The 1153433-nt window shown below is 43.4% G+C and overlaps 30 protein-coding genes, 1 non-coding gene and 13 pseudogenes across 89 annotated transcripts; 20 read left to right on the top strand and 24 right to left on the bottom strand.

Moving 5' to 3' along the window:
• Positions 1-10759: 10759 nt before the first annotated feature.
• On the bottom strand, positions 10760-11713 carry LOC107517320 (olfactory receptor 51L1-like). Its single transcript, XM_016157898.2, has one exon. The coding sequence runs from the start codon at positions 11711-11713 to the stop codon at positions 10760-10762; it is 954 nt and encodes a 317-aa protein (XP_016013384.1).
• A 10021-nt stretch (positions 11714-21734) lies between these two features.
• TRIM21 (tripartite motif containing 21) lies at positions 21735-29102 on the top strand. Its single transcript, XM_016157992.2, has 7 exons — positions 21735-21818; positions 22795-23250; positions 23732-23827; positions 25156-25386; positions 27202-27224; positions 27892-27992; positions 28275-29102. Exons 2-7 carry the CDS (start codon positions 22843-22845, stop codon positions 28823-28825), a joined length of 1410 nt encoding a protein of 469 aa, XP_016013478.2. The 5' UTR covers positions 21735-21818; positions 22795-22842; the 3' UTR covers positions 28826-29102.
• A 4981-nt stretch (positions 29103-34083) lies between these two features.
• Positions 34084-35028, bottom strand: LOC107517331 (olfactory receptor 52B4-like). Its single transcript, XM_016157909.2, has one exon. It carries the CDS (start codon positions 35026-35028, stop codon positions 34084-34086), a length of 945 nt encoding a protein of 314 aa, XP_016013395.2.
• Positions 35029-51095: 16067 nt separating this feature from the next.
• Positions 51096-52064, bottom strand: LOC107517321 (olfactory receptor 52B4). The gene has a single exon (XM_016157900.2). It carries the CDS (start codon positions 52062-52064, stop codon positions 51096-51098), a length of 969 nt encoding a protein of 322 aa, XP_016013386.2.
• A 51917-nt stretch (positions 52065-103981) lies between these two features.
• On the top strand, positions 103982-104998 carry LOC107517330 (olfactory receptor 52K1-like). The gene has a single exon (XM_016157908.2). It carries the CDS (start codon positions 103982-103984, stop codon positions 104984-104986), a length of 1005 nt encoding a protein of 334 aa, XP_016013394.2. The 3' UTR covers positions 104987-104998.
• Positions 104999-113978: 8980 nt separating this feature from the next.
• Positions 113979-154459, bottom strand: RRM1 (ribonucleotide reductase catalytic subunit M1). Of its 2 annotated transcripts, XM_016157943.2 has the most exons (20): positions 154169-154459; positions 152993-153072; positions 146986-147074; positions 144306-144483; positions 143138-143238; positions 141316-141375; positions 140452-140491; positions 140022-140184; positions 136091-136232; positions 134653-134736; positions 133447-133608; positions 132991-133070; positions 132072-132273; positions 129229-129378; positions 128797-129018; positions 120259-120335; positions 117921-118056; positions 116960-117055; positions 115689-115877; positions 113979-114600 (listed from the first exon to the last, which is right to left on the bottom strand). In XM_016157943.2, the coding sequence occupies exons 2-20, from the start codon at positions 152994-152996 to the stop codon at positions 114415-114417; spliced, it is 2361 nt and encodes a 786-aa protein (XP_016013429.2). In that variant the 5' UTR covers positions 152997-153072; positions 154169-154459; the 3' UTR covers positions 113979-114414. The 2 variants fall into 2 exon arrangements, with proteins under 2 accessions (XP_016013429.2, XP_016013427.2); XM_016157941.2 differs by lacking the exon at positions 152993-153072.
• Positions 154460-155691: 1232 nt separating this feature from the next.
• On the bottom strand, positions 155692-329366 carry STIM1 (stromal interaction molecule 1). 2 transcript variants are annotated; one of them, XM_016157946.2, is made up of 13 exons: positions 328606-329366; positions 241773-241903; positions 215336-215450; positions 190874-190985; positions 187505-187620; positions 177124-177301; positions 173445-173622; positions 166231-166398; positions 165594-165694; positions 165080-165315; positions 163748-163840; positions 162075-162141; positions 155692-157572 (listed from the first exon to the last, which is right to left on the bottom strand). In XM_016157946.2, exons 1-13 carry the CDS (start codon positions 328742-328744, stop codon positions 157056-157058), a joined length of 2151 nt encoding a protein of 716 aa, XP_016013432.1. In that variant the 5' UTR covers positions 328745-329366; the 3' UTR covers positions 155692-157055. The 2 variants fall into 2 exon arrangements, with proteins under 2 accessions (XP_016013432.1, XP_016013433.1); XM_016157947.2 differs by lacking the exon at positions 163748-163840 and having other exon boundaries at positions 328606-329365.
• On the top strand, positions 207357-207737 carry LOC118602865 (annotated as a pseudogene).
• On the bottom strand, positions 258460-258578 carry LOC118603681 (annotated as a pseudogene).
• On the top strand, positions 316474-316592 carry LOC118603147 (annotated as a pseudogene).
• Positions 329367-336419: 7053 nt separating the features above from the next.
• Positions 336420-337419, bottom strand: LOC107517322 (annotated as a pseudogene).
• Positions 337420-339027: 1608 nt separating this feature from the next.
• On the top strand, positions 339028-351050 carry RHOG (ras homolog family member G). Of its 2 annotated transcripts, none has more exons than XM_016157971.2 (2): positions 339028-339115; positions 349825-351050. In XM_016157971.2, the coding sequence occupies exon 2, from the start codon at positions 349893-349895 to the stop codon at positions 350466-350468; it is 576 nt and encodes a 191-aa protein (XP_016013457.1). In that variant the 5' UTR covers positions 339028-339115; positions 349825-349892; the 3' UTR covers positions 350469-351050. The 2 variants fall into 2 exon arrangements, with proteins under 2 accessions (XP_016013457.1, XP_016013459.1); XM_016157973.2 differs by lacking the exon at positions 339028-339115 and adding an exon at positions 339306-339465.
• A 624-nt stretch (positions 351051-351674) lies between these two features.
• PGAP2 (post-GPI attachment to proteins 2) lies at positions 351675-370658 on the bottom strand. Of its 8 annotated transcripts, none has more exons than XM_036221635.1 (7): positions 370477-370658; positions 364816-364971; positions 357658-357842; positions 353850-354102; positions 353603-353709; positions 352854-352962; positions 351675-352646 (listed from the first exon to the last, which is right to left on the bottom strand). In XM_036221635.1, exons 3-7 carry the CDS (start codon positions 357823-357825, stop codon positions 352516-352518), a joined length of 768 nt encoding a protein of 255 aa, XP_036077528.1. In that variant the 5' UTR covers positions 357826-357842; positions 364816-364971; positions 370477-370658; the 3' UTR covers positions 351675-352515. The 8 variants fall into 8 exon arrangements, with proteins under 8 accessions (XP_036077528.1, XP_036077530.1, XP_016013454.1 ...); XM_036221637.1 differs by having other exon boundaries at positions 353615-353709; XM_016157968.2 differs by lacking the exon at positions 357658-357842 and adding an exon at positions 361843-362017 and having other exon boundaries at positions 353615-353709; positions 370477-370655.
• A 255-nt stretch (positions 370659-370913) lies between these two features.
• Positions 370914-455507, top strand: NUP98 (nucleoporin 98 and 96 precursor). Of its 6 annotated transcripts, none has more exons than XM_016157963.2 (33): positions 370914-371074; positions 382638-382739; positions 384753-384854; positions 384964-385140; positions 386678-386817; positions 388085-388192; positions 389283-389463; positions 390469-390632; positions 393556-393693; positions 395154-395217; positions 400569-400661; positions 405478-405618; positions 410467-410600; positions 412949-413136; positions 418399-418515; positions 419639-419934; positions 421578-421691; positions 422348-422486; positions 425390-425567; positions 426354-426518; positions 432287-432469; positions 433154-433310; positions 434749-435178; positions 436433-436662; positions 437987-438253; positions 442665-442822; positions 443523-443666; positions 444443-444585; positions 448921-449142; positions 451897-452138; positions 452634-452788; positions 453959-454070; positions 454169-455507. In XM_016157963.2, the coding sequence occupies exons 2-33, from the start codon at positions 382664-382666 to the stop codon at positions 454384-454386; spliced, it is 5376 nt and encodes a 1791-aa protein (XP_016013449.1). In that variant the 5' UTR covers positions 370914-371074; positions 382638-382663; the 3' UTR covers positions 454387-455507. The 6 variants fall into 6 exon arrangements, with proteins under 6 accessions (XP_016013449.1, XP_016013447.1, XP_016013445.1 ...); XM_016157961.2 differs by having other exon boundaries at positions 395154-395241; XM_016157959.2 differs by having other exon boundaries at positions 395154-395292.
• On the bottom strand, positions 375668-375786 carry LOC118603228 (annotated as a pseudogene).
• On the bottom strand, positions 445165-445283 carry LOC118603066 (annotated as a pseudogene).
• A 1794-nt stretch (positions 455508-457301) lies between the features above and the next one.
• Positions 457302-458359, top strand: LOC118602986 (annotated as a pseudogene).
• A 4387-nt stretch (positions 458360-462746) lies between these two features.
• On the top strand, positions 462747-466288 carry CHRNA10 (cholinergic receptor nicotinic alpha 10 subunit). Of its 2 annotated transcripts, none has more exons than XM_016157910.2 (4): positions 462747-462952; positions 463301-463455; positions 464285-464817; positions 465548-466288. In XM_016157910.2, exons 3-4 carry the CDS (start codon positions 464541-464543, stop codon positions 466003-466005), a joined length of 735 nt encoding a protein of 244 aa, XP_016013396.1. In that variant the 5' UTR covers positions 462747-462952; positions 463301-463455; positions 464285-464540; the 3' UTR covers positions 466006-466288. The 2 variants fall into 2 exon arrangements, with proteins under 2 accessions (XP_016013396.1, XP_036077224.1); XM_036221331.1 differs by having other exon boundaries at positions 462753-462891.
• A 1094-nt stretch (positions 466289-467382) lies between these two features.
• ART1 (ADP-ribosyltransferase 1) lies at positions 467383-475823 on the bottom strand. The gene is made up of 5 exons (XM_016157913.2): positions 475786-475823; positions 471643-471760; positions 470552-471332; positions 469413-469454; positions 467383-467853 (listed from the first exon to the last, which is right to left on the bottom strand). The coding sequence occupies exons 2-5, from the start codon at positions 471703-471705 to the stop codon at positions 467756-467758; spliced, it is 984 nt and encodes a 327-aa protein (XP_016013399.2). The 5' UTR covers positions 471706-471760; positions 475786-475823; the 3' UTR covers positions 467383-467755.
• A 1266-nt stretch (positions 475824-477089) lies between these two features.
• ART5 (ADP-ribosyltransferase 5) lies at positions 477090-480922 on the top strand. Of its 3 annotated transcripts, none has more exons than XR_001598490.2 (6): positions 477090-477105; positions 477555-477715; positions 478003-478135; positions 479115-479844; positions 480071-480158; positions 480457-480490. XR_001598490.2 is itself a non-coding variant. In XM_016157903.2 (6 exons), the coding sequence occupies exons 3-6, from the start codon at positions 478076-478078 to the stop codon at positions 480676-480678; spliced, it is 927 nt and encodes a 308-aa protein (XP_016013389.2). In that variant the 5' UTR covers positions 477090-477105; positions 477555-477715; positions 478003-478075; the 3' UTR covers positions 480679-480922. The 3 variants fall into 3 exon arrangements, 2 of the variants coding, with proteins under 2 accessions (XP_016013389.2, XP_016013391.2); XM_016157903.2 differs by lacking the exon at positions 480071-480158 and adding an exon at positions 480575-480922 and having other exon boundaries at positions 480457-480489; XM_016157905.2 differs by lacking the exon at positions 480071-480158 and adding an exon at positions 480575-480922 and having other exon boundaries at positions 477981-478135; positions 480457-480489.
• Positions 480923-481467: 545 nt separating this feature from the next.
• On the bottom strand, positions 481468-489320 carry LOC118600335 (annotated as a pseudogene).
• Positions 488456-512748, bottom strand: LOC107517323 (short transient receptor potential channel 2). Its single transcript, XM_036220724.1, is given in 20 exon segments — positions 488456-489949; positions 491114-491278; positions 492251-492463; positions 494039-494184; positions 494187-494235; positions 494237-494281; positions 494283-494388; positions 494390-494672; positions 494675-494699; positions 495694-495739; positions 496643-496751; positions 497438-497565; positions 499004-499076; positions 500881-501053; positions 501301-501386; positions 504570-504748; positions 505831-505986; positions 506785-506926; positions 508437-508610; positions 512484-512748. Coding segments are annotated over 19 exon segments (2328 nt in total). The 5' UTR covers positions 508482-508610; positions 512484-512748; the 3' UTR covers positions 488456-489790.
• A 121-nt stretch (positions 512749-512869) lies between these two features.
• On the top strand, positions 512870-587220 carry RNF121 (ring finger protein 121). 3 transcript variants are annotated; one of them, XM_036220719.1, is made up of 9 exons: positions 512870-513001; positions 546421-546458; positions 549351-549492; positions 573217-573371; positions 576083-576190; positions 576771-576891; positions 583647-583780; positions 584365-584466; positions 585911-586258. In XM_036220719.1, exons 2-9 carry the CDS (start codon positions 546427-546429, stop codon positions 586029-586031), a joined length of 915 nt encoding a protein of 304 aa, XP_036076612.1. In that variant the 5' UTR covers positions 512870-513001; positions 546421-546426; the 3' UTR covers positions 586032-586258. The 3 variants fall into 3 exon arrangements, with proteins under 3 accessions (XP_036076612.1, XP_036076611.1, XP_036076610.1); XM_036220717.1 differs by lacking the exon at positions 512870-513001 and adding an exon at positions 513117-513225 and having other exon boundaries at positions 585911-587220; XM_036220718.1 differs by lacking the exons at positions 512870-513001; positions 585911-586258 and adding an exon at positions 513115-513225 and having other exon boundaries at positions 583647-583881; positions 584282-584466.
• A 136-nt stretch (positions 587221-587356) lies between these two features.
• LOC107517362 (interleukin 18 binding protein) lies at positions 587357-592160 on the top strand. Of its 2 annotated transcripts, none has more exons than XM_036220720.1 (5): positions 587357-589822; positions 590090-590404; positions 591078-591201; positions 591282-591429; positions 591673-592160. In XM_036220720.1, the coding sequence occupies exons 1-5, from the start codon at positions 589801-589803 to the stop codon at positions 591742-591744; spliced, it is 681 nt and encodes a 226-aa protein (XP_036076613.1). In that variant the 5' UTR covers positions 587357-589800; the 3' UTR covers positions 591745-592160. The 2 variants fall into 2 exon arrangements, with proteins under 2 accessions (XP_036076613.1, XP_016013443.2); XM_016157957.2 differs by having other exon boundaries at positions 589705-589822; positions 590198-590404.
• A 2397-nt stretch (positions 592161-594557) lies between these two features.
• Positions 594558-659593, bottom strand: NUMA1 (nuclear mitotic apparatus protein 1). Of its 8 annotated transcripts, none has more exons than XM_036220709.1 (26): positions 659387-659593; positions 624217-624290; positions 620424-620509; positions 615395-615474; positions 614233-614315; positions 613575-613655; positions 612181-612268; positions 610736-610856; positions 610105-610262; positions 609764-609881; positions 609561-609678; positions 609056-609196; positions 607999-608121; positions 604453-607845; positions 603951-603992; positions 602405-602473; positions 600910-601014; positions 600613-600831; positions 600338-600495; positions 598896-599142; positions 597746-597971; positions 596875-597017; positions 596323-596496; positions 595986-596102; positions 595680-595895; positions 594558-595291 (listed from the first exon to the last, which is right to left on the bottom strand). In XM_036220709.1, the coding sequence occupies exons 2-26, from the start codon at positions 624256-624258 to the stop codon at positions 595280-595282; spliced, it is 6360 nt and encodes a 2119-aa protein (XP_036076602.1). In that variant the 5' UTR covers positions 624259-624290; positions 659387-659593; the 3' UTR covers positions 594558-595279. The 8 variants fall into 8 exon arrangements, with proteins under 8 accessions (XP_036076602.1, XP_036076604.1, XP_016013435.2 ...); XM_036220711.1 differs by having other exon boundaries at positions 659392-659593; XM_016157949.2 differs by having other exon boundaries at positions 596875-597011; positions 597743-597971; positions 659387-659592.
• Positions 623024-623142, top strand: LOC118603522. Its single transcript, XR_004951221.1, has one exon. It is a non-coding gene; the product is annotated as a 5S ribosomal RNA (ribosomal RNA).
• A 97-nt stretch (positions 659594-659690) lies between the features above and the next one.
• LOC107517361 (leucine-rich repeat-containing protein 51) lies at positions 659691-684320 on the top strand. Of its 2 annotated transcripts, XM_016157955.2 has the most exons (8): positions 659691-659957; positions 665917-666000; positions 666625-666762; positions 671011-671216; positions 672150-672298; positions 681604-681878; positions 683072-683268; positions 683728-684320. In XM_016157955.2, exons 3-8 carry the CDS (start codon positions 666681-666683, stop codon positions 684046-684048), a joined length of 1230 nt encoding a protein of 409 aa, XP_016013441.2. In that variant the 5' UTR covers positions 659691-659957; positions 665917-666000; positions 666625-666680; the 3' UTR covers positions 684049-684320. The 2 variants fall into 2 exon arrangements, with proteins under 2 accessions (XP_016013441.2, XP_016013442.1); XM_016157956.2 differs by lacking the exons at positions 681604-681878; positions 683072-683268; positions 683728-684320 and adding an exon at positions 672554-672770 and having other exon boundaries at positions 659697-659957.
• On the bottom strand, positions 673537-679149 carry LAMTOR1 (late endosomal/lysosomal adaptor, MAPK and MTOR activator 1). Its single transcript, XM_016157958.2, has 5 exons — positions 678982-679149; positions 675298-675443; positions 674970-675047; positions 674501-674627; positions 673537-674144 (listed from the first exon to the last, which is right to left on the bottom strand). Exons 1-5 carry the CDS (start codon positions 679021-679023, stop codon positions 674052-674054), a joined length of 486 nt encoding a protein of 161 aa, XP_016013444.1. The 5' UTR covers positions 679024-679149; the 3' UTR covers positions 673537-674051.
• A 395-nt stretch (positions 684321-684715) lies between the features above and the next one.
• On the bottom strand, positions 684716-687899 carry ANAPC15 (anaphase promoting complex subunit 15). 6 transcript variants are annotated; one of them, XM_016158012.2, is made up of 7 exons: positions 687784-687899; positions 686489-686573; positions 686222-686346; positions 685646-685705; positions 685221-685358; positions 685007-685054; positions 684716-684930 (listed from the first exon to the last, which is right to left on the bottom strand). In XM_016158012.2, the coding sequence occupies exons 3-6, from the start codon at positions 686339-686341 to the stop codon at positions 685007-685009; spliced, it is 366 nt and encodes a 121-aa protein (XP_016013498.1). In that variant the 5' UTR covers positions 686342-686346; positions 686489-686573; positions 687784-687899; the 3' UTR covers positions 684716-684930. The 6 variants fall into 6 exon arrangements, with proteins under 6 accessions (XP_016013498.1, XP_016013495.1, XP_016013492.1 ...); XM_016158009.2 differs by having other exon boundaries at positions 686222-686351; positions 687784-687874; XM_016158006.2 differs by having other exon boundaries at positions 686222-686351; positions 686519-686573; positions 687784-687873.
• A 5947-nt stretch (positions 687900-693846) lies between these two features.
• On the top strand, positions 693847-693966 carry LOC118603576 (annotated as a pseudogene).
• Positions 693967-700660: 6694 nt separating this feature from the next.
• On the top strand, positions 700661-704679 carry LOC107517325 (folate receptor beta-like). Its single transcript, XM_036221573.1, is given in 6 exon segments — positions 700661-700753; positions 703454-703640; positions 703643-703662; positions 703775-703891; positions 704075-704117; positions 704546-704679. Coding segments are annotated over 6 exon segments (594 nt in total).
• LOC118603714 lies at positions 704169-704286 on the bottom strand (annotated as a pseudogene).
• A 3542-nt stretch (positions 704680-708221) lies between the features above and the next one.
• Positions 708222-714336, top strand: LOC107517376 (folate receptor alpha-like). Of its 2 annotated transcripts, XM_016158003.2 has the most exons (7): positions 708222-708372; positions 709425-709520; positions 710624-710755; positions 711914-712068; positions 713351-713539; positions 713667-713802; positions 713917-714336. In XM_016158003.2, exons 4-7 carry the CDS (start codon positions 711922-711924, stop codon positions 714195-714197), a joined length of 753 nt encoding a protein of 250 aa, XP_016013489.2. In that variant the 5' UTR covers positions 708222-708372; positions 709425-709520; positions 710624-710755; positions 711914-711921; the 3' UTR covers positions 714198-714336. The 2 variants fall into 2 exon arrangements, with proteins under 2 accessions (XP_016013489.2, XP_016013490.2); XM_016158004.2 differs by lacking the exons at positions 708222-708372; positions 710624-710755 and having other exon boundaries at positions 709289-709520.
• Positions 714337-731800: 17464 nt separating this feature from the next.
• Positions 731801-736117, top strand: FOLR2 (folate receptor beta). 2 transcript variants are annotated; one of them, XM_016157999.2, is made up of 5 exons: positions 731801-731927; positions 733085-733246; positions 735094-735282; positions 735395-735530; positions 735660-736117. In XM_016157999.2, the coding sequence occupies exons 2-5, from the start codon at positions 733097-733099 to the stop codon at positions 735944-735946; spliced, it is 762 nt and encodes a 253-aa protein (XP_016013485.2). In that variant the 5' UTR covers positions 731801-731927; positions 733085-733096; the 3' UTR covers positions 735947-736117. The 2 variants fall into 2 exon arrangements, with proteins under 2 accessions (XP_016013485.2, XP_016013487.2); XM_016158001.2 differs by having other exon boundaries at positions 731806-731976.
• Positions 736118-737942: 1825 nt separating this feature from the next.
• On the top strand, positions 737943-753176 carry INPPL1 (inositol polyphosphate phosphatase like 1). 4 transcript variants are annotated; one of them, XM_016157988.2, is made up of 29 exons: positions 737943-738050; positions 738925-739318; positions 742162-742225; positions 742317-742467; positions 742701-742821; positions 743058-743198; positions 743425-743518; positions 743616-743705; positions 743874-743972; positions 744082-744232; positions 744321-744427; positions 744760-744862; positions 744949-745145; positions 745462-745579; positions 746175-746271; positions 746527-746665; positions 746780-746879; positions 746964-747052; positions 747251-747332; positions 747463-747552; positions 748100-748213; positions 748372-748460; positions 748926-749013; positions 749106-749261; positions 749507-749585; positions 749681-749821; positions 750962-751634; positions 751902-752035; positions 752360-753176. In XM_016157988.2, the coding sequence occupies exons 2-29, from the start codon at positions 739122-739124 to the stop codon at positions 752448-752450; spliced, it is 3795 nt and encodes a 1264-aa protein (XP_016013474.1). In that variant the 5' UTR covers positions 737943-738050; positions 738925-739121; the 3' UTR covers positions 752451-753176. The 4 variants fall into 4 exon arrangements, with proteins under 4 accessions (XP_016013474.1, XP_036076949.1, XP_036076948.1 ...); XM_036221055.1 differs by lacking the exon at positions 737943-738050 and adding an exon at positions 738069-738183; XM_036221056.1 differs by lacking the exon at positions 738925-739318 and having other exon boundaries at positions 737985-738050; positions 742317-742477.
• Positions 753177-753398: 222 nt separating this feature from the next.
• Positions 753399-757949, bottom strand: PHOX2A (paired like homeobox 2A). Its single transcript, XM_016157990.2, has 3 exons — positions 757561-757949; positions 755188-755375; positions 753399-754285 (listed from the first exon to the last, which is right to left on the bottom strand). Exons 1-3 carry the CDS (start codon positions 757775-757777, stop codon positions 753836-753838), a joined length of 855 nt encoding a protein of 284 aa, XP_016013476.1. The 5' UTR covers positions 757778-757949; the 3' UTR covers positions 753399-753835.
• A 6632-nt stretch (positions 757950-764581) lies between these two features.
• On the bottom strand, positions 764582-764700 carry LOC118603409 (annotated as a pseudogene).
• Positions 764701-765824: 1124 nt separating this feature from the next.
• CLPB (caseinolytic mitochondrial matrix peptidase chaperone subunit B) lies at positions 765825-900231 on the bottom strand. 4 transcript variants are annotated; one of them, XM_036220367.1, is made up of 17 exons: positions 899759-900230; positions 896180-896231; positions 873083-873169; positions 857191-857294; positions 838391-838519; positions 810119-810216; positions 798751-798865; positions 789844-789921; positions 788527-788582; positions 783690-783734; positions 783165-783326; positions 777259-777415; positions 776421-776494; positions 776146-776265; positions 775865-775969; positions 775237-775467; positions 765825-766706 (listed from the first exon to the last, which is right to left on the bottom strand). In XM_036220367.1, exons 1-17 carry the CDS (start codon positions 900159-900161, stop codon positions 766692-766694), a joined length of 2031 nt encoding a protein of 676 aa, XP_036076260.1. In that variant the 5' UTR covers positions 900162-900230; the 3' UTR covers positions 765825-766691. The 4 variants fall into 4 exon arrangements, with proteins under 4 accessions (XP_036076260.1, XP_036076258.1, XP_036076259.1 ...); XM_036220365.1 differs by lacking the exon at positions 765825-766706 and adding an exon at positions 769213-774181 and having other exon boundaries at positions 899759-900231; XM_036220366.1 differs by lacking the exon at positions 765825-766706 and adding an exon at positions 773966-774137.
• A 26958-nt stretch (positions 900232-927189) lies between these two features.
• LOC107517326 (T-cell ecto-ADP-ribosyltransferase 2-like) lies at positions 927190-931776 on the top strand. The gene is given in 6 exon segments (XM_036221572.1): positions 927190-927228; positions 928231-928311; positions 928662-929161; positions 929163-929213; positions 929215-929396; positions 931709-931776. Coding segments are annotated over 6 exon segments (921 nt in total).
• Positions 931777-947038: 15262 nt separating this feature from the next.
• On the bottom strand, positions 947039-947157 carry LOC118603362 (annotated as a pseudogene).
• Positions 947158-956414: 9257 nt separating this feature from the next.
• On the bottom strand, positions 956415-1051497 carry PDE2A (phosphodiesterase 2A). 3 transcript variants are annotated; one of them, XM_016157976.2, is made up of 32 exons: positions 1042205-1051497; positions 1017082-1017148; positions 1006469-1006530; positions 986971-987060; positions 983385-983473; positions 976330-976439; positions 975441-975496; positions 970547-970606; positions 969773-969926; positions 969482-969534; positions 969223-969297; positions 969079-969120; positions 968575-968643; positions 968195-968325; positions 965751-965862; positions 965251-965290; positions 965047-965110; positions 964560-964632; positions 964234-964411; positions 963884-963996; positions 963149-963226; positions 962165-962287; positions 961597-961667; positions 961192-961314; positions 960758-960845; positions 960484-960531; positions 959356-959430; positions 959109-959208; positions 958739-958851; positions 958387-958425; positions 958148-958254; positions 956415-957810 (listed from the first exon to the last, which is right to left on the bottom strand). In XM_016157976.2, exons 2-32 carry the CDS (start codon positions 1017098-1017100, stop codon positions 957600-957602), a joined length of 2766 nt encoding a protein of 921 aa, XP_016013462.2. In that variant the 5' UTR covers positions 1017101-1017148; positions 1042205-1051497; the 3' UTR covers positions 956415-957599. The 3 variants fall into 3 exon arrangements, with proteins under 3 accessions (XP_016013462.2, XP_016013460.2, XP_016013461.2); XM_016157974.2 differs by lacking the exon at positions 1006469-1006530; XM_016157975.2 differs by lacking the exon at positions 1042205-1051497 and having other exon boundaries at positions 1017082-1017269.
• Positions 1051498-1053096: 1599 nt separating this feature from the next.
• On the bottom strand, positions 1053097-1114395 carry ARAP1 (ArfGAP with RhoGAP domain, ankyrin repeat and PH domain 1). 10 transcript variants are annotated; one of them, XM_036220797.1, is made up of 37 exons: positions 1114252-1114395; positions 1098232-1098313; positions 1097809-1097853; positions 1097193-1097228; positions 1092633-1093184; positions 1081574-1081737; positions 1080906-1080973; positions 1080174-1080301; positions 1079893-1080048; positions 1079452-1079521; positions 1079027-1079147; positions 1078432-1078634; positions 1077853-1077959; positions 1075254-1075453; positions 1073275-1073360; positions 1071668-1071850; positions 1070351-1070525; positions 1069047-1069181; positions 1067068-1067203; positions 1066656-1066758; positions 1065612-1065807; positions 1065287-1065338; positions 1065016-1065179; positions 1064604-1064816; positions 1064164-1064269; positions 1063612-1063759; positions 1063443-1063529; positions 1063287-1063355; positions 1062859-1062976; positions 1061296-1061409; positions 1060892-1061037; positions 1060343-1060375; positions 1056266-1056348; positions 1055480-1055530; positions 1055231-1055294; positions 1053922-1054071; positions 1053097-1053712 (listed from the first exon to the last, which is right to left on the bottom strand). In XM_036220797.1, the coding sequence occupies exons 5-37, from the start codon at positions 1093139-1093141 to the stop codon at positions 1053695-1053697; spliced, it is 4356 nt and encodes a 1451-aa protein (XP_036076690.1). In that variant the 5' UTR covers positions 1093142-1093184; positions 1097193-1097228; positions 1097809-1097853; positions 1098232-1098313; positions 1114252-1114395; the 3' UTR covers positions 1053097-1053694. The 10 variants fall into 10 exon arrangements, 9 of the variants coding, with proteins under 9 accessions (XP_036076690.1, XP_036076691.1, XP_036076692.1 ...); XM_036220798.1 differs by lacking the exon at positions 1060343-1060375; XM_036220799.1 differs by lacking the exon at positions 1097809-1097853.
• Positions 1075938-1076439, top strand: LOC107517303 (annotated as a pseudogene).
• A 1772-nt stretch (positions 1114396-1116167) lies between the features above and the next one.
• On the bottom strand, positions 1116168-1139775 carry STARD10 (StAR related lipid transfer domain containing 10). 6 transcript variants are annotated; one of them, XM_016161457.2, is made up of 7 exons: positions 1139639-1139775; positions 1138934-1139244; positions 1120123-1120270; positions 1119412-1119515; positions 1118618-1118735; positions 1116827-1116879; positions 1116168-1116588 (listed from the first exon to the last, which is right to left on the bottom strand). In XM_016161457.2, the coding sequence occupies exons 2-7, from the start codon at positions 1139138-1139140 to the stop codon at positions 1116343-1116345; spliced, it is 876 nt and encodes a 291-aa protein (XP_016016943.1). In that variant the 5' UTR covers positions 1139141-1139244; positions 1139639-1139775; the 3' UTR covers positions 1116168-1116342. The 6 variants fall into 6 exon arrangements, 5 of the variants coding, with proteins under 5 accessions (XP_016016943.1, XP_016016944.1, XP_036077134.1 ...); XM_016161458.2 differs by lacking the exon at positions 1139639-1139775 and adding an exon at positions 1139490-1139606; XM_036221241.1 differs by lacking the exon at positions 1139639-1139775 and adding an exon at positions 1139414-1139582.
• Positions 1139776-1153433: the final 13658 nt, after the last annotated feature.

Raw genomic sequence — 1153433 nt, 5'->3', positions numbered from 1 at the left:
TAAATCTAGGCCCCAAAATCTGATAAGTTTTAACCTTGAAATAAGGGAATAATTCTTTTCCTAACATCACTGACATTTCTGAGAACATGCAACATGAAAACACTATTCTAGGGGCTGGAAATATAATGGTGATTCAGAAAGATAAATGCCTGGTCATAAAACAAATGAGACTTCAGCAAAATCCCCCCATGTACCCTCAGAGACTCTCCATGTTCCCATAATAATTTTTCCTTCACTCCAGGGCTCAGCACACATGAAATTAATAGCCTTAATTTGCCTACGGACAAACCAGGTTTCCAGGCAATGAGAAACCTCAGATTGGCCAATAAATACTGATCCCTAGAATATTTACATTCAAAGTATAAGGGAAGTCAAGAGAAAAAGTTATATCCTAATTAGGACTGCATTGGTTATGGCTTTTTAATGATGTATGATTTATCTAAAATTAAATTCATATATTAACCATATAGTGTGATCACTGATTAATATAAACATCAGTATAATCACCACCTTAATGAAGATATAGATACAGATTTTCATAATTCCAGAAAGTTCCTTTTAGCTTCTTCCAGGCAATATCCTTGCTCTCCACTTTTTTCTTTCCTATATATCCAAACCTCTATGTAGTATTTCTCTTTAGTATTTTTGTAGTACAGGTTTGTTAATAAGAAATTATCTCAGCTTTTTCATAAAAGTATTTCCTTAAATATTATTTTTGATAAAAATTTTTTGTAAGCTATAGGATTTTAGATTGACAGGTTTATTTTTCCTTCAGCATTTAAAATAGGATGTTTCTCTTTTTTGACCTCATTTTTTTCTTATGAAAGTCATTCATTCTTATTCTTGTTCCCATATATGTATTTTTTTTTGACTGTCTTCTGTTACATTTTTTCTCTTTATCTTTGATTTTCATGAGTTTGCCTTTGATGTGTCAATGTAATTTTACTTGCATTCATTTGTTTGGGGCTTACTGAATTTCCTGGGTCAATGAATTAATTTTGTAAATTTGGAGAATTTTTTCAATTAGTTCACAAGGCATTTTTATGTTCTATTCTCTTTCCTCTCCTTCAGGAACTTCAATCACGTATGTCAGATTAACTGATAAAGACCCACATGTTACTCTATCCATTTATGTTATTTCTTTTCTCTCTTCTATTAACTTGGTCTTCAGGTTCACTGATACTTTTGTATTATCCAATCTGGTATTATTCTCAACTCTAATTTTTTTTTTTACTTCAGATGTATTTGCAGATTTGGAATTTTTATTTGATTCTTTTATACAGTTTATAAATTTCTGTTTAAATCCACAAACCATTATCCATTTATTCTTTTCCTGTAGAATCTTTAAACTGTTTTTATAGTTATGTTAACATGTTTGTCACTATTTCTACAATATGGGTTATCAAAAGTCTCTTTCTGTTGACCTTGTTGTCTTGATTATGCTTTTTTAATATGTACAGTAATTTTTCAGTGTATACTGGACACTGTAAATGATGCATTGAAAAATCTGTGGATTTTGTTATCTTTTTTGAGATGTTTTAGTTTTTTGTCTAGCAGATCCTATGAGATTTACCTTTAGGTTTTATTATTTCATTTTTATTCTTATTCCAAGATCATATCCCTTAGTACTTAGATGTATATATACTATTAAGGCACAGCCTTTCTGAAGTTTTAATCAAAGGCTGAGATATTACCTATCCCAAGTTAGTGAAACTTAAATGTCAAACTCTGTGTTCCTAACACAAGGAAATTGCTGATATCAGGGATGCTACTCTAAGTAAAGTTATTATTCAATCACTGAATAATAATTTTAGTTGCAGTCTCCATGACTTTGTAATACAGGAAGAATTACACCTCATGGCCAGGATTGCACTCTCTCCTCCTTTCATTCTGGTAAGCTGATCCATTATAACATGTAACACTCTGTTGGCTCATCTTCTCCTTAGGCCCATCTATTCTTTTCACTTGAGGCTCAATTTTAGATCCCTTTGATTTTTTGGTCCTTTCTAATACCCACTCTTTATTCTCCCAGATAAATTAGGGCTCTAAACCTTTCTCAGGATACCACTTTTCTCTATTGTGTAACTCAAATAGGCCGGGGGCCAACCCTGTATCCTATTCAGATGAGTGATTAGATGGGCTTAAAGTTACTGCTACTAATAATGCTTTGAAGCAATGAGTAGCATGAGTAGCAATGAATAAGATCACTGCCCTGGCCATCTCAAAAGTCAGAAAACAGATACTAGATGTTTTGGTGGCTAGAATCAGAAGGATGTTCTTATGAAGTAGATTAAGAAAACCTCCATTCAGTTTTTCCAAGAAAAGGAGACAGTTGCCAAAGTCATAAGATTGATATGAAGTGCCTGAGCCACCTCAGGATAAAGGTCATAAGAGGAAAAGAAGCAAAGGGAAGAGAGTGATGAAGTAAGAATCTTACAGAAATCTTATTATGTTGAAATGTTTCTCAAATGGGTTTCACAGACTTCTGGGTTTCTTTAGCCAGGGGGGCAGGGAGAGGGGAATAAGAAGTACACCACAATTATACATTCTACAATTTCGTTTGCAGGTAAGTTATTTTCTCTAGAAGCAGGTACTTTATTTCTCCAGTTGCACTGTTCTTGTATGTAACCTGGCTTGGAAGCAATGAAGAGTGATGAAGAATGATGAAATGGATCTTGAAGAGAATGAGAAAGTCCTTGCAGAGCTTCTGCTTTACATGAAGTTATATCATGATTCCCAGGCAAAGAGACACTGCTATCTTCTGGCGAGGGAAGGAAGGTGCTTTTGCCAGCCTGGAAAGTTCAGAAAACATTGAAGGTCCAGTAGTTTTAGGATTATTCACTGAAACACCTCATTTTTAGCCCTTAAGGACCCACGCTTTTTCTATCAGGGAATTTATTTTGATGTAGATGACCCACTGAGACTATACATTTAGTCATATTTCTATTTATTCCATTTTTAAAATCATATCCTAGGCTGATTTTCGGTAGCCTCTCCTCTTGATGGAGGAAATTAGAGTCTCCTTTAAAGCTACCATTGAGGACTTCTACCTTTTACATCGCATTTTAAGTTAAAGTTAGTTGGATGGCACAAACCTATTTTCTTTTTGCAAGGTTCCCAGTGCCATCAAAAATAAGTCAACCCACAACACAATCCTTAACATTACCATGCCCCCATGCCAATCAAGCATTCCAGCCTCCCTCTATTTAAGCATTTTCTTTCATCTTTACCTCATTCCAACTAACAATGGGAAATCTTTAGTAATCGTATTTCACAATTACTGTGTGACATGTATTTTCACCACTCTATTTGTCATCAGCAATGTGGTTTCTGTTTTCAGACTGGTATGCAATAAAAAGACAAAATATCAACCTGAGAATTTACTTTCAAGGGCCATTTCTTATATTGACTCTCTTAGCTTGGAAGTAAAACTACACATGCAAACGCTATATTGGAGAGTGTAATATCTTGCCAGGAATAAAAGAGGGCATAAAGAAGTGAGGCAGAGGAGTGTATTACTGTGCTGCCACCAACTTGCCACAAGCTGATTGCTCAGTAACCCAAAGATCTTTCAAAGGACTCTATTGAGCTAATTCATCTCAATACAGATCACAATTGGAGTTGGGGGAAGTGTGAGAGAGAAAGATAATTTATCTGATGACTCTTTATTTTCCATTGGTTAAAGTCACACCTCTGGTGAGTTAATTTCCTTGTACTTCCAGGTTGCAAATGTGTAATTATCTAAGCAAGTGCCATATATTTCATTTCTCAGAAGTAACGGGGAAGCCTCAGAGCCAGAGCTGAATGGTGTGTAACAATACCAGTGAAGGCATGGTGTGCAGTGATGTCAGGATGTGTCAGGAACAATATAAAAGACTGAGAACAGTCTCTTCAGCAGGCCCTGCAACCTGGGGCAAACAAGGTAGCAGCAACAGAAGTAACTTGTTTCTGCAACCTCAAGAACATCACAAGCAACTCCTAGGGCCCTCTGGCTGGCTGGCTAGATAGCCATTAAGGCAAACGTATGAATTCAGGTTGACACAAACTAAATTTGATACCGTGAGGAAATATCTAAGGAGTCTGAGAAGAAAAGACCAAGGATGGTAATGAAGAAAAGCAAGAAAGTATGGTATCTTGGAGGAAAAGTGAAAAAAATATTACTAGGTGAAGAGAGTGACCACCTGTGACAAATGTTGCCAATAAGGCAATGGATAGAAACAGATGGAGTTGGCAACGTAGAGTCAGTTCTTTGGAACTTCGATAAAAGCCATATTATTGGAGTTATGGAGGACAAAACCTAATTGGTATAAACACTCAAGAAAAATTTGGTGATAAGTATGGGAAGAACAATTTTTGAGTTTTTTTGAAAGTGAGCAGAAAAATTGGATAGCAGCAAGAGAAGGATGAAGCCTGAAAGACCAGTTGGAGGTTCTGCCTCTGAGTGGTTGTGTGCACCACACTTTCTCCCTTATGGGACGAAGATGAAGCTGGTGCCAACCATAGAATACAGTCATGTCTGAATGCAAGTGAGTGAACTGGACGTTTTCATTTGTTTCCTATTACATTTGACCTTTTAAGATGTTAGTATCTTCATTCTTATGTGGCTGGTTGTATAATCCAACCAGTAATATATACGAATCTGCTATTTCCTAATCTTAGCCACAATAAATCAAGCCATTTAGAGGTACGATTGTATGTTACACTACACAGAGGGGAAAAGATGACTAAAGGCCTCCGTCTGAGTAAAGGCCAAAAGCTAAAGTGGGCATTGCTGCAAATCTACTTATTTTCCTGTGATAGAAGTGCTATAGAAGTGATAGCAGTGCTATAACCATAATTTCAAATATTTGATTGCAGTTGGATTGATAGGGTGCACATCTTCCTAAAAAATATCAAGTAAATAATACCAACAAAATAAGGGATCTGTGAAACCTACCACCACAATTTCTGCCAATGAATATATTCATCATCTCCAAAAGTTTCCTCCTGCCTTTTTTTTTATTCTGTGTGTAATAGGGACAATGAACATAAGAGTTACATTCTTAGTAAAAAATTAAGTATATAATACAGTATTGTTAACTATAGGCACCATACTGTAGGGTAGATCTCTAAACTCATCAAGTTGTGTACAGTAAATGTACAGCTTTCTGTTTGTCAACCATACCTCAATAAAGTAGTTTCTTCTAAAAATCAATTTTAAAAAAACTACCCTGAGGAAGGAAGGAGAAAAAAACAATGAAGACCTGAAAGACAGAAGCTGTTAATGCTACAGGATTTCCTTTCATTATCTCATGCAATGAAAATGGCTCACCAACCATGCAGGTATTAAGTATTGACATCAGAATAAATACATGATTATTAATATTTATCTTTACAAATCATACCTGACAGGACTGGCAGTTTTAGAGAGATGGAAACTTAACCTAGCCTGGGTGAGATGCTTTATTAAAAGACAAACTCATGGAATCTAGCACTAAATGGGGACTTTTCCCTTATGTAGCCCCAAATGCAGATTCAACGTGATATAACCATAATTTTAAATATTTGATTGCAAGAAAATACAAATTGCTAGTGCTCTATCCATAACAAAAACATTATTAATTAATTCATTTAACAACTTTTTAAGTCTTTACACAGTGAAAGTATTTAGAATAAAGTTAAAAAACTAAGATGTCTCTCAACTAAAAATCCTAGCCTATGAAAAAACAGTATATTGTAATAAATGCTTTATAAATGCCTACATGAGGATATATAGACATATAAATGAAGGAATATGAACACTTCTTTTCATGAGAAGTCCCATATAAACCATGAAAAATAAATAGGAGCCTATTATCGATAGAAGCCTTTCAGGAAGAGTGTGTGTAGCAGTATGAGAGGTAAGCCTACCTAAATCTGGGACACAATCTTCAGAGTTTCTTCCTCTATAAAGACACAATAGCAGTAGCAGCCCTCTAAGGTATTAAATGATTAAATGTCAGTTTTGTAAAGCACTTAGTAATATAGATAGGTAGACAAATTGTGAAGTTGTGTTTGTTTAGAGCTGGAATGCTAGGGAATAAGATAACTCTCAAACCTGTACTTGAAGCTTGAGAGAGGTCTCCTGGAGTTCCTAGAGCTTTGATGAGGGGTGATTAAATTAGTACCTGGTCTAGGAGTATTGGCAGAGAACTATACAAGGTGACCGTTCCAGACGTTTGGGGTCTAAGGGACACCTAACTGTTTATATTAATAGTTGGACCTACATTGCATTTTGCTTATAGTAATAATTAGACGATCTATACATTATTAAGTTTTCTTGTATTTCTTGATGTTGTATATATATTGTCCCATTTAATCCTCAAAACAATTTTATGCAGCAAAGACTATAATTTCAATGATAGAGATATGGAAACTGAGCTTAAAGAGAAATGAAGCAATTGCCCAAGGTGAGAGAAGTAGTTGGAGTTAGAACTGGAGTTTGAAAATCAGACTATATTTCAGATGCCTGAAAATGGCTTGTATCTGTTTCTTGGCATAGCTCTAAAAACAAAACAGAAACTAGCAGCTTTTCTTAATATCAGAATAAGAGTAAGACAACTTTCCAGCAAGGCCCATCATATGGTAGTGAGATCCAGGAATGCAGTCATTTTCTGTGTCCTTTCTCCCTTCCATGCTCTTTCTTTTGCATGCTTTTTATGCAGTTGACCTCAATTTCTCTCTTGTCTCTCACAAATTATCTTCTTACACTGGTCCATGGGGGAAGGAAGAAGGAATTCAGAAGGATATCACTCAGAGGGCCATTTTCCTTTTATTGTTCTAATTCACAAAGCATTACAACATAGATAATTTTGCTTTAATCATAATTTCACATCACTCTGAATGAATTCAGAGCAATTTTTCTTTAGGTCAATCTCTATAGATGTCCTTTTCTTCCCCTGTAAAAGGCAAAAGCAACTCTTTGCCTTATAGAGGGCTATTAGGAAATCACTTTCCCATGGCCGAGCCATGAACAATGTAGATAATCTGAGTGGGAAGACTTGGCTTTGCAGAACTTGAGACATACATTCTGGTTTCTATAAGCCTTCTCCTCCTCCTCTTGTCTGGGACCATCCACCACCCAATTCCTTGAATGCTAGAAGTCAGGCCTAGCATAAAAGTGTGTACAAAATTTTTACTTGACCTAAAACTGTATGAGATTCATCAACTATTCATTGTCCAGCTACTAAGGACCCCATCCAGTTCTAGAGTGTCACAGATTTAGAGCATATTCTCCAGTTAATCCAGAACAAACCTTGGAGCCTAGCATTATATATCAGATATTTTAAACCAGATTTAGATCACTCCTTTGGAACTTAGAGTCCTATAGAGACTTATTTCCAATTAATAAACTCAGCGAGTTTATGGAGCAACGTGATCTTGCACAAAAATTCTGTATTTACAACAAACTATCACTTGCCATTTCCCTCCCAAAATCAAGGCTACTTGATATTAATATCTGATGCAAAGCTACCTGATACATAATGATAATAATAAATACTAGCATCTATTGAGTTCAATAAAAATTAAGTAATTAATTGCATTCACAACTTGCCAGAAATTTAGCCTTTCATTTATTCATTCATTTATTTTGTATATAAAAGGGCTTACAATATTCTGGGCCATGTGCAAAGTGCTAGGGTTAAACAAGTCAGAAAGAACAATGCCTTTATGATGCCTACGGTGAATAAGAAAGACAGGTATTGATCAAATAACCATATGAAGACACCTAAAACTGGTTCTGTGCTGCTGGATTTAGTGTTATGTACATTATATACTTGAATCTTTACAACATCTCTGTGAGATAGGTATCACACCCACTTTACAATGAGGAAATGGAGGTTCAGAGAGGTGAAATAACTAATTTAAGGTCACACAGCTAGTATAGGCTAGAGGTGAGGTTTTACTTAATTTTCTGCATAGGTGGGTGGCAGTCGAATCAGCCTAAAGGTTAAGAGCAGGCACTTTAAATTTATGTACACAGATTTTGTTAAAACTATCAGGATATGACATACAGATGCATTAATCTTTTTAAAAAAATTATCGAAGTGGCATCAGTTAATAAAATCAAATAGATTTTAAGTGTACAATTCAATAATATATCATATGTATATTGCATTGCGTATTCACCACCCACAGTTAAATTTCCTTCCATCACCAAATATTTGGCCTCCTTTACCCCTCTACCTACCTCCCCACTCTCCCATTTCCCTTTGGTAACTATTAATCTAAGCATTATAAGTCAGACAGAAAAAGTCGTGACCCATATAATTTCACTCATATGTGAGCTATAAAACTGAAAGCAACAAACAAACATGACAAACAAAAAGAGATTCATGGACATGGGCAGTGGATCACTGATAACCTTTTAACCTTTTAACTTTTTAACCTTTTAACTAGTAGCAAATCTTTTTAGAGACCATCTCAGAACTCTCCCTTATGTCAGCCTCAGGTAGTAGTTATTGGGTCTATGGAGTAGAGGAAGGTATTATGGGACATACTGAGGTGTCTGCATCCCAAAAGTAAAGTTGTAGAGACAGAGACCCCAGATCTCTTCCATGGGATGACTAGCAATTAGGTGACAGGGATTATGGGAGGGAGAAACCTCCAAGATCAGAGCAGCTGTTAAGAAAAGGCAAAAACAACAAAGTCAAATGATGCCCACAACCCTAGATTTAAGTCCAAGTTTAATTCTATTAACCCTCTGAAGAGAGATTTCCAGCTCCAAGGCCCATATACAATGTTTTTTGTTTTGCTTTAACTACTCAAGGCTGCTTGTGGTTTTGAGTACCATCACATCAGCTCAGGGTTTCTGATAGAGACAGGTGGAAACCTCTGCAAGAGAGAAGTGCTGACTTCTTGATCAGAACCTTCTCATTGTTGGGGTGAAGGGTGAGGTAGACAGAGTGGTCTGGATAACACAGTTTCTTGTTCAGTCCATGATTTGTGGTCCTGATAAAGAACTTTGTCATGGAGCATATGCTATCCATTCAAATGACCTCCTCTTTCAAAGTAGCCAAAATGGATTTACTGAAAAGTTCAGTTGACTACTATTAGACATGATATTCTAAAATGGTAACTCTGAACTTGTGATTTGTTATCTTTGCTTTTTGGGCTCTGTGGACAGGATCTGTAACTTTTAAGCACACGGTTTTGGCAATGACCTCCTTCTTACTGATAGACACAGGGTTCTGAGATCCTCAGAATTTATGCTAAGTGGCCAATGTAAATACATCTAATACAGGAAATAAGCTTTCCAACTAGAGCTGTATGTACAGGATTCCCAGCCCCCCACCCTGCCTTCTTACCTCTGAGTCCTTCATTCTCTCTTGTCTCAGTTTATGGAAATAACAGACAGAAATGCTTATGACCATTAAATTCCCAATTGTCTTAATGGCCATAGATATAGGCAAGACACTTTCTAAAATTTCTATGATGGCTTTTTCTATTAAATTTGAGTATTTTCCACCAGCAACACCCTATTTCAATTCTTCAAGGAATGTATAGCTGTTTTAAGACTGAGCAGGACAAGCAAGGCTAGTGATAGAGTGACACATCCTTTAATTTATGGGTAAAATTCCTCCTAGAAGTTTGGAAGAAGCTTTAGAAAAAGCTCTACAAAAAAAACTTAGCTCCTCTCTGAGCTGCACCCTGAGAAACAAACAGCCTTCTTGACCATATAGGATGGAGAGAATCACACCTTATTCCCAAGGTCTTTGGCATCCACCCTCACCTCATTCCGTTGCAGCTTATCAACTACTTGTTATCCCACAGGCCTCAGACATTCCAATACCACAGTCCTCTCCCTTCCTAGGGGTCAGCTGTAAGAATCTTTTGCCCTTTTGTCTTCTTGACTAATTTATTTAACAATATATGTTGAGTACCTACTATATGATAGATGCTATATGTTCTTGGAGCTGGAGATACATCAGTGAACAGAAGAGTCCTTGAATCTCAGGCCTCATGGAGCTTATATCCTAGCAGATCACCTGCATTGGGAGTGGCAGGCTATTCCACCTTTACAATTGATGCTTGAGAAACCAGCACTAGAAATTATACTGAACAGCCCTCCTGGGTTTGGCAATGCCAAATTTTCTCTCTAGTTCAAAGCAAAGACACACACGAAAAGAACCAAGAGAAAATTATCACTCCATGAGCTACAAATAAGTGCTAGATAAATTCAGCACACAGTGTTGTCTTATGAGTTTCCCACCACCTACTCCCCTTTCCACTTTTTGGTATATGAGTTGGTTAATATAAAATTCGAGAGAGGAGGGCCAGTGGTAAGGTGAATATAGTTTATTTATACATAATATTTTTACTTATAATAGGAATATAGTTTTTCCTTAGGTTTAGAAATGAAATGGGGCAGGGGTGGAGAGAGAAAATTCAGTGGGGAAAAAAAGATAGGTAACTGATAAATGGATATATACATGCATCCTCTCAGTTAGTGTGGTTAAGTCCCTAAGTAAGGAGATGTCACAGTATATATGAGTATGAAACAGTTTGACTCTAATCAGGTAGAGCAATTGAGGGGATTATCAAGGTGATACTTTGATATGCTTTCCAATAGTCTCAGTCCCAAAAACTTTAATTATAGAAGCTGATAGTGCCCCTCAAAGGGATCATAAATTAGAGCTGAATTATTTTTTAAAAATTAATTCTTCACCACTAATCCTCTTCGACTCTAAGCCCCAGGTTGACTCATAGGGGTCATGTGCCTCTGGGTCCTTCTGCTGTTCTAGGGAACATCAATCCTTTTCTGCTGGAAGCGCTTTAGGAGGCCCTGACGGATCTGCTTAGACTTGATGCAGTAAACAACGGGGTTCATAAAGGGTGGGACCAAGAAGTGCAAGTTGGCCATGAGCACTGCCAGAGCAGGGTAGCTGTGCTTCTCTACTCGGTGCAACACAGACAGCCCAAGTTTGGGCAAATAAAAAATAAGAACAATGCAGAGGTGTGAGACACACGTGTTGAGTGCTTTGAGCTGTTCCGCAGGTGATGCAATGCCCAGCACAGTCCGTAAGATCAGGGCATATGAAAGCATGATGAGAGAGGAGTCAAGGCCCAGTGAGAGGAGGATGGATATCAGGCCAACCAAGCTGTTGATCTGGGTGTCTGAGCAGGCCAGTCCCACAAGATCACAGTGTAGGCAGTAGCAGTGAGAAAGTACACTTATCTGGGGAAAAAACAGACGTCTCAGGAGGATGGGTCCTGGGAGGTTGAGCAGGATAGCCCTCACCAGGATGGCAATCCCTACTTTGGCCATGGTTGAATGAGTGAGAATAGTGGCATAGTGTAGAGGGTCCCGGATGGCAATAAAGCGATCAAAAGCCATGGCCAGCAGCACACCAGATTCCACATAGGTGAAGGCATGGATGAAGAACATCTGTGCTGCACAGAGATCAAAGGGTAGCTCACGAGCACCCAGCCAGAAAAGCCGCACCATAGTTGGGAAGGTGGAGGCACAGAGTCCCAGATCAGAGGCTGCCAACATGGACAGGAAGAGGTACATAGGTTCATGTAAGGCTGTATCCGTGCGGATCAGGAAGAGGATGATACTGTTTCCCAGGATAGAAACCACACAGATGAGGTTGATGGGGATGGAAACCCAATGATGAGCAGCTTCCAGGCCTGGAAAGCCAGTGAGAAGGAAAATAGAATGACCAGAAGTGCTGGTGTTGCAGGAGGACATAATGATTTCAGGATGTAGTTGTCTACCCTGAGAGTAAGAGGCATTTGTTCATTTGATCATCACCTATGAAGTCCCCACTAAGTGTGGGCTGAAAAGGAAGAATTGCCCCATAACCCTTTCTTGGGCCATAAAAGAAATCTCATTCTTCTTAGGAGCTCCATTCCTCTCTACATCCTGGCTAATTTAAACTTCTCTTTTAATAAGTAGTATTGAATAGATTTTATAAGTTGATCTCTGCTTATTGCTTTAGCAGCTCAGTATCTATCTTCTCTTTAGCCTAAACAACCTTTTTTCACTTAACCTATATCTAAAAGCCTATCTTTAGAATGTCTTTTCAGATGAAATAATGAAAAAAGGAGAATAATTTTCTGTCAAAACTTAGGATGATATTAAGAACAAGCAGTATAGACTCCATTTCTATTTATTCTTAGAGGCAGATTTTCCACAGTCTGACATACCTGTTGACAAATAAAACAAAAAGGACATGTTAAAACAAATGTATTTTCAAAATTATCCTCTGACGAGGCTGGTTGGTTTTCCCTCTGCTGCTATTATGCAGCCAACATTTTCTTTACTTTCTAGAAATGTTCAATGGTACCAATTTCTCTCCTGGGAATATTAGTTGGCTTAGAAGAAGTATTCAAGAGTTTTTCAAAGCCAAGTCCGATCAACAAAATGGTAACTTGGATACACTCATTTTTGTTAACCTCTTTCTTCTCCAACTCTACCTCTACTTCACTGTCTGCTTGAAATTTGCACATTTTTTTCCGACTCGGCCTTAAAGAGAGTCCTGTGGACATAGACTCAATTCGAAGGCTCTTTCCTCTTAATTATCTCTTTTTGTCCCTCTTACCATAAAAGCTATTTTGACAGCCCTGGGTACTTTGAGGTTCTCCTCAGTTATGGGCAGAAGGTGAGGGTGATAGGTCTTGAGGGACACCACCAAAAGAGAAGCATAAGCTTCCAGAGCCCCAGGGTTAATAATGCTCAGCAAGGAGCCCCGAGTGTAGTAGGTAAGCTCTTCTATTCTCACAACTTTATGTAGCACATTTATGCTACATACATAGTCTCCCTAATTTCTCTCCTCAACAACAGGATTGCATCTTCATTTGTCTACTACGTATCTTCACACTGGTTTGCATTATAAATTGAACATCCTGGAAAATCACAAAATGTAATTTCTCTACTTTCCCCCTTAAGCTAACCCTGCATTTCCTGTCAGGCCTTCCTCCCTTTCCTGGTTTCCATGAAATCTCTGGGGTATGGTGGGAGGGCGGGCACCATGAAAACCTAGTATCTCTTTTCACTCTGTAACATATTCCCCAGCTAAAACCATCTATATTTGAAATATCCCCTCCTCTCAGAGCCCAGTGAAACTAATCTAGACAAAATCGTCATCATTTGCCGAGATTTTATAACAGCCTCCTAACTATCCCACTTCCTCAATCTTTCTGTATTCTGATTTATCATCCAAATTTCCATTAGACTCATGATCAGAATACTTAAGAAAAGGCAAGCATGCACATTTAAGTGAATATGTGCATAGGAAGTAAACACAGTGATCAGATTTATTTTAGGATGATATCTCCTATTACAACTTTGTTTAGTGATACTCGCTGGTTCCTGGTGCTGCAAAATCAGGTCTAAGCAAGGTCTTTACAATGTGTCCAAAGGGGAAGAACCTTGTCCATTCACCATCTGTAGCTGATTCAGTCATCTCTCCCATAAACATCACAAACACTACTCATAAGATATCTTTCTACTCACCAAATTTACTATATTTAAAAATTCTTAAAATATCTTTATTATTGAAATTTCAAATACACATAGAAAAGCCTGTGTATTCTAAGTGTAAAGCTCGATGAATTTCCTCAAAGTGAACACACTCATGTAACAAGCACCTAGATCAAGAAACAGAATAATGTCAGCTCCCCAGGAACCCTCGTGACCCCTTCCAGTCACCCTCTCAACAACCTGTCCTGTCTCAATAACCTACCATCCTGTCTTCTAATACTACGGATTAATTTTGCCTGTTATAATAAAGCAGTATATGTTCTTTTCTATCTGCCTTCCGTTTTTTTTTCTATCTACCTTTCTTGATTCATCTTTGTGTCTGTTTGTTGAAGGAATGAATAAATGGTTTGATTTGTCCACAAGCACTATCTTACTAAACTAACTTTCTGTTATGTGTCAAGCACTGTGTTAGGAAATTACATATAGCAAAACAACGACAACAACAACAACAAAGAAAAACCTCACAAAAGGCAGGAATATCCTAAAGGAATGCGCTTATTTGTTCCAATATGAGTGTATACAATTCCACCAATCAACTTCTGATAATTCTTATTAATGATAAGAACAGTTGCTATCATTTATTGACCATGTGCAGACACTGAGAAAGAATGTTACCTAAACTCCTCACAATAAGGAGCTGAGTCTCAGGTTGAATAACTTGCTATAAGCCAAACATCTGGTAGGTAAAGGATCCTGATCTCAGCTCAGCACTGATTCTCAAGGCCTTGTGCTAGCAGACAGCTTGTGAAACATTCCCAAACTGTTAGACAAGACATGTATTATCTGATAGGCCAGAGCCCAAATGAAAAGTGTTTTTCTCTAGATATGACTTAGTCCAAACACAAAATAGCAGCTTGGTCCTCACCTGTGAGCAATGTTTTCACTGACTGTCATTCCACATAGCATCATATCATTTTGTACAAACCTTCTCTGAATGACAGCAAAGTGAAACAACAACCACATGCCACAATTCCACCTTTCTCTGTGGTTCCTGGAGATCCCTTCATCACTGTACTGGGTTAAATATGCCTTGACATACCCCATTTTCCCCCCTTTTTTTCCATGTCCCTTGTTTTTTGACACTTCAGAGTCTTGAGTTTATTTTCGTATAAAATAATAATAAAAGTCTGAAATTAACATGTTTGTCTTTTATAAATGCTCTCTACACATATTGCTTATTCAATCTTCTAACCCTATGGGATACTTTCCCATTTTCTGATGAGAAAGTTGGGACTCAGAGAGGCCAAGTAACTTTCATGAGGTCATGAAGCTAGATGGTAGATCTGAAATTTAAATCTGAGGTGGCCTAAAGACAAAGGCTATTTGCTTAATTGCTTCATATAAGAGCAAGTGATTCTGGCACTTCGTGCCTATTAGATTCTTGGTCATCAAGATAATTTGAAGGCCAGTTTTCCTGTCCCTTCCCCCTAACCTCATCTCCCTCTAAAGCAGATGCAGTGAGGTCACCCACTAAAAGTAGGAGTCCTCAAATCAATCCAGCCAGGCCTCTGCTTCCATCATCCCAGCTTTTCCAACCTTTTCACACAAGTTGTAGTTCATACTCCAGATGTGCAATGGACAAGTTACCTGTACCCCTGCACCCAAGACCCAAGAATGCTGCAGTGTCTGATACAAGGGAGGATGCATCCTCCTCCTCCTGTTCTAATGCTGCAGGGTGACAAGAAGTTCACCAAAATGTTGTGTCCTTGTCTTGTAAAAAACAAAAAAAAAAAAAAAAAAAACTGTAATACTAACCTCACAGAGTGGTGTGAACATGAGAAAGACTAAACCATTGAGCATATAGTAGGCATTTATGAAAACATAATAGTAAGCAGACATACCCTAGGATTTCCATCCATTATCTCATGAAGTTTCCCTCCTTCCAAAGCCTGTGAATGACATCATTCTCTTTCTATAGATGAGGAAATAGACCCTGAGAGGTAAGGAAAACTGTCAATGACCACATTAAGAGTAAGCAGAAGATGTTGACTTCAAGCACAATCAATTTGACTCCAAAGTTCATGCATCTGTCCATTCTTCATTCTCACTTCTAAACTCTTAAAAGATAATATTTATCTCTTATGATCATTATAAAGATTAAATGAGAATGCATGCAAAGCACTTAGGATAGTGCCTGGCACATAATAAGCACTTAATAAATATCAGCTATTTTTTGAGTATTTACTGCTTTATGAGGAGCTGTAATTATCATTTCCATTGCATATGCAAAAACTGAGGTACCAAGTTGTTGGATATCTTGCCTAAGATCATGAAGTAAAAAAGTGGATGAGCCAGTGTGTTCAATCTAAGCAGTCTGACTCCAGAGCCCAGTTTCTTCAGCACTGTGTTGTTACTTCTCTCTGCTAGCTTTGATAATTATTAATATTTTTAATGCTGCAAATTTTCATCCCCAAGGAAGAATTATAGATTTTATGTGATCTCTTCATTTCCCACCCTGCATCCTCGCTGACCACTTCTTTAGACATTAATCTTTGAACTTCCCCATAGAAATGTTCTAAGATTATATGGGGTCCATGTGCTTATTGAGCATCCCTATGTTGCATACTGTGAGTTTAATTATAGGCTCATGGCTTAAGAAGAACTTACTCCTAAAAGAAGTAATTTCTTGAAATAGCCGAGGAGAAATGTGATAAAACTACATCTGGAAAGAAAAACAATGAGAGAAAGAGAGAAACAGAGAGGAAGGGAGGGAGAGACAGAGGGACAGAGAAAATCACTGCCTCCCAAGGATGTGGGAAAAATTAAACCACACTCTCTGCCCCTGTACCATCTTACTCATCCAGGTTCCAGAAGACCGTGAATAGTGTAAAAACTATCTTTCTCTCATCATGGAATTCAGTCCCAAAATCATTCATGGACAAACTATGAGTCACCAAAAAGAAACGATCTAATTTAGTGAAGGTTGGTTACCCTATGGTAACCAGGCATCAGTCTCTACCACTCCAGGGGTTGTAAGGATTTCAGCCTCTAGATTTGCCAGCTGAGTCCTGAGACTGAAGAAGCCCAAGGCCTGGGGATAAGAGAGAGGTTACAGAAAAATAGACCCCAGCACTGCAGCTTTAACCTAACAAAGACTGGAGCTGGAGACTTGTGTTTTCCTTAAGTCCATGATGCTGTTATGCTTTAGCCGGGATTAGCTCTAATTCTATGCTGCTCAGAAATATAAGTTTAGCACAAAGCTATCTAGGCTGGATACCTATGACTGAGCCATCACGAACTGTCTGCAGTGTCTCCAGCTCCCTAAAAACAACTCAGACCCCTTCTACTTCCAGCTTCTTTCTAGCTGTTTGAAGCTTTAATTATGTTTTAGGGATGAGTGGGACATGTGTGGAGAAGTTAGGTGCTGCCCAGAGGTAGAAATGCTGATGTAGGCCAGTGGTGCATGGCCTCAGTGTGCAGTCTCTTCACTGTGGGCCCCAGCTTTGACATTCTAGTTCTAGCACTCACCACAATTCCAGAGCCTGTGTCTCCTCTCATCTATCCCTCTGTCTGTGAAAAGCATTTCTTGCTGTTTCAATAAAGACCAGTACTTTATAATCCTCCTGACAGAGGTAGGGAAATAACAGGTCTGCTGGGATCTGGGTGCAAATCCAGGAGATTTTCATAGTTAAACTTCTTGAACCCCCTGAGTGCTGAGCCAGGGAGCTCTGGGACTTGAAAGGAAGCATCGGGCAGTACATCCTGATAATTTTTCATAGAGGACACCAGAAGAATACTGAGGTGCCCTGTACTGAGCACTTGCTCTTCCCACAGAGCCAGCCCCATGAATTGCCTGGTGACAGATGGAGGCAGATGTGGACCAAGAGAATGGTTAGAGAATGGGATATACTCTGTCCTTCTAGAACAACAAAAGCAGTGTGGAATTTCCATTTCCAGAGAGATTGAGCCTAAGCTCTTTCTAAATTCAGCCAATGAGAAATCAGTAGCCAAAGAAGTGTGCGTGTGTGCTTTAACTATGGGGATTGTGTCAGAGAGGAGAAAAAAAGTTCTCTACCTAACTTATGCCTGTGCCTAGGGGATGAAGATGGTTGAAAATAAACATATAACTATGAAGCAATCTCTCTCTCTCTCTCTCTCTCTCTCTCTCTCTCTCTCTCTCTCTAGCATCTCTGAGCTAAAATCTATTTTAACCTTTTAATATTTCTCATTCCATCAAAATTGTTCTACGTAGAGATATTGCTTTAAGTGTGTATACTTACTTGTGTTTAAGAGACCAGGCATGAAAGCAAGTAATAAACCAAACCCCGAGTGTACATGTGTGGAGTATTTAAGGACTATAAACTAAAATGGTTCCAACAAGAAAAACAATCATCCCTCAGTATCTGTGGGGAGTTGGTTCCAGAATCCCACCAGATACTAAAATTCATTCAAGTACCTTATATTAAATAGTGCAGTATTTGCATGTATAATCTACACATATCCTTCTAGATACTTTAAATCATCTCTAGATTACTTATAATACTAATACAATGTAAATCCTAAAAAAAAAAAAAAAAATGAAAAGGAGAATAAATGCACCTACCCCATACCAGTTCCATCCATCAAGCACAATATAGTAAAAGAGCTGTGATCTATTTCTAGATATATCATATATCAACTGTGATAATGAGCAAATTATTTTAACTCCTTATGCTTTTTATGTTTCACTCGTAAACTGGGAATAATGGTTATTTCATGGAATCACTGTTATAATTATATTATAATACGAAGGCTTTCAGAAAATGACCTGGCATATCACAGAAGCCCCACACATACGCCCTTTCCTTTCCAATAGGAAATTGAGCCTTCAGTAATGTCTGGACTCCTCTACATTGCCATCCACATGTCACACTTTCCCCACCTTTCATAGTCAGAGTTTTGGGGGTGTTTTTTTGAATAAACTTTTTATTTTGGGATATATTTAGATGTACAGAAAAACTATGAAGATAGTATAAAGAGTTTCTGTATATATTTCACCTAGTGCCCTTAATGTAAACATCTTACATAAACATGGTACATTTGTCAAAACTAAGGGATTACTAATGGTACATTACTATTAACTAAAGTCCAGATTTTTTTTGTATTTCACAAGTTTTTCCACTAGTGTTTGTTTGCCATTCCAGGATCTAATGCAGGGTACCATACTGCAATTAGTTATCATGTGTCCTTAGTCTCTTCTGGTCACTATATATTCCTTCTTCCTCTTCATTGCCAGTGATTAATCCCTGAATACTAGGTTTCCCAAGCTCTCTTATGATCTGGTTTCTAACTGGGTTTAGGCATTGTAAATATTGGAGGAAGATTAACCAGGTCCTCTAGATGAGCCTGGGGTAAAATTAAATTAGTGACTTTTATTCAATAGGCAATGAGAATAAGAAAAATTGAAAAGAATGGCACTCAGAGTTGGGGCAAAGGGAAGTGAGGCAAGAAAAAATGTAAACAATGCAATGCATTATTACACTGATTTACAATGACTTTCAGAATGACATAGTAGATCCCTCAACCAATGTGTTTGCTCATCAGAACTGCAAGGAGGAATTTCATCTTGAGTTGTCCAGGGAAGAGAGAAGAGGGGATTTTATTTGTCACATTCTCTCCTATCTCTTATTTCTCCTTAGTCAATGTTCACCTTACTGAGAACTAATTCCCTGCACTTTTTGCTTATGTCATTTGCCTGTAATGGCTGCTCTAGATTGCACATCTACAGTGTGATGTTTTCTGAGTGTCTGCAAATTCACATACAGGTTTGGCCTTCCTTTGATTTTTTTCACTCAGTTTTCAATTTGCTTTCTGGGACTAGTTTCCTGAAATCAAATCCGAATACAGTGGCACAATCTGGACACTAGATGTCGCCTGATAGTCTTTCACTAAGCAAATCATCTTAAAAACGGGATTGGAAATTTCAAAAAAGATGAAGTGGTTTTGTTCCTGGAGAATGGGGATCCTCTCCCGGCATGTTGTCTAGGTTCTTAATGTCTTGAACAAAAAATTGAGCAAGACACCAAAATATAGCAAGAAAAGAAAAGCTTTATTAGAAGGGAAAGTACACTTCCAAACGTGGAAGCGGACCTGAGAAAAAGAAGCATGGCTCTAAAGACCTGGAAACAAAGCCTTTGGGGTTTTTATCCTTATTTGCTGTGGGTGGTTACTTTTCTTAGAGGGATAGGGTTCCTCAATTGACAATTAAGATTGACAGGACTCAGTGATTCATCATTTGCTTTCTGCACATGTTTGTTCCCAGAATTCAGTCTGTTATAATGATAGTAATGAACTTCCAGGCATATGCATCATATTATAATGATGGTGTATAATGAGGCTCAGGTAAGTTGAAGGTCATTGGGCTCTTCATTGCGCAGGTGCTAGTGACTGGCTTAAACTAGTACCTAATTCTCTGCTAACTTATTTCTTTGTATGAGTTACTTTTAGCCTAAAAATGCCTTGTGGCTTGCTTAACTGTGGGTGGATTAGGGCAGACCCTTTCTAGGATAGGATGACCTCAGTGTCTTTGCAGGCAGACCCAAAACCCCCTAACTTTCCTGCCTAACTCTTTTCTAAGAGCCATGACCCCCTTATTAGTACTATGGTTGTTGAAGGATGGAAGGTCTCTTTCTGTATCTGCTTCCTGCTGGGAAGGGTTGTTGTCCCTGACTATTGGGGTTTCATGGAGCTCTTTCCCTTTCCGCCTCAGTCAGGGTGTGGTCTTGGGTTTCCGGCTGAAGTGCCTAGACAAGGAAAAGAAGGAACAAACTTGTTATTTAAATATATATCTATTAATTTCCATTACTGATTTGCAAATTATTCAAGTAAAGGGAACAGGCTTTGTTAATATATTTCTTAAAGAGTAAAAAAGACCTTTGGCCTAAATTCCCCTCCCCTCTCAGATTCTAAGGGCTTTGTCTGGCCTAACACCATTTCTGCTAACAATAGACTGATGACCTTTATCAATAGCCAGAAGATCTGAGTTACCAGTTTCAGGGAAATTATCAGGATTTGAGGGAGAGGGTCTTTTTCCTAAAGAAAGGAAGGAAGAAAACTTAACTAGGTTTACTAAAAAGATTAAGACCTCTACAAGAGATATCCTATGTCATTTCCTACTAAAAGATTAAGAATTTCACAAGTGATGTCCCATATCAGTTTTAGGTTTCCTAAATCTATAGAAAACACCAAGCAAAGTTTAACTGACATTTTACTTTAAGTTATACAGAGACAAAAAAGAAAAAGAAAATCTGAGTTCGAAGGAACTGAGAATTCTTCTAGCCTTCCCCCATTTCTCCTTCTTCCTCTGCAGCCATGACCATATCCCAATCAGCTTCCCCTAAAGCCTCTGCTTGAACTGACAGGGCAGCCTCTTATGTTCTGGCTGCCCTTAAAATGAGGGCTTTCCCTGGCCCTTTAATTATCTATCAGGCAGCTATGCTTACTATATCTCGTCAAGCAAGTCACATTACTCCATTCTGTCTCAGTATCTTCTCCTGTAAAATGAGTTTAATAACCTCTAAATCACTAAATTGTTGTGTGGCTTAAACCTAACATAGCAGCATTATTCACAATAGCCAAAAGGTGGAAGCCACCCAAGTGTCACAATGTGAATGCATTTAACGCCACTGATAGATACACTTAAAAATGGTTAGGATGGTAAATTTTACGTCATGTGTATTATATCACAATTTTAAAATAATAATAATAAATAACCTGAGAAAATCTCAAGTTTGGTGACAAGAGCACAATTGGTACTCAGTAATTGTCAATTCTCTTCTTACCACACAACTGGTGTGACACCAGCCGTGGGGTCATGTAGAATAAATCTCTTACACCTTACTCCAGTCTTCAGAAAGGAATCTCTGTTGGAAGTAGGAAGCAGATGGTGGCATGTGAGAAAAGCCCCAGGCATTCTTCTCTCCATCCAAACCTCCTGAAGAGCAGCTCCCGCAAGTGGGCCCAGCATGCTGGTGTGGATAACGACCCGTCCATCTAGTAGATACGATACTTTACTATGTTAGATAATGATGACATGGGAGGGAGCACAAAGCAAAGACTACAGGCGGTGGAACTTTCACTCAGTCCCAGCCACAGAGCAGCACTAGCCCGGAGCAACATCAGCTTCAGAAACTTGCGGACCCCTCAACTCCGCCTTCTCTCCTCCCACTTTCTCCTCCCGAAGTCCTGTCCCACCCCGCCGCTTCAGTTTCCTCTCCTCCTCTTGCTCCTCCTACTCCCTCCCCTTTGCCCGCCTCCCTTTCAGACTTGCCTCTTATAGGAAATCGAAAGTGAAATAGAAAGCTGGCCGCCATCTGCTGAGGTCCCCGAAAAGGTGAGTGAACTTGGCTGGACCGAGATACCCCTGTCCCCGCTGACAAGCCTCTTCCCACAGTACCCACGCCTAGAGCCTTCAGTCTGTTTTCCTTTCTCCGCAGCCGGGCCCACTCAGCGTAAGCCCAGCAGTTCTCCCTGAGCTGGCGGGTCTGCCTAGGAGGAGGCTGGGCTGTGAACGTGACTTTCAAGTCACCTGGAAGGAGCTAGGGCTTCCCTACTGCTGGCACCTGAGCTGAGACCCGGGGCCAAGTGAAGCTGGTTGAACCAGAACAGAAACCTAGCAAGGAGGGTGGTTCGGAGGAGTCCGGTGTGGGGTAGATCTGCAATCTTTGAAACTCCCATCGCCACAAGTCCCATTCTAGAGGAGAGAGGGAGCAGAGTTGTTCAGGATGTTAGAGATTTATGGGTCTATGTCCTGGAAGAAATGAAGATAACAGGTTCAGGAGTAGCTGAGAGAAGAGCCCAGGGAATGCTGATTACTTGGTTACAGTGTGTGTGTGTCGTGTGTGAGAACATATACATACATAGACAGATATGTATACGTATATGCACCTACAAATATATGCACACAGGTATACATATATATTTATAAGGATATAAATATTCTTATGTATATATTCGTATTATAGTGAACCGATGGCCTGAGATGGGAGATGATGGACGGGAAAAGCCTTGGCACTGAGGGTTTAAGCAGAAATGGACATGATGAAAGTAGAATTCTAAACAGCTTCATCTCTGAGGTTCCCAACAATTTTCACTATCATTTTTGGGGATTCCGTTCCCCTTCCGTGTGACTGAATCGAGGGTCCAAGTTGTGGAGGAGAAGCTCTGGGTTTTTAGGTTAATGTCTTTGTCCTGTCATGTTTTAGCTCCCTCCAATTCATTCTCCCTCATGTTTCCCTTTGAATTATTCTGTTTTTCTCATACAACCCTTCTGTCTCTTCATTTCCTTTTCTCCTCTCTTCACTCACCAGGTCACCACAAGGTCTCCACAGTGCTGCCTAATAGGAACATTCTCCCTAATGGCTTCCTCAACGCCCTTGGCAATGATGTGGGAGGAGGTCACATGTCCTATCTGCCTGGATCCCATGGTGGAGCCTGTGAGCATCGAATGTGGCCACAGCTTCTGCCACGAGTGCATCTCTCAGGTTGGGAAAGATGGAGGCAGCTTCTGTCCTGTGTGCCGGAAGAAATTCCTGTGCAAGAACTTCCGGCCCAATCGCCAGCTAGCCAACCTGGTGAACAACCTAAAACAAATCAGCCAGAATGCCAAGGAGGGCACACAAAGGGAGCAATGTGAGGTGCATGGAGAGAAACTTCACTTATTCTGTGAGAAAGATGGGAAGGCCCTTTGTTGGGTATGTTCCCAGTCTCGGAAACACCGTGACCACCCCATGATCCCTATTGAGGAGGCAGCTCGGGAGTACCAGGTGAGGCCTTGGCACATAGGCATGAACAGGTAGAAAGGAGATGAGGCCCTGATAAGTACTTTGTTCCCTGTAGCTGGGGATGGGAGAGAGTTGGAGGTAAGGGATTGGAGAAAGGAAGAGTGTTCACCACCTTTTATGTCTAATTTAAGGTTCAATATAACCTTCTCATTCCCCAGGAGCAGGGGAGATACTATGGGAAAATGGTGCAAGGATCATGTTTCCTTATGGCTTCCTCATTGATTTGGAATGGGTAGTGCCCCTACTCCTGCCAACCCAACAGTGTGGCTCTATTTTATAAGAAACATGAGGCTTTTTCCAGAGTCTTCCCATCCACGGGATTCCTACCCCAATCAGACTCTAGTCCTCCCTCCTCCTCTGCACTCAGACTTTTCTAAGAACCAGTATGATCTTCTCCCACCTCACCCCACCCCGCCCCACTTCTTGGTCTGGTTGGGCATTAACCTGCTATCTTTCTCTGCAGGAGAAGCTCCAGATGACATTAGGGAAACTGAGAAAAGAGCAAGAGTTAGCTGAGAAGTTGGAAGTGGATGTTGCAATGAAGAGAACAGCCTGGAAGGCAAGAGTCACATCCCAATGGGAATTTTAGATCAGAAGCCTATGCAGGGTACAGGGTCCTGGCCCTAACATAGCTATGCCTGTCTGAGGAGTGATAGTATCAGCATATCTCACTCTTCAAAAATCAGTAGTCCCCTAAGGTCTCCTTATAAAGGGGAATAAAAACTATGGAGCTCAAAGAGTGCTCCCAATCAGACACGAAGATTGAGAATCTTGTGAGATGTAAACCTAAAAGCAACAAATGAACAGGACAAACAAGCAAAAACTTGTGGACATGGACAATAGACCAGAGGGGAGGAGGGATCTAGATGGAGTAAAAGGGGTCCAATATGTGGTGACAGAAAGAAATCTAACTATGGGCAGTGAACACACAATGCAATATATGTATATACCTTACTGTTGATTTCTACACCTGAAACTTACTGGATTTCATTAACCAGTGCCACCATAATAAATTAAAAAAGGGAGAGAGAGAAGTGCTGAGGGACAAGCCATGCCCTAAAGTTCCTGTTTCTTGAGCAGAGTCTTAGGACATCCCCACACCATGGTGTCTGGGATAGAGGTATCCCAGGAGAGATGGCCAGTGTCTAGGCCTGTCAGGAAGTGACCAAAGCTGTGAGGAACAGACATAAGGGAGCCACCAAAGCTTGAGGTAGGAAAACTAGTCTGCCTAGGTGGTTGCTTGACCATGTCCAGATCACTGGTTCAAAGTAGAATGAAGAACTAAAGCTTGTTCTGCACTGGAGATTTGGAGGCGAGACAGGTCTAGAATGGAGAGGAGCGGCAGGAACTCATGACCTATAGATCCCAGAAGAGGAAGATTTGGAACCAGAAAAGGGCGAACCAGTCTGTGGCAACAAAAGGGGTCATCCTGTGTCATTGTGTGACCTTCAAAACACTCACATGAGAGGGCAATCAAAGAGTTATCACAAAGACCTTCTTTCCCCAGAACTTAAGAATGGTGTTGTGAGCCTGTCTTTGTGAGGGTGTTCAGGTAGGGATAGGTGTTACCACCATCTCAGTAATTCACTGAAATATGAAGACAAAAGGATATATTGGGCGACTAGGTTTTGAAAGGGGTTGAAATTTTCTGGTAACGTGCTGATGCATCTGTGGTTATAGGGCAGTTACAATGCACACTCCTACCAATCCCATTCTCCTCTTAGTTCTAGAAGTCTTACCTACCATCCTCCCTAGTAAAATTGCATGTGTGTATTCCCAGAAAGAGCCAGAGTGTTGGGTCTACAAAGAATAGAAGTAGGTGTGCATACTTCCAAAGCTTGAGAGATTTTGATAAAAACCACCTCTCTCTTTTCATCGATACCAAAGAGGAAGGTTGAGACACAGAAATTGAGGATTCATGCAGAGTTTGAGCAGCAGAAAAACTTCCTGGCCGAAGAGGAACAGAGGCAACTGCAGAAGCTGGAGGAGGATGAGAGAGAACAGCTGAGACTCCTGGGGGAGACAGAGGTGGAGCTGGGCCAGCGCAACCAGGTCTTGCAGGAGCTGATCTCAGAGTTGGAGAGGAGGAGTCGAGGCTCAGAGCTGGAACTGCTGCAGGTGAGACAGGGAAGAGGCTCACACTCTGAATTCAAGGAGTAATTTTAAAAAGCCAGAGCGCTCTGGGGCTACCAGTCAGATCAAGCGGAAACCCAGTCCCTGGAATTTTCTTAAACTAGAATTTGGACCCATGAATGGTTTGCATTCAAGGCATGGAAAGGTACATATTTAAGAGACAATATTCCATGCAGCAGTTTTTTTTAAAATGAACACCTCCCAAAAGTGCCTACTCTAGTATGTACCAGGTTCAGGACCTTGAGAAAGGTCCTTAATCTTTCTGATCATCAAGTTTTTCATATGGTAAATGGATATCGTAATATTACATATCTCAAAGAATTTTTGTGAAGATTCAATGAGAGAATCCACTAAGGCTCTTCAATGATTGTCTAGCCATGGGAAGATTTTCATAAATAACTGAAAATACTTAACCGAAAATTAAGAGACAGTAACTCAGCCCAGCCCTGTAACCAAGTCTCTCATAACTCTAGGTGAAGTCATTTTTTCCTGTCCTAGATATAATTTCTCCATTTGTGAAACAAAGGGGAGGGAGTGGAGTCAGTGACAACAGTTTCCCCAAACTTTTGTCATAAATGTATCATCTTTATATTCTTTGCTACTTTTGTGAACTACTTAAGTGACGTAACATGTCATTTTTTCTTTAAATTCCCTCTTTTACCAGAATAAATTTAGCTTAAAAGGAAATTGGTTCTAACCAAGGTATCCAAGAAATCATGTGTCGATGTGTTACTGATATTTTTCCTAATTTATTTCATAACAATGATAATAATAACTACATATTCGGTAGCATGTACTACATGCCAAGCATTCAGTCCTTTGTTTCAGTGTGATGAGGTGGGTGCTACTATTATCCCCATTTCAAAGATGAGAAAACTAAGGTGCAGAGATGTTGAGAGACTTAGTGAGAGACTAAAGCTAAATAACTTGATGAAGTTCATCCAAATAGTAAGAGAGAGAAGTAAGATTAAAATAAGTATATAACTTCTTTTTCATTCACCAATGTATGTTCTACTTAAAATGATCTCACATCCACCAATGATATATTTGTCTCACTTTTGGACACTAGATTGTAGGTGGTAGTAGATGGTAGTAGATCTCAAAAGTCCCTTCTACTGTAACATTCTACAGTTCTAGTCCCACACCTTTCACTGTCTCATTCGGATATGGTCATGAAGCCATTTCTTTCTGGTTTGTGAAAAAATTTTTAAAAATTCACTTGGCAAGCTTCATCTTCCCGTTATCTTGCTTCAGCCCAACATTGAGCCAGGCATCTAATGCACTTTTGACTGGGCCTAGCTAGGAGCCTGCTGGTCCCCACATAAGTGCTCCCAACCCCTGCAACAGAATATTCTTGGGTGATTTTGTTTCACCTACATTAACTACAGCACAGGATAGAACTTTAAGCAGCCTTTTTTGTCCAAACAACTTAAGCCCACAAATGAGACAGAATAGTTTCTGTGCATCCTGACTTGTTAATTTCCCTGTGACTGTCTCTTGCCCCTTTCCACTCTTCCCAAGAATCTGGTCTTTCTAATTTGTTTTCTGAATCAGAGTATTTAAACTGATCGTCCTTCTCTTAGCTATAGGTCAAGCAGAGGCTTCTGGTTACCCTACAAGCATCCATATATCACTTCTGCTCCAGGATGGTCATAAATGTCTTTTGAGCCATAGCCCAAAGGAATGGCACAGAGCAGTGTGGACCTCAGGGTCCTGTGGACATTGCATCGCCCACAGGACTGAAGTCTCAGTGGTAAATCAGTGATTCTAGAAATTACTCTCTGTCTCTTTTCTCTTCAGGAGGTGAAAAGTGTCCTGAAAAGGTAAGGAGAGGTTTTCTTGTTTAGGGGAAAGGGTGGAAGGAAGCATATATACCTGTGAAAAAAAGTTATTGAGTTAGAAAAACATACACTTAAGTTTTCCCCATCCTCCTCTCTATTCTCAAAGACCCAGTCCTCCATAAAATATTTTCTGGTCTCAGAAGTCTAATCAATGGACATCTCAGTTGGTGAGTTGCCCAAAGTAACTAAACTGTAACATCACCAAATGAAGCCCTGACAAACAAGGAATTTCTGGGAAGTTCTGAATCTACAACCTGCTGGGACTCCTTTAAAAAAAAAAAAAAACTAACCAGTTATATTTTTCTCAGAAAGAGCCATGAATAAGACTCACAGCATGGGCAAGATTCCTGAGGTTCCTTAGGAAATGATTCAGTGTATATCAGTATGCTGCCTGTAAAATGAAACGGAATGTGCTTGTGTGATGACCTCAGGCTTGGAGAGGAGATACAGGTTATCCACATGCTGTAGAGGCCCATGTAACCAGGAAAGCCTGGATAGGAACTAAATCCTGCCTTCTTTTGCCTCCCACCCCCAGGGATCCTAACACGAGATTTTGTAAATTATCAACCATCCACAAGGAAGGTTTTAGCATGGGAGCAGGTGGGGGGACAGTAGTTGGAAATGGGGTCTCTAACTCTGTTTCTCCCAGGAGTGAGTCCTGGAACCTGAAAGAGCTGGACATCATCTCCCCAGACCTGAGGAGTGTGTGCCATGTGCCAGGGCTGAAGAGGATGCTGAGGACATGTGGAGGTGAGGAGAGCACCAGGAGTGCGGGACTGGGCTGCTGAGCAGCAGAATAGGATAACAAGATTGCAGAGTATGTCCCAGGGTCCAGGAGAGATGTCAGGTTGGAGTAGGTAGACAGGGATGGAGCTAGGGAGGGTGGTTCCCTCAAAGGTCAGGGCAAGGGCTGGAGGGTCACTTCCTCACACAGTGAGGCTCAGGGTCACCCCCTGGTCCTCACTCTGCCCCCTCCAGGAGCAGGGTTAGTGACTCCCCTCACCTCTCAGCCTGACTGTCCTTTCTCTGCAGTTAACATTACTCTGGATCCACACACAGCCAATCCGTGGCTCATCCTTTCAGAGGATCAGAGACAAGTGAAGCTTGGAGACACCCAGCAAGAGATGCCTGAAAATGAGGAGAGATTTGATGCTTATCCCATAGTCCTGGGTGCCCAGTGCTTTGAATCTGGAAAATTTTACTGGGAGGTAGATGTGACAGGAAAGGAAGCCTGGGACCTGGGGGTTTGCAGAGACTCTGTCACGAGAAAGGGGCATTTTTTGCTCAGCCCCAAGAATGGCTTCTGGACAATTTGGCTGTGGAACAAACAAAAATATGAGGCTGGCACCTGCCCCCAGACTCCCCTCTACCTTCCTGTGCCTCCATCCCAAATTGGGATCTTCCTGGACTGTGAGGCCCACACTGTCTCCTTCTATAATATCACTGACCATGGGTCCCTCATCTACACCTTCTCTGAATGTGCCTTCACTGGACCCCTCCGGCCCTTCTTCAATCTTGGATTCAATGATGGAGGAAGAAATGGCGCCCCTCTGACCCTCTGCCCACTGAGGATGGGATGGTAGGGTCTACTGACTGTTGATGTCTCTCTCTGGATACTCCTAACTCCCCTGCCCTCATTGGTACCTCTTCTCAGCCACTAACCCTGCTTTATTTTCCCATGAACTAAACTACCTCTGCCTCTGTAGAGGTGTCAGGATACCAATAAGCAGACGGGCAAGGAGGTCACTGAAAGTCTGTGTCAAATGACCTTTGACATCAATATTTTGACCCCAGATGGCTTTATGATTTCCTCCAAGAAATATACTATATTTGGCCCAGACTCTTCTGGATCAACCAAAACATGTTTCTGCCTCTTTATGTGACTCAAGTTTTATTTTTTTCTCTCCACACATAGGCCTTTGGTCAGATCTCTATTATATATCTTACATGGTTTATAAAAGATCTTCCTATGTAAATTAGTCCTCAATCTATCTTATTCATTCAGGCCTTGTTCTCATACACATCCGGGATAATTTTCCCAACATACACAGATCTGATTGTTAAGTGGCTCCACACTGCTGGTAGAAAAGAGCCAGACTCATTAGAGAAAGGCCGAATTATGCATGTTTTGGATTGCCAAGTTAAATACCCAGCCTGCTGTGCTTCTCCGTTCCTACCTTTATCTCCCAACCACATCTTCTTGATAATGGAGTTGGTTAAAGGGCATATCAACCTAAATAGAATGTATGATGGTTTCTTGATATATCAATTTAACTAGGCTATAAGCCCATAGTTTTTTTAATCAAACACTAAAGGTTGCTATGAAAGTATTTTGTAGATGTCGTTAAAGGCCATATTCATTTGACTTTAAGGAAGATTATCTTCGGTAAACTGGGTGGGCCTAATTCAATCAGGTGAAAGACCTTAAGGGTAGAATTAAGGCTTCCCTAAAGAAGATATTCCACCTATAAATAGCTTCAGTTTCTGCCAGAGAGTTCCAGCTTGCTCTTCCTGAGGACCTGCCCTGTGCATTAAGAACTTCCCTTACCAGCACCCATAAATGCCTAAGTGAATTCCTTGCAACAAATCTCAAAATTCATCTGTTACTAGCTCTGTTTCTCCAGTCGAACCCTGACTGGTATGAAAGCCAGGAGTGAGAAAACAGCACGCCTGTTGACAACAAACACTTTCTTGAGTTTAAGCTTTTAAGGTTGGAACGAATGAAGCTCTACACCTGAGCGATAGTAGGCTATGAGGAAAAGTTAAACATGGGACTATGGAAACATGGAGAGCTTCCTAGAAATTCGGAACAGATTTTCTAAAGGTGCCACCCTGAGTTGAACCATAAAGAAAAAGAGTTTGCCAAGTCAAGTCATCTGAGGAGGGAAAAAAAAACAAGAGCAAAATCACAGAGATCTTAAAGAATATAGTTTGGAGGAAAATTGTAATGATTCAGGGTTTACCATAGCAAAGAAGACATGATACAAAATGATAGGAAATAATGTCAGGCAGTGAGATAACAGCCAAACCATTAAGGGCTTTGAGTACTAGTCTAAGGAGTTTAGAATTTATGCTGAAGCAGTAAAAGCAACTGAAGGATTTGTAGTGAGAGGATGACATGATAAAGTTAGCATTTTAGCTACCTCTCTCTTGCCCTGTCATGTAAAATGAAAAGGGAGGAAGCAGGTTGGAGAAAGGAGACGGATCAGTTAGGAGTTTTCTGTGCAAGGGGCTACGTGTGCATTATCTCAGTCACCACGGTGTGAGATAACTATTTTTCTCATTTTACTAATAGTAGAGCTTAGAAGTTTAACTAGGTCCCCTGCTAAGGTCACCTGGCTAGTAAATGGTGGTGCTAGAATTTAGCTACAACGTTCTTCAAATCACCATGTTTCCCTACTCCACCTTGGTCCCCTTCATCAAGTGATTATAATGTGGTATGTGTCATGATTCCTGACTCCTGACTCAAAAACTAAAATAAAAAATCTGCTACTTTTTCCCTTAACCTCCCCACCTTCATTCTGCCACCTACAAAGTTATTTATATTCTAATCATCTTTTCCTTCTTCCTCCTATTCAAGGCTTAGCCCTCCATAAGTGCACTGGACCTCAATCTTCTCTAACCACCTCTCCCCATTAATCTGTCACTCTAGAATTTCAGACTCTCCCTCTCTATCGGCTCCTTCTTCTTAGCCTGTACATATGTTCAGGTGTCTCTTACCCCTTCATCTCTCCTTTTGCCACCCTCTTAATCTTTACCCCAAGCTATTTTACACTAAAACATCCTTCTCTAAAATATTCTATTATATCATGATTGCCAAATCTGTTACTTTTCATTTCTTATTATTAGTAATCTCCAATTTTTATTATTATACTTCTTTGTCTTGGTAATTGCATTAAATACTGTTATTAATTATTTCTAATCATTGTACCAAACCTATGAAACTGAAAGTGTCACTAGTTCATGCATGAAGAAACTGACTCAGATAAATAACTGCCCAAAGTCAAATAACCTGTTAGTAGCTAAGCTGATACTTGAATCCAAGATTATTAGTGTCAAAGCTTTAAAAACTTCATCTTGTTATATTGATTACCTAAACTGCCTTTCTTTGGCTTCCTTCCCACTCCTTTCTAATATTCCTATTAATTCTACAACATCTAAGACATGTAAGACAATATAATATAGGGGAAATAATATAGACTTTAGAATCAGACCTACCTGGATTCAATTCCAGCTCTGTCTACTACAAATTCGTATATACACAGACACACACAAACTTCCATTCAGATGTATATTTTCACACATTTATTTATAAAGATACCAAGCATATATTCATTCAGGCAAATTTCGATGACATTTATACACTAACATACATTTTCACAATTCACACAAACAGTGCTTCACTGTGAGCATACAAACACATATTTTAAACTTTCCCTCAGTTATATACCCACCCAACTCCACACACAGCCATTACCCCGGCAAACTCACTCTCACAGACATAAGACTTATCTAAGTCATAAATTTACCTATCTTCGTTCAGGGTACTGATACTCCTCTCGTTAAATCAGTTTCCTTGGGGAGGTAGAGTTTCCTAAGGTTATTCCACTCTTACCCCTGCCTCCAGCTTTACAGTCCCCTTACCTATGCCAGAAAAGGAGACTCTCATAGAAATAGTATTCATGAGATAATACCTCTGCTTCACCAGTTCCACTCTTGATTTGTTCAAACATAAGTCAGAGATATAAAATGTCAGTGCTGGTTGGCACTTCATACCAGGGGTCAACAGACTGAAGCCTGCGGGCCAAATCCTGACTACCACCTTCTTTTGTACATAAAATTTTATTGGAACACAGCAATTCCCAGTTATTTACATATTGTCTATGATGATCATTTTCATGGGACAGAGATGAGTAGTTGCAACAGAGACTGTGTTCAAAGCTTAAAATATTTACTTTTGCCCTATACAAAAAAAGATTTGCCAACTACTGCTTTAGAATAATCTCATCATATAACTTATTATGTACAAAGGCCACAGAAAGAAAAGCAATTTTCCCAATGTCACAGAGGAAGTGAATTAAAAAATTTCTTGCCTCTCATTCCTCTAATATTTCCACTATGCCACAAAGCTTCTGCAGAAACATTTGGTCTGTCCTCTCTGACTCCGAGCTCAGAAAATGGAGGATTCCAAATACAGCCTCAAATGGGTGACCAAATGATTGAGGCACTCCATCATTGTTCCCTATGTCTCTCATCAATAAACTTAGTGTTTCCTCTCTGTGCCTCAAATTACATGTCTAGGAAACGGAAATAATAGAAACAATAATGAGTCTGATGTAGAGATTAACTAAATTAGGTATGAAATAAGCTTCACACAAGTTCAATAAATGGCCTTTACTGTTAATCCACAAAGAAATACAATACCCAATAAGCACAATAAAAATTGTTCAATCTGTCTATTAACTAAATTAACTCAAAGGACAATAAGTTAATTTTATCCTATTATATAGCAAGTTTTTCTAAATAGACTACTTACTAAATGTTAGTAAGGATGCATATGTTTTGGCACTTTTATGTATTTATGACAAGTGTGAAAATTACTAATAACTTCTCTAGATAAAATTTTCCAGTGTGCCAGAGGAGCCTCAAATTTTCATTCCCCTGCCTTAGTAATTCTTCTTTGAAGTTAAAATCACACAAAGCTTAATGCATACACACACATGACAAATTTTATATATGAAAGTGTCTCTAGAATAACACATTAATGATTAGAAAAACATAAGTATTAAAAAATAAAAGTATTAACACTATCTCTACTAGTATAAAAGAAGTAATTTTAAGAATGCCTTCTTAGTAAATAATTTATAAAATATACTATTAAAATTATTATAGATTTCTAGATATATTGTCACATAAAATGGAACAGTAAATTTCTCTGAGTGGTGGAATTGTGTATAATTTTAATTTTAATTTTCTTCTTATTTTTCTATGAGTTACTTACATAAAAATGAATAAACGTTTTCCAAAGAAGTATCAACAATGTAGTATTACCTCACAGAGGAAGTAGCACTTAATCTTGAAATGAGGTGGTTAATAATGACTTCACGGAGTAGGTGACACCAACATAGGCACTGAGAGATGAATGATGGGAGCTCATCAGAAGGCCAAGGAGAGGAGAGGTTATTCCAGGCAAATGGACCACTTAGAGAAAATGCAGCAATACACCTAAAATCATGACTGAATATGGAGAAGTTAGAGATATACAGTTCCTTGAGACTGAAGCACAAATTACATGAAAGTGGTACAGAAATTGTTGCCAGAAGAAAGTTTTAATTTTTTTCTGTACCATGTTAGGAGGAATGACTTTTGAGAAACTCCCAAAAAGTCAATAGTTAGGAGCACAGCTCCCCTAACATCCTCTTAACACCCATCATATTTTGAGAAAGCATATAAAGGAATGAAGGTTTTACATGGGTGCCCAGGGATGTGGTGAGTTGGCTCAGGGCTTGCCATAGCTAAAGATGGAAAACTTACTATTTATCTAAACTAGACTTTTCCCTAAGTTGATTTTAATATTACAGAGTTAGCCATAACTACAAGAGAGCAACCTGTCTATTCTTCAAATAATAAGCTATAAGTTTCTCAGTCAACCCACATGTACTGCTTTCAGTTCGAATAGAGAGGCAAGTCTCCCAGTCTCAGGTGAGTTGCTCCAGAGACCCATAAGTCAATGAGCCATTTTTCCTAGTGACTTAGTTCTAGTTCTCTTGTTCACTGCTGCCAAAGGACATATAATAGAGGACCAAAATTTTTGAGAAGTCAATCTCTGCTATCCCCCAAGTCATTTCTGTTTTAGAGACAACACATAAACCACTTGGTCTCGTATCTGTTTTGTCTTAACCCCATAAATGATGGGATTCAGCATAGGTGGAGCAAGCATACTGATATTAGCCAGCAGGATATGGACATGTAGGGGGATGTGGCGTCCAAAGCGTTGAGTAAGGACTGAGAAGATCCCAGGCCCATAAAATAAGATGATGACGCAGACATGAGAGCCACATGTGTTGAGAGCTTTGTGACGAGCATCTTGAGAAGGGATGCGGAAGACAGCACGGAGAATCAGAACATAGGAAACAAAAATGAGGACAATATCTAGGATCACCGTTGACACTAAAACAAAAAATCCATACCAGATGTTTACTCGGATGTCATCACAGGCATATTTGGCTAACCCAATGTGTTCACAGAATGTATGTGGTAGGATGTTATTTCTGCAAAAAGTTAGCCTCTTCAGAAGGAATATCATGGGAAAAATTGTACAGTGTGCTCTCAAAAAAACAGCCACACCAATTTTTCCTATCAGAGAGTGGGTGAGTATCATGGTGTACCTCAGTGGGTAACATATTGCAATGTAGCGGTCAAGTGCCATAATCAGCAAGATGCCTGACTCAGAAATGAAGGAGGAATGCTGGAAGTAAAGCTGGGCGATGCAGCTATTAAGAGAGATTTCTCTACTATTGTACCAGAAAATGGCCAACGCCTTGGGTTCTGTTGTTGTGGCAAAGACAATGTCAACTCCAGCCAGCATACAGAGGAAAAGATACATAGGTTCGTGGAGGGTGCTCTTGTTGAGGATAATGACAATGAGAAGACCATTTCCAAGGAGGGCAAAGACATAGGAGATGAAGAAGGGGATGGAAATCCACATGTGTAGGTCTTCTTGGCCTGGAATGCCCAGCAGATAGAAGACTATGTGGTTAACACTAGTGTGATTGAAGCTAGCCATTCCTGAAGCAGGCTTATATGGACTCTAACTTCACCTAAAGAGATAAAGATTAAAAGATAATATATAAATGCTTTCTTTACGTTTTCTGATGAAATATATTAAATTAATATGTTAATTTACCACTGTTTCCTCCTAATGCCCTCTAAAATGTTGGTAGAATAACAAAAACGTCATAAACATAAAAAACAGAAAAGACAATAACAGGAGTGGTAACATTTTGAAAGCAGATGAATGACTATTGACTAAATAGATGGGATAAAACTATAGCTTCAAGCTGAAAACAAGAATCAAGATAATTTTCACTGTTAAACCCAGACAGTCTCAAGAATCAGAGGTATCAGGTACTTCTCTAAATAAAGATGAGTTTTTTAAAAAAAGATTATTGGCTTAGTTTGTATAAAGAGCAATTAGCCTATGGGATCCTCTTTCCCAAACTGTTCATCCGGGCACCACTTTCCTTACTAGCAGAATACTGGAGGTTTATCCTCTGGTAAGGGTGCCTGGAAAATTCTTGAGAATCAAAGCATAGCTGAGGTAGATGTACTATGCTACAAGTGGAGGATTAAATGAATGACTACATACTAAACAAAGTGAAACCTCAGTGAATTTCTATGTGTGCCTCGTAATGCTAGCTTACGTAACCCTATATCCAGATCTTACAATTCATTTTGATTTTAGAATGAGGCACTGAAAAGTGATTAGAGTTTCTCTATGTAGGCATGGAATTTGTTTAGGGAGAGAGAGAGACTTCATGTCAAATTACTTCAATCCAGAATTTCACACCAAAATAAGTCAAAAATTTTAAGAGTAGGAAAAGTTATTTAGCATCTTCAAAGACCTCAATAGATTTACCCTCCGTTAACCCTTTCACAGGAAGCTACTAGAAGATAAGCACCACCAATATGAGGAAATGAACCAAAAATAGGGAAACAGAGGCTCCAACAGCAAGAGCTAAAACAAAGTGATACAATACAGGAGAGGGTATAGGCTATGAGGAAATGAGGGAATTCCTTGGATAATTGTGAGGGCTGACAACTGTGAAGAGTCTTGGAAGGTTGTGAATTTAGACTGCATTAAGGGGGTAGAGGATACCTAAAGGAAGTCTTGGGTGGGGGGAAGTTTGTTTTGAAATAATTGATATTTCTAGTGGAAAATAAGGCACGTAAAAACTAAGCACAAAAAAAAAAATAGATAATTATTTATTCCAAGGAAGAAAAAAACTTTTGTAGAAGAAAAGAAATGTGATTATATGTTACTTATCTCTATTATTATAATCATAATAATGTAAACATAAATATGTGTCTTAAAAATTATGATGTAACTCTATTAATAAAATCAGGAAAAGGGAAGTCTGGATGTGTCTAAATGTTTGGGGACCAGAAGGGTTACATGTAAGAAAGCTAAAAACCTGTTTTCCATATAAGAAAGTTAGGGGATGACATATAAAAAATGATTAAAAATATATATAAATCAAGAAATAATGATATAAACATGCTATTTATCTATGCTGAGATAAATACTAAATAAACAACTATAAGTGTTAAAGTGTCTTTTCTGAGGAGCAGGAATCAAGTGGGATGAGGCGGGGAACCTCTGTTTTTTATTGTAAGTCTTATAGGAGAGTTTTTAAACTATGTATATGTATGATATTTACAATAATAAATTAAAAACAAATTATCTCAATAAACTGCCTAGCTCTTCACCAAAAACAAAATTTTAACAGCTCGAAACTGAAGTTTCTTCCTCTCCCTCTCCCTTATCCTCTCCCTCTCTCTCTCTGTCCATTTTAATTTCTGGAGCCAAAATTTCTATTCTCTTTGAGCACCAGATTACCCTTTAGAGAATACAGAGTGGCTTTACTAAATTGACTCTTCTCTCTTAAGAGGAAAGTCTAGGGAAGCTGGCATTGGAGCAAGCATAGACAATCTGTTGAAAACATTTCCTGCAGTGGATAATTGCCTCCTGTACATTGCATGGTCACAAAGATGCTGTTTAAAAAACAAAATAAAAAAAAAAAAACACTACCTTTTCCAAGGAATGCCATATTCCTAGAGAAAATGGAAAAGTGGCACCAAAAAGAATGCAGCACAGTAATAACCCATAGACCTAATAACAAAAGAACAGGTGAACGCAGGAAGAACAGAGGCAGAGATCAAGCATGATCAGAAGTTAGATGGAGAATAGCCTTCAGAAGCTGATGAAGGCTTTGAGAAAAGGAACAGCTAAGGGAATTGGATTTGGAACTATAGGAAAAAGTTGAAGACCTGGGGGATGGTCTTTGGAAATAGTTGCCTAGAACAACTGCTGCTCCAATTCTAATTTATCCTAAAAGACTCTTCCCCACTCCTCTTTCCAAAAGTTTTCCTGAGCCTGCCCCGGATATCCCTCCGCTTTGTGCTGCTGAGCACTTTCCCTATCCCCGTCACCTGGAACTTCTTAGAGTATGCCAGGGGTAGCAGTGCCTTGCCTACATAATCCATCCTCCCTAAGTCACAATTTTCTAAACATTAGAAACATACCTCACTTATCAGAACTATTTTTTTTTTTATCTATGAAGCATCTCTAACTAACTTTGAATTTTTTGATGGATTGGACACGTCCTTTCATCAGTGTGTGCCTAGAACATAGCACAGAGGGAAAAGTGATCAGGAGGTAGAAGGGAAAGAAGGCCAGGTGAGAGAGAAGATTTAAGTAAGATCAGTGGCCAAAGCAAGGTTTTCCTTTGAGGACTCAGGTGCCTGAATCCAAATAAAACTTTTAAAAATCCTCTATTTCTATTTCTTCCCTATGAGCCCAAATGTTGGCCACTGATCTTCTCTATGATCTGTTCACAATCTGTTCACAAGACTCCAAACAAAGAGCTTGCTATTCCAACATCCTAAATTAGTTTCATTAACTTGGGCCCGTGAGGAGATCTAGTTTCTCGCTCTACTCTCTTCTACTCCTAGAATCTTACCTCGCATAAGACAAAATTGGTCATCAGCCTTGGACCAAGACTTTTGAAGCAGAAATGGAACCAGTGACTGAAGGAAACCTAGAAAGTTACAGATTGGATGACAGAAGTGATGATCTTCATAAGTTCTCAGGAGGTTACTTTTATTCCACAACCCCACTTCCCTCAGGTCCTGACTCCACCTACTTGGCCACAGTCCCATGCGAGCCACCTCATTATGCCCGCTTCCTGCTACATTTTTCTCTTGACACCTGGTCTTTAGGCAACTCGTTATTACATCTCTACCTTTAAATTTTACCCATGCATTTTTGTGGCTTTCCGTACTCAAGAGTCTTTCACTCCTAACTTAATATTTTCTCCAGAGAAATTGGGAGGATGGTTGAGTATGAATCACCAGGAATCTGTCTCTATATGGAGACAAAAATTGCACTGGTAGAATCCGTATGATATAGCAGTTTGAGAACTCTGGAGTCTGTTGAAGCTTCAACTTCCACGGGAAGACATAGACAGTAAATTATAGTTAATTTTGGTCACTTTCATCTGGTATCACAGTAGCAGCTACTCATCCCCTACCCTTAGCTCTATGGCAGGCAGCTGTGCAGGTTTTCCTGGGGCAGCTTGTATGCAGCTGGCAGGAGCCAGAGTGGACAAAAAGAATCCTGTCCTCCAAATGTTGGAATCCGTATTCTGATTATCAACTGGTGCTTCTGATCTCCGAAGTGCAAAGAGGCAGACAGCCATTGTTGTTGCACCTCCCACCAAAGTGAATACCAGGGAATTTAAAGAGCTGGTACCCATTTTATTTCTTTCATTTTTCATTTTTTTCCCTTTTGGGAGCCAGATATTAAAGATTAAAAAATGTGAAAAGCAACTGCATAATAGGGGCATTTGAAAAGTGACCAAGCATACCCAGGAAAAGGTGCAGGCTCAAAAAAAGACCTTAAGATTACACATCTAGCTGATCTTTGGCACAGAAACAGCCTACAACAATCAAATAAACAAAAACAATATCCAAAAACAGCACTTCTTTTGCTGTATCCTAAAGATTTTGATACCTCGTTTTTTCATTTTAATATAGTTTAAAATGTTTCTAACTTCTTTGTAACTTCTTGACCAACAGGTTATTTTGAAGAATATTTTTACACAGTTGCAGATTTTTAAATAATCTCTGTGCAATTGATTTTTGTTTTAATTCTGCTATAGCCAAATGACATGCTCTGAATGATTTCATTTCTTTGAAGTTTGATAAAGATTGCTTTATAACCTAGCACGTGGATGTGATTATTTTTCCTTTTAGTACTATCAATCTTTACTTTATGTATTTTGGAGCTATGCTATTTGGTACATATAGATTCAGAATATTTATACCTTTGTAGTGAATTTATGCTTTAATTATTATGAAATATCCCTCTATATCTCTAGTTATAAGTCTTATCCTAAGGTTTACTTTCTTTTTTTTATTAATATAGCAATATTGGCTTTCATCTAGGCACTGTTTACATGGTAAATGTTTTTCTATCTTTTTATTTCTAACTTTTCTATGTCTCTATACTTAAGAAATTTCTTTGTAGGCAGCATATATTTCCTTTTGTCTGTTACCTAATCTAAATAAATAAAGTTCAGCTTGTTTACTATTTTTTAATACTTTGAGTTTTATGTCATATTTAAAAAATTCTTTGCCAAACCCAAGATTATGAAGAACTTCTTCTATAATTTACTCTTTTGTCAAAGAACAATTGATGCTACATGTGTGAGTCTGTTTCTGGGCTCTCTCTACTGTGTTCCATTGCCCTATATGTATATTCTTTCACCAATGCCATGCCGTTTTGACTACTGTCACTTTATAGAAAGTCTTGAAATCAGGTAATGTTAGCATTCCAATTTTCTTTTTCATCAATATTGAGTTGGCTATTTCACTTTTTGCTTTTCCAAATGTACTTTAGATTCATGTTTGTCAATAACTATAAAATACCTTTCTGAGATTCTGATTGGAATTCCACATACATAAAGTTAGGAACAATTAACATTTTAATATTGTTTTCCAATTCATGAACACTGACTATCTCTCCATTTGTTTATATTTTCTTTGATTTTTTTGTCATCAAAGTTTTGTGAGTTTTCATATATACAATATATTTGTGTGTATATATAGATATATACATATATCTTGCATGCATTTTGTTAGAATTATATCTAATCATTTCATATTTTTTCTAGTGTTATTTTAAATGATTTTTTATTTCAAATCCAGTTGTTTATGGCATGTATATAGAAAATTAATTCACTTTTGTATATTAAATTTGTATCTTATTATCTTGCTATACTTATACTTATTAATTCCAAAAGTTTTTTTGTTGATTTTTTTGTAATGTTCTACAGAGAACTAATCATCTGTGACCAGACGTAGTTTCAACTTCTTTCCAATTTGTGTATCTTATATTTCCTTTCTTGACTTCTTGTACTGAGTAAAACTTCTAGTAAGATGATGGATAAGAATGGCAAGAGAGTAAATCGTGGCCTTGTTCCCAGTCTTATAGGAAAAGCATTCAGTTTCTCACCACTAAATGTGTTAGCTGTAGATATCTTTACAAATGTTCTCTCTCAGGTTGAGGATGTTCCTCTTTATTCCTAGTTTCCTGTGAGTTTTTACCATAAATTGATGTTGAGTTTTTTCAAATGTTTTTTTTTTTTTTTGCATAAATTGGTAAGATTACATTTTTCTTATTTTCGCCTGTTAATGTGGTGGATCACACTAATCAGTTTTTGAATGTTTAACTACCTTTTCATACCTGGGAAAAATTTCACTTAATCATGCTGTATAATATTTTATAGATATTAACTACAGTTACCATGCTGAACATTAGTTCTCTAGAACTTCTTGTGATATCTTTATGGTTTGGGACTAGTTATAAAGTTAGGAAGTGTCCCCTCTGCTTTCATTTTCTGGAAGAGATCTGGAGACTCGGTATCTTAGTCCATTCAGGCTGCCATAACAAAATGATACTAGCTTATGAACAGCGGACATTTGATCTCACAGTTCTAAAGGCTGGACATCCAGGATCAGAGTGATACCATGGTTGGGTGAGGGCTGTCTTCCAGATCTCAGCTTCCTGTTTTATTCTCACGTGGTGGCATGAGCTCTGCGGGATCTCTTTATAAGAGCACTGATTTCATTTAAGAGAGTTCCTCCTTCATGACCTGATTATCTCCCAAAGGCCCCACCTACTAATACTACCACTTTAGGGGTTAAGCTCTCAACATATGAATTTTGTGGGGGCAAAACATTCAGACCATAACAATTGATACGATTTTATCCTTCAATGTTTGATAGAATTCACTAGTAAAATTATCTGAGTCTGGAGCTTACTTTTTGAAAGAAGGAGATTACTTTCTTATTCAATTTCTTTATTTGATATGGCTTATTCAGATTACCTATTTCTCCTCAGATGAATTTTGGTAGTTTGTGCCTTCCATGGAATTGGTCCCTTTTATCTTAGGTATCAAACAAGTATCATGTACTCGTTTCAGTATCATTTATTATTATTTTCATGTTCATGAGATTCATATTGATGACCCTTTTTACATGTCTGATACTGGGAATTTGTATCATTTCTTTTTTTTTTCTTGTTAGTTCATCTAAAGTTGTAACAATTTATTGATCTTTATAAACAAGCAGTTTTTGGTTTGTTGATATTCTATGTTGACTTCCTGTTCAGTTGCATTGATTTTTGCTCTCTTTTTTGTTATTTATTTTCTTCTCTTTGCTTTAGGCTTTAATTGCTCTTCTTTGCCTAGTTTCCTAAAGTGAGAGGTGTGCACTTAATGTTATTAATTTTCCTTTAAGCATTGCTTTTGCTACATCCCACGAATTTTGATAAGTTGTATTTTCATTTTTATTCACTTCAAAATAGCTATAAATATCTCTTAAAACTTCTCTTTTAACTCCTGTGTCATTTAGAAGTGTGTTGTTTAATCCTCAAGTATTTAGATAGTTTCAAGCTACCTTTTTGTTATTGAGTTCTAGTTTAATTTCATCATGGTCAGAGAACATACTTTATAATATTTAAAAATACTATATTTTAAAATTTTTGTTAAGATGCGTTTCATGGCCCAAAATGTTAACTGTTCCATATGAGCATGAAAATTACCTTTGTTCTGCCATGATGTGAAAGATTTAATTTAATTTGTCAATTAAATCAAGTTGGCTCATAGTATTGTCATGTCCACTATCTCTCTATAGATTTCCTGCCTTCCTAGTCTATCAATTATGAAAGAAGAGTAATAATGCCCCCAACTATAATAGAGGGTCAGTTTCTTTCACCATACAGTTTTATGTGGCTTTGGCTCTCATATTTTGACCTTCTGTTGTTAGGGGCACACACATTTAAATTATGTCTTCTTGGAGCATCGACCACTCTTTCATTTAAAGTACCTATTTATCCCTAATAATTTTCCTTACTCTGATGTATGGTTAATCTCAAATTAGTATAGCTACTTAAGCTTTCTTTTGATGTGTCAACATAGTATACCTTATTCCATTACTTTATTTTTAACCCATCAGAATCTTTAAAGGGAAAATAGATTTCTTGTGGACAACATATAGTTGGGGGTTTTATTGTGGGGAAAAGAAAATAACATGAGATCTATCTTCTTAACAAAATTTTAAAGTACACAGTACAGCATTGTTAACTTTGAGCACAATATAGTTCAGTAGATCTCTGGAATTTTTCATCTTGCATGACTAAAACTTTATAACCACTGAACATCAATTCCCTATTCCCCTCTCTCCCCAGCCTCAAGCAACTACCATTTGACTCTGTGCTTCTATAAGTTTGACTACTTTAGGTACCTTATGTAAGTGGAATCATGAAGTATTAGTTTTCTTATGACTGGCTTATTTCACTTAGCATAGTGTCCTCAAGAGTCATTCATATTTTCACAAATGTGAGGATTTTTTCCTATTAATGGATACATTTTGTATATAATATATACATATATTTAAATTATATATATATTTATATATTTATATATAGTTATATGTGATATATATGTGAGATTATATTTTTATTTATTTATCCATTCTATTTATCCATTCATCATATTCTATTTATCCATTCATTGTTTCATATCTTATTTATCCATTCATCAGCACACAGACAGGTTGTTTCCATATGTGGTTATTGTGAATAATGTTGCAGTAAATGTAGCAGTACAAATAGCTCTTCGAGATCCAGATTTCATTTCCTTTGGATATATATCCAGAAGAGGGTTTGCTGAGTCATGTGGTAGTTCTGTTCTTAACTTTCTCAGGAACTTTCACACTATTTTCTATAGTAGCTGAACCAATTTACATTCCACCAACAGTGCAGAGTATTTCCTTTATTTCCACATCCTCACCAATACTTGCTATCTCTTTTTCTTTGTTAATAGCCATTCAAACAATGTGAAGTGATTAATAATTGCAGTTTTGATTTCAATTCCCTGAAAATTAGTGATGTCGAGCATCTTTTTAAGTACCTGTTGTCATTTGTATTTTTTCTTTAAAAAAATGTTTATTCAGATCCTCCACCCATTTTTTAATCAGCTCGTTTGTTTGTTTTGCTCTTGAGTTGTATGAGTTCTTTATACATTTTGAGTATTAACCACTTATTAAATATATGTTTTGAAACTATTTTCCCTCAGTCCAAAGGTTTCTTTTAATTTTATTTGTTTGTTTTGTTTTTGCACAAACTCTTTGAGTTCGATGATATCCTGCTTGTTGATTTTGCTTGTGTTGATTGTGCTTTTGGTGCCATATTCAAAAAATCATTACAAAGATCAACTTCAAGGAGGTTTCTTTTCCTGTTTTTTAAAGAATTTTACAGTTTCAGGTTTTATGTTTAGGTCATTAATCCATTTTGTGATAATTTTTTGTGTGGTATTAGATAGGGGTCCACTTTCATTCTTCTGCTTGTGATTATCTACTTTTACCAACAATATCTATTTAAGAAACTATCCCTTCCTTATTGAGTATTTCTGGCTCCCTCATCAAATATTATTTGACCACATACATGAGAGTTTATTTCTCTTTCTCTGTTCTGTTCCACTGACCTATGTGACTTTTTGATTACTGTTCTGATTACTATATCTTAGTAATATGGTGTGAAATATTTATAGATTCGCAGGTAGTTATAAAAAAAAAGGGAGAAGGGATGTAAAGGGTGATGCCTTGTGCCATTCACCCAAATTTCCCCAAAAACATCTTGCATAACTATAGTAAAATATCTAAACCAAAATAAATTGCATTGGTAAAATCCACATATTTTTCATTTAAATATCAACAATTTTAAATGCACTTATTTGTGTATGTGTGTAATTCTGTGCAATTTTATCCTAAGTGTAGATTTGTGTAAACACCATTACAATCAATTTGAATGTCCTGCTGATGAGATTCATTGAAGACTATGGCTTGACAAAGAGATTGGGGCAATTTACCTTTCTCAGCCTTCTCCCAGTCCACACCTCCCTATTAGAAACCACTTATGTCTTTTCCCAGCACAGTGATCATCCTCAGGATTCTCAAGTGTCAATCCGTAACATAGGAATCATACAATTCGTTTCCAATCTCCTATAACAGACACACGTGATGATAAAATATGAATTACAATATCATAGAAATAACTGCAAAATCTAGGAATTCCTGATTCTAAGAATATCATTTAGCTAGAATAAAGGACACAAAGGACTGGAGATTTGTATGTGATTGTCCAGATATCACAAGATGTCTCAGAGATTGAGAAACTCAATGAGGAATAGTTGAGCAACTCCTAATCCAGAGCACTGTTCTTATTGAGCTATTTCCAATTATCAGGTTAGTGTTTAAAAGAATACAAGGTTCAGGAAAAGAATCCATGCTGTCTAACATTATATGCAGAATGTAGTTTTCCCAATCAAGCATGACAAAGCTCTCTAAGGTTGTTTTGCCATTGAAATATAAAAGTCTTGCAATTTCACTGATCAACTTCCTCCAGAAATGAGGTTTGCTGAGCTATTTTCAAGTGTTTCAATTGATCCCAGCCATGCATCATTTCCATTACACTTTCAGTGATAGTCAGACATGCTAAAAACTTTGATCGTCTTCCAAAGTTATTTGTGCTTTGGGAAAAAGAATATGAGTCACTTGCTCTCGTATTTGCTTGGTCCCGATTCCATAAATGATGAGATTCAGCATAGGAGGAACCAGAATGCAGGCACAAGACAAGATATGGATATGGGATAGAATGTAGAATCCAAACTGCTGAATAAAATTTGTGAAGATTGCAGGGCCATAAAAAAGGATGATGGGGCCACATACGTTGAGAGTTTTGCGATGAGCACTTTGGAAAGACATTTAGAAAACAGCATGGAGAACCAGCACATAGGAAACAAAAGTTGACAAAACGTCCAAGACTACTGTTGACATGTGCAATACAAAACTGAAAGCAACAAAGGAACAAGACCAAAAAAACCTCAAACACAGACAACAGTTTAGCTGTTACCAGAGGGTGAGGTGAGGGTGGAGGTAAATAAGGGTATAGGGGGTCAAATATATGGTGATGGAAGGAGATTTGACTTTGGGTGGTGAACACACAATGCAATATATAGATGATGTATTATTGAATTATATACTTAAAACCCATATAATTTCATTAACCAAAGTCACGCCAATAAATTTAACTTAAAAAAATCATCTACCACCTAAGCTAGCCTTGCTATAGATCTATTTTAATGTAACAAGAAGATAAGTGCTTACAATGAATATGGACTCATGGTTTTAAAGTTTTGTTCTTCATGAAAAAAATTACATGAACCTCACATGAGTTTCAAATTCCAGAGTCATGAATAATGATCTTTAACTCTATTGTCTAAGTGTATATCGTTGGACAAGCTTAACAATTAATAGATTATATCAGCCATGTTTCTATTTCACTTGCCTGACTCTTTTGGCTGCATTTAAGATTTTTCACATTATCTTAATTTTCAATTTGATTTGGATGGGCCTCGTCATAGCTTTCCATGCTTTTCTTCTTCTTAGAATTCACTGAGATTTCTGAATCTGTAAATTTGTTATTTTTACCTCCTTTGGATATATTCAGCAAGTATTGATTAGAAAGCATTTTTTCTGTCCCATTCCTTTATGGAATGTGGTTGATCCTCTGCTCAGTGGATCTAATGTGAAGTGAAAGCAGGAACAACGGTCAGAGGTGATTACATAATCAAGAGGCTGCATCAGTGAAGATTGGACTTGGAAAGTGAGGATGAAAATATTTTTAATTAGAAACAAATCTATTGACATATTTATAATGTTAGGTGTCGTCTCTTGGACTGCAAAGTTTTCTCTCATTTGAGGTTTTTTTAACCTGTTGTGGGTCCCAGGCCTGGCTGGTCTCAGGTCTGGCTATGATCCAGGCTCACAGCTAGAAATAGGACCCCAGATTTAGAATATTATATTAGTGCAGTAAGACACCTGCACCTAAAATATGTAAACATAATTCAGCTTATTGCATCACATATGTGTGACTGAATGCCACTATTGTATTCTGATATATATGGAGCCATGTGGTTCTCTGGGGAGCATAATGGGAGCAGAAGAAGAGCAACAGCAGAGGTACGCTCCACGCAATAAAGTTGGTGCCTGCTTTTTCATTCTCATTTCAGGCCCTTGTGCATTCTTTGAACTGGACATCTCACCATTGAAATATTCCCTTCTTTATCAGCTTGGTGCTGACATCTGTTGTTAAAAAAGAAAGAAAGAGAGAAAGAAATACACGAATATAGAAAACAAAACAGAACATGTGAATGGCTTAATGACTATTATAAGGTAAACATTACTCATGTCAAAAAATAAGTTTCTCAGACACACATATAAAGATGTGTCCATGTGTCCAGTCCATTGTAACATCCTCCTTCCTAGCATAGTAATTTTTTTTTTTTTTTGAGAGGAAAATGACTTTTTGGGGAAGCATGAGTAACTTTTGCAGTTATAATTATAGTCAAGCATTTTAGCAATTTGCATCCAAATGCTATTGTTTCATCTCCAAAAACATTGTGAACATTTCTCTTTTCTGTTTGCCTTAACTGAAATCTGGATATTTATTAAAGAAACCACTATAACTACAATACAGTAAATCTAAATCTTTATATCCCACCCTTTATAGTAGAGATATAGATATTAACAGTCATCACTACAACTGCCAATCATAACTTTCTCTCCCCTTGAGCAAAAATAGCAACACTAGGCATGTTCTTAAAACCTTGTGTTTTCTCACCATATTTATGTAAAACCTGATCCAGTCCCATTGTCCCATTCTCCCTACCCCATGATTTTTAATAATTTTAGCTCCAGGCTCGTGGGCTTCCTTATACCCAGCTACTTCCATCATTCTTAGCAGCTCCAGCAACCACCCAACACCTGTTTTGATCTTTTCTCCAATTCCCTTTGTCTACACCCTACCAGAGACACCAACTTCTATGGTTACCTCTAGAACTCTTCCACTAGAACAAAATCCGAAACAGGACATTCACCATCTTTAGAGTTCCAACTTACAAATCTATTTTTTTTAATATGATGGCTCTTATACTATGAGGGCTCTTAACCCACTGATTCCAGTCCCATTTCTTCTTTCCATCTTTTCTAATAAAGCTTAGATTTTGTATTCCATCACTGTAATTACTCTTTTTTGGCACCTACAGCATTTTGCATATTCATATATACATATATAATTTAATCCATTCATTCACTGATGGACACTTAGTTTATTTTCATAGCTTGGGTATTGTAAATAATGCTACGATTAATATAGGGTACATATATCTATTCAAATTAGTGTTTTCTTCCTCTTCAGACAAGTAATCAGAAGTGGAAATACAGGATCATATAGTAGCTCTATTTAAACCTCTATACTGCTTTCGATAGTGGCTATACCAATTCCCATCAAAAATGCACAAGGGTTTTCTTTTCTCTACATCCTTACCAGCCCTTTCATTTCCTGGCTTTTTGATAATAGCCATTCTAACAGAGATGAGATGACATCTTATTGTAGTCTGATTTGCATTTCTCTGATGAATACTGATGTCAAACACTTTTCCATGTATCTGTTGGTCATCTCTACATCTTCTTTGGAAATATGTTTATCCTGATCTTCTGCCTATTTTTAATGGATATTTTGCAGTGAAGGGGTTACTATTGAGTCATATGAGTTTTTTGTATATTTTGAATATAACCCCTTATCAGAGATATGATTGACAAATATTGTCTCCCTTTCAGTAGATTGTCTTTTCACTTTTGTTTTTGATGATTTCCTTTGCTGTGTAGAAGCTTTTTTGTTTGATGTAGTCCAATTTGTTTACTTTTGCTTTTCTTACCTTCGCTTTTGGAGTCAGAGTAAAAAAATTATTGCCGAGACCTATATCAAGGATCTTACAGCATAAGTTTTTTTCTAGAAGTTTTATTTGTTTCAAGTCTTACATTCAAGTCTTTAATCCATTTTGAGTTTTTTTCTAGAAGTTTTATTTGTTTCAGATCTTACATTCAAGTCTTTAATCCATTTTGAGTTGATATTTGTGTATGGCATAAGATAATGGTCTACTTTGAATCTTTTCCATGTGGCTATAGTCTTCCTACCACTACTTATTGAACAGACTGTTCTTTCCCTGTTGTGTATTCTTTTCTCTTTGTTGTTAATAAATTGACCATACATTCATGCATTTTCTATTCTGTTCCATTGATCTGTGTGTCTGTTTTTATGCCAGGACCACACTATTTAGATTACTATAGCTTTCTAATATAGTTGGAAATCGGGGAGCCTAATGCCTTAAATTATGCATTGTTTTTCTTTCTCAAGACTGCTTTGGCTTCAGAGTCTTTTGTGGTTCTACACAGATTTTAGGATTATTTTTACTATTTTCATGGAAAAAGCCATTGGAATTTGATAGGAATTGCATTGAATCTGTAGATCCTTTTGGGAAGTATGGACATTTGAACAATATTAATTTTTCTAATCTATGAGCACATTATATCTTTTCATTTGTTTGAGTTTTCCTCAATTACTTTCATCAATGTCTTACAGTTCAGAATTCAGGTCTTTTTCCTGCTTCATTAAATATATTTCTAGGTATTTTATTCTTCTGATGCAATTGTAAATGAGATAGTTTACATAATTTCTCTTTCTCATAGTTTATTATTAGTTTATAGAAACACAATGAATTTTTATAATATCATAACCTGAAATATTACTGAATTCATTTATTAGTTCTCAGTTTTGGGGTGGAGTTTAGAATTTTTATATATATAATGTTATGTTATTGGATTGCATTCAATTTTTGGAAAATACAAAGTATCCTAGAATTTGTAAGAGGTTCATTTGAAACATTTTTGTACACAAAAAAATACATACTCCATCTAGCCAAGACCAGTTACACATATATGCAGTAAAATTATTCAAGAATCTTTCCTATAGTGTACCACAAACATGCAAAATATAGAAAATGTGTATTGACACTTATGTTTATAACAATTTTATTTATACTTTTCAGTTACTTAGATGTAAATATTTAACAAGAATTGACTAGTTTGCTAAAATACAGTGTACCATATAATAGTATGTTATATACATCTTTAACTTAATATTTATGTAATGTTCTCAATGTCAAAAATAATGCTCATTCTATAACATTTAGTTTTTTTAAAAGTAAAGCAGAAGATACTCGCACAGCCCATATTCTCTGAAAATATGTTTAAATGATAAAAACATTTTGTAATTACAAAATCTTTTTTAATTATATAGTTAGTAGTCAATAAAACACTTTGCGTTATTTTACATTTCTGCTGAAAAAATCAAAATAGTTTTGAAATATTGACTATAATTATTCAAGTGCTAAATTAAGTAGAAGCAAGATTTTATATTAAAATCATGTAATTCTTGTTTAATTTTGAAATACTTCAGAGAAATACTAGGAAAGCAAAAGAGTATGCCTGGCTAAACTATATATGGCATACTTATCTACAAATACAATGAAAAAGTGATAAAAAAAAATCTGCAGACTTGTATAGTTTTGGCATGGAATTGGGTCAACATTACTTTGCTAAGTGAGAAAGCTGCATTCTAGAAGAGTAAGTATAATATAGTTTGATTAAAATTTCTATTATCTATATACATATACACAATAGAAAATATGTAGCTGTATTCTATAAAATATGAACATTGACTAGGTCTATGTTGAAAAAAATGGCCAATTTTGTACAGATTTTGTTTCTAATATACTGTCTAAAGTGAGTTCGAAGAACGAGAATATTCTTGACTGTATCAGATGCTGCTGATGTGCCATGTATGATGTAGACCGAATATTGACCGTTAGATTCTGCAGTGTGGAAGTTACTGTGATATTCAGTTCAATAGCATAGGAAAAAAGCCTGACTAGAGTTAGATCAAGAAAACTAAGAAAAAGTACTAAATCCTGAAAGTATAGACAACCCTTCTGAGGTATTTTGCTGTAATGGGGAGAAACAAGAAGAAAACCAGGAAGAGGAAGAATAGAAGAAAGAAAGAGGCAGAGGAAAGACTACAGGGAAATGTGGATGCCGGGGGTCATTGCCTGCTCTCCTCCCTCTCTCCTCTTTCCTTGAGATGGACAACAACATGTGTACAGATCAAGCTGAGCCTATGAAGAATAAAACTGTGTGATCAAGAGGACAGAGGTAATTATATGTAGAACAACATCCCAGTGTAGAGGAGAGATATGGGAAATGTTTCACCACAGCGAAGAGTCAAACAAACCAGGAAAGAATAGTCCAACAATTGCCCATGTTCATCTCTTTCCAAATACCTATCTAGGGTTAAAGAAGAGGGTGGTTTCTTTTTCAGGCTTTAGATGAGAAAGCCTACTGGGTAAGAAAAAAAAATCTATCTTTTATTATTGATCAGAGGCATTGAAAAGCATGTCTTTAGTTCCCCTGTGGACTTGCTCAAAACATATTCCAGTAAAATATTTGTCTAGTCTCAGCTGCCCCTCATCCACAAGAGCTTCTAAATCTCACCTCACATATTGGCAGAAATGTCAAGAAAACAGTAGTTTGTTTCTCATTCCCAAAGCCATGTCATATCTCTTTTGGAAACAACACATGAGTCACCTGCTCCCTGATCTGTTTGGTCTTGATCCCATAAATGAGGGGATTCAGCATAGGAGGAGCCACAATGCAGACATTAGCCAGCAGGATGTGGACGTGGGGTGAGATGTGGCGTCCAAACCGCTGAGTGAGGGTTGTAAAGATCCCAGGGACATAAAAGAGAATGAAGACACAGACATGGGAACCACACGTGTTGAGAGCTTTGTGGCGAGCATCTTGGGAAGAGATGCGGAAGACAGCACAAAGAATAAGCATATATGAAACAATAATTATGAAAACATCTAAAGAAATTGTTGATATTAGGACAAAAAGTCCATACCAGATGTTTACTCGTATGTCATTACAGGAAAATTTAGCCAACCCAATGTGTTCACAAGCAGTGTGTGGTAGAATGTTACTTTTACAAAAAGTCAGTCTTTTCAGGAGAAATGTCATGGGGAATACTGTACCAAAACTTCTCAGTAAGATGGTCACACCAATTTTCCCAATCAGCGTGTGTGTAAGAATAGTGGTATATCTCAGTGGGTAGCATATGGCAATGTAGCGGTCAAACGCCATCGCCAGCAGGATCCCTGACTCAGACATGAATGTGGAAGTGATAAAGAATACCTGAGTGATGCAGCGATCCAGGGAGATCTCTCCAGCATGGAACCAGAAGATGGCCAGGGCCTGAGGTACTGTGCACGTAGAGAGGACGACGTCTGTTCCTGCCAGCATGCAAAGGAAGAGATACATGGGTTCATGGAGACTGCTTTTTCTGAGTATGATGATGATGAGCAGGCTGTTCCCAAGCAGGGCCATAATGTAGGAAATGAAGAAGGGGATGGAAATCCACATGTGCTGTTTCTCAAGGCCGGGGATGCCCAGCAAGTAGAAGACTGTGTGGCTAACACCTGTGTGGTTTGAGGTAGTCATGTATGGGGAGACCACAAGAGACATCACTTCTTATTCACAGAGACAGAGGAAACTGCTGATTTTTCCGGAATAGCTTTTATGAAGGCACCAGCAGCTTTTGTCGTAAACCACATTTCTATCTTCTTTGAACATGTAAATAATAAGAAACATAAAAGATCTAGTGTCGGTGTTAATTCAAAGACATGCATAATTCCAGCTAATCAAATAAAACACAATATCGTATGTATATCTCCTACAAAAAGAGAATCATGTCTATGCAAAATAATCTTTCTATATATCTGGGAAGGCTATAACAAGTGTATCTTGCACTTGAAGAACTGGAATTTGACCTTGCAGTAGATACTTTATCATAAGTAGAGGAACAGAAAGAGAGAGAAGCCACTAAAGAAAACATGGATATTCAAATCAAAGTATAGCATGTTCATGAAATACTGTTCAATTCCTCATGGCTGCACATAGAGAATATGGATAAAGCAGGGTAGGTGGTTGTTCATTTGGTCTAAGTGATGGAAATGCGATTTGAAAACTCTCTGATTTCACCACATACAATTGCTCACTTCTGAAGAGAGTCAAGAGACCTTTAAGTGGTAATTTGGCTGGGCATGCATGCCTGAGGTGAAGCACTCACTACTTATGCTCATCCCTTAAGGAACTAAGTTTAGAAATTACTAAAATTGGAAGTAAGGTATTATTTCTGGAAGGAGATGTGCATGATATTTGGAAGCTTTTTGCACATGGAAATTTTATCATTTATTTCAGTGTGTACATTCATTTATTCATTCACTCAGTCATTCGAGAAGCAGTAACTATTTTTCAGGCACCATATAACAAACCAGGGATCTAAAAAATGGGGTCTAACCAATAGAGCGTATACTTGAAACTAATAATAAAAAAAAATGGGAACTTGACAGAGTCCTATAGGTTTACAGTTTGAGAGAAAACCAAATTTGTAGGCAGATAGGTTGAAAAATTGAGGAAAAATGTTAATTACCCCTAATGAAGGGGTCTTTTAAAATGTCTAGCTCACAGACAGAAAAAGTTGAAAATCACAAAATTTCACTTATATATGGGATATAAACCTAAAAGCAACAAATGAACAGGACAAACAAACAGAAACTCATGGTCACAGACAATAGACTAGTGGTTCCCAGTGAGTAGGGAGGAAGAGGGTGGGGAGTAGATGGAGTAAAGGGGGTCAAATATGTGGTGACAGAAAGAAATCTAACTATGGGAGGTGAACACACAATGTAAATATATATATGCCTTAATGTTAAAGTGTACAGCTGAAACTTATTGGATTTTGTTAACCAATGTCACCACAAAAATAAATAAATTAATTAAAATATATATATTACATATATACATACATATATACTCATATAAATATATAGCTCAATAACTAACTTATATCTCATGCTTATTAACATTACTTTTTCCAGTTACATTACTCCAGTTACCCACTTGGTGCCCATGATTTTTTTTTTCCTGAAGAAGAAAATCAGCTCCAATTAGCATTCTCCAAGAGCAGGGAAAACATGTTCTGCTATCAAAACCACCTATCAAAGGAGTCCAGTCAGCTGGGCTAGGTCAAGATACCATCTCCTGCCGAGTGTATGGCTGCTTGTGAAAAAAGTTCTCTCAGCAAGGGCTGCTGACATCCTGCAGGAAAACTCTTGGGATAGCACCAGAAGGATGTGAGGGCTCATGCATGCCCCACAGACTTGATTGAGAATTGAAAGGAGAAAAATGGCAAGAAAAAAGAGGCCATGGAGGACACGTATCGACAAATGAAGAGCTGGAGAGGGAGAAAGGATTGTGGAAGCTGATAATGGCCAGGTGTTTTGGGAAAGAGAGCGACAGAGGAAATTTTATTAATTAAAGCCAGAAAAGAAGCCAGGGAGCTCAGAGGCTGAGGATCTGCTATTTTTATTGGTCTCCTGACCAAGCTAGAATAACTTTGGTCTCACACAAGTTCTCCTAATCATTCCTCCTCCATGGTTCTGTTCTCACACCTGCCCAAGATGACCAGGTCCACTTCCCAAGCCCTGCTTTGCAAAGCCCAGCCCAGATCCTTGTCATTCTCAGGGCTCTGCCATCAAGTCAATATCTTTTCTGTTTTCTCACACTTGGTCTAATTATTAGGACACTAGTCATATATCAGATCATTTCTCTTTATTTGCCAGACTTCATTAACCTCAGCTACCCATAAGATAAGCAACTTATCTTTAACATTTTTCGTATATATGTATCAAGAACCTCCAAGAGTCCTGACTTCTCTGGCCTGTTGGGGACATAACACCAGCCTCATACTTACCGTGATCCTGGAACCACCCTACCCACAGATGTCTAGTTCACGCACCACCAGCTTTTTCTGAGTCTTCAGGAACAGACATGAGGTTCAAAATGAAATTCAGTTTGTTTGGGGCCAGGCATTTGGGCTATTTATGCTCTTGCATGAGAGCTCTTGAGGGATGCACCTATATTAGGGCCCCAAGGGCACAGCTGTCTCCACTGACCTCCCCCTTTACCCAGATGACTTTATCCCAGGTCTATGTCCCGCTCCCCTAGGGCTTCTCCTGACTATTTTATCTCCTGCTTCTCCTCAGATGCTCTGAAATCCATCTGACACCAAGTGTTCACATGTATGATGTTTCACGAAAAGAAAAAAAATCTCTCCCAGCTAAACCATCTTTGCTACAAGCCTGTCTTACTACTTACACTGGCATCAAATATTGAATTAAATCAATTAATATTAAAGTTATTTTCAATCTGCAGTATCAATGCATGCAATTAATATGTGAAGATAATTTGTAAAGTTTTGTTCTTCATGTAAACACTAATGTTGCAGTTATAGTCATCTCCAGAGTGGTCGTGGGATTCTTCGTCTTTTGGAGTTATAAATAATTGAGCTTCAATTCATTCCTAAGGGTACATACATGACTGTGCACAATTTGTAGCATACACGTGAATCTTGACATTTGCGACACATTTTTATTTTAATTGCCTGCCTCGTGTATCATTCTGTTTAGTGCTTAGTAACCAAAAGTCCACATTTGTGGTTGTTAGAGGAAAAAAAATTTGTTTTCCTTATATTCTTTTATGAGGAAATTTATCTAGATTTTACTCAATCTGAATTTATGGTGTGAATTTTTTTAAATCTGGAAATAACTATATTTTAATTATAAAAGTAGTCTCATACATTATTTTTAAAGAACAAGATCATAAAGACAAGAAGAAAGTAATCTTGCCTTCAGAAAAATAAAATGCATGTTTCGATATAGATACATACAAGTATATCATCTCAGCTAATCCTCTATACTCTATGGTCTTCTAAAACTCTTACTAGATTTTTATTAATTAATTAAATAATTATATAAAAGTAATGCATTTTATTTATGCATTACTTTGCATGTCTTTGTGGATAGAATTAACACATGTGTTCATTTCAGACTCAGTGCTTAGGGAGTTCAATGATCGTCTATCAAGACAGAAGCATGTACAGATTTCAAAAGTAATCAGATTCTGTGAGAAGCCAATCGTTGTGACAGTCTTAAGATGTCATTCTTCTTTTGTGCACTGTGTTATATTCAAAATAAGTGATATTTACTGAATTTTATATTTTCAAGAAATTCTAAGATGAATTTATAATATTTTCAAAATGACCAACAAATCCTCACAAATGCATTTCACTCTCTTATAAATTAAGCTGCCCTCTTTCTTCTTAGTACCAATAGATATACATTAACAGCTATAATTGTCATGAGACCTGTGGAATCGTTCAATGAAGCTAATATGTAAAAAAATGTCCACATATAAACCCTGCTAAAACAGATCTGAGCATTTTCCCTGACATGTAAATTAGTCTTTTTTAGACTCAGAATGGCACCAAATCTCATATAGTACTAATCCACTGGTATAAAATTTTAGTGATATGAAATGAGTAAGTTGTAGACATCTGCCGTATGCACTGTGCCTCTAAATAACAATAATAAATACTGTATTATGTACTTAAAAATCATATAAGAGGGAAGATATCAGGTTAAGTGCCTTACTACAATAAAATAAACTTTAAAAAAAAAATCATAAAAGTTTTCCAAGCCAATAACAGGATGGCAGAAGGAGGTGAAATAGAGTGGAGATTGGAGAAGCCTCATGGTCAGAACAGGGATTTTACAGTGTCAGGTAGAGACCAAAAACCTGAAGACTAGAATGGACAAGGTATGTGTCACGGAAAACCACAAGCATTAGTGCCAATTGTCAGAAGCCACTCTGAACTCCACCATCAAGCAGATGTCTGGGTAATTAATGAATTCCTTCCCACTAGTGCCTTGGCTAGAGTTAGAATCGGCCTTGAAAATAAAGGAGGAGGGGAGGTATCTTGAACAGACTGAGAAAATCTTATATTGACAAGGTTACCTTTTTAAAAAATGATTGGTTTAAGCTCTCAACATTAGGTAAGAAAAGGCCTAAATAAAAATACTATAGTTAATATGAATTATGTTTAGCCAAAAGTCTAAGCATGCAGTTTCTGAGGTCAACTGCCCAAGTTCACATCCAACCTCCACATTACTAGCTCTAGAGGTACATTATGTAATCCTTCTATGCTTTAGTTTCCCAATCTGGAAACTGAGATAATAGAGCCAGCTCCAGAGGATTGTTGTTAAGATTAAAAATTAATACATACAGCATGGTCAATCATATTAATTGCTTGACAAATATGAGGTGTGTGTGTGCGTATGTGTGTATATATATAATGCTCTGGGATATAAAAATATACTTTTTACTCTGAGGTTTTGTTATCTGAAAATATCATATGTGTTAGAGATGAGAATCTAGTCCACCTATTTAAAAAACATCCTGCAGTGCATCCTGCACCATAAACATTTTTGGACCATAATTTCATCATGTTTCTACAATTAAAGTATCTACAAAGATGAAGTACATTCACCAGGAAGGCCTACCCTTTACCCTATTATCAATGCATTAATCTGGGCACAGGTAGAAAGACTCCAGTTTGCAAGGGGATGCCAAGCTGCTTAGCCCCCAACAAGTGTTAGAATCCTCTGATTTGGGGCTTGCAAGAAAACCCAACCACCTGAAATAGACATTTATGCGGAAGCTAAGACAGGTTTGGGGGTAATGGGGATACTCGTGGTCAGCAACTGGTCCTTCAAGATCATAAGTTCAGTCACACCCTTGTCACTGGAGCCAAACGCTTGCAATGTAATTTCCATGAGGGCAGGGATTAGACTACGCTATTCACTGCTGCATCTCCAGTGGAGAGAACAGTGCCTAACACATGATGAGAGCTCAATAAACATTTGCAGAGTGAAAGTATGCAGCTTATGGATTTGAGGATCAATCCATTGGAGGGAGGATATAGGTTGTGATGGGTATTAAGTACCTCTGAGAAGAATTTTTGGAATTTATCCTAAAGACAAAGAGCAGGAATGGAAGATTTTAAAGCAATACATAATATGATCACATATTTATTTCAAAACATAATTTTGACAGCCATGTGAAAAAAAATATTGAAAGAGGGGAGAAGGGACAGAGAAAAAATAAGAAAGTCACTTACATGAAGTCAGTCTATACACAACATCTATCACCTCTTGTTTTAAAAAATGATTCTGAGTTATGACAGTCTTCCTTAAAGGTCATATGTGCTAGAATCTATAAAGTTTAAAGTAGCTGTGAAGAGATATATTAATAGGCACAAGAGGAAACATGGCAGAGTGAGAGACATCCCCATATCTCTCCCCTTGAAACAACAATAAGCTGAATATCAAAACACCCAAACTGCACACTAGCACATCTGAGCATGGGACCTGCGCATAAGAACTACCACAGATCAGAACCCTGGGCATCGAGCAGTGGACTGGAAGAAATAAAGAAGCTGCCTCTTGTGGCCACCAGAGCTCTCTGTAGGAGGAGGGAGAGGGGAGAAGATAAGTTTTCTGAAAAGCCTTGCCTGGGAGTGCTGTGAGCTCCACGCGGCTGGCACTAATGCTCAGTCATCAAAGCAGTAAGCAGGGAGGCTGGACAGCAGAGAAACAACAGTGAGTTCTGAAACAAGTCATATCGACAATTTCAAAAGTTAAAAAGACAACTAGATGAACAGAGCAAGGAGATTAAAACCCTCAAAAAGAACAGGCTAGATGTTCTGGAAATAAAAAACACACTGTGAGAGTTGAGAAATGAAATGGCAAGAATGGGAAATAGAGTTGACCAAATGGAGGAAAGGATCAGTGGTATCAAAGACAGAAATCTAGAAATAAATACTAAGGTAAAAGAAAGAAACTGAAGAACAAAAAATAATGAAAGAGAAATTCAAAAACTAGCTGATGCCATCGGGAAAGGAAACATAAGAATAACGGGCATTATTGAAGGCGAGGAAAAAGAGCAGGGACTAGAAAGCATTTTTGGACAGATAGTTGATGATAATTTCCCAAATCTACAGAATGAGCTGGAGTTTGGAATTCAAGGAGTCAACAGAACACCCAATTATCTCAAGCCAAAAAGGCCTTTACCAACTACAAAGAGAATTCTCAGGGCAGCAAGGGAGAAGAAAAAGGTAACTTATAAAGGAAAACCCATTAGATTTTCTCCTGACTTGTCAGCGCAAACATTACAAGCCAGAAAGGAATGGAACCACATTTTTAAACTATTAAGTGAAAGGAACTACCAGCCAAGAATAATGTATCTAGCTAAGCTCTCCTTAAATATGGAGAAATAAAGACCTGTGAGGCTTGAACTATAGGAAATACTGAAAGGGGTCAGCTCACCTAAAACAAAAGCACACACAAAAAAACACATAATTAGGAGTAAAGTGATTATCAGGCAAATAGAAGCAGAGGAGTACAACCTTATTAAGAACAGGACATTATAAGCTTAAACAATAAGAATAGAATTGCTATAGCAAGATAGTAATAAACGTTCAGCACACATATGGACAAATTGAGATAACAATGACTAAGAAGGGGATAATTCAAAGATCTAAACTTACAAACGGGAATGGAGATAAGTCACACATAAAAGAAAATGAAGGACTGTATATATATATATATATATATATGTATATATATATATATATATAACTATCCTTTGCATATTCGTAATGGCAACCACAACACCAAAGATTCAGAGCTGAAGTATGTAACATAAAACAAGAATAAGCATAGGCAAAACCCACAAAAGCCAACCAAAATAAAGAAAACAGGAACACAACAACAATGAAGCAATGGAAACACTGAGCTACCAGAAAGCAAAAGATAAAATGGCTTTAGGAAGACCTCATATTTAAAAAAATCACCCTAAATGTAAATGGACTGAACTCACCAATAAAAAGGCACAGAGTTGGAGAATGGATCAAAAAACAAAACCCATCAGTATGCTGCCTCCAGGAGACACATCCGGCTCCAAAGACAAATATAGACGCAAAGTGAAAAGGTGGAGGATGATATTCCAAGCAAATGGCATTCAGAAAAAAGTGAGAGTAGCAGTACTAATATCAGATGAAATAGACTTCAAAATGAAAAGGGTAAAGAAAGATACCGAGGGACACTTCAAAATGATAAAGGGAATCATGCACCAAGAAAACAAAACACTTATTAATATCTATGCTCCCAATCAGGGAGTGCTGAAATATATAAAGCAATTACTAACAGAACTAAAGGGAGAAACAGACCAAAACACTATCATAGTAGGGGACCTAAATACCCCTCTGTCAGACATGGGGAGTACTTCTAAACAGAAAATCAGTAAGAAAATAAAATTCTTAAATGACACATTAGACCAGCTGAACATAATTGACATTTACAGAGCCTTCCATCCCAAAACAGCTGCTTATACATTCTTCTCTTACAGAACATTCTCAAGGATTGACCACATACTGGGAAACAGACTTAGCCTCAGGAAATATAAGAGGATTAAAATCATGCCAACCATATTCTCTGATCATAATGCTTTGAAACTAGAGATCAACTGCATAAAGAAAGAAGGAAGAACCACTAATACATGGAGATTAAACAATATGCTACTGAAGAATAACTGGGTCAGAGAAGAAATAAAAAGAGAGATCAAGAAATACATAGAAACTAATGATAATGATAGTACAACATATCAAAACTTTGGGGACATGACAAAAGTGATCATAAGAGGAATGCGCATATCATTACAGGCCTATCTCCAAAACAAAAACGAGCCCAAATAAACAACCTAACACTTCATCTTAAAAAGCTAGAAAAGGAAGAACAAATGAAGCCTGAAGTCAGCAGACAGAAAGATATAATCAAAATTAGAGCAGAAATAAATGAAATTGAAAACAAACAAAAGAAATAGAAAAAATAATGCAACAAAGAGATGGTTCTTTGAAAAGGTTAACAAAATTGACAAACCCCTGGCCAGACTCACTAAAGAAAAAAGAGAAAGGACACAAATAAACAAAATCAGGGATGAAAGAGGGGAATTTATGACTGACATCACAGAAATACAAAGGTTCATACAAGAATACTATTAAAAGTATATCTCACCAAATTTAATAACCTAAAAGAAATGGACCAGTACTTTGAAAAATACAATTTTCCTAGACTGAAGCAAGAAGAACTGGAAAATCTAAATAGACCAATCAGCAGTATGGAAATTGAAACAATCATTAAAAACCTACCAAAAAGTAAAAGTCCGGGATTAGGGAAATGCAAATCAAAACCACAATGAGATACCATCTCACACCTGTTAGAACAGCTATAATCAACAAGACAAGTAATAACAAATGCTAGAGAGGACGCAGAGAAAAAGAAACCCTGATACGCTGATGGCTGGACTGCAAATTGGTACAGCCACTATGGAAAACAGTATGGAGCTTCCTCAAAAAACTAAAAATTGATCTACCATGTGATCCAGCAATCCCTCTACTGGGTATTTACCCCAAAGACTTGAAAACTCATATCTGAAAAGATATTTTCACACCAACGTTCATAGCAGCATTATTCACAGGACATGGTCAGGACATGGAAGCAAGCAAAGGGTCCTACGATAGATGACTGGCTAAAGAAGCTGTGGTCCATATATACAGTGGAATATTACTCAGCCACAAGAAGAGATGAAATAATGCCATTTGCGACAACATGGATGGACCTCAAGATAATCATGTGAAGCAAAATAAGCCATACAGAAAAGGTTGAAAATCATATATCACTTATATGTGGAATATAAACCTAAAAGCAACAAATGAACAAGACAAACAGAGACTCATAGACATGAACTCTAGACTAGTGGTTACCAGAGTGTAGGGAGTGGGTGGCGGGAAGAGTTAGAGTAAAAGGGATCAAATATGTGGTGACAGAAAGAAATCTAACTATGGGAAGTGAATACACGGTGTAAATATATGTAAGCCTTATTGTTGAAGTGTACAGCTGAAACTTAATGGATTTTGTTAACTAATGTCACCATAAAAAATAAATTTTTTAAAAAAATAGGCACAAGAGCCAAAATTGGGAATCAGAATCTGAATACATATGCTGGATTTAGGAGTCAGTGCTCCCCCAATCTCTCCCAATATTGGTGTATATTTTTCAAGAATTGATAAGCAGAAGGAAAAAGAGGTCTTCAGAGTTTAAGTGTGAGCTCCTGGAGCTTAAAATACAGAGAGAGGAAAAGGGCTAATAGTCGTCTGATCCCCAGACCAATTCCAAGGAAACAAAGAGAAATGAAGGCAGGAGATGACTTTGGGGTAGACTTGGTAAGATTTTGGAGCATTAACTTTGATGATATGGAACTATAGATATACAGCACATGGAAGAAGGGATATGCCTCCCCCATACAGTGCTGAGCACAGCCTGGCAGCATAGTAAATGCAGTGTCATTTGGCACATTCAGATGGAATTAGGAGGACCCTGAGTAGAGCATTGGGATATTCATGGAAGTCCCTGTTTTGTTGCAGTTAGAATCTCAAGGATCAGGAGTGGGGTCAGAAAGGTAAAGGAGCAGATGGACAGCCAATACAGAGATGTGTTATCAAGCTGACCAAGGTGGCAGAGGTGTCTAGAAGTTCAATCTGCAAAACTAAACCTTGAGAAACCATAAAAATTGTCTCAGTGTCATCCTGATTTAAAAAATAATTTATTCTCTGGCTGACGTTCCCCAGGAGGGTGTTAATGCCCATAGTTCTGAATCTCTGCACATGGACATGGCTCCAGAAGGAGTGCTAAGGCACTGTTAATGAAGAAAAGCAAAAGTGGGAAGTTTGATACCTATGGAAAAAATTACAAAGAGGATATTCAGATTGTGTCATATGACAACCACTGACAACCAGATAATCCAATTGGATAAACTAATAACCATTTTAAGTACAAGAACTATTGTGAAAAGAATTATTTATTCAGATTAATCAATAAAGCTTAAACTATTGTGGCTTAAGAGTTTGAAGATCAGCCGCCAAATATAAAATTAGTTATCATCAAAATTAAATTATATGTTTTTTTACTGGGTTTTTTCCCCCTTATTTTCAATCCCAAATCCTTAGCAATAACATAAAATTCATTTTTTTACTCAGGTCTTGAAGTCAGCATTAGAAAAGTATATGTAATCAATAAGCAAAGCTATCTACAAGTAAAAATATAATATATTCCTTTTTCATTAGGAAAAGGACATCTTATAATTAATATACCAATTAAAATGGCCAAAAGGAAATTGTTTTTAAAAGTGATGCTCTATACTTCTCATTTTAATTTACCACTTTATTGTGTGATTAATGAAATCGAAAGAGGTCTCAAAAATTTACGCCAATGACAAAGCATCCATGTTTACATGTCTAGGTACTTCTCAATGCTTCACTCCATTTTATTTCCAGAAGCAACACACTCAGATATTGTGAAGAATTCATTTCCTAATCCAGTGACCATGATTAGTGACATCAACCTGAATTATCTGGGTGGGCCCAATGTAATTACAAGGTTCTTAAATGTGGAAAAGGGAAGCAGAACTGGAAATAAAAGTGAAACGAGAACGCTTCACTGGGCATGGCTGACTTTTAAGGTAGAAGACAGAGGACATGAACCAAGGAATGTCCGGTTTCTAAAAGCTAGGAAAGTCAAGGAAACAAATGTTCCCCTACACTCTTCAGAAAGAAGATTGGGGATAAATAAGTAAGTAAGTAAGCAAGCAAGTAAGCAAGCAAATAAATAAATAGATAGATAGATAGATAGATAGATAGATAGATAGATAGATAGATAAATAAATAAATAGATAAATAAATAAATAAATAAATAAATAAATAAATAAATAAATAAATAAATAAATGATGGCCTCTGTAACATCCTCTACTCCCTAAATGTCCTTCAACAAATCATTTGTCACAAACTCTATCATGGGACACATGTAGTAAAAGACAGAACACTGAATATGATTTTAAATTTCTCATTCTCTCCTTCTCAGCAGTCCCGTCATTTCAACTCCAGCAGCTCCCTCTAATCCGTCCTCTACACCAGCTTTCCACAGCCATCACCCTTCTCCAAGCTCCAGTCTTCTCAGAAAATACTGTACTACTTGGCCCCTGCAGATCCATACTTGCTCCATCCTGCCTACACTCCATGGAGAAAGAGAGAATTGTTTTAACTGAAATCTACTTTAATAGATGACATGTAAATTAATTCACCTATATCCAACTACCCCCACTCTAATTTTATCCTATAAATCACACATGTGTTGGTGTCAGTGCTAATTTCGTTATCATGTTTCCAACAGGAAACATCCTTGGAATCATTCTCAGAGGATCCTGTGTTTGAAATAATGAACGCAATGAAATTTGTAATGAAATTCTCAGTATGAAAGAATGCTATTCTCCATGTAATTCATAAGGCTTGAACAATAAGAAACCAAGCAGCTTAGAATATATAATCCATCCCTCACCAGAAAAAAAAATACACTTATGTCATTTTATTTCATTTTATTTCTTTTCATTTCATTTGGTAAGGTATTAACTGAACAAATAATTCCTTGATTTGAGGAATTACATAGAGTCCATTATCTAATCTGGGTTTCTACAAAATCTTCATTATCAAAAGGGATACACCTAAAAGTAAAAACTTTATACACTAGATAATGTCATTTCTTCTGCTGAAAAATCCTTAAATCACTTATCCTGCACACTCCATTATGAACTTAGATTTGCTCACTGGAAGATGAGTCCGTGGTGGTAACTTCCTTACAGAGCAATGTAAGCACTAAATTACTTCTTCTCTGCAAAGTACCTAGACCAAAATCCCCGACACTTGCAGTGTTTTGAGATGCTAAAGGATTTTAAGATGTGAAGTGAAATGATTTGATGTACATTTTTAAAAAATTACTCTACCCACAATATAAAGAATCCGTTGGTGGGGCAAGAATGTTGTTCAGGGAGACAGGAGGCTGTTTTGGTAATGCAAATGGGGTAGGGAAAGTGGCTGAAGGCACAGAGAGAAGAAGGAGGTCTCAGGTGATTCGAGGAGCCATTTCTCTGGCCAAAGAGAAAGTAACTTGTCTATCAAATTCTTCTGCCCTTTCCTCTGTTCCATCTGTATGCACGAATGCTGCTACAGAACCTGGAGGAGTTGACAGAGGAGGAGAAGAAATTCAGGTTTCTCCTAAAGATCCTCATCTGTGGAGAGGTCCTCCCAGTTCCCCTGGGGTGAGGAGGTAAAAGTCTGGGACAAGACCCTCAGCCTCAGAGAGAAGATGGCCCTGAGGAAACTGGGGGAGCAAGTGAGGGGAAAGACCCCTGGGTCTGGTAAGAGTGGGGAGAAGTTGTCTAAGGATGAGACAACTATGCTCTTCTATTTCTCCTTTTCTTCCTCTCTTTTTTCAGTACTGTTCTCACCCTTATCCTTTCTTTCCTCTACAGTTATCATCCACACCTTTACTTCCCCTCCAGTTTGCCCACCACCACTTTCCTCCTGTCTCTCATCAGTTTTGTCTCCTCCATTATCCCCCTGTTCATCATTTCCACATTCTTATCTCACAGGTAGATTGCCCGACTCCCACAGTGGGAGATAATGTAGTTCCTGACTGGACAGAAATATGGCATATTTTCACATGTTCAATGACCTTACCTGGGAAGGAAGTAAAAGTCAGTGAACCCCCACAAACTACCACCCCAAGGCCAAAGTTCAGGGGCCATGTTCTTGGTCAATGACCCACTAGTATCACCAGAGGGAAACTAAGAGGTGCCAAGAAGATGTGCAAACTATTTTTAGAGACTCCGTGGTAGAGTTTTAGGAGGTCCATAAAGAATTTCTCCCTCCTCAGCCAGAGGCAGTACATTCCACAGAGTTCTGAGGTAAAGGTCTTCAGCACTGCTTTTCTGGGGAGCAAGCTGTGTATTTCACAACCATATCAGTCTTCTTGCCCCCTGTTTTCTGGATCAGATGTTAGTCTGTTGTGCAGTTTAATTAATAAGGGGGAAATGTTCCTTTGGCTGGCTGAAAGAGGCTACTCTTCTCCTTCCCAGGTGACATAAATCCAGATGTGACTCAAATGACTTATTTATTGTCACTGAGCCCCATAGTAAGGTGAAAAGAAGGCAGGACAGAATGGAGGTATCCAAGGACACCACTGAGCAACTTGGAAGGTCAAGAAATACCTAGAGCTGTGCTCTTCACAGCATGAGGTTGATGGCTTTCCCAAGGTTCTAAAAACAAGTTGACAGGCTTTTTTCTAGGTCATACCACAAAACCTAACAAACCCTAATGTCTCCCTATTGCCGTCTCCCTTGCATTTTTTCCAAGGGGAGCCATGTTGTCTCTGGAGAAAATTAGAGAACTGTGTTCATTACAGGAGCTTTTATGCTGGGGTGATTCCTCTAAGACCCTTCAACTCTTTTCAGGAGATTCCTAGGCTCCTGGTGGAACAAACCCTACACCCCTATGTTACAAGTTTTCTGAAGCCCCTGAACCAGGGAAGATAGCCCAGGAGAGAAAGGAAAGAACACAGAGGATAGAGAGGAGTCAGATTCATGTTGTCCATTCCAGGAATCCTCTTCTACCTGAATGAGAACTGAGAAACACAAGGAAGAATGAGGATGGAGGAAGGGAGGGGACTTTTGTTCCCAGGAGCCTTTGCCATCCATCACTGTCAATATTCTATGAGCCCCCATACATTTTTTCTCAGCCTTCATACCTCCCTTAAGGACTTGAATTCTCCTTCACACTAATAAGTACCCTAAAATTGAACATCCCATCAGAACACAAGGGCAGGAGGGGAGGTTTCTGATGTCTGCTCCTCTGAGGCCCCCATTTCTTTTGATGTCCCTTAGTTGCCAAATCCACCAATTAAATCATACTTTTCTGTATGTTTCTAACCCTTCCAGACTTTTTGGCATTTTGTACGTGTGCAAATCTTTATTGATTCTCCCTTTCACTAACATATATCTTCAAAGCCTATATTTCTGATAAACTGTAAAGTGAATGAGCATGTTCTCATTAAAAGGGAGACAGTCATGCAGAGAGGAGTACTAAAGAGAGCCAATCTGTAAACACTGGGCATTAAGCCACCTACAAGATAAAGCTTGTTTTCTGTAGAGTTATGCTAAGCCTTTGCACTTCATATCCATATTTTTACTGGGAGCCACTACACTTTCATTTAGCCCGGAGTATTTCTTCTGTCCTATCAACTCAAAATATCTGAACCAATTATTAACACTTTTTTGTTTGCTTTTTTCTTCTGTTATATCTTGTGTACAGAGAATTGAGATAGTAACAACCCTTGTTTTAGGACACATCATCATCAGTGTGTATGAAGTCCACCTATAGTGTTTTCCTGGTACCCATTCCCCTCCTTCTTATACAAAGTCACTCTAATGTATTCACCATATTAACTTAAGTTACATGTTACTCTTGTAAAATAGGCATATTTGTCGTCTGAATTTTAACTATAAAATGTGTTGTTTCATAGTGTCATTCTACTCCTTACTGTTTTTCGCTCAACCCTTTTTAAAATCTCTCTCTCTCTTGCTATATTTACATCTAGTTTATTGTTTTTACCTCTTGAATTCTCCCATTAACCCAAATTATCCATTCTCCCAATGCTGCAGACAACCGGTTCCCAGATGTCACTAAAAATCCTGGGACACACAACCTCACACATATCACCTTATGAACTCCTGTAAAAAATTTCTCTGTAGGCTGGCTTAAGTAGGGAGTCAGTGTGTAGCAGTAGGCAAGCTAGAAAGGAAGTCAGGCTCTTCTACCAGCTCTGACACCATTGGAGACAAAAGTCAGCTGTTGGAGACTCCTTCCTACTGGTTAAGAGTACATCAAAGATATTTAGCTTCCGCAAACCTCACTTCTTTCACTTGTAAAATGGCAAGGAGGAGAAATCCAGCACCTAATTCATAAGACTTCTGTGAGTTAAATGAACCAGTGTATATAGGCACTTGGTGGTATGCTTGGCACACAGCAACACAACTCTAAAGGCAGCTGGGATTATTTGTAGGAAAGGGTTAATTGGAGTAGCCTACCCGCACCCTCTATGTTACACATGATGGCAGAGGCAATGCCCTGGGCTAGAAGCTCCTGGTGTGGTCAACAATGACACCAAATGTCGCACAGTGAGGAGACGCACAGCTGGTGAGGAGTTGCACAGCTGGTCAGAGGATGCTACTGTTCCAGGCGTCACCCAGCCACCCCACCCTTTCCACAAAAATTTTACCTTTACAAGGCATTCTTTGTAGGAAGACTACACTCACATATAAGAGAATTTCTGAGCACTGAGTACCTTCCAGGTTCTAGGCCCTGGGCTAGCCACCGAGGAACAGCAGCAGGAGGAGGAACAGAGAGGGAAAATGTAACATTTATCTTTCAGGGGATTCTTACTCCACTGAGAAAAACAGATGAGGAAATAGATGAAGACAATAAGCTGCAGGGATGAAGGCTTGGACTAGGGGGAAGAGGGAATCTTTGAGAGCTATATCAAGGTAGCCAGTGATACGGCAGGACTATGGGGCTAGCTCCTGGATGAAGCTCATAGTCTCCTAGATTTGCTTTAGGGACCTGAGGCTAGACCTGGCTGGAGACCCATGCAACCAGGGCTCAGTAACCCATTTCTCAGCAGCAGCTATGTTCATGAGCTGTGCCTTGTAAGGTTTTTTAATTCATTTTTAACAAATAGTGACATAGTTCAGAACTCAAGTAATATTACATGGTTTACAAAGGAAAACAGCCACCCTGCCCCTTATCTCTCAGCCCTATTTCCTCTCTGGCTACTTTTACATCTTTTAGCAGTTTATTTGAATGATTGCAGTATATTTCTAAGTGACATGCTTATATTGTTAGTGACTGATTTTTCTATTTTGGACCTTATCTGTTCATTTTCTACTTTGATGAGGATTTAATCCTATTTTCCTGCCCCCGAATACATATGTAATTTTTACTTTTCCTCCACTTAATAATTACCCCCATTTGTTTCACTCATTTAGTTTCTATATGCCTATTATTAAATTATTACCAAACTTGTCATCAGAGCATTTTCAGCCTATGCAACTGGCAGGTACATCAGGTCTTTTTTTCCCCTTTGCAATGCCCTTCCTAGAGCTCTCAGATTCCTGCTCCACTCTGGACTGGCGGCTGCCTACGACTGCTGCCATACAGCTATTACCTGGGAGTTTTCTGCCTCACTCTGGGTGTCCAGATTACCTTCTGTCCCACGATAAATCCCCTGTTGCTGGAATCCATGCCTTCTGCTTCCTTTGCCGCCTTGTTTTTATGAATCACATCCTTTAGTAGCTTCCTGAGAAAGGTGGTAAACAAAGGGCAAATTTTTGCCCTTGTTGCACATCTAAAAATGTTATTCCACCTCTAATTTGATATGTTTTCTGAATTTTATAATTTCAGGTTGAAAATAATTTTCTTTCCAAATTTAGAAATTTTTTCTTCTATATTATTTTGAGTGTTGCTGTTAAGAATCCCATTCCATAGTGATTTGTCTTTTCTTTCTAAAAACTTTTTTTGTTTCTATCTATAGGTATCAAAATTCACAGGGGTATATCTTGGCATGGTCTTTTTTTTTTACCTACTATGCTGGATACTTTGTTGTGGGCCTTTTTAACTTGGAAATTCATGTTTCTGTTTGGGGAAATTTTTTTTATTATATCTAATAATTTAATTCCCTCTGTTTTCTGGATCTCCTATTAGTAGGAAATTTGATTGTCTAATAATATTTTTCTCATTTATTCTTCTATCTCTTAACATTTTGTTCTATCTTCTAAGAGATGTTCTCTACCTTTTAATTTTTTCTTTTTTTCTTTTTCTCTTTTTTTTTTTTGCTTTTTAAAAAATACCTTTTAATTCTATTGAATTTAGAATTTTTGTTCTTCCTTGTTCTCTGAATATTATTTTTCCCCAAGTATCTTAGTCTTATTTCATAGGTTTAGTGTATTCTCTGATCCTTGAGAGTATTTCATGATTTTTATTTGTCTTCTCTTTACATTAACTCTTCTAACCTTATCTTCCATTTGTTGTTTTCATTCATGTAAAAAGTTTATGTAAAAGAACTTTATCAAATAGTTAATGATCCTTGAATTTCTGTTCATACTTAATAATAAAGCATTAAACAACTGATTAGAATCTCTCTGTCGATAGACAGGAAGCCTCACTATAAGTAGCTTTCTAAACTTGTGGGACCATGAGTGTTTGTAATTTTTCTCATGATCTTGTCAGTGTCTCTAGAATATTTTTTCAATTGCTTCATCAGAGAGATGGAAACTATAAATAGTTAAATGGAAATGATAAAAATTTAAAACATGATGAACAATTTCTTTATCAGCAGGCTAGACATGCAGAAGAATACATCAGTGAACTTGACAGTATGTCAATAGATATCCAAATTGAAAAACAAAGTACATTCAAGAGCTGTGACACAATATCAAATTGTTTACCATACTTGTAATTGGTGTCCCAGGAGAAAAAGAACATGAGTCAGAAGTAATATCTTACACAATTAGCAAAAGATGACAAGTACAGATCCTTGAAGTTCAGGGAACACTAAGCTGGATGAAAAAAAGAAAACACACCTAAACACATTATAGTCAAATTGCTGCAAGCCAAACATAAAGAGAAAATCTTAAAGAAAGCCAGGAAAATAAACATTACATAAAGAGAAACAAAGAATGACAACAGGCATCTTATCAAAAACTGCAAGCCCAAAGATAATAGAATGAAATCTTTAAAGTGCTGAAAGAAAATATCTGTAAACCTAGAATTCTATTACTAGCAGAAATATCTTTCAAAAATGAAAGTGAAATAAAGACTTTCAGAGAAAAGTTAGGGAATTCATTGCCAGTGGATCCATACTACATGAAATATTAAAGGAGGTTTTTTAGGCCAAAGGAACAGGAAACCTGGTGAATATTTGGGTTGATACAAAGGCATAAAGAATACTGGAGATGTAAAATTTTTTTTTTTGTCTCTTTAAAAGATAATTCACTCTAAAACGAAAATGGTAGCAGTTTATTGTGGAGATACAATGGAATTGTAAAAATCATAAATTCAACCTTAAGCAATAAGAAAAAGTAACAAAGATTACATAGAACAAATTAAAAAGAAATAAGATGGTAGATGTAAACCCAACCTTAGTAATGATTACATTAAATGTAAGTGCAATAAATATTCCAATTAAAAAAACAAATAATGTCAGATTGAACTGTTTTGTTTTAACCAAGACTCAAATTACATGATATCTTTAAGAAACCAAATATAATTATGAATACATAGATTCATAGTAAAAGAATGGGAAAAGATATACCATTCGAACACTAATCAAAGGAAATCTGAAGTAGTTATAGTAATATGGAGCAAAGTAGTTTAGAACAAGGAATGTTTCTAAAGGTAAGATGAGATATCTCATAATGATAAATTGGTGGATTCATCAAGAAGAGAAAATAATACTAAAGTACGTGCTTACTAATGGTTTCAAAATACATGAAACAAAAACTGATAGAATTGAAAGTAGAAATAGATAAAATTATAGTTTGAAATTTGAGTATTTTTTTTCAGTACATGAAACATTCACTAATGTAGAGTGTATTCTGAGCCATAAAACAAATCTCGGTTTGAAAAGATTAAAATCATACAAACAGTTTTCTATCCTAAGCAGAATTGAACTAGAAATAAATAGAAAAATCCCAAAACATTTGGAAATTAAACATCCTTTTAAACAATCTAAGGGTCAAAGATAAAATCATAAGGGATATTTAGAAAATTGTTGAACTGAATGAAAACGAAAGCACAACATATCAAAATTTATGCTTTAAAAATAAAAGCTGTGCCTACAGAGATATCTGAAATATTAAATGCTTATATTAGAAAAGAATAGATAATAAAAATCGATGATCTGAGCTTCTAACTTAAGAAACTTGGAGTAGGGGAATAGAATAAGGTAAACCCAAATCAAGCAGAAAAAGGAAATAAAGTGCAAATCAATAAAATATATAACAAAAATAATGAGAAATAATTCGTAGGCTGTTTTGAAAAGATTAGTAAAATTGATAATGCTGTAGTCAAACTTAAAGGTAGAAAAAGACACAAATTACCAATGTTTCAAATAAAAGATAAAAATTATATAACTATCAATCTAAATAAAGATCATAATGGACTGATAAAAGATTATTATGAACAACTTTATTCCAATAAATTCTACAATTTAGATGAAATAGAGAAATATTTTGAAATACACAAAATATTGAAGCTCACATAACCTGAAGTCTATGAAAGAAATTGAAGTCATAGTTTAAAATCTTTCCACAAAAAAAGCTCCAGACCCAAGAGGCTTTACTTATGAATTTTACCAAGTATTTAAGAAAGTAATATTAATTCTACACGATTATTTGAGAAAATAAAAGCGAAGGAACATCTCCTACCTCATAGACCTAAAGAATTTACAAAAAAGCTACTATAACTAAAAAGTTGTAGTGAGGTATAGAGAGTTTAATGAAGTAACAGATACAAAGTCAATATAGAAAAATCAATTGTATTTCTATATCCTAGCAACAAGTAATTAGAAATTAAAATTAAAATATCTCATTTCAGCCAATTAACAACAAAATGGTAAAAATTTTATTATTAGATTATCTGGGTATAAATCAGAGCTTTACTTGTCACTTACTAGACATATGATCTTCAAAAAAAATTTTAAATTTTCTCATGGAAAAAAATTTCTCTGGGATATACACCTAGGAGAGATTTTTCTAGTATATCAACCATCAATATAATCAATTTCAAATAGCCAGATCATCAGTCTCTCTTCCAACCCTGGTACGCCTGTTTACTTTATGCCTTTTTGCTTGTCTTTCTTGAACATGTAACTTCTAACACACTTAATAATTTATTCATTTATTGTGCCTATTGCTTAGTGTCTGGCATTCCCTGCAAGAATGTAAGCTCGCAAGAGCAGGGATCTTTGCCACAGTGTTCGTTCACGTTTCCCAGACGCCTGGCGCCGAGTTGTTTCCTGAATGAGTGAATGGACACGGCATAGGATTCCTGTCTTTCTGCATCCTCATAAACATTTGGTCTGTACTTTTTTTTGCCATTCTTATAAAAATAAAACGATAACATATTTTGCTTTTATTTGAAGTTCTCATATTATTAGGGCATTCGAATATCTCTTCCCATACCATTTACCATTCAGGCTTCCCCTTCGAGGAATTGCCTGTCGATGTCCTTCTCCCTTTCTGGAAATTAAATCTTTGTGTCTTCTACCCATCTTTCATTATTTTTTTTCTGGATTTTTGTTAAGGATCTAGCAATTTACTTTGCTGCATCTAAATTTCCTGAATCCAGCTTGCCTCAGGGATCGCTTGAGCATGTAGGTGAACACATGCAGAGACGCCATCATCAGTCCACACTGCAGGGCACATGCGCTTAAGTAGATGAACTCTTTCCCCCAGGAAGGGGAGCTGTGCGGTGAGCTTCAAGTCATGGGATTAGCATCCATCTTTCTAGTGTTCCTTGGGAAGTAGCCCAGGGAGAGAGTCTTGATTCTCTATAATGAGGAGAACACCATTTCTCACAATTATAATAAGAGGGGCTGCTGGTTGTCGCTTAGTTTATGTTTCTCCTTGTCTATGTTTCTGATACAGAAAACAAAAGAAAGTACAGAAAGCATATGATGGAGAAGTTCCAGCTCATGAAGTTCAGGGATTCTCATCCTGAGGAGTGTAAAAATGTCAATAATATATTCATAAGTTGATTTCTTCTCCATGCATGTCATCACTAGAAGCACAAAGAACATGACCTCCTGGCCTCTCAAAGGAAACACATTAGGATCATGAAGGATTTAGGACAGCTGGTAAAGGTGCCTGTTAATTTGATCCTGATGAGGAGACTGGAATCCAGTCCTGGACTCTGGTGCTGCACAGGCTTCTGGAATTGGGAAGACCATTCTGAGCAGGAAGAACATTTTGGACTAGGTAGAGTGAACGCTCTTCCAGGACAGGTTCCACTAAGTTCTGTAAGCTGCAGAGAACTGTACCAACTAATAAAAATAGAGACATAACTTGCTGATTTGATTGTCCATGACTGGTCTGACTCTCAGGTCTCTATCCAGAGATCTTGGCCCAGTCTGAGAGACCCTTGTTCTTCCTTGATGGGGTTGATAAACTGAGATGACTCTGTGAGGAGCACATATAAGATCTATTAAGACTGAGTCGAGCAGTGGCCAGTATCTCTCCTACTGAGCAGTTTACTGCAGAGAACTCTGCTTCCCAAAACCTCTCACCTTGGCATCACTTGACTCACTGCTTTGAAAAGCTTTGCCTCTTGGAAGAATTCCCACCATCTGGAGAATGTGGGCTTCTCTAAGGACAGGTAGAAATACTTCTGTAAATATTTCAAAAACAAGGACTAAGGTTTGAGAGCCTTATTATTGACAAACAACTATGAGACCTGCCTCAAACAGCAGATGGAGAGAGGGTAGGACTTCCCAGCCACTGCCCCGACCACCACTACCCCTGCATGCATTCTCTCTGAAATTTATTCAATCCAGGTGTCTGGGGCCTGAGAACGTGCAAAGCCCATGATGTTGGACTGCTAAAGGAATCTGAGAACAGAAAATCCTACTTGTGATAAAGTTAATTTTCAGATGCATGGACTAGATGAACCTATTGGCTCTTATTTCCTGAATATAAGTATGAATGTGTTTAAGAAAGATGGTGACTATGAAGATTGCTGTAGTTTCATCCACTTGAATATTAAGGTGTTTGGCAACTATTTCTTATTCTGTCAGATGATATACAGGAATAAATTATATTTATATCTCTTCCTTTGGAGGTCTGACAAATCTACTTGAAAACTTTGAAAGGCACAATCCAATTTTTAAACATTGACAGTAATGTCTTGTTTGACCTGTTAAGTTGAAAAAGTTCTCATATAAGATATCATAGAATATACCGTTAGAATTACTGCAGTAAGTAGAAGTGCAAGGAAATCAACATTTTCATGCAAAAGAAACATTTTCTTACTTGTTTGAGATCCAAAATGAGGAATTTGTGAAACAAGCAGTGGCTGTAGCAATAGATGTACCAGTGTACCAATCCATTAATGTTTTTTCAAATTAAGTGTCCAGAATTTTCCTTTCCATGTTCAGCATTATCATTTTGTACAGGATATGTCTAAATTTACAGGTAATATTAGCATTAATATTTTTCTCTGTGCTTCCACCTCAGCTTCCTGAGCTCCCACTGCCTTATTCCCCAAGCAGATTCATGAGACACTCCTCAGGTGGGTTCTTGTCCATAGTTCAGATTTTAGCCTCAGAAATAGGTCCAGGCTTGACTGACAGATGGTCTTGGAACAGAGGAATAAGTAACAGTAGCATCTATATGTTACTTTTAATGCTACCTCCTATCTGTCTGATGGATGATCTCTCTCCTGAGAAAATCACATCCTGAGACAGAGGTGGCCTCAGTTTCCCCTGCCTGAAGCTAGGTTCCCCCTAGCCAGGCTTTTCTCACTCTCGCCATTCTCAGATTTCTATGATATCATAGTTTAGTGAAATAAACATTAAAATCCCCTGGGAGCCCAGAGACTGGAGTTATTTGCCTGAACCCTACTTTTTTTTCAGTTTGCTCTACTATGCAGCTAGGGTGTCAGTTGTCTGGGTTAGTCTGGAACCGAGAGGCTTCCCAGGATGCAGACTTGAATGCTATACCAGACAAGTCCCAGGCAAACTGGGACAAATTGGTCACCTCTTACAGTTAGTTTGTAAACTGAGGACTAATGCATATATAAGTTATTTTACCATTTAGGAAATTCTGGGCTGTTGACAATATATGTGGTAGGGTATATGAGGAAGTAGCTCTTGTAAAGAAATGATTGTTTCATATATGCCACTCTCCTCTGAAGACAGGGAGTACCTACGGCAAGAATTCTCTCAGAGCCATATCTCACCTAGATAGGACACAATTTTGTGTCATCGCTTTAATCCAGTATTTCTAGTTCCTATGTGTTTCTCTTCATTTATCTCTGAAGACATCTCATTAAAATGTGCCAGCACTGTGTCAGCTGACAGATGAGGCACTAGGTGCTAGAGGAAGTGGGAACATGTGGTTCCATAGACTTTCATGATGTCTGCCTTGCTTGTAGGGGAGATCTTGCAGAGCAGGTATGGCTTAAATTTATACCTTAGAGAGAGAAAAAAAATGGTATAGATGATAGAGGTTCTGTTCATCCCTCTGGCAACCAAATCAAAGCTGTGATGGAAACAAGGAGCAGCAGCAAAGAAAAATTGCCTGGGATCCAGATAAACAAGCCATACAAGTAGGGAGAAATCCAAGAAAGCACTCTGCAATGGCAGAAGGTAGAACGGGGTGAGGATGCGGGGCTGCCGGGTCTCCAACGGCTGAGTAAGCCTCTTAAAGGCGCCGTGTCTACGAGCAGATTTTCGCAGTGACGGTCCTACTTGCTCTGAGCACCAGTGCCCAATTGGCTGTGCACAGGGGACACGAGGAACTTACAGGGAGATGTTGTTGGTGTGAGGGTTGAGGTGAAACTCTCTAGGTACAGAAGTGCTGGAGATATCCATTGTTTCCTGTTGAGTCCTCCCCCCTCCCACTGTGCAGATAGAGTGCCACCATAGCTGTGACATCATCAAACTGGATAACAGAGGTCGCTCTGCCCAGAGGATTTCCTGAAACCCCGCCTCCTCCAACCCAGGCCCCACCCAAGCCACATCTAGGAATATCCTCAGCTAGTCAGATGCGCCTTGCAGAGCGGCGCTTAGACTCACACTGGAGGCAGCTGGCCTTGGTTTCCGATGTGGCCTTTTGAGGCAACTATAAGCATAGCATCTGTGGATTGCTTGCTGAATCTTGACAGGTGACCCCGGAAGGGTAGAGGCTTGTGCTAAATTTGGCCTGCAGCTGAACTCTTCTCATGACTGTGCCACTGAACACCTACTTCACAAATCCATACTAATAAGACTGGGAGACTTAGGAGCTTTGCTTAGTACATAGAAACAGACATGGGAAGGCAGCCAAAATGGGAAGACAAAGAAGCAGAAACCATATGACAGAACAGAACAGAGATCCAGATATAATGGACTCAAGTAATCTAATAGATGCAGAGTTCAAAACACTGGTTATAAAGATGATCAATGAACTTTTGGGCAATGTAGAGAACTCCAACAAAGAGATAAAAATGGAGATGGAGATTATAAGAAGGAACGAATCTGAAATGGAGAACACATTATTTGAGATAAGAAGTATATTAAATGAAATAAACAAAGGAATAAACAAAGTGAATAAAGAAGAGGATCACATGCCCTCTCTAGAGGACAGGAAAACTAATCAGGACAATCAAACAGAATGGCAAGAAACAAGAGGCAAAGACTATAAAGATGACTTAAGGAGGATATGGGACACTATTAAAGCTCCAAATATTCATCTGATTGGTTTAAGTGAAGAAAAAAGAAAATCAAATAGATGTTTGAAGAAATAATGATGGAAAACTTCCCTAACCTAGTGAAGAAAATGGACATAAAACCTCAGGAAGCTTCAGGAGGCTCAGAGGATTCCAAAAATCAGGGATCCAAAGAGGCTCACACCAAGACACATCATAATTAAAATGCCAAAGTTTAAATACATAGAAAAAAATTTTAAAACACCAAAAGGAAAACAAATAATTACATATAAGGGAACAGCTATACAACTGACAGCTGATTTCTCAAGAGAGACTATGCAGGACAGAAGGGCGTGGCAAAAAATATTTGACAGAATGAAGACACAGGATCTACAACCAAGAATAAGTTGTCCAGAAAAGCTATCATTTAGAGTTGAAGGACAGATAAAGAGCTTCTGAGACAAACATAAACTAGAGAAATTTATCACCACCAAGCCAGAATTACAGGAAATGTTGAAGGGGCTTCTTTAAGAAGAAAAAACATGTGTCAAAAACAGGAATAAAGAATGGTAACAACTACATTCCTATCAATAAGTACCTTAAATGGGAAATAATTAAGTGCCCCAACCAAAAGATAGAGTGGCTGAAAGGATAAAAAAACAAGATGCTTACATATGCTGCCTACAATAGACTCATTGCAGATTAAAAGACACACACAGACTAAAAGGAAGGGGATGGAAAAAGATATTGCTGTGATGAACCTAGAAGGTATTTAAGTCAGACAGAAAAAGATAAACACTATATGATTTCACTTAAATGTGGAATTTAAGGAATAAAAAGAACAAACTAATCAAAAACAGACTCACAAATATAGTGAACAAATCCAGCATCCATTTATGACAAAAACTGAGAATAGAGGGAACATACCTCAACATAATAAAGGCCACATATGACGAACCTACAGCTAACATTATACTCAATGAGGAAAGGCTAAAGCACTTTCCTTACGATCAGGAACAAGACAAGGATGCCCACTGTCACCACTCCTCTTCAACATTGTGTTAGAAATCTTAGCCACAGCAATAAGACAAGAAAGAGAAATAAAGACATCCGAATTGGAAATGACTCTTGTTATTCGCCAATAACATGAGACTATATAAAGAGAACCCTAAAGATTCCACCAAATAACTATTAGAACTGATCAATGAATTCGGTAAAGTAACAGGTTACAAAATAAATATTTAGAAGTCAGTGGTATTTTTATGCACCAATGATGAACTTTCAGAAAGAGAAATCAAGAAAACAATCCCATTTACAATTGCATAGAAAACTATAAAATACCTGGGAATCAAATTAACCAAGAAGGTAGAAGATCTGTTTTCAGCAAATTATGTCATTGAAAAAAGAAATTGAAGAAGATACAAATAACTAGAATCATATACAATGTTCTTGAGTAGGAAGAATCAATATCATTAAAATGTCCATACTACGCAAAGCAATTTATAGATTCAATGCAATCCTTATCAAAATGCCAATGGCATTTTTCAGAGAGCTAGAACAAATGATCCTAAAATTTATATGGAACCATAAAAAACCCCAATTAGCCAGGGCAATCTTGAGAAAGAAGAACAAAGTTGGAGGTATCACACTACCTGATATCAAACTATACTACAAGGCTACAGTAATCAAAACAGCATGATACTGGCATAAAAACATATACATTGATCAATGGGACAGAATAAAGAGCCCAGAAATAAACCCATGCCTATATGCTCACCTAATATATGACAAAGGAGGTAAGAATATACAACGGGGTAAAGAGAGTCTCTTCGATAAATGGTGTTGGGAAAATTGGATGGATACATGCAATAAAAAAAAAGAAGCTGGACCATCTTCTTACACCTATACAAGAATAGACTCAAAATGAATTAAAGATTTAAATGTAAGACCCAAAACCATAAAACTCTTAGAAAAAAAGACATAGGCATTAAACTCTCCGATATTACTAACAGGAATTTCTTTTCAGATATATCTCCTTGGACAAGGGAAACAAAAGAAAAAATAAACAAATAGGACTATATCAAACTAAAAAGTTTTTGTACAGCAAAGGAAATCATCAACAAAACAAAAAGACAACTGACTATTTGGGAAAAGACACATAATGATACATCTGATAAGGGGTTAATATCAAAAATCTATAAATAACTTATACAACTCAACAACAAACAAAACAAGCAATCCAATTAAAAAATGGGCAGAAGACCTGAACAGATACTTATTCAAAGGAGAAATACAGATGGCTAACAGACATATGAAAAGATGTTCAAAGTCACTAATCATCAGAGAAATGCAAATTAAAACCACAATGAGATACCACCTCACACCTGTCAGAATGACTATCATCAATAAAGCAAAAAACAGCAAGTGTTGGAGAGGATGCAGAGAAAAAGAGAACCCTCATTCACTGTTGGTGGGATTGCAACTTGGTACAGCCACTATAGAAAACAGTATGGAGGTTCTTCAAAACATTAAAAATGGATATACCTTTTGGCCCAGCAAGTACACTGCTGGGTATTTATCCAAAGAAAACCAAGACAATAAGTCATAAAGATCTGTGCACTCCAATATTCATTGCAGGACAATTTACAATAGCCAAGATATGGAAGCAACATAAATGCCCATCAACAGATGATTGGATAAAGAAATTATGGTTCATATATACAATGGAATATTACTCAACCATTAAAAAAATGAAATCCTACCACTTGCAATGACATGGATGGACCTAGAGGTTATTATGCTGAGTGAAATATGACAGAGAAAGACAGATACCCTTATATGATTTCGCTTATGTGCGGAATCTAAGGAGCAAAAAGAACAAACTAATCAAAAACAGACATAAATATTGTGGACAATTTGGTGACGGACAGAGGGGAGGGGAATTGGGAGGCTGGGAGAATGGGGTGAAGAGTTAAAGGAGTACAAATTAGTAGTCGATAGTTGCACACTGGGAACATGGAAGAGGGAATGCAGTTAGCATTAATATGATGGCTAAGTGGAGGTCCAGGGGAGGGAGGGAGAAATTGGGGGGGATCATTTTATGAACATTCTAGATGTCTAACCAATGTACTGTATACTTGAAACTAATTTAAATAAATAAATTTATTTTAAAAAATTAAATCTGACCATTATTTAGCTCTTCACCATCTCCGATTTTTCATTTGTAGCAATCCTGGAATATGTTAAATTTTAGATTTTATTAAGATGGGTTTTCCTTATAGTCAATATTTTTTATGTAATGAATGTCTTTTTTATTGTTACTACTTTTTTTCCATTTTTAAAAGTTTATCTTAAAAAAAAATCTGTTGCACTCTAAGTTATCTATGTCTTTCTGTAATTACCTCTATGAGAAGGTCACCAGATACTTTTTCACAAAATCAGTTGATCTTGTATTTCTGTGGCTGAACACATAAGTTTGTTTATTCATCCAAATTACTTAAAAAATCCAGGTGACAAGTGTAGTTTAGAACATCAGCGAACTCAGCTTTTTCTAAGCTACATGTAAATTCTTTGAGATTCTTATAGAAAGCTTTGCAGTGTGGCTGTTTGTCCTTTTTAAAGTCAAAGTTGATTCAGGGTAGGGTCTGATTTCATTCTTTTGGACATCCAGTTTTCCCAGCACCGTTCATTGAAGAGAGACTATCCTTTTTGTATTGCGTGTTATTGGTTCCTTTGTCAAAGATAAGTTGACAGTATGTGCATGGGGCTAGCAGACTACTTGAAGAAAGGCCATTGCTCGGGGCATCACAGGGGCTACAGGTTATGAAGACAAGGCAGTAAGAGGGTAAAGACGAGCCACTTTGTTTCTGTCCCCTTAGCTGGAGAAGGCCCATGTTAACCTCCTGCTGTCCTCTCTCTCTTCACAGCCAACAAAAAGCCCTTTCAACACTAACTCTGAACTCATCTTCACAGTCAGTTTAGAGGAAGCGCTCTTTGTGGAAAGAGTCCTGAGCTGAAATTTGAACTATCTAGATGATCTTGAAAAGAATAGGAGCTCCTTCCAGCACATGAGATGGATACAGTTTCTAAGAAGAGATGTTTATTGAGCTTTTAAATGTAGTAAGCACAGTGGCTTACATAGTTCTCACTAAGTTCTCTCGACATTGCAATGACGTATTAGCTCTCTTACCCCCATTTCATAGAGCAGGGGACTGAAGCTTATTAAGGTGAACTAAATTGCCCCAAATCACAGGGCTAATATGTGACCCAGCCATAGATTATGCTGCTCAGAGCTCTTGGGTAAAAGAGTTGAGAGTTCTTTCTTTCTCTCAACTCTGCTGCCTCTGTATCGGCTGCTGTCCTTCGCTCTGTGTCTTTATAGCTGCCCCTCTGTCCCTTTACTGTGTGCATTGTGTCCTTGTCCACTTCTCATAGAATCAAAGAATACCTTCTCAGCCTCATTTTCTAGTTAATAGTTTTCTGATTCTCTGGAACTATTTCCCATTCTTCATTGTATATGATAGCAAGTCCTTCTTTTCTTCTTCCCATATTTCATTGCAATGTCCCCAAATGGCATAAATGCAGGAACCCCTCCCCTCTTCCTGACCTGTGGACCAGCAACAGAGGACAACAATGATAAGGCTCCTTCGGCTCTCTCTTCTCACAAATGCAATACAGAGACCCATCTCTCCAGAAAGCAGCTTTGCAAGAGACCAACTGAATTTATGAAAGGAAAGTTTACCCTTACCAGTAATCCCAGAATTTCTAATAAGGCAGAAATATGACACCGTTTCTCACCTGTTGGACCTCCTCCTGATCCCACAAAGATGAAAAGGCATGCTAATTCCCAGGGTTGGCATAGGTATGAGCAAGGTGACACATGAGTATTTTGTTAAAAACTAATAAAATCTCACTAGATGACAGTTCAGCATTATAGATTTAAACAAATAATAATTTTTATAATCTTTAACACATATTTGTATTTCACCCATCAACCCAAATCTATCAGCTTATTCTCAAGAAATAAATAGACAAATTGTAAAATGTATGTAAAAAGATAATGACTATGTTAATGTTCATAATATGAAAATTTGGATGGAATGCATAAACACAAAATTCTTTTCAAAACGGGTTAAATTGGTTTTGGTGCATTCATCTAATGAACTGCTTGCATGTATTAGTGATATAGTTGACCTTTGAACAACACAGGGGTTGGGGTGCCAACCCCACGCATAGTCAAAAATCCAAGCATAACTTTCGACTCCCCAAAAGCTTAACTACAATATCTGGGGAAGGTGAGTATGTTCCAATACACCCTCCCCACACATATACTCAGGACTGAGGACGCTTAAGTCCCTTATTTAAAACAGTGTAGAACAATGCACACAGTCAGCCCTCCACATCTGCAGATTCCTCGGTTGGTTGATCCTCATTTGATCCTCGATTGGTTGAATCCACAGATTCAAAACCTGAGGATATAAGGTTGACTGCATTTATTGAAAGAAAAAAAAAAAAGACCACGTATAAGTAGACTCACGTTTCTGTGAAAGGTTTAAAGGTAAAATCGAGTCTGTGGTTGCATAACCTGCGTGTCAATTTTACTCTTCTTTTTCAAGTATGAACTATTCTTAAACAATTAACCCAGGGATATCCAAAGGCATATCTGAAAGATCTGCAAGGAGCATGGATAATTCCTTAACAGAGGTAAAGCAACCATGGGGTTCTCGTCCTTAGATAAAGGAAGGGGGTGATTGGGCTTAGAGTATTGCAGCAACGGACAGTGACGTGTGCAGGAGGTGGTGTCAGTGTATCATAGGAGGTGATAGGTAAAACTAGATTTCACTAGACAACTAGTGTAAGTGGTGAGAATTTTCTATCAGTAAAAAGCTGTACAGCATGGAGAACCTTGAAGTTTGGTGAAGACTTTAGAACTAAGTCAGTTGAGGCTTCCTCGAGCGTTGCTGCCGCCGCCATAGTCCTTGAGCATATGAGTTTGCCTTGTTACTGGACCTAATGTGAGACTAAAACAAGCAATACACCTCTGATCAGTGCTGTGCTGAGTCATGTTGCAGCCTGCGCCTTTATGTACATGTTTTTATAGGTTTGTTAAATGGTTAATTTTTTCCAGAACATTAAAAAAGTGAAAAAATATTTAAAAATTGAAAAGTAGGTTATTAAAACTCACATTAAGTTCAAATATTTTATTTATACCCAAAATGTTTATTATAATTTAACTTTCCTGGATTTAATGAAAGCAAACTCATCCAGAAGCAATAAAAGATTAACAAATTTCTTTATATGAAGATAAAATTACTTTATCATAAAAAAGTCAAGAAATAAATGACAAACTGAGAGAAAATATAGGAAACATGTAACATAAATAAATGTCTAATGTCTCTAATATACAACAACTTTTAAAAATGAAGGGAAAAGTTTTAAAAACCTGAGAGGAAAATGGTCAAAGATAATTCACCAAAAACAGTAATTGAAAATGTCCCTAAACATAGGAAAAAATATTCAATGTCACTTGAATAAGGGAAATGAAAATTAAAATAACATAGCTATTATTTCTCACCATCAGGTTGGCAAAATTAAAAAGTATAACAACACATTCCGTTGGCAAGCCTGAGGAAGCATAGGCATTCTCGTATATTGCTGGGCAGAATGCAGATTGGTACAATGCTAATCGGAGAGAATTTGGTAATATCTAACAAAATGACACATGCTTTTCTTATATATTTTAATTTACCTTGGTCACACATTTCCAACTGTACAAGAATATGTATGCCCAAGGTATTTTCATTGTAGCATTATTTATAATTGCAAAAGATTAGAAATGACCTAAATAACTTACATGGGCGAATGGCTGAATGAACTGCAGTATGTCCACCCAATGGAATACAATGCAGCTATGAAAATGAGATCAGAATCTATTAACTGATGTGGAATGGTTTTCAAAATATAATGTTAAACAAAAAGAGCAAAATGTGAGAAGGAGTATTTATAGTATGCCACCTTTGAAAAGAGAAGTAAGAATATGTTCTCTGCGTAACTGTACCAAAAGAAACAGGAAATGTGACCCAGAAACTAATGATATCAGTTACATACAGAGTGGGCAGAAATGGGGTAAAAAGTATAATAAGGTAGAGATAAGGTAGAAAAGGTGAAGTGAGTGGCAACTGGTAGAATTTATAATTTTGTACAGTTCTGGCCTTTAGAACTATGTTAACATTTTACATACTCAATTTTTTAATAAATAAAATCAAGGGTAAAATTTAAAAACCCTAACATAAAATACAAATGGAAGCAAATTAACCTGCATGTATTTCAGAGGAATGACATATCACAGTGACAGGGTGAAAGAGTAAGTTTTGGATGAATATTTGCCTCTATATCCTCAGGCTCTAACATATACTGAATTTTATGTAGTAGATTTGTTTCCCACAGTAAACTGAGTTAGCAATTCTGAAACTATATTTTATGCATTCTAGGATTAAGCAAATAAATAAATATAGTGTAGATAATTGAAGCATGGTTTTTCACTGTTGAAGGAAATTACATATATGGAAAGGGAGGAGGTTGAAATGAACCTTAGGTGTTTGATTGGACCTTGAGATATCAGTATGAACTCTTGATTTTTAAGATGGATAGACAGGAAGATACATAGGAAAAGAGATAAGAGGATGATAGATGTATGTGCAAGTTAGGAGATGCTCAAAGAATGATGAGGACATGTCAAAAGGACACAGGAGTCACCTTGGAGGAGCTCTCAGACTCAGGAATAAGAACTGGACAAATGGAGCAGGGACATGGTTTCCAGGAACCTATTAGAAGGGGCTTTAAGACCATGGCTAATCAAGTGTGACTATTTTTTATTAAAGTGTAGTTGGCATAAAATTTTATATTAGTTTTAAGTGTACAACATAGTGATTATACATTTATATGCCTTACAACATGATCACCACGATAAGTCTAGTAACCATCTGTCATTTTAAAAAACAATTATCCTCTCCCATCTCATTTTCCCACTATCAGTAGATACTTCTGCAAACAATTGCCTTTGAAGTACTTAGAGGGGAGGACACAGGGGAGAGCTACCTGCCTTCTCTGTCCACAGGTTGGCAGTGGTGGAAGGCAGCCCTGGACTCAAACTGGAGACGTCAATATTAGAAGGAGAAATGAGATTATAATCTCAGGAACAAAAACAAGCAGGAAGGGTTTGTTACCATCAGGAGGTTCTGAAGGACTTCCAACTCTGGGTCAGCTGGGCGGGTCTGTTTCCTTCCCCATCCTTTGACATAAGCTCATGACAGAGAAGCTCTCCCGCCCTGCCAATCGGTATCACTCTCCTTGTAGACTCTGGGGTGTGCTTGTGGAAGATGGCCTGCTTTCCTTCCATCCCTCCTGCTCCTACCTCGGGGCCTGCACACACGCACGCACGCACGCGCACACACACACACACACATAGATCTAAGAGCCCTCTGCATCATGGCCCTGAGATAAGATATTCTATTCCTTTGTAGTACACAGGCAGTACACAGACATCAAGTCCTCGAAAGGCAGAGTTTTAATTATGCTTCTCTGTGGAATAACAAGGGGGCACGTGTTTGGTATCAGAGAAATCACCAACTCTACCAGGTTTGGCTCTCACTTTCCCAGTGAGGCCTTAGACCCAGAAACGGCCAAGGCGCCATTGTGCCTGTCCCCCAGCTCAGGTCCCAACCCCCCATCATCTCATTGACCTGCCCAACAACTCTCCCTTAAAGACCTAACCTTTTACTAAAAGGTTTTAGGATTTCAGTATAAACAGAAACCCTTTGGCGTGACCAGAGTGAACCCAACGGCCTCATCTCTCTCTCTCTCTCCTCCGATGGCTGTGAGGCTCCCACAGACATGGGAAGAGAGAGAGAGACAGAAAACGGCCAGAAAAGGGGAACAGGAAACATTGGTGCTTGAGGACAACCCACACTGGCTGTAGGACTGCGGTGGCCGCAGCAGGACGACGACTCTGGCAGAAGCAAGTCTCTGAGCCAGACGAAGACAGACTCAGCCTCCCTCACCAGGAAGAAAAAAGGCACCAGAAGTCAGAAAGGTGGGTCCTCAGGGTGATGTCTTTGGGGGACCCAGGAAGGGAAGGGGTGGGGAGGCGGCACCTGGATTCTGCCCAAGGAGAGCCCCAAGGGCCTCACTTGGGCCCATGACCCCCATGGAAAGAAACTGTATACCAGCAAAGAACTGCACCCCAACAATCCCATCTTCTTCCCTGAGCTGTCACCAACCACACTGCTCTCAACATCCAGAGCATTGGAACGCTCTGGATTTTGGAGTCTTCTTCTCAGCCTGGGCATCAGCAACTGCCTGAGCCACAACCCTTGGCCTCTCAGTAGCTAACCTCGAGGCACACAGATGCTGTTCGTCTCTCCTCAGTGGAGAACACAGGCCCATCCCAGAATTCCTTCCCAGGCCCCGAGGTAGGAGCAGGAGGGATGGAAGGAAAGCAGGCCACCTTCCACAAGCACACCCCAGTGTCTACAAATTACTCCACTGGAACCCAGTGCCATCGTGGGAGACCCTGTGGAGGGGACAGCCAAAAGCTACAAGGGCACCCCAGGCTGCAGTGGCAGCCCTGAGGCCAGGCACTCCACTGAAGGAACAGGCAGGTGAGGTGAGGGAGCAGAAACAATCCCCAAGTTGTCACACAGTTGAAAGACCTAGTTTTCAGACTGCTGTGGCTAGTTCACCAGCTCTTGGAAACTTCGGTTTGCCTCCATTTTTGGAAAGCAGCATTTCCACAAATTTTGACCCAAGGTATGGTGCAGACCTAACTTACAAATCAGCTAGGTGATTCCAGGTCCACCCTATACCCATGCTTCTCCCTTCATCAGGTAGCTTCCTGTGCCTTCTCTAAGCCAAGAATGTCTCCACATGGCATGGTACTGCAGGAGACTCAACCTACCAATCCTTTGTCACTGCCCCTGGGGTTAAAAGAGCAATCCCAAAGCTGATGCTTTTGTAGAATTTCCCTATTGGTTTCGATTCGGGCAAGCAGGGAGCCACAGCAGGCCCAGATTCTCCCGACCCCTCTAACACCTTCCCCAAAAGAAGAGGGCTTCCAGCTGCCCTCTGTAGACTGCTCCACCCCTGGCCCATCTAGACCCTGAGGATGCGTTGTCCCACCAAGCCCTGTCACAGGGCACAGAGGCAGAGTCAGAGCAAATTATCCAGGAAACCTGCCCTCGGTCTTGCGAGCATCACTTGCTTTTTGAGGGCCTTCTGAGCATCTGATGAAATAAAATGCCGAAGTGCTTTGTGAATAGTAAAATACTCTGCAAACACCAAAAGAGTTTAAGAGGGAAAATCAAGGAATGCAATCAGGTGCTGAACTAGCAAGACAAGTATTTTGGAGGTTCCCAAGAGAATTCTGTGAGCGATAGTGCCACCAGGAAGGATTCCAAGGAAAGGGGGCCAGTGCCAGAGATGGGAGCAGGATTGCCTGAAAAGACACCCCACGGGCAGTCTGCTCTGCCTGGAAGGGCTCCTTGCCAGGAAGAGCCACAGGGAGGAGATTAGCAGTGGCAGGAACTGGCTGAGGGAAGCAGGGACTCAGCCCACCAACCCCAGCAGAGGGAACAGGCAGTAAGTGCTCCCGGCCCTCTGCCAGGCCCTGGCCTCCCAGCAGCACTCCGCTCCCAGGAGTGCATCGGGGGACTTGGCAAGGAGGGATGGTGAGTAACGTGGTCTGCTGTGCCAAACCAATGACCCTGCCTGAGGGAGGAGGCCCCGGAGTCTCTGGGAAGCCCTATGGGCTGGGTTTGGCACCAAGAACGCTCTTCCGCGCGGCCAAGGAAGATCGCAAGCCTGCCAGGTTTTGCCATCTGTCCCCACAATGGAGACACCTTACTCCCAGGACAGAATTTCTTACTCGAAGTAAACTTTTGGCTGTCCCCTCCACAGGGTCTCCCACGATGGCACTGGGTTCCAGTGGAGCAATTTGTAGACTCTGGGGTGTGCTTGTGGAAGGTGGCCTGCTTTCCTTCCATTCCTCCTGCTCCTGCCTTGGCTTAGAGTAGGCACAGTCACTCCTTCTAGGAGGAAACCTTCTAGGTTTCTCCCTTTAGGTGGGAGCATAGCCCTGCAGACCCAGGAGGGACCCTCTGCCCTCTCTTCTCAGCTCCTGCTGAGCGTGGGTCCTTACCAGGCATTCAGCCAGCTTAAGCCCTTGGAAAATAGCATAGGCTAAAGAAAGTTTCATCCTGGGCAGGCCTGAAGCCATAATAGGCTACCTGGCAGGGAGGGGTGTTTGCTTGCTTGATTCAGGAGGACAGGGAGGAGTTTTTAGAAGGTCAGTACCACCTAGTTGGGTCTCCGTAACCTCTAGACAGCAACCTGGCTCCAGTGCCACCTCTGTACCTTCAGAAACAGAATAGCCATGATTGCCACCCGCTATGCCCAAGTTAATTTCATTGCAATCGAGTCAAAAGTTACAATGATGATTGTAACCTGAGAGGGTAGGCCGGTGTAGAGCGGAAAAGAGGACATATAGAACTGCCTCCCCTCCTATATGCAAATTTCTGCCTGGGTGCCATACAAGTACCACTGCCCATCCTAACACACTGCATTCATTCATTCCCTAATTCCAAAATGGCCACCCTGGTCCCCATGGCAGGCCTTTTCTAAGAACTCTGCCCTTCAGAGTTATTACTCTAGTCACAAACTCAGAAAAGGTCCCCAAGCAGCCAATTTTGATTTTAGATGATGATGTCAGTATTTTAGAAGCAATTAAAGTTCCTTTGTAATCCAAGTAATCCATGCTTTAAAGTGGGCCTGCACATTTGAAAGGGAAACAGAAAACACTTTATAAAATACAGGATTTTGAAGAGCCAGAAGAAACAACTTCTAAGCCAGATTTCATTTTTAGCCAAGACCCAACTCCTTGACCTTTCCTACGTAGCAGCAGAATCTCCCCTATCCCACTCCAGTCAAACATGACGCTGACAAGAAGCACTGGCGGGGGGGCGGGGACACGCAGAGTAACGCGCACAGTGCGTGTGTCAACACTGTTAGGAAGCTATCATCAAATAGACATCATCGCCGTGATGCAATCTGACAGTGCAGACAGCAGGCGGCACAATATAAAGAGGTGAGGATTTAGGTGTGAAGACAGATTTGCCCCCTGCAGAGGGGTAGCATTATAGCTTTCTGGACCACGGGGATAATGATGCAACAAAAAGGAAAGACAGGTAGTGCTAGGTCCACACTCTGGACACCTGAGGCCAAACAGAGCATCACAGGCACAGTCTTGGCCTAGTAAACTATGAGCACATGCTCCTAGAGGCCTGCACCCTGGTTCTCCAGAAAGTCAGGGAACTCAGAGAGCTGATGTGCATCCTGAGAGCCCAAGCTACGTTTACCGATATGGCTAACAAGTGAAAGCTCGGACTTTCAGATGGGGCTGAGACATCCCAGGTTGATTTTGCTGTTATTTTTCCTTTGGTAGGGGAAAGAGAAAGACGAACTGGGTTTAAGGCTAGAACAGAAAATAGTCATTGAAAAAAATAGACTGTTGCCAGGTAATGCAGTGTAAAAAATTATAATGAGGCACGCAAAAAACTTAAAGCCAAGACCTTCTCCTACAGCTCTGCTAGCCTCAGGCCATGACTTCAAGCCTTCTTGTTGCTCTGGAAGGTAGCTTGAGTGAGCAAGCAGCAGGACCGGTGCCTCACCAAGCAGGGCAGCCCACCTTACGGCTTCCGTGCCCTCTAGCGAGCAAGCGCCTTCCCTGATGGCACCATTCAGGCGGCTCTAAGCCCAGGCAAAGGGCCCCGCAGGGTCGCGGCGCCGCGCTCGCTCCTGCCGGCCGCCCCGCTCATCCCGTGGACTCGGGCGCCCCCGCGCGGCCACGGAGCAGGCGGCGCTCCTGCCTCGGGTGTCCTGGGTCCCGGCGACGGGTCCCCTAGGCCTGGCGCCCGCGAGCACGCCGTCTTGCAGGTGGCCCTCGAAGCCGCCAGCCTCCCCGGAGCCTCGTCAGCGCGCGGCAGGGCCGCCGTCGGCCGGGTCGCCGGGCTCCCCGGGGCCGTGTCGACGGCGGCTGGTCGCAGCAAGCTAACGAGCCCCGCGGGGGTGCGGCGGCGGGAGGCCCAGCCATGGCAACCTCACCTCGCAACCTGCTCCCAGCGCCACACAGGCCGGCGGCCGCCCTTCTCCCGCCAGCCCTGCTCCGCCGGGAAGCGGCGGTCGAGGTCCGAGGTCCGCGCTGGAGAGAGAGGGGCCTTGGCCCAGGCCAGCCCCGGGCTTGTGGGCCAGCAGCGCGCCCTCCTCGCCGCCTCCCCCTTCTATCCCCCCACCCAAAACCCTAGTGACCAGAAGCCTTATCCACCTAAAGAAAAAGTCACCGGCCCCTCTGAGCCTGGCTGTGTGGGTGCTCTGCCCATACTCACAAAATTGACAGGGTTTGGGAGCTACTTACTGACCTCTGTGACCTTAGCTTATCTGGATGGGGACAATAATAGAGTAGTTGTAGAGATCATAATCTAACGTTTATTGCCCATTTGCCAGGAATTATGCTGTGTGCATTATTACACTGGTTACTTCATTTAGTCTTCATGACAACACTGATGAGACCTGTCATATGTGTATCATTATTCCCATTTTGTAGATAGGAAAACTGAGGCCTAAGATCACATGACCTGACCGGAGGCCACATACAGCCAGTGAGTGGCTCGAAACAGAAGCTCTTTACTCGAGTATTTTCATAAGTGTCTTCCACGGGGCACAACCAGCACAGATGCTCCTCAGAACAAGGTATTTATTCCGTGGCCCAATAATTTGGAGATCGGCTGGATATTTTATCTCCCTCTGCTTTTGCGGAGGCTGACAATGCATTTTAGTGAGTCTCTCAGAAAAGGAAACTTTACCTTGATCTAATTCGGTGTTTTCCAAACTTATTTGAACAGGGAACCTCTTTTTTTAAAACACTTTTATTAGCACGGAACTTTGTTCTACGAAATACACTTTGGGACTCACTTGCCTACTTAGTCTCAAATGAAAGAAAAAATGTGGAAGTCTCTGTAAACTGAAAAGTGCTATAGAGCTGTAAGGGCACGTTTTATTATTATTGCTATTGTTGTCATCATCATATTCTTAATTATTTTTTAGGGATCCTGTCCATGGCCTTCTAGTCACTCTGTACTGCTGAATAATAATAATTAACATTTACTGAGCACTTCCTATATGCCAAACACTATTCTAAGTGCTATGTGTGTATTAACCAATTTATACCTTACAACTACCCAGGTGTTATCCCCACTTGAAAAAAAATGACATTATATCATGATGATTAAATGAGTAATAGATGTAATATTCTTAGAAGAAAGCACTTAGGAATACTACAAGTGCTTGCTAGTATCATTATCCTCATTTTACAGAGAAGGAAACTGAGGCACAGAACGATTAACTTACTCTAGGTCACACTGATAGTAAATGGATTGGGAACCAGACAGTCTGGAGTCAGGGCCTATGCTGGTACCCACGGTACATTCTGCCTCTCAGCCAGAGATGGAGAGGAAACCCCAGATCTGGGCTCTCAGTAGCAAAGCCCAAATTCCTCTAAGCATCTCCTCATCCTTGGCCACCTCCCCCTAGCCTGCCTATCCCATCTGACTCTCATAACGACCACCACAAGCACCCTCCTGGGTAACAGGGGATAAGATTTAGGGTTAGACAACCCTGGGTTGGACCCCAGACCCACTGTTTACTGACTGGCTGATCTTAGACAAGTAGCTTAAACATCAATTTCCTCTTCAGTAAAGTGAGCATCATCTACCTAACAGGTTTGTGTGAAGATGGACTAAGATAATGGATATAAAGTACTTAGCACAGGGCCCAACTCATCTTAGGTGCTCAATAAACGATGGTCCTACACCTACCCCTCTCACCTCCTCTGAGAAGCCTTCCCTTATTGTGACCCCCCTTCACCCTCAGGCAGGTCAGGACCCCTCTGTTGTGTCCTTGGCTTAACCCCACCTCAGCCTGCCACAACCCTTAGTCTTGAAATTATGACTTTACGTATCTTTCTCCCCCACAAAATGGAGCTCCAAAGTTTGGGCTTATTCACTACTACATCTCCAGGGCCTATAACACCAAGCTCAGCACATAGTAAAAACCTAGTTAATGTTTGTTGAGTGAATGATTGAATTATCATAACACTTTACATGAATTTTAACTCATTTAATGCAACAAATATATGAGGTAAGTACTATTGTTAAGAGGTAAGGACCATTTGAGAAACTGAGGCATGGAAATGAGCTTGGTAAATAATAGAGAAAGGATTTGAAGCCAGTCTGGTTTTGGAGCCTGCAAGCTTCGCCACAACAAATGAGGAGGTGAACAGGTGGCTTCCTACCTACCCTCACAGGGTTGCTGAGGCCAAAAGATGCTAAAGCACCCACATGCACAAAGGTTTATTGTTACTAAACTCCAGTAAAAGAAGGAATCTGGGTTTAAGGCCTGCTTCCCCCAGGCCTCAATTTCCCCATCTGGGAAGTAAGGATTGGACTTGATAATATCAGGGTTCTTAGTGGTGCCTGACTGCAGACCTAGAAGGTGGGGAGGAGAAAAGGGAAGGGAGGTTTGGCCAAAGAGAAACCCAAAAACAGCCCAGCACGGTAGTTAGGTGGGGCCAGCCAGGGGCCAGCAGAGCAGGGAGAGGCCCCACTGTTGGGTCTGTGAACAACCAGGTCAAAGTTGGCTCTGATTCAGCTGGAAGTGAGGGTCAGGGGTGAGGTCCCGGGCAGGCTAGTGTGATACAGTAACTTAGGGCAATAATGACCATTCACAAGTAGCAAGCGCTTTACAATTTGTGTTATTTCACCTGAGCCTCAGCCAGCCCCTGACAACTAAGGCCTAGAGCGGCCTGAGGCTTGCCCAGGGTCACAGTGGGTCATCACCTAGACCCCAACCCACATGACCCCTTTGTTGTTGATCTATCAATTAAAACTGCAGCAAGTTATACTCTAGAAATTGTTCTGGCTCTTTAAGGAGGAGGCGAGCAGAACCCAGGTGGCCTGGGCCACAGTCAGGTGAGAGAAGTTGCCATTTCCACTCATTAAAAGTCTGGCCAGGTGAGCAAAGTGGGCGCCTGGGGGCAGGAGGATCTCCTTGGAGGTCAGGCCGCAGCTGGACCCGGTGTCAGGCCCAGGCTGCTGTAATTGGGTCCCAGGCGTCCCGCTGAGCCTTTGTCCCTCAGGGAGCCTGCCAGGCCACCAAGGTCCAGCTCATTATGGCCTAATTGGTGGCAAATCACTCAGCCAGCCTCAGGGATGGAGAGAGATGAGCTCAGAGTAAGAAAAGTTTGAGCTGCTACAACTTTCTCCCATGCGATCACAACTTTCTCTGCAGTGGCCAAAACTTTCCTAGCCCTGGGGGCTACCGAGGTCTCCACTGGTGCCCAGGTTTCTCCAGGTAGCCCGGGCCCAGGTGCGCATTGATACACTACTGTCACCACTGGGGCTGGTGTAACCCTCAGCCATAGCCTGGCAGTCTGAGGCGCCTCCGAGCTCCCCAGAGCCTCTAAGCTACTCTCAACCTGCCAAAGGGAGCCTAGCTCTTACGCCCTACCCCACACCCCATCCCGTGACACTTGGTGGGACAGCAGCCCCTCCACTCCCGGAAAACAGGACTTGGGCACTCCTGGGCCAAGCATGACTTCCCTGAAGGGAAAAAGAGGTCTGGTTGTCAACTGTCCTTGGGAAGTTCACAGAGGCCTCTCCCTGGCTAGCCCACTTCCTCCTCACACCAGCCACAGGAGGGAGGGAGGAAGGGTGACGCAAAGATGACGACAATAAGCAAACGGTTACTGTTTCAAAGCTAACCTTTCAAAGCTCTCCACGTGAGCCCATTTACTCTTCGGAGAAACCCCTTCGGGGGAGGTGGAATTCTTACCCCTGTTTCATAGATCAGTTAGCTAAGACTCAGACAGGAAGCTCACCCACCTCATACAAAACTTCCCCTGTAGAAAATATCAGCTTTGATGTGAGACTAATTTGGGCTCCAATCCCTGCCACTTAACTGCTGTGTCAACTTATGCACGTTATTTAACATCTCTGAGTCTTTGTTTCTTCATCCATAAATTGGGGACATGATCACATCTATCTCGTGTGATTGTCAGGTCAAAGACAGTGTATAGAAAGTACCTATCCTAGTCCTGGCACGGAGTAAACATTCATTAAAAAACTGTGGTTACTACACTCTTACAGCTTGTGTCATGAAAAAAAAAAAAAAGCACAGGATTTGGAGCCAGCAATTCAAAAAATTTGTTTGCTTCCATAATTCTTGCCAGTCTCCGTAACAAGCCCTGGAGTTTCCAGCATCGGTTAGATCCTCTCCCTGCCCTGCCCGAACATGAGAACGAGAAATAAGTGCAGTGGGCTGAAGGACAGGCCAGGGGTCAGTCTGGCCTCCAAGCCCACCTTTATCATTCATTAAACACCAGAGCAATTCCTGCCCCACAGAGTTTTCATGAGAACTGCATGTGACAATGCATGGTCTGCAAATTCCAGAGCTGCAGAGAAATATCCCTATCGTTTCACAGTTGAGGAAGCTGAAGTTCGGGGACCTCAGGTCACTGCTGAAGGTCACCCAGCTGGTGATGGCCAAGTCCTAGGGCTTTTCTGCCCAAAGAATACTTGACACCAAGCAGGAACCATAGCCTTCTTTGGCCCTCTACCCTCAGTCACTCACCCTACGGTGTCACTGACACATACTGGTGCTGGCTTGACCAGCAGACAAGACATATGTGGGCAGGCCCTGCCTCTTCCCAGGGAACTCACATCAGAGGGTCAGTAAGACAAACAGGAGATGCTCAAAATACATGCAGAAAGGACACACAGCCGGGGGCATGCAGAGGGATTGGGGGTGACAGACACCTTCCTGTGTTTCCCTGCTCACATGCTTAAACTGTGAGCTCCAGGACCTCTCTCTCCAGCTTCCTTCACCCCAAATAAACCCACAACTTATGCAGAAAAAGAAAGCTTGCTATGAACACACAGCGTCAAGACCACAGCCCTCTTCCAATCAGATGAGAAAATTCATGTGTGTGTGTGTGTGTGTGTGTGTGCGCGCGCGTGCGCACACATGTCTCCTCTGAGCTCCCCCTAAATCTTCCCCTTGGACCAACCTGGGTCACTTCCTTAGAACTCCCCATCCAGATCTTCAGCCTCCTTCCTCCCCCAGAGTCCCTGACTCCTCTTGCAGGTTTGGTTCTTTCTGGAAGGGAAAGTGGTGGCTGTCAATCATTCAGGGGCATAAGAAGGTCCCAGGCTCAGCTCCTTTCTGCTACCACCTGGGGTCAAGGCTTGCCAGGGAACAGAGATCAGAGCTGTTTGGCCCAGCACTGGCCCCATCATTATCACCCATCACATGGGGCTGGCACTACTGAGCTCCGACCCTTCCTAAGGGGCAGAGAGCAGAGAACGCCTGAGAGCAGCAGCAATGAAGTTTAGAATCTGACAACCCAAGTTTAAGTCCCAGCTTCGCCACTTTCTGGCTGTGTGGACAAGTGTGTGACCTCTGTTTCATCCTCCATAAAATGGGGATAATACTAAGGCCAACCACATAGGGTTGTCATGAGGATTAGAGAGAAAGTCTTAATGTTTATAGAGACCATTCTGTGTGTTACTAACTCTGCTAAATAAGGTGCAGACATTAACTCATTTGATCCTTAGAACATCCATGTGAGGCTTTGCTTGTTCACAGCTGTACATTATGCCTAGCCAACTGGGTGCTTAATAAATGTGTTGAGTGAATGAGTGAATGAAGATGGAGTTGGTGTTATTATTACGCGCACTTTTTCAGAATTGCACACTGAGGCTCACAGAGGGGAAGTAACTTGCCAGGACCACACAGAGCCAGGTCTCCTGCCCTCAGCCCTGACATCACCATGTTCTGACTGACTCTGGCTCACAGTCTGAGGGGGAGTCGTTGCGGCACCACACCAGGAATGTCCAAGGATGAGGAGTCTCAAACTAACTAGCCAGGCCAGACACAGACTGCCACTCTTCCCAGGCACTGTCCCTCTTGCAGAAGCCAGAGCCCTGACAGCCTCTGCCCAATGTGGTACTCGGGTGCCACCTTGTGGCTATTCTGGGAAATGCATGCTGCGCCTGGCCTGGCCAGGAGGCCTCAGGGTGCAGAGAGAGGAAGGTCAGCCCTGTAGCCAGAGAGCTGCCAGTCCACAGATCCTGGGTGAGGCCCCCAGCCTGGAGTGGCAAAGTGCAAGTAATTTGGCCGTGCAGGAGGGCAGCGGCCCCTCAGGGAAGGGAGGGAGATACAAATTCGAAGACCAGTGAGGGGGCCTAGCCTTTACTAGGTTGGCCATGGGGAGGGCTCTGCAGGGTTTCACTAGGGTTGATAAGGTCAGGTCTGCCATCCAAAAAAAATCCTCTGTCGGCAGAGATGGAGGGGGACCAGAGGGAGTGGTGGAGCACCTGGAGGTGACCCAGGACTAAGGCTTCAGGAGAGACTAGAGCCGGGACTGGCAGGACTCGGTGCCAGAGTAGATGACTGGTGTGAGGGATGAAGCCCTGTAACCTGGCTTGGGGCTAGGCTGGTCTCCTCAAGAAAGGGGATTAAGAGGTGGAAACCACAGGGTAGGTGCAGTCAGTGGCAGCCGTGTCACATTCGAGGTGTGTGTGCCCACCTCGTGTCCCACCTTCCCGGTTGCCCCTGGCGAGCAGTCCTGGTGGTGGTTTGCAAGGCCTCAGTGGCATCCCCAAGGCCCTCAGGACCTCCCCCATCTCCGTGTTCTGCAGCCACACATCTTGCCCTGTCACTGAACATTGTCCCCTATCCCAGGATGGTGCTCCAATCTGAGGGAGACCCATCTTGGCCCTAAGCCCCAAGCCTAAGGAGAAGCAGGGTCAGGAGTTCCAGTGTGAAAAGGGCCCTTGAATGGGTAACGCCTCGGCCTGTACTGCTCCTTCTGCTCACTCTGCTCCCCTCAGCTGGTATCTTTTCTAAGGCAAGCCTGGAAGCTCACCTCTCCCAGGAAGCTTTCCTGGCTTAGCTTTGCCCCACATGCAGGGCTGAGTTCCCACCATTGTGAGTGAACCCTGGAGTCAAGAACTTTAAGCCCCAAGCTGGACAGGCTCTCTGAGAGCAGCCCCTTGTCTCCCCCATCCTGTTTTCACACACTCTCTCTACCATACCCCTCTGTATCCAGAGCCTGCCCAGGTCAAGGAAACACTCACTGTTTCTCTCTCATTCTTTTGAACCCCACATATAGAGGCTGTAGTGGGTTGAATGGGGGTCCCCAGAAAGGTACGTCAAGGTCCTAACTCCTGGAACCTGAGAATGTAACCTATTTGGGGAAAAGTTCTTCTCAAATATAATTAAATTAAGGGTCTTTAAATGAGATCATCCCAGATTACCCAGGCAGGCATACATCCAGTGGCAAGTGTCTTTACAAGAAACAGACAAGCAGGCCACGTGAAGATGAAGGTAGAAATTGGAGTTATGCTGCAAAAGCCACCAGAAGCCACAAGAGGAGAGGGGGTGCATCCTCCCCCAGAGCCTTTGGGGGGAGCATAGCCCAGCCAATGCCTGGACTTCAGACTTCTAGCTTTCAGAACTGTAGGAGAATAAATTTCTGTCTTAAGGCACCCAGCTCCTGGTAGTTAGTATAGCAGCCTTAGAAAACAAATACAGAGGCTTAAGAACAGCAAGCAGTTTTCAGAGTTGGCCGGGGTGTCAGCTGACCAAACACTGTGTCCAGCAATAGATGCCCATGGTTCTGGAGGAGATGCCTTTGCCTGGGCTTCTGCCCATGGGCCCAGGCCCCACTCCACAGGAGGGTCATAGACAGACTAGAGGGGTCCAAGAAGCCCAGTGAGAAGAGCGCCAGCTGAGGGCACTGTCACTAGGGCTGCTTGGGGGCCCAGAGAATAGGGCACAGATGAGCTTGAGGGGTTAGGGGGACATGAGGTGCACTCAGCCTAGTGTGAGGAAGTTTTCCCCCTGGGCACACCTCACACTTGGGCTTGGGAGGTGAGCAGGGCTTGGAAAGCTCCTGATTCCTCTGAGACTCTCCAACCCTGGCTGTCCATTGGCCACCTCTGACCATCCTACTGCCATCTCAACCCATCAGGGCTGAAGGAAGCCCAAGTAGATGCCCTGGGGGTGAGGCAGGGGGTCCTGGGCTCCGAACCACACACTCGTGATTGGTTCCTGCCCTGCAATCCCCCACCTCCATTCTGAGCTTTGGGACCAACTACACAGTCCCACACCTGCCGTCATCACCATTCTTTCCCTTCATGTCAAGCCTCAGCCTCGGCCATCCCAGGCCCTTCTTCTCTCTGCTTCTGTGGCTCCTTCTGAACTGCTCAAGCCTGGCTCAAATGCTCCCTCCTCCATGAAGCCTTCCTTGACCCCCCACGGGCTCCTCCAGAGCAGCAAAGAGGGAGAGGGGAAATGGAGACAAGCAGGCCACGTGAAGATGAAGGTAGAAATTGGAGTTATGCTGCAAAAGCCACCAGAAGCCACAAGAGGAGAGGGGGTGCATCCTCCCCCAGAGCCTTTGGGGGGAGCATAGCCCAGCCAATGCCTGGACTTCAGATGACCCATCTCGGCATTGCCACAGATCTGCTGAGTGACCTTGGACAAGTCACCCAAAGTTTCTAACCCTAGATGGCTCACCTCTAAAACGGGGTGATGATATCCTCACCTCAACAGGCCCCCTCATACCCTCTTTCGCCTGCTTCTACTTCCTCCCTTCCTCCCAATAACATTATATAAATACCACTATCCTTCAAAAATCCCCCTATAGCAGCTGTGCAATAAAAGTTGTACTTCCTTGGAACACTTCATTCCCCATTCCTGATGTCTAGAGCCTGCTTGCTGGACTGACCAACACTCTGCTCCCTGACTCTGCTTTGGCAGAGCCACCCTGGGCTTGGCTGCAGTCTGAGCTTGGAATTCGAGGTCCGAATTCCCCTTTGTGTTGAATTATTCCGCTTTAGCTCCAGAGCAGAGACCTTGGGCAGCCCAGACCAGTAGGAAGGGCTTGGCCTGGATGTCGGGAGACTGGGCTCCGGGTTTTCCTGTGGGTGCCCTAGGAGACCAAGGAGTGGTCACAGGGCACTGCCCATTGGCTCAGCCAGAGCCTGGGCTCCCTGGGGGAGGAGTAGGGGTGTGTTTAACTGTACTGAGGGAGCCCCGCTGGTTCTCTCTGCTTCTGCCTGACTGTGAGTATCAGCTCTGGAGGGGCAGCCCAGGGAGGTGGAGGGGGCCGAGCAGAGGCTCTTGCCAGGGAGGTGATGGCGGGAGTGGGGCATGAGCAAGGCAGGAACAAGGAAGGAGGGCGACTTGGCCTCACACGCTGGGCATCAACCTCTCTCTGGACAATCATGCCACAAACCCCAGTTCATACCAATGTCCCCTTCTCCCCAGCTCTGTCTTTGCAGAAGGCTATCCTATTTTAAGCCTAAATTATTTCCCTTCTTTTTGAAACTGAGTCTCATCAGTGGTGGAATATTAGCAAAAGTTTAGTTCATCCTCTCGTTTCTACTCTCCCACCTTGTTTTTTCTTCTAATGTCCTTCCATGGGACTTTCATCAAGTCCGGGTGTCCCCTTTGAGGTGTGGTGACAGTGAGAATGACCTTGGAGTGCTAATCTCACCCCCATCCATTCTCGGCTTTATGTCATTAGGCTATTTGCAGCCTACCTTCTTTTGCTCTGGCTGACCTTGAACTTCGACTATCATATTAGACATCCTCCCCTCTGAGGAGCCTTTCCAGTCCCAGACGCTGGGTTAGATAGAGATCTCCCCTGGGCTCCACAGTACTCTGGTCCTCCCCATTGGACTCCACACATTTTGGACACCAAAACCACATCTAATGTACCCATGAAGTCCCAGTGCCTAGCAGAGTGACTAGTACATAAATGTGAAAAAAATATGTTGCATGAACAAATGAATGAACAAATACAAGGTGACTTCATATGTCTGACTCTCAGTTGTAATGCCTGCCTCATAGAAACACACGGCTAACAAAGAGAGAGAAACTATATATGAAATTACTTAACAGAGCCCAGACCATGGTAGGCCCTCCAAAAATTTAGTTTTCCTTCTGCTCCTTCCTATCAAAACAACCCCAAGAAGACAGTTATTTCTCAAGAGTAAACAGAGGACAGAGCTCGGACCACAGTGATGACACTACATAATGAGAGATGTCAGACCTAGGCAAAGCCACCCTCTCATGGAATTGATGGTCTAAGATGGAGCAGTGAGCAATTTGTAGAGCTGTGTAGAGTGAAGGCATTAGTAACAGGGAAGGAACCAAACAAGATGGCCTCCACAGTCCTCTGCTATACATGGCTTTGAGTTCGATGTTTTGCACAGTCACAGAAGGTGATAAAAGGAGGTGCCATCAGCCCTGGGGCTGGACATGTAAGGATTGTAAGGATCATGGCTACCACCACTCCAGATACTGGGAAGTTGGCAGTCCCCCTCTTTCTTTTAAGACCCTCGGTAGAAAGCAGAAAATCTTCCCTGATAGCCTACATTTCTGAGGCCCTAATCCTCTGTCTTCTGAGTTTTTAATGTCAGTGAGTCAACTGCCCAGCAGTGCGTGGGGTCTGAGCAGTGAGCCGAGGCACCATGTTTTGTTATGGGATTCAGTCTGTGGTGGAACCACTTCTCCAGAAGAGGGTGTGTTTCCGGATCCCAGTGTGTGTCACTTGATGTTTTAGTGAGTGTGTATATACAGTTTCACACATGGCCCAAAAGACTATGGTTCTTACTCCATAGAGTGAGTTGAGATGAGTAAATGCAACATGACTCAAAATACCACCAGCTTACAGATTCATACTTTAGGTTAAGGTATTTAATTGCTGTATCAAAATGCAAATTTCCCTGTAGGAGTCTATGCTAATGAAGTTAAAATTTTTTGTGAAATGGGCAAGTTACCAGATATATGTAATTTTCCAAGTTTACTTAAAATTTGAGTAGATTAATTGCCATGAGATATCAAAAAGTATTACCAAATAATTGCCCAACAAAGGTCTGTGTGCAGGTTGCTTTATTGGTGAGTTTTTCCCCAAACTTTCTAGGGATAAATAATTCCTGTGCTATAAAAACTATTAGAGAAAATAGATCGTAAAGAGGAAATTGAGTTAATTCATTATGAAACTAGCAAAGCTGTGATACCAAAATCTCATAAAGATAGTTCCAAAAGAGAAACCTATAGATCTATTCTTAAAAGATAGTAGCAAATCAATTTCAGCAGAATTTAAAAGTATAAACACTATGTAATATATCTACTTGTCAACAGGTGAAATTTTAAAAGTATTGGTTCATTATTGATGATGCCAAAAAGGCATTTTGAGACATTAAACAAGTTCCTGGTTTTTTCCTTATTAAAAACTAGAAATAGGAGAATACTTCATTAACATGAAAAGAATATCTATTTCAGTCCAACAAGTAACAAAAGTTCTAATAAAATTGAGGGAAAAAACTAAATATACATTTTCTTACTACTTTTTAACATTGTTTTAGAAGTTCTGGTTTATGAAATGAGATATAAGACAGAAATAAGAGTCCAGTTATTGTTTTTTAAAGAAAAAAAGAGATAGGGTAATAGGGTAATTCTCCCTTGAATACCCAATAAAATCAACTGAAAAGTCTTTTCTATTAATAAAGGAATTTTAAAAGTGTCATTATATAAGGGAAATGTACAAAATCAATAACTTTCCTATATAAGATTGTTGCCAATTCAAAATATTTACAAAATTATTGTATTTTCAATGATAACAAATAGAAAAACACCTAGGACTAAACAAGAAACGTGGGAGACATAGTCACTATTCAACAAATACTTACTGAGCGCCTCCTATGTGCCAGGTTTTGTACTAGGTTCCTGAAATATAAATGTAAGCGAAGTGGATATAGTGCCTGCTGTCACAGACCTAAACAAAGAAAATTAAGAAACTGCTGAAAGATATAAATCAAGACTTGAAAACTTAGAAAACTATACTTTGATACTGGATGGAAAGACTGAATATTGTCAAGATGTCAATCCTCCACAGATCAATTCATAGGTTTAATAAAATCCCTATGTTTAAAAATCACAATGGAATTATTTTTGAAAATTGTCAAAATTATTCTAAAGATTAGAAGAACACAACTTGAGCATAACAAAAATAATTTTAAGCAGTGTTTGTAGAGATGTTTCATTAGAATTAAAATACATGATAAAACTATACTCATTAAAATAGTTTCATAACTCAATAACAAAAGACAACTCAATTGAAAATGCATTATTCTACATGAACAGAAAATTCAGAGAACATGTAAATTAAAATGAGATAGTATTTTCAACCATAAAAGAACTAAAATGATAAAGGATTTGAATACACATTTCTCAAAAAAAAAAAAATACAAATTGCCAATACGCACATGAAAATATGCTCAACATCATGAGACCTCAGAAAAACACAAATCGAAACTACTAGAATGGCCAGAATTAAAAAGACAGACCATAAATGCTTGCAAGAATGTGGGGAAATTGGAGCCTCAAAAATCGCTGGTGGGAATGTGAAATGGTACAGCTGCTTTGGAAAATAATCTCATAGTTTCTCAAAAAGTTAAACATAGAATTCCTATACACCCAGCAAGTATATACTCAAGAATAATAAAAAGATATATTCACACAAAAACCTGCATATGAGTATTCAGAGCAGCATTATTCATAATAGCCAAAAACTGGAAACAACTCAAGTGTCCATCAGCTGATAAGTGGATCAATAAAATGTAGTATATCTATATAATGGAATAGTATTCAACCATTAAAAAGGAATGTCACACTGATTTATGCTATAGCATGAATGAATCTTAGAAACATTCTGCTAAGTGAAAGAAACCAGCCATGAAAGACCACATATTGCATGATTCCATTTATATGAAGTCTCCAAAGCAGGTAAATTCACTGACACAGTTTTATTTATATAGGGATTGAAGAGATGAGGAGTAAATATGAATGCAACAGGGTTTTTCTATTTGGGGTGATAACAATATTGATTGTGGTGATGGTTGTGTGACTCTGTAAATTTACTAAAACACCACTGAATTGTACACTTTAAATGGGTAAATGGTATGGTATGTGAATTATATCTCAATAGAGCATTTATTTTTAAAATAATGTTATATTGGCACAGGAACAAGAGAACATCATTACCTATAAAACAACTCCAATCACATATAAGCAGTGGAGAAAATGGAACAAGAACAATTATTTATCTATTTGGGAACAAAATATCAAGTTAGATTATCACCTCATGTCATATATCAAGTTGTATTTCATGTGGCTCAAAACTTAATATAAAATTAGGCCATATTTTAAAGAACAAAATATAATATACTATCTTTTTGATCTTTGAATAAGGGAAGACGTGCTAAGCTTGAAACCGAAAAAAGAACTCACGAAAAGAAATGTCAATAGATTTAATATTATAAATTTAAAACTCTTAGTCTTAATAACTTCATAAACAAAATAAAACTGCTAACAAAATTCTGAAAAATTTGATTAAATAAATAAAAAAGAGATAATGGCTTTAATATTTAAATTGCCAAGGGAACACTTAATCCCTAGTAGTACATGGGCAAAGTACATAAACAGCGAATTCAAAGAACAAGCAAATTAAAATGAAATTGTATTTTTCAACCATAAAATAACTAAAATAATTTTTTAAATTATGGCAGTTTAATACTAGCACCAGTGATTCAGGGACAAGATTGATATAACTTTCTTAGAAATCTACTGGGCACTCAAAAATGTTCATATCATCTGGCTCAAGAATTCTACATCCCAAATCTACCCTGAGGGATTTATTTGAAATGTAGAAAAAGATTTAGAGATGCATCTCTCATTAAATTATGAGCCTTAACTTCTCCTATTTTTTCTAGGAATCTTGGAGACTCATGAAGTTCGAAGCCTGATAAGGCAGGGGCAGGCCCTGATAGGGGCCAAGGTACAGAAACCAGGCCTCCTGCCCTGCATATCTTCCCAGAGCCACCCTGTTTCCCAGGGACAATGTCAGCGTGGAGCAATGGGAGCTCCAATGTGTCCTACACCAGCTTCTTCCTGGTAGGCTTCCCAGGGCTACAAGAGTCCCGCGGCCTCCTGGTGCTGCCCTTCCTCATTCTCTACCTAGTGATCATTTTCACCAATGGCATGGTCATCCGCACGGTGGTGGCCCATCGGAGCCTGCACCAGCCCATGTACCTGCTCATTGCCCTGCTCCTGGCTGTCAGCATCTGTGCTGCCACCACTGTTGTTCCCACCATGTTGTTCAGCTTCTCCACTCACTTCAACCGCATCTCCCTGGCTCGCTGCCTGGTCCAGATGTTCTGTATCTACTTCCTCATTGTCTTTGACTGCAACATCCTTCTGGTCATGGCTCTGGACCGCTATGTGGCCATCTGCTACCCACTCCGCTACCCGGAGGTAGTGACAGGCCAGTTGCTGGCTGGCCTTGTGGGAGTGGCAGTTGCCAGGAGCACAGGCATTGTTGTTCCAGTGGTGGGGCTGGCCTCCCGGGTTCATTTCTGTCGCTCAAACGTGACCCACCACTTTGCCTGTGAGCACATGGCCCTGATGAAGCTCTCGTGTGGGGACATCTCCCTAAATAAGACTGTGGGGCTCACTGTCCGCGTATTCAACAGAGTCCTGGACATGCTGCTACTTGGAGCCTCCTATTCCCGCATCATCCATGCTGCATTTCAAATTTCATCAGGCAGAGCACGTTCCAAGGCCCTGAACACCTGTGGCTCCCACCTGCTGGTCATCTTCACCATCCACTCCTCCACCATGTCCTCATCCATCATCTACCGTGTAGCCCGCACCGCCTCCCAGGATGTGCACAACTTGCTCAGCGCCTTCTACCTGCTGCTCCCGTGTCTGGTCAACCCCATCATCTACGGGGCCAGGACCAAGGAAATCAGGCAGCACCTGGCAATTCTGTTCCAACGAGCACAGCTGCAGATATCCACTGAGAAGGCCCAGTCTTTGCCCTCACACAGGGAAATTCCTGCCTGATTCTCTAGAACTCATAAGTCCTATAATCACTATTACTGTCAAGTGGGTAAATGTGCGGGCTAGTCATCCCTGCTATATTTTGGCTTTGGCTAACTGCATTCATCTTTGGGTCTTTTACCCATTTTCTAAAGAACAGCTATGCATCCAGAGTTACACAGTAACCAACTGCAATGTCAGCTTATGTCTCTGACATCTAAATTTCCTCTTCTTTCTGTATGTGATTTTCATTCATGCATTCATTCATCAAACATTATACATACAGCATGCTAAACCAATGATTGCAAAAAAAAGATTTGATCTCTACCCTGAAAGAAGTCCCAATCTAGCAAGCTGTATGGATGTATAATGCTCAATAATAGATTTAAGTACAAAATTCTGTGAGAACATAGGGAAGGGATAATCACTAACAGAACACTTCACGTAGAAGGTGAATTTGAGTTGTGTTTGAAGGATAAGATAAAGTGTTTACTGGAGAGGAAGAAGACAGAAGAAAAGCCATTCTAGGACAAAGAACAGCATGGGCAATAGGTGACACAGAAATTGGTACCAGGAGTGGGGTGCTGTATAATAAAAGTCTAAAATATGACATTGGCTTTGAGATTGACCTGGTCACCTGGTCTGTCTTCAGTAATGACTGTTAAGTTAGATTAGCCAGAATCCCCTTCCCCCTCATGTTCCTTCTTCATAATATTGCATTCATTGACCCCTATCCTGTTCCTTGGCTATAAATTCCCACTTGCCTATGCTGTTGGTGGAGTTGAGGCCAGTTCTATAGTGAGGTCGCTTTTCTCCTATTGCAACAGTCCTGAATAAAATCTGTTTTTACCACTTTATTGTCCAGCTCTGGTTTTGCTTTGGTATTGTTTCCACTTGTGCTCTTGCATTTCTACCATAACCCTGAGAACATGCTTGGGCTAGCCTGCTGGTGAAACAAAACATTTAGGAAAGTTGAGATGTCCCAGCCAGTACCATCAGATGTTAATCTAGATAAGCTGCTAGCTAGCCAACCCCTAAACATGTGAGCAAGCCCAACGCAGTCAGCAGAATCGCCTAGCTGACAAACTCAAATGTGTGAATACTTAAAATAAATGTATGCCAGAGTTTCTGCAGCTGTTTGCTATGCAGCAATTTTGTGACAAAAGAGGTAAATAACAAAATGACAAACCAATGGTTTATACACAGTACATCTTCCTTTATCACAATGCTTTAATATATATTAGATAAATGTCTTTTTTAACTGCTTGACAATGAATTCTATAATGGTAGAAACTGTATTTTAAAGATATCAGAGTAAGAGAGTGAGAAAACATTTTCTTAATAGTAAAGGTCATTGTTTATTAGAGAAAATGCACTGACAAGTGCTTGAAGGTAGAAGGTATTTACAGTGAGGGGATAATGCCCATTCTAATAAGTACCACTCTCCAGTAAGAGAAATCAGGGATGCTAGGGGAAATGGCTGATTCTAGGAATATGGTGTGAAAAATACCAGATGATCCTGGATTATCTTATAGTGCCAGAGAGTAAAAAAGGGCTCAAAAAATGATAGGGGATGAGATCTTTGGAAACACAGCAGAGTGAGAGATGTCCCCAGATCTCTCCCCTTGAAACAACCAATAAGCTGAACATCTAAAACTCAACAAAACACACCCAAACTGCACACCATCACGTCTGAGCGTGGGATTTGCCCATAAGAGCTACCACAGATCCGAACCCCAGGTGTCAGGCAGTGGACTAGGAGAAATAAAGCTGCCTCTCGCAACTACCAGAGCTACCTGTAGGAGGAGGGGGAAGGGAGAAGGAGCAGCGAGTTCCCTGAACAGCCTTGGCTGGGAAAACTGTGACTTCTCTGTGGCCTGTCAACAGGAGGGCTGTCATCAGGGCAGAAAGCAGAGAAGCGGGACGGCAGAAAAACAGTTGATTTTTACCAACCACAGTCGCAAAGCCAAGGCTGAGCGGCAGCCCCCAACTCCTAACCCAGAGGGCCCCTCCCCCTATACCCTCCGAGAATGATCATTGCGGAGCCCCATTATTAGAATGGGAATCTGAGCAAACATTACCAAAACTGTTGCTAACAATGACAGGGACTGAAACTGAGAGTAGTGAGTGGGATTAAATATCTATCAGAAAATAAAAAGGCATTTTTAAAGCTTTATATAAAGCAGGGATCCAAGGGGCTTAGATGCTTCCTATTGGAAACCAAAAGAAAAGTGCCTTCTTTGTAGCAGGCTGAAGAGACACTTTTATATAATAAATCTTCTTTCTGGAAAAAAAGCAGAATACATTTCCATTTATACCCAGGCAGAGAAATAGTCCACTAAACACCATGAACAAACAAGGTAACAAGGCATCTCAGAAAGAATGAAAAAAATCTCCAGAAAATAAGCTTATAGACATAGAAATATACAATTTAAATAACAGAGCATTCAGGATGGCGCTTCTGAAAAAACTCAGTGAATTCCAAAACAAGTCATATCAACAGTTTCAAGAATCGAAAAAACACCTAGATGAGCAGTGCAAGGAGCTTGAAACCCTCAAAAAGAACGAAATAGAACTTCTGGAGATGAAGAACATACTGCAAGAGTTGAAAAATGAAAAAGCAATCTTGGGAAATAGAGTTGACCAAATGGAGGAAAGGATCAGTGATATCAAAGACAGAAATCTAGAAATAAATCAAAAGGAAGAAGAAAGAAACCAAAGAATGAAAAATAATAAAAGAGAAATACAAGAACTAGCTGATACTATCAGGAGAGGAAACATAATAAGAATAATGGGCATTATCAAAGGCGAGGAAAATGAGCAGGGACTAGAAAGTATTTTCGGATAAATAGTTGGTGAGAATTTCCCAAATCTGAGCTGGAGCTTGGAATTCAAAAAGTCAAAGGAACAACCTATTGTCTCAACCCAAAAAGGCTTTCACCAAGACACATTTTATTAAAATTATCAAAAATCGACTTCAAAGACAGAAGTCTCAGGGCAGCCAGGGAGAAGAAAATGGTAACTTATAAAGGAAAATCCATTTGATTTTCAGACTTCTCAGCGCAAACATTACAAGCCACAAAGGAATAGAATCGAATGTTTAAACTATTAAGTGAAAGGAAATACCAACCAAGAATAATGTATTCAGCTAAACTCTCCTTTAAATATGAAGGAGAAATTAAGACCTTTCCAGACATACAAATATTGAGAGAATTCTCCACTATTAGGCCTGCATTATAGGAAAAACTGAAAGGGGTCAGCTCACCTAAAAACAAAATGCCAATCGATCAATCAATCAATCAATCGGAAGAAAGTGATTATCAGGCAAATAGAAGCAGAGGAGTGCAACCCTTACTAAGAAAAGGGCCTATAAGCTTAAACAATAAGAAAATTATTATAACAAGAGAGTAAAGAAAGTTCAGCATACACAGGGACAACTGAGGTAACAGTGACTGAAAAGGGGGGAATTCAAAGATACAAAGTCGCAAAGGGGAATGAAAATAAGGCATGTGCAGAAGAAAATGAACAACTGTATCCTTTACATATTTGTAATGGTAACCACATGCCAAAGATTCAGAACTGAAGTATACAACATAAAACAAGAATAATCAGAGGCAAAACCCACAAAAAACAACCAAAATAAAGAAAACAGAAACACATGGACAAAGAAGCAATGAAAACACCGACCTACCAGAAAGCAAAAGATAAAATGGCTTTAGGAAGACTTCATATTTCAATAATTACCCTAATTGTAAATGGACTGAACTCACCAATAAAAAGGTATCGTGTAACAGATTGGATCAAAAAAAAACAAAACCTAAACATATGTTGCCTCCAGGAAACACCTCTCAGCTCCAAAGACAAATACAGACTTAAAGTGAAAGAATGAAAAATGATATTTCAAGCAAATGGCATTCAGAGAAAAGCGGGAATACTGGTACTAATATCAGACAAAATAGACTTCACAATAAAAAAAGGTAAAGAAAGATGCTGAGGGACACTTCATAATAATAAAGGGAATCATGCACCAAGAAGACATAACACTTCTTAATATCAATCCTCTCAATCAGGGAGCCCTGAAATATGTAAAGCAATTACTAACAGAACTAAAGGGAGAAACAGACCAAAACACTATCGTAGTAGGGGACCTAAATACCCCACTGTCGGATATGGACAGATCATCCAAACATAATCAATAAGAATATCACATCCTTAAATGACACAGTAGACAAACTGGACATAATTGACATTTATTTACAGAGTTTTTCATCACAAGACAGGTGCTTATACATTCTTCTCTAGTGCACCTGGAACATTCTCAAGAATCGACCACATAGTGGGACACAGAGATAGCCTCAACAAATGAAAGAGGGTTGAAATCATACCAACCATATTCTATGATCATAATGCTTTGAAACTAGAGATCAACTGCAGAAAGAAATCAGGAAGAACCACAAATACATGGAGATTAAACAACATGCTATTGAAGAATAACCGGGTCAAAGAAGAAATAAAAAGAGAGATCAAGAGATACATAGAAACTAATGATAATGATAGTACAACATATTAAAACTTTTGGGTCTTAAGAGGAAACTTCGTATCATTACAGGCCTATCTCCAAAAACAAGAATGAGCCCAAATAAACCACCAAACGCTTCAACTTAAAAGACTAGAAAAGGAAGAACAAATGAGGCCTAAAGTCAGCAGAAAGAAATAATCAGAATTAGAGCAGAAATGAATTGAAAACAAAACAAAAATAAAATAAAATAAATAAATGCAAGAAAGAGACGGTTCTTTGAAAAGGGTAATAAAATTGACAAATCCCTGGCTAAACTCACTAAAGAAAAAAGAGATAGGACATAAATAAACAAAATCAGGGATGAAAAGGGGAAATTACAATTGATATTACAGAAATGCAAAGGATCATGCAAAACTACTATGAAAAAGTATATAACACCAAATTTAATAACCTAGAAGAAATGGACCAATACTTAGAAAAACAAAAAACCTTCCCTCTAAGATTAGGAAAAGGCGAGGCTGTCCACTATTACCACTCTTATTCAACATAACTTTGGAGGTCCTAGTGGGTGCAATCAGACAAGAGGAAGATATAAAAGGCATCCAAATTGGAAATGAAGAAGTCAAACTGCCACTATTTGCGGATGACGTGATTCTCTATATAGAAAACCCTAAAGACTCCACAAGAACACTACTAGAAACAATAAACAAATACAGTAAAGTCTCTGGATACAAAATCAATGTTCGAAAATCCATAGCTCAAAAATCCATAGCATTCCTATACTCTAATAATGATGTGTCAAAAAAGAAGTGGAAAAAATAATTCCTTTCACAATTGCAACAGAAAGAATATCTAGGAATAAATCTAACAAAACATGTGAAGGACCGATATAATGAAAACTACAAGACCCTATTAAAAGAAATTGAAGAAGATACAAAGAAATCCGTGTTCTTGAATTGGAAGAATCAACATAGTTAAAATAACCACATTACCCAAAGCATTATACAGATTTAATGCAATCCCCATCGGAATCATATTGGCATTTTTTTAAGAAATAGAACAAAAAAACATCAGATTTGTATGGAAGCACAAAAGACCCCCAATTGCCAAAGCCATGCTGAGTAAAAAGAACAAGGCTGGAGGCATCACTCTACCCGACTTCAAATAGTACTACAAAGCGACAGTAATCAAATTGGTATGGTATTGGCACCATTTGAGCAATAAAATATAGTAATGGATGATAAACTTTACAAAATGAATTCATAAGCCTATACTGATTTAAATAAATGACAGGTAGATGACAGATAAGGGAAAGTTCTTCTTACAGAATTCCAATTAATAAATATAGAAGGAATAATACAGAAAATCACCATTTGTAAAATATCACAGTAATAAATGTTTCAAGTAAAGATGATCAATGTATGCTAAAGTTAGTGGGCAAAGTATAATGAGATACAAGAGTCTCTAAGTATTCCCTTGCAAGGTACTTATTAATTACCGAGGCAAAATATCAACTTTACATTTGAGGAACCTGGCAGTCTCTTAAGCAAATAATGGATCACATCACCAGTAATGGCACAAAGTAATATAATGTGCCTTATGGAATGATGTTCTAAGAAGGGCCCAATATCACCTATGTGGTATTCTTACACACATACAAAAATGCATAACGTGAATTTAATCAAGAGAAAACATGAAACAGACCACAATGAGGGACACTCTACAAAGTGTCAAGATCATGAAAGACAAGGAAAAGCTGAAGAACTGTTGCAAACTAAAGAGAGATATGAAAACTAAATGCAAGCATTTAATCCTGGATTGGATCCTGGATCAGAAAAGGGACATTCGTTGGACATTTGGCAGAATTTGGATAACATCTATAAATTAGATAATAGCATTGTCAATATTAATTTCTTGATTTTGATCATTTTACTGTGGTTATATAAAATGCTAACATTGGTGAATGTGGGTGAAGGGTACACAGGATTTTGTACTGCTGTTGAAACATTTTTTTCAAATTAAAAGTTAAAAAATTTTTAAGAGTAGATGGAACTATTCTCTTTGGAAAACGGGGAAATGTTCAGTTACCAGCAAGAAGGAAGATGAGAAAGAGGACAACCTAGGAATTGGCAAAAGTGTGCCTACTCTATAGACACAGAAACCAAAGAACAGCAAACAGTTAAGAGCAAAAACAGAGCGAATGTGATATACTAAGTCAGAGGAACTTCCTGAAATCGTGATAAGGGCTCTATATTATCTATCATACCTCAGAAGAAACTATGTGCATGATATATTTGGTACACACTACATTTGTTAACTATCCGAAATATTAAAGAAGGTACATTTCAATGTTGAAGTCCAAACCAGAAAGCTTTTACAATAAAGGAATACATATTCATGACAGGGATGAGAACCTTTCTAAATAGAACACAAGAAGCGCTACACTTTTTATAAAAAAAAAAGAAAAAAAAAACAATGATATAAAATTTAACTACATAAAAGAAAAAATGTGATAAATTTGACTATTAAAATTCAGAGCATTAGGTAGTCAAAAGCAGAGCTGCCACTTTTATGTAGTAGATTATGTGGCAAATTGGCACAAAGGTATCTGACAAAAGCAAGTAAAAGATGAAATTCAGCCAACACTACACTTGCAAAGCCATCAGAGGGTGAACCTTTTTGTAATTTGTATAAAGGAACCCTATTTACTAGACACAGCTTCAGTCAAAAGATACCATAAGAGAGTAAAAAAGCAAACCAGAGATTTGGGAAAGATAATTGCGATAAATTTAACCAATGAAGAACTAGTACCCAACACCCATAAAGAAGAACTCAAATCAGTAAAAAACAGACAACTTAATAGTAAAATAGGCGAAAGACCTGAATGGTCACTTCAAAAAAATATGCATACGTATACAAATGCTCAGGTTGTACACTGCACAACCCTACATCTATCTTGTAGACAAAGAGGATTTGTATATGTATTTCAACAATTTCCCTAGCAGATGACAATGAAAACTGTCCTACTCTACTAATGAGGTTGTAGACTGGTACAACCGTTCTAGAAAACAATTTGCCATTATCTAGCAAAATTGAAGATATGCATACTTTTTGATCCCACAAACCTCCTCAGGTACATGGGCATCAAAATATATGTATAAGAATATTCATAGTGGCATTATTCCTATTTGTGAAAAAACGGAAACAACATAAATGTCCTTCAGCAATAAAATGTACAGATTATGGCACATTTATAAACTGGAATGCTATCAACAATAAAAGTCACATAGGACATGAATGAATTTTATAAACATAATATTGATTTCTTAATTTTTCTAAATCTCTTTAGAATATAATGGATTTTTTAAAGCCAACTATATATACCATGTATCGTGGAGTTTATAACTTGTGTAAAAATAAAACATGAGGACCATAATACAAACACTGGGAGAGGGGAAATGGAAGAAACCTATTGTAAGACTCTCATAACTATTTGTTAAAGTGACATAATATTATTTAAAAGTAGACTTTGGTTAAGTTAAAGATGTGTACTATAAATCCTGAGGCAACCATTAAAATGACAGAGGCATAGCCAATAAACCAACAAAGAATAAAATTATAAAAAATATTCAATATAAGGCAGAAAAAGAAAAAAAGAGGAGCTTTTCCGGTCCTGCTGTTTCTGTTTCCAAGTTCCAGAGGACAGACTGGTGACGCCTCCCTGGAGGAAGCAGCCCCTCTGCGGGTCTCAGCTATTCACAGCAGAGCCCATACTGAAGTCATCTCCTTCCTGAGCTCCTGAGCCACCTAGACATATATCCCAGCAGTTCCACTTCAAGGTATAGACCCAACAGAACTGAAAGCAAGAATTCAAAGATACTTATGGATCAATGTTCAAAGCAGTTATTATCATAACAGCCAAAAGGTAGAAATAACCCAAATGTCCATTAACAGATAAACAAAAAAGCAAAATGTGGTATACACATACAATCGAATGTTATTCAGCTTTAAAAAGGTAGAAATTTCTTACATGTCACAACATGGATGAAACTTGAAAACATACGAAGTGAAATAAGCCAGATGGAAAAGAATATATATTGTATAATTCCATTTAAATGAGGTACTTAGTATAGGCTAATTAAGAGACAGAAAGTAAAACAGAGATTACCAAGGACTGAGAGGAGAAGGGAATGGGAGGTTATTGTTTTTATATAAAGTTTCTGTTTGGGATTGATGAAAAAGTTCTGGAAATAGTGGTGACAGTTGTATATGTACTTAATGCCACTAAACCGTATGCTTTAAAATGGGTAAAATGGTAACATTTAATATGTACTTTATCACAATAAAGAGGAAAAAGGCAGATATTAAAATCATAATTCTATATAGTATCTAAGTGATTTGTCTTAAAATTTCCTCCCTGAACTCTCAGAGAACAGAAAATGTTCTTTCTAATCTAACCTTTGTATGAAAATAAATAACGAAATTAGCCTCACACAATCGCTTGGAAATGTTTATCTTTATTTCAGAACAATCTATAAAATTTTATCTAGATAAAGATCTTTTTAGCACTTCTCATGTGTTTTGACAGTTTTACATCTATGGACCCATAGTCAAAGCAGCAAAACTAAGTCTCCTTACCAAAACTGAGATCACCAAGAAATGGGGTACGAGATGGACGATGAAACCCTCTGTAATCACTGTAATTTGCAAGATGACCTCTTTTGCATTCCCAAAATGTCTACTTTGATTCCTAATATACCAATTTGAAAAAAGCATTCCTTTTATACTATAAACGATAGTTTAAATCAGTTGACCCTTCTGCTGCAATAAGGTCCAGCAAAACTGTACCACTTCCAGCAAACCTACCATGCCTATCTGTACTCAAGAAGTGGTCAGGTTATTGAAGAAGTGCTTGTCTCTTCTAAGTCTTTCCTCAGGATCCACACATCAGACATTCATCTCTGTTCTCCAAAGAGCACACCATAGCTGCTGTGTTCCTCTCTTTCTCTTCCTCTTTTGATGCCTTTTCCTTATCTTTCAGCTTCTCTTTATTTAGCGTGAACTGGATCGGATTAGCTGCTGGTCTTGTCCTTAAATAATACATTCCAGTCTTCAAACCCTACATGGGAAGTAAATACAACTATTAGGAGAAACTGTGAGAACATTAGACATTCAAGACCAATGTTTAAAATACATGTCCATAAACCAGGTAGAATTGTTTTCCAAACTTGGGAATTCTATCTCCTCTAGGAAGCCCTCTCAAAAATGCCTAAAGAATCAGTTATTTTTACTCCTAAAACAAGCTATGTCTTTGGATCTACCAAATGTTTTTATTCTCTAGACTTCTTTTAAATTATTATGTGTATGAATTCCAAGTTTGCCTAAGACAACATGTCTACTTTAGATTATAACTATTTAGAGGGCTAGACTATACCTCTGTATAAGAACAGACTGACTGCTTCAAGGATAAGAATCATCTTTTATTCAGAGTAATCAGGGGGAGCATTTCATTAACTATATAAATGTCTAACACCTGTACTGTATACTTGAAATTAATAATAATAATAAAAAAAGCATCTTTTATTCAGTTTCCCCAGTCCTTGCACACAGTATATGCTCAATAAATGTTTTTTAAAATTAAAAGAAATTTGCAATTCTATATAAACACATAGCACATTTCCAGGGAATAAGACTATAATCCAGAAGCATAAGACTTGGCAATGACTAGCTAAGTAACTGGGTTTTATACTGCAGATATATAAAGTAGGAGAAACAACAGATGCTTGAAGCTAGCTGAGGTGTGTAAAGTTTTACTGTAGAGATGGCTGCAGTGCACAAGATGGCTTAGGGAAGAGATACCAGAAGCCAAGAGATCAGTTAAGAAGTTAATAATAGTGGTGGAATAGGAAGATATTCAAGAAACGGTAGAAAGGAACAACCAACACAACTTGGTAACTGCATAGAGAGTAAAGGGAGGATCTTAGGTAACTCCAAGGATTCAAACCTATGAATTAAATAATCTTAAACAAAAAAAATCCAAGTAAGAGCTTAATCTAGTACAAAAACGATGGGCTGGTTTTAACATATTGGATTTGAAGGGAAAGAACTTCCAATTGCAATATTTAATAGGTAGCTGGAATACAAAACTGTATCAATTGTAAAATACCCCAAGATGGCAGTAAGCCCTCCTTCATATCCTCTACCAACCTGCTTCCAGCCGTAGAAGTGCATACTAGTGAGTTTGCCATAGTTAGGCTCAGCAATATGGATGTTCAAAGACTGGCTTTGATCAATGAAAGCACCTCTCTCAACTGCCATCTTGAGAACGGTTTTCTGAGAGATTTCCCACACAGTCTTATAAAGTTGCTTCAGGTCATCAGGAATTTCTGGAATGCTCTGAAGAACAAAACCCAAATGTTTATTGTGCTCCGGTTGAAGAAAGCAGTATGATTACAGAATAACGACCTAAGGGTCTGGCCTTGGTTCTAGTTCCTGCCAGATCTGACCCTATCATTCGGTATAATTAATATGATCCTTATCAACTTTCCTAAGACTGCTCACTTCTGGCTTAGAAAGTCCAACAAAATTCCATCTAAACAATAAAATATCAGGTAGTGATTTAAGATCCATTTTTAAACTGGTTTATGGCTAAAACATTGATTGTCTTAGAGGTATTTTTAAAGGCAGGAAAAGTCAGAGCTAACAAGCAATAAATGACCCTTGAGCTTTGCAGAAAACAAACAATCAGGGCTATTAACACTTAGGAACATGATCCAGGGAAGCACTGAGACAAAACCCTTGATATAAGTTAGGACCCCACAAACTCCACTTGAAGTCAATAGAAAATGTTTACTTAGATCCAGGGTTAGCTTGCATCAAAACATCCAGACTGGCTAATGCGACAGTTTCTATGAAAAAGTACTGAAATATTACAGCAATCTTTATCTGCTGCCAAACAAATGTTTAGCCAGGGACCTCTATTTAGAAATAAATGTTTCTTGATTCTCGGTTGCAAATATTTTATTGTTAAACACTAACTGTAGCTGTCTTTTGAACTATCCGTCCTTGATTACCATCATAATTTTTAATTAAATTTGACTCTAATTTCAGATTTTTTATCAGTGGTACCCAAACTCTGATGCACTTTGGAATTAACTAAGGAGTCTTTAAAAATACTAATGCCTGGCTCCCATTCCCAGACATTCTAATTTAATTGGTATGGGGTGTTACCTAAGCTACAGGATTTTAAAAGCTCCCCAACTAATTCTAATGTGCAGAGAACTTGGAAACTACTGCTCTGTATCATTGCATAAACAAAAGAATAAGGCCTAGCTATGTGCAAATGAACAGAAATGAACAGATCTATATAAACCTATATGACCACAATGAATAGTCATTCTTTTTCTCCATTGCCTGGGATAAGTGAGAAAGTAACAATATTCAGTTAGCTCCCTCCCCCCTTTTTTTTCATTCTGTACCTGGATAGAGCCATTGCATGCAATAATCTGATTTTTCATCTCTTCATTCCACAAGCCCCGCTCAGTAAGATCTTTCAGTAAGTGAGGGTTTACAATCTGAATGGAAAAGCAGAAAAGATATGAAGGAATAAATAAATAACAGTGACAGGGCCTAAACAGGATCATAGGCCTAGAGCTTAAAGTAAATAAAATCACTAAAGAATTATTTAACATTAAACTGCTTGGTAATTTCTATTTTTTATAAAACTGAGAGGCCCATTCCATCACAGGAAAGCTATACTCCTTTAAAATCTTGATAATTTTTATTAAAGAAACATAACATATAGTATTTGTGAAAGTGAAAAGAGCTAAGCTGAGTAAACCTAGTGGATTGATTCTTTTTTTTTCCCTAAGTAAGAATACAATACTTAAAATTAGAAATGTATTCACCCCAAACCTTACAGAAATTTATTTCAGGATATCAGCAAATTAGCAAATAAAAATCTTTTAAATTAGTGGTTCTCAACCCTTAGCTGCACATCAGAATTACCTAGGAACCTTAAAAACAAACAAACAAACAAACAAAAACACTGGTCCCACCCATGAAAAATTCTAATTTGTAACCAAAACTGAGAATGACTGTCTTAAATGATGCTTCTACACATATCGTAAGTATCACCAGCTTAAACATCTGAGGTTATAGCATACATCACTGTGACCACAGAATGTTTATATACCATGTGAACTTTAATATGAACAAGTTACTTTCCTACTCAATCCTCAACTGTTCATTCTTTTGGCATATTTAAAATGTCTATTATGTGCTTCAATAATGGAAAACAGTATTAAGGATGAAGATGACTCATTTTATCAAAGCTATGCCTCCACAGTAAGATAAAAAGGCATACCGAAAATAAGTTAGCAATTACTCTCAACAACAGGCTTTTGAAAGATTTCCCTGTAGGTCTGGTTGTGATCTCACCTGAAATTCTCCTGACAAGACTCTGCGAGTGTAGATGTTGCTGGTATATGGTTCAATGGACTCATTATTTCCAAGAATCTGAGCAGTTGAAGCAGTAGGCATAGGGGCAATAAGTAAACTATTTCTTATACCATACCTAAAGAAAAGGAGATTATTAAGTGCTGCTCCTAAAGCTACAATATGCCAGGGAGGCAGCTACTTTAAATCACTGTAGTAAATGTAGCTGCTTTGAGTAACATAATACAGGCATTAGACTCACGCACAAATTTTTTTAATTAAACCCCTACAGGGATGCAACACAGTTTGGGTAGCATAGCTCACCCCTCTCCTAAATGCCTGACTCCTAAACAGAATAATTTTTGCTGCTGGCAATCCTTACCATGCTATGACTTACCCAACTTGCATTGAGGCTCTCAGGAATTATAGCACTTGATACATTATCTTAACCAGGGAAACATGTCTGTTTAGAGAATCCTCACCTGTATCAGAGTATACTCATTCAACCTTCACTTTTCTAAGTACCTATGTAATCACTATGCTAGGCCCTTTCAGGAAACATAATGATGTGAAAGTGGTCAGAATCAGACATCTATCTACAAGGCGCCATTATCCCAAATAGGACAATGAATAGGGAAAATTGTGTTCAAAGTATATTCTTGACTTTCTCTGTTACCTCTTCAATTATAAGTTCCTAAAAGAATGTCAACATCTTTTGACTCTCTCTAGTCAATGTCAAAGGGAGTGGTTAAGAAAGAATATACTATCTGAACATAGAAATCTTCTAATGCTCTCAGGTCCTCTTTAAAAGCTCAGCATAAGAGATACCTAAACTGGGCATACAACACTTAAGTGTCAAATACAAATATTTGCAAACATTATGTACACTTTAACTATTTATGTACACTTTATGTACACTTTAACTATTTGAGTTACATGTCTTACTTAGTCTTGAGTTTCTCAAACCCAAAGAGCTTGTATTTTCTACATTCAATGTCTCTGGATTCATACAGTACTTAGCAGAGCCTAATATCCTAATGGATTCTGGGTTCTCACTGTCAATCTAGTTGTGAGGCATTGAGCAAGCCATAGCTATCTCCATGTCTTTACTTCCTCAGTCAATTGGACAGTGGTTTCCTGTCCACAGACAGAATGATCTCCAAAATAAGTCACTAAATAAAAACTCTCGGAATATATCGAGTTTGATCACATTTACAACAAAACTGTATGTATGCATCTGCAAACATACTGAAAAAAGTAGAAAAATACACACCATTAACAATGGTTATCTCTAGAAAAAGAAATAAGTTGATTTTTTGTTTTGTGAGATAAGTAGTTGGCAGAAGAGGTATGAAGGGTTTTTACTTATTTCTATATGTGAACTTTATTAACAATGAATGTGTATTCATGTATTAACTTTGAAATTTAATAAGGTTGTATATTTAAAAATACATAAACTAAAGTATTTTGAAAAAAACAAAATAAAATAGAGTACAAATCCATTTTTGCAAAAGTTGCATTTGCATGTAAATACATGCACACTTGCTCAGGAGAAAGTCTGAAGGATGACGGACAAAAACAGGCAAACAAGTTTTGGGGGGGAGGTGGTACTTGGGTAATTTTCATTTTATTCCCTTTCCACACGTTTTTCCAAAATTTTGAACAAATATTATTGGAATAATAAAACACTTTTAAGTGAAATAGATATTTTTAAAGAGCATTTTAAAACTATTGCTTCTTTTTGCAAATATGGAAACTTTGTACTTATCCAGAGATGGCAGACTCATGACAGAAAATAAAAACTTATTATTCACTTAGCAAACATTCTCTCTGCCCTAAATCTCTCACATTTATTAGCTTGAAATACCTACAAAGACTCAATTTTTACATTTTCTTTGATGCAATTTAATACATTATACCCTCCAAAAGCTCTTCCTAAATCCCTTATTCCTATGACGATCAATTAAACAAAAGCCATTTATGTGCCAAATGTAGTTAAGCAATAAATTAAAGTGAAACACATTTAAAAAGTAATCACACTTGGAAATAAGCAGTTTTAATGAGAAAAAGAATTACCTAATCCAGGTAGTTAAGCCTCTAAAACAAGATCAACTAATAATATCTACTATGTATTGAAATACTTACATTGCACCAAGCAATTTACAGATTACATGTATTATTTTATGAAGTATTTAAACAATAGTTCTGTAGATAGGTCATTTTAGCCCCATTTAAAGAAGGAAAATCAGTTTCAGAAGTTAAACATAACTAAATTCTGAAGAGCCAGGATGAAAACCTGAACCCTCCTTACTTAAAAGCTACTTTACATGTCTTTACTTACTTTGCAATCTTCTCCTTGAGAAGTTTCCAGTCCCATAAGTCTGTGGGAGTAACATTCCACATATCATACTGTAGAATCTAAGGAATAAACAACCCAAAATATCATTCTATGCGAATTTAAAACTATAACAAAAAGCAAATGACTAACTAACCGGTCATGCCCTCACATCCCAACAAACGCTGTCTTTTAGTAGAGGGATCCCCAACCCCCGAGTTGCGGACTGGGACTAGTCAGTGGCCTGTTAGGACCTGGCCACACAGCAAGAGGTGAGCAGCAGGCCAGCAAGCGAGCATTTGCAGCTGCTCCTCAGTGCTAGCATCACTGCCTCAGCTCCACCTCAGATCATCAGACATTAGATTCTCACAGAAGCACCACTCCCTGGTGCCAAAAGGTGTTCTAGAATAACTCTGTAAGGAATACAAAGTCTAGAGATTTTCATGGACTAATTTCCATGAAGTCATATTGAAAAGAAACAAGAAAATTGGTTAAGGCTTACTTCTTCCCCATGTCCCTGCTGAGCCCCCTCAGAGAACCTATACCATACCTACAAACCAGGAAATCCTAACATTCATGAAAGTGTGTTGCTGAAATGCACTTTTTCTACAGTAAAAGCCTTACTCTTATTTGCTTTCAAATATTAGCTATCTACTTAATTAACAAACACCTATTTCCAAACAATACCACATTAGATTTCTTAAATACCAGCAGAAAGGTCAGAACTAAAATTAACATCTCATTTTATGTGGAGGACAATCATAAAACTGGTAATATATGCAGTGTGAAAGGCAGAATTCTCATTCCAGATTCTCATTCCTGGTACAAAGGCCATGTATATATAATCTTCTCCTCTTGAATATATACAGGACCTGGAAATATGATGGATGCCTCACTAAATTATGGCAAAGTGAAGGGTTTATGCAGATATAATTAAAGTTGCAAATCAATCAATTTGAGTTAAATAAGAGAGATTATCATGGATGGACCTAACTTACCAAAGGAAAACTGTCAAAAGAATGCCTGGACTAGGCCCTTCTTGAAGTGAAGGAGACTGAAAAAGCAAGATGCCATGAGTTCTAGAGCTGCAAGAAAATGAATTCTGCCAGCAACCAGGTGAGCTTGGAGCAAGACCTTGAGCCTCAGATGAGACCACAGCTTATATCAACACCTTGACCCTGGCCTTGTGCGAACCAAAAAAGATGACCTCACTAAGCTGAGCCTAGACTCCTGACCTATGAAAACTAAGAAAATGAATGTTGAAAATTTTTTTAATTTTTCAATTATTTGACATATACCACTTTATTAGTTTTGATGTACAACATAGTAGACATTTATATATACACCTTACAAAGTGACCATCCCAGTAAGTCCAGTACCCATCTGACACTTTACACAGTTATTACAATATTGACTATATTTCCTCTGCTGTACTTTTCATCCCCGAACTAATTCTATAGTCGGCGATTTATACTTCTTAATCTCTAATCCCTTTTCATCCAACCCCACAACTCACTTCCCATCTGGCAACCATCATCAGTGTGTTCTTTGTATTTCTTCATTTGTTTTGTTTGCTTTTTTAAGATTCCATATATAAGCAAAATCATATGGTACGTATCTTTCTCTGACTTACTTCACTTAGCATAATACCCTCTAGGTCCATCCATGTTGTTGCAATTGAGAAGATTTCATTTTTATTCATGGTTAATATTCCATTGCATATATGTACCACATCTTTATCCATTCATCAGTTGATGGACACTGAGGTAGCTTCCATATATTGACTATTGTAAATAATGCTGCAGTAAACATAAGAATGTATATGTCCTTTCAAATTAGTGTTTTGGATTTCTTCAGATAAATATCCAGAAGTGGAATTGCTTGTTCATATGGTAGTCCTACTTTTTAATTTTTTGAGGAAACTGTATACTGTTTTCCATAGTGGCTGAACCAATTTACAAGCCCACCAGCACTGCATAATGGCTCCCTTTTCTGTACATTCTCCCCAACACTTGTTGATTTATTGATGATATCCATTCTGACAGGTGAGAGGTGATCTCACTGTGCTTTTGATTTGCATTTCCCATCTGTTGGCCATCTGTATGTCCTCTTTAGAGAACTGTTCAGATCCTCTGCCCATTTTCTACTTGGATTTTTTTTTTTTTGGTATTAAGTTTTATGACTTTTTTATATATTTTGGATATTAATCCCTTATCAGATATATGAGTGACAAATACCTTCTCCCATTGAGTAGGTTGTCTTTTCATTTTATTGGTTTCTTTTGCTGTGCAAAAACATTTTAGTTTGATGTAGTCCCATTTATTTTTCCTCTGTTTCCCTTGCCTGAAGAGATATACCCATTAAAATACTAAGAGCAATTTCAAAGAGTTTACTGTCCATGTTTAACCTAGTTTTATGGTTTCAAGTCTTACATTTAAGTCTTAAATCCATTTTGAGTTTTTTTTTTGTCATATGTAGTATAAGACAGTGATGTTTTTTAAAATGTAGCTTCCAGTTTTCCCAACATCATTTATTGAAAAGATAGTCTTTACCCCATTGTATGTTCTTGCCTCCTTTGTCATTGATTAAATGACCATATATGCGTGGATTTATTTCTGGGTTATTCTGTTCCATTGATCTACATGTGTTTTTATGCCAGTACCATGTGTTTTGATTACCATATACAGGCTTATATATAGTTTGATATCAGGTGGCATGATATCAAAAAGCCAACTTTTTCTCAAGCTTGCGTTGGCTATTTGGGGTCTTCTGTGGTTCCATACAAATTTTAGAATTATTTGTTCTACTTCTGTGAAAACTGTCATTGGTATTTTGATAGGGGTTGCACTGAATCTGTAGACTGCTCTGGGCAGTAAAGACATTTTAAAGTGTTAGTTCATCCTATCTATGAGCACAGTACAGCCTTCCATTTATTTGTATCTTCGATTCCTTTCTTGAATGTCTTATAATTTTCCAAGTACATGTCTTTCACCTCCTTGGTTAAATGTATTACTAGGTTTTTTTTGGGGGGTGGGGGGAATTGGTTTCTTAATTTTTTTTCTGATAGTTATTGGTGTATAAAAATGCGACCAACTTCTGAATATTAATTTTGTATTCTGCTACTTTACCGAATTCATTTATCAGTTCTAATAGTTTTTGATGAAATTTTTAGGGTTCTCTATATATAGTATCATGTCTTTTGCAAAAAATGATTTTTACTTCTTCCTTTCCAATTTGGATGACTTTTATTTCTTTTTCTTGTCTGACTGCTGTAGCCAGGACTTCCAACACTATGTTAAATAAAAGTAGTGAAACTGAACATTCTTGTCTTGTTCCTGATCTTAAGCAAAGTTTTCAGCTTCTCAGAGTTGAAGGTAATGTTACCTGTGGGTTTGCCATACATGGCCTTTATCATTTTGCTGAGAGTTTTTATCATAAACGAAAGCTGGATTCTGTCAAATACTTTTTCTGCATCTTTTGATATGATCATGTGACTTTTATCCTTCATTATGTGGTATATCATGTTAACTGATTTGCAGATATTAAACCAACCCTTCATCCCAGGAATAAATACCACTTGGTCATTGTGTATGATCCTTTTAACATACTGCTGAATATAGTTTATTAATATTTTGTTGAGGATTTTTGTGTATATTTTCATCAGGGATAGTAGACTATAATTTTTTTTTTTTTGTAGTCTTTGGTTTTGGTATCAGGGTAATGCTGGCCTCATAAATGAGTCTGGGACCCTTCCCTCCTCTTCAATTCTTTGGAATAGTTTGAGAAAAATAGGTACCAATTCTTCTTTTAAAATTTTGTATTTTAGTAAAACATACATAAAATTTAACATCTTAGCCGTTCAATGGTATTAAGTACATTCACACTGTTGTGCAACCGTCACACCATCCATCTCCAGAACTCTTTTCATCTTGCAAAACAGACACTCTATATCTATTAAACAATAACTCCCCATTTCCCCCACGCGGCCTCTGGCAACTACCATTCCACTTTCTGTCTCTATAAGTTTGACTACTCTAGGTACCTTGTATAAGTAGAATTATACACTATTTAGCTTCTTTCCCTGAGCATAACATCCTCAATGTTCATCCATGTCGTAGCACGGATCGAAATCCTGTCCTTTTACCTTAAATTTATTTTTCAATTACAGTTGACACACAATACTTTATTAGTTTCAGGTGTACAACACCTGAAGACATTTATATAGCTCACGAAATGATCACACCACTAAATCTAGTACTCTTCCAACACAATACAAAGTTATTACAATATTGATTATATCCCCTTTGCTGTACTTTTACATCCCTGCAATTACTTTTACAGCTGGCAGTATGTACTTCTTAACCTTTTACTTTTTCACCCATCCCACCAAGCCTCCTTCCACATGGTGACAATCGATATGTTCTCTGTATCTATTAGTTTGCTGGTTTCATTTGTTCATTTACTTTGTTTTTTAGATTCCATATATAAGCAAAATCACATGGCATTTCTCTTTATTTCACTTACTGTAATATCCTCCAAGTCCATCCATGCTGTAGCAAATGGTTAAGATTTCATTCTTATTCCATCGTATATATGTATGCACCACATCTTCTTTATCCGTTCAGCTATCGATGGACACTGAGGTGGCTTCCATATCTTAACTGTTGTCAATAGTGCTGCAATAAACATAGGGATGCATATATCTTTTTGAAATAGTGTTTTGGATTTCTTCAGATAAACATCCAGAAGTGGAATTGCTGGGTCATATGGTAGCTGTAATTTTAGGTTTTTGAGAAACCTCCATACTATTCTCCACAGTGGCTGCACCAATTTACAATCCCACCAATAGCGCATAAAGGTTCCCTTTTCTCCACATCCTCGCCGGAACTGGTTGTTTGTTGATTTATTGATAGCCATTCTGACAGGTGAGGTGACCTCATTGTGCTTTTGATTTGCATTTCCCTGATGATTAGTGATGTTGAGCATCTTTTCATGTCTACTGGCCATCTGTATGTCCTCTTTGGAGAAATGCCTGTTCAGGTCCTCTGCCAATTTTTAAATAGGATTGTTTGTTTGTTTGGTATTAAGTTCCTTATATATTTTGAATATCAACCCCTATCAGATGTTTCACTAGCAAATATCTTTTGCCATTGAATAGGTTGTTTTTTCGTTATGTTGTTTCCTTCACTGTGCAAAAACTTTTTAGTTTGATGTAGTCCCATTTGTGTATTTGTTTCCCTTGCCTGGGAAGACATATCTAAAAAAAATATTGCTAAGAGTAATGTGAGAGTGTACTGCCTACATTTTGATTTCAGGTCTTACATTTAAGTCTTTAAACCATTCGGAGTTTATTTTGGTATATGGTATAAGGAAGTGGTCTAGTTTCATTTTTGAACGTACCTATCTAGTTTCCCAACATCATTTATTGAAGAGATAGGCTTTACCCCATTGTAGATTCTTGCCTCCTTTGTCACAGATTAGTTGACCACTCAGGCATGGATTTATTTCTGGCCTCTCTTTTTTGTTCCAATGATCTACATGTCTCATTTTGTGCCCATACAATGCTGGTTTGAGTACTACAGCCTTGTAGTACAAGCATTTCTCAAATGCTTTTTCTGCATCTGTTGATATTTTCACCCTTCATTTTCTTTATGTGGTATGTCACATTAGTTGACTGTGGATACTGAACAAAAATTGTCATCCCAGTACGGTTTAGTACTTGTTCACAGTGTATAATCTATTACTGCATTCTTAAATTCAGTTTGCTAATATTTTCTTGAGGATTTCCTCATCCGTGTTCACCAGGGATATTGGCCTATAACTTTTTTTTGTAATGTCTTTGTCTAGTTTTGGAATCAGGGTATTGCTGGCCTCATAAAATGAGTATCCTACCCTCCTCTTGAAATTTTTGAAATAGTTTAGGAAGGAGAGGTGTTAAGTCTTATTTGAATGTTTGGTAAAATTCACCTGTGAAGCCATCTGGTTCAAGACTTTTGACTGTTGGGAGGTTTTGAATACTGATTCAATTTCATTAATAGTTCTTGGTCTGGTCAGATTTGCTTCTTCTTGATTCAGTGTTGGAAGGTTGCATGTTTCCAGGAAAGATTGTATGTTTCCAAGAAATTTATCCATTTCTTCCAGTTTGTCCAATTTGTTGCCACATTGTTCATAGTATTTTCTTCCAATCCTTTTGTATTTCTGTGATATCAATTGTTACTTATCTTCTATTTCTGATTTCATTTATTTGGATCCTCTTTTTTCTGGATGAGTCTGATTAAAGATTTAGCAATTTTGTTTATCTTTTTCAAAGAACCAGCTCTTGGTTTCATTGATCTCTTATAGTTTTTTTATTCTATTTTATTTCTACACTTTATTATTTCCTTCCATCTGCTCACTTTGGGTTTGTTTATTCTTCTTTCCCTAGTTCCTTTAAGTTTAAGTTTACATTATTTATGAGATTTTTGTTTCTTGAGGTAGGCTATAAATTTCCCTCTTAGGTGCTTCGGCTGTGTCCCACAGATTTTGAGGGTCGCTGTGTTTTCATTTTTCTTTGTCTCAGGGTACCTTTTGATTTCTCTTGATCTCATTGTTAACCTCTTCGTTGTTTAGCAGCTTTTTTTTAGCTTCCATGTTTTTGTTTTTCAGTTCTTCTTATAACTGATTTCTACTTTTATACCATTGTGTTTGTAGAAGATGCTTGATATTTCAATGTTCTTAATTTTACTGAGACTTGTTTTGTGGCCTAACATGTGGTCTACCCTGGAAAATGTTCCATGTGCACTTGAGAAAATAGTATATTATGCTTCTTTGGGGTAAAGTGTTCTAAAAGTATCAATTAAATCCATTTAGTCTAATGTGTCAAAGAAGGCTGCTCTTTCCTTGCTGAGTTTCTGTCAAGATGATTTTCTGTCCATAATGTCAATGGGTGTTAAAGTCCCCTACTATTACTGTATTACTGTAAATTTCTCCATTTTTGCCTGTATTTGCTTTGTATATTTAGGTGCTTCTACATTGGTTGTGTAAATGTTTACAAGTTATATCTTCTTGTTGGATTGAGCCCTTTATCATTATAAAATGCCATTCTCTGTCTCTTATTACAGCCTTTGTTTTAAAGTCTATTTTGTCTGATATAAGTATTGCTACCCTAGCTTTTTTATCATTTCCATTTGCATGAAATATTCTTCTATCCCTGTACTTTCAGTCTGTGTGTGTCTTTTGATCTGAAGTACATCAGTATAGGTGGCATATGGGTCTTGTTTTCTTATCCTTCAGCCATCCTATGTCTTTTGATTGGAGCATTTAATCCATTTACATTTAAGGTAATTATTGACAGGTACATGGTTATTGCCATTTTATTTATCAAATTTTCTATATTTTTTAAACTCTTCTTTTTAAGGAAGTCCTTTTAACATTCCTTTTAATTCTGGGTTTGGTTGTTATAGGAATTCTGTTCAGCTAGGCTTCAAGTGGATCTCAGTGATGGTTGTTCTAAAATTGTAATTTTGATGTGATCATGGAACAAGGTGAGCACATAGATTATCTACTCTTTCATTCTGATTCCGGGCACAGTCTTAAATATATGTTGCTTTAATTCGCAGTTTATCATTAGAAAACTAATACAGTTAACATTCTTCTTAAGTCATTTTAGCAATGACTTGCTTTAAATAAGAGATTAAAACAGAGTTCCTTTTCACTCCAGAAGACAAAAGTACTATATTGGTCTCCTATGGCTGGTTTAACAAATTACCACAAACTTGGCAGTTTAAAATGACAAAATTAATTTTCTCATAGTTCTGGCAGCCAGAGCCCAAAATCAACATGCTGGGAGAACCATGCTCCTTCCAGAGGCTCTAGAGGAGGTCATGTTCTTTGACTCTTTCAACTTCTAGCAGCTGTCAGCATTCCTGAGTTGTGGCTGCATCACTCCAATTTCTGTCTCTATGGTCATGTTACCTCTTCTTCCTCTCTGTCTCTTATAAGAACAACTGTCATTGGATTTAGGGCCCATCTGGATAACTCAGGATAATCTCATCTCTAAATCCTTAATTACATCTGCAAAGACCCTTTTTACACCAAATAAGGTAACATTCACAGGTTCTAGGAATTAGAATGTAAGCTTATCTTTTTGAGGGCTACCATTCAGCCTATTATAGGAACTTACAGGCAAAAAGACATTTTATTCAACATAACTGGCGTTTCTCCAGCCATGCACACAATGCACACACACTCCACACATGAGCAGGCTGCTCAGGCTACAGCAGAGCCCATGGTGCCCAGCAGCTCGGAGCTGACCTGCCTGCCTCCTCGTGACCAGCGGCAACCCCACAATGGCAAGGCTCACGCAAAAGGGGTTGCAGGTGCAGCGGGGAGAAGACTGCGCAGAAAGAGTACCATGGGCAAAGCAGACAGCGAATGAAGAGCGGACTGGGCAGAGACATTATAAACACACAGACCTCGTCCAGTGACCCCCAGGGAGGGAGGCGTGCGCACAGAATATTAAAACAAAACAAAACAAAAAAACATTTTTTTCACCCATATACTTACTCCTTTGCTGACTGGAGAGCCCTCGTAGGTTTCATATGGGCCATGCTCCTTGGCCAAATCACAGCTGGCTTCCAAGGCTCCATAATAAATGGTTTCAAAGATTTGCTTATTCAATAACTGGGCCTCTGGACTCTCAAAAGGATACCTCATCAGAATAAAAGCGTCTGCCAGACCTTGTACCCCAATTCCGATGGGGCGATGGCGTTTATTTGATAAGTATGCCTTTGTGGCAATAGATTTAGAGAAGAAAGAGACATTACTGAACAGAAAAAGCAAATGTTCTGTACCAAATAACATATACTCTTTTTATCTAAGTTTTCTCACACCATTCCAATGATGACCATTTAAATGATGACTGGCAGGCAAACTGTGATAAACTTTCTCCACCTTAGATTTCAATAATTACCAATAAGCAGAGATATTTATTCATACCTCCGGGATAGGGTAGAAGTTAATATCAATAATTTTATTCAAGTTTCGAACAATGACTTTGGTGACTTCAGCCAACTTCTTGAAGTCGTATGTGTGTTCTGGCGTGACATACATATTCAGGGCCAGGGAAGCCAAGTTACAAACTGCAACCTAGAAAGTAGAGAAAAAGGTCAAGAATCAATTTTTATTTCTTCCTTGTGTCTGTGACACTACCATATAGTCCTCTAATACTCTGATATTAAAATTTTTCATTTTTATCTTTGACTTCTCCCTCTTCATCATTCACCAGTTCATTCCTGAATCCCAGTACCTATTCACAGATGTGAGTTTTAACATGTTCCAGTGACATAGGTAGGATGAAGAGAACCCTATGTTCCATAGTACACAGCTCTATTACCAAACTTTTACTATGCTGTGATTGTTTATGTATATCTTAGTCAGTAATGTGTGCTGTCCAATACAATAACCATTAACCAAATGTAGCTATTTAAAATTAAATAAAATTTAAAATTCATTTTCTCAGCTGTAGTAATCACATTTCAAATGCTCATGAACCACCTGATACAGGACATTTCCATCACTGCAGAAAGCTCTTCCTAATTACACACGCCAACCTCACCCTCATTGAGATTCTGACTAGCCCTTAATAACAGAGTACCCAAAGTTTGTGATTTTTGAAAAAGCTCTTCAGGTGACTTTTCCTCTATCTGTGCTTTCTATTTACTAGGTGGTGACCTTTTTCAGATAGGAATCATATCTTATTTAATCCAATATTTTTAGTACTAGCAACACATCTGGCATGTACTAAATGCTCAATAATGATGAACACACCTTCTTTTTCCATTTTGATTATGACTATCCCAATTCAAACTCTCAACTCCTCTCACTTCATGCCCTTACCTACTCAATTCTATACTTGTTGCCAAAGAACCCATTTTTAAAACATAGCTCGGATCACATAAGTCTGATAAATGCCAGAGAGAAAAATAAGGCAGGAAAAGAAGACAGTTTCCTGGGGATAAGGATGGAAGGAGTGCCAATTTTAAAAAGAGCTGTCAAAGAAGGTCTCACTGAGAACATGACGTATGAACAAACAACTGAAGAGGTTAGAAAGCAAGCCATTTGGCTACCTGGGGGGAAGAGTGGTAAAAGAAAAATCCTGAGGCAGGAGCATGCATGCTAAGTTTGAGAAACAGCACAGAAATTAGTACAGCTAGAGTACAGTGAGCAAAGGGGAAAGTAACAGCAGGCGAAGTGGCGATACCAAGTTGTATAGGACCTTATAGGGCACTAATAAGATTACTGGATGGAAATGAAGTACTGACTGATGCTATAACATGCATAAAAAAACTTTAAAACAAGGTAAGTGAAAGAAGCCTGACACAAAAAGCCTAATATTATGAGATTCCATCTAAACAGAATGCCAACAATAGGCAAATCCAAAGACAGAAAATAAATTAGTGGTTACCAGAAAAGGAGAACAGGGTGTGACTGCTAAGAAGTATAAAGTTTCTTTCTGGGGTGATGAAAATGTCCTAGAATTAGATACTGGTGATAGTTGCACATCTTGTGGGAATACTAAAAAATAATGAATTACATACTTTACAAGGGTGGAGTTTATGGTATGTGAATTATATCTCAATTTAAAAAAGGACAGACTCTGGATAGGTTAGAAAGTCAAAGAGGAGAGCTGTGCAAGGTAATGATCTGATCTGATTTTTGTTTTTAAAAGGGTCACTCTAGTCTCTATAAAAAAAAAAAATCTATCTTGTATAATGGTTAGAGTATATGTCAATTTCTTCCAACTAAATTATAAGTTTCCAGAGGACAGAAACTGAGCCATATTCCTTTATATTTCCAGAGCACTTACTACAGTTGTATTACATATAGGTGGTGCTCAATAAATTTTGTTAAACTGCAACCTTAGCAGTATACTCAACTCACTATTTTCATCCTGATTTTTCATTTGTCATATTTTTTAGCCCCTAGAATTTGTAATCTGCTCCTTCTTCATTTCCATAGTTTGCATCCAATATCCAAGCAGCCTGTCATCCAACTACTACAACAATCTCCTTAAGCTGACCTCCATCCTCTTCTTACACCAAGCTACTCTATAACCATAAGTAAGAACTAGCTTTCTCATCCTAGCATTTTGCTATATTCCCCTTCAGAAACCTACAAGGGCTCTCTATTTCTGTGACATGCCAGCTTTCACCTACTAACTCCTTTCCCCTGGCCAAAGCCATCTCTCCATATACCAAACCTTAATGTATTTGCTCCATCGAAACAAACTTACTGGACAGTCACTGCACAGAACCTAACCCTATCCCTGATCTGTCATACAGGCTGTTCTTCCCAAATGGAAGTTTTTCCAGAAACTTAAAAACAAAACAAAACAAAAACAAAACAAAACAAAAAACCTAGGTCTCATTTCTAGCCTTGCCTCTTCTGTGAATCATTAAAAATTTGAGATTAGAATTTTCTCAACGTTCACTGAAAGGACTCTATGTGTTTACATACTTTAAACTGAATGAGCATCCTAACACATTTTTGTTTGTCCCAAACTACCATAACTGTATATTGCTACTTTTCTCAAGTAAAGATTATTATAACAATGTGTAAGAAAAAGTTGACAGTCTTCTACATGGCTTTCACTAAAAGATATTCAAAGACATAGATCACATCTCTTTCTCCCTTTCTATTTTAGTGCCCTTCTGTTTATCAACAAGCTATGAAAACTCCCTTCACTCATCTCAAGTGAAATAAAGTGAGGGATTCACAAACAATAACTTCCAAAGATTCTTCTCTCAGTACTAGACTCGGGCAGAAGTTTTTCTACCTACCTCATCTTTGCTGGTATACTCTACTATTTCTGTACACAGGTTGCTGCATTTGATTGTTCCCAGGTTTTGCTGGTTGCTCTTCCGATTACAGGAATCTTTGTAGAGCATGTATGGGGTACCTGTCTCGGTCTGAGACTCAATGATGGCGTACCAAAGCTGCTGAGCTTTTACAACTTTGCGGACACGACCCTGTTTCTCATAACTGAAGGGCAAAGGTAATATTATTTTATTTACCATTTAATATTATTGTAACATTTCATAAGAAAACCTTTATTGCAGATAACTTGAAGAGAGACATTAAAATATAATATCATAAAAACTTAAATTTTTTACTAAGTTTTGCAAAGGAAAAAAAAAACAAGGAATTTGATATTCATTTTACCCTCACTAAAACCAAAGGAAAATCAGGCAGCGTTAAATCCCTTCAAATACACCTGATCCCACTAAATCAATACCTTCCATAATTAAAAGAAACAAAAACCTAAAGTAGTCAAATTATGCTATTGTGCTAAAGTAGTACTATTGTTCTATTATTTAATGAACTATTCACATGTGTCCAAGTTGCTCGATTCCTGTAGCACAAAGCATAAATGATTTTATCAAATGTACAGTATGACAAAGCAAAAAAATAAAATAAAATAAACACTGCTAACTCTTTGTCTTCATTGTAAAAAGCATCAATTGAAAAACCTAAGCAAATATTTACATGTCCCAAGTTTTAAGAAAGAAGACGGAAACCAAAATTTTAATTAAGATTCAGAAAAAAAAAAGCTTACCAAAATAAAATTATTAATCATATTCTCTTCTAGATGCTCCCAAAGATTCCTAGAAACTGGCTAATGAGTGGTACCATTTTGAAATGTGGACCTCCAAATAAGAGAAAAATATGTAAAACACTATTTTCATATTTTACCCATACCTTTCATATAGCTTCTCAAATTCTTCTCCCCAAACCTCATCCAGACCAGGACACTCATTTGGACACATCAAAGACCATTCCTACAAAGGAAAAAATAGTACCACCTGTTAGAAACTTCAAATAATCAACTATACATAGTCCATTAGGAATACTATAAGGGAGAGAGTATCTTATATGGACTATCTTGGAAATCTGCTATAGAAATAATCATTTTAGGCTCAGACCCAAGCATCTAGTTCTGCCTATTTGTATACAACCTTTCAAGCATTTAGGTCAGACAGCATCTACTTTAGAGAATAAAAATTCAAGAAGGCAGGAATGACATCTAGTAACATGTTCAAAATGCCTTCCATAGCAAAACATATAAGTGGACTCTTCCTAAGCATGATTTATGACAACTGAAGAGAAGGCTTATATGAATCGAGTCATTATTACTAACAGGTACCTTTCTCTCACCTGATTAGTCTCCACTCGTTTCATGAAGAGATCCGGAATCCAAAGGGCAAAGAAAAGGTCCCTGGCGCGCTGTTCTTCTTTTCCTGTGTTCTTCTTTAAATCAAGAAACTCAAAGATATCTAAATGCCAAGGCTCCAGGTAAATAGCAAATGCCCCAGGTCGCTAATGGTAAATAAATCATCATTCTTTTCAGAATCAGAATGAAACAAAGAAACTTCATATTTTCCAAAACACTTTTATAATATCTCCTTGGATTATCAGTAAAATTAATAAATTAAATGAGGTAATACAAATAAAAGTACTACAAAAATATAAAGTAGTTATATTTTTCTTACAATTCTAGGAGTAAAAAAGAACATTTAACATAAAGGAAATGTGAAAAAAGAAAGATTAAATAACTTGTTCAAACTGATAAGTAAACTAGAGATGGAGCTTCCTCTTCGGTTGTCGTCTAGCTCACTTTACACAATGTGACATGTATGTAAAGCCCAAAGAAAATCACTTCGACTTAGACAATAGGTTGTGCTCTTTATTAAAGGTCAAAAAGGTGATCTGTCTTATCAAGGTCCCATAGATTTCTTTTTTGTAAGTACACCAGAGAAAAGTTCATAAACTAAGAAGTGATTAGTATGCCTACATATCCACAAGAGGCAGGCTCAAGTTAAAAACTAAAACACTATTCTGCTGGTAATACTAAATAAATGACCTCAATCCTCTCAACTTTGCTTTTTCCTCTATAAAATAGGCAAAGTTTTGTTTTGTTTTGTTTTAAGAAAAACCTAGAAGACATATTACAACCCCTTTGCAAAGTTAGGTATTAATATGAGTCACAACTTCAAAAATTCTTTGCCAACAAACTGTCATGTAAAAAAGCTATTGACTAGATCACTGGCTACCTGGAGTCATTATGCATGGGTGGGAGTAAAGGGGGTGATTAATATGAAAGCGCATGAGGAAATATTCTGGGGTAATGAAAATGTTCTATATTTTGAATGGTATGGGGAGTACAGTGTATACATCTGTCAAAACCCATCGAACTGTACATTCAAGTGTATGTACTCTAAAGTAAGTAAATTATACTCAGTAAATTGATTTTAAACATGAAAAAATAGGCAGTTGTTAGAAACATACATAATAAACCATCTTATTATAAGTAGACATGGCTAAAAACTTTTAGTTCTGATTTCCAATACTTTAACAGCATACCTTGTTTCCACCTTGATCCACATATCGTGCTGTATTGTTATATACTCTCAGCATTGGTACAAGCCCATTGGAATTGCCATTAGTCTGAAAGAGAGACTGAGACTATAGGTATCTGAAGTAGAAAGGGGACTCAACAAGAAAAAAGAACACAGGGCTCAAAAGTGAACAAATTACTCTTTCCCAGTCCATAAAGTTAAATCTGCTCTCCAGTTCTACCTCTGCTTTAAAAACATAATGAACGTTAAATAAACAAAACCTTGAATAAATTATAATTGTGTACAGTTACTTCATGGCATCTCTAATTTATAATGAGATATAACAATTACAAGTTGAAAGAATCTAAAATCAGGACACCATACCTTCTAAAGGTCATTATATAAATATATACTTTGGGTAAAGCAAAACACCACTAAAATGTCTTTTTTCACAAAATTTCAAGGCAATTTACAATTAGAATTATACACAATGGGCAAATAGAGATAATAAATAAGGTAAAAGGAGATTCTCAGCAATAAATGAATTCTAAAATGAAGATAAGAAAATAACAGACTCCTAAGACTAGACGAAACATCATCGAATTTCAAAATAATCCTTCTAACTCAAGGCAAGCCTCAAACAGTTTAGAAACATAAGTGAGCAATAGTTCACCCTACTATTGTGTGAAAGTGCTGTATATATCACATCTCCAGAACCCCATGTAATGGAATGGCTTCCTTCTGGACTCTCTAGCTTTATTCTAAAAGGTTAGATATTTTCTTCACATTACAGATGAAGAAACAAATTCAGAGATGTAAAATAACTTGCACTAAGCACTATTAGTAGGTAGTGTAGATAGGATTTAAATCCAGGTTTTACCTAAAACTCCTTATCTTAACTCCCAATTCAAGCAAGGCTTGAATTTACATCAAAGTGTCAATGTTTAAAACTTAAATCTTAGCTCTATCACATATTAAGTGACTGATCTCTGGAAGTAATTTTACTTTCTAAGCCTGTTTCCTCACTTAGAAAATGAAGACAATACTGTCTATACTCATCAAGTTACTATAGAACGTAAAATACCCACTATGTACCTCTAATGATATCTATTTCATAAAGTTGTAGTAAGGATTAAATGAGTAACTCATGTAAAACTTTTATAACAGATTTAGCACATAGTAAGCAATCAATAAATGAGTTGCTATTATTGTAAAATAAATCAGAATTCCAAAATCTGAGCTAAAAAGGATCCTACAGATCATCTAATCTAAACTTCTAAGATAGATGATAATGAAGCCAGAAGCAGTGAAATGACTCACTCCAAGTCACGCAGCCAGCTAGTAATTAACAGAGGACCAGGTCTCCCAAGTCCCACCATTGGCCCTCTCAACCATAACCTTGGTTGCTTATGGACTTGAATCCCTCCAGCCTAGACATTTTCAGCCATACAAAAGAATCTTACCCCAGCAATGTAGCTGCCAGTAGCTCGAATACAACTCACAGCAACACCAATTCCCCCAGCAGACTTGGAAATCAATGCACACTGCTTTAGAGTGTCATAAATGCCTTCAATGCTATCATCTTTCATGCTTAGAAGGAAACAGCTATGAGGAGAAAAATTACAAATCAGCAAAGATATAAAGCAAAGTGGAATCTCAAAAATAACTATACAATCCAAAGACAGTAAGTTAGACGAATAAAAGATCTGTATTTTATAAAATTCCTAGGTGTTTTAGAAAAAAAAAAATATATATATATATATACACTTTTACTGGCAAGGATACAGTAAGATACATCAACATATCATAATTTTAAAATCACCTTGCTGCCTACCCTAGATACTAAGCCTAGATGGAAGTCTTAGAGATAAGTCTAAAGTATTAGCTTACACATTCGCCAGGCTGCAAATGTGCCATGATTGCATTTTCTCACACAAATTCCTAAGCATATGTAACAGTCTTTCAACCTATTAGTAAGCCCAGAAAAATTAAACACTTATGAAAAAGAAACATCTATCCAATGGTCAATCAAATCTTTGATATGCCCACCAAAATTTATCTCCCTTAGTCTTTTTGAAGACAATCCCTCTACCTGTGCTCTGGATCTCTTCCTGTACCCTACTTCAAGAATCTTACTCTACCATGATCCCCTCACTACCTCGAATATTCAAGAAATCAAATGGATTCTACACATTGACGTTTTCTATTGAATACTCAGACATCCAGAATGATATAGAAAATAATATAACACATAACTTGTACTTATCGCCTATCTCAAGAAATTAAGACACTATAAATATAGCCTAATTACAATCTCATACTATTTCCATGTATTTCTACCTTCTTTAAGCATTTATATGTGTTCTACATTTTTTAAATTTCTGGTTGCATATTTATTTATCCTTGGCAACTTGCTTTTAACTCAATATTGTGTTAAAGATACACTTCTACTGATAATGTAGTTCTATTTGTTATTTTCAATGCTGTAAGGTATTCCACGGTATAAATATGCCAATATATTTGTCCATTTGCTTGCTGATGGGACATTTGGGTTCCTCACAATTTGTTTGCTATTCTAAAAAATGCTACTGTGAAAATTCTTGAACATATCTCCTTGTGATTATGTCTAAGGATTTCTGCAGGATATAAACCTAGGAGAGAATTGCTAGGTCAAATGATAAGCATATGTTCCACTTTACTGAAGGTTTTCCTAAGTAAATGGATAAGTATACTCTATCTAGCAATGTATGAGATTTCCTGTGTTCCACATTTTTACCAATACTTGGTATTATCAGCCTTTCATTTTTATCAAATTGATAGGTATATCTCATTATGTTAACTTTCATTTTTCGTATTACCAGCAAAGTTTATCATCATCTCATATATTTATTGGCTAATCAAATTTCTTCTAAGAATTATTATTTTTAATATCCCTTGCTCATGTTTCTATGTAGTTTTCTATCTTTTCCTTATAATTCCTTGATAGTTAACATACATTGCAAATAACTTCTCCTACTCTGAAACTTGTTTTTGGGTCATAGAAGTTTTCAATTTTAATGTAGTAGATTTTTCCTTTATGTTGTTTTGTTTATTATATCTATTTTAGGATATTCTTCATTATTGTCACATATATTCTCCTAACAAGGTTGAAGAGTCATGATATCTACAACTCACTTTCAAATGACTCAGAAAAAAAAAAAACTTTAAAGAAAAAATAAAATATAAACATATGGCAAAATACTATTATTACTTTGATCTAGACAGAGATGGGTATATGGGTGATAGTCTTTGTCCTCTCCTGAATGCTTGAAATTCATAGCAAAAAAAAACTGAAGAGGAAAGTAGACATTTTCTACATGCTCTTCTAAAAGATTTTACTTCCACATTCAGATTTTTTCTTAATTGACTTCTGTATAGGCATGAAGGGAAATCTAATAATATTTTTCTCCAAAGGATAACCAGTTTCCCTAGCATGGTTTCACTAATGGAAGGCAATGACACCTCAGCTATTCCTCAAGTTCCCATATAAGCCTGAATCTGTTTCTGGGTTGCTATGCTCCAGTGATTTATTTGTCTATCCCAGAGTAAACAGCACGGTGTCTTGATTACCATAGCTTTATAAGTCTTGGAATCTGTTAGGGCTTTTTCTTCAAAACTGTCTTGCTATTTAGTTTCCTAAAGCTGCCCTAACTAATTACCACTAATTTGGAAGCTAAAAATAGATATGTATTCTTTCGCAGTTCTAGAAGCCAGTAGTTCAACATCAGTTTCACTGAGCCAAAATCAAGAATATTCCCTGAAAAAGCTCTAGGAGAGAGCTTGCCTTTCCAGCTCTGGTGGCTCTTCTTCTTGCAGCCACATCACTCCAATTTCTGCCTCCATCTTCACATTACCTTTGCTTCTTCTGTATGTATCATATCTCTTTCAGCGTCTCCTATAAGTATACTTTTGACTGGATTTAGGGCTCACCTGGATAATTCAGGATAATCTCTCTCTGTCAAGATCTTTCTTAATTATACCTGTAAAGATCATTTTTCTTATAAGGTAACATTTACAGGTTTCAGGGATTAGGACCTGCTATCTTTGAGTAGCCTACTAGATTATTCTTCATCCTTTGCTCTTCCATATACGTTTTAGAATTCGTATGCTGAAATTTTGATTGGAATTAACACTGAATTTATAGATTAACTTGGGAAAAACTGACACCTTTAACAATATTAAATCCATGTTTTAATATAAAATCAATCTCCATTTATTTTTTAATATACTTCAACTATGTTTTAGAATTTTCTTCTTAAAAGCCTTACATATTTTTTATTAGATTTGTTCCTGGGTACCTTCCAGTATTATAAGTGAAGTATTTTAAAATTTTATCTTCCAACATCTAAAGTACAGAAATTCAACTAACTAATTTATATTAAGCTACTCTATACAAATATTTTGCTGAAATTTTTTAAATACTAATAATTTATAGATGCTCTTAATTCCCTATGTAAAAATTATATCATCTGTGAATCATTATAGTTTTGTTCCCTCATTTCCAATTTTTTCCTTATCTTATAATGCTGGCTTGGGCCTCCACTGTACTGCTGAAAACAGGCGATAGATCTAAGTTTTTAGTGGCTATCATTTACCAAATTAAGGAAGTTATTTTCTGTATTGATTTAACTAATTTGTTAATTATGAAAGAATATTAAATGGTATGTTAGTGCAATGAATTATATTGATATACTTTTTGATATTAGCATATTCTTGAATTCCTGGGATAAACCAATTTGCTAAAAGTGGTTTTTTATTTTTGTTTTTGTTTTTTATGTATTACCAGATTCTATTCCAGTGTTCCCTTTCTCAGAAAAGGTATCACCATTCTTCCTATTACTCTATCCATAAACTCAGGAACCATCCTTGGCTCATATTCAAAACATCATTAAATGCTGTCGATTTTACCTCCTAAATGTCTCTTGAATCTGTCCATTTCTCTCCAAAAATACCATAATCTCTCGTAGAGACTATAAGAGTCCCCCATTGATATTTACTATTTTCAAAAAATTTTATTAAAAAAAAAAAAAAACTTGATCGAGATATAATTCACATACCTAAAATTCCATTTTAAGTGTACAATTAATGGCTTTTAGTTTATTCATAGAATTGTGCAACCATCATTACAATCAAATTTAAAATTTCATTACCAGCATTTGCCTCTCTCCAATTCATTTACCACACTAAAGTGAGAGATCTTTCCAGAATACAAATCTCATTTAACCAGAGCAGGAGTGATTAGATGTTCATTAAATTAATTCTTCTGTGATGAATTGCTTAGTTTCTTCCAGCCAAAGTTTATTTTCCTAGTAAAACCATTTCAGAACTTTAAAAGCAACTACAGATGACACATACCTAGAAAGTTGTGGGCGGTTAGTGCCAGCATTGAAAAGAGTGGGAGAGGCATGGGTAAACCACCTCTCAGAAAGAAGGTTGTACGTTTCAATAGCGGCGTCAATATCTTCTGCATGAATCCCCACAGATACTCTCATCAACATATGTTGCGGTCTTTCAGCCACTGAAAACAACAAAAAAAGGAGTTTTCATATGATGGGAAATGACAGAAAAACTAGGCTGAGATATGTACTTCAATCAAAAAAGGAACGCCCAAAGACAATTTTAAAAATTTTCAAACAGTAAGCAAGACAATTATTCATTCATAAATTAAACCTAAAGTTAAATGTTATTTATAGTTTAAATAGAAATATTATGGTCAATAGCTCAAAGATCTGTAATTAATATAATGAAATAGAAAATAAAACACACAAACGTGTTCATTTCTTACCTTTTCCATTGATCTTCAACAAATAGGACCGCTCTAGAGTCTAAAAAAGCAAAGCAAAAACTTCCAGAGCAGTACAAGACACAGTGGACATATCATTCAAAATAAGGCAATCTATTTAAATCGTCTCAGTTTTTATATAATTTTAAATGAAAATAATATATTTACTCTTACTAGCTTCAATTTGGAACATTAATTGGCTGTCTGTTCTGGAAAAGACTGCATGAAAATTTCTGGAGAAAGCCAGCTCTAGATTAATGCATATAATATTAAGAGCCAAAGCTGTGGCATTCATCATGATCATCATAATGGTTAACACTTATAAGGTACTTATAATAGGAGGCTAGGCACTGACCAAAGCAACATAAACACTCTCACTTATCCGCAACAGAATTTGTTACTGAAATTTTATTATCTCCATTCTAAAGATGAAGAAACTGAAACAGAGAAATTAAGTAACTTGCTAATAAGAAATGGAGCAGAGATTTGAACCCAGGTGGTGTGATATCAAAACTGATGTTCTCAATCACTGTTTATCAACATAAAAGTACCGAGAAAGGCATTCGGTGCACAGTAGGGATTCAATAGTCACTGCATGAACAGTAGAACAACAGGGAATCATTATAACAAATTTTCTGTATAACTCCTCAGGTAATCTAGAAGCAATATTTGGAAATTTTTTAAACTGCAAATGGATAAGCTATCTTTCCTTAACTCAAACCACCACCATTACCTTAATTCCACTAATCCCCCAGGTCCATCACAACTCCCAACTCTGAACAACTTACTGCCTTTATAATTATATCGCTAAAACATAAACAAAAACCTGTATTTCCTGATGTAAGGAGAAATTCTCGTTTTATTTACCTTAAAGCCAAAGTAATTATAAGAGAAATCTCGGTCATAGATGATGGCAGAATTCAGGCGCTGGTGGACATGAAAAAAAGAACCCATAATTGAGATAATTAGACTTATTTTCACAAAATCTGACATCTTTCACCCCTGAGTCCAGAATTAAAATTGACAAAGATACAAAAGAGATAACACTAAGTATTATTGTTGTAGAATAGAAAACCATATCTAACGTTAAGAAAAAAACATAAATTCAGTATCCCAATTAGGTTTAAAAAAATTGTACATTATAAGAGAAGAAAACACATAAATCTAAGTTGTATATAAGTAAAAATATAAATGTGACTTTCCAAACTTTCTTCATTATATTTATAGTACATCTCTAATTAAAGGGGGAAAGAACATAAGCATACTGTCATCCTTAAACATGTTCTTAAATTAGCTGTCGATCTAAAAGAATTGGTACCACATACTTACTCATACTTTCATTATAAAAATTAGATGATTTTAAACTACACATAACCATATATATGATAAACAATGACAGAAAGTAGGATTACATTAATTCTAAGGCTCTTCAAAATTCATGGTCCTTTAATAGGTTTTATACAAACTACTGTTATGACAATAAGACTTTATAGAGGAACTAGCCATTATTATAGTTTTTGTATGCTATAAAGCTATTTGGAGGAAACAAAAAACATTTAGGTATAAAGATTCATTCTGGATACAGAAAAATGGAGCAAGTTTTTCAAAATACTATCAGTGTTGATGTATAATGATCCATGTCCCAACTGGAATAATTAAATGAAGCTCCTCCCTTTCTCTTAATTTTTTAAGGTATCTTTGCTGCCAAAGACAGAGGCCTTGCATGAATAATGGAGAACTGAAATACTTGATTATCTTTATTTATTTTTAGATATGGGTTTTTGCAGTAGCTATTTCATATTTTGTACATATTATACATATACAGATTATACAGATGAACAACACATACAAACAACTCGGTTTTCTTTCTCTCGGTCTTTTTAACACCGAATACATATTTAGAGAGACAACCAACTAATCATTCTATTACCTAAAGCTAAAACTGGCTTCTATCTGTGCAGATATCCATGATAGATAAATGCTGTGTGCAAAAGGGCTGACTGGACCTACACATCTTTTCTTTTCCATACTCTGGGATCTAGTTAAGAAAGGGGTTGGAACACAAGTAGATAATTTTTAAGTTGCTGAGCGAGATCTTTCAAAATTTTACCTGAGCAACATTTTTAGGAGTCAGTTTGGCAAGGTTTACTAAATTCTGAATGCACATACTCTTTGGCTCAGCAATTCCACTTACGGGATTTATCTTACCAATATACTCATCTACGAGCAAAACACTACCATACAAGAATATTTACTGCAATGAAAAATGGAAAACAAATATTCATCACAGGAGCAATTCTTACATATATGTACAATAACAACAAACCTATAAAATGGAATGCTATGCCACTGTTAGAAATAGGGTAAATTCATAAATCCTGATATAGAACTGTCTCTAGGATAAATTCTCAGTAAAAACAGTATGAACAGTACACTATCACTAAAAGGAAAAATATATATGTACACAGACATACACACACGTGCACACAGGTGTATTATAGAATAGTACTGGAAAAATACATTTTAAAATTATAAAATGTTGTTTCTAGAGATGTTGTTTCTAGGATTTAGGGAACAGAGATTTACTTTTTACCTGTATCTTTTGTAGTGTTTAAGTTTTTTAAAATGTGCTTATTTAAAAAAAAAGAATCTATTTAAAAAAATTTCACTGGAAAAGCATTATACATACATCTTTATTTGCCAAAACAATATCCAATGTTGACTTGGCCACCATGGGAGAGTGTTTGCTATTATGTGGATTTATATAGTTGTAGAGGTCTTCCATCACATCTAAAAATAAAAAAGTACAAGAAAAAATAAAAATGTCAAAATCACTTAAGAGCTAATTCACTTTTAATAGTTTAAAACAGTGGTTAGTGGTTCTCAAACATTTTTTCATACCAACCTACCTCAGTGCCTGGCATAGAAAGCGCTCAATAAAACTACACATGTTGACTAAATATATAATAATGCCTTGCTTATGAAACAAGTTCCCAGAGTTAAGAGCATAGAAAGCCTCTTGTAATTTTAAAAATATTCCTAGGTGACTGATAGCCAATCCCATTGAATATTACTGGTTGAAAATAAAGAAAAGCAAAAATTATAATATCTTCTCAATGTTTTTACCCTAACATAAAATTTCACTTAAAATTCAGAATCTATCATCCCAAGCATTTCATGTCTATAAATGCACATTTAATAAACCCTCTCATTTGCTCTCCTTAAAGATATCCCTTTGCATTTATGAATAATCCAATAATCACACACACACACACACACACACACACACAAAATGCTGGTGTTTTGATTGGAACTAACTTGAATATATAGATCAATTTTTGGAGAACTAATATCTTTATAATAAATCTACTAAAAAGAGAGGTATAATATATGAGGCCCCACATAAGAGATCCAGAATCAAGAGCCAAAGATTTCTCTCTCCATCTGACTTCTTATAAACCAAACAAATTATTTAACCTTCTTTTGCCCACACTCCCTGAGCTGTAAAATGGCAGTGATGGAATGAAGTGTCTGCTAATGGTGACAAAAGATTAAAGATAATATTTTGTTTAACCCAGAACTTGTCAATAAATATTACTCATTTTTCCAACCACAATACCACCAACTACTTAGAAGTAACGGAACAAAAAAATAAAGAAAAGGATCCACTAACCCGTTCAACAAATCAGCAGCATGGAGAAACAAGTTTTAGTGCCCCCTCTTCCACTAACTTGTATATTTTGCCTTTTTAAACAAGATATAACTTTTATTTTGACATTACAGGTTTCATTCTAGTACCTTTATACACCTTTATACATTTTCCAATACTAAATTCTAATTTTTTCCTCTAGACTCACCACTGAACACTTTCTTTGTTTCTTTGTGCAAGTTAGAGACAGCAACCCTTGCTGCCAGAATGGCATAGTCGGGGTGCTTAGTAGTCAAGGTTGCAGCTGTTTCAGCAGCCAAAGTATCTAGTTCCACAGTAGTGACCCCACTGTATAAGCCTTGGATTACTTTCATGGTGATCTGAGCCTATAAAAACAAAACCAAGAATTATTTGAGCTTTCCCAAGAACCAAGAGCTCCCTGAAAAGAGCAATGAAGAAAACAATCAAATTTACATCGAAATAAAACAATTTCCTTTTCTGAAAAATTATCTTTTAACATGGTGGGCTGCGGGAAACTTAGTAATAAGAGTTCATAAACCAACATGACTGCCAGAAAATGCATACTAATATTTACTACAAAGAGGGGTCACCAAAAAAATTAATTAATTTTTAAAAATCTAAGTATGGGTTTAACAAAGATCAACATTCTCACAGGGAAAGAGCTGAAAAATGACCAATGATTCTATAAGGGTTTCCTCATCTTTCATTCAAATTATCCCTATGTGATCAGGGTTCCAGCTACATAATTACCCATTTTTTCCCAATTTTTCCTTGTTCTTCTAAGGACAAGTAAAAGAAAGCAAATGAATCAAACTTCAATCATTCCAATTAGAGACGAAAGTATAAATTAAGGTTGGAGCTGATTCATCAAATAATTTAATGACTACTCTTTCTTTAGTACTTCACAAATTACGAAGTGTCTCAACTTTCATAATCTTCTCTGACATTTTACAATCACCTTGTGAGATGGACATGATTACTATCACCATTTTACATGAGGAACCTGAGGTCAGGTTACTCGGACTTGCTCAAGGTTATTGTCTCGGTCTTCTGGCTTCACATCCCACTCAACCTCACTGATTTTCACTGTTTTCAAGACCATGTTATAAGAAGTTCCCCTTTTAAAAATACACAATGTACAAGTTATTACCACACACTTTTAAGAAAAACAAATACTAAGTTGTGATTTGTGTTTACTGAATCTTTAAAAAAAAACTTAATCCAACAGAAAATAAATGTATTGCCCAGCTGACCAAAACATGCCCCCCTCAAAAAAAGAGTAATTACCAGTCTACAATCTATTCTAATTATATTTTACCTAAGACCAAATTGTTCCTGATCACTTTCTTCTCAGGTCTAGCAGATAAATTATGTTCAATAAAAGAATAGTGAAGTCTTCTAAATCAATGGTCCCCAACCTTTTTGGTACCAAGGACCAGTGCTCCTATGAGAATCTAATGCCTGATAATCTGAGGTGAAGCTGAGGCAATGAAGCTAGCACTGGGGAGCAGCTGCAAATACAGATGAAGCTTCGCTTGCTCTCCTGCCACTTACCTCCTGCTGTGTGGCCTGGTTCCTAATAGGCCACAGACTAGTACCGGTCCGTGGACTGGGGGTTGGGGACCCCTGTTCTAAATAGTTTCTGGTGCTATATGGCAAGTAATCAAAACTCAGGATAAATATGTGTGTTAACTGCGCCAGATCTAATAGCACACAGACTTTTTTAGCTGAATCTACCCTAGAAAGCTTGTGTCTACTATATAGTACCCTTGTACTGTGAAGTATAGTATCGCCTGAGGCAGAACATCTGAAAGTCAAGAGACCTAAGTTTTTCTCCCAACACTCCCACTAACTTGTACAAGTTACTCCCCTTCTCTCTTTGGACCTTCCTTGTCTAAAAGGAAGATGAAATAGGATGATCTCTCAGATTCATTCCAACTTAACATTCTACTGTTTTAATGTAAAAGAAAATTTATAATAAGTATATTTTAAAGTTGTATAAAATTATTTTCTTTTGACCATTTTGGTCAATTCACTATTTATATATCTATATATGTGCCAAACATTGTAGACATCGCAAGAATAAGATATAGCATGCCCTCAATCCTAGGGGAGGACAGACTTGTAATTAATTTCCATATTATGTGGTTAATTTAATGCTATGAGGCCAGCAAAAGTGCTACGGCAGTACAGGTAGAATACCTAAATAAGGCTAGGGCAATATGGGTGGGTTTGGAATAAAAGGTTCTTAGGTACTCTCATTTTAGGATGATCATTTTAGATGCCATGTGGAAGATGCATGTGAAGATGGCAAGATAAGAGGAAGGCTACTTTTGAGACCATTATAGACAACAGTCTAGATAAGGGATGATGAGAGTCTAGAGTAGAGAGGATTTATAGGAAATGAGAAAACAGAGCAACTGGCTTATGAATAGTCTGTTCTCCTTAATTTAAATGTTGTCGATGAAATCTACTTTATATTATTTAGATGTATTCATCTACATAGATAACAAAAAGCAAATTTCAAATCAGTTTCTACCCAAATGACCACAATTCCAAAACAAGCTTTACCATACATTTTTTCACTTATGAATAAAACAATTCATTCAACTAAGTCTCTAACATGAAATATCAATGTCAGGTTTTCCTCTTTGCTCATTTTTTAGTTTTCTGAAAAGTCAGAACTCACAGTACGGAACCAAAATTTTGAAAAAAGATTTTAAGCAATGAATTCACATTTTATATCCAAGGCCATAGGCAGAATACCAAACCAAAATATGTTAAGTAAGGGAAGAGCTAGAAATAAGAGATAAGTAAAAATTGTCACATAAAGCAAGGAACCCAAGATATAAACCATATTTACTTACAGGATCAACAAAGTCCATATTGAGTCCATAACAAAGTTTCTGGATTCGAGATGTAATTTTGTCAAACATGACTCGTTCTTGGCGGCCATCTGAAGAATCAAACCATAAAATTCATTATCACTCATTAAGATAGTAATGTCAAAGAATCAAATGTAATCAACACATGAATTTTTAAATTGTCCAACATGAAATGCTATTTCATAGATAAAAGATTCAGACACCCAGTAGTTTCATCAAGATATTATTTTTGTCTCTTCAAAAAGTAGGAATTCCAAAAATTTTCCCTTCTCTCCTTCAAAACTCCCAATAGTGGATGATCAGATCTTTTAAAATCAAAGTCAAAATCATTATAATAATGATTATAGACAACCTCCCATCTGCCCCTTTTCCCAACTTCACCTCCTCTTCTCCCATCCCCCTCATTTACTTTACCTTGGCAACCCTGGCCTCCTTGCTATCTACACCTATTTTAGGTGTTTGTTCAATGTCATCTTCTCAATGAGGCTTTTGCCGATCACCCTATTTTAAATTGCAATGCCCCCAAAATAGCCTTCCTCTTCTTATCTCCTCCTCCTTCTATGCTTTTCCTCCACAGCACCATCTGACATACCACATTTTACAGCAGTTCCCCCTTATCCATGGAGGAAATATTCTAAGAGCACTAAGTGAATGCCTGAAACCACAGATATTACCAAACCCTTTATGTTTTTTCCTATACATGCATACTTTTCTCATTTATCAACTTCTTCAACTTTGAGGGAAATGTGACAGCAGCTTCTTCAATCAGCAGACACAGCTTCTCCAGTAATCTTTATATTCTTCAGTTCAAACCTATTCTTGAATCTGGGATCAACCCTTAATTGCAATAAATGGCTGGGTACCACTCATTGCATAAGCTCCTTCACTGAAGTCTTCATAAAAGCTTAGTTAGTGCTTTCTGGAGCAACATACTGCATTGATCAGAATGTTTTCTGTTCATGTCTTTCATCCACAAATGTAATACCTTTTCCATCTTAATTAAGCACTCGTTATGTACTATGGTACTATGTACCATAACTTTTACAGTCTGAGGTGTGACAACAAAACTAGCACGAATTTCTTTTTCCTTCTCCACAATTTCACAGAGACTCATTTTTACCATAGATCCTGGCAATCTCAGTATAGAATTTTTTTTCTCTCCTTAATCCAAGAACTTTCACCTTTTCACTTAAAGGAAGCACTTTAGTTTCTCTTTGGCATATCTGAATCACCAACATCAATTCTCTTGTGCTTTGGTGCCATGATTAAGTAAAATAAAGGTTATTGGAACACAAGCACACTGATACCTCGACCGTCGATCTGATAACAGCTGGGCAGCATATACAGCACAGATATTCTGGACAAAGACATGATTCATATCTTGAGCAGGATGGTACCAGATGGCGCAAGATTTCATCACATTACACAGAAGAGCACACAATTTAATAAAATGTATTATTTCTGGAATTTCCCAATTAACATTTTTTATTTTTGGACCATGGATTGACTGCAGGCAACTGAAATCATGGAAATGAAAACCACAGATAAGGGGAAACATTATCATGTGATTCGCTCCACGCATCCACTTGAACTTGCAAAAGAGAAAAACATTTTTGCAAGATTACTTACATTTTATTTTATTTGCACATATTCCCCAGTGCCCTGACCGAGGACCAAGGCCTAGCACATAGCAGGTCCTCAAATATTTATTGAACGCTAAATGACTCATCAACCTGTCTCCATTCTAACAACCTTCATGATAAAGTTGGCTTATATACTCTCCTAGGGTAATTACTGATTTTGAATTTACTTCACACCATATAAAGAAGTACTTCATTTGTAATTCAAGACAATCTTCCAGAGACAACCTTTTAGTTTTAATATTCTGGGGATATGCAAATACATGGACCTTATCTAGTTAGCCCTTTTATGATTTTGGACTTCAATCATACTCCTCTTTGTCCTTCCTAACAAAAAGTCCTATTATTCTTAGTTTAATTTCAAATGGTAGCTCCTTCAACCTTTATTTACTCCTATCAGCAATAGCGGATATATCCAGTCACTATAGCTTTAACTAGAGGTAACCATGTAACATAAATCAGTCTATTAACCTAAAAATAAAAGGCCAAAACGAGAGTCAATAAATATTTATTTGAGATCCAAAAGAATAGCTATTCTGGGAGCACTGATTCAGGCAGAATCCCAAACAGTGTTCCCACACTGCCAAAAAGGAATCTCCGAATCAGAATCGTCAAAATCGTCGAGACGGAATCATCAGTGGAATCACTGAAACGGATCTCCGAAACGGAATTCACGAAGCAGAATACCGCAGCAGATTTCCAAAACAGACTCTCTGAAATGGAACCGACGAAGCAGAATCTCCGAAAAACGGAATCAACGAAGCGGAATCTCCGAAGCAGAATCCTCGAAGAGGATTTCCAAAACAGAATCTCTGAAATGGAACCGATGACGCAGAATCTCCGAAAAACAGAATATCCGAATCAGAATCGGAATCAGAATCGTAGAGGCCGAAGCATCAGTGGAATCACCAAAACGGAATCTCCGAAACGGAATCCACGATGCGGATTCCAGAACAGAATCTCTGAAATGGAACCGACGAAGCAGAATCTCCGAAACGGAATCAACGAAGCGGAATCTCCAAAACGGAATCTGCGATGGAATCATCGATGCGAAATCTCCGACATGGAATCTCCGAAACAGAACCCCAGAAATAGAAGCTCCAAACCGGAAAGCAACACTGGTCAGTTATTAAAAGTATTACTGGCTAGAGGACATACAAATAGCCAACAAATATTTGGAAAGATTCTCAACATCACGAGCTATTAGGGAAATGCAAATCAAAACCACAATGAGATACCATCTCACACCTGTTAGAATAGCTATAATCAACAGGACAAGTCATAACAAATGCTGGAGAGGATGCAGAGAAAAAGGAACCCTCATACACTGCTGGTGGGACTGCAAATTGGGACAGCCATTATGTAAAACAGTATTGAGGTTCCTCAAAAAACTAAGAATTGATCTACCATGTGATCCAGCAATCCCTCTGCTGGGTATTTACCCCAAAGACTTGAAAACCCATATCTGAAAAGATATTTGCACACCAACGTTCATAGCAGCGTTACTCACAGTGGTCAGGACATGGAAGCAACCGAAGTGTTCTATGATAGATGACTGACTAAAGAAGCTGTGGCACATATATACAATGGAATATCACTCGGCCATAAGAAGATTACGAAATACTGCCATTTGTGACAACCTGGATGGACCTCGAGATCATCACGCTAAGCGAAATAAGCCAGACAGAAAAAACTGAAAATCACATGATATCATTTATATATGAGATATAAACCTAAAAGCAACAAATTGAACAGGACAAACAAACAGAAATTCACACAGTCATGGACAACAGACTAGTGGTTACCATAGGGGGGAGTGGGGAGCAGACAGGTAGACGGGGAAAAGGCGGTAAAATAGGTGGTGAAAGAAAGAAATCTAACTATGAGAGGTGAACACATGGCGTAAATATATATGCCTTACTGTTAAAATTATAGCTAAAACTTACTGGATTTCGTTAACCAATGTCACTAGATAGATAGATAGATAGATAGATAGATAGATAGATAGATTTTTAGTTCCTCGTTGCCAGGAAGGCTCATTCCTGGTTGGTCCTGTCCCAAGTAAGAGGGAAAGAAGTTCCTTTTTCTTAGGAGCCTTAAACCGCTTTGGTGCAACAAGAACATCAGAATAGAGGAAATGTTTACTGTCATATTTAAGGGCAAACAACTTCCGGATTCCGCAGTTCCTGAGGTTTCTCCTATGAAGTCTCATAGGACTTAGTGATCATCTCAAAACACTGAGCAACCATAATCAGATGGTGTTTTTATAACATCGAGCTAGCCAAGACAAAGTTTTTTAACAGTAAAAATTCCTATAATAAACAAAATACTAAGTCCAGAATAGATCTGAACCAGGACACGACACCTGAGGGGGCAGTCAGCTGAAGGTATTAAAGAATCATGAAGTGTCAGGGGGCACTGTATTTAATCATTTGGTTTGTCCCCAGATTTTATCTAGTTCTATCAATATCTATTTCATCAGAGGTATTTTACCTAGGTACAACAAAAGCTATTAACCCCACCTTGTTTAGCTAGGATATGGTCAAGAGCAATTCTATTGTCCAATAAACTTGTACAAGGGAATTTAAAGTTCTTCCCTTGTGGGTTACTGTTTTGGAGGTAGCTCCAGCAATTTCCTCTAAGGTTTTTGATAACTGTCTAATCACAGTTTATTTATTTATTATAATACCTGTTCCCAAAAAAGTGTTTTTCTAAATCTAGTACTTTTCTGGGTTTGACATCGCCAGGTAGTAAATACCCTTGACTGTGTGTAACCAGTTACACATTTTGACCTGTAAACTAGGTTTAAAGATAATGCCTAACATTATCTTCCCAGACAGAAATTAAAGCAAAAGGGAAATATAATTATTAGAGTGAGTGTTTGGCCTCTGGTATTATTTGTGAGAAAGGAAGGAATCAAAGTAAGGAAAAAATGGAAAATGAAGGTATAAATTATATAGGCCTAGTCCAGAATCTTGGGTTAGATGTCCACAACAGATGTTGTCTGCTTCATTTCATAGTCATTTTAAATTTAAACTCCTCTGTTGGTTGAGCAGTCTAATTAAGTATAAGAGCTTTCTTTAAATGGGAAACATTAATCCAAGATATTTGAGAACAGGAACCACGTCTGTCTACTCACCACTGTAATCTCAGTGCCCAGCACAGTATCTATAGATTTGTGTGAGGGAGGATGAGGGAGGGAGAGAAAAGCAAGGGAGAGACAGAGAAAAAATCTGGAAAAGTGATTATCGGAGTGCAAATGGATGCTTTAGAAGATGTTATTTTGCAAACATGTTTGTTTTATGTATATACATACACATACATGCATGTGCACTGTGATGATGCAAAATATAATTTCCATTGTGGGTTACAATCCAAAATTTTGAAAACACTATATATACTACTAAATCCCTAAGCACACTTTACAACTCAGTCAGCTTCACTGCACTTATTCCAATGGTTCTCAACTTTTATTTAACCTTAGTCTCCTTAACCCATTTCGCATTTAGAAAAAAAAAAAAAAGTGCAGCTCACTGCCAGCGTTAAATTAAATTTACATAAACACAATCTTTGAGGGTGAAGCAAATCTGACTGGTTTTCAATGTGAAAATAAAATATAAAAACTGTTCTTGGAGTTATTTCTAAACAGAACTTGTCTCTAATCTTAATATAACAGAAATGTATATGTAAATAGGATTCGTCAAAAAATCTTTGGCTAATAACTGTTCAAGAATGATGTTAATATCATGCGTAGGAACACTACATTTTCTAGGATTTGACATTTTCAGCAATCGAAAATTACTACATTTTGTAAAAACAGAATGCTATAAATAATATTATGTCATTTGTTTCCAAAGACTATCAATACACTAGAGTGATGCAAAAATAATAATAAAAGCGAGATATTTCATGGCAATCTTTGGCGGTAAGGTCAGGACTAGAATCTACACGTTACCTCAGGGTAAATGCTGCAGCCACAAGCACCCCCAGTGAGTACTCTCAGGGCAAACCTACAAGTTGACAACCAGTTGCCCTCCTGAATAATTACATTAAAATTAACAAAAACTTTAGAAGTTAGTCTGCAACTGGCACACCAAACATATGGGGAGGGGGGGAACCCTGAGCACGTTAGAAATCAAAAATAAAATTTTTTGAAATAAGTAAAATAAATAAATCTAAGTACAGTTTTGTATATTAACAAGCCTTATTGAATGCTACACTGAAAGATTCTAAAAAATCATCTGGATCAAATTATGTTCTCTTAGCTATAGTTAAACCACCTGGCCACAACCAAATCAACTACCTGCCTACCCACAGCACTCATATATTATATTTTTAAATAATTATACTCATTCATTCTTGGAGCATTTAGTCACAGCAGGTCCAGTGTTACTTGTGGGCATAAAATCCCATCTTTGAAACGCACAGCCTAGTGGATAAAACAAATATCGTCAGTCAACCAGTATTTACCAAGCACCTACAATTATGAAATAACTTTATTGCTTTAACACAGGCAAGTGGGTTTGACTAAACATGTTCCTACCTGTCTCAGATCGTTCTGTTAAAAGTCCGTTTTTATCTTGTTTTTCCAACCTGATTAAACCCTTCCCCTAAGCGGAGGCTTGTCTCCTCTCATAATTTCACACAGCCACGAAAAAGGCTGGCAAAAGGAGGTACTCAGCAAGTCTAATGGGAATTAACTGTTGAGGAAGAATGCAAATCCCTGGCTCTTCCGGATCCCCACCTAGTCAGATGTCTTGGCCACCCTAGTCAGATTTAATATGTTTTCCCAAGATGGGTTAAGACAGCTAGTCACTGTCCCAAACTCTGGAACTACTGCTGGGACAAATGGCAACACGTGTCCAACAAAGGGCAAGCTACAGGAAGAATGTCTGCGTCTGAGATCTGGTTTTTTTCTCACCCCACTTCTACTCTCATCCCACAAAATAAGATCTGGAAGCTGATAGGTGCCCTTTTAGAGTGCAGAGACCCTTTTTTTTCTAACCCTCTTCCCTGTCGCAGGGCCTAGAACAAGTCACTAACCCCAAGGTTTTCAAATAAAACTCGTGTTGGCCATGGGTTCGAACCCTGAACTTACTTACCATCAACTAACCAGGTGACTTCCCAATAGTCACCCAACCTCTCTCTGCGCTTTTTCATATGTGAAGTGAAGTTGATAATCGCACCTCAGGGGCTCATGGGGAAAATACCGCCTGGGAAGTGCTCAGGACACACAGAAACTACTCGATGAAGGGGTAGTTCCTTTACTCTTTGGAAACGCGCCAGGATGACAAGGCGAAGGGGGCGCAGGCTGAAGGCCAGGCCGGGGTGGGGGTGGGGGTGGGGTGGGTATGGAAGGAGGACAGGGAAGCCAGCAGGCAGGGCAGGCTGACAAGGCGGGAAGCCGCGGCGGGCAGGGCGGGAAGCGGCGGAGGCGGGCGGGCGCGGTTAACTGCTCTGGCGGCGGCAGCCGCGTTCCCTTACCCGCTACTCACCACCCTGCCGTCCCCTTCCCTGCCTCTCACCTCGCTTGATCACATGCATCGCGGCTAGGTGCTGAGGCACTGAGGGATTCGAGACTGGGCTGCAGCGCTAAGGCACCGGCTGGATCGAGGTGCCTAGGTGCGCAGGTTTCGGGCTCCAGAGGCTGCTCAAGTGCAGGGAGTGGAGTTGGGCCGGAGAGGGTTGTCTCCGCCGAGAAGAAGCGGGACAATCTGAAACCCGTTCCGGCTCCCGCCACCCGGGACGCAAAAGCGGTCCGACTGAGCACCAATGACGTTACTCAACGCCGCCAGCGCCCCAACCCGTGGGCAGGACGGACTAGCATAGCGGAAAGCCGGATTCGCCCATTGGCCGCTGTGCGGAGTATGTGCAGAGCCCGGGAGACCGCACGTCTCTCGCGGCGGTGTTGGATGTGGGCGTGCCCAACGGGAAGTCTGCTCTCCCGCCGCCATGTTAAGTATGGGCAAGGTCCAGGAAACCACCCCTCTCCCACGGCCGCATTGGGTGCGGGCTAGCCTGGCGGGAACGCTGCTCTCTCGCCGCCATGTTGGGAGTGGGCAAAGCCAAAGCGTGGCCCTGGGCCGGATGTGGCTCGCGGAGCGGGCCAGGTCTGGCACCGCCCCTCTCGGCGGCTCGCCCCTGCAGAGGTCAAAACGGTTCATGTGTTTTTGAAGTAAGAACTAAAACGCAACCATCCGAAATACTTTTTCTTGTTTTGCCAAAGTTACATTATAATATTGTGAGACTGCGCTCCGATGTGCGTCTCGCCTGGGATCCATACCCAGAGGCATCCGGAGCCCCAGGACTCTTGGGTCAGCAGAAAGCCTAGCACTCGGTCGTGCTGGAAAAGAGCCTTGATAGACCAAGGGCGTTTGGATTTTATCCTGACGGAAATGGGAGCCCTGGAAGTTTTGAGAAGGACAAGACCAAAACTCACTTTCTTTTAGAGTTCTCCAGTGGATGGCGGCAGATATGATCAGCAATAAGGCCTCGTGGAAGTAAAATACCGCTAGGTGACTGAATGTGGGGAGCAAGAATAAATGAGATGTAAGACTCGGCTAATGTTAGAAGCTTCCGGTTTATGAAATCCCGTGTGGCATCCTTTTTCTAGGACTTTTCTTTTTTTAAGGATAAAGTAAGTTTTTATTTATAGTCTTATTATAAAGCGGGAAGCCTTAGCTTGCAAGACAATTCTTTGGCAGCATGTACCCTCCAGAGACGGCCCAATCTCCCCGTGAATTTTAAAAGTCATAGGTCATAGGTGAAGTTTTAGGATAGGTAGGTCAAAATGGCCCGGAGATAGTGTTGCCAGATTTACAAATAAAAATAATGTGTCCCAAATATCGCATGGGACATAATTATACTAAAAAAAGTTATTTTTTATCTGAAATTCAAATTTAATTGGGCATCCTGTATTTCGTCTGGTAACTCACCCAGAGAGCTTTTGCGAATGTGTATTAGTTTCATTTTCCCTTTGCAGAGCAGAAATAGTCTCTTTATCCTGTCTGCTACGCCACAGAGAACACAATGAGAGTCAAAGCCAGCAGGGGTTAAAATCTCCTACATGCTTTATTGGACTTCAAATAGTCTTATGAAATAACACAGAAAAACCCATGTGAGGGTGTCCTGGGTGTACAAGGCAGTCTGCAGCCTAGCCCCACCTCCTAAGACCAACCCCAGGTGCCCCCACCCCAGGCCCAAGTAAAGGGATGTCAGGGAGTGGGGCAGAGGACATTTTACAGCCATAGCAAAAAAGGGTAGAGAGTTGTCTAGAAGGTGGGAAGGGTGGGGGGAAGTGTCACACAGCCACCTTCACCTATACCATCTTCCTTAACCACCCCTTCCCTGTTATGAGCCTCTGGCCCAGGCTATGCAGTAACATAAAAACAGGGTCTGACAAGGGATGTATGTGGTGCAGGCACTTGGGAAATTCAGGAGATTTTTTTTTTACAATTTTAAACTGTCTTTTGGTTCAAATGCAACAACATCCTGCCCAACAGCTCCGGGGCCACATTAGAACCCTGTATCATGACAGGCTCCCATGTCCAGGGGAGCAGAGTGTCCTAAGCCCCAGGAATACTGATGCTTGGGGAGCATTTGGGCAGCACCTCTTTCTTATATACAAACCCTCCTGCAATGTGGGGGAACAGGGATAAGAGAGAGACACGTATGGGAGAGGGGAGAGAGAAAAGGTGACTGCCTTGTAACCCACAACTCTGGCATCTACTCAATTAACTAAGAGTAGTGGCTCCAAATTTATCCCCTAGCCTGGCCTCTCTTTAAAACTCTTAAGTGACTTGTTCTCACTCCCCCATGGACCCCCTGGAGGCCTGAGTGGGCTCCAGGCCCAGATTTCCTCTGGACCACCACACTCCCAAAGAACAAAGCTCAAATGTTAGGCCCTAGGACCCAGTTTGGGGCAAATGGAACTATCGTCTATAGATGGGGTGGAACTTATCTGAGGCACAGGTGTCAGAAGTTACTCCTCCCATCTTCCCCCGTAGCTGCTAGGGGAAGTTGGGGAGTGGTGGGAGGGAGGAGCCTGAAAGCAGGAGACAGAAAAACAAGAAACCAAACCTCAAAACTGGGATAGCAGAGACAGAAGCTGGACCCCAAAGGTTGAGCTGGTAGCTGAGGGGACAGCAACTAAGACATGCACTGAAGTGGAGAGGGAGTGACAGCAGCAGCCCGTGGTTGGGAGGGAGGCAGGGCAGGCAGGCCATGGTGGTCAGTTAATAAATAATGTTGAAGGACCCAAGGATGAGGGGGGCAGGTATGTACAGTGCCCAGGGCACTGGGAAAACCCCTCCCATGCCCCACTCTAGGGCCCAGGTATCTTGAAAGGCAGGGAAAAGGAGGCGGAAGAACAGAGAAGGACAAGTTGTCCTACCACTGCCATCCTCATCCTGCCTACTTCTTAAGAGGCTTCTTAAACATTTTGAGGGGAAACTTCTTCCGGCCTGGGCTGGAGTCTGTTTCCTCACCAATGGAGCCATTATCCTCCTCAGCCACGGCCTTCTTGCCAGCCAGGTGGGGAATGCGTGTATTTCGGCCAGCCTGCAGGGCTCGGCTGTCCCCAACTGGAGATGGCGTGTCTGGGTCTGGGGAACTGGGGCTGTGAGAACGGGAAGAATCCAAAGGTGGAGAACCACCAGGTGGGGCTGAGGGGCTCAGCTCCATCAGGCTGTGGGCCTTGTCTAGCCCATGGTTCAGCGCCAGTAGGGCCTTCTTGGCCTGGGCAGGGCTGTCAGGCAGTTTCTCCACCAGAGGTCCTGAGTGGACCCCCTCAATCAGCCGGTGGCTGCCGTTGGAAGTCATGGTATTGAGAGCCTCATCTGCAGCACGGACCATCTGAGGAGGCTTAGGGACCATACGCTGGCGGTCACTCATGTGGAGGGAGGACTCCGAATCGGAATGGGTCAAATCCCTGCAAAACAGAGAGGAAGAAAGGGACACACACAGGAAGGGGGAACAGGGAGGAAGTTGAAAGGAGAGAAGGACAACATGAGAAGACAGGGCAGGGTAGGAAAATGGGGATGGAGAAAGGGACAGGAGAGATAAAATAGGATGAACAGGCAGGTAGGAAAGAGAGTAGAATGAGGAACAAAAGGAAGATGAGTAGGCCATAAGTACAGGATGAGAGAGGAAGAAGGAATAGGAAATGAGGATAGATTGGAGAAGAGGGGAAAGAGAATAAAATTGGGGAGGAAGAAAAGCAGAAGGAGAAGCAGGTACAAAAAACGACCAGGGGGAGAAAAAAAATGTAAAAAGGGAAGAGTGATGGGGATAGAAGAGATAGACAACAAGAAGCAAAAACAAATGTTATTTTACCATCATCTGTCAGGCAAAGGGTTTTCTAACAGCTGGGCCCCACCCCTGATGAATGACCAGGCCCTAAACTAGGGCAGCCATAGGCTTCAATCCCATGGGCATCCTCCTCAATAACTTCTCTGCCTTTCCACAGCTGGCTACATTTCTTAGGACTCAGCCTCAAGCTAACATAAAACCCACATCTTGCTCTGGGTCACCATCTTCCATGCCTTTCTTCCCCACTTACTCTTGTCACACCCTTGGATACATCCAGTCTGGGCCAGGCCCCAAGAAACAGGGCACATGCAGTAAGTGGGCCTGACCCAGGCTGGGGAGGAGATAGTTAAAACAGCCTTGCAAACAATCCCTCACCCACCCGAAAAGACAAGATGAGGAGTCTGCCTCTTTCAAACGGTTTTATAAGATTCAAAGGGGGTTGCAGAAAAGTGTTTCAGAGTTCAAATCAAAGTCAGCTGGCAGCAGGAAGGGTGGGGTCTTTTCCAGAGCTCTGCTGACAGGTTGAATGGAGGGAGGTGCTAGAAAGACAGGATGTTGTCCTTTAAGGAGCAGTTGTTCAGAAGAGCTGTATACTAGAAGTCATAAGGTCTAATTCGATTTGAATTTCTGCCTGAGGCTTGGACAAGTCATCTAACCTTGCTGGTCTTCAATGTGGGCCAAATGAAGATAATACCAATTCAATTATCTTGCAAGACTCTTTGGAAGATCAAATAATGCTGGCAAAGCACTTGGAAATGTAGAAAGTATTGTGGGAATGAAGATGATAAGGCCAGGCAAGCTAGAAGACCCATATGTGGGCTAGTCACGAGAGGCTTCTTTGCAAGGCTGAGTTATGGGGACATGGCACTGCACACTGGACATGCACACACAGAGGCTAGTCCAGAAAGTGGAGACCCTTTTAGGGGCTGGCTACTCCTAAGAAGGCCATGAACCAATTCCGGATGCTACCCTTCCTCTCTCTATAGACAAAAGGGTGGATATGGGAGTCCCCTGCCAATCCAATAACCTTCCTTCTGCTTTCTCAGAGGCCTGAAAACCCACCGTAGAGGCAGAGGAGAGGGCTAAGGGAAATGCTTAAACATCCAAGTCAGGAAGCCAAAGGGAAAGAGTCAGGAGTGGGAGAGGAGAGCACCACAGGACCTGGAAAGAAGGAGGCTGTGGGTCAAAAATTAGGGTGGGCATCAGGCCCCTAAAACAGATAAAAGTGGGAGGTTGACTCACTGCTATTGTAGGTTTAATCCTCAGTAGAAAACAACTAAGCAGCCACCCGATGGGTCAGTACCTTCCTGGAGACAGAGGAGAGCAGAGAACAATTCCAGCTCCAACTCCCATTCTACAAACACTATTTCAGCTACACACTCTAGTGTTTACCAACATGTGGTCTGATATTTGGTTTCATAGTATCTGACGTTGTCCTTGTTTCTATCTAAATGTGCCCTGTTTCTCTAGGCCTCAAGAAGATCATCTCCATATCCTGCCTTCTCCACATACATAGGAACCACCAAGCATGGTGCAAAGGAAGTTCAAAAGAGAAAACACTAGGAAAGGGGACCTCTAGGCTGAGGATGTGAGGATCCTGGGAGCCTACCTTTCTAATGCCAAGGAAGAGAGGTTAAAGGGTCGTGGCCCTCCCAGACTTACTCCTCCAGGCCCACATCCCTATTTGGTCGTGTTTCCCATCTTTCTATGCCTTCTTCACCAACTAAAAGCTGAGACTCTCAAAGCAAGAAAAAAACCTGGGAGGTTGCCTGCGTAGATGTAGGAGAGAAAAGGCCCACTGAGGCAAGCTCACCTTCCCTCCCTGAATCTTTGAGACAATTCAGGCCAGGGGTGTCCCTCCCCAAAGGCTGGGCTGCCTTGGGCTCCCACCCCAAGCTACTAACCTTACTAGAGAGCCTGTTTGCCTTTAGAGACGATCCTCTGGTGCATGGTGCAAAAGAAAATTAAGTAGTGAACAGGCCAAGTGGATGCAGGTATCTCCCCACCTTCCCTCCCCACTGGCCTCAGCTTGGGCCTTGGAGATTCACAGTATCTCCTTGTGCCCCAAACCAACTCAGTCCTCTCCATCTGAATTGGAAGGGGCAATCTCCCTGCTGAGGCTTTTAGATGAAAATGAGGATGGAAATGAAGATGAGCAGCTCTACTGTGTGATAACCTGGTAAAGGCAGTCCCTTTACAAAAGAAAAAGGAACAGTCCTTGAGGATAACTATCCAGAGGTTCAAGGGTCAGAGCTAGAGCAATTGGTATCCAGAGTGAGGCAGGACCAAAAGGAGCAACTGAGTAAGTAGGCTGCAACCCAGAGGCCAGGACTAAGCTGTGGTAACAACCTCAGAGATGAGAGGTTCTTCCAGAGGAGAAGGACTTTCTGACAGTCCCGTAAGCTTGTTCCAGGCAAGGTCAAGGCTACTAACTCTGACCCTAGCCTATCATCTTGAGGTATCAGCAGGGGAAATCCCTACAGGTGCCAGGCCAAGCTGTGGGAGAAAGCCGTTCACCAGTTCTTACACAGGTCACTTATTGAGACCTGTAGAAGGACAAAATATCCAACAGAGTGTCCTGGAATGAAAAGCCAAGTTGTAATCTATGTTCCACCCCTAATTAGCTTTGAAACCTGAGGGAAAAACTACTTAACCTTTCAGAGCTTTAATTTCCTACTCTGAAAGTGAGAATTTTAATGCCTACCCCACCAACATAAACTTTTCTTGTCCAAAATTCCTAAACCTGTTTCCCTTCTTCTGTTCTTTAATTCCATGAAGGGTACTATATCCATTCAGTCGCCTAAGCTAGAAACCCAGGTGTCATCCTAGACATATCCCTCTTCTCAATCCTCAGAGCCAGTTACCAAATTAGTACTCTCCTTTCCATCCCAAGACCTTGTTGCCTCCCCTAGTGGTCTACTGCAATGACTTCCAAATTCCTGTTGTCTCTCCCTTTTTTCCTTTATATAGACCACTAACATGTTATTTCTAAAATGCAAATCTGACCAATTCCCTTCCTTGTAGAAACTCTTTTGCAGTTCGCCATCTTCTAAAGGGTAATAGACAAAGCCCCTAGCCATTCAGAGCCCTTCATCATTCTATCCTCATCTGCTACCCCTCCCCATTAATACATATCCAGTGTTCTAACCACAAATATATCAGGTTCTCTTGAACCTCCATGCCTCTGCACATAATGATTCCTCAGTCTAGAATACACTTTCTCCTTTTCCTGAACATACGATGTTAGCACAAATGTCATCTCTTTTGTGAAGTGTTCCACCCAAATACACACTGTTAGTCACTTCCTCCTCAACACCCCATAGCACTTAGCCAATTGTTCCATAATTATTTATGTACTTTCCCAGACCAGACTGTAATTCTTAATGGCTGGGATTATATCTTATCATTTATGAATCCCCATGCCCAGCAGAGCCTGGCACAGAGTAGGTATCAATAAATGTTTGTTGAAGGAGTAAAGGAAGTGAGGACTCCACTGAAATAACAAATGTGAAAGTGCATAGTCTAGGCAAAAGTGCTATGGTACCATGGGGAGGAGGAGGATGTTACTCATTTTTAGAGTCAGCAAACCCCAAACAGAGATAGGAAGAAAGGTATAGGGAGTTAGGCTGACCTTAAGAAGGAGTCTCAAGCTGGAAAAGGACAGGACAAGGAAAAGATGCCCCACTGCACACACCTGCACGGCTGACCAAGCAGCAGCCAGCAGGCAGAAGCCAAGGTAAAGGCAGCAGAAAGGGAAGGAAGGGAAGAAAGAAAGAGAAGAGAGACAGCTGATACCCCAAGCTCTCTGAATGCCCAGGCATCACAGCGGTGCTGTCAGAAGGGGGTGGGTCAGGGTAGGGCTCCGTCTGGAGGAAATAGGAAGTGCTGTGGTGGTAATAAACAGGGTGGACATGGACGGTGGTGGAGGAGGTGGTGGTGATGGTGGTGGTGGTGGTGGTGGTGGTGGTAGTAGTAGTGGAGGAGCAGGAAGAAGAAGCAGAGGCAGATGGAGAGCTGGTCCCGTGGCCTTCAGAACTGAAAGACTGTCCAGATGAAAGGCTGCGCATTCGCCGCAGAGATACCCGGCTTGTCAAGAAGTGGCCAGCCTCGCCCTCTACCAACCTCTGAGATCCCAGGCCATGCTGTGGCTCCGTCAGGCGTTGCCGGACACTGCTCTGAAGGCTGGGGGCTGCAACGAGAATGAAGACAGTGTCAGGAAGGAATAGCCTACTTTAGGCTGGTAGGCAAGCAGGTTCGCCCACGGAGAAATGCTTGCTGAAAACCACTCTGGACTTTTGATGCCCAATCTGAAGAATGGGGCACCTACTCCCAAAAAAACCTCCCACCAGAGGTCCTAAAACAAAGGGGAAATTGAAGATGAGATGCCCAGGTCAGTTTTAGTAATGCCAATGGAAGGAGACCTAGGGCTAGCATTACTATAAAGGGAGATGGCAAGGCAGTTAGTGGGAAGACATGGGCAAGACAGGGTAGGATTAGGGTTTGGGGCAAGGTTCGGGAGAGCACTAAGAACCAGCCATTTTAGAAAGCCAACCTTAGAAAATAATTCACAGTTTATACAAGAATTTATACACAAACACGTTCATCACATCACCATTAATAATTGCATTAAAACAAACAAAGATGGAACAATAGGAAAATAATAATATATCTAGTTACTAGAATATTATATAGCTATTAAAAATGCTGTTTATGAAAAGATTTGGAAAGCATAGCAAAATGCCTATTAAATGTTCAGGAAAAACAAAAGGATACGACATTTTATGTAAAAGAAATACCTTAAGCTATGGAATACGGAAGACTAGAGCTTGAAACCAGGCCTTTCCACATCTAGCTGTTACCTTGAGCAGCTTATCTCCCTATTTTAATGCCTAATTAAATCCTGAAAGATTGTCATGAGGCTTCAAGATAACGCAGTTCATGGCACTCAATAAATGACAGAAGGTGTTCAAATATAAGCGGGACTATAGATGTCTTTTTTATGCTCATATTTACTCTTTTTACTTGACAAATTTCCTCTAATAAGCACGTAAACAACAAAGAATGAGCTCTTAGATTAATACAGAAAATCAGGCTCTCGGAAAATGATGGCCACCAGGCCCAGTGAAGGGCTACATGGGCACCAGGTAACTGAGGAATGTGCTACTAGAGCATTGTTCTTGGGCTTACTTCAAGCCCCAGCTGAAAAGAGAATTCAAACCTTTGTCTGTTCTCCTCTTCCCTGATAGATGGGCCTCCCTGCCTTCTCCTTAAAAGTGGAAGAAGGGGCCAGGTTACAAAAGTGGCAGAAGCCCTGGCAGGGCCACTAGGGAGAGAGCACAGTCCCATGGTGACGGAGAGCTGGGGAAGTAGGGCTTCCATGGCTGGTGGCTTTCAAGGCATGAAAGCAAGGTGGAAGAGGAAGAGAAAGCATGGAATAGGGAGGGGAAAAGGGAAAAAGAAGGAAAAAACATGGGAAAGAAAAAAAGGGGGAGGACTTTTCCTCCCCTCTTTCCATCCTAGCCCATTGGAAGAAGGGCCACCAGGACATCTACCTATCTGGGCTGAAAGGAGAAGCCTAAGCCTTCCATTACCATGAGTGTTCTCCCTCCAGCGCTCAGCTAAGCAGGCTGATTCCTCTCCTCCCAAACCCTCCCTGCAGTTAGTAGGGACAGTGCTGAGGGAACAGAGGGCGCAGGCAGGGGAGTGAGGCAGGCAGGAGAAGGGGCCCGTGGGGTAGGAGTGTTGGTTTAGTCCCAAAAGTTGGAAAACAAAAGCCCCAAAGGGGCTCCTCAAACCCGGAAATTTCCAGAGGGACTGATCATCCGAGCCGGCGGATGTTGAGCAGAGAGAGCGGTCACTGAACCTACGCCCCATCAGCCAGGCAGCATCTAGGGTCCAACAGCCAGGCCAAAAGGAGAAGAGAATCTGATTTATGGAGGGCTTCAGCCTGCCCACCAATGGGATAAGGGAAGGACCAAGGAGCAAGGGGTGACTAGCTCAGAGCTAATGAAGGTCCTTCCCAACCCAAGGAGCACAAGAAGCTTTAGATCAGTGTGTCAGGATCAAGCTCTGCCTGCCAGTGATCCTAACCTTGTTGGGCCTTTGAGTAAAAGTCCTGACAGATATCAGACCTGGAAGACAAAAAGGCTTGGACAGAGGCAAAGTATCATTGAAGAAATTTACAAATCAGTTCTGTCTGGAGCTGGAATCCAGACTAATTAAAGAATCTGGCTTTCTGAAAGTGAGCCCCTAACTCAGCCCCAGCTTTTGCCATCCCTTCTGCACCCATGGGATATGGGCCCGCGACAATAGCTTTTCCATAAGGCTCTAGACTATTTATCCAAAACAGCCTCTGATCCAGAGAAAACTTCAACTAGGCCAGTAAGGGATAAGTCCCTTCATTCATTGAAGAATTCCCACAGAGTGTTGTCTCTTTCGACTTTGCTCTACTCAGCTCTTATCACTCACAGGGGAGGAAAAGGGGAGACCCAGGACAGAGTGTGGGGAGGTCCAAGAGTTCAGGTAGAAAGCCAGACAAGAGACCCCTCCTGGACAGGAACATCTTTCTGGCTTGGAGGATTGAGAGCTATATCACTTTAAGGGACTATTTTTTTCTGGGGTCTCTCACACATACACACACATACAAAAAAAACAAAAAAACAAAAAAACAAAGAGAAAGAGACATCATTCCATTCACCTACTTTAGCAATTAAGAATAAGGAATATAAAATTAAAAAATAAGTAAAAGCAATAAAATGAATCAAATCAGTCAAAATAAAGGCCATCTTTTACATCATGAACCACTAAAGAGATTTTTATAAAAGTAGACGGGGTGGGGGATGAGGTGGTGAATAAAGGGATTTAAAAAAACACAGAGTGAAGAAAGACACACTTAACACAATAGACCCAGAGGGGCAGACAGAGCATATAGCAAGGAAAACCACTGAAAGGACAACTATAAAGGAATATCCCGATGCAAATTTTGTGCTTTATTAATCGAAATCGTGAGTTGAGCTATCTTCCTTGGTATCTGCCCCATATGCTGTTGAAGCACAGCAGTGGCCAATGACTTCTTGACCTGCCCATCAAAGGTTCCTTCCCTCATCCCCACCCAAGAGGTCACCTACACTGTATGGACAAGGGTGACACAATCTCCTCATCCATGTCGTCCACGTCATCAGTCATGATGAAGTGAGCAGGGTTGGGGCGTGTACTGCCCATCCAGCTGGGGTCTATGTTGAGGGCAGCCACCAGTGAGTGGATGCCAGGGTTATTGACAATCTGGAAGCCACAGAGGATCTCAATCTGCTGCCAGCGGTGCAGGCGCTCCCGCAGTGCTGCCGTCACCTCGCTCAGAGCTTGCCTAAAGACAGATGAAAGAGAATTGCAGGCATGCGCTGGGTGTGAGTCCCAGCAGGAATGAGGCCTCTTAAAGGAACAACTTGGGGGATATGTGTAAATAAGAAACACGATTGAATCATAAACTTAAGAGCAAGGAGGGAGCTGAATAAGGGCTAGAGCGGGAAACCAGAGCTGTCCCTTTACCAGTGAAGAAGTAAATTAGGGTTGGAGGCCCTGCACACCCTTAGACTCTGAGGATGGGATGAACTCTGCCAGAGCTTGACAGCAGGTGCTACTTACTTAGCCGTTAAGATTTTGTGATCGACATCATCCAGGGAAGAGCTGTGGGCCACGTGGAAGGTGCCAAAGAGTGTGTTTCTCTTCTTTTTTATCTTCTCAGCCTGAAAAGATGAGGCCCTCAGCTTAAAAAGAGTAGGGATTAGAGGTTGGAAAAAGGAGGAATGCCTCTCTATGGCTGGGTTTCCCTACTCCTAACACAGCTTAGGCTGCACAAGAAAAAAGAAGAAAAGATAGGAAAGGGAAAAGGAAGGTAAGGGAAGGGAATAGAGTAGGGAAAGAAAGAAGATAGAGAAAACAAGAAAAGGGAAGGGATCCCCTGATAGTACCCTATCCCCAAGAGATTTCTGTCCCCGTGACAGTCTGGGGCTGGCAGAGCCTTCCTTCTACCTGCCTTCACTTGCTGCATCTTTCCCAAAAAGCAGGTGGGAGTGCCCCTGACCCTCCATCCCTGCTCCAGAAGCTTGAGGACATTATCGAGAGCTGTATATTAGGAAAAGAAACAGAACCCAGTGCTAGGATATCTCTTTGTCTAGCAGGAAGGATAGGGAGGGGCAGAAAGGAGGAAGAAAGGCAGTAAGAGGGAGGGAGGGAGGCAAGGAGGAGAAAAGAGGGTGGGCAGCAGGAGGGCACGTCTCACCCCTTCCTTGGCCACTAGCAGCTGCTTCTCGGCATTTTGCTTCTTGATGTTGTAGTACTGCACCTCCACCTCATGTGTCAACTGCAACCACTTTTGAAGGGCCTCTGGAGCATACCATGAGTTGTGTGATTCCAGTTCCTTCTCTGCTTTCCTTAAGGCCTCCCGAACCTGTGCACCCAAGAGGATATGAGTCCATTTTTTTACTAGCATGACGCTCTCCAATGCTTCTGTGTGATATTTCAGAATTCAGAGTTCTTATCTGCTATCTTATGTGAGCTTTACAACTCTTCCAAGAGGGAAAAACAGCAAGGATTAGTCTCTATATTTTATATACAAGGAAGCAAGCTCAGAGAAGGAAAGAATCTATTCAAGGGGCACACAGAAAGTACAGGAGTCCCCCCTTATCCACAGGGGATAAGTTTCAAGACCCCCAGTGGATGCCTGAAACTGTGGCTAGTACCAAACCCTATATTACTATGATTTTTCTTATACACGCAAACCTTGTTTTATTATGCTTCACATTATTGCGCTTCACAAATGTTGCATTTATTTACAAATAGAAGGCAAGAACTTCCACCGGCAAAAAGATTATACCTGGCTTTATTGAGATACTCCCATTCTTGCGGTGGTCTGGAACTGAACCCACGATATTTCCAAGGCATGTCTGCATGTACATACACTTTACAGCTTTTCTTTGGCATATGTGAATTGCCAGCATCACTACTCTTGCACTTTGGGGCCATTATTAAGTAAAATAAGGGTTACTTGAACATAAGCACTGCAATCTGATAACCAAAGTGGGTACTAAGCGACTAACTGGCGGGTGGTACATACAGCATAAATACACTGGACAAAGGGATGATGCACGTCCCTGTGGGACAGAGCGGGATGGCATGAGATTTCACCACACCACTCAGAACAGCACGTAATTTAAAACTTAGAATTATTTACTTCTGGAATTTTCCATTTAATGTTTTTGGATCACTGTCAATAGCAGATAACTGAAACTATGGAAAGCAAAACCTCAGGTAAAGGGGACTCCTGTAGTTTTGACCAGAACTCAAATTGAGATTTTTTTTTTTTTTTTTTTGCTGCCAGACAAGAATACTCTTTTCTCACATATTAGCTGTCTCCCCTTGTCATGCAGCCAATCTCAGCAATCTCTCCTGTTCTCTTGAGGCACAGGTCAGCTCAGTGATTCATCTTCGTTCTGAGAGTTGAGGTCTGTACTTGGACCTCAAGACATCACAATATGGGAGAAAAAGCACTTGATTCGGAATCTGGAAATCTGGATCTGGCCCTTGGTCTGTCACTCAACCAGCTGTGTGACTCTGCACTTCCTGTAGAATATATCAATTCAGTATGAGGAAAAGACTTTCTTGATCTCAAGAGAAAGTGAACTCTCCATCATAAGAGGTGTGGGAAGAGCACATATCAGAGAGACCTTAAAAATGATTACTACTCTAAAGGGGATTGTCCTGAATGCTGTCCAAAGTCCTCCCTAGCCTAGAGACTTTGCTTATGATTCTCCCATTGAGCAGGGCAGGTAGGCTTTGAAGGGCATGCTCCACAAGGCGAGAAGACATGAAGCATGTTTACACCTGATACGAGTATTTTCTAACAGAAGCCAAGACATGAAAGAACCAAAGTGCAAGCAGAAATCTCCTCACTGACTTCTCAGCAAGGATCACACAATGAAGCAGACAGTCACAAAGCATGCAAACAAGAAAGGTCTGATATCACATACATATACTACATACCCTGGATTCCTTGCTCTCTCACTCAGGTTACCAGTATAAGTGATCCCCAATACCCATCTGGACACTGACCCTTAACTGGTCAGAATCTCAGAGAAAAGGGATTGAGAGCCAGTTCACTATGCCGAAATTCAGCCAATGTGGCAAGTATCCCGAAGCAGGTCTAAAGTCCTCTCCACAGCCTAAGATAGACTGGAAGGGCCTTAGAGAAGGACAGAACACCTTTATTCCTTAAGAGCCAACGAGAGGGCCAATCTTCACTTTTTTTTTTTCCTTGAAAAAGAAACTATAAAATGGCCCATCCTTGGCTTTTTAAATTTAAAATGAAGAACAGATACCTTAGAGTTTAATATATCAGGTCTGAAAATGTATAATCAAGTTCTACATTAATAACAGTTAAAAGAATGGGATAAGCTAAGAAGGGGAGAATGGAGACATGAGAAAAAAAGAGCAACTAGAGGGAAGCGTGAAAGTTGGGGAGGCACACAAAAGGGCTGGACTACCAGGCTCAAAAACTGTTTAATGGGATAAACAATTACAAAATAGGAAACAGGGAATGGGGAGATAGGAGGCAAAGAGAAAGAGACAGACATATCTTACACACATAAGTAACAAATGCCTGAAGGAGACGAAGACAACAGATAAGGGCTGGAGCAAGTCAGAGTTCACCGGTCCTACTGTTTTATTCTATGGCTACGGTTCTCGACCTTGTCATATCCTGCAATCACCCAGAGAACTTTAAAATCTGAACCCTAACCCAGATGCTGATTTCATTCATCTGGGGTGCTGGTTTGGGCATCAAAAAAATTTTAATACTCTCCAAGTGATTCTAATATGCAGCAAAGTTAATAACTACTGATCTATGTGCTTTAAAGTATTATCATCTGACTTCCACTTCCCCACAGGATGCAGTAGGTCACAGCAAAAGAATAATTCTGCTCCGACACAACATCTGGAAAAAGCTGTGTAAGTTATGAAATTTTTGAAAGACAAATTATTATAATTAAGAAAAATTTCAAAGATATAAGAAAGCTACAGAAGCAATAAGGACTAGGTCTGTTGTTCTCAAAGTGTGATCCAGGGATCTTCGAGTGTCCCCTAACTCTTTTAGAGCATCTATAGAGTCAATGATAACTATAACGATAATATCAGTTTTATAATTATACTAAGAAATTATTTACCTTTTTTGTTCTTTCTCTCACAACTGAACTGCAGAGTTCTCCAGAGGCTATATGATGAGTGATATCATAACACATTAAATACAGACACTAACATAAGAATCCCTCATTCTGTTAAGCCAGACTTCAGAAATATTTACAAAATTATTTTTTTAAAAAATCACTCTTCTCATTAAATTATTTCTATTTTGGAAAATGTAGTGATTTTTCATAAAAATACATTATTTGTGTTAGCACGTAAGGGATTTAATATACTTATTTTAAATTCATAAATATTTTAAAATTTTTCTCAGTTTTAATTTCTAATAGGGTAAATAACAACATATTGCCTCCCCCACCCCCAAGATTATTCTTTGAGGTCCTCGATAATATTTAAGACCAAAAAGTCTGAGAGCCACTGGACTAGATAAACCAAAAATTCAGAGAGAGAAAGCCTTTCTAGGAGAAGTTGACAATTGTCATCCATTTTCTTCCCTGAAGGCATTTGCTAATTCCAGGACAAGGCTGAGAACTGGGCCTGGCCCAAGCAGAAGAACTCCACTGGTGCACAGTAAAACCAGCCTAGCTTTTGTTGGTAGCACAATACTGATGTAACAAATTGGAAACTGAAGGATCCCCAAAATACATCCAGATTTCTTTTGGGGAGCAGTTACTGAATCCTGGGGCTATGCTGGAGAATAGGCGGTTAGGCCATAGAGTTGAATAAAATCTCCCAAACTTTCAAAATGCTTAGGAGACAAAACATTTCAAGAAGGAGGGGACCTGCCTCAAACACATAGTTGTCTCCTCCAGACATCTGCAAAATTTTGAAGCTATGAGGATCAGGCGACTAAAGAGCTAAATGGAAAACCTCCGAGTCATAGAAATGAATCTCTCATGGTCTTTCAGGGTTGAGGAGAGACAAACCTACTGCTCACCATAAAAAGCCAGGAAGGAACATGCTTGAGAAACTGGGCCAAATGAGCGCTAGACCAAGTCTTGGTTACTTACTTACTCCAACATAGCTCAACCTGATTGGTTTGAGGTGATTAGGTCTTCAGTCTACATAGCTAAGAGAATAAAGGGGGAATCCTATATCTGGTGGAAGATGAAATCATTTAGATCCTCTATTATTTTTTGTATACACTGCCGGCATTTAATAAAAATAAATTACTAGACATGAGAAGAGACAAGAAAATACAACTGATAATCAAGAGGAAAAATAAGCAGCCCCATAAATGATCCAGATGTTAGAGTCACCAGTTGAGGACTTTAAAATAAGCATAATTGGAAAGTTAAAGAAAATATAAAAAAAGATGGACAATGTTAGAGGAAAACATGGAAATTTTAGACCGGGAACCATAACCTGTAAAAGAGTAAAATGGACATTCTAGAACTAAAAAATACATTATTTGAGAGTAGGATTCCACTGAATCCGTTAAATAGAGCAATGTTCACAGCAGAATACAGGATTAGGAAACTCAAAGACAGATCAATAGAAACTAAACCAAAGCTCAGAGAGAAAAAAAGAACAGAACTCAGCCCAAGAAACATATGGAATATAGTTAAAAGGTCTAACATAATATTGGATTCCCGAAAGGAGAGAAGAGAATGGAGCAGAAGCAATATTTGGACACCAAATAAAACATGCATTCTGTAATTGTTAGGTAAAATGCTCTATATGCTATCAATGAAGTCAAACTGATTAATCATATTTTAATTTCTTATATATTCTTACTGATGTTTTTGGCTACTTATTATTGAGAGAGGTGTGTTAACAACTCTAAACTTTGATTATAAATTTGTCTATTACTCTTTCAGTTTTTTTCAAGTTTTGCTTTGTATGCTTTTTAATTATTAGGTATATCCAAATTAAGGGTTGCTATATATTGCTGTTGAACTCATACATTTATCATTATGAAATGTCCATTTTTGTCTCTAATAATACTTCTTGCTCTTAAGCTTACTTTGCCTGATATTAATAGAGCTACCCCTGCTTTATTTGATTAGTGTTTGTATCATATACCTTTTCTCATCCTTTTACTTTTAACCTTTTTGCAACCTTATATGTAAAGTGTGTCTCCTGTAAACAGTATATAGTTGGGTTTTGTTCTGTAACCAGTCTGACACTCTTTGCCTTTTAATTATATTGTTTAGGCCATTTATATAAACTAAATCTCACACATATGAAAGGATTGAAACCATATAGCATGTTTTCTGACTACAGTGTAATTCAACTACGAATTGATGAGAAAGATAACCAGATAAGTTCAAAGGGTTTGAAAATTAAACAGTGCACTGCTAAATAACCATGGGTCAAAAAAGAAATTGCAAAAGAAATTAGAAAATCTTTTAAGCTGAATGATAATGAAAATATGAAATATCAAACTTGGTAAATACAGCTAAATTGGTGATAAGAGGGGAATTTATAGCTCTAAATGCATGTATTTGAAAAGATTAAAAGTTTAAAATCAATTACCTAATCCTCCACCTTAAGAAACTAGAAAAATAAGAGCAAGTTAAAAAAAATTTTTTTTTAAGTACAAGACTTATACAGTAAAAACTACAAAATGTTGCTGAGGGAACTTTTAAAAAACCTAAATAGGTGATAGGATAAACAATACTCATGGATTTGAAGAAAGTCATTTAGTTAAAATGCCGATTTTTCCCCTACATGAATCTATACATTTCACACCAACACAATAAAAATTTCAGCAGGGCTATTTGGGTGGGGGTGGGAGGACAGTGGAATGACAAGCTGATATGGAAACGCAAAGAACCTAGAACTGCCGAGGCCATCTTGAAGAAGAATAAAGCTGGAGAACTTATCACTACCAGCTATCGAGACTTAATTATAAGTCAATGCAGTGTAAGGCTAGACAAGTAGACCAAAGAACAGAACAGAGATTCTTGAATATCATGGAACTGAATATCTACCTGCAGAAAAAAGTGAACCTTAACCTCCTACCTCATATCATTCACAAAAATTACTTTAAAATAAACCATATCCCTAAATATGAAAAGTAAACAATAAAGCTTCTAGAAGAAAAGTTAGGAAAATATCTTGGGGGTAGAGAAAGATTTCTTAAATAAGACACAAAAGGCACCATTGGAAAAAAAAAAAGATTGATGAAACTGGAACTTATTAACATCAAGAACTTCTAATGTTAAGAGAGCAGAAAGGCAAGCCATGGGCTACAAGAAATAGTTGTAATATATATGTGTTATTACGTTGACAAAATGACTGATATCCAGAATATATAAAGAAATCTTACAAATCAATTAATAAAAAGACACACAACCGAACTTTAAAAATGAGAATAGATTACCAAATAAATGGTCAGTAAATTTAAGGAAAGGTATTCAATATTATTAGCCATTAGGGAAATGACTACATATATACCAGTATGTGTAAAATTAAATGCCCCAAAACACCAAGGTTATAGCTCAACTAGAACTCTCACATATTTGGGGGGGCAGTATAAATTAGTACAACTATTTTTGAAACTGTTTGGCAATTTCTAATAAAACTAAATATTTAATGCCTTATTATATATTTAAGAGAAATAAGTCCTTATGCCCACGAAGAAACATATGCAAGGTTCATAGTCATGTTATTCACAAAAGGAAAAAAAAAAAAAAAAAAAAACCCAAACAAACAAACAAACAAAAAACTGCAAACAACCCAAATGTCTATCAACAGGGAAATAAATAATTTATAGTATACAATAGATTACTACTCAGCAATGGAAATAAAATTAGCTATTACTTTATGCAACAACATAAATGACTCTTACAGACATAATGTTAAGTGAAAGAAACCAAACACAAAGAATATATACTGTAAAATGCCATGTATATGAAGTTTTAAATCAGGTGAAACAAGTCTGGTTTAGAAATTATGACCATTGTTATCTTTTAGATAGAATACTGAAAGTTGGCAGGGGAAGGCAAAAGTGAGCTTTCTAGAGTGCTTAAAAGATTCTGTATTTTGATCTGGGTGGCATATATGCATGTAAAGCTTGACAGCTTATAATTTCTACCCTTGACTCTATGTAAATATCTCAATAAAAAAAAAGGAAGAAAATAACTGTTATCACTCTTTTCCACTGTTCTTTGAAAATCACAGTGACCATTTTTTTGGCAACTTTTCCCCTACTCTTATTGGTAAGAGTCTAGTGACTCTTGAACATATTCTTTAAGCCGTATTTCAAAGTCCTCACACATAGAACATTCCAGCCAGACTTTTGGCCCTTGACCTTTACCCTTGGGGTGTCCAGGAATTGGTAAACCCTCCTACCTGCTCCAGCTCCTCCTCGGCATATTTTTGGCGGCTCCGCTCATTCTCAGTACCCTCCCGCAGCTCCTTCAGCCTCTGGGCTTCCTGCTTGGCAAGATTGATCTCATCACGCAGCTTCTTCTCCAGATGTACCTTCTCAACCTCGACGGTGCGATGCTCTTCCTGGGCCTTGTGCAGCCTGGGGGGCGATGTAGGGAGCTGGAGGAGGCCAGGCCAGGGGGTGCCAGCCAACACGCCATGAGTCATGGCATCGAAGAGGAAAATGAGGGCTCCAGTACACAGCACATACTCTCCCTAGTCTGCTGACTCACTGGTTCTGAGTTAGCTCAGCGCCAAAAGAAACCACAGTTGTTACCATAATTCTTGTGTTGGCTGTCATTTTGCAGCCAGTAATAAAGGCCATGAAGCTAGGTTCTCGGGTATCTGAACCCTTCCTCTAAGATATCTGACATACGAAAATTATAACTACTAGCTTACAAGATATTTCACATTTGTCCTCCCTGCAGATAATGATATATTGCATCATTATCAGCCTGGGACAGGTGTGGATATGAAGGCTTAGGGAAGGGAAGTGACTGCAGGTAGAACTGAGACTAGAACTCTATCTGTATGACTTCAGATCCCATAGTTATTCCCCTTTTACCAGGGTATTTGGAAGATTCAATATAAATGTAGGCTACCCTGCAAGATAGACTGAAGATCCAGAGAAATCCTGATGGTTGAGATATGACTGGGGTGGTAGTAGCGGGGAGATTTAAGGAAGATGAGAAAGGAACTATTGAGCTGTACCTCTTGGACTCCTGAGTATCTGTTCCTAGAAGCACAATAAAATGAAATTCATGTCAAAGGGCCCTGCTTCCCTCGGGCCTGAGTTCCCTTCCTAAGTATCTTCCATGGTGAGTAAGACTCAGGGGCATCAGTTTTAATGAAACTTTATCCTTGTACCCACCCACACATTCCTTCTATTCACTCACAAAACCTTCTATCCAACTAAGCCTCCTTCCTTCCACCCTAGATATATGGAGATGAATGAGAAAACTGTCCCTGCCATTGTGGAGCTCATGATCTGGTCCAATTTAGATAAGTAAACATAACTGTACACAGTGAGATAAATTCTACAATAGAAAGACATACAAAGTGTTGGATGATCCCGAAAAATGGAGTGATGGGACAAGTAAGAAGGGAAGAGTTAGAAACATCTAGACTGTACTCTCCTGCTAACAAATTGCAGTCTTCTACCCACTTTATCCTTAGTAGAAAAGGAACCGAACCTCCTCAAGGTACACACCAGGTGGCACTACATACATAGCTAAAAACAAATCAGAGGAGCCATTTCCTCCAGCCCCTATCTCCTTCCCTGGGTGAATACTCTCCTTTATTGTATTCCTCCATGACCCAACTGCCTGAAATTGCACCATCAAGGACTCAATTCTTTACTAAAATATTATCCTCTCTGAAAGCAGCCTCATGAGAAAAGCCTATGGTATATGTCTTCTCCATATAATAGGGAGATCCTTTAAAGGAGAATCAAAACTGATCCACTTCTATACTCCTAATAGGATCTAGTAGAGATGAGGATCAATAAGTACTATTGGAAGCAGAAATAAGCAAATAAATGTGCCATCAAGATTTGCCATATTCTATCTCCTCCAAAGAAGACTGGGCATCTGAAAGGCAGCAATTAACATTACAAGGAAGAAAAACAAGAGGCCGACTGCAAGTCCTGGCTCCAAATAGTTGTGTGACTGTGGACTAGACCAGTCCCTATACGGTTCTGTTTCTTCATTTTTAAATGCAAATTGAAATTCCTGCTTGCCTCAAAGAATTATGTTGAAACCCAATGAAATCCTAACTGGAATGTGCATGTAGCATTACATTTATTCATCCAAAATATCGGGAATTCTGCAAAAAAAAAAAAGCTCTATCATGGCTGGCACTACAGGCCTATTAAAATAAGGTAGGACAAGATGGTATGTGGCTCTGGACGCTGTCAGAGAAGGATGTGTGTGTGTGTGTGTACACATGTGTAAGCCTGTCTCTGATGTGCGTGTATATTTTTTTTCTCTAAGGGCCAGAGTGGTCATTTAGCTCTCAAGGCCTTGGGGAACAGGGAGGGCTGGGAGCTTAGTTTTATCCCCAGACTTGGAATGTCTCCTGCCTAGATTCTTTGCCTTTGGAATGAAAACAGCACATGTTTTTCAGACAAATGAAGAATGGGGACTGCCCAGACAGCAGCATTTAGCCCCCAGCTGGCAAAGGGCCCAGGAAAAAGAGGCCCAGCAAAGTAGCCAGGAATCAGCTTAGAGATAAAACTCTTCCTCTTGTCCCCTAGAAGCCAGGCCCATGGGAATGAATCTGATAGGGCTGCCTTTACTGAGGCAGCACCCTGCGGGCGTCAACATTCCTAGCTCACTACTTACTGATATGTGACCCTAAGCAAAGCACTCACCCTCTCTGAACCTTCATGTCAACACTAAAATAGGGATAATAATAGTACTTACCTAATAGCATTGTGATGATTAAAAACAATAATGCATTTAAGTACTTAACAATACCTAGCTCACAAGAAATCCTTTCCCCATCCCTCCAAAAAAAATAGTATCTATCATTTAAAAATAACAGAAAAAAGTCAGACTTCATTTGCTTTTATGTGGAGTCCTACAAAGACTTCTCAACTGGAGTTCCTGGGCTGCCAGAACAATTTTCTAAAAGACAGTCATAAAATAGACTTCTCAAAAACAAACAAAGCAAAAAACCAAATACCTGCATTGACTCTCTATTGCCTTTTGCATCCTACTAAACATGTGAGTTTTAAGGTGTCAGGGATCTGGCCTCACTCTATACATTCAACCTTTACTACAGGGACCTCCCTACCCTCTCTCTTTCAAAGTCACCTCCTCATGGTCCACAGCTACTCATCTCCTGCCTCTGTACCCTTCTAGTCCTTAGAGTTCTCATCCCATAAGCTGCAACTAAGTCACTGCACTAAGTTTGTGCTCACTGCTCCTTCTCACATGTGAGCTTTGTTGCCCCAGATGCAGTGAATTCCTTACAATTTCCAGAAGTACTTAGATTAACTGACTGGCACCTTCTTTTCACAACTAGGTCTTCTACAATAGTTTTTAAGCCATGTTTTATTTAAACAGAATCCCAGACTATCAGAGCTAGAAGGCCCTTGGTGTTCTCCCCGTTCCATACCTTCATATTACTGATGAGGAAACAAGTCCTAGAAGGGAAAGGAACTTACCCAAAGTCATACAAGTGAGTATTTATGAGATTTAGAAGGTATTAGGAAGACAGATTTGTGAAGTTTCTCTGGGGAATGGTGAAGAGCAGTTCGTTGTATCTTTTTCTACGGGAAGGAAAGCTGTTCAGAGGTAAGACAAAGGACAGAATGACCCCTAAGAAGTCATCCAACAAGGGAAGCTCAAGACTTCTGTAGATATACATTTTTCCCTCTGGAGCCCAGAGGGAAAAATGATAGAAATAAGCTTCTGTCCTGGTGAAGAAAACTTGCCATAGAACTGGAATGGACTCTCTACGCATTTTTGGAAGGATGACACAGCCTGGGCAGCCATGTCAGCATGGTCTCAGGAACCAGGTGGCTGACAACACAAGTGGAAACAGCTCACAAAAAGCTAGCAACTCCAGGGATGTAGGGGAGGGGACAGGGCCTTACCTTTCCTGAAGGTCATGCAGACTCTGCTCAGCTCGGTGTAACCCCTCTAGATCCTTCATCATCTTCTTCATGTGCTCCTTGGAGTAACGATTCTGGATATAGGCAAACCAGCAGCCACCCACACCAATAACGATAGACACCACCAGCATGAAGTCCTTGAGGTGATTATGGCGGGTCACTGTCAGAGAGGAAGGGCGTGGTGAGTCAGGTTGCCCACTGCACACTTAGCCTATTGCACCCCCTCCTCCATGAAGCCTAATTCCAGAAGGAATTAGTTTCTCCTCTTAGACATACGCTTGCCACACAGTATTATAGTAAGCTAAGTGCTTATTTCTCTGCTAAGACAAGGCCTAGTTTAGAAAAAATGAGAGGCCTTAGAGCAACCCGGGAAACTTATTAAATTATGTTACCCTAATATGCGGTGAAGAGGAGAGCCCTAGAGCTTCCTCAATACATCCCAGCCTTCTCAATATATCCCAGCCATCTCTGGTCTGGGATGAATCCGAGTGCCCAGATGCAGTGACTTCTACCCTACAGAATAAGAATGCTAGGGTGCTAGAGTAGGTAGAAAGGTATGGCTGATAAGGGCATAAATCAATGTCACAGAGCCTAAGGTCTGGCTGTGGGACTAAGGTTACTTCAGGATCTGGGTCTCCTGGACTACTAGGCTATTCTAGGTACAAGGCGCAAAGTCCAGATAAGTGAGGCTCTGTAAGTCTCATTCATGGAGAGTATTTCTAGGCTGTGGTTCAATCCAGAGAGCAAGTAGAACAGGCATAGCCTCTAGAGAGTGGTATACGTGAGACATCACACATGCCAGGAATAGAGGGGCAGATCTACCTGTAGAGAATGCCTGGCAGCAATTTGGTGGAGTGTGAGGGCCCCAATCACCAGCTGGGGTACAGAGTAATAATCAGTCTCTAGATCAAAACTGAAAAGCTAACCAGGGAATATCACCAGAGGTAAGAGAAAAGGCTATGTCCTAAGAACCAAGCTAACCAGAAGACAGACTCCTGGAGCCTAACATTGTTCCCTGTACACCAGATTAGGACTACAATGCAGACCTGAAAGAGGCATCATAAGGAAAGAGGGTTGCTGCTGTGGCCCTTGCCTGGGTTGTACTAAACTTGCTATAGAGTAGCTATGGCCTCCTGATGTGGGAGTCGGGGAAGGAAGAAAAGAGGGAATCACCTCCTGGTTACCCTCAGATTGGAGAGGGGGAGGTAGGAGTGACAGGATCTCAGTGCCTAGTAAGGACAAGGGGCTAACAGGAACCTAAAAGGACCCAGGTAGAGCCACCAAGGTGAGGCAAGTTCTAGACAATAGGTAAAGACACATGTAGCTGGAAATTGTATGAACATGAAGTCCAGTTTGAGGAAAAAGGGTTATATTCATAGCTCCTCATTGAAAGGCTGGGCAGCAGGACATGAGAACGGTGTGTGATCAAAGACAGATTAACACATTCTATTTCCATCCAAGGGAGAGGAGTTACTAGGTCTGAGGTGATAGCCATGTCCTTTACATGTTTATGCCAGAATCTCAGAAAAAAACTAAGGGTATTCTTGTGACCATCCTCTAGCCTCCATGCAGGCCTATACTTCCAGCCATACTCACGTCCTCACACTCCTACCCCTCAAGTCTCAAGAAGAGATACTTCTGCAGCACAGTGAGCTGCCTTTCTTTCTGGAATACACCTGTCTCCTACATAGTCTCTACCAGAGGCTAGGGTACTCTCTGTCTCTTGTATGTAAAGGACTTTTAATCTTGGCTTCCCAGGGTTTCTCAAATCCAACATCCCCTGTACATTCCTAAAAAAAATCAAAGGTGCTATTGTTCAAACAAGACCCTATTCGACCAGTACCCTCCCCCTTTTACCATCAGTGCTTCAAAGTTCTTAAGGTGGGCATGCAGATTGGGCGCCTATCTATTCTATCCAGTCCCTTATTCTGCCTTTTCCAGATTGATTTGGAACAAAATTTTATTACTGTTTCCAGATTCATAATCTCATCCAAGTCATAAATTAAAATACCGATTGACCAAGGCCAAGAATGAGATCTAAGGTAATACTGCTTCACCTATTGGTACCCTCTCAATCTCTTCAACCAGTTTGGACTCCTCTTAAATGTACAAGCATCCACCCTAAACATACATCCCTCTGCCTTATCAAATGCATAGCTGAAGCTCAGCTACACTTACAGCTATACCTATTTACGTCACATCCCATTAGTGATGAAGCTTGGTGGGAAGACAACTGATCTACTCTGGTTGATTTACTCAATGGCCCCTAGTGATCATCACTTGTCTGTATGCCAGTGTCCAGCATAGCATCAACCAACACACAGAAGGCACACAATAAATATTTGTGGGATTGAATTGTTACTGATAAGCCTGAAGTATGATCTCTCTCTCTCTCTCTCTCTCTCTCTCTCTCTCTCTCTCTGTCTCTCTTTAATCCACATAAGAAAGGAAGGGAAATAGTAAAAACATACAATGTACCAAGCATTTATATTCATCATGTCTAATTTTCACAACTACCCTCTAGGGTAGGGTATTAGTATTTCCATTCTATAGACTAGAAAACTAAGGCTCATATAGGGTACTGACTTGGTAGAATTCATAAAAAGTGACAGAGCTGGGATTCAAACCTGGATTTGCATGATTGCATGGTTTTTCTGCTACACTCTACTTTCTCACTATAACTTTCACACACTCATATACAATGGAATACTACTCAGCCATAAGAAAAGATGAAATACTGCCATTTGCAACATAGGTGGATCTGAAGATAATCATGCTAAGCAAAATAAGTCAGAAAAAGTTGAAAGCCATATTTTTCACTCATATGTGGGATATAAAACTGAAAGCAACAAACAAACAGGACAGAGACTCACGGACATGGACAGTGGATTAGTGGTTACCAGAAGAAAGGGGTAGACGGGACAGATAGGTAGGGGTTAGAGGGATCAAATATTTTATGATGGAAGGAAACCTAACTTTGGGTGGTGACCATACAATGCAATATATATACAACAAACTGTTAAATTGTACACTTGAAACTTATGTGATTTTATTAATCAATGTCACCCCAATAATTTTTAATTTAAAAAAACTTTCACACAATTGTAGCAGGTATGTTTCTGCTGTTACATGAAAACATCTCTCACCTTGAAGATGCCTATATCCCCTGATCTAGCCTGGATGTCACTGTAAGAGTTCCAATGTCTGAGTTTTCCCCTTAAACAACATCCTAGGAGCTGAGTGTGGCACTGTCATCAGGACAGGCCTTTAAGGTTAAATAAACATAAAGCCTATGTAGAGAAATTCTTGTGCCATCAAAGAAAGCATGCTCTGCTGAGTATTAGGAAGGGTGGGTTCTCTGTCACCCTCTGCCCCAATTTGTTATGAAATTTGCTTCCCCCATCTGGATCTCAACTTTCTCAGCTACAAAATGCGTTATCACAGAATTACTAAAAGATCCTTGTAAATTAAAGTGCTTAGAGATGTCTTACAAATCCCGTAGGTAATTAAGAATGCAGATGCGGAATTTGAGGAAGAGATAAGAGCTGGAGAAGCAGACATGAGAATTGCCAGGTCCCTTCAGTGGAGCTCCAGGCTAAACCCCAAAGTCCTAAAGGAACCTGTGATGGTTAATTTTATGTATCGAACTGACTGGACTAAAGGATTCCCTGATAGCTGGTAAAACATTATTTCTGGGTATGTCTATGAGGTCATCTTCATAAGAGATTAGTATTTGCATCGGAAAACTGAGTAAAGATCATCTTCACTAACGCAAGTGAGCATCATTCAATCATCCTGAGGTCCTGAATAGAATCAACGGGCAGAGGAAGGGCAGATTTGCTCTCTCAGCTTGAACTGAAACATCCATCTTCTGCTCTCTTATCAGTGCTTCTAATTCTCAGGTTTTCAGACACAGACAGAGACTTTACCAACTGCCCTCTGGTTCTCAAGCCTTTGGACTTGAACTGAATTACACCACCAGCTTTCCTGGTTCTCCAGCTTGCAGTTGTCAGCACATCATGGGACTTTTTGGCCTCCATAATTATGTGAGTCAATTCCTATAATAAATCTCCTCTTATACATATCTATATACATATCCTTGATTCTGTTTCTCTAGGGAACCTTGAATGATACAGAATCTATATAGTGTTAGAAAAAGAGAAGAAAATCAAGAGTCTAGTCTATGCCTAACCAGATGTACTTCTTCCCATCATAATTCTATTCCCACTCTTCAGTTCCTACTACCTTCCCATCTCACCACAGTCCACAGAGATCCTTCCATTCCTTCTCCTCCGAACTAGGATTCCCTGATTAACCCACTCTTTGGACAGGTAAACATGGATTATCTCTTGCTATCTCAAGGACTGCCTTATGTGTTTTTCAGCTTTCATGTCAGTCACCTTCTTTCTAATAGTCTGTGAGTTCCTCAGGGCTAGACACAAGACTTATTTCTATCTCTGTAGCACCATACTCAGCATAGAGCCTGACGAGAGCAAAAACTTAGCAAAGGCGGAAAGCAGAGAAAAGGGGAAAAAAGAAGGGAGATTTTAGCAGAAAAGAGAATGGTGTACCATACAAAGTGCACATGTAGGGCAAATACCAGCTCCTAGGGACAAGAAGAGTATGGCAAGCTGTCCTGCACAGCCCCCACACAATCTCAGCTCTCAGGAACCACTGTGCACCCAGGGAACATAGCCAGGGCAGATAGACGATGGAGGTTTCAGGAGAGCAGATGTGGCTGGCTAAGTGAACTGAGCTAACCCAGGAAAGCTGCCTGGGATCTGAGGAGCCAGAGGGTGGCAGAATTCCTAGTCTGAGTGCTGTGAATAGATTTCTTAGCAAAATGAGGTCAACTGTTAACAAAATCAGGCCTAAGACAGGGGAAAAGATGTAAATTTATGAGATGCTGATATGTTAACAGAGTCAGGGGTAATGGTGAGAATTTTCATGATACCAGTTAGCATTGAGAAAGTGAGCCTCTCCCAATCTTTTCTCTCCACCCGTTTTATTGCCCACAATACCCTGACCCTGGCAGATACAGATATTCATTCCTTACTGCCAAAATGTGTGCTAGGAATTTCTGCTGTCATTTACTTAGCCTTCTGTCCTGAGGTGTCTGTTTAACCTATAAGAGCTATTCCTGGGCCCTCTTTCCTTCTGGTTATAGCCCCCAAAGTACTTTCACTGCCTCGCACATCCAGAGATGCTCCATAGGTAGCAGTTCTCCCCAAAGCCAAGCTGGACCACATTTTTCTCCCATCCCCCCTCAGTACCATAGCTCTGGAGAAGCCGGCCTCCTTCTGTATAACTTCTAGCATACATCACCTGGCACCTACTCCTTGCTGGGCCATATGCTAAGTGCTAATGACAGCTAAACAAAGCTGTTTCTGCCCTCAAAAAGTTCCCAGTTTAAAGAGTAACAGACAGGAAAACAGAATGTTATTTTAAAAAGCAGGTACAGTGGGCTGTGGCTTCCTGGAGGAGAATAAGTAAGGGTTGAGAATGCCTTGGAAGAGGCTGGAAAAGCATCCTGGAGAAGGCCTGAAGGTTGAATTGGAACATAATAGAAAGGGCAAAGAAAGGATAAAGCTGACAGAGACCAGAGAAAGCTTTGCAGAGAGGCAGCCACTTGTGCTTACCAAGGATCTTTCTCTATTATCTGAGCCACAACTTTCCCAACCCAACGATTACTCATAGGTCTCTCTCTGCACCCTTCTTAATATTCCTGCTAAAAGAACAAAGGGCACGGTAGCCCCTAGCCCAGGACAAACCACAGTAGGCATACTGTACACTAAAAATAGTAGCTACCCTTTTTTTTTTTTAGGGGAAATTGGGGCATAGAAAACCTTAGGTATATGCTCAAAGTCACAAAACTTCTGAGTGATAGAGCAAGTTTGCTCGATTTCAAAGCTGGAACTCTTTATATTATACCTTGTGTCCTCTAACAGAAGTAGAGGGTAGAATAATAGAGTAGAAAAGAGCACTGAAATATAAGTCAAAGACTTGAGTTTGAGTCATGGCTCTGCCAATTAAAAGCTGAAAGACCTCTAAAAACTCATCTCATCTCTCTGAGTCTCAACTTCTATGAGAAATTATCTGCAGAGGAGAAAAAGCCCCTCCATGAATGATCTGCTGACAGAGTGAGACCTCAGCTTAGGCCTCAAATGGAACACTGCCTTTCGGCCGTTATTTCTCAGAGCACACCCAATACCTGACCACTGGCACTGTCAGGGGCGCTCTACAGGGGCCATTAAGCTTGGAGTCAACTTTGCAGGGTGGAAAAGACTGTAAACGGCTATGTGCCACTTCTCTGTGGTCACACAGGAGGACTGAGACCTCTTCTGTCAGAAAATGGACCCCGGGGTGGCCCTATGCTGAGCTGGTCTGATCCCATTTCCCTCTTCCCAAGCTCTGAGGCTGCTATAGGCAGATGGATCCTGCTCACTCAACAGACTCTGCTGGCTACTGCACAACAAACCTTTAATTTTGAGATTTCTCGCATCTCAGACCAATAGCAGGGTTTTTATTAAGACTGAGCAAGGTTGCCATGGCTGGCAGCTGTACCTGGCCCAGATTCTCTGGGGTGTTTATCTGTTACAGAGCCTGAGAACCGTAGCCCTAAGAACTCACCCAGGTATAGAACACAGGTCAGAGCCAGCACAGGCCCTTACTCTGAAGTACTGCATGGGTGTTGAACAGGGAACAGCACTGAACCAGGGACATTAGTCCATGCTCAGATGGGAAACAGAGTCTGGGGGAAAGCAGATTCTTTGCAGGTGGCCACCAGGCATGGTCCCATGGTCCCACCCTTGCAGAAGTCTCCTGGCAAAGAGATTCCTAGTATTATCTTCAGATTCTATCTGGCAATTTTCAAATTTTTTATTTAACAAGCATCAGTAGGAAAGTGTAAAAACAATATTTACCAGCAGGATAGCTGATGGATTCCAAAATCTTAGCTCCTAGGAGTACACCCAGTTCTATCTGAGTCCTTGAATAAGAGAACCTGTAAGAGTCTTAATGACCAGGCCTATCTTACAGATGAGGAAACCCAAGTCTAGGTAGGAGAATTGAATTGCCATAGGTCATTCGATAAGGCAAGGGCCAAACACAGAAATCCTAAAGATACAGGATACAGACAGCAGTAGGAAGAAATAGACCTCCTGTCTTTTACATAGTACCCTTATCAACCAAAGGCTTTTTTCCCCCAAATCACAGAAAATCTTAAGGATCTATTAGCTCAATTGTTTAAGAATGCAAATCAGAAAACACACCCTAAGAGAAGTGATCTATCTACACAAGGTCACACAATGAGTATCAATTTTTAAGAGACCAAATTTTATAAGTTCTCTATATGAAAGTCCAAGAGTTACAAAAACATGTAGATGTACATGATGATGATAATGATGATGCCGACAACTGGGATATAATTCACATACCTTAAAATTCACTCTTTTAAATGTATAATTCAGTGGTTTTAGCTTATTTACAAGGTTACACGACTATCAGCACAATTAATTTAAAAATATTATCATTATCCCAAAAAGAAATCCCATACCGACTACCAGTCACTTCCCATTTCCCACTCCCTCCAGCCAATTACCGTTTTGCATTGTCTACGGATTTATCTATTCTGCATATTTCCTATAATTGGAATCATACTGTATGTGACCTTTTGTGTCTGGCTTCTTTTACTTAGTGTAATGTTTTCTAGGTTCACACAAGTTTCAACCTATATCAGAACTTCATTCCTTTTCATGCCTAAATAATATTCCACTATATTTATATACCATCACTGTTTATCCATTCACCCACTGGTGGACACTGGGTTGTTTCTACCTTTTGGCTATTGCGAATAGTGCTGCTATGAACACCTGTACGTGTATTTGCTTCAGTACCTTTTTTCAATTACTTGGGTACATTCCTAGGCAAAGGATTGCTGGGTTACATGGTAACTCTATGTTTAACTCTTTGAGGAAAAACCAGATTGTTGTCGACAGCAGCAGAACCATTTTACATTATCACCGGAAATGCACAAGTGTTCTGATTTCTCCACACTTTTCCCAACACTTGTTATTTTCCATTTTTTGTTTCTTTGTTTTTGTTTTTATTATAGCTATCCTAGTGGGTGTAAAGTGTCTTCTTAGCTCTAATACGTCCCTGTCCTGCCTATCTCAGAAATGAGTTTTCTGCTGACTTCTGACCTCCCTTAGGTTAGGTCACATGCAACCTATAGGCTATATGAAACAAGCCTATGAGAAAATACCCTTGTCTTGGTCTCAGTCTAACCTGCTTCACTAGGGATTTTTTTGCTAGCTCTGACCTCCTGGACCAGAATACTAGGTACTCTGGTTCTCATGCTCCAGCCCTAGCTGGTTTTTCCTTGCTTACTTTAACCTCCAGTATCTAATGTACCCTTTCAGATATGGTAAATCTCATTTTGATACAGTCTGGTAATATATCTTTGAAGACTGATGAAGACTTTCAGGCTGCTGAAGGCCTCCCTTCCTGGGGAGAGACAGAGGAAAGCCTTTACAAAAGTAACCTTTACTGCTGGGTTCTGGTGTAAGTATTCTTGGTGGTGTATTATAAAGAGAGGGGTGTGAGTTGTTAATGGGGACAGTTTAATAAGACCACTATCATCTTTTAAGACTCAGCTCAAGAATTATTATCTCCATAAAGATTCCTGGACTCTGACTGAAAATTCCTCCCTACTTTGTGCTCCCAACTTAATTCTGGAAAGACCTACACAATAGCTATAATACTGGATTTGTTGACCATTTGCTCTATTTGTTGATATAGATGCACCTGTATCAAGACATCAGCTTGGACACTTGTTGAAGCCAAATGCACAGACAGGGAAATGCTATACAATAGCCCCCCCTTATCTGCAGTTTCACTTTCCAGTTTCAGTTACCCACAGTCAACCACAGTCCAAAAATATTAAATGGAAAAATTCCAGAAATACATAATTTATAAGTTTTAAATTGCACATCACTCTGATTAGCATGATGAAATCTCACGCTGTCCCATTCCATCCTGCCTGGGACATGAATCACCCCTTTGGCCAATATATCCTCACTGTATATGCTACCTGTCCATTGGTCACTTATTAGCCTTGCTGATTATTAGATCAGCTGCAGTGGTATTGCGGTGTTTGTGTTCAAGCAACCTTTATTATACTTAATGCCACATTTGTATAATTTTTATTACAGTGTATCGTTATAACTGTTCTACTATTGTTGTTGCTTCTCTTACTGCACCTAATTTATAAATTAAACTTTATCATATATATATGATTGATATATATATAAATACGTGTGTGTGTGTGTGTGTGTGTGTGTGTGTGTGTTTGTGTATCTAGTATACACAGGGTTCGGTACTATCTGCAGTTTCAAACATCCACTGTAGGTCTTAGAACATAGCTCCCATGGATAAGAGGGGACTATGGTACTGCCTCTGACCCTGCTTGCCAGCCACTTCTCTAGACTGCTTCTTGACACTATACCATTCTGCTGCTGGCACCCTCAACCCATGCCAATAGCTCCCAAAAGGCAGGGAGTGGACCTTAAGCGTCTGTTTGGTCAAAACTAATTTTCTAAGGAATCTTACTTCTTTTGTTCCCCATGAGTTCACTTAGAATAAGAAAAAGGATATCAGGGTTAGTTGTTGCCACGCTGCAGGTCTTCGGGAGCGAAATTCTCTCAACTAACTACTGGCTGAAGAGAACACCTTTCTTTGGGCCTGAGTTTGTCTCTATTGCTTTCATGAAAGCCTACTTAATCCTCTTTGGTTGTCCAAGGACTTAAGATGGTCAGTAATCAGATCATACAGCCTGCATACTCACAGTGAGAGCAAGGAAAAGCTAAATAGCATTCAGCCCCTTATGGGTTACTTTTATCCTTGAGTATACCTTACATATTTCAACCATTAGTTTCCGGCTCAAGTTGTTTCCTCCACCTAAAACGCCCTCTCCTACCATCTTCATGGAATAAAGCCCTACCTTAATGGCAGGGCTCACATGCCACCTCTTCAATAGTGAGCCTTCTCTACCCCTCCTGTGTACCTCAGGAGCACCGTTTACCTCTCTAGAACATTCATTTGATCCCTTTAAGGCAGAATATGACTCATCTGGGTCTTCCTACAAGGTCCAGCACGAAACAGATATTTTCTTAATATACTTAATGGATGGATATTGATATATGGCTGGACCAAAAAGTAAAACCATTTCATACATCAACATCAGTGGAAAAGGTGGAGGCATTGTCTTGCAGGTGTGCCAAGGAGACTCAGGGCCCCAGCCCAGCCACCCCAACAGCCTTGGGTTCCATTGCATATCATCAGCCCTTCTCTCCACATGACTCACAGAGAGGAGGCCCAAAGAGCACTGTGTCCAGAGCCTTCAGCTGCAGCTTCTGCCGATGGCTCCGGTCTGTCATCTTCAGCACAGTCCCTGTCATGGTGGTGTTGGTTACAGCGAGCCTGTTGAGGCAAAGAGTAGGCGCTCAAGTTTCTTGCCAGCAAAGCCAAGAAGGATCTTGGTTAAATTACCCACCTTCTCCAGGAACACTTCCATGACTTTGAGCTCTTGGTGACTGCTCCCCTCTGCCTTCTAGAATACAGAATCTACACAAGTAGATCTCAACGGGGACTATGCAGGGACACATAACATTTACCTAAAATTTGTTCACCCGTCTCTTCGTGTCTACCATTTCTTGAACATCCTACTCACTAAGGATTATCTATTTGTGACCATTCCCACACTCAACTGTAAATTTTCTATTGTGCTACCCCTTGTAGGGATTATCACTATATATCTGTCCCTACACTCCCACCATTTGTAAATGCAGCCTCCTGCCCAGCCCTAGTCAGAATGTCATGCCACATGACCCAGTGATTCTGGACCTCTGAATTACCCTAATCTAACCTAATTAAATATATTTAATAATGAATATATTTAATAATCATTAACTATAAACCTGCTGATGACGAACACTGCATCTGTCTTAGTAGATCATATCTGAGTCACTGTAATTTACTCCCAGATTGCTGTAATTTTTTATGACCTTCACCATACTGTTAATGATAACTCTTTAATAAGAGAGGGCCTATAAACAAGAAAATGACCTCTGAAAAACTGGATTTTATTTCCCTTCTGCTGGAACAAAGTGGGTATAGGAGGAAAAGGGTATAAGATATGAAAGATTGAAAACCACAGTGAGCATTTATGACTATACTACTCCAGATGGTCAATGTTCTTCTTAGAAGCATAGCTTTGTTTCCCCAGAGAGAAAGAAGCTTCTGACATCACAGTGTGTGCTTATACTCCTGCCTGGGCATGCAAGAGTAGCTACTTCCTTCTCTAGTTCTGGGAAGCAATTAAGCCCACTTACAAGAAAGGCAATGAGACACTGGTGGGAAGTGGAGGTGGGAGGGGTAGAGATCTAGTTTCTGGTTTCAGCTTTATCATTAAGTGACTCATTTGTCCAGTCATAAGCTGCTTGGTCTCCCCCCAACCCTACGTCCCCAACCAGGGGCATCAGTTTCCTTCTGCGTAAACTTATGTAAAGTCAGATGCTTCCTATAAGCCTGGGAATTCTTAGGGATGCTCTTTAGAGCAGTTTTACCAAGTGTACTGGCTTTCATCTGACTGACCAAAATAAGTGTCATCTTTTCTACACGGTCTATCTGTCAAAGAAACCTATGAACTTGAATACTATCTACTTCTAAGCAATGAGAGAAATGAGAAAGGAGCTAACATTTACTAAGCCGCTACTCTGTATCTCATACTATTCTGAAACCTTATATACGATAACTCATTTAGTTCTCATGACTTTAAGAACTCAGTTTTACTACTAGCTCCGCTTTACAGATACAAAAACTGAGACTTAGAGTTGAATCTTACCCAAAGTCACATAGCAAGTAAGTGGCAAAGACATGAAACAAACTTAAATCTGCTAGATTCTTTCCTTATACCATGCTGCCTAGTGATGGGCCTAGAATCACCCGCCACTTCATGCCCTAAAGGCTCCATGCTTCCTGCTGTCACTAAGGTGCCACAGTTTGGCTTTCTCCATTCCTGAACTCAGCCTAGCTGAGTCTGGTCTTAGATCTAATCCTAGCAACAGGATTAGATCTAACCCATGACCTGAGAACTGACTTCTTATCTTATGCTTTACAGTTTTAATTCAACCCATAGCCACTTCTCAAGATGAAATGGTCCAGTGATCCATAAGGCAATACTGTTTTTTCCACGGGTAATGAGAAAGAAACCTAAATCCTGGAATTTCATGGTCAATCATCTATGCAATTGCCTGTCTCTTCCATTAAACATGGAGTTCCTAGAGGCAGATGTGAGGTCTAATGCATGTCTTTGTCCTCAGGGCCCAGGAGAGAACATGGCATATGGTAGGCAGTTGGTAAGGTTTTGTTAAATAGAACTAAAGATTTCTAGGAAGTCCATCTTCAATTACATGGGGCAAGAAGAAGATGCAGTAAAAAAAAAAAAAAAAAAAAAAGCAAGGCACTTAGAATCAAGCAGACCTGGTTCAAATCCCAGCTCTGCCACTTACCAGTTTGGCTAAATCATAAAATATTTGAAATTCAGTTTGTTCATCCAAAAGTTGGGATAGTAATTCCTTCCTCCCAGAATTGAGAGAATTAACTTAAATAATAAGTGAGAAAGCACTCTATAAAGAGATGTACGAACATCAAGATTATTGCTCTCTCCAGAGTAGGGAGAAGCTGTGAAGAGGAGGCTACAGGCAGCACAGGAAGGAGCAGCCAACTCAGCTAGGGCTGGACAGCAGTGGCCGGTAGCTCTGTGGCTGGAGCCTGCAATGTACGGGCATTCCAACAGCTTCCCCTTTTCCCTTCCCCTTTGCTGAAGGTCATAACCAGATGCACATGCATGATAAGATGACATATTATACACAATCGGCATTTATCAGATAGTGAGCCCTTTGAGGGCAAGGGCAGATTGTTGTAATCTTTATGCCCAGCACAAGTACTTGGCACAAAACAGGCACCCAGTAAATATTTATTGAATGAATAAGTAAATGGATTAGTGACAGCATGACAGATGACACGAATATGACATAACAAGAAGTCCAAGTAGTACTCCATCCCCTTCCCACTCCCACCTCAAGCCCTAGCATACTGTGCCTATGAAGGGGGCAGAGTTAAGACACAACAGCTGTTGAAAGAGTCATTCCAGAGAGGAGGCTCAGCCCAAAGGTAGGGAGGCTAAAAAGAGCCCCCAAGGCTCCTGGGCAATAAAAGAGGCAACTTCTAGGAGGAGGACAGGAAAAGAAAAGAGAAATAGCACAGGCTTTGAAGTCTGCCCAGATCTAGTTTCAAATCACAGTTTTGCTCCAACTAGCCATGTGACCTTGGAAAAGTTATTTAGCCAGTTTCAGCATCTTTATAGAATGCCTACCTTATAGGAGTGATATAAGAATTAAATGAGATACTATACATAAAGTGTTGAAGTAGAGTTCCTGGCATATACTAAGCACACAATAAATGGCAGCTATTAGTACTATTTCCAGGACTGATAGAAATATAAAATAAGAGAATGGATGCTAAATACCCATCATGCTTTATAGCTAGTGCACAGTAGATGTCAGAAGAGGAGAGGTCTATAGATTACGCCCTAAAAAGGATAATCTGAAGGTAGGCTGATCCCAGCCCACTCCCTGTGCCCCCAAGTGAAAGAACCCAGTCTCCTCCTGACCTCGGCATGGCATGGCCACTGAGCTGCAGCTTCCTGAAGGTCTCCTCATACTGAGGCAGCTCCACATATGTGATCAGCCACTGCACCACCTCGTCCACGGTCCAGTTGTATACTGTAGGATGAGACAAACAAAACCATGACTCCAGAATGCCAAGCACTGCTTACACAGATGTGAAGTCTAATGCATGTCTTTGTCCTCACGACCCAGGAGAGAACATGGCATATGGTAAGTACTTGGCAAAGTTTTGTTAAATAGAACTGAATATTTCCATGAAGTCCATCTTCAGCTACATGGGACAAGAAGAAAATGGAGTGAAAAAAGCAGGACACTTAGAATCAGGCAGACCTGGTTCAAATTCCAGGTCTGTCACTTACCAGTTTGGCTAAATCATAAAACATTTGAAATTCAGTTTGTCCACCCAAAAGTTAGGATAGTAATTACTTCCTCCCAGAATTGTGAGAATCAACTAATAAGTTGGAAAGCATTGTATAAAGGAATGTACAAACATTAAGATTATTACTCTCTCCAGAATAAGAAGGGCCTATGAAGAGGACCACATCACCTCAGTCACACTGACCTTACATCTACCACATGTTTATCTGTTTAACATCTCTCTCTCTCCCACAAAATCCTATGTATGAAAGGAATACACACTCTGTTTTTTGTTTATATATGTATACATATATACACATGTACATGACATAACATACACATAATATAGGCTTATATAGAGAGATGGATCCAGATGACATCACTTAAGCTCTGAGTCAGAGCATACCCATAGATAGCCCTATTCATATATTTTTCAGTTTTGTGCAACATGGCAGATCACACCATCACCGTATGTGGACCACTATAACTAATCATTCTTCAATATTATAATGTTGTGATTTTTAAATGGATAATTATAAAAATAATCCTCAAAAAATAATTTTAATATTTGTGTGGTATTTAGACACATAGATAACAAATTTGTCTCCACATTTTGTCAAGAGTCAACAATAAAGAAAAAAGTAAACTTAAAACACAAGGCAGAAGTTCAAGGCAAGTGAAGGTCAAATGACATCATGATGTATTATATAAATCAAAGCTGCATTGTAGCTTGAATAGAGAAAGAGGGTAGGAGGACTGAGTCATCAGATGGCACCCAGCAATACAGGCATGCTTAACTTAAAGAGTCTGGGAGCAATTGAGTGTCAGCAAAAAGGTGTCATTTTATTGGATTAGAAGTTTGTTTTCATTTAATGTATAAATCTGTTTTGCTTATATTTGTATACAAATTTTATACAGCAACTGAAACCTCATTTTATGTTTATATACATTTAAACGACATTATAATAAAATAATTTATGTCAGCATCACAAGTCTGAGATAATTTCCCTTACAAAGAATGTGTACATTCAAGTTTGAAAACTACTGCTATGAGCAGTAAGAAGACTAAAAAGTTTTGAAGTCAAATGAGATGCTGAGATTCGTCACCCTCCTTTCTTAAGATTCATATTGAACACTTTTATCAGAATGCTGTCTAATTTTCCATTAATAATTAGGAAATATTAAGGTGTGGATCATGTCCTATTCATTTTTGCTCACCCTATCGTCTCTAAAATGGAGCTTCATATACAGTGGCATCAGTAAGAATTTACTCGAAGAATGACTACCCTAGATGAGGAGTTCTAGAAATGTTCTGACTGTGAGCCTCCAAACAATAATCTCCTTAAACTAATGTACAGCTCATGTACAGTTAACTTTTTAAATGCTTGTCAAAAAAAAAAACCAAAAAACAAAAAACAAAACACAGGCATTCCTCTGGTAGGCACACCTCAGGTCTTAGGTTGTTTCTGTCATTCTCACATAAGCTAGAGAAGTTGAAAGCCTGGCCCTGGCCCTTCATTTTCCTTCTTCCCCTACTATGGAGCCCAGCACTGGTTCAAAGCAGACACTCAGAAAGACATTCTGAATGAAATCAAAATGAAGGCAAAAATGCTCCAATCCCTTGATATCCTCAAGAAGCTTCTGGAGCTCAGGAGGAAAGTTCTGAAGCCAAGAGACTTTAGAGGTAGATTAAATTATCTGCAGAGGCACAGGAGGGAAAAAGGGAAAGGTCTAGCAGATGAAATGAAGCAGGTATACTGTCCTAAAACTGCATCCTAGACGGCAAAATCCCAGAGGTTTAGGTGAAAGGTGCCTAGTCATTGCTTGGTTAAATTTCTAATTCCAGACTAGAATACATTGGAGGGAAGACACAAATAAATTTCTAAGAGATATGTTCAAATCTTAGGGTTTGGGAAAGGAGGATGGCAGAGCTGAGGTTAAAAAAGCATTACAGAGAATAGAATGTATTATTAGTCATTATTCCTGAAAATGAATATATAGCTAAACGCATTACAAATGTGGTCATTTACTATGGTTTGAAATATCAGGTAATAAAGGCATAGTAGAGTGACACACAGACATGAGGCAGACAGACAAGTGCTAGCCTGTAAAGTACAGAGAACAACACACTCCTGCCACACTGCTGCCAAAGGAGCTCTGCCTCATCCAGGACAAAAGGAGCCTTTCTGCTGGGCATGTGGAATGGAAAGAAGGCCACTTTTTTATTGCTAGAAAGGCCTGAGGCCAGTGGTGTGACAAAAGCCTTTTGTCTACTGTTAGAACATCTTGATACAAGCCTGAGCATAGACCTTTGGCATGCAGGAACTCTTCTATCTGCACCCTACACTATAGTGGAGACAGGCAGGAGTCTTCTAGACCAGGGTTTCTCAATCCCTGCACCATTGACATTTTAGACGGTATGCTGCTTTGTTGTAGGGGGCTGTCCTGTGCATTGTAAGATGTTTAACGACATCTCTGGATCTACCCACGGGACGCCAGTAGCATGCTGTCAGTCATGACAATCAAATATATTTCCAGATACTGTCAAATGTTCCCTGAGGGACAAAATTGTCCCCAGCTGAGAACCACTGCTCTAAACACTACATTAGGTGAGGCAGAGGGTCTTATAAGGGAGGTCACTGTAATCCAGTGAGATGGACTCTGAACGTAGTAGGCCCTTATGTAGCTAAGCTATAAGGAAAAGAGATAATGGTTTCAGTATGCCAGGCCAAACCCCAAGGCAGTTGTTTTTTGTTTTTTTGTTTTTTTGTGCTCTACATATCATTCTGTTACCTAGGCAAATGCCCTACCTAGGTAGGGCTTGGCAGCATGGTGTTGTTCAACCAGAGTTACTACAATCTGAACAAAGTTAGCTTCATTCTTGTCAGACAGCAACTCTGTGTCCCAGCATGAAGAACTCACTTAACAGTCAAGTTGAAACATCAGAGTCCTTTGTCCCTAAGGTTCAAGTATCTAAAAGTTAAGTCTTCTTCTGCTCTCTCATTCCAAAAAAGAAAATGAACAGACTCCTAGGTCAAAGTCAGGAAGAAGGCAACTGCAGGTACAGAGTGCTGTGAAATGCTACAGCATTTGGCAAGGAGAGCTTGGTACAGATACAGGCTCCAAATGACTCCCAAATCCAAATCCTAGGTAGACAGTCAAACAAGAGATAGTCTTCAAAAGTCATCAGTCTCTTATCCTCCTAAGCCTGTCCATGTAGCCCCTGGAGAGATCAAAGACTATAGAACTCTGGGCAAAATAACAAATAGTTACACAGAATCAGAGAAGGTCAACCCCTGGAGTTTTCTGCAACAAATAGTCCTTCATAAGAGAAATGAACAAGGTGACTAAATTTGTAGTCTCCAATCTTTTTAGCGACATAATCTACCTGTAAAAAAACTTGAGCACACATTGCCAATATATGAATATCTGTTTATATTCATGTAATGACATTAGGAATATTGTAAAACATAAAAATTAAAAAGTGAGATAAAGTAATTGCAATATAAATACAAGCCCTAGTATTTTCTTATGGCACCCCAATCAACCATCGTGTGTGGGCCCACTTGAAGTGCACATACTGCCACTGAAAACTACTGGACTAACAGTCTCCCTCATCCCAACATAAATGACCTGAACTTCACAGCCCTCCCTGGGGGCTGCCTCTGCTGTAGCTCTTGACTTCGCAGTTCTCATCCATCATCTTCTCATCCATCATCGGTATCTTAACAGCATTTATTTATTCATCTTTGAACAATGTTCTCAGACTTCTAGGTCTTTGCTATTTCCACAAAAGCTCTTTTCCCTCTTCTTGGCCTACTAAGCACCAACTAATCCTTAAAACCCAGTTCTACCTCTTTACTTGTTGAAACTCTTTGGAGCCCATTTCAAAATCCCTCTTCTAAAACCTTCCAAATAAGTACGAGGTCTCTCTTCTCTACTTACTTAGCACTTTCTTTATACAGATTTCTTTTCTAACATATGTTATATTGTTATTATTTAGTCACAAATCTCTCTTCCGCATTACATTGTAAGTAATTTGGTAGAGAACAATGTCTTTTCCATTTATGTATTCCCCAATGTCTAACACAAGGCTTGATCATTCTAAGTACTCCGTAAATTTTACTGAATGGACAAAAGAATAGATAAAAATGAATGAATGAACAAATGATGGCCATCTGTGAGCCATCTGTGCCAGGTATGGGAACAGAGCAGTGATCAAGACAGAGATCCCTGCCCCATGTAGCTTGCTATCTACCAATACCTGTCTCTCGGAGTTGTTGAATTAAATGAGTCCATATGTTTGAAAATGCCTGAGATTTAATATAAACTCAGTAATAATTGTGTGTGTGTGTGTGTGTGTGTGTACAGACACATACATACATACATTATATATATATGTATATATATATTCAAAAAGAGGTAGATGTTGTGGTCAGAATCTGGGTGGATTGAGATGTAAGCCTATCAGAGAAAAGAAACATGAGCAAAGATAAGAACTATAAACTGTGAAGACTGCTCAGAGAACAATGGTTACATATAGGAACGAGGAGACTAAGGCATTATCGAAGCCAAGTGATAGAAGTCTTTGAAAGAAGGTGGTCTCAAGCTTCAAAATCATTTAGTCATTGGAAAAAAGAAACATCTGTCAAGCACCATGCACTGCTCTTGGAACTAGGAACATAACAATACATAAAACAGAGCACAGATCCCTGATGCTCAGGGATCTGAGACAAACTAAAACACTATAAACAAACAATTATATGTTGGATAGTGATGAACATAATGAAAAAAAAATAAAGCCGGGCAAGAGAACAAAGGGCAGTGTTATATCAGATCTGATCAGGAAAGGCCTGATGAGGTGACATTTGAGCAGAAAATGAAATAAAGTGTTAGCCATGTGACCACGTGGGGGAGGAACATTCTAGGTAGATGGAACAGTAAATAGTACTACTTAGCACTTGAGCTATAGTGATACCTCCATGGATATACCAGGGCAGATCCTTGGCCTTAGCCTATCCCTTCTTTTGCCAGAGAAAGAATAAGCAGTAAGAAATGGGCTCCTAAATCGGTATCTCTTTCCCCTAATGGATCAGTGGTAAACCCCTCACTTACTTTTATGGATTCAAATTCATATCCCCTAAAAACCATATCTGGCAGGAAGGTTGCCAATGCTTTCTTTGCCTCTCCTTCACACACTGTTAGTTAGTTGGTCACTCAGTCAGTCTCTGGTCAGCCTGTGGTCAGCCTCTCGGTCAGTTAGTCAGATATAGCACAGTAATTAAGAATGTGGGCTTTGGAACCAGGTGCCTTTGTTTGAATTTGGGATCTGCCACTTACTAGATGTAAAACCATGAGCAAGTTACTCAACCTTTCTGTGCCTCATTTTTGTCACCTATAAATTGGTGAGAATCAGAGTTCTAACATCATACAAGTATAGTGAAGATATAGGGAGCTCCTAGCATATAGTAAGGGCTAAAGAAATATTAGCTATTATTATTATCACCTTTCATTTATTCGTTCACTCACCAAGCTTTCATTGGCTACTACTCTAGCAGGTCCTGGGTGAGTTACTAGATATAGAAATCAATCTGTATGATCTCCATCATAAATGGCTCTCTTCTAGAGAAGGAGACATATAAGAAAATAAATTGCTATAATATAGAATGATAGGTGTTACGTCAAAGGAATATATGGGGTGATATGGGAGCACAGAAAAAGAAGTGACTGAATGAGTTAGAAAAGGCATCGCAAGCCTAGCTTCTTATCTGGCTACACTGGATACACAGCACTCCAAGACACCTACAGAATATTACCAAAGTGGCTCTTCCTAAACATAGTTTGTGATCTACACCTATGATTTGTCTCTCTGTTTCTTTCTGGCTCTCACAGACAGCTTGTCATCTGTGCCTAGAGTAAGGCAGAAATCGTAGTTTTCTAATATAATGTCAATATCAAGCCCTGAAAAATCACTGCAAAAAGAATCTAGCCCTTGGGCCTAGGCCTCATGCACTAGGCCCATTAGGCTATCTGGCAAAAACCAGGTCTACGCTGCTGCAGAGTCTAAGAGAACCTAGGCTTTGGAATATTGAATAAGCCAAACAACTTGTATAAGATGACACAATGGTGGTTCCAAGGACAAACTTTTGTCTTCTACATGACTACTCTGTGCCAGGCCCTGTGCTAAGTGTTGAGATACAGAATCAAAGAAGGTAATGCCCTCAAGCAGTCTGGTGGGAAAACAGGCAGGGGAACAGATCATTGCAATTATGAGCTAAGTGCTGCAGTGAGATAAGCATAAGAGGCTGTGGGAACACAGACAAGGCACCTAACCCAGCCTGCGGTTTCCAGGGAAGATTTCCTGAAGAAGGGGATACTTAAGTGGAGTCTTAATTGTCAAGTATGACTTAACCAGATCGACAAAGGAGGAAGGACAGGAGGAACAGTATATATGAAAGCATCAAAGGATTGTGGGGGTCCAGAACCAGCCACCACAGGATGTGCCTGACATTACTTTGAGCTAAAGGCAATTTTAGCTTCAGGCTCAAGAGAAACCTCTGCCCCAACCTCACCCCCAACTCCTTAGCTACCTAGAAGAATTTGAATCAGAGGCCTTGCCCACAAGAGATTATTGGAGATAACTTCTTTTGACCTATCTATAGGGAACGGCAAACTTCATTTACTAAAGGTCTGCTCTTCTTATCATCCCACAATGACCTTTTGAAGCCCCCAAGGCACTTAACCTCATGGCTAGCTCAGGATGTCTTACATACTTCAACCCCTCTTTCTATCTCTGACTCTTATATATGCCAAGTTCCCTTACACACAATATTAAATTTGATATTTTCTTGTCAATCTGCCTCCTGTTGATTTGATTATTTGGTCAGCCAAGAAGAACCAGAGGAGGAAAAGGGGTATTTTTCCCCTCCCCTACAGTCTTGGAACTGTGAGCAGGATCATCATTAGCTGGTAAAATTCTTTTACCAGCTAATGGAGAAACTGCTTTCTTTGCCTGGAAAAACTGCTTCCTCCTGAGGACCACTGTAGATGAAGGGATCCTGGGACATCTGACTAAGCTGGCACAAAAAAAGATAAGACTTCTTACCATTGTCAGCATCTCCAAAATCTCTGACTGTGGCAGCGAGGCAAGGGGGGTGTCCAATACAATGAAAGTGCTGAGAACTTTTTTTTTCTCTTTCTACGTTTAAATTGGCAGAAGAAGATATTTGTGGAACTAGTTCCTTGGGTTTTAGTGACTCGTAAATTTGGTAGAGCACTCTTGGTTTTATTGATCCATTTCCTCCTAGAGACAGTCTCTGTTCTTTGTGTCCCTCTGCCCATTGTGCATAAGAAGGAAAATCCATAGAGAAGGCCAAGTGAAACCTATTGAATGAGAATTTTCCTTTTGTTCTGTTCTAGTTCTGAGAGCTTTGGTTTCCTTTTTTTGACCAATGAGAATATTTTCTCCCTGCCCACATCATCTAGAGGGTGCACTTAGCAGTGACACTTTGGTGGTCAGTCAGTTAGAATGGGGCTCTGAGCTCTCTGTGTGTGGCTATGCCAAGCTCTCAAGGGATTTTTGTTTCTTAATTGCCTATCTGTCTAAGACTCTTTTGAAGAGTGAAAACTCCTTTGGATCATGGAGACTTCACCATCCGTGCCCTCATCAAGGACATTTCTTGCATCCATAGTAAAAATTTATTCTAAACCTGGAAAGTTACTCCCAGGTCTTCCCATAAAAAGGCTTATTGGGTTGAGTCACTATTGGAATAAATATACTAAGAAAGATCCTGCTTGTCGATGGATCTTTTGAATTAGAAAAACTTCTTTATTTAAAAATTTTTTAGAGTATTCTCCTTCCAAGCGACTGCCTTATTGGTATTTATGGGAGGATCGAATTGAATGGAAAACATGGAAAAGTATAATGGTTAGTTTTAATGGATCCTTTGATAAAATGAAAGAACAAAAGGCAGACTTAGAATAAAAATTAAAAACCAAATCTAATGCAAATCCCCCTACTCCTCCCTCCTATACTCCCTATTATCCCAACTTCCTGTCCCTTACCCTATAGGAGATCTTTTGGATCTCTGGGTGTCTGGTATTAACACCCCCCCCGCCCCCATCTCAAAATCCAGCTCAATCAGCTCAGCCAGATCTTAAGACTCCAACTTCACCAGAGAACACCCGGCTGCCTATTTTAACTTCCCTTTCTCTAGATATCCTGGAAAGTATTTGATCTTTTAAATTATAAAACCCTCTTACTGCTGCTCTCAGAGGATCCGACAAATTTAGAGAGGAATTGGAAAGACTAGTGATTATTCCTAATCCTACTCATAGAGACCTTGACTGGTTACTAAGGGACATTCTTCCAGCCCATGATTACACTGTAGCTATTAGACAGACCAGGAGGCCCCCTGGAGGAAATTCCCCTCACAGGGGAAATAAATGGCCAGACCTTCTCCCAGGTTCACCTACGCTGAATGTTTTATATCAACTTTCCAAAGACGCACAGTATTAAATCCAGAAGCCCCAGAGCACAGAAACCTCTTAATATCTGCTCTTGTGGGAAACTTTCTCTCTGCTATAACAAATTAAGAGAGCATGGTTGGCTGGTCAGGGCAACCAATAATTGTGATAATGGAGGCTGCCATATAATTCTTTGAGATAGTTTACAGGAAAGCAGGGGGAGAAGAATTAAAGGCAACAATTCTTATTCTTCACCTTGAGTCTTTAGAGAAGTAAAAATATAACTGGGAATAAATCAAAGCCCACTCAGAGCTCTTCCTATTTGTCTCCAGACAGTTGCTGATATTTCCAAGAAACTAGGACATCGGAAGATCAATTGTCCTGCACTTAAGACAGGAAAGTTTGAAAAACAACTTCTCTAAGTTCCAGCACTTTCAGAAAGTCCATTTTTCTCCTTTTGAGAGACAATTTTCCCTCAGATCATGGGTTCAGCTGATCCTCAGTTACATCTCAGAGTCTACCATTAAACTTAAAGTAGAGAATCAGGAACTGTGTTTCTTAATTGACACTAGTGCAACTTTCTCTACTATCCGTTCAGAGGGTCTGTCACCTCTGATTCTATTCAAGCTGTTGGAATCTCTGGGCAACCTATTTCACTGCCCATATCTCAGCTCACCTCAATATCATTAGGCTTTCTTAATACGCATACTTTCTAGTTTCAAACTGCTCACCAGCAAATCTCCTTGACAGAGATTTATTATGTAAATTTAATGCCACTATAAGATGTAATGAAAAGGGCATTTTTATTTCCTTGCTCTCAGACCAAGCCCCAAATTGCTTACTTTCTTTATTAGAAACTCATCCTGATTTAAATTTCTGTGAAGATGAGTCTTTAAGAGCTATCTCGTTTCTATCAGTAGCCCAATACCCTCTCTCTATGGATGCAGAGTGAGGAACTGCATCTATAATAGACTCCCTCTTGCAACAGTATTCTGGTTTGTACTTCTTCATCTTGTAACACCCCAATCTTGCCAGTAAAAAAGGTAAATCTTGCCAGTAAAAAAGGTAAATCTGGGAATCAAATTTATCAATTTGTACAGGACCTAAAAGTCATAAACTCTTTTGTAATTCCTCACCACCCAGTTGTCCCTAATCCGGCTATTATTCTTACCTCAATTCCTGCTGATGCAGCCTGGTTTATAACAGTTGAACTCTGCTCTGCATTCTTTCAAACTCTGTTCATTCTGACTCCCCATTTCTTTTTGCATTTACATTTAAAGGGAGACAATTAACATGAGTCCCCCTCAATATTTTCCCAAACCCTTAAAATAGACTCGGACTCTATAGCCCTTACCCCAGGCTCCTCACTTGTTCAGTATGTAGATGAACTCTTATTCTGTAATAAAACTAAGCAGAGAGCTCTTATAGACTCCCTCATTCTCCTAAAGGCACTAGCTGAACAAGGCCATAAGGTTTCCAGATCTAACCTTCTGGGGAAAAAACTACTGTTACCTACTTAGGACATGAGAGAGCTCAGGGCATTCAAAAGCTAATCCCAAACTGCCTTGAGTCAGTTTTGTCCATCCCTCTCTTCAGGACAAAAACAAACAAACAAACAAACAAACAAACAAAATAGCTGTGTAAATTTCTAGGGGCAGCTGGCTATGGCTGCCAGTGGATTCCTAATTTTGCAGCCCTTGCTAAACTTCAGTATGCTCTTCTTCCATATAACACCTCAGAGCCTATTTCCAGGCCGTCAAAGGCATTAACCTCCTTTGAATCCCTAAAATTAGCTTTGTCCACACCCCTAGCTCTTGATTTACCTAATTTTGACAAACCTTTTCATTTATACTGCCATAAAAATAATGGAATTGCTGCAGGCATTCTAGAACAATCTATTGCCTCTCAGATGTGTCTCAGATGTGTCCTGCAGCATATTTCTCATGCCAGTTAGACCCTGTTGCATTAGGCATGCCTACCTAGGGGGCTGTAGCTGCCACCATGACTGACAAAGCCAGTACTCAAACATTAGGCTCCTCCCTTTACCATTTTTTCCCCCATGCTGTGTCTGATATGTTACAAGGTCACAGGACATAGCACCTCTCCACACAACCACAGACCATCTGTGAACAGGTACTTTGCACTAATCCTTCCATCATCTTATACCATTGTAACGGTGAATCCAGCTACTATACTACCCCTTCCTGATGCTGAACAGCCCCACAATAGCCCACAGGATTGCCTGTCAGCTATAGAATAGTCTCAAAGTCATGCGAGGATCTCGCAGACATCTCTTTAGACAAACCAGACTACTTTTATTTTGTGATGGCTCCTATAAATAAAATTTCTGGGGAAACACAATAACTGGCTTTGCCATTGTTTCCCCACATGAAGCACTTGAGGCATATTCTTTGCCCATGGTAAAGTCAGCCCACATTGCCAAACTCATAGCTCTTACTAGAGCTTGTGCACTGGCTGAAGGAAAAACTGCCACTATTCACACAGATTCAAGATATGCCTTAGGAGTCTGTCACGTTGTTGGCATAACTTGGAAATCCCATGGATTCTTATTCTTAACTTCTGCAGGTCTCCCTATTGCTAATGGGTATATAACTGCTGCCCTATTAATAAGCCATTCATCTACCTTGTAAAATTGCTATTGTCCACTGTTCAGCCCTTATTAAGGAGACAGATACTGTATCTTTAGATAATAATCAGCTGACAGAGCTGCTAAATATTTAGTTCAAAATGGATCCCCTTATCCTTTCTCCACCCAATTTTTAAAACTGCTTTTATCCTTCACTGATGTTATTAACTACCAGGCAAACACTCCACAATCTGAAAAAGACAAATGGGTACAAAAGAGCGCCAAACAATTATCTGATGGATTATACACTGGGCCAAACGGACTTCGTATAGCTCCTTTTCTTTTAGCTTTTTGGCTTGCACTTATATCCTACCAAATGGGATGTATGAGCAGATGAGGGATAATTATGGAACTAAAATACAGTTGGTTTTGCCTGGCATCCACAAAATTTCTGGCCAAATTATTTCCCAATGTACTACTTGTAAATCTCAACAAATTCCTCCAAGAAATAATGTACCTCAGGAAGTCCTCCTAGACCAACATTACCCTTTGAGCCACTCCAAATGGATTTTATAGACTTGCCCCCAGTTTTAAGCTATTCTCACTGTTTGGGGATTGTCTACATGTTTAGTGGGTGGACCGAATGCTATCCAATTAGACATGCTGATGCTACTACAGTGGCAAAGAAATTAATACTTGAGATTATACCTCAGTTTGGTATTCTTTTATGGGTTAAATCAGACCAAGTAATTCATTTTACAGCAGAGATAAACAACCTGCTTGCAAAAACTCTGGGGTACTCATTGAAATTTCATACCCTACATCATTCTCAATCATTGGGGCAAGTGGAATGCAAAAGTCCACACATTAAAAGGACTCTAGGGGAAAAAATCTGTTAAGAAACTGGACTTAAATGGCCAGAAGTACTGCTCTTGGCCCTCATAAAGGTCTGGAATACTCCCAATAGGAGACACAGATTAACCCCTTGTGAAACAGGTTTTGGACACCCAATGCCTACTAGCATCTTTAAACTCTCCACTCATGGATTAAGTGAACATTACAGAAACTTAAGTGAACAATTTGATACTGTGACTAGCTAACCATATATACAAACTAACTAGTATATTTGAAGCAAGTCATCAACAGGTAAAAGAGGTGTGTCCCATGTCGACAGACAAGCCTTGCCATCCCTTTCTATCAGGAGACTGAGTGTACACTGAAGTCTTTAGAAGAAAACATGTGCTGCCATCTCAATGGGAAGGACCTTATGAAGTACTGGTGATCACCTACACTGCCATCAAAATAAAAGTCCTTCTGGATCCTATGCAAGCCACGCCAAAATAGACCCACATCATCATTGCTCCCAAGACAACTGGGAGGCAGTCCCAACAGGTGACTTTATTAAACTAAGGACTTCCAGGCAAATTCACAGGCCCCAGAAGCAGATGGTACCACTGCTTTTCCCAAGATCATGGATCAAAAAATGGCTTCCATTTATCCTCACTCCCTACTGACACCCTCCTTATGTATATGCACTTTAAAAAACCCATTTTTAATAATAACTTTCTATATTTTTTAATCAGAAAGCTGACTAGAGCGTACCTGTCTATCTATTCCACTTTCTTACTCTCTAAGCTTCCATTATGATCTCCCTTTCAATCTACTTCTTGCTCTTACTAACCTCTTTTGCAACAGGTCAGGTGCAGACCAAACATCCCCTTATTCCAGCATATCAAACCCTGGCAACGTCTAGACAGTGCAACATCTAGACAGTGCAAAAGAGCCTGAAATAGTCTTCATTCCTGTGGATGTAAATAGCTGGTGGACTGAGTACAGAAGATGGATGAGCAACAGGGCATGGTATCCACAGCAAGAAAGACATCACTTTGCCTCTTCTTCTCATGAGTCAGTTGGGCCCCAGAAAAACTCTAGAGAAGCTCAAGGAACTGTGTGGGTCCAGAACAAGCCACCCAAAGATGTGCTTTGGTGGTATGCAGATTACATTGAGCTAAAGGCAATTTTAGCTTCAGGCTCAAGAGAAACCTGCTCTTAACTGCCTAGAAGAATCTGAATTACAGGCCTGTCCATAGGAGATTATCAGAGATAACTTCTTTTGACCTATCTATAGAGCAGGACAAACTTCTACTTACTAAAGGTCTGTTCCTCATCCTGCAAGGACTTTTTGAAGCCTCCAAGTCACCTTACTTCATCCCTGGCTCAGGATGCCTTATATACCTCAAATCCCTTGTCTATCTGTATCTAACTCTCTTATGAATGCCAAGTTCCCGTGCACATGATATTAAATTTGATATTCTCTTCTCAATATGCCTCCTGTTGATTTGATTCTTTGGAGATCCAGAAAGAACCAGAGGAGGGAAAGGGGAATTTTCCCTCTTCTCTACAGTATAAAAATAGAGAATGATATATTCTAGTAACTGTAGATAAATCAGCAGCAGCTACAAAGAAAGAGACGTGATGAAGAGTAGTTGAAAATAAGAAATCAAGTGAATCACAAAAATAAGCATGGGCCTAGCATTCTAAACTAATGTAGCACAATGTCTGGTATATAGAAAGTACTCATTACTTTTTCATGCAGGCATGTTTGCGTGAATTATGGGAGAGAAACAGTAACTTTGGGGTCTAACACTACAAAGTTAAATAAGGAATGATGAAGAAATTGCAGCATTAAAATATAAAGAAACTCAAGACATAAAAGATCACCAGATTTTTATTTATATGAACATATTGATCTTTTTTTCTAAGCTAAGGTAATTCATTTTGAGATTACAAATGGACATTTAATTTTAATGTATCTGACTAACATCTCATAGAAAAACATAAAAAAATCAATGGGGTTCCTATAATAATTTATCTCATAAACACCACTGAGTTTTCAGTACCTTATTTTGTTGAGTACCAAATGAGACAGTAGTTGTGACCTAAGTTTTCTGCAAATTCTATACAAACTCAAGTGTTACATGCCAAAAGGAAAGCCAATATTTATCTTCTCAAAACAATATATTACTAATAATTACACTAGAATTTATATAGCATCTCTAGTAATATCTTTATTTATCCAGGTTTTATTTAAGACTATTTCTCCCGCCTAGAAATGTGGTGTCCTAGCATGTTTGTTTCATTATTTAAAAAAGAATAAAAAATGGGGAGCCACTGAAAAATGTAAGCAGAGACCCAGTCCAATATTTATTTTAGAAAGATCTCTCTGGAACCAATTATAGGACAGACTGCAATAGAGCTAGACTGGGATAGGAAGATGATTAAGCTGAGATTTCTGCTTCAGACCAAGACGAAGTAACAAGGATGAAATTTACCATCTCTTCTTAAATAACTAAATATATATATTTATATATATATTTGAAACAATGGTTTTCAAGACACTGGATCAGCCTGTGAAGGACAGTGATCTTTGAGCAATGGTAAACAAATGAGGCAAGTCATACAATTGCCCCAGCTTATGACTTTGAGAGAATTTCCAGGCTATAGTACAGAGTGGAACTAAAGTTGAGAAGGAAGGAATGGAAATACACTTTTGTAAGGTTCTTATATGTGAGACAAAGTATAATAATATCTCTTAAGGGTAGATTGTAATAAGTTAAAGATGCATATTTTATCTCCTGAAGCAACCACTAAAATAACAAAACAAAGAGTTAAGCCAACAAAGATAAATAGAATCATATAAAAAATGCTCCTTAATTTAAAAGAAGGCTAAGAAAAGAGGAAAGGGGAAAAATGAAAAACAAAGCAAGATAATGGACTCAAACCTAAACAATGAGCTGAATAAAAATAAAAACAAAATATATCATCTAACATAGTGAAGAACCAATACTAGCTGGATTTAAGAGGTAAGACTGATTTTGGTGGTATGCATTTCCAGAGCAAAAATGATCCCTCAAATTGGAACACATCATTAGGAGACACTAAGTTATTAAAGACTATATCAGACAGTGAAAATAAGCATTTACCACCAGTTGTATTTTCATTTTAGGTATTTTTACTCTAAAATAAATTGGTAAAAACAAACAAACAAACAAAAAACACAATATACCAGAATCTGTGAAATGCTGCTAAAATAGCACTAGGGAAAATTTATAGCACTAAATGTCTATATTCGAAAAAAGAAAGGTCTCAAATCAGTGACCTTAGCCTCTACCTTAATAAACTAGAAAAGTAAGCAGAAGAAAGAAAATAAGATAAAAGTAAAAAACAATGAAATAGAAACAATAGAGAAAATTCTTAAAACCAAACACTGGTTCTCTGGTAAATCAACCAAATTAATAAACATCTAATAAGACTGATCGGTTAAAAATATATATATCAGGAATGAGACATTATAGATTTTAGATATATTAAAATAATAATAATGGAATGTTATGTATACCAGTAAATCTGACAACATGATAAAATGGACAAATTCCTTGAAGACACAAACTACAAAAGCTTTTTGAAGAAGTAAATAACCTGAATAGTCCTATACCTATTAAAAGAACTGACACTATCATTAAAAATCTTCCCACAAAGAAAACTCCAGGCTCATATGGCTTTATTGGTGAATTCTACCAAATATTTAAGGAAAAATCATACCAATTCTACATGAACTCTTCTGAAACTGAAGAATATTTCCCAACTCATTCTATGAGGCCTGCATTATCCTGATACCAAAAACAAACTTTTACAAGTAAAACTACAAACCAATATCCCTTATTAATAAAGAAACAAAAATTTGAAATGAATTTTTAGTAAATAAGAGGACAATGCATCATGACCAAGTAAGGTTTATCCCAAGAATACAAGGTTGGCTTAATATTCAAAAATTAATCAATATAATTCACCGTATTAATAAGTGAAAATAGAAAAACCAGGCAATGGACAGAGAAAACTCACTTGATAAGATCCAGCATCCATTCTGAAAAAAGCTCTCAGCAAACTAGGAAAAGAAAGTAGCTTCTTCGATCTGATAAAGGGTTTTTTAAAAACCCATAAATGCTGGTCATCGTGAGCATGCAAACTGTGAGTTTGTGAGGTTTTTCAGATAAAATATGGTTAAAAGCTTACAAAGTAAATGGAGAAAGGAAAGTGTGTGCTGAAAAGAGAAAAAAGAATGCCCCGAACGAGCTTAGCAGACTTAAAAGTATTTTTAAAGTAGGTCATGATGTTTCAATGAACGATGTTCAAGAGAGATCAACTGTGGTGGTCCCTGAACATTGTGAAGAGAAAACCCAATGTATGGTGAAAAATGAAAACGATAACATAGAAATGAAAACTTATTAAGAGAAACAAAAAGTCTACTGGACCAGCATGGACAGTAGTACCCTATATGGATGAACCAGAGGCAAAGAAAAACGCCGAAGGCAAAGTGAAAGAAAAGAAAGGGAAAAAGCAAAGCCGAAGCAGTAAAGGCAGCAAAGAGTTTGGCCTAGTAGACTCTTAAAAGCTTGAAAAATGCCACATGTGACGGACAGATCTTTGATTAGAATGTATACATTGATTTCAGCTTTCACCATATGAAAATTTTGTTTCCATATTTCAACTTGGCTTTTTCTTCATTTCGAACCTAACATAACTCCTCAAATTGATTTCAAGAACTTGAATAAAGTATTTTCTTTGATGAATGAAAGCTATACTTATATTTTAACTGAATGCTGTCAATTAAATATGCAGTGATTATCAAATATCAAAATTCTATCAAGTACTAAAGTGGTTGTGATTGTTGGTCTTCGTAAAATTATATTATACTGACAAATCTGAGCTAATTCAGATTTAAAGAAAACTACTATAAGTTATGTTAAAATATAATGTGAGTCTTAAAGCAGTACTTGTTTAGAGTTTTGATTTTATATAATTCAGAAGAAATGGTATTTTCTCTAAATTTTGTATATACTGTGAAAGAGGAAAAACACTTTCCCTCTAAGATTAGAAACAAGAGGTCTGCTCTTATCACTTCTCTTTAACACCGTACTAAATATACTACCCAGGGAAATAACGCAAGAAAAAGATTTTTTTAAAAAAAGGCCTCCAGATTAGGGGAAAAAACTTTCTTTACTAGAAGACATGATTGTCTAAGTTGAAAATCTGATGACATCTTACTAATAAGTGAGTTTAGCAAAGTTGTAGAATATAAGACCAATATAAAAAAATTAATTATATTTATATATATAAACAACAATCAGGATTTTTTTACAATACATTTACACGATAAATTTTACATTTTGCATATTTTACCGCAATTTTTAAAAATACTATTTATAACAGCATCAAAACCTATAAAATATTTAGAGATAAATCTGACAGAAGATATGAAAGACCTATATACTAAAATCTACAAAATATTACTGAAAGCTTATCTCTTAAATAAATGGAGAAACATACATTGTTCATGAGTCAGAAACTCCATATTGTTAAGATGTCAGTTCTCTCAAATTGATCTATAGAGTCAATGCAAATCTAATCAAAATCCCAGGAGGCTGTTTTATAGAAACTGACAAGCTGATCCAAATACATATAGCCAAAACAGCTTTGAAAAGAAAAACAAAGTTGGAGGGCTAACACTATTACCTGACTGAAAGAATTATTATGACTATTGTCATCAGTACATTATTGGTATTTACGTAAAGACAGACAAATAGAATAGTAGATCTGTATAGAGAGTACAGAAAAAAATCCACAATTATACACACTGATTTTTGACAAAAGGTTCAAGGCAATGCAGTGGAGAAAGGACAGAATTTTCAGCAAATGGTTGGGACATCCATAAGCACACACACACAAAAAAAACACTAGGATCCACACTTAATACCATATACAAAAATTAATACAAAACAGATAATAGGCCTAAATGTAAGACCTAAAACTATAAAACTTATAGAAGAAAATATAGGAGAAAATGTTTTTGTGACATTGGGTTAGATAAGAATTCCCTATATATGACACTAAAAATATGAACCATAAGAGAACAAATTGATGGATTGAACTTCAGAGAAATTAAAACTTTCTGTTCTTCAAAAGACACAGTTAAATGAAAGATAAGCCATACACTGAGAGAAAAGTCTTTTCAAAGCATATATCCCAAAAGGATTTATATCTAGAATATATTTTTTAAAACTCTCAAAACTCAACAATGAAAAAAACAACCCAATTTAAAAAATAGGCAAAAGATTTGAACAGATAATCCACCAAAGAAGATAAATGAATGGCAATCTAAACATGAAAAGATGTCCAATATCCTTAGTTATTAGATAAATACAAAAGAAATAAAAAAACTACTATGAGATATCACTACACTATTAGAATGGCTAAAATTAAGAATGACCATAACAAGTGTTAACAAGGACATGAAAAAACTGAAAGATTCATATACTGCTGGTGGGAATGTAAAATGATACAACTACTTCAGAAAAAGTTTGACAGTTTCTTAAAAATACAAACCTACCATATAATCTAAGTGTTCCATTCCTAGGTATTTACCTAAGAGAAAAGAAAATACATATCCATACAAAGACTTGTACGTGAATGTTCGCAGCAGCTTTATTTGTAATAGACAAAATCTGGAAACAACTCAAATGTCTATCAACAAGTAAATGAATAAAAATAAATCTTGGTATATCTATTCAGTGTAATACTACTTTGCAATAAAAATAGATGAACCCTTTATATATATGCTGCATGAATGAATCAAAATAATTATGTTGAGTGAAAGAAGCAAGAATTCTTCTTAAGTACATATTACATGATTTCATTTATACAACTCTATAAAAATGGAAACTAACATAGTGGCTGAAATCAGTCTGGGGAGGCACAGAGGAGAGATCACAAAGATCTGTGAGAAATCTTTAAGGGGTGATGAATATATTCACTATCTTGATTGTGGTGATAGTTTCACAGTTGTATATATGTGTTAAAACTTTTTAAATTGTACACTTTAAATATTTACACCTTATTGTATTGTCAATTACAACACAATGAATCTTTCAAAAAGATGAAGTTGAGCTAAGGCAGTATCACAGAGATGCACAAAAACTATATTAAAGAGGTAGAATACTCAGGACTTAATCACAGAAATGGGTGAAAGATGCTCAGTTTCCTTTATTAAATGGGAATACAAGTATGACCTTTTATCCTCAAGTAGCTATTTAATATAAATAGAAAATAACTGTGATAAGTGTTAAATCACTGCATTGATGGTAGTTGTTTTTTATCTGAAAAAAATGTAAGAGCAAAAAGGTAATCGTATCTTTCTGTCCTACCTCACATACACCAAAATGCAACAACAAACTAATGGTTGATGTATTTAACTAAAGTACTTGAAGATTAACTTGGCAAAGTAATCTTTAAAAAGCTAAAGAACAGAATAAACATTCTCATTGGCTTTATGCAAAAGTAAAAAAGGGTTGCCAACTCTTTTATATTGATCTGACTTTTGAAATGGTTTAGACAGAAGTCCAATGCCACCTGGTCCCATTGTGTTATGTCAACAGAGAGAGATTAGATCTACTGGGTTGCCTCTGTAAAAGCATTCTAATTCTACAGTACTGTTCCACTGCTTCCTGTGAAAAATCTTGTCCTACAAAGAATTGCACAAATAGAATTGGAAATCTGCAAGCTTATTTCAGTATTTCCAAAAGCCTACTAGAAAATAAACATTTTCTCAGGGCAAAGTTCAGAGTCACACTAGAATATCAGGTTCTTTTGCTCTTAGCTGGAATCACATTAGTTGGAATCATAATTGATGGTTAAGATTTTTGATCCATAAAAATAAGGAAAGAAATTATTACTTAAGAAATATGCTTTGTTTGGCATATAGCATCCTTTAAAATCTAGTGTCCAGGAAAAGGGAGAAGAAACAGTAATGAAACATTTTGCTTAGAAGAAGGGAAGCCATTCTTTACAGGAGAATCCTCTTACGTCAGTGCCTCGCACCACCTCTCGCAGTAACAAAGAGCACTGTTAATGTTTCCACTGACTCAAATATGTAAACAACAGTTCTAATCCCAAAGATTCTACAAAATCTACCTGACATCCTTTCCTTTCAAGAACTGCCATTCCCCCTACCTCACAGTGTCTTAAGAGAGATTAGAATTTGCAGCAACTCTCCGACTCCCAAATATACTCTCTCACTATCACTCCCCTACATAAGTGTGTGATCCAAACTATGCCATCTGATTCTCCCTCCACAGTACCTGATTCTTGAGCAAAGACACTTAGAGATGAGAAATTAATGAAGCTGAGACATCTAAGAGTAGAAAAGGCCAATGCCTGAGTCCCTGCTGATAGGATCCCTGGAGCTGCCCTTGTTCTTGATCCTTCCTCAGTTATGCTTGTTTAGCTCTTCCTTACTTAATGCTTTTATTCTGTATAATCATTTGGCTGGTCTTTATCTTCACGTCAATTTCCCTGGTGACAGGAATATCTTTGTTATTCATTGTGGGCTCACAGGATCACATTTGAGTTCATGCTAGTAAGATGACTCTGGATGGGTGCTAGTCACCAAAAAGACCAATCAGTGACTAGAGGATCAGGGCTTTGAGCCAGGTGATATCAGCCCAATCTTCAGAGAAGAATAGGGAACTATAGATTGAGTTCCATCATGCAGCCAATGATTCGGTCAATCATGCTTACATAATAGGACCCCAATAAAAACTCTGCACACTGAAGCTCAGTTGAGCTTTCTGGTTAGCAAACATACTAATGAGCGATGGGCCAGTAGGGTAATATGTTCTAATTCCATAGGGAAAGGAAACAGAAGCCCCACATTCAGGACCATCCCAGAACCTCACCTTATCAATCTCTTCTTTTGGCTGCTCCTAATTGTGAGACTTTATAATGAAAAACCCATGATTCTGTAGCCAGTTGGTCAGAGTACAGCTGGCCTGGAAACACCCAAAGCTTGTGGTTAGTTTTGTGTCTGAAGTAAGTGCAGTCTTTCGGGGGACTGTGCCCTTAACTTGTGAAGTAAGCACTAATTCTGGGTGGTTAGTGACATAATCATATTACATTATTTCACTTAATGACTCCTCTGACTCATTTTTCTCATCTGCTAGTAAATGAAGATAAGGAAATATACTAAATATTAAATCATAGTATTTACACTTCATAAGGTTTTTGTGAGAAATACATGAATTATTATATGTAAAGCACTCAGAACAGTGCCTAGCACATACAAAACACTACATAAAACACTACATAAATATTATGGCAGTTACTGATTTGTTTTTATTATTAAAGTCCAGAGCTGGCTAATGTAGAGATTATCAGACTTTTCTGCTAAAATCTAAATCACACAGAGAAAGACTGGGTTCCAACATTAGTCAGAAATCTTAACAACACTAATCACATAGATGGTACTGACGTTAGCCAGTTAACATTCTGAACACAAGTCAACACTGCTGATATCTACATTATCTAGTGAAACTCAGACCAACCAGTTTGAACCAGTGCCAGAATATTATGTGCTTTTCATAGCTCTGGAAATCATCACTCCAGAGAGATTAGGAGACCTGCTCTGAAAAATGAAGCAAATTGTTGGAAAGACTAATATACAAGAAGATTCTCTCTTTTAGTATGTCAAACCACCAGGTATGACACATGGGTAGCAAATCCTAAAATTGTATATAAATATCACTTCTCAATCTAGCTGTGAGCTAGATCACTGTGCATTGTGTGGACCCCAAGAAGAAAGATTTATTTGATGTGAACCCTGAGGAGTTTATCTGCTGACATGGATTCCCCATAGTCAAATGAGGGCCCATATTTTATTAATAATAAGAGCCTAGCAACTACTTGCTGACAGGGGCTTCTCGGGTACTCTGTACGCTGGGAAGAACCTCAGACTGAACTCTTGGCTTCCCATACTTTTGCCCTGCTTGTTTACATGGTCTGAATCAACCACTGCAGGGAAGCCCTGGTTTGTCTTTTTACCAACAGACTAAGATCTGCCTTATCCAATCATAACTGCACAATTTGGGTACCTATTTACATAAAATGACTTAACTGGGAAATTGGGTGGGGAACTTTCACTATAAAAGGTGGCCTCCCCTTTGTCTCAGGAGAACACAATCTAGGTTGCTACCTGAATCTGTGTCTTTGGGATGTAGTTCCTTTCACTAAAATAAATGCTTTTAATTCTTAATTACAGTCTAAAATTAATTTTGGTTTACAATTGAGTTTTTTTTTTTTTCTCATCAGTAATGAAAACCAACTCCTAAAAACACATTCCGTTGTCTTCCATCTTCCTGTCATTTAGAATACACTTAGAAGTGTTCCAAATAGTTGCTAAGGCCAGCCAGAAATAAAGTTCTTACCAGAAAATTGTCTTAGGTTGTTTTCTAGTATTATGATTTAGTCCCTCTGTTTCTGTCCTTTCTTGATCACTTTCCTTCCCCAGCTATTTCTGTGTGAGCTTTCAGAGAAAGCCAGGAATGCTCTCCCTGCCATCTTTCATTCTAAGTCCCTACTTATGAAACCCACTCTTAAAATCCAGGCGCCATGTCTTCACGTTATTATAGAAAAAGAAGTAAACTAAAATTAAATGGTACTAAAAGAAGAATTTTCCTGGCAGTGCTGGTATAATTCCAAAGATCATTTCACTGCTAGACCTCTCATCAGTAGACAGCCCAAGTTGCTCAGGAACCATTAAACAGAAGCCCCCACAAGAAATTCAGCTTCTAAAGATTTCCAGAAAGCTGTCTGTATAGCTAATTATGCTTCTTCTAAACTGATAAAAAACACAGAGTTAACAAGAACTATTAGCCAGCTCATCCTAGAACCAGGATTAGAATCCAAGTCTTTCTGCTTCAAATCTAATGCTTTCCATCTACATTATAGATGATCCCTTCCAGATCTAAATTATATAATCTTAGGTAACAATTTAAACACAAATAGAAATTGTCTCATTCCTACCAAAAATGGTCTCTATCACCAGACCAGTGTTTTCAAATCAGGATAGTATGGAAAGGTGCTGGCCTAGACAGCAGAAGGCTCAAGTCTAAGTCCTGGCTCCACAATGAAAAGTAACTTTAGAAATCTAGGCCTGAGGTTCCTCATCTGCAAAACCAGGGAGTCTGTTGATCACTTTTGTTTAACCCTTCTTAGCATCAAGACCTACCCTAAGAGCAGGGAAGAGATTGCTTCCAACCTTGTTAATATCAAAGGAAGCTCTAGTTAAAAAGAGAGAGGAGGCAAAAGCCCTGTTTTTCCTTTCCCTGTCAAGTCTCATATAACTAGATATGCCCTTTCACTCAGAACTCTGAAGCAAATGCTCCAGAAAAAAAAAATGGTAACCATGGTTTAGCAGTTTTATACATGAAAAAGATCTAATGTTTTTATTTAATAAGTTCAACATGAGTCAGCAGAGTCATGTGACTACTCAAGGCCCCAGTGTCTAATCAGACTGCACTAATAGATGTACAGGTCCAGAATTGAAAAGCTAATAGTCCTGGTCAATTCTGTGTTGATCAAACCACACCTGGGAGGTCTGTGTCCAACACTAGGAGCCATTACCTAAGAAAGAAATTAACAAAAGTGTTCACAGGCAGGAAACCAAGATGAGAAGGAGGCTGAGAAAACATGTTTTCTTCAAAGAACTAGGACTATTTAACCTAGAAAAGAGAAAACTCAGGACAGCAATCACCTTACTTCCATCTAATCTTTAAATCATCTAGAACTCAGCAGAGCTTGGACCAAAAAAGGGGCTGTCTCAAAAGGCCAGCAAGCTCCCTATCTCTAGAGATGAAGCAGCAGAAACTTGGGGAGAGGGGAAAGCTGGTGAGGAGAGAGGTAGGGATGGGATGGAATTCAATTACAATTCTAGTGAAGAACATCCCCATCTCTGGAGCACCTTCCTCCATTCCCAGCACAGTGATTATATTCATTTTTATTCACTGACTGAATTTAGAACCATTTCGATAATTTGCTCTTTACTAAGCATTTTATACTCATGTCCTTTCAAGGCCGAGTTGCTCCCCAACTTCTCTCTTCTCTAAGCCTGCCAGCACCTAGAATTGACAACCAGGCTGCCTATTACCTTCCGAAGACTTCCATGCCTTCCATAGGTCCTCCACACTGATGAGCTTATCCTCACCATGAAAGGTGCTGTGTTTCACCGTCGGGTCATGGTAATTGAGGTCTTCCCTCAGGAACTGCAAGGGAAAAGCACACAAGTCACAAAAGATACCCAGGAGCCAGTGACTAAGATCTCCACGTGGGTCACTTAGCTATCCACAGGACACCCATCCACCCAATGCACAAGTATATCACATCACTCATGTATCCTTCCATGCACCTATGTCCTGGTTGCCAACAAGACAGCTTTTTCTGCTTTGTTATGTTTCACTTGAATGAATAAATAAATAAATATGAGTAAGAAATTCCTTCCTCATTTTTTAATTATGGAAAGATAATAAATGATAGTTAACCAGAATTCAATAAGCTAGAAGAAAGGAAAGGAAAAATTAATAATTTTTGAGCACTTATTTATACACTAAACAATATTCCAAGAACTTCTACAACATTTTCTCATCTAATACTCACAACCAATGAATTGTCACACAAATGTTACAAATGAGAACAGTAATATTCTCAAAAGATAAAGCAATTGGCCCTAAATCACATTAGGTTTATTTAGAAAGGTTAAATTATTTGCCGCGATGGTTTTAATATATGTCCACAATTCTTTGACAATCCCCCCCACAAAAGGTAAATTCCCCTCCTCTTGAATATCGTCTGATGTTAGTGACTCATCTTCCAACAGAATGCAGCAGCAGTGATGTCGACTTCCAAAGGTAGGTTAGAAAAGGCAATATGGAGTCCACCTCGCTCTCTCCCCTTTATGACATATGGCTTGGAAGTCCTGAGCTACCTTATAAGAAGCCTGGCTACCCTGAAGTCACCAGTGCTGGGGAGATCGTGTGAAAAGACTACATAGAGATGGAAAGAGATGTCTGAGCAGTCCCAGCTGTGAGACTTCCAGCCCAGGAGTCAGACATGTGAGTGAATGAAACTTCAGGTGATTCTAGTCCCCAGCTTTTGAGTCACTTCACCTGATGAGCTGTCCCTGTTGAGCCATGCCCAGATTGCAGATAAATGCCAAAATAAATGTTGTTGTTATAGGCCACTAAGTTTTGCGGAAGTTTATTATACAGCGCTGGATAACTGAAATGCTTGCTCAAGTTTGCAGCTGATAAGTGATAGAGGTAGTATTCCAACCCAAGATGCCTGACCGTGTAATCTAAATTTTTCCCCTGCACTACATATTCTGTCCTTTAATTATCTGGATTTCTTTCATAATATACTCTTACAAGAAAGAAGAAAAACAAAAGAAATCAAAGCTTTTAGAAATTTAACTGGTAATTAACTTCACAGATATTCAATCAGCCTGATTCTTAACCTCATTAGTACTCCTAGGATTGAACCCTGATCATTGGCTGCTTTCCACAGAGCTTCAAACATCAAAGAAATATGTAATTCTACTCTCACCAGAGCACATTTTAGTAGGATTTTCAGGAAATGTCCTCCTATCTATCTTTCCTTATTTCAGAGTCCAGGAAAAAAGGTCTAATCCAGAGTAATGTCAGTAAATGTTGTTGACAAAATGAATAAATGATTGACATTATGGTCCCAGATTCCCTAGACCCATAATCAAGGAGTAATTGCCTCCCTGGGTTTGCAGACATTAAGACATCTGGACTTAATGATCCAGGAGAGAAGTTTGAAGAGAGTCCACACTAGAACATTCTCAACCTAGTCAGAGCATAGGCTGCTGAGCACAAGGAACTTGGCAATGACCACAACTATAACGTAGCACTGTCCAATACAACTTTCTGTAATGATGGACACATTCGACATCTGTCCTGCCAAACAGCTGCCACTAGGTACATACGGCTATTGAGCACTCATAATGTGGCTTGTGTGACTAAAGAATAACATTTAAAAAAAATTAATTTAGATTTAAATGGCCACATGTGGCTAATGGCTACATATTTGAATGCAGCTCTAATACATTCTACTACCTGGAGTATAGGTACGGTCTAGCTACACTCCCACGAAGGCTAGAATGGTGTACTGAAGTCAAGACCTCTGATTAGATGAGGCTGTAAAAGTGGTGCTCGCATAAAAATGTTTAACAGCTCTTTTCACCCTCTGGCCACAACTAAATTCAAGACCCTCTGATATGATTCTCCCGTCCCCCAGTCTCTCATTTGAAATTAAGAGAATCTACTTTTTAACAAGGATTAAGTAAGTGACAAAGAGCCCAAAGCGAGGAGATTTTTGTTAACTCTTAGAAAGTAAACTACGTATTTTTATTTTTTTATTTTTCAATAGTCAGTCTTTTAGGCCAACTAACATTCAATTTATTACATGTTGTAAGTGGTGGATCGTGACATTTTCTTTCCAAGTTGCCAGCCAGTTATCCCAACCCCATTAATTAAATTATCTGTCTTTCATTCCTTCTTGGAAAACATGATTTAATAATAAATTAAGTCCTTACATGTAATGGGGTATATTTCTAGGGTCTCTATTCTTTTGCACTAAACCATATTTTTATGTTTGTGCTAGTACTTGACAATTTTATTATACTCTGTATTTTATACTTTAAAAAGTTTATTTCTAATGTTTGGACCCCCTCTTCCCATGGCTCTTCTAACTCAGAATATTTCTTCTGAATTTCAGCTGCTTATTTTTCAGAATGAATATAAAACAATTTTATTAGTTTTATTGAGAGTCTGCTTGTTCTCACTGGGGCTCCAAGTGATGAGATCACTAGTCCTCACACACCAGGCAGGGTTAGGATTTCCATCTTCTCTATTGGCTCAGATCAATAAACCTTTCCTTACTCCAAACTCTGAAGTTTTAAGTTTTGGCTTTTCAAAGCTTTGGGTACACAGACTTTGAACCAGTAATGCTAACATCCTGTCTGGGTAAAAGAGAAAATAATTTCTTTAAAGCAGGAAAAAAGAATAGGAAATGCCAAGAGTAGCATATTAGTGGTTTGTCCTTTTAATTACGGAAGTTCTCATTAAGTTCTCATTAAGAATGTGACTTTTAAGCAAATACCTGAAGAAAGGCAAGAGAATAACTGAAAGAAGAGTATCCCAAGAATGGAGGTGGTAAATGCAAAGACCCAGAAGCAAGAAGACTTGGTTTGTTCAAAGAATAGCTAGGACGCCTGTGTGGCCCGAAGAGAAATGAGAATAGGTGGTGAATAGGAGGAGAGGAACTCTTAGGAGGGGAACTCAGGGAAGCAACAGGTGTCCCGATCACAAAGGGCCCTGTAGGCTAATATAAAGAATTTGACTTTTACTGTTAGATGCAAGTTGGAGGAATTTGAATAGAGGTGCAACATGATCACATTTACATTTTTAAAAGGATTTCTCTGAATGTTGTGTGGAGAAGCAGACTATAGAAAGGCAAGGGCAGATGCAGGAAAACCAGTCAGGTGGCTATTGCAATAATCTAGGTATGAGCTAATGGTGGTTTGAAACAAGGAAGTACTGTGGGAATAATGAGGAGTTGTGAGGTTTGGGATATATTTTAAAGAGATCAAATCTGTAATCCTTATAATTTCTTAGTTTTGATTCATCAGGTTCTCTAAGGTATACCCTACTTTGGTCTTCCTAGGCTCCAACCCAGACCCTCTTAATCTAAAAGTAGGAAGCACATATCCTGTATGCAGGCCTTAGGAGCAGAAACGCCAAAATCTCCAAGGAAGGGTATTTTCTGCCATTACCAACTAACTCTGGGATACATGTGAGACATATCAGCTGCTTATAGGGAACCAACAAGAAGTAGACTGCTTTTAATTGCCAGGCCTGAACTCTGAGGTATATGGAGAGCAGAGAGGCTCATGTGAAGAAAATAAACAAAGAATCTGCATAGAGGTTCACATATAAGCTCTGCTGGTGCCTCAAAACAAGCAATGGAGTGTAGAGCCAGAAAACAAGGGCAGCAAGAAGATGGTGCCAAATGCAGAATGTGGGCTGACAGAAACTACATGAAGGAAGGGCCTGAGGCTGAGTGGAACCTCTTTAGAGAACAAAAAAAAGTAAAGCTGCAACAGTCAAGCCTTAAAAGTAAGAAAAGTGATGTATTATAAACATAAAGAGTTCAGAACCTATAGAAACAGGCTTCCTACTTCCTGTGTGACTTTTGAGCAAGCCGATATGGGTCATCACTTGTAAAATTCTTAATCTTTTAGCAAGAAATGAAATGGGATATCTCTTGCAGAGTTCTTAATCTTTTTTAGTAAACCTAGTTTTCTCCTCTCCTTTCTTTAGGAAAAAGGCCCTCTCCCTCAAATCCCGGTAATTGCCCTGAAACTGGTGACTCAGATCTTCTGGTTGTTGATAAGGAACTGAGGCAGTACTTCAGCAGGAAACCCAAGACTTCACCCGAACTAAGGCAGAAAGAGGAAAAGCTCCATAGAACCCCAAAAGGCAGGGACGATGATCCTTCTCAGCAGAAAACAGATACAGGAGGAGGCCTCCCGACCCTCAACATCCATACTAATAATAAGGGGGCTCATGGCTCTTAGAAAGGAGACAGGAAAGTTAGGGGGGTTTGGGTCTGCCTGCAAAGATACTGAGCTCATCCTATCATAGCAGGGGTCCACCCTAATCTGCCCACAATTAAGCAAGCCAGAAGGCATTTTTAGGCTTAGAGTAACTCATAGAAAGAAACAAGTGAGCAGAGAATTAGGTACCAGTTTAAGCCAGTCACTTGCACCTGTGCAATGAAGACCCCAGTTACCTTCAACTCACCTGAGGATTATTATACCATCATTATAATATGATGCATATACCCAGTTCATTAATATCATTATAACAGACTGAATTCTGGGAACAAACATGCACAGAAAGCAAATGATGATGAATCACTGAGTCCTATCAATCTTAGTTGTCAATCAAAAAAGCCCACCCCTCTAAGAAATGTAAGTGTCCAGAGCAAATAGGGATAAAAACCCCAAAGGCTTTGTTTCCAGGCCTTTTGAGCCATACTTCTCTTGCCCAGGTCCGCTTCCATGTCTAGAAGTGTACTTTCCCTTCTAATAAAGCTTTTCCTTTCTGCTATATTTCGGTGTCTTGCTCAATTCTTTGTCCGAGACGTCAATAACCTGGACAATAATGCTCCAAGAGAAAAGTCTCACTCTCCGGTAACAAAGCTACTTAGCCTCTCTGACCCTATTTTCTCCTCAAAATAAGAGCTAATTATCCCTCTCATTTGAGTGTGATGAGGGTTAACTGAGACCTGTTTGCAGAAGTCATAAACTGCCTTCGTACATGTCTTTTAATGGCCAGTAGAGCATTTTATAAATGGAGCTATATTTAAAAACCAAAAACTTTACCAAAAAAAAGTCCAGCTTTTCAAGCTATCTAAAAACAACAACAACAACAATCAACAGATCTAGGAGCACTGAGCTCCAGTGACAACTTTAGAATTTCACACTGAGCCTAAAGTGCAACAATGTGATTAGAAGGGAGTATGGTGGCAAAGGGAGTTGTCCTGAAATTGTGTTTGCACAGCAAACACATTGTTTTTATGTAGACTGTTTAATACGAATTAATTTTAAAATGCAACATTTTTATGAACATGATTTTATTCACATTTTACTTAAAATTAAGAAAAAATCCATTGTCCATATTAAAGAGTATTTTATGTATGTTGCACTTTGGGGCAGCTTGGAGGCAAGGGAGCTGGTGTTGCGGGAAATGAGGACCTCAAGAACCCATCACCTGGTACCACTCCTCCTGGGCTCATGTACCTGGCAACAATCGCCAGAGCTGAGCAGCAGCTGCCCCCTTCTGAAGAAGCATGTATGTGTTTCCTAGTTGGCCACAGCTTCCTCCCCTCAACTCACAGATACATGCATGTGCACTTATACTCAGTTATGATACCCCTGGCCCCTCAGAGGCACCGAGCTTATGACTCCTCATGTACACACAAGCAATTTGTAAGTTTTAAAGTACAACTTGAATGTTAGTTGTAATTATCATTGGAAGGAGGGTGAGATAAGGATATGAAAGAAAAAAGTTTCTTGATCAAAAGTGACTCTTTTGTGTTTTCACAGTCCCTGTGTATATACCCTTATCAGTCTCATTATGTGTCTACCTCCCCTAAAAAAAAAAACATACACCCTCTGATAGAGGGTCCCAGTTACCCAGCCATATACATGTCATACAAGAATGTAGTGTTGAACCAAAACTCTGATGTTCAATATACTTGAGGTAGGCATTACCACCATATTACTCTGAACACTGTTCCACATCCAGCTAATAGCTAAACTCTGATTTAAGACCAAGTGTAAAAGCAACAAAAAGAACAAAAGAAAGAAAGAGAAAAAAAAACAAAGAGGCAACTTTTGGCTCTACAGGGTTTACTATTTCAGACTTAGAACAAGCAGGTCTTCTCTCAGGGAGGTCTAAGAAGGCTCCTTAAAAGTTATGCCTTACCATGGGGAATGCAGCATTGGCTAGAGCTACAGCTTAATAGCTCTCTGAACTGCCAAGCTACCAGCTGTCACTAGGTATATTTAGCTCTATGAGCTCAGAAAAGTGATCTTCCTGGCTGTGGCACAAAGCATGCAACCCCATCCCAAGTGTTAAGCAGTAGTGAGGGGTGTGAGTGAGAGCAGAGAGGAGGGGAGACATCTCTCTAGAACTCACTGATGGAAAGCCAGAAAAGGAGCAGCACATCTTTGGGTGCAGGGATTTGGGCAGTTCTCTTGGGTTCTTCCTTGGAAACAATTACTCCTCCCTCCCCTTTCCAGCCTTGTTCCCCACTGCTCACCTTCCACGTCTCCCACACCAAACCACACCACCTCTAGTCCCACTTCCTCGACACGCACAGACTTATGCCCCATATCTGAGAAGCTTCCCAACTCTTGTTCACCTCTTGAACATCTAGCAAGGACCCACATTTTAACTACGACAGCTATGAATGACCTTTATAGAGAAGGACATAGATGTCTTAGAGTGAAGTATCTGTCTTCAGTGAGATTAGAAGCGATTGCTCAAGGGCAGGGAGAGGACAGTCATTTCACACTCACCTTGGTACATCTAGTCTCACTTCTGTTAGTCCATCATCAGGATGACCTTTGTAAAGTACAAATCTAATTATACCAACATACCTACCTAAAATCTCATGGCTCCCTATTACCAACAGGATAAAGTCTAAGCTTCTTATTCTTGCATTCAAGGCCTTTTACAATCTTGCTTATAAACTAAGTTCACAGTCGGCTTTCTGGCCATTCTCCCTTCCTATCAGATACCTATACTCCAGACCCCAGGGGTCAGGAAACAATGGCCATGGATCAAACCCAGCTTGTTGCTTGTTTTTGTAATAACAAGTTTTATTGGAACATAACAACACTCATTTATGTACTGTCTATAGCTGCTTTCATACTATAAATAAGGAGCTGAGTTGTTATGACAGGCTTTATAGCCAACAAAGCCTAAACTATTAACTACCTGGCCCATTATAGAAAAAGTTTGCCAAAGTTTGCTCTAGACACATCAAGCTACTTCATACTTCTAAACCTTTATATACAGAGTGCTCCATTTAAAATGTTTTCTCCCTCTCTTTATCTGCTAAAGAAAAAGTCGCTGCCTCTGTGAAGTTTTCCAGACCTCTCCAGGCAAGTAAGCTGCACTATCCTATTTGTTCTCTGATGGGGTATACATCTATGACAATACTTATCCTATTATACTAGAAGTACTATTTAACTACCCCTCTTACTCTCCCTAAGCAACTCAAATACAAATATAGAAACTGTATTTTATTTCTCATTTATCTTTTTATCCAGCACCTTGCAATTTCTCTGAAACACCCAAATGAATAATTAATTTGGCTCCATAAGCACACCTCCAAGGGCCTGGCACAGAGTAGGATAAGTGGTGATTAAATAACTGAATGAATGTCCCTCACTTGAGTTTGGCCTACAACACCCAACAGAGTGCTTAGCTTATAACAACTAGTCAGTGCATATTCTGTTACTATACAGAAGAAAAAGGTCTCAAGATTGTCAGGCAATCTAAAACGAAGATATTTGGTAAGAGGCCAGAGGTTACACTGGATCAGGTTCAGTATAGCATGATGGTTTACAGTTTGATTCTAGGACTAGGCTGCCTGAGTTTGAATTTTGGTTCTACCACTTACTTTCAGTGTATCATGAACATTAATTTGTAAAATGAAGATAATGATATGAAGTAAAAACTTCATAATGCCCTCATGTCAAGGGTTATTATAAATGAGTTAATTCACAAAAAGAACTTAGAATAGTCCCTGGCATAACATACACTCTCCTAAGTTCAGTTCTCCTAAATATTAATATATTTAATATAAGAGAAATATAAAGATACTAAGAATGTAATCCTGGAGCCCACTATTACAGTGATGCTGATCTCTCATATGTAAAGGAGACCCACAGAGGAGGTAAAACATAGATATTTCCTAAGTGTTTGCTATATAAAGGCCATGTACCAAGAGATCAGAAATACAGTTAAGACAAGGCACTACTGATCTCTAAGGTCCTTTCTATTCTACTCAATGATTCCTACTTTGAAAGCTTTAATTCCACTTAAAATTGAAACTTCACAACCTTACAGACGTAACTCTACGGGCTGGCCCCTACCTGCCTTCTTTGCCACATTAACTGCCACTTTCTCTCATCCTCAATAATAATAATTACTTGAAATTCCCTCAAAGTACCAGGCTCTTCACCTAATGTTTTTGCACATGTTATTCTCTCAGTTAAAATAGTCGCCTTCTTCTCCTGACCACTCTTAGTCATCTCTTCAGACCCAGATTACATACCAGCAATTCTGTACATAGGTAAAATTAACTTAGGCCTTCCTCTTCTGTGCCTTGATCCCAGCATTCACTTCTCTGACTGTAGTATTCTTATCTGCTCATATGGCTGTTTTCAGCACTAAAAGAACTTCTTCTAAGGCAGGAACTTCATCTTTCCTTTTATTCCTATATATCCAGCACCCAGCACATATGCAGGTACAGAGAATCCCTCTGAGGTTGATGATAAAGCTCAGTCCTTGTCATGGAATCATCCTTGATGTCCTCAGATTATTACATTGGGCCCATGACACAGGTCAAATCTTAGAGGCATCATCAAGGTTGCAGCTTGCTAGGTACCTGGTCAGATGGCAAAGACTCAGAAACTCTGACCTCTCCAATCTTACAAACTACCAAGACCAAAGTATCCAATCTAGCCAAGGACAACTGAATGAGGAATCTCTGTCTTATAAAAGAAGGATAGAAACCGATTGCTAATTTTAAAATATTTCCAGAGAGAGAAAAGATTATCTTAATTGAGGTCAATACTGTCACATTTACAAAGGATGAATACACAGCATAGACTGAATGCATTCTGGGTAAGAACACTTTTTTTAAATGATGAGTTGGAGTGGAGTTCTGGCTTGACAGTGAGAGAAGATCCATGGACCCACTCTCCAGTGAAACTAGGGGAACTTATTTTTAAAAAGCAACCATATAAAGTCAATGGAAATGGTCCTAAAGGCACACAGCAAATGAAGAGACATCTGCTCCATAAGATCTACTAAAATTCAGTAAGAACAATGAGAGTCTGTGGCATTTGAACTAACACTTGCTTTCTCTCTTCCTCTTCCAAATCAGTAAGACAGAACCTCTACACAGGACTGGTGCAGTCGAGAACACAGTGCTCCCTCTACCCCAAGCTCCCAGTTAAAAGGCCAAATGCCTGCAAGGGACAGAACATCGGCATTTCTCATCCTGCCTCCACTTACCTGTGTTAAGGCTAAGTTCTAGACGAGTCCAACCAGGAAGTGAGCCTCCCTTCTTCCACTTATCGCCCACTTATGGAACAGGGGCTTCGCCTTGGATGCAGCACCACCGAAAGTACTGGGGCCCTGATGCCACTGCCCTGGCTGGTACAACAGCAATTATGCTCTGGGAGAAGCAAAGCCAAAGAGACCTGAGGCTACTGCCACCTCTTCAGAGTGCTCAGCTCCCGAAGTGGGAGTGTCACTCAAAGAGAAGCACATCCCTGTCTCCACCTTCAGCACCAGAACTATGGCTCAGAGATCTTACCTGGGGGAGAAGTAGCCTTAAAACAGGAAGCTTCGAATCTCTTCCCAAAGGAAATAGTTTTATTTGAAACAGGGTATGAAGAAGTTCAAGGCTAAAGGTTCTCTCAAAAACATAAAAGTTGTGGTGAAAGGATTTGGGAGAAGATTGGTGGATTCATTGGAGGTATAGGCTAAACTGTAGGCTGGAAATTTTTCTAGTGAGAACAAGAGAAAGACACAGCTGGGAGGAGCCCTTCCTGGGTAAGAACAAATCTCAAATGCGTTCTTATTAACTATACTTTCAAAAGAGCCCTAATATGACTGGACCGTCTGTGGAGAAAATTTGTGCCCCAGGGCATTGATGAAAAAATGATAGAGTAATCAGATGGCAACCAACAAAGCTAAACAGCTAGGTGTGGTCCTAGAAAGAGAAAGTCAAAGAAAGCTCTGCCAAAACCACTGTCATCCAAATGTGACTGTGGGCATATCTAAGGCAGCACCCTCTGAGGAGCAACATCAGAGGCTTTACACTGTGTGGGGTGGTGGGAATGACCACTAAAATAACCTAGCCAGTCATCAAACAAATAAACAAGCAAATCACAGCAAGCCCCAGAGGGGTTGGACCAGTACCCAGAGTTGATACAACATATTATCTAATATGTCCAGTTTCCAACAACAAAAAAAGTATGAGACATGCAAATTAAAAGTGTGACCCTCTACTCCAGAAACTGTGAGAAAAACCAAATTTCAGATTTAACAACAACAAAAAAACTTGAAAGTAGCCATTATAAATATTTTCGAAGACTAAAGGAAACCATGATTTAAAAAAAAAAAGTAGTGTGGGATGACAATGTCAAATCAAATAAAAAATATCAACACATATAAATTATATAAAAGAACCAAATGAATGTTGTGGAGTTAAAAAGTACAATAAATAAACTGAAAATTTCAGAAGAGGAGCAGAACAGTAGATCTGAACCAGCAAAAGAAAGTCTTGACAAACTTTAAGAGAGATCAATAGAGATTACACAATCTAAAAAGCAGAGGGAAAAAAGAATGAAGAAATATGAACAGTCTCAGATAAATGTGGAACACCATTAAGTTCATCTATACATGCACAATGAGAGTATTGAAAGGAGAGGGTAAAAAAAAAAAGCAGCAGAAAAAAAAATAATCAAAGAAATAATGGCTGGAAAATTCCCAAGTTTACTAAAAAACATTAACTTACCCATCTAGAAAGCTCAACAAACTCAAAGCTGGATAAATACAAAGAGATCTGCAAACAGACATGTCATAGTAAAATACTAAAACCAAAGGCAAGGAGAAAATCTTGAAATCAGCAAGATAAAAATGATTTTTTTACATACAAGGGAAGCTAACTTTAAAATTAACAGCTAACTTCTCATCAAAAACAAGAAATGCCAGAAAGTAGTGGCATGACATGTTCAAAGCGCTGAGAGAAAAAACTGTCAACCAAGAATCTTACATCAGAAAAACTACCTTTTTAAAATGAAGGCAAAAAATAGATAGATAGATAGATAGATAGATAGATAGATAGATAGATAGATAGATAAGAAAGGAGAATGAAGGCAAACAGCCATTTCCAAATAAACAAACACTGAGAAAATTCATTGCTAGCTGACACAACTTAAAAAAAAAATACTAAAGGAAGTTCTTAAAGCTAGTAAGTGACCCCAGATAGTAATTTTAATCCATATGAAAAAATGAATCTGTTCCTTCTAAAATAGATTTATTCACCACTCAGCAATATTTACTGAGTACCAACAATGAGCCAGGTACTGTTCTAGACACCAGGGATTTAGCAGTGAACAAAACAGATCCCTTGCTCTTACAGACTTTATATTCTAGACAAATGATAGAATCCAGAAGGTGATAGGTCCTTGAAAATAAAATATAAGCAAACAAGAATAAGTGATGTGTTCAAACAAAAATAAATGAGGTTCTGGATGCCAGGAATGAGGTAAAGTTGCAGATTTCATTATTAAATAGGGTAATCTGGGAAAGGTCTCACTGATAAGGTGAAGTCTAAAAAAAGCAAAGCATTTAGGAATATGAGAGAGTTATCAAAGTGGCTATCTGGGGAAGGCAGAGTGGGGAATATTCCAGGCATAGGTAAGAGCGAGAACCAAGGCTCCAAGACAGAACAACAAGGGTGTCTGAGGAACAGCAATGAGTGTGGCTGGAGTGAGTGACCAAGATAGAGGGATGAAGGAGAGGAAAGTATAATGATAACTAGAGGCCAGGTCTTACAGGGCCTTGCTGACTCTTATAAGTAACTCTGGCTTTCACACTAAATAAAAATGGAGCCATTAAAGGACTTTTAGTAGAGAAGTGAAATGATCTGATAATTACTTTTAAAAAAAGCTCTCTGGCTGGTACATAAAGAATAGACTGTAAACATGGCGATTCATTAGGAGGCTATTGAGCCTCAGTGCTTGCAGTGGAGTGGTGGTGAAAAATTATTAGACTGCAGACAGAGTTTGAGGGTAGAACCCACCAGATTTACCAATAGGTGTGAGAGGAACTGTGGATGTTTCAAAGAGTTTTTAGGCCCAGGAAACTGAAACAATGGAATTGCCTTCAACTGAGATGGAGAAGGCTATGTGTAAGGCAGGTTTCGGTTGAGATGATTTAGAACTCATTTCGGGGAATGTTAAGTTTCATATGCCTTTAAAATTCTTAGAAAAAAAAACACAGGGGTAAATCATCATAATCTTGGATTTGACAATAGAGTCTAGATATAACATCAAAAGCATGAGCAACAAAAATAACAAAAAATAGATAAAACTGAACTTCATTAAAATTGAAAACTTTTGTGCTTCAAATGACATGAACAAGAAAGAGAAAAGTCAACTTACAAAATGGGAGAAGATATCTGCAAATGATATATCTGATAAGGGACTTGTATCTAGAATACATAAAGAACTTTAACAACACAATAGTAAAAAGAAAAATAGTCAGTTAAAAATAGGGAAAGATATGTATAACATTTCTCCAACCAAAAGATAAAAATGGTCAATAAACGCACGAAAAGAAGTTTGATATCATTAGCCACCAGGAAAATTCAAATCAAAACCACATGAGGTAATTACTTCACATCCACTAAGATGGCTGTTATCAAAAAGCAGATATCAAAGAGAGATGAGATCACCAGGCAAGACGGTGTAGGGTACAGGCTTTGTACATCTCCTCTTGCGATGATGCCAGAGTTGTGACGAAGCCACAGAGCAAACAGAAAGCAGAGTCACCTTGGGTCTAAATGAACAGAGGTCCTACAACCAGGAGAGAAATAAGAAATCACCCCTGAATGGTAGGACCAGGCGGAGATATGAGGCGGCCCAGTCTCACATGGGCTGAGCAAGACAGAGGCTATGGCAGCTACAGCCGCCAGGTGCCGCCATTCCTCTTAAAGGTACTGTGACCGGACTTTCACAGTAATGGACTCAGTCTCTCTGAGCTCTGGCCCTGGGGCGGCTGCTCGGGGATGGGCACAAGGGACTTACGGGGGGACACTGAGTTCTCGATTTTAGGACGAGGGCTGGAGTGGAAGCTTTCTCCCGGGCAGAAGTGCTGGCAGACCCATAGTTCCTCTGTTGAGCCCTCCCCACTCTCAGCCTGTATACATAGGCGCCGCCATAGCTAAGATGTGATCAAACTGGCCCAGAGGATTCTCGGAAACTCTGTCCTTCCCAACTTGTGGCCCTACCAAAGCCACATCCAATGGTGTCCTCAGTGTGTCCTGTGTCCCTTGCTAGGTAGCTCCAAGCCCACACTGGTGGCAGCTGGCCTCAGTTTCTGGAGCGGCATCCTGAGGTAACTATAAGCATAGTATGGGTGGCAGCCATCTGTGGATTGCTTGTTGACTCTTACCAGGTGGTCCCAGAGGAGCATAGGCTGGGGCTAAACTTGACCTGCAGCTGGACCCCTCTCAGGACTGTGCCACTGAGCCCCACAGGACTCTACCACACAAAGCGATGCTAGTTAGACCAGGAGACTTAGGAGCTTTACTAAGTACATAGAAAGAGACACAAAAAGACAGCCAAAATGGAGACAAAGGTATATGTCCCACGTGAAAAAACAGAAGAGAGCTCCAGAAAAAGATCTAAACAAGTGGAGTCATACAATCTTACAGATGCAGAGTTTAAAACACTGGTTATAAGGATGCTCAGCGAACTTAAGAGAAGAGTAGATGAACTCAGAACTTTCAAAAATGGAATTGGAGTAGTTGGAGTAAAAGGGGTCAAATGAGGTGACAGAAAGAAATCTAACTATGGGCAGTGAACACATAATGCAATATATATATGCCTTATTGTTGAAATGTACGCCTGAAACATTGGATTTCATTAACCAATGTCACCATAATATAATTTTTTTAAAAAAAATGGAGATGGAAATTATAAAAAGAAGCCAGTCAGAAATGAAGAATACAATATCTGAGATGAAGAGTATATTAGAGGGAATCAACAGAGTAGATGAAGCGGAGGACAAAAGCATAGATACAGAGGATGGGGTAGTGAAGGACACCCATCAGAACAGCAACAAGAAAAAAGAATCTAAAAAATGAAGATAATTTAAGGAGCCTATGGGACAGCATCAAGCATAACAACATTCGCACCACAGGAGTACCAGAAGAAGAGAGAGAACAAGAAGTTGAAAACCTATTTGAAGAAATAATGATGGACAACTTTCCTAACCTGGTAAAGTGGACATACCCCAGGAAGTTCAGAAAGTCCCAAAAAAGATGAACCCAAAGAGGTCCACACCAAGACACATCATAATTAAAATGCTGAAGGTTAAATACAAAGAGAGAATCTTAAAAGCAGCAAGAGAAAAGCAGTTAGTTACCTACAAGGGAGCTCCCACGAGACTGGCAGCTGATTTCCAAAAAATTTTGCAAGCAGTCAATGTGATGAAAACCCAGGACCTACAACCAAGATTACTTTATCCAACAGAGAATCATTTAGAGTCAAAGGACAGATAAAGAGTTTCCCAGAAAAGAAAAAGCTGAAGGAGTTCATCACCACCAAGCCAGTATTATGGGAAATGTTGCAGGGACTTCTTTAAGAAGAAGAAAATATATGGATCGAAAATATGAATAAAGAACAGCAATAACTACATATCTGTCAACAAGTACTTCAAATGAAAAAGAGTTAAATACTTCAATCAAAAGATAGGGTAGCTGAATGGATAAGAAAACAAGACTTATATATGCTGCCTACAAGAGACTCACTCCAGATCAAAAGACATACAGAGACTAAAAGTAAAGTGACCTAGAGGGTATTGTGCTGAATGGAGTAAGTCAGTTAGAGAAAGACAAATGCCATATGATTTCACATACATGTGGAATCTAAAGAATAAAATAAATAATAACAACAATAAAAAAAGAAAAACCAATAAACTCATAGATACAGAGAACATTTTGAGGGTTACTAGATGGGAGAGGATTGGGGGTTGGTGAAAAAGAGCAAAGTGATTAAGAAGTGCAAACGGGTGGTTACAAAACAGTCATGGAGATACAAAGTATAACAAGGAATATAGTCAATAATATGTAATAAATATGTATGGGGGCAGAGCGGTACTAGATTTACTGGAGTGATCACTTTTTGAGTTATGCAGATTCCCTAATCACTATGGTAGATACCTGAAACTAATATAATATTATGTGCCAACTATAAATGAAAAATAAAAAACATTATTTTAAAAAATCAGATAATCACAGGTGTTGGTGTTGACGTAGAAAAACTGGAACCCTCATACACTGCCGGCATGAATGTAAAATGATTCAGCCACTTTGGAAAGCATTCTGGCAGTTTCTCAAACAGGTAAACATAGAGTTACCATATAACACAGCAGTTCTATGCATAGGTATGTATCCAAGACAACTAAAAACATGTCCACACAAAAAACACATCTATAGCAGCATTATTCATAACACCCAAAAAGGGGAAACAACCCAAATGCTTATCAGCTGACGAGTGAATAAACAAAATGCAGAGTGTCCATACAACAGAATATCGTTCCTCCATAAAAAGGAACAAAGTTCAGATATATGCTACAACATGGATGAACCTTGAAAATACTATGCTAGGTGAAGTAAGCCATTCACAAAGGACCACATATAATTCCATTTATGTGAAATGTCCAGAATAGGCAAATCTATAGAGACAGAAAGTAGATAAGTAGTTGAAGGCTGGGGGAAATAGGAAGGTAGGGGACAGACAATAGCTAATGTGTATGGGATTTCTCTTCAAGGTGACAAAAATGTTCTAAAACTGACTGTGGTGATGGTTGCGCATATCTATAAATGTACTAATAACTACTAAATTGTACATTTTAAATGGGTAAATTGTATGGTATGTAAACTATATCTCAATTGAGCTGTTTAAAATTTTTCAAAGGTTAGATTAGGAAGCAAGCAAATTTTTTTCTGTAAAGGTCCAGACAGTAAATATTTTAGGCTTGGTGGGCCATCCGGTCTCTGTTATAACCACTCAACTCCACTGTTCTCGCGTGAAAGCAGCAATAAACAACATGTAAATGAATTAGAGTGGCTGAGTGCCAATAAAACTTTATTTATGGATGCTGGAATTTGAATTTCATAAAAATTTCACATGTCACAAAATTATTCTTTGTATTTTCTCCCCAACTATTTAAAAATATAAGAGCACTTTTAGTTTGTAAACTATATGAAAAACAGGAAGGGAGTCATAGTTTGCTGACCCCTCTACTAAATGCACCCAATCTTCTCACCATTATGGCTTGAAGTACTAAGGAAATCTCTCTCCCTTACAATCCCCATGAACAAGAGTCAACTTTGTTCCCCACACTACCATCCCTATATATGGCTCTCCAAAACCCTGGGAAACACAAACCAAACCAAGCATCCAACAACAGGAAAACCTCTTGGGTTCCATTTCCAAAATGAAACATTAACTTTAATAAATTTGGTAAAAAAGTCGAGGGCTCACCATGTATTCCTTATGAATGCCACTCACCTTTGGACAGTGAGGTAGTAGGCTTAGGAACAAAGAATATAAGAAAATAAGACAAACTCGTGCCCCTCTTTAAGAATCTTCTGGCTCCTAATCAACTTCAAGAGGAAGAATTTAGGCTCAGGTGTCGATGAGCAATACCCCAAAAAATGTCCTTAAGAACAAAATCTCCTATAAGAGTATCACAGCACCACGAAAGAAGGCAGAAGGGAGTAGTGAAAACATTAGGAGTTCTAGAAGCCTTTATTAAGAAGTATTTATTCATTCATTTGCCCACTCGGCAATTACTGAGCAGTTAAATATGTGACATGTCCTGTGCTGGGACACAAGGACAAAGAAATTAATCAGATATGTTGAAAGCACTTGTGTAAGACAGATATATAGAAAAGTGTCAGTCCTTGAAAGCAAAAACCACTGTTCTGTGTGGGGTAAAGTGCAATGGTTCAATCCTCAAAACAGTGCCCAGAAACCTTTCTCTTACCCCCTCAACCCTGCACTGCCTGAGCCCTCATGGTGTTTCAATCTCAACTAATCAGGGAGCTTGCTCACCACTCAGAGATATAAGAAAGCTTGCGAAGTGACATATAGGAAAAAGAAACTCACAGATATAGACTCAAATCCCATCTCTGCCACTTCCTCACTATATCACCCGGAGTCTATAAAATGCAGATTACCTCACAGTTACAATGTGGAGAAACTGAGATCACTTAAGGTACAGTCCTTTACAATGCTTATATGTAGAATGTGCTTCATAAATGTTTGACTATTCTGAACCTGGGTCCCTAGGCAAGAGGACTCGTACTCTTGTGGAGAATGGTATATCCTGAATGAACCAGCACTCAGCCGCTGAGTCCCAGCAACTTCTAATCTTAGCTCATCCTCTTCAAGATGATGGGTGGCTAGATGAAAGAGGGCATGGTTCTCACCCACTCAGACACACACTGCTTGGGTGCATGCCTACCTGATTTACACGTTGGAGAGCCTGATGCTGCTGGGAACTGAGAGGAAAAGAGAAGAAGCTGGATGATAACAACTACTTTTGAAATTTGTACCTAGCATTATGGTTTACAGAGGATTCTTTATATCTCCTATCTTATTTGAGCCCCATATCAGCCACATAATGTGTCTACTGGTTCGCTATTTTATAGATGAAGAAACTACTCTTTAGACACCTCCCTACATGATATCTCCCAACTTTATTATATTTTTGCCTCCTGCTTTCACTCATAAAATTCCTTTTTCCTAAAATGCTCCTCCTTCTCTCTTCATTAGTAAGCCCCTGCTCATCTTTAAAAATCAAGTTCTAGTTTCGCCTGCTCTGCAAAGCCTGCTCCTAATGTACCTTTAGTAAAAATTAGAGCTGTCTCTATTTTCACTCCTTCTAGCTTGTATCTTTAGAATAAAATTCAAGTTTCTCAATATGGCAAAAATCTGGCTAATGCCATCCTTTCCAACCTCATCTCCAACCTCCCCTTCCATGCTTAAAAGAACCACTGACACAGATCCTGAAGGATACCACACTCGCTCCTCCACTTCATATACCCTTCTCACCTCTGTCCCCAGCTTAACTACTATACATGTCCTAAAAGTCATCTCGGCTATCACCTCTTCTGGGTATTCTTTCCTGGTACCCTAGAGGGGGTTAAAATGCCCTCTTCTGTACTCGTACAGTACCTATGTCTTGTCATGGTACCTATTAGGATTGAATATGCATATATTTCTCCTTTACTAATATGTGAGCTCTTTACAGGCGGAAAATATATCTTCCTTATTAGTCTTCGTATATCCAGCACCCAGCACAGAGCAAATCCTAAATATGTTTGAAGAGAGAAAGAAGGGAATGAAAACATGAGAACAAATGAGAAAAGGGTCATTGATCCTCAAATGAATCAGACTTTGCATTGGAAACAAATGGTTTCTAACACCATGAAGTATACTGAATGTGATGCACCAGATACAGACATGCACACTGAGTCTTGCATAAGTATACATACAAATAAACAAATGCAAATTTCAGTTCTGTCTCTGAAGGCAAGCAGGGCCCTGGGAGCCTGCCGCAGATTCGTCATTGGATAGGAAGAGTCAGAAGCTTAATACCTGAAGCAGGGATTTACTCTCTCTGCTAGCTTGACCATTTCTGGCTGCTAGATGACCACCGCATTCGGCCTACCACTTTGTAGGGCCCAAATCCTGCCTAGAGTAACAGCATTTTGGGTTCCTGATTACACTTCTGGCTCTGCTCTTACCTCTAAGTCCTGAATACTGTACTGTAGCCTAAGCTTTTGCTCCGAGCCTTCTCTTTAATCCTTAACCTGGTTTATGGACTTCTCTCAGCTCCTACTTCTTTGGCTGAGTGTTCCTCTCCTCCTTCCACTTCTTGTCATACACAGAGACATATCCAAATATAGAAAGACACATACAAATAAAGAAAAGCGTAAAACGATGTACGTACACATATAAAGAAACAAACATGAAGGCACACAGACATATACACATACAGACACATACAGAGAGAAACATTACAACTAATCTGTCATCAACAGGATTGCCATCCAGAATAGACAAAGCAGACTCACCAGCAAAATGGGGAGGAAGGAATATAGCAGTCTTCGTAGTAAGAAAGAATTCCCCTGTCTGTCAAAGCAAACCACCATCTGGGTTTTCCTAAAAACATGAGAGGTACCATCTGGGGGAGCTGCTGCTTCATCCTGTACCTGGCTAAGGCACTGGAACAGATTGCAAACTATGCCTACTCCCTCTGATGTGTAGCCCAGCTTGTCTAGCAACTGGTACCCTTCCCCAAGGGCTGGTCGATAATGTGTCTTCTGCTATACGAGCACATGTTAGATTACCTCTTATTCCTCTTGAAATTCCACAGTCCCCTGTGGACACCACCATTAGAGCCTTTAAAATGTGTTATTGTCATTGTCAATTTATATATCTGCCTCTCTCACTAGCCTAAGTACCTTATTTTCATCTCTACTTCACAGATGGCAGAAAGTGAGGCTTCAAATTATAAGGCCTTACAGCTAGTACATTGAAAAGCTTGGATGTGAACTCAGGTCAGACTCCAAATCTCATACTTTAGACTTTTAAAACGTCCATGTCCATGTCCAAATACTTTATTCTAAGAAACTCTCAAGAGTTAGGGCTGAATTCATGAGCAAGGCCACGGAACTCATGCTCAGTGGGGGTTGCAGCCTGTAAGTAGACTCCTGGTAGGTAAATGCTACAGCCATCCTATAATTAAGCATTTACAAGGAAAAATTCGGCCAGGTCATTTTCTTAGCCTAAGGAGGTTTCACATAAATAATGATGTCACTCATGGTATCAGTCATCTCTGTTTTATCAAAAGGCCTGAGATGAATTCAATCTATGCTTTGCCTAGATTAAAGGCAGGTTCTCAGAATGGTCCCTGAGACAGGAGACAAGATGGTGGTTGTACAAACTGACAGGCAGGGAGCTAGAAGGCAAAAAACAAAACAAAACAAAACAAAACAACAACAACAACAACAACAACAAAAAAACAGAAAAGTGCCTCCAAAATGTAATAGTCCTTTAGGTCAAAGAAGAATTACTGCAGCAACAGAAATGTGTACATTGAAAACTATACTGAGGTTACTTGAATAATTGTTTGCAATTATTTTTCTGCCCTATTTTATGTATAGTATGCCAGAGAGAGAGAGAGAGAGAGAGAGAGAGAGAGAGAGAGAGAGAGAGAGAGAGAAGCATAGAGAAGGGAAGGGAAGGGGGAAGGGAAGGGAAGGGAAGGGAAGGGAAGGGAAGGGAAGGGAAGGGAAGGGAAGGGAAGGGAAGGGAAGGGAAGGGAAGGGAAAAGCTACAGGCTGTGAAAGCTGTGCAAAAAGGAATCAAGAAAAATCTATGTTCAGGATTGGGTCCAGGGGCCAAGGGGAAAGCTCTGCCTCCCGGGGGCTGGCATAGTAGCAGCAGTGGGAATCAAAGAGAGGCCGTGAGTACAAGGTGAATTAAAGAAAAATAAAACTAAGGCTACTTAGCCAGCTACCTTTGACATCTACCCTTATGGAGGTCCATATGTTAAGGGCCAAGAATTTGATTCAGGTCCCTGGCGTATGGGTGAGAGGGTATTAACATCTGTGTTCTCCCATAGCTTTCTTGCCATCTTTGCTTCCCCAGAAGTGACAGATACAAAAATGAAAAAAGGGAGGGAGGATTCTCCCAAAGAGAATGCTTCAGAGCTCTTCAGTCTGCTGTCCTCAGCAGTCATCTACCCCTTCCTAGGAACAGAGGCAACCTAGCTGACAGCTAACCAGAGATCTCTGCTTTCAGAAACCACGGTACTTCAGACTTGGAAGCACCTCTACACATCTGCCAAGTTAGGAGTGGGAGAAATGGGGACAGAAATCAGCATGGTTTTCAAAGTGTTTTTCATAGAGCCCTAAAGATTCTTAGGGGTTGGGCTACAAAAAGGCTAGCGGGAAGTGACCTATGAGATATAATTCACATACCAATTTACTGTACAACTCAGGGGTTTTTAGAATATTCAGAGGCTCTAGGTCTGTGTGACTCTAGAGCACAAACCCTTAACTCTGTGCTATATTACTACACCAGACACCACAGACACTAACAGAAGGATAAGTAGCTTTTATAGCTTCCCAGGCTTCTAGTGCTACCTACCCATCCCCACCCCCAAAATGTATGATCACACCCTTGCACAAGACTTCCCTCTCAGCCTGACACCAGGCTGTCATAGTGATATCGGTGGTCAATCATTCCAAGCAGTGATTAAGCACAAATTCCTATCAAGATTGGCTGCGCATTGGAGAAACAAAGACAAACAAACCAGATAAATCAGTCCCTGCCCTGAGGAGGTTCTCAGTTTGGTAAGAGAAACACATCAGTCAGTCAGTCAAGCAAACATTAAAATACAACTGTCATGCAGGTAACTTTCCTGGACATATAGAGGAAAAAGAAAAGGGAAAGTAAGTAGCATTCACTGAGCTTGAGTTATGTGTCAGGTACTATGCTGGGAACTTTTTTTTTTTAATATGATGAAATTAACTTTTGGTGTGGAGGGGACAGAGTTCTATGTATTTTAATACATATTTAGCTTCTTGTGACCACTCTCACAGCCCAGACACAAGACAATTCTAGTAGCCCAAGAAAATTCCCTCATGCTGTCCTTTTGTAGTCAAATCTTCCCCACATTCCTAACCTTTGGTAACCACCAATCTAGGCTCCATTCCTATAGCCTCACCTTTCTCAGAATGTCATATAGATGAAATCATATAGTATGTAACTTTTTCAGAAAGTTACTGGCTTCTTTCACTCAGCACAATGCCTTCCAGATTCATCTAAGTTGTGTGCATCAATAGTTTGTTTCTTTTTATTGCTGAATAGCATTCCATAGCTTTTTATCTATTCAAATATTGAAAGACATTTGATTTGTATCCAGTTTTGGAGGATTATGATCAAAGCTGCAATAAACATTTGTGTACAGGTTTTAGCATGAATATAAAGTTTCATTTATCTATAGGGGTAAATACCTAGAAATAGAATTAGGGCCCCTGTAGTAAATTATGTTAAACTTTATAAGACACTCTATAAGCAAGAGTTCCAGTGGCTCTTCCTTCTTGTCTGGCACTTGATATTTTCCAGTTTTTAAATTTTAGCCACTCTATTAGGTGTGCAGTGGTATCTCATTGTGGTTTTAACTTACACTTCTCTAATGGCTAATGATATTGACTATCTTTTCATATGCTTATTTACCATCCATATATCTTCTCTGATGAAGTGTCTGTTCCTTTTTTGTCCCACCATTATTTATTGAGTTGCTTGTCTTCTATTGTTGAGTTTTGAGAGTCCTTTATTTGTGCTGGCAACTTTTAACAGTACTTATTCTTTCAATCCCTAAAACAACCCTATAAGCATAAGAATCATTGACCACCAATTTTACCCTAAAATAATCAAAGGGGAAGTCACTAAACTACTATAATCTGATCACAATTCTGCCTAATTTCAAAGTTTACTCATTACTTAGTTACCTGTGACATACAGACCACTAGAATGCAAGGTCTATAAAAGCAGGGATTTTTATCAGTTTTGTTTACTATGAAATCCATAGCCCTACCACATAGCCCTGGCACATAAAAGGTATTGAATAAGAATCTGTTTAATGGTGAATAAATTCCCTTAATTTTTCATGAAGGCTCCAGAAAAGAAAATAACACTGCTCTCAAAGAGTCCAGTCCAGTCAAGGGGACAGTGGTTTTAGGCAGGCCCTTGTCTGTCCACCTCAGACTGTCAGGACAACCTGATAGTACCATCCCACCGCAGTAAATCCTTTGCACATGGGCAGTGTCCCCTCCAGAGCTATGAAAAGAACATAGGTCATGCATTCCCACACCGCCAGGCTGGTAGAACTCCCTGCCAGCTTGGCAAGAAAGGCACCATTACCAACAGTGCCATCTTGCTCATCTGAAGGGCCCGCAGTCTACAGCCTTTACTATCTAAGACAGAAGCAAGCAAAGACTGCACTTGAGCAGCCAAACTAGCTGCCCCAGACTCAAACAATATTATATTTTCTATAAAATACTTGCTGAGTCTCAGTTTACCATAAGTCTAAATTCATTGTTTACAACTGTGCATGCAGGAATCTAGTGCAAGAAGCCCTGAAGACATGCTTTGAATTTTCTCAAGAAAGTTAACACTCTGCTCACAATAATCTGTAAGAAAAAGACTTACTTTAAAAATGGCTAAAATTTTTAAAGATCTAGTACTGAGGTGATAGTTCCATTGTCTGAAATACTTACTGATATAAGACTAAATAAATGAGGCCTTAATAGAGTAGTGTATCCCTTTGGACTTCTAAGGTCCTCAGGTAATCAGCAATGCTTTTAAATGGGCCAGAAAAATCTCAGGTCCCTGATGCCCAGGTTTCTCCTCTCCAGTGCCATTGTATTCATCACCCAATAAACCCTGAGTTGTCCACCCAACTTTCTAGTTAGGTCCTATACTCTGAGGTTGTCTCAAATATGGTTAGACTGACTTAAGCACATTTTGCTAAAATTACTTTCACTTTCAAAGACAGTAGCTTGTGACTTATCGTGAAAACCCAGACTAGCAGGCTACTCTAACCACCAGAGGCCTGAGATTATAGGAAGAGTAGCTGAAGCCAAGGCAGGCAGAAGCTATGCTGAAAAAGAACAGCTCGCCACTGGCGTAGAGCAGGGTGACAGCTTTTGTGTTATTTTAGAACAGTTTGTGCTGATGAGCTTTTTGTTGTGGTAACATTCCTCTAAAAAGAACATTTTCTTCTTCCCCTCATTTACAAAGCAATTCAGAAGAAAGTGAAAAAAAAAGGAAGGGCGATGACAAAGATATCCAGGAATTTGTGGTTCTTAGATCACATCGCCTTATTAACTGTGTGCCATCCCTCTCCCAGGCCTGTGGCCAGGCCCTTGGAGGGTTAGGACACCCCTAGGCCTCATTCACCACCAGGAGAAAGGCCCTCTTAGCATAGCCAAAACTGGGTCCTATGAGGACCAGTGACACGTCTAGATGTAATTGAAAGTTTAGACATTTTCATCATTGTTGCTGTCTTTGCTCAAGAACTTACAATTGCCAGGTTCAAGAAGTACACCTATCTCAGCCTGGCGGGCCGGGCCCCACTTTCCTTTGCAGGTTTGGTCCTGCAGTTTTCTACCACAGTCACTCTGTCTAACCAAACCTACCCACCATGCTTCTTACTATCTCCACATTTTTGCTCACTCGTTCCCTACTCCTCAGGCTGCCCCTCCTCTTCCGCTTTATCCAAATTCTACTTTTCCTCCAGGAAGACTATATTTTGGCTCTTATAAATCCCTTTGACATTATATAGTTCAACCTAATCTAAGGATCCTCGCTGCTGACCAATCAGTGGAATGCTGTATTGTGCTCGTCCATCTGCCGAGACAGGGAGTTCACTACCTACCTACCAAGGAAGTCTCTTCTACGATGAGATAGTGCTAGCAGGCAATTTTTATTCCAGAACAATATGCTTATATTTTACTTTCCCCACATGTGTCCTGGCTCTGCCCTAGAATAAGAGAAACAATACAGCACTACTTAATAGCATGAGCTTTGAAATCAGATCTGTGCTCATAGCTAGTGTGTCCTTCAACAACCTTTCCAGGCTCCAGTCCCTGATAATGATACCAACTTCATAAGGCTGTCAAAAAGGTTAAAAGAGTAACTATGCAAAGAGCTTAACATTGTGTATGGCGTAGAGTAACAATATAATAAATGATAGTGCTGTGGTTTTCATTGTTATCACTGGTGTTATTTAAGTCTGATTTCTCCATTTCTAATGTATTTGAAGATAGAAATTATATTATCTGAAACTTTTCTTTTCCAGGCTAAAGTGTCTTCACTAGGGTATAAATTACATGAAGACAGATGTATCTGTCCTATTTACTGCCACATCCCCATGTCTAGAACAGTGCCTGGCACATACATAATAGACACTTATAAATACTGAATTATACTGAATGCTCTCCATTTCATAGTTTCTATAATCTTCATCATTCACATCAGTCCTCTCTGTATAGTCTCTCTCCATTCCAAATGCTTCTGACAATGTGAGATCACAAAACTGAACTCAAAACTTAAAGGTGGGCTAAGCAGCAGGGAGGAGAGACTAGGATTACCTCCCCTCTCATGATTACACCAGATCACTATTACAGATTGGGCACAACTTGGCAGGTTCACCATATTGCTGGCTCATGTGGAATCAAATGAAATCAAATGAAATCTTTCAATCCTTTCACACATGATAACTTTGTACTCTGGGCTCTCTGCCAAAAGGTGAAACAATAACAGTTTTTTCCATCTAGAGATTACTCTTGTTCTTACTATCTGGACCACTCAACTGGCTCCTAGTAACTGCAGCCTGGAATTTGGAATGATCTTTCTAAGAACACTTGTTTCTTCCTCCCAAACAGAGTATAAGCTCCCAGAGGGCAAAACCTAACTGTCTTACCTTCTTTCCCACATGCCAACACAGGGCTGAGCATGGAGTAAATACAGACTGATGCCCTCCATCTATAGCAGGATTATCATAAAGATTCAGGGAAACTATAGAGACTAACCTTGGGCTCCCTCTCCCTCTCAAACAGCACAGCTCAGTCAGTGCTGTGCTTCTAGCCTATAGGCAGACGGAAGCCAGTCCAGGCACTGATGCAGACATAAGGCCTGCACTTGGACCAGCTGGCCCCTAGAAGACTGCTCTGCTGAGAATCATCTCCCTCAACAGGGACAAGTTCCAGAGAAAAGGCGGTATCAGGACCATCTTTACAGGGAATGGTCTGTCTAGATAGCTTTCAGAGACTGTTCACACAGGAAGAGAAGAGAGTCATGGCAGGGTGAGAGGGCTCACCTCATCGCTTTCTTCCACATCCACATCACCATTGGCATCATCATCCATAAGCTTGTGGATGCTGCGGACTGCATCGAAGCTGAGCTTCTCATCCTCACTGTGGCACAGGGGCTTGTCAATCCGGCAAAACTCTGTCCAGGAAAAGCAAGAGACAACATTACTGGGGGCTGCCACCCAACCTCTATTACCCACCTGTCTCAGTGTCCTTAGCTTCTAGTACCTGACTCCTTATGTAGCCACTTGACTGGCTATTGATATAGTAAGAAAAGTGCTTCGTCTATCCTTTAACTGCCTTCCCAAAGGATATCCTGAGCTCACCCATTTAGTAACAATACCATATCATTCTAATAGTTCCCTTGCGGGGAAGTTAAGCATAGAACTAGAAATACACTGGGATCTAGGCAAAGAACATGAATAGGTAATGCAAGGAAAAAATACAAGAGAAAATACAAATAGCCAGGAAACATAGGAAAAAGTTTAGCCTCACTAATAATCAAAGAAATACATATTCAAGTGAAATATTCTTTTTAATCAGTCAATAAACAAATGTAAATTTAATACAACCTTTCTAGAAACAGGAAAATAGCCCATTCATTCCAATACCGGAATAATATGTAGTTTTCCTTTTTGTTCGCTTTGTCACTTCTGGAACATATAATGCCAGCCCCCGGTTAAATGGGGAAACCCTTCGCATCATATGCCTTCCCACAGTCACATTTAGCAAATGTCTATTAGACATCTAAGGTGCTGAGCTCATCTGATACAACTCCTTGGGAAGTCTGGAGTGTGGCTTCCTCTGCCCACCATCACACATAGTCAGTCATGCAGAAATAAAATCAGCACGAGAGCCTAGGCTACCCTAGTTCTTCCATGACACCTAATCCTCTCTTACAAAACTAGAAAACACCTAGTCTGATCCATGAATACAGCAGAAAGAGTCAGGAACCTCATCTCAGCTCTACCGTGTGACTCCAGGGAGGTCACTTCCCTTCTCCAGGTCTCAAGCTCATTATTTGAAAAAGAAATTTTAACTGCCATTTCTAATATGTCTTCTAATTCCCAGATTCTAAAATTCCTCTTTGTTTTTGACCCCGATCTTGATAACTACTTTCTAGGCAAAATATTCTTCAGCTCGCCCCTAAAGAAGATAGAAAAAAGATCCTGCCTTCCCGGATAATAGAAGCTGTCACAGGAGAGAAAGCAAAGACGGGGTAAAGAGGCTGTTGCTCTGAAGCCTCCTGGAAGGCACGAATCAAAGACCTGAAACACTCTAATCCATTTAATCATTTATGTGTCTGCTGGTTAAACAGTGACAGGATAAGACAGGTCACTTCTCTCTCACTTGCTAGTTGCTCAAATCCTTTTCAAAATGAGAAAGGGGTAGAAATATAAATTTGTTTAAATGACCCAAATGTGACTCAAGAAAAATATGTTGGATATTGAAGTTCACAGATGTTAACTGATGTACCCAAAGTCAAAGGCAGCTGAAGAGCCACAAGAGCCCAGGTTGGCTGACTCCCTGGCCAGCACCTCACCTGATTGCCTTTATGCCAAGGTGACCAGATATCTTTAGGTTGGTTTCATATTCTGGAAGCCACGAATGGTAATACTGGTAAGAGGCACACTGAAGAAATGACTTTATAAAAGAATTAAGATGAATAATTTGTATACAAAAGAAATATCTCCACATAAACATGTTCTTCTACATCTGTCTTGCCAAGCTGGAGTGGGAAATAGAGGGTGGGGTAGAGGTGTGGTGAGTACTGAGGGAAAGAACAGAATGTAGCCAAAGATTAGGGCATTGTTTCTTAACTTCCTCACCAAGAAGAGCTCTTGGCATGATTGGTTCCTTCATGGACTCTTATCCATGAACTACCAATCCAAAAAACAAAACAAAACAAATTACAATAAAGCAATAAGTAATAACTAGTTCGTAGATGAAGCACACAGCATGGGTATTAGTACAACCAACATAACACTTTCCCTCCCTTATTCCTGTTTTTGTATTAAGCAAAGGCACATATAATTGCCAATACAAGTTTTGGATCAGCAATATGATTTGCCCATGCGAACATCGCTTACTGACTGTTCTTCATACGTCAGGCTCTGTAATGATCACAAGGCATAAAGAGATGAATCAGATTTTATCTTGGCTCTTAAGGAGCTCAATTATAAAAGTAAGGGGGTGGGGAATAGATGATTAAAGCACTATGTGCTAAGTGCCATGAGAGAATCAAGATTACTCTAAGAGTCAGCAAACTTTTTCTGTAAAAGGCCAGAGAGTAAACAATTTAGGATTTATGGGCCATATAGTCTATATTAGAACTACTTAATTCTATCATCGAGCACAAAAGCTGCCATAGACAAAACAGAAGTAAATGACCTTAGCTGTGTTAAAATAAAACTTTATTTACAAAAAAAGACGATGAACTGGATTTGGTCCTTGGGCCATAGTTTGCTGACTCCTGTTCTAGAAGGCCATTGGTAGCACACCTGAACCACACTGAACTGACAGATTTCTGACCAAAAGGAAAGAAGCCCAATCTCTTCATTAGCCCATATCCACACACAGGTTTATCCTAGGTAAAGCACAACTTCTAATAGGCTTTTAAAAATAATGTTAATCGTTTGCCGAGCTCTAGGGACTGGGAGTTTCCAAGCTAGGAACCATTGATTGGCCTGAGGTCAGCCAGCCCCTTTCCCAAAAGCTTACAGAAGGTCCAAGAAGTTTAGGCTTCAGACATCAGGCTCTGATTTGTAACCTGACCAAACAAACAGGTGACCTTTGCTGCTGGCATCATCTGGCATAGAGAAGGATTAAGGGATTGAGAATAAGTGAGTATGAAATCTTGATGTCCCATATGGCCATAGAATCCTGTCCAGAAAAAAATATGTCAGCCAAAATTCACAAATAAATTCCAGTATTCCCTAGACTCCTGCTTTCTCTTCTCTCTTCTCTCTCTCTCTCTCTCTCTCTCTCTCTCTCTCTCTCTCTCTCTCTCTCTCTCTCCCTCCCTCTCTCTCTCTCTCTCCCTCCTATCCATGAACTTTCTTAAGGGCTTGGGACCCTGTCTCCAAAAGCAGAGACTATATGGCCCATAAATTCTAAATTGTTCTCTCTCTCTCTCTCTCTCTCTCTCCCTTTCTCCCTCTCCCTCCTTCCCTCCGTCCCTCCCTCCCTCCCTCCCTCTCCCCACCTTCCCCTCTTCCTCCTTCCATCTCATGAAACTTTTTTACCTTCTTTTATACATTCTAATTTGGCAAAGTTTCCCAGAGCCATCTGGAAATACCTTAGATCTACCCATTTAGCAATACATTACTATCATATCACAAAGAAAGAGCCCTGGACTTGGAGTCAGAACACATATGTCAAAACCCTAGCTTCATCAGTTACAACTATATGATATTGGACAAGTGGCTTAACTTATCTCAGCCTCCAAAATCCCATTTGCAAAATGAGGATAATTATCTCTGCTGCATGAGGTTTTTGTGAAATAAGACCACATTTTTTTAAAACACCTAGCAGAGGAGACCTGCAAAAAGCCAACATTCAATATATTTGTATTTTCCTTCTTTCCCCCTAGAGCAGCAAGTGAACAGTTCTCATTTTCTAACTTGAGCCACTTTCTCTGTAGACCATGAAGTACCAAATATAGGAGGTGCAGTCCAATCAGATTGATCGGTCATATGTTCTAGGTAAACTGGCACGTGAATCTGACTCCCACTACATTTAAGTATGAGTCTATCATAGGTAACATTTATCATACTGTGTTGCAGTTTTCTGTTTAATTTGTCTTCCCCATCAGGCTATGAATTCCTTAAGGGCTTGGGACCCTGTTCCCAAAAGCAGGCAAAAGTCAGTTCTTGATAGATGGTCAGTAAATGTTTTATGAATAAGTAACTAAATACCAACAATTATGTGTGGGATTCCCGAGGCAGAAAAGAGAATAATTCTAAGTAGAGAGAATAACATAAGGCCAGGTTTTGTAATTTTTTGGCCTCAGGACTCCTTTATACACTTAAAAATTTTAAATCCCAAAACTGTTTGATATTACCATATTAGAAATTGAAACACAAATTCCAATGTTTAGAAATTAATCTTAAAACAATACATTTCCTATGAGTTAATATAAAGAATGTGTGTTTTATGAAAATAATTGTTTTCTAGAAAAAAATCATAAGAAGGGTGAGATTATTTTATATTTTTTCAAATCTTTTATGTCTGGCTTAATAGAAGACAGCTGTAGTCTTATATCATTTCCACAGTCAATATATTGTTTTGATTGAAGATCAAAATATAGAAACGCAGTTGGAAAAGGCAAGAGTATTTTAATAACCTTTCAGATAACTGTGGACATTTTTCTCTGAAACCACACCAAAACTCAAAAAGTACTAGCTTTATTAAAGGTTTACTACAGTGTGAAATCTGAAACTATATGGATGAACTTTCTATACTCTTATTACATTAAAATCCGCTGGTCTGTCTTGCACTTTGAAAGGTATCTACGCATGATTTTGTAACATCATGCATTAGCCATTTTGAAACTCTTGATTCAATGAGTTAGGCAGAGCTTCCAAATTTGACACATTTCATTTATACAACATCAAAATAATTGTAATTATTAATATTACCACTGATTTCCTCAGCAAAGATTTAAATCTGGGGAAGCTGTCAAGCTCCCAGTGGCAGATACAAATTTTCCAAAATACTAATTTTCAATTAAAAGCTGAAATTTTATCATCAGCAACAAATACTACCAGTTCTTCTCCTTAAAGTAGCAGGCTCACTTGATTCATTTTCCAAAAAATATCTGCCAAATACACAAGTCTGAGTAACTGTAGTTTGTCTGTTAGTTGTACTTTAAGTAAAAATAGTGTTCCCAGAAAAAAAAAAAAGGAGGTACTTCAGCCTGTCATTCAATCACAAAAGTGTTTTTTCCTTGAGATAAATATCAAACTTGTACAGCAGCAGAAGTGCTTTATGTATAACTTCTTGTTTCATCACACAGATTACTAAAGAAACATGTATTTATGGGACATAATTTAATAAAATTAATACATTTTTAGTTCTTTATTTAAAAACTTTTTAAAAACTGAGCGTCCTCGGAGGGAAGAAATACAGCGATTGTTAGTGCGGTTTTATGCCACTGCTTTGATTCCTGTTAAGGTGTCAGCTGTTTTACCTAATTGCTTTTGCACCATCAGTGCCAAAAAAAAAAAAAAAAAAAAAAGCAAATCATATCTGAACATTATTAAAATGGCTTTGACTTTCTGCATCCCAAAAAAGATTTGGGTGGCCCCCAATGGTCTGCAGACCACACTTTGGGAAGCACTGGCAGATAAAACCACAAAGACCTTTCCCTCCCACCCAAATGGCCTCTCCTTTCTCCAGGCAGAGTTAATCTTTTACTGCTGGATGCTCCAAAGCACTTTGTACATAACTCTGTTATATGAATTCTCATGCTCTGAGCTGCTCACATGCCACATCCAGAAAAGGGCAAGTTTGACTCACTCTGTCCCTCCAGGGCCCACCCAGTATGGCACCACCACTAAAATCTGTCCTGTGAAGCATAAAATCAATAAATGCTGGCTGAATGAATGAATGCACAGAAGAATGGATTCATAACAAACCATATCTCCCCAAAAGGCAAGAGAATTCTTGAGCACAACCCATTTATTCCCACCACCAATATCCACCATCTACCTGATACCTCTTCTTTCCTACCCACTTTTATTTCTCATCACTGAATAGTAACTCGCCCCTCAGAGAACACATACCTTTAGGCATGGGAAGCAGAGAGCCACTACAGCTGAGCCTGATAATGGGTTGTCTCATGTGAGACACAGCACAAAGGGAATGAAGTGAGAGAAACTGCAGTCAGGGAAGAAGGCACAAATTAGGAGTAGAACCAGAGAAGGGCACTGGTTCTTCAGTGTTTGGCTGGAACCTGAAGGGAATCTGGAAACTGCTAAATTTTACCAACAGAAGCCTCATCTGTGAAATATTTCTCCTGTTTCTTCTCCCAACTCCCGCCCCTCTGCCACTAACCCCTGTCACTAACCCCCGCCAAGCCAAGACTAGGCAAGCTCTGCAGTGACTCTTGATGGGATAAGAATCCACCCTTAACCTGAAAAAGCCCAGCAGAAAGGCTAGCTATAGAAAGTGCTAGTACATACAAGATGAATCTCTGACCAAATCATCTCCCTACTTAAAGGCCTTCAAAAGCTTCTCATTTGTCTTAAGACAAAGTTCAGATTTCTCAGAATGATGTGCCACCTGCCACCTTACTGGTGTCATGTCCAGCAACCTCTTCAGCTTCACATGATCCTTCTCTGAGATGTCAAGTGTCTTCCCTCCTTTGCACACAGCATGAGGTTCTCAACTCTGACTACATATTAGACTCATCCAGGGAGCTCTTAAACTGCTGATGCCCAGGCCTCAGCCCAAATCGATTCAATCAGTATCTCTATGAATGAGACCTAGGTATGGGTTTGGGTGGAGGGAGGGGGGATTGTTTTTTGCTTTTTCTTTAATTGAGATAAACAAACATACAGTAAAGTACATAAATAAACATAAACATAGGGTCAATTAAGTTGTTTGGATCAATTACTTTTATATATGTACATATCCATGTAACTACCACCAAAATCAAGATACTTAATGTCTGTCTTCCCAATACTCCAGGAAGAATCCCTCCCTCTTGCCCCTTTCCAATCAATACAACGTGACTGTTATTCCCTCTCCCTGTACTGGTAACCACTATTATGGTTTGTATTACCACAGATAAGTTCTGCCTATTCTTGACATTTAAAAAAATGGAGCATGGATTTTTTTTTAAAAGCACAGTTGCATACAATAAAACGCTCCCATTTTAAGTGTATAGTTCAATGTGCTTGACAAACATATGCACTTATATAACCACCACTCCAACAAAATATAGAACGTTTTCATCATTCCAAATTGTTCCCCCCCTGGCCCTTCACTGCCAACTCCAAGCTCCCTCCCCATACAACCACTGATCTGATTTCTATCATTATAAATCAATTTTGTGTGTTCTAAGACTTCAAATAACTGTAATCATCAGTATGTTCTCTTTTGTGTCTGGCTTCTTTTGTTCAGCATGATTTGAGATTCGACCATGTCGTCGTTTGCATCAGTAGTTTCCTCCATTTTATCACTTAGTAGTAGTCCACTGAATGGATATACCACAATTTGTTTATCCATTCATCAGTGTTTAGCTATTACGAATAAAGTGCTATAAAAATCCATGTACAGGTCTTTGTGTGGGAAAGTATTTTCATTTTTCCTGAGTGAAAACGAGTTCTCATTTTTATCTTGAGTTCCACTAGGAGTGGAACTGCTAGGTTATATGATAGGGGTATGTTTACCTTTTTAAGTGTCAAACTGTTTTCCAAAGTAGTTGTATTGCTTTATATTCCCAATAGTTAGCACAAGTACAAAGCACCAGTCCAGTTGCTTCATATGCTCTCTTACACGTGGTGATGCTAACGTACAGCCCAGGCTGAAAACCACCTAGAATTCCTTTTATGTAGAAAGCTCTTTATTCCTTCTTGACCTGAAAAATCTGACTCAAGCTGCTGGTCTCAATTTAAATTCTTTTTCTTCAAAGAATCTTCCTTAACTCATCTTCCCTCCCAAACTGGTTCAGGTCCACATTATACATTCTCTTAAGTACCCTATATTTTGCTTTTATAACACTTTTCACAATAGTAATTATTTGTGTGAAAATACTCTTAATGTCTGTCTTCTCCACTAAACTGTAAGCTTCATAGCAGCAAAAAACATGGCTGTTTTCTTTATGGATGAATCCAAGCTTCTAGCCAATACCTAGCACCTAGCAAAGTCCCTAGCACAACCATCGGGCTTCAATAAACATTTGTTGAATGAACAAAAGAAGGCCTAGAACTTTTTGCATAAAAGAGCAAATTAATTCAAACACAGATAAAAAATAGAATCCTTCACAAAAAGTACTAGAATGAGCATAGTATATGAATTACAAAGACACAAAGTAGAATGTGGCAAGGAGCAAAAGACCAGAGTAGCAGAAGAAATCAGTCTGAACAAGAGAGAGAAGACAGTGAGGGCAGAAGGGAAAGCAACACAAGCCAAGCAGCCAAGAGCAAGGAGCACAGCATCTCACACAGTTTAATTTATTAAAGGACCCAAAGTCAGAGGGTTCTTTGTATCAATCTTGCAAAAGCTCCAGGCACAGAGTGGGAGTAATGGATATCGAGATCCCTCATTGTACTCAGATTCTAAGTGGCAGAGTTGGAAGGGCTTTGGAGGGCATCTAGGATCACTGCTCACTTTACAACTGGAGAAGGAAACAAAGGCCATCAAATGAGGCTATTTTGCCCTAGGCTGGGTGGCAAAATAGTGGCAAAACCTGATTAGAAACCATACTAACTTCTTACCCTATGTCCTGTAGTAAGGCTACAGCTGGGTGATCCAGATGACCCTCTGCAAGAGGGTTCCCTAGAACTGCTAATTCTTACTCTCCAAGGCCAACAAATAGGGGCAGGGCCCATCATGTACTTTTTGTCTATTAAGAACAAAGTCCTAACTGGGCTTGTGCCATTCCCTAAGCAGGGTAAAATAGAACTTTCTAGTTTTGCCTCAACTTCTTTAGTGCTCAGCACTAGCCAAAGGCCCCTTCCTCATTAGGGCTTAGAAACAAAGTTAAAAAGACACTAGAGAAGGAATACTGAGTCTCTGCTACACTCTGCCAGGAGGAACCCAAAGAGTGAAGGAATATGCTTCTGTTTAAGTGCATGAACCTAATCATCTGGTAGAAGAGATGAAATCTCCGGCCCTCTCCTGAAGTCAGGGAGGGAACAGTCAGCTACCCCTCTTGTGTCCCATTTCCACCTTCTTCCTTCTCTTAGTTTTCTTTTCTTCAAACTTTGATCTCATGAGAAGCCTCCTTCCAGAAGAAGATGGTGAATCCCTAAAGATAGTCTCCACCAAGCAGGCCATGACCTCAAAAACTCAGCCCTCTGGAGCAGGGGTCTTCTAACTGTTCTGACTCCCTGTGCCTCCTCCTGGGTCTCCTGCAGGGCTTTGGACTCTTGTCGATCTGCTTAAAAGCCGAATTGCCTGCCCTTTTACTTCTAGAACCTTTCTGACTGAATTAAAAGTGTCTGACCCCTAGTTCAGCATTAACATGCTACCATGTCAACACTCATTTATAACTTTCATACAACTATTTGCTGAACATTGAACTAGCTAGCTGAACTAGCCAAAGACACTGAGAATACAAAGACTTATTTCTTGGCACCCCCAGGGTCCCCTCTACCCCTACCCCCCAATTATTAAAATGTGTGCTGAACTGCAGAAGTGGTAAATGTGGGTCTTTAAATTCCAACTTTCCTATATCCTGACTACTCCAAAGGATTAATTTTCTTATATGAAAAATTAGTTAAGTTCTGTGAAAAACAGTAAAGTCCTTATTAAAAAAAAAAAAGTTAGTTGTTCGGTTTTCTATTCTTTGCTTTACCTGTAAGTCTAATCTTCCCAAATACAGCAAGAGGAGGCTGATTTTTCTGACATTCCCATGTCTGGCCCAGTGCTGGGCAACACAATACCTGGTCAAGGGACAACCGAAAGCTGCTTACAGATTTTGAAGATTTGCTTTCTCAGCTTTGGGGTCCCACACACCACAGGTCTTTATGTTTTAAAGGTATCCATGCCAAGAAGTATGACAACCCCAGAGATATTAAATCAACACACACTTGTTCAAAAGCTACCCCAAATTCTCTGACCTGGGTCCTGATCCAAACATTCTTGTGTCTTGGCCAGTACTTGTCAGGGTCTGGGATGGCCAAGAAAATAATTATAGATAACTCAAAACAGCTTTCTGCTGGGAAAAGTTTCCTAAAAGTGTTGGGGTGGGGACCCAAGGCCTTGCTCAGACAGGGACTTTGCACAGTGCCCAGGGAAGGTGCCCAACTTATTAGCGGACCCTCTAGGATTATACCCTTCTGGGTTTGGAAATAGGGCTGGCTCCCAACAATTAGTACTAATCACAGCAGCCCCAAGAGCACAGCGATAAATGCCTTGAAGATATAAACACTGAGGAGCCAGACATACCACTACGTGGGGTAAAAACAATGTAAATTCCAGTTTCTATAGCAATAAGAGGTCATCCTCTTGCTTCCCAGGCCCATTGCTGGCTGGCTGACCAGAGAACACATTCCTAGGCTCCAAAAGAGACCAGAAATAGGAGAGAGCTTCTTATCATCTTTCTGTCCCACAGAAGCCTCCACTTAAACAATACAAGGAAGACAATTGGCCCCCCTTCTTCTTTTCTTGAGAAAAGATAACCAGGAACATCTACTGGAAAACCTTGCAGTCAGGATGATCATTCTAAGAACTAGGTTGGCACCCTTCCTTACTTAATGCAGTTCTCAGCTAAGGTAGCAGAGCATCTCCCCTGAATGCAGACTGATTATCCAGAATAAAGGTGCCTGAGCCTCCCTAGAGCCCAGGCTCCCCCTTTCTGCTCCCTCATCTACACAAGACTGATGTAATTTCTGAGTAAAGGCCCCTATGGCAAAGCATATTCCAGCTCACATAGAACTGAGTTCAGGTCTCGGTATATCTTGCCTGGGTTACTATAATTGACTTCCTCACTGATCTTCCCTGTCTCTGCTCTAGTTTCTCTCAAGCTCATCTTCTATCAAAGCGATCGATATAATTTTTCTAAAATTCTAATCTGACTAGACCATCCTCCTGAATAAAATCCTTCGCAGGTTCACACAAAAGCTTGTACATAAATGTTCATAGAAGCTTTATCTATACTAGTCAAAAACCAAAATCAGTCCATAGATCCATCCAACAGATAAATGATTAAACTCTGATACTTATATACAATGAAATACTACTTAGCAATAAAAAGGAACAAGTAACGATATACATTAACTACTTAGATGAATTTCTAGGGAATTATGATGAGCAAAAAAAAGTCAATTCCAAAAAGTTACATGCTCTATGATTCCATTTACATAACATTTTTGAAAGAATAAAATTTTAGAAATGTTAAAGACAGGGAAGGGAACAGAAGGGAAGGGTATAGTTATAAAAGGGCAACTTATACACACAAAAGTATAAGTCAAACTGAGGAAATCTTAACAAGATTGGTGGATTTTGTCAATGTCAATATTCTGGTTGTAATATTCTACTACAGTTTTTCAAAATGTTACTGTGGGGGAAACTTAGCACAGTTTCCCAGTGATCTTTCTGTATTAATCCTTAAAACTGCATGTAAATTTATAATCATCTCAACAAAAAGTTTTAATTAAAAAAAAAAAAAAATCCTTTGCAGAGCTCCCAAAGTCCTACAACGGTGATTCCTAACTTTCTTCAATGAGGAATTCAAAAAAGCTCCATGTAAAAATAGCTGTACTTTTAGTATCCACTGATTAAAAAATGATTGAGGAAATGATATGGATTCATGAGACACCCTTCAAAGACCCCTTTCAAGGCTTCAAATCCCCAATATTGGGAACCATTGGCCTATATAATCAATATAATATAGCAAAGTATACAAGGATTTTCAAGAGGTGATCCCTATCAAGTTCTCTAGCCTTACCCCATGCCATTCACTCACATATACCCTACACTCCCACCACACTAAATTAGTTTCAATTTCATAAATACACAAGGCTCTCTTTGTGGCTTTGTACGTGATGCTCCCTCTACCTGCAGTATCCTTCCCCCACTCTACACCTGACTAATTCCTACTTGAGTTTCAAGATTCCACTATGGCTTTTTCTAATTCCTCCAAGAAGTCTCTACACTGACTCCTAGAATTAGATTCGAGGCCCCTCTTTTATGCTCTCATAGTTCCTGTGCTTCTATCACATCTTAAGCCAATTACATAACCTCTCTATGCCTCCTCCATTTATTTCATTATCTTTAAGGAGAAAACAGTACCTACCTTATAAAGTTGTAAGAATGAAATGAATGCTTATAAAGTTTTTCAAATAGAGCACAGCACATAGTAAATGTTAATTACTATCAAGTTGTTTCTATTGTAATTGTCTATACACTACATTGAAAGATCCAAGTATGAACTGGTATTTGCATTCACCTCTAGTCTGGCATAAACTAGGTGGTTGGTAAATATTTGAGAAAAGAATTAAGGTTGGGCAGGAAGGCAGAATCAAAGTCGATGGTAAAAAATAAGATGTAGAAAATTGGGAATTACTGCTAGCAGCAAGAGGTAAGTATAGGTAAGAGCCAGGAATAAGATTGCCATCTTTGGAAGATAAGCACAGAAAGACTCTCACCATTACAGATTACTGAGAATAAACACAAATGTTAAACTATACATATCTTCTAAACTGGCTTAAGCTGTATTTAATTTAGGGCTCCTTTGATTTATTATTATAGGTTATTAATTTGAGAAGAAAAAATTGCTTAACTTTTTCGAGGCACTATTTCTTCATCTATCTGTAAAATAAGGCATAATAATACAATTTTCTAAGTACTTAAGATTACACGAGCCAACGAGCCAGCCCATTGATTAAAGTAAAACTAATTTGCTCTGAATAAATGTTATATTTTCCCCTTGTCTTAAAATTGTTTTCTCTTAAAATTTTAAGAAGAAAAATAGATAAATTCCTTGGATAATAACTGCTTAGATGAAGAGAGAGGGAAGAGATGTATGTGAAAGTGACCTACACAAAGCACCAGAGCTTGACAAAGTGTAGGTGGGTATCTAGAATGGCTCTCCCTCCAGTTCCTCATGTTTAAGACTTGTTGACCTTTCAATTAAAGTCCTATTTCCACCTGAAAACCTTCATTAACCACTCCAAGCACTGTGAGTCACCCCCTCTCAGGTCAGAGGACTGCACCAAATCTAGTCAAGACACCAACCACTTCACAAGGTCTCTTCTAACCATAATTGAATTCTGTTCCCAACTGGCCTATTAGCTCCTCTGGAATGAGACTTCAGGGTTCTCCTGCTATCTCTACAAGAATAGAATTAAGGATAGACATATCAAGAACTATGCTGGGACTTCTACATATATTGTCTCTTCTACAGCTTTGTGAAACCAATACTTTTATTATCCCTAACATAAGAGGAGGAAACTGAGCCCCAGATACACTAAGTAACTTGCTCAAGCCACAGAAATGGTGAGAGTATGGCTGGAACTTGGATACTGTCTGTTTCCAGAGTCTTGATAAGAATAAATATGGGAGAGGAGGAAGGGGAAGGGGAAAGGAAGAGGAAGGGGAAAGGGAAGGAAAAAAAGGAGGAATGGGAGGAGGAGGAGAGAAAGAAGAGAAGGAGGAGGAAATGTGTTTCTGGTCAAGATGGCAAGACTATAGTCGACTATAATTGAAAAAAATTTTTTTAATTTTTTAATTAAAAATAAAGAATAAATGTAAACTGATGTTCACCTGGTTATCAACTATACACCTGACTTATTGGGCAATTCGGTCACACTAGCTTCCAACCTCAACTCCCCACCCCTCTCTGCTGCCAATCTAGGCCCAAGATAGCTGTTGGGCTTCCTTTCTTCCTATTTTTTCCCATGTAGGATATGGAAAGGGAGCTCCCCCGAGTTCCTTCCACAGTGGAGTATGTGGAAGAAACAGGCTAAACAGAGTGTCCCTCAGGGAGAATAAAATGGAGGCAAATAGTTTTATACTATACTATTAGAGCCAGAAAGACTCATCTAGTTAAACTCTCTGGTTTTATAGATGAGGACATTTAACTCGAAGAGGGAAAGCCACTTGCCTAAGAGGAGGCTGAAACTCTGTCTCCCAACTCTATAATTGGTGCTCATTTTGGTTTACCCTGCACCAGGCTATGGAGAGAGGACTGGAGTATGACCTGTCAGGCCTGTCACTAAGTGAAAAACCCAAATGCTGTAAACACAGGAAATGGGCTGGGATGAGGTTCAGAGCAGCAACCTTTGCCAAGTCAGAAGTGTTCAAGAGTTTCCTGTCCACAGCTGTTAACTGTCACAGAAATGCTCCAGAAAGCAATACAAGACAAAAGGGGCGGGGGAAAAGTCAAGGAGAAAATATTCAGGCCTAGAAGAGACTTTATAAATTATTCAGTCCAACCTTCTTAACTTTACAGATGAGGAAGCTAAGTACCAACCATCATCACCCAAAAAAATGACTTGTCCAAACTCATACTCAGAATTTAAGGACCCTTAGCAACTACTTACTTGGTTCGAATCCTTCATTTTAATGATGAGACACCTGAGATCCAGAGAGGGAAAGAGCCTTGCCCAAGGTAATACGGCTAGACAATGGCAGAGCCAACACTAGAATTCAGGTCTTCTACCTTATAGGCCAGTGTGCATCCCACTAGTTAAAGTTAACCAGATAAAGTGATTTACCTCACATGATGTGGATGCTGTTTTGGCCTTGGAAAAAGTATAACGGGTCAGGAAGCTAAAAATAAGCAGGATATACTAAGGGCTAATGAGGAATGACAAGGTCCAAACAGAGCAAGCTTAAAGAAGCCAAAACAAAAGTGCTCTAGTTGATTAAGACACTTCAGAAAACTAAAAGTCAGAAAAATATTCTGGCTATTCTAGGAACTTAGAATCTAAGGAATAACAAGCAGGACAGGCAGATAGAAAAGGCTAGAAATGCTTAGAGAAATCCCGATACTGCTTCTTTCTTCTGTCCTAGGCCTAAATGTCCAGAAAACAGAACCTCAAAAGCAATTCAGGGTTCAGCAGGCCACTCTGGGGTACTATAGTAATTAGCTGATTGCTTGGCCCTCACATGTCACACAGCTGGCAGGAACGGAGAGAACTACATTTATACAACACCTAGAATTTCATATGTATTCAATCTCATGTCAGCCCCACAAGACAAAATTATGATTCCCATTTAACAGATATGGAAACTGAAGCTTAAAGAAGATAAGTCTCTTCTTGGGCAGTCATAAAGTTAGTTTACGTATATGGAAGATTTAGTATTCAAACTTAAATTTCATTTAAGAAATTCTTAACAAGTGCCCGCTGTTCCAACCCTGCGTTAAGTGCTAGAGATACAGTCAGGAAATAGACATGGTCCCTGGCCTATAGGAGTTCCAATCAGGGAGGAGACTATTAAGTAATATTTATGATAATTCATAATATTTTTGAATGTTGACTATATGCCAGATACTATTCTAAACTTTCCACATATACTGCCTCATTTACCTCTCATAGTAACTCAGTGAGGCAATTACTGTTATTCTCATTTTACAGATAGGAAACTAAGGCACAGGCAGATTAAGTAACTTGCTTAAGAGCACACAGCCAATAAGTTGTAGAAGTAAAAATTCAAACCTAGGCAGCTTGACTCTAAAGCCTATATTCTTAATAGCACCAAGAAAAAGACAATGGCAAGACAGCCCGGTAAATGCTCTGATAGAGGTAAGTCAGAGGCAACGGAGGGTCTTACTGGGAAGACTGGCATTGCTGGGTTACTCACATTATATATAATAAAGAGTGACTATCTAGAGGCTGGAAAGAACAGAAAGATCAGAGGAACCTAAGCATCAAGGACTGGGCTACAAGAGTTGACTCCTCCAGACGCAGGAAGACTCTGGTGAGAAAAGATATGATGGCGACCAGAGTCACCATACTTTTCTCCTGCTCTGATCAGGGCACCATCACCTCTGCTCTGCAGAGCTTTCTCATCCAACATCTCACCAATCTTCATGACAGTCAAGGGCAGAGCGGAGATTCCGATCCCACTTGACAAATGAGGAAAATGAGACCAATAGAGCAGCAATGGTTTGTCCTAGGTGGCCCAGTGAGTTTGAGGCAGAAGAAAGTCAAGTCTTTTGAATTCTGTTCTTTCTACTAGACTACATTGACTCAAGATCATAAAAAAGGAAAAATCCAACACATAATATTGAGGAAGAGTTAAAAACTCTAGATTTCTCTGACCATTCTTTTTTCATTTTACCATCATTCCCATTCCCACTCCCCACTCCACCCTTCCCCATACTGGTATACAGAGCCCTTAAACTCTGCTTATATATACTCAAGCTCCCCTGCTTGATACCTCAAAGTTGGTGATTCAATTAGTGAGATGATCAACCACAAAGCCTTGGCTGCCATTAGACGCCATATCCATTAGACACCATATCCATTAGACACCATATCCTCAGCTCATTCTCAGCATACAGATCTTTAAATGGCAATTAAGAAAAAGAGAGGAATACTGAAAAAGGAATAGCCAGGGGACAACACCCTATGAGGGGAGAATATTTCATATGATCTTAAGTCTGTACATAAGATATTAAATTTGGCCCCAAATCAACTCAGTTGTGGTCTGAACTGCTAATACGGACAAGTACTGAAAATCTACCAATAACTCATTCATTCATTCACTCGTTCTTCATTATTGATGTTTATTTTGTATACAATTATGTGCTAGAGCCACACAATTTTAAAAAGATGCCATTTTTTGACTAATTCATTTGCTTCTACTGCTTATGTGAACTTCATTCATATATATGTACACACACACACACACATATAATAATTTATTTTCTTCAAGTCTTACTAATATAACCTTAAAAGATATATGGAGGGAAGGAATGAAGGAAACTTGTGTTTATTCTCTGGTATATCTTTCCAACTATTCCAGAAGATTTTTAATTTTTATCTTTTGGGGAAACCTTTTTTTTTATTTTAATGCCTACAGCACCTGGTCTTGCTAGGTGGTCTCCCATCCAAGTATTAACCAGGTGCGACCCTGCTTAGCTTCTGAGATCAGAGAGGATCAGGCTTGTTCAGGGTGGCATGGCCATAGACTTTAGGGGGAAACTTGAATTGTGGCTCTTTTGGAAAAACCTATGTTTACCAGTCACTAATCCTTTTCTATAAAAGCACAATAGCTTTACCAGGAAAAAAAAAAACAGCAACAACTAACCCTCTAGTGAAGACAGGTAATCAGGATACAACTAAGGGACATTACCAAGTCCTGTGAAAGTGAGAAGACTAATTCTCCCTTAAGGGTAAGGGAAAGGCTTCTCAGAGAAGATGCTACTGGCTTGGCCTTAGAGAAAATGAAACATCCAAATGCCAGGATCCTAAGCCTGCACAAACAGGACTGGAGAGGTCTGCAAGGGCAATCGAAAGAGTTATGGGTTCCTAGCAGAACAGTTGACTTGGGATAAAAGAAATATACTATAGCCTTGGTTCCTTCAAAAATGATATTATCCCTCTGGGGCACCTGCTCCAAGTAAAGTCCAACAAACTCTGTAATGGACATAGCTCTACCCTGCACTCAAACAGACTCAAAGCTCTGAGCATAAGCTTGAGACTCTACTAGAGACTTCTCTATCTTGCCCTCACACACTTCTGCTTCCTTCCTTAAAACTGGCTACTTTATCTCACAAAGAGCTCAACTGGTGGACATTACCATTAATGGCATTAATAGCCACCCAAAGTGAGAAACAATACAGTTAAATGAAACCTTTAGTGGTTTAACATGAGCTGGCCAAAGATAAAAACAAAAGTCCTTTAACGATGCACAAACACAGAGAGTAAAGAGGAAAAAAAAAGTTCTTACCAAACCACAGTTCGTTAAGTGGAAGCCCAAAATCCAGCAGTCCCTGCCACCCTCCCCATCCGTCACCAAACTCATGTTCCAGCTAGGCCCAGCCTATGCACATAGAACAGGCAGCACTGGAAAGAAGGGTAGGAGAGTAGGTGCTCAAGCCCTTCCTACTATCCAAATGAAAGAGAGTAGCTGCCAATTCAGGCTGGCCTTCATGGGATTTGGAAATCTGAAAAAGAAGCTGGAAATGTGCTACCCAAGTATCACAGACCACTCTTCTCAGGAAATGAGGCCTACTTGTGCAGCCCACATAATGACACCACATGCAGTCTAGATATTACATGCCACTTAAGGTCTGAAACAGAAAAATTGGGTTGAAGTTTGGCTACTAATTCAATTATATACTATATCCACTCTCACCTCCTTGTAGTTCCCCCAGATGAGCAAATCCTACACTACCTTTAGGCCCAATCCATGTAATGCCTCCTCTGAAGAGCTCTTCTGGCATCTTATAGTTCTCAATGATCATCCTATTTTATTCAGGCAACATTTATCCACTCAAAAATATGCAGCAGTCTACGGCCATGCCACCCTAAATGTGCCCAATCACGTGTAATCTCAGAAGCTAAGCAGGGTCAGGCTTGGTTAGTACTTGGATGGGAGACCACCTAGGAAGACCAGGTGTAAAAAAAAAAATGCAGCAATGCTTTTTCTATGACAACACTGTTTGACATCATACTGTTACATTTCCCTCACCAGAACTGAGGTTTTTTTGACAAGGCTGCTGAATTCCTACACTTGTACTGCCTAACCCTATGTGTAATTACCTCAAATGCCAAAAACGTACTAGATAATTTAACATGAACACACCCTATCTCAAGAGCTCATTACCAATTCTCCTCCCTCTAATTTATCCTGTGCCTCCCAATTAGATCTTGTTTACTATCACTTTATGTAGGCCTCACCTTGCTCACCATGTTGATGATTCTTCGTTACCTATAGCAGAGGTCTTCAAAATGTAGATGTCAATTCCTCAGTTAATGGATCAGCTTTTTTTTTTTTTTTAAATTATCAGAGTTCATCAGTAAGGATATACATGGTTTCATAAAAGTTTTGTTTAATTTTCATAATAATAACAATAGCAGCTACTATTTATGCAACACTATGTATCAGGTACTATTTATTCTGAGCACTTTTTATTTGTTATCACATCCATCCTCACAACAACCCTATAAGGTATCATTATTAACATCTCTGTTTTTCGGATCAAGAAACTAAGGCACAGTTCCCAAGACTAGAGGCTCTAGGAAACACAGAAATACCTGATACCAGAGACTCCAAGCAGCACAGCAGCACCCCAGACTGGAGATTCCAGGAACAGTGGTGGCCTGTGACCCAGTGACACTGACAGCAGCAAGGAACCAGTGAACTTGGACGCACAAGCAGTGGCAACTAGGGCACCAGCAATGCCACTGGCAAAGGCAGTGGAGAATGGAAAATGCTAGCTCTCAAGCATAACTAGAGGCAACTCAGAAAAGTGTTCACTACTTCAAATGTGCCAGCAGAGGAATAATTCATCAAGTGCCATGAAAAATTACTAGTAAAACAATATCACCGCCCCCTCCCCAAAAAAGACAATTCTCCAGAAAGTAAATTTAAAGTCATAGAGGACTTCAATATAACTGATCGAGAATTCAAATAACTGTCATGAAGAAACTCAATGCGCTTCAAGAAAATTCAGAGAGTTCAGAGAGCTAAGAAATAAATTAAGGAAAAGAAGTACTTTACCAGAGACTCTAAAAAAGAACAAAACAGAAATCCTGGAACTGAAGAACTCAATAAATGAGATGGAAAATGCATTAGAAAGTATTGTAAATAGAGCAGACCATACAGAAAAGAGAATTGACAAGCTCAAAGATAGAAATCTAGAATTAGTAGAAGAGGAAAGATAACTAAGATCACACAAAAAATGAAGAAACTGTATGAGAACTATCTAACTCCATTAGAAAAATCAACGTAAGGATAAGGGAATCCCAGAAGGAGGAGTGGGAAACAGGAGAAGAAGCTTATTTAAAGAAATAATAACTAAGAATTTCCCAAGCCGGGGAAAAAACTGGATATACAACTCCACAAAGCTAACAGAACGCCTAATTATATCAATGCAAAAAGACCTTTTTCAAAACATATTACATTAAAACTGTCAAAAGTCAATGATAAACAGAGAATTTGAAAGTTAACAATGGACAAAAAGACAATAGCCTACAAGGTACCCCCATTAGTCTATCAGCAGATTTCTAAGCAGAAACTCTATAGGCCAGGAGAAAGTAGAATGACATATTCAAAATATTGAAAAGCATCAGCTATAACTATTCTATCCAGAAAAGGTATCCTTCAGATTTAAAGGAGAAATAAAGGTTTTCTCTAACAAAAAAAAGCTGAGGGAGTTCACCACTACTAGACCTGCCTTACAAGAAAGGAGCTCTTCTACAGAAAACCTTGAGTACTATGATAAATGGACAGACAGAACCATAAAATTGTAAAGCTATTTCAGAATTGGATGTTAATCACTAAATTTAAGTATAAATGCTAAAGAAAAAATACTAAAAATAACAATAGCTACTTCAATTGGGTAATGAACTCTCAACATAACAAAGAGCAATATGTAACAACAAAAACATAAAAAGGGAGGAGAAAAAGGATGGAACCTGTACAGGCAAATGAAGATGCTATCATCTTCATTTGAAAAAAGAAATGATTTTATCTATGAGATGTTGTATACAAACCACATGGTAACTACAAAACAAAAATCTAAAGCAGAGAAACAAAACATAAAGAAGAAAAAACTGAAAAAATATCAAAGAAAAGCACTGAACTAAAATGGCAGACAGAAACACAGGGTAAATAATGGAGATATAGAACAAATAGAAAACGAAAGATGATATGGCAGTAGTAAATCCTCAAATAACAATAATTACCATAAATATAAATGGAATAAACTCATCAATCAGAGTGGCTGGATGGATTTAAAAATGAGACCTAACTATATGCTGCCTGTAAGAGACTCGTCTCAGCTCTAAAGGCAAACATAGGCTCAAAATAAAGGAATGGAAAATGATACTCCAAGCGAACAGTAACCCAAAAAGGGGCAGGTGTAGCTATTCTTATATCAGAGAAAACAGACTTTAAGCTAAAAAAAGGTGACCACAGACAAAGATGAACATTAGATAATGATAAAGGGGACAATCCACCAAGACATAACATTTATTAACACATATTCACCCCAAATAGGAACACCTAAATATATAAAGCAACTATTAACAGACCTCAGGGAGAAATTGACAGCAACACAATAACAGTAGGGGACTTTAACACCCAACTTACGTCAACAGATAAATTATCCAGCCATAAAATAAACAAGGAAACAGTGGCCTTAAATAACATATTAGACCTAATGGACTTAATAGATACATATAGAACATTGCATCCACAAGAAACAGAATGCATAGTCTTCTCAAGTGCACAAAGAACACTCTCAAAGATAGACCATATGTTAGGACACAAAACAAGTCTGAATAGATTTAAGGCTGAAATCATATCGAACATCTTTTCTAACCAAACGGCATGAAACTAAAAATCAATTACAAGACGAAAACTGGAAAAATAACAAAAATGTGGAGATTAAACAACATGGTAATGAACAATTATTGGGTCAATGGGGAAATCAAAGAACAAATTTTAAAATACATGGAGAAAAGTGAAAATATGGTATACCAAAATATGGAGTACAGCAAAATTAATACCAAGAGAGAAATTTATAGCAATACAGGCCTACTTCAACAAAGAAGAAATGTTTCAAATAAACAATTTATCCTTACACCCAAAGAAGCTAGAAAAAGAAGAATAAATAAAGCCCAAAGTCAGCAGGAGGAAGGAAATAGAGCAGAAATAAATGCAATAGAGACTACAGAAACAAAACATCGATGAAACTGAGAACTGGTTCTTTGAAAAGATAAAAAGACAAAACTTTAGCTAGACTCACTAAGAAAAAAGAAGGCTCAAATAACTAAAATCAGAAACAAAAGAAATTACAACAGATACCACAGAAATACAAAGGACCATAAGAGACTATATAAACAGCTATATGCCAACAAATTAGAAAATCTAGAGGAAATAAATAAATTCTTAGACTCATTCTTAGAATAAACCAACCACTAGAAAGGAGATTAACACGATAATCCAAAATCTCCCCAAAAACAAAAGTCTGGGACCAGACAGCTTCACTGGTAAATTCTACCAAATATTCAAAGAAGATTTAATACCTGTCCTTTTCAAACTCATCAAGAAAAAAAAAAAAAATGAAGAGGAAGGAATTTTATATATTGAAAACCCTAGAGCCTTCCGGGGGAAAAAAAAAACTGTCATAAATAAAAAACAAATACAGTAGAGTTATACAGTATAAAATCAATATACAAAAATCTGTTGTTTTCTATACACTAACAATGAAAAATCAGAAAAGGAAATTAAGAAAACAATCCCATTTATAATTTCAACAAAAAGAATAAAATATCTAAGAATAAATTTAAAACAAGGAGTGAAAGACCTGCACAGTGAAAATTCACACATTTTTTAAAGAAATTGAAGAAGATACAAAGAAATGGAGATAATCTGTGTTCATGGATTGGAAGAATTAGCACTGTAAAATATCTATACTACCTTAAATAATCTACAGATTCACTGCTATCCCTATCAAAATCCTAATGGCATTTTTCACAAAAATTCTAAAATTTTGGAACTATAAATTACCCTGAATAGACAAAAGCAATCCTGGGAAAAAGAAGAACAAAACTGGAGATATCACACTCCTGATTTCAAACTATAGCACAAAGCTATAGTAACCAAAACAGTATGGTATTGGCAGAAAAACAGACTTATAATCACTGGAATGTAATCCAGAATCACTGGGATGAGAGCCCAGAAATAAACCCACACTATATGGACAACCCATTTACAACAAAGAAGCCAAGAAAAAGCAATGGAGAAAGGAACGTCTTTTCAAAAAATGATGTTAGGAAAATGGGACAGCCACATGCAAAAGAATAAAACTAGACCACTATTTAACAATATACACGAAAAATAACTGAAAATGGATTAAAGACTTGAACATAAGACCTGAAACCATAAAATACGTGAAATAAAACATAGGCAGTACCTTTCTTGATATGGGTCTTAGCAATGTTTTTGTGGATTCAACTTCAGTAGCAAAGCAAACAAAAGCAAAAATAGACAAATGAGACTACATCAAACTAAAAGCTTCTGCACAGCAAAGGAAACCAACAAAATGAAAAGACAACTTATCGAACCTAAAAAGATATTTGCAAATCATACATCTGATAAGGCATTAATATCCAAAATATATAAAGAACTCATATATCTCAACAACAAAAAACAAACAACTTGATTAAAAAGTAGATAGGGGATCTGAATAAACATTTCTCCAAAAACGACATACAAATGGCCAACAGGCAGCACATGAAAATATGTCCGACATCACTAATTATCAGGGAAACGCAAGTCAAACCCACAATGAGACCTCACTGTGGCGCTATCTTGTCAAAAATATAAGAAACAGTAAGTGTTGGAGAGGATGCAAAGAAAAGGGAATCCTCGTACACTGTTGGTGGGAATGTAAATTAGAACAGCCACAATGGAAAACAGTATCGAGAATTCTCTAAGAATTAAAAATAGAACTACCACATGATCTGGCTACTCCAATTCTGGGTATTTATCAAAAAAATACAAACCGCTAAATTCAAGACACATGCAAACCTACATACACTGCAGCATTGTTTACAATAGCCAAGATATAGAAACAACCTAAATGTCCATTGATAAATGAATGGATAAAGAAGATGTGGTACACAGACAGACACACACACACAAATGTGCACACACACACGTGCATGCACGCACTCACATGCACACAAATGGAATACTAATTAGCCATAAAAATGAAAACATAGGTGGTGAAACCTGCCATTTGCAACAATATAGATAGACTCTGAGGCTATCATGCTAAATGAAATAGATAAGATGGAAAAAAATAAACACCATATGATTTTACTCATATGTGTAATATTAACACAAAACAAACAGAAATTTAAAAAAACTCATAGAGGCACACAACTGATCAGTGGTTACCAGAGGAGAAAGGGGTGGAGGGAGGGTGAAATGGGTAAAAGGGGTCAATTGTATGGTGATGGCTGGACACTAGCCTTTTGGTGGTGAACGCAATGTAGTGTATACGGATGCTGAATTATAATGTTGCACACATAAAACCTGCGTTATTAACCAACGTTACCTCAATTTGAAAAGAAAAAAAAAAGAAACTAAGGCACAGAGAAGTATAACTAAGTGGTGGCATTTAGAGACAGGCAGTCTAGTTCTGGAGTCCAAACTCTTAGCTATCATACTACACTAAAGAGGATAAGAAGGGCTTTATATACATATATGCACATCTGTATACAGGGCTTAAAAACACTCCCCATAATAACATCCCATTTACATGAAGTCCAAACATCTATCACTTTAGGTTCACTTCTCATTGCTTCTTCTATGTACCGTCCACTTCCACCAGACTGACATATATGGGACTTGCCCCTTCCCATCCCTTCTCTTCCCATCATTGTTCTTCCCCTCTTCCTCTCCGCCAAATCCTAGTCTACCTCTCAGGCTTAGCTCCTCTAGGGAGAGAACTATCATTGGTTTAATGCCAATGTATCAGTCACTAGCCTGGTGCTTTAGACACATTGCCTCATTTAATCCTCACAACCCTGTGAGGCTGCTATTACAATGCCCATTTTACATGTAAGGAAAAAGTAGTTCAGAGAGTTAACTTACCAGTGGCCCATAGTTCTAAGGCACACACTCTTTCCACTATACCTTCTATCCCATTATGACCTATTCCCCACACTGAAATACTTACATGTCTACTATTTGATTCTGCATTTTATTAAAAACTGTCTCAAACCATTTTCCTGTTCATGTAAGTGCCTCATCTCGCCAATCGGACTCTGAGCCTCTCACCCCAAGGGATTCCCCTAAAGCGCCTAACATAGCTAGGCACACTGTGGCTGCAGAGTTTTACCAAACCAAAGTAATAGGTCTGGGCTCAGCTAGACGAAGTAACTGCTGTGTTCTGGGTAAAGCTGCTAAACACCTGTGCCTTAACCATACGCAACTCATAACTATTAATTAATTTCTTCTAGAGCTAAGGAAAAAGTTCTCTCAACCAAGAAAATTACATAGTGAAGTCTATGAGTCACTCTTGTCAGCAATGATATGAAGATCCCAGAAAACAAGTAACAAAAAAAGAATTACAGTGGGTGGAGTGTTTTTTCCCTTCCCACTCTGTAGGGAACGCAACTGGGATGATGCTCTCTAACGAGTGCACACAGCTTCAGCTATAGCATGAGGGAATCCCAAAGGGAAGATAGGCAAAAACCAGCCAATCCTAAAGCTGTTCACAGAAAGCCCCCCACGGGGCTCAGAATAACAGGGAAGCAAAGTACTGGCCAAGGAAACAAGAGAATCCAGTTTTGGTTCATTCAACAAATATTTATTGAGAGTACTAAGGATAGCAGTCATCCTAATGCACAATTCAGAGAGGTAAGTTACTTAATTTCTCTGGACCTCGATTTCTTCACCTAAAAAGGGCTTAATAAGCACTAACTTGCCCCATATCACAAGGTTTGGAGAGGGTCAAATGAGAAAAGTAGATTAACATCGTGGACAAAGTATAAGGCTGTATTTGTTTAAATTGCGGAAAAGCACACATAAGAGGCTGTACTTTATATCTGTATTTCTCTGGCCTAAAGGGAGAGCAGTGGTTGGGAGAAACGCAAAAATTAGATCAGTGGTAACCTCAACTTTGTCACAGTCACTCACTTTCCTGACCCTCTGGTGAGCCTGTAAGATCCTCAGGAATCACAGCACAAAGTCAGTTCTAGAATTTCATGTTGGAAAGGCCTAGAAGAGTCAGAATCTCAGAACTAGAGGGCCTGTGGAGGCCAACTTATCCTAAACCCTACCCATCTCTCATCTTTCTTCCAGCCCATCAGATAATCGTGAGTGCCCCAGAGCTCAAGCAACATTTTAAAGACTTCATGGTCCAGCTGTCGCTTCTCTCATCTTATAATGCTAACTCTGCTCATTCTCGAAAGTTGTCTTAATAAGAAATTCAGCATTTCTTATTAAGAGGCAGCTAGTCTCTGTTTAACAGTTGAAATGTCAAGGAACTCAAATCTCTGGGTGGCCCATTCCAATGATAGGGAGTTCTAGTAATTTGAAAAATCTTCTTTGTTTAGCTGGGGACCTGATTAAACAACGATTCAAACTAATTAGAGAAACTGCCATTTTAAAGTTGTCAGCCTCTCTCTGTCTTAGAAACAAGAAGTCATCTGGGGCAGACTCTTGTTCTTGAAGGGGCCCCTTCTAACTATATAAACATAAAGCAAGTGGGCACATATTACCCTTAGGGGAAAAAAATATAACATGATCTTTTGTGACTTGACAAAGACTGTTCCCAAAATCCCTTGGTATGCAAAGCTGAGGAAAATGAACACAAATATGCACAGGGTTCAAAGTTCTTCCAGGATCAAAAACTGAGACCTTGCCTCCCTTTCTTTTATGGTTCAATGCTATTAGAATTTCTCTGACAGGCTGAGAGATCTTAAGTTAAAGGTAAGAAAAAACACTAAGAGCCTACAGTAAACGCTCATGCTGAGGAAAGAGAAAGTCTGAATGAGTGTTTCCAAGCTCAATACTATAAACAAAATGATCATGGAAGAAGACTGGTTCTGGAACTGGAATGTGGCTAAACCTAGAAATACTTCCGGACTCAGCCAACTGGAGATGGCACGAGTTCCCTCCTCCAGTGTGAGCTTATACATATACATGAACTTAAGAGCATTCACTTTTAGAACTCAAGCATAGTAGAGCCTAGGCCAACAGTGATACTGAAGGAGCACTGTCATCTTCCTTCAAAGAACCACTAGAACTTATGCAGAACCAAATCCTCGTGACTACTGTACATGAGGAAACAGCATACTGCAAGAGATCCGTTTTTAAAAGCCACACTGTGTATCATCAAAGAAAGCTAAAAAATGGGGCCCGCTAGCAGAAGATTCTCTAGTTCTCTATTCAGAAATAAGCCTGACCTCTTTGGACTAAATAAACCCTTAAAGTGCTGGGATACTTCAGAAAGAGAAAGAGAGGAAAGGAAAGGCCCCAAGAGAGGCACACTAAATTTCCAGATAACTTCATACTCATTTAAGAGATTAATCTTAATGCTGAAAAGAGATCTGACCTTATTTGTACTCTAGGGTGATGACAAGCTGATCAAGTATGTCATATCCATTGTACTTTAATGTTTCCAAAATATGCTACACTGTCATCCACACACAGGGTTCTGATTATGTCTTTTAAACCACACAGAAAAACAAGTTGATTTTTTTCTTCCAAAGAACAACCTTTCAAGGATATGAAAACAATGATTCCATTTTCTCATCAGGGCTTCCAAAACTGGCTCCTTCAACCCCTCTTCAAAGAACAAAATTTCAAGGCCCCTCTCCATCTTGCCTCCTTTACACATGTTCTGCTCTGTCCATGTGGCCCTTATAGTGCCCAACCTAGAAGTGGCTGCAGCCTACCACTGGTATCACCCTCAGAGCATACAAGACTATTGTGTCTTCTTCTCGTCTATATTTCCATATAGCAGTTAGGTGGGTCTGGGAGCCAGACACTGCGTTATACCTTGTTGGGAGGCTCCCTGGTCTACTCCATTCTTCGCTGGCGAGGAGAGGCAAAGGCTAGGAGAAAGGCAAGTAGCACTGGCTGTTTGGGTCCTGGGATTCTAGGTACTGAGATAGCTGGTTCATCCCTCCTCACTGCTCACCTGCAGGGCTCTTGCTCCCCAAGACCCCTTTAGTGCTTAGACTGTAATCCTATGTCATCTTATTCCTTAATGCACTTGTCTACCAGGGCAAGAGGGGTAATGGCTGGACCACAGTTGAAGAGATGGAAGGCAGTCTAGCACAGTAGTTAAGAATGGGGGCTTAGGAGTCAGATAGCCTGGATTCAGATCCTAGTTCTATCACTTACTAACCACAAGTCCTTGGACAAATCACTTGAACTCCTCTGGATGTCGGTTTTCCCCTCTGTATAATGAGGATAATAAAAGTATCTATTGATGGAAATGTTATATACCTTGATTGCAGGGAAGAGATTACACAGGCGTATATAGTTGTAAAAACTCAAACTGAACACTTAAAATGAGTGCATTTTACTATGTGTAAATTATATCTCAATAAAGTCGATTAAAAAGTTAAAAATATATATATTAACTACTCATGGAGGATTGTGAAAATTAAAAGAATTGTAAAATATCTAAAATAATATCAGAAAATATAGTAAGCACTCAATGAATGTTATCTACTTGCAATGGAGTTTACAATGAACATACAATGTCTATGTCCTGGAATTGATGCTGGGGAGCAAAAAAGGGGTCTGAAGACCGAAAGCAGCTAGCTCAGATGTGGTGCTTTCCCAGAAGTTCCATTACAAACCTGGCTTTCACCAGATAAAACACCAATGTTACAAACCACACCCCTTCCATGCTCTAGCCAAGGTTGTGTTTAACACTGGGAAAGCCAAACCACAGGAATCATCACCAAAACCAAAGATATTCCAGTGAAACTTGGAGGAGTCTGCTTTCTGTAGTCTTTTTCTGGCTTAGACCATGAGGTCTTCTTGGGCCAACTTTGATTTTTATTCAGCCCTTCACCAAGTTTTCCCTGAATGTTTCCTGCGTCCAGCCTGTGCAGGAGCTAGGGAGTGACAAAAGGAAAAGAAAGGAAAAGGCATCAAGTTTCCTGGCTGCCTCACCCTCACCAACTTCACAAACTACAGGAATTATAAATAGAAAAAGGAGACTGATATCAGAGACAGCACGGTAGTGAAGAGAGTACTCTGCAAGGAGCTGGAAGACCAGTGTCTAGCCTCAGCTGACACTTACTGGTCACATGACCTTGAAGTAGTCCCATGTCCAACGTGAACCTGTTTCCTCCTCTATAAATTGAAGGGACAAGAATAAACTATCTCACAGTCTGTGGCCTGACAACGGTAGAAAAACAACTATAAGAGGACTTGTTTCAGGCTCTCAGCCTCAAGAGAAATCTCAGAGCAAGCCAAGTGAGCTAATTTAGAAGAAGAATCGATTCTGTCTTAGATCTAGTATGCAATAAGGGGAGTGTCTCATTGCTGCAGCTGCTGCAGCCACAGTGATGGCAATAATAATCTGGAGGAGATCCCTTTCAGCTGCTAGTACAGGGACAGGGTTCATTTCCATTTTCTCACCTCACATTGCCCCAAAGGGCCAAACCTGCGAATTAAGAATTCAGGATGCCAAGACTGGCTCATTTCTGGCATTTCCTCCCTACTCATTCCCTGGGTCAGACCCAGGGGCTTAAAAGAGCACTATGAGGTGAAGGGCAACATAAGGCAAAGCAGGCAAAGATAACATCTGTGGAGCATAACGCTGTTCCCTCTGGAAGTCAGCTATTACGATGCATGTTTGAAGGGCTATGCGGCCTGGAAGACACATAATACAGTGAATGATGCAAGAGAATCCTCTTTCAGTTTATGGAGGTACACAAGGTAGTTGTACACAATCATCTACTTGTAGTTCAGGCATCGGTGTAGTTCAAGTCAACAATTATTGATACTCTAATCTCCCTCAGGCCTTGTGCCCACTAAAGAGAAATGAAACTGACTCGGTTTCTTGCTCTTCAAGAGACTAAAGATGTGAAGAAGGAAGAAGGCAGTTAAGTGAATAATCACAGTACAACAGAGGCCTGTGCAAAGTGCTGTGGAGATATAAAAGTGGTTGTGCTTACTTCCACAGAGAGAAGACATAAAACGGGTAGTCCTGAAAAGGTGCCATCTAAAGTAGCTCTTGAAGGATGAGTAGGTACGTATATATGGGGTAGAGAAGATGGGAAGGACACTCCTGACAGAGGGAACAGAATATACAAAGACCTGAGATAGGAAAAGTTCTGTCGTGCTTCAGGAACTGTAAGCAATCTGGTGGAGCTGGAACACAGGATAGGTTATTTAAGACCCAACTTCTCAAATAGGACTGCAAAGCCTCCAAGAAAGGAAGAGAAGAAAGAGTGCTGAAAAGCAGGTGAGGCAGCAAATATACATCCCACCTCCTCTCTCACCTTTCCCCAGACTCTCGTCTTAACACACATCCCTCTCCCACACCACACAAACTTCTAACAACTATGAGAAGAAAAAACTCAACCTACTCTAAGATCAGTAGCTCCAGAATCCCTGGCTGAAGAAGAAAGTCCTCTACTAAAAGAGAGAAATGAGGACCTTAAGAAAAGGGACGTTAAGCACGAATTTTAAAAGGCCCAACTTGCCCTAGCAGCCAAGCAACTTTGAACAGCTGAGGGAATCTCAATCTATCTCCCAAGTCCAGATTCAATGTCTTTCTCACTCGACTCATTTCTAGTGAGCCATCCCCACCTTCTGTCCTCCGGAAAATGCTGTGTGAGCAGGAGTAAGAAGCAGTCCAACAAATCAAGCTGACTGATGCTTTAAAAATGACTTTAGCTATGGTTATATTGTTGTCTCATGCTAAACACAAAAATAAATTTTAGATGGGAAAAAAAAAATGACTCTAGCAGGACACATTTCTGAGCCTTAGCCATGCTGAGAATCCTTAGGTTATTGACACAGGGAGGCCAGGCAAACAAGTCAAAGTAAACAAGGCCAAAGAAGCCATGGAAACAAGACACACAAGAACTGAAGTCTATAACCACCACATTGGGAAACAGCTAGGAGTGGGAGAGAAGCGTGGACTTTAGAGTCAGACCTGAGCTCTAATTCCAAACTACCACTTACTAGCTTCACTGAACCTTCAGTTTTTTCATCTGCAAATGAGAATAATAGTATTTACCTCAGAATATTATTGGGAATATTAAATGAAGTAAAGACTATAAACCACTTAGCCTGAGGCATAATATAGTCAGTGTTTAAATAACTTCACTTCCTGTCCCTTTAACCAGAACCAAGGTGATGAACTGTTGCACAATTAGGGAGGGGCAGCCCCATTCACAACACAGTCTATGTGAACAGTGCATCCTGGAGTTATGCAATGCATAGTTTAGGACAGGCAGCCACCAAGACTTCTGTCTGCAAGCAGCGCTGGAACTCAGAAAAACAGAAGTAAAATGCTACTGCAGGTGTATTAAAGACAATGGATGGACATGAGACCATGCAATCAATCTAAATAACAAATACATGACACCAGGTACATAGAGCTTTGAAAAACAAAAGCAATTTCATCTCAGCCAGAAAGCCTCTTCTATGTTCCTACTGAGGTGAAAAAGCCAATTTCTAGACCTCGATCAACCTCAAATCTGTTGATGAACCTTATTAACCAAGGATCTGATGAGTATGAGTCAGGGATAATGCTACAAGTTACCCTCTGAGGTCCATGTCCTTCCTCTCAGCTTGAGAGGTGGGCCAAACACTCAAGGGCAGGCAGTTTCTCTAAAGGTGTTAAGTCCTGTCACATGGGACCTAGGAGACTGAGGCCAAGATCTAGGGTGACCTTAGCACCCTGGTTACTAAAAAGTGATGCCATTGCTCCCAAGTTTCTCCATGGCAGGTAGGGACCATGTCTGATTGTTTGGTATGTCCCCAGACCCTAGCACAGTGTATGATATAATCTACCAGCTATAAATGGTTGCTTAAATGAACAAACATGGACATGGTCCTATCACCTGGCCCCTAAGTCTTTGCATATATAATACTCTAACTTTCTTAATCCATTTACTTAGCTAATTTTTCTCAGTTCTCAGGTATCAACATAAATATCATTTTCTCAGGTAACTTGAGGTCTTTTCTGACTCCCTACACAATATTAAGTTCTCCTGCAATATGTACTCTCTCATCACATCCCTTATTTCTAATTCATTACATTCATCAGAATTCACTGTGATTATTTGGTTCATTTTTTACTTCCCTGCTACACTGTAAGCTCTAAGAGAGTAGGAACCATATCTTTTTTGTTCATTATACTGATTGTCAGGGCCTGCTACAAAACCAGGCACAAAGGGAGTGCCCAATATGTTAGAGTAACTCAATACATGAATGAAGAAATGAATGAATGAGAGAGCTCCAGTCCAAAATAATTCTGAGGTAATTGGGGATTCAAAACTGTCTGCTCAGCCCTAACCTGTCAGTAGTTCCTAGAATCTTAACATAGCCTATGAAAGCCCATGCATGGAAGATGATAGCAAATTTGATGAGCAATAGAACAAAAAACAGTTTGTATAACAAGAAGTAAGGAAAGAAGAAAATAGGGGTTATGAAGCAGAAACCACACCACTGAGTTCCTTGGATGCCATGCTAAGGAACATGGTTTATAAGCCTGCAGAGCAGCCACTCTCTAACCTGGTCACACGGGCCTATGGTAGGTACCATCCTACCATAGCCATCCATCCACTGAGCTCTGCTATTGCCCACTGGCTGATAGATCTTTTTCCCCTTCCTTTAGATTCACCCGCATTTCTCCAAGCTATATATGATTATTAAAAAACGCAAGTGTCTGCAAGGATAGTCAGTCTGTCCAAATTATCCTAGGCCAATCTTACTAAAGAAAGTTGTGAACTCAAGAAAGTTGTGAACAGGAAAGCAGTCATTTAGGAAGAGCAAGATCAGAAGAGCTGGATTCAAGTGTTATTACCTGTGTGACAGTAGGTTACTTAGTCAATCTTTCTGAGTTTCAGTAATCTTTGTAAAATAAGAATAACATTTATCTCACAAGGTTGTAGGAAAGACTGAGATAATATGTGCAAAGAACCTAGTACAGTGCCTCAAATAGTGAAGGTCCGATACAGGTTTGTTTGTTTTTTTTAATCCCACGAAGGGCATAGGAGAATTAGTTCCTTGTAAATGCTAAGCACTTTCACTTGAGCTGATATAACACAGAGGCCCAAGAGGACAGAGGCTAAGTCTACTCATACAGACTTGGGCTCACATTGCCTCCTAAAAGAGAATGAGGAGACTGCCCTGCTTCCATTCTCTGTCTAGCTACCTAAACACTGAGGAAACTACCAGTAAGCAGGCTGCTAGGAGTGGGGAGGTGGGGGAAGAGCTGGGGGTCTCCCAGAACTTCAGATCTATTATTAGCTTGGTCACATGTCTACAAAGGCACAGGATTATTGACTATAAACTTGATAACCAACGGCCCAAGACAGACTATTTAGAGCTGGGGTGTGTTCCAGATCCTATTGTAGTCTGGGATCCACTCTAAATAATGAAATGTGGAAGCAAAGGTAAGGTGTTGACTCTTGACCAGATGCAGAGAAGGAAACCACAGAATAAATCCCTCACCCTCACCAAACTTGATAGCTTCATGTTGCTTCATGAGGCCTCAGATGGGGTTTGGTCTTGGTAGGGATTTTAATTTGCCCTTGTAAGTATCTTCAGATACTCAGTCTAACCAAACCAACTGTGTCACCTTGGACAAGTCACTGCTCTCTAGGTTCGGGTCTACTTCTGAAACTCAAGAAGGCTAAGCCGGATGATCCCTACATCTTGATGAATTTGCCCACAGATCTTCATCTCGAAGTCCCAGTCCTCATTTACGAGAACCTAAAGTCTAAAACATTAGAGAGAGAAAGATCTCAGGTGTACTGCCCTCTGTCACCAGCCTCAGCCACTCTTCCAGGAAAAGAGGCAAAAAACATAATGAGCTGGGAATAGGACAACCCAACCTCTCAAAATCCCAGTACCTCCAGCCTCAGAAGGCCATCATTTCATAGTACCCAGGAAGGGGCTCAGGAAATACAAGCAAACGACCTCATGGCATCAGATTGAGGATGCCAGTTGCCATGCAGTTCCTCAAAGAGCAGACCTGGAGCTAAGGTCTGCTTGCTTTAAAATAAATAAAGGAAAAGAGGAAATAAAGGGCTTATATTTTCTATCTTTCCCAATCTCAGTACCAATATCAGAGGAAAAGCAATGCAGGATACCATAGGAAACTTACCAAGAGTCATAAAGTTATTAGGTGGCAGATCTGAGATTTAAATACAGTACCGTATATTTGTGTGTGTATGTATGGGAATGTCTGTGGATGTATGAGCTTTTCTTTATTCCACCATCAAGTCTCACGAGGAAGACTCAAGAAGTGATGACTTCCAGAATGCCAGGAAAGCTGTGACACCAAGAAGGGATTCAAGTTCTTATTAGCACTCTGGAGCTCTGCAAGGTGCTCCTCTACATGCATGCACACACAAACACACAAAATCACAATCGCCCCAGGGGGGTGAACTAAAAAAATTCACAGAGCACAGATAAGTTAAGTGAGTTAAAAAGATAGAATAGTTCCTAAGCCAGTAATATTTCACCGTTATACAGGATTACATCTGTATTAACATATCTAGAGAAAAAGAAAAATGCTGTCTTTTATCAGGGAGGCTGGTCAGCCATGAAAGCTCAGAAAAAGCAGAATCACAAACACACATATTGGCAGACACACAATTCAGTTCATTGGCAGAATGAACTCATCTTTCATTTGTTCCACAAAGGTTTACTGAGCACCTACTATATGCCAGGCACAGCTCTAGACCCTGGGAATACAGTGCTCCTAATACTCTCAAGGAGAGAGGAAGCCAACAAAATCCAAGCATTCCAATTGCTTTCCCATGACCTTTCCATCCCTACTGTGAGACGAATGCATCAGGCTATTTACTGTAGCCGCTGCAACACCCAGGGTTCTTAGTTGTAAGAACAATTTAGTTTGCAAGCTCAACAACTAAAACTGATTTTGGTTAGTCTGAGTAAAAAAAAAAAGAACTTATTAAAAGAGAAACTTCAGCTCACCTGGAGTGGTGGAAAATCAGAAATGGATGCCAAGAACAACGCCTCAAATCAGGTAGCAGAACTAGTCTGTTCAGCACACCTCTGCTTCCTCTGCCAACCTCCACTATTGTCAGTCACCATAAGATAGCCACCAAAGTACCACTACCACTGCTGCCCCAGGAACTCGATCTTGCCACATATGCCACCACCACCACTGTGGTCTCTGCTTCTTTGTATCACTGGCTTTTCACAGTGAGTGAATCAGATCAAAAGAACCTATGGCAAGCTGCAAAGGGGGCAGAAAGTGAATGTCTCGCATTTTAAGTAAAGATTCTTAAACACAGGAAAGGATAATAAATATTCATTTTAGCCACTTTGGCATAATACACAAAACACTGCACTCATTCAACTAATGCCTTTAATTCAGATTCTGTGTTCACCATAACTTTTATGATTAGGATTTGGTGTTCCACGGAACCCAAAGGCAGGAAATGCACCAGTCATACCAACATAGGCATTCCAGATTATGTGATAGTTCTATTTCTTGAGGTAAACTTAAAAACTGGCATTCTAGTTTTATATATCAGATTGTGAACCTGGTTAAGAGAGTCTGCTTGAAGAGATAAATATTCTAATTTCTGACAAAATCTGAACCTTCAAAGTAAAATACTAGCAAACAATCACTGAGCACCTCTTAAATACTACTCTAAGCATTCTATATGGATTATCTAATTTTTAATAAAAATCTTATAAATTGGGTACCATTCTCTCCATTCAAAAGAGGAGGAAAATGAGACACAGAGAAGTTAAAGTAAACTTGCCTAAGAATATGCAGCTACTTAAAAAAAGGCATCCGGAATTTGAATCCAGGTAGTGTGACTCTATACTTAAACTTCTGTCAATGCTCCTTAGTAAATCTCCACCTAATGAGGCCTGTTAGTGCTTCTGGTGGGTTACAGATCGGTAGGAAGACATAGTCCTATATCCTCCATGCTAAGGTTAAATTTTTTTTATTTAATTAGCTGCAGATATAAAATCTTACAGGAAGAGAGATGGCCATCCACACAGGAAAGAGCAGATGAAGCATCTAAATAAGGCTTTGCTTGGCTTCCAGATTCTCTAACTACAACTGCTGTACTAACCACACAAGGTAGTCTTTGCTGGATTTAGAGCTCAGTTCTTATTATGTTACAACCTTTTATTTATACTCAGGGATTATGCCTACCTTCAGAAAGAATTTACAAAAACAGTATATATTAATACCCCCATCTCCAAAGTGGGATGCACAAGACTTTCCAGTGAAAGTACCGAAAGGAAAATTAAAACTCTTAATTTTTAATCTTAAAATATGAGAATTATGCTTTGCCGGTATTAACTGTACAGACTAACAATGCGCTCTCTCCGAGTCCGAATGTCAGATGTTTCCATATCATTTACCGCAGAGGAGATGTCCTGAGAATAGAGTGGCTCCGCCGTGTTGGAAGGAGAACACCAGTGTCTGCAGTCACTTGTTTGCTTTCAGGATACTATGGCATACTGCAGTTAATACATGTCTGATTAAGTGAACTTATGGCTTCTATTTTTTCCCAACTAAACCAACCCTCACCACACAGATAAATGATTTTAAAAGATTCTTTGAAATAAGTAAAGAAAAACAAAAGTAATCCCCATGGATTAAAGACAACATTAAAATTACACAAAAAATAAACAGTAATAAGAAAGTAAAAGAACTGATCCTTCTATTCCTATAAACTCTCTATCAGCTACTTTACTGGGTAAAAACAATCTAATTGGTTCAAACAAAATATTGACCAAAAAAATTCAAAATTATCAAAAGACTACTTATAATACGGATTTACATTTATTATTACTGACAATGAACTGCATCTGTATGGATACTGTGCTGTGATCTATATATTAAATCAGGAGTCAGCATTTTCTGTAAAGGGCCAGATACTAAATATTTTAGGCTCACAGGCCATACATCCATCCTCTATTATAACTAAATAATTTTGCCAGTATAGTATAAAAGTAGCCATAAATAATATGTAAACAAATGAATGTGGCTGTGTTCCAATAACACTTTATTTATAGAAGCAGGAGTAGTTTGCTGACCCTTGTGTTAACTAATGATGAAATAAAACTACCATGATGAAAAACACATCTAAAAATTAAATCTAAAGATAAACCTCTATAACTTTTCTGTGATGTTTAAAGTCTGGAAATACTCAATCCAGTTAAGTCTCTTTCTAGGTTTCCTATTTAATAGTGCAAAACAAAAGGCACATATCATTGATGAAACACCATTTCCTTCTTGATGCAGTAAAAAATGGGATTAAATACTATATGAAAAGCAATATTTTTAAAACTATGCTCAACTTTCAACAAATGTTTGAACAATATATACAAAGTATTTCTTAAGATTTAAAAAATAAATATTACAAATTATGGAGCATGAGAGATTTGCTATGCAGTAGGATAAACATTTTCTTTCATGTGCCAGTTAAAGGTATTTGCTATATTCTGTTAAATACTGAAATTCAAAAGCAATGGCCTTTTAAGGGCCACTAAAGGAAATATGTACATGAGAAGAATTATCCTCTATATTATAAGATTTCCTTTTAAAAAATAAAGCTTTATTTTTAACATGACAAATAAAAAATAAATTTTGGGGGGAAAACTACTTAAATATAACCACTGATAAAACAGCTGTGAATCCAGAGACAGAAAGATTAATGGCTGCCAGGGGCTAGAGACTGGAAAGTGACTACTTAATGCGTAATGGGGTTTCTTTTGGGGATGATGAAAATGTTCTGGAATTCGATAGTGGTGATGGTTGCACAAAATTGTTCAAATAAAAAAGCACTGAACTGTACACTTTAAAATGGCAAATTTTATGTTCTGTGAATCGTATCTCAAAAAATATAGAGAGAGAATGGCTGTTGACTACCTGATGAGCTGACTGGTATGTGAGGGTGGCTTCCACCCTCACTTGATTTACAATACGGAATCCAGCCACTGCAAAATGCATAGGATACAAATATATTTCATCATTCACATTAACCAATACATTGTAAAGTGACTTATTCTTGTTCTCTGAGTCCTTGTTTATATCTGAAAGATTGATGGCTTCTTTAAAAAAAAAAAAAAAAACAGCACACTTGGATGTCAGGACAATGTCCTTGGCATCCTCAACCCCAGGCCATAACTGACTCTGCTACTTACCTCATTCACTCTGATTGGAGAAAAATACAATCTCTTCTACAAAAGGCGGAAATATAGGGAAAAAGGACTCAGGGGCTATTGCACCTCAAACGAATAGTTACTGGGCAATCTGTCTAGCAGTTTGCGAATTATGCTCTGAAGGCCCCCCCCTCCCCATTCCCCAATCTCTGGCCCAGGTTCCTTGGCAATATCTACTTCTTCAAGCAGAGCAGCTCTAATTTTGTTAAGTTTTAAATATTGGAAATACACTTTATTTTAAATAAAAATGGCTCAATTATGCAGTGGACAGCTATGAATTTTGCTGATTTAAACTCCCTCTCTACCTCCCAAACCCTTCTTTGAGTAAATGCACCGTGATCTTTCTTCTTTGCTCTCAGTCCACATGGTTTCGGGGTTGCTGACTCTGACTCTGTGAGCAGAATATAACTCTGTTGGCCAATGAAGTCTAGCATTCTTCTGGCCACAGTGATTATATTAGGGTGGGCATAGAATCCAAGCCGAAATCATACCCAGGACTGCCAGCACCATCAGGAAAGAGGTATTATCTTCCAATAGTGGTTGCTTAGCTGGTAGAATGCATACCCAAAGCTGTTATTTATCTCTGCCACTGCAAGGATGAAATCTGCCTAAGAATGACACCGAAACAAAGAAGAACAGAGCCAAGAGGAAGGTCCAAATGACATTATTTAAGTCCCTAGATCTTGCTGTGTCTAAAGGTAGATCTATCTACCTCTAGGCTTTTTAGTTACTTCAGTCATTAGTCCCTCTCGCTTAAGTCAGTCTGAGTTGTATTTCTGTCACCTGCAAAAGAGTCATGAAAAATATATATTAAAATAATTTAATTGAAAAATGGGTATTTGATTACTAAAACCCCAACCTCAATCTGGTTAATAAATCCCAAACCTTTACTATAAAGCTACTGAAAGACTGTCTTCTCCTTGACTCTGATTACATTCCTAAATATGCACAGCATTTTACAATTTCCAGATCACTTTCCCATTGGTAATCTCATCTAATCTTCATCAATAAAATAATCCTGTGAAGTCAGAATTCACTTTGTATATTTGAAGACACTGAGGCTCAGAGAGAACTGACCAACCCGAACTCATCCAATTTGAAATCAAGCTTTCTGTCTCCAAATTATATATTTTCACTACTCATTACTGCTTTGCACAGTTCTCAGCAAGCCACACATAGGACTGGGAACCTGACTGGGCTCAGTACAGACTTGCTTCCTGACAGCATTGTTCCCCTGCCCCTGGCAGCTTTGCCTCATTTCCATCAAGCCTCACCCTGCTCCCTTTCTTCACAGACTGCGATATAAACAAGCTCACAGCACAGCATCCCACTGCACATACATAAAGGTGTGTCATAAAATGACTGGCAGTCTTGAAAGTCAGTGGCCTTACTCTCAAAGCAGCCCTAGACCTATCAAATGCACATCAGTGGAGGAAGAAATGTCTTCTAGGATGCACCTATGGTGAGAAGCTTACACTTCAGCCAATAACAGCTCACACAACTTCTGTACCTATTAAGATCTGAGGATTTAAAGTTCATTACTGACTGGAAAAAAATCCAACAGCACACATTCAAGGGTTTAAAAGTACATTAGACTCATACCATATACAAAAGTTAACTCAAATCGATCAGTGACCTAATACAAGAGCTAAAACCATAAACTCTGAGAAGAAAACACATGGGTAATCTTTATTATCTTGGATTGGCCATAGATTCTTAGAGATGACACTAAAAGCGCAAGCAACAAAAGAAAAAACAGATAAAAATTGGACTCCATAAAAATTTAAAACTATTGTGAAACAAGAAGGTGAAAAGTCAGCCTACAGAATGGGAAAGAATATTTGCAAATCGCATAACTGATAAGGGTCTAGTATATAAAATATGTAAAGAATACTAACAACAACAAAAAGACAAACAACGTAATTTTAAATGGATAAAGAACTTGAACATATATTTGTCCAAAAAAATTATACACATAGTCAAGAAGTATATGAAAAGATGCTCAAATATCATCAGTCACTGGGGAAATGCAAGTCAAAACCACCATGAGATACCACTTCACATCCACTAGGATCGCTGTAAAACAAACTGAAAAAAATAACAAGTACCGGCAAAGATGTAGAGAAATGGAACCATTAAACATTTCTGGTGCGAATGTAAAATGGTGCTAGGGAAAACTGCTAGGAAAACAGTTTGAGGGTTACTCAAAAGTTAAACATATAATTACCATATAACTCCACAATCCCACTCCTATGCATACAGCCAAAAGAACTGAAAACTGGTACACGTACACACATGTCCATAGCAACAGCATTTACAATAAGCAAAAAGTGGAAACAACCAAAGTGTCCATCACCAGATAAATGAATAAACAAATTGTGACATATGTATATATTTTCCAGCTATAAAAAGAAATGCAATTTTCTGATACATACTGCAATGTGGATAAACCTATAAACATTACGCTAAGTAAAATAAGCCAGACACAAAGGGAAAATGTTATGATTGATTCCATTTAATTAAGCAAATTCGTGGAAACAGAAAGTAGATTAGAATTTAACAGGAACTGGGGGAGGGGGAATATGGAGTTATTACTTAAGGGCTACAGAATTTCTGTTTGGGGTGTCAAAAAAGCTTTTGGATATAGATTGTAGGAATGATTGCCCAATAATGTGAATGTAATTACTGCCACTGAATTGTACACTTAAAAATGATTAAAATGGTAAATTTCGTTATATATTTGACCACAATTTTTTTTTTAACTTAAGAAAAAAAAATGATATACTGACACATGCTGCAATGTGGATGAACCTGCAAAATATTATGCTAAGATAAAGAAGCTAGACCCAGAGCATTTGTCTTGCTTCCCAGCAATTGTCATCAGTTTGGCTCAAATAAACTTTTACAAATATTCAAAAAATAAAATAAAGTAAAATAGAAGCCAGACACAAAAGGTCACATATTATGGTTCTATTTATATGAAATATCCAGAATAGATAAATCCATAGAGACAAAATGAAGACTGATAGCTGCCAGGGGAAAGGGGAAAGGTTAGGCTGACTTGTTAGAAAGATGACTCTGGCGGTCAATAGGAAGGATGGACAAAAACAAAAAAGAAAAAGTTTTGAGCTCACATGCCTGCTGCTATGCCTAGTCCAATCCCTTTTTATTTTTCTTTTCAAATGAGGTTTGTTAATGAACTTCAGAAGAATTTTGAAATTTATTCATAAAAATGGTGTAAATTCATAGGCTAGTTTGTGAATTCTCAACTACTTTAATAATTTTTTAATTAAATTTATTGGAGTGACATTGGTTAATAAAATTATATAGGTTTCAAGTGTACAATTCAATAATACGTCATATGTATATTGCATTGTATGTTCACCACCCAAAGTTAAATTTCCTTCCATTACCATATATTTGATCCCCTTTTACCCAATCTACCTCCCCACCTCCTCCCTCTGGTAACCACTAAACTGTTGTCTGTGTTTTTGTTCGTCTCAGTCATTTGTTACTTTCATTTTTATATCTTACATATGGTTCTCAACTTTTTCTGTCTAAGTCCCATCCTTGACTGTCCAATGTCACCACCAATAAGCCAAGCCCTTGCAGAAGAAAGGCAGTAACAGAATCCCTGGCCCAGTCATATAAAGACTGAGGCAGGACGCGGTTCTTCGTTTTATTTAGTTTTGTTTTTAAGTTTGTTTTATTGAGATAAAATTCATATAACAAGTCTACAGCCATGCTACCCTGAACAAGCCCAACCTCGTCCAACCTCAGAAGCTAAGCAGGGTTGGACCTGGTTAGTACTTGGATGGGAGACTACCTAAAAAGACCAGGTGCCTCACCTAAAAAATTTTTTAAAAGAAAAAAAGAAAAGAAAATTTTAAAAATTCACATAACATAAAATTAACCATTTTAAAATGAACAATTCAGGGTCATTTAGTACATTTACAATGCTGTGCAATTACCCAGGTTCTTAGTTTTTTACAAGGCCCAAGAAAGTTTCTGTGATTTTACTCAGGTCAGGCTCTAACCACTCTTCAGACATCTCTGCTCAGATTGATGTGCCCATATATTTGTGGCTTTGGCAAATATCTGCCTAGAATCCCTAGTCTGCCATAATTTTTTCTAGCCTTTCCTGACCCCAGCTCCCCTGGGAACACAGGATGAAGTGACCAGGAACAAATTTGACCATGTCTATCCCTTATTAAAAATTCTTCAGTGGCTTTGCATTGCCGAAAGAATAACGTCTCAAATCCTTAACATGATATACGAGGCTCTCCATGATCCGGCATCTGCTTGTTTCCCTGGCCTCATCTCCTAAACATGTTGCCCTATAATTCTTTCCTCTCGTTATGTTTCCCTTGCTACTTGTGACTGCTCAAACTTGCTATTTTCTTTCTCTCACCCTGGGAATGATGTTGTCACCCCCATACACTTGCCCCCCCAGGCTTATCTTACCCTGGGGAAAGTTCTTATCCTATTTTCATTATTCCCTGGGAACAGCTCTGATCCCAGTCTCATTTTACCCTGGGGACCACGCTAAGCCACAGTTCACTATTCACTATTCTCTGGATACGTCATTGACCATATGACACCACAGGATGACTTTCTTCCACCTCCTCCTCTTCTATTTCTGTCGTATTACTGAGAACCGCCTTACCCTGAATACATCTGCTTCTGCTCCCTCTGTCTCGGTCTCCTATAAGGCCCTGGGCCTCTCACCCCAAAGTTACTGGTACTTGGGTTTTAGAGTAGTAATCACAGAGACAGAAATAAAATGGTGGTTGCCAGGGTCTAGGGAGAAAAGGGAATGGAGGGTGATTGTTTAAATGGGTATAGAGTTTCAGTTTTATGAGATGAAGAGTCGTGAAGATGAATGGTGGTGTGATGGTTGCACAACATTATGAATGTCTTTAATACTACTGTACTGTATACTTAAATATGGTTAAGGTGATAAATTTTATCTTATATGTATTTTATCACAATAAAAAATTTGAGAGAAAAAGTTACTGGTACCTGGGACTTAGGAGATATACTACATCCCAGCCAGTTGAGAGGTTGGATCCTGATCTTATTCTCCCTCACCGTCTTTTCTGACAGAATGGCACAGCTCTGATAGGATGGCATTTGAACCCAGCCTCATTTTACCCTGGAGATATTTCTGGCTCTAGCCTCATCTTACTTTGGGAATAGCTCTAACTTAGGCCTTCCCAATCACCGTTAGAGAAAGTCACACTAAGCACACCCTGCGGATGGTTTGCACTCTGACCTTATGATTAAACCTCAGGAATTAAACCTCAGGAAAGAAAAGCAATGTGAAGCAATTGGCCCAAAGCAACCCTAAAGTTATTCCAAACCAGGGAAAGAAAAATATTTCCTAGAAAATGGGGGAGAAAATCATCCAAATCACCAAAAGAATCTTCTGACTTTCTGTGTACACAAGCCAAAGGTGTGTCAGGTGGTGCACAGGAAGATCTCACACAAAGGCTTCTTTCCAGGTGTCTTCGGTTTCCAGCTGCAGCAGAATCACAAATACCTGTGTGTTCCCATGTGAGTGGATGAGCAAAGCTCAGTTCAGGACATTCAGACTTCACCTTTCTTCTGGTTTCTAGGCCTATGGTTTACATACTCCATTGAGCAGCAAAACAATAATATTTAGACTCTGTTGCTCTATAATATTTTATTTGGGCTTGGCAATGTATTAAGTAGAAGAGATCTAGGCTTTATAACTTTCTAGCCATACAATCCTGGGAAGGAAGGAAGGAAGGAAGGAAGGAAGGAAGGAAGGAAGGAAGGAAGGAAGGAAGGAAGGAGGGAGGGAGGGAAGGAAGGAAGGAAATACAGGTTGAGGTGTCCTATGGGGGATGAATTTGCCATTTTAAAATAGAATGATTGAAGGAGGCCACTGAGATGATGACATTTGACAAAAGGATCTGAAGGAAATGAGATAATGAGCCATGCAGGAAGTTAGGAGAAAGAAGGAAGAATAAATGCAAAGGCCTTGAGGCAAGACCACACCCATCTAATTCACAGAACAGTAAGGAGGCAATGCAGTAGGGTGAGCTGGTGGAGAGGAGATGAGGGTAAGCCAGGTAACTGGGAGCCAAGCTACTCTAAGGACCTTGGATTTTCCTTTGAGAGATATGGGAAGCCACTAAATGATTTTGAATAGAAGAGCTATATGACTGGATTTAAGTTTTAAAAGGCTTACTCTGCTCTGTCTATAGCAAACTGTAGGCAGGTAAAGGCAAAAGCAGGGAAACTAATTAAGAGGCTATGGTCTGAGACAATGACAGCTCAGATCAAGGTAGTAGCAGAGGCTATGCAAAGTATCTGAACTTTGGCTATATTTTAAAGGTAGAAACAATAGGATTTGCTGACAGATTGAATATAAGTGTGAACTTGTTAAATTTAAAATGCCAACTAGACATCCAAAATGTTAATTAAGAGCTTGTATATACAAATCTAAAGCTCAAAGAAGTGTGTGCTGGAAACACAAATTTGAGAGTTGTCAACAAACACCTGATAACCAAAACTATGAAAGTGGCTTTTAAATGTTATTTATTTATTACCCAGTGAATAATAGTAACTGCTATTATGACCCCTTTGTTTTCTTACAGTACAAGAGATACTTGCCAACTCTTATCATGTATACTTAAACTTCAGTGCCCAACCTCTAACCCTATCCCCAATCCCTCAACTCCCTTCCCTCCTTTCAAATATTCAATTAAAACATAGATAAATGGAGGCATTGTGAATATCATGTCAAGTGGTAAAGGCACCGATTTCAGAATTACACAGGACTGGGTTCAAATCATCAGTCTTAGCCACTTAATAGTTCTATGACCTTTGAATCTGAATTTCCTTATGTGTAAGATGGGGCTAATAATACATACGCTATAGTATTGTTGTAATGATAAGACATCCATTCCATTTGTTCAACAAATACTTATTGATCATCCATTACTCTCCCAGGGGTATGTTTAGAACTAGTGCCACAACAGTAAATACACACAGGGTACTATCCTCGTGGAACTTATTGCACAAGAGACCATAATATTTCTAAAGGACTCGGATAAAAATTTTAATTAAAAAAATTCTTTTTTAATTTCAAATTTAAAAAATCATCTAAATAAATATGCAAAGAGCTTCTTCATACAGTGCCTGCTAAATAAATGAGAGCAGTTATTATTTTATAACTAAGGCATATAAATCCTCATAGAATAATAAATTTTCAAAATTGGAATGACTTTTAGAAATCAAAAGGTCCAATTCCCGCATTTAACAGATGAACAGATTAACTTACTCCATAATAAATTTATTCAGGACATCTATTCAGTCAGGCCATGTACCAGGTATGTGGGATACAGAGATGAGTAAAACAAAGTCCCTACCTATGTCAAATAAATATGCAAAGGGAAAGTGACTTGCCCCAGGTAACCTAGTTGATCACTAAGACTGGAAATAATGTCTTCTAATTTTCAGTGTTTTGCTCCTGCTACTGATCCAAAATTATTCAATTCAAATAAAACTACTTATCAGAAAGAAGCCTAACTCGTGTCCTGTGCCAAAGAGAGTGCTCAGTAATTCCTCAAAGGTAGCTTGTCAGAAAGGATAAGTCCCTTTGGGCTAAGAGGCTGATACTTTTTTCTCTGTAAATAGTTAGTGACAGGTAGCAGCTGGGACTTGAGAGGCCCTAGTAGGAAGTTACAGAAAGATGAAGAAAAATAAAATGAAAGCCTGCAGTCACCAAAGCCACTGGCTAAACAAAGATAAGGCAGAGCACGGCCAGACCAAGACCTTTCTCCTTAATTCCAGAGATTAAGTCATGTTCTCTCCAGGCTAGGACCAGTTCCAGAACTCCACTCTTGTCCCTTTGGGCCATCCATTTCTATCCCCATCCAGGGCCCTCTTTAGAGTCTCAAAATTGAGCACTGAATGGAAAACACAGCATTGTGGAGTAGAAAGAGCACATCTTGTAGCTTCATAGACCTGAACTAAAACTCAGGCTCCACCACTAACTAACTAGCCATGTTGTTTCTGTCTCTGCATCTGGAAAATGGTGACAATATGTACTTCTAGGAGTTGCGATGAGCATTAGAATGGTGTCTAATGTATTCAGCTGTACCTAGAAAAACCTCTGGCATACAGAGGTTACTCAAAATATGGTACTATCAATAATTATTACTAAGGTCAAGGCCTCTCTTGTCTGCCCCACAATCTTTCCGGTGACTGCAGGCTTCAGCACAGCACCACAGGTTAGGGCTTTTACAATAATAAGGAGTATTCAGAGAGACATGACACCTTCACTAACTATATTGCTCTCTCTCCTCCCTTGGCCTATACCAGCTCCCCACACCCCTCTCTCAACTTTGAAAACACAAAATCTTTGAACCTGCCTCACCTGGTTCCTCTTCAAAATATCACCCCCTTTCTTTCCTTACCACTATACTTTTCAGAAGTCTATACTTACTGAATCTACGTCCTCACCTCATACTCACTCCCTAAGCCACAGCAGACTAGCTTCCTTCCCCACCCCTCCACTGAAACTTCCATCACTAGGTCACCGATGACTCAGTAGCCTCATTTCAGGGCTCACCCTGCTTATTCTCTGCTGCAACAGACACTTATACCTTCTTTCAGAAACTTCTTATTCCTGGTGTCTGAGACAGTACCTTCTCCTGCCTCTCTGTTCTTCCCCAGATTCTTGTCCTAACTTTATTATCTACACATACCAGAGTTCCTCTGGGTTCTACCCTCAAACTCAATTCCTCCCTTTCCCCATTTTATGGATTTTACTCAGGTAATTTCATTTATTTCTTGGTTTCCACTCTCACTTAGAAATCATCATTCCCACATCTATGTTCCTACCTTTCTCGGGAGCTCCAAAACTCAAATCTTCTCTCTCAAGTACCAGGTACTTTCTCCTGCATGTCATCCACAGGGATCTCAAAACCAACATTAACTTCCCCAAACCAGCTCTCCAGTCTGTATTCCAACTGTTAATAGTCTCAGTAATACCCAGTCATCTAACACTTCCTCCCTCACCCTGCAGTCACACAATTTAAGTCAACCCCCAAGACCATTGTCCTTGTTCCAACTTCATCATCTGCTACTGCAACAGTCTACTAACTGGCTTCCCTGCCTCAGGTTTTAATCTATCTATTCTAAGCCTCCTAAGCACAGACAGCAGGGAGATCCTTCTAAAACACCACCCTGATCATGTCACACCATGGCAAATATCTACAATATAGCTCAACACCAATAGGATTTAAGCTCTTCAGGATGCCTCCAAGCAGCACAGCAGTCCAGCACAAGGAACGATTCACCATTCCCTGAATATGCCACACACTGCCACACTCACGCTACCTAGAATGTATTCCCGGGTCTTCTCTGCCTAGCACACCTCTGGCCATCCTTAAAAGCGCAGCTTAAAAACCTTTGAAACCTTCCCTGACTCTCTCTTACTAAGCATTTAGACCCTCCTTCCTTTCTCTCCCAGTACATTTTCTAGGTTCCTCTATTGTAGCACTTGTGACACTATATTGAGTGCATTTGCTTGTGTGCTTATATTCTCAGTAATCTGTGAATTGCTCAAAGACAGAGAGTATATCTGTCACATCTCTGTACCCCTGTCCACTTGCTCAGTTTCTCATCATGAGCAACTAGACTATCAGTTGTCACAGGGGATACTCCCCTATCCCCATATCAGGAGCACAAACTCTAATGACAACAGGAAGTCTTAACAGGTTCAACTTCCCCTCTTTCAAATGCTTCCAGATTCTGCCTGGACTCTGACCCCATAGGAGGTATTTCTGACCTGACTCCTGGGGCTCTTCCACCTAGAACAGCCTGTTCAATAGGAATAGGAGAGCTTCCTGTAGATTAAAATTCTTTGAAAAATGATTTCTAAAATGGGCTGAGATTAAAGGTAGGACTGGCACCTGCCAGGTCCATCTCAGGAAGTAATTTGTGAAATAACTTCGAGATCTTTATACATCTTCAAAAGTAACTGGTATGTTTACTACAACAACCTATGGCTAGTCTTGTTGCCTTCAATCCCTGCCCCTTGGAAAACTGCCCTGTACCACACTACTTGCAACAAGTTGCTTCAATAGCCAGAAATCTATGAAGGCTTCCCACTGCCTAAAACTGTATATAGCATAGCGATTAAGAGAAAGGACTCTGAAAACCTATCAGCTGTGCCTGAATCCCAACTCCACCATTTATTAAGTATGTGAGTTTGAGCAAGTTATTTAAGTTCTCTGAGCTCAGATTTCTCACCCATAAAACAGGAAAATAATAGTACCTACCCTGTTACAGTTGGTATAAGAATTATACACACTAACAATAAGAATTAAATAATTTAAGAGATTTAAATAACGTTAACATTAAAAATGCTAAGAAGAGTGCCTAACACATGGTTAAAAATTTAGTAAACTATATATAAACATATTCAGATTTCAAGTCTTTGTCATTCACAGCCTAAAACACAAACTGTTGTTCTAACCCATTTCATATTCTACAACTCACCAGCTCCCTATCCTTTTCACTTCTACCGGTATTATTTATGATTCTTTCCCTCTACTCACAATACCAATCTCCACCTGCTCAGCCCCTCCCTCTGTCCTTAGTTGTAAATTCTTCCTGGCAATGCTACCATCAGCTGTCCCAGAAATAGCCCCCTTGGCAGAGTGCCCATAGGAGCATCCTATTCTCTATGCTCACTCCTACCTGTGCTCAGGTCATTATGCCCCCCTGAGTTTCTGCAATGTATACACCTTAAACAGAGTTTTAGATACTAATTAAGTCACACAATCTCCAGAAAGCCAGCCAGACCATAGTGACTCATACAAATGTCTGCCTTCCCTTAATTACTAAAGTCTTAATCTATAATATACACTTCCACACTCATATGATCTAAATCATCTATACTAGATTAAGTTCCATGAAGCATGTCTGGTTTTCCATCACTACATCCCCATTACCCTAGAACAGTGACTGGATCATAGTAAATGTTTATTGAGTGCAATCAATCTATCCCAACTTCTTCACCTTTAAATGAGAATTGGGAAGGTAGAAGCACCTGATTCAAAGCAGAGTGAGGACTGGAATCCAGAACCACCACCTCTGTCCCACCAACCTACTTCTGGACCAGTTGCAATTAACAAGAGCACTCAGAATTCTCTGAACTATGTGTTATTCCCTCAAAGCAGAGCACCTATGTCCTTCTCCAGAAGCAGAAGACTAGGGCCAACTCTAGGGGCTTGAGTAGCTAACTCTCCTACCGACTCTGGTCCATAATCAGGGGCTAGTGGGTTAACTGAGACCTGCAGATCCCTGCAACAACTACCTGTCTGTGGAGAAAAGGGGCCCTGGAGGCACCTTGCCAGCCAAAGGACAGCTTGCCGTAATACTTCTCCAAGCCCTACTAACAGAAAAGCAGGAAGCCACTTTGTGCTCATTTACCTAATTATGTTCCATGGAAGACTAATAATGTCTTATCAAATGTCAGTAAGTGTTCTTTTGGGGGCAAAAGAGCTTTCATGATCAAAAAAATACAGGAAACCCTGTACATCCTTCCTTATCATATTAAAGGCCCCCAGCTTTTCCAAAGTTGATCCCAAAGGTCTTTCAGAGTACTACCTATTGTCTTTTCATATGATAGTGGTGTTCTAAAGAACTTATCTTTAAAGAGTATAGTATACATATGTATAAAGGTACTATTATTCCACTTACCCAAAATGGACTGAACCCTAAAGTAGGAGAGGATGCTTAAACTACTTGAACTTCTAAAATTACATTACCTTCTCTATCACAAAAAGTTTGGTGGTAGGTTAGCCTAGATTGAGATCTAAGCCTGTTTAACTTTAAAGCCTGTGTCTTTCTATCATCATTCTATATTCCTTGACAGTCGTTTATTCTAAAAAATGTTTATAGAGCTGCAGATGCAATGCTAGGTATAAGGGATATAAGGAAGTATAAAATTTAGTGATCTCTGCCCTCATGAACTCATAATTTGGTGATGCTCACCACTATGATAGAGGGAATGGGGACATAGGGATAGAGAGAGATTAGGCACCCCCTAATCTTTGGTGATAGGGAAAGTTGTTCGGGTAGGCTTCCCAGAGAAGTTGGTACCTCAGCTAGTCTAGTGATGCAGAACATGAGCTCTGGGGAAATAGGCCAGTATCTACAGGTGGCCAGCTTCCAGCCTATCCAATGAAGAGGCAGCAGAGGGGTCTTTTTCAGATATAGCATTTCCAGGGGCTGACCAGAAATGAGATGGCTTTAGGGAGCACAGGCCAGGTTAGGTTGCCACTGGATACAAAGTTACTTGGCAGCTGCCCTTTAGGAAATAATTAACTTGGCAGTTTTTACATTCACAGAATCTTAGGCCTGAAAGGAATATTTGAAATCACTTAAATAAACTCCCACTTAATTGATGATAAGAGGTCCTGAGAGAACCTGGATTTATCTGTCCCACGTGAGCAGAATATGGGAGAAACACAGGTTAGGCAATTATAATTCTAAAAGTTAATAGTAATGAGAGCTTATTGTGTTTCAGGCAATCTGCTGAATGTTCGCTGTGGATTATCACATCTTAATCTTAACGGCCCAAATGAAATAGATAATATGATTATTTCCATGTTATAAATAAAGAAGTAGACTCAGAGAGGTTAAGTAACTTGCCCAAAGTATTGCTAGTCATTGATGAGACCTAGGCAGACCATGACCTGAGGGCCCATGTTCTCCATCAGTAGACTAGCCTAGGTACCAACTTCTCTGGAGACCCGCCCCTAACAACTTCCCCTATACCAATGACTAGGGGACCTTACTTGAGCTTTCATTGCCCCCTTCTCTTTCTCTCTATCCCTATGTCCACATTCCCTCTATCATAGCAGTAAGTATCACCAAATTATGAGTTTCATGAGGACAGAGATGATTAAATCTTATACTTCTCTATATCCCTTATCACTAGCATTGCATCTGCAGCTCTATAGACATTTTTTTAGAATAAACAACTATCAAAGAATATAGCGTAATGATAGAAAGACACAGGCTTTAAAGTCTAACAGGCCTAGATCTGAATCCAGGCACAGCCACTTCTTAACTATATGATCTTAGCTAAGTCACTGAGACTCAGTGGTAAAAGGTTTTATCATATAATGCTGTGAGAAAACTAAGCTAAGTACCTTATAAAGTGCCTGGCACATAAAAGTTATTCAATTTTATTTCCAATCCTCCTCCTCCCCCTTGTCCTACATATATTGGCAGAAAAAAGTACTGGTCTGGGAATCCAGTCTAATTAGCTATAACCTTAGTTGAATACATCTCCTTTCTGGGCTTCAATTTCCTCATCTACAACTCACGGAACCATTGGTTCAGAACAAATGAAATAATGTGGTTGAGTGGTTAAAAAGCACTGCACAGATGAAAGGAATTTTTGTCATTCCACCTATCTGTCTTTTAAAATCAGCCTTAAACCACACTGCATACAAGTATCCTGAAACTCAAGGAAGAAGAATGATCTCTCAGAGACCTAAAGCTATAAAAGAAGGGAGTATTTGCACTGTCACTAGGAGAAGGAGCCAGTCCCACTGAGGAGCTAAAGTAAGACACTGCCAAGTGGCTTCACTCCAGCAGTCCCTAGCTAATTAAGGCCTTGCTCCCCTGCCCTGTCTGCCTGTGACCTCCGCAAAGGCTAGAGAACACCAAGTGCTCCACAGCAGCTCTTTTCTTGGCCAGAGTGACATAAGGTATTGCCGGCCAAAGATTAGCCAAAGTTATTGCTAAGAGGTTCCTACCCTTGGCCTTCCTTAGAACAGGGCCAAAACAATGAGCCTTCAAGCTGTCCTGAGGTTATCAGCTTAGGATTCCTAAGAGTCAGAACTAAACACAGCTGCCATGGCCTGGAACATGTCAAATGTGACACAACTGAAGCCTGAACAACCAGATCCTTTGGACAGACTAGAGAATCTCCTTATGCTATAGACTGAGGGGTAAGGTTAAAGGACTGGTCCTCTCATTCTCATTGGGAGTGTCTTAGATGCTCCCAAAGCAACTTTTCAGGCTCTTCATGTTGCATAGGCCCCAGAGACTTAACCACTTCCTCTGCTCCTTGAAGCAGAACTCTTACTCTGCCCCATAGGGCTCCCTCCCCCAAGCCTGGCTCTAGAGTAAGAAAGTCCGTCCATTTGGGACTTTCAAACATTAAAAAACATGTGGGCCCTTTGTGTTGTAAGGGTTTAACAGCAGGGTTGGGAAAGAACGTAGGCTAAAAGCAACACAAATGAGGAAGTAAAGAAGGCTTAAAAGGTCTCACAAGTTAATTACAGTCACCGTCCCCACATCACAGTTCCTGGTTCCTGTCATAATCGGTGCTCACAGAAAACAGCTACAACCCAATAGTTTTCAAACTTTATTTTTAAACAATGTTACCCTCTTTTTCAAATTAAGTTCAAATTAAATCTAATTATGAGTCTCAATATCTAATTAGGTCTCCAATAAAAAAATGTATGTAGGTAGTAAACATCAATAGCTCCTCAAATCATTAGACAAAAGCTGATGGAAAATATTTTAATAAATAGATGAGGCTGACAACATCTGGAACCCACCATCAATCTTAACAATATAAAAAGAGAGAAAATCTTATATGGTTGGACATCTTTTCAAATAGGAAAAAACAATAACCATGAAAATAATTAAACATGAATCTGATCAAGATTCTAGATCCAAGTATCAATTTGTAGAAAAAATATATAGATGTTATAGGAATATGTTAAATGCCACCATAGAGAGATAACCAGCAAAATCCACAAATTGGGACACTCTTCAGGACAAATGACCCAGTTGCTTCAATATACAATTGCAAGGAAAAGAAAAAAAAGGAGATAGGCTATGAATGAGAAGAGACTTGTGATTGGATCAACCAATGTGTATATTTTCTTGGATATGGATATGAACAAATTGACTTAAAAATTTTTGTGTCATATGAAATTTAAACACTAGCTAATTGGTGATATTAAGGGATTATTGTTATATTTTTATGCATGATAGTAATATTTTGGTTATGCTTTCAAATACAGTTGTTTTAGAAATATATATGAATTAAATGTCTAAATAATCTTGGGGCAGGGGGGATAAAGATGAAAGAAGATTGATAAGATTGGCCATGAGTAGATAATTGTAGATGTGGGCAGAGGGCAGGTAATGGGCAAATTGGATAGACAAAAAGGTACTCTGTAAAAAATCCAACAGAAAGGACCCTCACAGGGCGATCTGATCATAAATTCCTAACTGGGTAAGTCATGATGGGTAGTCACATCCCAGCCCTATAACTTGTTTAGTGAAGGGTTTTTAAGCTAGCCCTGCGCATTGCTCTTGTGTATCTAGATTAACATACCTTTGAAATGCCAGAAGTAATATCTCTTAAAGGGGAAACTACCTTCAAGAGGGCACGTAATCTTAACAATCCTGTAATCCAATCCCAGCCTTGCTTTCTCTCACATTCATGTAATCTTCTTTCTGTCCCATCCTTAATTCTAAATGTATAAAAGAAACTACAAAATTGTCATTCTCTAGAGCATTTTCTCAATCTGTTGAGATCTTGATTCCAAGAATATCCTCTGTTTGGCTCAAATAAACTCTAATAAATTATTATAAAAATTTTCTACAGGTTCAGATGTTCTTACATTGACATAGGGGTTTCATTATACTGCCCTTTTTAGTTATAAATATGTTTAAATGTTTTCATAACAAAAAAGGTTTTTTTAAGTTAAAAACTTGGCTTAAGTGTGGAGGGGCTTTGGCTGAGAAAAATCTAGAGCTCTTCCCAATAACTCAACTCTCCCACAGTGATTCCTGAGGCCCCTCTGGGAAGCCCTAGGACACATGGAAAAAGTTTGAAAACCACTGCTGCACTGGAAGGAATACAGAAACCTAAGTATGAGAACGTAGCTTCAAATAAAATAAAAAGGATTGAAATCCTTTATATTCTGTTCTAAAAGTATGTACGATCATTATTAGGACTACTGAAGAAACGATTAGCCTTTTATTCCTGACAATAAAGTTACTGAACCCCTACTCCACCCCAAACTTCATGACGATCCCTTCCAGTCATCAGCAAACACACATAAATGTTCACAAAGAAAAGAGAGGAGCAAGAATTAAAATTCACTCAGTGGGCAACCCCTGTATGCTTAGCCAGATATAGTGTGTGGGGGTGGGGGATAGGTAATGAGAAAATGCCCTAGAGATTACTGAAAATTTACCCTCAGTCTAAGATCTACAGCTCTAAAACTACCAGACCCAAATGACGAAAAATTAATAAGTAAAAGGCCCTTGTGAGGAAGGATAACCATTAGGAAAAAGTTTAGTATTAATGACAGAGTTTAACTGCCTGTTCCTGACTCAATAATAGTGGGACCTATCCTTTTTATCAACACTTTATTTTCTTTTCACAGACTCTGCTGTTTGAGTGATTCTGTCTATAAACAAAGCACACTTATTGAAAAATAATCCAACATTTTTAGCTGTGATTATCACCACTTTTTCTTTAAAAGCGCTGACCTAGATTTTAACCAACTATATAGAATTATCAAAGTTTTGTAATAATATTGCAAAATCACACATCTCACCATCCTAGTTTTGAAGCTAATGAGCAAGAAAGTGAAAGTAAACATATAGACATTCAAGCACGGGGCATTGTAGCCAGTTGCTTATTTTGGCTCTATACTTCTGTTCAAGGTCATCACTCTCTGGATAGGTTTACATCCTATGATGCCATCAACTGCCAGTCAAAGGACCAATCAGCATGAGCAAATTCTTGTTACCACACAGAAATGGCATAATTGAAACTAAAAGGAAAGACATTTTTATTGTAGGTAAATTTACAATTTCCATTAGGCTTGTTGAAATACTAAAAGCAACTTGACTTCATTTATGCATTCAAAAACAAATATTTACTAAGCATCCTTGTCTGAGACTTTATATTAGCTAGGCACTAAGGACAAAATGAATGACGGTCCATAGCTTCAAGGGATTTATATAAACACATGACTTTATTGCTTTCATAGATTCCTAAGTTTCCAGACACCACGGGCCACCAAATTGTGCTGGAAGGGATGATATTTTTATTCCTTTATGAACTCAAACAACTTGTGAAAAGGCACCCTGCTTTAAGAAGTACCTCTCAAAAACATACTTCTGTTCTAGAGATTCAAGCTACTACACTGCTGGAAAATCAGGAAAAGGATTTCTGAGATCAAAGTCTTTATCTATAATTCAACAGGTGTTTACTAAATTTCTCCTTGCACATTCTGCTAGATAAGGGATCAGCAAACTGTGGCTCTCAGGACAAATCCAGCCCAACATCTTTTTTTACAAATAAAGTTTCATTAAAATACAGATATACGTGTTCATTTACATACTGTCTATGGCTGCTTTTTTTGTACAATTTGCCATCAACAAAAACCATATAGGCCATCAAGCCTAAAAGATTTACTATCTGGTCCTTTACAGAAAATATTTGTCAACCTCTATGATAGATTCCGGAGATACGAAAATGTGTCTGAATGTTGATTTGGATGGTACTTACATGGGTATAGACATATATAAAAATTCATCAAGCATTTCATTCATTTTATTTGTATGTGTGCCATAACGCCAGACTTTTTTTTTTTAATTAAATAAAGAGCGTTTGGTTCTTGTCCTCTAGCAACTCAAAATCTAGTAGGACATAAAAGTAAACAATTGCAGTACAGTAGTGATAAGAATCATAATGAAGAGCTACACTAACTACAGTGCTGGCACAAAAGAGAAAATGAACAACCTAGCTAGGCATACAAGGCCAAGTCTTCACAGAGAAGATAACTGAGGTATATCTTGAAGAATTAATAGATATGTGCTAGGAGAGCAGTGGTAGGGGAAAAAAGACACAGATGGAAGGGAGAGGTCATCCCAGGCAGAGAGAACAGTGTATGTAAAGGCTCCTAAGTGCAAAAAAGAAATGACATACCTTTGGGAAATGACAAGTAGTTCACAGAAACAATTAGGTAAGGTGCTAGTGGAACAATGTCAAAAGATGAAACAGGAGTAATACAAAGAAGTCAGATCATGGAAAGCTTCATATGAGGGGTCACCACGTATTTTATGGTCTAAACTGCGTAACTTCTGAGTGTAAGAGAACCAGAAAAATAGTTGTAAACAAGGAAGATCCCAGAAGAATATGATTACCCTATATATATGCCATATTAAAGAAAGTGGACAAGTTAATAAAGATAGGACAAGTTAATAAAAGGTTTTAAAAAGAGGAATACCAAGATTTATATTTTTAAAAGTATATATTTTATCTATTTATTTTACGTAACATATACATAGAATACTTATTATGTGCCAGGCACTGCCCTAAACACTTTACAAATATTACTTACTAATCCTCATAACTACCTTGTGAGATAGATACTATTACTATCCTTGCTATTCAGATAAAAGGCACAGGGCAATTAAGTAACTTGCCTAAAGTGGCATGGCTAATAAGTGACAGAAACAATGTTTGAACGCTGCCAGTCAGGGCCCAGAGTTTGTGCTGTTCGCATTCCACTTTAGGTCCCACCTTTGACATTTACTCAGAGAATCCAAAGCCCTCGGACGGTGTTAGGTCCCCCTATACAGGCATCCACAGCACTCTGCACTTCTTCATAGTATTCATCACATTTCAAATCGTTTGTTTAAAAAGTGCATCTTCCTCACTACATTGTAAGCTCTGTAAGGACAGGATTGCGAACATCTTGTTTACCACTGTATTGCCACAGCCTGATAAATTTATCAGTCCTCAATTTAGAAATAATATTAATAATAGCTAACATTTATTGAGCACTTTCTCTAAACCGGGCAGTGTTCTAAGATCTTTAAATATCTAACTTGATTTAAGAGAAAAACTGTCCAAGGTCACAAAGCTAGTTTGAAATGAAGCCAGGATTCTGGATCTAGCTCAATGCTCTTCACTCTATGCTATACTACCTTTTTTATTGAAAAAGACAATAATAATAATTAATAAAATTAGTATCTCTGGTATCTAAACAGTGCCTGGCAATCAGCAGGCATTCCAAAAATAAATAACTCTTATAGGTGCTGAGGAAAAGACAGCCTGTAAGCTCATCTCCTTCCTCCCAAAGAGGCACCCTGACCCACAGAAATATAAGCATTTATCAGATCTCTGGAGAGGCGGCATAGTGCAATGGTTAAAATATAGGCTTTGGAATTAGAACATAAATTTCTAATTAGGTTGAGTCCCACTTCCACCAATTACTACATATGTGACCTTAGAGTTCTTTTATAAAATCTATAAAATGTATAAAATGAGAATAATATCTATCTCATTGGCTGTTTTCAGGATTAAATAAGGTAAATACATAATTATACCTAACAAATAAGCACTCAGCATACAATTGTTTTTATCATAGCAATTAACATTATAACTATTATTATTATTATTACTATTATTATCTGTCTGATCAGTGGTATACTTAGCTGTAGCTCAGAGTTCCTATGACATCCCGCTAAATCCCTTGGAACCTCCCCCCCTCCCCCAGTCTTACCAAAGTTGATTATTTTACAAGTTTAGAGCTCAAGTGGGTATTGTACATAAACAGAATGCTCAATGGAGCTTTAGACTTCTGGGCCAATGACTGGAGAGGTAAAAGTCCTAAGGGTGGGTTTTCAATCATATTGCTTAAGCCATGGCCTCCAAAATCAAAATCAGAAAACCACACTAGAAAACACATTTTAATACAATATCCTCTTGAGCTTAAAACTTCAGTCAAATCCTTACTGCCAGACAAGAAAGGCTGCTTCAGTCTGAGAGACTTGCCAGGAGAAGCCAACGGCTTCTGTCAGGGCTTCCAGGCCTAACAGGAATGATGGAGAAAAGTTTTAGACTTCTGAGGAATCATAAAATACTCCCAGCAATCTCTGTGACAAACTTAACTCAAAGCTTCCTGGATGCCCAGTCCGATATTAGAACGAGAAGAAAATAATCACAGAATTCGGAGAACTGGGTGGATCTCCAGAGATTGCCATGTGGATTGGTCCCTGCTTTCAGACTGTAACATACCTCTTATTAGTCTCATTTTAGAGACAATGCAACTGAGGTCCAGAGAGGGTAAGTGATATGGTCCAGGTCAGATATCTAAGAGGTGGTAAGAAAAAACAGAGCATCTTGTCTCAAAGTTGCTCTGTTTTTTCATAAAACTATCAAAACACAAAATGAAAAGACAATCTACTGAACAGGAGAATATATTTGCAAATTATATATCTGATAAGAGGTTAATATCCAAAACATATAAGGAACTCATACAACTCAATAACAAAAAAGGAAACAATTCAATTAAAAAATGGGCAGAGGACATGAACAGATATTTCTCCAAAGACATAATACGAATGGCCAAGAGATACATGAAAAGATGCTCAACATCAGGGATACTAATCATCAGGGAAATTCAAATCTAAATCATAATAAGAGACCACCTCACACCTGTTAGAATGGCTATTATCAAAAAGTCAGCAAATAACAAGTGCTGAAAAGGATGTGCAGAAAAGGGAACCCTCATGCACTGTTGGTGGGATAGTAAATTGTTGTAGTCAGCATGGAAAACAGTATGGAGAGTCCTCAAAAAACTTAAAATAGAACTAACATATGACCCAGCAATTCCACTTCTCAGTATTTAGCTGAAGGAAATGAAAACACTAATTTGAAAAGATATATGCACCCCCATGTTTACTGCAACATTATTTACAATAGCCAGGATACTGAAGCAACCCAGGTGTCCATCAACAGATGAATGGATAAAGATGTGGTATATAGAAACAATGAGATATTACCCAGCAATAAAAAAGAATGAATTTTTGCCATTTGTGACAACACAGATGGATCTAGAGGGTATTATGCTAGGTGAAATAAAACATACAGAGAAAGTCAAATACCACATAACTTCACATACATGTGGAATCTTTAAAAAAAAAAAATAACAAACAGGTGAACAAACAAAACAAAACAAAAACAGACTCATAGAAACAGAGATCAAACTGATGGGTGTCAGAAGAGAAGAAGGTCAGGGATTGGTGAAAAAGTGAAGGGGAATATAGTCAATAATATTGTGATAACTGTGCATAGTGACAGATGGTTACTAGACTTAGTGTGGTGATAAGGTACATAAATGATGAATCACCATGTTGTATACCTAAAACTAATATAATATTGTATGCCAAGTGTACTTAAATAAAAACTTTTTAAAAACACATGGCCTGGTGATAAGGGAGAGTCCTACGAGGGGCTGAAGGGATGAAAAGGAAGAACAAGAGCTGAGGTACAGACGGCTTCAGGGTAAAAGTCCCTGCCCACTGTACCCATGTCAAAGTAAAAGACCCTTTCCTTGTTTGTATGGCTCCTTCAATACCTACTATCCTGTAATATCTGTTTTCCTATCTCTCCCACTAGATGGTAATTCCTCAATGCTATGCACATTTTATTATCCTTATCTATATTTATTTTATGTGTTGGGCACTATGTTAAGCCTTAGGGGTAAGATGATAATTTTGTCTTGGGCATCTCTGATAGAACCTCAGCATCTCACATGGTGCCCACCATAACTGCCTGGCACACAGTAAGCACTCACTAAATAGGGAACTTCTGACAAAACCGCTGGACCTGGACCACTTGATGGGTTGTTTGCCAGCACAGCAAGGCCAAGCCATCTGCTCTGCTAGCCCTGGAGACATGCAGAAACAAAAGAGATCGAATGCCTGGGCAGCAGCAGGTCTACTCCCATAGTAGAAGCTAGCCATCAAGATGACCAAAAAAATATAAGAAGGCTCCAGAAAAGTTCCTCGAAACTTCTTTAAAGACCATATGGCAATGTTCCAAACTATACAGCATCTCCACTTAGGACTTAAGTTGGAATATTAAACTGAACACCTACCCTCACATTTCCTATACTCCCCACAGAGAGGGAAGAAAAGTGCTCCTTACTTCTAGCACTGCTTGTTTGGAAAAGCTGATCTCCTGAGAAAAAGCTAGGCTTATAACCTGACAAGCAGGATCTGGCAAAAGTCTGAACCCCACAAAAGCATCTCAATCATTCCACCTTGCTGGGCTCCAGGGCTGAAAATAGCCCCAAATGAAAAATGAGCTGTGTGGACTACTTATCCAGTTTCATAGCAAAGGCAAACCTTAAGCTGGCTGAAGAAGGCAAACCCCTCACTCCTTTAACTCAGGAAGGGCTAGAAGTTTCACCTGTTTCCGGCCCCATAGCAACTGGCATAGCTCTGGCACCTCTCAGACTTCATCTTTCCAAAACAGCAATGGAACAAGTTGCAGAACAGAGAAGAGCCTTCTGCAGTAGGCCTAGCACTGCTTGAAGCAATAGCAGGGAGAGAGAGCTATTCCTGGACACAGACCCCTATTCCCTCAATAAATCTGAGGGCAAAATAAAAGGCCCCAAAACAGTCCACACCCAGAAAAAGTATTCTGTACCTCTGCTTCATCTTCCGACGATGACCTTAAGAAGTCTCTCTATTGAGGACTCATCTCGAAGCCTATTTAAGGGTAGCCTAACCTAATTTCAAATCAGAGTCAGTCAGTCTGCAGTCTTACACACAAGTCTACCCCTGTCTATTACACACCCTGATCCATAACATTAGAGTCAACTGTTTCCAGGTCTGTCTCCCCCAACATATTAAGTATTTCTAGAGACAGGACCCAAGTCTCATAAGGCCTGTATCTCCAGTTTTGCCCAGCACAGAAGCATGCTTAGAGCAGATCCTCAAAGGCCCATTTGTTATAGAAAAAAAGTGAGCAAGTACAGAAACAGGACAGGAAGTGTAAGGATGAGAATGGATTCTGCCTTACTCTCCTGGAGTTGTGCCCCTACCCCTACTCTCTGGCCCTGGGTTCAGGCTGGTTTCCCAGGCTTCCTCTCTTATCCCCAAGCAGACAGCCATGGCTCCCTCCTGTGACTATACACAATCCTCTCTGAATCATTCCCTGAACCTTTGGCATCCTAGATGTCTGTTCCACTTTCTGGGAATGTTTGGGAACTCCTTCAGGACATGGCCCATGGACTAGCCACAAGGTAGTCCACCAATAAGGGTATATAGAGTGGGGGGAAAAAATCAAACTTCCTTTGAGCTTTCAATTGTTTACCTGTGAAAAGGTGAAAAAAATATCTGTCAATATCATTTCTTACCTGGTTTCACCTGGTTGCTCCCACGAGCTTAGGTTATTTCTTTCTCTATGTCTTTACCTGATTTCCAGGGAATTCTCCATAAAGAATTCAGGCCAAATGGTTCAGCACCTATATTTGGTCTACAATTGTGTGATACTCAAGAAGTCATCACAACAGAGATGATAGTTCATTCTTCACATCCCACAACCCTAGGACTATAGGGAGTGACTCATCCATGCTAATCCCTGCGAAAAGGCAGGAAAAGTCTCCTCAAACTAAAGCAGGACAATGCTGTATCCTCCACCTACTCACTGGTGGGCCATGCTTAACATCATGATCAGGCTCACATCTAAAACTGGTAATGGTCCCATAAGTCCTCGCCTCTGTAGGCTGAAGTCCTGGGAGATTTCCAATGAGAAAAGAAAATAAATTATAATGTTCTACAACTGTGTTGAAACCAAGTTTTCAGCAAACACAAATTATCTTTGTTTTTATTGTGATACAGTTCACACACCATACAACTCACCCTTTTAAAGTGTACAATTCAATGATTTTCAGTATATTTACGAAGTTGTCCAACAATCGCCACAATCTAATTTTAGAACATTTTCATTATACCAAAAAGAAACCCATACTCATTAGCAGCCATTCCTCATAACCCCCAGCTCCCAGCCCCTGGCAACCACTAATCTACCTTCTGACTCTATAGATTTTCCTATTCTAGATATTTCATATAAATAAAATCATATAATATGTGGCCTTTCACTTAGTATAATGTGTTCAAGATTCATTCATGTTGTAGCATGTATCAGTACTTCATTCCATTTTATGGATGAATAATATTCCATTATACGGATATGTAAAATTTTGCTTATTCATCAGCTGATGGACACTTGAATTATTTCCACTTTTCGGCTATTATAAATAATATTACTATAAATCTTTGTGTACAAGTTTTCATGTGAACATGTTTTCAATTCTCATGAGTATACGCCTAGAAATGGAATTGCTGGGTCATGTAGTAACTCCGTGTTTAACTTTTGAGGCCAAATTACATTTTAAAGTATTTTAACCCAGTAAACTCAGTAGGCAGCACATCAGACTTTTAATCTGAGGGTCCAGGGTTCAAGTCCCTATTCCAGTGGTTTGCTTTGATGTCATTAACCAATATCACCATAATAAAAAATAAATAAATAAAACACTTTAACTCACTTTTCTGTCTTCTTTACTGTCAGGACCTCGCATGATCAGTCACACTCCCCAACTAACTGGAAGAACCCCAATGGCTACCATTTTAGTTAGTGGCTACTATACTGTAAAGCACACATCTAAAACATCTCCATAATCACAGAAAATTCTATTGAACAGTGTTGGTCTAGAAGGATAAGATTATGAGAATGATTATAACTAATAATTAATGGATGTTACACTGGACCAGACACTGCACCAAGACCCTTACAGGGATTATCTCTTTTAATCATTATAACAATTCTATGTATCATTCCCAATTTATAGATAGGAAAATAAAGGCTTTTAGAAGTTAAAAAAAACTTGCCTAAGGTCACACAGCTAGTGAGTAGAGCTATGATTTAAACCCATTAAGTACAATTCCAAAGTCTGTCTTCTTAACCACTGTAGTACAAATGATTATAATAAAGGCAAAATGTGCTAAGGCCATAAATAAGGTCCAGATAAAGAGCTAAGAGACTACAAAAGAGTAGAGGTCACAATGGGATGTAGGGGAAAAAAGAAAAATCTTCATTAAAGAAGCATGAAAAACAACCACTAACCTAAATCTATTTATTTTGTACGCAGGGCCTACTCAAGTACCATCTCCTTCAGAAAGTCTTCTTGGATTACTCCAGTCCACATTATTCTCTTCTCTTATATTTTATATCTAGCTGCTCTCTAGTTAAGAAATTATCTGATTTGTAAGTTCCTCCAAGACAAGAATAGAGATCATGTTTCAGTCTCTTCTATGGCCCACAATGCAGCAAAGAGCAAAACAATCTGGTTCAATACAAACATTCCTGAAAGAGTGCTGATTATTATTACTCCTTTACATTAAATTCAGAAATAGCAAGAAATAAAGCCAAACTATGAGAGAGAGAGAGAGAGAGAGAGAGAGAGAGAGAGAGAGAGAGAGAGAGAGAGAGAGAGAGAATGAACAGAGAGAGCAAGAGTGATCCCCATATTCTTCCTCCTGCAGGCTGAGCAAAACAGGCTCCAAGTTCACCAGGCTATTCCCTTTTACTAATTTACATGGAGTCCCATTTCAAGCATGGAATTCATTCTCAGCCCCTGAATCAATGTTGTAACAGTCAGTATTCAAGATAAGGTAGCATGATAGTTTCTAGCATGAGCCAGTTCTTTTGGCCTTCAAGGTATTGAAAACATCTGGCTGGTTCTCACACTGCTCACTCACCCTCTTGACTGAGGAAAGGGAAAGCCAAGCATCATGCTACTCACCATTTTAAATAGCACTTTCAATCTCCATTAACTAATTGAATTACAACCCTTTACAACACCCTCCACAATCCCAGGGCAGGAAGTCCTGCCCTCATTTTATACACAAAGAAACTCCAACCTTGACATTTTAAGTAATTGGCATAATGGTACAGAGACAGAAGAACCTAGGTCTTCTGATTCTTGGTCCAGACCCTTGTAAGATGACTTTAAGGGCCATCCAATGAGAGAGGCTTTCCTCGACTAGCCTACCTAAAATAGTGCCACCATCACTCTCTAATAACCCTCTTTCCTGCTTTATTTTGTTTTCTAGAACTTATTACCTGAAATTATATTACATGCTTATTTGTTTATTGCCTATCTTCTTACTCGAATATAAGACAACAGGGACTATTATTCTTATTATCTACTGCATAACAAGAGCCTAGCATAGGTCCTGCACACAGCAAGGCCTTAATATTTATTACATTAATGAAAAAATCTAGTGCATCCTCTAACTGTTCCCCTCTATACTTTTTCTGTCAAGTAAGCCTCCGGTCTACACTTGAAATTACAATCTACATTCATTTCATTCAGCAGTTATTCATTATATGCCAGGCCAAATACTAGATTATAAAGACAGAAATGAGTCAAAATACAATCCCTAGAAATACAACCTAGTGGTTTGAAGCAGACAATAAATAAGTGTGCTATTATTATAGAGATGCTCATAGCAGGGTGCACCCAACCTGTGGAATAAGGAGAGAGATTAGTAGAAGAGGTAAGATCTGACCTGAACTTGGAAGAACAATTATAATTTCATTATCACAGAAGAATGGAAGGATATTCCAGACAACAGGAAAAATATGAGCACAGGTTGAGACATGAAAGATCTAGGTATATTTAAAGACTGGTGAGTGATTTTTAAGGAAGGTTTGGCCCAAAATTATGTTTTTAAAAAAGATGAATACTTAGTATCTAGAATATATAAAGAACTCTTGCAATTTGTATTAGTCAATATTCTAGAGAGAAATTGAACACATACATATATTTGTATAAAACATACAAGAGGGGGTTTATTATAAGAATGGCTCACATGGCTTTAGAGGCCAAAAAGTCCCACTGTCTGCCATCTGGAAGTTCAAGACGCAGGAAAACTTATGGTGTAATTCAGACCAAGTCCAAAAGCCTAACAAAGAGCCAGCCCAGGGTCGGGGGTGGAGTGATTACAATGATGTAAGACCCAGTCCGACTCCAAAAGCCAGAGAACCAGGAGCTCTGATGTACAAGAGCAGGATAAGATGGATGTCTCAGCTCAAGCAGTAAGAGCAAAGTCATCTTTCTTCCCCTCTTTGTTCCATTCAGGCCCTCAGTAGATTTGATTGGATGATACTCACCAGTATTGGTGAGGGTAATCGTTATTCAGACTACTGATTCAAATGTTCATCTCTTCTAAAGATTCTCTCATAGGCACACACAGAAAGAACATTTGTCAGCCATCTAGGCATCCCTTAGCCCAGTCAACTTGACACATAAAATTAACCATCATACAATTCAACAAAAGAAAAATAAAACCCAATTTTAAAATGGATAAAGGACTGGAATAGACGTTTCTCTACAAATGATTTACAAATGGCCAACAAGCACAGGAAAAAATGCTCAATATCATTAGTCATCAGGGAAATGCAAATTGAAACCACAATGAGATACCACTTCATACCCACAAGGATGGCTATAATAAATAAATAAATAAATAAGAACAGAAAATAACAAATGTTAGTGAGAATGTGGAGAAATTGGACCCCTCATATATTGCTGGTGGGAGTATAAAATGGTTCAACCATGATGGAAAACAGTTTGGCAGTTCTTTAAAAACTTAAGTATAGAATTACCATATGACCCAGCAATTCTACTCCTAGTATTTGAAAATGAGTAATCAAATAAGTACTTGTATGCATATGTTCAGAGCAATAGCAAAAAGGTTGAAACAGCACATAACGTTCACCAACAGAGAAGTGGGTAAACAAACTGTAGTATATATGTACAATGAAATACTAGCTACTCATAAAAAGGAATGAAGTACTGCTTCATTCTACAAGCTACATGCTACAATATGGATAAACCTCCAAAATATAATGCTAAGTGAAATAAGCCAGACACAAAAGGTCACATATTTTATAATTCCATTAATATAAAATATTCAGAATAGGTAAATTTATAGAGACAGAACACAGATCAGTGGCTGCAAGGGGAAGGAGAGAAGAGGAAATGGAAGCAACTGCTTGATGAGTAATGAGCTTCCTTTCCTTTCAGGTGGTGAAAATGGTTTGGAACTAGATAGGATGGTGATTATACAACATTGTGAATGCACTAAATGCCACTGAATTATATATGTGAATGGTTAATTTGATGTGCTATGAATTTCACCTCAATAAAAAAAAAAAAAAAAAAAAAAAAAGACGAATGGCCCATGGTAGCATATTCTAATGGAAAAACTCAAAGCCACTGATACTTTCCCATCCAGCTGCTCCTTCCAGCCCTTCAAGAAAACCTTCCCTCCCAACTCGCAGCCATTCAAACCTGCCATTTTAGCAATGAGTTATGTTCTTTTGCTCTCATTTTGTAGTCATGTCCTGTGTCAGGCTATCTAAAGTCCCCAGTGTGAAAGCAAGCTCCCTTTTAAAAGAGTCTGTGTGTACTTGTTCTGTTTCCCCTACAGCACAGACCAGGTCATAAGTAGAGAGTAGGGGGATAGGCACTAAATGACCTCTTTTTTGTTTTTTATTTTAACATCTGTTTTATTTAAATGTTCTCAATAATATTTATTTTTTAATTGAAATATAATTGACATACATTATATTGGTTTCAGGTGTACAACATAATGATTTGCCATTGTATACATTGCGAAGTGATCAGCACACTAAATCTATTTACCACGTCAGCATCTAGGCATCCCTTAGCCCAATCAATTTAACAAATAAAATTAACCACCAAACGACTCGACAAAAGAAAAAAAACTAATTTTAAAATAGATAAAGGACTTGAATAGACATTTCTCTACAGATGGCAAATGGCCAACAAGCACAGGAAAATTTACAAATTTTTGTTCTTGTGATAACCTTTAAGATTTTCTTTCTTAGCAACTTCCAAATTTGCAATATAATATTATTGACCATAGTCGCTATGCTTTACACTACATCCTCATGACTTATTTTATAAGTGGAAGTTTGTACCTCTTGATCTCCTTCACCCACAACCTAGCAACCACCAAGCTGTTCTCTGTATCTATGAGATTGGTTTCATTTTGTTTTGTTTGTTCATTTGTTTTGTTTTTCAGAATCCACATATAAGTGAAATCATATGGTATGTGTATTTCTCTGGGTGACTTATTTAACTTAATGTAATACCCTCGAGGTCCATCCATGTTGTCAGGAATGGCAGATTTCATTCTTTTTATGGCTGAGGAATATTCCATTGTGTGTGTATGTGTATCACATCTTCTTTATTCAAGGAATGACCCTGCTTGAAGCAGCAGTTTGGAGTGGTACTATCTCTGAAAAGGGAGCTGGAGGCTGAGTGGCCAGGGTGACCAAAGATCTAATCATCACACAATGGTCTGAATCTGGTTTATTTTCATTTGGGGAGGGGTAGGGGTCAAGAAGAAAAGAGAGTATTTAACAAACAGCTTTGGAGCAATACCTAGTTTCAGAAATAACTGAAACCTCTCAATACAACTGGATTCTTGACTTTTCAGCAGCAGCAATTCTAATGCCAAAGTCTATCAGAAAAACAAGGATTTTACTCCTGAAGTCTGACATGGTAGCCATGTCACTGCACTCAGGAGGTACTGGAGACCTGGAGACTGGAGACTTCAAACACAGCCCTATTAGTCAAAAGGCTCCAGTAGAACATATCAGTGATGCCTGAAACTCAAGTCACAAGGAGCAACCTGAAAGGGTCACAGGCACCCCTCCTCAGACTCCTCCCGCCTTGTACTTATAGTAGTAACATTTTCTCTGCTATAATATGACAATAAAAACCACCAACAAAGACTTCCTTTTTAAAGGGCCGTTATGTGGCTCTTAAATACATTCTCGAAGTAGCCCTAAGGCTCATACAAATTAATGATTTACTCAGGGTCATGAGGTTAATAAAGAACAGCAAAGCCAAATTTTAAACTCTGGTCTGCCGGTTTCCAAAGCTCAGGCTATTGCCACAACACAAAACTGTCCAGCACCACACATCCTGCCCTATTTCCTGGATCTCCAAGAGAAAATGCTCTGACCACACAATAAACCAATACTTCTCAGTTTAAAATTAATCATAGTAGCCACAGGCATAGAACTTTACTCAGGTAGTAGCAACCCAGGGTTTGACACCACTGAGAAGTACCCAAGATTGCTTTCTGTGCCACCATTCCCCAGGTCACCAACCAAGCCTCCTGAAAGCCCACGAGGTAGATGTTCTGTTTTGGTGGGCCCTTAAAGGCAGGAGAGGAAATGCCAGGGAGAAACACAATGTGGAAGGCATAGCCAACAAAACACTAAGCCAGGAATCAGAAAATCTGAGACCTAGTTTCAGTTCTGCCCCTAATTAGTTACATGACCTTGGGAAGTCAAGTCACCTGCTTTCTTTGCATTTGTTTTCTCTGCTATAATATGAAAATAAAAATTCATTTCTATCCTATCTCACAGGTTTGATATGGGTATGATGAGCAAAAAGACTGGTCTTGAACAGGAGAGTGCTTTGTAAAGTACAAAGCACAAACTAATCTAAGAAGTCATTATGATATGATTACCACTAGCTGGTTGGAGAGAAGATTAATGTCCATGAAACAATTAGAAGGTGAAACAGTAGATAGTTAGGTGCCAAATTATATGATATAGGCTAAGAAGATTATAGTCTGGAAAGGGGAAATGTCTGGGTTTAGTCAGAGAAACTAATTGAAAAGAACAGACGGGATTGAAGGATGATGGAGAGCAATAGAAGCAGCAACAGTATGTAGCCCGAGAAAAGAGGGGTGAAAAGTAGAAGAGTAAGAGTGCTGAATCAGATGCTGTGTGTTAGGAGGTGAGGGAAGCCACAATGATTAGGTAGGGCAAGACCGGACTGTGGAGGGAAGACAGGCATATACCAATGAGCTGGGGCAGGATACAGCTGGCAACCAGGAACCACAGGGGACAGCAGAAATGGATTTCACAGCAAACATTTATTGAGCACAATAATGTGGTAGGCACTATCATAGGTTATGGGGACATAGAGATGATAAAGACATGAACCTTGCTCTCATGACTCTGCATTTGAATCCTAGCTCTTCTATCTGCAGTGACATAAACATCAAGGAACAAGTGTTACAATCACAGTATTCTGAATTCAATCCCTGTGCTGCCATTGCTAGATGAATGATCTTTATCAAGTAATGGAAGCAGTAGTGTTAATAACCCTTCATAAAGCTTTGGTGATTACTAAATTAAATAAATTATATTAAAACAAGAAACTTGGTATATGCCTTCTTGACTAATGATAACTTTTATCATTATTGTTCACTCACTTTGTGACCTTGAAAAGTTGCTCAACTTCTCAGTTTCATCACCCAAACACTTCACAAGGTTGTTGTGAAGATTAAAGGAAATAATTGGTACAAAGCACCTAGCACAAAGCAACAATTTAGCAAAGTTCCCTTTTCTTCCCTCTACCTCCTTTTCTTAACACTCTTCCCTTTCCCTTCTCCCAGGGCCATATTTTTGCAGATGTCCCTTCTGGCAGTTCCCAGGATCACTGAGGACATAGCTAAGGCACTTACTGACTACTTCTAGAAGGCACCAGACTCATTTAACCCCTAAGTAACTCTAACTTACCCACATCCACAAACATATTTCTTGCCGAATGGCTTCAACTTGCAAGCAAGAAGCCCTTTCAACCTGATGGCCAGACAATTCCTACCTGCTTACTCATCTTTCCAAGAAACTAAACCAAAAGAGAAAGCTCCAAAGTATAAATTGTTGATCAAAGAAAGCAGAGTTGTATTTCTAAAATCTTAAAAACCACAAGATAAAAGGGAGAGGTGCTGGGCACCCTTGCTTGAGAGGCAAAGAGATCCCACTGGCCTTGGGCACATATGACAAAAACAGGCAAACCTGCTGCAACTTCCAACAAGGGAATGTCTCGGAGCAACGCCCTCATCCTGCTAGAGTCACTCAGGCATGAAGGAAAAATTAGGTTTTCACTAGTAAAGGTCAACTCGTAAATACCTGATTAACCCAAGCCAACACGCTCTGCTCTGTGTCCTGTGAGAATTTACAACTGATCCGGAACAGAAGTCAAGCTGAGTGCAAGTTTTCAAAACTATGACCAACAATTATTGAGGTTGAGGGATTGGGGGCTTTGCGGGGAGGGGGGGTGCGGGGGGGCGGCTGTGGGGGACGGGGAGGGCTGGGGGGGGCCGGTGATGGCTGGCTATAAAAGCCTAATCCAAATCAGGTGAGTCCCGACTCTCCTGTGGAAGCTGCTTTTTCTGAGAAGAATCACTACACAAATCTGTAGTATGTTACCTTGCCTTGAAAGACACAAGCCAGAGCTCCCACCAAGACCATGGGATACGCAGAGAACCAAAGCATATTAATCTCAAGACCCTTGCTTTATCCCAAGGAGTTCCTTTCGGGAAAAAATAATACCAATAATTTTACATTAGGAAAACATCATCAGATAGAACCTGTGAAACCATTGGCTAGGCTCTTCCTCTGCGCTTCCATCACACTTTCCAAACCAGGAAGGGAGAATAAAAGGAACTTTCTTTCGTTGAGCACTTACTAGGGCCAGTACAAAGTTGTTAAACTTTTAACTTTTTTTACTCCTCCCAATAATCCTGTATGATAATTAATCCTAGTCTCATTTTATAAATGAGGAAACGGAGCATCAGAAAGATTAAGCAACATGCTCAGGAGAGGAACTGGCAGAGCCCAAATGTGAACCCAGTCTGTCTAATTCCAAAACTTAACCTTTCTTTCAGCAAATACTTATGAGAGCCTACTACATGCCAAGCCTACTTTTGGGTGAATATACAGCAGAGTACACAACAAACAAAACATGTCTTTATAGAGTTTTCCTTCCTAAACCAAGCTTCCTCTGTATTTAGCACACCACATATTTAATAGGTATTTATCTGAATTTCTTTCTCCATCAGGCAGGATTCAACCAATATGTATTAAAGGAATGAATGCACTCCTTTCCTTCACCTCATAGGAATTCCTCTCAGCTACTGCCCAAATAGCATTTAACTGTTTGTTTATATACTCTGCATCCTTCTTCCCACCTAGGTCAAGCTTCCTTGCATTGCTAGCAAATTGGCTCCAGTCATCCAAAGAGTATGACAACTGTACCTCAGAGTTATACTTTATATACATTATACACACTTTATATACATTATCTTATTTGATCTTCATAAAATTAAATAAGGTAGGCATTGCTCCCATTTAACAGGGAAACACACACACACACAGAAAGCTCAGTTACTAGTTACTTGTATCTTTAGACACAATTGAGTAGTGGAATTTAGCAGAGCACAGCTCTCTCTAGTCCCAGAATGCACTTTTTCCCTTGTCCTAAGAACATCTCATAATCTATTCTCCATACTAAAGAAACCAAAAGGGAGTTATGTCTCTACTTAATTCATTCTGTTTACTTCAACTATTTCAGATTCCTCGTCTCATCAAAATAAAACCAAAAAAAAAAAAAAAAATACCCCACTGTGTTTCATCCTATTGTGGAATTTATTTTGATTATTATTATTTTATTACTTTTTCATGTTCTAATTTGCCATTTATTCCCAAAGAACAAACCTTTGATGTTAAATGCTAAACACATATGCTATATACATAGAAAAAGCCTTGAAAATACTTTTATAATTTTTTTCAAATTAGTAAGAAAGATAATTCAATTTATAAAAATGCTTTTATAGGATTACCTTCAAGAAAGTCTTTATTCTGTGGAGTGACACACCAGTAGGCAGATGTTGCAGAAAGTGTAAATCCAAAATTCAGAGTTAATAACTCAGTATGTATGTATGTGTATGCTCTTTGCAAAAACAAACAAACCCAAGTACCCGCAGTCAACAGGTGTATTCCAGCAACCAAGGCCAGACTGAGAGCTTTGTCACACCATTCCACTCCAGATACCATTGATTTAGCTCTGTTAATTGGAAGGAGACCACAGGAAACAAAGAAGCTCTAAAGTCAGATGCCAAAGAAAATGACTTACAGGAAGAGATGCATGTTTCTTGGGAACCCAAAAGATATCTTGCCCAAAAGGCCCTACTCCCTCCAATATAACAGCACACTGTGGGCAAATCAAGAAGGCCCAGGCCTGGCTTTATTTAGGGAGTTAGCCAAGACTCTTCCCAAAACCCTACCCTTCACCAGCCTGTCCAGACGCCTGAAATTACAACACTACAATTTCATTTGGTTCTTTAACAAACACATCCTGAGTATCACACCCTACAGGAGGGGGAGTGGTCAACTGAGGAAGGTAGACCCTTGCCTCACTGAATAGCAGCCAGATTAGAAAGAGAGGCAGAGTTCTCTGGAAATGCAGGTCAAGAAAATAATTCCGGCCATAGGAATTGGAGACTTTCTGGAGATAGGAAATTAACTGGGTTTAGAAGGATAGGAGGATATGAAATCATGGTGCTACCTAGAAAATATAACCAGAGGCTTTGGAAGAGGCCCAAATTTTAATTCTGGTTCAGCTGCTTACAGGCTGTAATAACAAGCAGGCAAATTATTTTCCTTTTATGAGTATTTCCTCCTCTATGAAATGATCATTATGAAAAAATATGGACATATCTCAAAAGACAGCTATGTAAAACACTAGCCCCATCCTGGCACATGATGGAACTTAATAAATATCCTTTCCTTCTTCCTTTTTCTGGTTAGAACAGGAACACACACCAGGGAAGAATTCCCCAGGGCAATGGAAATTACTTGCCAGCTAACAGAGCAAAGCCTGTGGGAGATAATAGAGAACTAACCTAAAAGGGAACCCCAGGAGTCTAGAAAGTAGCAAATCCAAGCAAATTGGATTCAGATCTCTCTACCATGAGATGTGTTGCAGATCATTCTGGACAAAAATCACATAATTGTGCATTTAATTAGATGAGGACATGGAAACTCACTCTTTGCCGCCCCTCACTCCCCGCAAAAAAAGGCAGCCCTGTGCCAACTTCTGGTACTCCAAGAGGCTGGAGCAGGACCTAGTGCAAAAAAGTATTGAGTCCAGCTGCCAACATTTTAATTAGTCCAACCTTAAAAAGTCTATAACCACGAGAGATTAAAAGGAGCCCCCAGGGAAAGCCTCCGCCCTTCACACAGTTCAACCAATTAGGTCTGCTCAAGTGTCCTAATTTTCATCACTGAATTCTTGGGGGAATCAGGCCTCACCAAGCTCCAACTTCCGACTGAGAGTATAGGCACACATTCAGGTCAGGAAGAGAAACTGGGTATGGGCTATGAGAGAGGCAGCATCCATGCTCTGAGGCCCTGACACCCTTCCTGCATCAGTAAACTAGAACACCCCTTCTTGCCAGGCACCATCCCTTACCCCAGTGTCCTTCCTACAGCAAACCATGCTCCCAGTGGCTACACCCTAACCTAATCCACACTGAAAAGCTAACAAAGGCTAGTTTTGATTCTCGGTTATTACCTCAGCCAAGTAATACTTGCATTTTAAAGGAGATCTTCCAAAATGAAAATGACTTCAAAACTAAAAAGAATAGAACTGTATGGTAAACCTGGAGACAAGTGTAAAAACTAAGGAACAAATGGGTAAAGCATCTTGTTCAAGTAATGGCAAGACATTACACTCCAAAGCCAATGAATTTTACATTTCTCAAAGGCTCAGGCCCTCTTCCTTGCAACTGTACCAGCTGTAATGTCAGGGTAGCCACACTTTTTCCTTTATTATGAAGAGTGAAAAAAAAAGGTTATAAGGAAAAGTGAGAACCTAGGAGACATAGGTTAGTAAAGAGAAGGAATTTACCAGGAAATTACATAGATGATCAGACAATTCAGAGGAGGAAAACTAATAATAGTAAATTACTTACATTTGTATAAAACTAAATATTTGTCACAGTATCTCAGAAGATCTGCACACATCAGCTTTGTGAGATAGGTTCTGTTATTCCCAAAATACCAGGCATGGGGAAACTGAGGCCCAGAAAAGTCGAGACTATCACAACCCAAGCTAAACCATGTCCACTTAACTTCTAGTCCATTGTTCTTTTTTATTAAACTAGACATCCCACAAATTAGGCTGTGAAGACGCAAGAGAAGGAACCTAGAAGAAAAAAGAAAAAAACGTTCAAAGGAAATAAGCGGAAAGAAAATGCTTTAAGACAGAAGCTACAAAACACTAAGCAGCTATTTTATTAATCAGAAAATCTTGCTTTCCCCCTTCACTCTCTCAGAAGTTATGTGAAAAGACTTCAGACAAGATGGCCAGTTTCAGACCTGCTCCCATGACAAAGAGCTCACACGACCATATTATCTGCTACCTGACAATACATGAGCAGCCTACACCCCCTCTCAAGAGGATTCAGGAACCTGTGTACTAAACCAAAGAAATGACCACAAGAGGACTCCAGGCACTAGCTTTGACCAGGAGTTGCACCCTTGTACCTTTGTCCCAAACCAGGGCTTAACCTAGTCTAGCAGGAGGTTCCCCACAAAGGACAGCCTAAATTCAGCTATCACTCTGTCCCACACCTTCAGCCAGCTGATGGTTGGCAGAATATCCTAGGGGAAAGGGATTAGTAATCATCTTCTCTCAGGCCAAGAACAGCTGATGGGATATGATCACTTAGCATTTCTTTGGCAACTCCATTTCCCACTAAAAAACTGGAGATGTGTGACTATGGAAAACTTGGCGTGTTCCCACACCAGAAAGCCTCCATTACAGCTGAGTAGTCTAGATTAGCCTAAAATTAAAGACCTTTTCCGAAAAACTGAGTTTACATTTGTTCTAATTTGGCCAAAACATTCACTACATACATGGGCTCCAACTCAAGCCATAATCCTGGAATAATACCCTCACACAGCACTTAAGAGTTTTACAAAGTACCTTATCTTCCATTGCCTCCAATAAGGTAGAAATTAATATTCCTTTTTTTTTTTTTTTTTTTTGCTAATTTGGAAACAAAGGCTCAGAGAGAAAAAGCAACCTATTCAAGATTTTACAAACAGAAAATGGCAAAGCCTGGAGTTAAACCCAGGTGTTTCTATCTTTAAGACTCTGATTTTCCATCTACGGCCATGCTACCCTGAACAAGCCCAATCCCCTCTGATCTCAAAAGCTAAGCAGGGTTGAGCCTGGTTAGTACTTGGATGAGAAACCACCTAGGAGGACCAGGTGCTGTAGGCATAAAAAAAAATAATAATAATAATAATAATAATAATAATAATAAAGGATTGTAAGCTGACAAGGTTCTTGCAATCTGTGAGGTCAACCAAGGGTTGCTTTGCCTAAAAAAAAAAAAAAAAGTAAAATAAAAAAGACTGATTTTCCTACAGTGAAGGCTCAGCTTCGTTAGGCACTTCAACAGCTAAAAAACAAGAGACTTTGATTCTCAGACTTGGAATCCACCAAGGAGTTACTGTATGACCTGAGGCAAATTGTTTCACTTCTTTGGGCACCAGAAAACTCATCTGTAAAGTGGAGTGATTTGAAGCAAGTGTAGAGGAATGAGAATTCCTTGATTTGGAGTACAGTGAAGTGCAGTTCCTTGCTGAGCACTTCAAAGAAAGTCAGCTACCCCTCCTACCTCACCCCATAGCACTGACTCTCCTGACTGCCATAATTTTTTTGTTAATGGCACCATCAGGTTCCTCATTACCCACTCTCAAAACATGGGCATACCTTTGACTCTTCTCATTCCTTCCCACCATACTCTTAAACTATAAATCCCATTAATTCTACCTCCACAATGCAGACCTTGATCTCTGCTCATGAACAACTGCAATCTCCTATCTAGGCTCCCTGTCTCCAACTTCGCCATTATCAATAAATTGTGCATACTTTGCAAGATCAATCTTCCTAAAGCAAAACTCAAGTCATGTCTCTCGCTCTAAACCTACAAGGACTACTTATTGCCTACAAAGTAAAGTTTAAACTCTTTAGCCTGACATCAAGGCCCTCCATGACCTTTCGTCAATCTCTTTTGCCTTACAGTATTCTCCTTCATAGATGCCACTCTCCAGCCAATCTGGACTAACTAATGCCCCCTAAAGACTCTTCACTTTTCCTACTCCACTAAGCTGCTGCCTCTTTCATAAAGCTTCTCTGATCTCTCCAGACGGAAATTAGCCCATTTTCCAATGGGACCACCAGTATCATTCATAGAGCACTAAATCTAGATTACCTTGCACAACAAGCTATAAAATGGAGACCTGTTGTGAGGGTTAAACAAGACCATGTATGTATGTGGAAGTATTTAGCCCAGTCGTGGTATCGACTAGGTGCTCAATAAATAGGAGCTCTTATTATGTATAATAAAGAACATGTAGGTGCACATCTTAACTCCTCAGTCCTTCTACTGGCAGGGATCGTCGTATAACATGTAATAGACATGTTAAATGTTGACTAAAGAGGTAAAGAACACTACACAGATACAGATGCTACCCCAAAATTTATATCCAGAAGAGCTCAACCATAATACTATGTTTGGAAGATACGAATTAAATACACACCACTCTGAAGCTATATACTTCACCTATGTGATATTCCCATCTAGAATTTATAAGTGAAATATGCCCTCTCATTCTTTCCCCACCACCTAAAAATTCTAATCCCGCTTCCTTCCAGGCCACTTAGGTGATAAGACTAATACCATAAACGGTCTGAAAAACTATAATTTTTAATCTAAATGTATATCTCTACCTAAATTCATATACCTATTTCTTTTCCTCTCCAGAAGTTATTAAGTAAAAATAGAAATGGCATTGGCCTTTGGGTCAGATAAACCTAAATTCAAATCCTCGCTCAGTCACCTTGGGAAAATTACTTAAATTCTCAATTACTGTTTCCCCACCTAGAAAGTGAGAAACATATCCACCTTTCAGAGTGTTGTGCAGATGTAAAGTACCTAACAAAGTGCCTAGAGCATAAGCACTCAGTAAACAGTAGCTACCATCATCATTTTAATCACTGAAGTTAGTTGAGTTGTCTTAATTATATACTTATCTCTTTAGAGATATGAAGTGTGAGTTCTAGTGAACTTTGCCCTTGTCAGCAAAAAGTTTCTTAAAACAAGACCTCCACAAATTTGACTACCCAGCAACACACACACACACGCACACACATACACAAACACAAAAACACACACTGCTTTCCAATCTATTCATGTATTATACCTGAAAGGCACCCATCTTCCCTGGCCACTACATTTTAGATGCTGGCTCTGAGAACTTGGCAAACATGGACACATTTATTTTAACATACACTGTAGTGATGAGAGCTCTGAGAGCTTCCTGAGAGGCCTGAGATAACCTAGAGAGGCCAAACAGGAACAGAGCTACTGAATCACACTGGAGAAAATTAGAGGCATATGAGATTTGAAAGCCTGCTTGCCTGCCTGCCCGCCTGTCTACCTACTTGCCAATGAGATTTCTGGTCATCACCTAGGCCAGAACTCAACACAAGACAGCCAGAAGCTCTATAAATGTAATTAACAGAAGAGGAGGATGGGTTTGTCATAGCTGGACCATGCTGACAGCACAGGTGACTCTCTTATATCTTTGCCCCCTCCAAGTCTCCCTAGAGGCCCCTCCTCAATGCCTTGATGGAAAGCTAGCTCAGGTTGGAGTTCTCTGAGGCCCAGGGAGTTTTCAGGGTCAGAGATCACATTTAAAAAGCCAATGATATTCACTGGACTAGCCTACGTCTCTGCTGCAAAATAAGCCACACATGAAAGAAGGCTCCCTCCTCCATTCCACAAGCCAGGCTAAGAAAAGCAGTTAAAGTTCATTCTGTTCATTCAGCTGCCTCAAGTTGGACCTGAGGTAAATCCATATGGGCCATGGAACCAAAGACAAGGAGCAACGGGACCCAAGAAAGCCTTTCCCATGGGTCTCATGTCAGCCCTCTATGAGCACAGCCCTACTCCACTCCAACTGCAGCCACCTGCTCAGGGTGGCCATTGCTGTGGCAACCAAAAACAGCCAACCAGAGTCAAAGGCCAAACCATCCCCCAGGATGACTGATAATTTGTCACCAAGCACAGCTTTAGTCAGTGCTCAATAAGCAGAGATGAAGTAATATGCAGCAGAAAAATAGCACCCACAGAATTCCTCAGAAAACTCGCCACGTGAATTCTACCCCTTCTCTTGGGGCACTTTTGTCTACTCTCTTCATAGGAACCAAAGACAATGTACCTGGCACTCTCCTTCTGTGCCTGCTCTATCCAAGGGTCAACTCATTTTTACTCATTCATTTACTCAACAAATGCCTTTTTGGCACACACTCTCTGATCAGCACTGTGATAGATACTGAGGACAGGTACTATGGTCAACAAAACGGACATGGCTCTTGCCCTCAAGAGAGAGGAAAGTATGCAAAAAAAAAAAAAAAAAAAAAAAAGACTAAAATCTATGCTACCCTTTTATATAAGCGAACTCTCTTTTGACCCCATTTTTCAAGTGAGGAAAGTGTAGTTTGGGTTATACCATCAGTAAAGACTCAAGCCAATGTCCAGTGCTCTTGATTAGACATCAGGCTGTCTCTTGCTTTAAGATGCATAAGCAAGGTGTGACATGCACAGAGAACACTGCAGATAGCATGCTACCAGAGTTTAATGAGAGATGAGAGGGAATTCGTGGCTAGGGTTAATGTCAGAGGAACATTTCACAGAGGACCGAGAGGTTAAATGGAGAAAAAAGGAGGCGAAGGAAGGACAATCTGAAAGGAGAGTAAAATTATATGAATAAAGGCAAAAGATGTGTTCTACAGACCAGGACAAAGAAAAAGCTTGGCTGAGCAAGAGGTAGATAAGGGAACAGAGGAAGATGAAGGGGGCAAAGTGGTCTGGGGCCAGAACCCTGGGTCAAGAAAGAAACGACCACCCACAGAGGGATTTTAGAGCCTATACCATCTCCATTCCAGGTCCCCAGGAGAAAACAAAAGTGCATTTTTGTTGGCTCACTTCAGGTTTTTCTTTGCATGTCCTCTCACATGAAATAAATCTGTTCCACTCTGATATACATGACAGGACCATGGCCATCCCTAGTCAAGTCTCGCCTGCCCCAGCAAGTTGTGTCAACACAAGAAGGCTTTGTTAAACTCTCAGTGCCCGGAAAGCTTCCCCTTGGCACTTTCCAGGAGGCGACAAATAACTCTACAAGGCTTTAGGTACATTACCCTGCCTGTGGAGGCCCCAAATCCATATATAATATAACCAGTAGAGCCAAATAATGGTGAAACATACAGCACAATGCTCTGACTCACCTACTTCAGGAAGCCTATTCTGTACATCCCAACAGAGATTTCTCCTTGTTCTGAACTGAGATTACCAAGAAAGTGGTACAGAATGCACGTATTAGTACCATATGTCATAAATATTATTGGGCTTCTTTTTCTAATGCCTTATATAAAAGCTTTCTAGCTAGGAGAAAACTCTTCAGAAGCAGCATTTGACAATGACTTTGCAAACCCCCAATTTTGTCCAGCCCAGTTTCTGTGAACAAAATACAAAAATTGTAAACTGCTTTCTGGTTCTCCTCTGTATGGGTCTCAGACTCCCTAATAACCCAAACTGACATTAGGGTTAAAAGGCTCCACAACAGAGTGTGAATAGCATGTGAATGAAAATCAGACAAAATTATATTCCAGCCCTGTCCTGGCCAAGGTCTTAGGCAAATTTGTTCTTCTCATAGGTAAAATGAGTTTGAGAGAGATGGTCCTTAAAAGACCTTATAGCTTTGACTAGGATGTTAAGTCCTAGCACCTAACACCAATGGCCTAAAAGGTCAGAGTAAGTTTTCCATCCATCAATGTGTAATTCCCAATTCAAGGCTACTTATAAATCTACTTCTTAGAAGCCAAGTTGGGGTAGTAAAGGCTCCAAGGTCAGTGGCTATACAATGGGCTCCATAACCAAAGGTACCAAACAAGGATTTCAGAGGCAGGAACCTAGGATAAAAAGCTAGTTTAGGGAGGGGCCACATCAACTCTACATATCAAAGCAATGAAGTCATGCATGAATCAAGAGGACACAATAACAAAGGGAGTATAAAAGACTTCAACAAAACTCTAAGAGGCAAGCAAAGAAAAGCTAAGAGGACACAGCATCTAGAAGCTTTGTTCCCAAGATCATGACCCTAAAGGGATGTCACAGGCATCCTCTAACATGGCACCCAGTGATCCCTGCCTTCCCCTCTACAGGTGGGGACCATGCCTATCTAGTCAGCAATTTCAAGCCTGCAGGTGGGGCTAGGGAAGTAGTTGGACGTGGTTACACTCAGTAAAAGGAAGGAGGTATGGGCCGGAAATAAGGTCAAATACCAGCACCCAGACTTTATCAACAGCTTTCCTATGGCCTAGAGCAAGCCTTGACTAAAAGCCTAGTTTGGCAACAGAATCTATATATGTTTGGTGGGTACACTGGGAATAAAATGATGGAACTGGAGCTGGTTCAGAGAAGCAACTGCCCTTAGAGAGGTGCTACCATAAACAGACACTCAGATTCTGACTGAGGCTTCCTGGCCCACAAAAGCAAAGGGTGAGAGAACTCAACCATCCCTAATCATGTAGTACTTTGGAGTTTACAACACCTTTTTACTACATAAATTATCTCATTTCATCCTCACTACAAATCTATACAGTAAGGTTATTCTTTCTCTTTCTACAAATGAAAAAACTAAGGCTGAGAGAGTTGAGATGACTTACCCTCCACTAGATCCACAGCCAGAAAGGAAAGAAGCTGGACCTCTTAAGTGCCCCTCAATTCAGATATTTATGTCAGATGGCTGTGCCAGATTCAGACCCTTCTGCAAACCAAAGCCAATCTTATCACTTTACATTTAGGCTTCTATCCAGCCCCACCCACTTATGTACCAACTCTCGCCTCCCCCACTAACATAGGCAGGTCCTCTGTAGAATTAGACAATTTCCCAGCTACTCTTAACTGCCTTCTCTTGGTAAGGACTGATACAATAAGAATCTGGTTTCTTTAAAATCCTAGACAAACCCCTTCCTAGTGAAATGGGGCTGTTGAACCCAAACTGACCTGGATAATTATTTTTTTTAACAAACAATGAGAAATTCTAAAACAGTGAACTTTCTAAATAAGTAAAGTTTATTTCTTCAACTTTACCTAAGCTTTCTTAAAAAAATTTTTTTCAACTTCTAACCAAGTACCTAGTAAACTACAGTAGAATCAGAACTAGACAATAAATACCCTTCAATTGAGTTCTACAAACTTTACAGTGTCTGAAGAATACTACATGCCAAGCCTTATGCCAGGAGCTTGCTGTCCGAACCATTGAAGAGCTTATGGTATATGAAGGAAGGCACGCACATATACAGAAAACTCCAGCAGCATAGCATAGTGGGTAAGTTTATAGGCTCTACCATCCTCCAGAGCAGCACTATGTGACAGGTAATTAGACTATTCAAAAACCTTTGTTAACACAGCTATCTCCATACCTTTGGGGCTATAGGCTCTGACTGCCAGATTAGTGAGCAACACATCAACAGGTAATGTATCTGACAAAGACAGCAAGGGTTTTCTACACATATCCCCAGAGTTATAGTTCTGATCCTGCCACTTTCTAGCTATGTGACCAAGAACACAAATTTCTCAGCTACAAATTCTTCATCTTGAAAATGGGCATAATAATAAAAACAGCCCTACCTACTTCCAAAGTTGAGGATGAAATAAAATAATAGATTAAAAAGATATAAACAGATCTGAGTTTGGATGAAAATACAAAGTACCTGGGTGAGCAACACCTCCAAGGGTTGAGGGAAAAGCCCAGAATGTGTACCAAGACATATGAGACGGTTTGAAAGGAAGAAGAAAAATATGATCCACTCAGACAAGCCCTGATTCCAACTTTTTCAACAAACTTTAACAGAGGTTTTAGGCTGAGCATAATAAAAACAGAGATAAAGTAAACCCTCCTCCCTTCTTCCACTTTTGAGAGAAAATACATATACAATGTACTAGGCTTTACATTAGAAATTTATACAAAGTGTCCTGAGGGTAATAAAGAAAGCTCTGTACTGTTACTATTTTATTTCTTAAACTGGTGTGGGCACATGAGTATACAATGTATTATCTTTTACATTTTGTTGTATATCTTGAATATTTCATAATATTTTTTATCAGCAATAACGAAAGAAATAAAGAAAAAGAATGAAAAACAAAAAATGCAAGCAAGCAAGCAAGCTCTGTTGAAGGCTCAGTTTGATATCCTTCTCTCTCCCTAAAAGTCTGACACCAGAGCTTCTGGGTTTCCTGAAGAATCATTTCCCACAAAGGGAAACGTACCACAGCAATGCATGTCCCTCAGCAATGCATGTCAAAGCTACTCAGCAGGAAATGAGGAGGCTCATGAGGCTCAAACCCAAGTCCTGTTGATGTAGGAAACCACTCTCCTCAAGGGGACCTCATCCTTTCCTTGCCAGACATCAATTCTTAACATGAAGGCTACACATTCCTAAGGGGCCCATGGTAGAATTCAGTGGGGGCCTGTGAATTTGGATGGGAAAGAATTTACATGTTTATTTTCAATATTCTCTTACTGAAAGCTAGCATTTCTTTCAATTACACATTGTAAACACCCAAGTACAATATTATTAGCAGTATCTATGATTTTGTCACCAATAGAAATTATAGACATTTTCATGTCACATTACATTGCTGCAGATATCTCAAAATATAATTTACACTTGCCATCACTTCAAAACTAGGGTAGTTATTAGACCTGCGGCTAGATCACACATGACTGCAATCATCCTGTCCTGTGAGCCCTCATGTGAGGTAGCTGGCCAACTGTGAAGCAACTCTGCCCAGATACTGTTCAGCTGCCAAACAGTGAGACCCCATATGCTAGCACTGGTGACCCAGACATCTGTGATGCCCTCTTTCCTCCAACCGACCCCAAGTCCTAACCACTCCCTCCTGGTTGTCTTCTGCCTCCACCCAATCTCTCCTTCCAGGAGATCTCCCTAGCCACCTAAGCCTAGACCAGCCCACACAGCTCTCTTAATCCTTAGCCTACAGTGTCTACATTGCCTGGTTTTGTGCTTCATTAAGCCTGTGAATTCAGTTGCATTTAATAGTCTCTAAATATATATTCCCACCTACACCCCCAGACTTAGACTTCTTTGGTAACCCTAAGTTCCTTCCATAGGGCAAAGCAACTAGTAAGGGTCCCTGATTCAAATGTCTAAGCCTACTTCTACCAATCACCCACTATGGAACTTCAGTTTGATGCCTCTCTGGATATCAATTTCCTCATATGTAAAAATAAGTGGGTTGAACTAACTGATGTTTCCATCTCTTAACTTTTGAATTAAGCAACCACTTTTTATCTCCCCAAGATCTGAGAAAAATTATGGGGGAAACTGAAAAGCCTCCCCCAGCTCTCCCAGGCAAGGTTAGTCACTTGCTCCTCTGGGCTTCCTGCAGCCTCTGTATGTATATAAATACCTCTATTATAACATTTATCACAAAGTTTTGAGAGAGTGTATAACGTAGTGTGTCTGAGGTGAAGGTAGGGAGAAGAGTGAAACTGCCTGGTTTCGAATTCTGGCTCTACCCCCCTAATATCTGCATAACCTTGGGCAAGTCACTTAATCTCTCTATGATTTTATTTCCTCACCTATAAAATGGGGCTAATACCTAGCACACAGGATGAGCGTAAGACCTAAATGCAATAAAATGTTTGGAATAGCGCCTGCCACACAGTAAGCACTAAAAATGTTCGTTGCTATTATTGTCGATGTTATTAATGTCTTACTAGGCACAGGGTTCCTACTTTAGCTTGATCTCTGTCCTCCCCTATTCTCCATCACAGCACTGTGTTTGTGTTTTCTTCCACAGCACTTACCACAAGATAATATACTTATTTATGTATTTATTTCCTATCTGCCTATGAGACCGTAAACTCCATGAGGGCAGAGAATCTGTCTATTTTGTTAATCTTTACATTCTCAACACCAAATATATTGCCTGTCCTACAGCAGACATTCAAATATTTGTTGAATAAATAGTACATGAGCAGGCACTGTTTGGTGTTTGCTAAATAAATTAAGCTAGCTAAGGGTGATCATCAAAGCTAAGGCATGGGCAAAGATGATGTCCTAGCTGCTCTAAGATTACTGTGACCCTCTCCCCAGCCCCCAATATTAGCCTCAGTCAAGCCCCACCCACCTGCCCTTGGCCCCAGTCCAGTTCTGGGAGCCACGCTCAGCTAAAATTAGCATAGCCACCAAGATGGCCAAGCCATTTATAGCCTTGGAGGCAACAGCAACTAGCTGGGTGGTCAAGCAGGGCTCTGGCCTCCCACTCCATCAGGGGTTTATTGAGAAGGCAGCCTGCACTCCACAAACTGCCTAGATGCCTATCCTCCAAGGCTCCGTTCTAGCTATCTTGAGTCAAACCAATTCATGATTAGAGGCCCCCAACACTGACAGTCACAACTCCAGACTCTCCTGGGACCCCTCACACATTCTGCAGAAAACATTTTGAGTTTCAGCAGGCAATGCGGCCTGAGTCAAAGGGAAGTTCCAAGCGTGAGTTTCAGGCCGGCTTCAGAAATGCAGGCCCCGGAGTAGCGCAGGCAGGCACAGACCTCTACTGAGAAAGTGATTTAGCACATTTGGGTGTGCGGGCATCAAAGAGTCAAGAGGTGACAGGAATGGCCTCTCCACTGTCCAGTGAGATGGCCTCCTAGCAGAGAGCACTGACCTTCGCTGCAGGGTCAGGCCTTTAAGATGGGCATATTCATCCAACAAGAGAAAAAATCCAATCCTCTGGTTCCTGCAGAACGCTCTCCAAAGGAGAAAAAGAGAACCCTTACCTTGGCTCTCTTAAAGTAACCAGGGCTTCCCTAACTAACCAGAAGGGAAGTAATATTCTCTTGACCTTGCCTAGTGCTCCTTTAACAGAGCAGGGCCTGAGAAGATGGAAGGAGTCAAAGACTTAAGCAGCAGCAGATCTGCCTATAAGACAGGACTGAACCCAGTTTCTTCACCTATAAAAATGGGCCTGATACCACATTCCTCACACTCTAATAGGGCTATTGTGAGACTTTTGTAGGAAAATAGCTATGTGTTATAAAATATAAACTTCAGAGAACATACAAATTGACTGGGTATGTTGAATCTGGTTTAGAAAAGTGGCAGCTTTAAGGGCAAGTAAAACTGTGTTGTGGGGATAGAGATGTACTGTACAGGCTACAAAGTTCCAGGTTAAATAGAAAGTTTGTCTCCAAATCCTCTAGCAATGCCCATTCCAAGAGCCACTTCTTTGCAAAACTGAGTTCCTGTCTGAGTCAGAGACAAACTTCCAGACAGGCCCAAGGGGACAACCTACCAGAACAATAGTGCTTGGGCCTCCAGGTTCCCACAAACCATAGCCATTCCCAGCACCTAGGGTCTCTGAGACTTCCCTCCCTCTGTTCAGTATTATTGTGATGACAGAAACTAATTTCTGAACCAAGAAGAAGAAAGACCGAAAGAGAGGCCTAAGGGGTATAATTAACACAGCCAGGCCTCTGAAATACATTATGTGAAGGGCTATCTCCATAATCTCAAGCTCAAATCAGGAAGGTGGTTCTGAGGGATATTGGAATGCCTCTTACCTCCCTGTCTGTCTGTCTGTCTGTCTGTCTGTCTCTCTCTCTCTCTCTCTCTCTCTCTCTCTCTCTCTCTCTCTCACACACACACACACACACACACACACACCCCTTCCTGATAGCTGGCTAATGCCTAAAATTCAAAACTTCGTCCCTTTACCTTGTGTCTAAACTATAGAATATCTCCTCCCCCACCAAAAAAAATTAATTTTATGTTAGGCACTCATATTTTAGGGTAAAAAAAAGGACATATTATCAGTTATAAACAGGGATGTCACTGAACAGCAGAGATGCTCCTTGGGGCTACTTTACAGTTTAACCTACATCTGCCTACTAGTCTTTCCCTTCACAGCCCAATGGGAATGGAACTTTGAGTTAGGTTTCAGGGACCAAGGAGACAACACACAGAGAAACAAAATTAATATGCAAAGATATATCTTTAAAGCAACAGCTTGGATGCCATCCTTGTACATAAGGCAACCCTGGCCTCACCTAGAATCCAGCCATTGGGGTACCTGGATCACACCCAGCCCAGACAAGGAAGTTAAAAGGGGGCTTCCTAAGAAAGGGTCTACCAAAGCCAGCCTCTGGATCCATCCATGAAACTTCCCAGCCGCGATGACCCATGTTTCCTTTTCCTCCTTGTTAATGGGTATCCACTGTACCATTCCTTCACTTGAGTTTGCCCACCCTCAAAAAGAACCCAGCTATAAACTTTCCCCACTCTGCACCCCACTGCTTTGGGCAGAACACAGAAACACAGTGAGAAAAATATGAAAACTGAATTCTTTCTAAGTCTTGTGTAAAACAACTTAATTTTAAAAGTGTTCTTTTCTTCTGCAACAGAATACCAGGGCTCCTGATGCCTGACAAGTCTCCATGAGTACACAGGAAAAACCAGGACAAAACAAAAATATCATAGAATTCCTACCCTTATCAGTCAGAAGAAACAGAGTAAGTCACAAGTGGTCTCAGAAATTATATTATGCCCACGTTGAGGAAAGGCCATTTAACTCCCTGGTGGTGAATAGGATTCCATCTAAGGAACTGCCTTGATATTTCAAATGGGCACAGCTAAGAGGCGGCAGATTACCTAAGGGAAGGGAGGGAGGGACTAGGGTTCTCACGCTTGTTGAAATAGAAAGGCACACCTGAACACCAATAGAGTTGGTCCAGCCCTGGCTTTCGCTGCCCAACCCAAGTAGCCTCAACCTCCCTGTGCTGCCCAGTGCTGAAACTGGCCAAAAGCGACAGACTTATGTGCCCAGGTCATTCTTGTAGACAAGTAGTCCTTGGCTTGCTGGTCTGAAAGGCCAAGATGCTACAAAGGCAGACAGTTCTCACTGCCAACAAAAAACATCCGGAAGAGGGATGAGGAAAGTTGTTCGACAGGGACAGTGACATTACCCACGGCTCCGGAACAGAAAGAGCTCCTTGGACTATTGTGAACAGGCAGTGCCATGTGTAGGTCTTCCATCAACCGTACATGTAGAAATATAGAATTCAACTTGCCCACTCGGGTACCTTGGCTCTGACTCAAAGCTGCCAGCCCAGTCCAGCTGGTGACAAGGCCTTACCTGCTACAGTGGACTCCTCAGAATTGGCCCCCGAGCCAGCTCCTGTGGCCTTCTCACTGTGGCTATGGCTGAGGCTCTGGCCGTGATGCAGGAGGAGCCCCCAGAGGAGCCACAGGGCAAGACGGGTGCACACATCCATGACTCCAGGTCTCAGTCAACATGCGCCTGATATGGACACCTTGGGACCTCAGAGGCAAAGCCGGGAGCCCGGGAGTGCAGCCGTCGGTCCTGGAACCCCAGGCCAGATGCCCTCGAAGCGCTGCAGCTGTCCAGGCACTCGCGGGCCTGCCTCCTCCGACAGCCAAAGGTCAAATGTTCCAAGTTTGGGCTTAGGAGGAGGGCCGTCGCCTCCCGTCCGACAGTGGGTCCGCTGGAGTTGCGGCGGCCTGAGCGCCGAGTCTGCTCCGGCAGCTTCCGGAGAGTTTGGACAGGGCGGCTGCGGGGACGCTGTCAGCTCCGCAGCCGGCTACACCCCTGCGGGAAGGGGCAGGCGGGCGGGATCTCCCGCCAGCAGGGGAGTGGGAGAGAGAGAAGAGAGGGAAAGAGGAGGGCACCTGGCCTCACCCCACCGAGAAGCGGCGAGCACCACAGGCTCGGGAGGGCGTGCGACTCGCAGGCCCCAGCGGGCGTGTGCAGCTCCGGGATCCCAGGCCTCCTAGGCCGAGGTCAGCGCCCCCGCCCAGTCCCGTGCCCAGGCAGCCGGCGGTGCCCAGGTTCAGCAGGCGAACGGGCACGGGCCAGGCCCGGGACAGCGGCTCCCGGGCTGGCGGGCGGCGCGGGGCGGGCCCGGGGCGGGCGGGGGCGTGCTCTCCCGCAGGCCCGCCCCGCACCGCCCGGCCCCCAGCGAAGCCGGGGCCCGCCCCAGCGCCGGGTTTATCCCGGAATAACCTGTTGGAGGCAGCTACCGGTACCCCCAGCCCCCTCCAGGCTCTCCAAGCCCCGGGCTCGTGCTAGCCTCCGTCGGGACCCCTCTCCCTTGCCAAGGGTCGAGTCCTAACCACCCCTTCCCCCAAGAGTTTCAGCGGCGCTAACCGTCCGCAAATGGGCGGGCGGGCCCCTGACACGCAGTTGCTCAGGTAACCCAGGCCTGCGGCGGCAGCGACGACAGCGGCAGTAGCTGCCCTGCTGGGATCTACGGGCCTCAATGCTGCTCCGCTCGCAACAGCTCTAGAGCTGCGCTGGACAGAGGCCCGCGACACAAAGATTGCCGCGCTGGGCTTCTTCAGGCGGCAACTGTCCGGCCCGATTCGGCCCAGGGCGCGCTCCCAGCCCCCATTCGGAGCCGGCTTTTCAGGCTCCGCCCCCCGCCGCGCCTCGCAGCCAATCGGTTTCTGCCTCTCTGCCACTAAGGAACCCGCGCGCTTTGTCACCCATGTGCAGCGATCCCTGGTGGGCAAATTTGGGTGCTGCACACAGAACACGAGCTTCTGGAAGGCCCTGCCCCTTTGCAGAGGGTTGGGGAACCGAGCGAAGACCCGCCTTGAAGGAGGCCCATTAGGGACTGCCAGTATTTTCAGAGGAAATGATGCCAGAACACAAAATGAAACGTGTAAACCACTAAAGGTAAAATTGCTCTACACATCCACTAAGTGTCGGCCAGCGGGTCCAATTGGCCTTCCATAACCCCCCTTCCCGCCTCATCCAAGCTAGGTAGGATGCCCTCCCTTAACTTTCAGTCTGTTTTCCTACCTGCCTCTCAAATCCCCTCCCCTTTGAGGTTTTTGCGGGTAAGGCCTGTAGCTGGTTCCTCCCCGCATCTCACTCTCCCTGCTTTCTGTCTAGTTCGGAGGAGGTGTTGAGAATGAGTGCCCCAATGAAGAGAGAGCCTCGCCTGGGCCTCCTTCAACAGAGCCTGCACTTCCTGTTCTTTTGTCAAGCATGCTGTCAACAGATCTTTACTGAAACCTGCTCTGTGCCCTACCCTGTCCTTGGCAGTGGAGGCAGGGGAAGGGATTAGGCCCAGTCCCTTCTCTAACTGACAGCGCTAAGCCAGCTACCTGTTCTGAGTAAACCCTCCGAACCAGGAACACGGATTTGCCCAACAGCTGCCTGGCTTAATGGTCAGGCTGTTGATATAAAAATACACGTCTAATGTCATCTACTACACTCTCCCCACTCTCTTGTAAAGCTCCAGTCACACTAGGCTCCTTTAAGTCCCTCAAACCTATAGAAACTTAGTCACCTCACAACCTCTGTATCTGGTGTTGCTTCTCCCTGAAACACTCTTCTCCCCCAGGTCCCCATATAGCTGATTTCTCAGTCTTCCATATATATATATATAGTTCAAGGTCTTGTCTTCAGAAACTCTTACTCTCACCACCCCCTCTGATCCAGAATTGGACCATACACATGTCTGCCTCCTCCCACCCCATAGGATTGTGAGTTTTCAGAGGTCAGGGGCTATGCCTCATTAATCTCTAGGGAAAGAGGATCCATTCATAGGCGTTGTACATAATAAGTTGACATGAGTTAAATCACTCAAATACTGACTAACAACTATGTGCTGGGAAATGGGCCAGAGCAGAAAATGAGCCCCTAACCTAGGTTCTAATAGACTTATTCTCTGAGCCAAGGATCTTAAACTCAAATGGCAAAGTGGGCAGATAGGTAATACAATTGAGAGAAGAAGGTGGAAATAATAGGGAGTGGTGAGGACTGTAACACATTGCAGAGCAGGCAGGAAAGTGGACTCAGTGTTGATGGATCTTCTTTAAAAGAAGATGGAGAACTGGACTTTAATACAACGTATCCCTTTTTTAGTATTAGCAACTAATTTTTAAAAGTGTAAAACCCTGTATAGGCCACACAAACACATCTGCAGCCTAAATTAATCATTCAGACTGGTAGTCATTTCTGCATAAGCCAAACTGCCTGCCTGTTTATTCACTTGTCTTAGAGAACATACAAAAAAGTAAAGTAAAGCATACTAAACACAACTTCCTTTAAACTCAATTGCATCATTTCTCTTAGCTACCACATGGTTTCTTTGGAAGTATGAGCATATAACCCCTTTGATACAAAGACCCTAGGTCTTGGAGGCAGGAAGTAAAGGTCTATTACTTTTTCATACCAAGACCTTGAACCTTTCAGAGCCCATTGCATTTCCTGTGAGGCTAAAATGGTTTCAGGAAACTAATAGAATTAACATATGAACCAATTTTTCCACTTCTGGGCATATACACCAAAAAATTGAAAGCAGAGTCTCAAAGAGATATTTGTATACCAATGTTCATAGCAGCACTATTCACAATAGCCAAAAGGTGGAAGCAACCCAAGTTTCCATAAACAGATGAATGGATTACAAAAAAAAAAAAAAATGTGTATATACAACGAAATATTATTCAGCCTTTAAAAAGAAGGAAGTTCTATATGCTATTATATGGATGAACCTTGAGAACATTATGCTATGTGAAATAATTTGGTCACAAAAGGCAAACACTATGTGATTATAATAAATGAGATCCCTAGAGTAATAAAATTCATAGAGACAGAAAGTAAGATAGTAGTTGCTAGGGGCTAGGGGGAGGGGAGGATAGGGGATTGTTTAATCGATATAGTTTCAGTTTTGCAAGATGAAAAGATTCTAGAGATCAGTCGTAAAATAATGTGATTATATCTAACATGACTGAACTGGACACTCAAAAATGGTTAAGATAGTATGTTATATGTATCTTACCACAGTTAAAAATAACATAGTGTCTGGGAGCCAAAGCCATGGCCTGGACAATAGGAAGAACATTCTGGTCTCCTCTCTGCCTCCCAGATCATAATGTGACATTAGAAAATTTGGTTCCTGTCTGGATCTCAGCCTCTCCAACTACAGGATGTATATATACCAGATTATTGATCCAGTTCAGCTGTAATACTCTACAAGATAGGATAATCCTAAAACCTCATGTATCTTCCTGGATCAGAAGCTGTGACTCTCACCTCAGTAGCCCCTGTATTTGGTCCTCATGTGAGTGTAGTCTCTGCAAGAAGATAGCATTTTATTTTTCATCTCTGTCTTTTATTAAACCTATACGACAAGCCTTTACCATGTGCCAGGTGTATCTCCCTTGAATCATGATCAGGGCTTTGTTTAATGGATATAATATGCTACAGATGTTGGTTAAATCAAAATGAATGAGCAATTCTTATGCCTCTATTCCACAATTTGCAAAAGCTTTCATACCTATTATCTCCTCCTTCACAAGAGCTCTGCTAGATAAGACAGAGGTTACAGTCATTTTCAGAGGAAACAGGCTAAGGAGATAAAGTGGCGACCACATCAAGCTCTCTTTCTCCTCTGGAATTTCCTCTCCATCTTTCAAGTCTCAGCTTAAGTGAAATAAAAGCATCCATGCTCTGCTTAATAATGACAGCCTAGCACGAACCTAAAGTTATGATTAGTTAAAATAGAAAGGTAGAGAGCGAATGAACACCGGTTCAAAAGGCACACTTCCCTTCCTTTGGCACCTTCCCTGACTTACCCTGTCTCTCCAGTCTTCTGCTATACTTTAGAGTACTTATATAACTGGATTGTGATTATATAATAAGTGTCTGTCTTCCCCCATTAGCCCCTGAGCTCATCAAGGACTGCGTTTCCTTCATCTTTATATTCTTCCAGGCTAGGACTTTATCCAGTACATAGCTGGTACTTAATAAAAGTGAATGAATGAGTGAATGGATGATGTGTGTTCTGTGCAGCAGCCTAACCGTTCTTCTACACCATAGGCATTCTGGTTATCAAGAGCTTTCCTTTGGAAAGTGAGAGAATCTTCCGCAGAAATATAATAGAGACCTATATCTCTTGCTCAGAAAAATTTCGGATTCCTTGATTTTGGGCTTTGTTATCAGTGGAGCTCCCTGGTGTCCAAACATGGCAAGTACAGCTATCACTGAGAAGCTGCCCAGAGTCTGGCTGGGTAGGGAATAAGTAGATCTTGGCTTCTAATAACTCCTGCCAGGCTAGTTTCACAAAGAGAATCCTCTCCCCTGTCAGAATCAGTTCTAGAATCTTACTGCTAATGTTCGCTCATTCATTTAATATCTACTGAATTCATGTTCATAATAACCCATTTCCTACTCTCAAAGAGCTCCGGTTTTGGGGGAAATATATATATGAAGAGCAACTAGTACTTGTTGATAATGTCTTGAGAGGAACTGGTGCAGGGGCAGGTGATGGAGCACAGAAGAGGAACAAGTAACTGCCTAAAGCAGTCGCAGAGGCTGTACAGAGGCACGCAGATGGGGTGAGGGTAAGGAGTTCTGGAATTAGACTGCCTAGATTCACATCCTGGCTCTGCTGTGTGACTCTGGGCACACTGAGTTACTCCTGAACACACCAAGGTTGAAGAAGGAGGAATCTCCCAGAGAGGATTATGCCAGATGACCTGAGTACCACCCAGTTTAGAGAACGTCGAAGATGCAAAGGTTGTTCTGGAGGCAAACAGAACCACTATTTTTCTGCCCGCCTGGGAGACCACAGACCTCCTGGAAAATAGGGCAGGCTCTTGGTTCCCCCCTACCCCATCCAGTTAGTTCCTCAGAGGGAATCAGGAATAATGGATTGGAGGACTTGACTCTCGAATTTAGTTTCACTTGTACCCTGTACATTCTCTCTATCTCCTGTCTTTCCCATCACTTTCCCATCGCACAAAAAAACCTCAAGCTGTCTTTGAGGGTAGCAATGAAGGGAGACTCCCACTTCCACTCCTCAGGCAGACGAGAGAAAAAGAGCAAGGAATCAAGAGGAGCCCCAAGGAGGTTGAGTCCCTGGAGCCACATCAGAGACAAAGATTTAAGATTAGCCTCAAGAGGCTAGGACTGGGACTGAGCAGAAGACCCCTCCTTGTTGGCCACTGGTGAGCTATAGGAACTGGAGCTCAGGGATGACTAGGCTGGGAAGACCCATTCACAAGCCACCAGGGCAGGGGTGAGATCAGTTCAGGGCCCTTCTCCATCTCCTCTTCTGTCTCTACCCTGCTCTTTTAGAGGAACCCAATCAGCTTTAGCATTTTGACCTTGAGAAAGGGAAGAATTGGTCAGGGATAAAATCTGAGAACACCATGGGCATGTGGAAAAATTAATGTTTATTTGTTGTACCCTGGGCAATCTGCTAGATGCCACACTTATCTCATTTAATCCTTACAATCCCACAAAGCACATAGTATTGTCATTCTCATTTTAAAATGAAACTAAACGGCTCCATTATGTGCTCTTATAGCACTCAGTAATTTTGTATGATTATCTGTTTAAGATGTAGTTCCCTTGCTAGTTACATCGGGATAGAGACTTGTCTGTTTTTAGCACTGCATCATTGGTATGATACTATACTTGGCTCAGAAAAGATTTTCAATACATATGTGTTCAAGGAATGAATGAGAGAGGTCACATGACTTGTCAAAGGCCACAATATAAGTCGTGCAACCAGAATTTAAATTCTGGACTGTCTAGCTCCAGAACCTGTCTGTGATCTATTATACCCCCCAAGTGCTTTCTCATATGTTGTCTCACTTCTAAAGATCCCAGCTTGGTGTTATTGTCTCTCAGCTGCTTATGAGCACAAACCTAGACTACCTGCCACGAACTCACCTATTCGAAGATGAAGAACCATTCCTTCTGGAGTTGTACCCTCTCCCTACCCTCTTCAGCTCAGCATTCTCCTTCTCCAAAAAGCCTTTGCTGACAGCCCTACTTACCTACTTGTCTCTCTCTCCTCTGGCCTTATTGCCGCTTCCTATATTTGAGCTATAAAAGTGTCTCTAAGTCACCTGGCCTCAGATGGTTTTACACATATTAGTACTTTATTAAGGCAATTTAATTCCACAGATGTATACTGAAGACGAATGTGTTCTCAGGCCTTCCTTTGCCAGGCCCAGTGGGTAGACACAGAGATGAGTCAGATACAACCTCAAAGGACTTATAGTCAGTAAGGTATAGTCAGTAAGGCAGAGGTAGAATTAACTAGAATACAAAGCAAGATGACCTAAATGGTATGAAAGAATTATGAGCCATATGCTACGTGCATAAACCTTAGTTATTTAATTATATTCTGAAGAGCATGTCATAGAAAGTCGCAGCTCAAAGGTATCATCTGATTCAGCCCCTTGTTTTCCAGTGGAGAAGTCTGAGTCCCAAAGAAGGGTGAGGCCTCAACTAAAGTCTCACTTGCCAGTCTGGCCTAACCAAGATTAGACTTCAGGTCTTCTGAAGCCCAGCCCAGTGCTCTTTCCTCATCTTCTAGTAGCTTCATGTACAGCAGTTCCATATCCCACCAGACCATGAAATTCTCAAGATCATGTCAAATTCTCCCACTTAAGCAAGCTGAACTAGGGCCAGACATGCCTGAGACCAAGGGCTCAGGAAATGCAGTCTGACCCCAGGCTGCCACCTTTTTGGTCTATTGCGCCTTACGTGCACCCTACCTTTACCACTATAAATCTAAAATTGATTTTCAAGAAATTTTTACAGAAAACTTTATTTTTTATTTATGTATTTATGTATTTATTTATTTAAAAGCCTACAGCACCAGGTCTTCCTAGATGGTCTCCCATCCAAGTACTAAGCACGCTTCCGAGATCAGACAAGATCCAGCATGTTCAGGGGGGCATGGCCTTAGACCATAGAACTTTTTAAAAATGAGCTCTTTATCTAGAACACTAGTATATAAATCAGATAAATCATCCTCTGGTTAAAGAGAAGGGAGGCGAGAGCCCTACTATTTTCCTGCTCTCAAATCCTGGGAAGGGAATTCTAGGAACACATCTCAAAAACCTTTGTTCTGGGACACAATTTTTATTTTTTATTTTTATTTATTTATGTTTGTTTACAGTGAAAAATTTTTATATTTAGAATTAGCCAGCTGGACTGAGTTTAGATGATCCCAATTTTGTTGGCAACATCCAAATCATCATAGTTGCGAGCCAGTGAACATATGCCTTCTTCTTTCTATCCGGCCTGATCAGGGTGTTGACTTTGGCCGCGTCATTGTCATGGAGGTTCTTCACAGCCTGTTTGATCCAGTGCTTATTGGCCTTAATATCCACAATGAACACAACCATATTGTCTTCTATCTTCTTCCTGGCTGACTCTGTCTGTAGTCAGGATGAACTTTACGAATAGCATAGTGGTAAACTTTTTCCTCCAGGTGGCGCTCTTCCGAGGATATTTGGGTTGCCTTCGGAGCAGTAGTGTCTCGGGCCGTTGGAAGGTGGATGATGTGCCTATTTCTTTTTTTTGTGGCTGTGGACGCCTTTCAGCACTGCTTTCTTTGCCTTCAAAGCCTTTGCTTTGGCTTCGGCTTTAGGAGGGGTAGGGGCTTCCTTCTTCACTTTCCGTGCCATCTTCGTGAAAAGGGTTTGAGACAATTTTTAATGGCTTCATAGAAGCCATTTTAGTATGTGGTTCTCCACTGAACTCTGTCTTTTATGGAAACTCATAATCATTTCTTCATTACCAAATGCCAAACACCAGCCATGTATTCTCATTTGGGTATGAAGAAAAATCAGATTTCCCCTTGGGTTTCCAGCTCTCCTCTCCTCCACAGAGAGGAGGTTTATCCCAAGTGCCGTGGGGAGAGAGAAGAGACCCAAACTCTGTCAGGTGGGGTGGGAAGGGGGTCTGAGGAAGCTTCCCAGAAGGATCACGGAGAATGAATTTATCTAATCAGTCCTTTATCAGCCTGATAGAGGTTCTAACTTCACTGTTCCATACCTTTCCCACCTGTTCATGTACTATTGAGCACTTGAAATGAATCTAGCCAAAATTCAGATGTACTGTAAGTGTAAAACACATACCAGATTTCAAAGACTTAGTACAAAAAAAAGAATGTAAAATATCTTGTTTTCCTAATCAATAATTTTTATATTGATTACATATTTAACATTTTGGATATTTAATTTTTTGGCTAAGTTGTACTAAGTAAAGCATATTATTAAAATTAATTTTACCTGTTTCTTTTTTCCTTTTTTTTTTAAAAGTCATTACTAGAAAATTTTAAATTACACATGTGACTCACATTATATTTTCACTGGACAGCTCTAGGAGAGACATGACAGGGGTAGGTGTGTGTTGCATTGTTGGAAGGGTGAGGATGGCAGCCACGCAGAGAGTAGTCCATTAGGACCAGATTGTGAAAGACTGAATGTATTTCCCTTAGTAATCAATACAGGCAAGAAGTCAGGCAGAGGAAATAGAATGGGTAAAGACTCAAAGATGTGGGCAGGTGCATTGTATTTGGGGAACATTCTTATACTAGTATGATTATTTTTCAAAAGGCATTTATTGAGTGTTTACTTTGAGCCAGGCATTGACAGCAGGACTTTTACATTTATTCTCATGTTATCTTCACACTACAAGATGAAGAAGAGGTTATTTTATTTTAGCAAAGGCAGAATCGAGGCTCAGAAAGGTTAAGTTATTTATTCTCAGAGTTCTCCCTCTTTATCTGGAAAGCTTTTAGAGACAGGGAACCTGTTTTAAGCGTCCCTCAGTTTTCCTACACTGCACCTAGCAGCACGCAGCTCTGCACGCGGTAGGCGGTCAGAAAATTTGTGTTGAACCTAAGATGTTCGTTCTCAAGTCACAGCTCCACGCGCAACGCCTGGGAGCAGAAGCACCAGAGGGCGCCCACGAGTCCTCCAGCCCGCATGTCCCCAGGGCCCGGGCAGAATCTCAGGCCTGGGTGCGGCCCTTCAGCCCCAAGCAGTTGCGCGTCCCGGCGAGAAGTGGGGGCAAGACGAGCCCCACGTCCTCTGTCCGCCCCGCCCCCTCCCCAGAGCCCAGGCGCGCAGAGCCGCTGGGTGCGGAACCACGACGCGACATCCTGTTTTGGGGGCCCGCGGCTCCGCCTGCGCCTGTGCTGATCTTGTCTTTCCCCGGGTGCTGACGCCAGCTCCCCTTCCCCCAGTCTCTGCACCTTCCCCAGGGGTCTGGGGCCTTCCTATCGCTGAATCACCACCACTCCGCACTCCCTCGGGGCTCGGGGCAGGGCTGGGGACTACCCCAGCCAGACCCATTTTGGCCAACCCCGAGTCTTGGCAATCGCTCGACCCCTGGGCTTGACTGAAGGCACCAGGCCTAGGGGCGCCTGTTCTAAGCATCTTCCAGCGGGGGTTAGTGAAGACGATACCGGGAGGGGTACAAAAGCCTTCGAGCCTAGGCTAGGGCCTCCACCGGGGTGGGGGTGGAAAGGAGGGGACGGGGAGGACTGACCTTGGGAGGCATGACATTAAGGGCTTCGGAGGCAGAGGGGTGGGTCCTGGGGTGGGGGAGCCCAGGACCCGGCCGGGGGCGAGGTTGGGGGACGGAGGGGGGGAAACCAGGGGTCGGGGACCGGCCTGTGGACTTCCTGGTGCGGCCCCGCCCCGCCCCAGCCCGCCCCAGCCCGCCCCAGCCCGCCCCCGCGGCCCGCCCCGGCCGCCCGGCCCGCCCCCCCCACTTCCTCCGGCCTCCCGCTCTCACTTCCTTCTCGAGCCGCCTGCAGCTGCCGCCGCCCCCAGCTCCCCCGCGGCGGGGAGGGCTCCAGGTGAGGCCCGGTGCGGGCCGGCGGGGTAGGGGTCGGGGGGTGGGGACCCCGGCCAGCCGGAGACAGAGCACAGGCCCCGACCAGGGAAGTTCGCTTGCGAGAGGCCGCGGGCGGGAGGTTCTGGGCTCGCTGCAAGTTGGGCGGGCGCGGCCGGGCGGGGCGGGGACCCGGCGACTGGGAGCCGCCGGCGGCTCCGGGAGGGTGGATTCCTGTACCGTGAACGGCTGTACCAGCCCCCGGGAGCCGACCCGGACCCCTGAGATCGGAGGTCTCCCGCTCCGAGAGAAAAGTCTCTAAAAGTGGAAGAGCCTAGAGCTGGAATGTGGGACTTAGAGGTGGCGTGTCCTCAGGTAGTTGGGGGGCTGTTCTGAAATGTGTGATGGGAGGGGGCCCCCTGGGCTGGTGATGGCGCTCCCAGCGCTCCGGCAGTTGTGACATTAGTGAGATTGAAAGGGGGGCGGTGTCTGGCCTCTGAAGCAAAAGACTGCCGAGAAAGCTCCCTGCCTAGAAGATCTGTGCCAACCCAGAACCCGCTTGCGGGCTGCAGTCCAGGGAGGGTGTTCTGCACTCAGGAGGAGGGCATGGGGAGCCCTGCTGACCCCAATCCTCTTGGTATATCCTTTTTTATGAGGCCCATCCTCTCCATCTCTGGATCCAGAGGGCAAACATCCGCTATGCCTGGCTGACAGGCTGCCCAACCTTGTTCTTTTGGGGGTAAACTGAGGAAGGAAAGGGCCTGGTCTTGTCCTGTGACTAGATGTGGAAGGATTCTCATTCAAAGGTACTTACAGCCCCTGACAAAATGGCATCATTGAGAGCAGCATTATTTTAAGGAGATGAAGAAAATAATAGGGCTCTGGGAGGCAGCAGGGGCTCTGGCCTTCGGAAATGACTAGGCACCATCTCCTAGTCTTCCTCCCCACCCAACCTCACCTCTCATTGTTAATCCCTGAATTCTGTACATTCTCACTCTGACTTCCTCCATTCCTTCTTTAGACTCTACCCACAAACCCTCCATCACCCTCTTCTCGAATCTTCTTCAGTTTCTTTTTCCCCCACAGAGTCATGCCAAGGCCTGACCTCTCACCTACCCTGCCCTTCTGTCCATCTCTGTCCTATGCAGCCTACCCTCTCCCTTCCTTGCCCAGTTTTTGGTTCCCACTACCCTCTTGCTTCTTCCATCTCCTCTCAGTCTTTCCGTCCCTCTTTCTGTCTCCTTTCTTTTCATCCACTTATCTCCAGCTTTGGGGTCAGGATCTTTGGTGAGTTTGAGAGCCTTTTCAAACCTCGCCAGCTCAGAGAGGCAGGCTGCAACTTCCCAGTAACAGAGATGATTAAAAGACTGGAAAACCTCTTTATATGTGTATGCGTGTGCAAAGTGTCTCTACCTTTTTATCTTTTGGAGACAAAATAACTGCCCTCAGCCTTGAGCAGGCCCAGAGCAGGGGAAGCCAGCAGAATGAAGGGAACCTGCAGTGGGTGAGGTTGTGGTTGGGTAGGAGGAAGCAGTCTGTAGCGGTCAGAGTAAAGTGACACAGAATAAGACTGGTTAGAGAGGCCGTGGGAAATCAAAATCACCCAGACTCTTTTGTACTTGATCAAGAGGCCCACCCACCAATCTCTCCTACTCTCATTTCTGGTAGGTATAGGAAGTTTGATTCCCTGGAGGCTGTGGGACAGGCTGAAGGTCCCTAACTCCAGTGCTTACTGGTTTCAACACCGCCTGGTGGGGAGAATGGGACCAGGTGAGCTAGGAGTGACAGAAGGAAAGGGAGGAGGCAGAGGCAGGATTCTGGAGGGAAGACTATAGCTAATCTAACTTCAATCTGAACTGTTTTAATGCCAGTTCAGGAAAAGAAGAGGGGCGTGAGGAAAAGTATCTTCCCCCTCTTCTCTGCTTGCTGCCTTCTGCGGCCTGCCCAGGCTAGGTACCAAATACCCTGGGCTAGATCAGGGCATTGGTGACAGGAAGCCCTCTGCAGTCTGCTGACCCCTCTACCTTCAGGCATCTTTGTATTCCCCCTCACCTAGGACCCTACTCCCTCTCTTTTAGGAATTTCTCCTGAGTCTAACTTTAGTCCAGACTGGCTCTGTAAGCTGCTGTTGTCCCCATTCTAAAGCTCTTTCCTCAAGCCTTTGGGATGTATGTTGTGACATCTTGCTTCTCTCTGCCTCTTCCATTCTACTCTATTCATTTCTCTTCACTAGAAAAAGAGAAGTGGAGGGAGCAAGTGCTACTCTTGGGATTCCCAAGCACAGCTAGATGAAAGGGCTTTTCCCGTTCCCCATTCTGTGTTCTTCCATTCTCACAGTTTGTCTCTCCCATGAATTGTCCCTCCTTCCACCAGCCAGTCTCTCCTACTTTCATCTCTGGACGGTATAGGAGATTTGGCCCCAGGAAGAAATCTCACGGACCTGTATAATATTTCTGCTCAGGGAACTATGTACATGAAAGGCACTTTCCCAGCATCACAGCTCAGTAGAAAACCACCCAGAAAGTCCTGACTCCCCGCCTGCCAACCCAGTACTTATATTAGGACTCTGCATGTCTGAGCAACCCACAGGTCTCTGAGGGTGAAGATAGGATGGATGAGACAGGGGTTCTCCCAGGCAAGATCTGGGCCCACTGGAGTTTTGAGCTAATCACAAGAAAGTCATTACAGCAAAAAGTATGACCAGAGTGAGAGGGACCTAAATGGGAAAATATAATAGGAGAGGGGGAGGTGCCTGCAACCTAGGAGCCTACCAGTTAGGTTAAATAAAGTCAAGGTCCCGACTTGAAAAGAAGTGGCTAATCCGAGATTGTCACAAATCCCGGTTGGGAATCTCGGATCTGGGGAGTCGTTTCTGGCAAGATTTTAGAGCAAATGAGGTGGCTGGTGTGAGCTTTTAAGGAATCATGAGCAGGAAGACATGAGAGGAGGTTGTGGCTATAGTGAGACAGTTGGGAAGATATTTGAATGGGGATAGATGGGCAACTGAGAAGAAGATGGGGGCCAGGGCACAGACTGAAGACCCCTCCTTTCATACACAGCGTATAACCATTAGTAATAAGGTTTGTAGGGGTCTGTGAGGAGGGAAATCAAAGACAAAGCCTGGGCCTTCTCAGAACAGATTGGTTTTCCTGTCCAGGGTCCAGCTTCCTCTTTTGTCCTCAGATCATAGGGGGAGGGCCTCTCCTCAGGGCTAGAGGCTAAAGGAGTAGCTCCTCAGCTAGGACAAGCTAGTTTGGCAGTCTGTCCAATAATGTCAGTTCGAAATCATGGATGCCCCAGGATGGGCTAGGCATGAGAGCCTGAAAACTTAAAAACAAAAAGGGCTCAGATGTCAACCTGACCCCTTTGACCCATTTCCTGAAGGGATAAACCATGCTAGGATTATCCTGAATAAGGTCAGAGAAATGGTGGGCCCATTCACAGGCCTCAGTAACAATTTTCATTTTCTCTCTTGTGGAAGTGACATCAGGCTGAAGGTTAGGAGACCCAGGTCCTTGTCCTGGATTTGCTTCTAAATCTCTATAACTATAGTCAACTATCTTTAGTGGCTTAGCTTCAGCATAAAGGAGTTGCCTATCAAGTACCTCCATAGAGCAGAGAATACTGATATCTCTGCTCTCCTTCCTCTAAGAGACTCCTTATATCAGTGGCCTCCACTCTTGATCCTCCTGTTTCATTGCCAGTCTTGATCTGACAGGCCTGAGTATTCTCTAAGTATCTGTCCAGGGACAGGAACTGTGGCTCCTTTCCCGAAAGCCCAAGGATTGTTACTGGTTGAGAGATGAGAAGAGGGCAGAGAGTGGTGGGGATTTTGCCAGGGGACAGCAGAATGGAGGAGTACCCTGCGCCCTGCTCCAGCTCTGCCCCACTGACAGTGGAAAATAGATGCCGGAGTTTCCTCCCTGATGTTTTTTTCCCTTGTGGAAACCCCCTCAGGCCTGGGGCGGGTCTAAAGGGACAGGGCGGCCCTGGGTCTCTTTGTGGGTATTTTCAGGTGGGGGAGGCAGGATTGGGAGGATGGCACTTCTGTACAGCCTCGTGTGAAATGAGCAAAGGCAAAGGAAGTGCCACTTCACAGACCTTTCTTGGGGCCCCGGGACTGCTGATCTGCTAGGGGGAAGGGAGGAGGAAGCAAACATTCAGCCTTCCTCTGTGCCGCCTTGTGGGGGAGGAGGCAGCCTCCTTAGCTCCCCGAGCCAGAGGTTTGGCCCAAGCTGCTGGCCCTGGGGTTCACCCTTGTGGAGCACCCCAGATACTGAGATGATGAGAGAAAGAAGGGAATTGCAGCTTAGTGAAAGGGTCCCATCCCTCCACTGCCTTCCCAGCCACACCTGTATTGTTTCCTCCTCCTCTTCAGTCCCTAATAGAGTCAACTCTCTGGCTATTCTACCTGTTGCAGAGAAGGATCCTCTGCAGAGGCTGAAGGGTAGAGAGTGGTAAGAGGTGGGGAATTCTCCAGCATGGATTTTTTTTTTTTTTTTTTTTTTGAGGCTGGGACTGGGCTCTCTTTGGGTTGTGTCCCTGCTGATGGGGAGAAGGGGAAGAAAGAGAGAAACTCAGCCCTTGGCCTGGTCCCAGCCCCACAATGATCTCATGTCTCCCCCAGCTTCCTCCTCCCAGCCCAGCTGCAGCCAGCTGCAGCCCCTTTTAGCCTCTTCATATCACCTCTCCCCCACCCCTCCAAATAAACAAATAAAAAGACTTGCAGAGCCATTTTTAACTCTGACCCTGATCCTCACCTCATCCTTGACCAAAGGGTCTTCAGATAGTCCCAGTCCTTAGCCTTATCAGGACCACTTTTCCTACCCATCTTCTTCAGCATCTCTGGGCTAGCTATGCAGGCTTCAGCCCTCTCACGCTTCTAGTGGAGGACTGGGCAATCTAGCCTGGTGTGTTCATTACCCTAAATTGTGCTCCTCGGAGGGAGAAGGAACTTGATTGCCTCTGTCTTATTTCTCCTAGGCATAGAGGCTCTTCCTTGTTTCCAGAATCAAAGTCTGGATTGATGGGGAAGAGATATATGTCAGTCTGCAGCTGGGCTTCTAGAAGTAAGCAGGATAGGCTTCCCTCCTTATGAGGCATCCAGTTAGTTCAGCACAATGAACAGTACAGACAGTGCTGGGGAAGGTAGGGCAGGAGAAAGGGTTGCTATGATGTCCTAGAGAAGCTGGGAACAGAACTGGAGCCTGAAGGACTGGGAGGATCTGAAGGGGGTGAGCAGAATTCCAGGAAGAGAAACTCCCATGTGCAAAGACATGAAGGACAGAGTGAATGAGTTCAGTTTTTACTGTGCTCAGCTGAGGGAGACAGATCAGCCAGGACCTTGCCCTCTAGACCCTCCCAATCTAGTGACAAGAGATAAGATTCAGAACAGCCTCCACGTTGAGACAAGATACGATGTGTCTGTAAGAGAAACAGGGACCAGACTTTGTATGGAATGTCATTTGTGACTTGGGTGATTATCAGTACTTTCCTGGAGGAGATGGCATTGGTGCTTAGCCTGGAGGACTAAGGGGTAGGGTCCCTTGAGGCAGTTGGAGCCTTCTGAGTTGCCTAGTGGGAGTTGGAGAATGGGAGGGGGGAAATGCTGGGTTCCCACGGGGACAGCGAGTATTATTACATGCTGCTTGGTGTGTTTGGGGGAAGAGAATGTGGAGTCATCTTGTAGAGGACCCAGGGTGGTGTGGCCAGAGCTCAGGATCAGAATGCCCAGATATGGGTTATAGTTAGACTAAGTTTCAGGAAGGGCTGTAGAAGTGGAGCTCCATGTCAGAGGCAGTTTAGAAAGCTGAGGTTAAGTTGGTTCTCATTGTCTCCACACTCCTCCATCTTGTAAGGCCCATCCCTCCCCTCCCCCACTCCCAGTTGGGACACTTCCCCTGCTCTAACGGCCACAGAGATCTGGCAATCAAGCAGTCCTCTGCTTCCTTTCCCTCCCCACTTCTGGGCCTGCCTGGGCCACACCCCAAGACCAAGCCCCACTGGGTACAAGTGGGACGTCAGAACCCACACTCAGAGTTAGGCCCCATGGGCTGTGCTCCCTGCTAGAGCCAGGTCAAGCTGGAATTAGGAAGATCTTTGCCTATCCCAGTCAAAGTTTTGGGCTGCCATTGCTGTCCAAAAAGATTCACTATTGCAGTGTTGGCTGTGGGAGTGTTAATCCAATTCTGGGCTTCTAAGGGAACTGTTCAGATCTCAGGAATGGGCCAGAAGCCAGCAGATCAGAAGTCAGTAGTTACATACTCCTGTGTACTCAACCCTGTACTCAGCTTTTCTAGGAGTATTAGGGGAAGCGTAGGCTCCAGTATGGGGAACATCCCCGCTCCAGGAAATTTATGCATGGCTATTGGGGAAGGAGAATCACACAGAGCCAAAGAAGGGTGAAAGTGGGGGCCATGCTATGGAAGATTAGAGAAAGTAGAATTCAGTAGCCTCATAGGACTGTGAGACTTAAGCTAGGCCTTGAGGAGTTAGGAAGATTTGAGAGGGGAGAAGGAATGGCAGCAGACAGAACAAGAGTCAAAGTTCAGAGGCAAGAATCTTTCTGCTTCTGAAGACCCCTCAGGAGCAGGGAACTGGAACTCATATTCGCAGAGTACCTACATTGTATACATAGGTTGCATATCAATGCACTTAAACCTTAGTGTACCTTATAAGATTGGTATTATTACTTAGCTCATAAGTGGAAGAACTAGGATTTAAACCCAGGTCTGACTCCAAAATCCCAACCAGAGTATGAAGAACTCTGAAGGTCAAGATGCGGGACCAGGCATGATCTGAATTAGGTTGGGAATAAAAGGCAAAACAGGTCATTATAATTTGGTCAATACTATACAGATCTGCAACTAGTAATTTACTTACTAAACAAAAGTTATTTTTTTAAAAAAGTCATCTAGTGAATAAATCACAGTTGACCCCCGATCTCAGGCAGTCCACTATCCTTGTTTGGCCTTTTGCAGCACTGACTCCCCTTTTCCTATGTGGCATAGGTTATACACTACCTTTTAGCATGTGCCTTCCTTAAATGAGCTGTGGGAACTTATTTGACCCAGTTCAAGCCATAGGATTTCTGAGAAAAGAGTGGTCCTGGGAGAGAGGTGAGGGTCTGGGCTGATGCCGCCACTCAGACACCTGCATACTCAGTGCTTCCTGCCTCTTGGGATGAAAGGCTTTGCTCCTGTTAACCTCCTGTGTGCACAACACTTGCCAGTTCACAAAGCACATTCATTCCTATTCTCGGGATCCTTGGGCTGCCCTTTGAGGTAGGGAGAGCAAGTATTGTCACTCTTGTTGTTCAGATGAAGAAACTAAGGCTCTGAGAAGGAAAGTTACTTACTTGTTCAAGGTCACAAAGTTGGCTGATAAGAGGTAACATGGAGGCTGTGTGATGCATTGAGAAAAACACAGGACTTTGTGGTTTGTGTCCTGGCTTTCATGCTAACTAGCTATGTGACTCTGGGTTACTTTAACTCTGAGTTTATTTCCTCATCTGTATAAGGATAGTACCAATAGGTTGTTGTAAGGATCAAAGAGTTATATCACATGATCTATAAAGGGTTGTACCTTGTGAGGGTTTTTTATCAAGGGGCAGGGTCAGCAGGTGAACCCATGAGGTCACATCCAGGTATCCACTTATCTTGACCCTGTACCACACTGCCTCTGCCCTGCTTGTTTCTGGATACTACCTCACTCATGACCCTTTTCCGGTGTGAGTCCTGTTCCCTTGCCAGCCCGGAAGCTGCACTCTCCCTCCCCGATCCTTTGACGGCTGATTTACTGATCACTGGTTGATAACCACCTCCCTAGAGAGCAGCCTGGAAACACTGCATATCCACTCTCTTAGGCCTGTGACTGCTGGCCAGAGTTCCCTCCTTGCCTTCCTGCCTGGGCCAACCCAGTGCTGGGCCTGTGGGGGAAGAGCTCCCAGACATACCCACACATCACCCACACCCCTGCTCTACTTGGCACTAAAGAGTTACAAGTTCAGGAATTCTCTCAAAATGCCAGGGTCTCCCAGGTAACCCAGGGGATACAAGTAACAGCACCAACCCCTACAGGATGCTCTCTCCTTTCCAAAGGAAGGGGCCACAGAATCCTAGAAGAAGAATGTATCTTAACTTGCCACCATGTGCTCAGGCCTTTGCATATTTGCTGACTAACTTGACCCCCACACCCTGTGCTCCTGGGGGCCTTTCCTATCCCCATGCTCCTATCCCCTGCTCCCAGGGCTTTTCATATCCTTACTTTATCCACCTAGTGCCCTTGTCCAGGCATTTTATGGACTGGGAAACTGAGGCCAAGGGAGGGTAAGTGCCTCATGCTTGGATGCAGTGAGTCAGCAGCAGAGCAGAGCTGGGTCTCATGACATCCAATCTGAGGTTCTCTCCACTGCCCTAGAGCAGGGGTCCCCAATCCTTGGGCTGCAGACCAATACCAGTCTGGCCTGTTAGGAACTGGGCCACACAGCAGGAGATGAGTGGCAGGCAAGCAAGCGAAGCTTCATCTGTATTTGCAGCCACTCCCCAGCGCTAGCATCACTGCCTCAGCTCCACCTCAGATCATCAGGCGTTAGATTCTCATAGGAGCACTGGACCCTGGTACCAAAAGGGTTGAGGACTGCTGCCCTAGAGGGTCCTTATCTCCTTCTCAGACCCACTCCCTGAGACTCTCCTTCCTGTCTTTGGAGGTTGAACATATACACTTATTAAGGCAAATAAGATGGAAATATTTTTAATGCTAACCAGAGGCAACCTCATAGAGTGGAACCATTTCCCTCCCAGCTGGGGCCTGGGAGGAAGGTGAGACCAAGCCCTGGATCCTGTGCAAGTCCCACACCACTAGAGTTCTTTTTCACTGCCCAATGAAAGATTTTTTGCCTTTCCCCCCACCCCTAATTTGATTATTTAGGCTTTTGAACCAATGATTGAGAGGTCAGGCTGAGGGGTAAGGGTGCAGTCTCACAATGTATATAAAGTGAAATGGACCCATGGTAATGGTGCTTGAGTGGAACAAGAGATACTTGGAAATCTGGGTGTGTCAAAAACAGGCTTTCCCTCCCCAGGGAGCAGGGACCTGGTTGTGAGAGAGAGTCAAGGAAAGGAAGTCACATACTGGCCAGCAAAAGTCCCCCATGGCCAAGAGGAAGTAGCCAATGAGAGGAGAATCTTTGCCACAGCAGTATAAATAATCACAGGGTTTCCGGAAGTTCTGTTCTGTTCCAGAACTCCGAAGAGCAGTTCCTCACCAAGGCCCTGTGAACTGCAAAGGGGACAAGGGTAATGGCTGGAGCTGGGACTCCTCTCATACTCACCCCATTAATAATTACAGCAGCCTATTTATTTGGTACTTTGTAAGTGCCACACCTCAGGCCAAACACTTTCTACATATTAGCTCATTTTATACTCTGAGCAATTCTAACACAATAGGCAAAATTTCCCTCATTTTACAAATGAGAAGTTGAGGTTCAGGAAACTTAGATATGTTGCCCAAGATCATAACTACTTGGTAGAGCTGTGATCAGAATCCCTGGCCAATCTGACTCCACCATGTATTCTCAGTGATAGAGCTTTAATGGCACTGTGTTCTCTACCCAAGAGTCTGGAAGCCCCTGCAGTTCTTCAGAGGCATGTGCTATGATCTCAAAAAAAAGTACAGAAGAGGAAGGAGAAAATCAGGTTTTTGTTTTACTCTTCTGTTCTTGGCTGGGCTTGGAGAATATACCTCATCCTACCAAGGGTCGTTAGAGAAGATGTTAACGTCTGAGAGCCACAACCCCGGCTTCATTCATTAGTACATGCCCATATTCTAGAACAGATCTCAGCTCTGGCTGATCTTCCCGTATTCCTCTGCACCAAGTTGCCAGACTGGGTATGTGTGGCCAGATAGAGTTTACTGTACTTATGGAAATGATGGGGTAAGCTCTCCCTCCTTTTCCCTGTCCCCAGAACACCCTGGATCGAGATAGAGCAGCTGTCTAGGGAATTGGGCTCTTTACTCAGCAGGTTTCTCATTGTGCTTTTTAGTTTGTAATCAGTAGCCAAGATGTCAGGTTTGGTGCACTGGGCAGGGCAAGTCCTGAGTTGGGAGAGGTTCTACCCATGACAGCATCTCAGAGTGACCTAGGATAGCACCCTGTGCCAGAACCCCTCTCCATTCTACTTGTGGGAGGGTTCCATATCTGGTAGATGAGCTGGTAGATCCCTACACTTGTGTACCTCTCTTTTGCATCTATACTGCCTGGAGGAAAAATAAAATAGCTAATACCGAATGCTTATTATGACCAGGCATTCTAAATGCTTCACAGGTATTACCTTATGTAATTTTCATAACAATCCAATGAGGTAGGTATTATTTTATCTCTATTTTCCAAATAATAAAACCAACGCCCACTAATCACTAATAGGTTAAGTAATTTATCCTGGGTCACACAGCTAGGAAATAGAACTAGGATTTGACCTTAGTCTGTACCAGAATTTATGTGCTTCATATAATATATCAAACATTATAGTGCAAGCCTCCTTACATCTGAGCGTCTTTGCTGGGTCTCAGGGCCTCTCTCTCATTGTGTATCTGTCTTTCTGGGGTCTGTCTTGATGGGATTGCAGGATGGTGTCAGGTTAAGAGAACATGAGCTGGTTTCCCTCTGTATGCCCCCAACCTTCCCAATGGTTAGAAGCCTCCCTGACCAAGAGTGTCCCTCTCATCTGTTCATAGGTCACTGCATCCAGAGGGGCCCAGAAGGAGAAGGAGGCATTGCCTCCCCTGCAGCAGCTGCACCCACGATGCAGAGCATCAAGTGTGTGGTAGTGGGTGATGGGGCTGTGGGCAAGACGTGCCTGCTCATCTGCTACACAACTAATGCCTTCCCCAAGGAATACATCCCCACAGTGTTCGACAATTACAGCGCCCAGAGTGCAGTTGATGGGCGCACAGTGAACCTGAACCTGTGGGACACAGCGGGCCAGGAGGAGTACGACCGCCTCCGCACACTCTCCTACCCTCAGACCAACGTCTTTGTCATCTGTTTCTCCATTGCCAGTCCGCCCTCCTATGAGAATGTGCGGCATAAGTGGCATCCTGAGGTGTGCCATCACTGCCCTGATGTACCCATCCTTCTGGTGGGCACCAAGAAGGACCTGAGAGCCCAACCTGACACCCTACGGCGACTCAAGGAGCAGGGCCAGGCACCCATCACACCGCAGCAGGGCCAGGCACTGGCCAAGCAGATCCATGCTGTGCGCTACCTCGAGTGCTCGGCCCTGCAGCAGGACGGCGTCAAGGAAGTTTTTGCTGAGGCTGTCCGGGCTGTGCTCAACCCCACACCGATCAAGCGTGGGCGGTCCTGTTTCCTCTTGTGACCCTGGCACTCAGCTTGGAGGCCGCCCCTTCCCCCCACCAATTGTGCCTTGGCGCCTTGTCTGCCCCCAGCTGTGCCTTAAGGACTAATTCTGGCACGCCTTGCCAGGGGGCTCCCTGAATGCCTATTTCTCCTTAAGGAAGCCCACAGGGAAAGGGGCTTTGGGCCGGGCCCTGCCCCAATCTGCTTGGGAATACCAGGTGTTCTTGAGAGCTCACCCAGGCCAAGGTTGGATCCCTCCCTGAGAAGCCAACCCAGTGCACCCTCCCCATTTTCCTCTACTGACCCGTTGGTTCAGCTTTCCATTCATGTTGCTGCCTATTGTGGTGCCTTCTCTCAGGTTAGGAACCCACACTGTCCCTAACCTCTCCCTTGCTGCTCTTTGAATTGCTCTCCCCTCCAGATGCTCTCTCCCTTCCCCAAAGAGGGAGCCATAGAATCCTGAGAAGATGAATGTGCCCTAACTTGCCCCCATGTGCCCAGGCCTTATGCATTGCAGACTGACTCAGCCCCTCACCCCACTCCCACCCCCACCCCGGGCTCCTACCCCCATCAGCATCAATAAAACGTCCTGTCTCCAGTGGCCCCGGCTCCTCCCTGTGTGTTGGGTATTGGGGGTTGGGCAGGGGACAGGCATGGGCTAGGGTTCCCCAGAGACTGGGAGCCTTTTGTTTCCTGCAAGAGGGGACAGGAGACAATAGGCTTCATTGTGGTCCCCTCACCCCCCAATTTCCCTAACAAAGCTCTGGGCTCTCTTGGAGGGGCCAGTCTTGCTCTGGGACCCAGCCATAGATTCTGTAGTGAACTGTGATACAAAGTATGAAGAAGGACTTACTGATCTAGGGCTCAGAAAGGGAGAGGGTGAGAGCCATCAGCGTGTAGGCATGTGCTCTCAGTCCTGCATCTGAGAGGTATCCCCTTACATCTTCAAGTGGAAAGATCTCTACTGACAGTTGGGGCTGGAACTCGGCCTCCACCAAGACTCCCAAGTATCCTAGCTTCCAGGCCTGGAGTCATTACAGGGATAGCTCAGTTACTTATGCTTACCAAAATTGGGGCTTAGACCAGCCATTGGAGACTTCCAGGCTTAAGGGGTATGAGAGGTATCACATGGAATTATACCCTGCCATGGACTTATTCCCTCCATCCGGGAACCTGTCCCTCACCTCAGTTCTGTTAAAAAGACAAGCCCAAGACAAACCAAGCCTAGCCCAGACTGTTGGCCAAATTTTATTTCCTGTGAAATAAAATGTACAACCAAATGAGCTTAGGGCCTAGGACAATAGGGAGGTTGGTGGGGACACCAGTTTGGGGGTAGGAATCTGTGTCTCTGACCCCTCCACCTCACATTTTTGCCAAGGAGGAAGAGTACAAGCCAGAGATTTCAGGAGGGAAGGGAAATACATGCTGTGCCAGTGCTCTTCCTGGAGCAGGTCATCTTTTTGGTACAGACCACCACCAACCAGAAGGTGATGTCAGAAGCACAGACTAGCAGAGTCCTTGGAAATCATATAGCCTGCCCATCCCCATCATCCACATGGACACACCAAATCAGGTAGTCGGTACTAGACCTGGGTAACCTTAGCGTGTGACTATGGCCACAAATCTGGATGTGTATTGTAGATGAGACACATTCGTGAAGAGAATGACCCCATGGAGAGAATGGCTGTGGTTTTCAGGTAGCAGCCACTGCTCAGTGGTCCCTGACCTCAATGAGAGGTGGCTATGTTAAGGCCAAGAACCGGATGGTGGTTATGAACCTCAGGACTTTTTTTAGCACCAGACAGTGGAGCTTTCTTGCCAACTTAGTTTCTTGGGTTCTCTCAGGTAAGGGTGATGCTGCCTGAAGGCTTCTGTGCCTTCAAGTGGGATAGGGGAATGGAGAAGCCACAGGGCTGGGTAAAGCCTTGTCTGTGCCCTTCCTCCTTTCTTTCCCCCTTCCCCCAGCTTCAGTAGGGCCTAGAGAGGACACAGTAGTTAGGAAAGGCCAGCATGGGAATCTTGTTTCTAGTTTCTGAGCAGTGGGCTCCTCCCAGCAGGAGAGGGGTTTAGAATCGCTTTTCCTCAAGCTGTGAGGTAATGAGCAGCTCCTTGTTCCCGAAGTCCCACCAAGCTGTCATGTGGAATGCCATGTTGGTTAGGACAACGGTGTACTCCAGGATGGCAAAGATGGTATACACTGTTGTGAGGACATAAGGAAGGGCATGGTGAGCCTCCTGCCCCAACATGCCCCAGGCCCTCTTGATAAATCACCACCATTACATCACTACACTACAGGGAACACAATGGCAGCCAGCCCCCAAGACCACCACCATATTGCACATTATAGAAAACACAACTGTCCCATAATTGCTGTGACCACCTATGGATCCTAGCCTGGCCTCACCTCCAGCTTCACAATACATGTTGTGCCGAAAGTAGACAGCCAGCGCCGTGAAGAAGGAGATGAAGTTGATGATGAAGAGCCGCTGTTTCCAGTTGTAGGACTTGTGATCCTATGGGATAGGCTGTCTGATCACTCTGTTGCTTGTTGGATACATGTGGGTAGCCTCCCCATTTAACCTCAACTCCTCAGAGCTGAGTGTTCCCTCTTTTTTATGGAAGGGGGCACAGGCAGGGGCAGCAGGAATGATGGGCATGTTCACATCTCTGCATCTGGGATATACTGGGCCAAGAAGTAGTAGTATCTCTTCCCTTCCCACTTCAGGGAGATGGAATATGAAAGTTAACTTGGAGTCAACCAACCAACCCAACACCTCCACATGCTACAGGAAGAAGGTGTGTGTGTGTGTGTGTGTGTGTGTGTGTGTGTGTGTGTGTGTGTGTGTGTGTGTGTGGCGGGGCAACTGGAGTTATTACAGACCGCAGACCCTGATGTGGGTTTCTAACTCACTGCAGCCTGGATGCTGCCCCTCATTCCACCCCCATTTGGAGCCTCTATCTCCTCTGTTCTCTAGTCTCCCATACTACCCAAACACAGTCCTAGATTCTGACCAGCCACCCTCCACTTCTCCCCAAGCCCCAGCCGGGGTTCCAATTAGAACTCTAGTTCCCACTTCACCATTACCTACATCCAGAGGACAGTTCTCCTTAATCTTCTGGGCTGGCTGGAGCCCCACTAGGGGTAAACCGTACCTCCTGACTTACTGTGTGCTTCTTGTTCAGCCGCCAGATAATGCAGGTGAGGAGCATGTAACTTAGGGATGCAGCGATGAACACAATGAAAGCATTTTCATGAATAGCTGGAGGGAAAGAGAAAGGTTGGGAGTACACATTGCAGGGAGCACCCAGACCCTATGTCTGAGGCTCTGAGTAAGGGAGGGGTAGGGGTAGCCCCTCCCCGAACCCTTCCCCGTTCTCCTTCCCTCATCCGGGCACCCACTGAAATCTTCAGAAGAAGAGACGTAGGTGAGCACTAGCAACGCGACGTTCTCGATGACGTTGAGGCTGAAGTTGAGGCGGCAAAGCAGTTGGTAGCTTGGACATGGGGAGGTACAGCTGAGGTAGTGGTTCCAGTAGGCGAAGGCCACCAAGAAGCGTGGTGCTGAGTGCAGGCCAATGCAGAAACGCCACACGTAGCGCTGGGGCACCTCCCCACCAATGGCCGAGCTCACCGAAGGCAGGTAATTGGGCACCTAGAGAGTTGTGACCTATTTGGGCACCAGCTCCTGCCAGCCCTGCCCACCTATAGATCCTTCTCTCCATCTAATCACCCCAGCTCTCAGATGGCTCTGCTCTAGCCCCTTCCATTCCAGGAAGTCCTCCTCCAGGGACCCCCAGAGCTCTCCTGGGAGACCTCCCCTTCGAGATCCTGGGTCCCCAATGTGCTTGGTTCTCTTTCCCCAGCCAGCCTGGAGTTTGTACAGGGGCATGGTGGACATTCTTCACCTCCCAACATATGGAACCTACATATGGCTGAGAAGGCTGTAGACAGGTTCAGAGGCTCTCTAAGCCTGTAGTGGAAGACGCTGTGAGAGGTTCCATGAGCCCAGAACCTCAGATTCAGTCCCACGGATAGGGAGAGTTAGACCATCAAGTTTCCTTGGGATAGTGCTGGATTCACTGCCCAGCTGAGCTGTTACACTGACTGCTTCCAGCTCCATTTGTTCTGGGAAGGTGTGCCAAGGTGATAGAAGGTACTATGAGACCCAGGGGGAGTTGAGCTAGAAGGGTACCCCACCTTGAACATGTTTAAAAATGTGGGTGCTCCTAACCTGGGGCAGTCTAAGAAAATGACCCTGTTCTTATACATCTCGCCCATCCATCTTTCTCAGAGCCTAGGATTCCTCATTACTTAAGGAATTGAAGAATCATGCTTTAAAGTTGAAGAAGGAGGAGGAGATGATACTCAAATGCAAGGATTGGTGTGCTACTTGTATGGAAGAGTGAGAGGATGGGAGATGAGTAAACAGTAGTTTCAATGGGGACAGGAAAGCCAGGGATGAGAGCACGATCTCTTAGACTCCAGGGCCTGGAGCTGCTTCTTAAACTTTAACATGTATACAACTCCCCAGGGATTGTGTGAGAGTGCAGAGGTCTAGAATCTAAGAATCTGCATTTCTAAAAGATTCCAGGAATGTGGAAGCTACCAGTCTGTTGTTCACACTTTTCATGGACTTTTTTAGACTTTCAAAAAAGGACAAAGCAGTGCCAGGGCCCAGCAAAGGAATGCCCCTGCAGCGACTAGTGGGACTAGTCTTCAGGGGTGGAGTTCTGTAAGATCTCCTTCTTTCTCCCAACAGGGAAGCTGAATGTGTCTCCAAAGCAGCTGGGGAGATAGGCAATGATGGAGGCAGCTCACAGGGCAGGGATAGCCCTGGGGGAGCACTAGCCAGGGGCTTCATAGTCTTCACAGATAAGGAGATGGATTCCCGTCAGCACTGTCAGATGAAACAGTGCAGAGCTCCCAGAGAGAGGGTGCTGCTCTCCAGGCCATGGCTTGAGATACCACAGCTTGGGATCAGGCTCACATATTCACTCTGAATAATCAGCGAAGAGGCAACATGGAGGCTTTGGAGCCACACAATCCTGGGTCTGCATCCTACCTGTGCCTTTATTAGTGAGGTAACCTTGAGCGAGTCACTTCATCTCTCTGAGCTTCAATTTCCTCATTGGTAAAATAGAGATACCACCACCTACTTTGCAGGGTGATTGTGAATACTAAGTATAATGTATGCAAAGCATCTACAGTATCTGACACACAGTGGGTACAAGTGATGGCTTTCAGCAGACAAACTTCCCTGAAAAGCCTACAAATAGGGGGTGAGCTACTACGTGATTACTGAACATGCGAAGGCCTACATATTAGTGAGAGGTGGGAATCATATCTTTACCAGATACTTCGGAGATTCCATGCCTCCTTACTTGACTTGTCTGCTCTCTGAATAGGTCCTCTGAGTTAGGGTTAGTGGGAGTGTTGCCTCCACATCCAAGAATATTATTCTGAAAACTACTGCCCTAGTCTGAACTATTTAAGGGGAATAGGATCAGCCTCTAAAACTTGGTTGAGAGAGCCCAGAGCATTTAAGGACCCAGAGCCCTAACTGATACTGGGAAACAAGTAAAGCATAAAGATGGCACAGAGCTGGGGGGGGACACCTCAGGAGGAAGAGAGAATTGAGGCCCTGTGGCCCTGTCCAGTCCTCACAAGCTCCTCCCAGATTAGGGGTGGGGAAGGATTCCAAGCAGGAACTACTCCTCCCTCTCTATCATCACACACACACATACACAAATCAGTTACAGATACTCATATACCCCATCCCCATTCCAAGCATGTATGTTCCCACTCACCAACCACATCAGCAACGAGAAACATCAAGAGCTATCAGAAACCAGTTACACAGCTCACCTCAAACCTCCCCAGGAGCCCAGCATTAAGGAAACTGAGAGATAGAAACAACCTCTTTCCCCAAGAATAAGCAACCTTTGGCCTGGAGGACATGGCTCTGGATCTGTGGCAGGGGAGTGGATCAGAAATTCACATGAGATAAAGGGAGGTGACCCCCAAAATTCCCTATCATAGGATCACAGACTTCACCATTAACAATTCATTCCTTTGGCTTCAGATAAAAGTCCCCTGAAATTTTGGATGACTTTTCTATTTATCTTACTGCCCCCTACCCCTTGCCAACTGGATAAAAACTTACATTCTGTTATTCTACTCTGGGCCCCATCCCCTCCTGTCTATCCTCATAGTCCCTTCCTTAGCTTTGGTCTCCCAGTAGCATGAGCCTCATCACTGGTCTCCCTACTCCTGTCCCATGCGCTTAAATCTGTTTTCCTTTCAGGAGGCAGACTTGTCTTTTAAGCTGCAAATGTAATCGTGTCTCTTTCCTGTTTAAAATCTTCCCAAACTTCCCATTTCCCTCTGGATAAAATCAAAAGTTGTCAGCCTGGCATTTACAAAGATTCTTCACCCCCACAACAACAATGCCCCCTCTTAGAGGAAGGAAGTCTTCCCCAATGTCCAAGCTGGGTTAAGTGCTTCCTCTGGGCCCCACAATCCCTGAGCTCCCTTTTATCACAATAGAAATCCTGTCTCACTTTGTAGTTATTGCCTGTGTCTAGGATTATCTCTTGTAGAAATGAGATACTATAGGCAATGCCATGTTCAATTACATGCCCCTGACACAGAAACCCTACCCCTGGGCCCTCGGCAAAGGCCTGGTAGACTATTCTTGGAGGTAGAAAGTCCATCTAGGTTTCTAGCTGGTAGAGCCCTGAGTGGACACAGATTGTGGGGTCGAGGCTGCCAGAGAGAGAAACCAAACTAGAAAATTCCAGGGCAGGGCTAGAGGTCCTCTCACGTCAGGGCCCCAGTTTGGGCTAAAACTATCTGTTATTTCTCCTGGCTTCTGGCCTCATCTTACCTTCTCAGTCTTGTCTTCCCTCCCAATCTGGTCTTTCTTCAGCCCCCTTATCTCTCTCATGATCTTTCTTGCTTATTCCTACTCCCTTCCCTTCCCCCTCTCCCTTCTGCTCTCTCTATAATCCTCTTCTACTCTTGGAGGGACTGTGACTCTACTCTCTGAGTCTCTCCCCCAAATTTCCCCTAACTCTGACTTGACCCCCACCACCCTTTTATTTCTTTTCCCTCTCTCTGACCCTCTGCCTTCTCCCTATTCGGTTTCACCCTTATCGCCATCTCCCAACCTGGCCCTGACCCAGGTCCCAGGGAGCCTGGCACTCACCCCACAGTCAGTGGCCACCGTGTACTCAAAGTGGAACATCAGGGACCAGATGATGCAGAAGAAGAAGCCGAACACAGGGAAAGTGATGACCCACCAGAGCATGGCTGTGAAGCGGAGCCGGAACATGGTCCCATCAGGGTCCAAGGGCTGGGAAGCCGCAGAGAACATCCTGTAGGAAGTGGTGCCTAGGCAGGGTTGAGGGACACAACTTAGGGCCTAGTGGGATGCCTGGGAAAGTTGGGCCTTTTCCAGAGCTTTTCCAGAAAAATTAGAAAGAGCATAAGGGAAAAAAGAAAACAGTGCAGAAGAGAAGTAGGTGCAGGGGAAGATGGGGAAGGAGCAGCAGAGATAGGCAGGGTCAGCTCCTAGGAATCCCTTTGGCACACTGGTCCTGCAGGGCCACCTCTTGAAGAGTCTGGAGAATAGAGGCTCCTAGTGGCCTGGTCATGGAAGCTCTGATAGCCTACCTCATTGTCACTACCCTCCTACCCACTCAGGAGAAGGGTCATAGGGAGAAGGGATATTATTCCCATTCCATAGAAGGGGAGACTGAGGCCCAGAACTATGTTAAGATCAAATATTAGGACTAAGGCTTCTTGCCACCTGACAGCTTAAGGCTCCAATCAATGCTTTCTTCAGGCCAAGTAACCTAGACAAAGGGCCCTGGCTCAAAGTGGCCCAAGCTCTCCTGCTGACCCTGTCTGACCACATTCCTGCTCTTTACCCAAGTTCAACTAGGAACAGTGGGCATGCCCCAGAACCTGTTTCAATGGGACCACAGGCTGCCAGCCATCCCACCCCCAGGCTCAGAATGATCCAAGCCTCAGGCCAGCAGTACCCTGATCCAAGATACCATGGTCCCTCCAGACACCCAGACCTCCATCTCCTTCCTCTCTGAGAAGACCATGTCACTCAATCCAAGGTTTACGGCAATCTGAGGGTCACGGGAACCTTTTTCACTCAGTTTGAGCCTGCTGTGCTGGGCCAGACCAAAGACAGGCAGACCCGGACTCAGGGAGCTATGCTTCTTCTGCCCTTCTCCCTCTAGACAGAGAACTTCCTCCTCCTACCCGCTACTGCCCCGACTACCATGACTCCTCAAACTGGGCTACCTTCTAGGGGTCAAACAGAGAGACAGCTTTGTATTAAAAAAAACCTAGGACCAAATCTCCCCTTGGGACTTATACCTCCCTCCATTAAGGGAACCCTATTCCACTAGTCCAGCTCAGCATCAGGGAATGGGGCAGGGGAGAAGGGGCGCACTGAGCAACACTCACACTAGGTGCTGAAGGATCCGGGGCTTGGGTTGAGGGCTCTAACCAGACTGAGACTGTTCTAAGACTAGAGGGTCCCACCCCCAGCTTCCCAGGGCCTGCCCTCCCGCCCACAGAGCCCAGATCTCCACGCCTGCCCAGGCACACAGCTTCCTAGGACTGACAAGTCCATGTCATAAATTCTGGAACACTTTGCAAAGGTAAGAAGTGATAGTGGCTAAGGTCAGCCCATAGCAGCTTCCTTGCCTTCCTTGCCAGGGATGGGGAATGGGACCTCTCTGGGAGTTGTGTACAGGGATGTTTCTGGGGAGCGGAAAGAGAGAAAGCAAAATAGGATTTGGCCCTTTGTTGTTAGAGTAGGACTGAGAATGTTTATTGGGCCCCATTGGAGAGCTGGCTAATCTTAGGACAATAGATTCATGATTCAAAAGAGATTTAGACAGGCCTGCATATGAGCTTTCAGTGTCCATCCAGCCTGCACCTGTGCAGGAACAGCTATTAGCAGCTCAGACTGCAATAACAGGGGCCTAACAGCCAATAATAGGAATGGAACAGTCCTGCTTTTGCCTGTACTGGCCAGGCCATATGAAGTCTTATGCCCAAATCAGGGCCTAACATGGAGAGAACAGTGACCAACTGGGCCAAGTTCAGGGGCACATGTCCTGTGAGGGTTGCCTGAAGGAACTGGAGCTGTGCTACCTAAGAAGAGTAGACTCAGGAACTCTCATTACTGCCTGCCCATGTCTGCAGGGGTGGCTAGAAGCCTGAAGGAAAGGGTAGTTCTAAGGCTCCCAAGGCAAGGATTCACCAGGAAGAGAGTATATGTTCACTATAAGAAAGAGCTTGCTAATTGTTAGCTACTAAGCCTCCTTGAAATAGGCCACCTGGGGAGGAAGAAAACTCCCCATCACTGGGGATGTGCAAGCAGAGGCGAAGTCGTCTAATTATAGATGTGTTAAACTAAGGTTATTTCTTTTATTCTTAGGGTTGGCCATTCCTGGGAAACTCTGGGTGAGAAATTGAGAGCATATGTGAAAATCTCCAGGTGGCTCTAACGTGGTAGTCCCAGGGAGTGAGTACATAATACCCACAGGTCACTAGGCCTAGTCTTGCCCCTCCTGCAACTACCAATGCCTTAGCTCCATAACAAGTATGTGAAGAATGGGTCACAGGTATGAAGGTATGCTGAAGTCATTGATCCCATTAGCCCTCAGAGCCAGCCATGATGGGCAGAGCGAATAGCCTACTCCATTTAACTTCATATGCTGTACATATAATTTTATGTATGGACTATGACTGCATTATACCATGCCTTCCTTTTCTCAGAGTACTGGGTTGGGGTGGGGTGGCGGGGGAGGACCCTATCCACTTATTCAGCAAATACTGATTCAAATGCAGTGCTCACCTTTAAGGAGCACCCAGTCTGGTGGAGAAGACAGAAACAAATATGTCATAGAATTGTATGAAAGATAACAACAGAGATAACTGTGGGCACCCAGAGAAGGGAGTGATTAAGTTTTCCACAAGGAGGCTGGGAGGGCTTTTTGGTGAAGGGCACACCTGAGCAGAGTTTTACAGGATGAAGAGGAGTTGCCCAAGATAATAGAAACATTTGGTACATTATCTAAGGTAAGAACTAGGTCAGGAAAGGCTCTTGGATGGACCCTTTCTAATCTTCCCCATACATCACCTGGTCAACCCCTTTCTTCCGGTCCTGTTCTTTCTGATAGTTCCCAACAGTTCCCAACACTGAGTCTCATCAGATTGCTGCCCACATATCAAGGCACATGACTACTCAATGACAAATCAAGAGGAAAAACTTCAAGTTGTATGAACAAAAGAAGTGCTCTACCCCTCCATCCCCCACCAGACTCCACTGCCAGTCACAACCCTTTTTCTGGAGCAGATGCCTTTATAGGAAGGGGGGAAGCTCAGCTGACTGGGGTCCTTCAGAGCTCTCTCTGAGGTTAATCTAAGGTCCATGTCTAGACCCTTAGGCTAAATTCCTCTCCTGCTCTGCCTTCCAACCTGACAATCTACTTCTCTGCTTTCTTCTGCTCCTCACCTTTCACATTCTTTAAACCACTTTCCTACCCTTCCACTACCAGGAGCTCTACATTAGCCCTGAGAAAGAAGAGAGAGGACAGGAATTATGAACCCCATTCTAGACATGGGGAAACCGAGGCTCAGTGTCCATGTCTCAGGTAATGTACAGATAGTGGATAAACTAGGAGTATAACAGAGGTCAACACAGATTTCTCCCCCTTTACTCCAATTCCTACAGGGAAAGAATTCTCACATCTTTCTTCCTGGCCTAGCACAGCAAATCACTATCCAGAGGGTGCATGACCACCTATGGAACCTCAGAGGGCATGAGACCTACCCCAGAAAACATATCTACACACATAATCAGGTCTCCATCCAAAAAGGCACAAATACTGTTTCTCTGACACATATATCCCACTCTAAGCCACTATAGTCATGTCTCTTACAGTCACACACACACATATACATAATTACATTCCCATAGAGAAAGGCACTGGCCACAGTACCACACTTAGAGGCCCTAAATGCTATCTAGCCCAGTACTGTTCTCTCTCCATCCTCCAGAAGACCCTGGATGTCCTAAATCTGCCCCTCTATGAAGGACTGAATTCTGGGGCTGCCCAACTTCAGTGACACCGTCCCCCCACCCCATCCCCCAGCAACCTCCATGGAAGGTAGCAAGAGACTAATCCTCATGACCTCAATTTTCAGGCACCCTCCCACCCACCCCATCCACACCCCTCAGCCCAGTATGTTTGATAGACCCCACTGGAGAGCTTGCTAATCCTTTTACAATAGAATCAGGATCCAAAATAGATTCAACTGGGCCTGAATATGAGGTGTGAATGCCCACTCCAAGCCCTACCCCACAATGTGTAGCCGTAGTCTCCTTGAAGTGGAAGAACATGGACCAGAGGATGCAGAAGAGGAAGGCGACAAGTGGACAGCAGACTGTGACCAGGGCCACCATGGTGAAGCGGAGCCGGACCAGGGTCCCATCCCGGTCCAGTGGCAGTGGGACCTGGTACATCTTGTCAGACCTGGGGATGGAGTGGCATGCTGTCAGGGCCTAAGGCAGCAAGGCTGGGACTCAGTGGTAAAGTCAGCCCTTATGCTCAGTCCTCAGACTAAGTTAAAGGCTGAGGGGTCTGAGAGGTAGCCACTAAATTTGGATGCTCCTGCCTTGGATGAAGAAGACTAAGAATCCCATAAAAACATTCACCCTCAATTTCAGAGAAAAGACAATGAACCAAATAATCCTGTGCTACAATTGGGAGAACTCCTTACCCCTATGTGGCTTGATGGGCCTAGAACTACAGGAGCTGGCTTAACTAGTCTCTCTTGTTTCAAGAACCAATCCTAAAACCTCCCTGAGGACAGAATGGCCCATCTCCTTCCCCAGGCTCTTGAGCCTCCAGGCTTCAGAGCCTCTCATTAGCTCTCATTGCTTTACCCACCAGCCCAGGGCCCCTCTGCACCTTCAGTCCCTTCTCAGTCTGTGTGCTCTGTGTGCCTGGACCACAGTCCACAATGACTCCATGGAAGCCAACAGAACCTCGACCCCCTGTTTGTCCCCGCCTGCTGCCTCACGTGCTCTGAGGGTGAAAGGCTTTGCAGAATCAGGTCTGGTGCTAGCCTGGGCTTGCTATTTGCTGGAGAGAGCTGCCTGGTCAGCTTCTGGAGGCTTCCCAGTGCCCAGGGGCCTGTCCACCTGCTCTGGAAAGTAGGTAAGGGCTCCTGAGGAATGTGACTCCCTGTTCAGATGCAGGTATCTAAGGTCAGAAACTAAAACAGCTGAATATACACCAGCAATCCTAGCCCAGTACATTGAGGGGGAAGTTGAGACCAAGGGAAGGATAGGAACTTGCCGAGGGACACACAGCAAATAGAAGGAAGAACCAGCAGTGAGGAGATATGGGGCTCACAGGGTAACAAACTGCAACTCTGGTCTTCCAACACTCTCCTCTCTGGGCCAGAGCTCAGAAGGTTAAATTAGGTCAGTTTAGGAGGGGAAGGAAAAGGGGTGTCTGTCCATAAGAAGAAGAAAGGTAAAAACCAAATCCTATATAGATGAGTCAGTCAGCCCTGTCCTCGTTGTAAAGAGAGAGAAACCAAGACACACAGAGAGGAAGGCCCTTCCTCAAAGCTGTATGCTTTGATGGAAAGCCATCCTACGAACTTAGGTTTCTTGTTGCCAAACTAGGGCTGGTTCCAAATATATAAAGAATTTGCCCCTTCTAGACTCAAGGGCCTTGCCAGATGAAGTCCCAACTCTTCTGGGCCCCGCCCGCAGGACTCTCCCTTCTAGTCCCACCCTCTGGAAGAACCTGACTTCTATAAGGCTAGCCTCCTGACGTTCTGGAACAAGCCAGGAAAACATGCCTCAACATTTTCATTCATCTTACCCCACCCACTTTTTGCAAGGCAGACTGCCCCAACTGCTTTAGCTCCTTTCTCCCTCTGGGAGCCAGAGGTCTCCCAAGAGAGTTGGAAGTAGCTCTGGTGAGCCTCTGCAATCACATTCCTTGGATCATCCCCAAATTGTCTATAAGTCCCTCAAGGCCTTGGAAGGGGAACACTTTCTCCATCTAAGCCAAACTCAGATTCTGTGGTTGTAACAGTACCAGTACCCACTCCCAACATCCCTCGTTGAAGCCGGCTGCTCTAGATCTCTCAGGAACTACAGGGATCCCCAAACTGAACACCAGATCCTCAGGGAATGAACAGGCACTGCCCAAGGCAGGGGGGTCATAAGGAGGTTTGAGGGACAGGGTGTTCCACTTCTTGGAGATATGCCTGGCCCACCTTTTAGCTACGTGACCTTAGGCAAGTGACCTAACCATTTGGGGCCTGTTTCCACAGTTGTTCGACATGTGGATCATGTGGTTCAGATAAGGTCATTCCAACTTGGTCAGTCAACTCCTCCAGGCCTCAGGACAGGAGGTTCACTACCTGAAGAGCAGCTGTTCAGCCTCAGTCAGCTCTAACTTCCTTATAGGTTCTACTTCGTTGAAAACTTCTTTCTTTGAAGTACCCCTACCCTATCTTCAAAGGTCACCATAGATCTCATTTTCCAGTCCAAATCCCTGCTTTCTGGATGCCTTCTGAATCCAGGCACCCTGCTAAGCATTACATACACATTGTTTCTTTTAATCTTCACTATAATCCTATGAGGTAGGATCTACGGTCTATATATTTCCATCTTATAGAAGAGGAAACTGAGGCTCAGGGCAGTTAAAAACACTTGCTCAGGGTCACATTTTACTAACTGGTAGAGGCGGGATTTGAAACTATGGGGTTCCGAGCCCCGCCTTCCACCTCCATTCCGGGACACCTAAGGAAGAATTCCGATCAGGAGTCCCAGTGAAAAAGCGAGAACTCAAAACCTGCACACCCAGCCCCATGCACGAGAGCGGAAGGAAAAAGAAGCAACTTAGCAAGTCGGGGCAGCAATAGTTCCCCGTCAGGCACCAAGACCCCCAGAGTTAGGGACCCAGCACTGTCGAGGCTGGACCGCGTGGCCGAGCTCCCCCAAGCGGGGCTGCCCGGCAGTTCAGCACACCTATCCCTACACTCACCCAGGCTGTGGCTGCAAGGAGACTGCGTCGGCAGAAGGCAGGAACTGGGGGACCCAGGAGACCCGGGGAACCCGGGGGGGTGGGGGCGCGGTACGCCCAGGCCCCGCCAGGGGGTGAGCGGCGGGGAGGGGGATTAAAATGGGAATGACGGGGGGCGGGGCTGGCCTAGTGCGCGCTTGGGGCGGAACTTGGAAAGGAAACTGGGCCCAGATCCTCTGCTAGCTCCTCCCCGCTTTTGCGGACCCCTGCCCCAGGCTCACCCCTTTAATTTGGCGTCCCTTCATGCCATGCCTCTCCAGCCTTGGTCTTCCCTACTAATTCCAGCTGCGTGGGGGCAACCGGAAGAGCCCTGGACACCCGGGTTTGACACGTTGGATAAGCCACCTTATCACCTTAACTCTGCCGCATTCCATCACCTGTTGAAAGAACATAAAATTAATTCAACAAGGCCCCGAATTCTCTTTATTTCCTGACCCCAGACTCTTCTGCCCTCCACTTTTCCCTTTCTAGTCGAATCATCCAGCTTCACTTTTTTAAAATATTAAGCCAGTTTCGCCCAGCTTTGGTGCCCCTCCCCCAAAATTTGTTATCCAGAGCCTATTTGGGGCATTTAGCAAAGGGCAGAGCACCTTACAGGTAGTGAGAACCAGTGAGGCCCACCCCGGAAACTCTGGGCCAGAGCTGTTCCCGCCTATGATCAAGAGAGGGCGCCCTGTCCTGTCCGACATAGCAGAGACAGATGATCTTCAGCCCCAGGCCCTGGGTCCCTTCCCTAACATGAAAGCGTTGATAGTCAGAAACCAGACCCCAGGGTTGCCTCCCCACCCTAACTGATCCCTAAGGGACTGCGAGGAAGACTCTGGGCTACCTTTCCAAAGACTATCCTACCCCAATAGGGAAAGAAGATGAAAGAACCATAATCCTTCCTGCAGGCACAATGCGGGGTTGTCAGAGGACCTGCAGGGGTTGGCCCGCCTCTGAGCTAGACAACACCATCACATTTTCCTCTATTTAAATCCCTACAGTAATAATTAGCACATTTTGAGTACCCTGTGTCCCAGGCACTTTTCTACTTTTTACGTTGTCCCATTTAATCATAAAAACGCTATGAGGTAGATAATATTAATATCTCCATTTACCAATGGAAAACAGAAAATATGTTACCTACTCTTATAGTTAGTAAATGTCAGAGCCAGGAGTCTGACACCTGAGGTCAATTCCATTAATCACTGCATACCGTTGATCCCACAAGGTAACTATAATCACCACTTTGTAGATGAGGAAACAGAGGCTCCAATTTAATTAACTTGCCAAGCTTATTTCCTGCATTCCCTTTGTTCATTCACTCAGTCTAGGCCCTCTCTGTGTCAGGCCCTGGGATGGGCAATGGTGGGCCCAGATATATTGGGCCCACTTCTGGGGGCTTGAAGTCTAGAGGGAAGGTGTCTTACTCTAAAAACTACTTTTCTTGACTATGAATTCTTCCAACTCTGTCCTTTAAGGTCCCAAAGCAAGTGAATGATTAATAAAACTTTACTCAAAGAACCTCTTCCATTTAGTTTCAATAACTAAATTTAGGTTTTCTATCGTGGGGCTTTGCATCATCCTCTTTGTTTAGCTCCAACCCACAGATGTCTGCTTCTGGCTCTTGTTCCCTGTCTTGAGTTCTTTCCTGGTCCCACATGTTTACTCTCCCTGCTTATCTGGCTTGGAATGTTTCTTTTCCTCCATCTCAGCAAACTCTACCCTTCCAGTAAAGGTAGTAATTAGCATGACACTTTAGTAAGTTAGGAATGCATGTGGTAATTTCTAGAGTGATCACTAAAATAATAGAAAAAGATAATTTAATCTCCAAATTGATACAGGAGGAAAAATGAAATAATCCTGAATGTGGGAAAGGGGATTTAAATGGCCAATAAGCATGTGAAAATATGGTTGCCATCTTTTCATTGGGGAAAGATGAAGACCACAATGAGATGACATTTCACACCCTCTAGGATGACTATAATTAAAAAAAAGAAAAAGAAAATAACAAGTGTTAGCAGCGATGTGGAGAAACTGGAAACTCTCACATATTGCTGGTGGGAATGTAAAATGGTACAGCCACTTTGTAAAAAGAGTTTGGAAGTTCCTCAAAAAGTTAAACATAGTTACCACATGACCCTGCAAATCCACTCCTAGATATAAACACCAAGAGAACTATAAACATGTCCATGATAAACTTGCACATGAATGTTCGTAGCAGCATCATTCATACTAGCTGGCCATAAGGTGGAAGTAATTCAAATGCCATTCAACTCATGAATGTATAAACAAAAATGATATATTCATAAAATGGAATATTATTCAATCATGAAAAGGAATGAAGTACTGATACATGCTACAACATAGATGAACCCTGAAAATATTATGCTAAATGAAAGATGTCAGACGCAAAGGCCACATATTACATGATTCCATTTATATGAAAAGTCCAGAATAGGCAAATTCACTGAGACAAAGTAAATTAGTGGTTGCCAGAGGCTGGGGAAGGGAGAAATGGGGAATGACTGCTAATGGGTCTGGGGTTTCTATTTGGGGTCATAAAAATGTTCTGGAATCAGATAGTGGTGATGGTTGCACAATCTTGTGAACATACTAAAAACCTTTGAATTGTACAATTTAAACAGTTAATGTGAATTTATTATGTGTGGCTTATCATGTTCTGTGACATCTCAGCTTTTAAAAAAAAATCTGGCAAAGGGCTGGGCCTCAATAAATGGCAGTTATTACTACAAAAGAAGATAAGTAAATAAAGAAAAGGAGGAGTCCAGTCAAGATGGCAAAGTAGAATCTTAAAAATAAAGAAAACAGTCATCCTCATAAAACCAATGCAAGTGAGGAAAGTGAGATAGAGGACAAATAAATAAATGAGAAATAGAAGGAAAGTGAGATAGAGGACAAATAAATAAATGAGAAATAGAAACAGAACTACTAGGACAAGTAGAAAGAATAAAGTATTAGATAAAATCCTGAATATATTGTTAAATTCATTAAATGCAATGAACTACATGTTCTAGTTAAAAGTCAAAGGTATTCACACAAGATTTATAAAAATTTAATTTTATGCTACTTACAAACATCACCATTCACTATCAAGTTATAGGAAAAGAAGGAAATCAACATTTACTACTGAGTGCTTACTATGTGTCGAAAATGTGCCCAGTCCAGTCCTTTGCAAATTCCATTATCTTATTTGACCTTCACAACCACCTTATGAAGTAGGAATAGTGTGCCTATTTTATAGACAAGAAAACTGGGGCACAGAACAATTAAATAATTTATGCAAGGTCTAAAAAAATTAGCAAATCTGGCATTTGAACTTAGCCATCTGACTCCAACTCTGCTGCTTTTTCCAATCCATCATATAAGAAATTTAAACCATCCCTCTGGAAGAAAATCTCTTGCCTTTCCAGGATTCTGCAGCCCTTGCAGGTCTGTCCCCTCCCTGAGCACCAATCCCTCAAGGCTACATAGGGTGAGTTCTCAGGTCATGTGTGTGAGACTGGGGGCTCCCAGGATAGAGCTGGACTTTTCTTAGCTCTATCTCTCTTGACCAGGGCAGAGTGTGGAGCTGCAGATATCTCTGTGCTCCTGATGCCAAAACAGGGCTAGGTTCAACAAGCTTTTATGAACACGCACCAAACTCCATGTGTCTTTAGAAGTTCTTCCCTGGGCTGAAGTCCCTGAGAATGATGAACCTGTGGGCCACATACACACAGGGTACCTAATAAGAGTACCTCTACTTAGAAATCACCAAGGTCACAGGGAATTCCTCCCAGGAGCACAGCTGGTCCAATGTCTCCCCCTCTAGTCTTCCCACAAGTAAGCACTATTTAAGGTATTGCATACCCACTAAGTACCTTAGACTGAATGTACTCACTCATTAAAGACATATTTCTGAGCCTCTTTTCTGAGAATCATGTCTTAGAATATTTAGAATGGAAATGTCTTGACATTTTTAAAGAATATAAATAATATCTATCATTCACTGAGGGCCTACTGTGTACCAGGTACCTTATAAATGGTTTATCTCATTTAATTCTCATAACAACCCTGTGAGGCATTTTACAGACAAGGAAACTAAGGCTCCGAGGGGTTAGGAAGTTTGCCCAAGTTTCTAAGGTTAATACATGGTTGGGTTCAGATTTAAACTCAGGGTTCTCCAACTCAAAAGTTTCACACTTTTACTTTTCTACTTAAGAAAATAATTCACTCATTCATGTGGCAAACATTTAACATGCGCCAATAGTCTATTTGGCTTTAGGAAAACTCAAACAAATAAGTGGAGCAAAGGGGTTTAGTTGAGTTTAAGGATTGGAAGGCGAGATATCAAAGGTTCAGGAGGGCAGTAAGGAAGCTATTGTAACTATCCAGAGAGAACTAATGACTTTCTGATGTAGAGCTTAGGTAAGGGAGGGTGGAGGAGGAGAAATGTTTGGGTGGAAGAGTTAGAGTTGGGGGAAAGTGGCTGGAGTCAGATGAAAATTTTTTTTTACTATTTGACACTTCATATATATTTTTTTCTTCTTTCAGTCATCTACTAAGCATCTACAAGTACCAGGTTTCTCCTATACATAATCTTATTTCATCTTTATGACAAATTATTACACTTTTTGACAAATTAATAAATTATCTCTAATCCCTTGCCACCACTGAAAACCCGCAGGGATATAAGATCACCTACTTTGGGGCAGCACCCATTTCAATTTTACATTGATGCCCCAGGAAGAGGTGGTGGTGGAGCAGTCATTCATATAGGTTTTATGAGCACAGTCCCTGGTATTCTGTGTAGGATGCTCAGTCACTAGGTCTAGTTTCTATAACATGGTCAAACCTCCCTTTTGTAATATCGCTCTTCCGCACCAGGCCTGGCCCAGGCAAGAGGCGGTGGGTAGGAACATCACTGTTAAAGAAAAAAAAACCACCCATCGGTTCAAAACGGCATCACTCACGCCAAAAGCCCACGATACCAAACCTAGATTTAATACCTTATCTAACTGCACTTTCAACCTCTCCTAGAAACATAATCATAATCAACCAGTATAAAATTTTCTGGTCAAGCATCAGTAGGGTAATCTCACAAACACCCTCTCTATCCTCCATAGAAAGAAGCAATCTACATAGTAAAAACCTTTCATCTTCTCTTCCCCTGAAAAAAAAAAGTCAGAGCCCCCAAATAATACTTTCTTTTGCTAATAACTCCCTTGCCCCGCCCTTCTTCCTGAACGACCCCTCAGGTTCCCTTCCAGTTGCTAGACGGGTTGCTTCCCAACTTATGAATCGTTTAATAAAGCCAATTAGATCTTCAAATTGACTTGGTCGAATTTTATTTTTTAACATCAAGATGAAGAAAATGCAGCTCTAACTTCCAAGAGCCCAGGCACAGAAGACATGAAAGTAATTGATTACAAAGTGATATGGCTAGAACAGAGGCCTGCCCAAGCATTAACCCAACTTGCTGAGAGAGATCAGCAAATATACCCCAGAGAGGGCGGGCACATTTGAACCAGGGCTTTAAGAATGACGGGTCTGGGAGGGGGTGTTCGTAAAGGGCAGGTGGGCAAGAAGTTCCAAGAATCCTCATTTGTATCCAGTCCTGTGCTTAGCCGGAAATTCTCTTACGGCATTTCTGATGTTCATAACGTCTATCCTAGGGATTTGGAAAGGGAAAACGTGCTGGGGCTGGCATGGGTCAGGAGACAAGGAGACCAGGTTTTAAGGCCTCCAAGCAGCTGCAGACAAGCTACGTGGACAGTCAGACCACCTACGAAGGCCCTCCAGCACCGCACGTGGTCTGGTCAGGAAGTGAGGGCAGGACGACCGGGAAGCCTTTCCATCACCGCCCGCGGACTGGGGCAAGGTAAGGGTAGAATAGTTACCATGCCATCCTGGAGCCTTCCCTCTGATTGGCCCGAGCTTCAGCAGCCCGGGGCTCTGCGCTCCAACAAAAGGGGCGGAGCGTTGGTATAGCGTCACCACTCTTCTCCCACACCCCGCCCGATGTAGCCATTCATCTGCCCTCTTCGAGGGGCCCTGTGTGACGTCACGAATCTCTCCCAGCCAACCGCGGCAACGAGGGACGCGACTCCATTTCCCTCCCACCGCCCCACCGCTTTCCTCCCCCTAACTCCTTATGTCCCTCCTCTTCCCCTTCGCCCCTTCTCCCGAAGTCCGCCCTCACGTTCGGTTTCAAAAGACTCATTGCCCAATGAGTAACAGGGTAGGCCCAGAGTGGCGGCGGCATCTGCCAATGCGCAGGCAGCGAGGGCGGAGCGCCCGGAGCGAGCCTCTGACGGCGGGCGGCGTGTGACGCAGTCGGGCCCACTGCGCGCTGCGCCCGAAGCGGCGGTCGGTATCGGCGGCGGCGGCGGCGGCGGCGGCGACGGTTTCGTGGTGGCCGCGCGCTGCTCTGAGCGGCTGGTGGCGGTCGGGCCTAGCCCCTCACTTCTGACATTTCCCCTCCCCCACCGCACCGCGGTAAGTCGGGAGCCGGGGCGGTGGCCCCGGGGCCAACAGGCTCCTCCTCCCCTCAGGGCGGGCGGTGCGCGGGGCGTCCCAGGGCGTCCCAGGCCCTCCACGCCGAAGTCTCGCGCCCCGGCGCGCACCTTCTGCCCTGACGGAGGGGGCGGGGCCCTGCGGCCCCGAGGCCAGGCTCTTTGGAAGCTGGGAGGGAATCGCTATCAGTGGGGACTGGGATCCGGGTGAGGGGTCTCCTGTCGCAGCTTACGCACAGGGAGCGTCCATCTACCCGGTTGTACTCATTCATTTGCCCGGCGGTGATTAGGTGGGCCGGTCCTTTGCGGTGGCAGCGCCTTTAAACCCTTAATGGATTCCCAGTACTTCCTTGACTCTCGTGTGGGATGGGCTTTATTTGCCTTGGCCTCTCCTACAGGGAAAATTCGCTACCCCAGGGTTAGGGTGGATGGGTCGGGAGTTTGTTAGCTTTTTAAGACATATCCGAGAATTAAGGTCGGTTTAGTAGAGTAAAAGATGATTTTCTGATCTCCCACTTGTTCCTGGTAAAGCTAGAAGAGGGGAATGATGGGGTTTCTGGATAGCCATAAGGATTTCAGAAATTAAGCTAATCTTCCTACCTACATCACGTGCAAGTTTTATAGATGGAGAAACCGAGGCCCAGAGAGGGGACAGAAATAGCCAATGCCAGGTCTGACTCAGTCTGGAAATCTGTGTGCTACATCACCCTTTCTGGGTGTTCCAGCCTTTCATTATTGAGGATTCCCTTTGTGAGGGGGCCAGGAGTCTTCGGTAGTTGGAAGCAGATATAGTCTTTAATAGCCTTTTGGATTTAGTTGCTACCAGCTCTGTTCGGCAGACGCTTTATTAGTGGTACCCTTATCTAGACCATGACAACTAAACTTGAAAGTTGGTTAAAGAATGTCAGTAATGTTATATATTGGAAAACAAGTCGGCAAAACAAAATCGTTGGCTAGTTTCCTGTTCCAAATGTAAAATTTTTTATTTGTGTCAACTGCTGGGGACGCAGAAGAAAGTCCAGTTAGTGGCCCACAGCAGTACTGAACAGAAAGCAAGAAATACAGATGAAACTTAGAAAGGTAGGCAGCAGTCATTTGTATTTCTTGTACCTTGGAACTCATGATTTCTTTCTGGTGCACAATTCAAAGTTTTGTAATAGAAGATGAGAAAATTAAAACTATTTTGAAAGAAGAAACTAAGTGGAGGAAAGAAAAGAACAGTAAGAATTCCCTGTTACAGTCTTATAAATTCAGAAAGAAACAAACACTTGTTAACTGGGTGAGAGATGGTATATTTATTTGGTGGAAGAAGTCAGGCTGTTTTAAAAACAACCAGAAGTTGGACAAGATGGAGGTACTGGGAAATACTTTGATAGAATTAAGTTTTGATGAAATTGAATTAGTTGCCTCTTTGATGTGTTTATATCAGTCAGAGGTCACTTTGCTCTTGTTTAGATGACAAAGCAAAAACTGAAAAATAGTATATAAGAGCAGAAGAGAACTGTGGTCTAAATACGAAGACATGAACAGGATATATTTTCTGTGACATTTACTCAGTTCAGGCATCACTTTTTGAAAAGCCTTTCCTGGCATTCTCTCCCCTGCAAACTTTCATAACACTTATTTGATACTTCTATTTATAGCACAAATAATTTTGTGTTTTAACTGTTTGTCTTTTTGTTAGACTGTGGTAAAATATTTTGTCTTTCTATTCAGGTCATTTGGCACATTGTAGGCCCTCGGTAAATGTGTTTGCTTGAATGAATAAACAAATATGGAGGAGTTAAACTTAAAAATAATCTATAAGGTGGTTGGGTATTTGTGTGCTCCTGAAATATGGGGCCCAGATAAGAGAACCTATACCATTCATATGTTACGTGGTACTTTGATAACTGACTTTATTCATGTACACTAGCTCATACACTAGCTCTTACATAGCGAAGAACAAATAGAACTTTTAGGGAGCCAATTTCACAGCTTATAAAAAAAATGGATTATTTTATTGTGACATTTTTTATGGCGGCAATTAACCAAGGTAGTAAGGGGTAGTAGTATTGACATTTAATTTCTAATACATAGCACATCTGTAATTATGAAATCTGTTGAAGGTTAGAGTATTTCGAGATTTAACAATAGATATTAGAGGCAGGGTATGTAAACACCATTTCTTGAGAATTTGGTGCAGTCTTTGTGTGTGGAATTGAACCTCAGTACCATAAACCCTTATTTAGCATCATCAATAAGTTCTTGGAAGTACAGCGAAACAATATGAGGAAACCAATTTTATGACAGGCTAATTGACATAAACGAGTTCCTATGGCATCTCATCGTTATAAAAAAAACCACATTGAGCGAAATGACATTGGAGGACCTGCTATATTTGACGTAGTATGTCTCTATAGCTAGGTTTCTCAGCTTGGACACTATGGACATTTTGGCCTAGGTAATTCTTTATTGTGGGGGAGCTGTCTTATTTATTGTTGGATGTTCAGCAGCATTCCTGGGCCCTACGTAGAGATACCTGCAATACCCCTGTCACCAAGTTGTAACAATCCAAAATATCTCTAGACATTGTCAAATGTCTTCTGGGCAAAATTGTCACTGATTGAGATCACTTCTCTAGAGAAAACATTGCCAATATTTTAGTAAAATCATACTTGTATGTAGCCAGACGTATGCTTTTAAAGTTAGCTAATAAGTTGCGTTATGTTAAACTTGTCCTTGAAAAACCTTTATATTGACGAACCTCTGGTGTTGCGAAGCTGAAAGGTTAAGAGTCCTAGACTCATTTTCTCTAGTTTCTTGTTTCATTTCTGTGGTAGCCTCCCATTCTCTAGTATAAGGAAAATAAAGGTCTTATTTGAAAGAGGATAGACCATTGGGTAAATAAAGCAAAAGAGCTTGTAGTTGAACCAATGTAATTAAATGCGTGATGCTGTGTGGTTCCATTATATTTTCATTTCACTGATACACTTGATGCCACATAAATATCCACTGATGGGAGGATTTGACCCACTGTATTGACACTGAGAATTTAATAAATACTGAGAATTATTTGCCTTATTGGAGAACTTGTACTTAATTCAGTTTGATGTGGAACAATTGGAAATTTTCAGTAGAGGACTACAAATTATTTCTTTAAAATACAGCTCTAATTAGCTAAGTCTGATACTAAGAGTTAGTTTATGCTGGGAGGAGTAGTAGAGTAGAAGATGGGAAACTAGAGTCAGGCAAATTAATTAGAAGGAGCCTATAGCAATAGTCTAGGATAGCTGTCCCCAAATGTGAGGTCTCTGGACCCCTCTATGCTTTTAAAAATTGTTGGAGACTTCAAACAGTTTTTATTTAGGTAGGTTATACATACTGGTATTTACTGTACAGAAATTAAAATAATTTCATTTTAAAACATTTTAAAAGATTTCGAAAGTTAATCTGTTAACAAATAATTTTATGAAAAATTGAAAAAGTTTTGTTAATGACAAGGGCGGCGTTGTCTTCCTTTTTTGCAGATCTCTTTAATGTCTGACTTAACAGAAGACCACTGGATTTGCAGATCTTTTGCATTCAGATGGTTAATGTGTTGTTTTGGTTGAAGTATGTGAACAAAATCCACCCTCATACAGATATGTAGTTGGAAAGGGAAGGTCGATATGTTTGTTTTTTACAGTTTGGATATCTTTAATAATCAAATGGAGTTTTTTAATAGCCTTTTCAAATAATTGTAGGTATTTATTGACACTGCGCTCAAACCTTTTTAAAGGTTTGTTGCAATGTGGAATCTGAAACTATATCATTGAACTTAAGGTACTCTGTTACATTAAAATTCATTTGTCCTTGCACTTTGAGCTAATATTTATTCAGCATGATTTTATGATATCATACATTGGTCGTTTAGAAATTATTGGTTCACTAAGTTATACAACTCTTCCAAATGTTAACAAATTTAATTGTACAGTTGTTAATATTTCCTCCACTCATCTCATTAGATGAGTCTGTTTTAAGAGTTGGGAAGCTGACAAGCTCATAGTGGGGGACACAAGCTTTCAAAATTCTAATTTTCACTTCAAATCTGAATAACCATAGTTTGTCATTTATTCTTTGAAGTAAAAATGGTGTTGCTTGAAAAAATTTACTGGTTCAGCTTTCTACTCAAAAAGTAACCATACAAATGTTTACCTTGAGATAACCCTTGTATTTCAATATGCACACTTTTGAGTACTTTCCATTTTATTCCAAAGAATAATCAGAATATTAAAAAGACGTGTACTGAAATGTTGAGAAGTGATAAATCAATACTTTTTAGTGCTTCATCAAGGACATTCAAGTCAAAGATTTTGTTGTACTGTAAGTGAGTGGCAGTAAAAAATTCAGTGACTGTTAGTACAGTTTGGGGTCATTGTCTTGATTCATGGTCAGGTTATAGCAGTTTTATATACCATTGATTTTTGCACCTCAGTGCAGAGGTCAGCACAGTAAAATAAGGCAAATAATGAAAAATAGTTTTGACCTCATGGACTTCTTGAAAAGAGGTCTTGGGTACTTTTACTTTTAAAATTTTTATTATTATTATTTTTAAAGCCTATAGCACCTAGTATTCTTTGGTAGTCTCCCATCCAAGTACTAACCAGGCCCAACCCTGCTTAGCTTCTGAGATTAGATGGGATCCGGCGTGTTCAGGGTGGCATGGCCGTAGACTTGGGTACTTTTAGAGACCTTTGAACCACACTATGAGAAACACTGATCTAGGATAATGATTTTTCACACTAGAGCATAAGCCCCTAAGCTTCTTTGAAAGGTCTCCACTGTACCCACCTTTCTTTACTTCAGCCAAGGTTGCCTTTGCTGATGTCTTTTTTATATATTAGGTTCCATAGCTAAAAATATTTGAAAACCACTGATCAAGGGGAAAGAATTGAAACCTGAAAAAAAAATCGAGTGCCTGAATTAGGACTATCCGTTCACATAGGGAACAGTTTGTCCTCCATGAATATGTGTTGCAGTCACTCATCACTTCATACCTTTGTTTAGCCTTGCTTCCTTGTGCTTCTGTGAGACAAGATTACTGTTACCTGCACACCTAACTCTTCTTGCCTGTAATAAGCTTCTTAAGAAATAGGCAAATTGGTTTGTAAATAAAGATGAGTAGTAGGGAATGAGGCTAGAGATGTGAGATGAGTGGAAGAGAACAGATAATCAGAGTGACCTGAGTATATTGTGTTGTTTCTGTTGTTTGCAGTGGTGCTTTGTGGTTGTGTTAAATGGTCAATAGATGACATTGAAGTATTGGGAAACATGTTATGTATGAAGTTCTAGTTACGCATTGATCAGTCATGGTTTAAAGTGAAGATAAAGTATACTTTTCTAATTTAAAATATTGTAAAGTATTGGTTGAAAACAAAAACCCCTGTTTGAGGAGCTCTAGTTTGAGACAACTTTGTTCTGACAGTCCTTTGTTGGAGGCCTTATAATGTCTATTGTTCATATGCAGAAATTGAGGTCTAAGAAGTTGAGTATCATGACTTAACTACAATTATACAGTAGCAAGTGGCTACTTTTTTACTTTTTATTTTGAATTAATTTTTGATTTACAGAGAATTGCAGACATAAGTGGCAGAGATTTAAATACAGATTTGTCTCACTCCAAAGCTGTTGTACTCTTTTCACTACTTCTGATTTTAAAATGACAGTTATGTTAAAGGGATGAAAAAAAAATACTACTCAACTATGTAAGGTAGGAGCTGTATTAGATACTATGGGTTATTTTTAGTTAATTTACACCCTAATGGGAGAAATTGGGCAAAATCAAGATGCTGTTTACCAGAGCAGCAAGCAGCTCATACGCTCAAGGTGTAGGTATAACAACAAATATATTGCATAACTAACAGCTAGGAGGCATTAGTATATGTAAGGAGTGGAAGGGGAGGGGAAAGGGAAGTGTTTCTATAAGAGTCTAAAGGGTCTAATCTGGGGAAGTCTTATGAAACAGGTGTGGCTTGAGCAGCAATTTTGAGAAAGAGGACATAGTTTTTACAGAAAAAAAGTTAATGTTCTAACAAATGAAAATGACTTGATTTCTGAGGCTCAGTCATTGGAAAGGTACTGTAAAACAAGAGGATAACAGATTTGCTGGAATGTGATATTAGGTGATTAAGAATAAACTAATCTTCTTCCTGGAGTTTTGTCTAACTCTCTCAACCTTCCTCTCTTATCCAAAGCAAAAATCAATATTTTTCCATTCAGTGTAACTATGGATGATAATTTCTGCCTTTTCTAGTATTTTTGTGAAGATTAGATGAGAGAATATATGAAAAAATAATTTTTAAATTAGTACATTCATCTAACAAATACTTGTTTTTGCTCTTTACTGAGTTTGATACAAAGGAACTCAGTGAAGTGGAAAGGGAAAATTACAGGCATACCTCATTTTATTCCACTTTGCTTTTATTTATTGCACTTTACAGAGATAATACATTCTCCGCTCCCCCCCCCACCCCCAAATTGAAGGCAAGACCTTCTACTAGTGAAAATATTGTTACTCACTTTATTGTGATACTTGCCTTACTGTGGTGATCTGGACCCAAACCTGCAATGCAATATATCCAAGGTGTGCCTGTACTTCCCATTTGTGTAACTTTCTGTTGTCAGAGAGCAGCAAGCTTGCTTAGTCATTCATGTTGTGTTTAAAGTTGGCAGTTGCTTGGTTATTACCATGTATCTGTCCACCACTTTTCTGGAAGGAAACTAAGTTTTGTCATTGTGCATAGAGTTCACAAAGCTCACAAAAGTCGATGTAAAAACCAGGACATCAGTTTATTGAATGAACTCTAGTTGGAACAGTGTGGGAATACTGGACTACTGATGTTATTAAGGCTACCTCTTTCTTGTGTGTGGTATTCTGGATTATTAATTAGAAAATTGAGCATAGAGAACAGTAAATTTAAGAGCATCATCTCTTCTGTAAAGGACTATTTCATTTTTATCCTTTTTAAATATGTCTTACACACAAAAAAAAAATTGCAAGGAGTGTAAGTCACCCATAAAGGAAGTGGTTAATCTTTACAAGGAACCTCATCTAGGCTGTGGGTATACCTTATAAATCATTAGTCCATAAGACAGATTATCTGTCTGGTAACTACAACTCCCATGTTTGCCAGACACATATCTCTTTCCCCTGATAGTGTTGGGTCAATACTGCCAAATTTTGGGTGTGTAGTCTCATTTATAGTGAATGCAAAATCATTTCCCTTTAGTTGTCAGTGTTCTTTCTCTAGGACAGCTCTAGGCTTTAGCTAGACTCTAGGAGCATAGCTTCTGGAGTCAGTACAGTCATGTGTCACTTAACAGGAATGTGGTCTGGGAAATGTGTCATTAGGCAATTTCTTTGTGCTAACATCATAGAGTGTACTTATACAAACCTAGGTAGTAGAGCTACTATGACACACGCAGGCCATGCAGTACACTTATGGACCACTGTCAAATAGGCAGTCCCTCATTGACTGAACCGTTATGCAGTGCATGACTGTAATAGCTTTGTGATCTGGGGCAGGTTCTTCTTCTGCCTCAATTTCACCATTTGTAAAATAGGGATAAAAATACCTTATGGGATTCTTGGGAAGTTTACATGCTTAGAATAGTGCCTGGGACATGGTAAGAACTCAAATGTTAGCTAGTATGATTTATTCCAGGAATGTGTGATATGCCTTTAAACGCAAATGAATTTAAAAGTTTAATACATTCCAATCTCTACCTAGGATTATTTCTTTCTCTTTTTCGAATGGATTTTCTACATTTTTTAAAATGGAAAAATAATGCAAATGACCGCACCCTATTAATCTTTTGTTATTGTTAATAGAGGGAATATTAACAGAAAAGTTTGGGTCCTCTGAATCTTCTGCCCTATGTTTCATTTACTTTCCTCTCTCCAGGGACACCACTTTCATGTACTTTTTTAGCCTTCCTCTTTACTTTTACTAAGTAACATGTATTGTCTTTTTTATTTTGCATAAAGAATCTGCCAAATATATCTTTTCACAACTGCTTTTTTCCTTTTTTAAAAAGATTTTTATTAAAATAGAGCTAACATACAATATTATATTAGTTTCAGGTGTATACCATAGTTATTCAACATTTATTTACCTAAAAAAGTGATCTCCATGATAAGTTCAGCAACTAATTGACACTGTACAAAGCTATCACAATATGCTTTTTTTCATTAAACAACTTTTATTTGAAATAACTCTCAAAGTTTAACTGTTCAAATGTTCTGGTGGTGCCATATTTTTGATACTATATCCTGGGTACATACTTAGCAGAATGCTCTGATTCACTACTTTAATTGGGTAATTTAAGGTTAGTGGCATCACCACATAATAAACTAAGTACACTTATTTTACGATTACTATATGAGGGAAACTGGGCTTGGTATTCAGGTATTAGGCCAGATAGGATAGGTATACAAATACCTATTCTTACTTGTGTTACCTTACTTGGGATCTTTCCCTTTCTTCTCTTTCTGGTCTCTTGAGGCCCAGTTTACATTCTAAATCCCCCAAAATTTTTCCTCACATTTTCAGTTCATTTTATGACTTAATTTTGACTTCCTTATTATGCTTCCTGGCACTTACGTGCTCTTCAAGTTTTTAAAGTATGGGTCCTTTCTCTGATTACATCAGAAGTTACAAACCCAAAGCCCGTTGTTACTAGGCAGCTGATGGAAGTGAGTGATACTGGGTGAGTATTGTGGCACATTGGAGAGTACAAGGCTCTGACCTAAGGGTGCAGTTGCTGCTAAGCTTTAGACTGTTATTGCCATGAAGTAATTAAAGTCTAGTTTACTTATCATCAGATTTATCATGAAAAGCCAAAAACTTATTTTAAATGTTATCAATTAATTAAAGATAATATATACATGAACATTTCTCCATACATGTATATATATGCATGTGTACAATACACCCTGTATAAGATACATGTAAACAAATTGTAAGGTGCTATGGAAACCCAGAGTAATGACAAATTGCTGGAGGGAGTTGGGCTTCCCCTTATGGAAGAATGAATTAGTAGGTCATTTGACAGGGTCAAAGGTAGAGTGGGTGCATTTTTCATTGCATAGTCAGGAAAACGATTTGTTCAGAGAGCAAAGGGTTAAATGTATTAGCCATTTCTTAATTTCTAGCAGTAATAAAAATCATGAGGTTATTTCTAAAATCTTGATTTGCTTTCATGGTGATAATTTTTTAAAGTACACTTAGAATTCTAGTATTGTGAGGGTTGAGACTAAGCCAGGCTTATCCTTGCCAGAACCAAAAAGATAGGCTGAGCTTGAGTGAGATGCTTTTCTTCCAGGAGTCCAAATTAGATTTGGTCCCTGCATTGTCCCTTGTTCTTGGGTCTGGAACAGGTGAATTTTTGTAGTACTACACATGTTCTTGCTTTTGTTTAGTGTATTCCTTCCTAGGATTTAGAGTGTTAATGGATGTCAGAAGAGAGATTAAACTGGAGCACTTCTTGAACCTTGAGAAGCTTGCTAAACATCTGATCCTGTTTTCTCATCTGTAAAATACAGGTGATGATCCATAATATCCTTTTAAGGATGTTGAGATAATATATAAGAGCTTATAAACTATGAGGTGTTTCTCAGAGTATTACTAAAAATCCCTTCATGAAATATATGTGTGATGCTAGGTTTTTATGTTAGGATAAGATTATTAAAAATCAAATTCTGATTGTTAGGAGCTATGAATTTGGTCTGTCAAACCTAGTGCCCACTGAAACTCAAATTAACACTCAAACCATCTATAAATAAAGACCAGTTTCACAGAGAAAAATTATATTGCTCAGATTTTGAATCCTGACCTGTCTGCTACATAGATGTCAGACTTACATGAACAGATTGCTGTTTATGGGGGTGAAAAGAAGTGGATCACAAATTTAGCATGATAACTGTACTACAACTCATAGTTTTTGCCTTACTGATGATGAGTCAAAAATCTTAGCAGATACAGGAAAGTGAATCTAGCAGGGGATGTGACTCAAGAGAGCAGATGAGAGAGATTGCAATTAAAATGAGTTAGTCCAGACATCTAATCCCTAGTACAACTGTCAATTCAGAATGAACTCTTGAAAAGCAAATATGTAAATAGACCCATAGAGGTCTAGACTTCTGCTAAGTACCTCCAAGAGTATTTCTCATGGAAAATAGAGTCACTAGTTAGTATGATAAAGGCTCAGTTTGTCACTTTGTGACACCCGATAAATTGGGAAGGCAAGAAACTTAAGGCAGATCTCATTATTGAAAGAGAAATGATAATTACATGACATACAGCCTTTAGTTTCAAGGGAAAGCATTAGAATCACTGGAGGAGCCTTTCAAAAATAAACTTGTGTACATCCCAACCGTGACATTTTGGTTGCATATTTCTAAAATGGGACCTTGGGCTGTTGTATTTTGAAAAGCTTGCCAGCTAATTCTGACATGGCCCTCTTGAACTACAGGTTTCAGTGAGTTCTGTTTAATTTAAGGAGTTATTAAATGTCTAGAAGTTCAGATAAAGAACTGAGTGTTGGGATTCCCCCCCCCCCCCAGGAGAGTTTAAGGGACAGAATGTTAATTTCTGTAAAAGCATTAGGTATTAAGGACAGCTTCATCTTTTCCAACATTGCACAAAATGTTTCAGGTGTTAGATAGCTTAGAAGTGCTAATGGGGAGCACCTCAAAATATATTTAATTCTATTATGTGAATGAGGCATGATTTAACTAGGGAAAAAAACTCCATTATATGTATATAATAGAAAAATCATAGTACCAGTCACAAAATCCAAATAAGCATGATTGGCAGTTTTCTGAGTTTTTATATTAAAAGCAGTTTGCTCATTATTTTTTTATCTGCCAGCAGTTAGGGGGTAGCAGATATCTTAAGTTTAAGGAAAATTTATGGAAGGGAAAAGCTTTTACTTTTGAGTAAAGTACGTTTAACTTGTTTTTATCCAAATTGAGGGGAAAAAAACCCAAACTTCACTTTTGTTCTTATTGGGACATTTTAATGCAATTCATTAAGTGACTGGGTATATAGTTTAGATACTGGAGGGGAATATCCAGTATGAGGATGGGGGGTTTTCACCAAAGGTATTCTATAATGTTTCCAGAAGTAATAGAAGATAGAGTGTTAGGAAGCCATAAAGAATAAAGTCTTAAGAAGTAATCTCAAAGAGAGTGTCAGGGCACCAGAATCCCTGGGATTTGAAAATGGGAGAGGCATGTCAAAATCCAGGATAGTGGACCTGAAATCTTTATTGAGAAGGGGCTTATGTTTAAAAAAGGTCAAAAAAATATTGTTTTAAAGGGATGGTTCTTGGTGGAATCTGAAGTTTTTAACATGACATTTAATGGTTCTTATTCAGCTCAATTTTACAAGGTGTGTTTTATCGTACAGAGGATGTTAAATGAGTAAACATTATGCTGTAGTTTGAACAGGTGTAGACTGATATGTTTTATGAAACAGTTACATTGTATTCTTTGAAAAGTGACAATTTTTTCTTCTTTTCAGCTTTCTGAAGCAAAGACATTTTGAAGATGTTTAATAAGTCATTTGCAACACCCTTTGGGGGTAGCACAGGCGGCTTTGGCACAACTTCAACTTTTGGGCAGAGTAAGTTTTAAAACAAGCAGAGAGGAATCTTAAGCTATTCTTACTAAGAACAAATCTACTCTGATATCCTTAGATGGGAATTTCATTTATACTTTGGTCTTTATAACAAAATCTTTTTGAAAAATGACCAGGATAAGATCTTGTAAAAATTTTCTAAGAAAATAGAAGTAAGTTCTGAGTTTTCATGGCTTACTGATCATCAGTAGAAGGTACTTAACATATTTTTATTAATTGGTTCTTTTAGCAGAAAGTTATAATTGGTTAACAGATTTTCAGACCAGGAAATAACTTTTTTAATATTGAAGTCTAATGCAGTTATTGAATAACTACTTGAGATTTGCTCTGTGAAAAAGATATGACATTCAGAAGTAGAACTGTTAAAATTTCAGTCCCTAATCCCCACCAGCCTTCCTGAGATTCACTTCCCCTCCCATGTATTGTACATAACACTAGTTACTTACAGCAACTCTTATTTGCTCATTTTTAAACTTTTGTTAAAAATTTTTGTATGTTTCGAAGTAACATTGGTTAATAATGTATAACATAATATAGTATACAACAGGTATACAACACAATTTGATGTCTATATACTGTAGCATGCTCACCACCAAAAGTCTAGTTTCTGTCACTATACATTTGATTCCCTTTACCTTAGTCCTCCACCTATACTCCCTTCCCCTTTGATATCTATCAGTCTGCTGTTTGAGTGTTTTTGGTTTGTTCATTTTTTTGTTTGTTTTATATTCCACATGAGTGAAACCATATGGTTTTTGTCCTTTTTTTTTAACATAATATCCCCCAAGCTTCATTTATATTGTCGCAAATGGCAGTATTTCATTTTTTATGACTGAGTAGTATTCCAGTGTCTGTCTGTCTCCCCCCTGCCGCATACACACACACATATATATATGCACCACATCTTTATCCATTCATCCATTCGTGGATACTTAGGTTGATTCTATATCTTGGCTATTATAAATAATGCTGCAGTGAACATAGGGGTGCATATATCTTTTTGAATTAGTGTTTTTATGTTCTTAAGATAAAGACCCAGAAAAATAATTGCTGGATTGTATGATAGTTTTAGTCTTAATTTTTTTGAGGACCCTCCATATTGTTTTCCATAATGACTATACCAGTTTACAATCCCACCAACAGTGTATGAGACTTCCCTTAAATTTACACAAAAGTAGAAAAATTGGTATACTGAACTGTCATGTACTTATCTCCCAGCTTTAGCAATCAGCATTTTCCCAGTTTTGTTTTTATCCTCTTTTTGTTTTGAGGGGGTTGGGGGTGGGGAGGAGATGAGCATCAGAACAGAGTATTAATGCAAATCCCAGAAACTTCCTCTAACTGATGAAAATTTTTAAAAAGCGTAACTACCAAATTATACCTAATAAAAATAACAATAGAGAAAAATTTTCAGGTGTCTCATGACCTCTTCTTAAAGTGCTCTACATCTGGGTCCTTGGTTTTAAACCAGAAGTGTCCATAAGCATCACTTTTGGAAATTTTTTTTTTCTCAAAGTACATAATTCCCATTATAGAACTATGAAATTAGGATCTCTGGGGTTGGAACTTGAACATGTGTATTTTGAAAAAGCTTCTCAGGTCATTCTGATGTGTTCCTCAATTAAGGATCATTCATCCCAGTGACTGGAGTGTTCAATGTATGGAGAGAATTTTAATACTTACCTTTGATGATTTTACTTTTGTACATAACTTACAGTCACTAGTTACCTTGGCTCTCTTTTTTTAACTTATTAACATCTATAACTTTTATTGAAAAGTCATACCTTTTCACTTTAAGTTTCCTTACTTCACCTAGGAACAATGAATAAAATATCCGTGGTTTAATTTTAACTGTAATTAGTTGTCTGATGGAATTTCAAAAAAATGGTTTTCAGTTTAGACCAGTGGTCTTATCCAAGTGCAGAATGTTAAGAAATATTAAACTGTTTTTTATTGTGTTACCTGACTTAAATCTAACCCTGGCTTTTGCTTTTTCAGATACTGGCTTTGGCACTACTAGTGGAGGGGCATTTGGAACATCTGCATTTGGTTCTAGCAGCAGTACTGGAAGCCTGTTTGGAAACTCACAAACCAAACCAGGTAGAGGCTTATTTGGAATAGAGTTGGTTTATTCGCAGCTGGTATAGGGCTTCACATGGTGGCTCCAATCTGTCTATTTAACAATTTTTAACTCCTTTCTATCTCCTAGGAGGATTATTTGGTACCAATTCATTTAGCCAGCCAGCTACTTCCACAAGCACTGGCTTTGGGTTTGGCACATCAACAGGAACATCAAATAGTTTGTTTGGAACTGCAAGCACAGGGACCAGTCTCTTCTCATCCCAAAACAATGCCTTCGCACAAAATAAACCAACTGGCTTTGGGAGTAAGTAGGACATTATTGAACCTCTACATCTAATTATTTGATTTGCTTATTGAATGTGTTCTTTTTTCTCCTTTTCCCTATGTTCATCTCCTCCTCTTCTTTTCCTTCCAGATGGTAAAAATATGGGGAGCAGAAAACTTCAAAATTTCTTGAAAGCTTAATATGTTAGAAACTAGGAGGGGGATATGTACATATCTTTAAGAATGGAAATCAGAGAAGCACTAGCTTTTAAGGTATATGCACAGATAGAGGCATCTGATGTAGAATGACCAGAGATAGGATGAAAAGCCAGATCAGAGTAGTGTCATAGTTGTTAATACAGGAGAATTTCAAGGAGTAATGTGTGTAGTCAACAGTATTGTATGGCGGGGGCACCTAATTGTCTTCATTTCACATTTGGTATGAAGAAACTAAAGCAGCAGTGACAGATACTGGCCATGACATTGTTACTCCTTCATTTCTTGCCCATGGCAGATGTTTTCAATAATGGCTTCTTTCTTTTTAAGTCCAAATGTGGCTTGGGGATACTTCTCTACACAGTTCTTTAGTTAAACAGGTGTGCTCTGTGAATTGATGCCATTACCCGTGCAGGTGAATGCTAGATCGAATAAGTTAGGCAGCTTTCAGTATTTTACAAATGGAAAGTTGTTTGTGAAGATGTTGAAATATTTAACCAAGACAATATAAAGTGCAATCAAAAGTGCCAATTCAAAAGAGATGCGCCTATTTACTTTAAACTGTATATTAGGACATGTTTTTAGACAAGAAATAGCAATTTTTCAATGAGAAATCATATTCTTAAATAGTAATTAGGATGTCATTTAATATTAAATATTGGTAGATAAATTTTTATTACTAATATATCTGACGCCATATGTATAACTTCTTTAGAAATATCTCATATTTTGAAAAATATTCCTTAGATAACAGTTAAATTCACTCTGATGTAATTTTAAAATTCTGCTTTTTGGAAAAGTAAGGAAATCAGAGGATCTATTTTTTCTGTAAAATGATCGACATGCCTACTGATTTTTTTTAAATTATTTTTCTGGGTGAAATTTTACATTAACCTGTGTTTGGTTGCCGTAATAGGACCATTTGTATGTTTTAACCTTTTTAGTTATATTTGAGTGTTTGTGGTAATATATGTAAATAAAATATACTGTTGCCTGTGTTAAGTCTGTTGCAATGTTTTCAGAAATGCAGGCTTATTCTGCATCTAGTCTTGCCAAGAAAGGAGGAATGAGATAAAATTTATGATGAAACAAAGTACTGTTTCTTTTCACTTGTAATCAAAGTATGCCTAAGAAGGGCTTCATGGCACTTAGCAGACTAAAGGATTCAAATTTTGTTTCACTTCAAAGTTATGAGCATAGAATTATGTGTGTTTTGTATGAAATATCTGTTTGTAAGTATTTGGTAGGGAGATTTGAATAAAAAAGTACTGCCACACTGGTACCACATCTTACTTCCAAGATATCTTACAGATTCTTACATTCTTTACTGTTACCATCTAATTTTTCTTTCTAATTTATAGATTTTGGAACAAGTACTAGCAGTGGAGGACTTTTTGGAACTACAAATACCACCTCCAATCCTTTTGGTAGCACATCTGGCTCCCTCTTTGGGCCAAGTAGTTTTACAGCAGCTCCTACTGGGACTACTATTAAATTTAATGTAAGTATTTTTTTCCAATCTTTGTGGAATTTCTCTCCCATTTGTGTATTTATTTGCAGGATAAATCATAAAATTCCTCCTCTTTCTAGTTATACACAGCTTAGTCTCTTCCTAAAAGATGTGTTAAGAACAAAAATCTGTATATCGTTGAAATCTTAAAACATAAATCTAGATTATGATACATATTTGAATTATGCTCAACCAAGTCAAATTTGTATTCACAAGTTTGATTATAATAACTAGCTAGGAAAAGATACAACTTGTATTTATTGTGTGTAATTTGGCCTCTGAATGGTCGGAAATAAGGAATGTCGGCACAAACTATAGAAGGATAATTGAAAATAAGGCCTCTTTAAGGAAATATATGGAATAGCTCATCAAGATTCTGTGTACTGGTTAAAAATAAAACTTTTGTTTTATTTGTTGATGAAATGGCAAAATGGGGCAGTAGAATTTTGTGTTTGCTTTTTGAGAGGCATTGGGTAGAAGGTTAGAGTGGAAGATTTATTTTTAAAAATACATGGAATACCACCTGATGTAAGATACCACTTGATGTGATTGGTTAGAGATACTTAGGATAGACCAGAAATGCAGTTAGCCTAATGGAAACCTCTGGCAAAAATACCGCATGGCAAAACTTCTTAAAATTCACTCCAGGAAGTAAAGCATTTCTCAGGCAAGGTGGTGAATTCATAGTACTGAATTTTAAGCAAAGTTAAATATAAACAGTAGTGGAAAATACTGTGTATTGTCTCTTAGAAAGTACAATAATTGAGAAAACTGACAATATAGATAGGAATCTTTAGTAGTTTATCATGCTTTTTTCCTCAAATAGTTATAGGGGGAAAACCAAGCTTCTATATTCGTTAAATACAATAATAGTTTTAAAGCAGACACTTCGGGTCAGAAAAGGAGATACGGCTCAGAAAAAGAGGTTTAAATGTATAAGATAAATTGGATAAAGTTTATCTTATAGAGAATATGAATTATATTTTAGTAGATAGATGGCTTGGTTAATAGGATTAATCTCTGGGTTTGTGATAACTGTTATTGAGATTGACTTATTAGATAACCTTAATGTAGGGAGATAAGAGAAAGGCAGTGTACTTAATTGAGCACCCTTGAAATCATCTCTTTAGTAAATGACCTAGGGGACTAGTTACAGAGTTCAGTGGTTGAATAATTGTATCTGTGAAAGTAGAGATATAAAGCTTAGATTTACATGTTTTCTTTAGACTTTCAAATTTGCCTTTGTCTTCCTTTGCAGCCTCCAACTGGTACAGATACTATGGTTAAAGCTGGAGTTAGTACGAATATCAGCACCAAGCACCAGTGTATTACTGCTATGAAAGAATATGAAAGCAAGTCACTAGAGGTCAGTAAAATGTATACAGGATATCAGCCTAACCTTTTAAATCTATTGGAAAGTAGTTTTTGAAAATAGTTTTGATTATTTTTAGAATCAGTTTGTTTACATTGAGTTTATGTAAAAAACTAACATTAATCAAAAAATGTTTAAATTAATGTATTATTTATAGATATGTATTACTTTAGGCAGGGATAATATTCGGCTTGTATGCACCATTATAGACTACTAGAAGTCTGTTCTGATTGGATCTTGCCCACACTACACTGGGCAATGTGTATATGTGTGCTCATGCATGTATTTTTAGTAAACTTATACAAAGTCATAAATATACAACATAGTAAGTTTTCACTTAGTGAACACACCCATATAACCAGGATCCAAATCAAGACATAGGATTACCAGCATCCTTAACGTCCCCCTTGTGCCCTCCTCCCAGTCATAATCCTCCCCTTTCAAAGGTAACTGCTATTCTGACTTCCCATGTTTTTCCCATTTCTGTATATAAATGGAACCTTACATTATGTACTCTTAAGTCTGTCTTTCAAATTGAGATCATCCATGTTGTTGCATGGTTAATATGTTCATTCTCATTGTTGCGTAAAATAGTTCTTTGTACGTTTTGACTGTCATCCCTGTTTGTAGCTGTTGCTTCTTCCTATACCCCAACTGGAGAGTGCAGAAAACACCCTGAATTGTGAGACAAAACTGTTAAACTTTATCCCTTTTTTCCTTAAATTTTCTGAACTGTCCAGAATCTTCATCTTCTAATCAGCTAATTTTTACATTTGGAGTGGGAGTAGACAAGATTATTACAGCATTATACTAAAAGAATCATTTATAAAAATTAAAATTAAGATGTAGTTGGTCCTTTGGCCTGTAGTTTTATGACAATTATGGTATGAATTTTAATGTCCACTGTACACTATTGTAAATGTTCTTCTTTAATGATAATAAGTTAATGTCATTCATAGTTTTGTTTTTTAGTCATGGTTCATATGTGAACATAGAACTTGAATACTAAATTCAAGTATTTAGTCTCCTAAATCACTTTTTTGGCTACATATCAAGATTGGAAATATGTTTTCCTTCTCTCTAGGAACTTCGTTTAGAGGATTATCAGGCTAACCGGAAAGGCCCGCAGAACCAGGTGGGAGCAGGTACCACAACTGGCTTGTTTGGGCCTTCTCCGGCCACCTCCAGTGCAACAGGACTCTTCAGCTCCTCTACCACTAATTCAGGCTTTGCATATGGTCAGAACAAAACAGCCTTTGGAACTAGTAAGCACTTGACATCACATTGGGCAATATTGAGGAGGGACATACAACCAAAAGGAAACCATGGTTATCATTTTGTCATAAGTGCTATGAGAAAAATAATTCAGGGACCCTAGAGAAATAGGGAGTGCCTGAAATTTACATAGAGGTGAGAAGGCATACAGTTTTAGGTGAAAATAGTTAAAAAGGGCTTTCCTGATGAGATAACATTTGAGCAATGACGAATCTGAGGAAGGTGAAGGATCTAAGGCTATACAGTATACAGATTTCTAGAGGGAAAAGCTTTTCAGCTAGAGGAAACTATAAATCTAAAAACGCTTGAGTTTTTGACAAAGAGGAGAGAACAGGGGAAGGACTGGGGCATATAGGTACAATATTTTATAGGACTTTGTGGGCCAGTGTCAAGATTTGAATTTTTATTTGCGTTGGGAAGGCATTTGAGGTTTTAGAAGTCATGTGATTATGAGGGAAGGATCATTCTGAAGGCTGCTATATTAAGAAAAGACTGTAAGGGAACAAGGGTGGAAACAAATTGGTTAGAAAAGCTATTGCTCTGTCTGTACAAGAAATGATGGTGGCTTGGATGAGAATGGTGCTATGGAGATGGTAAGAATGTCAGATTCTGGACCTAATTTGATTATGGAACTAATGGGATTTGCTGATGGATTGGCTTGGTTTGGGATGTGAAAGAAGGAAGTCTTTGTCCTACAAGGTTAAAAGTACATGCATAGACTGAGTATAGCATGGTATCTTCTAAAGTAGAAGAAAGCTATGGGCTCACAGAAAGGTTACTTAGCACAGCCATGTTCTTTGGGTCAGAATATTGTAGGAATTAGAATCTGCAGCAAATCTGGAGTTAGGGGAAGGAGTGTGGAAAATGAAACAGTTGTCCAGTTTGAATAGGATAATTTAGATATGTAATCAGTTCACGAGATTATTGTAGTAACTGGATAATGTGAGATTTGGGGGGTTTTCCTTCATTTTTCTTTTATTTCTATTTCCTTAAAGGTACAACTGGATTTGGAACAAATCCAGGTGGTCTCTTTGGCCAACAGAATCAGCAAACGACCAGCCTCTTCAGCAAACCATTTGCTCAAGCCATTACCACCCCGAACACTGGCTTTTCCTTTGGTAATACCAGCACACTAGGACAGCCAAGCACCAACACCATGGTAAGGAAACAGGCCCTTAGTTAACTCCAGGTCCTTATAGAGCTAAGTAATAAGGCTTCTGATCATGTCAAACCAGCAAGTTCTACATTTCTTAAGGGTTGATGGTATGTGATAAAGGAAAGAGAGCAAAATTTTTAATAATTAAGACCTAGATTCCAGTCTAGGCTCTACTCTTTACTTGTTGAGAGGCTGTTGAGCAAGTCACTTACCTTTTCTGAGCGTATCTTCGTATCACTAATACTGCTTAGTGTGCTGGAGTTTGCCATCCTTAAGCTATACATGGACATTGACTACAGCCATTCTATAGAGTATAAGAGGAAATAGTAACAGAATATTTCAGAACGTTCTTTTGCCTTGCTCCCTTAAGCAGAATTAGGCAAAGAAATTCGTTAAAATAAAAGGAGAACTAAAACTCAGAACCACATTGGATAATTGCTGCTTCTGTGCTGAAAGAAAAAGTTCTCATTATTACCAGTTTATTTTCTAGTGGCTCTTTTAGGGAAGTGTAACATTAATGGTTAATTTGAGGTATGATTTATTGATTAGAAACCTCGGAATTTACTTGGTCTATCTAATTTTCGATATGTTCAGAGTTTTAGAGAGAACGCTGCTTGATTAAAAAACAAGTATAGCTAGACCCCCAAATTGTCAAAATACCAGCAAACCAAATTTCAGCAATATATAAAAAGAATTATATACCATAATCAAGTGGGATTTATTCCAGGAAAGTTTGTGCAACGTATGACAAGCAATATAATAAGCCATAGAAATGGAATAAAAGACAAAATCCACATGATCACCTTTGTCAGTGTAAAAAACAGCATTTGACATACTATCATGATAAAAATATTAACAAAGAATAGAAAGGAACCCAGAATAGCTAAAACAGTCTTGGAAAAAAAGAAAGCTGAAAGACTTTAGACTTAATTTAAAAACTCACTGTAAAAGCACCAGGAATCAAAACAGTGTGTTACTAACATAAGGCTAGACATAGATCAGTGAAATAGAATTGAGAACCCAGAAGTACATTCTCACATTTACAGACAATTGAATTTTCAGTAAGAGTACCAAAATAATTCAGTGAGGGAAAGAAGAATCTTTTCAAAAATGGTACTAGGACAACTGATTTTCCTTGTGCAAAAGAATGAGGTTGGGCACTTTGTTCACACCATTGTGATAATTATAAAAATTAATTCAAATACTTACATGTCAGAACTAAAATGTAAAACTCTTAAAAGAAAAAGAGTTGGGCAGCGGTTTCTTAGATTATGACACCAAAAGTAAAAGCAGCAAAAGAAAATAATAGATTGAGCTTTATCAAAATTAAAAACTTTAGTGAGTCTAAGGGATGCAATCAAGAAAGAAAATAACAACTACAGATGGGAGAAAATATTTGAAGTCATGTATCTTATAAAGGACTTGTCTCCAGAACATATAAAGAATGCTTATAATTCAGCATCAAATCAATAACTTATTGAAAAATGAACTAAAGACTTGAATAGATATTTCTCCAAAGAAGATATATAAATGGTTGATAAACATATGGGAAGATATTCAACATCAGTAGTCATTAAGGAAATGCCTATCAAAACTACACTGAGATAACACTTCATACCCACTAAGAATACTATAAACAAAAAGGCAATAATAAGTGTTTTCAAGAATTTGGGAAAATTGGAATCTTCATACATTACTAGAAGGAATGTAAAACGGTGCAACCACTTTGGAAAACATTTTAGTGCTTCTTCAAAATGCTAAGCAGGATTACAATATATACCATAAATACCAAGTTGTACACCTTGGTATTTCTCCAAGAGAAATAAAAACATAAAAATTTGTACACAGATTATCATAGCAACTGAAAGATGGAAATAACCCAAATGTCCATGCTGAATGGATAAATAAATGTATATCCATACAGTGAAATATTATTTAGCCATAAAATGGGATGAAGTACTGATCGATACATGTTACAACATGGATTGACCTTTTAAATGTGCTAAATAAATGAGGCTACTCACTAAAGATTACACTTTGTACGATTTCATTATATGAAATGTTCAGAATGAACAAATCCATGGACACACAAAGTAGATTAATAGTTGGTTACCTAGGAATGGGGAGTGACTGCTAATGGGCCCAGGGTTTCTTTTTGGATGAAAATGTTTCTAAATTTGAAGACTGAGGATGGTTGTACTCTGAACATACCAAATAATCACTGAATAGTCAGTTCATTTTAAATGGATAAATTTTATGGTATGTGAATTATGTCTCAATGACATAATTGACATAGTGTTTAAAAATGCTACATTGATTTCTTAGTTCGGCAATAGTCTTTCAGTGCAGTGTTTTTCTTTTGTTAACTAATGCATCAATAAAATATCTTAAACATTGGATGACACAAACTTCACTTACTGTAGTTTCTCATGTCAAATTAAAACTTTTTAATATTACAATCCTGCCTCTGTCCAGATTAATTTGATTATTTTCACTTATTGGATTCATAGTTCCAATAAGTGAAAATATTTCCCACCTCAGTGTTGATTCTTTGGACAGAACTTTCTGAAAATGAAGCACCCTATCATATTTTGTTGTCAGTGTTGCAATGCTGATATCTCTTGGAGCACAAGAGTTAGTGTAAAGTCTTATTAGTTGCTCAGGACCTAGGAGCTCAGTGGGTTTAGATGTAGATATGAATTTCTGATACTGTCACTCAGGAGCTGTGACATATTAGGCAAATTTTTAACTGCTTTGAGCTTTATTTAATTCTGGAAGAATGGCCATGCTTTTTAGGGCTATTGTGTAGAAAAGAAATGTTTGGCATAGTGCCTGTCACATAAGTTTTTTTTAATGGCAACATATATTAATCTAAGATTTTTAAAACTGTTGTGGAATATCTTTTAATCTAGATTACCTTTTGCAGGGTTTATTTGGTGTAACCCAAGCCTCTCAGCCTGGAGGTCTTTTTGGGACAGCTACAAACACCAGCACTGGGACGGCATTTGGAACAGGAACAGGTCTCTTTGGACAGACCAATACTGGATTTGGTGCTGTAGGTTCGGTAGGTTTTTACACTTGTTTGTTATATAAAGATGTGTCTAAATCTGTTAAAGAACGTCCTTAGAAAGGTTTGGCTGTCTTTCAAGTATTTTATTGTGTGTATTATATGATTTGATACTGATGGTAACTAAAAGTTATTTGGTGCAAATTAAAACTAGGTAACTCTAATAGGTTAATTTTCAGATAGTAAGTTCTCTTTTAAACTTCTTTGGCTCAGTGCTGTTGTGTGCAGTTTTCTTCTGATAGCAAAATATCACCCCAATTAAATTGCTGAGTCTAAACTGAGATGCTTTCACTCTTAAAATCAGGTAATTTTTAACTTCTAGTTCTAACCTCTGTTTTGGGTGACAAGTTGGTATATTTGAGAATTAAAAATTTCTGGTGTCAGTCAAGTTGCCAAAGTTGTTGATATTCTCACTATTCTCATTCTGCTGGAGGCTTAACTGAGTTATTTTCTTTGTTAAGTCATTTAAGTAAAAAAAATTACTATTCAGCTATATATTTAAAACAAAGTAAAAACAGAAGTAAATTTTATATTACCACTTTAGATGAGAGCATCAGTATGAAACAGTCAATTTGTTTTATGAACCTGTTATGAAAAGCTTTGAATATGCTCTTGTGGGAGGTTTCAAAAAAAAAGGAAAATCTACAAAACATGTGATTCTTTGTTTGTAGAGATTGAAATCAGTTCTTCTTAACTTTGGGTAGCCAATTCAAGTGAGAAATTGAGAAAATTATTTAATGCTTTTCAGAAAGTCTTTATATTTTCATAACTCTATTGAGATATAATTCACATATGCCATACGATTTACCCTTTTAAAGTTTACAATTCAGTGGTTTTTAGTATATTCTCAGAATATGCAGCTATCACCAGTCAATTTTAGAACATATTAATCACCCTAAAAATAAACCTTGTACTCATTTGTACCCACTTCTCATTACTTCCAGTCACCTCAGGTATCCTTTCTGTCTATGGATTTACCTATTTTGGACATTTCATATAAATGGAATCACATAATTTGGTGTCTTTTGTGACTGATTTCTTTCACTTTGCATGATATTTTAAAGGTTTATTCATGTTGTAGCATGTATAAATTTTTTTATTGTAACTTTCTACTGGAAAATTAAATAAATGATACTAGATGCATGATTCATTTCTGTTACCAGGTAAAAAATATTTGATTCCCATGTTATTTTCTTCTTTGCTTCACTGAAATCTTATATTTGCTGACGGGATTCCATTAATTTCTCAGGCTGGGAGCATCTGTATTTATAAAGTTTATCTTGCTCAGATCGATTTATTTTTCAGATAGTTTTTATTCTCCTTCAACCTTTTTCATAAAAGTGATGACATCTCTCCTTACCCCACACCCAATCCAGTATACCTGAGGTAACCTCTATTTGCCGTTTGGTGTGTGCTGTTATACTACTTAAAATTTTCCTGTGTTCTGTTCTTTTTAGACCCTGTTTGGCAATAACAAGCTTACTACATTTGGAACCAGCACAACCAGTGCTCCTTCATTTGGTACAACCAGTGGCGGGCTCTTTGGTAACAAACCAACCCTGACTTTAGGAACCAATACAAACACTTCCAATTTTGGTACATATAAAAAGCAGGTTTGGCTCTCTTAAAGTTACACTGACTATACCACACATCATTCTCTTGATTCATATGATTGGGAATATTAAAATTCTCAGGTAAGCCAGGGCTTGATGTGAGGTACAAGAGGGAAAGGTTTAAAAATCATGAACATGGGTTGAGATACTTAGAGATATGTAAATTGCCTTTCCTTATTCATATTCTTTTCTCTGCTTTAGATAAAATGTGCCATTCATCAGCGTGCAGCAATACTTTGTGTAAAGTTGGTTTCTAATGGAAATAGATTTTTTTCAAAATCGGGAAACATTTTCTTTGTCTTATATTACTAATAGATGAGAAACCATAAATGAACTGCATTTGGATGACATAACACATTTTGTTCGGCCAGGTTTCAAACTGGGAGGTGTACTGTACACATGAGATTCTTTTAAAAAAATTTTTTGTTGTTTTTTGAGATTCAGTGATTCTTATTGACAGTTGAAGCCTTTCTGATTTGGGGGATTATTCAGTTTTCTTATAGTTGAAAAAGCTTCATTTTTAAGTACATGTTCATTTTTTAAAATTTGGCAAATTCAGATAAGATCGAACAATAATTTATATAACAAATCCTAATCTACTCTTTGGAAATATGTTGGAAAAATTAAAACCTGTTTAATGGAAATATTAGTTTCAAACAAAGTCAGCATAATTTGTGGTAAATACAGTGTGGAAAGTATTTTATCATCAAGTGAAATAATAGTTTGAATATTTAAGAGTTTGATCTGCCAGATACATCTTTAGGTATTGGATATATAGTCGGAGGTGAGTGCAAAGACAGTTATTTGCCATAGGTCAGCAGTTACATTGTTTTTAAATCAGTTTTTAAATGACCTTGTAATGTACTCGAGAAAGATTACATTAAGCATCTGTTGGAAGGTTATATGTTTTCACAGAAACATGAAAGGTAGGTCCTTATCAGGTTTCAATTTCTAAATTTATGTATTCTATTTCATTTCTATAAACCCTTTTGTTAGTTACTGGCTCACTCCTAGTAATGATTATTGTTCCACCTATAATCTTTTTGATTTCACTCTATGAAAGAATGGTTTTGAGGCAGTGGACTTGGTTGGTATGGACACCTATTTTGTTTACTTCATTTATAAAATTAAGATGGCCAATATACTTAAGCATTAAATTATTGTTGATCAACCTTTTTTTAAATCACTATCACTTTTTCTTCCCCAAGGAGCCATTGTAGACTATTTTTTTCTTACTCATCTTCTAAACCCATGATATTTTAATAGTACATATATATCATATATCAGTTTATGTACCCTTTGGAGGGCCATAAACCATTGTATATCTATTATTTGGTTAACCCCCTCAAAAACCAGTTCTTGCTTCCTTTGAAAATGCATGTTTTTTTTGTAGCACTTCATAGTCAGAATTAAATGTTATTACTATCTGACAGGATGCTTGTGTAGGCTGTACTTGATAAAGTAGGCTGGACTTCAAAAATATATTTTGTTATTCCATGATTACAGATTTCTAATTTGGTGCATTTTTTTATGAGTGTGTTTATACTTATGTTTAGTGATGTTTGAATGAAAGTTCTCATCAATATCTAATACGCCTCACTAGTTTTTGTGCTGAATTTGGTCAATTTTTTTTATCCCCAATGTTGACCTACTACCTGGTATAGAGTAGTTTGTTCATGAAAAGTTTGTTAACTGAGTTAACAAATAAATAGGGCCTTGAGAGGAATGATTCCATTTAATTATAAGTCTTATGGGAATTACAGGGTGGTGAATTTTATTCTACTCTTGTGTGAACTTATCATTCCATTATTACTTCATGGATCCAGATCTAAGTAAGGCTTTCTTTAATGTTCCTGTTTTCCTGGGATGCTCTCCACTTTGATTTTGTGGTCAGGGGTAACCTTCTGATTTAGAAATAAGTCATACAACAAATCTGGAAATTGAATAAGGTCATACAAAGATTTGGAACATCATTATGATATTGTTAGTTGCACATTATCCAGTAATGGATTGTGTTTTATCCTGATGATGATTAATCCACAGAGTTAAAAGGTCGGGATACCAGCTGCAGTTGGTCTTGCCAAATCCTCAAAAGTCATCAGCTCATTTTGTTGGTAAATATTCCTGACAGGGACAAGTTTGAGATTGAATGACTATATGAGTATCTGAATTTCTGAATGAAGAAGAGTTTTGTTTCAGGAGAGAAATTATAGGAAAGTCGCCAACGCTTGTAAGCGACAATTTAAAGAGGCTGACAATCTTTTGGGACAGAAGGAGCTGTTTGTATACATAAACATTTGTAATTTTTTTTTAGGTATAATTAACATATAACATTAGTTTCAAGTATGTAATGTAATCGTTTGATATTTGTATACATTGTGAAATGATCACTATAGTAAATCTAGTTAATACCAGTCACCGTACGTAGTTACAAAAGTTTTTTTTTTGTGATGAGAACTTTTATGATCTATTCTATCATCTTTCAGATATGCATACAGTATTATTAACTGTAGTCACCATGCCATACATTACATCCACATGACTTATTTATTTTGTAACAAAGTTTGTACCTTTTGACACCCTCCCTTCCTTGACCCATTTCACCTATCACCCACCTCCTGCTTCTGGCAGCCACTGATCTGTTCTCTGTAGCTGAGCACAGGTTTTTTTTTATTGTCGTTTTTGTTTTTTTATTTTTTAAGATTCCAGATATAAGTGAGATCATATGTAATCGTCTTTCCCTGACTTATTTCACTAAGTGTAATGCCCTCAAGGTTAATCTTGCTGTAAATGGCAAGATTTTCTTGTTTCTTATAACTGAATACTATTTCATTTTATGTGGTTATTACATATATATTATATACATGCATACACCACATTTTCTTTATTCATTCATCCCTCAGTGGACACTTAGGTTGGTTTCATATCTTGGCTATTGTAAATAATGCTGCCGTGAAGATGTGGGTTCATATCTCTTTTCGAATTAGGTGTTTTATTTTCTTTGAATAAATACCGAGAAGTGGAATTGCTGGGTTGTGTGGTAGTTCTATTTTTAATTTTTTGAGGAACCTCCATACTGATGTTCATAGTGGCTGCGCTACACATTTCCATCAACAGTGCACAAGGATTCCCTGTTTTGCACATCCTTGCCGATACTTTTCGATGATAGCCATTGTAACAGGTATGAGGTGATACCTTTTGGTGGTTTTGATTTGCATTTCCCAAATGATTAATGATGATCAGCACCTTTTCATGTACCTGTTGGCCATCTGTATGTTGTCTTTGGAAAAATGTCTAATCAGATCCTCTGCTTATTTTTACATCAGATTGATTGTTTTGCTGTTAATATTTTAGATATTAACCTCTTGTCAGATATATGATTTGCAAATCTATTCTCCCATTCTCTAGGTTGCCTTTGCATTTTGTTGATGATTTCCTCTGCTGAGCAGAAGTTTTTTAGTTTGATGTAGTCTCAACTTGATTATTTTTGGTTTCGTTGCTTTGCTTTTGATGTCAGATCAGAAGAATCATCACCAAGACAGATATCAAAGAGCTTACTACCTATGTTGTCTTATAGGAGTTAGATGGTTTCAGGTCTTATGTTCAAGTCTTTAATCTGTTTTGAGTTCATTCTTATGTATGGTATAAGATAGTGGTCCAGTTTGATTCTTTTGCATGTGGCTGTCCAGTTTCCCAATACCAGTCATTGAAAAGAATGTCCTTTCCCCATTGTATATTCTTGGGTCCTTTGTCGTAAATTAATTGACCATTGATTAATTACCCTTAATTTTAAAAATTGTTTTGAAATAAGAGTGATAAACTTTTGTCAGTAAGAATCGGAGGAAGTGTGTGGTATAAACAGTGTAAATTGGGATTTATTTCCCTCCTGTGGGTTTGAGGTAGTTCACAAATATTTTGTTTTCTGCTGATAATGGGCATGGATGACCCTTTCCGGTTAAATTTTAACTCAAAAAAAAGGATCTCAGGGTATATTTTTTTAGTTTTTTCTTTTTAAAAATTGATTGTGCTTGAGTAGGCAGTACTTCATTTTTGTGGCATAACTATTAGCATGATTGAAGAAAAGATTTAATGAATGTATGAAATAAATGTATTAAGATTAAGTCAGATTACTTACTTGGATTTTTAAATGACTTTAGAAATATGTTTTTAAACTGATTAAATTCTTCTGATTTTTTTCCTTGAACTTTTTATTGAGGTAATAATTCAAATATTTGCACAACAAAAGTATAATATTTTTAGTTGGCGATATCGCCATATAGTTCAAGATACTCTCTTTGTTCTGTAAATCTTTTGTACTTGTTCTTCTCCATGATGCCTTTCCTTTACCTCACCCCATCCCCCACCCTCCGCCATGATGCCTTATAAAAAGACTTTTCACAAACAGGGTTTACTCGTCCATGATTGATTTTTTTCTCTTATCAAAAAGGATTAATGATAAATTTATTAGCTTTTTTGTTGGGAGCTCCAAAAGGAGTACAGAAACTATATAGACATATCTGAACAAAAGAGAAGTAGTCATGTGATATATGTATCTTTGTGGGGACATCTTTGGACTTCAGAGGAGAATCAAGGTTTTTCTGAATTATAGGTCATTGTGAGGAAGGATAGTTTGTTTAACTCTCCATCATCTCTGGTAATGATAGAATTCAAGAAAAGTTATTCATAGATTACCTTTCCTTAATATCAGCTGGCTGAGTCCTTGAGTACTCCCGTGAGCTAATTGAGTATGACACAATTAAAAGCTCTCCTTGTGTGATCTGCCACATATTATTCATATAAGGTCTGTTCGAAAACAAAAGCTGCTGTAGGGATTTTTATAGGTAATTTCCTCTCAGCAAGAACCTTTAGATTCATTAAAGTATCTTCGTTGACTGTCTTATTTTTTAGTGAAAGTTTAAGGGACTCAGTTTTCCTTCCAGTAATTAAACATAAAATGTAGGTTGGAGCCTTACAAAGAGAATGTTTCTCAAGCTCAAGCACAATCACTTTGCTTTTTAATAATGGATATTATCCTATACTGAATTGAATTTTCAGTCCTGAAATGTTATTAATAGGAAGACTTGTAGGGTCTATTTACAGGCATCAAAATTTAAATTTAAAGATTTAAATTAGCCTACCATTTAGAATTTCTAAATAATAACTGAAAGAATGGAAAACTTAGGGTCAGACTGTTGTAAATTCCCATGTGCAGGAAAGAGTTGTTAAAAGTACAGTCCACTCATTCTTTTGTCTTTCTAGGTTTTGGCACAAATACCAGCGGGAATAGTCTTTTCGGAAGTAAACCAGGGCCTGGGACTCTGGGAACTGGGCTTAGCGCGGGATTTGGAACAGGTAAGGAACTGTACCATGAAATTTAGAAAGTGATATATTTTGGCTCTCTAATTGCTGGAACCTAAGACTTGTGCATGATCACATGACTAGAAATAAAAGGTCTAGATTTTCATTTTCACAGAAGGATTTATAAAACAGTCCCAGCAGTTACACTTTACCAGATTTTAAAACATTGACACATTTCTCTTAGAGGTTGTGTTCCCTTTCTACAAAATGTTTGTCCTCTGATAATCGTGGTCTATCTGGGATTTTCAGTATTTAATATGAGACTTGTTCATTTGGTGACATTAGTAACTTTCAGTTCCCTTATATTACCTTTGTAACAGGTATTTGAGACCACGAACTGTTTATCAAGGAAGCTTTATTACCCTAATAGTAAGTGCTCCTGCTGAAGTAATTAAATACTGAGTTTTTGCAAGGTCTAGGCATACCTTTCAATTCTTTTTACCTTGATAAACAGCTGAAATGCCATGCCTTTTGTCTCTAGTCCTGCAATTGATAATTTTTCAGTGTTTTCGAAGACAGCAACCCCTCTACCTGCCCAGCTGTTTTAAACATTGAAAGGTGATAATGTTTGTAAAAGTGTTTCCGCATATACAGTTCAACAAGGTTGTTTAAGCATATAGTTAATAACCTACTTTCCAAATTCATCTGACTCTGAGTGTAGTCTTGCAGACCATTTATTTCCATTGTCTCTGCCTCCACTGTCGAGTTACCCATTGTCTTTGCTCCTATGCTGATTATTCATCCGTCTCTTTTTAATAGAACCACATTTTGTAGCCTATAAATGTTTTATTTTCTATTTAAAATAAAAGTGCAAGTTAAAAAGAATTTAACAATACAGAGGTATCATGAAAAGCTTACACCTTTTAGATGTGAAGTAATAGCTATTGAAAGTTTGGCATGTATCTTGTCAGACCCTTTTATATACATTTTTCAAATGTGCCTTCACACACATATATATGTTTGTATGTATATGTGTTTTCTGTATAGGCTTTTTCGTTATGTTCTTAAAAGGAAACCATATTCTACATGAGTAAACCAAATGATGACATACATTAATTAGTTGGATATCATATTAATGTAGTAGGCTGCAATTAGCATTTTTAAAAAATGAACTGGAATCGAGAAAAAATCTATTGTATGAAGCAAGGTTAAATATTGTTTTATTTGAATTTTGTTTCAGTTACATATATCAGTGTATTTCATATTGTGTGCTACAGTCAGTCACATGTTTTAAAACGAAAGCAGCTACTTTATATGTAGTATTCTGTATTTCGTTCTTTTCATTTCCCATGACCTTTTGGGCATATATTTTTTCTTTTGGTCAGTATGTATAGATCTAACTCAGTCTTTAAATATAACTGTTTAGTGTTTCATCATGTGCATATATACACACAACCCCAAAATTCATACATACAGCATAATTTATTTCCTTTTCCTTGTTAATGGACATTTAAGTTATATGATATTATTAGCATTGCAACAATAAAGATCTTTGTTACATAATTTTGTATATGTTAATAATATATACGATTGATTCTTAGAATTGGAATTGTGCCAGAAGATACACATATTTTGAATTTTGGTCAGTCTTGCCAATTTGCCTTCTGAAAAGAATTCCCGTTTGTATTTTTACTCATATTGTATGAAAGTGCTCATTTTCCCATACTCTTTTTATATCGTTGGACTTTTTCATGTTTGCATGCATGATAGTAGGAATTGGTATATTCTCATTTGCACTTCACTGATTACTGGTAACAGACATCTTTATGTATGTTTACTGGCCATTTGAATCTTTGAATTTCTTATTTATAATATTTGATTATTATTTCTTAATTTATTTTTGAGAGAGTGGATATTAAGTCTCTTTGGTAGTATGGTAGGGTTTCATTTGAGCTTTTTAACTTACCAAATTCTACCGCATGTATTTTGCAAGAAATAAAAACTAAAAAAGTTCTGTTTTTTTGTACAATGTGATCCCTAAACATAAGTAGAATATATTATCTGACATCAATGTTCTCTTCTATTCCTAGAGGAAAAATTAGCTTTGGTATGGGCAAATTAAGGGTTTTTTCAAGGGTAGTTTTGACTCTAGGCAGTTTATGAACCGTAAGTCTAAGGCTTGGATGTTACAGGTATTTCCACCAAGTCTTTAATTTGGTTATAGTATCTTACTAATCAAGTTTTATTTTTATGTGTCAAAATTGTCATTCTCTCCTCTTCGGCTTTTGGGTCTTGCAGGTTGTGATTAGCAATGTCTTCTGTAGTCCAAGATTTTCTTATTACTGCTATATATTCCTGATTCATGTCTTGTCCCTATAACTAAAAGCCAAATACAATTAATAAAGAATTTTATACCCTCAACCTTAGCAGCAGATCATTTAGGGAACCAAGAATTGCGAGACTCACCAAGCTCACAGTATTGGAATCTTTTGATGATTACATCTGCTAAAGCAGACTTAGGTTTGAGAGGGATATGTCTGGAGACTACTGTACATAAACATTTGCATTTCTGAACTCTGCATTTCATGGTATCTCAAGTAGAATAACATTGTAGCTTTAGGTTGTGTTTTTGGGGGGTACATTAGCTAAGTGGGTATTTCTGTGCAGCAGCTTGTTTTTAGTGTTGAAATTCAAATTCATACCACAGCAGGAGTAAATTGCCCTGTCATATGGGCCTTTGCATACTTCATGAATATTGACTATAGAGATACTACACTTAGATTTAAGTGATCAATCTTAGTATCAAATATTTTATCCTTTGGTGTGTGATCTTTTTTCCTAATAGACTAAGGAATATTCATTAAATCATAAGTGTATCAGTTTCTTCTTCACAGTGATAGTAGCTGTCAGCATTATCAGTAGTATGCCATTTTCTCGGTAGTGAATAATAGTAAGATTTTAGTTCTTAAAATTTTCTACAAAGTGATAAGTTGAAGGATTCATGTAGTAAAGTTATTTATGACACAAATATATACACAGAAAAATCTACCCCGAGATAGATACCATTGATAAAACTGAATTCTAACAATTATTAGAAGATCTCAAAAGCAATATAATCATTTTCACTTTATCTTTCAGCATCTTTGGAGTCTCTAGGGTCACTATTACCATGGTGTCCCCCATATAGCTAGCTTCCTTATGATTCCTACAACTAATAACTATAGCACGTTTCATAAATTAACATTATCATACATCAGAATGTCCTTAGTAAGTCCTTTAAGCATAAAAATCATGTGCATAATATAAGACAGGTCTGGATAAAATATGTATTTTTCCATTGATAATTATGATAAATCCTTTCCAGATCACGTGAACCTCATAGGACCTTTTGTTATTCTTTTGTGTGTTACTGATATACAGTGGTTTTTTTAGACGGTTTTATGGTTTTTTACCAGGGCTGCTGCAGAAGTGATAGAAATAGACACCCATTCAGAACAGAAATTTTTATTCATTTTATATATTTGGGTTTCATTTAAGTTTTTGTTTGGGGCCAAGGAGGTGTTTACTACCTGGAAAAATAAAGAATCCTGAAATCTGGCTGTAAACTATGTCCTGTGAAGGAGTAATACGATTTTAGTTTTTCTTGGAATTTGCTCTAAATTCAAATGGCTTAGGATTTATTCCCTGTTCCAAAGTTGGACTTTTTAAGGTGAAATAATCCCATTGCTATATTTTTGTCTTATTGATGCAGTAGTCACCCTCACTAATTTATAGTGTATGGATTTTTCTGGATATAAATTTGCTATTTCCTTTTTTTGGTTGTGATCTCAAAGCAGTTCCCATTCGGTATTTTTGACCTCCAGGTATATCTTTGAAGTGATTTTCTTGATTTTCCTGGTAAACCATATCTCTGTCAAGATACATTGATACGTTAAAAGAAATTTCAGATCTTCCAAGTTGCCAGTAATTTTTTGAGGAGGAAGGAATGGAAATTTTCTTAAAAATTTATGCCAGTAACTTATTCAAGATTCATCAGGCTTTAAAACATTACAAGTTTCTGTATTGGGTTTCCCTTTGGTGAAAATAAGTTCTTATTCCATCCAATCTGATTCATGCTGAAACTTGAATCGATTTAGAAACCTGATGACAAAGCTTTTTATAAAACAAAAGCTTTTGTCTAAATTACTTTTCATGAGATAATGGAACACTTGAAAGTGTTACTTTTTACTATTTTGATTAGCCTCTAGTTAATCAAAAAGGTGACATTGTGATAGGTTCAGCTGAGTATTTGCAAATATTGAAACTTAAGGAGAATTGACTTTTTTAATTATTTCAAGATCTGTTTTACTATAGAGAGTAGCAATTAAGAGCCCTGGCTGTATAGTCAGGTACACTGAGGTCCGAACCCCCATTTCATCATTTGCTGTGTTTGTGACATTGAGCTCATTATAATTACTAAACTCTCCATTTTCTCATCTGTAAAATGGGGATAATAGTTTCTACTTTAGGCTTATGAAGATTAAATAAGATGATACTAGTTAATATTTAATGAGTGTTAATATCTATCAGACATCTTCTAAATGCTTAATATGTGTTTATTCATTTTAATCTTAGGATAAATATCTAAGCTATGTGTTATCTCATTATAGTTAGGGAAATAACAGAGAAGTCAACTATTTTGCGTGTGATATATATAATGTACTCAGCACAGTGTTTGGCATATAGTTAGCATTTACTGTATTAGCTCTTTTGTTCTCATGAGTGGTTATTATGAACTTTCCAAATGTATTATATTTTTAAGTAACTGACCTCTGGTACAATATTCAAAGGATCTCCTGTGGCGCTTTTTTCTTTCCTCTTGTCTCCATAGCTCTTGGTGCTGGACAGGCATCTTTGTTTGGGAACAACCAACCTAAGATCGGAGGGCCTCTTGGTACAGGAGCCTTTGGGGCCCCTGGATTTAATACCACGACAGCCACTTTGGGCTTTGGAGCCCCCCAGGCCCCAGTAGGTAAGTGTCAGTCACTTTAGAAGGCTTTATTCAGTTTATTTCTTGCTAATACTTAACTTGCTGACCTCATTTTCTATTCCACCTCTGTTCATTCCTACAAAAGCAATATATACATACAAGAATAATTATTTAGTGCTTCCCCATTCCCAGGCCTACTCCCCCAAAGAAACTATTTTTTACAGCCTTTAATTCATCTGACATGTAATTAAGTTTGGCTTTCTAAATGATGTACTTATATTGCTGTGTTTTGCTTTATTAAATCTAAATAAATTTAAATTGCTAATGGTAGATGAGAATTTAACTCATTTATCACCCTATGTTTATTTATCACACTATATTTTTTATTCACTTCTCCCAAAGTAACTAATTTTCCTAAGTTTAGTTTTATCTATTGAAGTGTTTTTTATACTTCATTTATTTGAATACCCCTTCCCAGTTTTTGTGAAACCTGCCTGCCTCCTTTATTATTATTTCTAATTTAAGATTAACTTACTTCTTAACTTATCTTTTTTAAAGGAAACTATGTTCTACCATAAAAGAAAATTGATATCACCTGGCATAGAGTACCATAGATAGACAGAAGTTTAAATTCATCTTCTGTACTGTCATGATCCATGTACCACATTTTGAGAAGCCTTTGCAAATTTGAATTGTGTCCTTATATACTTTTTCTTTTCTGTCAACTAGGAGATAGTATTTCTTGACTCCCTTTAGTCAAATAAGACTATCAGTGCCCTTCCTTACCCTTCTCTTTCCCTCATTTCTTTTGCCATCTTTATATTTTTATGTTGATGAAGTTGATAACATGTTCTGTCCTACAGTTATTACTGTCTTCTTTGGTTAAAGTATAAAAGTTGCAAGTGAACACAGCATTTTCTTATAGCTATGAAAACATTGCTGCTCAGCCAAGTACACCTTTGTTATACAGCTTTTCCTGGAATTTCTGATTCTTTTTTTTTCCCTTTGCATTACCAGCCTGTATCGGCTTCCTAAACTAGTCTAAATTCTTAAGGATAGTATCATAATTCTTTACCCTAAATCCATCATTCTTTGATCTTGCTGTCTTGTAGCCGTATGAACTCATTATTCCCTAAACCTTCAGCATTGCTCTAGGATAGTCCCTTCAGGTCTACTCAGTGGGAACTACTGTGTCCTGGATATTTCTTGAATTTTCTTGAATGTATTTTCAAGTAAAGTGTATATGTAAGGTAAACTTTGACTACTTACAGATCTGAAAATATCTTCATTTGTTCCTCACACTTTAATGGTATGGAATTCTGGTTTGCAAATAGTTTACCCTCAGAACTTTTACTATATTCTTTCTTGTATTAACCATTACTGATGAGCAGCCTAATGTCTTTCTTATGCTTGAGACTTTTTTCCCCCACTCTCAAAAGCATTTAGGATTGTTCCTCGTGCTAAAATTTCAGTGATTTGCTTAGACCTTTTCTGTCATAAATCTTTGGGGTTCCCACCCCCACTGTATTTCCGCTTTCTAGGAGATTTTTGGTTGTCTCAGCATTTTAGATTTTTTAATTTATAAGAATTCTTGTTCTCTCAGAGTTCTTTTTTTTTTTCAAGCATCTGGTTCTAAGATATAGTTTTTTCTTGAAACTGAATTTGTTAATTGACATTGAAAATTTTTTATGCTAAAGCTGATTCAGGTGTTTATACAGGTTCTTTTCCTTAAATCATCAGGATTATTTTTTATTTGATCTTACTCTTTAATGCATGGTGATTCTTTCCATTTACATTTAAGAATAAAACAATATAAGGCTCAGTGGATACTTGTGTGTTTGGGTAGAGGTTGTTTATCAGTAGATTTCACTTTAATGCAGGAAACAACTATTATCTAAGTGTTAGCTCTGAGATGATGTAAACACTCAAATTAGTTGTCTTTGTTCTTTCCATATGTTAACTGGGTTTCATCAGAGGCACACTGATATTTTGGCCTATCTCTTGAGCATCAGGGCTTAGGAGGATGACAGGGTGTAGTTATTTTGTAATATACTTTGCATTGATTCTTCTCTTCTATTTTCAGTCTCACTTCATCAAACTTGATATTCTAGAATCCCTAACCTTTCTGGAATTCTCCAGGGCATACATGCTTTGTTTTGGCTATAATCCCCTTTGAGTATAATCTAAGCTATATTGTTTGCTCCATCGTGCTTTATCACTCCTATGTCCACTTCTCTTCCCTGGAATTTTTAAATATTTTCTCATCTGTTCTTTTGCTACATTCTCATTCTTTGTCATTGTGGGTTATATATATTTTAATATTTTTTAACCATAGATTTTAAGTAAGTCTTTGGAGGAAGCAGAAGTGAGTTAGAATTCTAATTGATCTCTGTGTGAACATTAGAATTAGCTTTGTCATTAAAAATATTTCCATTTTTATTTCTTGTCTTTATTTGTGATTGTTTTCAGTAAATGGATGTAGCATAAATATTGTAACTTGCCATTTTTACTTGGATAGCTTTCATAATGGTTTTTAATAATCCCATTGTTTTTCAAAGCTAATTAAAAGTTCCTGACCAAAGAATTTAATATTACAGCTGCATGCATTAATGTAACTACTGCCCATTTAAAAGCGTTGTATTGACTTTTAAAATTTACAGATTTTTTTGCATTGCAGAATCTTAGTTGGATGGTGCTTCAGAGTTTGAGAGTCCACTCATATTGTGGGAGTCCCTTGCTTGTATTAAAAACATCAGTTAGGGTAGCTTTTGTACAGATCAGTCCAGTCCATTGTTTTTTTCAGGTTGTTTAGAAACCAAAACCTGCCTCCATAGTATTTCCACTAGTGGTTCTATTTTTACCTCCTAAAGCTGAGTAAAACCAATCTGTTGCAGTTTCTTTGTCACACCCCTTTGGTCAGTCTTCCAGATAAAGTATCATCAGCTTCTTCTGTTTTCAGAAGGCTTGATTTTTTATACATTTTCTTATCCCTTTAATTATTTGGTCATGATGTAGTTATTAAGTGTGTTTTCAATTATTGTGACCAGACTTGAATATAATAATATTAGCGGTAGTTTAACTAGTGCTTATGCTTGCTTGTTCTCTTAACTTATTTTTGCCAACATATTAGCTCTTTTTTCTGTATTTTTAAGTAATGCAGTTAACATAAGATTTCATATTTAAAATAATAATATCTTCACACTTTTTAGATTATCTTTGGATTTGTTAAAGGATGTTTTTATTCTTTTGAGGAAACCGAAGTGGAGTTGGTTACCTGTACTTGTGAAAGGATGGGATCAGCTGGTGTGGGTCAGCTTTTTCTAACGGTTAATTGGCTGTCAGGTCACAAACTAATCAATGAATATTAGGGTTCTTTAAAAAGATCCGGGTTTTCTTGAGTCTCCTCAAATAGTCCAAAGATTAACACTGTGCTGTTATTGTGTGGCACTGTGTACCAAAAGATATTTTTATATATTTTTTTGTTGCCTGTAATCTTAAAATGGGTTTAGGAACTTTTCGAATACAGATGATTTACTATTTGATCTTTAAATTGACATCTCTGGTTTTCACAATCCTGAGCAAATTTGCACTCTCACATAAGCATCAACATATACAGTGTTTTAGTATTTAATGAATACAACTGAGTTTAAGAAAGCATAATTTGACTAAGGTGGATCTACCCCTCTTTAATAAATTTAGCTTTAGCTGTCTGTTCTTGGTTTCTTGTTGTTGTTGCTGCCACTCTTGTGTTTTTTAAAAACTTCAGAACATTTTGTTTATGGCAATCCTTTAATATATATTATCTTAATTGTATTTTGGCTTTACCCTTAAACATTTATAAAGGAAAAAAGTATATTTCTAAAATGACTTAAGTGTGATTTGATTTTTTATCAGTATTTTTGGAAATATTTAAGTTACCTTGCAAAAAGGTTTCTTCATCAGTCAAGGTCCATTGTAGATAGTATGGATTTTTTTTTTTTCTTTTTACTGTGTACAGTTGTAGATCATTGTTTCTTGTGTATACCCTAAATTCTCTGTGACTAATGATATCTTTGTTCTTGCACTTTGAAAGAAAATAAGACTAACTGGGTGATCTTTTTTTCTTTCAATTTTTACTTTAATGTATTGAGTATTAAATGTAAATAATAAATGTATAAGGATTCTTTAACAGCCATTTTTATTATTTTTATTCTGCCTCCTTTTCTATCCTTAATATGTATAATATTTTTAATTATGGAATCTTTACTCATTAAATTAAATCAAAGATACTTTGTTTCTACAGTGAACCACATTGTCATTATTTTTAATAACTACTTAATCCACCATACTGATGTATCACAATTTTTACAACTTAATGTTGGACATAAGTTGTTTCCAAGGCTTGGCTTTTACGTGTGTGAATACTTAACAAACATTATTTTATTTATAGTTTAATGAAGTCCTAGGGTTAAATTTCCATGATTAAAGTTATTAGATTAAAAAACAAAATCAGTATTTGTTCTATGTACTGTCATTGGTTTTTTAGACAGACGAAACCAATTTGTAATGTTTTTTAGAAGTCGAAGACTGCAACTCTTTATACAACTATGCCAGTCATAGATGAGATAGGTATTAAATATTTCTTCAAGGTTGTTTTAATTTACATTTCTTTATTAGTAACAATAAAGACCTAAGTAAAATTTTATTTATGTTGTCTCATATGAAATGCCTCTTCATATCTTTGACCCATTAATTTGATTGTAGATTTATTCACAGTTTGCTTCCCTGCTTCCCACCATTGAGTGAGTCTGAACATTTTGAAGACCACGTCTCCAAAAAGTTTTGAGTTCTTTTGGTATAAATGCACTGAATCCTTGAACTGACATTGTGCTTTTTTTTTTTTCTGAAAAGCTTTGACAGATCCTAATGCCTCCGCTGCCCAGCAGGCTGTTCTCCAACAGCACATCAACAGTCTAACATACTCACCTTTTGGAGACTCTCCTCTCTTTCGGAATCCCATGTCAGACCCTAAGAAGAAAGAAGAGGTAAATTTAAGGATGCTCTGTAAAATTTATTGTCAGAAAAGGGTAACTAAATATGTAGAATGTAATTGCTTACATATATAGGCTAAAGAAACTTAGGTGTAATAAAGTTTTTTGACACATATGCATGCTTTTCACCAGGTTGGGGGAATAAATTATTTTTGCTAGTAGAAGGCAGTATGACAAACAGTGAAGTGAGCACTAGACTCAGGTTGAGGGCTGAGATTTTTCAACAGCCCTGAAATAAAGCAGATATTATTAATCTTATATCATAGTTGAGCAAACTAAGGCTCAGAGAGGCTGATTCTCCTAAAATCATAATGCTCGTAAGTGGCAAATCAAAATCTTTTCTCCTATTTTCTACATAGCTTTGTCTTAATCTTTTATGCTCTAGCTGCAAAGAAATGATCTTTTGCTCACTGTGGCATGGCATTAAAAGCATAGTTTTTGGTTTGTTTAATCCTTGTTTTATTATGTGCTGTCTGTGAGACACGGGGCATGTCTTTCTGACTCTCTGAATCTGTTTCCTCATCTGTAAAATGGAAATAGTAATACTATTCATTGTTGAGAGTTTAATGAGTAATTTGTTCAGTATACAGAAATTAGGATTTAGTCATTTATATCATCTCATTTATTCCTCGTCTTGTTCTTAAATTAACCCTGTAACTATATATAATGAGAAGCAAATTATAAATTTAAAATGCTTTTTAAGGTGCTGTGTAAATGTAAGTTGTGATTAGATGAAAATTATGTTCTCCATGCAATATAATTTTAGGTGCCCAAATACGTGCTAGTCTCTGTGTTCAGCACTGAGGATACAAAATGCAAATACACAAATACTTATACTCTTGAGCTTATTATCTAGTGAGGAAGATTAGACCTGTAAGTGTTTATATTTATTGTAGCTCAAGATAGTATATGCAATAATAGAGAAAAGAGCCTATCCGCTGATGAATTAATAAACAAAATTTTGTTTATACCATGGAATATCATTCAGCCATAATACATGCTATCACGTGGATGAACCTCAAAAACATGATGCTAGGTGAAAGATGTAATGCGACACAAAAGGCATAATGATTCCATTTATATAAAATGTCTAGAATAGGCAAATCCATAGAGACAGAAAGTAGATTCATGTTTGCTAAGGGATAAGGAGTATTGGGAAGAACAGGGTTTCTTTTTGGAGTGAGGTTCTGGAACTAGGTAATGGTAATGGCTGTAAATATAATAAAAACCACTGAATTATATGTGTTAAAATGGTGAATTTTATGTTACATGAATTTTATCTTAAAAAATTAAAACAATAGAAGGAAGAGCATAGATTGTTGAGTGAGTTTGATAAGGCTTTTCAGAAGAGGTAACATTTAATTCTTGTATGTAATTAATGTATGTAAAAGTGGATAAATCTAAGTCAAGACATTCCAACAAAGGCACAGATTGTGAAAGATAACAAAGAGATCTGGGAAGATTCATTGTTGCTGAGGTGTAAAATAGTGCATTGGGAAGAGATACTAACTAAATTGTGACAATTTTTATATGTTAGACATTGTTGTTTCAAGTGATTATATAATCCAGTGTATACTATTTCAGCATACAAATGTATAACATCCTGAAGATGCTATAGAAACAGTAAATGCCATCAAAATCAGCCTGGAATCTTAACTAATTTATCGTGTATCTCCTCCACTAACTTGTTAATTTCCTCAAAAATTAGAGAAAGTAATTTTATTTTTATTCCTAGTACCTAGTGTTTGATTCATGGTAATTACCAATGTTTACTAAATGATGGATAAGTACAAGCTAATACCTGTTTTCTCATAGTGATTTGGATTGCACAAAAATTGAACATTAATTCATAGCTATGTCTCATTTTTCTTGACGCATAAGATTTGTGGTTAATTAAATAATAATTTGGCTTAGAATTTTTTGATAATGTTTTCTTAAAATGAATATAGATATTGTCATCTTTGTTTCAGAAAATAAACTACAGACTATATTCTTTTCTGTAAGGTAAAAAAATGCACAAGGTGTATTAATAATATGTTAATATATTTTGAGTTACATAGTACTTCAAAGGAAGTATCTCAATTACATTTAAAAACAAGTTAGACAAGCAGTTGAAATGGGGGCTGAAGAGATGAGTAAAAATCAGTTTGAGAGAAATAAAAGTTCCATTAGCATTCACACATACATCCAACATTAGGTGTTGTCATCCTTGTTTCCTGGAAGCATCTACTTTAAGATGTCTGTGGAAAAGATGAGGTTTGCACTCTGTTCTTCTGATTTTTAAAGCCAAAACCATACCTTTGAGTTAAACTAGACCTTTCCTTGATGTTTTTATTTTTCAGAGATTGAAACCAACAAATCCAGCAGCCCAGAAGGCTCTCACTACGCCCACCCATTATAAACTGACACCTCGTCCTGCCACCAGAGTCCGACCAAAGGCTTTACAAACAACAGGCACAGCCAAGTCACATCTCTTTGATGGGCTGGATGATGATGAACCATCCTTAGCCAATGGAGCATTCATGCCCAAGTGAGTTTATTTTTGTTACTATAAATTAAGTATAAAGTATTAATGTAAACTAAATATAAAATAATATAATTATTTACTTAAATATACTAATGCTATGCAGTTATTTTTCTTTTAATTTGAAAACTATAGAACATCACAAAGAAGAATAAAAGTTACCTGATCATTCCTGAGTATAACCAGATTTGACATAAAAATATTTTGATTAATAGGCTTCTAGTTTTTAACAAATGTGATTTTTTGTTTTGTTTTGTTTCTGAGAAGTTAGTGCTTGCATAACTTTAAGACGCTTTTTTCTTGCAACTCTAATTGGCCAAACTGATTGAGAAGAATTATATATTTTTTTAAGACTCATACATACAGCTCTTGAACCAATAATAAAATCCACAGAAAAAAATACAAGAAATGGTATAGAAGAGTTGTTAATAAACATAGAAAATTACACTTTAATTACTTATTAGAGCAATTATGCCCTAGAGTATTGAATATGCATGAGAAAAAAAAAAACCTGAAGAAAAATATACACTTACCTCCTGACAGTAGTTAACATCTGGAGATGTCACTTCAGGGCATTTTATTTCTGGGTCGTTTATTTTTTCTAGATACATAGACAGACATATACACTTATACATAGGCTTTTTAAACATCACTAACTTTTCTAATCAGAAAAAAAAGGGAGGGTTGGTCTTTGGAGAAAAAGTGGGAATTCATCATTTGCAGTTTTTTGTCTCCGAATGTTAAGTTAAAAAATATTATCATTCCTTTCCTTAAAAATATAGTGGGCTTCTGCTTCAGAAAAGATTAAAAGTTTAATTTTATACATTTCTTAGAACAGTGTTAGGTTATTTTGGAGGCTAAGACTATGTATTGTTCATGTTTATGTCCCCAGCATTTAGCAGATTGTTTGGCATGGAGTAGATAAAAAGGGCTTGAATTCAGCAGTCCAGCCATCTCCTAGGGCACTTTCCCCAGGCCTCCCTAAGATTTCCAAGTATAATATACAAAGAGAAAGGATTTGGGTGGGAAAATAATGCATTTTGCTATTAATGTTGTATTCCCCTCTTGGTTTCCACTTCTGTGGTGTTGCTTTCAACAGTCTTAATGTATTAGAAGCATTTTACATAGTTCACCTCTCCCTCTTTCTGTTTTTCAAATGATACTCAGTTCCTAGAAAAGCATAGAAATTTTCCTAGTTTTCGTCTCACATTACTGGTCTCTACTTCTGTCTCTTTTGCTGGCGCCTCTTCTTCCCAATTTCTTAAAATTGGAATGATCCTTGCCTCAGTTCTTGATCACATTTTCTTTACTCCAAAATCTATTTAACTTAGTTTCATGACTTTAAGTATCATCTGTAGTAAAAAAAAAAAAAAAAGTCAAGGGATATCTGTAAAAAGTCAAGGGTGATACCCAAACTTTTATCTCCAGCCCGACCTTTCTCCCAGACTCTGGATTCTTATATCCAACTCTAGTAGGCATTTATTTCAAAAGCAGCATGGCCAGTACTGAACCATGATTTTCCACCTCAAACCTGTTCCACCCAGAGCTTTCCCTATCTCAGATAATTGCATTTTCATTCTAGTTGCTCAGACCAAAAATTTTGAATCATTCTTGACTTTTTTCATACATTCCACAGCCAAGTTATCAGCAAATCATCTTTGTTCTACTTTCAAAAATACCCAGACACTGACCAGTTCTTACCATCCTGATGCAACTACCCTGATGCAAGCCACCATCCTCACTGATCTTTCTGCTTTTACTCTAATCATTCTATTCTGAATGTATCTACCACAGTAGATCCTTTTGAAGCATAAGTCACTCTTCTGTCCAAAACCCTATGGTGGTTTATATTTTACTCAGTAAAAGCCAGAGTCCTCACAATGGCATGTAAAGCATGTAAAGCCCTGTAAGATCTTACCTTCCCTTACCTCTCTTGTGAACACATCTGTTACTCTCTTTATTCCACTCCAATCTTATTATCTCTTTGCTGCTATTAGAACAGGAAAGGCATACTATTGCCTTTGTTCTCTTTGTCTGAAACACTTCTCCCCATAAATCCATATAGCTAAATTTTATTTTTTATTCAACGTCACTTCAATAAAGACTACTCTGATTATCCTATTTAAAATTGCACCCCTATTTTCTCTTGTCAGTACTCTTCGTGTGTGTGTGTGTGTGTGTGTTTGGTTTTTGCCTCTTTTCTCCCTCTAGAACCTAAGTTCTATGTAGGTAGGTACCTTTGTGTGTTTTTTGTCATTTAAAAGTGCCTTAAAACAGTTCCTGTGACATAGTACATGATCAGTAAATGTTGACTATATGAATAGATCTTAGGAGGCGTAAGGGGAGCTAAAGAATAATTGAGAATTTCACAACTTAGTCTGATAGCCCCTCATGGCAGGGGAGGGCTTGGAGATGGAGATCATTTAAGCCAAGGGACAAGAGGGAATGGGAACTATAAAGGTCTTTCCAGTTTCTGCTATCAGCATTTCATTATTTATCAAGCAGCTATTAAGTGCTAAGCGTGATGGGCACTGGGGCTGCATCTATGAACAAGACACATTCCTCTGTCACTGAATTCACAATCTTTGGGGGAAGAGAGAAGTTGACAGTAATCATAAGCGAGATGAGTGACAGAAAGGAGAGGTAGAGATTTGCCAGTGTAGGAGAGACTAACAGTAGAATGATGAAGGAAAGCTGCTCAGGAGGTGTCATTTGAACTGAAGAGAGATAGTGGAAACTCATGCAGAGAAAATATTTTGATGTGTTTCTAGTTTTAAATATGTATTTTTTCAAATGGCTGTAATATTATTTTCTAGTATTCTCTTCAGTTTTTTCTTCAAACATGACTTAACTGACTTGAGTGGTATTCAAGCAAATGTATTTACCAAAATAGTTTTGGTATACTATTCTGTTCTTGGCTTCTTATGTTTGTTCTTTGTACCTTTCTCACTTGATATTTCTGATCCCGGTCCCCTTCACTTTTGCTTGACAGTTTTTAGTTCCTCATCTTCTAGTTGTAGGTATGTGCTTCATGTGAAACTAAAATTTTATTAGTCCCTCTTCTCTTCCCCACTCTGCTGCTGTGTTTCAGTCAGTTGCAGTTACCGTTTTGTATAATGATCAAATTGTTCCATCTTTGACCAGCAGGGAGTTCTTTCAGGTTGTCTCCTGGTCCTTTCTCTGATAGTGTCAGATAACTTCCTTGCTTATAAGATTCACTGTGTAAAACTTTGTCCATGATCTTTGCCTTCTGCGTTCATGATTTAGATTGGCCTGAATGTTTCTTTGTTACAACTTCCTTATCTGGTTTTGGTATAAAGGTTGTGTTGATCAAATAAATAAATTGTAAAGTATTTCCTCTTTCTGTTTTCTGGAAGAGTTTGTGTAAGATATGCTTTTTTTTTTTTTTCTTCATTAACTGTTGGGTACTAGTAAAGATATATGAGCCTAAAGTAATATTTGTAGTTTTTATTATTTAAAAGTTATAGGACTATTCAATTTTTTCATTTGGTAGAATCTGCAGCGCTATCTCCATTTCCATCCCTGACATGGTTTTTTTGTTTGTTTGTTTGTTTTGTTTTTTTGGGTCCCCCCCCCCCCACTGTTTTTTTTTAGTCTGTCTGATCAGGGATGTTTTATTAGTCATTTCGAAGGACTAACTTCTGGCATTATTGATGCTCTCTATTCTGTCACTCTATTTCATTAATGGTCCAGCATAGTTATTTTTTTATAAATGTGCCATGTGTTTTTTGAAAAGAATGTGTACTCTATTGTTGTTGGGTATGGCTTGTTTATCTGTTGATGGATATTTGGATTGTTTCTATACTTTTGAGGAACTTCCATACTGTTAGCAGCTGCACCATTTTACTTTCCCACCAGCAATGTACGATGGTTCATTTTTTTCCATATCCTTGTCAGTCCTTATTTTGTTTCGTTTGTTTATAATAGCCATCCTAGTGGGTGTGAAGTGGTATCTCATGCTTTTAATTTGCATTTCTTTTATAACTAATGATGTTGAACATCCAGTCATTTGCTTATGGGCCATTTATCTTCTTGGAAGATACAGCTTGTCTCCTTTTGTGTCTTTTTTAAAAATTATTTTATGTCATTTACTATATTTCAAACTGTTCATGGCAATAATTAGAGTTCAAGGATGATGGTATTGTTCTTCAGAGAAAAATTTTTTTTAAGAGTTGCTTATTGAGGTGAGTCAAAGCTGAACTTGTGACTGTATGGTTTTTACTTTAGTTCTCTTAACTCCAGGGGTAGAGACGTTTACAACTTGTTGGTTCTCCATGCCTACAAAGAGCTCTAACTTTTCTAGTTATCCTCCTTAGCAGGATTAGTCTACATTACCTAGTTTACCATCAGTAGGAGGGCAGGTCTCAGTTTAATTTTCATGGAAATAACAATTCTTCAAATGCCTGTTTCATTGGCTTATTTAATGACATCATTACTATAAAGAATGTAACTGGCAAACACAGGCTTGGAACAAATATTACTGATGTTTATTATCATATAACTCAGTTGTTGAGACTAAAAATAAATATATGAAAGTGGTCGGCTACTTATAGTTGTTTGTTTATTTTTAAAGAGAATGGAGAACATTTGTTAATCTTGTAAGTTTAAGTGGAGATTGATTCAGATCTCTTCTTTATGGTTCTACTTGAAGCTTGTATACTATAGAGGTTCTTGGATCCAGTAAACCTGCTGTACACAAACCTGAACTTTTTAGATATTTGTCATAATTTGCATCATTGGACATCAGAGGTTTTTTACTTTTATTTCTTTCTCGTTATTTTAAAAATCTTCCTCACTGAGTCAACAAGTACTTATTCACCTACTTTCTTCAGAGCAGTGGGGGGAGACAGTTATAATCCTGACTGCTAAAGAAAAAAGAAAATGTTTAAAGAGAGAAAAGACATGTAGGAAAATAATTGAAATATAAGATATAGAGTGTAAGTGAACTTAGTTTGTGGATAAAGTACTCAGAAGTCAGAAAAACATGAATAATATTTTCAAAAGGAATTCCCACTTTGTTTTGAAATATGTTTAGTTTTATTCTTCCAAACACCAAAGAGCAATGTATTTGAGACCTTATGTTTTGGTTATGTATTAATTGGAAGAGTTTTTGAGTTAAATCTGTTATGGCCATTTTTAGACACATAAGAGTTGAATGAGTGCTTTTTTGACTCATTTTTTAGATAACGTCTGTGGTGTACCTATCCCTGAGTTCTTTTTTTTTTTCTATTTGATCTCTTTTTATAGGAAGAGCATTAAGAAGTTGGTTTTGAAAAACCTTAATAATAGCAATCTCTTCTCTCCTGTTAATCGTGATTCAGAAGATCTAGCTTCCCCATCTGACTATCCAGAAAATGGAGAAAGGTAAACCAAGTCTCTGTTGAAAAAATTCATTCTATGAATTTTATAAAGCTTGGAGAATGTTGCGCAGAAGTATCTCAGTATATGAGCACCTATCAATTAAGTCATGTTTTTACTTTTTGAGTATTTTAGAGCTTGAAATTATTGGAGGTCTTCTGATTCAGTTCTGCAAAACTATTTTGGTATTCGTGTATGTCATTTTGGACAGGGTTAGAATGCATTTGACATGCCCTTACAATAAGGGATATTTTGTTTGTGATAATTATTAAAGTGATATGTAGTCATTGTAACCAAACAAAAAAAAAAAAAAAAAAAAACTATAGAAGTATGTAAAATGTGTAAAGCAGGAAGTGAAAGTACATATTCTTACACTTTAGAAATTTATATATTCTTACAGGTATATATTATAGAGGTTATGCATGAATGACCTACTTATTTCCTACTTAATTCCATTTATTATAAATGCCCTTTCATATCAATATGAATATATCAAATGTCCTCCATTTTTTTAATGGTTCTGTAGCTATTTGTAAATGTAAGATAATCAAGTTCTCTATTGGAGGACATTTATATTTTTTAATATTCTTATATATGCATCTTTGCACTCCTGTTTCTTATTCTCTTTGAATAAAATTCTAGTTTGATTTTTCATTAAGCATTTTCTAATACCTTGCTTATTACAATATTAAGAATTTTAAAACGTTTTAAGTTTTTAACTTGAAACTCACCACTGGTTATTTGACCTCAACGTAGTGGAGCATCCTTTTATTTTTTTAACTAAATATTTGATGCTCGAATTCATTTAATTATGAAAATAGATCTATTAAAGGTTTAGAATCTACAGCCATATTTCCAGGGTTAAAAGCCCACCTCTAGCACTTAGAGCTTTGTGACATAGGGCAAGTTACTTTATTTTCTGTGTCTCAGTTTTCTTTTCTATAAAATAGAGTGAATGATAGTAACCTGTGTTACAGGATTACTGTAAGTATTAAATTAATTTTTAATATTCATTTAATCACCTAGAACAGTGCCAGACACTTACTAAAGGCTCATTAAGGGTTGACTGTTAACATTGTTAACTACTACTACAAGAGGCTAAGATACTGTTTCTATTTTCCCTTTTCAGATTCAGTTTCCTGAGCAAACCCGTTGATGAGAATCATCAGCAGGACGGAGATGATGATTCTCTTGTGTCACGTTTTTATACTAACCCTATTGCCAAACCCATTCCTCAAACCCCTGAGAGTGCTGGAAATAAACACAACAGCAGCAGTGTAGATGATACTATTGTTGCATTAAACATGCGTGCTGCCTTGCGAAATGGGCTGGAAGGAAGCAGTGAAGAGACCTCTTTTCATGAGGAGTCATTGCAGGATGACCGAGAAGAAGTAGAAAATAGTACCTACCATATGCATCCAGCAGGTCAGGTTAAGATTGACAAATGAGTAATCTCTTACCAGTCATTTAAAACCTTTTATATAAATGGAATCATTCTATACACACTCTTTTTAACTCTATAATTTTTATAAGAATGCATCCACAATGTGTATGTGAACACTTTTTTTTTTTTTTTTTTTTTAGTGCTCATTAGTATTCCATTATATAAATATACCACATTTAGTTAATCTATTCTCTTGTTAGCGAACATTTGGGTTGCTTTACAGTTATCCTTGGAAGTTTTTATATCTCATCTTATTGCTTTCATATATATCTTCTGTTTACTTAGTACACTAAGGAAAAAATTATCTACTTTCACATTAAGACTCCGAAGTATATGTACCCATGTGTGTATATCTACATGAACTCTTATGTTACGTTACTGTATCTTTTTTTCCAAATATCCAGTTCAGATTTTTTTTCTTAGTTTTTTCATTGACCTGGTTTACCACCTCCCAATTAAAAATTTTATTCCCAAGGATACTAACAACTCTCTAAGTCTTGCCAGAAATAAGTAAAGTATAAGTGGGTATTGCTGGAGCCTGGAGTTTAATAATATTTACCTTCATTTTTTTTTTTCTCAGCAAGTTAGCCTGACCTCTACATATAAATGGGAAAAATAGTGATTAGAACACACATACCAGTTTTCTATTTTCTTTGAATTCTTCAGAAATCTACATAGCTGATACTTAAAAAAAAATTAATTATATGGATTTTTAAGTTTCCATTTGTGGGATTTTCCCAGATAGGATTTTTCATCTTGATTTTAGCCCCCTATTTGGGGGTGTAAATTTGAAAGATATAAGAGGTGTATGGAAGACAGTAGACTATAAAATAAAAAGTACTGTGTTTGGAGTTTTAGGTCCACTTACCACTGAATTACTACTCTGTAAACCAAGGCAGGTTCTTTCCGCCTTGGCTTTTGGTATCCTCATGTGTAAAATAACAGAAAAAAAAAATGATCAAGTAAGCCTTTCCTAGAATTCATTCTAAGGAATGCCTTTCATGGTATAGTGTATTAATGGATGTCATTGAAAAGAAAGTTCTGTAATTAAGCTTGGAAAACACTGGATTAAATAAAGTTAAATAGACTTCATTATTTTGCAAGTTTTAAGAGACTGCAGTGTGCTATCGTGTGCATGTTTCTCAAATTTACTTGAAACGAAGCCTCTTTTTTTTTTTTTTTTTTTTAATTATTATTTATGCCTGGTCTTCCTAGGTGGTCTCCCATCCAAGTATTAACCAGGCCTGACTCTTAGCTTCCGAGATCAGACATTGGGCTTGTTCAGGGTGGCATGACCATAGATCATAGACTGTGGCTCCACTGGGGAACAAACCCAGGACCTTCTGTTTGTAAAGCAGATGTGCTAACCACTATACTATGGAACCACATCCATGAAGTTTTTTTTTTTTTTAATGGTTTTTCCCAGGAGTAGTGTTTCTTAGAAATTAAGTTTGGAAAAATGCTTTATTTCTGTATGTTTTCATATAATAATTTACTGGTTATTCAGGTAATTTTTTAAGTTATTCATTTTGTAGAAAATCTTTTTAAAGGAAAGTAAAATAAATATTATTGCTAATTTCTTACTAAAGACATTCACAATTAATGTATTTTTTGTTTCTTATAGGCATTGTTCTTACTAAGGTTGGTTACTATACTATTCCATCTATGGATGACCTTGCTAAAATTACTAATGAAAAAGGAGAGTGTGTTGTCTCTGACTTCACTATTGGTCGTAAAGGTGAGTGTGAGTTTAAGAGTTAGTAGTGTGTAAGCCAGAGACATGTACCTTATTTTTGTATTTAAGTAACCATCCTTTTTTCCCCCCTCCATTTGGACCTCCTTGGCCTGGATAGCAAACAAGTAACAAAACTAAAAATCCAAGACACAAACCTTATAACATTCTTGGGTAACTCTTTGGCTCATTGCAATTTTTTACAATTAAAGAAAATATTGTAAACAGCAAGAAATACTAATAAAATTGAATAGTTGACAAGAAAGGGGTAATATTTTTACAGATACAATTTTCTTGGAAAAAAATCTCATCTTGCTGTGTATCATATTCAAAAAAGGGCTCAGGTATTTTAACTCATACTGTAGGCCAGGTGCTATAGGTTGTTTCTGTAACAGCAGTATAGATATTTGGTAAGAGACTTAAGAAGGCTGTTTTGAGGACAATATAAGTGCTGTAGAAATGCAAATGTTAAACCAAATAATGTATTCAGTGTCACCCTCTGATACATATTATGAATGAAATAACCCCTTGTGAGTATTGCTACATGATTGAAAATATTAATGTTTAAAGTAGCTTGATTCTTCTGATTAATCACTAGAAGTGTAATGTAGGTTTTTACTCTCTATACAGGATGGTTTTTAACTATTTGCTCTGACTTGTAGGTTATGGTTCAATCTATTTTGAAGGAGATGTGAATTTGACAAATCTAAATTTGGATGATATTGTGCATATCCGAAGGAAAGAAGTTATTGTCTATTTAGATGATAACCAAAAACCACCTGTGGGTGAAGGGCTAAATAGGTATGAATTTATTTACATTATTTTAGAAAATAATCACCTAAATCACAGGTGTTTTTTTGTAAACAAATGTGTTTATATTATATACATTTTTCTACAGCTTGCTTTTTTAATCTACAGTGTGTGATTATTATTTCTCTACTTTCATATAAAAAAAAATGATAAATTCTATACTGTGACTTCTCAACTACTTTTTCCTAATATTATCAAATCCAACTGTTTCCAAAAACATTTTTTAGTAGTATTTTTTTTTCATATTTCTGCTATGACCATGGTTAAGTCTTTCTCTGTGTTTTAGTGTGAGATACTAGCTTTTGATATCTTAATTTTAGACAGGTGAAAGGGTCATAGTTAAAATTGTTTATGTTCACAACCTACCAAGATTTAATCATAAAGAAATGGAAAATCTGAACAGCCCTGTAACTAAAGAAAAATTAATCAGTAATCAAAAAGCCCAAGACCAGATTGCTTCAATGGTGAATTCTACTGAACATTTACAAAGAAGTAATACCAATTCCTCTGAAATTCTTCCAAGAAATTGAAAAGGAAGAAACACTTCTGAACCCATTTCATGTGAGGCAATCATTACCCTCATTCCAAAGCTAGACAGAGACACTACAAGAAAACTACAGACCAATATCTGTGACGAATATTAATTTAAATATCCTCAACAAAATAGGATAGCAAACAATTTAACAGTACATTAAAAGGATTAAACACTGTGACCAAGTAGGATTTATTCCTAGAATGCAAGGAAAGTTCAGCATATGAAAATTGATCAGTGCAATGCATCACATTTACAGAACGAAGAAAACCACAACATCAACTCCATTGGGGCAAGAAACCATTTGATAGAATTCAACATCCTTTCATGATAAAGACACTCAACAATCTAGAGCTAGAAGGAAACATAATAAAGACCATATTTGAAAAACCTGCAATGAATATCATACTCAGCAGTGAAAGACTGAAATTTTTTTATCTTAGATCAAGAGCAAGAAGAAGATGCCCACTTCCGCCATTTCTATTGGACATAATACTGGAAGTTTTAGCTAGAGCAATTAAACAAGAAAAAGAAAAACCATTAATATTGGAAAGGAAGAAGTAATATGATCTCTGTTCACAAATGGCTTGACCCTGTATGAAGAAAAGTCTAAAAATTCCACGAAAAAAACTTATAACCAATGAACAAATTCAGCAGGGGTAGCAAGGTACAAAATCGACACAAAAATCAGTTGGGTCTTTATACACTAACAATGAACCATCTAAAAAGGAAGTTTAGAAAACAATCTCATTTACAATAACATTAAACAGAATAATACATTTAGGAATAAACTTTACCAAGGAGGCAAAAGACTTTATACCGAAAACTACAAAACATTGCTGAGGGAAATTTAAAAAGACAGATAAATGGAAAAATATTCTGTTTTTATGGACTGGAAGACTTAAAATTGTTAAGATGTCCATATTGCCCAAAGCAGTCTATACATTTAACGCATCCATATCAAAATCCCAGTATTACTTTTTGCAAAAATAGAAAAATCCATCCTGAAATCATATGAAATCTTAAGGGATCCCAAATAGCAAAACTAATCTTAAAAAGAACAGAACTGGAGGACTTAGACTTTCTAACTTTAAAACTTACTAAAAAGTTATAGTAACCAAAACAGTATGATAATGGCATAAAGACAAAATATAGACTAATGGAACAAAATGAGAGAGTCCAGAAATAAATCCTCACAATGTGGTTAAATGATTTTCACCAAGGTTGCCAACACCAGACAAATGGGGAGAGAACAACCTCTTTAACAAATGGTTTTAGGAAAACTGGATATCTGTCCACGTGCAGAAGATTGAAGTTGGACCTTCCTTACCTTATGCCATATATAAAAATTAACTGAAAATCGATCAAAGACCTAAACATAAGACCTCAAACAAAAAATTTTAGAATAAAACAGGAAGTTTCGCCACATTTTATTTGGCAACAGTTTCCTTGATAAAAGCACAGGCAACATTATTAAGTGAAACAAGCTGGTCACAAGAAGATAATGTAAGATTCCACATATTTGAATCATCTGGAGAGTCAAATTCTTAAGACAGTAGAATGGTGGTTGCCAGTGGCTAGAAGGGGGAAATGGGGAATTGTTTTTTAATGGTATAGCGTTTCAGTTTTGCAAAATGAAAGAGTTCTGGAAGTTGCTTGCACAACAGTGTGAATATACTTAACGCTACTGAATGGTACAGTTGGAAATAGTTAAAATGGTAAATTTTATGTTCTTCCTTTCTTACCACAAAAAAAAAAAGTTTTTAAAAAAGTCATCTATTATTATGTGTTAGTAACTGTACTAGGTGCAAGGCATACAGAATGAGTAGGAAACAGTCCTTTAACTCAGATATTGATATTAGAATGATTTATTACCGCTATATAGTCATCTTCACACTTATTATTTAATGTTGACTACTCCGATGTTTCTGATACGTCATTCTGCAAGCATTTATTGTTAATCAGTAGTAGTTGCTGCTAGTAATACTGTTGTTAAATACAATAAAACTTTAAGACCTTCACTTAGATTTAGCCACTGGGCTATGACCGCTGGACTCAGCACTGGATTTTATCAAAGATGCATAGGTTAAATGTTATTCAAATTAGGTTGGAATTGATGTACCATAGTAGTTTGAAATAAATGAAATTCGAATCTTGAACCAAATACCGAGCTCTTTAATGAGAGGATAATTCCTTGCTCTTAAGCTCATCTATTCTGGGTGGCAAGACTCAAGTTTATGAAACATCTGCAAAATAATTCCAAAATAACATAGGTACCTTTATTTGCTACTTATATAGATGTTAGTTGGCTTTCTGGTCTTAAATATGAAACATTTACACTTTACTTGGTTGTACATTACAGGAAGGCTGAAGTTACGTTGGATGGAGTTTGGCCAACAGATAAAACATCTCGTTGTTTAATAAAGAGCCCAGATCGACTTGCTGATATCAACTATGAGGGAAGATTAGAAGCAGTTTCCAGGAAACAAGGAGCTCAGTTCAAAGAGTACCGTCCTGAAACAGGTTCTTGGGTGTTTAAGGTATAGTTACTTAACCTAGTTCTTATTAACTGTAGCAAGACTCATAAAATGTTTGTGTTAGAAGTGATCTGCTTTTAAATTCTCTTTATTTTCAAATTAGGAAATAGATATAGAGGTACATCATGATTTGCTCCAAATTATATATCTACTTAAACCCCAGGGCTCAAGATTCAAATCTTCTACCCCTGTGAGCATTTAGATAACTTTTAAGGTGTAAGTTGTTTTTTTTTTTTTGTTTTTTTTTTTTTTCTGAGTGGCATTACTAAGGACATCAGGCAGATTTTTTTCTTCCAGAATTTTTATGACTTTATTTGAGCCAAACTTAGGACAGTTGCCGAGAAGCAAAATCTAAACATCAGGCAGAATTTTTGTCTCCTGATAGATCAACTCTTCTTAAATAATTGTCATTCTTTTAAAGAATTTTGAGATGTACAGGTTGACATTTTCCTTCCTTGATAGTTTAACCCTTTAGTTTCTTTCTCCTAGGCCAGTTAGATTATTTAATTTGTTGAAAACTCTTGCGTTGGTAGAGAACAACTGGGCAGTTATATAGATATGAAAATAGTAATGGCTCTTTTAGATTCAGTTTTCTATGTTAATAATTTAGTAATCATATGAGCATTAGTATCAATCATCATCTAAATCTTAGAAAAACAGTGGCATGATAAGTGAAATATTGTGCTCTAAATAAAAATTTCGATTCTTTTTGCAGGGGCAAATATTGTGGGAGCCCTTCTGAATGTAACAGTGTTAAACTTGGTTTTATTGGATTCTCCTGTTCTTTAGGTCTCCCATTTTTCTAAATATGGCCTTCAAGATTCTGATGAAGAAGAAGAGGAACGGCCATCCAAAACTAGTACAAAGAAGTTGAAGACTGCCCCTTTGCCTCCTGCAGGCCAGGCCACCCCATTCCAGATGGCTCTTAATGGCAAACCAGCACCTCCACCCCAGGTAGAGAAAGGAAAATGAATTTGAATGGAATCCGTGATACAGAAGTTGAAAGCAAGTCATTCAGCTAGTACAAAGCTGTTTTATGACCCCTGGAACTATGAAGAGTACAAATGTATTGGCAATCACGTTGAGACAAGTACAAGGGAGGGCATGAGGTGGTACTGGCATCTGTTTTTTACTTGAGAGTTTTAAAGAATTCTCTTGCTGTTTTGGATCATTCCGTCTACAGATTGTCATCCTTAAACACCTCCCTCTTATTTGGACTTGCTGAATTTTCTACTCAGTGATTAACTTAAGATAGCCTTTTGCTTGTGGGTTAATGCAAAGTAAATCCTCCTTTCGTGGACTACTTGGTGTGCAGTTTAAGCTTATTCTTTACCTCTGTGGTTTTTTAAAAATTCAGTCAGCTTTCTGCAAGGGTTTTTAATTCCATTTTTCTCAAGTTGTTTGCTTATACTTCAGGTAACCTCTTGATATTTGTATTTTAAAACAGTACATACTCATTATGAAAATAGATAAAGTTTTAAAATACAATTTAATTATTTGGCTTGGGGGAGAGTAGGAGCTGCATTGTTTACTGCAATTATTTGTATCATGCTCTTTTTCAGCATTGTTAAGCCAGTTTAAACCTTTTGTCCTTGTAGGGAAAGGTTTGTAATTTAAATATCAGGTAGTTTCTTTACCAACTCATAAAAGTTTTACTTTGATTTGGATGTTGTTTATATTCAATCAAGTTACAAAAAATTTTTCTTTGCTGCCATACTTCCTCAAAGAAGAGAACTTGATCTAGAATTCCTTTGTAAAGCATCCTCTACCTCTCATCTGCTAAAAGCAGAACTTTTGGAATTTTCCATGCTACAATTCTTATGGCTGCTAATTTGTGCGATTTTTATGATTTATTAAATAATTTTTTGGGAGGCATTTTCCGGAGATTGTTGTGTATGTATGTTTATGTTTGCGCGTACAGGGTGAAGGGAGGAGGGTATGATAAAAGTGGGAAGTGGGAAATATGTTGACTTTTCTAATCTTTGTAGCATTGAGAATACCCCTAAGAAACCTCTTCTGAACTAAAAAAAAAAATGCTGTAAATGGACTCGGTTTTTCATTTATCCATGTTCATAGTTTGTCTGAATCATATAATTTATATAATCTCTTTCCAACATGTTATTTTTTTTGGTTTTGGTTTTTGGGTTTTTTTGGTTTTTGGTTTTTAAGCGAGGCAACCCTTGGTTGACCTCACAGATTGCAAGGACCTCGTCAGTTTACAATCCCTTATTGTTTATTTTTTAAGCCTACAGCACCTGGTCTTCCTAGGTGGTCTCCCATACAAGTACTAACCAGAACCCACCCTGCTTAGCTTTTGAGATCAGATGGGATCAGGCTTGTTCAGCATGGCTGTAATCCAAAGAGTTTTTTGATCTTACATGATATGTATCTTAGGCTAAGACTCAGCCTCTTTTCTGCCAATAAAAGTAATATGGAGGATCCTACAGATACAGCTAGGAGGACAGAAGCTTCATCTGTGTACAGCAAATGTATGTAATTTTGTAATCAGTAGTTTTTAGGCTCTTTAATTTCCAGAATATAAATGGTAACAGATAACTATAAATTCCCATGACACTTGAGTAGGTGAGAGCTCTTTGAAAAACTGAGCATCAAAAAATTTCAGAACAAGGTTCTAGGAAAAAGAGATAAGGATCAAAATAGGTAAAGATAAGATAGTGAACAGGGGTCTTTTTTTCAGATATCTCCTTTGTGGAAGTGGGTAGTCTTTGACCTTTTGGATAGGGAAACAGAAATGGGAGAAATGGGCAGAGTTGTTTAGGTATTCAGGCTGATGTGTTAAAACAGTAATGTGGGATTCTAAAGAACTCTTCCTTGGTCACACAGTTTTTAGTTATTAGTACCAAAGACCTATGATTTACTTGGCAGGAGAGTACTTGAGCCATCTGAATGAACTGGGAATAAACAACTCAGTCTTCTCATCCCAGCTTCAAGAGAACTTCTGTCACACCGTCACCTAACCCCCTTGGAAAGGTCTATATGGTATTTCAGTCTGCTGTAGCTTTTTTTTTTTTTTTTTTTTTTTTAACCCTATACAAAATCTCAGGTTCTAGAAAGGTCGACATTTTATTTAATGGTCACATTTATTACACTGCCTCAGTTACCTCTTTGTAGTTTGTTCTTAAGCCTTACCTTGCTCCTAAAAAAGCAAGTAAATCTAAGCAATGAGAAAATATAAAGCTAATAAGAATTTCACATGATTTTTCTTTTCTATGCCTTTTGAGTTAAGAGAAAATTTTGGCAGAAAAAGCTTCACACAGATGAATTAGGGCAATGGCAAAAACGTTTTGTTTGGTAGTTAAAACATTAATTCCAAAAAGCTGATCTGAGGTCAAGTTATCAACTGAGTACATCAATAACTTTGTGAGCTTTAATTTCATTGTTCTGGTATGGGGCTCAGGCATATTTATATTTTAAATGGTTTTCCCCAGTTGATAGGGATATGTAGCCAGGTTTTGGAACTGTTTGGTGAAAAACCTCAGGTTTGGCATCAGGTAGAGACATGTAGCTTTTTCTTTTTACCTCAGCCTTGTACTGAAATGTAACTTGTTTTCAGTACCATCAAGGCTGACTAGTTGACTTACCCAGAAGCTTAGCATGGTTAACTTGGTGAGTACATTTAAATAAGTTTAACATTTTTTTAAAGAAAAAAAGTAGGATTTAGAAGAAAATTCCATTTCATCTGTGTATACTTTTGAAAAATAAAATGGCAGCTATCTTATCTAAATTTATCCAGTGGATCAATATGTATAGTAACATTTTATATTTTTATATAATTTGTATATTGTATATATTATAAAATTCTCTAGCCACAATCCTGTTTGCTTCAGATATTAATATCATTGAGTCCAGTGCCTCCTACAGTAATATCCTTGAGTGTATGTGTAAAACATACACACATACTTTGGTGGGCCCTTGAAACCCTCACATAGAATTTTTCTTGAGAACACAATATTGTTGACAAGACCGATTTTCCAGCAAAACAAATATAAAACATTCTTTGCAATTAGAAAACAAGTTGTTTTGGAGGCAGGCAACAGTAGTAGTAGTATTGGATTAAACTATTTGGATGAGAGGACAGTATGAATTATTTTCACACCTGTTTTACCATAGACTAGTCATTTACCTTTGTTGAATAAAGATGTCTTGATATACTACACCTACTTGAATCACTTTACCTACTAGATTAAGAAGTGCTTTATCTTTAAGGTATTTCCAGATTACCTTATTATGAGTTGGAGAGTGGAGGTTTCTTAAATGATTAAAGGCTTTAATCATGAAACTTCTCCCTCTGTATATCTAAATAGCCATTTTACAGATATTATCTGTGTTCTTAGCATTTGCAGTGTATTGTACTGGTATTTAGAAATAAATAAGATATCCTAATTTAAAGAGATTGCAGTTTAGGAGAGGAAAGGTTAAAATGATATCATTTGGCTACTTCTCCCAGTATATGCCTTTCTTTTCCATAGGCGACCTAGGGACTTCCGGTTTTTTTTCTCTTCAATTCCTTCAGAGCCATCATTTTTTTTATTAGTGCACTTTTCAGGACTGGCTTTGAAGAAGCACCTGATTTCCCAAGATATCTCTCAAAATAAGTACATAGATGTCTTTCGTGGCAGTTTAATTACTTATATAAACTTTAACAAAATCCACATATGAGATTTCTAGGAGCTTATCAGGTCTTCAGTTTCATAATTCACTTCCCTTTGTCCACTTATTAGGTGATATCTCGAAGCTTTGAAGTCTGTGCATGAAGGTGAAACAAATAAAAGCTTGATCCTTAGCATTATTCTTAAAGATTAGCTGGGTCCCATTAGGTCTCTAATCTATTTGATGACATTCTCCCATTTTGCCTGAAAATGTTCTCAGTGAGCATCTCTTGCTGTTAGTATTCCTTTGTTGAGATGTGTAATAAGTTGGAACCATCTTCCACCTTCTTTCCTCCCACTCATCCTTGCTCCTTCTTGTCCTTTCATAGTTAACTGCTTTCTCTACTGTGTACTAGACACAGCATTAGGCAATAAAAATAAAAAGTGTTCAGTGAATGTTGACTTCAACAATGTGATTTTGCTGTTAGATATAGAAAACAGTGGGCCATAATCTATTGTCAAGCCTTGACAATCTGGTGGGACAAATAATGTGTATGCAAGAAATTATAATACATCGTGATACATTGTATAAAATAAGTATAGGTAGAGTCTCATAGGAGCCCAACAGAGGAGAGTATCCTAACTGACAGGTTTACAGAAATTGAGAAGTTTCAGAACTTTTCTTAAAAATGCATTGGTTAAAAACATACTAGGGAGCTATTGGAGTGAGAGTATTCTCATAATCCTTATAGTTATAATGGGAGCATCATCATCAAGGCTGCATTTCCCCCGCCCCGCCCCGCCCCGATTTTCAAAGCATAAAAGTAGTCAGATCTGCCTACTGGTAAAGCCTCTCCAATAGGTAAAACATAGTTTCTTTGCCTATGGACCTCTAGCTTTAAGTTTTGCTAGAGCAGTCTTTGGGGATTGTTCACATCTTAAGTAGCAGTTAACCATGTATCTAACACCTCAATTTTTCTACAGTTAAATGAGAACAGTCATTCTTTTGGTAAGGCTGTTAAAGGAATGCAGGGGGGAAAGTTAATACTCCGTTAAAAATTAAGTAGAAAAAGTTACACTAATGGTTGTTTCTTTGGCCAAAGAAATCTTGAAAAAAAAACATTTTAATCTACCTATCATGGAATAGCATCCATTTGAGGTTTAGTGTGAAATAGGCCACTTGTGAAAGATAAGCCAAAAAATTGTGGAAGGCTAATAACCTACAAATGATATCATGATAAGAAAAATAGTTGGTGGAACTTTTTGAGAATGTTTCATAAATTGGCTTAGCTACTTGTTAACATTTTGCCAGGTCACATTTAATGAATTTGTACTAAATCAATTACTTTACGGTGTGCTTCGGCTTTACAAGTGTTTACCTTTTTAAACCATAAACTTAGTCATGGTTATAGCTTCGAAACTGCTTGATAAATGTTAATAGAACTTTGACACTTTTAAATATGAAGGAATTGTTTCCAGATTAAAATTGTTCCTGATAATATTACTTTTGTTTTTCCTTTTGGAAAATTAGAGCAGACAGTCCTTGTATCTTATATGGTACTACACAGTTAGAACCCAGCTGACCGTAGGATTCAGCCACTCAAAAGATAAATTCCAGGCCCCAAATCATGTTAGCTAGAAATTTATTTCTAAATGTTTTCTTTAAAAAAAGCAAAGTTACTGGAGACTTTGATATTTGTACTTTATATTCTATTTTCCCAATGGCTTCTGGCTACAAGGTAGTGTAAGGGCAGGGCGACCCTGTGTACATCAGAAAATTGTAGTTGGTAACTAAATTAAGTAAGGCATAGTCTTTATCTGAAGACCACCATTTGTTCACTATGGGTGTTGGTTTAAGTTCCAGACACCAGACTATAATATTACAAAGGGGTGATACTATTAAATTTTTATTTATATCTCAAGTACTTATATGGAAGATTTTTTAGTAATTGTTTTTAAGTCCTCTTTAACACATATGCTACCTCACATATGTAGAATGGGCAGAGTCTAATATTGCTATGTCATATTCTGAATAAACTAAATATGTGTAGAAGCTCTATGTCTGTTTGGTGTAATTTAATGCTGCTTCCCTGATCTTTCTGCTGTCTACAGAGCCAGAGCCCAGAGGTGGAACAGTTAGGGAGGGTTGTGGAACTGGACAGTGACATGGTAGATATCACCCAGGAGCCAGTTTTGGATTCCATGTTAGAAGAGAACGTGCCTGAGGATCAGGAACCTGTGTCTGCCTCAACACATATTGCATCTTCACTGGGAATTAATCCACATGTCTTACAGGTGAAGTCCTAATTGACCCTTACTACAACAGAGAGCCAAACTAATACTTCCCTTGAATAACATTGAGCCTCTTCTTTCATTTAAGAGCATTGAATGCTCACTGGAATAAGAATAGGAATACAGCCCATGTTTGGACTTTATTTGGGAAAGGACTTATGTTGAGGTTTAGAAGACTGGATTCTATCCCCAGTTTTGTAACCACTACTGTGTAACTTTAGGCAAGTCACTTAACATCTGTAAGCACTGATTTTTCTCTGTAAAATAGTACTTATTTCCTGCAGGATGGTTTTGAGGCTCTTGAAAGTGTTCCACAAAAGTTAAAAATTAAAAAAAAACAACAACAACTAGTAGTTGCTGGTTTAAGCTCTGTCTCAACTTCCCCCACCTATGCCTTTTGGCATGTTATGAATTTCGCTTATGTTTGACTTTGAAAATTATTCCTTTAATAAACGTGAGCGAATGCTATGTGCCAGGTTCTGGTGAGACTAGATACAAAGAAGAGGAATATTATATAACTTCTACTCTTCAGGCACATACAAGAGTAATTGAGTTGGTTATACAAATGTACCTGCTCTTGACACAGCCTTGAGGCAGAATGATTATTGGTTCTTGTAAACTGTGTTTTTCTTTTATGGCCTTTGGATTTGGGGGAGCACATTCATTCTATAGATATTGCCTTTTTAGATCATGAAAGCATCATTGCTTGCTGATGAAGATGATGTAGATTTGGTCCTGGATCAACGCTACAGTCGCTTTTCTTCTAAAGTAGATACTTCTCAAGAAATCTGTTCTCCCAGACTCCCCATTTCCGCATCCCACTCATCAAAATCTCGTTCATTAGGTACTGTAAAAGATGCTATTTTATAAGAAAGCTGTAAAGTTCTGCTTTTTACATATCTTCTAAGTTGAACCAACTTCTCTACCAAATATCCCCCTAAAGTATATGACATAAGGATGCCAAGAGGAAATGTACTCTTATAAATATCTGTTAGGTGGGGCCAGTTTTTGAAAATCATAATTTGCTTTATTGGTGTAGATGCAACAGTAATATGGAGAAAAAAGCATTTGTATGTTGTTTAGGGTCGACTTTTTATTATGAATGTGGATTAGATGGTAATCTCGGATTTCCAAATTCTTATCCTACCTTAGAAGAAACCTCAAGTAGTCCTGCATTTTACTCTTTTTTTACTCTTAACACTATCCTTATTGCCTTCTGGGGGAAATGTTTCTTCTCATAATGAAAAAAACCTGTCACATTTCTACTTTTCCCTAAACCTTCCCAAGTTCCCAGGAAGTGATTACACATTTGATTTTAAAGCTTTCCCTTTTCTGGTAATCTTATAGCTATATGGGTGAGATTAGAGGTAGAGTATTGTCAACAAAGGACTTAAACAGATGTAATTTCAAAACATTTTGCAAAGCAGAGGCACTACAAGGAAGATATTTGTTTATGTTGCCTAAAAAACTAAATGTTTATTTTTCAATTCTTTTGAGTGCACTAAGGTATCAATTTTCCTTCTTTTAATACCTTAACTAATAAAGCATTAAACATTCATAACAGTCTTTTCCATAATGGGCACTACATGAAAATCTTATACCTCAATAACTCCTTACTTTAGACAGGAACCATATGAAATTGGAAAACAGGCAATAGTAATAACTGTCTTTCTGAAAGACATATGTGCAGTTACAAGATGCCTCAGTGGGTTTTTGTTTCTTTAAGTCTAGCATTGAGCACTAGAGTGGTAGGAATTTTGAGTTTGGATTTTATTAAGCTTTTTATATTGACTAAAACAGTTACGTTTGGCATTCTGACAAGAGCATGAACATTGGTGTCAGACTTAACCTGGGCTTCTCTCTCACTCCTGCCACTTAGTAGCTTTGTGGATTTGGACAAGTCACTTAACTGAGCCCTGTTTTCTTACCTATAAAACAAATATGATAATGTTCTTCATTTAAAGTTATTAAAGGATGAAATGGAACAATGTATACAAATTGCTTATACAGAGTCTGCTGCAGATAAGTGCTAGACAATTTTTTTAAATAGCAGCGTTTTTTATTAATGTTTTTATTGTTGACATCATTATCATGATGACAGTTTCTGCCTTGATTTCCTCATTGAAAGAGTAATTTCTACAGTATCTGATTAACTTCTTTCTGGTCTTCTATATCTGAATTAATTAATTTGATAAAGCTATAATTTCAGCCCTACTGATTATTGTTGTTCAAGAAGCAATAAACTGTATTTTCTAATAGCCTTTTTCTCCTCCTTATTTTAGTTGGTGGGTTACTACAATCAAAATTTACAAGTGGAACTTTTTTTTCACCAAGTGCCTCTGTGCAAGAATGTCACACTCCCAGAACATCATCTTTGATGACTATCCCATCCACATCCCCTTGGTCTGTCCCTCCACCCCTGAGCTCTGTGTTCACAGTGCCCAGCCCAGCCTCTGAGGTTCAGTTGAAAACAGTGGGTACACGTAGACAACCAGGCCTAGTCCCTCTTGAAAAGTCTGTCACCTTTGGGAAGGGGAAACTCTTGATGGACATGGCCCTATTTATGGGACGCTCATTTCGGGTTGGTTGGGGTCCAAACTGGACTCTTGCTAATAGTGGAGAACAGCTGAGTGCCTCTCATGAACTTGAAAATCATCAGATTGCTGATTCTATGGAATATGGATTCCTGCCTAATCCAGTAGCTGTTAAATCGTGAGTCACATTTCCTTATGCTTTTCGAGATGGGCAATATGGTAGGTGAGAAAAAACTTTTGATAATTAGGAGATCTTCCTAGATACATTCTTAGCACAATTTTACATAGCAGAAGATATTTGCATAATTTAAAAAAGTGATTAGTAAGTTAACTCAATTTGTACTATCGAGGTGTAAGAGTATATAATGCTTACTTAGTGGTTAAACTTAAGTTGAAAAACTAACCCACGCAAAGCTAATGCTGCAGCATTCCTTGGGTTCTCCCCCCTTTTTATGATTAGTCATTTTTTCATTTTCTCACTTGGATATTTGTGATTTCTTCATATGTATATATTCTCAACTAAGCATCTTTCTTGTATCTTAGACCTGATAAGATGAATGTATGAACTGTAGATAATAAGTATTTAGAAATAAGGTGATATCTGATAACTATATATATTATATATTTCTACACAGTCCCCACTGTTAACATTTACATCATTAACAAACATTAATGTGTGTTTATAGTTCTGTATACACCGTAAATGTATGCTGTACAGATTAAATCTACAATTTTCTGGTAGTTAACTAGGCAATATGTATACAGCTGTTGTGTGCAAAATATGTAACATTTTCCTATTTACTTTTTATAATTATGACAAATTGTTCTATCTTTACTACAGATTAAGTGGCTATGATCACCTATTCTTAGTTAAAGCTGACTTTGAAGAAATAAAAAACAACATCCTTTGAACCTCACAATTAGGAATATTGATCTTAAACCTAGGTTATGTGTGATGTCATGATATTTTGGAGGTTGTTAAGATCAGTCTTAAAAATTGATTCAAGGCCAGACGACTATGTTTATCTTAATTTAGAGTCAGTTCTTTAGTATATATAGGCTTAGCCTCATGACTTTTGATACCGCACTGAATATCATTTGAGAATTCAATATCTTACAATTCTTTCTGGCCTTTGAATTTCATAACATCCAGATGCTGAAGCCAGTCCCAAGTCTAACTGTACTGATTCCCATACTTGTTATATAATCCGACGTAAGAAACCTTTGGATTCTAAATGCATGGGTTAGATAATTTGTTTACTCAGTATATAGTAAATAAGTTCATTACAGTTTGACATTAGGAAACAATTTCTTTTAAATCACAGTGGAATGTTTTATATTTGTAATCATAAAAAGAAACAAAGTTTTGGTTGTAGGAAAATTCTACCTTCTGTCTTATCTTTATTTTCTATCTTGTCATTTGCCCTTGTAGCTTAACTGAGTCCCCATTCAAAGTTCATTTGGAAAAACTCAGTTTGAGACAAAAGAAGCTGGATGAAGACCTGCAGTTATACCAGATACCTCTGGAGCTCAAATTAAAACATAGCACTGTCCATGTGGATGAGCTGTGTCCTCTCATTGTTCCCAATCCAGGAGTTGCTGTCATTCATGACTATGCAGATTGGGTTAAGGAAGCCTCAGGAAATTTATTGGAAGCACAAAGTGAGTATGGACTATGTACCAGGAATAAGAGTAGGAGCATGTATTTCTAGGAGGACAAATTCTATTTGCCAGTGTGATAGGTAGATGCCTGAACTTACACTTGTCTATAATTGAATTGGGATGTGCAAAATCCCAAGCAAGGAAAAATTCTGTCATTGTTCATAATGATTATTACAAGCTTTAATATACAAGTTCTTGTTCAAATGAATTGTAGCCCATCAAATCTCTTGTATTTATGAAATTGCATTCCTTTTCCACGTAGAGAACATAGTGGAAGGGAGATTCATTCCTTCTTGCTTTTCTAAATTGTACCCATTCCATGTCCAGCTCAAGTCCCACTGGTCTTCCCAACAATTTTGATGTTTATAACTTCTCTTCCTAACCTCTCTCACTATCACCTCTCTATAGCTGTTATGACCATGTTCTTCTGAACCAATATTTTAATAAAAGACTTTTCTTATTTGGGAACTTACTATTTCAAATAGTAGAAAATTACATTTAATTACATGTTTCACATTTCATAACATCACTTTTATTGAAAAATGGAGACTATAATGTTCCATAGTACACATTCGGGGAATTGTTTATGTTCAGTTCTTTGTGTTTGCTTCAGTTGTCTCCTCTTCTCAAATATGAGTCATCTTCCAGTGCATACTTCTAAGGGGCTTCAAGTGGTAAACAGTGCTTCCTTTTTGTTTTCCTTCCTGAGGAGCAATATATATATAGCAATATAAGAGTATAGAATGGGGCTCAGATTACTTGGGTTTGAATCCTGGCCCTGCTACATATTGCCTGTAACTCTCAGCAAGTCACTTAATACTCTGTACCTCATTTTTTCATCTGTAGAATAAAGATTATAGCTATTATCTAGTCACATTGTATATATTAGATTTGGCTTACTTTTAGGTGCTTTGACTCACTAAATGTTAGGCTGTGCCTATAGCAGGAGAGAATAGTCCCTCACAAATTTTTAGAGCACTTTATATTTCTTAAAGCATTTTGTAAACAGTTTGTTTAACTTAGAGAACTGTTCTCTATCATTTGAGGTATACTAGCCATATTTAGGTTAGCTGAAACTGTTTAAAGGAGCGCTGAGTTACATTTGTTATGTAAGTACTATAAGAGTATGGAGTGAGCAAGCAGTTATACTACATACCTCTGGAGCTTGTAAGATACAGCTGAGTGAGGTGGAGACAGATTCAGGAAAAATTAACTTGAGTGTTTTATTAATTTATGTATTCTTATGCCACAATTAGAGTGATGCCTTGTCTGTAGTTACTGTAGAACTTTATGTCATGATACTGTTTTCCTGTCTCTTCCTTAGTTGTGAAGCACTGGAGCCTAACATGGACATTATGTGAAGCTCTGTGGGGCCACCTGAAAGAGCTTGACAGCCAGCCGGATGAACCCAATGAATACACCCAGATTCTGGAGCGAAGAAGAGCTTTCTCTCGCTGGCTGTCCCATACTGCTGCACCTCAAATTGAGGAGGAAGTTTCCTTGACCCGCAAAGACAACCCTGTGGAGGCTGTCTTCAGCTACCTCACAGGCAAAAGAATCAGTGAGGCCTGCTCTCTGGCCCAGCAGTCAGGTAAGGCAGTGGTCGTCCTCTGCACTCCTGTCTACTCCCTGCTCATTGTCCCTACCTCTTAATTGCAAATTTGCCTTTGCCTTCTATCCTGAGTATTAAGTATAGACTTCCCAGGAAGATTGCTGGTTCCTCCAGAATAGGGATTATGTCTTCTAGTTTTCTTTTTAGAACCTTAAACATTAAATTTACTTTATTAAAAGTATTTTAATTTTATATGCTACATACACATTTGTATTAAAACTAGAAAATGAATGTAAGCAAAAAACAAAAACCAAAATCACCTAAATCCTTTACTACTCTTTATTGCATACATTTCGATATGAAATCTGTACTTAGGCTGTTTGCTTTGTAATATATAAAGTATATACAAATAATATGCATGCAGAGCAAGGTATGATATGAATGTAAACTTTTCAAAGACAGTGTCCTGCCATATATCTATGCCACATATTTATACGCACACAGTTCTTGTCATACATTACAAATGTCCTGTAATACAGATATTATAGTCAAATGCTTTTTAGTTTTCTTTTATATAAAAATGTTCCATGTTAACAAATTTAATTTTTAATATTTAGGCTTTTTTTTCCTTTCTATAAGCAGTATTCCGAACCTCTTAAACAGGTGTTTTACACTAATTCACTTATTTCATTCAAATAAATATATGGAAGTTTCATTTCTGTAGAGATATTTAATTGTTTTTTTTCTTTGTTAGGACTTCTCATATATATTTGTGCTTTTTTAGTTCCCCTTTAATGAGAGGCATTCATCTAGTACTTGATAACTGTCTCAACATAAATCTTGATAAGAATAAATAACATAGTTCAACTTATTCTATGTGTAATTAAATCTTTGATCAAACCTTGTTTAGATTTAATTTATCTGAAGTCAACTAGCTGAAGCCATCAACTAGATTTATTTTTTGAGGGCTTGGCCAAATTTGGGATTATAAGAAAGAATCATAGGAAAAGCTAATCAGTAATTTACATAAATGGCCAGTTGCATTTCAATATCACTACACATTTAGCTCAGTGCCTTTCATGGTATTTATTTGTACAGTGAGAACTTGTCTCCAGGACAAACCTACCTGCTATAAAGCTATAAAGATTATGAATCATTAAAGAGACAATGTTATGCTCATCAGCACACATATATATCCCCAAAAAGGATCTTAAAAGTTAAGTTCCAGAAATCAGGTCCTTAGATTCATTCTTTCACAAACTCTGTTTTTTCTCCTTTTTTTTTTCCTTATCACGAGATTAAACTTTTGGCAAGGCACTACCTTTCAGTTTACTAAAAACTTTTGCTTTACTACCTTTATTTTCAATAATTGATAGAACAATTAGACAGAAAAGTAAGACTTTAGAATACTTGAACACTATCACCCAACAGACAGAAACACCTAAAATCAATAACCTAAGCTGTTACTTGAAGAAACTAGCAAAAGAGCAAACTAAACCCAAATGGTAGAAGAAGGGAGGAAATATTAAAGATTAGAATAGAAGTCAAAGAAAATGAAAACAATAGAGAAATCAAACTAAAAGTTCTTTGAAATGGTCACGAAAGTGTACAAATCTTTACACTAACCATGAAAAAAAAGAACGGACACAAATTGCTAAAAACGGGAGTAAAAGAGTGAACATCATTACTATTACAGGAAAGGGAGTACTCTGAGAAATTCTGTGTCAACAGATTCAATAACTTTGATAAAATTGACAAATTCTTTGGAAGATATAAATTACCAAAAGCGATTCAAGAAAAAAATAGAAAATTTAATAGATCTATAACAAGTAAAGAAATTGATTTTGTAATTTAAAATCTTCATTCAGAAAAACCCAGATCCAGATATCTTCATTGGTGAATGATCTTTTATATTTAAAGATGAATTAATAACAATCTTCTTCAGTTCTTCTAGAAAATAGAGGGTGAAAATGAAAATGAAAACATAAAAACAATAGAGAAAGCAATAAAACTAAAAGTTCTTTGAAAACATCAAGAAAGTCTACGAATTTTTACACTGACAATAAAAAAGGAAGGAAGGACACAAATCGCCAAAAATATTATTACCCTAATAGCAAAGTGAATCTACCAAAAACTTACAGCTAACATCATACTTAATGTTGAAAGACTACATGATTTCATTCCAAGTATGGAACACTATTTCTGTACAGTATTGTAATGGATATTGTAACCAATATGTTCAGACAAGGAAGAGAAGCAGAAGTTGTACAGATTAAAAAGGAAGAGATAGAACTATCTTTATTCACAGATGGCATGGTTTTGTATGTAACAGTCCTCTGGAATCTACAGAAAAGGTAGTAGGACTTATAAGCTAGTTTATCAGGATATCAGCTCAAGAACAACATAAAGAATTCAGTTCTGTTTCTTATGTATTAGCAACAAACAATGTAAAAATAAAATTTTAGAAATTCCATTCACATAGCATCAGAAACAATAAAATAAGGAATAAATGTAACAAAAGTATAAGACTCATACACTGAAAACTACAACATTGCTGGAGAAATAAAAGATTAAATAAATTAAGAGAAAGTCTGTGCTCATGGACCACATTTCGGCCTCAGCGCTGTTGGCATTTTTGGCTGGTACTTTGTTGTGGAGGCTGTCCTGGCATTGTAGGATATTCAGCAGCATCCCTGTTCTCTAATAAAAGAGCCCTCTCCCCTCTTGTTGTAAAAACCAATAATATCTTCAGACATTGCTAAATATTCCCTGGGGGACAGAACCACACCAGTTTGAGAATCACTGACAGATTGGAAACGTCAGTATTGTTAAAATGTCTGTTTTCCCCAAATCAATATATACTTTAGACACAATCTCTGTCAAAATCTCCAGCAGGCATTTTTGCAGGTCCTGATTCTTTCATAGAAATGTTGAAAATTTAACACAGTGTTCCAAGTGAACACAATCAGGGGGCTCTACACTTTCTAATTTCAAAACTTCTGTAAAGTCGTAGCAGTCAAGACAGTGTGGTACTGGCATAAGGATAAACATACACATCAGTGGAACAGAAATGGAAATTTAAATATAAAACCCTTTCACTTATGGTCAGTTATTTTTGACAAAGGTGCCAAAACAATTTACATGTGGAAAGAATAGTCTTTTTTAACAAATAATACTGAGATAGTTGGATATTCACATGTAAAAGATGATTTAGATCCTTACCTCACACCATACGCTAAAATCAACCTGAGGAAGTACCCTAGAATCCTACAATTTGCTCACATATATATTTTCATCAATGGGAAAGTCTATGAAAAGTTAAGGATTGGCAGAAGTCGATTGATTGGTGGTGTGATCTTAATAAGTGGTTATACTGAGATATATATAATATTCCAATTTCTTCTCTGACCTTGACCATCTTTAGTGACCAGAATATTTATAAATGTTGGCTAGTAAACCCTCTCTTTGGGGTTCTGTAGATACACAGAAATACTCTTTTATTTTTTACCTTTGTTGTTATTCACCTAGAATATAGCAGCTCATTGTCAAGTGAGCTGCAGTACTTCCTGCATGAATCACAGTCCAGTCATGCTTTGGTTACTTATATACAGTCAGGGAGACAAGTTGGCTTAGCAGCACATTTCTAGATGTGTTCCTGATACGTGATTTCTTTCCTTCAGGCCTCTCTGGTTTGTGAAGGAAATTCTTTGAAAAGAGAACCTTAGTTTCTGGCAGAACAGTACTTTATATAGTCATGTAAGCACTGACTCATATTGAAAAACAAAAGGAAAAGGACTATTGAGTTTTAGGAGGTTCGTATTAATGACTGAGACAAAGAATTTTTCTTATAACTCACAGTTTAACAAGAGATTTTCATAAACTGAAATTCCTATTCCCTTACATTCTGGTTAATTAGACTCCTTATTTCCTTAGCCCTTTGTACTTAAAAAAAATTTTTAAGAGATTATTGGAACTGTAAAGGTGAAAGACTCAACCATTTTCTTTATAGTATATATATTTTTCCTTTAGGTTTGAGTTTGTCATTTCTCAGTGTCATTATATATATATATATAGTACTTTCTAGTTAGGCATGTTTTCATTTATATGTCATTTCAGTATTCACTGTAAACCTTTGAATAAGATGTTATTTTCCTCCATTTTATAGATGAAGTGCCTTGTCTGGGGTTTCAAAAGTAATAGTACATCTGACATTGTATTCTGTACACATAATATAATCTACATGTAATTTAGGTTACACTACTTTGAAGATTTCCTACCCAAACAGAAAATGTTAAGTTTCTGATCAGTGTTTTGGTACTACTGCAGAAAGTGGTCACAGGTGTTTAAATTCTGTATTCTGAGGATTAAAAGAAATAAGATTATGCTCTCAAGTGTTTCTCCATGTCTGTAAATTCTCAGTATCACCAAAGAACTTCTGTTTTTATCGTAGGTGATCATCGTCTTGCTCTTCTTTTATCCCAGTTGGTGGGTAGCCAGTCAGTCCGGGAGCTACTTACCATGCAACTGGTAGATTGGCATCAACTCCAGGCTGACAGTTTCATCCACGATGAGAGACTGCGCATCTTTGCTCTGTTGGCTGGAAAACCGGTATTTTTCTCTTAAACTCATTTAAGTTTTCTTATAAACTCAAAATTGCTTGAGGTTAAAGCAAAGAGCTATCTTTGTAAATTGTACACTATTGCACATAACTAAGCAATTTATTTTTAATGAGAATATTTTCAGATAATGTAAATAATTTGTGTTTGTTTTTCTAGATGTATTTAACTTTATATCAACATGTGCATGCATATTTACATATCTGGATATTCAAATAAAATCAATTATACATAGCAATTCTGCAACTTGTTTTTAACTTCCTATATATGGATATTCTTTGATGTTGTGCAGCCTCATTCTTTTTAACAGATACTTCTATTTCATTTTATGGATAATATGCCATAATTATTTTAAGCCAATTCTCTGTTTCTGCTTACCTATTTGATTGCCATCTTAAAGTCAGCTTTCAAAAAGAAAAAAGTTGGTCAGAATTTCTATCTTTTAAGTTTTATAAGTCAACAGTAGGCAGTGAGAAGACCTCTTTTCTCTCAGTGACTCTCATTTCTGAGCAGTGATTGTCTAAATCCACCCTATCACCTGCCACCAAGAGACTGTATTTTATATCTGGACTATTAACACTGCTATCTCGTTCATTTAAAATAGTACTTAAATAAGTGAATAACTTGCATACTTGGGCAGTAATAAGGTAACATAGAATATATACTTATGATGGTGATTTTGTCTTCGGTAGGTGTGGCAGCTCTCAGAGCAGAAGCAAATCAATGTATGCTCCCAGTTGGACTGGAAACGCTCCCTGGCTGTCCATCTTTGGTATTTGCTTCCACCAACAGCTTCCATTTCCAGGGCACTGAGCATGTATGAAGAAGCATTTCAGGTATATGTGTCCAGTACAGCCAAGCAAGAGTCCTGGTAGGAGTTCTGTTTTTGCCAGAAAAATACTGCAGATAAAAAACCATCAAGTCACATTTCATAATACTTTTTCCTAACTGCTTTTTTTGAAAGTACCATAAAATTTAAAAGGACCCAGAAAATCATTTTCTTCTGCCTCTTGACAGGGCAACTTTTAAACTTCTCCAAATATCTGTTTTTATTTTATTTAATATGATGAGTTTCCACAACTGACTTTCTTAATCGCTGTTTTTCTGCCACCAAATCAGAGGATTTTCCTTCATTCCTAATGTTGTCTGTTCCTTTGGGAATTTCCTGAGATACTGCCTGACCTGAAGTTTGGTATAGCCCCAAATTAGATCTGAGATTGCCTCTAAATATCACATAACATATTCTTTTTCAGTGTCAAGGTTAAAGTATTACTATTTTTAATGCCATTATTTCTTCAGTTCTTTTCTTACTGTCCATTTTTATTGTCATTGATATTATTTGTCAGGAAAAAAGAGAACAATAAAGAAAATAAGTGTAATAAGAATTGTGGCAAGAAAGGTATTGAGATTAGGGAAAGCTATCTGAAATTTTTGCCAGTTCCCTGAAGATAAGTCAAATATGACATTGATCAAAATAAGTTTAAAATCTTTCACACATTTCTTTAGAGGGTATCACATCATTCTTAATAAAAGTCTGAGTAATTGAAATATGATAGCATCTGTGAAACACACCGGCAGCTAATGTATTGTTTTACCAAATTCTTAACTTCAGAATTCCTCTGAGGGTGACAGATATGCCTGCTCCCCACTTCCTTCATACTTGGAGGGCTCTGGCTGTGTGGTAGAGGAGGAGCAAGACTCACAGAGACCACTTCAGGATGTCTGCTTTCACCTTCTAAAACTCTACAGTGACAGGTAAATCAGAGCCATGTAGTATAGTCACTCGAGGGCTCCATGAGTCCTTTCCCTTTCGTGTCAGATTGCCATTAGTTTGTATAAATTACCGAAATATAACTTATAGTAGTTGAGTACAAAGAGCACTGAAACTAGAGTTAGAAATCTAAACATTTATTTTAATCAACTTTCATGAGATATAATTTACATATAATAAAGTATGCGGTTTGATAGTTTTTAACATAATATAACTGTCATCACAAGGAAGATTAACATTTACATTACCCCAAAGCATTCCCTCATTCCTCTTTGCAGTCAGTCCCCACACCAGACAACTACTGACTGGCTTTTCATTACGATAGATTAGTTTTGCTGTTTAGAATTTTATGTAATTGGGACCATTGTGTATGTTATATTTTGTGCCTGGCTTTCACTCAGCATAATGATTTTGAGATTTATCCATGTTAATATTTGTATTAGAAGGTTTTCATTGCATAAGTTATCCATTTATTTATTTTTTTATTATTTTTTTAGGCGAGGCAACCTTCGGTTGACCTCACAAGGAACATGTCAGCTTATGATCCCTTTTTTTTTTTTTTACGCCTACAACACCTGGTCTTCCTAGGTAGTCTCCCATCCAAATACTAACCAGGCGTGACCCTGCTTAGCTTCCAAGATCAGACAGGATCGGGCTTGTTCAAGGTAGCATGGCCATAGAAAAGTTATTCATTTATTGATGGACAGTTAGGTTTTCTTGTTTTGGGCTATTATGAATAAAGTCGCTATCAACATTTGTATGCAAAAGTGCTTGTATCATTTTATATACCCACCAAGATCTCTAGTTAGTCCACATCCCTTCAAATTTTGGTACATCAGTTTTTAAAATGTTACATTTCAGTGGGCATAAAGTGGTATTTCATATAGTGGTGTGTATGTTTTAATAAGAAATTGTGAGTGCTTTATCCTACAGTAATATATTAATATATGGTATTACATCTAATCAGTTAATTAAAGCTATCTCAGTAGTGTCTTTTATATCATATCACACCGAGGGTTTTCAACAGTCAAAACTTATAATTCACATCTCATTTCCATTCTTCAGATACTTTCTTTTATTTATTTAATTTTTTTAAAAAAGTTTATTGGGGTCAAATACTTTCTTTTAAATATAGCGTACTTAACTGTATTAATTATAGAATAATAGTCGTTCATTGTGGTAAAATATATATAACAAAAATTATGTTTTAGTATATGTGCTGTCAAAGCAAGCCCTAAAATTGTTTTAATTTGCATTTCCTAATGCCTAATGGTATTGAGCATTTTTTATGTGCTTATTTACCATCTATATTATCTTCCTTGTAAGTGTCTGTTCAGATATTTTGCCCATTTTTTATAGGGTTGTCTTATTGTATTATAATAGTTCTTTACATATTCTGGATATGAGCTCTTTATTATAAATATATTTTTCCAATATTCTCTATAAAGTCCAACTTATTAAAGTTTTAAAACTACGAAATCAGTTTTAAAATATATATAGGACTGTTGAAGTTTTCTGTTTATTATTGAGTCAATTTTGATCATTTGTTTCTTCTAAAGAATTTGTCTATTTCAACAAAGTCACCAGATTTATTGGCATAAAATTTTAACATTTCCTTATCCTTTTTAAAATGTCTTTAGGATCTGTAACTATGTCTCTTTCTTTCCTGATATTGGTAATTTGTGTCTTCTCTCTTTTTTTCTTCATTAATTTACCTCCAGTTTTTGGTTTCATTGGTTATCTGTTATTCATCCAGCTCAAAATAGACCATAAATCTACATGTCAGACTTAAAACAATAACCTTCTGGAAGAAAACAAAGCAGGAAATCTTTGTAAATGTGGGTTACGCAAAGATTTCTAACCATATTTGCAAAAGTATTTTAGACATCAAACACATAATCTATAAAAGAAAAAATTGATAAATTGGACTTCAACAAAACTAAAAATTGCTAATTGAAAGCCTATTAAGAGAATGAAAAGACAGATTAGGAGAAGATATTTGCTGTTCATGTAGCAGTAAAGGACTTGTATCCAGAACAAAATAAAGAACTCCTAGAACTCAATAATAAAGCAAACAACTCAATTAAAAACTTGGGCAAAATATTTAAACAGCTGCTTCACCAAAGATCTAGATATCAGATAAGCACATGAGAAGATGTTTGACCTCAGTAGACAACAGGGATATGCAAATTAAAGCCGACATGGGATACCACTGCCCACCTTAGTATGCCTAAAAATTAAGAAGACCCACTGTACCAGTTGTTATGAATATGGAGTACTTGAAATTCTCATACACTGCTGGTGAAAAATGTAAAGTAGTATTGGCACTCAGGAAAACAGTTTGGCAGCTTAAAAAGTTATACATAAACCTACATACATATGACCCAGCTGTTCCACTACTAGATATTTACCCAAAAGGAATGAAAACATGTGCCTATACACATATGTTGATAGCAGGTTTATTTGTAATGGTCCCCAAGTGGAAACAACCCAGAGTTCCATCAACAGGTGAATGAATAAACAAATTGTGGTGCATCTAAACAACAGAATGCTGCTCAGCATTGAAAAGGGATGAGCTGTTGATACATAGAACTTAGTGAATCACAGAATAATTTTACTTAGTTTTAAAGGATGTGAGACAAAAAAAGAATACCCCAGAAATGTACCCACTGCAGATTCCAATTTTTATAAAGTTCTGAAAAATACATACCAATCAATAATGATAAAAAGGAGATCAGTGGTTGCCTGAGGAAAGGGTAGTTGTAAGGAAAGGCAGGAGAGAGGGATTACAGAGGGGCATACGGAAACTTTTGAAGGTGAGGGATATGTGTGGTATCTGGCAGTAGTTTCACAGGTGTATACATATGTTAAAATTTAAGAAAATTGTACGTCTTAAATATGTACAGTTTATTGTATCTCCATTTTTTTAATGTAAAAAAGATCTCAAGGCGCCTGAAATGGAGAAACCAAAGCCAAAATGAGGTAGTAAACCTTATTCTCATGAAAGGTAGAATTGTCATGACTAGAACATAAAATTCACCTCTTATCCCTTTAAAGTAGTCTAGAACTGCACTGTCTAATGTAATAGTTATTCACATGACTGATCATTTAAACTGTAAAATATTTAAAATCTACTCATTTATACTAGCCTTATTTTAAGTGTTTAATAGCCACATGTGTCTAGTGGCTATCATGTTGGTCAAGGCAGATTATAAAACATATCCATCATCACAAAAAGTTAGTTTGACAGCACTGGTCAAGAAAGATTCTGTTCATTATTCACAGAGGTGTTAGGAAATTATAAAATGTCTGGGATCTTAGATAAAAGGGAATAGTTATTGGTTAGTAAACTAGGCCCCAGATCGTTAAAACTTGTAGGTGAGGGATCTTTGTTATACTGGTCTTAAGACCTGGGAATTCCAAGCCAGGAACTTAACACATAAACTGATCTAAGACCATTAAATCCCTGGGCTCCCAGCAGAAGAAAAAGTAAAAGTCTGTGTAGGGACACTTTCAAAACCCAGGGCACCTGGCTTTCTATGAAAAGAATACTACCCACTGTAGACAAAATCAGAGGTAAAAATTACAAGCCATATACTATATCTACAGTCTTTATGTAGACTATAGCATACTACTCATGAAGAGTAGTTAGCTGTTCAAACAGGAGAATTAGCAGTCCAACAACTTCAGATAGTAGAATAATCTGAAAGATACTAAGGTAACTGTTATTTAAATAGTTAAGGAAATTAATTGACCTTATAATGAAGGAGTAGGAGGGAAAGATCTGTGAAGACTTCTTTTCCGAGGATGGTAAAATATATTTGGCCATAAAAATACCAGCAAACCTATTAAATCACACAGCCACAGAAGAGATGGTGCCTTGTTTTTTGTACAAGCTATAATCTGGCTGAACCTAGAGGTAGATTGATACAACACAGTCTGAAAAGAAGACTGAGGCTATAAACGCTTCTGCTCTCAGTTGCCTACGTACCTTTTTTTCTTTTAAACAGCGGTCCCCAACCTTTTTGGCATCAGGGACTCGTGCTCCTACAAGAATCTAATGTGTGATGATCTGAGATGGAGCTGAGGCAATGATGCTAGTGCTGGAGAATGGCTGCAAATACAGACAAAGCTTCTCTCTCCCACCTGCCACTCACCTCCTGTTGTGCAGCCTCGTTCCTAATAGGCCATGGACCAGTACCAGTCCATGGCCTGGGGATTGGGGACTCCTCTTCTAAGCCATAACCAAAACAGTTGACATTTAGTGCAGGTAGTCTGCTGGCTGGATATGGTAACTGCCAGCTTATTCTCTTTTGCAGACATTATGATCTCAACCAGCTGCTGGAGCCTCGAAGCATAACAGCAGATCCTTTGGACTACCGTCTAAGCTGGCACTTGTGGGAAGTGCTGCGGGCTCTTAACTACACACATCTCTCAGAGCAGTGCGAGGGTGTGCTGCAGGCCAGTTATGCCGGCCAACTGGAAAGTGAGGGGCTCTGGGAGTGGGCCGTCTTTGTCTTCCTGCACATTGACAATTCAAGGTGAGTGAGAATTCATTAAACCCATTGAATGCATCTAGAGCTACAGGGCTAAAGGAATCAGTCTCTTTGGGTTCAGCTCAGCAGGTAAGTGTTTAGAATGTATTTTGGGGTCCATCCTTGTGATAAACTTGAAGATAATTCAACCAGAAGCTATGACTATCTCTGTTATTCATGCACACAAGTTAGAAATGAGACTGCCTTTGAGCGCCAAATTATGCTTTTTATCATAAGGCTTCTTAGTTGTCTGAGAAGGAAGAAGAGATCTCTGTGAACTGCAAAATCTCTTTGAATCTTTCTAGAAATTTGAGAGTCAGAGAACCTATAAAATTGGAATAGGAAATGATTAAGTGGATGGAGGAATCCCATTTAGGCATAGATTGACTTGTGTGTGGCATGTTTAGAATTACAGTAGTCCCCCTTTATCTGTGGTTTCATTTTCTGCAGTTTCAGTTACCTGTGGTCAACTACAGTCTGAAAACATAAAATGGAAAATTTACAGAAATCAACAATTCATAAGTTTTAAGTTACATGCTGTTTTGAGTAGTGTGATGAAATCTCTTGCTGTCCCACTCCATCCTGCCTAGGTCAAGAGTCATCCCTTTGTCCAGCGTATCCATAGTGTACACTATGTACACTACTCACCTGTTAGTCACTCAGTAGCTATCTTGGTTATTGGATTAACTGTCATGGTATCACAGCGCTTGTATTCAAGTAAGCATTTTTCTTTTTTACTTAATGGCCCCAAAGTGCAGGAGCATTGATGGTCACAATTTGGGTATGTCAAAGAGAAGCTATAAAGTGCTTCTTTTCAGTTGAAAAGGCGAATACATTAGAATAGGTATTTTGAGAGAGACACATTCACATAACTTTTATTACAGTATATTATGAAAATTTTCCTATTTTATTAGTTGTTAATCTCTTACTGTGCCTTATTTATAAATTAAACTATCATGTATGTATGTATGTATAGGAGAAAACATAGTGTGTATGTATGTATAGTGTATATACATATAGGGTTCAGTTTCTTCAGTTTCAGCCATCCACTGGGGGTCTTAGAACATATTCCCCTCGGTTAAGGGGAAGAACATCTATATGCAGAAATAGTGTTGGCTGAGCTGCCTCAGTGGATCTGTGGACTGAAGCAATGGTTTGGCAGGGAGGGCCCCTGCTTTATCTTTGTCTACTGGCTTTCTCCATCTCTGGCCTTCTTTCCATCCACCAACCTACACCCCTGAAGTTTGATAGTAGTGTATGTATCAGTACAACCTTGCTTATTTGGATAATGTTTTGATTCTCTTTCCTGAAAGAGAATCAGAGAAACGCCTTTTTACTTCATGCTGTGACATTGGGTTTTATTAGTGGTAGCAGCATGACATTACAATAATAACAAAAACAAACATCTATATAATATTTTGTCATATAGTTCTTTTATATATATTTATAATCTGTTGTAAGTACTTTGCATATGTTCACTCATTTAATGCTCATAATGAACCTATGTGATAGACACTGTTATTTTCTGTTTTACCAATGAGCAACCCAAGGCACAGCAAGATTCGAGTAACTTTTGCTCAAAGTCTTATCACTAGTAAATAGCAGAGGAGGCTTCCAACTCCAAACGCCCAAGAGTCCGTGGTCTTAATCACTGTATTGCGCTATCTATCATGCTGTATGGCATGGAAAGAAGTTGAGTTTTGTAGTTAGACCTGCTTAAATTCTGGATCCACCATGTATTCACTTTGACCCTAGAGTAAAGTTTACTCACATTTGACTTTGGGTAAAGATATTCTCCAAGCCTCAATTTTTTAATTTGTAAAATCATAATACTAATACCTATTTAAAGGTGATAGTGGTATTAAAGCATTCAGAGTATAAAACATCTAGCATAGTCTTCCCTTTAAGGAATTTCTTTTCTCTTTTCCAGGAAGCAAAATGACCCCAGCCTTTCCCCCACCCTACCCACCCACCACCACCCCGGTTTATTTTACGTGATAAATGGTGGGCTGATTGGATGACTGATGATTTAGAGTTGGCTGTGGGGAAGCAGATCCTATTTGCTGGGGAAAAAAGAGACTGCGTGGAGGCAGTTACAAGAGACTTGGGAGTTCTTGAAAAGCCTAGGAGTTAAGAAAAGAATCTCAAATGAGGAGAATAGTTTTTGTCTGAAATTAAAATGGATGGTCCTTTCACCCAGGCAGAAAAGGACTCTTCTTAAGGAGCCTCGAGAGCAGGGTGAATTTAGCCTAAATGTAGAGGTAGAGAGAAAATGAATTAGGAAGGTTAGTGGCTTTGAGGAAGGAAACAAGGACCTGGAAGGGACTTGCAGCTGTTTTGCTTATTTGTACAGACTATGTGACAGTAAGGGAAGGGGAAAAGTTTGGAATGAACTGCCAAGGACTGCTCTATGAAATACAGAAATACAGAATTCCCCTATCCCAGTCTTTTATCTCTTATTACTAGAAAAGAAGTTAAAAGAAAGATCCTAACCTCTTCTGGGCAGTGGCAACCTTCACTAACCTCAGACTTTTTTGACCATGAAAATATAGTGTGTACAGATACTTAATATTCTGTTTTGTTTAAAAAAACAAATGTTAGTGTGATGGCTTTTGATTTTTTTCAGTGACTTTTGGGGTGATCCATTCAGGTTTGAGTCCCACAGTGTGAAGGACTGCCCCCAGGGCCAGTGTGAGCCATCTGAGGCAGCCTTCACCACCAATGAGACTGAGATTTATTCCAGTTTATCTCTTCTTATAGCATGCGTGAGAAGGCTGTTCGTGAGTTGCTTACCCGGCACTGCCAACTGTTGGAGACCCCTGAATCTTGGGCTAAGGAGACTTTCCTGACCCAGAAGCTTTGTGTGCCTGCTGAATGGATTCATGAGGCCAAAGCAGTGCGAGCACACATGGAATCCGACAAGCATTTGGAGGCCCTTTATTTATTTAAAGCTGGACACTGGAACCGCTGCCACAAACTCATCATCCGACATTTAGCTTCTGGTGAGTGCTTCACTCTAAGACCTGTGTCTCCTGGAATCACCCCAAATTCTTCCAAACTCTGAACCCCACAATGAGTCATGCCAGAGATGATTTGCAGTATGGGACGTGGCAGATGTGAATCAGTGAATTAGATTACACTTTGTGAAAGCTCTCTGTGCAGAAGAGGCTTGGCCAGGATGAGGGGCTAGAGGAGAGGTAGATAGCAAAATTGTTATGTTATTATTTGCCAGGAATATTCTTGTTGTGTGCTAATTCTGTTAAGCTCTTTGTTTAGGGAATTTTATTCAACAACACCAGAAATCTGTTTGGGTAACTGAAATCAGAAATTCTTCAGATTTTTTTAATAGAATTTCAAAATATCTACCTGAAATTCTCACGTCTGACCCAACGTTATTTCCCTTTCCTTCCTGTCTTGCATATCTGCCATGTCCTTTCTCTGCACGTTTGGGAACCATATACTTGTGCAGACATAGTATTCAATGTTTTTTTCTTCAGATGCCATCATTAACGAGAATTATGACTACCTGAAGGGATTCTTGGAAGACCTGGCACCTCCAGAGCGCAGCAGCCTGATCCAGGACTGGGAAACATCTGGCCTTGTTTACCTGGACTATATTCAGGTCCTTGAAATGCTCCACCATATACAACAGGTACCGAGTTCCTTAAATCACTGGCTTGTTTTCCTTTTCCTTGGCCCTTAAAGCCACAGAGACCTCAAAAGGCCAGAGCAACAACTTGAAAAACTCATTGGCTAGAGATAGCACTGTCAGTGCAGCAGGAGGATTTATTACTATCTGCTATTATTTCTTTATTTTCTGTAAGTTTCATGAAAGCAAGACCTTGTCTTACCTTATTTAACACCTTTTGAAGTCAGGTTAAAGTCAGGTTAAAAACTGGATTCTGGAGATGAAAGAATAATATACTTCTGTAGACTCTGCAAAGCCCCCCAAAAAGTGGATTTAATAAAAGAGATACTCCTTGGAAGGGTTGAGTGAGCCATTTGGAAGAGGAAGAAGTGATGGAAACTTAGTAGGTAGGTAGTTTAATATCGGAGTTTGAAAGAGGAGGGGTAACTAAAAGTCATGAGACAAATAAAGATGAGGTGCTATTGGAAAGTATTCAGAATGTACGTAATGAATAAAAACATAGGCTGGTTTTTTAGAAAGATTACTTTGGTTACAGTATGGTAGGAAAAGATGTAGAAGGGATGACACTGAAGATTGTGATCAAAATCTTATGGTATTTCAACTGAGAAGGAATGGTAACCTGAGTTAGGCAATGGCCCTGACAAAGGGAATGGAAGACCGGATATTAAGCTAGATACAAAGATTGAGTAAGCATCAACACATTGATTGTTATAGAAGCCATAAGATTGGATCACAACACATAGGGAGAGGCTATATGATGAGAAGAGGGCTATGAACTTGAAGTCAGGAGACCTAAATTAAATGCTAGTTTGAGCCATACCTCTTATTAACTATGCTCTTAAAAAGTCATACCATCTTTCTGAACCCAGATTTATGTAGATTTTTGGTGTCATGTTAAAGCTTGCTAGTTACATGATTTGAATGTCGGTCTCAAGATTTGCCCAATTCAAGGCTCTGTACACTATATTACTTTCCTTTGTGAATTACAGCTAGGGTTGTAACTTGCCCTTAGCGACTAGGCAGGATGGTAATGACGTGGCAATACTGGCCAGCTTCTTGGGTTTCCCCTCCCTCACCTTACTATTGTTTCAGAGTTTTGTATAGTCAGTCTATGGGTAAGACTGGTGATAAGAGTTCCTCTTGCCCTCATTTAGTTTCTCTGCTTTTTCATAGGTGGATTGCTCAGGTTATGAGTTGGAGCAGTTACACACCAAAGTGACCTCACTCTGCAGCCGGATAGAGCAGATTCAGTGTTACAATGCCAAGGATCGCCTGGCTCAATCAGGTAAGCCTCTCACCTCTCCCCACTTCCAGCCACTTGCCCTAGTGGCCCACAATTCCCCACCTTTCATTCTTGGTTCTCACTCCCATTTTTCTCTCCAGACATGGCCAAACGTGTAGCCAACCTGCTGCGGGTGGTACTGAGCCTTCAGCATGCCCCTGATGCAACCTCCGACTCAACACCAGACCCTCAGCGAGTCCCTTTGCGCCTGTTGGCTCCTCACATTGGCCGGCTTCCCATGCCTGAGGACTATGCCTTGGAGGAACTGCGCAGCCTCACACAGTCCTACCTTCGAGAATTGACTGTTGGGAGCCAGTGAGCCCCAGGCTCCTCCCATCACACTCACATGCTGATTCACACTCACCACACACAGGTCCCCTGCATTGAGTTGATTGGCAGTGTTTGCCATTCTCTGGGTTGTCTGTGGAATCTACCCTCTCTTTCTGCTGCCCCATGCAGCATCCTCCAGTTATTCAGGGCTTTCCTTAATACAGAACATAGTGTAAGGGCTTTTGGAATAGAAAAAAGGTGGCAAGTCTCTTTTTACCATCCTCAAGACCATTCATTTTTTTTCTTTTTAAAATTGGTCAATAAAGCATCTTTGGCATAATCCCCCTAAAGAACCAGAGAATCCTTTTCCGCCTTCATCCATTCTGAATCCGTGACCCTCCATGCCAACCTACTACTCTACTCCTATCCCAGCCCTTTTATACTAGGACTCTTTAGGAATGAGACAGGTGATGGGGCAATTGTGTTGACCTATGACTGTCCTTCCTTAACAGATGAACTATCCACAGAAGGAAGGAGAATCTGTTTTTTAAAGTAGATTGATGACTTAACACTGAGTTTTAGAGTCAAAAGAGGGTTGGACTGAGGAGGCAGAACAGGGTCTTTCTGACTCATTTAGGGTAGAAATGAATGCCTGCCATGGAGAGGTGGGTCTTCAAGACTTGTTTATTCCTGCCTTAAAGGTTTCGTGAACACCAAAGCTTCCCTACTACCATGTGCAGGAACCTTTAGTCACAGATCCCATGTCTCTGAGAACTCCTAGAATTGTGTGGTCCCTGGTTTTTAGTCGTCTTACTGGGCCTTCTGTCTGGATTTGCCTTGAGAGTTTCAATAAAACATAGCAGATTGGGTAGCCCTCCCTATACCCTCCATTCTAGCCCTAATCATCCCCCACCCTCCATCTACAATTCCAGAAGATAAAACCATCGTTGAGGCAGGCAAGGAGCTTGGCTTCTGGGTCAGGCAGAGGGCCTTTGCTAAACTGCTGCCAGCTATGGGGAGCCCCAGGTAAACAGCCTGAGACAATTAGTGTTAGGACTGTCACAGACAGACAACATGGCCATTCCTGGGTCTTTATGCATGAAAATTATGTAAAGGTTTTTATTAAAAAATATATATATATAAATAAATGATCTAGATTATTTTCCTCTTTTTCTGAAGCTACTTTCTTAAAAAAAATAAATAAAATGAAATGTTTATAGTATTCATGGTATTGGCTTTCCCTTTGTTTTTTTGAGCCTTCTTGCCCCCAAGAAGTTTTATGGTGGCCTTCTTTGATTTGCAGTCTAAAAGGAGATAGGTCTTTCTTTGGTTAAAGAGAACACAGCTTGGTTAAACTGGGATACAGACTAGATAAAAAAACTAGATTTATAAGGGTAACTTTAGGGATGAGGAGGTGAGATTATTGATTAATCCTATTGTCTGTACATATATGTATATGCTCTGATTCTCAATGAGGGATTGAGGAGGGGTCTCAGATTGCCCATGGCATATACTTAGCATTCAAAGCTTCTTTGCTCTTTTGCTTTGGGGGTTTTGTTTTTAAACGTTAGACCATACTTTACTTTTCTAATTTATCAGTTTTAATTGTGTAAAGGGGATAATGATCACTGATGTTGCTGCTTCACAGGGCTGTTTTTGAGAGGGATGAAATGAGGCTAATGAGTACTATTTCGTTTTTTATTTTGTTTTATTTTGGTTGTGGAAATGCAAAATAGTATAACAAGAATATATAACAGTTATAAACATATACATACTTAATGACATTAGCAAAATATATGAAGGAAAAATGGACAGAATTGAAGGGAGAAATAATAGTTGGAAACACACCACTCTCAATAATGCATAGAACAACCAGAAAGAAGGAAATAGAGAACTTAACACAAATTATATCTAACAGACATTAGAGTACTTTACTGAACATTATTTCCAAGTGCACATGGGACATTTCTCCAGATTACCCATACGTTAGGCCACAAATAAAATCTCATTTTAAAAGGTAGGTATCATATAAAGTATCATCTCTGACCACAACAGGATGAAGTTAGAAATCTACAACAGAAGTAAAACTGGAAAATTCACACATTTGTAGAAGTTAAGCAACATAACCAAGGATCAAAGACAAAACCACAAGGGAAATTAGAAAATACAGAAACATTAAAATGAAAACAACACACCAAAATGTATGGAACATAGTAAAAGTTGGCATTAAGGGAGATTAGAACAGAGATATATGAAATACATAAGAAAATAGAAAACCAATCGAGAAAATCAATGAAAACAAAAATTGGTTCTTTTGAAAAGATCAAAACTGGCAAACCTTTAGTTAGACACATTAAAAAAAAAGACTCAAATTTCTAAAACCAGAAATTAAAGTGGGGAATGTACATATTCTGCAAAAATAAAAAGGATTTTAAAGCAATACTATGAACTGCTATAGACCAATAAATTAGATAACCTTGATGAAATGGACAAATTCTTAGAACATAAAACCTACCATAATTAAATAACAAAGAAATAGAAAGTGAATAGACCTATAACTAGTAAGGAGATTGAATCAGTAAAAAAAAAATCCTGACAAAAGCCCAGGACCTAATGGCTTACTGATGAATTCTACCAAACATTTTAAGAATACCAATCCTCAAACTTCCAAAAATTTGAAGAGGAGGGGCCTCCTCTGGCTAGCAGAGTAAGTGAAGGCTGCACCTTGGTTGCTCCCCCCAACTCTGCGTCGCCTCCATTAGTCACTGCCACACCCACCATCATCATTTGTCACAACCCCTGTTCCAACCTACTCCCCCTACAGCTGCCCTCCTTCCTCCTCAGAATGAGCTCCCCAAAAGTAGTGGTCATTCAGGCCTGAAAGCAGGGGCCAAAAAGAGAACCATCTGAAAAAATAAGCTGAGGCATGGAAATGTTAAGCTGCAGCTCATTGTTGAGAGCTGATACGAAGCAGATCAAGCTGCTGATGTCAGCTCTGGGAAGTTGTCCTCTTCAGAAAGGCTGGAGCCTCAACAGAAAGCTCCCTTAGTTCCTCCACTGCCACCACTGCCACCTCTGCCAGACCCTATACCCCCAGAGCTGGAGGAGGAGATCCTGGGTTCAGATGAGGAGGAGGACCCTGTGGACTACAGCAATGGTGGTGGCTACCATCCCAGTGAAAATTGTGGACCTCTTCAATGGCTGGTATCATGTTTATTATTAGGGAACACTTCTCTACTGTTTGGCTGTGCGTGTATATGCAGGGGGAAAGATTTGTTGCCATGAGCATTCTAAAAAGTGCCTAACATTATACAGAGACAGCCTTAGATGAAAAAATTGTTTAAACATGTTTGAGAAAGTGATCCCAGTGACCCAAATAAAGATATGGTAGTACAGCTAATAGATGACTTCAAGATTTCAAGCATTAATGAAATGTATGTCTGCATGGTCTTTGAAGTGCTTGGCCACCATATTCTCAAGAGGATCATCAAGTCCAGTTATCAAAGCCTTCCAGTTCATTGTGTGAAAAGTATCATTCAACAGGTCTTCTAGGGGTTAGATTATCTACACAGTAAGTGCAAGATTATTCATACTAACACAAATCTGGAAAACATCTCGATTTGTGTGGATGATGCATGCATATGTGAGAAGAATGGAGGCAGAAAGCAGTGAGTATGCCTTGAGCAAAAACCTATAAGAAAAAATTATAAAAACGAAAAGAAAAAACTGTAAAAGAAGCAAAGCAGGCAGGCTGAATCATTGGAAAAGCACCTGCAGGAAACTGAAGAATTGGAGCAAGAAGTAGAAAGGAAAATAATAGAAGAAAATATCACATCAGCTGTACCTTCCAATGAGAAAGATGATGACTACCACCCAGAGGTAAAACGAAAAACAGCTGGATTAAAGGAGGCCGCTGAAGAAGAGACTCTGCATGACAACAAGGGAAGGATGTCTGCTTTCACCATTTCCATTCAACATAGTACTGGAGGTTCTAGCCAGGGCAATTAGGGCAGGAAGACAAATAAAAGGCCTCCAAAAGGAAGAAGTAAAATTATCTGTGTTTGCAGATAATATGATTTTATATGTAGAAAATTAAAGATTACACACACAAACACACTGCTATAACTAATAGATGAATTCAGTAAAGTATCAGATACAAAATCAACATACAAAAATCAGTTGCATTTCTATACACTAACAATGGAAAGGGAATTAGGAAAGCAAGTCCACTTACAATAGCATCAAAATGAATAAAATATCTAGGGATAAACAAGCAAGGAGTCAAAGACACGTACACTGAAAACTACAAAACAAAGAAGACACAAATGGAAAGACATCTCATGTTCATGAATTGGAATACATTAAGATGTCTATACAATCCAAAGCAATCCACAGATTTAATGCAATCTGTAATAAAACGCCAATGGCATTTTTTTTTTCCAGAAATAGAAAAATCCATCCTAAAATTCATGGAATCTCAAAGGACCCCAAATAGCCAAAACAATTTTGAAAAGAAGAGCAAAGATGGAGGATTCACACTTTCTGATTTCAAAACTTACTACAAAGCTATAAAAATAAAACTGCAGTACCAGCATAAAGACGACACAGACTAGAAATAGAGAACCCAGGAATAAAATCCTTGCATATATAGTCAAGTGATTTTTCATAAGGGTGCCAAAACTATTTAATGGAAGAAAGGACAGTCTTTTCAACAAATGGTGGAGGGTAAACTGGATATCCACATGCATAGAAATGAAGTGGGACCTTTATCTAACACCATATACAAGAATTAAGTCAAAATAGATCAAAGACTGAAATGTAAAACCTAAATCTAAAATTTTAGAAGAAAATGTAGGACAAAAGCTTCACAGTGTTGAATTTGGCAATGATTTTTTTTATATGCCAAAAGTGCAGGCAACAAAAGAAAAAGTAGACAAATTGAATTACATGAAATTTTTAAAATTTTGTTCATCAAAAGACACAGCTGAGTATAAAGCAACCCAGAGAATGGAGAAAATATTTGTAAATTATGTATCTGATAAGGGATTAATTAGTATCTAGAATATAAAAAGTCCTAGAATTCAACAACAAAAGAAACAATTCAATAACTGAGAAAGGATTTGAATAGACATTTCTCCAAAGAAGATATACAAATGGTCAGTAAGCACATGAAAAGACATTCAACATCACTAATCATTAGGGAAATGGAAATCAAAACCACCCTCCATCCTTTAGAATGGCTGCTATCAAAAAAAAATTAAATGTTGGTGAGGATGTGGAGAAATTGGAACCCTTGTGCATTGCTGGTGGGAATGTAAAAAGGTATACCTGCTGTGGAAAATGGTATGGAGATTCTTCAAAAGTTAAAAATAGCATTACCATATGATCCGGTAGTTCCACTTCAGGGTATACACTCTAAAGAACTGAAAGCAGAGTCTCACAGAGGTATTTGTGCACCCATGTTCACGGCATATTTGCACTAACTAAAATGTGGACGCAACCCAAGTGGCCATCAAGGGATGAGTAGATAATCAAAACATGGTAAATACATACAATAGAATATTATTCACCTTAAAAGGAAGGAAATTCTGACATATGCCATAACATGGATGAACCCTAAGGACATTACATGAAGTGAAATAAGGCAGTCACAAAAAGATAAATGCTGTATGAGGTATGCAGTCAAAATCATAAAGATAGAATGGTAGTTGCCAGGGGCTGAGGCTTGTGAATCTTAAGTGTGTGTTTCTGAAAATATCCTGACTAACTCACTGGAACCATAGTGCAAATACTGTTGACTGTCTACTGCTAGGCACTTGCCTTGTATTATTGGGTGGTCTCAGTTAATCCTTTTAACTTTTAAAATAAGGACCGTTAATCCCATTATCCTGTTTGAGAAAGCTGAAACCCAGAGTTTCAGCGTCAGACTGCTCCTAAGAGCTGAAAGTGACTATAAAACCTGCGTTTTCCCTGCTCATCAATATGGCTTACGGTGTTTAGGCATGGGGAAAACACTGATTCTCCTATTGGGATGGCTGTGGGGACTCAGAGGTGAGGATGTGGGCTGCATCTCCTGCTTTGTGGGGTCACTTGAAACAGCTTGAGCCTCAGAATCACTCCTACCAGTAGCAGAGAGCTCACTTGGCAACAAGCACCTGGGCAGATGTATTCAGCCCCTCCCTGGTGGTAGAGTTGACAGTGTAAAGGGAGGATGCAGAATTCAGCAATGGTGGCAGAGCTGGGAGGACAGTTATCATCCATATGATGGCCCTGGCCCCTCACACTCTTAAGCCCCAGTATCCTGCAGATTTTCACCCTGGCATCTCTTTACCCTTTAACCCCCCAGGCTTGGCCTGAGCAGAACCTAGGTGCTGCTTTACGGAAGTTAAATAATTCAGGTCCCAGTGAACTGAGGTGTCAGTTTCAGTTGCTCTGTTCCCATGGGCACAGATGTCCAGACGTTGTAATTGAGCTAATGAAAAGAGCCAGTGGGAGGGGCCTGCTGTCCTCTGCTTCAGAGAGCTCAGGTCTGATGGAGTCCTTGCTCCTGGCCTGCTGAAAATCAGCCATGCTCATACAGAGCCCAGGTATGGGGAATGGAGCCAGGAATTCAGTGGGGCTGAGATAGGAGGAGAACTGGAGAGCGGAAAGAGGAAGGAGACAGGGAAGCCAAGAGAGACCAAGAAAGAGTTACAGAGGGAAAAACAGAAGGAAACAGGCTGAGCGAGGAGTAAACGGGGTGGCAATAGCAGAGAAAAGGACAGAGGCAGAGGCCAGAGAGACAAGGATCAGCAGAGAAGGAGAAACAGCAGATGCAAAGGACCAAGTACTAAAATCCAAGGCCAGGTACAAAAAAAGGAGAATCAGATAACCAGAAAGGCCACAGGACTCCCTAGAGGGTAGCTGAACCCAGCAGAGATCTGTCTTACTGCTAACTTCCAGGTACTTTCCACACCATCCTTGACAGAAGGGCCTGACGCTGCCCTAGGTTGGGCCGGGAGGCTCACATCCAGAGATCTGCACTGCCTCTTGCTGTAGCAAGGCCATGGGGCCAGGCAAGCACCACTTCAGCTTTGGCTTCTTTGTCTCCAGCCTTCTGCTCCTGCTCCCACACCTTCCAGGTATGACACTTAGTAAGCCAGCCTCTCTGGGTATTGCTGCTATTCCCATCCTCCCCAAATTTCTCTCCACATGCTCTCTTCAATTCTCTCTTCAGTCCCTGTGCTGGGAACAAGCTAAGTGGGGGGCATAGAGAGGGGGCTGCAGAAGAGAGGGAAAGCAGATTTGCCTGGCTAGGGTAGAAGCGGTGAGAGGGGAGCGCCCAGAAATAGGGTTGGAAAAGCCAGAGGGCCAGATCAGAGGGGACTTGAATGCCAGGCTGAGTTGGGGCTTTATCCAGTGGGCAGTGAGGAGCCATTGAATGGTTTTAAGCAATTACCGACAAGGTCAAATTTGCATGTTTAAAAGCTTGATCTCTCAGAAGTGTTTAGAGGCTGAGCCTTAGGCAAGGGGAGCAGTGAGGAGGCCGCTACCGCCTTGGTCCCTGTGAAGAAGGAAGAGGCGTGAGCTGGAGAGGTGATTAAACATTCAAGATGTTCAGCGTTATGACTGACAGGATTTGGGCACTGGTTTGGGGGGGTGGGTAGGGGCAGAGGAGGGAGAGGAGAAGGGAGCAATAATTCCCAGATTTCCCAGATCTCCAGCTGACTGGGGGATGCTGTTTGCTAAGATGGGGAACACCAAACAAGGAACAGGTTTCAGAGAATGGGGAGAAGAAATGAATTCCTGTTTTGGAACTACAGAGTTTAAGGTGCCTATAGGATATTCAGGAGTGGAGCTCAGGAGAAAAATGGATTCTGGGGAGTAACGGTTAAGTGAGAGAGACTGAGGACAGTGTGGTGCATCACAAAAGCCTAGGGGAGAGTATGTTTTCAAAAGAAGGGACTGGCTCATAGTGTCAGAAGCTTTGAAGAAATCAACTGAGTGCAGCTGGAGAAGTGGAGGTAGGGCTAAGAGATGGGTGGGGGAGCAATAGGGTTCAGATGCCTGGGTGAGAGTTCGGACTCTTGTGGCCTATTTGGGTCCCTCTAGCATTTGTGGCAGGGCAGGCAGAATCCAGGTCCTTGGGAAGGGAAGGGGAAGGGGAAGGAAGAAACCTAGCAGACTTATTTCTGAAGATAGTACCAAGTCACTCCACCACCTTTACCTCATTCATCTCTAGAGGCAGGCCAAGGAGAAACTAGAGTTGCAGCTAGAGGGACAGAGGGTAGACAGCAAGAGAACCGGTCAGATGGCTGTGCCATAGTGGAGCAGGTGACAGCCCCAGCTTTGAGGAGGTGTGGGGGGTGATGAGCAGAAGTTCCTGGACTAGGGTGTCAGATGGACAGCCCTACTTACTGGTTCCCCAGGGTGCTTGGGAGCCGAGGGCAGGCTGGCCTACAAGCTGTTTCATGACCTTTTCGCCAACTACACAAGTGCCCTGAGACCTGTGGCGGACACAGACCAAGCTCTGAATGTAACCCTGGAGGTGACCTTGTCCCAGATCATCGACATGGTGTGTTGTGGTGGTTGTTTAACTGTGGAATGTGCTGGTAACAGTGTCAAGGAATTTGGGGGTGAGAGACTGGGATTATTCTCCAAATAATTCTTTTCTGTAAACATTAATATTAACAGTAATAGCTACTTATTGTTGAATACTAACTGTTGGGTGTCCATGGTATGCCCAACACTTTGCACACTTGAATCCCTGCCCAGCAGGGATTATCACCTATGTAACTGCTGAAGTTGCTGAAGCCCAGAGAAGAAACAGCCAAAGTTACGACAAGGCCTGGGTGGGAACTGGCTGAATTGGCAATTAGGGTTTGTATGTGCTGCCCAGAACTCTATAGGTGAGTGTACACACTTAGGGAAAGATATGCAGGTAGAGATGTCCATATCTGTGCCCACTCCCCGCTCCCAACTAGGATGAACGCAACCAAGTGCTGACCCTGTACCTGTGGATCCGACAGGAGTGGGCAGATGCTTACCTACGGTGGGACCCTGATGACTATGGTGGCCTGGATGCCATCCGCATCCCCAGCAGTCTCGTGTGGCGGCCAGACATCGTACTCTATAACAAGTACTGCCCGCTTGCCCCGCCCCCCCTTAACTGTCCCTAGAGTTGCCCTTGCCTCTGAGTATGCACTTATTTCTCATCCCCCACCTAACCAGGGTGCTATGCTACCCTAGCCTTCTAGTCTGGCAGAAAAGTGTTAGCAGTGGTGGCTACATGGTACAGTAGGGCTTTCTGATGGCACAGAAGCTGTGGCACATCGCAAGGGCCTGATGCGAGGCCAGCTCCTTCACAGGTCCTCCATGGTACCCCCACTTTAGGCTGTCCCAATACAACCCATGCTGAATGTCTCCAAGGAACCCACTGTTCAGTCCAGGGCCAGTTCTGTATCTCTCACAGAGAGGGTTCTGGGGCACAAGGGCCTCTTCATAGCACACTCTGCCCTTCTGACTCTCAGGGCTCTCCAAGGGCCTGCATAGGGATTTCCTTCTGGGCCTAGCCTTCCAGAGCATCCCTTTTTGCAGCCTAAGCCAGTTCTGGGTTTCCCCGACAGCACACAGCTCTGTGTATATTCCCCGGGGGTTCCTTTACGAGCTAAGTAGATGACAACCAAGAGAAGTCACTGTGCGGCCAGGTGCCAACTTTTGCAGAGGAATTTTTTAAGCTGCCCTAGGCTAGATCTGTATCCTTTCTAGGCCTTTCAGGTGCTTCCCCTTTTGGCCTCCAAAACGGTGGAGGGCACTCCGCAGGGCACAGTCCACTCTCGTGAGGAGGCATTCCGGCCATAGGGTTCCTTGTAGTCACAGAGCCTCTTCATGGGTCTGGCCCTGCGGTGGTTCCAGAGCTGCTCCGCAGGCAACTGCCACCTCAGGGGGCCCCACCCGCCTCCCCACAGGGCTGACGCACAGCCTCTGGCCTCAGCCATCACCAACGTGGTTCTGCAGCACAATGGCTCTGTGCGCTGGGACGCTCCGGCCATCACGCGCAGTTCGTGCCATGTGGACGTGTCGGCCTTCCCGTTCGACGCACAGCGCTGCGGCCTGACGTTTGGCTCGTGGACGCACGGTGGGCACCAGCTGGACGTGCAGCCGCGGGGCAACGGGGCCAGCCTGGCCGACTTCGTGGAGAACGTGGAGTGGCGCGTGTTGGGCATGCCAGCGCGGCGGCGCGTGCTCACTTACGGCTGCTGCTCGGAGCCCTACCCAGACGTGACTTTCACACTGCTGCTGCGCCGCCGCGCTGCTGCCTACGTGTGCAACCTGCTACTGCCCTGCGTGCTCATCTCGCTGCTCGCGCCACTTGCCTTCCACCTGCCTGCCGACTCGGGAGAGAAGGTGTCCCTCGGCGTCACCGTGCTGCTGGCGCTCACAGTCTTCCAGCTGCTCCTGGCTGAGAGCATGCCACCAGCGGAGAGTGTGCCACTCATCGGTGAGTGGGCATGAGTGGCCGAGGAACGCTCCAGGGTGGGAGTGCCTGTGGGGGCGCAGGAAGATTGAGGGAGAGCCTGTGCCCTCCCTGAGACTGCCCCACCTTCACTGATGCATGCGAGTCCCTATCTTTGCAGGGGTGGGGCTTGGATCAACAGAGTGTCCTCCACCCTTGGGTGTGTATGTGTGTTGGGGGCGTCCTGGGAGCATACCTAACTCCAAAATTGAGGGGAAAAGAGTAGGCCCCTTCCAGGGAGGACACCCTCTCCTCACCGGCGGAGTCGTCTTTTCTCAAGGACTTGAGGGAGGAAGGTGGATGTTTTCAGGGTTGTAATAACAGGCAAAATACATTGAGTGCTCACCGTGTGCCAGGCACTTTCCTAAGCCCTTGATCTTTATTAACTCAGGTAAGCATTCCCCACAGGTCTGCAAGAAAAGTTCTGTTGTACTGAAAGGATCAGTCAGTTACCCCATGTCATGGCCATACTATTTGAGAGGGTGACTTTTATGGGTTGTGGGTAAATGCAGTGAGGGGAACAATTAAGGAGTAAATAGCTTCTGAGAACCCATTTGTGGGAATGCGGGCAGGGGAGACCTTCCACTTTCATCTGTTGGGCTTGGAGGGTCCCGAGAGTCTCGGGTGAGCGCATTCCTGTTTGTGCTGAGGCTGCTGGGAAGCTCAGGCCCCCTGAGTTCCTGTTGTGGGTCCCACCTCACTCTTTCTCTTGCAGGGAAATACTACATGGCCACCATGACCATGGTCACCTTCTCCACAGCACTCACTATCCTTATCATGAACCTGCATTACTGTGGTCCCACTGCCCGCCCAGTGCCAGCCTGGGCTCGGGCTTTCCTCCTCGGACGCCTTGCACGAGGCCTGTGTGTACGGGAACGAGGGGAGCCCTGTGGGCAGTCTAGACCACCCAAGGCATCTCCCAGTCCCCAGCCTCCTAAGGGAGAGGCCAGCCCGCCAGCAGGCCCTTGCCATGAGCCACAGTGTCTGTGCCATCAGGAAGCTCTGTTGCGTCATGTCGCCACCATTGCCAACACCTTCCGCAGCCACCGAGCTGCCCAGCGCCGCCATGAGGACTGGAAGCGCCTGGCCCGCGTGATGGACCGCTTCTTCCTGGGCATTTTTTTCTCCATGGCCCTGGTCATGAGCCTCCTGGTGCTGGTACAGGCCCTGTGAGTCCCAGGAGTCTGCTGAAGCCACAGCACCTCCAGACAGGGATGGAAAGAACAGGTGGTTTTGTTGGCCCTCAGACCACTCTCAGTCACTTCCCACTGTGCCTAAGAGGCTGGGACATTCCCTTTCAGGATCAGTACTGCCGAATTCGCAGATCACGAGGAGCACTTGTCATCTACATACCCTAACACAGAAGTCCCCAACCTTTTTTGGCACCAGGGACCAGTGCTCCCATGAGAATCTAATGCCTGATAATCTGAGGTGGAGCTGAGGCGGTGATGCTAGGCTGGGGAGCGGCTGTAAATACAGATGAAGCTTCGTTCGCTCACTACTCACCTCCTGTTGTGTGACCTGCTTCCTAAGAGGCCACGGACCAGTACTAGTCAGCGGCCTGGAGGTTGGGGACCCCTGCTCTAGCATCTAAGGGAAGTCCAGAGCTTGCCACTTCCCTAATCCCTACAGAGAAGGAACTAACTCTAAGTACAGTCCCAGAGGGACAAAATTGAACTTCAGTGCTGAGTGTTAAGAGCTTTCACTTAGGACAAGTGTGTCACCTCACTCGACTACCCTGTGTCCCTCTCCCCAAACATGTAAATATATCCTCTGGGGAAGGTCAGCAACCCCTACAGATGTCTGCTTTAGAGGGTTTACTTTTTTGATTAAAAGAGGGTTGTTTTCCTTATATAAGAAACAGAACTGACATATTTTCTGCCTTCTCGTTCTTTCTCACTGGCTGCTATCATAGGGACTTGGTCTTGCCTGTCCCTGCCTAGGTGCTCAGGGAAAGGCTTTGGAAATTTAGATTCATGGTTTAGTTTTCAGAGCAGGAGGCTACACACGGATTTGGCTCCAAAGCCCCAATTCATCATTAAGTGTGTGCCTGGTACCTCCTCGATGTCCTCTCTTACCCTTGGGGCCCAATGGGAGATGGGGATCCAGGTTTGTCTCTCTAGAAACAGAAATCTTAGGACTCATGGGTCAGAACAGAAATTACATCTTTGATGACAAGAAAATGCCTGGAATTTGACCAAGACTCTAGCAGAGGACATAAAGCTTGAAGTTCTCTGCCATCTCTCCTGCTCTCTCCCCTCTGGGGTTAACTGCAGTCCACCCCATTCCCATGCACTGACATTCAGAGAGCTTAAAGTGTCCAAGGTAGGGGCAATGTAGGGACCAGCTGTTTACAAGGCATTTGTTCCTTTTTGACTTTCACACATTTCCTGGTACCTCCTCTGTGCCTCAGACCAAGTTCCTGCCCTTGGGAAGCTAGCGGTCCAGCATGGGCGACAGACATGGACATGTGGTGTAGAGAAGCCCCTGGGACCTGTGGGAGCACAAAGGCAGGGCCCTAACCTAGCAGGGTGTGGGAGGTCAGAGAAGGCTTCCTGGAAGAGTGAATAGGAGCTTCCCAGGTGAGACATTTGAGTAACACCAGCAAGTACTATGGCCTAGTGCGTTTCTCCTCAATCACCCTACCCCCAAACTAGTTTAATCTTATACCTCCCGGTGAGTTGTTGCCTCTCCTGAAGTCTGCCCTCCTCTCTTCAACATATCACTTCCAGAGTCCTGAGTAGGGTTCAGTCCCAAAATTCTCCTATTTCTCTACCAGCAGGCTTGGCAGCTGCCAGAGAAAGTTCCAGAGTTTCCTGCAGATGGAGTTTCCATAGATCTTGGCCACACTTAAAGCAGACATGTGGCTGACATCCTCATGTTGGGCAGAGGCAGCAGGCAGGGCTGTTCAGGGTCTGGTGGATCAGAGGAGGCCTGGACTCTCTGGAAAGGCTCCCCCAACAAGGAACCAGAGCAGCAATGAAAGAGACCAGAGTGCAGAAAGGGAACCCCGACCCATGGCTGCAGGAAAACAGAGACAGAGAGGGAGATTTGGGGGTGAAATGGGATACACAAAGAAGCGAAACACGGAGAAACAAGCAGAGTGAGCTGGAAAGAGTGATGCGCACAATCGATGGGACACGGAGATGAAGAGCAAGAGTTTAGGGAGTTTGGCAGACAGAGATGAAGAGACTAGGAGAGCCGGTACTCCTTCCAAAGGTTATTAGGTCTCTCTCTCCCTGCCTCCTGTGGATACGAATGAGGCATTGCAGGGCAGGGCAAAGCATGGGTAGAGATCTGAATGGGATCTAGCGATGCTGATCTTTGCTCCTTTGCCCAAACCCTGGTAGGAGAGGTGCTGGTGGGCCAGGGTGGGAGGGGAGGAGAACTTAAACTTTCCCAGTGCTCAAAATTTTATTATCAAAACTCAAGCAAGTTAATGGCTGGAGACCTGACTTCTGGCCCTAGCCTTGCCACTAGCTCACTTCACTCTGTCACCTGGGGCAAGTCAGTTCTGTCTCTGGGTCTCATTTTACCATGTCATATAATTAGGGTAATTCTCCCTGTTGTGCCTCCTTCCAATAGGTTATTGGATAAATAAGGATAAGATGAGGTGGTGTCTGGGGAGGTCAGGGTCAGCCTGGTATGGTAGTTTAGAGTTTGGCTCTAGGGCCAGGGTGCTTGGCCCCCACATCTTACTAGCTGGTGTGTAGTGTAGGGCTGGTTGCTTCATCTCTTTGTGCCTTAGTTCCCTTACCTGTAGAACAGGAATGATGACAGTACCTACACCACTGAGCCGTGATGAGGGTCATGGCATGGTGTTCCTGGAACTCTGAGCGGTACTGTCATGGAGAATGGTGGGAACACAGTGGAGTCGGGGGCTCCTTCCTGCACACTTTTCTCAGATCCCAGAGGGAAGGAGGATGCACCCACAGGGGAGGGGCAGCTGTGGTTTCTTCTGTGGCCTGTTCCGTAGGTCAGCCTGGGAAAGGCTGTTCCCGCCTAGAGAAGTAGTGGTCCATGTAGGCCCAGGCACAGCAGATATTCAAGGGAAGAGAAGTCATGGCTGTAAGTGACCTCAGGATTATCTAGTCCAATTAGCTTATACAGATAGGGAAATTGAGGCCCAGAGAGGTAACTATTGGTCAGAGAGTTAAAAGACAGAGCCTGGACTAGGTCCTCCACCTTGGAAGGTGATCCGAGGGAGCATTAACAGAGATAGAGGGTTTTGTAGCTGAAGGAGAAGGCCTAAGGAAGACTTTGTGGGAGCGGCCCTCCCCTCTGTCACCTCTATGCAGCCTGGAACTCTCTGGGGCCTGATCAACCATCCTGGTGAGACTAGGGGCCAGTGTGTCTGCTTACCCGACTGCGGCCCCATACATATAAATACATACTCTGGGAGAGATTAACAACCCCACTGGTATCTGTCTGCTTTAGAGGGTTTCCTTTTTCTTTTTCTTTTTTTTAATTAAAAGAGGGTGTTTTCCTTATGACATGGACATTTAGACGAGGAGTCCAACCTCAAGGCAGATTGCTCATCCCAGGACAGAGTCCCTGTCACAGATACCTGCAGCCCTTACCTGAGTTATCCAGATGGCAAGGCCCAGACTTGCACTGCTTGTCTGTAGGGAAGAAACAGTAAAGAATCAAAGCTCTCAGGATGGAAAGAGGCCCTGTGGGCCATCCAAGACTTGCTCCAGGAAAACTGGTATGTTTTCCCCCAGTTCTGGTTCCTTATGGTGTGACCTCCCTTACCGAGGTTTAACTTCATCCGTAAGCTGTGAGGCCAGAAGGAAGCCAGCCCTCAAAGCCAGGGCCCATTCCAGGTACTCCTCCTGCTTCCTTGGCCTGTAACTTTGCCTCCCCGCCATACCCACTCTCTTTCTCCATGCCTGTCCCATCTAAGAAGGAGCTAGTATATGTTATTTGCTTGTCTTCCTCACCTGTAAACTCGTGCACACTCGTGATGCTGTTCCAGGGTGGGACCTGAAGCCACACTGAACCTTCTCCTATGTTAGATGTGGTCCAGAGTTTCAGCCAACAGCCTGCCTCTGACTATGAAAACCAGACCTCGCCGGCCCCTGGGCTTCACTCAGCCAGGACCAGCAGCTGACAGCCCCATCGGAGACTGGGAAACTGGGCCCACCCTCATGATTCCTCCTTTGGCCAGGCCTGGGGGAATGGACAGGAAGAGTATCTGAGACCAGCTACACCCTGAACTGGAACTTAAGGACACAGCACCCAACTGCTGTCTCCCCAGCCCCATGCTCGCCACCCCCACCCCTACGTGCCAGTACAGGATTTCTGTTCAGTCAAATAAACACACTCCTCTCAGAAATTGAAGTTGGGCCTCTTCTCATCTCTGGCAAGAGTGGTCTGATGTCAGTACTGTAGCTGGAAATTAATTTCCTCCCGGCTTCCAGCCAGGAGAAAAGCTTGATCAGGTATGTTTGGCCCTCAAATGGCCAAAGCCCCTGCTTTGATTAAGAAACCTTGTCAGCCTCCCAGCAGGCAAGTAGCCATCTGTGGCTCAGGCACCACCAGGGACAAGAAGCATTCAACCTTAGAAAGTTCTGTCTCCCCTATGTGGAAGCTGGGGAGAAAGGACTGCATGCCCTTCACTGTTGGTTTGTTTTTAAAGTTTCTGTAGGTATTTCCCGAAAACCAAGTGGGAAGTCCACCTTTTGCACAGGTGCTGACCTGCATGTGCCCTGCTCACCTTTGATATACTCGCAGTTGTACGTGCTTTGCTTGCTCAGGGCCCGGAGGTAGATGCGGGCGGGGCCCCGGGCGGGTCTGCTGGAGTTGATCACCTGGAAGGTCTCAAAGGGGGGAATCAGCACCTCCTCCTCCCCAGGGAAGAAGGAGTAGCCCCTGATAGGAGCCCCAAGACAGGTCCAGATGCCGAAGAAAGTTTCCTCACCAAACTGCTGGGCTGCAACATTCTGCAGGGACGCAGAGGCAAAGCCCCCTAGCCGGACAGTGGCACCAGGCCCCGCTGGCCGGAAGCGCAGGCCATGCACCCCTCGGAACACCTGGTGGCACTGAGGAGATCGCTGGGCCTTGCTCAGCAGCTGCAGGGCCTCGGTCAGCAGGAAGTGGAGCGTCTTGAAGGAGAAGTGGTGAAGGTAGTGGGCCCGGGTGCGGCCTGCCTCACGCACGGCTGCGTTGAACTCCTTGTGCAGGGGGCTGTTGGCTGTGTAGGCCAGGAGGGCCACCCCATGTTCATCTCGGAAGCCAGGGGGCGGTGGGGGCAGCTGGGTGGGGCTTAGTCCCCACTCTTGCCCCCAGGCTTGGCGCTCCTTCCATTGGCTGCTTGCCAGCACCCAGCCATCAGCATATACCTTGTTGGCCTGGAACTCTGTGCGGTTTAGATCTGGGAGAGCAGCTGTCATGGCTGCTGCACAGCCAGTGTACTGGTCATCAAAGGAGGTTGGGGCCATGTCCAGGGGCCTTTCCTGAGAGAAGAGTTCTCGTCGTGTGATGGGGTGGCTCTGGGCCTAAGGGAGAGGGGGCAGCAAGGACTGAGAGGATGGACCCTAGGAGAATGGGAGCCTATCCAGCTTTCCCCTCCACTGAGCTGAGAAAGACACTATAAGGGCCCCCAAACACACCTGGAGGGGAAGGGAGCTGGGGAACTACTAACTGCCAACTCCCAGAGACTGGAGTTTGGGGCTGTCCCCTCGGACTGAGTGAGCCCCAAGGGAAGCATCAGGCATTCTCTCCTCCCTCTGCTCCTTCTTCCAGAGTTCAGAAGAATCTGACAGCTCAGCTTCCTGCTGGCCTGGGGACAGCAGAGGATGACCATACCTGAAGTGCTTCCATGAGGACCATGGACACAAGCAGCAGAGACATCATGTCAGGAGTCTGCATGTTGGAGGTGACCCTGGATAAGTTACCGTCTCTCTCTGGGTCTCAGTTACCTCATCTGGAAAATGGGAATGTTAATCTATACGCTTTAATAAACATTCACTGACATGTAGTCTGTGCCACTCCCAGTGCTTGGCAGAGTCACAACATAGAAACGGTGGCTCAGAAGAGAGAGAGAGAACCCTTCTTGCTGGAAGCAACATCGGAGACTTTCTGGATTGGGTGACATGTGAACAACGTCTTGCAAGATGAATAGGAGAATAAGGCTTCAATCTTTGGATACTGGGAGAGAAAAGGTTGGAATTTGGGGTGGGAAGGGAGTTTGAGGCTGCAGGAATGAGGAAAACAAAGGTATCGGAGGTAGGAACTTTTAGGAAGTAAAGAGTAAGAAATATTTTGTTTTGTGTGGCAGAGCTTGCTGTGTGGGGATGTTGGAAAGACGGTCCAACCATGAAGGAGCTTGACTATCATAATGAGAGGTCTCGGCTTCACCTCATGGGGTACGTGAGGCTGGAACAGGGCAGATCCAGGGACAGGCTTAAAGCAGGGCTCGGGGATCCAGAGGTCTTCCCTTCTCCCTTCAGTCCTGCTGTGAGCCGAGCCCTCTTCCCCTGAGCCCTCAACTGCTTCCAGGGCACGGACAGATGTAAACCCCCCAGGAGATGAAAGAAGAGGGACTCCGGGATGGGGAGAGGACAGAGGATACCTGCTTCCTCGAGGGAGGTGGGAGGGAACCACAGCCTCCTGCACCCTGTGGGTGGGAACACCAGGGACCCGAAGTAGTGCCCAAGTATACCAGCTTTGGGTCAGGACTGGAACAGGCAGCTTGTAAGTCAGTGCTGCTTTTCCTTTTCTGTTTATTTTATAAAAAAAAGTAATGCACACTTGTAGGGGAAAAAAAGTGTATGAGTGAAACAAAATCTAAGTTCCCTTTCTTCTTTCTCACCCTCTGAATTCTCCTTCTCACTCCTACCCATGCCTGCCAGTAGGGAGGGAGGTGGCCTGTGATAATGGTGCCCTTCAGGACCTTTTTCTATGCACATACAAATAATATAATATTTAGATATACATACATAGTTTTATACATACACTTAATATATTTAAATATATATACATAGTTTCTGTATACAGTCTGTTTTTCTTTTTTATTGTCATTTTCTTCAAAAAGAAAAAGGGAATATGCTTATACCTACATATTCCATAACCTTGTTTTCCAGTAAACAATATATCATCGACTTCCTTCTATGTTATACATAAATATCTACCTTGTTCATTATAATGGCAGCATGGTATTTCATAGTATAGTTAAATTATAATTTAATTATTTCCTTATTAATGAACACATTTTTTCCCCAATTTTTTATATTACATGTAATATTGCAGTAATCATTCATCTGTATATAAATACTTGTCTACTTGTGTGCATATTTTTATAAGAAAACTATCAATAAGTAAGAAGATATTCAAAGGATATGAATATTTTTTATTTTGATAGGCACTGCCAAATTGCCATCCAAAAGTTACCAGTTTGCCCTCCTACCAACAATGGATGAGAGTGTTCTTTTCTCCACATCTTTGCCAACACTGGATATTATTCATCTCTTTTTTAATTTTCACGTAAGGTGGGTATAAATAGTATCTACTTTTAATTTACATCTCTTCTCACTAATAGGATCAATCATAACTTTAACTTTTAATATTTTAAGATTTTAACTTAATTTTCTAAAAGGTAATACATTTTCATTGTTCAGTGTCAGTACTCCAAAAGGGGTACAGTGAAACATCCTTCGCTCACTAATTCTCCAACCACAGCCTCATCTCCCTCAGAGGAAAACAGTGTTTCCATTTTTTTTGAGTATCCTTATAGAGGTATGCTATGCATATATAAGCAAATTCACAGCTATTTCTGTTTTCCTTCTTTTACACAAATGGCAATAAAGTCGGTGGTTCTTTATCTTTGGGAATCTGATGAAAGCTGAAACCTCTTCTTAGAAAATGGCTATCTGCACCCTCATACAAATATTACACAAATTTCAGGTGGTTTTTGCCTCTGCCCTAGTCTCACTCAGGTTAAGCATCCCTGCTCCATAATCCCCTCTGGCTCTTGGGGAGATCTAAATTTTGATAGTTCATCGAGTCTGAGATGCTGGATTCTCTGTGTCTATAATTTAATGAGTCTCCAAATCGAAGACCCTATAATTGCCATTGTATAATTTAAAATGAGTTATAAACTTCTCTGGGGTCAGCAGTAGGGTTAACAGCAGTTTTTATGAGATTCAATACATCCCAAACAAACTCTTTACCTTCTTTCCCTCAAAATCTGCTTACTCATTTATTCAACAAAAAATTCTTGAGCACCTATAATGTGTTAGGCATTCGAGGATAAAATTGTGAACAGCAGCAACCACAACAAAACCCACATGCCTGCTTCTTTTAGCTATTTCGAGGTGGAGATGGAGCTGGAGTGAGTAATTTCAAGTAGCAGTGTTACAGAAGGAGCCAAGAGAGCCTAATAAAAACAAACTTGTACCTAGAATGGGGTTTAGATGAGGAGCTGACCAGAGGAGGTACAGAGCATATAAAATTGAAAATGGCATCACAGTAGGATATAAAGCATAAGACACTGCTCCCCAATACTAGGATAGAATGCTAATGGGCAGAGTATGTGGCAGCAAAAAACTACTTGAACTCTTGCCTTGGAATATGCTCAAGAAGCCTGAGCTTCTATAATACACTCTCTCTTTATTGTGGAGAATCCTGTCCAAGGGTTCAAGTGGGGCTTTCCTCACTCTTTGCACCTCCATAGGGGGGACACATAACCCAGAACTGGTTCTAATGCTCTAGCGATTGTGCTTGGCTCATAGCTGGACACATGACCTGAGCAGGGTCAATTGGAGTCCCTCAGGACAGAATCCAAGCTCATGCTGGTGTTTGAGGCCCTCTGTTACCTGGCTCTCCACAATCTCTTCAGCCCCATGCCCCACCACTCCTGCCTGGCTTCTACGGCACAAAGTTCCAGATGAGGCTCTGCTATTTCCCTCCTTGTGGCTCTGCACACATTGCCATCTGCTGGGTAGCCCTCTTCCTGCTACCCACTCTTCCAGACTTAGCTCAGGGGTCACCTCCTCTAGGAAATATTCTGACTCCTCTGGGCTCTTATATTGCTCTGTGCTTCCTCTGTCACTGTCCTAATCATACTATGCTTCCCTTATATGTCTGTCTCCCCTACTGGCCTTTGAGTTCCTTGAAGGCAGGGATGAGGTATGACCCATTTTGTGTCCACAGTGCTCAGTCCAAGGCCAGGCCCAAGTGAGGCCTCCCAGAATGTTTGCAGAGGGTCTGAGAGGTTTTCTGTGTGCAGCTAACAATGTAGACTATTGCAAGCAGATAGATGAATTACTTTGGTGACTAGTGTTCAGGAGAAATGAGGTTGAGGCCAGAGTGATGAGGAAGGTATGAAAGTAGAGGAAATGGAGGCACCTGGCAATTCCTTTTCATATCTAAGCTGTCTTTCTGTCTTCATCCTGCTTGGGACACTTCTCATGAGTTTCCCTCCCCAGGCCCTTGCTGAACATTCCCTTTTGGAGATGTAACTCCAGATTCCTCCCCAGCAATTCCCAAATTTTCCAGACCTCTCTGTCAAAGGTGCTATGATCTGAATGTTTGTGTCTCCCCCAAAATTCATATATTGTAATCCTCATGCCCACTGTGATAGTATTAGAAGGTAGGGCCTTTGGGACATGATTAGTTCTTTAGGATTAGTTCTTTAGGATGGAGCCTACTTGAATGGATGAGTGGTCTAATAAAAGAGAGCTCCCTGGCCCCTTCCATCATGTGAAGATACAGTGAGAAGGTGCCGGCTATGATCCGGAAAGGGAGCCCTTACCTGACCACGCAAACACGTTGACCTTGGCATTCGACAGAACTCCAGACATGTGAGAAACAGATAATACAAACTAAGATAAAATAGTCCCTGAAACTTTTCCTAATGACGCCTATGACTCCACTGTTTAATATCCCAAATTTTCTCTAAAGAAAACCTTCCTTGCCCAGTGCCCAGGAGGAAGATAGTGTGCCCCTTACCTAGGCCTCTCCAAGGCGGGGAAGCTGGTGATGGTCTCCTGTGATAGCCACTGGGCGAGGGGGAGGGCAGGATTTCTCCTTTATACTGTACCTCCCCCGCACAGTTGCTCAGAAATGTGACACTCCCCTGTCTATTTCTGGATGTCTTTTCAAGGCTCAGGAACACTAGCCCCTGCCCAGTCTGCCCCGAGCCAGTGCTCTTCCCATGCAAAAGAGAATCCCTGAAGTCAGAGAGAAGGTGGGCTGAGGCATGGAGGATTCAGGCTTGAAGAACTGCCTCTCTGCTGGACTTGGTCCTGCACTCAGCACCCCTGGCCTCAGAGAATATCTCCTTATACGTATGTGTTCCTTTCATGTGACCACAGAGACTCACCTAAGGAGAGATTCCCAGATTAAGGAGGCTGGGTCTGGGTCCCTGCCCCCAGCACTGCTTTGCTGTATAAATTTGCAGGACTTTCTGCCTCACTCAAGACCCTTGTTCAATAACTAGATTTGACTCCATCTCTTGGGGCATTTCTTGGGGTTCCAGATCTTGGGATGGGAGAGGCAATTCCTCAAAGCCAGAGGGTGGAGATAGGACAAAGCATGATCCCACTAGATCTTGTCCCAGGGACTGTCCCAGCAGGCCTCACTGTCCCAGAGTGAATTTTCTATTCCAACAACTGCAAACACTCAGGTCCCTCCAGGCAGGCAGAATGTGTAGGCAAGATGCTGCTTTTCACGATAATAGTGAACAGTAGAGTGGTTCCTGATTTTCTAATCTAAGGACCTTGAGATGGTCAGTTTCTTTGGAAGGGAGCAGAAGAACTTGTCCTGAAGCTGTTTGCCTGACAAGCACTCTGGTTTTTCGGGATGCCACTCTTTCTACCTCCCACCATCCCCCAAGCCCAGGCACATAGTTTGTCTTCCTTTGTGGCCTACAGGAAGGCTTTTTAGAGAAAACGGGATTCTAGGTGAAGGAAATTCTTTATTTGCCTGGCGGCCAGAAGGGATAGGGAAACAGGGATGGGGTTAAATTAATGACCAGACCAGGATGGAGGCCTGGGGTAAGTCTAACCTCCATGCGCACCTCAGCCCTAGCAGGAAGCAAGCAGAATCTCTTAAATCCTGACATTAAAGGCCCTCAACTCCTGTGATCACTGTGGAGGAATATCCCTCCCACCCCCCCAGAAGCTTAGGCGGCAGAAAGCTCTTCCCAGAGCTGCTTACTGATTCCTCAAACTGGCCCCTTCTCCTATTACCTCTGACTGGGGATCCAAAACTCAGAGCCAGGTTATTTATAGAGAGTCCCACAGGAGGCAAGGAGAAAAGCCAGTGTTTGTAAGCATGGGGTCACCTGAGTCTGAGAGGTCCAGGGAGAGAAGGTCTGGGAGGGGGCGGGGCTGGACACTGAGGGTCTGAAACTGAGAGTTCTTGCTTCTGGTCCAACCCTACTGACCGGAGAGCGGGGTAAAGAGAGGGGAGGGGGCTGGCGCTCAGAGGGGGCTGGACCATATGTAAATAGCATGCAAATCAGCGAGTGCACAAGTGGTGACCTCTTGGTGGGTGGGCGGGGACCCTCACGCGGCTCTGGGGCCTAGTGGTCTGGGGACCTGGCAAGGCCGGGTATGGGCCACCCAGAGGAAGAGGCCAAGTCTCATCAGCTCCTTCCCCCAACACTGGGCTTGTTTGGAACCAAAAAGTGTCCTTGAGAAAGAACTTGTAGCCCTTGGGGAGTGGTGTCATGTCACTCAGCCCCTTCCTCGCCGCTTCCGCTGCCTCCACCCCAGAGTCTGTTGTTGAGGAAGAGCGGTGTCGGGTTACCGCCGCGGGGGCTATAGTTAGCCGTGGGACTTTGCTTATCGGCCGGACTCCTGGGACAGCACTGTGCCCTCGCAGACAGTAGCCCCCCGCCGCATCCCTTCCCGCTCTCGGCCTCCGCGACCTCCAGGTGGGTCCCCGGCTCTTGCCCCCTCCCCTTTCAAAATAATGACTCCACCGTGACCATTGCAAAAAATTTTCCAAGCACAAGGCGCTGATCTTGGGGGAATCCTAGAGTCCGGGGAGCAGAGACCTGGGGTTGTGCTTGTGCTGGTGGTAGGGGGGTGAGGCAGCGACACCCGAGGCTCCGCCCACCCCCTTAGGCCCACCTTTGGCCCTGCCCATGCCCACGCCTCGGCTCTGGGTCCTGGACCATCTTCTTCACACTTCAAAAGGGGGGCGGGTCTCTTTCCCCAGCCTATTGAAGTGAAGACTCCGCCTCCGTTGGTCCCACCCGCATCCGGACCTTGCCCTCCTGCCTCGCCCAGGGATGATGCTGACTGCTCTGCTGTTCCCCCTTAGCTTCCTTGGTTTCCAGACCCTCTGGCAGGTAACTGGGGGAATCATCCCCTGTCACAAAGAGAAGAGTTGGGGGGGGGGCGGGACAGACCCTGAGGAGGTGGACTGGGGTACTGGCTCTTCAAAAATCTCTCCCACAGACTGTTCTGTAGGACCCCAGTCTTCTTAATCCTCTTCTCAGCAAACTCTGGGAGCCCTCAAGTTCCTATTTCCTCTCCCAGAACCCCCATCTCCATTTACTGGTTCTCTCCTGTGGTCCTCCTTCCTTCATATCATCTTTCCCTAGGACCTGCCTCTAATTTACTCATTTCTATTTCCCGTCTCCCACCACAGGCTCAGGGTAGGCAAAGTATACCGTGTACTGCCCTCCTGCAGGTCTCCCAGATTAGGGCTCTTCCCACTCCACCCCAGGTTTGGGGACAAGAGCTTCTAAAGCAGGAGAGGACTCAGGAGTCTCAGAGCTAACAATAATTTAGTATGGCGGCTAAGCACCTACCTGCATGGGAGAGAAAGAATGTTTGAAGATGGGATGAAGTCAGGTAATTGGACGCTGGTGGCACATTTGTATATCACCTTCATACTGAGTCTTAGAGCCAGAACAGTGCTTGGAAGCCAGCTAACCCCACTTCCCACCGAGGGCAGGAGCCTCTCTGATGACAAGATGACCCCTTTTAGGTACAGTCATGAAGATCTATATGCTATCCTCACAATAACCCTGTGAGGTCGAAAGTATCAATTTGTAGGTGAAGAACCTGAAGTCCAGAAACTTAAGAGACTTGCCTAAAGTCCCACAGCTAGTAGGTAGTAAAGTCAGGATCTGAACCCACGTGTGTGATTCTAGTGCCTGTATTAGCTAAGCCCCTGGGCCCTTTCCCAAACTGCATACAGTGGATATTTGGGCATAGAAATGAGGTTTTTTATTTCCGAACTGAACTACCACCACGACCCCTGTCCAGCGCTCTGAACTTATACCCTTTCCTGTGTGGCCCCTCTCTTTCTTACCTCCATAGGCCCAGGCTATTCCCATCCTGCCCTTGGGCCTGGCTCCAAATACTTTCGATGATGCCTATGTGGGCTGCGTGGAGGAGATGGAGGAGAAGGCAGTCCTTCTGCTCAAAGAGGAGATGGCCCGCCATGCCCTGCTGCGGGAGTCCTGGGAGACAGCCCAGGAGGCCTGGGAACACAAGCAGCGAGGGCTCACTCTGCCCCCTGGCTTCAAATCCCTGCACGGAATCGCCATCATGGTCTACACCAACTCATCTAACACATTGTACTGGGAGCTGAACCACGCAGTGCGGACAGGCGGTGGCTCCCGGGAGTTCTACATGAAGCACTTCCCCTTTAAGGCCCTGCACTTCTACCTGACCCGAGCACTGCAGCTCCTGCAGGGGAGTGAGGGCTGCAGCAAGGGACCTGGGGAGGTGGTGTTCCGAGGTGTAGGCACCCTTCACTTTGAACCCAAGAGGCTGGGGGACTCTGTCCGCTTGGGCCAGTTTGCCTCCAGCTCCCTCGATGAGACAGTGGCCCACAGATTTGGTAATGCCACCTTCTTCTCCCTAAGGACCTGCTTTGGGGCCCCTATCCAGGCCCTGTCTGTCTTTCCGGAGGAGCGTGAGGTGCTGATCCCTCCCCATGAAGTCTTCTTGGTCACCAGGTTCTCCCAGGATGGAGCCCGGACCCTAGTGACTCTCTCGAGCTGTAATCGAACCTGCAGCCACTTTAACTGTGCCTATCTGGGTGGTGAGCTGTGCATGAGGGAAGCAGGACTTGTGGGGGTGGTGAATTAAGCCAGGTTGTCCCTACACAACCCCAGGGCCTTCAGGAGACCCACTTGGTTAATGGGGGCTAGAAGTCAGCTGTAGTCATTGTTCTCTGTGACTCAGGTCCTGCCAGCTCTTACAAGGTCCTATCAATGTTCTCCAGATCTGTGAATATTCTCGAATGATTCTGTAAATGTTCTCAAAAGGTTCCATCTGCTGTAGACTCAAATAGACCAAAAGACCCTGGCTCAGGAAGTCGGCAAGCAGAGGAAAGTGACACAAGTGCTGCTTCAGGTCTCAGAAGGTCCTGGGCGTGGCAGGGTCCACAGGACACATGTCTGTGCTAGTGCTGAGGCAAAGAGAAGAGTGGAGGAGTGACGGGGGCTAGGCTGGGAACAGGGGTGGGTAAGCCACCTGGGAAGATTTCCGGGAGGAAAGAGGAAGAAAGGCAGTCAGAAGTTTGCAAAAAAAAAAAAAAGTTGAGAAAGATGGATTGAGAAGGGGAATGGCCAGTACCAGAGCCTGGTGGGAAGGGGAGTTTAGGGTGGGAGGGTCTGTCTACGTGGAGGCCTCACTGTGCTGTCCGTTGCAGGGGAGAAGAGGCAGGGATGCGTGTCTGTACCAAGTGAGTCACCCTCCTGCCCCTTCCCTCTGCTGCTTTGACTCCTCTGGCCTTGCTGGCCCCTCACCTTCTTTCCTCTCTCCCACAGGGTGGCAGCCAGACTCACTCTCCAAGGGGGCCTTCTCTCTGCTTTCCTGGAAGACCCTGCTCTTGGCCCCACAGGGATTCCAGTTCTCAGGAGCTCAGCCCTGAAAGTCCAATGTTTGCCACTTCGGAGTCCCGGGAACTGGTGACCTTCATTTGAAGAATGAAGCAGCCTCGAGAAGCAAGAACATGGTTTCTGACCCATCCTTAGCAACCATCTCCCCAACCAGGATGTGGGGGAATCTGAAGCTATGGAAGGGTAGAGGAAGCCCTGCTATGTGGTGGGGATGCCCTAGGATAAATAAGGGTGGTACTGTGATGGCCACTCAATTAAACAGTTTTGCAGTGAGGAGACATCAAGTTTCATGATTGGTTTATTTCATGAGACTGGACCATCTACCCTGCTCTGGCCTCACAGGACTGAGGGACTAAAAAGAATGACTTCTTGACTACTTATAGACTGGTCCCCTGTGCATGCCCATCACACACTGTAATTTGCAAACACAGAACCCTTAACAGCCAGAGGTTCCTCACAACAACCCTGAAGGCAGGAAGGGACAGAGGATTCCCCAGCCCATTGTCATATGAGGAATGCAAACCCAAGGAAAAAAGCAACTTGCTCCAGCTCAGAGAGTTACTGAAACCAGGCTCCTCACCTCCTAGTCCAGAATGCTTTCCACTAAAGATTTGAAGGAACTCAAGGTAGGATCCTAAACCTAAGATATTTGGGACGGCAGAGCAAGCCATTTCTCTCTGCTCTGCTCCCACAAGGGTCAGTTTCAGGGGAGGGAAGGAAGAGATCTAAAAACATCAAGAGACAGAGATTCTCATACACTCTGGAGGCATCTGACATCCTGAACAGAAACTTTATTTAGACAAGAAAAGCAGCATAGACTCCTATTCAGTGACCGCCACCCTCTCCATCGAGGTTGCTCTACTCAGCAACAGAAGAAGGGACCCTCCCACAGCATCGGCCCCGCCCCCACACCGCTTGCTTCCCAAATCTTCCACCTGGGGCAGGTCCCCAGCCCCTTCTCATTCCTGCTTCCTGTGTAACTAGCACATGAGCTGGAGAACAGCCAGACTTTCTAGAAGCTGTAGTCTCAGCTCTTCCAGCATCCTGAAGCCCCATTTCTGCAGATACCTGGGTCCCCACGATCCCTGGCACTGTCAGCTCTGGGGTCTCGCAGATGGCGGGCCCCAGGTTCTGGAAGCTGTTGCGCACTCTGGTGATGTAGCGACTGAGGATGCTGGCACCATCGGGGGGCCAAGGCGTCCCTCCTTCTGCCAGAGTCTGCTGCATACCAGCTACTTCACTTTATGTCAAAAGACAGTCTTGGTCAATTTTGTCTGCAGAGGGGTGGGGAGTATTGATGGGAGGTGTCTCAGAAGATGAACCTGCCATGTACACTTCTACCCTCTACAGAACCTCAGGGGACATCTGCCTGTGGTTCCTGAGGGAGAACTAGAGGAAGTGAGAAAATGGCTTATGGGATCAGGCGGGCAGGCCAAGTCTGGGGCAGATGGATCTGAGTGGGGCCAGGAGGTGATGAGTTCAGAAGACACAAAGAAGGAAAGACTTATGGCCAGGGAAGGGGTCAGGAGTCCTAGAGATGGGGGAGTTTAACAGGCAGAGATTTGTACATCCGCTGACTCAGCCCTCTTGCCCATCTACACCTGTCCAGCTCATACCCATCCTCAGAGCCCAGTTCAAATTCCACATACCCTTTCTGCAGCTTCTGGTACTCTGTCTTTCTACTTTCTCATGAGCCTTTCAAAATGATAGGCTCCTTCTCTCTTTTGAGTCCCACTGTAGTTTATGTCTCTCCTAGCTAAATACTTTCTGCCTAGCAAGTTGATTCCTCTTGCTCACCAGACCGAATACTTCCTATGTGTCCTTGCTCTACACAGTTCCCCTCCCTCCAAGGCAGGACTTGGAACAAAGGGGACGTGGCAATGAATATTGTTTGAATGAATAAGTGAATGAGTGAATGAGAAATGAATTAAGTGAATGAGTCAATGACAGGGAATGAATGAGAGAATATATGAACATGTAAATGAGAGCAGGAATAAAGGATTACATGAAACCAGTGGGATTAATGTCTGAATGGGTCCGAGGGTAGCTGAGTCAAAGTGGCCACACTGTGCAGGTTGTGGCTTCCAAGGGTAAGATGAGGCCACTTACAACTGCAGGCCCGATGAGCAGTGTGAGTCTGGGGGTGGTGCAATTATCCCAGCTGAGCAAAGAACAGGAATGTGGAAGCCTGGGAGCTGAGCGACTAACCTTTCCTACCAGTCTCCTCAAACTCCTGCAGGGCACTCCCGCTGTATCAGGGCCTTGACAATTCAAAGGTGATAGGATCCAGGCTCTCCCTCCCCAGGCCCTGCCCCTGCCACAGGATTGGCCTGGGATGGGAAGACAGAAGGGCAGAGAGATTCTCTACCTCAGCCTTCTCTAATCACTGCTGCCGCCCCCAGGCAATGAAGGATGAAGGTAGTCTGTGCAGACTTTTATGTCCCTGAAGGCCACAGCTCTAGACCCTAGTGCAGTCCTATAAGGCAGAAAGAAGGGGCCAACAGTTGAGGGTAAGGGTTGGGAGGCTGGGGCGGCGGTAGGGAGAGATAGCAATGTTGAGCAGGGCAGAGTTGAGCTCTCTCTTCTGCCACCACCCAGCCTTGGTTAACTTGAGCTAAGTTAGTTCAGGTTTAACCTTGACCTTTGAAATCTGCAGCGGAGGAGACTAGGGGGTATGGGGAGGCAACTGCACAGAACTGCTCATGCATATGAGATGGAAATTATCATGCAAATTAGAATGATGGGTTCTGGGTCCAGTCTCAGGCCTCAGGATAGTACAAGGAGGGCAAGTAGAGCATCAGGGACCAGTGCTCCTATGAGAATCTAATGCCCGATGATCTGAGGTGGAGCTGAGTCAGTAATGCTAGCGCTGGGGAGTGGCTGCAAATACAGATGAAGCTTCGCTTGCTAACCTGCTACTCACTTACTCCTGTGTGGCCTGGTTCCTAACAGGCCATGGTACTGGTACTGTGATTGGGAACCCCGAAGTAGAGCATATGGGGCAGCTAATGGAGAGAGAGAGAGAGAGGGAGTGAGAGGGGGAGGAGGAGGGAAAGAACACGCAGGCGCAAGCCAGCAGGAGCATATGCAGTGGACAAGAAACCGGACAAAAGACAGGTTGAAATCTCAGCTCTGTCCCTTAGCAGCTGGATGCTTCAGGCAAGTTAGTCAACTTCTTCAGGACTGAATGTCTCCAAATTTAAAATGGAGATGGTAATAATCACTCTTTCCCAGGTTGGTACTTCCCTGGCATAGAGTAGGGTCTCTCTCAATACTTAGGAAATAATTATTTTTATTTATCTAGTTTTATATTTTCTCTAAATATTTTATAGTTACTGTATTTACTTTTATAATATAAAAAAAGCAAAGTATTTCATTAAATATTTTAAAAGGAGAGATGGGATTGGCAGAGATGGGGCAGGCAGAAGTATGAGAGAGAATGATGGGCCCTTTTTAATTTCAGAGTTCATAAAACGTTTTTCTTGTGTGAAATAAGGAATAAAAATTTTGGGAGTCCATTTCCTGAAGATACAGGATAAGTGGGAGGGGGCACCTGGTTGGATCATCGATAGCAGACTAGTGAGGCGGGGTGGCTGGAAGAACACTGAGACCTCAGTGGAGGTGCAGTGGAGGACGGGGGAGAACCCCGTGCTGGCTGGTGGAGTGCAACCTGGCAGGACCCAGTGACGCTGCCCATCTAGGACTGGGCACAGGCCCAGAGAACTGAAGAAGCCGAGTTTCGCCCTAGGGCGGAAGCAGCCCTGACATGTGGTTTGCAAATAAATATGCATCAGGCAGCCTGAACAGGGCCAGGAAGTGGCTGGGGGGGAAAGGGTGATAATTCCAGAATTTGGAGTCAGATCCAGGAGGGTAACAGAGGTGTCCACGCACAGTAGCCTGGAGCCGGGATGTGGTGATAACTGGGAACATTTGGCATTTAGTTTCTGTGTCAGGTTTTCTCCATGTCTTTGTACATGCAGTTCCCTGTGCTTAGAACTCCCCTTTCCACTGTATTGGCCCATCGACTTCATGTTTATCTTTCAGGGTTCTGTTCTGCCTTCCAGGTCTCTGGGAAGCTCCCTGATTCATGACACTGCGTCTGGTACCTCTCCTTTGTGCTCTAATGGACCCCAGTGCTTCCTTCTATCATCGGCTTTTCATCCTGTACATTTACAGTCTATTTCCTTCTGCTACTATAGACTGTCAGCGCTTGGAGGGCCCACCATTATGCGCATTGTTATCTCTAGTATAGTTGTGATTGGGTAAGTGTTTGTTGAGCAAACTGTTGTGCTCGCCTGGGGATCTAGGGACCTCAGAGCTCCACAATTGGCCTGTGGCCCCGCAGGGCCCATCTGGAGGCCCTGGCTTAGAGAGATCCTCAGGTTACACATTTTAAGGGGAAAGAAAGAACCCCCTACCAAGCCAGCAGTAATGCCGGTCTGAATTAGGAAGGGGCTCCCATGTCAAGCCAGACTGAGTTAGGGAGCAGCTGAGAGGTGTACGAGGCCCAGCTGAGAGGTGTACGAGGCCCTTGGAGGCCTGACTGCCTAGGTCAGGCCTCCATCAGCCTTCTAATCTCCCAGCTGGTGGGGCATTTTTCCCTCAGCTTCATAACGTGGTTTTTTTTGTTTTTGTTTTTTTTTTTTTGAAAAATTTTCAACCATGTCTTGGCCCAGTTTAGGGCAAAAAGTTTTGTCTGGAGCTTATAAGGTGTTGGTGGCTTGGGAGGAGGGTGGTGTGGAAATTTAGGAAATGGCCAGAGCCAGGAAGAGAGAAGGACATGCCATGTGAGAACAAGAATTGGAAACTGGCCTTCTGGGGAACACACCTGGAAAGACAGACAAGGCCCGATGGAAAGAGGACCAATGCCAAGCAGATAAGGTACTCACAAAGGTGGGGACTGGAGGATAGTCTGGCTTCTTGGTTTTGCAGCAGGAGCAGCAACAGCAAATGAACTGGAAAATTCTCCTGAGAGATTTAAATGATGGGAAGAGGTTAGTCAGAGGACAGAGTTTGGAAAAATGGGGGCAGGAGCTGGGGTAGTGGTGCTGGATGCTTGAGGGTTGGGAGTGAGAGCTCTGAGGTCATCTGAGAAGGTATAAGATGGCCTTGGGGGAGGGCAGAGTGTTGAAAGGCACAGGAAGCGTCAGGCCCTCTCGGAAATAGGACAGGTAGAGCTTGGAGGGAGCAAACTTCCATTCCACATCAGCATCGGCCTGTGGGCTGGGAGATAGAGGGCTCTGCAAGGACCACTTTGGTACCCAGCCCTCCTGCCCCTTCGGTCTGCTTCATTTCCTCCCATTCTCACATCATTTCTTCTCCAGCATGCCAGCCACTTTCTTCTTCCCTTTCTTATCTTCATCATCATCCATCACCCACATTTCCCCTGCCTTTGTCTCCCTACTTCCCTTCCTCTCCATTATCTTTTATCCTTCTGATCCAACTGCTGCCCAACCATTCCTCCAGCCACAAACCTTAACCTACCCATCTCCTTCCCTCTCCCTTCTCATGTTCCTATCTACTTTTCCACAACACACCCTTCCTCCCAACCATAAAGTGAAAGGAGCACAAGACTTGTATCTGGAAAAACTAATAGCATTACTAAGACCCTCATTTTACAGATAAGGAGGATAAGTCCTAGAGAGAAAAACTTGTCTTAAATCATGAAACAGGGCAATAGTGGAGGCAGAGCAGGAACCCAAATGTCTCAACTCCTCGTATACTGTTCCTCTCTATTCCTCTCTCCCTTCTCCCCAGCTTACACTGGCCTCAGTTCATGCACCTCAATCTTCTGGAAGGAGTTGGTGATCATGGCAATGAGCATGTTGAGCAGCACAATGACCATGACGATGGTAAGATGCCGTAGAGGGCCTGGTCCACACATTCAGACACCAGAAACTGAGGCATGTCTACCACACTGTGCTCCTCCATGCCAAACATGGTCCAGAACAAAAAGTGGAGCACCTCATTGAAACTGGCATGTTGGGACAAAGGGTAGGATGTGAGGAGTGGGATTGAGCCTGAGTGTCACCCACACGTAGTCTTCCCCACTCCCCTAGACCCAGCCAAAGGCGTTCTGCATCCATGAAGCCCTTTGGGCCACCTTGGGCCAAACAGACACTTGCCATTTCTGAGCTCCAGCTTTTATTCTTTCAGTCAACCAGTATTTATTGAGCATATAGTAGTGTCATAGGTAAAAAGGATACAGCCGTGAATAAGACAAACACTGTCCTTGTGTCCGAGGACCTTATGTTCTGGGGTGGGGATGGGAGTGAGATAGACACTAGTTGATACACCACCATTTTTAAATTGTGGTAAGTGCTATGAAGAAGCAGCATGAGATGTTATGACCTAATCTGGGAGTTGGGGAAAGCTGCTTTACAAGCATTCGAGCTGAGCTCTGAAGCGTCTGTGGGAATCGACCAGGTGAAAGGGAAGAAGATGTGAAGAGCATTCCCAAGGTGGGCGGAGCCTGCGGGCATTTGATGAACTGAGAAAAGGCCAGCATAGCTGGTGTCAGAGGGCAAAGGAAAGAGAGAGGCTTGTGAGAGGTAAGTAGGGACCAACCAGGTCATTCAGCACCTTGTAAGATAAAAGCAAAGATCCTTATTGTGGCTTATGAGCATTAGGAAGCTATGAAGAGTTCTTAGCAGAGGGGTGACACCTGATTTACATTTGAAAAGATCACTGTTGGCTGTTGCTAGTAGTATGGGAGGGAATCATATGAGAAAGTGGGGGCATGGAAACCAGTTAAGGCAGTGGTCCCCAACCTTTTCGGCACTAGGGACCAGTGCTCCTGTGATAATCTAATACCTGATGATCTAAGGTGGAGCTGAGGTGGAGCTGGGAGTGGCTGCAAATACAGACGAAGCTTCACTCACTCGCCTGCTGCTCACCTCCTGCTGTGTGGCCCAGTTCCTAACAGGCCATGGTCTGGTATCAGTCCACAGCCTGGGGATTGGGCACTCCTGAATTAAGGAACTGTTGTCATGGCCTCAGTGAGAGAGGATGGTGGTTTGAACCACAGCAGTAGCAACTCCAATGCTACCTGTTCCAGGGAACCATATCCCCAGCAGAAAGTTCATGTCTATGAGTCACTCACAGACCTGACCACATTCCCCCTCCTATTGTATTTAGTTGTGAATCTGCTTTATTTCCTCTATCTCACCACCAGTTCAGGCCTCAATCATGCAGCAACCTCTGCAACTTGTCTCTGACCTCAATCTCTCTCTTGTTATTCCATCCTCTACACATTGCATCCAAGATCTCAGAGGTAGGGTGGAGGTTCTTCAAGCTATGCTGAGCTGATGATAATCACAGAAAGAACCAGGGCTTTCCCCTCCAAGGGCACCCACTCCAGTCCCACCTCAGGAGGATTCCTAGGAGAGCTGGCATTATCGTATCTAATTCATCTTCTCGTCCCCAATGCCCAAAACAAGGCCCAGTAGTCATTATTAATCAAACATTTACTAGGCTCCAACCATATACCAGTGGGATCCTGTGGTGAATAAGACGGATACAGTCCCCGTCCTCCCAAGGTTCATAATTCAGTGAGGGAGACAAGCAAATAGCCATGTAGTTTCAGGCCGGTGTGGGAAATGCTAAGGCTGAGGAGCAGGGCACAGAGGCTGTTACAGGACTGGATCCTCACTCTGATTTGGCAGCCAGGGAGAGCTTCTCACAGAAGGTGACATGTAAGGGGCAGCGTGGGAAGGGGAGAGCAAATGAGCCCAGGCTTGGAGACAGGCACTGAATCAGTTCCCACAGCAGGAGCGTACCTTGTGAGGGCGGGGCGAATGCTCAGTAATGTATGTTCAATGGGTGGATGAGACCCATCTAATTTATTTATCCACATATTCTCAGGGCTTTGCTCACCGTGGGGAAGCAGCGAGTATTTATTGCCAGAAGAAACGGGGAGTTATTTATTTTTAAGACTTATATTCCCCCATGGAGAGGATCTGTATTGGTTTCATCTCCACCCAGAACAGGTCAGTAATGTTTAGTAAATAACTAGATAAGAAACTTTTCTTCTTGGTCTGATCTTGTTTTCTTCTCCAGGGTTTCCTGGCCAAATTTCCTTTTGGGCATTGCTGACTGGCTTAGTACAAGGTGGAGTAGTGGGCTTAGAGTACTGGTGGCTCGGAGTTTGCTAACTAAGCCAGGGCTGAAGAAGCAGAGGACATCTGAGGAAGAGGCTACCAGTCCAGCCTGCTGAGCTAAACAGCCAGAGGCTAGGAGAGCTCTGGGGAGTCTTATAGATCGCATTGCTCAATTGTTTGAGAATATTTGATTCTGCTATAGAAAAAAAGAAAACCAATGGAATGGATGAAATGTATCCATTAAGCATAGATAAGTTAGTTATCTGGGCGACATGTTGAACAAATAGAGTACATGTATGTGAACATACACAGAAAGAGATGGTAGACACTAAATATTCATGATGTACTGAATATACATGAGGCTAATGAGGAACTCAGGATTCATCAGATCGTAAATTAGTTATCCACTGATGGCAGCCATTCTGGCCCCATATGTCCTCTTCCTTAAGATTGCAAAGAAACTCACTGCTGCTCATCAGGATGGTTGGTAAGCTCTAGCAGTGGACAGACATACTTGCCCCTGGGTTCTTCCCACAGAGCAAGTGTCGGGCCCTGGCGACATCTGGCTGTTGCATCCCCTGCTCAAACCTCAACTCTGGTCATCATAACGACACCACCAAAAGCACATCACTTATGGATTTAATAAACTGGATGGTCTGTGAGCCTTTCTGTTCCATGACCTTTGGGACAGGGTTGCCTGGTGGTGAACTTGCAGGCCATCATTACACCAAGGCAATTTCCCACCTGACACTACAGACCAGTGTCTTATTTGTGAGAGGATAGGAACATCCAGAGTGGGTAGCAACTAATATCAGGGTAGGGGAAGAATTGGGTCCTTGCTGAGAGTCTATCACAGGTGCCCTAATTAGGAGTGAAGGGAAAAGGTCCCTTGATGTGCTAGAGCCCAGAAGGATCTGGTTGTATGTTGAGGGGCATCTACATGGGGGAGGGAACCCCTCACTGGGTACTTATCATGCAGAACAGTGAAGGGGACTCCGGAGGTGGACTGCCACAAATGAAAGGCTCCACACATGTACCTGTGTACCTATAGTGAAGTCTCCCAGACGCTCTGGCTGTGGCCACGAAAGGTACTCAGCTGTGTCTCCATGATCAGGGGCTCTCCCAGCAGGAAGAGGAGGAACCACAGCTGGGAAGTGGAGTGCAGCAGAAACTTCAGCACCAGGATCTTTAGCAGGTGACCCAGCTTGCAGGGAAGGAAGGAGAGCATGGCTCAGAGTCTTGTTCATGTCTCTGCCCCGCCTGGGAGAAATTCCAGAATGCTCAGCCCACACATGACTCCTTCTTTCACTCACTCTTTCAAACATTCGTGGAGAATGTACTGTGGTTTAGGCCTTGTACTTTCATATCCATTGTCTTTTTCACAATCGCATGAGGTAGGTATTATTCCCATTTTATCAGTTAAGGAACTAAGGATCCCAGAGGTAAAGTAACTTGCCCTTGGAGGTCCCACAGACTCTTCCACCTCAACCATGAAAACACAAAATAAAAATTAAATCCATCATCTTCTATCCCAAACTTATTCTCCCTCTTCCAGTATCCCCATCTTAGAAAATAGCCTGGTCACCCAGGCCGGGTACCTTAAAGGCATTTCTACATTCTTTCTCACACACATACTCTGACAGTCTCCCTCATCCTGCCCCCTCTCCGAATCCATCCTTCACACCGCTAGTAGAGAGAGCTTTCTAAAACAAAACTAATGGGATCGCTCACTTCGTTAAAAGCCTATAATGGTTTCCATCATTGCTTCTAAGGCTCTGCGCGATCTGGCCCCGCCTACTTCCCACTACTCGCTATTTGCACTTACTTGTGCTTTAGCAGCACAGTATTCCTCAGTTTCTCTAATACTCTACATTCTTCCTCCCCTGGGGCTGCAGATGTGCTGTTCCTGCTGCCTGGAACCCTGCTCCATCTAGTCCTCTCTTGGTTAACAGGAATGGGGCTTGCTCCTCATCATATCCCCAGTGCCAGGCTCAATGGCTGGCTCCCAGTAGTATCTTTAGGAAGTAATTGTTGAATGAACAAATAAAAATATCTGGATCCACAAGGGCTCCCAATGAATCTGTAGGTTGGGGTGGGAGTCTCTTTAGGAGAGTATAGGGCTGTAATAGGATTCAGGCTTTGGAGGTAGAGAGACCTCAGCTTAAATCGTGACTCTGTTATTTATTGTGTCCCCTGGGAAAAAAAGGATGCTTCTGTTCCCTGTGCCTGTAAAATGAAGGTGTAATGCTTACCTTCCAGGGCCACCTCAAGTTACTTAATGGGAATATTCTCAAAGTGCTAGGCCCAGGGCCTGGCATAAAACATGTGCTTAGTAGGTGACAGTTAACGTTCATTTTTTTCTTAGTACCTGGGACTTGGGTGCCAGCCAGTAGCCAAGGCAGAGGAAGGGCATAGTGAGGAAGATGAGGAAGGCGACAAAGAGCTTCTGGATGGTGGTGCTTCCTTGCCAGCCGGCCAGGTTCCCACACCAGGTGGAGGACAGGACTTGCTGGCAGATAGGGCTTGCTCCAAACTAAGAAGAGGCGGGGTGTGAGCAGAGGGTGTGGCCACCAGGCAGGGAGGAGGAAGGGGAAGCCAGTTGAGTATATTAGCCCTTACTTCCCTACCATGAACATGGAACCATGTTTCTTTTCTCCCCAGGCCAGCCAGCTCAGAAGAGAGGCAACTCACTTGCCCTGTGACCTTGGACAGACTCTGCCCCTCTTTGGGCCTTGGTTTCCTAGTCTGTGAAGGAGCTGAACTCAGATTTTCTCAGACTCTCCAGACCCCATATTCTTGAATCTGAGTCAGGCAGTGGTAGATGGAACAGGGTGCCCGAGTCCCAGAGCCCTCAGGGTTTCCCGTCTTCTTGGACATGTGAGACACTGGCCTAATGGTTTTGGGGTGGGGAGGAACAGGGAGAGTGGGGGTTGGTGTCTTAGGGGGCCATTATGAAGGCAGGTTTTTAGTTAAGCTCCTCATGGGCTAGAATATCTGAGGATGTATGAGAGGGAGTAAGGGGCTGGCGGAGGCTAGAAAGGAAGGGTACTTGCCTTTAGCTTAGGGGCGAGGGCAACTACTGAGACAGGGAATAACGGAATTACTTAATATCTAAGCCCTGAGAGATCTAGGTTAATCTTGCTAAGTAGAGTGAGAAACTGAAGTCTAAGAACAGAAAAATACTGGGCCAAATCACTCAGCAGGCCAGAGGCAGAACTGAGTGTAAGACCCAGATGTCTGGAGTGCAGGTGGGGTCCTGATGGATGATAGGACATCCAAGGGCTGGGGAGAGGTTAGGGGCTTAGACTGAAGGTAGGGAGAGTGGGAGACCCATAAGACCAAGGGCCTAGAATAGAAGAGTGCTCAGAATCAAGTCTAAGAGGGTTCTGAGGACCGTCTAAGAGGGCAGGGAAAGGACTTGTTTGGGGTTGGAGTGGGGATAACTAGAGATGGCAGGGAAAGGGATCAGGCTGGGGCAGGGGGCGGCCAGTAGGGTCCAGCTGACCTGCTTCTGGTTGTAGTTGATGGCCACTCACAGCCTCTCCAGGTTGGGGACACCTTCCTCAAAGGCCTAGGCCAGGCCCTCAGCCTTGGGCGCAGTGTCGCTGTCCTTGCCCAGGTCATTGAGCCCCGCAGTGACCTCACTCTGCTCCCGGCACATGCCCAGCAGCTCAAAGCCATAGTCTTGGCTCATCGACTCCAGGGCAACGTACTCGAGCTGTAGGATCACAGGTCCTTGTGTGCCTGCCACCTTGTAAACCCAGCCCGATTAAGTCAGCCTTCCCGAGTGGGCCAGGGCCATCTCTGTCCTGCACTTGAGCCATCACTTCCCACATGTGTGTCACCCTGGGTCACCCGTTCCTTTCTCCTCTGCCACCTCACCTCTCCTCCTTGCTATAACGAGGTATCTCCTGTGTCAATTTTGAGTAACTGGTGCTGCCTCTGTCTCATCACTAAGTCATTCCAACCCAAATGCCTTTGTCACCATTGCCCATCCCTGTACTACTTCCCTTGTCCTGTCCCTATATCTTGTCCCACTTCTATTCCTACTCTTCATGCCTTTCTCATGTTCATTTATTCAATTTTCTTGAGCACCTACCTTTTGAGAGCCCGTGCTGGCAGTGTGAGGAGAGGCAGACCTTGCCTTTACCCATCTTTTCCTTGGTCTTACTTGGGGCCCGAACTGCAGAGAGAATCCAGCTTAGGATTTTAGGAAGCCAGGTCTGAGTCTCAGCACTGTCTCTCAGGTGGTGTCACACTGGGTAAGGTTCTTCCCCTTTCTAGGCCTTAGCTCCCTTGCCAGAAAGGGAGATGATTTCTGCTGCCTCCTTCCATGGGCTGCTGTGAGAATGGCGGGAGTCCCTTGGAAAGGACTGCTCTTTCCTGCTCCCTCTTCATTCTCTGATCCTTCCACAACCCCGGGGAAGGAGCAGGCTCTTTCCGCAGCTCGCCTGGCACAGGCCACATCCTGCCTTAGGTCTCGTTTTAATATCCTTGTCTGTTTCCCCACTAAAGATAGTCTCGAGCATGAGACCAAGTCGGCCTGGCACAGAGGGGATGTCAGTGATGAGTGATGGATAAAACTGAACTGGTGGTGGTGTTCAAGGCCTCTGACCAGTGCCCCTGGCTTCTGTCAGTTTCTGTCGCACAGAGGCCCCTGCATGCATTACCTTTTCTACTTTGTCTACCTGAGAGCATTGTTTGGCCTGTAGCACTACCTCTTCACTTATATTAACCACTTGTGTCACCAAGATTAATCCTGTTTCTTCCAGAGTCTTCCCTGAATACAATAGCTGTAGCTTCCTGACCTCTTTCCTGGGCTTTAGAAGCTCTTGTAGTGCCAACCACATAGGCTGAACATCCTGGGAGTGTCTTGTCTGCCTCTCTGCCCTCTCCCTGCTTGTGATCATGCTCTAGGAGGGACCACACAGTGGGTATTTAGAAAGGATGGGTTCTACTGGATGTTTTCTCCAAGTCTGTCCAGCTGCTTTTCTGTGTTCTCTTTCCTCCCTCAGACAGACCAAGGGACGCTCTAGAGTGGTGCCTGTGCCATCCCCATAAGACGAGGTATTCCTAAAGTGATAGCTCTCTACCATTAATGGACAATTAGAATGGATCCCCCTCAGGGTGGTATTCTGACTCCCCATAAAAATGAAGGTTTCCTGGGAATAGAACAAGGCTTCATCTTTCTGTTGTTTCTCACTCCTCAGAACACCCACCATAGGTCCAACCACGTCCCAGTGGAAGGACAGATATTGGGCACCGAGGGCAAGGGAAAGTGTCAGAGACCAACCTTAAACTCAGGCTCCTGACATGTAAGGCACCTGAACTCATTGCTGAGCTGGGAAGCAGCCAACATGGCATCCTCGCTGGCCAGTGAGAGGTAGGCCCTGCTGGCAATGCCATGGTAGGTGTTGATGAGAGACAGGGACAACTTAGCAGGTCATAATGGCGGGCATTGCTGCACTTGAGGCAGGCACAGGAGACGGGGGTGGGGCCGGGCGATGGTGTGGCCCTGGTCCATGAGCAGGCTAGGGGGCGTGGCCCAGGTCCTTCTAGCAGGCTAGGGGGCGTGGAGTGACACCAGGTGCAAAGAAAGCCAGTGAGAAAGACCTGATGTCCACTTTGTGGCCCTTCTCATTCCATCAGGTGACGTACCACTGCAGGCTGGTTTGTGTCCACTGCCACTAGCAGTGCCTTGTGGATCTTCTGGAAGTCAAACTTGACACTAGCCAACGGCACATCAGTGATGGCCTCGTGGCCCAGGTGGGCAGCCCTGGAGCAGTCCTTGGCCTCCTCGTTCCATAGGGGCAGGCCTGGCCTGCCGCCTGTGACCTCGACCCCTGACTCTAGTTGCCACTGCACAAGGCCCAGTTGCCCCTCCTGGATGGCACCCAGGAGTGGAGGTGGGAACTTCAACTTTTTGTCACAATCTCAATCCAGTTAGGCTGTGACTGAACGAGTGGAGAGGGTGAGACTCCAAGTTTCTGACCCCTTTTGTTTTGGGGCCCCCCTTACCCTTCCACCTTAAAGCCCTTAACTCTCTATACCCAGCAACTATTATATTCTTCTTCGTCGCAAACACATACTAACAAAAATTCTCTTAGTCACCATTTTATTTAGTGGGTTTCAAGTTAGGAAAGTGATAGGACTGGGTCTGATGGGAGGCCCCTTCCTCAGCACAATTACCATCCTCACAGGAACCCCCCACCCTCCACCCAGTGGGGCTGAATGTGGGTACCTTGAGAAAGGGGAGGTTAAAGCAGGTGGACAGGGCTGCACTGGGAGCTTAACTCTACAAGCAGGCATATAGGGTCTGTCCAGGACCCAGCTCCCATCTTGCTGACTTCATTTCCTAGATGCTCATCCCTCTGGAAGTCCCAGAGCCTCCGAAGGACAGGTCCAGACATGTCCACACTGGAGGGTCTTTGAACGGGGCTTTTCCCAGCCCCTCAGCTCTGTCCAGGCCTCTTAGCAGGATCCCAACGCTCTTCCACCATTGATCCACCCCCACCCCAACTTCGTTCCCTCCTGCGTGGGGTGGCGTTTCTCTCCCTTAGTGCTGCTGGTCTCTTTCTTCTACCAGGTCCAGCCCATCCTCACTGTTCCCCTCTGCTGCACCCAAGCTCAGAGCTCCAAGGGTTCTTCTCTCATCCACATGGTAATGTCCACCACCTAGACGGCAGCTAAATGTCCCTGTTACCGCTCTGGGTTAGTTTTAACCACAGCCAGAAATGGGACCAGGATGGGGGATGGCAGGAGAGCAGAAGGCCTCTTACCATGACGGAGTCCATGGCTACACTCACCTATGCTGGCAGGGACCAAATGATGGAATTCCTACTTGGTATGCTCACCTGACTTTGTCCAGCTGCCTCTTTCCTATCCATTCAAAACCCTGTCCCGGACCCTCCCTTTGCCAGGACCGTCTCCTCCCCCTCAGCCCTGTACCCTGGAGACCAGAGGACCTGGTGTTAGTGCCACAAAATTAAGGCTTCTAGGAAAGGGGAAAGAGGATATAGTTGTTCAAAAAAGGTGAGAATAGAATTTAGAATATCATAGCTGGAGGCAACCTTAGAGACCCTCTGGTCTAACTGCCTCTTTGTACGGTTGGGCACAAGGTTCCACAATAAGCCTAGAACAATTCTTTAGTCATTAACCCATCTGATCCCTATGATAGTTCTGTGAGCAGGACAGAAGTTTTCTCACTGTTACTGAGGGTTAATTCTGGGTCTAAGATAAATAGCATGCTTAAAGTTATACAGTAAGTTACTTGATTATATCTAGGAAGGGAACCCACAAAAGATATGGAGAATTAAGTTCATGGGATACTGAGGGTCAATCTGATGCTCAAAAATCACTTTCACCTTTCCAGTAAACAGCAGGATCTTATTTATCAGGCAGTGCTTCTCTTTTCACTGGGCCTCAGTTTCCCTTTCAGGAAAATGGACATAAGAACACACACCGCTTGTGGAGGGGAAAACATTCTAGGCTGTGTCCCAAAGCCCTAGAGATCACCAGTTCTACTCCAGAAGTTCCAAAGAGTAAAATGATGAAGCTGTCAGGAGAACATGGTGCCATGGTGATGGAAGCCTTGAAAACTGGGAGTGGGAGGAAGGCTGGGCCCAGAGGTGCCCTCAGGCAGAGTCCTGAGGGACTGAGTGAAGGGAAGCAGAGAAGTGCCTGGCCTCATTCGCTCTGCTCACCTATCAAGAGATACACTTCCCAGTTTTAGTCACAGAGGGCAGAGGGGCCAAAACCACAGGACCTCATGGCTCATGCCTGAGGGACCTCCCCACACCCGCTGGCATGTTCTTCTACTTCTCCTGCTGAGAACTGCAATTGGCAGATAGGGCACTGGACCCAGGAAATGGGTGATGAGCTCTCTGAGGACACCCACAGTACTGACGGTGATGAAGATGGTGATGAGGAGGAAGAGACTGGGTGACATGGGGAGGTCTCTCCACAAGTGGCAGCGTGCTGGGGAAGAATCTCAATGCTGAAGGAGCCTAAGGAGGAGAGAAGGAGGTAAGCAAAACTGGGCCTGCATCTAGACAGGATGCCACCATAATAAGCAGCCTGAGGTGAGCATCTGTTGTCAAAATGCTGCTGTTTTTGCAGGAAGTGAATATTTTACACTTGAGAGACACTAACCAATCATGAACCCACCAAACATTTACCAAGTGTTTACTCCTTCCTGACATGGCTAGGAGCTGAAGCATGTAAACCCAGGCCTGTTCTTATGGACTGTAGTGTTAGGGGTAAAGATAAGCTGTAACCATGATACAAAGCAGAAGGTGAGAACAGCTAAGCCCAAAGAAATCGGAGAATGCTGCATGAGCTCAGTCGGGAGAGATTATCTGAGAAGATTAGAGAAGACTAGGCAAATAAGTACCATTTGGACAGAGACTTAGAAAGTAGAATGTGGACAAGGAGGAAGTTATGAAAAAAATTCTAGGCCTTCTCTGATAGTGTTTTATTTCATGTTTGTCCTGAGGACATAGCCCCTATCCCTTCCTCAGCTTGGCCAATGCAATATGAGCAGGTGCTCAATATAGATTTGTGTGTAACTACAGAGCAGACAGAGCCTCGGGGTGCAAGTTCAGATGTTTCCTGGCAGCATTCCCAGATCTCCTATTCCACCCTCGAGGGATGCCCAGCAGTCCCATAACAAGCCTGTGCCCAAGTAGCTTACCTGCACAAATGGGGCACTCTCCACTATCCTGGACACCACTGCTTCGGGCCTGGGGTTGCTGGTGTTCTCTTTGCTTTGCCTTTGCTATCCCCCTCCTGCTTGGCTGAGAGTTGGAGTTTGATAACGGTCTGTGAGAGAACAGTTAAAGGCTAGCTATTAGCAAGAGGCCATAAGGGCTGAAGGGACTTTAAATTAGGGTGAAAAAAATATGGACTAGTTGATATGGAACCAGAAGCCCTGAGTTAAGAGTCTGGGTTGTACCACCTGATATATCAAAATTGAGGGAAGTCATTTAACCTTTGAGCATCTGAGAACAGACCTTCTGTTACTGCATTCGGGACATTTATTATTATTTTTTATTGCTATATAATGCACATCAAATAAAATTCATCTTTTTAGAGTATACTATTCAGAGATTTTAGAGTATTCACAAGGTTGTATAATCACCAAAACTATCTAATTGCACATTTTTATCACCTCAAAGAGAAACCCTGAACCCATTAGTAGTGACACCCCATTTCTCTATCACCACAGTCCTTGGCAACCACTAGTCTACTTTCTGTCTCTATGGATTTGTCTATTCTGGGCATTTCATATAAATGCAATCATATAATATGTGGTCTTTTGTGACTGACTTCTTTCATATAGCATGTTTACAAGTTTCACATGGATCAGTACTTCATTCTTTTTGCATGGCCAAATAATACCCCATCATACAGCTATACCACATTTGTTCATCTGTTCATCGGCTGATAGACATTCAGGGTGTTTCTACTTTTTGGCTATTATGAATAATGTTGCCATGAGTATCTGTCTATATATTTTGTGTGAACACCAGTTATCAATTATTCGGGGTACATTCCTAGGAGTGGAATTGCTGGGTCATACAGTAACTCTAGCTTTTGAGGAACTGTCAAACTGTATACTAAGGTGGCTGCACCATTTTATGTTCTTATCAGCAATATATGAGAATTGCAATTTATCCACATCTTTGCCAACACTTGTTATTGCCTTTTTGATTGTAACCATCCTAGTGGGTGTGAAGTGATCACAGTGGTTTTGATTAGCATTTCTCTGATGGCCAATAATGTCGAGGATCTTTTCATTGCTTATTGGCCATTTGCACATTTTCTCTGGAGAAATGTCTATTTAGATCCTTTGTCCATTTTAAAAATTAGAGTATCTTTTATTGAGTTATAAAGTTTCTTTATGTATTCTAGGTACAAGTCCCTTATCAAATATATGATATGCAAATATTTTCTCACATATTCTGGGGGTTGTCTTTTTATTTTCTTTATAGTATCCTTTGAAACAGAAGATCTAAATTTTAATGAAGTCCATGTACTCATCTTTGGATTCTGGTTCACTACAGGGCTACTAGTTCTGAGCCTGACATGTGGACAAGGACACCTTTTTCTACTACCCTCTAGGTCCAGATTGTGAGATCAAGACCCAGACACAGGGTACTCGCTGACTTAACTGAACTGTGAGTAGGAAAGAAAGACAGGTGCAGAAAGGCAGTAAGGTTTGGGGAGGTGATCTGGTCTTTTGGGTTGCCCTACTTACCTGCGGGCTTGCACTTTTCGTCTCTTTGTCCTGCCCACATCATTCTCTGAGTTTTGCTCCTCTAGTCTGGGCTCTGTGTGAGAAATGCTCATTCAATTTAGTTCATTAACAAAAAGGTCTTCACACATGATGCTCCTTTTAAGAATATTTTTTCTATCCTCTTTTCTTAGCTGATTCTCACTCTTTAAGTTTTAGATGAAATGCTAATTCTCGTGAGAAACTTTCCCTGGGTTCTTTAATCTAAATCTGGTCATCCTATCCTGCTTTGCCTTTGAAGCACTTATCACAGTTTTAAACTTTAGATTTTCTGTGTGACATGGACACATGTCTCTCCATTAGGGTAGGGACACTGCTATTTTATTTACTAGGTCCCTAGTATCTCTGGCATCTAGTGCAGAGCCTCACACATAGAGATGTCCAATATCTGTCAAATGAGTGGTCACAACACTTAGAAATAACCATTTATCTAGTTATTCAGAACTTGTGAAACCCTTTGTATAGCATTTAATATACTTCAGAGTTTTCATAGTTCCAGTGCCCAGCAAATAGGTTGCCCAAAAAAAGGTTAGATCCTTTCCCATTCTCTACCTCTTAAAATAATAAACTACATCCTTCCTTATATGGTAGGCGGCTTCTGAAATGACTCTCATTGATTCCTGTCTCCTGTTATTCATGCCTCCCCTTGTGTGTGGGCAAGACCAAGTAACTTGCTTCTAATGAGTAGAATATGCAAAAGTGATGGAATGTCACTTCTGTGATTAGGTTACAAAAGACTGATTCTTTCTTGCTAGCACTCTCTCTCTTGCCCTCTAGCTTCCTCACTCTGATAAAGCAAGCTGCCATATTGTGAGATGCTCTATAGAGAAGCTCTCATTGCAAAAGAACTGAGAGAAGCCTCAATCTAACAGCCCATGAGGAACCAAATCCTACCAATAAGAATGTGATGAGGGAGCAAGGGAGCAGATCCTTTCCAGTTAGGCCTTGAGATGACTGTAGCCTTGTGACAGAACCAGAGCCAGAGGACCCAGTTAAGCCACACTCAGATTCCTAACCGTGAGGAACTGTGAGATAATAGATATTATTTTAAGCCACTAATTTTGGGGTAATTTGTTATGCAACAATAGATAACCAATGTACCCTATTTCTGCAATGAGATGACATACTCATTATTTCACTAATTTTTTCAGTTCTTTAAAGTGACAGATAAACCATTTCCTTTTCGAAAAACTTCCCAATGAAGCGATGAGCAAAACCAAGAGTTTTCAATGAGACCTCTACTTGTTTTCTTTATCTTGCTGTCAAGAATAGTAAAAAGAACAAGAGATCTGGAATTCAAATCTTGGCTCTGCTACTTATCAGGTGTGACTCAAGAGTATTTTGCCACCCTGAACCTCGAGTTCTTTTGTAAAATCAGTACCAACTGCATAAATTTGTTAGAACATTAAATAGATAGTTAGCAATATCTGGTATAAAGCGGAAACTCCAAAATGTTTAATCCTTTCTTCCCCTGTGATAAGATCACACCATGCCCCCTCCTTATTTCTCCAATAAGCTCCATACACGACAACCCTGACTGAATTGTCCTTCTGAGATGATCACAGAACTTTAATACTACAAGAGGCCTAAATACTATTTGATTTAATTCCTTTCTTTGAAGATGAGGGAGTTGAGGCCCAAAGAGATAAGGATTCCTGGGTCAGTGTTCTTTCTTTGTTATACAATGTTTGATTTCTTTTCTGGTAACATGACACTGACGATTGTCTTTTATTCCCACATGAAGTCCTATTTGTGAGCCACCTCATATAGTAGTCACAGATTCAAGGAGGAAGGATGGTGCAGGGAGAGCAAGGAATCAAAGGTAGGTCATGGGGCCTCACCTGTGCTGTCTGGATGACAGGGACCTGGTTCTGCAGGGTTGTTTTTTGGGCTTGTCACGCTGGCTGGAGGCACCCCGCGGGCAGCGGAAAGCACCATGCAGGCTGAACGCCCCAAGGTCCCTGGCTGCAGCTGCTTTAGGATATTCCTAAGCTCTGAAATTTCTTTGGTGCTCCTGCAGGGAGATGGAAAGTACTTAGTTTCATTCAGAACAGAGACTCCATTCTGCTCACTCAAGTCGAATGAGCAAAACCAAGAAAGCCAGTTTGAAATACAGATAGGGTTAGCACCAGAGTATGTGATTAATTGTGGGAACCTAGGTGGGGCTTATGTGCCTGTAAACAACTTGGTAGCCTTTCTTTTGCAGGAAAATGAACTGAGAAGGGGCTGGGAGACCACCATTCCAGCTGCCAGCTACGTACGTTTGGGGATCTGGGAAGAATGTCCTCCGGATGGAAGGATTAGCCATCCAGGGTCTGGGACCAGACTCTGGAGTATCAGAAGGGCCCTGAGAAAATGGAGAAATATGAATTATAGACATTCACCACCAGGGGACACTGCCACCTAGTGCCACAGATACTCACAAACCTGAGGACTTCAGCTTAGTGAGTGTATCTGCTATAGCTTGTTCGGGGCACCTCGATTTGTGTGTGCACACTCTCTTCCAGCTCTAAGATGTGAGGTTCAGTGATTTTATATACTTAATTCCCCAATGCTAAGGGTTTTGTCATGATCCTAAAAGACCTCAGGATAACAGAATACATGCTACGAGGAAAAAAAGGACTATGGGGCTGATATGTGCAAACTTTTTGAAAGCATGTACATAAATTTGTGCATATGTAAAATTGATTCATGTAGGTACAAAACTCAAATCATTCATTTCTCTTTAAACACTTATGTGAGAGAAACGAATTATACACATGAATTTCTTTATATTCAAAAATAGGTCTATTTTGAACTATTTGGGGACATTTTTATCACTTTTCTTTTCTAAATATTGTTTAATTTCCAGTATGATTTATTTAAGAACAATTTTGTTCACCTGCAACTAAAAACCTACCCATTTTAGCCACCATTTCTAGCCATCTATAAAAAGAGATGTTAAGTATGTATGTGCATATACATATCGCATGTCTCTTTCCAGCATTAGCCACTGTACCTAACTCACAGGCATTGTCAAACCTCTCTACTTCCAATTCCAGAAATATCTATGTGCAATAATCACACAATCGATCATTTCTACATAGATTTTATTTATTTGGAATGCCAGTCTTCTTAATTCTTTGTCAGCATTCAATTTATCTGTATCAGTTCATCTGTGGCTATTTCCTTTTTTATTTTTCCAAATTTCCTTTCTTTCTCAAATTTAGAAATAATTTAAAAATTTCCTTAACATTTTAGCTCTGAGATTGTCTTAAAGGTAAAAGTCATGCTTTCTCATAAAGAAAGCATGGCTTTATTCTGTACATTTGAGAAGTAGTATTTTTACTCACATTCACTGTTTAAAATTTTTAAATTGCCATTACAATCTCATCTTGTACCTAGCATTAATTTTGAAATATTTTGTTTTCTTTATCAGGGTTTTCATTTTTTCTTTACCTTTTCTTATAAATTTTAGAGTGAATACTACTAGAAAGGGTAACTAGCTGAGTGTGTAGAGATGGTTATTTAACTCTAACTGAGATTAATCATTAGGAAGTGAGCTCCTGAGCACAGGCTAAGTTAAGTCAGGTATCCTGGGTTCAAATCCACTCCAAGAATTAACTTAGCAGTGTGACCTGGGGCCTCTCGCTAAACTTTTCTATGCTTCTTTTTCCATCCTGGAAAACTGATGATCATAAAAGACCCTATTTTCACAGGGTTAAAAGCCCTTACATTTTGCTTTCACTGTAATTTACCATTAGAATGATACATTAGAAAAAAAGCCTATGGCATTTTAGACATCCTAAATTATAAAATTGAGTGCCATCAATTTGTTTCCATGTATTAACCCTCTCTTGTTGAAATGTTTCAGGATCTCCTTTCCCTGTGGTTTGAGGTAACTGCAACATGTTTCATTCTGCTGTTGATATTCAATGTCTTTCTTATGTTATTGCTTTGGAGTTGCTGACTCCCTTCCTTCTTGATCCCACCATGGTCCTAAAGGTGCAGAGTAATTTAGATGGCCAAAATGGTAAAGGCTCCAAAAAGTCCTTATTTATCCTATAATTACAGAGACCATATGTTCTGGTTTGCCTGGGACAGTAATGCTTATGTCTGTTGTCTCAGTATAATTTTTTTCCCAGTATAATTTTTAACAGCACTCTTTTTTGCTCTTAAAGTGTCTCAGTTTGGATGATAAATGTTATGGTGATCCTATCTGCAATTCCTCTTTGAAAGGTCATTTATGTAATGAACACGCATATTCAAAGCCTATTTTGTTCTAGCTGCTAGGAATACATTATGGAACAAGACAAACAGGTTCCTAATCTCACAGAGTTTCCATTTTATTGAATAGCCAGTGCCACAGGGCTCTAGGTCTATTCATGTCAGCTCCCAGCACTGTGATATGGAGTCCTGGAGATCTGGAGAAGCACACTGAACTGCTTCCACTGGTCCTTTTGCATTTTTTAGCCCTTTCCACAATGTAAGAGTAAATCTTAGACCAAGTTCTACTTGTCTCAGCTATCTGGGTCTCTTCAAGGCTGAATTACAAAAGCATCTACTCCTCTGTCTGCTCTGTTTTCTCTTTCCAATGTCCAGTCTCTTTTTCTCGGTAACCTCAACAGGAGTGATACCTGTGAGTCTCGCTCCTATGGACTGAAATTCTTTTGGTTATGTCAAATGTTTCTAAAAATGTACAGTGTTCAGAAGAAGCACTGTGGTGTAATGACAGGAGACCCGATTTTTAGTCCCTACTCTTTTGTGACTCTCTGTGTGAATCTGAATAAGTAAGTTTCCCTATCTGAGACGTTAAATGAGGTGGAAGGGGCTTGATGATCTTTAGGTATTTTTTTCATCTCTAGAATTCTATGACTCTAGGATTGTATGATTATATCTTCATGTCTGTTTGACAGTGAATTATGGTGGAGGGTACTAGATACACCACTGACAAGAAAGCAGAAGTCAGAATAGGCTTAGGAAGAAAAAATAACTAGAAAACTGGCTAAGAAAAGTGGGGATAAATTGATCAGATACATACACATAGCCAGAAACCTTTACATCTCTCAGGAGTATTTGTGTGTTATACTGGGAGAGAAAGCAGGGGAACACATGCAATTGCAGAGCACATATCTAAGAATATAACTGACTTTGCTAGGCAGGTGGGTCAGAGAACAACTGACAGAGGGACTGCAAATGAGCCCTTGGACTTTCAGGTGCTGGAAGGAAAAGTTTGAGGAAAGCCAGAGCCCCCAAGAACCTAAGAACAAAGTATGAGATCAAGTTTGAATCCAAAAAAAATTTCGATATGGCTAAAAAACAAACAGTTTAACAGCTTTGTGCATATGATATTGAAGGCTCACTCTACTGAATCTTCCATATATGAAATGGAAAGAGTTCACTCCTACCCGTAAGAGGGCAGCAAGCCTGTTTATGTTTGTGTCTGAATGTATGTGTGCATGTGCCTATCCCTCAATCAAGCACCAATTTCCTAACAAGAAACTTAAAAGGGTGGGGAAATATTAAGTCCTTGCTCCACCCATATACATACCTGGTTCAGCCCAGAGCTCATAGGGGATGGGGGATCTATCACAGGGTCATCTGAGAAGTCCAGAGAGGAACACACACGCAGGAAGGCCAGGCCGAAGGATTGATAACGTGTGAAGGGTTGGGAGCAGGTCAGGCGGAGTCGATCCCATGACTCACCTGAAGCTGGAGCCAGGAAATCATCTCAAGGGAAAGAAAATATGAGGGAGAAGAAATACATGAATGGGTGGGAGAAAGGAAGAGAAAGCCAATACTGATGGGGAGAAGAAAAGACAGGGACTATGTAGAGTAACCAACAAAAGGAAGAATGGAGGTTATCAGTAACTGACCTTTCCAGCCTTGGTGCTCAGGGTTTGGCAGTGCCAAGCAGGCCAGTCAGGGCCCTCTTAGACCCAGTGCCTTACCTTCACACTATCATTCCTTTCTATCACAGTTCCATACTGTTCCCAGCATGAGTATATCCCTATCTTCACCTCTCCAGAGACCTTATCAATGTCTCATTTTTACAGCAGATACCTGTAGTATTGGGGTCTGAGGTGACCGCTTGACCAATGGATTGGCTGAGCTACATCAACCCTTCCTGGACCATGAGACCTAGGCCTCCCTCATGGCACTACATGTCCTGCACTCTCACTCACATTATCACACACTAGTACTACAAACCTTTCTCACCTTCAATTCCCAGCACTGCTTAGTAGTACCTCATCTTTTCCACCTTGTATGCCCCTCCCATATCACTTTTCCTTCACATTACAAACACCTCCAATTTAAACGCAGATAAATCCTAAGTCCCTAGAGGCCAGCAATCAGATCCTATGCTTCTTCTGCAATGCCTAGTGAACACAGAGATTTGCATAGACCATAACTCAGGAAACACTATACGCTACATAACTATAACCATCATATAGTCTTCCATCACTTACATAAACATTCATCCAAGACTAACACCTATATTCACACTTACACTTATACAAACACAAATACACTAATCACAAATGTAGGTTCTACATTAGGCTTCACAAAGTCACAATCACATGTTATGTGTAAATATAAATCATAGTTCATAACTATCCTCAGCTATCATGTATTCTCATTATGGAGAACTCACACACTAACATTAACTACCCTGTCCCCACAACAGATATAACTAAACCTCTGCACAGACTCCCTCCCACCTGCCAGCTCCTAAAGCCCTCTAGAGTACTGCAGCTCTCATAATCTCTCCCCCTCAGTCTCTTTTTCATTTCTGCTTTTGCCCTCCTTACCATCTTTAAACATGCGGACCCCCGAGCGGTTTTTTCCCTGCTTTGAATCAGCTAGGGACATTAGCATGGTTGCAGGGAGCAAGGTGACAAAAGGTCTGTCCAGGGACCAGGAAGAACGGCCCACATCAATTTGCAGGAAAGCACAGCCACAGTTACCTGAGGGCAAAAGGTTGAGAGAAGGATAAGGGTGATGGAATGACAGGGGCTCCTCTGATTGTACACAAGGGAATCAGGGAGGAAGAGAACATTCCTCCATTCTAGAGCTAATTGGAAGCCCAGAAAGGTCAAACAACACAGTGAGCCAGTATCTAAAGTGGGATGAGAGCCCAGCCCATGAAATGACAATGTGAAGGTTCACCATGTTCCTTCCAGCCAGAAACCTTCCCCTGACTGAAGATACTTGCTGCTCCCCTGTCCTCTGGTGCTGGTAGGTAGTGCCAAACACTCTCTCTCTCTTAAATTCTTACTAGGAAGCCTGTCTGACCGCTCTCTGTCCCGACAGAGTGGAGACCAGTGGTCTTTGGTAGCTCTCTAGTCCAGAGAATTCTAAGGCCAGGCTTCTCAACTCATAAACTCCTGCAGTCTTCCCGATTAGCCTGTAGTTCATCCCCAGCATCCTTTTGACACTGATATCCAGAAGTATATATAGATTCTATTTGTTGGCATTTATAATTATGTCAATGTCCTAAGGCTTCACCCAGACCAATGAGATCAAAGCAGGGCAGGTGTCTTGTATAATTCAAAGAATGCCATTTGTACTGAATCCTAAGTTTGCCAATACCGCATACCTGCTCTGAGGACAAGGGCCACGTTTCCCCTTCAAACATGGTAGGGTTTATTCCATTAAGGCTGCTCAGCCAGACTGAATTGAGACATATTGGAGGGGCATTTGGAGGGGAATGTTCCTCCTATGTTCTCCTGCAGAGGTTCCTAGGCTCAAGAGAGTTCACTCACCCACATCGATGTAGCCAATGGGCACTGCCCTTTCCAGCTGTAGCTCTGCTTTCAGTTGCCCACTCTTGTCCTGAGGACAGCTGAGCCAGGGTCCCTTCTGACTGTCTGGGTTCAGCAAGTTCTCTACAGGATACTTGGGATCCTAAGTCAGAGAGAGGAGAAAATCAGGAACCCCAAGGGAGGAGAGGGTGCCCATGAATGAGAGACTCCTACACTCCCGAATCTTTCCAGGCATCCTACCATGATAGGAAAGGCACTAAATGGTAGTCCATAGGAATGCAGCTACCATGTGTAAGAGATTTTCAGACCTCGTTTACCTCTCCTTCATTTACCAGAGTAATCATCAGAACAACTTTAGGTGGTTAACAGATCAATAAATTGAAGCTTAGGTTCAGAAACTTCCCCAAGGTCACAAGGCCAAATAACCAATCACAGCCAGGACTTCCAGATTTCTGAATCCAGAGCTCTTAACCACAACACTATACTATTTCTTTTCATTTTATAAGGTGTTTTCACAGATATTTATTTATCTCCAAAGTAACCCTATGATGTATGAAAGGCAAAGATTTTGATTCTAAGTTTATAACTGATGGTTAGAAATAATTTGTTCAAAGGATATAACAGCAAAACAGAGATAGAAATTTCTCAGTTCTAACAGAAGGTCAGATATTTTTTGGTGGAAAGGCCTTGAACAAACTACTTTCTCTCTTTGGATCTAAATTTCTGCATCCATAAGTAAAAGGGAGAGACTAGACTTGTGGCTTTCGATCTTGTTTTTTGTTTTAGTAGCAAAATCCTTGCTTTTAACTGAAGTCTAATAATAAAGCGTGTGTGTGTGTTTTCAACAAACAAAAGCCGATCTCTGGTTAAAGCACAGGTTGGGGGAGCCTAGAGACATACTTGTCCTATTTTCCTTCAACTTCTAGAAGTGGTTGCCCACATAGTACAGTTTGAAAAGCATAATATTAGATGACAGCTAATGTTCTCTGACATTTTGTAAGGCTGAGACTATGAAGAAAATAATTTAGGCTGACCATGTAGGTGAGGAGGATAAGGGTAATATATATATATTTTTTTTTTGGATAAGGGGGAGAGCAGGGAGAAGGGGTAAATGGATAGGGATACACAGCAGAGGAAAGGGTGGGAAGTCCTTAGGGATCACCACAGTGGATTAGTGTTAATAACTGGGATAATGGGTATTTCCTGAAAGTGGACTTTTAGGGAGGAGGCTGAGATCACTTTTGCTGCTGGTGGTGATATCCTCACAGGTCAGAGATGACCTTGAGTGTCCTAGCCTGTTCTCAATGACACAATGACTAAATTGTGCTTCTGGGAACCCCGGAACAGACTTTGGTTCTATAGCTTTGCCAGCTCCCACCAAACTATGAGTGGAATTTTGAGGTTGTTTCCTTCTTTACCTTTAATTCCTGGGAACATTTCTTTTATGTGTCCTGGATCGTTTTGGGAACAACCTGAGGACAAAAACTGTTTCCTCCTTCGACTCTGGACTCTCAAAGAAGGGACTGACTCTCAAAGGGACAATGTCTCTTTTATTAGATTGGGAGTTACCTGGAAGAGGAGCCAAGTCTCCTATTTTTTTCACTCCTTTCTGTCACCAAGAAAAAAAAAATCATACCTGCTAATTAATATACCTGAGAGGAATAAGATACCACATGGCTGATCTTCACAGGAGCCATGGTGGGCTTAGCAACTGTCCCAAATACAAGGCAAAAATGCTTTCTCCTGAGATTTCTTCTGTCACCACTTTGGTAGTGCCTGTTTTGGTCCCGTAGGGTTCCAGAAGAGAAAGAATCTTCATGTTAGTTCTAAAGAAGAGAACAAAAAAATAAATAAATAAAAATAAACTAACCATAGCTGTTTCTCTGGTAATAGGAGTTATTTACAGCAGTCAGTCAAACCTGTTTTTGCTGACCATAATGGGATTGGTGGGGATGGTGGGGCGGGACCAGATCTGGACCAGCTGATGAGATTCCAACAAACCTCAAACAACTAGAATGCAACTGTAGGGCAATAAGTAGCAAGTACAAAAAGATATGTTAATATATCAATGTTAGATTTATATGTAGGTGAGCCCCTAAGCGCATGGATTATGCCCTAAGTCATTCTTCTTTATATTCCTAGAATCTGGCACATAACAAAGATGTGCAACAAATGTTCAACTAAATATATGATACAAGTCCCTTTTTTCTTCCCATAAAATATTCCTAAATTAGCTTTTCATTTAGTTACTCCACTACTAGAATTATTCACTTGCTTCCCGATGTATGCTAATTCCTAGCTAAATGGTAGGCTCATAATAAATATTAATTCAGCTCGGCCCCTCAAACATCTACAATGTAGATCTCTACATTGCCTGCTTTATCTCAATGGATGTATTTTACCTATCAATGTTTTGTTTATTAATTTAATGTTAAAAGTGCCTATGGGTATTTGTATTTTGTCTTTCAGTAAACTTTTTATGGAATATTTTAAATATATGCAAAAACATACATATTAGTAAATGAACTCTCATGCAGCCATCATCTAGCTTCAACAAATCATTGGCCAGATGATTCCTGAATGTCTATATATGGATCTATCTCCAATATTTATACCTTGCCCATTTTACTCATTTTTTACTCACCTGACCCCTGAATATGACCCATGACATACTCTTAGCCATAATGGTCTTCTTGCTTCCTTCCCATCCCCTAATTTTTTTCCTGCCTCCAAGACTATGCTCATGCCATTGCTTTCCTTAGAATGCTTTCCCTTCCCACCTGTCAAATCAAATGCATCTTTGATGCTTAACTGTCAACTCCATTCTGCTCAACCGTCTCAAGATGATAGCTTCACCCTCTCCATTCTGTTTCAGAATTATTTGGGTATATGTCTTATGTTCCTTGACCAATTATATGCTCTTGAATGACTAGCTTCATGTCATATTCATTTCTGTATTCTCAGTGTAAGAGGGGTAAATATATAGTTCCAGATTAGCAAATGCCTGCTAAATGAATGACCATAAAAACTGAGCTCCAGGGAGCCAGCATTCATGGAGTGCTCAGAATGGGGTAGACTGCTGCAACAGCAGTAACAAACTCTAAGTGAATGCTATCTAAAGCTCAAACATTCCTCACAGGTCACATTCAATATGTTGCAAAGGCTCCAAAAAGAGAAGAATGCAGGATGAGTCCTGAGTTATCTCTCTATGCCTCCAGATTAATTAGAGCTGATTATTCCCACTATAGGAGCTCACTGAACATTCACGAGTTTTTCCTATTCTCTGCTAGATATTAGAAATATAAAAATAAGTAAGATATGCTATTTGTTTTGAAGAAACTCCCAGTACACATTTGTGATTTGATGTGAAAACTCCACCATCTCTCATCACCAACATACTGATGTCTGACCTAGCCAGGCCCCAAACTACACTCTAGGCTTAGAGACCTTGAAGCTGTCAACCTTGGATATTTCATTTAGTTAATATTTTGGGGGCTGTCTAGTAGGGACCAGGCATAGTACTAGGTGCTACATATACATGGTGAATATGACACATACAATCTTGCTCATCAAGGTTACCTTCTATCAAATTGTAATTCTCCAAGGATTAAGCACTTTCTGACCTTCTTGCCCTAGTATACACTATTGTTCTTGTTTTTTGGCAATGGCCAACGGCTTGTTTACCGTGTGAGTCTCCCCACTAAGAAATGAGTTCTTAGAGGTTATTGATTTTTGTCATGTTCATCATCTCCCACACCTCGGAGAGGTGCTAAAATACAGTAGGCAAAAATAAATAGCCAGAGAAAATAGTAGTTTATTAAGTAAATAAAATTCCATTCAGAATTTTAGTAGAAGTTTCTGGCAAACATGACAAAGTCATCAAACAATAAAGGGATACAAGTTGCTAACACAATTCTAAAAAGATCAAAGCAGTGAGGTTAACCTCCTTTGAAAAAAATTGCAAAGTCACAATAGTTAAAATGTACTGTCTACAGAAACAAGCACACAGATTCCGGAAAGGTTCATATAAATGGGAATTTGCAACCTGTTAAATTAATTGTAAGATAGAGCAGAATCATAATTCTGTCAGAAAAAAAGATGATTAAATGGTGCTCAGAAAAATGGTTCACAATGTGAAGAAAAATAAAAGTAGATCCCTACCTCATAACATATTTTAAAAATTATACTCAAATAAATCAAAGACAAAAATATGAAAAATGATTTAAGGTAACATAAACAAGGTTGAAATACAAATGACTAAAAGAAGATATTCATAACATATAAACTTGGATAGTATTCAGAATGTATATTTTTAAGTACTATAAATCAGTAAGAAAAGGGTGAGCAGTCCAATAGCAAACTAGAGAGAAGATATAAACATACGATTCACTTAAGATGAAATCTGAATGACCAAAAACCCATATAAAAAATCCTCAGCCTCCCTGGTAGTAAGGAAATTATAAATACATCTTCCTCTAAGACTGGAAAAAATTTTAAAGTCTGCAATGTAAAGGACTGGCAATAATATGGGGAAATGGGCCCTCTTATAAACACTCTGGCACAACTTAATTCTGATCAGCTACATTTCAAGAATAGCCATGTGTGGCTAGTAGTTAACTTATTTGAACGATGCAGTTCTAGAGGGACTCACATGTGCAGAAAAAGACACACGCAATGTTTCAAATAGCAAAAACCATAAAACTCTAATGTCCATTAGTTGAGGAATGGATAAATGAAATGTTATATATCATACAATGGACTACTAAATAACAGTTAAAAGGAATACTTAGATGTAAATATACATAAACATGGACAACCCTCAAAATATAATAAATCACAGATACATAGAAAATAGCATGTGTTCATTAAAAAACAAAATGAAATAAAACAATACTTATAGTTTGTGAATACACATAACGTTTTTTCAATGGACCAAGAGAATACGCAACTAATTATAATAGTTGTTTCTGGGGAGGATGAAAGAGTAACTGGTCTGAGAGTAGAAGACACAGATAAGCTCTATTTTTTACCAGTATTTCATCTTTTTAAGAAATGAGGAAGCAAATAGATCATTTCAATAATCAATTTGGGATGATACCCATCATATATACAGTGTTTATAATACTCTGTATTGTTTCACATAATAAAAATAATTCTCATTTTAAGTAAATGAGATGGCTGTAGATGGTGTAAATATTACCCTGTAACTTCCTGACGGCCCCAAATACAGTGGACTGGCATTCTAGTACTTTTGTGAACTCACAGGTCATCCTAGCCCTATTCATCCGATAGATCCAGCGGGGACTCCTAGGAGGCGTGAGAGCAGGAGCCGCAGGCTTGCAAGGTCTCTCCTCCAGATGTACAAATTACAGGTTGTTGCAATCTAAGCTATAAATTGGGGTGCAGCACAGTAATAAGGTGTACAGGATGGGGGAAAAGGTAGAAATTGGGGACGCAGTATGTGAGGTAGGAAAAGAGCGCCGAGATGTGTGAAGTAGATCGGGAGACGTGAGAGCCTAAGCAGCAATTTGGATGCCACAGAGGTCCCGCAAGACTCTAGCTCTCGACTTCTGGAGCATAAGCTGCTCAACTACTTCTGCGGTTCTTTGGAACGCGCTATTCTGTCCACTTTCTTGATGCCACCCCTCCTCCCTTTCGGTCACTACCCTCCCCATCAAGAACCGCCCAACGGCCCTCACCAGGGACAATGAACCTCGAAGAGCCACCGCAGCCTCAGATCGTGGATCACAAACTCATTCTCCCGCCAATTCGGCCCTTTGACCTCTGCCTTCTGACCCGGAGCACTACTCTTCCGCTTCTCGAGGCCCGGGAATTCGTCTCGGGGTCTCAAGAGGTCGCTATTTCTGAAAAATTCTCCCACCGAGGCAAGAAGGCAGGTGCTGTGGCCAGTAAAATACACTTCTGCGTTTTCTGTATAGAAATCTCCTGGCGAGAGAGCAGAATTAAAACTTCCAGGTCAGATTCAATGCATTCTGGGAAATGTAGTCCTTAGACTGCACGCCTCACTCTTTGAACCCTAGAGTGAGGGAGCGTCTCGAAAGTTGATGGTTTAGGGACTCTTCTCTGGTTCTCCAAAGGGGAGAATGGGTGAAACATTTGCACTTGAAAACAAGACAAGCCCAACTTCTCATCTTCCAGGAACTCTCCTCTGCCGAAGCTTGGAAGAGTATGGGAACCGTCCCTCCTCGACCTTTAAGTGAGTAGCAGGTAGACAGTCTCTTAATCCCCGCCAGGTCTTTGCTGGCGTCGATGTCCCGCCCCCTCTGCCTGAGCCTGTGCCGCGGTTGGCTAGGAACACGTGAGCGGCGGAAGCAGCTGGCTTGCACGGGGAGGGCAGAGAGTGGGAGAGCTGTGAAGATGGCGGCAGTGGTGGAGATGGAGGTTGGAGTAGGTGCTGCTGGGGAACGGGAGCTGGATGAGGTAGGAGTTGAAAGTCGAAGAGAGACTCAGCCTGAAACTTAAGGATTGGGAGGGGAGCGGAGGTTTTTGGAGTGGAGTTCCTAGGAGGGACGGGATCCAGAGAGGGAAAGAGCCACCTGGAAGGCGGGTGCGCGGAAAGGGAGCTCAGGTACCCTGAACTCGGGGACTCGGAGACGGTCATGGGGATAGAAGACTTGCAGTAACCGCAAGGGTGGAAATGGAGGACAGGGAGAGAAGTCAGGCGTGCGGGTGTTATGATTTAAAATTATTACCTGGGGGCCCTAGGGTAGGACTAAAGGACTGAGAAGGTAGCTGGAGCTGGAGGGGCGTGGACTTAGGTAGGCAAGGGAAGGTCGAGTTTTCACTTGGGGAGAGGACTCTTGATTAGGTTTGTAGTGAGTATTCGGGATGCGAACCGGGGAAGAGTGGTAATCTAATATCAAAGCTTTGAGTTATTTTTATGTAAGACCTGTTTTATTTATTATTACCTTTATCTTACATTTTATGCAAGAGTTGTTTTATTCTTACGTTACTTTGCACATAATGTATATTCAGGAAAGTTTTGGTCAACGAATGAAAGAACGAATGGATGAATGAATAATTGTATACTGGAATTCATCCATTCACTCATTTAACAAACATTAGGTATCACTTTTGTTCTGAGTACTGGGCTCAGTGCTAGGGACACAGGGGACCCTCCCACTGAAGAGACCAGTCTAGTGGTGGGAGACACACAAGAAGAATAGTCATTGCATCAGTGGTGTACTGTGATAGTGGCACTGAGAAGAGAGGACCAATTCAATTTTGGACTAGGGAAGGCTTCCCAGAGGAGCTGAATCTTAAAGGATAAATGATTATCTCTTCTAGACTTATGAGTTCTTTGAGGTTGAACTTCTTGAGAGTGTATATCCCCTTTACCTATCTAATAGGCATTTAACAACCGGTGTATTCAATTACCAGTGGTCCTTGAAGGAATCAGGAAGGAGGAGAAATTGAGTTTGAAGGGAATGAAGGGACAGTGCTGAGAAGCCAAGAGAGAAAGCGAAAAAGGACAGGGAAAAGATTCTGAGGCCAAATGAACATACATAGCTGGCAGTGCTTGTGGTCTTGCACTCGACAGCATATGATCAGCATGGAGGAATAGGAGGAAGGGAATCGATTATCAGGAATGGGACCAGTGGGATGTCTGAGGGATTAGAATTTTAGAGGCCCTGGCTGTGCCTTGGGGTCTGGGATGGGTGGGGTTGGATTGGGGATGAGGCCCAGAGAAAATGGACTTGAAAAGCAAAGATTGTTGCTTAGTGGTGGATGACTTGGAGGATTTGGTTTACCTGATTGGGATCATTAAGGGGGGCGAGGGGGCGGAGGAGACTGAAAACCTGACAGGTGGTCAGAACAGGGGGAAGTTTTAAAGAAGCGTTTTAGACTCATATCTCCCAGTCACTAGAGGTGTTTGGGTACCACTCTGTTGGTGAGGTGGGGTGGTTTTGGAAATGACCTCCAAGGCTCCTTTTAGCTTTAAGTTTCTGTGATTACAGTTGGCTGCAGTTCAGTGAATATATTTGAAAGTGCCTTGAAAAAGGTAAATACTATATTGAAGTTATTGTATATGGTGCGTGAGTCATGGGCTCTCTTTTGAGGGAGCCTGATTTTAGTTACATATATCAGGGTTCATTGAGATAAAGAGCAAAAATTTTGGCAGAAGAGAAAAGAACTTAAAGTTTCGATGTAACATTTTTGATTTTTGCTTCTTAGCTTTCCTTTCCTAATTGTTTTAAGATTTAAAAGCTTCTAGTAGCATAATATACCTCCCAAGTATCGTGCTTAGAAGTCAACTTTTTATGTAACCACAGGCATTCATCCTAGGAAACTTGTTACTTGTTTCATTTATAGAGAAAATATAATCTGTTGTTTGGAAATTTTTTATGGACTGGTTCTATCCTTTTCTTTGCGTGTTTAAGAAATAACTCTGGAAAGCAGGTACAGTTAGTCATCCCTTCAAGCAGGCAAACAAACACCCCATCTCCTGCCAAAAAAAAAAAAAAATGGGTCTGGTCTGGCAGAACTTAGTTTGTGTTTGAGTTCCTACTAATGTCTCCCAGTTGTTTAACTAGTGAAAGAGAAGTATCCTTTTGTAATTATGGGGTCTACTGTGTATTACGCACTGGAAATTCAAAGATGGGTAAGACAGGATCTTTATCAACTCATAGATAGTGAAGAGATGCAAATGGTCCTTTACAATACTAGATAATTACTGTAATGGAAGTGTGTAACAAATTCAGTGGGGCATAAGAGACAAGCAGATTTAACTAGGGGGAGTCAGTGAAATCTTTACAATAGAGGTGGGTTTGAGATGGAAAATTAAAGGTTAGGTTTACAGAGAAGCAGTGATTTGCATGTGGCATCAGAGTTGCCTTTCTGTAGCACTTTCTGCTTGGTAGAGACTGTACTATGGAGCCCAGATAATAAAAGGGTAATGGATAGTGTGGCTCAAATGCAGTTGGTGCTCTTTGCCACTCCTTTGGAAAGATTGTGCATGCTGTGGTTCTTCAGGATTTTATACCTATGTTTTTCAGTATCAGATGCCATTAGTATGATAAATAATTTGAAAGAGCAGCCATCAGTTCATCACATTCCTTTCCTCTTCTTTTGTCTTTTCCATTATTACTTTCTTTAGTAGTTGAGGTAATTTAAGCTTTGCTAACTGCTTCTCCTGTTTAGGAGAGGTGAGTAGAAAAGAAGGCTTAGGAGAAGAGCTACCAGTAACAAAGGCTACTGTTTATTGTGCCCTTACCATAAACCAGCCCCTGTTTAAAGCTTTTTACGTACCTTATCTCATTACTAACAGCAAGCAGCCATTTAAGTTCGATGGTGTTAACCATATTTTATAGAGGAGGAGACTGAAGTTGGAGAGGTTATATAACTTTCCTAGGATTCCACAGTTTGTGAGTGAGGAAGTACAGATTGCAACCCAGGTCTGCCTATGCTATACTGAACTTAGCCCATACTAAGCACCTTGGTTCCATTTCTTACTCCATTATTTTACTCTGCGGGTAGGTAATTTAAAACTCTATGGTCTTAATGATCTCATGTGAAAATTGATACAGTGATAAGTAACTGTATTCAGAAGAGCATTTTGATTCTCACATTTGTGAAGTAGGTTTAATTAGTATTCCCGATTTACAATCAAGGAAGTTGAGGTTCAGGATATTTGAGACATGCTGAGGGTCTTGCAACTACTAACGGGTATCACTAAGATTTAAACCCATATTTATAAATTCCAAAGTGTTTGCTTCCTCTCAGTTTAAAGACCTAAACTGCAGGCTGATCTTACCAAGGTAAACTACCCTATCTTTATATACAAAAGTTTCATCTCTAAAACACGAAGCAGCATTTCATTCCTGAAAGGTTCAAAGTGGAGGTTAACTAAAGGAATATTGGTTTTTCTATGCCCGTTTTAATTTACTGATAATTTGATTCTACTGAACCCCTGGTCACGAGGAGTAATTAGCCCAGTAGTGGTTAGGGAGATGAAAGATGGGTCTGGCCAGCTCAGGCTGAGTATTAAACAGGCTGTGATAACCGAGTAAGCTCAGTTCTTTCTCTCAACTTGCTAAACCACCGAGTGACGATGTTAGTAGGATAAAGCCTGCATACCAGCTAGGAGGCCCAGAAGCAGACCTACTCTAGAGGGTTACTCCTTGAAGGGGTAGCTGGCCAACCCGTGAGAGGAACTGGAGGCATAATCTTCGCACAGAGAGAGCTGGCTTGGGACCTAAATAGAAAAGCACTTCAATGTCCAATCAGCCTGCTTGCCCAGTGCCTGTGAATTCTGCATGTGTCTATTCTCAGTGCCTGTTCATCGGCCAAAATGATGTGATACACAGATTAGTGAATAGTTTCCAGCTCAAGTTCAAAGCAAATATCCCATCCTGCAACTAACTTGAGGTATTTTTGCCTCAGGTGCATGATTTACCTCTTCTGGGCCCTGTTTTATTCCTGTTAAAAGAGGAGATTAGACTAGATCGATGGTTTTTAAACCTTTAGTCACGAAACTCCTTATTAAAACAAAATCTCACTTGGAAGCCTGTGGTCCTTGAAGGGACTCAAAGGACACTAGGTATCTCCAAGTCACACTTTGAAAATCAAGGAGCTTTCTCTAATGAAATGCTGCTTCATGTTTCTCTAAGTGCTCACTGATTGAATGACCCTACTTTATATTCCTTCAGCTGCCCTGAACTTCGCCTAGGCCAGCCCTACGAACATTACTTTGTCACATGTCTTCCCTACCAGACTGTTGGCTGCATGAGAAAGCACAGTCCAAGTCTGCTTTGCTCATTATTGTTGCTTCACTCAGCATGGCTTATTGCAAACACCTAATATGGTTTGATAATTATTACTTTTGAGTTGTAATAATAATAGCTACTATTTAGTGAATGTTCATTATATGCCAGCTCCTCTGCTCAGTAGTACCTGCTTTTTGATTGAATGTTTACAACATCCCTATAAGAATTGAACTATTGGACTAAATCACATCTAAAGTTCTTTCTGGCTCTAACGTACCGTGTGCTATGCTTCTGATTACTGCCAGGGTCTTTGTTGGTGCTGTCCTGTCTGCCTAGAATACCTTTCCTTTCCGTCTGTGCCTTTCCGATTCCCACCTGTACTTTAAGGTTCTAGCTCAAAGTGCTCTTGACTTCTAGAACTATTCTGATATGCACCGATTTCTTCTTTCCCTTCCTTTTATGGTTTTTCTCTGTGCTCATTTATTAATTTGTCAGACTTTTCCAACACACCTGCTGCGTGCCAAGCATTGTGCTGTGCCTGACAATACCACAATGGGTGAGGAGTTCACAGACTAGCATGGGCAGATAAATGAATAGAAAAATGTGTCAAAGGTGCTGTGATAGTGAATTAGGTACAGTGGGTAAATCAAGGAGAAAATGGCAACTCATGTCTTATCTCCTTTTCCCAGCTAGATTGGTAAATGCCCAGCAGACAGGCTGTGGAAGCTCCTATCCCTTCTTCAAAGTAGTAATCACTGCTTTGTTTTTGTTTGTTTATCCCCCTGTGGGTCTCTCCCTGTTGACATTTGATAAATGTTTCTTGTTTCCAGGGATTTTCTTCTCTAGGGATTCTCAATCAAAGCCAAGATCTTATTGAGGAATTTAGGCATGTGTGACTGAAATTTGATTTTTGATATCTAACCATTTATCTTTGATTTTTTAAAGGCATATAAAATGAGTAGTAGCATAGCGTACTGGGAAGAAGAACCAAAGTAGTAAACAATAGACCCAGGCCTAGACTAGGAGTAGCAGATTTATTTTATCTCGGAGATAGCCAAATGATAGTAGATACCTAGAAGGCTGTGTTGAGAAGGATTCTGAGGACAGGGCTCAGCAGGAAAATGATGAAGGTGAAATTATGGAGTACTTAACTCTGTGCCAGGTCCTGTGCCAAGTGTTTTATATGCATTTTAATATCACAGCCGTACAAGGTAGTTACTTTTATGGGAATCCCCATTCTACAGATGTGGAAACTGAGGCATGGATAATTTAAGTAATTTTCCCAATGTCATACTGCCAGGTAAGAGACAGAGCTGGGGTTCAAATCCAAGATGACTTTAGTATCTGTGCTCTTAATCAATCATTCTGGGCAATATGAGTACTGTGTACTTTCCATACTGCACTACACTAGACATCTACTGTATAAGTATGGAACTTTGTTTGCAGAGTGATTTGACTGTGGTCATACTAATTGTCTCTCCCGCAAGACTGTTCTCCTTGAAAGCCCTCCACCCCTGGTGCCTGGCATACAGTGTGATTCAGTATATGTGTGAAGATATGAACTTGTGAAAGATTTCATCCTCTCTGTACCTCAGTTCGTTACCTGTGAAATGATAGGTTTGGACTAGATGACCTTCTGGAGGTCTCTTAGAGCTTTGAAAGTCCTGGATCCCAGGGTTTTACTCTGCCTTGTGTTTCCTACGATTCCTGTCAGGTACTTAGTAAATACTAGTGAATGACTGAATGAATGAAGATATAATTATTGTTAATAATCTGTGCTAATAATCCTGGGATTTGAGAAGAAAAAATGGTGATAGGGAAGTTGTGGACAAAAAGGCCTACATATGACCTCAGATTCCATAACTTTTTATGCAGTCAACCTCACACTGTGGAGGACACTGTCTGCAGACAGTCTTTCCCATTCGGTTTCCTATTACTTCTTCCATCGCCAGTCACTCTTGCTTTTTAAGCCACTTTTTGTATAAACTGATGACTTAATAACTTATCTACTTCCAGAAGGAATTTAAGATATCCTCTAGTCAATAAAGGGGAGTAAGAGAGAGGAAGAAGAGATGAAGAGGAATGTTCTAACTCCTCGAGTGCACTGTCTTTCTCATCTCTGTACATTTCTTAGTGCTTGGCACATAGCAGACATCAATATATTTATTGAATAAATGAAAATGCTCGTAGGTATGGATTGTGCCCAAGATTAAGGAAGTGTCGACTAAATCGAAAGGTTTAACTGAGATACCTTCTGTTTGTTCTGGCAATAACGCAATAGTACCTGACAATATTTGCTTTTAAACTGCTTATGAAACTTTTTCATTTTTAAGTAATGTCATATTGCTTCTTACCAGTGAGTATATTGCTTCTTACCAGTGAGTCACAAGCATGGAATCTGAGGCCTTGCTTTCTGCCCCCATAGCGCTCTGTGTAGATTTCTGTCAGCACTTACCATGTTGTATTGTTTGGTGGTCTCCCCCATTAGGCAGGGAACCTTGTGAAGGTACAGAATGATATCATCGTTCATCTCTGTGTTCCTAGCACCTAATCTCTTATAGGAGCTAGTGTATTCAAATGTTTATTGAACTTGAATCTTAAATCTAGTCCATCCACCCATGTTGAACATCCCTAGCAAGTGATCACTTGCCTTTGTTTAAACCCCTCCAATGATAGGGAGCTTATTCTATAGTAAATCTATTCTTTCTTTGACTACCTCTGTTGCAATATTCTTCAAATTGGGTCAGAAGTCTTATTTCTGTAGCCTCAAGTGTTTAGTCTTTGTACCTTTTCCCAGATCTGCTTCTTTTGCATTTTTGACTCATGGAGAGGCATGGGGGCTGCCAGAGAATGCCTCTGGGGAGTGTAGGCTCGGTCTACCTGGGGTTATTTGCCTGAAAGTTTACTCCATGAAAGCTGACCCAGGATAATCCATCTGGTGTCATTCCTCATCTCTACTTCAATTCTTTGTCTTTTCCCTTCTTAAAGTCATTTGTTATCTCCTTGCTCCTCAGAGGAAAACCTGTAGGTAAACATAAACTCATTAGGTCTTGTAAAGTGTAGTTTTCCCAAGGGGATGCAGAGTTTTGGCCCTGGGCAACTAGGGAGAAACTGGGGAAGAGAGAAGCAGAAAGCTGGAAGCAGAGAGCATAAGCCCCGCCAATGTTTGTGTTCCTTCTGGCCTTCCCCCCTTACAGTGGGGTGTTCTCAGTAACTGAATGTTTCTGTTTCTTAAGAGGCCTCCAGTGATATTTTACTCCCCATTGCCCATAGGATTGAACCTAACCTCTTCTTGCATCTGTTATTTAGTGCCCTGCAGAAACAGTCTTTTCTCCTTCTATTCCAATGATAATAATAGCTAACTTTTTTAGTGTCTACTATGTGCCAGGCACTATGCTAAGCATTTTACGTGCATTAGCTCTTATAATTCTGTTTTCATACTATATTTTCATTTCCCAGATGAGGAAAACTGAGACGTAGCTAAGTAATTTATTCAAAGTTGCATAACTTGGGTTTGAACCTGGCGACGTGACTCAATGAGCTCTGTTACTAGTGTACTGTATAACATGGACTCACCATTTTCAAAATTCACCATTTATTTATTGAGCATTTAATTATGCCAGATATTTTATTTGGTCTTGGGAATTCACACAGGATAAAGAGACTGTCTCTGCCCCAAAAGAGTTCATGGTCTAGTGAGGAGAGGAATCCATCAAGTGATAATGACAGTATAGTGTGATGAGTAGTTACGTGTGAGGTCCACAGATACAGGGAAGAAGGAGTGCTTAAATGTATTTGGGAGAGTTAGGGGAGACTTCAGAGAGGATAAGCTGTTGGGCTGATCCTTAAAGGAGGGGTAAAACTTTACTATATGGATAGGAAGCCAGTTTATGCCAAGGTAAAAGCACATATGTGAAGGAATAGAGGCATGAAATCTCGTATCCTTAAGCATACCATTCTCTACTAATAAAACATATATTGGTAACTACTTGCTTTATGCAGAGCACTATGTTGGGTACTTGAACTGAGAGAAAAGATGCAAAATCATGTTTCTTGCCTTTATGGAGCTTACATTTCTGTTAGAAAAATAGGACAGGTAGTCCATTTGGAAAGGAAATGTCTATAATTATAAAAAGTACCAAATACCTTATTAGTAGAAAAAGTGCTATCAGGGGAAGTAAATCCCTTCTCATTGGTATAATCAGGGAAGGCTTCATCGACAGGCAGCCATCTGAGCTGGATGAGATAGATTTAAATTTTACTAGAGAGAGCATAGAAATAAAGACCCCAAGTATATATGAGAAAGAGGATGTGTTTGGGCATCAGGAAGTAAGAGAGGAGTAAGTGCTAAATCTAGAAACATGGGTTGGGGCCAACATGAAATTGACTTTGAGGAGTTAAGACATGTTTATTCATTCCTTCAGCCATTAATTATCAAATGCTTATATATGCCAGATACTGTGAGGAGAGGAATCCATCAAGTGAGACACAAAGGTTAAGACATGGCTCCTGCTCTCAGGGCTGATAGTCACATAGGGGAAGTCAGACATGGAAACAAATAATTGTAGTATAATATAAGTGTGTGCTATGTACTGTGGTGACACAAAGGAGGGAGAGATTAATTCTGCTTGGGGGAATCTTTAAAGACTTAGAGAAGATGCTTCAGTTGGTTCTTATGGATTCTTCGAGTTCAGTAGATAGTCTGTGAGGTAAGGAAGAGTGGTTTAGACAAATGAAAATATGTCTTCGAGGCATTAACTAGCATGGAATATTCTGTAAAACTGGAGTATAGGTTAAATGTAGGGAGATGGAAGTGAGTAATAAGGTTAAAGAGGCCTTTTTAACAATGTGCTAAGAAGCTTGAGTTTGTACCATGTTCAGATTGGTGTCTCAGGATGATCAAGTTTGGTAGGAGCGTAGCAGTTATATTGTGGGGGGAGGGATGGATCAGGTTAGGGAAAGGAGAAGAAATTAGTTGAGGGTACTGTAGTAATAAAGAGAAATGATGAAGATCTCAGCAAGAGCAAGGGCAGAGAAGGTAGAGAAAAGTGAGCAGCTATAAAAATAGTAAAAAGCTGTGCTTCTATTTATTTTTTTGCCCTTTCTATTTCTCTCCCTAATTCATTCACTCACACATTCATCAAGCATTTATTAACTAGATAATCTGTATTGTTTATTCATTCTTTTTTCAAATACTTGTGACTAAGATATGTTAAACATTTTTCAAGTTCCCAGTAACTCAGCAATAAATAAGACATCCAAGGTCCTTGCTCTTGTGAAGTTTACTTTCTAATAGGGGAATGCAGATAACAAATAAGTAACAAACAAGATAACTCCAAATGGTGATAAGTGCTCTGAAAACACGAGGATGATGTGATAGAAAATGACTAGAGGAGAAATACTTTAAATAGCATGGTTATGGAAAGCCTCCCAGGAGGTGATATTTGATCCAAAACCTGAATAATAAAGACCTAACAATTGAAGATTTGGAAGTAGACTGTGTTAAGTGGAGGGAGAAGCAAGTTCAAGTTGGTGGGAATGAGTTAAGTATGTCTTGGGGCCAAAAAGGCCAATATGAGTGAATCAGAGTGAGCAAGGAAAAAGTAGGACCCTATGAGATCAGGGAGTTTGGCAGACTCAGATCTGTAAGGCCTTTAGATGATGCAAAACATGATGAATTTTATCAATAGTACAAAGAAAAGATTTTGGATGATTTTAAAAATGGAAGTGAAGTAAGCTTATATGCATTTTTTAAAAAGATCTTTCTGGCTGCTTTGAGGGGAAGTGGATTATAGGAGGGCATTCAAGGAGAGCAGTTAGGAAACTTGCAGTAGTCCAGGTAAGAAACGATAGTGTTGGAGTTGAGGGCAAGTAGGGAGTGGCAGCAGAGACAATTGAGAAAAATAGATGAATTTAGAATATGTTTTGAAGAGCCTACAGGACTGTTGGATCGGATATGGGATGTAAGGAAAAGGAAATAATCAAGCTTGACTTTCAGGTTTTTTTGTTTTGCTTTTACTTGATAAATTGCAACACCGTGGTTGATGGTATCATGTATTGAAACAAGAATGATCAAGAGAGAAATTTTTGGGGAGGGAAGGAGGAAATGTGGAAAATTCTATTTGGAAAATTCTATATTAAGTTTGAGATGGCTATTTAAACATATAAGTAGTAGTGTTAATTAGGCAGTTGGACAGATGAGCTTGGAGCTCAGGACATTGGTCTGGAACTCTGAAGGTCTGGTCTTTTATCCTCGATCTACCATACAGTTACTTGAGATAAGTCAGTAAGGCAATCTGAGTCACAATGTTGTCAGTTTAAAATAGTAATAAAGTTATTTGTTATGCCAATCTCATGTGTATGGAGGTAGAATTCTGTTTGTTTACTTATTCATTCATCAGACATACACTGAGCATTTACCAAGGCACTGTTTTATCTGCTCATAGTTTAGTGGAAGAGTTAGTCAAATAAACAGATATACCAACTGTAGTAATTCAGAGAAGCACAGAGATTTCTGGGAGCACAGAAAATGGTGGGCACGGATCAGGAAAGGTTCTCCAGAAGAAGTGGTACTTTAGCTGGTATGAAAGATGACTAGAAAGTAACCAGCTAAAGAAAGAAGGGAAGTATCCTCTAGGAGGAAGGGACAGCTTGTGCAAGGTGGGAGGTGAGAGGGCAAGAATGGCACTGTCGGGGGACTGGGTGCAGTTTAGAATTACTGGAGCATCAGAGTAGCCTGTGAACTTTTGGACTTTGCTTGTTATCTTAATCTCCCAGTAGACCACAGTATCTGTCCCCACAAGATGGAAGTGGGTATGAGATCATGTAAGGCCTTATATTCTGTGCTAAGGAGTCTGGATTTTAATATATAGTAGATGATTAGCTATGGAAGAGCTTTAAGCACCTAGGTGAGTGACATGAATCAGATTTGCAGTTTAGAAAAATCAGCCTGGGGACAGAAATGGATACAAAATTCAAGAGGCCTGGTAGGGTAACAAGAGCTCACTTTCAGTACTCTCATGGAGGGCATCGGGAAGCCTACCAAGGAGTTTTTTACTTTTAAAGACAACATTGAGACACCAGAAGATTTTGAACTTGGGTGACAAGCGCCTGGCAAGAAAGGCATGAGGTTGAAGGGCCTGGATTAAGTTTGTAATTTGAGTAATAGGAAGGAAGAGATGGCAGAGACATTTCCTTCTCCACTGACCTAGGCCTTTTGGTACAGCCAGCTGTGATCTTCGTTCTCTCCAAAGCTTCCTTTGGTCCTAGTTGTATGCTGTGTTAAGTTTGGAAAATATTTATTGTTGTTAATGATCACATAGGGTTTCATGTTAGTATTTCTCTTATGAGGAAGAGTCACTTTCTAACGTAGTAGCCACAAAGGCTGAAACACTTTTGTCAGCTCTATATCTCTGATGTGGTTCAGATGCCAGCCTGTCTGTTCTCTCTGGATCAAGTTCTGAGTTCCTTAAAGAGAAGAAAAGGCACTTCAAGCAGAGCCAAAGTATCATTCACTACTAGGAATGATACTGATTCTGTTGTCTCCCACTGGCTAAGGGAGTGGAGTGAGAGCTAGTGTTCTAAGCTATGGAACATTTTGATAGCTACTTCTGATTGTGGCCCACTGTAAGAATGGTTTATACAAAAGTTGCTTCTTATTCTTAGAGAACAACAGCTGTCTCATGGGTAACTGATAGCAGCTGATATACAGGTAAGTTCTCTTGGTTTCAGATGGCTTTTCCAGTTTCTCTGGATGTTTTTGCAGTATCCCCCCATTATTTGTTCAAGAGAGAATTGCTCAGTCTCTCCTCATTTAAAGCATGCGCTTTGTTTCTAGTGGTACGTGTGAAGCATGAGGGGAATACTAAATGAGTAAGCTATTACTCTCGTCTTCAAAGCACTTAACATTATGTTACTGAACATCTATTTAACATTTGTGGAACACATACAGTGTGCCAAATTATGTACTAGTTCTTTGAAACACAAAGGTAAATAAGATTCACATGATCTGTGGACCTCTTTACACTCAGTAAGATTGATAAATGGGGGGAAATAGCTGCTGAGGATCTCATATTCTGAATATATAAAGAACTCTTACACCTCAACAAGAAAAAGGTAAATAACCCAATTACAAATGGACAAATGATCCGAATAGAATTTTACTACACAAAAAACCACACAAAAACCACACAATGGACAATAAGCACAAGAAAAGATGTTTAACATCATTAGCCCTCAGAGAAACGCAAATCACAGCCACAGCGAGATCCCACTTTATACCCACTATGATGCGATAATCAAAAAGACATATAATAACAAGTGTCGAGAATGTGGAGAAATTGGAACTCTCATACACTAGAGGAAATGTAAAATGGCACAGTGGCTGTGGAAAACAGTTTGCCAAAAGGCTAGGCATAGAATTACCATGTGATGCAATAATTCCATTCCTAGCTATATATTTGAGAAGTAAAAACATAGGTCTCCATGAAAACTTATACACAAATGATCATAGCAGTATTTTTCATAATAGCCCAAAGTAGAAACAACCCAAATGTCCATCAACTGATAAATAGATAAATAAAATATATATCTGTACAGTGAAATGTTACTTTACAAAAAAAAGGAATGAACTACTGATACATGCTATAACATGGATGATCCTTGAAAAATACTATGCTATGGGAAAGAATCCAGTCAAAAAAGACCACATGTTTTATAACTATATGAAAGATCCAGAAAAGGCAGATCTATAGAGATGTAGGTTTGTGGTTGCCTAGGTCTGGGGCTGGGAATGGGAAATTGGCAAAATGAGCAATAGGTCTCTTTTTAGAGTGATGGAAATGATTTAAAATAAGATGATTGCACAGCTCTGTAAATACACGAACAATCATTAAATTGTCCATGTAAAATGGATGCTATACCTCAGAAAAGCTTAAAAAAAAAAATCCTTTATAATATTGAATGTCAACTATAATTGAAAAATAAAAAGATAAATAAAAGTATTTCTGACCAAAAAACAAACAAAACCCCTGTCCTCAAGATGAGTAAAGTAGATTCAGAAACAATTATAAAAATAATCAGTGTGACCTTGAAAGTATGTACAAATTGCAAATTTCTGCCAGAGATCAGAGGAGGAAAAGAATGACTCCACCTGAGATTTACTAGACTTTAAGATCCTTGAGTATGAATCCGTTATTATTTACCTCCAGTCTAGAGCTTAACAGGTGGTCAGTTAATAGTTGTGGAATAGATGTGCGAATGAATAAAGTTGGAGAGTGTCTCACAGAGGAGTTGACTGATATTAGAGCTGCATCTTAACCAGTGAATAGAAATGAACTAAATAGTAAAGATGAGGAAAGAATTCTAGAGAGAGAAGACAGTAGCAGCCAAAGCATTGAGGAATAAAAGGGAAGAGCATGTTACAATGGTAGGCAGTTCAGTGTGGCTAGAGTATAAGCCATTTGATGCAGAGTGGTGATATAAATAGCTGGCTGATCCAGAGTGTGAAGTACCTTGCACGTCATGCAAAGGAGTTTAGACTTTAAACCAAAGGCAGTATAAAGTTATCAGAGTTTGTAGCGTGCTGATGCAGTCAGATGTGTGTCAGATAAAGATAACTGTGGCTACTTCTATGTAATGAATCTATTCTGGCAAGATTAGAGTCAGGGAGATCACTTTTTGAAGTCACTGTAGTAGTCTAGGAAAAAGGATAAAGTCTGAACTAAGGAGGTGTGGCAATGAAACATTCAAAGAAGATTTCATAGGTGGATAGATGTGATCAGCACACAAGTAGTCATGGAGAGGATAGCTCTGTTCTGGAAGGGTTTCTGGAGGAGGTGACATCTGAGTTGGGTCTTTATGGATGAGTAGAAAAGTATAGAGTATATGGGAAGTTGGAGTGCATATAGGAAAGAGAGAAGAGGACCAAGTAGGGAGGAAGCCAGTCTGAGAAATAATGAAGAACCAAAGAAGCAAACGTTAGGGGCACCCAAATTTGATAATTGTTGAATGGAAGAGAGGTCATTAACCAATTCTACTTTTGTATATATTTGAAAAGTTTCATTTAAAATGTTTTGCAACTCATCAGGCTCGGAGGATGTGCTTTCTTTTGATGGTGGGGGTGGGGGTGGGGGTGGGGGTGGGGGTGGGGAGCAGGTGGAGGGCAGACAGCAGTCACAGTGATTATTATAGCCAGTATCTACTTTCATTTAGCTGCCCAAAGTGTGCTGTCCATATTAGGTCTTACATTTTGGCTAAGCGTATCCAGTGTCTGCAAGATTCCAAGATGATTTCTGAGGCTGAAAAGTGAGGTAGTTCCACTTTGATTTACTGGTCTTGAATTCTTGCCAAGACTAAGGCTTTGAAGAAACATGTGAATGAGATAATGGGGAGCTACAAATATAGGTTGCCTGTGAACGTTTGGACTTTACTTGTTATCCTAATCAACCAGCAGACCACAGTATCTGTCCCCGCAAGATAGAGGCAGTCAGCCTGGTTGTGTTCAGGAGCTAGCTAATTTCTCCTTTTTCTGCAGTTACACAGCATTTGTTTATAAGTCAATGGTTATCCTTGTATTACATCTAATAGTCTGCCTCACCTCTTACCCTGTGGGTCATGAATACCTCAAGGCCAAAGATTGGACCACATTATCTCTAATGTTTTGCGAAAGAATGAAGTCTTTAGCTGCATAATTGATCAATCTTTAACTTTTGAAAGGATCAGCTGAGATCTCTGAAATGTCAGATTGCCCAGACAGATGGGGTTCCAGAGTTTAGGGCTCTTTACAGTTAGCCAGTACTCGAACTCAGGGCAAGAGGCCATCCCTGAATGATGAGTGAATATTCCTGATGCATATGGTAGTCACTTGGTACATTTTTATTGATTTAATTTGGTCTTATTCTGTCACACCTCACCACACTGAAGGCATTTTGCTTTTTCTTCTGTGGTAACTAAGGAAACTGTGGGAATTTGGAAAGCTAAAGTGTAATAGCCGACTTCAAAGCTTTGGAGTTAAATTTGTTGTGAATTACTATAGTATTTTCACTTTAAGGGACTTTGAAAATCACCTAATACAAACCCTTTATCTTATATGTGGGAAACTGAGGTATAGAAAGAAGTGCCCTGTTTTTTGACATGTAACTATGACAGATTAGGACCTGCAACTGCTTTTCTCTTCCCTAAGAAAGGTAGTTGTTGGCCCGAAGCTATTTCTTGGGGTGAAAAGTGAGAATGAGATAAAAACCCAAGGAATAAGACATACCACATGGGCTAATTTTCACAGTTCATCCCTCCCAGCACATTCTCCTGTTGTTGGAAACTTGGGGGAAACCAGAGTGTCTACGTGTAGCAACAAAATAGCCCATTTTTCACTCTCGTCTCTTATCCAGCTTTATTTTTCTTCATAAAATTGCTAGCACAAGTTATTTCATATATGTAAATATATGCTTATTTACATGTTTATTTTCTGTCTTCTGCATCCGAAGGTAAGTTTTATAGGGAAAGAGACTTTGTTTTATGCCTGTCTTGTGATTGAATGAATGAATAAAGAACGAACAAATATATTTATTGGCTACAATCAAAATGCCAGGCACATGTTTCCCATGACTCTGGCATTTGTAGGTCAGTGACATGTCTGTTTCTTTATTTGGGTTTGATCATTTATGAGTATATCTAAACCCTTTTTGAACACAGAATATACATTATTCTCAAATGATTACCCAATGACTTCATAGTACTTACATGATTAGAGTGAGATTAACTTTTTTTGTGGATTTAAGCAGTGTGAGATTTAGTGTGAACTTAAACCTTATACTGGTTCATCAGATAGGCCCAGTAGAGAAGAAGATTTCAGAAGGCACAGAGCCAAGTGACTTGGCAGCTGGAAAGAGAACACTGAGTCCATAGCTGTGGGGAGAGAGTAGGACCTCCAGGGCTGACTTATCCATTAAACACAGTAGGCACAGTGCCCAGGGATCTATAAAAATGTCTTGATTTCTTTTAATCAGAGGGAAAAAGTAGATATAATCCAGCTTGGTTTACACATCTTTTTTTTTTTTAATTTATTTATTTTAATTAGTTTCAAGTACACAGTACATTGGTTAGACAGCTATATAGTTTGTAAAATGATCCCCCCAATTGCTCCCTCCCTCCCCTTGGCCCTCCACCTAGCCAACATATTCATTCTAATTGCATTCCCTATGGCAGGTTTACACATCTTTATACCAGTGCAGCCATAAAATATTTTAAAATATTTTTTTAATAGAGGAAGGGGCCCACAAAGGCAAAAATACCTAGGTCCCATGAAAGTCATAATGTGGCCCTAGCAGGCCCTCGTGACTAGTCATTGCCTTTGCCATTTGAGGCCCTAAGCCCTGACTCTGATTTCTTTCATAATTCCTTTCCCCGCTGTTCCTGTCTCTGTCTCCAGTAACCATGATCTTCGGTGAGTCATTTCTCTCCTTTATATCTCATCTGTGCCTTCTGTAAAATGGAAATGTCGTCTTCCCTGGACTGAGTAAATGCATGCTTTTAAAACAACCTAATTGTTTTATTTTTTATCTGTTTTACTAAGGGCAGGAAAAAAGTCTGGTTACCTCCATATCTCTATGCCTAGCCCAGGACCTGCACATTTAAAATAGGAGTACTTTAATTGGGAACCGAGTAAATTTGGTTCATTTATTTATTGAATGAACGAATCAATAGAATAAACGAATCAAACTTCACAGAGAACTTCAGAGGCTGGTTTGCTTTATTGATTAATTGATCGATCCATCGATTGACTGACTAATTGCACTGTATAGAGTTCTCCAGCTATCTTTTAGTCTTTTCTGAGAATCTGTCGGCAAAATTTAAAGAGCTGTATGGACAATCAAGAAAATAATGTGGAAAATAAGGGTGGTACACCTTCTTAAAGTTTAGATCCAGTATGAGGAATCACGTATGGGTGGAGGAATGAGTACTCTTTTCAACAAATGGTTCTGAGACAACTAGGTAGCCACATGCAAAAGGATGAAATTGGCCCCTACTTCACGCCACATACAAAAATTAACTTAAAATGGACCAGTGATCTAAATGTAATAACTGAAGCTATAAAACTCTTAGGAAAAAAACAGTCATACATCATGACCAGTTATGACACCAAAGCACAAGCAAAGAAAAAAATAAAAAAGTTGGACTTCATCAAAGTGAAAACCTTTTTGTTGGAAAAGATACCGCCAAGAAAGTGAAAAGACAGCTCACAGAATGGAATATTTGCAAGTCATATATCTTATAAGAGAATAAAGAACTTTTATAATTCAACAATAAAAATATGAATAACCTAATAAAGTGGACAAAAGGTTATGATATAGCATATAAGAAGCTTGGAAGTCTCCACTCTGTCCTAAAAACAAGTGAAAAGCTGCACAAACTGAAAAATAATTATTCTTAGATCCATAAAGTGAGGTCACAAGACAAACTGCTGCCCCCAGAAGTGTAGAGACCAGCAGGTGATTATGGAGAATCACAACTTAAAGGAGCAGAAACTGCAGTGAGAACCAATGCTGGAGTAGGGAAACCTGGACTGTAGTTGATGAATTGCCGGAAGCTCAATATGGACAACACTAAGAGCAAAAAACTCCAGGGGGGCTCAGTCATTGAGACAATTTTGTGGGTTTTACATCTGGCTATCTACCAGATTCTTATACTGAGTATTGCGAAAAATCCCCTGTGCTTCTGACAGTGGGAAAAGGAACCATTTGAAATAACTATGGAGCATTCTGTTATTTTTAACAAGGTATCATCAGGAGAAACTACTTAACTATAGCCTAACCTGCTGGGGTTTTATCAGAGCCTACCTCACCTAGGGGAAGAGAAATATCCAACTCTAGCCAGCTCTGGCCTTCCTTGTGAGAAAAGAGATATACCAACTCCAGCTCACTCAGCCATCCTGTCCCACCTGAGAGGAGTGGGTGAGGGGGTGAGAAACACTTGTGAAATTCACACATCAGAGGCACAGACTCACTAAAAGACTGAAACCCATTTATAAGGCTGTAGAATGCTTCTCCTTCCCCCACATCTTCCACCACATTACTAAAGGCCTATTTATAGTAGTTCCTTTTACCTGATATATCATGCCCAGCTATCAAGAAAAAATTATGATTTACTAAAAGGCAAAAAAAAGATACAGACCGGGCATCAGACTTAGACTCATATATGGCAGGGATGTTGGAATTATTAGACTGGAGATTTAAAACAACTATGATTAATATGCTAAGGGTTCTAGTGGAAAAAGTAGCATGTAGGAACAAATGGGCAATGTAAGCCGAGAGATGGAAATTCTAAGCGGGAAATGCTAGAGATCAAAAACACCATCACAGTGTTGTGAAGATGTCACTCTTTCCCAACTTGATCTATAGATTCTGTACAATCCCAGTCAAAATCCTAGCAAGTTATTTTGTGGATGTCAACAGACCAATTCTGAAGTTTATATGGAGAGGCAAAAGACAATACAGCGTCGAAGGAGAAGAACAGAGTAGGAGAACTGGGACCTGATTTCAAGACTTAGTATAAAGTTAGAGTAATCAAAACAGTGGTACTGGCTAAAGAATAGACAAATAGAATCTGTGGAGCAGAATAAAGAGCCCAGAAATAGGCCTACGTGAATATATTCAACTGGTCTTTGAAAGAGGGCAAGGAAAGACTGAAGAAAGAGACTGGCGCTCTAGTCTAGTAATTAAAGAGTTTGTTAAGGGAAACTTACATACTGGGTGTGTCTTGGGCAGTTGCAAGATGAAACGGATCCCCGCACTGCTTGGCAGGTGCCAGAAAGTTATATAGACCAAGGCAGGATAGTCACTTGCACTGGAATGTGACTTGTCCCAGGAACAGGTAAATGTTTTACATGGTTGACAGGGTCAGAACAATGTTCTGTTCTGGGAACCAGCATGTAACAGGATTCAAGGAAAAGGTGCTGGTTTATGTCAGAATGAGAATTGATTGTGATCAAAGTCTCTAAGGGGCGTTTGCTGTAAGCAGTTGCTGTTCTGGCCTGGGTCCAGCTCACAGGTCAAACAGTGGTCACACCTTGAAACCGTGTCTTTCTACAATGGGGTCTTTGGGAGGTGATTAAGTCATGAGGGCAGAGCCCTCATGATTGAGATTTGTGCCCTTACAAGAGGCCCTACAGAGCTCCCTAGCCCCTTCTATCACATGAGGACACAGCAAAAAGATAGCTAACTATGGACCAGGAATCTCTCACCAGACATAAAGTCTGCTGGCTTTATGATCCTGGACTTCCCACCCTCCAGAAATGTGAGAAATAAATGTTTGTTTTTTATAAGCCACCCAGTCTATGGGATTTTATTATAGCAGCCCAAAGAGACTAAGACATATACATTATAGGAATACTGGAAGGAGAAGAGAGAAACAAAAAATATTTGAAACAGTGATGACTGAGAATTTTCCCTAATTAATGTCAAACACCAAACCACAGATCTAGGAAGCTCAGAAAACACCAAGCAAGATAAATGCCAAACAAAATAATAAAAAATAAATCAGAACTACACCTAGGCATATCATTTTTCAAACTATAGAAAATCAAAGATTAAAAATAATCCTGAAAGAAGCCAAAGGAGAAAACACCTTACTTAGAGAAGAGCAAAGATAAGAATTACGTCTAGCTTCTCCTTAGAAACTGTAAGCAAGGGAGTGGAATGAACTGTTTAAAGTGTGAAAGAAAAAAGAACCCACCAGCCTAGAATTCTGTACCCTTTGAAATTATCTTTCTAAAGAGATGGAAAAATAAAGACAAACAAAAATCGGGTTGCCAGTAGACCTGCCTTGCAAGAAATATTAAAAGTTCTTTATTGAGAAGGAAAATTATAGAGGTAAGAAACTCAGATCTACACAAAGGAAGAGTATTGGAGAAGGAGTAAGTGAAGATAGAATAAAAACATTTTTTTATGACCGATAGTAGATTTTATTGTATTTTTAATGTTTCCACATGTTCAATAATATATAGAAATATAATTTCTGTGTGTTTATATTCTCCCACCTTGCTGAACTCTTTTATTCTAGGATTTTTTTTTTTCTTTTGTAGATTCTTTGGGATTTTCTGTTGTAGATCATCATGTATGTCATCTATAAATAGGGGCAGTTTTCTTCCTTTTGAATTCGTGTGACTATTATCTCCTTTTATTGCCTTATTATGCTGGCTGGAAACTTCAGTGTTACGTTGAGTGGTAAGAGTGAACATCCTGACATTGTCTCTTATTTTAGAGGGAAAGCATTCAGTCTTTCACCATTAAATATAATCTAAGCTATAGGATTTTGTAGATGCTCTTTTATTTGACTTAGTCTTAATCTAATAGATTTTTTTTTTTTTTCAAAATAATAACATCAACACTATTCAACTATGTGTGCTCGTGTGTGTCTTGTGTGCGTTTATGGATAAGTGAAATGAATGACAGCAACGATACAAAGGATGAGAGGGAGGAATTAGGATTACTTTATTATTATAGGGTACTCACACTACCTGTGAAGTGGTATGGTGTTATTTGAAAGTGGACTTGATTGGTTGTAAATGTATACTGCAAACTCTACGGCAAGTACTGAAAGAAGTAAAACCAGAAGTATAATTGATAAACTAAGAAAAGAGAAAATAATACAACCATATAAAATTCTTAGTTAAAACCACAAAAGGCAGAAAAAGATTGGTAGACAAAAATAAGAACAAAGAACAAGTGCAATAAATAAGAAAACTAACAGATATAATAGATAGTAATCCAACTATATCAATAACCATTTTGAATATCAGTTGTCTAAATGCACCAATTAAAAGAGATTGTCAGAGTGGATGAAAAAAGACCCAATTATGTTATCTATATAGAAACCCATTTGAAATAAAAGGACACATAGATTCAGAGTAAATGAATGGAGAAAGATATGCCATGCTAACATTAATCAAAAGAAAGCTGGGGTAGCTGTATTAATTTCAGACAGAGCAGACTTCAGAGCAAGGAAAGTTATTAGGGATTAAGAGGGGCATTATATAATGGCAAAGGAGTCAGTTCTCCAGGAAGACATAAAAATTCTTAATGTGTATGTACCTAACAACAGGATGTCAAAATACGTGAGGCAAAACTAATAGAACAGCAACTGTTATAGTTGGAGAATTCAACACTTCTGTGTCAGAAATGGACAGATCTAGCAGACAGAAAAATAGTAAGGACATAGCTGATTTTAAAAACACCATCAATTGACTGAATATAATCTATAGACTACTTCATCCAACAACAGCAGAATAGACATTCTTCTTAAGTTCACATGAAACATTGACCAAGATAGACCACATTATAGTCCATAAAACACACTCTAAAAAATTTAACAGAATAGAAATCATACATTGTGTACTCTCAGAGCATAATGTAATTAAACTAGAAATCAGTAACAGAAAGATAATCCACAAATACTTAGAGATTAAAGAACACACTTCCAAATAACACATGGATCAAAGAAGAAATTTTAAGAGAGCGATAACTACATTTGAACTAAAAATGAAAGCATAGCTTTTCAGAATTTATGGGGTATACAAAAGCAGTGTTTAGAAGGAAATTTGTATCATTAAATGCATATATTAGACGAAAGATCTAAAATCAGTCGTCTAAGGTTCCATCTTTAGAAACTCAAAATAAAAGAACAAATTAAGCAGAAGAAAAGAAAAAGCAGCAATTAGCGAAATTGAAAATAGGAAGTTGGTAGAGAAAATCAACAAAATCAGGAGCTGGTTCTTTGAAAAGAACAATAAAATTGGTAAGCCTGTAGCCAGGCTAACTAAGAGAAAAAGAGGATACAAACTACTAATACCAGAAATATCAGATGGGCTATCACTACAGATCTGTGGACATTGAAAGAATAATAAAGGAATAATTTGAACAACTCTGTGACCACAAATTTGATAACCTAGATGAAATGGACTAAATCATTGAAAGACACAATCTGCCAAAATTCACACAAGAATAAATAGACAATATGAGTAGGCCTATATCGATTAAAGAAATTGAATGAATAATAAATAACCTAAAACAAAGTACCAGACCCAAATGAGCTAACTGGTGAATTCTGCCAAACATTTAAGGAAGTTCTCCACAATCTTTTTTAGAACAAAGAAGCAGAGTAAATATTTCATAACTCATTTTATAAGGCCAGCATTACCCTAGTACTAAAACCAGAAAAAGACATTATGAGAAAACTATAATGTCTCTCATGAACATAGCTGTAAGAATAATCAACAAAATATTAACAAATTCAACAGTGTATATAAAGAGTCATATACAATGAGTAAGTGGAATTTATCTCAGGTATGCAAGCATGATTCAGCATTTAAAAATCAGTTTTTGCAAATCATATTAACAGGTGAAAGAAGAAAAATTACATGAATATATCAATAGATTCAGAAAAAGTGTGATAAAATCCAACACCCATTCATGATTTAAAAAAAAAAAAAAAAAAAACGCTTAGTAAGCCAGGGATAGAGGGAAACTTACTCGACTTGGTAAAGACCATCTATAAAAACCCTACAGCTAATGTCATACTTAATAGTGAGAAGCTTGAAGCTTTTCCCACAAAGGTCAGGAACAAGATAAGGATGTGCCCTCTCACCACTGCTTTTCTGCATCATATTGGAAGTTTTATCTAATGCATAAAACAGGGAAACAAAATGTATACAGAGTTGTTTAAGAGAGAAGTAAAACTGTCTTTATTTACAGATGACAGATCATCTATGTAGAAAATCTGAAAGAATCAGAAAAAAACTCCTGGAACTAGTAAATGATTATAGCAAGGTTTCAGGATAAGAGGTTAATATGCAAAAGTCAGTCGCTTTCCTATATACTAACACGTGGAATTTGAAATTAACAACACAATACCATTTACTTTAGCATCCATGAAAATGACATACTTAGGTGTAAATCTAGCAAAATATGTATAAGATCTATATGAGGAAAACTATAAAATTCTGATGAAAGATATCAAAGAAGAACTTGAATAAATGAATATTCTATGTTCACGTATGACAAAACTCAGTGTTGTGAAGATGTCACTCTTTCCCAACTTGATCTATAGATTCTGTACAATCCCAGTCAAAATCCTAGCAAGTTATTTTGTGGATGTCAACAGACCAATTCTGAAGTTTATATGGAGAGGCAAAAGACAATACAGCGTCGAAGGAGAAGAACAGAGTAGGAGAACTGGGACCTGATTTCAAGACTTAATATAAAGTTAGAGTAATCAAAACAGTGGTACTGGCGAAAGAATAGACAAATAGAATCTGTGGAGCAGAATAAAGAGCCCAGAAATAGGCCTACGTGAATATATTCAACTGGTCTTTGAAAGGGGGCAAAGGCATACAATGGAGCAAAGAGGCTTTTCAGTAAATGGTGCTGGAACAACTGGATATCCACGTGCAAAAAAAATGAATCTAGACATGGGCTTTACAACCTTTACTGAAACTAACTTAAAATGGATCACAAATCTAAATGGGATCACAGATGCAAAACTATAAAACTCGTAGACGATAATGTAGGAGAAAATCTAGGTGACCATGGGTTTGGCGATTACTTTTTAGATACAACACCAAAGGCATGATCCATGAAAGAAAGAATCGATAAGCTAGACTTAATTAAAATTAAGTTTCTGCTTTGCAAAAAAACACTGTCAAGAGAATGAAAAGACAAGACACAGACTGGGAGAAAATATTTGCAAAAGACCTACCTGATAAAATATTTGCACAAGACCTACCTGATAAAAGACTTATTCAAAAAAGAGCTCAAAATTCAGTAATAAAACAACCTGATTAGAAAGTGGGCTAAAGGTCTTAACATATAGCTCACCAAAGAAGATAATATAGATGGCAAATGAAAAGATGCACTACATGATATATCATCAGGGAAATGCAAATTAAAACAAGATACCATTACACACTTATAAGAATGATCAAAATCCGGAACACTGACAGCACCAAATGCTGGCGAGGATGTGGAGCAATAGGAATTCTCATTTAGTGCTAGTGGGAATGTAAAATGATATAGCCACTTTGGAAGGCAGTTGACAGTTTCTTACAAAACTAAACATACTCTTAACATACAATCTAACAGTTGTACTCCTTAGTATTTCCCCAAAGGAATTGAAAACTATTTCCATACAAAAACTTGCACACCAATGTGTATAGCAGCTTTATTCATAATTGGCAGACCTTGGAAGCAGCCAAGATGTCCTTCAGTAGATGAATGGGTAAATATACTGGTATATCCAGACAATGAAATATTATTCAGCACTCAAAAGAAGTAACTATCAAGCCATGAAAGGACATGGAAAAACCTTAAATGCATATTACTAAGTGAAAGAAGTCAATGTGAAAAGGCTATATGCTGTATGAGGTCAACTACATGATACTCTGGAGAAGGCAAAACTATGGAAACAGAAAGATAAGTGGTTATAGGGTATAGGGGAGATGGGGAGATAAATAAGCAGAGCACAGAGAATTTTTAGGGCAGTAAAACTACTCTGTATGATATTCTGATGATAGGCGCATGTCATTATACATTTGTCCAAACCCACAGAATGTACATCAGTAGTGAACTCTAAGGTAAACTTTGGACTTTGGGTGATAATGATGTGTCAGTGTAGGTTTGTCATTTGGAAAAATGGGAGAGTGTTGATAATGGGAGACGCTATGCAGGACACATGGCAAGTCTCCGTACTTTCCACTCAGTTTTGCTGTGAACCTACAGTTGCTATAAAAAAAGTTGATTTTTTAAAAAATGGACAAAGAATCTGAGTAAACTTTTCTCCAAAGAAGATATTAATTGCCAATAAGCATATGAAAGGGTGCTTGACATCATTATTCATCTGAGAAATAAAATCAAAATCACATTGAGATACCATTTCACAGCCACTGCAATACTTTTATCAAAAAGATGGAGAATAACAAGTGTTGTCAAGAATATGGAGAAATGAGAACTCATATAGTGCTGGTAGGAATGTAAAATGGTGTGGCTTTTGTGGAAAACAGTTTGGTAGTTCCCCAAAAGGTTAAGCAATGAGTTACCATATGACCCAACAGTTCTACTCCTGGATATATACTAAAGAGAAATGAAAGCATGACTACACAAAAACTTGTAGACGAATGTTCATAAGAGCATTATTTGTAATAGCCAAAAATTACAAACAACCCAAATGTCCATCAACTGATGGGCGGAAAAATAAAATGTATTATATCCATATAATACAGTATTATTTGGGAATAAAAAGAAGTGGACTGCAATACATGCTACAACATGATGGACATTGAAAACATTCTGCTAAGTGAAAGAAGCCAGTCACAAAAGACCGCATATTGTATGATCCCATTTATATGTAATGTCTAGAATAGACAAATCTACAAATAGAGATGGAAAGTAAATTAGTGGTTATTTGGGGGCTGGGAGAGGGTGAAGAGTAACTGCTATGTGGTTTCTTTTAGGGATGGTGAAAAGTTCTAAACTTATGTAGTGGTGATGGTGGCATAATTCTGTGAATATACTAAAACAATGAATTGTACACTTTAAATGGGTGAATTTTTCACAATGTGAATTAGATCTCAGTAACACTTATTAAAAAAAAAGAATCAGGTGCATAGAGGTATATGGCTGTAGGACAAATTGTGAATGTGAGTGCTGGGATGCAGTAGCAATGCTTCTCAAACTTGAATGGGCATATGAATGACCTGAGTAGTTTACTCAATGCAGATTTTGATTCAGCAGATCTGGGATGGAGTCTGAGATTCTCTGTTTCTTCATAAGTTTTCTGGGTGCTGATGCTGCTGGGCTGTGGACCATACTTCACAAAGTAGTAGAGGTGGTTTCTTCAGCAAATGGGGTCGATCTAAGGAGCCTTCCTGGAACCGGGAGGATTGGCTAGTGTTTTTCAGGAAGGCAGAATGTGGCTTGGTGAAAGAGAGGGGCTTAAGGTTCAAAGTAACCAACCTGTATAAAGACTCGGAGACCATAGAGCATCTGATGTTTGTGTGGAACAGGAGGTCATTTTGTGGGATTATGCTGGTGGGTCTCTGAGTCTTATGCACCTGAGAAAATATAGCAATCAACCTCTAATCCTTTTCCATTTTGTGAAACTTTCACTTGTCCTCTGCCTGAAAATTTTGGCTTCTTTCAAATCTGGACTTACGTACATTGGCACAACTAGGGTTGTGAGAGCCTAGGAGGAGAGTGATTTGTTGGCAAAAAAAAAAAAAAAAAATTCTGTGTGGGGGTCTTAGAAGTTGATATGGGCCCATCAGTCAGTAACCTTACCTGATTAGCTATCTGAGCTCTGGACAGGGCACCTTCAGACTTGTTTACTGCCCTGCCCTAGATAAATAAACTCATTCATGAGAGAGCAAATAGAGGTGTGATAAATTGAGGTGTATTTCCAGATAGTACAGATTAAGCATAGCTATAGTTTACAGCTTTCCTTGTTTTGCTACTTGAGCTAAAAGACTGGTTTGGATTTATTTTCAATCCAGCTGGGAATCCATCTATGTGGAGGGCTGACTGACTTAAGGTATATGACTGCGTGAGGGTCAGCACCCCTTATCTCCTACATTGATCAGGGTCATGTGTAATTTAAGTAATCTTTTGTTTCACGAGGAAAATATAAAAACCAAATCAGTCTTTACTCTTAGCATGAACTTAATACTATTCCATGAAATGCTAAATGGTCCTCTAAGCCCCAGGGCTATTCTCAGCCTTAGTGCTTGCCCTTCTGAGCTCTTTTCCCTGAGGTTCTGGAAGCATTACTGTCCTGTAACATTAAGTTCCCTAGCCTCTCCTAGTACTTTATAAAGTACTTCCACTCTCCCAGGAGGAAAGACAATGAAATCACTTGGTTATCTTGAATGTACATACCCTCACAACCCCATAATGAAGTCAGAAGTCTTACTCTTTATTCCAGACGGAGAAACTAAGGCGTAAGCAGTAGCATGTTTGTTTACTGTCTCAGGGAGAAGCACCCCAATGCCAGGCCCAGTTCTCTGGATCTTGCTAGTTTTTCTTTCAATGGACTTCTTTGAACATGTAGTGTTGTTCTATTTTGACATGTACATTTTTAAACATGATTTTCCGGGTGCCTTTTGGTGTCAAATGAACACTTCTTTTCCCAGATACTTATTAGGTATTTCTCTTTTTAAAAAAATTATTTATTTTTCAATTACAGTTGACATTATATTAGTTTTAGATGTACAGCATAGTGATTAGATATTTATATGACCTATAAAGTGATCACCCCAATAAGTCTCGTACCCATCCGACACCATATATAGTCATTTACAACATTATTGACTATATCCCCTATACTGTACTTTACATCCCCATGACTGTTTTCTAACTGCCAGTTTGTACTACTTAATCCCTTTACCTATTCACCCAGCCCCCCAATTCCCCTCATGTCTTGCAACCATCAGTTTGTTCTCTGTATCTATGAGTTTGTTTATTTTGTTTTTTAGATTCCACATGTAAGCGAAATCATATGGTATTTGTCTTTCTGACTTATTTCAGTTAGCATAATACTCTCTAAGTTCTTCCATGTTGTTGCAAATGGCAGCATTTCATTCTTTTTGATGGCTGAGTAATATATACATGCACACATTGTATATACGTACACATCTTTAGCCATTCATCTATCGATGGACACCTAGGTTGCATCCATATCTTAGCTGTTCTTAAATAATGCTGCAATGAACGTAGGGGTGCATATATCTTCTAAATAGTGTTTTGGATTTCTTTGGATAAATAACTAGAAGTGGAATTTCTAAGTTATATGGTAGTTCTGTTTTTCATTTTCTTGAGGAACCTCTATATTTTTTTACATAGTGGCTACACCAATTTAAAATTCACTGACAGTGCAGAAGGGTTCCCTTTTCTCTACATCCGCATCAATACTTTGTTGATTTATTGATGATAGCCATTCTGACAGATGGGAGGTGATATCTCACGGTTTTGATTTTCATTTCTCTGATGATTAGTGACGTTGAGAAGCTTTTCCTATGTCTGTTGGCCATCTTTATGTCCTTTTTGGAGATACGTTTGTTCAAGTCCTTTACCCATTTTTAAATTGTATTGTATTGTTTGTTTGTTTAGTGTTAAATTGTATGAGTATTAACCTCTTATCAGATGTGTCATTGGCAAATATCTTTTTCCAGTCAGTAAGTTGTCTTTTTGGTTTGTTGATGCTTTCCTTCACCGTGCAGAAACTTTTTGGTTTGATGTAACCCCCATTTGTTTATTTATTTATTTTTGTTTCCCTTGCCTGAGAAGTCATATCCAAAAACCATTGCTAAGAGCAATGTCACAGAATTCATTGCCTATTTCTTTTCTAGATTTATGGTATCAAGTCTTAACATTTAAGTCTTTATTCTGTTTTGAGCTTATTCTTGTATATGGTGTAAGAAAGTGATCTACTTTCATTTTTTCTGAATGTATCTGTCCAGTTTTCCCAGTACCATTTATTGAAGAGACTATCGAACCTTAGTTTTGGATCCTTGCTTTCCATCACCTTAAATATTTTGTGCCATTCTCTCTGGCCTGAAAAGTTTCAGTTGAAAAATCAGCTGACAGTCTTATGGGAACCCCCTTGTATGTAACTAATGGCTTTTCTTTTGCTATTTTTAAGATTCTCTCTTTGTCTTTAACCTTTGACATTTTAATTATGATATGTCTTGATGTAAGCCTCTTTAAGTTCATCATGTTTGAGACTCTTTGCTTCCTGGACTTATGTCTGTTTCCTCTGCCAGGTAAGGGAAGTTTTCGATCATTATTTCTTCAAATCATTTCTCAACCCTTTGCGCGCTCTCTCTCTCTCTTTTCTCCTTTTGGTTACCCCTATTATGTGAATGATTTGAATGTTGTTACATTTGATGATGTCCCAGAGGTCCCGTAAACTATCCTTATTTTTTTAATTCTTTTTTCTTTTGTGTTCTGTTTGAGTGTTTTCTACTACCTTGTCTTCCAGATTGCTGATTTGATCATATGCTTCATCTAGTCTGCTGTTGATTCCATCTAATGTACTCCTCATTTCAGTTATTCTTCATTTTTGACTTTTTTTTTCATGTTTTCTATCTCCTATTTTTATGTTTCCTGTCTCTTGTTGAAGTTCTCACCGAGTTCTTCCCCTAAGTTCATTGAGGATCCATATAACCAGTGTTTTGAACTCTGCATTTAGTTGAATGCTTGTCTCCATTTCATTTAGTTCTTTTTCTGGAGTTTTGTCCTTTTTCTTTCATTTGGGATGTCTTTCTTTGTCTTCTTATTTTGGTTGCCTCTCCGTGTGTGTTTCTATGTATTAGGTCTGCTTCATTTTCCAGTCTTGGCAGAGTAGCCTTATGTAGTAGGTTTTTGTGGGACTCAGTGGCACAGTCTCCCTGGTCACTGAGCTGGATGCTCCAGGGGAGTCTCATGTGTGGGTTGTGTGTACTTTCTTGTTGTGGTTGAACCTTGACTGCTGTTATCACATCAGTGGGTGGGATTAATTCTTAGGCTTACTGGCTATGATGAATGGCCATGACTGTAGTGGATGTGCTCTTGTGTGGGAGCTGACTCCATGGAGTGGGACTCACTTTAACAGGGCTGTGGTGCCTTCTGAATCCACCATTCGGGTGTATCATTTGTGAAGCTGGTTGGGTGGTATTCTGGTGTGGTCTGAAGCTGGCTATGGGTCGTGTTGGTTCTGGGGCCTCTTAGGGCCTCTTAGTGCGGGTGGGGGGCTCTGGTGCAAACCATATCAGCTCCTGCTTGTGCCAGCCTTGGAGGCACCTGGGAGAAGCTAGGCTGAGAACCGAGGCTGGCTGCTACTAGTGCTGGTTTTGGGGCCATTTAGCAAGAGGTACTGGGCACACTGAAGCTGGCTGCTGCTTTTGGGGCGGGGGGTGGGGGTCGTGGACCTTTGAGAGATTTTAAGGAAGTCTGCAGCACTAGCTGAGGAAGGTTGTTTGTGTGGAGGAGCCGTTGGAAGAGATTCAGGCCTGACACACGACTTGAGTGGGGCAGGTATCTTGGGGAATCACTAGAGTGGGGCAAATGGTGTTAGCCAAGTTAATAGGGAGTTCAGATTTGGCACCTACCTGCACCTGCCGCCTAGGTTGAGGAGGGCTCAAGAAGGAAACAGTCGCATTTGTCAGCACTTCCCTCTAGGAGAGAGCTGCCCTGACCCCTGTCCCTCCAGCCAATGCCCTGAAGCTAGTCAATTCATCTACTTCCCATATGTCCCTGGAGCTTTTTGAGCTGCTGCCCCAGTGCTAGAGCTCAGAGTGAATGAGTTTGAGTCAGGGAGTTTAGGTATGATCCCTTAAACACCTGTAGTGCCTAGATTTCCAGCAGCCCTTCAACTCACTCAGTCACAGTCCCTGCTTGTTTTCACAGCCAAATATTATGGGGACTTCTCTGTCTGGCACTGGAGTCCTAGGCTGGGGAGCCTGGTGTGGGGCTAGGACCCCTTGCTTCTCAGAAAAATCTCAATAGCTGAGATGCCTGTTTGGCATCTCTACCCTTTCTAGCAGTCTCGACGTGGCTTCTTTAAAGAATTGTGTTCAGCTGGTCTTCAGGTGGCTCTCAATGATGTTTATTCTGTAATTTAGTTGTATCTTTGATGTGATTGTGAGAGGAGGCGAGCACAGCATTTATCTACTCCACCATCTTGACTAGAAGTCCTCCCCATCCGTTTCCTTAATTGCCACACCATGAGTGTGGGGCTTACCTATTCCATGTCCCCACTCTTCTTGCCAGTCTTGAGTGGCTCCTTTGTTATCCTTAGTTTTAAGACTTCTGTTCAGCTAGTTGTCAGGTGGTTCTTAATGATGGTTCTATAATTTGGTTGTAATTTTAATGAGGTGTGGGAGGAGGTGGGCACAGTGTTTACCAACTCTGCCATCTTGACTGGAAGTCCTTGATTCTGCATTTCTAACAAGCACCCAGATAGTGCTAGTTCTTGGGCCAGACTTTGAATATCAGGGGAGAAAATCCATGCTGGAGAAAAGCAGAGGGCCAGATTCACTAAGCTTGGAGATCAAGGAAGGTGAAATTGCTGTTAAGTTCTCAAAACATAAGTTGGATTTGGATAGGAAAAAATAAAGAAAAAGATATTTCATGCAGAATGAAGACTGTGCAAAGGCCCAGAGACAGGAATGAGTCCCATGCGTTTTGGGACTGTGAACAGACTGCTATAGCAAGACACAGGTACAAGTTGGAAAAGAAGGAAAGTGTTTTGATAGGTAGCATGGAATTTGGATCTTAATTGTCTGCTCAGGTACCACCCAGGTGGGCCTTTCCATCTTGTATCCACTTGTCCCTTCTCAGAGGGGACCTCTGTCCTTCTGGGAAGATGAAGGCCTGAATTAGGACACCTGAGTAAATACCGTGAGGCAATGTGAAATAGGAAAAGGGAGGAAGGTGGTTTACTTCATTACCCTGACCAGCTTTGTGAAGCCTTAGGACATCCTTCCTGACTACCTACTTATTTACCTTTCTTTCCTTCCTTCCTTTCTTTTCTTCTTCCCTCCTTCCTTTCCCTCCTCACTTCCTTCCCTCCCTTCCTAGAAAGCTGTTCCTAAGTAGTAATGGGCATTTTCAGTACACGCACATAAAGAATGCCTGGTAAATATGTGTCAATTTGACTCAGTAGTAGAATGGAGTTCTGCCCATTGTACTTCAAACATTCTACTTAAAGTTTTTCTGCAGTTATGAGAACAGTGGAATACTGGGCCTTGAACATCATAAGTACTGAAGGAGTATTTGCTCTTTGATTTGAGTGATTCTGAGCTTTGTCTCTCTTCTTTGCGTCAAGGAACATTGTCAGTTCCGTTCAGTATAAGACTGTATTGCATGCTTTACGTACTGGGACTTGGGTATGCTTCTGTATGGCTACAAGGAAGTAAAATACTTGAGCCCTCAACTCAAAGAGTTTATTATTATTCTAGAGCAGTGGTTTTCAACTGGGGGCAATTTTCATCCCCCAGGGGACATATGACAATGTCTGTAGACATTTTGGCTATTGCCTCTTTGGAGGTGCTACTGACATCTATTGAGTGGAGCCCAGGGATGCTACTAAGTGTTCTACGATGTACAGATACCCACCTCCTTCCAACAAAGAATTAACCAGCCCAACATATCACTAGTGCCAAAGTTGAGAAGCCCTACTCTGAAAGGACAAGGCTAACGAATAGAACCAGAACTTTGAGATTGGAAGGCCGTACTGCTAGTTAAAAGCAAAGCAAGGACTGAAGCTTAGTTCACCCTAGTGTAATGTTCTGCTTGCTACCATTTAGAGTCAAATGGCATTATACGACAGGATATTTTATCTAGTTTCACTCTCACTAATCCTGATTTGTACTTTTTGCTCTAGCCATACTCAGTTATATGTCTTGCAGCTTTATTTCTTCATGTTCATGTTAGTCCCTTTGCCTGGAACATACTTCTCTTATTTCCACGTTTGGATAATATTTTACATCTACTCCAGGAGGTCTTAACTAATATATACCACCCCACGTTGGAATAGAAGCCACTTGGATAGTCTTCAGCATCTAATAAAGAAATTTTCTGTTTTTATGTCTGTCTTCCTCAGTAGGTTGTGAGCATCTTGGGAATTAGGTTCACTCTTTTGTCCTTAATTGCCTAGCACAGAAAGGAACAATGATGTCATGGACATGAGCCAGAGTAAGTGGTTTGAGAAGGAAGAGCTCAGTGGGAAAAAGAGTACTGTTAGAGTACTAGGGAAGGCTTCATAGAGAGTGTGACACTTGAAGCTTCCTGTAATTCCTTGAAGATACTGATGAATGTGTGAGCACCTTAGGTTGAGCAGGGAGAGTTCTAAGATAGTAATGGATTTTTCTGGTGGTGTCTTTCTACAGGTTGATATGTCACACCTCTCCCCAGAGGAGCAATGGAGGTAAGTGTGATGGTGTGGGCCCCTGAGGCTGGGAACTGTAGGTTAATGCAACTAATAGAGTTGTATATTTACCCTTTTTGCTTCCTTGTCTGTGGGAGGCAGTGACTCATAACCAGTAGGATAGTTTTTCTGGGAGTTTTTTCTAGTACCTGTGTCACTCCTAGGTAGCTCCCTCAGTCCTGGAGAGTAAATAGGTAATTGCACCAAACCATCCACCCGGGTTTGAATACTAGTTTTGCCCTTTCCTAGCTATGTGATCTTGGGCAAGTTACATAACTTTTCATTGCGTTAGTTTTCTCTATTTGTAAAATGAGGATCAAAACAGTACCTGTACCTCACAGAGTTGTTGTGAAGTTTAATATATGTGAAATTTTTAGAACAGCACCTTGCATGTGATAAGCTTCCTGTAGGTGTTACTTGCTTTGAATATGATTATCATCATTAACATCATCGTCATTATCCTTGAAACCAGGCAGGAGGCTCTGATCGAGAAAATGGGAGATGTGTTTCCCAGTGTTTCCCATCTCAACTTGCTACTAACTTGCCGTTTAATCAAAGTGTGTCAACAAATAGTTTATTGTCATAATTTCTCATCAGTAATGGCGTCATAGAGTGCTTGCCTCACAAACGTCACAAGATGGCTGGCCAATGCAATCAATCAAATACATTTTAATAGTGAGGAAAAAACCCTTTAGATTAAAGCTATTGATTATAAAAATATAGAATGGCAAAGGTATTGACTGATACAAGAAACCCAGTGAGGGTTTAGGTGACTTTAAGCTTATTAATATGCACCATTTGTATATCTCAGCTACCAAAATATTCTAAATAATTTGGAAGAGGTGCATAGAAATATTACTGTCTGCATTAAGGTAGGCAATAGTGCCATTGTGCCCTGCTTCACTGAGGCCACACTGATTATGTTGTAAATGCTGTATATTAAGAAGATCTCTAATTAGATGAAGGCAAACGGGATTAATGGTCTTCACATTATGTAATATTAATAGTGTTTAAAAGATCTAGAATTAAAAAGGCCAGGAAAATGGTGATTAAAAAAAAGGGTAGTTTTCTTTTTTAAAAAATAAGTTAATGAGAAATCTTTGAAGAGGCAGCATTGGGAAAGAAGAGTTGACGTGTTCTTTGTTGTTCCAGAGTATAGGATTAGATCCTGTGGATTGAAGCTGTAGAAAGATAGATTTTTTTTATTATTATTATCAGAAACATCTTTAATAATCATGGTATACTGAGAGGTAGTGAGCCTCCTGCCTCTTAAAAGCATTGAAATTTTGTTCCTTCATAAGCACATATGAGTACCTACTATATGCCAGACACTGCTGATTCTAGATTAGACTATCTTAAGAGACATATGTTCTCAGCCAACAGAATTATTCAGACAAAGGATATCAAAATAAGTTTTGCATTGGGTGGGAACTTGAACTAGATGGCTTCTCTGATCTTTTCTAGATCCTTTCTTTCATTTCTTTTTGTGCACGTCCATTCAGTTATATACTGTGTGAGAACAAGAGACTTATCCCTAGTTATCGTCATAACTTTCCACAGTCCTTTGGTTTTTAAACTGTTCTTAGCCCTTTTAGTTTAGCTTATTTTCACAATAACCCTGAAGGAGGTAGAAAAGATATCCATATCTTTTGACAGATGAAGAAGTAGTGATGTAGAGATATGAATTTTCTTGGCCAAAGCCACAAAAGTATCTACATCTTAAAGTTTTTAACTCCTAGCCTACTATCTTTTTGTCAGATTCTCTCACCCAGGATAATTTTTTATGTAAAATGAACCCTTAGATGCTGTGGGTGGCTGTCTAACTGACATTTGGCTGCCCCTCCTAACATTTTATTATGAAAAATTTCAAACATACAGAAAAGATGAAAGAAGTGTATAATTAGCACCCTTACACTCACCACCTAGATTCTACAATTAACTTTTTGCTATATTTGCTTTATCATTTATCCATAATTTATACCACAGGGTTCTTCTTGTCCTTCGGAAGTCCATAAAGATATCATTTATGATTTTTCCTTCCTCCCTAATACCCCCATGTATGGAAAATTTGTTTAAAAGGCCCTACTGCAGACTACATTTGTATTTAGTTTTCTGTCTCCTTACTCATTCTTCTCCCTTGGCTGAGTCTGACCCAGAGTAGTAGGAGTGACTGTTCTTCTCTGTTCTTAGAGGAAGCTTTTTGCTTGTATTGGCCAAGGGAGTAGCTTATTGCAAGTCCTTAGGAAGAGAGAATGTCAGGCTTGGTTTAAATAAGAGTTTCTAGTTGTACCGTCCTTGAGCCTTTGGGGAGGCTATTACTTGTGGGTGCTGATGGTGAAGTCACTTTTAAATTAGTATAAAGTCAAAGCAGTCGAGATTTCTCAGGCTGTAATTCATTTTCAGAGAGAGAGAGAGAGAGAGAGAGAGAAGGACAAATAAAGCAAGACTTTATCTCAGGAATTAGCACACATTTGCAATGTTACTTTTTTATTGATATACATATCATTGACTAAGAGTATAAGACTTTATGGCTATAATCTTCTCTGAGTTACTTTCTCCTTCCAGTGAAATAGGACTGAAATGAGCAGTGAAACAGGCCTCTCTTGAACTCTCTTTCCTGCTGCAGGAAAGGTGTCAGCTGTATCTGCCAGTGGAGGCAGGCAGCAGACCACCCATCTTGAACCCCAGTAGCTGAACTTGGTGACTGGAGTCCATAGAGCCCCTGTTCTGTCCCAAAATGCCTGTCCCTAGGACATGTGTGTTTCTAGCCTCTGATTTGAACAGTACCCTGCAGCTACAGAGCACAAGAATGTGTTCAGAACTTTGGACTGATAGGATATCCCTGGAAAGCATTGCCCCTGACCTGGCTCACTGCATCTGTTTGGCTTTCAGGGTCGAGCATGCTCGCATGCATGCCAAGCACCGTGGCCATGAAGCCATGCACGCCGAAATGGTCCTCATCCTCATTGCTACCTTGGTAGTAGCCCAGCTGCTCCTGGTACAGTGGAAACAGAGGCATCCCCGCTCCTACAACGTAAGCCATTTTGACTCTCTTCTTTGTCAACGATCAAGAGACCTTTTCTAAGTATTCTAGGGTCCAGCCTAACACAGGCCATGTACAGGTAGAGAGAGTGGGCAGTAATAATGAACTTTATATGTGAATGGTGACTAGTGTATGATGGATATGTGTTTAAGGTACAAGTGATTTAAAGGGTGGAAATAGAGATAGAACCCGAGACTACTTTTATGGCCAGAAAAAATAAGTTCTTCTTTTTAAACATTTTGGGACATATTCATGAAGGAATTATTCATAAGGAACTATTCAAATAAAGGGGTAAGTGGGTAAGTGATTACTTGACTGGGAAGATCAAGCCTTCAATGAATCTTGCAGGTAGGAATCAGATTTTTTTTTTAAGGCAGCAGTGGAGGAAATGAGGAACAAAAACATAAAATATACAGAAAACATCTTACTAAATGGAGGAGTAAATCCTTCCCTATCATTAATTACTTTAAATTAAGTGGATTAAATTCTATTAAAAGTCAAAGATTGGTAGATCATGATCAGGTGTGATTTATTTCAGGGATGCGAGGATGGTACAGCATCTGCAAGTCATTCAGTGTGATATACCACATTAACAAAATGAAGGATAAAAATCATATCATCTTGATAGATGCAGAAAAGTCTTCTGATAAAATTCAACATCTCTTTATGGTTAAACTCTTACCAAAGTGGGTATAGAAAGAAAATACCTCCGCAAAATAAAGGTCATATATGACAAACTGACAGCTAACATCATACTCAGAGGTGAAAAGCTGAAAACTATTTCTCTAAGATCAGGAACAAGACAAGGATGCCCACTCTTGGCACTTTTATTCAACATGGTATTGGAGTCCTAGCCATAGCAGTTAAGCAAGAAAAGAATATAACAGGCATATAAATCAGAAAGGAAGAAGTAAAATTGTCACCATTTGCAGATGACATGATATTATATATCGAAAACCCAAAAGGCACCACCAAAAAACTATTAGAACTACTAAATGAATTTAGTAAAGTAGCCAGATACAAAATCAATATACAGAAATCTGTGGTGTTTCTATAAATAACAGACTATCAGAAAGGGAAATGAAGAGAACAATCACATTCACAATTGCATCAAAAAGAATAAAATACCTAGGAATAAATTTAACCAAGGAGGTGAAAGATTTGTATACTGAAAACTATAAGACACTGATGAAAGAAATTGAGGAAGATGCAAATAAATGAGAAGATAATTCTGTGCTCATGGACTGGAAGAATTAATATTGTTAATATCTCAGTACTGTGCAAAGAAATCTGTACATTCAGTGCAATTCCTAACAAAATCCCAATGGCATTTTTTACAGAACTAGAACAAATTATTCTAAAATTTGTATGGAACTATGAAAGATCCTGAATAGCCAAAGCAATCTTGAGAAAGAAAAAGCTGGAGATATCACTCCCTGATTTCAACCTATAAAACAAATCTATAGTGATTAAAAACAGTATGGTATTGGCATAAAAACAAACACTCAAATCAATGGAACTGAATTGAGAGCCCAGAATTAAACCCATACATATTTTGACAATTAATTTGACAGAGGAGCCAAGAACACAATAGAGAAAGGACAGTCTCATCAATAAATGGTGCTGGGAAAACTAGACTGCCACCTGAAAAGAATGAAACTAAACCACTGTCTAATACCATATATAAAATTAATTTAAAATGGATTAAATGATGGATGACCTGAAACCATAAAATTCCTAGAAGATAACAGCAGGTGGTAAGATCCTCGATATTGGTCTTAGTAGTGTTTTCGTGGATATGATTTAAAAGGCAAGAGAAACCAAAACAAAATTAGACAAATGAGATTACATCAAACTAAAAAGCATCTGGCTGGTGAAGGAAACCATCAGTCAAACAAAAAGGTAACTTACTGAATGGGGAGAAGATACTTGAAAATCCCACATCTGTTAAGGGGTTAATACTGGAAGTATATAAAGAACTCACACAACTCAATAACATAAAAACAAAGAAACAAAAATTAGCAGAGGATCTTATTACACATTTTTTCAAAGATCCACAGATGGCCAATGAAAAGATATTCATTGGCACGTGAAAAGATATTGGACATCACTAATTATCAGAGAAATGCACATCAAAACCACAGTGAGATAACACTTCATATTTGTTACATTGACCAATATCAAAAAGACAAAACAAGTGTTGGAGAGGGTGTGGAGAAAAGGGAACCCTAGTACATTATTGGTAGGAACATTAACTGGGCGCACCACTATAGAAAACAGTATGGAAACTCCTCAAAATAGAATAGAATTACCATATGACCCAGCAATTCCACTTCTGGGTATTTATCTGAAGAATACAAAAACACTAATTTGAAAAGAAATATATAACCTTATGTTTGTTGCAGCATTATTCAGTAGCCAAGATATGGAAACAATGTAAGTGTCCATTGATGGATGAGTGGATAAAAAAGATGTACGTATATACAATGGACTACTACTCAACCATAAAAAAGATAAAATCTTGCCATTTGGGACAGCATGGATGGACCTTGATGGTATTACATGAGAAAGACAAATACCTTGTGATTTCACTCAGGTGGAATCTAAAAATAAAACGAATAAACAGAACACAACAAAAATAAACTCATATAGAGAACAGATTGGCAGTTACCAACAGGGAAGGGAGCTGGAAGTGAGCGAAATAGTGAAGGAGGTCAACTGTAGGATATGAATAGTAACTAGATTTTGGTGATTCCTTCGTAGTATATACAGATGTTGCAGTATAATCTTGTACATCTGAAACTTATATAATGTTATATACTGATTTTTCGTCAATAAAAAAAGAAAAAAATCCCCCCACTCAAAATAAAAGATAATTCATATAAATGATAACCAAAAGAGAGCTGGGATGGCTCTTAAATATCAGACAAAATAGACTTTAAATCAAAAAAGTTTACAAGAGACATAGGATATTATTTATTGATAAAAGTTTCAATACAGCAAGAAGACGTAACAATTATTAACATATGCGTATCCAACAAAGGAGCCCCAAAAATAGGTGAAGCAAAAATTGACGATGTAAGGGAGAAGTAGTTCTACAGTAATACTTGAAGACTTCAATAATGGATAGATCAACAATATAGAACAGTATAGAAGATCAATTGGTAGAGAATTTGAACAACACTAAATTAATTAGACCTAACATACATATACAGAACATTCTACTCACAACTACAGAATGTATATCCTCAAGTGCATGTGAACATTCTTCAGAACAGACCATGTTAGACCACAAAACAGCCTATATTAATTTTAAAAGATTGAAATGATAGTTCAAGTACTCTGGGTTAGGACATGGCAGGTTGTATACTAGATTCTTTTTACAACTATTATCTTAGAAGCCTTTCATCTTTTCAAGTATAACAGCCCTTTTTAACAAAAAATTTGGTGAACACCCACATGATAAGCACATATAATAGTAACAATAGCTAATCTTTGATGAGTTTTCTTATGCCTTCCGGTCACGGTTCTTAGCGTTTTACATATAAAGACATCTCTTCCTCACAATAACCCAGTGAAGTAGGTACTGCTTTCTCTAATGACAAGTAAGGAACTGAGACATAGGTGGACTAAGTAACTTGCTCCAGTGGTAAAACCATTATTTGAATCCAGACCATTTTACTCCAAGGTTTTCAGTCTTAATCCCTAAATGATTCTTTTTCTCTAGTGTATGCTTTTTCAGGCCTCTTGTAATATGGCCAAAGATGCTCAGGGGTCTGTAGCTCACAGACAGAAACCGGCTGCACTATCTTATTTGGTCTTCCTAATAGTCTGTGAAGAAAGTACAGTGAATAAACTGAGGCCCAGAGGGTGGAGGCATGAAGGAGGATATTAGTAGATAAAGCCAAGATTTTAACACAGGTCATTCGTTTCATATTTCATAAATTCTACTATACCATATGTTGCATCTGGAAAGGGTTTTCCACCAAGTGATAATCTGGAGTATAGGAGGAAGAGAGGCCAGTCTTTGACCTTGAGCCAGCACCAGTTCCAAACATTACTGGCCTGTAGCCAGCTCAAGTTTGGCACGTACCACAAGGAGAGACATCTGTATCTTCAGGTCACAGTGCATGGAAAGACCACATGGCACCAAGGCTTTGTGAGCTAGGCACTGTACAGCGGACTAAGCTACCTGCAGGGAGTGAGGCTTCATGTCTGGACCCTGTCATCTGAGGCAAGTCTTTTGTTTCACAGTGTGTGGTTATAGCACCTGCTCTGTAAAATGGGGATTACCAGGATGGTTTAATGGAGCCTAGTCAATTAAGAAAACAAATAAACCAAGTGTAAAGGGAGACCCTTGGAATTTCTTTGCTTGTATTTAGAAGTAGTCTTATATAATGTTGACTAATCTGCACAGATTTTTTAAAAACCTACTTTAAAGGAATGAGAACACGAATGTACCGCAGTGGTTTTCAGTAAGTACTCTCTTTTTAAGCTGTGGAATCTCTTTTCAGACTGTATCTTAAGGAAACACCCCCCATGTAGAAAACAGCTTTAAGAGACTGCTCTGCTTGATACAGGGTTAGATAATACTAACCCCTCTGCTTCCTCTAGGAACCTCTGTAGGACCCATCAGTGTGTTTGAAAATCACTGATGTGTCATTCATGAGTTAATCCTTAATAGGAAATGTGGCTGTAACTTAATTGGGCTAGTTGTATAAGGAACATACACATTCTCCTTACCTTACTGCCATGCCCTGTAAACATTATGCTGGACTTCACTGGTAAGAGGACATGCTAATATGGCGTATACTGTAATGAGAAACAACCCCATATCTTTAGAAAATTGGAAAAGAAAATCTTTAATGTTCTTTTTTATGCCGCTGTTATACAATAGTGATCTATATTGGTTTTGTTAACACTTTTATTAACTTGTGCACAATGAATATTTTTACTGCTTTACTTAAAATACTAACTTTGGAAGAAGAAAAATTGCCCAGATCCCTATACACAATCGCATCTCTTGTCCTTCTTCAAGCTTATCAGAAGCTGGAGCCATTTGCTTGTAGGTGGTAAAATACAATAGAGTTAGACCAATCTGACTTGATTAGCCAGCTCTTTCCTTTTCTAGCTATATGATTTTATTCATAATCTCTGAGCTCAATTTTTCTTTTCTCTAAGTGATAGTATCTATCTCATGGATTGTGAAGATTATATAAGGTTATATCACAAAGTTTTTTGAAAACTCTAAAGCTAATGTTAGTAACTATTGTTACTCCCACTCCTAAGAGAAAAAACTCAAGACATAAAAATGTCTTCAGGTACTTATTTTATGTAGAAGAAGAATAAAATTTTATTTTTATTGAGGACAATATCCCACAACAAAATTCACTATTTTAACCATTTTAAAGTAAACAATTCAGTGGTTTTTAACATATCCATAGTGTTGTGCAACTATCTCTACTGCTTAGTTTTAGAACATTTTCATTACCCTAAAAGGAAATGTGACACCCATTAAGCAGTTACTCCCCATTTCCCAACAGACCCTGGCAGTCACTAATCTGCTTTCTATGTATTTGCCTGTTCCGAATATTCATATAAATGGAATCATGCAATATGTGACCTTTTGTGTCTGGCTTCTTTCACATAGCATAATGTTTTCAAGGTTCATATATGTTGCAGTATCTATTAGTATTTCATTCCTTTTTATGGTTGGATAATATTTCATTGGATGGATATACCACATTTTGTTTATCTGTTCATCAGTTTGATGGATATTTGGGTTGCTTCTACCTTTGGGCTATTGTGAATAGGTCTGCTGTGAACATTAATTATAAGTTTTCATTTAAACACCTATTTTCAGTTCCGAGTATAACCTGGAGTAGAATTGCTGGGTCATATTTAACTCTATATTTAACTTTCTGAGGAACTGCCATTTGGTTTTCCATAGCAGTTGCACCATTTTACATCCTAACCCCCAATGTGTTGGGTTCCAATTTCTCCACATTCTCACCAATGCTTGTTATTTTTCTTTTTCTTTCTTTTTTTCTTTTTTTTATTATAGCCACTCTAGTGGTCATGAAAAAGTGTTATCTCAGTGTGATTTTGTTTCATATTTCCCTAATGACTAATGAATAATGTTGAACATTATTTGATGTGTTTATCTATCATGAAGAAATGTATATTCAAATTTTATGCCCATTTTTAAATTGTTTTTGTTTGATTGTTTTGTTGTTATGTTGTAAGAGTTCTATATATAGTCTGGATTATAGACCATCATTAGATATATGATTTATAAATATTTCTCATTCTGTGAGTTGCTTTTTTACTTTCTTAATAGTATTTTTGATACATATACATTTTTCAGTTTGAAGTCCAGTTTATCTTTTTTATTGAATATATTTGCCATATAACATTGTGTAAATATAAGGTGTACGACATGTTAATTGGCTATATTTACATATTGTAATATGATTGCCATTGTAGCAATATTTAGCACCTCTATTTCATTACATAACTATACTTTCTTTTTACTGATTGGAGTAATTAAGTTCTAGTCTCTTAGCAAGTTTGATGATTATAGCACAGTATTGTTTTCTATATTTGTTATACAGTTGACCTGACTCTCAAACAACGTGGGGGTTAGGGGAATCAACCCCCGGGAAGTCAAAAATTTGTATATAACTTTTGACTCCTCCAAAACTTCAGTCATTCTTTAGTATTTTGGGGGATTCATTTTAGGAACCCCTCCCTTACCTGCCCCCGCCCCCCGCCCCTGATACCAAAATCTGTGATCTCATGTCCTATATATAAAATGGCTTGGAACAATGTATACAATTGGCCCTCTGAATCAATGGATTCCCATAACTGGATAGAATCTGTAAATGGGAAACCCAGGGATACAGAGAGCCAACTGTATATTTATTGGAAACAATCCACATATAAGTGGGCCTACGCAGTTCAAGCCCAAGATGTTCAAAGGGCAACTGTACTGTGCATTAGATCTCTATGGTTTATTTACTACTTGTTGCAAATTCCCTTAAACATATTTTCTCTTTTGTTGCTTGTGCTTTTAGTGTCATATTTGAGAATCCATTGTCAAATCCAAGTTTATTAGGTTTTACCTCTACGTTTTCTTTGAAAATTTTTATACTTTTATTTCCTACATTTAGGTCTTTGGTCCATTTTGAGTTAATTTTTTGTAAATCGTGTGAGTTAAGGGTCTAACGTTATCCTTTTGCACGTGGATTTCCAGTTGTTCTGGCACCGTCTGTTGTGGCAACTTCTTTCTCCATTGATTGAATGGTCTTGGCATTCTTATCAAAAATCAATTGACCATAGACAATGCATGATTTACTTTTTGTACTTTCAATTTTGTTCCACTGAACTGTATACTTTCAGTTTTGTCCCATTGAACTCTGTCTATGCATAGTACCATGCTTTTGATTAGTATAACAGAATAGTAAGTTCTGAAATTGAGAACTGTGAGTTCTTTAAATTTGTTCTTTTTCAGGATTGTCTTGGCTATTCTGGATCCCTTACAATTCTGTATTAATTTTTCAGCTTTTCAATTTCTGGGTCGGGGGAGAACAGCAGTTGTAATTTCGATAAGGATTACACTGAATCTGTAGATTACTTTGGGGAGTATTGCCATCTTAACAGTATTAATCTTTACATTCATGAACATGCGTTGTCCTTTCATTTGCTTAGGTCCTCTTTAATTTCTTTCACGAATTAAACATTTGTAGTTTCCAGTGGACAAGTCTTGTATCTCCTTGGTTAAAGTTATTCCTAAGTACTCTCATTGATGCTATTGTAAATGGAATTATTTTCTTAATTTTTTTTTTTGGATTGTTCATTGTTACTGTTTGGAAATACAACTGATTTTTCTGTGTTGATTTTGTCTGACAACTTTGCTGAATTTATTTATTAACTATAATAGCTTTTTTTGTGGATTATTTAGTATTTTCTATAACAGAAAGACATAACAGAACTCATGTGTTCTGTTTTACATCTTTTTTTTTTCAGTTCCATCCAACTTTTATTTCCTTTTCTTGCCTAATTGCTGTGGCTAAAACTTCCAGTACAGTGTTGAATAGTGTTGAATGAACTCAAAAAGTCTGAAGCTTTGGTAGAAGTAAATGACAAAGATTTATTCAAGGGTCTTAGAGTTTGCAAACTATAAACACAGCAAGACAAAAAACCAGAATTGTTCCAAAGAAGAAAGAAAAGTTCAGCGTTCTTATAATAAAACACATTCTTGAGAATAACCAGTCCTTTATTCTTGGCTCTAAAAGCTGATCTGGACTGTTATCAGCCAGATGTCAGGCTATCTGGAAAATGGATGCCAGGTTGTGTGTTGAACGGGTGCCAAGAAGTTTGGTCACATCCTGAGTCCTTTAGGTGTAGTTAGAACATTATCTGCAGGTAAATAAGTGATACAGGACTGGAAAGTTCAAAAATTAAAGTTCCTAGGCTAGTTAATACAATGAAAAAAATTGTTTCCTCATGCCTCAGTCTTCATAATGTTAATAGTTTAGCAGTTTGTTTAAAGTGAACCATTTTGTATTTTCCCTATCCTTACTCTTTTTCTCAATAGTATTGGTGAAATGGGCACCACTGCCTTTTTCCTGATCTTGGGAAAGCTTTCAGTTTTTAAATATGTTAGCTGTGGGTATTTCATAAATGCCATTTTTTATGTTGAGAAAGTTTCCTTCTATTTCTAGTTTGTTGAGTGTTTTTATTACAAATAGGTGTGTTGGATTTCTCAAATGCTTTTTCTACATCGTTGAGATGATCATGTGGTACATTCCTGGAATAAATCCTACTAAGTCATGGTGTATAATTCTTTTAATATTCTCCTGGATTCAGTTTGCTAGTATTTTGTTGAGGATTTTTGCTCTGTATTCATAAGGGATTTTGGTCTGCAGTTTTCTTGTTTGTCTTGCTTTGGTATCAGAGTGATGTTGGCCACATAGAATGTGTTAGGAAGTGTTACCTTCTTTTTTCTGAAGATCAGAACTTTGGTGTAGTTTAAAAAGCTTTGAAGTGGAAATTAGATGATCTGTTTCTAACACCACTGCTAATTAGCAATGGACCTTAGACAAATTACTTCTTCCCTTAGATCTTTCCTTCCCCATCCTCATGGTTCATTTTTAAAGGGAGGGTTTGAGACTACATGGTTGCTAAAGTCTCTTCAAGCTCTTAAATATTTTTTCATGATCGTTATTTTACATAACCCCAAAGGCTCAAATTAAAGCTAGGGATGAGTTTTAAGAATACAAATTTCAGCTAAGTATTATAAAGAAATTTTCTACAATGAAAGCTTTTCCACAATGGAATAAACTGTCTTAGAACCAAATGCTCTTCCCATCACAAGCTATGTTTTACTAGGGACTAGACAACTCCATCAGGGATGTTGTGGAGGGTTTTTTTGGTGATTTTTATGGAATGATTGGCTGAACTCATTCTAAGTCCTGCCTCTCAGCTCTAACATCTGTATCATTGAATTACTGAGAGGTGAGGGCGTATCTTGTTCTTAGAGGACAAAGCTGACCTGTCTAGAGACCTCTAAGGTTTTTTGTTGTTGTTGTTTTTATTTTGTTATTGTTTTGATTACAAATGCTCGTTATAAAAATTTCAAACAATATGTGATATAGAAATCAAAAGTGCCCAGAGAGAACCACTGTTAACAACGTTACACTTGCAGATTTTTTCTGTCCATATTTAATATTTATAAAATTTTAGATGTTTATGACATCCACTAACTAGGTCCTGCAGTATTTTCCACCTAAGACTATCTCTCAGATATCCATATTAGTATGTATGTCATTCTCTTAAACTACTAATGCACAGTATTCCTTTAAAGAGATTTTTTAAATTAACGTCTATTGATAGGCACATGTTAATTAATAGTTTGCCACAGTTAGAGCAATGATTTGGTAAACTTCTTACATATGTAATTTGCATAGGTAAGCAAGCATTTCTTTACAATGAATTTCTAGAAATGCAATTGCCTGTTGAGAAGATATACACATTTTAATTATTAGTGGATCTTGTTATAGTGACCTCTAAAAAGTTACGGCAGTTAACAATCCTGCCAACAGAGGTTAAAGGTGCAGTTATCCAGTGTTAAAAGAGAGGATAAGGAATCATCAGTATTTTTTAATCTCTGTTAATCTAATTTATAAAACATTTCTTTAATTAGTGAGGTTGAACATATTTTCATCATTTGATTTCTTTTGTCAGGTGTTCATATCACTGATTAGTTTCCGTATTTGCTGTTTATCATGGTAATACATATTATATTTTAAAAGTCAGATAGTCCTGCAAGGCTTATAAAGCAGAACACATCAGTCCTCTGCCTTAACTCTATCCATTCCTGATTCTTACTTCATCGGCGACCACTTTTAACTTTTTTAGTTGTTTTCTGATACTGACCTCTGTATTTTTAAATAATATGATATTAAATATATGATTTTACTTATTTATTTAAAAACTTTTTTTTTATCTTTTAACGCCTATAGCACTTCGTATTCTTAGGTGGTCTCCCATCCAAGTACTAACCAGGCACGATCCTGCTTAGCTTCCAAGATGAGACAAGATTGAGCACGTTCAGGGTGGCATGGCCATAGACTGTAATTTTACTTTTAATTGTTATGTAATTATCTTATACTGTTACACCTATACCCCTGACATAGACATTTTCCTCCTCCCAATTTTTATTTGATAATTATTCCTTATTTACATTATTTTGACATGCAGATCTTATTCACAGCCAAGCTATGTGGTATATTTGGTCACACATTTTCTTTCCTTGCTTAGGATTCTTTTGGAATGTGTCTTATTGATTTATAAGAGCACTTTGTATGTTAGGAATAAGCCTTTGACATACATACTACAGATATCTTTCCCAGTTTGCCATATGATTTTATTTATAGAATTGGTATAGAGATTTTTATAGACTAGATTTGTGGACTATTCTGTGGAGTGAGGATTCTATTATTTACTGTTATATTTGGATGACCCACCTGCCTAGAGAGATTTTAGGTACTTGCTATAGCCTTCAGTTTTCTAATTCGTGGGGATCCCTCACCCTCAAATCTATTCTAGGTTAAAGGTGGAGGAGAAGCAGAGCAGAAACATAGTTGGGACATTGCTAATTTATAAATTTCACTATTACATAAACGTAATTAATAACACCAGCTGCCATTTATTGAGTGCTTTATAACATACCACATATTTTGCCGTGAGGTAGGCAGTATTATTTTTGCAATTGTATAGATCAAGAAATTGAGGCTCAAAGAGATTAACTGAGCTCCACTCAACCACTGATTAGCAGAGTCAGGATTCACACCCAGTGCATATGGCTCCCATGCTTTCCCCACTCTTCCATGATATCTATGTATTTGTTCAATTAGCAGACATTCTTTAGTGATTTATAGCTCTGTCGTGTGAACCATCCCTTTGTCCAGCTTATCTACCCTATGTATGCTACCTGCTCGTTGATCACTTAGTGATCATAATAAGGTTTTTTATTCTTTAAAGGATACCATGGGCAAAGTTAACTAATCTCAGTTAGATAGATTAAAGATCTAATTAGAAGAAACAAAATTATGAAGGTAGTAAAAATATGTAGAAAAATAAATAAAGATTTGGTAAATTGTATCGTAATAAGGTTTTTTATTCTATAAAGGATACCATGGGCAAAGTTAACTAATAACAGAGTGGGAGATTAGTAATGATTAAAACTGACAGTAAATATCTAGGCTATACAAAGTAAATCCTACAATCACGCTACTCAGAAAAGTGCACAATTTAAAATTTATGGATCGTTTATTTCTGGAATTTTTCATTTAATATTTTTGGACTGAGTTTGACCCATGGGTAGCTGAAACCATGAAAAGTGAAATTGTGGTCAAAGGAGAACTACTGTACTGAGTGGGGAAAATAACAAATAGAAAGATATATAACAGTGCCAATTAAATCAGAATACATGCACAAAAAATAGTTTCTAAGAAAAGATACAAACAAAAATATACATATTAAACATATTAAAATGCCTGGGTGCAGAATGAAAATAAAAAAGAATCAAAACAAAACAGTTCCCCAGAGAATGTTATGTAAAGGAGAGCCTCTGGGATTGCTGTTGAGAAACATGAACTGTTCGAGATTAACTATCAGAGCTTTAAAAAAAAAAAAAAAAAAAACTTCTATGACATGCCAAGAAATGATGGACACTATTGATAAGGCTCTGTTTCTTTCAAAACTGAATGAAATCTTCTATTCACTAGTGCTGGTTGGTGGCCCAGGCTTTCAGTTGGCACCCATAACCACTGTGTTGCAAAACACTGGCTCTGTTCTCTTAGACAAGGTTTCTCAGTAGGGAGACTATGAACATTTTGGGCCAGATGATTCTTTATTTTTGTAGGGGATTGTCTCAATCATTGTAGAATGTTAAGCAGCATCCCTTGCTTCTACTTACTAGATGCCAGTAGCACCCCTTCCCACAATTGTGACAGCCCAAAGTGTCTCCAGCCATTGCCAAATGTTACCTGGGTAGGTAATTCATCCCTGATGAGAAACACTGTCCTAGACTCTAAGATCTAGGGCAGCATAGATGTTGCCAGCCACTGATAATGAGCAAGTATGCCAACCTTCTGGTTTCACTATGAAAGGTATCAAACTTTTCTCTATAACTTAGGAGTTCCATTGCTTTCTGTATTTAAATATCTTTTCAATAATACCTTAAACTGCTTATAGTTTCAATTTGTTGGTATTTTTAAAAAATGTTTTTCTCATCTGCTGTTTCACTGGAATCTCACAACTGCTTTGTAAGATGGTCAAGATAAGAATTTATCTCCCTTTTTCAGGTTAGTAGACCAAAATGCAGAATCCCGAAGTGATTTGCCAGGAGCACATGACCATTGAGTTGGAGAGCTAAACAAAGAACCAAAATCTGATTCTTGGTTAGGGCCTCTTTCCTTAGAGCCCTTTCCATTTCTTGAAGTTTTCTCAAAAGCTTCAGATAATTGTCAGTTTCTGCCATGGTCATTTCTGTTTATACCCTCCCTCACCCCCCTCCTTCTTTATTAACTTTTGCCTAAGTTCTTCCCTTGGATTTCAGAAATTTTTCATAACAACCTTTTTTATTCTATACATCATTTTGCTTCCTCAGTGTTTCCAGAGTTTCCCTGCAAACTCAGTGAGGCAGGACTTGGGAAACAAAATCTAGATTAGAAACATAGCCCAGGCCAAACTTACTTTTTGGCTTCTCTATACCTCAGTTTTCATCATCTGTTCAGAGAGCCTAATATTACTCACTCCTTAGCTCCCTCAGGGATATTAGGGGAAGGAATAAGTTTATGCCTGAGAAAGTATCTCTCCTATTTTGAAATATCTCCAAGGAGAAGCTTTCATCATCTTTCTCTCTTACCAAATATAGCATCTTTTCAAACTTCTGTTCCCTGAACTACTATTCCCTCCTGGAATGGATGAGTGGCAAAATCTACTTGGAAATCTTTAAAGTACTATAGATTTTTCTCAGACTGAGAGTAAGTAGCCTTCAGGGAGTTACTAGAATGTGGCTAGAGAATGTTGACTAAGATGGTAAAGGGTTATAATCCACTTTCTGTGAGGAAAAAAAAATTTTTTTTCTTCTTACAATATGATAAAGACTTATACGATGCAGACATTAGCCCCCTCCTCCAAAGAATCTTACCTGCCTGTGTAAGCTCATTTCACACCTTCCTCAAATACTAGTTGTACTTTCTCAAACATACCATGTTCCCTTATCCTGAACACTCATCATGATGCCTTTCTCTACCTACATCTAGTAGACCATCAGGACAGATGAAAGGCTGCTTTTTTTTTGAGATCCTTGGATCCTTCATGTTGAATGAAGCACCTCTCCTCTACTTTCTTGGCCACTAGGGCTTACTCCATTATAGCACTTATCGTACTGTGTTTTATAGTTGTTTCTTCTCAGGAGACTTAAGGTCTTGAGGAGGTTTTGTCTTTTTTATCTCTGAATTCCACAGTCCTTAGCATGTGGCCAGTAAGTGTTCAATAAATGTTTGTTAAATGACTGCTTGACTGACTCTTTTGCCTAAAGAGAAGAAAACTTGGGGAAAAAAAATACATAATTTTGGGTGTTAAGAAGTAGTCACAAGAAACAGAATAAATTTATTCGGTGTCTCTCTGAAGGACAAGAGTTAAACCCAGAGACAGAAGGAAAAGGGATGATGATACAGAGGCAGATTTTTGAGTCAAGAATTATCTAGCACAGGGGTCCTGAGCTCTCGGGCCATTGACTTTTAGGAACCAGACCACACAGCAGGAGGTGAGCAGCAGGCCAGCAAGCAAAGCTTCATCTGTATTTGCAGCCGCTCCCCAGCGCTAGCATCACTGCTTCAGCTCCACCTTAGATCATCAGGCATTAGATGATAGGAGCACTGGTCCCTGGTGCCAGAAAGGTTGGAGATCACTGATCTAGCACATTTATTAGCAATGGATTGACCTGGCTCATGTGGTAAAGTTGACCATTTGCCAGGGCTGTGTTAGGAAGGAACTGCCAACCAAGTTTTTTTTATTGTTTTTATGTGTGGGGTCTTAATAGGTCATTGAAACTACATGGATATGTATCTGCTTACTAGGGCTCTGGATGATCTTCGGATAACTGAAGACAACCACCATGCCTTCCTGTAGTTTTCTCCAGGCTTAATTTCCCAGTACCTTCAGCTGTTCCTTATGTGATTTGATTTCCAGACCCTTTGTAATCCTGGATGTTCCCTGGCCATGCTTATTTGTGAGTGTTCTTTGTATAGTGTGGTCCTAAGACCTTATCCCAGGGCCCCAAGGATACTTTGACAGAACAGAGAACAGTGGAACTGCTGCCTCCTTTATGAGTCAATTTCTAGTTAAGTAGTATGAAGTTGCTTTGGGTTTTTTTGGTAGTGGCCCTGCTGGCATATATTCCTTGGCAATTTGTGGTCAACTGAAACCCCTAGATATGTTTGGCATGTGCTACTATTAAGCCATTCCTTCCTCATCCTATACTTAGGTAGTTGGTTAGGTTTCATCATATAGTTTTGGTTCTTCATTTCAGCTTATTAGCTCATAGAATGTTAGAGTTAGAAGAATTCTAGAAACAGGCTTTTTTCTTTTTGACCTTCTGTTTTCCCTGTTCACTGCCTTGCTCTTTCTTGCCTCCCACATTTTGTGCTATATCCACAATTTGGTGAGCAGATCCTATGTATTTTCATCCAAATCATTTATGAAAATATTGACCAGAGCTGTGGAGCGTATCCCAGATACCTTCCTCCAGTTGACCTCTAATCAACATTTTTTTCAAGCTGGTTCTAGTTATGAGTTTCTTGCTTTGCTCTACTATCTGTACATGTAATTTTCATTTCCTCCCCAATATTTCTTTTCAGCCAAGTATGGTGGATGATCCCTGCCCCCACAACATAGGGAGAAACAGAAGTGATAAGAATCTTGCAGGACAGAATTACCAAGCATAAGCAGACTGGCAAGGCAGCTCGTGCCCAGGGAAGGAGGTCATCTGGGAGCTCTTTTCTGACTTTTCATCTCAGAAACTTGTAGACAATCCACTTAAATATGGGCTAGTTCTTATTGTTAGCATCTAACATCATCATCTCACCTATATAGCATTTTGGAGAGATAAGTGAGATATTGCTGATTTTATCTTCCAGATCTGAGAAGCTGTGATTATCCCTCAGCAAATGTTTGTTGAATGAATCAGTGAGTCGGTTTTGGGCCAGTCTTTATTTCAAGTTTGTATTTGCAGATTTAGGAAAAGAAGGATGATTGGCTTTCACTTTTCCCTTTACCTGGCCGAATCCAAGCATCCCAGCCAGAGCTCTGCCTCTTCCAGGCACTCTTCCCTGACAGCTGCCGCCCACATGACTACGTCTCTCCTCTGAACTCTCATGTCAGTACTAGTTGTTTTTCATGGCTGCCCAATTCATGTGTTTATGTCTCATCACCCCATATCCTGGAAGAGAAGTTATGGCCAAAGCTTTCTAGTGTTTTGTGTCTTCCATAGCATCAGGCCCAAGTTCCAGAGCAAACCGTTGGACCAAATGTGTCTGCATAAAGTGTTGCCATCAGATGGCACTAGAGTCCCCGCTGTTCTGAGAATCTTGACTAACTTTTAGAGTCCCCGCTGTTCTGAGAATCTTGACTAACTTTCAGCCACTTATTGCCAAGCTAGTCATTAAAAATGCCATTCTTAATGAAGAAGCTTCAACTTTTTTATTAAGCAAAATGCCAAAAAATACTGCAGTAGAAACAAATAAAGAAATTAACCAGGCAACATTGTAACTTAACCATTTTTCGCACGGTAAACTATTCTGCTCACTTGGCCCCTCTGCCCTTCCCTTGGTCAGGCACTGGACTGTCACTTCAGCATCTGGTTTCTAGGCCCAGAATAGAATCTGACTTACAAGCCTCCCTAATGGAGAATGCCTAGATATCTGAAAATAGCCTCAAATCTTTGGTTTGTGTTTTTTGATCATTTTTCCTGGAAAAAAAAAAAATCAAACATTATAATGAAATTGCTGTAATAACCTCACCACTTTTAATATATCGATTAGTTTTGTTGCCTCATTGCAGTATTTGTTCCCTTGTATATGTGACTATGCCATTTTGATCATGTGAAGCCATAAAAAGAGTTCTCATTTACTGAATAGTTACAATGAATTCTGCATTGTTCTTGTCGTTTTATGTATATTACTTCTATTTAAATATAAGAGCTATTATATTGAATACTTATATTTATTATATTACTTATATTGAATGATTACCCTGTTAGCCATTGCTCAAAGAGCTTTCCATATGTGAGCTTGTTTAATCCATACAATCTTTTGAGGATAAATGTTGTTAACCCCATTTTACAGTTTATAAAACTGAGGTTATCAGGGTTAAGTGACTTACCTAAGGTAGCACAGTAAATAGCTGTATTGGGATTCATACCTAGATCTCTTTAATTTTTAAAATCTCTGGTCATTTCACTATATCATTGCACTTTGTTCATTTGTTCTTTAATGATTTCTATTTGGATTTCGTTTTGAAGGGTCTAAAGATTAATATAATATTTAAAATAGGGTTTAATTTGTTAAACCTAGACTGCTAGACTATTAGCTCCTTGAGGACAAGGGGTCATGTATTTCTTCATTCCTCTTCCCATTAAATGCCAAGTAAATACTTGATGGATGAACAAGTGAAGTGCTCTCCCAGAAATTCTAAGATACAAGGCTGCTTAACAGAACCTTACAGTATTAGACTTGAAGTGGTTTGAAAAATCAAGTCAAACTCTTCCTTCAAGAAGGGAGGACCTTCTTGGGGTGACTCAATGAATTGGAGGCAGAACAGAACATAGGATCCAGGTCTCCTGGGCCCTCTGGTTTCAAAGAACCTAATCCTGCCCCTAAATTCATTCATTCCTGCCTGCCTGCCTTCCTTCTCTTTCCTTTTCTTTCATTTTCTTTTTTCTCCCTTTCTTTCTTTCATGGTGTCAGGGTTGAGTAGCTTTACACCCTTAAAGTTTCAAGCCTGAAAGTTATAAAACAAGGCAAGATTTTTCATTCATTTTATATTAATGTCTAGACTTCTAATAATGTCTTTTTGTCCAAGCCAGACTAGAATCCAATTCCTTTGCCTCTTGCTGCACCCAGAATATGCAGAGCTGCAGCTCATGCAGAGAAAATTATCTTAATTAGCACCCCTCAGAACAAGCTGTTAATGATTGATGGGAAGTGAGAAAGAGGCCATTAGGGCAGGCTGATTGTTTTTTGCAACAGCCAAGTTTTTGGGAAAGCTGGAAGGAGATCAGGCTGATTGTTTTTTGCAACAGCCAAGTTTTTGGGAAAGCTGGAAGGAGATCAGGAATTCCTGTTCTTTATCAAGAGGATAATATGACCAGACCGTGTGATTTAATTCTTCTCTAGTCTCTGGGCCTACTGTTTTATAAACATCCCCATGAGCCCATTAAACAATGTGAAGGATAAAGACCCTACAGCCCTCCTTTCTACCACCTCTGCCCTCTTTAATATCCTGATTCTGGTTATTTTCTTCCCCTAGTTTAGATAATCTGCAGTTGTTCGTTGTGATGTCTTTTCCTTATCTCCTCCCCATATCCCCAATATCTCCTAGAATGTCACCTGAGCCTTATTTGGGTATCTGTTTGTTACTACATCTTAGTGCTTCCACATTTTTTATGTAAGGCAGAATATTTTAGAATGCTTCCTTTACAGAATCAATTGGAGATTCCTATACAGTGGAATTGGTACTGAGGCTACATTGTTCACTGACCAGCAAGCAGCCAGCACCAGTGCTCACACAGAACTGGAAACTCTAAAACAGAGTGTCTCTACTCAGCATTCTCTTTCTGCTGTCTCTTGCTCTCTTTTCATCTGTAAAATAACACTAAAAAACTAAGGCTTTTTAAACTTCCCAGAACAGTCTATAAGACAGTAGTAGCTACAGACAACTGGACACTAAAAAACTGCTCTAAGCCACACTATCCAATATAGTAGCCACCAGTCCCATGTAGCTCTTGAGCACTTGAAATGTGACTAGTCTCTACTATAAGTATAAAATATATGTCCATGAGTCTCTGTCCATGTCCATGTCCGTGTCTACTGTCCATGAGTCTCTGTCATGTTTGTTTGTTGCTTTTAGGTTTATATTCCACATAGAAATGTTAGTCATGTGGTTTTCAACTTTTTCTGCGTCTGTTGATGTGATCATATGATTCTTATTTATTTTGTTTATGTGTTGTATCACATTTATCGATACACCCTGTGCCCCTCGGATGAAGCCCACTTGATCATGATGTATAATGTTTTTAATATGTTGTTGTATTTGGTTCATTGGTATATTATTTAGAATTTTTGTATCTGTGTTCATGAGAGATATTGCTGTATAGTTTTATTTTTTTGTGTTATCTTTACCAGATTTTGGTATCAGTAACATGGGTCTCATAAAACAAGTTAGGAAGTATTGCCTCCAATTTTTTGGAAGAGTTTGAGGAGAATAGGTATTAAATTTTCTTTGACTCTTTGGTAGAATTCATCAGTGAAGCCATCTGGTCCTATACTTTTACTTCTTGGTTTGTTTTTAATGTTTATTTCAATTTCCATATTGCTAATTAGTCTATTTAGATTTTCCAGTTCTTGATTCAATCTAGGAAGGTTGTATATTTCTGAGAACTTGACCTTTTCTTCTAGGTTATTAAATTTGGTGTTGTGTACTTTTTCATAGTGTTCTTGTATGCTCTTTTTTCTTTAGTGAGTCTAGCCGGGGGTTTCAATTTTATTAACCTTCTCAAAGAACCAGCTCTTTGTTGCATTTATTTTTTCTATTTTTTTTGTTGTTGTTCTCAATTTCATTCAATTCTGCTCTAATTTTGATTATATCTTTTTTTTTCGGCTGATTTTAGGCTTCATTTATTCTTCTTTTTCTAGCTTTTTAAGATGAAGTGTTAGATTGTTTATTTGGGCTTGTTCTTATTTTTTTGAGATAGGCCCGTAATGATATAAACTTTCCTCGTATGACCACTTTTGCTGTGTCCCAAAAGTTTTGATGTTGTACTATCATTATCTTTCATTTCTATGTATCTCATGATCTCTCTTTTTATTTCTTCTATGACCCAGTCATTCTTCACTAACATGTTGTTTAATCCCCATGTATTTGTGGCTCTTCCCACTTTGTTTTTACAGTTGACCTCCAGCTTCAAAGCATTATGATCAGATAATATGGTTGGTATGATTTCAGTCATAATTGTTGAGGCTAGCTTTGTGTCCCAGTATGTGGTCAATCCTTGAGAATGTTCTGTGCAACCTAGAGAAGACTGTATAAGCAGCTGTTTTGGGATGAAATGCTCTATAAATGTTAATTATGTCCAGTTGATCTAACATGTCATTTAAGGATGTTATTTCTTTATTGATTTTTCTGTTTGGATGATGTGGCCATTTCTGACAGTGGGGTATTTAGGTCCCCTACTATGATAGTGTTTTGGTCTGTTTCTCCCTTTAGTTCTGTTAGGAATTGCTTTATATATTTTGGGGTCTCTTGATTGGGAACATGAATATTAATAAGTGTTATGTTTTCTTGGTGTATGATTCTCTTTATCATTATGAAGTTCCCTCAGTATCTCGCTTTACTTTTTTTAGTTTGAAGTCTATTTCATCTAATATTAGTACAGCTATTCCCACTTTTCTCTGAATGCCATTTGCTTGAAATATCATTTTCCACCTTTTCACGTTGAGTCTATTTGTTTTTGGAGCTGAGATGTGCCTCCTGGAGGCAGCATATGGTTGGGTTTTGTTTTTTGATCCATTCTCCAACTCTGTGCCTTTTATTGGTGAGTTCAGTCTATTTACATTGAGGGTGATTATTGAAATGTGAGGATTTCCTATAGCCATTTTATCTTTTGCTTTCTGGTAGCTCAATGTTTCCATTGCTTCTTTATCCTTGTGTTTCTGGGGTTTTTTTGTTTTTTTGTTTGTTTGTTTGTTTGTTTTTAATTTGGTTGGGTTTTGTGGGTTTCCTGCTGGTCCTTACTGTTTTATGTTACGTACTTCAATTCTGGATCTTTGGCATGTGGTTACCATTAAGAATATGTAAAGGATAGTTTTATATATATACAGTAGTCCATTTTCTCCTGCATGTACCTTATCTCCATTTGCCTTTGGATCTTTGATTCCTCCCCATTTCTGTTATTGTTGTCTCAAATTGTCCCTATGTAGCTGAATGTTTATTTCTATCTTGGAGTAGCAATTCTCTTATCATTTAAGCTTATAATGCCGTGTTCTTAATAAAGGTTTCACTACTCTGCTTCTGTCTGCCTGCTAGGTGCCTTACTCATAGTTATGTATTTTTTGTCATTTTGTTTTAGGTAGGCTGACCCCTTTCAGTATTACCTGTAATGTAGGCCTCGTAGTGGAGAATTCCCTCAACTTTTGTATGTCTAGAAAGGTCTTTTTTTCTTTATCATATCTAAAGGAGAGCTTTGCTGGATACATTATTCTTGGCTGGTAATTTCTTTCATTTAATAGTTTGAATATTTGATTCCACTCCTTTCTTGCTTGTAAAGTCTGTGCTGAGAAGTCCAAAGATAATCTGATGGGTTTTCCTTTATATGTTACCATCTTCTTTTCCCTGGCTGCCTTGAGGTTTCTTTTTTTGTCTTTGATTTCTGATAATTTTAATATAATGTGTCTTGGAAAAGGCCTTTTTAGGTTGAGATAAGTGGGTGTTCTGTTGACTTCTTGAATACCAAGCTCCAGCTCATTCCTTAGATTTGGGAAATTCTCAACAGCTATTTGTCTGAAAATGCTTTCTTATCCCTGCTCCTTTTCCTCCCCTTTGAAAATGTCCATTATTCTTATGTTTCCTCTCCTGATGGTATCAACTAGTTCTTGTATTGCTCTTTCATTATTTTTCATTCTTTGTTTTCTCCTCTTCTTTCTGATTTATTTCTAGATTTCTGTCTTCACTTTGCTCCATTTGGTCGACTTGATCCCTCAAGCTTTCTGTTTCATTCATCTCTTTCAGTGTGTTCTTCAACTCCAGAAGTTCTATTTGATTCTTTTTGAGAGTTTCAGTCTCCTTGCTAAAAATCTCATTCTGCTGATCTAGTTGTTTTCTCAACTCCTGAAATTGTTGATATTAATTATTTTGGATCTCATTTGAGTTTTTTTCAGAAGTACAGTCCTAAATCCTCTGTCTTTTAAGTTGCATATTTCTATGTCTTTAAGCTTATTTGGAGATTTTTCTCTTTCTTTCTGAACTGCCTTGTCATCTTGGTTGTTCATGGTGTTTAATGGACTATTTCTCTGCCTCGGCATTAATGGGAGTGTATTCTGCTTTTCTCCCCTTCCTCCCCCCAGAAAGATTTCTTATATAGAGAGGTCTCTTAGCCGGTGGCTAAGAAGATGTTTTCCTTTTGGTGTCCAGTAGGTGGCATCCAAGCCTCTCGGATCCCTGCTTTGAGACTTCATAATGCCTTTGTTTTTTGCTGATAAAGATTCAGTCACGATTGCTACCCCTTGGTCTCAGTCCTTGTCATTGTTAGTGACAGTTTTGGTAGGGTTTGCTCAAATACCCTAGGGCTCCACCGTGCTTGGTCTTGGAGGATATGGGGGAAGTGTGTCCTCTGGGTTAGTGGGGGAGGGGGTGCGCTCTGCAACTGTGGCTGCTAAGAACCAGCTGTTATTCCTTTGCTATTAGTCTCCGCTTTGCTTTCTGCCCTGATCTGTGGGCTCTGCCGCTGCGTGGAGCTCACAGATCTCTTAGGCGGGGCTGTTCAGCGAACTATCTACAACCTCTCCCCTGCTCCTCCTCTTGCAGGAAGCTCCAGCTGTGAGAGGCAGCTTCTTTGTTCCTCCAGCAGTTCTGACCTCTGGTAGCTCTTATACACAGATCACTCACTGAGACATATTTGTGTGCAGATTGGGTGTTATTTGATGAGTTTTAGGTGTTCAGCTTGTTTCTAGGCGAAAGGTCTGGGGACATCTCTCACTCTGCCATGCTTCTGACATCACTCCTCACATTATATTTTGACTGGGCAGCGCCGATCTAGAAATCCCCAAGAGTAAATACTTTCTCAAGTTTTCTATACTATGGAACTTCAGGAAATTAACTACCATTTTCCTCTCCATAGCTCCCCCCGCTTTTTTTTAATGTTCTTTGGTTTGATGACATCAGGAAAAAAGCCTTCATTAAATGCTAATTTTTTTTTTTAGCACCCTCTACTCACCTGAGACAAGTGATATCTAGTGAAAGCTGAGTAGTTGGGAGGGTGGGGAATTAATTAGAAGGCATTTGGGAGCAGAAGAAAGGTGACTGGCCCGAGCTTCTGACTTAGGACTGTTTTATACATTCGGAACTCTTCAGCTAACAAGTCTGAGGTAAAGATCTGGAGAGAAAAGTGAAATAGATACTCTTTAAAACAGAAATGTGCTTCCCTCTTAGGGTTCTAGCCTTGCTTTTCTCTTATTTATCTAAATGTATTGAGGACCTGTCATCTGGACCTGTCAGGACCAGACAGTTTCCTGGCATAGAAAACAGATGAATATGGTCTACTGACTGCTCATAAGTAGCTTACATTCGGGTAGAGAATTAATTTGAATCCAGCCTCATACTCTAGATAATTACGGTAATAATGGTGGAAAAGGAAATGCTTTGGGGACGCTAGAAAGCCATAACTCATTCTACCTGGAAAGGCTTCATGTGTCTTAGATGTGATATTATCAGGTAGAAAGGCAGGTGGGAAGGATGTTTAAGATAGCCTGACTAAAGGCATGGGGAGTGGTAAGAGGTGACTCTTGAAGTAGTAGTTTGTGGGGAATTTGACTATGTTAGCAATACCACTCTTAGGAAGGATAGATTGGAAGGGGAGATGCTAAATACAGGGAGACTATACAAGGAAGTTGTTGTAGTCAAGGGACAGCAAGAGCTCAAATGGAAAGGAAAGAATATATGCAATAAACAGTTGGGTGAAGAGTGAGAGAGCGGTGTCAAACATGGTCCCAGGTATCTAACTTAGATCCCTAGAGAATGCCTTTATCCAAAATTGGAAATATAAGAGAGGATCAGATGGAAATAGAACACATAAGATGCACTCTGGATTTGTGGATGGAGCTGCAGAGGGAGCTGGCTAGAGCTGAAGTGCTTGTGTTTGTGTTTCAGATGGTGACGCTCTTTCAGATGTGGGTTGTTCCCCTCTATTTCACAGTGAAGCTGCACTGGTGGAGGTTCCTAGTGATCTGGATCTTGTTCTCTGCTGTCACAGCCTTTGTCACCTTCCGAGCCACACGAAAACCACTAGTACAGACAACCCCAAGGTGAGAATTTAGGTGGTGGGGAGGATCTAGGTTTCCTGAAGCTAATGGGTTGAGATGCGGATGAAGGGGGGGAGGTGTAGACTGAAAAATTTGCAGTTTTTATCTGCCAAGATTACTTGGCAAGGGGCCCTCACCAAAACAAGCTGATTGGGAGACCTACCCCCATTTACAGATAAAAACTCCCAAATATTTCCCTATAGCTTGCTTACCTTATGGTTTATATCAAGGTCTATTTATATCAAAAGCAAACAAAATAAGTTGGCAAATCCTGGTGGTGATTGTGGTCTCATTTTAGTTTTTTTTTTTTTTTCCTGTGAACCCTTCTCTGATATCTACATTAGATTTTCTGTTATATTCTTTCTAGTGCCTTGTGGTTTTCCTTCATAGAACTTATCACAGTTTATAACTAAATATTACTTTGAGTGTTTATCCCCCCCATTAAACTATAGCCGTGAGATCAGGAACCGCATTCATTTTGTTTGTTGCTATATATCCAGGCCCTACTACCACAGAGCCTGGCACATAATAGCCTTCTCCATGAATTTTTGTTGAATGAATGAATCTCAGTAAATTTACAATTTTCCAATAAACAACACTTCTTCTGGGGTCACAAAGCGGCTCCTGCCTGTATAATTCTTTGTATTTTTTCCAAACGCATTTCTCACTTGACCCTCCCAACCAGCTTGTGAGGTCATTTAATATGTGTACAGGGAAAAAAAGAGAGATTTTTCTCATTCATTCATTCATTCAGTAAGCACCTGCTATGTGTCAGGCCCTGTGCTGAGCACTGGGGATACAGAGCTGGATATGAATGGTCCCTGTCCTCAAGGAATGCTCGGTTTAATTGAGGAGATGGATGAGAAAGCAGCTGTTTCAGTTCGGTTGGTAAGTGCGATGAGAGATGTGTATACAGGTCCAGGAGAGCCTAACAGAGGAACTGGCCAGCCTCAAGGTTGTGACCACCCGATTCAGTCTTCCAAGTTGCAAGTTGCTCCTTTACTCATATCTCTTACGTTGTACCTACTTCAAGTCTTTCTTTGGCTTTCTGAGTCTCATTGTACAAAGCTCAATTTATCTTCAGGGTGAAGTTGGTGATCCAGAAACCTCTCTCTGGCTGTGGTCATTTACTTTATGATAAGGGCCATTATAGAGACTACAGGCTCTGGAGCTAGATGGATATGGGTTGGAAACCCTAGCCCTGCCACTTGTTAATTGTATGACCTGTATGACTTCAGTTTTCTGAGCCTTGAATTCTTTATCCCTAAAAGTGTGGTAATAATTGCTAGTTCATGTGGGGTGATACGAAGCATGTTAAGAGTCACCAAGTAACAAACAGTATCAACTTCCAGCTCAAATGACTGAAAATGTGTCTATAATATGGGAGCTTTTTGATAACAACTAACATTTGATAATGCTTTACAATTTAAAAGTATTTTCATAAACATCCAGGTTATTCATGCAGCATTTATTGAGCACGCATTTTATACACCAGGAAATGGGCTCCATACAATCCAGTGAGAAAGGTAGCCGAGTTTCCCCATTTTACAGATAAGTAACATTGTCTCAGAGAGGTGATTTGACTTAACGAACATTACCCAGCTAATAAACCTCATTTGATCCAGATTCCACCCAAAGTTCCACATCCTTTCCATTGTATCTCCCATCTGATTAGAACAAACCCTGGATGGTGGACCTGTGTGTGGTCTTTGAGGGTGAGCACTGCAAGATGTTTGGGGCATTTTCCTCTCCTGAGACGTTATCACCCTTGTTCAGCCACAGCAGGAAGGCAGAGGCAGGGACCCTTGAGCTTCCTGGGGCCCAGGAGGGTTGACAGTAACCTAGTCAGCTCTGGAGAGCTAGGCAGGCTTGTGCTGGTTATTAGAACAAATTACCAAATTGCTAATTAGCTCTCATCACAGATAAAATAGTGCCTCTTGATATTAGGGGCCTACCTCCACAGCATTTAAAAGGCTCTGGTATATTCAGAAAACCATCTCTCCTTTGTGAACCTAGCTGGGGTCAACCAACCAGATCCCACACCACTTTTCATTGGCTCCAGGGGAGCACTGCTTCTCTATCAAGAGCATTGCACAACCCCACTCCACTCCACCACCACCATCATGCACATATATTCAATCAGAGGTATTCTTCAAGTGCCTCCCTCCTATCCCTTCTCCTCTGGAAGAAATTATTTCGAAAGCAAAGTCAATAGACATCATTCATTTCATTATTGGCTTGTGGGTAGGAGCAAAGCAATATTCAGATTAACCACACCCAGGTACAAAAGGTTGTAGCTAATTCTACTTCGTTTCATCTTTCCCTGAATTCTCTTTTCGGACAAGAACAACTAGCCTTCTAAGCATCACTGTAGAAACTAGTTTTCACTTCCTTACACAACTAACCTGAATTTGAGATGTCTGAGATCAGCTGGGCTCTTTCTTTATTTGAGCTGAAACTTCCTTTTAAGGCTTTCTTTTCTTCCCTTGTTCGGAGACCAGCAAGATACAAAGCACTAGCTCCCTAGTAGATGGAGGTGTTTCTGCAGATAAGGGAGTGACCCGCTTTGTACAGTTACTAAAGCTGCACATTAAGTCCTAAGGCAAAGAGCCTGATGTCCCCCATTGATAGGAGAATAAGGGATTCTGGTAGTCCAGAGGTCTCCAAGCCAAAGTTTCTGTGTCAGCTGTATTAATTTTCTCTCCTTTCTCCAGGTTGGTTTATAAGTGGTTCCTGCTGATCTATAAAATCAGCTATGCCACTGGCATCGTTGGCTACATGGCTGTCATGTTTACCCTCTTTGGTCTTAACTTATTATTCAAGTGAGTACCCTTCGCTTTTTTTTTTTTGGTGGTGTTGGGGAAGGAGAACCTGGTGGGATATACCTTTCTTCCTGGGGCAAATCCTGGTATTAACAGAGGGAACATGATACCCAGAATAGGAGACTCGAGCTATTGCAGTTGGGAGGGTAGAATTGAGCTATCGCAGATGGGAAAGCAGGCCCTCCATGATTTTTGCTGGCAAAGATAATACAAAGTTAGAGTTTCAAATCGTTGGTTATATTTTCCAAGAATTTAGTGGAAAAGTATAATAACAAAAGTAAGAATGATAATGATTATAGCTGGTTACACATAACTCCATCACCCTAATGGACCATTTTTCTTGTCCACATGTGTACTGTTTATTGCAACATCTACTCTACCTGAGTTGTTTTATGCTCAAGATTAGGAGTTGGCAGGCTATGTCTGTGTCGTGTGGACCACAAAGGCTTACCTGCTGTTTTTATAAAATAGAACACAGTCACACTCATTTGTTTACACATTGCCTCTGTGTCCCAGAGTAGTAATACAAAGCAGTTATGTCCCAGAGCAGGCCTTAATGGCCATTCTGCTTCCCTTACAGGATCAAACCAGAAGATGCCATGGACTTTGGCATTTCTCTCCTCTTCTATGGCCTCTATTATGGTGTTCTTGAGCGTGACTTTGCAGAAATGTGTGCAGACTACATGGCGTCTACTATAGGGGTGAGTTTACCTGGGCTCTTAATGCTGCCTCTTGCCACCTCGAAAGAGTTCAGGGTAATATCACTTGTTTGACAGAAGAGATAAGCCATATAAAATCCTTCAAGATGTGGGTGGTTCGTATGGAGATTTCTTCCTTAAAATTTGAAAAGCTGGATCTCAGGTATACCCTGGAATTTTTAACTTCAGGCCATTATAGGAAAGAACCACTTTACCTTACAGGAAGTTAACATTCAACAAATATTTATTTAATGCCTCTGTACTTGGGCACTGTGTGTGTGTGCTGGAAGGACAAAGGCATTCAGAGGTAAATATGGTCCTTGCCTAAATGGAGTTATAACAAACACAAAAATTAATATAAAATGAGAACTTTAATAAAGATTATGAAGGAACAGTTTATGCTGGCAATGAACAAATATAGCAGTGGCATCTGACCTGGTCTTGGGGCTCAAGGATGGTTTCCCTGAAGAAGTAAACAATGAGTAGGCGTTAACTAGATAAAGTGGGAAGCGAAGTGAAAATAGGTAGGGAAAATGGCGTGCATATGAGACTTGTGGTGGGAGAAAGGGCGGGCATTTTGAAGAACTAAGGTTAGTGTAGTTGGAGGACTGAGAATGTAATGTGGAAGTTTGTGGAGACATAGTTGGAGGCGAGGCTAGAAAAAAGCCTTATAGACCAAATGAAAGATTGCGATCTTTATATTAAAAAGAATGGGATGCTAATGTAGAAAATGACGTGATCAGATTTGTATTTTGAAAAGATTGTTCTGGTGCTGGGTAAAGAACAGAATGGAGAGAGATCCACTGATTAAAGTGGACCACTTAAGACTATTTAAAAGAATTTCACCAGTCTGGGTAAGATGAAGGAAGCTTGGATTAGAGTAGAGATGGTGAAGAGGGAGAGAAGAGCACTGTTCGAGAAGTATTTTGGAGGTAACTTTGACAGGACTTAGATATAGATTGGTTCTGGAGATGGAAAGGTAGGTATCAAAACTGACATTTTTAATTCAGGCAACTCCTTTAATGGTATACTTTTCACTGAGATAGGAAATGCTACAAGAGGACAAGGTGGAGACCATGGAAAGATTCTTCAAGCTTAAAATATGGGTAAAGTAACAGCCAGTCTGAGAAGCCCAAGTCAATATCCCTGTTTCTTTTATTGAAATGGAAATATGCTTTTTTTGTTTTGCTATTTATAAAGCTAATACGTTTTCTTTGTAATTATGTAAACAGCACAGACATGTTCCCCCTTTCCGTGTCATCCCATTAGACTCCACCCCAAGGAGGAATATTTTCAAGTTTAATTGGACATTTCTCCAATTCTGTGTCGAAATACGAGTGGCTCTGTCTGATGCAAGCAGAAGTTCTTGCTACATCATGGTTTGGCAGTTTGGAGAGAACCCCTGGGAGAATATCAGGGAAGCAGGTTTTCTGGGAGCACCCAGATATCAGTCCTAGCTCTTAGGCAGTAGATATCAATGGAGACCAAGTGACAAGAACAGGAAAGGATTGGCACTGACTTTATATGAGGCTCCTCCGCTACTTTTAGCATGTATGAGGCAGTTTTACAGTTTTACACAGCTATTTGCTGTGTAAATTTGTATGTCTTTGCTACTGTGATTTCATTTGTGCCACAGGTCAGTAGACTTAGGACAATTTAGGTTAAATAATACTCAACCATCACATTGAATAATAATCAAGTACAGTTTTATGTCTAGGAGTGTGTTTATCAGTATTATGGGACTATTTTTATTTTTCCTTTAATGGATCAAATTGAAAACAAAGTATATTGGATCGCTTTATAGACAGCCTAGTAGATTCTTTTTTGAACAATTGTCTTATGTTTTAGCAGCTTTCACTGTCTTATCTATTGTGTAGGTGTTTCACAAGTTAGCTTCTCCTCTAAGAGATGGGATCATTACATTAACACCCTCCGCCCACCCCCACAAAATGAGATTTGAGCTAGGCCTCTTTCCATGCTTGTGGGAAGAATTATTGGGTGCTCCAGTGATTATAAATGATAATCCCTAATAAGATAATTCCCTAATAATGATAAATTCTAGCTTTTCCAAAAGACCTGGCAGGAGAATTTCTCATTAAGTTGGAAAGTGCTTCAAATACCAGCTCTTGATCCCTCATATTCTCCTTCCCTCATGGGATCTTACCAGTTACTTCCACCACTCCGTGCTCATCCTTTAATAGTCCGGCCCAAGGATAAACTCATGTTCTTCCTTCCCTCTACCTCTTAGCACAAGAACAGAAGGATCAAATAGTCTCATCAGACTTCATTAAAGGATTGAGGATGATAGCGGGAAAATAAACCATGAGTACTTGACTGAGGTTAATTTTCCTTACTAGGTTGCCTACTTTCCAGGGCTTCCAGACCCTGCCTCCATGCAACTCTCAGCCTACCTGTGTGTAGTGGGTGCCTTTTTGGCACCTGCCACTTGAATCCCCATCTAGAGAGATTGTGGTGCATTTACAGTTCTTTCTAACCCTGAGAAATCCATAATTTCCTTATTCCTGCCTTTCTTTGGTCAAGTGGACCTTGGTCTGCTCAGGAACACCTGGGCGCCTAATACACAGCAACCTGAATTTTAAGGCTATCCCAGACCTTGAAGACAGAATCTCATCAGTGCTTTGGGGAAGGCAATTTAAAGAAGCCAGGAAACTTTAGCTTTCCATGTATTCATTGGCCAGCTCATTCATTTATTTATTCAAGCAACAGTTATTTATCGACCATTTTCAGTGTACAAAGTTTGATCAAGTGCAGTCTTTACTAGCACCACTATCGCCCACTTCCAGTAGCCACCCTGGTCATTTTTTTTAAATGCGGTAAATTACACATAACATAAAATTTAGCATTGTAACTATTTTTAAGTGTATGACTCAGTGGCACTGAGCACATTTACATTGTTTTGCAACCATAGTCCCTGTCCTTCCATGGAACTCTTCATTTTGCAGAACTCAGTACACATTAAAAGTAGTTCCTCAATTTCCTCTCCCCCAGCCCCTGGCAACCACCATTCTACTTTCTGTCTCTGAATTTGACCACTCTAGATACCTCATATAAGTGAACTCATAATATTTGACCTTTGTGATTTATTTCACTTAGCATAATGTCCTCAAGGTTCACTCATGTACATGTCATGTCAGAATTTTCTTGTTTTTTAAGGCTGAATAATATTCCTTTGTGTATATATATACCACATTTTCCATTCTAGTAATGTCTCGTAGGTTTGTACATTCTGGGGTCACAGCTTCTATCCCAGGTAGTCATGTTCCATGTCGGAGCTGTTCCGCTTATCAGGTCAGGAACTAGGTCTGATTCATCATCACTTGGTCCCCTTTGTGAGAGTGACTTGACCTAAAAAGATCTGTAATTTATTAATGTCAGGGTTCTTAGAAGTGAAACCAGGAGGTTTTATAAGTATATTAACCTTCATTCTAAATTCCTTTTCTCTGTCTTACGCTACCATGTTCGGTTTGCCTTATGGGGAGAAATCTGTAATATGAACTAAAGTAACTCTCTTTTTACATTGAGTAAAGGGAACCTTGGATGATGTTTGTTTTTTTTCCAGCTGGTCATTCTGCGGTCCTAAACTTGTGACAGCCAGTCAGTATAGTTTCCATCATACCCCAAAGTCATATTGGGGTGGAGTAGGAGGGATAGAGGATTGTGAAATAAGCCTGTTTTCTGGGGCTTCTTCCAGGCAAGGCAGTAACATACTGTTCATGCTACATTGGGCTAAGTGTCCGATCTCATACTTTTTATCTTCTGAGCAAGTTTCTGTGCCCCAGATTTACCTCCTGGCTCATCACCGCCCCCAGATAACATCAGCACAGGACTTGCCCATTCATTTGGCTTTAAGTAGTGGAAAGAGCTAGGGGCTTAGAGTCAGATAGACCTGGTTTCAAATTCTAATCCACTTTTAATTAGCCGTATGCTCTTGAGCAATTTAGTTTACCTCTCTGATCTTATTGGCTATAGTAATTTTACCAGACTTATAAAATTATTGTAAGGAACAAAGAGGTTAATGTAAAGCATTTTGCAGAGTAGCCTTGCCCATGGGAAGCACTCAGTGGATGATGATGATGTTAGCTACTATTGATCAAGTACTTGCTGTACTGCAGAACTGCATATTTTATATCTAATCACCTACAACACAGGGGCCAGTGCCCAATTTCTACAAGCTCTAGAACTTATAGAAAATTCTGTCTCCTTTTGCTCACCTTTCACTTATCCCTTAGCCCATTCTAATCTGGCCTCAGCTCATACCTTTCTTCGGAAATGGCTTTTACCCAGGTCACTATGACTCAGTGTCACTAATTCTGATATCAGTAACCATCAGTACAGTTGACTCAAGCACTCCTAGACAACTACTATTTTCCAGATGTCTAGACCTAGAGCGTGTGTTCCTGATAAAAATATTCCATTCCCACCCCTGTATCTCAGGCCAGCCATTGGAATCTTGGTATTTTATATGAGGGTCTACCTCTTTCCTAGTTAATTGACATTGAGAATGGCTATCCTTTTCAAAGGAGCCACTCTAACTCCTGTTCAACAGAGTGCGACATTGCTGACCCTAACCGTAGACAAACAGTTTGCTCTTTCCCCTGGTTTGAATGGAGATCCTGTCAGACAGACATAGCTGTGTCTGCTCCGGGTGTCCCAGTGTCATCCCGCCTTGCTCCATGTCCCAGCACCTGTGTGCTCTCCTCCTCACCTAGCTTAAGGGCTTTGGCCTTTTCAGAAGACAGTTGCTCAGAAACAAAAGAAGAAACAGCAAACTCAATTAAGGAAATAGACAAAGGCTAAGTACAATTAATCTACCTTACAGGTACAGATAAAATTATAGCAAATGCAGACTTTTTTAGAAATTCATTATATACTTTTGCAAGATGTTAAGTCTGGAGATTAATTGTACAACAGTGTGAATATACTTAATGGTACTGAACTGTACATTTGAAAATAGTTAAAATGGTAAATTTTATGTGTGTTTAATCACAATTTTTAAGACAATGAAAAGGAAAAAAAAAGGCCTTAGAAAACTTTAGTAAATAAATTTCAAGTCTTTTCTCCTTGTGGTGAGGAGGAAATGGTACATAGCTATTGAACAATAAACTGCCAGGAAAATGTGCAGAATTTGAAATTTCTTTTCAAAGTATGGAATTGGTTATCCATTGTAATTAACCTTGGTAAAAAATAGTCTTTAGTCTAAAAGTAATATATAGTCATTAGGAAATTTTGAGTACAGAAAAGTAGGCTAAAGGGAAAAATCATCTATAATTCTACTACCAAACATCATTGGTGTGAACATCCAGATATAATTCCTTCTGATCTTTTTGTTTGGATATGGGCTCGTCTTTACGTATGGTGCCTACCAATCACAGTGTGCCTTCTTCACTTTTGTACCCTGCTTTTGACTACGTTTTATCTCAAGCTTCAGTTAACTGGCTGCCTGTTTATTCCCTTGAGTGTGTACCATAATTTATTTAGGCATTCTTCTGTTGTTGGTCATTTACGGTTATTTCCAGTTCTTTGCTTGTTTCTTTTTACTCTTTTGTTGTAAAATATGTGTAACACAAAATTTGCCATTTTAGCCATTTTTAAATCTGTACTTTAGTGCGTTAATTACATTTGTGCAACTGTCACCACTATATTTATTCTCAGAATTTTTCATCACCCCAAACAGAAACTCTACCCATTATGCAACAACTTCCAATTCCCTCCCCCTAACCCCTGTCTGCCTTGAATCTACTTTCTGTCTTTATGAATTTGCCTGTTTTATATATTTTATATAAATGGAATCATACGTATAGGTCCTTTTGTGCATCTGCTTATTTCACTTAGCATGATGTTTTCATGAATATTGTCACATGTAACAAAACTTGATTATTTTAATGATTGAATAATATTCCATTATGTAAATATATCACATCTTTTTTATCCACCCATCTGTTGATGGGCACTTGAGTTGTTTCCACCTTTTGGCTATTGTGGCTAATGCCGCTATGAGCATTGGCATGCAGGTGTGTGTTTAGTCCCTGTTTTCATTGGGGTGGGGGGAGCGTAATGTACCTATGAATGGAATTGCTGTTTCATATGATGACTCTGTGTTTTAACTTTTAGAGGAATTGCCGAACTCTTTACTTCTTTAAATATAAATAACGCTTAAATGAATACTTGTATGCACGAAGTTTTTTTGACATTTGTTCTTATTTCTTTAAATTCCTTGAAGTGAAATTAGTGGGTAAAAGGGTGTGACAGTTTGAGATGTCATGCCAAATGCTAACTAAGGGGATTAAACCTCTTTTACTGCTGCCACAAGTGTCTGAGAATGCCCTTGTCACCAAACAGTGTTGCAGTGCACATTTCAGTTTTGAATCATAGAGAAGAACTGTCCACATCTCAAGGAACCATCACCTGGCCACAGGCTTACCTCACTTACATAGCTCCTGGTCACCAGCCCTGAGTCCTTCTCCCTCCCGTTCTCCTTATCCCTAATGCTGACCCAGTCCAATCTTCAGGTCTTACTAGATCTGGCTTCCAAACCCATCTCTGGTCTGTCTGTCTCTCTCCATTCGCCCAGCAAGGATGCAGTCAAGTTGGCATATAATAAAACATGTTCTCTAGCTCTGTGACCTCCCCCTCTCACTTTACCTTCTCTCTAGAAGACATAAGGTCTTTGTGGTAGCTTCTCACATTAGCCGATTCTCACATCTTTCCTCTCCTTTCCTTGTGCTCTTCTCTGCCAGTTCTACAGCAAGTCGGGCATGCCCACCAAACACCTCTCGGACAGCGTGTGTGCCGTGTGTGGGCAGCAGATCTTTGTGGATGTCAGTGAAGAGGGCATCATCGAGAACACGTACAGGCTGTCTTGCAATCACGTGTATCCTGCCTGGAGCTCCTGGGTCACATGCACACTCCAGTCAAGGAGGAAAGGGGGCATGCTGTCCCGACTTTTGTGTATAGGCGGAGACAAACATTTGGGTAATGCTCCCTGGTAGAGAAGCCAACACCTAGGAGTGGAAACCACAGCTTTGCTCACCATTTCCCACAGATGGAAGCCACTCTTATGTTTATAGCCTGGCTGGACCAGGAAGGAGCCAGAAGATTGGATGTGGGTTGCAAGGGAGGAGCATCCTCTAGCTGGATCCCTCGGTTTCAGAATTAAATCCCCCTTAATAGCCCTTTAATATTTATCATGTGCATACCCAGTTCCCATTCTGTGCCATGTGTTATATTATCCCCATTTTTCCCCATAACAACAATGTAAGGTACAGATCATTATTCTCACTTTACAAATGAGGAAACAGGTTAAGAGAGAAGGCACTTGCCTAAGATCACACAGCTGATCAGAGGTGAAGCCAGGCTTTGAACCTTTCTCCAGAGCTAGTGCCTGGGTACCATGAAGACGCACAGAGTTGGATGCCACCTTGGCTGCCCACCATTTCCCTTGACAGTGGTGCTCAGATTCCATGAGTTCTGCATCCGTGGCTGGTGCATTGTGGGCAAGAAGCAGACGTGTCCCTACTGCAAAGAGAAGGTCGACCTCAAGAGGATGTTCAGCAACCCGTATCCTTTGTTTGGGTTCTTAGTGGGAGTGAGCAGTGGGAAGAAAGCGCTGGCCAGTGTGACCCTGTATTTGGATCCTCCTGGAACCCTCCTTCCTGCTCCCAACCTGGTACATGTTGTCTACCATTCTGTTTGGCCTCAGGTCTAGGAAAGTTGGGGGTGGAACATGGGGCAGGACTAGCAGCTCAGCTTTTCATCATAGTTTTAGATCCCTTAAGGGTAAATTGGTAGTCATAGAAGCTACCATTTACTGCTTGCTTATTGTGTGCCTGGCACTGTGCTAATAAGTGCATCACTTGTATTAATCTCATTTGATTCTCTAGCAACTTTACAACCTGGGGAATCTTATTCTCATTTTATAGATGAAACAATTTAGAGGTTGAATGACTTGCTCAAGGTTATGTAACTAGTGGGTGATACCTTACCTATGACATGCAAGGTTGGAGACCAGCTCTGTGCCTATACAGGGCCTGCAAGGTGCAGGGGTGGCTGAAGGTCTCCCCGTCCCCAACCACTGTCAACACAGGACCTGTGCTACCACTTGCTACTCTGCCAGTTTTCCCCACTTTACCCTTACCCTCCTCTTTCACCTCACCGCATGTCTGTCGGATAGTGCTCAGCCACTTCTCTACCACCCCGCTCTCTTCCCCCAGGATCCAGAAATCCAGTTTTCTCCCCTCTCCTCCCAGTTGCCTTTTCTCTGTGCCAGAGTTCCCATCCCCTGAACACTAGCTGGGCAGTGTGGGAGCCACTGCGTTCTCAGTACATTTGCGCAGTCCCAGAACAGACCGGCCCTTTACGGTTCCTTCCTTGGTTCTTCCAGGAATTAATTTAGGAACAGTTTAGTAGCTCAGTGGTCAAGCGGATGCTTGGGACTTCCCTTAGTTCTCAGGGACTGGGCCAGCTGCTTCTTCTGATGCCTTTGGAGAGGTTCCTGCACAGTCTCAGGAGGTTCAACCAGTGCTTTCTCCAAAACTGGAATCTTAGACTCCCTCTCCAATGTCTTGTTTAGCATTTATCTGTAAAGAGAAAGGAAGGGAACTCACCTCTAGAGTTGCTTGGCCTCAGCAGGGCCTGGCGCCTAGTGCCCTTGGGTGGGGTTTCCTCAGAGCCTCTGCTAGGGGTCATCCCCTGTAGCTAGAGAGAATTAGTTAAATGAGAGCCTGTCTGTGCATGCCGGTCATGGAGAGTTTAGTGTCACTTCTCCACCCCTATCTTCTGCACTGGTCCCCTCTGCTCTCCTTCCCCCATTCTCTGAGTCTAGCCCTTTATTCCAACATGGAAAGACTGGGTGGAGCTTTCTAGAAAGCAGCTCTCTTTCCTTGTAGGCTGATTGTGTGGAGCAGCTGGAAGTGTGGGCAACCCCAGGGAGGACCTGACCCATCCCCTGGACCAGCCTTAGCAGCTCTTAACACATAGCCTCTATTCTTTAACACACTGACAGCTGGGAGAGGCCTCATGTCATGTATGGGCAACTGTTGGATTGGCTTCGATACTTGGTAGCCTGGCAGCCTGTCATCATTGGCCTGGTACAAGGCATCAACTACATCCTGGGCCTGGAGTAGGCAGAAGAGCATCCACCCACCATGGACCTCGGGGCACTCTTCTTCCTGCCCTTCAAGACCTCCTGGGCGGAAAAGACTCAGAGGGGCACTTGGGCCACTCAGGACCCTCCGGCTGTGTCCGGGTTGGGGACGGGTATGATGGCAAGCTAGCCAGTGCGGCTGTCAGCAGTGGGGGCTTTTTAAAAGAAAACTATTTTGATGAATATATTTAAAAACCTTTTTTATTATGGAACATAGGAATTGCCCCAACTCCTCCAGGCTTCACCCTCCCAGCTTGAGCGGGGCAGGAGCAGAGCCACAACCTTTTTGGTTTAAAAAGCCTTCCCACCTCTGGCTGAGAGCCTCAGCCCACCCCCTGCCCTTTCCTCCCTCTGCGGGGCTCACGGCCAATACACTCAGTGTGGAAGAGCTGAAGCACTTTGGTGCCACAGATGAGCGCTGAGGGGTGAGGTGTCTTTCCTCCTCCCCTGTCTGGGACATGGGATGCATGTTGTGTCTGACTCTGTCTTCCCCTGTCCAGGAGCCATAGGCTGGTTGAGGCAAGTGGAACCTTGTGACTTTTCCAGTGAGGGAAGACTGGGGACCTCAGAATGCACTGAGGATTTGTTTGGGGACAGCCAGAAGCAGCAGCAGCATGGGTAACCTGCCCCCAAGCAGAGCTGTACTCAGCGAGCAACAGAGACCACGGGGCTGCTGTCGACATCAGTGATTGAGGGCCCTTTGAGCCCGGAAGTGGTGACATGTGCCAAAAGCCATTCTGCCACATCACTTCCTTCCCTGAAAGCCTAAATGAAAGCGTGTGCGTGCGTCTGTGTGTGGGACTGTAGCAGATGTGAGACTTCTCCCTGTCATCAGACAGTGTTGCCTTGAAGCTGGCAGGGGATTCCCAGCCCAGGAAACATCCCTATATCAGCTTTGTCATTTATGAGTCCTGCCTGGGCCTGGCAATAGGAACGATGGGTGGGGGGAGAGTATGGCCCAGGTGAGTACGGCTTCTGAAAAGGGGTTCCAGGGAGACCTCAACCCTGGTCCTAGAAGTTTTAAAGGAAGAAGGAGAACAAACACGGCCTTCCGTACTAGGCTTCTAGGGAATATGGCCCGGCTGGGCCTGCCCCTTCGAGGGCAGCAGAAACCAAGCAGGATCTTGTCACTCTGAATAAAGCTCCATGAGCTGGGTTGGAAAGCTGAATATCATCTTGCTTTTCTTCTTCTCATCTCCTTCCATGGGGTCCCCGGGGGTACCTTGCCTCAGTTACCTTTTGCTGTTCCCATCTGAGAGCTGGGGCCCTGGGTGGTTAGCCCTGCTCAGCAACCCTGGGAGTGTGGAATGCCGGGCTCCTGTCCTGTAGCAGATAAGGCCCTAGGGCACCACTGGTGACTCTGTCCTTAGCGCCTGAGGTCAGCGTCCTGCCACCACCTTTTTTCCTGGGCCATTCTCAGCTTTGGCTCTCTCACCCAGATGTGGCTTCTCACAGGCCCCCACTGCTCATGCCCATCTTCAGAGAGAGGGCGGGGACTGGTCGAAGGGTCCAGGGATCATCTTTTCACTTATGTCCCCCCCAAACCCCACATTAGGCTCATGTGAGAAGCTGAGGCCAGGCTGTCATATTTTACCAGTTTGGAGTCCCATGACCTCCCAGTGGCCCAACTCTGGTCTTGATGATGCTCCAGAGTTCTATCTCTCTCCCTCCCATCCTTCAAAGGACTGTCTGTCAGAGCCCCATGCGACCTTGCCTCCTGACCTAACTGCTAGGGGTGGTAGGGTGCCTCGGGAGGAGTTTCCCTGTGTCTGCAGAGACTGGGAGCTCCTGGGACAGGAGTAGGGGAGGAACTTAGAGGAGGAAAATGTCAAATAGAATCCTGGAGAAGAGCATGTGGTTTTGTCTCATGTCTAAATTAGGAATATGAGTCACTTTTTTACTCATGCACGTATGCGCACACACACAACCTTGGGATTGGAGCACATGGTGTTCCTGACGTCCTCTCAACTCAGTTAATTCCATGTCCTGGCCTCCTGGCTCTGTTCCCAGCCCTCCCCCTGATCGCGAAATCACAAACCTCGGACACTCAGGTCTTGTCCTTCACACTTGATAATGCATGCACTGGAGGACCAGTCCTGCTCTTTCTGCCTCCACAACCCTGACGGTGAGTGCCGCCTGCAGTTTTGCATCCCTGGTGTCTCATTCACCTCACCCTAGTCTTGGCCCTGCCACAGCCCCAGCTCCGTTTGTCTCCTTAGTGACCAGACTAGCATGTATATATCGCTCTGTTGTTCTGGAGCCAGGGCGGGGCTACCCCCACCTTTCCCCAGGGAGAGGATGGGGACTGATTGAAGGGTCCAGGGATCTTTTCACTTTTGTCCCCCCAACCCCCGTATTAGGCTCATATGAGAAGCTGAGGCCTTAGGACCAGCCCTCCAGCTCTCATTCCAAGTTTTTGGCTCCGAGAGGTTCCCAGACAGGCCAGGAAGTGCTCTTGGCACAGTTCTCTCAGCGAGGCTCACACACAGTCAGTTACAGCGAACTGAGCCGTGGAGCTCTGAGAAGGGATTCCGAAAACCAGTGCTCTTCAGGCCTCTTGGGAGCCAACTAGAGGGAATCTAGGCTTCCTGGCGAATCTGGGCCTGTAGCTCTGGCCAGGGAGCTAGGACGAGACAAGTGAGGGGTTTGTGGTGGTGATAGGTGGGTGTTGGCTTGGTGGTTTTGGCAGGAGTGGGGAGTCTGGGAAAGATGAGGGTGTGGATGAGCTGGTGTGGCTTTGAGCATGAAATGGTCAAAGTGATCCAACAACTTGGGATCCCCAGTGCCTAAGAGAGTTGTCATCTTGAACAAGGATGTGATGCGAAGGAGTAAACAGGAGGCCTACTCATATAGAAGCAGAAGCCTTGGCCCTGAAGAGCAAAGGTGGGCACTTAAAAGTCCTGACCCTTTGCTGGCACAGGAAAATTGATCTGTGAGAGACACTCTCACTTGTTCACACCCTTCGTGACCTCAGGAGGGTGAGGATAAGGGTGGATTAAAGACCCCCAGTATACCACCACCTGGAGAGTAGGGGGTCCTGAGAGATAAGATGGTTCCTGGCCACTGTGAACTATGGCTCAAGAAAGAGGCTCAGTATGCAGAAACCTCAAGGACTGAGCCAAGATGCTTGTCATGTACGTGTGCCCCATTTGTGGCCCAGAACTCACTTTGGATTCCATGGCTGGAATGAAAGTGAAAGTGAGATGGGGGAAGGGACCAGTGTTTTCCCAGAAGAATTTCACTTTATCCTGCCCTTCTCAGAACCAGCTCTGACAATGGAGAGCTTTGTCTCCCTTTGTGACTAGGTAAGTCCCTATAATGAAGGGGTTGGTTGGACTATAACCAGATGTTGATGGTAATTAGACCTTGGGTGGGGAAAGGCTACCTCTAGACGATCCTCCAGCTTTCTAAGTGCTGAAGCGCTCCAGCCTCTGTTGGATGCCTGTCTTCCAGGAGTTGTCGATTGGGACAGATAGGCAGGACAGACGGGACAGTAAATGGCAGTGCTGGGCAGGACAAACGGGAAAGAGTAAATAGCAATGCTGGGAAGTCCACCAAATGTTTGGGCCTAGGGAGGGGCTGTGGAGTCCACAGGAAGGAGAGAGCCACATATATGCCTACGGTTGGCGAGCCTCTGAGGCGATGTGAAGTAATTTATTCATCATTCTCCCCCACCTCCTGCCAGAGAAGAGGAAGTCATCACATACTTAGAGCCAGGCACGCCAACTCCTGACACATACATTGTGACCATGAGACAGAACTGGACACCAGGTGAGTCCTGGGGCTATGTGTGGAGGTTGAGGGGTGTGTGTGCGGGGCGGGGGGTGGGGGTGGGTGACTAGGGCCTGAGAACAGAATAGAGCAGTATGGCTGCCCCGAGCCTTAGCCTCCAGGTGACTCCACTCCACTGTGTGCTGTTGCTTTCAGCCTCTGTCCAGATACGGTGGCTCTGGCTCCATTCCAAAGTCTCCTTGTGCTCCATTCAAAAGGGCCAAGAGGTGGGGGCCAAGAGGCCTTTTTTTCTGATTCCCTGAGCAGAGCTATATCCAGGCAGCAACTTCCTCTCCAGCCAAGACCTGAGCCCAGGTGATGAGCATTCCCAAATGGTCCAGCAACTACTGATCTCTGCGACTGTCCTTTCCTCAGACCCCAGCACATTGTGGGTCCTGCTTCTCTGTGTCCACATCATCTTCCACTCAGCCAGAGCCGCACCTATACTTCAGGCCACCACAGCTGCCACTGCCTCAGCTGGGGTCACAAAGGACTCCTGCCCCTCCTGGCCCTTAATGTTCCCAGCAGCTAAGCGATGTCCAGCATTGGAGGTGACCTGGCCAGAAGTGGAAGTCCCACTAAGTAAGGAGCAATTCTGATGGGAGCCCAGGAGGGCACAGTGGTGGGAGGACAGGCTGTGGGCACAGAGGGTCCAAGGGTGGGGTTGACTCCAGAACATAATTCCTGTCCCCTTCTGCCATATCGCCCACCACCCACCAAGTCAGCTTGGCTGAGCATTCAGCATTCTCCCTCTCTCACCTAGCATCTTGAGTGGGTGCAGGCTCCAGCTCCCGAGATGCTCCCTATTAAATGGGACAGAGAGAATTCAGACATAAGAAATGGTCAGAGGACTCCCAGAGCCTTGACTGCAGTGTGCTCCAAAGCCCAACTCCTCCCAGAGCCTGCCTGCCCTCTGGCCACCTCAGAGGAAGAGTGGCCTATTAATGCTGCCTCCTTGGCTGGGGCTCTCAGGGTCACCGAAGCTGTACACTAAAAAGTCTTCCTAAAGAAACAAGCTCAGGAGTCATCACCTGAACCAAGGACCTGTCCTCAAATTCTTCTCGCTCAGTCCCGGACTTCCTCATAGACAGCCATTCCTCCCCTTTAATGGATTTTCCCATCTGGGTAGTGTGCCCAGCAGCACTCTAGGTTCCTGGGTTGTAGGGACTAAGGAGCTGGGCAGGGTGGGCAGGCCACGAAATGGCAGAGGGGAGGTCTGCTCTACGGAAATGCTAACAGCCACACGTGTCCCTAGATGGAACACTGACCTTGTCCTGCACTGCCTGCAGTCGCTTTCCCCACTTCAGCATCCTCTACTGGCTGGGCAATGGTTCCTTCATCGAGCATCTCCCAGGCCGGCTGCGGGAGGGCAGCACCAGGTGAGTGGCGTGGTGGCGAGGCCAGCAGGAGGGAGGCCTCCTGTTGTGCTTCTCTCACAGCCTTTCCTCCTCTGCTCCAGCCGGGAGCGCAGGGGCACCAGCACCCAGCTGTGGAAGGCCTTGGTGCTGGAGGAGCTGAGTCCCGCCCTTCGCAGTACCAACTTCTCCTGTGTTTTCGCGGATCCTGAGCACACAGTCCAGCGTCACGTCGTACTGGCCCAGTGCTTGGTGAGGAACCCAAGGAAAGGTTTCCAGGGATGGGAGGAGCTCTGCTCCAATGCAGGGAGGGGAGGGTGGGCTCCTGTCAAAGTTGTTTCCCTTAATGACCACCATCTTCCCATGTCCCTAAGCCCGAGGTGGAAACTGAAAAGAATTTAGGGCTCAGTCAGAGGGAGCATGGCCTAGAAGGAAGTGACAGGATATGTACCTCCCGTCTCAGCCCTGATCCTTGTCTACCTTCACTTTCCCCAGGCTGGGCTGAGGACAGTTGTGCCCACTACTCAAGAAGCCCCCCAGAGGGTCCCCTCTGCCTCACCATCCTGACTCTGAAGCCTGGTTGAAATGTCATCTCTTCATTTAGGTCCAGGCCTTCTCAGCTCAGGCCACACTCTGCACCACCTTAAGGTTATATGTTAAATTTGTACAGGCATACCTCATTTTATTATGCTTTGCTTTATTGTGCTTCACAGACATTGCATTTTTTTACAGATTGAAGTTTTGTGGCAACCCTTTGTTAAGTTCATTGGCACAATTTTTCCAACAGCATTTGCTCACTTTGTGTGTCACATTTTGATAATTCTCAGAATATTTCAAACTTTTTCATCATGATATTTGTTGTGGGTGGCCTGTGATCAGCGATCTTTAGTGTTACTGTTGTAATTGTTTTGGTGTACCCTGAGCTATGCCCATATAAGATGGTCAACTTGATTGATAAATGTGTGTTCTGACTGCTCCACCAACCAGCTGTTCCTCATCTCTCCCCTTCTCCTCAGGCCTCCCTGTTCCCTGAGACAATATTGAAATTAGGCCAATTAATAACCCTACAGTGGCCTGTTAAGTGTTCTAGCGAAAGGAAGAGTCATGCATCTCTCACTTTATATCAAAAGCTAGAAATGGTTAAGCTTTCGACATGAGGAAGGCATGACATGAGACAGGCCAGGCCGCAAGCTAGGCCTGTTGCACCAAACAGCTAAGTCGTGAATGTAAAGAAAAAGTTTCTGAAGGAAATTAAAAGTGCTACACCAGTGAGCACACAAATGACAAGAAAGCAAAACAGCCTATTGCTAATGTGGAGAAAGTTTTAGTGGTCTGGTAGATGAAAAACTGGCCACAACATTCCCTTACACCAAAGCCTGATCCAGAGCAAGGCCCTAACTTTAATTCTGTAAAGGCTGAGAGAGGTGAGGAAGCTGCAGACAAAAGTTTGAAGCTAGCATAAGTTAGCTCATGAAATTTAAGGAAAAAAAAAAAAAAAAAAAAAAAAATCTCCGTAACATAGAAGTGGAAGGTGAAGCAGAAGGCTCTGATGGAAAATCTGCAGCAAGTTATGCAGAAAATCTAGCTAAGAAAGTTAAGGTGGGTACCCTTACTAGATTTTCAATGTAGACGAAATAGCCTTCTATTGAAAGAGGCCATCTAGGACTTATAGCTAGAGGAGAGTCAATATCTGGTTTCAAAGCTTCAAAGGATAGGCTGACCATCTTGTTAGGGACTAATGCAGCTGGTGACTTTTAAGTTGCAGCCAATGCTCTTTTACCATTTGAAAATCCAAGGGCCCTTAAGAATTATGTGAAATGTGGTCTGTGCTCTAGAAATGGAACAGTGCCAGGATGACAGCACATCTGTTCACAATATGGTTTACTACATATTTTTAGCCCATTTTTGGGACCTACTGCTCAGAAAAAAAAAAAAAAGATTCCTTTCAAAATTTTCCTGCTCATTGACAAGCACCTGGTCACCCAAGAGTTCTGATGAAGACATAACTGTTTTACATAACTGCTAACCCAACATGCATTTTGCAACCCATGGATCTAGGAGTAATTTCAACTTTCAAGTCTTATTAAGAAATATATTTCATAAGGCTATAGCTGCCATATAATAGTGATTCCTTTGATGGATTTGGGCAAAGTAAAAAACCTTTTGGAAAGGATTCCCCATTCTAGATGCCAATAAGAACATTCATGATTCAGAATGTCACCATTAATGGGTTTAGAATAAGTTGAAGCCAGCCCTCATGGATGACTTGGACTTCCATGGGAGAAATGACTGCAGATGTGGTGGAAATAGCAAGGAAACTAGAATTAGAAGTGGAGCCTGAAGATAATTAAATCTCCTGATAAAACAGATGAGTTGTTTATTATGGATGAGCCAAAGAAGTGGTTTCTTGAGGTGGAATCTATTCCTGATGAAGATAAAGATTGTTGAAATGACCACAAAGGATTTAGAATATCAAATAAACTTCGTTGATAAAGCAGCAGCAAGGTTTGACAGAATCGACTCCCAATTTTAAAAGAAGTACTATGGATAAAATGTTATCAAACAGCATTGCATGCTACGGAGAAATTATCCATCAAAGGAAGAGTCAATACGGCCAACTTTTCTTATTTTAAGAAATTGCCACAGCCACCGCAACCTTCAGCAACCAATACCCTGATCTGTCAGCAGCCAACAAGACCTTCCACCAGCACAAAAGATTATGACTTGCTGAAGGCTTAGATGATAGTTAGCACATTTTAGCAATGATTTTTTAAGGTGTGTACGTTTTTCTTTTAGACATAATGCTGTTGCAAATGTAATTGACTACAGAATAGTGTAAACATAACTTTATATGCACTGGAAAACAAAATCATGGGACTCCTGGGATAGTCACTTCACTTCAGTGGTCTGGAACCAAAGCTGCAATGTCTCTAAGCCATGCCTAATGTATTTTTCCTCTACTGGATTGTCCCAGGGAAGGGATGAGGCAGAGGCTGCTTCTGATCTGCATAGAGCTTAATCTGTCATATCCAGCAGGGCCCAAAATGGACATTCGTAAATGATTTTTTAGTGGAGGCATACTGACATCTCCGTCATTTAGGCCATCCTTCCACTCAGAGAATTTGGCCCATTCCAGGAGGGAAGAGAACTACCACTTGGAAACTAAAGACAAAGATCCAGGGGACACAGGCCCTCAGACAAGGACAGCCCATAATGCTTCCTGAGCAGAAACTAGAAATGAAGTGTGAGACAATCTTTTACCCCAGAAAGGCCAGGAGAAGGGATTTGAAAGGCAGTAGGTAGTCTGGGCAGGAACAAAGGTATGCGCCAAAGAACCCAGATTTACTTTCTTGTCCCCCAAAGATCAAGCAACTCAGCACTCAAGGGAGAAAAATAGACTTTATTTACAAGTAATAACATTTAGAAAAGATCCATCCCTGGCCCTTAAAAACCTTCCCATCACTCTAGATCCCACCCCAGTACAATTCTGGGGAAGGTGGTGGATGAGCTGCCACTGAAGGCTGTCCCCCGGCACCCCCTTCTGTGTGGGCCCATTGTTCCTGGAAAAGAGCATCCTCTGGGCAGCTGGGCCCTTAGGTGGATGGGAGCACCTGGGGGTGGGGTGCTCCCACTAGGTCAACACCCAGTCCTGGACTTTTAAGAGCAAGGGACCCTGTTAGGCCCAGCCACCAGGAGCAGCAGGGACCAGGGTCTGCTCCTCCAATGGTCCCTTCTAGATCCAGAGGCTGGCAGGACTGGCTGGGCCCAACGACCCAGCTACTCAGAGCCAGCCTCAAATCTGGTTGTGATGGAGAAGTGACTTTTCTTTGCTCTGTGAAAACATCAGGAGGCAAGGTAGGGAGAGGACCCAAACTGTCCTGGCTCCAGGCCAACTCTGAGGACACACCTGTTCACCTAGTAAAGGCTCTGGTAAAGTTCCAGGTACCAGGCCAAGGTGTGGACAGGCATCACTGTCTCTAGGGGTTTGGCCACTATTGGCCTGGGAGCTGAGAGAAGGCACTGAGAGGGACAATAGGAAGAGGAAGACCAGGCAAGGTCAGCATCAGGGACACAGGTGGGGCCACTCGCTGGTACTGGCCCTTTAGTGCTTTGCCTGAAAGAAAAAGACAGTCACTCAGTTGGATGACACTTGTAATGCCAGCCTGCAGCAGCTGGCTCAGGAAGACCTCTAGGAAGAGGTCTCTGGCACAGCTCTAATGAGGACCCCTTCAAAGGTGTGGCCCTGGATAGATCAGCCTTCAGCTTACCAGGTGCTATGTTTAAGCAGCTCTGGGTATTCTCACTAGGAATGTCATTGTCTCCTCTCCTCAATACTGAGCATCTAACCAAGAGGAGAAGCCCCTGCTCTTAGCCCCCAACCTCCGGCAGCCTAGCTCTGCCCTACCTTGGAGGCTGTCCCATGGGTGGTCAGGGGCAGTGCCCAGGCTTCCACCAGGTTTCCTGGGAGTTGAACCCTCCCCATTCCCTCTAAGTGCCCCCACCTTGCCCTTGGCCCGAGGGGTGGCAGCAGCGATGGCGGCGGCAGTGGCAGCACTGGCTGTGGTCGTAGCGATGCGAGGAGAGCGACGGGTTCCACTGCGGGTGTTGGGGGAGGCCTTGGACAGGGCTTTCTTTGAGGCCCCCCTCCGCAGAAGGCTATTCCCAAGCTTCTTGGGCGTGTTGAGGATGCTGAAGGCCATGGACTGGCGGCGGTCAGCCTGTGAGGAGAGGCGGTCAACCTGGGTACTCTGTTGCTGCTTCCCAGGCCAACCTGCTGCTCTAGTGTCTCCCTTCAACCCCTGACTCACCTGTTTAACAGCAGGTGGAGCTGCTTTCTTCTGGGCCTCCGCAGCGCTGTGTTTGCGCCCTTCATGTCGGTCCCGGGGAGTCATGGGCCGTGGGAAACAGCTGGTGGGCTTCTTAGACTATGGGGAAGAGGACACTTAGGCAGATAGCGGCAAGAGGATTTCACATACAAAGCCAGGTGTCTGAGTGGACCTCATACGTCTTATCCAACCAGCAGCACCATTCCCACCCTTACCCCCGAGCCAGCAGCCTACCCTTTAGTCCACTTTTCAAACTTGGTAAGCTGAGCCTGACTTGGACAAGCTGTCAGAACAAAACACAGAAGCCAATGTCACCTACCTCAGGGGTGCCAGGGCCCTGGTGGGGCTCTAAGGACACCCGTTTGCGCTGTCGGGTGGTGATGCCAGCACCCTCAGCTATTTGGGTTGGCTGCATGCTGGCTCGGCGCAGGGTCTCCTGGGGGTCACCGGTTTTCATCTCCTCATCTGTGATGGTAGCCAGGCTCAGAGAAGGCTGTATGGGGTGGAAATGTTTGGAGCTGGAGCAGGACTGCCCCAGACTCTCCTCACAGACCCAGCATGTAGAACAGCTGGAACCTTCCTATTGCAAAAGGACTCCCGCCCTATTGCTTTCTCTGCCTACACCCTGCACAAAGGCCAGAGCAGAGCTGTCCCAAGCAGACCTCTCCAAACTCTTGCCTACCCACAGTACTTCGCCCCTTAACTCCCTCCCTGCTGGCTGTTCCACTGGAAGCATACCGTCACCTTCCTGGAGGCCGGAGACCCAGGGCACTAGTACTCAGGCTAGGTCAGTAGGTGGCACTGGGATGTAATGCCAAGGGAGGAAAAGGTAAGCTGGCGTGGGTCCTATGCAGGTGACCCCAGAGCTCACCCTGGACTCCAGGGGATAGCAGGTCTTCAGGTGCGGGGGGCAGACTCGGTTGCGCTGCTGCAACTCTGCAATGCGGTTCCAGTCATCCAGCTGCTCGGGCTCGTCCTGGCAAGTGCCCATATAGAAGCTGTTCCTTCCTGGGGAGGGCAGGGAAGTTGGAACAAGTGGAAATGGAAGGTCAGGAGGAATGAGGGTAGAGGCAGCGGGTTGCCCACTGGCCCTGGCATCTCACCAGCTTTTGTTGGCACCACTCTCCCTGTCCACCTACTGTGGACTTGAAGCTGTTATAGTAGCCAGAGTCCTGCTCTGCTCAGAGCTGCAGAAACAGCAGCAGTGCTGTTTATAGACCATTTCTACCATGACAGCTGGCTCACTCCCTCGGGAGGTTAAAAGAGGTCATATACAGAAGCCATGACACCAAGAAAAGCTACTCAAGGGCCAGGATACCCAGGGAGTCCCTGAAAGTAAGAGCCTCCAAGAATCTGAGTATAGACCACTAGCCAGCCTGGCCCTCTGGCAGGCCATCACCATCTGAGAAGGGCAAGGGCCTCTGAGCGTCACTATTGTGCTGGGAATCCCAGGCCCCCTGTGCCACTTTGGGCAATTCCTACATTTATTACAAGCAGACCAGGTCAAGCACCCCATTCTCGCTCTAATTATTCAGAATTTCCAGTTCAAACTGGCTGAGATTAACGGCAGCCTGACTGCCTAGCATAGCCTCCTTGCTGGACAGGCAAAGCCCTGAGACTGCAGGAAGGCAACCAGGAACCTAGTTTTGGAGTTTTAAAAGCTTGTCATTTCCCTACGCTAGAATCTGCTTTCAGTCTAATCTTTGGGTAGGGACAGGGTTAGGGAACACTCCTCTCACCTGGAGGGCCCCCAGTGGACACCCTGGCTTGGGAGCGGCGAGCAGAGCTGCGAGTGGTAGGCCGGTAGCCAGGAAGGCTGAGCAGAGCCGAGTTGCCATCGTCAGGAGAGCCCAGGCGGGCTAGAGACTGAGTAGAGGAGGTGGCTCTTGGGCCAGCCTGGGAAGCAGGGGCAGACTGCGTGCTATAGAAGGATGAGTTGGCACTGTCTGGCTCCTCCACATCTGGCTTCTGAAAGAGAGGATGAATCTGTTGTGGTGGATAGAGTGAGGCACCCTGATACTCTATAAAGAAATCTTCCGCCATCTCCCCTTTCCTTAAGTTCCTCAGAGCCCACAGCACAGCTCCATGTGTTCCCACACTGCTTTGCAGGGTTCCCTAGTTGGACATCTGCAAGAAATGGTCCTTGTTACCAGAATCTGGCACAAGATGCTGAGGCTATCGAGACTCTCTTCTACCTGTTTTCTACCAAGTCATTAAAAAGTGCTTTGAGGAAGCAAAGGCAGAGTGTATCAGACCATTTTAGAAGTGAGGTTCAAAGAAAGAAAGTGGCTGGCCCAAAGGTCACACAGCTAGAAAGGGAGAAAGCCAGGGCTGGAACTCATGTCTCCTGAGCTAGTCACATTCATCACAGCGCCTCCATCATCCCTTGGCCCAACCTTGCCAGGGGCCTATCTTTTAGAACTTTTCCAGCTTCTTGGTAACAGAGGGCACCTTGCACAAAGGTACCCCCTGTTGCACTAAAGGCACCTCTCCTCTCCTCCCTAACCTCAAGATATGGAAACAAGGGCCAGAGCCCCCAGGCTGGCAGGCAGCCCAGTGGGTGACCACCACATCTCAGCACTGCCCCCTGGGTAGCTGAGAGGCACAGGCTGGGCTGCAACTTCTCCATATTCTCTCCATTCTATATAGGATCAATGCTACACATGGAGATGACACCAGCCTTACAGTCAGTAGATAGGTATCCAATTCCAGCTCTGCCCCTTTCTACAAAAGACGTCTAAGATCCTTCTCAGAATCTCAGATCTCCTTTCTGTGAGATAAGGGCTGGTCAGCCTTGTCTTCCTTCTGAGGCTGTCTTAAGGACCCAACGGAAAGATGCCCTGAGAGGATGTGAGCATTACTGTCCTGCAGCCCCACTCCCAGCAGCCTGACCTTGGTCATGGTGATATTGATGATTTGCGTAGTACGCCGACGAGCAGAGCGAGTCTTCCGGCCTGAGTCCAGGAAGACATCCCCCAGGGAGTCTAGGCTGCTCTCCAGGGGGGCCTGAACCCGAGTAGGAATGGGGGTAAAGTAGAGACTCTCCAGGGATTCCACCTTGGGGGGCAGGCGCTGGGAGATGGGTGAGGCTGGCTCTCCAGGAATGCTGGTGCCATCTGGCTGGGTACGAGGCAGCTTGCTGTAGAAAAGAAACCTACTGAGGTGCCACTTTTGGGGCTAGAAGGCATTTTGTTCATCCCTTTGCTCCAGAGTCACCAATTCCTGCATTTATTACAAGCAGACCAGGTCAAACACTCCATTCTCACTCTGATTATTCAGAGGTACCAAGGAAAGGCCTTGACCTGGGCTCTCCCTTCAGTCCACTCTTGACCCTTGGGGTTAGCCCATCTACTCCCCTGAACTCCCAGGCCTCTGCCTTAGCCCAGACCCTGCTCTCCAGACCCATGTACCATGGCCCAGATACCTGCCCAGGATACCTACAGCTATTTTCACAATGGACGTGTCCCAAAATTAGCCCATCCATTCCTCTTCCTCTTATATCCTATTTCAGCGAATGGGAGCAGCTTCCACCAGGTCACCCCGCCACAAACATGGGCACGATCCTAAGGCTTCCCTCTCCTGCCAAACCCAATCAGCAAGTCTAACCACACCCCAATCCACTCCCACATCCTTCCCTGATTGCCTCATCTCCTATCACCTAGCATCAGAGAGGCACCAGAATGGTCACAAGCAAAGACTGGAGCCAGGCTGCCCAGGTTCGAGCCCAGCTCTGCCACTGTGGGACTCTGGGCAAGGGACTTTGCTTTTATGCTCGAATTTCATGTTAAATGAATTAATATTTTTCAAGTGTCTATAGCAGTATCTGACACATATTAAGTATTTAATAAAAAATTGTTTCTCATCTCACCTTCCATACTGGCTATCAGGATAAGCTTCCTAAGATGTAAATCTGATCATGTACTCAATTTCAAACCCTTCAGAGGTCCCTCAATGCCTTTAGGATCAAGTCTAAATGCCAGCCTTCTTCAGTGGGGAGTCCAGGCGGCCCTCCCAACCTCACTTTCCAGCCCAGCAAGGCTCTTTCTCAGCCTCTGCTCTCACTACTCTGTCCACTAGGCACACATCATACCTACAGTTCCTTTCAAGATTCAGGAGTGGCAGCCCCCGTGAAGCCTTTTCTGACCACTCATTTCTTTTAATCCCCTCTAACATTAACACTTGTAATACTTTTCCTTTATTCTCCTCTAAGAATAAACTTCCAGAGGGCAAAAGGACACCTTATTTACCTCACAGCCCCAGTGCCCAGGACACAGCCTGGTAAATAGCAGGCTCTCAGTGGACAACAGACTGAGGGAAGAAGGGTGCCTCCTGACCTGGTGATAGTGAGTGGGGTCCCCTCCTCACAGCTCAGATCCAGGCTGTCAATACTCAAATCCAGCTGAGGTTTGGCCTGGGGCTCCCGGCTCTTTAAGGCATCAGTTGCCACCTGGAACTTGCCTAGGTCTCGAAGCTGTTGGTCGGCATGGGCGACCTGAGAAGCAGAGGACCAGGGAGAGTGAAGGGAACGCTAAAGCAGGGATGGCTTAGGAGAGGAGGGTGCAAGGGTCCATTATAACAGATAAGGGAGTCTGCTCGGTCAGATACTTACCTGTGCCTCCAGGCTTCGCACCTGGGCAGTAAGGTGGCGGCAGGTCTGTTCAGTCTCCTTGGTCTTCAACCCAGCCTGCTGCAGTTCACGGCCCAGCCGCTCAGCTTCAGTCCTCAGCTCTTTGTTTTCCTTCTGCAGCTGCTCCAGGCCCCGCAGCTGCTCCTGAAGTTCTTGGTTCTGCTGCTTCTTGGCATCGTAATGGGTCTTGGCTTTCTCCATCTGTATGGGCAGAAGGGGTGGGTGGCGGTGGGGGAGGGCATGAGGGAGGACAGAGTGGACTGGGACTGGGCTCCTCACCTGCAGCTTGTAGTGCTCAGCTGCCTGCTCCTTCTGGCTTAGCTGGGCCTGCAGCTCACTCAGCTGGGCCTGGAGGCGTTGGGCCTCTTGCTGGCTCTCACCGCCCTGAAAGCATGAGGAAGGCTGATGGGGACGGCTGGTCTGGCAGCTCCACCCAAATCCACTGCCTTGCCCTAGCCTCTTGAGCTCCGTGGTGTTTTCAAAACTCCTGCAAATTCACTCAGGCAGTGTACTCCCCCTCCCAACTCGAGCCTACTGAAACATCACACACTCCAGGGTCTGCAGCAGCTTTCCCTGTCCAGCTAATGCCATTTCTGGAAGAGTTCTGGCACTTTATCTTTGCCTTCTTTGAGACCAGGCACAAACTGTCTCATTTTCTCTCCAAGAGTACACAGTCAGCCTCCCCAGGGAGGAAGGGAACTGATCCTCAGGGAACACCTTCCTGCTGAACACAGAGATAAGCACTTGCGATGTGAGTTCTCAGGATATGTGAACTCATTTCTCCCCAGAGCCACTCTCGGAAGTAACTTTATCTCTACTTCAGAGATGAAAAAATTGAGCTCAGATTTAAGCAAATTGACCAAGGTTATAGTGACTAAATAAAGTAAGATTTGAACCTTGGTCCACCTGACTCCAAAGCCTGTGTGGGCTCACTGATGACACGGGCGCCGTCTCCTTTCCAGACCACGGATGCCTTGTGTCAGGTTCTCTGTCCACTCACAATGCCAGCAAGTGCTTAGTCTGTACCAGATACAGCACAGGATCATCCAGCCTTGCCTCTTCGATATAACACCGAGTACCAGGAAGGCCCCCAAAAGGAATGTAACAAGCTCCCTTTTATCGCCTAATGGTGACACGGTATGGAACACCTGGAAGTGAGCTGGGCAAATGAAGCTCTGAGCTCTCACCAATTCCTGCAGCCCAAAAGGGCTTTAGCGAGTCCCAGGGCCACTGATGCCCAGTTCCTTTGCCCCCAACTAAAAGCTGTGAAACCTAGACTGCAAGAAAGCAGATATTAACCCAAGAAGGTGACTTCATTGAAAACATTACTATTAAATTGTATTATAACATCACATGTCTTTGACATTCTCACTCCTTAAGGCTAGACTGTCTAGACCAGCACTATCCAGCAGGACTTCCTGCAATGATGGTAATGTTCTGTATCTGCCCTGTCCAGTATGGCAGCCACTAGCCACACATAGTCACTGAGCAGGGGAATGTCGCTAGTGTGACAAGGGGACTGAATATTTAATTTAATTATAATTTAAATTTAACCACACATGGCTAGTAGCTACTATAGTGAACAGCAAAGGTTCAAGGGATGGAAGTCACTCCAGTCTTCCCTTCAGAGCTCCCAGGAGGCCCCTGCAGGAGGCTCCTGAGCCACGGGCAGGCCTCCTAAAGCTGCCAAGCCCCCAGGGTTCCCCTCCTCTGCCCCCACACCTACCACAGTCCGAGGGCTTACAGAACACCTTCCCTCCCCCATCCGTCCCACCTTAAGCTTCTGCTGCTGCACCTTGCTGGCTTGGTCATGGTCAGCTAGTTTCTTACTCAGTTCTTCTACCTGGGGCAGGGGAGGGAAGAAGAGAGTACTCAGAAGGCCTTTCCCTGGACGTCCAGGCAAATTATGGGGTTTCCCCACACCAGTGCCCCCCAGTATTCCTAGAAAAAGAAATTCTTTTTCTCGGGCCCTTTCTCTGGCCTCTGATTAGGAAACACTCTGCTGCCCAGTTTGGTTGGCAGGACCTGAGTGAGGGACCCAACACACAGGTTTTGTCATAGCCACCCGCCCATGCTCGCCTCTATCCCCAGCTTGTAGGGGCAGAGGCCTGCAGCTGCCAGATTCAGCAGAACCAATTCTAGAAAGCTGAAACACCACCACCATACTGCTGCCGCCTTGCCCAGCCCCAGCATTTCCAAGTTAGAGACAAGAACAGGGACCTCGCCTTTAACTCTAGCAGAATACTCATTCAATACTCATTCCTCCTTCTCCCAGAAACCAACGAAGCAAAAGCCCACAAATAATCAGACCTTTTCCCAATGGCCACAGGCTGTTAGGGCTGGCGCTAGCAGTGTGGTTAGCATGGCAGATCAGAGCAGGGGCAGCCCATGTCCAAGCCCACCCAACTCCCACAGAGGAACAAGGGGAAGGGGTGATGAGAGGGACCATCACAGCCACAAGCACTCCTGGTTCCCCCAGGCATTCCAGGAGCTCAAGCATAATCAGCAAAAGCTCCACTGCTAACTGTTTGTATTTGGTTTGATTGTCCCCATCATCCTGGTCTCCTTGGGAAGAAAGGTGATAGGAAAGGAAGGCCCAATTCTTCGGCACGCATGAGGTGACTGGGTAGGAGGTCTGGCAGAGAAAGGGCACTCCCACTAAATACCAGCTCAACAGGCTTGACATCTAGGGCAGCACAGAGAGATCCTTGTGAGAGCAGGGCAGCCAGCCCATGCCACTCCTGTCTGGTGGAGGCCCCTCCTGCTCCTCTCAACCTTGGCCTTCCTGCTCCCAGACATCTATTTCGTGCTCAGGGTTAAGGCCCAGATGGTGATGGGCAGATATCCCTAGTTCACAACCCTCTCTAACCTGTGAGGGCTGCCTTGCTTATCACTTTTATGGCTTCTTCAGGAAAGGAGGGGGCTGCGTTAAACAAGGCCCATAGTCACTCTGCTAGTCCTCTTCACTGAGTACCTGAACTTGAAAAAGGACTGGAGAACTGGGAATCCTAAGGGTTGTCAGTCACTGGTTCAGATATGGGAGAGATGAAGCCTACCCTATCCCCTTGTCCCTGATAGGCAGATGAGAGAAAGTGCAGAAGGGTGGAGGGGCCGACCTGGGATGGGTGGAATGAGGTCTGAGAGAGGGCCCGGCACACTGCACTCCAGGGCAGCCTGGGCCTGGATTCCACGGCTTGACCCTTCCCCCTTCACAAACAGTTCGCAACAGGAGGTGGCGGAGGCAAGCTGCAGCTGGGGTCATGCACCAAGACTGGTCACCGCTTAAGCAGCCAGCATTTAGCCAGAACCCCAGGCATTACCTGCTTAGTTTGTTCTTTCTGAAATACCTCTAGCTGTTCCACCTGTGCATGGGGGAGGAGCAATGGAGACAGTGAGATGGGGGCCAAAGAGGCCCTGGTCCTGCTGCCAGCCTGACTTCACTGAGGTTCTGCTACTTCCCGCCAAGGAACCAGATACTTCCCTCCAAGGAACCACACTTCTAGTAATTTTTAAATTGCCAGTTTGGTTCATTCTAGTCCCCAGTGGCTCTTAGGGCCTCCAGAATGGGCTGACGGCCTTCACGGTTTGATTCTCTAAAGGATGGAGCCTTCAGGGGTGGGGAGGCTACTAATATTTTCTTTAGGATAATAGAGGCAACAGACTTGGACTGTACCAGCTACCTCTCCTCCTCTGCCGCCCAGTGAGGGGAAACAAAACACTCTGCAATAATGTGGGAGCCAGAGGCCCTGGAATGCAGAGGGCGCAATGTCCCCTCTCTCTTAGGTCCAATCTCTAGAGGTATGATTGAGCTGAGCGCCCTACCTGGGCAGTGAGTTTCTGCCTCTCTTCCTGGAACCGCTGTCTCTCCTCCAGAACCTTGACCTTGGCACCCTCGTACTTGGCAGTCATCACCTCCAGCTCTTGGGCAATGCTCTGTGCTTCCCGCCGCATCTCAGTCAGTCGGGCCTCAGCGTCAGCACGCACAGTTGCCAGCTCTTGGTCATACTTTTCCCGGGCCTGGTCCAGCTCCACTTCCAGAAACTGCCGGCCGAGGTTGGCCCTCTCGCCTAGCCCCCGGTTCTCCTCTGCCAACAGGCCATGAGCCTTCTTCAGCATGCTCAGCTGCTCTGCATAGCTGGCCTTCTCTGCCCGCAGCTGCTGGGCTGCTCGTTCTTGCTCTGCCACCTTCTGCCGTAGGGGCATCAGCTCCCCAAGCTCCCTCTGGGCCCGCATCAACTCTGCCCTCAGCCCACCAGCTGCCTGCTTGCTTTGCTCCAGCTCCTCACGATGGCGCTTCTCAGCAGCTGCCTGCTCGGCCTGCAGCTGTTGGCACAGGTGCTTAGCGGGCAGCAGCTCACTCACCAGGGCCTGTGTGCTGGTGTGCTCCAGCTGCAGGGCAGAGAGGGCTTGCTCCTTCTGGAAGAACTTCTCCTGCCATGCCTTTAATTCTTGTCCCAGCTCCTCTGCTCGCTCTGCCTGTGAGGCCAGCTCCTGCCGCAGGCTCTCTGAAGCTACTCGCTGTTTCTCTGACTCCTCCCGGAGGGTCTGGACCTCCTCCCGCAGAGCCGAGCTGCGTTCTGCGGCTCTGGCGCTACTGCTGGCCGTCTCTGCCTGGAGAAGGCGCAGCCTCTCCTCCAGCTTCTGGCTCTTCTCCGACTCTGCTATAACCAGCCGTTTCAACTCCTTGCTCTCACCCTCCTTCTCCAGGACCTGGCGGTTCAGGATGGATACCTCCTCCTCTAAGCTGCTGATGAGGCTGTTTTTTCTCTCTGCTTCCTGCTGGCCCCGGGCCACCTGGGCTTTCCACTCATCCTCAGCCTTGCTGTGGTCTTGGGCTTTGGCACGGAGGGTGGCCAACTCCCTCTGCGCTGAAGCTAAGGTGTCCTGGCTGCGCCCTAGCTCCTGGGCCTTCTCCTCTAATTGGCCCCGCAAAGTCTCCAGAGCGGCAGCCCGCTCAGTCTGAGAGGTGCGCTCAGACTCCAGGCTGCGCTCCAGGCTGGAAGCCTTCTCCTGATGCTCGCGGCACTGCTGCTCCAGCTTGCTCACCTGTGCCCGCAGAGCCTCCAGATCGGGACCTCTTTGCTGGGTCTTTCCAGTAGCCTCAGGCTGGGCTGCTGACCCAGAAACATCTTCACTAGCCATCCCTAGAGACTGCTGGCGCTCCTCTTTCTTGGCCAGCTGTTTCTTCAGTTGTTCCACAGTTTCTTGAAGCTCCCCCAGCTCTGTTCTCTGGGCTGCCTCCTGCCCTCGAAGCTTGGCCAACTCCTGGTCCTTCCCTTCCTTTTCCATCAGGGCCTGAGCCAGTGCCTCTTGCAGGGTAGCAAACTCCACACGCTGCTCATTGAGGGCATTCTGCAGACGCATCTCAAGCTCTGCCTTGGCAGCCTTCTCCAGGGCAAGATCGGCTTGGGCTCGGCCTCGCTCCTGGGTCAATCGCGCAACCTCCCTCTCCTGCTGCCCACGCTCTTCCTGCTGCTGTCCCTGGCTCTCCATCAGTGCAGCCCGCAGCCTCTCCAGCTCACTGCCCATTTGCTCTGCCTCACGCTCCATAGCCTGCAGTGCAGCCTGCGTGCTGCAGAACTGACGTCCCTGCTGCTCTTCCAGCCACTCAGACTCTCTGTCTCCTGCCCTCGGGGGATCCTTGAGTAGCTCCCGGGAGGCTGGTTCCTGCTGCTCACCTGCTTTGCGCACCAACGCCTCCAGGCGGGCAACCTCTTTGCTGGTAGCAGCCATCTTCTCCTGCAAAGTGGAGAGGTCATCTGCAAGCTTCTGGGCCCTGACCTCCTTCTCCTGGACCTGCTGGTGGGCTCTGGCCAGGCTGGCATGGAGCTGAGCTAGCTCACTCTGCTGCCGACCTATCTGGAGCTCACTGTGGGCTTCTATCCCTGCCATCTTCTCCTTTGCCTCCTGCAGCTCCTGGCGGGCCTTCTCACATTCCTCCTTCAGGGTCATCAACTGTTCCTGAAACATGGCACCATATTGGGCCTCTTCTTGCTGGCTATCCTCATACCGCTCACGCCAGGTAGCCACTTCCTTGGCAAGCTGCTCACACTCACTCTCAGCCTCACGCTGGGAGGTTATGGACTCTGCCAGCTCCCGCCGCAGGGTTTCCATCTCAATCTTATGGGCCTCCCCAAGCTGCTGAACTCGAGTCTCCAGCCCCTTGCGCCCAGCCTTCTCTTCTTCCAACTCCTTCCGTTCCTGCTTATGCTGCTCCACCAGGCTCCGGGTCTCTGCCTCTAGCTTAGAGATACAACGCTGCTGCTCTTCCAGGGCGTCTGCGGCCCTGCGCTTCTCCTCTTCAAGGCTGCCTTTAGTCATCTTCAAGGACTCTTCAAGGGCCCGGACTTGCTCCTGGAGCTGACCCTTCTCCTGGGCCACCCTTTCTCTCTCAGTTGCTTTTTGCTGCTCAGACCTCAGCTGGGCCTTTAGCTCTGCCACCTGGGCCTGGGTCTCACACTGCTTCTGGTGGGCTGCCTCAACACGGGCATGGAATTCCTCCACCTTTTGGTTCAGCTCTGCCTTCTCCCGCTGGGCCTGTGTCACTGAGGTCTGGGCACTGTCCCGGGCTTCATTAGCAGCCTGAAGTTGCTGCTGCAGGACCTCAAGCTTGGCAGCCTTCTCCTTCTCCAATGCCTCCAGCTGCTGGAGGGCCGAATCCCTCTCCCTCAAGGACACCTCCCGCTCCTCAGCAGCAGTGGCCAGTTGTTGGGCATGGTCTCGCCTGGTGGCCTCCTGCTCCTTGGTGGCCTCCTCCAACTGTTGCTCCTTCTGCTTCAGGCTGCTGCTCAGCTGCTCCACCTGGTGGCGAAGGCCCTGAGAGGCCTGTTCTTGCTGCTGGAGAGTCTGTGCTAGCTGGGCCTGCTCCTTTTTGGCTTGCTGCTTCAGATCAGCCAGTTCTTGATTCTGCTGCTGGACAGTAGCATTTAGGGTTGTGACCTCAGAGGTCAGCGTGGTCACCTGAGCAGACAGCTGGGCCCCCTGAGCCTGGGAGGCCTGCTCCAGCTCTTCTTTGGCCTGACTGACGCTGGACAGGGAGCTCTGCAACTCGGCAATCAAGCCAGCCAGCTGCTGCTTTTCCTCTTCAAAGTGGCCTCGCTCAGCAAGGATCTTGGCTTCCCGCTGGCCCCTCTCGGTCTCCAGAGCCTCCACCCTTGCTTGAAGCTGAGCGTTGTCAGCAGCAAGAGTGGCTGCCTCTTGCTTCAGGGTTTCTAGCTGGTGGGACAGAGAGACAAATGGAGATCAGCATGACTCCTCAGTGACCATGGCCCCTCTGAGAACAGGATCACCAGGAACCTGAACGTGCTGAACATGGGCCCACACCAACCCTAGCACACAGGATTTGTAGCTGCTCCTATGCATTCCTACCTGCAAGACGTCACCCAGCACCTCGCCCTTATCCTGGGGTGGGTTCTCCTGCAGCCGGGCCAAATGTTCTTCCAGCTGTGAAAGTTTTCCCTGAAGGATTTCATTCTTCTCTTCAAGGCATTTCTGGGAGTAAACAAGAGCCTCATGTGAACAGAGGTGAACAGGCACTGAATGACCCCACAAGCCCTCGTGAATGTCAACAAAACATGGGACCCTATCACCTTATTACCAAGATCTCCTTTTGCCCTGACCAAGAAAGAAGTCTCAGAATCCATGGACCTAGGACCATGAGGGACGTAACTTCCTAGCCCTAGTTCCAGGATTAAGTCATGTGGTCTGCTAATTTCTTCTCCAAGGTTGCTGAGTTTACTTTAAATTTCCTTACTGTGTGTGTATCCTTCCTCAGAGAAGTCTTGGCTTCCAGATTATCCAAACACCTACCCAGCTTAAAAACACCCCCTGCCTCTCTGGGTGGCAGCAGCAGCCACAGCACCAACCCCCTGCCCCACCCCATCTTCCCCCACTGCTCACTGTGCTGGGTGCCTCTCTGAACTTCTAATCCATACAACCGATCTGGGAGGGTTGTTACTATCCCTCTTTTACAAAGCAAGAATCTGAAGGTCAGATATTGAGTACAGTGACCCAGGGCTACATGGTTAATAAGTGGCAAAGCTGAGTTCCTAATAACAACAATAATAGTAACAGCAACTATTTCACTGAGAGCTTACTTTGTATCACACAATGTGTTAAAAATGCTTTCTATGTGCCGTGATCTTAACAATGGTTGATGAGGCAGTTCCTCGGATTTTTTCCTCCCATTTTTGGGAAAGGATGCTTAGAGAAAATCAAGTAACTTGTCCAAGATCCACACCTTGTAAATAGCAAAGACAGGATTCAAAGGGCTTAAGCCCACAATCTTTCCATTACAGCACCCTATTAAACCTTAAGAGAAGTCAAATTAATTCCCAAAGGCCCCAAAGAAGAGACTGGCAAATGGATTTCAGCTCTGAACATGTGGTCAAGATGGTGGCCCTGATTCCTGAAAGCAGAAGGTTACCTTGTCCTGCATGGCTGTACTGAGCTCCTTCTCGAGATGGGCCTGCTTCTCCATCCACTCCTGAGTGGACTTGCCGTGCTCCTCTGTCAGGTCGTTGAGGGCGCCCTGTAGCTGCTGTAGGTGACTGGCAAATTCACGTAGCTGAGAGAGACAAATGGGAATCCCTATCACCCAGGGTCAAAACTGGCACCACCACTGCTCCCTGAACTCTAGAAGCTGGCGGCCCCTGATAATCCCTCCAACCCTCTTCGAACCAATCACAAAGAATCACATCTCAAACTCGAGACTCCAAATTGAAATGTAGGGCCATGACCTAGTCAGTGGCAGCAGCCAATTATGGGATGAAGACAGGGGCAAAGTATGCAGGTCTCTGGAGAGACAGAAGCACAGGACAGATGCCGGGAGGGACATTCTTCCCAACTCTCTCTTGGGGAATTGTCCAGACAAACCTAACCCCAAGGGCCTCCAGGTGGGAACAAGATCAACACCCTCGCCCAACACTCACCTTAAAGGAAAGGTCCCCATTCTCTTCAGAGAGTTGGTTAATTTTGCGATCCATCTGGTTCTTCTCTGTCTTCAGGTCCTGGCACTGCTTCAGAGTTTCATGGAGTCGCATGGTAAGGCTGCAAGGGAGGGGAGCAGTGAGATAAGAATGTGCTCCCCATGGAGTGGGACAAGGAACTAGAAGACAGGCAGGGAGAACTCTACCTCTCATTCTTGCCACGGAGCTCCTCAAGCTCCTTGGGCTCCAGCGGACTGGCTGCCTGCTTCTCATTCAGCAGAGCCAGGCGGTCAATGCGCTGCTGCATCATGGCTATCTGCGCATCTGGCCCAGAGGAGGGGAGAGGGAAGGAGAATCAGCACAGAACTAAGGGGAGCAGGAGGCATCCAATCTAAAGAGAGGATGGAGGCGAGGCCAGAACCCATTTCCAGGAGGTCAGCCTAACAGGCCCAGGGCCAGCAGGGATGAAAACATAAGAGCCGGAGGGGCTGCTCTTCAGACAAGCCCAGCACTGCCCAATCATGCCTGCTGTGTGCCCCACACCTACCCCTCTCGGTGAGGAGCTTGCGGCTCTCAGCCAGCTCCAGCTCCAGCTCATCTCGATTATTTCTCTCATCCGCAAGCTGCTTCTTAAGCCGTCTCATCTGGAATTGTGGGGTCTGCAGAATGTCACCCATGGGGGAGGCTGGAGAACCTGAGAGGAAGCTGAGGAAAGAGATGGCCCAGAGGTCATGGTCAGAGTCTGAGATGTGAGGCCTGAAAGTGACCAGCAATAGGCAGAGATGGGGGTGCAAGGTGCTGCAGATGTGAGCAATGGCTGGGAAGCCCAGACACGTGGGTTCTGTTTGCAGTGCTACCTCATGCCACGTGACATGACCTTAAGAAAAACCTTCCTCCTTTTTCCAAGCCAGAAAAAAAGGTGGGGTTTGGGGGCATGCATTCTCCTTTTGCCTCTGCAGAGCTGCACTGAGAGAAGGACCTTAGCGTAATCTCCAAGGAGAGACAGTCTGCCAAGACAGATCCCAAATACTTCCCCCAATTAGCACTGTGGCAGGTGAAGACATCCCAAATCTGCAGGAATACTGCAAGCACTCTGATGATATAAGGGGCTGCTCAATAACAAGTATCTGAGGACTGGATATTGAGGCCCCATCCCAGGAAAGAGGGCCAGCACATACTTGTTCCCACTGGAAGAAGCAACCTTCTGTAGCTCTAGAAAGCGAACCTCCCTCCTGGCCTGATGGCTGGGTGGAGAGAGCTCTTCAGAGATGGTGCTGGAACAGGAAGAAGGGACAGGAGCTGGGGGGAAGGAGCAGACAAACCAAAGAAAGGTTAGTAACAGGGTGAACAGATTTGCATCTTTATGTATTTTGAGAACTTGCCTTAGTGGGAGTGAATCCAGACACTTATATGTGAGCTACAGAGGGTGGCCCCGGGCCAAACCTGAAACCTAGTGTTGGGTTATCTAGAGGTCAGTATTCCTAAGCCAAATCGAGCAAGGACTTTCACTTCCACAGAAATGTAGAGCACAGTGGAGGGAGCAAGCTCAGAGACCGCCACATCTTCCATGCTCAGAGACTGGACCAAGTGTTCATGCTTTTCCCTCAAGCCAACAGAGAGGCAGCTTGAGAGCCCTGAGCAGGATCTCCTCAGTCCCGATGACCTCTCAGGTCAGAGCTACTGGCCTTTCCAAACTGCTCTATTCTGAAATGTTGCACTGACAACACTATACCTTTCTCAAAACCTTCTCTTCCCTTGGTTACCATGACCACCTTCACCTGGTTCTCCTACTTCTAAACTCCCACTCTTCTTAGTCTCCCTCATCTGCTCCCTACTCCTCCACCCACCCTCTAAGCCCCTAGAATTTGGATAGGGCGTCCTTGCTCTGCCCACAGTACCCACAGCTTCAATGTCCAGCCATACATTGATGTGCAAACTCATAACCTGGCCCAGAGCTTCTCCTGTAATCTAGACTCAAATTTCCAACATCTCCACCTAAAGGACTCACGAGGAACCTGAATGTGAAGAACGTCAAATTCAGCGGCTGCCTAGACCCACATCATACATCCTGTCATCTCGAAGAAGGCCTCTTCATCAGAAGTCAGGGAGAGCTATCACTCTTTCTACTGTACTTCTTAGCAAGACATTTGGTAGACTTGGTGCCTCTCTGTTCTAGCAATTGTTCCTTTTCATATTTACTGGTTTATATTATATATCTGCCTTCCCACCTGGAACATGAGCTTCATGTGGGGGAAAAAAACATATTTTAAAACTGTATACTCCCAACTTCTAAACCTAGAGTAATGGCTGCTTAAGAAATAAAAAAGAAAAGAGGTGTGTGGGAGGGGGGAAGGGGGGTAGTTATCAAGGAGAACACAGCAGAGATGATCACTTATAAATGTCCTGCTTGGCTGCTGCCAGGCAGCACGGAGCTCCACAGGAACTGAAATAATGGCAACAGAGCCCAGAAATCAACCTACCCCATTACACACACTTTTCCTGAGTACCAACTCTGTGTCTTGTTTGGGGGCCAGAAACAAGCCTTATTGCACTTCTCAACAACTCAGGATCTTAGCAGTCCACAGCTCAGAGAGGAGGGGGTCCTCAAGAGAGCCCTACTTACCTTTTTGCAAGAAATTCTCTAGGTCCTCATTCAGGTTTAGCCCATCCTCATGGTCCAGCACAAATTTGAGAATGATAGCTAACTCAGCCTGGGTCACAAACAGAAAGAGAGAAGATTATTTAGGTGCCAGGGAGACCTGAAGAGATGGAGGGCACCACCCTGGCAGTGCCAGCCCCAGGAGCCTGCTGAAGCCCATTCTTCTTCAGAGCTGGAAGCCCCATGGTCCAGCCACGAACATTCTATTAGAGATGTGTTCACCCCACTTGCTCCCCGCTCCCTCTCCTTCCCTAAGGTCAGAAAAGAGTCCCTAACTGACTTCACTCCTGACCACAAGAGAATAGGCAAGGAAAGTAATGCAGTCAGAAAGCTGTAACATCACTATGTTGGCCTCTTCTAGCTAACACCCACTGTTGTTCTTTGTCTAAGTGAGAAGCCTCTGGGGCTCATCCAAAGCTTATCTACCAGCTCGGCTATAAAATCTTCCATTCTTTGTCTGGATTCCAAAGCTGTAGAGTCAATCTAATATTCCTGGCCAACTCTGCTGTAGTTCCTTATTCCTCTAGAATTTATTTCTGCCAGGTATATGACCAGAATAGAGCAGAGAAAAGGTTGAAGGGAGGAAGGAGTCACCCATCCCTTCCATGCCACTACAAAAAACCCTAGAGATGAGCCACGAGCTCAGTAAGAAATGGGGTGGTTCAACATTTCTATCACTACATAAAGGCCACAGCTCTGTGGACACTGCCCCATCAGTCAACCTACGTTACCCACTCTGGCATCCCAGCTGCTTCTGCTCTGGGAAATAAAGGACAGCTGCTCATGCAGGAAGCAAGGCCAACATCAGGACCTATATGGCAGGTAGTTCCTGGAAACTGGCTTAATTCCCTCTATAATGAAGCAGATGCACCAACTCCTTTTCACTTAGGGACCACACAGATGGGAGAAGAGGTAACCACTGTGAGCTAGACTGTCATGGTGGACAAAGACATGCTCTCTCTCACTAATGCTTCCTACCAGAGGAAAAAAGGAATAAATGGAGTGACAGTTTGTGTAAAAAATACATATACACAAACAGGAACAAGTATATGAAGAGAGGACAATTTCTATGTATCATCCAAACACAACAGAGTTCAGGTAAAGTTAAATACAAAAAAAGACCTGGAAGTATAGCCTTCAAAAGTTAGCCATTATCTCTGGGAATGAGATTATTGGCAATTGTTATTTCCCTTTGTGGGCTTTTTAATACTTTTCAGGCTTCCTGTAACAAATGGTTATAACTACTGTAATGTAATTAAAAATATATATATATATATGTGCTGTTTAAAGAAAAATAGATGCGGTGATGTGAAGTGCAGGCTAGGCCCGCCAGGTAGAGTGGAAGCACAAGCACTTACCTGAATCTTATATTCAAATTGTTCCCAGGCCCTGGGACTTTTGGAGCTCATGGTGGAGTGGTATAAGAGCAGCATGGTTATCTAGAAGCCAAAGAGGAGGTAGTCACTCAATGGGGCTATCTCTTTTCTCAGTGCCCCTGAACAGTTCTGGGGACTCTGAGCTAGTATGGGAACTCTTCCAAAAACTCTTAGAATTACAACAGCCCCAGGCCCTGTCCTTAACTACACCAGGAAACACTTGAGAACTCAATGCCTACAAGTAAAAAGCTAGGCACCAGGATTCCTGCATAGCTAAATACCTGGACTCAAAGAAGTTGGGTATGAAGCTTAAGGCACCCTTTAAGCCAGCACCGGAAACAGAAGAGAGAATGAAATAGACTGAACTATAAAGAAAAATATGACACAGCTGGGTGAGGCCTGATTCCTGCCATGTCTCCACTGAGGCCCACAGTAATAGTCTAGCACACCTCTCTGTCATTCCACATGGGCTCCTAGAACCCTTGGGCTAAATTAGCCTCTCCCTGAGCCTGGTGGCTGCCTACACCTACCTCAAACCTCCACAAGCCCCAGAAATAAAGCATCCACCACTTCCCCAGGATTAACAAAAGCCTGATAGGTCCCTCCAGTGCCACACTCTCACCCCCACCAGTCTGGTTACCTTGGCCAGCTCCAGCTCTGACCCCTCCATCACCTTCTGCACTGACACTAGGCATTCTGGAGAAGAAGGATGTTTTCGGTTTTCTGTAATGAGAACAATGTGGAAAACAGGGTGAACTTCCTGGGGGCCATCCTTGAGATATGAGAACACCTGACAATCAGAGCAGAACTGAGTCTCTGGTGGGGCTGGGAGACAGAGGGCACCTTACTGCTATGTCCTGTCTCCCCGACAAATGTTTCCATCTGAAATAAGCTCTATCCTGGGTCAGTCCAATGAATACAGGGATAGTTCATGAAGAAAACCGGCCAGATTCATAGCCACTCTAGAGCGTGATAATGCACTCACCCACTCACGTACCAACTCCCACTTGGAAACACAGAGGAGCAGCCCAGAGGTCACTCTACAGTCTCTTTCCAACTGAAGTCACAGAGAAAGCCTGCAGCTGAGTTAGATGAAGACTGGGGACATCTGGTTCTTATGCTGTCAGAGGGTCTGAGCTCAATTACTAACACCCTGCTTTATCTAAATCTATTATCACCTTTCCTTTAATTCTCTTGAGATGGAGATGGCAGATAGCTCCCTTATCAAAAATGAAGACTCTGGCTGTATGAGGAAGGGGAACTGAAGAGCACTATGCCAGAAGCTCTGTGTGTGTTTTTCAATCTACCCATCAACCTAAAGCAATTATCATTATCTCCGTTTTATAGACAGGGTACCTACTCACAGAAACAGTGAGTAGAAGGGCCAAGATCTCAACCTAAATCTGCCTCTGCCCCTACACCTATCACCTAAGCAATTAATTCAAAGTTATCTGGGGGGAATGTCGTTCTCACAAGGGAAAGGGGGTAACATGCGTGCCTCCATCTACTCTCAGTGAGGGGGAATGAGAGCCCAAGGTGATGAGTACCGGAAACTGACCATCTGACTCTACCTGGATCTCGAAGATGGGCTCTGGGACTAAAGGGACACTCTTCTTTCCCCAGCTGGTGTAAACATCAACAGACTCAGGGAAGCTGACCCAGTTGTATTCATCTCTGTGGTACAGAGTAGGCAGCCCTGAGTCTTTGCTCCTCCAGACACCTGTGAACTGGTTCCTCTGGGCTCCCAAGACCCAGGAATTGAGGAAGCAGCTCCTCCTCAGCTAGATAAAAAAGGTGCTTACTCTGCAGAAAGCTGCATACGAAGTCCAGTCTCTCTGGTGTAGGCTGCTGCAGAATTTGCTGCCCCTCTTCAGTACCGTGGCTAGAAAAAGAGCAAGTGTTAGGACCAGAGCATTTAGCGATCCTTCCCCTCCTTGCTAATACATTACATACTATCTTCCCATTTCTTTAGGCTTGGTCTGCACTGGATCTGGGAGAGAACCAGATCAGATGCCGGAAGAAAGGGAGAAGATACCAAGATACTATTTTTTCATAAGGAACTGTGATGTAGGTGGGAAGTGGAGACTTCAAGCATGAGGTCCTTCTGGAAAAGACAGCACTCTGCCACCCCATTTATGAATACAGCCATGTACCACTAAACAACAGGGATACATTCTAAGAAATGCATCATTAGGCAATTTAGTCATTGTGCAAACATCATAGAATGTACTTACACAAACTTAGATGGTACAGCACACCTGGGCTATATGGTACAGCCCACTGCTCCTAGGCTACAAGCCTGTACAGCATGTTACCATACAGAACGACATGAGATTATAAATCAAGCAAAAAGGAAAATGATACAATCAAGAGATACAGTGAACACAAGATGTATAAGGGTGCTAACAGCATAACACGGCATACTATTTTACAACAAACCTTTTTTTACATAAGTAGAAAGAGTCCACTCTAAAAGTATAACATAGTAAATACATAAACCAGTAACATAGTCATTTATTATCATTATCAAATATTATGTACTAAACATAATTGTGTGTGCTATACTTATATGATTGGCAGTGCTTGTTTCTTTACACCAGCATCACCACAAACACATGATTAATGCATTAACTATGACACTACAATGTCACCAGGTGACAGGAATTTTCAGGTCCGTATAATCTCATGGGTCTGCCATTGTAGATGAGGTCTGTCATTGACCGAAATATCATTATGTGGCACATGACTATATAAAAAAAGCTCTGTGAAAAGGAGACCAAGAGGAGATGGAGTGCAGATAAATGGGAAGCTAGGTATCAATAGTCTGAGTGGCTCAAGTATAAAAGTTCAGGATGCCTGGGAAATGTGGCTAGAGTAAAAGAGATGATGAAAAGGAAAAAACACTTCCAAGAACTAAAGAACAAGAGGAAACAGGCTCTAAAGTGACAGAACAAAGTTCAACACACACTAGGCTAAGGCCAAGGTGACTAAAGCCTCCCAGAGGCCAGGCCAAGGGACAGTCACTTTTGATCTGTGGCTATCACAGTGTTTAACTGAAAGGACAAGCAAAGTACAGAGAGCAATGAGGGCAGGGAGGCAGCAGGGGGAGCTCTCACAAGGCCCAGGCCAGTGGCTCCTGGAGGATTCAGGCTAACTGCAGTTTCATTTTCAGAGGTGAATGAATACCTTCACTTCAAGTTAGCAGCTGATTTCTCTATCAAAGCTACAGCTGGAGATATTGATTAAAGGGCCTCCTGTTTCTCAGAAGTTTTCAACCAACTTTGTGGAGGGCAAGGCAAGCCCTAGAACCTTCCAGTGCCAGACATCCTGCAAAGCACAAGAAGCATCCAAGCCAAGATCACGAGAGTAGCTCCCACCATTTCCCAATCCCACAGTGGATTTCAAAGGCTTCTTCTAAGTGAGACCCTGCTCTAAGAAGCATCCTGGGTAGCTTATCTATGACTACAAAGTCTTCAGGATATGCTATTCTCCTCGGACTCCCGAAAGGGCCCTCTTCCTTATATTCTCACAACCCGGAATGTTCCGACTCCCTGCCTTAGTGTAGAGCAGTAATTTACTTAAGTGTACCCCACTAGATAAACATAAAGAAGGTCCACTGGTTAAATGTTTAAGAAACACTAGGTCAAACCAAACTGGATATTTTCTAAAGAGTGATATAAAACGCATTATTTTCTATACATATTCAATCACAAAACCTTCTTCTTTCCCACTGATAAGTAAAGTTGCATGGAAGATGCTTTGGAAAATACTGGTCCTAGAGAAATCCAGCCCAAGCTTTAAGACTACGCTCAAGTCTCATCTTAGGCAGGAAGCCATCCAGAACCACTGCTAGTCACACCTCCATCCTCCCTCTCAGGAATTCCTGCAGCACCCACAGATACAACTGCATCACTGATAACTGACCACTCTAACTGTGCAAGCTGAAAGCTAGGAATATAGCAGGTATTCAATTCATATGGGCTGAGTAGAGATGAGGGATGCTTTTTATTGGAAAGAGTAGAAGTCAATGTCAATAAAACGAATGTCAGGGCTTTAGGTTTTGTCGCAAAATGCCTCCACTAAATTTTGCTATTCGAGCCTCATATCGAAGAAATGAAATATAGCCTTTTTTCCTTCAGGCTATTCACACATAAACGAACAGAAAGAGAAACTTGTCAGAGGTTGACTCCAGTGAATTTTCCCAGGGAGAAGGCCAAGTAGCCAAGGAACAAGCCCCGTTCAATTCCCACAGATTCTATTTGCCACCAACCCTGCCATCCTTCACTTTCTTCCCCTGAGAACTAGGCATCTCATTTAGGTTGGCAACAGCAGCCGCATCAGAAATGCAACAGGCAGAACATATTCACCAAAAATGCCTGTTTTCCCAAAGGAAGTTGGTCTGGATTGTCTTGGACCTGAGACAGAGTAAAGTTAACCTGAGATTTCAATAGCCCCTCCCTCTAAAATACTCCCCCCTACCACCACCACCACCCAGTCTAAGGCTCAGGCAACACCCTAGAAGACAACATGGAAAGTGGGCATCTTGAACTTTTGACCTCCCTACTAAAATTCCTCACCACATTAAAACCTAAACAAAGGCATACATCCTTACCCGTGGACACATCTACTGCTCTTGTCATCAGGCCAAGGAAACTTATCTTCTCAAAAGCAAAAGCTCCCTGGATCTATCTAGTCTTAAGCCAAAAAAAAAGCATGCCGTACCCTATTATATGTTACAACATGAGGCGTATCATACCGGGCTGCCTCTCTTTTAGTGTAGTTAAAATTAAAAAGTGGGTTAGGTATTGCCAGCCTAATGGTTTTATCAGCTATTGATGTTGGTTGCCTAGATTTATCACTGCATTAGGGTTTGCAAAATAATTTTCATTAAAGTTGCAAAATGCTGATTTATAGGTGGTACACAACTCCACCAATGAAGTAGCCTTATAAAAAACAATAACAGAAACAAACCCCAAACTTAAACTAATCAAACTTAGATCTAACCAGTTTATAGGCAACAAGGGGAAGAGAACAAGTAAAGCAGCACTGTAATGATGCAAGTAAAATCTAGAGTTTAGGAAACTCTACAGGATCCAAAAAAGTGAGTAGGAAACAAGATTGGTGGGAGGAGATAGATGACAAAAGCTCTTAAATACCAAGACTTAAGATTTTAGAAATCAACCTCCTAGCAACAACCGGTGAGGCTCGCCAGCTGTGGAGCCTCGGAGGAAAGCAGGATTAGAGGAAGGTTCCTAAAATCCCATGTTATAGGAATGCCCTTGAAAAAGGGCAAATTAGAGAGGAATGAACTCACAAGGGCCCAGCATCCAGAATGAAGCAGAGGAAGGGATGTGAGAAGTCTTCTAAAGGACAAACTGAAAGATGGTGACTGATAAGAAATCAGTCCCAAGGAGAGGGAGGAATTCAAGATGATGTTTAAAGGTCCTGCCTGGGTTATTGGGAGAGAAAATGGTAGTGTCTATACCAAAATAAAAATAGTGACTTCTTTCAGAGTCGGTAAGGCAAGTATTGGTTAGAGACATAGAGACTTTTAAGAAATCCTAAAAGATATCTTAACTACCAATACGCATTTCAAAAGATACATGCAAAAGATTTTTAAAAAGCACTCTAGCAAACTTATGTGTTCTGGCAGGCTTTGCTGATTGAAAATATCAACTACATTTTCGTTCACTTCTTTATTCACCCAACAAACATTAATTAAAATCAATGTACTGTTCTAAGCCAGGTGCAAAGGACTCAAGATGAATCAGACCCAGTTCCTGCCTTTGACAAGCTCAGTTCTACCTTTTTCCCCTGTCAGTGAGCTGTTATCTATGAATAGGTGACCAAACTGCATCACACAGTTGCTGAATTCCTGATGCCAGTTCCTACCTGCCATGCAAACACCCTCGACACTTTAGCCTGTCTATCCTTGGCCTAGGGGGACTCACAGCCTACTGTGCTTTCTTCTCCATCACTATACCTCCAAGTCCTTATATTATGGCTGGCCTCTACTTCTGCTCATAACACTAAGAAGTGAGAGGTCAGTTTTGTCCTCCATAATTCCTGTAAGTTAATGATATAGGAAAAAGGATGAAATTTGTGAGCTTTGATAACTGTAGGTTATAGCTTGACCTATCTTTGCCTGGTTCGAGAGAGATAGTAGGAAGAGGCCCCAGTCCACTGACTTCCCTGATAACTGTGATGTTCAAAGGAAACAAGTGCTAAAGACACAGACATAAAAATAAAGGGCCCAAACTAAAACCCTGGCTACATGACAACAAGCAGCTTATCAAATGCTCATCAACTTCACAAACCAAGTTAATGAGGCAGGAAAGAAAAAAAAAACAGAAATGCTATAATGGTTTAGAGAAGGACATATCTGTGCTGTGCTAACAAGTTAGAGATGAGATTTCTAGGTGTTGCTTATTTCCCTTACATTTAAGAGCTTCCCCTTTCTTCTTCCTGGCCCTGCAGGTTGCAAAACACGCTGGTAAGATAAAGATAAGTCACAAAGGGTTGTAAAAGACTCCCATTGAGATAAGAGGACAGGGAGCCCCAGAGCAGGCTTTTGGAAAACTGTGAGAGCATGGAGACTTGGAGGCTTTTCTGTGCAAGAGTGAGGAAGGCTTAAGGTGGGTCAAGAGCGAAACCTCTGCCATACACAGTGACTGGAGGATGAGGTCAGTGTGTTCTTGCCTCTGGGCCCCTTACTGGCTTATGCCACCCCAACCCTGCCCACAGCAGTCTCCAAGGCAAGGGAGCAAACGCAGCCCCTACCCCAGCATGTGACTTTACTCGAAAGGCAGGAGAGGTATGTGGCATACTCACATGCTGTCAATGATCTTGATGAAGACGCTACAGTCCTGGAGCTGCAGCAAGGCCTCCACAGGGTCAGCCACATGCAGGCCATTCACCTGAGACAAAGCAAAGAGCCTGGTGAAAACATCCTAAGCGCCAGAAGCACTGGGGTCCGTTCCTTTCCTCAGAAGTTGACAATTCTCTGCTAATTGTGACTACCTACAGTTCTTGGCTATAGCTATGAAGAAATAGATGATTCTAGAATTTTTAATTTCAGCAAAGGAATGCTGTTGCACCTGCTCATCCAGTGACAGCCACCTGAATGCTACCATCAAAGTCCTTCCTCTGGCTTCAACTAAGAGCTTAAATTCTCCTATGATGTTCTAACACTAGGGGTATCCTTCGCATACAGGTAGATAAAAAATGGTTGTGGAAGGAATACAAGAGAAACTAGTACCACCATTGCCTCTAGAGAAAGGAACTTGATGGCTGGGGAGTCAGAGGTGGCAAAAAGAAAGGCTTTTTATATCATAGCCCTTTGTGTATCTCTTGAATGCTTATGTTATAATCCTTCGTGGTTCAAATTTTTATATTACAGCCCTTTGTGTCTCTTGAATTTTGAAGTATCTATTAGAAACATATTAAATATTACATATATTTTATACACTCCCACACAGATATAAAATTATTATTAATGCATTTTTTAAATTCATTCCAGACATAAAACTTTGGCTGAGGAAGGAGGGAAAATGATGGGAAAACAAGATAATTAAAGAAAAAGTGAAGAAGGGAAAGAAGAAATGGAAACCACAAAGAAAAACTCATCAATTCTGATACATTCCCCTATTCTCTTTGCCTTCAGGCAGGTATCCATCTAAATCAGTTTTTACCACTAGAAAATTCACCAGCAGTCACATGCAAATGAATCAGGTACACAGGTTTTTCAACAAGCATATATGGTCAGCTTCTACAGGAAATCCTCAAAAATTTCACAGGCACCAAGTTCATCAGGCTGAAGTTTACCTTTGTGTTACTTTAGGAAGGGTTTGCCTAATCAATCAATCAAATGGGATTATGGATTAACAACACAAAGTAAAAGTACTAAATGCAAAGCACTATTATGATTAATGAAATTAAAATAATGAAGTAGATCCACCGAGACTTCTACTTCTTAGCAGTTAAATTAGCTGTATGCAATGGAGAAGGGAATTTACAAAGAAATCAATAATTCAGCTACATAAATAATAGTATTTATTTCAGTTAAATACTTTTATATTAAAAACAACTTCTAATGGATCCAAATTAAAACGGGTTAAAAGTTAAAAAAAGTGGAATACAAAATATGATCTTTCACTGAAGTCTTAAAGACAATATGGTTGGTATTAATGAATACCATCTATTGAAAAAAGTTTAATGTAGTTTAGCAGGTAAATTTTCTAGGAAGATTCTGAATACTAAAGGCCAAGATCCCTTCTACCTCCTAAAAATGAAGAGATTGCCAAGACTTAAGCATTTAAAACTGAACTCCCTGCAATACCTGCAATTTAGGTAAAATATTCAAGGGCTATGAAAGCTCGTTCACTAACGAGACTAAAAAAAAAAAATCACATCAGTTAGCTGATTTAAAGTCACTTAAGGAATCTTATTTGGAATACCAATAATCCAGCAATGGTTTTTTTATGGATATAAAAAGGTGTTTTCTTCCTGTGCATTATTTTGCTCTCAAATGAGAAATCCTGGAAAGCTGAAGTAGAGAAGCGCTTTCATCTCTCGTCAGGTCATAAAACATGCAAGTGAGGGCCAGCCTCACAGCAGAAACCAAGAACCGCCTGTCAGGCTTTTGGTGTTTAAGGTTGTTGAATCTTCAAGTTCCCTTTTCTCTGTAACAACTTATTCATTATAATTGTTTGGTACAAAATTATTTCAAGCTACACATTAAGTAAAATAAAATATAAACTTATTTTTACATTATAAATTACTGAAAATGTGGAAAACCGAAAAACTCCAGTCATTCTAGTATTTTAATACAAGCCTTGTAAGTATTTTGATTATTTCTTTCTAGTCTTTTTTTTTTTTCCTGGATCATTTTTTTTTTTTTTACCACAGATGTAATTATCACACGTGTGTGTTCTAAACCACTTCTCACGAACATAAGCATTATTTCATGAGTGTTGCTACAGTGTCATAAAATTCACTTTAGCTGTCTAATTTTTGTTTAAATTGAAAAATTCTATGTAACTTTTTAAATATTTTAATGCATGTTCATCATGATTTTTGAGAAAAGTATACAAGCATCTGTTGTTACATAAAATTCGTCTTGTGTATGTTCTTGGAAATGGTAGTAATCATAAAAATAAGCCTAAACAACGAGATAAACTGATTTACTTAAAACAATGTCGCTAAAGGATCCCCCAATATTCACTTAATCCATTGAACTACAGACATAATTCACCAACCTTTTTTGGGAAATAAGAGAAGAAGGGAGACATAATGTTCCTATTAGACATAAAACACTGAAAGTAATGTAAATGTAAAATATATAAAATATAAATATAAACATACCCATTTAAAATTATACAACTAAACTTGGCATCTATTTCAGAAACTGAATATTAAGAATGCATATTTGCACCTACGGCCATGCCACCCTGAACATGCCTGATCTTGTCTGACCTCGGAAGCTAAGCAGGGTCGGGCCTGGTTAGTACTTGGATGGGAGACCACCTAGGAAGACCGGGTGCTGTAGGCTTTTTAAAAAGAATGCATATTTGGTACATTAAACACAAATTTCCTGACTAGAGATTTGGTAGTACTTAAAGACAATGGTTCATTAAATCTACCCTATCTGGAAATTAAGTTTGTTTCCTTTAAAATATTCTATAACTTTTTTCAAAAACTGGCTCTTTAATTGGCTAACTGATCAGTAGTCAGGGTGACTACTAAAATACTTTGTACCAAATAGCATGCCCAAGCAATATTTAAGTATCAAAAATTATTTATTCAGATACTGTGTTGGTTTTGCATGTATGCGCTAAATGTTTTTTACATACATTATCTCAATATACTCACAGTAATCCCATGACTACGTCGTTGTCATCATCTACTTATTGTCATCATCATCATCATCATCATTTCCATTTTTAAAATGAGGTGCTGAGAAGCTCAGTAACTCGCCCTGGGTCACACAGGCCAGAACAATGATTCTAAGTCAGGCTGTCTGGCTCCAAGGTCCATGCTTGTCATCACTACATTTCATGGCCTCTTTTATTTCTCTGTTACTTTAAATTCCCAAGACTCAGTATTATTTTTTTCATTTGCTACTGTCTCGGGCAAAAAAATATATGAAAATACCTAGCAAAAGGATTTTGGTGAAGTAATCAAGAAGGCAACAGAATAATGATGGAAGCAGACAAAACACAGTAAAGAGAAGGGAACCCTGCCCTACAATTAAATGCCTTTGAAGACCAAAGTCCCTGTATGTCAGTCAGTAAAGTTCAGCATCAACCCTTTTAGTCAGAAAAATATACAGGGAACATATGAGGATGGGTTTCCATGCCACGCTGCAGCAACCCTTCCCATGACCAAAAGGGAATACATACCTTAGGGAAGCCTCTTCTAACCTGCACAAATAGTCATGATCGCTATCAGCAGCAATATCATTAGAAATGATAAAAGTCAAAAACTCAGGGGAAAGGCAAAGGATAAACTATATTTCCTTCATCTAGAGATTAGAAAACTACACAGATGTGGCTCCTAAAGCACCCCTCTCCCACACCCTCAGGCTTCCTGGAGAAGCGCAGCAAAGAAGAGGAAGACCACTCACCCAAGAGAGGAGTGTAGCCGCCCGGGTAGCATGGAGCGTCATCTTGATGATACCAGAATGTCACCCCAATGCACCTGGGATCCAACAGAAGAAGAGCAGTTAATTATATCAGATATCCATCATGAAGGGGGCGGGAAACAGTTCCATTTATTAGCAGCTCTGAATGCTTAAATAAATCACTCTTCACTTGGCACTTAATCCACCAAGGCAACATGGGAATATTTAGAGAGCTTAGAGTATACATCAAAATTACTATATAACTTATTATTGCAAAGCTGACAATAAAGAATCTTGCATTTAATTTAATGTCCACAAGTTCTACACATGATCTTTCTGTTCTATAGAAAATACAACATTCAAAGCTGGCCTTCAACCCTGCTCTGTGGGACCTGATGTCTTTAAGACAGAATAATCAAGGTTTTCCAGACAGATCTCTGTCTGAATGCTGATTCCCTATTACCATGATCTTGTGACCTTGGACAAGTAGCATAACCTCTTTTAGTCTGTTTCCTCATTTGCAAAATGGGATCGGCAAACATTTCTCTGGGATACTGTGATACTTCAAGATAAAGCAAGTAACACAGTGTCTGCCTCATGGTAGGGATTCAATAAATCAGGGGTCTTCAACCCCAAGCCATGGTCTAATACCAGTCAGTGGCCTGTCAGGAACTGGGCTGCAGAGCAGGAGGTGAGCAGCGGGAGAACAAGAGAAGCCTCATCTGTATTTGCAGCCGCTCCCCAGCACTAGCATCACCACCTCAGCTTCACCTCCGATCGTCAAGCATTAGATTCTCATAGGAGCACTGGTTTCCGGTGCCAAAAATGTTGGGGACCACTGCAATAAATGATCACCATTCTTAAGCAGAAAGGTTGGTTTCTGGCTCTTTCTGCAAGTACCCAAATTTTACCTAACAATAATAACCAAATCCAAAACCTCTCCAAATTCTAGATTTTTAAATCCCCCACAGAAACATCAAAGACGAGGTTCAAATGGGGGATCTGGTGAAGCCAAATCCAATTATGGCAGATAGCCCATGGGACATTTAATAAAAGATTAGGTATCTATCCTGGTATTACCCCCAATTTCCCAACCCACTGGAAATTGGCCATCTACCTGCCTACCTGCCCAAGAGACCACAGACTTGGTGACTAAATAGTCCCTAACACCTCCTAGCAGCCCCCACAATTCCCACAAATCTCCATGGGAGCAATCAGCCCCACCCCCTATCTCCTGCCACAGATGCTCAGTTTGTTAGTACTCTACAAGGAAGAACAGAAGTGGTAAGAGCCACATTGTCTTTGACACTCCGCACATAGCAGCATCTCCAAGGTGTGAGTTCTATGGAACCAACATTTTCTAAGCACCTTCTATATGCAAAGTGTTAAGGATAAGAAAGCACCATTTTTGTCCATATGGTGCTCACTGTCTAGTAGGGAAAAAGAGATAGAAATCTCTTAGTGCTTTCTATGCAAGTGTACCCTGTTTATCAACCAATCAAAAAGGTTATTTTCTTACTCTTTACATGTGTTCACCCTGTGCTGGAAGCTAGATGAGAGTATATAACAAAATTACTTGAAATGAGAAACAATGACATGGTCTTTGCCTTCGAGAGGCTTACAGCAGGGTAAGAAGTGAAATAAAACATACATGAAGCATTAAATAATAGAAGAAAATAATTAAATGCTAAATGTAACTGAATGCTAATTATAATTGTTTCCTGACCCTACAAAACCCAACATGACATACCAATGTCTGTCTTGGAAGTAAGCCAATTCACCTGGGCTTTGGCAATAGCAAGTGAAGTGGTTAAGGGAGATCTCAGCAGGGCAGAGAAACTAAGGGGCCTATCTGCTCCTCAGTCTTGATGATTTTCACCCAGGATGGCCTACCTGTATGTACTAACTGTCTAGCTCACTAGGGCCAGGCAAGGATGAAGGCAGATGGCCTCAATTACTGCACTGAAAAAAGGCTTTTCTGGTAGTTGGCTAGCCTAAAGTTACAGGGACCACGCCTGGCCCTTGTGGTAAAGGTTGAAATAGCCAAATGCTTGACTGAGCCTTTAAAAAAGAAAAAAAGTCTAAGCTATTCAGGAACAAGGCAAATGACGCCCAGATTATCCCCCCCCCCTTCATCTCCACTGCTGCCTCTAGACTTGCCGATCTTTTGATGAGGCCCAAAACTTCAGTCAGAAATTTTATTTGCAACCGGAGGTAGATCTTACCCCCTCTAAGAGAGTCCACAGCTGTGCTGCTAAAAATGACCTGAGGTTTAACCATCCTCTTTCCTTCATCTCAGAGGCAAAGCATATAACCTATGTCCTCCCAGGGGAGCCTATCTAAAACTAGTTCCACTGCTCATGAAAACTGGTGTCAAGGCCAAATGCCTTCTTTTATGGTTCAGAGGAATCCAATACTCAACAACACGAGGAACTCAAGAAGGACCTTGTCAGCTCAAAGCCCATAAAGGGGCACTTTCTCAGAGACAAGACATTGGGGCAAGAGCCTTCAGGACAGCCCATCCAGTCACTCTTCTCTGAGTAAAGAATGATTGAAGCCAGAGGCATAGCTAGTCCTTAGCATTGGGACTACAGCTTTAAGTAGGCCTTGGCTTGGAACCCAAGGGCTCCCAGCCAGAGCACCATCCTCCCCACCCTCCCCCTGAAATCTGAGGCAGGCCCCACCCAGAAGACTGGGTGATGGCGGTGGAAAAACAGATCCCTGCGATTGTAGCCTGGAACCATTTCACAGAAAGATCCCCTGAGATCCACTCCAACACAATCAAGCAACCCTTGCAACCCCCAATCAACAAATAAACAAAAAAAGAAAACCCGAAATGCAGGCCTTCTGAGGGCACCTTCAGAGGTCTTACCTACCTGACCCTTTAAAAAGAGCCCCAGAATCCAAAAGAGGCTTCAGATATCTAATAAAGTGCCCACCTCTTTCCCCTGGGCTCAAGAAGGAACCAAGACACAGAAGCAACCGCCTGATAAAATAAAGGCCTTGCATCTCCTTTACATTTTCAAAACTGGCATAATGTAACTCTCACCATCAGGACCAATTCTCACATTTACAGTAACCTCTCTCTGTTTCCGAAGAAATATCAGGACAAGAAAAATGACAAGAGACACACAGCCACTTGACATGCACCCTCTCTGGGTCTTAAAGAGTTAAAACCCAGCCACTGTTTCCTACCAGGGCTGAAGCTAATGCAAAACACCTGCTCAGATACAAGGACCAAGAGGGGTCAGGTTGCTGAGCCCTGGGGTCTGTTCTGGAAAAGCTTCAGTTTTAAGAGTTGATCAAGTGATAGGCCAAAGGCCAGAGGGTCTGAGTTGTAGCAGCACTGCTCTCCTTACCCCGCCCCCCAGCCTGGATGCCAGCTTCTTTTGAGACCGCCTCTTAGCACTAACTGCCTGCCTGCCTGCCTGCACACTAGCCCTGCCTCCAGATAACACCAAAGTGACCTTTGGTCCCAGAGAGCTGCAAAACTGCACTGATAGCTCAGTTCATGCCTCCACTGAACCCTCATTCTCTTAGATGCTAATTCCCACTTCCAGAATTTCAGGGCCCAAAGCCCACATAAATTCCCACCTCGAAGGGGTCCTTCCTCAAGCACGGTCCTCTATCTCAAGGTTTCAAAGGCTCACAGCTCATAAGGGAAATGGCTATCCCATCTGTGTGCCCATGCTCAGTGGCAAGATTTACCACCACTTATCCTGACAGCCTGCCTGCTTGCAGCCATAAGAATTCCATGCTCTGTACACTTTTCTAAAAGAGGTACTCCCACCATCTGAGAGATACCTACATCTAAAGAGTGGACACCCTGATCTTGGAACTCCTCTGATTCTGACTCTGGGAGGGATAAGTTGAGTGGCACAGGCAATCAAGTGCCCACACCTCACCTGGTAGTTTACACCAGAAAGGCCCAGAAAAAGCCAAGCTATGTGGCTATAGGCTAACTTATCAGAAAGAACAGAAGAGCAAACACTTGCTGGTTTGGAGGTGGTAAAAGGCCCAAGGACCAGCAGCTGCAAGGGAAGCCAAAGAGGGAAAAACACAATCCTTTTTAATTCCTGGGGAGTCCTGAGTAGGCTGCCTCGTCCAAGTCCAAAACGTTTCTCTGTACTCCTGAGATCAGGGTAACCAGCTTGCTGGATGTATGCTCTGGGCTCAGGCCTCCCCCTCTTCACACAGACCACCCGCTCTGTGTAGCCCAGAGTCCCCAGAGTCCCCGAGGCCCTGGTGAGGAACAGGGAGAGACTGCAAGGGAAACCAAGATTGCCTTGGCTTCTTCAAAAGCGGCTTGCTGATATCTGCCCTCCCCCATGCTCTGTAGGGTCTGTGTATATGGGCAAAAAGGATGCAATCGAACCAGGCCTGGGGCCTACAGCCATATACATATACTGCACCACACGCGCACACCCGCGCCCACTCCAGCAGTTCATCAGCACCTGCCCCCACTACTATATTCACACGCCCTGCTCCCTACCAGTTGAAAAATGAATCTTTTTCACTCCGCATCACTGCGTACACACCTAGGCCTCACTTGGGCATGGAGAAGCTCTCCTAAGCTGTCTCTACAGCTCAACGTGCAGGCGCACACGCTTTCCCCCTCTGAACAAAAACGCGCTGACATCTACGCGAGGGGGAAAGAAAGCAACCCTGTGCTCTGAAAGGCGCCAACTCCCGGATGTTGGCAAGCTCTGCTCCCAACGCCTGCTTCTAGTGTTTACTTGCTCTCCCTCTCTTTTCCCTCCCCTTTAAGGATGGCGCAGTAAAGGGAGGTGATGGGGGAGCCTGCACCGCACCCCCACGTCCATGTTCGAACAAAAACCCCCGAGAAAGAGTGAGGAGAGAAAGTCTCAGTGCAGGAGGGCCTTACCAGATTCCTAAAGCCAAACGTATTTACAGGTTTTAATCCGCCATTAGCATTTAAATCTTGAAAGGAGAGGAGGAAGGGGGGGCTAGTGGAAAGTAACCCCACACACAAAAGAAAAGTTGTTGGTTTTCTTCTCAGTCAGCCTGGCAGGAGCGATCTTCCTGGCTGACAGCCAGAAGTGCGTCACAGCCAGGAGTCTGCTTTCTTTAAAGGCACAGCAAGCTTCCGCGATCTGGGAGCCACAGGAAAGCAGGGAACTCTCAGCAAGGGGGGAGGGGTAGCAGTCAGGGGCAAGGAGGGAGGGGCACACTGGAGAGGAGGGGCAGCGAAGGCCTGGCGCACAAACAAGAGAATAGGACGCATGGAGAGGGGTGGGGGGACACCAGCCAGCAGACAAAAACACTGAACTGCAACAGTGGCAATAGCCAAGGCAAACTGTGACATAAACACACAAAACACACTCACAGCGGCCTGCCTGACAAACCTGATACCACCCGGACACTCCCCCTTTGCCTCTTAAGACTGCAGTGACAGCCAGTCCATCTTTCTGGCAAGCAACGGAAGGGCAGGCCACGGGCTAACTCCCTGATGATTAGATCAGCCCCAGCCTGGCGGCAAGCAGGGGAGGGAGAAAGACCCGGGAACAGAGGCTTTGGAGAGCGAGCCAGACGAGCCAGACGCAGGCCCTTTTAAACGGGGGCAGCTTCCTGCCGGCTCCAGGGCGGGCAATGTCTTTAAGCATACACATGCAGCTCACACACAAAGCGCCTGCCTCCTGTGGGTGCCGCCTGCCCTGGGACATGGCCACCCCCAAGCACATTCCCCGAGGGACTCTCTCTAGCCCGTACCTTCTGCGTGGCAAGGCCAGGATGTTGCACTCCTCCCCCTCGGCCACCCAAACAAGAAGCCCAGGCAAACTGTGGCCCTGGAGTGCAGGCCTGGGCTGTCCTGTCTGGGTGGCTGCGTGCTATTGTCGACTGTGGAATGGCCGCCAAAATCCCAGCTGTGCTGCCAGAACCTAATCCCCTGTTCCGCTGAGCACTTGTGGGGAGGGGCCGAGGGGCCGAGGGGCCAAGGCACGGGACCTAGTAAGGCAGGCACTGGCTGCAGCCCCTTAACAGACACAGGCACTGGGACCCATCAGCAGACCCAACAGGCTCTGCCTCTCCTACACAGTCTAAAAGAAGATATGTCTGGCTCTTAGAACAAAACCACAACGTTTCCACCGACTGAACAGTGACCGTCGGCAAGACAAGACAAATCCACCAGTTACCAGGAACCCCCTCATCTTTCTTTTGTTTGCATCACAAACATGCATTAAGCACCTACTATGTGCAAGGTACTGCAATCAGACATTGTAGAGTATACAGAGATGAATTAAACCCAGCATCTACACTGAGATAGGTTATAATTCCACAGGACATATAAAATGTGCCTCGAAAATTATATTTTAAGACAGTATGTGCTAACTCCCACAAAAAGATAAAAAAAAATTCTAACCAGGTTAAAGTAGGGAAGAACTCAGAAAACAAAGTGATATTTTAATTTGGATCTTAAAACACAGGTAGGATTTTCAGTGGAAATGGAGAGGAGTGGGGAAGAAGGGAAAGCAGAGAGAAGGTGTGGAAGTAGCAGGGAAACAAACCTGAAGAGTGAGTTAGGGTCAGAGTTGGAGAATCTTGAACTTCAAGCCAAGAAATCAAATAAAAATTTAAATGTTTAGATGTTTATTTTGTTTTTAACACAGAGATGTGGTACAATGAGAACTCTACTTTAAGAAATTATTCTGGTATATAAATGAATGAAATGAGCAGCAGGGAGGAGGGTCAGAAGGCTGCCACAACAGACAGGATTCAGGTAGTGAGGTCAAGAAGAATGATAAGGTAAGAGAGAATGGTAAGAAGGGAAATGAGAGACATTGTGGAGACAGGATGAAGAGAATGACTGGAAGCAGATGGAGAAACTGTAAAGGAGAAGAATGTGTGAGGGATGGCTAGGAGGACAGGAAGGCCACATATAGAATTAAGTGGGGATATGATATGGATCATGTTAGAACAAGAGAGAAAACAGGTAAAATAAACAGTAACTAATGCTTACTGAGTGGATACCATGTGCTAGGCCCTGGCCAAATGTGTATTAACTCACTCATCTGAAAAACTCCCTTAGTGAAGTAGGTACTATATTGTCATTCAACTTTATAGATGAGGAAACAGCCACAGAGATGAAATAATTCACTGAAGATCGCACAACTAGTTAAAGACAGAACTCTTTACCATTTGCCGCTATGTGACTCTGACAGGTAATCTCTGAGCTTCATTATCTCTATTTGTAAAAGGATAAAGATACTTATTTTATAAGGCTGTGATGAGGATTAATTCAGTAACATCTGAAACGTGCCTATCACATTAGCTAGCACATAAGGTACAACATGTTGCTTAACAAAGGTTAATTTCCTAGTTGGGCATTTGGCCCCTTGTCACCAGGGTGTCCCAAACAGAAGTTGGCTCACCATTTGTTGGGGAAGCTAGTGAGGGTGCTTCTTCCTGGAGCAGGAGATTGGATCCTCAGGATGCTTGCTTTCCTTCTATCAGTTTACATTTTTTAATTTTACTTTAAAATCTGGCTCAAATTTCAACTCCTCAAATATTTCTTAACAGATTAACAGTGGTTATCTTGGGGAGGAGTTAAATTGTGGATGACTTTCTATACTATGTTTCTTTCCTGTTTGAATTTATTTTTAATAACTACGATCAGAAAAATGTGTCTACAGTCTCCTTTTGGCGCTTGTACCTCCTTAACTGTATATGCATGCTTCAAGGGCGTACCAGTTCCATCTCCTTCTCTATGATCCCCCATAGTACTTAGCACACTAGGGTTCCTTGAATCTGTTCCACTGAACTACATCTGGATGGCAGGTTTCCAAATTCAATCTTCTGTCCACCAGAGAATGACTATGGTGAGTGGTGGGGGTACTGTGGAGGGAGTGAGACCAAGGCCCATTGCTGCAGAGACCTTGCATGGCCCCACATCTTCTCGCAGGCCCTGTAGCTTATTCCTACAGCATCACTCGCAGAAAGAAGCACCTTGAAAGCAAAGGCAAAGGCAAAGCAAAAATCAAAGCTTTTATAGAAAAGCAAAGTGGCAAACATAAGTTCACCACTAGCACAATCGACACTCCAGAAAATGTATGAGGTAAAAAGAGGAGGCAGGCCTGCTAAAATATCTCCCTGGCCACATTTGGCATTGTGTCAGCCCTGAAGTTCCCTAGTGCAAGAAAGAATCGATACTGTTTCTCAAAACAATACAAGAGGGCTTCCCTCCCCCTCCCTCGCCCCCACCCCCCCCCCCACCCGCCTCCCCTCTTGGCTCTAAACTCAAGGCAAGAGCTTCCAGCTGTGCAGCCTCGGAGGGGCTGAATTCTCCTCTGGAACCTCTCCACCAAAGTTGCCAAGGTTCAAGCTTCTGTGCCTTCTCTTCGGGACAGCTCAAGAAGCCAGGCCAGTTTCTCTAGCCTCTCCCTCCCCCACCACAATGCCGCCAACCACGCCCCTTCTGTGGTAGCAGCAGAACTTCCACACACCTCCTCCCAGACTAGCCTGACAGCAGGCAGGCCACATGGCTCCTGCCTGATTCTACAGCCCAGGCTCATTGTCCCTGAAAGACTGGGATAGGAGTGCTAAAACCATTTTTATAGGGGTGGGGCGGGAAGGAAAGGAAGGGAAGAGAAGGGAAGGGAAGGGAAGGGAAGGAAAAATGACTAATAAAATTCAGAAGTGTTCAGATAGACGTTGGAGGGCATTGGTGATGGATGTGGAGCACACAGTGTGTTTCAAAGGGTCTGGGAATAGTACATCTCCTGAGCAGGGTAGTAGGTGCATGGGTGTTTATTATTCTTGTTTAAAATGTAAATGTATAGTTTTTAATGCATATTACCATTTTATAATGTTTAAACGAGAGACCAATTCCCGAGATGGCCCAGAAGTGGGGTGGTTCTAATACAAATAATTTACCAGACATTTAAGGCGCTGCATGACCTGGCCCCCAGTTTTACCTTATAGAGCCATTTATGCCCTTACCCAAACCCTCCACCTTGCCAGACTGGTCTTCTCACTGTCCTCTCAAGTCCCTGAACCTCCTACCTCAGTCTACCTAACCTGGAAGGGAAACTTGCTGCAAAAAGCTGTAGGCTAGAGCCAGTGAGAGCCTCTCTCAGTCCTAGGCCCTCCTAGAAGTAAAGTTGGAAGGAAAAACCCTCTTATGGATCCACTGCCCTATGCAATGCCTCCTAGTCTTTCTTCTGCTTAGCTTAATAAATACCTAAAGACTATTATTATTCCTGTTGCTATTGCTGTTATAATTAATAGCTAACATTTAATGAGCACTTAGTATGCATCGGGTACTAGGCTAAACACTACCATGCTTTATTTTGTTTAATACTCACAATAACCCAATGACACAATAACCCAAATACTATGATTATCCTTATTTTACAGAAAATAAAACTGAGAATGAGATTAAATAATTTGCCTTGGGTCACACAGCTAGTAAGTGTTAAAACCAAAATTCAAGCCCAATTAGGTCTGTCTCCCGAGTTTACCCTCTTACATGGTCATCTCATTTAATCCTCAGGACTATCTACAAGGTAGCTTTATTTCTATTTTAAAGACGAGGAAATCTGAAGTTCAGGAATTGAGTCACATAAGTAGTAAGTTGTCAATCTGATCTCTACATTATTCTCTACTGCTCTTAAAAAACAATCATTGAATATATGAATAAAAACTAGCATATTCTCGGTGGCTCAGAGCAGCTTTGTCCCTCTACCTCCTCATAAAAAGCAACTTTTGAATCAAAACAACTGAACAGTTCTAATTTCAAAAGTAACCAGTAAGAATTTTTTCTGAAGATGCAAGTTTTACAAACACTGAAGGATCAAAACTCCTCTGAAGCAGCAAGCATGAAAAAAGAGTGTTCTACTAGAAGGGCTGTTGGACATATCTCAAGGGTGAGAAGACGCGGAGAAAGACGGTGGAGGAAAAGCCAATGGCTGGAGGGGAGGACTGTTTCAGAACCCTGACCTAGAGCTTATTTATCAGGCCTCGTTCTCCCTCTCCAGAGGGTAGTGACTACGTAATGAGGCAGTGCTGGTAAGCCTGCAGCTTCCTGGGGAGGAAAGCAGAGGGCAAATTAAGACCCAGAGAGGATTCATTATAACATCCAAAAAGCCCTATTCACTTCTCCCTCAAGAAGGTCTTTCTACAAAACACCTAAGAACAAGTTCACCCTGTTTCACTGTCACAGAGGAATATATGGCTCTGTCCCTACAGTCAACATGTCTAGCACAAATGTTTACTCAAAAACACAGAACTGATGATGAGAAAGGTAAAAGAAACTGAAGGGGGAAATATTTAATGTAAAGATTTGCAACTCTTAGAGACAGCCTTGCTAATGGTAGAAAACACTAGATTTGGTGTTGGAAGCCCCTGGAGGTAAGTTCTACTGCTTACTAAATTTGTGACTTTAGGCAAGTCATTTGACCTAGCCTGGGTTTCAGTAAAAGGAAGAGATTGGGTTAGATAATACCTAAAGTACTTCTAAAAATATCCCTTGATTCTTTCACCTCCCAAAAAAATCTCCATGACCCCATGATCTTTCTCCAGGATACCATTCCCAACAACAGCAACAAGTCTTGCAATAAAATAATTTCCTCGGAATCTGGTCAAAACTTCACCAGTTAGGGTTTGCTTTCCGGAAAAAAAAAAAAAAAAAAGCAAGTACCCTAGAAACTGGCACTTTGTGTTACCCTATGGTGCCTTATCACGAAGTGAGGCACAAGTGGCTGCTTCTTTAATCCTGATGAAAGGAGGAGGTCCTTGGAAACTGGCTAGTACCAAATTTACATGGGGTACAACAAAAGGTGATTGGTGCTATACTCAAGACATTTATAAGAAAGGTCTCATAAATAAAAGCCACGGATCTCTCTCTCTCTCTCCTCTCTCTCGCTATCTCTCCTTCTCCCCATGCATGCAAAGAGAAGACTGCCATGTGAGACAAAATGAGAAGACAACCTTCTATAAGCCAGAAAAAGAGGTTTCACAATAAATCAGTCCTAATGTCAACTTGACCTTGGACTTCTTGCCTCCAGAACTATTAGAATAAAATTTCTGTTATTTAAGCTAATAAATAAAATGAATAAATAAAAGCCACAGACAAAATGCAATTAATAATTACATTGGTTTAAACAGCCTAAAGAAAAGCAGGTTTCTATACCTGGTCAACAAATCGCAGAATCTCAAGGTTGAAAGAGACCTTAACCATCATGTAGTCCCACCCTACATCCATGATGGAATACACGTGACGACTTTGCTTAAGATTTGCTATCTCCTTCCTGAGACAAATTTTACAACTTACTTTTATGCCTGAGCAAGATCTACCTATTTGAGACAATCTGTGATTTTAAATCATAAGCTTGGAGAACAGGGGGCTTTGCCCCAGATCTGGTTTATTTCAAATAGGCTTTAAGTAGCTAAGAAACTCAGAAGATGTCTCCCCATCTCCTTCCTCCCTTCTTCCCCTCTGCTTTATCTCCATGTTTCCACCTCTTACACATCACTGAGACCCCTCTGTCTTTGTAGTTCAAAATCCACTTCTTCTACCACACCAGGATGCCTTTAACCACTGATAGAAATTAACAAATAAATATTAGTAGGGGTTAGGTTTCTAAATAAGATGCTAGATTGACTCAAGAACCAAATTTGTCAGTATGTTACTAGTAAGTAAAATAAATGAAATGGTGTCTAACATGACTATGATAAAAAAAAAAAAAATCACTAACATCTGAATAGATTTCAAGAATTTAAGGAAGGCTGTTTCACATCTCAATTAATCCCAAGAGGCAAGCATGTTTATTGCATTTTTTAGACTAGGAACCTAAGGCTCAGAAAAAAGATACCTGCCTCAAGGTCAACTGCTACGGTTGCAGAGTTTTCTAAATCCAGTGTTCTCTCCAGCACACCTCAACCATATCCTATACTCTTCTCATCAGTGTAGTCCTTTGTACATAAAGCACTTACACATTCCTTGTTCAAATTGTTTCTGTCACAGCTCATGAAATGAACAGGGCAAATGTCATTTTCTCCCATTTTCAAAGATGCTAAGTAACCTGAACAGTGCTAGCTAAAATAACATCCATGTATCTGGCATCACTGAGAAGTATGAAATTCCTCACAAACAATTTTCCTAACAACTGAAATTTTCCCCCTTTTGGACCAAACTTTTATTTTAAAAACACTATTTGCAATGCAAATAACATGTATGTTACTCTTTATTTGGAACTAATAAAATTTAATCAGGGTCATTCAATAATAGACATGAAATAAACACCTGTAGATACTGTGTTGGGGACTCGGATGAACTAAACAGGCTTATTACCCTGTGAAGAAACATAGACCTATAATTCACCCGAATATGAGGCCAAAGAACACGAACTTGGGTTGAAAGGAAGGTAAGAGAACATTGAAAAATCTGTTGGAGACAGATAGTGACTTACTTAAGAGCACTGAGAAGTACTGTAGCATCCTGAGCAGGAGAGTGGCCATACCTGTGTGCACTTTTTTAAAAGATAGGTCTGGCATAACATTGAGTCCAGAGACAGAATGCAGAGCTAGATGGCATTTGTTGTAGCAGAGATAAAACTGCTGCTGCCAGGACAGGGGCAGTAAGAACTAAAAAGGAAGGTATATTTGAAAGGCATTGCAGAGGTAGACTCAAAGCTCTCAGGATGTGAGGGTGTGGGAAAGGTGGGGAGTGGAAAAGACCTCCAGGATTCTTGCTTTGGTGAAAAGACTTCAGAACAGGAAACTTGGAGAAGCTACTGTTTTTGAGGTACTGTGAGGGACTAATTAACTCAGGAGGGCATGATGAGGAAAACTTTACCAAAGAAGTAACACTTAGGCTGAGTACTTAAAGCTTGAGTAAGGTAAGGTTTCACCCAAAGAGAAGTAAAAAGAGCATTCTAGGCAGAGAGAACAGCACGTGCAAAGACAGTGCTTATTACATTTGAGCAGTGAGCATGTAATTTTAGGAAGGTGTAGTAGTTGTTAAGGATAAGTAGTGCTAAATTGTGAGGCACTTACATTATGCTAAGGAATTCAGATTTTATCCTGTAGGTGACACGGGGCGGGGGGAGCTTTCTAAGGGGAGGATGTGAAGGGGAATAACATAGATCAGATCTATGTTCCAGTCTGTACAAAGTTCAGGCTGGAATGGTAAGAAACAGAAGGAAGGCAACATAGCATAATGGCTAAAGCATGGGGTCTAGAGTTAGACTACCCAATTAAAATCCTGGCTCTATAGCTTACTAGCTGTGCAACCTTGGTCAAATTATTTAACCTCTCTATGTTCCCAGTTTTCCCATCTGCAAAATGGGAATAATAATAGTACTTCCTCAGAGGGTCATTACAAGGAATTAACAAGATGGTATGTGTAAAGTGCTTAGCACAATACCTGTACAGAGACAAATGCTAGCTGCTATTAGAGGCTGAAAGTTTATTAATAGAAAGTCATATCCACGTAAGGTCTAGTGTTGTGCATGCTCTTCCTTCTACTAAAAGCTTTCTTGTCCTAACTCTTCACCTAGTTAATTCTAATTTATCCTTCATATCTAGGCTCAAATGTTACCTCCTCATGTAAACTCTCCCTTATCACCTAGGTCAAATTTCTACTAATTAGCACCATATTCCTTTCCATCATAGCACTCATAGTTTCTCATTACACCTTTTTGTATTTCATTAATGTATTTTTCCTACTACTATGTGTTCCGTTCAATAACAAACTGTGCTCACAGTTGAATTCTTAGAACTCAGAACAATGACTGGCACATAGAAAGGTTTCGAATTACATTTTAAGAGAGAACTCTCTTCAGATGCAATCTTTATATAGAACCCAGCACAAAGGTAAAAGTAGATGGTTTGAAGAAAGAATGTTTGGAGCCTTGTCACCTCTGCTTCCACCTGGTCCCTAAGTCAGTTCTGTAGTTCTATGAAGCTTTGCAGAATGCAGTGTAAAACCACTGTTTGTTCCAAGCAAGTAGTGTGATATATGTCTGAAGTAAGGCAATAATAAAAAAAAGGAAGTAATAGCTTTGAGAATTACTTATGACAGGCCCTGATAATTCCTTATAAGAAAGATTCTAGCAACATCTCTAAATTTCCTAGCTTGATGGGTAAATAAACGTGTGCAAAAAAAAGCAAAATAACTTCATTCCTTAAGTACTAGTATTAACCTATCGAGTAAGTACTATTAATACCCTCTTTAATAGAAGAGGTTTCAAAATATTCCAGCAACCTGTCCAAGACCATGAGGCTAATAAGTAGCAGAATTAAGATTTAAACCCAGGTCTGTCCGTCTCACTCCAAAGTCCATCATTTAAACCATCATGCTACACTGCCAATTTGAGAGTTTGGTTTTAAACATGAGGTATCTACTGGATATATACAATTAGGAAAATCCAGTAACTAGTGAAAAATATGACCTGAGGCTAAAGATACAGATTTGGGTCACATTTGGCACTGTGTGACTATAATCATATGAGAGTCTACGGTAAGATCATGCTTGTTTATCAGGCCTATAAAGATGTGATGTATTCATTTGTTATTGAAATGTGTTAATCTTTTGCCAAAGCCTCTGCCTTGCACAGCTCCAGGGGGTGCCAGCATTAAAAGAGAAAGTGAGAAACTTTGGGAGAAACTCCAGATCTCTGGGATTCCTTTCAGCCTTTTATATTATTTCCACTCAAGGGAAAATTTAATGGAAGCCAATGACCACGCCAACATCGACAAAAAAAGGAGGCAATACAAATGGTTGAGAGAATAGGTTTTGGGATCAGACAATCTTCTTCATTTTCTCTCCTTACTTTAGGCTCATGTTATCTCCTGCTTGGGATTAACCTCCCTCACCAAAAACGACTACCATTTGTGTATGGCTTTTCACACTGACAGCCCTCCTGTCTAACAAAGTATTTCACAGATTCATATCAGCTTTCTGAGGTAGACATTAATGTTTTCATTTTATCAAAGAGGAATGAAGTTCTGAAAAAAACCTTGCCTAAGATTACATAACTGAAAAACAACAAGACCACGATGTGACTGTGATCTTCGGGCTCCAAAGCTGGAGCTCTCTGCAGCAGACTCACCCAAGATAACTATGAGCCACTCATTATAAACCGAGTCATTATCCCTATGTACACTCAGTGCATTTAAAAAGAAAATGGCAAGGGAATAATGACTGGAAGGGGGCTACTGGTAATGTTCTGTTTCTTTCTTTCTTTTTTTTTTTTAACAAAGCCAAGTTCATTTGTTTATTTATTTGTTCATTGCATTTGAAGTACTTCTCAAAGACATCCTTGGTCCGAGACTCTGCCATAGTCCTTAACCACCACACAACTGCAACCAACCACTTTATAGGGTGTTCCCTGTTGATTTTACAGAGGCCTACCCATTCCTCTAGTTTCTTGTCATCAACCTTAATTAGGTTGATGTGGTGTTAAGCACAAAGGGCCTCCGCCAACTTGCTATGCACAGGCTCATCACAACTGGATGCAAGCACGCAAAGGTGGGACTGGTGCTAAATTCATCTAAAAGTTCAGATGCTTCTGCGACAACTTGAAATTTCATTAATTTGATGGTTTAGTCTTGCAAACTGCTAAATGAGGGTTCCTACCTTTTCATCTAGATAATGTGAAATTAGCCCCACGACCTACAGGTAGCCATACTGTTATTTCATAATTGTTTACTTCATTAACTCTAAAAAAATTTAAAAGCACCTCTAAAAAAATCAATTAAGATGAAAAGCTGTTTAGGAAACTCCATTTCTTGCTTATACAAGTTTATTTTCCTTGTCCTCTAAAACGAATGAAGTGATACAAAAGTTAGACAAAAAATAAAATTAATAATCTCTCAGTCCCTTTCCATTCCCCTCCAAGTCTTCCCCCAAGAAGTATTAATGAATTTTTCCAAGCCCCCCAAAACATAAGCACAAATATATCTTTATATTTAAGAGAAATTTTTGTTTTCTATATTTAAACTAGGTTTATACTTTAACATTGCTCTTCAACTTATTTTTCTCACTTAATCATGAACATCCCCCACAAGTGTCAATAACTTTCTAACTCATACTTTTAAAAAGCTGTATAACACAGTTCATATAAAGGATATACTGTAATGTGTTCATATATTTTATTGATGCACATGACTATTTTCGAACTGTTAACATTTCAGACAATGCTGTAATAAATATCCTTGTACATGTTTCTTTTTCAACAAAAGAAAAAAACTATTTCTACACATACACTTTCCTTGTCCCATGTCTTCATTGCTTCCTTTCTTATTATCATCCCTGCCTCACTTGCTCACAGAATTCTCCTCAGGGCCCAGTGTGACAATGTGGGGCAAAGCAATTTGGAGAATGTTAAGACATGACATGTGATAGTTACTGTTGGTAAATTAGAATTGGCTTGTCTTGGCTGCCTCTCCCAGCCATCTGCAAACAATGCCTGCCCACCTCCCCGCCCCCACCCCATACATGTTGTGCTCCTCGATCTGGTCTCAGCAGCTGCTTCCAACTCAATTGATGTGGGCAGAGCTGGCTTGGGGATTTAATCCTACTCTGTCACACTCCTGACCCTGACAAGTACACATAGGCCCACCAGTTATCTAAAGAAGTGGAAAGGAGAAGAATTCATTATCACCGTGAAACAATATAATACAGAAGTATATAGAATAAAATGCAAAACTCCCCATTCACTAAACCTTAACAAACATTTGCCAACGGTAAAACCCCTCTTCAGAGGAACCACTGTTATAAGTTTGTTGTATAACTTTTCAGACTTTTCCTAAGCATGTATACACACATACACATATATACACATATGTGTGTATATACACGTATGTATGTATATACATATGTATACAGAGAGAGACACAAAGAGTGTGTTTGGTCTATAAACCTGTAATCATACTGTATAATTGGTTCTGCAACTTGCCTTTTCCACTTAAAAATTTCTCTGACATGTTTCCATACTAGTATATAATGGATTTCTCATACCTTTAAAAGCTCAAGAAAAATGCTGAAAAAATGCTATAGAGATTGCGTCACTTTATTTTTCCATTTTGCTATATCGGAACACTTAGGTTGTCCGTAGTATTTTGCCATGACAAAGAATGCTGTATCTATAATACCGGTACACACCTCATTTTACATAAAAGCTATTATCACTCTATGATATATACCAATAATTGGAATTGATGAAGTCTGTGCATGTTAAAGTTGACAGATACTCCCAAATTACCATCCAAAAAGGTGTATCAATTTTAATTCCAGCAACAAAGCATAAAAATTACTGTTTCTACAACCTTCCAACAGTAGATATTATTTTTATTTTATCAATATAAAACATAGGAAACAATATAGTTTTAATTTACATTTTTCTGATTTCCAAAAAATTAAATATCAGTATGTGTAACTGGTCATTCTTTTTTTTTTATGGAAAATATTACCATTTTGATTTTAAACATGAGGACTTAAAGAGGCTAAGGTGACTGCTAGTAAGTTGCAGATGTCAAAGCTAAGTTTTCTAACTTCTCATGAAAGCTAGGCCTTCTATCTAATATATTTCCAGTACCCGGGGGTCAACAAACTATGGCCTGCAGGCAAGCTGCCCACATTTTGTGAATCAAGTTTTACTGGCACATAGCCATCTCCATTCATTTATGTACTATCTATGGCTACTTCTGTTCACCATGCCAGAGGTGAGTAGTTGTAACTATATAGCCTACACAGCCTAAAATATTGACTCTCTGAGCCTAAATAAAATAAAAACTCACATTTAAAACCTAAAGAAAAGTTGACCAATGGAGATTAATTGTTGTCCAATCAACTAGAGTATGGCTGTTGGACAATACAGCTGATTTTGAAATAAATTTATATGCAGTATAGGTCTGGTATATAATAACGAAGAAAAAAGCCACAAACACTCAAGTGAATTCAAAAGACATTCCCCTGCTTCTGGGTTGGGACGCTACTCTAGAGGGTTTCCAGTAAGCTAGTCTTCATCTTCCTTGTCTCTTTAACTTCAACTAATGGGAAACTAATGGTTCCTCAGTGACTTTGACAAGCAATGTAACTCCCACTCACACACTACAATGATAATATGAAATTAAAGTAAGCCCTACTATGTCTGCTGCCAATCCCCACCCCACCCCACACCCGCCACACACACATAATACAGGTGTCTCCTTCCCTTTTGCTTGTAGACGGAAGATTCACTAAGAAGCAGCTGAACATTTCAGCATATCTAGCCAACTGCTAAGAGTAAGGGTCCTGACCTCTGTGGCAAAAGAAGGCACCCTTCTGAAGATCCTGACCACAAAAATTAATAATTTCTACTGGGTATTTTAGGGCCATTAAGTTCCTATGGGGCAGAAGGCGAAGGTACCATCATCCCCATTTTATAAATGGGGAACTGCCGGTAACCTTTCTTTTTCCTTTCACTTCCAAAGGTCATTTTAGCAAATGGGGCTTCATAAGAGTGGACATCACCAGAGGCTCCTCCTCACCCCCACCATTTTCTCCTTCCACTCTCTCTCAAATTTTGATTTTATACAATAATGCCAAAATATCTATCATACTCTCCAGAAAAGTTAAATAAATCTAGTATTTTGAATAAGAAATATATCAAAGAAAGAACAGTGTATTTTCTCATGCAAGTGAGCAGGTAGGCACTTTTTTTTTTTCAATTAGAGTTGACATTCAATATTATTTTATATAGGCAGACATTTGTTTTTTAAATTTTTTTTAGGCCAGGCAACACTAATGCAATCCCCCCCTTTTTTAAATTAATTAATTCATTCATTCATTCATTCATTCTTTCATTCATTCATTCATTTATATGCCTGCAGCACCTGCTCTTCCTAGGTGGTCTCCTAGCCAAGTACTAACCAGGCCCGACCCTACTAAGCTTCTGAGATCAGACGGGACTGGGCTTGTTCAGGGTAGCATGGCCATTGACAGGCAGGTATTCTGAAAGTGGTTCTCTGGAAAGAAATTTGGCAATACATTATTAAAAACCTAAAAAATGTTCATATTCAAATATTGTGCTAAGTGAAATAAGCCAGACACAAAAAAAGAAAATGTGCATGCTCCCACTTATGAGGTACCTAGAATGGGCAAATTCATAGAGACAAAGAGTAAGAAGAGAGGGTAACAGGGAGTAATGAGAATTATTGTTTAATAGGTACAGAGTTTCTGTTTGGGATGATGAGAATGTCCTGGATATGGAGAACAGTGATGGTTGCACAACATTGTAAATAAACTTAATGCCAATGAATAACACTTAATTGAGAATTTCTATTAAATTGTGAATTCAACACTTAAAAATGGTTAAAATGGTGAATTTTTTTACGTATATTTTACCAAAAATTTTTAAAGTAAGATTACTAAAACAACAAAGTTCATGTTCTTTGAGTTTTAATCATAGCAATAAAAGTTTAGGTAATAATCTGAAATGTAAACAAAGATATATATATTAACAGAATTATTTATCATTCTGAACTGGAGAAAAGCTAAATATCTAACAATAACTCAAATTAATTGTGATACATCCATATGATGAAAGCTTATGTAGTTATTAAAATATTTTCAATTATTTTAATGATATGAGGAAAAACTGAAATGTTGACTTTAAAAAGCAGGATATAAAGCTTTAGTATGGTATGAACTCTATTTATTTCCCCCATCTTTATTGAAATATAATGTACAATTAGTTGTTTGTATTTACATCGTACAAGTCAATGAGTTTTTTTCAATTATAGTTAGCATACAATAATATACATTTCAGTTATATAGCATATTAATCAGAGATCCACATAACTCACAAAGTGACCACCCCATTAAATCTAGTATCGCATTTCCCCCTTACATATTTATTCCAACATTATTAACCATCTTCCCCATGCTACACTCTAAATCTCCATGCCTATTCTGCAACTATCCGTTTATACCTCATAATCCCTTTGCTTTTTGTCCCCCATAAAACCCTTCCCATCTAGTATCCCTCTAAATATTCTCTGTATCTATGAGTCTATTTCTGCTTTTGTTGATTTTGTTCTTTAGATTTCACATGTATGTTGTGAAATCATGCAATATTTGTCTTTCTCTATCCAACCCACTTCATTCAGTGCAATACCCTCTAGATTCATCAAGGCAGTATCTTTTTCCATCCCCTTTTAGTCTGTCTTTTAATCTAAATTGAGTCTCTTATAGGTAGCATATGTAGGGATCTTGTTTTCTTATCCATTCATCCACTCTGTCTTTTAGCTGGAGCACTTAATTCTTTTCCATTTCAGGTACTTGTTGATAGAAATGTAGTTATTACCATTCTTTATTCATGTTTTTGATATGTTTTTTCTTCTTAAAGAAGTCCCTCTAACATGTCCTGTAATACTGACTTGGTGTTGACAAATTCCTTTGGCTTACTTTTGTCTGCAAAGCTTTTTATCTGTCTGTCAACTCTAAATGATAGCTTTGCTGGATAAAGTATCCTTGGTTGTAGGATCCTGGGTTTTCATCATGTCAAACATTTTGTCTCAAGACCTTCTGTCCTGCATAGTTTCTTTTGAGATATCAGCTGCCAGTCTTATGGATAGGATACTCCCTTGTAGATAACTGCTTTTCTCTTGCTGCTTTTAAAATTCTCTCTTTGTATTTAACCTTTGGCATTTTAATTATGATGGGTCTTGGTGTGGGCCTCTTTGGGTTCCTAGTTTTTAGGACTCTGAGCTTCCTGGGTTTTTATGTCTATTTCCTTCACCAGGTTAGGGAAGTTTTCCATCATTATTTCTTCAAATAGCTGTTCAACATCTTGTTTTCCTTCAGGTACCCCAATGACACAGGCATTTTTACCTTTACTAACGTCCCACAGGCTCCTTAAATTATTATTATAGACTTGGCTTCTTTTTTCTTGCTATTCTGATTGAGTGTCCTTGGCTTTCCCATCCTCTATATAGGTCATTTGATCCTCTTCTTTATTCACTTTGTTTATTGTATTTAATAAATTTCTCATCTCAGAAAATGTGTCCTTTGCTTCTAAATGGTTCCCTTTTATAATTTCCATTTCCATTTGTTGAAGTTCTCACTGAATTCATCTACACTTCCCATAAGCTCATTGAGCATCTTTATAACCAGTGTTTTGAACTCTGTATCTGTTAGATTGCTTGACTCCATTATTTCTGGATCTCTGTTCTATTCTCTCATATGGTTTCTGCTTATCTTCCCATTTTGGCTGCCTTTCCGTGTTTGTTTCTATGTACTAACCAAAGCTCCTAAGCCTCCTGGTCTTATTAGTACGGCTTTGTGTAGTAGGTGTCTGGTGGCACAGTCCTCAGAAGGGTTCAGCTGCAGACCAAGTTTAGCCCCAGCCTGTGCCCCTCTGGGGCTACCTGTCAAGATTCAGCAAGCAATCCACAGATGCTGTGCTTATAGTTGCCTCAAAAGGCCACAACAGAAACTGAAACTAGCTGCCTCCAGTGTGAGTTTAGGCGCTGCTCAGCAAGGAGCACCTGACTCACTGAGGATATACCTGGATGTGGCTTGGGTGGGGCCATGAGTTGGGGGAGGTAGAGTTTCAGGGAATCTTCTAAGTGGAGCAATGTCTGTTATCCAGTTTGATAACATCTCTCTCCACTATGGCGGCGATGAGACCCATGCACCGAGAGGAGGCAGGGCTCAAGAGAGGAACACTGGATACTGCCAGCACTTCCATACATAGCAAATCTTGCCTTGGCCCTCACTCCAACAACTCAGTGCACCCTTGTATGTCCCCACGCTGCTGAATGGGCACTGGTGCTCAGAGTAAGCAGGTCGGTCACCGCGAAAGTCCATTTGTGGTGGCCCCTTTAAGAGGCATCTGCAGCTGCCGCTACTGCAGCCACAGCCTCTGCCCCACTCAGCCACTCGGTACTGAGCAGCCCTGCATCCTCACCCTGTCCTACCCTTCTGCCGTTGCAGGGTGATTTCTTAGGTTCTTCCCTAGTTGTATAGCTTGTTCATCTAGATCCCAGGTGATATTTCCTTGCTGTTTGCTCCTTGTTTCTGTCACAACTTTGATTTGGTTGCCAGAGGGATGAACAGAGCCTCTATCATATACACCATTTTTCCGCTTCTCTGAACCCAATTTATTTTTTAAAGTACATACACACACATCTGCATACTTATGAGTGTGAATGTACGTATATTTCTAAGGAAGTATACCAAATATTATCTATTTCTGAGTTGTGGACTTATGGGTCATTTTCACTTTCTCCCTTTAAACCTTATTTTTCTTGTTTTCTAAACTACCATGATATACAATCAGGAAAAAAATAATAATTCACATTGTTTCACCCCGTAATCTACTAACAGACTTACATAAGTAACTTAAAACTACTGACAAAATGTATGTGTAATAATGCTCAAAGATACACCAGAAACCAATAATTACTAATTTAAAACTATGAATAAATAATAAATAATGGTTACCTCTGCAGAGTAGGATTTGGATAAAGGGTAAAGTATGGGGGACTTACCTGTTATAAATAACTTGTATAAAAGTATTACAGTATTATTTAAAATAGAAACAACTGAAAGCACTATAAAAATCTCAATTATGTAGGCATTAGAAATAATTACAGTTTCAGCAACATTCAAATATTTGTGAAATTTATATAATGAAAATGATGGTAAACAGGAAAAAGCAGAAAACAAAGTTGTAGTTAATGTATAATCCAGACAATGTAAAACAGAAATATGCATAGGTATACAAAATATTGAAATATGAAGATGGAAATAAGTCATTTTCTCCAGACTGTGGGATTATGGATGATTTTAGTTTTCTTCTTTATACTTTTCTGTATTTTACCTATTTCCTACAGTGAACATATACTATTTTTCAATCCAGTTCAAAAATGTTTTTGGTTTCCACTGTATAATCAGAAGTCTACATGTATGAGAAATTGTATCCTCAAAGGATTAGCAGTAGAAGGAACCCACTAGCAAGAAGACTGTACATAATGTATATACCTAAGAAAACCTTCATCTTTGCGGGGGCGGAGGGGGCGAGACTCAGTCTAAAGGGACACTGCTGACCACTTCCTGCCTTCCTGCTTTTGGAGTTGCTTTAGTAAATGTAAACGCGGAATCAACTGCCTAAAGGTGAGATGTCTGACAAACTTTAAACTCAAGGGACCAGGTCCACCCTGTAATCTAAGCCATTCGTTACACTTACAAAATAGACCAAGACCTAAGTAATATGGATTAAGTCATGTTATTCCTTACATCAAAAACATTCAACGGCTAACTCCATGCAGAATAAAATCCAAATTCTTTGGCATAACAGGTAAGTTTCTTTAAGATCCAACCATCGATCTATTTTTCGAGCCTCATTTCCAGCTCATTCCTCTAAAACATCTTCTATCTCAGGAGCTCTTTCCCCAAACATGCCAGACATTTTCCAGGTTCTGTGCCTCTGCCCATGCTGTGACTGCCTCCAAAATGCCCTAAACCTATTGAACTCCTGCTCACCCTTTATAATCTGACTCAAACGCCTCCCTTCAGAAGCTCTCCTTGTTTCCCTCAATTCAGGAACAACTGTTCTTTCCTTTACATGCTCCCAAATTAATTGCCCCTCTATGCATTTCATTCCTCTTTGGGTCAATGCTAGCTGCATATATGTTTCACTTGACTAAGCTCCTGGAGAGGAGAAACCATCTTATTCACATATCGGCTCCATTCCAGCACAGTGCTTATACACAGTACGTGCTAAATGGTGCTGCCTAACTGAAAGAGAGCCAACTGGACCTAATCTAGTGAATTCTTTCAATGAGGCAGCCAGTAAAGCCAAACTGTCAAAAAGAACAATCTAATTTAAAGTCACATACCTAGCATGAGTGACCAGCAGAAAATGTCATCAGCCTGTCACTTTAAGGGAACTGGCAAGTTGATTGTGTTTACACAATCATAATTAAAACTAAAGGGCACTGAAGGAAAGAAGAGATATAGGAAGATTAGGAGGTATGCATTCTACAGGTCATCCCTCCTCCTCTGCTTGGAGCCCAAAATCATCTGCCTTAGTGCCTAGCAAGCTCACCAAGAAGCTTATTCTCTCTTTGGAGTCACTGTAGGGTCTAAGTACTGAAAAGCAACTGATTAGGCCACTGTCTAACCAGCAACCAGCTCTGCTCTTGGGCATTTAACTTCTAACTGTGGTTGCATGGGCTTTTTCTCTAAATGAATCCTACTGCACCAATCATTAAAGCGAATCCCTTTAAAGAAAAGTTTGAAATTAACAACAGCGGGGAACAAATCTAAATCTTCTAAATCACAATATCCATTCTGTCCATTATGATGAAATTTGCTGCCACCTCCTTCAAACAATAGATCCTACCAGGGAATAACTTCTCTCAGGACCTGTATGTCCTGTGATTGTTTTTCAGAAGAAAGCTCCCAGTGCCTGTTTCTCATTAGTTCAGGTTTGATCACTCAGCTGTGACTCCAAGTAGACAGCAGTCACTATAATTTAGGGACCAAAAAGGAATTCCATTCCTGCCCCTAGTTTAATAGTCAAGCAACGTAGAACAGATATTTTCCCACCTCACACCTCCTTAGGCTTGTTTTCAGATCTAGAACTCTGAGTAGCTAACGTTTTCATTATAAAAATAAGAAAAACAAGACCTAGAGTAAGAAAGAGAATTGTAAAGGATCATATATTGACTTAGTGACAGTTATCTTTTGACCAGGCTGCCTAACACCTTATTTTACTGACTAGTTATCAAAAAGAGCACCATTTCCAGAAACAGATTCCAAGGTACTACAATCAGCCTAATTTAAATACATTAAAGAGAGCCTCTCTGCTTCAATACTCCCTTCCTCACTGCTGACTAAATAAACAAACAAACAAATAAAACGAATGAAGTAATATATACAATTTCTCCTACAATAGACTGGAGCTACCAAAACCATCTGTTTCAGCCACTTGGAGACAATCCTGATGGTCACTGGCATGCTGGTGAGCAGCAGCTGCTGCAGCCTGAAGAACCTATGGCTGTGAGTTTTCTGGAGATGGAACTGCAATGGCCCCACAGCTACAATGTCCTACAGCAACAGTTCCAACTCTTTTTGACTCTCAACACATTTGTGATTTGGGAGGATTACCATGATAAAGGTTAAGTGAATCTTCTCTACTATTGAGTCACCTTGACCTAGACACAAGCATAAACACTGAGTATAAAGGAAGTGACACTTTTTTAAATAAACATTTCCATTCATATTAAATCAAATGAAAATTAAAATCAAAATAGTCTTCTTAGGAAGTTCCTTATTATAACAATATTACCATTGCTCACAATATTTATGAAACACTCCTTTAGGAACTGCCTTTAAAATCTATTCCATGTGAAACGCAAAAATTAAGTCTTACTGTTTTATAGTCACACCTCCTTATTCGCCAAAAAAGGTATTCCCTTGCTTGATTCTTTGGCTCACAGTATCTTCTGGCTGTTTCCAAAAATTGAATCCAAATCTTCAAATATTTAAAGAGTGAAGATTTGTTATTTTTGAGGATATTCAAAAGATTGGCTTAGAAGCCAAAAATGTTCTGAGCACTGACAGAATCACCAGAATGTAAAGGTTGAGAACACAACTAAGTGGGGACGAACTTATAACTGTCCCACAATTACAATGAAGGGTACAAGATACATGCAATATGTCACATGTGTTAAAAATAAACTATTATATTACCTTACAATCCCACATTATATAATCATAAATTTGGGCTGTGGAAGAAATCTTCCAGATCATAAAATTAAAACTGTTAATTTTTATATGAGAAAACTCCAGCTCACTGAGGTTAGGTAATTTGCCCCTGGTGACACAGCTGGTCAGCAACAGTCAGGACTAAAAACCCAGCCACCCTGACTCCCAGCATTATTATCCACAAATATAAACCTCCCCTATTCCCTGTTCCTCACTGCTGTCTTTCAAAGGGGAAGAAGATGACTTGGGACACCAAGCACACCAAGTATCACTCTGAAATCCAGTAGCTGAGAAACAATAGCTTAAGACCACAACCTCCCTGCAGTTGTCCCTGTGGGTACAAACCACCGTTTACTGTCTGGCTCATAGAGTTCTGGGTACTCTACCTCAGAGCAGGGGTCAGTGAAACCAATGGACGCTCCTCCCCACCCCCACCCCCGCCCCCGCAGCTAGAATATGTAAATATGTTTATTAAGCCTCTCTGCCTACCTCCTGCAGTAACCTATTTGCTTCAAATAAGTGAAGGACAGTTACTATGAAGAACCTGAATCAGGGAAAAAGAAAGTCGTGTCCAGGAAAAGGGTGCCCTATGAAAAAGCAGAGAGGGCAGGAACCATCTTGACTTACCTCCTGGTGGACAGCTTCCTCAAGCTCAGAACAAAGTGATCCCTGACAGTCCGGCTTAGAATTAGCCTAGATCCACGGAAGGGGCAAAGGAATAAGAATGCTTCTTCATTCTATCACATCCCGGGCAGCCCCAGTATTCTGTAGATCAGACAGCAACCAGAAGGGAAGCCACACAGCCCAGGTCAATGGGGTGAGTCAGTGGAAGAGCAGGAAGAGTCACTGGGGCAGAAATTCTGGCCTCCTGTAGCAAGACTGACAAACCACACCCATCCCTGGTCAGCAATGGGAAGGCCCTGCCCCATTAGGATTCTATAGTCTCCAAACTAGGAAGGGCCCTTCCTCAGGAGGCTCCATACCACTTTCATTTCCAAGTGTGTTTCTACTACGCAAAAACTTTCCATGGTTTTCTTCTGTCTAAAGTATCACATCTAAAATCTTTGGTTTAATTTTCCATGTCATCCATAATATGGCCTCAAGTCATTTATTCAATCTTATTTCCCACTATTCCACAGTGTACTCTCTAAACTAATCAAGCCAGTCTTCCTACTTCTATCTGCATGACCCAAACCCTTTCTCATTTCTATGCCTTCAGTTATCTAACACCTTCAGGAGTTAAGCAGGTAATAAAAATGAATGCTCCAGTGGAGCATATGGCAGAACTACAGAGCACTGCCCCCACCTAAAAGCATTCAAATATTTTAACTCAAATATTTGTGTAATATTTCACTGTGAGCACCACAATAACATTTTAAATAGTTATTCATACTCTTTCTAGCTTGCAAGTGAGGAAACTTCCCTAAGGTTAGGCAGCTGGTAAAATGCTGGGTGGTCTCTAGGTCTATCTGAAGCCAAAGCAAGAGCTCTAAACTATTAGGCTCCCAAGTAATACAAACACTATGGAAGCCACAGAGCTCTAAACTCTGAAGAGGAAATTCACTATTCACGATATACAACCTTAAGAGTGGGTTGGGAAGCCCAAATAGTGGCTTTTCTAACCAGTCCAACTACCTGAAATTTTGTCCATCTTCCTGCCAAAGTCTTTCCTAGTTATTCTAGGTCCTACTGAGTTCCCTCTTCTTTCAATTCTTACAGGGCTTACAGATTAGACAACGTTTAATAAGCGCTAAATTATATACTGTCATGAAAAACTGCATACTAATCCCATGTGTTTTCCAGCTTCACTAATCAAACTACTATATTAACCTATATAGTTCTATCAAAAATACTTCACTTGAATCTAATTAAGAGGAAACAATCGTACAAATCCAAATTAAGAGGCATTCATGCAAAAAACTGACCTGAACTCTTCAAGAACATTAATGTTATGATAGACAAAAAGGCATTTGAGATTAAAAGAGATTAAAGACCTCTTGCTCAAGGTTAAAGGAGAGCAGGGGCAGGACAAAATCTTGACAACTAAATGCATGCATAATCCTATTGAAAAAAAAGTCTGTGAAAGAATTAGGAAAATTTGAGAAATCTGAATGAGTATTGTATATTGGAAGTACTAAATGTTAATTTTCAATGTTAATATTCCTGGTTATCAAGGAAGATATTCTGTTTTTTAGGAAATAGTTGCTGAAATATTTAGGTATTTTGATGTATCATGATGTTCTTCACACCTAACAGTCAAAAGGTTCAGAAAATGAAGGACAGATAGACAGTAAATGTGGCAAAATGTTAACAATTTGTGAATTTAGGTGAAGAGTATATAAGTATTTGTTATATTATTTTTGTAAAGTTATCAGTAGGTTTGAACATATATATGAGTATATAAATATTTGTATATTATTCCTATAAAGTATCTGTAGTTTTGAAGAGTTGATGAGGAGGAAAATCCTGTATTATACAGTTCTTTATATATTCAGCTGTGAGAGACATAATAGGTATGCACTACATATTTACTTACTACCTAAGAAACTGGGCTTTGGAGGGCAGAAACCAGAGAAAGTCCACTTTGCAACAGTTCATCAGGAGTACAGTGGCGAACTCTTAGGGAATAAGAGAGGTTTCCCTCAAACTCACAATATCACACCACAGGAAAGACAGAAAAGCAGGCAATTAAAGCTATTATTACCTCATCCCCTCACTGAGGACATTCAGAAGTCAGGCACTCAACAAATGCCCACTTACAGGGCAGAATGCAACTGCTGCCCACACACAGAACCAAGAGCTAGGGTCACAATGCATCCACCTTGCCACAGGGTACCAAAACCTTGACTACCTGCAAAACAAATGTCTCTGGCCAGTCACAGGAAGGTACCCAATTGGTCAAATAAATATGCCTGAAACATATGCACTCTTTATTCTTTGCCTGATAAACCAGTCCTCACCTGCAATAAGGCAGAAGAAATCTGCAAAGCTAAATCACTGGCATTTCCTGCACACTGGCTTCAAAGAAACTGGCCCTTAAATAGGACAGAAAGGGCAGATGACACAGCTGCCAAAAGAGGCCTCAACCCAAGAGCATATGCCCTGGGCAATATGCCCTCTCTCCCTTCTACAACCACCAGATCATTTTACTTCGGCCAAGTGATCCCTTATTATGGAGAATTACTGCCCAATGGCCAACCTTTAACCTTGACTCTCTCCTCCCTTAATTGACAGCCAAGATACTACTACCCTTTCCACATAACTCTTCCCTCAATTTAGCAGAAGGAACAGTCAAAACTATTCCCTCAAAACTTCCATCAACTGGAATAAGATCTGTAGTGGTATAACATAGAGCTTGCTTCTAAAATCTACTATGTCCAGCATTTTTACGAAACAGAATGAAAACATATAAGGCCTGCTTGTCGAGCTTTGGAATTATAAACTGTGGAAAGAAAATACAATGCTTTTAGATCTGACTTGACAAGATTAAATATAAAGCCCTGCATTTAGAATAAAACTAACACAAGATGGTAGAGACCTGGTACAGCAGTTCATATTATAAAGACTGCCTTTGAGGGGGGGAAAAAAAAGACTGCCTGTGGTGGGAGGTGGAGAAGAGGCTTTACTACATATGCTCTCAATGAACTATGAATCTGACAGATGTACCTAAAACATCAATGCTTGTTTTGCTACTCAAGGCTCAGGTCACATGAGTAGATGATTCTGTACCCCACCTTTGAAAAAGCAAAGTCAGAGTACATGTAGAGAAAGAATGGCGATCTTGGAGAAGAGTCTGAAAGTCATGTCATAGCAAATGTGAGGGAAGAATTACAGATGTTTAGCTAGGAAAATAGGAAAACATTTTTCTACATGTATGCATGCTTGTCATGCAGATGAGAAAAACTACTTTTCCTCCCACAAGAAGACACAATTAGAACTAGTGCATGAAAGGTATAGGAAGAGAGATTTTGTTTTTACATAGGGAAGAACTTTCAGGACAATAAAGATGTTAATGAAATCAGTTATGGAACCCAGAATGCTTGGAATACCAACTTGACCACTTACAAACTGTATATGGCTTTGGGCAGACTAATTTATCTGTGCCTCAGTTTCCTTGCCTATTAAAAGGAATAGTAATAATAGTACTTACCTCATGAGCTTTGGGAAGCAGTTCAAGTAAAGTGCTTAGAACAGTCCCTGGCTCACAGTATGCTGCAAAAAAAGGAAGTTACCTACTGCTATTACTGATTCGATATAATGAACCAGATAACCCAAAAATCCTGGAAATGCTTAGAAAATATAATCAACACACCTTTTAGACTGTACCAGTTAAGTCATTGTCTCACAGCTCCATATCCTGTTATATACTCTGCTTTGTGACACTGGGGCTTGGCCTCTGTCAACTTCACTTCACCTTTGTCAGCTAGCTTGCTCCGTGTTAGGTTCTGTCAATAGGGGGTGCTAAAGGGAAAATAGTAGGTAGGAGAAGGCTACAGAGGACTTTTGCCCTTGGCTTGCTGTTTCTTGACAACAGCAGTTGGTTCCTCCCCCACTTCTTTCCAAACTCCCAGAACCAGCCTCATTGTGCCCTTTCGGAGACACCACACCAGCTGGGCAGAACTCAACTGAACCTGGCTCCTCCAGCACCCTCCTGTGAGCTCCTGAGAAACTAGCAGCACCAGGCAACACCCTCTCCTCAAGAAAATCAGGGCACAGTTACTCCAGATCCCTCCAGACTTCTAGGTTCTGATAACCCCCTTCCTCCCTTTGTTTTTCAGTTCTGTTTGAGGCAAGTTACTTTAAGATTCCCTCTCTACTTTTTCACCCTCCAACAAAGTTTAAACTAATTCTCTTTACTGAGTTCACTCTATTAAAGTAGCTGTGTATAGTTTCTATTTTCCTGAATGGATCCTGATTTATAGATAAACTGAGCTCACAAGAAAGTAAGGGAGGCAGGACCCAGAAACAAAGCAGCTGAGAAATGAATTAGTGAGCTGATGGCATAGCATCTTATCAGTGTAAGAAATTTATGAACTCCTCATAGTCCAGAAGACAGATCTTGAGTCCTCAAAAAACAACTAAGATCCCTGTAAAAACCCTGACACCCTCAGTAAAAAGAGAGACTAGGGAAAAAAATCTATCCCCTGAAAAATAGGAAGGCTGTCTTGCTACCTACTGAAGTAGGATTGGAAAAAACAAACAAACAAACAAACAAACAAAAACTAGGAATTAAAAATCATAGATGTGTAAATGAGATAGATTTAGAGTTAAAATTTATACTAAGCTTGTGCCCTGGGAATCTACACGTAGAGAAAAATAGCATATATTTTGATCTCAGGCTGGGAATAGCCTTAAGTGCCCAACAGAAGCAGACACGAAGTTGCGCCAGGAGATATGTGAATGGTTAATAAATACATGAAAAGATGTTTAACATCATCTGTCATCAGGAAAATGCAAACTAAATCCACAATGAGATACTCCTACACCTCCATAAGAATGGCTAAAATTAAAAAGACTGACAATACCAAGTGTGTTGTTAAGAACATGAAGCAATTGGAGCTCTCTTACACTGATTATGGGAACATAAATGGTATAACCACATAGGAAAACTGGTGACTTCTTAAAAAGTTAAACATATACCTGCAATATGACCCAACCATTCCACTCCAAATAGTCAAGAAAATATATATCCACTCAAAGATTTGTACATAAATGCTCATGGCAACTTTATTCACAACAGAGAAAAACTGGAACCCCAAAAGTCCATCAACAGTGAGTGATAAATAAAACTATGATATAGCCATACAAGAGACTACCATTTAGCAATAGAAGGTAACAAATTACTGTTACATGCAACTAAGTGCTTAAATCTCAAATGCATTATGCTACATAAAAGAAACCAGACACAAAAAAAGTACACACGGTATAATATAAAATTCTAGAAAATGCAAATTAATCTACAGTGGTTCCTTGGGCTGAGGTGAAGGAAAAGATGTAAAGAGGCATGAGGAAACTTTTGGGAGTGATAGAAATGCTCATATCTTGATTGCGGCAGCTTCTTATAGGTATACACATTTGTCAAAATTTTTTCCTTTAAATAAAACTTACTATAATAAATTACACCTAAACAAAGTTGATTTAAAAAAGAAAATACTGCTCTTAGGAGAACTGACCTCAACGCGAGCTATGTAAGATTATCATAGATGATGCTCCTGAATATGAGCTCATCAAAATTACAAAACACTTGAGGAAAAAAAATCACCATTAACAAGAGTCAAGTTACAACTAATGGCAGGATTAGCCTCCTAAAAACTTCAGATAATTGAATATGACAAAGACTACAAGTTAAATGTATTTAAAAGAATTATAAGATGAATTGAAAACCACAAGACAAAATCAAGATGCTACGAAAAACAGGCAGATTTGAAAATGAACCAAAAAATATTTCTAAAAATAAGAACTGAAAAAGCAAATTAAATCTAGCTGAAGAGTAAATTAGCATGCAAGGATAAAGGAAATTACCCAGAAGGTAACACAAAAATATAGAAATGGAAATTACAAAAGAAAGAATGAGATGTAAAGGACAGAATGAGAAGGTCCAACATAAGTTAAATACAAGAATTGGGAGGGGAACTGCTTACAGAGGTGAGAACTAGGAATTTTACAAAATTGATGAAAGATATGAAATCTCAGACTGAGGAATCACTACAAGTTCCTAGTAGGATAAAACTAAATCCACACCACATAATGAAATTGCAGAACACAAGTGACAAGAAAGAACTTAAAAACAATCAGAAATAAAGGAAAGTTACACAAAATGAAATAAATGGTCAGCATAATTCTCAAGAGTGACAAAAAAAGCCAGAATTTCAGTGAAATAACATTTTCGAAGTACTGAAAGAAAACAGTTGGAAGCCTAGTACCCAGCTAAACTATCAATTAGAAGACACATGACAGACATAAAAAGATGCTCAATTTCACTAGCTATTAGGGAATTGCAAATCGAAACCACAGTGAGATACCACCTCACACCTGTAAGAAAGGCTATTGTCAACAAGACAAGTAATAACAAGTGTTGGAGAGATTATGGGTAAAAATTAGCCCTCATACATTGCCAGTGGGATGTAAATTGGTATAGCCACTATGAAAAAATGGTATGGAGGTCCCTCAAAAAATTAAGAATAAAATTACCATATGACCCAGTAATTCTTCTTCTGGAGAAAAACTTTGAAAACGGTTATCTGTAAAGATATATGCACCCTGATGTTCACTGAAACATTATTCAAAGTGTTATTATTTTGCATTATTCATGGAAACAACCGAAGTGCCCTTCAATTGCTAACTGGATAAAGAAGATGAGGTACCTGTATACGATGGAATAGTACTCCGCCATAAGATGAAATACTGCCATATGCAACAACATGGATGGATCTTGAGATTATCATGCTAAGCAAAATAAGTCAGAACAAGTTGAGAACCATATGATTTCATTCATGTGGGATATAAAACTGAAAGCAACAAACGAATAAGTCAGACAAAAACTCATAGACACAGACAACAGTTTAGTGGTTACCAGAGGGAAAAGGAGGAGGGGGAAGTAGATAAGAGTAAAAGGGGTCAAATATATGATGACGGAAGGAGATTTAGCTTTGGGTGGTTAACACACAAAGCAATATACAGATTATGTATTACTGAATTGTACACTTAAAATCTATATGATTTTAATAACCAATGTCACTCCCAATAAATTTAATAAATAAAAGCTAAAAAAAACCACTGAAGAACTAAAAATGTTTTCCAACAAAGAGTGTTTACCACTAACAGACCCTTACTAAAGAAAACACCTGAAGGATGTATTTGTCTATTTAACACAAAAGAATGGAATAACTTGCAAGAATTGTGAAAACAAAAAGTACATATATATGGGTAAAATGAAATAACTATTGACAACACAAAACAATACTTATTATTAATGAGAATTGTTCAACATTGATATGGACTGTCTTTAGGAGTGGTCTCATTCTTGGAAGTGATAATTTTGAATATGGACAAGACCTTTTGATAGGTTTAGTGTACACTGGGTGAGAGGCTGAAATAAATGAGCCCCAACGTACATACTGACCATAAAGTTTTGTTATTTAAGACACAGCTGTCAAAACACTTCCTGATCAGCTGTTTAGCCATCTGAGGCATGGCTTTGCCTCCATCTTAACAGTTCTAGAACTCAACTCTTCCTTCTAGGCATTCTTCCCACTCCCATAAAGAACATTCTAAGTAGAAATGTTTCTCATGTGTGCTTTTGGGTAAGATCTTGCTTGAACTTGGGCCAAGAAGAGCACTTTGGAAGCTTTTACAGAAAACTATGTGCCTCTTCCTCTAAAGGAGAAAATACCACGGAAACAGAGAGGGAGGGAACATGTACACTCATCCCTGATAACTGACAGCTACCTTACCTGATCTAGACATTCTCCCCACAGTTCCCATATATTCACCACAGTAAAGATCTCCACAAAGGAGAGAGCCCCCAAATACCCTTACCATCAAAGGTTACTCTGCCCACCAGAGTAACACATTTGACAACCCAGAACTTTAGAAATACAAGACCAGGCAACATGCACCAGAGAGGGAAGCATGGATTAAAGCAAATATATATCATATTTTCGGGAGGCAGTGCCATTCCAGGCAAGAGGACAGTGTAATAGAGGTTCCAAAGCCATTAAATAAAGATGGGAAAGCCAGGCTTCTACTCGCTTTCAGACCAAGAAAGCTCATTCATTTCAAAGCATACATTTATGGTCATGAAATGTTTCATATCCTGCCTAGGCGTCAGGATACAGGGACAAAAGGCAGTCTCTGTTTAGAAGGGTAGGCATGCAGACACTCTTAGAATACCAGAACACCTTACTAGATTTGACCCGCAAAACAACCCCAGGAAATAGGTAAGGCAGGTAAGTTCGTTGTATATACATGAAAAGTGAGGCTCAAAATAAATTAAATGACTCGTCCAAGACAACCTGCACCCCCACAGAGCCTCTCCCGTCCTCATTTAGGCACAACCCTCAAAAAACTTCAGTACAGCTAACCACGCACTACCTAGGTAACTCTGGCCAAGGTAAACCTCAACTTGCTATACTAAGATTAGGAATATTAAAAAGATGATCCATATAAAGGATGTGGCACAGTGCCTGGCACCTAGATGGTGCTCAAAAAACGTTTACTACTACTGCTGCTGCTGCTGCTGCTACTATTACTACTAGTGTTAACAATAATAGGCTTAGACTTCTCATTACAGGACTCATCGTGACAAGCCTTTCAGGAACTTGCACTATCTACCCCCAGTTCCCACTGTTGCCCTCGGATGAATTTACAGACACGCCCCCAAACTCTCTCCGCCCCCCCCCCCCCAGGCACGCCCAGCACCTCCCCCTCCGACTTAACCCTCTCTTCACAAACCTTACTCCGGATAGATTCTCCCGTCAGACTCTTACGAAGGAGGCCTTCCGCTCGCACGCACCTCTCCAGTACCTCTAGGCCTGGGCATTCCTGTGGGCACTCAGATCGAACGCCAGCCGCGGGCCCGCGCCGGTTACCTGGCCGCGCGCTCTGGCTCCGCCTCCCGCTTTCTCGGACAGTGCTGGACGCTGGCTCGCGCCAGCTCGGTGAGCGCACAATTAATTTAAACTATGGCCCCGCCCCCTCGCGCCGCCCTCTGATAGGCTCCTATAGGCTGGTGAGCATGCAAGGGCACGCTTGAGGACCCGGGAAAAGGAAGCGTGAGGGCCACTGGGAAAAAGGAAAGGGTGTCACTACTTCCGGAACTCGGCCTCGACTGGAGGGCAAAGACTACAAGTCCCAGCACATCCGCGGCCTTGGAGCCCCGCCCTTGACGAACGACAGCTCCCGGCAGGCATCGCGCTTAGGGGCCTGGCCTAGATGTAGTGGCGAAGGTAGTTGCCAAGGAGTTGCGTTGGGTAACCCTGTGGTAGTGAGTGGGACGCCGAGGCTGGAGGGGCAGCAACTGCGGGTGAGTCGGGAGGGAAAATAGGAAACCCATCTAGGAGACAAGAGCTCTATGGAGAGGGGAGGGGCATTTCCTTTCTCAGGGACCTGAGACCTCTCCCCACAAAACCCTAACCCCGTTTCACAGTGTACAAGACACAACACCCATTTGGGATAGACAGGCCCTGAGAAGAGGAAAAGGCACTGAGATACATACCCATACAAACTGTAGGGTGCTTAAGAGTCACCCGCATCACAAACATGGGACCCCCTAATACAAATGCCTCAAATCCCTGACACACCTGGGATATCTGAAACGCCCTGATGTAGGGTTGGTTTTCCTGATGAACTAAGACCCTCTTCAAGACATGGGAGTAGCATCAGAGTAAATCACAGGCCCTAACACTGGAAATGTAAGAAACTATGGGGCTTGCACTGCCCCTTTCCTCCCAAGCAGGAAGACCTCAGGGTAGAGTCGCCTTCTCAGAGTCTTAGCAGGAACTTTCCACACACTTATTAGGGGATCCTGTCCCCATATTAGCGCTTTTTCCTTACATCTCTTCCATGGTCTGTTTCTCAAAGCTCTACAGTTAGAGTTTCACTCCTTTTGCAGTCTTCATGACAGACCTGATACATTTAGTAAAGAAGCACTTTCACATCCCATGTTTTTTTGAGCTTTATGAGTCAAAGATATTTATCCCCATTTCACAGATTGTAAAACTGAAACCCAGAGAGGGCAGTCACTTGTCCAAGGCCACAGACCAAGTCAGTGACAGCTAGGACTAGGCCCCAGTTTGCCAACTTCCAACCAGGTCTCTCACAGCCTCTCTAGCCTAAAACTTGTTCTGAGAAATAGGAACTGCCTCAGGGAAAAGAAACCTGTATGACCCACATTGGATTATTTACACTTCAGCCTGAAAGAGTTTCAAATCCTTCCTTGAAAGTTTAATGAAAAGGAAACTAAAGAGACTGAAAACAATGGGAATCAATCAAATTTAACTAAATCGGTCAGAACAGCCTGGCTACAGAGCACCCACATCTAATGCTGCCATGATTAGCTGGTTTCCAGGTGGCTTTTAGCTGGCCTTGACTAGTCTACTTACTATGTTAAAGTACCCCCAGGCTTCATCCTTGGTCTACTTCCCACCTCACTCTATATTCTCTTCTTGGGTATTCTCATCCACACCACAACTTCATTTACCACTTGTATGCATATGTACGCAAGTGTATCTCCAGTCCAGTCCTTATCTCTAAGCTCCAGATCTATATTCAGTTGCCTCTTCCACATCTCCTTCAGAATGTCAAAGACAACTCAAACACTACTTGACTCCAACTGAACTCATACTTTCTATGTATGCCAAGCCTGAATCTTTCAGTGTTCTTAACCTCTATCCATTACAGAAGCCTAAAACGCAAGAGTTATCCTTAATACCTCTTAGATTTCCCATCCATCAGAAAGTCCTGCCAACTTTACTTCTGTAGTCCTAAGTACCATCACATCCGTCCTGCCTTCCCTCCCAGCCATTTTGCATACTGCAACATGAGTAATCCTTCATTTCAAAATTTACCTTGTGGCTTCCTATTGCTCTTAGCAGCAAGCAACATCTCAGCCTGGCTTCTACCCACCTCCCCAGCCTCCAGTCTAACCATACATAGCCCTCCCTTTCTCCCTTCCAGTTATATGACCTTCTTTAAAGTCTTCAAAATTTCCAAGTAATCTCTCACCATAGAGCCTTTGTACATGCTGTTATGTATGCCTGGAAAGTTCATCTTTTCCCCCTGCTATAGTTAATGTGTACTTATCCTCAATCTCTTCTATCACTGCTTTAATAAAGGTCTTCCCTGACTGCTCAGACCAGGTCAGACCTCTAAGTTATAGTAACCTCATGTCCCTCTCCTATATAGTATTATTCACTGTTGCAATTTTTATGTATTTAAGTACCTACTACTTGCTACCACTGTAGGGATATAAGTCTAAGAAAAACATGGTTCCTGCCCTGGTGGAGTTTATGGAAATACAGATAGTAAGCAAATCTTCCTAGTGTTATGAGTGTTACCATGGCAGTAAGTATAGGGTGTTTGGGAGCCCAAGAGAAATTCTACATCCAAGATTTGGCATAAGGTTCAGCTCCTCAGAAAAGGTGAAACCTGAGCTGAGTCATGAAGTAAAAATTAGCAAAGTAAAAGGAAGAAGAAACTATTTCAAGCGGAGAAAGCTGTGTGTGCAGAGGCCCAGAGGCAGGTGAGGGAACTTTGAATAATTGCAGTTGGCTGGACTGCAGAAGTAGAAGGTGAGGCTAGGAAAGAGGAGAAGAGAAGTGGGCAGGAGCTAGGTTGAATCTTGAGCCTCCCTTTGGCACCTGGAAACAACCTCCAAGAACACATTAGATAATTTGGCAGACTTTTCGTGACATACTTTGATTTCTCTCCCACCTGTAGCCCACAAACAGAAATCCTTCTTAGGCCAGGCCCTTAAACCTCCTAGCAGATCACATCTGATTATTCCTCAAAGCATCCTGTGCCATCATGTTGCCACTTACCTGAGAGGGCAGGAATAGGCTATCAACAAATCAAATTCCAATTGTTAGTAATTTCCAAAAACTGAAAACAAATTTCCATCAACTTGGGATTGGTTAAATAAAATTAAATTAAGTAAATAAAGTTAAAGTAAGGTACACACAAATTGCATGGGATACTCTACAGCTATTAAAAAGGGTAAGAATACAATTTGGAAAAAAAAAAGTTTACAAAGGAATAGACAGTATGTGTTTATTTTAAAGTATACATAATTTTATTATGTATGTCTTCGAGGAAATTATATTCCCAAACTGTTATGATTGTTCTTAGAGAGTGAGGTAGAGAGTCAGGCTTTTAGTTTCTGCTTGATATACTTCTGTATGTTGTTTGACTTTATTCAGCTATCGCATTAACTTTTTGAAGTAAAAAAAGAAAAACAGTAAAAGATTCTTCCAATTTGGAAAAGAAAGATTCCAAAACAAGGCAGATATGCCCCTAACCCAGTCATTCATCGAGTAAGTCGGTATAGACAGATGAGGAAGGTGCCGGGATCTGACTAGCTCCTGGTCATGAGGCAGAATGGCAGCTGGGAAAGACTGAATCCAAAAACACAACCACTGGAATGAGCAAGGCAGTTTAAAGGCTTTGTCAATTCTCTTCAGCAGTCAGGTTCACTATGCGACACGGTGAAGACACCATTCATTCATTCATTCCTTTGTTTCTTCTTTCATTTTTCCATTTTTCTAGCAAACCTTTAGTGAATATTCTTTGCCAGGCTCAGTGCAGAGTAATGGAAGGGAAAGAGAAAGAAATCTGACTATTATCCCTGTCCTCAAGTTTACAGAAAGAGAATAGGAAGTAGGTTATAAAGAAGTACAGAGAATACAATGGCTTCAATTTATTGAGCACTTGCTGCAGGACATACGACAGCTCTTAAGATGGGGTTTATCTCCATCTTAAGAAATAAGCTGTTATAAAATTTTGTTCAAAGTGCTTTGGGGGCATCTATCAGGTAGCCATTGCTGTATAACAAACCATCCTAAAGTACAATGGCTTAAAACGATAAGCATTTATTACTTACAGGTCTCTGAGTCATCTATATATTTCTTTTAGCTTTGGCTGGGCTCATTCATGTGTCTGTATTCACCTGTTGGTTGGGTGAATCTCCTGACCTTGACATGGAGTAGGCTGGCTATTAGGCTAGTCTAGGATAGCCTTAGCTGGGATCACTGGCTCTCTTTCACGTATCTCTCACATGCACATATTTCTCATGTCACTCCAGTAGGCTAGCCATGTTCTCTTGGCACTGGCAAAGAGCAAGAGGGCAAGCCCCCTTTTAAGCGAGTTTGCTTCATGTTTACCAACATCTCATTAGCCAAAACAAGTCACATGGCCGAGCCCAGCATCAGAGTGGATGGAACTAAAAGTTATAGGGCAAAAGGGATGGCAACAGGAGACCATGAACAGGAATCAAGGGACCAATCTAACACAGGACACATTGATCAATTTTACCTGGAAAGAAAGTCTTCATTGAAAATGGTTAACTATTGAAATGTGAGAGTTTTCACTAAGTAGGCAACAGTTTCTTAGAATTGGACGCAAGCTGGTTTGCCACAATCAGTAGAAACCCAGTAGGCCTTTCTGTGCTCATGACAGACAGGGTTCTGTTGTATGTTGGCTTCATCCCTTCTGGTCAGGCACAGGGCAGCAGGCACTTAACAAATGTTTGCAGAATTGAATTGAATATTTTACTGTGAATGAGGTGCGGATTGAAACAGCTGAACCTCAAAGCCAATTGTTGGAACAAGCAGCTTAGCATCAACATTCCCAAAACAGAAATCTTTGTATTTGGCAGTTTCTCATTCATTCCTCTCACAAACATTTCCCCGAGTGCCTGTTGTAAGCCAGGTTCTGTGATAGATGATAAATAAGACATAATACTAGCTCACAGCTTGGGCTACTGTTTAAATGGAGAAGACTAATAACCCTTTCCAACTGGCAAATTTATCCAAATACTGAGGGCCCTATTTTTAATACTAACACAGAAAGAAATGCATCTGGAGCTCGTGCTAAATCAGAAGTTTTTTTAGGCACTGCACTGAGGTTCTTTGATGGTCAAGGAGATTAATGGTAAAAATCTGCCCTTTAATTTTTAGCTAAAATTCATGTCGAGTAGTGCAGAACTCTCAAAGGTCTTACTTTGAGAAAGTATCCAATCTTACTCAAAGGCATCATTCAGGCCTGTTACATTCTCAAGTGGAATGGGCTTCTGTCTAGGTAAGAACACAAGCAAGGTTCCTCTATTTCTACAAAAGAATGTGTTCGTTGTTGTCTGTAGATTTAATATCTATAAGATTCAGATCTCCCTAATCAACAACCCATGCCCACAAGACCAGTCCTGCCTTGACAGAATTCTGCTTCATGTGTAATTTAAACTCAGTTGAGACTGCTTTTTGAGAGAAAGCCACTTTTCATTCCTCTAAACTTGTTAAACTCTATCCTTGCATGTTAAATAACCAAAAAAAAAAAATTTTTTTACTTGAACTAATTTATGCTTAAACTGAAATACAAACTGTCGACTGCATAGCTTTTAAAAGAAGTTCCATTTTAAGAACATTCATGAATTTCATTGTCTCTGCATTCAAAATATTTGTTTCTTTGAATCAAATGATGAGAATGACATATCGTAAGGTTTCCCTTTTTGCTTTGGTTGACAGGAATTTCAGAGTTAAATATAAGCCTGGTTTCCTAATTCCCCGATTCTCTCTCTCTCTTCCTTTAATCTGGCATTTAATCTTTCTCTTCCATGTCTGTATTTTCTACATCTGCACTGTATAGTATAGTAGCTTCTAGTCACATCTGGCTATTGAGCACTTGACAGGTGTAGCTCATCCAAATTGGGATGTGCTATAGGTGTAAAATATTTCAATTTTTAATATTGATTATATGTTGAATGACATTTTGGATATATTGGGTGAAATAAAATATATTATTAAACTTCACTGTTCCTTTTGACTTTTTCTTTTTATGGCCACTAGAAAATTGTAAATTACATGTGAAAAAATTACATGACTTGCATTTGTGACATTCGTTATATTTCTGTTGGACATTTCTGTTCTACCATTATCCTGTTTTGAGTGTTATTTTAAACTACCTCAAATATCTTCGGAAAGCAGATGAAGTAGAAAACGCAAATGAGGTGATGGCAGTGGATAGAGTGAGAAAGGGGAGGGTGATTGGGACATATACTTGTTCTTGTCACTCCATTTGTCTTTTATTCTTTGCATTACATACATAACCCCTCAGTAAAGTGTGTTTTCCGCTGTTCTTCCCAGGTGAGTAGTGTTCTCATGGCTCTGCCTAGTCTCTAGAAAAAGTTGTTTTACTTGAGCCAACAAATCGAAAGGATCTGATAAGACAATTCACACCACATTGTAAATGACTGATAACGTGTTCACCCCTCTCAGGGGGTATTTCCATTTTAACAGGGAACAATCCCTGAACCCAAAGGAATGAATCCCTAATGGTGGAGTTTCAGGCATCAGTGACAGGTGAGTGAGAGTGAGGTAGATTCTGGTTTTATGTGTATATGTTTATATACGTATGACTATCTTCAGAATGTGGCTAAAAGTAGGGTCTTCGGAAGGAAAGGTAATGGGGCTGACAGACAAGATGAGCAGAGAAGGGAGGAAATTCCCAGCTAAGTCAGACTGCAAAAGGCTGTCAAGACACCAGATCCAGCGCATGCCTTCAGGGGTTTGTTAAGCAACAGAATAGCCCAGTTGATGTCACCAGAGGGTAGGTACCAAGACAGCCTCCATGGTAACTACTGTGGAGTAGCAGAAGGGGCCTCAGAGTAGGATTCAGACTATGATTGCAATCCACAACTGACTGGCTTAACTTCGGGCAAGTGCTTTCACCCTGGGGTCTCAGTTTCTTCATCTGGAAAACAGAAATGGGTGTTATAACTATCGATGAGCTCTATGGGATCTTTGGGTGCTCTGAAAGTGGGAAGTGGCCTACAAATGCAAGGAATCATTAGTATCTTAAAATAGAAATGCAGCCAGGCAAGCCTGGAGTAGTAGAGAGTAGGAAGCAGGAGTGGAGGGCTATGGGGAAACCTGAGGGCCTATGTCCCCTGTACCTGGAACACCAGTCCTTCTCTGTCCTCCCAGGCTGAACCCGGACTCCCAGGGCCCACGCTTACACCTGACAAATGATGGCCTGAGCTATGAGCAAACAGGACTACATGAACACTTCGGTGCAAGAACCCCCTCTTGACTACTCCTTCCGAAGCATCCACGTGATTCAAGGTCAGCCTACAGAGCTCAGCACTCCACCCACTATAGCAGCAGGCCTGGTGTGGTCTCTAGGGAGAAACCAATCTTAAAAGCTTGAAGAGATTCTTCTCGGATGCTTACAGATTTTTTTGTTGTCTTTTCTGGGAGGAGTAGAAGGTAGGGAGGTGGGAGTAGAAGGGTTTGCCCTTTTTTAAAATTAGCAAATCTGAATCAGGGTGCTCTTAGGGTGATTGATCATCTTCAAAAGAAGACAGGCTACAGCAGGAAAGTCAGATGAAAGAAAACTGGGAAGCCAGTTTGTCAGCCAATAGTTTATTCTCCTGTTTTTACTTGGAGAGAGGCAGAAACTAATGAAAGTAAAAACACAGCCTGCTGCAGAGTGCTGGCCCACATGCAGAACTCTTATCTCCTCTGTCTAAGGACACAAGCCTATTCTGATCACTGGTAAAACATATGGGGTCTTCTTATTAACAAACTGGCATGTTTCCAGTTTATTTATTGACATTTAAATATCCATTGCAGTCAGATTTATTCCATTCATCCACCCACACTTATTGCAGGTTCCAGCACTGTCCACTTTCAGCACTGTTCCATTTTCATTCATGTTTTTGTAAAAGGGCAGCTAGTATCTCAAGAGGGAACACAGTGGGCTCTCAGCAATATCATATTGTCAAGGGAATATGCTTCTTCCTAGGGAAGTTCTGCTGTTCCTGGCTTTTGTTATCTAATGTCATAAACTCACAGGTATTTCTGCCTTCACATAGCACAGATTGCATCAACATATCCTAGACCTATTATCTGGCTTTGGTCTTATCTCTTAGGCAATTGGTGGTTACCTTTAAGTTCAGGAAACATGCATATAATTATCCAGGATACTGGATACTACTTGGGTTTGGGTTTAGGATATGACACAAATTGGCATCAGTCAGAATAGTAACTCATGTTCTTTCATGAGCATACACCCACCTACTGTGACCTTTATATATTATGTACCTCACTTCTGATTGATGTAGTCCATGTTTCACAAGGGTTTTAGCTGCAGAAATGGCTACATACAAGAGACCTAAGGTGACAGAGGAAGGGAAGTACGGCCCCTACCTACCCTGGGAGTTCCCAGCTCTGAGCAGGAAGATGTAGTTAACCCTCTATGGAGTCCTCAGAATAAGGTTAGAGACAAGTTACTATAACCACAGGGAACCCCACAGCAAAAAAAAAATCAGTACAGATTCCCTGTACTTTTTTCAGCAGTTCAATATTTATTGAGCACCTATTTATTAAGCACATATATATGTGTATGTATATATGTGTGTGTACACACACATATATATATATATGTGTGTACACACACACACACACATATGCCAGGCATTGTGCTCCTTGCTAAGTGTTGGGAGGGGAAAGGGAGAGGTCCATCTAAGCCCCAAAAACCCAGTTCCCTCAGGTTCCCCAGAGCTTACAGAACACTTACTTAAAATTGGGGTTAAGGGACAGGGTAGAGTTCAGGGTATACTTGATATACTATCTGCTGTATTAATCAATAGATGGACCATGGAATCTGAAATGGCAGTGACTTTAGAAGGCACCCAGTTTGTACTACCTCCATCCCAGTCCTCTAACTTCTGCTCACAAACAGTGCAAAGGGAGTCTCCTATCATACACACCTACCAACTCCTTGTAACACGGAGTGAGGAATGACAAAGAAGTTCTTCATATCATACTAACTCTTGTCCTCTGGGGACACTTCAGAGATATAGACAAAACCATGTTTTCCCTGGGTCCTCTTGGAGCTAGACAATCTCCAGTTCTCTGAGTGTTGATATCTGCGGTTCAAGTTTCCAGACTTGCCAAGGCATACTCCGGGCAAGGTAGCTTCAACACATCTTCAGGCAATGCAGTGCTATAGTGGAGTCTAAGGGAAGCAATGTGTAGCAGCTTAACACCCTACTCTACCCTCTGTAACAGCAGTTTCAGACAGCTTCAAGTTTTAGGCAATGTCATCCCACCAGTGGTTCCTTCTGAGCTTGGGGTCAGCCCAGGCTTGGTGGCATTTCCCAAGCTGCTGTCTCATCAGACTGGATACTAGTCCATATGTGGGCTTATTTTTACCTTAACTTTTATTCATCTTTGTCGTTACATTTCAGGGTTCACAGTCAGGAGACGTTCAGTTCAGAGGCAGGAATAGTTTATTCATGAGCTGGGGTGCTCCAGTACCAATCTGCCACCTTCCCCCGACCTCATGCCCATCTATGGGTTCTGCTTACTCTAGGACGAAGACAGAGAGCCATCTGGTGGATGCTGCCTAACCTGCAGCTCAGGAGGAAAGGAAATTAACGTTAGGTGATGGGTGGAAGAGAGGAAATGCGTCCAGTAAGAGCTGAAAGGAGGGTGAAGACAAGCTGGCCAGATTCAGCAAATACTAAATATTTCCTTCCCCAGAGGCAGCTTTAAACAAGTAACCAAAAGCATAAGGACAATAGGAAAAATATAGTCACCTCACCCAGAGCTGGTGTCTGGTTCTAGCTCTGCTACTGTGAGTTTGGGCAGAGCCCATCCTCCCTCTGGACTTCATTTGTCAAAAAAAGAAAGGGGGTAGGGGGTAATCCATATAGATGGGTTCTAACATCATTCTGTTCTCTATTCTCCTCCGCACCTAAACTTTCTGAGGGTGTTGTTTATGCTACCTGATTATAGTTCCATACTTTATATTCACTCTTGAACTACAATCTAGCTGCTGTCCTCAGGCCCTTGATATTTCACTGAAACAGCCCTCACCAAAGTCACCAGGGACTTCTGAATTGCCAAAATTACTTTTCAGTCCTTATCTCCTTAAACTGACTCCTATAAACTATGGATTCCCCGAGCTTTGAAACTATCCTCTCCTAGTTTTCCCTTCCCTTCCCTGATATTCAGTAACTTCTTTAATGGACTCCCCTTCCTCTTTGTCCCTCCTCTCTACTCTGTCCTTGAGGAATCTCGTGTTTATCAAACTTATACACCCTTTATGCTAATGGTTCTCGAGTCTTTGTCTCCTGAGCTTCAGACCTGCATATCCAAGTGCCTACTTGGCTTCTGCACCCTTTGTACTTACTACAGGAACCTCAGACATACCAAGGCCAAATCTGAACTTATCACCTGCCCAACCATGTTGCTCCTTTTCTTAATTCCATCAGTTCATAGATCTGGCATCTACCTAGTCACCCAAACAAGAAACTGGGCAGCACCCTTGAATAGTCTACCTTTACATGCAGTCAACCATCAAGTAAGTCATGCTGTCCCTCATCTCTTGCTTGGATAATATATAGAGCCAAACTGGTTTTCCAGTCCCACCCACTCCCTAAAATCCAGACTCCATACTAAAGCTTCAGAGTGATCTTCCTGAAATGAAAGATGTTATCTTTCTTGCTCTAAAACCCTCCTGTTGCTTCCTAAAACATACAATAACGTTCAAAACATTCGGCTTAATATTCAAAGCTCCCTGTCTTTTTCCTCCTTGCTCCCCTGTACAGCAGACACGTGTGCCCATGCTGTTCCACACCTCCATGCCTTTGCTCATGCTTTTCTCACCCTTCTTTGCCTGGTTAATGTCTTCTAATCTGCTGAGATCCATTCAGCTCAGGCTTCATTCTCCCTGGGAAACTTCTCTGAGCTCCAGACTGAGATAGGAGCCCCTCTTCGGTGCTTCCACAACTTAAATGGCCAGTTTGTTTCCAGCTTGACCACATGAGCTCCTCCAAAACACAAACATCTGTTTCATCCCTGCCCTATTACTCCTATAGAGCTTGGCACAGACTGTCTGTCTCTCATTTTGTTCACCATTGTACATCCAATATCTGGCACATAGTAGTTCAATATTAATGGAAGACAGAACATCAGAGTGTGTTACAGTGAAGTGACTTCTATAGGCTCTGCTAGTGTGCATAATTCTGAATTGTGCTGTCATCATCTTGGTTGAAGCCCAACACCATCAGGGATGGTGCACAGAGGACCCAATGATATAGTAACATGTGGCCCAAACCAAGAGTTTGGGATGGAAAGTCTCTGGCCCTGTATTCCAAACTGACTGACTGCTGGGGCCTGTGGGATGGGGGTCTTAAGCTGACAGTGGATAAGAGTCTCACTAGACGCAAACATGGGCCTATGGCCCTGCAAGCCCTTCCAGCTACAACTTAGGCTGCTTATCTTCCCAGCTCTGTCCCTTCCCATTCCTCAGAGCTGAAATGGCACAGATCAGACATCCAGGTCTCAACTTTGTTCCCACAGATCTGATCAGCGAGGAGCCAAGGACAGGGCTACGACCACTGAAGCACTCAAAGTCAGGGAAGTCACTGACTCAGTCCCTGTGGCTAAACAACAATGTCCTCAATGAGCTGAGAGACTTCAACCAGGTGATTTCAAAACTGCTGGAACACCCGGAGAACCTGGCCTGGATTGACTTGTCTTTCAATGACCTGACTTCCATTGACCCTGTGAGTTCCTAGCCCTAGGAGTCATCAGTGTGGGCCCAAAGATACCTTGTCCAGACCCCAGCCTCTCCACCTCCCACATTTCACTGAAGAATTTATGAGGCAGCATGGTACCATATGCAAAGTATACAGCTGTCAGCTCAGATGTAGGTTCAAATACTAGATTTGCCCCTTACCTGTGTGACTTTGGGCAACCCACCTATCCTCTCCAAAACTTCAGCTTCCCTGTCTAAAAAAATGGGAAAAATATACCAAGATCATAAAGGGTTTGTGTGGTTTTAATGAGAATGCATGAAAGCCAAGCAGCACATAGGAGACTGAAGTCAAATCATAGCTCTCCTTATTGGGCACCCACTGTGCTTTACTAAGTTCTTCCTGGAAGAGGTGGGTAGTAAAAGTATAGCACTTACTTTCCATGAACTCAGACTCAAGTTTTAAGAAATAAAACTGGCCCTTTCTTGTATAGGATCCCTGTTAGAGGAGAAAGGAGCTAGAGCACAACTTGACAACTGTTCCCCAGGTGTAGTGATCTCAATTTCACTATTTTGAAAGTTCTTACGACTAGCATAATGCTCTGTATCCCTACCCCTTGCCGTGATAGAATCTTAGATCATCAAAGCTGGAAATGTCTTCAGTGCAGGGGGAAGGTAAGGCTCAGAGAGAGGCAGGAGAGCCCAGTCACCTAGCAAACCAGTAGCAGTGCTAGGACCCAGGCCCATACCTTCTGCTCCTCAGATCATAGCTCTATGTCAGTGGGATGTCCCTGTGCCCCTTTAAGATAATTAAAGTAGGTTGGAGTCATCACTTTGGCTGGGGAATGGGGCTCGGGAGAGTGAAGGCAAGTTGCGAAACTCTTCTCTGCCCTGAAGTTCGTCCTGAGCTTAAATCCAGAGCAGAGCCCTGTCCAGCTTGGCTTTCGATTTCTTTCTCCAACAGGTCCTGGCAACTTTATTCAATCTAAGTGTTCTCTACCTCCATGGCAACAGCATCCAGCGCCTGGGAGAGGTAAATAAGCTGGCCGTCCTCCCTCGGCTCCGGAGCCTGACGCTTCACGGTAACCCCATAGAGGAAGAGAAGGGGTATAGGTAAGTGCCCTGCCCTGGAGCTGGGCTTTTCCTGAGGGAAAGGAGAGGAGACAGGAAATCCAGCACCATCCTACCATGCTTGGCCTGAGAAGGGAGTAGACACATTTAGGCATAGTCAGGATAAACCCAGTCTCCCCCAAACTATACTCAAATCCCTCCATTCCTGCAGTCAAGGGAGATAGCAGCATCTGGTGGTACAGGAAGGGAGGGCTGGTGGGGGCGGGGGCTGGCCCCCAGCCAGAGTCTTCCCCACAGGCAATATGTGCTGTGCACCCTGCCCCGTATCACCACGTTCGACTTCAGTGGGATCACCAAAGCAGACCGCACCACAGCTGAAGTGTGGAAACGCATGAACATCAAACCCAAGAAAGTCCGGATCAAGCAGGATGCAGTCTGAGGTTCCCAGGCCCCCAGCCATCCTGAAAGTCTGAGGATGGCCAGTTTGGTTTGACAATAAAGAATTTGAGCTGTTCAACAGATTAGAAGTCACTTGTATCATGGAAAAATACCCCCCAACTCAGGCAATAGCCAATACCTCGGGTCTTACTTCACTGAAAAGTAGGCAGTGGAGGAAAGTCCTGTTGCCCTGAGACCTGGGTTCACTGAATGGCCTTGGGAAATTTATCTAAACTCTGGGCCATTTTTTTACTCTTCTGCTCAGATATCCTGGGGGTAGAGTTACTTCACAGAGCACTGAGGTTCTGTGGAGATGCTTCAGAGGCCTCTGTGATAGGAGGCCAAGAAGATAGGCCATGAGCTCTGAAGCCCTCACTTCAATCAGATCAGAGCAGTTCCACTCTTATGTTTTATATGTTGAGATTCTGCTTGAGATTTAATTTGATAAAAAGAATCTTCTGCTATAAAACATTGGCTGGCTCACTCCATATCAGGTACTCTTGGTCTGCCTGCATCACCACCACCAATCTCTCCCAGACTTCTTGGTAATCCACTAAGCCTGAGGCAGGATACTCAATGACATCTGCCTCAGATTCAACTCTGTTCAACTTTAACAGTGTTCCCATCACTGGAGAAGGGACTAGCAGTCTTATCTAATTTGAGGTTAGCCCAGGTCAAGACTTAGCTAAGACCCGAGAACCCTGAACCTTTGTCTCCTGGACTCCTCTTAGTGACCCTAGAAGTCACCCTCCTCCCCCTCATCATCCCACTGCTCACAGACTTGACTAGCTGGAAGCAAGCAGTAGGGTGGCAGGCAGGACAGAGGGGCTAGAACCAGCACGCAGATGAATACATTTCCTTTATCAAGGGAGACAAACCAAAACAAAACCAAAAAAATCCCCAACCATGTAAAAACCCAGGGTACTAGAAATACAAACTCAATTCATCCAAATTCAGGCTCGTCCAGACGCTGGTCACAAACCCTAGTGAGGTGCACATGAGCACCAAGTCAGGGAGAGGGGCACAGGAGTGAGGCCAAGAGAAAGAGTGGGAAGAAGGCCTCCATAGGCCCCCTAGTGATCACCCTCACAGTGGTACCTCCCAGGCCCTGTCCTTTTGACCCCCACCCCTGGCCAGGGCTTTGAAAGCCAGTCCCAAATGGTTCTACCCTCCCTTGCTCCATCCTCACTTGCTCAGGCTTCTAGCCTCGCTCTTCTCCTTCTCCTCCACATTCTTCTCTGTAATTAGTAGCAGGTTAGGGTACTGTATAAGTCGCACTGAGGCTTGGGGGCCAGGGGAGGGAGGGTGGAGACGGGATGAAGAGAAGAGAAGAAGAGCTGTCCAAGGACCTTTGTCTTCATGGAATCCCAAACTGTACAACCAGCTCCTCTTTTGCATCCACACGGATCTGAGAAAGTGCACTGTAGGCATAAGCAGCTATCCTGGAGACCTAAGAGAGAGGGTCCAGGGAAGAGAGGAACAGAGAGAGACAGGTGAGAAGGGAGATCCAGAAACCAAAAGAGGAGGATTGGATGGCCAGAGAGGAGGGAAAATGGGGACAGTAAGCCAAAGAGAAAGGCAAAGATGAGAAAGCGAGAAGGAAAAGAACAAAGGGGAGAAAAACAGTAAAGGGTGAAGGGAGGGAATAGGGAGGAAATTAAAGAGAGTGAGGTGGAAGTGAGGGGGCCCACAAACTACCAGGCTAACTCCACTTCTCCACCTCCTTTGAGGCAGAGAATGTAAACCCTCTGCCACAGCCTGGGTAGTATGGGTGGGTGGGCAGTGGTGGGATGAGGGGCAGCTCACCTGCTGCAAGTCGGAGAAGGGGATGGGCTCACTGGCCAGCACTTGGTGGGGCTGGCTGGTAAGAGACGGCAGTGGCGGCAGCTTCTTCCAATGGGTCAGGCTGCTGCTCAGCACAGCCAGGCGAGTGCTAGCAGAGGGAGGGGTGGGGTGGAGAGTCAGGCCTCAGTCTGCCCTGCTCTGCCTAGCCCAGCCTAGGCAAGTTTCTCTCAGACCAGAGAAGCAGGGTGATGGGGCCTCAGCTCACCACAAACTCACTCAAGGATCACCTCTCTTGGCCCCCCACATCACTGAGTGTCACAGGACGAACAGGTTGACATGAACTGAGGCACTCAAGAAATTTGTGGTCAGTCTCCTGGGCTGCATACAAATGAGTATGGATGCACAATCCAAAACAGCTGGATTAGGGATAGGGGGCAGGGAGTGAAAAAGCTCATGTAGCCTGAGGGACCCAAGCTGGCCAGGTGCTCACCTGTACTGTCTTGCCCGGTCCATGTACTCATGCTGCTCCATACCCTGGGAGTCTGCAGCAGACACATCGATGATGTTGCTTTGAGGAGAAGAAGCAGACGAGATATGACAGGCACTTCCAAGAAGGACTAATAGGACTCATTGCCAGGTACCGACTCCAGGGCTATTTGACAAGTGTCCCCACCTGCCCACTGGAGCAGGGCTGGACCCAGAGGCACCACTCCCCACTTACCTTGTCCCATCCCCTATGTCCTAGGCTGGCTCCCTCTATCCCAGCCTTTAACATGGATGGAGGAGCTCTGTCCCAGGCCTGGTCCTGTGATGCTCACCTGGCTGTTTTGGCAAGAATGGAGGAGAGCAGGGCCTGCTCATCTGTGCGAGCGGAAGGCAGGCTGTGGTAGTTGGGCTCAGCTCCATTGAGGGCTTTGGTAGGAGGGCTGCTAGGGTCCAGCAGCAGCTTCCGTTCCTCTCGGTCCTAAGAGAGGCCATTAGGAAGAAGTGAGCCTTGGGGCCCTTAGTCCAACATGCCTTTCCTGAGCTCTTCTCTCAGTCCAACTCTAAACTTTAAGCACCAAAAATATTTTTATTAAGAATATCCCAAGAGCCCGACTATATGGAATGTAAGATAAGACTCAGGTCCTATCTCCTTTGGGAGCTCAGTTCAGTTGGTGGTCCAGGATCAATTAATATGAAACCAAGCAGTTGTAGAGGCCCTGAAAAGATGGACAGAGACACAAAGTAGGTATTCAGTAACAGCTGGGAGCTTCAGAAAATGGAGAAGACAGGATATTGGAGGCTGGAAGTGAGAAGAAAACAGTGGAATCAAGAGGGGAAATTGATGCAAGTCATGAACTCGAGAATGGCCCTCGTGATCCCCAGACCAGCCCTTCCAGCAAGGCTGTCTATTCCCAGGATAGAGAGGCCCTGGGAGGCCAGACAAAGCCATTGGCTCCAAGGGAAAGCAATGCCAACCTCTCAATAGCCATTCCTCATATTATTTCAGGGCAGAGTCCCAGCCCCAGCCTCTGGGTCACACCATCCAAGTATGTTCCTTTCTTGAAAGTAGGTCCCTTCTCCTCTCAGATGTTTACCCTCCTCTCCTTTGATCCTTTCTCTGTATGGGACTCCCACAACCAAACTTGGTGCACCTGGTGTATCCTGACCTGAAATGAACAGTGGAACTGTTCCCTCCCTTGCCAAGTCATCACACCTCCATTAATGTGGCTTTATTAATGTTCAGCATCCCTGTTACTACTGGCTTACACTGATAATCACAACCCCCAGAACTGACCTGGGGCCAAACAAGATCTCCCTGGTCCTGTATAATTCTGTGTCTTTCTCCTTGTCCTGGGTTAGTCCCTTGTTATAATCTACTGCTGTCTTTCTAGATATAACCCGATCTCGAACCCATCAGCTGCAAATCCCTGCTGGCTTTGTGTCAGCTGAAAATTGGATAAGGAGACCAGCTGGGTATCTAACCAAGCCATAAAGAGTGAGGGTGGCCAGGACAAAGCCAAGGACAAGGGGCCCAGCCTGGCTAATGTGGACACACCAACCCTCAGTACCAGACCACCAGCTTCCTCAGTGCTCCACTCCAGGCCTATCTCAGTTCTTACCACAGACTTTTCCACTGCAGGCTCCCAGCTCCCCAACTCTCCTTGCAGAGGGCCACTTCCTCCTGCCCTGCCTGCCCCACCCTAGGCAGGCCCAGCCTTGTCACATGACTCTTCCTTCTAAATCCTAGATTGCTCAAATGTCCTCAGTTTCAGCAGCATGAAACAGAAACTGTAGGCTTCTGTCCCATCAACTCCCAACTTTTAGATACACCAACCCCCTCAAAAAAAACCCAAAAAAACAAAAACAAAAACAAAACAAAACAAAGGCTAAGTATTAAAGGGCTCAAAAGACAAAATGCTGGCTTAAGATTAAGATACACTTCCCCCAGACCCAATTCAGACAGAACTTCCTGGCAGGGCAGTTTTTCTCCTATCGGGGGTTCTTCAAGAACAAGGTTGTGTTCCTGAGCCCTAGACACCCAGAAGAAGCCATACTGCTCCCATCAGAGTGGACAAATATCATCAACTCACCCTCAAAGAATGAGTGGAACACAGGAAGGTTTTTCAGAGTTTCACTTCTACCCTAGCACAGACACATGTGGCCAGCCCATGACTAGCCATCTGGTCCATGGGCCAAGCTGGAAGAGAGAGCTTGGCCCAATGGATAGAGCTCATGGTTTGGCATCAAAACACTTTGGCTATGGCACTTCTCAGCTCTGTAACATTTGCTAAGTCACTTTGCCTCTCTGGACTTTTTCCTCACCTTAAACAGATATAACCAGTACTTTTATGACAAATGTATGGCAAGAGTGAAATGAGATAACTATAAAAGGTCTTTGAAAACTGTAATGTGTTGTGCATTTCTTTTTATTATTACAACATTGGTTCAGAGATGAGAAGGGAAGAGGAGCCTACCCAAGCGTTCAAAAATGAGCTCTGGGATAGTAAACAGGTAAGGGTTGTAGACCAGGTTAAGTAAACCTTTGCCACATGGGGCCTCAAATCACCCAGCAATGATCAAGTACTATCTCTGGGGGTTAGAAAGAGAAAGTCCATCAGGGGGAAAGTGGAGACTGAGGAGAGAAGCAAACAGCTATTCCAGCTAGAGGCTGGTATCCTTTCTCATAAGACAGGCATTAACCCTCTTGACTCATTCCCTGCAAGAGTCCATATTATGCTTTAAGGGACAACTTCTCACCAGACCACAGCTTTTCCAATAGGCAGTGATACTGTTTCCTTCTCTAACAAGCTTGAATGAAGTGAAAGGTATCAGCTATGAGGTATGCCTAACATAAGGCAGAAATATGAGTATGTGTGTTCATTGGGTGTTTGGAGAATTGATGAGGCCCAGGAGCCACCCATGCCTCCCATACAAATGGCATTTTCCCAAGCCTAAGTCCTTAACCTAAAACAGGTTCATGTGAGTCACTGGGGAAAGACTTTCTTCCAAGTACCAGTGATGTAACCCATTTCTGTGATCATCTACTCTAACAGACTGTGAGCTACTTGCTAAAATCTTTTTTACTGTCTCTGTCCAGTAAGTGATGAAACGTGGAACCCAGGCACAGAGGCAATCAAAAAGGTGAGTGGATAACAGCTTAAAACTTCATCCTTGAAAAGGTCTCCCCATCCTCAAGGGAGGTCAGGTGGACAAGGCCAGGATTAAAGTGTGGTAAGAAATGAGAATGCACCAAGAAGAAGAGGGAGAATTTAAAACTGTACAGGTTTCCTCAGTCTAATTCTTGCAAAGGGATCAGATCTACATGCAAATTTCCAGGGCCAGGCTCCCTCTAGCTAGGGGAACCCTTAGGGTCCAGGCAGAGACTGCACTGAGGCAGGCCAAACTAAGCTAGCTCCCCATCCCATATCTCTTTCCCCCCCTATCCAGCCCAAGCTAAACCTGATTTGTTGCTTCCAAAACAACTTCTCACATATCCCAATGTCCTCACTGTGCCTATTAAATCTTTCACTGACCAACTCAAATGCCACCAATTTCCAGAGGCCTTCTCTGACCCCAGAGCAGCAGAGACCCACCTTCTCCAACCCCAGGGACTGAAAGGATACAGATTCCTGATTCATCTCGGGACAAACTCACTCAGAGCCTCAACTTACCCACCTCTACAATGGTTTCACGAAGCCTGCTAATAAAGCACAGGGAGCTGGGAAGGGAGTGCTGAGGATTCTTGAAGCTGTAGATTTGAAGGTAGGGGGAGGTGGAAAGGATGAGACCTAGTTGGATCGGTGGCTGCCTGCATACCCCAAGGCGGGGACTATGCAGAAAGAACTGAGGCTTTAACAGTAGGAGCCCGGCCCGGCGTCTCTTTAATCTGTCCCCTCCGGGTCTCCGTACTCAGTGAGCCCGGCCGTCCGGTTCCCCCTCTTCTGCAGGCTTTTTTCTGGGACCCATGCCTCAGGGTCTCAGCCCTCATCCCCAAGCCCCGCCCGCCGCGGCCGCACCTGGTCCGAGTCCTCGTTCTCGCTGCTGTAGCAGCACCCCATGGCCGGGGTCGGGCCGGGCGCTCAGACGGCGCCGAGGAGGGACGGCGTCCGTCAGGAGCCCTTCCGGTCACATGACCCGTGGCTGCAATCAGCAGGCAACCACCCGCCCCCACGACTATCCCTTCCCGGAGCCGCTTCCCTGCCGCGGATGCCGCCGAAACCCCGACTTCCGGGCCCGCCCCCAGCACGTGATCATCTCCAACGAAAGGGAAGGCGCACCCTGCATGACAAGACGTGAGACACGTGATGCGAAGAAAGGGAGGGGCGGATCACATGACTTCAGCCTTTTCTCAGTCCCTGAGCTCTCGTTCTTCAGTTTAGGCCATAGAGGCTTTGGTGTGAGTGGCCGTGTGGTCGCATGGCCACAAGGCTACCTTTGTGGGCCATAGAGCAAACTAATACTAAATGCCGTTATGATATGCTCTCCTAAATGCTCTGCAAGGGGCGCATGAGTGCATGTGACACATAGGCCTCAGGTGTCCAGCACCAAATCGGGGTATACATAGAGGGTGTGGACACCCAGCGAAGTTCTTCTTTTTCAACCTGGACTGGGATCTGAAACTTTTTGGAAGGGACCTCCTACATTCCAAGCCAAAGGGGAGTGGAGTACAATCCTGGTAGAGGAGATACAGGTCACCTCACTAATGTTCTTGTCCTCAGGCATTTCTCTTTAATCCTGCGTTTATGTGGCAGCCACAGTAATCTTACACAAAGCTCACCAATCCGGAAGACACGGATTGGTTCTTTTCGTAGAACCATCTTTCTTAGAACTATCCTGTGTTTTCCCTTGGACCCTGAATGCAAGTCAAAGTCTATCATTCAAGATGTTGCAGATCCTAACACCTACTTCCCCCCTCTAGGCCCAGGGTGGTGGTGGTGCTGGTGCTGGTGGAGGAGGGGTTATGCCTCACCAGCCATAGGGAAAAACTTGTGGTTTCCTAATTGACCTCCTGGACTTTGGTCATGTGGCCTGGCACACTGTCTCTCCACTGGGACTGCCTGCTGTCTCCAAGACTCAGTAACAGATTCCCTTCTCTGACTCCATTCTCTAGGCATCTCCACCTTCCTGTGATTGATCCCTATCCAGCATTGATTCACTTATTGACTCAAATATTTACTGAGTATCTGCAATGTGTCATACACCCTTCTGAATATGTAGCAGTTCACAAAACAGCCAAGAGTCTGTATTCACAGAGAAGCCTTCTAATGATCATATTGTATTATGTTCTGTGTTCCTGCATTAGTTTTTTCTACTAAACATGGAGTTCCTGGAGGACAGAGACAGGATTTGATCCATCTGTGACCCAAGCCCTGACCCTTGGTTAGAGAAAATTTGAATTTGGAATTAATGAGTAAATTACAACCTCCCTATCACTTTGGCTCACACCATGCCCCATGTGCTGATCCAAGGGGTTGGAAGAGAGGACGCAAAACCCAATAGCTCTATTACTCCTCAAATCAAGACACCACTGTTCTATAAGTTCTGTGAGGGTTCCTGAAGGGTAGGAGGCAGCTCCAGCTTGTTCCTGAGGCTAGTAACTTGAACTGCAGGTCTCAGGTAACAGCAGCAGCCTCAGCATCAATAATTGAGAGCAGATCCAGCCTGCCTCAGGATTCTCCCCAACCCCCCAAGGACTCCCCCTCCTTTCCAATGCTACATTCTTCCCCAAGCAGAAGGCTCCAGCCCAGGTAAGCAGGGCCCTTGAGTGTGGGTTCCCAAGCACATTAGTTCAAACTCATCATCACTCACCTATTCATACCCATTCATATACTACTATTCTCATTTTTAATCTCCACCACCTGTGACCTCAAAAGGGTCCACAGCATGAAAAAAGACAGGGCAGAATCCCTTATAGCAGGCTGTGGGGGAAGAGGGTGAATGAGGATAAAATGTGTGTGTGTGTGTGTGTGTGTGTGTGTGTGTGTGTGTGTGGTGTGTATGCACATGTGAAGGAAATTCTGAGAGAGAAAAGAGGAAAGGAATGCAGAGGAAGAGGGATAGGATTGGAAAAGAAATGTAGAATCAAGGACTCGTCCTATCCCCAGGGAAGAGCACAGGGCAAGTCCTGAGGTGGGAAGGACATCTCATCCTAACACCTTATGAAGTGTTTTGATTGGCTTTTACTGAGGTAGAGCAGTGACAGTGAGGAGGTTTTTGACTGCACAGCTATGCCCTTTTGCTACATAGTAATGAGTCAGAGGAGACCAACCAAGCAGACAGTAGGGCAGGAAGAGGATATCTCAGAGGGGAATTGGTGAAATGGGTCCTTAAGAAGGGTGACAACACAGATAAGGGGAAATGCATGCAGGGAGTAAGGTGAAGATGGGACCAGGAGCCAGAAGTGGGAGAGGTGATTTAGGGTTGGGTTATGAATTTAGCATGGAGTCCTGGAAAGTACGTGGGCTTGGGATCAGACAATCTTGCATTCAAATCCTAGTTCTGCTGTGTGACTCTGGGCAAAAGACAGCCTTTCTGAGCATGGTTTGTAAAATATAGGTATAATTATTACTGGTAAGGGCTGTGCAAATGACAGGCAAGTGGCAGGTGTGGGTTTCCCTCCCTGCCTCCTTCCACTCCAGGGCCCAGGTAGAGACTATGTCCCCTGCTATCGCGCTGGCCTTCCTGCCACTGGTGGTGACATTGCTGGTGCGGTACCGGCACCATTTCCGACTGCTGGTGCGCACAGTCTTGCTGCGGAGCCTCCGAGATTGCCTGTCAGGGCTGCGGATTGAAGAGCGGGCCTTCAGCTATGTCCTCACCCATGCCCTACCTGGGGACCCTGGTCACATCCTCACCACCCTGGACCACTGGAGCAGCCACTGCGAGTACCTGAGCCACATGGGGCCTGTCAAAGGTCAGTGTTCCCTATCCTTCTCCGGGAAGCACCCCCAAGACAGTGAAGGAAGAGCTGGTATCTGTCGCTGCCTTACTGGGTGAATTGGGCAGGTTCTTGATACTAGATGGGTCTCTTTTTTCTCATCTGGAAATAAGGGGGCTAGGCAAAGTTATTTATTCATCCAGCAAACATTTATTGCGGATTGAGGAGCGGGCCTTCAGCTATGTCCTCACCCATGCCCTACCTGGGGACCCTGGTATTGCCACCTCTTTTGTACCAGGCATGGGCTGGGTGCTGGGGAGAAAGGAGATAGAGCCACAGGGATGAATCAGCCACAGATGCTGGTCTCAAATGGGGCATAATACACAGAGGAATAACCATCTCAGCACAAGACCCAAAACTTTATAACGATTCGTGTCTGAGTCTTTCTCCCACCTCAGAGGCTCCCATATCTCATTCAGAGCTGTCTGCCTAGATTTGTGAGTCCCAGCTTCCAGGTTCCCAGCACAAGTGCTTTTAGAATCTTATTTAAGAATTCATCCAATTCCAAGATTAGAAAGATACCCAATGAAAAAAATAAGGGTTAAGAAATGGAAAGTTCTAGCAAAGTTCTCAGCCTGGAAGATGGTCTCTTAGAAGCCAGGTGGTGTTTTTCACCTGGGCCCTCTTTAAGAAAACTACATTTAAACTGTGCCTAGAGGATTGCTTTTGAGTTGGCCAGAGAGATGAGGGAGGTTAGGGGTGGGGAAGGGCAAAACCAGCCACATACACAAATGTGGCAGGAAGGAATGAGTCAGAATGGTTGACCCTGGGAATGGTTGTTTGGGATGGCTGTGGTACAGGCTACAGATGGGAAGAACTGAGAGCTGAAAATGGAAAGGTAGGATAGGATCAGGTCTAAGAAAGTCCTGATGTCAATCTGATGATCCCAAATTCAATCACAAAGGCCTTTAGAATCATAGGAACCAGGGAGTGACAGCATCAGATTGTTTGTCAGAAAGATTCCTAGAGGCTGGTATAAAGACTAGACTGAAAGAGGCAAGCGTGGAGGGGCAGGGGGGCCAGTGGGGCAGCTGTGGCTATGTAGTCCAACAGAGATAAGACTCCAACTGGTTGGGGGCTACTGTAAGGCAGGTGGGCATTTGAGATATCTTTCTATCAGGAGCCTGCTTCCATCTCCCGTCTGCTGCAATAGCCATCTCCCTCCCTAGGTCAGATCCTCATACGGCTGGTGGAAGAGAAGGCCCCTACTTGTGTGCTGGAGCTGGGCACCTACTGCGGGTACTCCACACTGCTTATTGCTCGTGCCCTGCCCCCTGGGGGTCGCCTTATCACTGTAGAGCGGGACCCACGCACTGCAGAGGTGGCTGAAAAACTCATTCGCCTGGCTGGCTTCGATGAGCGCACGGTCAGTCCCTACCTCCCTAACCCTGGTCTCTTCCCTGTTACCCCCTGGCCTTGCCCTGGCCATGCCTCCTCCATGGGAGAATCCCATCTAGGAAAAGGAAGCAGCTCCTGGAGGGTATGTGAGCTCCTGTCCTCCTGTTACAAGTCATTTGCATGTATTTGCTGCTGAATGACAAAGAAGCAGTTAGGAAAGTCTCTGGAGCTCAGCAAATCTGGGTCCAAACCTTAGTCTGCCTCTTATTAGCTTTGTGACCTTAGGTAAATCCTCTGAATTTCAGCTTCATGGCAGAATAGAAATAATACTGATCCTAACTTCTTGGGTTCTGAGGCCAGAGGAAATGTGAGAACACTGGTGGAGACCTAGACTAAGGCCTGGCATAAAGCCATCCAGATCCTGGTGGGGTGTGGTGTGAGAGAACAATTCTTCCCACTGTACCTCCAGCTCTTCCCACCCCCACAGGTGGAACTCATCGTGGGTAGCTCAGAGGAGGTGATCCCACGTCTGCGAACCACGTACCAGCTGAGCCGAGTAGACTTGGTGCTTCTGGCACACCGGCCCCGGTGTTACCTGCGGGACCTGCAGCTGCTGGAAGCCCATGCCCTGCTGCCAGCTGGTGCCACTGTGTTAGCTGACCATGTGCTCTTCCCTGGTGCACCCCGCTTCCTGCAGTATGCCAAGAGCTGTGGCCGCTACCGCTGCCGCCTCCACCATACTGGCCTCCCTGACTTCCCTGCTATCAAGGATGGCATAGCCCAGCTCACCTATGCAGGGCCTGGTTGAGGTCCAGACCCAGGGGTGTTTACTGTTGTCCTACCCCACCCCACTCCCACCCAAGCAAGCACCTCAGAACATCCCTTTCCCTCCCTGCTCATGGCCTGACACATGCTGCGCTCAGAGCTAGGAAGGCTCTCCTTCTACCTCTGCCCCACTCATCTGAGGCATCAAGTTCTGTCAGGCTGCTTGGTTCTCACTGGTCTCCCCATGCTTCTTCCCCTCCACCCAAGAGAGAGCCATGGACTGACAGGCAAGAGGTCTGAGCTTTTACCCCCAGCTCTCACTGATTTGCTGGGTAACTCCAGAGGAGTCCTTGCCCTGCTCTGAGACTTAATCCACTCTCTTAACATTAAGGAAGCTGGCTGAGAGAATTCTAGGGGCATCCTAGCTTTGGGCCTCAGAAAGCCTGCCCTCCCCAGCCCATGCCATTGAGGGTAAAAGCAAAAGGAAATAGTAAACACTGAGTTAGAAGCCCTGCAGGAATGGCTGGTGCAAGCTGAGCCAGAGGAAATAACAATGGAGGCTGGGCCCAGGCCTTCCATCTGGCTTTCCCTAGCCCTGGCCCATATGGCCAGGTAGGTTTGCCTCAAGTCCCTTGAGTGCCCTCTCCCCAAAGCTCAAGAAAAGATGCTAGATTCTTCTCCCCACCAACAAATATGGAATAGACAAGAGATGGGGAATCAGTCCTGTGTCTTTATTAACAAGTTAGAAGAACTACACCTGGCAACATAGGGGTGAGGTACTGGCCAGAAAGGTAGGATGGGCTCTGGCCCTGGGGACTCAAGGGCAGAAGGATGGCCCAGGAAGGGCCAAGGAGACCAGGTCCTGGCAGCAGCTGAGGAGGTGCCTGAGGGTGAGCTTTCAGGTACTGGGTCGATCCAGCTGGTTCTGCAGAAGATATAGGGTAGGTTGGGGTGGCCTGTAATCTACCTGAGGCCACCCTCAGGGAGATCATCTTGTCTACCTAGATCATCCACTGGTCCTGATCCTGTTCGTTGCCTTCCATGTCCACCTGGAGAAGAGACTGGATGTGGGTGGGGAGGATTCTCAACCACCCAGCCAGTCCCAGTCCCAGATCCTGCTCCTGGCTGGATCCAGGATTTCTGTACCCCTTGGTCACCAATTAGGACAGCGACAGGGACCCAGGAGCAGAGTCCCTCCCCCACACCCCTACCTACCTCATTGACCTCTCCATCATCAGGTGACTCATTGTAATCATTCATCTCGTCCATGTCCTGCATGTCCTCATCATCCTCTGAGTCCTCTTCACTATCCTCATCATCGTCTTCATCCTCCTCTTCCTCATCATCATAGTGCTGGTGAGGCAGGGGAGAACCTGTAGGCTCTACAAGTCTGCTTGGACCAGTTCAATGGCTGGCCCGCTTGGAGCCTCTCTGGGGCTAACAAATGACCCTCACTCCCCAACTCTGTCTCACTTGAGTCTAACAAGCTGGTGTATGAGCTGCAGGACCTTAGTTCTGGGCCCAACGCCCACCCTTTTTGTTCCCCTTCTGGCCTCTACCCACAGCTAAGGACACAACTGAGTCAGATGCAGGACCTTCCGAATTAGAGCAGAGCCTTAGTCCACCTGGGCCTCACTCACCTCTGAGGCCGGCTTTCCAATAGGTACCAGGTTGTTGTCTTTCTCTGCAATGCTCTGGAGCTGTGGCCAAAAGGAAAGAAAGCAGGGCCAGAGCCCAAGCAGGGAAGGTCAGGGGCATGGAACTGGACCACCTTGCTCCCAAGAAGACCCCTGATGTGAAGAAGCTTCCTTCTAGTTCTCAGGAAAATTCAATCCCTTTCTCTCCAGTCATCTACCACTTACTTATGAACTTTATCCAACTACATAAATTCTCTGGGCCTTGGTTTCCTCATAAGATTATGGTGAGGATCAAGTGACTATCAGCCTAGAACAAGGCATCTGCTAGGTCCTCAATGAATAGCCAAAATTATTATTTTCTGTGCTTAAAGGAAAAGATCCAGCCTCCAATCTGGCCCAGAGGTCCCATGATCCCTCAGCAAATTAGGTTAACATAAAGATGAGAACCTAGGCCTTCTGGCTCCCAGCCTGATTATTCCCAGCTCAAGGCAAAAAGGCCCTCCAGGGCAGGTCTCTAGAATAAGGTTGGCTCATGGCCAGTGAAGGGAGGCTCCACCACTGTGCTAAGTCCTCACTCACCCAGGCTTGATGCTGCTGTTCTTGCTGCTGTAGCTCTGTCTCTTCCACACAGGGTCGATCCAGATTAAACCACAGAGTCTCAGTCACACGGGGAAAGAGTGAGGGGAACAAAGTGGACATGGCTCCTAGACTGAGGGAAAAGGTCAGGTGAATCTAGCTCTCAGATGTGTTTGGTTTTGGTTTTTATCTGGGTTACAGTTTGATTTGGGGATGGGGTGAATGGAAGGGAGCAGGGAAGCAGCTCTTCCCTGTGGGAATCAGACAGACCTGGGTTTGAGTCCCGGTTCCACCACTTACTAGCTGTTTGACTTTGGCCAAGTCACTTAACCTCTCTGAGCCTCAGTTTCCTCATCTGTAAAATGGGGATAATAAAAATTATACCACTCTCACAGTTACTCTGATAATTAAGTAAGGTAATTTACTTTATGGATAAGTAAGGCTGTTTGCAAACTGTTCAAGGAGGGAAGAGAATGGAAGCTAAATGTAGAAATAGAAATCCAAAATTCAGACTAGCATTACAAAATTATAGGTAGCAGGGCCCTCCTCCACACACTAAGACCTACTTTTTTGTCCCTCTATGATGGTCCATACCATACCCACCCAGTGTCAGAAATTTAGGACACTAACCATCTCTCTCATAAACCACAGCTAAATTTGCCAGAGGGAGCCCGGAGGGGGGGGGAGGGGGGGCGGGGGGGAGGGGTACCACGTGCAAGTGTGGTTCAGTAAGACATTCGAAAGGCATGGGTAAATGTATAAATAAGTAGATGGAAGGTTGAATGGATAAACTAACATGTGAGAGAACAAGTAAATTCGGCTCCAATTAAGTAGCTGAGAGAGCTGAACAGGAGGGTCTCAGAGAATCTGAATTAAAGCCTTTGGGCTCACAGGAAAATTGAGGCCCAGCGACAGGTAACGACTGGCTCTAGGTCACACAGTGAATTGGGGCATGGAACTCGCCCGGGGTAGAGATCCAGGCTGGGCATAGCGGAGATGATCTGGAGAAAAGGATCTATGTCTAATTCTGCTTTTGCCCTGACTTATTTGACCGGTCCGGAGCCAGCCGCTGCCCGGAATTCCGTGGACCTCAGCTTCCCAGACCATGTAACAGGTACAACGCTACCAGCTCTCACGTCCCTGATTCTGAGAGGCACAAAGACTGACGCTTCAAAATTCCAACCCGTGCGGCAAAGCCACCGCCCACTTTGCTTTTTATGATAATCACCGTAACGTTGACCAACGGGAAAAATGCAGGGGCGGGACTCGGACAGGCATTTGTCCTTATAGGGTTGCTAATGGAGAAAGGAGCTGGGCCGCAATAGGGCCATTTAACTGGAAGAAATTCTGGGTGACAGGAAGTGACACCAATGACTGACGGATCTTGTGTGACGGGGTGGGGCTTAGTTTCGAGGAAGCGGCCAATGAACAGGAGTTCTTTACTGCTGAAAGGCGTCTGAACATGGAACTCTTGAGGAAGCGAATCAGGGGAACGAGATTTCTCTGGGGGAGAGAGGGGAGAAGGAGTAGGGAGACAGCAAACGCAGCCTTGCTTCTGTACTTACCGCGCCGGGAGGCGGCAGCCGGCGGCGACCCGGAAGCACTTCACTCTGCTAGAGCGGAAGGACCCACCAGAACCTGGGACACACCAAACGCATGCGTCTTTGGTTTCCTTTTGTTTCCCGCTCCCGCCCACCGGAACGGATATGACGTTATATACCGTAGTTACGTTGTTGAAAATGGGAATTTGCCGTACCTACTCCGCTGGCCCCGCCTTCAAACTCAGCCATTCGGCTTTTCCAGCCTGGCCCCGCCCCACTGGCTCCATTTAACTTCGCCCTTCTTCCTACAGGTAGTATTTGCTCACCCACCGCTGCTGAAAAATAGCTGACCTTAACCTGCTTTAGCCCTGGGACTGCCCTGCCGAGTCCCAAGACAATTAGTATGCTTCCACCCTAGAATCGCTGGGTAATTTTACGCTGCTCCTGTCTGTCCTCTCACAGCCTCAGTTTCCCTTTTGAGCGCATACATTCATTTATTTATGCCTTCAGCTGAAATATTTAAGTCCCTACTATAGGCCAGGTTCTGCAAGAAGCTGAAGATAAATCTAGGAACGTGGTCCCTACCCGAAAGACCTCATAGTCCAGAGGAGAAGGTAGACTCTGCAGACCTGCAGTGTCTCACTGGACTCAAGATTGTCTCGTTCTGCATTCCACATTACGTAGCAGCTTAAGTGACTGGTCGGCCTCAGGCACAGCGTTCCATCCCTGGGGAATGCAACTGCTTCTCCGGTCCTGGGTCAAATCGTTTCGTGGTCAGCCGTGTCATCTCTCCCATTCTTTTGCTGATGTCTCCATTCTAGTAATCTCTGACTCACCCAGAGATCCTTCTGTCAAGAAGTCCTTCCAACGTTAACCCCATTAAGCCCCATCACCCACCAGCGTCTTCCAGGGCCAGTTCCACTCTTGCCCCCACCAGTTGTGTGGCCTTTAACAAGTCTTTTTTCTCTGTCTTGACACAGTTTTCAACCAATATAATCTCTGCCCAGATTTCCTCCTATGCTGGACTGATGTGAGGATTCGATGAGGTAACATGTTTAAAAGGTCGTGTAGTGTGTATATATCAACATGATTATATTTCCAAGCAGCTCTGGTTGTTACATAGTTTTTCATAGAGTAAAATTTGCCTCTTGGAAATGTCCACCCTTTTGCTCATTCATTCAACAAATACCTATTGAGTGCCCTACACATGCCTGTCAATATTTTGAGTTGCGGATATACAATAGTGAACAAAACAGACTCCCAAAAATCTGTCTCCTCATGGAGCTTCCATTCTAATAAAAGAGAGAAACAATAAAGAAGATAAACAAAACATATAGTTTTAAGATCGCAGTAAATGCTAAGGAAACAAAATCAGAGAAGTGAGAATAAAAAGTTGGCAGGAAAGATGGTTTTTTTTAGATAGGGGAGCCAAGGAAAATCTTACTAGGAAGGCGACTTTCGAAGAAAGGTCTGAAGAAAAGGAGAGGACACTATTCTGATATTTAGGGAAGAACATTTCAGAGACAGGGCAAATGCAAAGGGTCTAGAAATAGCTGGAGCACAGTATATCTTGTGGAGAGTAAGAGGATATGAGGACGGAGAGGTAGCAGGAGCAAGCTAGCACAACCTTGCAGGTCATAATAAGGACCTTGGCTTTTATGCTATGTTGAGGATCCTGTGAAGAGTTTTGAGAAGAGGAGCCACACAATCTGATTTACTTTTTAACAGAGTTACTCTGGCTGTTTTATGAAGAATGGATTCAGCAGGGAGAGTGACATAAACAGGGAGACCAACTGGGATCCTGTTATAATAATCCAAAAGTGGAGATAAAAAGTGACTGAATTTTGAATATACAATTGACCCTCAAACAACGTGGGTGCTTAGGGGCACCAACCCCAGTGTAGTCAAAAATCTGCATGTAACTTTTGACTCCCCCCAAACTTAAATTGTCCCTCAGTATCTGCCAGGGATTAGTTCCAGGACCTCCCACAGAAACCAAAATCCCCATGGATGCTCAATTCCCCTGTATAAAATGGCATAGATCAGTGCATACAGTTGGCTCTCCGCATCTGTGGACTCCCAAACACAGATCAAAAACAGTACAGGTACTTATTGAAAAAAATCCACAAATAAGTGGATGCATGCCATTCAAATTCATATGGTTTAAGAGTTAACTGTATTTAGAAGGTAGAGACAACAATCTTTGCTGACAGATTAGATATCAAATGTCAGAGGAAGAAAAGAGCTAAGGTTTTTGGCCTGAACAACTGGAAGACTGGTTTTGCCATTTCTTGAGATGGAAAAGACAAAATAGGTGCTGGTTTTGGAGGGAACTATCTGGGAACTATCATTTTTTGGTGTGACGAGTCTGAGATGTCCACAAGAGTAGAGATGTTGAGGGTGTGGGGGACATATAGGTCTGAAGGTCAGAGAGAGATCTAGGATGCACATATCAATTTGGGAGTCATCAGCACATAGATGGTATTTCAAGTCATGAGTCTGAATGAGATCACTAAAGGAGTGCATATAAATTGAAAATAGTTTCCTTCATAATTCAGAATTTGAGGAAACTGGGAGAAGCAGCAAACCAAACTAAGAAGGAGAGCCAAACGGATTAGAAAGCCTATTGAGTTGGGTGGTATCCTGGAAGCCAAGTAAAGAAAAAGGATTGGAAAGGAGGTAGCAAACCTAGTTCTAGAACTTTGTGTAGAACTACAACCTAGTTCTACACAAAATTGTGTTTCTCTGTGTTTCCCCCAGCAGACAATGAGCTCCTTGAAGGTACAGACTGAATGGTTTCTATGTCCCCAGGACACAGCCTGGTCTCTCCCTTCTCCTGGATCCCTTATCTGCTCCTCCTGGGGCCTATGTCTCCATTAGTCTCTCCTCCTGCTTTTTTTTCCATTCTGGATTCCTACCTCCAGCACCCTTTGCTTCCTATCCTTCCCGACAGTTCTGACTTGATGAAAATTTCCCAGTAACCTTGAGTTTCTTACCAAGGTCCTTAGCCAGGTTCAATAAGTCACAGTGACTGGTTACTTAGGGGAGGGGAAAAAGGAAGAAGGAGAAGTGGAAATTTTGAGTAATTCTTTATTTTTGGCTCTAGCAACTGACTCAATGATGGTGCCATTTGTTTTACATTCATTAGCCATCATTTATCCTTGCCAAGTGTTTGACTTTCTTTTATTTCAAGGATAATAAAACTAAGACTCTAAGAAGTTAAGCAATTTGCCTCATATTCCTTCATTTGTTCCACTGTTTGGTCAACATTAACTGAGTGCCAACCGAGAGCCAGATGCCTTAGTTGGCCCTTAGACAGAGATGAAGCAGAAATAATTCCTGTCCTAGAGAGAAATACAGTTTAGTGAGGACTAAGACAATTATAGACAATTATAGAAGAGAGTAGTAAATGTTAAAATCAATGTATGTAGACAGTGTTATGAGAGCACAGAGGAGGGAGAAGTGTAGAGCTCTGAATAAACAGAGTTTAGACTTTTGTTCCAGGGATGGAAACATTTCAGTGGGCCTTGAGGGATGAGTATGAGATCACCTGGTAGGTGGGAAACGGGGATGCACAAGAGGCATATAACAAGCATGGGTATGGAATTGAAAGAAGATGACGTGTTTAGAAAACAGTAAGAATCCTTTTGGGCAGAACTAGGTATCTTGGGATGGAGAGAAAAAGAAGAAAGAATGTTTGATGGACTCAGGTGTGGAAGAGCTTTGGTGACCCTTAGGTGGAGTGGACAGAATGGGAGTCAGGATTCCTGGGTCTTACCTTAGCCTTATTGATGACTTGCTGGGGACTCCAGGCAGGTCCCTTCACATGCATGGCCTAGCTGCTGTTTTCACTAATATAATATCCCAATCAGCTCTGATTGAGTCCTTGGAAGACACTCCCCAGACCTGGCCCTTTATGTCCTGAGATGTTACCTGCTCCTTCATTGTGTTTTATACAAGCCACAGGGCCTGGGCTGAAAGCAGGAGGCACAGTGGGGATTTCCTAATAAGCTGGAGGGAGAAATCCATGGCTCTATGCAGAGAATTCTCTAGTATTCAGGAAGGTGCCAGAGCTGACAGATATGAATTCAATGCTAGTGAGAGCTGCTTCCACAATCCTTCAGGAGTATAACTGGCTCTGGTAGGAGACAGAGGAGACTGTCACTATCTTTCATACATACTGAGGGATATTTGGTCTTCATAGGGCTTTCACATTCACTTTCCTTTATTCTCATTGCAGCCCTGGGACTCCTGGCCCCAGCTGCCTTATGAGAAATGTGGAAAGTGAAGTGGTTTGTCCAAGCTGAAGCTATAACTCAAGAATGTCAATCTTGCATTTGCTTCACAAAACTTTCTTATGAGCTGGTCTATGTTGGGGAACCATGGAAGAATCAAATCTGAGTCCTCATCTTCTGGAAGCTCCCAGTCTAGTTTGAGAGGCATAAAGCAAATCATTAGGCCTTGAGGCCAGGAGTCTAATTTATCTCTATTTCCTCAGCCCCTAGCATAAGCCCTGGCTTAGAGTAGCTACTCAACAAATGTTTGTACAATATGAGTTTTTTTCTTCAGTCTAATGGAATTGAATTAGAATTCATGTGCCTATATGCTACAAATGCTACGGTGGAGATAAGGCTCTGAAAAGAGTGGGAACATTGAGAGGAGAAAGGCAACATGTGGGAGAGGATGTGGGGAGGACTCCTCAGGGAGATGAGACTTTGCAGAAGACAGGAAAGGACATTCTAGACAAGAAGAGACAACATGTGCAAAAGCATACAGGCCTGAAAAGGTGTGGTGTGCTCAGCACATGGCAATGACTGAGGGCCTGCTTGTGGTCATCTTGGTGGTATGCACAATGAGAGAAACAGGACCACAAGACAATGTGCTCTGTCCTCAAAGGATGATGTGTATCATTAGAAGAGTGCAAGAGGACATTAAGAAAGGCTTCTTTGGGCAGGGGAGACTTCAGCTGGGCCTTAAAGAGTACTTCAGAGTTATAGTCAGAGCAAAAGAAGGAAAGAGGAAATTTAGCAGGTGTGTGTGGGGGGTAGCGGGGGGAATCCCTGAGCAGGTCCTGGGATGTGGGGTGAATGAAGAGATTGTCCAGGCAAGAGAGCATGGCAAGTGGAGAGGATGCTGGGGGAGGCTGGAGGGCTCCACTGGGTGGGATGACTGAGGTGAGTTCAACTTTGCCTGGGGTATAAGTTCCCCTTTCCCTCAGGGTTGCTCAACACCTCATTTGTTTTCTAGTCAGGAAACAGTCATTGGGGCCTCTCTGGGCCTGACACTGAGTTTAGGGATAGATAGATGAGTTAGAAGTGATCTCTATGGATTCTCTTCCAGTCTCCTAGACAGCCAGGAGGGGTGCTCAAACCAAGCCCCTATTTGCATGATGGGTTTGCATATATTTGCTTACTGAAGCTAAGGTTTCCTTACTCAGATCAAAGCAAAAACAAAAAATAAACAACAATAACAAAAAAAACAAACAAAAAAACTGGGACAAGAGGCCCACTGTGTTGGAGGCAATAGCTGAGGGGACACAAACCTGTACAAACTTGCACACACTTACCATTGCACCCTCCCAGCACACAGGTTTTCGAGGCTGAATAAAGATCCCCCAAAGATGTCTACACCCTAATCCCACTACCTGTACATATGTTATTTTACATGGCAAAAGAGATACTGTAGATGTTATTAAGGTTAAGGACTTTAAAATGGGGAGATTAGCCCAGGTTATCCAGGGGGCTCACTATATTTACCTAAGTCCTTAAAAATCAGAAAATCTTTCCCAGCTGTGGTCAGAAAAAAAGATGTGAGGAAGGAAGAAGAGTCAGAGAGACTGCTGGCTTTGAAGAAGAAGGGGCCATGAGCCAAAGAATGCAGCCAGCCTCTAGAAGCTGGAAAAGGCAAGGGAACTGATCCTCATCTAGAATTCCCAGAAAGAAATGCAGTCCTGCTGACACTGACTATAGCCCAGTGAGACCCATGTTGGACTTAAAACCTACTGAACTATAAGGTAATAAATTTGTGTTGCTTTAAGCCACGAAGTTTGTGGCAATTTTTTATGGCCAATAGAAAATGAATACACAGGTCTACAGCCATGCCACCCTGAACAAGCCCGATCCCATCTGATCTCAGAAGCTAAGCAGAGTCGGGCCTGGTTAGCACTTGGATGGGAGACCACATTTGGAAGACCTGGTGCTGTAAGCGTAAAAAGAAAAAAAAAGAAAGAAAAAGAAAATGAATACACAGGCATGCACCTACGTCCTCAGGCCCAGCTAGACACTGAATCACACTGTCATACTCAGGCAGACACACGCAGGGAGACCCAGGCACATCAGCAGGCTATAAGTGAAGGTTGAGGAGCTGTGTGCTATGGGGGTGAGGCACAAATAAGAAAGCACTAAGTAAAGACCATATTTCTCACAGCCTTGCATTTGCTCTGCTTCCTCAGTCTTTACCTCATGGTTTTAGCAAACTTTACTCCAAGTTTTACCTTAAAAACTGTTGAGTATCAACATGGGTGAAACTTGAGGACATGACACTCTAAGTGAGATAAGCCAGTCCCAAAGGACGAAGACTATAATAATTTCACTTAATATGAGGTACCTGGAAGGGTCATATTTATAAAGATAGAAAGCAGAATGATGGTTGCAGGGCTTTGGGGATGGGGGACATAGGGAGTTAGTGTTCAATGGGTGCAGAGTTTTAATTGGAAAGATGAAAGAATTATGGAGGTGGATGGTGGCGATGGTTCCACAACAATGTACATATACTTAGTATCACTGAACCATACACTTAAAAATGGTAAATTTTATATTATATATATTTTACCACAATTTAAAAAAATAAAATTTTTTAAAGTCTGCTGAGTAGGCACCATTTTGGAGAATGAGTTCAGGGGGAGCATCTAGTCACTTCCACTGCTGTAGTGCTGCTAGAAACTTGGAGATGCTGTGGTTCCCTGACATCTCCCTCTCACTCCCATTGCACTGACACATCTCTTCCTATCCCCATGCCCCACTGTAGTCCAGACTGTCACTCCCAGGAACTTGGGCCATAGTAACAACTGACTATAGTTTCCTGCACCCATTTCAAACCTTGCATAGCAGCTTAAAATCTTTCCCTGGCTGCCCACTGCTCTTAGACTGTGAATTGAAGTTCCTGCCAGGTAAGATCTGGCCCTCCCTGCTTATCCACCCTCACCTACACCCAACTCCTGCCCCCTTACTTTCAGCTCCCCAAACCACACCTCAAAAGCCTTGCAGTTTTTCAGAACCACTAAAATGCTTCCTGCTTCAGGGCCTTTGCACTATGCTTCCATCTGCCTGGAATGTTGTACCCCTTCTTCAATAGGCCAGCACTGTCCCTCCTTTATTGAGGTCCCGGAGAGGGTCCTCCAAGGCCCCAGACCTGGTTAGCTTTCCTTCTTGCACACTTCCATGAATCTTCTCTTTATTCTCACAGCACATCACCTAATATATATAAATATATGCCAAAAAATGGTGTATTTTCAGCTCAAATAATCCACATACCAAAGTAGTACATCTTGGGGAGGCCTGTTCTAAACCCCTCAATGCTTTAGTTAGTTGAAGATATCAACATTTGGGAAAGCCGGATGTAAAGTATATGGGAACTCTGATACTCTTGTAATTTTTTCTGTAAGTCAAAGATTATTCCAAAATACAAAGTTAAAAAAATCAAATACACAGTGGCTTAAAATAATAGCTATCTTATATTTCAAGCTTTTTGTGAGTCAGGAATGTGGGCAAGACTCAGCTGTATAATCCTTCGGCTCTATGTAGCAGGACTGAAGGTCAGCTAGTGTCTGGACTGGTCTTGACTATCCAAGATAGTTTTACTCACAGGCTTGGCACTAGGGCAGCAATTGCTAGACGGTTGCCCTCAGCTAGGGTCCCCTCCTCTCTGCAGTCCCTGGGCTTCTCGATGTGTTCTCTCAAGGTGGTCAGTATATGGTAACTCAGGGATCTAAATGCTACTATTGCAAAATAAAGGAAATAGGGGCTGCTAGTGTCTATCCCTTTGGTCAGTTTGGGCTGCTATAATAGAATCCCCATAGACTAGGAGGCTTAAACAACAGAAATTTATTTCTCACAGTTCTGAAGGCAGGAAGTCTAAGATCAGGGTGCCAGCATGGTCAGTTCCCATGAGGGCCCTCTTTCCTGTTGCAGACTTGCTGACTTCTTGATGTATCCTGCCGTGGTGGAGAGCAGAGAGGAAGCAAGCTCTTATAAGTTTTATAAGAGAGCACTAATCCTATCTAACCCTAATCACCTTCCAAGGTCCCACCTCTTAATACCATCTCATGGGGTAGAATAGGGTTTCCACATATAAATTTTGGAGAGACACAAAGATTCAATCCATAACAGTCCCTTAAAGCCTAGAGTAGAAATTGGCAGAGTGCCAATTTTACCATATTCTATTGGTCAGAGCAGTCGCAGAGGCTGTCCACATTCAAGGGGAGGGGACATTGACCTCACATCTCAATGGTCAAAGAATTTGTCCCTTACTTTAACACACCACACATGGGAAATGTTTTCACCGCCACCGCCACCACCGCCACCACTGCAAAGGACTGGATTAATTATAACCCTTGGTTTTGACATGCTCTCATCGTTGGTCCAGGCCTAGACAGCCTTTATATATTTATTGATTTGTGTTTTTGCTTAGCTTTTCTGAAAAAGGCAAAGGAAATAGTGTGTTTTTCTTCTTTGTGTATGTACAATTTGCATACCTGGCTTGATAATATGACCAGGAAGAACTTCTGATGAAAAATCTAAGCTTATCTCTAGTTGGAAAATGATACTCTTATTTATAAAATATCATATTTCCTTTATTTGTATTATTTGGCATAACTTATTAAGCATACTAAAAAAAAAAATGTACAGTCCAGTAAGTTCCTGGAGAGAGAGGCTCTGAAAACTATTCTAAAAAGTAAATGTAGGCTGTGGTTTCTCAGCTAAATTTCCTGGAGGTAAGGTAGGAAAATAAGACCTTGTATCTGGAGATAGTATTACAGTAAAATAAATAAATAAATAAAATAAGCATGGGCTTTGCAGTTAAACCAACTTGGGTTGAATCCTGACTCCTCTACTTTCTAGCTGCTTGAGAATTCCCCTAACTCCTAGAGCCTCATCTGTATGTTGGGAATAATAATGTCAACCTTGCAATATATTGTGAGGTCTACAAGACACAATGAAGTAAGTTAAGCATCCATTATTCTAATTGGCATAGTCCTCAATATGTGACTACTAGTGTGATCATGCACATTAATGTTTCATAGGCTATAAAATAGTTTCATACACACTTTTGAACTATTCCTATGAGAAGGAAGACAGACACCTGCCCTTATATAGGGAGACTAGCAACACAATGAAGATCACAGGCTGGTACAATAGAAGGAGGGCAGAGGGCTGTTGACTTCAGTCAGTACTCAGCAATGATGGAGCCCTGGGGAAGTGGGTGGGGCAAAGTAAGCACCTCATAACCAGATACTGACCTTGTCACCTTAGACTTACCTGTGGCAAGATCATATGCTGAGAATAAACCACAGACCCTGCCCTGGGAGAGACATTCTACTAGTTGAGTAAGTAATGATGAGATTTGGAAGTTTTCCCAAAATCATAATGGGAAAACATCAATATGCATTATATTTTTATAAAGTAACAACAACCAGGAGTGGTACCATTTGTCTTCCTAGCTTAGTAGCAGTTTTACTATCTGCAATAACGTTTAACCCATTTCCTGTTTAGGAAAAAAAAGTGCTGCTCGCTGCCAGCATTAATTTAATTTTACATAAATACACTCTTTGAGGCTGAAGCAAATCTGACTGCTTTTCAATATGAAAATAAAATATAAAAACTATTCTTGGAGTTATTTCTAAATAGAACTTGTCTGTAATCCTAATGCAACAAAAATGTATACATGAATCGGATTCACTAAATGAAATCTTTGGCTAACAGTTTGAGAACGATGGTAACATCATGAGTAAGAATGCTATGTTTTCTAGGATTTGACATTTTCAGTGATCGAGAATTTCTATATTTTGTAAACGAAAATACCACTACAAAAAATAGAATGCTATAAATAGAATGATGTCATTTGTTTCCAAAGACTATTGATATACTAACGTGATGAGCAATTAACAATAAAAGCAAGATATTTCATGGCAAACTTTGGGGGTAAGATTAGGACTGTAATCCATGAATTATCTCGGGCTAAACACTATAGCCACAAGTGCTGCCTGTGAATATTCTTGAGGTAAACGAGAAATGGGTTAAGAAATAAAGACTATACACTGTTATATATCAATTACATCTCCCTAAAAATTAAAAAATTAAAAATTAAAAAAGAAATAAAGACTAAGAACTTGAAAAAGTGAACCTTTTTTTCTCACCTTTTAAAATAATGGTTAGTGCAAGGGTTATTGCCATTTTAATTAATTTTAGACTATATAAGGCATAAAAAAATGACTTGAAGGTTATGCTATCAGATGTGACAATAATATCCAAGTGTATAAGTGTGGCTAACTTGGCTTCATGAGTTTTTTGTTTCTTTTGTAAAAAGCATAAATGTATAGTGAAACTACCCTCGAAAAGCAAATCATTGAACAGTATGCTATCATTTGTGTGCAAAAATGGGATTATATATGGTGTAAATGCATAGAATTTCTTTGGCAGTTACCCAGGAAGCTAGGACTATTAGTAGACTTACGTGTATGTTTTTATTTCATTTTTTTAAATTACAGTTGACATACAATATTAATTTCAGGTGTACAACCTAGTGATTAGACATTTATATAACTTACAAAGTAATTATCCCAATGACTCTAATACTCATCTAACACTATGTAACATATACATAGTTATAACAATATATTGACTATATTTCTAATGCTATACTTTACATCCCCATGACTATTCTGTAGCTACCAATTTGTACTTCTCATTTCCTTCTCTTTTCCAACCATCCCCCCAACCTCCTCCCATCTGACAACTATCAAAACATTCTTTGTATCTGTAAGTTTGTTTCGGTTTGTTTATTTTATTTGTTAGATTCCACACGTAAGTGAAGTCATACAATATTTGTCTTGCTCTATCTGACTTACTCCACTTAACACTCTAGGTCCATTCAGATGGCAAGATTTCATTCTTTTTATGGCTGAGTAATATTTCCTTGTATATATGCACCACCTCTTCTTTATCCATTCATCCATGATGGACATCCAGGTTGTCTCTATTTCTTGGCTACTATAAAAAAAATGCAGCAATATCATGTTTATGCTTTTGCAAACACATTTATAGCATCCGTAACTTATATGTAGCATTTATTTTTACTATACCCTTGTTATTGAAATTTCCATAAATGGTATCAAATCAGATGTATCATTCTGTATCTTATTTTTCCATTAAAAATTCTGGATATTTATATATATGTACATACATCATGTATGTTATATTTAAATAAGGTATACATTCACATAGTTTAAAAATCAAAACAGCATAGAAAGGTTCAGAGGAAAGTCTCATCCTGTAACCCTGTGCCCTCCTCATAAGCAACTACTTTTTAAATTTCTTCTACAGTTCCAAAATTTTCTTATGTAAACGTATATATTCTCCCTCTTCCTTTTTCACATGAAAAAATTACATTCTACTGTCATCATTCTGTACCTTTCTTTTTAAGATTGACAATACACTTGGAGATTTTTCCATATTCATATACCAAGAGCTTTCTCATTCTTTTTTGCCAGGTTAAACCTGATCGAATGGATGTACCATAATTTATTTAATTGGCCCTTCCCTTAGTGAAAGACATTTGAGCTGTTTCCTAGAGAAAGCCTGTTCACATTCCCTGACAGAAAGGCTAATCAAGCAGTCAGGATAGGCCTATAAAAGCGGGTGGGGAGGTGGAGAGACATTCTACCTTCCCAGGTGGTTTGAGGGCAGAAGTGAGGGCAGGACAGGGAAGAAAAGGGGGATGGGAGGTAGAAGGCAAGTACTCCCCTCCCACCCCCTCCCTGTCCTTGTCCTCATGGGAGGCTGGTTTCTCTGATGACTTTTTCTCTACTATCACCGTTGCCCACTCCTTTGGCTCAGTTCCCTCCTCCATGTACCCCTTACCTGGCCTTCCCCTAGCTCTAGGCCAGACTGCCCTAGGAATTACCCAAGATCCTTCTGTATGGGGGAAGGGGTTGTTGAGTTGTGAGAAACTGGGGTCTGACTCTCTGGACCTACACTCTCACTGGCTCTTCACATTGTACCCCCAACCCCAAATTCCATGGCACCTGGTCCAGAACCATGAACGATAACTGAACAGCTCAGTGACCTTCACCTGGCCCAGGTCAGCTTCCCTATCTGCCCCACTGGTAGTCTCTGGGTACCTAAAAGCCTTTGGGCTGCCCAGGCTGGCTGATGCCCTTCCTCTCACTCCTCATCACAATCAACAGATCATGCTCTATGGTTCTTGAACGGACCTGAGAGGACTTGCTGAGCTGGCAGGGATTTCCCAGTATGGGCTGGCAAAATCCATCAGGGGTGGCTCCCTCCAAGGTCACAGAGCAAGCTAGTGTTGAAGTGCCCTTTAGTGAGAGTTGGGGGCAGGGAGGGATTTCTGCTTTCAGGCTCAGACCTCTACATGCCCCTCATTGCTTGGCTTAGCTGCTCTATGGAGTAAACTGGGTGGGGAGGGCAGAAGATCTGGGCTTGGGAGGGAGACAAGAAATATGACCAAGAGTCTTTTTGGTTGCTGCTTCTCTTTCAGGCCTTGCCCACTTCTGACTGGCTTTCTGGCAGGAACAGATGGACATGGCCTGGCAGACACAGTTGCTTCTCTGGCTTTGGTGGCTGCTATGTGGAATGCCCAGCCCAGAATTCCACGGGCCAGGATGGATCTGCTCAACATCTTCATGGATGCCAAATACCACAAGACAAAGCCAGTCTCTGAGGACAATTCCATGACCAGGCGAGGATTGAGTGGGGTCTGTGGTAGGGGAGAGGGCTGATTCTAAAAAGGGAAGAAGTTAGGGGGATAGGAAGATCAGCATTGAGGGGGGAGATGGAGGCAGGGAGGTGGCTGAGGGCCTCCCCAGGAGGCCACTAAACCTACAATAATGGGGGGGAACTATTTATCTGGCACCCACTATGGGCCAAATGCTTTCCTCATATCTTGTCAATGAACGTGCCCAAAGGGCCTAGTTGGTAGGTGGGTGGTGCCCTCTACTTATACAAATGAGGAAACAGGCCCAGAGAGGGCACAGGTACATGTGGAAATTGAGAGACTAATTATTAGAAGGGGCTTGGAGAGGAACAGGTGGTAACTTTCCCAGCCTTAATTATACATGCGTGAACCCACAGAGCTCAGAGGCAAAGTGGAAGTGCAGACCAGTCCCTCACAGTCTCGATAAAAGAAACATGTACAAACAGGCCAAGTCCCCCACCCTCATTAGGTTTTAAAGTGACAGTGACAAATCAGATGTTCTAGAAAGACTTCCCAGGAAAGGGTCTATTAGCCTTGGCCTTGGAGGATGAATAAAAGTTTTCCAGGAAGACAAAGCAGGAAGGGGCAGCTATCAGAGGACAGGGTGTACAGAAGTCAAAGGATGACAGCACAAGCAGTGGCAAGTCTCATGTGGCCAGAGCCCATAGAGAAGGGGAGGTGGGGCCAGGGTCCCTTTTTCATAGTTAAAGGCCCTGAAGCAATTCAAGAAATCTAAGCTTGAAGTTGAACTCCAGGCTCGTGAGAGATGCCAGTATTCCATTCCTTCTGGTCTCCTCCTCTGCTCCCTACAAGGTTTCATGTTGCTAGAGGGCTGCGGATGTTCCCAGGGAAAGACTGTGGCATGGACTGACTCCAGGGGCTCGAAGTGAAGAGAGGGAAGGCCAGCAGCCCCATGACTTCTGAGTCACTTCCAACATTTCATTGCTTTGTGTGTGTGTGTGGGTGTGAGTGTGTGTTAAAATATACATAAAACTTGCCAATTTAAGCATTTCTAAGTACACAGCTCAGTGGCATTGAGTACAGTCATATTGTCATGCAACCATCACTACCATCTATCTCCAGAACTTTTCATCTTCCCAAACCGAAAATCTGTACCCGCCACATCATTTTTAGAACTCTTTCAGTTCTAAAGGGTGCTTTATAAGAACCCTCTGGAGCACTTCCTCTTTGCCAAGAAGTGGTGCAAATACAGACCTTTGAAGAAACAGATAATTGTAATTCTGAGGGACATGGGAGTAGCCATTTTTGTTGAGCTCCTACTAAGGGCTAGGAAATGCTTTTAATTATAATAATTAACTGTTTCAGAGGCAGAAACCACTGACTTTGGCTGGCAGGTCAGGGATGAGATGCATGGGGTCTTGCAGGGTGACCAGGAGTTGGGGCATCTGAAGAAGGGCATGTGTGAAGTCGGGGAGGCCTGGAAGCAATCTGTGTCAGCCGCACTGGGTAAGGGATAGGTTGTTGGAGAGGGGTAGGTTTGGCCCCAACCTCATGGATTTTCTCTAGTTTCTCCTGAGGGCCCAGACTTATTGCATCTCCCCTCTTGTTTGACCCTGGGTACTATAGTCCACCTCAGAGACTTGAAGCAGTTGACTCATGATTACTCCGCTCTCAAGCGCCAGCCTAGAGTGATTTCTAAAGAGAAACCTCCACCACTTCCACTGTCTTACTGCCTTGAATTTACCCCTCTAGCATTGCCTTTCCCAAATTAGTCAGGTCCATATATGAGTTAAGGCCCACGTGCTGGCCATTGCCCCTCTGTTCCTGCTTCTATCAGGACCTATCTGGAAGCCCCTAGCCTGGAGTTCCAGGCGCTGGGAAAGCCAGACCAGCCCCCTTCACCTCCACCTTCACACAACCTGGGGCCAGGCTCCTCTTCTCCCCCACCTGAAGCTTAACCCCATCATTTACCAGGGATGTAGCTTATTTAAACTCTGTAAAAATCAGAGTAATGACATTTTTACTGGCTTGTTAGAGGATAAAGTACAAAGGCCTCAGGGACTTTTCGATCCGCAGGGACTTTTCGATCCTGCAGGGACTTTTCGATCCTGCAGGGACTTTGCATCTCCTGCTTTCTAGGCCTACAACATTCTTTGTCTTCCCCTGACCCTGGATGAAAAGGATAAGAAACATGAGAGCAGAGATTTGATCTGCTTTGTTCACTGCGTTATTCTCAGTACCTAGCTTAGGGCCTGATACATGAAAAGTACTTAGTTAATATTGGTTGGATGCAAAATGAATAACATAAATAACTTGAATAATAAGAAATAACTTCGTAAACTGTTTAGAGTTGTACAAATAATTGCTCCCCTAGACCATGGTTCCCCTGGTCTCCCACATCCCCTGAGGTACTCTCTGTATATAGGGGGTTAGGGGGAGGGTGAAGTGGGTAAAGGAGATCAAATATATGGCAGCTGAAGGAAACTGGACTTTGGGTGGTAAACACAATAGAATATAGATGTCAAATTATAATGTACATTTGAAAATTATATAATTGTATTAACCAATGTTACCCCGATAAATTTAATTAAAAAAAAAAAGCCAATATTATAATTGCCTCTACCACAAATGGGGGCTCCTCAAGAGCCAAGCATAGAGGCACCCTCCCAGTGAGTGTCTGGATGACCTACCAAGACAGGACAGAAAGGAGGAGATGGTTGTGGTGGAGGGGAGGACTTAGTCCTGTGTCCTCCCCACCCAGTGCAGTCCCTGGAAGAAGAACGCCTGCTGCTCCGTCAGCACCAGCCAGGAGCTGCACAGGGACACCTCCCTCCTGTATAACTTTAACTGGGACCACTGTGGCCAGATGCAGCCCGCCTGCAAGCACCACTTCATCCAGGACACATGCTTGTATGAGTGTTCCCCCAACCTGGGCCCTGGATCCAGCAGGTATGGGTGCCTCCCTCACCCCGCCCCAGCAGGCTGCCCTCCAGCTCGGTCAAGGTTGTGGCTGCCAACACACCTGACTGAGAGGAGCCTTCCCGCCCCACCTCCCATCCAGGTAGACCAGAGCTGGCGCAAAGAACGTTTCCTGGATGTGCCCCTGTGCAAAGAGGACTGTCAGAGCTGGTGGGAAGCCTGCCGCACCTCCTACACGAGGGCTGGAACTGGACCTCAGGTGAGGGCTGTTGGGTGGGGAGATGGAGGTGGAGTTTAGACAAAGGGGGTTTGAGGACTTGGGGTTGGGCGAGGATTTCTGGGGTAGCCAGGGGCTGAACGTCTGTGTCCATGCTTTCTCCTGCGGGATCTAATAGCTGAGGCTGTCTGCCGCACCTATTTTTTTTTTCTTTTTTTTTTTTAGGCGAGGCGACCCTTGATGATTGACCTCACAGATTGCAAGGACCTTGTCAGTTTACAATTCTTTATTTTATTTATTTTATTTATTTTATTTTTTATGCCTACAGCACCTGGTCTTCCTAGGTGGTCTCCCATCCAAGTACTAATCAGGCCCGATCCTGCTTAGTTTCCAAGATCAGACAGGATCGGGCTTGTTCAGGGTGGCATGGTTTAGACATACCACTCTTTGAGTCTTACCTTCCCAAGTCTGCAGCCCTGTGTGAGGGCCTCTGGAGTCACTCTTACAAGGTCAGCCAATACAGCTGAGGGAGTGGCCACTGTATCCAGTTGTGGTTTGACCCAGCCCTTGGCAACCCCAGTGAAATGATCAGGTTCTATGCCTCGGCAATGAAAGCCAGGGCCATGCCCCATGGGGCTAGGCCTCTCCTGCTCCGCTTGGCCCTGAGGCTGCAATTCTGGCTCCTTGGCTGAACAGCTCCCACTGTTGACATCTGGAGATCTTCCTTGCCTGCACCCAACCTGGGTGACCTCAGCTCATCCCAGCTCAACTCTCTCAATGCCATGGTCATTAGTTCCTTATTCAAGATGGGTCCTGTGGGGTTCCTCTAATAGCCTATTAAAATAGATAGACCCATATGTGTCTTGTGTCTTATAAATAATTTTGGGGTGAATGGGATGGGGGCATGCCTCATTAATTCATCATTCCTGTTGAGAGTTCCAAAGAGGGACTGGGACTAGCTTGAAGTTCACCAGCAAGTAGAGGGCAAAAGGTGGTCCCTTAATCTGGGATTCTTACTTCTGCACCAAACTTCCCCTTCTGCCAAGTTCATCACTCCCACACCACAAAGGGACAACGGGATTGGTAGAGGGAAGATGGGCAGAAATTGGCAGATGGGTTTTCCTGGTGGGAAAACAGTTTCTTTCCCCTTCCATCCCATACTTAGGTGTGGCCTGGAGGGCGGGGGGGGGGGGGGGGCGGGGGGGGGGGGGCGGGGGGGCTGCAGGAAGGGTATTGGTGGAGGGATCTCAATGATGAATACCTACATTGTTTCCTTTTTTATTTAAATGACAAATAAGGCTGCAATGAATAATCTTGTACAGAGTAGAATGTTATGCTTGAATTCCAGAAGAGGGATTGCTGGGGCAAGGAGTATATAGAGATCTAATTTTGATAGTTACAACTTACAGAGGTTGTATCAATGTGGCACCCACCAGCAGTGTATGAATGCCTGTTTCTCTACAGCTTTGTCAACACAGTATGGCATCAAACTTTTGCTTTTCTGCTGAGCTGATAGGTGGAAAAATGGGCAACTCAGTGTAGTTGTCATTTGTCATGTGCCTTATCAAGAGAACACGTTTTCTGAGATCTTTCCATATTGATCTATTGAGATCTACTTCATTCTTTTTAGTTGCTGGGGAATAGTTCGTTCTATGTATAGGTCACCTTTCAGGCAACCTACTGATGGATATTTGAACGAGGGAGGTTCTTTTATGACCTTGACATTTTTTAAAAGCATGGGCCAATTATTTTATAGACTATCTCTCCTTTTGAATTTATCTGTTTTCTCATGACTAGATTGAAGCCGTATATTTTTGACACAAATATCCCTGTAAGGTAAACATGGGACAAGCTGAGAAGTTTTAAAAGCAAGTCTTTATTGGGAGAGGGCTCCTGGGCGAGGTTCACTGGTCCCGAGAGGAAAGAGGCCAGAGAAGTCATGCCCTGCGACGGGAGGGGGTAGTTTTTATAGGGTTATGTCAGGGTAGGGTATAGAATGGGGAATGTCAGCTGAGCATCTGGATTAGGGTGGTGGCAGATTAGGGCTGTGGCACCAGGGCTTTAGGGTGGGCCCTTGTCTGGATTCTGATGTCAAGCTGGGAAGCCTCCAGGCAGGCTCCCACCAACCTAATAATCCCAAAAGCAATACTATGTCCTTCTTGGTACATTATAACAGGAGGCACATTGTGTTGGGTTTGACCATTCTTGATGATGTAAACTGATCTTTTGGTTGAGATTGGGTCTGCTAGGTTTCTCCACTACTTTTCTCCCTTTTGTAAATTATAAGTATGTTGTAGGGAGATACTCTGAGAATTGTAGCTATGGTATTTGTCAGCAAACTTTCACCCACGAGCTTTACTATCTGATGGATATATTTTAAAAAGTAAACACAAACACCAAAACTGTCTTGTTATATGACAGCTTCTCGCCCCTTAATATTTTTCCATGGTATCTTTTGGAAAAACCAAACTTCTTCAGTGGCATAGAAGGCCCTGCCCACCTCCCTACTTAGATTACATATCAAATCATTTCCCTTTCACAGCCCCATAGAGGAACTCCATTCACACTTTTCACTTTGGGGCCTTTACTCCAGCAATTTCCTTCTCTGTGTTCTTTTATCCTCTGCAGGCTGGTTCCTTGTGGCAACCTTAGATTTTAAACTACGATTTCCCCTCAAAATGACTTCTGACCACTAAACCAAAAGCAGTTATCCAGGCACTTTCTTATCACATCACTCTAGTCCCCATGTACAGATATTTACGTACTATGTTTACTGTCTGGTTTTTCCCTAACAAAACATACACACCTGAAAGCTGGAGCCATGTCTATACCATTTGTGCCAGATCCCCTGGGCCCGGGCTAGTGCCTGGCACAGAGGAGGGCTCATGAGGTTAAGAAATCCATGTACTTATTCTGTCAGTCAACAGAACTTTTTTGAGAACCCAGTCTGCTAGTCTCCACCAACAGGGAGGAAATTGAGTACCTTGCACAGTCTGATGGGGGTAGATGGACCTGAGAACCAGTAAGTATTAGAAAACAAGGAGCTGAGGCTTTGCTATAGGGAAGCCAGAGTGTAGTGTAGTTTGTGAAAGCCCAGAGATTAGGGAAGGCTTCCAGAGGAGTAATGTTTGCCGAGCAAAAAATGGCGGGAGGAACAGCACTCCATGGAGAAGTTTCAGTAAGTGCGAAAGCTTGGAGGTAATAGAAATGCAAGAAGAATTTCTAGGATATAAATTTCTAAGATACAAATTAAGAGGGCAAGGGTAAGAAATGAGTCCAGAGAAGAAACACCGGATCTGTAATCCTTAGCCCAATACCCTGAGAGCTCCTCACAGAGTTCTCCTTTCAACTCAGATCTGAATCCTAGCCCCTCCTTGCTGCCTGGGAACTGCTTTTTCTGCAGCTCTGAAGATTGGTGAGAAGCGATTGCATATGTGATGTGCTGGCATTCGGGAAAAGTTCTAGTTTCTCCCACCTCCATTCTCTGCAGCCCAGAGCCGCCATCCATAAGGGTCAAATACCTTCCTGGTTATCTTTGGTCACAGGGCAGACTTCAGATTAGGATCCACAAGGATACCAATGACTAACCTTGTTGGTATTAAGCTTTTCTGGTCTAGGCAGATACTCTTGAGATGGGCTCCAAGGTAGTTGCTTGACCCTGTCTCTCCCTGCTGACCAGATGTGGCCTAGGCCTCAGATTCACAGCAGAGTGCAGATGAAAAAGGTATTCTATGGAAAGTAACCTCACAGGGTGATCTGAATATAAATCTCTAACTGGGCAGGTTATGGTAGTTAGTTACACCTCAGGCATATAACTTCTTTAATAAAACGTTTATCTTTGCCTTAAGGAAGCCCTGTCCATTGTTTTTATGCATCTAGGTCAATACAATTTTGAAATAAGCTGCAACCATCTTCAAGAGAGCACATAATCTTAACTGACCTTACCTATCCTTAACTATCCCCACCTTGCTTTCTCCCACCTTCCTGTAATTTTCCTTGCCTTCCTTCCTTAATTTCAAATGTATAGCAGAAAGTGGAAAACTGTTGTTCTCCAGAGCATTTGAGATCTTGCTTCCCAGCAACTGTTATCAGTTTTGGCTCAAATAAACTCATAACAATTCTTTACAGGTTTGGATGTTTCTTTTGCCAACAAGAGCATGAGGCTTAACAAGGGCAGGGCTCCTCACAGATCAGAACTCCACCTCCAAGTCACCTTCCATTAGCTGGTAAATTCTGAAGCCCTCAGGACCCAGGGGCCTGGCCCAGGGGCCAAATCTCACTCCTGCAATAGAGGAGCTTAATGCCCAATTAAATGATCAGCCCTCAGGTCAGGGTTGGAAGATGAGGGGCAGAGGCAAATCTTATGTAGAGGAGTTCCCACCTTCAGTCTAGATACCTGGTTATCCTCCAATCAGGAGAAGGCTGGGTTTATAAAGCCACGAGAAAAGCCTGAGGGTTCCAGTGGCCTTTACCTGCTGAGGTCTTCAGAGGGCTTAATTCTCCCAGGTTGTCACAGGATTCAGGTAAGGCTTACTCTGAGGGAGAGGGAAAGCAGGGCATAGACTGGAGGTTTTCTGAGAGTCAATTTCTTTGTTGACTCTTTAGTGCCTTTCTTCTTGGATGATTCTTCTCCAGCAATCCAGCTGCCTCCTCTGGTTCCCCGCCTCACTCCTGCTCTAGGGAGCCAGACCTGTGGCCTTCCTCAAAGTATTGGGGCCTTGTCTTTCCTAAACTTTGCTGCCATCCATCCATAGGCTGATGGCTCCCATATCTGCATCCAAGCTTGATCCTTTCCCTGAGCTTTCGCCCCTGCAATCACCTCCCCCTCGGCTGTGCACACAGCCACTTCAACAAAACCAAGCTTGGTATTTCTTCCTGTCCAAATCTGCCCCTCCTTTCTCTCCTTTCCCCACCAGTGGTAGTCTCAGACGGTTAAAAAAAAAAAAAAAAAAAAAAAGGCTTCTGTCCTTGGCTAGGGTAGGAGTAGTAAGAACAGCCTAAATTAGACCAGGCTCTTAGATGCTGTAGAAAAAATACCTATACTGGTGGGTGAATGAGAGATGGGAGGGGAACTAGGATCTTTAAACAACTGAAGTTCTGGTAATCTGAATGAACATCTGTGACTTTGTAGTTGGAGGTGAGCATGCCTGGGGCTGATGAGGTTGGAGGAGTTGGTGGCTCTACGAGTTGGGGACATGGGAGCTCCTTGCTCTCTACAGCTGGCTGGGAGCTTAGAAGCCTGCACTCCAGCTCTTGGCCCTGCGATTGCCTCAGTCCTGATTCCCTGGATCTTATTATCTGTATCACAGGATTGGGGTGTTGGAAGTACACCAGATTATTTTAAAGGATTCCAGCAACTCATGCTGTAAGGTTTTATCAGACCTGAGCTTTTGGGAGAAAATAGAGTAAGTAGGACTTGGGGACTGGCCTTAGGCCTGTACTATTAATCCACTCCCTCCCATGGAGGCCTGGCTGGTGATCCCATGCAATAATTAACTGCTGAGTGGCCTTTGCCTGATCTCAGCTTCCACTCCTGGGACACTTCCCACTGCCTGCCCAACTGCCTGTCGCCTAGGCCACTAAACCACGGCCGTCCCCTGGAATAAGACGAGGGAAACTATAGAGCAGAGCCGGAAGCCTGGGTCAAACAGAGAACCATTTTCACTATCAGGTAAGCCATTCTCCTCGCCTATCAGAAGCAACAAGCCCTACTTTACTCCTAGCATGTGTTAAGGATGGAGTCCCCAACCCCCACAGGCCATGGACTGGTAGCAGTCGGTGGCCTATGAAGAACTGGGCTGCACAGCAGGAGGTGAGCGGTGAACTGTGAACGACGAGCGGTGAGCGGTGAGCGGTGAGCGGTGAGCGGTGAGCGGTGAGCGGTGAGCGGTGAGCGGTGAGCGGTGAGCGGTGAGCGGTGAGCGGTGAGCGGTGAACAGCAAAGCTTCATCTGTATTTGCAGCCACTCCCCAGCGCTAGCATCGCTGCTTCAGCTCCACCTCAGATCATCAGGCATTAGATTCTCAAAGGAGCACTGGTCCCTGGTGCCAAAAAGTTAAAGGATTTTTCTCCACTGGGAGGATCCACTTTGCCTAAAGTGTAGAGAATCCAGACGTGAAGGCCAGGCAGAGACCCAGAGCAGAGCAGGGCCTGCTCAAGGTTATACTACAAGCTTGAGTCCATCCCCAAAACGGAACCCAGGGATCTTGATTTTCAGCACAACACAGAGTTCTCAGCACTTCGAGTCTGGGACCTTGGTGGGAGGGGTGGGGAGGTGGTGGTGGTGGTGGTGGTGGTGGAGGTTGAGGGTGATGGTTGTTGTTGGTGGTGGGGTGGGGTCATACCTGGTCTAAGACCTGAAGCTGAGCCTAAGAAGGTGGGGAGGGGCTTGCAGAATGATGTAGGTAGCATGAAGAAGAGACCTCCAGCTCTAGAAAGCAACCGCAGCAAGAAAGACTACTGACAGAATAGGTGGGATCCAACAGAACTCCCACCCCAGGACTCCCCCAGCACTCTGAGTCAGTTGCTCCCATGGGAGCTTCAGCTCCGAGAAGGTACAGAAGACAAAAGCCAAAGGAGCTCTGGACTTGAGGGTCCCAAGCCAGACCTGGGTGACCCCTGCTGTGTGACTTAGGGTACATCCATCAACTTGTAGCCAACTGAGTCCTTAATCTGTGCCCAGCTAGCTATCATTTGTTGGGGTTTTCTCCCCTATATTTAATCCTTAGATGAGAAAACTAAGCCTCAAGATAATTTGAGTTATTTTCCCCCAAGGTCAAGCAGGAGATGAGTGTGAGGGCTGGGATCATAGACAGGCTGATCTGGAACTGCTAGACTTTGTTCCCCCTAATCCGAAGGATCACCTGGTGGTTCCTGCGAGTACAGATCTGTCGTGTGCTCTTAGAGGTCAGTGATTGATTGGGTCAACAGCGGGATGATTGGGTCCTGGAATGAATGAATTAATAAGTGCGATAACACAAGAATGAATAGAGCAGAATATTGGATTGTGGAATGGTGATGTTTGAGGAGGGGGCAAAGAGGAGGAAAAGAGCTAGGTGGGAATTCAATTCGAGGTTTCTCCAGCTTTGCTGGGCAGTCTCCCTGGAGGCCATCCAGCCCTGCCAGGAGGTCCGGGCGAGAGCTCTACAGGAGATGGGGCAAGTGGAGGCGAGGCAACTGTGTGAGCGGGGGGCACATAAGCTTTAGGAACTGTGGGAAATGAATGTTGAGTGTTTTAGAAGAGCTAGGCACCTAGTGACCAGCGAGCTGAGGGAACAGTCACCTTTCAAAGCTCAGTGTATGAGGTCAGAGGGTTGAGATGTTAAGAAGGCTGAGCTGAGGCTAGCCAACTCTGGCAGTAGGCTCAGGCCCCAGGGGCTCTCTGGCCACCTACGGATGCCCACTCACAAGCCTCTGTAACATGCCATAGGCCACACAGGCTCTGAGAGAGGCCAAATGATAAGGTTGAAAAGAATTGGAATGGAACCTTTTTTTTTCTTTTAAACCCAGGTCTACAGCTTATTTGGAGCTCTAAAACTAAGATAACACTGTAAACATATACACAAAGTCTTTCAGTGTCAAAACCCGACCTGAAATTAATGTGAGGTTATTATAGTTTTTATTTATCCCACTGGAATAACTATTTTACCAAAGAATGTGTGCTTGATTGTTGAGTGCATGTAAATCATATCACCTAATTTTAAACTCTGAAACATTTGCCTCCAAGGACTTTGAACAAGGGATTATGGACATATGGAAACCTTCTGGCTACATCTGCATTTTCCCCAAACCCATCCCTTAGTAGCATCACTCGATACTCACTGCAATCTGAAGTCACTTAGTCCCCAGCCAAGGACTGTCCTAGGTGGCATCTGATGCCGCCCTTCACATAGGCTGGAAACTAGGAAAGCTGGTGTGGGGATGGGATAAGAGTCCTCGCCTCAGGCTTCATCAGGGCCAAATTTAGATTGACTGATCAAGGCTCCATCCACCTGGGTCTGTTCTCATACCTTGAGGTCCCACTTTCACTTTCTTCGGTGCCACTAACCACAAGTCTTCCTTTAGGGGCTGACATGGCTTGGCCCATAACAGCACAGCTGCTGCTCCTTTTGGTGCCCACAGTATGGGCAGCCCGGCCCAGGACAGACCTGCTCAATGTCTGCATGGATGCCAAACACCACAAGGAAAAGCCAGGCCCCGAGGACGAGCTGCACATGCAGGTGTGCCTAGGGAGAGGAGGGGTGGTCTGGGGTGGGGAGGAAATGACTCAGGAAGAGAAGAGGGGATGATGAAAGTGCTAAACGCCTTCTGAAGTGGAGGCAGGGAGGCTGCTTGAGGAGACAGACCTTCAGTCTACGCTAACATGGGTGACTTTGTTTAACACATACTGCGTGTCAGCATGGCCAGTGCAATGCCAACAGCTCAGTCTTTTGGCTGTTGGCTTTCTGTCTTACACAGATCAGGAAAGGGGTCCAGAGATGAACTTGAGAAGTGACACTGGAGCGGTCCCTCCCGGGGGTTGATTTTGATTTCAGAGTTTAGATTGAGAATGACTCTTCCAAAGGTCTGAGAGGAGGAAGTACATGCTGCACATAGAGGCTTCTTTGTTACCGAGAAAAGTGGATCTGGAGACTGTGTGCCAGGCACCTTGATTCATGCATCTAGCAAACATTGTAGTTGGGCTCTTGACCCTATTGGACCTGAGGTATCCTTCTGATGACAATTATGTTGCTGCAACCCTTTTAATAACCTGAAGCTATCCAAACATTAAAAAAATCAATATGATGCAGTAACTGTAAAGGAAAAACAAAAGGAAAGTCACTTGTAATATGCATTCCAATATGTAAATCTTTATGTTGACCTCATTAGCAGGTAATTATCACAGTCCCCATCTGTGCTTGTTTTGAATCACTGAGACCGCAGCTGCCAGTATAGACAGACAAGTGATCATATAACTTGGATACTTCAAGCAGCCTTGACTTTAACTTTTTCAGCCTCCAGTTTTTCAAAAGTACACATTTTAATATTTTGCTTTTATACTAAATTCTAGACAGTGGGTTTCCATTCATTCAGTAAGAATGTATTGAGTATTTATGTAAGTAGAACTATTCTGGGGTTATAATTTAACTTGCTTCCTCACTTTTGGGTCTTTGTCCTGTTCTCAATGAGGCTTGATCTGACCATTCTATAAAACTGCAATTCTCTATTCCTCTCCCCTGCTTTATTTATTCCCAAAGCAATTATCCTGTGAGCTGTATTCTTGCTGTATCCCCAGATCCCAGAAAACTGCCTGGGTTAGAGTAAGTAGGAGCTCAATAAAGATTTGAGTTAATGAATTGTGTACTGACTGCACCTCCCCAAAGAGGGACCCCCAACAGCAAGTATTTCCTTGAAAGACTCTGACTGCATTAGGGGATCAAGGACTCAAAGAGGATAGGCTGCCTGTGGGAATGTACTGGCTACGCTGGGCCTGGGAGTTAGTCCTTGTGTCTTCCCATCCAGTGCAGCCCCTGGAAGAAGAATGCCTGCTGCTCCGTCAACACCAGCCAGGAGGCCCATAAGGATATTTCCAGCCTGTACAAATTTAACTGGGACCACTGTGGCCAGATGCAGCCTGCCTGCAAGCGCCACTTCATCCAGGACACATGCTTGTATGAGTGTTCCCCCAACCTAGGGCCCTGGATCCAGCAGGTATGAGTGTCTTTCCCATGTCTGTTTCCCAGACATCTCTCGCTGCCTCTCCAGCTCTAGGTCTATTCAGGGCTGGGCTGCTGAGAATCATAGACCTGAGTCCTTTTTCTCTACTGACTTCTCCCAGGTGGACCAGAGCTGGCGAAAAGAGCGGATTCTGGACGTGCCCCTGTGCAAGGAGGACTGTCAGAGCTGGTGGGAAGACTGCCGCAGCTCTTACACCTGCAAGAGCAACTGGCACAAGGGCTGGAACTGGACCTCAGGTGAAGGCTGGGGTGGGGAGGGAGGGATGGGTATATGAAGATTTGGAATCATGAGGCTGGTGGAACCAGGGACAGTCTGGGCCCAGTGGCTAAAGACCTTCCATCCTCCTACAGGGTCTAACCAGTGCCCAGTGGGAGCTGACTGCCAGCCCTTTCATATCTACTTCCCCACACCTGCTGCTCTGTGCAATGAAATCTGGAGTAACTCCTACAAGGTCAGCCAGTACAGCCGAGGGAGTGGCCGCTGCATCCAGATGTGGTTTGACCCAGCCCAAGGCAACCCCAATGAGGAGGTGGCGAGGTTCTATGCTGAGGCCATGAGTGGGGCTGGGCTCTGTGGGGCCTGGCCTCTCCTGCTTGGCCTGGCCCTAATGCTACTCCAGCTGCTCAGCTGAGCTCCTTTTACTTTCTGAGACCTGGACATCCCAGCCCTATACAGCCTCAAAGCTCCCAGCTATTCAGTTCCTGCTCCATGGTGGAAACTGTCCAACAGTTTGAATAAACCAGGCACCCCACATCTGCTGTGTGATTTATTTGGGTGTGAATGGCAATGTGACTTTTGCTTCCCAGTTCCCAATGATTGAAGCCAGTTATACTTGGTTAGTTCCCAGGTCTGATACTTGCTATGAGCTTACCATATACTTAACTATTCTTCTGAGGGCATATTCATAGCTCTCAGTTTCATTTTTCACTATAGCTAATCTAGAGTTAGGCCCAGGATTTTGTCGTTTGAATTGAACCCAAGCCTCCCAGGGTTGACTATTCTGTCCTGTGCTCAGCTCTCCATTCAAAGAGAGGAAAATGTGAGTGTCCAGGATGTTCTGGATGGATAGTTGGAAAGAGGTGAAGGAGGCCAACAAGAGCCATACCTCACTACAGCTAATACCTGCAAAGCACTACCTGCCAGGCATTATCCTAAATGCTTTATATTTATTCTTATAAGATATAGATACTGTTGTCTGCATTTTATATATGTGAGAACAGGCACATAATTAAGGAACATGGCCAAAGCCATCCCCTGCATTAGAGCTGGGACTCCATCTACTCTAGGCAATCTGGCTTTTGAAAATAAGCTCTTTCTCCTTGTGGGGTGGATAAATACGTGCATCTTAAAGGGATACTAGACCCACACCTGACCAGAGGAGCTGGGCCTGAGGTCTGGCAGAGCTGGAACTGGATCTCAAAACTAGACTCCTAGAACAAAATCCAAATCAACAATCTGGCAGATTTCTGGCACCGATCCCAATTAAGTATATGCTAGGCTATGTTATAGTACCATCTCAGTGGCTTAACACACCTAACATTTATTTCTTGCGCAAGCTACACTGCTTAATGTAGATTATCAGGGGAATTCTGCTTGTCACTTAGTGACCTGGGATGACAGTTCCAAGAGACAGAAATAGGGAACTTGGTGAATTCTATATAGGCTCTTAGAACTTCCTCTCATCACTTATTTTGCTGGCCATGGTCAAACTATGACCATGACTAACTTCGAGGAGGCCAGGAAAATACCATCTTAACATGTACCTCTAAGGAGAGGTGAATCAGAATGTTTTTCAATAGACCTAATGACTAATTCAAAGACTTGGTTATATATGGCCAGTTTATATTTCTGACACGGTCATGGTCACAAATTTAATTTTTCAGTTTGGTCCTGGTAAGGAGGAGGACTAATTCTTTCAACCTATGCAAAGAACTACATCAATATGAAAAGTGGAGCAATCCACCGGCCGCCATCCTAGGTAGTCTTGTGAAGAAGGTCAATGTATCTCTACAGAACCAGTGACACTATTTAGAAATGTATATGACTTGCTTACAGATGTATTAGAATTAATGAAATGTAAGATTAGTGTCATCTCAATCCAACGTAACTTATCAAAGACATATTGTACTATTTCTGAACCATTTATAAAAATATTTGTCTGAATCCCTCTTCTGTAGTGTCATCCTCAAGTTCTGAGGAGACATTAGCTTGCAGAATGTATTAATTTTCCATTATTAAAATCTAGAGCAGTAGTACTGGCATAAGAATAGATATATAGGTTAATGGAACAGAATTGAGATTCAGAAATAAAACCTTATATCTATAATTAATTGATTTTTGACAGAGGAGCTAAGACAATTCATTTGGGGAAAATATTATCTATTCAACAAATGTGCTGTGACAATTGATTACCCATATGCAAAAAGATAAACTTAGACCTTCAACTCATACCATACGCAAAACCAACTCAAAATGAATCATAGACTTAAATGTCACATCTAAAACAATAAAATTTTTAGAAGAGAAGAATATTTTCTAGATCCTATGTTAGAGAAAGATTTCTTAGGTTGAAGCTCTCACCCATCTTTTATTTCTTTTTTAGATCAAAAGCAGCCTGTCTCTGAAAAAAAACTGATAAACTGGACATCATCAATATTAAAAAACCTTTGCATTTCAAAAGACACCAATAAGAAAATTAAAAGACAAGTAAAAGACTGGAGGAAGAATTTGCAAAACACAAATCTGATAAAGGATTTTTACCCATACTATGAAAAACACACTTATAACTCAATAATAAGAAAACAAACCACCCAATGACCTAATGGGCAAAAGAAATGATTGAACATTTCATCGAAAAAAGTATATGAGGGGCTAATAAACACATGAAAAGATGCTTAATATCACTAATCATTTGGGAAACACAAATTAAAACCACAATAAGATACCATTTCATATTCACTAGAATGGTTATGACAAATAAGATAGGCAACAGCAAATGTTGGCAACGATGTGGAGAAACTGGAACACTCATACATTGTTGATGGGAATGTAAACTGGTACAGTCCTTTGGAAAACAGTGGCAGTTTCTCCAAATTAAATGTAAAACTCACAGCCCAGCAATTCCACTTCTAAATATCTATTCAAGAGAAATGAAAATATATGTCCACACTAAGACTCGCATGTAAACATTCATAGCAGCAGCATCGTTCACAATAGCTCAAAACTGGAAATAACTGATTTCCATCAACTAGTGAATGAATAGACAAAATGTGTTGTACCTATATAATGGAATACTATTAAGCAATTAAAAGTAACCAACTACTGACATGCTATGACATGAATGAATTTTAAAAACATTATGCTAAGTGAAACATTATTCTAAGTGAAAGTCTATGTGTATGAAAAGTTCAGAAAAGGCAAATTCATAGAGACAAAAAGTAGATTAGTGGTTGACTGAGGCTGGATTCGGGAACAGGGATTAACTATAAAGGGGCATAAGAAGGAATGAAAATGTTCTAAAACTCATGTACAGTGAGGTTGCACCACCTGGCAAATCATTGTAAACTTTAAATGAGTAAATGTTATATGTAAAATGAATGAATCAATGATTGCCTATAGTATACTCTCCCTTGCAATGGTAGCATATAGGGAATTCTATGATTCTGAATTTCTATGGGGTGTGCCCACAAGGAGACACATTCTAAGTAATTTAGTATCTGGCTCCATAAAAATCTATCATCTGAGACAAACTCTGTTTCATCATGAACTTTGAGACATTGGTTGGAGCAACATGGCAATCAAGAAGGGAGTCTGTCCTTGGTGTAGACAGAGACACTACCAGTAGAGACGTTTAGGAGAATGGCTCATTGACCAAAGATTTCTTTTTTTAGAGTGAGTGTTTATTCCAGTTGGCATAAATATGGTCTGCTAAATTGAGGGTGAGAGACCAGAGCCAGGGGAAAGAAAAGGGCTGCATCACATGACTAATTAAAAAAAGAACATGAAGCACATTACCAAAAATATCAACACAATAACCACAATCATATCCTTCAACAATTTCACTAATTCTTTAAAAATTTCTTATTACCTGTTTGTGGGTTAGCATGTCCCTCCATATAAATCTTCTGCTTTGGGGCTGGAATATTTCTAGGCAAGTCCCAGGATTCTGATAGGTTGAATCATCAGTGTTGGTTTATGGTAGTGATGTCAGATGAGTCTATTTTCCTGTCAATCAATTATGGCAGAATCTTTAGAAAAACAAAAAGAGAGAATAGAAACCATTTGTTACCAGGACCAAATGATCTGATCAATCTATTTATTTTCAGTAACAGAATAAAAGAGAAAAGAACAACAGAGCATGGACCTCGCTGGTGCTAAACTTCCAAGTGTCATGATTGAAAAGAAATTTTATGCCCTTATTTATTTCTAGGATGAGGGGAGTATAACATTTTTGCTTTCTTATGTGACTCTCTTTGAAAATGCGCAGTGAAATTCCTCAAAAATAAATTGTTTACCCTTGAAAGGAAAACAAACAAACAAAAAAACAAACTTCCAGTGACTGCTATATTTCACAAGGTCTCGGTTGATGGCTACTTTGAAGAGAACATATTATTAGAACCTGAAGAAGGAGAAGTGGACAAGGAGAAGTAGTCTTTTCAACCACTTTCATCGACTAATTTTTGATCATTTCATTTGTCCTATATAGTTGCCTGAGCTCTGCGGGTGACATGGACAATGGATGTATTTAGAACTCTTGATGGCCTTACAGTCTATTGTGTAAGATGTGTACCAAAATTACTATTAATAATAAAAGATGATTTTAAACAAAGGCATAAAACCATCTTGGAAATAAATTTAACAGTCATTATGCAAGCACTTGCCCACAAACATGAGTATGCTTTTACCCATTTGAACAGGTTCACAATCACTGAACATTCACTGTCACAATCCTTAACATTGTATAAAAATCTTCTTAAAGGGATGAGCTCCTCTCTTTGTTTTGACATCTTCCTTTACATTGTGGACACAATAAACAGGGAAGCTCTTATAATACTGATAAGCTAATTTTAAAAATGTGGAGCATACCAATTATACCTAATTATTTTTAGCATTCCTCCTTGAATCCTTCTTTACTTATGAGTGCCATGCTATTAGGGAGCAACTTTTGGAATATTCTAGCAGCTGTCTGGGAAGTGCCAGGATGATTTTGATATAAATATGCCTGGATAGTTTTATTATTCTGAATTTAGGACCTGATTTGGAAAAGGGAAACCAAAAAAAGTATTGTCAGGAAATAGCCTTAGTCTTGGCTGTGTTATTAATAAGAATAGTATATTTCATAACCCTGTCATTAAGAATTTTAACTTCTCTAGAAGTGAGGAACTCTATTATTTTATGTTAGATCATGACCTAATGTTAGCCAGCACAAAACTAAAAAAAATTAACATGCTTTTGAGAAGTAAATGTTCACATCCGAATAGAGTAAGGAACTTAACTCTGCAGTAAGGGGAAAAGACACAGGAAACAAAAAATAACTTTTATTTCTTCACGTTAAGAGTAGAATGTATACTTAAAAACAATTTCTTCTTAGGAGCGACTAATATTATTTAAAGCCTTATACTTCTTAAAATAAAAGTAATCTGAAGAAGCACTTCTGGAATGACAGAAAAGACATCTGAAAATCCACTCCTCCATAAAAGTAAGAACACTGGCAAAATGATCAAACTCAACTTTTCCAGAACCCTGGAAATTAAACAAAACTTTCAAAAATCTAAGGAGCATTTATTCTAGAAAAATGGCTGGCTCTCCCTAGGAATAATGAGCTTTGTGGCATTTCCACTTGCTTTTCCTCTCCCCAACTTCAAGGTAGCCTTCAAAATCATCAGTCTCACATTAGAGCAGCTCTGAAAACCAGGGGCATAGCAGCCACTAGAGGGGGCAGAGTGGGCGTGGAGCTTCCCCAAACCCCTATCCCTAGAGGTACGTCACTATTTGACTTACTTGGAAGCTCCTTGTAAGAGCCCCACTCATGGGGCTAGTCTTATTTGATCTGACTCAGAGTTCACACAGTGAGAAACTCCATCCCTAGGTGTTTGTCTAAACAATCTGCAGCAAATTGTTTGAAATCCCAGCTGCCTGAGGCAGGAAAACCAACTGAGACAAACAAGAGGCTGCCCAAAACTTAAAAGGTATATTGGGAATAAGATGTAGATAGAGGGCTTTGAAAGCTTTGACACATGCCTGGCGGTTCTAGAAATCCACATACATTTGCAAAACTGTAAGCATATCCAGGAAATACCCCCAGTCTCTCAATTCTGGTGACTCTAAGGCCCTGCTCAAACAGAAAATGAGGAATAAGGCAGAGTAAACTTCCAGAGGATTGAAGGCTTGCCAAAAGCAACACACATAGTCCCTTATTTTTTAATTTGTTTATTTGGTATGTCGCATTAATCGATTTGCACATGTTGAACCATCCCTGTGCCTCTAGGATGAAGCCCATTTGATCGTGGTATATAATCTTTTTAATACGTTGCTGTATTTGATTCACTAGTATCTTATTTAGGATTTTTACATCTGTGTTCATGAGAGGTATTGGTCTGTAGTTTGTGTATGTGTGTGTGTGTGTGTGTGTGTGTGTGTGTGTGTGTGTGATCTTTACCAGGTTTCGGTATCAGAGTAATATTGGCCTCATAAAACGAGTTGGGAAGTATTGCCTCCTCTTTGATTTTTTGTAAGAGTTTGAGGAGAATAGGTATTAAATCTTTTTTAAATGTTTGGTAGAATTCACTGGTAAAGCCATCTGGTCCTGGTCTTTTACTTTTTGGTAGGTTTTTGATGATTATTTCAATTTGCATACCGCTGATTCTTTCCAGTTATTCAGTCTAGGAAGGTTGTCTTTTTCTAAGTAGTGGTCAGTTTCTTCTAGGTTATTAATTTTGGCATTATATACTTTTTCATAGTGTTGTATGATCCTTTGTATTTCTGTGATGTCTGTCATTATTTCCCCTCTTTCATCCCTGATTTTGTTTATTTGTGTTCTTTCCTTTTTTCTTTAGCGAGTCTAGCCAGCGGTTTGTCAATTTTATTAAACTTCACAAAGAACCAGCTCTTTGTTGCATTTATTTTTTCTATTGTTTGTTTTCAATTTCATTTATTTCTGCTCTAATTTTATTATTTCTTTCCTTCTGCTGATTTAGGCTTCATTTGTTCTTCCTTTTCTCTTTTTTTAAGATGAAGTGTTAGGTTGGTTATTTGGGCTCGTTCTTGTTTTTTGAGGTAGGCCTGTAATGACAGAAACTTTCCTCTTATTTTGATATGTTGTACTAGCATTATCATTCACGTCCACGTATTTGTAGTTCTTCCTGCTTTCTTTTTGCAGTTGACCTTCAGCTTCAAAGTATTATGATCATAGAATATGGTTGGTATGATTTCAACCCTCTTATATTTGTTGAGACTATCTCTGTGTCCCAGTATGTGGTCGATCCTTGAGAATGTTTCATGTGCACTAGAGAAGAATGTATAAGCAGCTGTTTTGGGATGAAACACTCTGTAAATGTCAATTATGTCCAGTTGGTTAATGTGTCATTTAAGGATGTTATTTCCTTATTGATTTTCTGTTTGGACGAACTGTCCTTATCCGACAGTGGGGTATTTAGGTCTCCTACTATAGTAGTGTTTTGGTCTGTTTCTCCCATTAGTTCTGTTAGTAATTGCTTTATATATTTCAGGGCTCCCTGATTGGGAGCATATATATATTTTTAATGCCAGTTTATTTATTTACTTTCATACTATATATACATAATTTTTTAAAAACATTTTATTTTCTTATTTTCCCTTTCTCCCCTCCCTCCTCCCTCTGGTAACCACTAGTCCATTGTCCTTGTCCATGAGTCAGCTTTACAGAATTACTCCTTGAAAGTCAATAAACAAATAAACAGCAAAAATAAGAAGCTCTGGGAGAATCTGATTTCCAGAGATTCTATATTATGTTATTTAAAATATCCAGTTTTCAATCCCCCACCACCCAAAAGAGACCTGCAAAGAGCGAAACCTAATGTAAACTGTGGACTCTATAATTAAGATGTGTCAATGTAGTTTCATCAATTGTAACAAATGTTCCACTCTGGTTAGGGATATTGATAATGAGGGAAGCTATACCTGTGTGGGGGCAAGGGATATATCAGAAATCTCTTTACTTTCCCCTCGATTTCACTATGAACCTTAAGCTGCTCTTAAAAAATAAAGTTTGAATTTTAAAAATTTATTAGAGGTGTTCAGCAGCATATTTGAAATAGCAGAAGAAAGACCTATAAACTTTAATATAGAATATAGAAATTGTCCATTCTTAAGAACCAAAAGAATAAAGAAAAATGAACAGAGCCTGAAGGACCTGTGGAAACACAAGCATACTGAAATATATACAAGCGGAATCATAGAAGGAGCGGGGTGGAGAGAGAGAGGGAGGGAAGGAGGAAGGGAGAGAGGGACAGGGGGAGAGAGACACAGAGAGAGAGAGAGAGAGAGAGAGAGAGAGAGAGAGAGAGAGAGAGAGAGAGAGAGGCATAAATAACATTTGGAGAAATAATGCCCGAAATCTCTCAAATTTTATAAAAACATTAATCTACATATCTAAGAAGCCCACTTAACTCAAAGATAAACTCAAAAAAATTAACACTTAAACACATCAAACTATTGAAAGACAAAGATAAATAATCTCAAAAGCAACAATAGGAAAACATTATTTATAATGGCATTTATAAGGGATCCTCAATAAAAATCAACAGCTAATGTCTCATGAGAAACTGTGAAGGCCAGGAGTAAGTGGGATGGTAACGTGTTAAAAATGCCAAAAGAAAAAGACTGTCAGCCAAAAATTCTATAACCAGAGAAACTATTCTTCAAACATGAAGGAGAAAATTTTAATACCCAAATAAACCAAAACTGAGAGAATTTGTCGTTAGCAGACCTGTCCTATAAGAAATACCAAAGAGTGTGCTTCAGGCTGACATGAAAGAACACCAGACAGTTCCTTGAATCCACAGAGAGAAATAAAGGGCTCCAATAAAAGTTGCCACATATAGAAATATAAAATATGGTATAAATGTATTTATATTGTAACTTGTTTCTTATTCTATCTAATGGAAACAGCTGCATTAAGTAATAATTATAAAATTATGATGACATATTTATAATGTATAAAGCTGTAATTTGTATGATAATAATAGTACAAAGGAGTGGGGAAGAAAATGAAGTTATATTGGAGCAAAATTTGAATGCTATTAAAACTCAGTTGGTATCAAGCTGAACTAGTGTTAAACATTATGATGCTAATTGCAATTCCAGAGCGACTACTAAAAAATCTTTTAAAATGCAGTAAAAGAAACAACAAAGAAATTAAAGTTACACACCAGAAAATATCTATTAAACATAAAAAAAGGCAGTAATGGAGAAATAGAAGAACAAAAAAGACAAAAGACTTACATAAAACAAATAAAATTGCAGATGAAAATCTTATATCATTAGTAATTAAATTATACATAAATGAATTAAATACTCCAATAAAAATACAGAGATTGGCAGATAAAAAGATTATTATTCAACTACATGTTGTCTATATGAACCACACTTAAGATTCACAGATGCAAAAAAGTTGAAATTAAGAGGTTAAAAAAATATATATCATGCAAACAATAATCAAAGGGTATCTGGAGTGGCTATAACAATATCAAATAGAATTAAAGGCAAAAATTTTTAAGAGGAGAAAAAAACATTTACAATAATAAAAGGGTCAATCTATCAGGCACGCATAATAATCATAAACAAATGTTCCAGGGGGATTAAGAAGTATGAACTGCCAATTATAAAATTACTCAAAAGGATGTAATATGTAGCATAGGGAATATAATATTGTAAATAACTATGTAGGGTGCCAGCTGGGTATTAGACTTACCATGGTGATCACTTAGTAAGGTATATAAATGTCTAATCACTGTCATACACTTGAAACTAATATAATATTGTATATCAACTATAACTTTAAAATAAATTTTAAAAAAGCATCTAACAACATAGTCCTAAGATACACAAAGTAAAAATGAGGCAATTAAAGAGAGAAATACACAGTTCAACAACAACAACTAGATATTCTAATATTCCCCTACTAACAATGAATAGAATAGCTAGGCAGATCAGCAGGGAAACAGACCACTTGTACAACACAACAAACCAGCTAGATTTAACAGACATCTATAGAATATGCCAACAAACAACAGAAGATATGGATTCTTCTCAAGTGGATATGGACTATCATGTTAAGCCATTAAAAAAGGCACCAATAAATTTAAAATAATTAAAATAATGCAAAGTATGCTCTCTGACCACAATGGAATAAAATTGAAAATCAATAAGAGAAAGTTTTAGGAAATTCATAAATATGTGTAAATTAAACAAGACATATGGGACACAGTTAAAGCAGCGCTTAGAGGGAAGGTTAGAGCTGTAAGTGCCTATATTAAAAAGAAGAAAGAATCAAAACAGCATGCTATTGGCAGCAAAACAGACACACAGAGCAGTGGAACAGAATCGAGAGTCCAGAAGTAAACTCATATTTATGTGGGCAAATAATTTTCAACAAAAAAGCCAAAAACATACAGTGGAGAAAGGAAATCCTCTTCAACAAATGGTGCTGGGAAAACTAAGAAGCCACCTGCAAAAGAATGAAACGACTATCGTCTATCACTACACACCAAAATTAACTCTAAATGGATTAAGGACCTTAATATAAGACCTGAAACAATAAAATGCATAGAAGAAAACATAGGAACTAAACTCAAGGACCTTGGACTTAAAGAGGATTTTATGAATTTGACCTCAAAGGCAAGGGAAGTAAAAGCTAAAATACATGAATGGGACTACATCAAACTACAAAGCTACTGCTCAGCAAAAGAAATCATCAACAAGGTAAAGAGAGAACCATCTGAGTGGGAAAATATATTTGCAAGCAACATCTCCGATAAGAGCCTAATATCCAAAATATACAAAAAAACTCATACGACTCGATAACAAACAAAAAAACAAAAACCAGCCAATCAAAAAATGGGCAGGGGACCTGAACAGATACTTCTCCCTAGAAGACATACAAATGGCCAACAAATATATGAAAAGATGTTCAACATTGCTAGCTGTTAGGGAAATGCAAATCAAAACCACAATGAGATATCTCACACCTGTTAGAATAGCTATAATTAATAGGATAACTAATAAAATATGTTAGAGAGGATACAGAGAAAAAGGAACCCTCATACATTGCTGGTGGGACTGCAGATTGGTACGGCCTCTATAGAAAGCAATATGGAGGTTCCTCAAAAAACTAAGAATTGATCTACCATATGATCCAGCAATCCCTCTACTGGGTATTTACCCCAAAGACTTAAAAAACCATATCCATAAAGATATTTGCACATCAATGTTCATAGCAGCATTATTCACTGTGGCCAGGATATGGAAGCAACCAAAGTGTCCTATGATAGATGATTGTCTAAAGAAGCTGTGGTACATATACACAATGGAATATTACTCAGACATAAGAAGAGATGAAATAATGCCATTTGTGACAACATGGATGGACCTCGAGATAATCATGCTAAGCAAAATAAGCCAGACAGAAAAAGTTGAAAATCACATGATATCACATATGTGGGATATAAACCTAAAAGCACCAGATGAACAGGACATACAAACAGAGACTCACGAACATGGACTATAGACTAGTGGTTATCAGAGGGTAGGGGTGGGAGTGAGGGGGGAAGGTGGATGTGGTAAAGGGGGTCAAATATAGGGGAGTAGGGGGAGGGTAAAGTGGGTAAAGGGGGATCAAATATATGGTAGCTGAAGGAAACTGGACTTTGTGTGGTAAACACACTATAGAATATATAGATGTGAAATTATAATGTACCTGAAAATTACATAATTAACCAATGTTGCCCCAATAAACCTAAAAAAAAAAGAAGAAGAAGAAAAATCTAAGTAGGAAAAAAAAATGGTGTACATGATAAAGGCTCTGTTCATCCCTCTGGCGATCAAATCAAAGTTGTGACGGAAACAAGGAGCAGCAGCAAGGAAAAATAGCCTAGTATCTAGATGAAAAAGCCATACAACTAGGGAGAGGTACAAGAAGGCACGCTGCAACAGCAGAAGGTAGGACGGGGCGAGGACATGGGTCTGTCTGGTCTCAAGCAACTGAGTGAGACGGAGACAGCGGCAGTGGTAGAAGCCTCTTAAAGAGGCCACATCCACAAGCGGATTTTCCACAAACGGTGACAAACCTGCTAGCTCTGAGCACCAGTGCCTATTCGGCTGTGTGCAGGGGCCACCAGAGGCTTACGAGGAGACTTTGTTGGATCAAGGGGCGAGGTGAGACTCGCTCTATACAGACAGAAGTGCCTGTGGTGTCCATTGTTCTCTCTTGAGCACCCCCTTACCAGTGCGCGGGACACAGTGCCATCATAGCCATGATGTCATCAAACTGGATATAGAGGTCAGAGGTTGCTCTACCCAGAGGATTCCCTTAAACCCCACCTCCCCCAACTCACAGCCCTACCCAAGCCAAATCCAAGTATATCCTCGGCGAGTCAGGTGCTCCTTGCTGAGCAGCACCTAGACTCACACTGGAGGCAGCTGGCCTCGGTTTCTAGTGTGGCCTTTTGAGGCAACTATGAGCACAGCATCTGTGGATTGCTTGCTGAATCTTGACAGGTGGCCCTGGAGAGGCACAGGCTAGTTCTAAACAAGGCCTGCAGCTGAACCCCTCTGAGGACTGTGCCACCAGACACCTACTACGCAAAGCTGTACTGATAAGACTGGGAGACTTAGGAGCTTTACTTAGTACATTGAAACAGACATGGAAAGGCAGCCAAAATGGGAAGACAAAGAAGCAGAAGCCATATGAGAGAATAGAACAGAGATTTAGATATAATGGAGTCAAGTAATCTAACAGATATACAGTATGTACAGTTCAAAACACTGGTTATAAAGGTGCTCAATGAACTTTTGGGAAGTGTAGATAATTTTAATGAGAAATTCAACAAAGAAATAAAAACATAAAAATGGAAATGGAAACTATTAAAGGGAAACAGTCTGAAATGAAGAACACATTATCTGAGGTGGGAAGTATGTTAAATGGAATAAACAAAGGAATAAACAAAGTGAATAAAGAAAAGGATCAAATGCCCTATCTAGAGGATTGAAAGCCAAAGACACGCAAACAGAATGATAAGAGATAAAATGCCAAGACTATAAAAATAATTTAAGGAGCATATGGGACACGATTAAAGGGCCAAATATCCATCTGATTGGTGTACCTGAAGAAAATCAAGATGTTGATCAGCCGTTTGAAGAAATAATGATGGAAAGCTTCCCTAATCTGGCGAAGGAAATGAACATAAAACCCCAGGAAGCTTACAGAATCCCAAAAATCAGGGATTCAAAGAGGTCTATGCCAAGACACATCTTAATTAAAATGCCAAAGGTTAAATACAAAGAAAGAATATTAAAAGCAGTAAAAGAAAAACAGATAGTTACTTATAAGGAACACCCAGAAGACTGGCAACTAATTTCTCAAAAGAAACTATGCAGGACAGAAGGGCTCAGCAAAAGATATTCAACAGGATGAAGATCCAGGATCTACAACTAAGATTACTTTATCCAGCAAAGCTATCATTTAGAGTTGAAGGACAGATAAAGCGCTTCCCAGACAAAAATAAGCTAAAGGAATTTATCAACACCAAGCCAATATTATAGGAAATGTTTAAGGAACTTCTTTGAGAAGAAGAAAAAAATGAATCAAAAACAGGAATAATGAATGATAACAACTGCATTTCTATGAATAAATAACTCAAATGGAAAAGAATTAAGTGTTCCAACTAAAAGATAGAGTGGACGAATGAAAAGGAAAACAAGACCCCTACATGTCACCTATAAAAGACTCACTTCAGATTAAAAGACACACACAGACTAAAAGGAAGAGGATGGAAAAAGATATTGCTTTGATGTACCCAGAAGGTATTTAAGTCAGACAGAGAAAATTAAGTACTATATGATTTCACTTATATGCAGAATCTAAGGAATAAAAAGAACAAACTAATCAAAAACAGACTCACAAATATAGTGGACAATTTGGTGATGGATAGAGGGGAGGGAGGTTTGGGGGGCTGGGAGAATGGAGTGAAGGGTTAAAGAAGTACAATTTAGTAGCTGATGGATGGTCATGGGGATGCGGAGCATGGCATAGAGAATTAGCATTAATATGTTGGCTAGGTGGAGGGTCAGGGGTGGGAGAGAGCAAATGGGGTGACCGTTTTACGAACTATATAGATGTCTAACCAATGTACTGTATACTTGAAACTAATTAAAATAAATAAATTAAAAAAAAGAGTTACAGCAACTAAATACAATAATGATACTTGATTGAATCCTGATTTGAACAAAATAGTTTTATAAAAGAAAACTGGGGAAATTTTAATAAGGATTACTATTAGATAATAGTAAAAAATTATTAACAAGTGTGATAATGATATTAAGATTGTATAAGACTTATTTTTGGAGATGCACATAGAAATAGAGGTGAAATATGTATTTGCATTAAAATATACCAGAAAAAAATCTTAAATTAATAACCTAAACTACTGCCTTAAAAAAAAAAGAGCAAAATAATCCAAAGCTAGTCAAAGGAAGGAAATAACAAAATGTAAAAATAAATAGAATAGAATAAAGAATAGAAAACAATAGGAAAAAATCAATGGAACCAAAAGTTAGTTCTTTGAAAAGATCAACAAAACTGATAAACCTTTACCTAGATTGATCAAGGGAAAAAAGAAGAATCAAGTTACTAACACCATAGATAAAAGAGGAGACATCACTACATTCTTTGTAGAAATAAAAAGCAGTGTAAGAGAATACTACGAATAATTGTATTCCAATAAATTAGATAACATACATGAAATGAACAAATGCCTACAAAGACACAAATTACCAAAGATTATGCAAGAAGAAGTGAAAAACCTAAATATGCCTATAACAAGTGAAGAGATGTATTAGCAATTTTAAAACTTCCCACAAAGAAGAGTTGCTCGCTTCCATGGTACATTCTGCTAAATGTTTAAATAATAATTAATTCCAATCATTCACAAACTATCTTCCAAAGAAAAAAAAAGAGGGAGGAACACTTCTCAACTCATTTTATGAGACCAGTATTACCTTGATACGAAATCAGACAAAGAAATCACCAAAGAGAAAACTGCATGTCCCTTCTATAAGGACATGTCTCTTCAACAAAATACTAGCAAACTAAATCCTGCAACATGTAAAAATGATTATACATTTATCAAGTATGATTTATCTCAGAAATGCAAGGTGGTTTAACACTCAAAAGTCAATTGATTTAATAAAGCACCATATAATTAGAATAAAGGACAAAATCCACATGATCATCTCAACTGGTACAGAAATGACATGACAAAATTCAAAATCTTTTCACAATAAAAAACAAAACAATGAACAAATTAGGAATAGAAGGTAATCTCTCCAACCTGATAAAAAAAAAATCTATGAAAAACCCACAGTTAATATTATACTCAATATATAATATATATTATATATAAAATAATATATATTATATATTATATAACACATATTATAATATATAACATTATATATTATATATTTTAATATGTTATATATTATATATTATAATATATAAAATATATAATAAATATATAATATATAATATTATATATAATATATATTATGTTATTATATATATATATTGCTGCTTTCTCCCTAAGATCAGGAATAAGACAAGGTTATCCACTCTTATTATGTCTATTCAATGTTATATTGAAGGTTTTAGCCAGGGCTATTGGTTAAGAAAAAAAATTAAAATTAATTCATATTGGAAAGGAAGAAATAAAACCATTTCTATTTACAGTTGATATGACATTTTATACAGAAAATCCTAAGGAATCCCCAAAACATTATATTACTAAAAAGTGAGTTCAGAAAATTTATAGGACACCAGATCAATATATAAAAATCAATTGTATTTCTATACACTAGCAATGAATGGCACAAAAATGAATTTAAGATTACAATTCTATTTACAATAGCATAAAAAGAATAACATACATAGGAATACATTAAACAAAGAAAAAGGCTATACACTCAAAACTACAAAACATTGTTGAAAGAAATTGAAAACCTAACCAAATGGAAGACATCCATGTTCATCAATCAAAAGACAATATTAAGAGAGTAATACTCTCCAAATTGATCTACAGATTCAACTCAATCCTTATCGAAATTTCAGCTGACATTCTTGTAGAAATTGACAACCTGAGCCAAAAATCTATATGGACATGCAACAGACCCATAATAGTCAAAACAATCTTGAAAAAGAACCATATTGGAGTGTTCACAATTCCTGATTTCAAAATCTACTACAAAGTTACAGTAATCAAGACAGTGTGGTAGTAGCATAAGGATACATATATACATCGATGGACTAGAACTTAGAGTCCAGATTTTTGGCAATGGTGCCAAAACAATTCAATGAGAATAGTCTTCAAAATATGATGATGGGACACAACTGGATATTCACATGCAAAAAAAAATTAAGTTTAACACTTACTTTACATCATATACAAAAATTAACTCAGAATGGATCTGAGACCTAAACATATAGGCTAAAACTAGAAAACTCCTTAAGAAAACATAGGGGAAGAGCTTCATGACACTGTATTACACAATGATTTCTTGGATGTGACAGCAAAAAGGCAACAAAAGAAAAAAATAAATTGAATTACATCAAAATTAAAAACTTTGCATCAAAGGACAGTTTGAGGGAAAAGGCAACCTACAGAATGGGAGAAAATATTTGCAAATCATATATCTGATAAGGGGCTAACCAGAATATAAAGAACTCCTTCAAATCAAAAACAGAAAGCACATAACCTGATTTCAAAATGGGCAAACAACTTGAATAGATGTTATTCCAAAAAAGATACACGAATGACCAACAAGCATATGAAAAGTTGCCCAACATCACTAATCATTAGGGAAATGCAACTCAAAGCCATGACAAGACATCATCTCACATCTGCCAGGATGGCTTCTATTTTGAAAAATCCAACAGAAAATAACAAGTGTTGGCAAGGATGTGAACAAATTGGACTTCTTGTACATTGTTAATGAGAATGTAAAATTGTACAGCTGTTATGGAAAACAGTATGACAATTCCTCAACAATTGAAAATAAAATTACCATATGATCCAGTTATTCTACTTCTGGGCACATACCCAAAAGAATTGAAAGCAGGTTCTTAAGAGATATTTGTACACCCATATTTATAGCAGCATTCTTCACGATAGCCAAAAGGTGAAAGCAACCCAAGTGTCTACTGATGAAAAATTGGATAAATGAAATGTGATATATATGTATATATTTATACATATATATCACACAATAAAACATTATTCAGCCATAAATAGTAATGAAATTCTGAAATGTAAATGACTTTGAGGATATTACGCTATTCAAAGAAGCCAGTTACAAAGGACAAAGACTATCAAAAATTGCTTAGTTATGGTTACAAAAATGCTAAATGATGAGATATCATTTAACAGATTTGAGAAAATTTTTCTCTGTGACCCTTGACTTCTGTACCTCAACTTCTACCTGTGTCCACTTGGCTGCTCATATATTAACCTGATAGCTCTCAATTTAAGCCTACTTGGTATGTCCCAGGCTTTTCTAGATTAATTCTCAACAATTTTCTGGTGAGTCAACTAAAGCTCAACAAGGTTTAGTGACATTTCCCAAGGTTGTATGAGGAATGGATCATTGGATCCCACAGCCTGAAAGCCTGGGTTCTTCCTTACCACGCCTTAGCCTCCTCAAGTTAGCTTTGCAAATCACATGTACATATATATCACATTTTATTTATCCAATTTTTCATTTCTGACAACCACTTGAGGTACCTCAAAAATTCAGATTCCTGTTGGAGATGAGTGGTTCTCTAGATTTTGATGAAAGATGTTATGTATGGATCCTGGAATGAGTAAATAAACAAAGAGATGAAATAAAACAGGAATGGAGAACTTAACAGACTAATGGAGCCTTGAAGAGGCTGGAGTAAGGAAGAGGGAAGGCGGAAGAAGAATTGCTGAGGCTGGACATATTTTGTGCTAACCAGAGCCCTAGTCTAACTTGCGCTGAGGACAGAGACCACTGGAGACAGTCCAGGGGCCTTGGAGCTGTTGCCAGCCAGGAGAGAGGCCAATCCAGACACCCAGCAGCGAAGAAGGCTCAGGCAAGATGCCCTAAGGAAGAAAGGGTGATAGGGGCACTAGGGAGACCTGGTGGGTTTGTGCGTGGGGGAGGGGAGTGTTTTTCTTTAGAAAGATTGCTGTGACTCCTGTGGGGAAGATGATTCAAAGGGGAAGAAATTGGAGGAGGAAGAACTGACCCTAAACAGCAGAGCCCAGGGAAGTGAATTTCAAAAAGATTTTTGGAGGAACCTTTCTTTGCCAGGGCTTGGTACTCAACTGCAGTGGAGATGGTGAGGGAGAGGAATGGGTCTTCATTATCAGTTCTTAGGCACTTCAGTGACAGAGGCCAAAGGAACATATCTGTAATGGGTAGGGGTGGGGGTGAGGGCAGTCATAAGCAGAGAAAGCGCTGTCACTTTTGCCAAGTTCCTTCTATGACTCTAAGTGCTTGTCTGGTTGGCTGTTCCAACATGGGAGACTTCTCTGTTGTCCCTCAGGTCCAAGGGTCTCTGTTTTTGTTTTTTGAGGGGTCAAGTGAGGATCTGGTACATTTGTCCAGCCCTCAGAGAGAACTGAGGAGGCCAGAGTTACCATGGGTTGGAGGGAGAAAATGGCCTTCAAGAAATAGGAAAAGAAAAAGTGAGGGAGAAAGGCTATTTAAAAACCACCGTTCTTATTTTTGTATCATTTAACCGAACATGGCTCCATGTGTTACATCAGTTGATGCTCGTGCTGATTTGAAGAACTCAGCAGAGCTGGGCTACTGCCTTTCCCAGGCTAACAGTGTTTCTAAGCCAGCATGGGAACCCAGGTAATCCAGGGTCTAATGGCAGAAAAACTGCTAGATACAGGATAACGGGAGTATGACATGGACTTGAACTATTACTTTTTAAAGGTACAGTCCAGAGAGGAGGTGAGGAAATAGGCATCTCCTCCAACTCGGGAAGACTCCCCAGGGCCCACTTACTGACTCTAGATCCCTTTCTGAGCCCTCCAAACCTGGGGTAAGGGAGCTCCTTTTGTCAGCCTCCTCTGCCTCAGCCTCAGGGAATCTACGAACCCCAGCACTGAAGGAATAGGATCTGACCCCATCTTTCACTGTGGAGATGGGGAAATTGAGGCAGGGGTGATGGGAGTACCTTGCATGGGGCTCTCTCCTCTCAGGCCTTAGTCTCACTAACTACAGCTTCTTCTTCAGGGACAGAAAGACATGGCCTGGAAACTGACACCACCTCTGCTGCTTCTGGCCTGGATTGCCTTCACGTGCAGTGCCAGGGACAAGACAGATTTGATCAATGTCTGCATGGACGCCAAACACCACAAGACAAAGCCAGGCCCTGAGGACAAGTTGCATGGCCAGGTATGGCTGGAGTGTGGCTCTGGTTTGGGGGTGGGGAGCTGGTTCTGACAGGGAACAGGAAATTAAAGTGGCGGGGGAAGGGTTCAGGGGTCAGATACCCCCATATCTTGAGTTATTGCTGTGAGTGAAGATGAAAACTGGGAGTGGTTGAGGTGATTTTAGGGGTGGCCTCCTAAGAAAAGGATACCATGTCAGCAATAATATGGAATATTCATTTATTGAGCCCCAAATAGGTGTCGTGTGTTTCTGTACATTACTTCATATTCACAGTGGTCCTTTGATGTAGGTAGATGATATTCTCCACATGACACAAATGAGGAAACTGAGGCCCAGAGGTGCATATGAACATACAGAGGAACTGGACATGATAAGCCCTTGTGGTGGGGTAGGGATAGGACTAGGGTAACCTCTAGGGATTTGGAGGGTGAGAGACTGTGGGAAGATGGCTCTTCCTACCTTCACTATATGCCAGTCCAATGGAGTGCTAAGGGTAGAGGAGGAGAAGGCCTCTTATGACTGTGATACAGGGCAGAGATGCTATACATTCATACATCCTATAAAATTTATGCCAGTCAATTGCAGCCTTATCAGACTCCATGTCTCCTCTTTATGAAAAAGACTGTTTAGACTCTCTTTGCTATCCTGGTATGAAAGTCAAAGCTGCTAGAACCTATTTGCATATTTAATTTAAAAATATCAATATAATGCTCAATCTGTAATACAGAGGAGAATAAAAAGAAAGTAATTTATGATCAAATAATATATATTTCAATACATCTGTTCTTTGGTATGACTACATTAGAAGTCTTTATGAAATAGCATATGTTTCTTTTATTCACAAAATCGCTATGAATGGAGCAGCTACAAATGAAGATTGATAGAGGTGGCCAGCTTAAATGCTATAAGATGCTCTAAGCAGTGTTGCCATTGATGACATCTTTTCTAAAATAGTGAATAACTCCAGTAAAACAAAACATATTGCAGTTTAGCCTTCCCTTTCACAGTTTTTGTCGTCCTGGAAAATCTGGTCTATATTAAAAACTTGCTAAAATATGGTGTGTCTATATGTAAGATGGAGCTTGGTTTAGATTTAAGGAATCATAAATAGGTCTTTCATTTACTTTTTTCAGCAGATGTGTTTGTGAGACTTCTGTGTGTCCGGCCCTGGCCTAGCCACTGCGGGGGGAGGCGGGGGACAGGGGAGGAACAGATCTTAATGCTTGCCAAGAATAAGGTTGTTCAACATATATTACTGCATATCACACTCTTTATTTCCTCTTTTGCTCAAATTGTCACCTTCTAGTGAGGCTTTTCACCACCACTCTATTTAAAATTTCAACAATCCTCCCATCCATACTCCACATTCCCATTTCCTGCTGTAATTTTCTCCATATAACTTATCATATCCTTACATATATTTTCTCTCCTAGTGCCTTACTGTCTCCCTTGACCAGAATGTAAGTTCCATGAACACATATTTCTGTCTGCTTTGTTTTCTGCTATATTCCATCTAGAACAGTGACTGGGGTAGAATAGGTACTCAATATTTATTTTTTAATTAATAAATTAAAGAAGTTTTATAAAATGTTAAGGGCTATAAAGATGATAGTTTATTGTCTCCCTAAGACAGGGTCTTTCTCAGACTCCCACAACCTCCTGCTCACACTGTTGTAACTGAGTGTCCCCCAAGATGGGAGTTCCTAGAGGCCAAGGACAGAAGGGTCCTCACGATGAGTGTGAGGCAATGTACCTGGGAGCAGAAAAGTAAGAATAAAATGGAGAGAGGCTGGAGGTGGCAAAAGGCTGTGGTGGAGGGGAGGACTTAGTCCTGTGTCCTCCCCACCCAGTGCAGTCCCTGGAAGAAGAACGCCTGCTGCTCCGTCAGCACCAGCCAGGAGCTGCACAGGGACACCTCCCTCCTGTATAACTTTAACTGGGACCACTGCGGCCAGATGCAGCCCGCCTGCAAGCACCACTTCATCCAGGACACATGCTTTTATGAGTGTTCCCCCAACCTGGGGCCCTGGATCCAGCAGGTATGGGTGCCTCCCTCACCCCACCCCAGCAGGCTGCCCTCCAGCTCGGTCAAGGTTGTGGCTGCCAACACACCTGACTGAGAGGAGCCTTCCCGCCCCACCTCCCATCCAGGTAGACCAGAGCTGGCGCAAAGAACGTTTCCTGGATGTGCCCCTGTGCAAAGAGGACTGTCAGAGCTGGTGGGAAGCCTGCCGCACCTCCTACACTTGCAAGAGCAACTGGCACAAGGGCTGGAACTGGACCTCAGGTGAGGGCTGTTGGGTGGGGAGATGGAGGTGGAGTTTAGACAAAGGGGGTTTGAGGATTTGGGGCTGGATGAGGATTGCTGGGGTAACCAGGGGCTGAAGGTCTGTGTCCACACTCTCTCCTCCTGCAGGATCTAACAAGTGTCCAGCTGAGGCCGTCTGCCGCACATTTGAATCCTACTTCCCCACGCCTGCAGCCCTGTGTGAGGGCCTGTGGAATCACTCTTACAAGGTCAGCCAATACAGCAGAGGGAGCGGCCGCTGCATCCAGATGTGGTTTGACCCAGCCCAGGGTAACCCCAATGAGGAGGTGGCGAGGTTCTATGCCTTGGCAATGAAAGCCAGGGCCATGCCCCACAGGGCTGGGCCTCTCCTACTCAGCCTGGCCCTGATGCTGCAACTCTGGCTTCTTGGCTGAGTCCAGCTCGCCACAAACAACCAGGCTAGGCTCAGCTTACTTTCATAAATGAGGGAGCCCTAAGCATGTCTCCATCCATTACCCATTCCTCTGTTATCCAATTCCTACACCATGGTGGGGCTTGGAGTTTCTTTGACAGCTAGTTCTAATAAATAGATGGACCCATCCGTGTCTGATGAATTATTTTGGTTGAGTTTGTGGATGGATAGAAGACAGATCGCATCGTTTTTAGATTCATTCAGATTAGAGGAATGAGACCCGGGTTTGAATCATAGCTCTGTTATTCACTGTGAAAAGAAACACTGTGCTCAACCATAGTTTCTTAATTAAAACAGGGGGAATAATCCTTTCTCTCCTCAGGGTTGTGAAATACAAAGGAACTGCTGCCTAGAAAGCAGTGTCTGCACATGAATAGTCCTCAGGGAACCTGTTGGTCTTGTAGCCCCAAGAGCCAAGACCAGGACTTAATTATTTATATTGGTCCTCAAATATTCCCTTTCCCTCAGGTCTTGTGTGCCTGGCTCTGTGCTCAGCTCTGCAATGAGAAAACTGGGGATAGGAGTCCAGGGAAGCGTCTGGATTCCCACAGTAGTGGTGGGAATTCACACTTGATGTGGATTCAAGGGGCAGAGTTGGAGCTTGGGACCCTTAGAAGAGGAAGAGAGCTGATGGGAGGGCTGTGGGGAAGGTTCCTGGAGAGGAAATCAAGAGCCTTGAACTGGTTCAGCCCTGCTGTACCCTGGAGGTGTGGCTGGAAGAGGCATAGAAACTTACCTTTGTCCTGGCTTGGGAATAGTAGATACGCCTATCCTGGAGGGTTGTTCTGTCTTTGCACAGCTGTCAAGCCCTGGGCCTGAGTTGACCTCTCGGTCTATTACTTTCCCTTTCCCCTGGAGAAGTCTTTGTCTCCGCATCCTGACTGTACTTATCCCCAGAGAGGCACGGGTACCTGTCCACGAGGACCTGGCAAGTGAGTGCTCACGCTAGAACTAAAATCAGGCAGGAAGACACCTAGTCCAGGTCTCTCTCCTCTGCACCGGGCTGCCCCCTCCTGGCTGGCTCATTTTTCCTCGTACCAAAGGGTAACTGATGGGAGAAGTCGGGCACAGATTGGGTGATGAGTTATTGGGTTCCTGGAGGAGCCCGGAGACATTGTTAGGTGTGTGGGAGAGTCTCTTAGTCATATTTATCAAGCCCCCTCCACGTCCCAGCTTTGCTCCAATTAGGTTAAATCCATGTGTATTCGAAATAGAGTAAGGAGCTCGTCGGGACTGATCCAGACACTGTTTCAATTCAGCAAAGTGAAAAGTTCTCTCCCAGGTTAAAGAGGATCCTCCGACGTTGTCCCAAGAGTTGGCAGCAGTGGAAGCCCAGCTGGAAGCCTGCGCCTTTAAGGAGCTAGGGGGCGGAGGGGCGGGGCAGGAAGCCGACTCCCCGGAGACGCTGCCACCGGCTAGGTCTTTTTTGGGAAGGGGCGGGGCAGCCCCTCCAATGGGCCCGCCCCTTTCTGGCCGCCTGGTTAGAGTTCGCAATCTTCAGGAGAGGAGGGGGTCCGGGGTGTCCGAGCTGACCAGCTTTGGGTACTCCCCGCTCGGCGTCCCGCCTACAAAGGCTCAAGTTTGTTGACTTGGAGGGAGCGGCAGGGGCTGGAGCGGTGCTAATAATACCCGTCGGTTCCGACGCTGCACTTTACAGTTTACACAGCTGTCACCTTCGGTACTCCTTAATTAATAATAAAAATAGCCGCCGTTAGGGAGCGCCGACTGGATGCCAGGCCCAGTGCCGAGAGCTTTACAAGCACAGTTCATTGAGTTTGCGCACATAACATTATCCCCATTTTGCAGAGCGGGAAGGCGAGGCTCGGATTGGTGCCGTGACTTGCCCGAGGTCACTCTGCGAGCAGGGGCTCCGGGATCCAGATACCGGCCGGGGGAGGCGGGGCGCGGGTGCTACCCCTTGCTCCGCAGAGAGCCGCGGGGGCGGAGCGGCGGGCGGGGCGGAAGGCGAAGTGGGGGGTGCAGCGGCAGAGGATGGCCATCTTAAGTGGCCGCTGAGAGTCTAGGGCAGCTTCCCCCGGGAAGGGGGCATCCGAGCAGCCCAGGAGGTGGGGGTCTGCGCGCGGCGGCCGCAGCTCAGGGGAGAGGTCGGGAGCCCAGGGATTTGAGAGAACTTTCTTCTAGCGGGCAAGGGGAGGCCTGGTCTCGGACTGCTGAACCCCTCAAGGCCCAGGCCTGCGGGTATGGGGGGATGGTGCCAGGGAACTTGGCCAAGAGGGAGGAAGGGCTCTGTCCTGGCTGAGAGGGGCTGCCAGGGACAGTACGTGGGGATTTGAGGACACCTCGTCTGGGGGGTTGTGGGAGGTCAGATCTCTACGAAGGGAATCCCCCTGCGGGATTTGTCGGGGGCTGGACCCAGTGGATTTTGAGGCTTCAGGTCTTAGGGGGGCTGGATTTCACGGGAGTTGGGGGTCGGGGCCGCTTGGATGATGGAGAGGGGCATGGGAAGAGGTTCATAGGGTCTTTCGCGAGTTTTGGGAACTCGATTCTGCGAGGCTGCAGGGGAGCTGAATGAAAAAGATTTGGAGTGGAATTAGACGTCTATGGGAGTTGGAGGTCATATCATTGCGAGTATTGAAGGGGACTTTTTCTCGGGTGAGGGGCCGGGGTTACTGAAGTGTCCGGGTGCAGAATTGAGGGACTTGGTCTTCTTTAGGGGGATTGGCTGGATCTCCTCGGGGTGATGATGGCGGGGCAGGATCATTGTGGGGTTTGAGTGACCAGTTACCTCTGGGGTTTTGGGTGGGGGTATAGGTCCTGTAGGAATGCAGAGAGAGGGTATTAACATCGCTGGGAAGAGGTTGAGGCAAGGGCATTCCGGGCGGTGGGCCGAGTGGAGGAGGAGGGGGCCAGCGGCCGGTTCTGTGCTCCGTTCCTGCCCCTCCCCCGCCGCCTCTGAACAAACTTTTCTTTCTCTTCAAGTTGAGGCCGACGCTGCAGGCGGCGGCGGCTGCGCGGCGAACCAGGCGGCCTGCGCGGCGGAGCGCGGAGCTCCGATTTGGCCCAGCCAGCCGGTCCTCAGGCCCGGGACCCGAGCCCGGCCCCAGCCTTAGCCCCCAGCGTGCCGGGGCGATGGCGCGGGGCGGTGGGCGCTGGCGGCGCTGAGCCCTGCACGGGCCATGGCCTCGGCGTGCGGGACGCCGGCCTTGGGGGGCGCCGCGCCGGGAGGCGCGCTGGGAAGCCCAGCCCCTGTCTGGTACCACCGAGATCTGAGCCGCGCTGCCGCGGAGGAGCTGTTGGCCCGGGCAGGCCGCGATGGCAGCTTCCTGGTCCGAGACAGCGAAAGCGTGGCGGGTGCCTTCGCGCTCTGCGTCCTGTGAGTGGCGCTGGGGCTCCGGTGGGCTGGGGCACGGCTTGGGGTTCTTTGACTGTGTGGAGAGGGCTTGGGACTGTGGGACGCCAGCGCCCCCCAGAGTGGGGCCTTGGCTTTATGCTGAGACTGAGAGATGCAGGGAGCACTTCCTGTTGTGTGTCAGGGCGCGGGGGTGGGGGCACTTTCTGGGGCGTTGAGGGAGAGTGTGTGCGGTCTTGCTGCCAGAGTGGCTGTAAGCAGGGGCGGGGGGGGGGGCATGCAGACCCCCTCAGGCACCCTTCAGGTAGAAGGAGCTGGAGGTGTGAGGATGTGCATTTGGGCGAGTTGTGTGCAGTGCTGATTATACAGAGATTGGATGTCTAAGTGGTAGATATAGTGGGAGTTTGGGTGAAGTGGGGATCTGGTACATTAGTCTAGCTCTCAGGGATAGTTAAGGAGGCTAGAGGGACTGGTGGGGTGTGTGAGGATGGCCAGCACCTCCTTTAGGGGGCCTTGCTATGCATTCAGGACTGAGACTGGGGCTTCCCTGGCTGTGTATGGCTGGGACTAGGGGAGAGGGTGGTGTTGAGAAGAAGGGGGTGAGGCTGTATGGAGCCATGTTAATTACTTCTTGAATCAATGAGTGAGTGTGTGTGTGTCCTGGCTCCCCGCTGCCCAGGCCTGAGCTATAGGTGCTGAGTGTGGGGCTAGACTTAGCATCTCTATAAGTGGGCCTTGCCCTGTGCCTGTACCCATCAGCCAGCCATGTGTGGCGATGGTGTTGGGGTGAGTTGGCCACTTTCAGTTTTGAGCTGTCCCCCAGATCACTCAGTCTGACACTGGGTAGGCTTCTGTGGGTCTCAGGAGTGGGAGGTGGTGAGTGGGAAGTCACAGGGCTGCTTTGTTTAGATCTAGTTATGTTTCTCCTCAGCCTCATGAGCCTTCCCAAACCCCTATTTTTCTGTCCCTTTACCCTTTGTTCTCTTCACATCTTTGGGGGTATGTTGGCCTAGGCCAGTGTTTCTCAATTGGGGATGATTTTACCCCTGGGGGAACATTTGTCAATGTCTAGAGACGTTTTTGGTTGTCACAACTGGGATGGTGCTACTGGCATCTGGTGGATAGAAGCCAGGGATGCAACTGAACATCCTACAACAACGGGACAATCCCTCAGAACAAGATTATGCAGTCCAAAATGTCAGTAGTGCTGAGGTCGAGAAACGTTAACCTAGGCCGCGGACCTGAAGAGGAAGGGGCTTCAAGCCTCAGCTTATGCCTCAAGCCTGGGGCCCAGCAGGGGAGACTGAAGAGGAGCAGCCTAGGCAGATGACTGTCCTAGAGCCCTGCCTTCCAGTCCCCTCTGAGGCATACCCCCTAATTAGGGAGGGTAGGGAGGCAGGTGCTGGGTCAGCTGTTGAGTGGGAAGGGGACAGCTGGGGCTGTGTCTGGGTGAGGAAAGTTATTGTCCCAGGAGGGGAGAATCCTGGCTCCATTGCCAGTGGAGGAGAAATAGGTGGGGTACTGGTCTGTGGTGGGGGGTACTTCGGCTGACTCTGGCTACTCCTTTAATCTCAGAAACCTGTGGGTAGGTGATCAGAAACATACTTGCTCGCTTATATACATGCCCACATGTACACGGGTAACATTCAGGACACATTCCTGCCCCAACAGGTACAGGCAATCTGACCAGCAGGCCAGGTTGTAGGCGCTGGTCTCTGCCCTGGCTTTAAATCCTAGCTGTGCCTTTAACTTGCTTTGTGACCTTAGGCAAATCACCTTTTCTCTGTGAGCCTCAGTTTTGTTCTGGAGAATGGAGATAATAATATCTTCTTCAAAAGGTGAAGATTAAATGAGATCACATCTGTTGGGTGCTGAGTATCTGGCCTGTCATGGGGACATGACTCAGTTAATGGGATGCTATTATTGTTATAAACACAGGCCCACAGTCCACAAACCAACACACCCAGTCACACACAGACACCTGCAAGGCCTGTGTCTGGTTGGCAGCCAGGAGAGTCCTCAGAGGATGCTTACTTGAGGGAATGGGAGGGCTCTGCGGCCAAGGTGTAGGTCAAACAGGTGTTTGGTCTTCTCTGGAGCCAATACCTTCTGCCCAAAACACAGGGGCCCATCTGACTCCCTTGGGTAAGACTGCTCTGAGGCGTGACTGCAGAGGAAGTCTTCTAGTTCCACTGAGCATGGCCTGCACCACCCAGGCCTGGCTCAGCTGTCACCTGCTCAGCTGTTGCTGCCATCTGTCAGCGCCCCTCTTGGCCCTCCTCACTCTGGGACTCCTAGAGGCCCAGTCTCCCACAGGGGGCCCCTTGGGTCATCCAAATTTCCTGGTGTCTGGAGAAGGGGGGAGAAATTTCCAGGTTGATACCTCCATATTCCCCAGCAAAAGTGCTTCAGACATACCCAACTTCAGCAGAGCTAGACACCAACGTAAACACAGACAGCAGGCACACGTGTGCTAGCACATCACCCATGCATGCAAACAGCAGTTACTCAGGCTTCTGAGGACTCTTAACTCTGGCGGGGGGCCCAGACTGGTGCCACAGCCCAAAGGGGCTGTTTAGACAGCTGTGGAGGCCACAAAAGAGCTGCTTGTTGCTTCTTGGGCCTTGCGGTGGGTGTGGAGACTATGCAGGTCTGGGTAGAGGGGTGGAGAGTTCTGCTTGTTGGTGATACCAACAGGGTAGATGTGGACAAACCCCATCATTAAACCTATGCAGCCTAGGCAAATGTTTTTAGGGAAACCAAGCTGAAGGAGCCGGGGGCTGAACCTGGTGGCAGGAGTGGAGGGTACGTTGGGGCTTAGACCCCAGCCTAGGGGTGACAGATTCTGACCCTTGCCTTGCCGTCAGGTATCAGAAGCACGTGCACACATATCGAATTCTTCCTGATGGAGAAGACTTCCTGGCTGTGCAGGTAGGAGGCTGGACTCTGACCCTTGACCTTGATACCAGCTTATGGCTTGGGACAGGCTGGCTGACCCTTCTCCCACCCTTGCTGGCTGCAGACCTCACAAGGTGTGCCTGTGCGCCGCTTCCAGACCCTGGGCGAGCTCATTGGCCTGTACGCCCAGCCCAACCAGGGCCTCGTGTGTGCCCTGCTGCTGCCTGTGGAGCGGGAGCGAGAGCCGGACCCCCCAGATGACCGCGATGCCTCAGGTGCCACCCGGTGTGCTGTGTGCAAATGCCTGCCCTGCCCCGTGCTCAGGCACTAGTTGCTTCTTCCTATCCTATATTCTCAGCCTACTTCCCTTAAAGCTCACTGTCCCTAACCATGATGCCAGGTCCCATTACCCCCTTTCCATGGAAGTCTCTGATTGCTGTGGCATTCCCCCATTACTTCACTGAGGGCAGGAGGCCCAGAATAATGCCCCACTGACCCCTGTCCACAGATGGGGAGGACGAGAAGCCCCCACTTCCCCCGCGCTCTGGCTCCACAAGCATTTCTGTGTCTGTGGGGCCCAGCAACACCCCACCAGCCCTAGACACCCCCACAACTCCAGCTGCTGAGAGGTAAGACCCCCAATTTACTCCATGGAGCAGGAAGTCACTTTCTCCTTTGAGAACTGTGTCCTAGTGGGGAGACCCTCTAAGCCCCAGCCCCACCCCCATCCATTTCAGCCCCAGAGACAGACACCCTGATCCATGGCACTCTAGTCATCACTAGTACCATCTCCTCTAGGGATGGGGTAGAGGTGCTGGGACACGGTCAGCAGGGCCTCCACTGACTTCTTAACCCCTCCCCAAAGTGCTCCCAATGGGCTGAGCACTGTCTCGCATGAGTACCTGAAAGGCAGCTACGGGCTGGACCTGGAGGCTGTTCGGAGCGGAGCCAGCAACCTGCCCCACCTCACCCGCACTCTTGCCACCTCATGCCGGAGGCTGCACAGGTACCTGGGACATCTGACACCGAGCACCACGCCCTTACCTCTGACCTGTACTCACCTGCTCCCCCTTGCTGCATAAATGCCCTGACCTCTGGTCCTGAACAGGGATTCAGTGGTTGCCTCCTGACTTTTCCTCTTCTGAACGCTTATGTCTTTATGGTGGAGGCTAAAGCCCTGCTTCCCTGTACTTGGATTGGGGTGGGGAGTTCTGACCTGATGTCTTCCCTAGTGAGGTGGATAAGGTCCTGTCTGGCCTGGAGATCCTGTCGAAGGTGTTTGACCAGCAGAGCTCGCCCATGGTGACCCGCCTTTTGCAGCAACAGGTAGGATTGTGGGAAGACCTCTGGGGAATGGGTTCATGTTCTGGGGCTGGGTGGGCTTGGTGGCCTCATGTACAAGATTCATTTTTTTTCTCCACAGAATCCACCACAGACTGGGGAGCAGGAACTAGAGAGCCTGGTGCTGAAGCTATCAGTATTAAAGGACTTCCTGTCAGGCATCCAGAAGAAGGTGGCCTGACTTTTGAACTTCTGACCCTTGACCCATCAGTCCCTGACCTGTTGCACTGGCCTGATCTCAACCCTGAATCTATAGTTCAGCATTGACCCCAACCATGCCTTTCTGGCCCCAGCCTCCTGACCTTGTCCCCTGCCCTTGCCCTGCTCTTGCCCCTTCTAGGCCCTGAAGGCCCTACAGGACATGAGTTCCACAGGACCCCCAGCTTTGCTGCAGCCGTCTACACGTAAGGCCAAGACCATCCCCGTGCAGGCCTTTGAGGTACATGAAAGGGGGGCCAGGTGGGGCCTCATTGGGCAAAAGGCAGTAGGTAAAAGGGATGTTGCCTGCCCTGAGGTCTTTTCAGCACCTCCTTACTCCTGGCCTGCAGGTGAAGCTGGATGTGACTCTGGGTGATCTGACCAAGATTGGGAAGTCACAGAAGTTCACGCTGAGCGTGGATGTGGAAGGTGGGCGGCTGGTGCTGCTGCGGAGACAGCGGGACTCACAGGAGGACTGGACGACCTTCACGCATGACCGCAGTGAGCCAGGACCTTGACCTGGGAGGGTGGACAGGGTGGTCCCAGGCTTTGGAGGACAGGCCAGTGTGACCCATTCTCCATCCCCTAGTTCGCCAGCTTATTAAGTCCCAGCGTGTCCAGAACAAGCTGGGTGTTGTGTTTGAGAAGGAGAAAGACCGGACACAGCGCAAGGACTTCATCTTTGTCAGTGCCCGGGTGAGCAGCAGGTTGGGCCAGGCCACTGGGAGTTGTAGGGGTCCCCATGGGATGGGAAGAAAGGGAACACATGATATAAACATGTCATCGCTCCCAGCAGGGGTGGGTCTGACAGGGCAGAGAGTATGTGTGTGGAGAGTGGGTGACCTGAGGATAAAGTCAAATACTCATTCAATGAACATTTGTCAAGTACTTGTTACATATGTGAGTAGTGGGTGAACCAGACAGGCATGACCCTCTCCTTATGGTACCTGCTACCAGCAGAATATCCCTGTGCAAGGGTGGGGTTCCCTGGCTGCCTACCTACCCCTGACTGACTGCCGTCTCCGCAGAAGCGGGAGGCCTTCTGCCAGCTACTGCAGCTCATGAAGAATAAGCACTCGAAGCAGGATGAGCCTGACATGATCTCCATCTTCATAGGCACCTGGAACATGGGTCAGGCCTGGGGGTGGGGCTGAGGTGGGAGAGAGGAATGGCCCCGGACCAGGGCCTTGACCACTCCCTATCCCCTCCACCTCCAGGAAGTGTGCCACCTCCGAAAAATGTAACATCTTGGTTCACATCAAAGGGTCTGGGTAAGACCCTGGATGAGGTCACAGTGACCATACCCCATGACATCTATGTTTTTGGGACCCAGGAGAACTCGGTGGGCGACCGAGAGTGGCTGGACCTGCTCCGCGGGGGCCTCAAAGAACTCACAGATCTGGATTACCGCCCGGTGAGGGAGAGCGGGCAGCTGGTGCTGCTGCGGAGAGTCCCCTCTTCTCACACACCATCCCAAACTATTGTACTGACCTCATGGTGACCCTGGGGAACACCACTTGACTGGCCGTGCCTCTAGTCCTTAGGCATATCCTTGAGATCTGATCTAAATGCTTTGTGCTATAGCCCCTCAAAAAAAAGGAACAGCAGGCCTCCCTATCCTGTACCTGCCAGAAAAGTCTATTGTATGGGCTGAGGGTGGCGAGGGAGGTACAGAGAATGCAGACAGTAGCCCAGCTCAGGGCAAAGGTGACTCTGCATTCTTTACCCAGATTGCCATGCAGTCATTGTGGAACATCAAGGTGGCTGTGCTGGTCAAGCCAGAGCACGAGAACCGCATCAGCCATGTCAGTACGTCGAGCGTGAAGACTGGCATTGCCAACACTCTGGGTGAGCAGAGCAGGCAGGGTCCCTTTCCATGCCTCCTGCTTCTTCTCCAGCCCAAGGTCTCCTCTTTTTGGGTGGTCTCGGTTTTTCCATATATAGAACTCTTTGAACTTTGTAAAGCATGTTCATATTCTGAATCTCTTCCAGTCCCATCTGGAAGGCAGACCAGGGTAATTACCTCCATTTTGTAGATGATAAAACTCAGGGCCAGAGTGGTTGAATGACCTGTCCAAGGTCACACAGCTAGTCTATCGTAGAGCCTGGCATAGTGCCCAGCTCCACTGGTTTGTCATCCAGTGCTGCTTCAGGGTAGATTCTTCCTAGAATCTGTAAGTCTTTGCAGCTTTACCTTTGGGATCCTCTGATCTCCAGGGGCTCTGCTCACACGTGCAGACAGACTCAGGCCATCCAAATGGACTGCATATGCCCCATATGGACTCCCAGGGAAGGTGTGGGTGTATGTTCAGGGGACCGCCTGCCTCATAGCACCTGGGGATGAGGGCGGGAAGATCTTCCCACTGTTGCTTCGATGGGCAGAGGGGAGAGCTGGGAGCCCCTTGAAGGTGACTCAGGTCTTCCTTTCTTGTTGCTCTGACAGGAAATAAGGGGGCCGTGGGTGTCTCCTTCATGTTCAATGGCACTTCATTTGGTTTTGTGAATTGCCACCTCACTTCAGGAAATGAGAAGACCGCCCGGTGAGGGGGTGCTTTCCCAAATAATCTCTTTGCCCTCATTCTCTGTTTCCCTGAGACCTGTTCCCTCTCCTATATCCCAGTCCATGACCCACCTATATATCCATGTCCCCAGAGTTAAGACCCCTCTGCCTTTTCCTGACCTTTCTCTGTCCCCAATGACCTTGATCCCTACCCCATCCCTGACCCCAGACACGTCTTACTTTTCTGCCTATCTTGAGTCCTAACCCTGGGGACCTCCCCTTGTTCCCACTGTAGGCGGAACCAGAACTATCTGGACATCCTGCGGCTGCTCTCTCTGGGCGACCGACAGCTCAGTGCCTTTGACATCTCTCTACGTTTCACTCACCTCTTCTGGTTCGGGGACCTCAACTACCGTCTGGACATGGATATCCAAGTGCGAGCAGGGCCTGGCAGGTGGCTGGCAGGGTGGCTGGGCTGGGGGTCAGAGGCTCTCACCTCTGGGTCTGGCTCAGAGGGAAAGTCTCCAGCCTTTCTGTCCCCACCCCAGGAGATCCTAAACTACATCAGCAGGAAGGAGTTTGAGCCCCTGCTCAGGGTCGATCAGCTCAACTTGGAGCGGGAAAAGCACAAGGTCTTCCTTAGATTCAGTGAGTGTGGGCCCAGGAGGAGGTCTCTGAGGGCCAGAGGTCTGTGGTATCCCTGAGCCCTGACCTGTCCCCTGTCTTCCTTAGGTGAGGAGGAGATCTCCTTCCCACCCACCTACCGCTATGAGCGGGGTTCCCGGGACACATATGCTTGGCACAAGCAGAAGCCAACTGGGGTGAGTGAGAACAGGGTGGGCCTTGGAAGACACCCCCAGGACTGCAGTGAATTAAGAATGTGCATGGTTTCAAGGCTGTGGGCCTCTTCAGTTAGCAGTCTAGTGCCTATGGCCCTTATCAGCTCTAGGAAGTTGGAGGGTCTGACGACAAGCAACCATAGCTGTCAGCCCTGACCGTGCTGCCATTCCCTGTCCCAGGTCAGGACCAATGTGCCTTCATGGTGTGACCGGATTCTCTGGAAATCCTACCCCGAGACGCATATCATCTGCAATTCCTATGGTCAGAGCCTTCCTGAAAGGGTGATGGGTGATCCTGGGTGGTGATTGTCCTGACTCTGCCCTACTTTGGGAAGTGGGAGCAGAGAGTAAAGAGCTTTTCCCTGAGCCTCCATTACTATCCCCCTCCCAAGGTTGCACTGATGACATCGTCACTAGTGACCACTCTCCCGTGTTTGGGACATTTGAGGTTGGGGTTACCTCTCAGTTCATCTCCAAGAAAGGTGACTACTCTAGATATACTTGTGGGTCTGGCAGACATCTGTGTGGGCACAGGTAGAAGCCTGGGATGTACACTGCTTTAAGTGTATATGTCTGTGTGTGTGTGTGTACTTGTACATGCAAGAATGTTTCTGAATATGATACGTGAGGGTATTTGTGTGCCTGAGTCATTGTCAGAGGTCCATGCCCATGAGTATGTGTGTATATGAGTGAATGAAAACATATGTGTGTCTGCGTGTGCCTGGGGCGACATGTATGCCCCTGAGTGCCTGGTGGTATGGTGGATTATTGGCGGGCAATCCCTGAGGCATTCTGGTGCCCCACCCGCTCTTAAAGGCCCCGTATCCTTGGGTTGTCTGTGCCCCTTATCCTTGGGTTCTCTTTCTGCATTGATCCAGGGTCTGGGTTTTAGGGTCTCTCTATTGGTTTCTTGGGACTGGGGAGGCCCCTTCTGGCCTTTCTTCCTGCTCTGCCAGGGTTCCTGATTTCCTGTCCTCGGGCTCACTTTCTCTGTTCTGTTCTTCCTGCCTTCTTCCCTCTGCCCCTCAGGGCTTTCAAAGACTTCGGACCAGGCCTACATTGAGTTTGAGAGCATCGAGGCCATTGTGAAGACAGCCAGCCGCACTAAGTTCTTCATTGAGTTCTACTCCACCTGCTTGGAGGGTCAGAGGAGGCCCAGGGTTGGAGTGGGCCAAGGGGGATGGGGGACACAAGTTGCCCAATGGGGTGGGGGCCCAAGCTGCCTAGAGCAGCCCCCCTAGTTAGGAGGAAGGGTAGCTGGGAGGGGGCATTCAGTTGGGTGTCCCCTACCCCCACCCCAGAGTATAAGAAGAGCTTTGAGAATGATGCCCAGAGCAGTGACAACATCAACTTTCTCAAAGTGCAGTGGTCCTCACGCCAGCTGCCCACGGTGAGGCTGCATGCAGGGCCTGGGTTTGTGGGGGAGGCACAGAGAGAGGTGCAGCAGAGTGAATTTGGGGAGGGCAGGCAGAGACAGCAGAGTGCACACATATCTATGCATGTGGTAGGGTAGGGGATGGGTATGAGTGAGGATGAAGGCATTTGCTTTTTGGGGGGGATGTGGGACCAAGTTAGAGTGTGTTCGTTCATTCATTCAATAAATACTTCTTGAGCTTTTGCTAAATGTGGGGTCCTGTGTTGGCCATTGAGGAGTCAGAAAATGAGTTAAAATGCTGTTAAGTGCTTCGAAAGGGCCGTGCGGGGCTGTGTCTTCTACATTAAGGATTTGGGATCTTTCCTTAAGAGTTGAATGGGAGTGAGCATGCACAAACCTGAGGGTAGGAGTGAGTGGTGTCAGGGACAGGAGGGTGTGGTTTGTGGGCTTCATTCCTCACTGGGCCTCTCTGTTCCCCAGCTCAAGCCGATTCTTGCTGACATTGAGTACCTGCAGGACCAGCATCTCCTGCTCACAGTCAAGTCCATGGATGGCTATGAATCCTATGGTGAGGGGTGAGGGCTACCAAGGGGCATAGGAAGCCATGCAGGGGCCTAGAAAGGTTTGGCAATCTGCCGGTCTGCCCCGTCTGCCCTTCAGGGGAATGCGTTGTGGCGCTCAAGTCTATGATTGGCAGCACGGCCCAGCAGTTCCTGACCTTTCTTTCTCACCGTGGCGAGGAGACAGGCAACATCCGTGGCTCCATGAAGGTGCGGGTGCCCACAGAACGCCTGGGCACCCGTGAGCGACTCTACGGTGGGGGCTCCATTGGGAGGGGTGTGGGGCATGAGAAGGGGTGATATGAGCTGGACTAGGGGGGAGGACCAGGGGTGTGGGGAGGACATGTTGCATTTCTAGAATACAGTTGTTTGGAAGTTCTCCATCCATCGCTGGGAGTGGGCCTGTCCTGAGGAGTAATTGGGAAGGGGCTAGAAGGTCAGTGGGTGTCTGGGATCTAGAACTCTAGGTCCTCCCTGAGTTTCCTTTCCTTCTTCCCTCAGAGTGGATCAGCATTGATAAGGATGAGGCAGGAGCAAAGAGCAAAGCTCCCTCTGTGTCGCGAGGCAGCCAGGAACCCAGGTGAGTTGGGGCCGTGTTAGGTGTCATGAGAAGGAGTTCCTGGGGACTTTTGGTCAGCCCCTATTCACCTTTCCTGCTCTGTGCATTCCTGGCAGGTCAGGGAGCCGCAAGCCAGCCTCTGCAGAGGCCTCCTGTCCTCTGTCCAAGTTATTTGAAGAACCAGAGAAACCACCACCAACTGGGAGGCCTCCAGCCCCACCTCGAGCTGCTCCCCGGGAGGAGCCCGTGACCCCCAGGTGAGAGAAGAACCTGTCATCCCCCCACTTTATCCATGGCTCTCTGGGCCAGCCTGGTTTTCAGGGCCTGCTTGGGAATCGTCTGTTACTTGCATGCTCTGCCGCCCCATAGGTGCTGGGGCACCACACCCATGGCCACTCTGGCTAGCCAGGCCTCCCTTAAGTGTGGCTCTGTGAGTCAGAGGGAACACAGTCGGCCTTTCCTCTCAATTCTGCTTTAAAAAATGGAATTAGAAAGTGTTTCTGCAACAGTTTCCTCTGTGTAAACAGACTTAGCTTGAGTCTTTGGGCGGAGAAGACGCAAGCCTCAGGCCCAGGTTTCGCTCAGTATGTTCTGTGGAGCGCTACCTTGTAAAATGTCCCCTAGAAATGGGTTTGTGGTCAAATGAGTTGGGGAAATGATTCTTGCTAGATTCGTTTCTTAGATATTCCCACTGCATATTAGCATGAACAAAATCTCTGAGCATGTGGACAGGAAGGAAATCCTTTTTCAACTCTGTTGAATATAGTTTCCCAAACTTAATGGGCCAGGAAACTTCTTTTCCACATAATAACTATTAATATCCTGGGGAACTAGTATTCTGTGGATCATACTTTGGTAAAGTAAGGCTTGCTTTCTAGTTATATCAAATTGTTGCTTGACTTTAAATAGAAACTCCTAGGTCAGTTTGGTGCTTTATTCACTCCTCTTCAGCTGATAACAATCACCTTGGTTTTTATTGCCAGGCTTGTGTAAAACTAATCTGAATTCCTGAGTTAATATTCCTCAGTAGACTGGACCATCAGATGCCTCCGGAGGCTTTCCAAATCTCCAACTCGGACTGGTCACTTTCATTAAAGGCCTTTATTGCCCTGCCTTCTCACACCTGTTCTTACTCCTTTACGCTTAGGTTTCAGTTACAAAGTCATAAAAGATTTGAGAATCTCAGCAAGGGAGGCAAAGAAGTTTAGGTGTTATACATTTAACTCCCCTGAGGACACCAAGGGCCAGAGAGAGAAAGCCATATGCTCAAGGTCACATGCAAATCTGAGACTGAGACCTATCTCTTCTAACTCCCAGTCCGGCTTTTGTCCCACTGCTCCTACTACCTTAACTTTGGGTTTCTGGGTCCTGACTTAGTTATCCTGCTCCTAACCCAGGTTGAAGCCTGAAGGGGCTCCAGAGGCGGATGGAGTGGCAGCCCCCCCACCCAAGAACAGCTTCAATAACCCTGCCTACTACGTCCTTGAAGGGGTCCCACACCAGCTGCTGCCCCCAGAGCCACCCTCGTCTGCCAGGGCTGCTGTCCCACCTGCCACCAAGAACAAGGTGGCCATCACAGTGCCTGCTCCACAGCTTGGGCGCCACCGGCCGCCCCGTGTAGGAGAAGGGAGCTCATCAGATGAAGAGTCTGGAGGCACATTGCCCCCTCCAGACTTTCCACCCCCACCACTGCCGGACTCGGCCATCTTCTTGCCCCCAAGCCTGGATCCTTTGCCAGGGCCAGTGGTCCGAGGTCGTAGTGGGGGTGAGGCCCGTGGCCCACCACCTCCCAAGGCCCATCCAAGACCCCCACTGCCCCCAGGCCCCTCACCTGCCAGTGCTTTCCTGGGGGAGGTAGCCAGTGGGGACGATCGCTCCTGCTCAGTGCTGCAGATGGCCAAGACACTGAGTGAGGTGGACTATGCTCCTGCTGGGCCTGGCCGCTCAGTGCTTCTGCCAGGCCCACTGGAGCTGCAGCCACCCCGGGGACTGCCCTCAGACTATGGCCGGCCTCTCAGCTTCCCTCCACCTCGCATCCGAGAGAGCATCCAGGAGGACCTGGCAGAGGAGGTATGTGGTCCAGAGGTGGCTGGCTGTGTGTACCCGAGGTATGTGCTCGCCCATGGACTGTGGTATCTTTTTACTCTACCATTCAACACTCTATGGTGTCCCCTCTACCTTGAGCAGGGTACTAGGGAGTAGGGGAACACATGAATTAGGCCCTGTCCTTGACTCCCTCCCCCACAACCAAGAGCAGATGGTAGAATATGGCCGTCTTTCGGTACTTCTGTGGGTGGGCACCCTCAGTGCTCCCTCTGACTTGCCCTATTCCTTCAGGCTCCGTGTCCGCAGAGCGGGCGTGCTGGCGGGCTGGGTGAGGCAGGCATGGGTGCCTGGCTGCGGGCCATCGGCTTGGAGCGCTACGAGGAGGGCCTGGTGCACAATGGCTGGGACGACCTGGAGTTTCTCAGGTGGGGGCGGGGCTGGAGGTGGGTGGGGTGGATCTGCCCCCAGGGGTAGGGCTAGGGGCCCTCTGGACCAGAAGTCCCCAACCCCGAGGTTGCCAGTGGCCAGTAGTCCTTGGCCTGTTAGGAACCCAGCTGTATAGCAGGAGGTGAGCAAGAGAAGCTTCTATATTTGCAGCCGCTCCCCAGCGCTAGCATCACTGCCTCAGCTCCACTTCAGATCGTCAGGCATTAGATTATCACAGGAGCACCGGTCCCTGGTGCCAAAAATGTTGGGGACCACTGCTCTGGACCACCTTGCCCACCTCCCAGCTTCTGTTATCCTTACAGTGACATCACCGAGGAGGACCTGGAGGAGGCTGGGGTGCAAGACCCCGCTCACAAGCGCCTCCTTCTGGACACCTTGCAGCTCAGCAAGTGATTGGGTGGCAAGGCGAAGCTGTTAACTCAGTGCTCCTGCGTGACCCCAGGAAGACCGAGTCATGGCCCCAGAGTTGAAAAGTTATGGGGGGCAGGGCAGTACCTCTCTTCGTATTTATTGGGGATCTGCGTTCCCTACTGCCCAGTCATTTGTAATGCCCTAATTAGGACATCCTGCCCCTCGCCTTTTAGACCTGGGCACCAGAGATCAGCTGCCATGGTTACCGAGGACCTCGGTTTTTCTGGTGCTGTCTTCCCTATCTGGACCCCTCCTCCCAGCCCCATGGGTGCCCCAGGGGTCCATTTGGGTACGTCTGGGCCCCCACTTTCATTGCTGGTTCCTCTGGCCTTGAACCGCAGCTGGAGGGGCTCAGCTAGATCTTTTCCCCAACCCTCACTTTGGGGTGTCCACCCAGAAATGAAGGAACAGCCCGAGAATCGGACTGGGTTTATTTAAGTTTTTTTCTGTGTGGGTTTATGGAGGGTGGGCACTTTAATATTATTGGGGTCGGTTGGGGGTGGGGGGAGGATCTCTTCCATAAAGTGCCAGTTTGCTTAGTTCTTTCTGTCTCCTGGTCTGTACTGCCCTCTGTAGGGATATGTGGCAGTCGTTGGTCCTCTGGTCGCAAGGGGGACCAGGCCCTTGCAGACAGCCTATTTCCATCTTGGGTACTCAGAGGGGTGGCCAATATGATGTCTTCAATAAATTAAGTTTTATTTGGATTGAGTGAAACTCACCTCAATAAATTACAAGTTTTAGAAAGGAAAAGAACAAAAAACAAATCAAGAGGAAACCCCTCTGTTCCATTGCCCCTTCACTCTCTAAGGGCTACCCTCTGTGCCAGACCAGCTGCAGAAGGGAGGAAACGCATGAGGGACAAACTGGCAGTGGGACACTTAAGGCTGCTGATTATCCCGCAGCCACAGGCCTTTCCGTGGGTGGGATCAGTGTGGGTAGGCTCCGAAGGGCGGGGCAGCAGACTGGTCACCAAGGTGAAAAATGACCCAGCCTACTTACTGCACAGCGAGGGGAGGGGGCTGGCTGTTCCTCCAGGAGGACCCTCAAGTTGGAGCACTGTTAGGGTCGGGCGTTATTTGATCCTGGTTCCAAAGAAAGCCAAACTAAAAGGGGCTCCGGGCTCTCCTGGGAGGGGCGTCCCAGTGAAAAGTACTCCCCTCTGCCGGGTGGGGGTGGGTGAGGACGAGAGTGGCCCCAACTTGATCTCCAAAGCTAGGGAGGGTGCACCTAGGGGTCAGACACGGTGGGAGGTGGGGACGGATGGGGACTTCCAGGCAGGTGTCCGGGATGAGGAGAGGCTCTGTCAGGTCCTGGAGGGGGCAAGGACGTTACTTGGGGCAAGGCCCGGAGTCTCCAGAGTCCGGCCGCTAGAAGAGATTGGTCTTCAAAGCGGGTCCGGGCTTCCGGTGAAAAGAGGACAGAACCCCCGAGAAAGGCCCGGGCCCGGGCTCTGCTGGCTGCCAGGCCTTAAGCAGCTCTGCTGCGCCCGCGCCAGGCCCTCCGCCCCCACCGCCCGCCACACCGGCCCACAATGGGCCCTTGAGCGGTTGCGGCCCCGGGCCAGGACCCGGCCCGGAACCCAGGGCGGCGGGCAGCGGGCTGGAGCTCAGGCGGGGGCTGGCCAGACCCGGCGCGGGCGGCGGTGGCAGCGATGCAGTGCTGTCGGGCGTTGGGCTGCACGTGGACTCCTTGGAGTCGTCGTCCTCGGACGAGCAGCGCGCCTCGCCCTTTTTGGCGCCCGCCGCGCCCGCCGCACCCTTGGCGCTGGCTGCGCGCTCCTGTTTGCGGAACTTGGCCCGGCGGTTCTGGAACCAGACCTGCGGGCACAGGTGCCAGTCAGCCCCGGACCTCAGGCGCCGGTGAGACCTCGGTCTGGAAGGGGCCGGATTAAAATGATCACCAGCCTTCCGATCGCGGCCCCTCGGCCCTCCACCACTCAGCTCGTTGCCCTCCTCTTCACTCCCCCTCCACTTGCCCCCTCCTCCAGGTCCCTAGAGCCTTCCCCTTGGGATCTGCTCACACGCAGATCTTGCTGGAGGGGACTCCGCCTTCGCTCTCATCACCCATGGCCCTGGCCCCCAATTTCCTCCTACAAGAAGTTCTGAGAATACCCGCCTGGAGTGCACCACAGCTGTGTACAGCAGTTTAGGGCATGAGGAGAAACCTTTTGTCCTGGATCTCCAGTCAAGGCGGGCAAACTGGATATGTGTACTCGGGTTTGTAAGGTAGACAACAGAGTCCACCCTGGCCCGGCTCTCCGCCCTGTGCCAGCCCCCAAGCCGGGGCTTTCCAGGGGGCTTCACAGCTGCAGAGCTTGGGTAGGGACCTCGAGGCACTGACCCGCTTTCCCCAACTCCTCCGCCTTGGTGGGACCCGAGGTCGCCTGGAGCTCCCCCTTTACCCACTCACCCTCCGTCTTAGCTTCTCCAGCACCACTCTACACGCTCGGCCCTACCAGGGTAAGTGAAGGGAAAATCGTAAGGCTCACATCTCCCGAAGGCCTCAGGTCTGCCAAGTCCTGGCGCTGCTACCTCCCCAGACTTTCCGCCTCCTACTGCGCAACCATCCCTGGCCTGCGCCCTGGCCCCTAGCCCTATCTAGCTCTCCTCCTACAGGCTGCACCTGCCTACCGCCAAGTGAGATCCCCCCGGTGCTGGGCACTAACCTTCCTTTCCTTTCGCGGGTACACTCCCATACACACACGCGCGCATACACACACCTGCACACGAGCCTCAGTGAGGTCGATCTTGAGCGCCAGCTCCTCCCGCGTGTAAATGTCGGGGTAGTGGGTCTCGGCGAAGACGCGCTCCAGCTCCTTGAGCTGTGCGCTCGTGAACGTTGTGCGAATGCGCCGCTGCTTGCGCTTCTCGTGCAGGCCCGACGGCTCCGGGAAGAACTTGTACGGCACTACGGGTGTGCACGGGAGGGGGAGCAACGAGGGCGGGGTCGTGAGGGGTCGCGCTCAGCCTTCTGTGTCCTGCCCCAGAGGGGGTCGCTCACCGTCCCCCGCCCCTGGCCTAGCCCCTCAGCTTCGTCCTCCCAGTCTCGCATCCAGCGTTCTCCTTTTCGTTCGCTAGAGCCGGCAGGGGTGAAGGCGGACAGGGCGCAGGAAGACCCAAAAGCAGCAGCGAGGGAACCAAAATCCGATCCTCCTGTCAAGGCCGCTGACCGGTTGTTGGCCCTCTTGGTGTCCCCTCCACCTCCCGCAGTCCACCCGGCCCTCCGACCCTCATCAGTGTGTCTCTCTCTCCCTCTCAGTCTGCTTGCTTGACTCCAGGTCCTGCAGAGTCCACCCTCGCCTTGTCTGGCTGTCATGTCTCATCAGCAATCAGTCCAGGACCTCTGCTAAATGACTGAGACCCTCCCAGGCCCCTCCCGCCGCCCCCGCTTGGGTCTGCTTTCAATCCTGCCACGGGCTCTCTGCGGGGTACCGATCTGCGCCGCAACCCCCATCTCGATCCTTCCCAGGCCTCGTTTCCTCAGCCCCATCTCACACCCTATTCTCCTGCAGGTGCCTCCTTCTCTTCATCATCTCCCTTTATCCCTGTCTCGCTTCAACTTTCCCCTTCTTTGTGCCCATTGGGAAGGGTCCTTATTTCTCCCCACCCAGGATCCTCCCTCTTTTCTTTCCCCTTCTCTCCCCCAGGCACCCTTCTGGGTGTCCCAACTCCCCTGAAGCTGGCTCCACCCCTTCCTGTCACTCTCTTCCCATTCGTTTCCATCTACCCCATCCCAGTTCCCACTGCCCCACAGAAAGTGTTTCTGACACTAACTCCCCATCCCTCTCTCCAAACCCTGTTTAGGTCTCCATATTTTCCGGGGGTCACCAATATCCCTCATCTTTGTTCTCTCGCTCCAGTTCTCTCTCTCTCCCAATCTTTGTCGCCAACACCCCCTTCTCATACCTATCTTCCTCACTGTTTTCAGTCTTCCTTGGTCCCCGTCTCCCATACTTCTGTTTCCAGCACCTGATTCTTATCTCCATCTCCCCAAACCTGAGTCCTCATTTCTCCTAGAGTCCCAAATATTCCTATCTCTGCTCCCCTCTCTCTGTACCTGTCCCTATTTCCCCGTCTCATAACTCCATCTCTCTGGGGCCCATCTCCCTGTTTCCTTTCTCCATCTCCCCAATCCCCCCATTCGCATCAGGTCCAATGTCCCCATCCCTGTTCCAGTTTCTGGCTCCACCTCTCTGGTTCTTATTTCTCCAAATCCAGGTCTTTAACTCACCATCCCTCCCTACCCCCCCCCCCACCGCCCCGTCCCAGGCCCCAATCTTCTACTTGGGTTCCCCTGGTCTTCCCAGGAAGGAAGAAGATAAGGAGATTGGGTGGGGCAGCCTGGACTCCAATCAGAAGGATAGGGATGCCTGAGAGGCTCCATGAGGCTGAGGGTTTAGACCAGGACTTGGATTAAGGGGCTTGGATGTCCTAGAGGCTGCTTCTGGGTTCTGCAGGACTCCAGCTGGGAGAGTCTCCAGGGGGCTAGGGAAATGATAGTGGCTTAATGACCTTGGCACCTTTTTCTTCAGGTCACTGAACAGGTTTCAGTGGTGCAAGCGGGTTTGGGCACAGGTGGGATGGGCAAAACTGGGCAAGGGGAACCTGATATTTCTGGGGCTCTAAGAAGGTTTCCATATGGGCAGCTCAGCTGCTGTAGGGGTCTTTGCTGAGGGCTGAGCATGAATTGGGGTGGGGATGATAAGGATGAGGGTCTGTTTAAACTGAGCCGGAAGCAGCTTCCAAGGGAATGGATGATCAGTCTTTCAGGTGAGGAGGTGAGGGCCCGGCGAGGGGCCTGGGGCTGGAGCGGCGATCTGTTTCCTTGACCCGAAGAGCGTGGGATAAGAATATGGCAGCAAGAAAGAGGAACGGGAAGAATGAGAGGGTGGGATTCAAGTCTGCCTAGGGTAACCCCGTCTTACAAGGGGGAACTGGGGGTCCTGCGGGGCACTGGGGGGCGGGGGGCGGCGGTCTGGCCAGGCCAGGGACGGTGGCAGCCGTGGCGGACAGTCGCAGTCACCTGCCGAGTAGGGAAGGGGATGGAGGTTCCTTAGCATTTGGAGGGAGGACTGGGACGGGGCTGGGCTCACCTGCCGAGTAGGGCGCGGGCTGGTGGTCGCGTAGAGCGCCAAGCGCGCAGTTGGAGGAGCCGAGCGCCGGGCAGGGCGGCCCGGCCGCGGGGAAGGCGGGCCGCAGGGGGCTGTATTGGAAGCCTCCGGGCTGGCTGCAGGCGCCGAAGTCGCCGTAGGCGGACGCCTCCATGGCCGCCACGCACGAGTCGTACGAATTGAGGTAGGAGTAGTCCATCGGCCCGGGAGGCGAGGGCGGGGGCCTGGCCGGGCCGGGTCGGGGTTGAGGTCCCGGGCCAGGTGCAGGTCGGAATGGGGGTTCGAGCGCCAGGCACCCGAGGACCCAAGGCTGGCTCTGAGCGCCCGCGAGTCCGCCCGCCCCGTCGTGGCCGCGCTCCGCCCGGGTGCGACGCAAGAGCAGCTTGGCTCGGCCCGCGCGCCTTTTAACGCGCAGGACCCCGTGGAGGGGGTGGGGCGGGGCGAGCTCCTTGGGGCGGGGCCTGAGCAGCCCAGACCCCGCCTCCATCCATTCCCGACCCCTCCACCCCAAAGGGTCCCCGCGACCTTCTGAGGGCTCCCGAGGTGCAGGGCGGGGCTGCGCGAGACCCTATTCTTAGAGTCCCCATCCCGCCTCAATCCGGACCAGACTTTTGGTCTCTACGCATCGTGCCAGGCCTGAGGGTCCCGACCCCTTTCCCTGGCTTCCCCACCTGCGGCCCAACAGAAGGGAGGGGAGACGGGCCTGAGAGCGCTCGTGTGAAGTTAATTCAATTCGTCCTGATAACCGAGTTATTCCGATCCAGCCCCTAGGCCCCGCCCCCAGCGAGGTCCCATCCCGGCGGACCACGAAGGCGGCCCAGGAGAGGGGATGGTGACGCGAACGAGGGAGAGACAGAGCCTGGGGTAGGGGCGTGGATGAAGAGAGGAGACAGAGACGTATGCAGAGCAAGAGACGAGAGATATAGGTACACAGATGGAGACAGGAGTAGCCATGGACGAGAGAGGGAAATTGGAGACGGGAGCAAGAGGAGGACAGGGACAGAGATGGAGACAGAGGTGAAACGTGGACTAGAGAAACGTAGGGGTGGAGATGGGCACAGGCAGAGACAGGAGACGGGATAAGAGCGAGACAGAGGGGGACGGAGAAGGAGAGGGAGGCGGCATCGAGACAGAGAAGAAGAGGAGACATGGACGGAAAAAGGATTGCGATGCAGATCGGGAGAGAGATGAGACAAAACAGCGCAGTGATAGACAGACACACACAGAGGGACAGTCTCAGAAAGACAGGGCCAGGGACAGATACAGCGGAGGAACCGAGGCTGAGGGGCGGGGAGAAAGAGCCTTTGGAGAGCTGAGATCCAAGACGGAGCGCTGAGGGCGCGGGAGGATTGTGGTGCAGGCGCTGCGCGCTGCTACAGAGCGGGTGCAGAAACCAAGCCCTCTCTATCCTCCTGACGTGTCCCGAAGGCCACACGACCTTGCCCTGCGCCTTCAGGGCCCGGCCTGCCTCTCCCCTCTCCCTGTTCCCCCAGCTCAGTCCTCCTGCCCTGGCCACTGGTGTGACCCTCTTGTTCCCAGCACCCTAGGCACAGTGTGATGAATGTTAGGACAGGGAGTAACGGAGTAATCCCTTCTCTCTCCCTCAGCCTCTCATCCTCCTTCTCCAGAGAATCTTTCCTTCTCCAAGAAAATCACCTAGAATCCGTCTGGACCTGACCACAGACATGGCCCTTGGCGGATTCAGCCACTGACATCCACACTATGGGAGGACCAGGGAAACAGAACAGAGAACTTTTCTGCCCCAACAGCTCATCTAAGGTGGATTGGGCAGCTTCCCCACCCCGCCCCTAGCCTCCTTTACTCAGATCTTAGCAGGTCCAGCAGGTGGGGGAGTGAAGACCCAGCGAGAAGCTAGGGAAGGGGGCGCCCTTATTACCAAAGTCCTTGGGGGATGAGAGAAGGGCTTCCAAAATATCCATCTCCCCAGTTTACTAGCACAGTGGGGAGCATGCATACCCCTCAGGTCATACACTTTCCAGGACAAATTCTTTGCTTCATAAAAAGACTGCCTATCCCCAACTTCTCTAACTCCTTCATGCAGGTGGGGGGTAGGGTAGAGGGTAGGGGTGGAGTTTGTTGAGGTGTTTTCTCTAATTACTTTTTAGGTCTAAACTTCTAAAACTTACAGTAAAACTGCTTCGAAAATTCCTCCCTGCTGATGTGTGAGGTGCATCTCTCTCTCTGGTCACATTCTCTACGGGGGGGCCAAGGGATCTCAGAATTGAGACATCAGACAGTGCCATGCCCTCTATTGCCCCCAGGATCAAATCCAAGCCCTCACTCTGAATAGTGCCTGGCATATAGCAAACATTAAATAAATTAGCTACCACCATCAGGACTACTACCCCTTCTTCCTCTTACCAATGTGATTTAATCCTCTATGACTAGACTCAGACCACATTCTGGCCAGGCTCCGCTGATCTGTTACACCTGACACCTGGGAATATAATCTGGACATGGACCCCTATCTTTACACCACCTCTGCCCCTCAAGATTTCAGAGGATATTAAGCCTTACAGAGTTACCCAGTCTGGTCCCTTAATTTTTGCAGATGAAGAGACTGAGGCCCAGAGAGGGGTCCTGTAGGAAGAATAGAAGTAAAAACAGTGGGAGTGTGTCAGGGGCGGGGAGGATCCACCCCACCACACACACGGAGGGAGCAGTGTGCAAAAAGGAACTTGGGAAGTGGGTACAGTGGGGACTGTCCTTTTTCTTCTGCCCTGATTCCAGCTCGAACACTAATTTACTCTGTGATTCTGGACAGTGCAAGTGCCATGAGAACGGATAAGGAAAGACCCATGTCCTGGAGAACTCTTTCTGCCTGTGTTCTTTGGAGAATGGTAACCTGGGAATTCCCAGATACCACCACCTTATCCCCACTATTATGAGCAGCCACTGATCTTAGCCTCCCTTCAGAACTCTGAGCAAGGATCTCCTGGTTTCAGGATGTGGCCACCACGTTGATTTATTAATTTAGTACACTCCTTGTCAGTCCTTCTTTTCTACGGAGGGAGAGCATGGAGCAGCGGCTCCTCCCTACCACTGAAATGCATCTTCTCACATTCTGAAGCAATGTCCTCAGTGTCATCATTGTACAACTATGATTGGAAGCCGAGCTGATCAGACATTCATGTCTAACTTCTAAATAAGGGATGGAGCTTATCTATCAGTGAGAAGTTAAACATATTGTCTGGTTCTACTTAAGGACACTAGAAGTTCTCTCACCCCCATTTATCTACCAGCTCCAATAGCAGCCTTTCCCCAAATCCCCATTCTCTCCTTAGGATTCTCTGGTTCAGGGAAAGTTGGAGGCAAACACATTAACTTTATATTCTCCCAACTTGTCTATCAGAACTTATAATCTTTTGTTCTTCTTTGTTGTGGGAACAACACCTGTTGACCCTTTTCTTCTTCCCCCTAGTACCTTAGGCTATCAGGTCTGCCACTAATTCCCATTTTTGTTTTTAGTTTCTAGCTTTAGGCCTCCCCAGGGCCTCAAATGTTCAGCCCTCAAGGATCCCTGAAGAATGAAGAAAGATTTTAATCCAGTCTACAAATATTTTTGAATGTCTGATCTATGATGGAACTTCATGGGGCTCTAGATACATAGGGTAAATTAATCCTGGATGCTTTCTTTAAGGATCTCCTAGTCTGTTTGGCACATGGCACTTTTCTATGGAGAGGTTCTGCCCAGAATGTTTTAGTTGTCTGGGCAAGAGAATGGCACATAGGAGGTGAGGTGAGTTGACTTGTTAGGTGATAATGAAGTAGCTAGGAAACTATTGTATGTTGTCTCTTAGAACTTGACCTCAACTTTCCCCTTGCCCTGCAGTTGCAACTTCAGAGGATTAAATAGAGAAATGGTAAAATATTGTACTATACTGCCTACATTTGGTGACCTCAGGAAGGTGCTTCAGGAGGTGATGAGCAGATGAAGAGGAGCATGATAATTTGTAACTGCAGTGAGGAAGTCTGCCTGTGGCTGGCAATCTGAGGCTGCAGCAGGAGGATAATCATGTGCTTTGCAGATTGTCAAGCTCTCTGTCACATCCAAAAGTGAATGCATTGATTAGGAAATAGTGAATGTCTGAAAGGTGAAATGAAATTTGGGAAGACCTAGAGGAATTAGGGAAATGTGATTCTCCTAGTATTTCTTGGCACCCTGGCCTGACGGCAGGAAAGAATTGACATTCATTATTCTTTTCTTGGAATCTGGCATGTGAAACCACTTTCTAAGTTAAAAGAATTCCCCACCTGATATATGCCAGATACTTGCTTTACGAACTTTTCTCATAACCAGGGTACAGATGCCTGACCTAGTGCCAGCCAATCAGGTACACTGATCACAGACTAAGCTAAGGAATCTTTAGCCAAGAAAGCGAGGACTCAGGGACCATAAGAATTCTCTCCTGGGCAATGGGGTTGTAGCAAGATCTAGTTTCAGGTGCAGCAGAGCTTGCTCTTGTTAGTGTTGGGAATTCAGTGCCAAGCACGTCAGCTGTGCAAGGTGTAGGGCTGTCCTCATGGATACAACAATGCAGCTTAACTTAGGACATTGTTTCTAGTTGTGTGGCTCTGTATCTGGTCTTCCAGTTGTTCCAGCAATTCTTTGAGATATCTAATATCTTTTATAAATATATTTAATAAAAACTTTTTTTTTTTTTTTTTTGTTTTTTAAACTAAGAGTTAGCTTCTGTTCCTTATACCCCATGACTCTAATTATAAATTGATACTAGACTGGCTAAGTGTATTAGACTCTCGGAGAACTGGTTGGAATGTGGGAATAATTGTACAGCTTGGTTGGGACTAAAGACAGTGAAAATCCAGAGATGGAATGACATTCGGTGCGAAAAGAAGTTTATATACTTATTACCAGTGGTCACCTGGAATGAAGCATCCATTGAAAGCATAGTCTTAGAGCACTGTCAGAGATCAGTACAAAGGGAATGAGGGATGCAAGGATTGTGAGGAGGTATATATAGAAAGCTTAGAGAAAAAGTAAAAAGGTTAAACATCTAAATCAAAGTTTTGCTCCCATGTGAGTTATATTGTTTTGAAGAGGGACATGTTGGGATGATGAAAATGAGGATTTGGATGTCTAAGAGAGCCCTGGAACCTCTATGAGTTAGCATCAGGTTGGGTGCACATGTGGAAAAATCCAAAATAACAATAGTGTAAACAAAATAAATCTCATGATTTCTGTGAATTTGGCCATGGCTTACCTGAATCTTCTGCTTCAGAGCCTCTCACAAGGCTGCAATCAAGGTGCTGGATCTAAAGTCTCAGATAAAGCCTTGACTAAGAAAAGATGGATTCCAAGATCACTCACATGGTTATTGCCAGGACTCAGTTTCTCCAGGGCTGTTGGACTAAAGGATTCAGTCCCTACCAGGTGTTGGTCATAGGTTGCCCTCAGTTCCTTGCCAAATGGACCTCTCCATCAGAGCAAGAACATAAGAGCAAGAGAGAATGCCATCGAGACAGAAGGCAGTCTTTTATAACCTAATCTCAGAAATGACATTCTATCACTTTTGTCATATTCTGTTGCATAGAAATAAGTTTCTAGGTCCTGTCCACACTCAAGGAGAGGGGATTACACAAGGGCATGAACATCAGGAGGCAGGTAATCACTGAGAGTTATGTCGAGAGCTATCTACTACAGCTGGCAACTGGTGATCATTGTCACACCTCAACCACCTACTGAAAATAGCCAGGGACTATACCACCCTCTTCCCTGTCTAATGGGATCGCTTCTCTCTTTGTTTGAAGACCATGTAAAGCCTACTCCATGGGGGTTTATCCAGTAAGAGGAAGCCAAGTCTCCTCATTTCCCACCCCACTGACTTCATTGTCTCCACATTCATAACCAGAATCAGACCCCAACATTCTTCAGGGTCAACTAGTAGGTCAAACTCCAAGAAGTCTTTCCTACTAAAACAGTTAAAAGATTTTTTCAAACTTATATCAATAAAATCTAGTAAATACATGTGGGAATGGATTCTGAGGGTGTTGAACCAGGGAAGAGGAACATAATTTAAAATTAGGCTGAATTGATCAGTACGACTGCACTTACCGTATAGCCTTGATTCCATGTGCCAGTTCTAATAGCTGGGAGTTATAATTTATTTTTTTTAAAGATAAATCAATTTTTTTCCTAGAGTCTATAATAACATCTTACTATATTCACTTTATCACGTATTTGTTGATCTATTCATTCTTATAATCATCTGTCAATCCGTTGTATTTTCCGATGCATTCACATTAAGTTGCAGACATCCATACATTTGGCCCCTACCACTTCAGTGTGCATATCATTAAGTAGAGAATAATGTTATTTTTTAATTTTTCAGGTAAAAATTTTATATGAAATGCATAAATCTTAAGCGTACCAGTGAGTTTGACACATGCGTACACTTGTGTAACTCAATCCCTTCTCATCATCCCAGAAAGTTATTTCATACTTCTTTCCGATTCCTACTCCCTCAGAGGTAATGTTACTGCTTTTTCGATTCTTTTCCACTATAATGTAGCCTGTTATTGAGATCCTTTGAGCACTCTTTTTGTGAGCCTTCTTTTACTCAGCATAATGTTTCTGCCTCTGTGCCACAATTTAGTCCATAGGAACTTTGATCATTTTAGCATTCCCTGAAACATCACTATGATTATGATAAAACTTAAATAGCAGGAAGTATCAGGTACCCCCCTGGATGTCTTCGTGAGTTAGTGTTGTCAGTATTTGAGACTTTAGTCATTCTAGTATGTGCGCAGTGGTATCTCATTGTTTTAGTTCACAATTCCCTGATTACACATAACGTGGAACATCTTTTCATATGCTTATTTGCCATATGTACATCTTTTTTGGTAAGGGGTCTGTTCAGACCTTTTGCCTATTTTATTATTATTATTTTTTTTAGGTGAGGTAATCCTTGGTTGACCTCACAGGTTGCAAAGACCTTGTCATTTTATAATCCCTTATTTTTTATGCCTACAGAACCTGGCCTTCCTAGGTGGTCTCCCATCTAAGTACTAACCAGGCCCCACCCTACTTAGCTTCTGAGATCAGACGGGATCGGGCTCGTTCAGGGTAGCATGGCCGTTGACTCTTTTGCCTATTTTAAAATCAGGTTGTTTCTATTATTGTTGAGATTTAAGGGTTCTTTATGTATTCTTATACTAGTCCTTTATCACATATGTGTTTTGCAAATGTTTTCTCCCAGGCTGTGGTTTGTTCCTTCATTCTCTAACAATGTTTTGCGGAACTGAAGTTTTTAATTTTAATAAAATCCAACATCCATTTTTTCTTTTGTGGATTGTGCTTTTGTGTTGTATCCAGTCGTTACGAAACCCAAGGTTACCTAGATTTCCTCCTATCTTATCTTCTAGGAGTTTTATAGTTTTGCCTTTTACACTTACATGATCCACTTATGTATATTTTAAATAATTATTTTATCAAATTAAAATGTACATAATTAAAAAATCAAAACGTCTAATGAAAAATATCAGTTCTCTTCTCTACCCTTTTCTATCCTCAGATCTCAGACCCTACTCTGAACCATTTTATCTGTTTCTTTTGGTATTGATTTCCATATATTTAGAGATTTAAAGAATGTCTATGAAAGCTAAGCAGGGTCGGTCCTGGTTAGTACTTGGATGGGAGACCACCTAGGAAGACCAGGTGCTGTAGGCGTAAAAAATAAAAAAAGTAAGGGACTGTAAACTGACAAGGCCCTTGCAATCTGTGAGGTCAACCGAGGGTTGCCTTGCTTAAAAAAAAAAAATAGAAAAATAAAAATTTTAGCTAACATTTATTGAGTGCTTACAATGTGTCAGGCTCTGTCCTAAGTGCTGTGTATGTATTGTTTAATCCTTATAATTACCTTATATTGCAGGTACTATTTCTAGTCCCATTTTAGAGATGAGAAAAATTGAGTCACGGGGCAGGGCTAGGTAATTACGGAAGGTCGCATGGTTAGTAAATGGAAGAGCTGGGATTTAATTCTAGGCAGTGTGTTTTTTCAGTGTAATGTTTACCCTGTGATTTCTTGATTTATTGATTTAGACTATTGGCTTTCTAGTATATATATTTATCACTCCATGCAAGCTCCTAGTGTATCTCCCTATATTATGCAAATATGCCATATTTCACTGAATCTAAGACATCACTGATTGTAAGACACTTTATATACCACTAAAAAGAAAAAAAATGACCAAAATGACCACAATACTTTATCATTTAGAATTTTTATATTCATTAAGAGATTATTTTAACTTTATATGTATACTTTACTACATACTTCTGCACATGCATGCAATAAAAATATAAGCAAATAAATTGGTTAAAGTATTTTTAAAACTTCTTTGCATTTAGAGTCACATTCTTTCGAATATTTTCTTTTTTTGGCCTCAAACATGTCAATGCCTGTCGACACTGGCATTTTCATTATTTTTTCTAGAAGGCATATATAAATGAAAACTTCTTAGACAAAATCTGGACTTATATTCTTTCCTCAAATGATCCTTAAATGGTTTGTGGACTGAAATGTCTGGGAATGACAGTTATCCAGTCATGCCACTAGGACAAATAATCATGTTTGCACATGGCAATGGCTGGGAGAATATTGCTATCAGAAGGGGAGTGGTGAGCAGAGTGTCACCTAGGGGTCTGTCATTACTAAATCTTCTAATACTTTAATAGAGACTTACGTGAAGGGGTAACATTTCAGGTGCCATCATCTAAAGAAATTCCATGCCCTTAGTGAAGGTTTTATGATAACCATGTCAAAGTTTCCTTGAGTCACAGAGACCCAACCCAAAGATGTCTTTACAATATGGAGTCCACTAGCACACCCTTCTCTGGGCCTCTAAAGCTGTATGATCCTTCCAGGCAAAAGTGGATAGAAGTAGTCATTATTGTTAATACAAAGACCGAACTTGCCTAAAGGAGGTGGTAGCTCTGAGTCTTCATTTTGACCATTTATGGAGATCTGTATGTCTTTATGTAGATCCAAGTGTCTCTCTGATACATACTCCATCTTCCTGAAGAGCTTCCTTTAACATTTCTTGTAATGAAGTTCTGATGATAACAAATTCTGTCAGCTTGTATTCACCTGAAAAAGTGTTTCACTTTCATTTTTGAAATATTTTCACTGGGTATAGAATGCTGAGTTGACAGTTTCTTCCTTCAGTACTTTAAAGATTTTACTCTGTTGGCTTGCAGTTTCTGGTGAGAAGTGTCCTTTGTTCTTCTGTCCTTTGTTCCAAATTCTTTGACACTTTAAAAGGTGGAGCTTAATCCCTCTCAAGTTAAGGATGGACTTAGAGACTCACTTCTTACACTGCCTTACCCAGGAGGTACAAGGCAGTGTTTTTATTTTTACTTAAAAGTTTTTGTAGAGGTATAATTGACATATTAAGATTTTCAGGTGTGCAAAATAATTCAATATTTGTATATATTGCAAAATTATCACATGTCTAACATCCATCACCATACATTTTTTTTTACATTCCATTCCATTTATTACATCGTTATTTGTACCCTTTTGACTCCCTTTACTCATTTCATTCACCAACTCCAACCCTCATCTCTAGCAACCACCAAACTGTTCTTTGTATCTATAAACTTGGTATTGTTTGTTAATTTTAGATTCTACATGAGATCATACAGTATTTGTCTTCCCCTGACTTACTTCACTTAAAATAATGCCCTCAAGGTCCATCCATGTTACCAATGGCAAGATTTCACCCTTTTTGATGGAATATTATTGTTTTATATATAAGTATCACATTTTCTTTATCTACTCATCCATCAATGGACACTTGTTTCCATATCTTGGCTATTGTAAATAATGCTGCAGTAAACATGGGGGTGCATATATCTTTTTGAGTTAGTGTTTTCATTTTCTTTGGATAAGTACCCAAAAGAGGAATTGGTAGATGTAGTAGTTCTATTTTAATTTTCTGAGAAAACTCTATGTATACTGTCTTCCATAGGAGACTCACTTCTATTGAACAGCGTATGGTGGGGATAATGGCATGCTACTTCTGAGATCTAGGTCATACATGACAGTGTTGCTCTGATGAACTCTTAGATTGCTCTGGGGATGCGTTAGCCACGTCGTGAGGACTTTAAACTGGTATGCTTTACCCATCAGGAAATGATAATATATATTTAATTGCCGGAAAATGCAGCTGGATGAGAAGTTACTGTAATGGGGAAGAAACTATCAAAAATAAAAGCCCAAATCATAAAATGATGCCATAGGAAGCTTACTGAGTGATTTTGCTCTTCTGGAAAGCACTTGGTAAGTAAGCATCTATTCTAGAGTATACTCAGATATGCCAGTTTTATAATTTTAACCTGTTAAAAATATGAACCTTGCCTTCTTTGATACAGCTCTATTAGAATGTAGTTTAACTTTGTTAAATTAATAGACCTTATTTTCTAGAGCAGCTTTAGGTTCATAGCAAAATCGAATGGAAAGCTGAGTTTCCATATACTGTCCCACACCTCCTGAAAGCCTCCCTGCTATCAACATCAGCATTTGCTGATGAACCAGTATTGACCATCATTATCAACCAAAGTCCATGGTTTACATTAGGGTTCTCTCTCTGTGTTGTAGTTCCATGGATTTCAACAAATGTATGACATGTACCCACCCTTATCTATTATACAGAATTGTTTCACTGCCCGAAAAATCCTCTGCGCTCCACCTATTCATCTGCACCCCCACCCTCCACCCCCCAAGATCCTGGCAACCACTGACAGTTTTTACTGTCTTCATAGTTTTGCCTTTTCTGGAATCATGTAGTTGGAATCATGTAGTATGTAGCCTTTTTAGATTGGCTTCTTCCACTTAGTAACACAAATTTACGCTTTCTCCATGTATTTTCATGGCTTAATAGCTCATTTCTTTTTAGCACTGAATAATATTCTATTGTCTGGATGTATCACAGTTTGCTTATCCATTTACTCATTGAAAAATATATCTTGGTTGTTTCCAAGTTTTGGCTATTATGAATAAAACTGTTAAAAACCTTTGTGTGCAGGTTTTGTGTGGACATATTTTTAGCAGATTTGGGTAAATACCAAGGAGCATGATTACAGGATCATATGGGAAAAGTATGGTTAGTTTTCAAAGAAACTGTTGAACCATCTTCCAAAGTGGCTATATCATTCTGCATTCCTAACAGCAATGAGGTTTTTTTTTGTTCCACATTCTTATCAGCATTTGTGTTTTGGGTTTTGGCCTTTCTAATAGGTGCATAGTGGCATCTCATTGTTTTAAGTTGCAATTCCCTAATGACATATAATGTTGAACATCTATCTTTTCATATGCTTACCAGCTATATCTCTTTGGAGAGGTGTCTGTTCAGATCTTTTGCTCATTTTGTAATGTGGCTGTTCATTTTCTTACCATTGACTTTTTAGAGTTCTTTGTATATTTTGGATACTGGTCCTTTACCAGACATGTGTTTTGCAAATATTTTCTCCCAGTCTGTGGCTTGTCTCCTCATTCCCTTGACATTTAAGTTTGATACATTAAAAACCTACTTTCTAAAGGTTTTTTTTTCCTTTGAGGTATACTTTTTTGATATAAAAATTAAGACAATTCATGTCATAAAATTCATCCTTTAATGTGTACAATTTTTCAACCACCATCTTTCTCTATCCAGTCTAGTATCCAGAGTACAAAAAGAAGTTTTAAAACTCAACAATAAAAAGCCAACCTAACTTAAAAATGGGAAGAGTCTGAACAGACACTTCTCCAAAGAAGATATATAAAAGGCTAATAAGCCATCAATTTGCCACCAGGGAAATACAAATAGAAACCACAGTATCACTACACACCCACTAGAATGGCTGTAATCAAAGACAGACAATAGCAAGCACTGGTGAGGATGTGGAGAAATTGGGATTCCCCACATTTTAGTTTCAAACCTCATCGTGTGTATGTGCGCACACACGTGCGTGTTACATATTCAGTATTTCTATATTTGAGGTAGGAAGGGAATGTACCTGGAACTACTCCATCTGTTGCATATTAGTCAGAAGTCACCCCAAACCATTCTGCATAATGCAATCCAAGGGTCTTTTAAAAACACAAATATGGTCATTTCACTCCCTTATTATACCATTTAAGGCACTGTAAAATCAGAAAACTTGCCTCTCTAGCTTAATTTTCCACTTTCTCCTCCTCTTTACACACAGAGGCATAGTCTCTATATGCCAGTCAGACAATAACTTTTTTCTTTCCTTTCTCTTGTAATTGTACATAGGGTGTATATTGATGGGAGCTGAATTTACTTATTTTCTAGTTTGCATACTATTAAGATGGGATTATAGTAACTGTATCTCCTGAGAGCCTAGATCCAGAAAACGATAGCTCCATATAGCTTCACCTCTGGACACTCTAGTGTAATATGACTTTAATTTTATTAAATTAAAAATGCTGTTGAGTCTAAGTAAGCTTGCACTGAATTATATATAAATTTAAGAATTGACGTTTTAATGATATTTTGAAGTCATCCTATCCAAGAACCTGGTATGACTTTTTGCTAGATCTTTTTTTATGCTCTTTGATGTCATTTTTTTCTTGTTAAGTGTATTAAGTATTAAATAATTTTGAATAGGTAACATTAATTCAAAATTTAATTTAAAAGTGTAAAAATATAGTGAATTTTCCCTTCCATTGCTAACCCTTTACACAATTCCCCTCTTCCAGAGGTATTTTATGTATATATGAGCAAATATATATACCTATTTGTGGCAATTATGAAATACATTCCCTGTTTCTAGTTGATTATTGCTAGAATAGAAAAAAAGGTACTGATTTTTGTACATTTGTCTTTTACTTAGATACTTACCAGATTTATTAGTGCTAATAGGTGTTATTATAGCCTCTTGGATTTCCTAAATACAGTTATATATCAGCAAAATGAGATAATTTATTTTCCAATATTTATATCGTTTACTTTTCTTGCCTAATTGCTTTCACTTGAATTTTCAAAGCAATGTTAAATCTTGCCTTATTTCAGACTTTACTAGAAATAGCTTTAGTATTTACAATTAAAAATGATGTTTGCTATTAGTTTTTGATGCATAATTTCTTTTCCTTTTACTTAGAGCTTTAATTGTATCAAATCACATTTAAAGCTGTAACATTTTATCAAATGCTTTTTCAGCATATACTGATAAAATGTTTTCTCTCCTTTCATTTAAAAAACTTTATTTTGAAATAAATTTACCTGCAGAAAAGTTGCAAAAACAATACAAAGTGTTATTGTGTACCCTTTACTGAGATTTCCCAAATGTTACTATTTTACTTTCACCATTTTGTGTGTGTGTGTGTGTGTGTGTGTGTGTGTGTGTATGAATGCATACATATAAGCATGTGTGTATATATATATATAACTTAGTTTCCTGAGACATTTGCAAATTGTCTTTACCTTTAACTTCTAAATACTTCAATGTATATTTCTGAAAAACATGAACATTCTTACATAAGAATTATCAAAATAAGAAAATTAACATGAATAATAATCCAGAAACATTTAAATAATCTTCAAATTCTTGATATAATGGATTATATTAATTTCCTGATACTAAGGCTTGTATTGCTGAAGTAAATCTTATGTGATCACATTGTACAATTCAACTTTATTTATTTGGGGTTTTTGCATTTATAGTTATAGGTGAGGTTAGGCTATGGCATTCTTTTTGGCACTTTATTAAGTTTGAGTATTAATCTTACAACTGGCCTTTAAAATCAGTGGAGCATCTCTTCTCATGGTCTGAAGCAGTTTATATAATAATTAAAAATTACAACTCATTTATTTTTTGGGCTGGGTGACAGCTATAGTGGTGTTTACTTTGTGATAATTCACTGAACTGTATACATGTGATTTATGTACTTCTCCATATATAGATCAATAAAAAATTTAAATAAAAGAACACAATCTTCTAAAAGAAAAAATTTTTAATTACCTTTCCAATTTCTTCTTTGGTAATTTATTTTTCTATTCAAATTATATTTTGGGACAGTGTTTGCTAGGAAATAATCTATTTGCTGTTTTCAAATTTATTTATTTTAAATTCTTCCATATATATGGTATATCTGATTTCTCATTCCTAATATGGTTTTATTTTTTTGCCCTTTTTCCCTTTATAAGGCTGAGAAGATTTTATCTGTTTTATTGGTGTTTTCAAAGAATCATTTTTTAATATATTCTCCCTTCCCTTTTTTGGTTTCCTACTTTGTTAACTTCAGGTTTTATCTTTATTAGTCCATTTCCTATTTTCTTATGGTTTAAATGTGTTTTTTCCTAAATTTCTAAAATAATCACTATGCATCTTTGAATTTTTCTTTTTGAACAATAAAGGTGTTACATTTTCATTTCTAACTCCAGCCTTACCTATCCCAGGATTCTCAACAAAGTATCTAGGTGTTACTTTGCCTCATTTGCTCAGGTTCTACAGCCTAGTTACAACCACATGACAAATACATGTGTGCTCAGTAAACAAATAGTACTGTTTTGTCCTGGGACCTACTGTGAAGATCTGTGCTTGCTGCAGAGCCCACTGTTCATCCAAATACCTGGAGTGTCCATCATGTGCTTGCACTGTGCCAGGTTCTATGAATAGGATAGTGAGTTGAACAACTGGGTATCTACCCTCTTGGAGCTTACAGTCTAGCGACAAAGTAAGACATAAAACAAGTAATGCAAGTGAGCTGAGTACTGCCTAGGATGCTAAGAAGATATGATAGGGATTTAACATCACCTAGGTGGTCTAGCTAAGGATCCCTACAAGAAGTGATATTTAAGTTCCTTAGAATCTTAGGGTCTACTCTGTTCACACCCTCCTTTCATAAAGTTGGCTATTGAGTTTTCTTGTATAAAAGTTATCTGGTTTTGAGTGACATGTCTGATGCTCCTGGCCACATTTAATAGAACCAAGGGATTGGCAGCCAGGAAAAAAATTTTATCCAACAGGCATGTTCCACATGGGATGGTCACTCACTGCCTTAATTAGAGCCTCTAAGAGAAATCTGAACACCAGAGTGAAAGGAGAAGAAACAGAGATAGAAGGAGAGAAAAAATAGAAGAATAGTAAAGTCAGAATAGTGGTAGTCACAAACCCAGTGGCACTGGATTAGAACTGTAGGTATCAATATAAACTCAAGGTTTTTAATAACATACGGATGGAAAGACACAATAATAAATTCAGATGTGTGGTAACATATATACATATATTTCCTAGCTCTGTATGCTGAAAGGGCCTAGAAGCAATGACACTCCAGAAGCACCCTAGTGCCCAGATCTTGTTTTCCAAGTACTATTCTGGAATTAAAGGAACTACATGCTGTTTGGACAAGTGGCTGATGTCAGGGCTGTAACAGGAAAAACATAAGTGAGCTTGGGACATCTTGTGGTGCCAGAAAGTAAGGCAGTGTTAAAAAAATGATAGGGTCAATGGTGAAACAAAAAAGGAGCCAACTTGGAAGAGTTCCGAATGGCCAAATCTAGGCCAAAAAGAACAACAAAATAAACTAATAGTAGTATTAGATTATAACCCTAGAAGAAAACAAATATCCATTAGTTTACACTCATATAAATTATTGAATAAATAAATGGAGGAAAAGAGACAGCTCTTCCTTACAGAATACCAATTAATAAATATAAATGGAATAAGGAAACAAAGTCATCATTGCAAAAAGAACATTAATACTTGCTTAAGCAAGAACTACTGATAAATGCTAAAATCAATGGGAAAAATTCTAAGGGTAAAAAAAACCATTTGCACAGCTTTAAAGTATCTCCTCACAAGATTCTTATTAATTTCAAAGAAGAAATTTGTAATTTCATAGGGGAGAAACTTGGCACACAGTACCTCATCCATGTGATCAAAGTTAACTTGATCCCCCGCTATGAGGCCCTGAGAAGGGCATAACATCACTTCTCGGGTACCCTCAATCTAATCCTGTGAAAACACAGACAAACCCGATTGAGGGACAATGCACAAAATAACCAGTTGGACATATTGAGAGTGTCAAGGTCATGAAAGGCAAAGAAAGACAGAGGAACGAACTGTCAGAGGCTGAAGAAGACGAAGGAAACATGACAACCAATGCAATGTGGGATCCTAGGCTGGATCCAAGACCAGAGAAAGAACATCAGTGGGACAAGCGGCAAAATTTGAATGTCCACCTATTAGTCAGTAGGACTGTACCAATGTTAATTTCATGATTTGAATAATTATGGTTTTATAAGATGTTAATATTAGAAACTAGGTGAATGGGTATATAGGAACTCTACTATTTTTGCAACTTTCTTTAAGTCTAAAATTACCTCAAGACAAGTTAGGAAAAAAAGGAAGAGCAGTCACTGAGGCAGGGAGCAGCAGACACAGAACTTTGAGAGGCTGGACGGTGATTGCTGGAGCCCAGGCCCTGGCTTCTGATGGCCTTATAATCACCATATTGTTATGACTTTCTTCCATTACCCAAGGAACTTGGATTCCTGCCCCCATTTTTTGCTTCCTGAAAGAGAGGAGCGAACACCAAAGGAGGGTTCCAAAATGGCCCTGCAGAGGGAGAATGATGAGGTGGTCATCAATGGGGGCCACTGAAGATGATGCCCAAGGATGCACTGAGCCTTGCTGTGCCTTACTAAGCTAAGGTTAAAACATGGCTGATCTGTGAATGTCTTTGGGGGATGGTGTGCAGACCTTCAGCTTAGCAATTAACATGGAGGCAGCATGGGGGAGCTGTTTATTCCAGGCTAACTTAGCTGTGACAGCAGTATAGACAGGGCTGAGGCAGGGTCCATGGCCATCTAGGAAGAGCCTGACCCCATGACCTCTATCTCTCCCCCCATAATTCTCCAATATCTATGACATTAGTTTCCTGAAGGAGGCCCCAAAGAACTGAGCTTGCTTAGTCATTTGGTACTATTGTCCAGTACTGGAGTAGGTGAGGGTAGTGACCCAGTCAGCCTTCCTCCCATGTTGGCTCAGTTCCAAGGCTGGAGAAACCTGGTCTGGCCTGACTCCAGAACGTGGGGAGAAGGAACAGTAGCTATGATATGGCGGAGGATGGGGGAAGAGTTCTATGGGTCCCTTCTTCTTGGGATTTTAGGGCATGGGAAAGAAGTAGCTACAGCTTAAACGCTAAACATCTGTGCCTTGGCCTATGCTCTGTGGAGACATTTGAGGTCTCAGTTACATGAGGACCAGCAGAGGGTGGCAGGTCACAGTCTGTCCCTGTCTTCTTCTGGCCAGATTTGTTCTTAGTTGGCATACTTCTGAGCTTCCCGGCAACATGATAAAGTTCCAGAGACTATAGGGCATGGGGATCACTGAAATACAATGATAAGAGACCTCCCTCTCCTGGAGGCTTTTTAGCAAGTTTTGGGCCCATAATGGAAGGGCCAGGGAAGGGCAAAATTCCTGCTTTAGACTTTGGGGTTGGGGAGGGGTCTTACAGGAGCTGTAAGGAGGTAAGTGGCCTTAGGCTGGGTGGAAAGGAGCGAGAGGTAGGAAGGGAAGGTAGGTCAGTTGCCATGCCACAGCCGAGGGGCCTTTATTAGATGTTGAGGGCACGTATAGCAGGTAGGTAGATGTTAGAGGGTGTGGCACACCTTCTCAGGGTGTAGTGGTGCCCGGATGTCCAGTTTGTGGGTTTTGCTGTCCTTATCAATGATCTCCAGTCGCAGCTTGGGTGGACGCTTCTCAGCTTGGGGTGAGGGCAGCTCAGGGCTCTTGAGCAGCTGTTTGTCTGAGTCCTCCACAGTGATGCGCAGAGTACAGCCCCCTGGCAGGAGGTCCTGCTCGTAGGCAGCCGCTAGCTGGTTAACTACACGGCGCTCGACCTGAAGGTAGCAAGTAAAGAGGTCATTACTGCCGAGGCCTAAGCCAGCCTGTGCCCTGAGCCTGGAGGCCAGGTTCTATCTCTCACTGCTAGGACAAGTATTTACTTTGGGCTTCAGTTTTCTCATCTGCAAATAGCTAACACACAGCTTGCAGGACTGTGCTAAAGACTTGATGTTAGTTTCTGAGGTTTCCAAGTGAATTCCTCATTTGGTAGGGGTTCACACTTGGTTACTCTCCAGGACTGGGGTTTGACTTGATCATCTTGTGTTTTTGGTTCTGAAGGGGAATCTACTCTGGGTATGAAAAATTCCAGGCTGGGAGCCCAGGAGATAGGTGTAGGGGCACTGGGGAAGGAGGTGTGGAGACACCTCTCTTCTCTCAGGCTTTTGTGCTCACCTCATGCTTGATGGAGCGGGCACCATAGTGCACATTGTAGCCATCAACCAACACGTCTGCCACTTCGCGGTCCCAGAGCAGTGTGATGTTGTGCCTTTGCTTGGCCTAAGAAAGGTCAGATAGGAGCATGCTTGCATGTGGCCCAGAGCTTTCCATCTCTCACCACGATGCCTGAGGCCTTGGCCTATGAGAAACTGTGCCCCAAGGCCACTGGCCCCATACCACTGAGTTCCACCTTTTGGGAACTAGTGCTCCCACCCACAGCCAGTCCCCACGCTTACTCTCTTGGCCCAGAAGTTCAGTTCCTTGTTGACTAGCTGGATAAGCTCCGAGTGGCAGAAGGGGAGGAAGTAGACGATCTCATTGATTCGCCCCAGAAACTCATCCCTCCGGAAGTGAGCCTGCAGGGCCAGGTAAGGGGTGGGGTAAGCTCAGTGACCCAGATGAGCGTAAAGGCAATTACTGGACTCCAATGGGGAAGATAAGGGGGATTCTGCAGTTTTAGGATGGCTAAGGGGATCCCCTACACCTAGCAGGAAGGACAAAAACTTCTTACTTTCAGGATGGGGCGGATCACATTCTCCCTGAAGTTCTTTGAGATGGTGATCTTGTCACTAATCTGGACATCACCTGTGGAGACAGAATCATAAACTGACTATTCCCCACACCCAGGGGACTTTGGGAAATGTGCCTGCCCCTTGTTCCATCCATGAAAAATGCTGCCCTGATGGGTGACCCTGGTCAATACCTCAGGCTCTCTGGGCCTTGGCCTGGTCTTCTTACCTGAACAGAGAGGACTGGACTAGGTACAAAGCCTGGGGTTCCTTAAGGTGGAAATTGTACGAGGGAGGGGAGAGGAGAGTCAGGACCAAGAATTGAGTTCTGAAGGGAGCTGGAGGGTTCAATTCCAAATAGAAAGATAACAGACGTGGCCTTCTGTGTGATGTGCTCTTCTTCCCAGCACTCTCCAGTCTACCTACAGAAGAAGGCTCATTGGCTGCAAAAGGCTGTATCCATTTCTCTATGGTTTCTGATCTGCTGTCCCCTCACTGCACCAAAACATCTCTATCTGTTGAGTATGCATCTCTTTAGTTCCCTTAGACTCTGGTCTCTTCCTGGCCCCTAACTCTGGGGTAGCTCTGTCCACTCCTCTGTCTGGAATCTTCTTGTCACCCAAGAGACTTGGGGTTTTCTTGAGGAAGAGGGGGCACTGTCGCTATCAAGCACTATTTGGTCTAGTGCTTGGTGTCTGATCATTGCCAGCTATGGACAAAACTGCCCACCAGGACCCTTACCAAAGCCTGGGACCTCAATGCCATCCTTGCCCCCAAGAGATGTGCTAGTGGCCTGGGCACTTGCCCAGTTGCCTAGACAGCTCTGGCCACATGCCATACCAAGGTTCTCAGCGATACGGTTATGGTTCATCTCCAAAGCTTCTTGCCTCAGCTGCAGTGCATGCTGTGCGATCTCATCACTGGCCACATTGGAGGTCATGATGAAGATGGCATCCTTGCAGTCGATGGTCTTCCCTTTTCCATCTGTCAGCCGGCCCTGGGAAAGAACAGTGACTGCACAGTTACGGAGGTATAAGGCTAAGCACCTCTTCTTCCAGGAGGTCTCTTCAGAACCCTTGTGCCTCTACCTCTGCCACTCCTGGCAGAATTAGCTGCTTGCTTCTCTGAGCACTGTTCTTACACTTCGATGGCAGTTCACACTGCCCTAAGCTGCAACTACTCCACCTATTAAGAGTGCCTGTGGGCAAGACTGTATCTGCTGTGTGTCATCAGTCAGGGCACCCACATCATCCCTGGCGCTCAGCAGTCAGCCTGATTTCATATGCATCCATCCAACACACTTTTTTGGAAGCCCACTTTGGTTCAGACTTTGTGTTGGGGTTCTGGAGACTCAGAGCCTTTAACTTGCTCTGAGTGACACTCAGGAAAACAGCAATGATAATTCAGTGGGCAAAGTGTTATGGTAAGGGGAAGCCCAAGCTGCTATAAGAGTTCAGAGGAGGGCATTTTACTAGGCCATTGTGAAGACTAGATACAGTCATACTGAAAACACATATATTTGTGAGATTAAAAAGAATGAAATGAATTGAAACAGGTATAATCTCTGCATCTTTGGAGCCATCCTCTGGCTTGACAGAAAGAAACAAAAATAAGGCTCCTCCTTTAATCAACTTGGGAAATTTCCTTGAAATCTTTAGCTCTCTCTAGAAATGACACAGAAGAAAGTATAATGGAGACAGATGCACTAAGGAAAGAGAAAAGGAACAACGGCAGAGGGAAGAGACAGAAGAATGGGAACAGTATAGGTATTCAAGGGCAAGGAGTACAGCGAACCTCAAGGCTATAGCTGTATGACAGCACTTTGCAGTCATTTAGAACAGTGGTCTCCAGCTTTTTTGACACCAGCAACCGGGGCTCCTATGAGAATCAATGCCCGATGATCTGAGGTGAAGCTGAGGTGGAGCTGAGGTGGTGATGTTAGAGCTGGAGAGCAGCTGCAAACAGATGAGGCTTCGCTTGCTCGCCCACTGCTCATCTCCTGCTATGCAGCCTGGTTCCTAACAAGCTATGGACTGGTACCGGTCTGCGACCTGGGGGTTGGGACCCCCGATTCAGAAGAAAAGCCATGATCAGGGACTCACTGAAAGGAACTGATGGAGTAACAACAGTGGACAAAAATAAGCACTTCCACTGAGTCTCATGCTTGGTGCTTTCCTGTGCACTACTGTACTTTGCCTACTAGAAGCTCCAAAAAGGCAGAGGCTGGATTTTGTTCTCAATGAGTCCTAGGACAGTGTCTGGCATATAGTAGGTGTTCAGTACTTGCTTGCTGAATGCCTGAATCCTTGCAACTCCTACAGAGAAACTGAGTCCCAGAATGGTTAAGTAACTCATTCAAGGCCTCATAGCTAGAAAATAGTAGAGCTGAGGCTCAAACTGTTTGCCCTTCTCTCTATACTAGGCTATCGAGGCCATATCAGTGGTACTGGGTAAATGAGGCTCCATGCAATTTTCTTTCTCTAAGTAAAATTTTCTCAGAATCCTGCCAAATTTAGTTTTCATCCTTTGATCCTTGATGAAGAGAAGCAACTGGGACAGGTGTGGGAAGGGGGAGACCTGCCTGGGATTTCCTCTGGGATGCAGACTAAGCATAGTTCTTAACAGGCCAGAGAACATGGCTCTGGGAGATAGGTCACTGACCTCAACCATTCGGCAGCTCCTGCCTGCCCTAGCCTCAGCCAGTAACCAGCCCTCCCCAAATGTTTCCCTTTCTGTTGGCATGGCCTGACTCAAGTCAGTCCTTATTTCCAAAGCCAACGCAATGGCAGAACAGCTCTGGCTCTCAGAGGCAATAGGAGAAGAAATGTATATTACTTGAGCACCTACTCTGTGCTAGGCATGGTACCGGGTGCTTTTCAGCCTTACTTTATACTGGACCTTGGCAGAGGCCTCTCAGAAGAAGGGAGAAGGGAGTCTATTCAAAAGGGTGATCTAGGTGTTGGTCACTCCTGTCCCTACCTTAGGGTGGGACAAGAGGAAGGCAAGGGCACAAATGGATGTTCTTGAACTTTTGCCATTAGCTTTCCTGCTTATGTGTTACAACAGAATCCACTCCTTAGTGGGGACCAGGTCTGCACGTGTGTGTGACATGCCCAAGCATGTGCATATGACACTGTGTTTGCAGAGCTTATCCCTGAAGGCTGAGCACACACACTGCTATCCTGGCCAGAGCAATAACCAGTGGCAATTTCATTCCAAGAGATCAAAGCTCTGCTTATAACTGGGTTGAGGATGGGTCCCAGGTGGGTGAAAGGGAGCAGGTGCACTGTCTGACTGACCCAAGGGTGACTTCATGTCTCCTCAGGGTCTTTGGCAATAAAGACGTGTCCCAAAGAAGGAGCTGTCACTGTCTCACCTCCCAGCAATGAAGAGTGCAGAAATCCTGAGTGGGATGTGAATGCTCACTCCAGGGCTCTAGGAGTTGTTTTCTCACTGCTCCTACCCTTGAAAGGAGGAGTGGAGGGTGGGCTCCCTGGGATCCTGTCTCTTCCTGGGACTGCGGCCCTGTGCTGTAGGCTGAGATCTTCCAGGAAGTGACCAGCATTAGTCCTGCTTGGTGCTTTGGTGAGTGCGTTAGGGCTCTTGCTCTCCTGGGCCTGGGCTTGGGAGAACTGGCTAGGTAGGAAAGGGGGGGGGGAGGGGCTTCTCTCATGCCCCCAGGCTAGATTAGGTGCCTTTACAATTCCTGGCACTTGCTGCTTCTCCAAGCACAGCACTCACCACAGTGGGCTGAACTGCCTTTTGCAGTCTGACCCCCTCATTCATTCCTGAACACTAAGGCAGGAACTTTGTTCTGTCTGTGCCCCCTCTGCCCCACACTGAACCACAATCTCTTGCTTTCCCTCCTACTTCTCTGCCAAGTCCCCCTTTAACTCTTTCCTAATAGGTCACAAAGCTCTGTTTTAGTGCTCTCTTCTTCTCTGCACACTATACTCTCCCTTGTTGAGAGACATCATCCCTTTCCATGGCTTTCATTACCCTCTTTGTGCTGGAACATTGCTGAATCTCTACTTTCAGTCCAGATCTTTCCTAAGCTCTAGACCTCTCCAATTGATGTATGGCCTCTTGGACATCGCCATCTGACTGTCCCTTAGGCATCTCCTTTCAACAATTCTAAACCTCAGCTCCTCACCTTCCTTGCCAATATGTTGTTCATCCTCCTGAGTACTCTGCCTCAGCTGATAGCAGCAGCAGCCATCCAGTCCGCCAGGCCAGAAATCCTGCTGGCTTGTCATCCTTGGCCTCTCCCTTTCTCTTTCCATCCAGTCGCTGAGCCCTGCACAGCCAACGTCCTGGTAGTTCTCATTCCACTGCCCTGCTTTAGAGCAGGCTTCTCCGGCACTAGTCTGGACTCAATAGTCTCCTCACTGCCCGCTTCTTCCTTCCCTTCTCACGGATGCCTACAGGACCTTTATAAAGTAAAAATCTGACCATGTTTTTCTCTTGCTTAAAGTCTTTAAAGGCTCCTTACAATCCGCCAAACACATCTACGCTCCTTTGCCTGGCATTTTAACTGGCCCCAGTCTACCTTGCCCACCTCATCTCCACCATTCTGTTCTCACTTCCCTGTGCAGCTGAGCAGTACTGAACAGCTATAGTTCCCTTAACACACCAGGCTGGGTCGTGCCCCTGTGCTTCTGCACATTAGGTGCCTGCTGTCAGCCCTTCTCTGCTCCGTTCACCCGGCAAACGTTTATTCATCATTGGAAGATTTGCTGAATTACCACTGAATTAAGTCAAAAAAGCATTTCCCCTGATGCTGTGGGCTCTGCGAGTGGTTGGAGTAGGCACGATCCCTGTCCTCAAGGAGCATATATGCATAAATCTGGCTAAGTAAACTAGGATGGCAGCTTTGGTCAATGGAACCCAGGGCATAAGCATCAGAAACTATAGTAGGCTTGTGGAGGCTACAGAAAGGAATTATTATCAACTCCCAAAAAGGTAGTCATGGAGTGATGATAGCAGAAGAGACGTGAACAGGGCCTCCCCATGGGGATAGTAGCATCTTCCAGGTGGGCCCAACTGTATGTCAGTCATCAGTTGTCTTCTTTTCTTCTGGGCCAAGGAGGCCATCAGGAGTACCTCTCTAGGGAGTCAGAGGTTAAACATGCTCTTGGACTTTCCCTTCTTGTGAATGCTTTACTGAAGATCTACCTCTCTCTTTTGGCCCTAGCTGCATGGTAGTTATTTAAGGCTGCAGGATCTGGAACTGGATGCTTGGGTCTGAACCTGGACTCCCTCTTTCTAGTTGTGTGACCATGGGTGAATAAGTTTCCTCACTTTACTTCTGTGTCCATATCTATTCATGGACGCAATAGTAACTATCTTCATAGGTTATTGGGAGAATTAAAGGAGTTGGTACATGTAAATTTTTTAGAACAGTGCCTGACACATGAAGTACAAAAATATCAACTATTATCACATCTCCTTTTTGCCTGTTTACTAGGCAGGCAGCTTTCTGAGGGCAGGTTTCAGTCTGGTGCATAGCTGTGTATCTGAATTCCATCAAGAGGCTGGAATGGACCAGGAAGTCTCAGAGCATAGATGTGAGTAACTGAATATGTAACTTTAGAAGAAGTGGCTTTCATTCCTCAGTGGGGGGCCCAGAAACAGGGTGTAGCTGAGGGGCTAAGAACAGAGCAAGAAAACTGGGGATGGGACAAGGATACTGGGCTAGGTGGGGAAGGTGGTGGAAAGCTATGGGGACATTTGGTTTTGGGTCGTCCTGGCTTGGTAACTGGTGTGCTATTTGGTCCAGAGGGAGTCCCTTCCTGCACCTCGTTTAGTGTACCTGTGACATGGGAAGCAAAACCCCTTCCTATTTTCCCAGGGCTGGAGGGGCTAAGTGAAAAGGTGAGCAGGACTCCATCTGGCCACATGCTGGCTAACATATTCCCTGCCTAGGAGCAGAAGAGAAGCCTCATTCTGGTTCTGCAGACCCCTGTAAAGGGTGGGAGTCGACCCCTCTGTGACCATAAGCTTTTCTTCCCAGCTCAAGGGAAGGAGTGGTACAGAAGGGAGAACTGGGGCTCTGGGATCAGATTTATTTTGTAGCCCAATTCTGGTTCCTCCATAGAGTAGCTCAGTGGCCTTGGGCAAGTCATTTATAACCTCTCTGAACCTCTGTTTCTTCATTTGTGAAAAATGAGATCATTTCTACCTTGCCTGGCTATTGTGATGACTCGCGATAACATCTGTAAAGTCTTTAGCATAAGCCTAGTACACAGAATGTGCTGGATAAAAGGGGGTTCTTCTTAGTTAGAACTCGCTCCACCAGTAGGGGGGACTGTCTCATTTGTGACAAGCCTGGAGCTCCTGAGAAGAAAAGGGTTCCAAGGGCGGAAAGATTCTTCGAGCTTATCTTGGATCTAGACGCCTTGTTTGTCACATGAGATCCCTGATGCCTAGAAATGAAGCAGAGCTAGAACTAAAAGTTCAGGTCTCCCTCGCTCTCCTGGCATCTCTGCCCCACTCCTTCTCTCTGGAAGGTGGCCTGGGCAGTGATGAAATTTCAACACTTGGAGAGTACTGGTCTTCCCTCAAGTGCCCAGGCTGAGCTGTGGTCCAGAGAGGAGGTAAAATCACATGGACTAAGGGCCCGAATGTACACACAGAGCAAGCTGAGAAATGTTCAGACAGGCCTCTGGGTCCTTGCTTCCTATTATCCAAAGCTCCCCACACCTCCAGGGGTCCCCATCTCTGTTCCAGCCAAGGCTGACTTTCACCTCATCAAACAACTGTAGCATGATAGTAAGCACATCTGGATGAGCCTTGTCCACCTCGTCAAACAGCACCACAGCGTTGGGACACTGCTTCAGCTTCTTGGTCAGCTGGCCACCTTCCTCGTGGCCAATGTAGCCTGGTGGGGACCCAATAAACTTGGCCACCTGGAGGAAGGAAGGCAATATGTCAGGAAGGCCTTTCCATGCTTTAAACTTCCAATATGGGGAATGTACAGGGAGATGGCTTTATAAACACTGTCAAGACTGCCTGTCTCAACAAGGAGTGTCAGGCTGTCTCCCAGGGTGGCAGGAACACTACCATAATGGGACAGCAGATAGATCTTCTCTATGTTTATTCTTCAGAGCAAACCCTATGCAAAACAGATCAGTGACCCTGCTGCACACATATACCTGCAAAGGACAAATCCAGGCTGCTGGAATTATCTCAGGCCCAAATCACAAACCACATCAAAATACCCAGGCCATGTTGATAAGCCCTCCAAATCATGCTTCGCCTAGGACTCTTACCTCATGCCGCTCCTGGAACTCAGACATGTCAAGCCTGATGAAGCCCTGCGTGGAAACATGCAAGAGTCCAATCGGAAACACGAAGGCAGAGGGAAGGGGTTAAGGAGGAGAGCATCTCAAATATCCCCTAGGCTTTCAGACACCAACCCAAGATCTGGCTACCTGCCAACTTTTCTGTCCATTCATTCCCTATACGATTCTATTCCCTACCTTAACAAACCCAAGTCAAGTCCCTGCCCTTCTAAATCCAGCTCAGAATGTTTCTTTTTTCAAGCAGGCTTCTACTGGTTTGATTACCATATCATCTACCCATTCTCCCACCCTCCTATTTATTCCATATTTCCTGAGGACATCTGTGTGTGCTGGGCACTGGAGCTACAATGGTGAACAAGGCTTGGTCTCTGTCCTTGAGGAGCGCCCACTGAGTGGGGCGGGCAGGCATGGACACAGTCACGATCAGAGTGGATCGTGATGACATAGAGGGAGCAACAAATGTCCAACAATTCCAAGGTGCCCTCACCTTTGCAAGTCTGTGTGGGCACATACACCTTGGTTTTAGTTTACTTTTCTTTTAAATTAATAAACCTTTTTATTTCGATTTCTTCATCTCATCAAAAATCCACCCATAATGTAGCTTGCAGCCTTTTTCTCCCCATCGATGGGCCTAGTGGTGGTTTCCAAGGAAGTGGTCCCCTGGCGTTAGGCCTGACCATGATTAGCCCCAAGAGAAGAGAACAACGGGTGGTATGGGATTTGTGAGTCAACACAAGTAGAGTACCCACTTTTTGTGAAAAATTTAGGGATTTAGGCAGTTATAAGGGCATTCGCAAGTGCCCTGTCCCTCCACCTAGACCAGGGCTCCCTAGGCTCCTCTCCTGCTGGTACGTGCTTCTATCTAAGAGAGCACACTCACTGACAACACTTCTCCCGAGTGCTGGGGGTGACAGGGAGCCAAGACCCTGTCTGAAATGGAGGCCTATTCTAGCTCAGCTGCTAATCTGAAATTCACTCAGTGATGTACTTTTAGTTTATTCTCTGTTCTGTTGTTCTGTACCTGAAGTACAGGGTGGCAGAAAAAGCCCAGGGCTGCTAGCCAGGGGCTTGGCTTCCAGTTCCAGTTTTGCTGCTATCTGTGTGGCCTTCGGCATGCTGTTCCTCTTTTTGAGCTGTAGTTTCTTTTTGTATAACACAGGCCCTTACTTCTTCTCCTGGTTTCCCCAGGGGCCTGAGGAAAGGACCTGCCCCAAGAGGTGGGAAAGGGTTAGGGGAAGTCAGTAAGGTCACATGGGGGTGATCTCTGCTATCAGACATATGGGGCATTAGCTAGTGAGCATCTTCAGAGGGGCCCGGGCAGCTCAGCCAAGAGAAACACAGGCTTTAGGAAGGATGGACCATGGAGAAGCTGGGAGTACTGCCCAGAGGGTGCAATGGGCTGAAAGCCACAAGGTGGGAATCTGGTAATAGCTGATAGTCACTGGGCGCTTACTGTGTACCTGACAATGTTCTAATCAAGCTATAAAGGGCTTAGAATATGTACAAGTCTATGAGGTAAGCACTATAATCATCCCCCCCTAACAGATGAGAAAACTAAGTCACAGATTAAAGTAATTTGCCTGAGGTCATTTAAACTGGCCATTATACTCCGTAGCCTTATATTTCCTGTTCTGTTAATCAGTTGGGTTCTTGGCAGTCTGCATCTGAGTTTTGTGCCCAGAGTATAGAACAGGGCTTACTTAATGTCAAGTGATCTGGGTTTTCACCCTAGTTGTTCTACTGATCTGCTAAATAAATGTGAACAAGTCTCAGGGCTTGATTTTCTTGGCTGGAATAATTTTGGATTCATATGATCTTAGCTTAGGGTTATTTAGAACTGAGACAACAATACTGACAGTAATATCTAACATGTATCAATTGCTTATTATGTGCCAAGAATCGTGTTTAGCATTTTACAGCATTATCTCATTAACCTTAATAATAATCCAATAAGATAGGTTCCATTATTGAACCTATCGTATAGATGAGAAAACTGATATAAGCGGAGATCCCAGATAACTCCACAGAGTAGTTTAGAGTTGGGATTTGGACCTAGGCAGTTGGACTCAGATCCTTGCTCTGATCCCTTTGTCACAGTGTCTCTATAACCACAAGTCTTTAGGGCTCCACCACCCTACATCAGGATGAGATCACAGAATGCCATTAAGGTTCTTTCTCAAGGATTATTAACCCTAATAATGGAAGTTAATAAAGCTGCTTAATTTGGGAGGAATAACAGAGGCTAAAGAGAGAGAGAAAAAAAATAAGCTCACAGATCTGATAAAGAAATTATAAAAATGTGCATACAATGCCTTGTGAGAGAGCCAGGTCCAGAGATATTAGTGCCTCTTTACAAATGATGCGACTAAGGATCAGAGAGCCAGAACTTGAAATCAAGTCACCAACTCCCAGGCCAATGCTCATTTCATTTTAGTCAGCTCGACATTCCACTGGGACCTGTACACTGCACTTCCTACACAACACTCCACAGGTCCTGGCAGCATCAGATATCTTGGTTAGACAGCTTACAGTCCAGTACTCTCAGATTTTGAAGGCAGGTCTCAAACATGCCTGTTACATGGCTAGAAAACATCTACGGTAAACACATATTCTATAATGAGCTGGCCCACAGGGCTGATACAGGAAGGAATTCTGTAGAAGCACTACCTATGATTTAAAAATCATACATGCGTGTTTATATTGGGCTTCTCATGCCTCTCATCTCCCTATGTGACATGGGGACAAACTGACAAGTTTACAATCTAGCCTCCTATTGCGCCTGAGAACAATAATATTGACAGAAGAGTTGAGACTGGATTCTGATTTTACTTCATCACCTTATAAGTGACCTTGGGAGGCCCCTTAATGCTGTAGGGGTTAGTATTCTCATCTGAAAAGTGGGTCCAATTTAGTATCTATGCTATTTTCCTCATAGGGTCGAATAAGACAGTCGATGGGGTACTGCTGTGGAAAGTACGCAGTGATGAATAAACACGAGACAAGGGAGCAGGCACTTAGTGAGTGCTAGAGCCTGAGCTAGCTAGGATTCATATTATCTCACTTGATGCTTGTGACCATCTTAGATACAGGACTGTATAGCTTCACTTTGAGACAAGAGAGCTGAGTTGAAATGTGGAGGGGTAAAGCAACCTGCCTAGGCCTAGTGGAAAGTAGAAATGGAACCTGTGCAAGGAATGACTGGCTCCAGAACCTGGACCACCCAACCCACTGCCTCCAAGGGGTGATGGTGTTACGTCCTTCTAGGTGAGGTATGTATTAAAAGATGCCATCGGGATACCCTATACTGGTATAAATGTGCCTCCGACTAAATAGATGCTCCAATTGAAAAATGACTTGCATCATCAATCTTTTAATAAGCCCCCTCTCCTTTCTACACTAGCAAGTCAACAGATAATTTTTCTACTTCCACTGTGTATGAAGATATATTAAGACAGCTTGGATAAGGAGATTATAATTTGTAATTAAATATTAACCTTTCTGACAGTATTAAAATTAAAACGCTCAGAATTCTTCATCCCTAATCAGGTGGTTCCTGCCCGTAACTGCATCTTCCCTAATAGTCTTGCTAGTTTATGGCCCTTTCCAGAGTGCTAATTGTTTCAATCGCTGCCAACCTGATGAATTGTCTTAAAAATGTTATTTCAGTTGGTGTACATAAGCATGTCTTAAGCTGCTTTTTGCCTGCCTGCCTGTCAAGTGGGTCTGCTCTGGGTTTGGTTGAGGCAAAGCACAGCTACTGGCAGAGCCAGGGAGGCTCAGTAGACTTCAGCCAGTTATTAAGCAGAAGGAGGCCACAGATGTGGCTCAGGAGGACACAGCCTGAGGTACCTTGTTTTTGTGGCTCCCAGGACCTCAAGAAGGAGGCAAAGGGGCAGCCAGGCCAGAAGCAGGACAGGAGGTACATAGGGCTCTGCTGCTGGGGCAGTTTGGCTGGCAGAGATCTGAACAATTCCTCAGTGCCTCAGGTGGGGAGGCTTTCCATAGAAACGAGGCAAGGGCATCTGGAGTTGTGGCTCTGGTGATGGGCAGGGGGACCTTAGCTTCCTGGTAGGAAGAAGAATGTTTGGCCTTTGTTGAAATGTTTCTGCAGTCTCCAAGGACTGCTCTCTCTGACATTTCTCTCTGCATGAAAGCACTGCCTAGAAAGTCAAACTAAGCCAGAGTCAGAACAAACAGGGGATGGGGAGAACCCTTTCCTATGGAGGGTCAGGGCTTTGGGTCATGGGGAAAATGAGATTGTGACTGCCCCACAGCTTAGACATAAAAAAATCCTGTTTAAAAGCTCGTGTGGGATGGGGAGAAGCAAAAGGGCATCTTCTTGTTCCTCCTTGTTTTCTCTTACAGGCCCCAAGATGCCCTCCAGTATGGCCTTGATGGCACTGAAAGCTGTCTGCCTCTCCAGACTGAGTCCCTCAGGGCAGGGAGAGTGTCAAAATAAACACTATATCATCAGGAATTGGTATAATACCTGACACAGAGTAGATACTTGAAAATACTGTATGGATGAATCTCATCGGGCTCTCCCAATGCCATAAGAGCCGAACAGGACAAGGAATATTCTTATTTCATAGATGAAGAAACTGAGGTACGAAGCTTGGATACCTTGCCCAAATTCCTGGAGCATTTGCTGGTTAAGTTGGGGCCAAAGCTGAGGCCTACTCCTGGGCCAGAGCTCATCTTTTTGACTGGATATTGCCAGATTCAGGGAGCCTAGAGTTTTTGGTCGAGCAGGAGTGGCGAGGTCTCCATGGCCTGCAGATCAGGCCTCGGCCCCACCTCTTACCTTTTTGGCATCTTTGTGCATATACTTGGCGGTCTGCTTGGCCAACTCTGTTTTTCCTAGTAAGCGAGAAGAGAGAGAAATTGGGTTAGAATCAGATGACAATCCCCTGGAATGAAAGAACATTAGAAATGCATGGACACTAAACATAATATATTTTATGGATGGGTATGTTGAGGCCTGGAGAAGGTCAGTGACTCCCAAAGTCACCAAGGTAATTAAGGGTAAAGCTGGGACAGAATCAAAGTCTGCACCGCATCTTGATTTTTTCTGTGGATGAGATTGAGGCTTTTTCTCTATAACAGCATCCTAAGAGTAGGCAGTTGACTCTTATAATCCAGAGCCAACTTGTCCTTTGAAGCCCAGCACAGACCCTGCCTCTCCTAGGAGCGCACTGACTTCTTGGCTCACTGCACTGTATCTCTCTAGACACCCATGATCTTGCTATCCAGCCATGCCTGGAGCCATAGCTCAATCAGAGGTAGTGAGGGCACCTTTCCTTGGCTTCACAGCCTTTCTTTGTAACATAAAGAGGAATGACAAAATCAGAGTGCTGGCTCTGAAGAACTATTTGGTATGCTGGTAAGCCTATTTGGTAAGTCTTTGGAAGTTACTGTCTAGTATAGGCAGTCAAGTTCTACAGAATCATGGCGAGGTGGTGGTAATCTTTTTGGACCCTGTATCTGAAGGAGAGCTAAGCCCATAAAAGTGCTGAGAAGGGAAGAGGAGGCAACCAAATGCATGAAATTCCTCATCAAGACAATGGTGGAAGGTAGTGGTAGAGGGAGGTGTGTGTGTGTGTGTGTGTGTGTGTGTGTGTGTGGTCTGTGAGGGTAGAGAGTAAGGGGGTAAGAATGCCTCAGATAATCCAGTTCAACTGGCCAGAAAAATACCCAACTCAATTTACTGCAACCAATTTTGTTATGCTCCTAGCACTGTGCTGGCCATCAGGGGCTTTCTTTAGCTTCCTAGTGGGTTATGTCACAGGCTGTACCGAATAAGGTTGATATGCTGGGCAGTGGAGGTGGTTCAGTTGTACCCAAAGGACAGCCTTGGGGGATGCAGAATGGCTAGGGCAGAGGTATAGGCTCCAAAGGGCCTGGCCCACCAGCTGAATTAGGCCCTGTACCCCAGCTTCCAGGGGAGGGGCATACTTTCAGCTATGCCTAATGTGATAGATGATCCCCTTGCTGACTCTGTAATTTGGAGGCAGTTGTACTGGGAGCTGGAGTTGAACTAGAGGTGGGTGGCCTGACCCTGGCCATAGCAGCTGGGGCTCCCCCAGTTCTTCTTTCCTACTGGCTGATCTATTCCCATTACCTATTCCAGATGATCCCAAGAAGAGGAAGACCAGAGGGTGTTCTTCATCGTACCAGCCATTCTCCTTCCTCCGGATCGCTATGGCCAAACACACAAGACAGGGGACAGGGAGGGAGGCAGATAAATCAATGACACAAAAGGCAGGATAATTATCACTAAGTATACAATATGTTTTACTGCTCTGCGCCCACTCAAAGTCCTCACTACCATTAGTGCTGCCTAATCTGATTAGCTGGCAAGGCCCCTAGAGATACCTAATCAAGTTAGCATGGATTTGGAAAGCTGCCCAGAGCAGATTTCGGATAAAGTTTTCCAGGATGAGCACTCAGTGTTGCCAGGGAAACTGAAAGGCGGGTGGATGGTGAATGGAGGTGAAGGGGGTGGGGGTTGGTGAGGGAGAATTCAAGAGGAACTTCAGCTCTCACTGGTTACCCATCTACTTACTAGTGGTGAGAGGCTGAGCCTACCTCCTATGCAAATGGGAGAGGCAGAAGCCCATGACGGACCCCTGGGGATCTGGAGTGTGAGCACTGGACTCTCCTACTTGGGGAAACCAAGGTCCGGTCTGCTGTCTGAAAATACAGTCAAGCACACTTTCTGGAAGCCAGTCAAGGGTGGTGTGGAGCTCAGGACATAGAAGGGTGAGCCACTTGGTTAGCACTTCTACTAAACATGGCCTTTGGGGGCTGGGGTAGACAGAGGTGTGGGGAGCAGGATAGATCTGTACCAGGTTCCCTGGGGGTGCAGCTCTGCTAGAACAAAACCAGACCTCTCCTCTTCAGCAGGAAGTATCTAATCAAGGGCTGTGCATTCAAAGTGAAGAAATCAGACTCAGAAGCATCACTCAAGTATAACAGCAGGAGGCAGAATGAGGCAGAACCATCAGAAGATGAACCGTTTATTGAACATGCTATCCACTAGACACAGCTGGAAAAATCACTACCATTTTATCACTGAAGACCTATACAAAAACCCTAGAGGAAAGCACAATTCTCAGCTCCATTATACTGAACAGGAAACTGAGGCAAGAGATAAACAGACTTGAAGTCACATAACTAGATTACTAGTTGATTGGTAGAGATGGTAAAGTCGCTTTCCCTCTAAACCAGTCTTCCCTTTCTGTCACATATGGCTGCTTAAAAAAAGTGAGTACTGATTTGGGTTGCAGTAATGGTAACATGGCAGTTAGAAGCAGGAGAAGGACAGAGTACTGTTCAATGTCAAGGGTGGTTGGCAGATGGAATAGTATGTATGGTCTGGTCCCCAGAATGTTAGGGGAAGATTAGTAAAGGGATATATGTCAGAAGACAATGTCTGCCAGTATTGAGGTGAGAAGATCCTAAATGTTATACTGTGTAGTACAATCTGTGTAGCTGGGTTTCAAAGAAGAGGCTGCAGAGGTCAAGGAAGGCTTTTCGGAAGAAGAGGGACTGATGATGGATCACGGAGCCCGGGCAGGATCTGAAGAGGTAAAGGTGGCCAGCATGACAGAAGTGAGAGATAGGAATGAACATAAGCAGTCGTGGGTGGGATCAGATTATGAAGGTCTTGAACACCTGTCCTAAGAGTTCGGGTCCATGCCGTGGTCTCTCACCTTGATCTCTATTATGGCTACCGCAAGTACTTTCTAGTTCTGGCTGTACAGAAACAGACGGAAACTGTGCCACCTCATGAACATCAGACTAAACATTATGCTTGCCTGGGAGATGCTCCCAGAGAATCCTGAGAGGCGCCTGAGAAAACACTGAGTTCAACCTCTCCCCTGGGCTAGGCCCAGGCATCTCTAAACTAACTGACCCAGTCCTCTGGAAGGCCTGGCTCTATAGAGAACCCACAGGCCTTACAGGTACCTGAAGCCTGGGAATGAAGGGGAGAAGTCCAAGTGTGGCTGAGAGGTAGTCCCCAGTGTTCTGAGAGAAACAAGAACCCAGGGGGAGGTGGAAATATTAACTATAAAATGGCAAAGGCTAGACTTTTGAGAGCACTACATGTAGATGTGTGTTGGGGCGGGAGTAAGAGAGGGATCATCTAAAAGGAGTCAAATTATTTCAAAAGTTGACTGAATTGAGGTATCTGGGATATCTGGGGAGGCAGAAGTGACCAGGTATCACTTAGGTGGCCTGGAGGGAAGTTCCCCAGGTGTCATGTACCTGAGGTTCTGATCTGGACTTCTCTTTCAGGAAAGCTTCCCAGCCCACTAAGAGCTGCACACTGCTAGGCGATGCAGTTCAAATACACATGGAGAATGTGGAATTGGATTATTCCTGGGGCCATCTTTTCCACCTTTCTTTTCTAATAATGTACCTGGGAGAGAGCTCTTTATAATGCCAGGCAGACCCTACTGCACAGCTGTCCCTGGTCAATTTTGCCAGACCCAGGGCATGAGTCTGGGGTGGGCTTGATCTAGGGTCCCTGTGAAACAGGTGAAAGCCAACCATTAAACAATTACAACTCTGGATATTTCTAATAATATCTGAAGAGAGAAACAGCCAAGCAGATGGAGTCCGACAGAATGAAAAATAGAAGCAGCTAGGAAGGACTGGGGAAGGCGGACCCCAGGGGGTGTGGTTGGCAGAGTAGCTGAGGACCAAGGCTGGGACCCTTGAGAGTCCTGTCAAGCCAGGGCAGAGGCTAGGACAGACAGAGACCACCTGGATGGGCCCATGTGGGATGTGGCCATAGGTACCAGTGCTCTCACTGTGGACCAGCAAAGGCAGCATCTTACTCTGTTAGCACTTTGTAGTCTCTGAAAAATGTCTACACACACAACTTCATTTGAGTAGATTATGAACCTACGAGGCAGGCAGGGAACTTGATTCCTACTCTACAGATGAGGAAGTATGTGTGCAGAAGTTAGGAAACCTGCTCAAAGTTCAGAGGTAAATAAATGAAGACCCTGGGCTTTACCCACAGCTCTGGCTGGCTCTTGACCCTGAACTAGTGCTTCAGGAGTTGAGGGAAAGGAATCAGCTTGCTTTAGCTGCAGCACCTCCTCATACCCTTGCCTCACCTGGAAAATCATCTGGCTCAAGCAGCCATCCAATACAGTGCCTCAGACTGAGCTCTGCTCTTGAGTTCTATTGAGATGGTGCCAGGGTCTCCTTCATTGGCTGGTTTCATCCCATTTTACAGAGAAGACTGAGGCTTGAACCTAGGAGTCTCTTAGGTTCTAAGTGGTTACTACTACCCTTAGGTGAAGAAGGCTTCCACTCTCTTCTTAACTTCTAAGGGGCTTATCCATTTGTTCAGCAAATAAGCTCTGTGCCGGGTGCCAGGATACCTACAAAAAAGCCTAAAATATAGTTTGTGCCTTTTAGATAAATGTTGCTATGAAAACTGTGGGTTCCAAATGAGATAGGAGCACTTGGAAAAGTAGGGAAAAGTCATTTGTGTCTGCCTGACCTTAGTGCCTGAAGGATGCGGGGGAGACTGTCGGGCAGCCTAGGTATAATGGGACATTCCAGAAAGAAAAATCCAATGTGGGCAAAACCAAAGTGAGGGGAAAAGAACTACCACTGCCTTCCAGCCTAGGCATTTGTCTCCATTAGCTCAAAATTCTGGGGCAGTCTGAGTGGACTGGTTCATTCTTCCTGATAAGTTCTAATGATCTAGTGTGGGAGATTTTTTAAACCTAACTGGGAACATATTTGTTCCATGCTTGTGGCATCTCCTAGGGAAACCAGTCCTTCAGAGAGACTCTCATGGTTGACAGTCACCTGAATGTCTATTAGCTTTTTCCTGTCTACAGCTTGTAGGTTCAAGGAGTACAGCAAGAGCTCATGAAGTGCCTGCTGAGTGAATATCAGGGCCTTGGGTTCTCGCTCCTTAAAGACTAGTTTTTCTAAAGGCGAACTATTGGTCTTGAGTGGTTAATATATTAAAAATGCAAAAAGTTGCTCTTGCTGAGCTCATTCGTTGCGTGTGTGCATACACACTGCAAGTAGGCATCACTGGAGGGAAGAATGACACTTCCAAAAGTGGCTGAGATGAGAATCTGCATTGAGGAGAGGTGGAGCGTCAAGATGAGCTCAGATTTTGTTCACTGGAGTTCAATAACCTTTTACACACTTGTGTGCCCATCCCTGGGGAAATAGCTAAATAAGAGGTAGTTCCTGATCTACGACACAAATCGATGCTCTGTGGTAAGCACAGTGACAAAAGGTGTCCATGGGAAGCCTAGAGAAAGGACTCTCCATCCAGGTGGAGGGCCAAAGAAGGTTTCCTGGAGAAGGCCTGGGTCTTGAATGTCTCGGCAGGCCAGTGGAAGGGCAGGGCAGTTTAGGCAGTGAGAATAGCAGGGCATAGGCGAGACACCTGAAGTGGTAAAGTGTGGAGGTGGAACTACAAGCAGTTTCTAATTAATCATCGCCACCCCACAATTCAGAAATGATCTAATGCATTTCTCAGAGGGAAGGTCCAGAAAGGCACAGGGCTTGAGAAGCTTAGTTAAAGAGGGAAGTGAAGCACAAGATAGGATGGAACGCCTGCTGTGTGCCACACGGCCATTGCTGAGATTCTGGATTTGGGCCTAACACTGGCATGGAGGTGCGGTTGAGGTGGTAGATCTTCTCTGAGGGAGTTCATGGACTTCAGAGTCAAATGGGACCAGGCACGATGGGTGGTAGGGAGAGGGAGACACAGGGAAGCTTCCAGATGTGCAGGGTGACCTGCTGCCCAGAGGAGGCTTTGCAGAGCAGGTCTGGGGAATGGCCTGTCCACCCGAGAAGTCAAAAGTCAAGTAGTATGGGTATTGTAATAAACTATTTTGCTACGGTCACATTCCCCGTATGCTTGTGAACTATTAGAGAGCAGGCTTAGAGCATGTCTTCTTTCTTCAAAGCACATCACAGAGATAGACAAGGGGCCATATCAAATTAATTCAGCAAAATGCACCAAGCATCTACTTTGAGCAGAATGCTGTGCCAGGAACTGGAAAAACAAAACAAAAACAATTCAGTCATGATCTCTGCCCTCAGAAGTCTACAGTCTACTGCTCTTGAATGGAGTTAGGCAAAGTAAAAGCCAGCCAGAATGTGGGAGACAGGCAGAGCTGAGGTGTGGAAAGGGCTAGAGAAAAGGAGTTCCATGCAGAGGGCAGCATCAACAAATACAGGCAGGAGATCAACACAGCATGAGCAGGGAATCAGAAGCAGCTGGTGTGGCTGGTGGGTGAAATGCAAAGCGGGGAGCAGCCTTGTGTGCTGGGCTGGGGCAGTGAGGGCCACTCAGGGATTTTCAAAGGGGAAGTTTTACATTTTACAAAGCTCACTCCAGGTGGGGGGAAGTGATTATAGTGAAGGGAAAGGAGGCAGGGAGACCAGTGAGGAGGCTACCGTGTGGTTCGGATAAAAGACACTGAGGGCCTAAGCTGCAGCAGTGGTATTAAGAACAGAGGGGAGAGGTCAGGTTTGAGATGCATTGAAGAGGTAGAATGGTAGAACGTGATACTTGAAGGGTTGAAAAGGGGGAGCGGGGAGGGAAGGGCTAAGGAAACATCTACGTTTCTATTTAGACAGTGAATGGTCATGCATTTACTGAGAAAGGAATACAGGGGGTAGGCAGGTTGGACGAGAGGGGCAGAGTCTAGTGCTGAATGTATTGAACAGATGGCCAGCCTTTCTGAGGAGGATGGTGGGGCACAGAGACTCTGAGCTCCTAGGAGGTCTGCCCAATAGGGCAGACAACCCCCTCCACCCCATAACAAAAAACAGCTTCGGATTCTTGAAGGAAAGCCTCACTTCCAGTGCCAAGGATCTGGCTTGTGGTATGTAGGTTGGCCCTGCTTTGGCTCCGGTAACCCTAGAAGACCAGAAAGGCCTTGAGGCCTGGGCTGTAGGGTTGGTGCGTTATCGCCTCCATTTGTAAGGCGGTAACTGTGCGCCAGCCTTGCTAGAAGCCCTGCAGCTGGGGATCACACTGATAAATTCACTGTATTACTTTGCACAAATCAATATCCCAGCACTTACCAGGGGTTGATGTGACCGAAATTGGTTTCAGCCAATTCGAGAGGGTAATAAATGGCCATTTATCAAATCAATTCATTCTGCGGCACTTCTCTGGCTGCCCATCCTCATGGTACCCCTGGGGTGCCAGGCTCTACCCAGCCAAGTACCTAACACACATCTGAAACTAGCTTGGAGGACCCAGGGAGGCCCAGCCTACCCTCTAGATTTGCCTTCTTGCACCTGCTTCAGTCTTGAGGTCCTGAGGCACTGGCTGCTGCTTACCTACTATAAACTGTGACCCAGAGAGTGCCTCAGGCATTTCCTGGGCAGGTAGCTGAACATTATCAGACCATTATCAGTGTGATCTCTAGCTGCAGGGCTTCTAGTAAAGCAGGCACACAGTTACCACCTTACCAATGAAGGCGATAATGCGACAACCCTACAGCCCAGGCCCCAATAGCCTGTCTTCTCTGGGGCCACTGGAGCAACAGTAGGGTCAACCTATATATACCACAGGACAAGGAGCAGGGTCTTCCTGATCTGAAGCAGAATTTAGGTGACAGAATGGAGCTTTGGGTAGAAGAAAGCATTCTGGGTAGATATTCTGACAGCTCCTGGGAGGTGCTCTGGGCCAATGGCAAAAGGAGAGAGGTGGGTGGGCAGCAGATTGGTAGGGGAAAGAGACCAGCCTGGGGCTGGGTCTAAGGATCAGCCCCAGCTTGAAGGAAATAGTTGTGGGCCCGACCTAAAGAGCACAGTATCCAATCCAGATGGTAAACATCTTAAGGACAGGGACTAGGTTTTATTCAGTGGTGTCTAGCAAATACTGGAAGAAACGTGCTTTATAGCAGGGGTCCTCAACCTCCAGGCCACGGACTAGTACAGGTTAGAAATTGGGCCGCACAGCAGGAGGTTAGTGGCAGGCGAGCTACTGAAGCTTCAACTATATTTGCAGCCACTCCCCAGCTCTAGTATTACTGCCTCAGCCCTACCTCAGATTCTTAGGCATTAGATTCTCATTCAGAGCTCCAGTCCCTGGTGCCAAAAAGGTTGGGGACCACTGCTTTATAGTCAGACAGATTGGATCTAGTTCCCTAGTACACAGGTGAGGAAACTGATGCTCAAGAAGCTAAGTGACTAGCCTGAGTTATACAGCTTTTTAAATGCTGACCTGCTATTTGAGCCCAGGCTGGTCGAATTCTTCCCATGTCATTGTCCTCCTCTCCCTCTCCTAACTCCTGCTTCTGGAAGTGTCATATCATATGGGTTTAAAAAGCTGGTAAGAAGTAGGAGGTCAGAGGAGCAGACAGCTTGCTAAAAAAGAGCCATGTAAGAAGTGGAGGAAGAATACTTGATGGCAGCTGCAGTTCTGGCCCAAATGGACAGGAGACTCCAGCAGGAGATGCTTTCTTAGATCTCTGCCCAGGTCATCTATCTCTTCTATGGGCTACTCCTTCTCTGTTCAACCCCTGAGAACTCCCAAGGTCTTCATCCGAACACTTCAGACATGACCTTGGCAAAGAAGTGGAGGGTTGCCATCTCCAAGATGGTGACTGAGGATAGACGTTTGTATCTAGACCCAAAAGGGCAGCTTGGTGTGGTTTGGGCCTGAGTAGTGGGGCTTGTATATTTAAAAAAGCGTTCCCTGGCTCCTGTGTGTGCCTGCAGGCACCCTTCTGACCTCTAGCTGGTGAGGCAGCTCTGTTGATGAGGTCAGGCCCCTGATGAGAAGCTCACAACTGCCACATGAGTCCCACTGGTGTATGTAAGGATGATGGAGTTCAGGCAGGGCTCAGCGTGTCACAGGGGCGACCACCTTCATTTTTCAATTACTTCTCTAATTGGTTTCCTAGGGCTGACAATTCCACCCCAGAATATCCCAAAGGAGCACCACAATTTTAGCTGGATGTCTCCTTTATCAGTGAGCAGAACTTGGTGCTGTCCTTGGCAGTCACTGGACTGCATCTGGTGGGACTAGATACTTAGAGAAAAGAGGTAAGCAACATGTGAGTGGGAGATACTGCAGAGCGGAGATTTTAAAAATTGAGCTGAGCATGAGAATTGCCTACAGGGCCTATTAAAACATGGCTTGCCGGGCCTCACCCTCTGGTTCCTTATTCCATAGGTCTGGGGTGAGGCCTGAGATCTGCATTTCTGACAAGATCCCAGGGGATGCTGATGATGCTAATCCAGAGACCATGCTTGAAGAACCATTGCCTTGGGGGTTACCACCTTGTCTAAGATGGGTATGGGTTCCTCTGCCCTTGCTAGATCTGTCTGAGGTCACCCTCAGGGAGTCATGCACCTGAATTAGCGAACAACGGTGAGGCCACCATCGTGAGCAGAACTCAAATTTTACATTTTTCTCCAGCAGGGTTGGCAAGGGCAGTAGGGCCATTAGATTAGGGATTACGCCAGCAGTTAGCCTAGCTCTCTGGGGTCAAAGTATGGAACATAAGAGCTTCTGAGGTGAAGAAGAAGGCACTCAAGACTTGTTCAGGGTGTTTTCTCTAAAACTGAGCCAGTGGCAGAATACAGAAGTTCTAGTTCTGGCTCAGCTGCTACATTACTAGTGATGAATAAGCTCCTATTCCTTTCTGGATCTGTTTCCCCACCTGAAAAGGGGGGAGGGTATATGGGACAGTGGACAGGATGAAGGTCAGAGTTAAATTGTAAGCAGAGGAGAAGCAGCCTTGAGCAATTATTTAAGTGCTCTGTGTCTCAGCTTCCTCATCTGTAAAATGGGAATTTAATGGTACTAACCTCACTGGACTGCTATAAGGATTAAATTACATAACATATGCAATGATGATTAGCACATAGACAATACTCATCAAATGTTAAATAGTAGTGTTATTAGCCACCTCTTCACAGTATGGTGACAGCAAGATATATACCTCATGGCAGCAGACCATGAGCTACCCTGCTCTTTTCAGCACTGGCTAGTATCTTACATACTCACCTGCACCCACTGTGGCGATGGCACTCTCCTGGCCAATGATGTGTTCCTTCAGCCGCTGCTCCAGTGGAAAGCGGCGTCGCTCCTCTGCCTCACGCTTCCGCTGCTTCTCCTGGAACTATGGGGAGAGAGGACAGGTGGATCAGGAGTGCAGGGATTTCATTCTATTCCCCCTCAGGGGATAAAACACAGGTCTGGCTCTCCAGAGGTCAGGATGCACAGCTCTGGCTCATGACCACTGGCAGTCCAGTCCTTCCCCTTGCCCCCTTGTCTTACCATTCACCTCAACTCAGGTAAGCTCAGGTGGCCACTGCCCGGGTGTCCTGGCTCACCCTGCTAGTAAAATAAGTACTACTAGTAAATTAATCCTTGACTCTGAAGTCTGACAGAAGACCTAGGTATGAATCCTAGCTTTATCACTTAAAAAATGTGCTCTTCACCTGGAGCGAGTTACTTCAGTTTTTATCAGTAAATTGGGGATTAAATGTGATGATATATATAATGTACCTAGCATCATGGCTGGCATGCAGTTGTCCTTAACAAATATAAGCTCCTTTCCTTTTATACTTATCCTCTTGAAAATAATTTTGGTTTTCAAACCAATTGTTAAACATAATTATTCAGCAATTGCTAAGTGCCCAGTAAGGTGAACACCATGATGGAAAGGTGGGGCAGGGAGGAGAACTGTACCCTGCCCCCTGAGAGGTTCTAGTTGATGCTTAGTGCCTGGCATGCGTTGACCTGCGTCTTGGTCCATTTCAGAAAAGGGAGAGGCCCCTGAGCTTGGTCAAGCTGTGAAGGAGGAGAGAAGAGCCAGGCCTTGCCCTCGGGGAGCTCGAAGTTGGGCAAGGGAGGTGAGGCAGGGTCTGTATGTAAATATTTCTCAGGCAGAATCAACCATTTCCTCATGGTTCCAAAGCATGCATGCCCATTTCTAGCCCTGTACCCATCACTTATCCCCTCCCAACCCCCAAAACTCCCAAACTACTTGTAAACAAGTTTGCTGCTTGTTTGTGAATCTGTACTCTAAATCAATTATGAGTTCCCTGAGGGCAGGCACTGTTTTTTACTCACTGCTATTACTCGCACAAGACCTGGCACAGTGGAGGCCTCTAGTGAATGTCTGCGAAAATAAATTTGATGATAGATATAAAGAAAAATTAACAGCTACACTGGGTGGTATAAGAGTATAGAGAAGGGAAGGATATATAAAGTGTGGAACAGTTTTGGGGGAGCCTTCTGGGAGATGAGAAACTTTGAAGAAGCTACAGTACTGGGTTAGGTGGGAGCTGTGGGACCATCTGGACGCCCGGTGAGGAGGAATGAGTGTGTGGCTCTCATGAGAAAGGACTTGTGGAAGCCAGGGGATGGGGAAAGAAAGTAACAGAGTCTTCAGGAGGCTCCTTTCCCCTAAGATCACTGTAACACTGACGGTTTTCTAAAAAGTGAGCTGCCAAGGTAAGCCTCTGTCACAAAAGTCGTGGCTGCAGATTGCTCTTGAAGGCAGAGTAGATGAAAAATACCTGCTACTTGGGCAGTGTTTTCCTGTTATGGTAGTGACCTTGACAGAAGTTAAAAAAAAATAAATAGCAAACAATCCAATTTTGGTTGTTGCTATCAGTCTGTAACTGAAAGCTCCCATCAGTCCTGGGGTTTCATATGGAGCAATAATTCGGTGCCGATCCCAGTGGAGCGACGCTTGCCGGTTGGAATCCAGAGTGTCACTGTGCAGCTCCCTCAGGCGCCACATACATCACCTGGCTCTGACGACTCCAGTCATATATCTGCCTCCTCCTCTTCCCTGCCCACCCAGCCCCTCTCAGCACTTGGGTCCACTAGGCTGGAAGGCTCTGATGGTGAGAGGGGCACACACCAGCTGGGACAGCCCTGGCTATCGAGAGGGCCGGCTTGCAGTCAGGTGGGCCGCGCGAGGAGCTTGAAGCTTAGAAGCTGGCCCCTGAGGGTTTGTTGGGTCTGTTTCATTTCCCCTCAGTGATGGGTATTCCTGCCTCTGGGCCTTTTGCTCACACTGCTCTCTCATCACAAATGTCTTCTCCACTCCCACCTACCTCTAAGTGCCCTGGTAATCTCAGCTGCAATACCATGCTGTTTAAGAAGGCTGCTGTAAGACTTGTGCCTCCCCCTGGTCCTGGGACCTCTGGAGCACTTCTTTAACTGCCAGTTTACCTTTCCTTTCGTGACCATGAGGGCCTTAGTGACAAAGACCATGTTTTATTCATCTCTATAGCTCCAGCACCTAGCACAGAAGGAGTCAATACATGTTGCCAGCTGAATGAGGTTAACTGCCATTTGTGGACTAGCTGCTGTGTGCCATGCACTGTACTTAGCATTTTAAACATAGCATCATATTTAATTCTTTCAGTTGCCCCCATATGAAGTTTGGCCCCTCTTTTGGCTCATCAGTGGAACAAGTGGTATGGCACAAAAAAGAAACTTTGCTCCAGACAGACCTGAATTCAAACCTTACTTCATCTACCTACTAACTAGCTGACCTTGGGGAAGTTACTTCATCTCACTGAATTTTAGTTTGCTCATCTCTAACACAGGGATGGTACTTGTACCTACTGTGCAGGACCCTTGTGCAGGGCACTGGGCTGGTGAGGATTAGGTGAGATAATGTAAACAAAACATTTGGCAGAATCTGTGGCACACAGTGAGTGTGTATGTAGAAGTGTTATGTGAGAGACTCAGGTAGAGAGCACAGTACCTGGTCTCTCGGGAGGCCTTTGATAAATGCTACTTCCCTTCTCCTTCGCTGCATTTTGACAACTGATTATCTAACCCAGTGCCTTTTTTTGTACTGGAACCCTTTTAACTAATTTAATCTTCATGGAGCTCCACAGATAAAAAGAGTTGCTCTGGCTCAAGCAGAAGCCGGGAGCTAGGTTCACTTGGGTGCCCCCACTTCCCTGGAAGTGACCCCTGAGGCTCCTTCTCTTAGGAAACCAAGGTCTGCAGGATACAGTCCCAACCTGACCAAGGTTCTGGGGATACCTCTACAATAGCTTATCTCTGCTTGTTAGTTTTCCTTAGAGAAATTCTCTACCTAGTGGTAGAGAATTCTGCCACTAGGCATTTTCCATCCATTGATATGCAGGGCCTCACGGAACACGTTTTCCTTTTGCTAAAGGCCAAGCCTAACATGACTTTTCCCGCCACCTCGTTGATTTGGGTATCATTATTGTGGCTTCCTTAAGTCTTTGCCAGGGAAGCATTTCTACTTCCTGTAACTCTTCTTCAGCGTCATGATTTTAGGTTGTCTTAGAATTCCTGTTATTTTCTTGGGAAAGGGGAAAGGGTCTTTGACTTCTATTGGGGTGAGCATGGGAGAAAGCTTACACTGTGATCTGGCTGGTTTCTCAAGAGCTCTCTAAATGGTCCTGGGAAAGATTTGACCTATGGCCTAAATCTGAGCACACCCTGATTCTCCACCAGCCTGGAGTCCTAAATATCCATTTAGAAAAACTTCTGACAATGCATCAGAATTTTGGATAAAAATGTAGAGGACACTAGAATTAAACCTAAGGTTATGCTTCATTCTCTTTTCCTAATACTTAGCACAGACTTTGTACTAAAAAAATAGTTTCCAATAAATGACTTTTTAAGGCATGAGCTATGAGCTGAGGCTTGTGAAAAGCTAGCCCATGGAAGAACTTAGACAAGGAAAATACTTGGTCTGTATATATTCTTCTTGGGAAAGGGGAGAGAGGTGAATGGGAGAAGGGACTTGGTAAGGGCTCAATAAATGTGGGCTACTATTATTCCTGGCTTTTTGAGGAGATGGGGAGGAAGGCTATAGGGACTAAGGTCAAGGCCATACTTTGATAGAGCTCCACTACAGAAGACAGACAGGTGGTCTAGTAGAGGGCACTGGGCTGAGAGGTACTATGAAGAAGCCACCCAAGAAAGCAGGAGTGGGGAGTGATCATCTTAATAAAAGCCATATGCAATTAGCTTCAGAAGCCCTCACCTGGAGGCAGCAGCAACCAGCTCCCTACGCTGCATCTTGGCTGGAAAATTGTGGCCACTGGTTTCTATCATTCTTGATTTAATATGGCACCCCTCCTGGCTATGAGTGCATTTACAGGAAAGGGCTGGGAGAGCAAGGCAAAGACTAGTTGGGCTTGATCGGAGGTGTGTGACTGGGCTGAATGGCTCTGTGGGGGAGGGCTACAAGGAGAAGGGGTATGTCAGGAACCTTTACTACTGGGTATCCCTCAGGGAATAGGTCTGATAAAGAACCTGGCAGTGCATTTACTGAGAGAGTAGCTGGGGCAGGGATGGTAGGCAGAGTGAGACCCTAGGCAAGAATGAAATAGGTATGAAGGAGGGAAAAGAAAAGAGGCCAAACTGTAGTTTACCTCTCACGGGTGTTCAGGGCCACAAAGCACACTAGCTGCTCAAAATCTCAGATATGCCCCATCCTCCTGACTCCCCGACTCCAACTGCAATTCATGTCATAGTCAGGTTTCTCTATCATGCCTCAAACCTGGGGATGTCTGAGAGGGCTGGGTAGGGAGGTCAACAAAGGGAACCAGGAGGCAAGGGACACCAGATGAGACTTGGGGGTGATAGAAAGAACTCTGAGTAGGGGGCGGGCATGATAACAAGAGGAGCCCAGGGGATCCAACAAAGGAGCTTGGGGGATGCAGAGCAGATCAGAGAGGAGATTGGGGGATGATAGAGGCACCTGAGGGACTTGAAAGTCTCTTGAACTAGCTTATAAGGTATACATCCCCATAGAGGAAAGCTGGGGATAGAGTAGGCATTGGTCCCATCAGACTTGGTGAACACTATGTCAGCACCCCAGATTCCACTCTTCTTTCTTCCAGACCATTCTCCTTTTGCTAGGAGAGCAATTTTTGAAGGTGTAAATCGGATCATGTCACTCCTCTGAAAAGAGCTGGGTTGATCCAGAGACAAGACTGGTGAGAGATGTTTAAGAGGGGCAAGCAGCGGCTAAAGTGAGAAAATGAGTTGTGTTCTTCTCAGTAGTGTATCATATCAGGAGGCAGATGATGCTGCCGTATCCTATAACTGGTGATAGTAATTTTGACCACTTGGTTAAGGTGGCCTGTGCTAGGTTTCTTCACTATCATTTTTCTCTTTATAATTAATAAGTATTTTGTGAAGTGAGACTCTGAGATGATACGTAAATATCTATTACTCTTCAAACTTCCATTCACTAGTTTTAGCATCCATTGATGAATCTTGCCTGATTTGGGATCAGCTGTTCGAATCCTCACAGCCCTATGAAGTTCAGAGTATCTCTTCCCTCACTGTACGGAGATAAAAAAATTAAAGCAAGGTTCTACTAGTAGCAAGTAATTAAGACAGAACACTAACTAACCTCTGTAGTCTGACTCCAGTGCCTGTACTTTCCACCCTGGAGAGAAGAGAAAACCTGTTCCCTACCTTCAGGGAGTTCAGAGTCTATTTAGGGAGAAGAGACTTAAAACAGAAATTTCATATCTCTACTTTTAGCAGAGGGCTACCTAATGAATTTATTGAAAATAAACAACAGAGGGTGTTCTTGCCAGAAATAGAGGATGTGAGTTCAATTATAAGGAAACATTAGACAAACTCAGATTGAAGGACAGTCTATCTACAAAATAACCAGTTTGTACTCATTAGAATGTCAAGGTCATGAAGACTTAAGAATTGTTCTAGATTACAGGAGACTAAAGAGACATGAAAACTGAATTTAACTTGCAATCCAGAATTTTCTTTTCATGAGAAGGGAAAACTGGTGAAATCTGAATAACATCTATAGATTAGTTAGCATCAATATTAATGCTCTGATTCTAAGGATTGTACTGAGGTTATATAAGAAAATGTTCTTGTTTTTTAGGAAATTCATACAAGCATTTAGGAGCAAAGGGCATCATATATATAACTTGCTTTCAAAAGATTCAGAAAAAAATATCTTTCTCTCTATACATATATTATTTATGCATATGTTAGTAATAAAGCAAGTGTGATAAAGCGTTAACCATCAGTAATCTGGGTGAAGGGTTTATAGGAATTCATTAAACTATTTTTGAAATTATGTAAAAATAAAAGTAAAATAAATCGAGACAATGCTTATCTTTGGGGAATGGGGAGTGACCAAAAGGGAGTGTAAGGTGGGCTTCTGAGTGCCTGTGATAGTCTATTTCTTAATCGGGTGTGTTTAGTTTATGAAAATACAGTGAGTTGTATATTTATGATATGTGTACTTTATACAAATATATTTCAATAAAAGTTTTTAAGAAGTTAAAAACAAAGAGAAAGCAAAAGCCTGTCTCTATAAGACACGGAGTGCTGTGTCTGGCCCATGGTAAAGCTGTAAAGAAGGTCAAATGGTACTGTCATCCTCACAGGGCCAAGGACAGGGCGAGGCAAATGGCTCACTGGCATTTGAAATGAGATGTGCAACAGGGAGCAGCTTAAGCAAGGTAGAGAAGGGGTCTCTTCATCCTAAGCCAGGAGCAACATAACCTTCTTACCCTCCCCTGCGTACCTTACCCTTTCCCTCCCGGAAAGATTCCCTCAGCTCTGATGGGAGCACCCAGGCTTGCAGCCTTGAGTGCGGGCCCAGGGGAGTACTACATCCCCAGCTACCCCTGAAGCAAATGAAAAAATATAGAGATAGGAAATGTGCTTGTGATTCTGTCACTGGGATATGCAAATAAAATATATATGATAGGTCTATCTGCCTAATATTCCTGCCAATTCATTCTCTGGGTGTGATTAAAATGAGCAATAAATTCCTCGTGAGTCTCGGTGGAGTGAGGATCTGGAGTAGAGACGCGGGCTGGCACCAGCACGTCCCCCTCAGCTGAATATTCATCATGGAATAGCTCCCCATATTTTTGTTTTATCTGCCATCATATGCACAGAGATATATTTCTAGCTCTCCTTCGTCTCTTAGTTAAGACATGAAAATGGGCTAAGCTTTAAGTATTAAACTTTCCATCTAGAGAAATCTTTCAAAGTGAGATCACAGTCTACTTTCTCTATGAAGCCTGCCCCTGTTCTTTCTGCCTGGAGGAGATCCATGCTTTCTTGGAGCCCCCACAAACTCTGTGTGTACCGCTCCTAAGGCACAAGTCAGTCTGTGAGTATTAGAGCTAGGAGTGCCTGTCTCCCCGCATCCTCCTTTCCCAGACGGCCAGCTCAGGGGCCAGGGGCTGGGTTTCATTTACCTCTAGATTCTCTCAGGGGCCCCAAGGAGGCTTCTATATGCAGAGAATATTGAGAGAATTGAGTAAAGTGGCAGTGAGGAGGAACTCGTTTAGGCCACTTAAAGGTGACGGAGATTCTTAGATAAGCAATGAATTTTAAAAGGTGAAATAAAATTAAAAATTAGGCTTTTGGATAATTTTAAAATAGGAAAATCATCAAGGAATAATATTAAGTAAAAAAAGAAGATTCTAAATATGAAACTAGGATCATAACTCAAAACGCCTTCAGGGCCACACAGAAAATATAAATGTCTGACAGGCAAGTACATAATACAATAAGAAATGGGAGGGCCTGTGGCTGGACAGTCCACATTCCAACCTCTAAGGCATTACATCCACATTTTAAAACATCTGGGTTGGCAAAATAAAACATGGCTGCCAGTTTGAGATCCCTGGTATATACAGTAAGCTGTCGCCCAGGTTAAAAAAAAAGGGTTATCTACATAAATACATAAGGTATGTCCAGAAAAGGTAAGCATAGTACCATAAGAGTAGATCTCTGATTCATATCCCAATAGTTACTTATAACTTGATTTTTTGTAAGCCACCTGCTTTCTTTCCGCTTCAGTTTTCCAATCTGTAAAATGGTGATAATAAGAACTGCTTTATGAGTATGTTACAGGATTAGAAAAAACATAGAGTACCTGGCATAGTGCCTAGATAAATTCAATAAATGGTACCTACTATTATTATAAATAATTACAAATATTAATAGTGGTTGTATAGAGCTGGTAGGGTAAGAATGCTTTTAATTGAGATTTAGGTCAGTTGATGTCTTTTCTAGGAAGTCTTCCTTGATCTCCCAGGTAGGATTAGAAGCCACATCTGGGTTTTCACAGTCCCTGGATTTCCTGGGACTGATGACTCAGTAGTGTCAGGGGTCACATGCCGATCTCCTAGTCACACTGTGAGCTCCTTGAGTGTTTCGCTATGTCTTCTTCCCACATAACCCAGAGCCTTGCATATAGATATCATTTGTGAATATGTCCTGAATTATTTATTTCTCTTCATTTTACTTCTACTTTCAAAATTTTCTATAATGGGGCAGATGACTTTTATAATTACAAATTTCCAATAATGAGCACATATTTGACTACAGAGTGTTGGGTGAAGGTGGAAGAGGCTGAGCTGGGGGCAGGGGATGCTGGATGGATAGAAGAACCTTTAGATAAGATCAGAGTGGTGGTAAACCATGTCTAGACAAAGAGATGAGGTCTCAGACTGGAGCCTTAGCACCCTCCAGGCCTGAGTCATTATATTACAGACAGAGGGCCTAAACTCAGGAGCAGCTGCTGCTTACTAGGGAGAGGGAGACAGAACCCAGTTCTAAAGCCATGTTCTTCCCTAGAAACTTTGCCTCACAATTTTGAAGAGGTAGTTTTTGTAGCTTGGAGGAAAAAAGCGGAGCAGACAGAATGGGTGACTATGCAGATGCTAAGAAACTGAAGGAAAGGCAGTGTTGTGGAGATGTAGTTCACCTGGGCAGAATCTAATGGGATGGCAGACAATCAGGTGGAGATGCTCAGTGGACAGCTGGACATTCCAGATACAGGAAGTCCAGGCTGGCTGAAGGGATCACGTATAGAGCTGATGACAGAAAAACAGTCTTCCAGTTGAGAGGCTACAGAAGCCCTGGGCTGGCTCTAAGTCGTCATCTAGCTTCTATGAGCTGCCCCTTACACAGCGCAACAGCTCTGTTAAAGAGTTCCTTCTTGCAGCTGCCCCCTCTAAGCTTGGTTCTGCCCTAACTTTGCTGCTGAATCAATCTCTTCCCCTCCCATTCACAGCTACTCCTGTGCCTATGTGCAGTCTTTCCTCTTTGGGCCAGATGCCCCTACTGCTTTCAGCCTTTTCTCAGGGCACAGTTCCTCTTGCACTCTTACTGCCTTTCCTCTGTACAGTCTAAGAGCTCAGTCTACTCAGAAAGTAGTGTCTGCAATTGCCCTCCATGGTCAAGAAGGGTCTGATCAGCACAAAGGAACACAAGCCTGTACTAATGTGACCAACATCAAGCCATTTCTTGGGCAGCCAAATTTTGTTAAGGGTTCCTTAGCAGCCCTAACCCCTCCATCTGTGCTGTCACCAAGAGGCTGTTCTCTTGCTTTACATGACCAGATCAGCGACTGCCCTATGTCATATCACCTGACATACCATGCGTACTCTCCGCCGAGTGAAGCACTTGCTTTCATGGGAGAGTAATTAGGTCTGAAAAGGGAGATAATGACTGGGGTGCAGTCCCTGAGGTTATCTGAAACATATTTAGGGATTTCCTTAAGGCACCTGCAGCAGCTGATCTGATTTACAAGGCTGCTCCTACGGGTAGGAAATCTGAACAAAGGGAGGGAAGTGCTTGCTCTCTGGAATTTTTGCTCTTCCTGCTCCCAAAGTGCCCCTCCGAATGGGCTGTTAAAGCCACTCCTCCTTCCTAACTCCTCCCCTTCTCTGGAGGGAACTACTGCAAGACAGTTACTAAGGATCCCAAGGAGACAAACTGTGGTTAATGCCTGTTGCCAAATATTTTCAATTCTTCCCCTCCTAGGCACATGGTAGGATCATTCTTCTTTGTCTCCTTGTGACTGCGTGGAAACATGGGATTAGTATGTCCAGTGAGTTATGCATGGAAGTAGAGGGTCCTACTTCCAGGCCAAGTATTTAACTGCAGATTCAAGATCTTGCAGAAAATTCTTTTCCCTCTGGCAAGTAAAGAGCAACATTCCAGAGGGAGGATATTCTGTCACTTGGGTACCTGAATGCCTATGATGAGCAGAGACCTCCCTGCTGACCAACGATGGACATACAACATGAGGCAAAAATAAATCTTTGTTGTTTTAAACAACTGAAATTTGAGGTTGTTACAATAGCATAATCTAGTTTATTCTGACTGATACACAGACAATCATATAGTGAATGGAAACTTAAAAATCATTTAGTCCAATGTTTTCATTTTACAGAGGTGAACTGAGTTTCAGTGAAGGGAAATGCTAGCCCAAGGTTATCTAGTCAGTGAGTAGTGGAGCTGAGATCACAACCCACATCCTGTCTGTCTCAGTCCAGTGACCTGTGCTCTAACTCAAGGCACAGAGAATATTTGCCACTAGGTGGGACCTGCTACACTGAATCATCTTAGGGCACTTTAGCCAATTTGCCAACGAGAGACTCCATGATGCTGAGAAGAGCATAAGAAAGAGTCAGAAACCAGCTGTTCCGGTTCCAGTCCTGCCAGTGAACCTACTTTGTTCAAGTCTATTAATTTTCAGTTTTGACGCTAACTTACTCTGGGACCAAAGACAAGCCCCATCATATCCTGGGCTCTGATATTCCTAGAAGTAAAATGAATCATTTGATTTAGGTTTCAGAAATTAACAATGTTTGCCCCACAGCAGAGCCTCCACAGAGGCTGCTCAGGAGGGAAGGGATAGGTCAGGGAAGGAATAGGTTCACCTCTCCTTCGACTAGAACAGCTCTACTTTCCTCTGACTTATTTGTTTGGGCTTTGGTAAAATTTCTGATCCCTGGACTTGATGATTTCTGAGATTCCTGCCAGCTCTGAGATTTGTGATTCTAGTTCTTGGATTCTGCCAAGTAGTTCCTGAGTTACAGCTTGGTGACTAGGAGGAGCAGAAGGGAGCCTTGGTTTTAGGGAGTTCAAAAGTTTGGTTGAGAAAATTAAGTTAAGATGGAGATGTTTTTGACTCAAGACTATACCAGGTTCTCTGAAGTATGTGTGGAGAGGAGGGGTTAGGGAATGGTTCTAGAAGAGTGATGACAGGAAAGGATTGCTTAATGAGGCTACAGAATACATGAGGCCTGGAGAAATCGTACTTGTTCTAAAGATTTTATCTCAATAGTCTCCCTCCGAGGAAAAGAAGTTGGAAAGTCCATCGCCTCAAAAACTGTATTTGAAAGTTAATCCTCAGAAGCCAGAAGTGGTCCGGGCCTCTTCCTGGTCATGACAGGGACAGTTTCCTATTCTTGATGAGACTGGGGGTTGGATTTATATTTAAACAGACAATAATCACCTGAGGAAAAGTGAACTTTGGTGTGGGGCCTGACATAATTTAATGAGTGAAAGATTCAGCGTGTCACAGAGTGCCCACAGGCCTTCTCCTTTATCTAAGACTTACCTTGACCTCAGAAGTCTTTAGAAGCTTCATTACTTCCCCTTCTCTGGCATAATCCAAGGGTGTGTGTCCCATTTCATTCCTCTGTAGGGGGTTGGCTCCTGGCAGGAGGAGAAAGAGAAATTGTCAGAGGCAGTATGAGTGATCAGTGAGACCTTAGCCTTTTCTCAGAGGCGACTTGGGCTCTGATTTTAGTGTTAGGAATGCCCTTGGAAATATGGAACAACAAAAACCTAAGAGATTTTAGAATGGTGGGAAAAACATGCCAAGCTACTTTGAGAGGAGGGTTCTTAGTCCTCTCTGAAACAGAGGTCTGAGTATTGGGGCCCCCACATGTGCGGAAACACACTATCCATACTACCACACATGCAGATGTGTTGCACATACAAATACACACAGCTGGACATGCTAACAAATATTCCAAACACATAGATTAATATACCCCAATGCTAATGCATTAGTCATTAAATTACTACTATCCAACTCATTTGCATATGGATAAATATTCATTTATAAAAAATCATATAAGAGTTCTTTCCTAGAGCACAGAATGTCCCAAGTAACAATGAAAAGGCCTCCTTCTTTCTACTCAGTTCCTCTCTGTCCTTTAATGGTCTTTTGCCTCTGGCATTTCCTGACTGCCAGTCAGCTGAGTCCTCTGGAAGGGCGTGGCATCCCAGCAACTTGGATGCTCTTGCCAATGCTGGCTGTTGGTGACTATGTGCCTGTGGGCAGGCTTTCTTCCAGGCATTATTAGCTCCTGTGATTGGACGGCAAAGAATTTTAACTATAACGGAAAGGAGCTTGCCAGGGGCCATGCACCTATCTTCTTTTAAGTGCTGGCAGCTAATGAGCCTCTATAAAGTGTTTACTGTGTGCAAAGGCTTGGCAGTTATGGAGGAAAGGCTACTCTGACCCCCATGCTGTCATAATTTCCTTTCCAAAGCCCAGGTCTGAGCACCTCATTCCCCTCTTCAAATACTGTCCATTCCATTCAATTTGGCAAACCTTGAATGAGTGGGGGGTTGGGTAAACAAAAGAATCAGATCTGGCCCTGTTCTAAATGTATTCTCAAGGCGGGAGGAGAGAAACTTAAGAAAGCTGTGCCTGAACATGACAGATGCTAAAGAACTACATGTTAAATGGCACACTTTGATTTTTCTTGCTAGGAAAGTGTTCTCTAGAAATATAGAAGGGTTAAGACCTAGTCCCTGCCATAAGGATGTAACGGATACTAAATACATAGGCAAGGTCATGTCAGCATGGGGCCTGACTCTGTGTGTGTATGTGTGTTTGTGTCTCGCCACCATTTGTTGACGAACAGTAAAAATCAACATTTTTCAATCCCAGACTGTGGAAACATTTATATCATGATATAAAATCATTCATATCGAAGCTCTCTGCTTCTTAAAGGCCTATAAACTTATCAGCAATAGCAAACGTTTATTAAGACTTTACAAGTGGCTGTCTGCCTGGGCTGCAGTGGAAGAGGGGTTGGGAGGAGGAAGGGAAAGGTGCAGAGAGTGGGAAGTATGATCCGGAAACTTATTATCAGTAAGAAAAAACTGATACTTTCATATACAATTCTATTTTCTAATAGGAATTTGCTACAAAATATTAATATACATAATTTTTAATTGAGATAATTCACGTACCTTTTAAAGTATACAATTTAGTGATTTTACATATATTTAAAAGGTCATACAACCATCACCACTATCTAATTCCAGATTATTTTCATCACCTCAAAAAAAGACCCCATAACCACTATCAGAGACAACCTCCCTGATTCTCCCCAACCCCAGCAACCATTGTCTACTTTCTGTCTCTATAAATTTGCCTTTATTTGACATTTTGTATAAATGGAATCATACAATATGTGGCCTTTTGTGTCTGGGTTCTTTCGTTTAGCATGTTTTTAAGGCTCATCCATATTGTAGCAAGTGTTATTCATACTATAACATAAACGTAGCTTGTACATCATTCCTTTCTATGGCTGAATAATATCCCATGGTGTGGATACACACTTTTTGTTTATCCATTCATCAGCTGATGAACATCTGGGTTGTTTCCCCCATATGGCCATTATGAATAATGCTGCTATGAATATCTATATACAAATCTTTACGTGAATGTATGTTTTCATGTCTATTGAATATATAAATAGTGACAATAATAGCAGCTGGTATTTATTAAACACTTACTGTATGCCAATTTCTGTATTCTGTACTTTATATACATTATATCATTTCATCCTTATGATTATCCTGAGGGGTAAGAATTAAAATTCCCATGCTACAGGCATGGAAACTGGGCTTTGAGCAGTGAAATAATGCCTTTTAAAGCAGTGCTGTCTGTAGCCCAAGGTCACAAAGCTGGTGATACTTCCTTGGACCAGGAATCAAATCCATCCCAGGTTTTCTTAACTCCAATTCTCCACACTCCCACCAGGGTGGCCATGACACATCATCCCCTGCTGAAAAATCCTTCAGTGGCTTTTCACTGCTTACATGAGAAAGCATAATCTTCCTGGTAAGGAGGGTGTCTATGCTCTTCCTAACTAGTAGGCAAGACCTCAGAGAGTTGGAGCCTCATTCTTTCAATTCTGTTGGCACTTACTGGGCACGTTGTATCTGCATGGGCCTGCAAGTAGGATGACTGGCAAAGTCAAGGAATAGTTTTTTTTTATATTTCTTGATCATTTGTAGAAACTGATACCTTGGCCACTCTCCTTAGAGTGCTATAAAATCACTTTTTCATGTTTTCCTCACACCCCTGTGACCATTCCTTCTCTGTCCCTTCTGCAGGCTCTTTAAGATTAGGTGCTGCCTATAGTTCGCATCTAGGCATAATTCCAGCTCTTCAGAAACTAATGGGAATGAGTGATGGCCACACAACTATAACTCAGGCTGAGTGTGAGCAGTGTGCTAAAGGCAGGATGGACAGACAGTACTGTGGGGGCTCAGGAAGTACAGGCTTGTTCACCTGGCCTTCCCAGCCCACTCCTGTTCACTCTGGTGCTCAGCACTGAGGGGCTTTGCAAGGGCTGAGGGCCAGTGGAACAGAGCATCCTCTCCTTCCCCCAAAGCTCTTAGACCACAGCTAGGGCAGACAGAGAACTACAATTAAGCAGTGGAAAGGCCTCTCCTTTCTTTGGCAGTCTCCATGGGAGATCTGTCACTAGATATGGGCTGGAGTGGGGGCGGGGGGGGGATGGGGGGACCAGGGAGAGACCTCTAGAAGGCAAAGAAAAAAGGAGCAAAGAGAAGAGAAATGGATAAGGAACAGAGAAAAAAAAGGGGAATGAGGAGGGGAGGGGGAATAGAAAGACAAGGTGAGAGAGGAAGACAGTGGGAGAACAGAGGGTGAGATTAACCGCTTCAAACAAGTGCTGTCAGTGATCTATATTTGCTTACAGAATGAAAAATGTGTGCCATAAACATTGGCCACTGAGTAATTTCTAGTAAGAGTCATGTCACTTCTCATCAAGGATTGGAGGGGGACAGGTAGGACATCTCTGCACCTGGGCCAGCCAGTACAGGGATGCCTTTTAAAGCAGTGCTGGGACTGTCTCCAGCCCAAGAGGCTCTCAGTCAGGCTCCACCCCAGCCACTTCCGAGGGGGGAAGCCAGCCAGGTTCCCCAAGGTTCTGGAGCCTCAGGGTAGCACGTTTGTTCGCACTTTAGGAAGGCTGAGGTGGGGGCACCATGGATAATGTCCATCTAATATTAGCCCCCAGCCCCCACACCCTTGCTCTGATGTTCTGACTTGACTAATTGCTATAATAATTGATAGAACCTGACTTCTAAAACTGATCGATTTCACCTCCAGGACCAACGGCCACAAACCATTACACTCCAATAAATAACCACGTTGGGCCTCACTCGCTTGCCCTCTCAGGGGGCATCGGGATGGCTCGTGCCCTGGCCTGACCTCCCCTTGCCTCCCACCCAGGGCCCCTGCAGGCCAAGCAGCTGGTCTAGAGGGTCAGGCCTCTGGGAGCAAGTGAGAAGGCTGGACAGAGGTGGGGAGTGCTAATCGCAGGCCATCCGTCACCTCCCACTGGCTGTCTGGGGCTGGGGCCAACACCTGGAGCACCCCAGGCAGTATAGTGCAGGACCCCTCCCCTCCTCTCCCTGCTCCAGATTAGTGTGTCCCAGCTTATAATATTTGATAAATAGCAGACTAGCTTCCTGGCAGCACTACTGTGGCTGCGCCTACCCGCTACAGCTGTGGAAGGTCACTCATTGGGGAAATATGTTTCTGTCAGTGGTATTGAAAAAAGTTTAGTAGAGTGACAGGCCTCAATTTTTCAAATTTTATTAACTCCATCCTCTTAACCATTTGTCTTGAATTCCTTCAGATTCTGGGGAATTTTTCAATAGGGCTTGGGCCAGGAAAGTAGAATAGGGGGTGGGTGGTCATGGGCTGGTCCTGGTTGGTGCTGGTGGCTGACTTGGTCTCATCACCCAAGGCAGAGTAAGGTAGTGGAATGGTGTTGGTGAGAGAGAAAGCCTGGTCTATGGGGGCCCAGGAAGCCCACTGCTCTTCTCTGGCCTGCCTTTGGTTTGACACAATCATAAACCTTCCAAGAAGAAAAAGTCCTTAATAGTGAGCTCTTCCAATTCCCTAAGAAGTGACTTCCCTCTGCTACATCCAAAAAAGGTGGTCACCCTGGCTGCCCTGAATATGCCCAGAACCCAGCCTCAAGCTCATGGCCCTGCAAGAGGTTTCTCCCACTAAACTGAGGGCAGATCCTTTTCATATGAGCCCCAACTTCTCCCTCCAACTCCACTCTCACCTTGGTCTTCCTGCAAATACCAGTTCATCTCTGAAGACCCAGTTCTCTAGGAAAGTTTGTCTCCCCCCACCCCCTAGGTATGGTACCATCCTCTGTGCTTCCACTGGTCTTTCTGCTTCTATCTTACTGTACTGATCATTCACTCTACGTTAAAAGACCGAGAGCTCTTAGAAGTCAGGGACCACGTCTGATCCACTGCTATATCCTTGCTACCCACCATAGGGCCTGGCATACAACAAGTGTTCAGTAAGATTTACTAAACCAAGGACTTTTTACAGGTGCTATCTTCTGAGGCCACATATAACATGGCCATTCTTTCTGCCTCAGAAGAGCCTTCTGACAGCAAGTATGTGACCATGTCCCTATAGTATTTATAGGCAAAAGTCCCTAGTCTCTTTGCTGGTCCTAGATACCTCTCTGCTTAGGTCACCTCAGGCCCTAACACTGATTATGCTCTGTAGGTGGCAAGTGGAGAGGAAGTGGTTGGAGAGGCCCACATGCCCTTCCTGGGGAGAGTGCTGAAATTAGAGTAGAGGTGGGATTCAGATCTTCTCAGTACCTGCAGGAATAGCTTACAAGCTGGGGGTGGGGTGCAAGAGGAGGCTTGTTACTCCCCGCTTCCTTGACATTACCCTGTCCCAGCCCTCTGCCTACCTCAGTGAATATCAAAGGAGAAAATGTATATTAAGAGGGCTTTTTTAAAAAACAACAATAACTGCCCTATACAAATAAATTAGGCTTTTATTATTGACATGGTTACCGCCCCCCCCCATAGTTGTCATACCCACTACAGTTCTATCAGCCACACTGCCTTCCAGTGATCCAGATCTCCTACCACTGCAGTTTCCATGACCCTCCACTTAAAAGCAGCTGGCTCCTAGCCCTGTAAAAGAGCACTGGACTGGGAGCCAGTGGGGGTAGGGGTTATCGTTTCCTGGCTGTGTGATCCGGGCACTTGCTTTGCTTCTCTGGTGGTAATGATTGCTGCCCTGCCTACCTCTAGGTGTTTTGTTTGGACAGAATAATATAAAAAGCTCAAAAATGATTGAAAAAAGGATTGTACAGGCTGCACAATGTTCTTTGTAATAACTTTTACATTCACTCTCTCCTTCCATTTTGACTGCTTGCTTCTTTACCACCTCATCCTGATTTTCACTATTTTAACAGTATGCTTACTATCTTCAATTAGAAGTTTTTGTTGAATATAAGGGAAATCTTTCCCATGATCAGAGATGTGCAGTGAGCTAGTCTTTTTGGTTGTGAACTCCCATTAAGGAAGCAGAGAGAGAGAGAGAGAGAGAGAGAGACAGACAGACAGACAGACAGACAGACAATGACCCACTTCAGAGAAGCCATGCACCTGCCCTGTTCCCACAAGCATTCTCACACTGTTGTTTGGGCCACTCCTCTGTCCTGGAACCCTGCCCCTTGTCTACCTTATTACCTATTCTTCCAGGCCTCTTCTTTGGGAAGCTTTTCCTACTCCTGCAGCTGTCAGTGTTCCCCCTTTCCCTGGGCTCCTGTTGTCCTCCCTGTTCTCTCCCTTGCCTTGGAATCCATCCCCACTCACAGTCAGTCTGTACGTAGCTCCTCAGGTCAGAGATGGACCAATTCCCCTGTGTATTCCTATAGGCTGAAGGTGAGAGAGGAGAGTCCTGTCCAGGATGCTGCAGGAAGCACAGTAGAACTAGGAACAGAGCCTGGTGTCCTGACAGCTTATCATGAGCTTCGCCCATAGACCACACCACTGAGCAGTCTCAACATATGGACACACAGGTACATATGCACCTGCAGATATACCTCCCCTGTAACCAAGAACCTTTACTGAGCACTTTAGGTGCCATACCTTGTGCCAACTACTTCCATGTATTTAATTCTTAATAATTTGGTGAATAAAGCAGGAGAGGTATTATTTTTTCATTTACAGATGATTTAATTGAGTCTGGCAGAAAAGCAAGGTCAAAGGAAATGGGCTAACATTTGCTGGGTATGAGGCCTTTATATAGTTTGAATTATTCATCATACAAAGACTCTGAGAAAACAGAGGTTCAGAGAGCTGAAATAATTTCCCCACCGTCACACAGCAGATGAACAGTAAAGCTGGTATTTAATGCAGGGATTCATTATACTATTCTCTTTTGGAGATATTTGGAATCTTACATGATAAAAGTTGAGAAGAAGCCAGGTCTGGGATTCTACCATATAATGCTACCTTCCAAAGGCTTAATGACTCAAAAAGTGTGCTCAGATGGTCCAAAGCCAAGATAAGGGGCTTTCCAGAGGCAGATTTGGGGTAGACAGCTTTGTAGAAAGGGGTTCCTTTTCCTCCTATGCAAGGCTTTCCTGTCTGGGGGCCAGGGCAATGTGACTTACATATACTGACCTCCTAGAAGGTCGTATGGAAGTCCCAACTCCCCAATGGTGGGATCGCTTGCCTTCAGGGAGGTGGATTTCTAAAGTTCATAAAACATAGCTATTGCTTCACGGCTGGAGCTGGTCATTCTATTAAAACACATTGAGCACTGAGGCTGGGCCAGGGACTGGGCAGAGTGGAATCAGACTGGTTCTCATTCTTGGGAAGAACCCAGACTGGTCAGAGACACACAAGGAGAGAAACAATGACAGTACAATGTGGTGTAGGGGAACAAGGATATGAAGATGATGAACTCCCTCCCCACCACACAAGAGAGCCACACTATATAGGTGGGGAGTTAGGAAACTATAGCTTCAGCTAGAGAAGAGCAGAAGATTCTGCAATGAGTTAAGCACTAAGAACGGAAAGACTGAAGAAACCTGGGGAAGGGAAGGGTAGAGCCCAAGGTCATGGAGACTGTGAGTGGGAGAGCAGAAGCTAGAAACCTTTCAGTCCAGGGATCTTTCCATATGCCTGCATTGTCCTGAGCCCCACTCCTGAGCTTTCCGTTCCAGCACTGACCCAAAGGACTGGACTACATTGTGCTGTCACTGCTCTTTTCAGTGGTGCCAACATCTCCTATGCCCACCATGCAGACCCTACATTCTGCGAAGCCTGGTTCCATTTCCCTGCCCTGAAGCTTTCACAAACCATTCCTGCCTACATGGGTCACTTCTTTCTTTGGATCTCTAATGCAATTATCTGATCACACATTTTTCATATATATGTCTTGTCTTCAGAATCAGAGTGTTACTAAAGGGATGCTTGTGAATGCCTAGAGAAGGAAAGGGTGATGATCATTAAGCATCAGGATGTGTTCACCAAAACCAAGTCATGCCAGAATAACCTCATTTCTTTTCCTCATCAGGATTACCTATTCACTCAATCAGATGCAGTTATGGCAAATGTAGACTTCATCAGACATTCGATGGGATGGTTCAGGACAACCCTGAGGACATGATGGTGAAAAGCAGGCTAAATCCACAGTTAAGTGTGAAGGGTTACTAAGTGACTGGGGGCTAACCAGATCAAAGAGGAGGGCACAGTGACTGACAGACCAGAGACGATGTGGAACAAAGTTTCCAGTGGCAGTAAATAGGCCTGGTTCTGTTTAGCATGTTTATCCACGACATGAATATCACAGTGATGGCCTGTTCATAAACTCTGCAGGTGTCATATTAGGGTGGGAAGGGGACCAAATACACCTGGTGGAAGACCGACACTAAGCCAAAACAAATGAGGTGAAAGTAATGAAGATAAATGAGAAGTCCTGGGTTACAGAAGAAAGATTAAGTGAAGATTGTTCTGGGAAGAGTGATCAAAATAGGAAAGAGTTTAGAGCCAAGTAAGAATAACAGTTTAAGGAACTGGAGGGCTAGAGAAAAGACAGCTCAGAGAACATGCCTGCATTTTCAGGTACCTGAAGGGTCATCATGTAAACTAGGGATTAGATTCATTCTACATAAGACCAATGATAACATTAAGACTCTTGGAAGCATATTTTGGCTGAATATAAGAAATTTTGAACTATCAGAACATCTAAAGATAGACTCTGAATAGCCTCAGGAGCAAATGAAAAGGAAGTGTTCAGGCACTGAGTGGATGATCACTCAGTAGTTGACTTACTACATACACATCGGTTTACAGAAGTTTTTCAAGACTATTAATTTGTGTTCATTCACTCAAAGATACTTTCTGAGAGCCTTCTATGTGTCTGGCACCTTGCTAGTCAAAGGCGAATATGAAGACACTCACTGTCCTGGCTCTCAAGGAGCTCCTGATCCCGCTGGGAGGAGATGGACCAATTTATTTTAATAGTATCTCATGTCTTGATTATAGGCCTCAGCACAGGGAAGGTTGGCTTAGCTTAGGTTAAATCAAAGAGTTCCTGTGGAAATTCAAACACATATTTGGCTACTAAAGGCCATAAAGAACCTAATCAAAGCCAAATCACTTGCTTAAACCAACACTGACTGTGGAAATAGAAGTGTACACTGAAACACAATTTGTGATTTTTTTTGTGTGTGCATGATATTTTGCTCTTACAGTCCGAATTTGGTCTTTGGCTGAGACTTGTTTATGTACCTACAGATTGTCTTACAAGTGGCTGTGGTGTCAGGGCGAAGTGATTTAGCCAGCAGGGCTACCCAACTCTCCATTTCTTACCCACCCTATGGGGACTGCTTCAGCACAGACATAAACATGCTCCTGCCGTTACCTTATTGCACTCATCACATGGGGAGGCTAGAAGGCTTGATTCAGGGATATGATTGGATTTTAAATCCCAGTCTCACAGGATTTTAATTACTGGTCTGGGGCAGCAGGGATAGGCGCTGGCTGCCTTTGGATGGAGGAGGTCGATACGCCACTCCACAACATATTGAGCCACAATGCCTGCAGACTCTATTGCTCTATTTAATCATCTTTTGCAAAATTTACAGTGGAACAGGAGAGATCAATACGAAATTTATCACATTCTCTTGTAAATATGAGCCAGGAAAGAGTTCCAGGCAGTTTGTTACTGAGTGGGAGGGAACATGTCTGTGTACAACTGGGCATTAGGAGATGAGACAAAATCCATACTTTTTGGCATAATCTACAGATGCTTTAGCCAGTTGCTCTTAAGCCTGAAGGCAAGTTCAGTGGAAGAACACGTGATTAATTCATTCATTTATCCACGCATCCATCCATGCATCCATCCATCCATCCATCCCTCCATCCATCCATCCCATCCCATCCCATCCCATCCCATCAAATAACCAAAATTCCAGAGCACCTACTTTATGTCAGTCCCTGTATAGGCTCTGGGACACAGACTGGAATTCAGCTCTTGAGATCATAATTACAGATATTCCAACAATGGCTCTGCTACTTACCAGTAGTAGAACTTGGGCAGGCTACTTAATAGCCTAGTGAATCTGTTTATGTAGATAATAAGAATATCAAACTCAGAGTTATTTTAAAATTTAAAAGAGATAAAAGCTTTAGTGCAGGGCTTGATATATAGTAAGGACTAAAATGATACCTATTGTTATTTTTACTACAGTTACTATTATTAAGCATTCCTTCCTACAAAGCATCTCATCAATGGTACATGTGCAGAAATGTGGTATTGAGCAGAGAGCCAGCCACCGCATCTAGCAGACAGAAGGGAGAGGCCTTCCACAGGTTAGAGACCTGGCCAGGGCTACTGGCAGCAGGATCCAAGGAGCCGAGGGTAGAGGATGTGTAAGGAGGAGATACATGTTAAGCTCTGTTTTTTGAAGCTTTAACTGTAATCTTTAAAACAATAAAATGGCCTCCCTAAATTGCTGTGTGGTAACAAAGTAAGTAGTAGTTCTTTATTTAAGCAAACCAGGGAAAGCTACACGGAAAGATATAAATGAGCTGGCTCTTGAAGACTATGTAAGTTTGATAGGTGAGTAAGTGGGGAAAGGGCATCCTAGGAAGAGAAAGGTAAATGAGCAAAGGTTTGGAGGCAGGAAAGAGGGAGTGAGCATTGAGTGGGCCTGTGGCAATGACTGTTCCTAATTCCCCAGGCCCACTTGTAGAAATGGTTACAGAATATTCCTGATGGGCTTCAGAGAACTGCATGCTGGTTTAGACATCTGAGCTCAGTTTATAGGCACTGGGAACTGCTGAAGGTTTTCAAACAAGGGAGTCACACGTTTTTGTTGTCTGAGCTACAGGATAAGATGAAGGGAGCCTAGAGACAGAGAGACTAACAAAAAGGCTGTTATGCTAGTCCAGATGTGAGTGATGAAATCTGAACTAGAATAGTGGGGACAGAGGAGAGAAGATGGATCTGAGAAAAAATTCTAAGAAAGATGGGTTTTGTGGAAAGTGAGTGCAAAGTCATCAGACTTTCTTATAATACACTCTTGTTTGGGTGACAGGTAGATGACAATGCCATTCACAAAACAGGGAATACAGAAGACAGTTTGAGGAGGGCTGGGTTTGGATACATTGAACATAAGATGTCTACAGAATATTAAGCAACAGCAGAGAATCAGAGGTATGAAAATGTCTGGTTTGTTCTAAGACAAACATGCAGGCTAGTCTGGGTAGAAAAGGGGTGGTGCAATGAATGTTCAAACACACTTCATATACAGACTTAGGTGAGGAAAGGGCAAAAGCAAAAATTCCTGCCAAGGATTTCCGTTCAACGCAAACCTAAGGCAGGAGGTTTTTTAGATGAGGAATAATGCTCTGAATAGTATGAGACATAGGCACTGCAAGTCTGGGGACAGTCAGTTCATTTTCATTTTGGGCAAGTTCCTAGAAGTTGTGGGCTTTCAAGAGGCTAGGCCTATTTCTCCCTCTCCCCACAATCCAGCACTGACTACACCAGAGGTGGCAGCAGGCTCTGTGACCAGAAAGCAGCTGGGAGCAATTGTCAGTGGGGAGGGAAAGGCTCTGGATAAAGCAGAGTTCAAAGTGTACTATAATAAGAGCCTGAGTCCCTGGGCTTCTGTACCCTACCTCCCGCTCCTACAAATGACAGCTGAGACCAAGGCACCCGAGAGCCTGGGGTCTGGGCTGAATTTAGCAGTCATAATTATACTGCTGACGTCTGGGGAAGAGCCACAGTCTCTGCAGTAGGCGACAGCCTTTGTTCATGCACTAAAACACATCATCTTCAAACATGCTAATCGCATGTCTGCTTCCATCTAACAACATTGAAGGGAGGCTGAGGAAAGGGCACACAATGCCCACACATCTGGCTAATTCAGTTACAAGGCCAATCAATCTTGATGGGTTGTCTATAAAACACCAACCACCCCAAAGGACTGAGCTGACCAGATGTTTAAGCTTCTGTTGACCAATCTTAGCCTAATGTCCATAGCAGGAAAGAGGGGTTATCAAGAGATGGCTTATGCTCCCAGTCACATGTTTATTCCCAAAGCTACGGAAAGCCTTCTGCTTGCATGAGAAGTACATTAAAGTAGTGGTTGAGCCAGGCTCATTGAAATAAAGTATACTCAAACAGACACACTTTCACTTGAACCTTAAGGAGGACTGGAGACATTATTTAGAGTTGGCTTTGAGAACACTTGCAACAACAGAAACCAATGAAATACTTTTTCTAATTGTCCTTTCCAGGTTAACAAGAATCAGGAGTGAAGATGGAGTATTTTTAACTATTTTTAACTATGATATTAAACGCCACAGGCTACAGTTCTAGGCACAGAACCCGTTCACCTGCTGATGTCTTCAACTCCCATCAAGGCTGAAGGAATTACTCATCTCCCTCATAAAATTGTTGCTTTTTTCAAAAAAAACAGAGGCCACTACCAAGAAGGACTCTTCCAATTTATGCTTTTTCCTTTATGCCCAACCATAGTTATTAGACAATACTCGCCAAAAATAAAAGTAGAAGGGTGATAGGGGGATTAGGAGAGAGGTGAGGACAGGGATAGACTTGTAGTCTATATAAAGAGACCCACTTTTCACCCAGGCTTTCTTGCTGGTGCTAATGATTACATTTTTCTCAAGAGGGCTTTCCCCTAATTCTAAGGACTTTACCATGTTTGTCTTGGAGTTGTGGCTGCATCACAAACTAAACAAATGGACTTGGGTAAAGGAAAACTCCAACACTGTAGAAAGTGGTGAGAGAGAAACACAGATTAAAAATGAGGTCTCTGGTAATCCTGTGCCCAATACTTGGCACTCAGTAGGAGTTTAATAAATATTTGCTGGCTGAATAATTATGCCCCAGTTATGACGCAGCTGGGCTATGTTCCTTCAATCTGTTTGTCTGGAGAGGCCTCTTATTGTTCCTGGCAATACTGCCAGACAAAATCATTCATAGAGATCAGGAGAATCTTCTCAGCCTGAATGAGCAGGGAGAAAGTGGTTCTGGAAGGTAAGGGTATGGATCTAATTACCACAGTCAGCAAGCAACCTCTTCTTCCCTCTCCTCATGGCTGCAGTAACCAATGCTGTTCACCAATCCTGTCTCCTTTTGATTCCTATCAACCTTGGTTTTCATTATATACAATACCTACGACTCTGTCTCCTTTGCAGGTTTCTGTTACAGATTCTTCTGTCCCAAATTATGGGTGACTCCCAAAGCTGAGTCCTCTGCCCTATCCCTTTCTCTGTGTATGTGTTCTCCTTTAAAAAACAGTTCCTATTTGCACAGTTTAAACTATCCCAGAGGTTCTCAGTCCTGATTTTGTATTAGGATTATATGGGAAGTGTTAAAACCGTTATCAATCCAAAGTAGGAGAAAATGTTTGCAATTTATGTCACAGAGGGCTAATATTCTTAACATACAAAAAACTTTTAAAAGATCAAGAGAAAACGAAGAGCAAAATCCCAGAAAAATATAGAAAAGACATGAATAAATAATTCACAAAAGGAGACATAAAATGGCTCTTAAACATGTGAAATGATGTTCAACTTCACGCATAATAAGAGAATCAAACTAAAATTATAGTGAGATAACTACATCTCACCTATTAGACTGCAAAAATCCTAAAGTTTGACAAGGAGAGGTTGTGATAGAACAGGCACATTGTTAGTGGGAATGCAAAATGAAACGACTTCTATGGAGAAATTTACAACATCTAACCAAAGGACATATGCATTTACCCTTAGACCCACCAATACCACTTCTAGGACTTTATGGTAAAGACACACTTCAAACAATCCCAAAATATACATATTAGGGGTTATTCATTGTACCATGATTTGCAATTGCAAAATATTTGAAACCTCAATGTCTAAGCAGAGCATCTAAAGCACATCAACACAATGGAGTACCATGTGGCTGTAAAAAAAGAATAAAGAAGAGCTCTGTGAACTGATATCGAGTGATTTCCAAGAAATATGGTTAAGTAAAAAAGGTAAACTACAAAAGAGCTTACATAGTAGGCTACTTTTGTGTAGGAAGAAAGGGTAAACGTGAAAACATACATATATTTGTTCACACAAAGAAACACAAGGAGGATAAACCAGAAAACATTAAAACTGGTTATCATAAAGGGTCAGGGCTCCCTGAGGGGAGCAGAAAAAACTTGAAAGGGATACAGAAAAAAGAAAGTCTTACTTCTCTGAGTATATCTTTTTGTAACTTTTAGTAAAAATTAATATTCTACATATTCAAACAACGAAATTAAAACAAAGATAGTTAGGGGAGAAAAATTCTAAAACTGAAAGCAAATTGGAAAAATTAACTGTATTTCAAATGAATAACATAAAGACACTGAAGTGGGGAAAAACACCCAAGTAACTTATGAACCTAATATTTGAGTATATACCTTTAGCCCTGCAGTAAAGATGGGTATTGAAAACAAATCTTGACCTGAACTCTTTTTAGAAGTTTTGTTTTCTATAGTGGTATGGGTGGAGCAAGTCTGAAGCTTTTTTAGATGTATTACGGGATTAAGCAAATGAGTAAATACATTAGTGTTGTCTGCAACCAGCATTCTCACTATGGAAGAAAGGGCATAATATGGAATGTGTGAAGACAAGAAAGAATCCTGTAGGGATGAACTGGAGTGGGAGGTACAGGTGTTCAGGATTTCTAAAATATCTATGTGTATATGCATGTGTGTGTGTGTGTGTGTGTGTGTGTGTGTATCCATATATGTGTGTCCTGTGATGGATGCGTATGCATGTGTGTATATGCCTATATATATTTCTTGGCTCTGTCAACAGAAGGGGTAATGGGTACACCTGGTACTCAGGTTTCAGTCTCATACAACTGCTCACTTAAAAGTATTAGGGCTCCTCAGAGAAATGGCTGATTCCAAGGGAGCAGCAAGGTGGATACAAGATAAGACTGAAATATCTTGTTATATGGGAAAATAAAGAAATGCTAAAAAAAAAAAAAAAAAAAAAACATTGAAAAAAGAAAAAAAAATGGGAGTATGCTACACTGGTCAAATAGGAAGCAGTTTTAGTACCAACATAACAAAGGACAGTAATGACAGAAGAGTAAAGCAAGAGTATTCATGAGCACATATTGACAATAAATAGACAGGGAAGAAGGGGTTCTTACTGCAGAATGCCAGGTGCTAACTGATCATTGTGGAATGAGTACCAGAGTTGGAAAAGATACAAAATATTCATTTTCTAACCATCATATAAAGATTGGTTCAGGAAAGAACCATCAATGGATGCTGAGTCCAGGGGGAAATTTTGATGAGGAGCAGGATATTTACATGACCTTAAAAGTGCCTCCCCACAAGCTGTTTATTAATTTCAAGGGAAAAGGTAATAATAATACAGTGGAGAAAGTGGACAATATTTGGGTCAGAGTGGGGGGTGGGAGTAAGACTTTTCACTGAAAATATTTTTGAATTTTGTGCTGTGTACAAATATTAACTATTCAAAAACAGAAAAGAAAATAAAACATTTGTAAAATATCTGAGAGTGTGGTAGGTAGAATAATGGCTCCCCCAATGCTATCCACATTCTAATTCCTGGAACCTGTGAATATGTTAAATTACCCGGCAAAGGGGAATTAAGGGTGCAGAGAGAATTAAGGTTGCTCATCGGCTGAATTTGAGATAGAAAGATAACCTTGGATTATCCAGGAGGGCTCAATGTAATCACAAGTCCTAAGAAGTGAAAGAGGGAGACAGAAGAGTCAGTGTCAGAGTGATGAAATGTGATAAAGACTCGACTGACTATTGTTGGCTTGAATATGGATGGGGGTTATGAGACAAGAATGTGGGCAGCCTCTGGAAACTGGAAAAAGCAAGAAAACAGATTCTCTCTGAGCCTCCAAAAGGGAATGCAACTCTGTAGACACCTTGATTTTAGTCTAGTGAGACTCATTTCAGACTTATCTCCAGAACTGTAAGATACCAAATTTGGGTTGTTTTAAGCCACTAAGTTTGTGATAATCTGTTTACAGTAGCAATAGGGAGGAGGACCAGGGATGTGGAAGGGCGATTACTATTCCACTATATATCCTCTGTATTGCTTGAAATTTTTATCTAGTACATTTTTAGAAGTAAAAATCACTAAAGTCACTAAACAAACAACAGGCAGTCACCTCAGGAGCTCTCTACTGATTTCAAAGTTAAGTCAAAGTCCTCTGGTTCATCCCCAAGGCCCTCTACACTCAAGCTTCTCTACTCACAATCCAGCAGGTGGCCAGTTTCTTCCAGTTCTCTAAAATGCAAAGCTCATTTCTGTTGCTGCCTCACCTGAAAAGCTTTCCTCCTTCCCCCGGCCTGTTTGGATTTTTCCTGTCCTTGATGGTCTGCCTCTAGTCTCCCTCCTCCATGAAGCAGACTTGTACAATGCGAACACTGATCTTTCTCCTCCTCTGTTATTATACTTGCTTTTTCTGGCCTTTGCTATAGGATGCAATCTGAAGGAAGGGCCTGTACCCTTTCCTTTTATTTTTTTTTAATTAACTGTAACACCCACTGCCAATTTATAAATTCACTTATTCAACAAATATTCACTGAGCGCCTATCATTTACTAAGGATAGAGCAAGGTAATGGGAATATAAGCACTGAAGATCCAGACTCTGTCTTCAGGGAACACATTGTGTAGCAAAGGAGAGATCTATTAATCAAATAGCCAAATAACTACATGTTGCGTTAAGTGCTATAAAGAAGTTATAAAAGATGCTTTAAGAGCATACATCAGGAACCTAGAAGAGGAATGCTGATAGTCAGTTACAGAAAAATAACAGTTGCTGAATAAATATGAATACTTAGATTTGCAATTGGATAAATCAGAGGGCAATTATTCAGTCAGAATCACAATATATGAAAATGAAAGGGAGCTTTGAGATTGCAGTCCAAATGTCTAAATTTACAGACTGGGAAAATGAGGCTCAGTAAGGAGGAAGGGACTTGCTCAAGGTCCCACAGTAAGGCTGAGTTTGTGCAATGTCGCCTGACTCCCAGTTGGCACTTCTCACCACATAGGACTCATTATTTCAAGGGAGTTTCTGAAGGAGTCCTGAAATGGCAAGCTCCCTTTGGCTATGTTAAAAAGAAACTCATTTCTAAAATGGTGTTCAGGAAGGAGTCTGTGGTATTAACCTACAGAAAGCATCGCTGCTGTGTTTCTGTCGGGACATGGCCAGACCTCTGTGTGGAGGAAGAGAGCACATGAATGCTAGAAACAAATTCCTTTTGAGAGGGGAACCTAGGTTCTGGCTCAACCGATCCTGGGATGGGCCTTTGTTGCTATTTGTAGACCATGACCTTTGGAGCAATGTTCTCCTCCTTAAAGGGCAGTGTTGCCCTTTCTCTGTGCATTCTGCCCAAGAACACATGCTCTGGAGGGACACGAGTAGGCTGGCAAAGGGCAGCTGGCCCTGTCTTGGGAAATCTGATTCCTACTCAGCTCCGGTCCCGGCCCCTGTGCAGGTGGAGGAGAGCAGAGGACGGAGAACAGACCTGGCCCAGCTGATGCTGACCTCTCCCTCACCCAGGGGAGCCTTGGCCTCCAGCTGCCACTGTTGGTGGTGATGAGGTCATGCCGGATACCAGCCAGGCTCATTTGAAGACTGCTTGGAGCCGATTAAAGCCTTGATGAAATGCGGGTGCCTGGATGGCAGGTGGCTCTGGAGAGCTTGGGCTCTGGTGACCAGGCACTCATCTCTAGCTCAATCATGCAGTGATTCCTCTGTGTCCACAGGATCTAGGATACGAAATTACTTTTTCCCTAGGGGTTAGCAAGGATAGGTCTTTATTCTGCACTGAGCAAGGGACTGACTAGGCCAAGGGCAGAGGATCAGACTCTGGGTCACTGAGGGCCCCTTTAAGCCCGAACCTACCACATGGACTACAATTAAAACATCACGGAACTTCCATTGCCCACAGTACCCCAAGTGGACTGCTGGGTCCCTTTGGATGACTGATGATCATCCTTTTCCACAGGATTTTCTCAAGTGACAGGCTAACATCTACAGGTCTAGATTAGGTCAGACTAGATTAGGTTCCCATTACGCCCTCATGGTACATTCTACCCTTTCTCAGAAATACCTGCCTCAATGGTAATTAGTTAATAATCTTATAATTGTTTGCCTATTGTCTATACTCTGCCAGACTTTAAGCTTCACAAGGACGAGGAGTGCATTAAACACTTGTTAAAGTAATAACAGAAAATCAATAAAAAGACCAGTATGGGCAAGAGAAAGTCTTACAGATAAGTTTTTAAACAGTTATTCTTTTTTTTGAAGCTGAAGTATTCTTTATTCAAAGTTGAAAAATGTACCATACTACATTATTGTAAAAATTTACTGGTACAAAACACTTTGTAGTTGGTGAGAAGGCAATAAAAAGCTGATTTTAAAACTCATTACTATAAATTATTCTCACAGTACTTTGCAAATTCAGAAGTGGAAACTTTTATATACAATCGAGGTGTTCCTTTTACCTGCCACCTTAGCTATGAGGCCAGTCAGGTACTCCTGGCTTTCTGGCCTGCAACCAGTCACCCTCCCAAGCCAATCTTTTCCGGTTTTGAGTGGTGAGGAGGATTGTCTTTTCTTTTTAAACAGCTTTACTGAGATATCATTTACATACCACAAAGCTCGCCCATTTAATGTTTTTTTTTTTTAAAGTATACTTACAGAATTATATGACCATCGCCATAATCTAATTTTAGAATATTTTTGTCACCCCCAAAAGAAACCTGTGCCCATAAATAGTGATTCTGTACCTTTCTAGTAGACAACTACTGGCATGGAGAGTTTTTAGCTGTGTATCCAAACAAGAGGAGGAGACCCTGACCGTCTGATTATCTGACATGATCTCTTCATCATATAGATGAAAAAAGGAATGCCAGAGAGGGCTGTGATCTGCCAAAGGTCCTACGGGGTGAGACGGTGGCAGAGCTGGGACAGATCATGGTCCCCAATGCCTGCCTCATAATGGCAGTGCTTTGACCTCTCTGCCTTGCAGTATGACTGTGTGTCCCAAACTGTCTACTCCACTGGACTTTAAGCTACTTGAGGGCAGAGGCTATATTCTGCTCATTTGTCTTCCCTCCCTGCCCGGGAGTACCATTAGAGCCGTGATGCTTAAAGTGTGGTCCACATACTGGTGCCATGCTGTGAGCTTTTTTACCAGTCCTCAATGAGATAAGTACAGTAAGTAAGTGGAAACTTTTCTAACGACTTAATTTTATATCTGTTGAAGCTAATGACGAATATGGGGCTTATTTTATATGCCTTTTTAAAATATAACTTTTCTAATAATTCATTTTTATTAGATTTTATAAAAGTATCGGTTTATGACAGATTGCAAATTCAAACAACAGCAAAAAGAGACAGGTCTTTCATAGACTGTTTAAGAAGCACTGCCTTAAAGCAACCCATTCCTCACTCTCTTACGTTTCTCCTTTTCTCTCTCTTTCCTTGAATCTCTTGCACTGGCTCCCTGTTGTCTTATGCTCACATCTGAAATGCAGGTTCTCTCACTGTTCTTAGGTTGCTTTAGGTTCTACAACTTTCTATGAATGAATGTCAGACTCAACCAGCTTCCACCACAAGAGAATGACAATTCTTGAATCTTGGTATGTTCAGTTTAGAGTCCCTTCTCTCTTGGGCTTCAGACATATTTATCCAACTGCCTGTTACACATGGCTCTACATGTGTGTCCCACAGGTTCCTTGGCTGGTCAACAGCTATTAGTCCCCTACCATATATGACCTGTGAATTATTTCCTAGAAGCTGGGAATATAGCAGTGAAATAAAGGGACAAGGTCTTTGTGATCACAAAGCTTACATCCTAGTGGGAGAGAGAAAGAGATGATAAACATGTAAACAAATAAACATGATCATTTTAGGGAGTGATCAGTGCCATGAAAAAGCTGGACAGGGTAATATGATATGAAGCAAATGCGCTAGCTAATTTTACTAGCATGGTCAGGGACGGCCTCTCTGAGCAGGGAATATATGAGTTAAGACCTGAATTCCCAATGGGAAGAATGTTCCCCTCAATGGGAGAGGTAGGTATAAAGGCCCTAGGATGGGAAAGAGCTTGGTGTCTGAGGGACAAGAGAAGGCCAGTGTTGCTGGAGAATAGAGGACAAGGGGGAGAGTGATCAGGGCAGTGAGGTCACAGAGGCAGGCAGGGTCTAGGTTATGGAGAACCTGGAAGGCTTTGGCAAGGAGTTTGGATTTCATTTTAGTTTCAGTGGGAAGCCAATGGAAATAGGAGAATGACAGGATCTATGTTTTAAAAAGATCCTTCTAGGGGGTGGCTCCATAGTGTAGTGGTTAGCATATCTGCTTTACCTGCAGAAGGTCCTGGGTATGTGCCCCAGGTGGAGCCACGGACCCTACCCCAAGTGCGCTAGAGCCCGCTGAAAGTGTGTGAGAGGAGACACCCCACCTTCAGAGATCCAGTTCTTAAGGGGAAACAGCAACATCCATAGGTCAGGGGTGGAAGTGGGGTGGGGGAATTAAAGAGGCGGGGGGGGGGGAGAAAAAGTTAAAAAGATCCTTCTAGTTGTTATTTGGAGGATGAATTGAAGAAGATAAGAGTAGAGATGATAAGAGTAATTAGGAGGCTCAGGTGACCATCAAGGAGAACTGGATTGTCGTCTTGAACTGGACTAGAGTTATGCCAACGGAAACACCAAAAAGGGCGCAGGTTCAACATATACCTCAGAGGTACAACTGACAAGACTCACTGAAGGACTTGATTGGGCATGAAAGGGAAAAAGAGAATTTAAAGATGACTCTAAGATTTGTGACCTGAAAAACTGGGTAGATGATGGTATCATTGACTGAGATGGAGAAGACTTGGTGGATGCCACTTTTGGGAGAAAAAACAGGAGTATATTTTGGCTATGTTTATAATGAGATTGAGGAAAGAACCGGGAGCTGGGGAAGTGGATCAAGTGGATAACGATCATTCTTTTTTGAGGATTTTACCATGAAGGGATGCAGAGAAATGAAGTAGCAGCTGGAGGTAGATATGGGGTCAAAGGAAGTTTTTAGTTTGCTTTGTTGTTTAAGGTGGTGATATAAAGGCATATTTTTATGCTGATAAGAATGAGCCAGCAGAGGGGAGAAGAGACAGTGCAGGATAGATAGGGGCTAACTAGAGGAGCAAAGTCCCCGAGAAACGAGAGAAAATACTAGCCAAGGCTCAAATGCAGTGTTGGTCTTAGGAACTTCTTCCACTGTGGAAGAAGGCAGGCAGAATACAGCGCAGATGCAGGTAGGCTGGCAGGAGTGATGGCGGGCAGATAAGGCAGTTCCTTTCTGATTGCAATCTATTTTCTCTAAAAGGTGTGATGTGATATCATTAGCTTGGAGTTGGGAAAGGAGGATGCTGGAGATCTAAGGAGAGAGAAGAAGGCATAAATAAATTGTCTTGGTCTAGAAGAAGACAGTGATTTTACTCACAAAGTATAGTGCTGTGGTTGCAGTTGCATGGACATAAATGCAAAGTGAGTCCAGTTAGCATGGTTGTGTGATTGTTTTTCTCCAGCAGTATTCATCTTTTCAGATATAGACATGAAGTAAAAAGAAATTGAGTTTAACTAGGGTTAGCATTACATCAGTTAAGTACAAAGGAGAGATTAAGAAGCAATGTAGTAGTTAGAATGCTGGACCATGGAATCTAAAAGAGGGAGGGAGAGAGAGAGGAAGGGAAGAAGGGAAAGAGTTCAATACAGAACTGGTCATTCCCCTGTACCTCCTTTCCCCCTCACCTACTACCAATATTCCTTACCTCAGTACAGGAACAGACCATCTACTCAGCCATTCAGTCAAGAACCTAGACCTCATCTTGCCTTCTATTCTCTGACCATCTGACACTATTGAGTCTATGCTTAAATCTTTCTAGGACCATTCCTCTTCTTTCCCACTGTCTTATTTTAGGCCTCACCTAGACTATTATAATAGCTTTCAAATAAAATATTTTTCCTTTCTCCAATCATGTCCCTTAAAATCCATTTTTCTTCTATTTTCTTTTGAGTGTAACATATACACAGAAAAGTATAAAATGTATATAAGGGACAGCCCAATGAATTTTCGCAGGGTGGACACATCCATGTAACCAACACCTAGGTAAAGAAACAGAACGTTAAAGCACCTCAGAGAAGGCCTCTCTGAGTCACTACCTGCCCCCTTGAGGGCAACCACTACTGTCACTCCTTAAACCACTGGTTAGTTTTGTCTCTTTTGATTTTTACATATAAATGCAGTCATACTCCCATGTCTGGCTTGTGTCAAGAATATCAGGTTTGTGATATTCATCCATATTGTACAGAGCAAGAGTTCATTCATTCCTTCAATTTATTATCCATTGTGTGAACATCCCATAATTTATTATCTATTCAATTACTGATAAACAATTTTGAAACTCCTAAACCATCTTTCTCATTAAATATAAATCAAAGCCTCCTCTCTCCTAAATTTTAATGATTTCTCATTAAAGTCCAATTTCCTTAACAGACCTTATGTTACAGGCCTTCATTACTGGTTCCTGCTTTCCATTTTTGCCGACACTTCCATCCAAACCCTATAAATTCAACTTTTCTGAACTGCCTGTAATGTACTGAATAAAGTGTGCTGCTCCATACTCCAAGCCTCTGAACATCCTCTTCCCTCTGTCTTTCTCACTCACCTACCTGGTAAACTCATGTTCATTTTCAAGACCTAGTGCAAACACCATATCTTACATCATGCTCTCCCCGCCCTAGAGATTTAAAAGGGATTTCTTTGTGATCCCTCAGCACCTTCTATATATCTCCATTAACATACCAGATAGCAATTCTTTGATAAAATGTCTGATTTCCTCTCTGAACTATGAGTTCCTTAAGGGCAAAGACCACCTCTGTATCATCTTTATTTCCCTGGTGCCTAGGGTGGGGCCTATGACAGTAGAGATGTTCAGTGCTTGAAAAATGAATGAAAAGACTTGCTCAAGGGCTACATAGGATGCTGAAGCTGGAAGGGGTTCTTGGTATCAGCTACCCTAACTTCTCTATTTTACTGAGGAGGAGAAAGCATTTTCCTAAAAGAAAAAAAAAACTTGCTGGTGGCAGAGCCAGAACTCCTGATTTTCAACCCAGTGCTCATTTCTCTTCTCTGCACTGCTGACAAAAATCAGAGGATGAAGTTTCCACAGAGGACAGATGGAAGCAAAGCCAATTCCCTCAACATCTGGCAGTGTAGCCAGATGGACAGACAGCGAAGTGGAACAAGAAATGGAACTCTTAAGTTTCGAGCCCAGACAACAAACTAACAGGCTGTTAAAGGGAGGATGTCAGCACTGGAAAGGCTCTTTGCCTCAGGCAGGGATGGTGGGGAATTTAAGGACTCATTTGACCATGGCTGGTTAACACTGACAATTGAGCCACGTACTTGGACAGTGGGGAAAGGAAGAGCCATGAAAGTAGGCAGGAAAAAGGCTAAGGGAAGCCCTGGGGAAAGTGCTATTAGGTTTCATAAATCTCAAGTGTTTCTAGGGTGATGAGCACTGGTGGCTGACTATACAGAGAAGGAAGATAGCTACATAGAAGTAAAGCTCCTAAAAAGCCAGAAACACTGACACTAAGAGCAAGTGGGCTAGGAAGCAAAGACACCACATCACCAGTGGTATCGAACTCTCCAGTGGCTACGGAGATTTATCAGTGCATCCAAACACGTGCTAAATTATGTGCAGGGCACTGTGGCAAAGGAGGCAGAAACAAATAAGACACACTCCTGGCCCTCAATCCACCTCAGTCTAGTAGGAGTGACTGAACTCAAATCCAACAGAACAGGGAAGACTTCAGAAGCGAGGTGGCATCAGAGCTGGAAACTGACTAGCAGAAAGAATTCCACCAAGCTAATAAAGTCTTAAAGGGAAATGAGAGGCAGAAAGACCTGTGAGAGTAAAGACACTAAGGTGGGAACACTGAATCGACATTATAATGTGGCAGGAGTATTAGGGCAGCAGTTGGAGAAAAGTCAGGTGAGGGTTAGTTAGACTAGGATAACTCTAAAACCAGGTTAAAAAGTTAAGATGTGTAGGATTCTTTTTAATTTTTTTAAACAAGAGAACACTGAGTGTTTTTGAAGTTAATAACAGATACTATATATAAAGTGCCTACTCTGTAAAACCTATACATTTCCTAATCCTGACAAAACCTTAGAAGGTAAGTGGTATCACTCTATTTCCAGATGAGGAAAGAGGACCTCAGAGTGGTCCTAGCTTGTCTAAGAACCACATAAGGAAATTATTTGAGTAATAATTTTCTCAATTCTTCCAAGAATACTTACTACATAAGTAGTACCATCTTAGATGCCTTGGAGAGAAGTTAATTCCTTGTGTACAATGAATACCTTAGAGCATTAGGGCTCAATTCTCTGAAGGAACCTGAGTTAGAAAGGCTGCCATGATTAGAAATATGTTTTAGGAAGATGGATCTGGAAATGGGATCATATCCCCAGGAGGAAACAGCTGCAACAGCATCTTAACAGCCCGGAACTATTAGGATGAGTTAGTTCCACGGGCTTGAGGAAGGAGGCTCCCACCTTCCCTGATAACTCCTCTTCCCAGCCGTCCTGCCTCTCCCTTCCTTCCTTCTTCCTCTGACCTTTTCTTGTACTTGGCAGTCAAATGCTGAAGCAGAGCCTTCCTGCTCTAAGCCAGAAACACGGACAGATGCAGCATCTTCAGAGATGAAAACCACAGGGGCTTGTGTACCTTTTTTGTGTAGGTTGAAGGAAGAAAATCGGCACTAGCGAATTCAGAACCCTTCCACAGAATTCATATGGCAAACTCTCATTACCCTTTTTGATAAAGCTAAGCATTCTCTCCTTGGGGAAGCTTTCTGTAACTGATTCCTTCTCCTTGCTCGCCAGCCAGAGGAAAGTATTTCCTCATCCATTTTATCAGTGTCTCTTGTCCAGCTCCCTTGCCAGAGCACCTACCAAGCCGTCACTGCTCGTTTCCATATCTGTCTCCTTTACCAGTCTGAGAGTCTCTCAAGGTTGGGACAGTTTGCCTGATCCATGTTAGGATGCCCTGAAGTCCATGGTCTCAGAGATGGCAACTGGTTTGCCTAGAGTCACATTAAAAAGCTGAGATTTAAACCCAGGTGTGTCTGACTCCCAAGCTTGTGTTCTTTTCACTATATTGTGGGGCCTCCTGAAGATGAAGTAACCTTTCTATGCTAAGTACCCAGCCCAACACTGTAAGAGCTGAGGCAATGCTCTGAGTGGACCAGACTACCAAGAGAGGTTTCCTGAGAGGGAGGCCTTGAAGAGTCCGAGGATCTAGATGAGAAGAGAGGGAACACAATGGAATTTTAGGCAGGGTAGGGAAGTTGTGGGCAGAAACAGAATTAAGAAGCCTTTAGGTAAGAATACAGGTTTCATGAAGGAGAAATGGGATTATAGGTGCCAGGATGAGAATTTGATTTCTTTATACAATCATGAAGCATGTAGCAGGGGCTTTTAAAGACATTAGCATTAACCTTCATGCTATCCCTATGATACTTCACAGGTGTTATTTTACAGACAAGAAAACTGAGGCTTAGAGAGTTAAGGTAATATACCCAAGGCAATATAGGTAGTGAGGTAGGAAGCTGGGATACAAACCCAGGTTTGTCTGACTCTGAAGACTGAGATGTCCTTTCTATTACTTCATGCTGCATCCTAAGGGGTCAGAGAAATTCTCACATTATCACACTGATATAGCTGCCAAGACCTCCTCCCAGCTCTCATATGGGGACTACTGATCAGAGGGTAAGAACGACTGCCCTCTCTAGCTCTAACCCTCTAAAATCTGGGGACCCTAAATCTCCTGTGGACTAAGTAATTTCAAGAACCAGGGATCTGTGTGGACCTTGTGAGCACAGGCTGGCTCCTTGGGTCTCACAGAGAATACTTCCTAAGTTGTTGCAGCAAAGCCGATGGCAAATACAGGCTAAGAAAGCTGGATGGTCAGGAAGGCAGGCTCTCCTGCCCTCCCTCAAACTCTTGGAGAAGGTCAACTGAGGTCAGAAGACTTTGGAAATGTTACTAGCAACAGCCCCCAGGACAAGAGAGCGAGATCTTGCCTCTCGGTTGGCTGGTCACACACACAGGCCGACCAAGAGAGGTCAAGGGGGGAGGGAGGTCAGAAGTTGGCAGGCCTGCAGGCCCTGAGTGACGGTCACTTGTTCAAATCAGGAAGAGAGAAATAACTGCGTTAATGGTTTTGGCCCTTGAGGCTGGGAGGCTAGGGCAGGGGGTATAAATGGATGCTGGGTAAAAAGGCAGGTGGGTGAACTGTAAAAGTGGGGGCTACCAGCATCTGTTCCAAGTCAACGGGCAGGAACCATGCCCTTGGAACAGCTCAAAGGGCCAGCCTTGGCCTGGGGTGTGGAAGGGTGGGGGGCACTTCATAAAAGGCCCATGCCTCTTCATTTCAAAGGTGTTCGATCTGGAAGGCTGGAGAGAGGGTCTTTTTTTAAAGTAAATTCCCTGCCTGTTTGGGGACTGAGGGGAAGCAGGGAATGTAAACTACTGGACAATGGCTGGGGCTATTGATTGATTTTAAGCATGGCAGAGAGAAGCCCCATGGTGAATGCTCCAATTCTTAGCTATGAATGTCTCGCCGAAGAGCTTTCTAAAGGACAAAATGAGTAGCATCCTGCTTGGGGACGTTTTCTAAGTCTCTGTTTCTGAGAGCAGTGAGTTCTTGTTCTGAAAGCATCGATCAACCCAGACACTGTCACCACATCCACAAACAGTCCTGCCTTTATAATGTATGTACCCCAGACCAACCCACACCCTGGGGCAGGTCCCTTGTAGGCTGGGGGTATGGGCCTGGTCTGGGTCTTAAGAGGAGTGTAGCTGAATTTGCAAGTTACTGGGAAATACCTCCAACCCAATCATATGACAAGGTCTAGAAGATAATCTGGGGATGTTGATCCATGGAGGCAAAAGCTCTGGGATAGAAATAACTTTATTCGAAGACTAGATTTTGAAAAAGTGATTGGGCTGCAAAGGACAGTTAGCAGAAGTTACCGAGAAGAAAATCACAGCTCGTTTAAATGAAGATATTTCAACTAGTCAAAGAAGAAACAGACTAAATGGATACCTAAAATGAAATGGACTCCTAAGGAAAAAGTAGGGTACCTCAGTCTCTGACAGAATCCAAAGAAATGCCAGCCAGCCAGCCAGCTAGCTGTTGGAGAGGTTTCTGCCAGGAAGAAAGTGGGTAGCCCCAAGGACCTCTGAGGACCCTTGCAGCTCTCAGCTTCTATGAAGAATGACCCCTGACAAATAGGACCCTGGTGTCTAGCCCCAAAAGAGGGTCTCTAGCCCTTCACAAAATAGCAATGAAGGCCTAAAGAGGCAGTCATGTAACATACTCAGGGGCCTGGGCAACACATATCTGGGCAAGATGCTTTTTTCCCTATCCCAAAGAGAAGCTAGAGTGGGATAAAAGAAAATGACTGTTTGAGAGTCATCAAGCAGGGTAGAGGATAACTCTGCACCAGACGTAGATAAGACCAGACCAGCCCAGCCCGGATCTGGAGATGGCACATACTGCCCTCAATTTAAACTGATGCTCTCCAAAGGGAGGGTATTCATTTGTTCAGTAAATAGTTATTGAATGCTGACTGTGTGCTGGGTACTATGCTAGGTGCTGGTGATGACTCAGCCAAGGTTCTGGACTTCAGGGAGCTCAGAGTCAAGTTAGGGAGAAGGCTACTGAACACATAAAAACATTTTCAGATTATGACAAGTGTGACCTTAGACTGGGGTGGGGTGGGATCAAGGAGGAAGTCTTTGAGACTTAGGTTAGTTGAAGAGCCTCCCCTTTGTTCTACCAGCCCTGCTCTGGAGGTCACAGGGGAGAAGAGAGGACACTTTTGGGCGTGCAACAAGGCTCTTAGAGCATGTGCAGACAGGTAGGATGACATGGTATATAACACAAGGGTAGGCAAAGAACAAACTCCAGGCACACTAGGGCAAATCACACGTGTACACTGCCAGTCTCATTAAGCATAGTCACCTTCGAGACATTTCCAGCTCTGGGAGGGTAACAGGGCTCTGGAGGAGCATGGCATTTCCAGAGTACAGAAGTTGTCAAGTCTCTCTCCCTGCTAACCCCCTGCCCTATTTACTCACGCTCTTACCTCCATCAAGCAGCATCTTGACGGTGCGGTAGTCATCGGCAAGGACTGCGTAGTGCAGGGCTGTGCAGCCCTTGAAGCTGGCACGGTTGTTCAGCCGGTTGTTGAAGTCATCCTCTCGGGTGACCAGGACTGGGGGAAGAGTAACAGAAACCCTTCCATTAACAACAAATGCCATGAGCCACAAATCTCACCTTCTTTATCTTGGCATTTTAATTTGTTCACTCATTCATCTATCTATTTGCTAAACATAAAATGGTACCTACTATGTGCCTGGCCATCTGTGCTGGGAAAGAAAAGGTAAAACGGAGGACAGTTAGTTCCACGAATGTTAACTGACATTTATTATGTATTAGGATTCACCTGGTGACAGAGAAGTGAATAAGAGATTAGGCCTCTGACCTAATCTCAAGGAGGCAGACAACAGATTTTTATAGTATTATTTGAGATAAATACTATGTTAGAGGTATAACAGGATGATATAGAAAGCCAGAGGGCAGCTTAGCTAATTGGGGGATGAAGAGAGGATCCCAGAAGCCCAGAGGCTTGAAAGGTGAAGAGGAGTTATCCAGGTGGAGAAAGAAGGTAGGGGTGAGAAAGGGGACGAACGGGACAGGAGACAGAGGCTGTTCTTAGCAGAAGAGCAACATACCCCTCTGCTCTGAAGATGTTTCCAATTGAGCATTTAATATTATTTTGAAAAGATCTTTTCTTAAATTATAAAAGCCATTCAAATTTTAAAACTACGGAGAAGCACAAAGAAGGGATCAATATCTTAACAACTTGAGAATCTGCATTTAATATTCTGGTATATATTCTTCTACGTCTATACACATATATATCCTACATACATACCTTTTATATATATATATACATCTAAATATATGTGCATATGCATATATATTCTATGAAATTGGAATTTACTAAATTGCAATTTTGTAATATGCTTTTTACCCTTAATAAATGCACTGTAAATGTTTCTTTTGAGTCCCCTAAGAACAACGGCATTCCATGTGGTCAAAGAACCAAAACTCCCAGGCTCACTGTAGTGCTAATATGCATGACTCTCCCTCTCTGATTTCATAAAAAAGGACCTAAAACCAGTTCTCTCACTTTTAGAGGACCCTCTGGATTGGGTGACCGCACACGTCCCTGTTCACTCAGGACAAACCCGGTTTTTGCCTGCTGTCCTGCACAGTCCCAGTCTAGACAATAAATTGTAAGGTTACCCTACCTCTGAGGTTTCCCTTGGGCACTGAGACCCCACAGAATAGCTATCCTGCTCAGGTGATGGAGTTTCTTTCTGCCTCATGTAGAAATGATCAGAGTAACTATCTTATGTTACCTCCTAAACTGAGTTCACTCAAAGTGGTATTTGGGTCCTATTTACCTGAACCTTCTTATGCCCTAGCCCATGGCGCAGGGCCTGCAAAGGGTACTCTTCCTTCACACTGGGTGGAGGGTATAATTCAGTCAAGAGGTAACCTTGCCTAGGTATTCAAAAACGCCAGACAATTCCTCAACCATTCTTTTCCAAGTGGTCTTGGAATGGAGTCTATGCACTATCCCCTCCAGAAAAACTAGACTTCCTATTTAAAGTTCCAAAAGCCAGAAGGCTGCCATGCCTCCCCCTAATACTAATAGACTTCATTTACTGACCTTCTTCTACTCTGTGCCTGGCTTGGTCACTTCACATAATTAATCCATTTAATTCTGTAACTACCTTATATAGTAGGTATTATCACTCCTATTTTATAGATGAGGAAACTGAAGCACAGAGGTCACACAACTAATACGTGGCTGAGTGGGGATTAGAACCCAGGTCTAATTGAGTCCTTGCTCTTTCTCCCCATTGTATTATGCTGTCAACCTCATCTTGCAAATGAGCATATCAGACCCAGAGAAAGGAGCTCAGAGCCTAGATGTGTGGTCTCAGTCTTGGCTCTTATTCCCCCTTCTTTCCCTGCTAAGGTAAAGGTGCAGCTATACTTTCTGTAGAACTTGCCTTAATAGGGAATGGTCAGAGGTTTGTAGCCAGCATCCAGATAAGGTAGCTTAAGTAGAAGCATTTCAAATGTTTGGGCAAAATGAAGTTGTTGGAGTAGGTAGCTGAGAACAGACCACTTTCTTGTGGTCTATGGAATCAAGTTGATAACCTCTTCTCCACCAGACAGAGGGTCTCCAAACTGATGACTCTCCACCCCCTGAGTGTTATCTGACCTTTCCTGGAGCAGGGAGAACAGGAAAAAGGTCTCTGAGTAGCTAACACACAAGTCCCATACGCAATGGCATCTGCATTTTTCCCATAAGAGAGCCCTTTAGGACCTAACTCAGAGATTACTAACTCTTAGTAGCAAACAGTCTTATCAAATCATGGTAAGTGATCTTGTTTCCAGCCCACTGCAGATTAAGAAAAGGAAAAGAATCAAGCAGATTGATTACAATCAAGCGTTGGCCAGGCAGGGAAGGAAAAGAACAGCACAATAAAGAGCGAAGAAGGAATTCACAGAATACAGCATCTCAAAAGCCCCTAAGGGCACCACTGAATTGCCACATAGGACATTAACTGCTGGATATAATGATGAACCTGAAGAAAAGTGATAGTTGGCTCAAGTAAGAAGGAAGGCTGCAATCCATTTTACAAAGAAAACATATCATTCATTCAACAAACAACATTTAATGAGCACCAATGCATGGCGGTAGCTTCTGGAGATACACTAATGAACAAGAGTCTAATGCAAAATTCAGACCACTGAACAAATTATGTTTCACAAATGCAATGATAAGAGCTATATGCAGGGTGCTTACCATAAAATGAACTCCATGAACACAGCTGGGCTGTTCCGTTCAGGGACAAATGTTACCAGAGTGTCAGCACCATAGCCCAGCTAATAAGGAATGTCCATGAGGAAGGCCTCTGCTCACCTCTGAGGTCTCATCTTTCACCATCCCCTTTCTAGTGTTCTTGCTTGCCTCTGAGCTTTTGCAAATAGTATTCCATTGCCTGGAACACTTCCCCCCTCCTATGCCTTCAGCTTGCTAACTCTAATTCATTTTTAGGCTTGAAATCACTTCCTCCAGTGAGTAGTTACTGCTCCCAAGAGCTCCCCCAAGCACCTTAGTTATCCCCCAATTACAGTATTTATTACATTCTATTGCGATCACCTGTTTAGTTGACTATGCTCTCCACTAGACCCAAAGCTCAATGAGGACAGGAAGTGTGACTATCTTCTTCACAGTATATATTCAGAGCCTACCATGGTGTTTGACCATAAATGTGCTTCACAAATACTTGCTGAATTAGCAAATAAATACATAATTCATAAACAAGGCCCTGATATTGCCTTGTTTTTTATTGGAATAATAATGTCAGTCAACAAGTATTTAGTAGAGACAGCAGAGTGTGGCTATTAAATAAGTGAGCTCTGGAGCCAGACCACTTGCATTGGGATCCTAGTTCTGAACTGATTGTGTAATCTTACCTAACTTCTCTGTGCCAAGTTTCTTCATCTGTAAATGGAGATGATAACAGTACCCTCTCAGGGATACTGTAAGGATTAAATTAGACACTATGCATAAAGAGGCTTGGAACAGTGCCTGGCATACAGTACCTCTCAGTAAATTTCAGCTATTATCCTTACTGTCTAGGCTTGTGCTTGCAAAAGTGTATTCTCTGTGAAAAGAGGTCCATTTGGGAAATTCCACATATACTTTTTCCCTCAGAAAGGCATAGCTCTGAGTTAAGAACTATCTGTTTAATTTGGTGTTACTCAGTAGTCTCTTATTTGACAGGTTCCTTCCACCTACCTAACTCCTCTTAAAATCCTGAAGTATTGGTGTTCCACAGAACACTCTTGGAACTGAGCAGAGTATTACAATCTGTAAAATATTTTTAGTTACTTATTTCAGAATAATCCCTGTGAGGTGTAAGTTTACTCTCCCCATTTTATAGACGAAGATAGATAGAAGGATGCCACAGTCAGTCAGCTAGGCCTGTTTCGTGCTCTTATCAATAACCTCTTCCCCTCATCACCCAGTTTTAGAAGCCCTGTCCCAGATCATCTTGCTGAAGCTCCCAGCTCATTGGATCTCATATTCTTTTCTATCCCCCCAAAAGTGGCTAAAGGTGGAAAGGTATAGCATGCACCCTCATACACTTACCCCTACCACCACTGAAGATGAGTATGCAAATCTATGGAAGCTAAAGTGACTCATCCAAGACTGGCTCACCAACCAGCTGGCCATTACGGTAATCTTTTCAGGCCCCATGTTTACAGCTGGTCCTCCTCTCAATAAAGACATCTACCAACTTGATTCCACCACTGGGTGAGATGGGCTCAGGCTCCTCCTTCCCCTCTAAGTCAGCCATTTCTGTTTCTTCAGGAGGTGACTTCCTACAGCATCACTTTGTCACGGGGAGGGTGACAAAGCATCATTCTGTCATCCTTCTGCTCTCACCTCTGCCTTTTGATGTTGCAAAACCTATGTCTGGGTACTGTGGCAGGTATGTCATGCCTGATATGTCCTCTATAGGATTCCTGGCCTCAGCAGTGCCAAGGAGTCAGCAGAGATGAAAGAAGTCCCTGAAGCCCTACATATAGCCCTGGCCACTCATCAGCTCCACTGAAACTGCAAAAAATGAAAACAAACCCACTGCCTCCCACAATGAGAAATAGTGATTTAAACAGAGTTATACAGTCCTACATCTTAGCTGTGCCACTTACTAAGTTCTTCCATCTGTAAAATGGGTATGATAAGCAATAATGTGAAGAATACTAAATATTTAAATATGATGAGTTCAAATCTGATCGGAAGTTTTAAAAAACATTACCATGAACATACATTTATTAATGAATCAGACATGAACCCTATCCTCATCCTGCTAAGTGTATTGGGGGAGATTTTGAAAAAAGGTATATGAGACAAGATAGGTGGTCTCCAGATAACAAAAGTTCTATCACTGCTGCCTTGCGCAGAGGACAGGCAACTCTAACTATAAGCTCCTCTCCCTCACGCTTGGCTTCTACCCGCCACTCCCAGGTGCTGTGCCATCTAATGTGATGGAGTACCTAGCAGTGCCCTTGCCTTTAAAGATGTGAATGTGTCTCCTTGAGAGGGAACCTCTATGACTAGTATGACAAACATGAGAATAACCCCTTATATTCGTGCAGCACTTTACAGTTTAGGGAGCACTTCAATGCAATCATCCCTTTACCTTCATGACAGCCTAGGGCAGACAGGTCAAGTATATGATTCTCTCTACTGAACAAGAGACAGAGGTAAAGAGGTTAGGTTGCCTGCTCAACTGGCACTGCTAGCTGGTGGTGGACTAGGACTAGACCCCGAGCCTGCCTGGCTCCATCCTCCATACTGCATACATAGCTTCTGCCTAATGCCCACAGGCTCAAAACTCACATAACCCAGGGTCTGCTCACCTGGCTTAAAGCTGAGACCAAGCTAAAGTCTTATCAAGAGTCTCTAGGAAGAAGCCTCTGAGTTTTCAACTTCCTCCCACCCAAGGTGCTTTGTTTCTACAACCACATTAAATCTACAGGACAACCTAAGAGACAGTCATCTTACTGCCAGCAACAAAGGCCACTTCCTGAACCTCTGTGGTGCTGTCAGCTCTACCTGTTGCATTTGTCTTCAGCCATGAGATGGGGCAAGAGGGAGACTCCTTGTGCTGGGTCACATGAGACCATCCCCGGAGAGGACGAGGCTCTTCATTTCCTTCTACAACCTGGAAAATGAGCCTTCCTCTCCAAATCCTACCTGTTTTTTAAAGACCAATTCAAGGCCTCCTTTTCTAGGAAGTCCTCCCCACCCTCCAGCTGTGCCGTGGATATCTACCTGTCATGTGGATTGTGTATACCCATTTACCAGTTATTTATTGTCTTATATCTCTTATACCTTCTTACGTTCAAACTTTCACTGCTGTTCTGACTCCCTAGTTAGATCCTAGGTTCTTCATGGATGATAGTAACTAGTTATAATATTTTCTATATGTACCTTCCATAGCATCATTTCAGTTTTCTGTGTAGCTTCAGCAATGAGCACACCAGAGCCTTCATCTATTCACCTGACCATGAGCACACCACCACTGAACACCTCAGTAATGGAAGTACTATGAGAGGCATGCATGTACAAGGTCTGATGGCAGCAAAGATGGGGCACATGTCATGTGTCTTGGGAAAGAATCTCCCAGAAGAACTGTCTTGAGGATGAGGGGGAGCTTGCCAGGTGGAGAGGGGAAAAAGGGCATTCCGGGACAGGAAGTGGCATTTGCAAACACTAGAGGGTAAAGACCACATTACCTGTCCACTCAAGAAACTAAGAGTCCTTCAGTGAGCCTCAAGTGAAGGTGGGTGGAGCAGTGGGCAGATATGAGGTTGCCCAGGTAGGTCGAGGCCTGATCCTGAGAGGGGTTTGGACTCTATCTTGAAAGCTATGGGCACACAAATGGTATTTGTTAATGAATTAAACAGCATGGGGAACAGCAAGAACAACAGACCAGGAGACAAGAGAACTAGGTTTAAAATAGCTCTTTCATTAACTTGATATGTGTCTCTATCCCTCTGTGCCCTAGATTCTCTATTTTTAAGAAAGAGAAGTTTTTCTACATCAGGGGTTCTCAAACTTTAGTGGGAACAAAATCACCTGGGTAACTTATAAAAAAACTTTGATTCTTGGGCTCCCACTTTGGCGATTCAGATTCAGCAGGCAGGGGCTATGTACATTTTTAAAAGCTCCTTGTGTTATTCCTCCAAGAAGATTCTGAGAAGCACTGCACTAGATGATCTTTTGTGCTCTTGTGAAGAACACAAAAAAGATGTAACGCTGGCCAAACCCACTCTACCTCTACCCACCTGGCTCTGCTCCAAGAAAGCAAAGGATGTCTGGGTACTAGAACGCTATTCCCAAGCCCCATGTTTAGAAAGTTAGAGCTCCTAGGATATGGCACCTAGGAATGGCAATTTTCAAATGAACATATCTTCTTCCCCTGTCCTGGAACATGTAATATAGCTACATTCTTCTGTTTGACTTTTAGAGGCCTCTGCTACTGGACTGGTCCCAGTTAATTTCTCTAAACGGGAAGCACTGTATATTAGAAAGAGCAGAGCGGTCAGAGTTAGTCAGATTGGGAAGCAATACTCACTAACGGTGTGACTTTGATCAAAATACTTAACATCTCTGAGAATGTTTCCTCACCAGCAAAATAAATATCACCTATCTAAGAAGATTAAGTGACAAACTCAATTAAAAAATGCACATAGGATCTGAGTAGATATTTCTCCAAGGAAGCTATACAAATGGCCAAGAATGCACAGAAAGAAGCACAATATCATTAGTCATAGGGAAATGCAAATCAAAACCACAAGATACCACTTTACATATACTAGGATGGCTAAAGTAAAAGACAGGCAATATCAAGTGCTGGTAAGGATGCAGAGAAACTGGATCCCTCATACACGGGTGGTAGAAATGCAAAATGGTGCAGCTACTTTGGATAACAATCTGTCAGTTCCTCAAAAGGTTAGACACAGACCTACTATACGGCCCAGCAATTTTACTTCTAGATATAAAACCAAGAAAATGGAAAACATTACTTCCACACAAAAACTTGTACACAAACATCCATAGCAGCATTATTCATAATAACCAAAAGCAGAAACAACCCAAAAGTCCTTCAACTGATGAACAGATAAATAAATATGGCATATCTATGGAATATTATTTGACCATGAAAAAGGAATAAAGTACTGATACATACTACAACATGGGTGGACCCTGAAAACACGCTAAGTGAAAGAAGCCGGTCACAAAAAGAACACGGTTCCATTTATATGTCATGTCCAGAACAGGCAAATCTATGAAGACAGAAAGTGGATTAATGGTTGTCTAGGGCTAGGGGAAGTTGAGAAGTAAAACGGGGAATTATTGATAATAGCTATGGGGTTTCTTTATGGGGTAATGAAAATTTCTAAAATTAACTGTGGTGATGGCTGCACAACTCTTATGAATATACGAAAACCATTGAATTATGCACTTCAAATGACTAAATTGTACAGCATGTGAATTGAATTTCAATAAAGCTGTTATATTAAGAAATAAGTATGTAGGAGCTGAGTGCATTGCCTGGCAGGCAGTAAGAACTCAGTAAAATTTATTATTGTGCCCTTACCTCTTCTTGATGTCACTCTAACCCTGGCCAGAATTATCACTAATCCTGCAGAATATGTCAGGCTCATTGCTGGGAGCTGACTTTATACTCAGTGGAGGGTCACAGGTGAGTCCTGAAGGCTAATATTCCAGAACTAAGAGTCTTCCTCCAATACTCAGGTAAATGTATGACTCTTAGAAAATAATGGCCTCCATTTATTGAACACTAACTATGTGTCCAGTGTTGTGCTAGGAACTTTACAATTGTTTTCCTCACAAGAACCATACTAGGCTGTTATTAATATACCTATTAATGAAGAAACCGGAACTTAGGTTATGTAGCTTGCTTCAGGTCATATCAATAATCAATGACAGAGCTGGTCTATTCACAACCTCAAGGCTTGTACTCTTTCCCCTATACGCCTCACTATTCTTTCCTTTTACTCATCAATGTTTTACCCATCCTTTACAATTCAAGCAGTCTGATTTTTGTGGATTCTCCCTTTCCTCTGTACATTCTAGTAATGTCTAGTTTAATCAAATTAACATCTTTTACATAGTCTTGCGTGTTCTCAGATTGCTTCAATTGTATACTCTTGAACATGGCAGGTACTCAATAAATACTTCTTTAGTGAATGGTTGTTTAAATGTTTCCCCACGCAGAAAACAGGTTCTTGAAGGATAGCTAATGTCTTGTAGATCTCTTTATCCATCACACAGAGAAGGCTGGCCTATAGCTGGAGGACCAGACCTTGCCTGAAAATGGTTCTCAGAGACACCATGGCTCTTTGCCCAAGGACTAGAAGATTTCTCCTTAAAAAGAGGATCATGCTCACCTCATTATTACCTTATCAGAGTGTAGCATGGGAGCTGGCACATAGCTGGAGTTCAGAAAAGATTTGATGAGTTAAAGAGAAGACTAGGTCAGCACTCACTTTACTGGAGACACAATAAGCACAGTCTTTCACAGGAAGGAACGCCAAGCCCATCTTCTCATGTTCCCATGAAAGCGAATGGGGAGAGCAGGAAAACTGACCTAGAACTTTAAGACAAGCTGTTGACCCTGCCTGTGGCTCTGGACAGTTAGTGTGGCACCCTCTCTGGCCCAGGATCCCTCCTTTGACCACACACCCAGGTGGAGCTTTCCAGAGCTCATGTTTCACCTTCATGCCATCAAAGATATGCAAATTTCTAAATTGTCTTATAAATGTCAATTTTATAGCTTGTTTGAATCAGGATCTAAATTAGATTTACACATTGCTATTGATATGTCTTAGAGATGGTAAAAATAATATGGGAGGTGGAGGGAAGAAGGAGATGGGCAATATAGATAAAACAACATTGACCATGTATTAAATATTGAAGGTAGCTGATGGTACATGGTAGTTCATTATACCATTCTGACTACTTTAAAAAAAAAAAATCAAAGATAAGGCAAACTCTTAAGAATCTGTTACGATTACCTATAGACCCTTCAACACCCTATTTGAACCTCCTCTACTTTCCCCCTCTTGTAACTCTCAGAGTAGTAACCCGCTCACCGGTATCTAGGTTCCCTCTTATTTGTCTTATACTTTGAGCTCACCCTCTCCCCCCACCCCCACCCATCCTCATCTTAATCAAAGCAGTATTCTTACAGCTCTAGAAATCCTCTAGGTAAGGCTGGCAACAAGAGAAAAGAGCCTGCTTGGTTGACCAAACTTGGTCCCTCTGCTCCCATCTCTACACCTGCTTGTCTCTCCCCTGCTTTTTCTTCAAGATGTTAAAAACTTGCAATAAAAAACAAATACAAAATGCTGTAATTAATAGCCAATTCCAAGCCAACCTAGCATCTCTACTAATAAACCTCAACACTTGCAAAAAGAACAATAAATTCTGCCCCCTCTCTGGTTCTGAGGTGGTCCCTTTTATACACTCCGTGTGTGTGTATGTATGTGGGTAAGTGTGTCTACATATATATTTATTTTCCTTTATTTCCCATCCAGGGAGGGGCAGAATAATGAACTGCGTGCGTCAGGGAAGATGAATCTGAGATACTAGGGAGCAGTGCAGTAAAAAGATTAAAGTGTTATTATTGTTGGTTTTTTTCCCCCATGGTCCATTGTGACAGCTCGACCGTCATCTGTAAAAAATGTCTCAGCGAGAGATAATCATCAGAAACTCAATAAAGCGTCAGGGGGAGCCTCAGCCCCCATCAATCACTGGGTGCCTGGAAAATTTCAGCCCTCTGTCTCCCTTCCTGCTATCCATATAAATGTCTCTAATATATTTTGTGTGGTGTGTGGGACCTATCCCTGATTTGAAACTTTTGATGAAAAAATATTTATACACAAAATATGTAAATCAGTTAAAAATCATACGACTAGTTCTTTGCCAGCCCATCCCACATTTTCTTATTTTTATAAATGCATCAAATTTATTCTTTTAAATAAAACATGTCAACTAGTCTATCTCCCTCTCCTAGTCAAATATATATATACAGGTTTGGAAGGGGAGAAGGATGGACACAATTAACCTAACTGGCTGATGCACTTAATCTTGAAGTTAGCAAAAAGCCCTGATGGACTGACAGTGTGTTGTCCATCCTGGTGACTCTATAGTGGCCAGAACTGCTGAGAAATTACATGCAGAACCACTGGCCCTGGAGGTGCGACAAGGCTCTGACAATGATGAGGAAGAGTCAGGGACATTATGAAAAAGAATAACTTACCCAAACAGCTTTTGGCTTGGCAGATTCCCAAGCCTTCCAAGACTCTGAACAAGCCAGAGGTTCTGAGCTGACTACATGTGGGGCACACACAGACTGATATGGTTGCTGAGTTCTCTACAAGAGTGGGAGATGTTCTGCTGGTATTTGGCATTATCTTTCTGTCTCAGTGTCTTTAATGCCCACATCATAAGGGTGCTGTGAGCACACAGTAAGTATCAATAAATGTTATCTACTGCTGCTACAGCTATCACCATCATTGTCATCTTATTATCACCTCTCCCTGCTTCTCCAGTCTGGAAAGAATCAGGTCCTGCAGTGCCCTCTTCTCTAGAACCTTCAAGGCTCCTCTTTGTCTAAAGGATATAAAGTCCAAGTATTTGCTCTGGATCCAATTTACGGTGTCTTTACTGCTCATTACTCTGTAAAACAAATCCTGCTGTGTGGATATGTTACCCTAACAAGTTCACATGCTGGCCTGAAACATTTTTTTTGTTTCTCATCTCTGAATATTTTGGACATAAACATGCCTCTTCTTGGCTCGCACCCAACTGCACCCACCTACAGGCCCTCCATAAAACCTTCTTATACTTCAAGGCTCAAATATCATTTTATTTCCTTGACTGGGTTCTGATAGTCCTTGTTATCCGTACCTCTGACTGGATCCTTGCTGAATATTATCTTGGTCATGTCTTCAATTTTAATGATTATTAATTACTGTTTTTGCTAGTATCTTATATTTGCATGATGCCTTGTATTTTCTCAAGTTCTTTCATAAGTAGTTCAATTTGATTTTTATAATAAACCTATGATATAGGAAACATTCTCTATAGATGAGAAAATCAAAACTCAGATAAAGAGATCTGTCCAAGGTCATGCAGTCAGGTGATAGCCATTCCTTGGACTCTAAATAATGTTTGGTTCTTTGAAGATAATAGTTTACTACCACTGAAAAGCATGTGGAAGGCTATGTCAAAGACTCTGATGTTCTCATGAACTTTCATGAGAGTATGATGAAGATGATAATACAAAAACAGAAATTTACATTAATAGAATTACTTCTATGTTCTATGTTTTAGGCTAAAGATAAATATACTATCTCTAACTCTTTATTTAACAAATAAGGAGACAGAGCCTCTGAGGCACAGAAAATTGCTCTGTACACTCATAAGCACACAGTCTCTGGGAGTAAAGCTTAAAGCGGCAAAATGAGGTCTCTTCCAGGGAGAAGAAGGTCCAGATGAATTTTTTAAAGCGGTTCAAGCTCAAGGCCACAACTAACACCTGTAGTCTAAATCATGCTACTCAAGAAATGGGGGCCTGTTAGAAATACAAAATCTCAGGTCCTACTCCAAGACTTACTGGATCAGACTTTCTGGGGGTGCAGCCCAGGATTCTGTTTTAACAAGCTCTCTAGGTGATTTTTATTTCCTTGTAAGCCTTATTACTCCCATCTAAGTCTGTGCCCTCCCAGGGCCTATATCCTCTCTGCCACACCTGGTTTGGGCTGGGCATGCAGTGGGTGCTGGATGGTTAACTTATACTATATAGATGAGCTAGGATGAGACCACTCCTTGGCATGTCCCAGGAACAGGGAGAAGTATTATAGCAGTTCTCTATTACCGCCAGTGGGGACTCCTAGCCATCTCCTGAACTCCAGGGCATTTGTCCACTGGTTTGTGATGCACCAGCTTGCACCGTCCTGTCCCCTATCTGAAGACACAGAGATGGGGAGGTCAGCTGCAGCAGGACAGGATCTGCAGCCCCTGGAGCTGTAGGAAGGGATTACCTGGGCGGGTGGGGTTGACTATGGCAGGTCCAGTTTAGAAAGCCAAGCCTACTACCCTCCCCTCTCCAGAAGGGCCCTATGCCAACCCAGTTTCTACACAACTCATCTTTATTCAGCTGCCACTTGGAGCTGAGAAGAGAAGCTGATTTACAGTCTGCTCTGACCACGTTTCTGCCATGTTTTATTGTTTTAATTGTACATAGGAGAGGTGTTCAGAGTGCTTGCCTTCATTTCTGACAGCCCAAGACACCCAATGTTCATAACAGTTACTTACAAGCAGCCAGAGGCATCCCCGGCTGGGCAACTTGTTTTCTGTTACCACTAATTTACTGCCTCCTCCACCTGAGGATTGGGGCCCACCACCCATCAGCCAGCCACAAGTGGAACTCTCCTGGAGTGGGCATGGGTGGGGCTCAAGGCATTAAATGGAATGTGGTCAAGACCAGAGGACGAGTTGGCAGAGAAGTAACCGTGATCTTCATGTTTTCCTCCACATGTGTCCCCTCTGTATGCCTTTGCTCAAGCTGTGTCCCCTGCTTATAATATCTTTTTATGCCCCTCCTGCCAAAGGCCAGTTCAAATCCCACTTCTAAGTACATTACCTGCTCTGATGGTAAGCCTCATTTCTAGAACCTTAAATATCACACAGCTGACAGGGACCTTGGAGGCCATATAATCCAATGTCCCAGAGCAAGAATACCCTTTATAGAATCCCTGATGGGGAGACATCTAGCCTCTCTCAGTGCCCCTTGAATGGTTTGTCGCTCAGTACCTGAGCTTGCCTTATACTGAGCCAAAACCTACCTCCATAAAGATATTCTTCATCAAAGGTCACTATGTTTTATATATGGTTATCTCTAGTCATCCTAACAACCCTATGAGATGGGTGTTGTTCTCCCTACAAATGAGAAAACTGAAATTCAAGAACCGAAAGCCGCTTCATGAAGATCGCACAGCTAGTCAGTGACCGAGTTTTGATGAATCATGACTGCCTGCCGCCAAAGCCTAACCTTTCTCAAGGACACCGTCATGCTTCTGAAGATGCCATGGACAGAAGAGTCAGGCCAACAAGGTTTCTACACCAAATATTCTTGCATCACCCACATGAGACCTGCCCTCTACCCAGATATATGAACACTGACAAGGGTGGGAGATACTGTGATGTGCCCAGCTGAGCAGGCTTCTTGCTAAGGAGCAATGGCCATATGTAAAATAGGAGAAGTATTTCTCTAGGAATGGAGCAATCAATTATAAAGTCTCAGCAAGGAGGGCACAAAAGTTTTCTTCCTCTCCAGCCTGTGCCTGTTCTAAGTAGGCGGAAAAGATACAGAGCCTCTCTGAGAGAAAACAAGGCAATTTCTCCAATGTTCTTTGGTCTCCACGTCTGGATCCTCTTTCCTCTTCTTAAATGCTGGTACCCTGAGTGAGGGACTTGTCCTCTCACCCCCTCACTTTAACTCATTTCCTTAGGCAGTTTCAGTCCCATCCATTTTTTTTTTTTTTTAACTATCAAGCAAATACTAGTGACTCCTAAATCCCTATCTCCTGCCAGACTTCTTCTTTGAACTCCAGACCCACACATTCAATTGTTCGCCCAAATCAGAAATTGAGGTGTCACTATGGGGACTTCTTCCATCGACTCCCACATTCCACTGAGAACTTGACCCCCTCCTAGTATTTTTCTAACATCTATTTTCTCCGTTCCCAAAGATCACTTTTAGAAATCCTCAGAAATCATTAAGTGCATTCTGGCAGAGAAGAGCATAGCTTCTCATCCAATTCTGAATTCTTTAACATCCCCCGAAAGTCAAGAGTTATTGCTAATCTCTTCCCTCCAATTTCTCCCCTGACACCCTGTCAGAATGGTCCATTTAAAATGTGAATGTAAGGTGAGCATTACACTGCTTACAATCTTTTGATGGCTTTCAGAAAAGAGTGTAAGCTCCCTAGAACTGCCTTAGAAGGTCCCTTCCATGTGGAACCCTTCCTTCTTTACTCTCACTTCTTGCTGTTCCTCTCAGAGTACTGTGACAGATGATTCTGCCCACTGTCACCCATCCACCCCATGTCTTTGCATATGTTGCTCCTTCTGCTTGGTACATCCCTCTCAGTTTGCCTGGCAATTTCTGACTCATCTTTAGGACCCAATTCAAAGTCACTTACCCTGTGACACTTTCCAGACACCAGCCTGCCCTGAGGTAGAGCTCAGTACTACCTGTATCAGAGCTATCTACATCTTTGTACATCTACCTTTGCATTTACCATTTTGTACTATGATGCCTTGTTCATAGTTCTGTCTTCTTACTTGACTAGGAACACTGTTGAAGGGCTACACCATATATATTCACTTTTTGATTTCCAGCATCTGGCAGAGTGCCTGATACCTAGTAAACACATGCGGAATTACAAATAAACTAACAAGCAATTACAACTATAGAGCACTTTACAATTCACATGTCACTGACATACTTTATCTCTCGATCTTTACAATAACACTGATAAGGTAGAAAAGGGATATATTACTGGAGTTTAGAGGGGTCTTGCCAAGGTCACAAACTATAACTTGCCACTATCCTTCAGTACTGAGCACAAGCTGAGACCCACAGAAATACCAATTAGAAATTTAGTGAACTTGACAGACTCTGGCATTGACTCTATGGTCTAATAGTGAAGGACTGTCCAACTTTCTTGAGCTTGTGACTTTCCTGTGAATTTGCATAGACATACTCTAGGCAAGGGGCTTGCACCTCTTGTTCTACCCTACCCTTCTCACACATTCCATAAGTCAGGTAACTTCCTATGAAAAAGTCAATCCAATTCAAAGAAAGGAGAACCACAGGATCCTTTTGTTTCTGTCTACATTAATGAGAACAACCGAGAGCTGGGTTATAGTGCCTTGCATACAGTAGGTAATCAATAAATACTGGTTGAATGGATGAAAGAATGAGATATCTTTAAATGGAAAAAGAAAACTATGGCTCAGAAGGAGCTAAAGGCTCAGTCTGCTAAGCAGAGAGGAGAGCCCTGAGATGCTACTAAAGGACTGTCCCTCTCTAGCCATAGATCTCAAGAATTTAGAGGACAGAACACGTCCAAACTGATACACCAGGGAAACTCGAATGAGCTGCCAGAAAACTGTGGCAGGCAAAGTTAGCTTGGAATTTAAAAAAAGTAAGTGCAGAGAGAGGTAGACCATGCAAGCTGCAGAATAGTAAGTTTATCAATGATTCTTGACAAAATTTCTAGAATGTATTTTTTTTTAAACAGTTCTTAAACACTTAGGCACCCAGTATGGTGGGTTTCCCAAGGGACAAGATGAGACCATGTAGAGCAACCTAAAACCCTTTTGGGAAAGGGTTCCTGGGCAAGAAAATGTGACAAATATTAAACATTTTTATTTTAGCAAGAAATCTGAGAAACTCTCTCAAAATTTTATGGACATGATAATGATGGCTAGAAAAGAATAAAGTTTGGTGGACTTACAGTTGTGAATATTAAATAATACTTCAAAATTGTCCTGATCATGTGCTCTAGGACTCTTAATAAGAGTCCTTATAAACATTTTAAGCAAAGACTAGCACATAAAGTACATTATGACAGGGTTCTTGTCTAACAAAACAGTGCCTAAAACAGTGCCTGCTATACAGAAATGTGACCAATAAAATTTTTAACAATTATTTTTAAATTAATAAATGAATCTATAAAAAGCCTATTCAATAAATTTACAAGTTGTACAAAATGAGAAGAGACACTTAATATATTTATTTTTATTTCATGATGGATAAAACAGTCTTTTCCAATATTTTTGTTGTCTATTACCTACTTATCTAGAATATAGGTTGGTTAGCATGAGTTAAAAAGATTCAGAGGTGGCTGACCAAAATCAAAAAGAAAAGAAGAAAGGAAGGAAGGAAGGAAGCAGGCATTGTTCCAGGCACTGCTAAGTTAGACAAGATCCTTGCCATGTATTTTATGTACTAGTCTCTGATTACAATGGAAGGAAGGAAGGAAGGAAGGAAGGAAGGAAGGAAGGAAAGAAGGAAGGAAGAAAGAAAGGAAGAAAGGAAGGAAAAGTTGAGAGGGAAGGAAGGAAGAGACGGAGGGAGGAAGGAAGGAGAAAATATTTAGAACACGTAAACTACATACAGCCCATAGGTCAAATCCAGCCTGTTGCTTATTTTTGTAAATAAAGTTTTATTGGAACATATTCATGCATATTTGTTTGTTGTTGTCCATGGCTGCTTCTACACTATGATAGCCAAATAGCTGAGTAGTCACAACCAAGGCCGAAGGGGTCACAAAGCTTAAAATGTTTACTCTCAGGCTTTTTCCAGAAAAAGTTTGTTGACCACTGATCTAGAATATTGAATATAAGCATCAACCTAGAGGGAACCATTAGTACACAAAGATATAAAACTTAAATGCAGGAGGCGAAAACTGGTGCAATAGCAGAGGCTAGACTAGATGGCTTCACACTCTGAGATTCTATGAATTCAAAAATGCTTACTGAGCCCTGCTGGGATCCTGAGAGCAGGTGAGAAGGCACTCAATTAATCCCCTCCCTTCTTCCTGGCCCTGCCCTCTCAGCAAACGCTCCTCCCTTTTTTTAGGTGAGAGCATCTGAACAAAAAGACAGAGAGCCGAGGGCAGCAAAGCTGTGGCTGAGTAAGGAGAGGACAGCCCACAAGCTGAATCCCCTCATATCAGGCTGCAAATATAGGGCAAGTTTGGTACTCATGAAATTTTCCTCTGTTTGAGACATAAAGCAAACATAATTTCTCCAGTTCAGTGGGGAATCCAAGGAGGTACAGGTCATGGCCTGCACCAGAAACTGTCAGTGAAGGAGGAAAGAAAGGAAATGGGAAGATGAGAGTTCAAATAACTATACGAAAGGCCAAGATTTAGAGAACATTCAAAAGAGCAGTTGAGGGCAAGTTGCGATTATTGCCAAGTACAGGGAAGGTCTGGTGGAGAAACCAGTGGCAGCAAAGGAACTTGAAAGGAGTGGCTTTAGAGGTGGAGAAGCCAGCAAGGGCAACTTCACACCTCATTGAGCAGCAATGCTCTGATGCTCTTGACATACCCCTCATGCTGCCAATCTGAGAACCTTGCTAGGGCAGCAACAACACCTCCACTCTCTGGGCTACTGCACTCACATCGGTATAGTATGGCAGGCTCCCTGACAGCTCTGATGGCTGAGCACATTGTTCCCTTTGTGAGAACCTCCCTCCAGGTCAATGTTCTGACCTCAGGCAGTCAGCATGGCTGTCTGTCCCCCTAGCTTCACTGCAGTCCTGCTAAGCTGCTCTGTTGCTGGAAATTGAGAAGAATCTCCACCTCTATGAGTGATCTAGAGTAATGGGCAGGCAGGGAGGCCAGTCTGGACAGGCAAAAGCTCAACTATAAAACAGTCATTTCTGTCTGCCACCAAAGCGACCTGCCCTTTTCTTGACCCTACTTTTGAAGAACTACTTACCAGAGGCAACGTGGACTGACTTGCCCAGGTACCCTCCAACGGACACGGGACCAAGCCCTGGTAAGAAAGAGGCACACTGCCTCTTTCTTCTTCTGAAGACCAAATAACCAGCCACAAAGCACCCTGGGGTGAGCACTGAAGATCACTCCATTTTATAAGCAGATAGAATTATATTTTACATATAGGAGGAGGTAAAAAGCAGTATTCAGAGTAGGGCTGAGGGATTTCTGAGACTAAGGAAACCAGTGAGGCTACTTTCTAATTCTGGGACAGGGATGGGACAGGGTAAGTTTGCTGGAAGTAGAAGAGGAATAAATCCACATTCCATGCAGTTGCCTTAATTATTTTGCAGAAACCTGTTCCATCTTGAGGCTCCACAGGCTGAGGTGCTTTTGGGAGAATACCAGTTGCAAGGCTCCCCCATTCCCAAATTCATAAAGTCAAGCCTCTAATTTTATTCCCCAAGACTTCTGAAGTGACATAAATTACAGAGCTCAAAGGGACTGGGAAAGGTATCTGTTCCAAGCCCTTTGGGTTATTCATGAGTTCCTAGAGGATAAGAGACTTGTAGACCCTCACTCTTGAGTTGCTGGTAGAACAGGAACAGAGCAAGGCTACCTGGAAGCCACAGGGAAAAGAGTGCTCAGAACAGCAGGGGAGCCCACACTTACCTTCCAAAGAATGGATTCCCTGCTCCTTGGCAGTTTTGTAAACACTGCTGAAATCGTCCCCAAGGTTTGGGTCAGCACCAGCAGCAAGAAGGACTTGCACCACACTGAAAGAAATCAGAAAGAAAGAAATGTCAAAAGCAGGAAAGGCCCAGGAAATAGAGACCCAGATTCTGAAGCATGTTTGGGAATTGGATTTGTCATGAGTGATACAATGGAAAGAACATGAACTCTGTGAGTGTCAAAGACAGGGGTAGGAAAGCTGGCTCTGACACGTACTGGCTCAGAGGCTCTGGAATTGCCAAAAGACATATGAAAAGATACTCAACGTCACTAAATCATCGGAGAAGTGCAAATTAAAACCACAATGAGATATCATCTCATGCCTGTCAGAATGGCTATCATCAATAAATCAACAAATAAGTGTTGTCGAGGATGTGGAGAAAAGGGAACCCTCATGCCCTATTGGTGCGATTGCAAATTGGTGTAGCCACTATGGAAAACAGATGGAGGCTCCTCAAAAAATTAAAAACAGAACTACCTTATGACCCCACAATTCTACTTTTGAGTATTTATCTGAAAAAATCCAAAACACTAATTTGAAAAGATATATGCATTTCTATGTTCACTGCAACATTATTTACAATAGCCAAGAGATGGAATCAACCTAAGTGCCCATCAACAGATGACTGGATAAAGAAAACATGATATATACACACAATGGAACATAACTTAGCCATAAAAAAGAATGAAATCTTACCATTTGTGACAACATGGATAAACCTAGAGGATATTATGCTAAGTGAAATAATAAAAAAAGAGGATATTATGCTAAGTCAGAGAAAGACAAATATCATATGATTTCACTTATATGTGGAATCTAAAGAACAAAGTAAATGAAAAAAAAAAAAACAACAGAAACATACTCATACAGAGAACACACTAATGGTTGCCAGATGGGAGGGAAGTTAGGGGGCTGGGTGAAAAAGGTGAAGGGATTAAGTAGTACAAATTGGTAGTTACAGAATAGCCACAGGTATGTAAAGTACAGCATAGGGAATATAGTCAATAATAAAAAAAGAGGCTCTGGACAAGTTATTTGATACCTAAGGCTCGGTTTCCACAACTATAAAAGAGAAAGTGTTTATTCAACAATTACTTATCAAATGTGTAATTACTACATTCTAGTCACCGTTCCAGGTGCTACGGTCTGTGCCCTCGCCAAACTTACAGTCTTCTGGGAAGGACAACAAGTTAGCGTAAACTTATAGCAAGGTGTGATAACGGCTATGATGGAAGAAGTACCATTCACAATGGAAAACCAAGAGAAAGGATCAAGAAAGGCCTCCCAGAGCACATTATTTAAGGTATGGAAGAATTGAAGGCTGAATAGCCAGATCTGGGATGGTGAAGTGGGAGGAAATAATGCATTTACGAACCCTGGAGGCAAGAGAACAGTGCTTCACCTGAAGAAAATAGAGTTGGAGTAGAGAATATAAGGGGAAGAACAGTGGGAAATGAGGTAAGCCGCTGAAGGGCTTAAAGAAGAAGTGACATCACAACGTATGCTTTTCCTTCTCACCTCATACTTTAAAAAGAGCAAACTATAAGGAAGTATTAAATTAAAAAATGAAAGTTTCCCCTTATAGCCATTTCCTTAATCTAAGTTCCAATGGCAACCACTATTTATAATTTGGAATGTTTCTTTCCGAATCTTTGCTACTGGAAGAATCACTCCAGTGGCTGTGTGAGAATGGACTGGAGGGAGTAGGACAAGAGGCAGGAGCCTCCACAGCATCAGTGTGAGGTTGAATTAGGTAAATTTATAAAGCACCAAGCATAGTGTTTGACCCAGGAAGTGCTCTGTATATTTTAGCTTCTCTTCCATTTCGTAATGTTCCAGCTTACGCGTTTCTTTTTTTCTAATATAAAAAGGGCTTATGTTCACTATAGAAAATTCAGAAAATGTACATAACCAAAAAGAAGAAAATGTTTTAGAATATATAATATCCAGCTTTTCAATGTATGCTTTATTTTTTTTTTCAAAAATGGGATCATACATAAACTCTCTCTAAACACACACATACACACACACTTTCCATGTTTTAAATATTGGTCTACCATACTGTTTTTCAATGACTGCATAGTATTACACTATAAGACTATTCTATACTTTAGCTTATTATAAAACAATTATTTTTAATATTGCAATAACACAATATCTCCAATTATTTCCTTGGATAAATTCCTAGAAGATGAAGTTCTAGGTCAAAAGTATAAGCATTTTTAAGAGTTTTGATAAATATTACTAAATTACCTTTCAGAAAGACTGTACCAATTTTTATTCTCAGTAGCAAAGGAGGGAGGACAATAAGTATTGAGCTTTTCTTTCACCAAAATTGGGTGTTTTTTTCTTTTTAATAATGTTGTAAGCTGGTAAACAGAAAATTAAATCACACGGCTGTTTTAACTTGCATTTCCTTGATTACTAGTGAGGATGGAATTTAAAAAAATATGTTTAACAGTCAGATGTGGTTTTTTTTCCCCCATGAATCCCTTATTCATGTCCTATGTCCATTTTTTCTCTGAATATGTTAATCTTTTGCTTACTGACTTTCGAACCTGCTACTGCTTTGAAGGAATAAATGGCAAGAATTTTAAAATTACTCTAATTATCCTAATTATTAAAAGGCCCAAGTATAGTTTTAGTTTTTCTCTTTCTTGTTAGTTTTTCATTACCTGTAACTGACAGTGTTGATGATTTTCCCTGTACCACCCGGTTTGAATTTCATTTCCTTCAACATGGGACCTGGCTCAATTATTTCCCAAATGGATGAATGAATTTCAATAATTCCTATACATACAAACACACAGTTCTCACAGGTAAGTCAAAGAAACAGAATCCACCTCCCATGTAGCTGAAGTCCTTCCACATTTGATCTAATATGGTTGGGTGAGTCTCCTGCATCTATTCACCTTACCTAAAAGGATCTTAAGAATTACCTGGTCACAGGCAATTTATCCAGGATATGGATTAAGATCCCAAAGAGAAACGAGAAGGGTCTCTAAGCAGCTAAAATCCAAGTCAGAGCAGAGTCTGTCAGGTTCTTACTTGGAGACTATTTACTCATATTTACATACAATTTGGATAAGATTGGTACTATTCTTTCTGATAATCAGAAGATTAAAAGCCAGGAGAGGACAAAAAGGCTCTTAAAGATAGGTAAACTAACTGAAAGTAGTGAGGAATAATAATTGATAAACAGTCAGTGTGGTACAGAGGTTAAGAACATTGGCCTTAAAATCTGGGATAATCTGAGCATCAAACATGAATAATGACAGCAATGAATTACAATCTATTGAGTAAAATACGATTACACGAGTCCATATTGAAAATAAAAAGTCAATGGGGCAGGAGAAAGGAAAGCTCTTCCTTACTGTAGAATGGCAAGTAATAAATGTACAAGGAAGGATGAAATTAGAAAATCATAATTTTGCCATGTCATAATTATCAGGGATAACAAGAGTTACCTAGCTCATATGGCTGTTAATGTATGTAAAGTATGTAACGTATGTAAAGTACTTAGAATAGTGCCTGACATATAATAAGTGCTCAACAAATATTAGTTATTATTACTATATACCCGACCCTGTGGTTGGGCTTGGAGAAGTCAAGTGAAGTATTAACTAAGACACTTAAATTAGGAAGACAGCATGCCATTTCATAACAAGTACAGAGAAACCTGGGTTCAAATCAAAGCTCTATCATTTACTGTCTGTAATCTTAGAAAACTTAGTACACCTCTGAGACTCCATTTTCTTACCAGAATAATGGAGACAATGATGCCTCCCTTTGCTTATGAGATAAGCATGTAAAACTCCACAGTTCCTGATACGTAGAAGCTCCCAAAATATGAGCTCTCATCCCTTTGTCTATATAATCCTAGTGATAACAACATGAATCTGGGCCAAAGTGCACACTAGACCACCTCCAGGATTCGTGCTGGCACAGTCCTGTATTAAGAAGGCAGCTCTTCTAAATTCTGCACAAGTTGGCTTGTTTCAAAATCCAAATGAGAAGGGTTTGTTGATCTAAACTCAAAGGGACATAATTTGGTTAATCCTCGGCTGCTCTGTCCAATCACCATTCAATCACACCACTTCCCATGGCGGGCTGTCCCTCCAGGCAGCTAGTGTCACTAACTGTGCTACCTTGGCCTCTCCAGGTTCATGAGTATTGATTCCATCTGTCCAATTTGCAGGCTGCAAGATGTGTCCAAGCAACCAAGTATGTTGCCCTTGGCCCCAGAGGGCAGACAGCGGTCTGGCAGGATGGGGAGAGGAGAGTGATTGGGCTTGGCCCTGGGACTGCTAACCCAATCTAAGGGAATGGGCAATTCACTTCACAAACTTGGAGGCCAAAGAGGGTAAGCATCCAAACTAGTGACTCATTCTACAACCTCAGAGAAAATTCCCTTCTTATCATAAAACTCAAAGGCAGCAGCCCCACTGTGGGGTAATAGCTATGACTATATAAGCCATTGCATTTCAGTGGCCAAGAGTGGCATCAAACGCATTGCAAAATGGCTAGTAGGCTTTTTATCTAACAGTTATCACATACTTAATAAAATATCTAATCCAGAGCTCCATGAGGATCAGGCCTTCTTGAGGAAGCCATCCAAGATCAGGCAAGAGGGCTATATGACTATGGTTAGCTTTGGAGAACAAAGCAGTTTTGATGACCTGTAGGCTACAGCAGGGCAGAAGAGGGTAAGAGACTAGCTAGCTTAGAGAAAGCTAAGGCAAAACTGGTGAGAACAGGCCAAGCCCAGGGAGTGCCAAGAAGTTCAGAGTCAAAACAGAACCAAGGGCTGGAGACAAGGCAGCAGAGATGTGAGCCAGAGTCAGAAGCCAGGTCAGATGGCAAGGACTAGAAGCTGAGGCAGAACAGTAGACCACAAACTTATTAAGAAGCCAGAAACCAAGGAATACACTGGTACCAGAGGTCAAGGCAAGCCAAAAGAAGCAAAAACCAGAAGTAGCAGTGAGGAGACTGGAAAGGAAGTGATTTCTGCCTCTTTGGTGTTTTCTGTTGAAGCAGAAACAAATCCCCAAATTCCGAACTGCATTTGGGAGGTGACTTCAATGAGGAGTTGGTATGTTGTCCCATCTGGCTGACGAGGGGAATACAGGGTCAGCTATAAAATCAGAATCTGATGGGGCAAAGGGAAGCAGGCACTGCTACTTGAGGTGATCCACCAGAGGACAACTGCAGCCTCCCCTCTGTTTTGGGGCTGGCATGCTGGCACGCTAGCTGCCACTTTGTAGGTTTGGGTATTACTGTCTTAAATGTAAGTAGCTGGTGCCAAATGGGCTCTGTTGTGTGGGCTAGGACTTCATCGGTCTTAATAGCTGGATTAAAGGGAGCAGAGGATACTGTGGAAACATCTGTACTCAAAGGAACCACAGGTACTCACCGGGCAAAGGCTTAAGAATATCAGCAACTTTCCCAGCCAGCTCAAGATACAGCCTCTGGTGCTCTGTGGAAAGATATGCTTACCAATGCCAACATCAACCTCAAAGGCTCAGAGATAATCTCCAGATGCTCTAGTTCTCTTACTAATGTGGGGAGTCAGAAAATGTTTGTAGCCCAAGAGAATGAGGGTTTGTCCTTTAGTGACTTAGCTGTAGTAGCAGTACTTGCCTTCCTGTGTACCCATCAGAATCTATTCTGTTCTTATTTCTCCCTAAGTGAACTGTCCAAAAAGACTGGGCCTTGTAAATACTGAAGGAGATGGTTCTGAGGGATAGCATTAACCTGACAGGCTGGCAGATGATCAGTGATAGGATAGGGCTAGGCAACTGTCTCAGCCCTGCCCAGCCCTCTCCTACATGTGGGTCCAAACTAGGCCACAAGAGGTTTAGCTGAGGAAAACCTCCATCTTCCTTTCCTGAGCACCAGCCCCTTTCTGGGCTATAGGCAGTTCTCAGACAAAGCTGAGAAAATGAACAGGATGGTGGTCCCTATCTGGCAGTTCTTAGGACTCATGGAACTCCTTTTTGGAGCCACAGGTCCCATGAGGTCTGTTTTAATTTGCTGATCAGGTTGTAATTAGATTAGGGGTGGGAGCACATGTAGGAAGGTGGGCTCACACTGACCCTGATGAGTTCCCGCTTTCAGGAAAGTGAGGGAGTCACAATGCATGGGAGGACAGTTCCATCGATCGATGTTAAGGCTTTCTGCTCTCAGTGGCTGGAGGGGCTTGGGGTCATCACATTGTTTAGGAAAGAGCGAGGAAACCTGTGGTGTGAGCTGAGGCCTATGCTGGGCCAGGCGTGTGTCAAAGACGGCTGGCGAGCAGCTGGAGTTGGTGAAGCAAGAAGGGCAGTGATCCCAGCTCCATGTCATCCCCACACAATGTTAAGCTTTAGGAGAAGCTCCGCCAACTCCTCCTCCTCCTGCCCCCTCCTATCTCCAAAGCACAGAGTCACTGTGATGAGTGTCATGGGTCCCAAGGAGAAGACAAAGAATTGACCTATTCTCAGTCCAATGCACACCTCGATGAGGGCAGGAAGCAAAGAGGTCATAGCTCAGGAGGTTTGCTGGAAAGTCAAATGAGCAGTGTCTTATCTAGGCTACTGACTGGTCTATAGGCTGGTCAGGAAAGCAGGGTGGCCAGACCAAAGGCAACAGTGTGTATTACATTTAGAGGTCCTGTGGCATGGGGGATGAGCTGGGGGTAGAGAGGGTAGAGAGAGTAGTTTTCTTTTCAAAGCCAGCTTCCTTTGTCAACAAACTAAAGATTAGGTAGGAAGCAAGGTAACTGTGGAGAAAACATGACACAATTTCTTCAAGTGAGGATGATAATCTTTTGTTTACTTCCTTCGAAAGGTAAAGATCAGTAGTCATAATAAAGCAGTCATAGTATGTTAAGCACTATACATTCACTATTTCAGATCCACATAAGCACTTGCAATGAGGTACTAGTTCCATTTTGTAAATGAATACTCTGAGGCTCAGAAAGATAATATGAATTGTCCATGTGTACACATTAAATAAGCAGAAGAATCAAGAATCGAATACATGTCTGTCTAGGGCCAAATCTGGTATACATTCCCCTAAACCACACTGGTTCTCATCTAGTCAACCGTCCATTGATCTTTTGTGCTATCTCATATTTACTGAGTCCCTACTATGTACCAGGCACAGGGATATTTTCAGATGGTAGTTAAAGTAAAGCAGGTCATAGCAGCTAGCTGGGATAAGAGTAAGTCCAATTCAGATGGAAAAGGGTCAAAATTAATTATGGGCCCAGACAAGTTGAGATAATTTGGGGCAAGGCTCAAGAAAGGCACAACATATTAAGCGGAGGGACATGGAATCATGATTACCCATCACTGGTTTTCCAGGACAATCTCAATTTCACATCCTCAGTCTAATTTTAAATACCCTTCCATGTCTTTAAATCTGTGGTTTATAACATATGGTCCCTAAATCTATAGGCCAATGTTGTTAAACCCTGGCTGTCAGGGATTCTTACCACAGTACTGGGGCAGACTAGGCTCTTTCTATGCAAATGATCCATAAAGGTACGATGGAGCTGGTTCATCTCTTAGACTTTGGATAAAATCAACAATAAGAAAACCAAAAATATTAATAACAGCAGCAGATACCTACTATGTACTTACTATGTGCTAGGCACTGCACTAAGCAGTTTTATATGCATTAATCTTCACAATCGCCCTATGTTGGGGTAAGTGCTATTATTATTCTCATCGTGCAGATGAGAAAACAGAGCTAGTAAGAGGTGGAGCTAGGTTTTAAACTCAAGCAGTCTCCTTCCAGAGCCCTTACTTCTCATCACTATGTCACACAACCAGACTGTGCTCCCCGAAGCAGGGACTGTGTCTGACCATCTGTTTCCTTGCACACAAGGTCTGGTATAGGCCAGTAAATATTTGTTAAATCAATTCACTTATGGGGCCTTAACACTGCACTGTTGATACATACCTTGAGTTTTCAGTCAGCTCCTGCATTTTACTTGCTAGTATTGCAAAGATAGGTCTCCCTCCCTGAATTTTACACTTAGTTTGGGAGTTTAATTATAAACCGAAACACTCATCCCTATTCTTTATCATCACATGTTTAAACATTGCTCTAGCTCATTGAGTTCTTTATGTCCCAGATTCTTTTACTCAACATATTCGCTACCTCTTAAAACTTCATTTAATCTGCCAATTGGATTGGAATTTATCCATGGTCTCAATAGAGTCAGTGATATAACTACTGAATAGGACAGAGCCCCGTGGTTCTGATGTCTTTAACAAAGAGGTGAAAGAGCGGACCATCTCATAGTCCCCAGAAATGGAAAACCCTTTACCCAAGCAGCTGGACTGGATGCTTTCCTGGTCCTAACTGATAATCTCCATGAAGACAGCACTGAACACAGAACCCTAGGACAGGATATAGTGCTGGAGAAGTGGGCGGGGGCACCCTGAGACTGTCATGTTAGGCAAATGAGCTGGCACTGCTTTTCAGGGAACAGTGTCTTGGGTTGCCTGAGGTCAAAGCATGCGTCTGCCAAACGAGAATTAGGTGCATGTTGGAATTGGAATATCATTACTACGAAACAGGATTATCTTGAGCAATGATTCCAAATGGGATTAGAAATGACTCTTTGTTACTCAGAGATAATCAGCAACAGCAGCAGCGGTGGAAGAAACGTCAAGCTCGGCACACTTTTCTGGGAGCATGGTGCTGGCATTCCGGGCATCTGGCCAGCACTCTCACGCACCCTTTCTTGCTGGGAAATACTGGGCACTGTCCTGCATTGGGCAGGTGGCCACCTGGGACAAAAGCCAGAGCCAATCAAAGCACTCTGCTCTGGGGTCCCATGTTCTAGGCCCAGCTTCTCAGATAAAAAGGACTAGTAAAAAAATCTCCAAACCCCTCCTGCAGCAGTAATGATGATTAAGGCACTCCCATTACTACTATAATACCACTAACTAAAGTAGCAAACCCTTATCAGTTGATTACTCTGTGGTAGGCATTGCTCTAAACACTTTACATATATTTACATATTTAAACTTCAAAACAGCTTTTTGAGGTAGATCTACTTACTATCTCTATTTTATGTCTGAGTAAGTAAATAATTACAGGTAAGTGAAAGACATTGCCAAGGTATATAACTAGTAAGAGAACTGACATTGAACTCAGGTAATTTGGCTCTAGAGCTCACAGCTGTACCACATACTAGACTCTCACAGCCTGAGTGAATCATAGCCTATGTTGGATAAGGTCTTTTCCTTCATACTCTCTGGTTTTCAGACCCTGCCAGTTCTTCCCACTAGCTCTGGCACATTCCTACTTCTCACTTTTGTGAAGTTATGCTCAAATGGTTCTTCTTCCACAAGTGCTGTCTTTCTATTCTCCATCTTTATGAATCAAAATCCTGTTCATCTTTCAAGGCCCACCCATGTGAAAAGGCCTCCTTTCACAATTTCCTCCCAGCATTCTAGGTGGCCTTCTCTGGGGCACTGACCCATTCTGCCTCCTTCTTCAGTTAAAGTGAGACTCATTTTATCCCTTTTCTGTCAGCTTTCTGAGATCAGGCAAATGATCTGTCTGTTTTTAGATTTCTCATAATCATCCAGTACACAGTTGTTCATTAAGAAACCCTGACTGAGCAGACTTGACTCCTGGTCACGGCACCTGTTGGTCCATCCCATAGCCTTGCTCCCTGGCCCTTCCCTCTACAGGCGGTACAGTCCAGTGTAAAGAATCAGAGCTTGGAGTTCAGAGACCTAGCTTCAAATCCTGGCTCCCTCTTTTGCTTACTAGACAACCTTGGGCATCTCTGAGCTTCATTTTCCCTATCTGTAAAATTGGGATGATAATCCTTCCCTTTTAGGGTTGTAGTGAGAATTAGAGCCAACATGGGAAGTACTCAACATAGGCCAGGCATGCAGATGGCACCCAGTCAACCATAGCCATCATCACTATCTTCAGATCAGATAGCACAAAACTCAGCCTCCTCAGGCTGAAAAGTGAGCACCACCCAGCAGCAAGCAGCCAAGCCACAAATAGGGTGGGAACCCTGGGAAGAGGCTGAAGGCCTCTAAAGCATGAGATACTTCCACGTGGTTAGGCACCCTAAGGATCTGCATTGAAGCACAGGTACAGGGTTTCTCTACCTACTCTGGCTCTGGTCAGCCAGCAAGGAAGGAGAGTCTTCTAGGGAGGTTGTCCCTGGTCCAGTTGCAAGAACAGCATTGGCTCTTTGCTCTAAGAACACCTGTGGAACTGTCAGCCCCACAAAGAAAGGCCTCTAAATCCCCTCCTGCAGGACAGCAATCTGGCTTGGGCTGCTGGTTTCTTAAAGATAGGGTTTAATGCCCTCCCTCTCCCTTAGTAAGGTGGAGGGAAAATAAGCAAATGTTAAAAATAAATGACTGCTGTAAGAGGGAATTAAATGGTCTTCAGCCAAGGATGGCGGCATTTTAAAATTAACAAAGCCCAGGTACCACATCCAGGAAGGCCTTGGCAAATGCGTGTTATCTACTCATTAGCTCAGCTCCTCAGGGACCCTGGCCAAGCAGGGAAGGCATTGCCGGGAAGCAGTCCTTCCGATGCTGATGAAATGTACTCGGGGAGAAAACGCAGGAGGAGGGAGGGAGACTCTTGTGGGGAATTTCAAACAGTTCTGCTGTAGCTCTGCCTTACGGTCTCACCTTCTCTGAGGCAGGGGCTTTCAAAGCAACTAGCAAGCCCAGTAGTCTACTGCATGGATGTACCAAATTTGTCTGTTCACCAGATGACAGACATTTGGGTACTTTCTAGTTTGGGGCAATTATGAATAAAAAAGCTACTATACATATTTGCATACAGGTCTTTTTGCAGATGTGTTTTTATTTCTCATGGACCCATACCTAGGAGTTGGTAATACTGGGCTGCATAGTAAATATGCTTTACCTTTATAAGAAACTGCCAAAGTGTTTTCCAAAGTGGCTATACAGTTACACACTCCTATCAGCAATGATGACAGCTGTTTTGCAACTCTGTCAACACTTAGTATCGTCAGTTTTTCTAAATTTTAGCTACTGTAGGTGTGTAGTGTTATCATGATTTTAATTTGCATTTCCCTAAATGACTAATGTGAGTATCTTTTTATGTGCTTGTCTGCTACCTATCTACCTTTTCTTTGATGAAGAGTCTGATTAAATCTTTTACTCATTTTAAAAAAATTGGATTGTCTTTCTTTAATTGATTTATAAGAGTTCTTTATATCTTCTGAATACTATTTCTTAAGCAGGCATGTATTTTGACAGCTTCTTGTCTGAGGAATTAGAAAGTATAAGGATATAAATCAAACCATTTTTCTTCCAAACCACTGTCCCCTGCACATACACACTGATGAAGGAAACAGGAAAGACTTAAACTTTCAATCGATAAATACCTTAGTGCCCTTGGACAGAGGGTCAAGCAGTACTTAGTACCTGTTAAAACTCATGAGACTATTTTTACCTCCACTATAAGCACCCAACCAACACAGTAGGCTTTAAGGAAAGCTACATCTGGAGGAATGTCTATCCTACAAAATCTTTTGGCCTCCCAGGTTCTGCATCTCCCAAAGCCCTGTTATGGTCCACCAAGCTCCTGGAATGGTCAACAGTCGTCACACTCCATTGCTGGCCATTGTCCACTGGGAAAGGTAGGAGGCTCCCAAACCATCCCTCAGTGAAAGAGCAAACAGTGGGGCCTGTGGCTGCTTGGACATCAAAGTTGAGCAAACAGGCCTGGCAGGCCCTGCCTCTCCGCCTACACATCCTGCAAATGCCATGTGAAGGAGCTTCCCTGAGGGGGTCATGACTTTCAGCATGTCATGGCACACATCAAAGTTTGCACCACACACGAACTGGGTGCATGGGTTCGAATCAAGTAGCCCAAGAGCGGATACTCAGCCATTGTGTCCAGTTTTAATCCTGTGTTTTCTCAAGTAATTAAGCCTTCTTGCTTATGAACTTGTGACTAAGTAAAGCATCACTGAGAGGTTGTAACATCAAAGTGCCTTCCACCGTCTGTCCATGTTTGGTAAAATTGGATTTCTTTCTCTTCTTAAAGAAAAACTAATTGAATTTAGCTAAAGGCTGGGTGTATTTGCACGAGCTGGTGAAGGCTATGCTAAGTCAGAGTGATCATCCTGGGACCCTGTTGCTTAGCCTTTAGCTGGGCTGGGTCAGAGTGCAACACAGAATGAGGCACCCAGACTCAGGCTAAAAACATGCCTGTGGCAAGAGGCTTATTGGAGGACTTACTGTGAGAGGGGTCCAGCCCCCAGTGACTGGTCCTCAAGTCAACAGTACACCCAAGCTGTTACTAGGGCTGGCAAAAGGATTGTCCTAACAGAATGTTGGTAAATCTTTGGCAGAATGGCTACTGAACACAATGGCCATCACATTACTTAAGTCCTTGATGTCAGCAGTCCAAGTAAGCTTCTTAAGGCAAAGACTGTGATACTTATTATCTGAATCCCCCCATAGCATAGCACATAAACGCCTGACACAGTATAGTCTGAAAAAATGTTTGCTGGATGCAGAAAATGATAATATAAAGAGATGTCGAAATAAAGTTCCTCGCTCCTGAAGAACCAAAACTCTGTATCCCTTGTTTGGCATGGTCGTCAGGAAACTTCAATCAAAATTAATACTTGATTCAACTAATTACCTGATTTACAGTGAATGCAACATGGTCCCATTTATGTAAAATCACACACACACATATGTACACACACAAAGTTCAATCTCTAAATAGAGGAAATTCAGTTGACTGCTACTTTCTTCTCTATATTATTTTAACAAAAATAATAAACCTATTTTCGGAAAAGAAAATCTCTGGTTCAATCCTGATACAATTATCTTTCCTTTTACCAATATGATTTCTGATCTTGATCCAGTTTTAACTCTCCTGTGTACATTTATATCTGCATTTGAATTTATGTTACCTCAAACTCGTTTTGGAAATAAAAAAAAGGAGGAAATTATAAATTAAGTTCTTATATACACTTTAAAAATTCTGTTCTATAGCACTGTATTTTCTATTCAAAATTAAATAAAATAGTACTATCTTTACTATTCAAAATTAAGTAAATAATATATATATATATATATATATATATATATTATATAAGTTCACAAGAAGCTATTCTCCTTAAGAATAGAGACTACTGTGTTCTATATCCCTAAGGACTAAACACATTAAGCAGGGGCTCACTAAAGTCAGTTGAGGGTAAAATGATTGGGCTACTCTAAGGATCTCTCCCTTGAGCTTGTAGGCTGCCAGCATACTAAAGGAGGTGAAGGTTCTCTGCTTTCAGCAGGGAAACCTGATGAAAGGGGTGCTGCCCCTCTACCTTCCCTTCATCCAAATCCAATCAAAGGTGGTAGCATTTCAGGCCCGGCCAATACAATTCCAGAGGCTTTGGTGATTGATTAGATGAGACTCGGCACCCTTCTAACAGGGAGAAACTTACTGGCAGACTGTGCTCATATGGATGTGATAATCCTTCAAGACTACTCCTATGGCACCTTACCAATGGGGCCCACTCACGCTGATCAATGTACTCTTGAGATTTCCTTTTACCAGATTCTACTTTTTCTTTTTTCCACAGCACTTTTTACTTTCTAATATATTATGTGGTTTACTTATGTATTACATTTTTTTATTGTCTGTCCCTGCCTCTCTCTACTCAGGAACCACTATCCATATAGAAATAAACTCTATGGGGGCAGAAATCGTTGTCAAGAACAGCGCCTGGGAAACAGTAGGTTGCTCCCCCCCCCCCCCAAATCTGTGATATGAATAAATAAATCCAACCTGGGAGTATGTTATTTTCACTAAAAATCTGTCCTCCCCAGGTACTGGAAGGAAGAGGAGGGCACAAAATGGATGCTTAAAACACCAATAATTAATCCTAGGAACCAAAGCAAATAAATACAAGCTAAAACTCACTTTGCTTAAGGAGCATCACTGATTTGCGAATGGCCCTGGACAAAGACAATCAGTTAAACCAACAACTCATTAGATTCAGAAAGAAATGTCCCCAAAGCACATCCACTACCTATCTGCTCACTGATTGACAGTACTCTTAAGTATAGTGTTACTTCCAATTCTGTCTCAACACTGAAAATACTACACATAAGGGCATCTCCCTTCATTTACTCCACCACTAGCTGTCTCTTACAGATGGAGACACTTGCAAGCTGGGAAAGACTGGTGGGTGGGGTGGAAGTGGTGGTGGGTAGAGTATCAGTGGTAGAATAAACATGTGTCTTTGTGTGTAGAGGGGTCTAATGTGGGCAGCAGAGAATAACAACTCACCATTTGTAACCTATAGCACATATAGTATCTCATTTGATTCTCATAAGCCCATAGCGAAAATCTACTCTGCAGCCAAACTCAGTCCTCTCACACCCTCTGCTTTAATAACATCCTGTCTGCACTACTCTGACATCATTGATTACGCTACACTGTCTCTCTTCCTGCCCTCTTTTCCACATCAGGCTGTAAGCTCTCAAGGTCTCTGATTCCCCAATGATTAGCAGAGAGCCTGGTTCAGAGTAAATATTTACCAAATGTTTGTAGACATGATTTCAGGTACATAGACAGGGTGTCCACGGAATTCTGAAATTCAACTAAGGGTCAGAACCAGGACTGGATCCCAGGTCTCTAAACCTCAAAGATGATTTACATCTATTTTTCGTTTAAATACTAAGTGATAGAAGCTAAAGAGGCAAATAAGGAAATGGAATGCTGAGAATAAGTTCATGATAGAGAAGCAGAGAAGAGAGACCTATCTTAAGTACAGCTAAGACTCAAGGGCTGTCTGAGGCAGTGCCACGCTTATATTTTAAAACTTTTGTTTTGTTGGTTTCCACCACATTTATAACCCTTCTAAAGGTGATCAGGACTGGCAGATTTAAAGCCTTAAAGATCTGGTTGAAGGAAAAATTTAAATTGGTACCTGTAACTATCTACTTAAGTGCCCAGTCTGTTTTCTTAGAAAATATTTCTTTTTGCTCTTATTTAATCAGTTATTTTGCACAATTTATCCCACAGCTAGAGAGTAGGATAAAAATATAGCATCTTACACTAGCCTGGAATCTGGCAGAGGGAGGCAGCAGTGAAGTATAGTAAGACACACAAACTCTGCAGGCAGGCAGCCAGCCAGACCATGTGTCTGTGTGATCTTAGACAAATCACTTTATCTTTTGGGGCTTCAGTTTTCTCATCTGCAAAATAATAATAATAATAATAATAATAATAATAATAATAATAATAAAAAAATAAAAATATGTTGTGGGGTGGTTGTGAGAATTAGCGATAATTATACAAAGCGGACTATTTTGATCTTTATAAAATAGCTACACGCTGAAGGAATTGGGGGAGCAATTAGAAAAACTGCAAGGCTTCCAATGGGAGGGCAAGAATGCCCCCATCTCCCCTAATTTCCATCAGAATCTCCAGAGGAAAAGGCCAGAGGATACCTTGCTGGGGACAGTGACTGCAGACTTCTCAACACAGACAGATGGTGAGTAACAAAAACATGATGCTAACTTGCACATGTACACTTACAACAGGCTTTCAAACATTTTGTTGCTTCAATAATGCAAAAGACTCACCTAAGGTCACAAAGCCACTGAATGATGGAGCTAGGATCCACAGCTACAACTTCCCTTTCTACATCTCCTATACCCTCCATTGCATCAGGTGTAGACCAGTCCATCTCCCTGCCTCTGAAGAAGAGAGCAGGGGGACAGGCAAGGGCCGGAGAGGGTTTAGGAATATGGTCTGCAGAGATCTGGCTAAGGAAGCCTTGTGGGGAAGGAGATCTCTCACCTGTCGTTTCGGCTAATGGCGGCCACCATGAGTGCTGTCCAGCCAAGTTTGTGCCTTGCATTAACATTTGCACCTTCTGATAACAGCCTAGAAAGAGACAAAGGTATATTTTCAGTATATGGCTCATCATGGACAGAAGAATGAAATAAATGACAGTTAACAAACACGGAGGCTAGATGAAACCAAAAAACAGAGGCCTTTGAGAACTAAATACCCATCCTAGCTCATCTGATCACTCTCCCCAACCCCAGGCTTCCCCTACCTCCCCTTCTTCCCTTAAATGAGTCTGCCCTATGCTGTTATCACTCCAGTTTCACGAGGAAAGAATGTGCCTTCCCTACATTAATATCCTGACATTCCCACTCCCACAGTCCAGAATGCTCTTTCCCTGCCTCTTTGCCTATTCTAATCCTACTTTTATATATACTATGAGATACAATCCTGGCCTAAGGACCCTCCCTGAGAAGGCTTCCTATACTCACCTAATCCACAGATGTCTGTCTCCTCCTTCCTTAGAATTTCCCTGTCCTTAGCACCAAATGCCCAGTGATGCACCTTATCTAGATAGTTCCCAGTTTACACAAGGATCACACTCCTCAAGTTTATCAGTATGGTGGCTGTTTGGAAATTGAAAATCTTTAAACCCAAGGAAAGATGGAAAGAGTGTCAGAAATGCTAAATTAGGTTTCTAGGAGAGCCCACATGAGCCTATTTGACTCTATATGCCAGTGCCTGGCATGTAGTAGGAGCTGAGTAGTTGTTGGATAAATTAACAAACAGGGTTTTGAGCATACCACTAAAAGCCTGAATTCTGGGTCCCACAAACAGGGGGCCCTACAATGTGGGGGTGGATAGAGAGAAGAGGAGTAAATAGAATCAACTCTTACTGAGCACCTACTACAAGTAGGAACTGCTCTTGGAACGTTACTTACATCCTCTCATTCCTTCTTCATATAAGCTTAAGGAGCTGATACTAATCTCCTCTTTGCATGCATGAGGTAACAGGTTCAGTGAGGTGAAATGACTCACCGAGGGTCACAAAGGTAGTAAAGGGGCAATACAGTGACTGGAACTCAGGTCGATAATGGCTCTTTGGCCTGAACCCTTCTCACCTCACCATCCTTCCTCTAGACTGAATCTGGCTGCATGTCACAAGGAAGACAAAAGATGAACCTGACATCAACAAATCCACATGCTATGTGCTTGGTCCTGTGCTAGATTCTAGGATGGGGGTGAGGAGAAGACATGGGGTCTTGCCTGGGGAAGTATACAATTTGGTTGTGGTGGAGGACTCAGGACAGAAGGAAACCAAAGCCTGTAGTGTGAGGTTTCCCACCAGAGGTGCTACAGGAGGTCAGGAAAAGGGGAGACCAAAAGTCAATAGTGATTCACCAACAAGACAGGATCTGCTTATGAGGAATGGTGGGGAGAGTGTTTGGGGGACCTGGGGAGCTATCTACTGTTTAGTGGATTCTAGATGAAAGGGGACTGGTGGAGACTTCAGAGGCCTGGGGTTGAGTCCTAGCACCATTCTTGTCTACAATCATAGTAAATCCTCCTTTGGAACAAGCCAAATAAAACTTCTGTTCTGTTGAAGTGAGTGAGTGACTAAGGCTTGGGAGAATGAGCCTGAGGGGGGTGACAGACCAGCAAGGACATACCTATATGTCAGATGTGTGCTATGAATAGGGACCACAGGTTACAAGTGTACAACCAGAAACCTAACCCAGTCTTAGTGGCCTAGGGGCCTCTCTTGAGGAGGTTGTGATAGAGTTAGACAGAAGGTGGTGAGGGAGAAGGAGTGTTACAGGCTGAGGTAAATCCTCTCACCCAGAGGAGAAGGTGGTGTGGGGACGTGAGGCCCGGAAAGGGGTTTGGCATAACTGAGGCATAAAATGTAAGAGTATCAAGAGAGGAGGCTGGGAAACCCTCATCTCTTGCCTCTAGTTTAGAGAATTTCTTCTGGTAAAAGTCCTGGGCCTCTTATCGCATACACTGTTAAGCTCCTTTTACGCAGGAACAATTTTCTATGGCTGAGAATGTTAAAGAGGCTAACAAACCTGGGGATGAATTTTCTGTGAGACAAAAATCTCTTTTTGAACAAAACCATCTTTCCAATTTACAAACCTTCCCTAATTTAACAGGTCAAGTGGTGCTGTGGAGAGCACAGGGTAAGAGACTAGAGTTCTGATCTAAACCATGATTCTGATTGGAAGGGGTTACGTCTCTGGTCTTTAGTCCAGAAGACTGGAATGTCAGGACCAGCTGAAGCAAACTGAAGAGGTTTATCATGGGAAAGACTGGAACTGTGCCTTGAAGAACAGGAACAGTTGAGAGATAAGGGAGGAAATGCATGGCGGTTAGGACAAAAGGAACTAGATACTTATTCAGAAGCAGGGAATAATGGGAAGGTATATTCAGAGACCTTCAAGTAGATCCATCTGGGTGACAGTTCACAGCAGAGAAACAGAGAGCTGCCAAGGTATGCAGGACCTACAACAGGCTCTCGAGGGCCAAGCTAGGAGTGGCCATAACCTTTTTTGAGCCATGCACTTCTTAATGATCAAAGTTGATGATTCTCCAAAAATGTGCACAGGAGCACATATCCATCCACCTGCCCCAATTTTTTTTACTTACAATGTCCAAGGGTTTTACAGGTACTGGCGAAATCAATAGTGGACCCTAGATTAAAAACCCAATCGAAAGAGTTGACAAATGCCTGGCATGCATGCTACTGTTCTACGCACTTGCATCTCTGTCAGAAATGACGAAATCTTTCCAAGCAGCAGTTTCCTGTGGAGCCTTTGAAAGAGTATCAGAATCCTCCTCAACACTGGTTCCAATCAGCCATCATCAATCAAATTAAGCTGGCAACAGAGAGGAATCCCATTTGCCATTCCTTAGATTCTCGCCATAGGCAGTGGGGTTGTCATTGAAGGTTTTGGGGCAAAAGAAATTATAAAATTAACCTAATGGCTTAAGTAAGCTGAATTTAAAAGGGGAGAGCGTAGACAATGGGGACAAGTCTCAATTTGGAGACTGCTGTAATAAAGACCAAGGGAGATGAGTTAGGGCAGGGAAATGAGAAAGCAGGCATGGCTAGGAGAAACAGCATAGCCAGAATCTTTCATGACTTCGGTGGCTCAATGACCCATGTTCCCCTGCCTGGACACAAGGAATTCTGGGAGCTGTTCTGCTCTGGAGATAGGGCTAAAGGAAGAATATTGAGATGCCTCCTCCTCCTCCTACCCCTTGAGGGCTGAGTGTAGGATAACAAAAAGAAAAGGATGAATGAAGGGGCTTGGAGTAAGTTAGGCCTGAATTTAAATTCTGGTCCAGCTGGATAACTCTAAGCAAATCAGTTCTCTGAATCTCACTTTTCTCATCTGTCAAATAGGAATGATAATCTCCAGTTTGCAGGGATACCAGCCCAATGCCTGGCATATAGCAGGTGTTGAATATAGTTGGTTTCTGCCTGCCACCTTACCCTACTTCTATCCCTTTGATGGAACAAAGTGTTCTGGTCTCAAGCTGGTAAGTGGCAGGTTGGCCAATACCCAAGGATTCTTAAGATAGGGTCACACAGGATGACCTGGAGAAATTCAGCCAGGCTAGCTCCAGGAACTCTTTTGTTCATTTATTCAACAAACATGTGCACATACTCACTGTGCCCAGCCACATGCTGACTACTGACAAGGAGACAAGAAAGAGGTTCTTGCTTTCTAGGACCTAAGAAAAGTAGGGTAGGGTTCTATACATCTGTGTGTGTGTTTTCACAAATAGTTGTGTTTTAAGATATGCTCATACTGCTAAGTATACATTAGTTCCATTTTTAAAATTGCTACATAATTCTCTGGAGCACATCTACCAGATTCCAGATTTTCCCTCTCCACTCTCCCAGGGATACCCACTCAGGAAGCTTCCATCTCCCTGCCACCAAAAGCAAAGCTCAAAGAACATCCTCTTACATGTGCTCTTTGGACCTGAGTATTTCCCTGGGGCATGTACTTGGAGTGGAATGCCTGGGTTATGGGGTTTATGCTACTCGATTTGACTAATAGTGCCAGGGTCCTTTCCAGGATAGCTGCTCCATCTACCCTCCCACCAGCAGGACTGGTGTACCTGTGTACCACTCTCCCAGCCAACACCTGTAGCCAGTTTCCTAATCACTGCAAATCCAAAAGGTGTAAAGGGATCTCGCATTGTTTTAATTTGCATGTCTCTGTTACCAACAATTTTGAACTACTTGTTATCTGCGTGTTAGCATTTTGGATTTTTTTTTTTTCTGTACATTGCAGGATTTTCTTTTAAGAGGAAATACTGCTGAGAGAGAGGGCTTCTTCAAATTTGCTAATCCTTTTCATTAACAGGCAGAGTCGGGAGATCAGGATTCTAGTTCTAGTTCTGCTATCTCCTACTCTAACACCCTAGGGAATCATATCATTTCTCTTAGCTTCAGTCTCTTCACAGGCCAGGAAAGGGCTCTACAAATCTGAGGGATCATTCGTAGGAGGCAAATCTTAGTGTTCAGTGAGACTCCAGCTTTTAACTGCCCAGCTTCCTGACTAAGCATCATTTTTTGCAGCCTCTTGGGTGCTGAGGTGTAATGGAAAGAGCAATGACCCTGGATCCAAGGCTGGAGTTCAGATTCTGTGAAATGGGGAATATTAATCCCTATTATGTAAAAATTAAAAGAAAGAGACGTGTTGTAACTCCATAAGAAGTGGTGGCACCTGGTACATTAAGAAAGGACCAAAACAAACATAAATACCACCACAAGTTAGGCAAACCACAAACAACTTTTCCTCTTTCAGAGCTGGGTGGGTCCCTCCCCAGGTGGGTCCCTCCCCCCTTCCCCTTTGTGTGCACATCAGCCTCAAAAGTTGGGATTTCACAAACCCAGGTCTCCTCCATTTCATTTTGTTGCTTTGCAAGTGAATGCCCAGTGGGCAGTCATTTCAAAGTCCTGGGCCAGCTCTGCGGGTGATTGCTTGCTGAGAGTGGCTGAAAGGGCCTCTGAGGCCTGAGAAAGCCACCCTTGCTCTCCCCTGTGATTTTCACCAACGAACAAAATGCGGCAAGTGAATTAATCTCTTTTAAAAAGAGCAATGCCTGTGACAGAGCACGGTGTCTCTGAAAAGGTTAGGATTCCATCATCCCTGAGATGATGAGTGGAATGCTTAATGCAGGTTGCCACTCAGGGCAGAGCAGCCTGTGTCCAGAGGCTGGGAGTGGGGGTGGGCACCGCAGGCCTTTCTGGGCTCACTCTAGACTTGTGGAAGGCCCTTCCCTAATGAACTAGGTCAAGATCTTGGCAGGGCAGTGGTGGGTGACATTAATTGGGGATGACCCAGGGTAGTAGATAGAGAGCAGACCACACTAGCAATCCAGAGCTGAATCCCAGCTCTTGCACAACTTGCAGGAAATAGAGTGGGACAGGAAAATAAGCAGAAGACCTCAGTTCAAATGTAGGCTCTGGCACGTACTGGGTGGGAAGCTGTGGATGAGTGAGTGACTTAGCTTTTCTGACTGTCACTTAGTGCCCTCATCTAAGTGACAGCTTCTGCTCTCTGAGCCTGTTTCCATGTCTGTTAAGAAATGTACAGGACTCTGCCAGCCCTACTCCACATGTCACACAGGGGTGCCATGAAGAGACAATGAGACAAAACATGTAAAAATACTTGAATGCAATAAAGCAATGTACAGAGAAAAAGCCTATGCTATTGTCATTATCAATTTCCAATTAGTGTCCATCCCATTTTAAGGGTGTAACAGACTATACTAGGATGAGAGCTAAAAGGTATACATAGAACTTGGAATGTAAGTCCTCAGAATTTTCTGTGCATTGATAAATGAATGGTCTCAAATCCTCAAGCAAGGGCAGTAGTAGAATGAGGGTTCCTTAGCATCACAAGAGCTGAAGATTTTCTCAGGAGAGTAACAGATCGAGGGGGAAAAAAAGAACTGCTCCGATGTCTCCAGTATTCCAGAGAGTTCTGAAGGCTATGGACCAAACAGGCAACAGTGATTAACTGATGGGGGAGGGGGATGAGGGAGTCATACTTCTACTTCCTGCTGTGAACACTTATGTATTGTTCAAAGTTTTGTTTTGTGTAACAATGACCATACTATTACTCTTTAAAAAAAAAAAAAAAAACTTTCTTAGGGAAAAATAAAACATCCTTTCTTCCTCCAAGAAGCCTTCCCTTAGATGGATTTGATGCTGCCACAGCACCCTGTGCTAACCTGTATCAACAGTTATCATAGTTTCCATGTCTCACTTCCTCAGTAGTCAGCGTGGTCCTCTGGAAATGAGGACATACCTTGTCTCTTCATTCCTAGTAATGGCACAGAGGCCAGCACATTGGAGGGCCCAGGGGCTGAACCAGTGAATGTCTGCAGCACTTCCCTACACAAATCTCCAATACATCTGCCTTGTGTTAGAAGTTACCTGTTGTATACCTGTATGTCTGACTAAAGTAAGGCCATGGATTCCAGTTGCAGCTCTCTCAGTAACTAGTGTGATCCTGGATAACTGTTTCTCTGAACCTCACTTTTCTTTGCAGTAAAATAAGAGAACCGAATTAAATGATTTCTCAAGTGCCTGCCAGTTCTAAAATCTTACATTCTAAACATGTATACCATCAAAATTGAGAAGTGGATTTCTAGCAAGACTTCCAAAGAAGAGATAGCTTCTTAGGCCTGCTGTTTGTAGGAAGGAGGGAGAGAGTCCCACACAGGGATATAGGGCAGTTTTGAGTTATTCTGGTTAAACAGCTTGCCTACTCAGGGGAGGGAGGTACCACTTGATTTTTCTTCCTCCTTCTTTATGACCAATCAATACAAAGCGGCCACTGAACTTCAATCGTGCATTGTTCCAACTGATTTCCGGATCCTTTGCATGAACTGGCCCTCAGCTGCAGCTGAGGGAGCCCCGTCCCACCTGCACCAGAGGCCTGGAAGCAGTGAGCCATGCAGACTCAATCATGATCGCTATCTGGGCAACAGGGCCCAGGCTGGAGCCTCGCAGAAGGTCCTGTTTACAGTAATAACAGCACCAGGCCCTGCTGTCAGAGCAGAGGCAAGGCGCCTGGGGCTAGAATCCACACACAGCCTCCATCTGTGCCTTATCTACTCTGTCAGCCTGGGCTGGGAGGGGCGCATAGGGAGGAAAAGTCTGCCTCAGACCCCAGCCAGGAGACTTCAGCCAGGTGCTTCACAGACACAAGGGCTCTCTGGCATCTTTTACACTTACTACTTGAATTAAGCACTTTCTTTCAAGGCCCAGCTCAAGATCCTTCCTCTAGGAAGCTCTCCAGATGCTCTAACTCCCAGTTAGCCGGCACTTCCCAGCACTGCCATGCCCAGGCTACTGGAAAGGGAAGTGAGTGGGTAATGAGAGAGAAAAGTCTGGAATTATGCAGCACCTACAAAATGCAGGCACACTGTGTAATATGCCTGCATGCCTCATAACTAGTTATTATCTATCATGCAAAGTTTTATAATTTCCAGGCATGAAGAGCAATCTGCAGAGATCGATCAATCAGTCCAATCCTCCCTTTTGTACATACAGATATGGAGGAAATTCAAAAACCATCAGCCTTGGAAAAGACTGATCTAGATGTGAGCCTGCATCTGTCTCTTTCAGGCTGTGTTACTGTAGGCAGGTCATGTTAACCTCTCTGAACCTCAGTCATCTTATCAGCCTGCCAAATCTACCTAACAAGGGTGCTGAGATGACCAAAGGAGATAATGTATATGAAAGCACTTACACTTTCCAAATGTTGGTTGTCATTATTAGAATTGTTCTATTTGTTGAAGGCACAGAGCAAAGGAACTGTATCAGAACCTCAATGAATACTTACTGAATTAAACAGAATACAGTCCAATATTGGGGTAACCATTCTTTCCTCTCATCTCTCTAACAGTTTCTAGCAGGAACTCGGCATACATTAAAGTGTATAGATTATTATTTTTAAAACCATATCTTGAAATGATTTCAAACTTACAGAGCGGTCACAAAAATAGCACAAAAAAACCTCAGATACATCTTTCACTCAAATTATCGTCACATTTCAGCTCATATGCTTTACCACTTCTTTTCTCTCTATTTTTCCTGGACCATGGGAGAGTTCATTTCAGACATTATGCCCCTTTTCTCCCAAATCATTCTGCACCTATTTCCTAGTACAAGGACATTCTCTCACATAACCACTAACCAATAATGATCAAATTCAGACCATTAAACACTGATAAAATATTTTTATCTAATATACAGCCTATATTCAAATTTCCTCAATTATCCCAATAATATCCTTTACAGCACACACATATTCACATATATACATGAACACACCCTGTGATCCAGATGTAAGCCAGGATCATTACCAGAATCAAGGATTACAAAGTGTCTTCAGTTAACTTTCATTTAAAATAGTTCCTCAGCCCTTCTTTGATTTTCATGACACTGACATTTTCGCAGAGTAAGACTAATTTGTTTGTAGAATGTCCTTCAATTAGAATAACAGGTTTTTTTTTGGGAGGGGGGGAACTGCTTCCCATTATTATTCATTAATTCATTCCATAAACTTTTCATGAGACTGGTTATTCCAGGACTCTGAGCAGGATACTGGGGACACTTTGATGAATTCTGCAGTGTCCTTAATGTCAACGTGTTAACAGGACAGCTACACATCTGGCAAATAGCTAAACTACAAGCAAGGACATTGGAGGTAAGTACCATATGAGTGCAGGTCAGAGCAACAGAGCCACAGGAATAATTTCCTGGAGGCAGAGGCGTGAGCTGTGCCAGAAAGGATGGCCAGAGCCAATTTCCCTAATGATCTCCTGGGGTCCTCCTGGGAAATATCTCCACTTTCCCTAGGAGTGTGTGCCATAGCTGGGACTCAATAAAAAAGAAAGCCAATAATACAATGCCAGAAAAGGGAAGGGGTGGCTTAGGGTACCCTCATCTGGGTACCTCTTCCCAAGGCTATATACTATGTCCCAGTCAGCAGCTGCCTTAGTGAATTAGTTGACAAGGCTTGTCTAAGCAGCTGAAGTGTGGGAAAGGGCCATGGGTGCCACCTACTGGCACTACAGCAGGACTCTAGGCTGCCGTAGGGGCAGCAGGGCAGCTGGCTGGTTGCCAAGAAGCTTGTTACACTATAGCAGTGAAATACAGAAATGGCTCAAACTTCTCAAATAGAGTTGGCACTTGTGCCATCACTGCCAAGCACCAGAACCTTATGAGATATTTTCAGTAAAGAATAGACTGTCTAAAGCCAACCACAATACCTGGACCCCTAGACAGGTTCATTTCAGTAACAACTTAAGCAGCCTTTTCTCCAAGCCAGGCTCTGTGCTGAGCACTGAAGTTACAGAGGTTAATCAGACATGCCCACAAGGAGCTCCCAGTCTAAACTGGGTGGGGCGGAGGCGGGGGGTGGGGGGAGGTAGAAAAATGGAACAAGTAAACACACAAATAAGGGCCTTTAAGTATCACAGGTGCTCTGAAAGCTGTACAGGGTCAGTGAGCACACAGAAAGCTTAGCTCTTCATGTCTTGCAAAACTCTTAAATAGTGGAGTTTAAAAAAGCTCACATTTCTTGAACAGCCCACTATGCATCAGGCACTTGACATATATGAATTATCTGATCCTGCGATTAAAGAAGGTGCCTGAGTCTTACAGTGGGTAACTGACTTGCTTAAGATTACATGGCCAGTAAGTGCCAGCTTGGGATGGGAGCCCATGCTGTCTCTATTGAACCATCCTGCCTTCCAGGGCACACAGCTCATCTTCTTCCCTTGTTTCCTATATTAGCCTGGGGCCGGCATATGACAGGCATCTAATGGGACTAATGAACTGACAAAACATGATAAAGATGGAAAGCCTTAAGTAGAAAGGAGGTTATCTGAAGGATGGAGATTCTCTTTGAGCAGTTCTGCTTTCTAGAACCTTCCCTGTGGAAGAGACCCTCTTTTCCTAGACTCAAGATGAGAAAGGTCCAATCCATCCCTTCTTCTTCATGGCTGTCTCCACACTACCACAACTTTCCTAGTCACATGGCAAAACAATGCTTTAAAGTGGTCTTGGCTTTAGGTTAAAACAAGCTTGGCAAACGAATCCAATCAAAAGGTTATATAGGAAGCCCTGGTTTTCAGCAGGCTGAGCTAACTGCAAGCTTAACAAAATCCAGGAGTACAATGCAGCTGCCAAGAAAGCTAATGCAAGCTCAGGCCATATTAACAGAATCATAAGATCTCTAACAAAGGGGATCACTGCCCTGCTCCTCACAACGATGGTCATGCCACACCGGAAGTCAGAAGGAACACCAAAAACTCTGTAGCCGTTTCATTATAAAATGACTAGGACAGGAAGAAGGCTTGAAACCACAGTTTAGGGAACCAAATCTTATTTGGCTCAGAGCTCTGTCTCCTAATATTTAAAGGTCTGGAACAGGAAAAGGGAGTAGTGTAGTCCTAGGGACATAGCAGGGACCACAGAAGAAACTGTGTAGAGAGACCTAACTACAGTAACAGCAGCCCACCACATGTCGAATGTTATACCAGGTGCTTTTACACATATCACTTCAGAATTCATCAAAAGATAAAATATTTTTCTAATTACAAAGTGTCTTTGCTTATATTACTCCAATTGCCCAGAATGTACTTCCATCGAGCTCCTTATATCCAAATACTATCTACCTCCAGGCCCAGATTAAATGCTATGAAACCTTAACTTTTCATATGTAGTAATTACAATAAATGAATGAATGAATAAATGCTTGATTAATCAGAGTTTTCTTATCTTTCAGGAGGCAAGAAGTGTCTTATACCTAGAGGTGCCCAACTAAAGGCTGAATGTTGCCCATCAGAGAACCTAAAGAGGGGATTTGAATACTGGAGAGGAAGTGAGGCCAGAGACAAAGGTGCCTTGGATCCTGTTTGATCCATGTGGGGGCTGTGACTGTGAAGGATCCTGCCCTGCCTGCTGGACTCTGAACCCCTGGGAATTCCAGGGGCCTCCCCCAATTGTTTGTGCTTTGCATCCTGTCCCTGTTCACTGTCCATCTGCAAGGCTGGTCACACACACAGACTTCCCAGGAGGCCTGGGTGCTATCCCCCCAAACAAAAGGGCATTGAGATGGAAGCCTCAGCTTAGCTTCAGAGAGGATTCTTATGCAGCCTTACTGGGCCTCCCATCCACATGAATGGAGGATCCTGCAGGCCAATCAGCCTGCCCAGATGTTATATTCTCCTGCTGGGTAGCCTCTGGAGAATAAACAGGGTTTCACTCAACCAATCAATCAACCAGCCAGACTATCTGTACTGTGTGCTTTCTGAGTGCCCAGTGACTAGCTATGTTGGAGGCACAATGAGGTTCCATCCACTTTGCTGTGATGACACAGCTTGGATAAGGAGACATAGGCATGAAGCAAATGAGGAATGGCAAGGAGGTGAAAACTAAACTCAGACTTAAATTAAGGCTGTGAGAATTTCAATAAGAGTGAGCAACATGGGATAGAACAAGCAGTGAACTGCGGTGAGGAAAGCACATACTCTGGATTTGTGTGGGTCTCAGTTTAAATCACAACTCTATTAACTTACTAGCTGTAAGGCAGTAAGCACTAAATCTGAGCCTCAACTTGTCTCATCTGGAAAATGGACACAACACAATCTATTTTGCAATAATGTAGCAATAAATGATGATAAATACAGTATCTAGTACTCTGCCCCACTTAAAGTGGGTATTTAATAAATGAGTTATTACTAGTGAGGGTGAGCTTTCTGGAAGAGGAAGGGCTGGAGGTGGGCAATAAAGCGTTAATAGGATCTAGATAGAATGAAAGACAGGGTGGAGCTGGAAGCGCTGTAAAGGCTCATGGGTAGGAGTAAGTAAGCTGCATGTTTGTTTGGAACAGTAAGAAGTCCAGTCTGACAGGAATCAGGGTTCTTGGGATGAAAGGAAAGAACAAGCTTGGCTGGCAAGTGTGGGCGTAGGGGTGACAGTGAAGAGGAGAATTGAGGGAGGGCAGGTAAGGGATCTGGATTTGGCAGTTTATCTTCAGGAACCTTGTGGACTCCCAGTAAGGTAGACAGAAGTGGTTCTCCCTTTAGCTAGAAAATACCTCCCTGAGCCCTGAAATGCTGAGAGGAAACTGTGACTTGGGTCATCCTTTCTCTGCTTCTAGCCACTTCCAAGTGGGCAACTTTGGGCAAATTACTTAAGCAAACAGAATTTCTGTTTCATCATTTCTGAAATGGGGCTCTAATACTTGCAAAGTTGTGAGGATTTAGTGACTAAAGCCTCATGTAATACCTGGCATGAAAAAGACATTCAATAAACATCAGCCACTATTAGTAATATTTCACAATTTTATTAAAATATTCCTTTATATTTTATAATATACAAATATATAAAATATACCAAAAAATTAAGTTATCAAGGAAATATACTATAAACGTTAAACAAAAATCTGAATGTATGTGAGTTCTTAAAAAAACAGTAGTAAAACTAACCATAACAGGCTGTGTTTTTTTGCCCCACTTTAATATACGTTTACCTTGTATTTATCAGTTTGTGGGTGGGGAGAGGTGTCTCTGAATGCTCACACTAAGAGTTTAAGAAAAACATGGAGGGCGAAAATTGAATATCCAGAAAATTCTCTCCAAATCTTATTTTGCTAATTAGGGAGCAAAAACTTTGTGTAATTAACAACACTCAGTAATAATACCTACAATGTACTGAGCATTTGGTGTGTATCAGGTACAACACTAAGTGGTTTTTCTCATTTAATATTCTAATTTAATACATCAATGGTGTGAGGTAGGTCATCCCATTTTGCAAATGGAGACTCTAAGGCTAGAGAGGTTAGGTAACTTTCCCAAGGTCAGGGAGCTAATAAATGGCACAGCTGGGATTCAGACCTTGTTTTCTCAGACGCCAAAGTCCTTACCACAGGGACTCCTACCAGTGATGTGAAAGCCTCTTGGGCAGACCCAGACAGAGTCACAGGAGAGAACAACTTATTGCCTTAGGAGGACTCTGGGCTTGGGACTCATGCTGAGAAGGGAGTACAGAGAAGGAAGTAGAACATAGAAGGGCCTCAAATTTCAAAAGTGAGATTTTCTGAGAAGGCTTTCTAAATAGGGACAGAGCAGGAACTGTGAGGCAAGCAGCTAAAGTAATACTGTAAGCCCACTAACACATTTGCTTGACTTTTTCATTATTCTTGGATTTCTCTGTTTCTCAGTTTCCAGGAAAATTCTTTGGGAAAAAACCTAACTGGTTCCAGCCATACTGACAGGATTTGCACCATGGCCATGATTGAGCTGGGATTTTCTAGAAGTAGCAATGGTAGCGAGGAGACAGACAGCTGCCCCTATTGTGGTGCGCTGGGGGACTGTAGCTTTGTGGCCTATATTGCCTTGGGATCACTGCTCGAGAAGATCCTGGCATACAGAGGCTGGAAGGCATTCTGACTGGTTCCTAATGTTTTCCTGCAAGCAGAATGGTTGTTGATCATTGTATCAATCCCCTCCCAACCTCTGACTCAGCTAACACTGCTGTTAAAATAAAGACGAAGCTCCTTACTATAGTCTCTAATGTCCTGCTCCTTCTGCTTATTCTCTAAGCTCCTGGAATCACCCTTTTTCAGTTCTTCACACTTGCCACTGTTCCTCCTTCCACAGGGTCTTTGTCAATAAAAATTCCTTCTGTCAGGAAAGCTCTTTTCATTTTCTTCACCTACATTAACTGCTCCACTTGGTCACTTCAGAACTCAAACTTCCTTTGGGAAGCTTTTCCTGACAAGAGGAAATCTATTCGAGGCACTGATTCTCTTACATCACCCCCCTGAAATATTTGTCAAAGGTGTAATTTCACATTTGCACAATTACTGTCTGACTACGTTTCGAACTCCATGAGGTAAGGCCTGTACGTATTTTTTACTTACCACTAATCCATTAGGACCTAGCACAGTGCCAGCACACAGCAGGCACTATTTGTTGAATGAATAACACACTGAACTGATTCTGCATTTTTATTTTATTTTTCCTATTCACAGGTGTATTATGACTATAAATAACTATTAACATCTGCCTCTTACCATTTACAAGACACTTATACAATATTCAGTACGTATTTGTTAATGATTTACATGAGCAGCAATGAACAACAGAGCAATGGTATGCCACCTCCAAAACTCACAGTATAGTCAGAAAAAGAGACAAGGAAACAGATGATCCATCTCAATAGAAGGTGATAAGTGCTATCACAGAGGAAGCTTAGGGTGCTATGGAAACCTGTAGGTACTTGGAGGGTTAGGGAAGGCTTCTTGGAAGATGTGACCCTGATGACTCAAAGGATGAGTAACTTTCCAGACAATAAGGTTCACCAGCCTGGAATACTCTCACAAGATTCTAGGAGGGTGGTCTGACAGATACATCAAAGATACTTCACAGTTAAGGTCACTGAGGTAGTAAGGGGCCACTAGTCCAAGGCCACACAGTCAAGGCTCAATCCCAAGGCTGGGCTCTCCCTTCAGGGACATGCCGCCTCCCTACAAGCCACCTGGTAGGCCCCGCTATTCTCTGTTCATGGGTTTGGTCAACCATCTGACTCTGATGGGCTTCTGGGTAGTTGATGGGCTACTTCAAAACTCACCTACTCATGAAGTTCAAAAAGAGATGCTACTACAAATGAACAGGACAAAAAAACAGAGACTCATGGACATGGACTATAGACTAGTGGTTACCAGAGGGTAGAGGGTGGGGCGGGGGAGGTAAAGGGGGTCAAATATGTGGTGACAGAAAGAAATCTGACTATGGGAAGTGAATGCACAGCATAAATAAATAAATAAACAAATATATATATCTATAGATAGATATATCTATATCTATCTATATACACATATAGATATATCTATCTATATCTATCTATCTATCTATCTATCTATCTATCTATCTATGCCTTACTGTTAAAGTGTATAGATGGAACTTATTGGATTTAGTTAACCAATGTCACCATAATAAATAAATAAATAAATAAGATGCTACTCACACCTTTCCCAATTGCCTTCCATCATCAGGGAGCAAGCAAGCAGGGACTTACCCAGTCATATACCCCAAAAAAGGTGCCAGGCCCTGGGCCACCCTGCAGAACTGCTGGTCTGGTGAAGGACCGCTTGAACAAGCCCTGGTGTTTCAGTGAGTGATCTTGATCCTTTGGAAGGGACTCAGTTTACTCTGCAGAGCTTAATTCAGAATTGTATTTCAGAGTTCTCAGTGGGAAACCCATTAACAAGATTTGGAAACTAAGAATCAAAAAAGGAGGTTTTATGACTTAAACATCAAAGAACTAGTCAATAACTTTGTGAGAAGAGGAACCCAGATCTTCTAATCCTAAAAATCTTGTATTCTTTCTATAATATGATGCTGCCTTCTAACATCCCAGCATTTGAAAAACCTGTGTGGGTTACACCTTAGCATTCAAAAAATGGTGTGATAATCTTAGGGAATTCTCAAGACAAGCATCAAATTATAAAAGTGATGCCAGTTAGGCCTTGACATTTAGTCTAGGATAAAAATTTATTTAAGTCGCAAAGACATTTACATATTTACTGGTTAAAAGAGCTGAATGTTTTGGCTGCTCTGATGTCATCATTAATATCTTCCCACTGAGCCAAAATGATACAACAATCGATAAACAGACAGCCCCGAGACAGCCAAATGTATTTACCAGCCAAGGTTTTTGTTAATTAGATAAAATCCCTGGATCAATGTGCAGAACATTTACCTATGCTGTAGCTAAGCACATTCTGGACACCTTAATCCTAGCACATGGACAGCAAGTGCCTCAAGCCCCAAGCTGGGGCATCTGGAAACAACAACCAACCCAAGCCATCAAAGCAAATCTAAAATAAATGTGTTTAGCTCTCAACAAAACCCAACCTTTTCTTCTTCCTTGAACTGCAAACTAAACCAAACCTTTTCCAAAGGCATCTAGTAAACAAGTTTGGGCTGATATGAAGTCCTTTATTTTCTAAAACCATCAAACCAGAAATCAAAACACTCCCTAAACTGATGGAGATTTTGAGGCAGCATGGTATGAGACAAAAAGATCCACACATTAACCTTCCCCGTTGACATCTCCACTTAAATATCTCAATGGCATGCTAAATTCAGCATGTTTAAAACTAAACTCATAATCTTCTTCCCCCAACTGAGCCCTCCTCCAGTATCTTCATCTCAGTGAATGGCAAGAGCGACTAGACAGCTGATAAGGCAGGAAAACTGAAATTCATTCTTAACATCTTCTTCCTAGTCAACCATATTCAATTCTACTCATTCAGTCAACATTCATTTATTGAGGCACTGATAGTGTTCTACCCATCACCAAGTCCTGTCTAGCTTACTTTCTCCATCTCTGCTACTGGCTTCTTAGTCTAAGTCACCATCTACCGTCATCCTCTCTTCTGAACTACTTCAGTCATTTTCAGCCAGTCTTCCTGCATCCACCATGGCTCTCTATCAATCTTTTCTCCACAAAGCACCACAGTGATTTTTTAAAAAATTACAGCTCTAGATCATATCACCATCACCACCACCTTCTCCCTTTCTCCTTTCTCCTCTCTCCCCTTTCCCTCTTCCCTCCCCCTCTCTCAGACACACACAACACAGGCTTAAGATTCTTTAGTGGCTGCCCAATGCTCTTAGTAAAAACGAAAATCATTAACACAGCCTACAGACCCAGTATGATATGGTCCTTGCTCAACCCTCCAATTTCATTTCATACCACTCTCCCTCTTGTTCTCCAGAGTCCAGTCATATTGGCCTTCTCTCAGTTCCTCGATTTCATCACATCTTTTCTTGACTTTCAGCATTCTAACTTCATTTCATACCACTCTCCCTCTTGTTCTCCAGAGTCCAGTCATATTGGCCTTCTCTCAATTCCTCGATTTCATCACATCTTTTCTTGACTTTCAGCATTCTACCTACTGTTCCCTCTAACTGAACATTCTTCCACCTTTCTCTTCACCCTTCAGAGTTCACTCCAATCAAGTACTCAGAAGCTTTCCCTTACTGATACATATCCCCATCACTCCCCCTCTTATACTCAAGATTAGATTCCCAAGTGTCTTGTACTTTACTTTTTAAAAGTTTTACTAAGGTATAACTTACACACCATACAATCCACCCATTGAAAGAGTACGACTCATTTTTAGAATACAGAGTTGTACAACCTTGACCACTAACTCCAGGACATTTCATTATCCCCAAAAGAAACTACGGACCCATTAGCAGTTCCTTCCAACTCCAACCTTTCTAATCCTTATCAATCACTAATCCACTCTGTCTCTATGGTTTATCTATCTTGATATTTTATATAAATTGAATCATACGATATGTGGTCTTCAGTGTCTGGCTTCTTTCACTCAGCATAATGCTTTCAAGGTTCATTCATGTTATAGCATATATCAATACTTCATTCCTTTGCATTGATGAATAATATTTCACTGAATAGCTATATAATATTATTTATCCATTCATCAGCTAATGGACTTTGAGGCTGGTTCCCTCTTCGGGCTACTATGAATAATGCTGCTATGAATATTCATGGTCAAGTACATTTATGTACACGTTTTCATTTCTCTGGAATATATATGTAGGAGACTTGCTGGGTCATAAGGTAACTCTACCATCTTGAGGGAAAGCCAACTGATTTCTAAAGCAGTCACACTATTTCACGCCCCCACCAGCAATATATGTGGGTTCCAATTTCTTTACATCCTCACTACCCTTGCTACCTTTTTGATTATAGCCATCCTAATGGGTGTAAAGTGGTATCTCATTGTGGTTTTGATTAGTATTTTCCTAATGATAACAATGCTGAACATCTTTTCATGTGCTATTGGTCATCTGAATATCTCCTTTGAAGAAATGTCTATTCAGATCCTTTGACCATTTTTAAACTGGGTTATCTTTTTCATTGCTGAGTTTTAAGAATTCTTTATATATTCTAGATACAAATCTCTTATCAGATATGATTTCCAAATATTTTCTCCCATTCTATGGAACCTTTTCACTTTCTTCAAAGTGTCCTTTGAAAAGTTTTAAATTTTGAAAAAGTCCATTTATCGATTTTTTTCCTTTGGTATTGTGTGCTTTTGGTGCCATCTCTGAGGAGGTCACTAAGATTTACTCATGTGTTTTTAATCATTTTAGTTGTTAACATGTAGGTCTCTGATCCATTCTGAGTTAACTTTTGTGTATGGGTGAGGTAGGGCTCCAACTGTATTTTTTGCACATGGATATCCAGTTGTCCCAGCACCATTTGTTTAAAAACTGCATTCGTTTTGAAGTAGTTATAATGGCACAGTCATCGGGCTCCCAGTTAGACTGTAAGTGCCAAGAGGGCAGGGACAGCGCCAATCTTGTTCACTACTGTTCTCGCCAACACTCAGCCCAATGCTCAATAATAAACACTCTACAATTCCGTGCATTATAGGTATTATCATCCTCCATGTTACTTAGGCTCATAGCAGTTAGGCAATGTGTGCCTTGTTTGTTGATTCTCAATTTTTGACTCATGTGCTCCCTCCTCACCTGGGAAGGGGATTAGTGAGCTCCTCCAAGGCAGGGACTGCTTCTCCTTCCTCACTGTGTAGCCACCAACACAAATTCAGCTCAAGGTTAGGCACAGAGGACAGGCTGGACAGATGAGTGATTGTGAGACAAACGGACAATTCCCTCCATGACCTGGTCCCTACCTATCTCCAGTCCCTCTAGTCTCATAATGTAATCCAGAAACACTAAACAGTATGTAATCTCCCCATCCCTACCATACCCTAGGCTGTTTCTTACCCTGATGCTACCAATCACGGTATCTTTTTTGCCTGGAATGCCTTCCCTTTCTATTTGCTAAGCCCAACTGATATTTTAAGACTAATTAGGTGCCATGTCCTTTAGGACACTTTCTATGGTCCCTCATATTCTGGACTCCTGTCTCTCAGCACCGACTTTTCTGTGTTGCCACAGTCTTCCCCAGACTCCCTCATTGAGGACAGGATTCATGCCTGGTCAGGTGTCCCCTGTGCTAAGCATAGAACCCAGCATGACAGGTGCTTAGTAAATTTTGTCAAATGAACGAATGAATCCTGGTGAGAAAGAGCAGGCAGTGTGAAGTCTAGGTTTTATACCATCAGGCTTTCTTCATTAGAGAATGTTTGGGCTAATGAACAACTGAGTCAGACACTCAACAGAAAGGCCCAGCTCCCTGCTGGGAGAGGGAAGTGGGTAGGGGTATTGTCTTTCACTCAAGTTTCTTCTGAAGGAAATGTGATCTCCATTGGGAGAACAGGCCTCACTTCTCCCAGCCCTGACAGCTCCTAGCATGGCTCAGCCCGAGCCTGGACAGATGTGCCTCGGTCTGCCCTGTGCCCTCGTTTCAAGTGAATGGTTCCTGAGTCCAGAAGCCAGGCTAGGGTTTGGGCTGAGCCCAGGAACAGGGCCACCTGCTCATGCTGCTGACAGGTGAGACAGGGGATCCTGGACCAGGTGTCCACTTCTGAAGAGCTGAACACACAAATAAGGTTTAAGTGCCCTGGGGGAGAAGTAAGGAAATCATTGCCACACAGAGTGAGAAAGGAGGAGAGAAACAAGGGAAGAGGAAGGGACCTAGCTTCCCTCTGATACAGCCAATGGGTGTATGGAAATAAGATTCTGGATTGCCTGCTTCAGGTTTGCTGAAAAGTTGTTGTGCTAGAGAACAGGGTAAGAGATGTAGGGTACCACACTTTGTCCCTGCCCTGAAGAGGCACACACTCTAATGATTTAAGACGACATCTTGCCCAAAGCCTTCTTGATATAAAGAACAGTGTGTGGTGAGTGGCAGATCCTACCCTGCCCCTTTAGCCAGGTTGGCCCAAACCATACACAGTTACACAGCTCCACATAAAGCAAGTCAATAGCACCTACATGTCAGGGCAGCTGTCCAGAGCTCTTGGCTTGATCTCATACTCTGTTGGGGTTCCTATCTGCTCCTGATTTGGTCAGCATATGAACCTTGCTGGTTTTCCTGTTCGTGGACTGGGTGCCTCCTCAGTCCTGACATTCAGCCCCACTTCTCTCACCTGACCTCCAACTTCGCTTCTAGATAAGGATTCCTCTTCTTCTGCAGGCTGGCATGGCCCTTCCTAGATGACCGGCATACCCTTCCAGACCAGAAGGGAAGAGCAGGGCAAAGAAAGGGGAGATCACACCCAGCTGGGAGGAGTCAAAGAAGGCTTCATGAGAGACACAGCGCTTGAGTTGAGCCTGGAAACTGAGAGGATTTAAGTGGAGGATGAGAAGCAGAGGGTACAAAGGGCAGTCTGTGTAGAGGGCCCACCACCAGGACCTAGGACCTGCAGATTCCTGAGTGCCCTTAAAGAGGAGAATGAAGCACCTCCCCTCTAAGCAGAAGAGCCTCAGGCTGCTGCCCTTCACTATCCCATGCTCTCCCCAGGCTCTAGGATTGGGGAGAGTAGGAAGACATCAAGACAGAGACGCACAGAGCACAGCCCCAGAGAAGGCAGGGGAAAAGAAGGGTATAGGACAATATTATTCACCATGTCTGAGTTTTATTTCAAATACTGATATTACTGACCATACTGATCATATACATGGTGATCCAACCATGTATAAACTATGCACAAGTTTTTTATTTTAATTGAGAATGGGACTCTCTCCTGCTATAGGCAAGTCTGTTGGGCAGAGCTAAGGGTCAGGACATGCAAAGGAAGAAACTGAAAGTAGAGTGAAGCACCTATGTAGCGTCTGGGACATAGAAGGGCTGGATAAAGACCTACTGTAAGAATTCAAGACATCTGCCTTCTTGTAAGAATGGTCAGACTTGCCCTACCTCTAGGCCTAGCTCTGTTAGTAAGAACTATAATTGGTAGATTACATGTCTGTTTCCTTGAAACCAGAGCCTGGGTCACATACCCCTCCATTTCCAGTGCCTAGCGGAGGCCCACTCATTCATTCATAAACAGGAACTGTTTTGGGGTGAGAAGGAGGGAAGGGTGTACTTATCCAGGCCTTCATTACCTTGAATGTGTCCTACTGAAACAGCCTCTCAACAGATCTCCTTTTAGCCTTTCCCCAATTCAGTTCATCCTTCACCCTTCTGAATGACCCTAACAAGACAATTTCCCTGCTCAAAACCCTCCTATGTCTTCCTAGCGCTCATTAAGAATTCAAAACTCCTTATTGTGGGCATTCTAGAATTTGCATATTCCAGCTTCTCTCAAATCACTTCTGTCTTTCCCCACACTCTGCAGTTCTGTATAGCATCAACATGACACTGGGCCCAGCAGGCAGCCAGCACCTTCTGCCCCTGCCTTTGCTCAGCTTGTTCCCTGCTCTTTGCCTCTGGGGGAGAGCAGGGGGAGACTGCCATGCTGAAGGGTAGAGTCAGTGCCTCACTCACCTCTGACTCCCTCACAAGGGGTGAAGAGAGACTGAGTCATCACGACCAAGAGAGAAAGGATAAGAGGAGGCAGGAAAAAAAGCAGTCTAGAAACGAGACACACATGAAAGGCCTCTACAGGCCCACACAGACAAGAAGGAATGTGGAAAGTCACACACACACACACCAACAATTCGATCTTCTCTATTCTTTGGGCAGATATTTAACTATTAGAAAAACATGTATTTGAAAGGGCTACAATAATCAACACATGGGGAGTCAATGGAACAGGGTCAACTCTGCCGGATAATGGAAACTGCTACTCTGCAAATGCACTGCCTACACAGGAAAGCAGCGGCCTAGTTCTTAGCAGTTACCAACAGGTGATTCCAGGGTCAGGAAAGGCCTGAGAGGAAGGGGCCCAGCCAGTCTCACCTCCTCACTCCCTTGTACTGCAGAAGGAAGAGAGGCTCATCTGTTTCTGGGGGGATGAAGATGCCATGCACAGCCTGCAGTTATGAATGGCTCTTATAACAACAAGCTGACATCTGTGCTTGGTTTTTAAGATGCATCATCGCATGTTTATTAAACTATTGCTCTATCATATTTATTAGGCTACGAAACAACTCCCAGCCCATACTTCCAAAAGTGGTTTATTAAAAACTAAGCCTTGAACATTAATACTCAAAAGCACCCTGGAGAATCAATAATAATGCTGCAGATAAAATGAAAGGGAATCAAAGCAGTAAGTCTTTGTGGGGGCTGTCGCTGCCTTTCAGCATTTTCTTGTATGTTCAGGCAGCTAGAGTAGGGAAGAGCACCAAGGATGTGTGGGACTGGCTGCAGGCCAGCCACCCCAAACACGAGACTTCTTGTCTAAAATGTGGACATGGGAAGACAGAGTGTCCTATGGACATCAAGTTCTATACAAAAAAAACAAAAGGGGCCATAATTAGGCCCAATGGGGACCACTAGTTTCACTGAGAATAAAACCTCTGCCCCTAACCAACAGTCCCATACTGATGCCCTATACTGGCTCCAGTCTGAGCATCCGTCCTGGACAGACTCTGCCCTGCCTCTGACACTAGGCTGAGTTCTGCCCCTGTACAAGAACAAGCCTCAGATCTAACCAGCTAGTGGTCCCAAGGAGCCCAGCTGAGCCAGGGGGAATGGAGGAGTACAGTCAGCCCCTGGGGCGGGGCCCAGCATGTGTGTCCCAGCCCGGCAGGCAGGACTTTCTAGCCTCAGAAGACCCAGCAGAAAGGTCACTTCCAGTTCCCTCCCAAATCCTCAAGCCTCTCCACAGGTGCCCACCTGTACTCCATCTGGACAATATGCAGTAACACATATTTCCACAAAGAAAAAAGAACAAATTGGAAGATTCAGTGAAGAATCCATGAGATGTGGACAGGACTCAAAGCCATGCCCTGTGAAGAACAAAACAATGGAAGGATCCAGGGGTGTCTGGGGTCAGAAAAGAGACACAAGACCCAGTGAGGGAGTTCAGGTGACTCTGTGTCTACAGGGTTCAGACCCCGGCTTAGTGTGAGGATTTTCTCCAAGGCAGTAATCACCAGAGAAAGGGGCTCACCCCGCCTAACCTCTCCTGTTGGGGAGAGCAAGGCCTGGGGCTAGTCACTCACCTGCTGACTTCTTGGACATTGTTGGCACGTGCAGCTTCCATCAGGGCTGCATCTGAAGAGAGAGGGGCACTGGTCATATCCCTGGCCAGGACTTACCCCTCAGGGCAACTTAGAGGGCCCAGTAAGACAGGAGAAGTAGAAGCACTTCAGAAACATGGGCATTAACAAGGGAAAGGATGCCAAGCCACAGGCACACCTCTGAGATAGTATGGGTTCAGGTCCAGATAACCTCAGTAAAGTGTGTCTTGCAATAAAGTGAGCAGTTATCTTTTTGGTGGTGGAGAGTCTTGCCTTTTAATTTCTTAAAACAAACAAACAACCCCTCCCCATCTGTAAAGGACATAAAGTGCAATAAAATGAGGTATGCCCATAAGAAGGCTAATCATCCCCTGCCCACACAGTATCTGCTGTTAATTTATCTTCCCGATCTTTCTACTACAGAGCCCAAAGTCTTAGCTCCTCTTACCACACAGGTGATCCTGGTAAAACACTAGCACCATGCATTGCTGATGTTAAATGCTCAGTGTGTGAATTCCTTCATTCTCCATTAGCTATAAAGCTCTGCATGATTTACATGACTATCCTTGTTATTAGTCATTCCTCTATCTTGCCCCCACTTTCCTCCCCAACTCGTTTCTAAGCCTTGTTTTGAATCCTGCTGTCACAGGTCACAAACCCAGAGGGAGAAAAAGGACAGAGAGGAGCAGGCAGGACTGTGTACTCTCACAGTAGAGAGAGTCATAACCAGGAGTCAGGTTTGACTCCAAAACACTCTGCCCCCTATTTACCATGTGCTGTAACAGCCCCTTTCCCTCTCAACCCCAACTTCTATGATGTAGTGGTAACAATCCTTGCCCTGACAGTCCATAAGAATGCTGAGGAGATTAAATGATGGTTGAAAAAATCTGCAAACTCCCTGGTGCCAAGTCCAGTAAAGGGAGACCCAAAGCAGGGGGTTCCAATCCCGTACGAATCACCCAGCAGAAAAGTTAAGCCTGGCCTACCCTAGGCAGCCTACAGGCTGTTAGCACCACCTTGTGGCCACAAAGAAAAACTGCCTGATTCAGATATATCTCAAAAGGCAACAGCAGAAGCATGCATACATACATACATACATACATACATACATATATATATATATTTCAAATAGTTAATACCAAGTGCTCCTAGAGCCCAGCCTGGTTCTGAGCTCCACTGCTGAACACTGGACAGACTCATGCCCAGCCTTGCATCAAGGAGTTCTTAGTTCAGCCAAGAGACTCATCCAGTGAAACATGAGAAGAGTCTTTAGAGCAAAGTAGAAAGAGAGGATCTGGAGATGGACCCTGAACTCCCATCCCAACTCTGCCACTTAGTTGCTGTATGACCTGGCCAACTCTCCTAACCTCCTGAGCCTCTGTTTCCTTATCTATACAATAGGGATAAGATCGCTACCTGATCAAGCACGTGCAAACCATTTCTATAGTTCAGATAGTAGTGGCCCTAACTCGCTTCCCAGCTAGGACCAGGTGTTTCCTGGTTATCTTCCCCCGACTGTTCTCCAAGCAACACCCAAGCAGCCCCCAGATGGAAGGAGAACAAGCCTTCCTGAGAGAACGCTGTACCCACTATTCCCTCATTCAGAAAGAAATGGCTTCAACGAGGTCAGAAAGGGAGTGAGGAATGAGTTTAGAACCTGGGCCAACTGGCTCCTAAAGAGTACAATTTCTACCACATTGCACTGATGGCCTGAGCTTACAACTCCAAGTCAGGAGACAGGGTAGCTAGCCAGTTAGAAGGGTTGGAAATGATTATGGTTTCAGTTATTATCTATTTTGGTAAACAGACTCTGATCTCCTTGCTGGGGTTCGCATGCCAGAGAGTCCATTCCAGAGCCCCCAAGAACCTCTAAGGTAAGACCCTGGTCACCCCCAATCCATCTAAACATACTGGCTCAGGACATTCCCTCAGCTCATGAACTTTCCATGGCTCTTCACTACCTACAGGAGAAATTCCAAACCCTCCTGTTTGACATCCAGGCCCCACTCCATCTGTTCTCATCTCATCTTAGAGATCCCTGCTTTCCAACCAGACTGGTCACTCTGCTGGCACTTGCACACATCATGCTGGCCTGTATATCCCATATCTTTGTTCACTGAAGTCTTTGCTCCCGACACTATGGTGGACAAACAATACGAAGGTATAAAGGAGCTGGTATCAACCTGAAGAAAAAGATGCATTCCCTGTTCTCATGGAGGTCATGAGAACTTCTCATCTCTTGCCTCATTCCTTAGAACTCAAGTCCAAATTTCCCATCTTCCAGGAGTCTCCAATATTCCAGATAGCTTTCTTGACCATGTAGGCCCTCCTATCCAACTACGCATAGACCACTCATCACACCCACAGGCCTAACTGCCTACACTGTCCCCTTAACTAACTTTGTGTTTAGTTAGGAGTTTCAAAACTAGGCACACAGGGTATATGCCGAAAGTTACAGAATTATAGTATGCCTAAGCTAGAAGAGCCCTTAGAGTCTCTATTTCAACATCTTCATTTTGTAGATGAGGAAACAGAGAGCCAGTGAAGAAAAGCAAGAATTCAAAGCCACAGTGGGAATTAGAGGTAGAACCAAAACAAGATCTCATTTGTCCTTACTCCCAGCCCAAGGCTCTTTCTTTTCAGCTGCGGAATAAACAAATGTAAAAGCAGTACCCCTCTTCCTCCAAAGTCTCAGAGCTTGGGATGCATAGCATCTATGATCACCATGCCTCAGTTTTCCCCCCTGAGGAACAACTGAGAACCTGAACCGTTGGACTCATGTTGGTCAGAAGTCTGGCTCTTTGCCTGCCCTCCCAGTCCCTGCTCAGCTCCAGGAATCCAGGTGAGATGCCAAAATGGGTCAGCCAGCCCGCATGGTTGCTTTGAGTCTCTACAGACAACTTCCTCATCTTCCTTCTCCTGCCAACTGTCTCACACAGCAAGATCACCTCACCTGCACAGCAAAACCCCGGGAGTCTGATGGACAGACCCAGGATGCTGATCTCCATGAGGAGTCAAATAACAGCACCATAAAAGTAGTGAGAAATCATCATTTACTGTATAAGTGGGGAAACTGAAGCCAGAAAGTAGGGAGGGGTGAGCAACAGCGAAGCCAGAATTGAAACCAAATCTCTTTTTTCTGTCTTAGACCACCTTAGGGGTAAACTTTTCTAAGCCATCTAGCGGCTGCACTTACAACACACCGCAGTTTCCTAGAGATTTCTTAAAAGAGGAATTGGACCAAGCAGAATATTAAAGTATAAAGGGACCATGCTCTAATTTTAGATATTTAGTCCAATGCCCCCACTGTACAGATGGACAAAGTGATGCCCAAAGGGAGGCTGAACTACGATGGTAAATTATACAACTCAGAGGCACTGAGCTCTCCAATGCAAACCCTACCCCTGTGACCAGATGATGTCTGGCTCCCTCCAGGACTCTGCTGTTCTAAATCTATAAGAAATTCCCACCCTCTAAAGATACAGAATCAAGACACTCCTCCCGCCTCTGAAGCCTCTCCCGCCTCTCCCTTCTTCAAACCCAGACTATCCCGATAATCACCCTTGTTGGACGGGCTCTTGCTGTAACAGTGAACGACCAGAGCAGTGGCAAGGGCCCACATGCCCAGTCCCGCCCTGTTGGGGACCCCGTTCCAGCTGTCCTGTCCCGGGAGTGTTTCTTCGGGGCAAGGAAGGCGTCCCCATGCGGCAGCTGCGAGGCGCTGGATCTCGGTGAGTCCTCCCTGGCGCCCCCTGGTGGTTGCCCCTCCATGGGTGAGCAAGGCCAGCGGTGTTCCAGGGCGCCCCCCGATGGCCGCCCTCAACCACTGCGGCTCCCCCAATCCTCCAGTGGTCACACTCCGGCCGGAGGGACCTCTATGGCTCCGAAGCGATGGGGACCTAAGTAGCCGGAGGAGGAGCCGCGGCGCCAGCGCTGTTCTCCACAAGACCAGGGACCCCAGCATCGTGACAGCTGCTTCGATAATCCCCTGGTGCCGGCCCCGGTGCTGGCCACGTCCAACATGGCTGCCGCGGCGCGTTCGAAGACGCCGCAAACAGGGTGGAATTACGCACTACCTCACGGGAGTGGTAGTCCACAGCCCTAGAGCCTTCTGCGGCTGGAGAATGAATAAACTACAATTCCCAGAAAGCTGTCAAAGTCGTGTCACAATGACTGCCGAGTTACAGGAGCGCGGGGCATGTTGGGAAATGGAGTTCGTGGGAGGCGTGGTCAGAAGGCAAATGTCAAGGTGGGGCGTGGCGATTAAGATGTGAACCACGGAGTTAAAACGCGCGACTTGGTTTCTGGGTAGTGTGTAAGTTAAACAGGGATCTTCTGCAGAGGGCTATTATAAAACATATACTTATTTCTTGTAGTCTATATCTCTTTTAAGCCTGGGCCAGCTTTTCAAAAAGATGCCTAGGGTAATCAGTACACCCGAAATAGGAATTCCTTTTATTTTCCTACACGGCCTTCCTTTTGGTTGAAAAACTGACTCCTGGTCTTACTTTCTCACTTGTGTTATTTTCAAATGGCTTTCACGTAAGCTATTTCATCTTATTCTCGTGGCAACTCCATGCAGGAAGCTGGGCAAAGACTATTATTTCCAACTTCAGGGAAGGGTATGTAAGTATGTATAGATTGGGATATTTCATATATTACCCATTTCTGTCCCCTGAGAGGGTCTGAAAGCAATGACACCCTAAACACTGAATACAACCAGCACTCAGATCTAAACACCAATCTCCAATAAAAGAAACAAGTTCTCCTTGGAGAAATGGTTGTTTTCAAGACTGAAGCAGGGAAAATACAAGACAGAAATCGTGCTCTCTTCCGCAGCACATATACCAAGATGAGCCAGTACTATTTTGCATTCAGAAAAAGAAAGACTCAAAACAAGATGCAGGCTTGTCAAAGAACATAAAACCAATGTGAAGGAGTTCTTAACGATCAAAGCTGGAACAATTAAGCAAAAAATAATGATAGTTATGGGGATTTTACCCATGATGCCATACTGGCATAAATAACCCAATAATCAAATGAATGAATGAATGAATAAATAAATAAATAAATGTGGAAGGAGTAAGGAAAGAGAGACAGCTCTTCCTGACAGTAAGACTTGAATTAATAAATGTAGAAGAAAGTAGGAAATAGAGATCACCATTAGGCAAATATCACAGTAATAAATATTTCAGACAAGAGCCACAGGTATTGCTTAAGTGAATGAGTAAACGTTTGAGGACAAACAGGATTTGTACAGTCTCAAAGTATCTCCTGCAAGATACTTATCAACTACGAAAACTACAGTAAAGAAACCAGGTGGACATAAACTTAATCAAGTGATCAAGGTAAATGTTACCAGTAATAAGAGATGTAGATGTCATGACTCCTTTAATCCAGGGGTCCTCAATCCCCAGGATTCCAGACTAGTACCCAGCCATGGCCTTTTAGAACTTGGGCTACACAGCAGGAGGTGAGCCAAAGGGGAGTGAATGAAGCATCATCCTCGTGGCAACTGCATGAAGGGAGCTGGGCAAAGACTAGCATCGCTGCCTCAGCTCCACCTCAGATCATCGGGTATTACTAGATTCTCTTAGGAGCACCGGTCCCTGGTGCCAAAAAGGTTGGGGACTACTGCCTTAATCCACTCTTGTCAAACCTCATGAGTTAAAGGTCTTTTAAAATATATTTAGCACTGTACCTAATAGTTAATGCATAGTGTCCAAAGATATAGAATTTGCTTTCTGTGGATCTGATAACTGCCACACCACTATCTCCATGCCCACTGTCCCACAGAGATGAACTCATTTTATTAGTAATACTAGCAGCTAAATTTTATTGTTTACTATGTTCCAGCCACTGTGTTGCATAACCTATCTGCATCTATTATTTATATAAATGCTCAGATAATTTTCTCTCAGGTTTTCTGGGTGTGTTTTTTCATGTGATTTCTCTAGTCAGTGAAGGAACAATACCCCCAACAATATAGCATGTGAACCACATCTGAGAAATCTTGGAGAAACTTACCTAAGCATTTTACGCAAATAGAAGTTAGTAGCTACTGAATATTGAGTGTTTATTCTGCTAGGCACTTTATATGAACAAATTCACTATATTCCTACATTAACCTTATGAGTTAGATACTATTAGTATTCCCAGTTTTGTCTGACTCAGAGCCCAAACTCTTTAAACCATTACACAGTTTGCTTTCCGGAAGAAGAGTGTGTGTGTGTGTGTGTGTGCACGCGCACACACATGTGTGCATGCATTTGTGTTGTGTCGACGTGTGTGAAAATTCTGCATTATTTTTTCTCAAATACATTGCACACTTTCCTGTATAACGAATAGAAGATAGTGAATATAATTCAATCTTTTCCAGATTATCAAGGTTATCGTTATCACAACAGATTTTTTTGTACCATTTATAAATGTGGAAATATTGCTCACTAACCCAAATCATACTCAGAAAATATTTAATAAGTAAATCTCTTACATCACCTCCTTTTCTTATCATCTGTCTCTTTCCCATAGACTCAAAGTGTAGCATGTGGCCTCTGGACAGAGTAACATAGCTACTTTTTACGCTAAGGATAATAATTACATTTATGATAAATCTAACATTTTATGTAAGTGGGGAAAAGATTATTTAGTAAATGGTGTTGGGACAACTGAGTAGCCAACTAGAAAAAAAAAAGAAATTGAATTTCTATTTACCCCTTCCACAACATAAGTGTCTACTGAATAAAAAAAAAAAAATGTGAAAAAAGAAATCCTAAAAATGCTACAAGTAAACATAAAGTATTTTTAAAAAATACCTGGAGTAGGGAAGCTTTCTAGGTGTGACACAAAACTCAGAAAGCACAAGAGAAAAGACTGATGTATTCGACTCTACGAAAATAATTCTGATGGGAGAATAGCATAAACAGTGAAAAGTACAATGACAATCTGGGAAAAAATACATTTGTACCACAGTGATGAAGGGCTAAATAATACTGAGAACTCCTATAAAATATAAAATATTGGGTCTTCCAGGGGATGAATTAAAAAAGTGGGCCCTCATGCAGTGTGCATGGCTAGGAGAATAGTGAGGCCAGACTTCAATTTCCATTTCCATGAACCGCACATCAAAAATTAGCAGCCCTGAACAAAAGAACTGACCAAAAAGCTTACGAGAAAAAAAAATACAAATTTTACTTAAATATATGAAAATATGCTCAACTATACCCATGATAAGAAACATACAAATTAAAACTATAATGATCCATATCTTGCACCATATACAAAAATGACCTCAAGATGGATTATAGACCTAAATATAAAAACTAAACTTTTAGAAGAAATCATAGAGATAATCTTTGTGACTCTGAGTAAGGAAAAGATTTCTTAGATACAACACCAAAAACATGACTATTAAAGAAAAATAGTCAAATTGCACTTTGTCAAAATTAAGAACTTTTGCCTCTCAAAAACTGCTGTTAAGAGAATGGACCAGCCACTGAAGGGTTTACTCTGAGGTATTTTAAATAGAAGAAAAATCAAGGAATAGAACACTTGTATATAATCATTGGTGTTATCTTAAAACACACACATATATATTTATATTTATGTGGTTATATATATTTAGGATATCTCTGGAAGGATAATAGAAATAGTTGCCCTTTTGGTGGACAAAATGGGGCTGGGAGATAAGGTGAAGAAGTAAAGAGGTAGGGAGGGTTTACTTTCCTCTGAATATATTTTTGAATTTTGTACCATGTATGCATATTACCTATTCAATTAAATCAACCAATCTCTATTATTTCTATATTAAATTCACTTTAAATTAATTTCTGGCAGCAGAAAGCGGAGTCCTTTTTATCATAGATCACTGCATTATTTTTTCTCATGCAGAAACATTGACATCTTGTGGACTTTTAAGATAATGTTGCTTTTTTTTTTTTTATGGTGACATTGGTTAACGAAATCCAGTAAGTTTCAGCTATACACTTTAACAGTAAGGTATATATATATTTACACTGTGTATTCACCTCCCATAGTTAGATTTCTTTCTGTCACCACATATTTGACCCCCTTTACCCCATTTACCTACTCCTTCCCCTCTGGTAATCACTAGTCTATTGTCCATGTCCATGAGTCTCTGTTTGTCAGGTTCATTTGTTGCTTTTAGGTTTATATCCCACATATAAGTGATATCATGTGATTGTTAACTTTCTCTGTCTAGCTTATTTTGCTTAGCATGATTACCTCAAGGTCCATCCATGTTGTCGCAGATGGCAGTAATTCACCTCTTCTTATTGGTGAATAAAATTCCATTGTATATATGTACCACAGCTTCTTTAGCCAATCATCTATTGTAGGACACTTCAGTTGCTTCCATGTCCTGGCCACCGTGAATAATGCTGCTATAAACATCGGTGTGCAAATATCTTTTTGGATGTGAATTTTCAAGTCTTTGGGGTAAATATCCAGTAGAGAGATTGCTGGATTATACGGTAGATTAATTCTTAGTTTTTTGAGGAAACTCTATACTGTTTTCCATAGTGGCTGTACCAATCTGCAGTCCCACCAGGAGTGTATGAGGATTCCTTTTTCTCCGCATCCTCTCCAAGATTTCTTATTACTTGTCCTATTGATTATAGCTATTCTAACAGGTGTGAGATGGTATCTCGTTTTGGTTTTGATTTGCATTTTCCTAATAGCTAGTGATGTTGAGTATCTTTTTATATATTTCTTGGTCATTTGTATGTCTTCTAAGGGAGAAGTGGCTGTTCAGGCCCTTCGCTCATTTTTTGATTGGATCGTTTGTTTTTTTGTTGTTATTGGATTGTATGAGTTCTTTGTATGTTTTGAATGATAATCCTATTTTTAAAAATTAATTTAATTTCTAATTTCAGTTGACATACAATATTATATTAGTTTCAGTTTACAACATAGTGATTAGACTTTTATATATCTTACGAAGTGATCACTCTGATAACTCTAATACCCATCCGACACCATACATAGTTATTATAATATTATTGACTATATTACCTATTCTGTACTTTGTCTACTCATGTCATATTGACAGATAAAGCTAATAGGTGAGAACGACTCCTGCATTAGCGCCTCTCTCTATCTCTCCATCTTAGTGGGGCCAGGGTGGTACCCAGGGTAGGGTGGGGTGAGCCTTGGCATTGAAAGCTGTGTCTCTCAGTGGTGGCCCTATGTCTGTTCATGTGCAAATGAATGTGTCTATGTGTTTATTGAATGTTACAATGAGCAAGACTCTATTTTTAGTGTTCATGATATGTTATCTTGTTAACTCCAAGAACACAATATTATCTTTATTTTACAGATAAAAAACCAAAATGCCGAAAGGTTAAGTAATTTGACCAGTGTCACCTAGGATGTAAATGACAAAATTGGGGCTCTAATGATCTGAATCCAAACCCTAGACTCTTAATCAGTACAAAATCCCTCTGGCAGGAAAAAACAGAAGCTATGCATGGAATAGATACTTGTGAAGTTTGCCTGAAGTCTGGAGAAAAATAATCAAAAGGATCTGTTAACACTGTGCTGAGTCAATACCACACATTCTAAGCTGGAGTGTGAGGGTACACTCCCACATGACTGAACCAAAGTCGCGAACAAATGAAAATGAGGAGGGAAAACTCCCGGTAGGAAAGAATTCCCAGATGCTTAGCTGCATGGCTAGCTCTTCCTTGAGAGCTGATGGAATGACCACCATCACTGCCTCTCTAAGCTTGAAGGGGCTCTGGTCTCTCTAACTGGACAGGCACAATGCAAACCTCTTTTTCCTTTCATTTATCTGAAATCTTCGACATTCTTCAAATATAACTTTACTAAAAAAACTGACAGAAAGAAAATCTTTAAAAAGCAAAGAAACAAATGAAATTCTAGAGCCCCTATTTATGATAGCAAGGAGGGTAAACTCTGGCCATGATTTGCATGGCTGGCCCCTCTCTCTGCACACTCAAACTCCTATTCCTTTTCCCCATCCTCATCTCTGTTTTGCTCAGCAAGCTACTTTGTCTACTGTCACAGGATGGGTTCTTTCTAGAAGCAGAAGCTGAGATGGAGTTTCATGTACAAGATGATTATTAGGGATTATTAAAAACAGGAAAATAGGTCCCAGAATGGAGTCACTTATACTAAAGCCCATGTCAACAAACTGAGTTTAGACAATTAAAGTTCCAGCTCTCCCAGAAATGGAATCCTAAACCAGCCAATCAGGAATTGCCAGATCTGTATTAGCTAGGTGATCTTCCTGATACACCCCTGCCATCCACTATAGAGAAAGTAACCTTGCAATTACCAATCTGCTTTTTTGCCTAGTTTAATTTTCTTGTTCCTGCTCCTTAGTTTAATGAGGAAAACAGACAAGAGATAAGTTTGTAATTTTTTGTGATAAATTTTTGACTGGAAGTAAGCTTAGGGTGCTGTGGGAGTCCAAAGGGGAAAGCAACTGCCTGGAAGACGTAGACAATCTTAGAGTCTTGTGTTCATGCCTGCCAGAGAACATCTACCACAGAGAAGACAGATCACAGCTAGGTGGATAGGATGAATCATTCAATTAAAGTCAGCTGGCTCTGTCTTATGTCACCCAGTATTTTCTCAATGGGCCCATGAACAGAATAGCCGCAGTGGCAGGGATAGAAGCCAAAAGTGAGCCCAACAGAGGATGCTCATTTAAACCAGACTGATCTGGCTATTACTATTAACGAATGCCTGACTTGTCTGCAGGAGAGACTGATGCTGAGCCACTAATATGGTATCATCCCTTTAGGACAGCAGCCAGCCACTTAGTGGCAAGATTATTACACAGGACCCCTTCTGTGGTATAGGGGAAATAATTCCCCTTTACCAAAATTGACGCCTGTTCTGGAAATGTTTGCCTTTCCGGCTTGAAGTGTTTATACCAGCACCACTATCCCAAGTTGAGACTCAGAGAATGTCTGATCAACTGGAATGCATCCTATATAATGTTGCCTCAGACCAACAGAAGGTGCATGACAATAATCACAACATCCACTGGTCCCTATCATATATTATATTACAGGAAAGCAGCTGGCAAAACAGAATGGCAAAATGGCCTACTGAAGGTTTATATAAAGTGCCAACTTGAGGACAGTACTCTGTGGGGTCCTGTCCTCTAAAAGGAAATGTATTCCCTAAACCAATAGCCAGTATATAAGGATAGAAGTAGGACTGGTTCTTCTACCCATCACTCCCAGTAGCCGGCCCCTCAATATTTGCTCATCCTCTCAAACTTAGACTGTTGTATTTTGAATCCTAGTTCCTCGGGAGGAGGACTTTTCCATTAGGGGACACAATAAAGTTTCCATTAAACCTGAATCTACAACCGTTATTTGGTCACTTTAAGCTCCTTATGCCAGTGGGCCAGCAGGCATTGAAAACATTACTATACTGGCAGGAGTGATTGCCCTTAATTATCATAATGAGCTAGAGACGCTGCCACAAATTGAGGACAGTGAGAATATCTGGAATGCTGAGGTTCGATGGTGTCTCTTAGTGCTTCCACACCTGGTAATAACTGTGAACAGGCAATTGCAGCAACCATTGCCTGACAAGGGCAAGACAACCAAGAGCTCAGACCCCTGAGGGATGAAGGTCTGAGTCATCCTACCAGGCAGACAAACTAGGCAAGGTGAAGTGCTAGAATAGGGGGTGGATGGAGGAGAAAGCTAAGATAAATTACCATTTTAGGACTTGCAACTAGTGAAATTGCAGCTTGTTTCAATAAACCTTGTCTGTTAAATATTTAATAGAGGTGGCACTGGCTACTCTCTTTAACAGAATGGATTTAATGTGGGAGGTAAGGGAACCTCAGTGGTACAGGAGTAACTGTACCAGAGCCTATGGTGCTGGGTGTCACATCTTCTTAGCTTACCTCTGATAGTAGCCATTACTGTGGTTGACAGTTCTTTGTGATTGCGAACTCACCTTGTGCTGACAGCTTTCCAACCCAAGCCTGCTTATATCATCACTTAATTTTTTATTTTTTGATATTTAATTTCTACCAGAACCCAGTGGCAACTTAAGATTTGCTTTTCAAATGGAAGATAGTCAGCAGAAAGGGAGTAGCTTTACTTCAGACCCCTAAGGGTCTGTACTGTAATTCTTCTATTGGGATTTTTGGCAGAGGCCTCCCGAACAATTTCTCTTTTGTTATAGCTGCTCCCCATACCACTGAGTCTACTGGGTCTCAAGACCCAAGCAGCAGAGCAGCTTGAACTGCTTTGACCTGCTGCAGACCCTTTTCTGGCTCTGGGCTCTACTCAACACTGGCAGCCTGGGGACTACTTGGTAAATGGGTTTTAGTAACATACTCCAATGTAGTATATGTTAAAATCCAAACAGGCCTTTCAAGATTTGTGCCTCTTTATTCATGGTGGTCAATGAAAGATAAAGTAATCTGCCTCTCTTTTTGAAAGCCAAATTTCAACATGCCCTAGGCAATCAGAGCCCTAGAAACTTCATCTATGTGTCAGGTCTCTGAATTTTCACAGGGTTTATCTCCCATACTCTAGAATGCATGGGTTTTACTAAAGTATCTAGGATGCTTGCCACTTCCTGCTCAGCAGGTCCAATTAGAATAATATTATCAATGTAATGGTCCAGCATAATGTTCTATTGGCTATCAAGATAATCAAGACCCCCTCTGGCTATATTATGCCACAGAGCAGAAGGTTGACAAAGCCCTGAGGAAAAATAGTGAAGTAATAGAGCTGCCAATGCCATGCAAAAGCAGATTGCTTTCGGGCTGAAAAGAAAACATGTTCCAGATGCCAGGGGCTATATTGATTTGCTCCAATAAAGATACCACATCCAGGTTGCTGCCGTAGTTGAATTCGCTACCTGATTACATTCATAATAATTGATAGTCATTCTCCAAAATCCACCAAACTTCTGCACCTGCCAAAAGGACAAATTAAATAGGGTCGTGGTAGGAATAACTACTCTGCATCTTTCAAGCTCTGTTGGTGGTACTAATCTTTGAAATTCCCTCAGAAATGCATTAACTATCATGATGCTGGGGAAAAGACTGGTTTTGCTTCCTCAATAGCTAGAATACATAAGTCGGGGCAACTATAAGGTAGTAGAAGTAGGATTGTCTCTGATCACTTTTACTCCCAATGACACACATGTAGGATTCATGTTTCCTGTCCCATAATCTTAGGTCTTAACAAGTTTCTATTCATGTGTATGCCTGCATATGTGTGTGTCAGTGGTTTTTCTACAAGGGAACTGGAGGTTGTAACCATAGTTAGGCCAACCTGGGCTCCTCTTGCCAGCAGACAAAAAGACATTTCTGTCCTGGCAAGGTAGTTGACCCTGATTCACATGGATATCAAGGATTGCCATTTCATAATGGGTAAGGAAAGGGTATATCTGGAATTCAGGAGATTCACTGGAGCATCTCTTGGTACTTCTCTGCCCCATGATAACTCTGAATAGGTAATTGCAGCAATCATGGCCTGACAAGAGCAAGGCAAGTGGGCTGAAGGTCCGGATTACCCCACTGGGCAAGTAACCCAATCGACCAAAGTGCCAACTGAGAAAGAGGGAAACCTAGAATGGTTGGTAGATCAGGGAGATGATGAATATCCATTATGGCCCTGAGACCAGCTGTAAAAGGGATGAAACTTGAGTTTATAGCCCCTTTGTAAAAATATGCAACTAACCATCAGCTTGAATGAAGAATTGAATTTAAACTTCCCTTCTTGGGGAACAAGTGAAAACATCATCTTCTCTCGCACAAGTTCCAGAAATAAATGGGTATGAATAGATCTAAGTGGTGTAATGGATGGATGTACAAGATCCAGTTAATTTTACCCCAGATTTTTTCAGCCTGACTTGCCCGCTTCTCTTTCAGGCCCCTAAGCCACCTGCCCTATTTTCAGTGGTCATAGTTCCGGCCACCATATCTCCCAGCTCTGGCCACCTCTGCCTCCCCCCGGGGTTCAGGACCAGGCATCAGCACAGGTTCTATCACATCCACTGCCATAGGAGCCAGAGCAGCTCCAGCATCAGGTCTGACCTGACTGGACCCAGGGGGGCCCTAGCTTCCCTGATGACTTCCCAAAGTGGCCAATTATACAACCTGCATGCAGGTCATAAGGAATTACTATCCCATGAGAAGGATTTTGGCTAATAAGAGACAGAACACAGGACGGTACCCGCAGAAAAATGGCTTCCTTTTCTTTCTCCCAGTGGATTGTTTTTAGATGCAGTGGTTCCATATGGTTTCTCTGCAAGTGTTTTCTGATTAATCCTGTTGAATATTCCTGAATACGGTATGGTGCCAGCTGCCAGCTCCACAAAGCACCACCTTGTAGATGTTCTCCAGGCCTCCCTGCCTGACCACCCCTTTTCCCTCACTCTTGCTTTGTTCCCCAATAAAGCATCAGCACATATGCTTTGCCTTAGGCTGGCTCTATGTTCCAGAAATTCTGGGTTAGGAAAGAGGTTTTCATCAGAGAATGGAATATTTGAAACTAACATTGTAGTATGACTGAATTTACTGTAATGATAAGGTCTTGAATATAACCATGGAAAGGCATGGCTTAGATAGAATGGACAACAAGTTCTGGGACAGGGGAGGGCACTAGAATAATCAGTGTGGCTAAGGAAATCCTCAAGAATGATGTTGGAGTGTTGGAGAGAGCGATCCAGGAGCTAAAGTCTTCAAAGCTTGGGGAGGAGGGTAAAAGTGCTCAAGTCCAAAGGGATTGTGGATAGTATAGTCTCTTCATTTTATGGAAGAGGGGGCATTTGGGATTAGCATGAGGAACAAGGAGAACATAGAGCTCCCTTCTAGGCCTATTGATACCAAGGCTGTAGGAGAGCAAGCAATTATCTTTTGAGAGGATTGCAAAGAAAGCAGTATCCTCAGATGAAAATTCTGTTGCAGAGCAAGAAGATGAAGAGAACATTTGAGAAAGAGGATGAGGATGCAGAATATTCTAGATGAATGACCTCGAGATCCAAGGGCACAGTGGAAAGTTTTCAGGGGATGAGGAGTTGCAGCAAACGGGGTCAGAAAAGGTGAGATAGAAGCTGAATGGGGATTAGAGCTGGGGAATGAGGATGACTTGGGTGGCTGCATGCACAGAGCTAAAGGACCCAGTAAGATTCAGCCTGATGGGCCCAAGGCAGAGAGTCATGGAGCAGCTACATGAGAGAAGGAGTGTGACCTCTTGCCCAGAGCATGACACCTGGGCTTCCCACTCCGCCCTGCCAAAGGTGGCATGGAGTCCTGCAGGCATTGGGGCTGGGTCCTGCTCCGAATGCAAAAGCTCCTGCTCATGACTTCTGTGGACAGAAAGGTCTTTTGGAGAGCAGAGTGTCCTCTTACTCAGGCTGAGTGGGCACACTAGCCCCTACCAGTCACAGCACTAGGAGCACGAGATGTTCTCTCCCTGTGAGATCTTGCAGCTGCCGACTTTTAGGCCAACCAGTCTGTTTTTTCATTGTCCTTTGGTTCTGCATCCTGGCAGCTGTTTTCTTTGCTTGCATTTGGCGTATGTCTACTTATTTCTAAGACTCCATTAAACTGAGAAAAACCTTCATACCCTTTTACTTTTCTTTTCATTCCTGTACCTATTTTACATAACTCTTCTATTCTTTATCTTCTTTTGAAAAGGAGTCTATTTTTAATTTCCTGACATATCTCTCATAACTTATCATTCTCTTTTTCTGTTACTCCGACTCCTTCTTTTACCTTAACTGACTTTGTACCTTTTTTGAGCTTGCTCAGCCGACACAGCTAGCCCAGGCAGTATACAACCTTTTTCCCACTTTTTCCAGGCAGTGTACAACCTTCTCTTCTCCTTATGACTCTTCAGAAGGACTTGGTCACCTGTACACAGTAACCTGAGTTTATTGACATTATGCATTTTATTTCTATTAATTGACCTTGATAGCTTCCCTTTTTCTAATATAGTAGATTTCCTCTCTCCTCAGTACTGTCCATCCACGATTTCTTCACCTTTCACTTACATTTTTCTATCTTCCACAGCACTTCATCTTCAACAAAATTACCCTCACTTTCTACAAATATTTCCCACCTTCCATAGGCATTCCCCTACCTTTTATAAATATTTCCCGATTTGACCTGTGTCTTTCCAGGATTTCTTTTCTCCCCGCCTATTTCTATAGCTTGTATTCTGGGGTTTGGCTAAAATACTAATGTGCGACTCACATAGTTTGAGCCAATCCATACAAAACTTTAATCAATAATATTGCAGACTGGTGTGCACCTTACCACCACTTTTAGTTCCATTTGTGAAATCTTCCCCCCAATTTAGAATTAATAACAGAGCTCACAGTCCTTTGAATAGACTCAATTTGTTCTGACTCACTGAGGTCACTGTTTCCCTCTCTGAGGTTAATGTATGTCACTCTTTGGCCACTCACAGCCCTGTTTTTAGGCTGGTCTTTCCGACCTTGTAAGTTCTGCTCAGGTATCTCTGAATGCATTCTTGCTTTCTTGAATGAATGATTGGATGTTCAGGATCAGTCTGAAATGCTTCCTACTTCAAGAGATGGAATCCGTTTCTTTCCCAGAATCTTAGTTCTTCCAGAAGAAAAGTATTAGGGTCAAAATCTGGGAGCTTGAGGTGTACACTAGCTGGTACCCTCATCAGCCAGAGGAAGGTAGGTGATGCCACCCCCCTATTTTGTAAGGAGTTATGAGTATATAACATCATGTCTTCAAGTTGCCTCAGCCTTTACCAGGGTTCTGATTACTTTTCTCTTCTGTGAGATACTATTAATCAACTTCTCCCCTTTTCTCAGCTGATAATTTTTCTATTTTACCACCAACACTGGTGTACAAAATTGTCAAACCAAACCATTTGATTTAATTATGGTTTTGTCCTTCCAATTTACAAGTCTCAATTTTTATTTTCTCTTTTAACCCCCAGCTCAAGCATCATTGGGCTCCAAAGTGTGCATGTCCAGACAACCTGACTCATAAGTATCACTAAGAAACTGATTGTCCAAAAAGAAAAATAAATCCCAACCTTTTTAGAGTAACTTTCACCTTGAAGAGAGTACCACACATTTCATAAAGGTAGAATGGAGACAAATACTATTTGTCCACGTTTCATTTAAACTTTTTAAATTTTCCTCCATCTGAGCCTTACATTTTAACTCTATTTTCTTTTCCCTTTATATTTTCTCTTTTCCTTAGTACTTAAGATTTTTTGTTGTTGTTGTCAGTAGTTTTAGAACTGATCTGCATTTTCTTATATATCTTAGGATACATATCTTTTACATTCCTTCTTAATCCTCCCAATATGCTTATAACATTGTTTTTGGTTCTTTTATTTATTACGTTGATAGCTTCAAATGCTAACTTACAACTTCATGTCTGGTTTTATCACCTATAGACTGTGTCCTTTGACCCCGACTTTTACAGAAATTGTGCTCTTATTCTTCATTTACCTTTGCTTCCACATTGTATCTCTATCATCTATCCTTTTATTTTTTAATTGTCAAGGTTAAAATTATTTATATTTTCCACCGATGCCATAATATATTCTGTTCAATCAGAAAGTTAAACATCAATATACAAATCTATAAAGCCTATGTCAGGTAAGAATATTTCTGTTTCATGTAAGACAAAAGTATAAAAGGACCCCAACCATTCAGTACCACCTGGCTTTGTGGAGGGAAACCCTGTGCACACTTCCCTTCATGATGATGTGACTCACTATGGACTTGCTGGTACTCTGGGCCATGGCTCAGCTCTGCAGGTCTCCGTTTTACCTGTTCCGGGGAAACCCCCAGGAAATAGTATCATGAAAGGATCTTCCTAATGAGATGGAGGCAATAAAAACCACTTTGGACCGAGAATGACCAGGGCTCAGATATTTTATGGGATTCTCTCTATTCCACTCCATGCCACTCTTCCACCCCACCTCTACCACCCCTGAACATTCCGCTTGAATCTACCTCTCACTGTGCTCTCTCTACCAAAGCTTTCCCAGCAGAAGAGGGGAACTTATTATTCCCTGGCTTATTTCTTTTAAGATTTAGTTATGGTCTGATATTCATCTGCCTCAATGATTTAATTTTCTTAGGAACACAAGTTTAGTAAATTAGAATATGCTTCCGATTACATCATATTAACCAATGCAAAATGACTTTTCATTCTTGATACATTCTGAGCCAAACATACTCATTATTTAGATTCTGGACATTGTCTCTATATTAGGGAGGAGCAAAACTGTCTGAAGAAAAGATTCCTACAAAGAGGATAAAAATGGCTTCATCTTTTTAAATGTGAGCCCTCAAGTTCAGATGACCATAGACAGAACCTTAAAATATTCTTACCCTATGTAAAGTGGATATTTGTCACAAAGAGCTAATTTCACCATTCCCTGTCACACTGAGGGTGCTTGACTGATTGTTTGCTGGATCAATGCATGTTAGGCTAGAGCTGTTTAAATACCTTTTGCTCAGGGCAGGATTCATTCTAGAGACTAGAAGGGTCTCCTTATGCAGGTAGCATTAAGTCTATCAGCTTCAGGGAAACAGGGGTCTAGGAGGCAGAAATATCAGAAAATCCGGTGTGGAATATTTGTAAAAGGGGAAGGAGCAATCATTACTTTTCAGTTCTATTTGAAGCCGACTCTGGTTCTGAACTCATTTAAAAGGTCACTGTATATAGGATGTTTACAGACCATTATAAATAGACTCCTCTCAGTGCCCTGCCTATAGCTTCCTCAGACAACCATCTCTGTATCTGATGGATCTCTGTACCTGAGGGCTGTTCCACAACCATGGAAAGCTGTCTCATTCATCCACACTCACCACGCTAGAAGTGCTGGGGGATGATCACTTCCTGGGTCAGCCCTGAGCTAAAGACTGATAAGACTTGGTGTAAAATACCCCAGCTCCCTTATCTCTCTAGTGAGATGAGTCTGAGGTATGCTTCCCACCCCGTTTCAGAATTTTCCTGTGGAATTAAGCTCCAGTTAGGCCTCTGTGGCAGTTGACTTAGTAACGTCCTTTTCTGGCTGCCTTTCCTTCCCTGTGTCATTTCCCTAACTCCCCTGCAGGTGGCCCCTGCATCTCTCAAATAAACTACCTGCACTGGAATCTCCGTCAGCTTCTGAGGGACCCCACTCTAAGTTGCCGTTTCCTTCACTGGTATAGAGACTTGTCTGAGACTGTGAGGAAAGTGGACACATGGGTGGGGCAAGGGGTGATTTGTTTAAGAACTCAGAGACCAGACTGAGACTTTAGACTTGACTTAGGAAACCATTCACGTGCTAGATGATATTTGAGTATTTTTTTTGCAATTTACTATTTTCATAATTGATGTGTTAATTCCTAGGTTTCTATAAATCCTGCATTTTTCACTGAGTTCTGGCTAATAAAATCTTGCTGAAGTCAGAGACTGCAGCTTTCTTATCTATTAGTTACCCGTAAAAAGAAACTCTAGAGAGAGAATATTGTTAAGGTATAAGACAGAGATGAAATTCAGAGCTATGAAGCCATTCTCAAGACCTTGTTAGAGAAAGATGAAGGCTGAGAATATAGCTTTCATGACAAAATTTTTATTTGTAGCTATCCTGTTCAATATTTTATAGTTTTGTAAGGTTATCTGTAAAGTCTCTTTAAAAACGTTGAGTCTTCAGAAATTTAATATTATTTCCTATGGTAGGAAACCTCGACTCGCAAAGCATTGCATAATAATTGGTTGTCATGGGAAACTGCATAACTATCTTAAGGGTATATAAATAGCCTAAATCCCTTTGTTGTGCAGAGCAGTCTCAAAATACCATATCTGACTCTTCTCATGTAGTCCCAGAATAAAATAAAGTCAGTGACTCTTTGTCCTAAGACAACACATTTGAGAGATTTAAATTAGAAATTTGGCAAATCTATCATATTCTCTCTGTCTTGCAGGTTTAGAAATCTGGATCGATCTTTTATAGAGATATTTCTCTCTGCTACAAATGTTCAGAAACCTAAAATCATCTTTTATATGAGGACTCTTATTAATTTCACAGAGAATGCTGTATTAAAAAAACCCAACAGAATATTGAGTTTATTAAATCAGTTGAAACTCTTTCTGCAAAGGGGACTCGATATTTATTTTCTCTGGTCAGAGCATTTTTGCCTCATAGGCACCTACCCAGAGAGTCAAATTACAATTAGAAGTTTGTCTGATATACCTGATACCAAAACAAAGGGAATTAGATCATTTGAGTAGTTAGTTAATGGTTTCAGCCTAAGTTAGGATGACACTCTCTCATCCTGCTCCCAGGACCAGAACATTTGATAAAGTTTTTGGTTCAGAGTCCTGTCACTCATGGATGATACATGGATGGACGCTGATAGACATACTCATGTCTAACCAACAAATCCCCTCCTGATGGACACTTTCTTTCTGTAGACATTTCTAATACATTTACCAATCCAGAAAGGTAGGGATTCTTAACTATGGGTTTATGAATAGGATAACTGAAAAATCTCAGGCACCTAAAAATTGAATAGATATTTCGTGTCTATGGAAATTTCCTCTAAAGAGGAATCATAGCTTTCAGCCTCCAGACAGCTACTCTCTCCCTTCATATCTCTTGGAATATGGATCCTAAATAGGAAGACTTTTAAAATCATAAAGCTAAATAAAAGCCATACGATGTAATTTGTCATAGGGAAGTTAGTGTGGATTCACTGTTCATGAGCTCTGTGGCAAGAATGCATGAAATTTCTTTCTGTGCAAGAAGCCCGTGCTGTGGGCTCTGTGTCCAGACGTGGCTGACAACACGTTTGGTGACTGGCGTGTGTACTGCACTGAAGAAACGGATGAAAAGTCTCCCCAGCTGTTGAAAGAAGAACTGGAAGCAAATGAAAAATTTTACACTGAGTGTAAGAGGGCAGAGGAAAAATGGAATAAAAAAAAAAACGAATAAGCAATCAATAATTTCCATATCACATCCCTAGTGGTTTCTACTGGGCACATTGCAACTGAATTTAGCAGAGCTGTAGGAGAATTCCATCGAAATTCACGTAACTTTCCGTTCAAAGCCTTCCACTGCTACTTGACAAGAGCTCCTCAACTTCTCAATTCAGGGAAGTATTACACAATTCATAGGGACTCTCCCACCAGGTGTCTGAATATTCATCGCAGTGGAAGAGAAAATAAATATTTTGGGCAATTTACCTCACATCTTTTTCTTAACAAATAGCTACTCATCCACCTGATGTTAACAGAGAGGGCTCATTCTTTGACATCAGAACCTTTTTAAGAATTTCTATTGAAGAATATGCTTTTCATCCATGTGAATACAAAGTGTGGATTCCAGGCTGTGAGTTTTGGAGTGTCGACATTTTTAAAAGATGAAGAAAAATACTACTAAACATCAACTTTAAAAAATATTAACTAAAAATATTAACCTTGAAAATTATTTTTAAATGACAGTAATTTCAACTGCTTTTCCAGTAGCTAAGTCTGGGTCTATGGTCCAGTTGGGAGTGGTGGGGCCATTATGAAATGGAAGAGGGAGTTTTCTGCTACCAGAAGCCAACAGGGCAGAGAACAATGGGGCCTTCTACCAACTGCTGAAAAGTGTTAAAAAAAAAAAAAAGTCCTAAAAAGAGAGCTTATATCCTGGAATAGAAAGCAGCTCAGGCAGTTTTTAGTCCAACTAAACTCTCAAGATCTCTATTATGCAGAAATGTCAGAAAGATCTGCTGGGCACCAAGAAACATGAGTTATGGAAAATACCAGAATGTGTGGCAATGAGAAGTGTCAGGGGAGTCAGGAGACCTGGTTCTAGGCAGAATGGTGTGGCTACTGCAATAATCCTGCCAAATATCCAGGTGCCTGAACTGAGGCTGTGGCCATGGCGATCAAGGGAGGTTGGGGAACTGGTGTTCTCCATGAGGTGCTCTAGGAGGAAGACCCGAAAAACCTGGGTGGACCGGGAAGTGTGGTCAGAGAACAGGATGGTGGACCTCAAGATTTCAAAGGTGGAGTAATTTCATATTTTGATTAGATTCTAGGATATTTCCATTGAAGTGTGCTCTGAAATTTCTCTAGAAAATGAAAGCATTCTAAAGACAGAAAACAGAAACACAAAGAATTTTTCAGTTTCAAAACTGTTTTCAGTTCTAGAGCAACTTTGAGCTTTCACAAACTTAAAAAAAAAATTTATATCAGGACTTAATGGAAACAGGTAAATAGGCCAGAAGAGGAAAGATGCTATCCAATGTTTGAACCAAATGATTACCAGCCGATACTGATAAAGAAGCTAGATTCTATCAAGGGTCAGAAAAACAATTAACAGGTAAGTAGGACAAATATTTCACAAAATCTTTGGTCAGAGAAAGAATTTGTTGCAAATAATAGGATTTCTGTGAAGTCAAAGCCAGAGATACCTTCAGGGGTGTAGAGAGACAAGCACAGAGGGGCCTCCACAATGGCTAGAGGTGATTCAGGCCCCTCACAGGAAAGCCCTCTCTCACAGGTAGCTGCACTCAGGACACCAAGTCACTCAGAGCTGAGGACCTGCAGCCTAAAGCGCCAAGACCTAGAAGTGGGAGAGACTAAGTCAACCATCAGACCTGACAGCATAACTATCTGAGATTCTCAGGCTGGAATTTCCACTAGAGAAGACAAGAACTGTAGGCTGATATCCTTGGGATCTTCTTGGGGATGTCACAGGAATTCCTGGTTGGTGAGAGGTGATTCCAACTGAGAGTCCAGAGGAGAGGACTCGAGATGCCCTCTGCCTGGATTATGGATTGCAGTGCGTTGCTGAAATATTTCTTCCCTTCCCAGGCACATGAGAAGGTCCTGCCTTCCTGGCCTCCTGGTCCCGCTGCTTCCTGATGAGGGGTAGTCCACACCTGCTTCCTGATTTTACATTTTCTTCAGTGTAAAGCTGATATAAAAGGGAAGGGCGGGAGTCCAACTGCTTCCTTCGTTACAGCAAATATTAGGAGGCATAAATGGAAACTTTTCCTTGGTTCAGTTACTGCTTTTTTCCCCCTACATAAAAACCCAAAGGAACTCCTAGTTGCACTGTGAGATTATGTGACTCGTTTTGAGAATTTCTATCTAATATGACATATATTCTATATTTAATTCCTTCAATGTGATTAATAACTATATGCTGTCAGCAGTATTAAAGCTATATATGTATGTTGTGATTATAAATATTATACGTTGAAGAAATAAATGATGTCTAATGATGTTTCCCCTTTCATGACTTTAGAGAATCCTGTAGGCTGTGTTAGTTTCTAAGTATGGTTTTCCACAGACTTATTTAATCCTCGAGTGGCTCATGTGGCAGACTTTTCACAGCTTTTCTTGATGCCCTGAATGCCCAGATAAAATGCTAAGAATCATCTCAGACCAGGGTGTTTGACATTTTGGGTTGGGTAATTATTTATTGGTGGTAGGAGGGGCTGTCTTGCACAGTGTAGGCGGTATCCCTGGTCTCTATTCATTATATGCCAGTAGCACCACCAACCCAGTTGTGACAAATGTCCCCAGATATTGCCAAATGTCCTGTTGGGCAAAGTTTCCCATCGGACTTGCCAGCACAACAATCTGGAGTTGTTGAAAACCACCTGGTTGAGAACCACTGTCTTAGACAAATCCATCTCCCTTCCCCACTGGACACCTAATTGGTCATGAAGTCCTGTCACATATACCTTCTTGAATTATTTCTCAAATCTATTCTCTCTGTTCTGTCTCTACTGTTCCTGGTTCCTAAGCAAATGCACAGATGTGTTCTAATGTTTGGATGGAACCGGGAAGGCCAATCCGAGAGCACGGTATGATCCAAGGCTGAGGCTGCAGTAGCTGATGGCAGCCATGGGTTGATGTCTAGTCCGCACCAACTCTGGAACCCAGGCGTGCACCTAGCACAAGGGCTTGGCTTTAGGAGGAACTGGGCAGGACTTGACCAAGACCAAGTCAATAACACTAGGTACTACCCGCCCAGGAGTACCTACCATGCACCAGGCACTGCAGAAAGTACTTAACCTGTAACAATAACAATCATAGTTAACCTTAATTGAGGCTTTAGTCTATTTCAGACACTGAGTTCAGTGTATTGCATAGATTACCTTCTTGAATTCTCATGATAATCCCGTAAAATATATTCATGTATTTATTATCTCATGTCATAGATTAGAAAACAGTCATAGAAAAGTTAAAAACTTGAAAATACTCACATTTAATTCTTCCACAAATGCTCAATTCACTTAACTATTGAGTACCTACTATGTGTCGGCACTCTTATAGGAACGAGGTAGTATTATCAACCCAATATTATAGATAAGAAAGCAGATATCGGAATGTGAGGGTTGTAGTCCAAGTTTGCACAGTCTGTCTGATTCTAGCCCCGTCCACTGTATCCACATTAGAACACAGAGAGTGGGTCCCCCAGGCTGTGCCTCCTTCTGACCTGTCTGCTTTGCTGGTCTGCCACACGATAAGACCCTCTCATTCATCTGCTGTGGTTCAGGCTTCATTCTGGGCAACAGAATGAAAGTGAACAAGACATTCCTAGATCTGGCTTTCATGGAGCCTACACCAGAGGAAACGAGGGGTGACAGGAAAGACAGCTGTTTAAAAAACTCACTCCAGAAATCATTAAGTACAATTGTGCTCAGTGCTGGAAAAAAGAAGCACAGACAGGAAGTTTTAAAATCATTATGGAGGAAACCAGCCTCGTATAGGAACTCAGGGGTGACTTCATGTGAAGGAACATTTAGGCTGACAGTTAAAGACTAAATAGCAGTTAATTGAGCAGTGAGTCAGGGAGGAAAGGTATATGGGAATGAAAAGGCCTGAAGGCTGGGAAAGAACTTGTCCTTAATGGTCAGAAGGCTGTGAGTTAGGATAAATAACAAAATCCTAACTCGCAAAGGTGACCAGAAAGTTTTCATGTGTCTTGTCCTGTTTTTGGTTACAAGCATGGATTCTGAAACCAGACATCCCGGGTTCAAATTCTAGCTCCCCTATTTACTGATTGTGTGACAGTGGGAAAGTCCCACCTTCTCTGTGCCTGTTTTATCATCTGTAAAATTAGAGCAAAAATTTTCCCTATGCTGTTATGAGGATTAAAAGAGCTAATACACATAAAGCACTTAGAAGAGGACCTGGTACATGACAAGTGCTATCTATGATGATGATGACAATGATGTTGATGACGATGATGTTGATGATGATGATGATGATGATGATGATGATGATGATGCAGTTTGGTACATAAAAATTTATATCCTACTCTCTTCATTTTATAAGTTATCTCCCTATGTTATTAACATTTCTTTGTAAATTCACACTGTGTATGTGCACACATGCGTGTAAGAGCATGTGTTATCAGTCCAAGGTTCATGTGCCCGATGCTTCAAAATGTTAATATTTCATAGATCAGAGTTTGGAGTAAGTAAAGGCTTATTGATCAAGAAGTCACAGACCGAGAAGATGGGAGCTCTCAATGGTTCATCGAATCCATCTTAAGAGCTCCTCAAATTCAAGTGTCCTATATGTCCAGGGAAGGGAGAAGGGGTGGGGCAAGAGGTAGGTGAGGGCTCTAGACAGCCAGGCGCCAAGGAAGAGCGCAAAATCTCCAAATCTTTGACTCCAGTCGGTCTGTTGACCTCAGCTGATCCGAGTCCATCCGGCACTGAGGCTCCTGTAAATTTTTGATAAACAGTCATTGTTCTGTACACACTTCCTCAGGAGAGGCCCCTCTGACACAGGGCTGTTCCATGAAAATACTCAAGCCTCAAGAATTCCTCTAGTAATCAGCGTATCTATAGGAGCTATTAGGCTGAATCAAAGAGAGAGAATATTTCACTGGCATACGTGGAGGGGGGACTTCTGTCAGCTGACCAAATTAGCAGACCAAAACAATATTTCCCTTTGTGGTGTGGAAACATGAAATATAATTTAACTCTATTCTTAAAATGAAGTTGGGGAAGGAGAGGAAGAGGTCAGAAGAAATGTCATCCACCCACACTTCAGAGAATACAGCCAAACCTCAGATGAGCTCCAAACCCTGCTTGTGGTTTCCAGCTGCTCTTTTGTAGCTAAGGTTTTCCAACCATCTATCTGTCCTAAACTTCGTACAAGTTTGAGAAAAAGATAAAAGTCAAGCTTTCAGTATTTATAATAGCACCAGCTTAGAACATCATAAAGAAAATTTCATTTTTAAGGCCAAGCATGTCAACCCTGAAACTATTTCATTTCCTCATATTTCTTTATAGTATTTATATATAAATATTATATATTTATATTTTTTGTATAGTCATGATTTTATCATCATTTTAGCCACTAACTGTTCGTCTAGCTTTAGACATTCATGCTTTTTCTGATTTTTTTCATTGTTATAAATGATAGTCTACAAACATTTTATGCAGTTCCTTTCTTTATCATTACCAGGCGCAGAGAGAATACACAAGATTTCTAGGAACTGTCTTTTCTTTCTTCCAAATCTTCAGTGAGAGGTTTACCTATTTTTCAACCTCTGTAGATATAATCTCTCTGTTGTTTACTTAATGTTATCTGCATAAGTCCAACTCCAGTTTCTAGAATGAATTCTGGCCATTAAGATGGCTCATGTAAGCCCAAATAATCATGGATAAAGCAAATTATTTATTGAGTATCAACCATGTGACAAGCAAAATACTGAGGAGGACCCCTCCTAGACAAATTTATCAATTACTTAAGGTAGAGAATATTTCCTAAACTTTTATCTGTGATTATGTGCATTAAGCTAATGATAGACCCTTATCTATAAAACTAAATACTGGGAGAAATAAACCAAAGACTAATAATAAGCCACTCTTTTCTGATGGAATAACTTTGATAGAGCAAAACCAGAGATAAAGATTCTTCTTCAGTGGATAAGAGTAGTGGGAGTGAAGGGTGGTGCAAAGGATCCCCCCAAACACCTGAGCTTGGGTCACACATGAGCCCAACGTGATTGATGTTACATATATCCCATTTGAAGAAGTCACCCTTTGACCTAATCTTTTTCCTCTAGCTCTCTCTAGGAAAGAGAATTTGAATCCCATGCAACTGAGGCAGGACCAGGGATAGCCATTAACTTATAATGACCCTAGTGAAAAGATGTCTGCATTTGGCCACATCAAGGTAAAGTGCAAGTAAATAAGCCTGGTGCATGTACCCAAAGCTTCCAAGTCAGGTCTTCATGGCCTTATTCTCAAATATAAACAGATGACAAAGATAAGCATGCATTTGAAGAAAGCCTGCAAGATAAAAGAGAATAATCAAGACAAAATAATAACATGTTATAAAAGAAAAAGAAACAATCAGCACCAACAATGAGCTCTCAGATATGAAACTACTTGCCGAACTTTGAGTTCAATAGAAGAGTAGAAGATAAATGCACGTGAATCTCCCAGGTGGTAGAACACAGACGAAGAATCATAAAATATGAGAGAGTGATAGAAATAGAAGATTAATCTAGGAGTTACAACTTCTGATAAAAAGATCCTCTTAAAAGAGAACAGCAAGGGCAAGAAATCATCAAAGAATAAAGATAAGAGGTTTTCCTGAATGTTAAAGATCAAGTCTCCAGATTAAAAGGGTTCATCAATTTCTCAGTGTAAAGAATTAAGAGACGCATATCTAGACATATTATTGTGAAATTTCAGAAACCTAAGGATAAAGAGAAGATTCTTAAAGCTTCTAAAGGGGAGGGAGAAGAGGGGGAAACAGATGCCTTCCAAAGGATGTAAATCAGGCTGGCTTCAGATTTAGATTTTCTGTTAACAGTACTGGAAATGAAAAAAAAAAAAAACTATATAGTTCCTTCAAGTTCTGAGGAGAAAATACTTTTAATCCATACTTTTACATCCAAACAAACAAAATCAAGTGTGGGGTAGACAAAAACATTTTCAGACATGCAAGGAATTTTCTCTCTCATACTTTCATTTTTAGGCAATTACTCGAGAATATACTTAAATCAATATGAATCATCTAGCTTGGGTTCCCTGAAAGCAAAGCTAAGATAAATAGTCCTCTGCAAAATGTAGAATCAAAATTACAAGGTCGGGGGAGATCGGATAGATGAGATAAGCCCTAAAGTAATATCTGCAATGTAAAATTGGGATATTCTCATCTAACTCCTTCTAGTGTTGACCACAGAAACGTAACATGGTACACAGTTATTTAAAACCTCTCACCAGAGGAGTATAATGTTGTCTAGGCCACCAAATTATAGCCCACATTATAATGACAGGATAATAAAAGGGTCTGAATGACAAACCTGATACAGTCTAGGTATGGGCCACACTGTAAGATGATCCAGGGCAGGAGCTCAGGTGGAACCAAGAAAGAAGACAAAGGAATAAAAATTATCAATTGTGTGTACATGGATAATTTTAGGTTTGTGGGCTTGAGAAACTCTTACATATTGGCATGCCTACCATTTCTCTCATGATACAAAATTGACGGTTCCAATGAACCAATGTAAGTAAATTTTATACCTGGACCATTCTCCATGTCAGCATTATTCATGGACAGGCCCATGACGCAGAAGATGGAAGACCTCATTCTCTCAAAGTATCTCTAAACTGAATTCAGAATATAATGTTTATGAAAGCATCTCCCTGCTTCTTAGTTCTACCAAGAAGAGTGAGAGGAGTTGTAAAGATTAGCCGTGGTTAAGTAGAGATTTGTAACTAAAACCAGTCCAATCTTCTTATTATATCCTCCTTAACACAGTAATTTGTTCTTAAGAACACATGTCCAAAGAAATAGTCACTGTTCTTCCATGGATACATTACTTGCAAATTGTGTGAGCAGAACTCTTTTCCACTTGGGATACCAAGTGGTGTCAGTGTCATCTGGAGGTGCTGCTGTTCATGTTCTAAGATAGCTTGGGAAAAGCTCTTTTGCACTAGGAGAAAATCAAACCAATCTGGAAAATGAAGCAAAACCAAGAGATAGCAAGAAAGGACTGATGGTGATTTTCATATTCCTGGATCCAGACATGCCTGAAGCCAAATGAGCAATAATCAGTGAGATACAAATTAAAACGACGATACTTCGCTTAAACCCAGATTTTCTAAATTTAAAAATATCAGCAATATCCAGTACTGGCAAAATGTAAGGGAACACACCCCATGAGGGGGCAGATTGCAACAACTTTTGTAGAAGGCAATTTAATAATATATCAACATTTTAAAGACAAAATAACTTGACCTATCATTTACACGCCTATGAATTAATTTCGCAAGGAAAAAAATTCTCATAAATGCAAATATACAAGGATTTTCATTGGGATGCTGTCTATAAAAGGAGAATCAGAGGAAAAGAATAAACACTACTGTTTACAGCAGTGTAGAAACAAAAGATTCCATGCCATAAATTGGATGGATTAAAAAGACCCTTTTGTCCTTTTCCTTTTCTATACTATCTATACATTTTAAGATTCTTCAGCCTGTCTTCTTTTTGTGGAGCTAACTTACAATTCTAATGCTTAGTTCTTGAAAAGGATGGCTTTTCTATTAACAAGTACTGGTAAAACAAACCTCAGGAAAGGAGAAAATGTTCCTTCTCCCCTATAGCTACTGAAGTTATTCTACATCATGAAGCCAGTTTTGATAAGGCTGGAAGCAGTCATAAAACTATCTGTATTACTCTCTTGTTCTGTGAAGATATTTGTTTTTCAATATTAAATGGAACCATTGTCTTCTGTTTACTTTTTAGCAAATGAGCTTTTTGAAGACTTCAATTTCAGAGAGTGACGATAATTTCTGTGAAACATAATTTTTTATCTTAAAAGCTTTGATCCTAACTGCATGTCTTCATGAGTCCATTTAAATTAATCAATATCTCATAAGGCATGTGCACTGGACAGTTAAAACAGACTGCTACTGAACAGCAGGTAGCACTATAGTGGTGCACAGAGGCTGAGGACTAGCTTTGCAGTTGCCTATTAAATTTATGGCCCTCTTATTGAATTGGAAATCAATGTGTCTTTAGAAATAAAATATATGTGAAGGTCTTTGTTAAGTCATAGGAGGATGGACTTTCCCTCCCCCTCATCCATTCATGAAACAATAATATACACTTATGACTCTGATACGTTTCTAATACAAACTGTGAATCTGAATAAGTCTGTCTCACATGAATCAAAAACATTTTTTAAAAGACTTAAATTTTGATAGTAGTTTAAAATTCACAGCAAAGTTAAGAGGAAAATATAGAGATGTCCATGTACCCTCCTGCCTCTACACATGCATAGCCTTCCTTATTGTCATCATCCCCCACTAGAGTGGTACATTTGTTATGCTTGACAAACCTACACTGATACATCATTATCACCCAAAGTCTACAGTTTACATTACGGTTTACTCTTGGTGTTCTACATTCTATGGGTTTTGACAAATCTGTGTGTGTGTGTGTGTGTGTGTGTGTGTGTGTAGACATGTACCCATTATTATAAGATACAGAATAGTTTCACTGGCCTAAAAATTCTCTGTGTTCTATCTATTCATCTCTCCTCCCACAACCTCCTCCCCCACCACCAATCCCTAGCAACCATCTTGATCTTTTTACTGTCTCCATAGTTTTGCTTTTAATAGAATGTCTTACAGTATGGAGCATTTTCATATTGGCTTCTTTCACTCAGTAATTTTCATTTTAGGTTCTTCCATGTCTTTTCATGACTTGATAGCTCCTTTTTTTTTTTTTTTTTTTAGTGCTGAGTAGTATTCCATTGTCTAGATCTACCACAGCTTATTTATTCATTCATCTACAGAAAGATATCTTGGTTGCTTCCAAGATTTGGCAATTATGAATAAAGCTGTTACAAACATCTGTGTGCAGGTTTTTGTGGGAATGGTTTATAAACTATCCACTTTCTCTTTCAAACCTTATCTAAAATTGAAAGCACATCTTTCCCCAAAATAAAAAGGCCAGAGCACTGTCTTCTCAGGTGCTACTGTCAGAGATGGACCAACCGAATCACAAGGGATCTGCAGGAAATCAGGTACTTGATAACTCTGAATTCTGTTCTCTGAAGGAGAAGGGTCTCTGAATGTGAAAACCAGAAAGGCCCACTGAGGATAGACTGGTGTTTGGATGGGGTTGGGAGAAGATCTGAAGATTGAGGTGATTGTAACAGCGGGGATTATGTCAGAAGCCAAAGCCACGAAGCCAGTTCTGTGTAAGAAATAGTCCAGGTAGGGTGATGAGGTCAGATCTGGCAAAAAGGAAAACATATTGAAGGACAGAGATAAAATCTATCCATCCCTCTTAAATTTAAAAGCTTAATCTTAGATTGTGCAATTTATAACCCAGGATCCTCAGGCAGTGCCGTTGGTGCCTGTTTCTCACTCCATCCCTTGTGCAAAAAGCCCTCCTCCTTCCTGTGGTTAGTGAGTTCTATATCCTCAGGCCAGAACAGGAATATACTTAATTTCCCCACTTCCCACCCAACTTCGTGCACACACCAACTCCTACCTCTCCTTCCAACCAAGAAACCCAAAAGCTTCCATGCATGTTACCTCTCCCTGATCATGGTGAGAGCCAACAAGGTCAAAAGATATTCAGAAATATTGACTTAAGTTTGAGCCCCAGGTTAACAAAACTTTGAGAAGATTTTTTTTTTTTTTAAATATGGCAAAGGACTCTTAGTATTCTCTAAGGGGAAGAAAAATGTCAGGCCCTATGAAAGATCTGCTAAAATGTGATCTGTTTTTCTCACTGGCCATCTGCGTGACATGTAGCCATGCTTGTGACCAGGATCAACTGTTTGTTTACCAGCCCCCTCCTAAAGGCCAGAGGTCAGATTTGCCTTCTCCTTGTGGGTAGGACCCAGGCAGAGCTGTTTACAGAAAATCCTGGTTAGCTGTGCAGGAAGCAATGTAAATAGGAGCCTGGACTTCCAGCTTTAAAGTAGGGATCCATTAACACAGAACTCACTCATCAGCATAGTCACAACGAAACTAATGTTCATACCTCACTTTCATTATCTTATATTTATTTGCAGTTCTTTTTGAACTTGGAGGTGACCTCTCTTCTAGCTATAGCAGTTCACTTGTTGATCCTCACTCAGTGGCTAACACGACAGGTAATATATACCACCTACTTCCACCCCATATCCTGCTGACCTTGCTTTCTCATTTTAAACTATAGAGTTCCCATGGTTGAATCTATGGCTAAGACCCATTAGAGAGCATGAATCTGAAAAGATTTTATAAAATATTAGGAAGTGAAACAGAGTAAGAAGGCCTAGCTTTTTCTTTTTGCACTACACATAGTATAAGACTGTCTTCATATGTGTACCATACATGAGTCCTATGACAAGAACATGTCAAATTTCATGCTGAGCAAGAAGTCCATGCTGTGGACTCTGGAAAGCATCCAGTACATATCGGTTCCTCAGTGATTAGGTCAAGGAACACTGCCTCTTCTTTACAGGTGACTGGCCTGGCATGGCTAGCCAAGTCATGTCAGCTAGGAATGGCCAAGAATGCATTTGATTATCAGTATGAGGGCTGTATTGAAGAAATGGAAAGAAAAGCACCCCAGTTTTAAAAAGAAGAACTGAAAGTGAATAGAAATTTAAAAATTGAATGGGAAACGGCAGAGAGAAAATGGAAGCAAATAAAGAACCGAATAAAGTATTCAAATCAATTCAATGATTTCCATAGAACAGCTCTAGTGGCTAATACTAGGAGAACTGCAACAGAATTTAACAAAGCTGTAGAAGAATTCCATCAAAATTCACATAAATTTCAGTTCAAAGCCTTCCATGATTATTTGACAAGAGCTCTTCAGATTCTTGCTATAGGGAACTGTTACACAGTCTATAGAGGTTGTGGCACCAAGTTTTATTATAGTGGTAGAGGAAATGTACGTTTTGGCCAATTTACCTCATCATCTCTGGATGAATCTGTAGCTACTTCAAAGTATTTAGAAGACACTATTTATCATCAAAACCTGCTTGGGTGTTAATATCACAGCATTTTCTAAATGAAATGGAAGTGCTAATTCCAGGCTATGAGATGTATCAGGAAGTCACTGTACAAAACACAGATAAAAAATACAATAAAATTTTTCTTCAAAGTCCCCCCAAATTTAAGAGTAACATCAATTGCTACTATAGTTCCACTAACAATCCAAGAATACAAGACAGCAATTTCAACAGGTCAGGTAAGTCTGGGTCTGTGCTCCAGGTGGGGGTTGTGGGGCCATCATGAAATAGAAGAGGGGGTGCTTTGCCACCAGAAGCCACCAGGGAGAAGAAAACAGGACATTGAACCCACTGCTGAAGAATATCCTAAAAAGACAGGGCTGATGTCCTAGAATATAGAGCAACTCAGGGAGTTTCTAGTTCAGCCATGCTCTTAAATTCCTTGCTGTGCAGAAAGGTCAGGAAGATCTGCTGAGCATCAGGGAACATGAGTTATGGAAACTACTTATGTCAGAGGGTATAGGAAAGGTTTAGGGGAGATGGGAGACCTGGTTCCAGGCAGGACAGTGTGGTGTCTGCAGTCATCCTGCCAGGAGGTGAGGGTGCCTAAACGGAGGCAGGTAGCCATGGTGAGCAAAGAAGTTTGAGCACCTAGTGTTCTCTAGGCATTCTAGGAGAAAGAGAGTGAAGGCTGAGTAGAGGGAGAGTATGATCAGAAAACAGGATGGTGGGCCTTGAGATTTCCAGTGTGGGTAGTTTACAGGTTCTGAGTTGGTTGGAGGACATTTCCATAGAAGCAACTGGGTAGACTGCAGAGCAGGCAAATAGTGTCGGAGCTGAGGGAATCAAAGAACTGAAAGGCTTTGCACGAATGGGCCATACAGTAGTAGAGCACATGCATGGGATGATGCCCAGTCTGATAAAGGTTAGAGATGGTAAAACCAGAGCACACAAACCCCAGTGAAGGCATATCAGTAATGCTAGAGATAAAAATTTAAAAAGGCTATTACCTGCCCAGCCCTGAGAGGAGTGAGAAAGTGCCATCGGGAGCTGCCTCCACTTTACTCGGCCTTTACCAAGGTGTCCTGGCTCTCAGGTTTGAATGCATTTACACCTATCGCTCCTTCTGGCCTGAATGAAGTCTCTTTGACCTCATGCCATATTTCATTCCATCTAAAACACTATTAATTTAGTACAGTAATTATCTTTCGAGATCTAGCTCACATATCATTTCCAGTGGTAAGCCTCCATGGATACTCTCAGGCAAAATTAAATATCGTGCCATGCTCCATGTCACAGATTTTGAATCAGAAGACTTCGTTGATAATCTAGGCTCAACCCCCACTAGCTCCGTGACTTTGGGCAAGTTACCTGAGCAACCTGTGTCTCAAACGCCTCACTTGGACAATGAGGATACAAATTAATACCTCAGTAGTCTATCTGTGAGAATTAAAAACATTCTTAACTTATTATCTGACACATAGACATTGCTTAACACATGTTGTCTTTTTTTTCACACGGAGAACCTTGTACGCATCTCAGCCGTATATCCACTGTCTCTGTGATAATAATTTGCTTACAGTCTGGTGATCTCTTTAATGACAGAGACTTTGTTTTCCTATTTCCTCTGCACCCAGGGCCTGTCATTAATGCCTGGCTTGAATCAGGGCTCCAGTACATGTTGTTGAAATAAGTTAAGTTTTGTTAAGATGCCATGGGCCAGCCAGAAGTGGATCTGAGCTAGAGAGGAAATCAACAAGTTTTAACCAAATTAGTCTTTGTGTTGTAAAGGGCTGCTGAAAATGAGAGAAGTGTTTGGTGTAGGAATAGGACCACAGAGAGTATTACTGGGGGACTCTGAGCTTTTACATGTAGGAATTTTGAATTTAGGTCAAGCTTATTGCGATGAGGTAAACAATCCAGCAGAGGAAAGCTGCTGCCCACCGTCTCATGCCCAGTGGTTGCTGTTCATTCGGAGTGAGGAAGGCTGAGCTGAAAACCCCAAGAGAGGACGCCAGATTCCACTCAGAGGCAGAACTCCAGTTAACACTGGTTAGTGGGGAAAAGAGTATATATGCTGCTGCAAAAGATGAACTTCGAAGAGGTCCAGACCCAGAAACATCTTCCTGGGTAGACAAGAACAGACATGGAAGGGCTCCCACGGTCACCAGGGAGTAGCAGGCCCCAGGTAGGGAAGGCCTTTTTTATGGAGGCACCTGAGCTGTGAGCACAGGGGCCTGGGAAGTGGTGATAGGAGGAGCCGAGGGGCCCGTTAGACCTGAAAGCTCAGTCCACTCGAGGTGACCTTAAATTCAGAGAACCAAAAAGATGTATCCTTATAATTCATTCTCTCTCTCTGGTATTCCTGAGTACTCCAGGAATCCCTGAAAGGCAAGAGGACAGTCTAATTGCTGGCCAAGTATAAGGAACACTAGAGCCCACCCTCTTGGTATTTTGAGCCAGGGTGAAGCTGGAAAAGTTTGGGAGGCCCCCGTCTTGAGAAATCCCATAGAGAAAACTTTCCTTCTCTTCCTCCCTCTGCAGGAATGAGAAAGCCTTGCATTCCTTCTGCTGCTGCCTGGCCTCCTTAGCCTGCTGCTCCTTCATGCTGAGCTGTAACCCTCCCCAGCCTAGTGCCTGATTCTGCATGGAGGCATTGGGAAGGGTGGGACACAGGATTGTTTTTTAGCCTACATTAATGCTCATGTCTCCCAAGACATCTAAGGAATCCACTGGGTCTGACTGCAAAAGTGTGCTGTCTGTCTTCCAATTTATTACTTGAGATAAGTCTCCTAGTCTCTTGACACTTCGCTATGATTAAAAAGCACTGTTTTTAAGCATTGTCAGCAGTAACAGTCTTTAAAATGCAATTTAATTGTGTTGAATATTTTAATCTAAAGAAATAAACCATTTATAATCACACTTTGCTTTTCTGTGACTAGATATTTTTACAGACTGTATTCGTTGCCCAAGAAATTCTCCCAAGGCATTAGGTGTGAGGCTGGCATTTTCACAATTGAGAAGGTTCACGTTTTATATGTTTTACAAATATCCTTGCAACTCTGATTGCCTGAACCAGAAATATAAGAGCTGTGTTAGATAAATCCTTCTCCCTATACCACTTCACCAGAAATCCAAGCACTTAACAAGTCCTGTCAATTCACTTTAATAATAGCTCCCTATTGATTGGGGGAGTATTTCTGAAATAAGGACAAAAGCAAAAACTGTAAAGAAAAAGATTCTGACATAGTAATCACAATATAATTCAAATGTATTGGGTGCTTACTGTGTATCAGGCACTCATTGTTCTAAGCACTTTACATGCTTAGTCATTTCGCCCTCATAATAACCCTATGAGATAAGTTCTATTATTTTCCAATTTTACAATGGAGGCACTGAGGTTATGTAATTGACTGACAAAGAATAAAACAGAAGTAACAAACAAAGGAAGGGAATGTACCAGGGAGTTAATTGTTAGGAGGGGTTATGCTAATTAAGCAGTGAAAACTAGCACTACTGGTAGGATAGAGTCCATAAGTCTGCACACAATTGGCTACAATAAATGCTATTGTTCTTTGTCAGTTAGAATCTGGCCGGCATACAGGGATCATTAAAAGTTCGTGATTGCTGATCAATTTCCGCAGAAAAGAACCACTTGTGATGAAATAAAGCATTCTGTTTTGATATCTGCTGGGGAAGTGTTTGTGCAAATCAAAGTTTTCCTTTTACTCAGCAAGTATAGGAAGTCGAGATCAGACACTTGAATTTCTAAATGACAAAAGACTACAAACTTAAGATGTAGAAGCAGAATGGGAAAGGATCTTTGCAAGATTTATAACATGTAAAGAATATATACGAACCACTAAAAAGACAAACAATGGAAAAAATATATGAAGCAGGCAATTCACTAGTGAGAAAAACGAACGTTTTAAAGTACTCATTTTAATGCAGATTGAAACACTTACTTCACCTGTAAGACTGGCCACTAGACCTTATCGAACCGTTGCTATTTAAGCAACACCTTATCCTAGCTTTGAATCTGCATGAGACTCCATATCTCATGTTCTTATATTTTCCGTTTCAGTGGACATTGTTTATTTAATATCCAGGGAAGAGAGTTTTGATGCATCAAGACTCCAGTATATGGAACATATTATAAGCAATGCTATAATGTAAACTTTTATATTCATAGCAGTGCAACGTTTTGTACAATTTTTTGTTCAATTCAAGAATGCACAAGCTCAAGAAGTATGTGACGCCTCTTTCCTTTTCTTCCTTCTGCTTCCAAATATCCATGACCCTTCCATTTTCACCTTGCATTTACCAGACCTCATTTTTGTGGGTTTCATCAGAAGTCTCTTTCCCCTTCTCTGCTTTTCCCTTTCCATGACCACAACACTTTTGCAAACTCCTTTTTTGTTTAAGTCATTGCACGTCTACCCCTTCACACATTAATTTGTAGAAGAGGTCAGCTCCACACTGAGGTTTGGGCCTCCTATGACACCCATCTTAGGTGACAATGAGCAAAGTTCAGAGCCTCTCTCATGAATGAAAGATTGCTTTCTCCTCAACCCATTCAATAAATGATGAATTAAACACAAACAAAAATGGCAGAGCCTGATCTCTTAAGACTAGGTTAGGCTTCTCCCATTCTCCTGGGCATCAAGCATCTTGACCATTCTGGCTATTTCCAGAGTCTTCAGCTTGTCCAATAGCTTCCATTACAGTTGTCCAACATCAGGAGGGTTTTGCGAATATTCTAAGACATATATATTCTGAGAGAATGTTTCGGCTGATTGCAAAGCCAGTTTTCAGAGATTATATGCTAGATACTTAAAGGAAGAAGGAGAAACAGAAGGAAATCAAGTTGGCAAAGGGGAAGAATAACCAAGGTTTGGTGTGGGGAGCAGTTGAAGGCTGTTCTATGAAATAAGATTGTGATATTCTTGAGCAAAGACACTTGTGGAAGTTTGGTCCAGTTCATGACTGAACCTTGTTGGCTGTGGTAGATTCACCAATGCCAGCCTATAGAGGCCAAGCGAGAGAATTCAGAGATACTTTATACATTCACTGCTACCACTGCCACCCAGCATCATAAAATGCAATCAGAGCTTCTTATTTGCCTAACAACAAGGTGGCATTATATTCAGAAAAGTCTTATTGTAAAGGTGACCTAGGGTACAGCTTACAAAGCCTGGTTTACAGGGCTCCATGAACGAGGGTCAACAGGGAGTCCCAGGATAGTTTGTTTTGATAGGTCTCCCATGTCTCCCTTACCCTAACACACAGCCTCACCACAACTTTCTACCTAGGGATCATAAGAACCATTCTCATTTTTCCCGTGGCCCCTGTTTATGAAGCCCAGGTCTTTCAGGTCATCTGCATAAGGCTCCACACATTCCCGTCTCTCGTCCCATGTTTCATATTTCTTTACCTTCTAAAATGCCCTGAGTCCGTCACTCTCCCAGCTCCTCCATGTGTACACCAACCCCAAAGTTCATTTTGTCTGTTTTAGGACTTTGTATAAATGTGTCTGACTTCATCTACTCAAAATTACATTTATGAGACTCATTCACATTGTTACATAGAGCTGTATTTTATTCATTTTCATTGTAATAATATATTCCATTGTATGGATATGTGACAATTTATTTGCCCATTGTATCATTGATAATATTTTGTTCTTTCCAAATTTTAGCTATTAGGAATAATGCTGCTATGGACATTATTGTATTGTACATGTTGTATACATGTATACATATTGTCGTACACATCATTTCTGTCATATATATACCTAAGAGTGGCATTGCTGGGATATATAATATTTATATGTTCCACGAAGTGGTGGTCAGCTTTAGTAGACACTGCCAAACTATTTTCCAAAATGGTTCTTCTGTTAGTTAGCATTACCACCAGGACCACCAGAAGTCAAGTTTCTATTGCTCCATTTTGTCATCGGTACTTGCCATGCTGATCTTATATGTATATATTTTTTTACTTTTTATTATATTTACTATTTTTTTTTTTTACTATGCTGATCTTTTTAATTTGGCCATTCTGGTGGGTATCTCGTTGTGTCTTTATTTGCATTTCCCTGATGTTCATTGAGATTGATCATTTTCTCATGTGCCTGTGGGTCATTTGAATACCATCCTTTGTGACTTGCCATCATATCTCTTGCCCAATTTTCTATTGGGTTCTCTGTGTTTCTCTTATCGGTATGCAGGAGTTCAGTACATAGTCTTTAAACAAACCCTTTACTGGCTATATGTGTTGCAATTATCATTATCTATGCTCTGGCTTACTTTTCTACTCCCTTAATGGTATTTTTTAAAATAGAAATTATTCATTTTAATATAGTCCAATTTATTTAGTCATTTCTTTTATGATTGATGTTTACTGTGCCCAGTTTAAGAAAATTTTCTCTGCTTCGAGGTCAAAAATTTCTCCAACACTATGTTCTGGAAGTCTTGTTTTGCCACATATGGGTCACCAACCCATCTGAAATTGATTTTGGAGTATAGTTAAGAGAGGAGTCAAATTTCATTGTTTTCCATATGGAAATCTAATTAACTGCAGGTTAGGGGCAAAGTGGAGGATCAGCCTGCTGCTCTGTAACATGGCCAGGAGTTTTCTGGAGTTTATAAAATATTCATTCATTAAAAGAATTAAATACTCAAATAATAGTGTAAGTAACAATAATCAGAAAATATGAAATTTCCACTTAATTTAGCTTTTGGGGGGAGATTAAAAAATTAAATTTGAAGTCTTACAGGAACTGAAATACCACATAATTTTATTTCCCACAGTGGTAAAAGGACAAGACTTATAGTCATCTTTTAACTAAAATTCACAACATAATTTATTTGATCAAAGGGTTTGCTTTGACTGTGAATATTAAGGGCACAGGCATTAGCATTTAATATTCTTGTATTTATTTATTTTTCCATTTTATGTCTGTTTATTTGAGAGCTTTGCCTGTAAAACTCTTAGTTGATAAAGGTACACTGTTGCAAAATACCTGAGGAGTAGGTAAAGCATGACTCCATCTGAAAAAGGATGAACACAGGCAAGATTAGATGGCTGTAACATCTTCTTTTCTCTTCCGCCCTCAAGTCACAAACAGCGGCTGATTTCAAAGCCTCATCTGCTCCGTGCAGCCCCACTCTGGTGGTGAGGGCTTCTATTACACTTGTTAGGATTAATTACACAACTGCAAGGGATCATAGAAAATGCACATTCATACTCGGAACACGTTCTTCCCCCTGAATATGAGGATTCTCAGAGACCCACACAGATCAAGAGTCCACGATTCAGAATTCTAGCAAGCTTCTTGCTCAAACAAAACCAACATTCAGAGGACACTCCACAAGGGTGAGGGTGTGAGTTGTTGGAACAGAATCAGTAGTTGGTCCACACCACTGAGTTGGGCAGCAAAAGTTCTTCTTTCCTTGGAAGACACACCCTGCAGGAGAGGCTGAGCTAATTAAAATACTACATACCGACTCAGTGGAAACTGACATTTTTCTCTTAGAATTCAAACAACCAATTGTTCCAAATATTTCATTAGAAAATGATAAAATGAAAAACATTCGGGAGATACACTGGCTGAAGTGTTTGTGTGCAGGAGAGGATAGAAGCGTTCCCACCCACAGAGCAGCTTTATGTACAGGTTAGAAAATGCTAGGGTGGTCATTTAATTGAGGAGAGTGAGGGCTGTAGCCATCATTCACTTAGGAGCTCCTCCAGGAAGTACCAGTAACTGAGTTTGCTCATTAGCCTGTCACCATCAGCTCAGCCACCAGGGGGCGTGGTGTACACTTTCACCTTGGGAACTCGCAGAGCATCAGTCTTTTCAAGGTGGATCTGGAACTCTCAGGTAGGCCAACAAGCTTGTTCCCCTTGACTTGGTTTCCCAAGGTGAGTCATCAACTAAAATAGGGGAAAGCACCCTTGACGAGACTAAAACTCAGCTGAAGAGCAATGTCAGTGATTTGCGTACACATTATCATTTACTGGTAATAGTTTTCATGTAAACAAGGGACAAATTGCTTTAGAAAAAAAGGGAACTCTAGAGGAGAAATGAGAGAGCTTGGGGGTTACTAGCAGGAGAATTCAAATGAAGACTATGCTGAATCTCTGTCTCTGGTGAAATATAAGCTAGATGGTGGTGTCATGTGTGAGAGTGGCAGAAGGAAGTCCCATAACTCATAGACCCTTGGAAGGAAGCACCTGGGTCATGTCTCCTCACAGGCCACTTGGCAGAGAGGATCAAGGGCTTCCTTATATTTGTTTTACGGAGTAATGGAATTCTCTAAACCTTAGTACCAAAGGGTTTCTTAAAATCTTCGTGACTAATTAACGATTTTTGGCCTGGTGTTAATTTGCATATCATTGGACCTGATCTGCATGTTTAATTTTTAACTCGGCAGGAACCTTGAAGCCGTTATACCTAAGTTAGATTTTCCTGTTTCCTATCCAAAAAACATTTTGAATTAAAAGCTTAGATTTGAAAGCAAGAATAGAGTTTAAATTTGTAATAACAACCCATTTCCCCCCCCCATGGTTATTTACACATCGTTTTGTTCTTATAAGAAGGTAAAATTTACCTTTTACCAAAAAGGTTTAATACTCAATTGAGTTATTTCATTTTTTTCACTTGGAAGCTGTTTTTCCCTAAGTAAAAAGCCGTTAAAAGACTCATCTTTTTGAAGACTAATTTTTAAAACTCTATTTCAATGTATTACAGAGTGCAATTTACAACTCAAGTCTCGTAAACATAGTGTCCTGTGATTTGGAAGGTTTTATTTTCCTCTCAGCCTGGAGGGCTTTTCTTAAAAGGCTAGTACATTTAAAGTATTGTAGATGTGACTTAATTTCTTAATTTTTTCCTCCTGGAAATATTGAATCCCTTTATCTTAGATTTGTATAAGCATTCAGTGGTTTCTTGAAACCAGTACAAATAGAAGTCCACTGAGGTTGACAGACATTATAGAAGCATTTTATACAAACTCACACAGGAAGCCTAAATAATTCAAAAGTATCTTTGATGTCAAACTCATTTCTGTGCCATTCATAGTATGCCCAGACCAATCCTTCAGAAACAAGGAAGCTGAAAAATCAATTGGAGCTTCAATTCCTTGGATTCTCCACTTCCAATCCCTTAGTTCATACCAATTCAAACACAATGCAGCTGGGCTTTCACATGAGGAGCAAATCTCTCAAGCAACAGAAGGAACAATAATTTAATTATCGGACAATCTCAAGACTAAGCAGGAGCATTTTTTCCCTAAGGAGAAAAAATTGTGCAGACATTTAGAAAGCACATCCCAGGCCTGAGCGTCCCTGAACCATTATGCACATAGTTATCCTCTAGAGGGCGGTAGTTCTCTGTTGCGGGGCGGGGGGCGGGGGCGGGGCGGGGGTCAACCTACTCTGGTCCAGAGTTTTGCCTTTTGGAGCCTCCAGGGAAAATTCACTTAGCTGCACCTTAATTCAAAAAGAAAGAAAACACTTTGGCTTGAATCAGATAAAATTCTAATCCAGAAACTGGAAACATTCATTTCAGGAGACAGAAACACAAGAGCTCTTTTGTCTGCTCTGATTGCTGTCAGGCTCACAGATAAGACCCTACCTGTATTATCTACATTCATAGCCATGAACATCTGGCAAAAGCCATAAGACAACAATCCACAACAGAAACAGCCACTACAATTTTTCACTTCCTGGTGCTCTATAGATGCTCTTAGCCGGTTGCAACTTGACGTCCTTATATAGAACTGATTAGAAACATCTCAGAAACAGGCATGTACCCCAATGAGACCCAAATGGATTATCATTGCCTGGGTTCCCTCTGAAAACAGAGCTTAAGACAGACTTGCTTGAAGGGGATTTATTTGTGAGATGACCCCAGGGCGCAGGAGTGAGAAACAGGTAGGGTAACCAGCCATCCCTGTCTGCTGGGGACTGGGGCTCCCCAAGATGTGAGACTTTCAGTGCTAAAATCAGAGAAGTCCAAAGTAAACTGGAATGAGTTGCTCACTATAAGAACTAAGGAAGTAGCCCCAGGGAAGGAGAGAAAGCCAGCGCGAGGCTGAGTTGATGAGTTAGTTGGTTTGCTCCCAGAGCACCTTCTCAAGTGCGTCTCAGAATTGGAGAGCATTTATCCACCAGTTCTCATATCCTATTAGTCAAGGGTTGCCCCTTGGGATGTTAATTCTGTCCACATTCAGGGCTCACATGCATGAGTGCCCGTGAGTTCCCATAGGCATTTCCCACTGTGGCTTCGGAGAAGCCCTAAGCAGGAAGTGAGAGTAACACAATGCAGCTGAGGCCCAGCGCTGTTCGTTCCGCCTACGTAGATCTGGTTGCTGCAGCAATGACTAAAGTCAAAGCCCAACTGATGATGTGAGGCCGGGCACAAGAAGTGTCCAATATATGAAGGTTAATTTGCCTCCATTTGGTTGGCTCATATTTGAGTCACCAACGTCTGCTCTTAGCTCCCCTTTAGTTTATTAATTTAAATGGGGTGAAACTCTGAAACTCTGTTTAAGCGAGAAATGCTGCAGAGTGCTTTTATTCTCTCATGTAAATTGAGGAAGATGCCATGCCAATGACCCCCTCCTAGCAAAAAAGAGAAAGTTTACAGGGATTTAGGTCTCCTTCAAAAATCGAGTTGTCCATTTAAATGTCATTGCCAGCATAAAACATTAAGACAATCAATCAAAATCACAGACTTCTTAGAAGTTAAGGTGTACTGTCACAAGACATAGCAACAAATTTTAAAGCTCAGATGTCTTGTGAAACTTTTTGGAAATCATATTTGCAAGGATGATTTATATGTATTTTTTACTTCCATAGTTCTTTTAAACTTTTTATTACAGAAAATATTCAGAATCCTCTTAAACCATCAACAATCATCAACCTTTGGCCATGCTTTTTGTGTCTCCCTCTGTTAAGAATGCATGAAGGAACAAGTAAGAGAAAAACTAATTACATGATCTTCAACAAATAAAAGCTCTATTTGTTTCAGATAACATACAGTCTAGATATAGGCAGTCCAGGATGGTATAGAATTGAATGATGTCTTCAAAATAATCTCCTTCTAATGCTTTGGTCCTCCATCTTTAGGATATGGTTGCAAGATGGCTGTTAAGCCCCCCAGAAATCACTTATTCCAGGAAGGAAGAATGAGAAAGGGTGAAAAGGACCCAATGGTATGCCAACTGCCTTAGTTTTCCTTTGTAAACCTTCCAGGAAGCTCTATTAAACAACTTTTACTTAATCGCTAGCTGGGGCAGATCACATGGTCTCTACTTGCTGCAAGGGAGTATGGGAAGTGAACGATTTTAGCTGTGGACATAGCCACCCTGAACCAGATCAGGGTCCTGTTAATCAGGAAGAAGGGGGCTCTGACCTTTTGCCTATGATGATTTTCTCTCTGCTTTCAATGCCCTCTCCTCCCTGGACCACCCAGGTTATTCCTTTATTTAACAAATATTTATTTAACACTCCCTTCCTGCCAGTACCAAAGCCAGGTCCCAGGGCTCCAAAGAGAAATAAAGAGTAGTGTACTCTTGAAGAGGTACTAGTCTAATCTATTGTAGGAAGCCAATACACAATATCTCAACCTGATAACTGCAGAGTCACATAAACACATTACTTAAAGATATAGAAGAAACTTCTAGAAGACATAAAATCAGAAATGACTTAAAGGAATTGCCTGTGGAGACCAGACTGGGACAGAAAGGAGCTGGGGACTGTTGATACCACTATAAGCTCTTCCATATGGCTTGGCTTTTTTTTTTTTTTTTAAACCATGTGCTTACATAACTGATAAAATATAAAAAAAATAACTCTGAAAAATAATACTGCAGTAAGCATCTTTGTGCATAAAGAATGGTTGCCATTTTTGGTTATGTTTTCGTGATATATTCTTAGAATTTCTGTGTTAAAGATTGCAGATACAAATTTGTTTCCAGAAAGTGTGCAGGGGGGTTGAAGGGTTTAAACGGAATGACATATATAAACTACCAAGCACATAGCAGGCATTCAGTACACATTAGTCAGAAACAAATAAATCATCCAGCATTTTTTCCGGATATCAACCCCTTCCCAAGAGCTACCACAAAGAAGTATAACTCTCTTGACAATGTCCCTCTGGGTCTTTTGCTAACACAGACAGTACTGCAGTGAGCAGTCATGTGCCAGTGTCAATTCAGGTTGTTGCCCGTGTATACTTGAAATAGGTTCCTAGAAATGGGTAAACACCTATGTCATTTTGCTAGACATTGCCATATCCCCTCCACAGGGGCGGTACCGTTTTTGCACTCCCCCAAGTAATGTGTGAGTGTGTCTTTTTCTCATAGCTTCACCAAGAAAATTCATTGTTTGTAGGATGTATACTCATCTGATGGGTGAGAAATGGTCTCTCGGTGTAGTTTGAATTTGCACTTCTAACTGATACTTGTCATTTCCTTCTGCTGCTGCCCCGTCTAAATTTCTCTTGCCTTTAGCCAGCATTTCAGTTGTTCCAACTACTTGCCAAGGATTGACCCAGACCTTTGTCTCTGATGGGTTGGAGCCCTTGGTGGCCTTGTCTTTGTAGGCCATGGATGCCTCAGTTGCCCCTGCAGTGTTATTACTGAGCACAGAAGCACCAAGATTCAGCGTAGGGGATCCCCTGAGCTCCAGACATTTTCCTTTCTGCCCCACTAAGTGTTAGCAACCCTGCGTCTTTATGAAAATCAGGGCTGATCACACCCTGCCACTATCATAATCCAGTTTGCTTTCAGAACCATTAAAATGGAAATCCAAAAGTGACCAGGTAATGGCTGTAGCTTCAGGTTAAGTGGAGCTCTGCTGTGTCCCTTGGTGGAACAGCTCACCTCTCCCTAAGAACCAGGACTTCTTTCCAGCAGAGACTAAAGTTGTAGGAACACAAAGCAAGACTTGTACAAGTAAGTCACTGGAAATGATGGTAAGACAGCCCTCACCTCCTTTTACCCTTTGGTTCCTGAACCTCTGCATTCCCACTGATGGAGACAGAGCACTGCAAAACAGCCATTGGTTCAACACAAATTGCACACACTCAAGGGCAGCACTCGACCCTACAAGTGTCATTCCCGGGCTAAGTACTCTTTAGGTCAGGTACTTCCAGGTGACATGGTCTATAGGACCAATGGATCCTGTGAAAGAATGACTTCCCCCTCCAGGTTGGAAGGGATCTGACGTAATCAACTTGTTTGATCTTCTTGAGGGATGGAGCCACACTGGGGCCTCTGTGGGTGGCAAGTTATGTAATCAGCACAGAAAGTAGTTAGATCAGCCTTGGTGAGTAGGAGCCCATGCTGCTGGGCCAGTGCACAGTCTCCACTCCTGCCACTGTAACTACTTCATTCATGAGTCTAGGGCCCAACACTGGAATGGCTAAGGACAAAAGCTAGCTGGCATCCACCAGAGTATCCTTCCTGTCTACCTGGCTGTTGAGTGCTTCCTCTGAGGTGGATGTTTTTGTGTAAACATTGATGTCAGACACAAACATCTTCACACTTGGCACCTGCCCCTTGCAGGTCCATCCACTTGCCTCTTCCCTTGTCTTCTAATGGTGCTTCTTTCAAGGCCCTAACCAATCAGCCATTGATTCACTGCAGCTCAGAAATGTGTATCTCTACCTTAGGCCACTTCTCCCTCCATAAAATGCTGACAATCAAAAGTACTCCTTAAAGCTCTGCCCACTAAGAGGATTTTCCTTCTATACTGCCTTTTAGGGCCACCCTGCCTGGGGCTGCCATGCGGTAAGTCCATTTTCAGCTCACACCAACCTGTAGGTGATCCTCTCCCCCCATTAACCAGGCCTGGATGTTTTCCCCCTCCATCATCTGGCCATAGAGAAGCCCCTATGAAGCCATAAGTGTGAGCTGCAGAAGCATCAGTGCAACAGATAACATGACTCAGGGCTCTGAGCCATCAGCTTGTGTAACTAATTTATGTCTTCTAGACCTCCTGAAGCCTGAATGTACCATTTCCATCGCATAGTGGAAAGGCATTGCCAGTGTGCCTGCCTGGCCTTATTATGATTTGATGGATCTAATTACACACAACTCATGACAGGCATCTCCTGTCTCACCACTTGGAATCCATGCTGGTCAGTCTCTACTAGGGCCCACTAGTCCATCAGGAGCTGCTTTTCAGATACAGAGTACCCTGATGCAGAAGGCATGGCCTAGCTAGAGGGTCTGTGCCATTGACCTCCTATTGGGGCTTGCTAGAGACTCTGCCCAGCATCCCCACCTTCATGGGATGCCTCTAACTCTATAGCCAAGAGGCAGAGCAGCTTATACTGCAACCCAGTCCTAATGCAAAGTCTTCTCTTCCTCTGAGCCTCACCTGAATTGTCGACTTTTGACTATCTGACAAATGGATTGGGATAGTATTCTAGAAGTGGCATATTCCACCTCTAAAATCCAAAGGACCCACCAAACATGTATGTGCTGCTTAGCGACAAGGAGTATAAAGTACGATAACCTATTCTTTACCTCAGAAGAGAAGTCCCAGCATGCCCTAGACCTAGAACCCCTAAAATATTCATCTGTATAGCAGGCTCTGGAATCTTTATAGAGTTTATCTTCCATCCTCTGGCACATTCAGAGTAACACCACAGTCCTGTTTACCAGGTCCCATTAGCATGACGTCATTGATGTAGTGAAGCAGAGTGATGTTCTGCAGCAAATGAAGGTGACCAAGGATTTTGCAGACTATATGGTGACAAAGAGCAGGGGAGTCCTCCCAGCCTTGGAGCACAACCGCGAAAGAGTGCTGCGCCTCTTTCCGTACACACGTGAACTGCGTTTGGTTCTCCTTACTAATGAGGATTGAAAAGAACACAGTGACAGAATTAAAGACAAGTGCCAGAGGCTGTTCTGATCTATCCCAGTAAAGATACTACCTCCAGCATCAGAGCTGCATTTGAGGCTACCACTTGGATCCGGTGGTTTCTGCAGACACTAAGATCTGTGGATTAAATGAGGGATATAATGGGAGCCGCCACCCCTGAATCCTTTAAGTCTTTAAGGGAGACATTAATTTCTGAGTCCAAACAAATTGCCAACCTACAGGTTCATGAACTAAATAATGGTTCTAGTTTTAAACTACTAGATTTTGGGCATTGTTGTCATGTAGCAAAAGCTGCACTGTCGATGCAGGTTGGGAACATGGAAGAGAGATCTGAATGGAGCATGTAGATTTAGGAGTCATAAGATGATAACTGAAGTCAAGAGAGTAGACAAGACTGTCCAGGAAAATCATGCAGAATAAGAACAGATTGAGATCCCCAAAGCCAACATTACCATAGTAAGTTCAAAGACTCCTATCTCAGAAAATGGCACCGCCATCTACACAGGCATGCAAGCTGGAGACCTGAGCCCTTAGCAGCACACATCATGCTTTTAATGATCTGGCTCTGCCAGCCTCGCCTCTCCTTCAGGTGCTCTATATTCCAACAAAATGGAACTTTCTGATGTTCTCCAAAGGTGCTATGCTCTCTCCCTACCACTGCTTGTGCATTCTCTTCTATCTGCCATGCCCTTCCCAATCCCTTCTTTATGTATTTAACTGCCATTTCAACCTCATATGTCATTACTTCTGGGACGCTTTCCTTGACCACCCCCAACCAGAAGCTACCTTCTCTTCCTCCCTATCTTTCTGTGCATGGTCCATAGCACACATTCACTGAGATGATTGTTTTATCTCTGCCAGCCCTTTAAATCCTCCCTACCTGTGTGTGTCGCCCTGAAGGGCTTGGACTGTGCCTTTTATGTCTATAGGTATTTGTATTTATGCATAAATCAAGAACGTAGAGTGTCTCTCTGGGAATAAATAAATCTAAGCAGGGTCCTGCTTGGGATGGGGAGATTTCAGAATGGCCAGCCTGAGTGAATGACAAAACTGATTATTGTTTTCTCTCTTTCTTAGATAGATAGTTACCACTGTTGATGGGTGAATGCAACGCTCATTCTCAAACCACTTTTCTTTGGTTCTCTTATCTATAAAGGCTGGAAAACCTAAATAGTTGTGTTTTTTAGGCTTCATTATATTTAGTGTGGCCACTAAGGCGATGTAGAAGTCTGCTAGAGGCTTCTGGGAATGCTTTGCTTTTCTGATCCAAAGGACATTTGGGCTGGCCTCACCCCTTCCTTCCATCATCTTACCTAGAATACAGATGTGAAACCTGAAACTCCATCAGGTATCTTGTATTATGAGGAAACAAGCCAGCATACCAATAGTGGCAGAACAGAAAGCCACCAGGGGCCTGAGCCGCTGACAGCATCTTAGAAGCACTGCCCAAGCCTTGGGCTGTCTGCCTCCATGCTTCTCCTTATGTGAGATAATTAAGTGACCTAACTGTTTAAGACACCACTTGTCAGGTGTTCTGTCTCAGGGCAGAAAGCTTTCCTGAGACCAACTACACAGAGCAGCAGGAACTAACTACCAGAACAGTGCTCTGAGTCAAGATCGTGGTAGGACCAGTGTTAAAGATAAAACTACCAATTAATGACTACATAAGAGTGTTGTTGTTTTCAGTTCAGCTCTTGCTGCTGTGGGGGAGACTTGGAAACAGAGATGTAGCTTCTGTTCTTCAAGTGTTTGCAGTCAAGTGGGAGGTAGTCTGACGAAATTACCACACTGCACAGAGTGCAGCTAAGAGCTGGATTTTATAAAGCTTGGAGGAGAGGAGGCTCAGCAAAGGGGAAGTGGCTCAAATGGGGAAAGTGTCCTGATGGATGAGAGGCTTGAACATCAATGAATAGGATTTGGATTAGCCTATCCATGATCTCTGCAGAGAGGTGAGTGAGCATAAGTAGGTAACATGCTGGCAAGCTGCCAGCATGCAGTAGAGGCTCGTTAAGTATTAAATGCTCTTCTGGTCCTCCATACAAGGTGGTTTAGGAAAATGTTTCTCTTCCCTTTCAGATTTATTTATTCAGCACATATTTTTGAGCCTTTACTGTGGATGAGGAACTGCTTTGGACACAACTGTGGGCAGAACACATGCGGTACCACAAAGAGCTTCTGTCCCAATGAGGGAGACAGATGACAAGCGAAAGGAAAATGCAGGGCTGGAGGAAGCAGGTTAACAAACTCAGGACAGGGCAGCTTCTTTCCCTTCTTTTAGGCCTCTGCCTTCCTAGATTGGTTGCACATCCGGGTTCCTGTTGCCCAAGCTACTCAAAGGGCAGCCCTGATCCCTGGAGCACATAGGAAGTAGTGGCCTCGGAGGACACGTGCTGCAGGTGCTGTGGGTGGCCTCCGCACCCAGGCCACCCCCATGTCTCCGCAGCCCGCAAGCCTCTGGCATTCCTTTCTGCCCACCCAGACTAATCACCCAGTACCACCACCCCCATCTTCCTTTCGGCGTCACACAGACACCATGTGCTGCAATGTCATTTTATACTGCCCTCATTCTTGTGATGTGTGGTAGTATTGCCCCAGCCCACACACTCCGGCCACACTCCGGCTCCATTTCCAGGGACAATCACTGTTCCTTCATCCTAAAGGGCCCCTCACTTTCTCCTCTCCCCCGGAAGCCTTCTTCCTCCTTGTCCAGAGCTGAGTCACCACAAAGTTGATCACTCCAAATTGGGACTCTCCGAAGAGGGAAAAGGAACACTAGTACTAATCACATCAGGCAACTGGCAAACAAAGGCGTGCGGTCTCCTATCCAGAGCCTAATGCTGAGGTCTCATGCTTCAGCCTCTTCATCTGTTACCTCACCATTTCCCAAACTGTGTTCTGTGGAACATCTGGGAGATATCAGTGGGGCTTCGCAAAAACAAAAAGAAACTAAAGATTCCACTTTGAAATTCTTTTTCTTCTTTATAAGTGCCTACAGTACCTGGTATTCCAAGGTGGTCTCCCACCCAAGTGCTAACCAGGCCCGACCTTGCTTAGCTCCCAAGATCAGATGAGATTGGGCACATTCAGGGCGGCATGGCCATAGACATCACATTGAAATTCTTTTGAGAAATTCTGAGTTAACCCAAGATAAACAGATTTCCTAACTGTGGGACTTCCCCAAATACATATGTTTCAGTGAGAGGAGAGCATGTCATGTCTCCCAAACCTATTTGACCATGGAATCCTTGAGCAGAGAGCACCTCGTGGAACTAACACACTTTGAGAAATACTGTTTGAGACAAGTGAAATTGTTCCCAGAACTTTGACTTATCTCTGTCCTAGTGTTTAGTGTTAAGATATGAATACCAGGATGGTGATGGGCTCACACTCAACTCTGCCTCTTCGCAGCTGGGTACCATTTTTCATCAGGATGCTTTGGGCTGCAGGTAACAGATATAGTTACTTGTAGAATTGTAAGTAGGGATCATGGTTGATTACTCTCAGAGCAAGAACTCCTGAGCTGAGTGCTGTGTCCTCAAGGGCCCAGGTGTTTTCCAGTGCTATCTCCTCTCATGGCCACAGAATGGCTGCAGCAGCTCCAAGCACAACACATAGAAACACAGTCACCCGGCAAAAGAAGGCATGTCCTCCCATAAATGTTTTTACCAATTTTCTTAGAAAGGAAATGTTTTGCAGGTGCACCCCCATCGCCACTCCACATCTTCACAGAAGTCTTCCTCTCGGGGCTCAGTGGCTAGTAGAGTGACCAACCATCCCAGTCTGCCCAGGACTGACCAGTTTTCTGGGACTCAGCACTACAAGTGCTAAAACTAGGATGTTCCTGGGCAACTCGGATGTCATAACTGGGTAGGAATGGACCAAGTGACTGCCTAAATCAGTCATTGGATAGGGAAATGGAATTACCATGATTAGTTTAGACTAATCAGGATTTACGCCCTGAGGCAAGAGAGGGGCCAACTTTCTTGAATATGGAATGATGAACAACCAAAGAAAACCTACTTCCTTACAGTGAAAAGAAGGGGGAAAAGCTATTGGGTAGGCAACCAACAGGGCTGCTTTATCTATAAAATGAGATACAGTGATAATTCTCTCCTCATGATGTTGTGAGGATTAAATACAATGACATATGACAGTGCCTTACCTAGAGAACCGATTTAGCAGCTTTTTATTAAGCACTTACTGTGTGCAAAGCACTGTGCTAAGGTATTACACACACTGTCATAACATCCATACAAAACTCCAGGAGACAGGGATGTAAATCCCATTAGACATAAAGAGATTAAGTGATTTTCCTAAAGTCATACAGCTAATAAGATGTAGAGCCAGGTCTCAAAACCAATTCTGTCTGATACTAAGATCCCCATCTTAATCTCTGTACCTCACTGCTTTGCAGAATTGTATTATTTGTCTGTTAAATCTCCAGCCACAGGGCCCAGCATAGAACAAACATTTATTAAATATTTTTTGAATGAGTAGATGGTAACAGCTGACATTCCTGCAACCATTATGATTTACAAAGAACTTCTGTCTGAATTTAGGACTTTCTCCCCCAGATCTGGTCCTCTTCCAGAAATCCTTCTCCTGGCAAATGGCACCAACATCTACCCACCTGCATAAACCAGAAAACTAAGAGTCACCATCAACCCTTCTCTCCCTCTCACACATCGCATCCAACCCATCACCGAGGCTCTCTCTCAAATCTGAGCATTTCTCTCCATCCTCTGTGACCTGGCCCATGTTATGATCACATTCTCACTGAACCGCTGCAAGAGGTCCCTAACAGATCTGCCCACAGCACTGAACTCGTCCTCCAGGCTCTTCTCCATGTAGAGCAGTTGTCTCAGTTTCTGACCAAGTCACTTGCCTACTGAAAAGTTTTAATGTTCATTCTTTTTGACATAAAGCTCAAACTCCTTACCATAGCCTTGCCTCTACCTATTTCCCTTGCCTCATCGTACACACAATCCCTTCTTTCTCTCATACTATCCCAGCCGGCCCCTGACCTTCACGAAGTCCTTCGTTGTTGTCCTTCCTTATGCCATGAGATCTTTGTGCTTGCTGTTCCCTTCACTCTACCTAGTTAATTCTTACCCACCTCAGGTCTTAGCCCAGGCAGCTTTTCTTTTGGTAAGACCCTCTGACCTGCGTGACCAGGTCAGACCCCCTGTCAGAGGCTCCTGTAACACCATCCATTTTTCCTTAATGGCCCAGTAGGCATAATTGCAGTTTTATATTCACTCATGAGTCTGTTGGGTTGGTGTCCCTCCCTCAACCAGCCTATGAGCTTGGTGTCTGGGTTTTTTTTTTTTTTTTTATCTCTCTGCAGCCTTTCCAAGCCCAGTCAGGAACAAACAGTACATAGTATGTTTTCAATAAATGTATGCTTAATTAATAAACTAACTAGTTGGTTAATCAATTAATTAACACTTTACCCAGGCTACTGCAAGCTCCCGTGGGGTGGGGCCCTGCCTTAATGCCTCTACCACCATCCCCAGCAACCATCGAAAGGTTGGGCCTGGGGAAGTGTGCAATGAACAGTCTGAGTAACTGGTGGGAGGTGACCACACGGTTGACAGGGATGAGCATAATAGTCCGAAACAACCTGTAAGGGAGTGAGGCAAGCAGGAGAGGAAAAGGGAAAGAGCCGGGGATGGATGTGATCTAAGGTAACTCTAGCCTTGGCCTAGATTGCACTGAGGAGTCACCCCACTTTGCGGCAAGGGGACCAGGCTTTTGTGTGTATGTCCCAGATGGTCTTCAGTGATTGGGCCATCCTGCCAACTGGACCCAAGACACCAGACAACAGAGCTGGAAAGTGACGGTCAACCATGTCCCCTCCTCCCTGCAATCCATCTGTCTCTGTAACCTGAGGGACTGCTCTCCTGCCTTGCCCACTGTGGTAGTTTCCTTGGGCCTCTCTAACAAGTACCACAAACGGGGGGTGTTTAAACAACAGAAATGTACTGCCTCATAGTTCTGGAGGCCAGAGGTCTGAAGTCACAGTATTGGCAGGGCCACGCTCTCCCTGAAGGCATGAAAGAGGATCTTTCCAAGACTCCCTCCTAGCTTCTGGTAGTTGCTGGAAATCCTTAGCATTGCCTGGCTTGCGGCAGCATCACTCCGATCTCTGTCTCTGTCTTCACGTGATCTTCCTATGTGTCTCTATGTTCAAATTTCTTTCTTCTTATAAGAACCTCATCTTAACTTACTCACATCTACAAAGATCCTATTTCCAAATAAGGTCAATTCACAGATTGCAGGGGAAGGACTTGAATGTGTATTTTTGAAGTACACAATTTCCCACTGGTGATATTTTAAAATTGATTCAATGATGATATAATATAGATCCAGTTATTTTTCTCTGTCCTACTGGTATATGCCTCACTTGCAGTGAATATTGTTTTGCATCCTGGAGCCTGCTGGTCAGTGTTCTGGAAGCCGGTTGGTTTCGAATGATGTTTGGCGCTGGTCATGCAACCATGGTTCCACTGTGAACATGATTTTTTCCGCTGGGAGGCCTGACTGTTTGTCATGCAGGCATGGTTTTTTACTGAGCATACTATTTTCTTCAATTGAATAAGGTAACTCCTGCATGTCCATGATCACTACTGAAATACTCCTCAAGATGTGTAGGACAGCCCTAGACTCCCTAGAGAATTCAGTCACTCGGATTGGATTTATACTGCAATGACTAACGTTTAATTTAGCGGTCAATAAATTTTTGCCGAGTGTCTTCTCTGTCTTAGGCTCTGTGCTAAGTAGTAAGGATATAGAAGTAAGCCAGACTTAGTCTCTCCCATCAGGGAGTTCACATTTTATCAGAAAAGTTGGGCAGTTACAACCAATGGAATCAGTGTTTCAAGAGAACTGTCAGTTGAGATTCTTAGTTGTACAAGCCACAATCCACATAGTTTAAGTAGAAGGAAAAGAGAATCAGGCTAAGTGCTACACAGCTGAAGGTCTGGGACAATGCAGCCGGCCAAAAACACTCAACCACACCAGGAGAATTTTCTAAGGAAAACATCACCATCCTGCCGTCTGCTGCTTGGCACCTATGTGTGGGTCTGGCTATTAGAAATTCCGTCAGGGGTACCCCTAGAACACCCAGACACCTCCATCACAGCTGCTTTCCAGGTGATCTTATCCACTTTCTGCAGTCATCATGCCCATTACAAACTTCCGCCTCCATTTCTTATCAAGGACATCTTTTATATGGAACCCAGGTTATATGAAACCTTAGCTGTAGTGGAAGATGGGAAATGTTCCTTTAGTTTTCCAGTCTCTATAACACAGGGAGGCAATCTATTAGGGCAATTGGGCAATTGGATGTTTGTATCCAGAATCAGAAAAGATATATGAGCCAGTGAGCTGGGCCAGGTCACAGAGGGTTTGCCCAGGTGCAAATATTGGTGAGAATGGTAACCCAGGCCAGATACAAGAGTGCTTCCACTTCAGTTCACCAGTGAAACAGCAAATGCTCTGGTAGAAATAGAGATACAAGTGTGAAGGTCATTCCCTGATACCTCCTAAAGTGCACTCGAAGCCTAATGGTCAAAGCAAAAAGTAAGAAGTCCACGAGGGCAGGGGAACCCTTGCTGTCCACTGGCTATTCCTTATCCCATTTGGTTAGAACTCAGCACTCAGAGATCTACTTACTGTCATGAAGAGAATTCCTTCAATGGTAAACAAAAAGTCCTATTCTGATATGGAGGGGATCTAAACAATGAAATACTGAACTGTTCTGCATTAAAACATAAGTGTTTACTAAGAGACAAAATGTAAACCACAGAGACCGAGAAAAAGTAGTTTTTCCTTCTCATCAGTCACCAGACAGAGGGTAGGAAGTGTTAATTCCAGGTAGAGACATCTGATCAGAGACTGATATCCTTGGGGCTAAGGAAAGAGACTGCTACTGGTGATCCTTATCTTCTGAGGAGGGATATGAGTTTAAACCCCAAGGATGAGAATCTAGTGGTTGGTTTAAAATATTTTCCCCATCTCCTCATCGCTATTTCTCTCCTGTTATCACAGAATTTCAGCAAAATTTTGTAGTACTTTCTTAGCATGCTTTGGGAATATGGGAAGTGTGCTTAACTACACTTAATGAAGACTGAATCAAGGAAAGGGAAAATCTTCAAGACACATTATGAATGTCAAGCAGATAAACACTAAGAAAATCATACATAAGCACATTGCGATAAAACTGCTTACAACCAAACACAGAGATAAAATCTTAAAAGCAGCCACAGAAAGAAATGCATTCTTTTAAAGGAGCACTAACATGACTGATAGCTGACTTCTCATCAGAAACCATAAAGTCAAAAGAGGATAGAATGTTATCTTTAAAGTGCTAAAATAAAATACTTCCTAAAATTGATTTAAAAATCAATTTTTAAAAATCAGAAAGAAGAAAGGAGAAACAAATACATTTTCAAACTAATAAAAACCAGGAGAATTCATCGGCAGCAGACCTGCACTAAGGGAAATAATGAAAGGGTGTTTTCAGATAGAAAGGAATGGTCCCAAATGGAAGCTTGAAGACATACATCAACGACAGAAATAAAGATACTCATACAATGAATACTCCAAATACATATACATACAAGAATATTCATGGGATCATTCTTTCTGATAGCCAAACTGTTAAAATTCAAATGTCTATCAACATTCATACATGAAGTACTATACTGCAATAAAAGTTAATAAAATAAACTTACACTCCCAATCAAGACAGAGTAATAAGGACTAAATTTACTCTTCTAAAATAGTAACAAAACGACAAAATGTATGAAATACAGGTTTCCAAGGCATTGGATATCAAGCAATGAATAGCATCCTAAGAGGCGGCAAACACAACTGTGGTAAGCCTTACAGTTGCCCATACTGACTGGGGAGAGTTTCCAGGCCCCAGCCAGGGAGGCGGCCCAGGTGACGCCTGGAAGTCTCCCCGAGTTGAGGAGATGAAGTTGTGAGTGTGTAGAGGCTAGTTAACTAGAATTCACAGGGCAGAGTGCCAGAGATGAAAGAGCTGCCTAGAGAAAGAATTTTCAGAGATTTTCAGAGGTGCTCCTTCAAGTGTTCAGTCAGGTTTTGATCAATGCATGCCTTGGAGTCCTGGTTCTGCCACTTTCTATCAATCGACATATCTGTTTTGAGCACCTACTATGTGCCAAACTCTGAGTAGGGACATGGGCAACCAAAGCTGAGGCAGGACCAAGCCTTAAAGTGCGCCCTTGCCTAGTTATTTCCCAACCCGGAGAGAGGCTCTGCCCACACCTGATCACAATGCTGGTCCTGCCTTCCCAGGAATCCTTCCGCAGAGGGAGGCCGCTCAGCGGGGAGACACCCCCATGGTACATAGGATCTCACTCAGGTAAAATGAATGAACCTCAGTCCTGTAAAGAGAGCAGCTAAAGGGGCTGGAGGCCCCTAAGGAACATTTCCCATTTTCCCTGTAGTCTGTATAGAGTACCCTGCATAGGCTGTGTAGAGCCTGCATGAAGCGTGTGTCTGCGTGTAAAACAGAACGAGCGTGTGTGTCTGTGTGAGAATGCCTCTGTGATGTGAGTATGAGAGGGGCGTGTATGAGTGGACAGGAGTGAGGTGAACCCCACAACACACACCTCACAGACCCTTCTCTGACCTCTGGGGAAGTGAGGACAGGAGTTGGGTGCCACCTAGTGGACAGAGCTGCACTACAAGCCCCCACCCTCTTCACCCCTTATCTCCACCCCGCCCCCACCCACTCCAAGGCACGCCCAGAACCGACTTCAGATCCTTCTCTTCCCTCTTGCTCACTACCTCTACCCCCCATGACAGTCCTGCAGAGACAGAGACAGAGACAGAGACAGAGACAGAGACAGAGACAGAGACTCTGTCTTGAATCTCCTATCCGAGAAAAAGAGCCCTTAGAGAGGAGTCAGGCAGGAGGGGTTCACGCTCCAACCCTGGCAGATTACTTAACCTCTCTGAACCTCAAGCTACTTGGCTACACAATGATATGACTGTACCTACTCCACAGAATCATTGTGAGGGTTCGTGTAAAATAAAACCATTAAGTTGGGCGGGCCGGACAGCTACAAGAAGCCCTGAGGCCAAGCCTCATGTTCTCTGACCTGGTGAGGGATGCCTGCAGGCTCTGCGGACAGGTACAACCTTCCTGCCGTCCGCCGTCAGTTCCGCTGCGCTTCTCACCGGCTCACGCACGCATCCGTCCTTCGTGCCCGCCGTCCTGCCCCGCCTCCCCTCGCAGCGCCAGAGAGCTACCTCGCCCATTTTCCCAGGAAACTCACCTCTTGCCAGAGGCTCCACCCAACACCTGCTTGCAGGTGAGGGTGGCGCTGAGCAGCCAGCCCCCCAGGGTTCATGGAGCCGCATGGACCCCACCTTCTGGGGCACCTCCCCTGTCCTCCTTCTGCCCTCACCCCCATCCAGCTGGTCACCAAGTTGTGGCAATCCAAAGTGTATTGATTTCCTCCCTTTCTTGCCCAGACCAGGGCGCAGAGAGCAGCCCTGACCAAGCTCTCCTCTTGCAGTCCTTTCTCTGCTCTCCAGCAAGATCTTTTCTCAAATGATGACTGAGCCACTCCTCTGACAATCTTTCTCTGGCTCCTCACAGCTCACCAAGTAAAACCAAACTCCACAGCCTGCCATTGGAGGCCCTCCCTGATCTCTGGCCTTATCTCCTCCTTCATCTTTCCATCCTCCTCCCTTCCAGTGACACCTCTCCCCTGAGCCTTTGTATGAGCAGTTTCTGCTACCAAGAGTGCCTGTCCTCTTTCACTCAGGAAAGTGACACCTGCTCATCTTCCAAACCTCGCTGTGATTCTTCTCAGGGTTATGATCCTGCCTGGAGCCCCATGGACGTGCATCCCATAGGGTTGTCATGGCCTGTGGGCTCTGAGTTTGGGTCTGTCTTTCTTCACCAGGATGCTAGACCCTCCAAATCAAGAGAAAGGACAAAGTTAGCTCTGGGCCTCAGCTCAGGGTCCGGTATGTATGATAAAATATTTGTGAGTTGTTCATTCAATTTGGTAGCGAGGGATGTGTGACAGCATGGGCCTGGATGGAATTACATAGGCTTCAAAGGAAGTTTGGGCTGGGAAAAAAACATCACATGCAGGAGGGGGAGCAAGGCCCCAGGATCTGTACCCTGCTTGTGCTTCCCCTTTGCCCAAAGGCTTGTGGAAGAGGGACATGAACACACATTCAGGGTTGGGAGTCACAGACGGAGGAGTACTTACATCAGCCCACACTGATGCTGGTATTAGCTGGGCCCCGTTAGAATAGCCATCTCCTGTCAGTCTTGGGCTAGGAACTGACTACCACACCCACCTGGGGCCCATTGGTCAGACTGGGTCCTGAGCCGTGAGAAGACAGACAGATTGGAGGAGCCCAAAGTGGGGCCTGGGCAAGAGGTGGGCCTGGAACCCAAGCCTGCAAGGGAAGGCTAGAGGCCCTGAGACCATTCAGCCCAGAGGAGCACATTCCAAACCATAACAAGCTGTGGGGCAGGAGAAGCAAACAGGGTCTCTGGCCCAAATGTAAGGCTGACACCCCAGTGGTTTCAGGCAGGATGTCCCTGTCCATTTCCTCCCAGCCTTCCCCTTCCTCCCTCCCCCAGGAAAGCAGACCCCAATGGCCAGCCCTTAACATGTTAACCTTTACTGATCAGGGAGAGATGAACAGGGAGAAGAGATCAGAAGGATGCCGGCAAGTGAGTGACTGGCATCTAGAGACTTTTCCAGTCAGAGCCTCCTCGTGGCCCCCAGTCTGGACTCTGCCCCTCTGTCTATGCAGAGGCAAACACTTTCACAGCCCAGAGCAGGGGTGATGGCTCCACAGACACACCCCAGGGCTGCATCTGGTGTAGAGTCAGACTCAGGGGTATCCCTGCGGCAGGACTTATGTGGACACATCCCTGTGGCTAGAAGGCAGTTCACAGGCCCAGACCCTAGCTGTATGGGCACTCATAGCCAGAGTAGGTCAGCAGGCAGAGGGTCTAGGAAGAGCAGAAGACCATCTTCTCCAGGCAACCTCCCTGATTGTTTCAGGCCCCCGGTTCTCCCTTTTTAGTCCACAATCTCTGCCAGCCAACACGTCCTCTCGCTGCTCCATGCCCAGGCCTCCTTATCTGCTGTCTACTCCTGAGCCCCCACAATTTGTCATCGGACTAACCCAGGGGTGCCCCAATATGTCTATGAGTCCCCCAGAAGAGGGACTAGGCAGCAGAGGTGGGGGCTCCAGTAGCCAGAGAGTTGCAATGGACATGTGCCTCTCCCCCAATTCTGTTTTCTCCCAACCATATACACAAAGTCTGCAAACAGCCCCATGAGGGAGAGTTGGTAGAAAGAAATAGATTTATTCTCATGTACAAAGCGGTCAGCTCACAGGACCATATACAACAGTTGCACAGAATCCTAGAAAAACTCATCTCTCTAAAGGCAACTCCGAATAGGTAAGGCAGGTGGCCCCCCTCCCCCTACCCCACAACAAGTACAGAACAAAAGAGAAGGAAGAAGCTGCCAGGCTGACTGGAGAGACCCTGCCCTATGGGGTCTCCCAAGCCCTGGGGCATGGGTGGATATGGCCTTGAAGAGGGGAGAGACACCCTGCCAGGGCTGAGGCCAGGTTCTTCTCTGGCCGCAGGAATGGGGAAGGGGCTCAGGCTGAGGGAGTACACTCAGGGGCCTCTGAGGGACTCAGGGTGGCAGGGGCATTCCACAGCTTCTCCTGGAACTCCACAGAGCTATGGAGACTTTGATCTAAAAGAGGTCTCAGAGAACCAATTGTCTCACCCTCCTGTTTTGCCCATGGGGGAAGGGGCTTGCCCAGGGTCGCGCAGCCAGGAGGAAGCATTGCTGACTCAACAGGGGCCGGTCTCCCAGCCCAGGGATCCTTCCTGCCCATTGTTCCCATCCTGCTTTCTTCCTGAGGCCCCTCTCCCCAGAGCACTGAGTGTCCCTCTGGCAGCTTCCTCGTGAGGTCCCTGTATCAATCACCCCAGATCCTTGTCCCCACCAGAAGTTAGTGGTAGTCCTTAGGTCTCTCCCAACCTATGGCCCATGGCTATTTCCCATCCTCTCACAGAGCCAATGACTGTTTCTAAGGCCCGACCTCTATTCACTGAGATGTCCCACCTTCTCCTGGAATGAGGACCCTGGAGAGGAGAAAAGGGCACAGGTCTGGTGGGCAGGATTGGGGCCCAGGAGAAACCACCCAGGCTGCCACAGAGGAGTGGCTTGGGGAGGACTTGCCAAGGTGTGGTCAGAGGTACAGAGCAGGGCCCACTGCTCATGGGTCACTCCTATGTTCTCAGAGGACAAATAAAGTCTTGGTGAGGCTAGAAGTCTTGCTTCCATTATACAGACAAGAATGCTGAAGCCCAGAAGGTCAGTACTTGCCCAGGTTACACAGAAAGTTCTGGTCGAGAACCCAGGACCCATGGCTCTGTTCCTGGGGCATCTGGCCAGGTCAATGGAAGGTTTTGGGAGGAGGCCTGGGCAAAGAAAGGTCCTGGGAAAGGCTTACTCAGTGTCAAGGCTGCAACAGCCATTGACAGGGCCCCTAGTGCCATCCAGCTCAGGGACCTCGTATTCCTCATCCAAGAAGTCCAGCGAGTTGTTGCTTGGGAGGCCGCGGATGGTGAACTTGTGGGACACCTTGGTCCAGTGCTCACGGTTAGAGGCCACACGTTCATACAGCTCTGCTGCTTTAGGGAACAGGTCCTGCAGCAGCCTGGGGGTGCACAGGGGCAGGGTTAGAGGACAGAAGTCAGATAGTGAGCAGCAAGAAAGGTTAGGGCTATACCACAGGTAGAACTTCTATAAGAGCGTGAGGCATAGGACTAGACACCCAAGGAGAGCATGATGGTCTCTTTCCAGAGGGGATCAAAGATGAAGTGTTCATTTAGGGGCAAAGCAGGAGACAGCTGTGCCCAGAGGTAGGGGTATAAATCACTGGAGCTGGCCTGGGCCAAGCCAGCACCTGTGTCTGCTGCGATGGCCATGGTCAGCCCTGCCCCATCCCACCTTCTCTGTGCAGAGTCCCCAGAAGTCCCCATGAGCCCCCTCACTTGTAGATGGGCATTGCGATGTGCTCCATGAAGCTGATCTGCAGCTCAGGAATGTAAGCCTTCTCACGGTCCATCATCTCCATTGGCCTGTTGCCCATGGCTTTCTCCTGTGGGCATCAAGTCATCAGGCCTGGCCCTCTTCCTCTATTTGGTACCGAGGTCAGGCTAACTCAGCCCCTCCCAGCTCCAGGCCAGGAACCCACCCCAACCTGAACAGCCTGAGATTAGTCCTTACATACCAAGTCTCCCTGGGAGAAGAACTCTTTGTAGATCAGCTCCTGAAAGGCCAATGTTCTCATCAAATCCTGTGAGTGGGGTCCATCTACTCAAGTTCCTTAACAGCCCACTCCCAAGGGGGCAAACTGAGGCCTCCCTCAGCCCCACCTCAGGGTCCGACCTCACCATCCCCAGCCTGGCGATAGCCTCAGATGGGGAAGAGTGGCTGGATTCTTGCCCACCTCCCACCAGCCATTGACTTGCTGTGTGACCCTTGGTGAGTCTATGCCCCTTTCTGAAACTCCCCATCTGTCACGCTGGAGTGGTCTAGGTTTCTGTCTCCCCAAAATATAGCCAGGGTGGGGCAGCCCTTACTGCAATCTTCCTTGTGGTCTTCCAGCCCTTGGTCTGGTCAGAGAGGTCACAGGAGGTCATAAGGAGGCAAAGGAGGAGACTATGGTGCTGCTTGTTAGTTCGGTCATAGCCCACTGTTGGGGAGAAGATGGGGTCAAGGAGTGGGGCCCAGCCTCCTAGCATCCTCTCTCGGAGGACAAGGCCCCCAGGGCCCACCCCAAAGTGGTCTGGGGAATTTGGCACCCTGGATGGAAGCTGAGGGGCCAGGCTGGGTCTTCACAGTAGGTTGATGCTGGAGGGGGTGAGTCTAAACTCCTGGGGATGCTCTCCAGGCAAATCCCCCTCTTGGCGGTCCCTCCCAACTCCAAGGCCCAGGGCTAAAGGCACACACCGTCAGCCATCTTCTGGAGATCCTTAAAGATGCGAAGGTGGTGGGCCAGGTCGGTGGCCAAGATGATGTCCCGCATCAGGTCCAACATGCGCTGATAGTCCTGGGTGGGGGCAGGGAGATGTCGCAGCCTCCTGTTAGACACCCTTGCCCGCTCCCCGGCCCTGAGGAGCCTCTACCCATCAGCCCTTCTCCTGTCCTGAGCCATCTCCCAGCTCCCACACCCTCACCCCCACCCCAGCCCCATCACCTTTCGGGAGAAGTGGTCAAAGATGTTGCAACCGTGGGTGTTGAGGATGGCGATGGCTTGAGCGAAGTGGTGCCTCTGGGGGAAAAGGAGTGATGGGCCCCAGCTGGGGTGGGGGTTCCCCTTACAACTGACCCCAAGAGAGGGAGCAGACCTGGCCCAGCCCCGATCCCCAAGGTGAGCATAGCAGGCAGAAGTGGGGAGTCAGGGTCCTAGTTCCCTTTCTGGGCTCTATTTACATCTTTGGTGTGACCTGTATGAAGCCCTAGCCAGCTCTGAGCCTCAGATTCCTCAGCTGTCATATGGAGGGACACAACAAGGTAAACTAAACTCTAAGGGTCTTTCAAGCTGGAATGATTCTGAAATGATTCCTCAGAGTCCTCAGACACTAATTAATACAGCTAAGATTTGTTTGCTGACAAGGAAAGGCAGTGATGAGGTGAGGGCAGGGCCCCTGTCTCCTGATGTTGAAGGGCTGTCACTCGGAGGAGGAGCTAGCTCAGCCCAGGGTGCAGAGGGCAGAAGCAGGGCTGCCACCAGGCATCCTAGAAGGGAGCGAGACCCTCATCTCTGGGGGTGTACAAGCAGGGCCAGTCTCTAGAGGTGGGGGGCAGTGTGGGGCAAGGTGACATTGGAATTTTGGCTCTCGCTCTGTGCTGAGACCTGTGCCAAGTGTAGGGAACTCAGAGGGGCCTCAGATTTTGTCCCTGCCCCAAGAAGCCCCCTATTTGAGTATAGGTAGACCCAAACTAAAGACTCTAAGGCAAAACTGAGTGGGATGGGAGTGGATCCTGTCCAGGCTTGGCAGAGAAGGGTTGCACGGGGCATTCCCAGACATGCAAAGAGAATCATGCTAAATACAAGTCCTCGCTTTGCCAACTTGGGCTCCAGCATAACTGCAGCCTGACTCATACCCCCATCTGCACCTGCACCCTCCAAGCCCATCTAGGAAAATGAGCCAGACATGCTCTGGGGGTGGCTCTAGCAGTCCCGAAGAGCAGGGTTTGGGAACAGGAGGAGCTGGGTCGCAGTTTAAGTTTGCAAGTCATCTGCATCAAGAGAATGAGGAGGACAGGAGGATATAGGGAGAGGGGATGGAAGGTGGGTGGGGCTGGGGCAGAATGGTGGTACCTCCATGACAGAGCCCTCGGAGCTATAGAGCGCGGCCAGTACAGATTTCTGGAAAATCCAGGAAAATTTGATCATTCATTACACCCAGATCCAAGCAACCATCATATTAAGCTAAGCATTACCCCACCCCTACCCCCATCTCAGAGTCCAGCACAAGACCTGGGAGAGCCTCAAGCTCCTGGTCTCACCAGCTCCCACCTCTCCTCAGGCTGGAGAAGTGACACTCCAAGACACCCCGAAGAGGGTGCCCACTGTAAAGAGGACAGGGTCTCACCGAGGCCACTTGGAAAGAATTGTTTGTGCCTCTGTGGTCCAGGTCATGACACATGCAGGAAACAAACAAGGCAAATATCTCGATGTCCCTGGTTGGGAGACAGAGAGGAGAGAGGTCCAGCCAGGGCTCCCTTCCCAGGCCCCCAGAGGAGAAACAGCAGGATGAGATGCCCAGCACCCAAATGGCTCGGGACATCTAGTTCCCCTTCCTGGAAAGAAACCACAGTTTGGAGTTTGGCAGGCCCATCACTCCCTAGGTATGTGACTGCGAGCAAGTCTGGCCCAGGAAATGGGGCTATGCAATCTTCCTCACTGAGCTATTAAGACGGTCCCATGGGGCAATGCATGTAAAGTGTCTGCCATGGAGGAAGTGCTTCCCTGTCCCAGGGAAGGGGACCGCAGCAGCAGACAGATAGGAGAAGCGCAGCCACTCACTCGAGGTAGTTGGTGAGCTCCAGGTTCTTGTAGAGCAGGTAGCAGAAGTGGGAGACAGAGAAGGCATGCATCCAGTTGTGATAAGGGGGATCCCGGTAGCCCTTCTTCACCATCAGACAGAATCTGGAGGAGGGGAGGGGGCAGCAGAGGGGCCTCAGGCTCTCCTCCTTCGGGCAGCCCCACTGGCTCTGCCCTGCCCCATTCCTTTCCTTTCCTCATGGTCCCAGTGTCCAGGAATTGCCTCTCATGCATGGATACTCCCCACCCCCACAAGACTTGAGTCTTCCCTAGTTGTCCCAGAGACCACTTCTCAGAAGGCTGGAGGCTATGGACGTGAGAGTAAAGGACAGGAGGAGGCAGAGACAAGAGCTGCCTGCCCTAGAGGGGAGGGCTGAGAGCACACACCGGGCCAGTGTTGGGCAGTCGATTTTGTAGTTGTTGATGAAATTCATGTCTTGCAGCATGCTCAAGATGGCCTATGGAAGGTGGAAGGGAAGGGTCAGAGGGATCGTCAGTTTCAAGATGGGGCCTTTGCCTTGGCCTTTCTTGAAGCCTCCAAAATTTTGGAGTCTTAGGTCTTTAGATCTATACTAGAGAACCACTAAATGGTAGCACCAAGCATTCTCAGAGCCAAGAACTTTTAGAAATATAGGATCTAAGAACACTTGGAACCAAATTCACACAAAATCTTAGAAAAAGTGGGAAGCAAGGTGCCGACCCTGAGGCTCCATTCCCTGGGCATTGTTGGTTCTGGAGCAGCCCTCAGCAATCATTCAGCTAGCCCCTCGCCTGTGGGCAGGCCCTGTGGCCCATGCTGGCAGACTACATGCCCACTCCATCTCTAAGGGAGACGCTATAGCCTTCCTTGATGATTCTGGTTTGCTAGGAAGTTCCTGTAAACATCTAACTTAAATCTCTGCCTGCATGCCCTCTGCCTCCACAGTCCAGTGGGTGGCAGGAAGGGGAAGCTCACCATGGATGTGTCATCCTCTGGTAGAGAGCGAGGGGTATAGGTAAAACTGGCAAAGTTGGAGTCAATGGCAGCCACAGGCTGGATCCCGTCATGGAGGAGTTTGGTGTATTCGTCATCAGAAACCTACAGGGGACCAGCCAGGGATTAGAAGATGACCTCCACCCATTTAGTGTACTTAGCCACAAATTCCCACAGCAGGGTGACCCTTAATCCAGAGTGCATGCTAGTTGAGCCATCTACTCCATGATTGACACTGGGTAGGAGATCACTACCCTCCCCTTACAGCTCTGTGGCCTACCTACTGTGCGTCTTTATTGAAGATCATCCTCACCTGTAACAGCTTATCCTCAGCAAAGACAGAGGACACCCCTTTGTGATACCCCCAAGCCCTGGTAGCCTTTCATAGACACTAACTTGAAGATTCTTTATTTGGAGGTACTGTTCCAACGTCCAACCTCAATCCTTCCTACTACAGCTTTGACCCTATCCACACAGTCTGGAACACTTAGGTTTAGACACAGGTGAGAGGAAATGTTCCAATCAAAAATGACCACCACATAGCCTGACACAGAGTCCGGAAATGGGATAGAATATCATAATTAGGACTTCCCAGGACTCAGGATCATTGTCCCCAGGGGATCTGTGGGAGAGGCCCTGAGTGGGCCTCTCAGGCTTCAGTCATTCCTCAAATGGGAGTGATCCCTTGACATGGGAAGCCACTGGCCAACCCAGGTTCTTCCCTGGGCTAGTCCTGCCACCAGCCTTGGGGCTGAGCCAGAAAGTGCCTGGAATAGGCTGTCCTGAAAGAGAGCTGGAGGCCAGGCATTGCGCTGGGTCTATCTTCTTATCTTCAAGAGAGGGTGATCAGAAAGCTCAGCCTCATCCTAGGCCCATGAGGATAAGGGAAGGAAAGGAAGGAACAGGTGGGCCGCAGGGGACCTTCGGACTCTGGGAAAACATATAGAAGCTCCTTGCAAGCCTCACCTTCATGTGGTACATCATCATCTCGTTGGCGAGGTGGCTGCGATACTGGGCCTCATTCACTTTCTTGTAAAGGAGGGACTGAGGGAGAAGGGAAGGAGGGAAAGATGAGGCTCAACCAAGGTGGCTGTGATAACTCAGAAGGCCCAGGAGTGGGACAAAGGGGTAGATAGAGAATCCCCCTTCTTGTCCTGGGCTGGGCCGTTGAGCTTCCGCCCAGAGTAGGGAGCCCCCTCCAACTTTCATCAGAACGTCCCCTTTCTCCTCCTCCCAAGGCCAATTCCACCTGGCACTTTGCATCCCCTCTGGAGCCTGCCCCACGGCCCACAGCAGAGAAAAAGAAGCAAGATGAGGGATAGTGTCAGGGATCGATGGGTTGGAGTCCCAGGCCAGAGCTGCCAGCTCTGGGCAATGAGACCTGACATTTCCCAAAAAGAAGCTGACCAGGGGCTTGGGTGGCGGTTTCTGCCAGAGGAAGAGGGGTGGCGAGGGTGGGCAAAAATAAATGAGATCTCCCATGGTCCTGGGAGGCTAATGGAACCGGATGGGAAACAGTAAATTTTCAGAGGGGAAATTGAGGCCAGAAGTGACCAGCAGACACTGAAGGTTGCATAGCAACCTAGTGGCCAGGCTCTGACTACCAGGCTGGACACAGACGAGTCTGGATAGAACAAGGACAACCAATGTAAAGAGGAGGGCAGAGCGTCCTGCACTGGCCCTGACCCTGTCCCCACTCACATGGGCGATGCTGATGCCGCAGTAGATGGAGAAGGCAGTGGCCAGGTCCTCATCGAACTTGCTGAACCATGGTCCGTTGATCTTGTTCACCAGCTCTGCCACACCGATGACCTCTGGGAGCCGGAGAGGGGCTAGGACCGGCTGGTGGATGTGTCTGGCGGGGATCTGCCCTCCCAGGGTGTCCTCAAGGGCTGTCCCATGCCTGGGAAACCCTGTCCCTTCTGCTCAGGGACGCTAGAGCCTTGGGGTGGGGTAGGGTTGCCGACCCTCTTGCTAGACTCTGCCCAACTCTGCTCAGGTCCCGCCCCTCATGCCCCGCCCCGCCCCGCCCTTCCGCCAGGAGCTCGCACCCTGGTTCTCATTCTTAATGGGAAAGCAAAGGATGTTGCGCGTGCGGAAGCCAGTGCTGTCGTCCACGCCACGGTAGAAAAGCGGATGTGCATACGCATCAGGAATGTTCAGGATCTGGCCCGTGGTCGCCACGTGGCCCGCGATGCCCTGGTCGGCTGGGATGCGGATCTCATAGCTCTGCCGGGGCAGGCATGGGTAGGGGATGAAGTTAGTGGCCGGACACAGAGCAGACCATCGACTGTCCTGCCTGCTCCCCGGTTCCCCCTGAGGACACCCGGACCCCACGACCATGACCACACACTCCAGGCCCGCGGCCCTGACTCACCTCGTCCTCCACCACGCCCCCGTCGAACACCTTGGCCACCAGCTCATTCTGATCCAGCAGGAACACTGAACAGCTGTGGGGAGACGGCTTTGGTCCACAGGGCCCTGACACCCCTCTCCGACTACCCCCCACTTCTCACAACTTGAGGCAAAGCCTGGATGTCCGACGCCTGGAAGGAGTGTTCACTAGTGAGAGATTTCTCAGCATGGGCTGACTCCAGACATTAGTCCAGACCAACGTGGAACGCCTACTCTGTGCCACACACTGTATTCGTTGCTGAGGACCCATGGCTAGCAAAGAGAGCCCCACCCTTGCTGTAACTGGATGTTACAGCCTAGTGAAGGACACTGGCATGAAATAAAGGATCACACAAAAGGTGACAGAGTCCCACAAGAAGGCAATAGAGAGGGAAAAATGGGGAGACAAGGGGAGCATGAGGACTGAGGCCTGGGGCCTCTCTAGCCCCTCTTGGGGTGGATTCACTCACATCTCAGCGTTGCTGAGGTTTCTGGCCTCTGTGATGATCTCCTGGAGCAGGACAGAGACGTCATCTGTGAGAGGGAGAAGAGTCCGGGGCAGTGGTGAGAACAGGCTGCAGTACGGAGGCCAAGCTCTCCCCCCTCTCCTCCCCAAAACTCCAGCCCCCCACTCCCACCCCACAGCAAGGCATGGAGGAGGACAATGCACTCACCCAGGTGAGTGAAGAGGTTCTTTGCCACTTGGAGAAGAGCCTGCAATGGAGAAAATGGAGATCACATGGGTTCACTGGGGGTGACCCTCCCCAGCCCCCTGCCTCCAGCAGACCCAGAGTCTTCTCATTCATCTCCTAGGGCTCTCAGGACATGCTGGAGACTGGCGGAGTCTAATTATGTCATTTGGCTACTAAGTGAAGGAGCAGGAGGATAGCCTCAGTGAAGATATATAGAAATATTGAGTCTCAGATATGCGTTCACCTCCGACTCCAACCACCCAGATGTTGCTGTAATACCCAAGTTGAACACTAGAGGGATACAGTGCCTGCAGCCTTCGGCGCTGTTCTAAGAAACTACTGACCCTCCTCTGAAAGAGGCCGCTAGGGTACTAGGTAATCTCTCCGCGGTGGAGACATGGGTTTTTCCTTTGTGGATGACTCTCTGGGGCTGAAAGCTGGGTGACATGGTCCCCGAGAGAGGTGTAAGGCAGGTCACTCACCTGGCACTCACACTTGAGCTTCTGCTCCTTCTGAAAGGCCAGGGTGCTGGTGAGCACCGTGCTGGTGTAGTGGAAGCAGTGTTGGATGATGTGTTCATCCTGGTCCGTGAATCTGGGGGAGGAGGACAGGGGTCACTGGGAAGGAGAGAATGACAGACTTCTCTCCTCATTCCTCCTTACTTCCATTCCTCCAGGAAGCCATCTCAGAGATCTACCAGCTAACCATCCCTCTCCTCTACTGGGGCTGCTCACTGTACAGGCACCTTGGAGCAGCTTCCTTCTCAGACTGGGGGCTCCCTGAGGGAAGAAGTCTCATTCTCCCAGCCCAAAATGTGTTTTCCTCCTCAGACTATTGTTTCTTGAAGCCAGAGCCATGTCTCCCTCCTCTGACTTCGGATTTACCCACACTAAGGTTTGATCTCCTCCCTCAGACTGGAGACTTGCCCTGGCCAGAGTTGGGTCTTCTGGACCTCCCAAGGAGCTCTTTCATTCTCAAGGAGAAGCAGCGGCACTGCACTATCTTGTCCAGCTCCTGTCACTATGCTACTCTCCCCAGCTCTCCCCTAATCTCTGGGCATCTCTCAGCTTGAGCCGTACTAAAATCCTCATCCTTCTGAGAAAACCTCAGTCTCCTTCACACTTTCATGCTTTTCCCCACAGTTTGCTCTGCCTGGAATGCTTTTCCCACTCTCTTCCCTCTGTGTCCTGAAAATAAACACAAGCTTTGAAGGCAGGGGCTGCAACTGACTGTATCACCCCATGCCCAAGGCAGAGCCTCTTACAGGAAAGATATTTGGGAAGTGTTTGCTAAATGTCTTATCTGTACTCTACCTCTGCCCTTGCTAGCAGCCCCACAACACTCCCGGCTATAGAGATTCTGGAGTCCCTGTTCTCTGAGCCCCAGGTAGCTTCTCTACAGTCACTGCTTTAAGCTGAACCCCATGTTGGCTGATGAAATCATTCAGCATTCACTCCCTGAAATACGTGAGACCCAGAGATGGCCTTGCCCCAGCCCTGGGCCTCAGGGCTATCACCAAAGCCCCACCTCATTTCCTTTCCAGTACCATCTCTCCTCCAGGTCTAGGGCTAAGAACTCAGTCCCACAATCAGCAGTGAGAGGTCACAGCCCCTGCTAGACCCCCACTCACTCTGCACTCTTCTCCTCAAAGGCCTTTCTAAAGCCACCTGGTCAGCACACAGTTGAACACAGTAGATGCTCCAATGTGTTTACCAAATGGCAGACATTCTCCCACCATTAGCATGACTGCCAGTACCAAATGACACAGATCCCACATCCTCCCTGCCTCAGCAGGTTCTGCGTTATGCCTGTCTTAATTTCCCCAGGTCCATCCAACTGCATATACAGCTCTGTGCTGGCAGGTCCTACTGCACAGACCTATGACTACCAGATCTCTACCTCATCCCTGCAGACCCCATCTTTGGGCTTCCGATACCTTTCTAGTCCCAATATCTCCTGTCTCTACTTCCTTCAAGGGCTCCAGGCCCTCAAACCCAGCCTGCTTGCTCAGGCCCCAGGGGCTAAGCATCTTGTCATCATCTCTGTACATCTCTCAAATCCTCACCTGCCTGCTCCTCCCTGACTTGGCCCAAACTGCTAGACCTGCTGGACCAAGTGTCTCAGCATTCACATCCTGAACTCCCAGGACAGACAAGGCTAATCAGTAGAGGGGCTCCTGGGTAAGAGCAGAAGAGACACCCAACTCTGGCTTGGGCAAGTCTCCAGTCTGAGGGAAGAGACCACAATACTAAGATCCAGTCTCTACATGATGCTTCAGGCAGCTACTGCCAATTAGTGAGTTGGTATAGGACATGAAATCTATGTATGATACCACTCCTAGGCCCCAAATCTGATCTCCACTCTTGAGATATGCTTCCTGACTAAACCTGTTTGCCTGACTCTGTGCCCTACCCACCACTCTGTTTTGAATGATTCGTATAGCTGCCCTTTTAATGCCTCTAGAGACTCAGTTCAGCCCAGTCCTTAAGCCTGGGTTCCCCTTAGCCATTATTCACTATGTCAATGATGCTCTGTGGGTCCCAGAGAGTTTACCCATCCATCAGGGAGTTCCCAGCAGAAATGTCAAACAAGCAAGTAGGGGGAAAACTAAGGGGGAAGAAGACTAAGACCCTAATAGTAGATAATCTCAACTGCAGGAAGTGGGCAAAGATAAGGGGGAACTCACTTGGATCTCAACATGATTTTGAATTAGCCAAAATGAGTGATGGAGCATCAACAATTACCTGTGCCTCGGTTGCAGCAGCTGTGAGGACCAAGCATTCTCATAATCCCATAGTCTCTTGTACCAACAAACCATTCAGTCCACCACTACTGGAATGCTACCCTTTCTGCACTGTTATCCCAGTAGAGCCCTGTCCAGCCTCTCAGCTCCAATGCTTGATCACATCATCCCACCCAGACTCACAAGTCTCCTCCAAGCTTGTTGAAAGCGCAGGCCAAGGCCACCACCTGGTCAGTAGCCCGGCTGATGACAGGGACACAGAGCATGGCCTGAAGCTCACAACCCAACATGCTTTGCAGCTGTTGCACATCCTCCTGCAAAGGGGAGGTGAGTCAGGGGAGTATGCTTTCTTCTCCCAGCCCTCTACCCTACTCTGTGACAGGAAGTTCTAAGGGACCTATGTAGGGTAAGAAGTGATATGACATGGGGGTGGATTGGGAGAAAGTGCCTGGGTTTTGTTTCCCACATTCCTAGGCTGCCCTGTCCCACAAACCCTAGCCCTGAGGATTAGACAGTGGGCTCCCCCTTGCCTCCTCCCCTGGTCCAGCCAGGCCATGGCTTACAGAAGTGAGATCTTTCAGCTGGATAGACTTCTTATCTTGTACCACTTGGCCCAGGTGTCCCATCGTCAACTGGAGAGTGAGGAGAGACTGAGTCAGGGCCCAGCTCTCCCCAAGGACCTCTTCGGTCAGTCTGAATAGTGGAGTCGACACAAGGGGGAGGGGGAGAGTTCTGCTCCTGACCAGAATCCCCTATGCAGGACTTTAGGGTTTTCCCTAACCAGGAGAGAAAAGCAGACTCTAAAGATTCTTGTTGATCTTAAAAGATTCTAAGAGTCCAATCTGAAAATATTCCAACAGAAGTGAACTGGTCCCAAGTAAGCCTCTCTGTAGATTGTAAGCGATTTCTCTCATAACATTTCTAATTAGATCATAAGATCCAGATAATTCCACCAGAGTCCAAGAGAGTTTAGCAGATCCCAGTCCCTCTGGGCAGATCCCAGGAGTGCCTAGCTTGCCTCCCATGCTCCTGCAGACTCCAACTCGAGGAACAGATGCATGACTCACCGGGAAGCTGATCTCTTCTTCCAGCACTTTATCTCCAATGACCTGAGGAAGCGAGCAGTGAAGACTCATTAAAGGATGGGCAAAGTTTTTCCCCTCAGAGACCCGGGTCCCTCGCCCAGCGTCACAATAGACCTGGTTCCTCACCTTACAGGAGAGCTGTAGATTGTCTTCAGACACCAGCAGAAGGCAGCAGCGGGATGCCTGGGTCTCCTGTTGCAGCTGAGAGGAAGGGAGAGAGCGAGAGGCTGACTGCGGATCTGGGCCACCCCCACTCCCCACCCTCTCACCTCTCGGAGGCTCCTCAGGTAGATGGAGGAGAGGGGAGGGGCAGGACGTCGGAATCTGAACTGAGATGGAGGGCTCACGGGGACGTGAGCACAGATGGCGGGGACTAGGGACTCACGTATTGGAGGACTTTGAGCTGCAGGGAAGAGGCATCCAGGTCATAGAGTTCCCCTGCAACCGCGGGGCGCGGGTCAGAGAGAGGGCGGGTAGACTCCCCCAAGGCCGCGCCGCCTCAGGCTCCATCTGCCCGCCCAGCCCCTAGAGCTCCCTTCCGATCGCTGCCCCGCCCACCCGGCCGCTCCACCTCCCAGGCCTCGAACACCCAAACAAGGCCCTGCCCACAAACAGGCCCCTCCCCTCCATATTCGACCCTGCCGTGCCCCCAGGATCAGTTCCAGCCGGTCCTCACCGCACAGTTGCAGGATCTTTCGGTCCTGGTCAGTGTAAGCGACACCGCCCTTCTGATCTCCTGCAGTCCCCGCTGGAGGGTTCTGGGCAGCTTCGGGGGCCGCGCCAGGTCCGCGCTGCTGCAGGGCCTGCACCCTTCGCAGGGCTACCAGGGTCTGGGACAGGCCGAGCAGTCAGTGAGCCACTTGCCTCATCTTTACCGCGCTCGCCGCCTCAGGACCCCCTTGCCTTTGCTCAAGCAATTCCCTCTGCCTGCGGTGCCTAATGCTCCACCCCCGTTCTAAACAACTCATCCCTCGGCGCTCCATCTTCCTGTGGGATCCCATGGCTCTTGGAGCGTCCCTCTGTCCATGAACAGATATGTATAGGGTTGGTCTCCACCCCTAAACCCATATTCTTCCAAGACAGGGTAGGGCCAGATTTCTCCATCTCTAGCACCCATGGGGAGGAGACCTAAGTCCATATTAAAGTCACAGCATTATAAAATATCAGGAAAGAGCCTCAATATCATTATGTGGATAATCCTTCCTACGCAGTGACGAGATGTTTGACTCATCTCACCAGTACCCTAAGTAGGTCAGTGCTATCCTTATCTTCATTTTCAAATGAAACACTGATGCTCAGAGAGGTTAAGTGACTTGCTCAAGGTCACACAGCCCAAAGGCAGTGGACTAGAACCCAGGTCTGTCCAGCTCCCTGGCCGGATCACCTTCCCCCCAGTTGTGATGAGAGTCTTTAGCAGTCCCCATCCTATGCTAACCACACCCAAACTCACATGCTTCTCCACGGCTTGAAGGCTCCACTCTTCACTGTCACTCAGCTGGCCACAGTGCACCTGGAAGGATGTGGGAGAGGGACCAGCGGTGACCTCCCCTAACCTCCTGCCTTTGGCAGATCGCCCTCCCCATGCCTGACACATACCTGTCCCCACCAACACACATACACTCCAGTCTGTGGGCTTCAAAAATAAGCCCGTCCTTCTGACCAAGCACATGGCTCCAGGAAAATACCCTCCTCCAGGAAGCCCACAGCTAATCCAAAGAAGTGGAAATTTTCTGATCTCTTTTTCAGTCACTGTTTCCTTAACAGCACAATCCAGGTGTGTAGTGAGGGAATGGGGAGGTGAGCTGGGACCCCTCTCAATCTCCTAGCCCATGGAGCACTTTAGGCCCTGATAAGGGAATCAGCAGAACGAGCTTCAGACTCCCAGCTCCATCCTTTCTAAGTTGGGGTTTGAGCCATGTCTAGGTTTGGGGCAAGGGAAGACATTTATGATGTATCTGCTGTACCTTAAGAACTTGGGAAGATGGATGAATAAATGAGTGAATGGATAAATTAATGGAGTGATAAAGTACATTGCCTTACATGCGATTCTCACCACTCAGTAAGGCAGGCTTCCACCTTGCAGATGAACCATGGTCCAGAAAAGCTGAGCAATTTGCCCAGGATCACAGCAGAAAGCGGCAGAGTTGGGACGGTACCAACCACTCCCTCACCTTCTTTGCCCACTTTCATCACCACTCCCACCATCCTGTCCCTCTCCAACTTCCCCGTGTCCTTCACCAGGAATGCCCTCGGTCTATCTTTCATACTCTGTGAAGTCCCTTCCCCTACCCCTGCTTGGGTGCTTGATACAGAAAATGAGAGAGGGAAAGAGAGAGGCCGTCTGGGGACCCACTGCAGGCTCTGCCAGCAAAGCTCCTTGTTTGCGTCACCAGCTTCCGGTGCCTACTCAGAGCTGCTCACCACCTTTGGGGCACCCTGTGGTGATTGCACTGGGGCTCCCTCCTTAATCTTCCCTCTATACTCAGCAGCCCCCCACCCCCTGCCCTAGGTCCCCTGCTAGGAGCAGATGGAGAGGAGGAGACCAGCAGGTTATCAGGAAGCTCACATCTTATCAGGGCAGGATGAAGTGGGGGATGCATTTGGGAGGGGTGCAGGGCCTCATACCTGAGAAAGAAAGAGAAGGTAGACTGGGTGGGTGGGAACTTAAAGACTGTGAGAGCTCAGAGGGGGAGGGCATCTGGGAGGCTTCTAGAACTGGCACTGAAGCATGGGGAAGACAAGCAGAACCTGAAGAGAGGGGGCGCTGCAGGCAGGAGCTGTCCCGGCAGTGCTGGGTAGTAAGTGGTACAGGAAGATAAGGATCCAGGCAGGAGTGGGTTCATGGTGCCACAAGGAGAAGGACCTTGTGTGCTAGGCTAAGGAATTGGGCTTTAGCTTGAGGGCTGTGGCCTATGGCATGTAGGCGAACTGGAGGGAGCAACACCGCAGGAAGACCTGGACGAGGCCTGGGCATCCAGGACGGTGTTGAAAGTCAAGCTCTGAGTAAGGCTCCATACATGACTCCCATAGGACAGGGAGTCGACAGAGGGGTATGGTTCACTTGCATGTGGTTTTTGTGAACATGTTGGCATTTTACTGTTAGTAGGTGGGGGAGGACACCCTTTCTTGCTCCTTCCACCTGGACCCACCTCTCAGAAAGAGGGAAGGTTAGGACCACTTTATAGATCTGGAAGTAACCAGTTCCTGGGCTGCCAAAATGGCTTGGTCCCAGTACAGAGCTGGGAGACTGAATGAGAGCCTCAGAAGGCCAAGGGAAAGGAAGGACTCATGGAGCTCTCCTGGACCCCCTGGATTTCCCCGGATCCCACCACACACTCCTGGGCCGCCTGAGCCCATCCCCACCCAGCATGCGCATAAAACACATATGCGCTCTCATGAGGATCCTCAGTGCCCCCAGCACATACTCACATTCATACTCACACTCATTCTCCTATGGAGACACTTGGGTGTGTGCTCATGTGTGCACACACAGACACAGACACAGACACAACAGAGTGCAGTCACAGACTCAAAGACATCCACACACCCACACTCATAGTGTCTGTATGTGCAAATTTATACATGTACAGAGGCTACTTAAGTTCACATACATAAGAGCCAAGCACACACTTCTGCCCTCCCCCATATGTAAACACACCACCACCAACAGTCACATATAGCTTTTTGCTCACCAACAGAAACATACTCTTGCACCTACTCTTGCTAATCAGGGGGTTTGTCTGGGACTCACTGGCAATATTCAGTGGTGGGAACTGGAGCTGTAGAGAAGGTTGAGAGCCCAGAACAGCCCCCACTCCCCTCACCCTCACCTAGTTCAACATGGCTAGTTGCCTGAACACCCCATCCCCATGTAAGGAGCTGGTGTGGCTGGCACAGCTGGGGGGAAGCGTGGGCAGAAATCACGCATCAAATGCCAGAGACCAAGGGCCGCCTACTCCTCAAAGGGACTTATTATCCCAGAACTGAAGAACAGAGCCAAAGACTCCTTCCACACAAAGAGTCTGCAATCAAGATGCCTGGATCTGTGAGCTACAGAGAGGCCCAGAACTCAGCCAAGCAGCCCTGCACCTGGACCGCATATTCCTCAGAGAGCCCTCCCTCCATCCACCGCATTTCCATCAGGCCCCAACATTCCTAGCAGGGCTCCCTGGTTTTCTTGCTTGTATTTAGCATCATCTGCAGTTCTATTCTTATTCTGCCTTCTCGTTTGTCTGTCTCCCCCACTCCTCCAGACTGTATGGTCTGTGAAAGCAGGTCCTCTTTGGTCTGTTTCCATCACTGCTGTGTGCAGCACCTAGCACACAGTGCCTAGCAGTGCTTGAGAAACAGTCTTCAATTGATGGATGGGTGGATGGGTAGATGGATAAATAGATGGATGGAAAAATGGATCGATACCAAGAGCAGAGACTCAGACATGGGAATGAGGCTTGAGGAAGGAGCTGGTGAGTTAGCCCTCCCAAAAGATCTGCCCTGTGGCACTCCCTATACCCTCTGCATCCTCTGTTCTTGGGGTCTGGTAGCAGCTGGGAGGTCCAGGCCTGTCTGTGCTGCCTCTCAGAGGATGTGAGATCCTGTGGCCCTGGGAGCACCAGGAAGCAGGACAGGAACTGTCAGATACAAGGATGCATTGGGAAGAAGGGTGTCCTAGAGAAGTAAATTTCTACTGGGGTAGGAGGGCATGGGCTTGGAGGTGAGGCAGACCTTTCAAGAGCTCTTCACTGCCCAGAGTGTTTGAGGAGGTGTGGAAACAGTTGTCGGGAACTTCTCCTGGCAGGCAAAGCCCTGGGTAGCATCTTACTCAACGGCGTGCACCCCACACCTCAGCCTCACCAGGATCACACTCTTCCCCCAACACTCCACCACCCTTTTCCCTCCCTGCCTTTGCTCATCTTCTTCCCTCTGCCTAGAATATCCTTTCCCTTCTTCTCTGCCTGTTGATCTCCTACTCATGCCTCCCAACCCTCCTAAAATGCTGTCTCTACTGTGAGGCACCCCTTGCTGCTCCAGCCTCTATCACTAGAGCACCTGCTAGCAGCATTTATTTCTTTTGGCCAGTGGTGGTCTCAGGGTGTCTCTGCCTTCCCCAAGGTTGAGAGCTTCTAGAAGGCAGAAATAAGTCTGGTTCCCTTCTCTATTCTAGCACCCAGCCTGGAGGAGAGTCCAGAGCAGAGTTTTCCTAGGGTGAGTTAAATTCAAGTGATCTGACTCCATCTCCCTCCCCAATGCACAACATACACATACACACAGGCTCTTCTCCCCCCAGGAGAAGGCGGAAGCCTGGACTTCTGGCATAATCTGAGCCAAAGTGGATGGTGGCCATGGCAATCATCCTCCTGCCCACAAGATGAACAGCCTTCCAGATATCTTCCCCTTGGGGGAGATGCTTCTCTTCTGACTCAGCACTCACAGCCCCAGGAAGTCTTTCTCAAGAACCTGACAACCCAGACTCTTTTTCCTCAACCAAGGTGGGCAACCAAGCCTCGGCCCCCAACCCTGACCTCTGTGCTAGCCCTGGTCCTCTTCAAAGAGACCAGCTCTTGCACAGATTGGGACCAAAGGAGGAAGGGAATCAGTGCTGAGAACTCTGTGCCAATAGTAGATCTGTTCCCTGCGGGAACAGAAGCTGGGGGGTGGGAGAAACCAAGGGGGACGCTTCTCCCTCGCTCAGGCAGATGGGGTGCTGAGGAGGAGACCAAGCCAAGTACCCCTTCCTTCCCCTCCTCTCCCTTCCTCTTCCCATGGTGTCCCCCACCCTGACTCCTCCCCACCAACCCCCACCTCCAGCAGCTCTGGAAAGGTCAGGTGCCTCAGAAACCTTTAATTCTGTTTTAATGAGCTCAGAGGAGTCCCTGGGTGCACCAAGACCAGCTCATTTATCTGTCCGTACCCCAAGTCTTCCCCTTATTCAGGTAATGGTGATTCAGGAGAGCTAACCCTCTGTTTCTCGGACAGGAAAAAGATTTTGAACACCCTCCTCCCACCCCACACACACACACACCCATAAAAGAGAAGAGCCTGGAAAGCAGCAGAACCTGCCCAAAAAGCCTGGCTGGGCCAGGAACTTTGTCCTGCCCAATCAAGATGGGACAGAGGGGTGGGTTGTGGAGGAATTCCCAGACTTCTCCCAGATGCCTATTTCTTCCAACTCCAGCCCAGCTTGCTGTTCTCAACATGCGTGCGCGCGCGCGCACACACACACACACACACACACACGCGCGCGCGCACACACACACGCGCGCGCGCGCGCACATACACACGGGCTCCATCCACTGCTCCCTCCCCTGCTCTCCTCTCCCCTCAAATCACCCCACAAGGGCTCTTACCAAGATGACGGCTGCCACAGCCCCAGCCTCCTTGTCCACCAGCGGTATGACCAGCACTGAGGGGGAGAGGGCAATGAGGTGGTCCTTTGGGGCCAGTGAGGCTCAGAGATACTGAGCCGAGACCCAGGGAGGGAGACAAAGACATAGACAGAGGCTGGGACAGAGACAGAGAGAGACCCAGAGACCCAGAGAGACAGACAGGGGTGTCCTGAGGCAGCAACAAAAACAGCCACAGCAACGACCCCTGCATGGAAGGAAACCCTCGCTTGATAGCTTTGTTGTGATCCTCCCAGCAACCCTGAGAGGGAGGGAGGCAGGTAAGGCTGAGCACCCCTGTTTTACAGATTGGGAAACTGAGGTTCAGAAAGGGGAAGTGACTTGCCCAAGATCACACAGCAAGTCAGGTCTCCTGACTCCCAGTCTTGTGCACTTTCCACATCGAGACAGAGGACAGAGACCTAGAGAGACTGAGACACGAGGCAGAGAGACGTGGCGGACAGGGGGCATGGAGAGGAAGAGAGAGAAAAAGAGAGACAGTGACAGAGAGAGCATGATAACAGCTACAGCCCGTCTAGCAACAGGCACAAACACATCATCACTGTGGCCACCGGCCACCAAGCCCTAGTGTGTGCCAAGCCCTTAACATGCGTTGTTCGCTCCTCCTTGCAACACCCCCTCAAGGCAGGTTCTATTTTTCCCATTTTACAAATCAGGAAATGGAAGCTCAGAGAGGTTAGTAGCACAATACAGAGAGAATTAGATGGAGGGATTGCTACAGACAGAGCAAAAGAAAGGAGATTGAAAGATGAAAACAGGGGTAGAAGACAGATGTGGTTTGGGGAGCAGGGGCACAGTCCCTTCCTGCTCCTGCCCAGCTCCCAGCCCCTACCTTGGGTGTCAGGAGCCAGTGGAGCTACCAGCTTGGCCAAAGTTTTCCCCTGCAGGTCTGAAAGACCCAGTCCATTGCAGCCCAGCCGCTTCTGGGAGATCACGGCCTCTCTGAAAAAAAAGACATGATCTTACCTCTCAACCCCTGGATCAAAGAGGACAGGCCCTAGCCCAGGGACATACGGTAGGTTGGATTCTGCACATCTGCAAGGATCTGGACAAGTTGACTTGTTACAGGGCGGACATGAGGTGGGCAAATATAAGAGTCGGGGACCCTGATTTCCCCATAGAAGCTCAGACAGCCACAATTTGGCCTCTAGTGCCTCTTGCTGGTAGATACGTGAAAGGTAACTCAGGACCCAACACAAATCCCCAGAGCAAGAAAAGCAAGGGTGACTCTGCTGCGGCTACTACTTAGGCAAGTGAGGCAAGTGACCTGACCTCTCTGAGCCTCCCAAGGAGAACTAGGATGGAGGAGAGTAGAATCTTAACTAATACCTTCCTCAGAAAACTATTCTAGAGCCTTTGGGTGCTAAGCAGGGAGAATCTAGAGATAGTTGTCATACCTAAAGTTTATCATGCACAGTCCAAGCAACGTACATATAAACTCAGAATTCCCAGCAATGCTCTGAATTAAATATTATCATCATCCTCTCCATTTTCAAGTGGAGGAACTAAGGCACTAAGAAGTTAAGTAAACTGTCCAATGTCACATGGAATCAGTGGTAGAGCCAGAATTTGAGCCCAGGTAGCTGACACCAGAGCCCACACTCCTAACCAGTATGCTTAAAGCTTCCTAAAGGCCTGAGGGGGTGTGAGCCTTCGACAAGGGGTTAGCATGACTGTTGAGGAGGCAAGGGCATAGGTGCGATGGAGGGAAGGGGAGGTGGATGTGGGAAGAATTTGTTTCTCTCTGCCCTCACCACACATGCCATCTTCTGCCACCATCACCACCCCTCGCCCCGACCTTGCCTCTGGCTCTTCCTGCTTAATTAAGTGCCTGATTTTTCACCAAATGTCACTCCTTGATGAATAATCGTCCTGGGTTCCTCATCTCTCATGCTACCTCCACTTAACTGTGTTTATAGAAGATGGCTGGCCTAAAGAGAAGAGAAATTTGGGGATGGGGAGTTGGAACTCCAGTGTGTGTAGAGGGGGTCATTAAGGGGACCCTGGCAGAGGTCAAATGAGGAATAGAGAGGGACAGCCTGTGAGTCTTCAGATCAGGAGATCATAGCCGCTAGAGAAATCAAGGTTGAGCATCTTGGTCAAGGTCATACAGGCTTCTGAATCAGACCTGTTTGCTCCTGGCCTCTGTTTGAATTTATAAGAACTATCAGTGTCTCCCACTTTCTAGCCATCACTCCCTAGATCTTTAGGCTCCTGGCATGCTGGGCTCCAGTTATGGGCTCTCTGACTGTGCCCAAACCCCCAGGAACTAATAGGGATCTAGGTTGGCAGGAAGGCAACAGCAGCCACTTTTCATGATGACTAAATTGATAAAGACTGAGGCTTCATGGAGGCAGGGGGCTAGCCTGGATGACTCTAAGCCAAAATCCCTCTTGTGGATCCCACCCAGCCACTTGGCCCATCTGGTTATTGGGCAGCCACAAGGTGGTGCTGGTCCCTGCATTGCTCATCAGTGAGAGTGGCAGCTTTATCCAATGACCCCTAACTCTGCACTTCCAAACCCCTAGGACACAGGGCTGCCTTGGCCACTCCCCCTCCTCCACCTCGCAACCCCCTAAAGGCACCCTAATGAAGAAATCTGCCCTGCCCTCAGCCTTTCTTCTCTTCTGCACAAAACTTCCTCTGTGCTCATGGTCTTGTAACTCTCCAGCTCCCCATCTCATAAGCTCCAGACCCCAGATACCCAAAGGCCTCCTGGAGACTTACCCTAGATATCCCTGAGGTTGTCAAAGGCACCCAGTCCCAATCTGAACTTACCCTCACCACCACTACCCCCGAAGTGGCACAGCCATCCACTGAGCCCTAGTGGCGTGCCCAGCCAATGGGTGAGTCACCTCTCAACTGTCCCCTACTTTCCATTCTCAAGCCACAGCCAAGCTGAAGCAGAATTACCTTTCCCCTGACCCTGAAGCAGATGCTCCCCCTGCCTCCTGCTTCCTGTAGGGTCCCCTAAATCCATCCCCTATACAAGACCCAGAGCAAGTTTTCTCTAAAGTACTTATAGGACCATTCTACTTGAAGTCTTTCATTCCACAGAGTATTTATTTAGGGTCCTTCTGGGTCAAGTTTGGTATTAAGGACTGAGATGGGAAGAGGAGGCAGACATATACCTGACTCCAGGAGTCCCAGTGTTGTGTGGGCACTGACATGCAGACCCATGCTTAAGTGCAGGAGTGAGGGCTCTGACAAAGGAAGAGTGAGCCCAGCCTACCTTGGTGTAGGATGGAAGTGGGGTCAGAGAAGGCTTCCTGGAGGGGAGGATGCCTGAGTTGAGTCCTAAAGGACATTCAGAGGTTGTGAAAGCAGACAGGAAAGGACGTGCGAGCAGAGGGAACTGTCTGTGCAAAGGCTTGGAGGAGAGAAAGAATGTGTGTTTTCCATGTGGTCCAACTGCAAGGAGGCTGATGTGGCTCGACATCAGGGAGCAAGGCCCGAGGGGGGCCAGGACCTTGAGGAGCTAGGCTTGATCCTGAGGGCAATGGGAGCCCCAGGATGAACTTAAGCAGGAGAAAGTAAAGGTCAGGTTTGGCTGCTGGCTGCTGGGTATAACGCTCACCTAGAGAGGAAGGATATGAGAGACTGGGAACCCAGTCTCAGTGAGTGCTCCACAGTCTCAGAGGTCCCTGGATAGCAGAGGAGAGCCTGGGCTGGGGCAGGTCCCACCGAGCGCTGGGGTCTCCAAAGATCCTCAACCCTCAGGAGTCCTGCAGCTTGGCACCTTGCTCTGCAATCTCCTCTCCCTGGCCCAGTCATATCCCATGGCCCTAGGCAGGGCTGTGCCAGACCATGCTCACCTCAGCCCACGCACATACGAGCCCTTTTCCTCTGCTGCACCCTTCCCAGAATTTATGTACTTGTCCACCTCTCCCCCCCCACCCAGGTGGGTGGGGACTTCATCTACTGCTTACATCCCCAATGGCTCTCTCCTCAACTCAGAACCCCTCACCTTGACTCCTCTCCCCTCCTGACTCTCCTCCCCCCACCTCCCTACCTCCCACTGTCAGGCTGATGGTGGGGATAAGGGGACTCCACACCCCAGAGCCAGCTGTCCAGGTTGAAGGCTAATGACTCAGCCCTGGGCACCTGGGAAGTCATGATCTGCCCTGCTGAAGATAAAGACAGATGGGCACGAAGTGGAGAGAAATGGGTGTGAATTTTATGATGGTTCTGTGCATTTAACAACTATTTGTTTAGTGGAGAGAGTAGAAGGAAAGGCTTTCTGTTGGTGGGGTCGATGGCCTGGAAAGAGCTGGGTGTCCCGGCCCCTTTCCTTTTTCGGAGACAAACTGTGATTCAGGCCAGGACCTGGACCCTCCTTTACCTCTCTTTCCCAGAGTGTGAGACTCCAGAGGTGGGAACAGACTATTCCCTGTGTCCCTCGAGACAAATCAGAGGGACAGAGAGATTCTGCAGTGAAAGGGGACCAGGTCAGCTCTGAGGAAGAAATTTCTTAAGATTGCGCCGTGAGACCCCCAAGTGGCAGCGGAGGGAGACAACCAGCTGGGGATGGTGTGGGCGGTGCCTCCACCGCAGCTGAAAGGCCCCGGATTTCACTGTGCTCAGCAGCGGGTAATCAGAGGCTTTCAGATGGCAGGCGACACAATAAGAAGAGGAAGGCAGCAAGGCAGGAGACTGAAATAGGCTGGGGGATGGAGGCGGAGCACCAGGAAGAGGGAGGTGAAGCCTTGCAGGAAGCCCCTTGCCCAGGCAGCCCTCCAGGACTCTCTTGCCTCCAGCCCTGAGGCCTCTTGCAACCCTTGAAATCCAGAGCTGGACCAGCCCTCAGACGTCAGTGTCCAACCCTGTCATCTCATAGAAGTAAGTGTAGGCCGAGGCTCAGAGAGATTGCACGAGATTACAACTGCAGCCATGTTGCTGTCCTGAATCCCAGAACTCCTGACTGCCAGCCCAGGGTTCTGCTTGTGGGCAGACCCACCCTGGGGGATGCCGCTATGGCTCCGAAAACTTTTCTGAAAATCAGATCCTCCTTAGTGACCGAGGACCATGGAATACGCGTCCTGGAGGGTCCCTGGGCCATGGAAGAGCAGTGAAATGTGGGCTGGTGGAGGTGGAGATGGCAGGGAAGGACTTTGCAGGGAAGGAGACAGCACAGCAAGCACAGGGAGGCAGGAAACCCACAATGCACTAGGAGGATGTAACCGGGCCTCTGCGAGCCTGAGGAATAGCAGGGGCCCTGGCAGGAGGGGCTGCACAGCTGGTGGCCTGCTGTCCCCATGGCCCGTTTCCACCGTGCCTCCCCATACCACCCTCAGCCCAGTCTCTGCCCTTCCTCTTGGCCCTTATCTGTCTTTATGATTCACCTCCACTTCACACCTGCTGCTGTTTGCCAGCCCTCCAGGGTTTCCTGGAGGAGCACCCCCTGCACTGGGCACTGCTGGAGCCTCAGGCTCCCCCTCAGTCTGGGGCAGGTGCCTTGGCCTCCTGACGGGGCCAGAGTCACAGAGGTCACCACTGGAAGGACCCTGTACCAATCCCACTCATTTTCTAGAAAAAGAGACTGAGGCCAGAAAGGAGGTAATTTTCTCAAGGTCATCTACTGAGTAAATGTGTTGGGACTTGGGACTGGAGGGCCACCAGCAGTCTCTGAGCTCATACTGTGTGCTGGGCACTGCGCTGGGCACTCGTCATCTATTAACTCATTAATCCAATAGGTCCTGTTATCTGTGGTCTCCATTCTATAAGAAAACAAGTTTGGAGGGGGACATGGTGAGGCAGGGATGGGGCTGGGCTACAATACAGGCCGATCTGACTCCCATTCCAGTGCTCTTCCTTCCTCAACACCTACATCTCAGCCCTTTGCCAGATGTGGAGAGAGGAGGGCAGAGCACAGATTTCGCCCCCAAACCTTGTCAGCCTAAATAAACTTTGTCTCTGTGTCTGGGATGCCCCTGCTGCATTATCCCTCACCCTCCTCACCTCTGGGCCTCCTAGGATTTCTGAACCCTGTCTCTAGCAGGCACTTACCTTCCCATTTCCACCAAGCTCTGGGCTCATTGCATTGGAACGTTCACTCTTAATTGTCTTTTGTTGTTGTTATTGCTATTGTTGTACCTTTTCCAAAGACTTCACTGAGTTTTAAGTGGTTGGGAGTTGGGGGATTCAGAAAAGGCTGCTGATATAGAAGTTCTGAGGCCCTGCCAGATGCCTAGATCCCAGACCCACTCTCCAGCAGCAGAAAGCCTGAGGTGGGTGTTTCAGGGCTCAGAAGGGGCAGAGTGAACCCTGCAGGATGCTGTTGCCACCCTCTGAGCTCATTTTCCTGCATCCCTCTCCCAGGAAAGGCTTCATGGCCACTTTGAGGAAACTTCCTCATGGGGCAAGCTCATACTAAGCAAAGTTCTTGAGAATTAGGAATGGGGATGCTGGCTTAGAGGAGAAAAGAGGACATTATAGCATTGTTTTTCCTTAAGGTTCCAAAGACTTTCCAGCCTTATCTTTCCATCTTACATACGGGACAGTAGAGGCCAGAGTGGGACACAGCTGGCTTGGTTCACACAGTCCTTGAGGAGAGTTGTTAGGAGATGCTAAAGGAGAAAATATCACCTACCACTCACCCCGTGGGAAATTGAATGGGAGAATAGAAGATGGGAAAGCTCTGGGCTATTGGAGAGGTGCCAGCCCCTTCCATGGGGAAGGGTTGGGGGAGAGACCAGCATCTGGGATTCTAGGATTCCAAGTGCCAAGAGGGGCCTCAGGACCCCCAGCATCCCCAGCATCAGGACCTCTGGCATCCCCTAACAGCAGTTCTTTGCATGGCCTACATGAAAAAGTGAGTGTCGTGCCAGCCTCAGCTACCAGCTGAAAGAGCCCGGTAGTTGGAAAAGCTCTCCCCCAGGGAGTGAAGTAACAACCCCTTTGGTGCTCACTCAGCTCTCGGCTCCTGACCCAGTGTTCCTGGCCCTCCATGGCCCTGCAGGGCTTTGAAAGCAGTGAGCACGTCCTCTGTGCCCTGCCCTCCTGGGGACCAGCACTCCTGCCCATCTATACTTTCTCATCTGACAAATTTGACTTCCCCTCATCGTCTCCTGAACAGCCAGGAGCCAAGAGACTGTGTCCAGGCCTGGCTCTGCTTCATGCCAGGTATGTGGCATTGAAAACTTCTCCTGATGTTTGCCCACCTGGAAAATAAGGTGGCTGAATTCAATAGGCTCAGAGGTGTCAGGGGACCATAGGGCACCGAGCCCAATATTCTATCATAATGAAAACAAAACAAGACATTTAGTATTCATTACGGATAGTTTTAAATGCCTTACATGTGTTAAACTCATTTAATCCTTCCAACAACTCTAGGAGTACCATTATTATCATCATTTTATAAACCTAGGCACAGAGAGAGGTTGAGTCCCTTGCCCTGGGTTAAATAGCTAGTAAACGAGAAAGTGAGATTCAAATCCAGGCAGTTGGGCTCCAGAACTCACAGCAGGACACTCTGCCTCTGAGCAACTTGTCCTCAGATGTAGTGAGTGAGCTCCTACAGGTCCTACATTCAGTGATTCTAAATTCTGTGATTCTGTGAGAACCTTCCAGGCAGTTCTCATAGCTTTCTGGGGTTCTAACTGATAAACTGTAGCGCTGAACTTTTGAGACTCAATTCTGAGGAGGCTGCAGCGATTTAGAAAAGCTCTCTCAAAGAAAACCTGCCTGTTGGCACTTCCCCTGTGCCGTCCACTCCCCTAACCCAGACATTGTTTCTCTGCTCTGTGCTGGAGTCAATGACCCAGCCAAGGAACCGGGTGAATGAAGTCAAGGTTGGGTGGGGAGGGTCACACCGGATGACCTTGGTAGGTACTGTAGGCCTGAGATCCTTGACCATTTGAGAGTGCAATAATGTGGAGGATGACTCACCGGACCTTCCCCTCCTGGGGCAGCTCATGCGGAGGGTCCTCACACACCAGCCGGGACTCCCTGTCCAGCAGGTAGGTGTAGACCGTCTCCTAGGACAGAAAGCACTTGTGAGACCTTGTGGAGCATCCCTCCCTGCTGCCTAGCTCCAACCTATACACAGGTCTGGGTGACAAGGTCACAGGTCCTCTGGGAGTGGGCTCAGGCATCTGTTGATTTAGTCTCTCCAGGTGATTCTAATGTGCAGTTAGGGTGGAAAAACTTTTATGAACTTAGCATCTCACCTTCTCTTATAAGGGGTTCTCAGCAGGCAGTGATCCATGATCCTGCTGGCTTTTCTTACCTATCACCCCAAATTCAAGGCACCAGGGAAAGAGTCTGAAGAGCTAAAGGTGTAGACAAATCCCCCACGTGCACCCCGCGGTGTTTCCTTGCCATGATTCCAACCTCAGCAAACAATAACTGTGTGTCCACTCAGGGTCCTACTGCAGGAGGGGCTCAGAAGGCCCCCAGAAGCTTTCCTCCTATCTTGGAGACACAAAAATACTCTACAAGAAACCGTACACCATGACCCAAGCTGAAACGGCTTCCTGGAGGAAGTGACCTTAAAGCTGTAACTGGAGTGGGTATTAGACACATTCAGGGAGTGGGTGAGACACAGAAGAATGGCTTCTGGGTTGAGTAGCAGGTATGTAGGTGTGAGAGCACTGAACATTTGTAGAACTGGCAGGGAGGGCAGGGGCAGAACGTGGGCTTGGGGTCAATAGGAGCCGAGCTAGAAGGGCCTGTAAACCAAGCTGGGGGAGGATGTCAGGGGCTGCTGCCATGTAGAAGTGGGTGCAGTGAGCCCCGGAAGGCAGGAACAGGTTTATATTTTGGAATGATCATTCCCCAAAGTGAGATCAAAGCTCTGATCAAAGCTTATCAAGTCTTCGGCTTATCAATCTGCCCTCCCTAAGGGTTCAGAGCAGTCTCAACTTTGGCACCAGGCTGCATCTTGGAAGAAGCAGTTGCCCTCACTGACCCTCAGGCAAAAATCCACCTTCCTTCCAGGCAGCACTGGCTACCCGGATCCACCACCAGCTCCATTCAGCACTGTCTTGCCGAGACTCCACTTCCCACACTGTGCGTGACGAGTGAGACCCAGATGCCAGTGCTGTCCAGCAGAATTGGCGCCCCAGTGATGGGACACCCACATGCTCAGCTAAGTATCCTGAGGGGTGCTGTTCTCTTCGCTGCTGATGGTATCAGGGAAGGCTTCTGGAGGTGGTAACACTGGAGCTGGGTGTCGAAGGCCCACTCTCAGTAAGGGTGGAATCTCAGCTGAAGCAGTTGTCAGTTGTCTTTCGCTGTTGTGACAATCCACAATCCCGCCAGCCACATTTGCTCCCAGCCAGCCCTCATCCTCCCCCAAGCCCCAGGAGGTGGCCTAGTCTTCCTTCCAGGAAACCTGAGCAAGACACAGTGGTGGTGTGGGATGGGGATAACAGGGCCTGAGGGGAGTGAGGGGGATAGACGCAGGCCTGGAGCCCACTTGTCCTCCCGGGTGAGGGTCTAGGTGGTGAGTTCAGGGATAAAGAAATCAGTGGGAAGGAGGCCATCCCTCCTCATCTATATCCAGCCTTCCTGTTGTCATCTGGCCCTTTCAGCAGCCTGGGAGGGACCTGTGGGAATTTTCCTAAAGAGGTGGAGAGACTCCGCAGTACCCCGGGTCATAAAGAGAGTCCTGCCTTGTCAGAGAGAGGGGTGGATGATCTGGGGGTGGGGAGGCAGGGAGGACAGCTCCTCACTTCACTTCTGGATGTCCATCTGCCTCCCACCCCCTCACTCTCAGCGCTCTGGGTTAAAATTAGCTGAGTTTATTGGAGAGAAGGAGGGAACCATTTCAGATACATCAGCACCATCTGCATTTGGGGCTGCCTGCCACAATGGGTGCTGATGAGGGAGCCAGGTGCCAATGGCTGTCCTCACTGGGGCGGGGGGGGATTTGGGGTGGGGAGGGTTTAGGGAGACCCCCTTCTCTATCTCTCCCCTTCTCTGGGGGTAGAGCATATCTCCCATTTCCTCACATAGGAACTAAGCCTCCCATGCCATCCAGGCAAAGTCAGGGTTTCCCTAGCTCATATGGGTCTCTCGAATAGGCCAAAGTAGATATTACCCACTGTCCCAGGAACTTATTCACCTGGACCACAGCTGCCTCCAGCTTTGGGGATACAATTAATCTAGTGCAATTATCTATGCTGGCACAACCGAGCACCCTGCCTGTGAAGACCTGGCCAGTCACCTCCTCCCCCCGTCCCACCCAGGACAGCCTCAATGGCCACTGAGGGGCCCAGAAAAGCCTTGCAAATGCTGACCTGCCAACCTCTCCACCTCCTCCTTTTAAGATGTTTCTCCACCTCAGGCCGGATGTTGCCTCGGTCCTATCCTCTTTGGGAGGATTTATTTTCGGGTGCCAACACACCATCCACTTCCTGCCAAATTCATGCTCAATAAAGCCCACTCATTAGCCTTCCTCCTGGGCTCTGACCTTCTAGGTTTTGAGAAGGTAGAGCTGAGAAGAGGAAATGGGAGTGCTTAGGTGCCAAGCTCTACTTGTCCCTGTCATGCTGTGTGACGTTGGCCCTCAGGAAGTTCATCCATCAAGTAGATTCAGACACAATGGGCCCTGGAAGGGGAATCACCTTCTGAATTACTCTTATTTCCGAGATACCCTTGGCTGGTATCTAGAGTAACGTCCCTATTCCAGGCTATGGGAACTGTTTAGCCATCTCCTCCTCCAGGAAGTCTTCCATGCCCCTTAGGTTGGATCAGACGCCCTCCTCAAGACTCCTAGTTTCTCACTTTCCTTTATCTGGCACAACTGAGACACTGCTGCTTTGGGTCTTGAGGGCCAGTTTATCCATTCTACTATCTAAAGGATGAACGGTGGCTATTGGATCCAGGCTGGGGAGTGGCCTGGGGTAGCTGAAGATGGGTACAGTTTCCTCACCAAGACATTCTGGGCCAGGCAACCATGGTAACCAGGTGACCATGGGCCCAGGTAACCACTCTCCACCTACCCCAATTCAACCTCACCCATGGTGTTGGAATGGGCTAGAGAGAACCTTAAAGGTTTCTAGATGTCATCTTATTCAGCCTCCTGTCTCCAGGCAGGACACTTTAACTTGGCACAGATCCATTCATCCATTTCCATTTCAGCACCTCCCAGACCTGGCATCGAGGAAGTTCTTTTGCATGTCTGCTCTCAACCCCTCCTGTTGTACATACTCCAAAGCCCATTTGATGCCATTATGTCCTAATTATCATCCTAGGCGAATCCGTTCTATTATCTGAGACATGTTAGCTCAAAGTCTCCTTCTGTCTCAGACATTTCAGGATTCCTATGTAAGTTCATTCTTTGGGCCTCAGCTTCAGCTCTCTTCTTCCAGAAAGCCCTCTCCAAACACTCAACTAAACCCTCCACTTCCCTGTGAGAGTCCTCTGAGCAGGGACCCTGCCTCTTCATTCCTTCTTGACCCTGTGTGAGGTACAGCCAGGAGTGGGCAAAGGTTTGGGGAGTAGGGGAAATGTGGAGCCAGGCACCTACCACTCTGGGAAGCACGGCCGAGAGGGCCTCCTTGACAGCCCGGTGCAAACCTGCAGTATTGATGACGGAGCCCAGGCTCAGCAAAGCATCCTGGAAGAGAGAAAAGGGCAGTGAGGGCCTTGGTCAGACAGGCCGGAGGCAGCCCCTTCTGAGCACAAACTCCCAGTCTAAACCAGACCCCGAAACTCTAAGATACTGGAATCCCAACATCTGAGTATCTCAGACTCCAACAAGTCATAAGGCCATAGAATGTCCAAGTCCCCTCATCTTACTGATAGGGAAACTAGGACTCAGAGAAGAGCCATGGACCTGGGAAAAAACTCACAGTGAGTCAAGTGGTTAAGTCTAGACTAAATCTCAGGTCTCTTGTCCTTTAGCCAAGCACAACTCTGGCACAGTAGGGAAAGTACAAGCTTCCACATTAAAACAAAGCAAAGTAAGCAAACAAAAAATACCCCAAATTTGAATCTTGGATCCACTCTTTATTAGCAGTGCACGCCTTGGTCAAGTCACTGAGTTACAGTCTTCTACACATAAATTGAGGGCAACTATAGCTATAGATACAGGCTGATATGAAGATAAAATAAAACTGAACCCTAAAAGTGCCTCCCAGATTGCCCACAGAAAGTAGGTACACAGCTAAATATCTGCTGAATCTGGGTCCTACTCACTTTCCCCAGGAGGGAGGTGGTCTCCTCCAGTCTCATTTTTCAGCCTACTGAAGGGCTAGGTTTGGAGTAGCATAAGTCCAAGGGGGGCATGACCCCACAAGGTGGGAGGAACACAGCTGGGCCAGCCTCTGGCAAGATGGGAGGGGAAGGAGAAGTCAGCCTTGACTGCCTCACAGCCTTCTGTCCCAGGAACAGGCCTCATGTCGTCCTTGGAGAGCTGGAACAGGAACAAGAATGGTCCCTGCTTCTTGCTCTATTAGCTTGGCCAGAGCCATAGCGATCAAAGAGAAAGGTAATGGAACAGGGGATCCAAGGCCAAGGCAGGACCATGACTCATACTGTCCACTCAGCCATGCTCTCCCTGCTAGCCTGCTAGCCCTTAGAAGTTCTTTCTGATGTCTTCCCTGTGGATGGTTGGGTCTGTGTTCAAAAAGCAAAGTGATTATCTATAGGATGAAGGAGACAAGGCTTGGCTCCCATTCATGTGAAAGTGATATGAGATTGAGGGTCTTAGAGGGCCACAAACTCATCATAAGCCCATAGTGTAAGTTTGGCTGATAACAATTAAAATGCTAAAACTACAACCCATATTAATAAAGATATGATAACCTGAAAAGAGAAGATGACAGTTCCCCTACTTATAGGCTGATTAGACCATCTCCAGGGTATTGTGTCCCAGGTGAGGACAAGATGAGACTCAAGAGTAAGGAGGGAATAGACCTGCATGTGACTAAGACTGGACAACCGGGGGGAGCCTAGCCTAAAGCAGAGCGGACCCAGGGGTCTCAGTCTTAAACTCCAATCTCTCAGGCTCTCCTTGAGCAGGGGAGCTGGACCTGTGGCCCCAGCGACAGCCCGGAGACCCATAAAGTTTCACAGAAGGCTACCCTTGGCCTAGGGGAATGAAGGACCTTCTTCCAGGCAAAGCCACGCTACGTAGGCAGAGGCCACCAGGAGAGAGGGAAGAAGCGAGCTCCCCATCCCTGAAAGTATGCAAGAATGGGCTCAATGCACATTTTCCAGAGAGGCTACAGAGAAGGAGACCTGCATGGGAGTCCAGACCAGCTCCAGACTTCACCCTTGCATCTTCTTGGCTTCAGTTTCCTCCCCGCCCTACTCCCTTCCAGTCCCGTGTTTCCAAAGTGGGGGGCAGTGAGCTTTCTCCCAGTGTGTACTCATCGGCATTGCTTTCCCCAACCCCCAGCCTCCCTTTGATCCTTCCCAATGCTCAAGGATGAAGACACATTTTGATCTCAGAGATAGGTCTCTGCCCTTGGACAACAGAAGCTGAGGCTTCAAAACAATACCACCCCCAAATTGGATCAATTGTCCTTAGGCGCTCCTCTTCACAGTGCACACACCCTCAGCAGGACACACACCCAGCCACACAGCCACAGGGCTTCACGCCCTGTGGAAACACCCCAGCATGCCTTCAGACACCCTCCCAGTACACACACGGACTCACACGAGTGCAGCTATTTCCTTACGGATTCACAGGGCCAGGGCTCAGAAACACCTGCTGGCATCATATACACAGAGGTCTTTTGAGGTCGATTCTGCAGACTAAAGAGGGGAGGAAGAGCTGATGTCTCATATAACCCTGAAATGAAGTCTGCCAACACAGGCTTCTAAGACTAGGGCTCTCAAGGCAGGGCCCTGGAAGGTGGTGCTGGTTTAGTCTGCTCCTGGATGGAGGCAGGACAGGTAGACAAGCTGAGCACGGAGGGGCCCTGCCCTGCAGTGGAGTTTGATATATGTGTGCTGTGGAAACTGGAGAATAAGGGCCAAGGTGATGGAGTGAGCCCTGATGGAAGGCGAGAAATTTTTCAAAGTTGCAGGCTTGGGACAGCTAAGTTTCTCCATTTGACAGATGAGGAAACTGAGGCTCAAAGAGATGCGATACCTCATTTGTGGTCAGCCAGCCAGTCAGGGCAGATCCAGGTCTGGAACCCAAGCCTCTGGATCTCCAGGCCCTGTCTGGTTCCTGCTCTGCACCCTGCCGATCACCAGCTCCCTCCCCAGGTGGCTTAGAGAGAACAGTCTGTCCTTTGTTCCGATTGGAGGGCTCCTCAACCTGTCCTTTACTTGGATTGGGGGATGTCCTGACCTGTCCTTTACTGGAATTGGTGCGTGCCTCTCTGGCCTTTGTTTCAATTGGTCAGTTTTCTGTTACTCTTCAGGCTAAGGGCAGGATAATGGCAATGAGGGGCGAATGGGACAGGAAACTTGGGAAGAGTTGGGGCAGCAGCAGGGAGGGGGCTTCACATCCTTAGTCAGAGTGGGCTGGATGCAGATATGGCCAATGAAGCCCTGGGCTCTCTGTGCGGCATGCTTCTGTCCATTCACTTCCTGGCCCTGCCCTGCCCTGCCCACCCCAGGGGTTGGGGTGTTGGGTGCACGAACTGCAGCTGGGAAGGACCACTTCATACCTGGCCCTCAAAATGCTCTTTAAGGCTTTCTCAAATGCCACCTCCTCCCTGAACTTTTCCAGATCTCAAAGCAACCTCACCTCCACTGCCTCAACTCAGGAAGGAAATCATTCAAATTCCAAAACCCATGAGGTAGGCATTCAGAGAGCAGAATGGCTGCCCCAGGGAAGGGAGGAGAGAATCAGTAAAGAATGTCTGAGAATGGCAAGTGGAGATATTCCCAGATGGGAGGCCCAGGTGGAAAACTAAGGAGGCTCCAGTCAAGGGCTAGAGCCCCAGGAAACTTAAAAAGAAGAGGAAAGGGAAAGTTCAGATAGAGCTATACCCACTCTCATGCACATCTACACATGTCACACATGTATCGCCATGCATACTGCCCAACATATACGTACACATCCTTACACAAACATGCACACACACACCAATAAAAATGCAACCATATATACAATGTACACACAAATATACACCTAGGCATATGCACACAGACACAGACACACACATGCGCGTGCGCGCGCGCACACACACACACACACACACACAGAGTCCAGGCTCAGGGTGGGGTGAAGGAGGTCACATTTCCTGGCCTCAAAGCTTTTTTCTTTTTTAACAAACATCAGTATAAATGTCAGCATAACAACCAATTTCCCAGACCCCAGGGGAGAATTTGTGCTGTGTAGAAAATAGCAGTAATTTCCAGTCCTGTCCCAAATGGACTACAGAAGCTCTGTGTGGCCTGAGCAGTCCCCTTTCCTCTCTAAGCTTCAGTTTCCTCAGTAAAAATGGATCCTTCCAGTTTTACAACATATAGTTCTATGGTTTTGTGTTTTAGGTCAGCGAAGATGGGTGGATGACTATGTGGATGGATGGATGGGTGGATGGATGGAACCTTCCTGCCTTCCCCAACTCACTACCTGTAGCTCTGTGGTAGAAGGTAGGATCACTCAGCCGTAGACAGTGTCATTCCCCAAGCACTAGTCTTTCAACCCAGGTACCAAGAAAGGGGAGTTTGTTCTATTCCAGCGGGGTGAGGAGCCAGCACTGGGACTGGATCAGGATTTCTGCACTCGTTTGTGCAGGGGAGAGGGTCTGGAATAAATTACTTCTAACTCCTTAACACCTAGGATTGTACAAAGCCAGAGGCTGTGGCCTTATTCCTTCTGGTGCCACCAGCATAGGGACTAATGTCCTTCTTGAGGGTCAGTGTCGCTGTCACAACCTGCTCTCCAGGTCTTGTCTCCATGAGTTTCTATGTCTTTTCCCACCTCCAAAACCACACCTATTGCTCTCCCCATTGCCTGGAACTTAGAGTCCCTCCCTCCCTCTCTGGAGGGAAGCCACACAGTGCCCCTCATGGTGATGACATCAAACTCAATAGTCCAGTAGCTACCAAGACTCAAATTGTGTTACTGGGACAGGACATACATACTGATTCTCGCAACTCTGCTTACGTTAGAGTGTGGCCTGGCGGGGGGCTTTCCTCTTTCTCCAGGCTTTGGTGTCCTCTTCTCTAAATGGGATGAGGGTCCTTCAAGATCCTCCAGGACCTTGGAACCCCTCTCCTTCCCTATTCCTCCTTCCTTCTCTCTGGGGCTATGTCTCTCTCTCTCTCTCAGGCTTCGTCTCTCCAATCTCTCTGAGCGGATCTTTCTCCTCTTCCATCAACGTCCACCTCTTTCACAGGCTACTCTCTTGTCTCACCTCCAAAAGTCTCTCCTCTCCCACAGCCTCTGTCATTTTATTCCTGTCTGCCCTCCCCCACGCATTCCTGTCTCTCCTGCCCACCCCTTCCCTAAACCTCTAAGTATTCACCTTGAGAACTTGGGGAAAAAGTATCTGGCCAAAAATGAGTACCCACAGAATGGGGAAACCCAGAAAGGTGGCCCCGATGGGAGAAATTAAGGGTGCCAAGGCAGATGCCAACTACACTCTTTTGCTTCTTGCTGCTCGTTCTGGTGGGTGATGTATACAGTCTCTTATCTTCCCAGAGAACCAGAACTTCAAGGGTAAAGCAGCAAATGTGTCTCTGTGCCCAGCATGTGCCTAGAAGCCAGATGCTCCATTAGGGTGACTGCAGAATTTCCCCAAAGGAGGCCTTCTGGGGACCCAGGCCAAAATAACCCCAGGCCTCAGACCTCAGCCTGAGACCCAGCACCCCAAGCTTACACTGTGACTCTAATAGCCCTCACAGCATTCCTAGCGTGATAGAGTCAGGAGACTCTAAAAGGAAGTGGGAGAAGCAGCCCTTCCTTCCCTCCTCCCACCACCCACTCCTGCCGCCTACCCAAGGAGCCACTGCTAACAGAAATGGTGCCTTAAATACTCAGAGAAAAGCTTCCCAGGAGTGCTCAGATCTTACAGCTCTGCACCTCCTCTCAACAAGGCTGAGCTGGACCACGGGCAGGAGAATAGGGGAGAGAGGCTTGGAGACCCTTGGAAGACCGGATCTGAAGAAACGAGGGAGACAGACCCAGGCCACAGTTGGACAAGATCGAATGTCAGTGTCCTGCTTGTGTAAGTCATCAGGCTTTGGGAAAGGGAATACACCTTTCTCAAGAACCTACTATGTGCTAGAAGTGTCTTCAGTGGTTCTCAAACTTGACTATGAATCCCCTGGAGGGTTTGTTAACACGCAGATTGCCAGGCCACATCCTCAGAGCTTCTGATACAGTAGGTCTGGGATGAGGCCAAAAATTTGTATTTCTGAAACATTCTTAAATGATGCTGCTGGCCCTGAGACCACGTTTTGAGGCCCAGGGACTGCACTGTCTCCAATCCTCCTACAAACCCTGGGAGGTGCTTGTTTGACAACCCCATTTTATAAGTGAGGAGGAGGCTAAGGATCAGAAAGGAGGGGCCTTGCTCAGGTGAGAATGCCCATCCTCTGGCAGCAAGTCCATGCCACTCTCACCACACAATGGGGCCTCCGCAGGGAAGGTCCCAAAGGAGGGTGCTGAAAAGAGAGAGTGAGGTAGGACAGTGGGGCCACTTGGGACCAGGACACATGGAAAGGGTCACTTGGAGCTCAGGAGCCCCACCCTAAAGGAAGAGCCAGCCCTCCCCCAACCCCCGCCACCCCACCTCCCCTATCTTTCTCTTCCTTTCCTTCCTCCTTTATTTACCCTTTTCTCCTCCCCCACCCACCTTCTCCCTCTTCCCGCCCTTTGCAGACTCCAGCTTCAGTTGTTACTCCAACAGGGCCGCGTCTCCAGCCTCTGAGCCACACTGGAGACACGTGCACTGTAGAATACACCTGAGCCCAGTCCTGGCGCCCCCCACCCCTACGAGCGACCACGTCCCCCTCCGGAGGGCTTATCCTCCCAGTATTCAGAACCATTTCCTCCCAGGCCCCTCACACTTTCTAAGCCAGTCTCAGCTCGTACTCTAGCTCCAGCCTCCTCCAAAAATGACCTCCTGATTGTCCCAGATCCCCCTGGCTCCCTTAAGGGTTAGGTTTGGGGGTAAAGGATGGAAAGGGGAAAGGAGTTGGGGAAAGGAGGTAGAAATTGTGTGACTGCTCAGATCTCTGAGGGCCTGACTCACTGGGATCCTTCAGTCTCTAGAATAGGGCTGGGGTCAGGAAAGGAAGAGATAAGGGAATAGCCAGAGTGAGCAGAGGGAGGGAGGCAATAGCTAGATGTGGGAGGGGCAAGATGGTCCTGGGAGACAGACCTCAGATCAGGGGTGCAGGACAGGCTCGGGGTTCCTTCTGTACTCTCTCCACCTTTGGCTGCCTATCCACATTGCAGAGCCAATAGTACCTCCATCCCATCCCCACTGCCCACATTCTATTCCATGCCACTGCCCTCCGCCCAAGGCACGTCACTAGCATCACCCTTGTCTCTGCTGTCCCAGTCATCTTGGTCAACTGATGCCTCTACTGTTCTTGACTCCTGGCCAGGGGCCTGTGTGGGCAGAGTGAGGCACAGCAGGCAGTCACAAGGAGGCAGATATAAGCTTGCTGTGAGTCAGTCATACCACAAAAGGGAAGCCTGGGCAGGAGGAAGGGGCGAGCTCCCTGTCCCCAAGGGTGTGCAAGCGAGGATGGAGGGGTGAGGTGGAGTGGGGGCGTAGGGTTGGTGGGGATTGGCGGGGTTAGGCTGCCAGGCCAAGGAATCTTGCCCTAGGGAAAGGGCTTGGTGAGCTTGGCTCACCCTAACTCTGTTTTGAGCTCTCTGTTTCTGTCTTAATCTCCCTGGGTTCTCCATGTCTGTCCCTCTTGCTGTCTGTTTTTCTCTGGTATGCCTTCTCCTACAGCCTTGCTGCTTGGTCCCATGCCTGTATTTGGCTCTGTCCTCAGGGCCTGGGCCACCCCAGCTGTTCCCCAAATCCCAGAGGGAGGGGGAGTATGAGAAAGAGACTGGTACAAGACAAGAGTCAAGAAGGGACCCTGGGGACAGGGGCTGGGTAGACCTCAGGATTGGCCAGGGTTAGCCTCTCCAACCCCGAGGGGAGGACCCTGAAGACAAAGTCAGAGCCAGAAGGAGTGGGGTACACCCTTTCCCTCTGCACTGACTTCTGGCCTTCTTCCTTCTCCCTGCCCCTGCAGGAATGTGTGAGTACTTTTTGGTTCCTAAAAATAGCCCAGTGTATTTGGGGTTGGAGTGAGGAATATTCTGGGCAGGGTTCATCTCAAGCATGCCTCTGCCTCTGGGCTCCTATCCTTTAGGTCTCCCAGAGTGGAAATCTCTCTGAGCTGTCCCTCGCTCTCCAACCTTACCACCCCGACCCATCTTCCCTCCTATCTCTAGGCCTTGGCTCCTCCATTTCTATCCCCTGTACTGGAATATCCATTCTTCTCCCTTCTTGTCCTTCCAGGCCTGGCCCCAGTCTGGCCTGCTCTAGTGCCCTGACCCTGCTGTGCTATTCTGCCCCCCTTGGTTCTGTCCTCCAGTGTTCACCTCCCCTGCACTGTTCCTCTGGGCAGATCGGCAAGGGGCTGGGCTGCTGGTCCCCCAAGCAGAGGGTTGGCACTGAGACACAGCCCTTCTCCAGGGAAGGGGACATTGGTAGAAAGGTACTGCAGGCCCTGGGGCCCTGTACCCTGCCCTAAACCCTGGACCCTATTGGTATCTCCATTTCCCCTCTTCAACTTTAGTTTTCTCTCCTACACCCTAGAACAGAAGTTCTCTCAATTTCAGTCTCCAGGGGAAAACCCATCTAGTCTCACCTCCTCCTTGCCTTCATTTTCCAGATGGGGGAATCGAGCCCACAGGAAGGAGAGAGGAGGTGATGGGCTCACGAGCTCACAGGAAGTTGGTCATGGACCTCGGTCATGCTGCGTCATTATTCAGGGTCCCTGTCAGTGGAGCTCCAGAGGCAGGGGCAGGCTCCTCACACAACCTGCCACCCCACCCACTCTGCCCAGGCAGGCAGCCTGGCATCCAAAGTTATTTGCCTTTGGAGGGCCCAGGAAGCCGAAGAACAAACATCCGGAGTCTCTGGAACTTCTACTCTCTCCTCGCATCTCGAGGATCCTGAAGCCACCAAGGGTGCAAACACACACACACACACACACACACACACACACACACACACAGCTGGGTAAACACGTGAGCCCAAGAGATCTTGTGCAATTATTGTGCCTGTGAATCTGAGCAGATCCTTTAGAAGCCAGAAGAATAGGCTAAAAAGATGATTATGCCCCCTTACTCGACCCTATGTAAATTTTGCCTCAAAAATGAAAATTAAAATCACTTTCATATGACCTTTTCTGATTGAAAAATTCTCGATACATTCATCAAAATTAATCCTTTCTCTCACTTTGTGGGAGCTTGCATTTTGCTGGTGACCTAAGTACTTGTGCGGCCTGCCCATTAGTTGTCCATAAGGCATGTCTCTATGGGCCATCATGTGACCACAGCAGAATATTTCCCTTGGGTTACTAGAAGAATGTCTGTGTGAAAGCATGTGAGTCTGTGATTCTGTTGGAGAATGTGTGTGGGAGTGTAAATGTGTGAGCACTCCTCTGTCCCTGTACATGAGCCGTCTGCATGTGCAGTGACCGTCACGGCCTGTGTCCATGCCTATGTGAGCTTGGATATGTTCACTGAGAGTGTAGCTGTGGGGAATTGTGCGTGCACCAATGGCTGGTTTTGTCTCCAAATGAATGGATGAATGTATGGCTGAGGATGTTGGCGTCTGTGCATGCCGGGTATCTGATTCTCCTCCCCCATACACCCCTATCACCTCCTCTATCACCTCCGCCAAACCTGGGCTCACATCCCTATCCTGCCACTTGTCACCTGTGTGGCACTGGACAAGTCTTTTGACCTTCCTGAGTTCAGTTTCCTCATCTATGAAATGGTGCCTTCCCCCAGCACTGCTGAGAAGACAACTAAAAGCATCAAGTCCCACCTAAGCTGGCTCCCAGCAGGGAGCCAGGCCACTAATGTTCAAATTAGATAGAAACGACGCCGACCCTCTGGGCAAATGCAGCCCTGAAGAACGAGGACTGGTGGTGGGGGGAAATGGGCCGGGTGTCAGTGCCGCCCCACCTCTGTTGGAGCCCCTGGTGTAAGCTATAACCTGCAAGGTTAGAAGCAGTGGCCCCGCAGGTGACCAAGTAACAGCAGCTCCCTTTCTTCCTGTTCTCACTCCAGGTGTGCAGCCTGGAACTAGAGGGTTTCTGACAGGGACTGGGTGGACATATTCCATATGAGGCTCTAAAGACACCTACCCCCTCTGAGCTTCCCTTGGGTCTCTGTCCCCTCCACCCACACTCCAACCCTCCTTCCGCAAAGCCCAAGAGATGGTCCTCCTGAAGCCATGAGAGGAACTGAGCAGACCTAGGATGCAAAGATTGGCTAGGCTGGCCTGGCCAAAGGCATGGAGATCTCTTTCTCCCCCAGCCCAACTCCCATGGCAGACAGGGAGACTGAGACATCGAAAAGACCAGAGATCCTCCCAGGGGCACAAGTGAACCTAGTCAGTCCAAGCTTCTCTCTCAAGACTTCTGTAGCTGGAGCTGGGGAATTCCAAGCTTTAGACCCTGTTGGCTCCTAAATGGAGCCCAAGGGAATGGGTGGGGGTCTCAAGAGACAGGCACTTCTAGACCTGTGCCCTCAGCTGTTGGTACCCATCCCCACCCTCCCCACCCAGGCCAGATCCCCTACTGGTGTGATTAACTAAATTATGGGTTTTTTTCTTGAGCAAATTGCATCGGCCTAATTGAATGAGGCTGCAGGAGCCTTGATGGAGGCTGATGGTGGGTGAGGACAGCCGGAGCCTGGGAGAAAAGGGTGTGGGAGCAAGTTGCGGGGCGGGGGCACTGACGACACTGAGCAGGGGACAGAATGGGTGAGAGGGAGAGAGGAGGGCTGTGGGAATAGGAGAACATGACATCACTCATTCAGTACATCCTTTCTGCTCCCATCACATTAGGCGCCTGGACAGTGGGATGTGAGGATTGCTGCACCCCACGAGACCACTGAGCATTTACATAGTGCCAGGTGTTTCATTCATTTAAAAGCACCGTTCCGTGTAACCTTCCCAACAACCCCATTTTCTACTTGAGGGAATTGAGGCTCAAAGGTAAAATGATTTGCTAAATGTCAGAGCTAGACAGGGCTGTTTGACACCAGTCTTTGCTCTTATCCGGCACTCACAGCATCCCATTGACGTGCTCTCATCCTGCCTCCAGGAAGCCTTCCTGGGGAGTTCAGAGGAAGACCTCACGCCAGTTCTAACTTGGGCCCAAACACCATTTCTGTCCCTATCGGGCATTTCTCCTCATCTGCTCTCCCTGTGATGTCTGTCCTCCCTCTGTTGGCTAGCAGCTGAGGCTAGGGCTGATCCAACATGGATCACACACACCCTCGTCACCCACAGCACACCCCAAAACCCTCTCACTCCCACAGCGTGTCCCACTCATCAGCCCAGGATGATACGCAAAGACGTGATGACTGTTGCTTTCGTGTGACATGTTCCCCATACTCAGTGGCACACAGTCATTTCAGGGTGTCCACAGGGTCACACATCACTGGTGTCACAGGGCCACACGCAGTGAAACTATCACTCTCACCCTCGTTCCGAGTGCCCCATCTTCAGAATCACGCACCACACTCCCCGTGTCCACAGTGTCACCCGCACACAGCATCATTTACACAGTTCCAAGCTGGTTCCGTCACACTGTCACGTTTCCGCATCATTTAGGACCTTTTGTCCTTAATAAAATCCACCTTTGGTGAAATGATACGAAGTCTGGGATTTACTTTAAAATATTTCAATCAGCACAGCAACCTACAGAATGGGACAAAATATTTGCAAATCATATGTGATAAAGAATTAATAACCAGAATATACATAAAAAGTCTTATAACTCAACCCCAAAATAAACAAACAACCTGATTTAAAAATGGGCAAAAGACTTAAATAGACATTTCTCAAAAGAAGATTTACAAATAACCAACAAGCAAACGTAAAAGATGCTCAACATCACTAATCATTAGGGAAATGCAAATCAAAACCACAGTTAGTTACTACCTGATACCCATTAGTATGGCTGCTATTTAAAAACACATACACACACACACACACACACACACACACACAAAATAAACAAAAACCAGAAAACAACAGGTTTGCTGAGGTTTGGAGAAATTGGAATCCTGTACACTACTGATGGGAATGTAAAGCGGTACTGCTGTTGTGGAAAACTGTACGGTGCTTCTCAAAAATTAAAAATAAAGTTACCATATGATCTAGCAATTCCACTTCTGGGTATATAGCTGAAAGAATTGAAGCAGAATCTTGAAGAGATATTTATACACCCATTTCATAGCAGCATTATAAACAACAGCCAAAAAATGAGAGCAACCCCAAGTGTCCATCAACAGATGAATGTATAAACAAAATGAGATCTATATGTATATGTGATAAATATATGATTCCACCACATATATGATGTACCTAGAATAGTCAAATTCATAAAGGCAGAAAATAGAATGGTGGTTGCCAAGGGCTAGGGGGAGAGGAAGTCGTTTAATGGGCATAAGTTTTGTTTTGCAAAATGAAAAAGTTCTGGAGATTGGTTGCATATCAGTGTTAACGTGTTTAACACGACTGAACTATTCACTTAAAAATGGTTAAGATGGTAAACTTCATGTTATGTATATTTTAACACAATTAAAAATTTTTAAATAAATTACTTTAGGAAAGAAAAATGAAAAGGAAAGGGGGGAGGGGTGAGGAAGAGGGATAGATGAACTAAATGTAGCCAAATCTCGTTAACTGTGAGATTTGGGTGACGGACATGTGGCAAATTTATTATATTATTCTCTCTACTATTGAGTGGGTTTAAAATATTCCATAATTAAAAACATTCTCCCTTGACCTCATGCTTCTTTGCAGTGGCCACGCCCCTTCTCTGCATCCATCCACAGCCAAACATCTTCAAAGGGCTGACTATGCTCTGTCTTCTCCTCCCTCGTACCCCTCGCTCAGGCCATCTGGCTCCTGGCTCCACCCTGTCACTGACACAGTTTTTGTCAGGCAGACTTATGCACACGGCTCAGTCCAGCACAGTCTCCCCATCCCTACCTCGCCGCGTGGTGCAGCAGCGTCCCTCCTCTGTGGAATCTGTCCCCTCTCACTCGGCTTCACACTCCTGGTCTCTTCCACCTTCCTGGCTGCTCCTCCTCTGTCTCTGCCGCTCCTCCTCAGCCTCTAGATGATGGAGTATGTGGGGCTCCGAGCTTGGGCTCAGTCCTCACCTCTTCTTTCGCTATGCTGTCTCCCCAGGTCATCCTAGCCAGGTCCACGGTTTAAGAAACCAGCCATGCCTGCAGATTCACAAATATATCCCCAGCCTGGCCTCTGCTGCCCACTGAACATCTTCACCTGGATTTTTGACTTTTGTCCAAAACAGGTCTCTTCATTTCTGCCTCCTCTTTCTCTCCCATCTCACTCTCCTGACCTTCTCCCCGTCTTCACCCATCTCAGTAACATCTTCATCATCCCTTACTCGGATCTGTCATTTCTATTCCCCAAATATCTCCAAAGTTCACCCATTTCTCTCAAACTCTTCTGCCATCCCCTTAGCCTGTGTACCACCATCTCCTGCCTGGGCTGCAGTAGCCTCTAACTTGTCTGCCCGCCTCCTCTCAGCCCCTCCAACCCATCTCCCGCATGCACTCTGCAGCCAGAGCAATCTCAGAATCATAAATTGAATTACATCACTTCTTTGCCTGAACCCACTGGGGTCTTTCCATGATAACATCATACACAGTATTATGTGCTCACATTTCACTTTGTCACAACCATCGCACCCAACATCACGTATTCAATGTCAGGCTCAGGGTTACACAGTATCTCACACTAGTTTCCATGAACTTTTGGCGTCACTCAGAGCCATACCCTTGGTTATACACTCAGCCCCATTGTATGACATGCGTGGGGCACAAACTTGGTTTCACAGTTCAGTGTCAGACACTTGTGCCACAAACTCAGGACCACACCTGTTCTTGCAGTGCCATTTGTCCGTGTTTACGTATTTGAGCCTCATGGAGTCACACACTTGGTATCAGTCAGCGTCACACGTCGATATACACAGTATCACAATGTCACACACTCCATGGCACATTCACTGTCTCTCACAGTCTTTGACAAGCGATGCCACGCACTCGGTATCACTCGGTATCACACCCAGTGACTCCCCCACTCTCCACGCAGTATCCCATGACTGAGGTCACAGCCTCGATATCACCTGCCACAGGCTCAGTGTCACACACTCAGAAGAACGCAGTCAGTGTCTCAGTGTCACCTCGACATCACCCTGGGTCCCACCAGCTCCTCTCTCCCCCATCCACAGGGCACAATTGCCAGAGCTACTGCCCCATGTCAAGGTTGTTTCCTGTTGTTGTGCTCAGAGTCCTCAGCCACTGCGTGTTCTTTCAAGGATTTCCTGTTGTCAGGGCCCCCATCAGGCCGGGCCCAGCCTGGGATACACAACCCAAAGCCCAAGGGCCGGCCAGCAGGAACCCGGGCCCCTCTGCCCGCCTCATTCTGGCTCGACCTATGGGATTTTCCCCTTTTCAGTCAGCTGGGATCCTTGTGTGCCTGAGCTTGTGCTGGCTCCACTGAAAGGGCCCCTGGGCCCTGCCCCATTCCCAGGCCTGTGCTTCCCAGGAGGGGTACTCTTGGGCAGCCAGGAAGAAGCTGACTACATCGTCTGAACAGCTTGGGACAAGACCTTAGCTGATCTAGGGGCTCAGTTTAAAGCTGCGGGGAGCTAGAGGAGATGAATAGACAGTGGATGGGGGTGGACAAAGGGTTGGGGGTTAGAGACTTAGGGAAGAATTCCTAAAGGAAACCAGTTGAGGGCAGGAAATAGGAAGAAGAGGAAGAAAAGGCATAACAGGTCCAGGCACCAGACAGGAGCAAAGGCTTGGAGGCAGGAACTCAAGAACAGGGCTGACAAGAATGAAGACAGGAACTTAAGAAAGAGAAGGTTATGTTGTGGGATTTGGAGAAAAACCAGTTTCTCTCCTATCAGCTCCCTTGTCTTCCCAAAACCAGCATGCAGATTCTGGCTCCAAGAAGGAGCCTCAGGGCACACCCTTCCTGCTCTGCCTTGGGGGCCCCACAGATTGCCCACAACAGCTGCCAAGCCCCCTCACCTCCTGCCCCAAGCCAGCCCGCAGGAAGGACACGCTGAGGCCAGCGCACGCTCCCCACACGGCCTGAGATAAATATTTCCCGGGAAACGGAACTTGTTCTCTCTGTGTTTACAGCCAAGGGCCAGGCAGTGTGGTGGGGGAGGGGCCAGCTAGAGGAACCTCGCCCTGGGCCTACATCTAATTCAGCACCGCCTCCACCCGCTTGCTGTGCCCCTGAGCCAGTCCCAGCTTCTCTCTAAACCTCCCTTCTAAGCCCTTAAGGGGGCAAGGCCTCACTGAGCCTTGGCCTAGCCACCAGCCTTGCCTGGCCAAGCTTGTGTCTTCTTTGGGTGTAAATCCCTGGTATGTGATGCCTTCCCCTTTAGACCGGGCTTCTCTGACGCCAGGACCTGTGTCTGCCCATCTTTGTCTTGTCCTCAGTAAATCAGGGTTTGGGACAGATGGATGAACAGACAGGCTGGGGTGGCAGCTGAGCCCGCCTCCCTGGCCGCAAGTCGCTGCACACCCCAGGCCTGTGCAGCCCGACAGGTGGGTGCAGACAGATGGCAGGGCCTCAGGGCCCCTATGGATGCCAGATGTGACGGCCAAGTTGTTGGCAGCAGCTCCTTCTGGGTCATGGAGCATCATCGAGGCCACTTGCTCCTGATGTGCAGAATCCAGGAGGAGGCTGGCGCATCTGCTAGTTAGGAGCATTCACTCAAAAATTTTAAACACGAGCCTGAAAAGTCCTGTCTGCAGCAGCCCTTCCAGCCTCACTCCAAAGCTCTCACCTAGTCACCTGAGCTCCACGGACATGTTGGCCCTTCTCCCAAAGAGACCTGGCATCATGCAGCCTGCATGCCCTGGCACGAGCTCTTCCTTTCACATATGAAGCCTTTCTCAACTCCCATGACAATCCTATCTTACGTGACCACCCTGGTACCTGCCTACCACTATCTCACCATGCTGGGCCCACTTATTCACTATTTGTAGTCTCAGCCTCACCCCAGACCCTGAGACCAACATTCCTCAGTCCAGGCGAAGAAATCGACCCAGGAATAGAGAGGTTTTGGAGCTCGGTTCTCAGTAACAAGGCGGCCGGGGCTGAGTCCTTGTTCCAGGCTCCTCTATTTGCTGTTCCCAGTCCTGTGCTGGTCCCTGTTGCCCTCAGGTGGTCTTCTCAGAAGCTGAGCGCATGGACCGCTTTGACTATTCAGCTGATCTCTGGCCTCATCAGTCAGTGGCCTTGACCCTCCGTATCTTTCAAAGTTCCAAGGCTTCCTCCTCCAGGATGTCTCCAAGACTGACAACAATCCAGCAACTGCCCCCTTCTTGGAACTACTCCCATCCCCTCACAATTATTCTCATTTAATCAAAAAGCATTTATTGAGTACCAACTATATACCAGGCTTATGCTAGGAGAAACAAGAGATGGCCTTGGTTCCTACACCCCTGAGTGTTCACAATAACCATATGGGGTAATGTTACCCAACTGTAAGCTCAGGAAAGCTGTAAGTACCCAAGAAAGAGGAGAGACTGACTTGACCTGAGGTGGAGGGAGCAATCTGAGAAGATTTAGCAGAGGAGCTGACATCTAATCTGGGGCTTGAAAAGGGAGTAGGTGGAGAAAAAAGGGCAAGGCACTCCAGAGAGAGGGATCAGTACGAGCAAAGGTGGGGAGGCTGTGAAGAGCTGGGAAGAGCACTGCCATGGCTGGGGGCAAGGGGAGGACATGAGGGGGCCCAGCAGGCAGGGCCGGCAATGCCATGCCGGAGGCTGTGGTCTTTACTTATTCCATGGGCAGCAACAGAGGAGCCAGTGCTGGGCAGCACATTCAGGTGCTCCGTGTGGATACCTGTGCCCTCGTCTGCGTCTGCCTCTCCCCCATCCCAGCTAGGGCAGCCGGCACAAAGAGGGCACAGACTCAGAGTGCTCAGTTTGCTACATTAACTGCCTCAGTCCTGACATCCAGAGGGAGTAATTGCCCTAGTCCCAAAGGAAGATTCTAGGCTGAGCCCCAAGATCTCCTCCCCCAGGATGACTGGCTGGCACAGGGATCAGGGAGCCACCCCAGACGGTGTGCTGAACAGACACCCGCTAGGTGGGGAAGGGTGCCGACAGTCATGCTCTCCTGGCTGTCGCGCTGCTGGTGCCAGCAGAACGTGCCATGCCCACGGAACCTCCATGGACCCCAGCCCAGCCCTGCAGTGTGCCCCGTCTCACAGGGCACAGCCTAGTCCTGGCTCCAAGGAGCTCACCCTTGAGGGAAACAGGGAGGGTGCCAACTCCCTCCAAGGACCTGCTGTGGGCCAGGCCTGGCCCGGGCACCTCACACATACTGTCCTTGTGACTTCTAGCAGCTCTGCTGTGATTATGTCCAATAATGGTGATTATGCCCAATAATGATGGAGTTTCTTATCCCCTTGACAGGCAAAGAAGTTGATGTTCACACTGGTTAAGGAACTGGCTCAAGGTCACACACACATAGCAAGTAGTGAAGCTGAGACTTGAACTCATGTCCATCCTACCCCATGGTCTGTCCACTAGATGAGGCCATATGGTCTTCCCCATCTTCACCCTGACAGGAGGGCTCCTCGTTGTCTCCCCACTCCTCTTTCCTCATCCCCTCCAGCTGTGCCTATAGTCTGAGCAACACCCTAGATTCCCTATTCTCTCTATTCCTGTTCTTTCTATGTTAGGGAGTCCCAAGGACAGCGCCCATCTCTCCCAGAAGGGCTGAGCATGGATCTGGGATGGGGTGCTAACTGAAGCCAGAAATACAGCAGACTCTGCTAGGAGGCCAGGCAGCACCTGCCATCTTCTGGCTGAGTGTGTGGTGAGGGCAGGACAATGCTGAGCACTGAGGGGCTCATAGGCCAAGATCCCGCTCTGAGGGAGAGAGCAGCAGGACCCAGATAAAGGAAAGGTGGAAAGAGAACGGAGACAAAGGGAGCAAATGGAAATGATCCAGAGAGGCACCATAGCTAGGGCGAGGCTTGGTGGGGCTGGGAAGGAGGGGCAGAACTTGAACTTGTGAGGAACAGGGCCAAGGGCGTAGGCAAAGGGGGCCGTGCACAGAGGCATAAACAAGGAGCCTGGGCCTGACTCCTTCCCTCAGGGCCCAGCTCCCATCACCCAGGAGGGTCTCAGCTTCTCCAAAGCCTTCTACCCTCATGGCTTCCTGGGTGGATGACAAATACAGTCTTTCCTGGCGGGTGGCAGTGGCTGCTGAGACACAGTTGGCTCCCAGGAACACCATCTGTCCCAGCTCCGGGGGGAGCTCCCATCACTCTGGGAATGCCATGGCCATAAATAAATTAATAATGACTTTACAGCACCCCCTCCCTTCCTCAGCTCCCAGCTATAGGAACATTCTCAGGGCCTGGACCCATTTCCCAACAGTGAGCCCATGCTGACCCCTGTGTCCCAGGGCCTGTGTGGGCATCTTCTTTCCCATCTTAATGGAGGGCAGGGAGAAAGTGAGGGTTGGGCATGAGACATATCTGGGCTCCGCTTGGCTCTGCCCCTGACTCACCATGTGACCCCACTAGGCCTCTGTGGCCCCAAATATGGAAAGGGAATAACTGCTTCTGTCTCAGAGAAGCTGTGAGGATCGAAAGGAAAGTGTCTAAAGCTCCTGGCACGGAGCAGGGGCTGATACAGCAGCAGCCTCCCCTTCCTCTCAGCCAGGACTAGGCACGAAAGTGGGCTCATGCTGGTCTTTCTGCTCGGTCCATTTTACACGCACCCCTTCTCTGTGCCAACCTTCACTGTCCCCAGGCCACCCCATTTCTGCTGCTCAAGGACCCTCTGAGCACTGAAGATTCCTAAGAGGCACTCCAAGGCACAGTGAGGGTCTGGGGATGGCACCTTTCATCTCAAAGGAAATGGACTCACTGAGACTCAGAAATGAAAAAGATCACTGTCTCCTCGCACCCTGCCCCCGCTTCAAGAAGTTCACAGTTCAGAGGGGGAAGTCACAGAGTCACATAATGGAGAAAACAGAGCACTAATGGCATAGACGGCAGAAGTTCACAGTTCAGAGGGGGAAGTCATACAGAGTCACATAATGGAGAAAACAGAGCACTAATGGCATAGACAGCAGAATGCCCCAGCATCTGACAGCCAGGGCAGGAGAGCTCAGAGGAGGGAATGCGAGGGCGCCGAGGGCTTCCTGGAGGAGGAAAGGCTAGAGCTGAGCCCAGAAGGATTTGGGAAGTTGAGGCAGGTAGAGGCCAGCAGGGATGGTTCTGGGGAAGCAGGAATGGGTGAAGGAAGGACTGTGGCCTGACCGGAGTGGCAGAAGGAACAGGAAAATGGGTAACACAGAGAATTTTTGAGCAGAAAAGTGACAAGCTCAAGTTTGTGTGTTAGAAAGATCCTTCTGGCAGCCACACCGAGGATGGCGGCATCTGAAAGCAAACACCAGCCAGGCGTCCAGGGAGAAGACAGTCCCGACTGGGGCAGGCAATAAGAATGGAGAGGAGAGGAGAGGAAGTCATGAAATACTTAGGGTAGAGAACCAACCAGGAATTGTTGGAGGAGGGTGGGGAGGATGAGGGAGGAGTCTGAAATGCTGAAATGACTCCCAGGGGACTTGGGATGGGAGCCGATCCTCAGTGGAAGGGAACCCCAGGCAGTAATAGAGCGAGGGAGGTGGTCTTGATGTGGGGTGACCCTAGGCTGGAAGCAGCGGGGCTGGGGTTCAGCTCCAGCCTCCCAGTCCTCCCAGGGGTGGGGGCAATGATCGGACTGGCCCCCACCCCCTCAAGCCCACCCACTCCTCCCTTTGCTGAGCTCTCACCTCCAGTCGGGCGTGTCTACTTCCTGGGGGCACTGGCTCCTGTGCAAGGAGGTCCTGGCTGGCTGCAGAGACAAGAAGGCCGAGGGCTCAGGCCTACCAGCCTTTCCCCCCTCTCCCCAGCTGACCCCACCCCAAGTCCCCAGCAGGTCCAGGGCCTCCTGTCCACAGGTGGCCTGGTCCAGGGAGTCTTGCCTGATTGTACCCTGCTCTCTTACCACACTCCCTTCCTGCTCCCTGCTTCCCTGGGCACTTCTACCTCTGGCATATTCCATGCCCCTCGACTCTGAAAATAGGGCCAAGCTCTTTCTTTCAGCCTGGAGCCCCTCCGAAGTGGAATCTACCACATTTTTACCCCTCCCCAGGCCCCTTCCACTTTTGCTTCTCTCCAGGGAACTTCAATCCTCCTTTCCAAGCCTCAGTTTCCCCATCTATAAAATGGGATTTGTAATGTCCAGCTGAGCTCTCTCATCCAGGGTTGCTTTGAGTCCTAAACGAATACAATCAGGTGTCTGAGCCCCCAATCCTGCCTGGGCTCCAATTGGGTGCCCCAACCCGTGTCTCATTTTTAAAGCTCCTCAATCCTGGTAGACACACCAGGGACCTGCTCACATGATCTCTAGGACCCCACCACCCAGGTGGTACCCAGAAACCTCAGCCTCTCCCAAGCACTGCCCAAGGGCTGGCTGCCCCTCCCCACCCCCACCTGACAAGCACATCCAGGCATGGGACAGGCACAGGCGGTGGGATATTCTGAGCCTGGCTCCATTCCCGTCAGCTGCTGGCCGCCGTGCCAGCCTGGCGCGGGTGCAGGGGCTGATTTGATTTGGCAGCTTTGGAAGCATGTGGTGGGGATGGGAGAGGGGAGGGAGGATGAGGCACCCATCCTTGCTAGGAAATAAACAGGCTCAGGCACTCAGTGAGCTGGGGGGAGAGCACAGTTTGGTATGGGAGATGGTTCCGGGTTCCCTGCCTGGTGCCCCCCTCTTCTCGCCCAGGCCCTGGACGCCTGCCCATGACTTCTGGGATCCTTGGGTTACCACAGGGATGACAGCAGCTGCGCCTGGTGTGTGGATGCTTGTCGTGTGGCTGTGGCAGGGTGTCTGGTTGTCCCACATGTCCTTGGGTCCTGTGAGGTCTCCCTGCTCAGCCATGCCTGCAGCTGGGCCTGAGCGTTGCCCAGGATGATTGGGTCTGCATGCAGACCCTAGATGTAGCCATTTCCCACGGTGACTATGGCCGCATGGCTGGGCCTCTGTGGAGGACTAACTGCAGCCAGGCCATGACAGGGCTGTCCATGAGCCTGAGTCCACTGTAGCCTGGTGAGCATTGGCTCTGGTTTGTTCCTTCCCTCTGTGCAATGACCCTGCTAACCCAGCTATGTCCGGCAGAGGAAATGACGAGGGCCGAGATAAGTGGCTGACCCCACGGCCCATCCCTTTTGTCCACAAGGCTGAGCCTTCTTTTCTACATTGGCTTCTGATGATCCACCCACTCCTCCTTAAACCCATCCTCCTGCCTACCCCTGAAGTGAGAGCAGGCCAGCTCGCTCCTCCCAGAGGCCTGGGTACCTACACCACCTCATTAATATGTTGCTGGGGACCAGGCTTGACAGCCTCCAGTTAGAGAATGGAGGCTGTTGGGGTCAGAGGTTCTGATTCTCTGATCTTGGCACTGAAAGGTTAAAGGTGTGGGGTCAGACCAGGCCACAGCTGTGCACCAGAGACCAGCCAGGAGCTCGGGGTAGGGCATAGCCTGCTTTGGGGAAGATGCAAGGTCTCATCTGTCATCACTTCCCCATTGTCTCATTGTTCTCTGGAGACCTCAAGGCTCTCCCCACCCAGCCACAGGAAGCTGAGCCCCTCCTGGAGACAGAAGGAGGGAACACTGAAGGAGGGGCTCCAGCACTAGGGGGAGACTCAGCCATGCCCTGGGGGTCACTAAGGGGTAACCAGGCCCATAAAACTCAGATGTCACAAAGTAGCTAGTGGGATGGAGAGTCTGCAGAGAGGCCCTGGGGCGGGGGGGGGGGGCTTCCTGGAGGAGGTGTGTGGTGCCTCAAAGGAAAATAACACTAGGTTCCAGGACAGCCCCCTAACTACGAGATACAGGTTTTCACTTGAGACTTGTATGTATTCATGTATGTACTTGAATGTGTCTATGTCCATGTGTATGCATCCCAGTTATGGAGTCTGGAGCTCAGGTCTATATCCCAAGGGCAAGACCTGCCCAAGGTAGGGGTCAGCTGGGCAGCAGACACAGTGACAGAGAAGAGAGTAGTCTGGGCAAAGGAGGGGAAGGGAGAACAGCTCAGGGCTGTGGAGAGAAGCCTGTCAGGCTGGTCATAACATAGTCAGTCTTCAAACCCAAGACACTTGATGCCAAGAACAGTGTGCTTCCATGAACTGGGCCTGCCACAACCTACTGTGCAACTTCCCCTCTGGGGACCGTCTCATCTCTGAGAGGACCTTCTCCTCTCTGAGCTACTTTCCACATCTAAAGAATAAAAGGGTAGGACTTGATGATCTCCTAGGGCCCTTCCAAGTCTCACAATCTTTTGAGAGAGACTGATACACAAAGACAGCCAGAGATGAAGACTTCATAAGAGATGAGCGTGAAGGATGGGACAGCAAGAAGAGGAGAGTGACCCAGTGATATGTGAGAAGAACCCCAGGAGGCCCACTGTGGCAGGGTTCCCTGCTGGAGACACTATTCTCAGGGCCAAGACAGGAGGTGGTAGACAATGGAGCCTTGTGGATGACAAGGAGCAGCTGTTGTCACACCATCTGCTTTCTGGCCTGTGGAAGAGAAAGATGGAGGGGTGATAGACCAGGGCTCTGCCCTCCTAACCTGAGTCCCGCCTCCACTCCTGCTCCACAGGTGTTTCAAGAGAAAGGGGGGAGCTGCAGGCAATAGGGAGCACCAAGGACTGTGAATCAGGAAGCCAGGTTTTGGGCCTTGCTATGCTGTGTGACTTGGGCCCACTTCTAACCTCTGTCACCTAATCCATAAACCCACCAGGCTGGGAATCATGCAGTGGGACTGGGTTTCTGAGGGACCCAGCCAGGGTAGGCTCTCTAGAGGGCTGAAATCTTTCTCTCCAGCCTAAATGTTCCTCCCCTGCCCCAACTCTGGCAGAAGGGTTAAGAAATGTCCACAACTTGAGGCAGCGAGACACTGGACAGATGAACTGGCTTTGTGCCAGGCATGCCCAGGGGATCACCCATGTCATCATCTCTCCAGGAAGGATGCCTGAGACCCTTCCCCAAGCCCTCTCACAGCCACCTCCAGTGTCCTCCTTCCCTGGCCTGTGCACTCAAGGGGTGCTAATGGGTCATCAGCCAGTGCCCACACTGCCCCTCTGGCTGCTCTGGCCACTGTCATAGTCTGAGGCTCTTGTACTTGGGGTCCTAAAAGGCAGGGGCTTGTACGTTTCTGTGTCTGTGTCCAGGAAATATTCATGTCCTGTTTTCCCCCTCAGGCCGGGGCTGCTGGGGACAGGGGCAGGGGTTAGCAGGCCTCTCCTTCCTCCACTATCAACATTTCTTCCCAGAGACTTCAGGGTCTGGGAGAAAAGGACACTCCTCTCTGCCACAGTCTAAAATGCTTGAGGAATAGAGGCAGGGGGATGAAGGAAATGACTCTACCCTGCAAGCTTAGAGAGGGGCAGACCTCACATGTGCACACAGAAAAAATTTTCTGTCACAGGAGAAACAGCCTGTGCGATCCAGGTTGAAAGGGTCTCCATCACCCCTGATGCAAGCCTGGCCCCTCCTTCTCTCTCTTACTTGGGGTGAGTTTCTCTCACCACCCCGAGAAGCTATCTGTCTCCATTGCTACTTGTTCTGTTTTAATAACTGAACATCGACATTAACAAGGCAGGTGGTTGCAGCTCTTCCCAGCAGCCCCATTTAGAATCATTGAATCATCAAATCCTAGAATCCTGGATTCACAGAATGTCCGCATCTTCGGCTTCTGGAATCTCAGCGTCTTAAAGTCACAGAATGTCGGAATCACACAACCACGCCTCCACACAGCCCTGGCTGAGAGCTGAGACTGGTGGACGGCTAGAACCCCGTACACTGACAATGTTGAATTCTCAGTCATCCGTCCTTAGAGCTCATGCACCCCTGCCTTGGAGAGATGGACCCCGACTTCCTCCTGTTACAGGTGAGAAAATGCAGCCTAGAAAACGGCCTGTGTAAGATTAGAAGAGCGGGAGCCAAGCAGAGCCCAACCCCAAGATAACAAGGTGGGACCTCAACATTACAATGTTCTGGAAACTGAGCAACTTGTCTGAAAGTTACCCTCTGCTCCTGCAACTCCCTCACCCTTCCCTCTGCCCTAGCTCTGTACCTAGACCTCCAAAATAATGGCAATCATGAAGAGAACTCGAGGGACCAATTCTCTCAAGATGGGAGACAGGAAAAGCAAAATGCCTGCCACTTGAAGCCACCAGCCAGAGGGCAGGCTCCCCAGATGAGGTGCCCTGAACACAAGACTGGAAGGTCCTGGAGCCCGCCAGGGTCTAGCCACACCAGAGGCAGCAGCTTCTAGGAGGCCAGATCCCAAGTGGAGGGAAGTGGTTGAGGGTTGCAAGTGATATTAGAACCACCACATATGTTTAGCACTTTTATAAATTTACATTTTAACTTATTTTGGAATGTATTCATATATTGTTTGATTCGAACTTTATTAAGCATTGCATTTCACAGATTGCTCTAATTTTTGAATTCTGAACGCTCTCTGCCCAGGGCAGATCCGAGGCCCCATGGTCTCCTGGTCTCCATTTAGCCTCGATGCTCCTGACCTGGGAGGCCTTCCCGAGACCTTTCGGTCCTTGGAGGGCCCTGACACAGGCCCAGGCATCTGCCCTCAAACTCTGTCTTCCCTCATGTGACACGGGGGGCCACATTCCCTCCATCCCTTCACCTCTACTGATGACAGGCTCCTTCCTCCACTCCTCATCCCTCTGTCCCCTTCCCTCTATCCTTGACATTTCCATGTCCCAGCGTCATCACCCTTTGTCTGTACCTCACTGCACCGGTCCCCACACAGGCGGCCCAACCTCCTGCCCCCGCCCATGCACTCTCCACCTCACGGCCCTGGGGGACTCCTTAGCACACAAGCCTGAGCCATCCCTGCTCTGCTTTCGACTCTTCCCTCAGCGCCCAGTTACCTTTGGAAAATGTCCAAACTCCTTGACATGGGTTACAAGCCCTGCAGAATTTGGTCCCTACCGGCCTTGCAAGCCTCTCCTGACGCTTTATCACCACTCCTCCAACCCACCGATTCAGCCACCCTGGTAGTTCAGGATCCAGCTCCGCGGGGACTGCAGAACCCCACTTTCCTCCCTGTCCGTCGCCAGCAAGCTTCACATTCGCCACTCTTTCCTTCTCTGTGTCCAGAACTTTCTCCTGGCTCATTCCTCAGCTCTCAGCTTAGATATGTTTCCTCCTGGAAGCTCCCCAACTTGCCCCTCTCTCCCACTCTGGGCTGAATCAGGGTCCCGGTTCTGTCCCACCACGGCTCCAGAGTTTCTGTCCAGCATTGCCCTCACTACACAGTCTATTGGCATCAGTCCTTGCCTGTGCCCCTCCCCAACCCCATCACTTGCCCATTGTTAACCCTGATACCTAGGTCTGTCTCCCTGCCACAGAGCAGATGCGCTGTTAATCAGACTTGGGGTAATGTGTGGCAGAACTTTAAGGCCCACACTGTGCTCACCTCTACCTTCCCTCTCTGTTAGGGACACATAGTAAGTGCTTGCTTAATGTCCACCTATGAAAGCCTGGCAGTACACAGTGAGTGACACAGACCAGCAGGGCTGAGTTGCTTAGAGGAAGTGAGAATTCCTGATCTGAGCCGGGGACTTCCTGGAAGAAGCATCTGGAGTAGCAATTGAGGACAGGCCACAGAAAGTCCCCAGCCCAGCCTTAGGGGCTTCAGAGCAGACCATCAGGGTGGGACCAGAGTCTGCAATAGGGGAGATTCAGTGGCCCACGCCCAGGACAGGGCCACTGGAGGGTTGGCAATGCATTCAGGGACAGCTTCCTGGAAAGGGGCTACTTCTGGCTGGTTTGGGGCAGGGAAGAAGGTAGAGATAAATCAGGTTGGAGAAAGTGGAGAGAGGCAGAGATATAGAAGAGAAGGTTCGTCCCTTCTTGTCCTTCGCCCCTAAGAAAAAAGGGAGGTGGGAGGTGGATGAGCAGGAGGAGCAAAGAAGGCCAAGGCAGAATGAAGATAACAGCAATGCCGACACCACGGCCAGGGCGGGTATGGATGGCTGGGGCTGGCAGGGAGCAGGTCCCCAGCTGTGGCTGGGAAACGTTTCCTGTCTCCTAGCCAGAGGGGTCATTAATAACCATTTACCCGCCACAGGCAGCACGGAGGCCAGCCAGGGAGCAGCATGTGCTGGGGCCAGAGCCCAGCCTGGTGTCCAGGAGAGCTATATTCTGGGACCAGCCCTGCCGCCTTACTGTGAAACCTGGGCAAGTCACCTGACGTTCCTCAGTTTCTGGTAATGCTGGTAAAAGGAGGGTCTAAAGAGGAAGCTTCCTAAGTCCTTCCCCCTACCCCAGTCTGGGTCTCAGTTTCCCTAGCTGGCAGTTGAATTCTACAGGAGGTTATGAACATCTGATGACTGATATGAGCATCTGGACGATGGTAAGTCCAGCTCAAGACACATGGGATGGGCAGACCTGACCCAGCTTCTGAAGAGGAAGCCTTATTGAACCAGGTGCATATCAGACTGGGAAAACACAGAAATCAGAATGTCTTTCCAGGGCCTGGGGGCTGACAGTGTGGCTGGGCCAGGAAGATGGGGTTTCTCAGACACAGGCGGTGGGAGCCCCATAAGGCCTGTTTTGTCACTGATATGACCCTAGCAATTAAAATTGTGCCTGCCTGGTGCGTAGCAGGTGCTCGATAAATGCTTTTAGACAACTGAATGATTTAATCTGTTAAATGAGACATCTGTGAAAGGAGCTCGGAATTTGGAAAGAGCTGCCTAAGGATGATGATGACGATGATGAAGAAGAAGAAGATGATGATGATGATGATTCTAGCCAAAGACAGTGGGATGGGCCAAAACCTTGGGTGTGAAAGCTTGAGAAGGCTGGAGGCCCAGGAATGGCCATCTAAAGTCAGACAGTATTGCTTGGCTGCCTTCAAGATCCCTTTTTCCAGTTGGGCCAGAATCTTCTTTAGCCCCAGGTCGCATGTCTCAGTTCACCCAATACCCCCTTCGAGGCCCAGCCCAAGACCGCTCACTTCAGAGGACCTTCTGGAATGTGATGCATTGGCCCCCAGCCCCTTCCCCTGATTGACTCTGATAGTCTGTGTCTTCTAACAGTATAGAGTCCTGGCCTTTCATGCTCTCCAATACCTGTTGGCAGGCTGCCCAGTAAGGTTTCCTCATACCTTTCTTTTAAGAATATGACCTGGACCCTCCTACTGAAAGGATCTCCCCCATCAGACTAAAGGGTCACCAAAGGTATGACCAGGCCTCCTTTTTCAGATAAGGGTCTCTGTGAGAACAGGAACTATTTCCTCCATTAGAAGTGGAGCAAAAAAAGTGGAGATAGACTAAGGTCTTTTTGGTTGTCTCCCAGCCAAGAGACCCTAACTGAGGGTCATGCAGAAAAGGGAAGAAGACAGGTCAGCATGCAGAAAGGAGTGTTCGGCTGCTCAGCACCCCAAAGATGATGTGAGTCAGGAAGGGCACTGGGCCACCCAGGGGACTAAGACTTCATGATTGGCAGACTCGCCCAACTCCAAGCCTGCCTGGCCCAAGGTGCTCTTGCATCAAGGAGGTGCCACTGGGGATACCACCCGAGTCTCGCTGCCTGCGCCTGAATTCCTCCTCTCTGTGGAGCACTGCGAGATGGTAGTAAGCACAGTGACCTATGACACGTGCATCCTCTCTCCACCCCCCTCCAAATCCCGGCTCAAAACACCAGACAGGCTAAGAGGAAAAGAACAAAGGTTCCCGGACTGCGACATCGCCCACCGCCTGCCTGTCCAGCGCCTGTTCAGCCGGAAACCCAAGACAAAGGCCTTGGTCAAAGCAAGGAGGATGAAGGGCAAAGGGTAGACGCAGCCTGGCCTGGGGAAGCCATTCGAGAACGTCACTGGGCATCTCTGGGGACCTAATTGGGAGGGAAGCAAGGACAGGATGGCAGCCAAGCTCTCCCTGTTCACATACGTCACTCCACAAACATTTATAGGACACCTGCTGGATTCCCCATACCCCCAACATTACGTACCTTGTTCCTCACCCCACACACCTCATGCACACACTGCCTTACCCCCACAGCACATTCCACAGCCTGCAACACCCCCTACACCTCTTATCTTCCTGGACACCCCTCACACACTCCTCACCACACACATAAACAGCTCAATAGGAGAAAAGATCACTTAATCCACACGTCGCACCAAAAAGTCACATAGCTCACACACCCACACTTCACACTGCACTCACACTCACACTCAACCTCCCACCATGCACCTCACACCCCGCACTCACCTACCTAACCAGAGACACACATACAATTAAATTCAACACACATGTCACCCATAGAGACACACCCTGCATAGATAATGTGTACACCTAATGTCACACTAAATGTCACACATTTGTGGACACAACCCTTCAGCATAGACAATCCTACCTGCACACTGCCTCTCCCCAACATGCACATGGACATGCACGTGCACACGCGTGTGCGCACACACGCACACGTGCACACACAGTCATCCGGCTCCTTGCCCTGGACCCCTTAGCCCTGGCTGCTGCACTCTTTCTCACCCAGAGTTGCTCAAACAGCCACCACACAGACACATGACCCTTAAACACCAACACACAGGTCCTAATCTATTTCCCCAAGCAAGCCCAGGTTGTATGCAGTGACTCTATGCCAGTCACTTAGGCTGCAAACACACTCAGGCACACACAGCTCCCCCTACCCTCACCCCCTCTGCTAAGACATCGAATGAAAGCTTCTCTTAGGTCCCTATTCCTGGCTACACACAAGAGCCAATAACATACACAACCACACAATCAATCTCCCGTGCAAGCTGCCCCTACAACTCCATCCCACGATGATAGACACACAACCACATACACAGAAGTTCCCTACACACGCCAGTCATATATATACAGATGCCACTCCACACCCACAACACAGCCTCCCTAGCCACACATGGCATGCAACACCATACACTCACAATCCTTACACTCTCCATAAACCCCAGAGAATGCCCTCAAATAAGCCCACTCACGATGACGTATGCAATGCTACATGAAACAACACACATGATCACACGAAAGGCACACCCAACACATGCAACCCAGCCTGTCCTACACAAACACACACCCCAGAATCACCCAGCCCTGGACATCTATCTCCCACCACAGGTGACTGACAACAAAGTGCAGTTTACTCTTCCCTTCCCCCATCCCCAAATCCCAACTGCCCTCAGTCAAGACCGGGGCAGCAGGGATGAGGGGGTTGGTAAGTTATGAACCCCAGTGCCCCGATGTACCACCCCCACCCGCCTTACTTCCCTGGACACCACCCAAGGGCTGCGCATTCCATGTTTAGTCTCTTCCACCAGCGCCCACACAATGCCATGCCTGACAACATGGGAGGAAAGGAGATCCTGGGGAACTGGCCCAGCGTTCTGAGTCTGGCCCCTCCTCACCCAAAAGCAGAGGCAGGTATATGGGGAAGGGAAGACCACAGGGAGAGACCCTAGAACAAAGATAGAGACCTAGAGAAATTGAGGGAGCGAATGACAGACAGACCAAGAGAGGTGGGTACATGGGCAAAAGAGGCCAAACAAGAGAAACAGAAGGAGAAAGAGAGGACATCCAGAAAGGCTCAGAGAAGCCGGAGGAGAAACTAGAGAATAAAGTGGGACCACCACACCCAGAGAGACACAGGAGGAGACAGTGTGACTAGGTGGAAAGGACCAGGGAGCTTCTATTCAGTAACGAAGGAGGGAAAGCAGGAACAGGGTGGGAGGTGGGTCCTGCAGAAGAAAGAGAAACCATAATGTAAGAGGTGTTTGGACCCCAGGGTACGGTCCCAGGTGAGGACTGAAGTCCAGATGTTTGAATGGGAATCTGTTTGGGGGAACAGATGAGGCTGTGGAGTGAAGATTCAGGAGCTTAGGGTGAGGCCCAGCTCGGAGGTGGGGTCCTGGCTGAGAGCAAGGGGCTTGAGTGCTCTGGTATGCGTGGAGTCTGATATATGTGGTGGCAGTTCAGGGGTCTGGGCAGGGATCCTCCACTAACCGGGGAGGCAGGGGGTTACAGACTTAAACAGAGCTGTTGGTGTAGATTAGGGTCTCACTGTGGATTGTGAGTTCAGTGCTTGGGGTAGGGTCCCGGATCAGAGTCTGAGGTGAGGTTTGGACTGTGAGCTGGGGCTTCATGGGCTTCCGGGCTGGGCTGCAATCAGAACTAGGGGAGGGGTTCCCATCCTGAGGAAAGCTCAGTGTCAGGGTGGACCATGAAGTCGGCGACTGCACGCTCCGCCAAGGACCCGGCTGGGCGCTGCCGGACACCCGCTTCTCCGCGTGCCCAGCGCGGGCGGGGGCTCCCTTACCTGCAGGCTGTCGGCGCATGGCGGCGGCGGCTGCTCGTCCGGCTTAAGGAAGACCTGCTGGCCCCGCCTGAGGAATTGGACAACAGCGATGAGGATATGGTGCAGCACCAGGACCATGCTCGCAGCCGCCCGCCCGCCCGTCCGCCGGCCCCGCCGCTGCGCTCGGTCAGTGCGTCCGCGATAGCTTCCCTAAGTCCGCGCGACTGTCCTCCAGGGCCCCGCCCCGGACCGCCCACTCCCCGCCCCACGGCCACCGAGCCCCGCCCACTCCCCCCGCAACCCTGGACAGCACCTCTCAGCTAGTCCGATCTTCGGACTCCACCAGATCCCCCACCAAATTTCACCTCCCTTATCTCTCCGCTCTCAAGTCTTCCATCTCGTCCGCTATTAGGATCTCCGCCAGGTAGCTGGCCCCCAGCCTCCGCTCCCCTTCTCTTGCCCCTTTGCCACTCCTTTCGCTACCTCGCAGGGGTGGCCTCTCAGAGCCCCTCTCCCTTCCTAACATATCCTCTCCCCCCACCACTTAGAAAGTCCTGGAGCCAAGCCAGAGCCCAGCGCAGTGAAGGAGGGTGCGGGGGTGGAATAGAGGGGAAGGTGCCGCTGACACAGTACAAGGAGCTCTGGGATTTCTCCTCTTCCAGGAAAAAGGGGGGAAGTCAGGGAGAATTTTAGAGGTCGCTCGGAGACGGACAGGCCCTGGGAACAGCAGCAAATCTGTGAGGAGACACGTGCGCACAGACACGAGCGCAAACACGGATAGGCGCATCACTTCTGAGTAGGGGGTAGGAGCACTGGGACCCCAACACTGGGCAGGCAGGTCTGCGCTGGCGTCCTGAGAAGCCGGAGAGAGTGCAGGCCCCAGCGCCACACAATCCACAATTTTGCGGTGGGACCCGCGCGCCGGGAGCGTAGTTCTCCGCAGAGCGGCCTCTGCGCTCAGGCGCCTGCTACAGCCGTGACGCTCCTGCGCCCTCTGCTGTTCCATCGCTGCGGCGCAGCCCGGCCCTATTTGCCGTCTGCCTGGGGGGTGGGGAGTGGGGAGGGTCACCCGGATCAGCTCACTGCCTGGACGCACCCGGTTCCTAGCCTCTTGGCATAAGATCGGTTGCCGCGGTGCGACGTGTCTGGAATGGAGCGTGCGCCTGGCCTTTGCCAGCGACTTGCTGCATGACCTTGGTCAGATCCCCTCCCCGGTTTCTGGGCCTCAGTTTTCCCATCTCTTTCACAAGACTGCCAGAAGAATCAATGCTGAAAGGCAGCCAATTCTGACAGCCCTTGCTGTGGTCTGACCTGAATCCCTCCCACCGCACTGCAGACCCCTCTCTCTGCAACTCTCCTCTCCCCCTTTGAAGGGTGACTCAGTGAGCCCCCAGCCTCCCAGCCTCCCCACCTCACTGGGCTGATTCATCTGGGCCCTTTCTCCCTGGGGAGTGATTTCCTCAATGTTGAGTCACTGAGCCCAGTCTTGGACATAGTCCAGGCACCTGGCACACAGGCTGTGCCACCAGCCCAGGAGCAGCTCCTTCATGACAGGATTTCTCCCACCTTTCTTTCTGAGGCCCAGCTCTGGACATGTGGCTTCTGCTCAAACACCTGCAGTGACTCTCTACCACCAGGACAATAGAGCCAACCCCTCAGCCTGACATGGCAGACTCTAAGTTAGAACTGGCTTGTTTTTCCAGCTTTGACCCTCTCATCACCATTCCTTAAATTTATACTTCCTGCTCTTCTCAGATGGGTGAATGACTCATTCTCACCTCCAGGCCTTACCCATGCCCCCCCCCCACCTCAGTGCCCTCCATATCCTGTCAGTCTACTTATCATTCAGGGGCCAGGCAGAGGCACACCTCCTCCAGGAGGCTACCTTAGTCCTATGAGTTCCCCTTGATGTGTCTTTCCTGGGAGTCATGCCTGGAGGCATGGGGAGGGATGGGGAAGCATCTCTGTCACTAAGTGATCCAGACCAAGTCAATGTATTTTACTGCAATTTCAAACTGGGGTCAAATTGTCCTACTTATTAACACTATAAAAAAAATTACATGGGCTAAGATGTGTAAAGGTTCTAGCCTTTTTTGGCCTCAGTTTCTTGCTCTATAAAGAGGGTGACCAATGTAAGAGCTTATTGTAAAGAGTGAGTCTGAGCCCAGTGCACAAATCTCTTGGTTAATCCCTAGCACCTGTCACCGGGTCAGTCCTAGGCTCAAGCAGCCTTGGTGGGACACAGGTAACCAGGAGGGTATTGGCAAGAGATACTGGTTCTTCAGTGGAGCCCATCTCAAATCCCTCAGTCAAGGCCAACCCTGGCCAGGCACAGCTGCCATCTCTTGGGCTCCCAGCTCTAGGCAGAATCTCCACGGCACCCCTCTTGAGAAGTTACTTCTTAAAACTTACTTGGTCTCTCATACTATAGCTCAATAGCTGGGGCCCCAGGAACATGGTCTGTGCCTCCTTCGACTCAGAGAGATTTGTTTTGTGTCACTCCTTCAGATTCAAGCACTCCTCAGAGGATGCGAGTCCTAACTTTGCCATAGACTTGCTGTGTGATTCTGGGCAGGCTATTGCACCTCTCTGGACCTCACTTGTCCCATCTGTGAAATGGTAACACAGATTCAAAAAACAAATTTTCTCTTCTTCCTCCTCCTCCTCCTCCTCTTTGTGATGCTTGGCAGGGTACAAAGCACTTTTGCAGACATCTCCTCATGTAATCTTTGAAATTCTTCAATCAGTCCCCTCTCAGAAGAGGCAATTAGGCTCCTTGAGGTGGCAAGGTGACAGGACTTGCCTGAGTTCTCATGGCTGGAAAGTGACCCTTGCTCCAAGACTAGGACTTCTCCACTCCCTCAACTCTATATTCTGTGATTCTGAGCTGGGTTCTCACCTTGGCTCATGGCTTGGACACCCCCCAAATCCCAGATATTTTTAAATGTTCCCAGGTGATTCTAATTTATTGCCAGGTTTACAAACCCTTGATTATGCATCTTGTCCCTGGTTGACTTCGGTCCCATGGTATCAAGGGTCAGGGATGGCTCCTAAGGACTAAGTATATACACCTGCAGCTAGGGGTTCTGTGTTTGAGGGGCTTTAACACTTATTCAGCACTTACTATGTGCCTCCCATTTCATCTTAACAGCAGTAGAAGGCAGGATCTATTATTAGCCGTATTTTACAGATAAGAAAAACTGAGGCCCAGGAAGACTAAGTAACTTGCCTATACAGCTAAGTAACTTGCCTATGACTATACAGCTAGTAAGTAATGGAGCCAAAATTCAAACCTAGGTTGTCTGACTCCAATCTATGCCTTAAATTCATTCATCTCTTGAAGAAAGGCATGTGAGAAAAATAGATTTTCCCATTTTTCCTCCTGTCCCTAACAATGCAGTGACTGAGGGCCCTCCATTCCCAGTCTCAGAACCTTCTGCTCATCTCTGCCACAGGAATGGCTGGCCCAACCCCTCCTGTCACCTCTTTTCTTCTCCCCACATTATGGGTGACTCTAAGCTGCCCAGTGGCCCATCTACCTCACAGTGGGTATTTTAGGAAAAGGTGACTCAGCTGAGAGCCTGGGTACTGGGCCCACTTACCCTCGGGCCCTGTCCAGGAATCGGCCCTCCCTCGTTCCTAATAATGACAACTTTGGGCCACTGCTTACAAAGCATGTCCTTACCTAGGACTGGTGTGCAGACTTTCCTGCTTGCCATCTCTCCATCTGAGAGTGTGGCATCAGCACACCCTCAGCAGACCCCAGATCTGCTCCCATCCCCCATGACCATGTGTCCTTCCATGAGCCTGTCACGTGCCCAACATTCATCTATCCTGTTGCTGTTAACCATGACCAGACTACTGGAAGCTCTGGTTCAAACCTCAGCCCTACTCTGACATGCTGGGTGATTTCAGGCAAAGCTCTGGCCCTCTCTGGCCTCAGACTTCTCAGGAGCTGTGAAGGTTGGCCTGAATCTCTTTAAGGGCTTAGGCAGCTCATGTAGAGGGAGGCAGGATCCAGGTAGACCTAGCTGGGCAGAAGGCAGCTCTCCTGAGTAGGCAGGCCTGCTCAGGCGCACTAGGCCCAAGGACTGAGCAAGGACCAGATTGTAGGAGAGAGTGTGTGTGACTCAGTCTCTCCATAACTTGGAGTGGAGCCCATGGACAAAAAGAGGGCTCCACCATCCAAGGGGCCCTGCAAAGGAACAATCTAAGAAGCATCCTGGAGGAAGCTAACATCTCTGAAGGTTCTGGGTCCATTTGAGCCTGTCCTCAACACTTCAGCCCTGGAAAGTCCACGGGGTGTGAGTCACCCTTAGGTAGCTTACACATGTGTGCATGTGTGTAAGTCCACAAGCATGATATGGGTGAGGGAGGAAGAGGGTATGAGTACAGGTTTATAAATTTGTATCTTTGTGAAGATGTGTGATACTTCCATGGTAGAGCTGAATAGGTGTGTGTACACATGTGTATCTACAGAATGTGCATATGCTGTGTATGCAAACAGGTATGTGTCCGTGTGCAGATGTGAGCATGTATGCACACATGCAGATATGTGTACAGTTGTGTGTGTGCATAAGTGTTCAAGTATGACACATATATATATGCATTCATGTGTGAATGTGAATACATATGTGTGAGTTTGTGTGTATCCAAGTCCACACCAAACAGAGGAGCTACCTGTAGCCACTAGCCCAGGTCAGCTCTATGTGTCTGTTGGCTGTGGCTCCAGATGTGAGGGTTTCCCTCATAGGGAAAGAATCTGGCCATAGGCAGGTACTGGGGACAATACAAATTTGGGCTTTGGGTGGTCAGGGCCCGCTCTGAGAGCCCCTGCAGCAGCTCTGAGTATGAAAGAGCACAGGGTGAGTGAACTCAGGCCCGTGGGATGAGGGGGTTGGGGTGGGTCAGCCACAGGTCTCATTCATTTCCATATCATTTTCATGTTATTTCCATATACATTTGCCTTGTCTGCAGAAGATGGCTGGCTCCATGACCCTAGAAGAGGAAGGGAACCTACGATTCTAGTCCAGGACTAATCCAGGATCTGCTGGCACACTTTAGGTTTGAGGTTCAGGGGATTTGGCACACCTTCAGCCTAAGTATCTGCTTCTTATCATCCATAAGCCCTAAGATCTTTCTGCTAAAAGGCTGCCATAGGCCATACACAATCATACACACACTCACTGTCTTTCCACAGATACATACTCTTCTCAGTCCTACACATATCCCTTCCTATAGACATGCTCATATGGCTCCTACACAGAGAGGCACAGGTGGGCACACCTGCCCCCATGCCTCCTTCGAGGACCACTGTACCTCCTTCTCCCAGACACCCATGCCTGCTGGAGTCATCTTTTCTTCACCCAAGACTGAGCCTGCCCCACTCGCATGGCTCCCCATTGCCCACAGGATAAAGTTAGAGCCCTGGTCTTGGACTTCAAAAGCTTTAACACACACCCACCACCACCCTGCCCCCCGAAAAACTTCCTTTCCTGCTACACCCAAACTCTGCCTTCAGCCATACATCCCGGCCACCAGTCCTCCAGCCAGCACCTCCCATTACTCCTCCATACTCCTGCCAGGTGCTCAGCCTCCTCACTGTGCTGTCTGCTCCAGGGGACAGTACTCTCTGTTTTGCTCATTTCTGTGGCCCCAGCACCTAGAACAAAGCTCGACCCAGAGGAGTTGATCAAAAAGACATCTATCAACCATACAAATCAGAGGGAGAATCTCCCTACCGGCCTGGTCTTTCCCCTTATGTAGGATTTGCCCAACTGTATTTGCTTCCCTGTGTGCCTCCCCCATCCAACCCAGTGCTCCTCCGGGAAGATCCCAGGGCATTGTGACCCTCATAATGAGGCACAGGGATGTCTGGAAGGTGGGGCCACCTGGGCCAATCACACAAAGCCCAGAGAAGAGGCCTCCTGACCACCTTTCCCCATGGAAGCCCCCTTCTGAAGTCACCCTGACTGGTGATCCAGCCTTTGCTTGCACACTTCCAGAAACAGGGAGCTCACTTTCTTCGAAGCCAACCCCCTCCCTTGTGAGATGGCTCTGCCTGATGCTGACTCCTCCTACAGCACCATCCTGTCAAACTCTGATTATTCTGAGCCACAATTCCCATGGAAACCAGGAAGGAAGATGAGCAAAAGAAGTGGCAGATTCCAGCTTTCTCAGCAGCTCTACCAATCTTCTCAGCTTTGGGCGGAGGTAGGAAAAGGAGCTCTTGGCTCTTATCCTACCCCAGGGACAGGTAAATGGGTTCAAGGTGCCTGGGTTCCCCTAACCCCAACTATCATCCTTAGGAGCCTGGGGCAGAGCAGAGAGTACAATGTGAGAAACTCTTCAGCAACTTCCGCTGAGCCCCATCCCCTCACCAAGCCCCACCCCCTCACTGAGCCCACTCCTCATCCTCTATGCCTCGACCTACCCCATCTTTTCTCATTGGTGCCTCCTGCCTTCCAGTCTGCTGGACCTAGTGGGGCTGGGGGGCTTTCCTGATTCCAGACCTAGGATACTTCCTCCTGAGCCTTGGCTGGCAGGCTGGGTGGATGGAGGACGGTAGACTGGCCCCCACCCAAGAGTGGCTATCCAGAGTCCCACCCAGCCCTGCCTGGACAGCTGTAGCCCACAGGCTGCCCAGCTTTCCTTCACTGGCTATTCCTGGGCTGGCCCTCCTCCAGAGGTGCCTCAGGCTACAGTCAGTCACTGACCCCAGCACTCCCCCATGCACACACCGTAAGGGCTAGCAAAGCACAAAAAAGTCTAAGAAGAAAGAAAGAAGAAAGAAAGAAAGAAAGAAAGAAAGAAAGAAAGAAAGAAAGAAAGAAAGAAAGAAAGAAAGAAAAAGAAAGGGAAGGAGGAGGGAGGGAGGGAGGGAAGGAGGAAGAAAGAAAAGAAAAGAGAAGAAAAGAAAAGAAAAAAGAAAAGAAAAGAAAAGAAAAAAGAAAAGAAAAAAGAAAGAAAAAGTCTCAGTAACAAGGACCCAAGGCTTCATGCTCTGAAAACTCCCTGCCAACTGAGAAACTGTCTTATAGCGAGGCCCCAGTGTGTGGTTCCAAGAACAAGCAGAGCTTTGTGTTCTAAGAAAATCAGAGCCTCTATTATAACGCCCCATTATTTGAAGTCTGTGCTTCTTACATTCTATAAAAATAAGAACCTGGAGTCCTGAGATGTAGGCGCCCAAGATCTTAACATTCTATTATTCTAATTGCCAGGGCTCCAGAACTCCAACATCAGGGTTTCTGCCCCTATGAACCCAGTGGTCTGTGGGCTCGAGCCTTCACGAATACCAGGTAAGAGCAAACTCCAGTTTACTTCTGCACATGTGAGGTGCATTCTAGCCTCCATCTTTTTACTTACATCCTTGTCCATGGGGGCTTAGAAGAGAGGAGGGTTCCATTGCCCTCCTCTCTGCTAATTAAAATTTAACTTGAAAAGGGAAGGGAAGGCATTGCCATCAGTAACTACCTGCTGAGCACCAGGCCCACTCAGTTGATCCTCTCATTTAATCCTGAGATTATGAGCCCCATTTTACAGTTGATAAAACTGAAGTCCCGGGACGTGAGATATTTGTCTAAAGTCACATAGCTAGAAATAGTAGAGTAGCAACTCAAACCTTGCCCCTGGCAAACCTGTGCCTCCCAGTAACAGGCTGGCTCTCCACAAGATCCTGCCCATCCCCACTTCCAGGCCCCTCCTGTTTTAGGGCCACACTGGAGCAGCTACTCCCACCTCAGTGGTCCCCCAGCTCCAGAAAGCAGAGACCTTTGTTCCCTCTTCTCTAGCCTCCCCAAGCTGGAGGCAGCCTAGAGCCTACCAGTTTTCCTGTCCTGATTGATCAGGTGCTAGCTTGGTTGCAAAGACTCCGTGGTGGGACTGGGAGATGTGGCGTTTGTTTCTAAGCACCCGTCGCTATGGAAGCCAGGTGCCGCCGGCCCAAAGCCTAGCAACAAGGTGCAGTGTGGTTCAGGGTGGAAGGCATTGTCAGGGGCTTCTGAGGAAGCTGGAAAAGGGGAAGGGGCGGATTACTCCATTCTCCAGGCTGGAGGGCTGGACCTGCCACCTTGGTTGGGCTGGTGGTGGGGAGACAGGAGGGAGAGGGGGCAGGACCAGGCAGGTCCTGAAAGACTGAGACCCAGAGATAAGGGCAGAGACAGGCAAAGAGAGTCCAGAGACAGCAAAATGCAGAGACACCAAAAGGCAGAGACACCATCAGAGAGAGGGAGATGTGGGAAGGAGGAAGAAGACAAGAACTGGTCGGAGTTGTGGAGACCACTTAGACGATTGGCAGGAGAGACCTGACTCCCAGACAAGCCAACTTCCAGGGAGAGAGAAGACATGCCAGAGAGCAGAAGGAAGCCCCAGGGGAATGACAAAGATGGATAGATGGCGACGGGAGGAGATAAGCCTGAGGCAGGAGACAATATAGAGGCAGATAATAAAAGAAGAGAGGACTAGGAATGGAGGGGCAGGTAGGGCCATGCAGACTGGGCAGCTGAGCAGACAGTAGCAGGGCAAGATGGCAGCAGTATGAGGACAAGGGGACCAAGGTCACAGGGATACTGAGCTGGCCCTAGTCCTGGCACCTATCCTGGGTCTGCCTTTCTGTGGCATGGGTGTTACCAGCCTTGTACCCCCACTACAACCACCTGGCCTCTTCTGCAGAACACAGAATCATCCAGACACAGACCCTCAGAAGAGAGACTGGTCAGAGGTCCTGAAGTCTCTCTTACCCCCCAGACCGGGTATTGCCTAAGATCATCCAGCAAAGCAGCTTCTGAAACAGGAAATCAGGCCTCGGGAACTGCAGTCCAGAGCTTCCTCCCCACCTTCACCTGAGTCTGACCACTCCTCGGTTACCCATGGAGGCATCTTCAGTATAGAAAGCACATTTGTCCCCTGACCAGAGTGAATGTGCCTAACATGGGCCCCATTCACTCCCTTCTTCCTCAACAAAAGGCCCGGTATTGGGGCCCTGGGGACCCACAAATGGAGCAGACAGCATCTGGTGGGGAGATGGTCCACAGTTGTCCCTCTTGGGGGTGTGACTGGGGAAGGCAGGCTCTGGGGAACCCAGTGTGGCCTGGCCCTTTGGCAGCAAGGAAGTGGCAGGCACTTGATTAATTGACACTTAATTAATCTTCACCGTAACCTATTAAAAACAAGAAGACTGGGGTCCTCAAAAGGAAAGTAACTTGCCCTAACCACCACCAGCAAATGAGGTACCTGAAGCAGGACTCGAACCCAGGTCTCTTGGGGCCAGTACAAATTAAAGAGCCTGGTGGAGGCTCCTCTGCCAGGGTGGAGGCAGCTGCTCCAGAAAGGGGGGCAACCCCAGCCTGCACAGGGGCCCTTCCCAGAGGGAAAATGGGGCTAGGCCCCAAGCTCTTCTCTGGCCACCAATCCTCAAATCCTAGCTCCTCCATTTCCTGGATATAGGACCTTGTACAAATCACTGAACCTCTCTGAGCCTCAGTTTTCTTATCTGTACAGTGGGGTTACCAATAGTACCCAACTAATAGGATGAATGAGATTATGTGCACAAAGTTCTGACACAATGCTTGTCATACAATACTTTTTGATATATAAACACTTTTATTACTGTTATTGTGAGTATGTGTGTGTGCGTGTGTGTGTGCGCGCGCATACACACATGCATGTATGCATGTGTAAGTACCCTTGGAAGGTCCAGGAGGGATTTCTGGCCCTCCAGCAAGGGTTAGAGGCTGCTCTCTAACCCTCAATCCCCCCTAGAGTAGGGGCTGCAGCCATATTCTCAGCTCAGCCTCAGAGAAGGAGGACCTACTGCATCCCCCCACCCCCACCACACACACACAAAACCCTGTGCTGGGTGAGACTATATGAGGGAGATGGATAGCTTCGTGGCCACCAAGCAGTACTGGTGATTAGGAGGCTAATAGCCCAGCATCTGAAAAGGAATGGGAGGAAGGCTAAACTGTGGGGCCATCCATCAAAGCTAGCAGGCCCCGGGGGGTGGAAGAGAGGCAAGGGGACAGCTGCGAGGTGGGGGAAGTGTAGACAAGCTAAAGGCCAGGCAGCCAGGCTCAGCCCAGCACTGATCCATTCAGTAACCCTGAGTGAGTCACTGTAACCTCGGGACCTCAGTTTCTTCATCAGGACAAGGGGAGATAAATGGTTCTCTCTGCCTGGCTAAGTTCCAGCCACAGCAGACCCAATATCAGGCCCCAGGCCCAGAGGAGCTCTGGGGAGGATGTGAGGGGTTCGGGGATGCTCTTAACCTCCTACAGGTGCCCAACTCAGCTAAAGAGCTCTGAGGGTACAGAGTAAGGGTATGTGGCAGTGTCTGGGCTAGGAACCTTAGGACCCTAGTTTGAATCAATTTATGACCCTGATCCCTTGCTGACCTTAGCCAAGCCCCTGACTTCTCAGGTCCTTTACTGAATGCCCTCCCCCACTACCACTACCACACACATGCCCAGTCAGAGGAACGAAGGGCCGTAGCACAGATTTTGTCCATGTAAACCTCGCTCAAGCTGAGAGCAAAGTCACCCCTGGGCGTTCCCCACCTTTTGGAGGTAGCAGTTATCTGGAAAAATCCTGTCCAGAAAGTCTGGGGCAGGAGGTTCTGTCTGGGGTCTAGTGGGATCTTTGCAGGGTCCATAGTCTCAGTCTGTCTCTAATGACTTCTGTGAGTTTAATCAAGTCACTTAACTCTCTGGGCCTCAGTTTCCCTATCCCTAAAATCAAACAAGCAACACTAAAAATCTTCAGGGCTCCTCTTTCCATCTGGGACAAACTCACAGCATTCACTCCCTCCCAGTCCTTCCCCAGGCTCCCTGCTACACAGACTACACTCAGGCTGCTCTGGACTTTGTCAATCCCCCATCCTTCTCTATGTTTCACCTCTGGACTCATGCCTCTTGTTCACCAGTCCACCTCTGGACTGCTGCCTCTTTGAAAAATCTCTTCTTCATTCAATAGGGCCAGAGGTATCACTTCCCTCTGCAAAGCCATTTGCATGTCTCCTGACAGAGCTAAGCCAGACCCCCTTGCAGTGGCCCCTACACACCTTCTCTGGAGTGTCTATACCCCCGTCTCATCAAGCTCCCAAGGGAGAGAGGCCAGGCTGGGCCTGATTCCCAGGGTCAGGGGAAAAGGCGAGCAGGTCAGAGCCTCCAATAGGGATGGAGCTTAAAGAGAACGGAAGGAAGAGAAAGAGAAAGAAGAGAGGGAGGAATGAAAAGAGATAAGAAAGGAAGGAGGGAGAGAAACAACTGTGCCCAAGGTCCATTTGGAATGAACTTTAGTTCACTTCAGATGAAGCCCCCATGCCCTGGAGCGTGCCCCACCCCCACCCTCTTCTCTCCCCTTCCCCTTTGGGCCCCAGCCACTGTCACACACATCAGTACAAAGGCCCAGAGCCAAAGGAGTCTCTGGACTCTGCCGCTGCACCCTGACTGGAGGCTAAGAACACGCCTGGTCGTCATAGCGATGTTGCGATGCTGTCATCACTAATTCATCGCCCTAGCCCTGGGAGGCCAGTGAGGTGTGAGGAGAGCTGGTCAGAGCTGATCAGAGCATCCACCGGGAGCAGAAGTCTTGGAGCTGTGGGCCTGGGGGAGGGTCAGGGATTAAACTCCACCACACCGTCCAGCTGTGTCCTCCCCTCAGTCTCCCAATACCCTGGGAGGAAAGAGGAGCACCAACCTTTCCCTTGTCTGTCCTGTGCACCCACTGTGTGTCCTGCTCAGCCCAACCGCAGAGGTGGGGGTCAGTGAATCCTAGGATAGGAAGCCATCCACCTCAATGCCTGTGAGCAGAGGTCCATGTCCTGCCGTCTCCAATAGGGCAGGGGGATGTCCTTCCTAATGTCACAGGGGCTGAAAAGGGGTAGTGAGAAGGGGGAGGAAAGGAGCCCATACTGTGCCCCCTCCAAGCAGGCATATGCCAGACATTCCTAAAAAAGTAACTCATTCGGTCCTCCCAGAAAACTTACAGGGTCGGGATTATTACTCCATTTTACAGATATCTGCATGTTCTCCCTTCCTAAATTCTTCCAGCCAATCCCATCTCCTCCTCTGAGGAGCCTTTCAGGATGCCCCGCCCTGCACCCATCCCCTCTCCTCTGCATTCCCAGTGATGATGGGAGAGGGTCTTGGTCTTTGAAGTCGGATTGGGCTGCTGGCTCCTCTTTCCCTCACCCGGAGTTGTGAAGGGCACACAGAGTGGATCCTCCCATGCCAGTTACCGTCTGGGAGACGGGAAGACCACGCCCATGAACAAAGGCTGGAGCTGTCCGCAGTTCTGAACCCACCCAAAACTTTCCCAGGGAGTCTTTTTTTTTTTTTTTTTTTCCTATTGGAATTCACCTGTTCCTCAGCCTGGGGGAGAAAGGTTAGACTCCTCCTGTGAGGCACCCCTGCCTGCCTCTGACCTAGTTCCTTTATTTCCAGAACCTCCAACAAGGAACCCATTCGGAGCAGGAGAATGGGCGTGAAACTAACCTGCATTCACTCAACAAGCATTCACTGAACACCGACTATGTATAGCCTATGAATGGAGTTTGAGATACAATAGTAAATAAAACAACTAATTTCTGCCCTCTTGGAGATTTTAGTCCTGTAAAGTCAACACTAGGGTTTGCTTTACATACGTTAACCTACTTGATTCTTACAATATGTATGAAGGTGGGTATTATGCCCATTTTACAGAGAAGAAAACTAAAGCTTGAGGTGAAAGGAGACTGCCAAAGGCTACACAGCTGGTGACCAGCGAAGGCGGGATACACATCCAGATATGTCTGACCCCACATATCATTCTTGTTCCATTCCTGGGTGGGGTGGGGGGATCACGGACCTAGTTCCTGCCCTCAGAGTTCGTAATCTAGTTTACCTGTCCCAGTTCTCCAACAAGCACCACTGGAAAGTGTTGCTTGAATCTGATCTGAATCCCTCCTGCTGTGCTCTCACTTGGCCTTTGTTGGGACCTCGGTGGGGCAGAGGATCCGCTTTCCTCTCCTTGCAAACACCTGGGTGCTTCCATGAGCTCCCAGTTCTTTCTCCACCCCCACCTTGCACAGAGACCTCCCCCAACAGGAGGGAGTGAGGTGTGTGTGCTAAAAATACATTAATCCCTCCCTGCTTGTGCTCTAATTAAGCTGAGTGAGTCACTACTTTAAGTAATTTATTGCTAGTTATATAATTGCTTTAATATTTGGTTCTAGAACTGGGGAACAAAAGTGGCCCCCTTCTTTTCAGGGAATTGCTAATCCGCAGAAGAGTTTATGGTCCCTAGTGGGGAGCAATAGGGAGAAAAGTGGAGTCATCTTGGACAGGCCCCTGCTCCAGTCTGGACCAACGTGTGGCCATGTCCCTCAAGGCCTCAGGGCATACCTGATTCTAGGAGGAGTAGGTTTGTGGGAACACCAACCCTCTACTCTATCACCCATTCCGAGGATTTCTGAGGTCACCACTCCCAGTTGACTAAGTCCTCAAACTGAAAGCCCATCTTGAGGAAACAGTGTCCTGAGCACCCCTTCCCCTCCTTGGCCTTGCTGGCCCTGCCAGTCCACCGAAACCAAGGCCCAGAGAGGACAAGCAGTTCCTTGGCATCTTCCAGCATGTCAGAGACAGCCCCACTCTGTGTGCCCAGTCTGTTAGTTCGAGGAAAACCCAGCACCTCTCACAGCCCTGTAAGAAGTCACCTCCCAAAGGGGAATCACTGCAAAGGGCACAAGAGAAGTTTGAGGGATGGTAAAATATTATTTTCTCAATTGAAATGGCTGTTACATGACTATATATTTATCAAAACTCATTGACTCATACACTTTAAATTGGCATTTTATTGTATATAAATTATACCTCAATAAAATAGATATAAAAAAAGATACATATTAAAAAATAAGTCACGCCCCTACCTCCTAAGCTTCCATAGCATAATAGCAGTGCAGAATCAGCAGCCATGCAGGAACTGAGGAGGGGAGGTGCAAAGAACCAGCTATAGAGGCACCAAGTAGGTGCCCACACAGCAGATGTTTGTTTCACTCAGTTCCAATGATCAAGAACTCACTAGGCACCTCCTGCGGGCACCTGCACATCCTTGATCTCAGTAGCTCTCCCTCTGCTCAGAGGAGCCAAAGTGCACACTATGTGCATTACACATTTTGTCTCATTTAATCCTCGCAGCAGCCCTAATGAGGTGGGCTCTATTACTGTCCCCTTTTTACAAATGAGGGAACACAGGTCCTGCAGCTAAGAATTGAGGGGCTGAGATTTGAACCAGGAGACAGTCCCCAAGGTTAGTGTTCATTATCATTTACCTCTACTACTAAATGGGAGGGGTTAGGAAACCACACACAGAAAACATACCTCTGACCCCAGGCATTGAATAATGAGGTTTTCACTAGGCTTAGAAGTAGAGGCGGGATACATCCAAGTAGAGGACAATTGAACAGTGTGTAAGATTAGAAAGGTGGCAAGAGGTAGGGCTGGCTTCAGGAAGGAGGGAACTAGGTCAGGCAGCAAGCCTGGAAGAAACACAAAAGAACTCAGATAGTCTGAAAAATGAGGCAGAGGGCATCCGGCTATGACAGCCAGAGGGTTAAATGCCCACTCAGGCCCTGAGCAGCCAGGGCTTCTCACTGCTGTTCCTGAGTCACTTCCCCCCAAATCTGTCTCTTCCTGGTTTCTTGGCTCTAATCGCCCACTCACAACCACAGTCACCACCTCAGTGGGCACAGGCCTTCATCTCAAAACTTGTCAAAGGCTGGCTGGAATACCATCAATGGAAGGGAAACGAAGACGGGAAGAATGACAGAAGTTAGTAAGGTGAAGGGAGAGGGCATTGAGTAAGGGCGTTCCAGATAAAGGGAACAGCATATGCAACAGCCCAGAGGTGAGAGATGCTACACAGGTGGGGAACCAAAGATAGCTTCCCGACCACCTGATAGACAGTCTGTGTCTGCGCTGAGTGTGAGTGTTGCCATGGATATGCACTCTGTGTGCACTGAGTCATGTCTGTGCTGCACACCTGGGTATGTATACCTGGGTTATGTGTACAGGTGTTGCAGTTCATTCCATTTCTGTTGTTTCTAGGTCAATTTTTAGATTCATCCTGTGTGTTTCTCAGTGTGCGTGTGTGTTGTGGGCCTCTCCATGTCTGTGTGCTGTTGTCTGCTTCTTTTTGTGTGGGCTTCTGTGTCTGTTGAATGTAGCTGGGACACTTGCAACTCAGGTAGCTGGGGCTGGGGGAGAAGCCTGGAGTGAGGGGGGTGCCATAGATGGGTGCTCTGGATTGTGCAAACTACAGGCCAGATGAGGCAGGGAGGGATGCCCTCCAGAGGGGAATCTAAATTGCCACACATCCCTGCACGGGTGGGTGGACACTGGGGAACTAGGGCCATAGCTCAGGTGGATGAGCTGGGGGGTGTGGGCTGTCACTCTTTTTCTGACCTGTCTACACAATTCACATGCCCCCCTCAAGCAGCCTTCTTGCCTTTCACCTTGTTTTCTGTAGTAGCCTCCCTGCTCGCTCTTCTAACTCACCCTTCACTTGGAGCTTCCTAAACTGAAAACTGACCATGGCCTGAATAAATCCTTCCACAGCCCCCACCCCAGTGCTGCCCAGACAGGGAGCAGAGTAGTCATGGCATAAAGTAGCTCCCATCCAAGATCAGATGACTAAGTGCATATGGGTGCACCCAGGAAGCCTTGGTGGTGCCCAGGGACCCACCAGGCCTCAGCGAATGTGACAAAGTGGGTGTTCAGAAGCAGGGCCTGGCTTCTGGCATCTGCTCTGAAACCAACCAGCTGTGTGACCTTAAGGAAGTCAGCACCCTCTCTAGGCTTCAATTTCCCAACATCCATTTGTCTTTCCAGGTCTCTACCCTTTCTGCCTCACTCTGTGCCCTGAAGGCCTACTTCTAGCATTGCTTTACCTGCTCCCTTGCTCTCTGGCCTCCAGTCTTGTTCTGCCAATGAGGGTGGGAGAGTAGGGAGTGAGAAGTGAGAGGACTGGGGTATTTACACCCTCACCCACCCCCCCTCCTCCGACAGCCCCTCTCAGATCTGGAGCACTCTCCTTGCCCCCGCAGGCCTCTCAGATGCTAGTCTCAGGTACCTCATGTTCTACTGGTTTCCGCATCCTGCTCCACCTTCATAATAGTTGCTCCATCAAACTGCCTTCAATTACATGATTTGAGTATGTCATCTGTTTACCCTCGACAAAATAGTGCTACCTTCTTGAAGGATAGTTGAGGTGATTAAACAAGGCAATTTTAAAATATGAAGGGCACTCTGTAAGCCTTAGTTCTCTCCATCTAGCCCCCAAACCCCATCCCACATAAAGCTGTGAGACAACTCTGTGTTCTCTGGTGGGGAGGGTGTAGACAACACCAAACTGCCTGCTTCCCTCCTCTCCTACCCAATCCCTGCCCAGCCCCCAGGACCAGGACGCCTCCACTTGTTCCACCTAGAGCCCCAGCCATGGGCTCACAATAGAACTCCCCACAACTCAGCACAAAGAAAGTTGTTTGCCTATCTGCTCCCACCCTGCCAATGTTAAATTGGCAAAGCCACTGCAGAGCAGCCCAGTTCTACCCATCATGCACCTATCTCCACCAGGGTCCTTGCATCCAGCCTCCTGCCTCCAATCCCAAACCTCCAGGAAGACACATTTCTCTCCAGTTCCTTAGGGAAGGGGATCCCCTTGCTATCAGCTGAACCATCTAATCTCACACCTTCGCACTGCCCAAGATGCCAGGGAGAGTACTCTGGGGCTCAAACCTTCCATGCTGAGTGGGCTTTGGCATGTCCTCCTCTCGCCCCTCCATAGTAGCTACAGCTTGAATGGACTTCAGAGAGCTTGCAACCAACTTCCCTGCTAGGGCAGGAGTCTCATCTGCAGCATTCCTAACCAGGCTGCCCAGCGCTGGCTCGTATCTCCCCACCCCATAGACAGGAAGTTCATTCCTCCTTCCCAAGGCAGCCCCTTCCTATGGAACTGCCCTGCCCTCCTTGCAGAGCCAAACAGGACCTCCAGGACTCTCCCACGGCCCCAGTGCTGTCTCAGTACTAAGAGCCTAAGGAGAGATTATAGGAAAAACCTATAACAGTAGAAACCTAAAAAAACATCTGATGCAAAGATGAGGAAATTGAGGCTTCCAGAGGAGGCTCCTCGCCTGGCCCCACCCCACAGCCAGGCTCCTCTCCATGGAGTCTCCACGCTCCATGGAATGACTGACTTCGCAAGTTCTCTGGAGGAGTCTCACAGCAGGCAGAATCACTGGTCCAAAATTCAAAGGCAGCATCTGAGGCCTGGGAGGAGTAGAAATGCCCAGGTAGGAGGTGGCCTCATGCCAAAGACTAGGATCTCTATTCTGAGCTCCCCACCTGCTCTAGAGCCTGAAGAGAGGGAGGGAGAAAGGTCAGACACACCCCTCTCTCTGCTTCAAGCCCTGTCATCTAGCCCTGGATCCTACTGTGTGACATTGGGTTAATCACCACCCCTCTCTGGGCTTCAATATTTGCACCTATACAACAAAAGGACTGGGCTGGGAGTCTCTGAAAATCTCTAGTGGGGTATGAGTATGGCCATTAAGCGTTCTCAGGAGACTGGAAACTAGTTGCCTCTCAGCCATGTCCAGCATCCCAACCTTATAGCCCTGGATCCTGGCTGACACAATGTGAGCCTGAACACAAAGACAACCTGTTCCTCCTAGGGCCTTCATTGGGGAGAGGGGTCCCAGAGTTCCCTGAAGGAAGCCCATCTCTACACATGACAGCCATCCGGCCCAATCCATACATATCTTGTCTCTACCTTTAGACAGGTGGGACCCAGGAGAAAGTGTTGAGTAGCCAGAACTAGGGTGTGGCCTTGCTGGGTCAGCAGAGCAGGTGATACCCATTCACTTATTCATACCCTCATGTTCAAACGTGGACATCCATATACACAGATATCCATACTCACACACAGTTTTACTGGAACATAGGTACCTAACACTCTACACAGTTACACACACACACAGACACATGCCACACTTGCATGTACATAACCATTTGCCAATGAATACGGCATTAAAAATGGATACACAAGTTCACACATATGAATCTGTCCACATTTTTATACAAACACTGGTCCATACACTCTCACCCTCTCAGACCTATATATACACACACAACTGGAAGCTCACAGTCAGGCACGCGCGCACACACACACACACACACACTCAAGATACAAAAAAAAACCCCACACAAATAAATCAACCAATCTTGCCCACATCTCTGTATCAAGCAATTCACAATGAAATAGAGAGCCAGACCTCAACTACAATGTCATTCTAAATCCATGTTCAAATCTAAGCCTGTCCCAAAACTATGAGAAAATTTCTCATCTGCTGGTTTAACTCCTCCAATGTCTCTCCTCAACCTTCCTTCCTCCCTATACTGTTTTAACAGGGCCCTCCCAGGGCTGGCTCAGTGGAAGTGGAGAACAATGGGCTGTCCTCTCTCCACTCTTCATCTCTGTTCCTTGTCCAGCCTCTTATCTCCCTCTCTCTGGCCTTTCAAGTGTAAGGAAGATCCAGGCTGGAATGGACAGTATGTGACAGCACCCCCTGCTGGACACATGTGGCATTACAGCACAGCTCTATACTACACAGTCATCACTCCCCAGGTTAGGGTGGAAGGGTGGGAGTAGGGTAAAAGGCGGGGGTGGGGGGGGGGAGGAGGAAGAGGAGGAGGAGGAGGAGGAGAAGAAGAAATTGAGAGGAAGTGGAGAAGAGAAAAAGGAGCAAGATGCTGGGAGCACCAAGTGTGGAGTCTTGAATTTCTCCACTCCAATCCATTCAGTCCAGGTTGCAAGATCAATCCTCCCAAAGCCTGACTCTAATCAGGTTCTGCCCCTGCTCAAAACCCTTGGGTAGATTCCAGTGGGCCACTGCAAGAAGTTCAAACTCTCAACCTGGACTCAGGTCTCTGAACTGGCTAGTCCACCTCTTAGCCTCATATCCCAAGGAGCCCAGCCCTTACCTTCTGTCCCCTGAGCTCAGCAGTTCCCCTGCTGAGGTGTCCAATTGTTTTTATCTTGCCTGCCCTAACAGGCCCAGCCCTTGCCACCTGGAATAATAATCTTGAGAAAGAGCAGAGCTTTGGGAGAGGACAGATCTTGTCTCCAGGGCTTCATCAGTCACTGGCTGAATACTTCTGGGCAAGTTATTTCCCCTCTCAGAGCCTGTTTCTTCATCCAGAAAACAGCAGTCTCTTGGGTTTGTGGTGAGGATTAAATGAGATCATGGATATGAAAACAGTGCTCTGGAAGCTGTAAATTTGTGTGTGAATGTGTGAAGAGTCGTAATTATGGCTTAATCTTTTTATCCTTGCCCCCACCTGCACCCCCCAATACATAGCAGTCTGAGGGACCCCTGAGGGAAGGGACTGAGGCTGCTTTACCTTTGAGCCCCACATCCCCCAGCACCCAGCAGGGCTTGCCCACCCCACCCCCCGCCCCGCCCCCGGCCAGCATCAGCAGCAGGGTGTGAATTGGGATCCAAGGAGGTAGTACTAAGGGTACTTACTGCAAATTCACCTCAGACTACAACTCCCAGAATGACTCACAGACTGCTGTGGGTGTGGCTACAGGCTTAACCCCTTTCTAATCAAGCCTTTTCCTCCATTGTATTCTCTGGGGATTGTTCTCTGACCAGACCCAGCAGCCTAGGGAGGTGGTCACATGTCTCTGAGGCCCCCTCTGCCCCTCCCACAGAGCATCCATACTTCTCACCATTCCCACCACCACAGCTCCATTTCAGACCTCCTTGTCTCCCACACGATGACAGCTTCTGGGCTCTCAAGTCTGGTCTCTTTCCCTCCAGGCCCCACTGAATCTTTCTAAAAGTGTAGGTAAGAGTGGGTGGTTCATAATGGCAACAGCTAACCTTTATAAGCACCTGCTACATGCCTGGCACTAAGCTCACCACTTCAGTCATCCTGCCAAGAAAGCATTATTATTCCCACTCCACATGGGGTTCAGAGAAGTTAAGTAAGTTGAGTAAGAACCACACAGCTACAAAGTAATGGTGCTGAAACTTGAACCTAGGTCTGTCTGCCACCTTCTCTATTCTATTTTCAAATCCTCCTTTGAAACCAGGGTGGTCATCCAAAGTGAGAACCCAGAAGCCCTAGGGTCCACATTTCTCAGCAACTACATTGTTGGAAGTCCTCCCAGATGTCTGATTTAAATCTCTTCTGCTACACCAAGCCCCAGTTGCCTTCTGTTTTTCGGGGAGGGCAGTGAGAAGAATGACTTCAGGGACTTCAAAAATTGGGTCACGTCACTGGGGACCTGGCCTTTCCCAGGGAGCGGGCAGCTGAACAATGGGAGATAAATGTGTTGAAACATTCCTGTTACTAAATATATCGACTTCCCAGAAGATGGGGGTGCTGACAGGGAGCCTGTAGCCCCCACCTTGGAGGCCACAATCTTGTGGCTCGGACAGGCTGGGGCACTCAGCAGCAAAGGAGGCTGGGGCAGAAGGGGTGGGAGGCTGGCATGGAAGGGGTAATGTCTCATCCTCCTGGCCAAAGATGCCAAGCCCAAGCCACCTTATTTACATATTACTTTGCATTCATTTGCATGCCACTTTCTGAAAGAGGCCCACATTCTTCAGCCATTGCCTTTCTCTCTCATTTCCAGGATCTCTGTTTCTTCACTGAACATCCCATTCTCGAACAATGAGCAGCCCCTCAGCAGAACTGCTGGGGGCACTAGGAGAGACCAAGAAGTTGAAAATTTAAGGCAATGTCTATGTGGCAAGGCTGTTAGGAGACACGTTGGCAGCAGAAAGGGCTTCCTGTAGTCTAACCTCAATTCCCCTACTCTTCTCCTGCCCCATCTCTGCCCAGTCCTTCCCCAACCCTTGCACTTCACGCTTAGGTCACTTTGAACTCCCACGGTCCTCACATAAACAAAGCCATGCTTGTGCTCACCTCAAGGGCTTTGCACATGGCGTTCCTCCTTTTTGGAGCTGGCGCTCAGTTTGGCCTAGAGAAGCGACACTTTTTCCTAAGTCCACCCCAAAGCCCCTCCTCTCAAATGTCTTTGCCTAACACTGGCAAAAGTAGGAAGGACCATGGCTTTCTTCCACGTAGTTGTTGGCTCTGTCCATCTCCCCACACGGCTGCCTCGTTTGGATGGGCAGCAACCCAGTGAATGGCTGCTGAGTGAACCAAGAATGAATTCAAATCCCCCTCCCCTGACTCTCTGAACCCCTCTGGTCCCCCTCTCCCTGGATGATGTCACTCACCTGCAGGAGGGGACAGATGAAGTGTGCCTCTGCCTCAAACTCCCGCTCCCGTTCTGGGAGACTTCTCCCTCATCCCCACAGCCCCTTCTCATAAAGTCAGGAGATCTCACAGCCCCTCAGTGCTGGTAGAAAGTTCTTCCCGCTGTTCACTCCCGTTTCTAGCCAGGCTAACTTCTTTATTGTTTTTGGTCAGGGATCAGGGACTGCCCCATCTCAGCTTTACCATCTGCTCATCTCTCTCTGCCCAGGATGTATTCATGCCACTCCTGAACCATTATGCCCCAGCCTGGCTCTGCTTCGAAGGAAGGACAGTGACCAGGAATATAGAAAGGACACAAGGTCAGGCCAGGTCGCCTGGAGTGGCCAGGCCTTGTAGAGGAGCCCAGGGCAGATATAACCGCTTGAGGGAAGGGCTACTCAAGAGGGAAGGAATGAGCATCCTTCCCTGGGAGTATGTAAGCTGGGCCAGAGGTCTGTGGGCATGCTGCAGAGAGGAGTGGAGCAGCAGCTAGAAGGCAGCCCAGATGCTCTTCACGTCCTCTCCCACTTAGGGGCTGCACTGAGCCTGGGTCCCGGCCCTGTGTGGTGAGTAGGGAAGCATGAGGAGGTGGCTCCTGCCTTTGAGGAACTCCTTGGCAGTATGGATAAGGAGCTCACACACACAGGGCATCGTAAGGGAAGGCTGAGTGGGCCACATTTTTGGTCCCGTAGCATCAGGAAGAGAGAATTCAGGGTGGGTCACAGGGTCAGAGGGAGAGAGAACCAAGGGGGGCTTCCTAGGGGAGACTTCCTATTTCCCAGCTCCTTAATCCTATGAGAAAAAGCCCAGGCCCCTTAGCCTGGCACTTGAGACCCTACAGAAAATCTAGCCCCTTCTGCCTTCTCTTTCTCTTTTCAATGCCCTTCTTACTCCTGCAAACTCAAACTCTTCCCCTTGAACATGCAATGATTTCTCCCATCTACCCATACCTTTACACGCTGTTCTCTCTGCAACTCCCTGCCTGGGGAATTCCTAGCCATCCTTCAGGATTCAGCTCAAAGGTCTCTTTCTCTGAAGCCCTGGCTTGGTGTGGCCCCCACAGTTCCCGGGGATTCCCTCTGCAAACACTGTTTACACTGCAGGGTTGTAAGTTTCCACTTCTGCCTTTCTCATCAGACTGGGCACTCCCTGAGAGCAGGGTATGGGCTGGTGGCTTCTCTGTGTCCTCAGGGGCCAGCCCAGTGGGCACCAAGCAGGCACTGGGGCGTCTCTGTTGAATAAATGAATCAAGAAGTGAATGGATGTGTGCACGAATGGAAGCACGCTGAGAGGGGAAACGGTATAGGCAAGCAGCAGAAGCCTGAAGAGCGCATTCCTGACCTGACAGCAGCACAGCTGAGGGTGAGACTCCCAGTCCATTAAGAACGAAGGGGGTACTGCCAGGAGTTCTGCCTCCCCCATTTGGCTAGATCCCAGCCAAGCCATCAGTAGTCCCTAGGGACAGGAGGCTGGAGTGGGAAGCAGGAAGAGTGGTAGGAGCTGGTTGGTGGGCAGGGGGAACTGGGCGGGGGGGCGGGGTGCAGGGAGCATAAAGGCAATTAACCCTCATTGAGCTGATCCATCTCAGGCAACCGAGAGGTCCCATGCAGGGCCTGAAGGAGAAGGAGACTGAGGCTCAGGTTTGATGAAGATCTTCAGCCCCAGCCTTGTAGCTAGGGGAGAGTGACAAAGCCACAGCCTCAGTTTTCCTGTCTGGAAAGAGATGGCTCTGTGATCTCCAACCCTCTGCACCCTGGCTAGGGGTCTCTCTACTACCTTACTTGCCTGAGGCTTCCAAAAGCTTTTCCTTCCAGACATCCTGACCTCTGAGGTCCTGCCACTGTATCACCCCCATCCCAATCCAAGCCCGAACCACCTCAATGCTACCTTCCTCTTCCTCTTCCCAATCCTCCAACCTTTCCCTTCAGAAATCCCCTGGTTTCATTTGCCCCTTGGCCCACTTGGCACCAGACCTCATTGATGGCTTGCATTGGTCTGGCCTCCACACCTGCCTCCTGGCCCCCATCTCTCTCTTCCACGTCAACCCTGACACTGCCACTTAAGGCAGCCTTTCTAAAACCTAAATTTGATTATGTCCCTCCACTGCAGAATACCTTCCAGGATTGCCCAGAGCCCCCAGGATAAAGCCCAAGAAGCCTGGAGTTCAAAGTCCTGTAGGATGTGGCTCCTCCCTACCCTCTGGCCTCCTTGCTGCTCCAGGCACATGCCAGATCCCAACCTAAGGCTTTTGCACATGCTGTACCCACTTCACCTGTTAGCTTGATACTGGTCTTTACCGTTTAATTATTCTCAAGCTATTCTATATCTAGGAAGCTTAGAAAGTCCCAGAGGGCAGAGTCATTCTTGCCTATTTCTTTTCTGCATCTCCCCACAGAGTATAGAATGAATTGTCCTGAGCTCATGGGGCCACACTCTCCCAGCTGTGTCCACAACCACCAGGGAAAGAAAATAGTCACCCACTTACACTCGGATGGACACACACATATAAACACACAACACATATACCAGTCACACAAGCAACGATATACACACTCATGGACATTAGCACCATGATCACATACCCACACCAGGACACATAAGCAAACACAGACATCCACATCCACAGACACACACACAAACATATACACATGATAACACTAACATGCACACATTAACAAATACATACACGAACGTGCATGCACATGGAATCAAACAACACGTTCAATAAGTCACTCTATTTTGGAGACACAGTACACATATTAACATGAATTCCAATATACATATTCAAACTAATACTTACACACACACAGACCTACACACACATACTAACCTGCACTTACACATGTGCAGATAAACTCTCACAGTCACACCAGGATGCTCAGATATGCGGAGAGGCTGCCGCACATCCAACCACCAAGGACCTCAGAACTCTATAGGCCCCTCTATGCCCCACGTGTCCCCTTACCCCACACGCATGTACACATATACACATACCCTCAGGTAGCCTGGTCATAGACCTGCGTGCACCTCCACTGATTTGGAGACACATGTCACTTGCCTGCCACCTCAGCAACCCTCAGACAGTGGAGGGGCACCTCCATGGAACCCCATTCCACTCACCTGCACATGCATCCCCCTGCACGTGGGCACACAGGAGGCGCACAGGGACTTCATTTCAACAAACACTGTGGCTCTCCCTGGGACGGGTGATTTGGGGTAAAGTTGCCTTAACTGGTAAACTGGTAGCTCTGAATCCCAATTCTAGTTCCACGGAGGGCAGTTGCCCCAGACCCTTTCTTGCTCCAGGTCAGTTTCTCTCTCTCTCTCTCTCTCTCTCTCTCTCTCTCTCTCTCTCTCTCTCTCACACACACACACACACACACACACACACACACACACGTATCTGTAGTCAGAGACATGTGCATGCACACAAGACCTGGTGGTCCGGACATTGCCCCACTGCAAGGTCCTGAATCCATCTATCTGCCAGCCCCCAGAGCTCCTTGAAACAACCCCACACACCACACATCTTTCCCAACCCCCAGCCCCTGAAGGAGTGATTCAGGTTTATTATTAACCCCTCCCCCAGCCACCAGCCCCTTCTGTGGAACTCTGGCCCCATCACCCCCAGATTGATACCAAGCACCCCCACCCTGTATAGACGCGCCCCCCCCCCCTCCATTCTACAGTCTGGCAACCAGGCACCCAGGAGGAGGATCGATCCTCCCACGTGGCTCAGCTCCACGCCAAACCCAGCTCCTTGGAGGGATTCTCAGGACCCTGTCCATGACACTGCTTGCAGCCACACACCCAGACCCCTACCCGGTGATAGTACTCACGGCTCAGCCGGCCGAGCTGCCGGGTACTGCTGGCTCCTGCAGAGGATGGAGTGGCCGCATGCCTGCCCCATCGCTCCTCATCGTCTGCCTCCCCAGCCAGACTAGGGTGGCACCTCACCCAGTCCACCCTGCCTGGGTTTCCAGGCAGGGTGCCTGGCTCAGCAGGCACAGAGACCAAGAGTAGCAGCCTGTCCCCTACTCAGCCTGGACTCTAACACCCCAATCCAGTCCTGCTGCCCTAGCTGCTCCCCACTCCCCAGCTGCTCCCGTCTCTCCTGCTGTCACTGCCTCTGCCGCTAGGCTGACTCTGGGAGGAGGTTGGAGCAGGTCTGATAATGCAGAAGGGGGAGGGGGAGGGAGGAGGAACAGAGAGGCCCAGACAGAGAGGGAGAAAGGGAGGGTGGGGTAGAGAGACTCTGGCTGGAAGAGAGGAAAAGCCTCACACATAGAGGGAGAGACTGAGAAAGAGAAACAGAAACAGGAAAGGGGAAACACATGAAGGAGAGGAGAGAGGGATCAGAGCCCCATAGAGATCAAGATGGAAATACAGAAATCAGAGAGGCATAGGGGAAAACACACATGAGGAACAAAGACAGAAAAGCAGGTGTGGGGGGGAGGCGAGCAGAGACAGAAATGGAGAGAGATTGAGAAAGTAGCTGATAGAGGAGCCCAGAGAGAGGTACAAGGATGGGATTTGCAATGTTCATGGGCTAGGATCACATCTGGGGTGAGGGGCATGTGGATGGGCCCCAGACCCTTTGCTACCCCATCACAGAGGCCCTCGGACAGGGGAACATTCCTGTACCCTCAAGCATGGAAGGGCCAGGCCTCCAGGTAGAACTCTTAGGGGTTCCCTTACTATGTGTGCATCATGTCCTATGTGCATTTCCGGCTTGGAGCTGGGAACACAGGGAGCTCTAGGGGCTTTGGTTGATGGTCTTTGAAGTCAGAGTCTTAGCCGGGACACTGTGGAAGTTGATGCTTGAGTATGGTCTTCTAATATGAGTTGTGGGCACCCAAGCCACATAGCCTTCATTGTCAATAGGCTACAGCCATGGGGGAAGGCCCGCTGCACCTCTGTTCTGTCCCCAAAGAGAACTCTTCAGGAGGACACCTTAACCCAATGGAATGGGGGCAATTTAGACAATGGGACAGGCACGGAGTTGTGTTCCAGTTGGACATAAGAGATAAAGTTCCATAACTTGAGGCAGGAGATTGGTATTGAGTCCTGGCTCCACAACTAACTTATTCATTCATTCATTCATAAACACCACTGGCCAACCTCATCTAATATGGCTCGGACTGTTCCTCACCTTGGAGAAGCACCCAGGCAAGGGAAGGGAGGGACTTACAATGTGACAGAGGGAAGCACAGGGTCTGTGGTGACTAGAAAGGGCCCCTGACCCAGTCAGGGGTTGGCAAGCATTTCTGGAAGAGAGGGTATTAAATGGGTCTTTAAAAGCAAGGAAGTGACCCCAGGAGAAGAGAGTGTATTCCAGGCTAAGGGAGCCACATGTAGCCCTTACCAGTAATCCTGCCTTGCTGTGCTGTAGGGGGAATAACCCCCCACTGTACACACCAGGCTCCAGACAGAAGAAAACCCATGAGACTGAGTAGAAACCTGACCCCTGATGAAGGGTATGGGGGGTATGCAGTGGTGGAGGCATGGACAGGAATGGCCAAGCTTGTACAGGAGGCTTGTTTAGGCTGAGTGCTACAGAACACAGTTGTCTCATGGCTCAGGAAGTATCAGGAAAGAAAATGTGAGGAAAACTTTGTTTTCCACTGTGGCTGCAGAAGGTAGAATTTTCTGCCTCTGAAAGCCTGCGCAAACTCTTTTCTCAGCCTAACCCATGTTGAGACCTTGCTGCTCCATGCCTGCTAGCTGGGAAGGCATTCCATGGGCTCAGAAAGTGGAGGCCCTGGACCATGTCCAGGCATGGTCTTCACAGCTCCCATTCACACCCGAGCAGCCTGGTGGTAAGAAGCTGAGTCAGAAGAGTTCAAAGAAGGGTGCCTCCTGGGCATAGGGGAAGGAGGTGCTTTAAGGCTTCATCTGGCCCTCAGGCTCCTTTCTGCCCTCCCACTAGGGAACAATAGTGGAGGCCTGTCCTTGGAAATCTCCTGGGAATATACTCAAGCAAGTCAGGTGAGAGGGAGGCTCTCCTCCCCATCCCACTCTCACATCAGACTCTACAGTTGCCCCAGAAATAAGGCATCTGCAGAAACAAAATGCAAGATCCAGGACTACTGGATACTTCAGAACTCAGAGCCAGGCAAATGGAAGTTCAAGTCCCAGCTCTGCCATGTGACCTGGGCAAGTTATTTAACTTCTCTGAACTTCAATTTAATTTTCTCATCTGTAAAACAGGGTCACAAATTTCAAGCTCAAACAGTTGTGAGGTTTGGGGAATGTCTGTAAGATTCCCAGTAAATAGCATGTTCCTCCTTTCCTGTCCCTTCCCCTGAACTGATGATGCCGAGGTATTAACAGCCCCACATATTGGATAGGGGCTCTTGTAGGGTGGCGCCGGGATGGGGGAGGTGCAGAAAGGGAAGAAGACCAGAGCCTCCCCAGGCCTGCTCTTCCCTCCTCCACCTGGAACCTACAGGCAAGAGGTACAGGAATCAAAGTCCCTACGCTACGGAGAAGCCCCGCCTTGCCACAGGCAGGCCCCGCCCCTCGACCGCTCTCCACGGTGCTGATCAGTGCATTCCCCGTTCACACGCCCTGCTTTGCCCTTCCACTCCGCTGTTGGTCAGCGCTGTTTTTGGAAGGAGGTGGGAGGAAGGAGGATGCTACTGGGAGGCGGGTGGCTACCCAAAGTAACGGGAGGATGCAGCCTCTGGAATATAGCCTCCACTTTGAGCCCACCGCCTCGCAAGGACTGCAGGCTCCGCAGGCTCCAGCGACTCCTCATGGCCAAAGGCAGCTTCTTCTCAGCGCCCTCCTCCGCTCTCTCCTGCAGAGCTGTTTCCCTCCCACCTTGCAGACGGCCCCTCCTGTCTTGCTCGGTGCCTCCTTTTATCTCCATCCCCTCAATATGGGTACTCCTCACAGGGGCACCAGGGCCCATCTCTCCTAATTCTCCACCCCACCCCCACAGAGCATATATTCTTCTGTCAACATACTGACAACTGCGAGTGCCCCTGTGGTCCACCCCTTCCTGGAGCTCCAGATGTCTGGTACAGGCTGCCTCTTGGACATCTCCTCTGGGGATATCCCAGAGGTCACTCACACAACTCAAAAATATTCAACCCCCAACACGTCTTTTGTCTCTATCAAAGACATCAGCAGACTTCTAATCCTTAGTCTGGAAACTTCAAAGTAGCTTTGCCTCTCTCTTCTCTGAACTTCAAATCTGTCACAGAGGCCTGGCAATTCTCCCTCTGTAATTCTCACACATCTAGCCATTCCCTTCATCTCCTGAGCTTTCTTCCCCTCCACTGGTCATTCTCTAGCCGCCTAGCCCAGTTCAACCCCTCTATTCCACCTCCGCCCTGCACCTACTGCCAGCTTTCTAAGACATCTAGCTGGTCATGTGACTCCTCCTCAAAACCCTTGCATGACTTCCCAGTTCCCTCAGAATACAGCCCAAGCTCCTCAGCCTGGCATTTGAGGTCCCTCATGATCGATCCTGACTGACCTCTCCATCTTCTGTTCCACATAGAGCAGAATTATTCCTAAGCACATCCCAATCCTTTCCTCCTCTTTGACTTGGTACAGTCTGTTCTCCCTTCCGGGCTAACTTCCCTCTCCTCTTCCTTTCCTCTGCCCATCCCAAATGTTGGCACATTCTTCTTTGGCCAGGTAAGCACACACCATGTCCCCACCCACAGGGGACTGGGTAGACAGAAAGGGTCACTGGATTCTGGGCTGTGCAGCGTTTAGCTGCCTCTCTCTTCCTTAACTTGTCATCTGTCCCCCTGCTCAGGTTCATCTCTTCTACTAGATCACATTTTCCTCAAAGACAGGCCAAAGTCCTATTCACCTCAGTCCTAGTTCCCAGCCTTTGAGCAGCCTCACTAGGTACTAGAAACGTTGATGGAGGAAGAAGACAAGCTGAGTGTAGAAATAAGATAATGAGCTTCAGAGATCAGTCCAGGATCACACTAAATGGAGCAAGCCCTAAGAGGTTGAAAGCTGATATGGGTACACAGGTGATGTGTGCATGGGTGGAGGAGGGCTCACTGACCTGCTCTGTGGAAATTCCCCTACCCTCCGCAGGGGCAGATGAGGCCACAGAGTGTGAAATAGCCCTCAGCTCTCTAAGGTGGGAGAAGGCTAGTAATTGGTGGAATATGGATTTGATGGAGGGTTGACTGAGGGCCAGTATGTGCCCACATATGAGTCTTGGTAACCAGAGCCCAGGGTGGCAAGGGGAATGAGAAACTCACAGTCTTTCTCCCTCTCCTCCTCATCCAGGAAGCTGCCACCTGTGGCTCCAAGAACAATGACTGGAGGAGCAACATGTGCTTGGCAAGGGCCTGGCATAGTTCCCTGTTTTCATACTAAGCACAGATCCCATGTGTGACAAGGCCTTTGCTGACAATAAAAGGCCATCACAGCCTCCAGAACAGCTCTAAGGTAGAATAGCTTCTTCAACACTTCAGGAAGGTGGCTTTGGGGTCTCAGAACCTAGGATTGAGGCATTATGGGCCTGCTTCAGGTTCCAAATCAGTCAAAGCTGCCCTATGAGGGAAGGGGTGACCCCAAGTGAGGGTATAGAGGTCCCTATTCATGCTGAGCAGGGGGAAAAAGTGCTAGAACAGATGGCAAATTCAGGGAGGGGAGATGCAGCCAAAGCTCGGGCCCTCATCTCAGAATCCAGTGACCCTTCCTGTTTACACTGCCCCATGGATGAGGTGGGGGTGGAGTGCTGAACTGGCCCAGGAAAGATGAGCAGATTTAGGGTGGGCAGAGAAGAGAGGGAAGTCAACCAGACACCTGAAAGTGCCTTCTGCTTAAGGTCAAAGTTATCTCCAGGGATATGAATCAGGCAGCGCAAGATGCTAGAGCCAGTGGAGTCCAATTCCTCATGGAAGGTCCAATTCCAGATGGAGAAACTAAGATGAGAGAAAATAGAGACATGCCCAGGCCACACAGTGAGTAAAAGACAGGGTTGGGCCTAGGACCAGGGACTCCTGGCCACAGCCCCCTAAGACCAGCTCTTTCTCTCCTCTTTATAATCTTCTACTTCTCCCTCCTCCTTCTCACATCCTCCAGCTGGGCAGAAGCCCAGGAGAGAAGGCTGTGGATGTATCTTGTAATCTTGGAAAGAGATCCTTAGGAATGTGGGATTTTAGCAGGAATAGGTCAGGGCAGAAGTAGCCCTTGTGGCTTCATACTCTCCCTGGATACCCAAGCCCCAGCTCCTCCACATACCTACCACACTCCGATCCAGCACACCAGGACCCTCCTTGCCAGGAGACCCTGAGGCACCCACTCAGCCCTAATTACTGCTTCCTCTCTGCACCTGAGGAGGGGGAAGGAGGGGGTGTGACTCAGTGGGATAAAGGCAGCTGCTATATTTGAATGATTACATAAGCCAGGAGGGAGGCAGCTGATGTGTGACTCCATCAAGGTCGGAGAAAAGTTGAGGCTGGGCCCAGGAGGCAAGGTCTCCTCCTTCCATCCCCAGGCTCCAGCCTGGGCTTAGATATGACTAAAACATCCTGGAGATTGCGAGCTTATTTCTGCATTGCCAGACTGCAAGGTAGGTCTTCCCTTGGACTAACCACACTAGGAAGGCTCTGTTGCTTCTCCACATTCCTAGACAAATAACCTCCTGGCATCTAGAAACCCTAAGGCCAGACCTAGACTAAGCCTCAGATCTTCCCTGTGTACTTTTTCCATAAGGAAAGACAGAACTGAAACAAGTTTGGCACTGATTTAGAAAAAGTGCCTGCTGGGGAGGGCATGAGGTCCGAAACCTTGGCTCACCTGCAGCATATGGAAAGGACCTGTGTTTCTGTCCTATCTATACTACTTATTAGTCACCTGACATCGGCAAGTCCATGCCTCAGTTTCTTCACCTATAAAATGGGAACTAAGAGTATCTTCCTCATGAGGTTGGTTATAAGGATGAAATGAGATGACATATATAAAGCCTTAGCCCAGCAGGTGATGGGTGCTTCCTAATGGTTCATCAGCATTATCATTTGTATCATTATAATTGTGACACTACAGACCGGCTAGAAACTTCCCAGGTGGCAGGATCTCAGGTTGGACTGACCCATTTGCCCCAGTGACTGCTGACCTGCAAGCTTGGCCAGACTTGCTGTGTGCTCCTGGACACAGCCTCTGTCTTCTCTGGCCCTCAGTCTATAATGAACTCTCAGGTGTTTGAGAGAGGATTTTCTCCACATACCCCACCTTCCCATTAATGACTTAAGGCATTAGAAGTTGCAGTGCAGATAGGGTTGGTCAGGGAGGGGGAGTCCTGGGGGTGATATGAGCTGGAAGAGTGTGTGGCAGCCAGTACTAGACAGCAGCATAGGGCCTACTTCCTTGGGGCCTCTAGGCAGCTCCTCCTAGGCTATGGGGGCCCCAGGAGGAGGACGGCTGTGCCCACCCGTGCTGTGTTGCCATGACACTGGTCTCCATGGTGCCAGGCACACAGTCCGCCCCTCCAGGAAGAGGGACAGTGACAGGAGCTGGGGAGGTTCAGGCCCCCAGGTTGCCTCAGCCTGTCCCTGTCTCCATCAGCTAGTGAGGTCTCCCGTCCTGAGACCCTCAGGACGAATGGCACAAGGAAGGGCAGTTCCTACTTCTGAGGGTCAGAAGAGTGACAAAGAGAAGACTCAGAGTGACTAAAGTGGAGAGAGAGATATACGGAGTGTAGAGAAGTGGCAGAGAGCAGAAGGGTAGGGAGAGTTGGGGCAACAGACTGGAGTGGGAAGGGCAGAATGGGGAAGGCAGGAGGTAGGAAGGACACACTATAGTCAATGGAGGGGGAAGTGCCTCCCAGGCTGACAGGTGGTAGGAGGCGCCGTCCAGCCCATCTCTTTGGTCTCAGTGTTTTGAGGTAGGTGGTGGTGGGAGGACAGAGCGGAGGAGGAGGAGCAGGAGAGAGGGGAACAATTTTCCTAGAGAGCTTTGTGCGTAGGGGTGTTCAAACACGTGCCGTGTGTGTGTGTGTGTGTGTGTGTGTGTGTGTAAGTGCAGGCTGAGGTGTACAGGTATGTGTGTGCAGAGCAAGTGTGTGTGTGGCATGTGTGTGCCTGTGCCACTGTGTCTCCAGGGTGATAAATACAGCAATAGAAGCTGTAACCAGGGCGGAGAAAGTGTGGAAATTTCCACAGGCTGAAAGTGGCGTGGGAGAGGGACACTCTGGAGCTGAATCAGCTTTGGCTGACCAGGAAACACTGTGCCTGACAGCTCCTCCCTAGGCCAGTCCCTAGCTGGGTGCAAATGACCTAGACTCACACACATACCCTAAGTACACTCGGTATAATAAGAATAAAGAGCAATCTAGTAGAGCTTCCTGAAGGAGGTGTCATACTGCAGGAGAGGTTGAGAGGTTCATGCCAGTTGTACTTCTGCATATGAGACAGACACTGACATCCCCCAGATCAGGGTCTGGGTCACGTAGGTCACAGAGCTAGCTAAAGGAATAGGAACTACTCCTTTTTCTGGTGGGAGAAGATCCTAAGAAGCCCATTTGACTCAGAAGTGGTCACATTTAAGAGGCAAGGGGAAGAGGCACAGACCCCAACACCGGTGGCATGAGAGACAGGCTCTGGAGGGGTCTTGGAGCACGAAGCTCCAACCACAGCCAGCTGCTCACCGCAGGGCCACATCACCTTGCCTTTGGTGCATACCATTCCCTCCTGGAGGCGGCTTTCTCTCTCAACTCCACTTGCAGAAATATGGCTGTCTTTTTAGCTTCACCTATCCATATAGTCTTTCCTGATCAATATACCTGCCAAAAGGGCTCCCTCTTTCCTCAATACCACTTATGCATCTGCTTCCGCTCAGTGTTCAGTACGGCTCTGCACACAGTAGATATTCAAGAAATGCTTGTTGAATAAAAATATATTAGGCCTGGAGAGGATTCTGGATGCCATGATGTCCCCCCAGGCAGATTTAGGAAGGGAACTAGGGGACAGTACTAGGTACTTCACACTTATTCGATCATTTCATACTTCCATTAGTAGGTATAGGCATACCTTGGAGATATTGTGGGTTCATTTCCAGACCACTGCAATAAAGTGAGTCATAATCTTTTTGCTAGAGGGTCTTGCCTTTGATTTGTAAAATATACAACATATGTAGAACACAATAAAGCAAAGCACAATAAAGCAAGCTATGCCTGTGTTATGATATCTCCCAAGTATAGTTGAGAACATCAAGGATCAGAAACCTTGGGAACTCAGCCAAAGCTCCACAGCTTATAGATGGGAGCACCAACATCTACCTGGTTGGCATCCACGTCCATGCTTTCCAAAAACTACTGGCTATAGGCAGGGGGCTTGGGAGCCATCAGAGCTTGGGGCCAGGAAAGACTTCAGCTCCAGGCTCCTCTCCAGTCCACCTCAGGGGGAAGCAGGGAGGAGGCAGGGCCCATCTTCCCCTCCCCAACACCATCGATTTCCTGTGGAGCCCAGGGGGTCTCCTGAGGCCCAGAGGCCCTTGATGGCTGTTGAACTCTGCAACATGGGCAGGTTGAGCAAGGAGATGAAAAATAGAAAGAGACAGCCCACCCCACTCTCAGACCTACCCCCACTCTCTTCCCCTAAGCCTCCTTCCTACCCACAATGCCCTGACTTGCCACAACCTTCTCTCCCAGGGCTTCCTGTGGTCCCTTGTGATTAGGTCCAGACTTCAGTTGATCCTTGAAGCCGTCTTACTCCTCCAAAACATCAACCCACCCCCAATATAAGTCATACCCCATTCCATCATGTGCACTTGGCAAGGCTTCCAGTTTTGGGGGCCAGTTCAGGAGCATCTCCACTCCCAGGAAGCCCCTCCCTCTTTAAAAGCTGCTCTTCCTTCCTCAGCAAGTCTGGCTTTAGGCTCTTCACCCATTCCCCCCTACAACACAATCTTAAATAACATACGAACAAACCTCACAAGAGATCCCATTTCTACGAATCTTTGTGATGAAGACCATCTGAGCCTCCTGCCCTAATTCATCCAACACTTGTCAATGCCATAATTCATTAAGGTTGAGGCCCTGAAGGCCCATTAAGATATCATCCCTGATTCCAAGGGAAAGCACTTTAAACTACCATGAACTCTCGACAGTTCAGAACTCCATCTCCAGGGGACAAATAAGGCCACTTATAAGAAAGCACAGTTGGAATCAGCAGAGTAGAGGAAGAATCCCCCCTCCTCACCCCCCTCCCCCGCCCCCGCCAAAGTGGAGGCAGTGGAGATGGACTTCGGCCCTGATTCAGGAAAGCCGTGTGACTTTGGGCAATTCGCCTCCCTTCACTGGGCCTTATTTATTTTCTTCCTATGCCAGAAGGAAACAGTGCATGCGGCACAGGCACTGACCCACAGTGGGTGTTTGGTAAAGGGCTCTTTCCTTCTCCTGCTGGCTCCTAAAGCCCAGAAGTCCACAGCACGTCCCTGCACTGTAATGCTTTTCCGAATATCACCAGCCTTGGTGTCAAAGACAGGGACAAGTCCCATCCTACACTCCAACAGAGCAAAGCCTGAGTCAGGACATCCATACTGAGGCCCTCTGGAATGTCTCCTGGGACCAGCAATGTTGAGCTGTCCATGCCTGTCCCCTGGTGGCCTAATAGGGTCACTGCAGTCAGCTCCTTGGCCAGTAAAGTGACATTGGCAGCTAGCAGGGAGCGGGGAGTGGACTCCAGTCTCACTAATCCTCTCTCTGAGCCTCAGGGCTAGATGGTTAGTCCAAAGTCAGATCCAGGGATGAATTCCAGCCCCTGAGCACCTGGACAAGGATCTGTCTTGACTGCATGTGGATGGTCAGCCTGCCCTAGAGAAGACCACCTAGGGCAGAACAAGAGTGGGAGACTCAAGGGGCTTAGCCCCAACTTGTGAAATTGGGTAGGGAACCCATTCCAATCCCCTGACATCCACCTCCCCTTCTCAAGAAGCAGGAACAAAGAACCTGGAATCCAGGTCCCCAAGACCTCCACCAGCACCCAGGGCCTTGCCAAAGAATTGCATCACATGAGTCAGTGGTCATATGACCCACCCTCCATCCTTTTGCCCAGCCCCACAGTCTGAGACTGAGGCTGGGAGGTCAGCCTGTCTGCCTGCTGGGCCCCTGGAGAGAGGCCGGTAATGAGACTCTAGGCAGAGGCGGGGATGTGGTGTCTGGCACCTTCCCAGGGAGTCCCAAATCCATCTCTGACAGCTCGTTATCTCCCCAACTTGCCAGGGCTTTGTCTTCTCGGAGGAAATGACCAGGCAGTACCCAGTGAGGGCAGCTTCCTGGTGCAATGCCTCTGGAGGAGTGTGCACAGGGGTCCAGTGGAAATGGACTTCAGCCCTGATTCAGGAAATGTGTGTGCCTCAGTATGAGGCCCTTCATCCTAATTTAATGAAGCTCCTGTGACTCTGTGACCTTGTGTCTCAGAGGGGCTGGTGAGGGGCTACCCTGAGCCACTCACATGCCACACCCAGGCTCCAGCTCAGATCGACAGCAGCTAGGACAGGGACTCAGTTGAGTAGAGGCCTGTCCTGGCCAGGACCAGGACCAACATTCCCCACTACAGTGGGGATGGCATAGCACCAGGCTGGGGCTCTGCCTGGGTTGGAGAAGAGTGGCTGAACAGCTCAGGGCCTGGAAGGAGCAGAGCCCAGGTTCCCAGCTTCAGGGCACTAGCACTCTCCTCTGGGCTCCTGACCTCCTGTCTCCTACACCAGGACACTGGAAACCCCCAACCAATCACAGGCCTCAGCACCATAGGATAAAATATACAGATATATTTATATTATCAAAAGTTCCCCAAAGTGGGGAAGGGGCACCAGGTAGTCTGGGGCCTCCCAGTCAGCCCAGACTAGAAGGGGGCCTGAAGACCCCCAAGTCCAGCTCTCGGCCCCATAGAAACTTACCCAAGAGCTCCCTCCCCACCCCAGCTGAGTGTTCCTTTAGAGTATCCACTTTTTGCTCTTCTGGAGTTTGTAGCAAGGGGATGGGCTCCCTTCCAGCGGGGGCCCCAGGGCCTCAAGCCTCTGAAATGATGGTGCTCCTCCAGAGTTCCTGATTGATGCCCATCTCTGCAATCCCTCGAACTCAGGGTCGGTGACCCTCGGGAGAAACAGACCAGGCCAGGGGAGCTGAGCACCTGGACAGAGTAGGTAAGGGGCTCTCTCTCAGGCAGACACCGCTGCCCCACCCCTAGGCCAGGGAACCCCATGCTGCAGTCAGGTTGTGGGATGTAGGGGTGTGGCTTCCTCATGCGCCCCCTGCTGGCTCAGAGTAAGCACGCAGGGTATGAGGGTGTCTGAACAGGAAGGCCTCAAGGCGGCAGAGTCCCAGAGCCAGGGTCTGGCTCCTGTGTTCACACGTTTCGAAGGAGCTGTGGGAAGGCAGAGAAGCCCAGATTCAATAAGCGGAGAGGGCGCTCCCATGAACCATGTGAACCAAAGGGGCCTGTCAGAACCACCGAGGGCATAGGGATGGGGTCCAAGGGCACTCAGAGGAGAGAAGCAGAGAGGTGAGTCAGGTGGAAGGTGGTCTCCAGCCAAGACCCCCACCCCCCACCCATAGGAATGGAGAGCCACTCACAGAAAGGGGGTCTGAAGCAAAGGCGGCCACACTCCGGCGCATTTCGTTCTCACTGCCACGGAGGGGGATCAGTGACACACTGCCAAGCCGGACCTCAGGCACTGCCCGGGACACGCGTGAGGGCTCCGAGGGCCACACCAGGCCATCATGCTGGGGAGCAGGGGAGAGAAGGGGCGTTGGGGCCTGGGCTCAGCTTTGGCTAGCCCAGACAGGCAGCCCGGGATCCACCCACCATTCCCAGAAATGCCTCCAGCTATGATCTGAGGTGACACCCTCAGCTTTGATCCCAGCTGATATGAGAAGCAGCTGTTAGGAGAACATGACTGTATCCCTGGCAAAACCCAGCCAATTATGTTACTCAACAAGTCTCATCTCTGGGTCCACAAACAAACTGCTCTAGGAATGCAGCACCAAGAAAACAGTTCTAGAGGAACACGTCTGCCTCCTTTCACCAGGAATCAAGAAAACTACAGAATCTACCTCATCTCTCTTTAGACCTTGACTACTACATGAACTCAGGCTAGGGCCCTGGTACAGTTGTCTCCCTTCTCCCTAAACAATTCTGAGCTCTCATTTAAAAACCTCTATTTTAAGTCCAACTCACCCCTCTGGCCCTGCTCCAAGTCCTTCCCAGTCTGTTCCTGCCCAGCCACTGCAGCAGCCACCTTCCTGGCCTTCTCACCTCAAAGCTTGGCCTTGGAGTCCATCCTCCTCTGCACACCGCTCCCAGAATGAGCCCTCTCAAACTCAAACTTGCACACCATCACTCCTTGCTTAAGTCTCCCTTAAAAATGAAGACTAGATCAAGTTCAGCTTCCTTGGCATGGCCTTCAAGGTTCTTTAAGATTTTGCTTCTGACTCCCTTTCCAGTGCCAGCTTCTGGCACTCCTGGCTTCTCTCTTTACATCTCATTGGACAATCTGTCATTCACTTGCCGTGCCTTTGCATACTTTCCCTCTGCCTAGAAGCTTCCCCCACTCTTCCCTTTGCTTGATGAACACTCCCTCATTCCCAAAGACTCAGTTCCTATGATACCCTCTCCCCTTCTGCCTTCCCTACCCACCCACCACCAAGGGCGGGGGTCTGCACCCTCTGTTTCTAGCATGCCTGGCTCCAGGCTGAACCAGAGTTGGCACTAGGAAAGGTTTAATGAGTGAAGGAACAAACAAACTGAATTAATAGCAATTCAAAGTTTCCTTGAAGTAACTGGTGGTCTGAACAGTGAAGAAGTAAATGTCCCATTCACCAGAACGGATGCCTCCTCAGGACCCCATCCCATACCCCACCCCCTGCACCCTGCATCTGGTACCTGCACAAAGAGAAAGGTGGCGAACCACTCCCGGAGTTCCATCTGCGTCTCACAGCAGAGGTACCTGCAGGGTGGAGCACAGGTCTGGATGCTGCCAAGAGCCCAGCTGAGTGGAGGATACCCTGCCCAATCTCCCCAGCCCAGGGTCTTGGGGCAGGGTACAGATCTGGACAGTGAGGGGGATCCAATCAAGGGGACGGGCTACCATCTCTCCTCAGTTTGGGGTCTCAGGACAGGGCCCTTGCTCACCACTGTTGCTTCTCATGTTTCTCTGTCTCGTGCACCACAGTGAAGCCCCAGCTGTAGAGGAGGGGCAAGTGGAATCACTTGATAGGCCCCAGAGGACTCACAGCCCAGGTCCCCAGGACAGAGCCCAGAAGCACGGGCCAGAGCTGGGGGCAGAGTTCAGAGCCTTCTAGCAAGGGTAGCATACCCTGGCTGCTGCTGCTTCTTCTCACAGTCCCTACCTTCCTCAGAGCAGAACAGGTCCTTGGCTCCCCAAACCCCAACCCCACCCCACTCCAGGCCTACCCTAGTCCTTCAAAGATAACTAGGCAAAGCCAGTGGATGAGAAGAGAAAGTCAGAAAACCAAGTCTGATAGCTATAATTAATAACAATAATGGTTATGTATCACTTTTTGACTTTTTAAAACATTCAATACCCTTTGAAACAGCTATGCCATTATTTTCCCATCTACGGATGTGGGAAGTGAGGCACAAAAAGTAACAGGGTTTCAATCTATGTCAGTGGTTCTTAAATATGAGCAAGCATCAGAGTTCCCTGGATGGCTCGTTATAGCACGGACTGCTGGCCCCACCCCCAGGATCCACAAGTCAACAGGTCTTGGTGGTACTCTAGAAGTTGGATTTTTAATGTGTTTCCCGATGATCCTGATGCTGCTGGTTTGGGAGACCACACCTTCAGAACCGCTGAACCAATCCTGTCAAATTGAAAGCCTCCAGCTATGCCTCCCCCATCTGTTCTGAGCCCCCATGGCCCCCAGCTGCAAACCTATCTGGCCAGGTCCAGCTCACCAGGTGGGTGGCCGGAGTTTCTTCTTCACTCCCAGGTAGACTTTGAGGCTCTTGACAGGCCACTCCTTCTCAGGTCGGTGACTCTGGGGGACAGGGGTAGGGAAAGGTTACTTAGTCGGGGTGGGACCTGGGGCACTTATCCCAACTGGGTACCTCCCTCCTCCCTCGCCCATCCCCCCGTGCATCCCAGCAAAGGGAACCTCCTCCAGGAGGTCTTCCTGACAAAGCCCTCCCTGTTTACAATCTATGCCCAACTAAGCCCCCCAGGCCTCTCTTTTTGCAGCAGCATCAGACAGTCAACCCTCAGTCCCGGGGCAGCCATTCCAGTGTGATATCCAGAGCAGTGAGTCCCAGCACTCCCTGCTATTTTATAAATTGGAGATTTGACTAGTAGCATCGGTTGAACCAGACTATCTGGAGGGAGAAGTCTGTACCTCACCCTTTGGCATCATAATGAACAAGTGTGTGTGAGCTGAGATCAGCTGTGTGATCAGCTGGCTGCTTGTTATCTGTTTGTCTCAGGTTATTTCTCTCTCAGCCCCCTCCACCCCATGGAGGCTCCAGGGTTGACCGTGTGAACAAAAGGCTCTGGGGTTAGCGGTTACTAGCTTTTTGGTTCCACAAGGGGAAGGCTAATGATTCAAGCTAAAGCAGAATAGCTGTTTGGTAGACCAAAGGAAGAACTTCCCAGTGGTCTAGGTCAGGAAGCGAGAGATCAATGTACTGGGGAGGGGCACCAGATCACTGACATGCTCACTTCTGGCCCCCACTTCTGCATATGGATCTGGGCTGGGAAGGAGCAGGCTGGCTCAGAGGCAGGAGGATGGGAACAATGACCCCCAAGGAAGAGGTTGGTTAGAGATCAAGCTAATGAGCCTTCCTCCTGCTCTGGGAGCCATTTGCTAGAAGCCCTGCCCCACCAGGCACCTCTGGAGCCAGCAGGGGTGCCAGGTGGTTGGCAGGGGAATGGGACTCACTTACAACCAAATCTGGGGGTCAAAGCTTGAGCCGCCTCCACCCTGTTCCCCACCTTTGCTCCCAGGCACCCCCAGGCATGGCTCCTCAGCAAGAACAAAAAGAGGGGAGTAGGGGATGGCCAGGGGGAAGTGGAGAGTTTTAGGAATTGGCAGAGTCCCTGTGAGATAGCAAAAGGATGGGCTGCTCAGGGGTTACTGGAGACTTCAGTGCTGACACAGGGGGTGGCTCAAGAAGGGCTTACTAGGAAGAAGTCTGCACTTGATCCTGCTTCCACCCTAATCCCCTCTAATGGCCAAGGTCCTGATGGGGGAGCCCTATGTCTCCTACACATAGTACCTGACCTGACAATGATTTTGTGCCCAAGAGGGCCTGGGACAAACTAGGCTGTAGGCACAGGATGATCCGAGCTATAGGCAGAGAGGAAACTGGGCAGTAGGAAGGGAAATTAGGCTGTGGAGATGCAAGAAACAAGGTGTGGGGAGAATACAACAAGGAAGAAACCTACATGCAAAGAGGGAAGAAGCAAGGCTAAGAGCATTAAAGAAATCAGACCGCAAGTTGAAAGAAACAAGGTAGCGAGAACAGAAAGACAGGCTGTAAAAAAAAATTAGGCTGCAGCCATGGGAAATACCAGGCCCCAGGCAGTACATAAGAAAGGATATCGGGGAAACTGGGCTGCAGGTACGGAAAGCATCAGGCTGGGGGGATGGAAAGCAGGCTTGCAAGAAGTTGGGCTATGCGTGCGAGGGGAAGAGAATTAGAAGCAAAGAGTAGTGTCAATCAATAGTGAAAGATATATAGCGCCAGGTAGATACTAGACTAATCAAAGGGGTTACTTCGTAATTTATATAAATGTCTAACTACTATGCTGTACACCTGAAACTAATATAAAATAATATCAAATGTCAACTGTAATTGAAAAATCGAAAAAGGGGAGGAAGGCAAAGAGGAATAGGAAGTTAGGTTCAAAATTACAGGTATAAAATAAATAAGTCACGGGGATGTGGGGTACAGCACAGGGAATATAGTCAATAATATTGTGAGAGAATTGTATGGTGTCAGATGGGTGCTGAACTGATCATGGTGATCAATCACTTCTTTAGGTATGTAAATGTTGAATAACTGTGATGTACACCTGAAATTAATACAATATTGTATGTTAGCTATATTTTAATTAAAAAAAAAAAAAAAAAAGGAATGAAAGGAATAGGCCCATGGGTGTGATAGGAATGATGGTTCCAGTCAGGGTGTGGAGAGAATTGCGGGAACTGAGGAATTCACCTCAGGCGCTGGCTCCTTGGGAATATGAAAAAACAACCCTCAACCTCTGCTTCCTCAAGTTTTCATGTGCGTGACATGTGCGTGACATGAGCTTGGCTGAGACAGGAAGGTTAAGGAGGGTTGTAAAGGAAGGAGGGGGTGTCAGTTAATGTAATCCTCTTTGGTCCCCAAGGATTTCATTTCTAATCAAACAGCTCATGTTTCCAGCATCTCTGAGGTATGAGGTCATGGGCAGAGAGGGAAGTTCACCCCTTGATGCTCAAAGACCTCTGCTGGAAACAAGATCTTTCCAGAATGTGCGTTTCCCAGGTGCCTCAGGGTTTTTAACAACGCAGAGACCCTGAAGACAAGGCTTGGCTGTTTATATACCCTGCATGCCAGGGATTGTCCCAATTTCTTCTTGCTCCATAAACCAACAAATACCAGAATCGCCAAACCTCAGTAGCCAAAACATACCTTCCCAGAGCTTCTGTCAGGTAGAGGTGCCAGCTGCCACCATGGAGAGTACCACTTACCCCTGCACTGATAAGCCCCTCGCTGTGGAGTCTTTGATTTCTATACTTCAAGGAATAAAAAGCTTGAGCTTTGATGCTACCAAATCTGGGTTTGAATCCCAGACTACCACCTAGAGACAGCCTTAGGCAAGTCACTCATAGTCTGCCTTCTCACCTGTGAAATGGGAATACTCCTCCTCCTGGGACAGTAGTGAGATTACATGTCCTAGTATGAGAAGGGTGGTTCACCAAGCCTGTTCACCAAATATTACACATTTCCTTTTTCTAGCTCTCCTGCCTTTTTCCTCTCTATGCCAAGGGATCAGCCACTGCTTTTGCAGGTGCTTTAGCCATCTTGGCTTGGTTTGCTACAAGAGACTAAGTGAGGAGGCCAGGGAAATAACACCCCAGAACCCAGGGAGACTGACTGGAGGGGTGGACAGGCCCAGAAATAAGGATGTGATCATAGAAGAAAGCAAAGAATAGGAGAGGAGGCACTCCTCACAAGGGTCAGCAGGAGCCCAAGCAGCATTAATAGAGGTATAATGTGCACAGAAAGGGAGATGAGGATCCTGCTCTATCTGCTCTGCTCCCTCCATGGCAGCTAGGCCTGTCAACACTGGTGAGGGTGGCTGTGAAAAATTAGGCAAGTCCCCTGGGCTTGGGGACACGTTTCAGTTGCCTGTCTCTGCAGGGCATTTATTCTCTATGGTCCCCAAGACACAGCTAGGACCCATAGGGGTGTCACAAGAGGCAGATTCTCAGCTGAATCTGTCAGAAGCACACTTGGAGGGCTAGGGCAGCCTTGAGGAAGGAGTGGATGAGCCCTCCTCTCCCAGGGGTGTACAAACAAGGGCTGGCAACTGGCCAGGGAGGCAGACAGAGAACTCCTACTGCAGGTCAGGAATGTGCCAAGCTTCTGTAGCCTCTGTAGCCTTACCCTGGCACTTTAGGAACAGGACAGTAGCAAGGAGACTCTGATAGCCCTGAAACTCTCTCCAGGTTTGAAAAAAGAGTGCCTCCAGACATGACAGGAGATGAGGCTCAGAGCTTTAATTAAAATCTAGAGGGCTTCATTACTGGCTCTACAGCTTCTATGCTGAGTTCTCTGGAAAATTCTAGAGCATCGTACTGATGTGGGACTCTATCTTGGGGAAAGGACTCTGGGACAGATGTAGGAATAAAGGGCAGGAGCCTAGTGGCAAGGGGACAGGGAACCATGCCTGGAGATGGTCAGGAGCTTGGCTGCGTCCCCATGCTCCCACCAGGCTCGCTTAGCCCCAGGTGGTGTAAGGCAGCTGGCAGGTGGCCCACAACTACTCACGGTCTCAGGGGCCCCGCTCCACGGCCTCTGGCTCTGTTCGATAGAGGATCAGGGTTACAGAAGGAGCCCCAGGTCTACAACCAGGACAGTGTATGTTGTGGTGTGTGATGGGATATTGTATGTATGTGCAAAAGATGTTGGAGGAAAGGTGCCAGGATGGAGTCTGGTCCAGGAGGACACCCAGCACGTGGACAGAGTGGGCATGGAGCGGGACAAAATGGGGTATGACCTGTGAAGTGACAAGATATGCATGGGTCACAATTTGGAGCTGTCACCATGTTGTTTGTTCTTGAAAGTACCATGACAAAGCACAGGTTAGAAAGCACATGTTTGATGTGATAACATCCAGGTACCAGGGTCTAGTGGGGTTATAGGACACAGCAGGTGGGTGTCTGAGAATCTTCAGCTCTCTCCACTGCTTTGCTGGCCCAAGACCCCATAAAGGGGACGCTCCCACTGGCAAACTCCAGGAAATGTTTGTGTATGGGTGTCTGCGCACACTCAGGTGTAGGTGCCTATCTCAAGGCAGGACCCAGCAGGGTCACTTACCCGGATCTCCTTGTAGAGCCGCAGGCAGCTGCTGTTGAGTATGAAATAGCGATCATGGAAGCCGCCTGAGGGTAGGCCCAGGCCTAGGAGGCTGCGGTCTTCGCGGAACTTCATCATGCCATGCTTGGTGTCGCCTACATGGCTGGCTGGGGAAGAACTGGAGTGGGCATGGGCTGCACCAACACCCTACCCATGAACTCAGACACCCAGGGTAGTGTCCTAAGATGAAGGATAGTGCCCCATTCTGCCCCAACCTCCAAGGAGGCCTGTCCATCTGGCACCCACTGCCACTAGGTCCCTGCCCTAGCTCTAGATGGTGGAACCCACCAACCTGGCTGGCCCTGAAGGCATCATCTACCCAGGTACACCACCCAGGTAAACCATACACCCAGGTCACCACTTACCCAGGTACAGCAGCATAGCCTCCATGGACTGGTGCTTCTTCACCACCAGGTAGCTGTCTGTGCCTAGTCCATGCAGGATGGGCAGCACCTTCTCCGCAAAGTGCAGGGGACGCTCTAGGGAGAGGTCACACTTAGTGTCACCAGGGCCACATAGGGCTGGCCCACAGACACAGATCACCTATACATCCACTGGCACTGTCTACTCCCACCAACTCCTCACACCACCACACATTACACCACGACCACTTTCCCACACCCAAGCTTCAGGCTTAACACATCCTGTTGGAACCAAAGTTGCTCCAATCCAGTGTGTCCAAAACCAAGCCGGTGAGCTTCCCTGTGTGTCCTCATGAGGGAACAAAGCCCCATCTGCCAGGCCACTTCAGCCAAAAACCAACCTTTCTCCTTCTCGGCTTCCCTCCACAGGTCAAATCTCTCTGCCTGTGTCCATCCCCATTGCTGCCTCCCTGACCATGTTACCATCTTCTCCTTAAACTAACACTGTGGCCTTCGAAGTGGTCCCCTGTGCGTGCTCTCACTCTCCTCTTCCTCACATCTCTCCATCCAGCAGCAAGGAGCCATCTTTTGAAATTCCCAATAACTAACCCTTCACTGGCCTAGCACTGTTGTCAGGCACCAGGCCCCACGTGGCTGCTTCTGCCTCAGTCTCAACCCCACCTGGTGCCACAACCCCCTCATGGCCCTTTTCTCAAGCCCCTTGAAAAGACATTGTCTCTGGCCACCACAGGGCCTTTGCCCATGCTGTGCTCACTGCCTGGTACTTTCTCCCTGCTTCACCAAGTAACTCCTACTCTTCCTTCACCTCCTAGCTGAGGGACCTCAAAACCGAAGACCCTGTTATAAGTTCTGGTGCAATGGTGGCCCTTTTCTACACAGCAGCCAACACAGCTGTAGTTGTATGTTTATTGGTGTAATCACAGAATTAATGTCTCTATTCCATATCAGACTAACTCTCAGGAGGGTAGAGACGACTGTGTGTCTGGATCCCCAACCTAGTGCCTGGCACTCAACAAACAACAGGAGAATAAACAGAGACACCCTCATCCTCCACTGCCATCGAGACCATCCTTTGCACTACAATGCCTTTATCACCCCCCTTCACCGCCATGGCCCCTTCACACCACCATCACAACCATCCTTACCCAAATCTCCACCACTGCCATCACTCCACCCCACCCCTCTTGCATGGTCTTCACCACCCACTACCCCCTTCACCGCCAAGAGGGTAACCCACAATCCCATTATCAGATTCAGCATCATTACCCTTGCAAGCAACACCATTCTCACTGACACCTGAGAAAGCATCATCATAGCTGATACCATCTACCTCCTTCACTGTCCTTCCCATCAGCCACATCACAACTTCAATCCCCACTAGTACACTGTTACCACCATTACTGAGATCACAATGTCACAGCAACATCTGTCATCCAAAAATCCCTTCACCACCACTGTCCCCACACTTAGGGGACACACTGAGCTGCAGCCCAGACAAGGATAAAACTGGCACCATACTCTGCACCAAACTCGGTGGTCACTCACCTATCTCCTCCCTCTCATTGACTTCAAAGCAGGCCCAATAGTCTTTCTCCCTGATGCCCACATTCCTGCGATCCAGGATCTCTAGGGTGAGCTCCTCAGCTGTCATGGATGCTGGGATCTGTGATGATTAAGGAGGAGAGATCAACCTACCCCATCCCCTGCTCCTGCTTGTGCCACAAACTTGCTATGTGATCCAGGGGGCTAAGTCAAGCCCTCTCACGGAGTCCTGGGACACAAGGAGATGTTTCTGAGTGGTCCTGATGAGGTTGGTGGTGACGCAGGGAAGAGGCAGTCCAAGCGCCAGCCAAATGCAGGTCCCAAAACAAGCCTCCCTTTGGGATGGAAGCCCGCTCCTGCAGCTATCTGAGCCTGAGCCAGGCCCAGCCTGACTCTTCTAGCCCTCTGGCTTCTAGGTCTCTGGCCCCCACCTTGATGTGCTGCTCAGCCTCCGCCTTCTTCTCTTCCAGGTATACAGTGCAGATGAAGTCACCAGCATGCTGTTAAGGAGATAGGGCACAGCTGGAGGCCTGGGGGGGTAGGTGTAGGGGCTGGCCTGAGCCCCTACCCCAGACCCTGTTCTTCACCTGGGTCCCACTGGCAGTGCCAGCCACACGCATCTTTACAATGGCAGTGATCTCCTCCCGCTGCTTCCTCAGCTCCTCTTCATCCACCTAGGAAGGGATAGGAACAGATGATTACTGCCGCCTAAGAGGCTCAGCCCTGCCCTCCACCACCCACTGGCTAGGAACGCACACTAAACACCACCACATAGTGGCTGATGAGGTCTTCCACCACATGGCCAGCCTTATAGTCCTGTCCATCTGTCTGGAATAGCGTAGGCCCAAACACAATGGCCAGGTTGTGTGTGTTCATCTGGTTCGTGTCTGAGAAGCACTGGACGCTGGACAGAGGAGTACAAAAGCTTTGAATAAGAAATTTGGCCCGAATTTCCCCATCTTCCTGATTCTTGACAGATCCATGACTGGACCCTGGAGTGAGGCCAGTAAAAGTCCTAGTTAAAGGCAAGTAGGGACAGTCTGGCCATGTCTTGGGTCCTGGGGAAGAGTAGAGCTGGAAAGCTGGGAGACCTGGCCAAGGTCCCCCAGCCTTTAGCTGAAACCTCCTCTATTCTCCCACCTGCAGGAAGTAAGTTGTGAGACAAATTGTCCAAGATTAGGACACATCAAAGTCAACACTCAGTTCTCAGGACTACCGGGTTCCCAGTGGAGGGCAGTCAAGGGTTGGGAGTAGAAGAATCTTCTCTATCCCATCCCTCAAGAGCCTCAAAATAGTATCACTTCTTACCAGTACAGGTGGCTAATAAGGGCCTTCACTGTGGCTCGGTTGACTGGGGGCAGATGTGCCAAGAGCTCTCGATACCTGGAGATCTTCTCTTCCTCATCCTCAATCTCTGGGTAAGGGAAGATAGATCAAGTCAGAATATCCCTCAACCTCTGTAACTGCCTCCCCATCCCACCCCTCTGGCTGCTCTGCCTTACATCCTAGGGAACAGTACTCCCTGCTCCCTATCAAGTCAAACCTGCAAGGCACACAGGAGACTGTGTATAGAGTGATAATGAAAATGAGAAATAGAGGAGGGAGGGAGACTGGAGATTGTTCAATGGGGCATGCCTAGCCCAAGTATATAATAGAGAGGGCTGGAATCTTGAGATAGGAGAGGACAAGTCAGCAGCCCTGGCTTGGATGGCTTGGATCTCAGGATGAGCACTAGCTGCAGGGCCCACCTGAGGCCTCCAGCCAGGCAAGGCGCTGGGCTTGAGTGAAGAGCCCGTCTGGCAGGTCTCGCAGGAAGCGTTTGAGCGCCGACGAAACGTCGTCCACATGCTGCTCACCCTCCTTGAGGTGCACAGAGCGAGCATCCTGCCTCAGGCTCTCCAGCAGCCGCTGTGTCTTTGATGTCTGCCCACACTTGCGGTAGATGCCCTCTGAAGTCAGGCCTGTAGAGGAGTAGGACTGAGCTGGGGACGGGGCAATCTGGGGGCAGGACAAAACTGAAGAGCTGAAGGCATGGGTCATGGGGTGGGCTCTTGTAGCTACTTTCAGAGGGATCCTGAGAAAGGGAGGCTTGGCCTCTGGAGCAGGAGGCAAAGGTCTCTCGGGACCGGATGGGGACTGTACCACGGGGGCAGGGCTCACCGCACTGTGTGATGTAGTCCACACAGCGGTACACAATCACTGGGATGTCCGAGTCACCCAGCTGCTGCTCTGATAGTGTGTCCCCTGAGCTTGCTGCTGCTTTCTGGATGGCCCCCAGCCAGCCCGCAAAGTCCAGCCGCCGCTCTCCCTGGATATACAGCGTCCTGGGCAGGGGACAATCAGTCACTTGGGGGTCCTCCCCTGTCCCACCCCTCCTACAGTTGTGTCAGACTGCCATAGGCTTTTCAGAACCCCTTAGGCCAGGGCTCACCTCCTTCGCTCCACCAGCACTAGCACCTGGTTCTCGCTGTCTCCTTGGACGGCTGTGGAGGGGCTGAAGTGAGGCCCAGGCCTTGTTCATAGTCCCCGACCTGTTCCTTCCTGAGCCCCTCTGGGTACACACATCCCTGGGACCCACCCACCAACGCATGGGATCGTTGAGATGCACCCAAGGGCAGGAGAGAATGTTGAGAGGGCAGGCTGGCTACTTCTGGCCAGGCCATGGTAGTATTCAGACTTCCAGGGAGGGGCTGGGGGATTGGGAGTCCAGGATAGGGTGCCCTGGAGGTTGGGGGACCAGGTCTGGGTCCACGCACAAAGTTCTTGCAGTTTCCGCAGATGCAATGGCTCTTCGCAGGACCCCTCTGGAAAGATGGTATGGAGCTCGGAACCAGTGAGGGAGAACCAGCCCTCCTGGGCCCGCTGTAGGCTCAGGCCAGCTTTGTAGGGCAGGCGCCCAAGGCGATCAAAATCCCGGGCCAGCAGTTCCTCAGCCAGGGGAGGCACAAATGCCTGGTAGAGGCAGGAAACCACATCAGCCAATACCACAACCTGTCTGGACACCCCTGTCCTTGGCTTGTGGGTACTGCCCTCTGCGCCCTGCTAGCTGCCTCCTCTCTCTTCCCTAGGGCAGAACCCAGCAGTGAATGAACTCAGGTACCATGCCCCATTTCACACCCGCTGAGATGTGCCCTTCTCTGGAAAATCTTCTCAGCCACCAGAGAAGGATGTCCCTTCTTTGAGCCCCATGGCGCCAAAGCATTCTTGCCCTCTGTTGTAACACTGATTATACAGTTGCTCTCTGTACTTGATCTGTCTCCCCCACCAACACCAACATGGAAGATATAGAAGAACCAAGACCAAGACTGATTCATCTGGGTCCCCAGGGCTCTGAAGGACCAACAATCAGGAGCCCCACAGAGGACTTATCAATGAACAAGTGAATGATAAAAGAGTAATAGGCCCTCACAACACAGGGGACCCCAGAGGGTACCTGGCTCTCTAGTCCCCAGGGCAGAGCTCTCCTCTGCAGGCTACCTAGCTCCTTCCTCCAGGACAAGGAGCTCACTCCCCCTGGAGGCAGCACTGTCTATCCTAAGATGGCTCTGTAATTCATTACTAAACATGTATTGAGCACCCATGGAGTGCAAGGCCTATAAGCCTTCTTCCACACATTTGAGAAAGATCTCCTAGATTTCCCCACACAGGGCTACAAATTATGTTAGGCTCTTGGCCTGAGAGCCTGTCCTGTGTCAGCTGCCCTCTGTCCTGGGAGAACTGGGATCCATGAGATCTGCCAAAAGGTCCCACCATACATCCTGTAGGACTCCCTCCACATCTGCCTGCTAACCCAGTCTTACCTTCGCAATGCACTTGATCCACTCATGAGCCAGCTCCGCAATCTCCAGCCCAAATAGGTATAGTCGTTCTCCCTCCGTGTACACCTCAAAGGTGTGCTCAAAGCTGTAGATACATAGGCCAGGATTCAGGCCCAACCCCCCAAGCCCCAGCCCCTCCATCACTGTTGTTCTCTGAACCCCACCCCTGACTGTCCCCATATGAGTGGCCTTCACCTAGCCCCCTAAAAATTGGTGGGAAAACCCTAGGCTGGGGCCTCAGGAGACTGGTTCAGCCCCTACACAGCCCCAGCTTGCTGTGTGACCCTGGGGAGGCCCTACCCCTCTCTGGGCCTGTTTCCCTGTCTTCCCAATGGGCATAGGGGGTTGGACCTTACAGTAATAACAGTCTGTGATTCTGCCCAGGGGTGCTCACCCATGGGTGTCGGGAGGGGGCACTGCCAGGCACACAATCTCGCTGGCTCGAATCTCCCCGTTGGGGGTCACTGCCCGCTCATTCTCATAGTAGCTCAAGACCCCGTCGCTAAGGACACACCAGCGTCGGCTGAACTCTGGGGAGAAGTCGGGCAAGGGAACCATGAGGGAGCCACCCACCCTCACCTGAACACCACCTCTGCATCCTCCCTGAGCCCCCACTCCCACCTGACCCATGTCCTCTTCATTCTAACTCAAAAGTTTTCCCCAATTCCATCCTCCTCCCTACAGCCCCACCACCCCAGTCCAGCCCACGCCTCTCCCAGGACCACTGCAGCAGCCTCTTCATTGTTCTTGCTTTTTCCAAGATTCAAAAGTACTCTAGCAAAACCAGACTCTGTCCTTCCTCTGCTCAAAACCCTTCCATCACCCTCCCCACCCCTGTCCTCAAGACAAAGTCAATGCCCCTCAGCCTAGCATTCAAGATCCTGGGGTCTGTGCCTTCCCACCTCTTCAAGCCCCTCTTGAACACTCCTGGGTATATACCCCATCTCCCTGCTTTTACTCATCCTGTTCCCTCCCCTCCATCCTTCAGAGCCCAAATGCCATAGGAAGCCTCTCATGTGTCCCCCTCTCCCTCCTGAGCCTCACGCTCCTTTGCCAGCAGTACCTAATAATCTATACTCTGCCTCCTCTTATGACTCTGAGGAGACTGACAAGATTCCATAATGGAACAGAAACAGGAATCTGGGCAAGAAAAGGTAAGAGAAAGAATAAAAGGTCAAAGCCATGCAGACTTGTGTAGTTCATAGCGCTGAGCTTCACACTGGCTCAGGGCTTCCTGGCACCCAGGGCAAAAAGGATGACTCAGGCAGTTACATAAATGACATTATCAGGCAAAGGGAGGTAGACTGGGATGGTGCCCCAGCAGCAGTGAGGAGATCCACAGAGTTCCAAAAAACTCTCTCTGGGAGTTGGAGGGCTTCATCTAGAGGTGCTGAAGGATGCTGTGAGCAATATTCTCAGACACTATCTCTTGTCCTAGCTACATGGACATGACATTGCCCTCTGAGGGTGGTGTGTCACAGAGCCTGCCACCTAGGCTGGGCTCCCTCTAGGAAAGCCAGCTCTGCTTCAGTGACTCTTCATCCTACAGACATTTGCCAAGTACCCACTGTGTACAAGGCACTGTTCTAGGCTCTGGGGGCTACAGTGGTAGCTAAGAATAGCTTATATTTCAGTGGAGCACAGAGAATCAATAGACAGACCTATAAATAATGTCAGATAAATGGTATGAAAGTAGGGTAAATAGGGCATGCTATTTTGGATAACATGGTTGGGTATGAGTCTTCAAGGAGCGACATTTAAAGGGAGACCTGACTGAAGTGAGGGACTGACCATGCAAATATTTGGGGAAAAGCATTTTGGGCAGAGAGCACAGTGAGTACAAAGGCCCTGATGGGAATGAATATGCATGTGTGAGAAACAGCAAGGAGGCCAGTAAGGCTAGAGTAGAGTGAGTGAGAGGAGATGGGTCAAAGAGGTAATGAGGTGGGGTGGTGATGTGGAGGTCCTTGTGGGATTTGGTAAGAACTATGGATTTATTCATAATTGGGGAGCAAATGGGAGGCTGAGATGAAAGAGGAATGGAACTTCAAGCTTAGTCCTCAAATTTCCTAGCATCTACCTGCTCCAAATACCAGATGTCCAGCACAGGGCCCACACCAAACAGGTACTCAATAGAGGCTTCTTTAGTCTAAAGGAAACTGGCAGTGACATGCTCTGCAGTGCTGTGCCCCACCCCCATCCTGATCAGCCCATTTATTATGTACTCCTGTGTACCCGAGACCACATCCAGAAAGCCCTCCAGAGTAACTCTGCCCCAGTGCACATGGCACCCTTGTGGGTCCACCAGCCTGGCCAGCCCTGGCTTCTCTGGCCCTGCCACCATGACAGAATGCTACTTTCCTGGGCACCCACCTTCCCGGGCACGGCGGTCCTGCAGTGGCTTGCTGGCAGAAGCAGTCTTATAGAGGAAGCCGCTGTGGCTCACAGTTGGCAGGACAATTGAGTAGTGCTTTTCTAGGGGCTTCATCAAATCCAGCCGAGATACTTCTTTTGGGAAGCAGGGGATGAATGGCTAGTCATGCTTGTCATCCAACAGTGCCTCCCCTCTCCCTCACCTGGGTTAGACATCCAAGCTTGCATTTAAGTCACCAGTCCTGGCTCCCTTGACTAGCACCCTCAGGCTCTCACTGCTACATCCAGCCATTCTTCACCTCTCCCTATATGTGTCAATCCACCTTGCTCCCAAGGCCTGGCTCTTGTACCTCCCCTTCCAGGAAGCCTCCCTAACTCCTCATCCCAGACCACCCCATTCTCCCTGTTGAGACACAGAGCCAGCACACTAGAATGAGGGGGGCCATGGGAAAACTCACTAACAATCCCTAGAGGAAGGTTTATACCAGATGATGCAAAGCCAAAGGAAGCAGCCTGGCTTCAGCCCTGCTCCCAGCGGTCCCAAAGTCCAAGCTAGCTGGGTGGTCTTCTGTGCCTCCCTGGACACCTGGGCTCTCTCCAGCCCAGCACGCCCCACCCACCCATGGCCCTGAGCCCAGAGCCCCAGCTTCGGAGCTCCACCCTCAGTCCTGGGATATGGCCCCAGAGGCCAGTCCTGGGCCATGATCAGCAGTCCTCACCCCCACCGCCTCCCCCAACCCTGAAAGTGGGAGCCAAATGGGATCCAACCTCAGTCTATGACAGAGCCCCACCCAGATAAAACAGTGAACAGGGCTGCTGTGGTGGGTTACCCGCACACAAAGAAATGCAACACACCCCACGACAGCAACATAGACACATTCTGCACACACACAAACCCCAAAGCCCTTAATACCCCCAGATGCAAGGAAACAGATTCATAGCAGCTCAGAGATGCACAGACATTGGCACACAGATGCCAGACAGAGAGCCCACGTTATAGGTCAGGGAGAGACCCACAAATACACAAAGAGAGATGCTGAGACAGAGACACCAAGGGACATACATATGAAAGGGGAAGCCAGATATGCAAACAGACATTGACATGCAAACTCAAACACACCTAAAATCACACACACTGCTGCACCAGTGCCTTTAAGGAGCTACAATTACAGCCTAAATGGTATGTAATCAAACCTCACAGGGCGATATACAGCCCTGCCAGACCCCCACTCAGCATCCTTTCCAAAGGGCCAGAAGCAGGGAGGCCCCATCCCTCCAGGTAGACAATAAAACTAGTCACTCACCCGTGGTCCGGTTGTTTCGAAGGAATTCCATCTGCAGTGCCTGCCCCGCCTGCTCGGCAAGAGCTAGAGGTGTGGGGGCCTCAGGGTCCCCTGAGAAGCAGTTGACCCCAGCGCCACAGCCCAGGAGCGCCTGGGTCTCAGCCAGGTCTGTGGTGGTCACTGCGGCACACAGGGCCTGGACAGATGAGAGAGGAGGTGGGGCAGGGTCAGTCCAAGCTGGAATGAGGAGCCAGTGGAAAAAGCAGGGTGGAGGGGAGAAGGAAGAAGAGGAAGGAAGGAGGCATCTAGGTCTGGGGGCCAATCTTCAGGTTTAAAGAGAGAGAGAGAAAGAAAGAGAGAGGAGAGGAGGAGGAAGAGAAAAGCCAAAGATATGAGGGGAGGGAGGACAGGCGAGGGGACAGGCAGGGGCTACCCAGCAAAGGCCAGGGGTCCCAGGAGCCCAGGTCTCACCCCTGCTGGTAGCCAGCCCCCAGGACCCTATCAGCTGCCAAGCCTGTTCTCTAGAGGATCTCAAGCTCCCTCTGCCTTGTGGAAGGACAGAGGGGGGTGCTTGTAGCTAATTCCTCCCACATTTGAATTCCTCACTGCCTGCCCAGCCCTCCTGACCAATGGGAGTTGCCGCCCCTTCTGGCCAGCAGGCTAGACTGGGCTGGGCTGGGGGCTGGACGCCTGGGTTCCTGGGAGGTGGAGGCCTGGCTCCCACTGGGCTTTTAGCTGGACTGAGCTTGCCTGGGTGGGGCTGCTTGGGGGAGGGACTAAAGGACGACCAGAGGTCGAAGTGGCATCCCCCTGCCTTGGAGCAGGCTACTTCCCACTCAGGCAGAGCCAGACAGGGGCCCAGGGCTTGGCTCCCAGCCTGTTAGGGCTTGGAGCCCATACTGGGCCTCAATCTTGAGTAGGGTGTGGATGGGGGTGGGTCAGAGCAACCAGCTGTTTTTTATGAGCCTGACAGGAAATAGCATCCTCATCAACTTCATTCCTTTTGGCAGGATTCAGAAGGAGCAGGACAGGGTGCAGGAGACAGAGGAATCAGGAGGGGAGGGAAGCAGACAGATGCTGAGTCTGTGGCCTTGGCCCAAGGGTTAGGCTTAGCTCCTCTTTGCTTTTCCCCAACTCTCCCTGTGGCTTAGGCAGGGCCCCTATACCCTCTAGGCCTCAGTTGACCCATATGCCAGCTCATCACCAGGAGCTGGTAGAAAAGATGGGCTGTGATGGTGAGGAATGTGGGGACAGAAGAAAAGGGGTGGTCTCGAGGGCCCTGACAGTGTAGGGAAATGGGGGCACTCTCAAGGGGCCCCAGAGACCCAGTGACCTGACCTTGTCCAGTTCCTCCTGGTTGCCAAAGAGTGGGTGGTAGCGGCGGTACTTGCCCTCAAGGTATTTGGCCTCCAGGTGGCGCCGCCGGGCACCGGGGCTACTGCTGGGCTGCAGGGCTTCACTGGGGGGCACACTGGCTGCCCAGAAGCGGTTCCCGGCACCATTGCCTAGCTGTAAGAAGAGCTGCGGGTGTGGGCAACAGGTTAGTTAGAGGGGCAGCCTATGACCAGGGGCCTGCGCCCTGCAAAATCTTGATTTCAAGGTTATCAGGTGAGGGGCTAGGAGAGCCAGGCCACCTGTCCATTTTCCCATTGGGGAAACTAGAGAGGTATACTACTTGTTGGTGGCCCTGGGTACTCTCCCACTAGCCTGGGCCTGAGCCCAGTTTCTCAGCTCATTGACAGGACAAATGGAAGACAGTCTGACAGGTGGACACCCCAGGCCTGGTTCCTGGTTGGGAGTTTTGTTATTTCCCCACACAGTCACACATCTGGAACTCTGCATTCCTGAGGCTTTCACAGTTTGGGGCACCGGGGTGGGGGGTGGGGGGTGGGGAGGAAAGCGCAAACTTGTCAGTCAATTGGGTGTGCAAGAATTTTGGAAACATTTCCTGTCCCTGACATTTCTCTAGGGTATTCCGCAGGGACTGAGCCTGCAGTTCCACCCCCACATAGCTCCAGAATCCAGCCATATACTCCTACTCCTCGCACCACAGGACTGAGCCCAGCAAACATCACCTGGGCTCCTGCAGGGGAAAAGGAGTGAAGGCAAATTCTGGGAAAGCGCAGGGGTGTAACATTCAGGGGACTAGTTTATTCATTCTTTCATTCTGCTGATTATTCGTTCCACCGTCATTTCCTGGGCCCCCCATCTTGCCTCTTTGTCAAGTCCTGTGTGGGGTACTGGGGTCACAGCAGAGAACAAAGTGGAAACAATACCTGTCTCTACTGACTCACTCTGTGACTTTGGGCAAGTCATTTTCTCTCCCTGGTCCTCAACGTCCTCATCTGTAAACTGGGGATTCTAACCCTAGCTCTGAGGAGATGTGACACCCAAATTGCTCTGGAGTCTGCGGCTTAGTTAGGGCTATCAGTAAGGCCCCGTGTGGTCAGCCCCTGAGTCCAGCCTTCTGTTGCAGGTTCTCCCCTGCAACTTCCACACATCAGCAGCTGGATTACATATATGCGTGCCCCTAAAGGAATCGAACATAATCAAACCCAGTGGTGCATCTGAGTACAGATGAAATAAATATTTTAGGTTTTGCAAGATATAAAGTCTCTGTTGTAAATGTATATGCATATGTGTGTAAGTATATATACATGTATTTTATATATGTGTATACATATATACATATACACATATTTTATATATGTATGTGTGTGTGTATGTGTATTTTTTTTAAACAATGCTTTAAAACTGTAAAAACATTCTTAGCTCACTGGTCAGTTTCCTGACTTTGCCAAATTCAGCTTTTCCAAAATCCACATCCACTGGATGATCCCAAAGGTCTCATCTAGCTCTAGGGTGCTGGGGTTGGTCAGATGGGGTTGGGAGATGCAGGCAGCAGCTAGACCCCCAATATAGGTGACAAGCAGAGGCCGCCCCACCTCAATGAGTGTTTCCGTCCACACCTTCCTGTCCATCTTCAGGCTCCGCACCTTGGAGACGCCAGCACCCATGCCACGGTGCTCCCCTGCAGACAGAGGGCCAGCTCAGGTCATCCGGGCCCTCTCCTTCACATAAGTACTCACCTCCTCACCCTACCCCCCAGTACTCACCTACGGTTAGACAGTGAGAAGCCACCACAGGACCCAGAGGCTAGGTCTGCAGCTCCGCCACTATACAGCTCCAGAATCCAGTGGCACACCACTGCTCCCTGCACCATAGGACTGGGCCCCGCAATCATAACCTGGGCTCCTGCAGCAACCCAGGGTCCCTATAGCCAGGCTTGACTCCCTATGGACCACTCAACACAGCCCAGCCAGCGTGATCTCTTTAAAATGCAAATTCCCTTGCTTCAAATCCCTGCCATCAGACCTTCCAATGGCTTCGGAGATTTAGATCTAAATTCCTTACCTGTTTCTCCAACCTCACCTCCTGCCTCTCTTCCATCCCACTCAGCTACACTCTCCTCCCTATTCTAATCCTCCATGCTCATTCTTGCCTCAGGGCCTTTATTCTCAGTTCTTTCTGCCTATGTTCTCTTCCTTCATCTTCCCAGGGCTGGCCTCCTCCCGACATTCAAATCTCAGCTGACACAATCACCTCCTGAGAGGGCTTACCACAAACACGTCTCTGCCTAGCACTTGTTCTTACCCGATAACTTCTATTGGTTTGTATATGTATTTTCTCCCCCTCCCCACTAGAATGTAAGCTGCCTGAGCCCAGCAATCTTGACTGTCTGTTTTAGGGTCTAGCCTCAGAGCTCAGAGCCTGGTACATAGTGAGCACTTAATAAATATGTGGAATGAAAGGGGTGGGGAGTCAGGGCTGGATAGAATGCAACCTTCTTCAGCTACAGGGCCCAAGAAGGACCCCTGCAGCAGGGAGGAGGGCTGAGGGCACTAGTAGTGCCTGGCATTGCCTGGCTCTGGCTTCAGCCTCACCTTCTGCATCTCGTCCATTCCAGTCATCCTCATCCTCAACAAGCTGATGCCTTCCTAATCTGGTCTCCAATCGAGTCATCGCTTTCCTGCACCCAGACCTCATAGCCCAAGCCTTCTTGGACATCTGCCTTAGACATCCCATACATAGGCTTTGGGGTTTTTCACTGAGCTCAGCAACTTCCCCAAACCGTTTCTCCCCTGGGAATCCCATCTCCAGCCACCCAAAGAGGCCACCTGGGCACTGTCAGCTCCCAAGGGGGCTATAGCCCCAGAACCTGGCACAATGTTTGGCACATCACAGACCCTCAATAAATGCTGGTTGAATAGAATGAATTTTGACCCCTTATCCTCCTCATCTCATCTGTCGTTGGGACTTTTACACCATAGATCCTAAACATCTCTCAAATGCTCTCCATCACTTCCCTAGACCAGGCCTCCTCCTCCTCCTCTCTCTTGTGGCAGCCTCCTCACTAGTCTCCAGTGTCACCCCCTCTAACTCAGCTTTCGCCAACTAGCCGGAGTCTATTACACAAACCTGACCATGTTCTTCCCACTGCAGCCTCCTACCCAACTCTGGATGAAACACTAGCTTCTCCCTCTGCATGCAAAACCCTACCCAGCCTGGTCCCTGTTAGCCTCTCCTGCCTGGCTTCCTCCCATTCTTCTAATGAGACATGGGCACTGGACCCCTAGAAGCTTGGGATCAAATCCAGACTCATTTATTTGCCATGAATGAGCCATTTTCCCTCTCTGTGCCTCAGTGTCCCCACCCATGACATGAAAAGTTGAATCCTTGCCTTGCAATGTAAGGATGCAGGTTAATCCCAGTGGGAAAGGCTTGGCACACAGATGTGCCTTCACAAACAATGACCTCTGTCTTCACTCTAGCCCCTCCAGCCAGACAAACCATCTATGGTCCCAATACACCAGCCTTGTCACAGGACTCAGCCCAGAGCCCTACCCCCACACACACCACACACCTGCACAGCGCTTGCAGATGACAACGCAGAGGTTGATGGAGGCCCAATCAGGCTGGGCAGCCCCGCAGTCAGCACAGAATCTGTTGGGGGCCACAGCCCAGATGCGCTCAGCCACCTCCGAGGTAGACAGGGCCTCAGCAATGGCTCCCTGCATGGCCTCTAGCCACTGCTCCTTCTCTATCTCCGATTCGGCTAAGAAGCTGGGGACACAAAAGTGGGAGGAGGGAGGCTGGTGAGAAAGGGCTCAGACGGGTTTGGGGGCCACATAAAGGGGCACAGCATGAAGTGGGAGAACAAGGCATTGAGAGTTTATAGTCAGAAAGGGAGGAAGACAGGGTCTGTGGGGAAGGGGAGTGTGGACAAACACAATGACACTTGAGAGCTAGGGGAGCCCAGAGAGGGCTCTGCCTGCCCAGGTAGTAGAAAAGGCTGCTAAGAAGAAATGATGCCTGGCTAAGTAACACTTGACATACTCCAAGGGCTTAGCCAGGTAAAGATGTGAAAGGGCATTCCAGAGAGAGAGAACAGCAAGTGCAAAGAGGCAGGATGGCACATGCACATGGGACATTCCAGGACTTGCAAGCAGGATGGGCAGACTGGCAGAGAGGAGGCTAGAAGACAAACAGGGACAAGCCTGTGCCAGGCAGAGGAAGTCAAAGTGCACACAGTGACAATGGAGAAGCAATGGGGGGGGGCAGTCAGAGATGTCTTTCCCTCTGGCTCTTTCTTTCCCCGTCATCCCTAAGTTGCGTGTATGCTGTCAAGATTTGGCTCTAGCCATAACCCACCACAGCTAAGGAAGGCATTGCTGCTACAGACGTAACAGATGTTAATACAGCTTCACCAGAGGTGCTGAAGACCGTCCTCATTCACGAAGGCTGAGCGATGGAATCCACGAAGCTGCCTAGGCCTTAGCCAAGCACTGAGCCTGTCACTGTATATTTGCATCCAATTATATGAGCCTATGGATGTCAGGTTAATGGAAGTTCTTGTGCTGCACACCAAATCAACCTAATTAAGGTTGATTACAGCAAGAAATTTGGTGAATGGGCAGGCCCCCTGTAAAACTGACAGAGAAAGAAACCTCTGGAAAGTGGTTAGTTGCAGTTGCGTAGTAGTTAAAGATGATGGCAAAGAGTTTCATGACAAGGATGTCCTTAAAGAGTATTTCAAATTTAAGAAATGAACCAATAAAACCTTGGTTTTCTACAAAAAGAAAAAAAAAAAAGCCCCTCTGGTGGTCACAGGCAGCCAGCCAAAGGGTGAGGAGGCAGGTGTGGGACCAGAGGGCCCACGGGCCTAGGGCAAGATGATGAGGAGTAACGGGAGAGGCCAGATCGAGGTGAGAGAGCGATGGAGGCAAGAGAGGGGTGGTGATGGGTTTGCAGAAGAGTGAATAGTCTTCCCCGAGGAAGCCCAGGAGGAACAGTGAGTTGAGGAGGAAGTTAAAGTGGGGAGATATCCATAGAACTATTAGAGACACAGTCTAGAGCTGAGGAGAAAAACCCTGCTGGAGAAAGATCTGAGCTAAGATCAAAGGCGGTGATGATGAGGGGGTGGGGTCCTGAGGCTAGCATCAACTAGGCAGTTACTGCACACCATGTCGAATAACAGTTTTATAAAGACTGTCAGGATCCTACTCACAGAGGTCGAAACTGAGGCACAGAGAGGCCAAGTGATTTGCCCAGGTCACACAGCAACCCAGTGGCAGGTCCAGGATATTATAGAGTGAACTGTGTTCTCCTAAAATTCATAGGTTGAAGCCCTAACCTCAATGTTAGATAGGGCTTTTAGGAAGGTAATTAAGGTTAAATAATGTCATAAGAGTGAGGCTCTAATCTAAAAGACTGGAAGGGACACCACAGCTCTGTCTTCAGGTGGGCACAGAGGAAAGGCTATGTGAGGACATAGTGACTAGGTGGCCATTGACAAACCAGGAAGAGAGACCAACCCTGAGAGTACCTTGACCTTGAACTTCTAGCCTCCAGAACTGTGAGAAAATAAACTTCTGTTGTTTAAGCACTCCCCCAGTCTGTGGTATTGTCATGGCAGCTGAGCTAATGCACAAGATTTGAACCCAAGTACGACACAGTGCTTCAGAGGTGGCAGCAAAAGGCCTGGGAGAAAGCGAGCCTGCCCAGGGAGAGGACAGCGGACAGTCAGATCACTGAGGGATGGATAAGGTCAGAGAAAACCATTAAATAGCAGAGTCTTAGAGGTTCAGGGAGGAGTACCCAGGACCAGTCACAGCAGACAAAGAGAAAAGAGTAGCCTTTGATCTCAACCAAGTATTGATGACAGATGAACACTTTCAAGGAAGCAGAGCACGCAGGATGAGTAGGTGGTACAGAAAGCCAATATGGGCAACTCTGGGAGCAGTGGAGGTTGGGGACAGTGATGGCCAGAGGGCGGTGGGGTGAAAGTTTGATTTCTTAGAAGGAAGGGATCATCAGAGCACGTTAGCAAGTAAAGGTAAAAGACCAGCAGGGGTAGGCAGAGCTAAGAAGAGAAGGGAGAAATTCACCCTAGCAGCTTCCCACATATGCAAGACAAAAATAGTGGGAGGGAATGAGGATGCAGGTGAGCAATGGAGGCTCACCTGAAGATGCGGTAGGGGGTGGTGAGATCGAAGCTGCGCCGGTCCACCTCCTTCACGTTGCCCACACTCATGTCAATGAAGGTAATTCCGATGCCCAAATGGTACTCCTGGCAGGCAGGTGGGAAGGGGTGAGGGCAAGGCCGGGGGGGTGGGGCTCGAGGTCCGAGATATGGCAGAGAGGAGGGAGTGGTGGTACTTTAGGGACTAGAAATGACTAGAAAGGAGATAAGGGAGAGTTCAGGAATCTGGGAAAAGGTCTATTCAGGAAACAAACCCAGGCTCAGAGGCCATGTAGCAATAGGTAGGGAATGATGAGAAGGTAATGCACAGGGGTCAGGCAGGGGATGGTGTCAGAACTAGGAGCAGGAAGAGGGGGGCCAGGAAAGGGCTGGGCTCCATCAGGGGAAGGAAAAAAGGAAAAGGGCAGGACTAAGAGACTAGGTAAACATGGGGCAGAACTGAGGGACCAGGTGGGCATGGGGTGGAGTTGAGGGACCAGGTGGACAAGGGAGAGACTGAGGAACCAGGGAGGGCATGGAGCAAGGGAGAGGTTTAGTAGCCTGGCTGACCACTTCGCACCTCCAGATTCTTGTAAAGCTGCACTTTGTCCCCGACTACAGCCACATAGAGTTTATTCTTGAAGCCTCGTAGCTCTAGGCTGCCAGCACGGTCAGGTGGCTCTGAGTCTCGAACACCCAATAGAGAAGCACCAGACAGCTGGGCACGGGCACGCTGCTCAGCCACTGCCTGCTGTAGGGCCTGCATCCACTCCTTCCGCTCCACTGTGGGCCAAGGGGAAGGAGTAAGCCTAAATTCAGCCCGGCAGTCTCCTGCCCCCGTTCCAAAGGACAAGAAAGCCCACCCAGACTAGCCCACCTCTCTGACTATCTGAGTTCTCTGACTTGGACGACCTCAGGCTCCAATCCTGGGTATGCCCCTTGAACTAGCGACTTTGCCTTTCTGAGCCTATTTCTCCTGTAAATGGAATATGGTTTTGAGGACCCGATAGGTATCCCAAGCACAGAGCCAGTCAGAGGGTACCTCCTTCCCTGCCCCACCTCATAAAAGGTCAACTTCTCTCTGGATTTGATGTGGGGGAAGCTGATATGCCCTTGTTGTCCTCCCTGCTCTTATCAAGCCAAACTGCTAGTCTTCTTTCTGTCCCACTCCCCACCATCATTCTCTGCCCGGAAGGCAAAGGTCCGGTTGTTAGTGATCACTTCAAACTTCTGGTCCCCAATGGCAGCCACACGAGAGATACAGGCCACGGAGATAAAGCGTTTAGAGTAGGCATCCTAGGGAAGAGAGAAGAGTTGAACTGTGGGAATCCCCAGAGGCCCAGCCCCTCCCTGACTCCCTCAGCCTCAGTTGAAATGAAGGCTGCAGCCGTCTCTCACAGGTGATGAGGGACAGCCCTGTCACTGACCCTGACCACAGCTCACAGCTGGCCTATGGACCAGAAGTCCACGGTTCAAGGAGTCAGAATGGAGATCTGGTGAGGACTCACATGGGGAGGAATTCTGCCTGGGTCCAGTGTCAAGGTTCAAACTAGGGCCAGGCTGGAGCAGAGATCATAGCAAGGATCAACACAGGGCTTACCTTGTTACTATCAAAGTATCGCAGGTAATTGGCATCCAGTCTCACCCATCTCTTCTGATAGATGTATGATCTGGAGAGGCAGAGGTGGAGGGACAACAGAGCAAAGGACTGGAGATTAGGGGAGAGGCTTTGGGATTACCCCAGCTCCCTCTGGCCACCACATACAAAGTTAGAAACGGCCAGGTCCCAAATGGTCACTGAGAAGATGGACTTTACCTACAGTAAGAGTGGTTGAAATGGGACTCAGAGTAGGGCTTCCCAATATTAAGGGTAATAAAACACAGGCTTTGTGGGGATCATCGGTGGTTACAGTCTGCATGGAGGGAGGAGACCTGCTCAAATAACCTTGACTACTCTGGTTTTCAGATCCGTGATTCCAGTATACTAGAGCACCGAGCACTGAATGCGGAGCACCAGCAGGACCTAACAGGTCTCACTCACCCCTGCGGTGGGTTCTTATCCAGCCAGCCTGCCTTGATGACGGGTGTGATGGGGGTGGGACCCCCTGGCCGTCCATCCATGGGCTGGGGTTGGAGCTGGGGGACCAGGAGGCTGCTGGGCAAGGATGAGCTCAGGCTACTGGTGTGCCATCCACCGCTGGGGGAAGAGGAGAGGGAATGAGTGGGACTGGGATGGGGACTGATGAGATATAGGGGATGGGCGGGGCTGGGAGAAGGAGCAGGGCTGGATAGGAGAGCCACCAGAGAGAGGTGGACACTCACTTGGGGACACCCTCATAGGCATGGTCATCCTCATCTTCATCCTCTTGGTCGTCCAGTAGTTCTTCCTCCTCACTCAGCAGACTGGCCACACGCACGGCACGTGGGACTTGGCTCACTGGGGGCTCCTCCTGCACCCCAAGATCCACTCAGCATCATGCTTCCCTTCAAGCCCCAGATAGCACCCACCCAGAGGCTGAGACACTCCACTTTGCCCACTTCATCTCAGACCTACAGGACTCAGCACTTTTACTTCTGTTTCCTCACACTCCCCTCCCCTCACTGGCAGATTGCACAGGGACGAAGGGAGACGGGGCCACACCAGCCCAGACCAGAGACAAAAACAGAAAGACTCCGGGGTGGAGTGTTAAGACACTCAGAGAGAGGGTGACACGGGAACAAAGAAAGCGAAACAAAGACAGTGGGCCAGACACTCTAAGACAGCTGTACTCAAAACACCAAGGGAGAGGAGGCCACACACAGCCATCCAGATGTAGCTGAAAACTGTAGCTGGTGCCATAAACCAGAGCCATAGACCCCTAACCAAGCGTTGGGACTTGGGACCGTGTGCCCGACCCCTGACCCCTGCATGGCTAGACAATGAAGGGGTAAGGGAACTCTCCTGAAATGATCGCCCATTCTCTCTAATGATCACCAGGGTCTGAAAGGCAGCTGGGCAGCCCACCCTCCCCACTAACAGCAGACAGCCCAAACCCAAACCACCACTTGACCCACCTTCTTGGTCATCACGCCAGCTGGGGCTCCCCGCCCCTCTTCTGGGGCCTCATCGTAGTCAGAGTCATCTGGGGAGAGAGAGGGATGAGGGGAGACTCAGAATCAAGGAGCCTGGCCTCCCCTCCTGGGTATCTAGGCCTGGCTTCACAAAGGCCACCTCCAGCCCAAAAGAGACCCTCTCACCCCCACCCTTGCCTAGCTTCCGAAAAAAGACACCAGGGACAAGAAGTGCTATTTACACCCTTGGGACTCATAGGATGGCACTAGGGGGTTCCTGGCCACTGAAGAGGAGGCAAGCTTGGGGTTCAGGGGCAGGGACTATATAAATAAGACTAAAAAAAGCAATATGAATCAAGAATCAAGAAAAGTAGACAATCTGAGGGGCAGCAAACCATCCATGAGCATGGAAAATACTCCCAGACTTTAAACCATGGGCAACTCAGAAAGTTTGCCAAGTGCCTGCACCCAACAGTCAGTAGGTCATATATGTGGGTGCTGTCTCCATTGTGAGGATGAAAAGAGTGAATCTCACTTGTCAGGGGCCACACAGGGCCTCGGTGGCAGGGCCTAACAGAAAGCATAATGCAAACCTTGCATCCTTGCAGACTCCTCGAGGGCCAGATCACAAGCCACCCACCCAGAGCCCCAGGCCTCGCTATAGCACTCACCGAACTCTGGGAGCAGGCGAAGTGGCTTCGGGGGGATCTCTGGGGGACTGGGAGACAGGGGGTAGGGAGGCCCCACAGGGAAGGTAGCTGGGGGCTCTTCAGGCTCTGGTTGGGGAGAGGATGACAGTGGTAGTGACAGTAACTCCTCTTCCTTGGACGGAAGGCTGGGAACAGACCAAAAGTTGGGCAACAAGGGGGTTAGCTCAGTGCTGCTGAGTCACTGAGCAAGTGTCACCAAGCAACAGAGCCAGGACTCAAAACCACTGGGCCCCCAGCTCACCTGAGATACAGCAAAACTCATTCTTCCACAACCTCAGACAGGAGCCCTCCTCCACATAGCCCTCCTCACCTCACTTCCCTACCCCAAACACTATAAGCTCCCCAAAGCCTAAGGAAACAGGTACCTTCTTTTGCTGCATTGCTCTGACATGATAATCTGTCCTCAGAGCTCTAGCTTTTAGCCACATGTACCTACTGGGTGTCCAATCTAGAAGAGGAGTGAAGACCAGAATGGGGTGGGGATGGCTTACATCTTAGTCTAGGGAGTCAGGGAATGCTGGAGGAGATGAGACTTGAGCTGAGCATGTAAGGATAAGGTGTTTGTTGGAGAATGGATGGGGAAAAAATAAGAATCGAGGCCAGGGGCGCAGATCAGAGCCTCAAAAATTAGGTCCTGAGGTCCTGAGTCATGGATCTCTGGCTGAAGACCATCCTCTCTCATCCCAGACATGGATATTTATCATCCCCCAGATGTCCTCAGACCTCTCAAATTCACCTGATCCCACCACATTCTTCTTGCATATCAGCTCCTCACCTCTGCTACTACTCTCCCAGGAACCCTTCCCTGATTCTCCAAGGCCAGGTTCAGGGACCTCTGGGCTCCTAAAGCCACAGTGCTCCTGTGAGTCTGTCTCAGTACAGATCACACTGTTCTCAGCAGGCTGACAGTCTTCCAAAGGGCTTTGGCATTAAAGACATAGGTTTGAACCTTGCCTAAGTCTTAGCTCCTGTGTCCTGGGGCAAGCACCTAGCCTCTTGGAGCCCCAGTTTCCTCTTTTGTACAGTGGGGACTATCTCACTGACCTGGCAGGGTGATGGGAAGATTAACCAAGACAAGGCATATCATGTGCCAGAACACAGGATGCACAAGGATCACCAGTTGGAACAAGATGCCTGAGCTCCAGAGGCCTGGCCGCACCTGTTGTCTCTGCCAGTGTCCAACAGGGAGCCAAGGAGTAGGTGGGCAACGTTTCCCACCAGTTACGTTCAGCCTGGTCTATCGCCCAATGTTCCTGGCAGTGCCTAGTAGTGTACGTTGACTGTAAAAGCAAGAAAGGGCTGGGGCATGATCATGATGCCAGGCCTTTGTTCCTGCTGTTGGCTCCTCCAGGAATACCCTTTTCCGTGGTCTCTGCTAATGAACATCTACTTATTCTTTAATTACAAACTCAAGTCTGCTTCTCTGAAAGTTTTTCCTGACCCCTCTTTCCTGTACAAGGAATATTCATGTCCTTGCACATGTTCCCTTCTGTTATGACCTTTAGACAAACTATTCCAAATACAAATTGTTTAAGTATCTCCCTCTTTAGTGCCAGGTACTGTGCTAGCATCTAAGCCAGGACCTGACCCCTGACTCCACAGTCTACGTGCTTCTTAGAACACATGGTTACTTCCATATCACCCTGTACTCTAATCGTCTCTTCTCCATGCGTAGGCAAAGAATGAATGAAACTCTTTAGCTTTCTGTGTGAGAATCAGACTTTTAGTGATAGCATCCTCACTCTAGAAACCTGCTAGAGGTGGTATGTCAGCTATGTTCCTAGACAACTAAGGCAAAAATGGCCTGGGTGAGGAACTGTACCTGGACTAGGAGAAACTCTAAGTGGTCTCTCAACTTGGTGAAGAAGCCAGAACTTTGGGCTTCCCTGAGTGTCATGGCTTGTAGCTTGGCACATTCTATGAAGAAACCTGAAAACACATCTGTAGGGTTTTTAGAAGACACAGTGGCCCCTCCGGGCAAGAATTTTATAAATAAGGTGACTCTCACAATTGTCTGCTGTGAGTCTCAGTCCCCTACCCTTGGGCTGTCCCCTGGAGGGCCACAGATAATAGATCTTAGAAAGCTGTGTAGACAGTGGCAATAACCATTATAAAGACCCCATAGCAGAAGAAGACCTGCCACTGCCTGGTGGCCAACTGCTCCCTCCCTGTATGCTTCTTACGGAATCTGATGCTAAGTGAGCCTATGATAGTCCAGAGGGCATGAATGTTTAGCTGGACCAAAGAAGACTCCCTGGTGGGCATTGTATCAGGCTGTCTCCCTGACTTGACCTTGACTCTCTTTAGGGCAGGAGCAGCATTGGACTTGACTCTTTATTCCTACAGCCCAGTATAGGGCCTGGCTGAGTCATCAACAAGAGCATGTGAAAAGGTGGGTAGATGGGCAGATGGCTGGATGGGTGGACGGACAGAATGAGTGGATGAATGAACGAACAGATGGATGGGTAGGTGAATAGGGTGCCTATGAGGGCTGGGTGGAAAGCAAATGAAAGGGTGAATGATGACCAAAAGATTGAGTGAGTGCCCATAGGCCCAAGGGCATGACCTGGGGTACTGGCCCCCAACTGGACAGGTGCAATGTCTTTGGAGACCTCTTGACAGCCAAAGCAATCTATTACACACAGTCTCCCAGACTCCAAGAAGAAGGGGCCCTTGGGGACCCAGCATGATCAGCTGAGAGCAGAACTCCAAGCTGGCCCAGAGGAGGTGGGGACAGGCTCTGCCCCTCCCAGCCGAGCAGGGCTGAGTGGGCGTGGCTCCCCAGCTTCTGCCAGGATTGAGGGCCAGCACTGAGGAGAAGGTGGTGGAGCCCGAGCATCCCTGGAGCCCAAGCAACCTCAGCCTTTCTACCTCTAGCCCTCAATCCTCCCTCATCACTGTCCTGATCATCAGTGAGGGATGTATCTATCTGAGGCCTCTCCAGCATGTGGGCAACCTGAGGCAAGTACCACACTACCTTCTTCACTATGGTGTGCCCAGCACCCAGCAGCAATTAGTAGATGAAGACCTGGATTAATTAATTCTTATTAATTATGTGTGTGTATGTATTCCTAGCTATCTTCTAAGTGCTTTACATGCAGTCATTCATCTACTCACTACAAAAGCTCTATAAGGCATGGCTCACTGTTCTCCTTACTTTACAGATGAGAAAACTGAGGCACAGAGACACGAAGTAATTTGCCTTTCATTCCACAGCTGGGATTTGCACACAGGTAATCCAGCACCATAGCCTACAAGCTCAACTGGTGGTGAATGAGGCCACAGCCAGGATCTGAGGGCTTCTCTGAGGCCAGCCTCCTCACACCCCACCCCGACGCAGGATCTAGGCAGCTCTGGGGCTGATGTTTGGTCCAAGAGGGGATGTGATTACAGCTCTGGCAGCCACTGTGACCGTGGCAAGAAGGCAGAAGGAAAAAGATGCAAAAGGCTCCTCTCTAAGCAGAGGCTTCACAGGAAAAGGGCTAAGTGTCAAGAATGTGGAGGTAATAGGGCTCCTCATGGACCTCCAGACCTCATCCTAGCCTCCTCCTCCAAGAAGCCTCCTGGCTGACCCCTGCCTGCCTACCACAGGGGAATGGGCCATGCTGAGTCATGGCCAAGCCCAGGAAAGGAGAAGTGGTGTGAGGAAGGCTCAGCATGTGGGAAAACCCCAAGGGAACAGGCAGAGCCCACAGAATACCCCCACCCCAGCTGGAGTCCTGGCCATTCACTCCTAAGAGCAGCCCCAACTCCAATCTGCAGCTGAGGCCCAGCTGGGATGTTTCCCATTGAACTCTGACCCTCTAGACCAGAAGATCAGCCCAACCCTGAGCACATGCGCAGTGGCCCCACCTCTAAACCTTTGCTCAAGGCTTCTTCCTCCTTCCCACTGCCCTCTCCCTATTGTCTCAGCCTATGGAAAGCTCATCTGTACCTCAAAGCACAACTCAATGGGCCTGACCTATAGGCAACCTGAGATGCCCACACAGAGCTATGCTCCCCTTGCTCCCATACATGGCTCCCCTGCTCCTTCAGCTCCTTTCTCCTCCGCCCAAGGGACATATGGACCCATCAGCTCTCCCCATTATGCCTACAGTAAGAGCCAGCACTCTTGGCAAGGGCTGATCCACCCCAGCCTGGGCCCTCAATTTAAGGATTATCTTACTGGATTAGGGCAAACACACACAGCCGACCTTATACTTAGGGGTTGCAGCTTATACTTAGGGGTTGCAGGACATGTGAGGGTCCCAAGCTACAATGGGTAAGAGTAGGGGGACCATATAATGAATCATATAAGCCAGAACATTTCTGAGAGTTAAATGAGGCGCTATTAATAACCATGTCCGGGCAACTGGTATAAACAGAGTCTATCTCAGGCAAAATGAGAAGTGTGGTCACTCTAGCTAAGAGAGAGATTTGGGGCCAGACAGACTTGGGCTTGAATCTTCATCAGTTTGTGACCTCACAAAGTGGATCACTTCATCTCTGAGCCTCCTCTCTGATCTGCTTCTAAGCTTACTGATCATTCAGCAAGGAGATATACTCCCATATTCATCAGCACAACTTTCTCACCCTGGCTATGGCTAAAGGAGGTTCAGGCCCCACAGGCTGGGTTAGGAACCTGCTTCATAGCTTCCTCCTCCAGGATGGCCCTTGACTCTGCCTCCATATCTTTCTGTCTACATCAATTTCTGGCAAAAAGAACTCGGTTTTACTGTAAGGGCAGGCTGACCCTGAACTCATCCTCTACTCACATTCCAGCCATCCTTAATAGAGCTGTATTCCATAAATGCATACTTCTAGGCCTTTGCATATGCTGTTACATCCACCTGGAATACTCCTCCTTGTCTGAACACATCCTACTCCTCCCTTCGAGAGGTCTAAATCATATATCCTTCCCCTCAGAGGGGTTCCCTCCCTAGAGAGAGGCTCTACTTTGTGCCTCCCCTCACGTCTCAGGCTGGTGGGTATAGGACCTCCTTGGGACTCCTCCAGCCTCCATACTTCTGATTACCCAGTATAGTTGTGTCTGTCAATGTTTGCTTCACTGAACTGACAGAAGACCAAGGACTCAGGCCTACACCTGTCCCGGTATCAGGCCCTTCCCCCTAACACATCACACAGGGCTTGGAGGGACCAAGGCCAATCTCAGCTCCTAGACTCTCACTAGCAGGACCAAAAGATGGGGTTAGGCCCAGTGATCTGGACACAACCCTCTCCTAACCTGATCTCCCTTCCCACTAGAAAACCTTCCCAACTGCCTACTTCCTCATTTGCACCCTGGCTAAACAATGCCCAGGCCTTAGTCCTGTGCGTCTTGCTTCCTCCACAGCTGCCCCTGTCCTTCCTTCTCCATCATGAGATCCAAAGGTCAGCCCCATTAGAATGGTTTTGTTCTGTTTGTTTCTGCCCAGGCCACAGCACAGAGAGCCCTTCCTGGCATTTCACTTGCATAGATGTGATGTCTGAAACATGCCTCTCAGCTTCTGCACATGTTGTACAGAAGGCCAATCCCTCTCCATGTAATGGCATCACCCAAAACAGAGAGGAAGTGTACTGAATGATCACAACCCCATTCACATCCTGATCACTGGAGGTCAGCAACTCCCCCACCGCTCCACAGAGCAGAACCTGATTAACCTGGCATCCACTCTCAATACTATGGCTTCACCTATCTCTTAGCACGTCTCCCTGGAACAAGAGCTACCACTTGCTAAGTACCCACTATGTGTCAGGTATTCTGCTGGGGGCCTTTTTTCATTTACTCCCCACAACAACTCAGATCACCAACTCCATTATGCTTTAGACATGCCTCCTCCTCCAAGAAGTCCACCCAATTGCTCCCTCCTCTAAGCTCACACAGCCTGTTAGCTCCTTCATGGCACATCAACTACCAGGGTTATACGGAACCTTCTCACAGGCCAGCCCTGCTGTTGTGGGCAGGAGGAGGCAGAGGCCTGGGTCTCCCACAGCAGCTCTATGTGCTTCCCGGGCCTGACCCTGTGCTGGCTCCAGAGGGTAGCAGCAGGAGGGAGAAAGAAACCAGACCAACTAAGTGCCAGACCTCAGAAAGTCTTCCTATCATTCTGGACTCAAGGGGAGGGCAAAGGGGTTCAGGTAGGAGCTGCTCAGAAACATGGTACCCTTGAATTTGACCTTGAGAGAAGCCCGCCTAAGCCTCCTGGGAGAATCCTCCGTGGGGTGAGGGGAGCAAGAACTGATGAGATCAGTACCAAGTCCCTGAGGGGCAGAGACCCTACAGAGGAGGAGTCTGTATGACCCAGCAAACAGGCATTGTGGGCTCTCAGTGGACCCAGGAGACAAGCTTATCAGGAAATGGAAACTGGAAAGCCCAAGGCAGGGGGGGAAGGAAGAAAGAAAAGGAGAAAAGAAAAGGGCAGAAGGAAAAACAGAAAATGTGGAGAAAGTGAAAGAGGAAAGAAAAGTCTGAGTGCAAAAAAAAGGAATAGGGAGGAAAGTACCACAAAACATATCCCAGAGGTGATAAACCTACAAACAGTGATTCCTGCCTTCCCAGGCCCTCCGGAGGAGCCTCCCTCTCACCCCGTGCCCGCCCCCATCCTGTCCCCCACTTCCCAGCCCAGCCCTCCCCGTAGACAGCCAGTGCTCACCCTCAGATGCCTGCTGGGTCCTGAGCCTTAGGACTCCCACAGCTCCGGCCAGGCAAGCCCAGTGTGTACTCAAGTGTGCTGTGTCTGCCCAGATAGGCAGTGTCCAACCTGAACTAGTCTCGCAGACAGCCTGGCCCCTATTCCCTGGGTGTGTCAGGCTGTGTCTGAATCCAGGTGTGGCACTGTGCGCTTGCGATTGTGTGATTGTGTCTCCGAGAGTCTGTGATCACTTGTCTGAGTGCGTATCTCTATGTATAACCACAGATATGTCAGGGAGTAGTGAGTGAGTGAATGTGTATGTGTCTGCATCCAGCTCTGGCCTCCCCTGGCTTCCTGCTCTCCGCCTCCCCCACCCCCTGCAACCCTGGCCAACACACACTTCCTGAAAACAACAGTGACTGAGAAAGAGAGAAAAGTCACCCAGAATCCCCTGGGGCAGACACTTCCTCTCCGCCCCTAGGCCGCCCCCCCCATCCCAAACTGGAACTGGACAAGCCACCCCCATGCCATCTAGCAGGGACTTACAGAGTGGACACCCGGGAAGCCCTGGCCCTAGCTGAGAAAGAGGAAACTCAGAGAGGCTAGAAAAGCAGCTCTTTGAAAGGAGCAAGTTCTGTCCTGGCAACAAGTGATCAGCCTCCAGGACGACCAGGGATTGGATGGGCTGCAGGGCAGTCAAGGGCACAGGTAGGAGGCCTTGCACTGTGACTCCAGCTGACAGCTGCCTCCTCTTAATAAATACTCTATTATCGTGAGGTATTTCCAGGCATCCAAGCACCAGAAGAAAAAACAGACTCAGATCAGTCCAGGAGAGGCTCTGTGGAGTGACCCTGGAGCCCTGAATCAGAAATGGCCTGTCTGCCACTCTCAGGGAAGCAGGTTCAGAGGGTTCATATATTTGACGCTTGGATCTGGGTAGACTAGGCCCCAGGCCAAGAGCAAGGTCTGAACATCAGCTTCCCTCTGCTGGGCTATGTGACTCTAAGCAAATTTCTCGGCATCTCTGGAACTCATCAGCAAGTTCCCTATCACAGGCTTAAATAAGGGTGGGGATACAGACCATGAGGGTGAACTGGAGTCCTCCCACGCCAGGCAGAATGGTGAGCCTAATTCTGAGAGTCCTGACCCAGCTAGAGCAGGGAGGAAGGGACCCCTTTCTGCTCAATTTCTGCCTGCCTCCTCTGAAGGCCCTTCTCTTTCCAAGATGTCTGGGGTGACACGGGTTGGGTGAGCTTAGGATCCTTTAACCCTATTGTTCAGTGTCCTGTGGGCACTGAGGGCACCCACTGCTGCTGAATTGGCACGGGCGACACATGTGCTCAGCGTCTGCAGTACAGAAGCTCATGCAGGCTTTGTCTATTCACTCACGCAACACACTTTCTCAGTGCCTATAAGGCACCTGGCACTGTTCCAGATGGTGGGGATTCAGTAGTAAAGAAAATCGACAAGGCTCTTGGCCCTAATGGAGCTAATGCTATAGTGGAGTCCTCTAGGCATCACCTGCATGCACACATATACATATTGGCTCATACCTGACGCTACATAAATACTATACACACTAAATCACCGCCCATTGCATGGACACTCAAAAATGGACTTATACTCATGGAGTCTCCAATATACCAACACACATGGGCACAGGGGCCTGGTGAACTTACACACATACCACAGAAAGCCACAACTGAAATGACATAAATCTCCAGATACATTTACATATTAGGATCACACATCACCTCCCTCAGAACCTGGGCAGATGGGTAATACAGACACACTATTACCTCGGTAGCTCGCACAAACTGGCCAGTCATGCCCTCACATGGAGTCACTACCTCAAGAATACACAGATGAACACACAGTAGATAACCCCATATTCCACTGGGGAGCCTGGTGATAGTGTGGGGCCAGGCAGAAATGCTCACTCAGCCACCACAGATCTGGTATAAGAGGCCTAAGATTGAGAGAGTGAAATCCCCATCACCAGAGGGTATGAGCAAGAAGAGAAAGGCTATATCAGGAAGCAGGGACTCCTGCAAGGGGGGCAAGAGCAGGCCAGGTTGAGCAGTCTCCCACTGTGCACCATGGAGCCTGGGGTCATAGGAAGGGGCCGTGAGGGGATAGGTAGCCAGTCAGACTCTATCCTGGCCCTGACCCTGCCCAGCCTTTGTGTGGTACATGTACATGAGACTCCATTTACTGTAAGTTTTTCTACCACTGGGCTTAAAAGACTTGGTACATCCTGGGAGCCCAGGGCGCTAGGACTATAGATGCCCACAATTCCAAATGTCAAAGGCCCCAGGACACAGGAAGTCAGGCTTGGCAGCTCACCTCTAACCATATTCTGCCTCAATGAATAGTACAAATTGTAAGAAATAATTGTCTACAAATTCTTCCAGCATGGAATGAATTTTGGGTCCTCTAGCTACAAAAGGCCAGATTTCTCACCATGAGAGCCTGGCCTCCCCCAGAAGTTGGCTAAGTTACTTAAGTTCAGACAGAAACTCTAAGTGGGGGCCTCTACCCTAGGGCGTGGACAGGACCTTGGCTATACCCAACAACTCTCCTGAACTCAGATGTCAGTACCAGAAGGGCCATGAAGGGTCAAGGATGGCACCTGATGGGGAGACAGGCACAGAAGGGCAACTCATAATGGGAGACACACAGTTAGCTGGGCCTGCCCCAGGTATCCTGCCTCCAAAGCAGGAATCCAGACCCCTACTCCCCCACTGGGGGGTTTGCCTCCTAAGCCTTTGTGAGCTCCCTATGAACAAGGGCCCTACTTCCTACCCTTGTTAACCCATTCCTACCCACCAGAGACAGGCAGGCAGACAAGCAGACAGACAGACACCATCTGTCTCTCTCTGTCTGTCTCTCTCACTCCATCCTGATGAAAGAAAATAGAAATTACTCCTACACACAACAAAATAGCCACTAGAGGGCGCAATGGCACCAGGAAATTCCAACATAGTCCGCAAGCCAGGCTCCTTGGGGACTCTAGTACTGTTTGTTCCCAGTTGTGTAAATCTAGAAAAGGCATAAACTCTTTTTGTTCTTTCACCAATCAGATCTCAAAACACCACATCCCTGGCTTGCCTTCAAGGCCCCTTACTTAATGTTCCTCTTTGGGTGGGGAAAACCTCCCAGACCCTCCCCACGGGGGCTCCTTGAGCATGTACTTGGCATGGATCCAGCCAATGCTCCCCTTCCTTCTCTGAGCTTCAGTTTCTGTGCTTGAAAATGGGACACAAATCCCCCAGAAGACTTGCTGTAAGGATCAAATGAGCGCATGTAAGCAAAGAACCCAGCACAGTGCCCCAAAACAGGGACCAGGAGACCTCTCTCTGCACATCCCTTCCTCCTCCAAGAAGCTATCTCAGATTAGGCCGACTAGGTCTGAGTGTTGCCATAAATCTCTATTACACCCCTGAACACATATTCAGTCCCAGTTTGGGATTCTCCCTCCCAGCTGGCCACCATGGCAAGGGGAGGAAAGAAGGATACACATGAAGGAGAATAAAATGGAACAACCACAGAAGTAGGAGGAAACTCAAGAAAACAAGGAGTACCAGAAACCAGGAGGGGAGAAAACAGTTCTGAGAGAGGGAAAGGAGAATGAGGCATGAGAAGCATCCCTAGGATTTGGTGACATGTGGCAGGAGCAGTGTAAAGAGGGAAGACAAAACACAAGCACCAGGTCCTGGGCAGTCCCTACTCCTCCACAGCAAGATCATCCAAGGCGCCCTTATTTCCTCCACATGCTACCTCCCAACTCCAGAACGCACCCCAATGCCCCACAGTATCTCACACTTGCAAAGCTCCAACCTGAACTCCAGACTTTCCCCCACACTCACTTCTGTTCCTGAACCCCCTATCTCCAGACCAGTGACAGTACTATTGTCCACCCAAGACGGTAACCTGGACACCGTTGTGGCTCCCCATCCCCTCTCCACTCACATTTAGGCTGTCCGCAAGGCTTGTCCATTCGAGAAACATCTTGCTCCAATCTGCCTATTTCTCTCACACAGCCTGAGCAGGGCTCACCTGGCCCGTGCCTTCTCACTGGTCTCTTAGCATCCTCCCCCATTAGCCTCATCAGCAGCCAGAGTCACCTTTTTAGTACTCAGCTTTCATCAGAGCATTCTGCTTAAAATCCTCCTGGCTGCCCACCAGGCCTTTACAGCACATCCCACCAGCACCATCCACAAGCCTCACCCTCACTCACCCAAAAGTTCAGCCACATCGTCTGCCCAGAGTGACCTGGAAGGTGCTTCCTGCCTCTGAGCTTTGCACATGCTGTTCGCACCACTCAGGTGCCAAAGGCCACAAACTCCCCCTCCACCCTCTAGAGTCCTCTACCCATGTACCTCCCACCCTGCACAGTAGCCACTCACCTCACCAGTGAACGGGGGCGCCCAGTGCGAGGGGGCACAGGTGGAACACTTAGCTCTGCCAAATGCCGCTTGGCAGGCAGCGGGGGCAGCACAGGGTCTGGGGCAGCCGTGGACAAGGTGAAAAAGCAGGCAGGTGGAAGGCAACTCCTCCGGGGTGGGATGGGTGGGGCAGTGGATAACCCCTCATCCTCTCTAGCCATGGGCAGTGGCTCAGGTGGAGTGGTGGGCGCAGGCGGTGAACGGAAGACATGACGCTTCATGGGCACAGGCCGTGGGGTGGGGCGGGGTGCGGGGGCTGGTGGCGCATGGGCACGAAGTAGGCCAGCCAGAATGCGGCGGCGGTGGCCAGGGAGTAGCACGCCCATGTCCACCAGGCGGGCATCGCTGAGGCCTTGGCACTCTGTGGCCTGGACCAGTCCATGCTGCTCAAAGAGCCCGGTGTACTGCTCCAGGTGCAATGCCTGAAGCCACTCGGCGACCGACAGTGCTATATCCCCGGCCTCTGCCATGGTTCCTGACAGCAGAGGCCAGCCAGCAGGGCTCTGTCCAGACCTGGAATAGACAGATGGGCACAGGTTAGAGGAATAGCGGCCCAGATTTAGTTCCCTGATTAGCATTCTTATGTGGCGCTCCTATACCATGAGGTCAAGCTCTATCCTTGAGCATTTCCCCCCGTGCCGCATGTGCCAGGGAAGGCCAAGTACTGCCAGGTCTCTGAACACACAAGCTTTTCCCTCATCCTGAAATCAGCTACCCCCTCCCCCACCCTAATCCCTGTGGCCACCTAGCATCCAGCTCATATTTCCTCTAGGAGGCCCTCTAGGACCTCCGGAGTTGGTACCACCACCCACCCTCATGCATAGTCCTGGCCACTGCTGCAAGGCTGGCCAATAGCTGTGTCTGGCACAGACCCTACTGCCTTCTGTAAGACCCAGGCAAGGTCCCAATTTCTTCTGAGTCATCAGTTCCCAGCTGAGGGCCAGGCCCAGGGGCTTAGTGAACATGGGTGGGATTGAGGGTACTGATACCACTGCTGGTTCCCCAGCAGACCCAGTATAGGGATTGAGCCTCACCCCATCTCCATGCCCCTGGAGGAAGTGGAATGCTCCAGGAGGTGTCAACTAAGCATCACACAGCCTCTACGGTTCTGGTCCTGTGCATAACTCCTCCCACCACCAAGAGGGAAAGGGAGTAATATACAGGAAAGGCCATTCATTCATTTGTTCATTCAAAATAGCCTTGCACTGGGCTATGGGAACTCAGGTCCCATCCCTACACTCAAGAGCTCCTGGTCTGACAAGAATCCAGGAATAGATGAGGCAAAGAAAAGGTGATAAATAGATAAAAGGAAAAGTCATATAACCATCTCCATAAATACTAAAGAGGCATATGATAAAACTCAATATCCAATATACTTAAATAAAAATCTTATTACAATAGAAATATATTGAGCCTTCTTTAAACCAAAAACCAAAAACTTGTTTAATGGGAAAACAACAGAAAAACTTCCATTAAAGTCAGGAATGAGACAGGGATATTCATTTCATTATCATCATCATCATTATTATTCACAGTCCTCTGAAAGTTCTAGAGAGCAAAAATAAACAAGAAGTATAAAAATTAGGAAGGAAGAGATAATCTATTAGTTACCAATAAAATGAATTTTGAGTTGGAAAATCTAAGAGGCTCAACTGAGAAACTATTACAAACAATAAAAGAATTTGGTGAGATAGTTGAGTTCAGAAATCAATACTTATAAGCAATAACCAGGTAGAAACCAAGATGAAAGACCCCATTTACAATAGCACCACAAAATATAAAACACCAAGAATAAACTTAATAAAAAATGTATAAGATCTATAAGAAGAAAAGTTTGGAGTGTTACTGAGGGACAAAAAGACTTGCACAAGCTCATGCTGAAAGTTCATGTGGAAAAATAAACAAGCAGGAAGATCCGGGAAAATTCTGGAAGCAGGGGGTGAGGGAAAGGAAGGGTAAAGAGTGAGAATCAGTCTCATCACATATTAAAACATACAAAGCCATGGTAATTAAAACAGTACAGTCGGCCCTCTGTATTTCTGATCAAGTTGGGAGTCTACAGACACAGACGGCCAACTGTATGCATTATCTACACCATTTTAAATAAGAGACTTGCGCATCCACAGATTTTGATATCTGAGGGAGATTCTGGAACCCATACCCCATGACTGTACATGTTACTAGAACTTGAACAAACAGATCCATTAAATAGAACAGAAAATACACAAAAATAGACCCAAATACATATAAGAATTTAGTATACAATCAAAGGAACTCAAACTAGATGGATTATTAAGTTTCTGGGACACCTGTGGAGCAATCTAGGAACAAACTCAATTGGACCTCTACCTCACACCTTACAACAGGATAAATTACAGATAAAGCGATGATTTCATTATAAAAAAAAATAGAACCACAAAAGGATTTTTAAAATCACCTCAGAGAGCAAAAGTCTTTTAGAAATGACACAGACCTAGAAGGATAAAGAAGTAAAATATTCAGCTGTATAAAAATCAAACAATCCTGCATGATAAAAAAAAAAAAAAAAAAAAAAACACCATAAGCAAAAGCCAAGAGATAAATGACAAACTAGGAGATACCTGCAACTCCTATTCCAAACACAGAGCTAATTTTTCTAAATATTGAAAAGCACCTAAAAATAAGAAACAGATTAATAACCTAACAGAAAAATGAGCAAAGGATTTGAACAAAGAAATTCACAGAAAGGAAAATATAAATGGTTCTTAAACGGATGAAAAGGAACTAAACCTCCCCACACTAAGTGGTGATATGGTGAGGCATTCCCCTCCCTGGCAGATGAGAGCGTCTCTAGGAAGGGCAAGGCCACAATAGCTGTGAAAACCCTAAGTCAGGCTGAGCTTTGATCCAGCCACCCTTAGATACTTACTTTGCAGTCTTACTGGTACATGTTAAAAATGACAGATATAGATGGTTATGGATATAGCACTGTGTATAAGAACAAAAGGTTGGAAAATACCAAAACATCCACAAACCTGAGACTAGTTAGCTAAATTATAGTGTAGTCATACTGTAGAATACTGAACAGTTGCACAAAATGAGGAAACTTGTAACACTGATAAGAGACCTCCAAGATACTGTTAAGTAACTAAAGAAAGGTACAAAAGTGCATACATAACATTCTGCCTTTTATGTGGGGTGTGGGGAGGACAACGGAAGTGAACAGATCAGTATGTAACTACTGGTAAATGCATAAAATATTTCTAGAAAAGATACACAGGAGACAAGGTAATGCTGATTGCCTCTGAGGAGGAAAAATTAGGGCTGATCATGTATGCGGGATTCCCGTACATATGCATGTATTAGATTTGGTTATTTTCTCGTGCTAAAAAAAGAAAAATGAAGGCCAAGAGGACAGGAGAGAGCAGATGCAAAGCCACGGCCTGAAGTTTACACAATTCGGATGCCTTTAAGAAGAAGAATACAAGGTATACAAGGTATGCCAACTATAATTTTTTTTTAAATCTCACTGAACTTTACAATGTAAATATGAGCAACTAATTGCCTATTATATTTCAATAAAGCTATAAAAAAAGAATACAAGAATATCTTAATTTCACAATAAACACAAATATTAAATCATTAGATTATATATCTGAAACAAATATGTTATATGTCAATTACTTCTCAGTTAAAATTTCTCCTGATTAAAAAAGAATTATCTTACTTTTGTAAAATTTTACACAAAACATATGACCATAGGCACACACTGCCTGGGCCTCTCCCTATACTCTGAAAGAAGCCTGAAGATCAAGTTCCATCAGCTCCCTGTAAACCCACCTCTGGCTGGTGAGACTTTTCACTCCACATTTTTTCTATCACCTAAATTTTGAACTATGTGATATGTTAAGTTTTTTTTTAATTTTTTTTTTTATGATGACTTCGGTTAACGAAATCCAATAAGTTTCAGCTACACACTTTAACAATAAGGTGCGCGCGCGCGCGCGCACACACACACACACACACACACTGTGTTCACCTCCCATGATATATTTTTTAAAGGCTCCTGAAGGACCCAAAGGAAGACACAAACAAACAGAAATACATTTGATGTCTTGGAAAAGCCAGCTCTCAACATAATAAAGACATCAGTTCTTACAATGTTAAGCTATAACTGGCACAACCCCAACTAAAATTATCTAGTGAAAGAGTCTATAATTCATATTAAATGATATTAAAGCTTTATAATTGGCAAAACACGGTGCAGAATAGTGTTTTATGAGGTAAACATCTGGGTTAAACAAAAAAAGTACATGAAAAGATGTTCAATATCACTAGTAATCAGGAAAATGAAAATCAAAACTATAACAAGATATCACCTCAAACCAGTTAGAATGGCTATTATCAAAAAGACAAGAAATAACAAGTGTTGGAGAGGATGTAGAGAAAAGAGAACTCTTGTACTCTGTTGGTCAGAATGATTAGTGCAGCCACTATGGAAAACAGTATGGAGGTTCCGCAAAAAATTAAGAATAGAATTACCATATGATCCAGCAATTCCTCTTCTCAATATTTACCCTAAAAATACAAAAACACTTATTCGTAAAGATATATGTACCTCTATGTTCACTGCAGCATTATTTACAATAGCCAAAACATGGAAATAACCTAAGTATCCATCAACAGATGAATGGATAAAGATACACACACACACACATAGGAATACTACTCGGCCATAAAAAAAAAAAACATGAAACATTGCCATTTGCGACAACATGAACAGACCTTAAAAATATTATGCTAAGTGCAATAAGTCAGACGAACAAGGACAAAAATTGTATGATTTTGCTCGTGTGGAATATAAAAAAAGTAATGAACGAACTAACAAAACAAACAAAAACAAACTCATAAATACAGACAACAGAATGGTGGTTACCAGAGGGGAAGGAGGCTCAGGAAGGAGGAGGGTAAAAGGGGTCAAATATATGGTAACAGAAAGATACTAGACTTTAGGTGGTAAGCACACTAGAGAGTATACAGATATTGAAATATAATGTTGTACACCTAAAATTTATACATTATTAACTAATATTACCTCAATAAATTTAATTTAAAAAGAAAAACATATACATATAGCATACACATATACACAGAATACCTCCAGATGGGTTTACAAGAAACTGTCTTTGAAAAGAACTGGCAGCTAGAAAGCAAGAAAGGGAAGGTTACCTTTCACTATACCCTCTGTATATTTTTAATTTTGTACCATTTTCAAAAAAAAAATAAATACAGTTTAAAAGATAACATGATCATCTGAGAATGCAAAAGAGAAGGTAACTCACTAGGCACAACCCCCACCCCCACCCCAACCCACTGGTCTCTGCCTGGTCCCACCCTTCGGAGCCCTCCCAGGAGGTTCTTTGCAAGGTCTCTGAGCCTCACCCTCTTTCTTTCAACCTCAGTTTTCAAAACAGAAAATGGGACCTCACGTCTCTCCTCCATGAAGCCTCCTCCCTCACCTCAACGTTAGGGCTCAGCCTGCCACATCCAGCCCCTAAGCCCTTCCTATCTCCTGACTTACCTGCTTGGGCTTCCCAGGAAGCTGGTCCTCCCAGAGGCAGCTACTACTTTGAACAGCTCCTCATCTTGGCCTGAGGTGGAAGCTGCAATGACAGGAGGGGAGAAGGTCTATGAGGCAGGGACACTTGGGAGTGGAGGGATGCCAAGAGGAGAAGGAGGGAGGAAAGAGGAGGGAAAAGAAGATGAAGGGAGGAAGGAGGAGAAAGGGGAGGAGGGATGGGGAAAAAGAAAGAGAGGAAAGAAAGTGAGAGATGAGGGAAAGGGTCGAGGAAGAGAAAGAAGAGGAAGGAAAGGTTCAGGGAGTCTAATGGAAGCCAGAGCCGTCTACTGGGGGCGAGGAGGCAGATACACTGCTGCCCAGAGGTAGAGGTGACACAGGTGGTAAAGGAGAGCTTGGACTCTTCATTTCATTCTCTGGCCCCTCCCCAGGACCAATGGCTGGGATGTGTAGGGGGCAGCTGCGGCAGAAACTATTGGCCTGGTCAGGAAGTTGGAGTATCCCCAGGGAAGACACAGGGAAGGGGTAGATTTGGCTCCATGACTGAGGCAGTGCCCCCACAACACAGAGCCTGTCAGAGAGAGGAGCGGGACCGTGGGGAGACCCAGGGAAATAGGACCCTCTCCATTAAGTCTGGGAGCCGTAGGGTGGAGGTGAGGGCAGAGTGGGGGGCAACTGAGGCAGAGGCGTGAAATCCCAGGGGCCTGTTCCTGAACATGGGTGGGGGCCCAAAGAGGTGTTTCCAGCCAGGAGGAGAAAGAACCAGCCTACCCTGCGGGCAGGGCACTGGCAGGCTCAGACGGCTCAGGCTGTTTGGGGAGGTGCTGGAATGGACAGGTCCCACGGCAGAGCCACCTTTTTTGCCACTTGGGCAGGGTTAGCACCAAACTGCTGGGCTCTGCGTGACAGCTTTAGGAGGTTGTTGTGAATGTTTTCAATTTACTAGTTAGGTATCTATTTCAAGTAGATGCCACAATTATTTCTCAGTATAGGGCTAAAATGTTTTAAAAGTATTTTAGAAAAAATTTTAAGTAATTAGTATTTTAGAAAGAGTTGGCAAAAAATGGCAGTGCTAAGCAAATGACAATTTTCAAAAAGAATATCACTTCGTACAGTATATAAATGTCTAACCACTGTGCTGTACACCTGAAACTAATATAAAAAATACTGAATACCAACCCTAACTGAAAAATGAAAATTTAAAAAAAATAGACAACAAACATAGTCCTTACTGTATGCCAGGTACTTGAGCACTTTTTATTAAGGTACTTAATCCTCACAGCAGCTTTATGAGGTACACACATCATACTTTAAGATGAAGAAACTGAGGCACAAAAAAAGTTGCCCAAAGTCATACAGTTAAAAAGGCGCAGCTTGAATATAGTTGAGACCCACTTTGTCTAATTTCGTAACCAGTGGTAGCCACATGCAGCTACTGAACACTCAAGATGTGGCCATAAAATGAAGTGTACTATATAAAACACATGCTGGATTTTGAAGGCTTAGTACACAAGAATATAAAATATGTCAATAACTTTTTTCTATTACATAATGGAATAACAATAATTTGGATATTTGAACAAAATGTATTACTTAAATTAATTTCATGTTTTTTTTAATGCTAAAATTTTAAATTGCACTTGTGGTGCATTACATTTCTATTGGACAGTGCAGCCCTAGAGTCTTAACCACTATGCTGACTGACTGACTCTCAAAAGTGATAATGAACACTAACTGAGCCCCTGCTATAAGACAGGCCCTGTTCTAAGGGTTTAAACATGGACAGATTGATGATGACCCCTATTACCCTATGGGAATGACCAGGGCTGGAAAACAGGAACATACTTCTGTCCCTGCAAAGGGCCCAGCCCCATCCTGGGCCTCTCCTAAGTTCCTATTCCTGCACTAAAGGCTTCAGGCTAAGCTCAAACATGGGGACTCCACACTCACAGCCTTCTAGGACAGCCCGATCCAAGGCACTAAAAGCATGAGCCAGATATCAGACCTGGATCTGCCTTCCAGGAACCTCAGGCTGGAGGGGGACAGACACCACCCAGCCAGTGAAAACGACCCACAAGGCCCTTACCAGGGCAAGGGTCAAAGAAGGCTTCCTAGGGGAGGCAGCTCCTTGAAAAAAGAAGTTTGGAGCAGTGCCCTGCTGAGCCATGCTAGAGCCTAAGGCAAAGAAAGAATCGGCAATACTAAACCTCTTAATTTAAAATGTGGATATTTTCTCTTGGATTCTTTTTAATTACTATTGACTTTTTAAAAATATTATTTATCTTGATTACTGAGCTTTTTGCGCCCTGCCCTCCTCCACAGTTATATTTTGTGCCCGAGGCAAATGCTTCACTTGCACCACCCTGATCCTCAGGCTTGGTGTGGAGGTTTAAGCCCTTTAGCTGCTATGACACATCACTGAGTCTCCAACCTCAGGGAAGCAGAGACTAGGCAGAGGGGAGTATCACCCTATTGCGACAGCATGGCCACAAGTTGAGGGACTCTCCTTCTCCCCTACCCTAAGGACCCAGCTTAGGCTTCAAGATCCTACCAGCCTGCCCTGTCCCTGCTTCTCCCCTGTCTCCCTCCAGTACCTCTCTGCTATGCCAAACCCGGTCCCACACCTGCTCAATGCCCTATCTTTGTTCCCACTGCCCTCAAGTCCAGCTGCTTGGCCTGTCATTAGACCTACTCCAGCCCCGACATTTACAGATGAAGAAACAAACACCCACAGGGAGGAAGTGACTTGCCCAAGTTGCCAGTGACACAGCCCAAGCCCCAGTCAGGCTGGGCTGCCCCACAACTCCCTCCCTCACTTTTTTATACCAAGCACCAGCTTGGCACCTTGGAGCCCCTGAAATTGTTCACTGACAATGAGTAAATGAACCATAGCCTCTCACCTTCAGGTACTGATTCCAGGCTGCCTCCTCCAGAAAGTCCTCCCTGACTGCCCCTCTCCCCCAGGCTCTTAGACCTTAGAGGCTGAGCTGTGCAGCTCAGCATTGTTTCTGCTCTGTCTCTGGTTGTTCCATTTGTAGGGGGCAGAGGGGTGGGGTGGTGGGGTCCATCTCCACTCAACCTCCAACCTAGCCTGGAGTATCCTGTGAGTCTATATTCCCTTTTTGTCCTCCTTGCTCCTCCCCACCGCAGAGCTCAGGACCTGACTGGGCTCATAAGGGCACTCAGTATAGAAGTGAAAAAGGGTCATCTGGACTCTCTAATCCTTGCCAGCCAGTCACTCCTTTTTCAGGTTTGGCTTGAGTCCCTCTTGTTGGAGTCAAAGCTTTCACCCTTCTGTCCTCTAACTAAAATATCAATAGCTGAGAGCAGAGTTTAAAACTCATGGCCCCTTCTTTGTCTCAACCCAGTATCTCCCTCATGCTGTCCCTGTCTCCTACTTTCTAGGGATACCAATTCTGACAGTCCAGCAGGAAGGTGGCCCACAGCCTTCCTCAAGGACAGGAACACTATTGCTTCCTTCATTGTTTAAGAGCCTACCACAACATGCCCATCCCCTGAAAGATTTCTACCTTCATCTCAGTTGTCCTCATAACGATCCTAAGCCCAGGTATTTTTACCCCATTTCATGGAGGCTGTATGAGAAACTTTCCCAGGTCACTTGCTAGAGCCAACAGGGCCTTCAGAGGATGTTACTGCTTCTGTCTGGTGGAGTTGTCAAGGCTTCCAGAGGGCACTCCTGACTGGGCCTTGCTGCTCTTCCAGGCAAAAGGAACTGAGTATGCAAGGCCCAAGGATGGGATCAGAACTTGCAGATGCAGTGATGGTATAATTCAGTGGGGTAGGAACAGGAAATGTGAAAGAACAGTAGTGACACCAGAGAGGTTTGAGGATCCTCCCTCTGGTCCCCACAGAGCCTGCTGACCATGTGGGTATAAGCATCCACCGCATTCTGATTTACATAAGTGAGTCAGGCCTGGGGCAGGGCAGCCTCAAAGATCCTAATTCCTTCTATACTCAGCACTGGAGGCCCCTCAGTCAAGACCCTTCCCAATTGCATCCTTAGATCCCCTCTACATAGGGCTGTGCTTTGGGTTTAAGGGAAGGCCTAGTGGTTTGGGGAGCGGAAGGCCCAGGGGTCCAGACCTGGGGTCTGAGATTGTCTACGCCCTCCTCCTCTTCCCCTGCATAGCTCCCCACTCCAGGCAGGCTGGGCAGGGACTCCAGTGTCCAGATCTCAGGAAAACTCTCAGAGCTCCCCACACAGGAACCAAGAGCCCCACACCTCCGGCTTTGGCCAGACTTGGTCTACAAACCCTACCCCACCCATACCACAAACGCACATCACCTCCAGGGACACACACCTCCCACCCAACCCAGCAGCCACATAGCATATCTGCACTACCACACGCACAGCCGTCAGTCCCCATACTCCCTACCAAAAACTGAACTGTATACAACTGCCCCACAGTCCCACAATGGCCAATACCTCCCTAACCCCCATCCCACCCCCACCTCCCCGTCCGGTCACCAGAGGATACCTATGAGCAAGCAGGGCCACCCTCGGTCTTCGGTCTTCAGTGTTTAGGACTCTGCTAATGCAGGCAAGAGGCTTTGGAGACACTTCCTTTAGATATGAGGAACTAGGTGGGGGCTGGGTTCCCGGTCCAGAAGGTGCAGAAGCGGCCCCCGCCCCTCTGCAGAAGCCAGCTCCCTCCAGCTCTGCCAGGCAAGGCAGCAGATTAGGCCCTTGGGTGGACAACTGACTCATTCTGGACCAAGAAGCCTATTTTCTGTCTCTCAAGGACCGGTGACCACTGCATACTGGTCCCAAGGAGGCACATTAGGGTCTCCTGAGCTACCCCAGGCCTGAATCTCAACCCTGTCACTCACCCTGGCACCAAATTTCTGCTCCATCCCATCTGTGGTATGACCTGTTCTCTGGGGTCCCAGGAGTGGTGGGAGCTGTCAAGGAGCAGCACTCAGGCCAGTGAGGACTGAATCAGGGCCCCAGAACCCAGGTACATAAAGAACCACCTGGTGGGAGCTGGGGGCCACTGGCAAGTTCCTGAGCTCCAGGCCAGAGACCCCTCCCCACACAACAAAAGGCAAATCCGGGTTCCAGTACTGGCTCCATCACTTCTTGCCTGAAATCCTGGGCAAGTCATGTCACAATCTGAGCCTCAGTTTCCCCCTCCACAAAGCAGAGCTATCATCCAGATGACTGACATATGACCATGTGTGTACTAGAGGCCACAGTAGTTATCTGCTCACTCCTCTGCTAAAACAAGTACTTCCTGTTCCTAGCCCATGGCCTTGGCCAGTCCTAAAAAGAAGGGTCTTTGGTGCTGGTCGTATAGCCAGATTCTAGTCTGGACCCCCTCAGCACCCTAGGGTTCTCAGTAACCCCAGATACCAAGGACTACCACACTCTGCCTCCAGCCATGTCACCCTTCAAAGTTCCAGACTGAACACCCCGCTGCCCCCTAGACCTCCTCCTAGATCGCCCTAGGTACCATGCATTCTCTATTCCACAATGAACTTACCAGCTCCCTCTTTCGGGAAAGCAGGGCTGCCTCCAACCCAGGCAGAGCCTTTGAACAAATCAAAAAAATGCCTCTTCCCTGAGTAGCCCCACAGCAGGGCTTGTAGCTCAGCAAAGAGGACTGGGTTTCAGTCCTCCCTCTCACATTCTCCCCAACCCCCCACCTACCAGGTACACTTAGGCAGTGCTCCATACGCACGTCCACACCCAGCAGACCTACTGACAGGTAGGATCTTTTGACAACTTCATTGGGGCAATAAAACCAATTTTATTAATGGCTAAGGGACATTAAAGCCTAGGCGACCATGGACATCCCAGACCTCTATTTCAGGCCTACCCTTAACTCCCACCCCAATCTTGAAAGACTATTACTTTCTATAACCTTCATGTATGCACTGTTACAGTTTTTACAGTTGTGTATCATTTTTATAATTAGAAGAAAAAACGATAAAATATTTTAAATCTATTAGAATTGAGTTTGTTTCAGCTTGTTCCCCCAAACCATTTTTATAAAGTAGCTTTATGATTTTAAATATAACATGGATAGACTACTAAGAGAATTACTATAAACGAAACTGATGATTTCCTGGGCCATCTGGACTAGAGAATGAGAAACTGAGACCCAAAGCTAGCTCCCTCCCCCCACTGGCTTATCCTTCCAAGATCTAAGACACAGCTTATCAAATAAGATCCCCTCATCAGGGACCAGGGGGCCAGCAGCAGAGTGCTGCCCATAGAGTTCAAATGAGAAATGGTTGAGGTCCATTAGTAAACATGAAAACTCCTGGGTTCCCGTGGTTTTCCTCTAGACAGTGTCTGTCAGACCCCATCCCAGCCCTGACCCTCACCCATATTCTCCCAAACTTCACCCAGGGTCCCCTCTTGCCTAAGCCCCACCCTACAGAGGGTCAGATAGGGAGAAGCAGTGTGAATGGCCGCATACTCCACTTGCTTTTGCCTGAGTTTGGGTGTGATGAGCATTCAGTGTCTCAGTGGGTTGGGGTAGGAGGTGCCCAACTCTGCACTCCTTGATATGTGAACTGGATGAGGCTTTCACCCACTTGAATGGTAGTCTTCATCCACAGGGGCTCCTCTGTGGGTCTGCAGCTACAAGTGTGACAGTTTCTTCCCTAAGGCTGCCCTGGCTTAGCGGGGAGAAAGGGGCCTCCCTGAGGTCAGGGTTAGGGACTGAGCTTTGCCAGATGACACCAGGAAAGCTTTGGGGTGGTGTCTCTCTTGCTTAGCGAAAGGGTGTCAGAGCCTGAGCTAATGGCCTTCCTTTCCCCTTAGAATGGGCTGTTATTCCTCCTCTGCTTTAAAGATGGGTGTGCTAAGCCTAGGGAGGCTTAGCACACCCATCAAGGGAGTATCTTGTGGTTCTAGTGGTTCTGTTCCAGACCATGAACCAGGACACTCATTTGCCTTTATTGCCTGTGGCCTGAAAACCCACATTTGTCAGTGTAGGGGCCAGCACAGGTCACTTGGAGTTGGGGTATTGCTTTGGTATCTCTGAGGTCACCTGAGGGGAACTCCCCCTACTAGTTCTTTCAAGAAACAGGCAAGTGGAAGGGGGTAGGAGGCTCAGGCTGGGGGCACTTGGGCCCTGGTCTTGTTGTATATCCATGGTTAGGTTCTTTCCCCCTCTGGGGCTCACCTTCCCCTTCTAGAAGTGGGGAACGTTGGAATAGGTGGTTCCTAAATGTGGAAGGAGCAGGTGGTTCGGGTGTTGCAGGCAGAGGGAACAGTATGAGCAAAGTCCTGGAGGTAAAGTGCCAGGCAGTGGGGGTAGAGGGAGTGAGACCATAGAGGATGAGTAAATGGCAGAAAGCAGAGGGTAGAGGTCTTTGAACCCCAGTGGATAATGGGGAGCCATGGAAGGGGTAGGCAAGCAAGGGACAGAGGCAGTGCCTGCCTCTAGTGGGGTGCGTGGGTGGTTGGTCTCAGACTCCTGGAAGCCTGAGGGGTTCTGACCTGCTCTGGGGAAAAGTTGAGGGATGGGCAGCATGAGGGGGTCTGAGAGTCGGCACTTTCTTGTGTGGGTGAGGGCCTGCTCCCAGCCATGTTTATTGGCTGGCACAGCAGCAAGTGGTTGGGGCAGCCTCCAAGGTGGAAAGAAGGGTTAGACTTGGTGACAGAGGATGCCAAGGAGTCTCAGAGTTGAATTTTCTACTCCTAAGCCTCTGGTCTGAACCTTGACATCTGCCTCATCCAACCATCCCTCTCCTTGCCCTTGTCATAGACCTCTGTCCCAAATTTCTGACCTAAGCGAGCCAGACTTTCATAGATTTCCATTCATCCATTCCCCTCAGTGGCCAGACTCTTTCAGCCACTGGGGAATAGAGCTATGAATGAGACAATATTCTGGTCCTCCAGTTGAGACTAACAATAAATATATAATACATTATGTAATAGTGATAAGTAGGATGGTGAAAAATAACACAAGGTCAGGAGGTAGAGACTATGGGAGCCCTTTTTTAGGTAGAGTGGTAAGGGAAGGAAGGCCTCGAGTCTGAGCAGGTGCTGGGAAAGTATGGGAGTGAGGCATGCCAATGTCTGGAATAGCCTTCCAGGCAGAGAGAGATCCAGAACCCAGCCCTGAGTGGAGCACGTGGAATGGAATGGGTTGGAGTAACAGAAAGGGGGTGGGAGGTAACAGGGACTGATCATGCAGGCCTGACAGGCTGTGTGCTGGCTTTGGCTTTTTCTCTAAGGAAGGTGAGAAGTCACTGGGGAGTGAGAACTGGTCAGATTTGGGATCTGTTTTGAAGGTATACATTTATTCCACACAAGCCTGAAGTCATAATCCCCATTGTACAGATTATGAAATTGCCCTGAATCCCAGACTCAGAGAAATTATGTGAATTCCCAAGTCTCATAGCAGTATAAACCCCAGTCTGCCTGCCTGCCTGCTGTCTGTGCTTAGTCCCCAAATCACCTTGCTGCCCTTCATGGCTTTCCATTGTCTCGACAATAAGGGCAAGTGTCTTACCATGACCTTCAAGGCCCTTCTCAACCTGCACTCATCCTCTCTCTCCTACCTGACCTCCCTGCTCCCTGCCTGTCTTCACACTGTCCCCTCTGAGGAGATGGAGTGAAAGGAGGGGTCCAGACAGCCCTTGGTTCAGATTTTGGCTCCTGCGTGACCTTGGGCAAGTTACTTAACCTCTCTGAGATTCAGTTTCTTACTCATCTTTAAAGTGAGCTAAAGCCATCCTGTTGTTTTTAGCAGGGATGGTTGGATCAGATACATGGGTAAAAACGTGCCCTGTGAGTTGGAGAGGAAAGGCTGAGTCAGGAATCTTTCTTGTCTGTCGTCTGATTAGAGGACGCTGAGATCACACATCAAATTGGAGGCCAGAGCCTCGCTCCCTTCCGGCCCCTACCCCGCCCATCTGGTCACCTCCACCCCATCAACACTGGCAGCTTCCCCTTTCAGGTGCCAGCAGCATGTGGCCGCTTATCTTCTGGCTTCTCCATTCCTGGGGCCACCTAGGGAGAGGGCAGATTCAGGTCCCTGTTCTACTGCACTGCTAGTTCTAGGGCGCAGAGGAGTCCACCAAATCTCTCCTCCTGGGTGGGCAGGCACGTCAGGTTCCCTATCAACTCAGAGGGGATGGAATTCAGCATCCTTCTCTTCCTCTCCCCAGTCAGCACCAGGGCTGGCCCTCAAAACCTCTGGTGTGTAATGAGGGTCCCAGCATATGACTCTGGTTCTGTCCACTCCTGCTGCCTGGATGTGTGCTGTCAGCCCTGTGTACTCCCACCCCACTTGTGGTTAGCCCTGTTGCTTCCTGTTTCTGCTGCACATATAGTGTTAAGGGTGCCCCCCCCCCCCGGCCCCTGCTTCATCCCTAAGGTGGGCAGTGGTCACAGAGGAGGATCTTCCTGGAGTCACCCTGTAGCACCTCATGCCTTCCCCTTGGCTAGCACCTTTGGTCTGGGAAGGTACTACCCTGACCTGGTTGGGAAGTCCCCAGCCCAGTAGGGTGTGTCTCTGACTGAGGGGTAGGGGGCCTGGCAGAGCCTGGGGTACCCACAGGTACTGTGGGGCTGGCTGGGTCATCCTTTATGGTAGAGGGCATGAGTGAGGCCTGAAAAGTGAAGGGTTGGGGGAGTAGGAAGGTGGATGTGGGTCAGGGCTGTGGGGTTAGGGTTTGGGTTAGGAGCTCTGCCTTGTGGTGGGTTAGGGGTACAGGCCAGAGGATGCTCTGGCTGCACATGGGGGAAGAGCAAGTGGCAGGGACGAGGGCCCAGCGGTCCAGGCTGGCTGGGAATGCCTGAGGTGGACGGAGGCAGTGGGAATGTAGAGGAGGCAGTTAGGGGGGAAGGGGAGGGAGGAGTGGTCCAGAGTGATCCCTTCGGAGTTAGGGGCACATGGTAAGGCTGAGGGAGAATTAGTATGTCACAGTACTCCCAGAGAACGTGAAACAGGAAGGGGCTCACTTGGCCAGGAAGTCTTCCAGGAGGTAGGGTTTCCTTCATGGGAGGAAACAGGCCTCCCCCTCAGGGGCAGTTCCCACTCTATGCTCAGGGCACTTTGAGGGCAGCTGCTGTGCCCACAGGCTCAGGCAGGCACCGAAGGCTTCTGCCAAGGCCCAGCTTCCCTGCCCCCAAGGAGGGGCAGTGCTTCCCCTCAGGGTCCCAGGTCTCTCCAGTCACCACTCTGACCCTCCAAGTCTGGACCTGAGCCTGCTAGGCCACATCCCATGCTGGCCCCAGGAGGATATGTTTTGTCCAGCAATGTGGCCCAAACCTTGCTCTGTGACCTAGCCAATCACCTGCCATCACGGGTTCCCCTCAAACCCATCCTGATATCCAGGAGGACAGCCCCACCACCAGCAAATGAAGGAGGCCTGACCCCTGTCTGTCCCTTCCCTACTCCCTACCAAGATGGCTATCTCTTCTGCTACAACCTAGTCCCTTGTGGGCCTGGTTCTCAGATTTCTTGAAAGAGAGCAGCTGGGTATGTATCCTTGGAGTGATGGGTGCAGAGCACACAAAGAGCCTGGAGGCCAGCTAGGCCAGGGATCCCCGAAGCAGCCCTGAGAAACTCTCTAGGCCTAGCCTTATCTGTCTGGCACCAGCCAGTCAAAGTGTGGCATAGGGTCTACCTAGCTCTCAACTTGGGGTCCATCCAGCCCAATTTGAGGCTTTGCAGGCTCTTGAAACCTAGAATTTTAGAAATTTGGAAGCTGGGAATCGCAGGCACATAAAACCCTGGAATCCTTGAATCTCCAATGCCTAGACTCTCAGACTCAGAATCTTGAAATTGCAGCTGCCCAATGCGGGAAGAAGGAGGACGAGGTGGACAGGGACAAAGAAGCTTCCCACCTCAACCTGCCTCACACCTCACCTGGCCTATTTGGTTGGTTCCTGTTCATACCTGGGGCTGGTGGGCCTGGGAGGTTCCAGGAATTGCTGCTTCCTGCTCCCTCCCTGAAGCTCCAGAGAAGCTGAGTCCACTGAAGATAAGTGACCAGCCCAAGGCCTCTCACTGAGCCAGAGGTCAGGGATAGACCGCAGGTACCTGACTATAAGCAGAGCCCTGGCCCTCATATTTTGGTGGAAAGGGGAGGAGGACAGAAGGGGATGCCCAGGGGCAGGGCAGTGCTCTCTGGAGTGGTAGGGGAGGTGGCAGAGGATACTCAGGCATTTGGGGGAATGATATACAGTGGTAGCTCCGCCCTGCTACTGCTGCCCATATTCTAGAGAAAGACCCACCCCAGCACTGACCTAGCCAGAAAAAGGTGGGGCCAGGCTAGGATCCCCCAAGGGCTCTGGGCAGCTAAGATTTCAGGTATGGCCTCTGGCTTCCTGCCCTGAGAATGGGGACAGAGGAGTAGCCGTGAGAGGTCCCAATTCTCCTCTCCCTCCCCCTTGCCTCAAATCTTTACCTTCATAACGAAAAAGAAAATAAAGAGGTAGAAAATTTTGCCACATCCCTCCCTCCCAGGGAATGGGAGGCAGTGCTCTCTGACTCCTGAATTCTCCTCTGGACCCCTCTGGTCCTGGGCACCACACTCTTGATCACAACTGGTCTCTGCTTCTTGGCCTCTTAGCTCTAGATCCATGTTTTCCAGGTTTGTTCACTTAATCACTGGCACCTAGCTGTACCTGATCTCAAGCACCTTGAGAGGAATCAGGTTTCTGGTCTGGTCAGGGAAAAAGACCTAGGCCTATGACAAGGCAGATGGGCAGGGTCTGAAGAAACCTCAGGGTGTCAGAGGCCCAGGAGGCCCTGACCAGGCCTCTAGCAGAGAGGTAGAGGACAGGCTTCAGAGCCCCGTGCCTGGGTGCCAATCTCAGCTCCTCCTTTCCTTGACCTCAAGTCACTTAACTTCCCTACTGACCTGCTTCCTCATCAGCAAAATGGAGTCTGGGAGAGCTGTTCTATTCACTAAAGTCCAGAGCAGATAGGATAGGATGAGATCAGTAAGTGGACCTCAGGAGATACTCATCCTAAGGCATGGCTTATGCTAGCAAGCTCAGAACTTGACAGCAGTCAGTCCAGTCTGCGAGCAGGATGCCCTTGCAGGCAACCCATCCCCACAACTGATCACCAGCAATACCACCTGACCTGATGGCCCTCCAGTCCCTGCCTGCCACTCTAACTGAGAGTTTCCAGGGTAGGACAGGATTTGAATCGCCTCTGGTTACACTATCTCCCAGTATTCAAGGTTCTCACTGCGAAGTAATAGAAATTCAGACTCCTGGCTCTTCTAAGGAATGGATGATCCTGAGGAAATCACTCAATCTCTCTGGGCCTCAGTTCCCTCATCTTTAAAATGGGAATGGTGCCTACCCCAAAAGACTACTCTTGAGGATTAAATGAAATCATTACATAAAATATTTAGCTAAATGCCTGGCACAGAGTAAGCTTCCAAGAAATAGTAGCTACCACTACTAGCATTACTACTATTAAATAATAATTTGTTCATTAAATTGGTCACTTAACTCTACATCCCCTCCCAGCCACTCTGATTGTCCCAATAATCTAATACAGATGTCCTGATTATGGGACAGACTTTTACCTTCTGAACTATGTTCCAAAGGATAAGCCAGAGAAATTCCACAGAAAGGCCATGCAAAATACCAGTCATACACTGCTCCCCACCCCCAGGCCATCCCTGACACCTGGGGTCATCTGTCTCTTTGCGATGGGACTGTCCTCCCCAGAGCACTGGTTGGAATGTACCTGTCTGGGGGTCTGATGAGGCGGGGTTAAATAGACAAGACGTCCTCTCTGATCAGGGCTAGGAGCACTCAGGAGTCAGCGACAAGCCCTGAGCTTTATGGCGAGTGTACTTGTAGGTGATTTCTGAGGGCTGCCTATATCCTCCCGCTGTTCAGACCCTTGGGGAAGCCACCCTTAGAACAGAACCCCTTCTGAAACATGAAACACCCCTCTGTTAAGGGCTATGGAAGTTGAGTACAGCTTGATTGAGACCAGAGGAGAGAGTAAGAGGGACCACCCAAGGGACTAGACTCTGCTCCTGAAGAAGGGATGGGTCTACTTGGCTGGGGTCACACCCTGCTTGAGACTGCCTTGGTTACCACCCAGGGGAAAGGCCCTCACTGAGTGAGTCTGGGGACTGAGCTCAAGGGTGAGGTCAGGCTGGGGGAGGGAAAACTAGGCCAAAGAGGCAAACAAAAGCCTGGGTCCTGATCCTGCCTCTACCACTTCTTTGCTGGAAACTTGGGCAAGTGACTTCACCTTTCTGGGCCTCAATTTCCTTAGCTACAGAATGGTACTTAACTTCTAGGGTTGTTCGGAGGACAAAACCAGTTAACATACATAAAAGTGCCTGCAACAGTGCTGTGTGCATGTTTGCTGACATTGTTCTGGCTGATGTCATTACCCAGCTCTTTCTGAGTTTCTTCTCCTGTTACTGGAAGGTGATCCTTGTCTCATGGAATGATGTAAAATTAATAAAGTAAAAAATGTCTAGTGTCAGTCACACTGTAGGTACTCAAATCAAAGAAAGCGCCCCCGCCCTTTTCCCTCTCCTTTCCCTGAGATGGACTAACAGTCCATCTAACAGTCAGGGCACTTCCTACCCCCACTAGAGCTCGCTGAGTGATCCTGGTCCAATCTTTGGCCCTTGGCCTCGGTCTCCCCATCTATTAAAAAAAAGCTTCTATACCAAATGATCTCTGACTGTCCATGATCTATCTGCTCCAACCTCCCTCCTACCTCCCTTCTCTCCTTCCTCTTCCATTTCTAACTCATGTCCTACTGCATCTCCTCCTGCTGCAATAAGAACCCTTGGGAGCCTAAAGTGGGCTGGAGCAGACAGCTGGTGGGCAAGGGGTACCAACACTCAGGTAGCTCCAGGCCCCCAAGGGTTAAGATCCAGAGAGAAGGGCGGAGGGGGGTGGGGGGAGCAGGGTCAGTACTGGACAAGCTAAACAGAAGGGCCTGGAGCCCAGGGCCTGCTTCCCCTCCCCCCACCCTGGGAACAGAGGCTGCTTGTTTGGGCATCAGCCGGCTGGCTTTGAGCTTGGCCAAAAGGAGAGTGGGGAGGGGGGGGGGAGAGGGCCCCAGAGAGTGGAGGGACTCCATTCTTCTAGCCAATGCCCTAGGCTTAGTACTAGGCTAGTCTACCACTAGGCCCTAGGACTCTAAGAGGCCTCTTATCCCCCTGAATTGACCCCTTTCTCCTTTTTCTTCATTTAAACACTCACTACTGGGGGCAGGATTTAGACTCAGGCAGGCTCAGTACTTGCCCCACACAAGACTCTTTTTGGAGCATGGGACGGGGCCTTATCACCCCATCCTACAGATGAGGAAATGGAGGCTCTGAGGAACTGAGCCAGGAACTGAGAAGTTCAGGGACTTGCAGAGTTGCATACAGTTTGGTGGCAGCATAGAGACTGCCCCAGGTCCCAGCTATCCCCATGTCTCTTCAGGCCTCTTCCCTACAAAGCTCCAAGGAGGCCTTTCCTAAGGTATGTCACTACACAGGGCTGAAAGGCTAAGCAAGAGGCAGCAATAAGCAGCCCACCTCTGAAGTTCCAAAGGACCTAGGAGATTTGGATGGGAGAAAACTTCTGGAGGCAGGAGAGACAAACATCCTGCACAAAGGACTGAAGTTTGATGTGTGGGAAAGGATGGCTGGAGCCCAAGAAGGGTGGGGGTGAAGCTGGGGCTGAGTGGGAAATGCCCCAATGAAGCCGGGGGACAATCTGGACCCTTGGTGGCCTCTGCCAACTTTGACCTCCTCAGTTGTCAGGACTCCACCTGTGACAACCCCCTCTTGCCCTACTCCAGTGAACAAGCTTAGATTGTCCAGACCAGAGTCTGGACAATCCCAAACCCGCCATGGGACAGGGGAATGAGATCTCTCTACACTCTACCTCTGTTACCCCTTCTTGCCATAGCCATCTCTTCACCATTCCTCAAATATGCCATGCATGTTCCTGCCTTTGCACAAGCTATGCCCTTCTCTGGAGTGTTCTTATCCTTGTGAATTGCCATATAGCTGCTGAGGACCAGTCCAGTCATTTCCTCCCTAAGCCTCCAAGAGTCCCAGTCCCTGATTCCATCTCAGTGCCTGTCTGCACCTGTATTCCTGACTCTGCTGGGCTCCTTCTACCCTGTAATGAACTTGCTGGGAGGTCTCCCCTAGCCTGGGCACTCTCTGCTCTCTGAGGAAAGGCATCTTGGGTGCCTCTGTCTGGACCTCAGTGCTTAGCTGGTACATAGTCCAATCCTTCTTTAAGTACTTCCACATACCTGTCAGACCCTGCAGACCCCTCTGCCCCGTCCCCTAGGCCTGAGGATCTGATAAGGCTCCCAGGTTAGGCGCTTTTGGGGGGGGGGGTGGTGCATATGCCAGAAGCTATAGTGTGATGGCTACTCAGAAGAGTTCCCCAGAACCAAAACCATCCCTGGCCATCGGGGACCAAACACCCACCCCGCATCACACAGGCTGCACTCCAAATCTGCTCTCTCCAGTTCCAACAATCCACTCCCGGCTTGACCCCATTCAGTGAAGACACACCTCCTTCTTTTTCCAGCAACCGGGCCAGGTAGGGGCTCTTGGGAGGCCATGCTCCCATTTACTGGTAGAGAACTGAGATGCAGAGACCGAAGTAGTCTGCCCAAGGTCACTGGAGCCCCAGGTCCAGGGCACAGGGTCGTAGCAATGTGCAGGTCACCACAGTCAACGAGGTGGGAGCCTTCGTTTCACAGACGAGCGAAGGCGCCCGAAGGCGGGCTAGCTCTGGATCCCGAGAGCCTTCATGCCTAAGGGCTGAGGGCTAGAAGCACTCTGTTCTGCCGGTTCACCCTCCTCCCTACCGTTTCTAGCCCGACTTCGCATCCTCAAGAGGCGACCCGCATCCCCACCACGGGTAGGTGAAACAAACAACACAACCCAGAAGAAACGCCCGCGGAAGTAGGCGCCGGGCGCAGAGTCGCCGCGCGGCCTCAGCGTTCCCTTCTGTGAAATGGGGAAACTCCGGGCCACGCGCGGCGAAGGGGCGCCTGACTGGGAGGCCTCGGCGGCCACACTGACCTGTTCTGAGCGAAGACTCCACGCGGGGAGCCGAGGTTCCGGCGACGCACAGACTCAGATTCACACCGCTGCAGCTAAATCGCGGCCTCGCGACCGGCGCGCCCACCCCGCCGGGCGCTTCCGCCCGCCCCACGTGACGCCCCAAGCAGGGCAGGGCGGGACAGGGGTAAGGGCAGGGCCCCGCCCCCTCTCTGGCCCCGCCCAGTCACGGTCTTGGAGTCCGCTGGCCCCGCTCGCCTTGCAGCGCGTGTCTCCCCTGTCTCTCGCTTCTCAAAGGTTCGTCTCTGTTCCCAGAGGCTCGGGGTCTACTCCCACCACCCCCGCCACTGAGTCTCCATCTCTTCCTGAGTCTCCCTGCCTCTTGCCACTCCTCTCCTAGTGACTCCGCCCCCATAGAGATGAGCCATACACCTTCGGGGACCCAGACCCACCCACCCCCGCCCCCCCCGGTGGTTAAGAGGCCTTGAGAGCTTGGACGACCAAGGTCTCTGACTTCCTCTTCCAGGAAGTCCTTCCCCACCCAGTCCTCGGAGGATAATCCACTTCTCCCCTTGGGCCACGTTCCCTAGAGGCAGGGTTATGGGGAAGAGTCTTGCCCAGTCATGGGGCCAAAGGATCCCTTGATTGGAGGCTGCAGCTTGAGATCTGGCACCCAGGCAATTTCTCTATACTTCTGTTTCTCCAAATACCTTGTGGAGATATCTGGAAGAACAGCTCTCACCAAGGTGGGGCATGAAGGATTACTCTGAGATTGGAAGTCATTAATTTGAGCACCTACTATATGCCAGGCCCAGTGCTAGGCAGTATACTCAATTTACCTCAATTCTCATACCACTGACTGAGGCAAAAATCATCTCCCCAGGTTATGGGTTAGGAAATGAAGATCCAAGAAGTTCTGGGACTTGCCCCAAATTACAAGACCAGTATTGGTCAAACCTGGGATTGGAACCCAAATCTTGGCAAGTTATAGAATCTCCAGCCCACTCCCATACTGGACCTTTACTCTGCTTCTCTAGGAAAGACTCTACTACTGTATCTTCCTGACAAAGCTAAGGCAAGTTGCTTTCTGGGAGGGGAGGACAAGGCCAAATCTTGGACAAAACTTCTTGGCCCCAAATTCATATGGAGTATAAAAACACTGGAGAGGGCAGAGCATAGGGTTCTCTTCCCTACTTGACAGCAGGGGTGTCTCTCAGACAGCAGAGGGCCACAGAGAAAAGGGGAGGTCCAGGCATCCTTCTAGACCTTAAAGCAGCCAGGTGGAACACAGGACCCGGGTACTGGCATCTGACCACTGGACAAGGGACTAGGGGTCCCAACCTTTCCATTAACCCAGGTCTGAGGTCTTTGAAATGACTTGGAAAGGTCTAAAATTACAGGACCTGGTCCCTCCACTGCACTGGAATCTAATGATCCACACCTCAACCCCCAGCCTCCCTCCTCCAGAACATGTTGCCCCAACCACACAGCTCTGAGGCCCACGGCCCTGTGGCCTGAGACCCAGGGACCTCTCCACCCACTTCAGACCCCCAGTCCATAGGTTGGACCCTATGAGAATGAAGATTGCATAGTAGAACCCTCTGACTCCTGATCTAGCACCTCTGGCCAGACCTGCTCCTTCTCTTAGAGAAGTGAAAGGTAGCCTAATAGCCTGGAGAAAATGGCAGAATTAAGCAACAAGGACAGGTGGGTGGATGAAGAGTGAACTAATGAACAGACACAAAGGGAACATAACACACCATAGACAAAGAAGCGGGTAACAACCCATTCTTCAGCTACACATGGGGAGATGAGGGGATGCCTAAAGGAGCAAAGGTCAGGCCATCAATGATAAAATTAACAAAATGAACTGTAGAACAAGGTAACCAAGGGTTATGCCCTGGGCAGGTGGAAAGCACGCACAGCAACCAGCCAGCTGAGGCTGTGGGATTGTTTATTAGGGCTGTGTCCAGCCAGGCTGCAGCGCCAACCTGGGCTCAAGACCAGTGTCCCCACGAGGCTCAAGGGGTGGGGGAGGGGAGAAAGCGCAGGAGGACCCGCCACCTCCGGGCTCCGCCCTGTCTTGTCTCGGTCCCTGTAGTGATTTTGCGCTCAGGTAAGCGAGGTGTCATCGTCGCTGCCCTCGCCACCCGCGCCTCCCAAGCGCTCCTCCCGGCTCTCTGCCACCGAGCTCTCGTCGATGTTCTCCAGCGAGTCCGCATGCTGCACCGACAGCTCTGACAGCGCCAAGCTTGGCAACGGGCTCTGCTCCGGGTGTAGCCAGGGCTTGAAGTGCGGTTGATGCTTCTGCTTCCATTCAGGGTACTTAACGCACGCCTTGTACATTTTCTTCATGGCCTGTAGACCCACCGTACGGACGAGTCAGGGGTGAATTGGCGCAAGACAGGCTTCACTGCTACGTCTCCTCCCCCTCCCACCCCCTCCACCAACTCCGCCCCCAGCTCCCGGCATCCTGACCCTTGCAGCAGTTTTATAACTCCACCCCTGGGCCCTAACTCCGCCTCCTGACTCCACCCCCTCAGCCCAGAACCCTCTTCGCCAGCCTCCATACCTCCAAAGGCCCAAAGCCACTCACCTTGGGAGCCAGGAACTGAGAAGATTTATTCACCACCCACTTGGGTAAGGAGCCTATGAGGGCAGGGAAGGGTATTGAGGAAAGAAGGGAAGAAGCTGCCTCAGGGACCCAGCCACTTTCCTCCAGCCTGGGGTTTCTAGGGAGGCCACCCTCTTCTCCAAGGGGGAGAGAGTGAGACAAATCTTATAAGACTGCATCATCCTCACTCCCTCTTTCCACTTCAGACCAAGGTCCTCAGGCTCAAGTCTGTGCCCCTCCCCCATGTAGAGCCCAGAGAGCTGCATGGAAGAAAACCACAGGATCCTAGGTGACCAACCACAGGCTACATATGAGTCGAAATCCTGACCAACTGCCTCCCCTTCATTCATACTGACATCCCTTCTCATACCCAGCCCCTCAGTGGTGAATGACCCTCATGCTCAGTCCCTCCTCTACCTGTCCTTCCAAGCCTTTGTCCTAGGAAGCCTAGCTGCTACATAGACCTCTGGGCTGAGCACCCTAGCCTGGCCTGATCTGGAACCCACAGACCAGTTCTCCATCCTGTCTCATTCCAAAGTGTCTGCTCTTCCTCTAACACCCAACACACTCATTCAATGAGATGCTGGGGAGTCCTGAGCCTGGACCAGAGCTCTCAGTGGGGCTTAGAATATACCCAGGCAAAGGTGTTCAGGGTTTACCCATCCTCCATTCATTCGTTCATTCATTCACTCACTCACTCCACATTCATTCAGTGATACCCACCCTGGGCCAGCCCTGGGAACCCAGAGAGGAACTCACTGTCTGGGGGGCCCAACAGTGTGCCAGGTGCTGAGCTAGAGGGGGATGGGCACACAGAGCAGGGAGCCAGCAACTCCTCTGGGTATCAGGGATAGAGAAGGTGACATCTGATGCAGCCCTGGAGGGATGAGTAAGGGAGGAGAGGTGTTTCTAGGCTGAGGGATAGAGATGCCTAGACAGAGAGGTTGGAACATGTAAAAGGTGTGAGGAAGGACTGGGAAACCTGAGAAGGCAGCTTAGACTACACTTTGAGGGCAATAGAAATTCACGGAAGAATTCTAAGCAGAAAAGAGTTATGAGGAAATAAGTGTTTTGGAAAAATCCTCCTGGTAGCTGTATGAACAGACAACGTGGCTGAGTATGGAGAGAAATGACAGATTCAGGAGCTATTTAGGAAGTAGAATCAATAAGAACTGGTGACTAGATTTGGAAGCTGAGAAGAGGGGGAGCCTCAGATGACCCCCAGGTTCTTGACATGGATGACTGCAGGGGAAACTTAGGAGAAGGGCAACTTAGGAAGGGAGATGGTAACTTCAGCATTGAATACAGTAAGTCTCAGGCTCTAGAAGACCTGAGGGACATGTCCAGGAGGCCAGTCGTTATGAAGTTCTGGATCTCAGCAGAGAGAGAGACATGTGGTCAGCTAGCCATAGAAGCCTTGGGACTGGCTGAGCCCTCCCAAGAGAAAGAGGACTGAGGCCTGGGAAACTCAGGTTTCCAGGATGGCCAGCAAGAAAGGATGAGAGCAGCCAGTGAGTTGGGAGCAAGTCAGAGCACACGGGTGTAGGCACCCAAAGAGAGAGCTTCAAATTTCATCATGGAGCAGTGACTACCACCTTGGCCCTTGCTTTTCAAATCATTATAACCTTGGTTCAAATGATGTTTTTGATGACTATACCCCAAAATACAAAACAGCTTCTAATAGAGGCCCTTCTGGATCCCAAGCAGATCAAGCCCCACCCTCTGTGGTATAGGGAGGGATCCCATGATAGGCTGCCAGGGCCAAGCCCTCACCTTTGGGGTCCACCTGGGCCAGGTAGGTGATGACGCAGCTCTTGGGCCCCGTGCTCTGGATGAGGTAGCCCGTCTGGATGGACACAGCTCGGACCAAGTCTTTCCGAGGTGGGTATTTCTGGGAATGGAAGGTACAGGGAGGTGAGACTCAGGGTGGATGCAAAGGAGGAGATGTCTTTGTGAGTACGTGTACACACACACACACACACACACACACACACACACTATTAGTTTGCATCCCCTGGCATCCACTCCAGGCCAGGCCTGATAATAGAGTGAGGAGAAAGGAAGGAGTCAGACTAGGTCATCCTTACCCCTCTTAAAATTTCCCTGTTGCCCTCCAGAAAGACCTCAGTCTGAGGTCAGGGTTCATGAGCACACACACAGGCATGTGCACGCATGCGCGTGTGAGCGTGCGCATGCACACGCACGAGTCTCTCATCCTTGCCCAGGCCAACTGTACCTGCCTGTCTTGCCTGTCATGGAGATCAAGGCAGCCCAGCCTCAGGGAGGGCCAGAGCCCAACCAATATTAGCCCATCCCACCCACTTGCCCCCAGTGATGGCCCACACTGCCTTCTTCTCAACTGCTTGAGAGCACCAGCAGAGAGACAGGAGCCCTTATTCTCACCATATAGGAAGGAAACCGAGTGCTAGAGGATTTCACACCTGGCCTGAAGTAACAGGGAAGTCATGATAGCAACCAGGAGACTCTCCCTGGGGTCTGGGCCTGTTGGCCCAGCCCTACCTGCCACCTTCCCCTGCCCACCCAGCAGGTAAGGCAGGTTGACTCACGGGATGTTTGACTGAGTAGTTCATAATGATGTAATCAGTGCCCATGGGGAGCCAGGAGCGGAGGGTGATGACATCACGGTTCTTCAGGGGCTTTGGACACCTCCCTGTGGAGGGCAAGGGACAGTTCAGCCAGACCACTGACCTGCCATCCTGCAAGGGAAGGCATGGCAGAGGCCAGAACATGGAGATGCCTAGTTAACTGCCAGCTCTCCCTGATCCAAACAGGTACCCCCACACCAGAACACGGTTCCAAAACTGGAACCAGGAAAGACATAGAGCGGAACCCTCTCCCCTCCTGTCTCTGGCCATCCCTGCTCCTCACAACCTCACACAGCCCTTACCTTGCTGGCCTGGCCTGTTTGCATATGTAAGTGTAAGGGAAAACAACAGTATTATTATGATGTGTGTACATGAAAATGTATGGCTGTGAGCATGTGGCATATGGCTGTGAGTTGTACACATGTGTTTGTGTGGAGTGTGTATACATGAACATGGGAGTGCAAATGTGTTTCTGAGTATATGTGTATTTGCCCAAGGGACTGAAAATAGACATGGATGTCAGGGAGGGTGGCCCTATATCTCAGCACTCAGGTATCTGGGCAGCATGGCCATGGGAACAACAGCAAGGAGGGAAGGCGGAAGGAGGAGGCTCAGCTGGAGGCCTGGTGCAGGCCTGGAGGAGGCTGGGATAGTGTGCTTGGGCCTGCTCACAAGAGTAATAGCCCACGTCAGCATTCACTGTTAAGCGGGCGATGTCGAAAGTCTCAATGACGTTGCTGTCCCACTTCTTTCGGTATTCAATGTCGTGTAGGACATCGTAGAGTGTCTCGGCTGGCACATCGCGGCACTCCATCCGGCACTGCAGACAGACACATGGGTTGTCAGGGTCGCACAGGGCTCAAAGCCCTGGCCAAGGGACTGGAGGGCAGACAGGCAAAGGGGGTAGAAGAAGTACAGAGAGGAACTACGACCTTCAGAGCCAGCATGGGCTCATTACTTGCCATAAGCCCTGTCTAGCCCTCCCAGAATCCACCTGTGGCAGGAGACAAGCAGCCTTGTATCCAGAGACTAGCTCCCTCATCTCAGCCCCTACCAAACCTCCCCATTCGTCCCAGTATTCTCCTCCAGGAAGCCTTCCTGAATTACCCAGCCAGACCTTCTGGGCTCCTATACACTGAGTCTCTATATCTGTGCCCTCCCAGACCCCTGAACTTCATTGTCAGATGCTCACAGTTGATTCAGCACAGAGCTAGATTCGGTACATGTTAAATGAAATGAAAGCATGAATGAACAAACAAATGTCTAAATGGATGATTTCTTTCCTCTATGGTTCTTATCACCTGGCCATACCACTTGTCCTCCCCCCACCTTTTTTTTATTCAACAAACATCTTTGGATTTCTTACTATTTATTAGCCTTGTCCTCAAAGAGCTTTCCATCTAAGGGAGAAAAGAGCCGAGGATACCTTTCTTTAATTTTAACTCTCACAACAACTCTGCCAGACAAGAAATCCAAGGAGGAACTTGAGGCTCAGAGATGTTAAGTAAAGTAACTTGCTCAAGGTCACCCAGCAGTAGGTAAGTAGCAGAGATGAGATTTAACACAGATCACATGTCTGGAAAGAGAGTAAAAACATAACCAGGTTTTGCTAGATTTGCACTCAGTAAGATGAAATTCAGTCCATAGCCTTGTTCTGTGATTTTTTTTACCCAAGAGCCCAAACCCCAGGATCAATTTCCCTTCAGCAAACGGACAAATTTTCTTGCATAGTTTATAAAGGTCTCCCAGAACAGGATGTTCAGATGGTGCCAAGAGAAGCACACACATTACTTTCTACTAAAAATAGGATATATACAAGTATATGAGGGAGGGGTCACATTGCCTCCTCCCTAATCTTCAGTTAGGCCTAGCACCACTAACCATGATGAAAGGCCATGGGAACGACACGTCACTACCTATGGATATTCTAGGCACCAGTGAACCCATAGAGCCCTGTATATACTTCACTCTACAGAAAATACAGAGGACAGAGGAACAAGCTAAGTATTATCATGAGAATTCAACCAGACAGAACCAGATAGTGAAACATTCTGCAGGGGTTACTTGTCTAATCTCTTCTACAGATCAGTGTCATGAGGAACTAGGCTAGACTGAGAAACTTATAGGACACAACAACTAGATAGAAAGTGAGGTCCTTGATTGCACACTGGCTTGAACACAACAGCTATAAAAGACATATTTAGGACAACTGGAGAAATGTGAATATGATCTGAGTATTAGATGTGCTGAAAATTTACTGAAATAAAATGGTGGGGATTGCTGCCTGGAAAAAAAAGCAGATTACAAAATGGAAGGCATGGTATAATTTTGTTTGTAGTGTGTGGGGGGGGGCGGGGCAGGGCGGGGCATACGTGCACACAAAAAGCTCAGGAAGCACAATCACTAAGGTGCTAACGGGGTAATCTCTAAATGATGAGAATATGATGTTTTTTCTTTTTGCTGTCTGTAGTTCTAATTTTCTAAAATGTACAGTACTGCTTCTGCAATAATGAAAAAAAAAATTAAATGAAAAGGTCCCCCAGAGATACTGAGAGGTGCACTCATCATGACCACATGCCAAGTACTATCCTAAGTGCTTTATACACATTAGAGCATTTTATTCTTACAACAATGCTGAAATATTAGCCCCATTTTAGAATTAAGAAAACCTAAGTTCAAAGATAAACTCCAGCCTACAAAGACTTGTGTGACCCTGAACAAGTCACCCTCCTTCACTGTTTGCTTTCCTGTTCCATGAGGGGGTATGACTAGATCCGGTCATTTAGCAGTCCCCGGTTCCAGCCCTGTGTGAAGCACAGAAGAGTCACAGATGAATCCAGGACCTGTCCTTGAGAGGCTTCCAGCTGAGAGAAAAGACCTACTTGAAAATGGGGAGCTGCTCTAAACTGCCCAATGAGGGCACAGAGGAGGAGGTCAGCTCTGTGAAGTGGGTGGGGAGTCAGGCTTCATGGAGGAGCTCAGTCTGGGAGGGAGGTGTCTATCAAGTGGACCTGTCAGAAAGAACAGCCAGGGAATAGGTGCTGAGGCAGACGAGAGTGTGGCCTGTACAGATGCTGAATGAGTTCCATCTGCTCCAGTTTCCCATGGTGTGGTGTAGCCTAATATTCAAAGGTCCTGGTTCCGGGTCTTGGAGAAAACACATGATTCTGAGGCTGGGTCATGATGAGCCTGGAATATCTTACTGTGCTAGAAACTAAGGACATACCCACAGAACGCTAGGGACCTTGCCTAGCAGGCACAGGAGCCAGCATGAAGGGCTCCTGGTGATTTGGTGACCTACTCATCAGTGTTTGCCCACGGCTTTCCCAGTTTTAGCAATGAAAGTCCACATCTTGAGAAACTCCTCAGACCTGGACAAACTAGGACAGTTGGCCACCTACCACAGGCTATGGCTGGGACAACCCGTGTTTTAAAAGAAACACGGATAGTAACAGATTATATTCCACTGAATAAAACAGAAAACCAAGGTATATATAGTTATGAATAAATAAATTGAATGTTTAATAGGGAATAAGGTATTTACATAGTTTCAAAGTAAGTTCCCATCAAATACTTATTAATTACAAAGGGAAAATTCATAACTTCATAGTAGAAAAGCCTGGCAGATATCACCTTAATCAAATGATCAAAGTGAACATCATTAGTAATGGGACAAATAACAACTAGGTGCTGCATGATAGGATGTGATGAAAAGAATACAGGCACCACTTATTTGATTTTTCTACTAAAGATGCATAATCTAAATCCAATCATAAGAAAAATCAGACAAACCCCAAATAAGGAACTTATACAAAATAACTGGCCTCTAGGTGCCAAGGTCGTGAAAGTCAAGGAAAGACTCACTATATCAGATTGAAGGAGACTAATAAAACACGAGTAAATGAATGATTAAACAAAGTGGTGGGAGGAACATGATGGTGAGAAAGGGTATGGGAGAAGATGGATGGCAGAGGCCAGATCTGGCATCATCAGGGGCACGCAAATAACCTATTCAGCTGCCACCAGACATTCAACACATACTCCTTACCACAAACTTATGAGCTGGTGTCACGCCTGTGCTGCAAAATAGAAAAGTGAGGTTCAGGAGAGTAAAGAACCAGCCAAATCAGTCAGCCAGAAAGGAGCCAAGCAGGGATTCAAAACCAGATCTCCCCGTACTCCTAACCATCAAGTAGCCACTCAAGTGTGGCTACTGAGGAAACCAGAATGTCTCTAAATCCAAGCTGGGAAGCTGGTTTGGCTTTGCAAGTCCTCAAATGTGTTACCTTGGCAGTGTATGGAGAGGCAATGACAACAGGATTATGTTCTGTAGAGTCCAAACTGAGAATGCTTCTTCCCTTCAGCCAGCCTCAGTGCCTCCAGGACCCAGCTACACTCACTGTGGGTGCACACTGAGAAGGGGCCCACAGTACCCAGACACTGCTCAATCTCCCTCAGGCCTCCTGGATCAGGGTCATTGGCCCAAGAACCAAAGGCCTCCCTCTGAGATAGCAGGCAGAGGGTGGAACACGCAGAGCCCCTAGACAGACCACAGCACCTATTGAGTGTAAACTGCATAACATTTTATCTTTCAGATAAAGAGAAACTTCAAAGGTTTCCCAGCTTGTGGCAGACTCTTGAGGAGGAAGGTCAGCAGAAGAGCCCTGTGGGGAGGTTGTTGCTGGGAAGGAACAACCTGGCTGTGGCCCAGCAGGTGAGGAAACTGAGGTCTGGCTGACCGATCCTAAGAGTGTCCTCCGTCCCCCACGGCAGCAGACCTGGCTTCCGGCCTGGCTCGTTCCATAGTCCCCAGGAGGCAGTGCGGCTGCGCCAAGACTGGTAAATTACACCCAGTATTGTTCTTGTCCCAAGCGGTAGTCGGTAGTCGCTGCCACATCGGCAGGGTGTAATTCTAAGAGGCTTTGGGAGGCTCGAGTGGGGGTAGGGGTGAGTCATCGGAGAGCACGTAGTGGGCGGTACTGTTACCAGAACCCACAGCTATTGGGCCCTGGGCAAGTCAGTCACTTGGGCTGGATACCTGGGAGCTCCCCCTGGAAACTAGAACTAACTGGGAGGCAGTGCCTGGATTGCTTCAGCCAAGGAGCCATGCAAGACTGCAAAGCCCTTAAACCCAGGTTGTAGCAGGGGGCCTGACATGCAGTCATTTCACAGCTGAGAAAACTGAGGCCCAGAGGGAGCAAGTGCTACTAGAGAAACTACAGACTGTGACCCCTGCACTACACTCTCTCCAGGCCCTAAGAGATGAAGAACTGAGATTGCCCAGAACCACTGAGCCCAGCACCAGCCCCCAAGCACCCCAACTTCCACAGAACAATGGTTAGAAGGGACTGGACAATCAAAGACAGCCATCAGCGGAGATTCCTACAGGCTTTGAGTCTGCCAGTCTAAGATTCCGAATTCTTCTCCTAGGACACAAGATTTAACTCTCCTGAGTCTCAGTTTTCTCACATGAAAAATGGGGATACCAATAGTACCTATCACATGGTGATATTGTGATGACATTAAATGAGATACTATATAATATGCCTGGCACACAGCAAATACTCAAAAAACGGTAGCTGTTATTACTCCAGCAGGCTTCCTCGAGCAGCCATTCACCCTTCCATAGGCCAGGACTCGGTCACATTTGCATATGCCTCCTTGAATATTGTGCCCTAGGCACCTCTCTTGCCTCACCCCTGGCCCTGCCCTTCTGTCCATTCATTTACTTCTTTCTGGAATCTGCAGTGTGCCAGACCTGAAACTGGGCACCAGGGACCCAGAGGCTAACCAGACCTGGGCACTACCCCAAAGAGGCGCTGTCAAGTGTGTGATAGGAAAGAAAAGGACACAAAACCCCAGCAGAGAATGAGCAGAGTTGGGGGTGGGGAAGTGGAGGTAAGGGAACCTGGGAGCAGAGGGTGATGGGGCCTAAAAGGAGAAGTAGCTAAACTGCTACAAGGGGAGAGAGCATTTCAGGCAGAGGGACTCTTGGGTTCAAAAGCCTGGGGGCTTAAATAAATACTGCAGAGCAGGGCCCAGTGTCCAACCTGTGTCTCACTCTAGCCCTCTCCTCTCTCCCACCCCTTGCCAGTGCTTCTGGAGGCTTCCCTGTGCTCAGGGTTAGAGGAGGAGGGATCTCCACGGGAGGAGGGAAGCAGTGGGGGGAGTGGCTCTTCCAGGACCCAGGGAGATGGCAGACCTGAGATAGGGGAAAAGAAGTCAGGTCACCTCCATGGGGCTGTGGTACAGACATGAGAGCCAAAGGCCAGGGCAAGAACAAGCAAACTGAGACAGACAGGTGAACTCAAGTCTGGCCCTCACCATAAGACCTTCACACAGCAGGTCTCCAATATCCTTGCTCATGGAATATGTGGGACACATGACTATCCCAAAGTCCTAGGGGCCTAGGAAATGATTTCTTCTAACACTACTCTTCAGGTTACCACTACATAAACTGAGGCCCCACGAAGGGTAAGGGGTCTGTTTGGGTTCATTCCCTCGGGTTGTACTAACTTCTAATTATGTTGCATTTTAGCATTTTTGTCAAAGGAATAACTGTTAAGCAAATCACCCTTTCCCAACGGAACCATATTCAAATCAGAGGAAGCACTCCTAGGCACTAAGTATCAAATCAATCATAGCATCAAACAATAGCCACAACCTCAATAACAACATGTGCTCAAATCATTAAGGACCATGGACTCCACAGGAGCTGAAATTTAGGTCAAACTGCCTCTGCCAATTATCAGGGGCACCAAGTTACATCCTATGCAGAAATCATCTCTTACCCTCCCAACACTCTGATGGTCAGCAGCATCCCCATTTTACATATGCAGGAAGTGGGGCCCAGAGAGTTATAATGATTGACCAAGGCCACATGGCTAACAGTGGTGAGGTGGAGAACCATAGCCTGATTGTACCTGACAGCAAAGTGTCAGGACTTCCTGATGCTTTTATCACGGGGCAGGAATGTACATTTGAAAATGGAGACTATCTTAGTTATTGATGGTTATTATGCAATGTTCATTGTATTCAGAGGGCTTGCTGACCAGGGAGGCGAAGCTCAGAGATTCTTCCTCTGAACAAGGTTACTGACTCGATCCTCGGACCTGGACTAAAAGGCAGGACTAAGCTTTCCCAAAACCCAGCACTGGATCTCTGCACACGGAAGCCCCTCTGCGAAGCTTTCAGCCATGGCTTTGTGCCACCAGACCCAGCAGGGACTCAAAGGCTCACAGTTTACTCAGTAGTTCCAGGGACTGTCTGGGTCAGACAGGCCTTTGCCCTGGCTACATTCTGTCTATGTGGCCTTGGCTTGGGCAAAGGACTTCGGCTCTGAATTCCAGTATCTTCATCTGTCAAACAGGGATAATCCTCCCCTCAGAGTGGAGCTGTGAGGATTAAATGAGACTTGTACATAAAGCCCTAGCAGCAGCTGCCCTTCCTCCACCCCTAGGCCCCAGCAGCTTTCCCTGACTTCTCAGGCTCTGCTGAGGGGAGCACCTTCCTGCTAGCCCCAAAGGGCAGGGTGTATAGGAACAAGAAACAATGTTTAGAACAGAAATGCCTCATCTCTTTCCACAAGGTAGATGGGCAGGTGGCCTACTTACACCACAATCCTACACAAATCCCCCCAATATACACACTCCACCCTCCCAACCATAGCCAGATACTACCACAGCAGGCCAGGCACTGAGAGATGCAGAAACCGGCTCCAGTGACCCCTTTGCCCTGCCTGCTCCAGATTCTCTTCCCAGGGCCCACTAACTGCTCGGGGCTTCCGGGACCCCATTCTGCCCCTTCCCAGAGCCCCCAGGGCCAGCACTGAGACAAGCTGATAGAAACCCTGCTCTTGCCTCTGGGTTTCTGGGGCCCCCAGAATGGAAGCCCCTAAGACCTTCCCTCATGCCCCCCAAAATCTCAAGAGCAGTTCGAGGGCACTGACACAAGGGGTCAGGGAAAGCAGGGAGAGGGTGGTGCTGGAGAAGAGAGGTCTGATTGGTCCTGCTTTCCCAGGACCTCCCTTCCCTGGCTCCTTTCCTATTTTGTCTTCAAACTTCAGCCTGGTTTTCCCCTGTCCAGGCAGACCATGCTGTCCCTAAATTCTTCAGGTTGGGCTGGGGGCCTACCCCTTCACCGCCAATGCCTCTTTCTATCAGTCAGTGCAGTGCATTGATTTGCCCACAATGCTGTGGCCCCTTGTTCAGCTTGGTGTCCCCTGGGCCTGGCATAGCTTAATAAAAGACTGGTGACTGAATGTCAGGACGGACAGGTGAGCCAACGAAGAGGCTATGCCTGTGGGAGTTTCTCTGACTTTCAAAATGCTAGGGCAGTGGCCTGTGGCCTTCAGTGCTTCTGTGGCACTTGGAAGGAAGAGTCCTCATGAAAAATTCCTGGACATGTAAAATCTCTATGGCATTTGAGGCTGATTACTACTTCTGCTATCATCCTTATAAAATGGGATGTAGGGACAGGAGGTATCAGAGTCAGGTTCAGGGGAGATTCTGGGATTTTGCTGTAAGTTCTGATAGTTAGAGTAAATTAAAATTGCACTGAGGTACCAATTTATACTTAGAAAAATTAGCAAAAATATATAAAATACCCACTGCTTGTTAGGATATGTTAAAATTGGTATGCAGTGAATGACAGCAAAAATTTGTTCCACCATTCTGAAAAGCAGTTTGGCAAATATTTTTAAAATAAAAAAAAATGTAGGACATGGTTCCATAGCGTAACAGTTAGCACGTCTGCTTTACATGCAGAAGGTCCTGGGTTTGTGCCCCAATGGAGCCATAGTCCATAGTCTACAGCCATGCCACCCTGAAAATCCCAATGTCTGATCTCAGAAGCTAAGCAGGGTCGGGCCTGGTTAGTGCTTAGATGGGAGACCACCACCTAGGAAAACCAGGTGCTGTAGGCATAAATAGTAATAATAATAATAAAAATGTATCTTTCAACTTAGTTCCTGGAATCTCAGGACCAGAAATTTGTACTCAGGAAAAAAAAGAAAAAGGGTCATTACAATATGTATGACTATATTATTGCATTTGTAAAATTAGCAAAATATACTGCAGAACAATCTGGATTACCACCACCAACAAGGCCCAGTTGGGTTAAGAATGACACATCACCTTGATGATTACTGCCAGCCATGGAGGACTGTGGGCTCCACCAGGGAAGGGGCAGGGGCAGGGCCAGGAGCAGCTACCCAAATGTTCGTGAATTAATAATTCCATAGTAATATGAGAAACTTCAACATATGCAATATTAAATGAACAAAAGAGGATACAAACTTGTACTTCTGCTATGGTCTAAACTATGTATAAATTATCTACATCAGTAGTCTCCAACCTTTTTGGCACCAGGGACTGGTGCTCCTGTGAGAATCTAATGCCTGATGATCTGAGGTGGAGCTGAGGTGGTGATGCTAGCGCTGGGGAGCGGCTGCAAATACAGATGAAGCTTCGCTTGCTTGCCTGCTGCTCACCTCCTGCTGTGCAGCCCAGTTCCTAATGGGCCACAGACTGGTACCAGTCCCTGGCCCCAGGGGTTGGGGACCCCTGATCTACACCTTTGAATAAGAGCCTGGAAGGAATCAAGGAAAAGTTTTACTCAGGAATTGAGGCTCTGGGTGATTTATTTTTCATTTTTGGATTCTTGTTACTGTTGGTACAATATAGGTTGTACAAGATATAGAAACTATATATTTTTTTCTAAGTTAAAAGTATTGTCCAGAATCCCAAGAACCTTGTTCCCTGGACACAGAAGCCTGGACTCAGCTGAGATGGGGCCTGAAGTTGCCCATGCTGGTGCTGAGTTATCTTGAAAATGCTGACATCATGTTGCCATGCTGGAAGTGAAGCCAGAGGGGACTCAGGGCCCCTCTACTGCTCGGGCTTGGACCCAGGCATGACAACCCTGGGCAGTTAGGGCAGGGACAGAGGGAAGCCAGGGATGACAGTATAGGGACAGATAAGCAGAGTCCTAAAGGATAAATAGAAGAGTGGAAGAGGCTCCTAGTGGAGGTGCTGGCAGGAGCCTAGAGACTGGAAATGATCTGGATGGGCTTGGGGAATGAGAGGCCTCATGCAGTTCCATAAGGTAACCTGAGTGAACAGGGATGGAGGTGAAGGAAATGGACCTGTCCCTTGGGTACCTCATCCATTCATCTATTCAGCAAATGTGAATGTGAATGGTGTGCCAGCTCTGTGCCAGGCTCTGTGTTAGGGGCTTTGCAAATTCACCTAATCTCATCCTCTCAGTTACCTGGGAGGGAAGATCATGCCCATTTGTAAATGGTGACTCAAAAAAGTGAAGCGGATGAAGGAACCAACCTGGAACCCACTGTGACCCAAAGTCCACCCCCAAGTCTGTTTCCCAAGAACCAGGCTCTGCTCTTGGAGGACCCAAGGAATCCTAGGTGAGCCAGCACTTAGCCAGAGGACTGTCCCTGGAGGTTCCACTCTAGGGGCTAGGGCTGTTGTGGCTGGCTCCGCCTGCAGTGAGGGGAGCTGGAAGGACACAGAGAGCATGTGTGGTGCGGTGGGTCCAATGCAGGGTCTCCTTCCCTCATCTTCGGGCTTAATATTCCCATTTGCAAAATAACCAGACAAGCCCCATGGCCCTCTCTTCTGGAGGAGGAGGATCTAAAGCCAGATACTCCTAGCCCGTCTTCTCCCCAAAAGTGGGGTCCCCCTTAGATGTAATGGAGAGTGGAGTTGCTGCCACATCTTCTCTAGATGGGGCTCCCTGAGTCTGCTCAGGAAGACCAAGCCGGGCCCTTGGCCTCTCCATCTAGAGCTAAATGATTCATCCCTGCTCAGCAACCCCCCTCCCCAGGTCTCCTGCAACCTCTCTGGACCCCCACTCCAACCGTCAGGCCCAGAGCAGCAGGCCCTAGCTCTGCAGCAGTTAGGAACATCCTGCTGACATCTGAGAAGCTGACCTCCTGGTCTGGAGCTCCAACAACTCTGCTTCACCCTTGGGGGAGGCATGGGGGGAGGGATGAAAGGATAGGGGAAGGGGTACCAGACAGAAGAGGGAGAGCTAAGAAGGAGAGGCAGACAGTGGTAGGCCTGGAAGGAGGTGGCAAGAGACCAGTGAGACAAGGCAGGACCAGAACTGACACATAGACATCAAGACAAAGACAAATTAGATAAACTCTCCCTAGGGCTTCAGGGACCACCAGTGGCCTCAAAGCTCTCTAGCAAGCTCCAGACTGCATCTTCAACAAAGCTCTTTAGCAAGCTCCAGACTGCACCTTCAACAGCCTCCTGGGCATTACCCCCTAGACAGCTCACAGGCCTCTCATACGCACCCTGTCCACCATTATCGTATTGTCTACCCCCCGTGCCCAGTTCCCTCTGCTCCCCTCCGGAAACTGGAACCTGGCCCACGTTCCAGGACCTTCCCAACAGCTCCTCTTCACCAACCCCAGGCAGGCCTCACCATCCTTGCTTGGACCACTGCAGCCACATCCTTATCTCTGGTCTCCTGGCTCCCAGGTCAGTCTGCCCCCTGCAGCCAGAGAGCTTTCTGAAACCTGGAGGTGATGATGGTACTGCTCAGCTTGAAAGCCTCTGCTGCAGCATTCTCCACCTTTAGTCAAATTCTAACCTCAAAACATCTTCCTCATTCTATCTGGCTCTGCCTCCACTCCTTCCTCACCCTTAGCCCACGCCCCTCCCCTGGGAGGCTATCTCCCCAAAGGACTCACCTTGCTGCCTTCTCAGCTTGCTGCCTGACTCCTGCCACCCCCTACAATTCTGTTAGCCCTTGGCCTGCCTCAGCCTCGGTTCTCACGGAGGGCTGTCACCATCTCGACCAGTCTCCCCACTAGACCTTGAGAGCAGGGCCCATGTCTGATCTATCTCCAGGTCCCTAGCAGCAGCATGGTGACTGGCAGAGCAGGTGGGAGGCATAAGAAGTTTGTTGAATTAATAAACAACTGGGACAGGAAAAAAATGGAGGAAAAGGGGCAAGTAGCAACATAAAGGCAGAGGCAGTAACCATCAGAGACAGGAATAGAAAACACATTCTAAGTGGAGACTCTGAGACCCAGAGATAGGCCAAGAGGCCAGGCCAGGAGGCTAGCTGGAGGCAGGGAATCGTGGCAGAGGCAGAACTGAGCTAAGCAGGCGGGCAGGAGCCGCAGAGACAGCTGAGAAGACATAATTGGATCAGAGACAACTCTGCAGCAGTGAGGGGGTGTGACTCACACACACACAGTAACGCCAGACACAAAAACAGAGTCTCACACTCAGAGGCAGACACACAACCTTAGGGGTATATACACACCACGCACACACATACACACATTCCATAAGGACACACACAGTCACCCATAATCCAGCTCCATGCTAAAGGCCCACACATAGGAGGCCAGAGAACTCTCATCACATTATCCTGTTCTCAAAACACAAACCACCATCTGGTATCTTATTTAGTTATTTATTTGCTTCTATTTTGCTTATCTCCTTCTCAGGATGTAAACCCACGACAGCAGGGCCTAATCCCTTTGGTTTGCCACTAAATTCCTGGATATAATACAATATTTGGCATATAGTATGTGCTCAACAAATATGTGTTGAATGACTGAATGTTAGAGACACACAAGGGAATGCCATCCCCTCTGGTTGTCAGGCCTTTGCCTTAAGAGTCATCACCTGTATCCCTGGTACAGTACCAGGCCCCAGGCAATCTGGAAGTGTCCAAAGACAGAGAGAGGGATCCAGGAGATAGTAGAGGGGATCTTGGAGGGGCAGATGCAAGTTGTGCCATGAAACCCAAAGGATGAGATTAAATGGCCCAGGCACTGCATGGGAGACCAAAGTCCTACTATGTCCTACTCCGTCCTCCATTTCCCCTGTGGGTGTATGTGGAACAGGGTGGGTGTACCCGTGCATGCATTATTCACCTCCTGTAGGACATAAGGATTCTAGACACATCAGAGATAGCAAGTACCTGCCTTCAGGGAGCCCAGGCCGAAAGGCAGGGAGGCAATTATTAAGCTAAAGCACCAGAGAACTGCTCCAGCTGCCCTGTGCCACTTGCCCCAGACTCTCTCTGGTGTCAGATGAAAGGAGCTTGTATTTGGCATGGACCTGTGAATTTCTTCCACTGCCCGTGTTTCTGAAGCTCCAGGGACCCCAGAAAACTGAGGCCAGCCCAAGCATGCCAGAGGAATAAAGGGAGGCACTTCAAACCTGACACCAGGTTTGAGTAGCTTTCCTACCACCTGTTGCTGGAGCATGCTCATCTGCCCAGGTCAGGGGCAAAGGTAGGGGGTCATGGCTAGAATAGGGTTCCTATCCCTATCTATCTCAGTGGCAATGTGGTGCCCAAGCCTGTGGCCACTGGTCCCTCAGGAACAGACTAGAGCAGCCCAGTGAGGTCCCAGATCCCCTAAGAGTACCAGGTGCATGGGGTCATAGCACCATGGCCCTGGCTCCAGGTAGCTCAGCCAGGTGTGGAGGTGCAGAAGAAGAAAGAAAACCCATCTGTCTCCAGGACTCCCTCCTTTTTCTCATCTCCTGAAACTTTAAAGACTCTGCTGGAAACTGAGCTGGGGCTCGTTAAAGTTTAAAGGCCAGAGCCCGGGGAGCTGGGCAGAGAAGGCACAGAGCCAGCCTGGGAGCTGGGGGCTATTCTAGCCCCAGGGGCATACTGACTGTGGGCACCCACCCCAGCCCCATCCCACTCCCACTCACAAGGTTCCTCGTCCTCAGGGAAGGCACCAAGGGGGCTGCACATCCATACCAGCTTGTATCTTGACCTGCACAACATTCCACAATTTGTACATTGCAAAGGGTTATGCTGTAACCACCATGCCGTGTCCATTATTCTTCCTGACTCTCTCCGGATGCAATCCCTTGCTCCATTCCTCACGGCCTCTCCTTTAGCACAAGCCTCAGTATCTCTGTCCAGACAATAGAGCAGCATCCTCCTCTTACTACTTGCCTTATCTAAAACCCTTTCTTGGTATCTCAGCACCTCCAGGACCCAAATCCTAGGGCATTGGTCTAGCTCTCTAAATACTTCCAGCCCCCTGAGTTCCAAGCCCCACACTGAACACCTGCAGTTCTCCTAATGCACTCCACTTCCTTCCTCTGGGCCTTTGCAAAGCTGGTCCTCTGCATTGACAGCTCCCATGCTATCGAACTCATTCTCTACCCAGTTCCAAAAAGATCACCAGAGGATTTCTCCTCTGTGAAGCCTTCTCTGGTCCCCAAGGCTGGTTCAGGGCTGCCCTCTGGGTCTTCACAGCTCCTGTAACAAGTGCCTGTTCTAGCATTCAACTGGGAGCTCCTTGAATACAGGACTTGGGTTTGATTTCCCTCTCTGTCTCCAACCTCCAGCACAGGGCCAGGCAGAGATACTATCAGTGAACATTTGCCAAATGAATGAATGAATGGATGGATGGATGGATGGATGGATGGATGGATGAAGTTCCTGAAACAGACAAGGCAGCACTACCATCCACATCTAACAGATGAAGAAGCTAAAGCCTGAGCAGGAGGCAGCAACCTGACCACAGCCACATGGCCAGGACTCTGGACCCTGTGTTCTCTTCCCTACGGCCTCAGGCCAACCCGGGCACCTCCTTCAGGAAGCGTGCCTAAAGCTTCCAGCCACTTCTGAACTTTTCCTTCTCGGAGCTCCTCCACCTGAAGTCGTGGGACTCTGACTACCTGGAGTCATGTTCTCTGGGAGCCCGTTCCTGGAAGATAGCTCTGGAGTTACTTCCTTCAGTTGCCCCAAGTCAGAGCTACAGCCAGCCAGGACGGGGGTCCTCAGGGCCTAACCCTGGATTCAGGTGCCCTATCTAGGGACCTCTCTGATGGCACGGACTGGCAAGGCTTATTAGTCTGCCCTTATTCTGTATCTAGATGCCCCCCTACCATGGCCTAAGGTCAGGACGGCTTATACAAACCACCTGCCCAGCAACTTCTGTAGAAATGGGGAAACGGACCCCCAGAGGGGATAGTGGCCTACCTTGTATTTTAACTCACCCAGTCCAATGCTCTAAAACCAGATTAACTCCTGCCCCTGTCACCACAGATAAGAAGACTGACTCTAGAAGCTGAAGCGAACCCCAAGGTCACACGGCAAGGACTGGGCTCTTGCCCAGCTGGGTCCCCTCCAGGGTGCCCTCCCACAATGACACAGCACAGGGAGACCCAAGTCAGCAGAGAGAGGTAAGTTGTAAGCCACGGGGTTCTGGAGACATAAGGTTCCAGCCTTAAACCAAGGGACTTGAGTTCTGATCCTGCTTCAGCCACGTTCTGTTTGGCCCTGCACAACTGAATTCCTGCACTGAATCTGTTTTCACATCTATTCAATAGAGTTAATAAGACCCAGGCCACAGGACAGTTGTGAAGAATCAGTGAAAAGACATAAAGAAAGTAAGCCCTGCTTCTTCCCCCACCTTCCCCATGCCTTTCTGGAACTATTAAGAGTGAGAAGGGCCATCAGAGATCCCTAAGATGACCCCTTATTTCAACAGGGTAATGAGGTGCTGAGAGGGGGCAGGCCTAAGCACTGGCTTGAGAGCTTGGAACCTAGTGTGATGGGGAGCAGGTGGATAGTGAAACAGGGCAGGGAAGGGCCGCTGGAGCTTTCTGCAAAGGGGAAGGGGAAGAGCCATAGGACAGGAAGTCAGAGAAGATAGCTCCTCACTGCCCAGCTTCCTGTGGCAAGAGGAACCCCAGGTTCTCAGCCATATTCTCCCAAGAGCTTCCACCCCTGCTCCAGCCTCCAGGCCCCTCAAAACCCTTCTCACTGGGCCCACTCCTGCCTGTGAACATCTGCCCCATGCAGTAGGGTCACCTGGAATTGTCAGTCCTCTCTCCATCAGAGTCTGGAAACCTCTGAAGACAAGGGCCAGGTCTCCTCCTCTGCCTTTCACATGGCTAGCCAAGCACCAGGCTAGGCATGCAGCAACATTGGAAAACCTGAGCATATGAGCATCCAGGGCAGGGCTGGGCAGGCCATGTCATCTCCTGTTTTCTGTCCCCTTTTCCTCATCCTGCTCCCATGGGCCCCAGCATAGGCATTGAGTTCAGAGGCTCTTGGACCAAGAGAGCTCCATGGCACAGATGGAGAAACAGCTCAGACAGGGGCAGTCACGTGCCCACAGTCACATACATACAAGAGGAAACCCCAGCCAAGAAGACCCCGGCCTCTTGCCCATTTGGCCCAACTTAAATGACTGACAGACGCCCTCAGTTCCCATTTCTCATACCACTACAGGAGCTGAAGGGCAGCCTAGCCTGGGCACTGAGAGAACTGGGTTTAGGTTTCAAGCTGCCCTCGGCCTTGGACTCAGGGCACAAGTTCAGCATTTGCCTCTGGGACAGGGTCTGACCACTCAGGAGGCTGTCTGCCTCCTCTCCAGTGCCCAGAGCACAGTGCATAGTGCAGGCCTGGAGCCAGGCCAGGCTGGTAGCCAGGAGGGAGGGAAAGGGTAGAGGTGGCCTCCAGCAGCCCCTTCCCTTTGTTCTGGCGCCGAATGCTGGGCCCAGAGCCATAGTGGCTTCGAGGGACCTATGGACATGGAGCGCGAGAAGATACGTCTGGGGGAAGGGAGATAAGGCAGAGGAAATCAATTGGGTAGACATATAGGGGGATCTACACACCCACTCTGGGATCACAAGCACAGGACATATACAGGGGGCAGCTGGCTTTCCCACCTCAGGGGGATAGGTCCAGAACAATATGGGGCAGGAGTGAGGTGGGGGTAGAAGCTCAACAAACACCCGTGATTGAGTTCCAGCCTACAAGAGTGACTCAATCATCTCTGGGACTCTAATGTGACCTTGGCAAGCCATGCCCCTTTCTGGGCCTCAGCTTTCTCATTTATCAAAGGAGAATGGGATGATGAGAACACTGCATCCTTCAAAGAGTTATTGATGGGGTCAAACACCATATTGTTGACTAAGATATGAGCCCAAGCGGCGTGGGGTAGGGGCTCTGGAGCCAGGCTGGCCTGGGTTCCACCCTGCATCCGCTGCTCTGTGACCTTAGGTCAGTGACATCACTTCTCTCAGCCTCGGTTTCTTGTATGTAGCATGGAGACAAGCCTACTACTTCCCAGGACTAGCCTGAGGGTAAATTAGATGAAGGAGAAAAATACTTGGCTCAAAACGTGAGCTCTTAGAAATGGTGTCCTAAGAATCTTGGAGTGGGGAGCTGAGAGACCTCTGCCCATTTCCCAGAGCTCCACCTGACTGTGCTGAGGGAATCAGGAGTGGGGTACAGGCCCCTTAGGATGTCCACAGTCAAGGCCCCAGCCTCCTCCCTGGGCCCCAGCTCCTTACATACTATCCCCAATCCTCACTCCACTAAGGGGAGAGCTAGACAGCAGCAATAGGGAGAAGAATAAAACAGAGAGGGCTAGGAGGCTAGAGATGTGAGTTCCAAGTCCAGCTCTGCTGGGCCATGTCTGAGTGACCCTGGGCTGAGCCCAGTCCCTCTTTGGGCCTCAGTGTCCTCACGTGCACCCCAGAGAAGGGGGAGTGAGAAACAGGGATTGCAAAGGGCCCTTTGACACCTCCCATCTCTGCTCAGTCTGAGAGAGAAGGAGGGCCAGGCCCTGGCTGCTGGGGAGTCTATATACCCTAACTACAAGCCCACGACACCCCGGTTTTTTCGAGTCCCTTCCATTCCCAAGGAAATCCACAAGACAAGTCTGATCTGACAACAGGGGGTCTGTTGTGGCAGTCTAGCCCCCAGACCCACCAACTCCAGTCCTAGACTGGGCTGGGTTTATTCATTAACCAAGCCAGATGCAGGAGGCAGCTCCACCCTGTTGACACAGAGGGTGGGAGTACTGAACTCAGTTCAGGTCTTCCCTTCCCTTTGCTTCTGGAAAGCCAGCTCAGCGGGGAAACTACACTTCCCCACCCCACCATGCAGCCAGCCTTAAGCCTTTCTCAGATAATAGTCAGGAAAACAACCTTATTCTCACAAACTTGTTCCCCTTTCATTGGATTTGTTCCTCCCTCTCTTTCCTCCATCCATTCAAACCAACATCTTTGCTCTGTCTGTATTGGGTGCTGGGTACACAAACTGGGATAGGACGATACCCTGCCCTCAGAGAGCACCAAGCTGGAACATACCAGCTGCCTTCCCTTTTCCTGCTCCTCAGGCTCAGACACAGGTCAGGCCCCCAGGGAAGCCCCCAGCCCAGGGTTCTCAGGCCTGGGCCGAGAGTACCAGAGGGGGAGACACACACAGAAACTCAGAGAGAAAGAGACAATCAGATAGCCAGGGCACAGATAGAGTCATAGAAGGGAGAAGGGAAGGCAGAAAGGGTGAGCCAGAAGGCCACAAGGAGACAGATGGACAAAGCTGTAAATGACTAAAACAAAGGGAGGCAGAAAGGCACAGGGTCAGAGACAGAAGGTCAGACATCTCCAGCCCTGGTGTGAGGCCAAGATGCCTGAGCTAAGTCTGAGAGCACGGCCCAGTCAGGAGAGACTGGAGTGGGGGAGGGCAGGAGTCCAGTGCCATGATCCCCCATCCATTGCAACAGGAATATACACCTTCAGAGTTCTAGAAGGACAGCAGAAAGGGGAAGGCAAGGGAAAGGGAAGGGCAGTAAAGGGCACAGCCTACTACCCGAAATCCACTAAAGGAAGACTTGCTCCCCTTGAACTGTGGACACAATGCCCGATGTGCTGGGGGAAGTTACTGGGGCCTCTGGACCAGAGTTTTCACCAGCCCCTGCCCCACCGAGGCTCCTAGGGGAGGTGGGCTCATGGGGTCCACACCCTAAGCTTGCCCTGATGTTGCAAAGAGAGGAAAATCATGGGGCTGTGAGGAGTAGGGTTGATGGCTGTGAGGGGGCTAATGTGCCCACATCTGCCCTGCCTCTTCTGGCCTTCCTTGCTTCCCCCCTCCAACAGCCCACCTCCCAGCCTGGCCCTGTATAAAGCAAGGACATCTTAGCTCTGCCTTCGATATCTGCCAGCTGCCATCCTGAGTCCCTGCAGGAGGCTCAGAGAGGGAAGGGGAAGAGCAGGGCACCAGGCAGGAAGGAATCCGGTCCCTGGCACCCAAATGTGTAGAAAATGGGGAAAGGGACCCAGCTCAGGCTGAGAGAACCAGGAATTAGGAAGAGATGGGCTCAGTCTCCCACCTGGGATAATTCAAATCAGGGATCAAGTGAATGCTTATGGGGAAGAAGGGTCCCTGAGGGAGACCACTCTCCTAGATGGGCCTGGCAGTAGTCCACCTCCCTGGAGCAGACAGGGGCATGCAGAAGCCTGAGTTCTGGCTGGGTGAGAGAGTCATACCCCTCTCCAGGCCTCAGTTGGCCAGTCTGTGTGATGGGGACTTGCAGAGAAAACTATGCCTCTTGGTTCCTAGGAGGAGACTCTTTCTGAGGTGTACAATCAGGTGTCTGTGGCCTTGCAGGCTGACCAGGAGACTCCTTGTCAGAGGCAGCGGGGCTGCACGTGTGGCAGGGCAACCCTACCTTGATCTTGTGCAGGGTCCGATCCATCTCCACAGCCTGCACCCACACAGACACTCCGGCCTTGCTGTAGGTCAGGTTCCAGCCGGCCTCGGCCTCACACTCTGACCGGAAGCTGCGGAAGTCCTGGTCGTCGGGCACCTGGACACTGTCGCGGCCCAGAACTGGCCGAGGCCCTTGGGGCTCTGTTGAGGCGGCTGACTTCTCCATGGGGAGGCCCAGGGCCCTGGTCCTAGTCCGGCTCTCCTGGGTCCTCCGCGGAGGCTCTGACAACGTCGACGCGGCTGCAGATGCTGACGCCACCTTCCTGGGACCTGCAGGACCGGTTTGGGGACCCAAGTCAGTGCGCTGGGGGAGCGGGTGGGGCTGTCCGGGGTCCTGGGCTGGTGGAGAGTTTGAGATAGGCAGGGGCTGGCTCCTGGTGAGGGCAGACCCGCACAGGGCAGTCACGGGAGCCATCCCCAAGGAGCGACCCAGACCTCCCTGGGGCTGGAGTGGGGGCTGCGTGTCATGTGTGGGGTCCCGCGAGAGCCCGTCGGGAACCAGGGGAGGCCGGGACCCGAAGTGACGGACGGTCCGGCGGTGTCCTCGTAGTGCTGGCCGGATCAGCTCAACTCATTCCAGCAGCGGCGCCGGAGCGGGAAGCGCGCGGGGCGGGGTGGTGGCTGGGTGGCGGCTGGGTGGCCGCCCGCCGGGCCGGCAGCTCACCTGTGCCGGCTGCTCCACCGGGGCCGCGGGGGCCAGGGTGCGAGCGCCGCCGCCGCGCGCTGCCGCTGCCCAGGCGACTGGGGCCGCGCGGGGGCCCTGGGGGGAGGAGCAGTGGGGCCCGCCGCCCGGCCCGCCCCGCGCCCCCCGCCCCGCACGCCCCCTCCCTCTCTCCGGGTTAGGCTCGGGGGCTCAGGGGCACCGCTCGCCAGGGCTCGGTATTTTCCAGGCTGCGGTGGTACAGAGGACGGAGCTCGGAGCCCCGCCCCGCCCCGCCCCGCAGGGTCCTAGCGCCCGCCCCTCCCGCCGCGTGTGGGGACCCAGCCCGGGAAGCACCCGTCTTCAGGCTGGGATTGAGGACGGGGCGGGAAGGGGCCAAGATATTGTGGGCTCTGAGAGGACGGGCGAGGAGGTGCTAGAAGAGGGATTCTGGAAGTTAATTGTGAACCCCTTCTCTCCACCCCCCTCCCATATTCACAGGTACACACCTCTCCCACAGCCTACTTACGCACAGACACCCTGACCCCAGAACCTAAAGACACCCCTAAACAACACCATAGAGACCCCAAAACGGGCACACAAACCCCGCCACAATCAAGAGCAACCCAGAAATGCCCACAACTTGCCTCTTCCACCAACCACTACCCTCAGGTTCACATGCTAGCCAGACTTGGGCAAAATCTCCACTCTTAGCTAGGATTTTTAACAAGGCTCCCCTCCAGCCCGGGACTCTGGCTCTTGTCTGCCACCACCCCACCTGAGCACCCATGCTCATGTACACACACTTCTCAGGCACTAGACTAGGTTCTCAAAAGCATCTGGCTCCAGAACACTGGGTCTCCCCTGTTCCCTCCTAGGCAGAGCTAGCCATGCTCTATAGCCATGGGGTGCTATGTCCACCAGCTCTTCAGCAACCCCTTCCAGCCTGGGGGATTGCCACCTTCTCCTGGGTCCTAGTGCCAGCTCTGCTTCTAGCTGCTCTGTGTAAACTGAAGCCAATAGTTTAAATTCTCTGAGGCCAGGCCAGGATGAGAGGTCCCAAGGCTAAACATTTAATGACCCCAGTGACTGGCCCTTGACCACAGAGTGAGAGGGAGGGCCAGTGGTGAGCTTTCCTGGATTGGCAACTAACAGGGCCCAACGAGTGCTCACTACTTGCCGAGTGTCACACAGTGAGTACATGGGCATCCTGTTCAGAACCCAGGTCTCAGCCTCTTCCCATCACAGGGTTCCTTTCTCTACTCTGGCTGCTCTATCTTCTCTGGACCTTAGTTTTCCATTTGTAGAATGAGGGATTCAGAATGTATAACCTCCTAGCCTTGCCATCCTAGAGCTCCAAGATGAAACAGCTTCTCCTAAAGTTGTCTGAGAAAGATGAAGAGTTGTCATCGTGGGTTCACAAATAGAAGTGCTCCTTCCTGAAGTGCTTAGAGTTTTTAGATATTTTAAAAGTGGTAGGGAAGAACAGGGATGGGATGGCAAGTGACCCCAAGAGCATTCTGCAAAGTAAATCCTGTAAAATTAGTCGCAGGTTCTCATGATAACAGATCTACAGCATGGGGGGCATAGTTAGATGATCACCCCATCTCTCCTAAACCACATTCTTTAAGTGTCTGGGCTCAGGAGGCCAGGGCTCTGGCTCTCAGTGTGTACCTCCTATGCCTTTACCCCAATTCTAGGCAGGTCAGTGCCACTCCCTAGGCCTCTGGTTTTGTCTGGCAGCCTCACACCAGGCTGGTGGGAGACCCAAAGAGAGGTACACAGAGCCTCTGGGATCTGCCACGAGGAAAACAGAGGAGAGTGCTGGCCTGGTGGCTCCTACCTTCTTAGGGCCCCAATATCATCGTTCGGCAGTTAACCTCTCATGCCTATCGCCCAATCCAGGGTAAAGACGAGAAGGCTGGGGTGACAGCAGAAAGAAGCAATGAGGGCAGACTGACGGAAGGATTTCTCCACCTCCTAAGAGCTGCCAGTCTCAGGGAGACACTTGGGGAGGTACAGACAGCAGAAACCAAACCATCACTCAAATCCAAACATAGATTAATCAAGAATGACTCTTTTGGAACTTGGGTTGTAAACAGTGGGTGACTTGGTACTCCTGGGCTCAGATGGCCATGCCCTAGGCTCAACTTTGAGTCCTTGGTTCAGACCAGACTAAATAGACAGTGAGCAGGCAGAGGGACATCACTCCCCATCCTACTCATCATTAATTTGTCTTCCTATGCCCCTCTCCCCCAGGAATTTAGTTATCTCTAGCTCAGGAATTTAGTTATCTCTAGCTCTATTCTCTGAGCATTATTGCAACGAAGAGTTGTACACGTGTCAGTTTCACTCCCAAATAAGTAACCAAAAATATAATGTGTGTGTGTGTGGGGGGGGGGAAGTAAAAAGAAATACACTGTCCAAAATTGGCATGTTTTCAACAGGAAATGTTAAGGTAACAACATCTTGATAAAATGGTTGTTAAGATCCTTGTGAAAGATTAAACAGTGAAAAGGCTGGCAAAATGTGACCCTGCTCTGTCCCCTGTGGCCCTCTGCCCCTGCCATAGGGCCCTACCACAGGAGGTAGGTATATCAAGGTGCCTCTCTGGTTTCCCCAGGGCAGAGCCCTGGGCTGGCTCCTGTTTAGGTCCCAGCCTCAGAAAGGGAATCATCAAGGAGTCAGAGTGGGTGTGGAAGGTGGGAAAGTGTTTTAGAAGGAGAAGGTGCTTAGTAAACTGAAAGGTGGCAAGGGAATGTGAGGAATCATTACCCAGGGCGCTGAGCAAGCACTGGGTCTTATGCATGTCCCTCATAGAGAGAGTAACGGAAGCTGCAGGAGGCTTGGGGATGCTATTGAGTCACACAGCAGAGCCCATACAGGGGCCTCTTATACCTCAGGACAGTGACTCCTGGAATGGGGCCAGGGGTTTGTTTGGAGAGATTCATGCTAGACTTTGCTCACTGTCCCCTGCAAGCCACTGGAGCAGGGGTCAGGGCACCTGCCTGGAGCCATCCATGACCTGGTCCCTAACCCTCCCCTCAACTACCCCCACAAGGTCTGCATCAGAACTAAAGAAACTCAGACTACTGTCATCTGGCCCCAGCCCTCGCTGTACAGATAAACAAAGCCTCAGCTAGCAGGAACAAAGCAAAGATAAGAACCTAGTTCTCTCTGCTCTTAACTCAAGGCTCTGTTCCTGCTCTCTGTCATTACATGACACCCCTTTTGCTACCTTGAGGGTGACTTTGGCCCAGCCACCATCCTCTCTTTGCCTAAAGATTCAGCCTCTACTCAGGGTCCCCACCCTGCCCAATGTCCCAAGCCTTGACTTGCTCCTGGGTATCCCCTCCTACTCACCATCTAGTCAGAGAGACGGATGGCTGCCTCGATCTCCCTCTGGGAGATGAGGAGAAGGCCCCCCTGACTCCTTCTCCCCCCCACCCCCTCCTCAGGGGTAACTTGGCCTGCCAGTTTGGGTAGAGAAAATTTCCAGGTTACCTAGGACAACGAGGCAGTATCCTGGGGGCACTGTTCTAGAAGATTGGGCAGTAACCTATGTGATGTCATCAGGTGTAGCAAAGCAGAGAGGTGGTTTCCAGAGGCCCCTGCAAAAGCCCAGGACAGAGCACTCTGAGGCCCCCAGGGCTGCCTCGGCCTTGGGAAGGGACATGTCCTTTACAGTCTGATGGTGGGTAGCACTAGGTCCTGGATCCCGGTCCCTTAGCTGGATCTAAGTGTTTGCCCAGGGCGTGTCTCCTACCTCTGCTGGGCCTCCCTGAGCAAACAGCCTTGAGGGAGCTGCTGGAGCAGAAGGAGTCACAGAGAGGAACACAGAGTCACCCACATCCTTGCTCCTCTTGATGACACTGTCCTAATGATGATTGTCCTGTCACAGTCTCACACAGCCACACACCATCTTGGTATCTTGTGTGGCCAGCCTTGACAAAGCTATGTAACCTTGGGCATGCCAGGTCACCCAGAGCACTGAAGTAGAGTCACTAGATAAAATATAGAATGCCTAGTGAAATTTGATTTTCAGATAAGCAAATAATCATTTTTAGTATAAGGATGTCTCAAATATCGGCTACATCTGGCAACTTTATATCTGAGGCACTGCCACGCCCACAACACAAAGCCTTGAAGCACTGCACGGTTGTACACCAGTACCCTCATAGACCTCAGTTCCTTGTAGACAGAAGAAAAAGGCTGGGTGTGGGGGAGGTCTATGGAAAGAAACCTCACAGGATGATCTAATCATAAATTCCTAACTGGGCAGGTTTCAGTGGGTAGTCATGCCCCAGGCATATAACTCCTTTAGTGAAGGTTTTAAGCCAGCCCTGTCTATTGTTCTTGTACATATAGGTTAACACACCTTTGAAATGCCAGAAGTAATACCCCTCAAAGAGAGTATTAGCCCTCGAGAGAGCACATAATCATGTTGACTGTCTTGTAATCCAATCCCTGTCTTGCTTTCTCCAATCTTCCTTACATCCCCTCCTTAATTTCAAATGCATAAAAGAAGCTGCAAAACTGTTATTCTACAGAACATCGAGATCTTGCTCCCTGGCATATATTTTCAATTTGGCTCAAATAAACTCTTATAAAAATTCTCTACAAGTTTGGATGTCTCTTATGTCAAAACCCTCCTCACCTGCTCTGAGAATACACCAGGATCACAGTTGTTGCATGTGAATACACACTCAAACACAGCCCCGCACATCCTCTCTATGAAAAGGCACTAGGCCAGAGTAAGTCACCCACACTCATTTCATCTGATCTCCACAACAGCCTTAAGTGGTAGGTCAGGAAGGGACCATTAGACACCATTTGACAGATGAGGGAAAATAAGGTCCAGCAAGAAACAGAACCTATCCTTGGTGTCCCTGCTTGTGGTTCCCCTGGGTATGGGGCAAAGGGAAGTCATGTTATACATGTTTGGATGGAAAAGGGGCTGTATGGAAAGCAACCTCACAGGGTGATATGATCATAAATTGTTAACTGGGCAGGTCATGGTGGGCAGTCCCGCCCCAGGCATGGAACTTCTTTAGTAAACGAAGTTTATCTTTGCTTAAGCAAGTCTTGTCCACTGTTTCTGTGCATCTAAGTTAACACACTTTTGAAATGCCTCTTTTCAGACCCCTCCTTCTAAAGCAAGATCACCCTAAAGAGAGCACATCATCTTAACTGTCCCTATAATCTTATCCCTACCTTGCTTTTTCCCACCTTCGTGTAATTTTCCTTTTGCAAAAAAACTGCAAAACTGTTATTCTGCAAAGCATTTGAGATCTTGCTCCCCAGCAATTGTCAGTTTGGGTTCAAATAAACTTATAAAAATTCTCTACCAGTTTTGATGTTTCATACGTTGACACCTGGGCCATGCTGTGTCCCGGGGAGGACTGAGCTCCTCAGAGGAGCTTCTCCCCTCAGGAACAATAATAGCTTAGGGACCTTGGGGGTGGAACCTGACCCATCCAACCATCCAAAGGGGGATGCTAAGTGCTCCCGAGGCCCCTCTAATCCCAGAAGGTGGAAACTGTCTTTGAGATGAAAAATAAGAAACCATAGGAAGGAAATTATGTGAGCTGCCAGAAAAGGGGCTTTGTCCCAGGGCTGGAGTCCTTGCCCTGGCAGAAGGCCAGACAAACTCATCCCTCTGAGGCGGAAGGCCTGGGGTCAGGCAGATGGATCAGAAGTGGAAGACAGGAAACTCCAGGGCTTTTAGAAGGCTGAATCGACCCAGCCATTGAACTGGGCTTCTGCAGGCAGCAATGCCCAATAGACATCATCAGCAGGGGTACCTAGCATGTGTGTGGGGAGATGTCCACCTGAGTCTGGGACCCTCCCAAAGGGGAAGTCTCCATGGTTCTGCTCTGGACCCTGCCAACCTTGTACAAGACCCTGCACCCCTCTGGGCCTGTTTTCCTGTCAAGCAGTGATACTCAAGGTGCCTCTGCACTGGGCTGAGGCTGGTGGCAGGGCCCTGCGCATTGTGAAGTCCTACACAGTGGTAGTGGTGGTGGTCAGGATATTATTATTAGACTCTTTCCTCTCCTGAGCCTGGGATGCCCTGGGCAGCAGGACCCTGCAGGTCCAGAGGACAGCTGCCAGGGCTCTAGGTGCTGGGACTGCGGAGGGTAGGATGGGAGAGGAGGCAGGACAGATGCAGTGAAATCCCTACTCAGCAGTCTAGTGTAATGGCTAAGAGCTTGGAACAGGGAGCCAGGCTGTCTGGGTGAGAATCTCTTACTCTGTGATCTAGGACAAGTTACTACAACTCTCTGTATCTCAGTTTTCCTATTTCTAAAATGGGTAGTCTGGTAGGATTTACATCACTGTAATGGGATGAGTGAGTTTATGCACTAGAGTGTTCAGCACTGTGCCTGGCATGAAATGAGTTTTCAATAAATGCCACAGCTGCTATCACCTCTTGTCTCCTTCACCCTCTTACGCCCAGGTCTAGCATCTGTACCGAAGGCATGGACTCTTTTCTGTGTCTGTTCCTTGAGCTGGAGGTAGTAGTACTTTCCTCTTCTCTTGCCCTGGAGAAAAAAAGAAAAAGTAAACAGCCTGGGTTCACCTGGAGCCTGAGTGTGAAGCAGAAGGGGACACTATAACATCTTGTCCCCCTCCCGCCCCCCTCCTCCCAGTTACAAACAGCTGCCAAAGGCCTGGATGGGTCCCTTTGGGGAGGCCTTCATTCAATGGCTCCTTGCAATCTTCAGAGCCCCCTCCTCAGTGTCTGACAACTGGATGCTAGGACAGCAGCAGGACACGGGGAGCTTGGCCATGCCTAGACAGCAACCTGGACAGTACTGAGATGTTCACATACAAGGGCTGGTTCCCAGGACCATACAAACAGCTGCTGTGGGGAAGGCTTGCTAGGGGCTCTGAGAATGGGGCTGAAGTCTCTTCCCTGGCTCATTCGGGAGTCAAAATCTATACCTGGAACAGGCCTAGGGACAGGCTTGGCTTCCATGGGGCATGTGTTGGAAAACTCAGAGCTGGTGTGTTAAGAATATGCAAATTATGATCTGCTGAATGAGGGGGTACAAACTTCCTCACATTTGAGCTCCCATTTTGGAGAAGTGAAACCCCTGGGGCCCCTTTGATTGAAGGCAAAGTTTCAGTACATTAACACAAAGGAATTAGTCACAAGATTTATTACTTACAGATCCCAGAAGTGAGGGGGCACAATGAGCTGGGGGAAGGGCAGTCCTCTGTCCCAGGTCACAAGGGAACAGTAGACAGAGAGCAGGGTAGCAAGCACCCATAAGGTGGCTGGGGAAGAGACACTAATTTTTTCACAGGCTCAACTCATTGGTCATTTAAAAGTGTGCCTGGGAAAAGCAAAACAGGAACTTGTGGTGGAATCCTAAACTTGAGTCCTTATTTAAATGTTCAGACTCTGGGTGTGAGCAGGGTTGTCATATGGTAAAATGCCTAGGCAGCAACTCAAAATGATTGTTTCCTACCACAAGGCACTAATATGCAGGCAACTCCTGCCAACCACTGTCCCCCACCCTGAGGCCCTGGGTCAGTGGCATCTCCACAGTGCTCCCCCAGGGGAGGCTGCCTCCTTCAGCACCTTCTAAATTTAGGGCTTGGGCTTTGTGACTCATTTCTGAATCTGCTTTGCTCTCCTCCTCCAGGAGTGTGCTCCCATGGTATTTTTATCCTCTGCTGCCTCAGACTGATTAATAAAGCCCTGGAATCCTGCAACAGCCACCACACACACCAAAGAGAGCTCCCCAGCCCACTTACCCCAGGTCAGCCCTGGGCTTCTCTTCGACCAGGTTCTATACTCTGACTCCCCTTACCTCTCCAGGCTCGAAACTCCACCCTCCACTCTTCAAACAGAATCCACTCATTTGGTTATATTAGGGGCTAGCTCCAAGCAGGACTGTGGGGGCAGTAGAGAAGGAAAGATGGCGCCAAGCCCTGACCCCTCCAAATCAGGTGCCAGGCAGAGCCTCAGTCCTACCTTACTATGGGGCTCTTGGTGAGGTCTTGGCCTCGCTGGACTTCTCTTTCCTCCTCTATAAATAAAAAGTTTGACCCAGACCTTCATTGTGGAGGCTTGAACCACAGTTGAATTACCACTGGGCCGGATCTCTACCTTCAAACAGGGTGGCTGGGAGCATGCTATCTGATGTTAGGTCCTGTCTCTCACCATGGCTTCTCCCTACCCACTAGATTTTGCTCTATTCATGGGACACATGGGACAAGTCTTTGCTGGCAACATTTTTTAGACTTCTGCCCTGAGGGGAGAAAGGGTTGCACACAACCCCATACCCTGAAGGGGCTACAAGGAGCCTAGGTTCTGGTCTTGGTCTGACTGTCCAGGGCTGTAATGTGCAGCTTAACTCTGGACCTCAGGTTATGGGAAGGGAATCATGTTGCATATGGAAGTGTAAACACTTGAGGTGATTGTTCCCTGCCAGGTTCCCTGTGCCAGAGGAAGAAATGGGGATGTGGGATTCCACCTTGACTTCCAGAAACACAGATTCCCAGGGCATGGGGTGGAGGCATCTGAGAGCTGAACGGACCTGGGGCTGTGGCATCTCTGCCCCTGCTTGGCTCCAGGAGAACTTTGTCTGCAGCCAGCCTCAACCTGTGTTCACCAGCAACAACAGTGGCTAACAATTATTGTGCTTGGACTATGTGTCTGGTGCCGTTGTATGCATTTGACAGGTCTTAACTCATTTAGTTCATAGTTATACCTTGAGACAGCCCCAGATAAGGTTTACTAGCCACCACTGCCCCCGCCCTGCCCCACTACCACACACACTTTACAGATAATTCGATGCTCAGAGAGGGGTAATGACTCACCCAGAGTCACAGCATTAAGTCACTGGGAAGGCTGGTTAAAAGCCAGGTCTGACTGCAATCCTGGCTTCTGTTTGCTACCTCAAGGTAGCTCTTCTCTAAGTATACTTAGAGACTCAATAAATGTTTGATGAAGATGTTTGATCACTGCCATGTAATGGAAAGATCTCTATCCTAGTTCAGTTCTACCCCAACTCCTATATGTCCTTAAGAGAGTCCTTTTCTCCTTTAGCCTCAGTTTCCCCAACTGAAAACAGAACCAAATGAATTAGATATTTGGAAGTGGGAAGGATCTTGGATTTCTATTTCTATAAACACTTGCCTTTCATGACTTGCCTGAGGAGGCCCCCCACCATCTGCAACCAGACTTCAGGGTCTCCCAGCCCCTCCCCCCATCTATTCCCAAAACCTCTAAGACCACTCCGGAGAGAAACACCTGGGTACATCCCAGCTCTACCACTACGGGGTTTCACTTCCCTGGTGGGTAGCTGCCGGATCCTGAAGGGTGGTATGGTATGCCCATGGTGCCACCTGGCTGCTCTACCCGATTGGGGGAGTGGTTCCTACAGCCTCGGCTCAATGTGCATTACTTCCTCTCCTTATCACTCAAGCTAGCCCAGGTATCACCTCCAGCCACTGCTGGCCCCAACTGGAGTCACCTGAGTGCCTAGTTTCTCCCACAGTCAGAAACAGAGCTCAAAGCCCTACTACTCTTTTCCATTCAGAGTCTGTCCCTGTAACACTACCCCCACATTTGTCCCACTTGGGCTCCTTCCCTTACCTGGGCCACTTGTCTGTACAGCCCCAGGAACACTGTTCTCTTTCTCCAGGATTCTCCATACTTTCCTGCCTCTGGTAGCCCCCTGAACAGCAGGGCCCTCCTCCATTAGACCCAAGTTGGGCAGAACTATTGGGAATAGGGACTCCCCCAGGCACTCAGAGTACAGTCTGTGTCTCTAAGCCCGTATCCAACAAAGACACTGAACACTGGGGTGCAGGGAAGGTCTCCAGAACCAAAGGCAGGAAGGCTGGGCTTTAGCCCTTGTTCACAGGCTACTGGAACCTCGGACAAGCTCCTGTTCCTTTTGGGGCCCTGTTTTGTGACTTGTTGAATGAGGAAATGGGCCTCTCAATCTGACGGGCAATCACCTGACTATATTTTGCCTGCATCTCATTTGATCCTCCCAACAACCTATTTTCATTTACAAATGAGACTTAGGTCTCCAAGGAACCAGAATTACCCAAGGTCACGCAGTAAGTCAGAAGCAGGGTCTGGCCTAGAGTCCCTGATTTCGGAGCCATCTCTGGTCCTTCACACTCTATGCTACTAGGACTCTGGTCGCGTGACTTTCTCTGACCAGTTGCCCTATCTGTAACAGGAATGCTGTGGGGATAAAATTTAGAGAGGCAATGAAGGAGGCTGTGCTTTGCAAACTATGAGAAAGAACAGAAAGATGCGGGACCGACACGTTCCGATTCCTGTTAGCTTGGTTAAAGCGCCCCCATGTGTCTAGCCCTAGTTGTTCGGTTTGCGCAGGCGCTCTTTGATGTTTACGGACGCCGCGAGGTCCTGCTTTTGAGCCCGCCCCTCCCGCCAGGGGCCGTCCAAAGGCCCTTAAGCTGCTAGCAGTCGGACGCTGCCCCACGCTCCCTGGGGCCCCTGTCAGCTCCGCTTCGGTTGAGGCGTCTCCACAACCCCAGAGGAGCGGAGATCTGAGGAGTGGCAGGAAGAGGCGCAGCGCGGTCGCTATTCGCCCCCTCTCCTGGGACTCCGGCACCTCAGTCAGAGCTCCACCAAACGTCGGATACGGACTGTGGCACCTCCCACCGCCGACTAGGCGGCTCGGACGAAGTGAACCGAAGGGCCTACGTACTCACTGCCTCATGGGAGCCTTAGTTCGTGGCTTGAACCTTTCTATAGTCGGAGTGCAGTAAGAACTACATTTCCCAGAAGCCCAAAAGTCAGAACTCCAGAAGAAGAAGGTCCCTGGGCCTGGTGGGAGATGAAGTCTGAGGACTAGTGGGTTTGTGCTGGCAGGGAAATAAGCGGTGAATAAGTGGAGCCAAGTGCTCTGAGCCTGAGCTTGTGGGTTCCAGGTACGCATGAGTTACACAGTAGCTGTCATAAGAAGAGAATAGCATCGTTAGAGCTGAGTTTAGAAAGAATACTTAATACTCACTACCTGCACCTCCCACTCGGCTTCAACTTCCATCACTTCTTGCAGTCTGCACTCAACAGTCGTCACTGTAGCTTGGGACTCCCAGTTCTCTTACTGCTGTTCAATAGAACTTTTTGTGATGATGGAAATGTATATGTACACTGTCCAATACGATACCCACTAGTCAGTGGCTACCGAACACTTGACATGTGGCTAAGTGCCATGGAGGAATAAAATTTTTTACTTAATTGAGTTTACTCAAAATAATTTAAATTTAATTAATCACTTTTAATTAAATTTAAATAGCCACCTGTGGCTAGTGGCTGCTATGTTGGACAGCGGCACAGTAAACTAAATCTCATAGCGTTCAACACCAACAATCACCCTCCTGCTTTGTGAGTTACACTTCAGTTTTCTTCCTGCCTACTCACTACTCTTAGTCTTTGCAGATTCCTCTTCCATTGTTTGTCCCTTGAAAACCTAAAAATTAGTTTGGACTGTAAAAATCTGTCCTGCTATTCATCGGGCTGGAATTACAGGCACAGATAACACCAGCTACAAAATTAACAGGAAATGTTTTTCCCAGGGACACACTGAAGCTATAAAACGTCATAATAATCCCTCCTTTTGTTAAGGGTGAAAAATTTTCAAAGTGAGCCAACTAGCTAAGTCAGCTACAGGGAAGAAATATCTTTAGATACCAGAAGGTGTCCTACTTGCTTGGGTGTGGTTTTAGGAAATGTATTGTATAAGATATGAAGATGGCCTATGTCTGCTTCTGTAATCTGTTCATTTATTAACCAGAGTGTGGTAAGAGGTGATGTATTTGTATTGTGTTAATGGTCAACTTCTGCTTCTGTAATCTGCTTACTTGTTTGATGTAGTTTTAGGCTTTATGAGCTGCCTCTTTTGAGAATGTAAGGGTAAAGACTTCCCAGTAAATCAGTAACAAGGAGGTGATTCCTCTAGGCAGCAAAGCCCCAGGAAGAGGCGTGACATTCCAGGATACAGATAACAAGACTGTTTACCAGGCTATGTTTGATCTAGCAATTCCCCAGATACATTTACCTTTGTAAAGGACATTAACGGTTAACTACTGCTTTCTGTAATTTCTTTACTCTCTTTGTTCTAGGATGCAGTCAGAGGCTTCATAAACTGCCTCAAACAAAGACCGTGGGCTGATCTCCTCTAACTGGGCATGGTAGAGAGTCAGTTGCTGGCCGGCTATTAAAGGCTCATAATTAATCTCAATTGGCTCCGTGGGTCTTAGATTTGAATGCACCACAACACTTTGAGTGACTACTTCTTTCTTACTCACTGAGCAACTTTGTTTTCTAAAATCATAGACTATTAGAAATTTTGCTGTTTGAAATTATATAAGAATGAAACTCTTGCCTGGAGGATAGAAGTTCCTAAGTGGACAAGATTTACAACCCAGGTACAGAGATTCAGATAAGGCATTTCTGAATATAATATTCCACATCTATCTTAACTTTATTGTTTCCAAGCAAACAGGACCATGGGTCCACTTAACAGTCCAGACCTAATATCGGTCTCTTTTCACACAGTTCTGCTTTTCTTTGAGCCATCAAAATAGTGCTTTATTTGTCACCTAATCTCCACCTCTCTCTTAAACCCTGTAACTCTTTTCCTTTGTGTTCAGTGGGACATCACATGGTTCCTTTGGTGTGCTGTCTTCCTCATTGCAATGGGTCAATAAACTTAACCTTATTGGACCTTATTAGGTTTGTCCCTGGTGGTCCTTTGCTGACTGGGATAGGACACCCTGAAATACTGCTGTTCTCTAGGTTCAGTCACAGGTCATCTCTTTACTTTGCAGACTCTCTTTGGATAATCTCATTCACTTTTATCCATATGCTGATGAATCCCCAACTTCCAGCTCAGACCTTTCTTGTGCTTCTGGGACATTTGATTAATTCATAGATTCCTTAAACTCAGTGTGTTCAAAACTGAACTTTTTTTTTGGGGGGGGGGCGGGGTAGGGGGTTCAACTGCTATTCACTGCTGTATTCCAAGTAAGAACTAGCCACTGACTATCTCTCACCATGAGATAGGTGGGGACACTCCTGGGCTAGATACCTTTTCACCCACTGTCCTTAAACTACATCTCACTGAATCAACTTTTTCACATAGGTCAATCTCCTTAAACCTTAGAAAGTTGAGGGAAGTGGGGGTCAAGGGCAGGTAGAAACAAGGCCTGAATTAGTCTACATGTCATCTTTGGCCTTTCGACAAAGAGTGGACCCTCAGGGAGGAGGCTGTGGAGGAGATTCCACCTGTCTCCTCCTCTTTGTCTCATGGTTTCTACACTTGAAGCCCTTTCAGTCTGGATCCCCTCCCCAGCCAGTCGCCCGAGTCTCTGCTGGTGCCTTGGGAATTTCATAGCTACTTTCCTTTATGGAGCCTGAGGCTTTCTCCTTTGGCCAGCTCTGCAGAGCTGGGTTGGGGGGGGCCATGGGGTCCGTGGCCTGTGTGCTGCCGGGAAGGAGGGTGAGTGCTGGGAGAGGAAGCTTCCTATTGTACTGTATCTGATTTTCTCTAACCCACCTGAAACCAAACAGGCCTCTACATCTTGAGGATTTAATTTCCTTATGAAGGACCCCCTTGTCACTTCATCCCATTCCACTCTTCCACACCTTATCTACCAAAGTTTGTATTCTTATTTATATAGCTTTGACCTAACTTCTTAGGATATAAAAAGAGGTCATCTTCCCCTTTCGTGCTCATTTCAAAACATTTTTCACATTAGCACATATTGAATGATGCCCAAATCACAAGTTTTTCCCCTTGGTGGGTGTGGTTTCAAT

The sequence above is a fragment of the Rousettus aegyptiacus genome, unplaced genomic scaffold (genome assembly GCF_014176215.1).
Source record: "Rousettus aegyptiacus isolate mRouAeg1 unplaced genomic scaffold, mRouAeg1.p scaffold_m13_p_5, whole genome shotgun sequence".
Taxonomy (NCBI): domain Eukaryota; kingdom Metazoa; phylum Chordata; class Mammalia; order Chiroptera; family Pteropodidae; genus Rousettus; species Rousettus aegyptiacus.
This window is presented reverse-complemented; position numbering and strand designations above follow the sequence as displayed.

Coding starts and splice junctions, on each gene's coding strand:
- LOC107517320 (XM_016157898.2), bottom strand. CDS start 11,713: ATGTCCTCCTGCAACACCAGCACTTCTGGTCATTCTATTTTCCTTCTC.
- TRIM21 (XM_016157992.2), top strand. CDS start 22,843: ATGGCTTCCTCAACGCCCTTGGCAATGATGTGGGAGGAGGTCACATGT. Junction 23,251..23,731: donor AGGCAGCTCGGGAGTACCAG/GTGAGGCCTTGG, acceptor CTTTCTCTGCAG/GAGAAGCTCCAGATGACATT. Junction 27,225..27,891: donor GTGAAAAGTGTCCTGAAAAG/GTAAGGAGAGGT, acceptor TGTTTCTCCCAG/GAGTGAGTCCTGGAACCTGA.
- LOC107517331 (XM_016157909.2), bottom strand. CDS start 35,028: ATGGCTAGCTTCAATCACACTAGTGTTAACCACATAGTCTTCTATCTG.
- LOC107517321 (XM_016157900.2), bottom strand. CDS start 52,064: ATGTCTCTTGTGGTCTCCCCATACATGACTACCTCAAACCACACAGGT.
- LOC107517330 (XM_016157908.2), top strand. CDS start 103,982: ATGTCAGCGTGGAGCAATGGGAGCTCCAATGTGTCCTACACCAGCTTC.
- RRM1 (XM_016157941.2), bottom strand. Junction 132,274..132,990: donor TTTGAGAAGCTATATGAAAG/GTATGGGTAAAA, acceptor TTTGCCCTTCAG/TTATGAGAAACAGGGTCGTG. Junction 114,601..115,688: donor ACTTCTACGGCTGGAAGCAG/GTTGGTAGAGGA, acceptor CTTCCCATGTAG/GGTTTGAAGACTGGAATGTA.
- STIM1 (XM_016157946.2), bottom strand. CDS start 328,744: ATGGATGTGTGCACCCGTCTTGCCCTGTGGCTCCTCTGGGGGCTCCTC. Junction 166,399..173,444: donor CCGAGGAGGAGCTGGAGCAG/GTAGGAGGGTTT, acceptor TTGGGTGCACAG/GTTCGGGAGGCCTTAAGGAA. Junction 165,695..166,230: donor TGCTAGTGGCCAAGGAAGGG/GTGAGACGTGCC, acceptor TCATCTTTTCAG/GCTGAGAAGATAAAAAAGAA.
- RHOG (XM_016157971.2), top strand. CDS start 349,893: ATGCAGAGCATCAAGTGTGTGGTAGTGGGTGATGGGGCTGTGGGCAAG.
- PGAP2 (XM_016157970.2), bottom strand. CDS start 362,007: ATGTACCAGGTCCCACTGCCACTGGACCGGGATGGGACCCTGGTCCGG. Junction 357,874..361,842: donor CTACGGCTACACATTGTGGG/GTAGGGCTTGGA, acceptor GCATCCCACTAG/GCCCTAAGTTGTGTCCCTCA. Junction 354,103..357,657: donor CGGTGGCCACTGACTGTGGG/GTGAGTGCCAGG, acceptor ACAACTCTCTAG/GTGCCCAATTACCTGCCTTC.
- NUP98 (XM_016157959.2), top strand. CDS start 382,664: ATGTTTAATAAGTCATTTGCAACACCCTTTGGGGGTAGCACAGGCGGC. Junction 442,823..443,522: donor CTCTGTTGGCTGGAAAACCG/GTATTTTTCTCT, acceptor TGTCTTCGGTAG/GTGTGGCAGCTCTCAGAGCA. Junction 452,139..452,633: donor CATCCGACATTTAGCTTCTG/GTGAGTGCTTCA, acceptor TTTTTTCTTCAG/ATGCCATCATTAACGAGAAT.
- CHRNA10 (XM_036221331.1), top strand. Junction 463,456..464,284: donor GACATCGTACTCTATAACAA/GTACTGCCCGCT, acceptor GCCTCCCCACAG/GGCTGACGCACAGCCTCTGG. Junction 464,818..465,547: donor GGAGAGTGTGCCACTCATCG/GTGAGTGGGCAT, acceptor TTTCTCTTGCAG/GGAAATACTACATGGCCACC.
- ART1 (XM_016157913.2), bottom strand. CDS start 471,705: ATGCAGACTCCTGACATGATGTCTCTGCTGCTTGTGTCCATGGTCCTC. Junction 471,333..471,642: donor TCCTCATGGAAGCACTTCAG/GTATGGTCATCC, acceptor CCTCTCCCTTAG/GCCCAGAGCCACCCCATCAC. Junction 467,854..469,412: donor TTGCCATCTGGATAACTCAG/GTAAGGGCTGCA, acceptor GTTTTCCTGCAG/CCATGGGTCGGGGTTCCCTT.
- ART5 (XM_016157903.2), top strand. CDS start 478,076: ATGATGCTGACTGCTCTGCTGTTCCCCCTTAGCTTCCTTGGTTTCCAG. Junction 478,136..479,114: donor GTTTCCAGACCCTCTGGCAG/GTAACTGGGGGA, acceptor TTACCTCCATAG/GCCCAGGCTATTCCCATCCT. Junction 480,490..480,574: donor GGGATGCGTGTCTGTACCAA/GTGAGTCACCCT, acceptor TCTCTCCCACAG/GGTGGCAGCCAGACTCACTC.
- RNF121 (XM_036220717.1), top strand. CDS start 513,163: ATGGCGGCAGTGGTGGAGATGGAGGTTGGAGTAGGTGCTGCTGGGGAA. Junction 576,191..576,770: donor GGTCTTAACTTATTATTCAA/GTGAGTACCCTT, acceptor CTTCCCTTACAG/GATCAAACCAGAAGATGCCA. Junction 584,467..585,910: donor AAGAGGATGTTCAGCAACCC/GTATCCTTTGTT, acceptor ACACACTGACAG/CTGGGAGAGGCCTCATGTCA.
- LOC107517362 (XM_036220720.1), top strand. CDS start 589,801: ATGAGACAGAACTGGACACCAG. Junction 590,405..591,077: donor AGAAGTGGAAGTCCCACTAA/GTAAGGAGCAAT, acceptor ACGTGTCCCTAG/ATGGAACACTGACCTTGTCC. Junction 591,430..591,672: donor TCGTACTGGCCCAGTGCTTG/GTGAGGAACCCA, acceptor CACTTTCCCCAG/GCTGGGCTGAGGACAGTTGT.
- NUMA1 (XM_036220709.1), bottom strand. CDS start 624,258: ATGACGCTCCATGCTACCCGGGCGGCTACACTCCTCTCTTGG. Junction 612,269..613,574: donor AATTTGAATATAAGATTCAG/GTAAGTGCTTGT, acceptor TTTGTGACCCAG/GCTGAGTTAGCTATCATTCT. Junction 600,832..600,909: donor CTGAGCACTACAAGCTGCAG/GTGAGGAGCCCA, acceptor CTGCCCATACAG/ATGGAGAAAGCCAAGACCCA.
- LOC107517361 (XM_016157955.2), top strand. CDS start 666,681: ATGAGCAAACAGGACTACATGAACACTTCGGTGCAAGAACCCCCTCTT. Junction 666,763..671,010: donor AAGCATCCACGTGATTCAAG/GTCAGCCTACAG, acceptor TTGTTCCCACAG/ATCTGATCAGCGAGGAGCCA. Junction 681,879..683,071: donor CCACATGGGGCCTGTCAAAG/GTCAGTGTTCCC, acceptor CTCCCTCCCTAG/GTCAGATCCTCATACGGCTG.
- LAMTOR1 (XM_016157958.2), bottom strand. CDS start 679,023: ATGGGGTGCTGCTACAGCAGCGAGAACGAGGACTCGGACCAG. Junction 674,628..674,969: donor GACCGGGCAAGACAGTACAG/GTGAGCACCTGG, acceptor TCCCTCTGCTAG/CACTCGCCTGGCTGTGCTGA. Junction 674,145..674,500: donor CCTTCTCCGACTTGCAGCAG/GTGAGCTGCCCC, acceptor CCTCTCTCTTAG/GTCTCCAGGATAGCTGCTTA.
- ANAPC15 (XM_016158012.2), bottom strand. CDS start 686,341: ATGTCCACTTTGTTCCCCTCACTCTTTCCCCGTGTGACTGAGACTCTG. Junction 685,359..685,645: donor TTGGAAAGCCGGCCTCAGAG/GTGAGTGAGGCC, acceptor CTGCCTCACCAG/CACTATGATGATGAGGAAGA. Junction 685,055..685,220: donor ATGATGGAGAGGTCAATGAG/GTAGGTAGGGGT, acceptor TCTCTTCTCCAG/GTGGACATGGAAGGCAACGA.
- LOC107517376 (XM_016158003.2), top strand. CDS start 711,922: ATGGCTTGGCCCATAACAGCACAGCTGCTGCTCCTTTTGGTGCCCACA. Junction 713,540..713,666: donor TAGGGCCCTGGATCCAGCAG/GTATGAGTGTCT, acceptor GACTTCTCCCAG/GTGGACCAGAGCTGGCGAAA. Junction 713,803..713,916: donor GGGCTGGAACTGGACCTCAG/GTGAAGGCTGGG, acceptor ATCCTCCTACAG/GGTCTAACCAGTGCCCAGTG.
- FOLR2 (XM_016157999.2), top strand. CDS start 733,097: ATGGCCTGGAAACTGACACCACCTCTGCTGCTTCTGGCCTGGATTGCC. Junction 733,247..735,093: donor AGGACAAGTTGCATGGCCAG/GTATGGCTGGAG, acceptor CTCCCCACCCAG/TGCAGTCCCTGGAAGAAGAA. Junction 735,283..735,394: donor TGGGGCCCTGGATCCAGCAG/GTATGGGTGCCT, acceptor CCTCCCATCCAG/GTAGACCAGAGCTGGCGCAA.
- INPPL1 (XM_016157988.2), top strand. CDS start 739,122: ATGGCCTCGGCGTGCGGGACGCCGGCCTTGGGGGGCGCCGCGCCGGGA. Junction 748,214..748,371: donor CTACTCCACCTGCTTGGAGG/GTCAGAGGAGGC, acceptor CCCCCACCCCAG/AGTATAAGAAGAGCTTTGAG. Junction 752,036..752,359: donor GACGACCTGGAGTTTCTCAG/GTGGGGGCGGGG, acceptor TTATCCTTACAG/TGACATCACCGAGGAGGACC.
- PHOX2A (XM_016157990.2), bottom strand. CDS start 757,777: ATGGACTACTCCTACCTCAATTCGTACGACTCGTGCGTGGCGGCCATG. Junction 755,376..757,560: donor GCCCGCGCCCTACTCGGCAG/GTGAGCCCAGCC, acceptor GCACACCCGTAG/TGCCGTACAAGTTCTTCCCG. Junction 754,286..755,187: donor TCACTGAGGCTCGTGTGCAG/GTGTGTGTATGC, acceptor CTGTGCCCGCAG/GTCTGGTTCCAGAACCGCCG.
- CLPB (XM_036220365.1), bottom strand. CDS start 900,161: ATGCTGGGGTCCCTGGTCTTGTGGAGAACAGCGCTGGCGCCGCGGCTC. Junction 838,520..857,190: donor GGGAATCCATTCTTTGGAAG/GTAAGTGTGGGC, acceptor CTCTTCCCCCAG/TCCTGGTCACCCGAGAGGAT. Junction 798,866..810,118: donor TAAAGACTTCTGAGGTCAAG/GTAAGTCTTAGA, acceptor CTCTCCCCATAG/TTCCAGGAGAAGCAGCGGAA.
- PDE2A (XM_016157974.2), bottom strand. CDS start 1,042,275: ATGGGGCAGGCATGCGGCCACTCCATCCTCTGCAGGAGCCAGCAGTAC. Junction 964,412..964,559: donor GGGGCGTGGTGGAGGACGAG/GTGAGTCAGGGC, acceptor CTGCCCCGGCAG/AGCTATGAGATCCGCATCCC. Junction 963,997..964,233: donor CATTAAGAATGAGAACCAGG/GTGCGAGCTCCT, acceptor TCCGGCTCCCAG/AGGTCATCGGTGTGGCAGAG.
- ARAP1 (XM_036220797.1), bottom strand. CDS start 1,093,141: ATGGCAGAGGCCGGGGATATAGCACTGTCGGTCGCCGAGTGGCTTCAG. Junction 1,065,180..1,065,286: donor GTGCTGGTGGAGCGAAGGAG/GTGAGCCCTGGC, acceptor TCCCCTGCCCAG/GACGCTGTATATCCAGGGAG. Junction 1,061,038..1,061,295: donor GGCTATGCTGCTGTACCTGG/GTAAGTGGTGAC, acceptor GTTCTTCCCCAG/CCAGCCATGTAGGCGACACC.
- STARD10 (XM_036221240.1), bottom strand. CDS start 1,139,389: ATGGCTCCCGTGACTGCCCTGTGCGGGTCTGCCCTCACCAGGAGCCAG. Junction 1,116,880..1,118,617: donor GGCCCAGGTGGACCCCAAAG/GTGAGGGCTTGG, acceptor CTGCCCTCATAG/GCTCCTTACCCAAGTGGGTG. Junction 1,116,589..1,116,826: donor CTCAGTTCCTGGCTCCCAAG/GTGAGTGGCTTT, acceptor GTGGGTCTACAG/GCCATGAAGAAAATGTACAA.